The sequence below is a fragment of the Cryptomeria japonica genome, chromosome 9, assembly GCF_030272615.1.
Source record: "Cryptomeria japonica chromosome 9, Sugi_1.0, whole genome shotgun sequence".
In the NCBI taxonomy this organism is placed as follows: domain Eukaryota; kingdom Viridiplantae; phylum Streptophyta; class Pinopsida; order Cupressales; family Cupressaceae; genus Cryptomeria; species Cryptomeria japonica.
The window spans coordinates 77,472,361-78,625,793 of record NC_081413.1 but is presented as its reverse complement, the minus strand read 5'-3'; positions in this window follow the sequence as shown (position 1 = coordinate 78,625,793).

Here is a 1,153,433-nt window from a genome sequence, read left to right as displayed (position 1 = left end):
AACGTTCACTTATAATAATACAATTCAGACACATGTCATAATTGCAACCTATTAGAGAAGATCACATTACGATCAAAGATAAACAAAGAGCTATTACCCAAATAAAACATATTAATGCACGCACATCAAACAAGCTTTTCCATTCGCACTTCCTAAACACATTAAGGTAATTACATATACCCAAAAGCGAGTTCAATGGAGCATTTGCTAAAATAATCTTCAATCAAACTGGTTTAATGAAACACATAAGACAATCTTTTGGAAAACGCATAAAACAATCTTTCAGGGAACACATTAATACTCTCTCGAAGCTACAATAACATGCTCTTTTTAATACTTCTTCTACAAACCAAGTAGTTTCACATAATTCCACTATTCACATATCAATGCACCTTACTAAGGTAGAATTTAATCATGCTACTCCTACAACATACACATGGAGAATTCTTTAACATACACATACAATTTTCTCCCATTCCCCAAAATAAATTTTTAAACCCATAGCCCTTTAATAATCTAAAAACATAAGCATCATAAAGCTCATACAAGGGTTCAAGGAGTCACACCCTTTTCTCTCTTGCAAACAAGAAAACTTGAATCAAAGATAATTACACATATCTTAATCATTTTAATTTCCAGAAAGAAAGAGAGAGAGGAGTGGTGATGATCATTTAATTTTCTTCAAAATAAGCATTCAATAATTGCCATACAAGTCCTTCAAGTGGACAACACTAAGCTAGATCATAATCTTAAACAAACATAATTCGCACTTTCAGATTCAAGACAAGCACGGACCAATCCAAATGGATTAGTCTAAAGAGTACAACACTCAATAAGGGAAGGTACATACGACTCTCTTTCAAAATAAGAGTAATCGTAGACCAGGACATCAATAAGCACACAATGAACAAATAAGCACTCAAACACCAACATCAAGAAGGCGAAAACAAGGTGTGAACACACACGTTACACACCAGCAAGGTCTGCTCAATCACTCACATATAAAAGTGGAAAAGCATACCCATAAGGTCGATACACCTCACACCAATAGAGGGCACACGTGACACCAGAGATCCCAATGTTTGCAACATGGGCTTTGATACCAAATGTACTACCCCGCTAGGAAACCCCGAAGGGATTAAGCCATAACACAAGAATAGAGTGCAAAATTTTTATTTTTTTTAAGGTTACAACACATAAGATGCAACAAGATACCAAAGATTTAGATTGCATAGCGGAAGACTTCTACTAACACCTAAAGAGTTTCCCAACGAGATTACTTAAATTTCACAATTCATTTAACTCACACAATTAATCCATTAAGCTGAATATCTTAACAACGAGATAATTCATAATAAGGATAATTTCTTTCAAAGGACGGAAATATAAATCACAACAAAGATTCATCCATTAAGATCCATTCATCAACCTCATTCAAGCTTTTCAATTTAAAATTACAAACCATACATCTACATTTTCTAATACCCTAGGATTTCATCATAACATAAGAGATCTTTCCAAGCATATTTAAATTCCTTAACAACAACTGAGTATAATTCATTTCTCTAAGTTACTTTCTTTCATATTCCAACTCATTGCATTTTAAAACACGATTACATACATACATACATCTATGACAATCTCATCTAAACCACTTATGCATTCGATCTACACGGCATTCAAGAAAGAACTAAATATAAGCATTTATAGTTAATTTCATACATCCACTTATCCATTCTAACATAAGCTATTCATACATGCTAAAGCTGAATAAAGGAAACATAAGAGTATACATCACATAACACCATAATGATCTCGGAGTTCACCCCTAAAGGGCTACATCTTCAAGTCTGCTCAACTGCAAGACCCCCTCTGATAAATAATAAAGGTTAAGAATACAAGAGGTTACTCCATTACAATCCAGCCATCAAGGCGATACATAAACAATATACAAATGACCACATCGGTCAAAATACATAAACGATCCTTGAGAAGAACATGATCTAGCTGAACATAATCACAGCCAAAACAAAGGTCCAGAAGAGCATCCATAAAACTGAGCCATCACCACCCAAGGTCTAACATGAAACCGACACTCACAAGGGCAGAGACGAAAGGACGACTCACAAAAGTACTCCTAACAGGACAAACAACAACACACTAGCGAACGTAGGGACAAGTGTCATCACACAACCTGGTATGGATACCATGGCAAGTCTTCATAGGTCCGGGCCCCGTACACTAGGTCACCCTGGCAACCTAATCTGAGCTTCCGGCCCATCCAAGCCTCATGTGGACCCACACATCCTCTCACGAAGACAAGGAAGATGGTTTGCCATTTCAGGCCTTCTCACAGCATGTCGAATCTATGATAGCACTCGTCCCATGTGTGAGGCACAATTATCTTATTTAGAGATTACATTCTAATCTACTTAAAGGTTATCACTTATTAGACTCACTTTCGACGGGTTACCCAGCAGCCACTTTGGGCGCGGCCCCCAATCGAAAGCCACTTTCCCATACGACACTAGACTATACTCGGACGAACTCAAACCAAGGAATACACATGGTAAGACGAACAGAGTTCAAGAAGGGAGAGACAACCATCAGTTCAAACACGACTCAAGGATGATCACTTACTGACGATACTCTAACTAGAGACCCGACCAACAACGGTCAACCACAATCATCATTCGACTCACACACAAGGAGGATATGATCAAAATGACACTACCACAATACAACAGCCAACTCAGAAAATAGAGGACTGGAACGGGTACCCTAAGTCAATCCATACGACAGGGTCCTATCAAACAAAGCAGAACTTGCCATTTCATAATTAAAGGCGAATACAGAAATTAAACTCGCAAGGCAATAATCAGAAAAGACAATATTTCCTCAAATTGATTTAATCATTACAAGTCGATCAAGTTTTCTACAAGATCTAAAACAGATTATAGTTATCTACCTCAACTAGGGATAAGTTGTTCTTGGTTTTCTAACTCCTAAGGATCAAAGCATCGAACAGGCAAATTAAGCCATAATGAGTTTTTAACCAATTCATATTAATAAAATTCAGACAACCATTAATCGACTAAAATAAGATATTTAATCTCCAATCAAAACGTCATTATCATACCGGTCTAAAACCGACCTCTACAGTTTCTTTTTTTTTCAATCCCAGATGCATAATACGAATCACGGAATATAAAAATATAGAAGGAGAATCTAAATGGAGATAATCATTTCCAAAGCATATCGTTTAAATTTCTAGTGCCCAACGATAAATATTTCACTACTTTTCAATTACTCAAATGATAAGAATAAAAACAACAATATTCGATTGCGAAATAACAGTTGTAGGACTTAATTAGGAAGAGGGCATACGCCACGAAATGACGTTGAATAACAATTAGCCTATAAACTCCTTTATAACGTTAATCAATATCCAATCAACCTTTCAAGATTAATGCTACCTCATTCATAATTAGGAAGCTAAATAACATTTAACATTAAAATATCTTTCATTAAAATGATATAACATATCATATGTTTTTCTTTTTGAATGATAGAAAAAGACGTTTAAAAAAAACCATTTTATAAAAAAAATGATGTTTTCATTTAAACAAAAAAATGCATTTTAGAATCTAGGGCGAGGGCGTTGTGCCCTAACCCTAGCGCATGCATTGGGGAGCTTCGTGGGCAGCGCCACGGTGGTGCCCGCAGGTGCCGCGGTACCCTGTGGCCACCGCGGCCCCTGCGGCCACCATCGTGGGCCGCAGCCAACTGTCTGCGAGGGAGGACGTGTGGAGGACGGGGAGACGTGCGGGGGAGGGGAGGGGAGCGGGTGGAGCTCCGCTCCCCGCCTCCAATCCCCAAACCCTCAGTTCGTTAATCACAAAAAAAACACGCACAGATCGATGATAATAAACAAAACGCCCCCTATTAAAATTTAATAGTAAATTTTGATTAAAAAACGCAGAGGTTCAATAATAAAAAAAATCAATGTTTCCATTTTCCTCAAAAACACAGTTCGAACTATTAAAACAAAACGGCCATTACAAAGCTTGCTAATGGATTTCAATTCAATATAGTTTTGGTTTTAAACGAACTGGTTTAGATATCACATCTTCTTGATGGTTTTCTCATTCTATACAAACATCCAAGGGTTTCAAACACCCAAACAGAATGGAGGAAATACACACCCAAATTAAAATCTCCAGCCAAATCAAGTGGACAATCTAATTAATTTTTCAATTACAAATTCAGAATCCTACCTTAATACGCAATCCTGGAATGGGTGAAGGAGAGCCCACCTGCAAGATCCAGCATCATTCCTTCCTAAAACCTCCAATTTCATTTCCAATTTTCTTTCCAACCAAAATTTCCCAAAAATGTCCCTCCTCTCCAATTTCCCCAAATTTGGGTTATATGGAAGAGTTGACCCAAGAATTCCATTTTTGGAATTTAAAAATTTTATTTACCAATAATTCACAAAATTTAATTCTTATCTAGCTAGCAACAAATTAACTTGCTATTCAAATAAAAAAAAATCGATTTCCTCATTAATTAAATTTAACCTTTCTAATTTTCAGAATCCAATAGAATGCAATTAAATACAAAACTTTCTTCTTTTTTTTTTCAACAGCATATATAAAATGCATTTACTATTCCACATCAGTCATTAAATCGAATTCACTCCCAATATAAAATAAGCAATCCAATAACAACGAAGATCGCATAACAGAAACCAAATTAATTTAACCCATTAATCTTCAATGCACAAATGCATAAATACTCAAAATAATCACTAAGGACTAATTAATCAATTTAACCAAACACACAAGGCACGCAAAATGAGAAGGTCAACCAAACAGACGACTCGCAACCCAAACAAAAAGGGATTACCGATGACGACTGGCGATGCTCACTTGAGCACGACTAAGGCCGACTAGGGTCTTATGACCACCTAATCCAACTCTAAGGATTAAAAAGGTACACTCAAACCTGCAATTCCAGGTGAAGACAAACCTCGCATTCAAGCGGCATTGTACCTGAAATTTCCTGCAACCAAAAGTCATACATGCATACATATACAAAATTTAATGAAAGCGTCAGCTCAATATTAATACCACGAAATAGGTACACAAAACAACTTGCATACACTAGTGTGAAAACCACATCAATAGCTATGCGTAAAATCAAACATCTGACTATAACATAATATTACGATAATCTAATCAAGATTAAACCAAGGTTAGAAATAGATTAGGGCAGGGGTACTACATATCTGACCATCCGTTTCTAGATGATAAGTTGTACTGAAACTGAGCTTAGTGCCCATAGCTTCCTATAATGCCTTCCAAAAGGAAGAAGTGAATAGGGAATCCCTGTCAGAAATAATGTTGTGTGGAACACCGTGAAGTTTGATAATTTCTCGCAAGAACACCTAAGCTACTGCTAGTGCTATGAAGGTAGTCCGAACTGGTGAAAAGTGGGCCACTTTGGTCAACTTGTCAACTGTCACCAAGATGGCATCATGGCGACGAGATGACATAGGAAGACCAATGATGAAATCCATGGATATAGTATCCCACTTCCACTCTGGTATAGCATGAGACTGGAGCAACCCACCTAGATGGCGGTGCTCCACCTTGACTCTCTGACACTGAAGGTATCAGGCTACTAACTCAGCAATGAGCTGCTGCATACCTGGCCAATGATATAATTGTCTCAAGTCAACATGCATCTTCTTCACTCCGGGATGTGCACACACTATCCCAATGTGGCACAAACACCCAAGTGTCTCATACCCAAACTACTATGAAATGCATTTCCTAAGTAAAATTAAGTAAGGTATAATAATATCCATCATGAATAATTATTTACACCAACAAAATGCAATCGGTAAAGTTAATAAAAAACAATTTCACTAAGTCATTTTTACCCTATTTGCATTTGCAGAGCATTTTGTGAGCACTTGCAGAGCGAAACCAAGCATCCTTAGCATATTGTGAATGGATTGGTGAAATGGAGTGAGAAGTTGAATCAGATTTGAATCTATGAAAGGTGAATCAGGTGTGCAAGCGAAAGAGAAACTGGAAACCCTACAAGCACGAAGGAAACAAGTTATTTGGTCGATCTTTTCTCTTGAATCAAATTTATTTGGAATTGCATCTTCATATTCTGCCCCATCAAAGAGTCTTTTATCACTAGTGAAGCTATTGAGTCAATGGAGTCAAACAAGATAGAGTCATACAATGCATTATCACAAGTACCCCAGGGAGTTTTGATTAAGCGTGATTTGTCCAGTTACATAGATTGTAAGATATAAGATTTAGGATCTTTGGCAATCTATTCCCAATTGAAATCTTTATGCGACAAGAATGGGAAGATCAAATCCGAGTACTTTAGGGTTTATGAATAGGTTTTTCACAATTCATTTTATTTTCTGGAGGATTTTGAGGAAGAACATGTCGGGATCATTCTAAGTCGCGTCCATGGAGGGAACATGTACTTTGATAGATCACACACTATTACCAAGGAGGCTATTCATGTTGTGACCGGTTTCTATCAAACTGGCGAAGTTCCTAAATTTAGGAAAATCTCAGAGAATACTGTCATTGAACTGACAAAGACCACTTGTGACAGTCATGCCATGTTTGTTAGAAACATTCAAGATGAAGAAGTCAGATATGCTACAATGATTATCGGTTACAGAATATTCCGTTCCAGCAAAATGAACAGCGTGACATTGGTTGTTGTACATGCCGCCTACCAGATGATTAAAGAAAATGAAGATTATGATATATGTGAGGCAATGCGAAGTCAGCTTATGCTAAATCTAGAATCGATCAAGAAGGAGAACAATTAGAAGTTCAAGTTTGGACAACTTTTGATAGGTTTTTTTTTCTATTTCTAGAATTGTATTCTAGGTATTGGAGATATTCAATGGTCTAATGATACACCTATTTTAGCCCAGATTTAGAATAGTATAAAGGTTTTAAAGAACACATTTCCAGTTACTATGAACAAGTATTTCAATGAATTGTAGAAGAAGATGAGCATGAGACTAAGGTTATTAGATGAAGTGGTGAAACACTTTGAAAAAGACATCTGTTTCACTGTGACCACCAATTTTTGCCTTATGGAGGCTGTTGAACCAAGAGAAGAAGAAATGGAGCAAATGGGATATGAAGTCAATTATGACTTTTTGATCGGTTATGCCAACAACCTTTTGGTATCTCCTAAGGACACAAAGAAGAATAGACTTGGTACTTATCAAGAAAGGATTGCACCGACATAGCCCAGTAGTGTGAAAGGGAAAAAGAAGAAAGATGATCAACCAGCTTTGTGTCAACAGGTACTAGAGTAACAAGAAGTGTTCAAACCAAGAAGGAACTGGTACCTAAGGTGTATACAAAGAAGCCAATTGCCACTAGAAAGAGAGGTAGACATCTCATCCTACAAGAAGAATCTGAGGATACCAAGTCCGAGGAAGAAAAGAAGAAGCTAAAGGCAATCGATAAGAAATCTAAATCAATAGAGGAAATCCCTATGAAAAATATTTCTATTGATGTTGCATCTTACAAGCCAATGAGTCATTTTGAGAGGACCCTAAAAAAATTAAAAAGAAAGAAAATGAATGATGTAAAGGAATATTTTGATTCTTTTGATGAGAATCAGAAACAAGAAGTGGTACAAGAGGTAATCAATTACCTATGTCAATATAACCAGTTACCACATGAAATTCAAAGGTTAATTTCTTATTCTTTGAATTTAATTTTGGAAAATAAATGGAAGTTGATTATTGATCAGGAACAAGAGATGAATGATAGAATTTTTGTTCAATACTTTCCTGAATTGTCTCATGAAGAGTTCTTAGAAATGATTTTTAATCATAAGGGACAATTTCATATAAGATCAAGGAGAATGAAACTATTGGCAAGAAAAATTCAGGAAGTTGAATATGATACTCATCGGGGAGCTAAAGCTATTCAGAGAATGAATGATCAGTTAAAGAACTATCACAATAAGCCTGATCAGACTGATACTGAAGAAATTATTCCATCGGATGTAGTCTACCCTGTCAAGGATAAAGATGACACTATTTCACCACCTGTCATATTCTTTATGGGTGAAACTGAAGATTTTTCAAGATACTATTGATACAACCGATACCTATATTGAACTGGTTAAAGATAAATAGTAGGAACTTGATATGGTTAAGGAATAGAAAGCAAAAGAAACACTGGCTATTGAACAAAGTGTGGACATACAATCACCACCATAAAAAGAACATAATGTTGAAAGTCAACTGCCACCAGTCATTACACCAACATAGGAGGAACAAAAGGAGAAACCAGAGAAGAAGAAGAAAACAATGGTTGAGGATGATGATGATGACTCAATTAACATTAAAGATCCTATAGATATGGACAATTTGAGTTCCTCTAAATTAATGGAGATTGCTACTGCTATGCAATCCAAAGAACAAAATAAGAGGTCAAAAGAATAGAAACGAGAAGTAGAGACCATTCAAATTGTTGTTAACATTTTGTCAAGCTGCCTACCAGAGACTGATATAGGTAATCTATCCACCCCTATTGCTAAGATTGGACACTTAGTTGTTGATGCTAGTGAAAAAATAAAATCACTTGAAGAGGCAACTCATGCCTTATCAGAAAAAGATTATATGAAGAAAAGGGGAGAGAAAATGATTTCAGAAATTGATAGAGGCAAGATTGCTTTAACAGTGAACATAGATCTATTAAAAACTGGTATAGAAACTGGCGCTAAAATTTTGACTACTATATCTAAAGTTGCATTATTTTGTTCTGACTTAAAGAAAAAGAAAGAAGATATAGAGAAAGAACTTGAGAGGATAAGTGATGCATACCTACTAGTACAAGATTCCTCTTTCAATTATGGTAAATCTATTGATGCCTTACAACACCTATTAGAAGTTTATGATTTTGAATAGGTGAAGCAGATAAGATCCTTAAAGGAGATGAAGAATCGGTTAATTCCAAAAGTTGAAATCTTATAGAGGGCATACAAGGATTCTAAAGCAATTTTGGCTACCTCAGAGATGAGCACTATTGATGCTATGGAAGAATTTGCTACACAAGACACATGTTGAGATCACTTAGACACTGTTAGAAACATGGGATAATGACCTTATGCAGTTAAAGTTTTAGTTTAGTGATATTTTCTTTATAATTGCATTGTAAAGACTTCAAAACTCTTATATTTATCTATATATGTAGTTTCTGATGACAAATTTTGATGTAATGTATGTTTTTTACTTTTTTGTTTGGCATTGTTGTCAAAGGGGGAGTAGAATTAGTTTAAGAGTCAAAATTTTGTATGTACTATTAAGGGGGAGTCTATACATTTTTGTAAGCACACTTAGTTGTCAAAATTATCTTAAGTGTTGCCATCAATACCAAAGAGGGAGAATGTTGGCATGATGATGATATTTTCATTTGATGACTTTATGTGTTGTCATTGATGGCACACATATGTTTTGATTGTCTTAGTCATCTTAGTTAACGTTAAACCGGTACTACTACTAAGTCATATGTATTATTAATTGGTATCATTTGTATAGAGTAAGTTCAACCGGTATGAAGATGTCTAAACCGATATATGTAGACAATTAGTATATACAGTTAGGACAATCAGATTTGGTCAGTTCCATTGTTACCAGTTTTGAGATGCAATAGAGAGAGACAAGTTGGCACACAGAGACAATCACTCAATATTATTTGAAGTGAGTCGGTTTGTGAGTTTGATGCAGTCAACACTCAACTGGTATCAGTGTTCCAACCATTTTTCCAATTTGTATGATAAGTTATCACCAGTTGTGATGTGTTACCACCAACTGACACTTTGGCAATGATTTGTGTCATGTTAAGGAAGATTGTCTAGATTCACCAAACCTAGGAAATTGTGTCAAGGTTCAGGAGTGGACATGAGATCTAATGTATATAAAAAGAAATTATGATGAGTTATTTGATATGCAAGATATGAGTGATGTTATGAGTTGAAGTAGATGTGAATTGTTGAAGTAGTTGCAGAGTATGTCGATGATGCAATAATGTGTAAGAAAAAAGGGATCTAAATAAGAAGAATGTGCTATTGTTAGATCATACCACATGTTGCTTTCTAATCACTACAACAGTTAAATCTCTTAAGCGGGTAAGCTCTTACAAGCTTCATTGTAGAAATCCTCTAATAAGGTGATTCATTAACCTAGATCTAAATCCTCTAATGAGGTTACCTTTAACTAGGTATAGCTCCTAATAGAACTTGGGATTTTTAACAGGATCTACTCCTAACAAAGCATTTGTAGACCTTAACCGCTGAATTACCTATTTTCCAGAAAGTTAACTTGTGAGTTCCATCTCACCATGGTTTTTCCCAGTTAGTTTTTCCATGTATAAATATTTTTGTTATGGTGAATTTTTTCCTTATAGTGAATGCTTTTATAACACTTTGTATTATATGTAAAGTCATTGGTAAACTGGTTAACTGTTTTTACCGATCTACAACTAAAGTGTTATTGTTTTTGCTATCACTGATTCAGCCCCCCTCTGAGTGCTTTATAAGTTTATCACTCCATTCTGCTGAGGTGTCTAGGGTGTAGAAAATTGTCTCCTTACTCCATTCTTCTCACAATAGCTATTAAATTCATCAAATGTGAAGTCTCCAACCTGATCTGACCTTAAGCATTTAATCTTCAATCTTGTCTCTATCTCAACTTTATCATTAAAGATTTTAAACTTTTCAACTGCTTTAGAGTTCTCCCTTAGAAAAGTAACCCATGTCATTCTTGAATAGTCATCAATGATTAGCATGAAATATCTATCACCTGGAAAACTTCTGATTCTAGCAGGACCACACAAATCAGTATGAATAAGATCAAGAACATCATTAGATTTGTCTTGTATAATCTTAAAAGTTGTTCTGACTTTCTTTCCCATTTGACATTCCTTACATACCGTATTATAGGGCTTTACAATCTTAGGTATATCTCTAACTACCTTAGTATAACTATTCTTCACAATGCAATCAAAATTCACATGACACAACCTCTTATGCCATAGCCAAATCTCATCAATTTGTGCAATCAAACATGTCTTCTCACCAGAGTTCAAATGAAAGATATTACCTTTAGTCTATGTATGAGTTTCTATCTCCAATCCAAATTTGTTGATGATCTTGCATTTTCCATCCTTGAACTATAACTGAAATCCTTGATCAACCAATTGTCCTACACTCAAAAGATTATGCCTTAAACCTTCAACATAATAAACATTAGTAGTGTTATGCTTACCATCCAATGATATTGTTCCTTTTCCCTTGATCATACATGCTTTGTCATCTCCAAATCTAACTAGACCACCATCAAATTCTTGCAAAGATAAGAATTTTCTTTTATCTCCAGTCATATGATGGAAACATCCACTGTGAATTACCCATTCATCTGTGTCTTCAATTTTAGCAGCAAGGGTGTTCTCTTCAAGTACCAAATAATTTTCCTTGATAGCCAAAAATACCCATTCCTTTCCATTTCTTGATCCACTAGCTGAATCTTGGGTCGGTTCATCATCAGAATCAGTCACACCTTCCTCATCAGCATAGTAGCATGATTTTTCTTTGTTTCTCCTATACTTATGCTTGTTCTGATAATCATTGTTAGGCCTGAAAGATCTTCTATCTCTTTCCTCAAATCTTGAATTCTTTTCAGCTTTTTCTAGATGCAAAATAACCTATCTTATTACATGCAAAGCAATTAAAAGGTAATTTTCCTTCATACTTACTTTCTATTGGTCCTTTAGGTACTCTTCTAGCAAATAAAGCTTCAAGTTTCACAAACTCTTCATCTTATTTCTTCATATACTCTATTTCCTTCACATATAGATGATGTAGATGATGTAGATCCATGAAAAGCAGGTTCAGATTTTATAGCTCTAGAAGGTCCAAATTCCTCAAGCTCAAAAGTAGATAACTTCCCAACCAAGGTTAACATAAGTGTTTGCCATAGTTCTCAATTCATTAATTGTAGTAACCTTCATCTTATAAGTCGGTGGCAAAGCTCTTAGTACTTTAGAAACAATTTCATCTTTTCTCAGAGATCCAACACAACATTGAATTCCCAGAACAATCTCATTATCTCTCTCCATAAAAGTAGTAATCCTTTCATCTTCTTCCATCTTTAGGTTCTCATACCTCAATTGGTAACCATCAAGTTTAGAAATTTTAATAGTAAGGTCACCTTCATTCAAAGTCCCATAAATTTGTTGATCAAAGAGTGCACACAAAAGGACTTCTCTAGCTCTACAATCATTCTCAAGCTCTTTGCCTAGACCTGCCGAAGGAGGAATTCCAAATGGCAGATTAAAAAGTGTAACACCATTCTTAGTGATCTCCCAAATCTCTTTTCCAAGACATCTCGGATGAGTCTCCATCTGAATCTTCCATACCCTGTAATTTGTTCCATCAAGCCTAGCAATTTCTCTCTAGAAAATAGCTATAGATGAACTTGATGAAATTGCAGTATTATATGCCATAGGATCTTCCTCAAGTGGTTAAGCTTCTGTAGAGAGGACCAAGCTATAATACCAATTTTTAGACAACTCTGATAACCAAAGGACAACTGAGGGGGGGGTGAATTAGTTGTCACCGGATTACAAAAAATTAAGCATTTAAATCCTTATTACCATAACACATAAACTCAATACCGGAATGCATATGTAGCAATTAAACATAAACATAAACCATAGAATAGTTACCATCCATCCATAACACATGATACCAAGATTTGTATGTGGAAAACCTGGTAAAGGGAAAAACCATGGTGGAAAGCCTATCCACAATCTATTGGCAGTGCGCTCGCATCCCTCGCGGGGATTCACGACATGGTTTAACAGCCTCCTGTGGATTCTATAAGTCTAGTGGTTGTATCGGGCATTGACAGGTCGATCTTTTGGTGCAACGACAACCCTAGCTTGTAACAACTGGTATCAAAGCTTGGTCACAGGTTCGAATCACGTAGGCTACGGTGAGTGACACTGGGAGGGGGATTGTTGGCAATTGGCCAACGTCCCTCACAGGGATTCACAACATGGTTTAACAACCTCCAGTGGATTCTATAAGTCTAGTGGTTGTATCGGGCATTAACAGGTTGATCTTTTGGTGCAACTGCAACCCTAGCTTGTAACACAATCAAATAATACTTCTGCAGTAAGTATGTGATTACAATATGAAGGGGCTTGCATATGCAGGAAGGCCAATACCCTAGAGCATACTTCTCATAAAAAAAGAAGCCTCACTAATTACATAAAACATTAGACTACAATTAGGAATGAAGATTCAACTGCAAGTATAGCATCTCTTATGTCTGAGTACAGTTTCGATTAAGCTCAATACCGAAAGCCTTAAACCTCTCTTACAAACCCAATTCAATCACCTATGATCAACCAAAACCTCTACATATTATTACAACATTATTCACACATAGATAATCCTATAACCCATAATCATGCATTCATTCACAATCTACAAAGAGATCTTACATCATATTTATACCAACCCGAGACATAAATAATTAGGTGAACCACCCAAAAGATAATATAAGAAATTCATAACATAAACCCACAATCCAATGATCAACCAAGTCAGCTCATGCCAAAAACAATATAAACTAATAAAAAATAATGTAAACCAATCAGTAAATCTCGTCGGTAATGCATCGGGAACATTCACCAACACGTTACATAAACCGATCCATAACCTAGATAACACCAGACCCAAAATAGGCCAGCATAAACCAAATCTGATGCCACCAATCAATAGGAACACGAACAAGAAAACCAATAGTAGCCTGGTAGCCATCTAGAAGTTGCACCAATACCACTTATCACATGCATCAAAAGATGTTCAACAAAGCTCTACCGATAAAACCCTTACCAATGACCAAAAAGGCTTAGTAGAACAAATAATAGCTCCAAGTCATCAAATCCCAAACCAACTGATTGAGATACACATCTAAATAGCATGAATGATAGATTCAAACCAAATCCACAAACAAAATTATACCAGATCATACTGGATCAACATCATAAACCAACTACTCTACCAAAACCAACCGGAAATCGGTAAACAACCAAAACTGTTGGTGTTGCTATCAATGACAAAACATCAATGCAACACATAATCAATTCCTCCAAATTGCCAAAAACTAATTGAGCTAGTGATGTTGATGACTGAAAGAGTACCTCCAGTGGTGCATTCTTTTTGGGTAAGAAATTAGTTTCATGGGAAAGTAAGAAACAAGATTTAGTTTTCCTATCTACGACTGAAGCTTAATGCATTGTTGCTGCTAGTAATTGCACTCAGGTAGTTTGGATGAAACAAATGTTTAAGGATATCAAAGGTACCTATGATGAGCCTACTATCATATATTATGATAATTCCAGTGCTATTAATATGTCAAAGAACCCGGTGAAAAATTCAATGACTAAACTTGTATCAATCAAGTATTATTTCTTGACAGAAAAAGTCAGTGAAGAGGAAGTGAAGTTAGAGTATGTCTCTACAAAGGAACAAATTGTGGATATTTTCACAAAGCCTTTGTCTGCAGATACATTTTTCTATTTGAGAGACAAGTTAGGGGTATCCACCCCTCTTGATGGGAACTAGATGCATTGAGTTGATGAATACTAAGAGGGGGGGTGAATTAGTATACCAAAAAATAATGAACTCAAATGCTTTATCAATCTAGCAGTAAACTGGTATAACAGTTTAGCTAACAAACGGGTTAACACAAATGCAAACCAAACAACAAGTAAGGCATTCACCCACAAAAGAAAAATCACCATAACAAAAGATATTTTGACATGGAAACCCAAATGGGAAAAAACAAGGTGAGATGAAACTCACAAGTAACTATCTGCAGAATAGTAACCAGACTAGTTAAGGTCATACAATGTTCTTTACCAGAATAGATCCTATTAGGAATCTCAATCTCTGTTAGGAGATAAGTCTGATTAAAGACTACCTTATGAGAGGATTTCAGATCCACATATGTGAATCACCTTGTTAGAGGATTTAAAAAGGCTTTTCTGGGCCTACCCAGTTAAGGGTTTATGACTTGTCAAATATGTGAGTAATCAACAAGTGAATGATCTAGCAAATGGAACAGTCTGCTTGATTAGATCCATGATAGCTCATTGCTAATACATTTTAGCATTACTTTAGTCTTCAGTAAATGCACACTCTGTTACAGCACATAGACTTGATCTTCTTTATTAAGATCGCACATACAAGAACTCATCAACCACCAAAAACCCTAACAGCTACAAATACTAAAACCCTAGACATGATGTCCTTAAAAGGAATCTGATTTCATGTCGGTCCAATAGGATAACATTGCAAGTTCCTAGGTTCATTGTATCTAGACACATTTGGTAACATGACACAAAATCACCATCAAAGTGTCAGTGGATGGTAACTCATCACAAGAATATACCGGTTGGTAACTCATCACAGAGTATTACCCATTTATACAAATTTACTGATTACTGGTTGGTACCTCAGAGTAATACCAGTTTAACTATTAAATGGATTACTAGTTTGACAGAAATAAAGACTAGAAAAATGATAACTGTCTCTTTTAGCTCCTTTGCTCCGTTCTGCTTGAGATCCTCAGATCGCTCGAGGTCTTCATGCCGCTTGAGATTGGTAAACACTTTCTGCAAAACACCTATAGTCTAAAGACTACAACATAATACCGGTTTGAAACAAATATCGGTTGAGCATAACTCATACATACAAAAATTAATCTCATAGCAATTGTGTGTCCATCAATGACAATCACAATATAATCATCAAAAATGCCAACAATCTCCCCCTTTGGCATTGAAAGCAACACCTAGGAAATTTTTGACATCTAAGTGTTTTTACAAAAAAAAATATGCCATAATAAAAAATACTTCCCCTAAGGATATACACTATCCCTTTGTAGAAAATACAATGTATCTACTTCCTTACAGAGATAAACATGAGAGTATATATAGAATGCATCAAAATTTTAAATACTAGAATACTTCTCCCCCTTTGCCAATAATGACAAAATACAGTTGAATAACCCCTGTTTCTATTAGCTGAATAAATGTTTATGATAATAAAGGGTGAAACTTGTCAAAAACATATTTAAAGAACTACATAAATTTCTTCATGGATAAGGACCATGACTCAAGCAATGAGGTAGAAACCTCACTCTCCGTTTGCATTTAGGATACCTGTTCCTCCATGGCATCCAAGGTACTCATCTCTTGAGTAACTGTCAAGGCATCTAGATTGAGATAACATTTCTAAAGTATTTACAATCTGCATAGTAGAACCAGTTGTAGTTCCTGCAAATCCCTAGTCCGGTTGCTGATCTCCAAATCAATTCTTGCAGCCTGAAGTTGAAACCGGTGAATGGTTTGCCCATAAGCGGTAAAGGAATCATATGGCATCTTGAAGGTGCTTATGAATGTCTACAAATCAGATTATAGTTTGTCTTTTTGAGCATGCACATCATCACAGAATAGATGGGGTTGACATATCTTGCTAAGTAGTAGATTCCTCTCATCCGGAACATTCTTAATGTTCTTCTGTGCCTTCTGCAAAGCAGATTGAAGCTCATTTAACTTTTTCACCATGGCAGTGTCCAAAGCCTTTTGATGCTTCTTTTTGGCATTAGCTTCAGCAACCTCTTCTAGGCTTTGTACCTAGTCTTCCACAACTATGCATAAGAGTTTTAGTTGGGCTAGAGAGGAATCGGTACTTGGAAGGTTGGTACCAGGTATCAAACTAGTAAGAGTGTCCACCATAGCTTGGATCATGTCTTGCTCCTTCTTCCTCCTTATCACCTCTAGATGTTCTTGAGCAAGCTTAATGCTTTGCAGCAACTCCGATTTATTTGCAGATTGGAGGTCAATGGGACTAGTAATGTTAGCCGGTTTGGTTTGACTACTGGTTGCCTTTGGGGTCTCCACTTGAGTGCTCTATGTTGCTGCCTCCTTCTCTTTAGCCCTTAGCTTGTCCTCTTCTGCCTTCTTTTTATCCTCTTCCTCTATCTTCTTTTTCTCTTCTTTCTTCTTCCCCTCTTCTTTCCGCTTCTCTTCATCTTTGTCCTTCTTCTTCTTTTCCTCTTCCTGCTTCCTTTTCTCCTCTTCCTTTCTCTTCTACTCTTCCTTTTTCTTCTCCTCTTCCTTTTTCTTCTCCTCTTCCTTTCTCTTCTCTTTTTTTTTTCTTTTCTTCTTCCTTCTCCGCTTCCTTTTTCTTCTTCTCTTCCTCTTGTCTCTTTTCTTCTTCCTTCTGTTTCTTTTCCGCTTCCTTCTCTTGTCTCTTGTTCTCCTCTTCTTTTGTCCTGTCCTCTTCCTGTTTCCTCTTTTCTTCTTCTTTTCTCTTTTCCTCTTCATCTGCCTGTTTCTTCTTTCCTTCTTCCTATTGCTTCTTCTCTTCCTATGCCTGTTTTTCCTATCCTGCCACTTCAGTTGGTGTACCCGGCATAACATCTTCACCATTCAAGCCATCAACATCAATGGGTTCCATTTTATTAGTGACCGGTACTCCTTCACTGTCATATGCCTCATCCAGTTGATTGATTTCCAATTCTTGCTCAACTTTCTTGTTGGCTTCTACCACTTGGTGCAACTTTAGAGTGGATTGAGCAAGGCAGTGGGTATCTTTTATCACTTCTAGGACTTTTCCTTCTAGCAATAGGAGTCTCCTTCTTCTCATGAAGAAGAGGCCCTTATATCTTTCCACCACTTCATAAAGTTCTAATTTAGGTACATTAGGAAAGTATTATGCAAATAATTCCTCTCTTATTTCCTATTCCTTCTCTATGGCAATGCACCACTTGTTATCTAAAGAATTATATAAAGAATCAGGTGTTTCAGATTTAATTTCTGAAGGCCACTGGTCATTAATACATAAATAATTAATGACTTCCTATTCAACTTCTTCCTTTTCATCTTCATTAAAATCATCAAATCACTCTTTCAAATCACCAAGCACCTTTCTTCTAATATTCTTAATAGTTCTTTGACAATGTGTCAAAGGTTTGTAAGAGGAAATATCAATATTTACCAATCCAGATGTCGCCGGTTGATTCTTTGTCTTTTTCCTCGTTTGCCTAGTCTTCTTAGGTTGTTCTTCCGACACAGTATCCTCTGAGTCTAGTGTGTTGTCTTTTGTCTTTTTCTTCCTCTCAAAGACTTTGGCAGGTGCAGCTTCCGATTTCTTCTTTGTAGGTGACCACTTGGTCACTTTGGGACTTGCTACAGTAACTGGTGTCGATACTAAAGGCGCTACTTTTCCCTTCTTTACTGAAGGTTCTCCAACTAGTGTAACCCTTTCCAAATAGGTGCCGATTCTCTTTACCTTTGGATCAAGGGGTGAGTTAAGTAGGGTAGAGGAATACCCATCTAGTATGTCATACATTACCTCTGATCCCATGGGTTCCACTTCTTCCTGTCTAGGCTCAAGCGCCTCCATTATGCACTCATCAACTTTGATGGTGAAGCAGATGTCATCTTCATATTTATTGACAATATCACTTGATATTCTCACTCTTTGGCTCATTTTGCATCTGAACTCATCAAAGTATTTGTTCAGAACTTCTGGATAACCAGTTCCAACCGCTTGAAGGCTTTCCTTGATTTGCTTTGTAACCGGTTGGTCGACAGACCACTAAATATCTCTGACTCCTGGGAAGTAACCTTGGAAGTAGAAGAACAACCCAACCAATAGTTGTCCAAACTTAAATCTCAAGGCGTTGTCCTATTTAATCGACTTTAGGTTCCCTAGAAGTTGCCTTTGCATACAGGTGCATAAATCAAATGATGCATCTTATTTGATCATCTTGTAAACAACATTTACCATTATAGCAGAGATAGAGTTGATCATGCTAGCATAAAATGTCTAGTAACCTATTACCATGCAGGCATATTTGACCAGATCATCCTTGATGGTATTGATGGTCATTCCCCGTTGGTCGCTCACAGAACTGGTGAGCTTGGTCATTTCCATCTTGTTGATCTTCCTTAGGGATGACACTTCATCGACATTACAGAAACCGATGACGACATGAATTGCTTCTAGTGTGATGTCATGCATCCGCTCTAAGTACATTTTATTGTCATGCACTCTGCTCAGAATGATGCGGATGTGATCTTCTAAAAACTCTTCAAGGAAATAGACTGCATTGTGAAGCTTCTTGTTTTCCAAGACATTGAATTCCAATTTGATCTTCTTATCCTTTCTCTAGAATAAGCTTAACTGAGAATGGATCATCAGAGATCCTAGGTCTTCAATTTTACAATCAATATAGTTTGAAATACCTTCCTCCACTATAACACCATCAGGTATTTGAGATAGGGCATTATATTTTGTCTTTTGTTGAATGAAGTCTACTAAATCAATAGGTGCACTAGAGCTAGAGTATGATGCGGAAGCCATCATAAGCAGAGAAATTTGAAAATATACCTTCGTAAATCAAAATTTAGGGCTTGCAAATTAGACTTTGCCACACACTCCTTCGGTTGCTGAAATACTGCTTTGTGTTCTACACTTGACTGATTGATATTCGCTTCTGATTCTTCTTCAAGGTTTTGAAAATTCTTCAAATCGCAATCCGAATCGCTTTTTGTCACTCAGCACTAACTTCTTCCCTCGAGAACTGATAAGTGAAAAATGACTTGAAAAAAATCCTTTTAAAATAAGTTCTTCACCTACCATAATAAATACTCCATTATTAGGGCGTAAACCCTAATTTGCCTTTTACCATTTCCAGTCTTCTACCAGTTGATAGATATCACATATCGGTTAAGGTCTTTTACTGGTGTAAACTGAGGTCCGAAACATTTCACCGTTTGCTCCCCCTAATCTTTTCTGATGCTTAGTTTGCCGGTTCAGTGACTTCCACACTAGGTGCAAAAACTGGTTCTTCTTGAGACACTTCTTCTGGCTTCTTCTTCCAGGTTTTCTTCATATCCACTTGAATAGTTTCAACATCAATCTTTCCTTTTAGAGTGCTCGGTATATCATTCGATATGTTCTTTCTCATTCTTTAGAATCTTGTTGTATGACCTAGTTTGTTGCAATGATAGCAAATCATTCTAGGTGCTCTCCAAGGTCCATTGTTCATGTTTCCATTCTTCCTTCTATATGTTGAAGTAGTGTGACCACTACCATGATAGATCAAATAGGTTTCTCTCCATCTGATTTCCGCTTGATAGCCACTGCTTCCTAACTGATGATTATAGGTATTAAACCGGTTTGGGTTCTGGTTCCCAGAGGGTTCAGAAAATACTTCTTGACTCCTTTGAGGATATCTTCTGGTGTTGTGCATGACATACTTGCATTCAAATGCTCTATGCCCAAACTTGTTGCATGCATAACAATTACCATTGAATCTATTGGTTCTAGGCTTATCATTTAGAAAATAAGGAAAATTATTTTAAGCCTTACTTCTACATACATTAGCAGTGTGTCCTTCCTTGAGACAATTAAAGCAAACAGGTTTGAACTTTTTCTTACCTTTATCCTTTGATGCCGGTTTCTTCTTTGATGCTCCATCTTTTGTTCTAGAGGTCTCACCTTCCTCATGTTCAGAGAAACCAAGTCCATTAGTATTCTTTACCAGTTTAGCTGATTCAAGCTTTTACTCTAGCTTAACAGAACTCTTATTGAACTTGGCAAGTATTTCCTTTGACTCAGTAAGTTCTTTGGTAATAGTAGCATTAGATTCCTTCAAGGTTGCATTCTTAGAAATAGCCATGTTTATTTCACCTTGCATTTCCTCTTTTTCTACTTTTCTCTCTTGGAGATGAGCAGTAAGTGCAATGATCTCTTGCTTCATCTTGGAGATCTCGTGATCTTTGCCTTTTACCAGATCTTCATCTTTCATCCGGTTCTCAAGCTCTTGACACATTCTAATAGTTAGTCCTTCAAGTTCCCTTCTTAGGTTGGCATTGGACTCATTTAGTTTTTCAACTTCTTGAACTAGGGCTTCCATGTCCTCTTCATCAGAAGAACTGTTTTCAGTTAGCTCCATTAGTTTTTCAGCATGCTCTCTTATTTTTTCTTGGGAGGCCTTATATTTGACTTTAAGTTCATCATAGGCTTGCTTAGTCTGAGTGAGCCAATGAGTAAGTTCCCTCATAGTGTATTCCCCCATATCTCTTTCCAAGTGGTTAGACTTATACAAAGGTTGGCTCTGATACCAATTGATGAATACTAAGAGGGGGGGGGGGGTGAATTAGTATACCAAAAAATATTGAACTCAAACACTTTATCTATCTAGCAGCAAACAGATATAACAATTTAGCTAACAAACCAGTTAACACAAATGCAAACCAAACAGCAAGTAAGGCATTCACCCATAGAAGCACAATCACCATAACATAGGAGATTGTGACGTTGAAACCCAAATGGGAAAAACCATGGTGAGATGAAACTCACAAGTAACTATTTGTAGAATAGTAAGCAGATTAGTTAAGGTCATACAATGTTCTTTACCAGAACAGATCCTATTAGGAATCTCAATCTCTGTTAGGAGATAAGTCTAATTAAAGACTACCTTGTGAGAGGATTTCAGATCCACAGATGTGAATCACCTTGTTAGAGGATTACAAAGGCTTTTCTGGGCATACTCGATTAAGGGTTTCTGACTTGTCAAAGATGCAAGTAATCAACAAGTGAATGATCTAGCAAATGGCATAGTCTGCTTGATTAGATCCATGATAGCTCATTGCTAATGCATTTCAGCATTACTTCAGTCTTTAGTAAATCGAAACTCTGTTACAACACACAGACTTGATCTTCTTTATTAAGATCGCACATACAAGAACTCATCAACCACCAAAAACCCTAACAACTACACATACTAAAACCCTAGACATGATGTCCTTAAAAGGAACCTGATTTCATGTTGGTCCAATAGGATTACATTGCAAGTTCCTAGGTTCATTGTATCTAGACACATTTGGTAACATGACACAAAATCACCGTCAAAGTGTCAATGGAAGGTAACTCATCACAAGAATATATCGGTTGGTAACTCATCACAGAGTATTACCGGTTTATACAACTTTACCGATTAGTGGTTGGTAACTCAGAGTAATACCAATTTAACTATTAAAAAGATTACCGGTTTGACAAAAATGAAGACTGGGAAAATGATAACTGTCATTTTTAGTTCCTTTGATCTGTTCCACTTGAGATCCTTGAACCACTCAAGGTTTTCATTCCGCTTGAGATCTTAATGCCGCTTGAGAGCGCTAAACACTTTCTGCAAAACACCAATAGTCTAAAGACTACAACATAGTACCGGTTTGAAACAAATACCGGTTGAGCATAACTCATACATACAAAAAGTGATCTCATAGCAAGTGTGTGTCCATCATTGACAATCACAACATAATCATAAAAAATGCCAACATGAGTTGCATCAATCCAATGGACTTCACAATCTTATCTTCTTGTCCGGATTGATGAGTCGATGTTGCTCCTTTGATGGAGTAGTTTGTTGAGCTGGTTATAATCATGATTTGTTTGTCTAAGGGGGAGAGTTTGGTTTTGTGTATTGAGAACTTTTGTCATTGATGTCAAAGGGGGAGAGAAAGAATGTGAACAACTAACTTATCTGCTGCAGGTGAGCTTGATCTTAGGGGGATTTTATTGGATATGTTTTGTTTCTTTGCATTGATTGTTTTTCGCATCCATATGTTGCCATCAATGCCAAGGGGGGAGATTGTTGGACATTGATGCTGCTAGGATATGTTGTTGTCATTGATGTCAACATATTCCTATGATTTATTGTTCTGGTGGTTAGAGATTGGTTTATTGGGATCATGGTTTGGTATATGGAGTATTTCTATTATCATTATATCTTTTTCTATTGGTTTCAATGATCCGGGAGCTTAATTGATCATATCATATGTTTCTATCTATAGTTCAGTTCTTTTGATCAGTGCTTTGCAGAGTTCGGTATTTCCCCCGGTATATTTTGGAGTGATCGGATCTTGAGTTGAGATTTTGGAAGATTGTTTGGGATATTTACGTGTATCTTCATTTTAGATGGATCATGATTTGGTGCTTTGCAAGTTATCTTTCCTTGTGATAGTTGTTGTTGTTTGAGTGTTCTTGAGTTTCAGACATTGATCGATGAAGCTTTGATAAGTGGTGTTGGTACAACTATTATAGATGATTCTAATGTTCTTGTTGGTGTTTCCTAATTGTTTCCTATTTTTTTTTATGATGTACATTTATTGATGTGCATGGTTTTGGTGTTTTGTTTATTCGGTGGTGTTCTCCAGGTTATATGAGATCTATTTGATGGTGAATCGTGTTGAGGTTGATCTTGGAATTGATTCTGGTGGTTTTGCGTGTTTGAGCATTTGATTTAGCTCCATTTTATGTGATGTATATCATTATATTAGTCCAGTGGTCAATCTTTGTATCGTTTGATGTAATTTTGTAATTGAGAGTTGAGGGTTTGGTTGAACTTGTTGTCAAGGTTGATGATCGGTATATATAGATGGCATAGTCATGTAAATTATGTATCGGTGGTGTGTCTACATTATCAAAGAATGGTTAAGGTGTGAACAAGTGATTACATCCATCAACATTGTGATTGAGAGGAGATTAGAGTGTTGTAGAGCAAACATATATGCTTAACTGGAACTATCATCAAGAATTTGCAGATGTTATTCTTTCATTTCATTTGACTTTGGATTGTTGTCTAAATATTTTTTAAGTTAGTGAGACTTCCTTGTAAGGTAGTGAACCTTTCCTAAGGGTTGTAGCCTTCTGGGTTATTGAATTTTGAGCAGTGAGCTCTAGGTAGTGAGCCTAAATGCATTTACCTTCTCCATTGTAATTATTTTCACATACTATTGTAGAGTATCATTTAATTGTGGATAGGTTCCCATCGTGGTTTTTCCCTTAACTAGGTTTTCCATGTCAAAATCTTGGTATTGTGTGTTCTGGTATCAATTTTCTTATCTTTTATCTTGCTGCAGTTAATCAAATTTGTATTTGATGTTTAGTTTGTTAATACATTGAAAACTGATTCATCCCCCCCCCCTACCCTCTCAATTTTCCTTCATTGTTGTTGCCAACAAGTAGAGTGTATGCACTCAAGTTAAAGTGACTGAATATGCTAGTTGGGTGTAATTTATTTAAGGTAGTATACATGCATCTAGAAAACAAGCACATCAAAACAATTAAATGCCCCCAAACATAGGAAAATCAAAGGAAACAATCACAAGACATGAAAGAGCATATAAGGGATTAAATGACATAACATGTATATGACATATAGAAGAATGATGATACAAATAGAGGAATGTTATGATAAGATTAGTCTTATTGTATCCTTATTCCAATAGAGAAAAAAGGGTCATCCAAAGAGATCTTAACAAACAAAAAGACACACCAAGCGACATGGTACATGGAAGAACACTATATGCAAACAAAAAAACCAAACAAAGTGGACCTACTATATAAATGATATAGTATCTAGAAAATCATCCACCTCCTAATCTTCCTCATTGTTGTCTAGAGATGGTGAAGAAGATGCTGAGGGAGCTATGACTAGTATGGTAGGTGGAGCTATGTCTAATGCCATACATGGACCGTATTGTAATGATGGATCATAGTCTGTGTCACTAGGAGCTAATGTAAGTTCCTTTGTTATGATCAAAGAAAAATCATCATTAGCATTTTCAATAGTTTTAGCATTATCAAAATTGTCTAAATTGATCAGAATAGGAGATTTAAGAAGAGGGAGAGAAGAAGGATCACTTGGAATTGACAAATTTAGCTTTTGATGAGGTTACGTAAGATAAGGCTCCTTTCTAGGTGCAACAAATGGTAAGGAAGGTTAATAAGGAAAATCAAATCAACATTTGACTACTTAGAAGAAGATTCACTTTTGTTGCAAGCTTATGGTCCTTGGTATGGTGTCATTTTCTGCATTCTGTCACACTATGATTTTGTTGGTTATGACTTGAATCCTAGGTAGAAGGTGGTTGAGTATCACTCAATATTGATTCTTTTCTCCATTTATTCTAGGAACAAAAGGAGGAACAAAAGGATGTATTAAATATTGAGAGATAGGATAAGTTTTAGATGGTGCTAGGTATTTCCCTCTTTATACTTTATAGGATTTTAGAAGTTACACCAAAACATATATAGTAGGAATGTTATGAGGGGAGGATTCTGAATCCAAGATATGGTTCACTTATTACTTGTGTGATATGAAGACATTATTATATATCCATATGTGACAAAGGATCTCTAGGGGTAGCAGTCGAAGTGAATCCCAAAGTATTACTTAAGGATAAGTTAGACATCCTCTAAACTTTAAAATTTTAATAGCATAGGAAGAGGACATCTTCATGAAGTTTGAGTGGTTGAGGTTTTTGAGGTAAAAATTAATCAAGGGTGAAGTTTTCATGGTTAGCCAAGGTTTGGAAACCACTATGATATCTAGTCCTAACTTGTTCTTCAAAAGGGAATTTTATATACTCGTGGATTGGAGAAGGGATTACCTTCATGAAAGTAAGACAAGGATCACCCCACTTAAGATGAAATTGATCAAAGGTAGGAATAATGGTGAAAGAAATGTCTAAGAATTTAGAACCAACCTCAACGGGAAGGGTGATGGGACCTATGGTAGGAAAAGTGAAGCCATCGTGTACCTTAATCAAGATGTAAGATTTATTATATATGTGTCTTGATATAATTCATGTGTGCAGAGATATTCTCTTGTACTCACATTCAACATATGCACTAGATCAATAAGAACTCCATGTGAAAGTTTATTATTGATTCTAGTAGTAATGTATAATGGACGACTAGGAAATTTTTTAAGATATCAGTGGCAATAAATTTGATATTATTTTCACATTTAGGCTTAGGTTTATCTTGTTCTATCAAGTTCACCATGTTGAGAGCATCATTTGATATGTCATTATAGTGTCGTAAAGTATATCCTTTTATAATTTAACACTCATTTTGGGATAACTTTGGTAGTTCTACCTCATGCCCTTAATTCATGTCCAATTTTACTCAACCCATGGCCATTTATGGAATTTTTACCATAATCCTCTACTCATTAACCATGATTTTCCCCCAAAAAGATAGGACTATGGTGCCTAGCACCATAAACCTCCTAGACTATAGCACCTAGCACCCTAGTCCAATAATTTCAGGCCCAAATTTAAAATGATAGTAGTCAAGAATTTATGAAGTGGTAAAGTACTCAACAATATTAGCCTTCTTCAAAAATTAAACCCAAAAAGGTGTAAGTTGTGTATAAATACAACTCTCTCCCTCATTTGAACATTATATCCCATCTATATATTTCAAGTTATCAGTCCAATTAAGAATTTACTCAAGCATGTTCAAGGCAATTAAGGAGAAATTTGAAGTCAAATGTTCATGAATGCAAGTCTAGTAATCATGATCAAGTTATGCGATCCTCAAAGATGAAGGCGTACATTAATGTCTATTAAGATTTACATCAAGCTTTGTGTGAGGTTTAAAAGAAAGGAGTTTTATATCAAGGTATCATTTATGAATCAAGGATTTCCTTTAATGTTTTTAGTCTTTGACCTACTAGGGGTAAGCTCTCTTTAATGATGTAGTGGAGGTGAAAACACCAACATGGAGTTTAACTTAGGCAAGCCCCTATATTGTAGAAGTTAATAATCAACCATAGGAGCAAAGAATCATCTGCAAGCAAAACACCTATCACACAAAAGAGATCAAAGAAAAATTGTATGCTCTATAACAACCAAAGAATTCTATATTATTGCACAAAAGAATTGGAGATACAATTACAATGAATGAATGACTTGCTTTATAGAAAGAAAGAGATGCCCTAATTGTAAAAAAAGAATAACTAAAGAAATGCAAAGTAGGAGGTAAATCAACTGAAATATATTAAAGTTAACTAGAAGTGCCTCTAAGTGAACTCAACTAAAAAGGTGTAACACCTAAATAAAATAAAGCACCTAAGTTTATGGTGAAGGGTACTCCCCTAATAACCTAACAAACAATAACAATAGAAAAAATAAATAGAAAATGCAGGAGAGGATAAACTTGATTTATATTATTTAATTGAAATGATATTACAATATCTAGAAAATAACATGCAACAGCCACATCGGCATTCTCATTAGAATAATTTGCAAGCCAGAGCCACGATATGCACTATTGGAACTATCCCATGTAACCCTTGTTCATCCCTTTATATAGCACCTATAATCGCCTGAAAAATGTTCCTAGAAGTGTAAATTTTTGCCTTTTGGCACCCAACAGTCCATTGGTTCATTGTTCGCACCTACATGGAATTCCATTGAAACTTGAGTTTTGGTGGCACAACTTCTGAGAGCCATAACTTTTGATTTAGGCATTCGATTCAGTATTATAATATATCATTGGAAAGTTCACGAAGAGATCTACTATGGAAAATATGTTGGCAATTGACACTCATCTGACAAGGGCTTATGACATTATGGGTTGTCATTGATGGCAACGCATCATCTCAGGGTGAAAGGTTTCATTGGTTGGTTAACGGGCATGCATTACCTAGCTAGTATTGGTACTCACATTGTTCTACACCAGCATCGACATTGCTATTTAGTTCATCACGGCTAAGTATTCATCCCAGTAACTGGTCCTTATCCCAGTAATGTGTACATAGGTCTTGATAATGGATAGGACCTGACTAAAGAAATATTTTGGTCCCAATTATGTCTTCATAAATTTTTGTGGTAACGTGTGATGGTCGACATGGTCATTGGATTTATGTTTGATTTTGATTTTGTTTCGGCAATCGACTTGTTTATATTTCTTGCTAAAGCTGACATGGTTAAGTTAGATGGATATTTAAGAAGATCATCTTAGCAATAGATCAGGTATATGTGAGATTGTATGTGAGCTTTTGATTGTAACTATTTCAGTGAGTTTTGGTATGTGATTGGAAGCGACTGTGTGTAGTTTCACATGCACAGCCTAACCAGTAGCAGAATACAGTATCAGAGAACTGAAATATTGAGAAGGATATCAAAGCATTCACCGGAACTTATCTAGCATGGTCACATGCTATTTATAAGTTCATTTTCATTTGTAAACACTTGTAAGTGTTTTTTAAGTCAGTGAGACTTCCTATGTTTTATGTTTGAGTAGTGAGCTCTAGGCGGTTGGCCTTTCTGCATGTGAAGACCCTCTTATGTATATTTGTATACCTTGATCAAGTATATAGATATTGTGGGTATCAAAAATTGTGTATGCATTCTAATTTTATTTATTGTTAACTGGTTAATAAGGAATAAGTTCAAAACTACCATTACTAGTAGAACATTGACCACCCCCCCCCCCCCCCCCCCCCCCCGTGTCAGTATTCTTCAATTCCAATTATTGGTATCAGAGCCTGGTTCCTCAGAGAAAGTTTAACCACTTGAGGAATATCCGGAATTTAGAATCAATGGAAACTGGTATGAAATAGTAACTTAGAGTTGCTCTTGAGGATATTGATAATGACCAGATGGAGAACAATAAACTAAAAAATGAATTGAAGCAAGCCTGTCAACACATCATTTCAATGCAAGGAAAGCTTTTAGTTGTCAAGGCTAAGAGAAGAGAACTTTGTGATCAATTGCAAAACTAGAGTTGTGATGAGGAAGATGTTATGTAGGATCATTGTCAGAAATTTACTCAAGAGAACATTATGTTAATGATTGAGATGTAAGCCATAACTATGAGGATGTGCAATGAGATTGAGGATAGAAAGAAATAAAAAAACCTAGCTTAAGCATTGAAGGATAGATCTAAGGAATGCAACAAATTGACTCATGAGAATTATATGCTGAAACTTGAGTTGACCCAGTCTCAAAACAATGAATAGGAATGTGAAAGACAGATTATTATCATGAGAGATGATTTGGTTATTGAAAATGAGTACAAGGACAAGTTCAAGGATAGCTCTACTAAAATTGATGAGTTGTTGAAGAATTAGAGAGATGCTAATGATAAAAGAGGTCTTGGTTATGAAGAAGGAGAACACTTTGGTACTACACAACAAGATACATCAACTGGACAGAAGCAGAATCATGTCAATCGAAACCATAAATCACCAGTAAGACAACCTAATGCTCACAAATCCAATGGTACATTCTTTATTTGCAATGAATACTATCATATGGCTAGTCAATGCAGAAATAGGAATAATCCAAACAATGCATTATTCACCGGTCTTGGAAATGTAAGATGTCATGTATGTACTAGATTTGAACATATGGCTAACCAATGCAGATCAAAAGCTAATCAAGGAAATCAAGGAGTTAATAAAGCAATATAGAAAAAGAATATTGTTTGTTATGCATGCAACAAGATTGGGCACATTGCTAAATATTGTAGAAGTAAGAACTCACCGGTAACTAATGGAAATGCGGATGAGAAAGGAAAAGAAAAAGTGGAATATATTAGGAAACAACATGAGATGAGATGGGTGAGAAGATCTGATACACCACCAACATAGTCATTGAGTCCTACACCGGCAATAGAAACAACCGTAACTAAGGCACTTGGCCTTAGGGAGAGGCAAATCATTGAAAATTTTGCAATTACCCGATATTGGATCTATAGTTAGAAGATTCTAATTGCGGATATATATTGTAGAGATTTTCTAGTTTACCAGAACCGATTGATAGATCATGTTAACCGGTAAGTCCTAACTGACAATATTTATGACAATAAAATTTAGGGTTAACGGCAATAAAAGGGGAATTTAAGTTATTTTCTTCACACAACGATCAAGTATTCAAGCAAGCAAATTTCTAGAGCATTTCAGAGTTCTAGAGTGAATTGAGCGAGCACTTTCTTTCAAGAAATTTGATCTCTCAGCAGTATTTTTGAGGTATTTTTCATGTTTGCAGAAACCCTACCTTTTGTGTTTAGTTGCAATGGCTTCATCATCCTACATTGATACTCCCTTGGTGGTTGAGATTAAGAACCGCCCTCATCCCATTTTTAAGAAGCATTCATACAAATCCCTTTTGGATGAGCAGCTAGGTGCATTTTATGAGTTGTCATGCATCTTCACCAACAACCAGCTGAAACTAGAATTTGCACACTTGCAGAGGAAGGGTTTCCCTCAGTTTATGGATTTATTGACATTTGATGAGGTGGAATGGGTATGGTATATTTTGAGCCAAATTTACAAAGAATTCATCTAGTTGGACTGGCCATATAAGATCATTGAAGAATTTATTAAGAATGTCACCTATCTTTAGAAAATTGGAGGCATTCCCAGCCCTAGATGCAAGTTGCCCAATACTGAAATGAGAAAACTTACTAGCATAACCTTTTGTTGGTGTAAATAATTATTCATCTTGGATATTATTACACCTTACTTAAGTTGACTTAGGTACATGCATTTCATAGTAGTTTGGGTATGAGACACTTGGGTGTTTGTGCCACATTGGGATAGTGTGTGTAGGCAAATTTCCACCTTTTATGGTGTGATCTTGTTGTTACACTCCACATTTAGTGGGTGATCCACCTCATGTGGACTATTATATTGTTTCTCCTACCTACCCATAGCTCTTTCCTACCTACCCTTGTTTCTTATTGAGCCACATGTCATGTTTGTGTGCTCACATATCCATATAGCCTTGCCTATATAGGCAGACTCATATTCATTGTATGTAACAATGATTGATGATCCAGTTGATCAGTATTTTCATCTTGACAAAATACAGTTTATTTCTATCATATATTTTGTCTCTCTTATTTGTGTTTTCCATTACTTCTTGATCTTGGCAAAATCTCACATGGTATCAGAGCTAGTCCATGTCTCACATGCTATCAGAGCCATTAGAGTGTCATTGATTTGCTAATTGAGAGAAATTTGATGCTATTTGGGGTTGTGTATTTTGGAGTTTTCTATTGCAAGTTATTATTGAAGCTTGATGGGTCAAATATAAGGTTACCATTGGATTGAGGAAGACCAAGAAAGTTAATTTTGCCTTTTGTTTCATCCAAATTGGACTTTAGAGGCCAAATCTAGAGGCATTTGAAGTTTGACGCTGCGACAGAAATTTTCCAGAAATTATAATTTTGCATGCATTTTTCAAATAGTGATATCTCACTCATCCGGACTCATTTTTTCGAGCAAGTTTTTTTGTTTTGGGGTAGAATTTTGTGATCTATACAGTGGTCCAATATTTTTCTGATTTTTGGATACAGGTTTTTTGGAAATCGTGAAATCTCAATTTTTACAACTTTCGAGGCTTCGTTTGGGCTCATATGGACTCATTTTCAAGTGCCATTTTTTTTGAAAGTGCATATTTTTTCATCTACTTTCATAATCTGCCATCTGTTTGTAGTGATTTTAAGTAGAAATTGTACTTTCTGTATTTGGCCATTCTTGGCATATTTGGTACTTGCATTTTGCTTGGATCTTAGTTTAGATCACTAGCAGTATTTGTTGAAGTCTCTTAGATCTCATTTTGAGAAGTTATAAATTGAAATCAGAAGTCCACTTTTCCTTGTTTTGCAAGTGGCCCATTATATATGCACTAAGTATAAAGTGCCCAAATCACCATTTTGGGGGGGTGTCTTGTGTGATTGTGCCTCTCTCTATCTTGTGTTTTTTCATTTTGGTGCTATGGGTTCTCCTAAATTTCCACTTTTAACTCCTCATAATTATGCATCATGGAAAATTAAGGCATGGAGTAAACTAATGGAAAAAGGACTCATTCATTATGTAAATGAAACTATTACAACACCACCTAATCCTAAGGCTGATCCTATTGCTCAAATTGAATGGATTACTAAGAATGCTATGGTGCTTGGAACTCTTAGAAAGTATGTTTTAGATGACCTCATTTTTCACATTGATAAGTGTACAACAATTAAAGAGGCTTGGGATATTTTTAAGAAATTGTATGGTCAAGTTGATGAGATTAAGGACTACAAGCTTGATAGTGAACTCACAACTTTAGATCCCAAGGATTTTGATACAATCCAAGATTATGTCACAAAAGCAACTGAGTTAAGAGCAAAGCTAAAGGATTGTGGAATTGACAAAAAGGATGCTCAATTGGTTTATAACTTGTTGGATAAGCTTCCTTCCGAGTATGCAGCCTTTGTATCTAGCTTTCACACCCATAGGTTAGCTCAAGGTTCCTCATACACTTCTCCCTCATTTGATTCATTCACGGAGATGTTGATACTTGAGCAATCTAAGTTGACCATGATGGGGATTCTCAAATCTTCAAAGTCACAAGCTTTGGTGGCTAACAGAGGAAATCAAAGTAATCAAGGAAAAGACAAGAATCAAAAGCAACCTAAGTCTAAACCACAACAAGATGGAACACAATCTTCCTCTCCACAACAAGGTGATTCCCCATTTTCACCTAAGAGGAAATCATATAAGGAAAATCTTTTTTGTGGATATTGCAAGAAGTTGGGACATGATGGACATTATTGTTATAAGAAGGATATTGATGAGTTGAAGAATCTTCTTGAGAAGAATAGAATCAACCTACCTTCTAGAATGTCTACATCAGCTTCTTCTTCCAAGGATAAAGGAAAGGATCACTCTTTTGGGATAGATAAAGGAAAGGGACAAGCTCTTTGTGCTACTACAAGTCATGATTCAGGGGCTTCCCATCATATGGCATCTTTGCAGTCTATGTTTTCTATATTTGAGCCTTGCCACATGCCGTAGATTTTGATGGGAAATCATACATACATGGATGTGATTGGGAAAGGATCTATTGCCATTGGGGATAACTCCTTCAATGATGTGTTGTGTGTACCCCAATTGACAAATAATCTTCTTTCCATCTATCAAATAACACATGGGGCAACTAGGAAAACTGTGGAGTTCACACCTGATTCAATTATCATTAGAGACTTGGAGAGTGGACATATCATTGCAACTGGGGTGGTTGATCATGCATCTCAGTTGTACTCTTTTTTAGATTTTGGTCCTATTGATAAGGTTGGTTCTTCCTATGTTGATGATTCAGATTTTGAGGAGAACTTTGGGCATTTGAACTTGGGGATTCTCACATGTGATCCCATTCTTGAGCCTTGCATTTCATCTCCTTCTATTGATATCACACCACCTATTGCACCTGATGATGCAACTAGTGCAACAATTTTGCCTTCTTATGTTTCAGTGCAGCAGGATATTTCATGTCTTCCAGCTTCAGTTAATTGGGATGCCTACTTGGCAGACATTGCAGGTTTGTTTGTGGACTCCTACATTCTAGATTTGGGAGACACCATTCATGACATTCATCTTCTCTTTGATGAAGATGATCCTTCTTTGATTTTTGCAAAGGATAACTTTGACCTTCTTGTGCATTCTCTACATGATCAATCTTTAGAGGTTGACATGATTGTGGATACTTTTGTACAACACTTGGAGGAGGTCTCTTTATCTTTTGAGGATACATATGAGTCTTTGGATATTATTCTACATTCATCTTCACTAGATCTTGGAGTGCCTTTTTCAGTAGTGTGGCACAGTTTACCACCTTTGGAGGGGGTACTTTTCAGCATCGACATGGGGACACTTGAGCAGTTTTCAGAGATTCCTTTCATCATGAGTATTTTTTCTCCATCTTCCTTTCATGGTTGGGGAGACTTTTTGGATACACCTTTGGTTATGTTTCTTCCTAAGGGGAGAAACGTGATTTGACATTCATGGAGTAGTTTCTTCATTCATCTTCGAGCTTCTATTATTGGTGCAAATTCCACATTGAGGGGGGGACTTCCTAGTCTCTCCTCTTCTTCTCTCATATGGGGGGGACTTTTTCCTCACATGGGGATTTGTCCTTCACATACTTCTATGAGAGTTCTTTGTATCTAGTTTTCATCTCTCTTTTGAGGGAGGGTTTTTTCCCATTGGGTTTTTCTCTCTTTCCCCACTTTGTGAGAGATTTCATTGCATTGGTTTGCATGCATTTGCATTTTTACATGGGTACCTAACATGGCCTCGTAGCTGGGACCCATCTTGCATTTCTTAGTTGCATTGTAGACTTAATTGCATTCCCCTAAGTTGCACTTGAGGGGGGGTGTTGGTGTAAATAATTATTCATCTTGGATATTATTACACCTTACTTAAGTTTACTTAGGTACATGCATTTCATAGTAGTTTGGGTATGAGAAACTTGGGTGTTTGTGCCACATTGGGATAGTGTGTGTAGGAAAATTTCCACCTTTTATGGTGTGATCTTGTTGTTACACTCCACATTTAGTGGGTGATCCACCTCATGTGGACTATTATATTGTTTCTCCTACCTACCCTTGTTTCTTATTGAGCTACATGTCATGTTTGTGTGCTCACATATCCATATAGCCTTGCTTATATAAGCAGGCTCATATTCATTGTATGTAACAACGATTGATGATCTAGTTGATCAGTATTTTCATCTTGATAGAATACAGTATATTTCTATCAAATATTTTGTCTCTCTTATTTGTGTTTTCTATTGCCTCTTGATCTTAGCAAAAACTCACATGGTATCAGAGCTGGTCCATGTCTCACACCTTTGATGGAAGATCCATGAGGGTAGATAATATTAGTGATATTGATGTTAATTTTGCAGCAATGGTCATTGGCTACAAGGTATATCTTTCAAACCAATTAAAATCGATAGCCGACAACAACATTTTGGTGGTATATCAAATGGTCAAGGAGGATGCCCATTACAATCTTTACAGCATAATGCTAACGGACCTCATGTTTAACCTACACAAGATCAAGAAAGACAAAAAGAATACTTTTCAGTATGGCTCTATAATTTTCTTGGTATTTTACTTTTTTGGGTACTGTACCCAGTTTTGGAAAGAATCAGTGGGATTTTGATCACCCAGTAGCATTGCACATTGCTCAAATTTTGCATAGACAAGGAGATTAGGATAGAAAAGCCAATCTTTGGGCATTTTTCAAAACATTTCAAGAGGAAATAAAAATAAGATTCTAGATTCCTAAATCTATAGTTGAAAAACATATGGTAGATAAGGATGAATGCATAATGGAAGCAATGCAATGTAGAACAATTTGGATAATGCCAAAGGATTATGAGGTTGAGGAAACAACACTGGATGCCTACGCTCAACATCTATTGTAGGCACCAGTAGATGAAAAGTAAGAAAAATTTGGAATTGCTAAGGAAAAAGGGCTTAAAATTCATCAAGAATAGGTAGCCCCAACAATATAAAATAAGATGACTCGGTTAGCAGCTAAGACATTGATTAGTGAAGGTGCTGACAGAGCCAAAGTTGAGCAGCTTGTCAAAATTTTGGAGGAACAAAGGAAGAAATAATTATTACATAAGAGAAGAGAGGAAAAATAAGCAAGGAAAGCAACTCAAGCCACACCCAATGTAGTCTCGGTTACAACAGAAACATCCAAACAACTGGCTCAACCTGCAAATGAGCCTGCTAAGAAAACACCGGTAGAGCCACCCCAAAAAAATAAAAGGCAACCTAAGAATACATGACAGTATCATATCAGATAGAGTTTGAAACTAAGGTTAAGGAAGTTCCTAAAAAGAAAGGAGTTTATGCCAGAGTGGTCAAGGAGAAGAAAGAAGAACAAAAACCTAAACTAGTTAAGGAGACTCCTTGAAAGCCAAAGATCGCCATTGTACATAAGAGGAAGCCCAAATTAGCTGAGCAAGATAAACCTAAACCCAAGAAGAGAATTGGTAAGAAAAAGATGAATGCTTAGGATTTAATTGGATAAATTGTAAATAATGGTAATCCTGATAATATTTCTTCATTCTTTGATGATTTTGGTGAGGAGGATAAGAAGCAAATAGAAGAAGCTATTCTTTTATATCTTGATTCATTTAGTAGGGCTCTGATAGAATTGGACAAAGTCTTGCCTAAGGAACTATATGATATATTAGAGGTCAGGAAGATACATGCTCAATCATTGGATAGACAAATTAAGGAGGCCAAATTGGTCAACCTTTATCCCTAAATAATACCCCTAGAAGTGGATGACCTAATAAATAAAACTGGATCCATGGAATTCAAACCTAAGTGCAAAATAAATAGTCTCATGTTAGACAAACTTGAATAAATTAGAAAGGAGACAATTGATATATTGGTAAGAGTAATGCTGGGTAGCTATGAGTTAAGCTCCATTTTTGTGCAATCACATAATATTCAATTACCTAAGGATAAGTTACCAACAGATAAACCAAGTGTAAATATTGAGAAACCGACAAGCACTGAACTAAATACCAATGTACCAGTTACTGAATATTAGGACATCCTGGCAAAGAATGAACAAAAAATAATGGATATTGAGACTGATGTAAATAAGGATATAGGTGTACATGATACACAATTTTTGTGTGAGGCACCAAGTCACAAAGCCACCGATGCACAAGAGCTGAAAGATATAAAGGCAATTTCACCGAGAGTCAAGGGAAAGGAGATTGTGGTGGAACTCTCCTCCTACTTGGAAATTGACACCACTACTATAGCTAAGGGAAGTTTACCAAAAAATTCTATCAATCTTGATAAACCATATCATAAAATGTCATTGGCAAAAAAGATTTTGGCAGCAACATCTCTTTAGGCTCAAGCTACACAAGAATTAGCCCAAGAATAATCTAAGAACATGAAGCTAATTGAGCACAATTTTGTTGTTTTGCATCAGTTAGTCCCGTAATTTCATGCATGGGAAGGTACTAGCTCTTTAGGTAAATTAGAGGAAATAATTGACTTTATTCCTAAGTAGTATGATTCTTTATTGAAGATCTCTATAACTCAAGCTAAAGAAGATTTTGTGGTAGCCCAGAAACTAACATTTTTGCACATGATTGAGATTGACAAGGTAAAACTTCAGACCTATTTGCAGTCAATTGATGTAGCTTTAGCCAAAGGAGGTATTATTTATAAGACTTGTCTAAATTCTAATAAATTAACCAGCTCCATAGACAAGCAACTGTAAAACTGCAGGAAGAACCTAGTCCAGATTTCTAACATCTACAACCTGACAGTTAACCTGACAAATTCTTTGGATGGTCCAATTTTGATGGCGATGAATCAAATTTTGAAATTGGAGAAGGTTAGGGACAGAACAATAAAGAGAGAAAATGAGATCATAAATATGATTGGTCCTTGACTTGACAATTTACTATTTCATAAAACAAAATGTATCTCTAATCTGCAGAAGGAAGATCCCACTACCTCAGATGAGATAGAATATTATGCCAGCATTTTGAAAAGTTTTATTTCTATCATAGAATATCTTAAGAATGGTTGGGATAATTATTTTTCCCTTTTGAAGAACATGTATGCTAATATTTTTAAGTATGTATAGTCCTGACTCTTGTTTATATTTGTACATAATTCTTTATGGGCACCCCGCTTTGTCATTGATGTCAAAGGGGGAAGAGGAATAAGTGAAAAATGTATATATTTCTTAGTGGGAGCTTTGGACATTGGATATATATAGAAGATTCATGTAGAGATCGGGAGATTATGCAGATGATATCATTTTTTCGCATGAGTGTTGCCTTCAATGCCAAAGGGGGAGATTATTGGCAATTGATACTCTTTCAACAAGCATATATGAAATTATGGGTTGTCATTGATGGCAACTCATCATCTCAAAGTGAAAGGTTTCATTGGTTGGTTAACTGACATGCATTACCTAATCGGTATTGGTACTCACATTGCTCTACACCGGCACTGACATCGGTATTAAATTCATCCTGGCTAAGTCTTCATTGTGGTAACTAGTCCTGATCTCGATAACATGTACATAGGTCTCGATAATAGATAGGACCTGGCTAAGGAAATCTTTTGGTCTCGATTATGTCTTCATAGATTTTTGTGGTAACGTGTGATGGTCGGCATGGTCATTGGATTTATGTTTGATTTTCATTATGTTCTAGCAGTCAAGTTGTTTATATTTCTTGTTCAATCCGAAATGGTTAAGTTAGATGGATATTTAAGAAGATCGTCTTAGTGATAGATCAGATATATGTGAGATGGTAGGTGATATTTTGATTTTAAATATTTCAGTGAGTTTTGGTATGCGATTGGAAGCAACTATGTACAGTTTCATGTGCACAACATATCTCATAGAAAAACATAGTATCAGAGAACCAGAATACTAAGAAGCATATCATAGCATTCAGCGGAAGTTATCTAGCATGGTCAGATACTATTTATAAGTTCCTTTTCATTTGTAAACACTTGTAAGTGTTTTGTAATTCATTGAGACTTCCTATGCTTTGTGTTTGAGTAGTGAGCTCTAGGTAGTTGGCCTTTCTACATGTACAAACCCTCTTATGTAATATTTGTATACCTTGATCAAGTATATAGATATTGTGGGTATCAGCCCCACCATGGTTTTTCCCTTTGCAGGGTTTTCCATGCATAAATATTGGTGTTATGGTGTTGCCTTTCATTGTGTTATTTTGTGTATGCATTTTAATTTTTGTTACTATTAACCAGTAATAAGGAATAAGTTCAAAACTAACATTACTGGTAGAACACTAATTCACACCCCCCCCCCCTCTCAGTGTTCTTGGATTCCATCCAAATATATCAAAGATCTATTTGTCTAGGTTTCAAACCTTTTTGGGGCCTCTAAGGTTGTCAAATTTGAGTTTTATGTTTAATTGGAGAAATACCTCATGACAAAAACTCTGATATCTTTCAAACCATTCAGGATATTGAAATTATTCTTTCACCAATCATCTTATTTTTCAATTTCGCTCCTTGGGTCCATTTGACCAAAAATTAGCAAAAGCCCTAAAATAGTCTGTGACTATTTATTGTTATTTTTAGGTTACATATTTCTTATATAGCACACCAACCTAATGGGTCCCACATAACAAAAGAGAAACCACAAAACAAAGGAAAATACAATATTTTATTTGTTTGGGTGATGCAAAATTTCTCCTATACCTGGATGCTCCTACATCAAATACCCATGGTAATTTGAAAAGTGACCTTGTCACATCTCAATGTTTTAAAGGAAAACCCAGGTGGTCGACCTCTGCTTTAGACAACCTTGATGAGTCTTCAACAAACCTTCCTTTCCACTTGACCAAATACTCCTCATACTACCTATTTCTTGTGGATCTACCCACACAACTATCTAAGATGTCTTTTATCTCCTCCTCCTTTGAAGTAGATGCTAGAACATTCCATTTGCTTATGCTATTTCATCTTCAATACTTCCTTCATGATACTCTATCAAATTTGAAATATTAAAGACTAGTGAAATGTTAAGTCCACTTAGCAACTCTACCACATAAGTATTTCCTGAATCATGTTTCTTTAGGATTTTGTATGGAGCAAATTTATTCATCTTCAACTTCTTATATGTTCCCATTGGAAACCTCTCTTTTCTCATGACTTCTTCTCCAATATGAAATTCCTTATATTTCTTTTTTTAATCTACCTTAGCCTTGTACTAAATATTCATCTTATTAATATGATTTTTCACTTCTTTATACAAATTCTTTAGGTGTTATGCAAAGTCTTCATCTTTGGCACAACTCATTCTTCCTTTTGTTAGACAATTCAAATAACTAGAAGACAACTAAGAGAGGGGGGGGTGAATCAGGTGTCACAGATTACTAGAACCTTAAGCAATCAAAACTTCAATACCGAAACCCAAAAAATTAATACCGGAATAGCAGTTAAACCAATTAAGCATAAACAATAATCACAGAATAAATACCATCCACATGACACCAAGATTTCTAAGTGGAAAACCTCGTAAAGGGAAAAACCACGGTGGGAAGCCTACCCATAGTCAGATAATACTTCTGCATTAAGTATGTGAATTATGATTGAGGGGCCTACACTTTTAGGAAGGCCAACAACCTAGAGCACACTGCTCATCACAAAAGGAGCCTCACTGACTACATAGAAATCTAGACTACAATATGGAGAAGTGTTGAACTACAAAAGATAACATCTCCTATGCTCGAGTATAATTTTGGTTAAGCTCAATATCAGAGGACTAAATCCTCTTCCATAAACCCAATTTGATCTCTAATGAACAACCAAATCCTCTGCCTAAATGATATTACATTATTCGCACATTACATATCTATTTTCCCTTCCTATATCTCTACCATATCCCATACCATAATGATCTACAATGAGATCTTACATCTATAAATACAAACCCTCGACCATAAACAATTAGGTCGGCTACCAGACAATAAATCAATTACATAATTATAAAATATGTCGGCCTTAGACCAAACAAATAATATTCAACACATTAGACATCCCAAAAACACATCAAGAGGTCTAATCCACACATTACATTAAATTGGTCCATAACCTAGATCAATTGGGACCCAATATAGGCCTACATGCTAAAGAAATGATCTCCATCCACCAAGTCTGGAACATGATCACCAAAAACATCTTGAATCTCCACCAGAAGCTACACCAACACTACTTATGCATATCATCAAAGATCTTCATCAAAAGCTCTGCCGGTGAAACTCTCACTAGAACTAGAAGCCAAGCTTCTAAGTAAACATGATAGAATCTGATCACCAGACCAAAACCAAATTACTGAATATGAACATGAGTATCATGAATAAGCCAATTCCATAACCAAACTATACCAGAGCCTAGCAGATCATGCCGGATCCAAACCAGCCAAAAACCACTCAACCTACCGAGACCAGAAGGGTGCCAGTAAAGCATCCAAACAACTAGTGTTGGCATCAATGACAAAAAATCAATGCAACACATAATCAATTCAACCAAATGGCCAACAATCTCCCCATTTGGCATTGATGGAAACACTAGATGTGAAAAACATCTAAGTACCAACAAATGTCAAACAAGTCTCCCCCAATGGAAGACATCCAACAATCTCCTACTCAAATATATAGCAATAAAGTTTGAAACAAAAACCAAACTCCCCCTATGAATGATATCTCTGAAAAATCTCTGAATTATACATATATCTCTCCCCCTAATGTTTACAACTCCTTAAGTTTTCTTTTTCACATCAATATCTCTCCCTCTTTGACATCAATGCCATAAATCTGACAAAAATATCAAAGAAAAAACATAAACCACTGAATCACAAAGCTGACTACTCCCCTTGAGCAGTAGCATCCCCCCATCTATGCCAGAAAGAAAAGTATCTTTGATAGCACATACCAGACTGATGTCAAACAACATCAATCAAGTCTATACCGAAGGGACACAAACTTTCAATATGTCTCTCAGGTAATGAAATGATTCCTTGGAAAAAGGTTTAGTGAAGATATCTACAATCTGCTCTTTAGTGTTAACATAAACCAATCCAACTTCATTAATTTCCACCTTTTCCTTCAAAAAATTGTACTTGATAGATATGTTCTTTGTCTTAGAATGAAATACCAGACTCTTTGATATATCAATAGTTGCTGAGTTATCACAGTGAATAACTACCAGTGCATCACAATCCACCTTTATATCCTTCAACATTTTCTTCATCCATAAAACCTATGTATAGTTAGTAGCAACAACAACATACTTGGCTTCAGTAGTAGATGAAGAAGTACATGATTATTTCTTGTTGATCCATGAAACCAATTTCTTTCCAAGAAAGAAAGCTCCACCAGAAGTACTTTTTTGGTCATCAACATCTCCAACCCAGTCAACATCTACATATGAACATAAAGTAAAGTCATCATCCTTAGGGTACCACAAACCATATTTTGATGTACCTTGCAAGTATCTAAAAATCCTTTTTACCACACTCTCATTTTTCTCTAAGATCGCTCTGAAATCTTGAAACAATACAAACAACATTCATTATGTCACACCTAGTCTGAGTTAGATAAAGTAGACCTCCAATCATAGATTTGTATCTTGTAGGAATTATTGGTGTAGAAACATCTTTTCTTGTCAATTTATCACTTGTAACCATAGGAGTACTTACCAGTTTAGAATCTCCAATACCAAATTTCTTCAACAATTCCTTAGCATACTTAGTTTGACAGATGAAAATACCTTTGTCAGTCTGAGTAATCTGTAAACCTAAGAAAAATTTCATCTCTCCAATCATAGACATCTCAAATTCATTCTCCATATTCTTAGAAAATTCTATGCATAACTTATCTTCACCTCCAAAAATAATGTCATCAACTAATACTTCAATAAACAATATATCATCATTAGTGGTCTTATAATATGAATTAATGTCAACACTACCCTTAGTAAAACTAAACTTCAAAAGATATTTATCCAACCTTGCATACCAAGCTCTAGGTGCTTGTTTCAATCCATATAAAGATTTCCTTAACCTGCAAACCATGTTTGTATCATCTAATAGTGAAAAACATCAAGTTTCTCAATATAAACTTCCTCATCAAGATCCCCATTAAAATGCACACTTAACATCCATCTGATAAACCTTGTAGTTTTTATAAGCAGCATAGGCAAGAAATAATCTTATAGCTTCAATCCTAGCTATAGGTGCAAAAGTCTCTCCATAATCAATTCCCTCCTTCTGAGAATATCCTTTACAAACCAATCTAGCTTTATTCCTTATAACTTGACCATCCTCATTTAATTTATTCCTAAATACCAATTTAGTTCCAATAACATTCTTATTTTTAGGTCGGGAAACCAAAGTCCATGTATTATTTTTCTCAATTTGATCTAATTCTTCTTCCATAGATTTCAACCAATATTCATCTTTACATGCCTCAATTACTTATACTGGTTCAAATTGTGAAATTAAACATGCCTCATTAGTTGTCAGTCTACTTCTTGTCATCACTCCATTGTTCTTATCACCAATGATCTGATCTTCTAAATGATTCAATCTCACATACCTAGAAGTCCTCTAACTCTCTGTTTCTCTTCCTGGTTCTTCAGTTACTGTAGAATTTTTTGGTACTGCCGGAGTAACTGGTTCAACACTCTATTTTGGTAAAGGTGCTACCGGTTCAGATATAATCATTTCCACTGCTGGTTCCTTGTCATAAATTCTAATTTGACTTCTGTTTAGCTCATCTAATTTGACATTAGCACTCTCCACAATTCTCTGCAATCTCCTGTTATAACATCTATATGCTTTGATTTCATTAGAATAACCTAGAAATGTGCCTTCATCAAATCTAGGATCAAATTTTCCAATGATATCATCTCTCCTGATGTAACATTTACTACTAAAGATTCTAAAATACTTAACTATAGGTGTATTGCCAAACCATAATTCATAAGGTGTCTTACCGGTTTCTCCTTTGATATGTACTCTATTGAATGAATAAACTATTGTGTTCACTGCTTCTCTCCAGTAGATATGAGGTAGACTAGATTCCACCATCATTGTTCTAGCAGCATCCAAGATAGTTCTATTCTTTCTTTTCTCAACTCCATTCTGCTGAGGTGTCCGAGGAGAAGAAAATTGTCTTCTTATACCATGCTTCTCACAAAAGTTATTAAAGTCGTCGAATGTGATTTTCCACCATGATCTGACCTCAAACATTTAATCTTCAATCTTGTCTCAGTTTCCACTTTAACCTTAAAGATTTTAAACTTTTCAAATGCTTTAGATTTTTTATTTAGAAAAGTAACCCACATCATTCTAGAATAATCATCAATGATTAGCATGAAATATCTATCAGCTTGAAAACTTTTAACTCTAGCAAGGCCACACAAATTAGTATGAATAAGATCAAGAACATCATTAGATTTATCTTGTATACTCCTAATAGAGGTTCTGGCCTATTTACCCTATAATGCCCCTACCCTAGTTGGACTTGTAAAACCCGTTTGACCTTGGTTGACTTCCTATGTGGCATTCTTGAATGGTAGGTTAACCGTGATGCGATGTGTAGTTTAGATAATATAAATAATTGTGCATACTTATTATTGTGCTTTTGCATCGATTCTAGTGTAAATGTAATTGTTCCTAACCCTTGTGATAAATCTTGAGCTAACGCCTTCATTGAATATGTATATGCATATGTATGCTTGCGTGATTCATGGGTGCAGAAGATTGCAAGTACGACACTGCCTAAGGCGAGGTTCATCTCCTTCGGGGTTTGCAGGTTTGAGTAAACCTCCTTTCTCCTTAGAATTCGGATTTTGGGGTCATTAAACTCTTGTTTTGCCTTAGCCATGGTCAGGTGAGCATTGTGTGTGGATTCGTGGGGCTTTCTTTTCGTTGGGTTGCCTGTCGGGTGATTTGGTGGACTTCCTCGGTTTGCGTGCCTTGCGCGAGGTAAGTGGAGTTTGCTATCCTAAGTATTTTAATTCAAGTTAATGAGTAGGGGTACGCAGTAGTAATTTAAAAAAAAATAAAATAAAATAGGTAGATTCTTTTATACGATTAATCGTTAATTTAAAGAGATCGCTTTAATCATTATTGTAGCAAGCTTAAAGTATTTAACTTGGATTAATGTGCTCATTTATGCATTTGTAGTTGAGAAAAATTAGAATAAATAGATCTCCTTCATGAGAATAATCATTTATTAAAAAGGTCTCTTTATTGTGTTATAGCGAGTCAATTTAATAGTTAATTTTAATAATAACGAATTTAATGAGATATGCATTTTAAAAAGGAAAGATTTAAGTCATTTGAGAAATAGAAATAAATTAATCATTTTCGCATGTTGGAAGAGAAAGGGTAAATTTTATTATTTAAAAAGAGATTATTTCCTTTTTTACTTGTAAAGTTGATATAGTATAAAAGATTGATTTTTAGAAAATTAAATTAATCAAAACGCCTTACCCGGTCAATAGTTTCGAAATTTGAAGTAGGCCTAAAATTTATATTGAGAAATTAAAATTTAAAACTCAATAAGAAATAGAAGCATTTTTATTTTAATAAGGAAAGCGAATAAGATGTAATAAATAATGGAAAGGAATGACTTCCATTTTCATCTTCATTTATTTTATTTTAAAAATAAATGCCTAAATTCGAAATTGAAAATTAGGGCAAAAATAGGGTTACACATTTAACCTAGTTTGAAAAGGTTTTTGGGGGTTCTTTTCTTGGGAGCTTTTTTTTTGGAAAAAATGGGGAATTTGCTTGGAGTTGCAGGTGGAGCTCTTTGTCAAAATCTCTTCCCGGAATGCGTTTGAAGGTAGGATTCCAAACCCACCCTCTTGTTTATTTGTTGGATCTTCTGTGGAAAATGGAATGCAAACATTGTTTTGGATTGGGGCTCTATGTTTTGTTTTGGATTGTTTTGCTCATGTTTATGTCAAAAAAAAATAGTCTCCCAGTTGGTTGTTTATTATGAGCAAGCTGGAAATTAAATGGACTGTGTTTTCCTTTCAAAATAGGAGAAGTTGCTGGAACATGCTTTAAATCCCTGTCTATAAGACTGTGGGACATGTATTTGGGGATTGGCTATGCATTTTTAATATTACCAAATTATATTGCCTGAAAACTATTAATAATAATAATAATAATAATAAACAAAAAAAAAATTGTATGTGTTTGGGGCTAGGGTTTGGCGGGCGGAGGAGCCGAAGCTTGGCTTGCGCCGCCGCTCCCTCCCCCATTTCTTCCCCCCGCGGTGCCGCCGTATTTTGTAGCCTCCCCGCGACCACATTGTGGGCCGCAGGCTGCGACCACAATGTGGGCCGCAGGGACTGCGACCACATTGTGGGCCACAGGCTGCGACCACAGTGTGGGCCGCAGGGACTGTGACCACAATGTGGGTCGCAGGCTGCATCCACAGTGTGGGCCGCAGAACCTACGTCCACATTGTGGGTCGCAGGGTCCTGCGTTAAGGACTACGGTTTGTAATAAGAAAAAAAAAGGGGAAGCATAAAGTTTGTTTTAATTTTATTTTTGTTGTTAAAAAAAATATATATGATATTGACAATTACAAAATGAAAGAAACAAATGGAAAGTATAAAAGAGTTGAAATAAATTTGTAGAAAAATCTATTTTGTTTTACATATTTAGAATTTAGTTGCTATATATATATATATATATGTATTAAATAATGGAGATTGCATATTCTTTTATTATTGTAGATTAATTAAAATTTAATAATCTTGGATTATTAAATTGATATTAACAACGTTTAAAATTGGAACTTCTTTTAATAGGAAAGGTAATCCTTGGAGAGGAGATAAAATATTGTCTGTATTTGAAGACCTTTAAAATAAAACACCATTGCTAACGTTATGGAATGTATTTTAATAAGACGTTGTATTTCTTTTAAACAAGCATTGTCTTTCGATTTGATTGATAAAAACCTTCCGAGAAATTTTAGAAATGAAAACTAAAGTATAGGAGAGAATTAAATTTGAACCTAAATTATCTTCATATATTTTGTTATTACTTCATCGATATGCTAGTAGAATGAATGGAAGTTGGACAATGTATCAATTTGGAAAGTTATAAGTTTAAGTTTTGTATTTACTTTGTTAAAGTGATGGCAAACCTTGATGTATTTGTTTGGACCCTGTCGTGTTGTCATTGGGACACCTGTTAAGTCTTGGTCTCTAACTAGGGTACTGTTGGGCAATGGACCTTGTACTTCCTTTTAGCATGCACTATTGGTTCTGCCTCTACATGGAAGTCAATTAGGATTTGTGTATCAAAGTGGCCATTTGAAAATTGGTTGTATCAGCTTAAGTGGCAAAGATGTAAAAGACTTATAAATTATGTATTCCAAACGATATAATACCAAAGGGGTCTTGCAGTTGAGCAGACCCGGAGATGTAGCCCTTTAGGGGTGAACTCCGAGATCATATCTGTGTTATGTGATGTTTTAGTTTCCGTTGTTCCATGCTTTAAGTTATTATGTATGGTGGATATCTTGTATAGGTGCATGGTGTGAATTTAATGAATTTAAATCTAAGTGCATAAAATTATTCATCTTGTCAAATGTAGTAAGCAGGTTCATGAAAGATTGTAAATGAGATGATGGAAAAGTATTTTTGAAAATGTGAATTAAAAGTTGTAATAGTGGAAAGAATCTTGCTAGATTACATCATTGGATTAACTTGTTATTAAGCATGTGAATTGAACAAATGAGTATGGGAAACAAAGATAGAATTAATGTCATAATTTCTAAGTAGAAATCTAAAGGATGAACATCATATAGGTATTTACTTTTATCTTCTTAAATGAGTAACGCCCTGTTAGTTATGTTTCACTACATTGGATGAATTTGTTTAGTTATCTCACGTTTTAATCTTAACAATAATCCTTACCAAAATTAACTTGGAAATTGAGTTAACTCAACTATTTATCCATAATTGTAACCTCAATAAAAGAATCTCTTATGATTGCTAAAATTGAACTAAAATGGGAAGTATGGGTATAGTTGATTTTATCTCAACCTTAGTAAATGTATCTCTTCATGTTAACCTTATTTGATTAAAAAGGAGTGACATGCAATAAGATAATTATACTTTAATCCTAATGAAAGAACGTCACTATGTACTCATGTTTTAATCATGTAATGATGAATATCATCTTGCTAACTATATTTTAATTTAAGGGATGCTCTCATGTGTCCTAATACATTTTCACCTTAATGAATTTAGCCATCTATTAGCATTATTAAACTTCAATGAATACTATGGCTACTCACATTATATCTTTCATAAGAGAACTACAACTCATTAGTTGGCTTTGCATGAAATCAAATGAAGGGACCTCACTCTACTAATTGTAGTTTATTCCTTAATGAATGTATCTCATCTTTTAGCCATACTTTTAATATTAAAGGATGATATCAATTGTGAATGGATACCCTAAAACCAATAAATGAACTTCATAATATTAAACGCTTGAACCTAATTGGGAGGCCTCCTAGTGAAATTATGAATTAAAGTGCAATGAGAAAATAACCTCTTGATGGCCTCCCCACCACCCAAAGTAAATGAACGCTTCCTAAAATTCTAAGATGTCATATCATTGAACATATATATAATCATGTCTTATGCATTATCCCACAATTAGGATATCCAGATTTATGGATCAATTGACGCAAGTTGAGTTAGGTGTAAGGTTATGTAATCACGTTGGGAAACCTCTTAGGATCATTTAGCCTTCTGCTGTGTTATCTAAGTTTTCAGATAACTCCAAATTATCTCAATATTGTATCAAATCAGTAGTACTCTTAACTATTATTATAAAAAAAAAATATTTACACTCTATTGAGTGTTTTTAACTTAAACCCTTAGGGGTTTCCTGGCGGGGCATTACACTTGGTATCAGAGCCCATGTTGCAACACTGGGATCTCTGGTTTTGCTTGTGCCCTTAGTTGGTGTGTGTGTGTCTACCTTATGTTGTATGCTTGCCCACATTGATGCGTGGGTGTGATTTGACAACCCCTACTTGTGTGTAACATGTGTGCTCACACTTTGAATTCCCCTCATTAATATGGGTGTTTTGTCTGCTTATTGAGGTCTTGGTTTACGATGTCTCTTACTTTAAAAGGGAGTCAAATGTACCTTCATTTTTGATTTATTTTACTCTTTTGACGAATCCATCTGGGTTGGTTGTTAATATCTTGAATCTAAAAGTACGGTATGTGCTTGTTTATGGTATTGATCGATTTTAATGATTGTCCACTTGAAAGACTATTATGGCAAATGTTAATGCTTATTACGTAGTACATTGAGTGATTATGACTCGTCTCCTTCTCTCTCTCTAGTAAATTAAAAGGAATTGATATGTGTAGTTACCTCTTATTTAAGTTTTCTAATTGCAAGAGAAAGGATGATATTTCTTGAGCCTTGTGTGAGCCTTATAACATTTTTGTGTTTTAGATTGTGAAAGGGATTGGTTTGGGAGTTAATTTTTGGCTAATGATAGGAAATGGCATGTTTTCATTAAAGGGTTCTCCATGTGCTTGGTAGGAGTAATATAATTAAATTTCATCTTAAGTAAGGTGCTTTAATATGCGCATAGTGATTTTGTGAAAATTGCTTGATGTGAAAGGAATACCAAAAGAGGACATATTGTAGTAGCTTCAAGAGTGAATTAATGTGCTCCTCGAAAGATTGTTTTATGTGCTTATTCAACCAGTGTGATTTAGGACCTATTAAGAGACACACCATTTAACTTGCTTTGGATATAGATAATTGTCTTATTGTGTTTAAGAAAGAGTAAATGAAAAACTTGTTGAATTTGTATGCGTTAAATGTGTAATATCTAGTAGATAGCTCTTCATTTACCTCCTTGTCGTATTATGAAATTTCAATGTTAAATTTGATGTGTTATTGTATTGTATTGTATTACGAATAGTGATTGTTCTCAAGAAGACTTGTATTACAAAAGAAAATTTGGTTGTCTTGAATTATTGTTCAGAAAACTAGAACATTATAGTGCAACAATTATGATTAGAAATGTCATGTAGGATGTTTTGGCACCTTCCTAAAAGATAGCAAAATGAAAACCGTGCAACTCAAATGATAAACTTATATCCGAGCATATGGTGTGATCTTGGAATTCTTGTGTATTCGTAGGAAATAGTTGATTTTCCAACTCTCTTCCTCCTCTTGTCTAAAATATAGGAATTGTTGTTTTTGAAATACTATTTAGAATGCAGTGATTTAAAGAAATTCTTATAATGCATATGGAATTGTATGTTGCTTTGGCTTCTAATTGAAAGAGGAAAGTTTGTTGCCTTGGAAAAAGGAAATTGCATAGTTAGTAATGTGAATGAAAATGCTTAGGGGAAATTGGGAAATATGTCAGAATGATGTTAATTCTTTGTGTAAATTTGATTTGTTGAAAATTTTAGTACATGGATCTAGAGTAAACTTTGTTTGATGATTCATGTGTAAAGCATAATTAAAACTCCCCTTAAGTATATGTTAGCATAATGTAAAGTACTCCCCGTAAATGTGACTAAACCAGTAATGGTGCTATTCTGTGTGTGTTGTGAGAAAACCCGTACTTGTTTTGTGTGCCCATGGGATGGTGAAGTAATCAACCATGGGGGATATGTTTGCTCATGAGTATGGGAAACCATACCTATCTATTTGATGTTGCTTATTTGTTTCCTTACTGAGTGCCAACCCACAGGTTGTTGATAAGTCAGTATGTGAAGGGGTAGTAGTAGAAGTCACCATTCCTTGAATAGTATGAACAGCGTACGAGTAATGTCGACGCGAAGCAACTTTAGCTTCCCTATTTTGAGGAAAATTATAGTTTTGTAATGAAACTGTAACATAGGTGTACTCAATACTTCCCCTTGTGATGAACTGATTTACGAGGTTCATGTGTGCCAGCTTAATTCCTATCCTTTATTTTGAGCATATAGATGACAGTTTTTGAGCATATTGTTGGATTCTATTGGAGCATCTATTGCCTTGTCTTCATGAGAGGTGTGTTATTTTCTTACATAAGTTGCCAACTGACTAGTGTTGGTAGACTTGTGGGTAGACCTTAGCCATGTATACCTCTGGCTTACGGCGAGTATCCTGAGAGGAACATCGCTATGCGGAGTGTGACCGATGCGTGCCTTATCTACGGGGTACACTGTCATGCGGGATACGTCCATTGCGTGCCTTGTCCGCTTGGAGTATTGTCATGCCGTGCTGAGACACGATGTGGGATGTAGTAGACATTTCCATGCGGCCTACCACTAGGTATAGGGTAGAGCCATGCCACGTGACGACGTGATGCGGGGTGATGCTGAGGTGCACACTGCCATGCCATGCGGATGTGTGACTTGGCCACACCACATGATGAGCTACTAGGATAGCTAGATGATTGTTCCTTCCTTCCTCGTTGGTGGCTAGCTACTAGTCACGTAGTGATGTAATGTGCACTTATGATTTTCTTTTATTTATTTATTTATTTCCTTGTGGGCCAGCAATTTATTTTACTTTGACCTTGACAGTTTAGCCACGATCTTGCAAACTTGATCTTACTTGATTTGATGTTGCAAATCCGAAAATTATTTTCTTGTTTTATTGTTGGAATTGACAAATATTATGTTTACTCTTTTGTACTTTGGTGGCTAAACCGGTTTATCCTTGTTGTTTTCGTATGTTGGCCTTGTGTTGCAATGTGAATTCCTCTCCAAGAACGTAGGAGACGGGCTTGGATGAGTGTATATGAGGAAGTAGACACAGGGAACCTTGAGGATGGAGGTATGTGAGGCTGTGAGACAACTAGGATCCACTACCTACCTATGAGTGGTGACTATCTCTTGGAGGCTAAACACCTTACACAACAAGGGATATTCACGAGGGACTTGTATGGAAGGTAGCACCGCTATGGTGTACCCTAGCACCATCAAGCCCTCGAGTGAGATGTTGGACATTTGTTGATCATGTAATTATTCTGAGAGTAGGCATAGAGATGTGGATCATATATGTTACCTTTGACCGAGCATTAGACATGCTCACATGTGGCCTATTGTGTTGTGCAAACCAGTCTTGTGGATGGATATTATGTGCAATCATGGAATAAATGGTATTAACTTGTCACTATGTTATGGGGCATAGTCATTGGAAAGGTTCTTGTATGTCTGAAGAGTGTAAAACAAATGAGTTTTTACGTTGCTCTTATTTGACGGAAGTTAACTTGGCTGTAGAAATTGATATTTGGAGCTAGTTCTATACGATAAAATTTTGTGAAAGAGATAAATTGGTGAAAGAAATTGACCTTGAGAGCATATTTTCTTGTCATGTTTGATAAATGAGTATGATAATTGTGTCTATATGTATTTTAATTGCTTTAATTTGGTGTAATAAGAAGGGAAAATTCTCATTTCTCTACCATGGTTGTGTGTAAATTCTAGAATATTCTAAGATGTGAATGATGTTAGATGCATTTTGTTAATGAATGATGACACTCGTAGAGGATTTATGAATAATGTTCTAAGAGGATGGAAAAATAGTAGGTTGTGCAAATTGATAATTGTTAATTGAATTTAAGGGCTAATAAGTGTTGTAGGACTTCCGTTTAGCTTTGCGACTTCCAGGAGTAAGTCGGAGCCTAGGGGGGGAGAATGTAATGCCCCTACCCTAGTTGGACTTGTAAAACCCGTTTGACCTTGGTTGACTTCCTATGTGGCATTCTTGAATGGTAGGTTAACCATGATGCGATGTGTAGTTTAGATAATATAAATAATTGTGCATACTTATTATTGTGCTTTTGCATTGATTCTCGTGTAAATGTAATTGTTCCTAACCCTTGTGATAAATCTTGAGCTAACGCCTTCATTGAATATGTATATGTATATGTACGCTTGCGTGATTCATGGGTGCAGAAGATTGCAGGTACGACACTGCCTAAGGCGAGGTTCATCTCCTTCGGGGTTCGCAGGTTTGAGTAAACCTCCTTCCTCCTTAGAATTCGGATTTTGGGGTCATTAAACTCTCATTTTCCCTTAGCCATGGTCAAGTGAGCATCGTGTGTGGATTCGTGGGGCTTTCTTTTCATTGGGTTGCATGTCGGGTGATTTGGTGGACTTCCTCGATTTGCGTGCCATGCGCGAGGTAAGTGGAGTTTGCTATCCTAAGTATTTTAATTCAAGTTAATGAGTAGGGGTACGCAGTAGTAATTTAAAAAAAAATAAAATAAAATAGGTAGATTCTTTTATACGATTAATCGTTAATTTAAAGAGATCACTTTAATCATTATTGTAGCAAGCTTAAAGTATTTAACTTGGATTAATGTGCTCATTTACGCATTTGTAGTTGAGAAAAATTAGAATAAATAGATCTCGTTTATGAGAATAATCATTTATTAAAAAGGTCGCTTTATTATGTTATAGCGAGTCAATTTAATAGTTAATTTTAATAATAACGAATTTAATGAGATATGCGTTTTAAAAAGGAAAGATTTAAGTCATTTGAGAAATAGAAATAAATTAATCATTTTCGCATGTTGGAAGAGAAAGGGTGAATTTTATTATTTAAAAAGAGATTATTTCCTTTTTTACTTGTAAAGTTGATATAGTATAAAAGCTTGATTTTTAGAAAATTAAATTAATCAAAACGCCTTACCCGGTCAATAGTTTCGAAATTTGAAGTAGGCCTAAAATTTATATTGAGAAATTAAAATTTAAAACTCAATAAGAAATAGAAGCATTTTTATTTTAATAAGGAAAGCAAATAAGATGTAATAAATAATGGAAAGGAATGACTTCCATTTTCATCTTCGTTTATTTTATTTAAAAAATAAATGCCTAAATTCGAAATTGAAAATTAGGGCAAAAATAGGGTTACACATTTAACCTAGTTTGAAAAGGTTTTTGGGGGTTCTTTTCTTGGGAGCTTTCTTTTTGGAAAAAATGGGGAATTTGCTTGGAGTTGCAGGTGGAGCTCTTCGTCAAAATCTCTTCCTGGAATGCGTTTGAAGGTAGGATTCCAAACCCACCCTCTTGTTTATTTGTTGGATCTTCTGTGGAAAATGGAATGCAAACATTGTTTTGGATTGGGGCTCTATGTTTTGTTTTGGATTGTTTTTCTCATGTTTATGTCAAAAAAAATAGTCTCCCAGTTGGTTGTTTATTATGAGCAAGATGGAAATTAAATGGACTGTGTTTTCCTTGCAAAATAGGAGAAGTTGCTGGAACATGCTTTAATTCCCTGTCTATAAGACTGTGGGACATGTATTTGGGGATTGGCTATGTATTTTTAATATTACCAAATTATATTGCCTGAAAACTATTAATAATAATAATAATAATAATAAACAAAAAAAAAAATTGTATGTGTTTGGGGCCAGGGTTTGGCGGGCGGAGGAGCCGAAGCTTGGCTTTCGCCGCCGCCCCCTCCCCCATTTCTTCCCCCCATGGCACCACCGTATTTTGTAGCCTCCCTGCGACCACATTTTGGGCCGCAGGCTGCGACCACAATGTGGGCCGCAGGGACTGCGACCACATTGTGGGCTGCAGGCTACGACCACAGTGTGGGCCGCAGGGACTGCGACCACAATGTGGGCCACAGGCTGCATCCACAGTGTGGGCCGCAGGGCCTGCATCCACAGTGTGGGCCGCAGAACTTACATCCACATTGTGGGTCGCAGGGTCCTGCGTTAAGGACTAGGGTTTGAAATAAGAAAAAAAAGGGGAAGCATAAAGTTTGTTTTAATTTTATTTTTGTTGTTAAAAAAAATATATATGATATTGACAATTACAAAATGAAAGAAACAAATGGAAAGTATAAAAGAGTTGAAATAAATTTGTAGAAAAATCTATTTTGTTTTACATATTTAGAGTTTAGTTGCTATATATATATGTATTAAATAATGGAGATTGCATATTCTTTTATTATTGTAGATTAATTAAAATTTAATAATCTTGGATTATTAAATTGATATTAACAACGTTTAAAATTGGAACTTCTTTTAATAGGAAAGGTAATCCTTGGAGAGGAGATAAAATATTGTCTGTATTTGAAGACCTTTAAAATAAAACACCATTGCTAACGTTATGGAATGTATTTTAATAAGACGTTGTATTTCTTTTAAACAAGCATTGTCTTTCGATTTGATTGATGAAGACCTTCCGAGAAATTTTAGAAATGAAAACTAAAGTATAGGAGAGAATTAAATTTGAACCTAAATTATCTTCATATATTTTGTTATTACTTCATCGATATGCTAGTAGAATGAATGGAAGTTGGACAATGTATCAATTTGGAAAGTTATAAGTTTAAGTTTTGTATTTGCTTTGTTAAAGTGATGGCAAACCTTGATGTATTTGTTTGGACCCTGTCGTGTTGTCATTGGGACACCTATTAAGTCTTGGACTCTAACTAGGGTACTGTTGGGCAATGGACCTTGTACTTCCTTTTAGCATGCACTATTGGTTCTGCCTCTACATGGAAGTCAATTAGGATTTGTGTATCAAAGTGTCCATTTGTAAATTGGTTGTATCCGCTTAAGTGGCAAAGATGTAAAAGACTTATAAATTATGTATTCCTAACGATATAATACCAAAGGGGTCTTGCAGTTGAGCAAACCCGGAGATGTAGCCCTTTAGGGGTGAACTCCGAGATCATATCTGTGTTATGCGATGTTTTAGTTTCCGTTGTTCCATGCTTTAAGTTATTATGTATGGTGGATATCTTGTATAGGTGCATGGTGTGAATTTAATGAATTTAAATCTAAGTGCATAAAATTATTCATCTTGTCAAATGTAGTAAGCAGGTTCATGAAAGATTGTAAATGAGATGATGGAAAAGTATTTTTGAAAATGTGAATTAAAAGTTGTAATAGTGGAAAGAATCCTGCTAGATTACATCATTGGATTAACTTGTTATTAAGCATGTGAATTGAACAAATGAGTATGGGAAACAAAGATAGAATTAATTTCATATTTTCTAAGTAGAAATCTAAAGGATGAACATCATATAGGTATTTACTTTTATCTTCTTAAATGAGTAACGCCCTGTTAGTTATGTTTCACTACATTGGATGAATTTGTTTAGTTATCTCATGTTTTAATCTTAACAATAATCCTTACCAAAATTAACTTGGAAATTGAGTTAACTCAACTATTTATCCATAATTGTAACCTCAATAAAAGAATCTCTTATGATTGCTAAAATTGAACTAAAATGGGAAGTATGGGTATAGTTGATTTTATCTCAACCTTAGTAAATGTATCTCTTCATGTTAACCTTATTTGATTAAAAAGGAGTGACATGCAATAAGATAATTATACTTTAATCCTAATGAAAGAACGTCACTATGTACTCATGTTTTAATCATGTAATGATGAATATCATCTTGCTACCTATATTTTAATTTAAGGGATGCTCTCATGTGTCCTAATACATTTCCACCGTAATGAATTTAGCCATCTATTAGCATTATTAAACTTCAATGAATACTATGGCTACTCACATTATATCTTTCATAAAAGAACTACAACTCATTAGTTGGCTTTGCATGAAATCAAATGAAGGGACCTCACTCTACTAATTGTAGTTTATTCCTTAATGAATGTATCTCATCTTTTAGCCATACTTTTAATATTAAAGGATGATATCAATTGTGAATGGATACCCTAAAACCAATAAATGAACTTCGTAATATTAAACGCTTGAACCTAATTGGGAGGCCTCCTAGTGAAATTATGAATTAAAGTGCAATGAGAAAATAACCTCTCGATGGCCTCCCCACCACCCAAAGTAAATGAACGCTTCCTAAAATTCTAAGATGTCATATCATTGAACATATATATAATCATGTCTTATGCATTATCCCACAATTGGGATATCCAGATTTATGGATCAATTGATGCAAGTTGAGTTACATGTAAGGTTATGTAATCGCGTTGGGAAACCTCTTAGGATCATTTAGCCTTCCGCTGTGTTATCTAAGTTTTCAGATAACTCCAAATTATCTCAATGTTGTATCAAATTAGTAATACTCTTAGCTATTATTATAAAAAAAAAATATTTACACTCTATTGAGTGTTTTTAACTTAAACCCTTAGGGGTTTCCTGGTGGGGCATTACATACCCATTTGACATTCTTTACATATCGGATTATAGGGCTTCATAATCTTAGGTATATCTCTAACTGCCTTAATTCTGATTAATAAAGAAAAACAAGTTTTTAGGAACTGAAACCTTTAACATAGGTAATTAAGATAAGTCATCAAAGAGTCCAGAGCATAAAAACCGCTTACAAAATGACTAGCAATAAAGCCAGCATACCAAAAAGACAACAACGAAAAGAAACAACAAAGAAACTAGGAAGGCTCTACACTGTTATAGTCTTCAGAAGGTCCTCCACCTTTTTCACCAACTGGTCATAGGTGGCCGCAACATCTTTGAGATCATCCAGATCCTTATTAGGCTTCTTTTCTTTCTTTTTACCTTTGGTTCTAGTTCTGGGTCCTTGAGCATCTCCTATGCCTTTAGTGTTTCCAGTAGAAACCTTGAGGATGTCTAAACTTTGCTTTGCAATACTCTTGAGGCAATCCTCAATTTTGCTGACTTTATTGACATTGCCCAATATAGTTTGATCCATAGCCTCAGCAAGAGTTTTCCTCTCTAGCAGGTCTTTCTCTATTTTCTCAAATATGGGGTTGAAGGAGTCTCTTATATTTTCAGCTTTTGCAATAATATTTTTCAGGTCCTTAATATAATCAGCCACAGTCTTCCCTCCCCAGTGTTGATAGTTTCCAGAATCTGAATTCTATGGCTGAGCTTCTTGTTGTCATCCACAACTTTCCTGCAACTAGTTATTAACCACTCCATGATGTCCATAAAGCCTTTCATACCCTCAAGGGGAGGGTTCGAGGGAAGATCAATCTTACTGGAGTTGTTCTATTCCTTTTTTGGAGTGTCACTAATAGCAGTTGTGTCATCAACCCTATGAACCTCTCCAGTGATCACCTTCTCCAAGTTTTGTTCAGCTTTCAAAATCTTTTCCTACTTATGAGCCTCTAGCTCCTTCACATTCTCCTCCTTTCTCTTATGCTTGTTTCTAGTCTGAGTATGGACTTTAGTTTTCTTTTTCAGCAAACCTAGGGGTTTCTCCTTCTCTGAGTCTTGAGAGACCTCCTCCTCCTTCGAGGAGCTAATCTAGAGGATTTTGCCTTTAGGCTTTTTTCCCTTTGAGGAAGAAGGTCTGGTTTTCATATATTTCCTCTTCTTACCAATTTCAAATTTTGAGTCATCCAAGCTCTCCTCAGAGTCACTCATTGGGTCACTATCAACCCTCATCCACAAAAAAAATAGAGTCTGACCTATCCTCCTCGGATTCAATAGAGGGTTGTGGGTGGGAAATCTAATTAGCCTTGAGATGGTCATAAATAAGGACCATTAAGCCTTGATGCATGGCAGTGTCCCCCATTGGATTCTCTTTATAGGCCTTAATGGTGGCGTTCATAGAGCATAATAGAAAATAAGGAAAGTTAACCTTCTCATCATGCCTAAAATGATTCAACAAAACAAAATGGTAGTTGTATACTTTAGTAAATCTACCATCCAATGTAGTATAGCACATTATAACAAAGAGGACCTCTCGCCAATGTTTAACAAATGCCCTAGGGGATAGTAAGTTTTACTTAGCTTCACCAGGCATTTTTTCTCCTTGTCGGTTTCAGGATATCTGTCAATGGCCTCCTTACTCACTTTTTTGTCTCTATACAAGTTGCTTCCTTCCCTTCGGAGACTCGTGGCTTGGGTGATAAGATCTTCATCTATGACAACAGACTAGTCTCACATTTTCAAATTGCCCTTTTTCTAGTTTTTACAGAAGAAACTGGTAATCGTGTCATCTCGTCCATGGAGTCTCTCCATAAATTTAGAAAACCCGCCCTTCTGCAAAATATTCTAGACCTCCTCCTTATGTTTCCATTTCTTACAACTGCTAGGTTCATATTGACGTCTATTTCTGCCCATGTTTTCGCTATTCAGAGCAGAAAAATGAAACTTGCAGAGATTTTTAGACAGAAAGTTTCTCAGAGCTCCCAAATTTACCCAAAAAGCATGGGAAGTGATAGAATGAATATTCTAATAAGTGGTGCTGATAAGATTATAATAACTCAGAGTACTCCAATTATTACATTTCATTATTGTTTTGTCCATCAAAGATCTTTGGAGTGCTACTATATCTATCATTAAAAATGATTAGTCTAACATCCTCAAGGAGTCCTTGTTCTCCCGTACACGTAATCATTTCATTTTATTGACCACCACATTGGCTGCCCAGTCAGCAGACCCATTGGCTTCATGGTAGATATGAGATATATAACTTTTTTCAAAAGTGCTAATAAGGTCTCTAGCGGTTTTTATAATATTATTGATAGACCATGAGGGCTTAGAGGTCCCCTTGAGATATTTAATGATGTTGTTTGAATCCCCTTCAATCCATATGAAGGGGCAATTCCATTTTTTAGCAAGGAGAATTCCTTGGAGAGCTGCCATTGCTTCTGCTTTGTGGTTTGTTTGACTACCTATTGGGACATCAATCATTTCCTTTCATATTCCTTTATCATCTCTAAGAATAGCTCCACAACCCATAGGGCCTAGATTACCTTTTGTAGCACCATCAAAATTAACTTTGAACCAACCATGAGGGGGAGTTTTCCATCTTGCTTCAAGTCTTTTGTTTTACTTGGGGTCAGAGCTTTGAGCATTCTTCAAATTCTAGGAACTTAAGATGTTATATTCTAGGGGGTTGGTCAAAAAACAAAGACCCCCAATGATCCCAATATTCTCCACAATCACCCATTGTATTTTCTGGAACACAATATCCTGATTGAGGGAAGTGTCCCTGAAGATATGATTGTTTCTTTCTTTCCATAATCCCCACAGAATGTGAGGAAGAGATAGTTGCCACAAAGATCTCAAAAAGGAGTTAGACCAATGGATGTTCGAAGAGTAGAACAACTCACTGATAGTTTTAGGAAACATCCAATCAATGCTAAAACTTTTAAGAAATCTATCCCAAACCGAGGCAGAATAGGAATAGTGGATGGCTAGGTGGTCCACTAACACTTCTTTCTTAATACACATAGCACATCTATTAGGAAAGGCAAAACCTCTACCCTTGAGGTTATCTAGGGTCAAGATTTTATTTTGAAGAATAGTCCAATAAAAAAAGTTGATTTTGGGGGTCAGGCCATTAATCCAATCTTTAGACCAGAAAGGATTATTAGGAGGGGTGGGGAAGAGAACACCATACATTGAAGAAATAGTAATGATACCTTTGGGTTCATATTTCCAAATGAGGGAGTCTTCCTCTTTATTCTACTAGACCAGAGATAGGTGGATCTTGAGCTTTATGAGGCTTGGGTGGATACTTTCAATGTTTTGCCATTTATTGCTAGACCAATACCCTCCAACTAAGGTGCCAAAAATTCTAATACAGGAGGGAGAATGAGGGGCCCATTCAAGGAAATTAGTCAAGGGTTTATCAAAGAGCCAGGGGTCTTCCTAGAATTTAACTCTCCTACCATTTCCAAATTTTCATATAAATCCTTTAGCAATGCTTTCTCTGCACTTAGAGGCATGATTCCATATATGGGATCCATTAATACTAATTTCTAAATTGATAAAAGAAGAAAGAGAAGAGGACATAAGAGAGTACTTACTTCACCAAATTTTACACTATTCAATATTTGAATGGAACATTCTCTAGAATTTCTTTGATAGGAGAGCTTCATTTAAGGTCTGGATTCTTCTCAGGCTCAGACCTCCTTTTCTTTTTGGCCTACATACCTGATCCCAAGCCACAAGACACATTCTTTTCTTGTCCTCAACCCCTGACCATAGAAATTTTCTTTGAATTTTCTCAATTGCATCAACATACTCAACTGGAATTTTGAAAAGACTTAGGGCATAGATTGGTATGCTTTGAAGAGATGCTTTTAGAAGTTGAAGCTTTCCATCTTGACTCAAAAGGGCTCCTTTCCAACTAGCTAATTTTTTATGAAATTTATCCACAAGTGATCTCCAAAAAGGATCAGGAAGTGCAATGCCCATGGGGAGGCCAAGATAGGTCGCAGGAAGATCAGCAATCCTACATTCCAGGATTCTATTGATTCTTTATTGTCTTCTCTCTGGAGTATTGATAAAAAAAAATTTACTTTTGACCCAATTAATGAGCTGACTAGAAGCTAAGGCAAACTTATTAAGAGTATTCTTTAGGGCTCTAGCTTCAGAGATTCTTGATTCCCCCATAATAATAGTATCATCCACAAATTGTTGATGGGAGAAAATAAGGTCAGCAGAAGAAGGTTGGAGTCCCTTAAAAGATCCTTGCATAACCATATTTTCCATGGACCTACCAAAACATTCTTCCATAATGATAAAGAGGATAGGGGAAAGGGGATCCCCTTGCCTGAGACCTCTAGAATCTTGGAAGAAGGGGGAAGGGGAACCATTAACAAGAACAACAAAAGAGGCTAAAGTAATAAGCTAGCTAAAAAGGTCAACACATTTGGAGGAAAAACCATAAGCCATAAGAACGTTCACAAGAAAAGGCCAGTCAACCTGGTCGTAGGCCTTGGAGAGATCAAGCTTAAGGATGAGAGCCTGCTTCTTGGCCCTAACAAGAGAATGAATATTCTCATGGATAGTTATAATGGAGTTGAGAATTTATCTACTAGGGACAAAGCCATTTTGCTGATGATTAATTAAAGAGGGAAGGACAGTCAAAATTCTGGTGGTGACGACCTTGAAAATAATCTTATAAAAAGAGTTGCATAAACTGATTGGTCTAAACTTATCCATAGAGTCTGGACCTTGGATTTTGGGAATGAGAGAACTGAAAGTACCATTGATTTCTTTCAAAAGTCTTCTAGCCCCAAAAAATTCCTTGACCCCATTGGAGACATCTTTCTCGACTATGTCCCAAAAGTCTTGGAAAAAGAACATGGGGAAACCGTCTGGACCGGGAGCTTTGTTACCATCAAAGGAAAAAATGACATTTTTGATTTCCAAGATCGAGGGAATGGAAGAAAGGGAAACATTCATCTGATCATCAATGAGACAGAAAATATTTTGAAGGAAAGAAGATTGAGCGTCAGCATCCAAACTATGATCCCTCCTAAGAAGATCCAAAAAGTACCTTTTAGCTTCATTCCTTATTTCTTCCTCCTTGACTAGCTCCCCATTATCCATTATAAGTTTGGTTATCCTGTTAGCCATTTTGTGCTTGATAGTCGCCATATGAAAAAATCTTGTATTCCTGTCTCCTTCCTTTAGCCATATACATCTTGATCTCTGCTTCCAAAAAGTTTCCTCTTTAGCAATGATTTCATGGTATTTTGTAAGAGTCTCATTTTCATCAGCAATGGACACAGTACTGAAACCATCATTCTGAATTTGGGCCTGTATTTTTTTAAGGTCATCTTGAACTTTACCTTTAGCCTCAAAGATATTGCCAAAGATGGATTTATTCCAGAGTCTTATGTTGTCCTTTACACTTTTAATTTTCTTTACAACTCTGTACATAGCAGTTCCTTCAACTTGGATACTCCACCATTTCTGAATATTACAGGTGATATCTGGGTGATGAGTCCACATTTTTTCAAATCTGAAAGGAAAGTGTCTCCTTTTAATAGGGTCAACAATGAAGGTGATAGGAAAATGATCCGACCCAACCCAGATGTGGATAGACATAGAACAGAAATAATGTGTGTACCAGTCATCAGAGATGAGGGTCCTGTCAAGGTGAACTTTGATAAGATCATTGCCAGTTCTCCTGTTAGTCCACATGTAATTACAACCCTATATCTCCACATCATTGAGGGCCTAAGTGTTAATAAAGTCCATTAGGGCCAGTCTACTTTCCAACTGAGAGAGGCTTCCTCCAAATTTTTCTTCCTCTCTCAAAGGAGTATTAAAATCTCCCATGACCAGCCAGCTAAGATTTTTGAAGCTATCCCTAACTTTTGTGAGTTTTTTCCAAAAGGAATTTCTAGCTTTCAAAGTATTGGGAGCATAAATGTTAGTGAGCACCCATGAAGTTCCATCTTTTAAATGCTTAAATCTAATGCAAAAGAAAAAAAAATTATGAATAAGAACATGGTCTTTGACACTATTAAGGTTCCAAATGGTAGCTATGCCTCTTGATGCACCTTCCGAACTACCACCACTAATATTCCCATTTTTGAAATACTTCAAAGATTAAACTTTTTCTCTACTCATTTTGGTCTCTTGAATAAGAAAGACATCAGGTTTACTATCCCTTATCATATTCCTAATGATATCATGTTTATGAGGATTATTAAGTCCCCTAATATTCCAAGAGATAATCTTCATAGTTACTTACCAATTCCTAACTCCTTAAGAGTCTTCTGGGTCCCATCTGCAATGTTCTTACTGGCCTCCTTGTCTCTAACTTTGTGTTTAGAGGGTCATCCTAGGGAAGATGAGATATACCCAACATCAACTTGAGCTATTCTGCTGGATTTCCTTATTTGAGAAGCCAAGGGAGTGGTTCCTTTCTTATTCCTGTATTTTGGTATTTTCCAGTCAGCTTCTTTCTCTAGAGCCACTTCCGGATTATTGAGGATTCTAGAAATTTCCTTTTCATTACCCTAGTTAAGAGATTCTGGAACCATTTAGATCACTATTTGAAATTTTTGAATTTTGGTCTAAATCCAAAAGGTTCATACCCAGTATTGCACATTTTTGGCCTTCTTGCATTTTAGAAATTGTCATGAGTGGTGAAGAGTAAGTCTTTTCTTCTTGTGAGCTAGGGATATCCCCTTTCTTAGGTTGATCCTCTATCTTTTGTGTTTCCTTACCCACATAAGTGTCAGCTACCACTTCAACTGTATCATTTTAAGATTATGTGTGTTCTTTCAATTCCTCTGTTTGGATCTACTCTGAAGCAAAGATATTAACTTTGGTCACCTCAGCTCTCAATACTTCCTAGGTTGGAGGATTGGAGAAAGAGGTTGAGGACACTTCCTTAATTTCCCCCAAAGGTTTAAAACAATTATAGTCTTCTTCCTTATTCTCTGAGTTTTTAACTTTTCATACCCTTTTTTCAAGAGCCTTTTTACTTTCAACTTGGGGTTTAGTCTACTTGGGCTCTACCTTCAGCTTAATTGGACAGGATTTTTCCTAGTGACCTACTTTTTTGCAATGGAAGCAGACAAAAGGGATAGATTCACATTCAATTTATTGTTTCCATGTTCCTAACTTTGACACTAGATCTATTTGTTCGGGCATATCTACATCATGGGCTATCCCTACACAAAACCTAGCATGAGTGAGTCTCCTTTTTGAAGTTGTGATTAGGTCTATAGAGAGGAGTTCACCAAAGGAGCTTTCAATTCCTGAGAAGATTCTTTCTGCCCAATATTCAAGAGGCAGACCTAGTAACTTCACCCATACTGTGACTTGTGCCAAAAGAGAGTCGTTCATGTTCAGATTTGGGTGCCATTTTTGAAAAGCCAAAGTTGTCTTTCCTACCATTGAGGGACTTCCACAAAGTATCCTTAGTTTATCTTCTTCACATGAAAAAGTAAAAGATAGGAGGCCTTTAGGCAAAGCCAAGATTTCAAAATCACCCTTCAGAGCCCATTTTCATTTGACATAAGCCCTAACAACTTCGATGTTAGGGCGTGAACCCATAAATTTACCTACTAGGGAGATCGACATACTGTTTATATTATGATCCAAAACTAGATTAGGAATAGAGAGAGCGAACTTTCCACCGGAAGGATCAGAAATATTCTTGACAGGAGGTAAAGAGGATTTAGTAGATGGTTTGTTCCAAAAAGGGATGACCATTTCCTAGGTTCTTTTCTGATCTCCAATGTCTCTTCAAGTGGGCTAGGCCCCCCACTGGACCCCTCCCCCAAAAATCTGGAACCCTCTTTCATCTTTGGCAGAGTACCACCAGTCTACGGAATGTCAACAACCTTCGGAAGGTCTGGAGGCTTGTCCTTCTATTAGGATTCCCACAGATGCTGAGAGGGGGGGTGTGAATCAGTATCTAACTAGTGATATGATTTTCTTAACTTAAAACATGTAGAGCATATTAATACTATGTACCAGTAAGCAAGAAGTAATGCAATAAACAAAGATAAAAACAACCACATGAAAAACACACCATAACACAAGGATTTAACAAGGAAACCTGGTGTGGGAAAAACCTCGGTGGGATTCGTGACCCACAATATTCACTTACTGGCCAATAAGAGAATATTACTGCTACAAGAGGGGCCTGCACATGCAAGAAGGCGAAGTGCCTAGAGCTCATTGCTCAAATACAAAATAGGAAGTCTCACTGACTTACAAAATGGATTATATAAATCTAGTGTCATGTACTACTTCAAAGTAGCATCTATAATGCCAGATCCAGTACCGGTTTCTACTCTACTTGTTACATAAACCCTTAACCTATAATTCACACAATAGGTCTACCTTATTTTGCTTCACAATGTTCTACAATGATCTCTCTTATATAAGAGTCATTTTACAACTTGCCAAGTTGGCTTACAATGATTTAAAAATAAACAAAATATATTACAACAAAAAAATCCTGTCAGCCTCTGTGCCGGTATGCTTCCTTTTACTGTCAGTGCTAATGATCTGTGTGCCAATGTAGAGTTTGATCTTGCTAGTGCTGGTAGAATGCCTTGCTGGTGTCATAGGATTATAAGGTTGCCATCAATGACAAAACCTTCAATCACCTATAATGTCTCATTGGAGTGTGCATATGCCAACAACTTCTCTCTCATGGGGCCAACTCCTTCATTCTGGCCGCTCCCACCATTGGAAATAGAGTTCCCACCTTGCAAAGAATTTGAATTTTGAATTCACGCATTGCCACTTCCGACTCCTCCAAGCTCTCCCATTGCCGCTTGATTATGTAAGGGATGTTAAATTGGTAAGAAAACAAGGATAGTTGAACTGATCTTCACAATGCAATTAAAATTCACATGACATAGCCTTTTATGCCATAGCCAACTCTCATCAATCTGTGTAATCAAACATGTCTTCTCACCAAAGTTTAAATGAAATATATTACCTTTTGTCTGTGTACTAGTTGCAATCTCTAAACTAGATCTGTTAGTGATTCTGCATTTTCCATCCTTGAACTATAATTGAAATCCCTTATCCACCAATTGTCCTACACTCAAAAGATTATTCCTTAAACCTTCAATATAATAAACATTGTCAGTATTGTTCTTACCATCCAATGATATAGTTCCTTTTCCTTTGATCATACATGCTTTGTCATCTCCAAATCTAACTAGACCACCATCAAATACTTGCAAAGATAGAAATATCCCTTTATCTTTAGTCATATGATGTGAACAACCACTATCAATTACCCATTCATCCTTGTCTTCAATTTTAGTAGCAAGTGCCTTCTCTTTAGGTACATTTTCTTCCAGTATTGGAACATCTTCCTTGATAGCCTAGAACACCCATTCCTTCCCATTACCGGAACCACTAGCAGAGTCTTCTGCCGAAATCGGTAATGCCTTCCTCATCTGCTATGTAGCATGAATTGTCTCTAGTTTTCTTGTACTTTTACTTGTTCTGATATCCAGGGTTAGGCTTAAGAGATCTTCTAACTCTTTCTTCAAATCTTGAATTCCTTTCAAGACATCTAGATGCAAAATGACCAATCTTATTACATGCAAAACATTTAAAAGGTGTTTTTCCTTCATACTTACTTCCTACCGGTCCTTTAGGTACTCTTTTAGCAAATAGTGCTTCAAGTTTCTCAAACTCATCATCTTCTCTCTTCATATCTTCAAATTCCTTTGCATGCAAAGCTTTCCAATCTTGCTTACCGGTTGCAGATGTAGATGCATGAAAAGTAGGTTCAGTCTTCACAGCTCTAGAAGGTCCAAATTCTTCAAGCTCAAAAGAAGATAGTTTCCCAACCAAGGTATCTATGTTGATAGATGTATTAGACATTGTTATCAGCTCATTAATAGAAGTAGCCTTCATTTTGTAAGTCAGTGGTAGGGCTCTCAGGAATTTAGAAATAATTTCATCTTTGTACAGACTTCCACCACAACATTGAATTCCCATAACAATCTCATTTACCCTTTCCATGAATGCAGTAATTATTTCATCTTCTTCCATCTTCAGGTTTTCATATCTCACCCAATAACCATCAAGTTTAGAAATCTTCACTGTAGGGTCACCTTCATTAAGAGTCTCCAAATTATCCAATATAGCCTTTCCAGATGATTTGTCGGTTAATCCCATTATTTGCTGATCAGAAAGTGCACACAAGAGGGCTTTCTCTACAATAATTCTCAAGCTCCTTATCAAGGATTTTTAGAGGAGGATTGTTGAATGCTGAATTATAAGGTCTGACACCATTTTGTGTGATCTCCCAAATCTCCTTGCCAAGACATCCTAGATGAGCCTCCACCTAAATCTTCCATATTGTGTAATTCATTCCATCAAGCCTAGGAATATCTCTCCAAAGATAGCTCTAGATGAACTAGATGAACTTGAACTGTTAGTCTCCATAGGATCTTTCTCAAGCAATTAAGCTTTCTATAGAGAGGACCAAAGCTTTGATGCCAATTATTAGATAGTTTAAATAACTAGAAGACAACTGAGAGGGGGGGTGAATCAATTGTCACAGATTACCTGAACCCAAAACATTAATATCAGAATAGCAGTTAAACCAATTAAGCATAAACAATAATCATAGAATAAATACCATCCACATGAAACAAAGATTTATACGTGGAAAACCCTGTAAAGGGAAAAACTATGGTGGGAAGCCTACCCACAGTCAGATAATACTTCTGCAGTAAGTATGCAAATTATAATTGAGGGGCCTACACTTGCAGGAATGCCAACAACTTAGAGTGCATTGCTCATTACAAAAGGAGCCTCACTGACTATATAGAAATCCAGACTACAATTCAGAGATCTTCATCAAAGATCTTCATCAAAAGCTCTACCGATGCAACACTCGCTAGAACTAGAAGCCAAGCTTCCAAATAAACAGGATAGCATCTGATCACTAGACCAAAACCAAATTACTAAATATGAACATGAGTATCATGAATACACCAATTCCATAACCAAACTATACCAGAGCCTACCAGATCATGTCAGATCTAAACCAACTAGAAACCACTCAACCTACCAGGACCAGAAGGGTGTCAGTAAAGCATCCAAATAGTTAGTGTTGGCATTAATGACAAAACATCAATGCAACACATTATCAATTCAACCAAATGTCCAACACCTTTGTCTATCTTCCTTAATTCTGAAGCATTTTTAGGGCTAATTCCATATATAATCTAAAATGGTGATTTACTAGTACTTGTTGGTATTTTGGTATGGTTTTGTCATTGATGTCAACACCTACTAAACACTTATCAACTCTAGCACTTTGGAGAATCAACATCATTCATCGGTAAGAAAATGACTTATGAATAGTCACTGGTATCTGGTACACCGACAAGATATAATGATCACCAACACTTGGAATGATATGGAAATCACACGAGTTTGTCGAAGACATAGTTTGGACACTTTGTATTGAAGGTTTGTTAATTGGTATATTCGTATTTGCATATTTGTTGTTACCAACAAATAGGTCTAGGTTATGCACCCACAGGTTTATCTTTTCTAGATCAACATGACATGCTATGAAGATAATTTATTATTGTTGTAAATGCATTAAGCCGATATGTTGAATCAGTTATTGCATTGGGCATTAATTTATTTGTAAATTGATTTTATTGTATTATCCTCTAGAGCCGACCTACTAAAATTGGTCTTAGGGTATGGTATAAATGTAAGATCTTATTTGTAAGATCAAGTGTGAATTGAGAAAAAGAATTGTGAGAAGGTATATGCAATAATGAGTAGAGCTATACATGCAGACATCATTCAAAGGTGAAGCTAGGTTTTTGTGAAAGCATATAAGAACTACACCGGTACTGAATCCAGCATATGAAGATGCTATTTTGAGCAGTACATTCTTATTGGATCTAACCATCCAATTGTAGTCAGTGTGACTCCCATTTTGTGTTTGAGCAGTGAGCTCTAGGCGCTTGGCCTTTCTGCATGTGCAGACCCCATTTGTATACACTTACTATCTACAGTAGTATCATCTGATTGTGGGTAAGTTTTCCCACTGTGTTTTTTCCCCTTACATGGTTTCCATGTACAAATATTGGTGCTATGTGTTGTGGATGACTTTGTCTTTTTGTTTCATGCATTAATCCTTACTGGTATTGCAATTAACTGATAAAACTATCTACTAGCATAAAATACTGGTTCACCGATATTAAGCATTAAGTTGGTTAAGTTGTTTTTGGTTTAAATTCATTTGACAACTGATTCAACCCCCCCTCTCAGTTGTCTCCAGGACCTAACAATTGGTATTAGAGCTTAGTCCTCTTTTTGTGGAAGTTTAACAACTTGAGGAGATCCAATGTCTACTAACTATTTCAGAAAGGAAAGTCCTAAACTTGATGGAACCAACTATGGCATATGGAAGATCAGAATGGAGACACATTTAAATTGCATTGGAAAGGACATATGGGTTGTTACAAAGAATGACTATACTACTCCTACTCAGAGTCAGCCCAATCCACCTAACTTGACTAAAGATGAAGAAAATGATTACAAAGCAAGAGAAGCACTTTTGAGCGCATTATCAAATCAACAAATCATAGGATTATTAGAAAGATCAACTGCTAAAGCTATTTGGGATCATTTGGAAACACTGAATGAAGGAGATTCCACAGTCAATATTGCAAAACTTGAAAGCTTCCGAGTTAGGTATGAACATCTAAAAATGGAAGAAGATGAAAGGATTTATGCTTTTATGGAAAGAGTAAATGAAATTGTTTTGGGTATTAAATGTTGTGGAGGAACTTTAAGTGAGGATGAAATTGTTTCAAAAGTTTGAAGAGGATTGCCACTGGCATATAAAATGAAAGTCACTTCTATAAATGAGTTAAGAATAATGCCTAATACATCAGTAACTAGGGATACATTGATTGGAAAACTTTCAGCCTTTGAAATTGAGGAATTTGGTCTTGTTGCTACTATAAAGATAGATTTAGCCTTTAAAGCATCAACATCATCTACATCATCATTTGACAAATCTGATTGGAAAGCCTTTTATGCAAGAGGACTCAAGGAAAGAAGGAAAGAAAATAAAGAACTTGAAGAACTTGAAGCACTATTTGCAAGGAAAATGCCTAAAGGTCCAGTTGGAAGTAAGTATGAAGGTAAAGCACCCTTTAAATGTTTTAACTGCAATAAGATTCGTCACATGGCTTCAAGATGCCCTAATAGACATGCTAGACTAAGAGAAGAATCTAGAAGAACATACAAGCCTAACCCTGAATATCAGAGATACAAATTTAAGAAGACTAAAGACAAATCTTGTTATCTTGCTGATGAAGGTGTGACTAATGATTCTAATGAGGATCCGACAGACAATGGATGGGTTTTTATTTCTATAACAGAAGATCAACCAACACCTACTTCTCAACCGATAGAACAAGCCTCGGCAACTAAAGTTGAAGTTAAGGATGAATGGATCATTGACTCATGATGCTCACATCATATGACAGAAGATAAAGGAAAATTATTGAACTTTCAAGAATATAATGGAGGCTTAGTGAGATTTGGAGATGACAAAGCTTGTTTGATCAAAGGAAAGGGTACAATATCTCTTGATGTTAAGCATAATACTGACAATTTTTACTATGTTGAAGGTTTAAAGCATAATCTTTTGAGTGTTGGTCAATTAGTTGAGAAAGGATTCTAGTTATAATTCAAAAATGGAAAATGTAAAATCATGAATAGAACTGGTAATATCTTTCATTTGAATAATAGTGAAAAGACATGTTTGATTACACATATTGATGAAACTTGGCTATGGCATAAGAGACTCTGTTATGTAAATTTTGATTGTATGGTGAAAATCAGTACCACTAAGGCAGTTAGAGATTTACCTAAAATTGTCAAACCTCACAATATAGTATGTAAGGAATGTCAATTTGGAAAAAAAGTTCGAGCTACTTTCAAAAGTATTCTAGAAAAATCTAATAAGGCTCTTGAATTAATTCATATTGATTTATGTGGTCCAGCTAGAACTAAAAGTTTACAAGGTGATAGATATTTCATGCTAATCATTGATGACTATTCTAGAATGTGTTGGGTTACTTTTCTCAGAGAAAAATTAGAAGCACTTGGAAAGTTCAAACTATTCAAAGCTATGGTAGAAAATGAAACTGGTAAGAAAATCAAATGTCCAAGATCAGATCAAGGAGGAGAATTTACATCTAAAGAATTTAATACATTTTGTGAAGTAAATGGAATCAGAAGACAGCTATCAGCACCTCAGACACCACAATAGAATGGAGTTGTTGAAAGGAAAAACAAAACTATCTTGGATGCAGCTAGAAGTATGTTATCAGAAGCAAACCTACCACATGTATATTGGAGAGAAGCAGTAAGTACAACTGTCTATACATTCAACAAAGTTCACATCAAAGGCGAAACTGGTAAGACCCCTCATGAACTATGGTTTGGTATTACTCCTACTCTTAAATATTTAAGAATATTTGGAAGAAAATGTTATATCAGAAGAGATGAATATATTGGAAAATTTGATACTAGAAGTGATTAAGGAATATTAATTGGTTATTCATCTAAGAGTAAAGCATATAGATATTTTAACAAAAGATTGCAGAAAATTGTTGAAAGTACAAATGTGAAGATTGATGAACAATTCAGAGGAACTTCAAGGTATATAGAGTTTGAACTGACAACAAAAAATTTGACAAATGAACCTACACTAAATCCACCAGTATAGAATGAAGATCCAGTTACCCTGGTATCATCTAAAAATTCCACTATAACTGAGGAACAACAACAAACCAAGACACCTTGGTATGTAAGACTAAATCATTTTGAAGATCAGATAATTGGAAACAAGTATAAAGGAGTTATGACAAGAGGAAGATTGGCAAATGAAGAGGTATGTCTTATTTTTCAAATTGAACCATCATCAGTAAATAAGGCATGTGAAGATAAATATTGGACTAAAGCTATGGAAGAAGAATTAGAACAAATTGAGAAGAATAACACTTGGACATTAGTTCCCCAGCCTAAAGATAAAAATGTAATTGGAACCAAATGGGTATTTAGAAACAAACTTAATGAAGATGGCAAGGTAATTAGAAATAAAGCAAGACTAGTGTGTAAAGGATATTCTCAGAAAGAAGGAATTGATTTTAATGAAACCTTTGCATTGGTAGCCAGAATTGAGGCAGTTAGATTATTCTTGGCTTTTGTAGCACACAAGAACTACAAAGTATATCAAATGGATATCAAATGTGCATTTCTGAATGGAAATCTTGAAGAAGAAGTTTACATTGAACAACCTGATGGATTTTCTTTGACAGACAACAAAGATATGGTTTGCAGGTTAAAGAAAGCATTGTATGGGTTGAAACAAGCTCCAAGAGCTTGGTATGAAAGGTTAGATAAGTATCTTTTGAAAATTGGTTTTTCTAAAGTTATTGCAGATAGTAATTTATATTATAAAGTGACTAATGATGACATCTTGGTTATAGAATTTTTTGTTGATGATATAATCTTTGGAGGAGAAGATGGATTATGTAAAGACTTTTCTATTGAAATGCAACAAGAGTTTGAAATGTCTATGATTGGAGAAATAAAATTCTTTTTAGGATTGCATATTTCTCAGACTGATAAAGGTATATTCTTGAGTCAATCCAAGTACTTGAAAGAGTTACTAAAGAGATCTAGGATGGAGAACTCTAAACTAGTAAGCACACCTATGACTACAAATGACAAATTATCACTAAGGGATGAATCTACACCTGTTAATCTGACTAGGTAAAAATCTATGATAGGAGGTTTACTGTATCTGACACAAACTAGACCTGATATCATGAATGCAGTATGCAATGTTTCAAGATTTTAGAGTAATCCTAGAGAAAATCATGAATCAGTAGTAAAAAGGATTTTCTGGTACTTACAAGGAACTACAAATCTTGGATTATGGTATCTTAGAGATGAAAACTTTGAACTATGTGCATACATAGATGCAAATTGGCTAGGAGATGTGGATGATAGAAAAAGCACCACCAGTGGAGCATTTTTTCTTTATCAATAACAAAATCAGAATATGTTGCAACAACAACTAACTGTACATAGGTATTATGGCTTAAGCAAATGTTGAAGGACATAAATGTAAAATGCAAGGAACCTATTACTATCTATTGTGATAACACTACAACAATTGATATATCTAAGAGTCCGGTATTACATTCTAAAACCAAACATGTCTCTATCAAACTAAATTTTCTAAGAGAACATGTTGAAGCAAAAGAGATAAAACTGGTTTATGTGAATACAAAAGAGCATATTGTAGACATTTTCAATAAACCTTTGCCTAAGGAGACCTTTGAATATCTCATAGATTAGCTTGGGGTCATACCTCCACCACTAGAAATTTAGACAATTCATAATTATCTTTTACTCCAACTTTGATGAGGAAGCTACTTCTCAGGGGGAGTAGTTGGTATACTAGAATTGGTTGGTACTTTGTATCTTTTACTTTGGCATTTGATGTCAAAGGGGGAAAGATGTTGGCATTACAACAAGCAAGGAGAGATTGTTAGTATTTCAACAAGGATATTGAGAAGGTTGTTGATGATTATGGATATAACTGATTAAGGATGTTTTACTATCTTAATATTATTATTTTGTCATTGATGTCAAGAAATTGATTTTCTAATTTAGTATGATGTTGCCATATCTTGAGAAGTATGATTTGATGAGTATAAAGATGTCGGTAAAAGACACAGAAAGAATATGATGAATAAGGGGAGGACTAAGTTATTCATTGGGCAACTATTATCGAGTTAGACAATGATGAGATCATGATGTTTATATTGTTTTGATATCATACATATGTTATTAATTGTAAGGTTAATACTATACTATGTTACCAAGCAAAGAACATAGTCGGTAAACCCTAAGGTTATCACTATTGGTTAATGAAGGTGGAATGTCTACCGAGTGAAGTTTAGTATTTACCAAGTTGCAACCAAGTAATAACAGAATGCAGTAAATGATTACATGCATTATTTAATGAAGGAAGGTGATGAGCTGGCTATGATTAAATGATTGGTATGTTGTGAATGAAGTTTGTAAAAGAATCTATGGTAAAGGAAAATCGGCAGGAAGATCTATAGCTCAGATTGAACTGTAATACCCTAGCACAAGTTCCAAGAAATGTATGCAAGTTCCAAGGTGGGGTAAAACATTTTTAGATTGAAGGATACATTGAACCTGGTCAAAGTTTGAAGATCTGATGGCTATGATTGATCATGGAAAATGTGATCAAGGAGATTAAGCGGTTAGATATTGTTTATAAATAAGGAACTGTTGATAAACAATGTATGCGGGCAAGTGTATGCATAGGGATGCTACATAGTGATTACCGACCACAAAAGCTTGAAGACCTATTTTGAATAATAGATTATAGAGCCCAGCAGATGGACAAGATAAGTCCTAAATTGTATTGAGCAAATAAGAATCTGCTTTAGCATTTTAGATGTGAAGTTGCAGATAGATTTTATTACTATTGTTTTGTGAAGTGATAGAAAATCTCTTAACCGAGTGGACTTAACAGTCTTATTTGTAAAACCCTCTAGCAAGGTGACATTCTGATTGAGTGTTTGAAATCCTTTAACAAGGTCACTTCTAACAAGGTGAAGATCCTAACAAATCTGAGGGAAATCCCTTAATCGGGTCACATCTAGCAATGTGTTTGTAATCTTTAACAGGATTTGCTTTTAACAGAGCATACACTAGAAGAGTATATTTCTTAGTGGGTCCGAAATCCCACAGTTGTTTTTCCCTATTTGGGTTTCCACGTTAAATCTGGTGTTATGAGTATTATGATGTTTATATGCTTTTGAGTTTGCATGTTTAGCAGTTTTGGTTATATTACTGAAGCATATGTTACTAAGGTTGAATCTATTGTTTTTATGGAAGATTAAGTTTGTATGATTCACCCCCCCCTCTCATCTTATTAGCTTTGCATATGTACTTATCTTTAACTATGAGAACTATTAATTGGTATCAGAGCAAGTGGACTCTGAAAGAAAAAGTTTAAAGGTACTTGAATATTAAGATCCAAAGATGTATAAGAGTGATGCACTGAAGCTGAACATGTCAAGTTTCTCTACATGGCAGAAAAGGATGAAGCTGCACCTATCAGGAGTTGGAGAATATACTATATATTACTTAGAGAATGATTTCATTACACCGAGCACCTATCCATTGACAATGGAAGAGATAAAGGCAAAGCAAGAACATATCCAAGCAATGATTGAAATAACATCTGCATTGACCGATTTAGAGTTTAATGATCTAGAAGGTTGCAATGATGCAAAGGCAATGTGGGACAAGCCCATATCTCTGTATGGTGGAGATGAACATGTTCAAAGAGCAAAAGTGGATAGTCTAAGAGGACAACTTGAATCTATGAGGATGAATGAAGGTGAGAACATAACCCAGTACAATACAAGACTAAAGGAGATTATCAATCAATTAAAGGAGCAGGTGGAACTATTGAAGAAAAGGATATAACAAGTAAGTTGTTAAGAACCCTTCTACCAGCTTATGCAATTCGAGTCTCTGCAATCAATGAATTGAGGTCTGTACCTAATATGCCAATTTCTTTAGATGCTACTATTGGTAAGCTACATGCATTTGAGTTAAGTAACTTTGATAATAGTGGGTCATCAGTAAATAAAGTTGAATCTGCATTTAGTTCTTTTCATCTTGATGAATCTAATGATTACAATGAAAGAAAGTATAAGTACTCTGAAGAAGATCATAGTGGAGCAAGTGAAAGATTTTGCAAGAACATGGATGAATTACACAAACTGTATGAGGAAATTAGAAAGCAACAAGAGTTTGAAGCACTATTAGCCAGAAGGTTATCGAGAGGCAAAGGTAAGTATAAAGGAAAACTACCTTTGAAATGTTTCAATTGTGATAAGATAGGACATATGGCTTCTAACTGTCCTGACAAATATTCTACTGAAAAGAGAGATTACTGAGATGATAGATAGAAAGATAATCATTACAGAGGACACCAAGACTTCAGAAGAAGAGATGGAAAGATATGCTTAAAAGCTGATGAGGAATCCAATGATGATAAATTAGATAAAACTAATATAGAGGAAGTAGTTTATGTGGCTATCAAAGATGGATAAGATGAAGAAAGGTATGAACAAAAAGCCCTAATATATAACATAAATACTAATGATTCTTGGATCATAGATAGTGGATGCTCACATCACATGACAGGTGATAAACACAAGTTTGTTATGTTAGAAGACTATGATGGAGGCTATGTAAGATTTGGTAATGATGCACCATGTCTAGTAAAAGGTAAAGGATCTATAACACTTCTTGATAATGCAAGATGTAATGATGTTTATTGGGTTCAAGGTTTGAAATACAATTTGTTGAGTGTAGCACAACTAAACAATATAGGATACCGAATAGAATTTCAGAAAGGAATTGTCAAAGTTCATGACAAGAATGGAAAGTTAGCTGCTACGGGGACACAAACAAAAGGTAACACATTTCACCTTGACTCAACTCAGAATAAGTGTCTGTATGCAAAGATAGATGATACCTGGTTATGGCATAAAAGGTTTTGTCATGTAAATTTTGATAATCTGATCAAAATAAGCAAGAAGCGCCGAGTAAGAGGTCTATCGAGTCTTGAAAAACCTGAGAATTCTATGTGCCGAGGATGCCAGATGGGAAAAATGACAAGATCAAGCTTTACAAGTAAGTCTTACACTTCTAAGGGAATTTTAGATCTTGTGCACACTAATTTTTGTGGCCCTATGAAAGTTCAAAGTTATTATGGTGATAAATATTTCATATTATTTGTGGATGATTACTCAAGGATGATGTCAGTAATGTTTTTAAAAGAAAAATCAGAAGAATTTCAAATGTTTAAGTGGTACAAGGCAAAAGTTGAAAATGAAACAGGAAGACAACTGAAATGCCTTAGATCAGATAGAGGAGGAGAGTTCACATCTGATGAGTTCAACTTATTCTGCAATGATCATGGTATAAAAAGACAAGTCTCTGCACCGAGAACTCTACAGCAAAATGGAATTGCTGAGAGAAGAAATAGATCTATTGTGGATTGTGCCAGAACCCTGATGATTGAAAAGAAAGTACCACAAACATTTTAGAGAGAAGAAATAAGCACAACAGTTGACACCTTGAACCTAGTACAACTAAGAAAGGTACTTTGAAGACACCTTATGAAATCTGGTATGACAAGAAACCTAATGTGAGTTATTTTAAAATATTTGGAAGTAGATGCTATGTGCACAAGGATGATAGAAATGGCAAGTTTGATCAGAAAAGTGAAGAAGGAACATTTCTTGGTTATTCTTCTAGAAGTAAAGCATTTAAATGTCTAATTAAATCATCTAACAAAATAGTAGAAAGTGCAAATGTGAAAATTGATGAATTTGCAAATAGAAATGTTGAAGGAAATTCCAAAGAACCAGAATATTATGATGAATTTGTGTATGTTCAACCGACAAGTCCTACCGAGAAAACTATAGAAGGAAATGAAGAGAATATTCAGTTACCAAGTGATAAAGAAGATCATATAGAGCCTACTGAGTTTGTATTAGCCAAGTATGTCACAAGACATCATGCACCAAGTCGGATTATAGGAGATAACGATGATCCAGTGATGACAAGCAACAAACTAAGACAGAACACATGTCTGATATCTGAATTTGAACCGAGAATAGTGAAAGAGGCATTTAACAGTGAAGATTGGATAAATGCAATGACATAAGAGATTGATGAAATCAAGAAGAATGACACATGGACACTAATCCCAAGACCGAAGGACAAAAATGTAATCGATACAAAGTGGATTTTCAGAAACAAGCTGAATGAAAAAGGAGAGGTCATTCGAAATAAAGATAGACTAGTTTGCTAAGGTTATGCCCAAGAAGAAGGAATTGATTATGGTGAGACTTTTGCACCTGTGGCTAGACTTGAAGGAGTAAGAACATTGTTGGCATATGCTGCTTACAAGAATTTTAAGGTATATCAAATGGATGTCAAATCTGCATTTCTGAATGGTATATTAGAAGAAGAAGTTTTTATTGAACAACCTAAAGGATTTGTTGAAGACAAGAATAAAGATCAAGTATGTAAATTGAACAAAGCTTTATATGGTCTGAAACAAGCACCTAGAGCATGGTATGAAAGATTGCACTCTTATTTAATCAAGATTGGCATTATAAGAACAAGTGAAAACAACAATATGTACATGAAGAATGATGAAAATGGAATAATGATCTCAGCCATATTTGTTGATGACATTATATTTTGTGGAAATGACTCTCTATGTAAGAACTTTGGAAATGAAATGAGCAAAGAATTTGAGATGTCATGAATTGGTGAGATAAAGTATTTTATAGGTTTACAGATACTACAAATGAAAGATGAGATTTTTATTACTCAATCCAAGTACATAAAGGAAATCTTGAAGAAATTTGGAATGGAGGATTCAAGACCAGTAAGTACTCCTATGACTACCAATTGTAAACTGTCAAAGATTAATGAATTTGCATCTATTGATGAGACACTTTATTGATCAACGATTGGAAAGTTGCAATATGTTGTTCACAGCAGACCAGACATAGCACATGCAGTAGGTACAGTTGCAAGATTCTCTACAGATCCTAAGGAAACACACATGACAACAATCAAGAGAATTTTCAGATATTTGAAAGGCACTGAAGATTATGGCTTAGTATATCAAAAAAGAAATGATTTTAATTTAAAAGTTTATATTGATGTTGATTAGGCAGGCAACATTGATGACAAAAAAAGCACAAGTGGAGGAGCTTTCTTTTTAGGAGAAAGACTAGTGAGTTGGCTTAGCAAGAAACAAGGATGTGTTTCACAGTCAACAACAGAAGCTGAATACGTTGCTGCAGCATTGACTTGTACGAACATAGCATGGATCAAACAACTATTGGAAGGTATAAATGAGAAAGTTACCAAGCAGTAACTGTATTCTGTGACAATACTAGTGCCATTAACATTTCAAAGAATCCTATTATGCACTCTAAGATAAAGCACATCTCTATCAAATATCATTATCTTAGAGAAGAAGCTCAAGAGAAGAAAGTGGTGTTGGAGTATGTAAGCACAAAGGAACAAATAGTAGATATCTTCACCAACCCACTGCTAAGGGACACTTTTGAGTATCTCAGAAGTAAGTTAGGGGTCCTACCCCTATCTTCTACTCATTGATCGAGTTCGGTGAAGGCATCAATTCGATGACTCTACAGAATATCTTTTAGGAGTTGATGCTGATTTACACACTTTAGGATGTTTTCTAAAGGTGTGCAGGAAACAATGCAGGAAACAATACAGGGAATAGGAATTGAAGACATAAATGCTCTGATCAAGACTAAGTTGATACATAACAACAGGAAATCACTTCATATAGGAATAAATTATGTTTTAGTTCTTTACCTTTTGGCATTGTTGTCAAAGGGCGAGAAGATTGAAGAGAAAAGAGGAGAAGACTAATGTATGGGGGAGAATTTTGATGACAGAAGAAGAGCATTTTAGCATTTCAGAATCTCACAACAATCCAAATCAATTAGGTTAAATCAATTGGTTTTGCTATCAATGCCAAAGGGGGAGATTGTTGGCATTACAACAAGCAAGGAGAGATTGTTGGCATTTCAATAAGGATATTGAGAAGGTTGTTGATGATTATGGATATAACTGAATAAGGATGTTTTACTGTCTTAATATTATTATTTTGTCATTGATGTCAAGAAATTGATTTTCTAATTCAGTATGATGTTGCCATATCTTGAGAAGTATGATTTGATGAGTATACAGATGTCGGTAAAAGACACAGAAAGAATATGATGAATAAGGGGAGGAATAAGTTATTTAATGGGAAAATATTACCGAGTTAGACAATGATGAGATCATGATGTTTAGATTGTTTTGATATCATACATATGTTATTAATTGTAAGGTTAATACTATACTATGTTACTAAGCAAAGAACCTAGTCGGTAAACCCTAAGGTTATCGCTATCGGTTAATGAAGGTAGAATGTCTATCGAGTGAAGTTTAGTATTTACCGAGTTGCAACCGAGTAATAACAGAATGCAGTAAATGATTACATGCATTATTTAATGAAGGAAGCTGATGAGCTGGCTATGATTAAATGATTGGTATGTCGTGAATGAAGTTTGTTAAAGAATCTATGGAAAAGGAAAATTGACAGGAAGATCTACAGCTCAGATTGAACTGCAATACCCTAGCACAAGTTCCAAGAAATGTATGCAAGTTCCAAGGTGGGGTAAAACATTTTCAGATAGAAGGATACATTGAATCTGGTCAAAGTTTGAAGATCTGATGGCTATGATTGATCATGGGAAATGTGATCAAGGAGATTAAGTGGTTAGCTATTGTTTATAAATAAGGAACTGTTGATAAACAATGTATGTGGGCAAGTGTATGCATAGGGATGCTACATAGTGATTACCGAGCACAAAAGCTTGAAGACCTATTTTGAATAACAGAGTATAGAGCCCAACAGATGGACAAGATAAGTCCTAAATTGTATTTAGCAAATAAGAATCTGCTTTAGCATTTTAGATGTGAAGTTGCAAATAGATTTTATTACTACTATTTTGTGAAGTGACAGAAAATCTCTTCACCGAGTGGACTTAAGAGTCCTATTTGTAAAACCCTCTAGCAAGGTGACATTCTAATTGAGTGTTTGAAATCCTTACTAAGGTCACTTCTAACAAGGTGAAGATCCTAATAGATCTAAGGGAAATCCCTTAATCGAGTTACATCTAGCAATGTGTTTGTAATCTTTTATAGGATTTGCTTTTAACCGAGCATACTCTAGAAGAGTATATTTCTTAGTGGGTCCGAAATCCCACAGTGGTTTTTCCCTATTTGGGTTTCCACATTAAATCTAGTGTTATGAGTATTATGATGTTTATATGCTTTTGAGTTTGCATGTTTAGCAGTTTTGGTTATATTACTGAAGCATATGTTACCGAGGTTGAATCTGTTGTTTTTATGGAAGATTAAGTTTGTATGATTCACCCCCCCCCCCCCCCCCCTCATCTTATTAGCTCGGCATCTATACTTATCTTTAAGTATCAGAACTATGAAGAGATTGATATGGAAAAACACAAGGAAAAAACATGAAAAACACAAGGAAAACACATGTTTCTCCTAGGGGGGGAGATTGTTATTTTGAGAGAGATTATTACTCTCTGTATCTATATTTTGATTTCTAGTTATGATCTCTTTTGGGAGATTGTTGTTTTTTGGTATTTTGCATTTTGGTTTTGGCACTTTGATGGTTTTTCCATCTTATGTTTCCATCAATTCCAAAGGGGGAGGTTGTTAGTATTTTGGTATGGTTTTGTCATTCATGTCAACACCTACTAAACACTTATCAACTCTGGCATTTTGGAGAATCAGCATCATTCACCGACAAGCAAATGACTTATGAACAGTCACCGGTATCTGGTACACCGGCAGGATATAATGATCACCGACACTTTAAAACATATGAAAATCAAATGATTATGTTGAAAACATCATTTGGACACTTTGTATTGAAGGTTTGTTAATTGGCATATTCGTATTTGCATATTTGTTGTTACCGCCAAATAGGTCCAAGTTATGCACCGATGGGTTTATCTTTTCCACATCAGCATGACATGTTATGAAGATGATTTATTATTGTTGTAAATGCATTAGGCCAATGTGTTGAATCAGTTATTGCATTGGGCATTAATTTATTTGTAAATTGATTCTATTGTATTATCCTTAGAACCAACCTACTAAAATTGGTCTTAGGGTATGGTATAATTGTAAGATCTTATTTGTAAGATCAAGTGTGAAATGCAAAAAAGAATTGTGTGAAGGTATATGCAAGAATAAGCAGAGCTATACATGTAGACATCATTCGAAGGTGAAGTTAGGTTTTTGTGAAAGCATATCAGAACTACACCGGTACTAAATCTAGCATATGAAGATGCTATTTTGAGCAGTACATTCTTATTGGATCTAACCATCCAATTGTAGTCAGTGTGACTCCAATTTTGTGTTTGAGCAGTGAGCTCTAGGCACTTGGTCTTTCTACATGTGCAGACCCCATTTGTATATACTTACTATCTGCAGTAGTATCATCTAATTGTGGGTAAGGTTTCCCACCATGGTTTTTCCCCTTATAGGGTTTCCATGTACAAATATTGGTGTTATGTGTTGTGGATGACTTTGTCTTTTTCTTTCATGTTTTAATCCTTACCGGTATTCCAATTAACTGATAAAACTGTCTATTGGCATAAAAGATTGGTCCACCAGTATTAAGCATTAAGTTGGTTAAGTTGTTTTTGGTTTAAATTCATTTGACAATTGATTCACCCCTCCCTCTTAGTTGTCTCTGGGACCTAATAGTACTCCCATTGACAAAATTATTGTATGTAAACTTTGCCTATGGTAAAATTAAATCCCATCCCTTGGGATTATCTCCTACTAAGCTTCTTATAAAGTTACTCAAACTCCTATTCACAACTTCATTTTTCCCATCAGTTTGTGGATGGTGTGTTGAACCGAACTTCAAATCCATCTTTAACTTTTTCCACAACATCCTCCAAAAGTACCCAACAAAATTGGTGTCTCAATCTAAAACTATACTCTTTGGTAGACAATTGCAGTCTCACCACCTCTCTAAAAAATAAATTTTCCACATGAATAACATTATTATTATTCTTACAAGGAATAAAATGAGCCATCTTTGAGAATTTATCCATGATGACAAAAATTGATGCAGGAGCACCACAGTAGTTCATTCGAGTTTGAACAGTTAGATATGGTATTTCTTCATGTTTAAGAGTTTAGCATTGTGGATTTGGAATTACCACCTTGAGTTCGTTGTCTTTATCATGTTTTAGATTCGTGGCATTTGGATTTGATTTTGATGAGATATCGATTTTGGTATTGGCCCAGTTGATATGTTCTTACCAGTTAGTCTTGTAGTGTGTTGAGCGAAGTTGAATTGGATTGTGATTGATTTCCATGACTTGTGGATCATTGGAGATGTTGTTTTGGGCCTTGGCCAGTATTTTTGGAGGTTCGTGCATCATTTTATTCTTTTTGTGATGTTTTAGTGATTTGAGCCGACATGTTACCATTAGCACGTTTATGAACTAGTTAGTTTTTGGGTCAACTTGATCAAGTTATTATTTGTGGATGGTATACATAGAAGTTTTGTGAATAATTTGAGAGGACGGAAGACAGAAGATAGAAGGCATAAGTTTGAGATCGAGTGAAGATGTAGAACTAGCAAGATTCTGGTCTGGTAGGACTGAATCTGGAAGGGCTAAGGTCCGGATTAGGGTGGAACCAACAAACTCTTATCAGAGACCAATTTGATGTGTAGATGATCTACGGATCTTATATTTGTGTTGTAAGCATTGTTTGTATCCTAGGCTATTGTCCAATATGTGGCACATGTAATTCTTCAAATTATTATAAGATTTGTTCATACTGTTTACCGGTTATGTATTTTGTGTTATTACCGGTTACTAGTGTATCTTGCATGGTGTTTGTGTTAGGTTGAAAGGATGGGATGTCCTTGATTGGATCTCCCTACCTTGACTACATAAAAAAATAGAATCATGTCCTCTCTAAGTCCTTGGTAAAATAGGAATAACATTCATACTAATATCCTCCCGTGGCCTCTCTGGTACAAGTAATGGTTGATACAACCCTGTATTTGGCCAGGAGCCTTTTTCCATTTGACATACTTTATAACATTGCACAAACTTCTTAACATCTTGTTGCAATAATGGAAAATAATAATGCCCACAGACAAGAGAAATGGTCTCATCTTGGCCAAAGTGTCCAGCCAAACCCCTAGTATGCAGAACTTTGATTAGGTTCTCCCTCATGGAATTCTTTAGAATGTACAACTAGCTTCCTTTGAATAATATCCCATCTTGGATTATAAAATCCAACCACTTGGTCCTATCTAAAGTAATAGGCTCCATGCAAGCTCTCCAAGCCTCTCGAAATTTAGGATCTTCTCGATACAAACTGTTGAGTTCATGAAACTTGAGAACTTCAACCTGCATCTCTATTAACAAATTTTGCCTTCTACTTAAAGAATCTACAACCCTATTAGAATTTCTACTCTTATGCTTCAAAATAAAAGTGTAATTCTATAAAAATGCGACCCTTTTCAAATGTCTTTGATTCAATTTTCCTTGACTATTGAAAAATTGTAAAGCTTGATGATCAATAAATACAACAAACTCTTTGGTCAAAAGATAGTGCCTCCCTTTCTCGATTCCTGAACTATAGCATAAAATTATTGATCATAAAATATATTTTCTTTTGGTATCATTCAACGTTTCACTAAAATAAGCAATGGGTTTTCCTTCCTTACTCAAAACAGCTCCAATAGCATTGCCACTAGCATCCCAATCTACTAGAAATGCCTTGTTAAAATCTGGAAGTACTAAAATAGGTTGCTCTATAACTTTCCTTTTCAATAGATCAAAACTCTTTGTTGCTACCATAGTCCACTTAAACTCTTTTCTATCCCAACTCATTGTTTCAATTAGGGGTCCACAAATACTACTCAAATTTTTGCTAAACTTCCTATAAAATAACCAAACCATGAAAAGATCTTATCTTAGTAGAACTCCTTGGAGTAGGTCATTCAAGGATAGCCTTCACTTTTTCTCTAGGTCCATTTTAAGAACATCTTCTGAGACAACAAATCATAGGTAAAATATCTCTTTCTTCACAAAATTGCACTTCTTCAGGTTAATCAATATTTTTTCTTCTCTTAACTTCTCAAAGACCCTACAAATATGCATTATATGATCTTTCAATGTCTTACTAAAAATTAGAATATCATCCAAGTAAACAATAACAAACTTACTCAAAAATTATTTCAACACCTCATTCATGAGTCACATGAATGTTCTCGGTGCATTGGTCACCCTAAAAGGAATGACTAACCACTCATACAAGCCTTCCTTTGTTTTGAAGGTTGTTTTCCATTCACCTTTCTTTAATCTGAATTTGGTGATATCCACTCTTCAAATATATCTTTGTGAAGTACTCAACTCCACTCAAACAAACCATTATGCCATTCATCTTTGACAAGAAAAATCTATACTTGATAGTAAGCTTATTGATAGCTAGGGAGTCTATACACATCTTTTATTCTCAATTTTTCTTCAATGTTGGTACTATAGGTATTTCACATGGAATCAAAACCTCTCAAATCAACCCTTTTTGTAACAACTCTTCCACTTATTTGTTCAACTCTTCACTCTCTACTCAAGTTATTCTATGGGCTACCTTATTCGGTAAACTATCTCAAGTTTTCAAGTCCATCTAATGACTAATATTTCTCACTGGTGGTAATCCATTAGGTACATTATTAGATACAATATCTTGTAACTCATCTAGCAAATTTGCAAATTCCATAGGTACGCCATCTACTTCCTCTTTATCAATTTTTTGAATTAAAGAAAAACACATATTCTCATGTTTCATGCCTTCTAAAAACTTTCTTCCACCAACTAGACATATTCTTGGATTACTGCATACCTTTTCCTCTATCTTCTTTAATGTCTTCAACTTAAGTCAAATACCATCCTTTATCAAAGAATAGGTATATTCCTACCCATCATGTACTACATGACAATAAAATTTCCATGGCCTCCCTAACAATATATGACAAACATCCATAGGTACAACATCACATAATATCTCATCATGATAGTTTCCAATCTTAAATTTTACAACATGTTGTTCATTGACCAAAGCCTTATGGTCCTTTTGCAACCAAGACATTCGATAGGGATTCAAATGAATTCTTTCTAAATTCAATTTAACAACCATTTCCTTAAAAACAAGGTTATCAGTACTATCATACCATCTATATTGACATTGCAAACTTTGCCATTACACTTACATCTTGCATGACACATATTCTTTTGGGATGGCTCCTTCTCAACATTCAGCAAGGCTCTTCTAGTAACAAGAAGCACTCCTCTCTACATATTTAGAATGTGGAGACTCAGAATATTCATCTACATGGTCAACTCATCCATTACCCTTGAGTCTTCTATTTGTCCACCCTTGATGTTGGGGACACTCTTAGGCTCTATGACCTTCTTAAGATCCACACTGGAAACATGTTCCACAAAAGCCTCCTCTTCCTCTTTGATCTCCATTATTTTAATTGTGAGGATGGTAGGAATTACTTCCCCTCTAATTTTTACTACTACTAGAGTTATCATGCATCTTTTCGTCTTTATTACAACCTCCATAAGACCATCCACCAGCCTTTCCACCATGACCTCTTCCATTTTGCTTGTTCTCAAATATTTTGTTTAGCTTCTCTTCCACCTTCAAAGAAAATTGATATGTGTCATCAATAGTAGACATTCTTACCAAAATCAACTCTTCATGAATACTCAGCTTCAACCCATTTATGTAATGGGCAACTTTCTCCTTGTTGACCTCAAAATGGCTTATTCTAATAAGGAATCAATAGTACTCTTCTCTATACTCTTTGATAGATTTTCCCACCTTCTCTAACCCTTGCATTTTTTTCAACAAATCAAACTCATATTCAACAGAAATAAATTGTCTCATCAATTTGTCCATGATATGATCTCATCTTGTTATTTTCTCTTTTCCTCTTCTATTTCTTCCTAACCAAACTTCTTTCCACCAAATACTCACAAGAACCCTTAGTTTGGTCTTTGCAAATTTGAACCTTTTAGAATTATTGGCATTTGGTCATTTGATCTAAACCGGTAATTGTTTGTCTACTTGATACAATCGGTACATGTTTGATTAGATTTTTGTATGATGACTATCTTGTATGTTTTCATTGATAGAAACTATGTTTTTATAGTCATCTAAGTCCTATAGGTCAACCAACAAGGCTTAACTGGTAATTAGGACTTTAACCAATAAAAGACAGACAAAGGTGACTGATGGTACATTCCACTTTCCCTCCTACACTCTTAATTTCACCAATTATCTCTTTTATCCTTTCACCATACTGCTAGATATTCTCACCTTCGGACATACTCATGTCTTCAAACTTTCCTCTTAGATTCTCCTCTTTATCAATCTTAACATGTTCATCACTGCTATAAATCTCTTCAAGTTTTTTCCATACCTCATATGCATTTTCAAGACCATGAACATCTACATATTCAACATCAAACAAAGAACTGATAATAGCCTCCAATGCTTGATGATTTTCTTGTTGCTCTTTCTTCTGATCATCAGTCAAAGTTCTTGTAGGTGTAATATACTTAGTATCTACATGATCCCAATACTGACTTCCCAGACACTTCATATAAATTTTCATTTTGTCGCTCCATATCCTATAGTTTTCTTTGTTAAACTTCAGACCTTCCTTCTTCATCATGATATAGCAGATCTTTAACTCAAGTTGTTAGGCTTAGACCTTAGAGGACCTGAGAAGCTTTGATACCAATTGATGGTATGATGAAAGAATAAGTATCTAGTAGATTACCGAGAGGGGGGGGTGAATTAGTAAATACAAAAATTGAAACAAACTTTCCCATACTAAATCTCAATCACACAAAGTAAACTTATCAATGAAATACCACTGTTATGATAAATACTCATAAGAAAACAGATTGACTGTTACAACAACTTAACGATAAACAACATTCAACCTGTCAACATCCAAATGCTTTATCATATGTCAACATATTTCATTACTCAATGCTTCCGGTCATCATTGCTTATCAAAAATAGTTAAGTAGTTAATCAAATCAACCATAAGATCATAACCACAAAAACATTCACCACATGACACAAGTATTTTTGACATGGAAACCCAATTAGGTAAAAAACACGGTGAGATGGGACTCACAAGAAAATATCTAAACTCTTTTGAAGTTTGCCCTGTTAGGAGCCAAGCCTGTTAAATCTTTTACAAAATTCCTATTAAGAACTGATCCACCTTGTTAGAAGTCAGTACCCTATAAGGAGTTACCTTAGTAGAGGATTTGAAAATCCAATCTAATGGACTACCTTGTTAGAGGATTCAATAATTAACCAATCTTATTAGAGCTCACCTGGTTAGGGGATTTCAACTCTATTGTAACTGTTAGAAAAAAATAGGATTTGCTTTATCTATCTGAATAGAACTACATTTGCTTGATCAGATCCTTTTAAGCTCCTATCTGCCTTTACTAAAACTACAGACTCATTCTCTGGTTTTGCAACCACACAGTCAACTGATTTCTGCCAACTTTGCCAACTCTAAACAAAACAATTTCATTGACCTTAAATACAAATTGATTAGGTCGGTAACATAACAAACACCTAATTCTCTCATCGAGATTACAAACAAGTCGGTTCAAGTATTATCATTGGATTACATAGCAATCTCTGCACATCAATCAAGAAAACCTCAACGACTCCTTGATTACTGCTTCATCGAGCTCAGTAACTCATGACATGATTTTCATTAGATGCAATACACTTTGCAACTTCCCTAGACAAACAAACACACCAAAAACATTTTGAAATTGTCTTCATACAATGACCATACGTGTCACCATCATTACAGCTCAACATCGATCATAAACCAACATAACCAACTCAACAACCTTAATTAGTTAGGTTTTAACAAAAATAACTGGTAGGGTTTATTGGTTACATTACATAGATAGGGTTTAACCTTATACACTAGTTATCGGTTCAACTCACAAAACTTACATACCGGTTTACAATATCCTTCACAAAGCTCTTCCCACTAGTGACAAGACAATATCAACAATAACAACAATATCAGCAATATTATTACCAGTTAATTGACATCAATGACAACATAACATATCATTAATGAAATCTTCATGCAAATGCCAACAATCTCCCCCTTTGGCATTGATGGCAATACAAATATCAACACAATTGATTGTTGTTGTGATTGTGAATAGAAATCTTGGTTTACATTACCAAGTATTCACCATGTCTTCTCTGTGTTCAGCTTGTTACTGGTTTTCCTTCACAGAATCACATAATTCTTCTCCCCCTTTGACATCAATGCCAAATTGAAAGTAAAACATGTAATGTCAAATTTCACTATGCATCAACAACATACTGCAACTTGATGCTCCCCCTATGGAATAGCTCCCACTACTACACCAATCCTTGTAAAATTCTACAAGTGATTTAGGGACTGATGCAATCAACATCATGCTCAACTAATTTCATGAAGAGGGACAACCCCTAATTGACTTCTAAGATACTCAAATGTAGTCTTAGGCATAGGTTTGGTAAAAATATTTGCAAGCTGCTTCTTGGTAGAAACATGCTCTAAGATAACATCTTTACTCTGAACTTTTTCCCTCAAGAAATGATACTTCAATTCAATGTGCTTGGTTCATGCATGCAAAATAGGATTCTTGGAAATATTTATGGCACTTGTATTAAATTTTTATAGGTTCTGAAATCTTCATCTTAAAACCTTCCAAAATGTGCCTCATCCATATAGCCTATGTGCAATTCATATAAGCTGCAACATACTCAGCTTCAGTAGTAGATTGTGAAGTACAACTCTAATTTTTACTACTCCATGAAACTAGCCTTCCTCCAAGAAAAAATGCTCCATCGGTTGTGCGTTTTTGGTCATCAACATTTCTTGCCCAATCAGCATTTGTGTATACTTTCAAATCAAAGTTTCCTCCATATGGATACCATAATCCATCGTCAATAGTACCTTTTAGGTATCTAAAAATTCTCTTGGTTTCTATAAGATGTGTTTCCTTAGGATTCTTCTAGAATCTAGCAACTATGCCAACCGCATGGGCTATGTCTGGTCTGCTGTGAACAACATGTAGACACCTAAAAATGGTCAATGCTTGCGGCGTCATACTTTAACATTGGCGCATTGTCTCATTATAGAGTGTTTGCATCGCATTAACATTTCTCCTATGTCACACACTTGGTCTTTATCATTTGCGAGCATTGAGTCCTTCTTCTGCATTCCTCATTTTTCTCACTTTCGAATTTGGTCTTGTCGATAACAATATTTGTCATGATTTCGGTCAATCTTATCCTGTCGTATCTATGTGCGTATTCATTTGTCATCATTTTGGACATCGTCAATCCTAATTAGGGTTTTGTCCTCTTATCAATCCTGTCATCATGCGATCAATTTGTCATCGATCATTGTCATTTTCAATCTTATTATCTTGCGATCGATTTGTCATCGATTCTTGTCTTTTGATCAATTTGTCATCGATTCTTGTCTTTTGACCAATTTGTAATCAATCTTGTCGTCTTGTGATCTATTTTGTCATCAATCCTTGTCTTCTTGCCAATTTTGTCATTTTGCAATCGATTTGTCATCGATCGTCGTCTTTGTCAATTTGGATCAATTAGTCATTGTTCCTTGTCAATTGGCGCATTTGTTAATCAAATCATTTGTCAGCATTGGTCCTTTATCAGTTAGAATCATGATCAAATCGAATCGATATCAATTATCCTTTGTCAAGACTTAATTGTCATCCTTGCATTTTCTAATTCCTCTTTTAGGGTTTCATGATTTTATTCATTTAACCCTGTTTGACATTTCCCCCTCTAGGATTAATAAATTATTTATTTATCCTAAGTCTTCAAGTCACAATTAAATGTTTATTTAATTGGCTAACTAATTATTCCTCTTTTTGTGAATTAATTAATAAATGACAAATTATTAATTGATTTACCTAATTTTTCATCAATTTCTAAATTCCCTCTTTGTGAATTAATTAATAAATGAAAAATTATTAATTAATTCACTAAATTCCTAATTTCCTCATTTTCTAATTTTCCTAATTTCTAATTCAATTTCCTCCTATTTTCCTCCTAATTTCATGGCAATGACATTTCAGTTTGTCATAATTTGTCATAATTGACAATCAATCAATTTTGACATAGAAAGTTGTCATAATTTTGTCATGAATTATCAATCAATCAATTTTGCATAGAAAGTGCAAATTTGTCATAATTTGTCATAATTGACATTCTTGATTTGCAATTTCCATTTGAATCTCTTCATGCTAATTTGATCTTTTCTCCAATTTATCTATAAATTGGATGAATTTCTTCAATCCCAACTAATCACATTATCGAATAATCACTTTTTCTAATCACTTTGTCAAATCAATCACACTTCGAGTATTCTTGTACTTCTATCTTGTCTACTTGCTTTCATCTCATGTGTATGCACTTGTAGGTGAGATCCACAACAAAGCTATTTGAAGGAGAAAGAAGGACAATGGAGCCACATGAAGGAGACATTTAGATCTACATTTGGTTTGCTTAGTTTTTAATCTTGAATGTTTTGCTTTCATGTCTCTATTGGATGTAATTAGGATTGATCATTGCATTTGAGCTTTCATGATTGAGCTAGATTAATATTGATATTTGCTTTGATGATTTCCGATTTCCTAGCTACACAACATAGTGCAATTTTCCAATTATTGACCTATATTCCTTCTCATCAACAGACTTAGATTCATCTTCCTTGGACAACTTACAACCTATAAGCATTGGTGTCCCAACTGGTTTATAGTCACTCATACCAAATGTCTTCAAAATCTCTTTCACATACTTAGACTATGTAATGAAAATACCATTCTTCATTTGTTGTATCTACAATCCTATGGAATTTTTTATTTCCCCTACTAAAGACATTTCAAACTCATTTTTCATTTCATCTGCAAAATTTTTGCTGATGACATCATTACCTCCAAATATGATATCATCAACAAATACTTCACTAACCAGTATTTCATCTCCTTTAGACTTGAGATATATATTACTATCATCACTAGTTATTAGAAAGCCTATCTTCATCAGATGTGTATGAAGCCTTTCATACCATGCTCTGGGTGCCTTCTTTAATCCATATAAAGCCTTATACAATCTGCATACCGTGTCTTTCTCATTAGTCAAAACATAACCATCTAGTTTCTCTATGTATACCTCTTCTTCCAATATCCCATTCAAAAATGTAGACTTAACATCCATCTGATATACCTTGAACTTCTTATGTGCTGCAAATGCAAGTAAAGTTCTAACACCTTCCAGTCTTGGTACTAGTGTAAGAGTTTCACCTTAATCTTCTCCTTCTTCTTGCACATAACCTTTGCAAACAAATGTTGCCTTGTTGCAAACTATAACACCATCTTCATTCAATTTGTTCCTGTATACCCATTCAGTACCTATAACATTCTTATTTACCGATTGGGGTACTAGGGTCCAAGTGTTGTTCTTCTCAATTTGATCCAATTCCTCCTCCATAGCTTTAACCCAATGATCATCACCAAATGCCTCCTTATCAGTTCTTGGTTCAATGGTGGAGATCATGCAAGAATTTTCTACAATTCTTCTTTTGGTTAGTACTCCAACATCCTTATCTCCAATAATCTGCTTAGGATTGTGATTCAGTCTCACATACCTAGGAATAACATGATCATTATCTTCAAGTTTAGCTTCTTCATTATCATCATCATCTTCTAAATTTATCTGTTCTGGTTGAACAAGTGTATCAGAATTTTCTATGCCGATTTTTGGTTCCAAAATTAAAATGCAAGGATCTTCATCAATTTTCTTTGAACTGGTTCCTTTTGAGACTTCAGCAAATTCATCCACTCGAACATCAAAACTCTCAACAATTCTTTGTGTCCAGTTGTTAAAACATTTGTAGGCCTTACTCTTTGTGGAATAGCCAAGAAATGTACCTTCATCACTCTTAGCCTCAAGTTTGCTAATGTAATCACCTCTCTTAATAAAACATTTGCTTCTAAATATCTTAAAATAGCTAACATCAGGTGATCTTCCATACCAATATTAATAAGGATTCTTTTCCTTACCTCTCTTTACCAAAACCCAGTTCATTGCATGGACAGTTGTGCTGACAGCTTCTCTCCAAAAGGTTTTTGCTACACCTCCTTGTATCAACATTGTCCTAGCAGCTTCAACAACTGACCGGTTATTTCTCTCTACGATACCATTCTGTTGTGGTGTCCTTGGTGCAGAAAGTTATTGTTTGATACCATTCTCTTCACAATACCTAGTGAAATCCTCAGAAGTAAATTCACCGCCTTGATCTGTCTTCATACATTTTATCTTCTTACCACTCTCTTTCTCAGCTAAGGCCCTGAATGCCCTGAACTTACCAAAAGCTTCAGTCTTATCCTTCAATAATGTGACCCACATCATCCTTGAGAAATCATTAGCAAGGATCATAAAATATCTGTCACCTTGAATGCTTTTTGTTCTTATTGGTCCACAAAGATCTGTATGAACCAAATCTAACAAGTGATCCACTAAAAAAAATTTTCTCTTGAAAGTTGAAGAAGTCAACTTTCCCAACCGACATTCTTTGCAAAGAGCATTAACCGGTTTGTCTAGCTGAGCAAAATCAAAGTTTATATGACAAAATCTCCTATGCCAAAGCCAGCTATCATCTATTTTGGCAATCAAAGAGTTGCTAACTTTAGAATTTAGATGAAATAGGTTACCTTTAGTTTTCTTCCCTATTGCAATCAATTCACCTTTGTTGTCAAATATTTTGCATATACCATTTTTAAACTCCAGTGGGTATCCTTTGTCATTGAGTTGTGCCACACTCAAAAGATTGTTCTTTAGACCTTCAACCCATTTGACATCATCTGCACTACTCTTCCCATTAAGAGAAATAATTCCCTTATCTTTAACCATGCATGATGAGTCATTGCCAAATCTAACAACACCACCATTAAATTCCTTCAAGGAAAGAAATTTTCTCCGATCACTAGTCATATGATGTGAACAACCACTATCAATGAAACAATCATAAGAGTTATCCATCCTAGATACTAATGCCTTCTAGTCTGATATCTCTTCCTTTATAGCTACAAACCCAATATCTTCACTAGCATCACCATCAGATTCTTCATCAATGATACCACTATCAACAACAATAAGACAATCTCTCTTGCCTTTACCCTTATACTTCTTGAATTTATTTCTCTTGTGTTTATTTTCACCATTAGGACAATTAGGTGCAATGTAAGTGATCTTGTTGCATGTAAAACATTTTAAAGGTAATTTACCTCTATATTTACCAGTGCCTCTAGGCAATCGCTTTGCCAACAATGCTTCAAGCTCCACTAAACTATCTTCATCATCAACATCTCTGTTGGATCTGGATTCATAACCATGAATAGTATCTCTACTTTTTCTCACAAATGGGTTAAAAATAGAAGCTCTAAATGCAAACTCAGATTTTTGTACACTACCATCATAGCCATTTAATTCAAAAGTAGTAAGCTTGCCAATGATGGAGTCAAGAGTTACCTTAGTTTTGTCAATCGACTTCAGCTTCTGAATAGCTGCAACTCGAATAGTATAGACCGGTAGCAGGGTTCTCAGTACCTTAATAATCACTATGGCATCTTCGACTTTCCCTCATGTACTCTTAATTTCACTGACTATCTCTTTTATCCTTTGACCATACTCTTGGATATTATCACCTTCAGACATACTCATGTCATCAAACTTTCCTCTTAGATTTTCCTCTTTAGCAATCTTAACATGTTCATCACTGTTATAAATCTCTTCAATTTTTTTCCATACCTCATATGTAGTTTCAAGACCATGAACATCTACATATTCAGCATCAGACAAAGAACTGATAATAGCCTCCAATGCTTGATGATTTTCTTGTTGCTCTTTCTTTTGGTCATCAATCAGAGTTCCAGTAGGTGTAATATACTTAGTATCTACATGATCCCAATACTGACTTCCCAGACTCTTGATATAAATTTTCATTTTGTCTCTCCATATCCTATAGTTTTCTCTATTAAACTTCAGACCTTCCTTCTTCATCATGATATAGCAGATCTTTACCTCAAGTTGTTAGGATTAGACCTTAGAGGACCTGAGAAGCTCTGATAGCAATTGATGGTATGATTAAAGAATAAGTATTTGGTAGATTACTGAGAGGGGGAAGTGAATTAGTAAATAGGAAAACTGATACAAACTTTCCAAAACTCAATCTCAATCACACAAAGTAAACTTATCAATGAAATACCATTGTTACGATAAATACTCATAAGAAAACCGATTAACTATTACAACAACTTAATAGTAAACAACAAATGCTTTATCATATGTCAACATACTTTATTACTCAATGCTTCCATTTATCATGCCTTATTAGAAATAGTTAAGTAGTTAATCAAATCAACCATAATATCAGAACCACAAAAACATTCATCACATGACACAAGAATTTTTGATGTGGACACCCAACTAGGTAAAAACCAAGGTGAGATGGGACTCACAAGAAAATATATGAACTCTTCTAAAGTTCACCCTGTTAGGAGCCAAGCCTGTTAAAGCTTTTACAAAAGTCCTATTACAAACTGATCATGTTAGGAATCACCTGGTTAAGGGATTGACTACGAATTCCTTGTTAGAAGAAAGTACCCTGTAAGGAGTAACCTCAGTAGAAGATTTGAGAATCAAATCTAATGGACTACCTTGTTAGATGATTTAATAAGTAACCAAGCTTGTTAGAGCTCACCTAGTTAGGGGATTTCAATTCTGCAGTAATTGTTAGAAAACAACACCAGTTGCTTGATCTGTCTGAATAACACTACATTTTCTTGATCAAATTCTTTTAAGTTCCTATCTACCTTTACTCAAACTATAGACTCGGTCACCAATTTGGCAACCACACACTCAACTGATTTCTCTCAACTTTTCCAACTCTAAACAAAACAACTTCATTGACCTTAAATACAAATCAATTAGGTCGGTAACACAACAAAAACTTAATTCTCTCACCGAGATTACAAACAAGTCGGTTGAAGTATAACCATTGGATTACATAGAAATATTTGCACATCAGTCAAGAAAACCTCACCCACTCCTTGATTACCGCTTCATCGAGTTTAGTAACTCATCACATGCTTTGCATTATATGAAATACACTTTGCTCCTTCCCTAGACAAACAAATGTGCCAAAATATTTTGAACTTGTCTTCATACAATGACCATACATGTCACCATCATTACCACTCAACACTAGATCATAAACCAACATAACCAATTCAACAACCTTCATCAGTTAGGGTTTATCAAAAATAATTGGTAGGGTTTACCGGTTACATTACATAGATAGGGTTTAACCTTATACACTGGTTACTGGTTCAACTCACAAAACTTACATACCGGTTTACAATACGCTTCACAAAGCTCTTCCTATAGGTTATATGACAATATCAACAATAACAACAATATCAGCAATATCATTACTAGTTAATTGACATCAATGACAACATAACCTATCATTAATGCAATCTTCATGCAAATGCCAACACTAACAACTGGTATAGTAAATCTATGAAGAATGAGACAATGCGGTTTTGTAACAGTAATGAAGGATGGTAGATGAACTTATGTTCATGAATGCATGTGCTGATTCGATCAGATGAATGAGATTTGATTGACAGAGAAGGTATTTTGACTGAGACTTAACTGGTAGTGATGAAAATCACACAGATCGGTAAAACGACACAGAATTGGATTTGTTATGTCAGTGGCCGAAATAACTAAAGCGTACAATGCAAGATTTTCTATATGAGTTGAACCTAGGGAATTGTAACAAGGTTCTAGCTGACCTAATGGTGATTTTAAATGTGTGATGAGTTATGAAGGGATATATGTGTATGAGTTTGAAAGTGTGAAAGATCATTAGCGAATTTTGTATTTCTGATAGTGCAATGATCAGAGGAGTTGAGATATGAAGTTTATGTGATGTTGTAATGTTCTGAAGTTCATCTTATTAGACACTGAAGAAGTTATACTAAGATAATTGGTAATTGTTGTCTCCCTAGCAGTTGCAGCAAGAAAATCCTCTAACAAGGTCACTCCTAATAGGGTGCAGTCAGATCCTAACAGTTATGATCATTAAATCCTCTAACCAAGTGACACATTAACTTGTGTTTGCAAATCCTAGTAGCTTGGGTAGCTCCTAATAGGGCTGGTCCTCACAGGCCTTTTGTAAAGCTTTTAACCGGGCTTAGACACTTCTAACTGAGTGTGCCCCTAACTGGGTGCGGCACCCCTAACTGGGTGTTGTAGACCTTAACCGGTCATATCTCTATACCACAGATAGTGGATCTTGTGGGTACTAACTCCCACAATGGTTTGTCCCATTTGGGTTTTCCATGTATAAACTCTTTTGTCATGCGGTTTATGCTTTATGTGGTGATTTCATACTTGGTGTTAATCCTTATATGCCTATTAACTTTTAAGTTGGTGAAATTGATAATCAGATTTATATTGTTTTTACTTGCACTGATTCACCTCCCCCACTCTCAGTGCCTTATAAGTTCATCAATTGGTATTGGAGCCTAACTTCCTTAAGGCTTAACCACTTGGAAGGGATCTCTAATCCTAAGGTAAATATGGGGGAAGGACTGAGTTACCAAGAGATGACTAAGGAACTTGTAGAAACCAAAGAATAGTTAGAAACCCTAAAAGGCAAGTATAAGACATCACTAGCTAAAAGGAAGGAACTGAGTGAGCAATTGTTGGAGATCAATGAAAGAAGCTCTTCTGATGATTAAAATATAGATGCATTGGTTGAGGAAGTGGACAAACCAAATTGTGAGAAACTTAACCTAAGGAGAGAGCTTGAAGCCCTTACAAAATGCATGAGTCAAGAACTTGAAGCTAGGAGGGCAGCTGAAGACAAGATCAAGGAGAAAGATCATGAGATATTTAAGATAAAATAGGAGAATACTACTCTTTATGAACACTGGCATGAGGACAAAGAAGAGAAAGAAGAAATCAAAGAAAGTCTTGATATGGAAATGTCTCCTAGAGAGACTCTTATGAAACAAAATGAAGATCTTACTAAAGAGCTTACAAAAGCTAATGAGAAGCTTGCAAAATTCAACAAGAGTTCTACCATGTTGTATGAAGAGATCCAATCTTAGAGGATGAAAGGTGATACAAATGGGTTAGGATACAATACATTTGAGAAGTGAGAACCTTCTCGTACCAAGAACAACTTGCATGGAGGTAAAAAAACTCCTAAGGCTCAGAAGCCTACTGGTAAGAAAGATTACAAACCTGTTTGTTTTAATTATCATAAACCAGGACATACTGCTAATGTTTGTAGAAGCAAATCTGATGCTAATATTGGTTACAGACCTAATACTAGATATGTGCCTATAAAATTTGAAGGATATTGTTATACAAGAAACATGTATGGGCATAGATCTATTGAATGCATGTATGGAGCTAATTGTCAAACACCTCATATGAATCCAAGAACTATTGGTGATTGGAGAAGGATTTTCAATGAATGGAGAAACATTAATTGGAAAAGACCCTATGTTAACTGGTCTAGTCCTTATGAAATGGAGAAGAGAGTCAATGTGATTTGTGCAATCTACAACAACTTTGGACATGTGGCAATTAACTAATGAAGAAGGACAGGTAGAGGCAATGGAGGACCGTGGAAAGCATCTAGAATGGCATGTTATCATTGTAACAAACTGGGACACATTGCTAAGTTTTGCAAAACACAGAAGAACCAACCAGTGAATCATCTTGCAGACCGGAAAGGTAAACAAAAAGTTGATATTAAAGAAATCAAAGTTGAGATGAATAGAACCTAGAAGAAGAAGAGTGATGACAAACCAATTGAGGAATCAAATTCTTCACCTAGTGTGGAAAATCCATCACCAACAAACTAAGTTGTTTCTACAACTTGGGGTGAGCTTATTGTCAAATCTTGAGATGGATCCCTGGATGAAGTATTGTAAGTTAAATCTACATATTAAGATGCATTTTTATGTTTATGTCTTTTCTAATCACAACCAGTAAATATCATTGAGTTGTTACAGCCGGTAATATGCTTAAGAGTGTTTTAAAGCATTTTAGGGTTTTGTTGGTTAAAGCATTTAATGCAATAGTTTGAAAGAAAATAAAAGGAGAATTTTGAATTTCATTTGACACATTGCAAGCTTGAGAGCATTTGGTGAGCGAGCAAAGTAGAGGAAAGTTTTTTATTGTAGCATTCAACGTGTCTAGCAGAGATCTGAGGTGTTCAAAAGTGCATTGTGAATCGGTGAATAGTGTGTAACCCTTGTTCAGAAGCAAGAAAGGTATTTATAAGTGAATCCTACTCTTTTCTTCAAAGTTTTTCGTATTTTAGTATGGATACTTTGCATCTAGTTGATGTGGCCAAGAGGCCACGAATGGAGTTTAAACATCATCTTTACAAATCAGAAGAACTAGACCCTATCGGTGCCCTATCTAGTGTACCATATGGAATTTTGCATGTCAAGGATGTTAGATCTTTTTATCACTGAAAATTGGAGGATATGGGTGTTTCAGTTATCTATGAACAATATAGATCATTGTGTGACAACAAGGGCATATTGAAAGAATAGTTTAAAAGTGTCATCGAGAAAGGGTTTCATCATGCAGTTAACTTCATTGATGATTTTGGTAATGAGTCAATTAGATTTCTTTTGAGTCACATTCATGATCAACTTATGTGGTTGGATCAACCACATAAAATAACTAAGGAGGTCATTCATGCAGTAACTAGATTATGCTCAATCGGTGAAGTACCCTTACTTAGGTTAGTACCTAAGAATGATGTTGAGAAGATGATAGGATCAAGATGGGATAGAAGAGCCATGACAGTGAATAACATCAATGATCTAGCTGTGAAATATGCCTCCATGATGATCGGATATAGGATCTACTATTATAGCAGACTGAACAGTATATCGGTTGCAACTATTCATACTGCCTACTAAATGGTAAAGGAGAATATTGACTATGATTTGGCAGAGACATTAAGAAGTTAAATGATGGTGAATCTAGAAGCTGTGAAGAAAGATATGAAGATGAGATTCAAATTTGGACAATTGATTTTGGGATTGTTCTTCTATTTTCAAAACCATTTCCCCGGTATTGGAGATGTTCAATGGATTTAAGGTACCTGTGCACTACTTCAGATGAAGAACAATATTAGGATATGGAAGGACAAGTTTGATATCATTTCATAGGGTTAATTCAAGGAATTTCAAAAGAAAATGCATGCTAGAGAGCATATATCGACAGAAGTAGTCAATCGGTATGAGAAGACAATTTATTTTATGGTGGATACTAACACCTGTATGATGGAAACAATTATCCCTAGAACCACATGGGTATTACCTATGGGATAAGAGGGAGACAAGGATCTACTCATTTCTTATGTTGACCATCTCTTAGAGCAACCGATGGATACCACTACAGAGAGATTTGGGACTTCCAAAGAAAAAACACTATAGGTCCACTCTGAGCTACAGAAACCAGTAATTGCTAAGAAGGTAAGGAAGGAGGTTGAAGATTTTGCTGAGTATGCAGGTTTCACAAAAGAGCAATTAGTAATAGTAAGGGAAAAGTACACAATAGAGAGAAGTGAGGCATCAAGTGCACCTACCAGTACCCCTACCAATTCCCCTACCAATAAGACTAGAGCTGCAAAAGCCAAAATAGTAGAGAAGAATATGGAAGAAGAAAAACTGACTAAATCACAAAGAGGGAAACTATCTAAAATTTAGTTCTAGAGGAAGTAGAAAAGTGTTGATCCACCTGTTGGACTAGTTCAAACTAGAAAGAGGAAGAAGTAACAAGCCCACAAATCGACAAATGATGAAGAGGCTACTGAATCAGAGGAGGATACAAGAGAACTTAGAGAAAGTGTTAAGAAGCCTAAGGCAATCAGTAAGGGCAAGTCACCTAAGAAACCATTTACATTAGAAGATTCTTGCAGTAGAATGGTTTGAGTAACTAAGGAGTATGGGATATACAAAGGTTTGAAAACTTTATTTGTTCATTTATCTAAAAATCAACAAAGGGAGATTGAAGATGTAGTCATCTTCAGTATGAATAAATATAGCAGAGCTCTTATTGAGTTGCAAGGGGAGATTCTCGATTCTTGTATAATCTGATTGATGCAAGGTGGTAGGCAGCCATTAGCCAAGACAAAGAATTTGTTAATTATATCTTTAAGCACCTACAGCCGGAAGCAAGTGAAGAAGAAATTGAACAAATAAAGGTGAAAGTAGAGGCATAATTTAGATCCAAGAAGAGATTAACAAGAATGTTAATAGGAGAGACCGAATAAGTCCAGAAGGAGATAAAGATTTTGATTAAGAAGGTTTTAGTTCTTATCCTGGATGAAGATGAAGAAAAAGGTGAAAAAGTTGAGGAAGATAGTTCTAAAAAGCAAAAGTCAGAAGAACTTCCTAAAGGTGTCAAGATCACATATTTTGAATCGGATAACAAGTATATGTATGATGATTTGATTGATACTGAACTGGTAGATATACCAGATGATGATACTGGAGATGCTGATAACGTTTATAATATTGTTGATCATAGAGATGTACTAGATATTGATGTTCAATTGTTTGAACAACATGAGCAACAAGAGGAACAAGTGGAGAAGGAAACTAAAGAAAAGAGCTCTGATGAGCCATTGGTGAACACACAATCTACTGATAGTCAAATTCTATTGGTAAGTATAAATGTTGATGATAGTCAAAATGAAAAGACTGATGAAAAGATTGATGAGTAAGTACTGGTGAATGAAGACAATGTAGAGACACAAGCAACACCAGTCAAGGACACCACTAAGGAAGAGAAGACAAAAGCATATAAGACTGAGAATGATAAAACAAAGAAAGAAAAGGTAGAGAAAGAGGAGTCAAAGGAGAAGATAATAATTGATAATGATGATGATGACTCAGTGAGCATTAAAGGACCTACTGATATGGACAATCTGAGTTCTTCTCAATTGATGGAGATTGCAGGAACAACAGAGAGAGGTAGAGACAATCAAGGTAGTAGTTGATATTTTGTCTAGTCTCCTACTAGAGACTAATACTGAAATTTTTGTCACTCCCATTGACAAACTTGGACAGTTGGTTATTGATGTCGGAGATCAACTCAAATTTGTTGAAGATGTAACATATATCGGTTAAAAATAACTACGAGAAGAAAATGAAAAAACTCCTGATGTCTAGGATAGATAAAGGTAAAGTAGTACTCACGGTTAATGAAGACCTGTTGAAGAATGCAATAGTAACCGAAGGAAAGATTTTGGCTACTATTTCTAAGTTTTCACTATTTTGTGCTGACTTGAAGGAGAAAAGGGAAGATGCTGAGAAAGAACTTGAAATCTTGAGTGAGACATTTAGGCCACTAAATGACTCAACTATTCTTTTTGGTAGATCAGTTGTTGACTTACATCACAAACTTGAGATGTATGAACATGAGCAGGTGAAATGGGTTAGATCACTTAACGAGCTACAGACTAAAGTGATTCCTAAAGTTGAAATTTTATAGTGAGCATACAAGGAGTCAAAAGCTATTTTGGCTACACTTGAGATGAGCACAGTTGATGTAATGGAGGAATTAGCCAGGCAGATAGAGACACATGTTGAGATAACTGGCACATTGTTAGAGACATGGGATAATGATCTCAAATAGTTGAAGTTTCATTTTTGTTATCAGCACATCAGACACCACAGCAGAATGGAGTTGTTGAAAGGAAAAACAGAACTATCTTGGATGCGGCAAGAAGTATGTTATCTGAATCAAATCTACCACATGTGTATTGGAGAGAAGCAATTAGCACTATTGTCTATACATTCAACAAAGTTCACATCAAAGGTGGAACCGGTAAGACCCCTCATGAACTATGGTTTGGTAATACTCCTACTCTTAAGTATTTCAGAATTTTTGGAAGTAAATGTTATATTAGAAGAGATGAGTATATTGGCAAATTTGATCCTAGAAGTGATGAAGGAATATTTCTTGGTTATTCATCTAAGAGAAAAGCATATAGATGTTTTAATAAGAGATTGCAAATAATTGTTGAGAGTACAAATGTGAAGATTGATGAACAATTCAGAGGAACTTCAAGGTATATAGACTCTGAACCGGTAACAGAAATTGTGACAAATGAACCTACACTAAATCCACTAGTACAGAATGAAGATCCAGTTACCTCGATATCATCAAAGGATTCCACAGTAATTGAAGAACAACAACAAACTAAGACACCCCGGTATGTAAGATTGAATCATTCTGAAGATCAGATAATTGGAAACAAATTTAAAGGAATTATGACAAGAGGAAGATTGGCAAATGTAGAGGTATGTCTTATTTCTCAAATTGAACCATCATCTATCAATGTGGTATGTGAAGATAAATTTTAGATTAAAGCTATGGAAGATGAATTAGGACAAATTGAGAAAAATAATACTTCGACATTAGTTCCCCGACCTAAAGATAAAAATGTAATTGGAACCAAATGGGTATTTAGAAACAAACTTAATGAAGATGGTAAGGTTGTTAGAAATAAAGCAAGACTAGTATGTAAGGGATATTCTCAGAAAGAAGGATTTGATTACAATGAAACCTTTGCACGGGTAGCTAGAATTGAGGCAGTTAGATTATTCTTGGCTTTTGCAGCTCACAAGGACTACAAAGTTTATCAAATGGATATTAAATGTGCATTTTTTAATGGAGATATTGAAGAGGAAGTATATATTGAACAACCTGATGGATTTTCTTTGACAGATGACAATGATATGGTTTGCAAGTTAAGAAAAGCTCTGTATGGATTGAAACAAGCCCCAAGAGCTTGGTATGCAAGGTTGGATAAGTATCTTTTGAAGATTGGTTTTACTAAAGGAAATGCAGATAGCAATTTATATTACAAAATAACTAATGATGACATCTTGATTATTGAAGTATTTGTTGATGATATAATCTTTTGAGGAGAAGATGGATTATGTAAGGAATTTTCTAGTAAAATGCAGCAAGAATTTGAAATGTCTATGATTGGAGAAATAAAATTCTTTTTAGGTTTGCAGATTTCATAGACTGATAAAGGTATATTTTTGAGTCAATGCAAGTACTTGAAAGAATTACTAAGGAAATTTGGGATGGAGAACTCTAAACTGGTAAGCACACCTATGACTACAAGTGACAAATTATCTCAAAGGGATGAATCTACACCTGTTAATCCAACTAGATACAAATCTATGATAGGACGTTTACTGTATTTGACACAAACCAGGCCTGATATTATGAATGCAGTATGTATTGTTTCAAGTAATCCTAGGGAAAATCATGAATTAGCAGTAAAAAGGATTTTCTGCTACTTACAAGGCACAACAAATCTTGGATTATGGTATCCTAGAGATGAAAATTTTGACCTATGTGCATACACAGATGCAAATTGGGCAGGAGATGTGGATGATAGAAAAAGAACCACTGGAGGAGCAGTCTTTCTTAGAAAGAGATTAGTTTCTTGGTTGAGTAAGAAACAAAGTTGTACATCATTGTCAACAGCAGAATCAGAATATGTTGCAGCAACAACTAACTATACACAGGTACTATGGTTTAAGAAAATGTTGAAAGACATAAAGGTAAAATGCAAGGAACCTATTACTATATATTGTGATAACACTGCAGCAATTGATATATCTAAGAATCCAGTATTACATTCTAAAACAAAATATGTTTTTATCAAACTGAATTTTCTAAGGGAAAAAGTTGAAGAAAAGGAGATAAAACTGTTTATGTGAATACTAAAGAACAACTTGCAGATATTTTCACAAATCCTTTGCCTAAGGAGACTTTTGAATATCTCAGAGATCATCTTGGAGTCATACCACCACCGGTAGAGACTTAGACAGTTGATGATTATCATCAGCCGGCAGAATTGAAAGACAAATCTTTTACTCCGGTCTTTGATGAGGAAGCTACTTCTTAGGGGGAGTAGTTGGTATTTTGTAGCTTTGGCATTTGATGTTAAACGGGGAGAGATATCTATGGAAAAACACGTTATCTTTTGAGGAGAGATTGGTATTGAAAAATAAATCTTTGGATAAACACATGTTGTTCCCAGGGGGAGAAATTGTTGTTTAAGGGAGATTGATTGTTTTTGGTATTTGGCATTTCTGTTTTGGCACTTTGATGGTTTTTCCATCTTGTGTTTCCATCAATGCCAAAGGGGGAGATTGTTATTATTTTGGTATGGTTTTGTCATTGATGTCAACACCTACTAAAAACTAGCACTTTGGAGATCCAGCAACATTCACCGGCAAGCAAGTAACTATTGCACAATTACTGGTATATGGTTCACCGGTAGGATATAATGTTCACCGGCACTTGGAATGATATGGAAGACACTTGGTAATGTTGAAGACATCATGTGGACACTTTGTTTTGAATAATTAATCATTGGTATCAGAGCTTAGTCCTCTTTTGCAGAAGTTTAACAACTTGAGGAGATCCAATGTCTACTAATTATTTCAGGAAGGACAGTCCTAAACTTGATGGAACCAACTATGGGATATGGAATATCAGGATGGAGACACATCTAAACTACATCAGTAAAGACATCTGGGAAGTAACTAAGAATGGTTATACTGCTACTATAGCTGGTCAGACTGCTCCAACTACCTTAGCTAAAGATGAAGATAATGATAGCAAAGCAAGAGAAGCACTTTTAAGCACATTATCAGATCAACAAATCATGGGATTATTAGATAGGTCTACTACTAAAGCTATTTGGGATCATTTGAAAACAACGAATGAAGGAGATTCCATAGTCAAAATTGCAAAACTTGAAAGCTTCCGAGTCAGGTATGAACATCTGAAAATGGAAGAAGATGAAAGGATTTCTGCTTTTAAGGAAAGAGTAAATAAAATTGTTTTGGGTATTAAATGTTGTGGAGGAACCTTGAGTGAGGATGAAATTGTTTCAAAAATATTAAGAGTTTTGCCACCGGCATATAAAATGAAGGTTACTGCTATAAATGAGTTAAGAACAATGCCTAATACATTAGTAACTAGGCATACATTGATTGGAAAACTTTCAGCCTTTGAAATTGAGGAATTTGGTCTTGTTGCTACTATAAAGATAGATTTGACCTTTAAAGCATCAACATCGTCTGCTGCATCATTTGACAAATCAGACTAGAAAGTCTTTTATGCAAGAGAACTTGAAGAAACCGGGAAGGAGAATGAAGAGCTTGAAGAACTTGAAGCACTATTTGCAAGAAAAATGCCAAAAAGGTCCAATTGGAAGTAAGTATGAAGGTAAAGCACCCTTTAAATGTTTAAACTGTAATAAGATTGGTCATATGGCTTTGAGATGCCTTGATAGACATGCTAGACTAAGAGAAGAAGCTAGAAGAACATACAAGCCTAATCCTGAATATCAAAGATACAGATTTAAGAAGAACAAAGACAAATCTTGTTACATTGTTGATGAAGGTGTGGCTGATGATTCTGATGAGGATCCAACAGACAATGGATGGGTTTTTGTTGCTATAACAGAAGATCAACTAGCACCTACTGCTCAACTGGTAGAATAAGCCCTAGTAGCCAAAGTTGAAGCAAAGGATGAATGGATCATTGACTCAGGATGCTCACATCATATGACAGGAGACAAAGGTAAATTCTTGAACTTTCAAGAATACAATGGAGGTCTAGTAAGATTTGGAGATGACAAAGCCTGTTCAATCAAAGGTAAGGGTTCAATATCTCTTGATGGTAAGCATAACACTAACAATGTCTACTATGCTGAAGGATTAAAGAATAATCTTTTAAGTGTTGGTCAATTAGTTGAGAAGGGATTTTAGTTAAAATTTAAAAATAGAAAATGCAAAATCATGAATAGAACTAGTTTGGAAATTGCAACCGTCAATCAGACTAGAGGTAATATCTTTCATTTGAATAATAGTGAAAAGGCATGCTTGATTGCACATATAGATGAAAGTTGGTTATGGCATAAGAGACTATGTCATGTAAACTTTGATTGCATGGTAAAAATCAGTACTTCTAAGGCAGTTAGAGATCTACCTAAAATTGTAAAACCTCAAAATACAATTTGTAAGGAATGTCAATTTGGAAAACAAGTTAGAGCTAGATTCAAAAGTATTCTAGAAAAATCCAATAATGCTCTTGATTTAATTCACACTGATTTATGTGGTCCAGTCAAAACTAAAAGCTTACAAGGTGATAGATATTTCATGCTAATTATTGATGATTATTCTAGAATGTGTTGGGTTACTTTTCTCAGAGAAAAATCAGAAGCACTTGGAAAGTTCAAACTGTTCAAAGAAATGGTTGAGAATGAAGCGGGTAAGAAAATCAAATATGGAATGCGAAAAAGAGTTGTGTGAAGGTATATGCGAGATTAGGTAGAGGTATTCACGAAGACATAATTTGAAGGTGAAGTTAGGTTTTTGTAGAAGCATATCAGCATTACACCAGTATTGAATCTAGCATATGGAGATGCTATTTTGTGCAGTACATTCTTATTGGATTTAACCATCCAGCTGTAGTCAGTGTGACTCCCATTCTGTGATTGAGCAGTGAACTCTAGGCTATTGGCCTTTCTGCATGTGCAGACCCCATTATGTACACTTACTATCTGTAGTAGTATCATCTGATTGTGGGTAAGGTTTCCCACCGTGGTTTTTCCCCTTACAGGGTTTCCACGTACAAATATTGCTGTTATGTGTTGTGGATGTCTTTATTTTTATGTTTCATGCATTAATCCTTACCGGTATAGCAATTTATTGTTAACATTGTCTACCGGCATACTTAACTGGTTTACTGGTATTAAGCATTAAGTTGGTTAAATAGTTTTTGGTTTGAATTTATTAGACAACTGATTAACCCCCCCCCCCTCTCAGTTGTCTCCAAGACCTAACAATATTTATATATGCTTTGATGAAAATTTTGATGTAAAATGTATATATCTTTCATGTATTTTACTTCTTTATTTGGCATTGTTATCAAAGGGGGAGTAATAGTTCAGAGTCCAGTCAAAATTTTGTATGCAATGTAAAGAGGGAGTAATAGGAGTAATTTCTAAGGGGTAGTATAGTCAATTTTTGTATTGCACACTTAGTTGACAAAATATTTCCTAAGTGTTGCCATTAATGCCAAAGGGGGAGATTATTGGCAGTTGATCATTTGATCTAAACTAGTAATTGTTTGTCTACTTGATACAATTGGTACAAGTTTGATTAGATTATTGTATGATGACTATGTTGTATGTTTTCATTGATGGAAACTACGTGTTTACAATCATCTAAGTCCTATAGGTCATCCAGAAAGGTTTAACCAATAAGTAGAGACAATTTTATCAGAACAGGTAATTAAGACTTTCACTAGTAAAAGACAGACAAAGTTATATTCCGACAACTGGTACAGGAAATATATGAAGAATGAAATGATGTGGTTTTGTAGCAGCAATTAAGGATGGTAGATGAAGTTATGTTCATTACCGCATGTGTTGATTTGATTAGATGAATGAGATTTGATTAACAGAGTGGGTATTCTGATTGAGACTTAACCGGTAGTGATGAAAATCACTTAGATTGGTAAAACGACACAGAATTGGATTTGTTATGTTGGTGACCGACATAAATAAAGCATACAATACAATATTGTCTAGATGCATTAAACCTAGGGAATTATAACAAGGTTCTAGCCGACCTAATGATGATTTTAAATGTGTGATGAGGTATGAAGGGATATATGTGTATGATCTTGAAAGTGTGAAAGATCATTAGAAAATTTTGTATTTATGATAGTGCAATGATTAGAGGAGTTGAGAGAGGAAGTTAATGTGATGTTGTAATGTTCTAAAGTAGATCTTATCAGAGACTGAAGGTGTTATACTAAGATCATTTGTACTTGTTGTCTCTCTAACATTTGCAACAAGAAAATCCTCTTACAAGGTCACTCCTAATAGTTTTGATCATTAAATCCTCTAACCAAGTGACACATTAACTTGTGTTTGCAAATCCCAGTAACTTGGGTAGCTCCTAACAGGGTTGGTCCTCATAGGATTTTTGTAAATCTCTTAACCGGGCTTAGACACTTCTAACCGGGTGTTGTAGACCTTAATCGGTCAGAAATCTATACTGCAGATAATGGATCTTGTGGGTACTAACTCCCACCGTGGTTTTTCCCATTTGGGTTTTCCACATATAAACTCTCATGTCATGTGATTTATACTTTATGTGGTGATTGCATACTTGGTGTTATTTCTTATATGCCTATTAAGTTTTAAGTTGGTGAAATTGATAAAATGAAAAACCTTAGAGATGCAATAAAAAAAAGGTACTACATGTGACTAAGATGAAGGACTCCAAGTAACCCCCCAGGTATAGAATCAGTCACATATGTACAATGAAAATAACCCCATAAAAGAGAGAATAAGGATAAGAATCCCCTGAATGTAGAATTAGTTCTTGTGCCAATGATGAGTGGCTAAAGACAAAAAATAATAAATTATCTACAAATAACATTTCTCCCTTTTGAAAGAAACCAATCCACACAAAATAGGAGAAGTCGCTCACATAAATTTGAAGATGTAGGGACCAAAATCCAAATATATAATGATGTCTCTAAAAACTACTCATGTGTCTCCAAGTCCTTGGATAATGAAGATGCCACAAACAAATCAAGTACATGACCAATCTATTAGATTTGTGTGAATGTTGTCATTGATATCAAACCCTATGATCTGGTTGGACCAAATGTAGCATGTTGAGCAACAAAGAATGTCAGGTATGCATGTTCAACAACAATGGAAGATAGGTATGTATATAATATTAGAAGATAGGTATGCATGCGATATTGAGTAGCGAGGAACGTATGATCTATAGAGAGTATTTTTCAGAAGATCCTTTGGTATAGAATCTATTGTTTTTATTAGTCCTGGTTTGTATCCACTGTTGGTATAAGCTGTGAGAATTGAATTGCTATTTGGACTTTGGTATTGCAACTTGATCTGTGAACTTTATGCTCCGGAATTTGTGCCATTCATATCTTGAAGATGGAACTTGTTGTGCTTGGAATTTGTGTCTATGCGTTCATATCTATGGGTCCAATAGACCTTTGTTTTGTTTTGGTAATTAAGAATGAAGCCTGTAAAAGATCAATGAAGGCTGAGGGTATGTGTAGTATCATGAGGAGCAAAAAAGTGATGATATCCTGACTAAAGTCCCGATTGATAGGTTGACTAAAAAAGATCTATAACTTTCAAATGGTATCAATTTTTTTTAATATAAAACATGTGTCACAATATATTAATTATATACTATAGGATTAAAAAAATAAAATTGAATTTCATAAAGTTTTGACCAAGTTATGGTGGTCAGATAGATGATTTTTTCATATTTTATTAAAGTTCTTGTAAAAAAATCTTAATTAATTATTTATTTCAAAAAATAGAAAACAAAAAAATATGTCACATCTAGACATGAGTCTTCAACTTATATTTAAAATCTTATTAAAAAATATTATGATTTGATTATGGCTAAGGTGGTCAAACAAAGACTTGATTCTTATCTTTTTCTTGAAATTTTAGTACTGGTACATTGAAAGTTCAATTTTTTGTCAAACAAATTTTTTCTTTTCAGAAAACAACTACTAGCTTAGAAACAAAATTCAATTTGCTACATATTCTATTCTTACATATTTTTGAACTAATGTTAGTAACATATTCAAATTTTTATGTCAAGTTGGGGTAAGTGCACAAAGATGGAGGACCAAAAAGATAAAAAAATTTTTTTGGCCCCCATCAAGCTCTTTTGCGCACGCCAAATAAGGTGTGCACCCTATTTGACGTGTCATGCCAAATATGACAAGAGCCAAATAAGACGAGCACCAAATTTTGTGTGCACCAAATGGCATTGCATTTTGAGAATACCATATTCATTTTGAAGCACAAGTTGTCTTTCATTTTTACTCTTTTTCCTTTCTTATACTTTAAGTTATATTTTGTGTATATATTGGCAAGATGTTTGAGAGTGGTTTCAGATCTCTAGGAGTTATGATGTAAAATCTAGTTTCTAGAGTATTGATATAAATTTCGAACAGTCAAATTTCAATAATTAGCATGCTCATATCAGCATTCTCTCTATGGACTCTCCCTCTCCTTTCTTGCATTCCCCCTCTCTCTCTTCCTCAACTCCTACATCTCTCTCTCTCTCTCAAGTTTCTCCCTCTCTTTCCCTCCCTCCCTCTCTTGCACTTGGGATTTCTCTCCCTCTAGTCTCTCCCTCAACCCCCACATTCCACCATCTCTCTCTCTTTATCCCTCTCTCTCTCCCTCCCTCCCTCTCTTCACCTCTCTCTCTCTCCCTCTTTGTGGTTGATGGAAAGAAAATAAAATATGAAGGAGAGAGGGATAGAGACCAAATACAAAGTGAGAGATGGACGAAGGAAGGGAGTGGTTGATGGAAAGAAAGGAAAATACCAAGGATAGAGAGATCTTAAGAAAGTAACAAATAGAGACCGAGGGATGAAGGAATCGGTTGAGGGAGAACCCTGAGAGAGAGAAGGTGGGACAGAGAGAGGGATGGGGTGGGAGAGAATGGACAAAATGGGGTAGACACACTTGAGAGAGAGAGAGACTAGGAGCGAGAGAGGTAAAGAGAGTTATAGGGAAAGAGAGAGAAAGACTTGAGAGAGAAAGAGAAAGCGATGGGGAGGGAGAGAGGGAAAGAATGGGATAGAGACAACTGAGAGGGGGAGAGAGAGAGAGTGAGATTGGGGGAGATATAGGTACCCCTAACAACACCATATGACCCCTTCGGACACCATATGACCCCTTTTAACATCAAAGTACATGAAATGAACCTTCATGATGCTATATTACCCCTTAAGACAATATGATATCCCAAGGGGTTATATGGTGTCTTCAGGGGTCATATGGTGTTGTAACACATGTGTGGGCCCTTAGGATCCCATATGACCCTTAATGACACCATATGACCCCTTAGGACACCATATGACCATATGACCCCTTAGGACACCATATGACCCCTTAGGACACCATATGATCCCTTAGGATCATATGATGTCCATATGATGTCCTAAGGGGTCATATGGTGTTCTAACACATGTGTGGCCCCTTAGAACCCCATATGACCCCTAACAACACCATGTCACCCCTCAAGACACCATATGACTCCTTATGACACCATATGACCCCTTAGGACAATATGATGTCCTAAGGGGTCATATGGTGTCGTAAGGGGTCATATGGTGTTCTAACACATGCGGTCCCTTAGGACCACATATGACCCCTAACAACATTATATGATCCCTTACAATGTCATACGACCCCTTAGGACCATATGATGTAAATATATAGTTTCTTAGGGTTCATATGGTGTTCAAACATGCGTGTTGCCCCTTAGGAGTCCATATGACCCTTAACAACACCATGTGAGCCCTTAGGACACCATATGATCCCTCATTACACCATATGATCCCTCATTACACCATATGACCCCTTAGGAAAACATGATATCCTAATGGAACATATAGTGTCCTAATGGGTCATATGGTGTTTGAACATATGTGTGGGCCCTTAGGACCCCATATGACCCCTGATGACACCATATGACCCCTTAGGACATCATATGATCCTTAAGGACACCATATTACCCCTTTTAGCATCCTAGTACATGACATGATCCCTTAGGAGAATATGATCTCCTAATGGGTCATATGGTGTTGTAAGGGGTCATATGGTATTCTAACACATGTGTGGGCCCTTAGGATCCCATATGACCCCTCAGGATACCATATGACCCCTAAGGACACCATATGACCCCTTAGGACAATATGATGTACTAATGGGTCATATAGTGTCTTAAGGGATCATATAGTGTTCTAACACATGGGTGGGCCCTTAGGACCCCATATGACCCATAATGACACCATATGATCTCCATATGGTGTCTGAAGTAGTCATATGGTGTTCTAACACATTTGTGGCCTCTTAGGACCCCATATGACCCCTAATGACAAGATGTGACCCCTCATGAAATCATATAACCCTTTATGACACCATATGACCCATTAGGAAAATATAAAATCCTAAGGTGTCATATGGTGTCCTAAGGGGTCATATGGTGTTCTAACACAAGCCTAGCCCCTGACGAACCCATATGACCCCTAACGACACCATGTGGCCCTTTATGACACCATATGACCCCTTAGGACAATATGATATCCTAATAGGTCATATGGTGTCTTAAGGGGTCATTTGGTATCCTAAGGGGTCATATTGTGTTCTAACACATGCCTGACCCTTTAGGAATCTATATGACCCCTAACAACATCATATGACCCCTCAAGACACCATATGAGCCCTTAGGACAATATGATGTCCTAATGGGTCATATGGTGTCCTAAGGGGTCGTATGGTGTTCTAACACGTGTGGACCCTTAGGACCCCATATGACCCCTAAAAATACCATATGACCCCTTAGGATACCATATGACCCCTGAGGACACCTTATGACCCCATTTAACATCCTAGTACATGACATGACCCCTTATGACACCATATGACTTGATGCAGGAGCATCCCTGGTTCACAACAATCTTGCATCAACCAAAAACATTTCGTTTCTATTTTATTTGTAGTTTTAGTTTTCCTTTCTATGTATCTTGGTTTTGGCTCATCGGATCCTGTGGAGTTGGATTCTACTCGAAGACTTCATCATCTTTGTTGCTTTCAGACCGCATCTCATTTGGACCACTTTACAACAAGATATTGCTATCGATTTCCTAGATAGTTTCTTGTTCCTAGTTTCCATTGTTATCGGTTGCGTGAGACCTATTATGGTGTTCTATTAGAACCCAGTCCGAAGCTTGCAGAGCCTTGGGCATTGATCTCAATGTTACTTGACGAGTGGCCTATTAGGACCCGAAGGCAACTAAGAAACTTGATACTTAATACCGATAAACCAAACTTAATGGCAGTAAATAGATTAATAGTTAATATCAATACCGGTGAAACTTAATGCATGAAATAGAAAGAGAAATAACATCCACAACACATAACATAGAGATTTGTAAGTGGAAACCCTATAAGGGAAAAACCATAGTGGGAAACCTTACCCACAATCAGATGATACTATTGTAGATAGTATGTGTATACAAATGGGGTCTGCACATGCAGAAAGGCCAGTTGCCTAGAGCTCACTGCTCAATCACAAAAATGTGAGTCTCACTGACTACAATTGGATGATTAAATCCAATGATAATGTACTACTCAGAGTAGCATCTCCAATGCTGGATTTAGTACCGGTTAAGCTCTGATTGTCTCCTTCAAACCTTCCTTGAATCTTAAATGATGTTTGTGTGAGTAGGTCTACTTATATTTGCATATACCAAATATCACAACCTTACCATACCATATTACATACCATTACATAATCTCGCAAAAGAGATCTTACATATATAAAAACCTAAGACCAAATGTGTAGGTTGTCTAACTAAGAATATTAAAATAAAATCAATTACAACAAATCAAGATGTGAGGCCCTACCCCGACCCATCCTATCTCTTCAGTTATTTTCATTTTGGAACTATTTTGGATGCTAGTTTGGACACACTATGGATATAGAACTTTTCGTGATTCCGCGATTTTGGTAACATTGATATATGTGGATGCTTCCTTTCTATGCCTTGTGGATTATAGAATATTATATGATTCTAGATTAGGGTAATGTTGTGATGATGCAGGTTATTATCTGAATTTTAGGAATTGATATAATGTTAGGAAAATGTTTGCATATAATGTAGATGGATCAAATTTTGAGGATTATGAGGAAATTGCTTTGATTTGTGACAAATCATATTTCATAATGTCAAGTCTTTGCAGAATGAATGTATTGTATTCTGATTATGTGATTAAATATTATATGAGGCTATTTGGGAAGTACTAATGTTTAAATTGAGATGTGCAGGAAAATATCCATGTGACCATGGAAATATTATGGAGAATCAAGCCTAGGCCAATGTGCGTTAGTAAAACCAGGGGTTGTCTATTTGGAGAGACAACACCCCGTATGTACTGTATTTTATTCGTAAATGTAAAATGTTGCATGAGTGTAATTTGTATTTATTGGATTGATTAAATTGTTTAAGGGACAATTGCCATGTGGTTATTGTGATGTGGAATTATTTTGTAGTGTCACTTGACACCTATGTAGTATGTTGAGTTGGCAATTTGTCATGTCACTTTTTTGAAAGTTTTATTTTTGTTAATGGTTATATCCCCTAATTATCCTTGAAGGAACCAAGAAATCTAGGTTAGAGGGCCACAAGGAAGGTCAACTCAGAGTTGACCCGTAGGTTAACTTCAGGTGGACTTTTTGAAGGTCAAATCAACTCCTAGAGTCAATTTTAGAGCTTTTCTATTAGGCCTCATGGGGTACCTATGGGTGAAGGCCAAAATTGGCCATGTGTCCTTCCCTTAGGACTTGTTTAACCACCCAAAAAAGTGGTTTTCCCAAGATGGATGAATTCCATCTATAGGAGTGCCCTCCTTGGAAGGAGAACCTTCTTGGAGATAGTAATCCCTCTTCCCCACTCCATTTCCCTTCTCTAGGCACCTAGGTTAGAAAGTGTGTAAGACCTAGGGAAGACCAACCCAATGGGAGATCACTCACTCTATCCAAGAGGTTGGAAGGAGTGAGAGAGGCCTTCTTAGGCTAAGAATGGAAGCTTAGTGAGCCAATCACCCACTCTCCGTTCTTGGAGATTTTTGGAAAAACTTGGAAGAAAAAAAAAAAGAAAACCCAGTTTTAGGAATTAGAGGAATTTGGGGGCCAAGGATTGCAGAAAGTTGTGTGGATTGGGCAGCTCATCTCCAACTAAATTTGGCATACCTATTGGAAGAATAAGGTTGGTGGTTATCTCCTCTTGGTTTTGTTGTTTATGTTAGTTATGTTGTTTTGTTGAAGGAAAGAAATGCTTGTAAAGAAAGTGTGTATGTAAATTGTTGTTGAAGAAAATAATGTGTAGTTTCATTTCTATGTTTTTTTGTTTTGTGTTTCTTGCTTTGGGAGTGTCCAAGATCTTCTACTCTTGGGAGAGTAGGATGATCTTGGGGTGGAAGAAGCATGACAGCCTTGGGTGAGAGGCTCTCCTTAAGGAGAGTGATCTCAAGGGTGTCCTTTGTGACCCTTGCTGCATAGCCTTGTGTATGCATTTGGGGGTCATAAGGGGAGAGAAATGGCTTTGAGCCTTTGGGGGGCATAAGGTGGTTGGGATGAATTCTGTTTAGTATTTTGTGTTGCCATGAGGTGGCTTGTGATATATTTTTGGCTGTAGTCTCCCCAATGGTACTTGGTCCACTTCCACCCATAGATTGATCTCCACAAATGTGGTGATAGTGTAGCTTGGGATGGGAAAGTGTATGTTTTGTGTGTTTGCCCTAATGTTGTGTTGTATTGCCTGATTGTAACCCGTCTAGGTCTTGATTCTCCTAGCTCGGGGGTGGCTTCTGGTAAGCCTAGGCTGGGAGGTGAGCATCCCATGGTCACAGTCCTAAACTTTACTTGCAGGTGGCTTGGGGAAAAAGACTAGGAGTTGTAGATTGTTGTGTTGCAGACTTCTATTCAGATCTCTTATTTTTATTTAAATGCAGAAAGGAAGAAAGAAATGTAACCTTATATTTTGTAGCAAAAAAAAAAAAAGAGAGAGAAAGTGCATATGTAAATATAGGGCTTAAAATGATTCTGTTTCTGTTTAAATTAATGTACTCTTTATTTACTATGTAAAAATTAGAGAAAGATGACTGTTTGGATTATTTACCCATTTTTATATATGGGCTATTGTAATTATCATTCTGGAAAAACAATGTAAATTTAATTTTATGTTTTGATGCCTATTGTGTTGTAGTAGACTACATTTAAATCTGGTCTGTAACATGTTTATTTACTGCAATATTAAAGAAAAGAAATAGAAAAATGCATTAGGATTCCTTATTTACTATTTACTAGTTTATTTACTGCAAATGTTATAGAAAGAAAAAGAAATGTAGTAGGGTTATTATTTACTTGCATAGTTTTAAATTCTGTTATTTTATGTCTGTTAGAAAGAAAGGAGAACCAGTATTGTTTTATTGCTGTAGAAAGTTTAAATAAAAGAAAAGAAAAAAATTAGACCTATTCTAAATACTGTTAGAAGACTAAAAACAGAATGTAAATAGTTGAAAATCCCAAATCAATATAAGGGTTTTAACCCTATTACTTCAACATTTAGTCATATATATTTCTATATGTATATAAGTATATATATTGAAAATATATACCTATATATATATAAAATATATATATATATATATATATATATATAAGCTTCCTGTAATGTGCATACCCCTGTAACAACGAAATAAGAGGCATATTCTGAATCCTGTGCATCTCTGTTACAAACATATAAAAGAATGGCAGAATAGACTTCTTAATATATATATATATATATATATATATATATATATATATATATATATATATATATATATATATATATATATATATATATATATATATATATATATATATATATTCTGCATCAAAAAATATACCCTATGAATGCATGTAGAAGAAAATATTTTCATATTCATAAATGATATTGTGCATATTATATATATATATATATATATACATAATATATATTTGACATATTCGAAAATCCACATCTTATAACCTTTTTTTTATCAACCCACGAAATACTTAAATAAAAACAAAAAAAAATTTAGTAATAATAATGCTGGCCGAACCACTGTGTGTAAACACAGTGGATGGCTCTCGGGCCGCGCCAGTGTGTTTACCCATAGTGGACGGCACGGGAAAGACGAGCCACTGTGTGTAAACACAGTGGGTGGTGCTCGGGCCGCGCCATTGTGCTTACCCACAGTGGACGGCACAGAGGGTGCCGCCACTGTGTGTAAGCATAGTGGACGGTCCGCGGCCGCCACTGTGCTTATACACAGTGGACGGCACCGCCGTCACTGTGCATAAACATAGTGGCGACCGGGAGAGCCCCACGCTGCCTCCTCCCCTCATTCCCCCCTCTGCGAAACCCTGATTTTAATAATTGAATTATTATGGGATTTTAGACTTTTGATTTTAATATATATAAATATGGGGTTAATTTAATAATTGAACGATTATAAGTTCCCATTCCTTAGAAATTTAAATTTCAATTAATTCAAGGGGGTTAATAATAAAGGACTATTATAGTTGGATAAACTATATGTTTAATCCAGTAATATATTTAATTAATCAATGGACTTACCCCCCCATGTAATTGGACGTCAGGTAAATTTAAAAAGGAGGAATTTGTAAATTTATGAACCTTAAGCCCTTGAGACCGACTTTTTGGTCGGATTGAAAATTAATTGACAAAATCAGGGGATTTAGGGAAAATTAGAGTTGGCCCTAGTTTATTGTCAGATTTTAGTGGGCAAATGACATTGTAGAAATTCGAAAACCCTCATCGGGTGGATGTGTATAATAAATTTTATTTGAGCATCAGTTAATCAATAACAATATCATTATATGACTGGGAATGATTTAATACATTAAGATAACCAATTATCCCTTGAATTAATTAGCGACAACTTGTCTTAGGTAATTGAGCTAGCTAACTAATCCACAATGCAAATTAATCTCAACCAAACAAGTTGCTCGCTCGAGTTGGTTATTTAACTTAACCTTAGTAAGTAAGTTTATTTACATCCTAGAAAAGACAAAACCTTAAATACAGTTGTTATATATTAGGATTTATAGCGAGTTCATGACGTCAAAAAAAAATTTGTTGTTCCGTTTTTGTGCCCTAAAGTTTGGGCACGACACAAGATGTGATGCATCATGTCAGCTCAACAACAATATCAATTTATTAAATCATCTCCATAATGTGTCGTACTGATCTGGAATAGATAGTGCATGTCGGTCCATAACCTAGACCAATTTGTCGGTAACAACAAATATGTCAACCTGGTTAGACCAATAACCAAATCATCAAAACCAAGTGTCCAAACCATGTCTTAGACATAACCAAGTGATCTCTAGATGATAACAAGTCATCCTCAATATTGGTGAATGGTATAACCTATCAGTGAACTATATAACTTATCGGTGAACCAAATACTGGCGACTGTGCATAAGTCACTGAACTTGCTAGTGAACATAACCAAATATCTCCAGAAGGATAAGTGTTGATAAGTGTTGACATCAATGACAAAACTAATGCAACATATCCATAATACCAACAATCTCCCCCTTTGGCATTGATGGCAACACAAGATGGAAAAACCATCTAAGTGCCAAAGCAGAAATTCCAATAAACCAAAAACCAATGATCTCGAGAATAGATCAATACCAAAAATCAAAATACAAATGTAGAGAGTATGAATCTTTCCCCCAATGAATAATCTCTCCCTAAAAGATAATGTTTTTCCATAGATATCTCTCCCCCTTTGACATCAAATACCAAAGCAATACAAATACTAGTTCATAGAACTAATTACAAATACCAACTACTCCCCCTAAGAAGTAGCTCTCCTCCATCAAAGCAAGAAAAAGGTTTCTATGTAAATTCTGTCGGTTTGATGCCAAGCATCAACTGTCTAAGTCTCTACCGGTGAGGGTATGACCCGAAGCTACTCTCTGAGATATTCAAAAGTTTCCTTAAGCAAAGGCTTAGTAAAGATGTCTGCAATCTTCTCTTTAGTATTCACATAAACTAGTCTCACTTCTTTTGCTTCAACATTCTCTTTCAGAAAATTGTATTTGATAGAAACATGTTTAGTTTTAGAGTGAAATACTGGATTCTTAGATATATCAGTTGCTTCTAAATTGTCACAATAGATGATTATAGGTTCTTTGCATTTTACCTTTATGTCCTTCAACATTTGCTTAATTCATAATACCTGAGTATAATTAGTTGCCGCTACAACATATTCTAATTCTGTAGTTGATAATGATGTACAACTCTGTTTCTTGCTCAACCATGAAATCAATTTGTTACCAATAAAGAATGCCCCGTCGGTGGTACTCTTTCTATCATCTACATCTCCTACCCAATTAGCATCAGTGTATGCACATAAATCAAAATTTTCATCTTTAGGATATCATAAACCAAGATTTGTTGTGCCTTGTAAATATCGGAGAATCCTTTTCATTGCTGATTCATGATTTTCTCTAGGATTACTTTGAAATCTTGAAACAATACATACTGCATTCATTATATCAAGTCTTGTTTGTGTCAAATACAGTAAACCTCCAATAATAGACTTGTATCTTGTCAGATTAACAGGAACTGAATCATCCTTTAATGATAGTTTATCAGTTGTAGTCATAAGATTACTTACCTGTTTAGAGTTTTCCATACCAAATTTCTTCAGTAATTCCTTCAAGTACTTTGATAACATAAGAATATACCTTAATTAGTCTGTGAAATCTATAATCCTAAAAATAATTTTATCTCCCCAATCATAGACATTTCAAATTCTTTCTGCATCTTGTTAGAAAAGTCTTTACACAATCCATCTTCTCCTCCAAAAATGATGTCATCAACAAAAAATTCAATAACCAAAATTTTTTCATTAGTCACTTTGAAATATAAGTTGTTGTTTGCATTACCTTTAGTGTAACCAAGCTTCATAAGATATTTGTCCAATCTAGCATACCAAGCTCTAGGAGCTTGCTTCAATCCATATAAAGCATTTCTTATTCTGCAAATCATATCTTTATTGTTTGTCAATGAGAATCCATCAGGTTGTTCAATGCAAACTTCCTCTTCAAGATCACCATTCAGAAATACACATTTAACATCCATTTGATATACTTTATAGTTCTTGTGTGCTGCAAATGCAAGAAATAGTCTAACTGCCTCAATTCTAGCTACCAGTGCAAAGGTTTCATAGTAATCAATTCCCTCTTTCTATGAATTTACTTTACACACTAATCTTTCTTTGTTTCTGATTGCCTTACCATCTTCATTAAGTTTTTTTCTGAATACTCATTTAGTTCCAATTACATTTTTATTTTTAGGCTAGGGAACTAATGTCCATGTATTGTTCTTTTCAACTTGTTCCAATTCATCTTACATAGCTTTAATCCAATGTTTATCTTCACATGCCTCAATGACAGATGTTGGTTCAATTTGAGAAATTAAACATACCTCTTCATTTGCCAGTCTTCCTCTAGTCATAACTCCTTGATATTTATTCCCAATTATCTGACTTTCAGAGTGATTCAATCTTACATACCTGGGTGTGTTCACTTGTTTTTGTTTTTCAGTCACTGGGGAATTCTCTGATGATGCCGGTGTGACTGGATCAACATTCTATACCGGTGCACTCTGTATAGGTTCATTTATGATTATCTCAACTGTCGGTTCAAAATCCATAGACCTTGAATTTCTTCTAAAGTGTTCATCTATCTTCACATTTGCACTCTCAATGATTTTTTGCAATCTTTTATTAAAATATCTATATGTTTTGCTCTTAGATGAATAACCAAGAAATATTCCTTCATCACTTCTAGGATCAAATTTACCAATATACTCATCTCTCCTAATGTAACATTTGCTTCCAGATATTCTGAAGTACTTAAGAGTAGGAATATTACCAAACCATAGTTCATAGGGTGTCTTACCAGTTTCACCTTTGATGTGAACTCTATTCAAAGTGTAAACTGTTGTATTCATTGCTTGTCTCCAATAAACATGAGGTAGATTTGCTTTTGATATCATGCTTCTAGCTACATCCATAATAGTTCTATTCTTCCTTTCCACAATTCTATTTTGTTAAGGTGTCTGGGGTGCTGATAGTTGTCTTCTAATTCCATTTAATTCACAAAATGTATTGAACTCCTTAGATTTAAATTCACCTCCTTGATTTGATCTTAAACATTTGATTTTCTTACCGGTTTCATTCTCTAGAAGTGCCCTGAATAATTTGAATTTCCCAAAAGCTTCTGAGTTCTCCCTGAGAAAAGTAACCCAACACATTATAGAATAATCATCAATGATTAGCATAAAGTATCTATCTCCCTATAGACTTATTGTTCTTGTCGGACCACATAAGTCAGTATGAATTAAATCAAGAACATCATTGGTTTTCTCATCAATACTCTTGAAAGTTGTTCTAACTTGCTTTCCCATTTGACACTACTTACATACCTGTTGGTGTAAATAATTATTCATCTTGGATATTATTATACCTTACTTAATTTTACTTAGAAATGCATTTCATAGTAGTTTGGGTATGAGACACTTGGGTGTTTGTGCCACATTGGAATAGTGTGTGTGAGAGAATTTCCACCTTTTATGGTGTGATCTTGTTGTTACACTCCACATTCATTGGATGATCCACCTGATGTGGACTATTATATTGTTTCTCCTACCTACCCACATGTATTTCCTACCTACCCTTGTTTCTTATTGAGCCACATGTCATGTTTGTGTTCTCACATATCCATATAGCCTTGCCTATATAAGCAGGCTCATATTCATTGTATGTAAATGAATGATTGATGATCCAGTTGATCAGTTTTTTCATCTTGATAGAATACAGTTTATTTCTATCATCTATTTTGTTTTCTCTATTTGTGCTTTTCATTACCTCTTGATCTTGGCAAAATCTCACAATACCAAATTATGAGGTTTTACAATCTTAGGTAAATCCCTTACTGCCTTAGATGAATTAATCTTTACAATGCAATCAAAATTTACATGATAGAGTCTTTTATGCCATAACCAACTTTCATCAATATGTACAATCAAGAATGTCTTTTCATTGTTATTCAAATGAAAGATATTACCTCTAGTCTGATTACCGGTTGCAATTTCCAAACCAGTTCTAATCATGATATTACATTTACCATTCTTGAATTTTAATTGAAATCCTTTCTCAACTAATTGACCAACACTCAAAATATTATGCTTTAAACCTTCAACATAATAAACATTGTTAGTATTGTGCTTACTATCAAAAGATACAGTGCCTTTACATAATAAACATTGTTAGTATTGTGCTTACCATTAAAAGATATAATGCCTTTTTCTCTAATCAAACAAGCTTTGTCATCTCCAAATCTCACTAGACCTCCATTGTGTTCCTGAAAGGATAAGAATTTACTTTTATCTCCAGTCATATGATGTGAACATCCGCAATCTATAATCCATTCATCCTTTTCTTCAATTTTAGCTGCTAGGGGCTGCTCTACTAGTGGAACAGTAGGTGTCAATTGATCTTTTGTTATTTCAACAAAAGCCCATCCATTGTCTCCTATTTCTTCATCAGAATCATCAATAACTCCTTCATCAACATAGTAATGTGATTTGTCTCTATTCTTTTTAAATCTGTATCTCTAATATTCAGGGTTAGGCTTATATGTTCTTTTAACTTCTTCTCTCAATCTTGCATGTCTGTCAGGACATCTAGATGCCATATGACCAATTTTATTGCAGTTAAAACATTTAAAGGGTGCTTTACCTTCATACTTGCTTCCAATAGGACCTTTAGGCATTTTCCTCACAAATAGTGTTTCAAGTTCTTCCTATTCTTCATTTTCCTTCCTAATGTCTTCTAGTTCTCTTGCATAAAGTCTTTCCAATAAGATTTATCATCTGATGATGAGGATGTTGTAGATGATGATACTTTGAAAATTAAATCTGACTTAATTGTAGCAACAGGACCAAATTCCTCAAGCTCAAATGCTGAAAGTTTTATAACCAAGGTATCTGTAGATACTGATGTATTAGGCATAGTTCTTAACTCGTTAATAATAGTTACTTTCATTTTGTATGTCAGTGGAAATGCTCTTAACACTTTAGAAACAATTTAATCTTCAATTAAGGAATCCCCACAACATTGTATTCCCAAAAAAATTTCATTTACCCTTTCCATAAAAGAAAAAATTCTTTCATCTTCTTCCATTTTCAAATTTTCATACCTAAGCTGGAAGCATTGCAATTTTGACAATGGAATCACCTTCATTCAATGTCTCCAATTTATCCCAAATAGCTTTAGCAGTAGATCGGTATTATAATCCCATGATTTACTGATCTAAGAAGGCACTCAAAAGTGCTTCTCTTGCATTGTAGTCACTCTCTTGATCCTTAGTCAATGTAGGTGGACTAGGTTGACCTTGTGTAGGACCAACATAGCCATTTTGTGTAACATACCATATGTCTTTTCCAATGCAATTCAGATGTATCTCCATTCTAATCTTCCATATACCATAGTTAGTTCCATCAAGTTTCAGACTATCCTTCCTAAAATAGTTGTTGGATATCATTGGCATATGATGAACCGACATGTTGATATGATGATAATGTATGTTGTCATTGATGTCAATAAGTGTAAGTGAATAGATGTGCAGATTGGAAGAAGTTGGTGAACTGGTATGAAGAGGCATGAGGAGATTCAATGAATCAGTGTCGGGGTTTCACTAAGTGTGATTATTGGTTGGTAGTCTCAGCTCTATGGTTATCAGTTTGGTAATCCAGCTTGTGCGATGAACTAATGACACTCTGTGATGAGTTAGCTAAGAGATGTGATCGAGGTGCCATGTCAGATTTATGTGCATGAAGGATTGAGGCACAATAAGATCGATCGCGTTTGAAGTCTACCTCGGGAATGATCATTCTTCTTAGTGGTATGAGAAGAGAGCGTGATGGGTTACTGATTCCCATGTGCCATGATGAATGAACAATGCAGATTGTCTTGTGATCTGTTTGAAATTGTAATGCTCTATGCAATATGGTTGGACGGTCAGGATTGGATTGCCTATGTTGTAAACCTAAGATGATTAGGGTTAAGGGTTTATGTTACTGACCTATCTGTTGTCTATAAGGTCAATGATGTTTTCTATTGAGAAGTTGTTGGCAAATATTGTGTGTGTGTGTATCTGAGTGAAGAGATACTTGATACTTGCTAGACCAATAAGAGGGAAACTATAGAGTGTGATTGCAGAGTAGAGGATATGAAAAGGATATGCCTTGGCATGTAGTGTTGTTATCAAATCTTAGTTTTTCCTGTTGTCTTGTAATCATTTCAACAGATGGAAAATCCCTTTACCAGGTAGCTTTAATAGGCTTATTGTAAAACCTGTAACAAGGTGACTCAAGATCATTGAGCTCTTTAAATCCTCTAGCGAGGTAACCTTTAACAGGGTTTCAACCTTTAATAGGGTATATAGCCATCCCTTAACTAGGTGATCTCTAACAAGATCGGTTCCTAGCAGAACCTTATTGTAAAGTCTTTAACCGGACTAGGCTCCTAACAGGGCAAGCTTCAAAAGAGTTCAAAACAAGCTTGTGGGTATTCATCCCCACCGTGGTTTTTCCCATTTGGGTTTCCACATGAAAAATTTGTGTGTTATGTGTTATGCATTTTTCATGTGATGTTTATGAAGTATTTGGCTGATGGATTATGCATGCAAGGTTAATAAGTTATGGTATATTTAGTATACCACATGCATATGTTTTTGGGTGAAGTTGATGTTACATAATTGATTGTATTTGAAGTATTCAGACCTATCAGTTTATGGTGTCTAGTGTCTTACTATGTTTAACCAATATTGCCATGGTTAAATCAGTAATGGTGATAACCAGTTGGTTTTTCTTTAGCTACATAAGTTGTTAAGAGAGTTTTTACCTGTACTGATTCACCCCTCCCTCTCAGTACCAGTTGGGGTATCTGTTGTTCATCATTATTCATCAATAGTTAGTTGTCATAGAGTCTCCTCAAGTTGTTAAATTTTTGCAAATAGAGGACTTGGCTCTGATACCAATTGTTAGGACCCAAAGGCAACTGAGAGGGGAGGGGGTGAATCAGTTGTCTATTAATTTCAACCCAAACATAAATCAATCAAAATTGATACATAATACCGGTAAACCACACTTAGTGTCGGTAAACAGATTAACAATTAATATCAATACCAGTGAAACTTAATGCATGAAATAGAAAGAGAAACAACATCCACAACACATAACATAGAGATTTGTACGTGGAAACCTTGTAAGGGAAAAAACTACGGTGGGAAACCTTACCCACAATTAGATGATACTACTATAGATAGTATGTGTATACAAATGGGGTTTGTGCATGCAGAAAGGCTAGTTGCCTAGAGTTCACTGTTCAATCACAAAAATGGGAGCCTCACTGACTACAATTAGATGATTAAATCCAATGATATTGTACTACTCAAAGTAGCATCTCCAATGCTAGATTCAGTACCAGTTGAGATCTGATTGTCTCCCTCAAACCTTCCTTTAATCTTAAATGATGTCTGCATGAGTAACTTTGCTTATATTCACATATACAGAATATCACAACCTTACCATACCATATTACATACCATTAGATAATCTAACAAATGAGATCTTACATATATACCAAAACCTAAGACCAAATTGTTGGCAATATATCAAGGATATTGAGAAGGTTGTTGATGATTATGGACATAACTGATTAAATATGTTTTACTGTCTTGATATTATTATTTTGTCATTGATGTCAAGAAATTGATTTTCTAATTCAGTATGATGTTGCCATATCTTAAGAAATATGATATGAAGATTATAAAGAAGTCGGTAAAGACACAAGAAAGAATATGATGAATAAACGGATAAGTTATTCAATGGGAAACTCTACCGAGTCAAACAATGATGAGATCTTGATGTTTTAGATTGTTTTAACATCACACATATGTTGTAAAATGTAAAGGTTAATACTACACTATGTTATCAGGCAAAGAACCTAGTCGGTAAACCCTAAGGAACCTAGTTGGTAAACCCTAAGGTTATTGCAGTCAGTTAATGAAGACAGAATGTCTACCGAGTAAAGTTTAGTATTCACCAAGTTGTAACCGAGCTATAATAGAATGCATTAAATGTTTACATGTGATATTTAATGAAAGAAGCTGATGAGATGGAGCAGATCAATGATTGGCAAGCCGTGGAAGAAGTTTGTTGACAAATCTAAGGCAATGGAAAGTCAGCAAGAAGATCTACAGCTCAGATTGAACCGCATTATGCTAACAGAAGTTCCAAGATGATTGTGCAAGTTCCGAGGCAAGGTAAAACATTTTTTAGATCATAAGATACAATGAACCTAGACAAGATTGAAGATCTGATGGCTATGATTGATCATGGGAAATGTGATCAAGGAGATTAAGCGGTTAGATGATTGTTTATAAATAAGGAACTGTTGATAAACAGTGTATGCGGGCAAGTGTATGTATAGGGATGATACATAGTGATCACCAAGCACAGAAGCTTGAAGACCTGTTGGAATAACAGAGTATTGATGCTCAGCTGATAGACAAGAATTGTTCTATGTCTAGATTGTGTTGAACAAATAAGAATTTACTTTAGCATTTTAGATGTGAAGTTGTAGATAGATTGTATTACTATTAGCTTGTGGAAGTAACAGGAAATCTCTTAACCAAGTGGACTAAACAGTCTTATAAGTAAATCCTCTAACAGGGTGACATTCTAAATGAGTGTTTTAAATCCTTTGACAAGGTCACTTCTAACAAAGTGAAGATCCTAACAGATTTGAGGGAAATCCCTTAACCAGGTCACATCTAGCAATGTGTTTTGTAATCTTTAACATGATTGGCTTTTAACCTAGCATACTCTAGAAGAGTATATTTCTTAGTGGGTCCAAAATCCCATAGTGGTTTTTCCCTATTTGGGTTTCCACATTAAATCTGGTGTTATGAGGTCTATATTGTTCATATGCTTTTGAGTTTGCATGTTTGACAGTTTTTATTCTATGACTGATATATGTTACCGAGGTAGAATCTGATGTTTTCATTGATGAATAAATTTGTATGATCCACCCCCCCCTCTCATCTTGTTGGCTATTGGATCTGTACTTATATTTAGTATCAGAACTATCAATTGGTATCAAAGCTTTGGACTCCAAAAGGAAAGTTTAAAGGCACTTGAGTTAAAGATCCAAAGATGTATAAGAGGGATGCACCTAAGCTGAATAAGTCAAGTTTCTCTACATGGCAGAAAAGGATGAAGCTACATCTATCAGGAGTTGGAGAATATGCTATATACTATCTAGAGAATGATTTTGTTACACCGAGCACCTATCCATTGACTATGGAAGAGATAAAGGCAAAGCAAGAACACATTCAAGCAATGATTGAAATAACATCTGCATTGACCGATTCTGAGTTTAATGATCTAGAAGGCTGCAATGATGCGAAGGCTATGTGGAGTAAGCTCATAACTATATATGGAGGAGATGAACATGTTCGAAGAGAAAAAGTTAATAGTCTAAGAGGACAACTTGAATCTATGAGGATGAATGAAGGTGAGAACATAACCCAGTACAGTACAAGACTAAAGGAGATTGTAAATCAAATCAAGGGAGTAGGAGGAACTATTGATGAAAAGGATGTGACAAGTAAGCTGTTAATAACCCTTCTACCTGCCTATGCAATCCGAGTCTCTACAATCAATGAATTGAGGTCTATACCGAATATGCCAGTTTCCTTGGATGCTACTATTGGTAAGCTACATGCATTTGAGTTAAGTAAGTTTGATAACAGTGGGTCATCGATAAATAAAGTTGAATATGCATTTAATTATTTTCATCTGAATGAATCTAATGATTAGAATGAAAGAATGTATAAGTACTCTGGAGGAGATCATAGTGGAGCAAGTGAAATATTTCGGAAGAAGATAGAGGAGGTACACAAATTGTATGAAGAAATCAAAAAGCAAGAAGAGTTTGAAGCACTATTGGCCAAAAGGTTACCAAGAGGCAAAGGTAAGTATAAGGTAAAACTAGCCTTGAAATGTTTTGATTGTGATAAGATTGGACATATGGCTTCTAACTGTCTTGACAAAGATTTCACTAAAAAGAGAGATTACCAAGATGACATACAAAAAGATAATCATTACAGAGATCACCGAGACTTCAGAAGAAGAGATAGAAAGACCTGCTTAATTGCTGATGAGGAATCTGAAGATGATAAATCAGATGAGACTAATACAGAGGAAGTTGTTTATGTGGCTATCAAGGATGGATCAGATGAAGAAAGGTATGAAGAAAAAGACCTAATATCTCACATAAACACTAATGATTCTTGGATTATAGATAGTGGATACTGACATCATATGACAGGAGATAAACACAAGTTTGTTATGTTAGAAGATTATGATCGAGGCTATGTTAGATTTGGTAATGATGCACCATGTTCGGTAAGAGGTAAAGGATCCATAACACTTCTTGATAAAGAAAGATACAATGATGTTTATTGGGTTGAAGGTTTGAAATATAATTTGTTGAGTGTAGCACAGCTAAACAACATAGGTTACTGAATAGAATTTCAGAAAGGAATTGTCAAAGTTCATGACAAAAATGGAAAGTTAGCTGCTATCAGGACACAAACAAAAGGTAATACATTTCACCTTGACTCTACTCACAACAAGTGCTTGCATGCAAAGATTGATAACACCTGGTTATGGCATTCAAGGTTTTGTTGTGTTAATTTTGATAATCTGATCAAGATAAGTAAGAAGCATAGAGTAAGAGGTCTACCGAGTCTTGAAAAGCCTGAGAATGCTATGTGCCGAGGATGCCAAATGGGCAAGATGACAAGATCCAACTTTACAAGTAAGTCCTACACTTCTAAGGGAATTTTAGATCTTGTACACACTGATCTTTGTGGTCCTATGAAAGTTCAAAGTTATTATGGTGATAAGTATTTCATATTATTTGTGGATGATTATTCAAGGATGATGTCAGTAATGTTTTTAAAAGAAAAATCAGAAGCTTTTCAAATGTTTAAGTGGTACAAGGCTAGATTTGAAAATGAAATAGGAAGACAACTGAAATGTCTTAGAACAGATAGAGGAGGAGAGTTCACATCTGATGAGTTCAACCTATTTTGCAATGATCATGGTATTAAAAGACAAGTCTCTGCACTGAGGACTCCACAATAGAATGGAATAGTTGAAAGAAGAAACAGATCTATTGTGGATTGTACTAGAACACTGATAATTGAGAAGAAGGTTCCACAAACATTTTGGAGAGAAGCGATAAGCATAGCTATTTACACCTTGAACCAAGTTCAATTAAAGAAAGGTACTTTGAAGACACCTTATGAAATCTGGTATGGCAAGAAACCTAATGTAAGTTATTTTAAGATCTTTGGAAGCAAATGCTATGTTCATAAAGATGATAGAAATGGCAATTTTGATAAGAAAAGTGAAGAAGGAACATTTCTAGGATATTCTTCTAGAAGCAAAGCATTTAAATGTCTGATCAAATCATCTAACAAAATAGTAGAAAGTGCAAATGTGAAAATTGATGAATTTGCAGAAAGAACTGATGATAGGAATTCCAAAGAACCAAAAGACTATGATGAATTTGTCTATGTGCAACCAAAAAGTCCTACCGAGATAACTGTTGAAGGAAATGAGGAAGATATCCAGTTACTGAGTGATGAAGAGGATCATATAGAGCCTACCGAGCCTGTATTAGCCAGATATGTCAAAAGACATCATGCACCAAGTCAGATTATAGGAGATAAGGATGATCCAGCGATGACAAGGAACAAATTAAGATAGAACACATGTTTGATATCTGAATTTGAACCAAGAATAGTAAAAGAGGCATTCAACAGTGAAGACTGGATAAATGCTATGACTGAAGAGATTGATTAAATCAAGAAGAATGACACATGGACACTAGTCCCAAGACCTAAGGACAAAAATGTAATCAGTACAAAGTGGATCTTCAGAAACAAGCTAAATGAGAAAGGAGAGGTCATTCAAAACAAAGCAAGATTGGTTTACAAAGGTTATGCCCAAGAAGAAGGAATTGATTATGGTGAGACTTTTGCACCTGTTGCCAGACTTGAAGGAGTTAGAACATTGTTGGCATATGCTACTTTCAAAAACTTCAAGGTATATCAAATGGATGTCAAATCTGCATTTCTGAATGGAATATTAGAAGAAGAAGTTTTCATTGAACAACCTAAAGGATTTGTTGAAGACAATAATAAAGATCAGGTATGTAAATTGAAAAAAGCTTTATATGGTCTGAAACAAGCACCTAGAGCATGGTATGAAAGACTGCACTCTTATTTGATTAAGATTGGTTTTATAAGGACAAGTGAGAACAACAACATGTACATGAAGAATGATGAAAATGGAATACTAATCTTAGCCATATTTGTTGATGATATTATATTTTGTGGAAATGCCTCTTTATGCAAGAACTTTGGTAATGAAATGAACAAAGAATTTGAGATGTCATTAATCGGTGAGATAAAGTATTTAATAGGCTTACAGATACTGCAAATGAAAAATGAAATTTTTATTACTCAATCCAAATACATAAAGGAAATCTTGAAGAAATTTGGAATGGAGGATTCAAAGCCAGTAAGTACTCTTATGACTACAAACTGCAAACTATCAAAGAATGATGAATCTGCATCTATTGATGAGACACTCTACTGATCCACGATTGGAAAACTACAATATGTTGTTCATAGCAGGCCTGATATAGCACATGCAGTAGGTATTGTTGCAAGATTCTCTGCAGATCCTAAGGAAATACACATGACAACAATCAAAAGAATTTTCAGATACTTGAAAGGCACTGAAGATTATGGCTTAGTATATCAGAAAAGAAATGATTTTGATTTGAAAGTCTATACTGATACTGATTGGGCAGGCAACATTGATGATAGGAAAAGCACAAGCGGAGGAGCTTTCTTCTTAGGAGAAAGACTAGTGAGTTGGCTTAGTAAGAAACAAGGATGTGTTTCTCAATCAACAGCTGAAGTTGAATATGTTGCTGCAGCGCTGAATTGTACCAACATTGCATGGATCAAACAATTGTTGGAAGGTATAAATGAGAAAGTTACCGAGCTAGTAACTATATTCTGTGACAATACTAGTGCCATTAATATTTCAAAGAACCCTGTTATGCACTCTAAGACAAAGCACATATCTATCAAAAATCATTATCTTAGAGAAGAAGCTAATGAAAAGAAAGTGGTGTTGGAATATGTTAACACAAAGGAACAAATAGCTGATATCTTCACCAAGCCACTACCAAATGACACTTTTGAATATCTCAAAAGTAAGTTAGGGGTCCTACCCCTATCTTTTACTCACTGACCGAGTTTGATGAAAGCATCACTTCGATGAATCTATTGAATATCTTTTAGGGAGCTGATGCTAGAGTGATACACTTTAAGAATTCTTTTCTAAAAGTGTACTAGAACAATATTGGGATAATACAAAAAATGATATAGGGAACAGGAATTGTAAACAAATGCTCTGACCGAGACTCAATTGATACACATCAGCAGGAAATAACTTCTTATAGAAACAACTTATGTTTTAGTTCTTTTCATTTTGGCATTGTTGTCAAAGGGGGAGAAGACTACAAGGGGGAGAAGACCTACCCGGGGGAGAAGACCTACCCAAGGAGGAGAAGACTACCAGGAGGAGAAGACCTGAGAAGATTGAGAGAAAACTAGAACAGAAGTCTGATGTATGGGGGAGAGCATTTCAGCATTTCAGAATCATAGCAATCCGAATTCTTAATGGTCAAATCAATTGGTTTTGCCATCAATGCAAAGGGGGGAGATTGTTGGCAATATATCAAGGATATTGAAAAGGTTGTTGATGATTATGGACATAACTGATTAAAGATATTTTACTCTCTTGATATTATTATTTTGTCATTGATGTCAAGAAATTAATTTTCTAATTCAGTATGACGTTGCCATATCTTAAGAAATATGATATGAAGATTATAAAGAAGTCAGTAAAGACACAAGAAAGAATATGATGAATAAAGGGATAAGTTATTCAATGGGAAACTCTACCGAGTCAGACAATGATGAGATCTTGATGTTTTAGATTGTTTTAACACCATACATATGTTGTAAAATATAAAGGTTAATACTACACTATGTTATCAGGCAAAGAACCTAGTAGGTAAACCCTAAGGAACTTAGTCGATAAACCCTAAGGTTATCGTAGTCAGTTAATGAAGACAGAATGCCTACTGAGTAAAGTTTAGTATTCACTGAGTTGTAACCAAGCTATAACAGAATGCATTAAATGTTTACATGTGATATTTAATGAAAGAAGCTGATGAGTTGGAGCAAATCAATGATTGGCAAGCCGTGGAAGAAGTTTGTTGACAAATCTAAGGCAATGGAAAGTCAGCAAACCATATGCAGATACATAGTGATCACCGAGCACAGAAGCTTGAAGACTTATTGGAATAATAGAGTATTGATGCCTAGCTGATAGACAAGAATTGTTCTATGTCTAGATTGTGTTGAACAAATAAGAATCTACTTTAGCATTTCAGATGTGAAGTTATAGATAGATTGTATTACTGTTAGCTTGTGGAAGGAATAGGAAATCTCTTAACCGAGTGGACTTAATAGTCTTTTAAGTAAATCCTCTAACAAGGTGACATTCTAAATGAGTGTTTGAAATCCTTTGACAAGGTCACTTCTAACAAAGTGAAGATCCTAACAAATCTGAGGGAAATCCCTTAACCGGGTTACATCTAGCAATGTGTTTTGTAATCTTTAACAGGATTGGCTTTTAACTGAGCATACTCTAGAAGAGTATATTTCTTAGTGGGTCCAAAATCCCATAGTGGTTTTTCCCTATTTGGGTTTCCACATTAAACCTGGTGTTATGAGGTCTATATTGTTCATATGCTTTTGAGTTTACATGTTTGACAGTTTTTATTCTATGACTATGTAAAGCGGAAAAAATCAAACCCTAGTTGTTCTCCCCTCCCCAACTCCAAGGAGAGAGAAGGGAGAGTCACTAGGGTTGATGGTTTTCACTTAGGGGAGACTTTCCATTCAAAAGAGGGGTTGAAACCCACAAGATCCAATCCCACACAATGCAAGATTGGATTCTAAATGAGTTTCAAGGGTTGTGACATCAAGGATACCCTCTTTTGTAAAGAATGTAGATAGAAAGATTGAACTAGGAATGCATGTAAAGTAGGAAAGATTCACTTATAAACAGAGATAGGGACACGGGATGAAGCTGTGGAACTAGAATTAGTAGTAAAATGTCGAGACGGTGCCGTTCTACAAATTTGAGCGAAAGTTGATAGGACGATCGCGCCCGACGTGCACATGGTCCTCTGAAAAATCCACGAAACGAAGGGGGATCCATTCGTCTCTGCACAAGGATTCTAGATCTTCAATTACAGCCGCATACCTGCATCCTACACACAAAAAAGAGAGGACGATTGGGGGGGTAGGGATGAGGGGTTTGCCTTTAGGTCAAACCCCAGTTTTGGAATTAACCAAGAAATGAGAATGCTGTAAATGTAAATGTTTGTAATGTAAACAAGTACTGATACCTTGTTGTAAGAATGTTTGTATTCTTACATGCGAAGCTGTAATGTATGTAGTATGTTGTATGTGATCTCCTCTTCAATGGTTGAATCCTTGTCTTGAATGCAACACTTAGCCTTGAATGGAGACTTAGAATGCTCAATTGCTTGAAGGAATGCTTGAATGCTTGAATGCTTGAAATGTTTGAATATCGCTTTCACGTCTTGCTCGCATATGTTTTTCTTCCTCTTTTATTTTTCCTCTTCAAATGGGAGGGGAAATGTAGTTTATATACTTGTCAATTAGGGCTGATAGACTGATTTTCCCGACCTTAGGCCGACCAGGAAACATTATTTCCTGAATTGCAAACTTAAAGACCTGATGCCCAAAAGAGACCAGGCCCAAAATAGGGCAAGGAACCAGGGCGCTGGGCACCCTAGTCCTGAAGGACCAGGGCACTGGGCACCCTAGTCCTGAAGGACCAAGGCACTGGGCGCCATGGTCCCACCTCTCGGGACAACAGGGTGCAGAAAAAAGCAGTTTTTGGTGTTATAAACAAGTTTCGGGGTCTCCATTCAGATTCAACGTTGCGCTGCCATCGTGAAGACCCAAATGCAGTTGAAATTGCAAGTGTCGCAATTTTAGGATGCTACATTTAGCCCCCACTTTAGCGGGAGTATAAGCATACGCTCATACTTCCGGTAAAGTACAAGGAAACAACATTGAAAAACTTTCACCACATCAAGGAGGCAAGATACACCAAGCCCCCAGTGGACTAAGGATCTTACAACTTTGATTGACAAAGTAAAAGGGAAGATCACGAGGGAGAACCATGACTATCAGTAGTAAGGTTCCCTCACTATGAGTCATGCAAGAAAGATATCAAAACTTTTCAAGGCAAAGCTAAATTTGTCAAGAAATTTTCAAGTATCTTGAAAAGCTATGAATGGGATGTATGCCCCCCTACGTTAAAGCGATCGCACATGCCTCACCGGAGGTGATTTCTTTAAGGTAGTGATACATATAAGAAATGAGAAAGGAGCATGTTATCACAAGGATTTAGCCCCCAAGTGTGAGATAAGCCCAAGGATAATAGACACAAAACACAAAGCACCAGGTGACTTCGCTTTCCTTGGGGTCAGTATGCTGTATGATAATTCATGTATATCATATGTATGTATGCATAATTGTTCTTCATTCCCCAATCAAGGAAGGTCACCTAGAAGAAAGGAACACATGTGTCTTTTGAGTCAACATGAGAGAGACCAAAAGAGATCTCAATGTTTTGCATCGTCCTCAAGTAGACAACACTAAGGACAACAAATAGAAGAATAAGAATAACACATAGAAGAAGTAACAAAAGAGATCAAGAGAGGAGGAGAGAGTCTGCTATGCTAATGAAACTAGTCTAGCACGTCATCTACCCCCCGATCTTGCTGATCAATATTTTGGGAAGGTAGGAAACACGCTTGAGGAGGAACATCCAACACAGCAGATGGAGCTATCACAAGATCCAAACAAGGGCTATGTTCATGTTCCGAGCCACATTGTTCTTGTCTAGGAGCTAGGATAAGTGCTTTAGAAAATTCGTTAGATAAATGGTTATCAACATCAACATATTCATACTCACTATCAAAATGAACAGGAGTAACATTTTCATCATGAATAACATTTTCATCTATATCATCATCAAGATTTATAAAAATAGGATCTTTAACTCGCACAGGATCAAGACCATCATGCATCTTATGTTTAGGAGATTTCGGCTCAATCGTCGGCTGAGGAGAAAATGGAATAATATTGGCTGAAGGTGTTTTTGGGGATTGCAAAGTTTGAGAAGCAGCTGCCTGAGCTCTAAGACGAAGCTTTCATCGGCGTTCATGTGCAGAACGATTTCGTCTAGTCTTAGTAGGGAGTTGAGAAGAGTGAGGAGGAGGAATATTCTCATCCTTATCACTTGGGTGTTTAGGTTGTGGTCTCTTAGGTTGAACAATAGGAGAAGAGGAAGGTCTCTTCTCTCCATAAGAGGAAGGAGGAGGAACTGCTCCATATAAGGGAGGAATATTTGGTTTAGGAAGGAGACCAAGTCCATCATGACGAGGAGGTATAGGTCTACTTTTAGGAAGTTTATTAGATATAGGCATAGTCACATTCATAGGAATGGGTTGGGAATCTTCTTGAGGAAAGACATTAGTTTTATCTTTCAAAGGAAGAACTTCCTTCTCAAGAACGATAGGAATGTCAAGTTTGGGTGTTCTAGGTTCACTTAGAGATAGGATCATATCTTTCTTCCACTTTTGATAAGATTTGAAAAGATGATCACTTTGCGGTGGAAGAGATTAGAATTGTTTAGGCCAAAAATAATCAATAGGAATGCTAGAAGTTCTTTCAGCTAGTTTAAAGAGACTATGATTGACAGTAACAACTTCACCATTATGGGGAAATTTCAAACACTTGTGAATAGGAGAAGCAATAGCTTTCATGGAAGATAACCAAGGACAGCCTAGCTTCACACGAAATTGTTCGGATGATGGAATAATAGCAAAGTCCACATCAAGGGATTTGTTATGGACCTCAATAGGTAATGTAATAGAACCAATTGCAGGAGAAGAAAATGCATCAAATAATTTCACAACCACATTTCTTTCATCATAGATCACTTGATTCAATTGCAAAGTAAAAAGAAATTCTTCAGTAATGATATTAACCATACAAGAAGGATCAATAAGCACTCCACGGCAAGGTGTATTCTTGACTTTTGCAACTATATATAAAGGACCATCAGGTGCCCTGATAGTTTCACTGGAATCAAATGTGATGGAAGGTTCTTTAGGGATTTTTTGCTGCTCTACAAAGTTAATCACATTCGGAGTCATAAACACAAGATCATCAGGTGAGACAGAGGAATCATTAGTATCAATCGCATTAGAGGTATGAGAAGGCAATGGATCAGTAAAAATCTTAAGATTTTGGTTAGGAGGAGCTACAAATGTGTTGCCTTTATCATTCACACCAGAAACATAGATAGTATTATTATCAATCAAATCTTGAATTTTACCCTTTAAAGCAAAACATTTTTTAGTATCATGCCCAGGATGATGATGAAATTGACAAAAAGATTTGTTATCAAAATAGGGTGAATTAATCTTTGTAGGATCTATTTGACTTATAGGAGGAAGAGTAAGCACATTTTGTTCCAATAACTTATTCATAATACTATGCAATGATTCATTCAAAGGAGTAAACTTTCTTTCTTTCTTGAAAAACTTAGAAATAGGAGGCACACCTGATGCCGCATTCACATTGTTGTTGATGATGTTTTCATTGAATTTAATGGACTCTCTGTTCGGTTTAAACTTCCCAAATGGTTGTTGACTACTATCACCCTTATCACTCGGAGCCATAGGATTTGCTTGTTCCATTTGACTCACAGTCAGTTGATAATTGTGAAGAGTTGCGCACAACTATTGGAAAGAAGTAAACTTAGAAAATAGAAGTTTTTCTCTAATATCTTTTTGTAAATTAGAAATAAAGATTCTTTGAATATCATTGTCAGGTACTGGAAAAGAAATTTGAGCATACAAATGCTTATATCTACCAATGAAATCAGTCACTTTTTCTTTAACACCTTGTTTACAATGCATTAAATCAATCAAAGTAACTTTAGGACTTATATTGTTTTGAAATTGTTGAATTAAAGCATTTGCAAGTTGTTCGAAAGAAGTAATAGAATAAGAAGGCAATGAGCAATACCATTGTAGGGCTTTATCTCTTAATGTTCTAGTAAACAGTTTTGCAAGCAACCTTTGGTCATAAGCAAAATCAGTACATATTGTTTGAAAGGTCGAACAATGTCAAGAGAAAGTGGGCTCGCAACATCAAATGTGGGTACACTAAGCTTAGATTGATTCATAGAGGCAATTTGTTGCTGTAAAGAAGAGACAGTTTGTGCAAGATTGTTAATGGTCACTTCAGTCGAAGAGTTCCTATTAGACGTGTTAGATTGTGATGGAGGTGTTATGTTATTGAAAGAAGGTAGAGAGTAAGGTGGTGGGACACTATGATAGTTAGTCATAGGAGATGATCGGAAAGGAGGAACACTACAAGGAGGAATGGAAGGGTTAAATGAATTGCCCCCTTGCGTCATGTTCATTTGTGGAGATGAAATAGGGACACTCATTGAAGGGATGAATGAAGAAGTTAGATTGAATGAAGGAAGAGGGTTGATTGAAGAAGAAGGATTGCCCCCATGACTAGTGATCATAGGTGGAATGTCTTGTGTTGAAGTAGTCATTATGTTTGATGTAAAAGTAGGTATACTGGCAATAGGAGTTGTCAAAGGAATAGAATGATTAACTTGAGTAGGAGGTTGTGTATAACCTAAAGTTTCGGCACAACTCTTCATAGGCATCACATTCGAATCCACACTGTGTGCAATACCATGCAAAATATCAATTCCATTCTTATCACTTTGAACCATACATTTTAGACCCTCAATTAATGAAAGAGCTTCACTACTAGGGTATTCTTGAGACATCCATTGTCTAAAATCATCAAATTGGTTATCCAATTTTGAAAGTTGTTCTACAGAAACCTCATGGAGAGCTTCTTCATCATTAAGACGATTAGAGGAATTACCCATGTCCTCGTTAAAAAGGCCATTCAAATTAGGTTCCATCTCCTTGGTAATTACACCTTGGAAAGACTTAATTCTAAGGCTTCGTCTAACGGGAATAGTGTAAGTAGGACTTATTGTTGTAAAACTCATGCACTAAAGAGAGAGAGAAGATTTTGAATTTTAGAGGTAGCAAATTTCAATAAAATCAGCCAATCTCCTAGATTTAAGCTGTTAAATGCAATCAAGACAATCTCCCGAAATTTCGAAAAAAATGTCCGGGACCGTGGCGAACGGAGTGCACACGGTCCTCGCAACTTTTTTCAAAATTTTCAGGGATGAAAGTTATGATGATTTTAAAGCTAATCTGAAAAAATTGAGTGATTTTACGATCTGTAGATAGGCCAAATTAAAGTTGCAATCTCAAAATTGAACCCTACCAAGATTGTTGAAAAATGTAAATTTTGAATCTTGAAAAAGAGGGGGAAACTGAAATTTTGAATTTTATGATTTTAGAGGGAATACGAAAAGCAATGCAAGTTTTGAAATTTAAAAGTTGACTCGATTTCATGGAAAATTCGAATTTTGAAAATGGAAATCAAGGTTGTTGCAATTAAACACTTAATTTCAAAAGTCACAAACTATAAAAATTTGAATAAAGCGCTGAAATTTCGAATGAATGCTAACACACTTTTCAAATTTAGGACTGTAAGAAACACAATTTTTATATGAATTTTAATTTCAACAATTTTTGAATGATTAGAAGCCTCAATCCAAGAAATCGCTAGACCAACTTTGACTTTAATTTTGAAAGTGTTTAAATTGATAAAATCAGCCAAAATTCTGGATTTTAGCAGAAAAATATAGTAAGATCTAGCTCCCGAAATTTTAGAAAAAATGTCAGGGATGAGGGCGCTCGGGGTGCACACGGTCCTCGCAACTTTTTTCCAAATTTTCAGGCATGAAAGATATTGTGATTTTATTGCGGAACCCAAAGTTACAGCCGATTTGGAGGTGTTTTGAATAGTGAAATTATCAGTCAAAGATTGAATCAAGGAGGTCTTAAAAATTAGGGTTTTTGACATTTAACCACTTAATTTTTAGAATTAAAGCACAAATATGAATTGAAAATTTGCAATAGAAGGGTAGATCTATAACAAGCATTAACAATTAAACATTTCACAAGTTTAATTACTAAAAAAAAAGAAAATTTTAGGGTTTTTATGCAATCAACCTCTAAAATTTGCAAAAGATCAAACATGGAAATATAATTAGGAAAGCAAAATTTTCAGATCTAACCATGAATAATCAGAATGAGGATGTTCACATCGGGTTCACCAAAATGTAAAGCGGAAAAAATTGAACCCTAGTTTTTCTCCCCTCCCCAACTCCAAGGAGAGAGAAGGGAGAGTCACTAGGGTTGATGGCTTTCACTTAGGGGAGACTTTACATTCAAAAGAGGGGTTGAAACCCACAAGATGCAATCCCACACAATGCAAGATTGGATTCTAAATGAGTTTCAAGGGTTGTGACATCAAGGATACCCTCTTTTGTAAAGAATGTAGATAGAAAGATTGAACTAGGAATGCATGTAAAGTAGGAAAGATTCACTTATAAAAAGAGATAGGGATACGGGATGAAGTTGCACACCTGGAATTAGTAGTAAAATGTCGAGACGGTGCCGTTCTGCAAATTTGAGTGAAAGTTGACGGGATGATGGCACCCGGTGTGCACAGGGTCCTCCGAAAAATCCACGAAATGGAGGGGGATCTGTTCGTCTCTGCACAAGGATTCCAGATCTTCAATTATAGCCGCGTACCTGCAACCTACACACAGAAAAGAGAGGATGATTGGGGGGTTAGGGATGAGGGGTTTGCCTTTAGGTCAAACCTCGGTTTTGGAATTAACCAAGAAATGAGAATGCTGTAAATGTAAATGTTTGTAATGTAAACAAGTACTGATACCTTGTTGTAAGAATGTTTGTATTCTTACATGTGAAGGTGTAATGTATGTAGTATGTTGTATGTTGTATGTGATATCCTCTTCAATGGTTGAATCCTTGTCTTGAATGGAACACTTAGCCTTGAATGGAGACTTAGAATGTTCAATTGCTTGAAGGAATGCTTGAATGCTTGAATGCTTGAATGTTTGAATATCGCTTTTGCATCTTGTTCTTGCTTATTTTGTTCCTCTTTTTTTTTTACCTCCTCAAATGGGAGGGGAAATGTAGTTTATATACTTGTCAATTAGGGCTGATAGACTGATTTTCCCAACCTTAGGCCGACCAGGAAACATTATTTCCTGAATTGCAAACTTAAAGACCTGATGCCCAAAAGAGACCGGGCCCAAAATAGGGCCAGGGACTAGGGCGCTGGGCGCCATGGTGCCACCTCTCGAGATAGCAGGGTGCAAGGAGGGATCAGGCCAGGGTGCAGAAAAATGCAGTTTTTGGTGTTATAAATAGGTTTCGGGGTCTCCATTCAGGTTCAACATTGCGCCGCCATCGTGAAGACCCAAATGCAGTCGAAATTGCAAGTGTCGCAATTTTAGGATGCTACAGACTGATATATGTTACCAAGGTAGAATCTAATGTTTTCATTGATGAATAAGTTTGTATGATTCACTTGCCCCCTCTCATCTTGTTGGCTATCGGATCTATATTTATATTAAGTATCAAAACTATCACAAATGTGTAGGTCGGCTCACTAAGAATATTACAATAAAATCAATTACAACAAGTCAAGATGCGATGCATCATGTCAGCTCAACAACAATATAAATTGATTAAATCTTCATAACATGTCATACTGATTTGAAATAGATAGCGCATGTTGGTGCATAACCTAGACCAATTTGCTAGTAACAACAAATATGTCAACCCGGTTAGACCAATAACCAAATAATGAAAACCATGTGTCCAAACCATGTGTTAGACATAACCAAGTGATCTCTAGATGATAACAAGTCATCCTTAGTGCTGGTAAATGATATAACCTTCCAGTGAACAATATAACCTGTCGGTGAGCCAAATATCAGTGACTGTGCATAAGTCACTGAACTTGCCGGTAAACATAACCAAAGATCTCCAGAAGGATATGTTGGCATATGGACACTCCAATGAGACATTGTGTGTGATTGAAGGTTTTGTCATTGATGGCAACCTTGCAGTCCTATAGCACCGGCAAGACATTATACCGGCAAAGCATTACTCAAACAAAAATGCACTGGCATCAACAAAATCAATCTACACCAGCACTGACATAGAAGATGTACACTGGCACAGAAGGAAATATGTATACTGGTACAGAGGCCGACAGGATTTCTGTTATGTAATATTTTGTTTATCATTGTAAGCCAACTTGGCAAATTGTAAATTGACTCTTGTATATAAAAGAGATCATTGTAGGCATTTGTAGGATATGGATAAAATGTAATAAATAAATTATAAGGCAGACCTAATGTGCGAATTGTAGATCAAGGGTATATGTAAAGAATAGAGCAAGAATAGGTACTAAACCTGGCATTGAAGATGCTATTGTAAAGCAGTACAGAATATTGGATTTGTGTAAATCCTCATTGTAAGTCAGTGTGACTTCTTGTTGAGCAGTGAGCTCTAGGCAGTTGGCCTTCCTGCATGTGCAGGCCCCTATCGTAAGTAATATTCTCTTATTGGCCAGTAAGTGAATATTGTGGGTAACAAATCCCACCGAGGTTTTTCCCACACCGGGTTTCCTCATAAAACATCTTGTGTTATGGTTTTCTTTTCATGTGGATGTTTTTGATTCTGTTATTTGCATTAATTCTTGCATACCGGTATACTGTTACTTTATATTCTGCATATTCAGTTTTAAGAAAATTTCATAACCGGTCAAATACTAATTCACCCCCCCCTCTCAGTATCTGTGGGAACCCTAACAATTGGTATCAGAGCCTAGTCCTCTATTTTCAAAAGCCTAACAGCTTGAGGAAGATCTTGACACCGGTAAAGATGGAAAATCTGATGAAGCAAATTGAAGGAGCTCTTACTAACTATGATGTAGAGAAGTTGAAAAATATCAAATTAGAAGATGCTTTAAAAGTAGCTCAGAACATTATTCAGGCACTTCAAGAAAATCTTACTGTTACAAGAAACAAGAGAAGAGAACTTTGTGAAAAATTGCAAAATGAAAATGATGAAAAGGAATCATTAAATAATATGATAAGCAAATTGAAACAAGAGATCATGACAACAAAAAATGAAATGCAGGATATGACTATCAGATTCTGCAAAGAGATTGAGGACAGAAAGAAGAATGAAGAAGAATTGACCAGAAGACTAAGTGATGTAGCAAATGAGAACACAAGACTTAGCTATGAAAATGACAGGTTGAAGACAAATCTGATGCATACTCAAAATGACTCGAATGAACTAATGAGACAAAAAGAGATCTTGGAAAGGGAATTGGAAACTGCAAATCAACACAAAGAAAAATTCAAGAAAAGCTTAGAAGAACTTGGTACCTTATTGAAGAATCAAAAACCCGAAGGTGACAATTCTAGAGTTGGATTTGAAGTTGGAGAAAGCTCCAGTACTACAAATACCTAGGATAAAAGAAAACCAATAAGACCCTCTAATACTTACAAATTCAATGGAAAATGCTTTAACTATAATAAATATGGTCATAGGGCAAATGAATCTAGATCTAGGAATTATCAAAACATCAATCCTCCCACCGGTCAATGCACCAAATGCAACAAAATTGGTCATAACTCTGAAAATTGCAGAATGAATGTAAAATGTTATGTTTGTGGAAGATTTGATCATTTATCAAATAAATGTAGAACACAAACTAGCATAGGTTATGGGAAAGCTATTCAGAAAAATAATGTAACTTGTTATGCATGTAATAAGATTGGTCATATTGCTAAATTCTGTAGAAGTAAAGGTACACCGGTAGATAACAAAAGTACTAGCTTGAAAGGTAAAGAAAAGGTTGAAGAAGTTAAGCAAGAATTTTCAAAGCAATGGATTAGAAAAGTTGATCTAAATATTGGGGTTACTCCTCCACTGGTAGAACCAACAAATGTTTCATCGGCAGGACAATATGATGCTCCACCGGTAGGATGATCTTCATCAAATTGAAGAAAATTATCTTGAGGGTTTGGCAATTTAATGACACATGTGCTATTATTCCCTCAGTTAGAGAAAAGAAGTTGAAAATCCTTCATTACTAGCAAATAAAGTTGAGTTAATACATTGCCGGCAAACAATTAATGTGGTAGGTGGCAGAAAAGACTTTATAAAATAAGGTTTTTGGCTCCATTTCATTTCACCGTGAATTCAAACCTTCAGAGAGTGCAAAGATTTCCAAGCTAAGGCATTCCAAGCAAAGAGGCAAAGCACTTCAGCAATCAATCCATCCAAAGGCAGAAAAAGGTATTTATCATCATGTCATCCTCCTTTGCACCTGAATTCATAGCAAACCCTACAATAGTCAAGGTTATAAAATGACCTAGGCCCGTGTTTGAGCTAGTTCCCGAGGTAGCTAAGAAAGATGACAATACAGGTTCTTTTTCCCAAATTCCAAAGGGTGTTGTTTATGCAGAAGACCCTAGAATGTACATTCATTGCAACATAGAGGAATTAGGTGATGAAGAAATAAAAAACATGTACAAATCTATTATATGTGACAATGCCGGAAATGTGAAACCTGAACATAAAATTGTTGAAACCCTAGGATTCACTGAAATCGTCTGCATTCCTGAATTTCCCAAGGAAGTGATTAGGATAGTTCTTAGTAGGGTACATGGCTCATTCTTTTGGCTTGACTCAGTGCATAAAATTACAAAGGTAGCTGTGAAAGTAGTAATAGGGTTACCTTCCACCGGTACCAGACACGACAAAACCAAGAAGGTCTCCAATGACCTAGTAATGAAATTAACTAGTGCAACATCCGACAAAAGATCATTGACGGTTAATGATGTGACCGATACAAATGTGAGATTCATTAGCATGATTCTAGGTTACAAAGCAACTCATGTAAATAGGCTTAACTTTGTTTCCAATTTATGCATAAAGAGTGCTTATGACATGGTTAAGAACAATGTAAAAATTGATATTTGTGAATGGTTAAAAGATGAGTTAATTGACAACTTAGCAAAAATCAAGAAGTATAAGAAAGGAACCTTTAGATTTGGAAATTTACTTGTATGCTTAATGCTACATATAACCAAATAGGCTCCCGGTATAGGCAACAAGGATTTTGGATTTGACATACCGGTAGGAAAACAATTGTCTGACTTGTTCAATAACATGGGTGAAAATAGAGAAAAGAATATCAATGAGTATTTTCAAGCACTAAAGGTCAAAATGAATAAGAGGATCAGACTATCACCAGAAATCGTCAAAAAATACAAGGATGACATATGTTTTGTAATAAAAAAGGATGAGATCTGGATGGAAGCAGTCATCCCAAGAACAATCTGGGTTATAGAAATGGGGTATGAAACAGATGACCACATAGTGGAAACTTATGCCAAAGCACTTATGGAAGCCCCCAATGAACCAAAGGAAGAAGTATTTGGTAGTGCTGAGCACATTGAAAGTCAAATTCAATCTAAAAAGAGAGTAAAGAAAGTTGAGGCATTTGTGAGGAAAGGAAGCAGGCAAGCAAAAGCCTTAAAAGATGATGTATTAAAGAAAACTAGCATAATAGAAGAAGAGTTGGCAATCCAATAGCCTGAAACTCATCTATCACTGGTAGATACCTCCTCAGAAGGAGATATGCTAGCAACTTTCAAAAGAGTTGTTAGGAAAAGAGACCCCTCACCGGTATCCACTCCTTCACCTAGAAGGACAAAACAGAAGCAACAAGTTGTAAGGTCTCTAGTCAAGAAAGCCACACCTAAGAAAAAGCTAACCCCCAAAAAGAAAAAGAAGATAGACACTAACTTGGCCCCTTTTGACATATTATTGAATGAAATCACCGAGGAAGGTAAATTGAAAAACATAGGGAAAATCTATGACACCCTATCAGAAGATGAGAAAGGAAAAGTTGAGGAAAGTGTTATACTACACATGGAAATGTATAAAACATTTTTGATGCAAGTCCTAAATGAAATTCTTGATGAATTATATAAAAGACTTGAGGCCAGAAGGCAAGGAATAATTGAGTTTTTAAGAAAATTAAAATAGAAAAATTACTTGTAGTACACCCGGTCAACTCACCTAAGGAAATTGATGATTTGATAGCTCAGGCCAACTGGATAGTCTTTTCCACTACACACCGGCAACTATCATTAATGGCAGGTAGAGTTACTGAAGTTTCAACTGAAACAAAAGATGGTTGGGATAGATTCTTGGTTGAAAAAGAAAAACAAGAAGAATATATGAATCCCAAACCCATTCTGGTATATCAAAAGGACAAAGGGAAAGGTAAAGTTGGTGGACCGCCAAGTATCAAGATTAGAGACAACTTACCCCCACCTCCTTTAAATACTCCACTGGCAAAAACAACTGTAGAAGATCAACTGGCAGCTGAGAGCATGGACACAGAGGATAACAATCCTAATCCTGAAGTCCTATATACTGTGAATGTTGATACTCAAAAAATCAACATAGTGGTAGATAAGGATACCACAGATAAATCTGATAATAAAGAGCAACTGGCAACAGGAAACCAAGAGCAACTGGTAGCAGATTTAGAGAAAAAGATGGAATCTGGAACACAAATAGAGCAACAAACAGAGCTAAAGGCTCCAGAACAGATGCCACTGGTAAGAAATGATGCAGGAAAAACTGTGCTTAAAGAGATGGAGACACAAACAGACCTACCAAAGGTCAATACCAGCATGGTCCCTTCCACTAGCACTCTGTTTACTGGGTCACCATCAAATGTAACAGAGGTATTGCTCAAATCTATCAAGAAAATAACTGATTATAACTCACAAGCCTATAAAGCAATAGATGATTCAATACCAGTTTTGAAATTAATAGCTCCAAATTGTAATATAGCCAACAAAGATTCTTTAGGCCAGTTGGATACACTTTGTAAATATATTTCTAGAAATTTTGAGCAAACAAAGGTAGAAACTATAAAGGAGAGTGTAGAAAAAGAGAAACTGAAATTCTTTGAGGAAGGAATAAAGAAGTGTAATAGGGAATTTGACACACTTCTACTGGAACTGTGCAATTTATTGAAAGAGTTCAAAACTCTGTATAAAGACACCTGTAAGATAAACTTTTTGACCACGGATGTAGACAAAAATATGAGCAAGGTACAAGAAGAGATCAATAAGCTTGCTGATAATTTTGTTAACTCACCCAATACATTATTAGTTTTTGAGGAAAAGATAACAAATTTTGAGGAGGAATTGCTCAAATTAGAAAGAGAAAAAGAGAAAATAATAAACAAGGCAAAAATTTTGAGATCTAAACTAAGTCCAAGATTGGACTATTTAGCATCTCTGCATAAGGAAATCTCAGAGGCACTAACACAGGGTAGCAAAACACCAGCAGAGCACTTGCAACATCTCACCGATATAGTACACAGAACTGAGATAGCAATAAAGGAGAGCAAGAAGTTTATGGATGGCATAAACTTAATTTTGGGAGATATTCTTCAGTTAATAACTACCCAACTACAAGGTTGAGGTTATGAATTGGTACAACTACAAATCTACTAACCTTTGTCATTGATGCCAAAGGGGGAGTAGTAGATGAGAAAATTCAAAACATAGGGATCACATGCTCAGGGGGAGCCCTCATATTTTTGGTAACATTTTTTTTGGTATACACATTTTTGGATATCTTTTTGAAATTTCTCATGAGTGTTTCCATCAATGCCAAAGGGGGAGATTGTTGGCATATGGACACTCTAATGAGACATTGTGTGTGATTGAAGGTTTTGTCATTGATGGCAACCTTGCAATCCTATGGCATCGGCAAGACATTATACCAGCAAAGCATTACACAGGCAACCTTGCAATCCTATGGCACCGGCAAGACATTATACCGACAAAGCATTACTCAAACAACAGTGCACCGACATCAACAAAATCAATCTACACTGGCACCGACATAGAAGATGTACACCGGCACAGAAGAAAATTTGTATACCGGCATAGAGGCCGATAGGATTTCTGTTATGTAATATTTTGTTTATCATTGTAAGCCGACTTGGCAAATTGTAAAATAACTATTGTATATAAAAGAGATCATTGTAGGCATTTGTAGGATATAGATAGAATGTAATAAATAAATTATAAGGTAGACCTAATGTGCGAATTGTAGGTCAAGGGTATATGTAAAGAACAGAGCAAGAACCGGTACTGAATCTGGCATTGAAGACGCTATTGTAAAGCAGTACAGAATATTGGATTTGTGTAAATCCTCATTGTAAGTCAGTGTGACTTCTTGTTGAGCAGTGAGCTCTAGGCAGTTGGCCTTCCTGCATGTGCAGGCCCCTATTGTAAGTAATATTCTCTTATTGGCCAGTAAGTGAATATTGTGGGTCACAAATCCCACCGAGGTTTTTCCCACACCGGGTTTCCTCGTAAAACATCTTGTGTTATGGTATTCTTTTCATGTGGATGCTTTTGATTTTGTTATTTGCATTAATTCTTGCATACCGGTATACTGTTACTTTATATTCTGCATATTTAGTTTTAAGAAAATTTCATGACTGGTCAGATACTGATTCACCCCCCCCTCTCAGTATCTGTGGGAACCCTAACAGGATAAGTGTTGATAAGTGTTGACATAAATGACAAAACCAATGCAACATATCCATAATACCAACATGGCTGACCTTCTATATTTCATGCTTTGGATTTTTTGGACGAATCTCTTGGTGTAGGCCGACCTTATTCATTTTGCACGTTAGGTCTTGTTCTTTGGGTTTTGAACCTTTTTGGGCTGACTGGATCCTTTGGATCGGTATATATGTTAGACACTTAATCAGTCCCAAAGACACCAAGAGGGGGGTGAATCATTGTCTAACTGGTTGTCAAAATATTTAAACTTGTTTGCAACTTTATAACCCAAATTAATATATCGGTAAGCAAATAATAATGCAATAAAGAGAAACAAAAGTATAACCATCAATGCACACCATAACACATATTTTTTGTGAGGAAACCCGGTAGGGGAAAAACCTTGGTGGGATATGTGACCCACAATATTTACTCAATGGCCAATATGAATAAATATTACTTATACAATAGGGGTTTGCACATGCAGGAAGGCCAACAGCCTAGAGCTCATTGCTCAACAACAAAAATGGAGTCACACTAACTACAAAACTAGATGATTAAATCCAATGACAATGTACTGCTCAAAATAGCATCTGCAATGCTGGATTCAGTACCGGTTTAAGCTCTGTTAGATACCTCTACCATAAACCTTGCTTCGCTTTGCTCTTCTCTAATTCACTCATAAAATAATTACATCATAATGCATATATAGTTATTTGCTCTCATATACTACTTGCATTCATTACCTAATTACATTTTCTTCACTTATAAAATGACCTACAAGATCTCATACATATATGAGTCCTTACAATACATCATGTCGGCTATACAAATCATATTACAATATAAAACAATATAATTTCCATGTTGGCTAGGAGTGCCAGTAAGATCTTCTATCAGTGTAGATTGGATGCCGGTGAGAATAGACTTGTAGTACTTGCTGGTGCTAATAGATGATGTCCATTGCCGGTGTAACCTATGAACCATGTTACCAGTTGGTTGCCAAAAAATGACAACATCAAATATTCTAATCTAAGTGTATAATGCCAACAATATCCCCCTTTGGCATTAATGGCAACACTCATGAGAGAAATCCAAAAATGAAGTCCAAAACTAAACCAAAAATAAGGGTGCTCCCCCTTCTGTACATTTTTCTCCCACACCACTACTCCCCCTTTGACATTAATGACAAAGGATGTCAAAAAGAATCAAAGAGTTGAAAATTCTACCTCAAATCCTATAATAGGTTATGTACAATCTGAAAGATATCTGCTAAAATCAGATTAAGACTTTGCATAAATTTAGCGATGTCAGAAATAATGGTTTCAGTCTGCTGGATCATCCTGGTCAGATAGTGCATCTATTGCTCCAGTGACCTTTCTCCTTGAATGGTTTCTTTATATAGTTCAATCTGCTGTGTTAGAAGGTTGTCCAATCTAGGACCAAGTTTATTTTTCAGCTCCCGGACCTTCATTCTTATCCTTTCTTTTTCCTTTTCTAATTTCTCAGTCTTTTCTTCAAAAACTGCCATTTCTTGATCCAAAACTGAAGTAAGTTCTGAAGAACCTATCATGTTATCTTCTATATCATCAATCTCCTATTGTGTTTTCTTTATCTCCTCATCAATATCCTCTATTAGGTGGTGAGGCTTGCATGCTTCCTTATACAATTCTTTATATTTCAAAATAGTGGAATTAAGTGTTGATAATAAAGAATCAATATGCTCAGTACAATCCTTAATAGTTTTATCAAAGAATTCACCTTTCTCCTTATTCACCCTTTCCTTAACAGTCTCTTCATTAATTTTATCTATAGTTAGAATAGTTGAAGCAATGAATTTGGACAATGTGTCCAATTTACCTAAAGATCCAAAATATGATCTATCTTACAATCCAATGCAATCAATTTCAAAATAGATAAAATATCATCAATGGCCTTAAATGCTAAGGCATTGCATTCAGTGATCTTCTTTATGGAATCTAAAAGCACATCTGTCACATTAGTAGGTCTGTAATCTATGGTGGAGGTGCTAGGTGGAGTGTGAGGTTCTGCAGTTGGTTTCTTCTCATCTCTGAATTCTCTAACCACTTCTGTTATCTTGTTTCCATCTTTAACTTCTTCCTTATTCATTATTTCTTCCTTATGCTCACTCTGTTTTTCAACTTTGTTTTCATCCTTAATGTCTACCTTGTTGATTTCCAGTTCAGCTACACTATGTTCTTGTCCTGTTCTAGTTTCAGTTTGTGCTTCTAAATCTGCTTCTACTGGTTTCTCAATGTTAAGTTGAGTATCATCAGGGGGTGGTATCTATTTTCTTAACTTCAGTTGTTTCCTCAATATTTTGCTGAGAGTCAACAGTGTTGACTGGTGACTTAGAGACATCAATATTTGTAGCTTTAGCTCTCTTTACCTTTATAGTTTCCTTATCCATGACAATGTTAAAATATGGAGTGTCCACACTCATGGTAAAAAGAATATCAGACTCTGGAATAGTGTCATCTTGTGTCATTTCCTCTACCTTCTCTTCTGGTTGATTATTAGTTCATGTCAGTGCCTCTACAATTATTTGTGGGGTGTCTTGAGCCAGTGGAGGAAGGTTATCCTTGACCTTGATATCAAGCACACTACCAATTTTTCCTTTACCCTTATCAACCTTCTGATATACTTTAGTAAATGACTTATCTATATTCTGTCTATCCTTCTCTTCTTTCTTCTCTCTTTCCACAAAAAATATATCTCACTTATCTGTCGTTTCATCTGCTATTTCTTTCACTCTACCTACCATAAGGCTAACCTATTGGTGACCACTCAGAAAAACCATTCTATTTGCCTATGATATTAAATCATCAATTTCCTGCTTGGAATTAACATGACGCATAGCAAGTAGAGCCTGTACTTTTAATTTCTTGTCTAACTCCATTAAAGATATTCTCTTAGCCTCTAACCTTAATTATAAATCATTTGGTAGATCATCTACAACTTCAATAAGAACTTTCTTGTATATATCAAGATATAAAATAATACTTTCTTCTATGGTGTTCTTATCTGAATCCTTGAAAGAATGATAAAGTTTATTCACATTACTAAGGTTGCCTTCTTGGGTGATTTCATTGATCAACTCTTCTGGTCTAAGAGTATTTGGTACCTTAGGTTCTAATTTTTTTCTTTGGAGTCACTTTCTTCTTCTGACCAGTGGGCTCTCTTACAGCTTGTTGTTTCTTTCCCTATCTCCTTGACTTCTTGGGAGATGGAGTAGGTGTCGGTGAGGGTTTTCTTTTCTTCCTATCCACTCTCTTGAATTTAGCTACCCTGTCACTGTCAGAATCAGAAGAAGTAGCCACAGGGGAAATGTGAGCTACTGGTTTCTCCTTTTATTGTCTTTCTGTCACATTAGCAGAAATACCACCAAGATTCATCAATCCTTTTGTAACATCCTTTACCATCTTAGAAGCATCTTTAATAAATTTATCTCTTTTCTTCCTCTGCTTCATCATAGCAACACCACTTTCAATGGTTTCAGCATTACCAAATATTTCCTATGTTGGTTTCGGTGGAGCATGTCAGAGTATTTTAGCATATGAATCTAAGATGTGTGAATCCACCTCATATCCCATTTCAGTAATCCAGATAGTTCTGGATCTAACTGCCTCCATCCAAATTTTATCTCTTTTCACTACAAATCATATATGTTTAGCATACTTATCCATAATTCTTTGGGGAATCCTTTCTCTTTGTCTCAATTTAGCTTGGAAATTCTTAAAGTAGTCTTTTACGAACTTATCACCATCAGATCCCATACTGGTGATTGCCTCCTTTATCTATTTTCCAACTGAAGTATCATAGGCAAAATCCTTATGTCCTATATGGGGGATCTCTTTTGAAAAGTAAAGCATTAAACACACTATCAGACTTCCAAATTTGAAGGTTCCTTTGTTATCACCTTTGATCTTATGCAAATTCTCTAACAGCTCATCTTTTTACCATTCACAAATATCAATCTTTGCATTGTTCAATATCATCTCATGTGCACTATGAATGCATGAACTAGATACAAAATTCAACCTATTTGTATGACCAACTTTATAGCCAATGACCATGCTAGAAACTTTAACATTTTTATCCTTTATATCATTGATCCTAAATGTAGCTCTGGTTAAGCTCATAACCTCTTTGTTAGGGATTTTCTTCTTCTTGTCAGGTCTAGAACTGGTGGAGGGTAAACCAGTAACAACCCTAATAGCTTCTTTGGTAATCTTAAATACTAAGTCCAACCACATAAATTCACCATGAATCCTGCTAAGGACATAGCGGATGGCTTCATCTAAGAATTGTAGCATATGGAGGATATCAATGAAACCTAAATCCTCAACTACCTTATGTTCTAGTTTCAGTACCCCATTCTTGTCAGTGATTACATTCATGTACATGTTCATCAAATCTTCGGACCCTAAACTTTCTGTGTAACAATGTATGTATGCCCTAGGGTCTTCAACAAATGTGACTCCCTTCGGTATTCTAAAAAATGTACCGATAGAGTCATCTAGTTTTGCTATCTTAGGAATGATATTGAAAATGGGTCTAGGTCATTTTATGTTCTCCACAATGGTAGGGTTTGTTACGAGTTCAAGAACAAAAGATGAAGATGCCATTGCGAAAGATAAATACCTTTTAACTGTGAAATCCTTGAATGCTCTAAAAAGACCTTTGTTGCTTCGCCTTTAAGATGCTTGGATGCTTGGTGAATTGAAATGAGAAGTTAGAATGTCTTTATAACCAAAAAATTAACTTACAGCTATAATAAATGCTTCACTAGTGAAGTGAAAACTCAACATATCTGCTGGTAAAGAAGAAACATAACTTCTTACCACCAACCGAGAGTAAATGCATAATTTTCAATTTGTTGCCTTACCCCTAAGGATTATTCCTTAGTTAGATGAAGAATCTCCTGCCGGTGCAAGATTACCCTATTTTGTCGGTCCAGAGACAGATTCATCACTTCTCTAATCTCTCTTCCTAATCCATTGTTTAGAAAATTCTTGCTTGATTTCAGTCACCTTTTATTTGCCTTTGTTATTGGATCCTTTATTGTTTGTCGGTACAGTCTTACTTCTACAAAATTTTGCAATATGCCCAATCTTGTTGCATGCATAGCAAGTTACATTGTTTCTCTAAATAGGCTTTCCATAACCTTGACTGGTTTGGTTTCTGCATTGATTAGATAAATTTTCAAATCTACCACAAACATATCATTTCACATTCATTCTGCAATGGTCTGAGTTATGACCATTTTTATTGCATTTGGAACATTGACTGGTGGGTAAGTTTGTATTCTGATTATTCCTAAATCTACGTTGATTTGCTTTATGACCAAATTTGTTGTAATTAAAACATTTCCCATTAAATTTATAAGAATTAGGTTGCCTTACCGGTTTGTTGTGATCATGATTGTTTGCAGTCTTGGAACTTTCTCCATGTTCAAATCCAAGTCCAATTGTTTTTGCATCAGATTTTTGACTTTTCAGCATATCATCAAGATTATCTGAACTTTTCTTGAATTTGTCCTTGTATTCATTTGCAGTGACCAAGTCACTTTCAAAAGTGCTAACTTGTCTCAAAAATTCCTCTTTGTCATGTTGCATGTGAATCAAATTATTTTTAATCATATCATTTTCATAACTATGCCTTAGAGATTCATCTGATATTTCACTAAGTCTTTTGGCCAAATCTTCCTCATTCCTCTTTCTATCTTCAATATCCTTGCATAGTCTCATGGTTAAATCATGCATCTCATTCTTCATGTTACTATTATCTTGTCTCAATTTCTCTGCAATATCTCTAAGAGTTTCTTTTTCTTCATCATCTTGATTTTGTAATTGCATATGAAATTCTTTTCTCTTATTCTTTGCTATAACCAGGTTATCTTGAAATGCTTTGATAAATTCCCGAGTAGTTCTAAGTTCATCTTCCAGTTTGATATTCTTTAATTTTTCTGCATCAAAATCTTTAAGAGCTCCTCCCAATTGTTGTCTCAAACTTTCCATCGGTACCAGTTTTAGACTCTTCCTCAAGTTGTTAGGCTTCTGCAAATAGAGGACTAGGATTTGATACCAATTGTTCGATACTTGATCAGTCTCAAAGACACTAAGAGGGGGGTGAATCAATGTCTAAACTTGTTTGCAACTTTATAACCTGAATTAATATACAAGTAAGCAAATAGTAATGTAATAAAGAGAAACAAAAGTATAACCATCAATGCACACCATAACACATATTTCTAGCTAGGAAACCCGGTAGGGGAAAAACCTTGGTGGGATTTGTGACCCACAATATTTACTCACTGTCCAATATGAATAAATATTACTTATACAATAGGGGCCTAGACATGCAAGAAGGGCAATAGCCTAGAGCTCATTGATCAACAACAAAAATTGAGTCACATTGACTACAGAATTGGATGATTAAATCCAATGACAATGTATTGCTCAAAATAACATTTACAATGCTAGATTGAGTACTGGTTTAAGCTCTGTCAAATACCTCTACCATAAACCTTTCTTCGCTTTGCTCTGCTCTTGTTCGCTCATAAAATAATTACATCATAATGCATATATAGCTATTCGGTCTCATATACTGCTTGCATTCATTACCTAATTACATTTTCTTTGCCTACAAAATGACCTACAAGATCTCATACATATATGAGTCTTTACAATACATCATGTTGGCTATACAAATAATATTACAATACAAACAATATAATTTCCATGTAGACTAGGAGTGCTGGTAAGATCTTCTGTTGGTGTAGATTGGATGTCGGTGAGAATAGCCTTGTAGTGCTTGTCAGTGACAGTAGAAGATGTATGTTGCCGGTGTAACCCATGACCCATGTTACCAGTTGGTTGCCATCAATGACAACATCAACTATTCTCATCTGAGTGTATAATGCCAACAAAATATATTTATAATCATGCTAAAGAATAAAATCAATTCAGAATCAAGAACTATTTGATAGATAGGCTATGCTTAGAAGTTAGATCTTTCAATTAAAGGTCTGGGTGAGACCTATTCTACTAGGCCTGTGTGCCAGTATGTTGTAACTCAGTTGTTATGGGTTGGATGTAATTGAATTTTATGCAATAAAACTATCTATTATGCATTGCCTCCATCATATCTATGTGTTTCTATTGTGTTTAATCTTGTTGACCGGTTTAAACTGATCTCCTTGAGGTCTCTCCTCACTAGTGACTGCTTCAAGTGGTATTAGAGAAAAGATTCATTCCAAAGGTTGCATGTCCTAAATTTTGTTGTAGGGTGGAAGATTACGGATCCGACCTGAAATTGCAGAGGACTAGCATGAACCAATGGCGTGAAAGACTAGGAATGGTGGAGCCCATGGGAATGTAGACCCTGCTGTGATGAAGATATTGCGAGGAACAATAGTCCAGTTGGAAGCCATGGAGACAGCCCAGAGAAGAGGTCGACATATTGAAGATGTAAGTGAAGATGAATGAGAAGAAGCCCAAGTAGAACAAGAAAACCTACCAACAGTTGATCTAGATGAAGAAAGGTTTTTAAGGATTTTGAGTAGGATGAACACTAAACCCCATTTGACCCCATCAGAATATGGTGGGAAGTTATATTTGGATGAATTGATGGATTGGATCTCATAGATGGAGAAGTATTTTGATTTTGAAAACACTGCAGAAGAGAGGAAAGTGAAGTATTCTTGTACTCGGTTGAAAGGTCATGCATCTCTTTGGTGGGAGAATTGGCAAGTTGATAGACAAAGAAGAGGTAAAGAGAAGATAAAGAGATGGGATCACATGATTGCTAAGTTAAAATCAAAGTTTGTCCTGATGAATTATCAAGTGGATTCATTCTAGAAATTGGAGAATTTGAGACAAAAGGAATCTAGTGTGAAGGAATACATCGAAGTATTTTACAAGTTGAACATCAAATCTGGACATATTGATGATGAAGTTGAAAAAATTGTAGGATATGTGAATAGGTTGTGGATTTCCATACAAGATGAACTCAACATGATCAAATTGGAGAGTGTTGAAGAGGCTTACCATTATGCACTAAAAGATAAAGAAAACTTGAACAAAAGACATGAGCAGAGACATAGAGGTAGAGGTGGAAGATTTACCAGAGGAAGATCTCAAGGAGGAAGAGGAACCAACATAGATCAGAACAAGGACAAGGAGGTGAGAAAAGAAGGTAATTCATATTGGAAGAATGATAGAAACTTCTACCAGAGGAGAGAACTAGATGGTTACCAGAATAAGAACTTTGGAAGACAAGACAAGAGGACATTTAGAGGAACTTTCTTTAAGTGTGGAGGAGAAGGACACCATGCATTTGAATGTAGGAAGATAGAGACTACTAGAAGGGCAGCAGTGGTGGAAGAAAACCCCATCGATCAAACAATAAATTGGAAGATGGAGAATTGTTGATGATGAGGAGAGCTTTGTGTCATACTGGAGGAGATGAAGAACCCTTGCAGAGAAAAAACATGTTCAAGACTTGATGTAAGGTATCCGGTAAGTGTTGTAAAGTTGTTGTTGATGGTGGTAGTTCAGATAATCTTGTTTTGAAGAGATGGTGAATAAGTTGAAATTGGAGAGATTGAAACACCCTAAGCCTTATCAAATAGCATAGATTCGGGTTGAACATAAGTTGTTGGTAAGTGAACAATGTTTGGTAAAATTGAAAATTGGGAATTATCATGATGAAGCTTTGTGTGATATTATGCCTATGGATATTTGTCATCTTTTGTTGGGAAGAAATTGGCAGTTTGATAGACAGGCAGTACATGATGGAAGGAAGAACACATACACTATTGTGGCCAATGGGATGAAGTAAACCTTGTTGACTTTGGAGGAACCTTTGAAGGGTGAAGTCTATACAAATACCATAATCTATTTAGTGGATGGAAGGAAATTCATGGATGGACTGAGACATGAGAATCTGTGTTTTGACTTAATTCCTAAGAAGACTGAGAGACCAGAACCGGAAGGAGGACACATGACAAAGATAAGAGATTTGCTGAAAGAATATGAGGACATCATTTCAGATAATGTACCTGATGGATTGCCACCTATTAGAAGTATTAGTGATTGCATGGACTTGGTTCTCAGAGCTACTTTTCCTAACAAAGATGCACACTGGTTGACATCGAAAGAGAATGCAGAACTGAATAGACAAGTGCAGGAGCTATTAAGAAAAGTATTGATCAGGGAAAGTCTGAGCCCTTGTGCAGTACCAACAGTATTAGCACCTAAGAAGAATGGAGAATGGAGGATGTGTACCAATTCAAGAGCAATAAACAAGATCACAGTGAAATACCAGTTTCCTTTTCCTAGGATGGGTGATATATTGGACTATTTGAGTGGAGCAAAATACTTTACAAAATAGATTTGAAGAGTGGATATCATTAGATCAGGATTAGATAATTTGATGAGTGGAAAACAACAATTAAGACAAATGAAGGACTATATGAATGGTTGGTGATGCCTTTTGGATTGACTAACACACCGGGTACTTTCATGAGGTTGATGAATGAGGTATTGAAGAAATTCTTGGGTAAGTTTGTTATTGGGTATTTGGATGACATTCTGATTTTCAGTAGCACAAAAGAGGAGCATTTGTTGTAGTTAAGACTAGTTTTACAGAGGTTGAGAGAAGAAAGTTGTTGATCAATATCAAGAAGTGTACTATCATGAAGGATGAGTTAGTCTATTTGGGCTTTGTGATATCTAAAGATGGTTTGAAGATGGACCCTGAGAAAGTGAAAGCCATTATTGAGTGGCCTACACTGGAAAGCATTGGAGAGGTAAGATCATTTCATGGATTGGCTAGTTTTTACTAGAAGTTTATTAGGAATTTTAGTTCAATTTGTAACCCTATGACTGAGACCATGAGAGGAGATCGGAAGGAATTCAAGTGGACCACCAAAGAAAACAAATGTTTTGAATTGTTGAAGCAAAAAGTGACTGAGAAGTCTATGTTAGCTTTATCGGATTTCAATAAGGTCTTCCAAGTGGATTGTGATGCAACTGGAACAACAATAGGAGAAGTTTTGAGTCAAGAAGGGAGAGTAGTAGCATATTTAAGTGAGAAATTGAATGATTCCTAGAAGAGATATTCAGTATATGATTAGGAATTTTATGCCATAGTTTAAGCCTTGAAGAAATGGAGACACTACTCGTTGCCTAAGGAGTTTGTGTTGTATACACATCATCAAGCTTTTCAGTATTTGAATAGTCAGAGTAAGTTGAATCAGAGACATATGAGATGGGTAGGATTCTTACAGAGTTACACCTTTGTGTTGAAGCATAGAAGTGGGAAATCTAACAAAATTGCAGATGCATTGAGTAAGAGAAGGAATTTACTGACCAAAATGAGAGTGATAGTTGTTGGCATATGTGTAAGAGTATGATGTCATGATGATATTGTATGTTGTCATTAATGTCAATATGCTGAGAAGTGAACTGGTATATTGAAGTTAAGCAATTGGCAAAGAGAACCGGTATGGTCGTGTAAACCGGTATATGTGCAATAAGTGAGGCGGTATGCTTGTCCAAGTGAACCGGTATGATGTTGTGAATCAGAACTGGTATGTCAGAAAAAGAATCGGTACATGGAATGTTGTAGGACTACTGGTTGGTAGTCTTAGCTTCAGGGTTTCTGGTTGAAGTATTCCAAGCCCGATGATATTGTGTGATGAGTTAGCATTGTAATGGAGATCAGACCGTATTTCCATGTCAGTCTTGTGCACGTGAAGGATCTTGCATGAAGGAGATTGATCCTATCTACCTCAGGAATGTGCAAATTCTTTGCAAACGGTGGAGAATGCGTGATGGGTTATTGCCTCCATGAAGCAGTGAAGAAGGAACGATGGAGAATGTCTTGAGATCTATTCAAGACCGTTGTATTCAAATGCAAAGTGCTCAATGGTCAGGATTGAACCGATCAATTGCTTAACCTAAGTGTTTATGGTTTAGGGTTTATGTTGCCGACCTATCTATGTTCTATAAGGTCGATGTTATGTTTCATGTTGAGTTTGTTGGCAAATGTAGTGTGTGTATCTAAACAGAGATACATGATTCTTGCCAAACCAGATAAGAGGATTGATACCTACCTAGTGTGTGTGCAAAAGGAAGGAACTAAAGTGGATCTACATTGGCATTGAGTGCTATTAACAAATCATTGTAATACCTGTTGATCTTTAACTACTTCAACAGTTGGAAAATCCCTTAACTAGGTAGCTTTAACCAAGTTGTTGTAAATCCTTTAATAGGGTGACTCAAAGCCATTGAGTTCATAAAATCCTCTAACAAGGTAACCTCTAACAGGGTTTAACCCTTAACCAGGTATTCTAGCCATCCCTTAACCGGGTGATCCCTAACAGGATCAGTTCCTAATGAAACTTGTTGTAACAGTCTTTAACTGGACTAGGCTCCTAACAGAGCAGACTTCTAAAGAGTTCAAAAATAGCTTGTGGGTATTCATCCCCATTGTGGTTTTACCCAGTTGGGTTTCCACATGAAAAATGTGTGTGTCATGTGTGATGCCTCTTTCATGTGATGCTTTGTTATTTTCTGTGAAGCGGTGAATCATGTTATGCTAGTAAGTTATTATATTTTTTATGATATATTATTTGTTTATGCATAAGGACAAAGTGGAAATGAGGACGTAGGTTGTGTGGAAAGCTAAGAAGATTGACAGGTTCATGTCTTTCATAGTTACACTGTGTATAACCGGTAGTAGTATGGTTTGGACCGGTGTTAGAGATTGCCAGTAGTTTACAGTCTGCAATCAAACTAGTTCAGGAGAATATTTTGTGCCTATACTGAATCATCCCCCCCTCTCAGTACCGGTTTGGTACTCACCATTCATCATTGAGTTATCAATTGGTATCAGAGCATCCTCAAGGTCCTTTGTGTTGTAAGCTTAACTACTCGAGAGAAAGATCCTATTAGAATGATGAAGAGGGAAGGTCCAAAGTTCAATAGAGATAACTTTAAAATATGGAAGGACAGAATGAAGATATATATCAAAAGCATGGGCAAGTCATGGAAGCCCTAATTAGTAGCTTATCTGACATTGAGTTTATTGATGTCTAGGATAAAGATAATCCCAAAGAAGTATGGGATACTCTTGAGAATATCTATGAGCTGATGAACATGTAAAACAAGATAAGGAAGAAAGCCTTAGAGGGAAGTTTGAAGACATGCAGATGGTTGAAGGTGAGACCATTCAACAATATGGAATATGGGTCAAAACCATAGTTGGAGATATCAAGAGTGCAAGTGGTAAAATGGAAGATTCCACTGTTGTTAGCAAAGTTTTGAGATCCCTATTACCGATCTATGCAATAAGGGTTGCTGCTATTTAGGGTTTGAGATCAATAGACAAGACTAAGGTATCCCTAGACTCCATCATTGCAAAATTAACAGCCTCTGAGATAAATAGTTTTGATGGCAGTGTTCAGAAGACTGAATCAGCTTTTAGAGCATCTACTGCACCATCTAGAAAAGGAAAAGAAGCAAGCACCAGGGGTGAACCAAGACAGAGCAGAGAAATGGATGAGGAGGAGATTCTGATGGAATTTGAAGCTCTTCTTACTAAGAGACTTCCTAAGGGAATTGGCAAATACAAAGGTAAGCTTCCTTTGAAATGCTTCTCTTGTAACCGGATAGGACACATTGCTATAAACTATCCTAATGGTGATAGCAAGGACAAAATAGAAAGGTTCAAGAAATTGAAAGGAGGAAACCAGAGAAACTATTTTGTAGTAGTTGATGAAGGTGTCACAGATGAGGAATCAGAAGATGAAGAAAATGAAGATATTGTGTTTGTTGCAATCAAGGAGGATGTGTCAAACAAGAAGGCTCTTGTATCTCGCTTTGATAATTCCAATGAATGGATTATTGATAGTGGTTTCTCTCACCATATGACTGGTGACCTGAGCAAGTTTATATCCCTGAAAGAGTATGATGTTGGTGTGGTTCATTTTGGTAATGATGCACCATGTACGGTCAAAGGCAAAGGGTCCATCTCTCTAAATAGAAAGAGCAGTGCTGACAATGTGTATTGGGTGGAAGGTCTTAGACACAATCTATTGAGTGTTGCCCAGCTGAATGATGGTAGAATCACTCTAGAATTCAAAAATGGAGTCTACAAAATCAAAGGAAAGAATGGTGAATTGACGGCCACCGGTATGCAGACCAAAGGTAACTTATTTCAGCTAAATGAAAATATAAGCATATGTCTTATGGCTAAGTTTGATGATGTTGGTATTTTTCTATGGTTTTGTCATTGATGTCAACACCTACTAAACACTTATCAACTCTGGCACTTTAGAGAATCAGCAACATTCACCGGCAAGCAAGTGACTCATGCATAGTCACTGGTATCTGGTAAACCGACAAGATATAATGATCACCGAAACTTGGAAAGATATGGAAAACACTTGGTTATGTCGAAGACATTGTGTGGACACTTTGTCTTGGAGTTTTGTTTATTGGTACATTAGCATTTGCATATTTGCTTACATCGGCAGGTTTATCATTTCTAGATCAGCATGGCATGCTATGGAGATGACTTATTATTGTTGTAAATGCATTAAGCTGACATATTGAATCGGTTATTGCATTGGGTATTAATTGACATGTAAATTAATTTTCTTGTAATATCTTGTAGAGCCGACCTACTAAAATTGGTCTTAGGTTATGGTATAAATATAAGATCTTATTTGTAAGATCAAGTGTGGAATGCGAAAAAGGATTATGTGAAGGTATATGAGAGAATAAGTAGAGCTATACACGCAGACATCATTTGAAGTTTGAAGGAGGGTTTTTTTGAAGACAATCAAAACTACACCAATACTGAATCCAGCTTATGAAGATGCTAATTTTAGCAGTACATTCTTATTGGATTTAACCATCCAATTGTAGTCAGTGTGACTCCCATTTTGTGATTGAGCAATGAGCTCTAGGCTCTTGGCCTTTCTGTATGTGCAGACCATATTTATATACACTTACTATCTATAGTAGTATCATCTGATTGTGGGTAAGGTTTCCCACCATGGATTTTCCCCTTACAGGGTTTACACATACAAATATTGGAGTTATGTGTTGTGGATGACTTTGTCTTTATGTTTCATGCACTAATCCTTACCGGTATAGCAATTAACAATTAAAACTATCTACCAGCATATTGAACTGGTTTACTGGTATGAAGCATTGAGTTGGTTAAGTTGTTTTTGGTTTGAATTTATTTGACAACTGATTCACCCCCCCTCTCAGTTGTCTTCGCGAGCTAACAATTGGTATCATAGCCTAGTCCTCTTCTACAAAAGTTTAACAACTTGAGGAGATCCAATGTCTACTAACTATTTCAGGAAGGACAATCCTAAACTTGATGGAACCAACTATGGCATATGGAAGATCAGAATGGAGACACATCTAAATTGGATGGGAAAGGATATGTAAGATGTTACAAAGAATGGTTATACTGCTCCTACTCAGAGTCAGCTAAATCCACCTAACTTGACTAAAGATGAGGAAAATGATTGCAAAGCAAGAGAAGAACTTTTGAGCGCATTATCTGATCAACAAATCATGGGACTATCAGATAAGTCTACTGCTAAAGCTATTTGGGATCATTTGGAAACACTAAATGAAGGAGATTCCATAGTCAAAATTGCAAAACTTGAAAGCTTCCAGGTTGGGTATAAACATCTGAAAATGGAAGAAGATGAAAGGATTTGTGCTTTTATGGAAAGAGTAAATGAGATTGTTTTGGGTATTAAATGTTGTGGAGGAAACTTAAGTGAGGATGAAATTGTTTCAAGAATTTTAAGAGGATTGTCACCGGCATATAAAATGAAAGTCACTACTATAAATGAGTTAAGAACAATGCCTAATACATCAGTAACTAGGGATACATTGATTGAGAAACTTTCAGCTTTTGAAATTGAAAAATTTGGTCCTATTGCTACTATAAAGACAAAGTTGGCCTTTAAAGCATCAACATCATCTGCACCCTTTAAAGGTCTAGTTGGAAGTAAGTATGAAGGTAAAGCACCCTTTAAATGTTTTAACTACAATAAGATTGGTCATATGGCTTCAAGATGCCCTGATAGACATGCTAGACTAAGAGAAGAAGCTAGAAGAACATACAAGCCTAAACCTAAATATCAGAGATACAGATTTAAGAAGAATAAAGACAAATCTTGTTACATTGCTGATGAAGGTGTGACTAATGATTCTGATGAGGATCCTGCGAATAATGGATGGGTTTTTGTTGCTATAATAGAAGATCAACCGACACTTACTACTCAACTGGTAGAACAAGCCTCGGTGGCTAAAGTTGAAGTAAAGGATGAATGGATCATTGATTCAGGATGCTCACATCATATGACAGGAGACGAAGGTAAATTCTTGAACTTTCAAGAATACAATGGAGGCTTAGTGAGATTTGGAGATGATAAAGCTTGTTTGATCAAAGGTAAGGGTACAATATCTCTTGATGGTAAGCATAACACTGACAATGTTTACTATGTTGAAGGATTAAAGCATAATCTTTTGAGTGTTGGTCAATTAGTTGAGAAAGGATTTCAGTTACAATTCAAAAATGGAAAATGCAAAATCATGAATAGAACTGGTTTGGAAATTGCAACCGGTAATCAGACTAGAGGTAATATCTTTCACTTGAATAACAGTGAAAAGACATGCTTAATTGCACATATTGATGAAAGTTGGTAATGGCATAAGAGACTCTGTCATGTAAACTTTGATTGCATGGTGAAAATCAGTACTATTAAGGCAGTTAGAGATTTACCTAAAATTGTCAAACCTCACAATATAATATGTAAGGAATGTCAATTTAGAAAACAAGTTAGAGCTAGTTTCAAAAGTATTCTAGAAAAATCCAATAATGCTCTTGATTTAATTCACATTGATTTATGTGGTCCAGCTAGAACTAAAAGCCTACTAGGTGATAGATGTTTCATGCTAATCATTGATGACTATTCTAGAATGTGTTGGGTTACTTTTCTCAGAGAAAAATCAGAAGCACTGGGAAAGTTCAAACTATTCAAAGTAATGGTAGAAAATGAAACCTGTAAGAAAATCAAATGTCTAAGATCAGATCAAGGAGGAGAATTCACATCTAAGGAATTTAATACATTCTATTAAGTAAATGGAATCAGAAGACAACTATCAGCACCTCGAACACCACAGCAAAATGGAGTTGTTGAAAGGAAAAATAGAACTATCTTGGATGTAGCAAGAAGTATGTTATTAGAAGAAAACCTACCACATGTATATTGGAGAGAGGCAGTCAATAAAATAGTCTATACATTCAACAAAGTTCACATCAAAGGTGAAACCAGTAAGACCCCTCGTGAACTATGGTTTGGTATTACTCATACTCTTAAATATTTCAGAATTTTTGGAAGTAAATGTTATATCAAAAGAGATGAGTATATTGGAAAATCTGATCCTAGAAGTGATGAAGGAATATTTCTTGGTTATTCATCTAAGAGCAAGGCATGTAGATATTTTAACAAAAGATTGCAGAAAATTGTTGAAAGTACAAATGTAAAGATTGATGAACAATTCAGAGGAACTTCAACGTATATAGACTCTGAACCGGGAATAGAAATTTTGACAAATGAACCTACTCTGAATCCACCAGTACAAAATGAAGATCCAGTTACCTTGGTATCACTTGAGGATTCCATAGTAACTGAGGAACAACAGCAAACAAAGACACCCCGGTATGTAAGACTGAATCATTCTAAAGATCAAATAATTGGAAACAAGTTTAAAGGAGTTATGAGAAGAGGAAGATTGGCAAATGAAGAGGTATGTCTTATTTCTCAAATTGAACCATCATCAATTAATGAGGCATGTGAAGATAAATTTTGGATTAAAGCTATGGAAGAAGAATTAGAACAAATTGAGAAAAATAACACTTGGAAATTAGTTCCCCAGCCTAAAGATAACAATGTAATTGGAACCAAATGGGTAATCGGAAACAAACTTAATGAAGATTGCGAGGTTATCAAAAATAAAGAAAGACTAGTTTGTAAGGGATATTCTTAGAAAGAAGGAATTGATTATAATGAAACCTTTGCACTGGTAGCTAGAATTGAGGTAGTCAGATTATTTTTGGCTTTTGCAACACATAAGAACTACAAAGTGTATCAAATGGATATTAAATGTGCATTTTTGAATGGAGATCTTGAAGAAGATGTTTATATTGAACAACATGATGGATTTTCTTTGATAGATAACAAAGATATGGTTTGCAGGTTAAGAAAAGCTTTGTATGGATTGAAGGAAGCTCCAAGAGCTTGGTATGCAAGATTGGATAAGTATCTTTTGAAGATTGGTTTTTCTAAAGGAAATGCAAACATCAATTTATACTATAAAGTGACTAATGATGACATCCTGGTTATAGAAGTATTTGTTGATGATATAATCTTTGGAGGAGAAGATGGATTATGTAAAGAATTTTCTATTAAAATGCAACAAGAATTTGAAATGTCTATGATTGGTGAAATAAATTCTTTTTAGGATTGCAGATTTGATAGACTGATAAAGGTATATTCTTGAGTCAATCCAAGTACTTAAAAGAGTTACTAAAGAAATTTGGGATGGAGAACTCTAAACCGGTAAGCACACCTATGACCACAAATGAAAAATTATCACTAAGGGATGAATCTACACCTATTAATCCAACTAGATACAAATCTATGATAGGAGGTTTATTGTATTTGACACAAACCAGACCTGATATTATGAATGCAGTATGTATTGTTTCAAGATTTCAAAGTAATCCTAGAGAAAATCATGAACCAGCAGTAAAAAGGATTTTTTGGTACTTACAAGGTACTATAAATCTTGGATTATGGTATCCTAGAGATGAAAAATTTGAATTATGTGCATACATAGATGCAAATTGGGCAGGAGATGTGGATGATAGAAAAAGAACCACTGACAGAGTATTCTTTCTTGGAAATGGACTAGTTTCTTGGTTGAGTAAAAAACAAAGTTATACATCTTTATCAACAACAGAATCAGAATATGTCGTAGCAGCAACTAACTGTACATAGGTACTATGGCTCAAGCAAATTTTGAGAGACATAAAGGCAAAATGCAAGGAACCTATTACTATCTATTGTGATAACACTACAACAATTGATATATCTAAGAATCCAGTATTACATTCCAAAACCAAACATGTTTCTATCAAACTGAATTTTCTAAGGGAAAATGTTGAAGCAAAAGAAATAAAACTGGTTTATGTGAATACTAAAGAACAGATTGCAGATATCTTTACTAAACCTCTACCTAAGGAGACTTTTGAATATCTTAGAGATCAACTTGGGGTCATACCCCCACCGGTAGAGACTTAGGAAATTGATGGTTGTCATCAACCGGCAGAATTAACAGAGAAATCTTTTATTTCATCTTTGATGGGAAGCTACTTCTCAAGGGGAGTAGTTGGTATACTAAATTGATTAGTATTTTGTATATGAACTTGGCTTGGTAAGAACTTTGGCATTTGATGTCAAAGGGGGAGAGATTGGTATGGAAAACACAAGGAAAATACATGTTGCTCCTAGGGGGAGAGATTGTTGTTTGAGAGAGATTATTACTCTCTGTATCTATATTTTGAGTTTGGAGATTGTTGGTTTTTGGGTATTTGGCATTTCTGTTATGGCACTTTGATGGTTTTTCCATCTTGTGTTGCCATCAATGCCAAAGGGGGGATTGTTGGTATTTTGGTATGGTTTTGTCATTGATTTCAACACCTACTAAACACTTATCAACTCTGGCACTTTGGAGAATCAGCAACATTCACCGACAAGCAAGTGACTCATGCACATTCACCTGTATCTAGTACACCAGCAAGATATAATGATCACCGACACTTGGAATGATATGGAAAACACTTGGTTATGTCAAAGACATTGTGTGGACACTTTGTCTTGGAGTTTTTTTTACTGGTACATTAGCATTTGCATATTTACTATTACTGACAAATAGGTCCAGGTTACACCAGCAGGTTTATCTTTTCCAGATCAGCATGGCACGCTATGGAGATGACTTATTATTGTTGTAAATGCATTAAGCTGACATATTGAATCGGTTATTGCATCAGGTGTTAATTGATATGTAAATTAATTTTATTGTAATATCATATAGAGCTGACCTACTAAAATTGGTCTTAGGTTATGGTATAAATATAAGATCTTATTTGTAAGATCAAGTGTGGAATGCGAAAAAGGATTGTGTGAAGGTATATGCAAGAATAAGCATAGCTATACACACGGACATCATTTGAAGATTGAAGGAGGGTTTTTGTGAAGACAATCAGAACTACACTGGTACTAAATCCATCATATGAAGATGCTAATTTTAGTAGTAAATTCTTATTGGATTGAACCATCCAATTGTAGTCAGTGTGACTCCCATTTTGTGATTGAGCAGCGAGCTCTAGGTACTTGGCCTTTCTGCATGTGCAGGCCCCATTTATGTACACTTACTATTTGCAGTAGTATCATCTGATTGTGGGTAAGGTTTACCACCATGGTTTTTCCCCTTAAAGGATATCCAAGTACAAATATTGGTGTTATGTGTTGTGGATGACTTTGTCTTTATGTTTCATGCACTAATCCTTACCGATATAGCAATTAACTGTTAAAACTATCTACCAGCATATTGAACTAGTTTACCTGTATTAAGCATTAAGTTGGTTAAGTTTTTTTTGGTTTGAATTTATTTGACAGCTAATTCACCCCCCCCCCTCTCAGTTGTCTTCGGGACCTAATAGATGATAGCTAGATATGGCGTAGGAGACTCTGCCATGTAAACTTTGATAACATTGTGAAGGCCAGTAAGACCAAGGCAATTGGAGGATTACCTGTGTTGAGCAAAATGGAAAATCCTTTGTGCAGAGAGTGTCAACTGGGGAAAAAGTCTTCCTCAACCTTCAAAGGTAAATCTTTCACTACTAACAATTTACTTGATCTTGTGCTACTGATTTGTGTGGTCCTATGAAGACTAGGAGTGTGCAGGAAAATAGGTATTTTATGATTCTTACATATGATTGCTCAAGAATGATGTGCGTCACATTCTTGAAGGACAAGTCTGAAGCCTTTGAAAAGTTCAAAGCCTTCAGAGCACTGGTAGAAAAGGAAAGTGGTAGAAGAATCAAATGCCTTAGAACTGATCAAGGAGGGGAATTCACTTCCGGTGAATTCAACAAATATTGTGAAGAGAATGGCATCAAGAGGCAATTGTCAGGCCCCCAGACTCCACAGTAGAATGGCTTAGCAGAGAGGAACAACCAGACTATGGTTGAAGCAGCTAGAACTATGCTGATCCAAGGAAAAGTTGCCCACACCTTTTGGAGAGAAGCAGTGAGCACTCCAATATACACAATGAACTAGGTACTCATCAAGAAAGGAAAGGATAAGACTCCTTATGAGTATTGGACCGGTAAGACACCAGTGGTAAGCTACTTTAGATTGTTTGGTAGTAAATGTTACATCAAGAGGAGTGAACATCAGAGCAAGTTCGATGCCAAATATGATGAGGGAATATTCCTAGGGTATTCCACTAAGAGCAAAGCTCTCAAATGTTTCAACAATAGGACTCAGAGAATTGTTGAAAGCATCAATGCTAGGGTTGATGAAAACTCTGACATATCTGAGAAAATTGACAAAGAGCATGTAGGAGATCAACCGGTAGTAACCTTCTGGGAACCGGTTGCAAATTTTTCCAGTACCAGCAACTATGCTCTTACACCAGTAGATGCTGATGAAGATGAGGATGATGAAGAAAAGCAAGAGGAAGTTGTTAAGAATATACCTAGATATGTCAAACTCAATCATGATCCAAGGCAAATCATAGGAGACAAGGATACAGGAATCCTTACAAGAAGAAAGGGCAGAGAAAACTCATGTATGATCTTTGAATTTGAGCCTTAATCATTCAAAGAGGCACATAAAGATGAAGATTGGATCAAGGAAATGGAAGAGGAACTTGATCAGATAGAAAAGAATGGTACATGGTCCTTGGTACCCAGACCGGAGCATAAAAATGTCATTGGTACAAAATGGGTTTTTCAGAAATAAGCTGAATGAAGATGGGACAGTGATAAGAAACAAAGCCAGATTGGTTTGTAAGGGGTATGCTCAAGAAGAAGGAGAAGACTATGGAGTAACCTTTGCTCTCATAGCCAGATTGGAAGGAGTTTGTATGCTTCTTGCATATGCAGCTTTTAAAGGATTCAAGGTATACCAAATGGATGTAAAATCTACATTCTTAAATGGAATACTTGAAGAGAAGGTGTATTTAGAGCACCCAGATGGGTTTGCCCTATCAGAAGATAGTGACATGTTTTTTAGGCTACATAAAGCCTTGTATGGACTAAAGCAGACACCTAGAGCATGGTATGAATGCTTCCACTCCCATCTTGTGAAGATTGGATTTGAAAGAACAAGTGAAGATAGCAATATCTACTTGAAATTAGAAGGAGATCAGATTCTAATTTGTGAAGTATTTGTTGATGACATCATCTCTGGAGGAGATGACAAGATGAGTCATGATTTTTCCAATGAGATGAAGAAGGAATTTGAGATGTCACTCATAGGGGAGATTAAGTTCTTCATTGGAATGTAGGTTCAACAAATGAAAGATGGAATCTTTATTACTTAGTCCAAGTATGTCAAAGAGGTGTTGAAGACCTTTGGCATGGAAGATAGTAAACTAGTTAGTACACCAATGGTGATCGGTTGTAAATTATCAAAAGAAGATGACTCAGCACTGGTAAATGAGAAGGAATACCGATCAATGATTGGTAAGTTGCATTATGTAGTGCATAGTAGACCAGACATTGCACATGCAGTGGGTATTACCACTCAGTTTCAGCAAAGCCCAAGAGAATACCACTTGGTAGCAGTCAAGTGGATTCTTAGATATCTAAAGGGAACAATTAACTATGGGTTATGGTATCCATACAATAATGAGTTCAACCTAAAAGTGTTCACAGATGTTGATTGGGCTGGTAATGTAGATGACCAGAAGAGCACTGGTGGTGCATTCTTTTTCGATGGTAGACTGGTCTCATGGATGAGTAAAAAGTAGAGTTGTATCTCTTAGTCTACAGCAAAAGCGGAGTATGTTGCAGCTTTTATGAACTATACCCAAACTATTTGGATGAAGCATGTATTGAATGGCTTCAAAGTTCCTATATCTGAACCGGTAAGTATATTCTGTGACAATACAAGTGCAATTAACATTTCCAAGAATCTGGTTTTACATGCTAGAACCAAGCACTTTGAACTCAAGTATCATTCTCTACTAAAGACAAGAAGGCCCAAGAAAGGGGGTGGGAGAAACAAACTTATTTCTTTTGGCCCTTTCTTAAGGGAAAAGGTTCAAAACAAAGAGGTTGTATTGGAACATGTTTCCAGTAAGGAGCAGTTAGCAGACATATTCACAAAAGCCTCTACCAAAGGCTTCATTTACCTATTTGAGAGGTGAATTAGGGGTGCTGCCCCTTCAAGAGATGAACTAAAAGTATGTGCTCCACATTAGTTAGGTATTGCAGTGTCCAATCTTTTTTAGGATTGATGTCTTGAAGGATACTACTCCTCAGGGGGAGCAACATAGTGAAACAGGGAAGCTTGCGCCTCCACTTTGGCATTGTTGTCAAAGGGGGAGAAGATGTGAAGCAGGGAAGATATCTGCAACAATAGGGAGAAGATGTGATGCTCAGTGATATCTTTCTATATTGCCATCAATGACAAAGGGGGAGATTCTTGGCATATGTGCAAGAGTATGATGACATGATGATATTGTATGTTGTCATTGATGTCAATATGCTGAGAAGTGAACCAATATATTGAAGTTAAGCAACTGGCAAAGAGAATTGGTATGGTGGTGTAAACCGGTATATGTGCAATAAGTTAAGTAGTATGCTTGTCCAAGTGAACTGGTATGATGTTGTAAATTGGAACCGATATGTCAGAACGAGAACTGGTACATGGAATGTGGTAGGATTACTGGTTAGGAGTCTTAGCTTCAGGGTTTCTGGTTGAAGTATTCCAAGCCCGATGACATTGTGTGATGAGTTAGCATTGTAATGGAGATCAGATCATGTTGCCATGTTAGTCTCATGCATGTGAAGGATCTTTCATGAAGGAGATTGATCCTACCTACTTTGGGAATGTGTGAAGTCTTTGCAAATGGTGGAGAACGCGTGATGGGTTATCGCCTCCATGAAGCGATGAAGAAAGATTGATGGAGAATGTCTTGAGATCTGTTCAAGACCATTGTATTCAAATGCAAAGTTCTCAATGGTCAGGATTGAACCAATCAATTGTTTAACCTAAGTGTTTAGGGTTTAGGGTTTATGTTGCCGACCTATTTGTGTTTTATAAGGTTGTTGTTATGTTTCATGTTGAGTTTATTGGAAAATGTAGTGTGTGTATCTAAACAGAGATACATGATACTTGCCAGACCAGATAAGAGGATTGATACCTACCTAGTGTGTGTGCAGAAGGAAGGAACTAAAGTGGATCTACATTGGCATTGAGTGCTATTAACAGATCATTGTAATACTTGTTGATCTTTAACTACTTCAACAGTTGGAAAATCCCTTAACCGGGTAGCTTTAACCAGCTTGTTGTAAATCCTTTAAAAGGGTGACTCAAAGCCATTGAGTTCATAAAATCCTCTAACAGGGTTTAACCCTTAATTGGGTATTCTAGCCATCCCTTAATTGGGTGATCCCTAACAGGATCGGTTCCTAACAGAACCTGTTGTAATAGTCTTTAACCGGACTAGGCTCCTAATAGAATGAACTTCTAAAGAGTTCAAAAATAGCTTGCGGGTATTCATCCCCACCATGGTTTTTCCCAGTTGGGTTTCCATGTGAAAAATGTGTGTGTCATATGTGATGCCTCTTTCATGTGATGCTTTGTTATTTTTTGTCAAGTGGTGAATCATGTTATGTTATTAATTTATTATAGTTTTGATGATAGATTATCTGTTTATGCATAAGGACAAAGTGGAAATGAGGAAGTAGGTTGTGTGGAAAGCTAAGAAGATTGACCAGCTCATGTCTTTCACAGTTGCACTATGTTTAACTAGTATTAGTCTGGTTTGGACCAGTGTTAGAGATTGCCAGTAGTTTATAGTCTACAATCAAACTGGTTCAGGAGAAGATTTTGTGCCTATATTGATTCACCCCCCCCCTCTAGGTACCGGTTTTGTACTCATCGTTCATCATTGAGTTATCAACAGTATTAGGTTTTTGAAGATTTGAAGACCTTGTATGATGAAGTCTTGGATTTTGCAGAACCTTAGAAAGCATGTAGAGAACCGGTTATGGTTGATAGGAGCAAATGGTTGGATTATTTCATTGAGAATGGGATGATATTCAAGGGAGTTCAGTTATGCATACCTACGAGTTCCATGAGAGAGAACCTAATCAAAGAGAAGCATACTAGAGGTTTAGCTAGACATTTTAGCATTGATCAAATAGTTGCATTGGTGAGTGAGCATTACTTTTGGCCCCAGATTCATAAGGATGTTAAGAGATATGTACAAAGTTGTAGATTTTGTCAAGTTGCAATAGGTAGTAGTCAGAATATAGGATTGTATAAACCTTTTACTGTACTGGTAAAACCTTGGGAGGATATAAGAATAGATTTTCTACTCCGATTTCCTAAGACACTGAGAGGGAATGATTCTATATTTGTGGTAGTGGATAGATTTTTGAAGATGGCTCATTTCATACCTTGTAAGAAGACATCACATGTATAGCATGTAGCAGACCTATTTTTCAAGGAAGTAGCGAGATTGCATAGATTGCCTAAGAGCATAGTTTCGGATAGAGACACTAAGTTTGTTGGCTATTTTGGAGAACACTTTGGAAGAAGATGAAGATAGATTTAAAGTTTAGTTTTTATTTTCATCCACAGATTGATGGACAGATAGAAGTAGTTAACTGGAGTCTAGGAAACTTGTTGAGATATTTAGTGGGAGATAAAACCAAAAACTGGGATTTGATCCTTGGACAAGAATATTTTGTCTATAACAATTCAGTGAAAAGAAGTACCAGAAAAACACCTTTTGAGATTGTTACCAGAGTGCATCCTAGAGAAATAACAGAATTGAGAGACATTGGCAGTGAAGACCAGAAGAGTTCAGAAGCAGAAGATTTTGCAGATCACATGACAGCATTGTATATTCAGGTTAAATAGCATTTGGAAGACATGAACAAAAAATATAAGGAGAAGGAAGATGAGAAGAGGAGACATAAGGATTTTGATGTTGATGATGAAGCGATGGTTTACTTGAGAAAAGAGAGATTCCCGACTGGAACCTATAGTAATTTACAGATGAAAAAGTTTGGACCCTATAAAATTTTTAAAAATTTCAGTTCTGGAAATGCATATGAAGTAGAGCTACCAGATAGCCTAAGTATTTCACTTATATTCAACATTGCAGATCTTCATGAGTACCATGAATCAGAATTTAGTAAGGACAGTGTTGCAGACTTGGAGAAACAATTTCCTTGGAAGGAACCAAATCAAATTGAAGAGATTTTGGACAGTAGGATTGGGCGTAGTACATAGAACAGTCAGTACAAAGAATATCTTGTGAAGTGGAAGAGAAAACTAGTTCAAGATTCATCATGGATTTCTCAGGCAGAGGTAGACTGCCTTCATTTTCCTCTGACCCTAGTAAAGTGAAAGGCTCAATTTTTCATTAACCTCTGATGTCGGATGCAAGAGCATCCCCAGTTCACAGCAATCTTGCATCAACCAAAAACATTTCCTTTTTATTTTGTTTGCAGTTTCAGTTTTCCTTTCTATGTGTCCCAGTTTTGGCTCACCGAATCTTGTGGAGTTGGATTCTACTTGAATACTTGATCATCTTTCTTGCTTTCAGACCGCACCTCATTTGGATCACTTTCTTGCAAGATATCACTATCGGTTTCCTGGACAGTTTCTTGTTCCCAGTTTACTTTATTATAGGTTGCCTAAGACCTATTCTAGTGTTCTACCAGAACCCATTCCAAAGCTTGCAGAGCCTTGGGCATTGATCTCGATGTTTCTTGGTGTGTGGCCGACCTTCTATGTTTCATCCTTTGGATTTTCTAGAGGAATCTCTTGGCAAAGGCCGACCTTATTCATTTTGCACATTAGGTCTTGTTCTTCAAGTTTTTGAACTTTTTTGGGCCAACTGGATCCTTTGGATTGATATATATATTTGTAATCATTCTTAAAAATGGAATCAAGAAGTATCTGATAGATAGTTTGTGCCTAGAAGTTAGATCTTTCAATTCAAGGTCCTGGTGAGACCTATTCTACCTAGCCTGTCTATCAGTATGTTGTAACCCGGTTGTTACCAGTTGGATGCAATTGAATTTCATGCAGCAAAACTATGTATTCTACATTGCCTCCATCTTATCCGTGTGTTTCCATTGTGTTTACTCTTGCTGACCAGTTTGGATTGATCTCCTTGAGGTCCCTCCTCAACGGTGACTACTTCATGACCCCTTAGAATAATATGATGTCCTAATGGGTCGTATAGTGTCCTAAGGGGTCCTATGGTGTCCTAATGGGTCATATTGTGTTCTAACACATGTGAGGGCCCTTAGGACCCCATATGACCCTTAATGACACCATATGGTCCCTTAGAACACCATATGATCCTTGTGAACACCATATGACCCCTTTTAACATCCTAGTACATGACATGACCGTTTATAACAGCATATGATCCCTTAGGACAATATGATGTCCTAACAGGTCATATGTTGTCCTAAAGGGACATATGGTGTCCTAAGGGGTCATATGGTGTTCTACAACATTTGTGGGCCCTTAGGACCCAATATGACCCATCAGGACACCATATGATGTCCATATGGTGTCCTAAGGGGACATATGGTGTCCTAAGGGGTCATATGGTGTTCTAACACATGTGGGGTCTGTTAGGACACTATATCACCCCTAATGACACCATATGACCCCTTAGGACACCATATGACCTCTTTTAACATCAAAGTACATAAAATGACCCCTTATGATACTATATGACCCCTTAGGACACCATATGACCCCATAGGACTATATCATGTCCATATGGTGTCCTAAGGGTCATATGGTGTTTTAAAACATGTGAGGTCCCTTAGGACCCCTTATGACCCCTAACGACACAACATGATACCTTATGACACCATATGACCCCTTTGGAAAATAAGATGTCCTAATGGGTCATATCGCACCTTAAGGGGTCATATGGTGTCCTAAGGGGTCATATGGTGTTCTAACACATGGATGGCCCCTTAGGACCCCATATGACCCCTAACAACAACATATGACAACTCAGGACACCATATGACCCTTTAGGACAACATTTGACCCCTTAGGACAACATGATGTCCTAATGTGTCATACGGTGTCCTAAGGGATCATATGGTGTTCTAACACATGTGTGGGCTCTTAGGACCCCATATGACCCCTTTTAACATCCTAGTAAATGACATGACCCCTTATAATACCATATGACCCCTTAGGACAATATGATGTCCTAATGGGTCATATGGTGTCCTAAGGGGTCCTATGGCATCCTAAGGGGTCATATGGTGGTCTAACACATGTGTGGACCCTTAGGACCCCATATGACACCTAACAACACCGTATGACCCCTTAAAACACCATATGATCCCTGAGAACACCATATGACCCCTTTTAACATCCTAGTACATGACATGACCCCTTATGACACCATATGACCCCTTAGGACAATATAATGACCTAATGGGTCATACGGTGTCCTAAGGGGTCATATGGTGTTCTAACACATGTGTGGGCTCTTAGGACCCCATATGACCCCTAATGACACTATATGACCCGTTAGGATACCATATGACCCCTTTTAACATTAGAGTACATAACATGACCCCTTTTGACACCATATGACCCCTTAGGACCATATGATGTCTATATGGTGTCCTAAGGGGTCATATGGTGTTCTAACACATCCATGGCCCCTTAGGACCCCTTATGACCTCTAATGACACCATGCGACCCATTATGATCCCTTAGGAAAATATGATGTTGTAATGGGTCATATCGTGTCTTAAGGTGTCATATGGGGTCCTAAGGTGCCATGCATGTGTTAGAACACCATATGACCCCTTACGACACCATATGACCCCTTAAGGCCCCTTCAGACTCCATATGACCCCTAACCACACCATATGACCCCTCGGGACACCATATGACCACTTATGACAACATTTGACCCCTTAGGACAATATGATGTCCTAATGGGTCATATAGTGTCCTAAGGAATCATATGGTGTCCTAAGGGGTTATATGGTGTTCTAACATATATGTGGGCCCTTAGGACCCCATATGAACCCTAACAACACCTTATGACCCCTTAGGACAGCACATAACCCTCGATGACACCATATAACCCCTTTTAACATCCTCATATATGACATGACCCCTTAGGACAATATGATGTCCTAATGGGCCATATAGTGTCCTTAGTAGTCATATAGTGTCCTAAGGGGTCATATGGTGTTGTAACACATGTGTGGGCCCTTACGGCCCCATATGACCCCTAACAAAATCATATGACTCCTTAGGACACCATATGATCCTTAAGAACATCATATGACCCCTTTTAACATCCTAGTTACATGACATGACCCCTTATTACACCATATGATCCCATGGGACAATATGATGTCCTAATGGGTCATATGGTGTCCTAAGGGGTGATATGGTGTTCTAACACATTTTTAGGCCCTTAGGACCCTAATGACCCCTTATGACACCATATGACCCCTTAGGACCATATGATGTCCATATGGTGTTCTAAGGGGTCATATGGTGTTGTAACACATGCATGGCCCCTTAGGATCCCTTATGACCCCTAATGACACCATGTGACCCCTTGTGATATCGTATGACCCTTTAGGACAATATGATGTCCTAATGGGTCATATGGTGTCTTAAAAGGTCATATGGTGTCCTAAGGGGTCATATGGTGTTCTAACACATGCATGGTTCCTTACAACCCCATATCACCCGTTAGGACACCATATGACCCCTTAGCACACCATATGACCACTTATATGACAACTTAGGTGAATATGATATCCTAGTGGTTCATATGTTGTCCTAAGGGGTGATATGGTGTTCTAACACATGTGGCCCCATAGGACACCATATGACCCTAGAGAGGGAGGAAGGCGAAGGAGAGAGTGAGATAATGGGAGAGAGATACACCTGAGAGAGGAGGAGAGTGAGATAAAGAGATAGAGGCTGAGATGGAGAGCATTAAGAGATAAAGAATGGGAGAGAGAGAGAGAGGGGGGGGGGGAGATATAGAGAGACCTAAGAGGTGGATGGAGGGATTGTAAGAGAGAGAAGCCTAAGAGGTGGATGGAGGGATTGTGAGAGAGAGAGACCTAAGAGGTGGAGGGAGGGATGGTGAGAGAGAGAAAGAGAGGGTAAGAGATAGAGAGAGCTTGAGTGAGAGGGAGGAATGGATTGAAGGAGATTATAAGAAACTAGAGAGAGAGAGAGGAGGGAGGAGAGAGGGAGAGAATGGGAGAGAGATACACCTGAGAGAGGAGGAGAGTGAGATAGAGAGATAGGGGTTGAGAGGGAGAGACTTAAGAGATAAAAAATGGGAGAGGAAGAGATATGGAGAAAGAGAGAGAGAGAGAGAGAGAGAGAGAGAGAGAGAGAGAGAGAGAGAGAGAGAGAGAGAGAGAGAGAGAGAGAGAGAGAGAGAGTTAAGTGAAAAAGAGAAAGGGAGGGGGGGAAGAGAAGAAGAGAATGGGATAGAGATACACTTGAGAAAGGAGGAGAGTGAGATAGAGAGATAGAGGCAGAGATGGAGAGAGACTTAAGAGAAAGAATTGGAGAAAAAGAGATTTAAAGAGAGTTAGAGAGAGGTATAGAGAGGGAGAGAGAGAGAGGGAGCGGCGAATGAGACAAAGAGAGGGAAAAATTATTAGAGGGAAAGAGAGAGAAACCTGAGAGAGGAGGAGAGAGATATAGATAGATAAAGGTTAAGAGAGAGAGACTTGAGAGAAAGAGAAAGGTAGAGAGAGAGAGAGAGAGAGAGAGAGAGAGAGAGAGGGAGGGAGAGGAAGAGAAAGGGAGGGGGAAGAAGAGAAAGGGATCGGGAGGGAGAGGGAGAGAGTGGGAGAGAGATAGACACCTAAGAGAGGGGAGAGTGAGAGATAGAGACACTTGAGAGAGGGAGAAAAAGAGAGACCCCAAGTGAAAGAGGTCAAGAGAGGAATAGACAAAAGAGAGAGAGAGGGTGATGGAGATGGGAAAGAGAAGGAAGTAAGTAGAGAGGGAGACACCTAAGAGAGAGAGATAGGGGTTAACAAAGAGAGAGCGGGAATGCAGGGAAGAGACCAAAGAAATAATGCTAATATGACCATGTTGATTACTAAAATTTGATTGTCTGAAATTTATATGAATACTCAAAAGACTAGAATCTACATTATAACCCCTAGAGATCTAGAACCACTCTCAAACACTCTAACAATATATACATAAAATATAACTTAAATTATAAGTCACATTTGTATCTATCAAAGAAAAAAGATAGATACAAATGTGACTTATACTTAAATGTTATATTTTATGTATATATTCCAAGAGTGAGAACACTTTGTGCTTTCAAAGATGAAAAATTGTAATAGATTTTTGAATTTTTTTCATTTAGCGTGCATCATATTTGGCATGCACCAAATGTTCTTCGTTGGAAACCACCAAGCCAAAGGATTGAATTTTCCTTGGGCATCCAACCCAAAGGCTTGGACACCCTTCTCAAGCCTGAGACATGTTTTCTAGCAAATATTGAAAATTTTCTTACTTTTTTGTTCATGCTCTCTATCAATTTTACACGTGTTTCAATGCAATAAAAAAACACATTACAATCATCAAGATCTCTCTTAGCTATCCAAACATATAATTCTTTTCAAATTTTGATAATATTAAGGTCTTCATCCATAATTTCTTTTGTTAGTGTGTTTGTTTTTTGTCAAAAACCAACATGTCATATTTTGACCATATTTTACTCATTTATTGAATTTTGAAAAAAAATACTTTTTTTAGAAACTAGACTCCATTCTACACAATTTAAAAAAAAATTGATTTTTGATTATTTTTCACAAATGTGTAGTGGGGTAAGCTCAAATTTCACTTTTCAAGATGTATCCACTTTGAAAATTAGTAAAATATCATATATTCATTAAAAGAATGCTGAAAAATATGGCATAAACTACATGGTGTTATCTAATTTCTCTGTGGAGGGTATGTCCAGGATCATGGGGAGACAAAAAGTGGCGATATCCTAACAAAAGTTCTGATTGATAGGCTGATTGAAAAACATCTATAATTTTCAAACGGTATCATATTTTTTGAATCTGAAAAATGTGTCACAATCTATGCTTCATGTATTATAGGATTAAAAAAAGAAATATTGAATTTCATAAAGTTTTGAGCAAGTTAAAGTGGTCAGACATACAATTTTTTAATATTTTAAAAAAGTTGTAGTAAAAAATCATAATTAATTATTTATTTCAAAAGAATATGTGTCACATCCACACATGAGTCTTCTACTTATATCAAAAAACTTATAAAAAATTATTATGATTTGATTGTGCTTAGACAAACACCTACTTCTTATCTTTTTCCTGGAATTTTAGTAATACTGCATTGAAATTTCAAATTTCATCAAATAGATTCTTTTTTTTTTTCAAAAAATAACTAGTAGCTTAGAAATTACATTGATTTTGTTACAAATTCTATTCTTACATATTTTTGAGATAATGTTGGTAACTTATTCAAATTTTTATGTCAAGCTGCCTAACTTTGTTTTTCCGTTTGGCCCACCATGATCCTGCACATACCCTGGAGCGATTTTAAAAGTTCCAAAAAAAAAGTTGACATTTTATGGGAAGCACACCAGGTGCTATGCTATTTTTTTCCTGAAAAAATAGCACCACTTTGTGTGCTACCTTGTTTTGAAACCCTTAATCTCTACCAATCTGAAAAAAAAAAGTAGTAGTTCAGAAAGTAGACTCAGAGAAATACAACTCTTTTTCTTACGGAATCCTCATGTTTTTAGTGTAACTATCTTCATTGTCTTGTCAAAGTTCAAAATTTGCTGATTTCCGAAAAAAGTGGCATATTAAGACCCCTTTTTGGTCCCCCATCTTTGTGCATTTACTCATTTCCTAACTTTGTTTTTCTAATTTTCATTGCCACTTAATGGCCTATTTGGCCCACCATGATCTTGCACATACCCCAACTTGGTTATTCTATTTTGGTAAAGGTATATTTGTGTAGTGTGTTGATTCAAGCAATGCATTATTTGTATAAATCTTTTGTTCTTGGCTAACATATTATCTTGGTGTATGTGTTTACTGGTACACAAACACACACATATAAACATATATATATATATATATATACATATATATATATATGTATATATATATACATATATATATATATATGTATATATATATACATATATATATATGTATATATACATATATATACATATATATAGATATGTATATATACATATTGATGCTCTGCAAAAAGGATTAGAAAATCTGTTTGATGGCAACACACACAAGAGCACAAGAAACAAACGTTAGTGTTAGCAACAAAAGATTATCCTAAACAGGCATATCAAGAGAGATATTAAGCATGAAATAGAAAGCATATAAACATAAAATGAAATAGCTAATCAAGATGCTCATAGTTGCTCCTCCCTTGTTCCTCTCCTCTCCAAGTCCCAAATGAGTGTAGCTCTCAGCAGCTTTTTGCACTATGGATGCTTATGGAGGATTGAGATTTAATACTAAGCTTCAAATATGAAATGAAAAGCTAAATACTATGCTAGAGTAGATAGTGATGCTATGAAAAAGCTCTATGCTAATGCCAGTATAACAACAATACTCTAAAAATGCTTCTCCTTGCTTGAGGAGAAGGGTTCTATTTATAGAAGAAATAGGGAAATGAAGGGTTAAGATTGAGCAATCTTAACAAGGGTTAGGATTGAAAGTTGGGGATCCATGTGCACAATTGGCACCAATAAAATGGTGACAAGTGTCAACATAGGATTGGGTTGAGAGAAGAGGTTGGAGGCATTAAAGGCCTGAGAAGACCTCATGGTTATCTAGAAGGTAAGGGTCAAGTCTAAATTAAGATTACCCACTGGATTAAGAGTTAATCCAAGGATAAACCTTTGTGCAAATGTTTAAGAGATAATCATGGTCAAAGCATTAATGGCCTGATGAGACCTTTGGGTTGGGTAGAGGTTGAGTCAAAACAAATGTTTTAACCATGTGGGAGGGTTGAATTAACCATTAATGGTTATTGGAGACTTTGGGGATTAAGTGGTTGAAGGTTGGAAGCCTTCAATGGTTATCAAAGACTTTGAGCCATTTAGTGGTTGAAGGTTGGAAGCTTTCAAAGGTTATCCAAGACTTTGAGGGTTAATTTGTTGAACACACAAAGCATTAATTGCTTTTCAAAGACTTTGGAGTCTTTGAGAAGTGACTCCAATTTGCTTAGGAATGTGACAATATTTAAGGGATGAATTTAGGCTAATTAGGAAGGGTTTAGAAGAAACTAGAAGGGGTTTAGGCATACAAGTGGATTTTGTAGGAAAATGCAAGTGGGAGAAATTTTGGTATTTTCAATTAAAATAAAATCATTTATTTCAATTAAATGGTGTAATTTGCATTTGGATAAATATTCAAATAAATATTAATTTATTTAAATGAGAAAAATGAAGATAAAGCATTTAAAATGCTTGAAGACTTTGAGGGAAACCATTAAAGGCTTGAAGACTTTAAGGAAAACCATTAAAGTCTTAAGAAGACTATAGAAGGAAGCCATCAAGTTTGAAGACTTTAAAGCCATCAAGTTTGACTACTTTAAGGGAAACCATTAAAGGTTTCAAGTGGGTGAGGATAAATAGGATTTTAAATAAATAATTTATTTAAAATAGTTGTGCAACTTGCTTTTGTAGGAAAATACAAGTGGGTGGAGGATAAAGGTGATTTAAATAAATTATTTATTTAAAATAATTGTGCAACTTGCATTTGTAGGAAAATGCAAGTGGGTGGAGGATAAAGGTGATTTAAATAAATGATTTATTTATTTAAATGTGAGAGGTGGGATTTTGGGGGAATTTAAATAAATATTAATTTATTTAAATGTGAGAGAAGATTTAATTAAATAAATATGATTTATTTATTTAATTAATGGTCTGAATTTGGTTAAGTGAATTAAATCAAATAAATTGAATAATTTATTTAATTAATAGGAGAAGAGGGTTAAGATGAATTAATTAAATATTAATTTAATTAATTATTAATTGATGGTTAAATAATCAAATAAATACTAAGTATTCATTTAATTAAGTGGACAGATTTATGTGACTACATTTGCCCCTCTTTGAGACGGTGCAGTTTATCGCGTCGTTTCAAAGAAAGAAAAATAGGTGTGAAGAAATGCCCCATAAAATGTAAATTTAATGGGTGGTATGCCCCCTCGAGAGATGGGCCGAATTTTTTTGAAAAATCGGGCGATCTCTCGAAAAAGAATGAAAAGCGGAGGGGAGGTAGAATAGAAGAAATTAGAACTAATGATGAAAGAATAGGAGAAAATGGAGTGAATATGAAGAAACAACAAGCCAGTGGGTACCCTGAGGTCATGCAAGAGATACATAGCAGATGTAGTGTGGGGTTTTGATTGATGCTATACAATTGATCAAAATTGGTTGGACAATCTGGTGCAATCGGTTTAATTGCCCCGGTCAAGTCAAAGCGTGACAGTTGATGTCAGTTGGTCACTTGGACATGATAAAGTCTGAGTAAGTGAATCAAAGTGACCTGATGTGACTTAGACAATTGATGTAATTGCCCGATGAAGTCAAGGTATATGAAGAAAAATACTCGTTGAGACGTAGACAATTGATGTAATTGTCCGTTGGATTGTGTTTGATTGGTTGATCAATTGATAGTATGTGTGTGTGATGGATGGTTGTGGGGAATCATGGCAGCCCCGTTGAGACTAGGTCATTGTGATAAATGCCTGATGTAGTCTAGGATTACCATAATCGATTACCTGTTGAGACCCGAAGATACTTGATCAGAGTATCTGTTGATAGTCTAGGTGTGTGTGAGTCGATGTATCTGTGTAGACAGAGTAACTGGCTTGACTTATTGGATGACTTAGGATAGGAAACACAATCCCTCCTATTTAGAGATGGATGGTGATGAACGTGGCTTGATTGGGTTGATGGGAAACGATGAAGGATATGTGATGGTGATTATCGAGATGGGGAGGGTGGGGAGGGGTTCAATGTTAGATAGAAGAAATGGAGGACCTATTACATTCCTATGGAAGAAGAGGAAAATAGAGTATCCATTGTCATTACTATGTATGAATGATATGCAGCTATTTATGAATGTATGGATGGATGGAATGCAACGGAATGCAATATATACAAATGAGATGGAATGATGATCCATGGTGCTTTATTTTTCATCATTGAGCTTTAAAATGTTATAAGAAAATACAAGCAACTTGACATAAAGATTCAAGATGACCAGAGTATTTCTTACATGAATTTTGATATAGCAAGTTAATACAAGCAACTTGATATAATGGATCAAGTTGACCTGAGTATTGCTTGCGGAACAGATAAGGATTATCTCCTTTCATGCATGACTTGGATCGTCCTCCTTGATCTTAGGCTGATCATATCCTGAGACAAGTGCATACCGTACTAAGAAATAAAAACCTTTATCCAAATTGGATGAGGAGGAACCAAAGAATGAGCATTGTACCTGCAAACAAACAATATATACATAAAGAATAAAGAATAAGGATCCTTGGTAATGGTTCATGCCCATATGGTCGAGGTATACGCTGTAGTCAGCAAGCCATAGTGATCTATGACTGCATTTTGCATAAGATCACGTAGCTTGGTGAACTTCCCACGTAGACACCATTAGTACATGCCCCAGAACTTCATCGGAAATAATGCACAAACGATACAAAACAATGTTGAAAAGATCCCGATACAGATAAACAAATGAATTACTCACAAATCAACCAAGTATTTGACAGCCTAACAGAATTTTCTTGTCAAAGAAAACATCATCTTGTCTTTGTTTTGGTAAGGAAGGATGCATCCTTGTTTTAAAGACAGTTTTGGATTGTTGATGTGGATTGTGTGGTTGTTTGGTAAATGGTCATTGTGTGAGTAGTTTGTATCTGATCGGATGAATATGTACAAGGTGTTGCCATGTTTTTGTGTGATTTTTGATGGTTTTTCGATGTTTTTGGATTTTGTGTAATAGTTTTTGAATGTTTGTGGATTTTTTTGAGTCATTTTTGAATGTTTTTGATATTTTGCGAGACATTTTTGAATGTTTTTGTATTTTGCGAGACATTTTTGAATGTTTTTGTATTTTGCGAGACATTTTTGAATGTTTTTGCCAATGAATCACCAGTAATGTAGAATCCACTTCCATCATCTAGATTGTAAGGGCATTGCCCCCAAGTTGGACATGATTTATGAAAAAGCGGGATGCTAGACGCATGAAGTACTTTCTTGGATTACAGATAAAATAACAAGCCATGGTTAGATGGATGGATGTGTGTATGTATGAATGTGATCGCAACAAGCCTGAAAGACACTGGAGCCATAGCCTTTACGAGTGGCGCCTGTTTGCCAGGTTTTCGCCATCATACTTACCCAAGGTGCCACCGGAGTGGTTGTTCACCGTTTGGATGCATGATTTTTCTTTACTTTTTTGAATGTTTTTGTATTTTCTTTAGGACATTTTCTAATATGTAGGGGAGCCTGATGCTCTGTACAGCTTATGTGTAAAACCGTTTGAGGTGCATGCTGTTGATTGGATCTGCGAGCGGTTCTCCGTCTGATGTAGCCAACTGATATGCCCCGGACCCGAATACAGCAGTGACAACATATGGGCCCAGCCAGTTTGATTCAAACTTGCCTTGATGTTCTCTGTTTGGTTGGTTGCGAGGATTCTCTCGAAGAACAAGATCACCTACCTCAAATGTACGAGATCTAACTCGGTGATTGTAGCTTCTACTCATGCGCTGCTGATAGGCTTTGAGGTGATTGTATGCAGCTTGTCGCTTCTCATCTAGTAACTCTAAGTCTTGAAGACGGGATACTCTGTATGCTTCATCATCGATGAGATTGTGCAATGAAACTCATAAGGATGGTATCTCGACCTCAATAGGTAAGATAGCTTCAGCACCATAGACCAATGAATAAGGAGTTGCACCTGTAGGGGTCCGAATGCTAGTTCGATATGCCCATAGCACTGGATTCAATTGAACATGCCAATCACGGCCGACATCATTGACTGTCTTCTTTAGGATCCTCAATATGTTTTTATTGGATGCTTCGGCCTGACCATTGCCTTGTGGGTAATAGGGAGTGGAAAAGCGGTGTTGGATATGAAATTTCTCACAAAGCTCATGAACATCCTGATTTTTGAAAGGAAGACCGTTATCTGTGACAATGGACATGGGCACACCATACCGGCAGATGATGTAATTGAGGATGAATGAGGCGATCTGCTTGCCGGTGACTTGGGTAAGTGGAACAGCTTCGATCCACTTGGTGAAATATTCGGTGGCGGTAATAATGAATTTATGGCCATTGGATGAAGATGGATGGATTTTACCCACAAGATCAAGACCCCATTGACAAAAAGGCCATGGTGTTGTGATTGGTTGCAGTTCCTGGGCCGGTGCATGTATCAGGTCGCCATGAACTTGACATTTCTTGCATTTTTTGACAAAGTAGTAGGAATCCTTTTCCATAGATGGCCAATAGTATCCAGCTCGCATGATCTTCTTGGCTAGTGATGGACCACTTGAGTGAGTCCCGCAAATTCCTTCATGTACCTCTTCCAAAGCCTTTGTTATCTCATCTTGTTCCAGACACCGAAGGAGAGTACCATCAAGACTGCGTCGGTATAGGGTTTCGGCAATAATGGTATATCGAGCAGTTTGGCGAATGAAGGTTTTTCGTTGGTTGTTCGATTGGTTGGGAGGAAGGGTATGATCGCGGAGATAGGTGTAGAACTCACCGTACCATGGGGATTCAGAACCGACAAGGTGACATATCATGTCGGATTCGGGGATATCATAAGCGGGGATCCAAAGTTGTTCTACCAAGAACTCATAGCGTGTTGAATTCTGTGGAAGATCTAGTAGAGATGCGATGGTAGCCATGGCGTCAGCAGCTCGATTCTGATCTCTTGGTATCTGCTCAAAAGTGATAGTAGTGAATGATGTCTTTAGACTGTCCACCATTTGCTTGTATGGCATGAGTTTATCATCTTTGGTCTGATATTCATCTGTTGCTTGTCGAATGACTAGTTGGGAATCGCCATATACTTGTAGTTCTTGTAATTTCCATTGTACGGCTAACCTGAGTCCTGTGATCAAGGCCTCATACTCTGCTATGTTGTTTGTGCATGGAAATGTGAGCCTGTAAGACTTCGGGATGCTATCACCTTGAGGTGTGATAAACAGAATGCCTGCCCCCGAGCCGTGCCTAGTGTATGAACCATCAAAATATAGTTTCCATGGTTGTGCTTCTGTGATCATGAATATCTCTTCATCTGGAAAATTTGAAATGAGAGGATGATCGCCTATGAGTGGTGCATCAGCCAATTGATCTGCAATGACCTGACCTTTGATAGCTTTACGGTCCACATACTCGATATCGAATTCACTTAGAATCATTACCCATTTGGCTAAGCGACCTGTCAATGCTGCTTTGCTAAGTAAATACTTGAGTGGATCAATCTTTGCAATGAGTTGCACCTTGTGTGTTAACAGATAGTGCCTCAGTTTAGTGGCTGCTAAGATTACTGCTAGGCAAGCTCGCTCAATAGGTGTGTAATTGAGTTCATAGCCAATCAGTGTATGAGAGATGTAGTAAATAGCACACTCTTTTCCTTCTGCATTATGTTGTGCCAGTAGTACACCTAATGCTATACTTGTTGCCGAGATATAGAGTAACAATGGTCTACTTAGATCTGGTGGCATCAGCAATGGTGGATTCATGAGATAGTTTTTAAGTGCCTGAAATGCTTGCTGGCATCTGTCATCCCACTGAAAGCGGATGTTCTTGTGTAGCAGGTGTGTGAATGGGTGACACTTATCAGCCAATTGTGCAATGAATCTGCGGATAGATTGAAGCCGTCCTTGTAGTGTTCTTAGCTGACTGATATTCTTTGGAGGTGGCATGTCCATGATTGCTTTAACCTTTGCTGGATCGACCTTAATACCTTTGCTTGAGACAATGTATCCTGGAAGCTTCCCGGAGGTCACTCCGAAGACACATTTCTTTGGGTTGAGTCGAACATGATATTGTTCCAGTCTATCAAAGATTTTATCTAAGATGTGAAGATGTCCTTCTCTAGTAAGTGATTTTGCTAGTAAATCATCCACATAATCTTCCATCATAGTATGCATCATGTCATGGAAGATGGTGGTCATTGCTCTTTGATAGGTCGCTCCTGCATTCTTTAGACCAAAAGGCATTACATTCCAGCAGTATGTGCCCCATGGACATGTGAAGGCTGTCTTATGTTGGTCCTCTGGTGCGATCTTTATTTGATTGTATCCTGAAAAGCCATCCATGAGTGAAAGCATGGCATGTCCTGCTGTCAAATCCACTATGATGTCGATATTTGGTAGGGGGAAGTCATCCTTAGGACAAGCTTTATTTAGATCTCGGAAGTCGGTACAAATACGGATGCCCCCTTTTGGTTTGCCAATTGGCACGATGTTGGAGATCCATTTTGCATAATCAATTGGCCTAATGAAACCAACATCTAGGAGTTTCTTGAGCTCTGTTTTGACTAGCACTGCAATCTGGGGATGCATCTTACGAAGCTTCTGCTTGACAGGTTTGGCTCCTTTTGCTACTGTGAGATGATGCATAACTAAATCCGGATCAAGCCCAGGCATGTCTGCATATGACCATGCAAAGTTGATCTGACGCTGCTGGAAGAACTCTATGAATTGAGGTTGTTCCTCTGGAGTGAGAAGAGATGCCAGATGTATGATATGAGGGTTTTCAGGAGTCCCCACATTGTATTCTTTGGTTTCCTCGATAAGAATAGTTGATCGTTCCTGTTGTGTACTAGCAGGGAGAATGTCAAACCCTTCATCCTCAGGCGCCTCAGAGAGGTTTTCACCGTTGGATACGCTCTTTCTTTTTACTTTTGTGGGATCAAACAGTGCCACAGTGTGGTTTTCACTGGAAGATCCATGTTTTATTGTTATATTTTTGCAGCTGAAGGGTTTGGCATCTGCCCCGAAGTATGCTGCGCTATTAAGTTCAATGGCGAATCCAGCTTTGTGATCCCCGCTTGGTAGATTATCCCTTAATTCCAAAAAGTCAATGATAGCCTCATCGTTTTGGAAGAGGTCAAGACATGGGGGATTTGGTTGGTTCCATTCGATGAGTTCAGGGTGGATAATAGGCATTATTTCATCGATTAAGTTAAGTGCGGGAGATGTATCAGTGAGGGTTAAGACAGTGTGGTGAAGGTCATTGATGGTACTCTCCCTGTCAGAATCAGGCGTAGGATGAGACGTAGGGTCTGTGGAAGATGTTTCCAGCTCAGGTACCCAAGTGGTCTTTATCTGTGCTTCTCCGTAAACAGGGATGTCTTTGCGGGGTGGAGGTGGTGATGTGTCTTCCTCATCTGAAGTGTTAAGTTGCACTGAATCGAATTCCCACTCATGTGAGTCGGTCTCTGAATCACTCTCCAGCATCCGATTGCTATACCATACTGGGATGTCTTTGGAGTTAAACACGGCAGGTGTGATTGGTTTATGTACCTTTGTGGTGATCGGTGCTGCAGGAACCGTGATGGGGATTAAAGGATTTGTCACTGGAAGTATCGGCAGTGTTGATTTAGTGGTTTCTATTGGAACGGCTGGTGCCATAGATGCTACTACGGGTTCCAATATAGTTGCTGCTATGAATGGTTTTATTGATGTGATGACTGCTGTGGATGGGATTACTAGTTCGATTGGTGGGATGAGTGATATTGATGACGGTTGCGGTGGGTTTGTGAGCCTCGATGGGCCAGTGACAATATTGCTTGATGGTGCTTTGATTATGAACGGTGTCCTCTTTACAGTAGGTGGGCAAAATGGTTTGCTAGGTTTTCCTTTAAATCTGAGTTTAGGAAGGATCTCTTTTTCAAAGCCTAGGCCTGTATTACCTTTGGGCTTGAACTCTGGCAGCAGCGGTTCATGTCGTCCTTGTTTGCAGTATCCCAAAGCACTCTGACCATCATATCCCATTCTTTGCATAATGAGGAGGCCTTTGCGATACTGTTCCATAGGAAGTGTAACTTGCGGTTTGTCAGTGGTGATGGGATCTTTATAGATCCAGTCCGCTAGGTCCTCATCTTGTGTTTCTTCCTCTTGACTCTTTCCAAGGATGAAAGGCGTTAAGGCACATGCTGGCGTGATTAGTGGTTGCTGGAGCAACTGCTGTGGTTTACCATGTGTTCTAGGAGAAGTGGGCATTTGTCCCACACAAAAGAGCTGACTCAAGTTATATTCTCCAGGACCTTCCTCTGCTACTTTCATCTTTAGCTTTTCTTGCTTGGGCATAGGGGTGTTTGAACTGGCAAGAGAGGCGGGATTTACATATGATGTGGAGGAAATGGCTTCCCTATTATTAGGAACAGTAATCTCTGGTTGATGGCTGATATTATGGCAAAATGCAAAGGGATTTGCATCGCCCAGGATTGTGATCTCTGCACCATTATGTGGGAACTTGATACATTGATGGTAGGTAGATGGAACAGCTTGCATGGCATGTATCCAAGGTCTCCCTAATAATAGATTATATGGCAGAGGAAGGTCCAGAACCTGACAGATTATGTGTTTTACCACGGGGCCTACTCGGATTGGTAGTACCACAGCTCCTTTGGATGAACGCTCTGCATCATCATAGGCCTTGATGGTGATCTTCTTGCGAGGATCCACTGATTCTATTGCATATCCCAATGCTGTGACCAACTGTAGTGTACAGATGTTTAGGCCTGCTCCATTATCTATCAAGACTCGCTTGATCCTGTGTTGGTTGACAAAGCCTTCAATGTGGAGTGAGGCGTTATGAGGTTGTTGGAACGAAGAGTTGTCACTTTTAGAAAAAGTGAGACAAGGTGATGACTTTAGAGTTCCAACCATGGCTTGAAATTGGTCCGTGTTTAGGTTTGCAGGGACTGACGCCTCTTGGAGTGCGTGATCCAAGATTGTTTTATGAGAGGGTGACAGACGCAAAAGCTCCAAAATGGATATAAGTGCAGGGGTTTTGTCTAATTGTTCCACAAGATTGTACTGCTTTGGGACGGAGGTGGTGCCTTGTGGAGCTGCCTTGATGGTGACCTTGCCACGACGTGTAACAACATTGCAATTTGAGGTGGGATTTTTGAAGGTTATGGTTGCAATTTGTTTACTGGCATCATACAGGTGATTTACAGTGTAATTATACGCAGCTTGCGTATAATCAGTGGTATCAGGACCTCGACTGGATGTCGAAGGACCCCTTTGATCTTGCGATGGAAGTGGATTCTTGAACATCTGATGATCATTATTGGTTGTTTTTGGGTCATGCCCTTCAATTTCAATTTCTCCTCGGTCAATAAGATCCTGAATGAGATCTTTCAATCGGTGACAATTACTTGTCTTGTGTCCTCTTCCTTGATGGAACTCACAGTGTTCAGTATCTTTCCACCATGCTGGTTTGACTTGAGGCTCATAGTTTGATAGCTTAGGTAGAGTGACCAAATTTTGAGAGAGGAGTTGTCGCAACACTGTTTCAATGGGTTCCCCTAAGGGAGTGTATGTGCGTTTTTGTTTTTGTGGATGAGGTCTTGGTTCATCCTGAGATGTGATGCGACCTTGATTAGGAAGAACATTTATGTTATTTTGAGGTGGAGGATTTTGTCCTGCAAACCGAACCACAGGTTGTGCATTTTGGACAGTTCGAGCATCCACAACCCCATCATTGACGATATTCTTATTCTTGTTCCAGAAGTTCAGTTTATCGCTATTGAAGCGCGGGCGAGGACCATCTTTGGGTTCATTAAAGATTTTGATGAGTCCTTTTTTGATGAGTGCCCTTTCACATTTTATACCTTTGGTGATCATATCGTTAAAAGAATCTGTGTCTTTGACATCCAGGTGAAATTCTATTTCTTCGTTTAAGTTGGAAATGAAAATTTCCACTAGTTCTCGTTCAGGTAACTGAAGAGAACGTCTGCTAGACATTTGGCGCCATCGTTGCAGGAATACTGAGAATAATTCACCTGGTTTTTGTTTGGTGTTGCATAGATCAGCCATGGTGATGTCGCGTTCAATATTATAAGAGTAATGAGATAGGAACTTCTGGATGAGTTCCTCAAATGTTCTAATGCCACCTGGAAGTCGGGAAAACCATGATGTGGTTGTTCCTCCCAAGCTTTGGGGAAAAAGGCGCATTAGGTATGTGTCCTCATAAGCTACTTCAAGACAAGCAGAATGAAATTCTCGGACATGATCACGGGGATCCCCCTTTCCTCTATATTTTTCAAATTTGGGTGTTTCAAACCCGCGTGGAAAGGGTGGCATATAAAGATTCCTATCAAACGGATAGGGACAGATGTCGTTAAGTGAAAATTGATTGGTCTTAACACCACTATGAAGTTGTTGGGCGAGATTCACGACTTGTTGCCGCAACATCTCCATTTCATTTGGAGGAGGAGGTGGTGGGTTACCTCGAGGGATGTTATATCTGATGGGATCTCTACGTCTTTCCTCCTCATGGCGACTTTGTCTTTCTGATGCTTGTCTTAATTGGGCAAGATCAAAGTCTGAGGGGAGTTTGGCTCCTTCTTGAGCAAGTCTTAAGAAGTGAGCATCCGCATTGCTCCTGAGAATTTCCTCAAATAATCTGTTAAAGTGAGGGTTATGCTGAACCCTTTCGATTGTTGAAGGAGTGGGAGTACTTGGGTTTTCATCATTCCCATTTCCTCCAAGTGCTTCTTGAAATTCATTGAGGTTGTCCTCTTCTTCCTCAATTTCTATTTCTCGTTGCCTTGATCGTGATCGGGTTTGAGCCATTTTGTTTGCAAGTTTGTTTTGAAGTTGATTGAAGATGATGATGAGTTGGTGATGAAATGAAAGATTGATGATTGGTGATTTGTGTTGTATGTGGATCTCTAGCACTTTAAGGTAGATGTAACCGAAATTCCTTCTTTGATTTGCTTGTTTGTTTGATAAGTTTGGATGTGATAAGGTGCAGAGAAATCTGAGATGTGTTACAGATTTAACTACCTAGCAATGAGAGGATTCACTCATGAACTAGTTTTAACCTGCGTAGATGTGTCTCTTAGGATGAGCTTATCCTAGATGTAGAAACAATCTAAAAAGTGATGTGATGTGTTTTGATTTCAAGCAATATCTAAAAAAGAATCTTGGGACAAGAACCTCTTAATGTTTTGAGAGTTGGGATGGATTGATGATGAAGTGATGATGTATGAGTGAGATGATGGATGTTTTTGTTTTCAACTTCAATAAAAACTCTGTGTCACAGATGGGACAAACTCTACCTCTTCCCTTTCAGGCGTTGGTGGCACTTCTCGAGCTGTGTTGTAGGTGATACAGATGTTTGGGAAGAAATTGGGATTAATCTTTCCTCCTTGATTTTTGTGATAACTCAGAGCTCTATATTGCATAAAAGCTCTGCGGTTCAATGATTCGGAATCAAACTCGTTTGTTTTACCTTGAAGGTATAGACGCATGCGATGTAGAAAGACTCTATGGGAGACAAAGATTTGTCGATTGATATAGAAGAATTTCCTCCTTTTGATTAAAGCCTTTGAGCTTAGTGGTCTCCTTTTCAAGGTGGTACTCTGATGACACTTCTTCTTTCGCAAGATGTGAAGAATGGTCATAAATTTTTGACTCTTTGTTTGTTTGCACTTTGTTTTTGGTATTTTTGGTTGTGTTGACAGATGTTGGATGAATACTTTGTTTTTGGGATTGATTTTCTGATTTTTCTTTGACAAGAAAACAAAGCAAGCACACAAACACAAGAATGTTGCCTAAAAAGGCACAAATGAGTATGGGTCTAGATCAACCCAATCCTTGGACTTGTTTTTGACCCTTCCTTTAGATTTATTTTAAGGTGTAATTCCAAAGCCTGAAGTCGGCTCAATTTGCTCTAGGTCTGTAAAACGAACACACTTCAAACACTTTTTATCCCTAAGGTCAAGTGGCCAGTTGTGATAAATTTAGCCCACATCTTGATATTTCTTCGACTTTGGTACTACATACCTTATGAATCCCGCCGTGGCAGGTAAGGATGTGATATACTAAGTCTTGCACGAGCATAACAAATAGATGATCCCTATGATGGGGGAGTCACCACTTTTATCAAGTCACAAGTGACTTTTCGAAAAGCTATGTTTCTACTCAAGGAAATATGTATGGTGAGTATCTTGGGAGCAAAACCTTCTATGCTCTTGCACTAAATTGTATCTCAAATATCCTCAATCAATAGAACGGGTGAGCTACTACTTAAAGGTGTTTAGTCATGTTCGATGTTTTTGGACATAAGTTCATTCTGCAGTGACTCACTTAAGAGCCTTGTAACTGGTGGTGGGGCCCATTTGTCCTTTCGGCCAGTTACACTGTAGGAACAGCTATACCCAAGGCTACAGCTTTCGCTCTCACCTGATTTCTATAGCGGCTCGAAGGATTTACCGCTCGAGGTCGTTCCCAAGAGTATCGATCCCTTGGCAGGCCTCTCTTAAAAAAATAAAATTTTGAGTGTTACTAACACTTTTCTCTTGCACCTAGGACCACGAGAGCCAAGGGAGAGGATAGTGTGTGTTAGAAGTAGGTCCACTCGACTGACTTTTGTGCACAAGCGTGCCAAACATGAAATTCACTTGTTCTTTTTAATCCATCATGGCAATATGATCTAACTATTTGGAGATGTTGCTCCAACAGTCATGGTGTTCTTTTTAACTTCAAAGGCAATGTGTTTTGTAATCTAGAATTTTGAAAATCCTGGTCAACTTAATGAAAAACACGTTTTGCTTTGAAGGAAAATTGCTTTGAAAATGAGACAAGTTGATTGTGAATTTTATTTGCACCAAAAATGGAAGTGTGGATTGTGAGTTTTATCTTGATGCAAGAAATAAAATTTGCCTTGTTGATTTTAAGCACCAAAACGAAGTTTGTTTCCTAACTTGCAAAAAAAATAAAGTTGTTTTTGTATAAGTTTGTGGTTCTTTTTACCTTTGAACAATGAAATTCTTTTTAAGAGCCCCAAACAAATGTGTGATTCTTTTTTAAAAGCCCAAATTTGAAATGTGAAGTTAATTTTAAACCAAAATAAAAAGTGAATTCATTTTTAAAACCAACTTCAAAAAACAAGTTAGTAAAAAATATAAATCTACTTTTTAATCTAATTTAAATCTGCACAAAAGAGAAAAATAGTTAGTAAAATCCGCCTATTTGGTGGGCTTCTACAAGCCTAATTTTTTTTTTTTTTTTGGTTTTTTTTTTTTTTGGTTACAAGGTGATTTGTACAACGTTTTGTTACAATAGCGCTAGTCTGCGTTTGAACAGAGGCACTATTTAACACAAACGCACTAAAAGAAAGGGAAAGACAGAGAAGGGAAAAGCACTGAAACAGAGTGAATAGCGCCAAAATAATGTCAAACGCACCAAAACAGTGTTAAAAGCGCAACCTGTGTGACATTTTCAACATTCAAACATGTTATTGGTTAAAAAAAAAAGTTGCTCTTTTTGCGTGTTCGATTCACGTCGGGTTCACCAAATGATGCTCTGCAAAAAGGATTAGAAAATCTGTTTGATGGCAACACACACAAGAGCACAAGAAACAAACGTTAGTGTTAGCAACAAAAGATTATCCTAAACAGGCATATCAAGAGAGATATTAAGCATGAAATAGAAAGCATATAAACATAAAATGAAATAGCTAATCAAGATGCTCATAGTTGCTCCTCCCTTGTTCCTCTCCTCTCCAAGTCCCAAATGAGTGTAGCTCTCAGCAGCTTTTTGCACTATGGATGCTTATGGAGGATTGAGATTTAATACTAAGCTTCAAATATGAAATGAAAAGCTAAATACTATGCTAGAGTAGATAGTGATGCTATGAAAAAGCTCTATGCTAATGCCAGTATAACAACAATACTCTAAAAATGCTTCTCCTTGCTTGAGGAGAAGGGTTCTATTTATAGAAGAAATAGGGAAATGAAGGGTTAAGATTGAGCAATCTTAACAAGGGTTAGGATTGAAAGTTGGGGATCCATGTGCACAATTGGCACCAATAAAATGGTGACAAGTGTCAACATAGGATTGGGTTGAGAGAAGAGGTTGGAGGCATTAAAGGCCTGAGAAGACCTCATGGTTATCTAGAAGGTAAGGGTCAAGTCTAAATTAAGATTACCCACTGGATTAAGAGTTAATCCAAGGATAAACCTTTGTGCAAATGTTTAAGAGATAATCATGGTCAAAGCATTAATGGCCTGATGAGACCTTTGGGTTGGGTAGAGGTTGAGTCAAAACAAATGTTTTAACCATGTGGGAGGGTTGAATTAACCATTAATGGTTATTGGAGACTTTGGGGATTAAGTGGTTGAAGGTTGGAAGCCTTCAATGGTTATCAAAGACTTTGAGCCATTTAGTGGTTGAAGGTTGGAAGCTTTCAAAGGTTATCCAAGACTTTGAGGGTTAATTTGTTGAACACACAAAGCATTAATTGCTTTTCAAAGACTTTGGAGTCTTTGAGAAGTGACTCCAATTTGCTTAGGAATGTGACAATATTTAAGGGATGAATTTAGGCTAATTAGGAAGGGTTTAGAAGAAACTAGAAGGGGTTTAGGCATACAAGTGGATTTTGTAGGAAAATGCAAGTGGGAGAAATTTTGGTATTTTCAATTAAAATAAAATCATTTATTTCAATTAAATGGTGTAATTTGCATTTGGATAAATATTCAAATAAATATTAATTTATTTAAATGAGAAAAATGAAGATAAAGCATTTAAAATGCTTGAAGACTTTGAGGGAAACCATTAAAGGCTTGAAGACTTTAAGGAAAACCATTAAAGTCTTAAGAAGACTATAGAAGGAAGCCATCAAGTTTGAAGACTTTAAAGCCATCAAGTTTGACTACTTTAAGGGAAACCATTAAAGGTTTCAAGTGGGTGAGGATAAATAGGATTTTAAATAAATAATTTATTTAAAATAGTTGTGCAACTTGCTTTTGTAGGAAAATACAAGTGGGTGGAGGATAAAGGTGATTTAAATAAATTATTTATTTAAAATAATTGTGCAACTTGCATTTGTAGGAAAATGCAAGTGGGTGGAGGATAAAGGTGATTTAAATAAATGATTTATTTATTTAAATGTGAGAGGTGGGATTTTGGGGGAATTTAAATAAATATTAATTTATTTAAATGTGAGAGAAGATTTAATTAAATAAATATGATTTATTTATTTAATTAATGGTCTGAATTTGGTTAAGTGAATTAAATCAAATAAATTGAATAATTTATTTAATTAATAGGAGAAGAGGGTTAAGATGAATTAATTAAATATTAATTTAATTAATTATTAATTGATGGTTAAATAATCAAATAAATACTAAGTATTCATTTAATTAAGTGGACAGATTTATGTGACTACACATATGTATATATATGTATATATATATATGTATATATATGTATATATACATATATATACATATATATAGATATATATATATACATATGTATGTATATATGTGTATATATATAAATATTTGTGTTTTGTATTGTCGAAGTATATTGAGATCAAGTACCCCTTCATCAGAGATTGTGTGGAGAAGGGGACAATAAAGTTACAGTACATTCCTCTAGATGAGCAGATAGCAGACATCCTAATGAAGACCTTCATCAAGAGCAAGTTTTTATTCTTTGGAGATAAGTTGGGAGTTGTGCAGAACACCTTCCTCACTAAGAGGGAGTGTTAAGTTTTTTGTAGTTTGAAAGGTGTGGTTGTGGAAGTTGTTTAAGTGCAGCTCATGTTGGATGTTCAACAATAACATATTTTCTATTCTATAATTAGAATATTTCCTAGAGTTGTGAGGTTAACACCAAGAGTAGTTTTATGTGTAAGATAGTTTGAGTTGTGTGAGACAAGTTTCCTTTCTCTTGCATCATTTAAGGAAAGTTCCAATTTGCATTATATGAGGAAAGTTTCTTTCCTGAGTCATGTAAGGAATGTTTCTCTTAGGATGTGTTGTATGAGGAAAGTTTCACTTCTCTTACATAATTGATGTTTTCATAAAGAAGGCTATATATTTAAAATTTTGTAGCAACTGGGATTGTACTTGAAAGGAAAGTTTTCTCTTGAATCTAAATAGAAGATTTGACATTTGCAGGTTTTTCCCCACATTGGCGTTTCCTGGGTATCTTGGTGTTATCTATGTTATTGTGATTGGCTTATTGTTTTTGTTAACTAAGCTTATCATGGAATTGACTTCTATTGCAGTGAGCATTCCGGTAGTGAGCCTTATTGTATTCTATAAGTGAGCCAACCCTTTTGTAAACACCATATAACTATTTATACTATCCTAAGAGCTAACCCTCTCCATGGTTTTTCCCATTTGGGTTTTGGACGTATAAAATCTGGTTTCTATCTTGTGATTATGTTTTTCATTTGTTCTACATTTTCTGTTCCATGTTGATGAGATTAATTTCTTAGGTTAAAATCAATGAAAATTTTATTGTTGTGGGAATATTGATTCACCCCCACCATCTCAATATTCTAGTCCATTCAACCATACTTCTAACAATTGGTATTAGAGCTTGGTCCTTTGTTGGCTAGCTTAACCACTTGAGGAAGATCCTTGTTGGTTGAATCATAGCGTTGATATGTATGATTGGAGAATATAGTGTGGATAAACAATAGAAGATAGCTCTTGCATATCTGGAAAGTGTGGAATCATAAAATGACCCAAATTGAAAGAGAATGTCAAGGTTGTGAATGAATGTGTGGAGAAGATAAGAGAATAGGTCCGAAAGTTCAAATTGAGACATAAGGAAGTTAATAATTAGTTAGAGTAGGAGAATGAGATTGTTAAAGATCTAATTCTGAAAATTGAGGAAAAGAATAAATTGAAATAAACACTAAGAGTTCAATTAAGATAAATACTAAATAATGTGAGAAGCTAGAACAAGAAATGAAGAAGCTAAAGGTAGAAACTAAAGTTCATGAAAGCAACAAAATACTAGTTGAATTGATTGACATGCAGAAACCTCATTAAGACAAGATTGGACTAGGATTTCAAACTGGTGAATATTCAAACTAGAAAGACAAAGAGAAAGGCAAGGAAGTTAAAGTAGAAAAAGAGAGGAGACTTGAAGATGCAAGCATTATCTGGAATCATAAATCTACTGCAAGAAAACCATCAATTCATCAACAAAATGCACAAAGGTTCCCATCTTTTAATGGATATTATTTTCAATGCAATAAATTGGGTCATAAGGCTACATAATGTAGATGCATGAGGGATAAGAACATTTAATGTTACAGTTACAATAAATTTGGTCACAAAAAAAGTTACTGTAGAATTATTTATCTGGTTGGTTATAGGACATTTCATGGCCATTTTCATCTATGCAACAATTATGGTCATAAAGCTAATCAGTGCAGATCTAGAATAACTCAGTGAATTCTATAGGAGTTGAGGAAAAATAAATTCTATAGATCCCAAAGATCACCTGCATGCAAACCTACCACAAAAGGAGAGAAGCAAAAAAGCTATGGAGGCTAGAATTCAGAGATCCAGAAAAGAGGAGTCATATTGATTGTGAAACAAGAATGCAATTCAATAATTACAGTTGTTATGAAAATACAAAGAGAGAATCCTTATAAAAGGATACTTGAAACCCTAAAGGTGAAAACCCTACAGAATTATAAGATTCCTAAGTTTATCTTAAGCATAGAGTATAATAGACTAATAATTAAATAAATAATTATTAGCTAATTGTAAAGCGGAAAATCGCGATCGAACCCTAGTTGCTCTCCCCTCTTCCAACTCCAAGGAGAGAGAAGGGAGGTTCACTAGGGTTGATGGTTTTCACTTAGGGGAGAGACTTTACATTCAAAAGAGGGGTTGAAACCCACAAGATCCAATCCCACGCAATGCAAGATTGGATGCTAAATGAGTTTCAAGGGTTATGACAGCAAGGCTACCCTCTTTTGTAAAGAATGTGCAATGTGCATAGAAGAATCAAGCTAGGAATGCATAGAAAGTGAGAAAGATTCGCTTATAAACTGAGATAGGAATACAGTATGAAGCTGGGGACCTAGAATTAGTAGTAAAATGTCGATACGGCACTGTCCTGCAAATTTGAGCGAAAGTTGCCGGGACGATGGCGCCCGAGCGCCATGGTCCTTCGAAAAATCCGCGAAACGAAGGGGGATCTGTTCGTCTCTGCACAAGGATTCCAGATCTTCAATTTCAGCCGCGTACCTGCAACCTACACACAGAAAAGCGAAGATGATTGGTGGGTTAGGGATTAGGGGTTTGCCTTTAGGTCAAACCCCGGTTTTGGAATTAACCAAGAAATGAGCAATGTTGTAATAGTAAATGTCTGTAATGAAAAACAAGTACTAATACCTTGTTGTAAGGATGTTTGTATCCTTATGTGCGAAGGTATAGATGTTGTATGTTGTAGTAGTATGTTGTAAGTGATCTCCTCTTCAATGGTTGAATCCTTGTCTTGAATGCAACACTTAGCCTTGAATGGAGACTTGAAATGATCAATTGCTTGAAGGAATGCTTGAGTGCTCGAATGCTTGAGTATAATTTCCACGTTTTTTCCGTCATGTATGTATCTCCCCAAATGAGAGAGGAAAATGTAGTTTATATACTTGTCATTTAGGGCTGATAGACTGATTTTCCCGACCTTAGGCCGACTAGGAAAGATAATTTTCCAATTTGCAAACATAAAGACCCGAAGTCCAAAGAGACCGGGCCCAAAATAGGACCCAGGGACCAGGGCACTGGGCGCCCTGGTCCTGAAGGACCAGGGTGCTGGGCGCTCTGGTCCCACCTCCCGGGACAGCAGGGTGCAAAGGAGGTTTAGGCCAGGGTGCAAGAAGGACCAGGGCGCTGGGCGCCCTAGTCCTGAAGGACCAGGGTGCTGGGCGCTCTGGTCCCACCTCTCGGGACAGTAGGGTGCAAAGGAGGTTCAGGCCAGGGTGCAAGAAAATGCAGTTTTCAGTGTCATAATCAGGTTTCAAGGTCTCCATTCAGGTTGCGTGTTGCATCGCCATCGTGAAGACCGAAATGCGGTTGAAATTGCAAGTGTCACAATTTTAGGATGCTACATTTAGCCCCCACTTTAGCGGGAGTATAGGCGTATGCTCATACTTTCGATAAAGTACAAGGAAACAACATTGAAAGACTTTCACCATGTCAAGGAGGCAAGATACACCAAGCCCCCAGTGGACTAAGGATCTTACGAGTTTGATTGACAAAGTAAAAGGGAAGATCACGAGGGAGAACCATGACTGTCAGTAGTAAGGTTCCCTCACTATGAGTCATGCAAGAAAGATATCAAAAATTTTCAAGGCAAAGCTAAATTTGTCAAGAAATTTTCAAGTATCTTGAAAAGATATGAACGGGATGTATGCCCCCCTACGTTAAAGCGATCGCACATGCCTCACCGGGGGTGATTGCTTTAAGGTAGTGATACATATAAGGAATGAGAAGGGAAAGGAGCACATTATCACAAGGATTTAGCCCCCAAGTGTGAGATAAGCCCAAGGATAATAGACACAAAACACAAAGCACGAGGTGACTTCACTTTCCTTGGGGTCAGTATGCTGTATGATAATTCATGTATATATATCATATGTATGTATGCATAATTGTTCTTCATTCCCCAATCAAGGAAGGTCACCTAGAAGAAGGGAACACATGTGTCTTCTGAGTCAACATGAGAGAGATCGAGAGATCTCAATGCTTTGCATCGTCCTCAAGTAGACAACACTAAGGACAACAAATAGAAGAATGAGAGTAACGTATAGAAGAAGTAACACAAGAGAGGAGGAGAGAATCTACTATGCTAATGTATCTAGTCTAGCACGTCATCTACCCCCCGATCTTGCTGATCAATGTTTTGGGAAGGCAGGGAACACGCTAGAGGAGGAACATTCAACACAGCAGATGGAGCTATCTCAAGATCCAAACAAGGGCTATGTTCATGTTCCAAGCCACGTTGTTCTTGTCTAGGAGCTAGGATAAGTGCTTTAGAAAATTCATTAGATAAATGGTTATCAATATCAACAAGTTCATATTCACTATCAGAAGCAAGAGAAGTAACATTTTCATCATGAATAACATTTTCATCTATAGCATCATCAAGATTTATAAAAATAGGGTCTTTAATTCGCACAGGATCAAGACCATCATGCATCTTATGTTTTGGAGATTTCGGCTCAATCGTCGGCTGAGGAGAAAATGGAATAATGCTTGTTGAAGGTGTTTTTGGAGATTGCAAAGTTTGAGAAGCAGTTGCTTGAGCTCTAAGACGATGCTTTCATCGGCGTTCACGTGCAGAACGATTTCGTCTAGTCTTAGTAGGAAGTGAAGAAGATTGAGGAGGAGGAATGTTCTCATCCTTATCACTTGGGTGTTTAGGTTGTGGTCTCTTAGGCTGGATAATAGGAGAAGAAGAAGGTCTCTTCTCTCTATAAAAAGAAGGAGGAGGAACTGCTCCATATAAGGGAGGAATATTTGGTTTAGGAAGGAGACCGAGTCCATCATGATGAGGAGGTATAGGTCTACTTTTAGGAAGTTTATTAGATATAGACATAGTCACATCCATAGGGATGGGTTGGGAATCTTCTTGAGGAAAGACATTAGTTTTATCTTTCAAAGGAAGAACTTCCTTCTCAAGAACGATAGGAATATCAAGTTTAGGTGTTCTAGGTTCACTTAAAGATAGGATCATATCTATTTTCCACTTTTGATAAGATTTGAAAAGATGATCACTTTGCGGGGGAAGAGATTGAAATTGTTTAGGCCACAAATAATCAATAGGAATGCTAGAAGTTCTTTCAGCTGGTTTAAAGAGACTATGATTCACAGTAACAACTTCACCATTATGGGGAAATTTCAAACACTTATGAATAGGAGAAGAAATAGCTTTCATGGAAGATAGCCAAGGATAGCCAAGCTTCACACGAAATTGTTCGGAAGATGGAATAATAGAAAAGTTCACATCAAGGGATTTGTTATGGACCTCAATAGGCAATGTAATAGAACCCATTGTAGGAGAAGAAAATGCATCAAATAGTTTCACAATCACATCGGTTTTGTCATATATCACTTGATTCAATTGCAAAGTAAAAAGAAATTCTTCAGTAATAACATTAACCATGCACGAAGGATCAATAAGCACTCCACGGCAAGGTGTATTCTTGACTTTTGCAACTATATATAAAGGACCATCAGGTGCCCTAATGGTTTCATTGGAATCAAATGTGATGGAAGGTTCTTTAGGGTTTTCTTGCTGCTCTACAAAGTTAATCACATTCGGAGTCATAGACACAAGACCATCAGATGAAAGAGAGGAATCATTAGTCTCAATTGCATTAGAGGTATGAGAAGGTAATGGATCAGTGAAAATTTGAAGATTTTGATTAGGAGGAGCTATAGATGTGTTGCCTTTATCATTCACTCCAGAAACAGAAATAGTATTATTATCAATCAAATCTTGAATTTTACCCTTTAAAGAAAAACATTTTTCAGTATCATGCCCAGGCTGACAATGAAATTGACAAAAAGCTTTGTTATCAAAATAAGGTGAAGTAATCTTTGCAGGATCAATTTGCCTCATAGGAGGAAGAGTAAGCACATTTTGTTCCAATAACTTATTCATAATACTATGCAATGATTCATTCAAAGGAGTATACTTTCTTTCTTTCTTGAAAAATTTAGAAATAGGAGGCACACCTGATGCTGCATTCACATTATTGTTGATGATGTTTTCATTGAATTTGATGGAATCTCTGTTCGGTTTAAACTTCCCAAATGGTTGTTGACTGCTATCACCCTTATCACTCGGAGCCATAGGATGTGATTGTTCCATTTGACTCACAGTTAGTTGATAATTGTGAAGAGTTGCACACAACTGTTGGAAAGAAGTAAACTCAGAAAACAGAAGTTTGTCTCGAATATCTTTTTGTAAATTAGAAATAAAGATTCTTTGAATATCATTGTCAGGCACTGGAAAAGAAATTTGAGCATACAAATGCTTATATCTACCAATGAAATTAGTCACTTTTTCTTTAACACCTTGTTTACAATGCATTAAATCAATCAAAGTAACTTTAGGACTTATATTGTTTTGAAATTGTTGAATGAAAGCATTTGCAAGTTGTTCGAAAGAAGTAATAGAATAGGAAGGCAACGAGCAATACCATTGTAGGGCTTTGTCTCTTAATGTTCTAGTGAACAGTTTTGCCAGCAACCTTTGGTCATAAGCAAAATCAGTACATATTGTTTGAAAGGTCTTAACATGTGCTAGAGGATCACCCTTACCATTATAAAGCTCCAAATGTGGAATTTCAACATGTTTAGGGGGAATAGCTCGAACAATGTCAAGAGAAAGTGGGCTCGCAACATCAAATGTGGGCACACTAAACTTAGATTGATTCATAGAGGCAATTTGTTGCTGTAAAGAAGAGACAGTTTGTGCAAGATTCTTAATGGTCGCTTCAGTCGAAGAGTTCATATTAGACATGTTATATTGTGATGGAGGTGTTATGTTATTGAAAGAAGGTAGAGAGTAAGGTGGTGGGACACTATGATAGTTAGTCATAGGAGATGATTGGACAGGAGGAACACTACAAGGAGGAATGGAAAATGAATTGCCCCCTTGTGTCATGTTCATTTGTGGTGATATAATAGGAACACTCATTGAAGGAATGAATGAAGAAGTTGGATTGAATGAAGGAAGAGGGTTAATTGAAGAAGAGGGATTGCCCCCATGACTGGTGATCATAGGAGGAATGTCTTGTGTAGAAGTAGCCATTATGTTTGATGTAAAGGTAGGTATGCTAGCAATAGAAGTCATCAAAGGAATAGAATGATTGACTTGAGTAGGAGGTTGTGTATAACCCAAATTTTCAGCACAACTCTTCATAGGCATCACATTCGAATCCACAATGTGTGCAATACCATGCAAAATATCAATTCCATTCTTATCACTTTGAAGCATACGTTTTAGACCCTCAATTAAAGGAAGAGCTTGACTATCGGGGTATTCTTGAGACACCCATTGTCGAAAATTGTCAAATTGGTTATCCAATTTCGAAAGTTGTTCTACAGAAACCTCATGGAGAGCTTCTTCATCATTAGGAGGATTAGAGGAATTACCCATGTCCTCGTTAAAAAGGCTATTCAAATTAGGTTCCATCTCTTTAGTAATTAAACCTTGGAAAGACTTAACTCTACGGCTTCGTCTAACGGGAATAGTGTAAGTAGGGCTTATTGTTGTAAAACTCATGCACTAGAGAGGGAGAGAAAATTTTGATTTTAGAGGTAACAATTTTCAATAAAATCAGCCAATCTTCTGGATTTAAGCTGTTAAATACAATCAGGACAATCTCCCGAAATTTCAGAAAAAATGTCAGGGACCGTGGCGCTTCGGAGTGCACATGGTCCCGACAACTTTTTTCAAAATTTGCAGGGATGAAATTTATGATGATTTTAGAGCTAATCTAAAAAAATTGAGTGGTTTTACGATCTGTAGATAGGCCAAATTAAAGTTGCAATCTCGAAATTGAACCCTACCAAGATTGTCGAAAAATGCAAAAATTTGAATTTTGAAAAAGAGAGGGAAACTGAAATTTTGAATTTTATGATTTTAGAGGGAATGTCAAGAGCAATGCAAATTTTGAAATTTAAAAATTGACTCAATTTCACGCAAAATTCAATTTTGAAAGCGAAAATTAAAGTTGTTGTAATTAAGCACTTAATTTCAAAAGTCACAAATTGTAAGAATTTGAATAAAGCACTGAAATTTCGAATGAATGCAAACACACTTTTCAGATTTAGGACAGTAAGAACACAATTTTGACACAAAATTTCAATTTCAATGATTTTTGAATGATTAGAAGCGTTAATCCAAGCAATCCCTAGACCAACTTTGACTGTAATTTTGAAAGTGTTATAATTGATAAAATCAGCCAAAATTCTGGATTTTAGCAGGAAAATACAGTAAGATCTAGCTCCCGAAATTTCAGAAAAAATGTCGGGGACGATGGCGCTCGGAGTGCACACGGTCCTTGCAACTTTTTTCCAAATTTTCAGGGATGAAAGATATTGTGATTTTATTGCGGAATCCAAAGTTACAGCTGATTTGGAAATGTTTTGATCAGTGAATTTGTCAGACAAAGGTTGAATCAAGAGGGTTTCAAAAATTAGGGTTTTGACACTTAACCACTTAATTTTCAAAATTAAAGCATAGATATGAATTGATAATTTGTAATAGAAGGATAGATCTGAAACAAGCATTAACATTTAGACATTTCACAAGTTCAATTACTAAAAAGAAAATTTAGGGTTTTTATGCAATCAACCTCTAAAATTTGCAAAAGATCAAACATGGAAATGTAATCAAGGAATCCAATTTTCAGATCTAACCATGAATAATTAGAAAGGATGTTCACGTCGGGTTCACCAAAAATGTAAAGCGGAAAATCGTGATCGAACCCTAGTTGCTCTCCCCTCTTCCAACTCCAAGGAGAGAGAAGGGAGGTTCACTAGGGTTGATGGTTTTCACTAGGGGAGAGACTTTACATTCAAAAGAGGATTTGAAACCCACAAGATCCAATCCCATGCAATGCAAGATTGGATGCTAAATGAGTTTCAAGGGTTATGACAGCAAGGCTACCCTCTTTTGTAAAGAATGTGCATAGAAGAATTAAGCTAGGAATGCATAGAAAGTGAGAAAGATTCGCTTATAAATTGAGATAGGAATACAGTATGAAGCTGCGGACCTGGAATTAGCAGTAAAATGTCGATACAGCGCTGTCGTGCAAATTTGAGAGAAAGTTGCCAGGACGATGGCGCCTGAGTGCCACGGTCCTCCGAAAAATCCACGAAATGAAGGGGGATCTGTTCGTCTCTACACAAGGATTCCAGATCTTCAATTTCAGCCGTGTACCTACAACCTACACACAGAAAAGTGAAGACGATTGGGGGGTTAGGGATTAGGGGTTTTCCTTTAGGTCAAACCCCGGTTTTGGAATTAACCAAGAAATGAGCAATGCTGTAAATGTAAATGTCTGTAATGAAAAACAAGTACTAATACCTTGTTGTAAGGATGTTTGTATCCTTATGTGTGAAGGTATAGATGTTGTATGTTGTAGTAGTATGTTGTAAGTGATCTCCTCTTCAATGGTTGAATCCTTGTCTTGAATGCAACACTTAGCCTTGAATGGAGACTTGAAATGATCAATTGCTTGAAGGAATGCTTGAATGCTTGAATGCTTGAGTATAGTTTCCACATTTTTTCCGTCATGTATGTATCTCCCCAAATGAGAGAGGAAAATGTAGTTTATATACTTGTCATTTAGGGCTGATAGACTAATTTTCCCGACCTTAGGCCGACCAGGAAAGATAATTTTCTAATTTGCAAACATAAAGACCCGAAGTCCAAAAGAGACCGGGCCCAAAATAGGACCCAGGGACTAGGGCGCTGGGCGCCCTGGTCCTGAAGGACCAGGGCGCTGGGCGCTCTGGTCCCACCTCCCGGGACAGCAGGGTGCAAAGGAGGTTCAGGCCAAGGTGCAAGAAAATGTAGTTTTCAGTGTCATAATCAGGTTTCGGGGTCTCCATTCAAGTTGTGTGTTGCATCGCCATCGTGAAGACCAAAATGCGGTTGAAATTGCAAGTGTCGCAATTTTAGGACGCTACATTGTTCTTCCTTTCTGCATTATCTCTTCCTTCTACTAGTTTTGTCAGATCCTTTGTCATGTCACAAGTGGATTTGATAATGGGGTCAGCCACTGCCTCCTCATAGGATACACATATAAGTCCTTGATCCACCTCCCTAGGCATGCACTTGTCCAAAATGGGCTTTAGAATAACCCTATCTCCATTGATCTCATTCCACATATCCAAAAATTTATTCATGTTGTTATACACTAATGAGGATCCTATAGTGTCAGCAAAAATCCAGATTGTGGTCCTCACTCTCTCTTCATACTTATTTGCAAACAGGGTTTGAGCCTTTTTTAGCTTTTCCAACTCCTATTGAGTTATCTCAGTTGATTGGGAACCAAAAGGTGCAGGAGAAGGTGGGAATTCAATGATAGGGCTAGTAGGTGGAGGCTATGTAGGAGAAGAAGCAATCATTAAGATTGAGGACTTACCTTGATGGTATTGTCCTGCCAATTGGCCTTTCAATTTAGCAATAATGCTATCTCGGCTTACTATCTCTTCTTTGGCATCATTGTAAGCTTTTAAGACTGTCTCTAACTTAGCTTGGAGATCTGCCTTTCCTTTTCTTCTTTTTGTACCACTGCAACACTAAATTTTGCGGTTTCCAAGACTGTGCTAGCAGCCTCTACCACTCCATTATTTTGTACCCTCTTTACTATCATACCTCCAAGGTAGCTGGACTCTGGGGTATCCTTTCTCCTTTTATTTTCATCTCTTTACAGAGACCACATGACCAGGGTGGCATTATTCTTACTAAAGGTTACTCCTTCCATAGGCTTGGTCTCTTTTCTAACTACATCTAAAAACAAGGCATCTACTATATCCCATTCAGGGAGCATGAGAACACGAGCCTTTGCTACCATTTCCCTTCCTTGCTTAGGAGTGATGGTCTTAAATTCAATAACCATTTCTTGTTCTATTTCTTCCTCCACCACAGCTGCATCCTTGTGGGGCTACTTATTCTTCCTCTTCTCTTATCTGGCATTGAACTTATTAATATTCTGCTTCCACAAAAATTCCATGAAATCTCTTGAGGTAACAAAGCTACTATCATCCAAGAATTCCCCACTGGCTTGTTTAATAGCAGGATCCAGTTCCTGGCCTTTGAACTCATTGGTGGTTATGTTCATCTCAGCATCTTCTGGTTCCTTTGGCATTCCATCTTCTATTTCATCATATGTATAGGTGATCTCCTCGAGACTCCCTCACTACAACAATTGTTCAACTACTATCTGCTCATATCCTATATGAATGGGGAATATAGGGGCTCATTAGTTTGCACTTCCTTTCACACCCTTTTCCTTTTTGGGGAATCCTGAATGTCAGTGACATTTGTATTTTCCTCTTCCCTGTTGAAGTAGAAGGCTCCCCTGTTGTTGGCACCAACACACTGTACTTGGATTTTCTATGTAGTACATAATCATCATGAGGGATTTCTTTAGCAGATGTAGACCTAGCTAGAACTAGTCTTGCCTTCTTAGGGTTGTTTTTAATCACTGCTTCCCTCTTCTCCTTTAATGTTTGCATTACATCCTCAAAGCAAAGAATTAGGAATTTTTCCTTCTCCTCAAAGGGGTGAAAACTGGATAAAGGGTCATAGATGCTATCAAATTGGAGTACAAAATCAAGAGCTTTCTTGTAGGCCACCTATTTCTCTTTCCTTAGCTCCTGCTCACCCAAATCAAACTCATTTCTGATGAGGTCTTCAGGGAATTAGAATTGGTGAGGTCTGCCTTTGCATACTACCCTTTTCCTAAACATATCAGTAAAGAAATCTTCAAGGTTAGAGAACCTTGACACTGTAGTGGATAGCTGGTATGGTTGAAAGAACTCCTCAAAGCACTTCCACCCTCCCTTAGTGATTACAAATTGATGTGTTATTGTTACTATTGGGAAAATGGTCCCTTTTCCTCTATTTGATAGCTCCACCTCTTGTACACCCCCAATCTGCTTGAGGACCTCTACAATTCCTATTTTCAAAGGGACCTATTAAGGTAACAAAAATGGAGTGCCTCTAAAACCATACACTCTGAAAACTATGGAAATAGGGTATAAGTATATGTCACCCCAATTGTGGACAATTTTGATTTCTTCAGCGAACTCCTTAGGCCTAAGAAACTCCAAAAGAGCTTTAGGGACCCTTGGATTCTCTGAGCATAAGAGAATTCTGATTTGAGATGCAAAGCATCTATCAAACTTTAGGAAGCTAGCATCCTCCCTATCCCATGACAACACTGTGCTTCATAGTTGAACTGTCATTTTCTCCCCATCCTTTTCCTTCACTAGATCTATTTCATTTGCAAAGTAGTCACCACCCTTGAATAGAAAAAGATGCATGAGAAGGGAGTACCATCCAAAAGGCCTATCAACCTTACCATTCTTTATCCCTATCAAGCCTTCATGGATTGCATCAGTGATGTAGGGGGCATAATCAAATGTTACTGCCAGAGAGGGATTTAAAATTTGTGCTATCATTAACATGTAATGGGTTGGCATGTTCACTTCAACATATTCTCCAAAAATATGGCAGAGTGACCAGTATAATCCTTTGGCTCTAAGAGTGAACAAATTTAGGGAGAAAGGCTCCATGGTATTAGGTCCTACAATAGTCAATCCTCCTATTTTGAAAAAAATTCTTTAAGAGGCCCATTTCTAAGATGATCCCTCTGTGCACTATAGACTTGAGCAAATGATTCAAAATTAATGGGCTCCAAATAATTGGACACCTCACTGAGCCCAAATGCATTTATGAATTCATCATCGTTGACTTCAATGAGGGGTTTTCCATTTACATCCCTAACACTTTTGGTGAAAGGGTCATAGTTGTGTGCAATCTGTGTTAGGAGATCCACATCCATGAAAACTCCAGGGACCACCAATTTACCTACATCCAACTCCCAAATACTTCTCATTAGGGCAGGGGAGTGCCTCATACCAAAACCAACCTTGAATATACCTAAACCAGACAACCCTATCTGTGGATCTCTCAGCCAATTTCCCTTGTCATATAATCCTTCTCCTATTTTCAAACGAGGAGCCTTGGGCACTAATTCCTTAACTTTAGCTGCTACATTTGTGGACATAGACAATTGTTCCAGGAAGTCATCACAAATTGCCCTCTCCTGGTAATTAACCTTCCCTGTGAAATCCCTTCTAGGTGCCATCTCAATGATATGCAAGTATTTGAAGTACTAATCAAAGCAATTCTTTAACAGAATAAAACCACAGTTCATCAATTTTTTAAGTAACTAGTAAGCAAAACACAAGAAAACCTATTTTTGGCTTGAAGAACTCTGCTCTACACCATCTTTTCTGCAACAACCCTTCAAAATGATACCTACATTCAACTGATGTGAGTGTATATATGGTAATTAGGCTCTTAACTATGATATTAACACCGCATTCTTTGGCCATCACCTCAGAATTGAATTCACAAATGAATTTGAAATTTTGGCTCCAACAGATCATAAAATGTCTAAGTTTTTCTATCACTTTGTTGTTTTGCCATTTCGTGAAGCCTAAAATCCATGCATCTTCATTGAGTGAGAAAACACCGACCATCAGATCAAGTGGAACTTGCACGACTTTTACTTTGTTGACCGTTCTTCATTTGGCGATGGGCTCAGATCTCTTTCACTATTTTGCAAAAGCTAAACATCATGCACATTCATCCAGCGAAACTGCATGGGCCATCTGATCAAAAATAACTTGATCGGTCTTTATCCTATCTAGTGACTGGCAGTTTAACCCACTAAGCATGCACCAAGCATTTAAGGCTAGCGGTTTTCACTGTTTCATGAGCTATAATTACCCTCCATCTTCAGCCTGCAAAATGGTGCCCACCGTCAGATCCCCCTTGAGATACCTGCCTTTTAACAAACCTAACCTGATGGGGGTGGGCCCTTTGACTCATCACTATCCAACCTGGCAATTGACTGGTAAAGGAAACTGACGTGTCAATCATTTATTTGTCAAAAAACTTCCACGGGATCCACTTTAGGACTACTACATGCATCTGACAAGCCACCTTTTCATCAACAATCTGATCCATCTATTCTGCCATGACACCAACCAAGTGGCTGCCATGTCACTTCGCTATTTTGTGAAGGTTAACTTTTGGTCACCTTAGGGTTACAAAATAGCACTGACCGTGTGATCAAAAGGAACGTGATCGGCCTTTACTTTCAATCCTTACTACCTCATTGATCAAGTTTCCTTTTTGCCATTTCACAAAGCCTAAACCCTGTGCACCTTTATCTTGTGAAATAGCGTGAGCCATACGATCAAAAGGAACTTGATTGATCTTTACCTTAGTTAAAACCTGGATGTCAAACCCACTTCTGCCTTTTGCCATTTTGTGAAAGGTGTCTCATGGGTGTCTTTGAACTGTGAATTCACGCATGCCGTTAGATTAAAAAGAACTTGCACGATGGTTAGGAAGCCCGATTAAAATTTAAGAACTTTAGGAAAGGCTTAGAGAAAATAAAGCGTTGTTAGTACCACCTAGGGAGAAATAAGAAGGGGGGGACACTTTTCATGATAGACCGACCCTTTTTTTTAAGTGACAAAAGTAACGCGGATTTAGAACATGAGGGTTTTTCAAACACAGGAAGGGTTAGAACTCAAAAACCTTAAACCCTCTTCTAACCCAAAACAATCAGAGGCAACAAGGCCATACTAGACTTAATTTTTAAGCAGAATTTTAGCCAATTATGGAACAAGAATATCTATTTTTTAAATAGTGATAATAGAGATATTGCCACTAGATCTCCTATTACTCTTCAATGTCTTCAAGGCTCCTAATTGATGATGAATTCTTGAAAAATGATTGATGAATTTTGGAGAATATTATTGAAGACTCCACATAGGCTTCTCTTTCACTACATAGAAGGCTTCTTGTGCTCTAAAACCCTGCTCTTCAATTCTTAGCAAGCTCCCATAGATAGTTCTTTCTTAGCTGCCTTCAAATGAAGAAAGAGAGCTCTTATGTATGAAACCCTAGATTTTAATTTTGAATTAATGCCACCTTTAGCTGACCTAGGAATTGAATTTACCACCAATCTTTCAGGGTTAAGCATTATAATATCATAGATTTGTGCTCCCAAAATTTTGGGAAAAAAGCCGAGGACCAAATGCACTCCCGCCACGGTCCAACCAACTTTTCACCAAATTTTTAGGGTCGTTAGATATGATGATATTAGAGAGAATCCCAAAGTTACATCTGATTTTGAGGTGTTTTATATGCGAAATCGGGCCTAAAAGGTCAAAATAGGACATAATTAGGGTTTACGATTAAATGATTTATTGGAGGAATAAAATAAAAATGGGCACACTTAGAGTAAAAGGGCCCAATTTTATAATGTGCGAAGTGATGAATTATGACTTTAGATTTAATTAAATTAATTAACTAAATTATTAATGGGAAATTAGAAATGCAAGATGCAAGATAGACTAAGGTGGGTGCTAACCTAAGTGTGAAATTGTACCACCCTAGCAAGGGTGTAAAATTTACGACACAACATTTAGCCCCCACTTTAGTGGTCATAAGACACTACGTGCATATGCAAGCTAAAGTAAAGAAAAGTAAATATTCATGAAAAAGGATATATCCATGAGCTATCAGATGCAACCCCGAACGATATCTACACAGTTAGGATCTACACCCTATAAAATCACATGTTAGATAAAAACACAAAATCACCTAAATTCTTACTAAGGAAGGTGATGAAAATTCAAGGGTAGCTATATGCCCCCCTATTTCAGCTTGCTAACTTTAGTGAGTTGAACAAATTTTGAAAGAAGATTTTATACAAGATCAAAAACTAATGGAGAATCATTTGGTAAGAAAGAGAACTAAGTCTAAATTCCAACACAACAAAGAGTGTGAGGATTTGAGAGCTCTCTAGCACAAGATGAAAGATTTAAATGGATACAAATCCAAAGAGAATAAAGAAGGAAAGGAACCATGGACATCTCACCCCTAAAACTAGGTGATCCATGGAGAGAAGGACATGGAAAACTAGCCCCTAGAGTCTGTCTGGATGATCCATGTAAGGGAGGAGAGTGAGAACACTATTATTTCCACTCAACCTCATGCATGTGTGTGCAAGTAGAATAAGGATACCTACCTTCAACACCAAGAAGATATCCATCATGCAACAATGTCGTAAGTCTAAGGAAGAGAGGGAATACTCTTCAAGCAAGGATAAGATAGTTGAAAAGAGATATCTTGCTATATGAGTATAAAGGAGATCCTTGGAAGAGAAGAGATCTTTGTTCAAAAGACATCTACCTTCAAGAGGACTTTTCTTAGACAAATATAGCATCTTCTATAACAAATTAATGCAAGAGATTTGAAAAGAGCAGAGAATTGAGATGAACTCAAAGAGAGATTATTGATAACAACACTCTTCTAAAAGAAGGCAAGAGATCCTCATCAGGGATATCCACATGCACAAAATAGAAGGGTTTATTATAAAAGATACTACTCAATGAAGAAAATAAATTGATGAATGATCAAATACTTCCAACACCAAGAGGAGGTCCTAATTAAGGATATGTACTTAAGATACCCATTAGAGATGCTTGTTCCGATATGAGAGAAGGAATTCAAGTATGAATACACCTCTACAATCAATAAAAAATCCTTATAGAAGACACTACTTCACAAAGGGGGGATTTTAATCTTAATAAGGAGAGATGTTTGAAATTACTCTTGCCCCCTATATATATAGGGAGAAGAGATGAGATAGAAATAGGCTATTATGTTGCTTCCAAAAGTATGACTGGACATGAAATTGTACCATCATGAATGACAATGAGCCCCCCGTAAGTGAGCTACCAATATCACATAATGATGAGAAACATAATAGCCATTGATGTTATTTAAAGACATGATAGATTGAATGAGGTGTTTGAATTTGACATGTTAAATGCTCTACTATAAGTGAGATTAAAAACATGTATAAGATGATGAATGTTAAAAAGTCTTTAGAAAGAGAGAATTTTATAGGGGAAGAATAGGCCACTAAGTCATACTTTTCTTGCACACAATAAATCCTATGAGAGGGATAATTATAATTCATTAGAGCCTTATTCCTAGAAGAATTTTAGAATGAGTAGAAAATAAAGTCTCATAAGTGGGGTTAGAAATCTCTTGAGGAGATTCAGAAAGAGATTTGTTCATCACCAAGATTTTCCTTATGAGGGGGATGAGTGTTGAAAGAATTAGAAGATGATTTAATTGAGGTGAGATTAAATAATCACTACTAAATATAGAATTCACATTGAGAGATGGTCTTTTAGATTCTTTGGTGGGCTTAGAAGGATTATATCCAAGTCCAAATGAAGCTTCATGTGTATTATTTTCTAAAAAAACTTTAATTTCTTGTTCATTTGCACCACAACCATTGTCATCATAGCCACTCTTAGCTAAAACGTGAAAACCAAGACCATAAAGGGATGCCAAAATAGAAAGAGATGGTGATGCCTCGTAGGTCTCAGTGCTATATGAATTAGAGGAAGGATTTGAAGAATTATTTGAATTAGAAGTAGTCACAGATTTGTTACTTAGTTGTTTAGACAAAGTGGGTTGCTCTTTAGGTTCCTCCTTAGATTTCTCCTTCTCAGTCCTAGATCCTTTCCAAGATACTCTATATTCTCCTACAAATATAGGGTTAAAGTCTAGAGATATCCAATCATCATTTGTGAACACTTCTTTGGGAGAAAAGATATCCTTGGGAGGAGATTCCAATTGAGTAGAAGAATCAGGAGTACTAGAAGGAACAAGATCATTAAAGGAAGTAGATGTGTTTGAAGAAGTAGAATGATTAGGAGAAGAATGGGAAGTAGCTAAACAAGAAGATCCCAATTTTAATGGTTCTTGAGGTTTGGCAGCAAACAAGGTGTATGTCATATTGTTATAAATGAATTTGACTTGCCTATGCAAAGTTGAGGGTACAACTTGCATGCTATGAATCCAAGGTCTCCCTAATAGAAGGTTATATGTCAAATTACCATGCATACCATGAATAGGTGTAGGTAACACAACAAGACCTACCCTAACAGGCAAGGTTATGACACTTAGACATTGTTTAGAAACATTATCAAAGCCTCGAATAGTAAGAGAAGAAAGTTCAATCAGAGAATGATCCACTTTAATCTTATCAAATAAGTCCACACCACAAACATTAAGGCCAAATCCATTGTCCACAAGGGTTCATCTTATAGCACTATCATGTGTAATAACCACAATCATAAGAGGATCATACTGATTTTGGATTTTAGTTGAAGGTAACTCATCTTGTGTGAATACAATTTGAGCTTTGGATTTGTTTGTAGGATCAATCAAAGAGGACATGTTATTAAATGTCACTGCAAGTGAGACATCTAAGTTTTTCAAAGAATCTTGTAACATCCCATGATAAGAAGCTGAATTTTAAACCAAATCCCAAATAGAAATCTTAGCAGGAGTGGCCTTAAGTTGTTCAATGAGATCATACTCCTTACTAAGGGTTGATATATGAGGTGTGTTAGGATGCGAAAGGCAACTGAGAGGGGAGTAAATCAGTTGACTATGAATTTCAACCAAAATACAACTTAATCAAAATTGATACTTAATACTGGTAAACCAAACTTAATGTCGGTTAATAGATTGACAGTTAATATCAATACCAGTGAAACTTAATGCATAAAATAGAAAGAGAAACAACATCCACAACACATAACAAAGAGATTTGTATGTGGAAACCCTGTAAGGGGGAAAACCAAGGTGGGAAACCTTACCCACAATCAGATGATACTACTATAGATAGTATGTGTATACAAATGGGGTCTGCACATGTAGAAAGGCCAATCGCCTAGAGCTCACTGCTCAATCACAAAATAGGAGTCACACTAACTACAATTGGATGGTTAAATCCAATGATAATATATTGCTCAAAGTAGAATCTCTAATGTTGGATTCAATACCAGTTAAGCTCTAATAATCACCTTCAAACCTTCCTTGAACCTTCTCTATGATTTTCTCATATGATCTTCAATATTCGCACATACCATATACCATCTCATTTATCTTATCAATTGAGATCTTACATATATACCAAAACCTAAGACCAAATGTTTAGGTCGACTCACTAAGAATATTATAATAAAATCAATTACGAATAAGTCAATATGTGATGCATCATTTTGGCTCAATACATTGACAACAATATCCAATTAATAAATCATCTCCATAATGTGTTGTGCTGATCTAGAATAGATAATGCACACCGGTCCATAACCTAGACCAATTTGTTACTAACAACAAATATGTCAACCTGATTAGACCATTAACCAAAATACCAAAACCAAGTGTCCAAACCTTGTCTTTGACATAACCAAGTAATCTCCAAATGATAACAAGTCATCCTCACTGCCAATGAACAATATAACCTATCGGTGAACAATATACTGGTGACTATGCATAAGTCACTGAACATGCAGGTGAACACAATGGGTCGGTTCAACATAACCAAAGATCTTTAGAAGGATAAGCGTTGACATCAATGACAAAACTAATGCAACACATACATAATACCAACAATCTCCCCCTTTGGAATTGATGACAACACAAGATGGAAAAACATCTAAGTGCTAAAACAAAATGCCAAAAACCAAAAACCAACAATCTCCAAAATAGATCAATACCAAAAATATATCTTTCCCTCAATGAATAATCTCTCCCCCTAGGATAATGTTTCCTACATACAAATTTTTTCCATAGATATCTCTCCCCCTTTGACATCAAATGCCAAAGCAATACAAATACCAGAACATACAACCAACTCATATAACCAATTACAATAACCAATTTTTATAACCAACTACTCCCCCTAAGAAGTAGCTCTCCTCCATCAAAGCCAGAAAAAGGTTTCTCTATTTTTTCTGTCGGTTTGATGATAATCTTCAACTGTCTAAGTCTCTACCAGTGAGGGTATTACCCCAAACTTCTCTCTAAGATATTCAAAAGTTTCTTTAGGAAAAGGCTTAGTAAAGATATCTGTAATCTTCTCTTTAGTGTTCACATAAACCAATCTTACTTCTTTTACTTCAACATTCTCTTTCAGAAAATTCTATTTGATAGAAACATGTTTAGTCTTAGAGTGGAATACCGGATTCTTTGATATATCAATTGTTGTTGAATTATCACAATAAATGATTATAGGTTCTTTGTATTTTACCTTGATGTCCTTCAACATTTTCTTAATCCATAATAGCTAAGTACAATTAGTTGCTGCTGCAACATATTTTAATTCTGCTATTGATAATGATGTACAACTCTGCTTCTTGCTCAACCATGAAATCAATCTGCTACCAAGAAAGAATGCTCTGCCAGTGGTGCCTTTTCTATCATCTACATCTCCTACCCAATTTGCGTCGGTGTATGCACATAAATAAAAAATTTCATCTTTAGGATACCATAAACCAAGATTTGTTGTGCCTTATAGATACTAGAAAATCCTTTTTACTGTTGATTCATGATTTTCTTTAGGATTACTCTGAAATCTTGAAACAATACATACTGCATTCATTATATCAGGTCTTGTTTGTGTCAAATACAGTAAACCTCCAATCATAGATATGTATCTTGTTGGATTAACAGGGGCTGAATCATCCTTCAATGTCAATTTGTCAGTTGTAGTCATAAGAGTATTTACCGGTTTGGAGTTTTCCATACCAAATTTCTTCAATAGTTCCTTCAAGTATTTTGTTTGACATATGAATATACCTTTATCAGTTTGTGAAATCTGCAATCCTAAAAAGAATTTTATCTCCCCAATCATAGACATTTTAAATTCTTCCTGTATCGTATTAGCAAAGTCTTTACATAATCCATGTTCTCCTCCAAAAATGATATCATCAACAAAAAATTCAATAACCAAGATGTCATCATTAGTCACTTTGAAATATAAGTTGTTGTTAGCATTACCTTTAGTGTATCCAAGCTTCAAAAGATACTTGTCTAATCTAGCATACCAAGCTCTAGGAGCTTGCTTCAATCCATACAAAGCCTTTCTTAATCTAAAAACCATATCATCATTATTTGTCAATGAAAATCCATCAGGTTGTTCAATGTAAACTTCCTCTTCAAGATCAACATTTAGAAATGCACATTTTACATCCATCTGATATACATTATAGTTCTTGTGAGCTACAAATGCAAGAAATAATCTAACTACCTCAATTCTAGCTACCGGTGCAAAGGTGTCATTATAATCAATTCCCTTTTTCTGTGAATATCCTTTACACACTAATCTTTCTTTGTTCCTGATTACCATACCATCTTCATTAAGTTTATTTCTGAATACCCATTTAGTTCCAATTACATTTTTGTCTTTAGGCTAGGGAACTAATGTCCATGTATTGTTCTTTTCAATTTGTTCTAGTTCATCTTCCATTGCTTTAATCCAAAATTTATCTTCACAAGCTTCAATAACAGATGTCGGTTCAATTTGAGAAATTAAACATACCTCTTCATTTTCTAGTCTTCCTCTTGTCATAATGCCTTGATACTTATTCCCAATTATCTGATTTTCTGAGTGATTCAGTCTTACATACCTGGGTTTATTCACATGTTGTTGTTCTTCAGTCACTGTGGAATTCTCTGATGATGCTGGTGTGACTAGATCCACACTTTGTACTAGTGCAATCTGTATAGGTTCATTTAGGATCATCTCAACTGTTGGTTCAAAATCTATAGACCTTGAATTTCCCCTAAATTTTTCATCTATCTTCACATTAACACTCTCAATGATTTTCTACAATATTTAATTAAAACATCTATATGCCTTGCTCTTAGATGAATAACCAATAAATATTCCCTCGTCACTTCTAGGCTCAAATTTACCAATATACTCATCTCTCCTAATATAGCATTTGCTTCCAAATATTCTAAAATATTTAAGAGTAGGAGTATTACCAAACCATAGTTCATAAGGGATCTTACCCATTTCACCTTTGATGTGAAATTAGTTATAAGTGTAAACTATTGTATTCACCCCTTCTCTCCAGTACACATGAGGTAGATTTGCTTCTAATATCATGCTTCTAGTTGCATCCAGAATAGTTTTGTTCTTCCTTTCCGTAATTCCATTTTGCTGAGGTGTCTCAGGTGTTGATAGGTGTCTTTTGATTCCATTCACTTCACAAAATGTATTAAATTCCTTAGATGTAAATTTTGCTCCTTTTCTAATCTCAAACATTTGATTTTCTTACCAGTTTCATTCTCTACCATTTCCTTGAACAGTTTGAATTTTCCAAAAGCTTCTGGTTTCCCCCTGAGAAAAGTAACCCAACACATTCTAGAATAATCATCAATGATTAGCATAAAGTATCTATCTCCCTATAGACTTCTTTTTCTTGCCGGACCACACAAGTCAGTATGGATTAAATCAAGAACATTATTGGATTTCTCAAAAATACTCTTAAAAGTTGTTCTAACTTGCTTTCCCATTTGACATTCCTTACATACTAGATTATGAGGTTTCACAATCTTAGGTAAATCCCTTTCTACCTTAGTTTAACTAATCTTTACAATGCAATCAAAATTTACATGACAAAGTCTCTTATTCCATAACCAACTTTCATCAATATGTGCAATCAAGAATGTCCTTTCACTATTGTTCAAATGAAAGATATTACCTTTAATCTGATTACCAAATGCAAACTCCAATCCAGTTCTGTTCATGATTTTGCATTTACCATTCTTGAATTGTAATTGAAACCCTTTTCAACTAATTGCCCAACACTCAAAAGATTATGCTTCAAACCTTCAACATAATAAACATTGTCAGTATTGTGCTCACCATCCAAAGATACAGTGCCTTTTCCTTTGATCAAACAAGCTTTATCATCCCCAAATCTTACTAGACCTCCACTATCTTCTTGAAAAGATAAGAAATTACTTTTATCACTAGTCATATGATGTGAACATCTAGAATCTATGATCCATTCATACCTGACCCGGAAGCATTCCAATTTTGCAATTTTGACAATGGTATCACCTTCATTTAGTGTCTCCAATTTATCCCAAATATCTTTAGCAGTAGATTGGTCTGATAATCCTATGATTTACTGATCTGATAATGCGCTCAAAAGTGCTTCTCTTGCTTTGCAATCATTTTTTTGATCTTTACCCAATGCTGGTGGATTAGGTTGATTCGATGTAGGACCAACATAGCCATTCTTTGCAACTTCCCATATGTCTCTTCCAATGCAATTCAGATGTGTCTCCATTCTAATCTTCCATATACCATAGTTAGTTCCATCAAGATTTGGACTGTCCTTCTTGAAAATGTTAGTCGCCATAGGATCTCCTCAAGCTGTTAGGCTTCTGGAAAAAGAGGACTGAGCTCTGATACCAATTGTTAGGACCCGGAAGGAAACTGAGACAGGGGGGGTGAATAAGTTGACTAAAAATTTCAACCAAAATATAACTTAATCAAACTTGATACTTAATACCGATAAACCAAACTTAATGTTGGTTAAAAGATTAACAGTTAATATCAATACCGATAAAACTTAATGCATAAAACAGAAAGAGAAACAACATCCACAACACATGACACAAACATTTATACGTGGAAACCTTGTAAGGAGAAAAAACATAGTGGGAAACCTTACCCATAATCAAATGATACTACTGCAGATAGTATGTGGATACAAATGGGGTCTGCACATGCAAAAAGGCCAACCGCCTAGAGCTCACTACTCAATCACAAAATAGGAGTCACACTAACTACAACTAGATGGTTAAATCTAATGATAATGTACTGCTCAAAGTATCATCTCCAATGCTGGATTTAGTACTGGTTAAGGTTTGATAGTCACCTTCAAACCTTCCTTGAAAATTCTCTATGGCTTGCTCATATGATCTTCAATATTTGCACATACCATGTTACAATACCATATACCATCTCAGTTATCTCATCAATTGATATCTTACATATAAACCAAAACCTAAGACCAAATGTGTAGGTCGGCTCACTAAGAATATTACAATAAAATAAATTACAAATAAGTCAAGATGTAATGCATCATGTCAGCTCAATACATTTACAACAATATCCAATTAATAAATCATCTCCATAGTGTGTTATGCTGATCTGGAATAGATAATACATACTGGTCCATAACCTAGACCAATTTGCCGATAACAACAAATGTGTCAACCCGATTAGACCATTAACCAAAATACCAAAACCAAGTGTCCAAACCATTTCTTCGACATAACCAAGTGATCTCTAGATGATAACAAGTCATCCTTAGTGTCGGTGAACAATATACTGGTGACTGTGCATGTCACTGAACATGTCGGTGAACACAATGTGTTTGTTCAACATAACCAAAGATCTCCTGAAGGATAAGTGTTGACATCAGTGACAAAACTAATGCAACACATCCATAATACCAACAAGGCACTTGTGGAAGAATAGGTTGAGAGGGAGAAAGTGAAGTTGGGGTGACTGGAAGGGGATTAGGTTGCCTATTGTTTCTTGTGTTGTAGGTATGAGCAACCGTATGATAACTCTCTCCAGTGATTTTATTAGCATACTCATAAGAGCTCTTAGTAGGATAACCTCCTTGCACAATAATACTAGGTTTCTTAGGAGTGCAAAAAGAATCATCGGCATAACGACCTTGAACCACTAAGATAGGATTACATGGAAAATTTTGAGAAGGACAAGCACTTGAACTATGAAGAGGGGTTTATTAGGTGTTTCATTCACATGTATCAAATTGATTGAAGATGGTTTAGGAATATAAAACGTGTCGTTAGAAGAAGAATGAACAAGATTGTTGGAAGAATTGTTGATAGTCTCTTCTTGCACTAATGTATTATCATGGATAAGACCAATTTTAGGAGAGAGACTGGGAGTAGGCATTGATGTTTTAGAAGAAAATGTATTACTAGGAAAGGTCATATCATCCTCTATCATCAAAGGATCTACATGGGAAATAAAATCTCTAAGAGAAGGATCAACATTACTTTTTAAAGTCTCACCTTTGAGAGGGAGATCTTTGAAAAATATTTTAACCATATTATCTTGAACTAGGGTATCCTTATTAGTAGATACAAGTTGAGGAGAGGGAGATGCTTTAGTTTTAGAGGGAGAATGATTGAGATTCATGAGAGGTGAGATTCTATCAAGGGAGTTATCAATCATGATTTCATCCCCTTTGGATAGGGTTCTCTCATGGGGGAGAGAATAATCAAAACCTTCTTATAATGGTTCATCCCAAATAGTGAGGTCATTGAAGAAAGTACTAGAAATATCTTGCACAAAGATGTCCTTATTGTTATTGCCAATTTTGGGAGAAGGGATAACATTGTTCATTAATTCTTCATCCTTAGGAAGGAGAGAATCAATACATGTGTTTACATCATATCCTTGCCTCAAAATATGTTCAATAGGATCTTTAGGGGAGAGAGAATTAAGGAAATGGGTCATGGTTTCATCTTACTTCTCTAAGGCATCTTTAGGGGTAAGACAAACTTTAGGAGAAGGGAAATCATTTCTCATTAATGCATCATCTCTAGTGGGAATTTTGTTGGAATTAAAAGAGGAAATGCCATCACTAGGAAAAATAGGGACAATACCATCTTCTAGCACAAAATTAACCTCATGAGGGGAGTATTCTTTAGGAGGGAGATGAACATCTTTCCCCAAATATTCATGCTTAGGAAGGAGATCTTTGGAAGAAGTGCTCATAACCTCTTCTTGTACTAACATGCCCCCATTGGTAAGACCAAATTTAGGAGAAGATAAGTCAATGTCCATCAATACCTTTTCAATTAGAGAGGCATCATGTAATGAAGGTAAAGTAACATTCAGAAATGTGTTTATTATATCATCCTCTTCCTCTAAGATAGCTAGATGAGAAGGGCACATTTAAGCAGAATTGTCAAGATCACTCTTCAAATCTTCATCTGTAGAGCATAGTGTTGGCATTATACACTCCGATGAGAATAGTTGATGTTGTAATTGATGGCAACCAACTAGTAACTTGGTTCATAGGTTACACCGGAAATAGACATCATCTACCCGCACTGGCAGGCACTACAAGTTTATTCACACTGGCATCTAGTCTACACCGACAATAGATTATACCAGCACTCTAAGCCGAATTGAAATAATATTGTATTGTATTGTAATTATATTTGTATAGCCGACATGATGTATTGTAAAGACTCATATATGTATGAGATCTTGTAGGTCATTTTGAAATGTAATTAGATATGTATGTAAGCGAATGAACTATATATGCATTTTGATGTAATTATCCTATGAGCGAATAATATCAGAGAAGAGCAAAGCAAGGTTTATGGTAGGGGTATCTGATAAAGCTTAAACTGGTACTAAATCTAGCATTGCAGATGTTATTTTGAGCAATACATTGTTAATTGATTTAACCATCCAATTGTAGTCAATGTGACTTCATTTTGTGTTGAGCAATGAGCTCTAATTTGTTGGCCTTCCTGCATGTGCATGCCCCTATTGTACAATTAATATTTATTCATATTGGCCAGTGAGTAAATATTGTGGGTCACAAATCCCATCAAGGTTTTTCCCCTACTAGGTTTCCTCATCAAAAATATCTATGTTATGGTGTGCATTGATGATTATATTTTTGTTTCTCTTTACTGCATTATTATTTGTTTACTAGTATATTAGTTTTGGTTATAAAGTTGCAAGCAAGTTAAAATCTTTCAACTACTGGTTAGACACTGATTCACCCCCCCCCCTCTCAGTGTCTTTGGGACTGATCAAGTATCTAACAATTGGTATCAGAGCCTAGTCCTTTGTTTACCGAAACCTAACAGCTTGAGGAAGATTCTTAAACTGGTACCGATGGAAAGTTTGAGACAACAGTTGGAATGAGCTCTTGAATATTTTGATGCAGAAAAATTGAAGAATATCAGACTAGAAGATGAACCCAGAACTGCTCGGGAATTCATCAAAGCACTTCAAGATAATATGGTTATAGAAAAGAATAAGAGAAAAGAATTACATGTGCAATTGCAAAATCAAGATGATGAATAAAAGGAAACTCTCAAAGATATTGCAGAGAAATTGAGACAAGAGAACAGTAACATGAAGAATGAGATGCAAGATTTAACCATGAGAATATGCAAGGATATTGAATATAGAAAGAGGAATGAAGAAGATTTGGCCAGAAGACTTAAAGAAAGATCAGATGAATCTCTAAGGCTTAGTTATGAAAATGATATGCTTAAAAAAGATTTGATTCACATGCAACAGGACAAAGAGGAACTTATGAGACAAGTTAGCACTTTGGAAAGTGAGTTGGTCACTCCAAATGAATACAAAGACAAATTCAAGAAGAGTTCAAACAAGCTTGATGATATGCTGAAAAATTAGAAACTTGGTGGAGAAACAATTGGACTTGAATTTGAACATGGAGAAAGTTCTAGGAATGCAAACAATCATGATCACAACAAACCAGTAAGGCAACCTAATGCTTATAAATTCAATGGGAAATGTTTTAATTGCAACAAATTTGGTCATAGAGCAAATCAATGTAGATTAAAAAATAATCAGAATACAAAGTCATCCACTAGTCAATGTTCCAAATGCAATAAAAATGGTCATAGCTCAGATAGCTACAGAATGAATGTGAAATGCTATGTTTGTGGTAGGTTTGGACATTTATCTAATCAATGCAGAACTCAAACCGGTCAAGGTTATGGAAAGCTATTCAGAGAAACAATGTAACTTGTTATGCATGTAACAATATTGAGCATATTACAAAATTTTGTAGAAGCAAGACTGTACTAGCGAACAACAAAGGATCTAATGACAAAGGAAAAGAAAAGGTAAATGAAATCAAGCAAGAATTTTCTAAACAATGGATCAGGAAGAGAGATCATAGAAATGATGAATCTATCTCTGCACCGGTAGTAGATTCTTCATCTAACTAAGGAATAATCCTTAGGGGTAAGGCAACAAACTGAAATCATGCATTTACCCTTGGTTGGCAGTAAGAAGTTATAATTCTTCTTTATCGATAGACATGTTGAGTTACAAAGGAAATTCACTTCCCAGTGAAGCATTTATTATAGCTGTAAGTTATCTTTTTAGTTATAAAGGCACCGTAACTTCTCATTTTGACTTACAAAGCATTAAAGCCTTTGAAGAAGAGTGAAATTGAGCAAAGGCATCCCAAAGGCAAAGAAACAAAGGTTTCTTAGGGTATTCAAGGATTTCTCAGCTAAAAGGTATTTATCTTAAGCAATGTCATCTTCATCTTCTGTTCTCAAATTCGTTGCAAACCCTACCATTGTGGAGAACATAAAATGACCTAGACCCATTTTCAAGATAATCCCTAAGATAGAAAAACTGGATGACTCCATTGGTGCATTTTCTAGAATCCCAAAGGGAGTCACATTTTCTAAAGACCCTAGGGCATACATACATTGATACATTGAAAGTTTAGGGTTTGAAGATTTAAAGAATATGTGCATAAATGTTATTGCTGACAACCAAGGTATAGTCAAACCAGAACTCAAGATTGTAGAGGATTTAGGGTTCATTAATATCCTCCATATGCCGGAATTCTCAGATGAAACTGTCCGCTATGTTCTTAGCAAGGTTCATGGTGAATATATGTGGTTAGATTCAGTTTTTAAGATCAGTAAGGAAGCTATAAGGGTTGTTACTGGTTTACCCTCCACCGGCACTAGGCCTAACAAGAAAAAGAAAATTCCAAACAGGGAATTTATGAGCTTAACCGGAGCTACATTTAACAATAGGTCACTTAGGGTTAATGATATAAAAGATAACAATGTTAAATTTTCAAGTATGGTCATTGGTTATAAATTTTCTCATACGAATAGACTAAATTTTGTATCTAGTGTATGCATTCAAAGTGCTCATGAGATGATCTTGAATAATGCTAAAATTGACATTTGTGAATGGTTAAAGGATGAACCACTAGAGAATTTGAGCAAGATAAAAGGAGATAAGAAGGGAATCTTTAAATTTGGAAATTTGATTGTGAGTTTAATGCTTTACTTCTCAAAGGAGATTCCTGGTATTGGACATAAGGGTTTTGCCTATGATATTTATGTTGGAAAATATATAACGGAGGCAATTACCAACATGAGATCTAATAGTGACAAACTAGTAAAAGAGTATTTCAAGAATTTTCAACCAAAAATAAGACAAAGGGAAAGGATTCTCCAAAGCATTGTCAATAAGTATGACAAACAAATGTGCTTTGTGATCAAAAGAGATGAAGTATGGATGGAGGCAGTTATACCTAGAACTGTTTGGGTAATAGAGATGGGTTATGAGGAGGATTCACACATCTTGGATTCATATGCTAAAATACTCCTAGATGCTCCATCGAAACCAACAGAGGAGATATTTGGAAATGCTAAAACAATTGAGAAAGGTGTTGAAGTTAAAAAGTAGAAGAAGATAAGAGACAAGGTAATGAAAGATGCTTCGACGTTTTTTGAAATTGTTAAGAAAGGCTTATTAAAATTTGATCTGATGAAGGGTGTTGATGAACAAGAAAGAAAAACATAACAACAGCTTGTAGCACATATCTCTCCAATGGCTACTTCATCTGATTGTGATAATGATAGGGCAGCTGAATTCAAAAGAGTAGAAAGAAAGAAAAGAAAACCCTCATCGACACCTATTCCATCTCCTAAGAAATCAAGGACACTCAGAAAGAAGCAATAGGATGTAAGGGAGCCTATTGGTCCTAAGAAGAAAGTTACTCCAAAGAAGAAATTTGAACCAAAGGAACCAGATACTCTTTCATCGGAAGAGTTAGTCAATGAAACCACTCAAGATGGTAATCTTAGTAATGTAAATAAATTTTATCATTCTTTTGAGAAATCAGATAAGGATACTATAGAGGAAAGCATTATTTTGTATCTAGACATATACAAGAAGGTTCTTATTGAAGATGTAGATGTTCTACCTAATGATTTGTACTTAAGATTAGAAGCAAAGAGAATGTTTGTTATGGAACTTGATAAGAAATTGAAGGCAGAAGCTCTATTTTCTATGCATCTTGTTAACTCCAAGCAGAAAATTGATGACCTTATATTTGAAGCCAATAGAACTATTTTTGTGAGTGGTCACCAACAAGTCAGTCTTATCACCGGTAGAGTGAAAGAAATTGCAGATGAAACGACTAATAAATGAGACATATATTTTATTGAGAGAGAGAAGAAAGAAGAGAAAGACAGACAAAAGATGGATAAGTCATTCACTAAAGTGTATCAAAAGACAGACAAGGGTAAGATTAATATTGGCAATATACCAGATATTATAGTTAAGGATAATCTACCTCCACTGACACAGGACACCCCACCAATAATCTCAGAGGCACCGACACAAATGGATAGTCAGCCTGAAGAAGAGAAGTCAAAAAAAGTAACAAAAGATGACATTAATCTAGAGTCAGACATTCTTTTTACCATGAATGTGGACACTCAGGATATCAATATTATATTTTATAAGGAAACTGTAGAGGTAAAGAAAGTTGAAGCTACAAATGATGTGATCTCTGAGTCACCAGTGAACATTGTTGAATCTCAGCTTAACATTGAATTACCTGCGGAAGCAGAAACAAAAACAGAAAGGGGACATGAACAGAATATATCTGAACCGGTAGATAGTAAGATAGAAAGTAAGGTCGAAAATAAGAATGAGGATAAGAATGAAGATAAGAAGGAAGATAAAGTGGATAAAGAAGAGGTTAAGGATGGAAGGAAGGAAGCAAAAGTGGTTAAGATAATTGTGTAGACATCTAGAGAAGAAAAGAAACCAATTGCAGAACCAAGCACTCCGCCTAACACCTCTACTATGGATTATAGACCAACGAATGTTACAGATGTACTTTCAGATTCAATAAAGAGGATTATAGAATGCAATGCCTTAGCATTTAAGGCCATTGACGATACCTTACCAATTTTACAAATGATTGCATCGGCATGTAAAGTTGATCATATTGATGGATTTATAGGTAAATTGGACACATTGTCCAAATTCATTTCTTCTAACATTCAAACCATGGATAAAATAAATGAAGAGACCATTAAGGAAAGAGTGAACAAGGAGAAAGATGAATTCTCTGATAGAACAATTAAAGACTATACAAGACAAATGTCAAAGAATTAAAGACTATACAGAACAAATTGATTCTTTGTTACCGACACTAAATTCCACCCTTCTAGAATACAGAGAGTTGTACATGGAAGCATGTAAGCCTCACCATTTAACATAGGATATTGATAAGGAAATAAGGAAAACATAGAAGGAAATTGATGATATAGCTAATAATATGATTGGTTCTTCGAAACATACTTCAGTTTTGGATCAAGAAATGGGAACCTATGAAGAGAAGATTGAGAAATTAGAAAGAGAGAAGGCAAGGTTGAGAATGAAAACTCGGGAGTTGCAGAACAAACTTGGTCCTAGATTGGACAACTTATTAAGACACCAAAATGAGTTGTCTAAAGCATCTATTCAAGGAGAAAGATAACTAGAGAAACAGATGCATTATCTCACCAGTATGATCCGATAGACTGAGATCATAATTTCTGACAGTACTAAGTTTTTGTAAGGTCTTAACTTAGTTTTGGCAGACATTTTCCAGATTGTACATAACCAGATATAGGTTTCTAGGTAAATTTTGAATTATTTGATTCTTTTGACATCCTTTATCATTGATGTCAAAGGGGGAGTAGTGGTGTATGAGAAAAATGTACAGAAGGAGATCATTTTCTTAGGGGGAGCACACTTAGTTTTTGGACTTCATTTTTGGATATCAGTTTTTGGATTTTTCTCATGAGTGTTGCCATCAATGGCAAAGAGGGAGATTGTTGGCATTATACACTCAGATGAGAATAGTTGATGTTGTCATTGATGACAACCAACTGGTAACATGTTTCACAACTTACACCGACAATAGACATCATCTACCGGCACCGATAGACACTACAAGTTTATTCACACTGGCATCCAGTCTACACTGACAACAAATTATACCGGCACTCTAAGCCGACTTGAAATAATATTGCTTTGTATTGTAACTATATTTGTATAGCTGACATGATGTATTTTAAAGACTCATATATGTATGAGATCTTGTAGGTCATTTTGAAATGTAATTAGGTATGTATGTAAGCGAATGAACTATATATGCATTTTGATGTAATTATCCTATGAGCGAATAAGAGCATAGTAGAGTGAAGCAAGGTTTATGGAAGAGGTATCTGATAGAGCTTAAGGGTATGTGTTGGATCATGGTGTGCCAAAACAGACACTTAAGTGGCAATGAAATTTTAGAAAATCAGAGTTATGCAACTTGACATGAAAATTTGAATAAGTTGTGAACATTATTTTTAAAATATGTAAGAAGAGAATCTATAGAAAATTGAATGTAGTTTCTAAGCTACTAGTTGTTTTTTGGAAAAAAAAAATCATATTTGATTGAAATTTCAAATTTCAATGCAATGTTACTAAAATTTCAAGAAAAAGATAAGAAGTAGACGTATGTTTGACCACCCTAATCACAATCAAATCATAATATTTTTTTATAATATTTATAATATTAGTATTAGACTCATGTCCAGATGTGACACATATTTTTTTATAATTTTTTATAAAGTAAATAATTATTTATGATTTTTTTACTACAACTTTTCAGAAATTCAGAAACTCCTACGTCTGACCACCTTAATTTGGTCAAAACCTTATGAATTTTTGAAATTTTTTTTTTTTCCCTATAGTATATGTAGCATAGGATGTGATGCATGTTTTGGATTCAAAAAATGTTATATCGTTTGAAAGTTATGAGTGTTTTTCAATTAGTCTATCAATCAAGACTATTGTCAGAATTCAATTAGAAAATAAATAATAATTATTTATTAAAGTTGAAATAAGACAAGCCTTATATTGTTGGAAAGTTGAGAATGTCCTTAAAAAACCCCTTTCGTTTTAACAATTTTGGGTACAAAAAAACTCGTTAGCCACTAGTGTAAAGTCTGGAAAATCAAGGAATATTGAAAAACACATTTTTTCAGTTGACTTTCTAGGCTTGTCACTTCCAAGCCAAATCCCAAAGCATTCCCGAGCCAAAATTTGAAATTTGACAATTTTACAACACAAATCAGATATCTGATAATCCAATTTTAATAAGTAAATTCACTAACTAAATTTGCACATAATTAATGTAATGTTTATTAATATATAACATTTTAATATATTAATTTATAAATAAATTAGTATATGATATTAGGGAGAGGGAGAGGGAGAGGGGGGAGTGGGCTGAGAGAGAAAGAGAGAGAGAGAGAGAGAGAGAGAGAGAGAGAGAGAGAGAGAGAGAGAGAGGAGGGGGAAGGGAGAGAGAGAGAGGGGGAAGGGAGAGAGAGATAAAGAGATTAGCAGAGAGAGAGATCGGGGGAGGGGGAGAGAGAGAGATTAAGACACCAAATTGTGTCGTTATGGGTCATATGGTGTCCTAAGGGGTTGTAGGACACAATATGACCCCTTAGGACACCATAGAACCCATAACGACCCAATATAGTGTCATAAGGGGTCATATTGTTTCTTAAGGGGTCATATGATGTCTTAAAGGGGTCATATGACACAATATAACCCATTAGTACACAATATGACTCATAACGACACAATTTGGCATCTTAAGGGGTCATGTCATGTCCTAAGGGGTCATAGGACACAATATGACCCCTTCGGACACCATAGGACCCATAACAACCCAATATGGTGTCTTAAGGGGTCATATGGTGTCCTAAGGGGTTGTAGGACACCATATGACCCCTATGGACACCATAGGACTCCTTATTGCACCATATGGTGTCATTAGGGGTCATATGGTGTCCTAAGGGGTCATATGGTGTCCTAAGGGGTCGTAGGACACAATATGATCCCTTAGGACACCATAGGACCCATAACAACACAATATGGTGTCTTAAGGGGTCATATGGTGTCCTAAGGGGTCATAGGACACCATATGACCCCTATGGACACCATAGGACCCCTTATGACATGAAATTGTGTTGTTAGGGGTCATATGGTGTCCTAAGGAGTCCTAAGACATACTATGACCCCTGAGGACACCATAGGACCTATAATGACCCAATATGGTGTCATAATAGGTTGTATGGTGTCCTAAGGGGTCATAAGGGTTCATGGGACACCATATGACCCCTAAGGACAACATACGACCCCTTATGACACCATATGGTGTCGTTAGGGGTCATATGGTGTCCATAGGGGTCATATGGTGTCCTAGGACACCATATGACCCCTTAAGACACCAAATTGTGTCGTTATGGGTGATATGGTGTCCTAAGGGGTTGTAGGACACAATATGATCCCTTAGGATACCATAGGACCCAAAGTGACCCAATATGGTGTCATAAGGTGTCATAGTGTCCTACAGGGTCATATCATGTCTCAAAGGGGTCATATGTCACAATATTACCCATTAGGACACAATATGACCCATAATGACACAATTTGGTGTCTTAAGGGGTCATATGGTGTCCTAAGGGGTCTTAAAGGGGTCATATGTCACAATATGACCCATTAGGACACAATATGACCCATAACGACACAATTTGGTGTCTTAAGGGGTCATATGGTGTCCTAAGGGGTCCCAGGACACAATATGACCCCTTAGGACACCATATGACACCTAATGACACCATATGGTGTCATAAAGGGTCATATGTTGTCCTTAGGGTCAAATGGTGTCCCATGACCCCTTATGACCCCTATGGACACCATATGACCCCTAACAACACCATATGGTGTCATAAGGGGTCCTATGGTGTCCATAGGGGTCATATGGTGTCCTACGACCCCTTAGGACACCATACAACCCCTTAAGACACCAAATTGTGTCCTAAGGGGTCCTATGGTGTCCTAAGGTGTTGTAGGACACAATATGACCCCTTAGGACACCATAGGACCCATAACAACCCAATATGGTGTCTTAATGGGTCATATGGCATCCTAAGGGGTCGTAGGACACCATATGACCCCTATGGACACCATAGGACCCCTTATGACACCACATGGTGTCATTAGGGGTCATATGGTGTCCTAAGGGGTCATATGTTGTCCCATGACCCCTCAGGATACAATATGACCTATAACGACACAATTTGGTGTCTTAAGGAGTCATATGGTGTCCTAAGGGGTCGTAGGATACCATATGACCCTTATATCACCATATGGTATTGTTAGGGGTCATATGGTGTCCTAAGGGGTCATATGTTGTCCCATGACCCCTTAGGACACAATATGGCCCATAACGACACCATATTTGGTGTCTTAAGGGGTCATATGGTGTCCCATGACCCCTTATGACTCCTTAGGACACCATATGACCCATAATGAGACAATTTGATGTCTTAAGGGGTCATATGGTGTCTACACCATATGACCCCTTAAGACACCAAATTGTGTCGTTATGGGTCATATGTTGTCCTAAGGGGTTGTAGGACACAATATGACCCCTTAGGACACCATAGGATCCAAAGCGACCCAATGTGGTGTCATAAGGGGTCATATTGTGTCCTAAGGGGTCATATGATGTCTTAAAGGGGTCATATGACACAATATGACCCATTAGGACACAATATGACCCATAACAACACAATATGACCCATCTCTCTCTCTCTCTCTCTCTCTCTCTCTCTTTCTCTCTCTCTCTCTCTCTCCTTCTCCTCTTCTCTCTCTCTCTCTTTGTCTCTATCTCTCTCTCTATGTCTCTCTGTCTCTCTCTGTCTGTCTCTCTGTCTGTTTGTCTGTCTGTCTATCTATTTGTCTCTCTCTCTCTCTCTCCCCACTAATCTCTCTCTATCCCTCTCCCCTAATCTCTCTCTCTCCCTCTCCTCTCTCTCTCCCTCTCCTCATCTCTCTCTCTCTCTCTCTCTCTCTCTCCCCTAATCTCTCTCTCTCCCCCTCCCCCATTCTCTCTCTCTCTCTAAAATATGAGTAATAAAATAGGATATCAGATTTTATCGGATATCCGATTTGTGTCATTGCCATTAATGTGGCAATAGTAAAAAATAAAGGCAGCAAAGGGAAAAAATTTTGGGACCATAAATTTATACATTAAAATCAGATATCCATTTTTTGTAAATAAAAAAGAGCTTGGTGGGCCATTTTGTGGATTCCAACAGCCCATAGTCTGCATATTTTGTTTTATGTCGACGATCACCAATTTTCAAACATGTTGAGACAAATTTGTTCTTTTGGGAGATTCTTAAAGTCAAATCTTACATTGTCAATCATTTAGGAGCATCTTTGTGGAGGTAAATGGGGAGTAGTAGTCGTCGGAAGTCTAAATGCAAAAGAAAAATTTCAAATGACCAAATTGAAGTGTATAGAGAAAGAGATAGAGAATGTCATAGGAGGAGAAGACAAGGTATGTTAAATATTGCTAATGTTACTTCAAGTGAAGAGGAAATTGAATTTGAAAATGTGTCACCAGTTATTGAAAATGAACATGTAGATTTTGAAAGTGAAAATTTTGAAAATGTTGAAAATGTTGAAAATGTTGAAAGTGATAATGAAAATGCTCAACATGTGGAAAATTTTGCCATAGGAGGTGAAAATGTGGAAAAATTTGACATTGAAGGTGGAATTTCTCAACCAAGTGAACCATATGTAACACCTAATTACTTTAGAAATGAAGACCCTCTCATGGATGAAAGACAAATTCTGAATCCAAGACCTTCAAGAACCCCAAAATGGTTATTTGAAATCGATGAGAACATTATTGTGAATCTTGAAGGCAAGAGGTCAACAAGAACCATTCGGTTGTGGGCTACACAACTTTTCAACCAAAATTTTAGCAATAAGACATTGATCGAGAAATGCCAACTCTTTGTTCAATTGCTAAAGATGATAAAGATGAGACCATTGCTAAACAAATTTAAGATTCATATGAACAAGAAGATGGAGAGAAATTCTATTATTTCCAAAAATCTATTTGATGCTCTCAATTCTATTGGAAAGAATACCAAAGAAAGAGATAAGAGAGTCGCTCGAAGAGTGATTACAACCTCCTTAGTAACCCATCAATTAAGGAAGGCTCATCAAATGATACAAACTTCTGTTGATTTTAACATAAGCCATAAAACTTTGGATAGAGAACTTGCACGAAGACAAAGGCTTGATGATCCACTTCAACAAGATACATGGGCATTTGGTGGGAGGCTTCCACATGTTGATAGAAAGTTGACTGACAATGTGAAGGAGGAGATTCAACAATTTTGGCACTCTAATTCTAGAGTGTCTCCCAATGTAAAGGACGTTTTGAAATTAATAATCGGCAACCGAGACCGCACATCACATCCCAAACATTTCTTGGAATAAAGCCAAACAATGTTGTACAAATTTTTTTGAAGTACATCCAGTTTTGCAAATATCACAAAGGGCCTTTGAATCTTTGAAACCATTTTATTGTGTTCCTCTTAAGATTCGCAATACTTGTTGTTGCAAGTACCATGCGGAGTTTTCAATGTACCACGAACTTTTATGTCATATTTGTTCTATGATGCATACTGTAGTCACACAAATCTGTCCATTTTAATTAAATGAATATTTCGTGTTTATTTGATTAAAAATCCACTAGCCATCAGTTAATTAAATTAATATTTAATTAATTTATTCCCAAAACATTCTTCTATTAATTAAATAAATTATTCAATTTATTTTAATTAATTCATTAAATCAAATTCCAATCAATTAAATAAATAAAATCTATTTATTTAATTAAAATCCCCCTATTCCTCTTTTAAATAAATGCAACTTGCACTTTCCTACAAATGCAACTTGCACACATTTATTGAAATAAATGAATTTTTATTTTAATAAAATCCTATTTTTCCTCACCCACCAAATCCACTTGCAAAATCTAATCCCCTTCTAGATTCTTCTAACCCCTTCCTAATTAGCCTAATCCATCTCCTAATTATTGTCACATTCCTAAGCAAAATGGAGTCACTTCTCAAAGACTCCAAAGTCTTTGAAAAGCATTTAATGCTTTGTGTGTTCAACAAATTAACCCCCAAAGTCTTCCAAGACCACTAATAGCTCTTACATGACCATTTATGGCTCTTACATAACCATTTATGGTTATTTCAAACTTGTCCCCCCAAAACATTTATTGTTTTGACCATATTCATCCATTTCACATTTGCACAAGAGTTTATCCATTGGATAAAAGCTTTATTCTTCAAATAAAGATTTTATTCATTCAACCAACCTTGACTCTAAAATCCCAAGGTCATATCAGGCATTTAATGCTTATTCCCTCCCCTCTCAACCTATCTCACATTGACACTTGTCATCCTAGGATTGGATTGAAAGCCCTCACATGGATTTGAAATCATTCAATCCTGACCCTTGTTGAGATTTCTCAATCTCAACCATCCATTGCTCCATTTTTCCTATAAATAGAGCCCATTTCTTCATAATCCAGATCCTGAAAACTTGCATGCATTTAAGCTATAGGCATTTTTAGAGAGCATTTTAGCATAATCAACTAATATCTTATCATTTTGGTTAAAATCAATCATTTTAGTATCAATAACATAGTATTAGCTTTTCATTTCACATTTAGAGCTATACTACAATCTCAATCCTCCATAAGCATCCATAGTGCAAAAAGCTATTAAGAGCTACACTATTTTGGAACTTGGAGAGGAGAGGAACAAGGGAGAAAGAAACTAAGAGCATATTAGGAGGTATTTGGAGATGCCTCATCATGTTTGCTTTGATAGTTAAATATGCTTGCATGTTTTTAGTGTCTCTCTTGGTATGCCTTTTTAGATTAGTTTTTGATTGACTAACACTAATGATTTTGTGTCTTTTGTGTTATTTATCATTTGCTAACCTTGTGCCATTTAGGAGGGCATCATTTGGTGAACCCAACATGAATCCAAGCACCAAAAACATATCATTTTTTTTAACTAACATGTCTGATTGTTGAAATTGTCACACAGGTTGCGCTTTAGCGCTATTGAACACGTTTCAACACTACTGTTATTTATGCTTTTAGTGATATTGTTTTTGAAATAGCGCTATTGACCAAATTTCAGCGCTTTTGAAACTGTTTTAGCGCTTTCGTAGTTCTTCTAGCGCTATTGGAAAACTTCTAGCGCTTTTGGCCTCTCTGTCTCTCCCCTTCTTTAAGTGCTTTTGTGTTAAGTAGCGCCTCTACTTAAACACAGACTAGCGCTATTGTAACAGAGTGTCGTCCAAATCGCCTTGTAACCACAAAAATGGAAATTCTTAGGCTTGTGGAAGCCCCCCTTGAACATCAATTTTACTAACACGTTTTTGTTTGTGCAGATTAAAAACCCACCATAAAAATCACAAACTTGTCTTTTGGTGCTTAAAAACTTGACAAAACACAAAATTGTATTGCTTTCTAGATTAGGATAAATTGTCTTTTGGTGCTTAAAATCAACACACAAATTTTCTTTTATTGCATCAAACTTAAAAATCACAAGCCACACTTCAATTTTGGGCAAATAAAAAGAACAAACCACTTGTTTTTTATTTTTGCAAACAAATTTTACTTCAAGCAAAAACGTGTTTTTCATTAAGTTGACCAAGATTTTTGAATTCTAGATTACAAAAGACATTGCCTTTGAAGTTAAAAAGAATACCATGGCTATTGGAGAAACATCTCCAAATAGTTAGATCACATTTGCAAATGATTGATTAAAAAGAACAAGTGTTTTACGTGTTTGGCACGCTTGTGCACAAAAGTCAGTCGAGTGGTCCTACCTCTAACACACACTATCCTCTCCCTTGGCTTTCGCGGTCCTAGGTGCAAGAGAAAAGTGTTAGTAACACTCAAAATTTTATCTTTTTAAGAGAGACCTGCCAAGGGATCGATACTCTTGGGAACGACCTCGAGCGGTAAATCCTTCGAGCCGCTATAGAAATCAGGTGAGAGTGAAAGTTGTAGCCTTGGGTATAGCTGTTCCTACAGTGTAACTGGCTGAAAGGACAAATGGGCCCCACCACTAGTTACAAGGCTCTTAAGTGAGTCACTGCAGAATGAACTTATGTCCAAAAACATCGAACATGACTAAACACCTTTAAGTAGTATCCCACCCATTCTATTGATTGAGAATATTTGCGATATAATTTAGTGCAAGAGCATAGATGGTTTTGCTCCCAAGATACTCACCATACATATTTCCTTGAGTAGAAACATAGCTTTTTGAAAAGTCACTCGTGGCTTGATAAAAGTGATGAATCCCCCATCATAGGGATCATCTATTTGTTATGCTCACGCAAGACTTAGTATATCACATCCTTACCTACCAAGGCGGGATTCATAAGGTATGTAGTACCAAAGTTGAAGAAATATCAAGATGTGGGCTAAATTTATCACAACTGGCCATTTGACCTTAGGGATAAAAAGTGTTTGAAGTGTGTTCGTTTTAAAGACCTAGTGCAAATTGAGCCAACTTCAGGCTTTGGAAATACACCTTAAAATACATCTAAAGGAAGGGTCATATACAAGTCCAAGGATTGGGTTAATCTAGACCCATACTCATTTGTGCCTTTTAGGAAACATCCTTGTGTTTGTGTGCTTGCTTTGTTTTCTTGTCAAAGAAACATCAAATAAGAAAATCAATCCCAAAAACAAAGTATTCATCCAACATCTTACCAAAAAAACAAACAAACACATCAAAAACAAGGTACAAACAACAAAGAGTCAAATTTTATGACCATTCTTCACATCTTGCGAAAGAAGAAGTGTCATCTGAATATCAACTTGAAAAGAAGACCATTAAGCTCAAAGGCTTTGATCAAAAGGAGGAAATTCTTCTATATCAATAGACAAATTTTTGTCTCTCATAGAGTCTTTCTACATCGTATGCGTCTCTACCTTCAAGGCAAAACAAATGAATTTGATTCCGAATCATTGAAGTGCAGAGCTTTTATGCAATATAGAGCTCTGAGTTATCACAAAAATCAAGGAGGAAAGATTAATCCCAACTTCTTCCCAAACGTCTGCATCACCTACAACACAGCCCGAGAAATACCTCCAACACCTGAAAGGGAAGAGGTAGAGTTTGTCCCATTTGTAACACAAAGTTTTTATTGAAGTTGAAAACATTTTCATCCATCATCTCACTCATACATCATCATTTCATCATCAGTCCATTCCAACTCTCAAAACATTAAGAGGTTATTATTCCAAGTTCGCTTTTAGATATTGCTTGAAATCAAACACTTCACATCACTTTTTAGATTGTTTCTACATCTAGGATAAGCTCATCCTAAGAGACACATCTACGCAGGTTAAAACTAGTTCATGAGTGAATCCTCTCATTACTAGGTAGTTCAATCTGTAACACATCTCAGATTTCTCTACACCTTATCACATCAAATCTTATCAAACAAGCAAGCAATTCAAAGAAGGAATTTTGGTTACATCTATCTTAAAAGTGTTAAGAGATCCACATACAACACAATCCACCAATCATCAATGAATAAGAGGAAAATCTCAATGAATTCCAAGAAGCACTTGGAGGAAATGTGAATGACGAAAACCCAAGTACTCCTACTCCTGCCACAATAGAAAGGGCTCAGCATAACCCTCTCTTTAATAGACTATTTGACGAAATAATCAGGAGCAATGCGGATGCTCACTTCTTAAAACTCGCTCAAGAAGGAGCCAAACTCCCCTCAGAATTTGATCTTGCCCAATTAAGACAAGCATTAGAAAGACAAAGTTGCCATGAAGAAGAAAGAGGTAGAGATCCCATCAGATATAACATTTCTCGAGGTAACCCACCACCTCCTCCTCCAAATGAAATGGAGATGTTGCGGCAACAAGTCGAGAATCTTGCCCAATAGCTTCATAGTGGTGTCAAGACTAACCAATTCTCACTCAATGATATCTGTCCCTATCCTTTTGATAGGAATCTTTATATGCCACCCTTTCCATGAGGATTTGAAACACCCAAATTCAAAAAATATAGGGGAAAGGGAGATCCTCGTGATCATGTCCGAGAATTTCATTCCGCTTGTCTTGAAGTGGCATATGAAGACACCTACCTAATGCGCCTTTTTCCCCAAAGCTTGGGAGGAACAACCACATCATGGTTTTCCCGACTACCAGGAGGCATTAGAAAATTTGAGGAACTCATCCAAAAATTCCTCGCTCATTACTCTCATAACATTGAATGTGACATCACCATGGCCGATCTGTGCAACACCAAACAAAAACCAGGTGAACAATTCTCAGTATTCCTGCAACGATGGCGCCAAATGTCTATCATATGTTCTCTTCAGTTACCTAAACGAGAACTAGTGGAAATATTCATTTCCAACTTAAACAAAGAAATGGAATTTCACCTGGATGTCAAAGACATAGACTCTTTTAATGATATGATCACCAAGGGTTTAAAATGTGAATGGGCACTCATAAAAAAAGGACTCATCAAAATCTTTAATGAACCAAAAGATGGTCCTCGCCCATGCTTCAACAATGATAAACCAAAATTCTGGAATAAAAACAAGAATATCATCAATGATGGGGTTGTCGATGCCCGGACTATCCAAAATGCACAACCTATGGTTTGGTTTGCAGGAAAAAATCCTCTGCCTCAAAACAACACAAATGTTCCTTCTAATCAAGGTCGCATCACATCTCATGATGAACCTAGACCTTGTCAGCAAAAATAGAAATGCACCTACACTCCCTTAGGGGAACCCATTGAAATAGTATTGCGACAACTCATTTCTCAAAATTTGGTCACTCTACCTAAACTATCAAACTATGAGCCTCAGGTCAAACCGGCATGGTAGAGAGATACTGAACAGGGTGAATTCCATCAAGGAAGAGGACACAAGACAGGTAATTGTCACCAATTAAAAGATCTCATTCAGGATCTTATTGATCGAGGAGAAATTGAAATTGAAGGACATAACCTAAAAACAACCAATAATGATCATCTGATGTTCAAAAATCCACTTCCATCACAAGATCAAAGGGATCCTTCCACTTCCAGATGAGGCACTGATACCACTGATTATACGCAGGCTGTGTATAATTACACTGTAAATCATCTGTATGATGCCAATGAACAAGTTGCAACCATAACCTTCAAAAATGCCAACTCAAATTGCAATGTTGTTATGCGTCGTGGCAAAGTTACCATCAAGGTAGCTCCACAAGGCACCACCTCCATCCCAAAGCAGTACAATCTTGTGGAACAATTAGACAAAACCCCTGTGCTTATATCTATTTAAGAGATTTTGCGTCTATCGCCATCTCATAAAACTATCTTGGATCAAGCACTCCAAGAGGTGTCAGTCCCTGCAAATCTGAATATAGACCAATTTCAAGCCATGGTTGGAAGTCTAAAGTCATCACCTTGTCTCACTTTTTCTGAAAGTGACAACTCTTCCTTCCAACAACCTCATAACGCCTCACTCCACATCGAAGGAATTATTAACTAGCATAGGATCAAGCGAGTCTTGGTCGATAATGGAGAAGGCCTAAATATTTGTACACTACAGTTGGTCATGGCATTGGGATATGCGGTAGAATCAGTGGATCCTCGTCAGAAGATCACAATCAAAGCCTATGACAATGCGTAGCGTTCATCCAAAGGAGCTGTGGTACTACCAATTTGAGTGGGCCCCATGGTAAAGCACATCATTTGTCAGGTTCTGGACGTTCCTCTGCCATACAATCTATTATTAGGGAGACCTTGGATACATGCCATGCAAGCCGTTCCATCTACCTACCATCAATGTATCAAGTTCCCACACAAGGGTGTAGAGATCACAATCCTGGGTGATGCAAATCGCTTTGCATATTACCATAATATCAGCCATCAACTAGAGATTACCGTTCCTAATAATAGAGAAGCCATTTCTTCCACATCATATATCAGTCCCACCTCTCTTGCCCGTTCAAACACCACTATGCCCAAGCAAGAAAAGCTTAAGATGAAGATCGCAGAGGAAGGTCCTGGGGAATACAACTTGAGTCAACTCTTTTGTGTGGGACAAATGCCCACTTCTCCTAGAACACATGGTAAACCACAACAGATACTCCAACAACCACTAATCATGCCAGCATGTGCTTTAATGCCTTTCATTCTTGGAAAGAGTCAAGAGGAAGAAACACAAGATGAGGACCTAGCGGAATGGATCTATAAGGATCCCATCACCACTGACATACCATGAGTTATACTTCCTACGGATCAGTATGGCAAAGGCCTCCTCATTATGCAAAGAATGGGGTATGATGGTTAGAGTGCTTTGGGATATTACAAACAAGGACGACATGAACCTCTGCTGCCGGAATTCAAGCCCAAAGGTAACACAGGCCTAGGCTTTGAAAAAGAGATTTTTCCTAAATTAAAATTCAAAGGAAAACCCAGCAAACCATTATGTCAGCCTACTGCCAAAAGGCCACCTTTCATTATCAAAGCGGCATCAAGCACCATCCCGACTGCCCCATCGCGGCTCACAACCCCAACACAACCATCACCAAAGCCATTTAATGAACTCGTAATCCCATCAGCAACACCATTAGCAGTAGCAACTGTATCAGAACCTGTAGCAGTATCTATGGCACCAGCAATTCCAGTAGAAGCCACTAAGTGAACATTACCGGTACTCCTTGTACCAAATCCTTTAATCTCCATCAACCGCCCTGCAACACCGATCATTACAATGGTACATCAACCAATCACACCTGCAGTATTTAACTCAAAGGACATCCCAGTATGGTATAGTAATCGAATGCTGCAAAGTGATTCAGAGACTGACTCACATGAATGGGAATTTGATTCAGTACAGCTTAACACTTCAGATGAGGAAGACACATCACCACCTCCACCACGCAAAGACATCCTTGTTTACGGAGAAGTACAGATAAAGACCACTTGGGTTCCTGAACTGGAGACATCTTCCACAGACCCTACGTCTCATCCTACGCCTGATTCTGACAGGGAAAGTACCATCAATGACCTTCACCATCACATCTTAACCCTCACTGATACATCTAACACACTTAACCTAATCGATGAAGTAATGCCCATTATCCACCCTGAACTCATCGAATGGAACCAACCAAATCCCCCATGTCTTGACCTCTTCCAAAATGATGAGGCCATCATTGACTTTTAGGAATTAAGAGATAATCTACCAAGCGGGGATCACAAAGCTGGATTCACCATTGAACTTAATAGTGCGGCATACTTCAGGGCAGATGCCAAACCTTTCAGCTGCAAAAACATATCAATAAAACATGGATCTTCTAGTGAAAACCACACTGTGTCACTATTTGATCCAACAAAAGTAAAAAGAAAGAGTGTATCCAATGGTGAAAACCTCTCTGAGGCGCCTGAGGATGAAGGGTTTGACATTCTCCTTGCTAGTACACAACGAGAACGATCAACGATTCTCATCGAGGAAACCAAAGAATACAATGTGGGGACTCCTGAAAATCCTCATCTCATACATCTAGCATCTCTTCTCACTCCAGAAGAACAACCTAAATTTATAGAGTTCTTCCAGAAGCATCAGATCAACTTTACATGTTCGTATGCAGACATGCCTGGGCTTGATCCTGGTTTAGTCATGCATCACCTCACCATAGCAGAAGGAGCCAAACCTGTCAAGCAAAAGATTCATAAGATGCATCCCCAGATTGCAGTACTAGTCAAAACAGAACTCAAGAAACTCCTAGATGTTGGTTTCATTAGACCAATTGATTATGCAGAATGGATCTCCAATATTGTGCCTATCGGCAAACCAAAAGGGGGCATCCGCATTTGTACCGACTTCAGAGATCTGAATAAGGCATGTCCTAAGGATTATTTTCCCCTACCAAATATCGACATAATAGTAGACCTAACAGTAGGACATGCCATGCTTTCACTCATGGATGGCTTTTCAGGATACAATCAGATAAAAATCGCACTAGAAGATCAGCATAAGATAGCCTTTACCTGTCCATGGGGCACATATTGCTGGAATGTCATGCCTTTCGGTCTCAAGAATGCAGGAGCAACCTATCAAAGAGCAATGACCACCATCTTCCATGACATGATGCATACCATGATGGAAGATTATGTGGATGACTTACTAGCAAAATCACTCACCAGAGAAGGGCATCTCCACATCTTAGATAAAATCTTTGATAGACTGGAACAATACCATGTTCGACTCAACCCAAAGAAATGTGTCTTTGGAGTAACCTCCAGGAAACTTCTAGGCTATATTGTCTCAAGCAAAGGTATTGAGGTCAACCCAGCAAAGGTAAAAGCAATCATGGATATGCCACCACCAAAGAATATCAACCAGCTAAGGACATTACAAGGACAACTTCAATCCATCTGAAGATTCATTGCACAATTGGCTGATAAGTGTCACCCATTCACACACCTGCTACACAAGAACATCCGCTTTCAGTGGGATGCCCGATGCCAGCAAGCATTTTAGATGCTTAAAGACTATCTCATGAATCCACCATTGTTGATGCCACCAGACCCAAGTAGACCATTGTTACTCTATATCTCAGCAACAAGTACAGCATTGGGTGTACTACTGGCACAACATAATGCAGAAGGAAAAGAGTGTGTTGTTTACTACATCTCTCGCACACTAGTGGGCTATGAACTCAATTACACAACTATTGAGCGAGCTTGCCTAGCAGTAATCTTAGCAGCCACTAAATTGAGGCACTATCCGTTGACACACAAGGTACAGCTCATTGCAAAGATTGACCCACTCAAGTATTTACTTAACAAAGCAGCATTAACAGGTCGCTTGGCCAAATGGGTGATGATTCTAAGTGAATTTGACATCGAGTATGTGGACCGTAAGGCTATCAAAGGTCAAGTCATTGCAGATCAGTTGGCCGATGCACCTCTCATAGGCGATCATCCTCTTATTTCCAATTTTCTAGATGAATAGATATTCGTGACCACAATAGCACAACCATGGAAACTATATTTTGATGGTTCATACACTATGCACGGCTCGGTGGTAGGCATTTTGTTTATCACACCTCAGGGTGATAGCATCCTAAAGTCTTACAGGCTCACATTTCCATGCACAAACAACATAGCCGAGTATGAGGCCTTGATCATAGGACTCAGGTTAGCCGTACAATGGAAATTACAAGAACTACAAGTATATGGCGACTCCCAACTGGTCATTCGACAAGCAACAGATGAATATCAGACCAAGGATGATAAACTTATGCCATATAAGCAAATGGTGGACACTCTAAAGACATCATTTACTACTATCACTTTTGAGAAAATACCAAGAGATCAGAATTGAACTGCTGACACTATGGCTACCATCGTATCTCTCCTAGATCTTCCACAAAATTCAACATGCTATGAGTTCTTGGTAGAATAGCTTTAGATCCCCGCTTATGATATCCCTGAATCCGAAATGATATGTCGCCTTGTCAGTTCCGAATCCTCATGGTATGGTGAGTTCTACACCTATCTCCGTGATCATACCCTTCCTCCCAACCAATCGAATAACCAACGAAAAACCTTTATTCACCAAACTGCTCGATATACCATTATTGCTGAAACCCTATACCGATGTAGTCTTGATGGTACTCTCCTTCGATGTCTGGAACAAGATGAGATCACAAAGGCTTTGGAAGAGGTACATGAAGGCATTTGCGGGACTCATTCAAGTGGTCCATCACTAGCCAAGAAACTCCTGTGCAATGGATACTATTGGCCATCTATGGAAAAGGATTCCTACTACTTTGCCAGAAAATGCAAGAAATGTCAAGTTCATGGTGACCTGATACATGCACCAGCATAAGAACTGCAACCAATCACAACACCATGGCCTTTTTGTCAATGGGGTCTTGACCTTGTGGGTAAGATTCATCCATCTTCATCCAATGGCCATAAATTCATTATTACCGTCACCGAATATTTCACAAAGTGGATCGAAGCTGTTCCACTTACCCAAGTCACTGGCAAGCAGATCGCCTCATTCATCCTCAACTACATCATCTGCCGGTATGGTGTACCCATGTCCATCATCACAGATAATGGTCTTCCTTTCAAAAACTAGGATGTCCGTGAACTTTGTGAGAAATTTCATATCCAACACCGCTTTTCCACTCCGTACTACCCACAAGGCAATGGTCAGGCCGAAGCATCCAATAAAAACATATTGAGGATCCTAAAGAAGACAGTTAATGATGCTGGTCGTGATTGGCACATTCAATTGAATCCAGCACTATGGGCATATCGAACTAGCATTCGAACCCCTACAGGTGCAACTCCTTATTCATTGGTCTATGGTGCAGAAGCTATCTTGCCTATTGAGGTCGAGATATGATCATTACGAGTTTCCTTGCACAATCTCATCGATGATGAAGCATACAGAGTCTCACACCTCCAAGACTTAGAATTACTTGATGAGAAGCAACAAGCTGCATACAATCATCTCAAAGCCTATTAGCAGTGCATGAGCAGAAGCTACAATCACCGAGTTAGACCTCGTACATTTGAGGTAGGTGATCTTGTTCTACAAGAGAATCCTCGCAATCAACCAAACAGAGAACATCAAGGCAAGTTTGAATCAAACTGGCTGGGCCCATATGTTGTCACTACTGTCTTCGGGTCCGGGGCATATCAGTTGGCTACATCAGAAGGAGAACCGCTTGCAGATCCAATCAACAACATGCACCTAAAATGGTTTTATACCTAAGCTGTACAGAGCATCAGGCTCCCCTGCATACCAGAAAATACCAAAAACATTCAGAAAAATGTCCTGAAGAAAATATAGAAACATTCAAAAAAGTAAAGAAAAATCATGCATCCAAATGGTGAACAAACACTCTGGTGGCACCTCGGGTAAGAACGATGGTGAAAACCTAGCAAACAGGCGCCACTCGTAAAGGCTATGACTCCATTTTCTTTTAGACTTGTTGCGATCACATCTACTTCATACATACATCCATCCATCCAAAACCATGGCTTGTTATTCATCTGCAATTAAGAAAGTACTCAATGTGTCTTGTATCCCACTTTTTCATAGTCATGTCTAAAACTAGGGGCAATGCCTTTAACCTATTGATGAAAGTGGATTCTACATTGTCTTATGATTCATTAAGTTCTTCAATCAAGCAATCATCAAAATACCAAAAACATTGGAAAATGTCTCACCAAAAATCCAAAAACATTCAAAAACAATTCAAAATCCAAAAAACATCGAAAATCACACAAAAACATGGCAACACCTTGTACATACTCATCCGTGCAGATACCAAGACAAACATTGACAAAATACTCACACAATGACCATTTATCAATCGACCACACAATCAACATCAACACTCAAAACTATCTTCAACAAGGATGCATCCTTCCTTACCAAAACCAAGACAAAAGAGACATTTTCTTTGACAAGAAAATTATGTTAAGCTATCAAATACTTGGTTGATTTGTGAGTACAAACATTCGTTTATCTGTATCAGGATCTTTCAGCATTGTTTTGTATCGTTTGTGCATTATTTCTGATGAAGTTCTGGGGCATGTACTAATGGTGGCTATGTGGGAAGTTCACTAAGTTACATGATCATAGGCACAAATGCAGTCATAGATCACTACGGCTTGCTGACTACAGCGTATACCTCAACCATATGAACATGAACCATTACCAAGGATCCGTATTCTTTATTCTTTATGTATATACTGTTTGTTTGCAGGTACAATGCTCTTCCTTTGGTTCCTCCTACCTCATCCAAACTGGATAAAGGTTTTATCTCTTAGTACGGTATGCACTTGTCTCAGGATATGATCAGCCTAAGATCAAGGAGGACGATCCAAGTCATGCATGAATAGAGATAATCCTTGTCTATTCCACAAGCAATACTCTAGTCGACTTGACCCTTATATCAAGTCGTTTGTATTAACTTGCTATATAAAATCCATGAAAGGAATACTCAGGTCATCTTGAATCATTATGTCAAGATGCTTGTATTCTCTTCCAACATTTTAAAGCTCAATGATAAAAATAGAGCACTATGGATTGTCATTTCATCTCATCTATTTATATATTGCATTCCATTGCATATCACCCATCCGTTCGCTCATTCATATATAGGCTTTATATGCAAAATGGGAAAATTAAGCTGGTCTTGGATACAATCACGATTGAGTACTCTGATACATCATCAATACATCATGCAAAGTCTTACAAAACCTTGCATTCCTCATGCTTGTATCATCCTCACATTTAGTTACATCTTGCATTAAACATTTAGTTGCATCTTGCATTAAACATTCATGTCATTTTTAACTTTGCATATAGTTTTCATTAATCATTTGCATCATTGCATCAATCATAAATAAGTAGATTTATTCATGGGATTAAATTGTCTTTGATTATATTAAGTCCTTTACTAGGCATTCATTTAGTGTCAATTGTCCATTATCATCTTATCATCTTTTATCATTTATTATTGCATACATTCATTTATCCATTTAGTGAAAAAGTGCATTCATTCATCCATTAACTATGTATCCTATTATGCTCATTTTAGGATTCATTCACATTTGCATTCATTTATCCTTTTTTTTTGCATTAAGGTGCAGTTATTAAAACATTAGTTATAGTATCATTACATTATCATTTGTACTTAAAACATATTTAAGCATTTAGAATCATAAAATCCATTTGTTTACAAAACATTGGTTCTTAACATTTTATATCCATTTTACATACGCATTCATTTAGGCATTATCATATAAACATTTGTACTTTACATTTTGTTTATCCATATTACATTTATTTAAAAAAAAACAAAAAAACATCTAGATACATGTTCATACATAAAATCATTCATTCGACCATTGCATTAACATCATCACATAAATCATCTCATCATTATATCAACATAGGAAACACCAAAATCCTGTTCATAAATCATCATAAGCATACATCATCATCATAGGCATACATCATCATCATGACATTACATACATAAAAGCATTGCATCCAAAATCAAACAAATCATACATATATAAACCTGCATTCATATGTCAGTATCATCGTCAAAACATGCATATAAGAAATATCTCATCACTGCATACATGTACACATATCCACCTAAGCAATCACTCATCATCCTGCAAAAACATCCATACATAATCAGCTACATATCATCAAACTATGGGATCTCCTCATATATATCATCTCATATATCAGAGTACAATGAAGTCTACAAAATTGGCTACCAAGAGCCATCCAAGATACAATCCAAATCAACAAATGATACAATACATATATGCATGCAAAAATGCTCTCTCAAATGCCACTCTGGCCAGATGCTGTCCCAACACCTCCCCCTGCTCCACCACTGGTGCCTGCACCACCTAATCCATCTCTCCGTGGAGGCCTCATCGAATCACCACTCCCTCCTGCATCCCTTGATCTCTCCCTCCTCAAAGGACCCATCACACCCCCACTGCTTTGCATCCTCTGTGATTGCTCTGATCTCACCTGTCACATCTGTGAATAACTAAGAGCTCGCTGACTCACTAGCACCACCTGCTCATATAACCCCCGTCAGTAGTCTATCTCCGCCTGAGCTCGCCGCATCTCCCTCATCACTTCCCCTGTAGGCCCCTGTGCTCCTACTCCAACTCGGACTCTCTCCTACAGCTCCGCCAATCTCTCCACTATAGTAACTCTCTCCCGCAGCACCACCGTCAGCTCTGACAACCATGCAAATAGCTGCACATCCCTAACTGCCACCTCTGCCTCCAAATCCTCTATCCGCGTCTGCAAGCACACTATAATGTGATCCCGCAGATCTCCAGTGGCTCCCTCCCCGGTGTCCATAGCTGCCTCCCCTACACCACCCTCTCCCGTAGTCCCCTCCCCTCTGTCCATGGGGATCTCCCTCTCCATCCCCCTCCCACTCAGCTGAACTCCTCTCGGTATCAGTGGTCCCTGTGAGATCTGTAGAGGCAGTCCACCTCTCCCTCTCCGCTGGCTCCGCATCCCCAATCCTCCTCCACCTCCTCCTCCATCTCCTCCACCTCCACCTACTCCTCCCCCATCTCCTCGACCTCCTGCCCTCCTTCGTCCCCGTCCCCTCTCATCCTCAAACGCTGGGATCGGCTCTGCTGGATCCGATATCCGTGGGATCAGGTGTGCCACCCGGTACTGCGTATACTCATCTGTCACCCCTGCATCAACAACCCTCGGTCGTAGGTCCCATGGCCTCGCCTGTGGTGTTCGAAACTCTGCCAGTGCCTGATCATAAGGTAGCACTGGACCCCATGCATACCTCTCTCGAATCACCCGCGCATACTCTCCAGATCCACTAGGCAGTCCCTGCTGCCGCCTGAACTGTCTCATCACTCGCCTAGGCACCTATCTCTCCACATGGTAGGAGGTCCTCCCAATGAGGAATTGGGTCATGAAGACATATGGCAGTGCCTCTACATCATCATCCCATGGCTCACACTCCAAGTATGACCGCCATATCACTACATCCAGGTCATCCAATGCCCACCGCCAGCACTCTAACTTCCCCAAGTGGGGTTGGCTCATCCTGCCACTATACATAAACATGTACGGCTGGTCCACTACCCAGAATCTAAGACTCACTAGTAGGTGCTCCCACACCCAAATATGTAGCAGCGTCATGCCCACTGCTAAGGAACCCCTCCCTCAGTATACTACCTCAAGAAGCTCCTGATACATGTGTGCCAGCATGCACAACCCCCCTGTAAATCGGGTCCCCTCGGTCATCATCATCTCGATAACCTGTCCCCATCCCACCGCCAACCCATGTGACCGCCTGTCTGGACACAACAGTCCTCCCATGATCCCTGACAACACTGCTGGAAGTGGCTCATACAGTGCCGCTATATCCTCCCACGCGATCGAGCCATCATCAATGAACACATCCTCATCAGAAATCCACTGCACTGCCACAGTCCCCTAGGATCTATTGTATGTGACTAGCTCTCCTCGAATCGGAATCTGTAGGATGCGCCACACATCCTCCAAGGTCACGGTCATCTCCCCCTGTGCCAAATGGAAGGTGCACATCTCACTGTGCCACCGCTCTGCCAATGCTGTGATCAATCTATGATTCATACGAATCATGGGCATGTGCATCACCTCATAAAGACTAGTCGCTGCAATACAATCAATCTCTATCTGGGTCAATTGGTCCCGCAACCCCTGTGTCGCAGGATGGCGCTCGTGTAACTGCAACACATGCAGATCCTCCTGCACATGGACATTCATCATTCACTATCAGTTGTTTTGTTTTCAAACTTTCTTAAGTTTAAACCTACACTATCAACAGATACTTGGATCAAGTATCTTCGAGTCTCAACAGGTAAGCAATCATGGCCACCTAGACTTCAACGGGTATTTATCCTAACAAATGACCTAAGTCTCATCAGGCTGCTATTGTTCAAAACAACTCCCACTTCACATCGCCAACCATCCATCATTAGGCATCGGGAGATTTTCTTCATCCAAACTAGGGCATCTTTTTATCCTGAAGCAAAAGCGCTATTTAACCAACAAAAGCACTAGTTTTCAACAATAGCGCTACAACTATAACAAAAGCACTCATTCAGCTATACCATAGCACTACAACTGCAAAAGTGCTAAAACCATTATACAATAGCACTATTTTAACTCAATAGCGCTCAATTAACCCAACAATAGCGCCACTTAATCAATAGCACTAAAACTTGCATACAATAGCGCTAATGTAGAGCAAAAGCACTCAAACAAGGGGACAATAGTGCCATTGTAGTACAAAAGCGCTAATTCATAGAGTAAAAGCACCAAAACCAAAGTTCCAGCGCTCTTGCTTTGACTTGACTTGGACTCAGCTAAAAACCTATCAAAAATGCACAAAAATTAAGTTTTTGAATTGGCGTACCGCTGGTCCGTAGTCATCTAGGCACTGGAATCGTCGAACTTGCTCGAATCTGTGCTCGGTGATCAGAATCGGCATCGTAGCTGCTGCTCGCTCCTCCAAATGTCACTATCAGAGCTCTCGTTTTCAACTGGTCGTGGTCACAAATGATCCTGTTTTCACCCCTTTCACCCCATTTATACCCTTTGCCGTCACCGTAACTTCCTCCCTGCTCATCGCCGTGGTCCCCATGAACTTCCCGAGCCCCCCATTTCTCCATGTTTCCCCCGTTTTCTTCTATTTTTCACCCGTATGGCTAACTTCTTCTTTTCTACCACCCTGCCAATTTTCGTTCTTTTTTGAGAGATCGCCCGATTTTTTGAAATTTTTCGGCCCATCTCTCGAGGGGGCATACCACCCATTAAATTTACATTTTATGGGGCAATTTATTCATGCCTATTTTTCTTTCTTTGAAACGACGCGATAAACCGCACCGTCTCAAAGAAGGGCAAATGTAGTCACACAAATCTGTCCATTTTAATTAAATGAATATTTCGTATTTATTTGATTAAAAATCCACTAGCCATCAGTAAATTAAATTAATATTTAATTAATTTATTCCCAAAGCATTCTTCTATTAATTAAATAAATTATTCAATTTATTTTAATTAATTCATTAAATCAAATTCCAATCAATTAAATAAATAAAATCTATTTATTTAATTAAAATCCCCCTATTCCTCTTTTAAATAAATTAAATAAAATATTTATTTAAATCATTATCCCCACCCCACTTGCATTTTCCTACAAATGCAACTTGCACACATTTATTGAAATAAATGAATTTTTATTTTAATAAAATCCTATTTTTCCTCACCCACCAAATCCACTTGCAAAATCTAATCCCCTTGTAGATTCTTCTAACCCCTTCCTAATTAGCCTAATCCATCTCCTAATTATTGTCACATTCCTAAGCAAAATGGAGTCACTTCTCAAAGACTCCAAAGTCTTTGAAAAGCATTTAATGCTTTGTGTGTTCAACAAATTAACCCCCAAAGTCTTCCAAGACCACTAATAGCTCTTACATGACCATTTATGGCTCTTACATAACCATTTATGGTTATTTCAAACTTGTCCCCCCAAAACATTTATTGTTTTGACCATATTCATCCATTTCACATTTGCACAAGAGTTTATCCATTGGATAAAAGCTTTATTCTTCGAATAAAGATTTTATTCATTCAACCAACCTTGACTCTAAAATCCCAAGGTCATATCAGGCATTTAATGCTTATTCCCTCCCCTCTCAACCTATCTCACATTGACACTTGTCATCCTAGGATTGGATTGAAAGCCCTCACATGGATTTGAAATCATTCAATCCTGACCCTTGTTGAGATTGCTCAATCTCAACCATCCATTGCTCCATTTTTCCTATAAATAGAGCCCATTTCTTCATAATCCAGATCCTGAAAACTTGCATGCATTTAAGCTATAGGCATTTTTAGAGAGCATTTTAGCATAATCAACTAATATCTTATCATTTTGGTTAAAATCATTCATTTTAGTATCAATAGCATTGGATTAGCTTTTCATTTCACATTTAGAGCTATACTACAATCTCAATCCGCCATAAGCATCCATAGTGCAAAAAGCTGCTGAGAGCTACACTATTTTGGAACTTGGAGAGCAGAGGAACAAGGGAGAAAGAAACTAAGAGCATATTAGGAGGTATTTGGAGATGCCTCATCATGTTTGCTTTGATAGTTAAATATGCTTGCATGTTTTTAGTGTCTCTCTTGGTATGCCTTTTTAGATTAGTTTTTGATTGACTAACACTAACGGTTTTGTGTCTTTTGTGTTATTTATTATTTGCTAACCTTGTGCCATTTAGGAGGGCATCACATACTAATGAGATGTTGTAGGAGTGTGGCGCAATGCTATTTCCAAGATCATCAAGAGACTTGCAAGATCTATTTTTATGCCCTAGAGATGATGACTTCTATTTCTATAGAAATAATTGTTTGAATGAGAAGTGCTCAGAATGTGGTGGGTTGTCAAAGTTTGTTTCATGTTTTCATGAGGGCAGCAAACACGAGTTTGGAAAGAATTATGTTGAGAAAAAAATATATGAGACAGTGAAATATACTTTGAAGAGTGGAGGTGAAGGTTCTAGATGTGAATTAGTCTCAGGAGAAGTGACAATTACTGATTTTATTTTTAATTTTAAGGAAAATATTTTCTACAAGTATGCAAGGCACACCCATAGGTCTTAGTGGTTGGATCAACAGTTCAGGATGTGTAAGAACTCTTTCCCGATTGGCACTATTGTATCAGTGGTTGATTTTAAAGAGAACTATACATTGCAACCATAGAATGAGGTACACTCTCAGTACTACAATTCAATCCAAATTGCTATTTTTGTTCACATTACATATAGACATGCTCCTGATAGTACAGAAGAGGACATGAAGATAATCAGGGAGTATCATTTTAATATGAGTGATGATAGATCACACTCCTCCGAGTATGTGCAACATTCTTTCAAGATTTTTTTTGAGTTCTTATATAAGAAAGATATTACAATTGATCGACATATCATATGGTCAGATAACTGTATGGTTCAATTCAAGAATGCCCATATGTTTTATTGATTGAGTAAAATGCATGTAGAGAGGCGTATACCTCATATTTGGTATTTTTTTCAGGTAGGGCATGGGAAGGGAGAGCATGACGGAGGAGGTGCATGTTTGAAGAGAGCTCTAGTTAAGGAGTGATTGAGGATTTCAAGTGTAAATTTCTCTAATGCACACTCTATTATTGATTGGTGTAGTTCAGCATTGTCACATGGAGGTACTCTTGATTCAGCAGTGACCAGATTCTTTTGGTTGGTTGAGGAGGGCATAGTAGAAGATAGATTGTATTATCAAACAATTAAAGATTCTTCAACGATGCATTCATTTCTCAACTCAGATGCAAGTACATAGACCATTTGGACACAAGCGTTGGCTTGTTTTTGTCAGAGTTGTGTTTGGTGTGATTAGATCAGTGCGAGTCAAGTGAGTGGGTTGATACATGGGTTCCCCAATATCTAAATCCTTTATCTCAAACAATATCCTTGTCAAACGATGACATGGAAAGTTCACTCGAGTGTGACCGTCTATCAAATCTTGTATAGCCAGGACATGTTTTTGCACTTGTTGCACTGCAAGGGAATGAAGAGAGAACATAATATTGGTTGGCACAACTAGTACAGGGAAAACAAAAGCTAACACAACCAGTGAGAGATGATGGCAGGTTCACATATCCTACAGGTTCAGTTGTTGTTGTGGGAACTTGGTTACGAACATACATTATTAGAAAGAATGGCATACCTGCATTTGAAGACTATGAGAGACACAGAACCATTATAATGTATTCACACCTTATATAGCTACAAATGTCAAGTTATTGAAGCATCAAGCAAAATGAAAGACCAAAGAGCTATGGATAGTGACTACTGCTGATCATGAAGCAATACTGGATACTCTTAAGCAAAGAGATGACCCTTAAGGCATACTTGAGTAGTAGGTCTTTAATGGTGCCTTATTTTTCTAATCATGCATTTCATTTCAAACAATGATCATTAAACCTTAATGTTCAAGTTTGTTATGTGTATATTTTCTACAAGTATGCAAGGCACACACATAGGTCTCAGTGGATGGATCAATAGTTCAGGATGTGTAAGAACTCTTTCCCGATTGGCACTATTGTATCGGTGGTTGATTTTAAAGAGAACTATACATTGCAACCATAGAATGAGGTACACTCTCAGTACTACATTTCAATCCAAATTGCTATTTTTGTTCACATTACATATAGACATGCTCCTGATAGTACAGAAGAGGAGATGAAGATAATCAGGGAGTATCATTTTTATATGAGTGATGATAGATCACACTCCTATGAGTATGTGCAACATTCTTTCGAGAATTTTTTTGAGTTCTTATATCAGAAAGATATTACAATTGATCGACATATCATATGGTCAGATAACTGTACGGTTCATCTCAAGAATGCCCATATGTTTTATTGATTGAGTAAAATGCATGTACAGAGGCGTATACCTCATATTTGGTATTTTTTTTAGGTAGGGCATGGGAAGGGAGAGCATGATGGAGGAGGTGCATGTTTGAAGAGAGCTCTAGTTAAGGAGCGATTGAGGATTTCAGGTGTAAATTTCTCTAATGCACACTCTATTATTGATTGGTGTAGTTCAGCATTGTCACATGGAGGTACTCTTGATTCAGCAGTGACCAGATTCTTTTGGTTGGTTGAGGAGGGCATAGTGGAAGATAGATTGTATTATCAAACAATTAAAGATTCTTCAACGATGCATTCATTTCTCAACTCAGATGCAAGTACATAGACCATTTGGACACAAGCGTTGGCTTGTTTTTGTCAGAGTTGTGTTTGGTGTGATTAGATCAGTGCGAGTCAAGTGAGTGGGTTGATACATGGGTTCCCCAATATCTAAATCCTTTATCTCAAACAATATCCTTGTCAAACGATGACATGGAAAGTTCACTCGAGTGTGACCGTATATCAAATCTTGTATAGCCAGGACTTGTTTTTGCTGTTGTTGCACCGCAAGGAAATGAAGAGAGAACATAATATTGGTTGGCACGACTAGTACAGGGAAAACAAAAGCTAACACAACCAGTGAGAGATGATGGCAGGTTCACATATCCTACAGGTTCAGTTGTTGTTGTGGGAACTTGGTTACGAACATACATTATTAGAAAGAATGGCATACCTGCATTTGAAGACTATGAGAGACACAGAACCATTATAATGTATTCACACCTTATATAGCTACAAATGTCAAGTTATTGAAGCATCAAGCAAAATGAAAGACCAAAGCGCTATGGATAGTGACTACTGCTGATCATGAAGCAATACTGGATACTCTTAAGCAAAGACATGATCCTTCAGGCATACTTGAGTAGTAGGTCTTTAATGGTGCCTTATTTTTTTAATCATGCATTTCATTTCAAACAATGATCATTAAACCTTAATGTTCAAGTTTGTTATGTGTATATTTTCTACAAGTATGCAAGGCACACCCATAGGTCTTAGTGGTTGGATCAACAGTTCAGGATGTGTAAGAACTCTTTCCCGATTGGCACTATTGTATCATTGGATGATTTTAAAGAGAACTATACATTGCAACCATAGAATGAGGTACACTCTCAGTACTACAATTCAATCCAAATTGCTATTTTTGTTCACATTACATATAGACATGCTCCTGATAGTACAGAAGAGGACATGAAGATAATAAGGGAGTATCATTTTTATATGAGTGATGATAGATCACACTCCTCCGAGTATGTGCAACATTCTTTCGAGATTTTTTTTGAGTTCTTATATGAGAAAGATATTACAATTGATCGACATATCATATGGTCAGATAGCTGTACGGTTCATCTCAAGAATGCCCATATGTTTTATTGATTGAGTAAAATGCATGTACAGAGGCGTATACCTCATATTTGGTATTTTTTTTAGGTAGGGCATGGGAAGGGAGAGCATGATGGAGGAGGTGCATGTTTGAAGAGAGCTCTAGTTAAGGAGCGATTGAGGATTTCAGGTGTAAATTTCTCTAATGCACACTCTATTATTGATTGGTGTAGTTCAGCATTGTCACATGTAGGTACTCTTGATTCAGCAGTGACCAGATTCTTTTGGTTGGTTGAGGAGGGCATAGTGGAAGATAGATTGTATTATCAAATAATTAAAGATTCTTCAACGATGCATTCATTTCTCAACTCAGATGCAAGTACATAGACCATTTGGACACAAGCGTTGGCTTGTTTTTGTCAGAGTTGTGTTTGGTGTGATTAGATCAGTGCGAGTCAAGTGAGTGGGTTGATACATGGGTTCCCCAATATCTAAATCCTTTATCTCAAACAATATCCTTGTCAAACGATGACATGGAAAGTTCACTCGAGTGTGACCGTCTATCAAATCTTGTATAGCCAGGACATGTTTTTGCAGTTGTTGCACCGCAAGGGAATGAAGAGAGAACATAATATTGGTTGGCACGACTAGTACAGGGAAAACAAAAGCTAACACAACCAGTGAGAGATGATGGCAGGTTCACATATCCTACAGGTTCAGTTGTTGTTGTGGGAACTTGGTTACGAACATACATTATTAGAAAGAATGGCATACCTGCATTTGAAGACTATGAGAGACACAGAACCATTATAATGTATTCACACCTTATATAGCTACAAATGTCAAGTTATTGAAGCATCAAGCAAAATGAAAGACCAAAAAGCTATGGATAGTGACTACTGCTGATCATGAAGCAATACTGGATACTCTTAAGCAAAGACATGATCCTTCAGGCATACTTGAGTAGTAGGTCTTTAATGGTGCCTTATTTTTTTAATCATGCATTTCATTTCAAACAATGATCATTAAACCTTAATGTTCAAGTTTGTTATGTGTATATTTTCTACAAGTATGCAAGGCACACCGATAGGTCTTAGTGGTTGGATCAACAGTTCAGGATGTGTAAGAACTCTTTCCCGATTGGCACTATTGTATCGGTGGTTGATTTTAAAGAGAACTATACATTGCAACCATAGAATGAGGTACACTCTACGTACTACAATTCAATCCAAATTGCAATTTTTGTTCACATTACATATTGACATGCTCCTGATAGTACAGAAGAGGACATGAAGATAATCAAGGAGTATCATTTTTATATGAGTGATGATAGATCACACTCCTCCAAGTATGTGCAACATTCTTTCGAGATTTTTTTTGAGTTCTCATATGAGAAAGATATTACAATTGATCGACATATCATATGGTCAAATAACTATATGCTTCAATTCAAGAATGCCCATATGTTTTATTCATTGAGTAAAATGCATGTAGAGAGGCGTATACCTCATATTTGGTATTTTTTTTAGGTAGGGCATGGGAAGGGAGAGCATGATGGAGGAGGTGCATGTTTGAAGAGAGCTCTAGTTAAGGAGCGATTGAGGATTTCAGGTGTAAATTTCTCTAATGCACACTCTATTATTAATTGGTGTAGTTCAGCATTGTCACATGGAGGTAATCTTGATTCAGCAGTGACCAGATTCTTTTGGTTGGTTGAGGAGGGCATAGTGGAAGATAGATTGTATTATCAAACAATTAAAGATTCTTCAACGATGCATTCATTTCTCAACTCAGATGCAAGTACATAGACCATTTGGACACAAGCGTTGGCTTGTTTTTGTCAGAGTTGTGTTTGGTGTGATTAGATCGGTGTGAGTCAAGTGAGTGGGTTCATACATGGGTTCCCCAATATCTAAATCCTTTATCTCAAACAATATCCTTGTCAAACGATGACATGGAAAGTTCACTCGAGTGTGACCGTCTATCAAATCTTGTATAGCCAGGACATGTTTTTGCAGTTGTTGCACCGCAAGGGAATGAAGAGAGAACATAATATTGGTTGGCACGACTAGCACAGGGAAAACAAAAGCTAACACAACCAGTGAGAGATGATGGCAGCTTCACATATCCTACAGGTTCAGTTGTTGTTGTGGGAACTTGGTTATGAACATACATTATTAGAAAGAATGGCATACCTGCATTTGAAGACTATGAGAGACACAGAACCATTATAATGTATTCACACCTTATATAGCTACAAATGTCAAGCTATTGAAGCATCTAGCAAAATCAAAGACCAAAGAGCTATGGATAGTGACTACTGCTGATCATGAAGCAATACTGGATACTCTTAAGCAAAGAGATGACCCTTCAGGCATACTTGAGTAGTAGGTCTTTAATGGTGCCTTATTATTTTAATCATGCATTTCATTTCAAACAATGAAAATTAAACCTTAATGTTCAAGTTTGTTATGTGTATATTTTCTACAAGTATGCAAGGCACACCCATAGGTCTCAGTGGTTGGATCAACAGTTCAGGATGTGTAAGAACTCTTTCTCGATTGGCACTATTGTATCGGCGGTTGATTTTAAAGAGAACTATACATTGCAACCATAGAATGAGGTACGCTCTCAGTACTACAATTCAATCCAAATTGCTATTTTTGTTCACATTACATATAGACATGCTCCTGATAGTACAGAAGAGGACATGAAGATAATCAGGGAGTATCATTTTTATATGAGTGATGATAGATCACACTCCTCCGAGTATGTGCAACATTATTTCGAGAATTTTTTTGAGTTCCTATATGAGAAAGATATTACAATTGATCGACATATCATATGGTCAGATAACTGTACGGTTCAATTCAAGAATGCCCATATGTTTTATTGATTGAGTAAAATGAATGTAGAGAGGCGTATACCTCATATTTGATATTTTTTTTAGGTAGGGCATGGGAAGGGAGAGCATGATGGAGGAGGTGCATGTTTGAAGAGAGCTCTAGTTAAGGAGTGATTGAGGATTTCAGGTGTAAATTTGTCTAATGCACACTCTATTATTGATTGGTGTAGTTCAGCATTGTCACATGGAGGTACTCTTGATTCAGCAGTGACCAGATTCTTTTGGTTTGTTGAGGAGGGCATAGTGGAAGATAGATTGTATTATCAAACAATTAAAGATTCTTCAACGATGCATTCATTTCTCAAATCAGATGCAAGTACATAGACCATTTGGACACAAGTGTTGGCTTGTTTTTGTCAGAGTTGTGTTTGGTGTGATTAGAGCAGTGCGAGTCAAGTGAGTGGGTTGATACATGGGTTCGCCAATATCTAAATCCTTTATCTCAAACAATATCCTTGTCAAACAATAACGTGGAAAGTTCACTCGAGTGTGACCATCTATCAAATCTTGTTAAGCCAGGACATGTTTTTGCACTTGTTGCACCGCAAGGGAATGAAGAGAGAACATAATATTGGTTGGCACAACTAGTACAGGGAAAACAAAAGCTAACACAACCAGTGAGAGATGATGGCAGGTTCACATATCCTACAGGTTCAGTTGTTGTTGTGGGAACTTGGTTATGAACATACATTATTAGAAAGAATGGCATACCTGCATTTGAAGACTATGAGAGACACAGAACCATTATAATGTATTCACACCTTATATAGCTACAAATGTCAAGTTATTGAAGCATCAAGCAAAATGAAAGACCAAAGAGCTATGGATAGTGACTACTGCTGATCATGAAGCAATACTGGATACTCTTAAGAAAAGATATGATCCTTCAGGCATACTTGAGTAGTAGGTCTTTAATGGTGCCTTATTTTTTTAATCATGCATTTCATTTAAAACAATGATCATTAAACCTTAATGTTCAAGTTTGTTATGTGTATATTTTCTACAAGTATGCAAGGCACACCCATAGGTCTTAGTGGTTGGACCAACAATTCAGGATATGTAAGAACTCTTTCCCGATTGGCACTATTGTATCGGTGGTTGATTTTAAAGAGAACTATACATTGCAACCATAGAATGAGGTACACTCTCAGTACTACAATTCAATCCAAATTGCTATTTTTGTTCACATTACATATAGACATGCTCCTGATAGTACAGAAGAGGACATGAAGATAATCAGGGAGTATCATTTTTATATGAGTGATGATAGATCACACTCCTCCGAGTATGTGCAACATTCTTTCGAGATTTTTTTTGAGTTCTTATTTGAGAAAGATATTACAATTGATCAACAAATCATATGGTCAAATAACTATATGGTTCAATTCAAGAATGCCCATATGTTTTATTGATTGAGTAAAATGCATGTAGAGAGGTGTATACCTCATATTTGGCATTTTTTTTAGGTAGGGCATGGGAAGGGAGAGCATGATGGAGGAGGTGCATGTTTGAAGAGAGCTCTAGTTAAGGAGCAATTGAGGATTTCAGGTGTAAATTTCTCTAATGCACACTCTATTATTGATTGGTGTAGTTCAGCATTGTCACATGGAGGTACTCTTGATTCAGCAGTGACCAGATTCTTTTGGTTGGGTGAGGAGGGCATAGTGGAAGATAGATTGTATTATCAAACAATTAAAGATTCTTCAACGATGCATTCATTTCTCAACTCAAATGCAAGTACATAGACCATTTGGACACAAGCGTTGGCTTGTTTTTGTCAGAGTTGTGTTTGGTGTGATTAGATCAGTGCGAGTCAAGTGAGTGGGTTGATACATGGGTTCCCCAATATCTAAATCCTTTATCTCAAACAATATCCTTGTCAAACGATGACATGGAAAGTTCACTCGAGTGTGACCATCTATCAAATCTTGTATAGCCAGAACATGTTTTTGTAGTTGTTGCACCGCAGGGGAATGAAGAGAGAACATAATATTGGTTGGCACGACTAGCACAGGGAAAACAAAAGCTAACACAACCAGTGAGAGATGATGGCAGGTTCACATATCCTACAGGTTCAGTTGTTGTTGTGGGAACTTGGTTATGAACATACATTATTAGAAAGAATGGCATACCTGCATTTGAAGACTATGAGAGGCACAGAACCATTATAATGTATTCACACCTTATATAGCTACAAATGTCAAGTTATTGAAGCATCAAGCAAAATCAAAGACCAAAGAGCTATGGATAGTGACTACTGCTAATCATGAAGCAATACTGGATACTCTTAAGCAAAGAGATGACCCTTCAGGCATACTTGAGTAGTAGGTCTTTAATGGTGCCTTATTTTTTTAATCATGCATTTCATTTCAAACAATGATCATTAAACCTTAATTTTCAAGTTTTTTATGTGTATATTTTCTACAAGTATTCAAGGCACACCCATAGGTCTCAGTGGTTGGATCAACAGTTCAGGATGTGTAAGAACTCTTTCTCAATTGGCACTATTGTATCGGCGGTTGATTTTAAAGAGAACTATACATTTCAACCATAGAATGAGGTACGCTCTCAGTACTACAATTCAATTCAAATTGCTATTTTTGTTCACATTACATATAGACATGCTCCTGATAGTACAGAAGAGGACATGAAGATAATCAGGGAGTATCATTTTTATATGAGTGATGATAGATCACACTCCTCCGAGTATGTGCAACATTCTTTCGAGAATTTTTTTGAGTTCTTATATGAGAAAGATATTACAATTGATCGACATATCATATGGTCAGATAACTGTACGGTTCAATTCAAGAATGCCCATATGTTTTATTGATTGAGTAAAATGCATGTAGAGAGGCGTATACCTCATATTTGGTATTTTTTTTAGGTAGGGCATGGGAAGGGAGAGCATGATGGAGGAGGTGCATGTTTGAAGAGAGCTCTAGTTAAGGAGCGATTGAGGATTTCAGGTGTAAATTTCTCTAATGCACACTCTATTATTGATTGGTGTAGTTCAGCATTGTCACATGGAGGTACTCTTGATTCAGCAGTGACCAGATTCTTTTGGTTGGTTGAGGAGGGCATAGTGGAAGATAGATTGTATTATCAAACAATTAAAGATTCTTCAATGATGCATTCATTTCTCAACTCAAATGCAAATACATAGACCATTTGGACACAAGCGTTGGCTTGTTTTTATTAGAGTTGTGTTTGGTGTGATTAGATCAGTGCGAGTCAAGTGAGTGGGTTGATACATGGGTTCCCCAATATCTAAATCCTTTATCTCAAACAATATCCTTGTCAAACAATGACATGGAAAGTTCACTCGAGTGTGACCGTCTATCAAATCTTGTATAGCCAGGACATGTTTTTGCAGTTGTTGCACCGCAAGGGAATGAAGAGAGAACATAATATTGGTTGGCATGACTAGTACAGGGAAAACAAAAGCTAACACAACCAGTGAGAGATGATGGCAGCTTCACATATCCTACAGGTTCAGTTGTTGTTGTGGGAACTTGGTTATGAACATACATTATTAGAAAGAATGGCATACCTGCATTTGAAGACTATGAGAGACACAGAACCATTATAATGTATTCACACCTTATATAGCTACAAATGTCAATTTATTGAAGCATCAAGCAAAATCAAAGACCAAAGAGCTATGGATAGTGACTACTGCTGATCATGAAGCAATACTCGATACTCTTAAGCAAAGAGATGACCCTTCAGGCATACTTGAGTAGTAGGTCTTTAATGGTGCCTTATTTTTTTAATCATGCATTTCATTTCAAACAATGATCATTAAACCTTAATGTTCAAGTTTGTTATGTGTATATTAAGGATGTGTTCAAAATGTAGGTCTATTGATGAACATTTTTTTTTTGGCAACACGATTTTTGCATACACATAGCGAGTACACTTGATATAATTGAAAGGGACGTATTTTTGCAACATGACTTATTATCATTCATTTGAGTCGCTTTACAATTTTTTTTATTAGAGAACACTATTTGACAGTTTTTGATGATATAATTATCACAAAACCTTTATGCTCATGTAGGTCTTTTTTGATGATATACAACAGTATCACATTATGTTTTTTGCATCAACATAGTGGGTTCTGTTGATATAATTCAAAGGGATGTATTTTTACAGTATATATTCCCACCTTTTCATTTATTGTCATGGATTTTAGTTGAAGTGATTATCATAAAGCCTTTATGTTCATCCATGCATTTTATGTGTAGACTAACAATTCTTAAAAAACAGGTTCATGATAGATCATTCGTTGTTGACAAGACCCTCTCTTGGTGATGGCACATATTCCTTTGTGCATTAATGAGATTAAATTTTGTGCATAAACATTAAGTCAAATGAATGTATTTCTATTTAGAAATAACCATATCTACCATCGTCTTCAACCATGCAGAGAAATGCAGCGAGAAGGGCTTTAATGAACATGCATCTTTCTTCAAAGTTATGCATGTATACCTTGCAGAGAAACTGGTAAGTTTCATAATTATACAATCTTGTACATCTTAGAAATGTTTCAAATGATCTATTTATAATTTGACAAACTAATTTGTATTAAGTGTTATGATTTTTTTCTTGTAGCACATTCATTCTGCATAAAAAGGTTACATATTTTGGTCTTCATTTATATGCAGGCATTGTTGTACATAAGCTTTTCTCTTAGGACATGAGGATGCCTTATGCAGATGAAGTGGGATGTTGTATTTGTATATGGATGTGAATTGATGTAACTTTGTTATGATGATATACAATGTCCATGAGCAAATTGGTTTAGTTATATTGATGATATACAATGTATCTATACATGAGTACATTAGTGTAGTTGTATTGATCATGAAAAAAAAATCATGTTTGCATATCCCTGTAGACACCTAAAAATGGTCAGCACTTGTGGAGTCATACTTTAACATTTGCGCATTGCCTCATTTTAGGTTTTTGCATCGCATTAACATTTCTCCTATGTTTCGCACTTGGTCTTTGTCATTTACGAGCATCGAGTCATTCTTCTACATTCTTCAATCATCTCGCTCTTGAATTTGGTCTTGTCGACAACACTATCCAGTCATGATTTTGGTCGATCTTATCTTATTTGTCATCAGTTTGGACATCGTCAATCCTAATTAGGGTTTTGTCCTCCTGTCAATCTTGCGATCGATTTGTCATTGATCATTATCCTCTTATCAATCTTGTTGATTTATCATCAATCCTTCAATCTTTTCATTTTGCGATCGATTTGTCATCGGTCGTTGTCATGTTCGATCTTGTCATTTTGCGATCGATTTGTCATCGATCGTGGTTTTGTCATCTTGTGATCAATTTATCATCATCTCTTGTCTTCTTGTCAATCTTGTCATTTTGCGATCGATTTATCATCGATTGTTGTCTGTCTCAATTATGTCAATTTGGATCAATTTGTCATTGTTCCTCGTCAATTGGCGCATTTTCTCAATCAAATCATTTATCACATTGGTCATTTATCAGTCCAAAATCAAATCATGATCGAGTCAATTATCTTCAATCAAGACCTAATTGTCGTTCTTGCATTGCTAATTCATCTTTTAAGGTTTCATGATTTAATCATTTAACCTTGTGTGTGTCATTTTCTTCCTTTAGGATTAATAAATTACTTATTTATCCTAAGTCTTCTCATTGCAATTAAATCTTCATTTAATTGGCTAATTATTCCTCTTTGTGAATTAATTAATAAATGAAAGATTATTAATTAATTTACCTAATTTCAAATTCCTAATTTCCATCAATTTCCTAATTTCTTAATTTTCTAATTTCCTAATTTCATTTTCCTCCTATTTCTCTCCTATATTCATGGAAATGACATGTCAATTTGTCATAATTTGTCATAATTGACAATCAATCAATTTTAACATAGAAGTTGTCATAATTTGTCATAAATTATCAATCAACAAATTGTGCATAGAAAGTGCATAATTTGTCATAATTTGTCATAATTGACATAATTGATTTGCAATTTCCATTTGAATTGAATCATGCTAATCTTGTCATCTCTCCAATTCTTCTATAAATTGGATGAATTTCTTCAATCAAACCCCTTAATTTGGTAATTGGTAATTGATAATCAGGCTATCAAATCTAAGCTTCTAGTACTCTTGATCAAGAATCCCGTCTACTTGCTTTCAATTGTGTGTGCACTTGTAGGTGAGATCCACAACTATTTGAAGAGGAAAGAAGAACAATGGAGCCGCATGGAAGGAGCATTCAAATCGTCATCCGGTTTGCATAATATTTAGTTTTGTATGCTTCGTTTTCATGTCTCTATTGAATGTGTCTTAGGATAGATTCATTGCAATGAATGCACTTGTGATTGATTATTAGTTTTTATCTTGTCTTGTGATGATTTCCTATTTCCTAACATACATTAATTGGTGAACCTAACGTGAAAAACTAACCTTCTAACCTCTTTATGGTGTTTTGAGTGCTCTCAAGTTGATTTGCAGGCCAAAAAACCCAAAAACAGGGTCGTGCAGGGTATTCTGGAGACTCCTGCGCCTATGTTGAGCATTCCGTGCTTGTGTAGGTGACATTCTGCACTTGTGTCCTACATTCTGCGCTTGTGTCATGGGTTCTGCACCTGTGTAAAGTCCAGAACAGAGGTAAAAAATGCAGTGTTTACTTGAAATTTGTTGTGTTTTTGCATTCTGTTTTCTGTGCTTTGGATTTTGGTACTAATTATCTGTGCAGAGTCTTGGCATACGCATGGCAAAGACAATAAATTAAGCTACTAACACACTTTGTGCAGATTTGAAAGTCAAAGAATAAGCGTATCAAACTCCTAACTTGGGTTTTTGCAGGTTGCCTTGGAGAAACAATCAAACTTTGTGTTTGCATTTAATTTTTAGGCACCTAGTAATTTCTAAGTAGGTTGGAATGAATATTTGTTTGCTTTGATTGTTGAGTATGACATTGGAGTAGGAGAGTATGCTCTCATCCTTCTTAGGGTGATCAGAAATCCAGATCTTCGATACCATGCTTGTATTGTTGATTGTGTGTCACATTTAGAGGGCTTGCCTTCCCGACCACTTTGCTTTTGCAAGAAAATGATAATTGTGAGAAGGGGACGACCCAAAGTGAGTACGGTTAGAATTCCTTGGCATTCTAACTCACTATAAAAAAATACCCGATGAGCGAAAGCTTTGAAGGAAGTGTTACGTGGGAATTGTAGTTACTTGGGAAGTGATGACCCTTGGACTCTTTCTCATATCAACATCTAAGTAGGGCCTCTTGGTCTAAATCGTTCTTGCGCGACTACATTTGTTTGGTATCTTGATGGGCTTAATGTCTCAATCACGCTTGCGTGACATCAAGGAGTAATGCTTAATAGAAATCCTTAATAAACACCTTGTTTTTAGAGGCCAAAAACCCTTCTAGTTGCTTGAGAAGGACAAATTCGGATACTTGGAAGAGATACTAAGTTCACCATGGGGAGATTTCCATGGGGACTGATGCTTGGCTGCCCTGAGAAGTGAGTGCCATGGAGGGGAGCCCGTGGGGTCAAGCATCTATGTATTCTCCTTGAATCTCATAAAGAGTCTACCTCTCAAGTACCTAATGTCATTGCCTACCATAAGAAATGTGGAAATGAGCATGATTGTCTTGAGTCTATGTTAAAACATCTTGTCTTCTTTGCTTGTCAAAAGTTGAATTGTATCTCATTTCAAGAGCAAAACAAATTGATCCAACATAAGTTTAACCACAAGAGACATTCATCCAACAAGAGTTCAACAAAGTTCAAAACACATCTTCCAATATGATGATCAAACACTGTTCCAAATCTTGTCTTAACATTCATGTTACTTACATTTAGGTTCATCCTAGGTTGCATTTTACAAAAGTCATTGTCAAGTACCAAGGTTAGTTTTCACCTAAGTCATATTCCTTTTCATATCAATAAGAGTCATTCATTTGCATATGTTCTCTTGCATTAAAGTCATATCATTGTCATACATTACTTACCCTAAGTCTCTTCATTAAGCTTAAGTCATTATCATATCATAGTAATTGTCCTTTTGCATATAGTACCAAAGTTAGGTTTTGTCATACTTGAGTAATCCTAATCTTTGAAAAACCCTAAGTCATTGTTAAGAAGTCTAGACCTTATCAAATCTTTTGTCCTTTTGTCATCAATATCATTTGGTCAAACCTAGCTTAGTATCCAAGCATATAGGGGAGACTTTGTCCTTTGTCCTTTTGTCACTTACGTCCTTTTGTCCTTTAAGGTCTAGGTATCATTCCAATTTCCTAAGGGTCCCTCTCTTAGATTTGCATTTCAAAAGTTTGTCAAAATCTTCGAAAATAACCAAAAACATAGATTGCATTTTCATCTATTTAGTTTGCATTTAGTTGCATATCATACATTATCTTTAAAAATTTCCAAAAATATTGCATTTGCATAGTGACATGTCTGTTGAAACAAGGTTCCAAGCACCAATGATGCAACAAAGTTTGACATATCAACCGACAATGCAATCACAATTCTATCCAACCCAACAACAAGGCAATATTGATCAAACTTTTTATGATGAAACAAATCTCCAAATACAAAAAATAGAGGAGAAACTAGCTCAAGAAAAAGAGATATTGGAACAAAGAGTGAAAAACATTGAGAAGAATAGATCACAAATGTCCAAAGTGTTTCAAAAATTTCCAGGTCACAATCCAAAGGTTGACCCAATTGATGTAAGGTCTCTTATCGAACGATCAGACATACCGGCTCTCCTCTCCCAAATAGAGATGATGAAACAATTTCAAGAAAAGAGACAACATCAACAACAACATTATGTGCCTCCACAACAAGAACAAGAAGGTGTTTACTATCAATCTGATTTTCAACCAATACAACCAATGGTCCAATTTCAACAATATGTCCAACCAATGGTGGAATATCAACAAGTTCAAGTTCAATCAACATATCAATGTCAACAACCAAAACCAAACATTCAAAAACAAAGGTTGCAACACACACCAACCCAAGTTTCAAACATGTCAGAACAATTGAACCAAGTCCAATATCAAAACATGACATCAAACCAAAAACAAGTTCAAATTCCAGATCCAATCATGTCAAAACCTCGAAAGAAAGGTGGCTTTATTGCAATGCTCTTAATGAAATTACCAAGTGAGTTTATTGAAGAAAATCAAAATAATACACTTATGTCTAGCAATGCCTCATCCCCCCGCAAACAAATTGACTCTCCAGTGGCATCTATCCCTACACCTCTAGAAGTTTCACAAGAACCTTCCATATTGTCCTCATCAAACAATACACCCAAGGATGAAATTATCCAAGGGCTATCCATAATTGATTTCCAAGATAATCCAATTCATGATGCACATCCTTGTCATGTTTCAAAAATACAAGACCCCAATGCAACCATGCACTTTATTGCCATTACCTGTTTTAGAGGACCCCATTCAAAGTCCTTCTTCCTCATGTTCAAGCATTGATTCCTTGCTAGAATCCATCACAAATGTTCAAAGTGCATTTCTTTCATGCCAAACCATTGATCCCTTGTCAGAATCCTCCATGCATATCCAAAGTCCAACCTCATGTTAAGAGGATAATTTAGAGCATGAAGAAATGAGTCCTAAAGAAGATCAAGATCAAGATCCTGAAACCTTATCATCCCATCCAATTGTTGACCAGGATCCCATGTTCCCAGACACTCATGGCGATTCCCCTATTCTTGTCCATCCTATCCAAAGTCCTATTGACACTCCATTCCCCAGGCAAGATCAAGATATCCTAGTCCATCAAATCCCAAATGATCCCCTTCCATTTCATGAAAAAAATGTCCTTTCAAATCCCATTGATATTCAAGATATCCTTTCCATCCTTTCTGATGATCCCATTGAAAGTCAAGAGCAAAGCACCTTTAAAGAGGACTCCAATGATCTTCCTCCTTGTCAAGATCAAATTATTCCTTCAGATCCTCCACAAGATCCACTTGTTCCTCCATCTCCTTGTCCTAATCTAGCATATCCACTCCAAGATTGCATTTCTTTTGATGATCCCATTATTTCTCCCATTCCATCTCTTGAAGAGCCTGTCATTGAACCATGTCCACTACACAATCCTAGTCCCCCTCATGATCCTAATCCCCCTCATGATTCTAATGTGTCAGTGCAAGATGTTCATGAACCCTCGACATGCACAATGGGTTCTTCCACTTTGGTGCAATCCGATCCACTTCAAGATCTCATTATTTCTCTCATATCATATCCACCTCATAATGGACTCGCATCTTCTTCCCAAAGAAAAGAGTATCCTACAAGTCAAGATATTCATAAAGGCAAAGGAGTAGATTTCCATAAGCAAGAATCTCTCCATATCAAAGAAGATCTTAAGGGTCATGTCTACACAACTCACTCTCCAGACGTTGGTATCCCTCCATCAAAATCCAAACATACACCTTCCCCATCATACCTTCCATCCATTTTAGGTCCTTATATCCCTTCGTCCTCTATGCAAGGTCAGCAAAGGCACACATCCTTGAGTAAATTTCATCAATCCAAAAGAAGTCCACTTTATTCATATCCATCCATGCATTCCTTTCCCCCTCCAAGCAATTTGGATACCAAGTATAAAAGTCCTAAGTCTAGAAATCCACATGTATTCAAAGATCAACATGTCCAATATAATCGACATGTCAAAACAAAGAACAATGTGATCTATAAAGAAAAAGAAATATCCAAAAGGCCACAAAGGCCCATTGAGCAAAATAAAGCAAAGTCAAAATATATATGGGTTCCTAAATCCCTTGTGCAAGCAATGCACTCCAAGGAACCACAAAAGCATGAAAAAACAAAAACCATGTGGATCCCTAAGCGGCTGCTTGAAGCACAAAAGCCTAAAGAGACATCACAATTGGCATCCAAAATTGCTATTCCTCCATCTAAACCTCTCAAATTTGTTCCTCCATCACCTTCTTTATCCATTTTGGGCCCTTATGTCCCAAAATCCCAAGCTATTCCTCCATTAAAATCTCACAATCTGAGATCCTTTTTTCCTCCATCAGTCCATCACCCCTCAAGGAGTGTGCCAATGTCGATCTTGCCAACATTTCTATCCACTGAAGCCCAATTCTTCCAATACCCTATCCATTATCCAATGCATATTTTCCATCCTTCCATCCCTTTGATCCAATCCTTTGCATAAATCCTCGCCTTAGTTTCATCTCATTTTCCATGTCCTTATCCTACCAATGTCTTTGAGCATGCTTTTAAAGGTCATGGTCTATTTTTTTCAAAGCTACTATCCAAACAAAAATATGCTTGAGTCCTTCTTCCATCCCCTATCATGTGTCCATCTTCTATTGAAAAAGTCAAAAAAAAAAAAAAAGACAAAAAAAGAAAAAAGTAAAGAAAAATAATTCGTCCACTGGTGAAAACCTGGCAAACAGGCTCCTTGGGCAAGTACCATGATGAAAACCTAGCAAACAGGCATCATGCGTAATCTATAACTTCTTGCACACCACACTTGGGGGCAAGTTTCCTCCTTCATATCCTATTGCCCTTCATTATCCTATCGAACCCCTATCATTACCCTTCATATCCTATTGTCCCTCATGTCCAATTTCCTCTTTCCACCTTTGATCTTGACAAGGCTGAGGATCATCATGAGCATCATGCATCTTGTTTGCAGCTTTCAGTCTATCATAGCTTTTGGTCTTTATCCATTTGCTTATTACAACCTTTCATCCATATTCCCTATCTTATTGCAACTTGCTGCCACTATCTCATATCCTATCCCGACCTTCAGTCCATGTCCCTTATCCATTCTTGGTCTTGCTTATCCTATCCATATCTTATCACTATCCATACACTCTTTTTCATTCCTTGATCTTGATCTGACATAAGGATGGGAAATGCAAAACATGGTTTCAAAAGCCTCTTGACATGTCCCTCATGCCATATCACTGCTTTACATTGTCATATCCAGTCTTTTGTCGCATCACGCAATCGCCCTTGGAAATTGCATCCGCATTGTCTCCATAATAAAAGGCCTTTGTCTTCCCTCTATCCACCATCATTTCAGCAAGCCTATTTATTCACCTATCATATTCCTTGCCTTGCTAGACACTGGGGGCAAAATCATAAAAATTGAAAAATGTCCTGACATAATCATAAAAATAAAAAAAAGTCCTGAAAAAAGTCTTAAAAAATCAAATAATGTCCTGAAAAAAAAAAAAAAGTCATAAAAATTGAAAAATGTCCTGAAAAAATCCCTAAAAAGTCAAATACAGTCCTGAAAAAAATGAAAAAAAAATAAAATTGTAAAACTCCAAAAACAAAAACATTTCAAAACATTAAAATCCAAAAAAAAGCATTTTGCAATAAATCATCCCTTTGTGAATAAGACAGATCCCTGAGTATACATCCAACAACTCGCAATCAAACATTGTGCTTTATTGAACTCATGCTTTAACCAGATGAACTTTTTCAATCAAAACCAAACATTCAAACTGATCAAAATTGTCATATCAATCAACCTCACAATCATTTGTCCTTGGCATACTATCATGGGTCTTATACAGGGTGTGGTATACTCGAAACCAGACTGTGTCCTGTCTTAGATGGGGTACCACATTCCCTGAAACCAGACAACATGATCATCATATCAGCACTTTCAACTTTTGACAATGAAGATCAAGGTGTTTGTTTGATTTGAATTTGTGCATCTTATCTTTTTATTGATTTATCTTTGGCTTCGGTCATGTTCCTATGTTGCTCGATGATGTCACTGAGTGATTTAGAGTGACCGGGATGGATCATGGTCTTTTTCTTGATTTTGATTGTTGTTTGTCTGTGATGTGTCTCTCTGTTTGCAAAAAGGGGTTGCATTTCAGCTCTGGCCTTCAATGCCATGATGCTACGCATCCATTTTGCTATATTAAAATAAAGGTTCTCACCTACAAAGTGCATTACTGAAAGCAAGTTTTTCTTCATCACTAATTTCCCTCTGTCTCATTTCTTCTTACTAACACTTCTTCCGTCAGTTTGGATAGTCAGTTCGGTCTAGTGCTCTGATTTCTCCATACATATGATGCATCCTGCATTCATTGGTTAGTACATTTGCATTACATCAAGCATTTTATCCATTTCATATTATCAATGCATAAATAACATCAATCATCATACATTGCATCCCATCATATCGATGCATATCATATATCATCATAATATTGGAGTACAAAATTGGACTGTCTGTCCTAAGTATGGCCCACAGGCTGACTACAAAATATCAAACTACATAATGTCCACTATCTGTCATAAGGAGCATGTGCCTCTGTCACTGGGTGCTCCCTCTATCCTCCTCATCTCTGCCATGTCTCAAGGATGCTGTCCCTCCAATCCCAAGTCTTGCTATTGTATCTCTATCCGTGCTTTTGAGTCTATGTCATAACATGAAGCAGTCAGGTCGGTTCTCCCGTGTGATCAATGGACATTGTCGACTCTGCATCACAATTGGGGCACATTTTGTCAGTTTTAGGGTTTTCTCTTATGGGTTGCATTTCCTCATTTTCATGTCCACCTCAGGGTGTTTTTCATCTATCCTGACCTATCCTACCCTTATCCCCCCTTTTCGGATCATTTGCATGTTGTTTTGGACCAAATTTGAGTTCCCAATGCACAACTGCGCTTGTGTCAAGGAACCTGCGCTTGTGTCATGTAACCTGCACTTGTGTACCCTTACACAAGTGCAGAAGACCTCACACAAGCGCAGAAGACCTTACACAAGCGCAGAAGACCCTACACAAGCGCAGAAGTCAGTTTCTGCATTTTCTGTGGGCCCCGCAATGTCCCGCAAGCAAGTCAAATTCATGAAATTGAAAACATGGGTTTTTGAGATACATATCACTGCTCCCACATCGTCTGGTCATTTGTATGTGTGTACATGTTCTCTGAGGTGATCTACCATTTGAATGTTCGCCATCTCTTTGCAAGTGTCCTTTTCCAGAGCAACAAATCCTCTTCTTGGGCTACTGCAAATGAACAATTTTCACTCTCTTGGCCTCATTTGTAGATCTTTGTTAGTGCATAGATGGACGTGCATCCTCTCCATCTTATGTTGGTCATGGTCTTTTGCATCTTCACTTGCTTGTCCTTCATGCATCCGGTATCCGATTGTCCATCCGTTCGATCCTATCATCGATCAATTGGCCTATTCTCTGCATGTTTCCAGCCAATTCCTCGAGGGGGCATGCATATATCATTGTTATTGTCTGGGGCATTTTCATTACTGTTCTTTGAAACAACGCTTAAAATCACATTGTCTCAAAGAGGGGCAAAATATAGACACCTAAAAATGGTCAGCGCTTGTGGAGTCATACTTTAACATTTGCGCATTGCGTCATTTTAGGTTTTTGCGTCGCATTAACATTTCTCCTATGTTTCGCACTTGGTCTTTGTCATTTGCGAGCATCGAGTCATTCTTCTACATTCTTCAATCATCTCGCTCTCAAATTTGGTCTTGTCGACAACACTATACAGTCATGATTTTGGTCGATCTTATCTTATTTGTCATCATTTTGGACATTGTCAATCCTAATTAGGGTTTTGTCCTCCTGTCAATCTTGCGATCGATTTGTCATTGATCATTATGCTCTTATCAATCTTGTTGATTTATCATCAATCCTTCAATCTTGTCATTTTGCGATCGATTTGTCATCGGTCGTTGTCATGTTCGATCTTGTCATTTTGCGATCGATTTATCATCGATCGTGGTCTTGTCATCTTGCGATCAATTTATCATCATCTCTTGTCTTCTTGTCAATCTTGTCATTTTGCGAGCGATTTGTCATCGATTGTTGTCTATCTCAATTATGTCAATTTGGATCAATTTGTCATTGTTCCTCATCAATTGGCGCATTTTCTCAATCAAATCATTTATCACATTGGTCATTTATCAGTCCAAAATCAAATCATGATCGAGTCAATTATCTTCAATCAAGACCTAATTGTCGTTCTTGCATTGCTAATTCGTCTTTTAAGGTTTCGTGATTTAATCATTTAACCTTGTGTGTGTCATTTTCTTCCTTTAGGATTAATAAATTACTTATTTATCCTAAGTCTTCTCATTGCAATTAAATCTTCATTTAATTGGCTAATTATTCCTCTTTGTGAATTAATTAATAAATGAAAGATTATTAATTAATTTACCTAATTTCAAATTCCTAATTTCCATCAATTTCCTAATTTCTTAATTTTCTAATTTCCTAATTTCATTTTCCTCCTATTTCTCTCCTAAATTCATGGAAATGACATGTCAATTTGTCATAATTTGTCATAATTGACAATCAATCAATTTTAACATAGAAGTTGTCATAATTTGTCATAAATTATCAATCAACAAATTGTGCATAGAAAGTGCATAATTTGTCATAATTTGTCATAATTGACATAATTGATTTGCAATTTCCATTTGAATTGAATCATGCTAATCTTGTCATCTCTCCAATTCTTCTATAAATTGGATGAATTTCTTCAATCAAACCCCTTAATTTGGTAATTGGTAATTGATAATCAGGCTATCAAATCTAAGCTTCTAGTACTCTTGATCAAGAATCCCATCTACTTGCTTTCAATTGTGTGTGCACTTGTAGGTGAGATCCACAACTATTTGAAGAGGAAAGAAGAACAATGGAGCCGCATGGAAGGAGCATTCAAATCGTCATCCGGTTTGCATAATATTTAGTTTTGTATGCTTTGTTTTCATGTCTCTATTGAATGTGTCTTAGGATAGATTCATTGCAATGAATGCACTTGTGATTGATTATTAGTTTTTATCTTGTCTTGTGATGATTTCCTATTTCCTAACGTACAATCCCTTCATGGATGTCACATGCAAGTCTAGTGGTAATTATGTGTATACAATACATGGAAATATTGATGATCATTATGTGTCTACAATGTAATGCATGTTTATCTATATTTTTCATTGAATAGTTAGGGCCATGGATTCCAAGATAGGATTATGTAGGGACCCCTCTCATGGCCCTGAAGGTTGAAACAGATTGTTTGCAGGTGCCACAGATTCTAAGTTAGGGCCTGTCAAAGTTTGACAATTTTTAGCACTTAGGACGCTCAAAGGATGACACCAGTAGGGTATCACCCCGAGCGTTCGACCAAGTGGGGGGGGGAATAGGAGCATGCATAGAGTAATAATGCCTAACTGGACATGTCAGAGCTGACAATTCATCATCACGATGAATAGAATGAGAAATTGGACATGCGACAACATTTGATTGAATGAGACTGACAATTTTTTAGCCAACCAAAAAATTTCTCCCCTACTAGAACTGTAGCAAAACTTGAAAAAATGAGATAGGATTTTGTAGGGACCCCTCTCATGGCCCCGTAGGTTCAAACAGATTGTTTGCAGGTGCCATGAATTTCTAGTTAGGGCTCATCAAAGTTTGACAATTTTTAGCACTTAGGGCACTCATGGGACGACACCGGTAGGGTATGACCCCGAGCGTTCGACCGAGTGGGGGGGGGAAATAGGAGCATGCATAAGGTAATAATGCCTAATTGGACATGTCAGAGCTAATGGTTCATTGTCATGACGAGCACAACGAGAAATTGGCCACGTGACAACATTCGATTGAATGAGACTGACAATTTTTTAGCCAACCAAAAAATTGCTGCCCTAATAAAACCATAGGGAAACTTGAAAAACTGAGATAGGATTTTGTAGGGACCCCCCTCATGGCCACATAGGTTCAAATGGATCATTTGTAGGTGCCATAGATTCCAAGTTAGGGCCCATCAAAGTTTGACAATTTTTAGCACTTAGGGTGCCCAAGGGACAACGTCGGTAGGGTATGACCCCGAGCGTTCAACCGAGTGGGGGGGAAAAATAGGAGCATGCATATTGTAATAATATCTAAATGGACATGTGAGAGATGATAGTTCATCATCACAATGAGCGTAATGAGAAATTGGTCAGGCAACAACATTCGATTGAATGAGACTGACGATATTTTAGCCAACCAAAAAATTGCTACCCTAATAAAACCATAGGGAAAATTGAAAACTTGAGATAGGCTTTTGTAGGGACCTCTCTCATGGCCCCATAGATTCAAACAGATCATTTGCAGGTGCCATAGATTCCGCTTTAGGGCCCGTCAAAGTTTGATAATTTTTAGCACATAGGGCGCTCAGGGGACGACGCCGGTAGGGTATGACCCCGAGAGTTCGACCGAGTGGGGGAAAAAAATAGGACCATGCATAGGGTAATAATTCCTAGCTGGACATGTCAGAGCCAACGGTTCATCATCACGATGAGCAAAATGAGAAATTGGCCATGCGACATTATTTGATTGAATGAGACTAACGATTTTTTCACCAACCAAGAAAATGCTTCCCTAATAAAACCGTAGGGAAAATTGAAAAACCGAGATAGGCTTTTGTAGGGACCCCTCTCATGGCCTCGCAGGTTGAAACAAATCATTCATAGGTGCCATGGAATCGGAGTTAGGGCCGGTCAAAGTTTGACAACTTTTAGCACTTAGGACGCTCAAGGGACGACCCTGGTAGGGTATGACCCCGAGTGTTCGACCGAGTGGGGAGAAAAATAGGACCATGCATAGGGTAATAATGGCTAACTGGAAATGTTGGAGCCAGTGGTTCATCATCGTGATGAGAAAAATGAGAAATTGGCCACGCGACAACATTCGATTGTTCATGAGACTGACGATTTTTTTGCCAACCGAAAAATTGCTGCCCTAATAAAACCATAGGGAAACCTAAAAAAATCAGATAGGATTTTGTAGGGACCCCTCTCATGGCTCCGTAGGTTCAAATAGATCATTTTCAGGTGCCATGGAATCAGAGTTAGGGCCCGTCAAAGTTTGACAATTTTTAGCACTTAGGACGCTCAGGGGACGACACCGGTAGGGTATGACCCCAAGCATTCAACCGAGTCGGGGGGGAAAATAGGACCATGCATAGGGTAATAATTAATTGTATCAAGTATTATTCATTAAATGAATTGTATTGTTCATTATACAAACAACACTTACAATGAAATGAAATTTATTGTATTGTTCATTAAATAACCATTATTAACCATTGTTAATTATTGGAATGAAGATTAAATATTTCCATGATAACACCATGCATAGATGAGAAACAATTTATATGATCAAATATCAACTTCTATATATATAAAAATGTCAAATGATTACAAATGTATGTCCATACACAAATATGGCATAAACGCCAACTCAAAAAAAATGTATGTCTAAATACGTGAATGTATGTCCATATACAAATATACATGCCAACTAGACATGTAAGCATCCCAAAACTATCTATAATATCCTAAGCTACTGATGGATCATCAAAATCGATCCTCTTCACTGCACTACTCAGCTCTGAAGGATCCTGCACAAGAAAAACAAACCATGATTAATATTAGTTATATTATATAATTCACATTCAAAAATTTAACATAAAAATGAACTATAATTGAACTATTCATGTTTACCTCATCTCCACGTTTTCTCTTCGACTTTGCAGGACTATTGATGTTTGTCTTCGGTAGAGGAGGTATGCTTTCAATATTTTCATACACAACCTACATTTGTTTAGAAACATGACATTGATGCAAGTTAGCATATAATTGTCACTGATAATAACAAATTATATCTACTAAACATGAAATAAAATAAACACACATGTACTCGAGGCATATCTTCTTCTTCTTCTTCTTCTTCATCTTCAGGCATACTGGGTGCAGTCATCAAGGATGTGAATCCAAGAATTCTCTATACTTATACACAACAAGTATATGAAACTATCAATCTATGTCTAGACGTGTATAATCACTATAAGTTATTTAAACTATTAATTCAATAATATTTGTATTCAATTACCTTTCCCTTGTCTCCAACTGCACTACCAGATCCTAAATAACATTGCCCTGCACTCATGCTGCTTGTGCCCTACAAGAGTAAAATACGAGATACATGCAAGTTACTACATAATCTAATTAATACCAATATAAATGATGAGCATGTATGTACAATAAAATACAAATGACTAGGTGCAATAATATATGTACCATCAAGCTATCAAGGCCAAATGAAATGGCTGACAATGTGCCCTCCTAAATCTATCTCAACTCCTCTTTGGTGATCAACTGTTAAATAGACCATGTAAATAAAAATTAGTACTTAATATTATCTAGATTATAAATATTCATTTAAAATATAGCATGAACTGTGAAAATACAAATCTTACCACTACATCATCAATGTATGATGACAGTGCCTCCTCGCCTCTAGCATGTGAGGACTCCCTAGGCTATCCTCCAGTCTGTGTCATAACATCTGGTGCATCATGTATCTCATGCACCTCATAATATGCATTGTCCATAGGAGGATCAACAGGTTGTCCAACTGGACCCAAGCATATGTGCCCACATATGACACAACTATGGGGCACGCATATGTGTGGAGCCGAGGATGACGTGCTAGTGCCACCGGATGCACCACTACCATCAAAAGTAGGCTGAGCTACTGACAAAACCCGAGAAACCAAAAGGCTACTCAAAGAGTGAATAACCGATATGGTCCATGAAGTCGCCTCACAAATGATATTTGGATGCTGCACTAGAGGTGGGGAATCAATAGGCAGAGGGGGGACATATGAGCCTTGGACTATTCTAACTGCCCCAGGTCTATTTTGGGGTATACCTAAACCCACACCTTGGAAATGTTGGATGTCAAAGTAGTTCACATGTTTTTCTAAAACAAACTCAACATACAATTATTGTATGAAGTAGAAGGGAACATCAAGATTGTTGTTGGGTGGTTTGTCAAAAAACCATCCACCAACGATCCCAAAAGTTTTTCACAATTCCATGATTATATTATATAATAATATATTATATAGTACGTATTATATAATACATTATTATATAATAATATAATATTATATAATATAATAATATAATATATAATATAATAATATATTATATAATATATTATTATATAATATAATATAATATAATATAATATAATATTTAATAATCTAATATTATATTATATATTGTGTATTATATAATATATAATATAATATAATAATATATTATATAATATGTAATATATAATATTACATTATATTACATTATACATTATATAATATATTTTTTAATTTAAAATTACAAATAAAAATCGGATATTTGTGTTATCGTGTGCATTGATGATTATACTTTTGTTTGTCTATACTGCATTATTATTTGTTTACTGACATATTAATTTGGGTTATAAAGTTGCAAACAAGTTAAAATCTTTCACCTACCAATTAGACACTGATTCACCCCCCCTCTCAGTGTCTTTGGGACTGATCAAGTATCTAACACATGGGAGAGCTTTGAAGGGATTGGTAACAAATATTCTAGGAACTAAAATGTTGTCATAGATAGGAGGAGGTTCTTTAAGAGAGGGAAAAAATGAAACAAGGGAAGCTAACCCATTATCACATTTATGAAATGAATGCATCATGACAAAAAATTTCCTCTTTCAAATTATAATATATGAAAAATAGAAGGAAATGTTCAATTGTAACGAATGCAAGCACTCTAAATGTTGATTTATAAAATGAAATTTATGAGTGGAATGTGTTCTTAAATCAGATCTAAAATTAATGATCCAAATTAAGCTATCCACAAGTTCAATTTTGAATTGGGAAAATTGGGGTTTCAACAAAATTAACCTCTAAATTTTGAAATTTGCAAGGAATTGAAATTTGTAAATGTAAATTTGAATTAGAAATAGAAGAAACACTCAGATCTAAGAACATAAATTAGAATTAAAGAAGGTTGGATTCACATCAGGTTCTCCAAAATGTGGTGGCGGGAAAAGCAAGATCAGGTGACAAGGACCTAATCCCACTTTTGCCAACACATTGGGAATACAAAAGAGCCTAGGGAGGTAGATCACTCTAGATACTTCTTGTGATAAAGAGGGAGCCAAGGATTTCCTCTTAGGTTTTCTATTCCTCTTGTTGCAAATGATGAGAAAAACTAGGGTTTGAATGATCAATTAGACTAGGAGATAAAGAAAGAAGCACAAATGAACTTGAAATGAACAAACTTGTAGATCTAGAACCGAGATACTAAGAACATGAAAGGGGGAGTATTTTGGATGTGTACCTGATGTTGTAAATTGAAAAAAACTAACCTGGACCAGGGTGCCACTCCACTGTCCTATTTCTATAGAAAAGAGGCTGCAACTAAGACACTACAAACTAGAGTTCTTGAAGCTGTATCGTGCCAAAAATCACTGCAAAGTGGAGAGACCAGGGTGCCACACCCCTATCCTGGGAAAGAATAGGGTGCCACGGCCCTATCGTTGATAGATTTTTGCACTTTTGAGACTTTTGGGTGGTGTTGATGCCTTCTCCAGATTTGAAGCTACCTCTGGATGCCTGTTTCTGTACCTGCAACTGAAAAGGGAAGGTTTGGGTGGCTATATAGGATTCTTCCTTAGTCAAAACCCTGTGTTGGTAATTTCCACCTCCACAAATAGCCAATAATGCACTAAAAATGTGTGTTCTATAACCTTGTGTGTATGCAAGATCCTAAAATGAAAGAAACTAGAGCTACCCTACACATTAGAGTAAACCCTAAATGTAAATGTAAATTGTAAATGACAATGCTTCAAACAAAATATGCTAAATGATCTAAAAAATGAATGTAAATATGCAAATTGATGTAAAGAAGCTCATACAAAGACATGAAAATAACATGAAATCATACCAATCCCCAAGGGAGAGATATTGCCACTAGATCTCCTATTACTCTTCAATGTCTTCAAGGCTCCTAATTGATGATGAATGCTTGACAAATGCTTGATGAATGTTGTTGAATATTGTTGAAGACTCCACATAGGCTTCTCTTTCACTACATAGAAGGCTTCTTGTGCTCCAAAAACCTGCTCTTCAATTCTTACCAAGATCCCATAGATAGTTCTTTCTTAGTTACCTTCTAATCAAGAAAGAGAGCTCTTATGTATGAAACCCTAGATCTTAATTTTAACTTAATTCTGCCATTAGGCCAACCTAGGAATTCAATTTACTACCAATAATTTTGGGTTAAGCACTATAATATCATAGAATTGTGCTCCCAAAATTTTGGGAAAAAAGTCGAGGACCATGTGCACTCCCACCATGGTCTGACCAACTTTTCACCAAATTTTTAGGACCATTACATATGAGGATATTAGATCGAATCCCAAAGTTACAACTGATTTTTAGGTGTTTTGATATGCCAAATCAGGCCTAAAAGGTTGAAATAAGACATAATTAGGGTTTACGATTAAATCATTTATTGGAGGAATAAAATAAAAAGGGGCACACTTAGGGTAAAAGGACCCAATTTTATAATGTGTGAAGTGATGAAATATGAATTTAGATTTAATTAAATTAATTAATTAAACTCTTAAAGGGAAATTAGAAATGCAAGATGCAAGACACACTAAGGCAGGTGCTAACCTAAGTGTGAAATTGTACCACCCTAGCAAGGGTGTACAATTTATGACACTACATATTTAATCTTACCCACCATTTACCCTCATTGGTTGAATTTGAAATGAGGAGTAAAATTATAATCTAAGATGGGTAGGTAAAATATATTCCAAAATAGAATATTATGATTGGTTGTGTGTGTGTCTAGGGTTTTGGTTTTCATTGCTTTTATTCTTGAGCTATGAATGTTGTCGGGTTACAATATTCAAGCTTCTTCTGCAATTTTTAATTTTTTGCTCTTGGATTTAGTTTTGGCTTTTAGGAGTTTTGCTAGATTTGGTTTGCGCACTTCTACAACCTTTCTCCATCAGTCAGGTTGCATGTCAGTGGAGATTCTTGTGCCCTTTGCATTTTAGTTTTCTCTTTTCCATGTATGCTTCATGTCTACATATTGTTTTTCGGGAGATGGGTAGAATAAAATTATATTCTATAGTTTTGTATAGTTGAAAAATAAATATTTGGGGGAAAACTATATTGTCTATGAATATAGTTTTGCTAAAATATATTTGAATCCTTCTTGTGTATTGTTGTTCATGGTTTTGTGAATGCATTTTGTGCCTGTGCCCAATTTCTTCTTTAGGATGTGTTGTATTTTCTTATAGGATGTGTTCATTAGTAATGTGACTTCCATTGGTTAAGCTTGTGAATCTAGAGCATTATTGGGGCTTTCTGTGAAGCTTCCAGTATGGCTTTTCCATGAGAGAGTTCCTCATAGGAGCCACCCTTATGGTGGTTTATTTTGATTGTCATTGCTTCTATATAAGTTTATTGGATTCTGAGACTGTTTTGTGTATTCTATCTTGGTTGTATTGAACTTTTGAGAGTTTTGTGTGAAGTTTTGGCTCCATAGCTGTGTGATGTGTTTTGGAGAGATCTTTTATTTTACTCTATGTTAGTTTGTCTCGTTTATGCCTTCTTGAATGTATTTTTTGGGCATCTCTAGTGTAGTTGATTTCTAGACTTAGTCTTATTTGTGTAATTTTTATTTCGGATTTGAAACAGTCATTTTCCATCAATTTTATCTTTTGTTTAATATGCGCTAGTTTAGAGGGTATATGCGCCTCTGAATTGAATGTATGTGCCTCAGAATAGGGCATATACACCTCAAAACAGAGCATATGCACCTCAGGATTAGGTATATGCACCTCACAATTGTGTGTATGTGCTTCAGAATGAGGCATATGCGCCTCAAAATTTGACATATGCACCTCTTGGTTTCTTAGATGCGCTAATTTATAATATTTTTCATATTTGTCAAGTTAGTCAATATGCGTTATACTTTTTAGGGTATGATTTTGTACCAAAGGCAACTATAAAGGTCTATCGATGTTTTCTAGTATTGGCTTTGATAAGTTTTTATGCTTTTATGTGGTTTTTTCCACCTTGGTATGTTGATGTGCCTTACCAATGGGATCTTGAGTTTTTCTCCTTCACATTGATGAGCCATGATTGTGAGTGTTGATCTATTATTGTTGAACCAGCAAGTGAATGTGCCTTGTTGTAGCTTTCATTTCTTATTGGCGGCAGATTTGATTGCCTTAAGTGGCCTTTGATGTATTATTTTCATAAGAGGCTCATTGTTGGATTCCTTGATGATTTAGTATTTGGATGCTCATGTATGTGTTATGGCTACGTGATGATGCTTGTGGATTTCAGATTTTCCTTTTGGATTAGAGCCCCTTATTGTTTATCATTGTTTGGGTCCATGTTAGGGGGAGTGGGCTTCCTTGTGATGATCGGGGTCATGAGAGATAGGCTTGCATGAGGTTCCTTGTAAGGATGCATGAAGTCTAGACCGTTAGGGAACAATGGAATTTTACCATGATGTAAACAAGTGATAACATAATAATAAATTAATGAGATGGGTAAATAATTCACTAATCAAGATAATGAATAGTTGAGCCCCATGACTTGATCCTAGAGAGGATGTTTTAGGATAGGCATGGGAAGGCCATTGCTATGGCAAGTCAATCTCCCTGGTCTTTCATAGGTTGAGATGGCTCCACATGTCCATCAGACTAGTGTGTTGTGTGATAGTATTTGTTATGTTAGAGGATGGCATGTGATGACACTCCACTCCTACATGTGTGCCTCTTCTAGGTTTACATTTATATCTTGTTGATTTGTATTTGTTTTCTTGTAGTTGGTTCATGCTTGAGAGAGTCCTTGCATTGCATAGTCTCTTTTGTTTTCAAGTGTCAACCTAGATGTAGAGTGTGTGTCAGGACCTTGTGTCATCTCCTAGCATGGGGGGTGGTTCCTAAGGTTCCACATGGTCGGGTGGTTGGTGATTTTCAACCATTGGGATATTATTTTGGATTCTTCATGCATAAATGTGGATACTCTTCTTCATAGCAGCTTATGGATGTTTCTTGTAGCATATTTATGTAATGGATCTCTTGGATTCATGTAATGTATTATTATGTAAAATATGTAGATGAGTTCATGTATTAGAAATTATCTATGCTCATGATGTATCATTCATGTAATTGTAATTGTAACTATATTGTAGCTGGTGCCTTAGGTCATGGTATGATTTGTAATAATGAGACTATGAGAGGTATAATTATGTGCTTGTATATCAAAAGAAATTATTATATGTACGTAGATGTTTGAAATGGAATTATACTTGAAAAGGAATGGATTCATGTGATGTGTTATTTGTGTTAGTTTAGATTCCATGGTTATCATCTAGGATATAGATTAATATGTGAAAGAACCTTAAGTAAATGTAATGAATATAGTGTAGGAATTCTGGTTGATTAATAATATCATGTTTAGTTGATGATGTCATTCATGTGGTTGCATTGGAAAGTTAGGAAAATATGCATAGCATATAGGATGGCATTAATATTCTTGCATTATGCATTTGGAATTCACGTTAAGGAAAAGATCATGATAGGAATATGGATGCATGTGTAGCATGGATAAAGTAGTTAAGCAAAGATGATTATGTTTATGCATTAAGTATTGTATTATCCTTATAGATGAATAATAATCATGTAGATAGGAAATGATTGAGGGTTTATGTACATTTGGATTCGGTATATAGAATGAACATAAGAATTGGGATTAGTCTTGCATTGTGAGAGTAAGTATATCATGTTAGTTAGATGATAGAGTAGAGTGCATCTCATAATGGTTATATAATCAAGTAATTACATATCGTAATGGAAGGAAATATATGAGTTGCATTTGATTAAGATTAAGGATTAATTGATAATAAGTGTGGGAATCAAGTGAGTACAATGTTATTTCTGAGGATAGTTGATTAAGTAATGACATTAAGGTACCCTAGGGAGATAGTAGTAATTATTGTGATGTTATTCCGCTTGCGTAATTAGTTAATGTGTTTATAATTCATGTTTATAATAATTAATGTTAATGGATGTAACTATAGACGATGTTATGTGAAGCATTAAATGTTAATTTTTTTCTTTAATCTCCAATAGTATGTTAGATGTTTAATTTCTCTAGGGTATTTTGGTAGGCATTACAAATTCTCTCCAATTCACTTATTTCTATTGCAATGAGCATTTTAGCAGTGAGCCTTATTGTATTTCAGCAGTGAGCCACTCCTTTTGTAAACAACATATAACTATTTATATTATCCTGAGAGCTAACCCTCTCTGTGGTTTTTCCCATTTGGGTTTTCCATGTATTAAATCTAGTGTCTTTCTTGTGATTATGTTTTTAATTTGTTCTGCATTTGTTGTTCTATGTTGATGAGATTAATTGCAAAATCAGTGAAAATTTTTGTTGTTGTGGGAATACTAATTCGCCTGCCCTCTTAGTATTCTTGTCTATTCAACTGTACTTCTAACACAATCACAATAGAAGGTGACAAACAAGGAACCAATGGAAATTTATTTTGAACAAGGTCCAAAGACAAACATGATGTGACAACGATTGTGCTATGACTGTCATCAAATAAGAGATACAAACCCTCCAATGTCTCGTCCAAATCTGAAATATGAGACTACACAAACAATGAAGTAATGACTGTCAAATTGGAATCCCAATCAGGAATACAAATAGATGAATTATCTTGCTTAATAGGAATAAGGGTCTCAATCAGTGAAGGTGCAACAACAATCTTTGTTGATGGATAAAGAGCAACTTGAGATTTTAATGTACACTCAAGAAAGAGTTGAAAAGAATTATGTGAGAAATTAGGACACATTTCATGTCCATATCAATTTCTCCCACAATATTTACACCTACAACCCTTATGCATGATTCATTCCTTGTGATAATCTCCAAAAATTATACAAAAACAAAAACCTTCAATACAAATAGAGACCCTATTTGCATGTACCCCAAAAAGGAAAAGATTGAAATATTTGAGTACATAATAAAAATTCTACAAAAGATTATCTAAGACCTAAATAGGGGACTCTGAGACCTTTACGGTGATGTATGGAAGTCAAAAAATGAAGTCTGGATGTGTAAGGTATGGCCTTGGAAATGCAAAAATGAAGAGTGACTTTGGAGGCCTATAATAGAAAATTGGTGCATAATCAAATCAAATCACCTATAGAATAAGATTTTTGCCAAGAACTATCTTTCCAATAATATCTTGTTTGCCAAATTTTGACTCTATATGACAAAGTTTTGGACAAAAAACCAAAGGTAGGTATTTGAGGGTATTGAGCTAAACGTAGAGAAACACTGCTAAATTAGTTGAGTGGCTATTTTGGTGGGTCTTCCAAATTTAGGGTTGGCCACCAAATTGGCTAACAAGTTGCTCGTGCAAGTTGTATATACCTTTTGTGAAGATTTGACTTTTCTTTAAAAAAAAATTTGTAACTCAAAATAATTTTAAGAATAATTTTGATTAAAAAAAAAATTTAGACAAAAAAAAAGTTGCATGATTTTTTTTTAAGCATTAATTTTTCAACATCATCAATATAGTACGACTATATAGATTTGTACCTGTCGTATTAGCCAAATTTTGACCAAAAATTACCTTTGATTTTAACAATTTTACAGGTGATCATAGGGGTTTTTGGCCTTTTGAGCACGATGGTGACATCCATTTTGCACCAAAGTGCCAATATTTTTTAGCTACCCCCAAATTTTTCCTCAATTTGCATGCCCTTAGCCAATTTGACCTAATTTTTGGACTGCTTAAATTTTAATGAAACAACAATTAATCTTGGGGTGTTTTGACAATGTGGACATGATGGTAACCTCCATTTGAGCCCAATGTGAAAAGAAAATTCACCTTAGGTTGGATCCCTCAAGAATACAGACAAGAACTTGAAAAAAAAGCTCCGATGATACCATGTAGAAGTTGATGATTAACCACAAGATCCAAGATTCATCTACAAGAAAAAAACCTATCATACAAAAGAGGTCAAGTATAGATTGTATGCTCTATTACCACAAAAGATTTATGTATTATTGCATACAAGAATTGGAGATACAATTACAATGAATGAATGAATTTATTTATAGAAAGAAAGAGATTACCTAATCCTAAAATTAGAGCTAAATAAATGCAAAGTAGGAGCTAAATTTAGATCAAGTGCAAGCTAGAAAACCTAACTAGAAGTGCCTCTAAGTGAACAAGAAACTAAAAAACCATAGCACCTTGATAAAATAGAGCACCTAAGTTTCGCTTAAGTGAAAAATAAATTGAAGGACGTAATTAATAAATAACTAGATAATTGTCCTAAAATTACTCAAACATGAACAACACACCATTTTTCCCTCTTTTATGTGTTCAAGTTATAGATTTGGTAGATAAAATTTGTAGGATTGTGTAGAGTAGTCTGAGACATATATTTCTAGACTTTGAACTAGTGAAATTCCCAGGTCTGTGCCAATTTTCACACCTAAAAAAAAATTTGAATTATTTTTTGAGGATTATGATCTATAGATAATTCTATGAACTAGAATGTAATTTTTTTGCGGATCTATAGACAATTCTATGAAATTGAATGTAATTTTTTTGCTAATGAAATAATTTCTATGTCTATGGTTCCTAGCACATTTGACTATCACTTTTACCTCCATATTTAGGTCACAAGTTCCTTTCTATATCTTATTTCTAGATCTGTATCTCTATCTTAGCTTTCTACTTTGTATCTATTTATTTATGCTAAATCTTGTCAATTTTGCATCATTTTAGCTAGTTATTGCATCTTCAATTGAATCATATTTAATCAAAAAAAATAAAAAAGAGGAATAGTCAATCATAGTTCTCAGCTCTTCCTAAGGATTGAAGCTAAGCCTAATGAATTATTTACTTCAATAGTATGTTAAGCATCTAACAATAGCCTTTTAGGAAGCCAAATGCTTCAATGGTCATTGTTAAGAATGATCACTCCACTCTATCATATTCTTTTTGAATATTAAGGAAAATAATGTCAATGATTTATTTATAGTTTCTGATTCATACCATGGCTTCCTAGCTTGTAATGAGGTTCTTAATAATGTATCTTCCTTTGATAAATCTAGCTTCGATAGAACTAATGAAGTTGGGGAGGAGTTTTATTGATCTAAGAGAAATAATTTTGAATAACATCTTGTATGAAGCATTTAATAGGGTTATAGGTCACCATTTTTTATTAGAGACCTATCAACATTCTCCGGGAGAAATTTAATAAAGCATATATTAATATAAACACCCAAGGATCCCTTGTTAGTGGTTTTAGAATATATTTAAAGTAGGTCGTCAACAATCCAATAAAAGCTTATCTTGTAAAACTCAATGTGGAGTTCATCGGATTCAAGAGACTTATTCAACTTATTATTTTCATTTACTATCTTATCTTTACTTATAGCTACATCAATTTTATATGTACTATCCTTAGTTATCTTCTTTGGGATAATCTCTTTATGGATTTTTCTACCCTTACGCCCTTGTATATTATCACCTTCAATGGAGAATAGATATTTGTAAAAGCTACAAAATAATTTTTTTAATACATTGGGATCATTAGTTATGCTATATTTTGACCAAAAGTCACCCACTTGTTCTCTTGTCCTCTTGGTCTTGATGTAACTAAAGAAGAACTTGAAACCCTTATCACCATAGTTAAGCCAATTAAATTTGATATCCTCCTAGCTTGAAGAACTCTCAATTTATTGTTCATAGTGATGACGTCTTCATAAACCCTTAAGTTTTTTAGGATTAGATTGAAGTTTTCTTTCTAGATTAACAAGAGTTTCTTGGAGAACATTCCCACTTTTCCTAGAGTCTAGAGCTCTCTTTTTTTCAATATTTTGGAATATATTGGACCAATACTTAACATTTCTATTCCATCTTCCTATAGGATTTAGATTCTTTAACATACATCTATTATTTCTATCAATGTAAATATAATGTCATAGAAATCCCCATCTTTCAGTAGATAGGTGTTTAGTAAATATCTACCATCTTTTCATGAACCATTAGATATGGTATTATCCAGGAGAATCCTACAATAGATAGGGTTATTGTTTGTTAGAGAGTAAGGTTTAACTTTATCTATACACCATTCACTAATCTGATCAAAGATAAATAAGTCTTTATTAACATAGAATTTATCCACATGATATCAGATCCTCTTAGATCCTTGTTGAATATTGCACTATGCAACCAAATATTTGGTTTTGTTTTTTACAACCTTGAAGGGGATGAAACATATTAAGCTTATTATTGATTTTAGCCTAGAAGAATATCTTTTTCCCCTTCCAATCCACCTTATTACCTCCTAATCTATCATCTTTATTTTCTACCTTATTAAAGTATAGTACTCCAATAATCAATGGGATTTTATGAAGCCCACACACCCATTTCCAATGACAAATCCTTTATATGTGTTCATTAGGGGCATTTATGGCACATTGACCAAATTTCATTTCCTCTTTCTCTATGGTGACCCGTACTATTTTGTTACTAGGAAATTTATCATACTCAATGACAAAGAGAGATCAGTTACTAGAGAGTAGAATAAATACATTTCTTATACCTTGTTCATGATTTGTATGGAATTGTGTGGTATCCTTCTAAATAAACCTCAAGTTAGTCCTCGTGGTAAAGTTGATTTCTTTCACTTATAGTAAGAATACTACATCCTTGTTATGAATAAATGACTAATAATTATTCTAGTAACATGCTTCTTTTCTAGGGATTCCAAACCCCTTATATTACAAGTCATGTAGTTGATCATCATTTGCAATCTATTTTATACTCAATTCTAGGATTCTTAAACTTTTCAAAACTTTTGTAGGGACTAGATTTTTTATCTAGTCTTTTAAGGTTTGCAAATAAGTCCACTCTGCTAATGAAAGTCCTCTTAAATTTGTTAACTTTAATTCATCCTTCATTTGCATGGTTAGTCCCTTTCTTAGTTAGGTATTCATCCAAACTAAGATCATTGTTGGCATTTGTGCATGTAATTGCTAACATGTTGACACTGAATTCTATGTTGGACCTATTGCCAATTTCCACCATAGAGTCATCTGTTGCATACAGGTTTATTACAAATTTTACAATAGCTAGATTTCTAATATCTTCCTACAACTGGCTTCATAGAGCTATTAATAATTCCATTTGGAAAGGTATCATGTCTATCATCTTTATGACTTGGTAACAATTCCTACTGTGATTGAATATTCTTATAATTAATATTAACGGAATCCACTTGGTATTCAATTTTAGAATTAACAAGAAAATAATTGATGAGATGAAGATTAGATGAATTGTTGACTTCTTGAGTGGATTCAATACCATGAATTGTGCATAAATTATCAATAATATTCATATCCGAACTATTTTGGGAATAGCACCCATTCTTAATAATTTTTTGGCCATCTATGTTCAAGGGTAACTATAAGACAATTTGATTATCCATTGTTATCCATGGACATGTTAGTAACAACATGATTAAGGATGGAGTTCTCCAACAAATAGTCCCTGATAAGTTTAGCTCTTCTATTATTTTCTCTAGTGAGGGAAGTAGAAGCTACTAGATTATTATACTTTAATTTTTTATGTTTTTTCTTCTTAGAATTCATATGGCAGACCTTGTCCATTGGTAAGTCCAAAATAATATCAATTTTCTAGATATTATCAATGAGACACTCCATCATATCAATGTAATAAAAAGAAGGTGCACTGTCATCCTTTATTTCACTATTGAAATGATTGTCCACATGTTTCTTATTTAAATCACCACTAGAGACCATCATTCGCTCAAGGCATGATGATGTCTACAACTGAGGTTCTCTATCCACATTAGGATCTAGTTGAGATCTTATTCTAGGAACCATAGAATCATTGTAAATTGAGATAGAACTATTGAATACATTAGGAGGATAGTTTGTATTTTGAATCCCTTTAGAAGCTTCGATAAGGTTATTGTGAGGTCTTCTTTGAACACTATTTTTTAGGGCATTATTCCTTGAGTTCATGTTCTTATTTTTTATGTCCTTTTGCCTTGAAAATCTTTTCTTTGATTTCATCAACAACAAGAGATTGAGAATTATTTTGAAGACCCATCATTGGAGTATGTGGGTAGGAGGGGACTAGAATGGTAGAAACTATTTGTGAAACACAAGTACTCACTAGGATAGAGCTAGAGGTATACCTTTAAGAGCTACCTAGCCCAAAATTTGGCAATGTAGTCCTATTAGTATGAGAAATAACCTGAATAAAGACAATATGAACCAACACGGAATGAGTGGATTCGAGCAAAGATTGAGTTGAACCAGCAGGGGGTGATAGAGATGCACTCTAAGGAGCTACATGAGGTTGTGGGATCGTTAACCATACTAGAAGAGGGAGCACTAAAAACTTTAGGTTTACCATTGTGGATATCAGAAAATGGGCTTCTATTGCCATCAGTTTAGACTAGTTTAGGGCTATCAATTTTTTTCTTAATGGTGGGCCAATTATTCCTAATATGCCCCTCCTCCTTACAAAGGAAGCAGACATTTAAATTATATAGAACTTCAATGTCACATGGTAAAGATTTATTACTAAATTCAATCTTGATAATATCTAGAATATCTACACCAGGAACTAGTGAGATTAAAGCTTTTGCATCAATATACATAAAAGTAGAATTTGTATGTTCCTTAAAACTTCTCCAAAATGAAATACTAGTTGAGACAAAATGAACCATAACTATGCAGATATTTTTACTGTTACCCACCTTGGGTAGGCAAGAGCCATAACTTCTTTAGAATGAGTTCACGAATCCGAAAAATGGACCCAAAGATTGAATCTCCATTCTTCCAATATATTTTTTCTATAATTTTCTATTGCATCTCATCCTGTTAGAAATAACTTAGAATAGACGTTTTCGAATTAAATGGCAAAAGGAGAACTGTATGCCTAATTTCTTAAACCAAATGTTATCAAATAAACCATTGGTCAAGGCATCTTCTTGCATGTACTCTATCTAGATTTAGAATAACAAAAGAAGATTGCTATGTTTTTTAATCTGAACTCTTCCTTATTAATCGCATGCACCATATCGGGTTTTGGGGATAAAAACAATTAGCTTATTCTCTAAGCGTCGATCCTTCTTCACTGCATGCCCCATAATTTAATGGAGTACTTGTTCTCAAAGTCTAATAAATGTGAGAACCAGGGCCACAAGCAATTGGGACAATTAAATGCAAATGTAAATTAAAAACGGAGAAGTAATGATCACAAACAGACGATATTGACCTGCATTAAATTTCTTATGGCTAACCCCAATGACTTCTTCACATTCTTCAAACTTTCATTTACTTTTTCGTGCATATGTTCTTAAATTTATGAAGCACCATTGAACATATCGTCTAATATATACTCATCCAATTTAGTTGCTATGCAGCTTTATACCATAATATGTAGATATCAATATGAAATATGAAGGTTCACATAATATAATTTAATTGAAATATATGAATCTTAAACAAATAGCTTGATTTCCAATAATAAGATTGTGGTTTTAATTTATATCTTGTAATTCTAAAATTTTGCATATTATTCAAAATAAAAAATGATTATCAACATGCTTATGTGCATGAGGGTTTAAGGAATTTGAATAGAAGCTATTAGAAAATAATTAACCATATGAATTAATTCCATTATTTTCTCACTTTAACATGTGCAAATTAATCAAGCTTTATATAATTTGATCTACATGCATCTATTAGATGGGGCACAATTTATGTTGCCATCCTCAAATGAATTGACATTATTTAAGAGTTTTTCTTCTAGGGATGACGTGTTGTGGTATTAAGATTGAATTACAATAAATGTTAAAAAATATAACTAATCTTTAAGTGCTGTAATTTGCAATATTGATCTCACTTGTCATCCATAAGTACTCTGTTTTTTTTCTATGATTTTTTGTGCTCTCTATATAGAAGGGTCATGTCCTATTGCCAATGTTCAATAATAATTTTTGAGTAAATAAATAAATAATCAACCAAAACCTATTAATTTTATAGATACATATAGATATACTAAATTCTATTTGTTTGATATTCTTACAATAATATATTTGGTATTCCTACAGCATTGAGATACATCTCACACAAACATAATTATTTATATTGATTTATTCATCATAAATTCAATTATATTATTCTCAGAAAAAGAATACTTTTAAACAGTCAAAAGAAATATCCTATTTATTTATATTCCATAACTAATTTTAATTCAACTAAAACATTAAATAAATCCAATCTTTAAATTAAACTTACATTTAAGTCAAAATGTAAATTTAACTAAATAATTAATATTTAATTTAGAATGAATGACATGCACATACCTATTAATTTTTTTTCCAAAAACCGAGACATATTCTTGATTTTATTGTGTAATTCCTTATATCTGACCTCTATTTATACTATAAGAGACTCCTTTTTTGATAGATAAAAATCTCATTTGAATTTTTTATCTTTTTATTTTATTTAAATTCTTATTTTATTGCTTTCTTTTGTTTTTACTTTCTGAAATTAGTTATTGCAATAAAACAATAATATAAAATTTAAGATAAATATGGTCGGGTGCATTAAGGGTATGAAAATCCTCATACATCTTAAGCCGACGTTCCATAAATACAGAAATCGAAGCGCTATAAAAAGCAGAACTCTACCAACGAGTTTATAAAATTTCAATTGAAAATCAGTTTTACAGATTACGGGTCAAGCAAGGAATATCTTGTTCGGGAGTTCAATTCGAAGTAAATATTATTCAAGATATTCTTTAGCTAAGGAAAAAGTTTTTTCCTTTTCTAATTTACTGTGTAAGAACTAAGGAAAATCCTACGGGCAAATATTTTTTCAGTTGTTTAGGTGAGCAAAATATGGCAGGAGGCAGAAAGTGTGGTTTTGGCACGAAACAGAAGGGCCGTAAAGCACCTCAACATGTAGAAGACGATACAAAAGATCAAAAGATATCTAAGTTGCAATCACTAAATCAACTTCTTGTTCAACAGATCAATAGTTTAAGGGAAGAAAAGAATGTTTTTATGAAAAAGGATAAGGAACGAGAAGAAGCAATTTCTGATGCCCAAAAACAATTGAAAGTATTTGAGGAAAATGTAAAAGAAATGATTGAAAAGAAAGAAGAGGAATGAAAGAATCAAAGGAAGCTTGGATTGTTGACAAAGAATGGATGTTTTCAAAGATGCAAGAAGTAGGAAAAGAATTAAATTTCCTCCGTTATGATAAATATCAGACATTGCTACAGTTGAAAGAAACATGGGATGAAATGAATTCCCTCTCTGCTGAGAAAGATGAGATTTTTTCACAGTTGAAAGAAACTGGAGAAGAGATAATTTTCCTTCATTCTGAAAAAGAGAAGCTTTTATTGAAGTTGAATGAAACAGGGGCGAAACTGATTTCATTCGTCGAGAGCGAAGCAAAAGCTATAAAACAATATTTTGCTCTTCAAAGAATCAAAGGTTAAAGAAGCCAGAAATGAGATATATTCATTGCATGCAGAAAAGGCTTTCCTTGCTAGTGAGAAAATGCTCCTTGCATGGACTCTTGATGTAAATAAAGGAGTGAAAATCTAAGAGTTTGAGCCAGTAATTCATGTTAGTGAAAGAGAATGTAAAACAATCACTTCAATGACCTTTGCATTTTATTTTTCTTTCATTTTTTTGAATCTGGTATACAAAATGCAACAATTGGATCTAAAAATTGAAAGAGAACTGATAACAAAATCCAATTCCAATTTTTTATACACCTTTTAATTGCATTCACCACTGATAATAGATAGTTAAATTTAAATGGATATAACGTATATTTACTATAAGGAACTTGTTAAATAAATGTGAACAATCCATGAGTTCCTCTAAAGATTGAACGTTTTTTCCATTCTATGTTTGATAGCTTTATATAGTCTTCAATACTGCACTCAACTTTATATTATACAACATTCTCAAGGAGATAAATTTTGGTTAAGACAAGTGGTTATGTTTTCATTTGTAGAATGGGAATAAAATTTCATAATATATTTTCAACTTCAAATAGATGTGGCTAAAATGACAGTCACTTAATATCTGAGCAGAAGTGGGAGATACCGTGTCAATTATGACATTGCTGTTATATAATAAGGATTGGTGGAGACACTTATGGAAAAACTTGTGTGGTTGAAATGGTGTGGAGGTCTCAAGGGCTATCTTGAATGTGCTATTGTAGGGAATGGCTTGGTCTGAGATGGTAGGATTCGATTGAAAATGGGTGAGGAAAATGATGAGCCTCTACAAGTGCTCAGGATTTGGGGTGCTGGCATGAACATGGTATAAAAGGGGCCAGGCTTGGATGGCTATCAAATTTCTAAAAGGCTGTGTCGAAGGGGTTGTGTCTCGTGATGAGAAATGGGCTTTTGCACTGTTGGTTTTTGAAGAATGATGTATGAATGGGCGAACATAAAATATTCTACGTATGTAAATATTGGTTTTTATTTAATTTTTAATAGTTGAACATGGAGAGACATAGGAAGAATAGGAGAATTTAAACATGGTGTGTCGATTTTGTTTGTATGGCTCCTCAATGTAGTTGAAATCTACCAAGCTTTTTGCTAGAAAAAGTGCTAATCTACTTTTTGATGGCTTATAGAATCAAATATTTTTTTTATATTAATCTACCAGTGTGGTCTTATAGAATCACACTAATCTATCCAAATAATATTATATTTAAGTTTGTAATGTGTATTTGGTGAAGCATATATAATATACTAAGAAGAGGTGAATTTGTATGTTCAATTTTAACTCAAATTAAATGTTAACAAGCTTACTTAATATAGATTAGAGATCTTGAATTCAACTTAATCCAATTTCTTTAGTGATGCAACAATTAATCAACATAAGCAAACACATATTCACACAAAGAATACTAGATATACATGGAAAACTATGATGGGAAAAACCACAGCGAGAATATTTGCTTGGATCTATTGCTTAAGTTGAGCTTCACAAAATAAGGAATCACTTATAGTCGTGAAGTAGGCACCAATCACCTTTTGTATTTCTAGGCACTAAAGGTTGACAAGTTGCCTTTTGAAGTTGTATGTGAGAAGTTGAGTTCAAATACATACACTAATGCAATTGGGTGGACGTATTGATGACCAGAAGAGTACAAGTGGAGGAGAATTCTTACTTCATGATTGTCTAGTGTCATGGTTAAGTAAGTAGGATTTAGTAGCCCTATGTACCAAAGAAGAAAAATAAATTACAGTACTTTACTATTACACTTAGGTATTATAGATAGAATAGAACTTAAAGGAGACAAAGGTAGAATTTGATTAACCTATTTCTATTCTTTGTGATAATAGAAGTGCTATCAATATCTCAAATAATCTGGTGATGCAATCAATGAAAAAGCACATTGCAATTAATTATCATTTTCTAACATAGAAGGTTAGGATTAGTTTCTCCCTCGATATCTTCCCAAGAGCCCATCCTAAGGATGATTTTGAATATCTCTAGAAGTTAGGATTAGTTTCTCCCTCCTCTTTAATCCAAAGGAAGTATAGGTTGAGGGGGAGAATTGACTCCCTACTGCAAGAAGACTTGGTGGTCTTGCGAAATGGTTCAAAACGAATTTTATTAAAGGAGAGATATCAAAAGGATTGTTGGTATATGGACTCATGGGGAGTTTATCTGGAAGAATTTTTCTCGGATTTTGCAAAGGAAATTTGACCCTTTTCATTGATGTCAAATGGGGAGAAATTGATTCAAAATTCTAACAATTCTATGTAGGTAATTGAAAGTGAGTGGAACTAAATTTATTTTTGAGTTACTATAGTGGGGGTAGTTCCCAATCTTGACATATTAGAATTATAAAATTTGAGGTGATGAGATAGTAGCATTTTGTTGTTTGCCATCAATGGCAAAGAAGGATACTTTTGGACATATGGTGTCATTGATGTCAAATGAATACTGCCATTGAGGGATATTGTTGGACATATGCTATCATTTGAGTATCAAACATGCTTTTACTTTTATGGTATTCGAAAGGTTGAAGAAATTATATTCTTGTAATGTTTTATTAGAGAATTTTGAGTTCTAGTATATGTTTTCATGCTTGAAATTATAAAATTAAGCTAATTAGGAAATAAGAACAATCATCGATCCTTAACTAATCTAGGTAAAATCAAATATAAGGCAATAGAATAAATGAAAGAAATAGAAGATGTATGCTAATTAAACTCCATATTCCACATTTGTGCTTCCATTGTTCTTCTCCAAATTGTTGGCATGGCTCTCAAGTATTGCACAAAGATTTCCTGCATAAGATGACAATTTTTTTGAAGAGTGTGATCTAGCTTGATTTGAGGAATTGGTGTTTTTTATATATTTTCAAGAGAGATGGGGTAAGAATTTAAATTCAAGTCCTGATTGGGAGGCAACTGATTTAGATTGATCATTTAACAGAGTTGATTGATTTGTTAACTCAGATTGATTGACTTGTTAACAAAATTGATTCAGTAGTCAACTATATTGATTGTATAGTGAACTAAATAGATTAGCCAATTGACTAGATAGATTGAGGAGATGACTATGGATTAAAGAGATGACTGGTTGGATTGATTAGTCAAAAAAGGCGATTTGGAGTGAAAAGAGGAGATTAGAGAGTTAACTGAGTTAACGGATTTGATCAATTAGTTGTGATTTTCAATATGCGATGTAGGAGATTGAATTTAAATTCAATTTCATTTTGATTTTCAAATGATGAAATGCATATGAAATTTATTAAAATTTATAGAAATTCAGATTTGGTGAAATGTGAAAGAAGTTAGATGGAATTATTTGAAATTTGAATTTGGAGATCTGGGGGAATGAAATTAATTAATTAAATAATGTAAATTAAATTATTTAATATTTAGAAATAGACTTAATTAAATAATAAATATTATTTAATTAAGTGAATTAATCATAATTAATGAAGTAATTAATATTTAATTAATTTTTAAGAAAGGGATTTGATGATGAATTCATTAATAGATTGAAATTGGATAATTACTAATGTGTAGAAGGTAAATATGGTGACTTGATTTTATTGGTATGGTTCCTCAATGTAGTTGAGATCTACCAAGCTTTTTGCTAGAAAAAATACTATTAATGTAAAAAAAATTTTGATATTATTCTACGATTGTGGTCTTATAGAATCACATTAATCTATCAAAATAATATATTATATTTGTTCAAGTTTGTAATTTCTATTTATTGAAGCACATATAATATACTAAGAAGGGGGGTGAATTTGTATGTTCACTTTTAACTTAAATTAAACATTAACAACTTCGCCTAATATAGATCAAAAATACTGAATTCAACTTAATCCAATTTCTTTAATGATGCAACAATTAATCAACATAAGAAAACATACATTCACACAATGAATACTAGATATAAGTGGAAACCCATGATGAGAAAAACCACAGTGAGAATAGTTTCTTCGATCTATTGCTTAAATCAAGCTTCACAAAATAAGGAATTACTTACAATCATGAAATAGGCACCAACCTATTGGAGACACCAATCACATTTTGTATTTGTAGGCCACTACATAGCAACTTGCTAACCTTTCTTCTTTCCCATCTCTTTGTAATTGGGTACCTGATCAAGCCTTGTTCCTGACACGAAAAATCTCTTTCTATTCACCTAGCTACCCTTAAGAATAGTGTTATTTTAGAATATTTTTCCTAGAATATTACTTTTAGATATGTTTTTCTAGTTGATGTTATCACTCTTGGATAATATTTCTTAGGAGTACAATCTTGCATCTGATCACTTGTCACAATTATAGAGAGTAGTTTCTATTCTAGATGAAAGTGTTGTATATTGCAAGTCCCTTAATGTAACTCAACTAATCAATTTCAGGTCTTTATCACTCATTACATATTTAATTAAATTATTACCTTAATGGTACTAGCCAATATTTTGAGATCTTGGCTATTCTTACAACATCGACCTGTTAAGTAATTATTTTTGTAAAGGAACGATAAGTTATTTTCTCTTGATTTATTATAGGAAGTAAGTAAGATAACCTTTCACATGTTTAAAAAGAGTTTAAAATATTTCTATTTCAAAGGATTTGATCAAACATGAACAAAATAAAAATCACAACAAGAGTAATGGTGATGCTTAAATTATAACATTTAATCAATCTTGTGTACTCCTTGGATGTTTGAATACCTATGAAACATTCTTTTTTTAAACACTTCAAAGGTTCTTACAACTAATATTAAAGAAAAATATAATAGAAGTAGATCAATGAACCATAAGCCATGAATAATGAATGTAAATTTGAATATATCCATGTCAATGCATAAATAATATGTTAAAACATAAATGAATTAAGAGGATGACTCTGGCATTCAAAAGAACAATGTCTAAAATAAAAGAATCCATTTTATACCAAAAGGAGTTCATCACATTCCTCAAACTCTTAATTAATTTTCCATGCAAATGTTATTTAAGTAATGAAATAATGTAGAACATCTCATCTAGTATATAATCATCCACTTTAGTTTCTATGCACTTTTAAACTATAATATGGAGATGTCACCACTATGAAATATGGATGTCCACATAATATAATTTAATTAAAATATATGAATCTCAAAGAAAAAGCATGACCTCCAAAAATAATACCATGGGTTTAATATCTATCTTGTGATTCTAGAACCTTGCATACCATTCAAAATGTAAGAATGATCAACATTGTTATGCAAGATCTGTCACACAATAATTAAATGTATGAGTTGATTTCATTATTTTCTTATTCTAGAAGGCACGGTTCAATAAAGAATTTTATTTTATTTGTGTTCATCTTTTAGATGTTACACAATTTGTATAGCCATCCACAAGCGTATCTAACATTATTTAAGAGTTATTTCTCTATGGATGGCATGCTATGGTATTAGGATCAAATTTCAAAAAATGTAAAAAAGATATAATTGATCTTGAAGTGTTGGAATGTGTAAATTTGATCCAAATTGTCATCTATAATTATTATTATTTTGTGTCCTATATGAGGGTTATGTCTACATAGAAGGGTCATATCCAATGACTAATGTTCAATATTATTTTTTGAATAAATAAATAAATAATAAACAATAAATGAAAACTTATTAATTTTATAGATTCATATGGATTATAATCTATTCTAATTGGTTTGGTATTTCTATATTTTACTATAATTATTTTTGAGAAAAATAATTTGGATAGAAGAAACTATAACTAAGATGCATTGAAATACATTTCACACAAACATAATTATTTATATTCATTTAATCCTCATATATATTCAACTATATTACTTTTGAGAAATTATTTTTAAACATTGTCAAGGAAAAAAATTATTTGTTTAAATTTCATTACTAATTTCAATTAAAGTGAAGTGTTGATTTTATGGTAGTGCTCGTTAACCACGGGAAAACATCAGATCTATTGCCTTCCTAGCCATAGATGATAAGCTCTTATCATCATCCTCAAGCACACTACATGTCCTTCATGTTGCTGAATTCATATCTATTGATGCAATCATGACCTTGCATATATATGAATCAATACCTCCGAGTAGACCTCAATTCGGCCATATACTTTTGGCGCCAAGGATAGGGTCAGACCAATATATATTACAAGTTACATATGAGTCTCCATTAGTTGCAAGTTGCATTCAACTTAATCACAAGCTACGCACAAATGGTTCACCCAAATAGGGCTTACCCCAAATTAGGCTTATCCAAATGCCAAGGCCGATAGACCACTTCGCATTTTGTAGACTAGGTCAGACCTAGAAGGGATCCGACCTAGCTACACAACAACATTCCCTCTTAGATAGAGAGGATTCCTTCTGAATAACCAAGTCACATAGTCACTACCACCATGGCTACTCCCATGAATAGTGTGTTTACTCTAGCTACTCCCAAAGTGTGAACAAGTACACCATGTAATTTTGTCCATGGTACCCACCATGCCTACTTGCATGAATAATATGCTCACCATAGCTACTCCAGAGGGTGAACAAGCACATCATGGAATTTCTTCCATGATACCCACCATTCCTACTCGCATAGGGTGGATCCACCATGCCTACTCATAGAGGGTGGAAGAGGGATTTCACATCACACTTCTCTTAGAGAAGAGTGTATTACCACCATGCCTACCTGTAAAGGGTGGAACGAGGGCTCTAGCCTCATAATTTTGCCAGAGAAGAATGCATATCCACCATGCCTACTCATAGAGAGTGGAACTAGGGCTCTAATCTCAGACTTCTCCTAGAGAAGAATGAATCTCCACCATTCCTAATCACATAGGATGGATCCACCATACCCACTCCCAGAGGGTGGAATGAGGGTTTTCATCTCAAACTTCTCTCAGAGAAGAATAAATTAAAAAAGGATCGCACCTTGACCGTCTCCCTCAAAGAGAAGAACTCATTAATAGGGGATTGCACCTCAAACTTCTCCCTCATAAAGAAGAACTCATTAACCAAATCTTCATGGTGATGTGGCTCCCTCTAAAGCTGGAATGCTAGGCTTCTTTTGAAGCCGATATGTTAGGCTCCCTCTGAAGCTAAAATATCAAGCTCCCTCTGAAGCTGAAATATCAAGCTCCCTCTCAACCTTATGACCTCTTCGTCCAAGGTTAATTCTGATGATATGTCATACTTCCTTTGAATGTTGATTCTTCCTCTGCAAATAAATGCAAGCAATCTTCCTTCCTTGAATCCAATCTCTTATGCTTCTTGGTCTGCCCTGAAAGCATTTCAAAGATATTATCTAATGCAAAATGAAGCATACATGATTCACTATCAAAGTTATAGAATGAAATACTATAACAATTAGTGTGCATTAATCAAGCATGGAATACTTATCTCTAATTTAATGGATCTTAGAACCTTAGTCTATTTTCACTATTGTAGGGACACAATTGGAGTGATCAGGCCGAGCTTTTAGCTCAGGCCGACAATCGCATCACTATCAATAACAAAGTCATCTCCATAATCTTGTGCATCCATGATCCATCCCCTGGTAAGGACACTAGACTAGAGTTGAAGTAGTAACAAGGTGCCAATGATAACCTCAGGCCTCCTGACTATGAATGTCTTTAGAAGTGGTAGAAACTCTGAAGAAAGTTCACATATATCTCATCCGCATACACAGGATAACAATGCTCAAACTACAAGAGAAGACTCAGTAGGTCCATGAATAAAATTTTTAGCTCCCAAGCAATGGCAACAACTCATGAAGTCTCTTGGCTGGCAATGGAAGCCGTGATAGCAATAGTTGTAGCAACAAGTTCTTCACTGAAAATAACACAAAATAAGGGTTTATATGGCTAGCATAAACTACATGGCTTCCCTAAACAAGTCTTGGTGCCAACAACTGGGTGGCTTTTCCCAAAGATCCTCATGCCACACACTTGCAGACTGCAAAAGACTAAGAGACTCTCTCAATAATGGTGATGTCAAGAATATAAACATCTCATGATCATAGTCAACTAATTGTTGTTCACACAGACTCACCAGCTTCCTTGTCCTAATAAAATTCATTGCTTCCAACCCCCACATTGTGCTAAATGCCTAACATGACCGATGAAAGCCCTGATTCTTAACCTCTGTGATGGCCCCCCTTTCACTCTATTATTAGGCACATCATCGATGGTAGAATGGGGGCATCATGAGCACCAGATTTTAGAAATGGCGATAAATAGAGCCATAAATATTAAGGGTAGAATTCAGCCTCTATTAAGTCTGAAAATTTCATGATGCCATGGGTAGTGCTTAGATCCAACTTCTGGTGCTCCAGATCCCTTCAGAGATTGTCCTTGAAAATCCCAAATCGATGGGCGTGCTCCTCTGTCCCCTAGTAATTCTTCTCAAATCTCGTTAAAAATTCTTGATTCATTTAGTTGCCTGATTGATGCTATTGTGAAGGGAAGAAGTCAACAAGTGTAATCACTGCATTATCCTTTGAAGTTGCTTTCGATCTGGAAGAGATCTTAAATATGCAATGGTTTCTAATTAAATTTCCCTTGAAATAAAATGATCTACCTTCAAATGGTTAGGATCTAAAGAAGGAACCCACTCTGATACCAGGTTGATTTTATGGTATTGCCTGTTAACCACTGTACGTTAGGAAATAGGAGATCATCACAAACAAAGATAAGAACTAATAATCAATTACAAATGCATTCATTGCAATGAATCTATCCTAAGACACATTCAATAGAGACATGAAAACAAAACATACAAAACTAGAAATTATGCAAACCGGATGACGATTTGAATGCTCCTTCCATGCGGCTCCATTGTTCTTCTTTCCTCTTCAAATGGTTTGGTTGTGGATCTCACCTACAAGTGCACACACAATTGAAAGCAAGTAGACAAGATTTTTGATCAAGAGTAGTCGAAATATGATTGACTAGAAATTCGATAATCTGATTACCAATTATTAGTTAAGGGATTTGATTGAAGAAATTCATCCAATTTATAGAAGAATTGGAGAGATGACAAGATTAGCATGATAGTGATTCGAATAGAAATTCAAATCAAGAATAGCAAAATTATGACATGTCTATGACAAATTGCTATGCAAGGATTTATGACAATTTATGACAATTTATGACAAATTGCTATGCAAGGATTTATGACAAGATTTTGAAATAGAAATAGACATTTAGGAATTTAGGAGAAATTAGAAAATTAAGTTGGAAATGATGACTTGGAAATTAGGAAATTGATGCAAATTAGGTAAATTAATTAATAATTTCTCATTCATTAATTAATTTACAAAAATAGGAGGAATTAATTAGCCAATTAAATGAACATTTAATTGTAATAAGAAGACTTAGGATAAATAAACAATTTATTAATCCTAAAGGAAGAAATGACACACACAAGGTTAAATGATTAAATCACGAAACCCTAGAAGATGAATTAGCAATGCGAGGATGACAATTAGGTCTTGATTGAAGATAATTGATATCGATCATGATTTTGATTTAACAAAGGACCAATGTGATAAATGATTTGATTGATAAATGCGCCAATTGATGAGGAACAATGAAAAATTGATCCAAATTGACATAATTGAGACAGACAATGATCGATAGCAAAATGATCGCAAAATGACAAAATTGACAAGAGGACAAGGATTGATGACAAAATAGATTGCAAGATGACAAGATTAAAAATGACCACGATCGATGACAAATCGATCGCAAAATGACAAGATCGAACATGACAACGACCGATGACAAATCGATCGCAAAATGACAAGATTGAAAATGATAAAGATTGATGACAAATCGATAAGAGGACAAAACCCTAATTAGGATTGACGATGTCCAAAATGATAAGATTGATGATAAGATTAATAAGAGGACAACGATCAATGACAAATCGATCGCAAGATTGATAGGAGGACAAAACCCTAATTAGGATTGACGATGTCCAAAATGATGACAAATAAGCACGCACATTGATGCAATAGGATAAGATCGATTAAAATCATGACTGGATAGTGTTGTCAACAAGACCAAATTTGAGAGTGAGATAAATGAAGAATGTAGAAGAATGACTCGATGTTCGCAAATGATAAAGAACAAGTATGAATCATAGGAGAAATGTTAATGCGATGCAAAAACCTAAAATGAGGCAATGCGCAAATGTTAAAGTATGACCTCGCAAGCGTTGACCAATTTTAGGTGTCTACATTTTGCCCCTCTTTGAGACAATGCAATTTTAAGCGTTGTTTCAAAGAACAATAATAAAAATGCCCCAAACGCTGACAATGACATATGAAAATGCCCCAGACAATAACAATGATATATGCATGCCCCCTCGAGGAATTGGTCGGAAACATGTAGAAAAAAGGCCAATTGATCGATAAAAATGATAGGATCAAACAAACGGACAATCGGAGATCGGATGCATGAAGGACAAGCAATTTAAGGTGCAAAAGACCGCAACCAACATAAGATGGAGAAGATGCATGTCCATCTATGCAATGACAAAGAGCTATAAATGAGACCAAGAGGTGGGAAATTGCTCATTTGCACTAGCTAAAGAGGAGGATTTGGTGCTCTGGACAAGGACACTTGCAGAGAGATGGCGAACATTCCAATGGAAGATCACCTTGGAGAACGTGTATGCACATTCAGACGATCGAACGATGTGGGAGCAGCGATATGGATCTCAAAAACCCATGTTTTCAATTTCATGAATTTGACTTGCTTGCGGGACATTGCGGGGCCCACAAGGGATGCAGAAACTGACTTCTGCGCTTGTGTAAGGTCTTCTGTGCTTGTGTGAGGTCTTCTGTTCTTGTGTAAAGGTACACAAGCGTAGGTTACATGACACAAGCGCAGGTTACATGACACAAGCACAGGTTCCTTGACACAAGCACAGTTGTGCATTGGGAACTCAATTTTGGTCCAAAACAACACGCAAATGATCCGAAAAGGGGGGATAAGGGTAGGATAGGTCAGAATAGATGAAAAACACCCTGAGGTGGACATGAAAATGAGGAAATTCAACCCGTAGGAGCAAACCCTAAAACTGACAAAAGGTGCCCCAATTGTGATGCAGAGTCGACAGTATTCGTTGATCATGCGGGAGAACCGACCTGACTGCTTCATGTTACGACATAGACTCAGAAGCACGGACAGAGATATATTAGTAGGACTTGAGACATGGTAGGGATGACGAGGATAGAGGGAGAACCCAGTGACAGAGGCATGTGCTCCTTATGACAGACAGTGGACATTATGTAGTTTGACATTATATAGTCAGCCTGTGGGCCATACTTAGGACAGACAGTCCAATTTTGTACTCCGATATTATGTTGACATATGATATGATATGCATCGATATGATGGGATGCAACATGTTATGACTTATGTTATTTTTCCATGTATGGATGACTTATGCACTATTTATGTACCAGTGGAGATCATGTATGGATGTATTTTTATGTATTTTTGATGTATTGATAATATGAAATGGATAAGATGCTTGATGGGATGCTCGATGTAATGTAAATGTACTAACCAAATGGATGCAGGATGCAGCATATGTGTGCGGGGAAATCAGAGCACTAAACCGAACTGACTATCCAAACTGATGGAAGAAATGTTAGTAAGAAGAAAATGAGACAGAAGATAGGTAAAGATGAAGAAAACTTGCTTACAGTAATGCACTTTGTAGGTGAGAACCTTTATTTTTATGTAGCAAAATGGATGCGTAGCATCATGGCATTGAAGTCCAGAGCTGAAATGCAACCCTTTTTACAAAAAGACAGACATATCACAGACAAACAACAATCACAACCAAAAAGAAAAGGACCATGATCCATCCCAGTCACTCTAATCACTCAGTGACATCATCGAGCAACATAGGAACATGATCGAAGCCAAAGATAAATCAGTAAAAAGATAAGATGCACAAATTCCAACAAATCAAACAAACATCTTGATCTTCATTGTCAAAAGTTGAAAGTGCTGATAGGACGATCATGCTGTCTGGTTTCAGGACATGTGGTACCCCGTCTAAGACAGGACACAGTCTGGTTTCGAGTATACCACACCCTGTATAAGACCCATGATAGTAGAGCCAAGGACAAATGATTTTGATGGTAACGTTCGATTGATATGACAATTTGGATCAGTTTGAATGTTTGGTTTGATTGAAAAAGTTCATCTGTTAATGCGTGATTTCATTAAAGCACAATGTGTGATTGCGTGTCATTGGAGGGATGCTCAGCGATTTGTCTATCCACCAAGGCATCCTTTATTGCAAAATGCTTGTTTTTTGGATTTTAATGTTTTTGAAATGTTTTTGTGTTCATTTTTTCAGGACTTTGTATGATTTTTATGGATTTTCAATTTTTTAGTTTTTTTTAAGATATTTTTTCAAGACTTTATTTGATTTTTTAGGATTTTTTCAGGACATTTTTCAATTTTTTTTTTGAATTTTTTTAGGACATTATTTGATTTTTATGATCTTTTTAGGACATTTTGCAATTTTTAAGAGATTTTACCCCCAGTGTCTAGCAAGGAAAGGAATATGACAGGTGAATAAATAGGCTTGCTGAAATGATGGTGGATAGAGGGAAGACAAAGGCCTTTTATTGTGGAGACAATACGGATGCAATTTCCAAGGGCTATGGCGTGATGGGACAAGAGACTGGATATGACAATGTAAAGCAGTGACATGGCATGAGGGACATGTCAAGAGGTTTTTGAAACCATGTTTAAATTTTGCGTCCTTATGTCAGATCAAGATCAAAGAATGAAAAAGAGTGTATGGATAGTGATAAGATATGGATAGGATAAGCAAGACCAAGAATGGATAAGGGACATGGACTGAAGGTTGGGATAGGATATGGGATAGTGGCAGAAAGTTGCAATAAGCCAGGGAATATGGATGAAAGGTTATAATAAGCAAATGGATAAATGACCAAAAGCTATGATAGACTAAAAGCTGCAAACAAGATGCATGATGCTCATGACGATCCTCAGCCTTGTCAAGATCAAATGTGGAAAGGGAAAATGGACATGAGTATGAAGGGTAATGACAGGGGTTTGATAAGATAATGGAAGGGCAATAGGATATGAAGGAGGAAACCTACCCCCAAGTGTGGTGTGCAAGAAGTTCATAAATTACGCATGACGCCTGTTTGCCAAGTTTTCATCATGGTACTTGCCCAAGGTGCCTGCTTGCCAGGTTTTCACTAGTGGATGAATTATTTTTCTTTACTTTTGTTCTTTTGTCTTTTTCTTTTTTTTTTTTCAATTTTTTCTTTTTTTTTTTTTTGTATTTTTTGACTTTTTCAATAGAAGATGGACACATGATAGGGGATGGAAGAAGGACTCAAGCGTCTTTTTGTTTGGATAGTAGCCTTGAAATAAATGGACCATGACCTTTAAAAGTATGCTCAAAGACGTTGGTAGGATAAGGACATGGAAAAAGAGATGAAACTAAGGCAAGGATTTATGCAAAGGATTGGACCAGAGGGATCGAAGGATGGAAAATATGCATTGGATAATGAGTAGGGTATTGGAAGAATTCGGCTTGAGTGGATGGAAATGAAAGAAAGATCGACATTGGCACACACCTTGAGGGGTGATGGATTGATGGAGGAAAAATGGGTCTAAGATTGTGAGATTTGGATGGAGGAAAGGTGATGGATTTTGGAACATAAGGGCCCAAAATGGACGAAGAAGGTGATGGAGGAACAAATTTGAGAGGTTTGGATGGAGGAATAGCAATTTTGGATGCCAAGTTGGATGTTTCTTTAGGCTTTTGTGCTTCAAGGAGCCGCTTAGGGATCCACATGGTTTTTGATTTTTCATGCTTTTGTGGTTCCTTGGAGTGCATTGCTTGCACAAGGGATTTAGGAACCCATATATATTTTGACTTTGATTTATTTTGCTTAGTGGGCCTTTGTGGCCTTTTGGATATTTCTTTTTCTTTATAGATCATATTTTTCTTTCTTTTGACATGTCGATTATATTGGACATGTTGAACCTTGAATACATGTGGATTTCTAGACTTATGACTTTTATACTTGGCATCCAAATTGCTGGGAAGAGGGAATGAATGTTGATGTGGATGGGAATGATATGAAAGCATGTGGGATGGATGGAAGGTTCTCCAAGATGTGTGCCTTTGCTGATGTTGCATAGGAGATGGAGGGATATAGGGACCTAGAATGGATGGAAGCGATGATGGGGAAGGTGGACATTTGGATTTTGACTTTGAAGGGATACCAGCGCCTTGAGTGTGAGCTCTGTAGCCATGACCATTAGTATATTCTTTGATATGGAGGGGTTCTTTCTCATGAAGGTCTACTCCTTTGCCTTTATGAATATCTTGACTTGTAGGATACTCTTTTCTTTGGGAAGAAGACGCGAGTCCATTATGAGGTGGATATGATATGAGAGAAATAATGAGATCTTGAAATGGATCGGATTGGACCAAAGTGGAAGAACCCATTATGCATGTCGAGGGTTCATGAACATCTTGCACTGACATGTTAGAATCATGAGGGGGACTAGGATCGTGTAGTGGACATGGTTCAATGATAGGCTCTTCAAGAGATGGAATGGGAGAAATAATGGGATCATCAAAAGAAATGTGATCTTGGAGTGTATATGGAGCATTATGACAAGGAGATGGAGGAACAAGTGGATCTTGTGGAGGATCTGAAGGAATAATTTGATCTTGACAAGGAGGAAGATCATTGGAATCCTCTTCAAAGGTTCTTTTCTCTTGACTTTTAATGGGATCATCAGAAAGGATGGAAAGGATATCTTGATCTTTCTTAGGAAGTGGAATGTCAATGGGATTTGAAAGGATGTTGTGTTCTTGAAATGGAAGGGGATCGTTTGGGATTGGATGGATTGGGATATCTTGATCTTGCTCAAGGAATGGAGTGTCAATAGGACTTTGGATAGGATGGACAAGAATAGGGGAATTGTCATGAGTGTCTGGGAAGATGGGGTCCTGGTCAACAATTGGATGGGATGATAAGGTTTCAGGATCTTGATCTTGATTTTCTTGAGGACTCATTTCTTTGTGCTCTAAATTATCCTCTTGACATGGGGTTGGACTTTGGATATGCATGGGGGATTCTGGCAAGGGCTCAATGTTTTGGGATGAAGGAAATGCACTTTGAACATTTGTGATGGATTCTGGCAAGGAATCAATGCTTGAACATGAGGAAGAGGGACTTTGAATGGGGTCCTCTAAAATAGGTAATGGCAATAAAGTGCATGGTGGCATTGAGTCTTGTATTTCTGAAACATGACAAGGATGTGCATCATGAATTGGATTATCTTGGCAATCAATTATGGATAGCTCTTGGATAATTGCATCCTTGGGTGTATTGTTTGATGAGAACAATATGGAAGGTTCTTGTGAAACTTCTAAAGGTGTAGGGATAGATGCCACTGGAGAGTCAATTTGTTTGTGGGGGGATGAGGCATTGCTAGACATAAGTGTATTATCTTGATCTTCCTCAATAAACTCACTTGGTAATTTCCTTAAGAGCATTGCAATAAAGCCACCTTTCTTTCGAGGTTTTGACATGGTTGTATCTGGAATTTGAACTTGTTTTTGATTTGATGTCATGTTTTGATATTGGACTTGGTTCAATTGTTCTGACATGTTTGAAACTTGGGTTGGTGTTTGCTGCAACCTTTGTTTTTGAATGTTTGGTCGTGGTTGTTGACATTGATATGTTGATTGAACTTGTTGATATTCCACCATTGGTTGAACTATTTGTTGACATTGTATAGTTGGTTGGACATATTGTTGAAATTGGACCATTGGTTGAACTATTTGTTGACATTGTATAGTTGGTTGGACATATTGTTGAAATTGGACCATTGGTTGTGTCTGATGGAAATGTTCGAGTTGTTGAACAATTGGTTGTGATGGTTGAAAATCTGATTGATAGTAAACACCTTCTTATTCTTGTTGTGAAGGCACATAATGTTGAAATTGATGTTGTCTCTTTTCTTGAAATTGTTTCATCATCTCTATTTGTGAGAGGAGAGCTGGTATGTCTGATCATTCAAGAAGAGATCTTACATCAATTGGCTTGATATTTAGATTTCGACCTGGAAATTTTTGAAACATTTTGGACATTTGTGATCTATTCTTCTCAATGTTTTTCACTCTTTGTTCCAAAATCTCTTGTTCTTGAGCCAGCTTCTCCTCTAGTTTTTGTATTTGGAGACTTGTTTCATCATAAAAAGTTTGATCGATATTGCCTTGTTGTTGGGTTGGATAGAATTGTGATTGCATTGTCGGTTGATATGTCAAACTTTGTTGCATCATTGGTGCTTGGAACCTTGTTTCAATAGACATGTCACTATGCAAATGCAATTTTTTTGGAAGTTTTCTGCAATATTTTTGGAAGTTTTCAAGGATAATGTATGATATGCAACTAAATGCAAACTAAATGAATGAGAATGCAATCTATGGCAAGAATGCAACCTATGTTTTTGGTTGTTTCTCAAGATATTGACAAACTTTTTGAAATGCAAATCTAAGAAAGGGACCCTTGGGAAATTGAAATGATGTCTAGACCTCAAAGGACAAAAGGACCAAGTGACAAAAGGACAAATTGACAATGTCTCCCCTAATATCAAAGATTTGGATTACTCAAGTATGACAAAACCTAGTTTTGGCACTATATGCAAAGGGACAATCACTATGCAAGTGACCTTAATATGATATGATAATGACCTAAGCTTAATGAAGAGACCTAGGGTAAGCAATGTAAATGTATGACAATGATATGACTTTAATGCAAGAGGACATATGCAAATGGATGACTCTTATTGATATGCAAAGGAGTATGACTTAGGTGAAACCTAACCTTGGTAGTTGAAAATGACTTTGCAAAAATGCAAACCTAAGATGAACTTAAATGTAAGTGACATGCTTCTTGAGACAAGATTTTGAACAATGTTCGACAACCATGTTTGAAGGTGCTTTTTCAAATCTTGTTGAACCTTTGTTGGATGAATGTCTCTTGTGTTTAATCTTATGTTGGATCAATTTATTTTTGCTCTTTGAAATGGGATGCAATTCAACTTTTGACAAGCAAAGAATACAAGATATTGCAACTTAGACTCAAGACAATCATGCTCATTTCCACATTTCTTATGGTAGGCAAAGACATTAGGTACTTGAGAGGTAGACTCATTATGGGATTCAAGGAGAATACATAGATGCTTGACCCCACGGGCTCCCCTCCATGACACTCACTTCTCAGGGCAGCCAAACATCAGTCCCCATGGAAATCTCCCCATGGCAAACTTAGTATCTCTTCCAAGTATCCGAATTTGTCCTTCTCAAGCAACTAGAAGGGTTTTTGGCCTCTAAAAACAAGGTGTTTAGTAAGGATTTCTGTTAAGCATTACTCCTTGATGTCACGCAAGCGTGATTGAGACATTAAGCCCATCAAGATACCAAACAAATGTAGTCGCGCAAGCACGATTTAGACCAAGAGGCCCTACTTAGATGTTGATATGAGAAAGAGTCCAAGGGTCATCACTTCCCAAGTAACTGCAATTCCCACGTAATACTTCCTTCAAAGCTTTCGCTCATCAGGTATTTTTTTATAGTGAGTTAGAATGCCAAGGAATTCTAGCTATACTCACTTTGGGTCATTCCCTTCTCATGATTATCACTTGCTTGCAAAAGCAAAGTGGTCGGGAAGGCAGGCCCTCTAAAGGAGACAAACAATCAAAGACATGAGCATGGTATCGAAGATCTGGATTTCTGATCACCCTAAGAAGGATGAGAGCATACTCTCCTACTCCAATGTCACACTCAACAATCAAAGCACAAACACATTAATTCCAACCTATTTAAAAAAATCACTAAGTGCCTAATTAAAAATCACAAACACAAAAGTTTGGTTGTTTCTCTAAGGCAACCTGCAAAAACCTGAGTTAGAAGTTTGATTTGTTGTCTTTGGCTATCGATTCTGCATAACACATGTTAGTAGTTTGATTCATTCTCTTCTCCATGCGTATGCCAAGATTTTGCACAGATAGTTAGTACCAAAATCCAAAGCATAGAAAACAGAATGCAAAAACTAAACAAATTTCAAATAAAACACTGCATTTTTACCCCTGTTCTGGACTCTACACAGGTGCAGAAGTCATGACACAGGCGCAGAACCCATGACACAAGCGCAGAATGTCTCTAACACAAGCGCAGAATGCATAACACAGGCGCAAGTTGTCTGACACAGGCACAGAAGTCTCCAGAAAACCCTGCACGACCCTGTTTTTTTTTTGGTTTTTTTGGCCTGCAAATCAACTTGAGAGCACTCAAAACACCATAAAGAGGTTAGAAGGTTAGTGTTCACGTCGGGTTCACCAATTAATGTACGTTAGGAAATAGGAGATCATCACAAACAAAGATAAGAACTAATAATCAATTACAAATGCATTCATTGCAATGAATCTATCCTAAGACACATTCAATAGAGACATGAAAACAAAGCATACAAAACTAGAAATTATGCAAACCGGATGACGATTTGAATGCTCCTTCCATGCGGCTCCATTGTTCTTCTTTCCTCTTCAAATGGTTTGGTTGTGGATCTCACCTACAAGTGCACACACAATTGAAAGCAAGTAGACAAGATTTTTGATCAAGAGTACTCAAAATATGATTGACTAGAAATTCGATAATCTGATTACCAATTATTAGTTAAGGGATTTGATTGAAGAAATTCATCCAATTTATAGAAGAATTGGAGAGATGACAAGATTAGCATGATAGTAATTCGAATAGAAATTCAAATCAAGAATAGCAAAATTATGACATGTCTATGACAAATTGCTATGCAAGGATTTATGACAATTTAAGACAATTTATGACAAATTGCTATGCAAGGATTTATGACAAGATTTTGAAATAGAAATAGACATTTAGGAATTTAGGAGAAATTAGAAAATTAAGTTGGAAATGATGACTTGGAAATTAGGAAATTGATGCAAATTAGGTAAATTAATTAATAATTTCTCATTCATTAATTAATTTACAAAAATAGGAGGAATTAATTAGCCAATTAAATGAACATTTAATTGTAATAAGAAGACTTAGGATAAATAAACAATTTATTAATCCTAAAGGAAGAAATGACACACACAAGGTTAAATGATTAAATCACGAAACCCTAGAAGATGAATTAGCAATGCGAGGATGACAATTAGGTCTTGATTGAAGATAATTGATATCGATCATGATTTTGATTTAACAAAGGACCAATGTGATAAATGATTTGATTGATAAATGCGCCAATTGAGGAGGAACAATGACAAATTGATCCAAATTGACATAATTGAGACAGACAATGATCGATAGCGAAATGATCACAAAATGACAAAATTGACAAGAGGACAAGGATTGATGACAAAATAGATTGCAAGATGACAAGATTAAAAATGACCACGATCGATGACAAATCAATCGCAAAATGACAAGATCGAACATGACAACGACCGATGACAAATCGATCGCAAAATGACAAGATTGAAAATGATAAAGATTGATGACAAATCGATAAGAGGACAAAACCCTAATTAGGATTGACGATGTCCAAAATGATAAGATTGATGATAAGATTAATAAGAGGACAACGATCAATGACAAATCGAACGCAAGATTGACAGGAGGACAAAACCCTAATTAGGATTGACGATGTCCAAAATGATGACAAATAAGCACGCACATTGATGCAATAGGATAAGATCGATTAAAATCATGACTAGATAGTGTTGTCGACAAGACCAAATTTGAGAGCGAGATAAATGAGGAATGTAGAAGAATGACTCGATGTTCGCAAATGATAAAGACCAAGTATGAATCATAGGAGAAATGTTAATGCGACGCAAAAACCTAAAATGAGGCAATGCGCAAATGTTAAAGTATGACCTCGCAAGCGTTGACCATTTTTAGGTGTCTACAACCACAAGGAAACATTAGAACTATTTCCTTCCCAACCATAGATGATAAGCTCTTATCGTCACCCCCGAGCACACTACATGTCCTTCATGTTGTTGAATTCATATCTATTGATGCAATCATGCCCTTTCATATATATGAATCAATACCTCGTAATAGAGCTCAAGTCGGCCATATACTTATGGCGCCAAGGATAGCAGACCAATATATATTACAAGTTACATATGAGTCTCCCTTAGTTGCAAATTTCATTTACCTTAATCAAAAGTTACACACAAGTGGTTTGGCCAAATAGGGCCTACCCCAAATTAGGCTCATCCAAATGCCAAGGCCGATAGGTGACTTCATATTTTGTGGACTAGGTCAGCCCTAGAAGGGATCTGACCTGGCTACACAACAACATTAAACACTAACTAAATTCAGTCTTCAATTTATTGAAAAACAAAATTTAACTAATGAATTAATATTGTAATTTAGAATAAAGAGTTTCATATACGTACCTATAAAATCTTTTTGCAAGTCCCAATCATTTTCTTGTTGATTCTATTGCCTAATTCCTTCTATCTCACCCCTATTTATAACTATAAGGGACTATTATTTGCTTTTTTAATTTTTTTTTAATATTTTATTTAAAATTCTTATTGTATAATTTAAAAAAAAATTAGTTATCATAGTCTAAATGAAAATATAATATAAAATTTAAGACAAATATTTGTATAAGAAAATAACTGATATCTTTATTCACTTTCGAAAAATAATTATATTTAGATATTATGATTATTTTCAAATTTTATTAATCAACTATTATCTTTACTTATTTATTTATTGCGCCGAAGGTGTCTCTTTGTATGAAATGGAGGATCTAAAGTTTTTAATCCAACAACGGCTAATGCTCTAGAAGAGCAGCAAGACGATTCAAAAAATCGTGTTTGTCTATCATTTTCGTTGTTCTTTTTCATAACCTTTATTTTCTATTTCCCTCTCAGGCAACACAACATGATGTTCTACTTATGTGAGACACCTTTTTTTTGGATTCTCTGCCTGCGATATGACAAACTAGCACCAATAAAACAAGTCCATACTTGCTCTGGTAAAAAAAAAATGATTAACATGCATATTTAAAAATTTATTAATAAAATGACCACATGTAACAAAAGAATATTTTAATTATTCAGATTGTATACGGTTTGGTCTATCCCTCATCTTAAAAAATGCTTTATTAAGTATACTTACAACTTTCATATTTTTTAGATTTTAATTCACTTTTTTTCCTTTGGATTCACCGTTACGATAACTACCACAGGCCACAAGGACTATTCACTATGTCTAATTCCTCCTTGCAGGCCCCATGCTTTTTCACTTCATTCTTACCAATAAGTTTATTTTGCAAATATCTAATCTGGCAACATGAGCATGTAACCCTTAAAATATTTAAAACTCTCTAATTTTTATTTTTATTTATTTTAATAATTATTGTATTACAATATATAAATAATTGATTTTATAAATATTAATTATATTAAGTTTTTCCTTTTTCTGTAAAGATATTTTGATTAGTTGGACATCTAGCCATCCTAATTTTCAATTTATTCTAAAAACAAAATATATCTCCCAACTCTTAGATTAATAGTTTTAATCTTAGATCAAATTTTGTGTATAAACTTGACTTTCAGGTTTAAAATTCAAGTTTACAAAATCAATGGTCCATAAATATAAATTAAAGCACAAATTAGTTATAACATATTTAAATAATTAATAAAGCATAAGTAGATGCAATTTTGACTATTAGAAATAAAGAAAATTAAATCAATTTTATTTATTAATTTTTTATACTAAATTTTTTATTTTAAATTTATAAAGATATATGGTCAAAATATATTTTATAGATATTTTATTATTAAATGAATAAATAAAATGATTTATTTTTTAATTATTTGAAAAGTTAAAATATATTTTATTTTATTTTTAAAAATTTTGTTTTGATCTTTTCTTTTGAATGTTGGTCTCTATTTTAACATTTTTCTTTTCTTTTCTTGTTTAGTTTTCTTTATATGTTAATTGTTCTCTCTTGAATTCACATGTTGATTACTTTTTATGCAATTTTAATTTTTTACTAGCATTATTAGTTTTATTTTATTAAATTTTGAAATTCTTCTTGAATGATTAAAAAATTAACAATAATAATCAGTTTTATTTTATGTCTCTCTTTTTTTTTTTTTTTTTTTTTTTTAACCTTAGTTTAACATATTGTGAGTAGAGAAATTCTTACTTTATCCTCTTTTTAACTACCACATCTTTTAATTTTAATTTATTTATTTATTAATTTCTCTTAACCTACTTCTTTCTTAAATAACTCACTTCGTCTCTCTTACATCACAACCTTTATAAAACTATTTCTCTAATCCATCTCTCCATTGGATCATTGAACAATGAAAAAAATACACAAATTTTATCAAAAAAATGTAATTGTAATAATAATAATTCATATATAAGTTGAATTAAATAAATCAATAAATTATAAATTTAATTTTATCTTTTTAATAAGTTTCATTTTGTTTGTAATCTTTTTAATTTGTTTTTATATGTAATTTTCTATTATAGTAATTTTTTATTTATTTTTATCAAATTTAATGTCTCAATTTTCTTCTTTCATTTTTTTTTTTTGATAAAAGTGGATGAAACCACTGAATTATATTATTTTTAAAATTTTTTTTACATGTGTTTGGTTCAAAAAGTACTGAAGGGAAAGAACCAGTGAGAAAACCCTTCAGTATTGCTCAAGTAACATAAGCCTATCTACCCATTGCAAAAATCTCATAGGCCCAATCCACCCAAAAAACCTTCCCAATTACATAACCAACCTCATTAGATATAAAGGAAGCTACAAGAAGAGGCATACAATATAGAACTCTAAGAATGAAACATCTGCCAGAAGTGCACCAAACATAGAAGAAACATCAAAACTAGGTCATCCCTTTCTAAGAAGCACAACTCTCCAGCCAAAATAAATACAATGAGAACCAGAAGACAACTTATGGTAAGAGAACCTGCCAAAATAAATACAATGAGTAAGCATAAAATAATCCAGATAAGAAGAAGGCAAGGATGCTAAAGAACCCGAGGGACTAGAATAAGACCAAGCCATAGAATGGCCCACAACAACAACCAAAGAAATAGCAGATGGATCAGAGACCATCTCAAATACCAATCCATCTGCATGTTGGTATTTTGGTATGGTTTTGTCATTGATGTCAACACCTACTAAACACTTATTAACTCTGGCACTTTGGAGAATCAACAACATTCATCGACAAGCAAGTGACTCATACATAGTCCCTGTTATTTGGTACACCGACAAGATATAATGATCACCGACACTTAGAATGATATGGAAAACACTTGGTTATGTCGAAGACATTGTGTGGACACTATGTCTTGGATTTTTGTTTATTGGTACATTAGCAATTGCATATTTGTTGTTACCGGCAAATAGGTCCAGGCTACACTAGCAGGTTTATCTTTTCCAGATCAGCATGGCATGCTATGAAGATGGCTTATTGTTGTTGTAAATGCATTAAGATGACATATTGAATTGGTTATTGCATCGGGTATTAATTGATATGTAAATTAATTTTATTGTAATATCTTGTAGACCGGACCTACTAAAATTGGTCTTAGGTTATGGTATAAATGTAAGATCTTATTTGTAAGATCAAGTGTGGAATGCGAAAAAGGGTTGTGTGAAGGTATATGTGAGAATAAGAAGAGCTATACACATAGACATCATTTGAAGATTGAAGGAGGGTTTTTGTGAAGACAATTAGAACTATGCTGGTACTGAATCCAGCATATGAAGATGCTAATTTTAGCAGTACATTCTTATTGGATTTAACCATCCAATTATAGTCAATGTGAATCCCATTTTGTGATTGAGCAGTGAGCTCTAGGCACTTGGCCTTTTTGCATGTGCAGACCCCATTTATGTACACTTACTATCTGCAGTAGTATCATCTGATTGTGGGTAAGGTTTCCCACCATGGTTTTTCCCCTTATAGGGTTTCCACATACAAATATTGGTGTTATGTGTTGTAGATGACTTTGTCTTTATATTTCAGGCACTAATCTTTACCGGTATAGTAATTAACTGTTAAAATTGTCCACCAACATATTGAACTAGTTTACAGGTATTAAGCATTAAGTTTCTTAAGTTGTTTTTGGTTTGAATTTATTTGACAACTGATTCACCCCCCCTCTTAGTTGTCTCCGAGACCTAACAATTGGTATCAGAGCCTAGTACTCTTTTGCAGAAGTTTACCAACTTGAGGAGATCCAATGTCTACTAACTATTTCAGGAAGGACAATCCTAAACTTGATGGAACCAACTATGGCATATGGAAGATAAGAATGGAGACACATCTAAATTGCATTGGAAAGGACATCTGGGATGTTACAAAGAATGGTCATATTGCTGCTACTCCTGGTCAACCTAACCCACCTACCTTGGGAAAGGATGAAGAAAATGATTGCAAAGCAAGAGAAGCACTATTATTAGATCAACAAATCATGGGATTATCAGATAGGTCTACTGCTAAAGCTATTTGGGATCATTTGGAAACATTGAATGAAGGAGATTCCATGGTTAAAATTGCAAAACTTGAAAGCTTCCAGGTTAGGTATGAACATCTGAAAATGGAAGAAGATGAAAGGATTTCTTCTTTTATGGAAAGAGTAAATGAGATTATTTTGGGTATTAAATGTTGTGGAGGAACCTTAAGTGCAAATGAAATTGTTTCAAAAGTTTTAAGAGGATTGTCACCGGCATATAAAATGAAAGTCACTGCTATAAATGAGTTAACAACAATGCCTAATACATCAGTAACTAGGGATACATTGATTGGGAAACTTTAAGCTTTTGAAATTGAAGAATTTGGTCCTGTTACTACTATAAAGATAGATTTGGCCTTTAAAGCATCAACATCATCTGCTCCATCATTTGACAAATCTGATTGGAAAGCCTTTTATGCAAGAGAACTTGAAGAAAGCAGGAAATAAAATGAAGAACTTGAAGAACTTGAAGCACTATTTGCAAGGAAAATGCCTAAAGGTCCAGTTGGAAGTAAGTATGAAGGTAAAGCACCCTTTAACTATTTCAACTACAATAAGATTGGTCATATGGTTTCAAGATGCCTTGATAGACATGCTACACTAATAGAAGAAGCTAGAAGAACATACAAGCCTAACCCTGAATATCAGAGATACATATTTAAGAAGAATAAAGACAAATCTTGTTACATTGCTGATGAAGGTGTGACTGATGATTTTGATGAGGATTCGACAGATAATGGGTGGGTTTTTGTTGCTATAATAGAAGATCAACTAGCACCTACTGCTCAACCGGTAGAACAGGCCTTGGCAGCTAAAGTTGAAGTAAAGGATGAATGGATCATTGATTCAGGATGCTCACATCATATGATAGGAGACAAAGGTAAATTATTGAACTTTCAAGAATACAATGGAGGCTTAGTGAGATTTGGAGATGACAAAGCTTTTTTTATCAAAGGTAAGGGTACAATATCTCTTGATGGTAAGCATAACACTGACAATGTTTACTATGTTGAAGGATTAAAGTATAATCTTTTGAGTGTTGGTCAATTAGTTGAGAAAGGATTTCAGTTACAAAAATGGAAAATGCAAAATCATGAATAGAACTAGTTTGGAAATTGCAATCGGTAATCAGACTAGAGGTAATATCTTTCATTTAAATAATAGTGAAAAGACATGCTTAATTGCACATATTGATGAAAGTTGGTTATGGCATAAGAGACTCTGTCATGTAAACTTTGATTGCATGGTGAAAATCAGTACTACTAAGGCAGTTAGAGATTCACCTAAAATTGCCAAACCTCACAATACAGTATGTAAGGAATGTCAATTTGGAAAACAAGTTAGAGCTAGTTTCAAAAGTATTCTAGAAAAATCCAATAATGCTCTTGATTTAATTCACACTGATTTATGTGGTCCAGCTAGAACTAAAATCTTACAAGGTGATAGATATTTCATGCTAATCATTGATGACTATTCTAGAATGTGTTGGGTTACTTTTCTTCGAGAAAAATCAGAAGCACTGGGAAAGTTCAAACTGTTCAAAGCAATGGTAGAAAATGAAACCGGTAAGAAAATCAAATGTCTAAGATCAGATCAAGGAGGAGAATTTACATCTAAGGAATTTAATACATTCTATGAAGTAAATGGAATCAGAAGATAGCTATCAGCACCTCAGACACCACAACAGAATGGAGTTGTTGAAAGGAAAAAAAAAACTATCTTGGATGCAACAAGAAGTATGTTATCTGAAGCAAACCTACCACATGTATATTGGAGAGAGGCAGTCAGTACAACAGTCTATACATTCAACAAAGTTTACATCAAAGGCGAAACCGGTAAAACCCCTCATGAACTATGGTTTGGTATTACTCCTACTCTTAACTATTTGAGAATTTTTGAAAGTAAATTTTATATCAGAAGAGATGAGTATATTGGAAAATTTGTTCCTAGAAGTGATGAAGGAATATTTCTTGGTTATTCAGCTAAAAGCAAGGCATATAGATGTTTTAAAAAAAGATTGTAGAAAATTGTTGAAAGTACAAATGTAAAGATTGATGAACAATTTAGAGGAACTTCAAGGTATATAGACTCTGAACCGACAACATAAATTTTGACAAATGAACCTACACTGAATCCACTAGTACAGAATGAAGATCCAGTTACCTCGGTATCATTTGTGGATTCCACAGTAACTGAGGAACAACAGTAAACAAATACACCCCAGTATGTAAGACTGAATCACTCTAAAGATTGGATAATTGGAAACAAGTTTAAAGGAGTTATGACAAGAGGAAGATTGGAAAATGAAGAGGTATGTCTTATTTCTCAAATTGAACCATCATTAGTTAATGAGGCATCTAAAGATAAATTTTGGATTAAAGCTATGGAAGAAGAATTAGAACAAATTGAGAAAAATAACACTTGGACATTAGTTCCCCGGCCTAAAGATAAAAATGTAATTGGAACCAAATGGGTATTCAAAAACAAACTTAATGAAGATGGTAAGGTTATCCGAAATAAAGCAAGACTAGTGTGTAAGGGATATTCTCAAAAAAGAAGGAACTGATTACAATCAAACCTTTGCACCAGTAGCTAGAATTGAGACATTCATATTATTTTTGGCTTTTGCAGCACATAAGAACTACAAAGTATATCAAATGGATATTAAATGTGCATTTTTGAATGGAGATCTTGAAGAAGAAGTTTACATTGAACAACCTGATGGATTTTCTTTGACAGATAACAAAGATATGGTTTGCAGGTTAAGAAAAGCCTTGTATGGATTGAAGCAAGTTCCAAGAGCTTGGTATGCAAGATTGGATAAGTATCTTTTGAAGATTAGTTTTTCTAAAGGTAATGTAGACAACAATTTATACTATAAAGTGACTAATGATGACATCTTGGTTATAGAAGTATTTGTTGATGATATAATCTTTAGAGGAGAAGATGGATTATGTAAAGAATTTTCTATTAAAATGCAGCAAGAATTTGAAATGTCTATGATTGGATAAATAAAATTCTTTTTAGGATTGCAGTTTTCACAGACTAATAAAGGTATATTCTTGAGTCAATCCAAGTACTTAAAAGAGTTACTAAAGAAATTTGGGATGGAGAACTCTAAACCGGTAAGCACACCTATGACCACAAATGACAAATTATCACTAAAGGATGAATCTACACCTGTTAATCCAACTAGATACAAATCTATGATAGGAGGTTTACTGTATTTGACACAAACCAGACCTGATATTATGCAGTATGTATTGTTTCAATATTTCAAACTAATCCTAGAGAAAATCATGAATCAGCAGTAAAAAGGATTTTCTGGTACTTACAAGGTACTATAAATCTTGGATTATGGTATCCTAGAGATGAAAACTTTGAATTATGTTCATATATAGACGCAAATTGGGAAGGAGATGTGGATGATAGAAAAAGCACCACCAATAGAGCATTCTTTCTTGGAAACAGACTAGTTTCTTGGTTGAGTAAGAAACAAAGTTGTACATCTTTATCAACAGTAGAATCAGAATATGTTGTAGCAGCAACTAACTGTACACAGGTACTATGGCTTAAGAAAATGTTGAAAGACATAAAGGTAAAATGCAAGGAATCTATTACTATCTATTGTGATAAACTACAACAATTGATATATCTAAGAATCTAGTATTACATTCCAAAACCAAACATGTTTCTATCAAAATAAATTTTCTAAGGGAAAATGTTGAAGAAAAGGAAATAAAACAGGTTTATGTGAATACTAAAGAGCATATTGTAGATATCTTTACTAAACCTCTGCCTAAGGAGACCTTTGAATATCTCAGAGATCGGCTTGGGGTCATACCCCCACCGATAGAGACTTAGGAAGTTGATGATTGTCATCAACCGACATAATTAATAGAGAAATCTTTTATTTTGGCTTTGATAGGAAGCTACTTCTTAGAGGGAGTAGTTGGTATACTAAATTGATTGGTATTTTGTATATGAACTTGGCTTGGTAAGAACTTTGGCATTTGATTTCAAAGGGGGAGAGATTGGTATGGAAAAATACAAGGAAAACACATGTTGCTCCCAGGGGGAGAGATTATTGTTTGGAAGAGATTACTACTCTCTGTATCTATATTTTGATTTCTAGTTATGATCTTTTTTGGAGATTGTTGGTTTTTGGGTATTTGGCATTTCTATTATGACACTTTGATGGTTTTTCCATCTTGTGTTGCCATCAATGCAAAAGGGGGAGATTGTTGGTATTTTAGTATGGTTTTGTCATTGATGTCAACACCTACTAAACACTTATCAACTGTGGCACTTTGGAGAATCAACAACATTCACTGACAAGCAAGTGACTCATGCACAGTCATTGATATCTGGTACACCGACAAGATATAATGATCACCGACACTTGGAATGATATGGAAAACACTTGGTTATGTCGAAGACATTGTGTGGACACTGTGTCTCAGAGTTTTTTTTATTGGTACATTAGCAATTGCATGTTTGTTGTTACCGACAAATAGGTCCAGGTTACACCGGTAGGTTTATCTTTTCCAGATGAGCATGGCATGCTATGAAGATGACTTATTATTGTTGTAAATGCATTAAGCCGACATATTGAATCAGTTATTGCATCGGGTATTAATTGATATGTAAATGAATTTTATTGTAATATCTTGTAGAGCTGACCTACTAAAATTGGTCTTAGGTTATGGTATAAATATAAGATCTTATTTGTAAGATCAAGTGTGGAATGCAAAAAAGGATTGTGTGAAGGTATATGCGATAATAAGAAGAGCTATACATGCAGACATCATTTGAAGATTGAAGGAGAGTTTTTGTGAAGACAATCAGAACTACACCGGTACTGAATCCAGCATATGAAGATGCTAATTTTAACAGTACATTCTTATTAGATTTAACCATCCAATTGTAGTCAATGTGACTCCCATTTTGTGATTGAGCAGTGAGCTCTAGGCACTTGGCCTTTCTGCATGTGCAGACCCCATTTATGTACACTTACTATCTGTAGTAGTATCATCTGATTGTGGGTAAGGTTTCCCACTATGGTTTTTCCCCTTACAGGGTTTCCACATACAAATATTGGTGTTATGTGTTGTAGATGACTTTGTCTTTATGTTTCATGCACTAATCCTTACTGGTATAGCAATTAACTATTAAAACTGTCTACCGACATACTGAACTGGTTTAGCGGTATTAAGAATTAAGTTTGTTAAGTTGTTTTTGGTTTGAATTTATTTGACAACTAATTCACCTCCCCCCCCTCTCAGTTGTCTCTGGGACCTAACACTTCATTCTCCAATTTCTCAAGAACAACCACCAACCTCGAACTTTAACAAAACCTCTCCAAATAATACAAAGCATATTTCCCAATGAATATTGCATACACCTAAAAATGGTCTGATGATAATTAATTAAATAAGCAATTATTTAATTAATCCTCCTCCCCAATTTAATTTAATTCACTAAGCAATTTGATTAAATTACCCTTTCATCTACTTATTAATAAATCTAAGGATTTACTTAATAGGCCCATTTCATTTCACCCCTTTAATTAACTAATTCAAATTAATTAATTCCCTCCATCCACAATCATTTCTTCTAGATCCATAATTAATTAAAACTATAGTCAATTAAATCTGTCCAATTTAATTAAATGAATATTCCCTATTTATTTGATTAAAAATCCACTAGCCATCAGTTAATTAAATTAATATTCAATTAATTCACTTTCAAACATTCTTCTATTAATTAAATAAATTATTCAATTTATTTTAATTAATTCATTATACCAAATTCACAAAATCAAATAAATTAATAAATCATATTTATTTCATTTAATCCCCTTTTCCTCTTTTAAATAAATTAAATAAAACATTTATTTAAATCATAAATCCCCCCCACTTGCATTTTCCTACAAATGCAACTTGCACACATTTATTGAAATAAATGAATTTTATTTTAAATAAAATCCTATTTTCCCTCACCCACCAAATCCACTTGCATTCCTAAACCCCCTTCTAGATTCTTCTAACCCCTTCCTAATTAGCCTAATCTATCCCCTAATTATTGTCACAATCCTAAGCAACTTGAAGTCACTTCTCAAAGACTTCAAAGTCTTTGAAAAACATTAAATGCTTTGCGTTTTCAACAATTTAACCTCCAAAGTCTTCCAAAACCACTAATGGCTCTTACATGACCATTTATGGCTCTTACATAACCATTTATGGTTATTTCAACTAGCACTCATGTGTCTTCTCAAACATTTATTGCTTTGACCATGGTTATCCCTTTTGCCTTTGCACAAGAGTTTATCTTTTGGATAAAAGCTTTATTCTTTGAATAAAGATTTTATTCATTCAACCTAACCTTGACCTTAACTCCCAAGTTAACTCTCAGGTCATATCAAGCATTTAATGCTTATTCCATCTCCTCTCAACCTATCTCACATGGACACTTGTCATCCTCGGATTAGGTTGAAAGCCATCACATGGATTGAATATCATTCAATCCTGACCCTTGTTGAGATTACTCAATCTCAACCATCCATTGCTCCATTTTTCTTATAAATAGAGCCCATTTCTTCATTATCCAGATCCTGAAAACTTGTATGCATCTAAGTTATAGAAAATTTTAGAGAGCATTTAGCATAAATCACTAATATCTTGTCATTTTGGTTTAAAATAAATCATTAGCATCATAGCATCTAGTATTAGCTTTTTATTCACATTTAGAGTAAATACTGCAATCTCAAACCTCCATAAGCATCCATAGTGCAAAACGTTGTTGAGAGCTACACTAGTTTGGAACTTGGAGAGGAGAGGAACAAAGGAGGAGGAGCTAAGAGCATGTTAGGAGGCATTTGGAGATGTCTCATCATATTTACCTTCCTAGTTAAATATTCTCTCATGCTTTTGGTATCTCTTTTGATATGCTTGTTTAGAATAATCTTTTGTTGGTAACACTAATGTCTTGCTCTTGTGTGTGTGTTGTCATCGAACAAATTTTCTAACCCTTTTTGCAGAGCATCATTTGGTGAACCCGATGTGAATCCAAACACCCAAAAATATTTTTTTAAAACACAACTAACTTGTTTCCATGATGAGCTTGACACACAAGTCATGCTTTAGCACTTTTGATCACGTTGTAGCACTATTGCAATTTGATATTCTAGCACTATTGTATTTACAATAGCATTATTGTCTCAAATTTAGCGCTATTGACCATCTTTTAGTGCTTTTGTGGCTTAAATAGCGCATTTGTGATTGTTTCAATGCTTTTGTTTTTGTTGTCAGAGTTTTTCAATTAGCATTGTTGTCTTCGCATTAACGCGTTTGTGTTAAATAGCGCTTCTATTTGCACATAGAATGGCGCTATTGTAACAGAACGTTGTAAAAAAAAAGGACCGTGTAACTGAAAAGTAATTTTTCTTAGGCTTGTGAAAGCCCTCCCTATTTTGGATTTTACTAACCACTTGTTCTTGTGCAAGTCTAAACTAACTTCATTTACTTGTTTAAAAATGAAATTTTACATTTGCTGCTATAAAATTGAACAAACAAATTTTCATTTCTTGCAAGTTAGGACAAAATTTGTTTTGGTGCTATAAAATTGAACAAATTCATTTCTTGCAAGTTAGGATACACTCTCCTTTTGGTGCTTAAAACAAGACAAAAACAAATTTCCTTTTATTGCATCAAACTTAAGTAAAACTCACAATCCACACTTCAAATTTTGGTGCAAATAAAAGGAACAATCCATTTGTCTCATTTTGCAAGCGATTTTACTTCAAGCAAAAACGTGTTTTTCAATTCAGTTGACCAGGATTTCAAGTTCCTAGTTTACAACACATTTTGCCTTTGAAAGTAAAAAAGAACACCATGATTGTTGGAGCAACATCTCCAAATAGTTAGATCACATTGCAATGAAAATTAGTTAAAAAGAACAAGTGCTTTTCATGATTGGCACATTTGTGCAAAGTTTGTTGAGTGGTCCTACTTCTAACACACACTATCCTCTCCCTTGGCTTTTGTGGTCCTAGGTGCAAGAGAAAAATATTAGTAACACTCAAGTTTTATCTTTTTAAGAGAGGCTTGCCAAGAGACACATCACTCTTGGGAATGACCTCGCACGGTAAATCCTTCAAGCTGCTATAGAAATTAGGTGAGAGCAAAATCTGTAGCCTTGGGTATAGCTGTTCCTACAATGTAACCTGCCGAAAAGACAAATGGGCCCCACCATAAGTTACAAGGCTCTTAAGTGAGTCACTGCAGAATGAACTTATGTCCAAAAACATCGAACATTACTAAACACCTTTAAGTAGTAGCCCACTCATTCTATTGATTGAGGATATTTGTGATATAATTCAGTGCAAGAGCATAGATGGTTTTGCTCCCAAGATACTCACCATACATATTTCCTTGAGTAGAAACATAGAATTTTTAAAAGTCACTTGTGGCTTGATGAAAGTGATGACTCCCCCATCATAGGGATCATCTATTTGTTATGCTCGTGCAAGACTTAGTATATCACATCCTTACTTGCCATAGCGGGATTCATAAGGTATGTAGTACCAAAGTCGAAGAAATATCAAGATGTGGGCTGAATTTATCGCAACTAGCCATTTGACGTTAGGGATAAAGAGTGTTTGAAGTGTTTTCATTTTTGAGTCAAGACCAGTGCAAATTGAGCTGACTTCAGGCTTTGGAAAAACACCTTAAAAATAAACTTAAAGGAAAGGGTCATAAAAAGTCCAAGAATTGGGTTGATCTAGACCCATACTTATTTGTGCCTTTTGAGGCAACATTCTTGTGTTTGTGTGCTTGCTTTGTTTTCTTGTCAAGGAAAAAATCAAAAATAAAATTCCAAAAACAAGTATTCATCCAACACAAACATTTCCAAACACCAACAAAAGATCAAAAACAAAGAGCAAGAGTATCAAATTATATGACCATTCTTCACATCTTGATGAAGAAGAATCTTCATCAACACATCAACTTGAAGAAAAGACCATTGAGCTTAAAGACTCTTTACAAAAAGAGGAAATTCTTCTATCTTAATAGACAAATATTTGTCTCTCATAGAGGATTCTTACATCACATGTGTCTCTAAATTCAAGGGAAATCAAAAGAATTTGATCCAGAGTCATTAAACTACAGAGCTTTTACACAATATTGAGCTTTGAGTTATCACAAAAATAAAGGAGGCAAGATCGATCCTGACTTCTTTCTAGACATTTGCATCACATATAACGTAGCTTGGGAAGAACCACCAACTCCTAAAAGAGAAGTGGAAGAATTTGTCCCATATGTGACACAAATCGTTTATTTAAGTTAAACATTTCATCCATTATCTCATCCACACATCATCTCATCCATTTCAACTCTCAAAACATTAAGAGGTTTTTGTCCTAAAGTTCCATTTTGACATTGCTTGAATCAAACACAACAAATCACTTTTTAGAGTGTCTCTACATCTAGGATAAGCTCATCCTAAGAGACATATCTATGGAGGTTAAAACTAGTCTATGAGTGAATCCTCTCATTACTAGGTAGTTAACTCTGTAACACATCTCAGATTTCTCTAAACCTTATCATATCAAACATTGTTAATCAAACACAACAAGAAATTCAAGAAATAACTTTGGTAATATCTACCTTTAAGTGCTAAAGATCCATATGCAACACACCACACCAACCATAAATCTTTCATTTCATCAACAACTCATTATCATTTTCACCCAACTTCAACAAAAACTTATAAACAAAATGGCTCATACCAGGTCACGATCTAGACAACAAGAAATTGAAGAGGAAGAGGAGGAAAATATCAATGAATTCCAAGAAGCTCTGGGAGGAAACGTAAATGACGAAAATCCAAGTACTCCTACTCCTGTGGCAATAGAAAGGGCACAACACAACCCTCTCTTTAGTCGACTGTTTGATGAAATACTTAGGAGCAATGCTGATGCTCACTTTTTAAGACTTGCTCAAGAAGGAGCCAAACTACCCTTTGAATTTGATGTTGCACAACTAAGGCAAGCATTAGAATGACAAACTCGGAATGAGGAAGAAAGAGGTTGAGATCCCATCAGATACAACTTTCATCAAGGGAATCCACCACCTCCTCCTCCAAGTGAAATAGACATGTTGCGGCAACAAGTCGAAAATCTCAACCAACAACTTCATAGTGGTGTGAAAACTAATCAATTTTCACTCAATGACATTTGTCCCTATCCCTTTGATAGAAATCTTCATATGCCAGCTTTTCCATGAGAGTTCGAAACACCCAAGTTCGAAAAGTATAGAGGAAAAGGAGATCCTCATGATCATGTTAGAGAATTTCATTCAGCTTTCCTTGAAGTGGCCTATGAGGATACATATCTAATGTGACTTTTTCCCCAAAGCTTGGGAGGAACAACCACATCATGGTTTTCCTGACTACCAGGTGGCATTAAAACATTTGAAGAACTCATCCAGAAGTTCTTGGCACATTACTCACACAACATCGAACGTGATATCACCATGGCTGATCTATGTAACACTAAACAAAAACGAGGTGAACTATTCTCAGTCTTTTTGCAATGATGGCATCAAATGTCTAGCAGACGTTCCCTTCAGTTACCCAAACAAGAACTAGTCGAAATATTTATTTCCAACTTAAACGAAGAAATGGAGTTTCACCTAGATGTAAAAGACACAGACTCTTTCAATGACATGATCACCAAAGGTTTAAAATGTGAGCGGGCTCTCATCAAGAAAGGACTTATCAAAATATACAATGAGCCAAAGGATGGCTCTTGTCCCTGCTTCAATAGTGACAAACCAAACTTCTGGAACAAAAACAAAAATGTCGTCAACGATGGGGTTGTGGATGCCAGAACTATCAAAAGTGCACAACCTGTAGTTTGATTTGCAGGACAAAATCCTCCACCTCAGACTAACACAGTTGCTCCTCCAAATCAAGGCTGCATCACATCTCAAGATGAACCCATACTACATCAATAAAAACCAAAGCGAACATACACTCCCTTAGGGGAACCCATTGAAATAGTATTACGACAATTGGTTTCTCAAAATCTGGTAACCCTACCCAAAACATCAAATTATGAACCTCAAGTCAAACCTTCATGGTGGAGGGATACTAAAAATTGTGATTTCCATCAAGGGAGATGGCATAAGGCAAGCAATTGTCACAAATTGAAAGATCTTATTCAGGATCTTATTGACCGAGGTGAAATCGAAATCAAAGGACGTGACCCAAAGACAACAAACAATGATCATCTTATGTTTAAAAATCCACTTCCATCACAAGATCAAAAGGGTCCTTCCACTTCAGGGAGAAACACAGATACCACCAATTATATGCAAGTCATGTATATTTATACTATGAATCACCTATATGATGCCACTGAATAGATTGCAACTATAACCATCAAAACTCCCAGTTCCACTTGCAATGTTGTTACACGTCACAACAAGATTACTATAAAAGAAGCTCCACAAGGCACCCCATCTATCCCAAAGTAGTATAACCTTGTGCACCAGTTAGACAAAACAGCCACACTGATATCTATCTTAGAGCTATTGCACCTATCTCCATCCCATAAAACAATCTTGGATCAAGCTCTCCAAGAGGCGTCAATCCTTGCAAACCTAAATACAGATCAGTTCCAAGCCATTGTCGTAAATCTAAGATCATCACCTTGTCTCACTTTCTCTGAAAGTGATAACACATCCTTCCAGCAACCTCATAATGCCTCACTCCATATTCAAGGGTTTATCAACCAGCATAGGATCAAGTGAGTCTTGATCGACAATGGAGCAGGCCTAAATTTCTGTACTCTACAATTAGTCACAGCCTTGGGATATGCAATAGAATCAGTGGATCCTTGCAAGAAGATCACAATCAAAGCCTATGATGATGTCAAGTGTTCATCCAAAGGAGCTATTGTACTACCAATCCGAGTGGGCCCTGTGGTGAAACACATCATCTATCAAGTCCTGGACCTTCCTCTACCATACAATTTATTGTTAGGAAGACCTTGGATACATGTCATGCAAGCCGTTCCATCCACCTACCATCAGTGTATCAAGTTCCCTCATAATGGTGTAGATATCACAATCCTGGGCAATGCAAATCCCTTTGCATATTGTCATAATATAAGTAATCAACCAGAGATTACCATTTCCAACAATAGAGAAGCCATCTCATCCACATCATATGTAAGTCCAACCTCTCTTTCCAGTTCAAACACCACTATACCCAAGAAAGAAAAGCTTAAGATGAAAATAGCAGAGGAAGGTCCTGGGGAATACGATTTGAGCCAACTCTTTTGTATGGGACAAATGCCCACTTCTCCTAGAACACATGGTAAACCTCAACGATGACTTCAACAACCACTGATCAAGTCAGCATGTACTTTGACACCTTTCATCCTGGGAAAGAGTCAAGAAGAAGAAACTAGAGATGAGGACTTAGCAGAATGGATCTATAAAGATCCCACCACCACAGATATTCCACAAGCTAAGCTTCCCATAGATCAGTATGGCAAAGGCCTTCTAATTATGCAAAGAATAGGTTATGATGGTCAAAGTTCTTTGGGACCTTGCAAACAAGGAAGACATGAACCACTGCAGCCAGAATTAAAACCCAAGGATAATACAGGACTAGGCTTTCAAAAGGAGATCCTTCCTAGGCTCAGATTCAAAGGAAAACCCAGCAAACCACTATATCAGCCTATTACAAAGAGGACACCTTTGATTATACAAGTAGCATCAAACACCATAGCAACTACCCCATTGTAGCTAAAAATCCCCGCAACACCAATCATCCCACCAAACAAACTAGCAATAACACCATTAGCAGCAGCAACTATATCAGAACCCATGGCAATATCTACAACATCAGCAGTTCCAGCAGAAGCAACAAAGTCAACACTATCGATACTCCTCATGTTAGATTCATTGATCCCCATCATCCTTCCTGCAACACTGATCATTCCATCTACAAAGATACATCAACCAATCACACCTTCAGTGTTTAACGCAATGGATATCCCAGTATGGTACAGTAACCGTTTACTGGAAAGCGACTTAGAAACTGACTCACATGAATGGGAATTTTATTCCATTGAACTCAATACTTCAATTGAGGAAGACACATCACTACCTCCACCTTGCAAAGACATCCCTATTTATGGAGAAGCACAGATAAAGACCTCTTGGGTTCCTAAGATGGAAACATCTTCCATAGACCCTATGTCACATTCTATGCCTAATTCTGACAAGGAGAGTACCATCAATGACCTTCACCATAACGTCTTAACCCTCACTAACACATCTAATGAACTTAACCTAATTGATGAGGTAATGCCCATTATCCATCCTAAACTCATCGAATGGAACCAACCTAATCCCCCATGTCTTGACCTTTTCCAAAATGAGGAGACAATCATCAGTTTTTTGAAATTACAGGATAACATACCAAGCAGGGATCACAAAGCTGGATTTGCCATAGAACTTAATAGCACAACATACTTTGGGGCAGATGCCAAACCTTTTAGCTACAAAAATATAACAATAAAACATGGACCTTCCAGTGAAAACCACACCGTGGCACTATTTGATCCCACAAAAGTAAAAAGAAAGAGCGTATCCAATGGTGAAAACCTCTCTAAGTCGCCTTAGGATGAAAGGTTTGACATCCTCCCTTCTAGTGCACAACAGGAATGATCAACGATTCTCATCGAGGAAACAAAAGAATACAATGTGGGGACTCCTGAAACTCCTCACCACATACATCTGGCATCTCTTATAACTCCGAAGGAACAACCTAAATTTGTAGAGTTCTTCCAGAAGCATCAGATCAACTTTGCATGGTCATATGCAGACATGCATGGCCTTGATCTTGATTTAGTCATGCATCACCTCACCATAGTAGAAGGAGCCAAACCTGTCAAGCAAAATCTTTGGAAGATGCATCCTCAGATTGCAGTACTAGTCAAAGCAGAACTCAAGAAACTCCTAGATGTTGGTTTTATTAGACCAATTGATTATGTAGATTGGATATCCAATATTGTGCCCATCGACAAACCAAATGGGGGCATCCATATCTGTACTGACTTCTGAGATCCGAACAAAGCATGTCCTAAAGATGACTTCCCCCTACCAAACATCGACATAATAGTGGACCTAACAACAGGACATGCCATGCTTTCACTCATGGATGGCTTTTCAAGATACAATCAGATAAAGATTGCACCAGAAGATCAACATAGGACAGCCTTCACATGTCCATGGGGCACATACTACTGGAATGTAATGCCTTTTGGTCTAAAGAATGCAGGAGTGACCTATAAAAGAGCAATGACCACCATCTTTCATGACATGATGCATACCATAATGGAAGATTATGTTGATGACTTATTGGCAAAATCACTAACAAGAGAAGGTCATCTACACATATTGGCAAAAATATTTGATAGACTGGAACAATATCATGTTTGACTCAACCCAAAGAAGTGTGTCTTTGGAGTAACCTTAGGGAAGCTTCTAGGATGCATCATCTCAAGTAAAGGCATTGAGGTCAATCCAGCAAAGGTCATAGCAATCATGGACATGCCACCTCCAAAGAACATCAGTCAGCTAAGGACATTACAAGGATGACTTCAATCAATATGAACATTCATTACACAACTAGCAGATAAGTGTCACCCCTTTACACACCTGCTACACAAAAACATCCGCTTTCAATGGGATACTAGATGCCAGCAAGCATTCTAGATGCTTAAAGACTATCTCATGAATACACCATTGTTGATCCCACTAGATCCAAGCAGATCTGTATTACTCTATATATTTGCAACAAGTACAACATTGGGTGTACTATTGGCACAACACAATGGAGAAGGAAAAGAATGTGTTGTTTACTACATTTCTTGCACACTAGCTGGCTATGAACTCAATTACACACCTATTGAGCGAGCTTGCCTAGTAGTAATCTTGGCAGCCACTAAACTGAAGCACTATCTGTTAACACACAAATTATAGCTCATTGCGAAGATTGATCCACTCAAATACTTACTTAGCAAAGCAACATTGATAGGTCGCTTGGCCAAATGGGTGATGATTCTAAGTGAATTTGACATTGAGTATATAGACTATAAAGCTATCAAAGGTCAAGTTATTGTAGATTAGTTGGTCGATGCACCACTCATAGGAAATCATCCTCTCATTTCCAATTTTCTAGATGAGGAGATATTCATGATCACAACAACAAAACCATGGAAATTATACATTGATGGTTCATACACTAGGCATGGCTCAGGGGTAGGCATTCTATTTATCACACCTCAAAGTGATAGCATCCTAAAGTCTTATAGGCTCACATTTGCATGCACTAACAACATAGCTGAATATGAGGCCTTGATCACAAAACTCAAGCTATCCGTACAATGGAAATTACAAGAACTACAAGTATATGGTGACTCTCAACTGGTCATTTAACAAGCAACTGATGAATATCAAACTAAGGATGACAAACTCATGCCATACAAGCAAATGGTGGACAGTCTAAAGACATCATTTACTACTATCACCTTTGAGAAGATACCAAGAGATCAGAATCGAGTTGCTAACGCTATGGCTACCATTGCATCTCTCCTAGATCTTCCACGTAATTCAACACGCTACGAGTTCTTGGTAGAACAGCTTAGGATCCCCACTTATGATATCCCCGAATCCGAGATGACATGTCACCTTATCGGTTCCAAATCCTTGTGGTATAGTGAGTTCTATACCCACTTCCTCTATCACACACTTCCTCCTAACCAATCAAATAACCAACATAAAACCTTCATTCACCAAATCACTCGATATACCATTATTGTTGAAACCCTATACCGACACAGTCTTGATGGTACTCTCCTTCGATGTTTGGAATAGGATGAGATAACAAAGCCCTTGGAAGAGGTACACGAAGGAATTTGTGCAACTCATGCAAGCAGTCCATCACTAGCCAAGAAACTCCTACGCACTAGATACTACTGGCCATCTATAGAAAAAGACTCCTACTATTTTGTCATAAAGTGCAAAAAATGCCAAGTTCATGGAGACCTAATACATGCACCGGCTCAAGAATTGCAACCCATCACAACACCATGGCCTTTTTATCAATGGGGCCTTCACCTTGTGGGTAAAATCCATCCAACGGCCAAAAATTCATCATTACCGCCACTAAATACTTCACAAAGTTGTTCGAAGCTGTTCCACTTACCCAAGTCACCGGCAAGCAGATCGCCTCATTCATCCTCAATTACATCATCTGCTGGTATGGTGTACCCATGTCCATCATCACAGATAATGGTCTTCCTTTCAAGAATCAGGGTGTTTGTAAGCTCTGTGAGAAGTTTCACATCCAACACCGCTTTTCCACTCCCTATTACCCACAAGGCAATGGTCAGGCTGAAGCATCAAACAAGAACATATTAAGAATCCTTAAGAAGATAGTGAATGATGTCAGTCATGATTGGCACGTTCAATTGAATCCAGCACTATGGGCATATCGAACTAGTATTCGAACCCCCACAGGCACAACTCCCTACTCACTAGTCTATGGTGTAGAAGCCATCTTACCTATTAAGGTCGAGATACCATTACTACTATATATGGTGAAAATGGATAACAATAATAATAATATTGAAAGGCTAAATGAATTCAACCACAAAACCCTAGCCTAACAACAACAAAGATCCACCATAACATATGAAGATTACCTAAGACAATGCAAATCAAACAAAATCACAAAGATTATACCATCACATGTCCAATAGGGTTTTGATCTCCATTCTTCCTATCTCCACTGATCTTTCTTGATATATTTGCTCTCAGATTTTATGTGCACAAGAGCTCAACAAAGAACGAAATGTGGTTGCAAGTACGATCGTAGTGTAGTCAAGTCCTCAAGATGATTCATTAGGGTTTGATAATGAGGGAAGCATCTCCTTATATAGAAGACACTATATGAAATGGAGGGATAAGATTGAGAGGTGTAAAAGGAGGTCGGCTATGATTAGAGGGTAGGTAAAAGAAATAATAAAATAATGAAAGAGGTAGGTAGTGTAGGAATTAAGAGATGAATGACATGTGTCATAGGTGGAAAAGGTTAATGAATTAATTAAATAAATAAAGATTTATTTAATTAATAGGAGTGAGATCAATTAAATAAATAAGATATTTATTTAATTTAGGAAAAGGATAATTTAAATAAATAAATGTATTTATTTAAATGAGAAATAAGGCTAGAAGAGGATAAATGAATTAATTAAATAAATAAAGATTTATTTAATTAACAGATGAATTAGGCTAAAGTAATTAAATAAATAAAATATTTATTTACTTAGACATGACAATTTTAGGTGTTGTAACGTCATAAATTGTACGCACTTGCTAAAGCAGTACAATTTAACACCTAGTTTAGCACCTGCCTTGGCGCAGTTGCATTTTGCATTGCATTTCCCCTTTAGCACTTAATTAATCAAATTAATTAGGTCTAAAGGTTCTATTTCATCATCTTCCACATCACAAAGTTGGGCCCTTTCATTAAAGTGTGCCCCTTTCATTTTATTCCTCCAATACATCACTTAATCAAAAAACCCTAATTAGGCCCTATTCTAAGCTTTGGGGCTTGATTTCGGGGGTCAAAACATCTCGAAATCACCTGTAACTTCGGGATTCTCTCTAAAATCATCATATCTGACGGCCCTGAAAATTTGGTGAAAAGTTGTCAGGACCGTGGTGCCCGGAGTGCACACGGTCTCGGACATTTTTCCCAAAATTTTAGGAGTGCGATCCAATCATAAAATAAAGCTTAACCCCAAGCAATTGGCGGGATATTCAATCTCTAGGTCGGCCAAAAGATGAAATTGCGACCTAGGGTTTCATACATAAGAGCTCTCTTTCTTCATTCGAAAGGATCGGAATTTTGTTTTGAGGAACCTCATATGCAGTGAAAGAGCAGATCTTTTGAAGACTTCAACATCTTACAACATCCCTCTACCAAGCATTTATCAATTCCATTCATCCATTTAGGGCTTGGAAGACATTGAAGAACAATAGGAGATTACCGACTGAAGATTGGCTTGTACCTCTCCCTTGAGGGTTGGGTATGATTTCATGTTGTTTTCATGTCTTTGCATAAAGCTTCAATATATCCTTCATTCATGCTTTAGATCACTTTGCATCTTGATTTAGAGCATTTACATTATCATTTACAAGCAATTAGGGTTTACTTTCTAGGTTGCTCTAGTTTGCTTTCTTGGATTTTAGGACCTTGCACACACACTAGGTCTGCACAAACAATACATTTTACAAAACAACTTGGCTATTCGTGGAGGTGGAAATCACCGAAGTGGGGGTTTGACTAAGGCAAAACCCTATATAGCCGCCCATACACCCTTTTTCAGATATAAGTGTAGGTTTCGGGACTCGGACGATGCCGTAGGATACAGATCCGGAGAGAACAGGTTGAGACAACACTCTGTATCAAATTGCAGAGCAGAAGACTGGGACAAGGGCGCTGGGCGCCCTGGTCCTGCCAGGACAGGGGCGCTGGGCACCCTGGTCCCTGGGACAGAGGCGCTGGGCGCCCTCGTCCTTCGAACAGACAGCTTTCCGATAGTGTTTCAGAGTGCAGAACGACAGTTTCCGGTGCAGTTTTCAGGACAGTGGCGCCCGCGCCCTCGTCCTGCACATTTTCAGTCCGATTTTGACTCCAGGTACACATCTGCATTCTTATTCCATCCTTGTATTTACAGCTGTTCATTGATTAATCTCAATTCTGCAATCTTGTTATTAGTTTATACTTGCATTTTGGGATTAGGGTTTGAACTTGCATTACTTGATCTTACAATTTCAACAAGGGAATAGAAACCCTAATAGGTAGCCAATTGTGTGATACCTCTAGGCTCTTTCGTATTCCGTAATGTGTGACAAAAGGTAGGGTTAGGGCATGATAACCTAGTCTCGGTTTTTCCCCCACACATTTTGGTGAACCCGACGTGAATCTATCATTGCTTCTTCTTGCATTGCATCTATTAGATCTAGATCTATATTTAGTGTGTTTTCATTTCATTTTCATTAAAAAAGAAAAAAAAAAAAAAAAGGAGTGTGTTTCTTTACATTGTATGTTTAAATTTTATGCAACTTTTATTTCAGAATGTTAGACTTTTATTTGCAAAATGGTCATGCTTATGATGATTATTATGAGTATAGCCAAGATGAATTAGATGTAGCTTTAGATGAGTTTTTGAAGCCTAAAGATGCCAAACCTTCATTTTACCAAAAACTCATAAACCTTGTTACTATGCCATTTCGTTGTGATGAGAAAGATAAGTTGAATGAGTCATCTCAAGGGTACATTCCTATCAACTCTTCCACTAAATCTAGTAACATGGTTGTTTTCAACAATCCCCTCTATGAGGAGATGTCTCCTTTTGAATCAAAAGATAAACCTTTCAATAGATATGATCATGCTTTGTTGGATGATGCTCTTGATGACTTTGTGGCTTTATCGAAATCTTTAAACAAGAACAAGACTTCTAAATTAGTTAACATGATAAACTTGAATGAGCATAAAAAGCCTCTCTTTGAAGTCCAAGGAGCTTATCCTTCTCCCACCTTTCAAAGTCCTAAATCACCTCTCCTTACTGTCCAAGGAGGGTATGATCGTGATTCCTTTCGTACTCCGAATAAACCAATCATCATTGTGCAAGGAAGGAAACCTGTAAGTCCTTATAGTTATGCCAAGCAAATAACTAGAGAGAGTTATCATGCGGTTGCCCATACTTATCATACCAGAAATAATAGGCAGCCTAGTCCTCCTCCTGTTATCCCAGTTTCCCTTCCGAATCCTCAACCGATTCTTCCACAAGCTCCCCGTATTTCGCAAGTTCTTAGTAAGGAATATGATCTCATAGAACAACTTAAAGCTACCCCTGCTAAGATATCCCTTTGGGATTTGATTCAAACTTCTTCTGCTCATCATGGAATGTTACAAGATGCCTTGAAAGATTTGAATGTTCCTCCACCGAATACATCTAGTAATATAGCATCTTTGGTTAACTCTATGATGAATCCTAAAGCTCAAATTGTGTTTACCCAAGATGAGTTGCCTACTAGTGAAATCCAACATCAATATGATCCCTTGATGATTGTGGTTATCATGAAAGACACTACTATAAGATGAACACTAGTAGATAATGGCTCTGGTCTTAATGTGTGTAGCATTAATCTTTTGCATAAGATGAACGTGGATACATCCTTAATTGAACCGGACTCTCGTCCTGTTCGAGGCTTTGATAATGTGGCTAAAACTTCATTAGGTACTATCACCTTACCCATCACAGTGGGGCCTGTTACTTTGCCTACACCTATCCATGTTATGTCGAGAAATCTAACGTACAACTTGCTACTAGGGAGACCTTGGATTCACAGTATGCAAGTTGTCCCCTCTACGTTGCATAGACAAGTTAAATTTATTTATAACAATAAGACATATACCTTGATAGGTGATACTAATTTTCAAGCTTGTTTGCGAACATCTACTTCCAAGGGGGGTTCTTCTAAGCCATCCTCATCTAGTGATGACACTTTAAATAAGATACCTTTCGGTGAATCCTCGCTCTCCGATGATCAAAATTCTTCGGATGAGTCTAGAGCTCTTGAAGAAGATTCTTCTCGACTTGAAACTACACATAAGAAGGATTTTGATCCTGGGAAGATCCTTGAAGAAGACGATTGGGGATCTCTTGATTTTAATCCCACCTTTGTAGGTGAATATAAGGTTCCTTCTAGAGAGCTTAAAGTTGAAAAGAAGGAAGAAGCTAAAAATCAATCAATCTTACCCGAACCTATGAGTAATAATTTTGTGGCCGCTTCTCAAACTTCTTCTCCTCACACCTCTAATTATGAAGAGTTTGATTCTTTGTCTTATGAAAAACCACCTTCTCTTCCTGAAATGGCTGATCGTTATGGTCGTGGTTTTCGCATTTTTGCTAAGCATGGGTATCATGGAAATGGTTGCGGTGCTCATGAACAAGGGATAAATGTTCCTCTAGAGACTAATTTTCATAGTTATGCCTTTGGACTTGGCTATAATCCCTGCAAGCGCACTAAAGCTTCTAAAAGACCATGCATTAGTGTTAATGTTATTTCTACATCTCTATCAATGCAACACCCCGAGTACATTGATGGAGATCCTTCGTGTGCTTGTGCTTTTGACGTTTTCCCTACCGATGATGCTTTAGCTGAATTTTTAGGAGCATATGACACTCTTCCTCGTTATCATCACAATAGGGGACTCCCTTATTGTTTGAACACTGAAGCCTACTTTGGAAAAGAGACGGATAATGATGAGATTGTGAAAGAATTCCCTTAGCTAAAGGATACTCCTCAACAAAGTAATCTTCTCATAAGTGACACCACTGATGTTAAGATGGACCCTTGCAATAAAGAGAAAGTTATTAAAATTGGAAAATGTTTGGATGGAGAGGAACAAAAACAATATGAAGATTTATTGCATGAATTCCCCGAGATCTTTGCTTGGACATACTCTAACATGCCTGGTATAGATCCTAAGATTGTTACTCATAACATTGTCTTAGTTCCTGATGCTAAGCTCGTGAAACAAAAGATTCGAAAAATGAATCCTAAGGTGGCTCTGCTTGTTAAGGCTGAGATTGAAAAGTTATTGGAGGCTGGATTTATCCACCCTATTGATTATTCCCCATGGATTTCAAATATTGTCACTGTGGCTAAACCAAATAACAAAATAAGAATGTGTACCGACTTTCGGGATCTAAATAAGGCTTCTTTAAAAGATGATTTTCCTCTTCCAAACATTGACATGATAGTTGATTCTACAGTAGGACATGCCTTGTTATCCTTCATGGATGGTTTTTCAGGATACAATCAAATTTTTATTAACCCTCAAGATCAATTCAAAACCACTTTCACTACTCCTTGGGGTACGTTTTGTTGGATAATGATGCCTTTTGGACTTAAAAATGCTGGTGCAACTTATCAACGAGCGATGACCCTTATCTTTCATGATTATATGCATAAGATTTTAGAGGATTATGTTGATGACATTTTAGCCAAATCCTTTCTTTGCATGGATCATATTAAAATCCTTCGTCAAATCTTTGAAAGGATTCGTAAATATCACATGCGCTTGAATCCCCGAAAATGTGTTTTTGGTGTGGATAGTGGAAAACTATTAGGATTCATAGTTTCGCATCGTGGGATTGAGGTGGACACTAAGAAAATAGATGCTATTGTCAACATACCACCTCCTAGAAATGTGTCTCAACTTAAAAGCTTACAAGGAAAGATTCAAGCTATTCGTAGGTTTGTATCTCAACTTGCGGATCGTACTTTTCCTTTCACTCAACTTCTCAAAAAGAATATCACTTTTCAATGGAATGAGGATTGTCAGCAAGCATTTGAAGATTTAAAAATGTATTTAACTAATCCTCCTATCCTTCGACTGGCTGAACCTTCTAAACCTTTCCTTATTTATACGGCTGCATCCTCTCATGCTCTTGCAGCATTATTGGCACAACATGATAAAGATGGTAAAGAATGTCCGGTTTATTACATAAGTCGTACCTTACTCGATTATGAGACCTAATATTCTACGATAGAAAGACAATGCTTGGCCTTGGTGTTTGCGACTCAGAAATTGAGACATTATCTCTTAAATTCAGAAGTCCACGTCATGGTAAAGTTTGATCCGTTGAAGCATCTTTTCTCTAAAACTGATTTATTAGGACGCCTAGCTAAGTGGGTTATGATGTTAACTGAATTTGACCTTAAATTTGTTTCACAAAGAGCAATTAAAGGGCAAGCGTTGACCGATCACCTAGCTAAGGCCCCTTCACCTTTCTCCTTCCCTAACCCTGAGTCTTTTCCTGACGACTTCATTCTTTCTATAGAGAAAGATGAAACTTGGGAGTTATACTTTGATGGCTCTAAGTGTCATACGGGATCGGGGGCAGGTGTTGTTCTGATTTCTCCTACAAAGAAACCCATTCCCTTATCCTATCATCTAAATTTCCTGTGTACCAATAACATCGCTGAGTATGAGGCTCTTATAGTGGGAATAAAAGCAGCCTTAGCTCTGAACATAAAACACATACATATCTATGGAGATTCGCAATTGATTATAAGACAAGTAACAAGAATATATCAAGCAAAACAAGACAAGTTATCACAATATAAAGACCTTGCTATCTCTTTGTTACAAAAATTTGATTCTTACACCATAGAACCTGTTCCTCGAAAAGATAATTGACATGCGGATGCAATGGCATGTGTGGCTTCTCTTGTATCTTTAGAGGACCCTGTGGTTGATCTTAAATTTGTTATTCACAACCTTATTTCTCCAGCTATTGTAGATGATCCTAGTCTGGTAACATGTTGTGACTTTATAGACTCAGATGAATGGTACTCGCATATCGTAAGATATTTGACTGATGGTACCTTTCCTGATTCTGCTAATAGAAACACTAGGGCTAGAATCCGCAAGTTGTCTACTAGATATATCATTCTTTCTAATGTCCTTTACCGAAGGGGTTATGATGGTCTTCTCCTTCGCTATCTTAACAAATCAAAAATCCCCGTTGCTCTTGAAGAGGCACATTCAGGTGCCTGTGGGGGACATTTTGGAGGCAAGCCCTTGGTTCATAGATTGCTTCGTATGGGATACTATTGGCAAACTATGCAGAAGGATTCCTTTTCATTTGTTAAGAAATGTCATCAATGTCAACAACATAATAATCTAATTCATGCTCCTACCCAAGAACTCCATTCTCAAGTAGCTTCTTGGCCTTTTTCCGCATGGGGTTTGGATCTTATTGGTAAAATATCTCCTCCTTCATCTCAAGGACACACCTTCATTATAACCACAACAGATTACTTTACGAAGTGGGTAGAAGCTATTCCCCTTCGCTCTACCACTGCTGATGTGATTTGTCAATTTCTTCTAGAAAACATCATTTCTCGATTTGGGATACCTTCTACTATAATCTCAGATAATGGGACATCATTTAAGAACAAGGACGTGAAGAAATTCCTTGAGAAGTATCATATCAAACATTGATTTTCTACACCATACTATCCTCAGTCAAATGGTCAAGCCGAATCATCCAATAAAATAATCGAACAAATTCTTCGCAAAACCATGAATAAGCATGGTAAGGATTGGAGTAACCAGCTAATCTATGCTCTTTGGGCCTACCGAATGAGTGTACGAATTGCCACGGGAACTACTCCTTATAATCTTGTTTATGGTGCTGACGCTATTATGCCTTTAGAGTTAGAGATTCCATCACTTAGGGTTTCTTTCAAAGGTATAGTAGATGATGACTCTTATAGAGAACAACAACTTCAACAGCTTGAGATGCTTGATGAATAGCATATAAATGCTCTTGAGCATATTCAAGCATATCACAAAACTCTACAACGAAGCTATAATGATAAGGTTATTCAACGTTCCTTCTCAGTAGGTGACTTAGTCCTCTATGAGAATCAGCGCAATGTGAATGCCTTACCTGCAGAAAAGGGAAAATTCAGTCCTAATTGGCTTGGACCATATATCATTATTGAGGATTATGGATCAAGTTCTTACAAAATAGCGGATGTAGATGGTACGCCTCTTAAAGAACCTATAAATGCTATGCACTTGCATAGATATTATGCTTAATTCTTCATTCCTTATTTATCTTCTTTTCAGTTCTTCAACATTGGGTAATATGTTAGTATCTCCTAATTAGAGCAAAATAGAATTAAATGTTATGATGTTTAATCTATATTGCTTCGTTCTTGACAAGCGTGTTTCCTTACTTCATAGTTTGTCTTGAATTCATTTATGTAAGTTGTAAAAGATTTACATTTCCATTATGCTAGCATATTATACAGTGTCTTTATGTGTTAAGTAGAATTATATCATGTTGTGTTTAAGTTCAAAATTAAATCACGTTAGTTATATGATTCTTAGAATTAATGCATATTTCTTCCCTATCATCAATGTAGTACTTGATTAAATATTTAATTAAGTCACACATGTATCAATTTAATCATGGAGCATTGAGAAATCAATCACATGGAAATTAAATTCTGAACATACATGTACATTTACCAAATGTATTAGATTTAATCAAAGCAAAATATACATTGTTTTAAGCATTAAAGATAACACATTTGAGACAAAAGAGAAGCATGTATATATACATATATATATGTGGATCGTATACAAATATAGGTCACTATACATCCAAAATGTGACCTCTCCTACATCATAAAATCATCTCCTATCCCTAGGACTAGTGGCTGGAGAGTGTCGACTGGACGCTCCCTCCTGATCTGGCCGTGAAGGTGGACCCATGGGTGTGTAGCGCGATACAGACCGTGAGTGACTCTGAGAGGAACTCCTATGATCCCTATCCATAAGGATCACGCGATAGGTGGTAGCCTCGGCCTGAGCTACTGCTAGATCTCGCTGTGCCTGCTAAAGGTCCTCTGATAGGACTCTCTCTCTCTCCCTCCATATGTCTACTTGAACTTGGAATGGGGAAAACAAGTCCTCATGCCGACCTGCGTTCCCCTGAGGCCTATAGGCAATCTGTGAGGAACTGGGGATCTGTGCTATCATGGAAATGTCTGTCACTGCCTACTGAATCAGGGAACGCCACTCCTGCACATTAGCTGTGGTAGTAGAATAGATTTTTGTATTAGTACCATTCTATATCATCAAAACATTAATAATCAATTAAACCTACTATACCTGGGTCTCCCTCGCGCTAGTAGGGATCATGATACGGTAGCATCTATGATTGGGATCTACTAGGCTCCCCTCGCTCGACTAATCTATGCACGATGGGTGTAGGCTGGATGGTACTAGGAACAGGTCTCCATATCGCCTCATGTTCCCCTTGTTGGGGAATAAGAGGAGGATCCAGAGCTATGGTATCATCCCCTGAATGGTGAGGAGCTGCATCTGACTCCTCCTCATCATCTCTATCCTCATCTACATCTCCATCCTCATCTGCATCCTCGTTCTCCTCATCATCAGTTCTCTCCTCCTCGTCCTCATCTCTATCTATATCCTCCTCCTCCTCGGCACTGGGTTGATCGCCTGTAGGTGGATCAGGATCTCCTGCCTCCTCATGACCCTCTCCCTCCTCTGGCTCCTTTGACCTGGATCCCTGGTCCTCATCTCGGTCTCCATGTCTCCATGGGCCTAGATGGCCTGTCGGGTGATCTGGTGGAAAGATAGGACCTAGATATGATCTCATAAACCATGAGACATACCTGCGCTGTGCTCCAGGCTCTGCAGAATAATTAGTGACTACATCCTGATCAGATCCCTCTATATTTGTAGTCTCGATGTCATCTATCGTCGGTCTCGCTACTGCTCTAGGTCTGGGAAGGACCCGTGAGTGTCGAGTATAAATGGGCACATCAGCTGGAACACACTGCTCTAGCCCGAACTGCCTCCATACTCAGTCAAAGTAGAAAGGGACTATGATGTGTGAATATTGTCCCTATAGTAGGCGGTTCCTCTGTAAGCATGCTAACTATCTCTCCATCCCATCCCATCTGTGTATCCGCAGGTAAGGTCTCCACACTGTCACCTCGGCTGTCAATCTATCAAAAATCACTCTCCAATATAACAGATCTCCAAATCTCCACTCGTTGGTAAGTGGATAAGAAAAAACCCTAGGTCACTCGCTAGCCGTACTCAGCAAAAAGCCAACAGGCCTGGTGCATGTGAAGTGCTCTAAAATCCATACCTGCAGAAGTGTGCATGTCATCAAACTGCAACCCTGTCCAAATACATACTCCTCAAGGTCGTGATAGAGATGTGCAAGCATACTCCGACCCCAAGCATACACTCTCCTGTGTCTCTCCATCGCTCTGATGCACCATGTGAGACCCCCATGCATGTGCGTGCCTCGCCCATTAGGGCAGACGGCTAGTGCTATGATGGCGATCATAAGGCGTCTTAGAAGGGGTACCTCCCCTATAGGATGTAAGAGCCAGCTGACCATGATGCGACCTCTCGTCTCACTTGGCATGACTCTCCCTATGCAATATACCTACTCTCTCTGATGATCCTCCACTGATCGATTGGTCGCGTATGTAACAGTCGCTCCTTTGATAGGAAGATGAAGTATACGGTACACATCCTCGAGTGTAACCGTCAGCTCCCCTACTGGAAGATGAAATGTGCATGTGTCAGGATCCCATCGCTCCATCAATGCCATCAGCATTGCAGGATGGAACCGAATGGCTGGCATGAGGATCACATACCATAATCCTACTATCGACAATGTGTCTCTCTCTGACTGAGTAAGCCGCGGAATCTGATCTCGCAAACTGCAAAGAATATGTCCCGCTGTATGCTCTCTCATGTATGGAAGGCCCTGCAACACAAAAACATAACCATAATCAGTACTCGATCATCAAAATCACTCATGCAAACTATTGAACATCATATGCCAAGCCCTGATTGGGACCATGGTGCCCTGTCAGGGACCATGGCGCCCTGAGGGGACCATGGCGCCCTGTCAGGGACCATGGTGCCCTGGGGGGACCAGGGCGCCCCATAGGGACCATGGCGCCCTGGGGGGACCATGGCGCCTTGGGTTGGGCCCGGGTCAGCCTTCAGGGCCCGCAAACGATCACAGAAAAGTCAAAATGCGAAAAATCAAAAGTCAAATGTTCAGTCAACTCACCTCGTCCAGTGGCTCGTCGTCAATCATGGCCTGGTGCAGGATCTCAACCCTCGTGGGACGCTTCGATCATCGTGAAGGCATAATGATGGCTATGTGGGCTCCGCTACAATGAATAGTACTTAGAATTAACAAAGTGACAAATGCATATGTCTCTTTCAAGGTATATACGTTCATTCCTTTACCTTTACTTTCAAAACCCTAATTTTCCTCTTTCACTCATTTCATCATAACTTGAGTTTGGGAGATACGATTTTCGAACCGTTTGTTGCGTAGGAATCGTATTTTCATTCCCCTACTCTCGGGATGATCCAAAAAGTTCTCTGATGAAGCCTTTTCAGTGAACATCCCTCATGAATACTCTCTTACACAATTTGTCGTAAGTAAACATGCTACCCTGTTTCACCTCCCTAATAAGCAAGTTGAAATAGGGGGGGGCATACAGCTACTCACAAATTTCATCACTTTCCTTAGTAAGCATTAGGCGATTTTTGTGATCTAACATGTGTTTTGTAGGGTGCGGTTCCTAACTGTGTACTGCAGATACCGCTGGGGGCTTCGTCCGACAACTTATGGATATATCCTTTTTTCAAATGATGTTTACTTTTCTGTACTTTAGCTTGCATATGCACGTAGTACTCATATGACCGCTAAAGTGGGGGCTAAATGTAACGTCATAAATTGTACGCACTTGCTAAAGCAGTACAATTTAACACCTAGTTTAGCACCCGCCTTGGTGCAGTTGCATTTTGCATTGCATTTCCCCTTTAGCACTTAATTAATCAAATTAATTAGGTCTAAAGGTTCTATTTCATCATCTTCCACATCACAAAGTTGGGCCCTTTCATTAAAGTGTGCCCCTTTCCTTTTATTCCTCCAATACATCACTTAATCAAAAAACCCTAATTAGGCCCTATTCTGAGCTTGGGGGCTTGATTTCGGGGGACAAAACATCTCGAAATCACCTGTAACTTCGGGATTCTCTCTAAAATCATCATATCTGATGGCCCTGAAAATTTGGTGAAAAGTTGTCAGGACCGTGGCGCCCGGAGTGCACACGGTCTCGGACATTTTTCCCGAAATTTTAGGAGCGCGATCCAATCATAAAATAAAGCTTAACCCCAAGAAATTGGCAGGATATTCAATCTCTAGGTCGGCGAAAAGATGAAATTGTGACCTAGGGTTTCATACATAAGAGCTCTCTCTCTTCATTCGAAAGGATCGGAATTTTGTTTTGAGGAACCTCATATGCAATGAAAGAGCAGATCTTTTGAAGACTTCAACATCTTACAACATCCCTCTACCAAGCATTTATCAATTCCATTCATCCATTTAGGGCTTGGAAGACATTGAAGAACAATAGGAGATTACCGACTGAAGATTGGCTTGTACCTCTCCCTTCAGGGTTGGGTATGATTTCATGTTGTTTTCATGTCTTTGCATAAAGCTTCAATATATCCTTCATTCATGCTTTAGATCACTTTGCATCTTGATTTAGAGCATTTACATTATCATTTACAAGCAATTAGGGTTTACTTTCTAGGTTGCTCTAGTTTTCTTTCTTGCATTTTAGGACCTTGCACACACACTAGGTCTGCACACACAATACATTTTACAAAACAACTTGGCTATTCGTGGAGGTGCAAATCAATGAAGCGGGGGTTTGACTAAGGCAAAACCCTATATAGCTGCCCATACACCCTTTTTCAGATATAAGTGCAGGTTTCAGGACTCGGACGACTCCGCAGGATACAGATCCGGAGAGAACAGGTTGAGACAGCACTCTGTATCAAATTGCAGAGCAGAAGACTGGGACAGGGGCGCTGGGTGCCCTGGTCCTGCTAGGATAGGGGTGTTGGGCGCGCTGGTCCCTGGGACAGAGGCGCTGGGTGCCCTGGTCCCTGGGACAGAGGCACTGGGCGCCCTGGTCCTCCGGACAGACAGCTTTCAGACAGCTTTCCGACAGTGTTTTAGAGTGCAGAACGATAGTTTTCGGTGCAGTTTTCAAGACAGTGGCGCCCGCGCCCCCGTCCCGCACATTTTCAGTCCGATTTTGACTCCAGGTACACATCTGCATTCTTATTCCATCCTTGTATTTACAACTGTTCATTGATTAATCTCAATTCTGCAATCTTGTTATTAGTATAGACTTGCATTTTGGGATTAGGGTTTGAACTTGCATTACTTGATCTTACAATTTCAACAAGGGAATAGAAACCCTAATAGGTAGCCCATGGCTCTCTCTTTCACAAAAAGAAGTAGCCAATTGTGTGATACCTCTAGGCTCTTTCGTATTCCGTAATGTGTGACAAAAGGTAGGGTTAGGGCATGATAACCTAGTCTTGCTTTTTCCCCCACACAGGTGTCTACATTTTGCCCCTCTTTGAGACAATGCGGCTTGTTGCGTTGTTTCAAACAAGATAATATGAACTGATATAGAGTTGCCCCAAGATGGGAATGATATGCCCCCTTGAGAGATTGGATGAAAATGTTTGAAAAGATCGTAGACAATCTCTCGATAAGAAAGAAAGGCTAGAATGGACTGACTGAATAAAGTGACAGAGTCACGGGATAATGAAGACTGACTCAGGAAATGAGGGCTAGGGGTAGGGTAGTCTATAAGATAGACCACGGGGAAAATACATCCTCATTGTCATCTACACATCCACGAGAGTAGAGTGTAGAGTGAAAATAGAGCAGCAATAGTCAGCAACGATGGCCTTCATTCATAGATTCGACCGTGTTCGCTGATTCCAGAGGCTAGCAGAGGCAGGAGAGCCGGTAAGTACCGCCAAACCTCCTCGTACTTTGATGCATTTATTATTGTCATTAATGCATGGTAGATAGGGCAATAAATGCGCTTAGAATAGGGTCCAAATAAATGTCCAAAAATTTTCAGGCGCATCTGCGTTGGTGCTGGGCGTGTCTATGCTCACGAGGCGTGTTTGTGTTTGTGCCAGGCGCGTTTGTGTTTGAAACTGCGTCTGTGCCAAATGTGGCTGCGTTTGTGATGTTTAGGCACATCTGTGCCAAGAAGGCACGTCTATGTCGCCCAGGCACATCTGTGTAGAGCATAGGCACGTCTGTGTTTGTCAGGTGTGTCTGTGTTTTTCGGGCGCATCTGTGCAGTTCTTAAGCACGTTTATGTCAGGTAAGCTCATTTGTGTCAAAAAAATGTGAATTTTTGTCTTCTAGGTCAAATTGGCAGTTCTATGATGAACATATGCTATCGATTGGATAAGTTGCTAAGAGGATACACTCAAGCAGGTCCTCTAGGGAAGACTAGAATAGATCAAGGCACTTTGTGATGAACAGTGATTACCAAGATAGAGTACTTTGTGATGAACAAGGAGTACTAAAATATGAGCAGCACTTTATGATGAACAGGGAGTGCAAATGTGAGTAACACTTTGTGATGAATAGGGAGTGTCACTCACGTAGTACTTTGTGATGAACAGGGAGTACCACTAAGATAGATAGCAACACTTTATGATGAACAATGAGTGTCACTAGGATAGATAGCCGTATGCATGTAGATAAAAAGTAGCATTTTGTGATAAACAGGGAATGCCATGATGACTGACATGATTGATTTGCTTGACTGCAGGAGTATTTGCCAACGTTGGAGTCATGGGAGAGATTCCCATTGACTCAGAGATTGTGACCTGAGCTGACAGCCAAGGAGCAAGCTGCTATCGAGGCTATGGGATTGGGACATGTTCTGTATGTGCCTGAGTTTCGGGCAAACATGGGACTGTTGACTGCGCTGGCAGAGAGATGGCACTCCGAGACATGTACTTTTGATTTGTCGATGGGGGAGATGACAGTTAGCCTTGAGGATGTATATAGGATCTTGAGGATACTGATCGATGGGAAGCTGATCCCATATGATCAAGATGGAGACAGGGAGGCCCTAAGATGAGTGTTCCAGGACCTAGGACTGGAGATGAGGGCTGGACATGTGGCATGGGATACGATGACAGCTACAGGGCTAGCGTTGCCAATAGTGGTAGGAGGAGCAATCAGTGGGTTCCTGTGTCTGGATAGGGTGACACGGGGGTTGGCTGTAGGCTGGGGAGGAGAATTGGAGACACTAGTCACACAGCACACCAGATATACTTGGGGGCCGTGTGTGCTGGCACACCTATACTATGAGCTGCATCAGTTTGTATATCACATATCAGTGGGATTGGGCTGCGAGGTGACATCATTGTAGGTGTGGGCTTATGAGCATCTACCAGTAATGAGGCCAATACACTTTAGAGGTAGAGGTCATGGACGCAGTTTTGTGCACTTATATGACATGATCACATCGCAGCCACGGATTGGCAGGTTAGAGCACTGGCGGTGGGTGATAGATGACATTGACATGGTCATATGGAGACCATACCTAGGATGTGAGTAGTTGGAGGATGATGTGGTTGAGCTTCCCTACACCTTCCAAAGTAGGTACCTGATTGGGTGGATGCCCTATGTGCTGGAGAGGCAGCTAGTGGACAGGGTTGGCAGACAGTTCGGCAGGATTCAGTGGATGCCACGGGGTTCAGGCATGTATGCATGGACTGTGAGAGATCAAGTGCAATTTGGACCCCTATTATCATATGATCAGGCTATTACATAGCTGGTAGAGATGATGTCCCAACCCTGGGACATGTGGCCAGAGATTGAGGATGCAGACATGGATGCCGAGTACACAACATACTGGGCGGAGCATCCATTCCCATGCCTGACAGATCCGGGAGAGCCATTAGATGGAGATGGTGGTGGGGATGATGATGATGGTGGAGGTGATGGGGGCAGAGGCCGACAAAGGAGGAGGGGAGGAGTTGGAGAGCAGAGGGCTGCATCGTGGAGGGAGGGTGGAGAGGAGAGGCAGGCTCGGGTGGTGAGGGGTCACGGTGGATTGCAGCTACAGGTGCCAGTAGCACAGTGTCCCAGACAGGTACAGGTACAGGTACAGGGACAGGGACAGGGACAGATATAGGGACAGGTACCAGTATAGGCACTAGTATAGGTACAGGCATAGGCACAAGGGTAGGCACCTGTACAAGGGGAGCCACAGGTAGAGCCAGAGGGGGCTGATGCAGAGGAGCATGAGCTGACGGAGCTGAGGGAGATCTGCCAGGGATAGGCATATGAGATCTAGGAGTTGGAGAGGGAGAGGGATAGGCTCAGGAAGAGGCTTAGGAGGAGGCTTAGAGATACTGAGTGGGAGCGGGATCAAGCCATTTAGCACTATACAGATGCTGAGACAGCACTGAGGGCTAGGAGATAGGCAACAAAGGACACAGGGGTTGGATATGCCTATGTCCTACGGGCAGGGGAGGAGATTGCCTACTGGTGGGATCTCTATTATGGTGCAGTGCCAGTGGATTAGTAGGCGAGGATCTTCCATAGACCATCGCGTATAGCAACAGCTACAGGAGGGAGTCAAAGGAGACAGGCATCGAGTGGTGGGGTTATGGGTCCTCCACCACCACCAGATAGAGGGGACAGGAGGGATGATCCTGGGGTGGGTCCTTTAGGGGCTCAGATTCCATCAAGGCCAGGCTGCAGGAGGGAGTTCATCATAGCTGTAGAGGGCTCCCTATGTATTAGTATTGTACCATTTTTGTATGATATGTAGACACTTGCAGGTGCTTTGTAGCCATATGATTGTTTTGACATCATTGTATTTTGACACTTATGATATATATATGAGATGATTCATCTTTGTGGCAGCTATATGCTTGTGTACTATATGATGAGATGTTCTTATGTGATGTTTGTGATATGGATGCATATATGTATATGTAGTTGGTCTAGTCATCTGTGGCTTTAGCTTTTCCCTTGTCATGTTTTGGGAATGGTTCCTTAAACATCTCATGTTCTTGATTAGACGAATGTCCCTTAGTCTCAATATCACCCCTATCAATGAGATCTTATATGATGTTCTTCAGTCGATGACAATTTCCTGTCTTATGACCATTGCTCTTATGAAATTCACAATACTCATCTTCATTCCACCAATTTGGTTTAACCTTTGGTTCATATGGAGGAAAATATGGAACTATGAGTACCTTGTTTGCCACTAGCTTCTTGAAGACTGACTCAAGTGGTTCTCCCAATGGGGTGTACTTCCTTCATTATCTAGAAGTTTTTTGGGTATTCACTTGATTGTTTGTAGAACTTGATCCTCAAAAAATGAATTTGGGTCACACTATGTTGGCATCAACAACACCATCATTGACTATGTTCTTGTTTTTGTTCCAAAATCTCGGCTTGTCTTTTCCTTTGAAGTCATCTTTGTTATCCTTGAATATCTCAATGACTCCTTGTTCAATTAGGACCTTCTCTGTCGCTAAGCCTTTTTCAATGACGTCCTTGAAGGTGGACAAACAAGCTTTTCTTAAGTCATAACCAATCTCTTTGTTAACATTCTGGGTGAACATTTCTACCATTTGTTTTTGTGGAATTTCACAAGAGCATCTGCTGGCTAAATTCCTCCATCTTTGTAAAAATGATGCAAAAGATTCTCCCTCCTTTTGCTTGGTGTTGCACAAAGTAGTGACTGATATGTCTGTCTTTATGTTGTAGGATAAATCTTGAATAAATGCCTATGCTAGATGACCCCAAGACTTAATTCCAGGTGGGAGTTGAGAGAACCATTCCATAGCTTGATCACCTAGGCTTTGTGGGAATAATCTCATCAAATATGTCTCTTCTGCTGCTACCTCAATGCAAGCTATGAAAAACTATCTTATGTGTGCCTTAGGATCCCCTTTTCCTCTATACTTATCAAATTTAGGCATCACAAAGTGTGTAGGAAATGGAGGCATTGGAATTCTCTTGTCAAATGGACAAGGACATATGTCTCTCATTGTGTATGTTGGCTTCGGTGTCTTTATGTCCTCCATTTTCTTTTGTAAGTCCCTGATTTGTTGCTCCAAATTGCTCTTAGGTGGAGATCAACTTCTTGGACCATACCCCATGCTTGAAGCACTAATTGGAGGAGGAACATGTTGCATATATGGATGATATTGATCATACACATGTTCATATGGAGGAGGTCTGTAATGATGTTGCATATATGGACCACTTGGTATAGATTCATGTTGAGGAACGCCATATCTATTTTGTCCATGTATACCATACTCTACAGGCATGTCATGTTCTAATGCGTTGCACCCAAATTTGACATGGGGTTTCCTTGTGTCCAAATTTTGAGCATGCCTTTGAATATCCAATTGCTTTGGTGGTTGATCCTTAGCATTGGTATGTGATTGAGCATATCTGTCTGCATAAGACTTCCATAATGGTCTGCGAAGGTGAGTCTCATATGCTTGACCATGTGTATGTGGGACCTCTGGTTTTTGAAACAAAGATGATGGTGATTCAGGCACCATATGTGGTCCTCTATTGCCTCCACTATTAGGCCTCCATTGATCCATGTTGGAGTGAGTTTGTTGCAAAGGTCGATTTTCCATTATTTGAGACATGTCAAAATCATGCGGTATCTTGGCTCCAGTTTGTGCCATCATTTGTAAGAAGTATTGTCTATCCCTCCTCATTATTTCCTCAACCAATCGATTGAAATGGGGATTAATAATGGATTCTTCCACATCTACTGAATGTATGGAAAATTTATCCATATTGTCATTATGTGTATCATTGTTGTTTGTAGTGTCCATGCTCTCAACATTTGGAATGTTTCTATAGGCATCCATGTCAAGTAATGTAGTATGATCGGAATTGAAAAAGATATCATTGTCATACTCATAAGAACTCATGTTTGCGGACTCTTGAGCCTCTTTAGTTTCTCTCCTAGATTTTTGAAGACAAGTTTCAACCATGAACTAGGTATTGACCGAGATGTGTGAGACTAGATGAAAATGGAAAAAGTATGGAAGACCAAGAGTTGGATGAAATGTAAATGAATCTGAGGTGTACTTGCAATGTCCAAAGTGTAAGACCAAGTATGTATGTAGTAGAGTAGGTGTGACTTCGAAAGAGAGGATAGTTTCTCTTGATGAGGTAAGTTGACCTTGACTCTAAGTAAGACCAAATGAGACCCAAAGGTAAGAAACCTTGATGAGGGACCACTTAGCAAAGTGTTGTTCTATGTAGTGTGTTGACAAAGTATAGTGAGGACAAGCAAGTGACCCTTTGACTCAAGTTTAGACAATTGTGAATGTAACGTGAGATGTGAAGAAATGATGGACTTTTTGAGACTTAAGGATAGGTTGACTGCTAAATGAAACCCTGGAGAAATGACCTAGGAAGCTCAAGAATTCTAAAACTGACTATGTTTGTTTACTGGACTGTAAAAGTTTTTTCAATTCTAAACACAGACGCGCCTGTATACTTCACAGACACGGTTTCCTGACACAGACATGGCTCTGTCAAACATAGACGTGTCTCTAAGATTTTTTTGCAAAGTGTAATGTTGATTCTAGGAACACAGACGCGTTTCTGCCCTTTGCAGATGCGGTTATACAACACAGACACTATTATGTCAGACACAGACACGTTTTTGTAAAATTTGTGCAATTTTTTTCCAATCTGTGAAGTTGTTTTGTTATGGCCAAATCTGACTGTTTGACTATTTTTTGTGACAAGAGGACACAGTGTTGATGAGGACTCAATGTTTGCAAGTGTCTAGACTCAAAATGACTCCAAGAAAAGTGTGTTGTTTGATGTAAAAAATGTTTTGCATACACTTGAAGACACAAAAGACACAATGTTTTTCTATTTGGTCTTGAATGTTTTGAATGTTTAAAATAAGTCAAGCACAATTCTTATGGCTGGCCAAGACAATAGTTGTTGATCCCACATGGGGTTTTACCCCCGAGGCTACGCTATTCAGAGCGGATACTTAGATGCTTGACCTCACTGGCTCCACCCTCGGCACTCACTTCTCGGGTTAGCCAAGCATTAGTCCCCACGAAAACTCTCTGTAGCGAATTTTGTATCTCTACTAAGAACTGTATGTGTGTGGGCCGCTACTAGAGGTCTGACCTCCTACCCCAACAACTAGAAGGATTTGGGCTTCTAAAAAAAAAAGGTGCTAGTAAGGGCATCCACTCATGTGGCCATACATGCGGCACTTTCAGCTCTGTAAATATAGAAGGCTCCCAGCTGGTAGGGGTTACACCCTACAACTGATCAAATAAATTTGATCAAACAGGTTTATGGGGAGACATAGTGTCTATATGAACTAATCAGCACATGTTATCCATAGTTTTCACCATGAATATAGTTGTTTATAGTGGTTCGGAAGAGGTGGGTTTTCCTCGCTACCACTTCGGTCGTTCTCTTCTCACTAGTAGTCCTAATGACCACACGGGAAGATAGGCCCTCTAAAGATTAAACAAAAAGAGCCTATTGCTCAAGACACAAAAGACAATGATTCAATTTTAGTGCACCAATTAAAATGTTTGCTAGTCTATGAAAACAAGGCACATAATAAAAATCCAAAAACCCTTGCCAAGGACCTACAACAAAGAGTTATTAGTAGTTTGGATTGTTTCAAATAATCACCCCTTCCTGCAAGCACACAAGTTAGGTAAATTTTAAACCCAAAAGACTTTGTGAAAATAGGGGCCTTCAACCAAACAATTTTTCTTTCAAGACAAGCTGCACCAATTTCGTTAGCTAGATCTGAAAATGTTAGCTCAAAATAAACCAGATCTGAAACCCTAAATGCAAAATCCAAAATTGAATCAATAAACCCAAAATTTTGAAACTGGTGAACATAGATGCAATTACCCTCAACACAGATGCGACTTTGTGACACAGACGCAATTTTGTGAGACATAGATGCTGCTACAGAACGTAGATGCGACTTCTGGACACAGACGCGACTAAAAACACCGCAGACGTGACTTAATAACACAAACACGCTTTTTCGGAACCTGCAAAAATAAAATACTACTAATAACACAGATGTGATTCTAGATGTCACAGATGTGCCAGAAAATCAGAAACGCAATCCGAAAGTGCGCAGACACAAAATATCAAAATGCTGCCGAAAATGTCAGATCTGCAACTTCAAAACACAAAATCTGCAACAAGGATGTTAAGTGCAAAAGGGACAAGAGTCCCACTAGGCGTGCCAAAATGTATATGGTGAAAATGGATAACAATAATAATAATATTGAAAGGCTAAATGAATTCAACCACAAAACCCTAGCCTAACAATAGCAAAGATCCACCATAACATATGAAGATTACCTAAGATAATGCAAATCAAACGAAATCACAAAGATTATACCATCACATGTCCAATAGGGTTTTGATCTCCATTCTTCCTATCTCCATTGATCTTGCTTGATATATTTGCTCTCAGATTTTATGTGCACAAGAGCTCAACAAAAAATGAAATGTGGTTGCAAGTAGGATCGTAGTGTAGTCAAGTCCTCAAGATGATTCATTAGGGTTTGATAATGAGGGAAGCATCTCCTTATATAGAAGACACTATGAAATGGAGGGATAAGATTGAGAGGTGTAAAAGGAGGTCAGCTATGATTAGAGGGTAGGTAAAAGAAATAATAAAATAATGAAAGAGGTAGGTAGTGTAGGAATTAAGAGATGAATGACATGTGTCATAGGTGGAAAAGGTTAATGAATTAATTAAATAAATAAAGATTTATTTAATTAATAAAAGGAGTGAGATCAATTAAATAAATAAGATATTTATTTAATTTAGGAAAAGGATAATTTAAATAAACAAATGTATTTATTTAAATGAGAAATAAGGCTAGAAGAGGATAAATGAATTAATTAAATAAATAAAGATTTATTTAATTAATAGATGAATTAGGCTAAAGTAATTAAATAAATAAAATATTTATTTAATTAGACATGACAATTTTAGGTGCCTACAACTACTATTTTCCTTGCATAATCTAATAGATGATGAGGCCTATAGTATCACGTCTCCAAGACTTAGAGCTACTTGATGAGAAATGACAAGCTACATACAACCACCTCAAAGCCTATCAGCAACGCATGAGCAGAAGCTATAATCATCGGGTTAGACATCATACATTTGAGGTAGGTCATCTTGTTCTTCGAGATAATCCTTGTAACCAACCCAACCGAGAACATCAAGGAAAGTTTGAATCAAATTGGCTAGGTCCTTATGTTATTACTATTGTATTTGGGTTCGGGGCATATCAGTTGGCTACTTCAGAAGGAGAACCACTAGCAGATCCGATCAACAACATGCACCTCAAAAGGTTTTATACATAAGCTGCACGGAGCATCAGGCTCCCATATATACCACCAAAAATACCAAAAACATCCAGATAAAGGTCCTGAAGAAACATATAAAAACATCAAAATAGTAAAGAAAAATCATGCATCCAAATGGTGAACAACCACTCCGGTGGCACCTTGGGTAGGTACAATGGTGAAAACTTGGCAAATAGGTGCCACTCATAAAGGCTATGGCTCCATTTTCTTTTAGACTTGTTGTGATCACATCCACTACATTCACTCATCCATCCATCCAAACCATGGCTCGTTATTGATATGCAATTAAGGAAAGTACTTCATGCATCTTGCATCCCGCTTTTTCATAGTCATGTCTAAACTGGGGGCAATGCCCTTAACCTATTGATGGAAGTGGATTCTGCATTGTTTTGTGATTCACTAAGTTCTTCATTTCAAAACTATCTCACAAAATCCAAAAAAATTCAAGAATATCTCACAAAATCCAAAAACATTCAAAAACAATCACAAAATCAAAAAACATCGGAAAACAAAAAAAATACCAAAAACATGGCAACACATTGTACATACTCATCCGAGCAGATACCAAACAAGCATTGAAAAATACTCGCATGATGATCACTTCTCAAATTGACCAAACAATCAACATCAACACTCAAAATGTCTTCAACAAGGATGCATCCTTCTTTACCAAAACAAAGACAAGATGACATTTTCTTTGACAAGAAAATTTTGTTTAAGCTATCAAATACTTGGCTGATTTGTGTGTCATTTATTCATATCAGGTTCCTACAACATTGTTTGTGTATCTTCGACGCATTTCTTTCAATGAAGTTATGGGGCATGTACTAATGGTGTCTACATGGGAAGTTCACTAAGCTACGTGATCATAGGTAAAATACACTCATAGATCACTATGACTTGCTGACTATAGCATATACCTCGACCATATGAGCATGAACCATTACCAAGGATCCATATTCTTTATTCTTTATGTATGCTATTTTCTTACCGATCCAATGCTCTTTCTTTGGTTCCTCCTACCTCATCCAATTGGATAAAGATTTTTGTCTATAATTATGGTATGAACTTGTCTCGGGATATGTTCAGCCCAAGATCAAGGAGGATGATACAAGTCATGCATGAAAGGAGATAATCCTTGTCTATTCTGCAAGCAATACTCAGGTCAACTTGACCCATTATATCAAGTTGTTTGTATTAGCTTGCTATATCAAAATCCATGTAAGGAATACTCAGGTCATCTTGAATCATTATGTCAAGTTGCTTGTATTTTCTTATAACATTTTAAAGCTCGATGATGAAAAATAAAGCACTATGGATCATCATTTCATCTCATCTATTTATATTTGCATTCCGTTGCATACCATCCATCCATTTACTCATTTATTTACATAATTTTGCATACAAAGTGTGAACAAAGTTCAAAATGAGTCGTTATGCAAAAATTGAGCTGGTTTTTGGATCCAATCGTGACTGAGTACTCTGATACATCATCACATGCATCATGCAAAGTCTAAAACACCTTGCATTCATCTATCATCATCCCATCATCATCACATTTTAGTCGCATTTACATTATTCTTTAGCCATTCATTAGCATGTATTTATTATCATTTAGTTGCACTTACCACATATAGTTCATTCTCATTTTCTTACATTAGTATCATTATATCATTTCATTATTACACTCATGACATTTAGATTCACTTGCATAAATAATTATACTTATTTTACATTTCCTACCATGATTACTCATTACTATACATTCATTTCAACATCCATTAGTGATCATCATTTATCATCATTTTCACACTTATGCATCATATATTTATTTAGGTTTTCATAATTGCATACATTCATTTATCTATTCATTAGTTAAAGTGCATTCATTCATTTTATCTCACTTAGGATTCATTAGATTGCATTCTTTATCCCTCTTTATTACATTTAGATGCAGTTATTCATGAGTTGCATTATCATCACATTATCATTTTTCATCCTATTTTGACATTTAACCATTTTACATATGCATTCATTTAGAAATCATCATTTAAACATTTGTACTTTACATTTTGTTTATCCACATATACATTCATTTTTAAACCATCTAGATACATATACATAAGTAAATCATTAATTCAAAAGCATTTTGCATTAACATCATTACATATCATTATCCCATCCTTGTGTTAATATAAAGTACAAAACACTATCTATACCATCATACATTATCATTTTTTATGCATACATAAACATCATGGCATTGCATACATCCAGCATTTTTATCCCAAAAACATCAAAATGCATGCATACATAAACTTGCATCCACATGATTAGCATCCAACATCATACAAATGCATATAGACACCATGTAAAGATAAATCATCATAAAAACATGCATATAGGAATCATCTCATAAACACATACATATAACATAAAACAAATATCCATCTAAAGCATAAATCACTAATATCTTGTCATTTTGGTTTAAAACTAATACATATAGAAACTTAAAAGTATCCATCTAAGCACAAACTCCATATATATCAAAATGCATATCATCAAAATATGGGATCTCCTCATATATATCATCTCATGTATGAAGTCTACCAAATCGGCTACCAAAAGCCATCCAAGACATATTCCAAAATGACAATATAAATACATGTATGAAAAATGCTCTCTCAGATGCCACTTTGACCAAATGCTGCACCACCATCACCACCTACTTCCCCACTAGTCCCTGCACCATCCGATCTATCTCTCCGTGGAGGCCCCATCAAACCCCCACTAGCTCCTGTACCCCCTAACCTATCTCGCCATAGAGGACCCATCACACCCCCACTGCTCTACATCCTCTGAGACCACTCTGATCTAGCTTGTCGCATCTATGAATTACTCAGTTCTTGTGGACTAGTTGGCACCACCTGCTCATATAAACCCCTCCAATACTCTATCTCAGCCTGTGCTCGCCGGACCTCCCTCACCAAACCCTCCACAATCGGCCCCTGTCTTGGTACTCCCTCCAAGGCCCGCACTCTCTCCTACAACTAATTCACTCTCTCTCCCCCATACCTCTCCCACCCAATCTAACTCCTCCCTGTATCTGAGGTTCTTGTGATATCCACAATGGGAAACCACCTCTCCCTCTCCGCTGAAATAGACCACCTCTGACACCTCCACCTCTGAATCCACCACCTCCACCATCACCTCTCCCTCGACCACCTCCTATCAATCCTCGACCTCCTCTCCTCCTCCATCTTCATCCCCTCTCCTCCTTAAAATCAAGAATCAGCTCTGCCAGATCTAATATCCAAGGAATCGGATGAGCCGCTATATACTGCGTATACTCCTCCGATACCCCTGCATCTACCACTCTCGGTCATATATCTCATGGCCTCACCTGTAACATCCAAAACTCTGCCAATGCTTGATCATAGGGTAGTACTAGCCCCCATGCATATCTCTCTCGTACAACCCTAGCATACTCCCCTGATCCCCTAGGCACTCCCTGCTGCCACCCAAACTGCCTCATAACTCTGCCCACCACTTGTCTCTCTACATGGTAGCATGTCCTCCTAATGAGCAATCAGGTCATAAATACATATAGCAATGCCTCCGCATCATCCTCCCAGGGCTCACACTCAATATAGGGTCTCTAGATCATTGCATCCAGATCATCTAGTGCTCGTCGCCATGACTCTAACTTCCCCAAGTGGGACTGACTTATCATACCACTATAGATATACATATATGGCTGGTCAACTGCCCAAAATCTCAGACTAACTGGTCGAGTAACTGGTAGGTGTTCCCATGCCCAAATATGCAGCAGTGTAACTCCCATTACCAATGAGCCCCTCCCTCGGTATACTACCTCATGCAACTCCTGATATAAGTGCGCTAACATGCACGACACCCAAGCAAATCAGGTCCCCTCTGTCATCATCTGCTCGATCACCTACCCCCAACCAACCACAAGTCCATGTGATCGTCGATTTGGGCACAGTAGTCCCCCCACGATCCTTGACAAAATTGCTGGTAATGGCTCATACAATGCAACGATATCCTCCCAGGCTATCGAACCATCATCAATATAAACATCCTCATCAAAGAATCTCTGCACTGATAAGGTCCCCCATGCTCTATCATATGTCACTAGCTCACCTCGAATGGGAATATGTAGGATGTGTCATACATCCTCCAGTGTCATAGTCATCTCCCCCTACACCAAGTGAAATTTGCATGTCTCACTATGCCAACACTCTACCAATGTTGTAATCAAACCATGATTCATCTGAATCATGGGCATATGCATCACATCGTACAACCCAGTCGCTATAATGCAATCCACCTCAGCCTCTGTAAGTCGATCATGCAGCCCCTATGTGGCAGGATGTCTCTCGCGCAACTGTAAGATGTGCAGATCCTCCTACACAAGTGCAATCAACCATCATTATTAGTTGTTTTGTTTCAAACTTTTTAAGTTTAAACCTAGACTATCAATAGATACTTTGATCAAGTATCTTCGGGTCTCAATAGGTAAGCAATCATGGCACACCTAGACTTCAACAGGCATTTTATCCTAAATGACCTAAGTCTCATCAGGGCTGCTATGGTTCAAAACAACTCTCACTTCACATCTCCATCCATCCGACATTGGCATCCGGAGATTATTTGTTCAAACACTGGGGCATCTATTTTTCTGTACAAAAGCACTATTTTGCACACAAAAGTGCTATCTTAATCAACTCTGCAAAAGCACTCAAACTACAATAGTGCTACAGTAACTATGTAATAGCGCTACTTCACATCAATAGTACTCAATTACCTCCTCAATAGCACTCAACAAGCTATGCAATAGCACTAATATTTGCAAAAGCACTCAAACTACTGCACAATAGTGCCATTGCGGCACAAAAGCACTAATTAAATTGACAAAAATGCCAAAACATAGTTTCAACGCTATTGTCTCGACTCAACTTGGACCTAGCTAAAAATACAAAAAACCACCTAAAATGCAAAAATTCAAATTCACATACCGCTGGTCCGTAGTCATCTAGCCACTGGAATCGTCGAATCGCTCTAATCGATTCTCTACTACAGGTACTGACATCCTGACTGCTCCTTGCTCTTTGAGAAAGTCACTATCAGAGCTATAATTTCACTATGGTCGCGCATGCAAATGAGCCTATTTTCACCCCTTTCTCCCCATATAAACCCTTCATCATACCCCTAACTTTATCCCACTCACCGCCGTGGTCCCCGTGAACTTTCCAAGCCTCCCATTTCTCCATTTTATCCCCGATTTCTTCTATTTTTCACTAGTATTGCTAAATTCTTCTCTTCTATCACCCTGCCAATTTTCATTCTTTTTCGAGAGATCGCCCGATTTTTCAAAATTTATCAACCCATCTCTCGAGGGGGCATACCACCCATTAAATTAATATTTTATGGGGCATTTCTTCACACCTTATATTCTTTCTTTGAAACGACGCGATAAACCGCACCGTCTCAAAGAGGGGCAAATATAGTCACTTAAATATGTCCAATTTAATTAAATGAATATTCCCTATTTATTTGATTAAAAATCCACTAGCTATCAGTTAATTAAATTAATATTTAATTAATTCACTTTCAAACATTCTTCTATTAATTAAATAAATTATTCAATTTATTTTAATTAATTCATTATACCAAATTCACAAAATGAGTTAAATGAATAAATCATATTTATTTCATTTAATCCTCTTTTCCTCTTTTAAATAAATTAAATAAAACATTTATTTAAATCGTAAATCCCCCCCACTTGCATTTTCCTACAAATGCAACTTGCACACATTTATTAAAATAAATGAATTTTATTTTAAATAAAATCCTATTTTCCCTCTCCCACCAAATCCACTTTCATTCCTAAACCCCCTTCTAGATTCTTCTAACCCCTTCCTAATTAGCCTAATCCATCCCCTAATTATTGTCACAATCCTAAGCAACTTGAAGTCACTTCTCAAAGACTTCAAAGTCTTTGAAAAATATTAAATGCTTTGTGTGTTCAACAATTTAACCTCCAAAGTCTTCCAAAACCACTAATGGCTCTTACATGACCATTTATGGCTCTTACATTACCATTTATGGGTATTTCAACTTGCATTCATGTGTCTCCTCAAGCATTTATTGCTTTGACCATGATTATCCCTTTTCCCTTTGCACAAGAGTTTATCTTCTGGATAAAAGCTTTATTCTTTGAATAAAGGTTTTATTCATTCAACCTAACCTTGACCTTAACTCCCAAGTTAACTCTCAGGCCATGTCAAGCATTTAATGTTTATTCCATCTCCTCTCAACCTATTTCACATGCACACTTGTCATCCTGGGATTGGGTTGAAAGCCATCACATGGATTGAATATCAGTCAATCCTGACCCTTGTTGAGATTACTCAATCTCAACCATCCATTACTCCATTTTTCCTATAAATAGAGCCCATTTCTTCATAATCCAAATCTTGAAAACTTGTATGCATCAAAGTTATAGAGAATTTTAGAGAGCATTTAGCATAAATCACTAATATCTTGTCATTTTGGTTTAAAATAAATCATTTTAGCATCATAGCATCTAGTATTAGCTTTTTATTCACATTTAGAGTAAATACTTCAATCTCAAACCTCCATAAGCATCCATAGTGCAAAAAGCTGTTGAGAGCTACACTACTTTGGAACTTGGAGAGGAGAGGAACAAAGGAGAAGGAGCTAAGAGCATGTTAGGAGGCATTTGGAGATGTCTCATCATATTTACCTTCCTAGTTTTATTATCTCTCATGCTTTTGGTATCTCTTTTGATATGCCTGTTTAGAATAATCTTTTGTGTCTAACACTAATGTCTTGCTCTTGTGTGTGTGTTGTCATCGAACAGATTTTCTAACCCTTTTTGCAGAGCATTAAAAACAAATCAAATTCATGAGTTTCCGGAAGGTACATCGTCAAACTCGGGTATGAAGTCCGAAGAGACAAAAAGGATCCATCAAAAGTTGGCCACATAAACTGTGTTGGAGTCGTAAAGTGCTTCCAAAATTTGGGGCTTTCTTGTGGATCACACTGCATAACAAAATTCTAATTGGAGACAAACTCAAAAATATAGGTATCTCACGCCCTAATCACTATGTTATGTGCTGTGCGGAGGAAGAATCAACAAATCATTTACTCTTTTGGTGTCTGGTTGTAGAATTTTGTTGGAATTGGTTCCTTGAAAGTATTAACTGGGTGGTTGTTAAAAATGAAAGCTTCTTTAAATTCATTCTATCATGGCCAGAAAATCAAAAGACAAAATGGTGTGATATATGGTTTATTGGACCTTCCTTAATTGTATGACACATTTGGAAAGAAAGGAACAAGAGGATTTTCAAGGAGACATCATTGTCACAGGGTATGTTGGTGGAAAAGATCAAAACAACAATAGAGGAATTAATGAATGGGAAGAAAACAATAGGAAGGGCTAAGATATACACTAATTGGGATGCACAGATGGAGAAGAAATGGGTCCTCAAAGAGCCACAAATAAATGTGATCCTAGCAGAGTGCCATGATAGAAGTACCATCAGATGGGCTACCCCTCCGAGGAGTTGGACAAAATTGAACTTTGATGGTGCTAGTAAGGGGAATCTTGGGGTATCAGGTATCAGAGACATAATCCGAGATGAACAGGGAAATATCCTTCATGGGTTGTTTGGTGGAATTGGAGTTGCCACAAACAACGAAGCAAAGATTCGTGTATTAGAGGTAGGATTGCAACTCTATGTTAGGCAAGGAATTTGTATAATCATAATTGAGGGTGATTCACAAATTATAATAACCAGGATTACTCGATCAAGTTTTCATAATTGGCAGTTGAACAAATGGGTCCCTTTGATAAATGAGAATCTGAAGAGAATTGGGAGCTATGAGATTGGGCATGTATATAGAGAAGGGAATCAGGTGGCTAATTACCTTGCGAACCTCGGTGTGGGAGAATATGATGTTCCTATTTACTTTTGTCAGACATCTACAACAGAGGATATCAGAGGACAATGTTTAAAGCACTGTCAAAGATATCCTCGATAGGGGATCGAGTAGCATGTCTCTGATATTTTGGACCCTATCAGCTGCCGGGGCATTGTGGTTGCAATGTGATAAACACTGGCAAAGTACGAATCGGAGGTAGTGAGCACAAAATTGTCTCTTTGACTGTAGGATCACATGGCACCTGAGCAGCTCATCATGACACTTAGAAATTGCTACTACATTGATAATGGCATATTTGCAAAATGAGAGATCCTAACAGGATATGGATAGAGTGCACTTGATTGACATCATAGATCACAACTTTATATCGTGAATTTGTAGGGCAAAGGTAAAACAGGAAAGTGCGAGTGCTGATTCGGGAGTGTTGCAGAGAATTTTTTTGGCAATGGCATACTTTGGAAGGGTCAGTTGTGTGAACTGCAAAAACGCATTGAATATGTAGTTAAGAAACTAGTTTTACACTAAAGATTATGTGTACGACTCTGTGTGGGGGCTTGTGGGCATCACTCTAAATTATGATAGACATTGGTGTGATGCTATGGTGTTGGAAGTTGTTCTCCTACCACTGGTGGATATCATTGATTCGAAGGAGCATGTGGTTGAACTCTTAGCAGGATTCATAAAACCATTTATCGCAAGTAGTGTTGCTGATGCCATTCTGAGTATGGAGGAAGAAGTCAAAGTGAGTATTCTAAAGATATACTTCCAGTTTGAAAACTACTTACCCTCGGACTTGGAGGATGATGGCGATGGTGACAGAGATGGCAATGAGGAAGGGGAAGATAGTGAGGAGTATGCAAAGGAGGAGGAATCTGTAGACAATGACACCGTTCGTGAGATGACCTACAGGGAAGTATGGAAGGAAGAGCGAGAGATATTGAAGACTTTCGGGGAGAATGGGTGGGAGATATTTAGGTGTGTGGTATTTAATGGAAACATGAGACCCTTTCGAAGGGTAACCGAGTCTGATGATTGGTGGCTCCCGGAGAACTCCACCCGAAAATAAACCGGCATTGGTGAATTCACTGTTGTAATCTATCAAGCCATCGGGGGGCAAGTGTAACTTCAGGTTAGTGTCAGAATAGTAGTGGGTATACTTGGATAAGGGCGAGATGATAGCTTCTTGGATCTTTATGTAATTTTGGGTATATGTGTATAAAGGGATAGATGTGCATAGACAAGTGGGTGTCTCTTGTCTAAAAACCATATGTAGTTTTCATAATTTAGAGAAATTTAGGGAGCTATCCCCATTAATCATAGCACTTATCTTAAAAAAAAACAAATCAAATTCATGAGTTGTTGAGATTAATTACCCTTTTCCCATTATTTGAATTTTTAAATTCCAATTCTCCTAACTTCTACCACTCCTAAACCTAACCCATTCTACCTACCCACCATGTCCCTATTCATCCAACTTCTTCTAGAACCTTTGTGACACTTGTCACTAAGTGTTCCCTTTCATCTAACCTCTTCTAGAAGCCTCTTAACACTTGTCACCATAGAGATGACATATGTTCCCTTTAATCCAACCCCCTTTGCCATCCTCCTCCAATTTAACCATTGATATCTTCAGATCAATCTTGACCATTGATTCCTACCACCTCACCTCATTTTGAACAATATGGATCCCATCTCATTCTCATCTTATGCATTCTTATAATAGGCATTTAGCTTCTAGTTTATCATTCTTAGCAATTTTATCATGCTCAATTTTAGCTTAATTGCATCTTAATCTTAGTTAATTTTCTAGATCAATCATGAATTCATATAGCTTAATCATGCTATTCTTGCTAGATCATGCATTTTCATCATTCAAATCCTCTATCTAAGTGTAGTCAAGTCACTGGAGTATGCATAATCAGATCTGAGAGCATTTTTCATACTCGCATTTACTAGGAGGCAATAAGTCAATTAGCTATGGTTTTGTCTTTCATTGTTTCAATTTACTAACCATTGCTTGTAATGATTTATTGAGTGCATTGTGGTTGCAAGTACAGGTACACTTCACAAAGAACGACATTTTGGCACCCACCATGGGGCAAAAATCATCATTTTCGGCCTCTCAAGCTTCAATAAACATTCATCTCTGTCGAATTAGAATCAGAATGTCGTATGAGTTGATTTTCCAACTCGTACAAACTACCTTTTAGGCTTGTGTGAAATCTCATCCTATGTCGTATGAGCCTATTTCTCCAGTCGTATGAGATATAAAGTAATGTCATATGAGCTCCTTTGTTAGTAAATATTGTATCGTACGAGTTCATTTTCATTGTTGTACAATAACTAATTTCATTTTGTATGAATTTTTGTCTATTCAATATTATGTCGTACGAGTATGTTTCTATTACTGTGTGAAACCTAAAATTGTGTCGTACGAACTAGAAATCTATGTCGCACGAGTCTCTAGCTCTGTGATTTTTTAACAGACTGCATTTTAGGGTTTTCTGATTTTAATTTGAAATTTTCTAACACTAACTCTGATCTATTTATGAGATGTTTGCAACCTAACTCTTTTCTGCAAGATGCTTGTCAAAGATATGCTTGTCAAAGACAAATTCAAAACACAATCATGACTACTAATGGATCTATTTTGCAGGTTGCCTAAGGATTCACAAAAACTTTGTATATTCTTTAAGATTTTTAGGCACATTTCAATTTGGGCTAAAAAATGAAATATCATGTCTTATGTGTCTTTGATGATAGGCAAGTATGCTCACACCTTTCTTAGGTGATCAGAAAGATAGAATCATTTTTTTCTTTCATTAGTGCATTTCTTTAGCAGGCCTACCTTCTCGAGGAGTATAACTCTTAGCCCTTAAGGCCAATGAGAGGGGAACGACCTAAGTGGGAATGACTAACACCAAGTAATCCAACCCACTATAAAATAAATGTGTTTTTGATGAAAATCAAAGCAACGACAGTGCTCAGGAATAACTCTCCTCCGTACCTTCGGGTATATCAAACCTTGGTTTTCAAGACTGGGAGACCTATTAATTGAGTTTATACCCCGACGTGCTGAACAAATCTCTTACTAGTAATGATTAAAATAGAAGCTACCCGATTCACCTCTGAAAGGGTGATAATCTTTGTGCAAGAGAGATAGTAACTCTCCCAAGACACTTGCCATATCATGCCCCCATTAGTGTTTGGAGTCAGATAATATGGCATTGAGAATCCATTGTGTGAGACTCAGTGGTCATATTCTGATTAGCTATTGGGTGTGTGCCTAAGTCAGCAAGCAAAGGTTTTCATTCTCAGCCAACTTCCTTAGGGTTTAGCTTGATTGGGAGTCATTTATCACATCATGTGTTTGATGTGTATTCATCCCTGAATGAGAAAATCAAACACCTAAAAACTAGAAAACATCAGTAAAATATCATCAGAATTCAAAGATCAAAATCAGCAAAACAAACACTTTTTACCATTCTCTGCAACATGTCGTACAAGTGTTAATTCTCTATAGCACGATTCATAATCTTTGTCAGATGAGTTAACTTGCATAAAATCATTTTTCGTACTATCTTCCATCCTGTGTCGTATGAGATAGGTGTTTTGTCATGTGGTCTATAATCCCAAGTCGTACGAGTTGCTATTGTTTATATGAAAAACTATGTTCTATCGTATGACTCTGTATCTTGTGTCATCCTAAACTGAATCTTATGTCATACAAAACTCTGCATCTGTCAGTCTAGAGCTGTGTCCTGCATGTCTGTTTCAGATTTATCTTTTCTGCCTGATGAATTTGTAGTAAGCATAAACACCTGTTATCTGTCAATCCGTGCTTAGATTGTCTTCTTGGTAAGCTTGGTCAGGTTATCATCCATCAAAATCAAACTTTAGAAGATAAACACCCCAAGATTTTCAAAGAGTTCACCCTTAACAAGTTCAAAATCTAAACATCTCAAAGTGCATTATCACCCTCTTTGATAAACTGATCACTCAAACATAGTTTCTCATCAAGATCAATCATCCTTTATCACAAAACTGAAACGTTTGATCAAGAGAACCTTGTCCCACATCGTAGGATATATCATTCCTACTAGATCTAGTTCTTATTCAATCATCACCATTGCACTCGTAAACCGAACATTGAAGAACAAGCAAACTTTTAAACACTTGAATTCTCTTTTAGTGTCATATCACTCTATTGCCTTGAAATCGACTATTGATCACTTATCAAAACAACCTTTTGGACAATTGAATCTTGAACAAGATAACACACATGTATGCTCAATCTAACTAGAGCTCAGAAATGAAAGATCGCAGAGACTGAAATCGAAACATTAAAAAGATTTGAAGAGCATATAACCATAGAAAATGAAGCTGAAATACAAGTTGAAGAGGAAATAATAGAAGAAAATATTAGAGACATCAAGAAAGATCCCTAATTCATCAAATTTATGCAGAAATTGTTGGAGGAAGAAAAAGAAAAATACTTTCTAATGCTAGCTAAATCTGGTGCTACACTTCCCCAAGATTTTGATGTGAATAAATTGACACAAAAGAAAAGTGACCCTCCCCTAATAATGAACAATATGAGGACATATTTGGTCTCCGCATGAATGACACATCAATTCCCAATACCACTAGGACCAATGAAGAAACCGACATACCTAGAAGAGATGAAGTGGAAATCCTAAATAATATACAATTCAATGAGGATACAAGAAGATCTAGAGATGAAACAAGAAGAGATCCCAATCCTCCTAGAATTCAAAATCATGGTCATGCAAGAAAAAACCATGTTGATAATCCTATCATGACTCTCACACAACTACTGCAAGCAATGCAAACACGAATCCAAGAGATGCAAAGAGGAAATGTTAGACGATACTCACTTCAATAAATCTGTCCTTATCCTTTCGATAGAAATCTAAACATGATACCATTTCCTATAGGTTTTGAAACCCCCAGATATGAAAAATATGATGGAAGCACTAACCCTCAAAATCATATACAAGAATTTTGCACAACGAGTATGGAGTTTGTACATGAGGATACCTACTTAATGAGACTATTTCTAAAAAGCTTAACTAGACTAGCTATGGAATGGTTCTCCAAACTTACACCTGGAATCAGATCATTTTCAAAGTTGGTGGATAAGTGTGTTTCACAATACTCCTACAACATACGACATGAAGTAACAATGCTAGACCTATGTAACACTAAACAAAAAAGTGGAGAACCCTTCATGACATTCTTACAACGATGGAGATGCCTAGCATTGCGATATCCTCGTACATTGATAGAGTATGAAAAAATGGACATATTTATTGACAACTTAAATGATCAAATGAGTTATTACTTAAAAATGCAAGGAAATCAAAGATTTGGAAAAATGGTTGATAATGAAATCAGAATGGAAGAAGCCACGATAAAGAAGGGTGAGTTGAAAATATACAAAGAAGGAGTCCATCCTCCTAACAACAACAATAACAACAATCACAATGACAAGCAAAAATTTTGGAATAGAAATTGAAATGTCGCTAATGATGGAATAGTAGATAACAACAATGTAAAACTAAAGTAACTAGTTTTCAATTTATCTACTCACTCGGCAGCAGCACAACAAAACAACAATCACCAAAGAAAAACTATCAAAACTTTCTTTTGAAGACAATTCACAAACATTGGTGAACCCCTTGGATCAGCATTAAAGACACTTCTCATAAAAAAATTGATCACTTTACCAGAAGAAAGGAACTACGAACCTCAAATCAAACCACATTGGTGGAACAATAATCAGTATTGTGATTTCCATCAAAAAAAGGGACATCTCCCAAATAATTGTCAAAAGTTGAAACATGTCATACAAGACTTAATTGATAATGGCGTAATAACTATGGATGGACATACAACAAATGAATCTCATACCACTTTTAAAACTTCACTTCCAAATTATGAGAAAGGTGATTCATCAACAACAAGCAATGGTAAGGGTAAAGCAAAGGTAAACTATGCTCATACATATGACAATGTGGTGAATGTGATTGTATTTAAGAATAACAAAATCAAGAACATACTTAGGCTATCACAAGAAGCAAAGCCAAAGTTGTTTTGCTGGGTCCTACAACAAACACATCATCCACTACAACAAAACAATACAATCTAGTGGAGCAATTATAGAAAACACCCGCACAAATATCCATCTTGGAGTTTTTAAAGCTTTCACCCGCACATAAAGAAATTCTTGAATGAGCATTAGTAGATATTACAATATCCAAAGATCTTGATATCGATCAATTCCAAACCATGGTGGGACACCTCAGAACCCCTCATTGCTTATCATTCACTGATGAAGACGACATGTCCCTGCAACACCCTCACAATGCTCCCTTGCATATTGAAGTCCTCATTCACAAAATGCGAGTCAAGTGTGTTCTAATAGATGGTGTAGCTGGCCTAGATATTTTCTCATTGAGTCTTGTTCATGCCTTAGGATATTTAGAAGATGTAGTTGATGTCCAGAAAAGGATCACTATAAAAGCCTATGATGAAGAAGATCGTTCCCCCAATGGAATTGTGATATTACCAATCAAAGTGGGACCTCTACAAAAAGACACAGCATGCCAAGTTCTAGACTTGGACCTATCATATAATGTGCTCCTAGGGAGACCATGGATACATGACTTGCAAGTTGTCCCATCAACCTATCATCAATGTGTAAAATTTCCCTACGAAGGATAAGAAATCACAATATCTACAGATGCAAACCTGTTCCAATATTGCAGCAATCTAAAAATGGGTCAAGAAGTAATTGTTCCACATAATAGGGAGGTATCATCTTCAAGCACACAATCCAAGGAAAAATAATTCACCTCTATTCTATCAAGTATGGAAAAACAAATGCAGCTACGAGATCAAGCGAACAAAGAATACTCAATATCACAATTACCACTTTCTCCTAAATCCTTGGGAAAACCATCAAGCTCTAAACAACAACCAATTGTGAAGCATCTTCTGATATTTGATGGAGCATTCATTAGTGCTAGAACCTTATCAGAGGAAATAAAAGACAAAGATGTATTACAATAGCTATACAAAGATGAAGAAGTTCAAAAAAAAGTCAACAATGTCAGAATATCTCCAGAAAAATATGGAAAAGGATTCAACATTCTTCGAAGGATGGGATACATTGGGACAGGCCCTATAGGAAAAAGAAAGGAAGGTATCTTAGAACCTATTTAGCCTCATACTCAGCAGACTACAGACAAAGTAGGTTTAGGGTATGGACAAGTCACTATACCATAAGACACATCTTTTAATCAACAACAAGAGGAATATGAAAACAAACAAGAACAATTGGCAATTGAAAGGGAAGAAAAATCTGTTAAGAAAAAAACACAAGCAAACACAAAATGGCAAAAGAAACAAGCTTCAAATCAACAAGAGAAACAAACTAAAACATCTCTCAAGAAGCATTAAATCTCAATCAAAACAAGGAAGAAGCTAATATAAGTTCAGGAGAACTCATAGAAAAGTTGACAAAACTCAATCTCAGTCCTGAAGAGGTTGAATATGAAAAAAGGAAAAGTATAGCCAGAAAAGCAGAAGAAATTCTATATGACCAAATCTGTAGACTACAAGCTGCAAGTGATATAGATTCTAATGAATGGGAATGGGATTCATATCACTTTGAAGAATCAGTTGAAGAAAAATGCTTTGATGGAGATATAGAAGTCAATATAGTTCACACGTAAGCAGGACAAACGTTGGGAACTAGTTCACTTGAATTCGAATCACATTCGGCCAACTTGGACTTAACCAAGGACAATCAAGAACTTCTTATGCGAGATCATTCTAATGAGAGTACCATTTTAGACATCAACACACATATTGAAAACTTTGATACCTCCATCATGACCCTTGAAACCCTTGAAACATCCCAACCTGACGATCCATTACCTCTAATCCACCCCAAACTTATTGATTGGAGAATGAAGGACATACTGCTATTGATACCTTTCCAAATGACCATGCCATATCTATATATCTTAATGCAATTGAACCTATAACAACTCTCACTAGAAATTTCAGCAACGCATCTTCCAGTCAAGTGGGTGCCAAATCTCCTAGTCGCAAAAGTAAAAATAAAGAAAATAATGTCAGGTCTAATGCTAAAAACCATTTATTGGCAACATTAGACTAGGAAAAAGTAAAAACAAAGGACACATATAATGATGAAACCCTCCTTGAGGCACCGGAAGATGGGAGATTTGACACTTTACTTGAGCACTATCAAGAAAGATCATCCATTTTGATCGAACCAACAAAAGCAGTTAACATTGGCACAATAGAGCAACCAAAGATTCTTCATCCAACAACATCTTTATCAGAGGTAGAAATGCAACAATATGTGGAATTCTTCAAATGATGACAAATCAATTTTGCTTGGTCATATGCAGACATGCCAGGGTTAGATCAAGAGCTTATTATGCATCACTTGAATGTTAGTCCAGGAGCCAAACTAGTTAAACAGAAGTTAAGGAAAATGCATCTGCATATCACTCTTTTAGTCAAGGCAGAACTAAAGAAATTACTGGATGTCAGATTCATCAGACTTGTAGCTTATCTTGAATGGGTATCCAACATTGTTTCTATTTAAAAACTAGATAAAAGCATCAAAATATGAACAGACTTCAAAGATCTTAATAATGCATGTCCAAAGGATGACTTTCCTTTGCCTAACATCAACATCATTGTAGATTTAACTGTAGGACACTCCATGTTTTCTCTAATGGATGGTTTCTCTAGATACAATCACATCAAAATAGCACCCAAAGATCAAGAAAAGATAGCTTTCACATGTCCATGGGGTACTTTCAGCTGGAACGCCATTCCTTTTGGATTAAACAACATAGGTGCTACATATCAAAGAGCTATGACAACTATATTTCATGACATGATGCATACATTCATGGAAGACTATGTAGATGACATATTAGCTAAATCATACAATAGAGAAGACCATATAGAGATACTGGAAAAGATCTTTGACAGGTTAGAACAATACAAGCTAAGGCTAAATCCTAAGAAATGTGCCTTTCGTGTCACTTCAGGAAAGCTATTGGGATACATTGTTTCAGCAAGAGGTGTCGAAGTAGATCCAGCTAAGGTTAAAGAAATCATGGAAATGGCATCTCCCAAGAATATTAGTCAACTAAGATCACTACAAGGAAGACTCCAATCAATCAGAAGATTTGTGGCTCAACTAGTAGATAAATGTTAATAATTTACTCACCTATTGCACAAACATGTTAATTTCAAATGGGACCATCAATGTGAAGAAGCATTCAACAAGATCAAGGCATATCTCATACAACCACCTGTTTTAATGTCACCAATTCCAGGAAAGCCACTATTACTCCATGTATCAACTACTGAAGCATCATTAGGAGTTTTACTCGCACAAGAGGATAATGAAGGAAAAGAATGAGCCATCTACTACATCGGCAGAACACTAGTGGGATACGAGGTTAACTATTCATCAACAGAAAAAGCATGCTTGGTAGTAGTTTTTGCTTCTCAAAAACTATGACACTATCTACTATCTCACTCCATCAAGTTGATAGCCAAAATCGATCCTCTAAAGTATTTGCTCAGCAAAGCCAAATTGATAGGACGACTAGCAAAATGGATCATGATTCTAAGTGAGTTTGATATCAAATATGTTGATAGAAAATCTATCAAGGGACAAGTCATCGTAGATCAACTAGCAAAAACACCACTTCAAGATGACCATCCTCTACAGATTGAATTTCCTGATGCTGATATCCCAACAGTCACAACAAAAGCATGGCAACTATACTTTGATGGTTCATATACACAACATGTATCAGGAGTAGGAATTCTATTCATCACACCACAAGGACATACAATACCAAAAGCATACAAATTAAGCTTTCCATGTACAAACAATATAGAAAAGTATGAAGCATTGGTAATAGGTATCAAAATGGTTGTAGAATGGAACATTAAACAAATTCAAGTCTTTGGGGACTCTCAGCTTGTCGTTAATTAAATCAATGATGACTATCAAACAAAAGATGACAAACTCATGCCTTACAAAAAGATGGTGGATGATTTCAAGAAGTACTTTGTAGAAATAATTTTTGAACAGATTCCAAGAAATGACAATAAAGCAGCAGAGGTCATGGCTACACTTGCTTCTCTATTGTAGACACAGGAAAATCAACATCATTATGAATTCCTGGTTGAAGAGTTGTTTCATCCCACCTTTAATTGTCCTAATTCCCAAACCATCTGCCAACTTATTGGACATGATTCCTCCCGCTATGGTCAAACTTACACATACCTGAAAGACAATACCTTACCTCCAGATTTATTGAAGAACTAAAAGAGAAACTTTATTCACCAATCCTCTCATTTTACTCTCGTCATGAATGCATTGTATAAACAAGGTCTAGACGGTACTCTCTTACGATGTCTCGAACAAGAAGAATTTGAGAAGGCTTTACATGAAGTCCATAACAACATTTGTGGCACTCATTCAAGTGGTCTTACCATTTTGAAAAAAATCATACACTTGGGCTATTATCGGCCGACTATGGAACACGATTCTTTTAAAATAGCAAGAACATGCAAACAATGTCATATCCATGGGAATTTGATTCATGCACCAGCACAAGAACTTCATGCTTTAGCAACATCTTAGCCTTTTTGTCAATGGGGACTCGATCTAGTAGGAAAGATAAATCCTTCTTCATCTTATGGACACAAATTCATCCTTGTAGCTACTGAATATTTCACAAAATGGATTGAAGTGGTACCTCTCATAAACATCACAGGAAAACAAATTGTTGCATTTATTTTGAATTATATCATCTATCACTATGGAATACCAATGACCATTATCACTGACAATGGGCAACCATTCAAGAATCAAGATGTGTAAGAGCTATGTGAGAAGTTCAAAATCCAGCACAGATTCTCCACACCATATTATCCACAGGAAAATGGGTTGGCAAAAGCATCTAACAAAACTATTTTGAAAATCCTCAAAAAGACAGTGAACGATGTTGGGAAAGATTGGCATATTCAACTAAACCCTACTCTATGGGCCTACCACACTAGCATCCGCACATCAATAGGTGCCACACCTTTCTCTCTTGTATATGGATGAGAAGCTATATTGCCAATCAAAGTAGACATACCCTCTCTACATGTATCACTAAAAGATCTCATCCCAAATGAAGAACAAAGAGTATCTAGACTACAAGAGTTAGAACTAATCCATGAACGAAGACAAAATGCCTTTGATCATCTAAAGGTATATCAGAAAAGAATGTGTCAAATCTATAATCATAAGGTTAAACCACAAATCTTTCAAGTGGGAGAACTAGTGCTAAAGGAAAATCCACGCAACCAGGCAGATCGAGAAAAGAAAAGAAAATTTGAACCAAACTGGTTAGGTCCTTTTGTGGTCACAACAATATTTGGATCAAGAGCATATCAACTATCAACATAGGATGAAGATCAACTCGAGGAACTTATCAATAACATGCACCTGAAGAAATTCTATGTGTAAAAATCCAAAAAAATCAAAAACAGTGAAAAAAAAAATCAAAAACATTGATAAAAAGCAGAAAATCCAAAAAAAAAAAATCAAATATCAAAAAAAGTGCAATAAAAGAAGATGGTGAAAACTTGGCAAACAAGCACTATCTGTCCACTAGCTCTTCCATCTATTAGTTCATGCATTCTTTCGGCTTGCATTCATCTTCCATCAACACTATCCATATGCATCATAAGCCTTTGTACATATGCAGACATCCCAAGTGGCTTGTTGCCATGGTTTGGATCATTGGATATATCATTATGAGTTTGTTTCTAGGCTTGGGGAAAAATCCTACACCTAGCTGGGGGAAAAACTATTGATCATTTTGAGATGTATCAAATAGGTAGAACAAATAGCTAGACAACTCTTATCAAGAGAAAGCTGAGACACATCCAACATTGAACATGAGATCAATCTATCAAATATTAGGCTATCACAAAATCATTCTAAGCACATCACACACTTTTCAGTGGATAATATATTTTTTGATAATGATTGTAACATGATTGTTCAAGTTTTCTATAATGCTTTTTGATATCATGATTTCTGAGTGACTCTACGATGTCTTTGACTAGAGGAACAAGGAAGAAACATAATATTTTTCTTGTCTATTGTCTAAAAATTAATCATTAATGTGTGCAAATATGTCTTAGGACATGATCATCAAAGTATCATTGAAGACATTTTTGATTTGCATATCAAAATGATTAATACTACTTTTATGCAAACAACACTTAGGTCATCACAGTTCAATTATACCTCGATGCTTGTGTTAACTTGCTATATCAAAATCCAGGAAAGAAGTGCTCAGGTCATCATGGTTTAATTATACCATCGATGTTTGCACTCACTTCCCACATTTCAAAAAGCTCAATAATGACAAAAATGCAAAATAATTCAGTGACTGGTTCGATCATAGCTTTGCATTTGCATTTTAGCTTGCATAGCATTCTTGCATGGGATCCAACATGCTCCTTTTATCCAAGGTTAAATCTATCACAGGAATCAACAAAGTATCATCACAAGTGTATACACAATCAGAATGATGAACTCATCTCTCTCATGATATTATTGACCTAACCCAAATCTTATGCTATCTTTCTCAACATAATCAACAATCAGCATATCCAAAAATTTTGTAACTTGATATCAACAAAGTGTCAGTTCTTTATCAAATCAAATCAATCAATCAAACCTAAACAATTATATCATGTCTTATACAGGATGAATCCTTCCTGAAACCAGATGATCTGATTCTAATTCATGTCTTATACAGGATGTATCATTCCTTAAACCAGATGTTCTGATCATGTCTTATACAGGACGAATCCTTCCTGAAACCAGACGCTTTGATCATCATTGTCTTATACAGGATGAATCCTTCCTAAAACCAGACTGAATCTCGATCTTATTAATCTAATCGATCAATATTTTTCAATCTTATCCAATATAAGCAATCAAGCTAAGCGAAAAACTCTCATTTTCATCAAACACCAGTGGCAAAAATCAAATCAAATCTATCTAGATATCAATCTCGCAAAAACTCCAAAGATCAATTATCTTAATTGATCTCCCAAGGGGGCATAATCATACTGGAATTTAGCAATCAAGAGCTGGGGCATCCTATCAAATCAATATCAGCATCAAAATGAGATTATTCTTTGAATCAACACGTCATCACACCTCGCTTCAAAGAGGGAAAAAATTTATACACCTAAAAATGGTCTGAAGATAATTAATTAAATAAGAAATTATTTAATTAATCCTCCTCCCCAATTTAATTGAATTCACTAAGTAAATTCATTAAATTCCCCTTTCATCTACTTATTAATAAATCTAAGGATCTACTTAATAGGTTCATTTCATTTCACCCCTTTAATTAATTAATTCAAATTAATTAATTCCCTCCATCCAAAATCATTTTTTCTAAATCTATATTTAATTAAAACAAATCAAATTCATGGTTTTTGAGATTAATTACCCTTTTCCCATTATTTGAATTTTTAAATTCAAATTCTCCTAACTTCTACCACTCCTAAACCTAACCATTCCTAAACCTAACCCATTCTACCTACCCACCATGTCCGCTTTCATCCAACCTCTTCTAGAACCTTTGTGACACTTGTCACTATGTGTTCCCTTTCATCTAACCTCTTCTAGAAGCCTCTTAACACTTGTCACCATAGAGATGATAGATGTTCCCTTTAATCCAACCTCCTTTTCCATCCTCCAATTTAACCATTGATATCTTCAAATGAGTCTTGACCGTTGATTCCTGCCACCTCACCCCTAGCCTTGAAAATCCTATAAATAGACCTCATTTTGAGCAATATGGATCCCATCTCATTCTCATCTTATGCATTGTTATTATAGGAATCTAGCTTCTAGTTTATCATTCTTAGCAATGTTATCATGCTCAATTTTAGCTTAATTGCATCTTAATCTTAGTTCATTTTCTAGATCAATCATGAATTCATATAGCTTAATCATGCTATTCTTGCTAGATCATGCATTTTCATCATTCAAATCCTCTATCTAAGTGTAGTCAAGTCACTGGAGTATGCATAATCAGATCTGAGAGCATTTTTCATACTCGCATTTACTAGGAGGCAATAAGTTGATTAGCTATGGTTTTGTCTTCCATTGTTTCAATTTACTAACCATTGCTTGTAATGATTTATTGAGTGCATTGTGGTTGCAAGTACAAGTACACTTCAGAGAGCATGACAAATATCAATACCAAAGAAGCAATGAATATAAGAAAACTATTAGCCAATCCCAAATATAAACAAAACCAGCTGAGAGATCATCTTGAAAACAACCAACCCGTTATCATAATAAGAAAGTAGCACACAAGAGGAGTGAGAAAACCATGATGAACATATGAGAAGGATACATCAAAATGCAGTAGTAAGGTAATGAAATAATGATGAGGCGAATGCAATTTACAAAAACACATCCTACACTCATTACCCAGCCACCGAACGAGGCCACTACCAACACATCATCACAAAATGTGCAAATGACCGAAAATCTGAAGTGAAGCCAAGCAAGTCTACATAAACCATCCCACTCATAAACATGATTGTCAATCACATCATCAAACTACAAGATGAGTAATAATAAAATTATGCACACAAACCAGCCACCAACCTACAAAAAATTGAAATAATAAATTTAAGCCCAGTTAGAACCATAGTCATGCTAAAAGAGCACAAATTAGTATTCTCAAACAAGGAATTAATTGAGCTGAGATTGTCATGTATCCACCATATTCACTTAATGACCCTACACGGGAGGAAATTCATCCCAACATATCAAATAATGATACACCAAGCACAAACCCAATGCATAACATGAAGGGTATATGTCAAACAAGAGCAACCACCACATCCTCCTTGCTCCATGAGGAGATACTTACCGAATATTCCAACAACAAATATTTTTCCATAAGGAAAGACAACACCCTCCCTGCTGACATATATGAAAGAAAAACCACACCCAGCAAGGAGTATGATGAAGGATACAAAGCAAGACCCAACACCCTTTAAAAAAGAATACTAAAGCAAGAAGCTTGAATGTCCCAAGGAAGAACCTCTAAATACTCTCTACCTTCAACAATAGCCCTATTGGCCAAGTAATCTACAATAACATTTATCTCCCTATACCAATGAGATATAGTAAAGGTAGAGAAACACTTCAATTGCGCAAGAATATACTCTAACAAGTACTGTAGATGCCAAGAGATACATTTCTTAGCAGAGACTGCCTGAAAAACCAACATAGAGTCCCCTTCAATCACAATGTCTTTAATGTCCAAAGAGATGGCTAGATCAAGACCAAAAGATAACGCCTGAAACTTTGCAACATTATTTGAGCCTACACCAATATATTTTCCCATAGCTTTAATAATCTTGGAAGTATGATCACAGATGACCACCCCAATTTCTGATTTCCCCAGATTACCCTTAGAAGCCCCATCAAAGTTTAACTTGAAGGAGAATTGGGGGGGAGGAATCTATTTGGCCATCATACGTTTGACAAGTGAAGACAATACATTTATTAAATCCCCATGGGAAGGCATAACACAAAGTGTACACCACTTCTAGGTTACCCTACTATCCCAATGAGAAAAAGACCTCAGATGTTCCAAATTTTTGTAGATGTAAGAAAGTACCAACTCAGAAATGGAGGATAGGATCTTGTGAAGAACTTCTTTTAGTGAGGCTGATTTATGTTTAAAAATCTTAGAGTTTCTTTCCAACTAGATGTTCCAAACATCAATAGAAGGTGTCACTATCCAAAGTGATGAATAAAAAGAGGATGAATACAACAAGGGCCAAGCCATGAAATGCGACAATAAATTAGAACTAATAGAAGAAGACTAGCCAATCATACCAAACAACCAGTACCAACAATCCAGAGCAAAAGGACAAAGCAAAAATACATGATCCATGGTTTCCATACAATCTCCACAAAATACACAAGGGAAAACCATAGTAATCCCAAGCCTATCCAAGCTCATCCTAGTGAGAACTCTATCCTAAACTACCAACCAAGTAAGGGATCCAGCATTAGGAAGACAAGTCGAGTGCCATAAAAGCTTAGCAAGCTAAGAGGAGGAAGAAGAGGAAGTTTGAGATAAAGATTTATACCCCTCCTTTACTGAATAAGAGCCTGAGGCACTCCTAGTCCAAACAAAACAATCCTCTTTATCTTGAAACATAAGGGATATTTTCTGAAGCTCTGCCTCAAAAGCAACACTAAGATCATTATCAATGAGTAGCGAAGAAATAGCCTTCCATCTAGCTACTAAATAGGGACCAAAAGAATCAATATCAACATAATCTGCAACAAACACTCCTCAAAGATCTGAGAGAATATCAGACAAAGGAGACTAGTCCCTAATGGAAGATAATGCATGATGCCCACTCCAAACTGTTAGGTCCAACTAGGAAAGCTAATGTACTTAGAGGGGAGGGGTGAATCAGTACTCCAAAAACTTTTCTTTTAAAACAATCTTACTGATAAACATAAACTGTGTATAGCTGATCTCATAATATATAATGCTAAAACATAATCATAGAAATAACATCCATACACATTTCACTCCATAACTCAAATATTTTGGTTACAGTGAAACTCTTTGTTAGAGAGAAAAACTGTGGTGGGGATGGCACCCACAACTTCACTACTGCACTAATAAAGGTTGCTCGGTTAGAGCTACATGTTAGCTATTTCTGATAGCTTACCCTGTTAGGAGTATCAAGATCTTTAGATATACCTTGCTAAAGGATTTTACAAACAGTTTTACCAAATGTTGTACCTGGTTAAAGGCTTTACAATTTATAGACTTTGTTAGAGTCTTTTACCCTGTTAAAGGTTTCTATTACAACTCAAAATAATTCAATCAAAATCTTTACAAATATCTCCAACTTTACATCTAAAATGTTATAGCAGACTGTATGTGCTCAATATTAAATTACCTTGCTCATAGCATCCCTCAGTAATTGATAAATCAACTCGGTGACCTCTTCTATATACTTTGTCTTTTAACTATTTTTTAAAAAACCTTCTCAGTGACCTTTGAATATCTTTGTCACTCTTCACACCTTATCTTCTCTCATGATTTTCATTTTAAAATCATCAATCTTCAATCTTCCCTCTGTCATGATAGATACTCAAATCACTCTATATATATAGATCTTTGAGATGGTGATTTTGTTCATACATCGATCATACAAACATGTTTTATCGAATGAATAAAAATAGAAATTATTTCATTAGATAAACTTAATCATACAAAATCTTCGAGTGCAATTCCCTATGTGATAACGGTTCCCTGTTCTTGAATATTGTAGTACATTTCCACATATGTGTCCAAGTTCATTGAATCTAGTAACATGTTTCCACTCGGTTCAGATAACTCGGTAGGCAGCTCGGTATCTCTCATCTTGGTGACTAGCCTTTCTTCTATCACCAACAGCCTTAGTACATATCGGCTAAATATTTCGGTAGTAATAACCAACTAGAGTAGATGGGATGACTTTCGACATAAAACTAATGACAACTTAGTAAATAGTAACAATCTCCTCTTTTGACATTAGTTTGGTATGTTTGACAAAACTCCTTTCAAAGTCATAACACAAAATCTATGTACTTACAAAATTTGACTAAAATGATAGTATATACATTTGTTCAAATACATACTTCAAGTACATACTCCCCTTATCAATATGTTGTACATAACTTGATTTGCATGCTCCTGATGTTCCATGCTTCCCCTGTCAATGTCATCTATACACTTGGTAGATAGTATAAATTCTGTAAACTCTATACTCTGTATACTCGGTACACTCCCCCTTTTTGACAAACATCAAAACTAGTTACCATTAGGTGGGGGCAACTAGTCAAAAAAAGATTTATACTTGGTAAGAGCATCATTGAGAGCATTGGTAAGTGCATCCTTGACACTTTCCATTAAAGAATTATGAGCTGTAATATCAGCTGACAGTGAAATCAAACCATCCAAAGTGCTTCCCTCTAGTTGAGTGGATAATTGGGTAGCTCGGTTGATCTGCTCTTGAATGGATGATAAATGGGGAATAAATAATATTTGAAGAGTCATTATATCCATCCTTATTTTGTGCTCTTCATTCCAAAGTTCTAACTGCTGAGCCATAAGAGTTTGTAGCTTTGTATAAAAATTCTAAATTAAATTTGGCTTGGTAGTCAGTTTATTTGAGAGATCGGTAATCTCTTTTTCAATGACTTCGGTCTTATGCTTGATATCTTTAATAAAGAATGAAAATGTACATAACTTCTGGAATAAATAAATAATGTGCTTGAGTTGAGGGGACAATTTAGTAATGAATCCAACAAGCTTGACTTTACCTATAGCAATTGCCTTCTGCACTTCTTCAATCATTTTGGCAGTTAGCTCTTTGTCTTTTAATTTGCTAAGGTATTCTGATGCATCTACTCTAGATGCTTCTAATTGAGTGAGTAGTTCATCCAGTTGCATATGAACGACAACATCTTTATTCATGGCAGATTCAGGTAGCATGTTTATCAATAATGCTTTAACCTTCTGAAGTACTCGGTTCTTTTTCTGAATAGCTATTTGTTTTTCCTATTCTACTTTGGCTTTACAAAGCTCTTTGAATTCAATAAGTGCTTGCCCTTTTAGTTTTGAAATATCAACATTCGGTAGCACAATAGGCTTTGACAGATCTATCTTGAAACTGTGCTTCTTTGCTTTCTTCTCCTTTGATGACGATGCCTTCACCGGTTGAATGAGTACAATGGCTTTGGAGGATCGATCTTCCTCGATATGTTTCTCAGTGGGAGGAACACTTTTGTCGGCTTCTGAAGCCTCTATTGTATCCTTCGGTGTTTCCTTGCTTGGGGTCTCAGTGGGAATAGTTTCAGTGTTTGCAGGAGCTTGAGAAGTTTGCTTGCCTAGGGCCTGAGAGGTAGATTCACCTTGTGTAGCCTTTTGATCCTCTTTTCCTTATTCTGTGTCCTGAGGTTTCTCGGTTGACACTTGTTGAGTTACCAAAGGATAGGACTTAATTTGTTCCAAGACTGATTCACTTGATACCAGTTTGGCATAGGCATTTCCTTCTATCATTTCTTCTTCTTGAGCCTTAGTGTCCATGACATCCTCATCTTGTTTAATAGTTGAAGCAGGATCTTACTCGGTGATGTCAACTATTTCCACTTCACCTTGAGTCTCTTCAGTCTGAATTCTGAAAATTTCTTGCCATTTTTCTTTAGTTTCCTTCTCTACTTCAAGATAAAGGCCATTCATCATTTTCAAGGCCCTTTGCTTTACTTGAAAATTTGTCTAGTAGTTTTTCAAATGATTTCTTATATTATCTACCGACATGTCTGGAAAGAGATGTACCAAAACTCTTTCTCTTATCTACTTCTCCAAGTCCATAGCATATTTCCATTTGTTGTCAATATGAGAGTATAATGCTTTTGGAAGAAAATTAGTTACTTCCAATGGAACTACTTGGAATTTGAGAAGTGTACACACTACGGAGTCCTCTATTTGTCTCTTTTCTTCTTCTGTTCAGGAGTCATATTTTACATACTTAAATGATCCAAATCCTCCATATTGTTTCAATTTTGCACATAAATTGTCAACACTGTGTACATTTTCCTTTGTGCTTTTAACAATCTAAAATTTATTTGGATCTTCAGATTCAGTGTTACTTGACTCCTTATTCAAAATGAGTCTCCTGGTTGACTTTCTATAAGTCTTTGTAACTTTAGGCAATTCAACATTTTTCTGCCTCTTACCGGGTGACACTGCAGATGATCTAGTGTTAGGTCACTTAACTGGTGGAGTCAGTGATACCTTAGTTGTGTCCTATTTCTTTCTTTTCAAGATTTTGCCCTTTGGCAACTCGGTGCTCAGTGTTATTGCTGCTTCTTGAGCTTCAGATTCTTCCTCAACTGCTCAGTGTTGAGATTTTCAAAAAGGTTCTTCAACAATACTTCACATAAATCTACTTTCATACCCTTTTTCACAATTTATAGGCCAAATCCACAGCTGGACACAATACACTGTTTTCTCTTGCCGATTGAAGGAAACATTACCAATGACTCTAATTGCAAACTTTAGCTCTACATCTGTTACATTATTCAACTTAAGACCTCTGCAATTAGACTCAACTCCAGTTAAAGTTATCAATTCCTTCTATGAAATCATCTTCTATGCTTGGGCATGGTTGAATATAGGGTATCCAGTTATTGTGTGAATAATCTCCTTGGTGATTTTGAATGGTTTCTCCTCTAACCACATAAAGTCATCATGCAGTCTACTCAAGACAAATTTGACCCATTGGGGTTTGAAAACTCGAGGATAGGTTAGGGCTTTGGTTAATCCCTTAACTTTGATATGCTTATACTTACTATCTAGGATTCCATTGGTGCATAATTCATCATACATGTCCTTAATTTTGGTATGACATAGCTCTTCCACACGGAACTTAGTATAAAATCTGACATCTTCAACTAACAGAACCCTATTCGGAATAAGAGAAAGTGCAGTTTTCTTATCGGGTTCAGATGCCACTTTGGGAGGTAAGGAATACTTTAGTGAGGGCTTCTCAATAGTCTCAACTACAACAAGTTTCTGCATCTTGGGAGCCATTTCAAACTTGGTTTTCTACTAACGAAAAAGCTTAGGGTTTCAACTAACCAAAAAATGCTTTCGACTTAGTAAATATAACACAAATATTCACAACTAATATTGATCGGTTAACTTGCTTGAAAATGCGTTTTAAGATTGCTGGAAAATACCTTGAAATTAGCTCTGGAAATGTTTGATCGCCTTTGATTCGCTTAGCTCTGCTCTTTGAAAACTAGTAAGTGTAAAATGACTGCACAAAGAACTTTAAATACACCCTTTACCTCATCGAGCTTTGTGTAGTTAGGTAGGATAAGCATTAAATGCACTCAGCTCCACTAAACAGATTATCTTCCTTCTATGCTTTTACCGACTAGACAGGTTTCCTGCACTTTCCGACTTCTCTAGTACTTCAAATAGACTAGATAGTATTTAGAAATGTTATTGCATCTTAGGTATGCAAATTTTGGAATTGTGTTCATGATTAAATAGGAACAATTAAGATCTAACCTTGAGAAAATGCAGTCCCTTCATACCTTTATGATTAATTTGAACTAGATGCACCTAACTCAGTAGGTAAGGCGCTTTCTTTATTAGTTGACTCATTTTCTTTCTTTTTCCAAATTTTCTGTAATTTGCTCCTTATCTCACCAGTATCTTCTCTAGGTTGATCTCTGCAATCTTTAGCCAAGTGTCCAACTTTGTGACAATGAAAACATGCCATTCTAGGATTTCTCCATGATCTCTGATTGTTCATTCCAAACCTTATCATACAGTTTGCACTTATATGTCCATATCTTCAACAACATTCACACCATATCCTTGTATTGTAATCCCATGGTAATGCAATATATTGTCAGTTAAGATCTGTCTGAGTTCGGTAGCTTTTAGTATTTTCTCGGTATGAAGACCACATATAGTTTTTCTGCTTAAACCAACACTTCATGGTATTGTGTCCATATCTATTGCAGTTTTTGCTAAACCCCTTGAATTTTTCCTTCTGATAATTGCTAACAGACTTTGTCCTACATTGATTAGATGTGTGACCATACTTATTGCAATTGTAACAATAACCATCAGACCTAGTGACATTCGGTTGCTTACCTTTTCTTATTCGGCACATGTTGGCAGCATGTCCTTGTTTTCCACAATAATTACAAATAGGCTTCTTATCTTTCAATTTATCTTTATGTCCACCTTTCTTTGATGATTCTCCTTTCCCGGTAGTGTTGATTCCTTTGTCGGTAGAGCTGTTTCTTTTGTAACTGAGTCTGGCAGATTTGTTGGGTGATCTTATGTTTAGTTGCTCATCCAACATTCTTGATGCTTCATAACTTTTCTTAAGTGTTTCTTTTGACTTCTTTTCTGCTTCAAGGTCATTGGTCAATCTTGATAATTTAAGTTTCAATGCTTGATTCTCATTTTCTTTTAGATTTGCTTCATGATGTGCATAACCCAATTGATCAGACAGATTATGTTGGATTCCAGTCATCCTTTTCATTTCATCATTCTTTTCAGACACCAATGCTTCGAGTTGTTGTTTTTGTTTTTCTAAATCTCTTATGTTATCCTTAGTTGTTCTCAATGCATCAAGATTCTCAGTCATCCTATGTGCTAAAATACTCATGTTCCCTTTTCATTGCTTTTAGCTGATCATTCAGTGCTTTGTTCTTTTCTTTCAATTCTACAATCATTTCTTCAGACTCATGTTCTCAAATGATGTCTCAATTTGTTCCACCAACAATTGTGAGTCTAGTAAATCATCAGACAATCTTCTTCTGACTTTCAGTTATTTTTGCATTTGTCTCTGCATGTCTACAATCACTTGATTAGCATGATCCAATTCTTCTTGGAGATTCACAATTCTACATGATTGTTTATAGCCTTCCATTGATAGGATCTTTCTCTTTAGGCAGTAAATCCCTTGTCCAAGAGAGTAGCTCTGATACCAATTATTAGGTCCAACTAGGAAAGCTAATGTACTGAGAGGGGAGGGGTGAATCAGTACTCCAAAAACTTTTCTTTTAAAACAATCTTACTAATAAACATAAACTGTGTATAGCTGATCTCATAATATATAATGCTAAAGCATAATCATAGAAATAACATTCATACACATTTTCCTCCATAACTCAAATATTTTGGTTACATAGAAACTCTTTGTTAGAGAGAAAAACTACGGTGGGGATGGTACCCACAACTTCACTACTGCAATAATAAAGGTTGCTCGGTTAGAGCTACATGTTAGCTATTTCTGATAGCTTACCATGTTAGGAGTATCAAGATCTTTAGATATACCTTGCTAAAGGATTTTACAAACACTTTTACAAAATTTTGTACCTAGTTAAAGGCTTTACAATTTATAGACTTTGTTACATTCTTTTACCCTGTTAAAGGTTTCTATTACAACTTAAAATAATTCAATCAAAATCTTTACAAATATCTCCAACTTTACATCTGAAATGTTATAGCAGACTCTATGTGCTCAATATGAAATTACCTTGCTCATAGCATCCCTCAGTAATTGATAAATCAACTCGTTGACCTCTTCTGTATACTTTGTCCCTTAACTATTTTTTGAAAAACCTTCTCGATGACCTCTGAATATCTCTGTCACTCTTCACACCTTATCTTCTCTAATGATTTTCATTTTCAAATCATGAATCTTCAATCTTCCCTCTCTCATGATAGATACTCAAATCACTTTGTATATATAGGTCTCTAAGACGGTGATCTTGTTCGTACATCGATCATACAAACATGTTTTATCAAATGAATAAACATAGAAATTATTTCATTGGATAAACTTCCTAAAAAATGCCCCTAACCAAAGATGCTTGATTAAGTCCCAATTGGAATTAATGAAGTGTGATATTGTGATGGTGCAAGAAACTAAGTTAAATTTATCTTTTGCAAAGTTGTTACTCTCCTCTTGGATGTATTGGAAATTTTGTGCTTCTCCCTCTTTAGGGGCTTTGGGTGGGCTTTCTTTTCTTTGGAAAGATTCTTGTGTGGACCTCTCTTTGGTTGCCTCTTCATCCAATTGGATGCTTGGACTAGTTAAGAGTAGGCTATCAGGTACTAAATTCTGGCTTTTTAATATTTATGATCCTGTCAGGGTGGTGGAAAAAAGGAAACTTCGGGAGAGTTTAGCCTTGATTGCTTCTCCTTTGTTGGATGCTTTCTTGATTTTTGGGGATGACTTTAATGCAATTTCTTGTCTTGAAGAGAAAGCTGGGGGGATCCTTGCAAATAAGCATACTATTACTGATTTTTACCACTTTATGAGTAATTTGAATTTAGTTGATTGTAAACCTCAAAATGGCCCTTTCACCTAGACTAATATGCGAAAAGATTTTTGTCAAATTGTTGAAAGGTTGGACTAGTTTCTGGTGTCTGACAATTGGTATGTTTCTGGTCAGGACTTGTTTTCCTCAGTCCTTCCTTTTACTGGGTCAGAATATTATTTTCTATTCTGGAGGATAGGGCTCCTAGGAATATTCCTTTCAAATTTGAGCCAATGTGGTTTAGGGATCAGTCATTTTTGCCTCTATTAAAGCAGTGGTGGCTGTCTGCTCCACATGTTAATGGATCAAGGATGTTTCAGATAGTTAAGAAATTGGTTTTTTTTAAAAGTGAGATTAGAGTTTGGAATTATTTATATTTTAAGAATATTTTTGGGAAAAGGCTAGGATTCAGGAGGAAATAGAACAGATTAACGAGATTACTTTGATCTCGGGTATGACTCCTTTGTCCTTTGGTAGGCTTAAATATTTGAAAGCCCAATTGGAGGAAGTTCGAGCAAGGGAAGAATCTTATTGGAGGCAGAAATCTAGGGATCTTTGGTTATCAGAGGGAGATAGGAATAACAAATGGTTCCACTCTTCAACTAAGCTTAGGAGGAAGTGCAATAGAATATCTTGTATTATTGATTCTAATGGGAGAAATTTATCAGATGAGGATGATATTGCTTCTGAAGCAGTAAATTTTTTAAAGTCTCTGCTCTTAGCTGAGCTTGTTTCCTTGGATAATACCTTTGTTAATTTGGTTCCCCCTCTTGTTAGTAAAGAGGACAATAGGGTGCTTATGGCTCCTTTTTATTTGGATGAATTAAGGGCAGTGGTCTTTTCCATGCATCCAAAAAAGGCTCTAGGTCTAGATGGGTTTACGGCTTTATTTTTTAAAAAAGTGTTGGGAATTTGTGGGGAATGATGTCTTATTAGCCCTAGAAGAGTCTAGGTGGAATAGAACTATTTTGAAAGAACTCAACACTACTCTTATTGCCATTATTCCTAAAGTGGATAATACTAGCTCCTTTTCTGATTTTCGCCCTATTGCTCTTTGTAATACTTTATATAAGATTATTACCAAAGCAATTTCGGTTAGGCTGTTTAGGCTTCTTCCAAAGATTGTATCCATTAATCAGGGTGGCTTTATGCCTGGTAGAGAAACCTTAGAGAGTGTGATTGTAGCTCATAAGATTCTGAATTCCATTTCGCAATAGAAGACTCTAGCTATGATTCTTAAACTTGACATGCTTAAAGATTAAGATTGGGTTAACTGGTAGTCTCTTGTTTCTATTCTGAATCACTTTGGGTTTTCTCATAGTGGGTTAAATGGGTCTTTTCTTGCATATCTTCTGCTCATTTTTCAGTTTTGATTAATGTCACTCCTTCTGGGTTTGTTTTCTTCCTCTCGAGGGGTTAGGCAAGGGGATCCTCTTTACCCTTTTTTGTTTATACTTCTGGTAGAGGCCTTAAGTAGGGTCATTTCTTATGCTAGATCATCTGGTTTGTGGAGTGGTATTAAAATAGATGGGTATTGTTCTTCGCAATCCCATTGTCTTTTTGTGAATGATACTCTTCTATTTGGTTCTGCCTCTTTGACAAAGGCCAGAGTTATGAAGAAGATTATTGTTGATTACTCTTCTTTTTCTAGGTAGAAAGTTAATAATTTGAAATCAAAGGTCTTTCTTCTAAATGTATCCCCTCTAGTTAAGAATAGGCTCTCTCAATTTTGGGGTTTTCAAGTGGGTGCCTTCCCTTGTAAGTACTTAAGCATTCCTTTTTATGTTGGTTCGGATAAGGCTATTTTTTGGGATAAAGTAGTCAATGTGATATCTTCCAGAATTTCTTCCTGGAATCATAAATGGCTCATGTTGGCTGGTAAGATTCTTTTAATTAAGTCAATTCTCAATGCCATTCCTACATACTTGATGTCTATTTGAAAACTCCCCCCAAATTTGTCCACGACCTCAAGGTGTCTTTAAGATCCTTTCTTTGGAATGATAACATTGGGGGTAAAAAGAAGCTTCCCCTTTTATCCTAGGATAAAGTTTGTCTTCCTACGGAGCTGGGAGGTGCGGGTATCCAAGATTTAGTTTCCCAGAATAAAGCATTGGGGGATAAACTTTTATGGAAACTATAAATGGATCCATTGAGTAAATGGGCTTCCATTATGTTTGCTAGGTATCTAAGGGGGGCTCATAGAGAAAGGATTTTCACAGCCTCATCTCTTCCGAAAGGATCGGCTCTTTTTGGAATTTTCTGGTTAGCTATAGATCGGTTATCCTTCCACACCTTTCTTGGGTTGTCCATAATGGGAAGAAGACTCAGTTTTGGGATGAAGTTTTGAATGGCCATCTTGTATTATCTTAAATTTGGGATTGGTCTCCTTTGGGGGGTTTTTGTTGTTGATTATGTTGATATTGATTCCTTGGGTCCTTACCCAGTATCTCGATGGCAGTCTATTTCTTTTATTCCTATTGATAATGATCTTAGAGTTTCTTTCGAGGTAGAGCTTCAGAAAATATCTCTTGTGTTTCAAGATAAAGATGATATCTTGGTTTGGACTAAGAGTGCTTCAGGCTCTTATTCAGTAAAGGAGGGGTATAAATCCTTGTCCCAGTCATCTTCTTCCTCTACTTGGCCTTCTCAGCTTTTTTGGCATTTGGCTTGTCTTCCTAAAGATGGTATTTTGTTTCGCTGGCAGTTCAAGGTAGAGTTCTCACCGGTATGAGACTAAATAGTCTTGGGATTACTGCAATTTTCCCTTGTGCATTTTGTGGGTATTGTATGGATTCCATGGATCATGTGTTCTTGCATTGTCCATTTTCTCTGGATTCTTGGTATTGGTTGTTTGGTATGCTTGGTTGGTTTTCTGCTATTGGTCCTAATTTATGGTTTCATTTCATGGCTTGGACTTTCCTATATTCATCCTCTTTTTATTCCTCTTTGGATAGTGGTGCCTTCTATTGTCATTTGGAACATCTGGCTGGAGAGCAACTCTAGGATTTTTAAGCATAAATCAGCTTCATTAGAGGATGTCCATGACAAGATTATATACTCCATTTCTAAGGTGGTGCTTTATTACATTTACAAAAACTTGGAACGTATGAGGTCCTTTTCTCATTGGGATAATTAGGTAACTTGGAAATGGAGATCTCTTCGAGCCATTCCTTCCCATGGGGATTTAACAACTGGATTATCCTCACTTGCCAAACGTAGGATAGCTAAAAGAATGTGTTCCCTCCAATTCCCATTCAAGTTAAATTTTGACAAGGCTGCTAAGGGTAATCCGGGGAAGTTAGGGATTGGGGTGCTCATCTTTGATCATAATTCTAAGATTGTTAAAGTTGTATGTAAATCTATCGGTATCGGCTCTAACAATGTTGGTGAATTTTAGGCATTATCTTTTGGTCTTGATCTTTCCATTTCTTTGGACATTAAGGATATCATCATTGAAGCGGATTCAATGTTGGTCTTTCGGTCGGTCTCTGCTAAGAAATGTGTTTCCTGGCATTTATAGTACTTGTTAGAGCATATTCTTGCATAGTTGAAGTGTTTTTCTACCTTTACTATATCTCACTGTTATAGGGAGATCAATGTTATTGCAGATTACTTGGCTAATAGGTTTGTTGTTGAATGTGATGAGTATTTGGATGTTCCCCCTCAGGATATCCCTACTTCTTGTATTAGTATTCTTCTTTAAGTTTGATTGGTCACAGTTTGTAGCCTTCATCACACTCCTTGCTAGGTGTGGTTTTTCTTTTGCGTATTACATTAGGGAGGGTGTTGTTTGGCCTTATGGAAACATTTTTATTGATGGCATACTCGGTAAGTATTTCCTCATGGAGAAAGGAGGGTGTTGATGCTGCATTCACTTGGCCTGTACCCTATCTGTTGAATTGGCCTAGTATTTGATTTGGCTTACCATAGCTTGGTTGGTTGTGATGTGTTTAATTTTTTTGTGGGATTGATGTCTCCTATTTCTCATGATATTATTTTACATTTCTAACTTTTTTTTTTTTTTGATCGATAGGAGGCTGAGGCCAAGAATTTTATTAATCATTTTTGAAATTATACAATACTCCACTTGTGTGGGCGCTGGTAGGAAAGAGTGGAGGTGAGAAAACCTCTAGCCTTGCCCAGGACCATAGTCCAGCAAATCATTTATAATAGTTTCAGATTTAATACATCATCACCTCGGGCCAGGGTGATCAGGTGGGAGGGTGTTTTTATTTTTCCCTTCCCTTACAAGCCCAAAAGTTGTTTTCAATAATCATTTAATCATTTTCCTCAACTTTCGGCAGTTTGGCTCTGAAGTTGTTCTTTGGTTATTTATAGTCTCTCCTTAATTGCCCGAGATAACCTGTTTGGCCTGCATTTTTAGTTTCTCAAACACTTGGCAGATTTGGTAGTGTCATCCAGACATTTATATCATTTGAAAATTCATTTATAAAGCTGGACACTTACCATCATGCAATTTCCTATGAAAACACATCCTTTCAGATCATAAAATAAAGAAATTTAAGAAACAGAATTGAGATTCTGAATATGATTAGGCTGGAACAAGATTGACCAATGACCCAACCAACCAAATAATCTTCAATCTACCAACTCTTGTTTATGCTCCTAGATGTTGTCCTTAATAAAGGATAAGATCTAGGCTACAACAACAAGAGTAGGTAAAGGAGATTCAGTCATACCGGCCTTCCCTATCTAGTAGATTTATAGCAAAGAAGATGACGGAATAAATGGATATTCAAAATTTGCATGTTAGCCACCTATAATCCACTGTCTTAAGCTATGACTGGGGGATGTCCAAATATAGAGAACTTTAGTAGGTGGAATTTGAGTGCTACAGTCATTATTTACTATTCAAAATAAATCAAAATTACCCATTCTGATATGATCACTACTAGTGTGAATAAATACCAATAGATGCATGCATCCAAATGCTTGTAAATATCTAGAGTATCTATTCAAATTGCTGGATATTCATAACAAAATGCTGATATATGTCTATATAATAGATATTCCTTCATGCATATAAAGTCTCATTAATTTTTAAGATAATATCATACTAATTTAGTGTCTTATATGTTACTTTAGTTTGTTTTTTAAGATTCGATACTAATTGCTATCTATGCCCTGGTCTCTGTTAACTGCAAAATAAACATTGTTTTACTTAGAAATAGTAATCTACTATGATCACCCCTATAATCCAAGTCTTTAGTTACAATATTATCCCATGCAAAATAACTCTGTCTTATTTTCAAAAATGGTCCCAAGCACTTCCCAGAAAGCTGAGCCAAATCATTCCAACCCAGAAGATGAGGAAGAAGCATCCTCATCCTCCAGAACCAGACTCTCGTCTTTGAGGAAGTCATCAAACCAAGTGGGTTTTGGAGGGCGTCTCACATGAAATAAGAAGAGAAAAAAGTTGAAATTTCTGTTGATTACCTCAAGCCTATCCTTGGAGACAGGCACGCCATCCGTGGAGATGATAGGGAGTCAAGGAACCAACCTGTTATTTCAAATGAGAATATCATAATTCCATGGCCGAGGGATAGTCCACTCTGTGAGATTTTGCCAAGATCAAGAGCTCAATGAAATGTACAAAATAGAGACACAATATAGGACAAGAATAAATTGTATTCTCATCAATAGAAAATGATCAATAATCAATTACATACAATGTAGATGAGCTTGCTTATATAGGCAAGGCTAGGGATAAGTGAGCGCACAAACATGATATGTGGCTCAATAAGAAACAAGGGTAGGTAGGAAATAGGTGTGGGTAGGTAGGAGAAATAAGATAATAGTTCACATGAGGTGGATCACCCACCGAAGGTGGAGTGTAAAAACAAGAGTGGAGTGTAACAACAAGATCAACACCATAAAAGGTGAAATTTCTCCTACACACACTATCCCAATGTGGCACAAACACCCAAGTTTCTCATACCCATACTACTATGAAATGCATTTCCTAAGAAAACTTAAGTAAGTGTAATATTATCCAAGATGAATAATTATTTACACCAACACCCCCCCTTAAGTGCAACTTAGGGGAATGCACTTAAGTCTACAATGCAACTAAGCAATGCAAGATGGGTCCCGGCTACGAGGCCATGTTAGGTACCCATGTACAAATGCAAATGCATGCAAACCAATGCAATGAAATCTCTCACAAAGTGGGGAAAGAGAGAAAAAACCAATGGGAAAAACCCTCCCCCAAAAGAGAGATGAAAAACATACCAGAGAACTCTCATAGAAGAATGTGAAGGACAAAACCCCATGTGAGGAAAAAGTCCCCCCCATATGAGAGAAGAAGAGAAGCTAGAAAGCCCCCCCTCAATGTGGAATCTGTACCAATGATAGAAGCTCAATGTATGAAGAAACTGCTCCATGAACGTTGAACAACATTCCTCCCCTTAGGAAGAAACAAAACCAAAGGTGTATCCATGAAGTCTCCCCAATCATGAAGGGAAGATGTATGAAGAAAAATCATGATGAAAGGAATCTCTGAAAACTGCTCAAGTGTCCCCATGTCGATGCTGAAAGCTACCCCCTCCAAAGGTGGTAAACTATGCCACATTGCTAAAAAAGGCACTCCAAGATCTAGTGGAGATGGATGTAGAACATGTCCCAAAGACTCACATGTCTCCTCAAAACATAAAAAGACCTCCTCCAACTACTGTACATAAGTATCCACAATCATGTCAACCTCGAAAGAATGATCATGTAGAGAATGAACAAGAGGGTCAGAGTGTGCCCTCGCAACAATCGAAGAAGGATCACCTCTATCAAAGAGAAGATGAATGTCATCAATGATGTCTCCCAAATCTGCAATGTAGGATTCCACAAACAAACCTGCAATGTCTGTCAAGTAATCATCCCATGAATCTGAAGCTGGAAAACAATGTATATCCTGCTGCACTGAATCACATGAAGGCAAAACTGTTGCTCTATTTGCATCATCAGGTTCAATAGGTGATGTGATATCAATATGAGGAGATGAAATACAAGGCTCAAGAATGGGGTCACGTGTGAGAATCCCCATGTTCAAGTGTCCAAAGTTCTCCTCAAAAACTGAACCATCACAAGAAGTGTGATCATAATGTGTAGAATCATCAAATGTGAAATCATCATCATCAACAAAATCTGAAAAGGAGTATAACCGAGATGCATGATCAACCACCCAAGTCGCAATGATAGCTCTAGTCTCCAAGTCTCTAATAAAAACTGAGTCAGGTGTGAACTCCACAACTCTCTTAGTTGCGCCATGTGTGATTTGATAGATAGAAAGGAGATTGTTTGTCAAGTGGGGTACACACAACACATCATTGAAGGAGTTATCCCCAATGTCAATAGATCCTTTCCCAATCACATCCATGTATGTATGATTTCCCATCAAAATCTATGGCATGGTGCAAGGCTCAAATGTAGAGAACATAGACTACAAAGATGCCATATGATGAGAAGCCCCTGAATCTAGAAGCCATCTCTCTGAATCATGACTGATAGTAGCAAATAGAGCTTTTCCTTTTCTTGTTCCAAAAGAGTGAGTCTTTCCACTTGTAGAAGCCATGAATGCTTGCCCTTTTCCTTTTTGAATGTGAGGAAGTGGAAGTTGATGAATCATCCTTCTTGTAGACTTTAGGCAAATCAATGTTATGCTTTTTGATGATATGTGTGAGTTCATCAATCTTCTTAGAATGACAACGATGCTCCTCATGATCAATCTTTTTACAATAAGCACAAGTAGGTCTCTCCCTCTTTGGTGAATTATCTCTCTTGGAAGAGGATGAATCTCCTTGTTGTGGAGAAGATGGTGCTTTTTCTTTAGGCTTTGATTTCCATTTCTTCTTTTTTGAGTTGTCCTTTCCTTGATTTCCTTTGTTCCCTTGATTTGCCACTAATGCTTGAGACTTAGAAGCCTTAAGAATGCCCATGCTTATCAACTTAGTTTGTTCCATCATCAACATTTCATTGAAAGCATCAAATGTAGGCATTTTGTAGCTTGAACCCATTGTCATCCTATGGGTTTGGAAACTAGAAACAAATGCTGCATATTCTTGTGGAAGCTTTCCTATCAAGTTGAATATCAATTGGGTTTTTGCCTTCAAATACGGCTACAAGGATTAGGACCAATTAGGCCTCCTACCCGGTCCTTTAGGGCTCCCTCTCACAAATGATGCACAGACAACCCAATCTCCCAAATAGGACTACCATTCATTTGGCAAGGACTCAAGGATTTTCTATGTTTTAGGCCTCCAAGTGTCCGTACACTGTCCTAGGTGGATTTTAAGGTTTTCAAGGGTTTTTGTGAGGGTTTTTAGGGTCTACCTGGGTCACAGTGAGTGTTTGAATTTTAGCCACCTTGTTTGGATTGGTGGAGGCTCATCCTTCACACCAATTATGCTTCACTCACTCCTCTACACTTCCTCCAAAGGATGCACTCTTCACTAACCAACCTTGCTCTCCAAGACCTATGCAATTTGACCTCTCCTAACCAGGCACTGTCTGGTCTCGCTTAGGAGTGGGTCTTTGCTTGGACTCCTTACATTTACAAGGGCCCTGATTGCATGGGACTATAGTATAGGGTCTTCACTCTCATTTCCCATGGTTTCATGGTGATTCCACAATGGGAAATGGAGCTAAGACTTCATTTTCACAAACCGGTCCAAAACTGGACAATGAGACTGCAACTTACAAATTATTTAGAAACACACTCAACCGGTAAAAAAAAAGCTAATATAATCATTCACAATGGAACTATTTACACCATGGAAGACATTTCACATAGTTTTGCACACAAATCAATCCATTAGTTTGCTTGGTAACCTCATTCAAACTGACTGGTAACCAACAAACAGTCACAGTCAAGCTCTTATTGCTTGGGTCGTACAATCTCTAACATCCAACCCATACATTTAGGGTTTGAAAATACTTATAACACCTTTGCCTCAATTTGTGTTCTCATATTAGGTTTGTCCACGCCAAACTAAGGATTTTGGCCTCCTGGTGGAAAAGTTGCTTGACAAGTTTTAAATGTTGTCATGCAACTTTTGAGCAACTTTCTCAATGTTTCTTTTCATGACTCCTAAACCCACAATGGGCCAACCTAAGGACACCACCATGCTACGAAGGACCCCTAAACACCACAAATACACACATACCGTCCATTTAAAAAAAAATCACAATCTTGACTAATGACCCCTAAGATCTCCACTAGGACCCTAACTAGGACCTATGAGCACATGGCTCATTATTTTATATACAATGGCTTCAAAAGAAGCATAGTACCAACAAAACAAGAAAGAGGGAGAGATTGGAAGGGTGCTCCTACACCAGTAGCTACTTTATATTGTCAGTAATTCAAACCCCTTATTTGCTGCACTTGTCCATTGAAATTTTACCTTTACACCCCCTTTGATGGTGTCCAACATTGGAGCACAAATCTCACTAAACCCCCTAATAAATTTTCTGTAAAAATGAGCCAAACCATGGAAGCTTCTGACATCACTGGTTGTCTTAGGAGTTGGCCAACTGGTTATAGTTGCAACCTTTGAGTGATCCATTTTCAAATTACCTCCTAATACAACAAAGCCAAGATAGACTAATTCTTGCTACATGAAATCACATTTTTCTAGATTTATGGTTAGCTGTTCATCAGATAACTATTTTAAAACAATAGCTAAATGTTGTAAGTGTTCTTCCTTAGTCTTTCTAAAAATAAGAATATCATCTAAATACACTACAACAAATTTGCCAATGAAATCATGTAAAACTTCATTCATGAGCCTCATGAATGTGTTGGGAGCATTAGAGAGTCCAAAAGGCATGACTAGCCACTCATAGAGACCCTCATTCATTTTGAAAGTTGTCTTCCACTCATCCCCCTCTTTGATTCTTATATGATGGTCACCACTCTTCAAATCAATCTTGCTGAAATACTATGCACTCCCCAAATAATCCATCAAATCTTCTATCCTAGGTATGGGAAATTGGTATCTGATGGTGATTTTGTTTATGGCTCTAGAATCTATACAAAGTCTCCATGTTCCACCTTTCTTAGGTGCCAATACTATAGGTACTGCACAAGGACTAATGATTTTCCTAATTAGCCCTTGGTCTAAGAGTTTTTGTATTTTTCTTGCTACCTCTTTGTTTTGTTCAGGGGTAATCTTGTAGGCTGCCTTATTGGGAAAAGAGGCTCCAGGAATGAAGTCAATTTGATGGCTATTGGCTCTAGGAGGTAGTAAGGTTGTAGGTGTACCATCATTGATTATGTGTTTGAAGTTATCAAGGATTTGTTGCACCTCATGTGGTATCTCAATGTTCTTTTCTACCTTTTCTTCCTTAGGATTCACTATGAGTGCAAATCCTACTCCTTCGCCATCTTCTAGTGTTTGTATGAACTCTTTCTCATTCACTAACAAGATGTTAGGCACCTTTTTGTTGCTCTCTCCTTCTTCAATGAGGGATTGGATCTGATATGCTACTCCATCTTTTTGAAATGAATAGGAGTTTCTTTCCCCATCATGTTGTGCTTTTTGGTCAAACTGCCATGGTCTACCCAACAGTAGGTGACAAGCATCCATAGGAAGGATGTCACATAGGATTCTATCTACATATCCCCAAATGTGGAAATCTACCCAAGCTTGCTTATTTACTAACACATGTTGTCCCTTATTCAACCAGGTGACTTTATATGGCTCCTTGTTTTGTATCCTAGGTAGTTTCAATTTGCTCACTGCTTCTTCTTATATGATGTTATCTATGGATCCTAAATCTATGATCACCTTACACTCCTTTCCCATGATTTTACACTTAATCCTAAACAATGCTCTTCTCTGTGAGGCCTCTACACTATGTGGCTTCTTCATTAACAGTCTCTTAATCATCAAACTCTCACCATCTTCTGAAGCTAGGTGATTCAAAGATAAAGTTCTAGAACTACATCCATCTTCTTGAACATAGTTTACTCTCTTTTCACCTCCATAGGAAGAACTGGGCTTCTTTGGGTATCTATAAGCAGGGTGGCCTAACTTTTGGTAGTTCTAGCAGTTCATGGTTGAGAAGTAGGACCCTCTCCCTAGTCCATTAGATCTACCTCTACTCAGGTTGCTTGATCCCCTACCCCTATAGTTGGGTTTTCTCTGAGAATCCCCACTTTGCTCTAGAAGTTTAGACTCTCCTTGGGATCATTAATCTATCCTTCTTCCCCCAAAACTGCCTCTATGGCCTCTACCATCTCTTCCCCTACCTCGATCTCTATTGTTTTGTTCTTGCTTTCTCCTACCTTTCTCTTCCACCTTAAGCACCAATTGATAACACTTGTGTACTGTTTGTGGGCGTAACAAGCTCATCTCCTCCTGGATGTTCCATCTTAGCCCATTCAAATACCTTGCCACTTTGATACTCTCATCCTCCACTACTCTGGATCTCATGCACAGTTTCTGAAATTCTTCAGTGTACCTACTGACATCTAGGTCTTTTTGTCTCAAGTTTTGTCTTTTCTTATGAAGTTGTATCTCATAGTCTTCAGGAAGGTAGGTCTCTTTGATTTTGGCTACCATTGCCTTCCAGGTGGCTAGTCGTTGCTTGCCTACTTTCATCCTTTCCACTTGGATGAACTTCCACCATGTTAAGGCTGCCCCTCTCAGGCTTGATTTTGCCACCTTGACCTTTTGTGCTTCGGTCACTCCATCACACTCAAAATGGTTTTCTAACCCTTTGATCCACTCTATTAGAGCATCTAGATCCATCTTCCCACTGAAAAGAGCCACTCCTTCTAAGGTCTTACCACTCATAGCTCTCAAGGCTTTCAAGAATGGTTCTTTCTCAATGGCAGGGTCAGGCATGGGGACTTCATCCTCTATTGCCATCATTTTACCCTGATCTCCAACCTTATCCTAGACTTATTCAGTTTTGACTGCTACTTCAGCTAGTTTCATTGCTAGTTGATCTAGTCTTTCTCTGAGTGCCCTATTTTCCTCTTCTTGGTCCTCTACCTTCTTATCCAATTCTGCACTAGTCACCATGTTTGCCTAATGTGTCTTTCTCCTGAATCTTTTGTTGGCTCTGATACCACTATGATAGGGAGATTGGTAGGTAAGTGCTCACAAGGCTAAATTGATAAAAAAGGATCACCTTGTTACCAAAGACTTATATATTCTTTTGTGTATGTTTACTCAACCTGTCTAACTGTCATAATACCAAGCACTCAAGGTCTTATTTCCTAGCCAACTCCCTTACTCGTTATGACACTTGCCCATGCACAAAACTACTCAATATTCTCACCTATCCAACCACACTTACTCATGCTTGGCACTTGGGGTCTTCAACCTTTAGTTTAAATGTGTACTAGGGGTTTTCCACATGGAAATATTGGGGCAGCAAGGTAAAATTCTTCATGGAATGGTCATCTTCTAGTTTTAGGCCTATAACCCACAACTTACTTAAACTCATTAAAAAGGCTCAACTACCCCAAATGAGGCTGCACATTGTCTTGGAGTCCCAAATTACACTTGGTGGTTGCTAGGAGTGCTTTCATTAAGTTTTATAAGCCCAAGTTTCATTTTCCAACTGGATTCATAAAATTTTACAAAAACTGCCAATTTGTGTGTTATGTAGCAGGGCTACTTGCCCGTGGAGGCCTAATTGGCCCTTTTTTGCTCATATTGGTCAATGATGGCCATTTTAACCACAAATCAAGCTTGGGATGATGTTTTAGGGTTGAGTTCTCAAGGATTTTTGAGGTTTAGCTCATTGTTAGAGTGGTTTTCAGACTGTCCACTTTGTATGGCATAAATTGAGGGTTTTGTAGGGTTTTGAGTGCCTCCACCATAGTTACACTCCTTTGGACTTGTTTCAAACTCCCTAGCTGCTTGGTTACCTCTGCCACACCATATTCAAGATTCCCCTAGCTTAGTTGGGCTGGTATTGTGCCAAACACTTGGCAAACAGAAGGAAAACATTCACTGTCACTGTCTTTTGGCAGTCAATTATTGTCTCCTCTTTAAAACCTGCACAAGGAAGTATTTTGTATAGAAAGAATACCTCAAAGAGGTCTGAGAAGCATTAGAATAACTCCTATTACATTTCCCTAAGTGTTCCAAGGCGTGGATGATGCTTTGAAGTATTCCATTAAGCAAAATGACAACAACTTTCCCAAAAATAGTGATCTCACTGTTTTGTCTACAAAATGGGAATGATTACAAGGTGTAAACAATTCTAATACATCAAGATGGTGCTTCAATTCTTGGTCACATATCCAGACCATTGTTACAATCATTTTCTCACTCAATTACCTTTGATTCTTTATCAAGTTACTAGCCAAATGACAAACACTGCCTAGTAATCACTCAATAGCATCTTCAAGCCATTCTTCTGGCACAAAAGGAAAAATATATACATTATATACACATGGATCAACTTGGTAGAATCCATAGGAGGGATCCCAAACCTGGATCAACCAAGTTGATGCATCTTACAACTCCAAACCCCTAGAAGGGCAGCAGGTGCACCAGTTACAAAACTTTTTGAATAAGCACTTTGTAAAAGAAAAATCAATGAAACAAGTACATGAGAAGTCTTAACACAACAACATCTCAAATTCCCAAAAGGCATAGTATGGATTGTATAGATACAGTACGGATTGCCCCTCAAAAAGGAAGAAAATCAGTCATAAAAGCCAAAAACACCTGATTTCTATTAAGTTCCACTTGTAAGTACAATCACCAACCCTTTCCAAGGAAAAGGGAGGCCTTATATAGTTTCTCAAGTTGGTTTCCATGCCCTTGCATGGACAAGAGGCTTCAAAATTACATTTTGCAAGAAAAAGACAATTTTGACAACTTTCTTAAGCCAAATGACAACTTTTCTTGCTCCAAGATGCATTTTCACAATCTAACTCATCAAATTGACTAAAAAACTTATAAATTCTTAGAAACACTAACAAAACATGTTTCAATTCTCTTGAAACCATTAGGAGACCTTTTTGGCCATTTTTCACATTTTGGCCAAAAATTGTCAACTCATGGCCTAGAATGCAAGATTTGATCTCTCAAGCCCAAAATGAGATCAAAACCACTACAAATGACTCAAAAAAACCTAAAACAACAAAAAAATCCTAGCACAAGACTTTAGAAACATATAAGCATGAAATACCCAAAAATGGAGTTTTGACTCAACTAGGTGCTCCTGCACCAAAAATTATGCACACAAACTAGCCGCCAACCTTCAAAAGCTTGAAATAATAAATTTAAGCCCAGTCAGAACCATAGTCATGCTAAAATAGGACAAATTATTATTCTCAAACAAGGAATGACTCGAGCTGAGATTGTCATGTATCCACCATATTCACTTAATGACCCTACACGGGAGCAAATTCATCCCAACATATCAAATAATGATATACCAAGCACAAAGCCAATGCATAACATGAAGAGTATAGGTCAAGAAACAGAAACCACCACATCCTCCTTTCTTCATGAGGATATACTCACCGAATATTCCAACAACAAATATTTTTCCATAAGGAAATACAACACCCTCCCTGCTGACATATACGAAAGAAAAACCACACCCAGCAAGGAGTATGATGAAGGATACAAAGCATGACCCAACACCCTTTAAAAAAGAATACTAAAGAAAGAAGCTTGAATGTCCCAAGGAAGAACCTCTAAATACTCTCTACCTTCAACAAAAACCCTATTGGCCAAGTAATCTGCAACAACATTTATCTCCCTATAACAATGAGATATAGTGAAGGTAGAGAAACACTTCAACTGTGCAAGAATATTCTCTAACAAGTATTGCAAATGCCAAGAGATACATTTCTTAGCAGAGACCACCTAAAAAACCAACATAGAGTCCCCTTCAATGACAATATCTTTAATGTCTAAAGAGATGGCTAGATCAAGACCAAAAGATAATGCCTGAAACTTGGCAACATTATTTGAGCCTACACCAATATATTTTCCCACAACTTTAATAATGTTGGAAGTATGATCACAGATGACCACCCCAATTCCTGATTTCCGCAGATTACCCTTAGAAGCCACATCAAAGTTTAACTTGAAGGAGAATTGGGGGAGGAATCTATTTGGCCATCCTATGTTTGATAAGTGAAGACAATCCATTTATTAAAGCCCCATGGGAAGGCATAACATGAAGTGTACACCACTTCCAAGTTAACCTATTATCCTAATGAGAAAAAGACCTCAGATGTTCCAAATTTTTGTAGATATAAGAAAGTACCACCTCAAAAATTGAGGATAGGATCTTGTGAAGAACTTCTTTTAGTGAAGCCGATTTATGTTTGAAAATCCTAGAGTTTCTTTCCAACCAGATTTTCCGAACATCAATAGAAGGTGCCACTATCCAAAGTGTGATGAATAAAAAGAGGATGAATACAACAAGGGCCAAGCCATGAAATGCAACAATAAATTAGAACTAATAGAAGAAGACTAGCCAATCATACCAAACAACTAGTACCAACAATCCAGAGCAAAAGGACAAAGCAAAAACACATGATCCATGGTTTCCATACAATGTCCACAAAATACACAAGGGAAAACCGCAGTAATCCAAAGCCTATCCAAGCTCATCCCAGTGAGAACTCTATCCTGAACTACCAACCAAGTAAGGGATATAGCATTAGGAAGACAAATCGAGTGCCAGAAAAGCTTAGCAGGCTAAGAGGAGGAAGAAGAGGAGGTTTGAGATAAAGATTTATACCCCTTCTTTACTGAATAAGAGCCTGAGGCACTCCTAGTCCAAACCAAACAATCCTCTTTATCTTGAAACATAAGGAATATTTTCTAAAGCTCTGCCTCAAAAGCAACACTAAGATCATTATCAATGGGAAGCGAAGGAATAGCCTTCCATCTAGCTACTAAATAGGGACCAGAAGAATCAATATCAACATAATCTGCAATAAACACTCCCCAAAGATCCGAGAGAATATCAGACAAAGGAGACCAGTCCCTAATGGAAGATAATGCAGGATGCCCATTCCAAACTTCATCCCAAAACCAAGCCTTCCACCCATTATGGAAAACCTAGGAGAGATGTTGTAGAATAACCGATCTACAAGTAACTAGAAAGTTCCAAAATGTTGATCCCTTTGGAAGAGATGAAGCTGTGTAAATCCTTTCTCTATGGGCCCCTTAGGTACTTAGCAAGCATAATGGAAGGCCATTTACTCAAAGGGTCTGCATATAGTTTCCACACAAGTTTAGCTACCAAAGCTTTATTCTGAGCTACTAAATCTCAGATACTCACTCCTCTCAGTTCTTTAGGACGACAAACTTTATCCCATGCTAGAAGAGGAAACTTCTTCTTGCCTCCAATGTTATCATTCCAAGGAAAGGACCTTAAGGATACTTTAAGATCCTAGACAACTTTAGAGGGAGTCTTCAAAATAGACATCAAATATGTAGGAATGACATTAAGAATTGATTTAATTAAAATAATTTTACGAGCCAATGTCAGCCATTTATGATTCCAGGAAGAAATTCTGAATGATATCGCATGAACCACTTTATCTCAAAAGGAGGCCTTGTCCGAACCAACAAGCAAAGAAATGCCTAGATGCTTGCAAGGGAAGGCCCCCACCTTACCTTAACATATAATTATTAGATTTATTTAATGTTATAAAATAAATAAATAAATAAAATAAAATAAAAATAATATTATAGTAAAATTTTAGCTTTAATGGTTTTAATATAATTTTTTTTTATTTTTAATATTTTATTTAAAATACATTTCTATGTTCAAGTTTCTAATAATTTTTTATTTGTTAATATTAAATTTATATTCAATTAATATAAATGTTGTCTTTAATATATTAATTAGATTTTTCAAGTACAAATTTTACTAATATTTCAATTTTAATAAATCAAAAAATTAATTTGATTATTTATTATCTTAATAAGTTTAGTTTTTAATTATTATATTTTTAAATTATTATTTTTCTTTTTAATATATATTTTGAATTTGCATTTAGTTTATTCTATTTTAATTTCTAATTTATATTTAAGCTTAAAATTTATTTTAATTATATGTATCTTTTATGAAATTATAAATAATCGTTAAAAGTTATTAAAATTAATTTAATTTATAATTATTTATCTTATTAAAATTCTCATTATTGTAAGAAAAAAGAAAAAAAGTTCTCATTATTGTAGAAAAATTATATTTTAAATTATATTTATTTATTTAATAAGTCTAATCTCTCTCTCTCTCTCTCTCTCTCTCTCTCTCTCTCTCTCTCTATATATATATATATATATATATATATATATATTCCTATATCTTTATCTTTGTCTTCCCCCTGTCATTGTCTCACTCTCCCTCAAGTACTTTCTCCTACCATCTCTCATCATCTATCATTTCTAGGTTATATCTATATTTTTATCTTTCATTTCTATCCATCTCTCTCCCTATTTCTCCCTCTCCATGTATCAATTCATCTTTTTATATCTATTTACTCTCTATTTCTCTCTCTTCCTCCCCCTCTCTCTCTACCTATTTATAGATATATATCTCCTTCTCTATCGATCCATCTCTCTCTCTCTCTCTCTCATATACTCACTCTCTATATTTCTCCCTCTTTATATCTATCTTTATATGTCTATCTCCATATCTCTTTCTCTCTCATATACACACACTCTCCGTTTATTTCTCCATATTTCTATCTCTATATTACTTATCTATGCGACCTTCTCTCTCCCACAACCTTTCTCATTCTATCTTTGTCTCCCTATGTCTCTGTGTCCCTCTCTATTTATATCTCATTATATATACCTCTCTTGTTCACTCTATCTCTCTTACTTTATACATCTATCTCTTTAGTTCTTTCTCACTCTATCTCTTTCTATACACATCTTTGTCATTTCTCTATCTCTTTTAATCCTAATATATGACTTCCTCTGTCTCCCTATCTGTATCTCTCTCTCTATATATATATTGATCTCTCCCTCTCTCCCCCTCTTCTGTCCCTACCTCATTTGCCTTATCTCTCTCCCTTTCTCTCTATCCCTCCCTCTCTCTATCTCCTCCCTCTCTATCTCTCCCACCCTTTCTCCATGCATATACCCTATTTATCTCTCTATAGATCTACCACTCTCTCTTTCTCTTCCTATATATCTCCATTTGTCATTCTCCCTCTCTCCATGTCAATTTGTGTATCTCTACTTCTCTCTATTTGTCTCTCTCTATCTCCCTCATCCTCTCTTTATATCTCCTTACATCAACTTATTGTAATGGAGCTTAATTATCTTCCTAATTTAGAGGTTTTTTTTTAATCATGTTTGGGTCCTTGTAAGTGGATGTATTGTTGATTCGAAGCTTTCACACCTCCATTTAGACCTTTGTTGCAGAAACACCATAATATTCTACACAAATTTATGCACAAAATAGACTAAAAATTTCCATCATTGACCTTCCACATATCCTCGGCATACCCATTGCACACCAAGGTGCAATTGCTAGTTAATTAGGCTTCTGTTAAACCCTGAGCTTTTCGACAACTGCATTGTTTATATTTAGAGACCAACTTTGATGCTGAGGTCAGCTGCATTAATTAGTATAACAATAGTTGTCAAAAGCCTCACATGTTAAACCGACGTTTCATAAATAATGAAATCGAAACGCTATAAAAGGCGGAGAACTAGCAACGAGTTTATATAATTTCAGTTCAGAATCATTCAGACAAGGAATACAGCTCTTATATCTCTGTTAGAGAGTCCAATTCGAAGTTAATATTATTCAAAATATTCTGTAGATAAGAACAAACGTTTTTCTCTTTATAGTTTGCTGTGTAAGCAATTAGGAAAATCCTACGGCCGATTTTTTTCCCCGTGTTTAGTACTCCACAATATGGCAGGAAGCAGAAAGTCTGGTTTTGGCACAAAACTGAGGCGCTCTAGAGCACCTCAACAAGTAGAAGACGACACAAAAGATCAAAAGATATCTCAGTTGCAATCACTCAATCAACTTCTTGTTCAACAAATCAATGACTTGAGGGAAGAAAAGAATGTTTTCTTGAAAAAAGATAAGGAACGAGAAGAAGCAATTTCCGATGCCCACAAACAATTGAAAGTATTTGAGGAAAGTGTAAAAGAAATGATTGGTATGAAAGAAGAGGAATGTAATTCAGAAAAGCAGAATTTGGCGAGTAGTATTTTAGAGTTGAAGGAACAGATGAAAGAATTAAAGGAAGGTTGGATGCTTGACAAAGAATGGATCCTTTCAAAGATGCAACAAGTAGGAAAAGAATTGAATTTCCTCCGTTATAATAAATATAAGACATTGCTACAGCTGAAAGAAACATGGGGTGAAATGAATTCCCTCTCTGCTGAGAAGGAAGTGATTTTGTCACAGTTGAAAGAAACTGGGGAACAGATAATTCTCCTTCATTCTGAAACGGAGAAGCTTTTATTGAAGTTGAATGAGACCGGCGAAATTGATTTCATTCGATGAGAGTCATTGCATGCGGAAAAGGCTTTCCTTGCTGGTAAGAAAATGTTTCTTGCAAGACTCCATGCAAATAAAGGACTAAAAACCTAAGAGTTATGTATGGATGTAAAGGGATAGTAGTATTTGCATTCCTGAAAAAATTTCAACTATTAAAGGGATAGTAGTATTGTGAAAAAATTTAACTTTTCGAATTTAGAATTTTCATTGTAAAGAGTTATGTATGGATGTTTTTATGACACAACATCTCACAAAATTCATCATTCTGCTCTACTGTTAGAGCATGAGCTTCTAAATTTTTTTTTGAGAGAAATTAAAACTTCTTTTCGAAACAAAATAAGAACAAAAAAATATTAAAGAAAGCATATTAAATATTAAAAACATAATAAACATAAAGAATTTTAAGATTTCAAATTCAATTAAAACAAAATCTCATAATAATATTTAAAAAAGTTGATGTGCATTATCTCAATTTAAGATGACATTTGATATGTAATATTTAATTTTTAATTAATTTCCGCTTTCAATTAAACAAATTGTCGTATCATTAATGTTGATTTTTTAAAAATAAATCTAAAGTGATACTCTTGAATTAGAGTCCAAAACCATGCTTCAACTAATTAAAGTCTTATCAATAGAATTATCTATTAAGATAAACTATCATAAATAAAAAAGTCAAAAAAATCCAATCCATTAAAATTATAAATAAGAAAACATTTTAGAATTTAGAATTTCAATTTATTCATTTAAGAGAAGTGGTTACAACTACAATAATTTAAGAAACCTTATAAAATACAAAACTAGAGTCTGTTCAATTTACAAAACATTTGTGTAACTATAAAACCACATTAGTAAAATCGTTTTGTCAAAGTAGTATATTTTTAGTCAATCTAAGCAAAGCCTACAAATATTGGATGACTTTCCACTAAATAGTTTGTTATTACTTCAATATGATGAAAAATATTTTAGAATAATAAAAAGACCTCAAGAGAATAGAAATATTTAATCCAAAAAATTTATGACCTTACACAATTGCATGCACACAAAAAAAAACTTGAGTAAATTACATGCACAAATCACTTCAGTTCATGTCTCCAAAGTATTATTTTAAAATCAATTAAAACAAAAAATCTTGCAATAAAATAAAAATAAAAATTGATGTACATTTTCACAATTTAAGATGACATTTGACATGCAATATTTATTTTTTAATTAAATTTCACTTTTAATAGTTGTTATATCATTAATGTTGATTTTCAAAAATTAAATCAAAACTAGAAAGTCACGTACTCTTGAATTACACTACAAAATTCATGCTCCATCTAATTAAAGTATTATAAATAAAATTATCTTTTAAGATAAAGTACCATAAATAACTTTTCAATAACTCTTATTGTCAAATAATTAAAAATCTAATAGTATTGCCTAACGGAGCTAATTTTTTCTATGCAGGGGGGCATCTTGAAGTTTGGTTGGGGTGATGAAGTGGTAGTTGATCTGCTTCTACTTGAGGATCCAGTAGGTAGCAACATCGACCACATGCCTCAATGGGTTTTTCGGGGTGGGAAATGGGTGGATATGGTCGTCCGACAAAGTGTTTCCTCTAATCTTCCTCAGCATGGTGCTCTAATTGGTAGCGAGGGTTTGCCTTGGGTTAAAAATATCAAGCAAGAATTCTGTTCTTTCCCATCTTGTGGCTTTTTTTGTGGGTTTTTTCAACAGAATGGGGGGCGGGGTCAAAAGACGAGGTCCAAGCTTCTCGGTGTTTAGCAACATGGCCTAGGGGAAGGAAATATTACGGCTTCCCAAGCTATAAATAAGGCATGACATGGGATGGAAAATGAGGAAACTAGGATTGCTTCTGCAAAGCAGATGTCGAGTGAGTTACATTCTTCTTCTTCGCCGAAGGAAATTTTGGGGGAAGTTGTTGGTATTAATCGACCTTTGCCAAATTTCAAGATGGTTTCTTCAAAATCACAATCTACGTTCCTTCCAGTACCCTTGATTGATGTCTCAGATATTTCTTTGAAAAAGAAGGCTCGTGATCTTCAGGCACTGGCAGTCATTATCCAGGTTTGGGGTGACACCATTCCTCTTTCAAAACTGCAATGTAAGATCTGTTCGCACTAGTATGGCACCTTGTACTTTCAATTTTTATCTGCATGCTCTATCATTATTGTGTTTAATTCTTATGAATCTAGAGATAAGGCTTTAAAGGATCCATTTTTTTGGTTGGGCAAAAAATTGATTTTTGTAGGAATTTGGAAGCCTTTCTTCGAGCCCTCTTGGGTTCCTACCAGACAGGTTCCTTCCTGGTTTAAAATCCCTCGGTTGCCTTCTAAATTTGTTGAGTCTGATATTTTAAGGAAAATTGGGGATTCTTTTGGCAAGTTTTTACTATTGCATTCTGTTTTTAGGATGGCTACTTTTTAGTCAAAATTTGTGTGTTAGTTGTTGTGAATGTTTCCCCTCAAACTTGCAACATTCGGTCCTCTGCTAGTATTTGGCATCAAAACCTTGTTAGGGATTCAGTGGAGTTTTCTTATTCTTTAGTTGTTATGGATTCAGCTTTGTTTTTTGATATGAAAAAGATTAAATTTGCTTCTAGAATGCTTGACTCTTCCGTTGATGGAAATACTGAATCTTTTTCTTGGAATAAAGTATAATCTTCTTTAAAAGACTCTAATATTTCATCTTTTATTCATTCTTTGGATAAGAATGTTTCAACTAGGATTAATCCGGATGTAACTAATTGCTCTGTTCCTTCAAAGTCCTTGGGTTTTGGTAAAGGCACCTATGTGGATAATGTTAATTTCTTGTCTAATGCTGCTGGTAATATGTCTTTGAAATATGTGGGTTTGGAGAAAGATAAGTTTGTTGCTAAGGGTAATTCTTTTCCTGTTAGTCCTGCTAGTTTGGTTAAGATGACCAATGAATTTGTGCCCCCTTAGGATGTTGATAGTCCTCTTATCACCCCGAATGATCATCTTATTGCTCAAGTGCAAAATATTGTTAACAGTAATAACATTGCTCTAAATTTTGAACTAGCTGATAGAGTAATAACCTCGATTGCAGTTGATTTAAGTAGGTTGGACAATGACTTGTCTATTTTCCCTATTAATAACCCTTTTGAATTTCTCAATTGAGAAAGGGTTGTAGCTCCTTCTATTCTTGAGGTTCCTTCGAATTCTATTGGGGTTGAGTTCTTGGATCAAGCCAAGGATAAGGCCCTTGTTGGATCTGCTCCTCTAGGTTCCAATTGATTACCTCTGATCTAGTCTCCACTTTCTCCCACTTCTCCTTTTAGTACTCCTGCAAAGAGGGGTCGTAAGCCTAAACATATTAAGACACAGTTGGAAATTTATGCTGGTATCCAATCAACTCTTCTTTCTCCTTTGAATTCTTCCAAAAAGAAGAGCTCAAAAAATCCTTTTAGTCCATCGGTTACAAGAGCCTTGGCTTCTAAAAGGAGCCTTCAAAAGGAGTGTTTTCTAGGGAAAGGTATCTCAGACTTCTTATTGTGAAAAGAGGGGAGCCGATGCCTCCCCTATGGGCCAATGAAGATTATATCTTGGAATGTTAGGGGCTTAAATGCCCCTAACCAAAGATGCTTGATTAAGTCCCAATTGGACTTAATGAAGTGTGATACTGTGATGGTACAATAAACTAAGTTAAATTTATCTTCTGTAGAGTTGTTATTCTCCTCTTGGAAGTCTTGGAAATTTTGTGCTTCTCCCTCTTTAGGGGCTTTGGGTGGGATTTCTTTTCTTTGGAAATATTCTAGTGTGCATCTCTCTTTGGTTGCCTCTTCATCCAATTGGATGCTTGGACTAGTTAAGAGTAGGCTATCAGGTACCAAATTTTGTCTTTTTAATATTTATGGTCCTGTCAGGGTGGTGGGAAAAAGCAAACTTCGGGAGATATTAGCCTTGATTGCTTCTCCTTTGTTGGATGCCTTCTTGATTTTTGGGGGTGACTTTAATGCAATTTCTTGTCTTGAAGAGAAAGCTGGGGGGATCCTTGCAAATAAGCATACTATTACTGATTGTTACCACTTTATGAGTAATTTGAATTTAGTTGATTGTAAACCTCAAAATGGCCCTTTCACCTAGACTAATATGTGAAAATATTTTTGTCAAATTGCTGAAAGGTTGGACAAGTTTTCGGTGTTTGACAATTGGTATAATTTTGGTCAGGACTTGTTTTCCTCAGTCCTGCCTTTTACTGGGTTGGAATCTTATTTTCTATTCTGGAGGATAGGGCTCCTAGGAATATTCCTTTCAAATTTGAGCTGATGTGGTTTAGGAATCAATCATTTTTGCCTCTATTAAAGTAGTGGTGGCTGTCTGCTCCACATGTTAATGGATCAAGGATGTTTCAGATAGTTAAGAAATTAGCTTTTTTTTAAAAGTAAGATTAGAGTTTGGAATTATTTATATTTTAAGAATATTTTTGGGGAAAATGCTAGGATTCAAGAGGAAATAGAACAGATTAATGAGATTACTTTGATCTCGGGTATGAATCCTTTGTTCTTTGGTAGGCTTAAATATTTGAAAGTCCGATTGGAGGAAGTTCGGGCAAGGGAAGAATCTTATTGGAGGCAGAAATCTAGGGATCTTTGGTTATCAGAGGGAGATAGGAATACCAAATGGTTCCACTCTTCAACTAAGCTTAGGAGGTAGCGCAATAGAATATCTTGTATTATTGATTCTAATGGGAGGAATTTATCAGATGAGGATGATATTGCTTCTGAAGTAGTAAATTTTTTTAAGTCTCTTCTCTCAGCTGAGCTTGTTTCCTTGGATAATACCTTAGTTAATTTGGTCCCCCCTCTTGTTAGTAAAGAGGACAATAGGGTGCTTATGGCTCCTTTTTCTTTGGATGAATTAAGGGCAGTGGTCTTTTCCATGCATCCAAAAAAGGCTCCGGGTCCATATGGGTTTACGGCTTTATTTTTTCAAAAGTGTTGGGACTTTGTGGGAATGATGTCTTGTTAGCCCTAGAAGAGTCTAGGGGGAATAGAACTATTTTGAAAGAACTCAACACTACTCTTATTGCCATTATTCCTAAAGTGGATAATCCTAGCTCCTTTTCTGATTTTTGCCCTATTGCTCTTTGTAATACTTTATATAAGATTATTACCAAAGCAATTTTGGTTAGGCTGTCTAGGCTCCTTCCCAAGATTCTATCCATTGATCAGGGTGGCTTTGTGCCTGGTAGAGAAACCTTAGAGAGTGCGATTGTAGCTCATGAGATTCTAAATTCCATTTCGCGAGAGAAGACTCCGACTATGATTCTTAAACTTGACATTCTTAAAGATTAAGATTGGGTTAACTGGTAGTCTCTTGTTGCTATTCTGAATCGCTTTGGGTTTTCTCATAGTTGGCTTAAATGGGTCTTTTCTTTCATATCTTCTGCTCATTTTTCAGTTTTGATTAATGTCGCTCCTTTTGGGTTTTTTTTCTTCCTCTCGAGGGGTTAGGCAAGGGGATCCTCTTTCCCCTTTTTTGTTTATACTTTTGGTAGAGGCCTTATGTAGGGCCATTTCTGATGCTAGATCATCTGGTCTGTGGAGTGGTATTAAAATAGATGGATATCCTTCTTCGCAATCCCATTGTCTTTTTGTGGATGATACTCTTCTGTTTGGTTCTACCTCTTTGACAGAGGCTAGAGTTATCAAGAAGATTATTGCTGATTACTCTTCTTTTTCTAGGTAGAAAGTTAATAATTTGAAATCAAAGGTCTTTTTTCTAAATGTATCCCCTCTAGTTAAGAATAGGCTCTCTCAATTTTGGGGGTTTTCAAGTGGGTGCCTTCCCTTGTAAGTACTTAAGCATTCCTTTTTTTGTTGGTTTGGATAAGGCTATTTTTTGGGATAAAGTGGTCAATGCGATATCTTCTAGAATTTCTACCTAGAATCATAAATGGCTCACATTGGCTGGTAAGATTCTTTTAATTAAGTCAACTCTCAATGCCATTCCTACTTACTTGATTTCTATTCTGAAAACTCCCCCCAAATTTGTCCACGACCTCAAGGTGTCTTTAAGATCCTTTATTTGGAATGATAACATTGGGGGTAAAAAGAAGCTACCCCTTTTATCCTGGGATAAAGTTTGTCTTCCTAAGGAGCTAGGAGGTGCGAGTATCCAAGATTTAGTTTCCCAGACTAAAGCATTGGGGGATAAAATTTTATGGAAACTATATATGGATCCATTGAGTAAATGGGCTTCCATTTTGTTTTCTAAGTATCTAAGGGGGGCTCTTAGAGAAAGGATTTTCATAGCCTCATGTCTTTCGAAAGGATCGGCTTTTTGGAATTTTCTGGTTAGCTATAGATTAGTTATCCTTCCACACCTTTCTTGGGTTTTGAATAAGACCCTGTTTTGGGATGATGTTTGGAATGGTCATCCTATATTATCTTCCATTTGGGTTTGGTCTCCTTTGTCTGATATTATTTCCAATCTTTGGGGGGATTTTGTTGCTGATTATGTTGATATTGATTCCTCGGGCCCTTACCCAGTATCTCGATGGAAGTCTATTGCTTTTATTCCCATTGATAATGATCTTAGAGTTTCTTTCGAGGTAGAGCTTCATAAAATATCTCTTCTGTTTCAAGATAATGATGATATCTTGGTTTGGACCAAGAGTGCTTTAGGCTCTTATTCAGTAAAGGAGGTGTATAAATCCTTGTCTCAATCATCTTCTTCCTCCACTTGGCCTTCTCAGTTTTTTTGGCATTTGGCTTGTCTTCCTAAAGATAAAGTTCTCACCGGTATGAGACTAGATTTTTTTGGGATTACTGTAGTTTTCCCTTGTGCATTTTGTGGATATTGTATGGAATCCATGGATCATATGTTCTTGCATTGTCCGTTTTCTCTGGATTGTTGGTATTGGTTGTTTGGTATGCTTGGTTGGTCTTCTGCTATTGGTCCTAATTTATGGTTTCATTTCATGGCTTGGCCTTTCCTGTATTCATCCTCTTTTTATTCCTCTCTTTGGATAGTGGCACCTTCTATTCTCATTTGGAACATCTGGCTGGACAGAACTAGGATTTTTAAGCATAAATCAGCTTCATTAGAGGATGTACTTGACAAGATTCTATACTCCATTTCTAAGGTGGTGCTTTATTACATTTACAAAAACTTGGAACGTCTGAGGTCTTTTTCTCATTGGGATAATTGGGTAACCTAGAAATTGATATCTCTTTGAGCCATTCCTTCCCATGGGGATTGAACAACTAGATTATCCTCACTTGCCAAATGTAGGATAGCTAAATTGATGCGTCCCCCCCAATTCTCATTCAAGTTAAATTTTGACGAGGTTGCTAAGGGTAATCCAGGGAAGTCAGGGATTGGGGTGGTCATCTTTGATCATAATTCTAAGATTGTTAAAGTTGTATTTAAATCTATGGGTATCGACTCTAATAATGCTATTGAATTTCAAGCGTTATCTTTTGGTCTTGATCTTGCCATTTCTTTGGACATTAAGGATATCATCATTGAAGCGAATTCAATGTTGGTCTTTTAGTCGGTCTCTGCTAAGAAATGTATTTCCTAGCATTTACAATACTTGTTAGAGCATATTCTTGCACAGTTGAAGTGTTTTTCTACCTTTACTATATCTCACTGCAATAGGGAGATCAATGTTATTGCAGATTACTTGGCTAATAGGTCTATTGTTGAATGTGATGAGTATTTGGATGTTCCCCCTCGGGATATCCTTGCTTCTTGCATTAGTATTCTTCTTTAAGTTTGATTGGTCACAGTTTGTAGCCTTCATCACACTCCTTGCTAGGTGTGGTTTTTCTTTCACGTATTACATTGAGGAGGGTGTTGTCTGGCCTTATGGAAACATTTTTATTGATGGCATACTCGGTAAGTATTTCCTCATGGAGAAAGGAGGTTGTTGATGCTGCATTCGCTTGGCCTGTACCCTATCTGTTGAATTGGCCTAGTAAATGATTTGGCTTACCATAGCTTGGTTGGTTGTGATGTGTTTAATTTTTTCATGGGATTGATGTCTCCTATTTCTCAAGATATTATTTTGCATTTCTAGCTATTATTAGTGAGGTGGTAGCATGAATATTCAGGCTTGAGATACTCATTACTTGGGATCATTTACTTGTGATCATTACTTGTGTGCCTGATGTTTTGAGTGGGCATATTCTTATCATTACACTTTTCAGGTTGGTGATTTGAATTGGTAATCATGCAGAGGTAAGTTTGTGTTGGACAATTCAGTTATCATTGCTTGGTTTTCTTCCTAGTTCACCATTCACTTGCATGATTGTGTAATGATAGTTGCTTTGAGATGGCAGAGTCTTCTCTGTTGATTATTTTCGATTTGGTAATTAGTGGGGGATGAGATTTTGTAGAATTGTTATGGCCCATCATTGTTGGGTGTCTTCATTTTTTCAGCTTGGTCTTTTCTTTCATGATTATGATTAAGTTGATCATGTTATGCTCACTCTTCTTGCATGTTTATTTGCTTGTCATAGTAAGGAATGTTGGTTACTTCTCATTCGGTGAGGCTTCATGCTTGGTTTTGATTATTTTCATGATGATACCTCTATTGGATTGGTTTATATCTGGGCTCTGTCGGTGCTCTTCTCATGTTTTTTCTTCTGTGGTGTCGCTTCTTATATGTTAAGATGTTCTATTTTATTTGGAAGGCTTTGGTTAGGATTGGAGGATGGTGGTTGTCTTTGAGATCTTGGAACTTACATATAGTTTGGTATACGAGATGGGTTCTCATCTTTCTGCTCTTTTCTTAGCTACTTTTGTGGGCTATTTTGTGGCTTGGCCTTATTTTGGTTCCTCGGGGTCTTCAACATCCTCCCCTTCTCCTTCTTTGGATTATATTATGTTTGCTCATGATTTTTGTCTTGGAAAGATCTCTTATAATAATTTCTCTTCTTGTTTTTGGTATCATACTAATTAGTAGATTGGAGAACTATACTTCATAGACAGGGGTGGCCCAAGTTTGAATCTTATTGGCTAATTTTTGGTTTTTTGGATGGATACTATTCGTCCTAGTGTTTCAGATTGACAGTTTCCTCTTGTAAGCCTCTTATGGCAGCTTCCTTTATATCTAATGAGGCTTGTTATGTAATTGGGAATGGTTTTTTTTGGATTGTGCCCATGGGCTTCTTGTAATGGGTAGATAGGCTTGTGTTATTTAAGCAATGTTGAAGGGTTTTCTTACTAGTTCTTTCCCTTCAGTGCTCTTTGAACCTAACAACCTATAAAAAACAAAAATTATTAATATAATTCAATGGTTTATCCACTTTTATAAATAAAAAAGTTAAAAAAAATTAATCCATCAAAATTCTAATGAAGTTAGGGTTTTCACTACTTTTGATTTTAAAATTAGAAAACATGAATTTTTTATGACATATTATGGGAAAATAAAAAAATATCATTCTAAGGTTAACCCTTGAATCAACCATTTTAGGGTTCTCCCTAAGTGGTGTAACCTTATAGTTAGAGTTGGAATTTGACCGTCACCCCTACTTTTTATATAAAAGTTCTATCACAATTTCATAATTTGAATGCCTTTTGATTGACATTTGAAGAGAAAAAAGATATTGTCAAAATAGTTTAATTTTATACGAAGTTTATTAGTTTATAATTGAAATGATTTATTAGTTTTGTCAATCATACATATTAAATATAAAAACCTATTTAATGTGACATTTCAATAAGTTTCTAAATCCATATTGAAAAATATTAACAATCTTCTTTTGATTTTTTCGGATTGTGGAAATCTCATAGCATTAATTAACAATCTTATTAATAATATTTTAAGAATTAAGAACAATTATATTTTAATTTGATAAGATTCCAATTAATATATAATTTTATTTTAAAACATAAATAATGATATCAAATAATGATAACTATTAACATGAGACACAATACATCAAGTTATTGCCGATAATGTGGTTAGTTTAGAGTAGAAATTAAAAAAGGAGGAAGATGAAATATGGAGATATAAAGATAGAGAGACACATAGATATAGATATAGATATAGATATAGAGGTCTAGTAAGGGAGAGAAAGAGAGAGAAGTGGTAGACATATTTAGAGATAGAGGGGAGAAAGGAAGATAGAGAGAGATAGGTAAATAGAGAGGAAGAGATAGAGAAACATAGATAAAGAGGGAGAGAGAGAGAGAGATAAAGAGATATAGATGGTGAGATAGAGTTAGAACAGAGATATATAATAATAAAGCCAGGAGCAGAAAGATGCAACACACGGAAAATAAAGCCTAGATAACACAGAAAGGCAAAAATAAAAGTCAAGACTAGGTAAAGTTCTTTAGCAACTGGGCAACTTCCAACTCTAGTTGCTCCATGTTCTCAATAGTTTGCTTGAACTCCTCAATATCCCTGCTTTGGTTTTTCTTCTTTCTGGTGCTTGCACGAGTTGTATTTTCAGGACCCATCTCCTTATCTTTAGGGGTGTCTGACTTCACCTCACTGGTGTCCCTGAAGGCCTTTTCCCTTTGGAAACTTTCAAGCTTGCTGATAAGGACCTTAATATTGTCAGAGGCGGCCTTTAAAATCTTGTGACTCTTCTCCCCAATATTTTTTAGAGTCTTTTCAACCCCTTCCATCCTCTTTTCATAACCCCCAGCTCTGTCTTCCAAGGTTTGGAAGTTATTGCGTTGGGCATTTATGATTTCCTCCACAGTGCAGATAGATTTGGTAAGCTCACTTAAGAAGTTAGGGAGGGAACTGAATTTACCAATACCAATAGTTTCTAAATCTTCAATTTTGCTAGCATCTTGGGCCTATTTGGCTTTTGTGCTTGTTATTTCCTTCTAAACCCAAAGGAAGACCTTATTGATGCTATCTGTTTCATTTTTGAAACAAAGGTCCATATCCAAATGGGAGCCATCCTTGGCCTTATCTCTCTCAAGATCCAAGTTCACCTCCAGACCCACCTCCTTTCACTCAACAATCTTAGCTTCCTTCGTGGAGGTGTCCTCCCCAGCCAAGCCCTTACTGTGGTCCTTGGAACGAGTAAGAAGGGGCGAATGGTTCTTAGCTCCCAAATCCTCACCTCTAGCATCTTTCCCTTTTTCTTCTGGCTAGAAATAATCTAAACCTCCTCGTTGTTTGTCTCCATATCATCTTTAGTCTCATCTTCTTCCTCATACCAACTGTCATCATCTTTCCCCTTATGCTTCCTTCTGACCGACCCTTTACCTTGATCCTCTTGCCTAGTTTTCCTTTTATGCTTGCTCGATCCAATGATATGGGGGTCCACCTCAACATCTACTTCTGTGTCATAACCCTCACCATCGTCATCATCTGAATCATCGAATTCCTCGTCCAACTCAGAAACCTCAGCAATATTCAGTTGAACAGTGGTATTCTTGATATGGTTTTAGAGAACCACCATAAGACCCTTATGTAGAGTTGGATTGGTTTTGGGATTAGAGATAGCATCCGTAAACCCAACATTTAAGGCACAAAACAAATAGTAGGGGAGGGAAATCTTCTCCTTGTACCCGAAATGGTTGAGAATAACAAAATGGTAGCTATAAACTCTGGTATATCTACCAGCTAAAGTTATGAATTCCATAATAGAAAATAAAATCCATCGGCAGATAATCTTGATTACCTTAGGGGATTAGTAAGTTTGGCTTCCCTTCACCAATTTCTCTTTCTCCTCTTCGTCCTTAGGGAATTTCTTCACAGTAGCATTCGACAACTTCCAGTCCCTATAGAATTTGATTACATCCATTGGCAGACTCATAGCTTCAGTGATCATGGTCTCATTCACCTTAATGTTCCTATTGCCAATGGTCAATCCGCCCTTATTCCACCCCTTTTTGAAAATCCTAGTGATTTCCAACCTTCTTTCTTGCATTCTCTCCATGTAATCCATCATTTTTGTTGCTTGCAGGACAACCCAAACCTGGGGACGGTCTTGCCATTTATCAATTTTAGTTTCCTCCATGCGCTTGTGATTTCCCCCCATCTTCTTATCGATATCAGTTGACTGTAATTTCTAGAAAATACCACTCTTCTCTCCAGACTTTCTTTTTAGTAGAGAAGAAACCTCTAGATGAAAATGGATATTTCTTAAGCTTCTGCTCCAAAAGGAAAGAAGAACCCACAAAGAATGCGATATGACATGTCAATTAATAACATATGTCCCTCTCAATTGCTTACAATATCATTTAATGATACTATGACCACCTCTACCATCTCGGGAAATGATATAAAATCGTTCCTTGTTTACCATGATATCTTTCATAATTTAAAATGTCATCTACCACTCGAGGGAGCTCCCCCTTGCCATACCAAATCTTGATTTGCCCGCTCTGTACTACCTCATTGGCCACCTAATCAACACTCTTGTTGGCCTCTCTATAATCACAAGAAATGTAACACTGGCTGAATCCCCCAAGCATCTCCTTGGCCTTGTCAATGATATTTTTAATATTCGAATATTAAAAACATCTTGAGATTAAGATTATGTTATCAAGTTCAAATATGTTTCTTATATCCGTTTAAATGAGTAATATTAAAGGAATAAAATGAGATAATATACAATTTACATATTTGTATAAGATATAGATTTATGTGGATTTTTCTTTAAAAACAATCTATTATCAAAAGGATAGTTGTATTTGCATTTATGAGAAATTGCATTCAATACAATAAGTTTTTCTTATGGATTATCTCATTTTCTAGACACTAGACTTAGAAATGGTCTCATGATAAATCAAAAACTTTAAGCATTATGGTACAAAAATGCATTAATTGATTGGAAGCTCAACACATAGGCCCAAACCCAAACTAGATCTAGGGGGTTAACATTAGGGCCAATGGAAGGTGTTGCACTTTGATGGAACTTATAGAGATGCAAAATGAGCTCTTGATGTAGGGGAAGATATCTCTTAGACTTAGCAACCTTGACAGATTGGGAGATAGAAGTAAAAATCCAAAACGGAATTTAATTCATCCTTACCCCATGCCGAAGGTGATTGACCATCAAGAATAACTAAGAGTGAAACCTTTTGAAGCATCTGTCCAGAGTGAATAATTTCATCAAGAGCATGCCCATGTCCTTTCAAACAACTAGAAAGTTGTCCATTTTGAAACCTCTTTGGTGGCAGGCCACCTTCTCACCTGGGCCCCAAAACCTTTTAAAATCTTCCTTATAGTTCCCTTTTGGCTTCTTTTTCGAAGGTCTTTCCCTCTATGAGAAACCTCATCACCACAACAATAGTCTTCACCAACGTAGTAAATTTCACCTTCCCCACTTGAAAACCATTGGTTTTCCATGACTGGGCAAATTCATCTAAAACCACAATGTCAAAGCCCTTCATACCCTCCACATAATTTTCTAAATCACCTTCAATAGATTTCTCCTAGAGGGAAACATTAGATGTATACTTATCATAGGAATCTAACTCTATTTGGATTAAGTCTCCCCCCATCTTAGACATAGAAAACCCAAAGCTACAAGTCAAGGAAATTTCAAACAAAATAGAATGGAAATAACTTTTAGAAGCAGTAAAGGAAAAATTAATTTCCTTACCATTAATAGCATCATTCCACCTCAAAAAATAATAGAAGTACATCATGGAGAGGAAACAAAATAAAAAGGAAATTTTCAAATATTTTAGCTCCATAGATTTAGTTGTCTTCAACAAACATGACATGTATTTCATCAAGAAAATCGTGTAGATCTATCTAGACTTTAATGCCCTCAGTGAAGGGGCCCAGGTTTGCAATTCTATGGGTGGCTTTATTGGCTTAAGTAAAAACATATTGAAACATGATGTTTTCAAATGTAGAGTTGACACACAAGCAATTAGAAATTATGTGCTCCCCCTAACACCCAAATCTGTCCGCGCCTTGCAAAATCATGATAATGTTCTTTGAGTCCCCTTCAATAATTACACTCATACCTTTATCCTTGGTGATAGAAATGTCAATAAAGGCCACCTTAATTTAATCTATCACCACTTTTCTATTTGGATCTCTTATTACACCACCCCCTCCTGCTCGACTTGGGTTCCTTTTAGAGGACCCATCAAAATTTAACTTTAACCACCCAAGGTCCAAAGGGGACCATTTTATGTTGTTCTTAAAACTAATCAGAGGATAGGAAATATTAGAAAGGACATCCATCAACTCCCAATTCTTAGCCACATACCAATCATAACGCAAGGGGGGATTTGAGTATCTAGATTAAATGAAGGCCTTCATACTCTCCTTAACTTTATTGTTAATTACACTAGTTAGGACCTTCCAAGGGGATTTGTAATCCTTGAAAATTATGTTATTACATTCCTTCTATAGATACCAACCAATATGAAGTAAATCCTGCCACTAGAGTTCCTGAGTGAGGGGATGGAAAGAGGGAGAAGACCAAGACAAAGGGACCACTTTAGGGCACATATGTCATAGTCAAGCCGATAGAAAGGACTTGGAAATCTGTTGTCTAACCTACCAGACATACATACAATAAAATAGAAGGTGTTAAATACCAATGTTATAACATTATCCCAATTGTTATTTAGCATTGAACATAACCTCAAACATGTAAGGGTGTGAAATCATTATATCTCCCACAAAGAAATATTATATTAATTATAAGATTTAACAAAGAACTAATATTAATGTTTCTATAAGTAAAAGTTCTCTATTTTAATGTTTCAAAACTACCTTTCTCAAAAAATCATAATACACATCCATATTTTTTAGTTATAGCATGAGAAATAAGAGTCCTGATAAAACAAATTGGAGTTTGTCACAATTAAATATTACATGATCGTTGAAACCAATATCATTGTCAATTTTTGTAACCACATAGCTTCCATACAAACATGTTTTGAACTTGTAGTGTCATAAATTATATAGCCTTGGTATTTCACATTACACAATGTTCCCCCTTTAGCTCATGATATGAAATTATTTAAATTATAAAATCTTAACACCAAAATGCCATTTATTTAGCACTTTTATAATGATTTTGGCTTTTTGAAATTGAAATTTCCATTCTAGAGTGATACACATGGATATTTATTTAATGCACTAGCCTCTCACAAAAATCCATGATTCTAGTGACCATTAGATTGTTACATTCTCATGAATATTATGGAGGTAACACCATTTCACATGTAGTCACATTGAACAAAACAACCTAACATGCAATTTTGAAACAAGAAGTTGTTCCCTACTACATAGTTTTTATATGATAGCATTTAGATATATCTAGTGTTTTTTATTAGGTAAAACATGTTTTGAAGAGGTCCCAAAACCCTTTACAAGTAGATTTTAAAGGGATTTGGAACCCACAAATGGAATGTTGTCAACTGATAAGTGAAGAAAAACATCAACCCAACATTAGAAAACTGGAAAGATAACAAAATCAAAGAACCGCCTGCAAATTCACAAGGTTGAAGCCACCAAAAAGTTTCAACTTTGAAGAATAATCACCATGGGTTTTGAGAAGGCTCCCACAACCTTAAGATATGCTGCAACAGGTAAAATACTTGAGTTATTCACAGCCTACATATAATATACCATATGCAATTGAACCAGAGAAATGCTATTTAATCAAGAAACACCCTCAACATGTACCCTGATAAGAGAGGAAGAGTGATGTCCAAAACAAGGGCAATTGCTCTCTTGTACAACATCTCACACCATCTTTTACAAACCAAGTCTCCAACTCAATAGAAGACACCTCCACCTCTATAGAATATATCTGGAGCAAATGGAAAAGAAACACTCTCTCCATCAAATAGGATAAGAAGAGTATTGTACAAAGGAAGGGCAACCCCATCCACTTTACAACATCTCCTACCATTTATTGCAAACCAAGTCTCTAACTTGATAGAAGACACCTCCACCTCTATAGGATAGATTTGCAGTAGATGGATTGGCTAAAATAGAAGAACAAAACAACCCAATACCTCCAACTCCATCTCAATAAAAGCAACAAAAGTGTGCATGTAAGAGAGGGTTGTAAAAGCCTACCAAGACCAAAGCCACAATGTAGGAGAAACAAAATTTCTATCAATGAAAACCTCTAACCAAAAACAAAATGTAGGCCCTTGAAAAGAGCAACCACCATCAAACCCACCAAGACAAGAACCCTATGGGGAAGCGATGCAAATTAAAATCAACAAAAAAAAAGAACTTAGCTGTGCCAAAAGATAGCAAGAATAGAAGCACACCAGACACAGAAAAAACCCAAGAAAAAAGACCTCTACCTAGAACAAACCAAACCAAATCGCTAAACTAGCCAAGCATCAAACCTTAATAGAGCCAACAAAAAATGGAAACACCTAAACTGGTAATAGAACCAATTCCAAAAAAAACCCTTAGCCACACCAAAACGATCTAACTCACCATCATCATATAGCACAACAATAATAGCACCAAAGATACCAAATCGAGATCTGCCAAAAACCAAAGAGAAGCATCACAAAACATCAGTGCATCCCGAGAACACTACACAAAAAATCTAGTGTATAGCCTAGGGAAGATCATCACCAGCAGAAATGCCTAAAGAAGAGACATAGAAGGACCACCAAAGCAACAGGCTAGGGAGGAAATGTCCTAGCCACAAACTTGACCACTAAAACCATAAAGAAAAGGTAATAGCACCTCGAACATTAAGGTCCAATGCCCTCAACATTGTCAACAACAAAAAGGCCTCCAATTAGAGTGTCCAATTGTAGAGTACCAATGCAGCAGAGAGGAAAAAGAAACACTGCCAGCAAGGACTTCTTCTACGCATAGGGGGGAAGCCAAAAGGAGGCCCAAGGGCATCCTCTAGATAAATCAAAACCAGAACCCGCACACCAATAGCAACACCATCACTAGGGTCACCCTTGTCTTGAAAATCACCAATACCAGATACACCATCACCAGGGGACACCCAAGCATAGCCCCTAAGTGATCGGAAGAATTTTTGAATTGTATATATTTTTTTAGTTTAGTTTATCTATATGTTAGTATTTTGCAATTTTGAAGGTCTTAAGGGTATTTTTAGCCCCTGCCACTGGCAAAGCATAGCTAAAAGCTATGCTCTTTCAAATGTGGGTCTACATCTCTTGGAGACCTCTCCAACGAGATACATGGCTCATAGTTTTGAGTACCGAGTAGAAAGTTATGTCTAGTTGAAGTTAGGATAAATTTTCATATAGTTTTTTGAAATTTCGTAGTTTTTAGATTTTATTATGTAATAAACAAATGTGATTGTTGGGCTTCGATTCTCAAGAGGTTTCTGTGACCCTTGGAATCTCATGAACTTCTATATGTTGGATTTTTGAATGAAATAGATTACTTTTTGGCTTGCTTCAATTCGATGATTTCTGGTTCTTGTAAACAGAATTTACATTACCGCAAGTTCGCTCATGTATGTCATATCACACACGATCAACATATCAAAGATTGGGCTTGGAAATAAGGAATCCTTTAGACTACCTTCCTTTGAGATGTACACAATCACAGATGGCTAAGTTGCAGACACATGATGACATTAAAACATTAGCTGAAGATGCACTAGCAAAACAATGTGAAGAAATGATGGAGCAGTTCAAGCAAATGCTGGAAAGTAATGGGTCACAAGAAAACCCACCATTCATAGGAATACACCATTCAAGGTGCAAGTGAATTTTGATATACCCACATTCCAAGGAAAGATCGATGCAGATGTTGTTGATGATTAGGTTTCAAAACTGGAAAGATATTTCTCTATCAATCAATTTTTCAGATGAAGAGAAGATAACTTTCACCCTCCTGAAAGATGAAAACCATGTGAAAGATTCATGGGAAGCAAAGTTAGCATCCAAGGCAACAGAAAATGGCAGCACTTTTATTTTTGACCAGAAACCCACATGGGGAGAATTCATGGAGCACATAAAGGAAGAATATTTTCCTATTGACACATATGAATAGAAATATATGTAGTGGCAATTGCTTCGACAGAAGAAGGACCAAACTGTTCAGGAATATACTAATATGTTTCATGCCTTAATAGCAAAGCTTGGCATCAGAGATTCTGAGAAGCACCGAGTTTTTAAATATCAGAGTGGACTCCACAGGTACATCCAAACCGAAATGGAATTCCTAAACATAGAGACTTTACCTAGTACATATAAATTTGCTACCAAAATTGAGGAGAAATTAAAACAAAAAGAAACGAGAGATAATTTCACAAACAACAGATGGAAGAGTGAAGGTGGCAAAACTACATGGAAACAAACCTCTAAGGAACCCTCTCCCAATTCACCCACAAAAAAAACATGGAGTATCAAGAAGACACAAGAAAATGGCATGTGGTGTGAATTTCATAAGAGTCCCTTGCATAATACAAAAGATTGTAGAACCATCAAAAGCTTAATGATGGAGACACATGAAGACAAGGCAGAATCTAAGGCGGTAGAAAAATGTACATAAGGAAATCATGAATAGGTCATTGAGGCTAATCCATATGCCATGGTAGCTACTACAAGGATATTGCCCCGGGAGGATGAGGAGAGATTGTTCCATTCACAAATGTGGGTCAGAGGAAAAGCTCTACACTTTATTGTTGATAGCAGAAGTCAAAAGAACCTAATATCGGCAGAGACTATGAAGAGACTGAATCTGAAAACAACAACCCACCCACAACCTTATTCAATGGGATGGGTTAGTCAAGGAAGAGATATCTAGGTGCACCAGCAGTGTCGCCTTTCATACTCCATAAAGTCTTTCAAAGATGAGGTAATTTGTGATGTGGCTCCCTTAGATGTTTGTAATGTTCTGTTGGGACAACCATATATGTACCAGCGACATGGTGTTTATGAGTCCAAGCCTCGCAGCGTGACCATCAGATTACATGAGCAGAAATACCGAATACCAGAGGTAAGCCCTACATTCACTACCTCTTTGATTAGTGCCAAGCAATGTAAGAGGTTAGTTGCCAAAACAGGAACATTCATTTTATTGATGATTCATTCTAAAGAAGAAAGGAAATCAGTTTATAATTCCCACACCATCACAAAAACCACAACACTGCAAAAAAAATCTATGGATCCAATTTTGATGAAATATGACAAACTGTTTAAGTTACCAACAGGGGTACCTACACACTGCCAAGTGAGACATACTATTGATTTGATACCAAGAACTCCATTACCTAATGAACGAGTCTACCGTAGGTCAGTATTAGAGAATAATGAGATTAAGAGGCAAATACAAGAATTGATTGAGAAGGGACATATTTGTCCAAGTGCATCACCCTGTGGCAACCCCATTGTTCTAGCAAAGAAAAAGGATGGAACCTGGAGACTTTGTATTGACTATAGGGCCTTGAATAAAATTTTAGTCAAAAATAGGTATCCACTTCCCCAAATAGATGACCTCTTGGACCAGCTTAGAGGGGCCCGATTCTTTACCAAAATTGATTTGAAATCAGGGTACCATCAAGTACCAATTGAATCAGTAGATGTGTGGAAGACAGCGTTCAAATCTAAAGAGGGATTGTTTGAATGGCTAGTGATGCCTTTTGGTCTAACAAATGCTCCAACGACGTTCATGAGAGTGATGAATGATATACTTAGACCATTCACTGATTCCTTTGTGGTGGTATATCTGGATGACATACTCATCTTCAGCAGAACTTGGGAGGAACATTTGCAACATGTAGAAAAAATTCTCTGAACCTTACAAGAACATGGGCTTTATGCAAACAAAGAAAAGTGCTCCTTTGATATGAAGAGTATCAGATACTTAGGATATGTTATTGATAGTGAGGGTGTCCATGTTGATCCAAAGAAGATACAGGTGATTAAGGACTGGTCATCTCCTAGAAATCTCACAGAGTTATGAAGTTTCCTCTGGTTAGCAAACTTTTATCATAGATTTGTGTTGGGATTTTCCCATCTGTCTTGGCCTCTAAATCAGTCATTGAGGGGGAGGACACAAGCAAAGTTTAAATGGACAAGTGCTCAACAAGAATCATTCAAGGGGCTAAAATGAAGGTTATGTTTTGCACCGGTTTTATCTCTTCCTGACCTACAACAGCCATTTAAAATACAAACCGATGCATTAGAATATGCTCTAGGGGCAGTCCTCATGCAACATGGTCATCCAATTGCATATCATAGTTAGACCTTTTCTGATATAGTGTGTCGATATGCTACTGATGACAAGGAACTATATGCTATTGTTCAAGCCTGTAAGTAGTGGAAACATTACATTCTGGGTAAGGAGACTGTCATCCACACAGATCACAAACCCCTTCAATTTTTTGAAACACAAGGGAAGCTGCATAATGATCGACATCAATGATGGTCAGCATATCTTCAACAATTTCACCTCAATATTTGCCACAAGAAGGGAAGCACTAATAAAGTAGCAGACTGTTTGAGTAGGCTTCCAATTGCAGCCATAAGTATGGTTTTGAACTCGTGTGGTCATCAAACTGAAGCTTGGGCTTGTTTGTATGAGAATGATGTTGAATTTGCAGATGTTTATAATCAATTAGTGAAGGGACAACAAGTGAATGATTTCTATTTGCAGGATGGAATTCTTTGTCACCTTGGCCAAATCTGTGTGCCCAATGCAGAACGCAAAAAGTTGATATGGGAAGCTCACTATAGTAAGGTTGTTGGTCACTTTGGTATAGGTAAGACTATTGCTATACTTTAGAAGTATTTCTATTGGCCAAAATTATGGAATGATGTTATTTCATATATTCAAGCATGTACTGCATGTGCTATTGCTAAGCCTGCCAATCGTAAACTTGGGTTGTACTCACCACTTCCTATTCCTGAAAAAACTTGGCACTCAGTTTCTATGGACTTTATGTCTAGTCTTCCTACAACCAAAAGAGGCCATGATTGTGTGTATGTTGTGGTAGATAGGTTCTCAAAAATGGCAGTAATAGTGGCATCTTAAAAAACCATTTCTACAGAGGACACTGCAAAGCAATTCTTTGAATACATTTGGGTTCATTTTGGTCTGTCGAATACCATTATCTTGGATAGAGATAGCAGATTGCTTAGTAAGTTCTGGTCTATAGTATGGGAAAAGATGGACACAAAATTGATAAAGTCTACTGCTTTCCACCCTCAAACAGATGGCCAAATAGAGGTAGTGAACAGGATGATCATACACATCCTACGAATGTATCACTCAAAACATCCCCGCACATGGGATGAAAGTCTTTCATACGTTCAACATAGCTACAACAGGGCAATTCAAAGTTCAACTGGCCATAGCCCATTTGAGGTTTGTCTTGGTTATCAGCCACTTGCACCCATGGATGTTGCCATACCAGTTATTCAACCTAATCTGGTTCCACATGTTGGTAAGGAGGAAGATAAGGCAACCCAGTTCATCGATAGAATTCATCATTTACAACAACAAGTTCATGAAATTTTGGAACACACCAATAAGAAGTATAAGGCGAGACATGATGAGCATCGTACTCCTCAAAATTTTCAAGTCAGGGACAAGGTGTGGTTGCATATCCAAAAGGAACGATTGCAAGGTGCCAGTAGGAAGCTTTGTCATCTGCATTATGGGCCATACACCATCATCAAGCAAGTTGGTGATAATGCTTTTCAGCTTAATTTACCTCCATTTTTGGGTCTTCATCCAGTCTTCAATGTGGAACTCTTGAAGCCATATTTTCCTCCACTATTAGATGTTGCAGATGTGGCAGAACCAATCTCCACTATAGAATTGAATCCAAATGCAGCTGCCCCATTCTAATGTGATCAGATTGTGGACACCATGGTGAAAACACTCAAACAACAGCAGATTTACTTGTACAAAGTGGTTCGAGCAGGGTAGATTGCTCAACAGGGAAATTGGTTTACCAGAGAGCAGCTTCAAGAACATTTTCCTCATCTCATTCAAAGTGTTGATGCAATGGGGCCCATTGCTTTCCAAGGGGGAAGTAATGGTCAGAAGAATTTTTGATTTGTATATATTTTTTTAGTTTAGTTTATCTATATGTTAGTATTTTGCAATTTTGAAGGTCTTAAGGGCATTTTTAGCCCCTGCCACTGGCGAAAGAGCATAGCTAAAAGCTATCCTCTTTCAAATGTGGGTCTACATCTCTTGGAGACCTTTCCAACGAGACACACGGCTCGTAGTTTCGAGTACCGAGTAGAAAGTTATGTCTAGTTGAAGTTAGGATAAATTTTCATATAGTTTTTTGAAAATTTCATAGTTTTTAGATTTTATTATGTAATAAACAAATGTGACTGTTGGGCTTCGATTCTCAAGAGGTCTCTATGACCCTTGGAATCTCATGAACTTCTATATGTTGGATTTTTGAATGAAATAGATTACTTTTTGTCTTGCTTCAATTCGATGATTTTTGGTTCTTGTAAACAGAATTTACAATACCATAGGTTCTCACTCAGGTGTTGTCATCTGAATCCATAATTTGGATCACTGAGCCCCCTTCCGCTAATGCGCTCCAAGCAAAGCCAGATGAAAGACACCAAAATGGCATCATCTTCAACCACCGAAACTCCACCAACATCTCCATCTTCTTGTAATCCATCTCTCCCACAAGCTCTATCATCATCCTCTTGAGCATCTAAATCTTCCCCTACAACTTTGGTTCCCCTCACTCTAGCTCTCCTACCAACACCACTCATTGCAAAAAAAAGCTTCAAATATTCATACAAAGTCAATCCATGGTTTAGAGTCATAAATAAATATATCTAGTGTTAACATAGGAAATCTAGAATATTTTCATATTCTTAGAATCATATCCTTTCTTTAAGATACTATCTTCATTATATCTTTGATGTATTATGAAAAATTCTATCTATTTGTGGAAGTAGGAAGACCAAAATAAGGGTTTTAATTGAGGTACAATTCTAAATAACCCATGCAAAAAACAATTTCCATCAATGAGAATGGAGCAAAAGCTACAAAATAATCAATGGAGTAGTTAATGAAAAGCAAAGAAAGAATTAGGAAAAGAAATTCTAAAGAAAGAAATTTAATTTAAAGCTATGGTTTTTGAAGTAGAGACAAAGTGGAAGGAGTCAAATAAAAGGTTAAATAAAATAGTTGCAAAGAAGGAAGATGAACTCCGAGTAAGGATCGTGTTGAAAAATAATTCAGAAAATGAGAATTTTTTATTCAAATAATCAGAAGATAATGAAACTAGAAATTAGATAGACTCATTGCATGCAGAAAAGGCTTTCCTTGCTCATGAGAAAATATTTATTGCATGTAGTATTGATTCAAATAAAGAACTAAAAATCTAAGAGTTTGAAACAATGGAAGTAAAGCATGAAATGACTTATGAAGTTAAGAAATAGTAGTTCATGTTATTGAAATAGAATAAAAAATAATCATTTCAATTAATTTTAGATATTTATTTCCTCTTTTTTTGTAATTCTAGTCATAATTCAACTCTACACTCGTTACCTTTTCAACCATTTGTTACAATTGAGTTTATGGTTTTGATTTTGTATTCAACAATTTTCTATCATGTTGGTGTAAAGGATATAGGCACATGGTGATGAAATAATCTAATCTTAATTCGATTATTCTACATGTTATTCATTTTATATTTTATAATGGAATATTCAAAATGTCTTAAGATTATGCAATCAAGTATAATTATGTTTGTTATAGAAATTAAAATAAGTAAGATTAAAGGAATAAGATAAAATAGTATGAAAAGATATATTCACATGAGATATAGATTTATGTGGATAACCCTTTCCAGTAATAAGTTTACTAGAAAATGTATAATAGTACTTTAATTTGACAAAAAATATAGTCAATACAATAAGACTTTCTTATAGATTATCTCAATATATACACAATATACTACAACATCTCAACAAGTTTGAATCACACTTTTTGAATGTAATGCATAAAATAATATAAAATTATCTTAATTTTTTTGTACAATACATTAGATATAGTCATTTATATGAAAATTTGACCATCTACCTACATAATTATCAAATTGAATGTCAATAGTCAAAAATTTGAAAACATGACCATTTTGTGACATTAACATACTACATAAATATAAAAGATGACTTCTCTAAATTAATTATCACCAAATATAAAATGTTACTATTTCGCATACGTCATCTAGGCTCATCACTTAAACCACATACATACAGTCCTCCTACATAATAGTCAAACACAATACCTCTAACCATCTCCTAGAACATCAACACGATCTTAATTCAACAACGCATGTAATCCAATAATGTTTCATGTTCTACACTACATAATATATGTTTCATACTTCTAAAACTATTGTTGAATTATAGGTTTTTTCTAAATGAACTATGATTTAAATCATAGAAGCACTAGACTCAAAAGTGACCTTGAATAATGAACCGAAAACTCTTGAAATCACTTCAACCTATGGTATCTTATCATTTAACTATCTCTATATTTTTTAACTAATTTTATTTCAAACATTGTGAAGATGACCTATATTAATTTCACTAGCCCCTCTCCAATGCTCTAACATTATACCCATTTTTATTTAGTACTGAAAAGATTATGGCATGTTTTGCAAAGAAGATAACATCAAGCATGGAAAGGGATTAACCTTATATCTCTACACCCAAAAATGTTATGTTAATCATAAGCGTTTTCAAAGATCCAATAATATTTATATAATTATAACTTATCTATTTCAATGTTTATTTATACAATGGTAAACAAGAGTCTAAGTGAAGTAAATTGGAGTATATCATAATTAATTATTACTGGATTCTCAAAACCAATATTGTTGTCTAGATTTTGTAACCATATAGCTTCCTCACAAACATGTCTTGTACTTGTAGTGCCACAAATTATATACCCTTACAATTTCACATTACACAATGGCCCCCCTTTAGCTCATTACATGAAAGTATTTTAATTCTAAAATGTTAACACTAGAGTTCCTTTTGTTTAGATTTTTTATAATAATTTTGTTAATCTAAATTTGAATTTCCTAAATTGGAATGTTATGCATCGAATTAGTATTTTGGAGATAATGTCTTTTCATGGTAGTCCTATTTAACAAAACCACATGAATTATTATTTTGAAATAATAAGTTATTTATTTTTGCTCTTGTGCTTGTGCTCACACTCAGTTTTTATAAATTTGATGAAGATAATTGATTATGAATGAATGAAAAAGCTTTTTGGTCTATTGCATGGTATCTTTTTAAGGTTAAATTGTAAAAAAGAACATTATTGAAGCTTTCACATCTATTTTTGAGGTTATTTTCAACTTCCAAGTGATTAGTGTACATTTCATTGTCTACTCCCTACTACATGTAATTTTTATACAATAGCATTTAGATCAAACTAGTATTAGCATAGTATATTTAAAATATTTCTTACCAGTGGAATCGTATCTTTTTTTTTGGTAAATTTAATTTATTATCAAAACCTTGTCTATGTTTGGAAGTAGAAATGCCAAAATAAGGGTTTGGTTGAGGCAAGCTACTAAAAAAAAACCATTTTCTTCTTCCTCTCCACACATGTAAGTATTAGGTTTGAAGGGATAAATAATCTTCATGATATCTGACATCTTTGAACAATTTAGTTAATTATTTTGGTTTAAAAATTACGTATAGTTTTCTTTGGCTTGGTATCATATTCATTTCATGTACCTAGAGTTTTTATATGGTTATATGGTAGCATTTAGATAAAACTAGTTTTAGCATAGTATATTTAAAATAATTCACATCATTGAAATCATATCTTTTTGGGGGGAAATTATCTTCATTATCTCTTTGATCTATTAAAAAAGATCTCGGCTATTTGTGGAAGAATATCTGATTTATCTAATATAAGGTACAATATTATTGTCAGTGAATCTTTATTCCTTCATAAGGATTAGATGTTTAAACTATATTTTTTGTGAACCTGACATTCTCAATTATAAACTTCTTTTTCATGACAAAAGAAATAAAAAAAATCTTATAAACAATTGTGAGAATCTTTTTTGAGTGTTGTAACAACTCTTAAGATGTTGATAAACCAATCTCTTAATTCTAGTGACAATATAACAAGAAGAATTCAAAATTATAACCTTTTTCAACCAATAATTTTAACACCTATCCACAACAAGCTAAATTTATGAACAGATAAATTCATAATGAGGGTACTCAATTAACTTACTATTATGTGTTTTCCTATGCCTCCAGTGGTGTCTATGCCCTTATCCGACCTACCAATCGAAGAAGATATCAAGCTATTGGGGGGGGGGGGGGGGAGGGGAGGGAATTAAAGGTGCTATGGTCGTGCTAGAAAGAAATATTAGAACCCTATATAGATTTGTTGATCATGCTTCATCAACTCAAGCATCTCCTCTAGATGTCAAATTTGATCATGAGTCTCCTGTATGAGTTGTATTTCAACAAATGAAATCAATAGATGAATATTGTGATGGTATGATGAAATAATAAGTATCCGGTAGAATACTGAGAGGGGGGGTGAATCAGTATACTGAAAAAATGATACAAAGTTCCCAAACTCAAATTCAATCACACAAAGTAAACTTATCATAGTTGAGGTCAATATTCATAAGAATACTTGACATCAACCAGTTTGACTGTTAAGACAACTTGAACAATAAACAACTTCAATCTTTATGAACATCAACAATTCTTAATCATATCTTCAACATACTCATCTCTCAAATACTTCTAGTTATCGTGGTTTATCAGAAATTAATCTAATCAACATATAAGATCACAACCACAAAAGCATTCTCCTTTTGACGCAAATGTTTATACATGAAAAACCCAAATAGGTAAAAACCACGGTGAGATAGGACTCACAAAGATAGCTATCTGAACTCTTCTGAAGTTTGCCTTGTTAGGAGCCAAGCTTGTTAAAGCTTTACAATAAGTCCTATTAAGAACTAATTCTTGTTTAGGAATCACCGGGTTAAGAGATTTACAAATATGCCTTCATGAAAAGAACAATGCTCTATTAGGAGTAATCTCGCTGGAGGAATTAAGAATCCAAGTTAATGGACCACCTTGTTATAGGATCTAATGAGTAACCAAGCTTGTTAAAGCTTACTTGGTTAAGGGATTTCACTTCTTCTGTAATTGTTAGAAAACAACAGGTTTTGTTGATCTATCTAAATAGCACTACATTTGATTGATCACATCCTTTTAAGCTTCAATTTTCCTTTACTCAAAGTATAAATTCATTCACTAGTTAGACAACTCCACACTCACAGGTTTCTATCAATCTTGCCAACTTTGCCAACAACTTTTACAAACAACTTCATCGACCTTAAATACAAAAACAATTAGGTTGGTAACACAAAAAAAACCTAATTCTCATCATCGAGATTACAAAAAAGTCAGTACAATATTGACCGTTAGAAATCATAACAATCTCTTCACATTCTTCAAGAAAATTCCAACCGCTCCATGATCATCGCTTCATTGGATTGTGTAACTCATCACACGCTATGCATTAGATGCAATCAACTTTGCTCCTTCCCAAGAAATCAAACAAACGTGCCAAATTATTTTGTTCTTATCCTCATACAATGATCACATGCGTCTCCATCATTTCCACTCACCAGATAATAAATCAACAAACTTGATCGGTTAGGGTTTATCAACAGGTAGGGTTTACCGGTTACATTACATAGAAAGGTTTAACCCTTTACACCGGTTTACCAGTTCATGTCACAAACTTAACATACTGGTTTACAACATCTTCCACAAAGTTTAACACATCGGTTACAAGACAAAAACAATAACAACAATAACATCAACAATATCATGAATACCATTATACCGGTTCAATTGACATCAATGACAACATATCATTAATGCAATCTATATGAAAAATGCCAACAAACTCAAAATGCCAATAATCTCCCCCTTTGGCATTGATGGCAATACAAATATCAACACCTCTAATTGCTGATGTGATTGGTGAATAGGAATCCTAGTTTACATTACCCAGTATTCATCTTGCTCTATCTGCCTTCAGCCTGATGTTGGTTTCCCTAATCAGACACATAACTATTCCTCTCAATCACATAATTCTTCTCCTCCTTTGACAACAATGTCAAAGTGAAAGAAAAACATGTAATTCTTCCCTCACTGTGCATCAACAACATACTGCAACTTGATGCTCCCCCTATGGAACATATCCACTTCTTCATCAATCCATGAAAGATTCTACAAGTAATTCAGGGAGTGATGCAATCAGCATCATGCTCAACTAACTTCATGAAGAGGGACAACCCCCAATTGACTTCTAAGATACTTAAAAGTGGTCTTAGGCAGAGGTTTGGTAAAGATATCTACAAGCTACTCCTTGGTAGAAGCATGCTCCAAGTTTACATCTTTACATTAAACTTTTTCCCTCAAGAAGTGATACTTCAACTCAATGTTCTTAGTCCTTGCGTGCAAAATAGGATTTTTAGAAATGTTTATTGCACTTGTATTATCACACGGATTCTTTATAAGTTCAGATATTTTCATCTTAAAACCTTCCAAAATGTACCTCATCCAAATAGCTTGTGCGCAATTCATGTAAGCTTCTACATACTCAGCTTTAGTAGTAGATTGTGAACTACAACTCTACTTTTTACTACTCCATGAAACTAGCCTTCCTCCTAGAAATAATGCTCCACTGGTAGTACTCTTATGTTCATCAATATTTCCTACCCAATCAGCATCTGTGTACACCTTCAAATCAAAATTTCCACCATATGGATACCATAAGCCATAGTCAATAGTACCTTTCAGATATCTAAAAATTCTCTTGGTTACCATCAGATGTGGTTCCTTTGGATTCTTCTGAAATCTAGCAATAATACCAATTGCATGGGCAATATCCGGTTGACTGTGAACAACATAGTGTAATTTTCCAATCATTGACCTATATTCCTTTTTATCTACAAACTTAGTTGCATCATCCTTGGACAACTTACAACTTGTAACCATTGGGGTTCTAACTGGTTTACAGTCACTCATACCAAAAGTTTTCAAAATCTCTTTCGCATACTTGGATTGAGTAATGAAAATACCATTCTTCATTTGTTGTATTTGTAAGCCTATGAAATTTTTTATTTCCCCTACCAATGACATCTCAAACTCATTCTTCACTTCATCTGCAAAACTATTGCTCATGTCATCATTACCTCTAAATATATTGTCATCAACAAATACTTCACTAACCAATATCTCATCTCTTTCAGACTTGAGATAAATGTTGTTGTCATCACTAGTTCTAGAAAAGCCTATCTTCATTAGATGTGTATGAAGTCATTCACACCATGCTCTGGGTGCCTTCTTCAATCCATACAAATCTTTATGCAATTTGCATACCATAACTTCCTTATCTGTCAATGCATAACCATCAGGCTGCTCTATATAAACCTCTTCTTCCAATATCCCATTCAAAAATGCAGACTTAACATCCATCTGGTATACTTTGAACTTCTTATGAGCTACAAATGCAAGTAATGTTCTGGCACCTTCCAGTCTTGCTACTGGTGCAAAAGTTTCTCCATAATCTTCTCCTTCTTCTTGTGCATAACCTTTGCAGACTAATCTTGCCTTATTGCGAACTACAATACCATCTTCATTTAACTTGTTTCTAAACACCCATTTAGTACTTATAACATTCTTGTTTACTGGTCGGGGTACAAGGGTCCAAGTGTTGTTATTCTCAATTTGATCCAATTCCTCCTGCATAGCTTTACCCCAATGATCATCACCAAATGCCTCCTTAGCACTTCTAGGTTCAAAGGTAGAGATCATGCAAGAGTTCTCTATTATTTTCCTTCTAGTTAGTACTTTATCATCCTTATCTCTAATAATTTGTTCAGGACTATGATTCAGTCTCACAAACCTAGGTATAACATGATCATTCTCTTCAGGTTTAGCTTCTTCATTGTCATCTTATTCTAAATTTATTTGTTCTAGTTGAACAAGTACATCAAGATTTGCTTTACCAGTTTATGTCTTAACAGTTTCAGGTTCCAGAAGCAAAATGCAAGGACTTCATCCTTTCTGTCTGAACTAGTTCCTTCTACAACTTCAGGACATTCATCTACATGAACATCAACACTCTTAACAATTCTTTGTGGCAGATTGTTGAAGCATTTATAAGCCTTACTCTTGGTGGAATAGCCAAGATATATACCTTCATAACTCTTAGCTTCAAACTTGCTTATGTAATCACCTCTCTTAATAAAACACTTGCTTCCAAATATCTTAAAATAGCTAATATCAGGTGATCTCCCATACCAGTATTCATAAGGGGTTTTGTCCTTACCTTTTTTCATCAGAACCTGGTTCATTGTGTAGATTGTTGTACTTACAGCTTCTCTCCAAAAAAATTTCGCCACACCTCCTTGTATCAACATTGTCCTAGTAGCTTCAACCACTAACTAGTTATTTCTATCTACTATACCATGTTGTTGTGGTGTCCTTGGTGCAAAAAGTTGCTTCTTGATATCATCACAGTACCTAGTGAATTCCTTACAAGTAAATTCACTGGCATGATCTGTTCTCGAACATTTTATCTTTTTGCCACTCTCTTTCTTAGCTAAGGCTCTAAATGCCTTGAATTTACCAAAATATTCATGCTTATCCTTCAAGAATGTGACCCACATCATCCTTGAACAATCATCAGTGAAGATCATGAAATATCTATCCCCTTGAATGCTTCTTGTTCTTATTGGTCCACATAGATTTGTATGAACCAAATCTAACAAGTGCTCTACTAAGAAGGACTTGCTCTTGAAAGTTGAAGAAGTCATCTTTCCTCACTGACATTATTTACAAAGAGCATTAATCATTTTGTCTAGTTGAGGCAGACCTCTTACTATCTTAGACTTGCTTACCTTAACAATATTGTCAAAATTTATATGACAAAATCTCTTATACCAAAGCCAGCTATCAGCCATCTTTGCAATCAAATAGTTGCTAACTTTAGGATTAAGATGAAATAGATTACCTTTGGTCTATTTACCAGTTGCAATCAATTCACCTTTGTTGTCAAAGATTTTGCACATACCATTTTTGAACTTCAGTGGGTATCCTTTTTCATTAAGTTGTGCCACACTTAGAAGATTGTTCTTTAGGCCTTCAACCCAATAGACATCATCAACACTTCTCTTCCCATTAAGAGAAATCACTCCCTTGCCTTTAACCATATAGGGTGAGTCGTTGCCGAATCTGACAACACCGCCATCAAATTCCTTCAGGGAAAGAAATTTTCTCTGATCACCGGTCATGCGATGTGAACAACCACTATCAATGATCCAATCATTAGAGTTATCCATCCTGGATACTAGTACCTTCTAATATGATCTTTCTTCCATAATAGCTACAAACACAATATCTTCACTAGCATCATCATCAGATTCTACAATATCTTCACTAGCATCATCATCAGATTCTTCATCAGTAATACCACTTTCAATAGCTACAAGACAATCTCTCTTGCCTTTACCCTTATACTTCTTAAATTTGTCTCTTTTGTACTTATTTTCACAATTAGGGCAATTAGTTGCTATATGACTAGTTTTGTTGCATGCAAAAAAATTTAAAGATAGCTTACCTTTATATGTACCAGTGCCTCTAGGAAGTCATTTTGCCAACAATGCATCAAGTTCCACTAAGTTGTCTCCATCATCAACATCTCTAATAGATCTAGATTCATAGCTATGGCTAGCATCTTTACTTCTTCTCACAGATGGGTTAGAGATAGAAGCTCTAAATGTAGATTCTAATCTCTGTACACTACCATCCTAGCCATTTAATTCAAAAGTATTAAGTTTTACAATAATAGAGTAAAAAGATACCTTAGATTTGTCAATGGACTTCAGCTCCTGAATAGCTGCAACTCAGATAGAATAGACCGATAGAAGGGTTCTTAGTACCTTACTGATCACTGTGGCATCTTTCACTTTCCCTCCTGCACTCTTTATCTCTCCAACTATCTCTTTTATCCTTTGACCATATTGCTAGATATTCTCACCTTTGGACATTCTCATATCATCAAACTTTCCTCTTAGACTCTCTTCTTTAGCAATCTTGACATGTTCATCACTGTTGTAAATATCTTCAAGTTTTTTCCATACTTCATATGTAATTTCAAGACCATGAACATGTATATACTCAGCAGCAGACGGGGAACTAATAATAGCCTCTAATGCTTGATGATTTTGTTGTTGTTCTTTCTTCTAATCATTAGTCAGGATTCTAATAGGTGTAATATACTTAGTTTCTATATGATCCCAATACTGACTACCAAGACTCTTAATGTAAATCTTCGTTCTGTCACTCCATATTCTATAGTTATCTTTGTTGAACTTCTGACGTTCTTTCTTCATCATGATATACAAGATCTTTTCCTCAAGTTGTAAGGCTTTTAGATTAAAGAGGACCTGAGATTCTCTGATACCAATTAATGGTATGATAAAATAATAAATATCTGGTAGAATATTGAGGGGGAGGGGGTGAATCAGTATACTAAAAATTGATACAAAGCTCCCAAACTCAAATTCAATCACACAAAGTTAACTTATCATGGTTAAAATAAATATTCATAAGAATACATGACATCAACCAGTTTGACTGTTAAGACAACTTTAACAATAAATAACTTCAATCTTTATGAACATCAACAATGCTTAATCATATCTTCAACATATTCATCTCTCAAATACTTCTAGTTATCATGCTTTATTAGAAATTAATCTAATCAACATATAAGATCACAACCACAAAAGCATTCTCCACTTGACATAGATGTTTATACATGGAAGACCCAAATAGGTAAAAACCACAAAGAGATGGGACTCACAAAGATAGTTATCTAAACTCTTCTGAAGTTCACCTTGTTAGGAGCCAAGCCTGTTAAAGCTTTACAATAAGTCCTATTAAGAACTAATTCTTGTTTAGGAATCACCCGGTTAAGGGATTTACAAATATGCCTTGATGAAAAACACAATACCCTATTAGGAGTAACCTTGCTAGAGGATTTAAGAATCCAAGTTAATGGACCACCTTGTTAGAGAATTAAATGAGTAACCAAGATTTTTAGAGCTTACCCGGTTAAGGGATTTCACTTCTATTGTAATTATTAGAAAATTTAAAGTTTTGTTGATCTGTTTGAATAGCACTATATTTGTTTGATCAGATCCTTATAAGCTTCAATCCGCCTTTACTCAAAGTACAGATCCATTCATCGGTTAGGCAACTACACACTCATGGGTTTCTGCCAATCTTGCCAACTTTGACAACAACTTTTACAAACAACTTCATCGACCTTAAATACAAAAACAATTAGGTCAGTAACACAACAAAAACCTAATTCTCATCATCGAGATTACAAAAAGTTGGTACAATCTTGACCGTTAGAAATCATAACAATCTCTTCACATTCTTCAAGAAAATTCCAACCGCTCCATGATCACTGCTTCATTGGACTATATAACTCATCACACACTATGCATTAGATGCAATCCACTTTTCTCCTTCCCAAGAAATCAAACAAACACACCAAATCAATTTGTTCTTATCATCATACAATGATCAAACATGTCTCCATCATTTCTACACACCAGATAATAAACCAACAAACTTGATCGGTTAGGGTTTATCAATAGGTAAGGTTTACCTGTTACATTACATAGAAAGGTTTAACCCTTTACATCGGTTTACCGGTTCAATTCACAAACTTAACATATCAATTTATGACATCTTTCACAAAGTTTAACACTCTGGTTACAAGAAAAAAGCAATAGCAACAATATACATCAACAATATCATGAATACCATTATACCAGTTCAATTGACATCAATGACAACATATCATTAATGTAATCTATATTGAAAATGCCAACAAACTCAAAATACCAACATATTGACTTGATATTCGTAAAAATTTAGCTCATATACTCTCACACAAGGAACACATGTTTCGGAGACCGTAGACACTAGAAAATGGTCAATTCCCACATCTCCTGTTTTTAACATGTCTTCTCATCACATGTTTGGCCTTTACTATATGTTGATGCTATCTCATTCTTCTCTCTTTCAATTTAATCATTTTTTATCTATTTGTTGTCAATTTGACCTAAATCAACCTTCTTTATTTCCTGATTAAGGAATTTTGTTGATTACTCAACTTCATGTCTATTGATATCATTTTGTCCTAATTTCTTGGCTAATGATATAAATATATATCCCAATTTCTATCCTATGGCATCAATTCGATCCAATTTAAGCCCTTTTGCATCAATTTCATCTCAATTTCTTATTTTATGATATCAATTTGTCTCCATTTCAGTCCCGTGACATCATTTAATCCCTATTTCAATCCTAGTGATATTAAATTGACCCCATTATGGTCCTATAATATCAATTTGTCCCAAATCTTGTCCTAATGGCATCCATTTGTCCCAAAACTTGTCCTACGACATCATTTTATCTCAATTTCATGTCCTTTGGTATCAATTCGGCCCCATTTTGGTTCTATGGCATCAATTTGACCTAATATCTAACCTTTGCTATTAGTTTGACCTAGTTTCCCTTCTAGGGTTAATTACTTATTTAATTAATTAAACCTCCTTCATGCTAACATATCCCTATTGAATAATTAAATTATTATTTATTTATTCATAATTCCCTTTTTCATAGTTAAATGAATATTTATTTATTTAATTTGCTAATTTATAATTAATTAATATTTATTAATTTACATCCCCAATTTCTAACTTCACTTATAACTCCCCTTATCTCTTCCTATTTCCCGATTTATTTCACTTAACTCCACTTACCTTTTATTTTTCTCTCCACTAAGAAATGACATATTTCCCATTTCTCTCCACTTGCAAATGGCACATTGCCATTTTTTTACTACTTAACTCATCCTCTCCCTCAATTTTTTTCATTGATCAAATTTGATCTCATCCATCCATTTGGTCCTCAAATGCTATAAATTGAGCTCATTTTGATCATTTTCAATAACCACAATTTCAAGTGTCCTCGTAATCACATAGCTGAACCATCTTTACTTATCACATACTTTCACTCACTTAACTGAGAGCTACAAATCATTATCTAGGAGAAAGGAAAAACAATGGAGCCATGTCATAGGAACGTGTCTTGATGGTGAAATTGTTTTATGTTATTTCCACTTTATTTTAATGATTATATTGGTTTGATTAGGTTATTTCCATATTATTTGGCTTTTGTGTTTGTCTTATGAACTTTATGTTTGTTTATTATTGATTTCTTAGCTGACAAATACAATCTTTAAACTTTTAGTCTGATCTTTAGAAATAGATTAGTTTCTTCGTGTACTATGCACAATATACACAATTTAATGTCTCATCCTACACTTTCATTTTTGGAAAACTACAAGATATACTTGATCTAATATTATGATCACATAGGATTCTCTATCAAAGCTAATACCAATTGTACATATGGTAACAAAAATATTTATGGCTATAGTAGTTGTTCCTTATAGTAGGTTTCTTCATAACAAGTATTGGTATTTCTTAGTCCCTAATTTCTAACACTTTCATATACATTGCCTCACAAAAGTCCGCTATTCATATGCACCACTAAAATGTAAGAGAAAATGAGAGCTTACTAGCTTAAAAATGCAAGCTAGAATTAATTTTCAATCTTTAATCTCATTGGGGATCAATCAATTAGGCTCAAATTTAATCCCTTACGAAAGTCGAACAACTTGATTAATTTTTACCTTTATATTTTGATATGACTAGCTATTTTTTTTATTAAAAAAACAATGTAAGAACTAGGTAAATTGCTAGGAAATGTACAAGATTTAACATAAATAGACATAAACATATCAAAAAGAAAATACAAATGAAAATATAGAAATAAGACACATAAAATAACTGTTGGCATATTGCATGAAGATTGTATTAACGAAGTTTTAGTATTGTTATTGACATCAATTATAACTGGTAATGGAGTTATATTACAACCGGTAGTGATGCAGCAATGCAATTAGTAGTTGTACAATGAAGGAAACTAGTATTACTATTGTAGCAGGGAGATCAACCGATAACCCTACCTATTGATGTGCCAAACCCTAACTGATGGAGCTTGGTGAATCGGTTGTGTTAATTTGTGTTGGTCTATGATCAAATGGTGTTTGGAGATGATTATGCCACACATGCATGTTACATGTGATGAGTTTCAAAGTGGTTTTCGGTGCGTAAAGAGAACTGTTTTATCGTGGGAATGCACAAGAGCATTGCATGAAGTGGAAACCGCATGATGGGTAAGTGCAACGTAATGGATCACAAATTGGCAGAAGTTTTCTCATTGGAAAATGTGCTCTTAGAAACAGGGGCTTGTTTTCAAAAAATGAGGGCCCATTTTTGCTTCGGGCCCCCGAGGAAAAAAGTAACAGGGGCCCAAGATGAAACTAAATGGGCCCTCATTTTGTTCTCAAATGGGGGTAGGCTCGAAAATGAAACAGGGTCCCATTTTTAAATTTGATTTTCCCATTTTTTTAGGCGCATTTTATCATTTTTGGAGAGTAATGATAATTTTAGGAATGGGCCCCTGTTTTCAAAATGCGGGCCCATTTTATGGAATTTGATTCCACAACCTACCACTTGCCTCGGGATTAGGTCCGAGATAGGTCTGGGATGGCCACACTGGAAACATGGACCTACAAATTAAAATCTCCATGAATGAAAGCACATATATGAACTTCTTAAATAGTTTATGTGCCTCTAATTAGAGAATTTTTATACAAAATTAAAACCCATTTCAGATTATACTATCTATATTCTAAACATGTAAATTTCTTTTAGAATTCATTATTTTAACTATTTTTCATTTAATTTATACTAAATCGAGTCCATAAACTTAAAATATTAACTAATTTTGTTAATTTAATAACTTTTTTTATTTTAATGAATTTTCAAAAAACCATTATGTCATCAATATACATAAAATTCTTTTATATTTAGAAAATAAAAAATAAAAACAATTTAAGTTTACGTCAAATTATGTGGGCCGTACATGTCAAATTTTTAAAAAGATAATTACGGTCATTAAAAAATTATTTTAAAAAAATACAAAAAAATATGCTCATCAATCTTCAATGTGTTACAAACCATTTCCCAAAACGGTTTGAGAAAATAATTTTAATTGTGTCAAAAAGTGTGGGTCATACACATGCATGGTATGGTCCTGAAACATGCATTTTTAAAACATATTTTTTAGAACTCTATTCAAAACGTATTTTTTATTATGTGGGTGTTAAAATAAATTACATATTTGAAAAGTAGATTCAGAGGGCTATCTTTTATATTCATGACTTTTTCCTAGATTCAATATCCAAGTGTTAGAAAATTTAAGCTCAAATGAGACAAAACCTAAAAATCAGGGAAAACATTACTTTCACTTTTTGGCCAAAAAGTGGACTTAGCTTCTTGCACTGACCTTGATGAGTTACAGGTTTCGATAAGTGGTGATCAAGGAGTAGTAGAGGTTGTCAAGGACAATGTGCATTGATTGCTATGTAATCCAACAATCATGTTTGAACCAATTTTTGTTTGGAATCTCTATTAGATCTTAGGTTTTGTAATGTGTTACCGACCTATTGTTTTGCCTATAAGGTTGATGAGTTGTTTATTATAGTGTTGGAAATTTTGGTTAAGTGTTGGTGTAGTTGATTGTCAAACCAGAAGGATTATATGCAGAATGTTTGAAGGAAGATAGGAGCATAAAAAGGATCTGATCAAGCAGATAGTGCTATTACCAAATCAGCATAAACCCTGTTGTTATCTTACAATTACAACTATTAAATCTATTAATCAAGTAAGATTTAATAGGCTCAGTGTTCTTTGAATCCTCTAACCAAGTGATCAATTATCTTGGATTTTTAGATCCTCTATCGAGGTTACTCCTAACAAGGTATTATAGTAAATCCACTGACAAGGTGGTCTTTAACAGGATCTGTTCCTAACTATACATTTTGTAAAGATTTAACAGGCTTGGCTCCTAACAGGGCGAACTTTAGAAGACTTAATAATACTTGTGGGTTTTTCATCCCCACCATGGTTTTTCCCATTTGGGTTTCCACATCAAAAATCATTGTGTCAAGTGGTGAATGGTTATTGTGGTTATGTTTTGATATGGTTAATTTGTTTAAATGGTAAAGCCACTTAGATATGTTAAGATGATCATAAGTGATATGAAAAGTGTTATTAGATATATTGGTAAAGTGCTTTCATGTTTTGGTAAAATGGTTTGATATTTCAGATCTATTATATAGTTAATTTGGTATACCAGTCAACTGGTAAACTTGTCAGTGCAGTTGCAGTTTATTGTTCAGTGTTTGAACCGGTTAGTTCAGTAATTGATTTATGAGTTGGTTTTTGAGTTTGGTGAAAGATTAGTCTATTTTCTATCTACTGATTCATTTGGGACATTTATTTAGATCTCATCTCCTTTTCTTGTGCCTTGTCGACATTTATTCATTTGGGACCAGCAGTTTGCATCGACTCATATTATTTAGTGTCAGCTAGCTTGCTAGAAGAAAAAAGAAAAACAGAGTTTGCAAGAAAAAATACAGAGCATAAAAATAGAGTGTTAATTAATCAAAAGAAAAAATACAATAATAATAATGCATACGAGCATACACCTTTTGTAGTGTTTAGATCCACACTTTGTGGATGTAACTCAAGAACTTACATGTTAAATTCATGTGAATGGAGGAGATTGAGGCAAACAAATATTAACAAATTATGATCTATAATCTATGCAGGTAACTGTAAAATAACACCAACAGAATTGGAAGAACTAGAAGTTAATGCTAACACCCCCCCTTAAGTCTAACTAAAGAGATAGAAGAGGAAAGAAATGAGGAAAGAGGGAAAACCCAGTGGGAAGAAAACCCCCCTTCAAAATAGATACTAACATAATGAGAAAATTACTGTGGTACAGTTTCTTTCACCCCAAGAAGATCTCGGAGAAAGTGAAACTTCTGCTCAGTGAATGTCTTCATGAATATGTCAGCAATCTGTTGAGACGTGGGACAACACTGTAAATCAAAAATGCCATCATGGATTAGATCTTGGATGAAATGCATGTGGATCTCGATGTTCTTTGTCCCTTGTCATTGTACATGATCTCTGCAAACCTTCAATGTACTTTGGTTATCACACCAAATGATGATTGGTTGATGAAAACATATACCCAGCTCAGTGAGAAAATTTTGTAACCAAAGAACTTGAATGGTAGCATTGACTGCACCTCGATATTCAGCCTCTGTGGATGATAGAGCAATGGATGATTGCTTTTTACTTGACCAACAAATGGGACCAAAGCCTAAACTGAGAACATATCTTGAAGTGGACTTGCGATCAATGCTATCACCAACCCAATCAGAATCAGTATAGCCAATGAGATCCAAAGTACATCCAGCTGAATAATGAATCCCGTAGCTAAGAGTTCCTTGAACATAGTGAAGTATATGCTTGGCAGCTTTCCAAGCAGTTCATGAGGCTCCTGCATGTATCTGGAAACAACAACCACTGTATATGATAGATCTGAATGAGAGTGAGTGAGATAAAGAGGACTCCCAACAAGCTGATGATAGAGTGTGCAATCAACCAATGGTGTATCTTGGCCATCCTCAAGCTTTACTCTGGACAAGAAAGGTGTGGGTGTTGGCTTATAATCACTCATGTGAAATCGAGCTAGAAGATCTCGTGCATACTTAGATTGAGAAACTTGGACACCTGATTCATTCTAGTTGATTTCAAGACCAAGAAAAAAGTTGAGGAGACCCATGTCTATCATGGAAAATCTAGCATGCAAAGCTGCTTTGGTTGCAGCAATGGGTTTGACTGAATCACCTGTTATTAGCAGATCATCTACATAGAGTACTATGAGCAATAGACAGTTAGATGTTCTCATCATATAAACATTTGGATCAGAATTACATTACATGAAATTTTGAGACAATAGATAAGAACTTATTTTAGCATACCAAGCTCAAGGTGCCTGCTTGAGGCCATAGAGTGACTTCTTGAGTTTGCATACCAATGAGGAATTTTGTACATACCCTTGTGGCTGCTCCATATAGATCTCTTCCTTGATATCACCATGAAGAAATGTGTTCTTCACATCCATCTGATGAATCTCCCACCTTCTTGCTATTACAATTGCAAGAGCCAAACAAATGGAATCCATTTTTGCCACTGGAGAGAAAGTTTCATCATAGTCAATGCAATGAACTTGTTGAAAGCCTTTGGTTACCAACCTTGCTTTGTATCTACTTACATGGCCATCTGTTGATTTCTTTGTTCTATAGACCCATTTACACCTTACAAGTTTGCGATCAGGTGGAAGTGGAACCAAGTCCCAAGTGTGATTCTCAATGAGAGAATTGTACTCCTCATCCATGGTTGCTTCCCAAAGAGGATTCCCTGCAGCTTTTGGAGAAGTTTGAGGATCGGGTCCCTAAATCATATAGGCATGCATTGGCATGATGGGATCGATAGCTGAAAGTGCATGAGGGGCATCATATATATTAGCCAAGCTCCTAGTCCTTTGATTTTTCACAAGAGATACTGAATCATCACTAGAAGCCCAATCAAGAACTGCATCTAGATTTGCACTTGCTCAAGTTCATTTGGATCAGATTTAGATGTATCAGAAATCAGATCTGAATGATTGCATGTATTATCTTTGAGATCTGTAAGAGGAGGAAGCAAAGAAATACGGGAATGTGACTCCTGAGATGCATGCATGGGACTTTCATCAAAGTAGACACTCTCTCAATTAAGAGTGTTTCTATTGAAAGATCTAACAATCTATAGCCCTTTACACCATCTAGGTATCCAAAAAAGATGCATTCTTTTCTTTGAGGCTCTAAAGCTTTCCTTTTCTCTATAGGAATGCAAGCCCATGCGCATGATCCAAAAATTTGAAAATGGGTCACTTCTGGTTGCATGCCACTCCATGCTTCAAAAGGTGTATTTCCTATGACAGATTTGTGAGCAGATATATTTTGTATGTATGAAGCACAATTGATTGCTTCAGCCCACAATTTGGAGGGAAGAGATCTAGCATGCAACATACAACTAGCCATCTCCTTCAAGGATCGGTTCTTCCTCTCAGCTACCCCATTCTGCTGCGGAGTGTAAGGAACTGTGTTCTGCAACTGTATTCCTACTTCATCACAAAGATGTTGAATATCATTGTTGACATAATCCCCCCCATTATCTGTGTGGAGGATCTTGATCATTTTGTCTGATTGGTTCTCCACATGGGCTTTGAAAATCTTGAGATTCTTAAGCACCTCAGATTTGAATTTGAGAAAATAAACCCATGTGTATCTTGTGCAATAATCAATGAATGTTAGGACATATCTAGCTTTACTCATGGAAGGATCAGGAAATGGACCCATTAGATCACTATGAACAAGCTCTAGAGGGGAGGAGGCTCTCCATGCAATCTCCTTTGGAAATTTTTCTTATGGATGCTTTCCAAGAGCACAACCTTCACAAACTCCATCAGAAAATTCTATGGTAGGCAAGTCTTTCACCATCCCTTGTTTGCTCAATTGTTGCATGTATCTAAAGTTCAAATGACCAAATCTTTCATGCCAAACTCTACCTTCATCATCTGCATTTGTTAGAAGTAAAGTAGAATCTGATTTGGCAACAAAATCAATGAAAGTGTACAGATGAGATTGATGATTTGCCTTACCAACAACAATTTTGGAGTTGTCTTCAATATCAAATATGCTCACAGAATCTGGAGTGAATTCAACTCTCCTACCCGTGCCAATGTGTGTCATTTGATACATAGAAAGAAGATTGACAGAAAGATTTGGAATGTGCAAGACATTCTCAAAACTTCCAATTCCCATCTCAACCTTCCCTATTCCAGTTGCTTCTACAAAAGATCCATCTCCCAAGCAAATAGGTGAACCAGAATATGGTTTCAAAGAAAAGAGAACATCTTTTGTGGCTGCCATATGGTGTGAAGCTCCAGAGTCTATGATCCATGCATCTGAAGAAGAATGAATAGCAATCAATGCATGAGCATTGTTTCTTGTTTTTGGTGATTTTTCTTCCTACTTCTTCTTGGCACCTTCTGGGATAAGGTTACCAAGATTATTTTTCTGAAGTGTTTGTGCCATGAGATCAATTGTCTTCTTCATGCATGATGATTCTGGATGGTAACCATGGTTGCAATAGCTACACTTTGATTTTCCCTTTGTGTCCTTTTCTTTTGAGCTAGTAGATCCATCTGGAGGTTTCGGATTGCCTTCCTTTCTTGGATCTGGTTCCTTCTTCCCTTTGCCTTTGGATTGCTGATTGGATTTGGAGTTGTTCTTTCCACTTCCATGCACAACAAGTGCATGAGCATTGGAGTTTTTCAATGTGCCCATCTTTATGAGCTTATCTTGCTCATGTATCAAGGACTCAATGAAGGCATCAAGTGTGGGCATCTTCCAAGTTTCTCCTGTTGTGAGCCCAACTGTGTGGAAAGTAGAGACAAATACTGCATATTCTGGACCTAGCTTTGATAGAATAGCAAGGATTAATTTTCTTTCTTCCTTGGATTTGTCAATACCACATCCTTTAAGCTAAAGCAATAAGGATTTGAACTTTGTGAAAAAATCTTGAATATTATCAAAACTTCTTGGATCTAATGAGTTGAACTCATTTTCAAGAATATGACCTTGCATCTCATCTTGCTTTCCAAAGAGTGTCTCCAATGTCTCCCAAATGTCATTTGGATTTTTGCATGCCTGAACATGAAACAACAATTCTGGAGAGATGGATAAGCATAGCAGGCCAAAGGCTTCATCCATTTGATTGACGTATTTAAACTTTTCAACTGTTGGATTGGGTTCAACCTCTGTATTCATAACTATCTGATAGAGGCCTCTACTTTTGAGCTGAAGTAGAATCTTTGGCTTCCAATCAAAATAGTTGTATGGTGTGAGAATAGCAGAGGCTGAGAACTCCATTTTCCAACTCTGATCTTCTATATCTGCAACAAACAAAGATTTTTCTTTTCCTTTCTAGCACCTAAGCTCTGATACCATGTAAAATAAATGCAGCTATAGCTGCACAGTGTAGGATAGATCTGCTAGAAGAAAAAAGAAAAACAAAGTTTGCAAGAAAAAATACAGAGCATAAAAACAGAGTCTTAATTAATCAAAAGAAAAAATACAATAATAATAATGCATACGAGCATACACCTTTTGCTGTGTTTAGATCCTTGCAGTGTTTAGATCCACACTTTGTGGATGTAACTCAAGAAACTTGAGTTAGACTTACATGTCAAATTCATGTGAATGGAGGAGATTGAGGCAAATAGATATTAATAGATTATGATCCATGATCTATGCAGGTAACTGTAAAATAATGCCAATAGAACTGGAAGAACTAGAAGTTAACGCTAACACCTTGGTCATGGCTATTATCTCATTCTTTGTGGGTGTGATCCTTCACTGGCTATGTATATTATTGGCGACTCATAAATGTGGTGACCATTAGTGTTTTTTTACCTCTCATAAGTTCAGCGACTATTTCCTTGGATCTGTGTAATGTCGACGTGTTTCTGTTTGAATGGAGGCCTTCTCTTTTTTGGAAATGGAGGTCTTATCTTTTTTGGCAAGAACAAGATAGTGTTAATTTGAAATCCAAATTCGATTTTCATCTAGGAGGTTGAGTCATTTTGGATTCTCATCTAGATGTGGTCGAGTCATCATCGGTTCTCATCTAGTGCACTGCTAGGTGCTCGTCGTTTGGGCGACATGCCATGAGGCATGTTGGGAGAGAAATTTTTTGAGACTTAGTATAATTTGTAATTTTGACATGAATTTTACATGTAGTTGTGCTAGTCATACTTACCATGGTTGTTTTATGCTCCTCAAAGTCATGTTTTGATGGACTATTTTGAAATTGCTGTAACTCTGTAATTTTTGAGAATCAATACGAAAGATATTTTGCCCAAGTCTGAATATTATGTGCTATTATTCTTCTCAATAATTTCTACATTTCTTGATTTCAAATGGATTTTAAAGTACTTAAGATAGTTGACATGATTCTTGGTTCATATTGGATGGATCCACATATATATTGGTGGATCTTTCATTTTGATTGCCTCCATTTACTGAACATGTGTTTTAGTCAGTCTTCACATTGGATTACTGATCTTCTATTTTATAATGTCTTCATTAGGTGGTCGGTCATTATTTGGACCGTGGGTACATAAATATGATCAATCTTCATATTTCCAAACAACTTTTTTTTCATACTCGTTACTATTCAATCGAATTCATTTCACATGCAGATCTTGCAATTTGGTGGTGAAATTATCCTGCCTTGTTACTCTGGTGGTGTTGCCTGAGTCCAATTTGTGCACATGGGAGGTGATCTTGGTTAGGTTGACAATCTTGCCATGTGGCTATTGGTATTTTAACTTGTGTTCATGTTGTGTTTTATCATTGAATTCAAGTTAGTGGACCATTATCATTGGTGGCGTATTTTCTGGTGGAGTGGTTTACGTTTTATGGTCATTATTTTGTGGGTTGCTCTATCAAATGGTGGATGCGACCACCAACATATCGCCCTCCTCTCACCACCTGATTTCCCTATCTAGGCTTAAGGGAAACATAAACTAATAAACTGCAGCAATAACAGATAAGCACAACACAACACCAAGATTTTTGATGCAGATAACCCAGTTAAGGGAAAACCCATGGTGGGAACCTACCCATAGTGAGATGATACTATGCAGTAGTATGTGAAAATTTTACAATGAAGAATACATTTGCATTCAGGCACATTGCCTAGAGCTCACTATTCAAAAGATATTTTCCTGAAAGGCTACAACCCTCAGGGAAATCTCACTGACTTACAATATGATTCAGACTACAATCCAAAAGAAATGAACTATAATGATAGCATCTACAAAATGCCCGATGACAGTTTCGGTTAAGCACAATTGTCTACTCAAAAACATCAATCTCACCTCAACTCTTCACTAAATGATAAATCTCTTTTCATACATTCACCTCTTTCTGATAGTGCAAACACAATACCAACACCTAAATTACATAAGTATATCACCTATATATACAAATCATCAATCTTGATAACAAGGCCGACTAAACCCACAACCCTCAACTCATAATTCAAAAAATTACATTACACAATACAAAGATCAATAAACGAACCAATATAATGATTCATGTTACATACCATGGACCTAATTCAATTTCCCAAACAATCCCATCCACTGAAAAATCATGCCAAGTTCAACCACAACACACTACACCACCAGAAATACTACATAACATGAAAATTATCACCAGTTTATAGAAATCACCAAAAATTGCACAACGATTAATGTAGATCATCAAAAAAATAAGGAAATGACTAGGAAAAACCAACAAGCATGTTAGAACCATCCAGAATAGTTGCACAAACACCACTTTTCAAATCTTCGTCCATCAACATCTAGAAAGCTCAAGAACACAACCAATCAACAACTATCATGAAGAAAGATAACTTGTGGAGCACCAAATCATGAACCATATAAAATGAAGATACACAAGGTCACCCCAAACAATATCTTAAAGTCTTAGCACAAGATCTGATCACACCAAAATATACTAGAGGAAATACCCATCTCTGCAAAATAGTGATCAGCAAAACCAAACTACAAAAGTGGATTAGAAAATATTCTCAAACTCACGAGAATAAATTACAGGAATATGTTGACATCAATGACAACAAAATATCCTAGCAGCAACAATGATCAACCAAATCCAACAATCTCCCTTTTTGACATTGATGAAAACATATGAATGTAAAAAATAGCCAATGCAAAGAAAGAAGATATCACCAGCAAACTTCCTCTAAGATCAAGATAGATAAAGTAGTTTTTCACATGCTCTCTCTCCCCCTTTGTCAACAATGCCAAAGGTCTCAAAAATAGAAATTCAAACTCTCTCTCAAAATAGAAACACGATTCTTTGTCTCTTGAACATACAACCAAATCAACAGACTACTCCAGCAAAGGAGCAACAACAACTCATCAATCTGGATAAAAGAATAAGTCACTGAAATCCACTAGATTGATGCAACTCAATACATCTAATTCTTATCAGAAGGGATGGATACCCCTAACGTGTCCCTCAAGTAGACAAATGTATCCGCAGGCAAAGGCTTAGTGAAAATATCAGTAATTTGTTCCTTTGTAGATACATATTCCAGCTTTACCTTCCCTTCCTCGACTTTCTCTCTCAAATAATTATATTTAATTGATATATACTTAGTCTTGGAATGTTGCACCAGTTTCTTTGACTTGTTTATAGCACTAGAATTATCACAACATATAATAGTAATCTCATCATGAATAACTCTGATATCTTTCAACATTTGCTTCATCCAAACTATTTGAGCGCAATTATTAGTTGGAGCAATGTACTTAGATTTAGCAATAGATAGAGATACTAAATCTTGCTTCTTACTTGCCCAAGAAACCAACTTCTTACCCAAGAAGAATTCTCCACTAATAGTAATCTTCCGATCATCTACATCACCAGTCCAATCTGCATCAGTGTAAGCACACAACATGAAATCATCATTCTTTGTATACAATAAACTATAAGCCATAGTTCCCTTTCGATATTTTAATATCCTCTTAAAAGCAGTGACATGACTCTCCTTTAGATCAGATGGATATCTAGTAGCTATACACACAACATGCATAATGTGAGGCCTAGTCTGAGTAAGATATAGTAGTCCACTAGCCATAGATCTATATAAGCTCTAATTAGCTTTCAGGGATTCATTATGTTTAGACAGATTACACCCAATCGCCTTAGGATTTCCATCCGGTTTGGAATCATCAAACCCAAACTTCTTCAATAGTTCCTTCACATACTTAGTTTGAGATATAAAGATACCTTTCCTATCTATGCAATCTGCAAACCTAAGAAAAATTTCATCTCAGCAATCATAGACATCTCAAATTTTTTCTGCATATCACCAGCAAACTTCATACTCATATCTTCATCACCACCAAAGATAATGTCCTCAAAAAAGACCTCAACAATCAGAATGTTATCATTTGCAATTTAAAGTACAGATTACTGTAAGCAACACCTTTAGTAAATATCAATTTAAATAAATATTTGTGTAATCTAGCATACTATTCTCTAGGAGCTTGTTTCAATCTATAAAGTGATTTATTCAACTTACATACCATGTATCCATCATCTGACAGTGAAAATCCTTCAGATTTCTCTTGATATAAACTTCTTCCTCTAGATCACCATTCAAAAATTCAGATTTGACATCCATCTCATATACCTTGAAATCTTTATAAGCAACATAAGCAAGTAGCAATGTAACAGCTTCAATTCTGGCAACTAGAGAAAAAGTTTCTTCATAATAAATTCCTTCTTGCTATGAATATCCTTTGCAGACTAATCTAGCTTTATTTCTGACAATTTCACCGACTTCATTCAATTTGTTTCTAGAAACCCACTTAGTACCAATAACATTTTTATCCTTAGGACTAAGCACATGTTCCCAGGTGTTGTTCTTTTCAATCTAATCTAACTCTTCTTCCATGGCTCTTATCTAATTTTTATCTTTACAAGCTTCAACACCATCTTTAGGTTCAACTTTAGAAATCAAACATATTTCTTCTACAACTAACCTTCTCCTAGTCATCACACCTATATTCTTATCACCAATAATCAAATTTTTTGAATGATTCAATCTAACATACCTCAGAGTCTTCTAATTGTTTTGATCCTCATCAGCAGTAGCAACATCCTAATTAACAGTCTCTACCAGATCAATCTTCTTAGGCTCTTCAAGCTTAATAGGGGCTAAGTGTTGGCATTATGGATGAATTGATTATGTGTTGCATTGATGTTTTATTATTGATGTCAACACTAGATTTTATGTTTGCTTACCAACACTAGCTGTTATACTAGCAGACAAGTTACCGGTAGAAGATCTACTATTACCGGCAGAAGAGATTGTCTGTTGACACTTTCGACATGTTTTGATCAGTGAAGTATATTTGACTTCATGTGCCATATGCTCCATGAGCATGTTTTGGTTATTTGGTATTGGCTTGGTAATCAGATACTATCATACACTTTGGTAAATCCTTACTGACATTGGTTTAAGGCTTTACCGATAGAGCTCTCATTGAGGAATCATGACAGGATACATAACTGGTGTTGGTGCAACTTCTTCATGGATTTCAAGATGCTAAAGATGTTCTTTGATCATGCTTCAATTTCTTGAAGATGTTGCTTTGGCATGGTGAACCTAGAATAGGTTTGGTACCTACCTAGGTTATGGACCGATATCATGCTAACGTGTACTCTACATGTTATCTGGATGTTTCGAGATATTTTATAGATTTGTTATTATTGTTTTGATCTTAAGCCGACATGGCATATCATTGTAATAAGGAATTATGTAATTATCTTATTGTAATATCTTTAGGTGGCTAACCTAATTGGTTTAGGCCTTAGGGTTTGTATAAATAAGAGGTAGAAACTCTTTGTAAAGTATCATGGTTATTGGAAAGGTCATGGTCAAGTAATGTGTGAACATTGTAATATCTTTCAGAAAGAGGAGTTGATCAATCATTGGTGATCAAATTGGATTGAGAAGAGGATTTAGTCCTCTGGCATTGAGCTTAACTGGGACTGTAATCAGGCATGATAGATGCTATTTCTGGTAATTCACTCTATTAGATTTTTGTCCATTTATCTTGAGAAGGTTGTAGCCTCTTTGTAGTCAGTGAGACTATTTTGTAATGAGCAGTATGCTCTAGGCAGTGTGCCTTCCTGCAAGTGCAGACCCCTCATTGTAACACATACTTTCTGTAGAAGTATCATCTAACTGTGGGTAGGCTTCCCACCATGGTTTTTCCCTTTTCGGGTTTTCCACGTACAAATAATGGTGTTATGTGGTATGATTGATTATTTCGTTAATTGTTAAGTTGTATTGTTTACCAGTATTTGTTCCTTCTGACATATGTCTATGCTTTATCGGTACTTGATTTGTTTAAGGTTATATTGTAGATTAAAAGTTATAATCTATTGACATTTGATTCACCCCCCCTCTCTCAGTTGTTCACTAGTTATCCTAACACTAACACAATATGTTGACCATCATCACAAGCTCTAAATCTCCTTCCGAAGGTTCTCATGTACCTTAACATTTGAAAGCTCAACTATCTTTCTCAGTCTCTTATTATAACATTGATAGGCTTTACTCTTTGTATAATATCCCAAAAAGATACCTTCATCACTTCTAGCATCAAACTTTCCAAGATCCTCATCTCTCTTGATATAACATTTTCTACCAAAAACTTTGAAATATCTCATAGTAGGAACATGACCAAACCAAAGCTCAAAAGGGCTCTTACCGGTATCACCTTTGATATAAACTCTATTAAAAGTATAGACTGCATTGCTAATGGCTTCTCTCTAGTAGATCTTCAAAATATTTCCTTTAATCAACATAGTTCTTGCAACATCCAAAAAAATATAGTTCTTCCTCTCAACAATTCCATTTTGCCATGGGGTTCTAGGAGAAGATAGCTCTCTTCTGATTCCATGCATATATAGAAAGATTTGAATTCACTAGAACATAATTCTCCACCTCTATCAGATCTCAAACACTTCAGCTTCAATCCGGACTTAGTTTCAACTTTATCTTTGAATATCTTGAATTTCTCAAATGCTTTTGATTTTTCCTTCAAAAAGACAACACACATCATCCTGGAATAATCATCAATTAACAACATAAAGTATCTATCACCCTGCATACTTCCAACATTTGTATGTCCACATAGGTTAGTACGCACAAGATCCAGCAATCCATCAAATGTATAAGGTTTTCTCTTGAAATAAATTCTTGTTTCCTTACCTAACTAACATTCCTTACATATCAAATTAACAGGTTTAACAATCTTACGTAGAACTGATCTTAATCAATGAATAAAAGCTTACATGAAACATCCTTCTATGCCACAACCAACTAACATCTATCTTAGCAATCAAACAAATTTTCTCACCAACAATTGAAATGAAAAATGTTACCTTCAGTCTTAGTTCCAAATGCAATTTCTATACAAGAGGCATTCAAGATCTTGCATTTACCATCCTTGAATTTTATATCATAACTCTTATCAACCATCTATCTAACACTCAAAAGATTATGCTTCAAAACTTCAACACACAAGACATCATCAATGTTATGCTTACTATCAAAAGAAATAGAACCTATCCCATGGATTACATAGGCTTTGTCATCTCCAAATCTAACTATTCTGCCATCATACCTTTCCATGCTTAAAAATTTTGTTTTATCACTGGTCATATATTGTGAATAACCACTATCAATCACCCATTCACCATTCTCTTTTACTTTAGTAGCCAAATCTTTCTCCTCAATATAACAACTAGTGGAATCAATAGGTACGTGTCTATCTTCTTTAATGACAATAAACAATTCATCTCCTTATTATGTATCATCCATAACACCTTCATCTGCAGCACAATAATAGTTCTTTTAGTTCCTAAACTTCCAGTTATACTTATAGGGCTTATCATACTTTTCATGCTTCTCATATGTATCATTTCTCTCATGCTTATCAAACTTATCATGTATGTCATACTTGAAGAGTTTAAAAAGACAGAGAAGGGACAAAGGAGGTTAGAATGAAAAAAATTCAAACAAGACACAATATAAATGCAAATAACCAGATTTATACCTTGTCTTTCACCTCTCCCTCAGATTGAGCTTGATGAAGTGAAGGTGCCTCTTTGATGCTCCTTGCTTGATGTGGATGTGAATTTCTCTCCTTTGCTCAACAAGATTAGGATCTGATAGGATTTGGATTGATAGATTATTGATGGATGAGGATTGAGGATTTGATTTGAATGAAGTATTATGAGGGCATTATGATGGTATGATAGGAAGAATATAGAAGAGAAATGGATAACATAAGATTACAATAATGATGTTGTCCTTTGGTGAGGAAATGATCCTCCAATTTATAGATTAGAGGCAAATGGAGGGCCAAGATTAATTTTATCAAGAAGGGATAGGATTGGTTTGAGGTAGTGGGCATGGATCAAGGATAGATTGAAGGGATATAAAATTCCTTATGAAAAGGGGGAGAAAGTGATTTAAATTTTGAAAATGAGGATGCACAGGGGGATTCAAAAAAATTTGAATTTCTTTGAGAGGCTCAATGTTGATGTGACATGAGTGGGAATTTAAAATTAGAGAATAATGATAAGTGATATTATGAGAGATTCTAGAAGAATTAATTAGGTTGTTGATGGATTAGGAAAAGTTATTTGTAGGAATCACATGACTAGGTTAATTAATTAAAATTAATTACTTGAGTGGGTTTAGAGGAAATAATTATTGGAGGGACTTTAGAAGAATAGGGAAAAAAATAATTTATTTGATAAATTAATTATTGGACAATAGTGATAGGATTAATTAGATTATATTTAATTAACACCAAGAAGAATACAAATAACACAATTAAATTAATTAATTATGTTGACAGGCTTAAATTGATTAAAGATTGATTTAATTAATTTTAGGTGTCTACATTTTGCCCCTCTTTGATATAGCATCATGAAGTGATGTTATATCAAAGAAGAATAAAAAAGAGTGGAAGAAAAGGATAAGGACCAGTAGCATGATGCCCCAATCATAAGATGAGGAAGGATGATAAGGAAGGAGTTGTATGCCCCCTCGAGAGGACAGGCAGGTTCAAAGAACATGGGTGTGCTCTCGAAATGGATTATAATACTAGGTGATGAAAGGATGAAGATGATGAAAGAGGGAGTAAATGAATGGATTGGAGTATTATGAATGAAATGAGATAAAGTAATGATAAAAACAAATCCAAGGTTGTCAGATTGTAGAAGGAAAAATTTCAAACACACCATACCATAAAAATTATGCCCCAATATACACCAACCAAGACATACCAAGATATAGGATGATCAAGGAAGTCATGAGAAAGTATAGTCCTGGAACACAAGATGAATATTAAAGAAAAATGCACACATGACCAATTTACATCTCTTGCCAAGAGTAGGACATGGATTTGGATAAACTGGTGGACTAGGAAAGGATGCATCCCGATGGGCAAGGTGTGGATAGATTGATGGATGACAAAAGACAAGTTGGATGTGAAAGGTCTGCAAATGTAAGGATTGTTTCTTGGATTTGATTAGCATAGTATGGATGGGTGCTTGGATTACTCACAAGATGGTATAAGCTCAAGTAGATGGGAAAAGCTTAATTTGATGGATTGGATAGGATGAAAAGGGGGATGGATGACTAAGTAGGATTGGATTAGGGACGAGATTAATGATTGAATTGGAAGAGATGGAGAATATGATTGGATAAGATAGGATTGGATTAAAAATATAATTGAATAGGATAGGGAGGATTAGTGGATAGGATTTGATTGCATGGAACTAGTGACAAGGAAGAACTAAGGATTGGGTAAAATGATGGATGAATGGATGGAGGGAGATATTGTTTGGATAGGAGATAGATGGATCAAGTGGATGGATATGGATGGATATGAAGGAATAAATGATGTAGGGTAGGATGATTGAGACCCAATGATTATTCTGCAAATGAGTGTAATGCCTCACACTAGAGGTAGTGGAATTAAGGATATATGTATGGTGGATAATGTTTAATGGATATGGATGGAGAGAGGTTGTAAGGCTTGTGTATTCAAAAGAATGCATATGCATTATTTTCCATCTATATGATCAAGGCCAAAGCTAAGAATGGAGGATTAATTTGGATAGGATGAGGGATATGAGATGGAGGATATGGATATGATAGTCAAGATCAAAGATAGGAAAGGAGAATGGACTTAGATAGGATGCATATGGATGGGATGATTGCATGGATGGAGCTTTCCCCTAAGTGTAGAGTGCAAAAGGATAAGGGGATTACACATGACGCTTGTTTGCCAATTTTTCATCATGGTACTTACCCAAGGTGCCACAAGAAGTGTTTTTCTCCAATGGATGAAATGATTTCTTTAGTTTTTCTGACTTTTTTTATTTTTTTGGTATTTTCTTGATGTTTTTTTTAAAAAAAAATTAATTTTTGGAATAGTTTGGATGGATAAGGATGCGAATGAGTGGATAGTGGATGCATGGAGAAGGAAAAAAGGACTCAAGCATCTAGTTGCATGGATGGTATCCCTTAGTATTTCTTTGAACTAAAGGTAAGCTCATAGATGTTGGTAAAAATAATTGGGGTGATGAAATGGATAGGGGATGGAGGATAAGGATTTATAAAGGATTGGACTAACATAATGGGATTGTGAAAAATGGATGGTGGATAATGGATGAGGTTTTGAAAAATTCATGGAAGATCAACATTGGCACACACCTTGAATGGTGGTGGAGTAGTGGAGGAGAGGATTTTGGGACATGAAGACCCAAATGGAAGAAGGGGATGATGGAGTTGGGATGGTGGTTTTTGGGACAGAAGGACCCAAAATGGATTTTGAAGATGGAGGAGTGTTAGATGAAGGATTGGAGGACTTATGAATGGATGGATCTTCTAGATTTCCAAGTTTGGATGCCAATTTGTATTTTACTTTGAGATGCATCACTTCGTTGAGTGGTTTGGGAATCCACATAGTTTTTGATTTTTTCTTTTGGGGCCTTTGTGGCGTTGTTTATTTTTCTTTCTTTCAGATCATTTTTTTCTTTTGAGCATGTTGTTTTAAGGGGACATGTTGATCCTTTGATTTTTTGTGGAATTTGAGCTTTATTCTTTTTAGATTGGGCATCCAAATTTGTTTTAATAGCAATGGGATGGGTGCATGAGGATGGATCAATTAAGGATTTTATGGATGGTGGGATGATGGTGTTAGGTCCCGGAGGTAACTGAATCAGTTTCCTAATGAATTCAAACCAAAATTAACTTAACCAAAACTTAACTCTTAATATCGGTAAACCAAACTTAATATCGGTAGACAGTTTATCAGTTAATTGTAGTACTGGTAAAGATTAATGCATGAAACAGAAAGACAGTAACATCCACAACATATAACATCAATATTTGTACGTGGAAACCTTTTAAGGGGAAAAACCATAGTGGGAAACCTTACCCACAATCAGATGATACTACTATAGATAGTATGTGTATACAATAAGGCATCTGCACATGCAGAAATGCCAAGCACCTAGAGCTCACTGCTCAATCACAACTAGGAGTCACACTTACTACAATTGGATGATTAAAGCCAATGATAATGTACTTCTCAAAATAGCATCTCCATATGCTGGATTCAGTACCATTTTAGCTCTTATATGCCTTCACAAAAACCTTCCTTCAACCTTCAAATGATGTCTACGTGTATAGCTCTGCTTATTTTTGCATATACCTTATTACAATCTATTTTCCCTTGCATATATTCATCTCACAAATGAGATCTTACATTTATACCTTAACCTAAGACCAATTGAGTAGGTTGGATCACTAAAAGATATTATAATAAAATGAATTACAAAGAAAAAATATCCAATGCATGATGTCGGCTCAGATGTATTTACAATAATAACAAATCATCTCTATGATGTGTCATGTTGATCTAGAATAGATAAGCCTGGCAGTGTATAACCTAGACCTATTTGTCGATAGCAACAAATATGCAAACTCAAATATACCAATGATCAAATCTCCAAGACAAAGTGTCCAAATGATGTCTTTGACATAACCAAGCATTTTCCATGTGATTCTAAGGGCCGGAAAACAATAAATCCTATCAGTAAACTAAATACCGGTGACTATGCATAAGTCACTTGCATGTCGGTGAACATAACCAATTCTCCAAGTGCTGATAGGTGTTGACAAGCAATGACAGGTGTTGACATCAATGACAAAACCATATCAACATATCCAAAATACCAACAATCTCCCCCTTTGGCATTGATGGCAACACAAGATCGAAAAAAACATCAAAGTGCCAAAACAAAAATGCTAAATACCAAAAACCAATAATCTCCCAAAAGAGACCATAACCAAAAATCATAATATCTCTCCCTACGGGATAAAGTCTCTCCCCCTAGAAATAACATGTGTTTTCCATGTGTTTTTCCATATCAATCTCTCCCCCTTTGACATCAAATGCCAAAGCAATACATAAACCAGGTTCAAATACAAAATACCAACTACTCCCCCTGAGAAGTAGTTCTCCTCATCAAGCCGGAATAAAAGATTTCTCTATTAGTTCTGCTGGTTGATGACAAACATCAACTGTCTATGTATCTACTAGTGGGGATATAACCCCAATCTAATCTCTGAGATATTCAAAAGTCTCCTTAGGCAAAGGCTTAGTAAAAATATCTGCAATCTGTTCTTTAGTATTCACATAAGCCAATTTCACTTCTTTTGCTTTAACATTCTCTTTCAGAAAATTCAATTTGATAGAAACATGTTTAGTTTTAGAGTGTAGTACCGGATTCTTAGATATATCAATTGTTTTTGTATTATCACAATAGATGGTAATAGGTTCCTTGCATTTTACCTTTTTGTCTTTCAACACTTGATTAAGCCATAATACCTATGTGCAATTAGTTGTTGTTGCAACATATTCTGATTCTGCTATTGATAAAGATGTGAAACTTTGTTTCTTACTCAGCCAAGAAATTAATTTGCTACCAAGAAAAAATGCTCCACCGGTGGTGCTTTTTCTATCATCTACAACTCCTACCCAATTTGCATCTATGTATGCACATAATTCAAAGTTTTCATCTCTAGGATACCATAAGCCAAGATTTGTGGTGCCTTGTAAGTACCGTAAAATCCTTTTTACTACTGATTCATGATTTTCTTTAGGATTACTTTGAAATATTGATACAATACATACTGTATTCATAATATCAGGTCTTGTTTGTGTTAAATACAATAGACCTCCTATCATAGACTTGTACCTAGTCGGATTAATAGGTGTTGATTCATCCCTTAGTGATAATTTGTCATTTGTAGTCATAGGTGTGCTTACTGGTTTAGAGTTCTCCATACCAAATTTCTTTAGTAACTCCTTCAAGTACTTAGATTGACTCAAGAATATACCTTTATCAGTCTATGAAATCCGCAATCCTAAAAAGAATTTTATCTCTCCAATCATAGACATTTCAAATTCTTGTTGCATTTTAATAGAAAAGTCTTTACATAATCCATCTTCTCCTCCAAAGATAATAGATCAACAAAAACTTCTATAACCAAGATGTCATCATTAGTCACTTTATAGTATAAGTTGTTGTCAGCATTACCTTTAGAAAAACCAATCTTCAAAAGATATTTATCTAATCTAGCATACCAAGCTCTTGGAGCTTTCTTTAATCCATAAAAATCTTTCCTTAACCTGCAAACCATATCTTTGTTATCTATTAAAGAAAATCCATTAGGTTGTTCAATATAAACTTCTTCTTCAAGATCTCCATTTATAAATGTACATTTAATATCCATTTGATATACTTTGTAGTTCTTGTGTCCTACAAAAGCCAAGAATAATCTGACTGCCTCAATTCTAGCTACCAACGCAAAGGTTTCATTATAATTAATTCCTTGTTTCTGTGAATATCCCTTACACACTAGTCTTGCTTTATTTCTGATTACCTTACCATCTTCATTAAGTTTGTTTCTGAATACCCATTTTGTTCCAATTACATTTTTTTGTTTAGGTCGGGGAACTAATGGGCATGTGTTATTCTTTTCAATTTGTTCTAATTCTTCTTCCATAGCTTCAATCCAGTGTTTATCTCCACATCCCTCATTAACTAATACTGATTCAATTTGAGAAATAAGACATACCTCTTCATTTGCCAATCTTCCTCTAGTCATAACTCCTTGATACTTGTTCCCAATTATTTGATCTTTAGAGCGGTTCAATCTTACATACCGAGGTGTCTTTGTTTGTTGTTGTTCTTCAGTTACTGTGGAATTTTCAGATGATACTGGAGTAACTAGGTCTTCATTGTGTACCAGTGTGTTTATTGTAGGTTCATTTGTTAGTATCTCTATTGTCGGTTCAGAGTCTATGTACCTTGAAGTTCCTCTAAACTGTTCATCAATTTTCACATTTGTACTCTCAACAATTTTCTGCAATATCTTGTTAAAACATATATATGTTTTGCTCTTACATGAATAACCAGGAAATATTCCTTCATCACTTCTAGGATCAAATTTGCCAATATACTCATCTCTTCTAATATAGCATTTACTTCCAAATATTTTAGAGTAGGAGTAATACCAAACCATAATTCATGAGGGGTCTTAGCAATTTCACCTTTGATGTGAACTTTGTTGAATGTATAGACCGTTGTACTTACTGCTTCTCTCTAGTATACATGAGGTAGATTTTCTTCTGATAATGTACTTCTAGCTGCATCCAAGATAGTTATGTTTTTCCTTTCTACAACTCCATTTTGCTAGAGTGTTCGGGGTGCTGATAATTGTCTTCTGATCCCATTCACTTCACAGAACATATTAAATTCCTTAGATGTGAAATCACCTCCTTGATCTGATCTTAGACAATTGATTTTCTTACTGGTTTCATTCTCTACCAGCACCTTGAATAGCTTGAATTTCCCAAGTGCTTTTGATTTCTCTCTAAGAAAAGTAACCCAACACATTCTAGAATAGTCATCAATGATTAGCATGAAATATCTATCTCCTTGTAAGCTTCTAGTTCTAGCTGGACCACATAAATTAGTATGAATTAAGTCAAGAGCACTATTGGATTTTTCTAGAATACTCTCAAAAGATTCTATAACTTGATTTCCAAATTGACAATCCTTACATACTAGATTGTGAGGTTTGACAATTCTAGGCAAGACCCTTACTACATTAGTTGTACTAATTTTCACAATGCAATAAAAACTTGATAACTCAATGATGAATAGATAGTACCAAACCAGTACTAAGAGGGGGAGTGAATCAATACAAACAAAAACACATTCCTAAAACTGGTTTGTCAGCAAACACTGTGCTTTGGCAGACAAATAGTAGCACTAGTCTTAAACAAACTACAACTAGTAAAACCCAGAGTAACTGAGACAAGCATAAACTGGTTGACACTTATCTTTTCATACAATCTAATACTTCATTTCCATTTCACCCTAGTGCATGAATAGGTAATCTATCATCAAAATATTTATAAACAGCTAGATCAACATGATTTACGTTCAAACACAAATCAATTAAACCATCACATGAATAACACCACACATGACACATAGATTTTTCACGTGGAAACCCAGTTGGGAAAAACCATGGTGGGGATGAATACCAACAAGCTTTTTTTGAACTCTTTAGAAGTTCGCTCTGTTAGGAGCCTTGTCCAGTTAAAGACTGATACAATAGATTATGTTAGGAACTGATCCTGTTAGGGATCACTCAGTTAAGGGATGGCCAGAATACTCGGTTCAGGGTTAAACCCTGTGAAAGGTTACCTTGCTAGAGGATTTTAGAAACTCAATGGTTTTGAGTCACCTTGTCAAAGGATTTATAGTAAGCCGGTTAAAGCTACCCTGTTAAGTGATTTCCCAACTGTTAAAGTGATTAGAGATCAACAGGTATTACAATGATCTGCTAAGTACACTCAATGACAATACATATCCGCTTTAGCTCCTCTTCACCTTCTGCACTTGCACTCTGTAGGTATCAATTCTCTCCTCTAGTCTGGCAAGAATCACGTATCTCTTCACTTGGATACACACACAACTTTTGCCAACAACCTCAGAAAGAAACACAACATCGACCTTATAGGAAATAAATAGGTCGGTAGCTTAAACCCTAAACCCTAAACTTGTTAGGTTAAGCAATTCAAACGGTTCAATCCTGACCATTGAGCACATTGCATTAAATATAACAGTCTTGAACTGATCTCAAGACATCCTCCATCATTCATTTTCCACCGCTTTCATGGCTGTTGATAACCCATCACGCATTTTCACCATTTATAGACTTCACACATTCCTGAGGTAGATAGGAACAATCTCCTTCATGCAAGGTCCTTCACGTGCAGAAGGCTGACATGGCAACATGATCTATTCTTCATTACAATGCTAACTCATCACACAGGCTTGAAGCACTTCAACCAGAAACCCTAAAGTTGAGACTACCAGCTGGTAGTCATACAAAGCTTCCATGTATCGGTTCCCATAACCACATGCCGGTTCACCTTGAACAAATAGACTACTTCACTTTGGCACATATACTGGTTCACAATGTTATACTGGTTCTCAAATATATTAGTTCTTGGTAACATACCGGTTCTCTCTTCTTTAGCATATTGACATCAATGACAACATACAATGTCATCATGTCCTCATACTGATTCACATAATGTCAACAATCTCCCCCTTTGCCATTGATGGAAATATACAAAGATATCTCTCTGCTTCACATCTTCTTCCATAATTTCTATAGATATCTTCTCTCCACTTCACTTCTTCTCCCCCTTTGACAACAATGCCAAAGTGGAGGCACAAGCTTCCCTATTCCATTATGCTGCTCCCCATGAGGAGTAGCTTCCTTCAACACATCAATCCTGAAAAAAAAAATTGACTATGCAATACCTAATTGATGTGGAGCATATACCTTTAGTTCACCTCTTGAAGGGGCAGCACCCCTAATTCACCTCTTAAGTACATAAATGTAGCCTTCGGGAGAAGCTTGGTGAATATGTCTGCTAATTGCTCCTTACTAGAAACATGTTCTAGTGCAATCTCTTTGTTCTGAACCTTTTCCCTCAAGAAATGATACTTAAGCTCAAAGTGCTTGGTTCTAGAATGTAAAATTGGATTCTTGGAGATGTTAATTGCACTAGTATTGTCACAAAATATACTTACCAGTTCAGATATAGGAACTTTGAAGCCATTTAATACATGCTTCATCCAAATTGTCTGAGTGCAGTTCATGAAAGCTGTAACATACTCTTCTTCCACTATAGACTGAGAGATACAACTCTGCTTCTTACTCATCCATGAGACCAATCTACCACCAAGAAAGAATGCACCATCGGTTGTGATCTTTCGGTCATCCATATTACCTGCCTAATCAATATCTGTGAATACTTTCAAGTTGAAATCCTTGCTATATGGATACCATAATCCATAATCAATAGTTCCCTTCAGATACCTAAGAATCCACTTGACTGGAACCAAGTGGGATTCTCTTGGACTTTTTTGGAACCTTATAGTAATGCCAACTACATGTGCAATATCTAGTCTGCTATGCACTACATAATGCAGCTTACCAATCATTGATCACTATACCTTCTCATTAATCAATGCTGAGTCATCCTCTTTGGATAGTTTACAACCGGTCACCATCGGTATACCAACCGGTTTGCTATCTTCCATGCCAAAGGTCTTCAACACCACTTTGACATACTTGGACTGAGTGGTAAAGATTCCATCTTTCATCTGCTGAATCTGCAGTCTAATGAAGAACTTAATCTCCCCTATGAGTGACATTTCAAACTCTTTCTTCATCTCATCTGCAAACTCATGACTCATCTTGTCATCTCCACCAAAGATAATGTCATCAACAAATACCTCACAGATCAAGATATGATCTCCTTCAAATTTCAAGTAGATATTTCTATCTTTGCTTGTTCTCTCAAATCCAATCTTCACAAGATCAGAGTGCAGGCATTCATACCATCTTCTAAGTGCCTACTTTAGACCATATAAGGCTTTATGTAGCCTACACACCCTGTCACTATCTTCAGATAGGGCAAACCCATCTGGTTGCTCTATATACACCTCCTCTTCAATTACACCATTTAGGAATGCAAATGTTACATCCATTTGATATACTTTGAATCCTTTAAAAGCTTCATATGCATGAAGCATACGAACTCCTTCCAATATGGCTACAGGAGCAAAGGTTTCTCCATAGTCTTCTCCTTCTTCTTAGGCATATCCTTTACACACCAGTCTGACTTTGTTTCTAATCATTGTGCCATCCTCATTCAGCTTATTTCTGAAAACTCATTTGGTACCTATGACATTTTTATGCTCCAATCCAGGTACCAAAGACCATATACTATTTCTCTCTATCTGGTCAAGTTCCTCTTCCATTGCCTTAATCCATTCTTCATCTTTATGTGCCTCTTTGAATGATTTAGGCTCAAATTCAGAGATCATACATGAGTTTTCTCTGACCGTTCTTCTTGTAAGGATTCCTACATCCAGCTTATCTCCTATGATCTACTTAGGATCATGATTCAGCTTGACCTACAGAGGAATGGTCTTAACAGATTCCTCTTTCTTTTCTTCTTCATCCTCATCTCCATCAGTATCAGCATCTACATCTACCAGTGTAGGAACGCTATTACTAGTACTTGGTTGATTGGCAACCGGTTCCCAGAAGGTTGCATCCGGTTCATTTACTGCTTGCTCACTGTCAGTTTCCTTAGTTTTCTTAGAGGTTTCATCAACTCTTACATTGATGCTTTCCATAATTCTCTGAGTCCTATTATTGAAACACTTGAGAGCTTTTCTCTTGGTGGAATACCCTAGGAATATTCCCTCATCACATTTCACATCGAATTTGCTCTGGTGTTCGCTCCTCTTGATGTAACATTTGCTACCAAACACTTTAAAATAGCTAACCACAGGTGTCTTATCTGTCCAATACTCATAAGGAGTTTTATCCTTACCTTTCTTGATGAGTACCTGGTTCATTGTGTAGACTCCAGTGCTCATTGCTTCTCTCCAAAAGGTGTGAGCAACCTTTCCTTGAATCAGCATTGTTCTTGCTGCTTCAACCATAGTTCGATTATTCCTCTCTACTAGGCCATTCTGCTATGGAGTCCAAGGGGCAGACAGTTGCCTCTTGATGCCATGTCCTTCATAGTACTTGTTGAATTCACCAGAAGTGAATTCTCCTTCTTGATCAGTTCTAAGGCACTTGATCCTTTTATCTCTTTCCTTCTCCACTAATGCTCTGAAAGCTTTGAACTTTCCAAAAGCTTCAAAGTTATCTTTCAATAATGTGACCCACATCATTCTTGAGCAGTCATCAGTGAGAATCATGAAGTAGCTATCACCTTGCACACTCCTAATTTTCATAGGACCACACAAATTAGTATGCATGAGATCAAGTAGATTGTTAGCAGTGAAAGGTTTACCTTTAAAGTTTGAGGAAGACATTTTCCCCAGTTGACACTCTCTGCACAAGGTATTTTCTGGTTTTCTCAGCACCGGCAACCCTCTAACTGTCTTGATCTTACTAGCCTTCACAATGTTATCAAAGTTTACATGGCAGAGTCTCCTATTCCATATCTAGCTGTCATCAAACTTGGCCATGAGACATGTACTGATATTTGCATTCAGCTGAAATAGGTTACCTTTGGTTTGCATGTCAGTGGCCACCAATTCACCAATCTTTCCTTTGATTCTGCACACTCCATTCTTGAATTCCAGAGTGAGACCACTATCATTCAGCTGGGCAACACTTAGAAGGTTGTGTCTAAGACCATCAACCCAATACACATTGTCAGCACTACTCTTTCCATTTAGAGAGAGGGACCCTCTGCCTTTGACCATACATGGTGCATCATTACCAAAGCAAACCAGACCACCATCATACTCTTCCAAGGATAGAAACTTGCTCCGATCACCAGTCATATGGTGAGAACAACCACTGTCAATAATCCACTCATTGGAATTATCAAAGCAGGAGACAAGAGCCTTCTTGTCTGACACATCTTTCTTGACAAAAACAAACACAATATCTTCCTTTTCTTCATCTTTTGATTCCTCATCTGTGACACCTTCATCAATTGCCACAAAATGGTTTCTTTGGTTTCATCCTTTGAATTTCTTGAACCTTTCCAGTTTGTCCTTATTGTCACCATTAGGATAGTTTATAGCAATATGTCCTATCTGGTTACAAGAAAAGCATTTCAAAGGGAGCTTACCTCTTTATTTACCGGTTCCTTTAGGAAGTTTCCTGGAGAGAAGAGCTTCAAATTCCATCAGAATCTCCTCATCATCCATTTCTCTACTCTATCTTGGTTCACCACTGGTGCTTTCTTCTTTTCCTTTTCTGGATGGTACAACAAAAGCTTTAAAAGTTGATTCAGTCTTTTGAACACTGCCATCAAAACTATTTAGCTCATAGGTTGTCAACTTTGCAATGATGGAGTCTAGGGATACCTTAGTCTTGTCTATTGATCTCAACTCCTGAATAGCAGCAACCCTTATTGCATAGATGGGTAATAAGGATCTCAGAACTTTGCTTACCACAATGGAATCTTCCATTTTACCACCTGCACTCTTGATATCTCTGACAATAGTTTTGATTCTTATTCCATACTATTGAATGGTCTCACCTTCAACCATCCACATGTCTTCAAACTTCCCTCTAAGGCTTTCTTCCTTAGCTTGTTTTCCATGCTCATCACTGCCATAGATATTTTCAAGAGTATCCCATACTTGTTTGGAATTTACTTTATCTTGGACATCAATAAACTCAATGTCAGATAAACTACTTATTAGGGCTTCCATGACTTGCCCATTCTCCTGCATCTCTCTCTTTTGGTCATCCGTGAGAGTACCAGTAGGGGCAACATAAGCATTCTCTACATAGCTCCAGTGTTGAGCACCCATGCTTCTGATGTATATCTTCATTATGTCTCTCCATATATTGAAATTATTTCTGTTGAACTCTGGACCTTCCCTCTTCATCATTAGACTAGGATCTTTTCCTCAAGCAGTTAAGCTTATAACATAGAGGACCTAGAGGATGCTTTGATACCAATTGATAACTCAATGATGAACAAATAGTACCAAACCAATACTGAGAGGGGGGGAGTGAATACAAACAAAAACACATTCCTAAAACCGGTTTGTTAGCAGACTCTATGCTTTGGTAGACAAACAGTAACACCAGTCTTAAATAAAGTACAATCGGTAAAACCCAGAGTAACTGAGACAACCATAAACTGGTTGACACTTATCTTTTCATACAATCTAATACTTCATTTCCATTTCACCCTACTGCATGAATAGGTAATCTATCATCAAAATATATATAAACAACTAGATCAACATAAATTACCTTCAGACACAAATCACTTAAACCATCACATGAATAACACCACACATGACACACATATTTTTCATGTGGAAACCCAACTAGGAAAAACCACAGTGGGGATGAATACCCACAAGCTATTTTTGAACTCTTTAGAAGTCCACTCTGTTTTGAGACTTGTCTAGTTAAAGACTGATATAATAGATTCTGTTAGGAACCGATCCTGTTAGGGATCACCCGGTTAAGGAATGGATAGAATACTTAGTTAAGGGTTAAACCCTGTTAAAGGTTACCTTGTTAGAGGATTTCAAGAACTCAATGGTTTTGAGTCACCCTATCAAAGGATTTACAATAAGCCAATTAAAGCTACCCTGTTAAGGGATTTACCAACTATTGAAGTGGTTAGAGATCAATAGGAATTACAATGATCTGGTAACAACACTTAATGCCAATGTAGATATGCTTTAGCTCCTCTTCACCTTCTGCACTTGCACTCTATAGGTATCACTTCTCTCCTCTAGTTTGGCAAGAATCATGTATCTATTCACTTGGATACACACACACAAGTTTTGCCAACAACCTCAGAAAGAAACACAACATCGACCTTATCGGAAACAGATAGGTCGGTAGCATAAACCCTAAACCCTAAACTTGTTAGGTTAAGTAATTCAAATGGTTCAATCCTAACCATTGAGCACATTGCATTAAATGCAATAGTCTTGAACTGATCTCAAGAAATTCTCCATCATTCATTTTCCATCGCTTTCATGGCGGCTAATAACCCATCACGCGTTTTCACCATTTATAGACTTCGCACATTCTCGAGGTAGATAGGAACAATCTCCTTTATGCAAGATCCTTCATGTGCACAAGGCTGACATGGCAACATGATCTGTTCTTTGTTACAATGCTAACTCATCACACAAAGTCACCGGTTGAGTCACATAGGCTTGAAGCACTTCAATTGGAAACCCTGAAGTTGAGACTACCAACCAGTAGTCATACAAAGATTCCATGTACCAGTTCCCATAACCACATGCCGGTTCACCTTGAACAAACACACCACTTCACTTTGGCACATATACCGGTTGACAATGTTATACCGGTTCTCACATATATCGATTTTTGGTAACATATCGGTTCTCTCTTCTTCAGCATATTGACATCAATCACAACATACAATGTCATCATGTCCTCATACCGGTTCTCATAATGCCAACAAAATTTACATGGTAGAGTCTCTTATGCCATAACCAACTTTCATCAATATGTGAAATCAAGCTTGTCTTTTCACTACTGTTCAAATGAAAGATATTACCTCTAGTATGATTACTGGTTACAATTTCCAAACTAGTTTTGTTCATGATTTTGCATTTACCATTCTTGAATTGTAACATAAATCCTTTTTCAACTAATTGACCAACACTCAAAAGATTAGGCTTTAAGCCTTCAACATAGTAAAAATTATCAATATTATGCTTACCATCAAGAGATATAGTACCTCTTCCTTTGATCAAACAAACTTTATCATCTCCAAATCTTACTAGACCTCCATTGTATTCTTGAAAGGTTAAGAATTTACTTTTATCACCAGTCATATGATTTGAACATCCTAAATCAATGATCCATTCATCCTTATCCTCAATTTTAGTTGTCAGGGCCTTCTCTACTAGTTGAACAGTAGGTTTCGGTTGATATTTTGTTATAGAAACAAAGACCCATCCATTGTCTGTCAGATCCTCATCAGAATCTGGTGCAGGAGCACCTAAGCACCTGAATGCTCAAATCCTAGCAGGTATAGCTTTTTGTTGCAAATTAAGCATGTGTATTTATTTTATGCTTCTAGTAGGTTTAATAGGTTTGTTTTGTGGTGTAATAAGGTTTGGGACTCATTGTTGTTTAAGAGTTTCCAAGATTTTTGTTTTTTTTCTCAGTGGGCCAAAAACTGTCAATTTTGGGTCCAAGTGAGCATTTTTGAATTTTTGATGTTGTAAAGCCTTGAAAGGAATTGGAGCATATTTATTTAGTGTTTCTAATTATGTTGAGTCATTGGTTTGAGTGCCAAGTCACCGCGAGTCAAAATGCAACTTTTTGAGCAACAAAAGTTGTCAAAAAGTGCAAAAAAGTGACTTTTGGTGGTTTTGGTTAGTTCCAGACTATACCTATCTATACAAAGGCTTCAATAAGTTGGCACATGTATAAAAACCATGTTCCCATCATTGTATGTGCAGTTCATGTTGGAAAAGTAAAAGAAATACTTGTTTTGCTCTTGTTTTTATGAGTTTTAACTAGTTTCCTGCACTTTTGAGAGTACAGTCCGTACCATGGCTTCATAAGTCCATACTACTCCTATTTTTTATTTGGTGTGATCTCATTTGATTTTTGAGTAGTGATTTGGAACAAGTTTTGTTTGGAGTGCTCTTGAGAAAGGCATTGTTTTGTGGTTCCAATGGAAGATCATTCATGGTCCAACTAATTTCTTCAAAGTCTCTTCATCCATGGCTTTGAGGAAATTTGTTGGACCCTTTGTACATACTGTATCATACATCCATTTTCCTTTTCTATCAATTCACAAGTGTTTGTAGGCCCATGGCAAGTATGTGAAGTGAGCAACTTGGCTTGGGTATTCTTAAATTTGTTTGAAGGGTACTTTGCTATTCATAGCACTGTACTTTGAAATGTTGAAGAAGAATAAAGTTGGCAAAAGTTATCATTGCCTTTTGCCATCCTTGTCTCTCTCATGACTTGGTTGGATGCAAGAAGCAAAGGTGTAATCAGACTGTGAAACAATGTGTCACTATTACATTGTTAAAAACTACATTGCCAACCTCCTTAATGGACAGTATGGAATGATGGATACCTCCTTTATGCATCAAGGAATGTATTTACAAATTTTTTTAATGCTAAGAAGACAAGATGCACAATTTGGTTGTAAAGGACCTAAATAAGGATCCTAGAAAAGTGCATCCTCTGTCATAGTCTTAGAATGCTGTCATGTTTTGTGGCATCTTTTGAGTGTTCAAACTTATAAGATCCTGGAAGAGGATATATGTATTATTTTACCTTTCCATTAACACCCTCTTGTAGGCTACGGATAGTATGAAGAAGCAAAATAAAACAAAGAAAGAAAGTATAAACAGTTTTAAGACTGTTAAAGTGCAGTGATGGCGGTGTATGAGCAACAGTCATAAGAAATCCCTTCTTATTTGCTTTGCAGGGTGTTCCAACTTATGTCAAGTCATTTTTGCATCGGTATTTGACATACTTTCATTGTATTTGGTTTACAAATGTTGAAAATGCATGCAAAACATTAAAAACATTGTTGTGTCAGTCCTCTAGACTGTTTTTCCTGTGTAAAAGCAGTCACATGGCATTTGTTTGATATAATGACAACATTCTAAGATAAGGTTTGAATCCTTGGGAGTGTTGTGTAGATGTCATAGTAAGTTTTGAACTTTTAAATTGGGTCTAGCATCATGGAGAAGATGTTTAATTTGCAACCCTCACTAAAACCTTCAAAAACCCTTGAAAAGTGCCTATTTTGTGGGACAGTCCTCGAATAGTCCATACAGTACTTGCCATAGAAAAAATCCTTGAGTTTTCATCATCAATTGGCCACATCTCCAAGGGTTTTCCATGAAGTTTAGCAGGTTGAGCAAGGTGAACAAATTTGACTAAAAACTAGGGCTAATTCTAGTAGCCTTTTTGGGGTCAATTTGACAATTTCATGAAATCGGTAAGGAAGGAGAAGTAAATGATCATTTCAAATCATAAAAAATGATAAGATAAGACCTAAGACACCCTACTACAAGCTTCATAGCATTGCATTAAGTCATTTGATCAAAATGACCATTTGAACCTAGAAGTTGCCTTGAGTAGAACAACGCTCTTTACACCCAACTTGGAAATTTTCACTCTTGAAGGGTGAAGGAGAGTCATCATACCTTGCAGACCTATCCAAATGCTCAATCAACACATTAATATGATTGAAATCCTTAAAGGTACAAACAAGGTTAGGTAAACCATGGTTCTCCAACAGTTGCCCATTGCGGGAAGAGAGGAGATTCAACTAGTTGGACAACCAAACTTGTTCATTTTTGGTGACACACAAGAGGACCTCATTTCAGATTTGAATGCCTTAGCATGGAAGGTAAGGAGGAGTGATGTAAAATACAATAGGGTGCAAGCCGTATTGAATAGAGAGGAGGAGATAGGAGAAAGGTTTAGAAGAATCCCATTTGTGCCTACGGCTTGATTTGGGAAGCTCATTGAGAACAAAAGCCCACCAACCTCAAAGAAAGACCAACTTCTATCATACCTCCTCATCATAGTGGTATCAGAGCCAATTCAGATTTGGGTTGAGAGATTAGCACATGTTAGGTAGTGAGTCAGTGGGAGACAACACCAACAACATGGTGACCAATGCAGAGTTAGCATAGAAGATGGAGGATCAGGTTGAAGAAAATAGACTCCTTAGGGAAAGATTACAACAACTTGAAAAAAAGTTGAACCAAGTAGAAGTCAAGACTGAAGGAGTCAGTGAGAGAGTAGAAAATGCTGAAGATAAGAAGGAAAACTTAGAGGAAGAAGTCCCAGAACCAGATCCAATCTTGGATAGAGAACAAGAAACCTTTTTACAAGCTTTGAAAGCTTTGACTGGAAAGGCCCTAGATGGAGTGTCCATTTTTAGTGGCAAGATGGAACCAGAAGCACTAATGGAGTGGATAGAGGGTCTAGAGAATAACTTTGAATGTGATGGAATCACTGAAGCATAGAAAGTGAAGGTAGCCAAATCTAGAATGAGAGGGGCAGCCTTGACTTGGTGGAAGTTCATCCAAGAGGAAAGGGTGAAAGAGGGAAAGAAACCCATAACCACCTGGAAGACAATGGTAACTAAGATCAAAGACACCTACATGCCTGAAGATTATGAAATCCAGTTACATAGGAAGAGACAAAACTTGAGACAGAAAGATCTAGATGTCAGTAGTTACACTGAAGAATTCCAAAAACTAAGCCTTACATCTAAGGTACAAGAAGATGAAAATGTCAGAGTAGCTAGGTATCTCAATGGGTTAAGATGGAATATTCAGGAAGAGTTAAGCCTATGGTGTCCCAACACATTACAGAAGTGTTTTCAATTAGCACTGAAGGTAGAAGAGAGAAACAAGAAGAAACAAGAATAGAATAGTAGAGGCAGAGGCAGAGGAAACAGAGGCAGTCATAGAGGCAGTTTTGGGGGAAGAAACACAGATCATAGGTCCCAGGGAGAGTCTAAGATTATTGAGCAAAGTGGGGATTCTTAGAGCAGACCCAATTATAGGGGTAGGGGATCAGGCAACCCAGGAAGGGGTAGATCTAATGGACCTGGAAGAGGTTCATACTTCTCCACCATGAAGTGTTACAACTGTTAGAAACTAGGCCATCCAGCATATAGATGCCCAAAAAAGCCAAGCTCATCTCAAGGAGGTGATAAGAGAGTCCATTTTGTGCAAGAGGAAACCACACCAAATCAAAGGTGTCTACCATCAGAAGAAGGGGAAAACCTCATGATCAGGAGGATCCTCATGAAAGAGCCATCTCAGAAAGATATGTCTCAAAGGAAAGCTCTTTTCAGGATCAAATGTAAGATCCAAGGAAAAGTGTGCGAAGTTATCATTGACTCAGGATCAACTGATGACATCATATCAGAAGAAGCTGCTACAAAACTTCATCTACCTAGAATACAGCACAAAGAGCCCTACAAGGTCACATGGTTGGAAAAAGGGCAGCATGTATTGGTGAGTGAACAAACATGGGTAGAGTTTAACATAGGTGAGTACCAAGATAAGATTTTGTGTGATATACTACCTATGGATGCTTGTCATTTGCTTTTAGGAAGACCTTGGCAGTTTGACAAGAAAGCACAATATGATGGTGAAAAGAACTCATACTCATTTTTCAAGAATGGTATCAACTATAAAATTCAGTCCCTTAATGAAGAAAGTGAGGGCAGCAAACCACAAGTTCCCAAAACTTTGTTAGTTGGTGAAAAGGAGTTCATTCATACCTTAAAAGAAGGTGATGGCATAGGTTTTGCATTGGTAACTAAACCAGTTGATGAAAAGAAAGAAAAGAAGGTAGAAATCCCAAATGAGGTGCAGCAACTTCTATATCAGTTTAAGTCAATTGTTAATGATGGTCAACCAACCTCTCTACCTCCTCAGAGAGCCATTAGCCACCAGATAGACTTCATCCTAGGTGCATCCTTACCAAACAAAGATGCTTATAAAATGACACCTAAACAAAATTAGGAAGTGGCAAGACAAATCCAAGAGATCTTAGACCAAGGATTGATTAGAAAAAGTATTAGTCCATGTGCAGTACCCACAGTGTTAGCACCTAAGAAAGGTGGGGCTTGGAGACTTTGTACAGATTCAAGAGCAATAAACAGGATCACAATCAGGTATAGATTTCCCATCCCTAAGATAGAAGATCTTATGGATTGTTTAGGGGGAGCAAAAGATTTTAGTAAGATAGACCTTAAAAGTGGTTATCATCAAATCCGCATCAAAGAGGGAGATGAATGGAAAACAACTTTCAAGACAAATGAGGGGTTGTATGAATGGCTAGTCATGCCATTTGGGTTAACAAATGCACCCAGTACATTTATGAGATTGATGAATGAGGTGTTACATGACTTCATAAGCAGGTTTGTAGTTGTGTACCTTGATGACATCTTAATTTTCAGTAAAACCAAGGAAGAACACCTCCAACATTTGCAGATTGTCTTACAAAGATTGAATGATGAACAACTTACTATCAATCTAGAGAAATGTGATTTCCTTAAGAAAGAGATGGTCTATTTGGGTTTTGTTGTTTCACGGGGTGATTTGAAGATGGATCCAAGTAAGGTAGAAGCCATAGTTAATTGGCCAACCCCTAAGAATGTTAGTGATGTCAGGAGTGTTCATGGACTTGCTCAATTTTATAGAAAATTTATTAGAGGTTTCAGTGAAATATGTGCACCTATGTTAGAAACCATTAAGGGTGGTGTGAAAGTGAAATTTTAGTGGATAGAAGAAGCCAACAAGGGATTTGAATTGCTGAAAGTCAGAGTTTCTAGTCAACTAGTGTTGATTCTAGCAAGTTTTGACAAATTGTTTACCTTAGAGTGTGATGCAAGTAACATAGCTATTAGTGTTGTTTTGAGTCAGGATAATAGGCCTATTGCATTTTTCAGTGAAAAGCTAAATGATGCTAAGAAGAAATATTCTTCATATGATCTTGAAATGCATGCTTTGGTTTAGGCACTTAGGAAATGGAGGCATTATCTTCTTCCTAAAGAATTTGTGGTTTACACTGACAACCAGGCATTTAGTTTTCTCAATTCACAGGATAAGCTTAGTAACAAACATGTTAAATGGGTAGAGTATTTACAAGCATATACCTTTACTTTGAAGCATAAGAAAGGACACTGCAATAAAGTAGTTGATGCATTGAGTAGGAGGTTACTTACTGTTCAAGAAATTCAGATTAAAAGTATTGGTATAGACTGTTTGAAGGATTTATATCCACATGATTCTGATTTTGCTGATATTTACAAGGTTTGTCAAGATTTTCAGAATACTTTTCATAGTGAATATGCTGACAATACTTTGCAGAATGGATTGTTATTCAGGGGTGGATAGCTATGTGTGCCAAAAGGTTCAATGAGGGAGAATCTGATACAGGAAAACCACAATGGTTTCTTGAGTGGTCACTTTGGTCTTAATAAGACTTTGGAATTGGTTCAGAGGCACTATTTTTGGCCTAAGATGTAGGTAGATGTCAGGAAATATGTTGAGAAATGCATGGTATGTCAGAAAGCCAAGGGTACTAGCACTAATGCTGGTTTGTATCAACCTCTTCCCATACCTTCTAGGCCTTGGGATTGCATTAGTATGGATTTTGTGGTAGGTTTGCCCAGAACTAAAGCAGGGTGTGATAGTATTTTTGTGGCTGTTGACAGATTCAATAAAATGGCACATTTCATACCTTGCAAAACTACTAATGATGCTAGTCACATTGCTTTTCTTTTCTTTAAGGAAGTTGTAAGAATTCATGGTTTGCCATCCAGTATTGTATCTGATAGAGATGCTAAGTTTTTGGGTCACTTTTGGAAAACTTTATGGAAGAAATTGGGTACTAACTTGTCTATTGGCTCAGCTTACCATCCACAGACAGATGGCCAAACAGAAGTGGTGAACAGAACATTGGGTAACCTACTCAGATGTCTTACCAAAGAATATGGGCAAAGTTGGGATCAACTCATCCATCAGGCAGAGTTTGTATACAATGACAGTGTAAACAGATCCACTAGTAAGAGCCCATTTCAGATTGTTTATGGAATGCATCCTAGAGGTGTTTTTGAGTTAAATGATGTAACTAATCTACAGCAAGTGAGTGGTACAGCAGAAGATATGGCACAATCTATGAAAGAAATTCATGAGCAGGTACAAAAGTCTTTACAGGAAACTACTCAAAAAGTTAAGGAGAGAGTTGATGCTTCAAAAATAGATGTTCAATTTTCAGTGGGTGATTATGTGATGGTCCATCTCAACAAGTCATGGTTACAGAAAGGAGTGCCTACTAAGTTGCAAATGAGAAGAGTAGGACCATGCAAAATCTTGGCTAAATATGGCCATAATGCTTACAAAGTTGATTTGCCTAATGAAGTTTCTATGTCTCCTATTTTCAATATTGTAGATTTGGTGCCATTCAAAGGGGAGCTACCATCAGACTCACAAAGAGTTTCAGATCTTTCTCATTCCCTTTCTGATCTTTCTCTCCCCTCTTCTTCTACTCCCATTCCTCAGCAGGTACTAGATTCAAGAATCATCAAAAAGACAAGACACCATACCTACATGGAGCATCTCATCAAGTGGAAGGATAAAATAGTTTCTGAAGCCACATGGATACCTGAAAGTGACTTCCTTAAATCTAGAATTCCTCTTTCTTTACTACCCAAAGGAGTCACATGACTTATTTGTCCTTAGGGGAGTATGGTGCAGGAGCACCTGAGCACCTGAATGCTCAAATCCTAGTAGGTATAGCATTTTGTTGTAAATTAAGCATGTGTGTTTATTTTATGCTTCTAGTACATTTAATAGGTTTTTTTTGTGATGTAATAAGGTTTGGAACTCAATGTTGTTTCAGAGTTTCCAAGATTTTTGTTTTTTTTCTCAGTGGGCCAAAAACTGTCAATTTTGGGTCCAAGTGAGCATTTTTGAATTTTTGATGTTGTAAAGCCTTGAAAGGCATTGGAGAATGTTTATTTAGTGTTTCTAATGATGTTGAGTCATTGGTTTGAGTGCCAAGTCACCGGGAGTCAAAATGCAAATTTTTGAGCAACAAAAGTTGTCAAAAAAGTTGTCAAAAAGTGCAAAAAAGTGACTTTTGGTGGTTTTGGTTAGTTCCAGCCTGTACCTATCCATACAAAGGCTTCAATAAGTTGGCACATGTATAAAAACCATGTTCCCATCATTTTTATGTGCAGTTCATGTTGGAAAAGTAAAAGAAATACTTGTTTTGCTCTTGTTTTTATGAGTTTTAACTAGTTTCCTACACTTTTGAGAGTACAGTCCGTACCATGGCTTCATGAGTCCACACTACTCCTATTTTTAATTGGTGCAATCTCATTTGATGTTTGAGTAGTGATTTGGAACAAGTTTTTCTTGGAGTGCTCTTGAGAAAGGCATTGTTTTGTGGTTCCAATGGAAGATCATTCATGATCCAACTAATTTCTTCAAAGTCTCTTCATCCATGGCTTTGAGGAAATTTGTTGGATCCTTTGTACATACTGTATCATACATCCATTTTCCTTTTCTAGCAATGCACAAGTGTTTGTAAGCCCATGGCAAGTATGTGAAGTGAGCAACTTGGCTTGGGTATTCTTAAATTTGTTTGAAGGGTACTTTGTTGTTCATAGCACTGTACTTTGAAATGTTGAAGAAGAATTAAGTTGGAAAGAGTTATCATTTCCTTTTACCATCCTTGTCTCTCTCATGACTTGGTTGGCTGCAAGAAGCAAAGGTGTAATCAGACTGTGAAATAGTGTGTCACTGTTAAATTGTTAAAAACTACATTGCCAACCTCCTTAATGGACAGTATGGAATGATGAATTCCTCCTTTATGCATCATGGAATGTATTTACAAATGTTTTTAATGCTAAGAAGACAAGATGCACAATTTGGTTGTAAAGGACCTAAATAAGGATCCTAGAAAAGTGCATCCTCTGTCACAGTCTTAGAATGTTGTCATGTTTTGTGGCATCTTTTGAGTGTTCAAACTTATAAGATCCTTGAAGAGGATATATGTATTATTTTAACTTTCCATTAACACCTTTTGTAGGCCAGGGACAATGTGAAGAAGCAAAATAAAAGAAAGAAAGAAAGTGTAAACAGTTTTAAGACTGTTAAAGTGCAGTGATGGCGGTGTATGAGCAACAGTCATAAGAAATCCCTTCTTATTTGCTTTGCAGGGTGTTCCAACTTATGTCAAGTCATTGTTGCATCTGTATTTGACATACTTTCATTGTATTTGGTTTACAAATGTTGAAAATGCATGCAAAACATTAAAAACATTTTTGTCTCAGTCCTCTAGACTGTTTTTCTTGTGTAAAAGCAGTCACATGGCATTTGTTTGATATAATGACAACATTCTAAGATAAGGTTTGAATCCTTGGGAGTGTTTTGTAGATGTCATAGCAAGTTTTGAACTTTTAAATTGGGTCTAGCATCATGGAGAAGACCTTTAATTTGCAAACCCTCACTAAAACTTTCAAAAACCCTTGAAAAGTGCCTATTTTGTGGGACAGTCCTCAAACAGTCCGTACAGTACTTGCCATAGAAAAAATCCTTGATTTTTCATCATCAATTGGCCACATCTCCAAGGGTTTTCCATGAATTTTAGCAAGTTGAGCAGGGTGAACAAATTTCACTAAAAACTAGGGCTAATTCTAGTAGCCTTTTTGGGGTCAATTTGACAATTTCATGAAATTGGTAAGGAAGGACAAGTAAATGATCATTTCAAATCATCAAAACTGATAAGATAAGACCTGAGAGACCCTACTACAAGCTTCACAGCATTGCATTAAGTCATTTGATCAAAATGACCATTTGAACCTAGAATTTGCCTTGAGTAGAACAACGCTCTTTGCACCCAACTTGGAAATTTTCACTCTTGAAAGGTGAAGGACAGTCATCATACCTTCTAGACCTGTCCAGATGCTCAATCAACACATTAATATGATTGAAATCCTTAAAGGTGCAAACAAGTGTGGTAAACCATGGTTCTCCAATAGTTGCCCATTCCTGGAAGAGAGGAGATTTAGCCAGTTGGACAACCAAACTTGTTCATTTTTGGTGACACACAAGAGGACCTCATTTTAGATTTGAATGCCTTAGCATGGAAGGTAAGGAGGAGTGGTGTACAATACAATAGGGTGCAAGTAGTGTTGAATAGAGAGGAGGAGATAGGAGAAAGGTTTAGAAGAATCCCATTTGTGTCTAGGGATTGATTTGGGAAGCTCATTGAGAACAAAAGCCCACCAACCTCAAAGAAAGACCAACTTCTATCATACCTCCTCATCAGAATCATAGTGGCTCCTTCATTAGCAAGATAACAAGATTTGTCTCTATTTTTCTTAAATCTGTATCTGTAATATTTAGGGTTAGGCTTGTATGTTCTTCTAGCTTCTTCTTTCAATCTTGCATGTCTATCAGGACACCTTGATGCCATATGACCAATTTTATCATAGTTAAAATATTTAAAGGGTGCTTTACCTTCATACTTACTTCCAACTGGACCTTTAGGCATTTTCCTTGCAAATAGTGCTTCAAGTTCTTCAAGTTCTTCATTTTCTCTCCCGTTATCTTCAAGTTCTCTTGCATAAAAGGCTTTCCAATAAGATTTTTCAAATGATGATGATGTAGATGATGTTGATGCCTTAAAAGCTAAATCTATCTTTGTAGTAGCAACAGGACCGAATTCCTTAGTTTCAAAAGCTGAAAGTTTTCCAATCAATGTATCTCTAGTTATTGATTTATTAGGCATTGTTCTTAACTCATTTATAGCAGTAACTTTCATTTTTTATGTCGGTGGTAATCCTCTTAAAACTTTTGAAACAATTTCATCTTCACTTAAGGTTTCTCCACAACATTTAATACCCAAAACAATTTCATTTACTCTTTCCATAAAAGCAGAAATCCTTTCATCTTCTTCCATTTTCAGATTTTCATACCTGACCTGGAAGCTTTCAAGTTTTGCAATTTTGTCTTTGGAATCTCCTTCATTCAATGCTTCCAAACGGTTCTAGATGGACTTAGTAGTAGACCTATCAGATCATCAAATCACCTATCTGATAATCCCATGATTTGATGATCTGATAATGCACTCAAAAGTGCTTCTCTTGCTTTGCAATCATTTTCTTCATCTTTTCCTAAGGTTGGTGGATTAGGTTGACCGGGAGTAGGAGCAGTATAACCATTATTTGTAATCTCCCGAATGTGCTTTCCAATGCAATTTACATGTGTCTCCATCCTAATCTTCCATATGCCATAGTTGGTTACATGAAGTTTAGGACCATCCTTCCTGAAATAGATTGAAGACATTGAATCTCCTCAAGCTGTTAAACTTCTACAAAAAGAGGACTAGGCTCTGATACCAATTGTTAGGTCCCAGAGGCAACTGAGAGGGGGGGAGGTGAATTAGCTACCTAATGAATTCAAACAAAAATTAACTTAACCAAAACTTAATGCTTAATACCGATAAACCAAACTTAATGCCGATAGATAGTTTATCAGTTAATTGCAATACCGGTAAAGATTAATGCATGAAATAGAAAGAGAATAACATCCACAACACATAACACCAATATTTGTATGTGGAAATATTGTAAGGGGAAAAACCATGGTGGGAAACCTTACCCACAATCAGATGATACTACTGCAGATAGTATGTGTATACAATGAGGGGTCTACACATGCAGAAAGGCCAAGCACCTAGAGCTCACTACTCAATCACAAATGGGAGTCACACTGAGTACAATTGGATGATTAAATCCAATGATAATGTACTGCTCAAAATAACATCTCCATATGCTAGATTTAGTACCAGTTTAGCTCTGATATGCCTTCACAAAAACCTTCCTTCAACCTTCAAATGATGTTTGCGCATATAGCTTTGCTTATTTTTGCATATACCTTATTACAATCTCTTTTCCCTTGCATATATTCATCTCACAAATGAGATCTTACATTTATACCTTAACCTAAGACCAATTGAGTAGGTCAGCTGACTAAAAGATATTACAATAAAATAAATTACAAAGAAATAATATCCAATGCATGATGTCGGCTCAAATGTATTTGCAATAATAACAAATCATCTCTATGACATGTCGTGCTGATCTGGAATAGATAAGCCTGTCGGTGTATAACCTGGACCTATTTACCAGTGGGAGAAAATATGCAAACTCGAATATATCAATGATCAAATCTCCAAGACAAAGTGTCCAAATGATGTCTTTGATATAACAAAGTATTTTCCATGTGATTCTAAGTGCCGATGAACAATAAATCCTACCGATGAACCAAATATCAGTGACTGTGCATATGTCACTTGCATGCCAGTGAACATAACCAATTCTCCAAGTGTTGATAGTTGTTGACAAGTGATGATAGGTGTTGACATCAATGACAAAACCATATCAACATATCCAAAATACCAACAGATGGAGGGAAAGTGTTGGGAGGGAATTCAATGATGTGTGCCTTTATTGATCTTGCTTAGGGATTATTTGAGGTGATGGGGTGGTGGATGGAGGGATTTAAGGACCCAAAATGGATGGAAGGAATGGAGGATTTATCTTTGGAATATAGGTTCAAAATATAGATTTGGAAGATGAGGGATGGTAGGATTTTGATTTGCATGAAGGAATTTTGGTTTTAGAAGGAATAGGAGATGTACCAACATCTTGAGAGTTAGGTTGAGGACCATTATTATTTTAGAAATAAGATGTGAGTCCATTTTGAGGAGTATTAGGATCTTTATATGGATTGAGATCATGACATGGAGATGAAGGGATACTTTGATCCAGACTAGGGAGGGTATCATGAGATGATGTCGGAGGTGTTATTGGATCATGAGATGGAAGAGGATCATGTGATGGAGAGAGAGGATTGGATGGAGGGATCATATGATCATGACAAGAAGTGGAGGGGATGGGATAATTAGATGGAGTGGAGGGAGATGCATCATCAGATGGAGGGGATTTTATGCTAGCACTCTTTGGAACAATCTTTTGGCATGTTTGGAGTTGTAGGGATTGTGTGATGGAGGACGATATGGAAGCTTAGATGTGAGTAGATGGAGGAATGGGGGTATCACAAAGTGTGGAGGATTGGGATTTTTTTTGAGGTGGAGGTGATTAGGATGGATGGAGGACTTGAGGAGAGGAGGAAACTTGATTATGAGAGGGGGATTTTGTTTCCTTTGCTAGAATATCTTGGATGACATTATGGATGATGGACTTGGAGGATGTGGATAATGTGGATTTTGGAAGATTAGGATAATGGATTGGGGGATTAGGATGAATGCTTGGAGGATTATGGAGTAAATTGTTTGGATGGGGAGTAGAGGTAATGAATGTGTTGTAAAAGGATGGGTATTGGGATATGGATGTGAGGGGAGATGAAGGTATATATGTGGATGAGGGATAATATGGAGACATAGATGGGGAATAAGATGGATTTCCCTTGTCAAAGGTAGAGGAAGGATACGAGATATTATATAGATTGTGATTGGATATAGTGTTCTGAAATGAAGTGAATGAGGATATGATAGATGGATGGGAGGTTATGGGATTGATTTGGTAGGTAGGTTGAGGTAATTCAAGAGCTTCCATGAGCATATGCTCATACCAAGCCATGAAGTTATGGGTATCCATGTTGAGAATGAAGGATTAGATTGCAATTGGATGAATATGTTTTAGAGGAGAAAGATGATATGATGATGTTGAATGAAAATGGGAATTAGTACTTGGCTTCGAATGAGGATGGATTGGACTTGATTAGATTTGGATTGTATTTGATTTGGATTGGACTCGATTTGATTGGATTAGTCCTTGGATTAGGACTTGATTGAATTGGATTGGATTGGATTGGATTTAATTGGATTGGATTTGATTAAGGATTGGACTGATTTGGATTAGGATGACACCTTAGCCTTTAGATTAGGACTTAGATGGGAATTGATGATGGATTGGATTTGATTGGATTAAAGGATTGGCTAACAAGATTAGAAAAATGGATTAATTGATTGATTGGAATTTTTGAGACTTGATTAGATTAGAAGGAGAATGATTATGGAAGAATGGATAAATAATAGGGAGAAGAAAGGGGAAGGCTACCTAAAGTTGAATGAATGGTTTGGATAAAAATGTTGGTTGAGGAAGGATGATTGTTTGAATGGATGAAAGTGGATTAGGGATTGTTTTGATGATTGAAAGAGGAAAGGTTAATTGGTTTGAGGAAGGATGGACTTGGCAAGACATATCGAGCGATGAATACACATTGACCACACAACACGCTATCCTAGGAAGTTGGATGATGAGGAAAACCTTTGCTTTCTAACTTAGGTATAGACCTAATAGCTAATCAGAATACAACCGATGAGTCTCACATAATGGATTCTCAATGTCATATTAGTTGACTCCAAACAATAATGGGGGAATATAATGACAAGTCTCTTGGGGGAGTTTCTATCTCCCTTGCATAAAGATTATCCAACTTTCGAAGGTGAACTAGATGACTTCTATTCCTAGGGCTCTTAGTAAGGATTTATGGTTGAAGAATACCCTTTGTATTTGTGCAAGCGTGATTGAGGCCTATAGCCCTACAAAGTACCAAGTGCAATGGTAGTAACGCAAGTGGGATTTAGACCTCAAGGGGCCCTACAAAGTGCTTGATATGAGTATAAACTCAAATATATTTGTCCTTTGATATTTTCATCTTGAAAGGTTTATTTATTATAGTGCATTGAAATGCTTGGGTTTTCGTTGTACTCACTTGGGTCATTAACCTCTCACCAAATCAGGAGGGCAAACCTGCTAAGGGAATGCATGCAACAAATTAGAGAAGATTCGAGGGTCTGGATTTATGATTGTCTATGTAGACAAGAACATACTCTCCTCTTTGTACACTTCTCCCAAACACATCAAACAAGTTGTTCTCTTACCCCTAATTAGACCTAGGTGCCTAAGAAAATGATTTAAAAGAAAGACATGATGTTTGTGTAGACACCTAAAATTGATATTTAATTAATTTAAGCTTTTCAAAATAATTAATTAACTTAATTGTGTTATCCTTATTCCTCTCAAAATCAATTAAATCTAATTTAATTAATCCTATCACTATAGTCCAATAATTAATTTATCAAATAAATTAATTACCTCTATTCTTCTAAAGTCCCCTCCAATAATTATTTCCTCTAAAACCCACTCAGTTAATTGATTCTAATTAATTAACCTAGTCATGTGATTCCTACAAGTCAATTTTCCTAATCCTACTCAACCTAATTAATCCTCCTTGAATCTCTCATAATCATGCTTATCATTATTCTCCAATTTTTAATTCCCACTCATGTCACATCAACTTTGAATCTCTCAAAGAAATTCAAATTTCTTTGAATCCCTCAATGCATCCTTATTTTGGAATTTTTAATTCCTCAAGTTTGAAATTCGAATTTCTCCCCCTTTTTTCCAAAGGAATTTTATATTCATGTTTATTTTCCCAAGGCACCCTTGATCCATGCCTTCTATCAAAAATCAATCTCACCCCTTCATAATCAAATCAATCTTCGACCTTCATTGACATCCTCCAATCTATAAATTGGAGCTTTTTATTCTCACAAAAGAGCCACTTATCATGCATCCTCATGCTACTTAATTCTCCTCTCATCCTCTTCTAACCCTCTCTCAAATCCATCACTCAAATCCAACAATCTAATAATCCTTAATCCATCTTGTTGAGCAAAAAGGAGAGCATTCCACATCACAAGCAATTAAAGGATCACATCAAGTGGAGCATCATCAAGGGGCGCCTTCACTTCATCAACCTCAATCAGAGGGAGAGGTAAAGATAGCAAGGTAAAAAACATTATTTTCATATTTTTATGTAGTTTTATGCATGCTTCATGTTCTTATGCTTTTAGTGTTTGATTTGTATGCTAACCACCACTAGTCCACCTTGTTGGATTTTCCCCTCTTCATTTTGGCACGCCCGGTGGGACCCACGTCCCGAATTTAACATTTTTTTAGTTTTTTGTGAAGTTTTTTTTTGCATGAATCATGCTTTAGCGCGAGCATTTCTGGATTAGCGTGAGCGCCTGTTAATCAGCGCAACCACCTCGGGTTCGACGCGACTGCAAAAAAAATTCAAAAATTTTTGGCAGCTCTGTGTTTCAATGCAACCGCCTCGGCTTCAGTGCGACTACTCGGTGAATTCTTCTATCTCCTCATTCTTCCCTCTTCTTGCTTATTTTTTTGTTTCAGCGTGAGTGCTTTGCGAATAGCACAAGCATTTTTGTAAAACATTAAAATTTTTAGGTGCTAACATTAGTTGTATCAGCGCGAGCGCCCATGCATCAACGTGAGCGCCTGATAATCAGTGCAACTACAAATTTTCTTTTCTGTTATCTTTCTGTTTATTTTTTTTAATAATCTGTTTGTTTAGTGCAACCACTCGCGCATTAGCGCAATTGTCTGCAAATCAGGGCAACCGCAGGAATTAAATCAAAAAACCAAAAAAAAAAAAAGATTTATTCTATTTTTTAGTCATATATTCTTTATCTTAATTTTGTTTTCTTCCAAACTACACTAGATCCCCCACAATATCATTTTGCACATTTCCTTCCTTGGGGACCTTATCCTAAAATCCACTTTTTGAAGCCCAAAAATCCCACATTCCTCTATGTTTAGGGTTTGTCATAACTCCTTCCACTTTTATCTAATCACCTCCAAATTTTCTCATATTGTCTATCTCCAACGTTTCCTTCTTTGTCCCTCTTGGACAACTTTTTTCCATTCCTTCACCTCTCCTCCGAAATCCTCATTTAATGCTTGCCTATCCCTTGGAAAGTGGCAAAAACCTAGTCAAACCCCATTTACCCATCAAAGTTTCCTCCAAATCCACATTTGTCATTAGTAGAAAAGTTTTTATTCATGTTTTTCTACTCATTCCTAAAAAATAAAAAATATATATATTTTTGTCATTTTTGTTGTCTTTTGCAGGACGCTTGTTGAAGACTTCATTTTCAAACTACTAATCCACTTTTTTGCCAGTTGCCTAAGAGACTCAACTAAACATTGTGTTTTTCTTAATCATTTTATTCTAGGCACCTAGATCTTAATTAGGGGTAAAATAACTCTTGCCTTTTGTGTTTGAGAAAAGTGTAGAGATAGGAGAGTATGCTCTTGTCTACATAGACAATCAGAAATCTCGACCATCGAACCTTTTCTTGTTTGATTGCAAGCTTACCCTTAGTTGGCCTACCCTCCCAACTTTCTCTTTGAGAAGGTAAGAGGGGAATGACCCAGGTGAGTACACCCAGACTTGGGGTTCCCAACTCACTATAATAAATAGGTCATTGACTATGAAAGGGTCAATGGTTGGCGCTATATGAGAGTTCGCCCTCACATTGGGTGCTTAGTAGGATCCTAGAGATCTCAATCATGCTTTTTTGGCTACTAATTTCTTGGTGCTTCATTGGGCTATAGGCCTCAATTGCGCTTGCACAACTTTGAAGGGTAGCTCCTAACGGGAAGACTTACTAAACACCTTGTTCATAGTAGCCAAAAACCTTCTAGTCATTGGTGCAGGAGGTCAGACCTCCGAAGCCGCCCATATTTTTACGGCCCTTAGTAGAGACATAAAGTTTGCCATGAGGATTTTTCATGGGGATTGATGCTTGGCTGCCTCAAGAAGTGAATGTCGTGTTGGGGAGCCAGTGAGGTCAAGCATCTAAGTGTCTGCTTTGGGTAAGCATAGCTGGGAAACCAATTGGGATCCATTGACTATTGTCTTTTCTCACCATAGGATATGTTGTGAAGGAGCATGAGTGTCTTTTGAGTCTAACTTATTTTTACCATTGTGTTTTCTTTACTTCACATCTCTTGCCAAGTCCATCCCCCACAACCAATCAATCATCCCTCTTTCCAAACTCCATCTTGTCATCATCCATTTCTATCTATCCAAGAAAATTTCTCCAATTCTCAATCCACTTTCATCCATTCAAACAATCATCCTTCCTCAACTAATATTTATTCTTCCTCTAGTCCAATCAATTCCATCCATCTTCCTAATCCAGTTATCCAATCCAATCCAATTCAATTCAATCCAAATCCAAATCTAAATCCAAATCCAAATCCAAATCAAATCCAATCCAAGTCCTAATCCAAGGACCAATCCAATAAAACCAATTCCAATCAATCAAATCAATCCAATCCAAATCAAATCAAATCAAATCCATCCTAATCTAATCCAATCCAATCCAATCTAATCCAATTTAATCCAATCCATTCAATCAATCAACTAATCCAATCAAACCAATTCCAATCAATCAAATCAATCCAATCCAAATCAAATCAAATCAAATCAAATCCATCCTAATCTAATCCAATCCAATCCAATCTAATCCAATTCAATCCAATCCATTCAATCAATCAACCAATCCAATCAAGTCCTAATCCAATCCAATCAAATCAAGTCCTAATCCAAGGACTCATTCAATTCAATCCAATCAAATCAAATCAAAACCAACTCAATCCAATCCATTCAATCAATCAACTAATCCAATCAAATCAAATCCTAATCCAAGGACCAATCCAATACAAACCTAATCAAATCTAATCCATCATCATTCCAAGACAAATCCAAATCCTCATCTTCATTTAACATCATCTTCATAATCTTTCCCAATTCCAATCTAATCCTTCACTCTCAACATGACTACCCAAAATTTCAAAGCTTGGTATGAGAAGATGCTCATGGAAATTCACAAACCTTCCTATCAAGTTAATCTTATAATCTCTCTCTTGCCTATCATACCTTCATCCATCCCATCTCAACACATTTCACCCAATCCCAATCTATACCATATTTCTTATCCTTCCTCTACCTTCGACAAGGGAAATCCATCTTATCCCCGATCCATATCTCCATCTTATTCCTCATCCATATCTCCATATTATCCCTCATCCACATACTCCTTTAATCCAATATGTATACCTCCATCTCCCCCCCCATCTACATCCCAATCCCCATCCTTCTACAATTCATTCATCACCTCTACTCCCCATCCAAATCCTTTACTCCATAGTCCTCCAATCATTAATCCTCATTCCCCAATCCATTATTTTAATCCTCCATTCAATTCCAATCCCAATCCTAATCCTCCATCCAATCCCAATCCCAATCCCAATCATAATCCTCCATCCAATTCTAATTCCAATCCCAATCCCAATCCCAATCCCACATCTAATCCCAATTTTCCATCTAATCCCAATCCTCCAAAATCCATATTGTCCACATCCTCCAAATCCATCATCCATAATCTTATCCAAGACATGCTAGCAAAGGAGACAAAATCCTCACCTCAAAGCAAAGTGGCCAATTCTCCTCAAGTCCCCCATCCACCCCAATCACCTCCACCTCAAAAAAAATCCCAATCCACCACACTTCATGATACTCCCATTTCCCCATCTACTCACATCAAATCTTCTATACCTTCCTCCATCACACAATCCCCACAACTCCAAACATGTCAAAAGATTGTTCCAAAGCATGATAGCATAGAAACCACTCCATCTCATGATGCATCTCCCTCCACTCCATCTCATGATGCATCTCCCTCCACTTCCTCTCATGATCATATGATTCCTCTATCATTGCAGGATCCTCCTCAATCTCATGATCCAATCACCCCTCTCACTCCATCTCATGATTCCCTCCCTAGTCAAGATCAAAGTATCCCTTCATCTCCATGTCATGATCCCAATCCATCTAAAGATCCTAATCTTCCTTCCACATCTCATCCCCCTCAAAATGGACTCGCATCTTGTTTCTGAAATAATAAGGGTCCTTAAGATAATGCTCAAGATGTTGGTACATCCTCTATTCCTCCTAAATCCAAATTTCCCTCATACAAATAAAAATCCCATTATCCCTCATCTTCTGCATCCATTTTGGGACCCTATGTTCCAAAATTAAACCCTTCATTCCTTCCATCCATTTTGGGACCCTATATTCCAGAGCTAAATCCTCCATCACCTCAAATAATCCTTAAGCAAGATCAACAAAGGCACACATCCTTGAATTCCTCCCAACATTATTTTTCCACCATCCCATCCATAAAATCCATCAATCCTTCATCCTCATGCACCCATCTTGTTGCTACTAGAAGCAATTTGGATGCCCAATCTAAAAAGCATAAAGCTCAAAATCCACAAAAATAAAAGGATCAACATGTCCCCTCAAAACAACAGGCTCAAAAGAAAAATGTGATCCGAAAGAAAGAAAAATCAAAAACTATGTGGATTCCCAAAGAAGCAATGCATCCCAAAGAAAAATCAAAATTGGCATCCAAACTTGTTAATCCAAAAGCACCATCCATTCATAAGTCTCCCAATCCTCCATCTAATGCTCCTCTATCTTTGAAATCCATTTTGGGTCCTTATGTCCCAAAATCCACCGTCGCAACTCCTTCTTCTACTTTGGGTCCTCATTTCCCAAAATCCACATATAATCCAAAATCCTCTCCTCCACTACTCCACCACCCTCCAAGGTGTGTGCCAATGTTGATCTTCCACAAGTTCTTCAAAACCATCTATTTTTCACAATCCCATTCCATTAGTCCAATCCTTTCCAAATCCTTATCTTCCATCCCCTATCCATTTCATCTCCCCAATTATTATTACCAACATCTATGAGCATACCTATAGTTCAAAGAAATGCTAAGGGATACCATCTATGGAACTAGATTATTGAGTCCTCCCTTCCTCCTTCATGTGTCCACTATCTTCCATATCCACTCATCCTCATCCTTATCTGTCCAAACTATTCCAAAAATTCAAAGAAAACAAAAAAATCAAGAAAAAGTACAAAAAAAAAAAAAATCTGAAAAAAGTAAAAACAAAAAATCATTTCATCCAATGGTGAAAACCACTTCTTGTGGCGCCTCGAGTAAGTACCATGATGAAAAGTTGGCAAAAAAGCGTCATGTGTAATCCTCTCATCCCCTTGCACTCTACACTTGGGGGAAAGCTTCATCCACACAATCCTCCCACCCATCTACATCATATCTAAGTCCATTCTCCTTTCCTATCTTTGATCTTGTCTATCATATCCATATCCTCCATCTCATATCCATCATCCTATCAAAATAAATCCTCCATTCCTATCTTCCATTTTGATCATATAAGAGGCAAAACAATGTATATGCATGCATGCATTGGAGAATTTAAGCCTTAATCCTCTACCATCCATATCTATTACACATTATCTTTCAAAACTTATACATATTTATCCACCATCCTTGCATCCTTAACTCCACTACATCTAGTCCTATCATTCATTCCACTACCCTTAATGCGGCATTTTTATCTCCTTTGTAGCATAGTCCTTGGGTCTACATCACCCTACCCTCCATCCCTTATTCCTCCATATCTTATCCATATCCATCCAATCCATCCACCTATCTCCTCTCTAAATAATAAATCCTTCCTTCCATCCATCTACCCTCTTACCAATCCTTGGTCCTCCCTTGTCATTGGTTCTGTAGTCACACAAATCTGTCCATTTTAACTAAATGAATATTTAATTAATTCATCTTCAAACATTCTCCTATTAATGAAATAAATTATTCAATTTATTTTAATTAATTCATTAAATCAAATTCAAATCAATTAAATAAATAAAATCTATTTATTTAATTAAAATCCCCTTTTCCTCTTTTAAATAAATTAAATAAAACATTTCTTTAAATCATTATCCCCCCCCACTTGCATTTTCCTACAAATGCAACTTGTACACATTTATTGAAATAAATGAATTTTTATTTTAATAAAATCCTATTTTCCCTCACCCACCGAATCCACTTGCAAAATCTAATCTCCTTCTAGATTCTTCTAACCCCTTCCTGACTAGCCTAATTCATCCCCTAATTATTGTCACATTCCTAAGCAAAATGGAGTCACTTCTCAAAGACTCCAAAGTCTTTGAAAAACATTTAATGCTTTGTGTGTTCAACAAATTAACCCCCAAAGTCTTCCAAGACCACTAATGGCTCTTACATGACCATTTATGGCTCTTACATAACCATTTATGGTTATTTCAAACTTGTCCCCCCAAACATTTATTGTTTTGACCATATTCATCCATTTCACATTTGCACAAGAGTTTATCCATTGGATAAAAGCTTTATTCTTTGAATAAAGAGTTTATTCATTCAACCAACCTTGACTTTAACTCCCAAAGTCATATCAAGCATTTAATGCTTAGTCCCTCTCCTCTCAACCTATCTCACATTGACACTTGTCATCCTGGGATTGGGTTGAAAGCCCTCACATGGATTTGAAATCATTCAATCTTGACCCTTGTTGAGATTACTCAATCTCAACCATCCATTGCTCCATTTTCCCTATAAATATAGCCCATTTCTTCATAATCCACATCCTGAAAACTTGTATGCATTTAAGCTATAGACTTTTTAAGAGAGCATTTTAGCATAATTAACTAATATCTTGTCATTTTGAATAAAATAAATCATTTTAGTATCAATAGCTTAGTATTAGCTTTTCATTTTCAGATTTGGAGCACAATACTACAATCTCAATCCTCCATAAGCATCCATAGTGCAAAAAGCTATTGAGAGCTACACTATTTTGGAACTTGGAGAGGAGAGGAACAAGGGAGAAAGAGCTAAGAGCATGTTAGGAGGTATTTGGAGATGCCTCATCATATTTGCTTCTTTAGTTAAATATGCTTTCATGTTTTTAGTGTCTCTCTTGGTATGCCTATTTAGATTAGTCTTTGATTAAATAGCACTAACGATTTTCTTGTGTGTCTTATGTTGTTTGTCCCTTAGACTAACCTTGTCCATTTTGCAGGGCATCATTTGGTGAACCCGACGTGAATCGAAACACCAAAAAAATATCATCTTTTTAGCAAACTAACATGTCTGAATTGTGAAAATGTCACACAAGTTGCGCTTTGGCACTATTGAACACATTCTAGCGCTATCGACACTTATTCTTTTAGCACTTTTGTTCTTACAATAGCACTATTGTCCAAATTTCAGCGCTTTTGGGTTTGTTTTGGCGCTATTGAAATCTTTCACCGCTTTTGCCTCTCTGGCTTTCCCATTCTTTCAGTGCTTCTATGTTAAATAGTGCCTCTGTTCAAACACAGACTAGCGCTATTGTAACAAAATGTAGTAAAAATTGCCTTGTAACCAAAAAAGTGAAAATTTTAGGCTTGTGGAAGCCCCCCCTTGGACATCGATTTTACTAAAACATTGTTGTTTGTACAGGTTAAAATGAACCATTAAAAATCACAAATTTTCCTTTTGTGCATTAAAACTTGAACACAAACAAAATTCCATTGCTTTCTAGTTAGGCTCACTTGTCTTTTGGTGCTTAAAATCAACAAACAAATTTGATTTCCTTGCATCATACTAAAAAGATTTATAATCCACACTTTCAAATTCGGTGCACATAAAATACACAATCCACTTATTTTGATTTTTGCAAGCAATTTTACTTCAAGAAAACGTGTATTTCATTAAGTTGACTAGGATTTCCAAATTCTAGATTACAAAACACATTGCCTTTGAAGTTAAAAAGAACACCATGGCTGTTGGAGCGACATCTCCAAATAGTTAGATCACATTGCAATGGTGGATTAAAAAGAACAAGTGTCTTTCGTGCTTGGCACACTTGTGCAAAAAGTCAGTCGAGTGGTCCTACCTCTAACACACACTATCCTCTCCCTTGGCTTTCGTGGTCCTAGGTGCAAGAGAAAAGTGTTAGTAACACTCAAATTTTATCTTTTTAAGAGAGGCCTGCCAAGGGATCGATACTCTTGGGAATGACCTCGAGCGGTAAATCCTTCGAGCCGCTATAGAAATCAGGTGAGAGTGAAAGCTGTAGCCTTGGTATAGCTGTTCCTATAGTGTAACTGGCCGAAAGGACAAATGGGCCCCACCACCAGTTACAAGGCTCTTAAGTGAGTCACTATAGAATGAACTTATGTCCAAAAACATCGAACATGACTAAACACCTTTAAGTAGTAGCCCACCCATTCTATTGATTGAGGATATTTGTGATATAATTTAGTGCAAGAGCATAGATGGTTTTTCTCCCAAGATACTCACCATACATATTTCCTTGAGTAGAAACATAGCTTTTTGAAAAGTCACTTGTGGCTTGATAAAAGTGGTGACTCCCCCATCATAGGGATCATCTATTTGTTATGCTCATGCAAGACTTAGTATATCACATCCTTACCTGCCACAGCGGGATTCATAAGGTATGTAGTACCAAAGTCGAAGAAATATCAAGATGTGGGCTAAATTTATCACAACTGGCCATTTGACCTTAGGGATAAAAAGTGTTTGAAGTGTGTTTGTTTTAAATACCAAGTGCAAATTGAGCCGACTTCAGGCTTTGGAAATACACCTTAAAATACATCTAAAGGAAGGGTCATATACAAGTCCAAGGATTGGGTTGATCTAGACCCATACTCATTTGTGCCTTTAAGGCTACATTCTTGTGTTTGTGTGCTTGCTTTGTTTTCTTGTCAAAGAAACACCAAATCAGAAAAATCACTCCCAAAAACAAAGTATTCATCCAACCAAACATTTCTCAAAACAACCAAACACATCAAAAACAAAGTGCAAACAACAAAGAGTCAAAATTTTATGACCATTCTTCACATCTTGCGAAAGAAGAAGCGTCATCAGAATATCAACTTGAAAAGAACACCATTAAGCTCAAAGGATTTGATCAAATGAAGGAAATTCTTCTATATCAATAGAAAAATCTTTGTCTCCCATAGAGTTTTCTTGCATCATATGCGTCTCTACCTTCAAGGCAAAACAAATGAATTCAACTTAGAGACATTGAACCGCAGAGCTTTTATGAAATATAGAGCTCTAAGTTATCACAAAAACCAAGCAGGTAAGATTAATCCCAACTTTTTCCCAAACATCTATATCACCTATAACACGGCTCGAGAAATACCACCAACACCTGAAAGGGAAGAGGTAGAGTTTGTCCCATTTGTGACACAAAGCTTTTATTGAAGTTAAAATTTTTTTCATCCATTATCTTACTCATACATCATCATTTCATAATCAATCCATTTCCAACTCTCACAACATTAAGAGGTTCTTGTCCCAAGTTCTCTTTTAGATATTGCTTGAATCAAACACATCACATCACTTTTTAGATTGTTTCTACATCTAGGATAAGCTCATCCTAAGAAACACATCTACGTAGGTTAAAACTAGTTCATGAGTGAATCCTCTCATTACTAGGTAGTTCAATCTGTAACACATCTCAGATTTCTCTACACCTTATCACATCCAAATCTTATCAAACAAGCAAGCAATTCAAAGAAGGTATTTTGGTTACATCTACCTTAAAAGTGCTAGAGATCTACATGCAACACAATTCACCAATCATCAATCTCTCATTTCATCAAAAACTCATCATCATTTTCACTCAACTTCAACAAAGACTCATCAACAAAATGGCTCAAACCCAATCACAGTCAAGGCAACAAGAAATAGAAATAGGAGAAGAAGAAGAAGAAAATCTCAATGAATTTCAAGAAGCACTTGGAGGAAATGCAAATGACGAAAACCCAAGTACTCCTACTCCTGTTACAATAGAAAGGGCTCAGCGTAACCCTCTCTTTAACAGACTGTTTGACAAAATACTCAGGAGCAATGCGGATGCTCACTTCTTAAGGCTTGCTCAAGAAGGAGCAAAACTCCCCTCTGACTTTGATCTTGCCCAATTAAGACAAGCATCAGAAATACAAAGTCGCCATGAAGAGGAAAGAGGTAGAGATCCCATCAGATATAACATTCCTCGAGGTAACCCATCACCTCCTCCTCCAACTGAAATGGAGATGTTGCGGCAACAAGTCGAGAATCTCGCCCAACAACTTCATAGTGGTGTCAAGACTAACCAATTCTCACTCAATGACATCTATCCCTATCCTTTTGATAGGAATCTTTATATGCCACCCTTTCCACGAGGATTTGAAACACCCAAATTTGAAAAATATAGAGGAAAGGGAGATCCCTGTGATCATGTCAAAGAATTTCATTCTTCTTGTCTCGAAGTGGCATATGAAGACACATACCTAATGCACCTTTTTCCCCAAAGCTTGGGAGGAACAACCACATCATGGTTTTCCCAACTACCAGGTGGCATTAGAACATTTGAGGAACTTATCCAGAAATTCCTAGCTCATTACTCTCATAACATTGAACGCGACATCACCATGGCTGATCTGTGCAACACCAAACAAAAACCAAGTGAACTATTCTCAGTATTCCTGCAACGATGGCGGCAAATGTCTAGCAGATGTTCTCTTCAGTTACCTGAACGAGAACTAGTGGAAATATTCATTTTCAACTTAAACAAAGAAATGGAATTTCACCTGGATGTCAAAGACACAGACTCTTTTAATGATATGATCACCAAGGGTTTGAAATGTGAAAGGGCACTTATCAAGAAAGGACTCATCAAAATATTTAATGAACCAAAAGATGGTCCTCACCCACATTTCAATAGCGATAAACCAAGCTTCTGGAATAAAAACAAGAATATCATCAACGATGGGGTTGTGGATGCCAGGACTATACAAAGTACACAACCTATGGTTCGGTTTGTAGGACAAAATCCTCCACCTCAGAATAACACAAATGTTACTTCCAATCAAGGTCGCATCACATCTCATGATGAACCTAGACCTCGTCAGCAAAAACAGAAATGAACATACACTCCCTTAGGGGAACCCATTGAAATGGTATTGCGACAACTCATTTCTCAAAATTTGGTCACTCTACCTAAACTATCAAACTATGAGCCTCAGGTCAAACCGGCATGGTGGAGAGATACTGAACACTGTGAATTCCATCAAGGAAGAGGACACAAGACAAGTAATTTTCACCGATTAAAAGATCTTATTTAGGATCTTATTGACCGAGGAGAAATTGAAATTGAAGGACATGACCCAAAAGCAACAAATAGTGATCATCTAATGTTCAAAAATCCACTTCCATCACAAGATCAAAGGGGTCCTTCCACTTCCAGGCAAGGCACTAATACCACAGATTATACACAGGTTGCATTTAATTACACTGTAAATCATCTGTATGATGCCAGTGAACAAGTTGCAACCATAACCTTCAAAAATCCCAACTCAAATTGCAATGTTGTTACACATCGTGGTAAGGTTACCATAAAGGCAGCTCCACAAGGCACCACCTCCATCCCAAAGTAGTACAATCTTGTGGAACAATTAAATAAAACACCCACACTTATATCCATTTTAGAGCTACTGCGCCTATCGCCCTCTCATAAAACTATCTTGGATCAAGCACTCCAAGAGGCACCAATCCCTGCAAATCTGAATATAGACCAATTTCAAGCCATGGTTGGAAGTCTAAAGTCATCACCTTGTCTCACTTTTTCTAAAAGTGACAACTCTTCCTTCCAACAACCTCATAACACCTCACTCCACATTGAAGGATTTATAAACCAGCATAGGATCAAGTGAGTCTTGATCGATAATGGAGCAGGCCTAAATATTTGTACACTACAATTGGTCACAACATTGGGATATGTGGTAGAATCAGTGGATCCTCGTAAGAAGATCACAATCAAAGCTTATGACGATGCAGAGCGGTCATCCAAAGGAGCTATGGTACTACCAATCCGAGTGGGCCCTGTGGTAAAGCACATCATCTATCAGGTTTTGGACCTTCCTCTACCATATAATCTATTGTTAGGAAGACCCTAGATACATGCCATGCAAGCCGTTCCATCTACCTACCATCAATGTATCAAGTTCCCACATAACGGTGTAGAGATCACAATCCTGGGAGATGCAAATCCCTTTGCGTACTGCCATAATATCAGCCATCAACCAGAGATTACCGTTCCTAATAATAGAGAAGCCATTTCCTCCACATCATATATAAGTCTGGCCTCTCTTGCCAATTCAAACACCACTATACCGAAGCAAGAAAAGCTTAAGATGAAAGTATCCGAGGAAGGTCCTGGGGAATACAACTTGAGTCAACTCTTTTGTGTGGGACAAATGCCCATTTCCCCTAGAACACATGGTAAACCATAGTAGGTACTCAAACAACCACTAGTCACGCCAGTATGTGCTTTGACGCCTTTCATCCTAGGAAAGAGTCAAGAAGAAGAAACCCAAGATGAGGACTTAGCGGACTGGATCTATAAAGATCCCATCACCACTGATATACCGCAAGTTAAACTTCCTATGGATCAGTATGGCAAAGGTCTCCTCATTATGCAAAGAATGGGGTATGATGGTCAGAGTGCTTTGGGATATTGCAAACAAGGACGACATGAACCTCTACCGCCAGAATTAAAGCCCAAAGATAATACAGGCCTAGGCTTTGTAAAGGAGATATTTCCTAAGCTCAAATTCAAAGGAAAACCTAGCAAACCATTATGTCAGCCTACTGCAAAAAGGACACCTTTCATTATCAAAGCAGCCTCAAGCACCATCCCAACTACCCCATCGAGGCTCAAAACCCCAACACAACTATCACCAATGCCAATCATCCCACAAATTGAACCAGTAATCCCATCCGCAGCAGCCATCACATCAGCAACACCATTAGCAGCAACAACTATATCAGAACCCGTAGTAGCATCTATGGCACCAGCAGTTCCAGCAGAAGTAACTAAGTCAATATTACCGATACTCCAGGTACCATATTCTTTTATCCCCATCAACCATCCTGCAGCACCAATCACTACAAGGGTAAATCAACCAATCACACCTGTAGTATTTAACTCAAAAGACATCCCAGTATGGTATAGTAATCGGATGTTGGAAAGTGACTCAGAGACTGACTCACATGAGTGGGAATTTGATTTTGTACAACTTAACACTTCAGATGAGGAAGACACATCACCACCTCCACCATGCAAAGACATCCCTATTTACAGATAAAGACCACTTGGGTTCCTGAACTGGAAATGTCTTCCATAGACCCTACGTCTCATCCTACGCCTGATTCTGACAAGGAGAGTACCATCAACGACCTTCACCATAACATCTTAACCCTCACTAATACATCTAACGCACTTAACCTAATCATTGAAGTAATGCCCATTATCCACCCTGAACTCATCGAATGGAACCAACCAAATCCCCCATGTCTTGACTTCTTCTAAAATGAGGAGGCCATCATTGACTTTTTGGAATTAAGGGATAACCTACCAAGTGGAGATCACAAAGCTGGACTCGCCATTGAACTTAATAGCACAACATATTTCAGGGGGGATGCCAAACCTTTCAGCTGCAAAAATATAACAATAAAACATGGATCTTTCAGTGAAAACCATACTGTGGCACTATTTGATACAACAAAAGCAAAAAGAAAGAGCATATCCAATGGTGAAAACCTCTCTGAGGCCCCTGAGGATGAAGGGTTTGACATTCTCCCTGCTAGTACACAACAGGAACGATCAATGATCCTCATCAAGGAAACCAAAGAATACAATGTGGGGACTCCTGAAAATCCTCATATCATACATCTGGCATCTCTTCTCACTCTAGAGGAACAACCTAAATTTATAGAGTTCTTTCAAAAGCGTCAGATCAACTTTGCATGGTCATATGAAGACATGCCTGGGCTTGATCCTGATTTAGTCATGCATCACCTTACCATAGCAAAAGGAGCCAAACCTATCAAGCAAAAGCTTTGTAAGATGCATCCTCAAATTGCAATGCTAGTCAAAACAAAACTCAAGAAACTCCTAGATGTTGGTTTCATTAGACCAATTGATTATACAGAATGGATCTCCTATATTGTGCCTATCGGCAAACCAAAAGGGGGCATCCGCATTTGTACTGACTTTAGAGATCTGAATAAGGGATGTCCTAAGGATGACTTCCCCCTTCCAAATATCGACATCATAGTGGATCTGACAGCAGGACATGCCATGCTTTCACTCATGGATGGCTTTTCAAGATACAATCAAATAAAGATCACAACAGAAGATCAACATAAGATAGCCTTCACATGTCCATGGGGCACATATTGCTGGAATGTAATGCCTTTTGGTCTCAAGAATGTAGGAGCAACCTATCAAAGAGCAATGACCACCATCTTCCATGACATGATGCATACTATGATGGAAGATTATGTGGTTGACTTATTAGCAAAATCACTCACCAGAGAAGGGCATCTCCACGTCTTAGATAAAATCTTTGATAGACTGGAACAATACCATGTTCGACTCAACCCAAAGAAATGTGTCTTTGGAGTAACCTTCGAGAAACTTCTAGGATACATTGCCTCAAGCAAAGGCATTGAGGTCGATCCAACAAAGGTTAAGGCAATCATGGACATGCCACCACCAAAGAATATTAGTCAACTAAGGACATTACAAGGGCGACTTCAATCCATCCGAAGTTTCATTGCACAATTGGTTGATAAGTGTCACCCATTCACACACCTGCTACACAAGAACATCCACTTTTAGTGGGATGCCCGATGCCAACAAGCATTTCAGATGCTTAAAGACTATCTCATGAATCCACCATTGTTGATGCCACCAGATCCAAGTAGACCATTGTTACTCTATATCTCAGCAACAAGTACAACATTGGGTGTACTACTGGTACAACATGATGCAGAAGGAAAAGAGTGTGCTATTTACTACATCTCTCGCACACTGGTGGGCTATGAACTCAATTACACGCCTATTGAGCGAGCTTGCCTAGTAGTAATCCTAGCAGCCACTAAACTGAGGCACTATCTGTTAACACACAAAGTACAACTCATTGAAAAGATTGATCCACTCAAGTATTTACTTAGAAAAGTAGCATTGACAGGCCGCTTGGCCAAATGGGTGATGATTCTAAGTGAATTTGACATCGAATATGTAGACCGTAAAGCTATCAAAGGGCAGGTTATTGCAGATCAGTTGGCTGATGCACCTCTCATAGGTGATCATCCTCTCATTTCCAATTTTCCAGACGAAGAGATATTCATGATTACAACAACACAACCATGGAAACTATACTTTGATGGTTCATACACTAAGCATGGCTCGGGGGCAAGCATTCTGTTTATCACACCTCAAGGTGACAGCATCTCAAAGTCTTACAGGCTCACATTTCCATGTACTAACAACATAGCAGAATATGAGGCCTTGATCACGAGACTCAGGTTAGCCATACAATGGAAATTACAAGAACTACAAGTATATGGCGACTCCCAACTAGTCATTCGACAAGCAACCGATGAATATCAGACCAAAGATGATAAACTCATGCCATAAAAGCAAATGGTGGACAATCTAAAGACATCATTTACTACTATCACTTTTGAATAGATACCAAGAGATCAGAATCAAACTGCTGACGCTATGGCTACCATCGCATCTCTACTAGATCTTCCATAGAATTCAACACGCTATGAGTTCTTGGTTGAACAGCTTTGGATTCCCGCTTATGATATCCCCGAATCCGAAATGATATGTCACCTTGTCCATTCTGAATACCCATGGTACGGTGAGTTCTACACCTATCTCCACGATCACACCCTTCCTCCCAGCCAATCCAATAACCAACATAAAACCTTCATTCGCCAAACTGCTTGATATACCATTATTGCCGAAACCCTATATCGATGCGGTCTTGATGGTACTCTCCTTTGATGTCTGGAACAAGGTGAGATAACAAAGGCTTTGGAAGAAGTCCATGAAGGAATTTGTGGGACTCATTCAAGTGGTCCATCACTCGCCAAGAAACTCCTGCGCAATGGATATTATTGGCCCTCTATGGAAAAAGACTCCTACTACTTTGTCAGAAAATGCAAAAAATGTCAAGTTCATGGCGACCTGATACATGCACCAGCCCAGGAATTGCAACCAATCACAACACCATGGCCTTTTTTTCAATGGGGCCTTGACCTTGTGGGTAAGATTCATCCATCTTCATCTAATGGCCATAAATTCATTATTACCGCCATCGAATATTTCACAAAGTGGATCAAAGCTGTTCCACTTACCCAAGTCATCGGCAAGCAGATCGCCTCATTCATCCTCAACTACATCATCTGCCGGTATGGTGTGCCCATGTCCATCATCACAGATAATGGTCTTCCTTTCAAGAATCAGGATGTCTGCGAACTTTGTGAGAAATTTCATATCCAACACCGCTTTTCCACTCCCTACTACCCAAAAGGCAATGGTGAGGCTGAAGCATCCAATAAAAACATATTAAGAATCCTCAAGAAGACAGTCAATGATGTCGGTCGTGATTGGCATGTTCAATTGAATCCAGTACTATGGGCATATCGAACTAGCATTCGCACCCCTATAGGTGCAACTCCTTATTCATTGGTCTACGGTGTAGAAGCTATCTTGCCAATTGAGGTCGAGATACCATCATTACGGGTTTCCTTGGACAATCTCATCGATGATGAAGCATACAAAGTCTCATGTCTTCAAGACTTAGAATTACTTGATGAGAAGTGACAAGCTGCATACAATCATCTCAAGGCCTATCAGCAGCAAATGAGCAGAAGCTACAATCACCGAGTTAGACCTCGTACATTTGAGGTAGGTGATCTTGTTCTACAAGAGAATCCTCGCAACCAACCAAATAAAGAACATCAGGGCAAGTTTGAATCAAACTGGCTGGGCCCATATGTTGTCACTGCTGTATTCGAGTTTGGGGCATATTAGTTGGCTACATCAGAAGGAGAACCGCTTGCAGATCCAATCAAAAGCATGCACCTTAAATGGTTTTATACCTAAGGTGTATAGAGCATCAGGCTCCCCTACATACTAGAAAATACCAAAAACATTCAGAAAAATATCCTGAAGAAAATACAAAAAACACCAAAAAGAGTAAGGAAAAAATCATGCATCCAAATGGTGAACAACCACTCCAGTGGCACCTTGGGTAAGTACGATGGTGAAAACCTAGCAAACAGGTGCCACTCATAAAGACTATGGCTCCATTGTCTTTCAAACTTGTTGCGATCACATTTACTTCATACATACATCCATCCATCCAAAACCATGGCTTGTTATTCATCTGCAATCAAGATAGTACTCCATGCGTCTTGCATCCCGCTTTTTCATAGTCATGTCTAAACTAGGGGCAATGCCTTTAACCTGTTGATGGAAGTGGATTCTACATTACTGGTGATTCTTTGGCAAAAACATTCAAAACTATTTCACAAAAAACCAAAAACATTCAAAACTGTTTCACAAAATCCAAAAACATTCAAACATGTCTCACAAAATCCTACACATCCAAAACACTTCAAAATACCAAAAACATTCAAAAACAATTCAAAATTCAAAAACATCAGAAAACATCAAAAATCATATAAAAACATGGCAACACCTTGTACATACTCATCCATGCAGATACCAAAACAAGCATCGACAAAATACTCACACAATGACCATTTACCAATCAACCACACAATCCACATCAACACTCAAAAACTGTCTTTAACAAGGATGCATCCTTCCTTACCAAAACAAAGACAAAAGTGACGTTTTCTTTGACAAGAAAATTATGTTAAGCTATCAAATACTTGGTGATTTGTGAGTACAATCATTCGTTTATCTATATCGAGATCTTTCAGCATTGTTTTGTATCATTTGCACATTATTCCAATGAAGTTCTGGGGCATGTACTAATGGTGTCTACGTGGGGAGTTCACCAAGCTCCGTGATCTTATGCCAAATGCAGTCATAGATCATTATGGCTTGCTGACTATAGCGTATACCTCGACAATATGAGCATGAACCATTACCAAGGATCCTTATTCTTTATTCTTTATGTATATATTGTTTGTTTGCAGGTACAATGCTCTTCCTTTGGTTCCTCCTACCTCATCCAAACTGGATAAAGGTTTTATCTCTTAGTACGGTATGCACTTGTCTCAGGATATGATTAGCCTAAGATCAAGGAGGACGATCCAAGTCATGCATGAATAGAGATAATCCTTGTCTGTTCCGCAAGCAACACTCTGGTCGACTTGACCCTTATATCAAGTCGTTTGTATTAACTTGCTATATTAAAATCCATGTAAGGAATACTCAGGTCATCTTGAATCATTATGTCAAGATGCTTGTATTCTCTTCCAACATTTTAAAAGCTCAATGATGAAAATAGAGCACTATGGATCATCATTTCATCTCATCTATTTATATATTACATTCCGTTGCATATCACCTATCCATTCATTCATTCATATGTAGGCTTTTTTATTTAAAAGTGACCATTAAAGCTGGTCTTGGATACAATCACGACCGAGTACTCTGATACATCATCAATGCATCATGCAAAGTCTTAAAAAATCTTGCATTCCTCATGGTCATATCATCATCGCATTTAGTTGCATCTCGCATTAAGAACATTCATGTCATTTTTTAACTTAACATTGCATATAGTTCATTTTTGACATTAGTTTTCATTAAATCATTTACATCATTGCATCAATCATCAATAATTAGATTCATTCATGGGATCAAATTGTCTTTGATTGTTTTAAATCATTTATTAGGCATTCAGTTAGTGTCAATTATCCATTATCATTTTATCATCTTTTATCATTTATTATTGCATACATTCATTTATCCATTTAGTGAAAAAGTGCATTCATTCATCCATTAACTAAGTATCCTATTATGCTCATTTTAGGATTCATTCACATTTGCATTCATTTATCCTCTTTTTAATTGCATTAAAGTGCAGTTATTAAAACATTAGTTATAGTATCATCACATTATCATTTGTACTTAAATCATATTTAAGCATTTAGAATCATAAATCCATTTGTTTACAAAACATTGGTTCTTAACATTTTATATCCATTATGCATATGCATTCATTTAACACATTATCATATAAAAATTTGTACTTTACATTTTGTTTATCCATATTTATTCATCTAAAAACATCTAGATGCATATCCATACATAACATCATTCATTCGACCATTGCATTAACATCATCACATAAATCATCTCATCATTATATCAAAATAGGAAACACCAAAATCCTATTCATAAATCATCATAAGCATACCTCATCATCATGGAATTACATACATAAAGCATTACATCAAAACTCAAACAAATCATACATATACAAACCTGCATTCATATGTCAGTATCCCACATCAAAAATCATCATAAACACATGCATAAAAGAAACATATCATCAAAATGCATACATGTACACATAGCCATTTAAGCCATAACTCATCATCCTGCCTAAAAAATCCATACATAATCAAATGCATATCATCAAAATATGGGATCTCCTCATATATCAGAGTACAATGAAGTCTACAAAATCGGCTACCAAGAGCCATCCAAGATACAGTCCAAAGAATAAAAACAATGATACAATACATATATGCATGCCAAAATGCTCTCTCAAATGCCACTCTGGCCAGATGCTGTCCCAACACCTCCACCTACTCCACCACTAGTGCCGGCACCTCCTACTCCAACCCGCACTCCCTCCTGCATCCCCTGATCTCTCCCTCCGCAGCGGACCCATCACACCCCCACTGCTCTGCACCCTTTGCGATCACTCTGATCTAGCCTGCCGCATCTGAGAATAACTGAGAGCTCGCTGACTAATTAGCACCACCTGCTCATATAAACCCCACCAGTAGTCTATCTCCGCCTGTGCTCATCACATCTCCCTCATCACCTCCCCCGTAGGCCCCTATGCTCCTACTCCAACCCGCACTCTCTCCTGTAGCTCTACCAATCTCTCCACTGCACTATCCCTCTCCCGCAGCACCACCGTCAGCTCTGACTCCCATGCAAATAGCTGCACATCCCTAGCTGCCACCTCTGCCTCCAAATCCTCTATCCGAGTCTGCAAACATACTATCATATGATCTTGCAGATCTCTAGTGGCTCCCTCCCCAATATCCATAGCCGCCTCACCTGCACCACCCTCTCCAGTAGTCCCCTCCCCTCTATCCATCAGGATCTCTTTCTTCATCCCCCTCCCACTCAGCTGAACTCCTCCCGGTATCAATGGTCCCTATGATATTTGTAGAGGCAGTCCACCTCTCCCTCTCCGTTGACTCTGCATCCCCAATCCTCCTCCACCACCTCCTCCACCTCCTCCATCTCCTCCACCTCCTACTCCTCCTCCTTGACCTTCTGCCCTCCTCCATCTCCGTCCCCTCTCATCCTCAAAAGCTAGGATCAACTCTGCTGGATCGGAGATCCATAAGATCGGGTGCGCTGCCCAGTACTATGTGTACTCATCTATAACATCGGCATCCACGACCCTTGGTCGAATGTCCCATGGTCTCGCCTGTAGTGTCTGGAACTCTGCCAGTGCGTGATCATACGGTAGCACTGGACCCCATGCATACCTCTCCCGAATAACCTGAGCATACTCTCCTGATCCACTGGGCAGTCCCTGCTACCATCCAAACTGCCTCATCACTCATCCGGACACCTATCTCTCCACATAGTATGAGGTCCTCCCAATGAGGAATCGAGTCATAAACACATATGGTAGTGCCTCTGCATCATCATCCCATGGCTCACACTCCAAGTATGGCCACCATATCACTGCATCCAGATCATCCAATGCTCGCCGCCACCACTCTAACTTCCCTAGGTGGGGCTGACTCATCATGCTGCTATACATAAACATGTATGGCTGATCTACTGCCCGAAATCTCAGATTCACCAGTCGAGTCACTGGTAGGTGCTCCCAAGCCCAAATATGTAGTAGCATCATGCCCACTACTAAGGAACCCCTCCCCCGGTAAACCACCTCATGGAGCTCCTGGTACAGGTGCGCCAGCACACATGACCCCCACACAAATCGGGTCCCCTCGGTCATCATCATCTCGATAACCTATCCCCATCTGACGGCCAAACCATGTGATTGCCTGTCTGGACAAAGAAGACCTCCCACGATACCTGATAAAACTGCTGGAAGAGGCTCATATAACACTGCTATCTCCTCCCAGGCAATAGAACCATCATCAATGAAAATGTCCTCATCAAAAATCCTCTGCACTACAAGAGTCCCCCAGGATCTATCGTATGTGACTAACTCCCCCCGAATTAGAATCTGTAGGATGCGCCACACATCCTCTAGGGTCACTGTCATCTCCCCCTGTGCCAAATGGAAGGTGTACGTCTCGCTGTGCCACCACTCTGCTAGTGCTGTGATCAGTCCGTGATTCATATGAATCATGGGCATGTGCATCACCTCATATAGACCAGTCACGATAATGCAGTCTATCTCTGCCTGTGTCAATCGGTCCCATAACCCTTGTGTCGCAGGATGTTGGTCACGTAACTGCAACACGTGCAGCTCCTCCTACACATGGACATTCATCAATCACCATCAGTTGTTTTATTTTCAAACTTTCTTAAGTTTAAACCTAGACTATCAACAGATACTTTGATCAAGTATCTTCGGGTCTCAACAGGTAAGCAATCATGGCCACCTAGACTTCAACAGGCATTTATCCTAACAAATGACCTAAGTCTCATCAGCCTGCTATGGTTCAAAACAACTCCCACTTCACCTCGCCATCCATCAATCATTGGCATCGGGAGATTTTCTTCATCCAAACTGGGGCATCTCTTTATCCTAAAGAAAAAGCACTATTTTACCATCACAAGTGCTAGTTTCCCACCAATAGCGCTACAACCCTAACAAAAGCGCTCAATCAGCTATCCCATAGCGCTCAAACTACAAATGCGCTCAAACAACTACACAGTAGTGCTAATAAAGTTCCATAGCGCTCACACATGCCCTCAATAGCACTTATTAATCAACAACACTCAAACAATGGGGCAATAGCGCCATTGTGGGCAGTAGCGCTAGTTCATGAAGCAAAAGTGCCAAAACCATAGTTCCAGCACTCTTGCTCCGACTTGACTTGGACTCAGCTAAAAACTTATCAAAAATGCATAAAAATTAAAAATTCGAATTTGCGTACCGCTGGTCCATAGTTGTCTGGGCGCTGGAACCATCGAACTCACTCAAATCTGTGCTCAATGATCGAAATTGGCATCCTAACTGCTACTTGTTCCTCCAAACGTCCCTATAAGAGCTCTGATTTCCAACGGGTCATGGTCACAAATGATCCTGTTTTCACCCCTTTCACCCCATTTATACCCTTCGCCGTCACCATAACTTCCCCCCGCTCACCGCCGTGGTCCCCGTGAACTTCCCGAGCCCCCCCATTTCTCCATTTTTCCCCCAATTTCTTCTATTTTTCACCCGTATGGCTAACTCCTTCTCTTCTACCACCCTACCAATTTTCATTCTTTTTCAAGAGATCGCCCGATTTTTTCAAAAAATTTTGGCCCATCTCTCGAGGGGGCATACCACCCATTAAATTAACATTTTATGGGGCATTTTCTTCACACCAGTTTTTCTTTCTTTGAAACGACGCGATAAACCGCACCGTCTCAAAGAGGGGCAAATGTTGTCACACAAATCTGTCCATTTTAATTAAATGAATATTTTGTATTTATTTAATTAAAAATCCACTAAGCCATCAGTTAATTAAATTAATATTTAATTAATTCATCTTCAAACATTCTCCTATTAATTAAATAAATTATTCAATTTATTTTAATTAATTCCTTAAATTAAATTCAAATCAATTAAATAAATAAAATCTATTTATTTAATTAAAATCCCCTTTTCCTCTTTTAAATAAATTAAATAAAATATTTATTTAAACCATTATGCCCCCCCACTTGCATTTTCCTACAAATGCAACTTGCACACATTTATTGAAATAAATGAATTTTTATTTTAATAAAATCCTATTTTCCCTCACCCACCAAATCCACTTGAAAAATCTAATCTCCTTCTAGATTCTTCTAGCCCCTTCCTGATTAGCCTAATTCATCCCCTAATTATTGTCACATTCCTAAGCAAAATGGAGTCACTTCTCAAAGACTCCAAAGTCTTTGAAAAACATTTAATGCTTTGTGTGTTCAACAAATTAACCCCCAAAGTCTTCCAAGACCACTAATGGCTCTTACATGACCATTTATGGCTCTTACATAACCATTTATGGTTATTTCAAACTTGTCCCCCCAAACATGTATTGTTTTGACCATATTCATCCATTTCACATTTGCACAAGAGTTTATCCATTGGATAAAAGCTTTATTCTTTGAATAAAGAGTTTATTCATTCAACCAACCTTGACTTTAACTCCCAAAGTCATATCAAGCATTTAATGCTTATTCCCTCTCCTCTCAACCTATCTCACATTGACACTTGTCATCCTGGGGTTGGGTTGAAAGCCCTCACATGGATTTGAAATCATTCAATCCTGACCCTTGTTGAGATTACTCAATCTCAACCATCCATTGCTCCATTTTCCCTATAAATAGAGCCCATTTCTTCATAATCCACATCCTGAAAACTTGTATGCATTTAAGCTATAGACTTTTTAAGAGAGCATTTTAGCATAATTAACTAATATCTTGTCATTTTGAATAAAATAAATCATTTTAGTATCAATAGCTTAGTATTAGCTTTTCATTTTCAGATTTGGAGCACAATACTACAATCTCAATCCTCCATAAGCATCCATAGTGCAAAAAGCTGTTGAGAGCTACACTATTTTGGAACTTGGAGAGGAGAGGAACAAGGGAGAAAGAGCTAAGAGCATGTTAGGAGATATTTGGAGATACGTCATCATATTTGCTTCTTTAATTAAATATGCTTTCATGTTTTTAGTGTCTCTCTTGGTATGCCTATTTAGATTAGTCTTTGATTAAATAGCACTAACGATTTTCTTGTGTGTCTTGTGTTGTTTGTCCCTTAGACTAACCTTGTCCATTTTGCAGAGCATCAGGTTCTATTCAATCAAATCCTATCCACCCAATCCAATCCAATTTCCAATCCAATTTCTAACCCAATCCTATCTCATCCAATCATATTCTCCATCTCTTAAAATTTAATCAATAATCCCATCCCCAATCCAATCATTTTCAACCATCCATCCACCTTTTCATCATATCTAATCATTTATCCTTCTTCTAATCCTATCCAATCCATCAAACTAAGCTTTCCCCATCTAACTGAGCTTGCATTGACTTGTGCCTAATCCAAGCACCCATCCATACTACGCTAATTAAATCTAAGTGGCAATCCTCTCATTTGCAGATCTTGCCCATCCAACTTGTCTTTTGTCATCCATCAATCAATCCATCACTACCCATAGGGATGCATCCTTCCCTAGTCTGGCAGCTTATCCAAATCCATTTCCTACTCTTGGCAAGAGATATCAGTTGGTCATGTGCATGTTGTTTGCATGCTTGAGATTTTCGCTTTGTTTTCATCTTGTGTCCTAGGACTATACTTGCTCAGGATTGCCTTGATCATCCTATATCTTGGTATGTCTTGGCTGGTTTATAATGGGGCATAGCTTTCATGGCATGATGTGTTTGAAGGTCTTCCTTGTATGAACTGACAACCCTGCATTAGTTTTTATCAACACTTGCATGATTGTGTGCAAGGCATTCCTGTTTGAGTGAGCATCAATCCATGCCTCGGATCTTCATATCATCCTAGTTCTTATAATCAGTGGTGTAGACTATCCATGGAAATATCAAATTTGGGTTTACTCTAGATACTTTCTCAACAAGAAATCCAATCCATTTATCATTTCTTTGTCTCATTTCATTCACAACACTCCAACCCATCCTAGTTCCCTCTGTCATTATCTACATCCTTTCATCACTTATTCTTCTAATTCCTTTCGAGAGCACACTTGTGTTCTTCAAACTCACATGTCCTCTCGAGGGGGAATATCATTGCTTCCTCGTCATCCTTCCTTCTTATCATTATTCCTCATTCCATGACTAGGTCATCATGCTACTAGTCCTTATCCTTTTGCTTCATCTCATGACTGGGGCATCATGCTACTAGTCTTTATCCTTTTCTTCCACTATGTTTTATTCTTCTTTGATATAACATCATTTTATGACACTATATCAAAGAGGGGAAAAATTGAGACACCTAAAATTAATATTTAATTAATTTAAGCCTATCAACATAATTAATTAACTTAATTGTGTTATCCTTATTCCTCTCTGAATCAATTAAATCTAATTTAATTAATCCTGTCACTATAGTCCAATAATTAATTTATCAAATAAATTAATGTCCCTTAATCTTCTGAAGTCCCCTCCAGTAATTATTTCCTCTAAAACCTACTCAGTTAATTAGTTCTAATTAATTAACCTAGTCATGTGATTCCTACAAATCACTTTTCCTAATCCCACTCAACCTAATTAATCCTCCTTGAATCTCTCATAATCATGCTTATCATTATTCTCCAATTTTTTATTCCCACTCATGTCACATCAACTTTGAATCTCTCAAAGAAATTCAAATTTCTTTGAATCCCTCAATGCATCTTTATTTTGGAATTTTTAATTCCTCAAGTTTGAAATTCGAATTTCTCCCTCCTTTTTCCAAAGGAATTTTATATTCATGTTTATTTTCCCAAGGCACCCTTGATCCATGCCTTCTATCAAAAATCAATCTCACCCCTTTATAATCAAATCAATCTTTGCCCTTCATTGGCCTCCTCCAATCTATAAATTGGAGCTTATTATCCTCACAAAAGAGCCACTTATCATGCATCCAATTATCCTCTCATCCTCTTCTAATCCTCTCTCAAATCCATCAAATTCATAATCCATCACTCAAATCCAACAATGCAATAATCCTTAATCCATCTTGTTGAGCACAAAGGAGAACATCGAGTGGAGCATCATCAAGGGGCACCTTCACTTCATCAAGCTCAATTTGAGGGAGAGGTAAAGATAGCAAGGTAAAAAGCATTATTTTTATATTTTTATGTGGTTTTATGTATGCTTCATGTTCTTATGCTTTTAGTGTTTGATTTGTATGCTAACCACCACTAGTCCACCTTGTTGGCTTTTCCCCTCTTCAGTTTGCTTGTCTCTCCTTAGGCAATCTACAAAAGTAATGCATTAATAGTCATTTTGTTTGAGCAAGATAATCTTTGGCAAGAGATAACTTGGACTAACATTCTGCAGAAACACTGGTTAAGCTTTCAAAAAGATCAGAAAAATAAAGAACAAGAGGTTAAGATAAGCATTAACAAATTTATATCAAAAGAAAACCTAAAATACCTCTTTGTTCCCAATACGAAAAAATAGAAAGTAGAAACTCAAATGAAAAACCCTACTTAAGCATATTATATACAACATAAACTCATGCAACAATTACCACATAGCCATATGAGAATTCTCATAACAACAGAAACTCATATGATACCAAAAATCAACTCATACATGTTGGAAGCGTAAGGTACAACAAAACTCACAAATCTTGCAAAAAAAGGATGTCAAATTAGGGATGTGGGTCCCATCAGGCATTCCAAAATGAAGAGGGGAGAAAGATGGAGAAGGGAAAAAGGAGGTTAAAATGTAAAGAAATCAAACAAGACACAATACAAATACAAATAATCAAATTTATGCCTTGTCTTTCACCTCTCCCTTGGATTGAGCTTGATGAAGTGAACACGCCTCTTTGACGCTCCACTTGATGTGCTCTTGCCTTATGTTGATGTGGATTTCTCTCCTTTGATACACAAGATTAGGATTTGATAGGATTTATATTGATGGATTATTGATGGATGAGGATTGAGGATTTGATTTGAATGAATTATTATGAGGGCCATATGATGGTATGATAGGAAAAAGATAGAAGAGAAATGGGCAACATAAGATTAGAAGAATGATGTTGTTCTTTGGTGAGGAAATGATCCTCCAATTTATAGATTAGAGGAGGCCAATGGAGGGCCAAGATTGATTTGGTCATGAAGGGCTAGGATTGGTTTGAGGTAGTGGGCATGGATCGAGGATACCTTGAAGGAATAAAAAGGAATATAAAATTCCTTGCAGAAGGGGGGGAAGAGAATTTGAATTTTGAAAATAAGGATGCATAGGGGGATTCAAAGAAATTTAAATTTCTTTGAGAGGCTCAATGTTGATGTGACATGAGTGGGAATTTAAAATCAAAGAATAATGATAAGTGGGATTATGAGAGATTCTAGAAGAATTAATTAGGTTGATGATGGATTAGGAAAAGTGATTTGTAGGAATCACATAACTAGGTTAATTAATTAAAATTAATTAACTGAGTGGGTTTAGAGGAAATAATTATTGGAGGGACTTTATAAGAATAAGGAAATAATTAATTTAGTTGATAAATTAATTATTGGACAATAGTCATAGGATTAATTAAATTAGATTTAATTAACAACAAGAGGAATACATATAACACAATTAAATTAGTTAATTATGTTGACAAACATAAATTGATTAAATATTGTTTTAATTAAATTTAGATGTCTACAATACTTAGCCATTATCTTTGGGCATCTAGAAGAAAAATGTCCTATCTTATTACGATAAAAATATTTCAAAGGTAAATTTCCATCATACTTACTAGCACCTTTAGGCAATCTCGGAGCAATCAGTTCTTTAAGATCATCAAGCTCTATTTCTTGCTCAGTTATCTCTATTCTTTCTCTTTCATACTTGGATATTCTACACTCATCGGGATCAAATTTTTGCTTACTAGATACTAACACCGATGCTCTAAATGTTGTCTCAGACTTTCCATGTGATTCTCCAAATTCTCTCATCTCAAATGCAAAACATTTTCTAGCCAAAACATCTCTTGTTAGTGTAGTCACACTCTGAATCTCATCAGTAGTAGCAACCTTATGTTTATAAGCAGGAGGTAGAGATCATCACCTTAGCAACATTTGTCATTTTAGAATCACTCAGGGCACTAAGAAATGCCTCCTTCACTTTGAAGTTATATTATTCTTCCTTAACCTCATCAAGAGTGGATGGTCCAGTTTGAGGAACAACATCTAGACATTTTTAGTTATCTTCCAGTAATCCTCTCCAAGACATTTCAAGTGCACCTTCATCTGACTATTCCATATAGTATAGTTACTTCCATCAAACCTCAAACTATCCTTTTTGAAAAGAGTACCTTGAGCTTCCATCTCGGATCTCCTAAAGAGATTAAGCTTCTTCTAGAGGATTTAGATCTGATACCAATTATTAGCAACAATCAAGAAGGAAGACTAAGAGGAGGGGGGGTGAATCAGTCTTCACTAGATAAAAGAAAATTAAACTTCAAAACATAAACTGATAAACTGCAGTAATTACAGATAAGCATAACACACAACACCAATATTTTTGACATGAAAAACCTAGTTAAGGGAAAAAACACAGTAGGAACCTACCCATAGTAAGATGATAATCTATAGTAGTATGTAGAAGATCTACAATAGGGAATGCACTTGCATTGAAGCACACTTCCTAGAGCTCACTACTCATTTTCTCAGAAGGATACAAACTTCAGGAAAGTCTCACTGACTTACAATATGATTCAGACTACAATCCAAAACAAATGAAATGCAATGATAGCATCTATAAATGCCTAATGACAATTCTGGTTAAGCACAATTATCTGCTCAACAACACCAATCTAAACTCAAGTCTTCACTGAATGATAAATATCTTGTTTGCACATTCACCTCTTTTTGATAGTGCAGACATAATACCGACACCCAGATTACATAAGTATCTCACCTATATATACAAATCATCAACCTTGATAACAATGTCAACTAAAACCTCAACCCTTGACTCATAATTACAAAAAATTTATTACACGATACAAAGATCAATCAACAGACCAATATAATGATTTATGTTACATAGTATGGACCTAATTGAAATTCCCAAACAATCACATCAAGTGAAAATCATGCCAAGTTCAACCATAACAAGCCACACCACTAGAAATATAGCGTAATACAAAAATCATAACTGATTCATAGAAATCACCAAAACTTGCACAACGATCAATGAAGATCATAAAAATAAATAGGACACAACTAGGAAACATTAGCAAGCACGTTAGAACCATTCAGAACAGTTGCACCAACACCACTTTTCAAATCTTAATCGATCAACATCTAGAAAGCTAAAAAACACAACTAATCAACAATTGTCACGAAGAAAGATAACTTGCAGAGCACCAAATTATGAACCATCTAAAATAGTGATACACAAGATCATCCAAAACAATATCCCAAGGTCCCATCAAGACTTGATCACACAGCAATAATCAGAGGAAATGTATCAGTCTCTGCAAAATAGTGATCAGCAAAACCAAACTACAAAACCGGATCAGAAAATATTCCCAAACTCATAGGAATAAATCATAGGAATATGTTGACATCAATGATAATAAAATCTCCTACTAGAAACAATGATCAACCAAATCCAACAATCTTCCCAACAATCCAACATACCCAATTTTGTTGGCTATGCCTAATATCATATTTGTATAATTTAATTCTTCTCCCTAACATAACTAGTAGGTTATTCACATAGAATTACAAAAGGGATCATGTCCTCAAAGCTATTGGTATGCATGTAGATGATAACATTTTGCGGTCAATTATAGATTTTAAGTTTCTTCATGCTCTTTGAACTCACATTTGGGAGTTATATGGAGATCCTGATTCTTAGCCATTCTTTGATGATCTTTCTTTCTAACTGCAATGTGCCTCTTAATCCTTCAGAGAGCATACCCTATGATTGTGATACTATAATAAAATTTGAGATTTTGCAGTACTTTGAGACTTCAAATTAGATTGATCTTTCTTTAGAGGTTCTTGATTTTTCTTAAGAGATAGTTTATCCATCTTCACTTCCATTGACTCCTCATCTAGAGTCATTTGAGACTTCTATTGTTCATGATCAGCAATAGCACCATTACTTTCAGAATTGGTTGAAGGACACATTGTCTATGATTTATTACATGAGGTATCTATTTACCTTCTTGATTGAGATTCCTATTTCACAAACATTGGTTCTATTTTTTGTGGAGTCTCATATTTCAAATTTGGAGGATACATTTAAGGGGTTATCTCTTCTCTTTGATGACATTCATTACATTCTTTTTGTCACATATTTGTCTTTTCAATTTGTTCTATATCAATTTCCACATGGTTCCATTTTGTCACTTTCTTCTTATTTTGGTCATATACATGTTTTGATTGTGGCATCATCATCTTACATGAAGAAAGAGACACATGAGCAGTTTTCAGAGACATCATAATCCTACATTTGGATACCACTTCCTAATTTTTATCTAGAATAGGAAGCATATGTGTATCTATACTTGGTTTTGTTTCTTCCTAAGGGGAGGCAAGTTGTTTGTAATAATTGTATGTTGTTTTGTCGTGAAACATTTACCATTATTGCAAGAGATTATTCGTTATGGGGAAGCTACATAGTCTCTCATTTTCCTTCCTATGATGGGAATATCAATTGGATTCTCATGATGGACGTAGTTCTTGTGGCGTATTAATGTTGAGACATCCATTAACCACTCATCCTATCACTTACCTTCATTTACATTATCTCCTTTTTGGAGACGAGTTTTGTCCAATGAGTTTTTCTTCATTTCTTTTTTTGTTAGGGATTAGTCACATTTGTATTTTACAAGGCACATAAGATGGCCTAGTTGTTGGGACCCATATATTGCATCACCATATCATATTGCATTTTTCTTTCTAAATTGTAGTTAAGGGATGATGGTGGAGTAAATATTATTTACTCTTGCTTAATTTTACTTAGGTATATCATTAGTTAGATAAATATTATTTATTAATATATATCTTGCATTAATATTTGTAGGTGAGTTGGCAGAGGTTGGATTCTACCTACTCTCACATCCTATTAAGAAACATCTCATTTCCTATGCTCTCAATTCTCTTACCTTTTTCCTATATAATCAAGTCTATTGTACATTTGTAAAATATCTTAGCAAGATATCATTTAATTTCCTCATGAAATATTTCTCTATAGGTGGAAGTTGTTGCAGTCATGATCTTGGCTTGGGAGGTTGCAAACTCCAACAAAATATTTCTTTGCTAGATAATCTAAAGAAAAAATGTGAGTACAAAATTGTTGTTGCAACATGGAACAAACACAAAGATTACAAAACAAAAGCTCTATTTTCTAGGTAACCAAACATGTGACTGCGAAATTGGTGATGCAACACTTGGCACCAAGAGCATGATGTTGGCATTTCGGTACATTTTGTATGACCAATGATTGAAATGTTTGTCATTATTGGAAACATCATCTTCTAAGTCTTCACAGTCCATCGGTAAAGAGGTAAAGGGCAACCCATAAAGAACAAGATTTCGTATTCCTTTTGGCAGTGAGTAGACTGGTAAATAGACGTTAACTGGCTAAGCAATGTGTATACTGATAGACTTAAAAAGAACTGAGAGAGGCGGGGGGGGGTGAATTAGTGACACCAAAAATGAAACTACTTCAACTACTAACTGGTAGATGAACTTAACAAAGCTTTTAAGTAAAATGCACATAATCCAAAATGATATAATAGCATTCACAATAAGTAACACATCCACCATAACACAAATATTTATACATAGAAAACCCAAATAGGTAAAAACCATGGTGAGATGGAACTCACAAGTTAACTATCTCCAGTAATAGATAATTGACCAGTTAGGGTCTACAAAGTGCTCTGCTAGGAGCGAATCTGGTTAAAGATCCCAAAGCTTGATTAGAAGCTTATACCCTGTTAAACGTAGTACCCTATTAGGAGTAACCTCAGTGGAGGATTTCTGAATTCAAACTAATGAATTACCTTGTGAGAGGATTTGTACATAGAATCTTGCTAGAGCTTACCTAGTTAGGAGATTTGAATTCTGTTGTGAGTGTTAGAAAACAAAAGGATTGGTTTGATCTATTCTGAGTAGCACAATACTTGCTTGATTAGATCATTTTAAACATTTTCAACACTGCTATACAACACACTCTTCAACTTAACACTTATCTCTCTTCAACATCAAAATCTTTCGCTCTTTGTACATACCATCATCATATCTCATATCAAAATGATTTACTAAGATGTCAATATATAGACATTTTGATTTTGTTTCAGCCTATGGAAATCATAACACAATTTCCTAGGTGTCGTGTATCTATTCAAGTGATCATAACACATCACAAAAATTACCGCAAAAAATTTATCGGTAGGATAACTCATCATGATCTGTGGTATCTCATCATAAAATTACCATATACTGGTTGGAACAATCAATACCGGTTTTAGTTAAGTGTATAAACCATAATCCTCGAATCTCCTTTCACGATCTTTGCTTTATCTCCATCTTGATCTTCATCTTGATGCCGACTTAGTCTAACCACAGGTTGTCTCTTATGCACATACCAGTTATCACAAAGTACCGGTTAGAGAGTAACCACTAAGTATACTGATTGATAGTGTAAACCATTTTAAGTTACACCGGTAGACAATATACTCAAATGTGTGTGTGAGAGTGTTTCATCAATGACAACATATGACAAATATATTACAATCATCATCAAGCCAACAATCTCCCCCTTTGGAATTGCTGGCAACACTTAGATTTGTTTTACATTAATACTGCTATGTGTGCATAAAACAAATTTACACATGCTCCCCCTTAATGCATGCATGATATACAAAATTTTCAAAAACACACATACATATTTCTACTCCCCCTTTGACAACAATTCCAAATTGAAAAAGAAAAATATATATATATATATATAGAAAAATTTTATCAAAATATTTAGCATATACAACAATAATTGGAAAAACTTAAAGTTCATGCATAAGCAATTCTCATTAAAATAACATTGTAGTTCCTCTTCAACTATGACAAATAATTTGTCCATGTCTCTAGCACGTTCTCAGTGTACTCAAATGAAGTCATCAACTGTGAATATAACTCTTCCATAAAATCTAGTGTGCGGGTTTCTGGAGTTGCTAAGATAGTTTCTGCATTGGAGTAGGATCTCTGAAGAATGTCTACTTGTGATGTGAGCAAACTCTTAAGTTATTTTAAAGACTGGAGTCTCTTTTCCTTCTCATTATCATAAATATCCATCTTGTTGTGTAAATCATCTATAGATTTGTTGAAAGCAAAAATAGAATCCTTAAGTGGAATATATGCATTGCATATCCATTCTAGCTCTTTCTATGTTTCTGTACACCTTTTTGAAATTTTATAATAAAAGAAAGAAACATTAGAGGTAGATGCAAGGAACTTTCCTCCCGTTTCAATAGCTTTACTCAATAAATCTTAACTATGCGATAGAGCCATTTTTTTACTATGAATATCCTTTGCCAATTTTTCTCCATAGTTTTTCTCATGACTCTTTTTAGCATAGGTTTCAGCAGCATCTTCTAGTGACTTGATTTGATCAGATGCATTTGCAACTAACAAGCCAAGTTTGCTAATAGGTGTGGATAGATGTGCTATAGATATTTCCGGTAACAGACTAGATAAAATATCTACTGCAGTCTATATTGTCTCTGCCTCAATCCTTGCTCTTTCAATCTCTTCTTATGCACCCTAGATTGCATAACATTAGCAATCCTCATCATTTCTGATGTTCTCATATTGTCTACATCAATAGGTCTTGAAATACTTAATGAATCATCATCATCCTCATCAAGTTGCTTTTTCTTTGTTGGTTCAGAGGACACAACCTTAATGATCCCTTTTCCTGTATTCTTCTTTGTTTCCTTTTCATAGGACTGTGTGACAATATTTTCAGTAGACTCCTTCTAAATATCTTCAATGAACGGTGGAGATTGTGGTTTCTCCATTAATTCTGATATCGGTGGATTGACCTCTTTCAGTTAAGTTGTCGGTTGCTCAACTAACATGTCCTATAAATCTGTGATTTCAAGAGGCTCCATAGATACATCAACTATGTCTTGAATATCATCAATAACATGAATAGTGGTGTCTTCCTTGACATGATAGACCACATCTTCTTGAAAAATTTATTCTTCATCCATTTTAGGTCTATTGACATCAACATATTCCTTATTCTTAGAAGATTGTACAAGTTCTTCCATCCTTTTGATATTGTAGGCAATTTGATGTGTCTCAATTTCAATAGTTGACCTTTTTCCATTAAGAAGCTTCACTCTTCTTGCTTTAATTGTAAAATGATCTTTGTACCGATCCACTAAAGTAATAATTCCCTCTATAGACAAGTTGGGAAAGTATTGTACAAATACTTCATCAATGATTTATTTTTCTATCTTTACAACTTCCTCCCATTTATTTAAAAGAATAGTGTATAAATAATTTGAAGCATCTTTTTAACTATCATGCTTGAAAATATACTATAATGGCACAACTGAGTGATTACATGTTGAACGACTTGCTCTTTCTCATCTACATTAAAAGAATCAAAATGTTCATTAACATTTTAAAATCTATTTCTCCCCAATGTCTTCATTGTCCTTTCAAAATGGCTTTCAGGTTTGAAAGTAGAGATATCAAGAGGCATAGATGCCTTCGACACTTCCTTTACTTCCTTAGATACTCTGTCAGTTGCCTTTATCTTCTTGGATTCTTCTTCAGTGTCAGTACCCTTAGACTCTTCTTGCAAAATTAACTTTCTTCCTCTCATCCTTGTAACTTTCTCCTTCTTTACATATACCTTGGGTTCCAGTTCCTTCTTGGTTTGCATACTCTGAGTTATCCTAGTATTCTTTATTGTTGGAGGTGCTTCTTTAGTTTTCTTTTTCTTTCCTTTCACACTAGCAATAGGAGCAATACTAGTTTTTGCTGGTGCATCCTGGACTGCCACAATATCAAGTCTTGCCTTCTTTTTGTCTTTAGGAGATGCTAACAGGTTATTAGCATACTCGACCAGTAAGCCATAATTTACTTCATAGCTCATGTCTTCCATTTCCCCTTTTCTAGGTTCGCTTTCTTGCATCAAACAAAAGTTAGTGGTAACAGTAAAGATTATATCTTTTGCAAAGTGTTTTACCACATCTTTTGGAAATCTCATTCTCATACTCATATTTTTCTGAAACTCATTAAAATACTTATTCATTGCAGTAGGAAAAGTATTCCTTATGGCTTTGGTGTTGTTTTTTATTTGAGCTGTGACTGGTAGATCTTTCGACCATTCAATGTATCCAATTCCCCATAGGAAATTCTGAAAATAAAAGAATAAACCAACCAATAGCTAACCATATTTGAACTTTTGACTGCTATCCTTTTTGATAGATTCCAAATTTAGGAACAGTTGTCTCCTGATAGCTTCACGGAGATCATAATTTGCATTATCAATAATCATTTTGTGAGCTGTATGAATTGTTGCAGATGGAGCACTATTAAGTCTACTAGAGTAAAATACACTGTAGCCTATCACCATTGCTTCCAATTTCATTGCAGGGTCTCCGATATTGTTAATAGAAAAGGAGCACTTAACAAAAGTAGAACCGGTTAAGGAGAATTCCGTATCTTTTGAAATTTGGCTTAGAATAGGTACTTCACCGGTTGAGAAATAACCAGTTATAACCTGAATGGCTTCCTTAGTTATTGTGTGAGTTCTTTCTAGATAAATGTTCTCACCATGAACTCGACTCAAAATGATAATGATATGTCCTTCCTTGAAATCTTCAAGAAAGTAAGTAGCATTATAAAAACCCTTTTCAAAAACCCTAGCATACTCTATTTCAATCTTTCCATTCTCATCACAAAGTGACTTCAACTAAGTATAAATGTATATAGATCCTAGATCCTCTATCTTGTATTCAATATAACTAAATAAATTACCTTTAACCAAAACTGTACTCGGAACTTGTGACAATGCATTGTATGACACAATTTGTTCAACAACTACAACTTCCATAGGCTCAGAAGTAATCATTAACCTTTCTACAGATTTTGAAGATGATGCCATTGTAGATGAACAAGACTTGAAGCAAGATTTTCAAAGAAATACCTTTTCTTACGCACACTACCTCGATTTATTGGTAGTATGCCCAAGTGCACACTAATTTGACCTTTTGCAACCTTCAAATCAATTTGATTACTCAAATCACAAAGCAATTCGACAATTGACAACAAACAATCTTTCTTAGCTCAGAAAGAGCTCCAAATTTCTCTTTGAATGCATTAAGGTAAAAATAACAAAGTGAAAATTTTCTTTTATCATTTTTACCTACTACATTAAATGATCGACCATTAGGGTTGCAAACCCTAATTTCACCACTCAAGGAGTAAATCAGTTGATAACATATCAACAAAAGTTACCACAATTTCATACTCCCAAAAATTTTCTTACCACTCATTCATCTCAAGGGGTCTGGAGGTAGATTTATTGTTTAAGCTCCCCTTAGCCATATGACAAGGCTTAGTTCACCAGTGCAGGGTTCTCTTCACTAGGTGAAGGAATAGTTTCCTCTGTCGGTGAATCATCACTCTTTTTCTTCCAAATGCAGTTTATTTCCTCTCTTGTTTCTTCAACATTTACTTTATGTTTACCTTTCTAATCTTTTGAAGAATTGGTCAACTTGCTATTTCTGGATCTATAGAATTTTCATAAGTGCCCCAGTTTTTTGCAGTGATAGAAGGCCATACCAGATGATCTCCAAGGTCCTACATTTCCTCTCCTAGTTATTCTTCTACAATTCATAGCCACGTGACCAAAGTTATTACAAATGGTGAAAATGACATTTGTTACTTTTTTCATTTCAAATGGACTAAACTGATTGTTGTAGGGTCTCTGCTAGTTCATATTGACCTAGTTGTCGAAATTCCTCATCCAGTTTCCATTTGGTCTTGGATGCATATGTGGTACAAAATTATTAGCTCCATATCCGCAATCAATAGATCTATGTCCATACATTCTACAAGTAAAGCAATGACCTTTAGACTTCTTAGATATGAATCTAGCATTAGTATTAAAGCTTGTATTCCTGTTAGGTTTGTCTTTACAAATATTTATAGTATGACCAGGTTTATGGCAAACAAAACAAACAGGTTTAAAGACTCTCTTACTAGTAGGCTTTTTGACCTTAGGAGCAGATTTGTTCTTAGGAATGTTGCTCTTGGTACCAAAAGATTCACCTTTTTCAGATGTGTGAAAACCAAGTCCAGAGGTATCACCTTTCATCCTTTGTGACTAAATTTTCTCTTCCAAGATTGAAATTTTGATGCATTTTTCCAACTTCTCATTTGTTTCAGTAAGCTATTTGGTGAGATCTTCATTGTGCTTAGATAGGTTCTCTTTCAAAGATGATGCTAAATCAAGATCTAACTGGAGGTTTTCCTTCTCTTCTCTTTTAGAATTCAGATGCTCATGCAAGGTAGCATTTTCTCGCTTGATCTTGGCTATGTCATGATCTCTCTCCTTGATGAGATCTTCAACTGCTCTTCTGGATTCTAATACTAGACTCATGCAGATAGTTAGACTTTCCAGTTCTCTCCTCATATTTAACTTTTCACCATTGAGTTTTTCATCCTCTTCAGCCAATGAATCAATATTGGCTTCATCTGAAGAACTATTATCAGATATCTCTAATAGTTGTTCTGTAAGCTCTCTTCTTTTGTTTTGACAAGCCTTCAGCTTGACCCTTAGGGTTTCAATTTCATTCTTGCTAGCTTCTAGCTCTCTAGCCATCTCAAGGTACCTCATATCCCCGATGGTGGTTTGAAGACTTCCTTCTAAGAAATTAGGCTTCACAGAAGTTAGGCTCTAATACCAATTGATGGACATGAAAAGAACTGAGAGGGGGGGTGAATCAGTGACACCAAAAATGAAACTACTTCAACTAGTAATCGATAGACGAACTTAACAAATCTTGTAAGTAAAATGCATATAATCCAAAATGATATAATAGCATTCACAATAAGTAACACATCCACCATAAGACAAATATTTATACGTGAAAAACCCAAATAGGTAAAAACCATGGTGAGATGGAACTCACAAGTTAACTATTTGTAGTAATAGATAACTGACTGGTTGGGGTCTACAAAGTGCTTTGCTAGGAGCAAATCTAGTTAAAGATCCCAAAGATTTATTAGAAGCTTATACCCTGTTAAAGGTTGTACCCTGCTAGGAGTAACCTCAGTGGAGGATTTCTGAATTCAAAGTAATGAATTACCTTGTGAGAGAATTTGTACATATAAGCCTGTTAGAGCTTACCCAATTAGGGGATTTGAATTCTGTTGTGATTGTTAGAAAACAATAGGATTGGTTTGATCTTTTCTGAGTAGAACAATACTTGCTTGATCAGATCCTTCTAAAAATTTTCAACATTGCTCTACAACACACTCTTCAACTTAAAACTTATCGCTCTTCAACATCAAAATCTTTCGCTCTGCATACATACCATCATCAGCTCATATCAAAATGATTTACTAAGATGTTAATATATAGACATTTTGATTTCATGTCAGCCTAAGGAAATCATAACACAATTTTCTAGGTGTAGTGTATCTAGTCAAGTCATCATAACACATCACAAAAATTACCACCAAAAATTTGTCGGTGGGATAACTCATAACAAAATTACTGAATACCAATTGGAACAATCAATATCAGTTTGAGTTAAGTGTATAAACCGTTATCCTCAAATCTCCTATCATGGTCTCCACTTGATCTCCATCATGATCTTCATCTTGGTCTTCATCTTGATGTCAACTTAGTATAACCATAGGTTGTCCCTTATGCACATACCAGTTATCACAAAGTACCGATTAGAGATTAACCAATAAGTATATTGGTTGATAGTATAAACCATTTGTAGTTACATCAGTAGACAATATACTCAAGTGTGTGTGTGTGTGTGAGTGTTTCATCAATGACAATACATGATGAATATATTACAATCATCATCAACCCAACATAGACAGTATATACAAAGTATAGACCCACTAGGTAGTGAGTATACTAGCACACAGGAGGTCAATCAGTTAAGTAGTAATCAGATCGGTACATATGGGAGGATAATTGGCTAAGTAGATAATAGACCAGTATATAGGAGGTAACCATTTAAGAAGAATTTGATCATTACACTGACATAATAGGAGTCTCAACTGATAGACTTGGAAACGTCTAGTTAACATATAGTTAAACCGACAGTCTTCCCTTTTCAACTGACGAACTTATCAGCATGAATGACTATCTTGACCAATATTCCTGGAATGATTTCTGGAGAAGAATTTATGGCACAGTAACATAATTTTAAATCTAATGTTTTGGAGTGAAATTTGGTGCCAGAACCAAAGGATAATATATTCACACAATTCATTGTGAAAATGTTATTGTAAATGTGAAAAAGATCTATGTGAATATAAATAGGGGGAGCAGAATATAGTATAGCAAATAAAGGTATGAATAGGTGAAGACAATATTGATCAATTGAATAGAGAATGAAAAGAGGATCTATGAGATAGAGGTAGTTTCATCAAATACATCATTCAACTTTGTTGCGTTCTAACAATTGCAGCATTGTAAATCCCTTAATAGGGTGAACCTTAACTAGTTCATTTTGTAAGATCTCTTAACAAAGTCACTTAAAATATGAAGTTGTAAAATCCTCTAGAAAGGTGAACTTTAATAGGTTCTAAGGTATTCTTAACCGCATAGCAGATACTTCTAATAGTGTGATGTTCTTAGAAAGAATAGATTGTAAGCTCTTAACATGGCACTCTTTTTCACTACAGTAAGAGAGATTGAGGGTTATCCCCACCATGGTTTTCTCCCTCTAACCAAGGGTTTCCACATATAATTAGCTATGTTATGTGATATTTATGTGTGCATGAAAATCTCTTTTCTACGATGTTATTTTATTTCATGATTTACACAATGTTTAAGACAATGCAAAGAATAGTTGTAGACTAGTCAACTTGATTGGTTGAATTATGAGTAAATTGCTTTGACTGATTCACCCCTCAATCACTGGTTAAATACTAGCAATTGGTATCAAAGCTCTGGTCCTCTGAAGAAAATCTTGACTACTTGAGGAAAAAGATCATGGAATAATACCGGTATCAGAAGAAGATTGATGAAGAAAATGAAATTATTGCTTAGATGAAAGAGAGACTAAGAAATTTTTTTGCTAAAATAAAGGAGCTAGCTCTACAATTAAATGAGATTCAAGATAGCATAGATTAACTCTCTGTACAGAGTAGACTGGAAGAAGTAGAAGAAGCCATCTCATAACTAATGGAAAAGAACAAGAAGTCAACCGAAGAAATCAACAATCTGAAGAGAGAGCATGAAAGTCAGGCCCTAAGAATGATTGAAATACAAGAAGCTAGTAGGATAGTAGATGAATGTAAAAGAGATGCAGAAGAAGCTTTGTCAGAAGCTGAAAAAGCCAAAAGGCTTGCTAAATAATCTCTAAGAGAAAATGATGTAATGATCATTGAAAAAGATGAAAAAATTTGAATTCTCACTTAGAAAATGAATACATACATGAGCATCTGTATAACAGAGTAGAGGAAAAGTAGAAGATGATGAAAGAAATTGAACAACTTACAAATGAGTTGAAATCTGCTAGTGAGAGAAATGAAAAACTGAGGAAATTTAATGAAAGCTCCGAGAAGATAGATGAATAGTTGAAAGCTCTGAAAAGAACAAAGAAAACAACCAGTCTTGGTTACTCCGGTACAGGTCCTATGGAAACTGGAGAATCATCTAAATCCAAAAAGATTAAGGATGATAAAAGGAATCATTTAGGAGTGAAAGGTATGAAGTTTTCTAAATCTTCTTGTAATCATTATGGTAAACTGACTCATAAGTTTGATTTCTATAGAAATAAACCCATAAGTCAAAAGAAGACTTTCACCTTTGATGGTTACTATCATAATTGTCACAAGTATGGTCACACTTCTTATGAGTGTAGATCTTGATCTAGAAGCATGTTAAATAGAAGAATATTTAATGGATATTTCTTTACATGTAATAAATATGGACACAAATCTGAAGAATGAATGTTCAAGTCAAATGTATCAAGATTGCCATTCAAACCAATTAGCTCTAATAAAAGGAGTAATCAGTTCAATGGCACCTATTCCACTTGTGGTAATTTTTTGTCATGTTGTAGCAAATTAGGGAATGAGAAGGGACCAGAGAAATAATATAGGACCATGGAGGACATTTGGTATGACATGTTCCAATTTCCATAAGATTGGTCACTTAGCTAGAGAGTGTCAGAACCGATCCTATAACCAGTTTGAAGACAAGAACTATTTTGGCAAGAAGAAAGGGCAAAATGACGTGAAAGGAAAGAAGACAATTTGAGAGGTGAAGAATGAAATGAAAAAGACATGGATTAAGAAGGATGAAAACAAAGAAGGAGAAATTCCTTCTGAAACCAGGTCATCATCCACCGGTGATGATAGTTCCTCTTTAACTAGTGATATCAATGCTTAGGGGGAGCACATATGGTAAGATCATTTTTGAATCCCCTTAACCAATATAAGGTTATGTCTATCTGCATACTTGAGATCCATAAAAGTTAGTCTAAAGCTTTTGTTTGATAAATGTCTTGTGAGTCAGTTGTTTGTGTATCAGTATCGGTAACAAATAACCAGTAAAAGGTAAATCAGTGTACCCTAAGTTGTAAGTTGCTTTTTTAAAACTAATGATTGTATCATAACACTGATAAATCTCAATGGATAAATAAGGAAATGTCATAACATTTCCCTTACCTTGATTTCTTGTAAACTCTCTCAAGATCTTGTGCGACCAAAGGTGATTGAAATCTTGCTAATTATATTTGTGTGAAGAGTTCAAGCAGAGTGATAGAGGTGTTTGATATTTTTGAGGAGAAGGTATTCAAACCCTGTTTGAGAAAAAATGTTTGAAGGTCATCATGGCAGTGCCTATATCGACTCATGTGTTGGTTGAAGCTATTAAAGAACCTCAACCCGAGTTTAAGCTACATCCAATGAATGTTAGTCAGACCGACATGACTGGTGCCTTATCATTTGCATCCATCGGTGTATTATTGGTTGAATATATTTGCTCCTACATCCATTGCAAGCTTCAAGAACTTGGAGATAAATTCATTCAAAATAAATTTAAAGGGTTTTGTGTTAATGATCAATTGAAGGAAGAATATTTACCTCTGAAGACCAAGGGTTTGTCAAATGTTGTTGATTTTCTCGATCAATTTCATGTCGATTGGGTTAGGTATGTATTAAGTAGAGTACATGATCAATTCTTGTGGCTAGAATCTCAACCACTGATCTATATCACAAAGGATGTGATTTGAAGAGTGATAGGGTTTAGCGTTGTTGGTGAAGCACTAACCCTAAGAGAAATTTCATTAACTGAAATCACTCGGTTAACCAAATCCCAATGTGACAGGAGAGAAAAGACAATTTCTCACATTGAGGATGTTGAAGTCAGATTTGCCTCTGTAGTGTTGGGTTATAGGGTCTATCAATCAACCCAGATGAATAGTGTGTTGAGCAGTGCCATACATGCTTCCTATAGAATCATCAAGGAGGATGCAACCTATGATATTTGTGAGATGGTTAAAAGCTAATTTATGATGAACATGGAGGAAATCAAGAAGGATAAGAAGCAATCCTTCAAATATGGCTCACTACTAGTCTGCATATTTTTCTATTTGTAAAACTTCTTTCCCAGTAAGGGTAATATAGTATGTTCTGAAGAAAAAACTATCATTGTTCATATAGGTGAAATGATTAGGGATTTAAGAGATAGGTTTGGAGAATCAATGTGGGGATATTTTAAGGAATTCTAAATTAGGATGCACAAAAGGGAAAGAATACCAACAAGTATAGTGCAGAAGTACAAAGACAACATTTGCTTCTTTGTAGACATAGATTGTTGCATCATTCAAGTAGTTCAACCTAGAACTTTTTGGGTTCCACCGATGGGTTATGAGGTCACAAAAAATATTGTTAAAGTTCATGTAAATATGCTACTGTCTAAACCGGTAGACAAGAAGGAAAAGAGATTTGGAACTTCTGAGGAGGAAAGCTCCAAAATAAAACTAGGACTTAAGGAGCCAATCATACAAGGAAAAGTAAGAAAATGATTGATACCCTTGACAAAAAATATGGAGGTGGAGCATCTGATGCCACTACCTCTACCGGTACTAGTGAACAAACATGGGCCAAACCTAATAAAGATGAAGAACCAATAGAAGAAAAGAGGAAAGTGTCCAAGACCAAACCCAAGGGGACCGCAACTACCAAGCCAACAACATATACAAAGGAAATGGACATAGGTACTCCCGTATCTTCCCCAAGTAAAGATAGACTGGTAGAAGTAACTTATACTAGAAAGAAAAGGAGTGAGTAAAAGTTGATACAAAGGCTGAAAAAAAGCCCAAAAATTATGAAAAAGAGGGTGATAACACCGACACCCAATCATATGTGGAAATTGAAGAGGTTAGAAGAAGTGGAAGAAACATAGCTCCAATAGTTGATGAATTGGTCCATGGGATTAAATAATATGGAGGTCTATCTGGTGTTGGGAGAACATATTCTCTCTGTAATGAAGAAGACAAAAGAAGAATTGAAGAAGCCCTGATCTAGAACTTGCACAAGTTTTCTAGAACTCCCAATGAATTATATGGAATAATTCCATCAGATTTGCAAGATCAAATTGAAGGGAGATGGAAAACAACTCTAGCCATTGAGAAAGAGAATAAGACAAATGCACTCATGGAAGTGCAACATGATTTAGATCTTGATCAAGCTTAACTAGTGGATGAAGCATCCGTTCAAAATTTCAAGATAAGAAATAGAACAGGGAGAGTGGTTATAGGCAAAGTTTAAGCGGTACATGAAGAAAGTGTTACCTTATGGAAAACAATCATGAATCAGCCAAAGGAAGCTGCAGAAGAAACAGAAAAGGGAAGTAAATAGGATCAAAGTGCAGCTACCCTTGACAAAGGAAAAGGCAAAGAAAAAGGATCTACTAAAGATTTTGATGTTTTCATAATTGAGAACATCATAGGAAATATTGTGTTAGACATTCCTAATCTGACAAATGATGTCAAGCAACCAGTTCATACTACGTCGGTGAAGGGAGTTGAACAAACTAAGCTTCCCGGTAAAGATGAGGTGACAATTGAAGACATTCCTTATGAAGATATACCTCACAGAACTTTAGTGACACCAAATCCTATTCTATCAGAAAAAGGCAAAGAGGAAGAGAAGAAAGTAGAAGATAAGAAAGTAGTGATGGATACTCCTCCGGTAAAGAGGAAGTTAGACTTAGAAAGGGAATGTGAAAAGAAGAAAGTAAAAATCACCACTGTAGCTAGTTCTGATGTTCAGACTGTAGAAAAGGAAGATGAAACAAAGGAGGAAGAAGAGGAAGAATCGGTTATTGATATAAAGAAAATGACTCCCAAGCAATTGATGAAAGTCTCAGAAAAACTGAGAATTCAAGGTGAAAAGGCTAAATTGAGAGAAAAGAAAAAGAAGGGAAGAATTCTCAATTCTACCTAGACAATTCTCTTTGACCTAATTCCTAGCAATGTTGTTGATGGCAATGCACCCATCATTGATCAGTTGGGAACTCTTGTAACAAAAATTGGTTCAGAGGCAATCGATCTGGAGAAGGTTGTAGTAAGGCAACATGAATCAAAGAGAGGAGAAAACTTAATGGAACAAATATTAGTTGGAAAAGTTTCACTCTCTAACCATAGAGAAGAGGTTAAAAATATAGTATAGGAAGTTGGCCAATTATTGGTCAAATCTTCAAGTTTTACCGATTTAATCAGAGATCTAGAAGATAAAAGAACTCAAAATAAAAGAGAAATACAAAATATGATAGGTTCTTTTGATCCTCTTAACAACTCAAAAACAATTTTTAGTGGCAAGATAAAACAACTCAATCATGGAATGAAAAGGTTTAAAGAAGAAGAGGACAAATGAGGTCTTAGCTTGTTAGAGCTATAGTCCTACCTGGCACCAATTATTGATTTCATGCCAAGAAATGTTAAAGAAGCAAAACGTCTCATAAGTAAACCTGACTACAAAATAGTTGATGATATGGAGAATTTTGCTGCAGTTTTGCATGGATACTTCACCACCATGAAATAGGTAAAGCCTTCATGGGAATCCTCTTTGAAAGGAGCTCAAGAAAATTTCAAAGAAATTTTTACTTTACTTTGATAAATCATTTTGTATAGTCTTTTCCATTAATGTCAAAAGGGGGAGTTTTGGATAGTTTGTACCTTATGAGTAAAAGGGGTCAGAAATAGGGGTCAGAACCGACACATTTATGTAGCATTTGCCACCAATGCCAAAGGGGATTTTGTTGACATTTTGGTACATTTTTTATGATTGGTGATTGAAATGGTTGTGATTGTTGGCAACATCATCTTCTAAGTCTTCATAGTCCATCAGTAAAGAAGTAAAGGGTAACCGGTAAAGAAAAAGAGTTCTTATTCCTTTTGGCAGTGAGTAGACTAGTATATAGAAGTTAACTAGCTAAGTAGTCAGTAGACAGGGTAAGGAGAGTATAGACCGACTAAGTAGTGAGTAGACTAGCACATAGGAGGTCAATTGGCTAAGCAGTAATCAGATCAGTACATGGGAGGATAATCGGCCAAGTAGATAATAGACTGGTATACAGGAGGATAATAAACTAAGTAGATAATAGACCGACAGACTTGGAAACAACTAGTTAACATCCAGTTAAACTGGCAGTCTTCCCTTTTCAACTGACAGACTTATTGACATGAACGACTATCTTGACTGATATTCCTGGAATGACTTTTGGAGAGCAATTTCTGGTATGGTAACAAAATTTTGAAACTGATGTTTTGGAGGGAAAGTTGGCGCTAGAACCAAAGGCTAATGTATTCACACAATTCATTCTGAAAATGTTATTGTCAATGTGAAAGAGATCCATGTGAATGTAAACAGGGGGAGCAGAACAAAGTATAGAAGATATAGGTATGAATCGGTGATGAAGTAGTATGAATAGGTATGCTCTATTCAATTGATCGGTTCAACTGATATAGGTAGTGTCATCAGCTAGATCATTCATCTTTGTGGCCTTCTAACAATTGCAACATTGTAAATCCCTTAACAAGGTGAACCTTAACTAGTTCTTTTTGTAAAATCTCTTAACAAAGTCACTTAAAATATGAAGTTATACAATTATCTAGTAAGGTGAACTTTAATAGGTTCTAAGGTATTCTTAATTGGATACCAGTCACTTCTAACAGGGTGATAATCTCAGAAAGAACAGATTGTAATCTCTTAACAGGGCATTTTTTTTCACTGTAGAAAGAGAGATTGTGGGTTATCCCCATCGTGGTTTTCTCCCTCTAGCCGAGGGTTTCCATATATAATTACCTATGATATGTGATATTTATGTGTGCATGAAAATATATTTTCTATGATGTTATTTTCTTTCATGATTTACACAATGTTTAAGACAATGCAAAGGATAGTTGTGTTGGCATTCTACACTCTTATGAGAATAGTTGGTGTTGTCATTGATGAAACCATCTAGCAACCTTCTGGCACTCATCTGGTAAGCCATCGGCAGTTACCAGCACTGACATAAACATCTACATACATAGGCAGGTACTTTACCAATAGTGGCAACAATGCATACTGGTACCCCAGCCGACAGGGAATAAACTTTTATTTATTGTATTTAAATGTAATTATCTTTTGTAAAGCCGACATGGCATATTGTAAAAGACATATATATGTATGAGATCTTATAGGTCATTTAGTATGCATATATGGATAATATATTTGTATAAGGAGATATAGTTTACAGTGAAGGTTTTGGTTATAGAATGAGCTTAAACCGGTACTGAACCTGGCATAGTTAATGTTGATTTGAAGCAGTACATTGTATTGGATTTCATAATCCACTTTTGTAGTTAGTGTGACTCTTATTGAGCAGTGAGCTCTAGGCAGTTGGTCTTCCTGCATGTGTAGGCCCCTCATTGTAAGTAATATATATTCATTGGCCAGTGAGTGAATATTGTGGGTCAGAAATCCCACCGAGGTTTTTCCCACACTGGGTTTCCTCGTTAAACATCTTGTGTTATGGTTTGTTTTCTATGCTATCTTTATTGTTCATGTTTACTCCATTAATTCTTATTTACCGATACACTGTTTTGGGATGCAAAGTTCTTAATAAGTTTAAATACTTTGATAACTGGTTAGATACTAGTTCAGCCCCCCTCTCAGTATCTTTGGGATTGTCATTAATCCTAACAATTTGTAGACCGGTCAGTTTGATTGGTTGAATGATGACTAAATTTCTTTGACTGATTCACCCCCCTTCTCATTCACCAGATAAATACTTACACATCATGGTGTATGGTCAAAGTGTACAAACCAATCTCATTGTGTGTGAATAAAGTGTGACATATGATAGAGTGCATTCACCCATGTTAAAGTGATTGTGTATGCCTTACTCAAAGAAATTTCATTAAGGTAGCATACATACATATGAAAGACAAGGACATCACAATAGTGAAATGACCCCTAACATAGGTAAATAAAGGGCGAAGGTCAAAAGATATAAAAGTTCAAACAAGTAATTCACTATTTCAAATCAATATATTTATGATTCTTTTGACTTGACCTCATCCCATTAAGGTAGTAGAACTACAAGCATACTAGAAAAAGAGCACTTAAGTTGAAAAAAGAGTCCTTTTGGGTCAACATCAAAGAGATAGAAAATATCTCAATTATTTGCATCATCCTTAAGTAGACAACATAAGAGTGCATTTACAACAACTCATTTATGACATCACATGTATATGACATATAGAACAATTATGATACAAATATAAAAATGTTACATGGATAAGCCCTTTTTATCCTTGTTCCAGCACAACAACAAGGGTTATCGAAAGAGACCTTAACAAAAAAAAAGAAACACTAAGAATCACATTATCGGAGGTCACATTACATTCAAGAAAACACACAAAAGAAGGAATCTACTAAGTCCATGAAATCATCTACCTCTTAATATTTCTCAACACCATTTAGGGATGTGTTGACCAAGTAGTTTTGCTACACCTATTAGTTCTAATAAAGAATACATTAGGTACAGTTATTTCTCTTGAAATATGTATGTATGTTATGAGATAAGAAGCATTTATCCCAAGGCTCCTGAAGGTTAGATCATTACCATTTTAGTTATAAGTCAACAACCTTGATGTGCATTTTCTAGTAAAGCACAAGGCATGAATGGGGTGTATTGGCTTACAAATTTGTATATTGTTATGCCTCTAGCACTTAAAACTTCAAAATGGTCCTCTAGATCATATTTTCAATTACACAATACAATTTTTCTTGACTTTAAATAAACATCAAAATATAAGAGAGAAAAAATAGAGAAGAGTGAAAGGACTATGAATCAAACTAAATCAAAATAATTAACTTTTGATAAAACAAACATTTGCATAAACATTTGAAATCCTTGAAACCTGACTTATCCTCTTACCAAAATAAATTCATAGCTGAGAAAAAGGAATTAATCTTTAAAAGAAAAAAAAAAACATTAATCTTTACATTAATCATCATAGAATTGAATCAAAATTCGCATACACTTCGATCATGAAACATACATGAATAGACTTAGTAACCATCAATAATAGAAACATACATGAATAGACTAATACTACTTTTATTAGTCTAATGAACACTTTGATAACAATATGAACCACAAAAACTTCATCAAATTTTAATTTGTTGGTTCAATACAATTTTTTCAATAATATGTTGGTCAAGATTAAATAAGAAAAGAGACTGACTTTTATAGGGAAGGCCAACGAAAACCTCAAAAACAACCAATGGTGGAGCCAAGGTCAATACCAATGACTCAAATAATTGATAAGATAAATGACTACCACTCCTTCCTATTACCAAGAAATGGTTAGTTTGGTAGAGAGGGAATAATAAATCTCAAACACCATGATGCCTTCTCCATATGGGTGATTAATTGTGCCTTCTACATGGGTATCATAGCTACCCACAACTGAGTGAAGTAGTGGGGATGTTCATTTTGTCTTTAATTTTTGGTCCAAGGGAAATCTTTGCTCTACAACTAATTTTTGGTCCTTAAAATTTTCATTAGATTCTCAATTCCAACTTCTTGAGCGGGTGATGAAGAAATGGTTCTTTTTCTCCACGGGGACATGGATGCAAGATAACTATTATTCTTTATATCAATCCACCACACGCTTTAGATGATCACTTCATTTCATTGCCTCTCAATCCCTATAGATTAAATATTTTAATTTCTAGAACTATGATCATCATTTATTTTAGGTTAACATCGCTTGTATAGATTCACTCTCTTGGACATTTAAATAATAATTACAAATACAAATCAAAATTCTACTTTATTTTAAACATTAATATTCTTTAGAATGCTTCTAGGCATAATAGAGAACCTTTGCAATAGCTTTCTCTAGGATCATAGAAAAATGACTTACATGAGTTTCATTGTGTTTTAGTTTCATATTTCACGACACTCACTAGGTCATCCTTCAAAAGGTGAAGTGATATATAACAAGTGAGTTAAATTGGATTATTGTATGCAAGATTTACTAGAAGGGATACATATGGTGGCATGGTGGAACTTATAAGCATTGCAAGCCATCAGTTGCTCAAAAAAGTGCATGGGCATGCCATATGGCTATTACAAATTTAAGGTTTGGAAGAAAGGAGGTCATAGGACTATGCCATACTCCCCAACATAGAACATGCCCTTGGCAGGATGACGTGTGCTGATGGGAATGCACAAGATTCTTCAAGCACAAAAGAATTCTATTAGCTATAGAGCTTTTAAGCATTTATAAAGGGCTTATTTAAGTTCGCAAAATGGGTGCCTGAATTTTAGTTTTACTAAAATAGGCTGTGTTGTGAAAAAACATAACAATATGGTGGACAAAATGAAGAAGGAGCTACAAATAGTATATTAGATGCAACTATCTCTACTGTCAAGCAAGAAAAATTCTCTAATGATGGATCACTATGTGAATCACTAGGAGCTAGAATGAAAGCTTTGAAAAAGATGAAAGATAAATCAACATTGGTATTCTCAATAGTTTCGACACTATCACTAGAATCGTCATCTTAAATGATCACAATAAGAGATTTGATAGGAGGAGAAGAATAAGAATAATTTCAAATGGACAACTTCAACTTGTAACAAGGTTGTGCAAGGTAAGGCTCCTTTCTAGGATTGGGTGAAGACCTAGAAGATGGGATAAAATCATTATTCAACTGTTTAGGAGAATAATCACTTTTGGAAGCAATGTCATGATTAATAGCATGATTCCTTCATTATCATTCTCTTGCATTATGATTTCATTGGTTACAACTCATAGAATTAGTAGAAGAAGGTTGGGGATCACTCAACATCAATTTTGTTTTTTCCTTTTCTATAGGAGGTAGAGGAATAGAAGAACCACTAAAGAATGACAAATGTAAGGTGTTGGTCATTTTTTTTTTGTCATTTATAGAATTATGGAGGTGAAACTATTGTATATATAGGAGGAATATTATCAATAGAATGGATTCCTTGTCTAGGATGTGGTTCACTCCTCACATGTGGGGCAGGAAGAGCTACTACTATATCCATAGAGGATAAAGGATTCTTAGGGGTAGTAGTTGATGTGTTCTAAATGATTACTTAGTTAGATATCCTATTAGATTTAAATTTTGATAGGAAAGAAATATGTTATCTTTATAAGGTTCAAGTGGTTGAGGTTTCTAAGGCAAAAAAAAATCTAGGCTAAAGTTTTTGCGATTAGCTAAGGGACATAATAGACTATGGTGCATAGTTATAAATTATCCAATGTGAGAGAATTTAAAACACTTACGGATGATAGAAGGGACTATCTTCATGGATGTGAGTCAAGAGTGTGTTAGCAGCAGCCAAGAAGGAAGACTGAGAGGGGAGGGAGGTGAATAAGTCTTCACAAGAATATAAAACTTAATCACAAAACACAGTTCAGATAAACTATAGTAATAAGACAAATAAGAAAATTGAAAGCACAACACACAACATTAGGATTTCGACATGGAAACACCGGTTAAGGGAAAAGCCATGGTGGGAACCTACCCACAGTAAGATGATACTTTGCAGTAGTATGTAAAAATATTACAATGGGGAATGCACATTCATTTAGGCACACTGCCTAGAGAGCACTACTCAAATATATATAATGGCTCAAAAGGATACAACCCTCAGGGAAGTCTCACTGACTTACAACAACATTCAGACTACAATCTGGAAGAAATTAACTGAAAGAATAGCATCTCCAAATTCCTAATTATAGTTCCAGTTAAGAACATATGTCTATCTTGCAACACCAATCTCTCCTCAAACTCAACATCAAAGGATAAATTACTTGTTTGCACATAAAAGTCTCTCTAATAATGTAGACATAATCTCAACACCATTTACATGAATATATCACCTATATATACAATACTTCAACCTTGATAACAAGATTGGCTAAACCCTCAACCCTCAATTACAAAATTACATCAAACAATACAATGATCGACCACCAAACCAATATAATGATTTACATAGCATAAAAAGGACCTAAAACAAATTACCAAATTCTCATCACCATCAAAAATCATGCCAAGATAAACTGCAACACGCTACACCACTAGGGAAAACTGCATAACGTGGAAATCATCACCGATTCATAGATACCACCAATAACTCACACAACGATCAATACGAATCACCAAAACAAATAGGACATGACTAGGAAACACCAACAAGCACATTAGAATCATCAAGAACAATTGTATTAACATCACTTATCAAATCTTCATCGGTCAATATTTGAAAGCACAAGAACACAACCAATCAACAATTGTCAGAAAGATAGATAACTTGATGAGCACCAAATTATGATCCATATGAAATGAAGATACACAAGACCATCCCAAGAAATACCCCAAAAACTCAGTATAATATCTTATCACACCAAAATATACCAAAGGATATATCAAATTCTACAAAATAGTGATTAGCAAAACCAAACTACAAACCAGATCATAAGATCTTCCTAATCTGCAATCACTAAAGAAATACATAGGAATATGGTGACATTAATGACAAAAAATATCCTAGTAGCAACAATAACCAACAATATCCAACAATATCCCCTTTGGCATTGATGGAAACATATGAATGTGAAAAACAATCAATGCAAAGAACGAAGATATCTCTAGAAAACTCCCCTTAAGATCAAGACAAATAAAGTAGTTTTTCACTCGATCTCTCTCCCATTTTACAACAATGCCAAAGATCTCAAAAAAAAAAACCAAACTTAATCACACCCTTATAATATAAAACATGAATCTCTCTCCCCAAAACACAGACTACTCTAGCAGAGGAGCAACACCCACAAACCAATCTGGATAAAAGGATAAGACTATGAAATCCACCGAATTGATGCAACTCAATGCATCTAGTTCTCATTAGGAGGGGTGGATACACCTAACTTGTCTCTCAAGTAGACAAATGTATCTTCAAGCAATGGCTTAGTTAAAACATCAGCTATTTATTCCATTATAGATACATACTCCAGCTTCACCTTCTCTTCACCGACTTGCTCTCTCAAGTAATGATATTTGATTGACACATGCTTAGTCTTTGAATGTTGCACCAAATTCTTTTACATTTTAATAGCATTAGAATTATCACATTATATAATAGTAGGCTCATAATAAATATCTTTGATATCCTTCAACATTTGCTTCATCCAGACTACTTGAGTGCAATTACTAGCAGCAATAATGTACCCAACTTCAATAGTAGATAAGGACATTGAATCTTGTTTCTTACTAGCCCATGAAACCAACTTCTTACCCAAAAAGATTTCTCCACTTGTAGGGCTCTTCTGATCATCAACATCATAGGCCCAATCTGCATCGTTGTAGGCACATATCATGAAATCACCACTCCTTGGATACCATAAACCATAATCCACAGTTTCTTTTAGGTATTTGAATATCCTCTTAATAACAGTGATATGACTCTTTTCGAATCAGCTTGATATCTATCATCCATGCACATAGAATGTATAGTTTTTGGTCTAGTCAAAGTAAGATATAGCAGTCCACCAACCATAGATCTGTACAAAATCTAATTAGTTTTAGGAGATTTATCATTCTTAGAGAATTTACAGCTAGTCACCATAGGAGTTTCAACCAGTTTGGAATCATCTAACCCAAAATTCTTCAATAGTTCCTTCACATACTTAGTTTGAGATAAGAATATACCTTTTCCAATTTGTGAAATCTGGAAACCTACGAAAAAATTCATCTCACCAATCATAGACATATCAAATTATTTCTGCATATCACTGACAAACTTCTTGCCCAAGTAATCATCACCTCCAAAGATAATATCATCAACACAGACTTCAACAAACAAGATGTTATCATTTTCTATCTTGAAGTACATATTACTATGAGCAATACCTTTACTAAATCCCAATTTCAACAAATATTTATCTAGTCTAGCATACCAGGCTCTAGGGGCTTGTCTAAATCTATAAAGAGCTTTCTTTAGTTCACATACCATGTCTCAATCATCTGACAATGAAAATCCATCAGGTTTCTCAATGTAAACTTCTTCTTAAATATCACCATTCAAAAAGGTAGATTTGACATCCATTTGATATACAGTGAAATATTTTTAGCAACATAAGAAACCAACAATCTAACAGATTCAAGTCTGGCCACCAAGGAAAAAGTCTTCTCATAATCAATTCCTTCTTTCTAAGAATATCCTTTGCAAACCAACCTAGCTTTATTTATGACAACCTCATTGGCTTCTTTCAATTTATTTTTGAACACTCATTTAGTACCAATAGCATTCTTATCCTTAGGTCTAGGCACAAGTTCCCAAGTATTATTCTTTTCAATTTGATCTAGTTCTTCTTTCATAGCTCTCATCTAATTTTCATCTTTACAAGATTCGATAACATCTTTAGTTTCAACTTTAGAAATCAAATATACTTTTCAAAAACTAACCTTCTAGTCATTACACCTTTATTCTTATCACCAATAATCTGATTTTCAAAATGATTGTCTTACATACCTTAGATTCTTCTTATTGTTCTGATTATTAGGTTCCTACACTCCTTCACCAACATCAACAACATTTGGGTTAACTATCTCTACCAGATCATTCTTCTTAGGCTCTTCATTTTGAATTGGAGCTAAAACAATATGTTGTCCATCATCATAACCACATGCTTTGATATTTTTTCCAAGGTTCCAATCCACGTTTACATTTTCACTCTCCACTATCTTTCTCAATCTCTTATTGTAGCACCGGTAGGCTTTGCACTTTGTAGAATATCCCAATAAAATTCCTTCATCACTTCTAGCATCAAACTTTCCTATATCCTCATCTCTCTTAATATAACATTTGCTACCAAATTATCTGCAATATCTCACAGTTAGGAACATGACCAAACCAATGTGTAAACAATAGTGCTAATAGATTCTTTCTAGTAGATCTTTGAAACATTCCCTTCAATTAGCATAGTCCTTGCAACATCCAAGACAATTATGTTCTTCCTTTTAACAACTCTATTCTATTGAGGGGTTCTAGGAGCATACGATTGTCTTCTGATTCCATGATTCTCACAAAATGAATTGTACTTACCAGAACAAAATTCTCCACCTCTATTAGAGCTTAGACACTTCACCTTCAATCCAGACTCAGTCTCAAACTTAGCTTTGAATATCTTGAATTTTTCCAACACTTTTGATTTCTCCTTCAAAAATACAACCCACATCATCCTAGAATAATTATCAATTAGTAGCATAAAATATCTATCACCCTGCACACTTCCAACATTTATACGTCCACATAGTGCACATGATCTAGTAGTCCATCAAATGTATATTGTTTTCTCTTGAAACAAATTTTTGTTTTCTTACCCAACTGACATTCCTTACATATCGGATTAGCAGGCTTAACAATCTTAGGAAGATCTCTAACAACATGTGTAGAACTAATCTTGATCATTGAATCAAAATTCACATGACACATTCTCCTATGCCACAACCAACTCTCATCAATCTGAGCAATCAAACAACTTTTCTCACTAGCATTCAAATGAAAATTGTTACCTTCAGTCTTAGTTCCAGATGCAATCTCTATACCGGAGGCATTTAAGATCTTGCATTTTCCATCCTTGAATTGTAGATAATAACCTTTATCAACCATCTATCTAACACTCAAAATATTATGTTTCAAACCTTCAACATACAAGACATGATCAATGTTATGCTTACCATCAAAAGAAATATACTCTCTCCCACGGATCAAACAGGCTTTCTCATCTCCAAATATAACTATTCCACCATCATATCTTTCCATGATCACAAATTTATTTTTATCACCAATTATATGATGTGAACAACCATTGTCAATTATGTTAGATAGTTCAAATAATCAGAGGACGATTGAGAGGGGGAGGGGGTGAATTAGTTCTCACCAGACTACCATAACCTTAAGCATTTAAAACTTTATTATAGGAACACATAAGATCAATACCAGAATACATAAACCAATTACCGAAATAGCTAATATAGAAATTAGGTACAAGAACACTTAGAAAATATATACCATCCATATGACACCAAGTTTTGTAAGTGGAAAACCTAGTAAAGGGAAAAACCATCATGGGAAGCCTTCCCACAGTCAGATAATACTTTTGTAGTAAGTATGTGATTACAAATTGAGAGGGCTTCACTTGAAAGAAGGCCAAAATCCTAGAGTACTTTTATCATTACGAAAGGAGTCTCACTGACTACATAAGAAATCCAAATTACAATCCTAAAGGAAGAATGAACTGCAATAATAGCGTATTCTATGCCTGAGTACAGTTTTGGTTAAGCTCAATACCGGAGGTCTTAAAACTATTGCATAAACCCAGCTTGATCACCTATGATCAACCAAATTTTGTACATGAATGATTATTACATTATTTGCTTCCATGCCATGATCTACAATGAGATCATACACATATATATACAAACTCTAGACCTTAAACAATTAGGGTGGCCACCTAGACAATAACACTATTACATAATTATAAAACATGTTGGCCTGAGGCCAAAAAAAAGTAATCCAACCCATAAATCATCCCATAAATACATTGATAAGTCCCAACGACACGCTACATTAAGTCGATCCATAACCTAGATGGAATTGGACCCAATTTTGGTCCACACATGCTAAAGCAAAGATCCTAATCATTCAAGGCTCAAATGCAATCACCATAAACATCTTGAATCCCTACTAGGAGCCACGCCAACACCACTTATACATAATATAAACAGATCTTCAACAAATCTCTACTGGTGAAACTCTCACCGGATCAATAAACTAGGCTTACCAACATATAAGATAGCATCCAATCACCAAATCAATAACAACTAACTAAACATGTATTTGAGAAGAATGAATAGTATATCTAATCCAATTCCATAATACAAATCATATCAATGTATACTAGATCAACATGATCTTACCAACCAGAAACAAATCATCCTATCGGAACCAACCAAATACAAGTAAACAACAAAAGCAACTAGTGTTGAAATCAATGACAAAACATCAATTCAACATATAGTCAATTCCTCCAAATTGCCAACAATCTCCCCCTTTGGCATTGATGGCAACACTAGATGTGAAAAACATCCAATTACCAAGAAATGCCAAACAAATCTCTCACACAAGAATATATAAATGAAGTTTTGATCCATACTCTCACTGTAGATGATATCAAAGTTAATTTCTACAATTTCTCCCCCTAATTTATATAACTTCTTAAGTTTTTCACATGAATATATCTCCCCCTTTGATATTAGTGCCAAAGATCTAACATAAATATAAAAATAAAATCATAAATGACTGAATCACAAGACTAAATACTCCTCCTAAGTAGTAGCATCACCACATCAATCTAGAATGAATAATAGCTCTAACAATGCATATCAGATTGATGCCAAATATAATTGATTGGGTTTCTATCAGAGGGGAAGAAACCCATAATTTGTCTCAGAGGTACTCCAATGATTCTTTATGCAAAGTTTTAGTGAAGATGTCTACAATATTGTCTTTAGTGTTCACATAAAACAATCTCACTTCATTTAAATTATTCCTAAAAACCCATTTAGTTTCAGTAACATTCTTATTTTTAGGCCAAGGAACTAAAATCCATGTGTTATCCTTTTCTATCCAATCTAATTATTCTTCCATATCTTTCATCCAACATTCATCTTTACATGCTCCAGTTACTGATATTGGTTCAACTTGAGAGATTAAACATACCTCATCAACTGAAAAAGTTCTTCTTGTCATCAGCCCTTTGTTCTTATCCCCAATGATCTGATCTTCTGAATGATTCAACCTTACATACCTAGGAGTCTCTTGACTTTTTGTTCCTCTTCCCTGGTCTATAGTTATTGTTGAATTTTTTGATATTGCTAGACTAACTGGTTCAACATTCTATCCTGGTATAGGTGTTACTAGTTTAGTTATGATCATTTCCACTACCGGTTCTTGCTCACAAATTTTGATTTTTCTTCTATTCTTCTTATCCACCCTTACATTAGTGCTCTCCTCAATTCTTTGCAATCTTTTGTTATAACATCTATATGCTTTGATTTCATTAAAATAACCAAGAAATTTTCCTTCATCACATCTAGGATCAAAATTGCCGATGAAATCATCTCTCTTGATATAACATTTACTACCAAAGGTTTTGAAGGACTTAATTGTAGGTGTATTGCTAAATCATAACTCATAAGGTGTCTTACTGGTTTCTCCTTTGATATAAACTATTTTGAATGTATAAATTTTTGTGCTCACTGCTTCTCTCTAGTAGATATGAGTTAGATTATCCTTCATCATCATAGTTCTAGTGTTGGCATATGTGCAGAGTTGGATGACATGATGATATTGTATGTTGTCATTGATGTCAATATGCTGAAGTATGAACTGGTATATTGAAGAAAGAAAACTGGAAAGAGAACCAGTATGATGATGTGAACTGGTATATGCGAAAAGATTAATGGGTATGTTGGAATGTGAACTAGTATATGCAAAGTTTGTATTGGAGTTTCATTTGATATGACTACCGATTGGTAGTCTTAGCTTCAGGGTTTCCGGTTGATGCATTTTTCCGGTTGATGCATTTTAAGTCTATGTGATTTGACCAATGACATCCCATGATTCATTAGCATTGAAATGAAGATTAGATCACGTTGCCACGTCAGCCTTGTGCGCATGAAGAATCTCCTTGAGGATATTACATGAAGAAGATTGATTATATCTACCTTAGAAATGTGCAAAATCTTAATAAATGGTGGAGAGCATGTGATGGGTTATCAGCTTCCAAAAGCGGTGAAGAAGGGACGATGGAGAACATCTTGAGATTTGGTCAATATTGTTTTACCCTATGTAATGTGATTAAACGGCCAGGATTGGACTGACTATATTTTTAACCTAGATGCTTAGGGTTTTAGGTTTTGGTTACCGACCTAATCATTGTCTATAAGGTCGATGATGATTCTCATTCGAAGTTGTTGGAAAATGAATGTGTGTGAAGTGATTCTTGCCAGACCGGAGAAGTGAGTAAAGATTTGTAGAGTGTGATTACAGATGTAAAGGAACTGAAGTGGATCTGCCTTGGAATTAAGTGCTATTATCATATTAGTGTATTACCTAATGACTTCTAACCATTTCAGCAGATGCAAAATCCCTTTATCGGGTAGCTTTAACAGGGTGACTCAAAATCATTGAGTTCTTTAAATCCTCTGACAAGGTAACCTTTAATAAGGTTTTAACCTCTAACTGGGTATTTAGCCATCCCTTAACCAGGTGATCCCTAGCAGGATCAGTTCCTAGCAGAACCTATTGTAAAGTCTTTAACCATACTAGGCTCCTAATAGAGTGGACTTCAGAAGAGTTCAACAACAACTTATGGGTATTCATCTCGACCATGGTTTTTCCTAGTTGGGTTTCCACATGAAAAATAAGTGTGTTATGTGTGATGCTTCTTCATGTGATGTTTTAGTATCTTCTGTTAAGCTATAAAATCATGTTGATCCAGTGTGTTGTCTTCAAAATCTAATTCACTTCAATATCCTTATAATAATATGATAACTCTATGCAGAAGAGATATTAAAGGGAAGGAAACTCTTAGGACAACATATGACAAGGTTTGATTTAACCTTCTACACTTTGGACCTACTCAGAGTCCAGGTGGGTATACTTTTGTGAACTAAATTCACACTTTAAAAAAATAATCCATAGCAAACCAGTCCAGAAAACAAGTGGATCTAATCTCCTTAAAACTTATTGAAACAAATGAATGAGAATTGTACTCATATTCAGTATTTGACCTAAAAAACATGCAATAGACAACCTCGATCTATACCAGTGCCTTATCCAAGGTCACAAAGTCATTTAAGTTTCAAATAACACTCTCAGTCAAATATCTATACGTATCCCATTAGTTTGGCTTCTGTAGATCCCTATATATGCCTAACACATATAAGAATTTATGCATACCAAAGTAAAATATGCTCATCAAGATCCAAAATATCTCACAAGGAATTTATTGGAAGAAGTGATCCCCGCATATTTAATTTACCTCCTGAAGTGAAAAGCTAAGAAACACACCTACTGAAAGTTGCCTTACAACCCCTATTCAAACAAAATAACCCTGGATTATTTAGAGTGAAATAGTAAACACATGCAAACACATATGAAGACAACACAAAGTTTTTACTCAAAACCAATGGTCTGTATATTGATATTTTCTTCAAAAAAGTATTACAAGAAACCTTTGAATATTCTCCATTAAAACTTGGAAAAGCTCAGATAAATTTCTGCAACGTTTTCTTACAATTCTTTGCGATCATCTTTTCACTAGTCCTGGTATCCATTTATAACAATATGGGTGCACATAGCTTCGGACTTTCCTAGGAGAATTTGTTACAATCATTTCTTCTCTAGAAGAAGTTACAAACTATTTTACAAATAAGGTTACAAGTCCTTTTTGACCTCCGCAGCTTCTTCTACTTGTTGTCCAGTTGCAAACTCTTCTAACTTTTCAATAGCGCCTCCTAACTACTGTATGTCCTGGATGACATATTTTCTTGTCCATGCATTGTATACATAATCAGCCAGCCATGTGAAATTAATCACTTTTGCTTTAGCCTTGGTTAACCTTTCCCACGAATTCCCCATCTTGTTAACCTCTGAATTGAGGAAACCGTAATGAGATTTGATTCTCTCTATCTCCTAAATTGTTACAACAAAAAAGGAAGCATCATCTAAGTCAACAATTCCTTTTATTTTGGCTAACAATTTGGCCTCTAATTCCTTAAGCCACACTTGTTTGACCTTTAATTGATTTGGGTTGACAAAAACTCCTGGGAGCAATTTGAAAACCTAATCAGTGTACTCCTTTTTGTACAAGTTGATTTTCTTGTCAGCATTGTCTATCCCTTCTACTAATTTTATTAGATCCTTTGTGGTGTCACAAGTGGATTTGAGGATAGGATCAACCCCTACTTCATCATAAGATACACAAATAAGCTCCAAATCCTACTCTCTAGGCTTCCACTTGTCAAAAATAGGTGTGAAAATGACCTTATCTCCATTAAGCTCATTCCACATATCTAAAATCTTGCTTATGTTGTTGTACAATAGTGAGGCCCCCATGGTGTCTGCAATACTTGAAATGGTAGCCGTTACTCTTTCTTCATACTTATTGGCATATAAGGCCTGAGCTTGTTTTAAATTCTCCAATTCTTGAGGAGTGATCTCAACCATTTGAGAACTAGAAGGTGTTGGAGATGGTGGGAACTCAATGATGCGGCTGGTAGGTGGAGGTCTTGCAGGAAAAGAGGAAATCATCAGTGTTGAAGACTCACCTTGATGGTACTATCCTGTCAATTGGCTTTGTAGCTTAGTAATGATGCTATCTTTACCCCTTACCTCTTCTCTAGCACTATTGTAAACCTTCAAAATTATCTCCAACTTGACTTGGAGGTCTACTTTTTACTTAGCTTCCCTTTTTGCTACTGCAACACTAAACTTTACAGTTTCCACCACCCCTGTATTCTGCACTCTTTTCACTATCATTCCACCAAGGTAGCTTTACCCTGGGGTGTCCTTACTTCTCTTATTCTCATCTCTCTTGAGAGATCACATGACAAGTACAGCATTATCTTTGCTAAAAGTAATTACCTCCATGGGTTTTGTTTCTTTTCTCACTACCTCCAACACCAAGGCATTTGCTATGTCCCACTCAGGGAGAATGAGTACTCTAGCTTGTGCCACCATATCTCTTCCTTTCTCAAGAGTGATGGTCTTAAACTCATCCATCATTTCATGCTTTATTTCCTCCTCAACCACAGCTGGATCTCTATGAGGCTGCTCACCTTTTCTCTTTTCACACCTTGTATTGTATTTATCACTGTTTTGCTTCCATAGAAATTTCATGAATGCTCCTGATGTAACAAAGTTGTTATCGGCCAAGAAGTCCTCACTAGCCTGATTGATCTCAGGATCCCACTCCTAGCCCTTGAATTCATTGGTAGTGATGTTCATCTTAGTAGCAAGGGGCTCTTCTGGCATTCCTTCTTCTACTTCATCATATGTGTAGGCTATTTCTCCCAGGCTACCTAACTGTATTAGTTGCTCAGCTGCTGCTTGTTCATCTCCTATATGAATAGGGGATTGGGATGGAGAGTACAAGGGTGTATCAGATTGTATTTCTTTTCCTACTCTATACTTCTTTGGGCTCTCTTGGATGTCAATGACATCTTGAATCTTCCTCTTTCATTTAGAGGTAGAGGGCTCCCCTGTTGTAGGCATCAGCACACTATAATTAGACTTCTTCTGCAACATATAGTCCCCAGGAGGGATTTCTCTAGTGGGGGCAGACCTAATTAGAACCATTCTTGCCTTTTCAGGATAGTTTTTAACCACAACCTCCCTCTTTTCTTTCAAAATCTGCATTACATCCTCAAAGCAAAGAATTAGGAATTTTATTTTCTCGTGAAAAGGGAAAAAGCTAGACAATGGGTCATAGCTGGTATCAAACCGATGTACAAAATCTAAGGCCTTTTTATAAGCCACCCATTTTTCCTTCCTCAGCTCCTGCTCATCTAGATCAAACTCATTTCTAATGAGGTCTTCAGGAAACTGGAACTGATGGGGTCTACCTCTGCACACTTCTCTCTTTCTAAACATGCCATTAAAGAAATCTTTAGGGTTGACACACCTAGACACTGCAGTTGACAAATGATAAGGTTTAAGAAAATCCTCAAAACAATTCCAACCTCCCTTGGTTATTACAAATTGGTGGGCTATAGTGACCATAGGGAAAATAGTCCCTTTACCCTTGCTTGTTAGCTCTACTTCTTGCACACTACCAATTTGCCTGAGGATTTCTACAGTTCCCACTTTGAGAGAGATGTGATAGGGAAATAAAAATGGAGTGCCTCTGAAACTAAATACTCTGAAAACTATGGAGATAGGGTATAGGTAAATATAACCCCAATTATGAACAATTTTTATATTTTCTGCAAATTCTTTTGGTCTAATAAATTCCGAAAGAACCTTGGGGATTCTTGGATTTTCTGAATAGAGGAGAGTCCTAATCTTTGATGTAAAATATTTAACAAATTCTAAGAAACTAGCACCATCTCTATTGCATGACAACACTGTACTCTGCACTGGCATCTTTTTTCCATATTTCTCTTTTATAAGGTCCATTCCACTTGCAAAATAATCACCACCTTTGAATAAAAATATATGCATGAGGAGGGAATACCATCCAAAAGGCTTATCAACCCTTCATGGATAGCATCAGTAATAAAAGAAGCATAATCAAAGGTTATTGTAAGAGAAGGATTCAAAATCTGAGCAATCATTAGCATGTAATGATTCGGCATATTTGCCTCAGCATCCTCTCCTAAAATCTGGCAAAGTGACCAGTACAATCCCTTAGCCCTAAGGGTGAACAGATTCAATGAGAATGGCTGTTCAGTGTTGGGTCCTACAACTTTCAACCCACCTATCTTCACAAAAAATTCCTTAAGAGGCCCATTTCTAAGGTGATTGCTCTGTGCACTGTATACTTGAGCTAATGATTTGAAATTGATAGGCTTTGGAAAATTGGTAAACTCATTAAGCCCAAAAGAACTTCTAAATTCCTCATTATTTATTTCAATGAGGGCTTTCCCATTTATATCCCTAATGCTTCTTGTGACTAGATCATAGTTGTGTGCAATCTGAGTCAGGAGATCCATATCCATGAATACTTCTGGAACTACCAATTTTCCCACATCTAACTCCCAAATGCTATTCTGCGGGGCTGGGTAATTTCTCATGCTGAATCCAAATTTGAACAACCCCAACCTATGGGTTTCTCAACCAGTTACCCTTGTCATATAACCCTTCTCCTATTTTCAAATGAGGAGCTCTTGGCACTAGTTCTTTCACTTTTGATGCCTAATTAGTTGACAATGTCAACTGCTTGATAAAATCATCACAAATGGCTATTTCCTGGTAATTAACTTTCCCTAAGAATTCTCTCTTAGGTGCCATCTTAAGATATGCAAGCAATTACACTATTACCCCCAACTAGTTCTGTGACAAATCAAGACCTCAATTAAAACACACTACTAAGGAATTACCAAACAAAAGTAAAAGAAAAAATGTTTTAGCTTAAAGGAATCCGCTCTACAACTGAATGAATTTGCTCTGTATTTGAAGAAAATAGCTCTGGAACTGCTTCTCTACATCAATTCCTTGGAATGATACCTTCACTCAATTGAGACGAAAGCATATATGGTACTCAGGCTCTTAACTGTGACATTGATACCGCATGCTTCGGCCATCCCTTAAGAATTGAATTCATGAGAGAATTCAAATTTTTCACTCCAACGAGTCACAACACGCCTGCACATTTTTCCTCTTCGCTCTTTCATTGTTTTGCAAAGTATAACATTTGAGCAATTTTGTTAAATGAAATCACGCCAATCATTCGATCAAAAGAAACTTGATCAGTCTTTACACTGACTTAACAGCTTTGCCTTAGTACCAGGCCCTACCTCCTTTTTGCCATTTCGCGGGCTTTATCCTCTGAGCACTTTTCCTTTGCGAAGCTGCGCTAGGCATTAGATGGGACTTTAACTACTTGGCCTTTAACTCTTACCAGGACCGTCAGCTTCTTCATTAACCACGCCTTTATGCTTGCTTCACTCACGCTATTCTTTCACTGGTTACCAAGTACCACATGGCACTCAACCATTAGCTTTGGAAAAATCTTTGAGTTTAGTTCAACGTCAGCCACGTGTCTTTCCCTTATAACTGCCGGTTACACCTTGGCGGGTCCTTTCCTTCTTCTGAAACCACATGTCAATCGACACATCACCATCTAGCATTACACCTGGACCAACCTTCTCTTCCCTTTTCTATTTCATGAAGCATATCTCTCGGTTAGTTCACAACCCTGAAACAACGTGAGCCCTTGGATCAAAATGGATTTCATCCCCTTTTAACTTCATGCTTTATCTCTCTTCAGTGCCCAAAAACCTTTTCATTGTTTCGCAAGTTTTAAAACATGAGCACTTTACCATTGCGCACTCACATGTGCCATTAGATTATATTTGACTTGCTCGATGCTTAACAACTTAATTGAATTTGGCAGACGTGGGCCCTCTAACTCAAACTCCATCCACTTGGCATCTAGTCACTTTTAAACTGACATGTATACCTTTCATTTGCTAAGAGAAAACACTGGATTCCACCTCATCCTTGACACCTGCATCTGCCAGGGCATTTCTTATCCTTCGGCATGACTCACCTCTGGGACCCACCTTTTAATCCTTAGACCCAACTTGCTGACTATTTTGACCTTCTACCACATGCCATCATCTTACTCACCTTCTTGACCAACTGGACTACCTACTTGGAGTGCCATGTCATTTCGCTATTTCGCGAAAACTAACTGTCAAGCATCTTCCTCCTACGAAGCTGCGCTAACCATCAGATCAAATGAGACTTGTGCATCTGTTATGCTCTTATTAAAACTCCCTTTTCGTAGGCTGAAAAACCTTTTTTCTATTTTGCGAGGCATAACCTTCGAGCATCTCTTAGCCATGAAATAGCACGAACCATCGAGTGAGATTGGACTTGATCACCTTTTAGTCACTTGGAAAGTCTTCGCTGTAGGGTCCCACCAAATGATTTTGCCATTTTGTGAAAGGTATTTCACTTGCAAGTTTCGGCTATGAAATAATGCCAGCTATTAGATCTTGAATGAGATGAAGCCCTTTTAAACCAGACCAAATGCGCCATTGAACACACTTTTCCCTTTCGCCATTTCAGGAGTCTTAAACCACACGCAACTTCGCCTAGCAAAATAGCGAAAACCATAGATCCATCTGAGAGTTGTGTACAACATACTGGGCCGGACAACATTAGGAAGAAAAGACATAAGGCATAAATTTTTATGATTAATTTAACAACCACCTAAGCAAATGACATGGGGGGGACACCTCTTACAACCCCAAGACCCATCACTTAAGTGGATAAAGTAACAAAGGAATAGAAACCAGAGGGTTTTTGATCAAACATTGAGTGATTTAAAAATAAAACCCTAAACCCTTAAGACCTAACATAGACTTGAAGTAGCTGATAATGTGTCTGACTCAAAATTTCAAAAACTTAGCCAATTATGGGAAAAGAAAACCCATTTTTTAAATAGTGATAACAATGGCTCTAACTGGGGATGGTTGACTGCAAGGTCAACACAAGAAAACTTAGAAACTTTGGAGAAACAAATGAAAACATAGACCCAAACAAAACAATAGGAAGGAAACAAAATATATACAAACAAAGGACCTATTGTGCATGGACATCAAGAGAAATAATGTTTCAGGAATTGTCCATGCACTAGAAATTCCTGTACTTCATCATTCATATTTTTCACAAAATATGAATCCTTTCCATTTAAGTCACAGACCACAAAAGGGCCAATCCATAATGATTCAATTTTTTTATGCTTTCCCTTGTCCTATCATTTTGCATTCCACTAAAGAACAATATTATCAATTTGAAACTTCCTTAATGATGTCCTTTTATCAAAAAGGTATTTAGACTGCAATTGTATCTTCCGATTTCTTTTATGAGCTAGAGTTCTGAGCTCTTCCACCTCCACAATTTGGATCATTCTATTTTCCATAGGTTCAGATAGCTCCATGTCCTCATCTTGCAAGAACTTATAAACTGGAAGAAGATTATTCACTGGCAATCTGACTTGTGTACCATAAAATAGTTCAAAAGGTGACATTCCAATGGCCTTCTTGACTGTTATTCTATCTACCTACAAAGCTAATTTCAATTTTTGATCCCAAGATCTCTTATTTTCTTCTAGGATTTGCTTGATGATGTTCAAAAGGCTTTTATTACTGGATTCTGCTTGTCCATTCCCTTGAGGGTGATAGGGTGAAGAGTAAGACATAAGTATTCCATGACTAGTACAAAATCCTACAAACTCTTCCGAATTGAAACTCATGGCATTATCCATCACCAATTTTGTAGGTATTCCAAATCTAGTTATTACATTATCCATTAGGAAATCAATAACAACCTTACTTGTAGCTCTTCTTGTAGGAATAGCTTCTATCCATTTAGTGAAATAGTTAGTGGCTACTATGATCCATCTATGACCTCTTCCTGATCTCTCAACAATCTCTCCAATAAAATCAATGCTCCACTGGACAACAGGGGCTTCCACTGTGACTGGATTTAGGCGTAAGGCTCCTTCATACTTCAACTTGGATGAAAAATTCTAATATGGGTCACATTTTTGGACATGTGCATGAGCATCTTTGAATAAGGTAGGCCAATAGTACCTAGCTTGGATTATCTTACCAGCAGTTGTCTTAGTAGAGTAATGACCCCCACATACTCCATCGTTCATTTCAGTCAACACTCATTTAGCCTGGAAGTCATCCAAACACATTAGCAATTCTCCATCTCTTTTTCTCCAAAACAGATCACCTTGAATGAGAACATATTTTTGTGACTTGAGTTTTAGAGTTTTTTTCTGACTATGTGTCATTCCTTCTGAGAATTCAGCATCTCTTAAAAATTGGACTATCTCTGAATACCAAGGTTGCCTTTCAATACTAGTGATTGAAGTACTTTTGACTTCAACATTCAAAAGATTAGACTCAGTGATGAGCTTAGCCAGACCTAAACCTCTCACCAACTTGGTGATCTTTATTTCCAAGTCAAATTCTTGGATTCTATTAATCGATCTGCATCATTTCCCTATAACCTCAGACTGGGATAGAATATCCTTAACTGCAGCATGTGGGACATAAGCAATGATATTTGCATTTACCAGATATGGCCTAAAAGCCTTTACAGCTTTAACCAAATCAGAAGCTTGTTTCTCCATGGTTTCATATTTTAATTCTGCTGCTTGCAAAGACTTGTTGTAGAAAGCTATGGGATGTTTATATCCCTCATTATCCTTTTGTAACAATACCACAGCTACTGTATGATATGAAGCAAAAGAAAATAGAGAAAAGGGCTTAATGTAATCAAGAGATTTTAACACTTGTGCTTCCTGAATAGCCTTTTTAATTTCAGCAAAAGCCTCTAAGGCTTCTTGATCCCAACAAAATTTGGTATCCTTCTTGAGCAACTTGACACTGGGCTTCACTATCTCTGCAACGTTTGCAATGAATCTCGTAACAAAATTCACTTTGCCTAGAGAGGATTGAATACCTTTTACATTCTTTGGTTCAGACACTATGCTTATTGCTTCAATTCTTTCAGGATCTATCCTTACCCCTTCCTTGGAAACAATGTGTCCCAATAATTTTCCTTCAGTGACCCCAAAATGACATTTCTTGGGGTTTAATGACACACCAAATTCCAAGGCTTTATTGAACACCTTTTCCAAATGTCCACAATGATCATCAGCTCTTTTGGAGAAACAAGTTAGATCATCTTGATAAACCACCATGATGATATTAATTAATTCTTTGAAGGCTACATCCATGGCTCTCTGGAATGTAGCTCCAACATTTTTCAATCCGAATAGCATTCTTACATAAACATATGTCCCCCATGGAGTAGTGAAAGTAGTTTTAAATTATTCAGATTCCTTCACTAACACTTGGTTTTATCCTGAAAAACCATCCATCATGGATAAAAGATCACAACCTATTACTCTCTGTAGCATAGCTTCCATATTGGGAGAAGAGTAATTGTCCTTTAAAGAAGCAACATTTAAATTTCTAAAATTCACACACAATCTAATGTCCCCATTTTTCTTTCTTACTGGGACCAGATTGGAGACCCATGAAGAATGCCTTATAGGTTTGATAATCCCCCCTTCTCTTAACTTAGTCAACTCTTGCTGCATCTTAGTTTCTACCAAGGGATTAATAGGTCTCTTTTTCTATCTGAAAGGCTTAGCATCTGGAAGTAAAGGAACTTCATGCTGAAAAAGATCTTGTCTATATGCCTTTAGGTCTTCATAAGACCAAGCAAAAACATGTTTATATTTCTTCAATAAATTAATAAGGTTGGTCCTGACATGAGGGGGAAATTTCTTCCCAATGTATACTAACTTAGGGGATGATTCAGTCCCTAGGTTTACCTCCTCTAATTTTTCCAACTTGGTGGTAGACTCCTGATGTAAGTTACTATCATTATAACTAAACATGCTTTCTAGCTCTACTAGCCCTTTAGGTATTTCATTGGTTTACAACTGGACCAAGTCATTTCCAAACACTATTTCCCCATTGTCAACCACCTCCACCAGTGTATTGCAATCAATCTTCTGTCCATCATAATCATCAACACATTATATGAACCTAAGAATATCTTCATCACCAGCAAAAACTTGCCAATTATACACATTATCAAGGATGGCAGGCCTAGATTTTATTTCCATAGTGGAAATGCCGGTTAGGGTTGCATCATCATTTTTTAATGCAACATTAGCTAGGAAATCTGCCATAATATTCTTTGATCACTCTATCCAAATAATAGAAAATGCACTAAAATGTTCAATAACATCCCAAACTGCATGTTTATATCTCTTTAATCTATCATTCTTGGATGCATATTTAGATCTTACCTGAGAAACAACCAATTCCGAATCCCCTAACACTGTCAACAGCTGGATTCCATGGCTTTTTGCAACCTCAAGCCCCAACAATAAGGCTTCATACTCTGTAGTATTATTTGTGCACTGGAAAGCCAATAAGAAAGAATACTTAAAAGTTATACCTGATGGGGATACAAAAAGAACCCCTGCTCTAGATCCCTCTTTGGAGCAAGCTCCATCAAAATACATCTACCATAAACCATACTATTGTGATTCTAATTCGACCACAATGGGGTCAGTATTCTTCAACTGAGGTAAAATTGGTTGAAGTCTAAAGTTATCAAGATCTACATCAATCATACAATTGAGCATATTAGGGTCTACCTTTTCAATTACCCTAGGAGCACGTGGCTCTCTATACAACTTAACCTGATTTCCATTAATTGGAATGGTGGCATAAGATAAATCCAGTTGAACATTTCCTCCTACTGCTACTGCCCACTGCCTGGATAGTAACATACCATAATGGGGCTTGGTATCAGTAACAATAACATCCATTTTATAAGTTACCTCAGGGAATGCTGCTATTTTTACTTAAACATCTTTCATTGTACCTATCACAGGTACTTCCCTGTTATCCATAGCATAGCATTTTCCATATACAGTGGTTATTGATAGTCCTAATTCTTTCATAACACCATAGGGCATAACATTGGCAGCAACCCCTGAATCTATCATGCAGTTTTTTATCAACCGATTGTTTACTAACAAAGTGACATAGAAAGGATCTACCTATGAAGACTCTTGAGTGATAGTGGTTCCAACATAAACCTCTGGGGTTTGGAATTCTTGATCCTTTCCAATTCTAGCTGAACCAGTGGGTAGGACTGCGTCACTATTAGGTATACTAGAAAATAAAGACAAAGTTGCATCCCTATGTTCTTTAATCTTCAGTAATTCTACTAATGGGACAGTGAACTTCATTTGAGTAAGAGGTTGAGCCATGTCAAATGTAGAACTATTTCTTATTTCAGTATTAGCTCTAACTCTTTCTGTCTTGAGCTAACTTGCCTTTTTTACTGTGGCAACTCCTTGTATATCATTAGTATCTGTACTCTTGGGTACATCTTTGACCTGTTCCTTCTTTTCTTGACCAATCTTAAGAACAGTAGTAGCACTACTTGCTGCCCCCTTTTGAGTAACCTCTTTTATGAACATGGAACTAGGTTCACCCTGATCAGTGTCCTTCTTGGTGCTTCTTAAGTTATAATTATGTTTTGCTTTGGCAATGGCAGCTTTAGTGAGACTTTTAACTTCTTCCTCACTAGGCCTTCTAAGATGAACTTCTTCATCCTCAATTGTTACCACATTCAATGTAGGATGCCAATCCAAGGTTAGTTGTCCTTGAACAAACCTTTCATTATCCAACACATCACTATATTCACTTTGTATGGACTCCTCATCACTTTCTATAATAGTTTCAAACATATTAATGTCAGGCTCCGCTTCTTGTCTCATAGATTCTTCAAGGGCTTGAGCTACTGCACATTGATGAGGAGAATGTGGCCCATCACAAGCCATGCACCAAGGAGTATTTTCTATATTATGGATAGTTTTCCCTTTCAAGGGATCTGGAGTGTCCTAATTCTGAGCAATTTTGGGCTTCTCATTCTGGGGTTCGCCATCTTTCCAGTTGGTATTATATGGCATGTCATGCAGTCTATGGGGCCTATCCTGCCAATTATAATGAGGTTTATCATTTTTGTTTACTTGGCAGTCAAATCCTTCATAGCAATGACCGACTTCTCTATCTTGTCTTCCTCCTTAGCTGCTTTGCTAGGTTGCTATTTTGTTTCTTGCCATTACCTACCATCTGTTCTTCTTCCTAACTTCCCAGATGCTTTTCTATTACTTTCTACATTAATGGAAATTCTAAAAGTATCTCTCAAGTTATGTGGATTTTTATCCCTCGGGATATAGGCCATCTTAGAGTCAAATGCATTATAATAGGTATTCAGACACATGTTATCATCTAACCTCATCACTTGATACAATCTATGCATAGCCTTTTGGAATCTAGCATTGAAATCAGTGACCATTTCATTGGTAGACTTTCTGATGTTATTAAATTCATTGAACATAAAGCTCACATTTGTTTTACCACCATATTGCTCTTGAAAACAATTTTTAAAATCTTCCCATGACCCAATGCTATTAACTGGAACACCTCTGTACCAATCTCTTGCATCATCAACCAGGGACTGAACAAACAGTTTCATGATGACATCTTCATCCACTATCTCATAATCATTTATTAGGTCCCCAAAAGATTTTAGGGGTTCCTCAACACTAATTTCATTATTTCTAGCAAATTTATGGAGTCTGTCTCTTAACTCAGTAGGAACATGGTTGGGGTATCCTAGGATCCCATCAAAGAACAATTGTCTATATTGCTCTAAATTGATAGGTCTCCTTTGAAAAGGGGTAATAACATTATTGTTTACCAGATTCATTCTAACTTTTATAATTGGAGACTAAGATATTTGGGTATGCTGACTATTCATAGGGATTTGACTCACTGATGTTATATTAGTAGGCACCATAGGTTGAATTTTAACTAGGGAAAGGGAAATTTGCTGAGGATCAGGCTTACTAAGGTCTTCTGATGGAAACATGATAGGGGGAGCTTTTAGATAACTAATTTTTCTTTTGACTTCCTGATTGGTTGCTTCCAACTCAACTTTCTCTAACTCCATTTGTAAATCCTCCTTTTCTTTCCTCATTCTTTCCATTTCTCTCTCATGTGCTAACAACCTATGAGAAATCTCTCCTCTGCACTTTTAGATCCGATTCCATCATCTACCCATTTCTATTTTCCTTTATCCACATTAGTCCTAGGAAGCTGAGAATCACTAAATACTTCCCTGTTTGGTTGGACTACTGACCTATATGCTTTCTTGGCTTTGGGGATCAGAATTTCTCCGATCACAGGGCCTTCCTCATCACTGTTTTCTTTTTCCTTAGCTAGCACTTCAAGATTAGCTATTTGTCTAAGAAGCCTATCTCTCTCCATTAATTTAGCTTTGACTTCCTTCTCCTTATTTGCTTCCTTTTGGGCTCTTTGGGAGATTAAATGGTGAACTCTCGTATTCAAATCTTCAATCTCTTGGGACACTTTATCTTCATCGAGGAAATTTTCCTTAGAATCAGATATATTGACTTGATGTATGTCAATCAAACTAATGTTTCCATCAATTGTTCTAGGCACAGAGTGTCTAATAGTGTTTGAACTAGTCCTATCTCTTGCATAGACACTAACATGGGATAAATCTTGATTTAAAGCATGTGCATTATCAATATTTCCAAACAATCCTGAATGGAAACCTAATATATCAGGTTCAGAATCTCTGGAAGAAGAATTAGACTTTGCATAAACAAGTTGATCAGGCATCTTACCAGTATTATTATTCTTTTGTACCCAAGCAACATTTCATGGCTCATGTAACACTGATCTCTTTTGACCTCTTCATGACTACTCTAGCAAACCCTCTTGCAAAGTTTCACGAGGATGCTTCTTCATGAATGATCTAGTGTTTTTTCCTCCTTGCATTGTGCTTGTTTTCCTTTCTTATTGTACCTCACAAGGACTGGTTCCAAGATAACAGAGTCACCACCCACAAGAATATGGGAATTATGAAAACAAGCTTAGAATGAAATGCTGCAATTCCATAAACACAATGATTTTCTTCATAAATTTAAGCACAAAATCTACTTCTGGATTCTTAATGTGCCTAATCCCATCCAGGTCACCACAATATGAATTAAGTCTTTCTTAAATAGAAACTTTTAACAATTCATTTATTCCCCTGCAGAGTCGCCACTTTTGTTGTCTTCAAAATCTAATTCACTTCAATATCCTTATAATAATATAATAACTCTATGCAGAAGAGATATTAAAGGGAAGGAAACTCTTAGGACAACATATGACAAGGTTTGATTTAACCTTCTACACTTCGGACCTACTCAGAGTCTAGGCGGGTATACCTTTGTGAACTAAATTCACACTTTAAAAAGATAAATCCACAGCAAACCAGTCCAAAAAACTAGTGGATCTAATCACCTTAAAACTTACTAAAACAAAGGAATGAAAACTATACTCATATTCAGTATTTGACCTACAAAACATGTAATAGACAACCTCGATCTATACCAGTTCCTTATCCAAGGTCACAGAGTCATTTAAGTTTCAAATAACACTCTCATAGTCAAATATCTATATGTATCCCATTAGTTTGGCTTCTGTAGATCCCTATATATGCCTAACACATATAAGAATTTATGCATACCAAAGTAAACTATGCTCATCAAGATTCAAAATATCTCACAAGGAATTTACTGGAAGAAGTGATCCCCGCATATTTAATTTCCCTCATCAAGAGAAAAGCTAAGAAACACACCTACTGAAAGTTGCCTTACAACCCCTATTCAAATGAAATAACCCTAGATTATTTAGAGTGAAACAGTAAACACATGCAAACACATATGAAGACAACACAAAGTTTTTACTCAAAACCAATGGCCTGTATATTGATATTTTCTTCAAAAAAGTATTACAAGAAACCTTCGATTATTCTCCATTAAAACTTGGAAAAGCTTAGATAAATTTCTGCAGCGTTTTCTTACAATTCTTTGCGATCATATTTTTACTAGTCCTCATATCCACTTATAACAATATGGATGCACATGTAGCTTCGGACTTTCCTAGGATAATTTGTTAAAATCATTTCTTCTTTAGAAGAAGTTAAAAAATCTTTTACAAATACGGTTACAAGTCCTTTTTGACCTCCACAACTTCTTCTACTTGTTGTCTGGTTGCAACCTCTTCTAACTTTTCAGGAGCACCTTCTAATTGCTCTACACCCTTGATGGCATATTTTCTTGTCCACGTGTTGTATACATCATCAATCGGCCATGTGAAATTAATCACTTTTGCTTTAGCCTTGGTTAACCTTTTCCATGAATTCCTCATCTTGTTAACCTCTGAATTGAGAAAACCATAATGAGATTTCATTCTCTCTATCTCCTGAATTGTTACAACAAAAAAGGAAGCATCATCTAAGTCAACAATTCCTTTTATTCTGGCTGACAATTTGGCCTCTAATTCCTTAAGCCACACTTGTTTGTCCTTTAATTGATTTGGGTTGACAAAAACTCCTAGGAGAAATTCAAAAACCTGATCAGTGTACTTCTTTCTGTATAAGTTGATTTTCCTGTCAGCATTGTCTATCCCTTCTGCTAATTTTATTAGATCCTTTGTGGTGTCACAAGAGGATTTGATGATAGGATCAGCCCCTGCTTCATCATAAGATACACAAATAAGCTCCAAATCCTACTCTCTAGGCTTGCACTTGCCAAAAATTGGCATCAAAATGACCTTATCTCCATTAAGCTCATTCCAAATATCTAAAATCTTGCTTATGTTGTTGTACAATAGTGAGGCCCCCATGGTGTCTGCAAAACTTGAAATGGTAGCCCTTACTCTTTCTTCATACTTCTTGGCATATAAGGCCTGAGCCTATTTTAAATTCTCCAATTCTTGAGGAGTGATCTCAACCATTTGAGAACTAGAAGGTGTTGGAGATGTTGGGAACTCAATGATGGGGCTGGTAGGTGGAGGTCTTGTAGGAGAAGAGGAAATCATCAGTGTTGAAGACTCACCTTGATGGTACTATCCTATCAATTGGCTTTGTAGCTTAGCAATGATGCTATCTTTACCCCTAACCTCTTTCTGAGCACTATTGTAAGCCTTCAAAATTGTCTCCAACTTGACTTGGAGGTCTATTTTTTCCTTAGCTTCTCTTTCTGCTACTGCAACACTAAACTTTGCAGTTTCTAGCACAGTGCTACCAGCTTCCACCACCCCTGTGTTCTGCACTCTTTTCACTATCATCCACCAAGGTAGCTTGACCCTGGGGTATCCTTACTTCTCTTATTCTCATCTCTCTTGAGAGACCACATGACAAGTGTAGCATTATCTTTGCTAAAAGTAATTCCCTCCATGGGCTTTGTTTCTTTTCTCCCTGCCTCCAATATCAAGGCATCTGCTATGTCCCACTCAGGGAGAATGAGTACTCCAGCTTGTGCCACCATATCTCTTCCTTGCTCAGGAGTCATGGTCTTAAACTCATCCATCATTTCTTTCTTTATTTCCTCCTCAACCATAGCTGGATCTCTATGAGGCTGCTCACCTTTTCTCTTTTCACACATTGTATTGTATTTATCAATGTTCTGCTTCCATACAAATTTCATGAATGCTCCTGGTGTAACGAAGTTGTTATCGGCCAAGAAGTCCTCACTGGCCTACTTGATCTCAGGATCCCACTCCTGGCCCTTGAAATCTTTGGTAGTGATGTTTATCTCAACATCAAGGGGCTCTTCTAGCATTCCTTCTTCTGCTTCATCATATGTGTAGGCTATTTCTCCTAGGATACCTAACTATATTAGTTGCTTAGCTGCTGCTTGTTCATCTCCTATATGAATAGGGGATTGGGATGGAGAGTACAAGGGTGTATCAGATTGTATTTCTTTTCCTAATCTCTACTTCTTTGTGCTCTCTTGGATGTCAATGGCATCTTGTATCTTCCTCTTTCCTTTAGAGGTAGAGGGCTCCACTGTTGTAGGCATCAACACACTATAATTAGACTTCTTGTGCAATGTATAGTCACCAAGAGGGATTTCTCTAGTGGGGGTCGACCTACTTAGAACCATTCTTGCCTTTTCAGCATTTTTTTTAACCACAACCTCCCTCTTTTATTTTAGAATCTGCATTACATCCTCAAAGCAAAGAATTGGGAATTTTATTTTCTCCTTAAAAGGGAAAAAGCTAGATAATGGGTGATAACTGGTATCAAACTGATGTACAAAATCTAAGGCCTTTTTATAAGCCACCCATTTTTCCTTCCTCAACTCCTACTCATCTAGATGAAACTCATTTTTAGTGAGGTCTTCAGGAAACTAGAATTAATGGGGTCTACCTCTACACACTTCTCTCTTTCTAAACATGCCAATAAAGAAATCTTCAGGATCAGCACACCTGGACACTGTAGTTGACAAATGATAAGGTTTAAGAAAATCCTCAAAACAATTCCAACCTCCCTTGGTTATTACAAATTGGTGGGCTATAGTAACCATAGGGAAAATAGTCCCTTTACCCCTACCTGTTAGCTCTACTTCTTGCACACTACCAATTTGTCTGAGGATTTATGCAGTTCCCACTTTGAGAGGGACCTAATAGGGAAATAAAAATGGAGTGCCTCTGAAACCAAATACTCTGAAAACTATGGAGAGAGGGTATGAGTAAATATCACCCCAATTATTTTCTGCAAATTTTTTTGGTCTAATAAATTCTGAAAGAACCTTGGGGATTCTTGGATTTTTTGAATAGAGGAGAGTCCTAATCTTTGATGCAAAAAATTTATCAAATTTTAAGAAACTAGCATCATCTCTATCCCATGATAGCACTGTACTCCATAATTGCACTGGCATCTTTTCTCCATCTTTCTCTTTTATAAGGTCCATTCCACTTGCAAAATAATCACCACCTTTGAATAAAAATAGATGCATGAGGAGGGAATACCATCCAAAATGCCTATCAACCTTCCCATTCTTTATTCATATCAACCCTTCATGGATAGCATCAATAATAAAGGAAGCATAATCAAAGGTTACTGCAAGAGAAGGATTCAAATCTAGAGCAATCATTAGCATGTAATGATTCGGCATATTTGCCTCAGCATCCTCTCCTAAAATCTGGCAAAGTGACCAGTACAATCGCTTATCCCTAAGGGTGAACAAATTCGATGAGAAGGGATCTTCAATGTTGGGTCGTACAAGTGTCAACCCACCAATCTTCACAAAAAATTCCTTAAGAGGCCCATTTCTAAGGTGATTCCTCTGTGCACTGTATACTTGAGCTAATGATTTGAAATTAATAGGCTCTAGAAAATTGGTAAACTCATTAAGCCCAAAAGCACTTCTGAATTCCTCATTATTTATTTCAATGAGGGCTTTCCCATTTATATCCCTAATGCTTCTTGTGACTGGATCATAGTTGTGTGCAATCTGAGTTAGGAGATCCATATCCATGAATACTGCTGGAACTATCAATTTTTCCACATCTAACTCCCAGATGCTATTCTGTGGGGCTGGGGAATTTCTCATGCCAAATCCAACTTTGAACAACCCCAACCCAGACAACCCAACCTGTGGGTCTCTCAACTAGTTACCCTTGTCATATAACCCTTCTTCTATCTTCAAATGAGGAGCTCTTGGCACTAGCTCTTTCACTTTTGATGCCTGATTTTTTGACAATGTCAACTGCTTGAGAAAATCATCACAAATGGCCCTTTCCTAGTAATTAACTTTCCTTGAGAATTCTCCCTAAGGTGCCATCTTAAGGTATGCAATAAATTACACTATTACCCCCAATTGGTTTTGTGACAAATCAAGACCTCAATTAAAACACACTACTAAGGAATTACCACACAAAAGTACAAGAAAACATGTTTTAGCTTGAAGGAATCCGCTCTACAACTAAATGAATTTGCTCTATATTTGAAGAAAATAGCTCTGCAACCGCTTCTCTGCAACAATTCTTTGGAATGATACCTACACTCAATTGAGATGAGAACATATACGGTACTCAGGCTCTTAACTATGACATTGATACTACATGCTTCGGTCGTCCCTTCAGAATTGAATTCATGAGAGAATTCGAATTTTTCACTCCAACAGGTCACAACACACCTGCACATTTTTCCTCTTCGCTCTTTCACTATTTTGCAAAGAAAAACATTTGAGTAATTTCGTTAAATGAAATCACGCCAACCATCTAATCAAAAGAAACTTGATCAGTCTTTACACTATCTTAACAACTTTGCCTTATTACCAGGCCCTACCTCCTTTTCACCATTTCGTGGGCTTTATCCTCTGAGCACTTTTCCTTTACAAAGCTACACCAGGCATTAGATGGAACTTTAACTGCTCGGCGTTTAACTCTTACCAAGACCATCAGCTTCTTCATTAACCATGCCTTTATCTTGACGGCTAATGGTCTTTCGCTATTTTGCATAGCTTAAACCACTTACAATTTTGGACCGCGAAACAATGCGAAGCATTGGATCAAATTGGAGATGACCATCCTTTAAGGGAAACCTTTATGGTTGCTTCACTCATGCTATTCTTTCACTGGTTACTGAGTACCACGTGGCACTCAACCATTAGCTTTGGAAAATTCTTCGAGTTTAGTTCAACGTCAGCCACATGTCTTTCCCTTATAACCGCCGGTTACACCTTGGCGGGCCCTTTCCTTCTTTTGAAACCATGTGTCAATCGACATGTCACCATCTAGCATTACACCTAGACCAACCTTCTCTTCCCTTCGCTATTTAGTGAAGCACATCTCTCGGTTGGTTCGCGACCACAAAACAACATGAGCCCTTGGATCAAAATGGAGTTGATCCCCTTTGAACTTTATGCTTTATCTGTCTTTGGGGCCCAAAAACCTTTTCATTGTTTCACAAGTTTTAAAACGTGAGCACTTTACCATTGTGAACTCACATGGGCCGTTAGATTATATATGACTTGCTCGATGCTTAACAACTTAACTGAATTCGGTAGACGTGGGCCCTCTAACTCAAACTCCATCCACCTAGCATCTAGTCACTTTCAAACTAACATGTCAACCTTTCATTTGCTGAGAGAAAACACTGGATTCCACCTCATCCTTGACACCTACATCTATCAGGTCATTTCTTATCCCGCGGCATGACTCACCTCTGGGACCCACCTTTTAATCCTTAGACCCAACTTGCTGACTATTTTGACCTTCTACCACATGCCATCATCTTACTCGCCATCTCGACCAACTGGACTGTGTGCTTGGAGTGTCATGTCATTTCGCTATTTCACGAAAGCTAACTGTCGAGCATCTTCCTCCTGTGAAGCTGCACTAACCGTCAAATCAAATGAGACTTGTGCATCTGTTATGCTCTTATTAAAACTCCCTTTTCGTAGGCCAAAAAACCTTTTTGCTATTTCACGAGGCATAACCTTCGAGCATCTCTCAGCCACAAAACAACACGAACCATCGCATCAGATTGGACTTGATCACCTTTTAGTCACTTTGAAAGTCTTTGCTGTAGGGTCCCACCAAACGCTTTTGCTATTTCGTGAAAGGTATTTCACTTGCAAGTTTTGGTTGCGAAATAATGCTAGCCATTAGATCTTGAATGAGATGGAGCCCTTTTAAACTAGACCAAATGCGCCATTGAACACGCTTTTCCCTTTCACCATTTTTTGAGTCTTAAACCATGCGCAACTTCACCTAGTGAAATAGCGAAAATCATAGATCCATCTGAGAGGTGCGTACAACTTACTGGGCCTGACAACATTAGGAAGACAAGACATAAGGCATAAATTTTTATGATTAATTCAACAACTACCTAGGCAAATGACATGGGGGGGACACCTCTTACGACCCCAAGACCCATCACTTAAGTGGATAAAGTAATGAAGGAACAGAAACCAGAGGGTTTTTGATCAAACATTGAGCGATTTAAAAATAAAACCCTAAACCCTTAAGACCTAACATAGACTTGAAGCAGCTGATAATGTGTCTGACTCAAAATTTAAAAAACTTAGCCAATTATGGGAAAAGAAAACCCATTTTTTAAACAGTGATAACACAGTGGTCATTATACTTCTGATGTATTACTTGTATAAGCATATGGGTGATGTGGAAATGAGATATTAGGTTCTATGAAGATCTTAGTGTTAGCAGTTTATATCTTTTATAGTCATACAGTGTGTTACCGGTAGTGCCTTGACTTAGATAGGTGATATTGTTTACCGGTTAGTGTAGTCTTTGGAGTTTAAGTTGTTTGTGAAAGTTTTTGTCTATACTGATTCACCCCCCCTCTTAGTATCTATTGGTTATTTACTGTTCATTATTATTCATCAATTGGTATCAAAGCATACTCTAGGTCCTCTTTGTTATAAGCTTAAACATTTGAGGAAAAGTTCCTATTTTAATGATGAAGGGGGAAGGTCCTATGTTCAACAGAGATAACTTTAAGATATGGAAGGACAAAATGAAGATATACATTAAGAGAATGGGTTGTCAACACTGGAACTATGTTGAGAATACTTATGTTGTCCCTACTAGTACTCTCACTGATGATGAAAGAAGAGAAATTCAGGAGAATGGGCAAGCCATGGAAGCTCTTATTAGTAGTCTATCTGATATTGAGTTTATAGATGTTGAGGATAAAGACAATCCCAAAGATGTATGGGATACTCTAGAGTCTATCTATGGTGGTGATGAGCATGTGAAGCAAGCTAAAGAAGAAATCCTTAGAAGAAGGTTTGAAGACATGCGGATGGTTGAAGGAGAGACCATTCAACAATATGGGATAAGGATTAAAACTGTTGTTGGAGACATCAAGAGTGCAGGAGGTACAATGGATGATTCCACCATTGTTAGCAAAGTTTTGAGAACTTTATTATCAGTCTATGAAATAAGGGTTGCCGCTATTCAGGAGTTGAGATCTATTGACAAGACAAAGGTATCTCTTGACTCCATTATTGCTAAGTTGATTGCATATGAGATAAACAGTTATGATGGTAGTGTTCAGAAGACTGAATCAGCCTTCAAAGCATCTACTGCACTATGTAGAAATAGAAAAGAAGTTGGTACCAGCTGTGAACCTAGACAAAGAAGAGATATGGATGATAAGGAGATCCTGATGGAATTTGAAGCTCTTCTTGCTAAGAGACTTCCTAAGGGAACTGGAAAATACAGAGGTAAGCTCCATTTGAAATGCTTTTCTTGCAATAGGATAGGACACCTTGCTTTAAACTATCCCAATAGTGATAATAAAGACAAACTGGACAAGTTCCAAAAGTTCAAAGGAGGAAATAGGAGAAACTGTCTTGTTGCAGTTGATGAAGGTGTCACTAATGATGAATCAGAAGATGAAGAAAGCGAAGACATGGTGTTTGTAGTCATCAAGGAAGAAGTGTCAGACAAGAAGGTTCTTGTCTCTCGCTTTGATAATTCTAATGAGTGGATTATTGATAGTGGTTGTTCTCACCACATGACTAGTGACCGGAGAAAGTTTCTATCTCTGGAAGAGTGTGATGGAGGTGTAGTTCGATTCGGTAATGATGCACCATATATGGTGAAAGGAAAAGGGTCCATCTCTCTAAATGGAAATAGCAGTGCTGATAATGTGTATCGGGTAGAAGGTCTCAAGCATAACCTTCTGAGTCTTGCCCAGCTGAATGATAAAGGACTCACTTTGGAATTCAAAGATGGAGTATGCAATATAAAAGGAAAGAGTGGTGAATTGATGGCCACCAGTATACTGACCAAAGGTAACTTATTTTAGTTAAATACAAATATCAGTCAATGTTTAATGGCTAAGTTTGATGATAGTTGGATATGGCATAGGAGACTTTGCCATGTAAATTTTGATAATATTGTGAAGGACAGTAAGATCAAGGCAGTTAGAGGATATCCTGTCCTGAACAAACCAGAGAATCCTTTGTGCAGAGAATGTCAACTGGGGAAAATGTCTTCCTTAACCTTCAAAGGTAAATCTTTCACAATAGATAATTTACTTGATCTTGTACATACTGATTTGTGTGGTCCTATGAAAACTAGGAGTGTTCAGGGAGATAGGTACTTTATGATTCTTACTGATGATTGCTCAAGAATGATGTGGATCACATTCTTGAAAGACAAGTCTAGAGAGTTCAGAAAGTTTAAAGCCTTCAGAGTACTAGTTAAAAAGGAAAGTGGTAAAAGGATTAAATGTCTTAGAACTTACCAAGGAGGTGAGTTCACTTCTAGTGATCTCAATAAGTACTGTGAAGAGAACGACATCAAGAGGCAACTGTCTACCCCCTAGACTCCACAGTAGAATGGCCTAGCAGAAAGGAACAACCAGACTATAGTTGAAGTAGCCAAAACGATGTTGATTCAAGGGAAGATTTCTCACACTTTTTGGAGAGAAGCAGTGAGCACTGCAGTCTACATTATGAACTGGGTACTCATCAAGAAAGGTAAGGATAAAACTCCTTATGAGTATTGGAATGGTAAGACTCCAGTAGTAAGCTACTTTAGAGTGTTTGGTAGCAAGTGTTATATTAAGAGAAGTGAACACCAAAGCAAGTTTGATGCTAAATGTGACAAGGGGATATTCCTAGGGCATTCCACCAAGAGAAAAGCTCTCAAGTGTTTTAACAATAGGACTCAGAGAATTAGTGAAAGTGTCAATGTTATAATTGATGAGACCACTGAGAAACCTAAGTAAACCGATAGTGAGCGAGTGGTAGATGAATCGGAGGTAACCTTCTAGGAACCGGTTGCAAAACAACTAAGTACAAGTAACAGTGCTCCTACATGAGTAGATGCTGATGTAGATGAAGATGAAGATGAGGATGAAGAGGAAAAGAAAGAGGAATCAATCAAGATCATTCCTAGGTATGTAAATCTACATCATGATCCAAAGAAGATCATAGGAGATAAGGATGCATGAATTATTACAAGAAGAAAGGTCAGAGAAAATTCTTGCATGATCTTTGAATTTGAGCCCAAAACATTTAAAGAGGGACACAAAGATGAAGACTACATTAAGGCTATGGAAGAGGAACTTAACCAAATAGAAAAGAATGGTACATGATCTTTGGTACCTAGATCAGAGCACAAAAATATTAGTGGCACCAAATGGGTTTTTAGAAACAAGTTGAATGAAGATGGCACAGTGGTGAGAAACAAAGCAGGATTGCTATGTAAGGGATATGCTCAAGAAGAAGGAGAAGACTATAGAGAAACCTTTTCTCTAGTAGCTACATTGGAAGGAGTTCGAATGCTACTTGCATATGCAGCCTTCAAGGTATTCAAAGTGTATCAGATGGATGTGAAATCTACATTCCTTAATGGAATACTTGAAGAGGAAGTGTATATAGAGCAACCAGATGGGTTTTCCCTATCAAAAGATAGTGATATGGTGTGTAGGCTACATAAAGCCTTGTATAGATTGAAGAAAGCACCTAGAGAATGGTATGAACATTTACACTCCCATCTTGTGAAGATTGGATTTGAAAGAACAAGTGAAGACAACACTATCTATCTAAAGTTAGAAGAAGATCAGATTCTAATCTGGGAAGTATTTATTGATGACATAATTTTTGGTGGAGATGACAAGATGAGCCATGCATCTATAGATGAAATGAAGAAGGAATTTGAGATATCACTAATCGAAGAGATTAAGTTCTTCATTGGACTACAAATTCAACAAATGAAAGATGGTATATTTATCACTCAATCCAAGTATGCCAAAGAGGTGTTGAAGACCTTTGGCATGGAAGACAACAAAACCAGTTCATACACCAATGATGACTGGTTGTAAATTGTCAAAAGAAGATGACTCAACGTTGGTGAATGACAAGGAATAGCGATCAATGATTGTTAAGTTGCACTATGTAGTACATAGAAGACCAGACATAGCACATGCAGTGGGCATTGCTGCACATTTCTAGAAAATTCCAATAGAATCCCACTTGGTAGCAGTCAAGTGGATTCTTAGATATTTGAAGGGAACTATAGATTATGGATTGTGGTATCCATACAATAATGATTTCAATCTCAAAGTGTTTACTAATGCCGATTGGGTTGGTAATGTAGATGACCAGAAGAACACAATCGGTGGTGCATTCTTTCTTGGTGCTAGACTCGTCTCATGGATGAGTAAGAAGCAGAGTTGTATCTCTTAGTCTACAACAGAAGAAGAATATGTAGTAGCATTTATGAACTGCACTCAAACAATTTGGATGAAACATGTATTAAGTGGTTTCAAAGTCCTCATATCTAAATCAGTGAGTATATTTTGTGATAACACAAGTGCAATTAATATTTCCAAGAATCTGGTATTGCATGCTAGAACCAAGCACTTCAAGCTCAATTATCATTTCTTGAGGGAGAAAGTTTAGAACAAAGAGGTTGCATTGGAACATGTTTCTAGTAAGGAGCAGTTAGCAGATATATTCACCAAGCCTCTACCGAAGGCTACATTTACCTATTTAAGAGGTTAATTAGGGGTACTACCCCTTAAGAGGTGAACTAAAGGTATGTGCTCCACATAAGTCAGGTATTGCATTGTCAAATATTTTCAAAATTGATGTGTTGAAGGATGCTACTCCTTAGGGGGAGCAACATAGTGGAACATGGATGTCTGTGCCTCCACTTTGACATTGTTGTCAAAGAGGGAGAAGATGTGAAGAAGAGAAGATATCTGCAATTTTGAAGACATAATATGGAAGAGATTGGGGACAAGATGTGAAGTAGAGAGATATCTTTGTCTATTGCCATCAATGCCAAAGGGGGAGATTGTTGGCATATGTGCAGAATTGGATGACATGATGATATTGTATGTTGTCATTGATGTCAATATGCTGAAGTATGAAATGGTATATTGAAGAAAACAAACTAGCAAGAGAACCGGTATGATGGTATGAAGTGAACCGGTATGATGATGTGAACTAGTATATGTGAAAAGGTAAACTGGTATGTTGGAATGTGAACCGGTATATGCAAAGTTTTTATTGGGGTTTCATTTGATATGACTACCAGTTGGTAGTCTCAGCTTCAGGGTTTCTAGTTAATGCATTCCAAGTCTGTTTGATTTGACCAATGACATCCTGTGATGTGTTAGCATTGAAATAAAGATCAGATCGTGGTGCCATGTCAGCTTTGTGCATGTGAAGAATCTCCTTGAGGATCTTGCATGAAGAAGATTGATTCTATCTACCTTGAGAATGTGCAAAATCTTAATAAACGGTGGAGATCGCGTGATGGGTTATCAACTTCTAGAAGTGGTGAAGAATGGACAATGGATAACGTCTTGAGATTTGGTTAAGATTGTTTTACCCTATGTAATGTGATTAAATGGTTAGGATTGGACTGATTGTATTGTTAACCTAGATGCATAGGGTTTTAGGTTTTGGCTACCAACCTAATCGTTGCCTATAATGTTGATGATGATTCTCATTTGAAGTTGTTGGCAAATAAATGTGTGTGAAGTGATTCTTGCCAGACTAGAGTAGTGAGTAAAGATCTATAGAGTGTGATTGCAGATGTAAGGGAACTGAAGTGGATCTGCCTTGGTATTAAGTGTTGTTATTAGATCAGTGTATTACCTATTGGCTTCTAACCATTTTAATAGATGCAAAATCCCTTTACCAGGTAGCTTTAATAGGATTTTTGTAAATCCTTTAACAGGGTGACTCAAAATCATTGAGTTCTTTAAATCCTCTGACAAGGTAACCTTTAACAAGGTTTTAATCTCTAACCAGGTATTTAGCCATCCCTTAACTGGGTGATCCCTAGCAGGATCGGTTCCTAAAAGAACCTATTGTAAAGTCTTTAATCAGACTAGACTCCTAGCAGAGCGGACTTCAGAAGAGTTCAAGAACAACTTGTGGGTATTTGTCCCCACCGTGGTTTTTCCCAGTTGGGTTTCCACATTTAAAATAAGTGTGTTATGTGTGATGCTTCTTCATGTGATGTTTTAGTGTCTTCTGTTAAGTGGTAAAAGCATGTTGATCCAGTGGTCATTATACTTCTGATGTATTACTTGTTTAAGCATATGGGTGATGTGGAAATGAAATATTAGGTTTTGTGAAGATCTTAGTCTTACAGGTTTATGTCTTTTATAGTCATACTGTGCTTTACTAGTAGTGCCTTGACTTAGATCGGTGATATTGGTTACCGGTTAGTGCAGTCTTTGTAGTTTAAGTTGTTTGTGAAAGTTTTTGTCTATACTGATTCACCCCCCCTCTCAGTATCTATTGGGTATTTATTGTTCATCATTATTAAACATCTAGCATCATCCAAGATAGTTCTCTTATTTCTTTCCACAACTCCATTCTACTGAGGTGTCCAAGGAGCAGATAAATGTCTCCTTATGCCATGCTTCTCAAAAAAGTTATTAGACTCACTAGATGTGAATTATCCACCATGATCTGACCTTAAGCACTTAATCTTCAATCCCACCTTAGTTTAACCTTAGCTTTAAATATTTTAAACTTTTCAAAAGCCTCATATTTCTCCCTTAGAAAAGTAACGCACATCATTCTAGAATAATCATCAGTAATTAGCATAAAATATCTCACCATGAAAACTTTTGATTCTAGGAGGACCATACAAATCAGTATGAATAAGATCAATAACATCATTAGATTTGTCTTGTATAATCTTAAAAGATGTTTTGACCTATTTTCCCATTTGACATTCTTTACATACAGGATTATAGGGCTTCACAATCTTAGGTATATCTCTAACTGCATTAGTTGAACTATTCTTTACCATGCAATCAAAATTCACATGACATAGCCTTTTATGCCAAATCAAACTCTCATCAATTTGTGAAATCAAACATGTCTTCTCATCAAAATTCAAATGATATATATTACCTTTTGTCTACGTATCGGTAGTAATATCCAATCTAGATCTATTAATGATCTTGCATTTTCCATCCTTGAATTGTAATTGAAATCGCTTATCCACCAACTGTCCTCCACTCAAAATATTATGCCTTAAACCTTGATCATAATAAAAATTATCAGTATTTTTCTTACCATCTAATGATATGGTTCCTCTTCCTTTGATCATGCATTTTTTGTTATCTCCAAATCTAATGAGACCACCATCAAATTCTTGTAAAGATAGAAATTTCCTTTTATCTCTAGTCATATGATGTGAACATCCACTATCAAGTACCCATTCATCCTTATCTTCAATTTTAGCAGCAAGGGCCTTTTCTTTAGGTACATTCTCTTCTAGTACTGGATCATCTTCCTTGATAGCCAAGAACACCCATTCCTTTCTATTGTTGGAACCACTAGTAGAGTCTTGTGTTGGTTCATCATCAAAATCAGTCACACCTTCCTCATTAGAAAGGTAACAAGATTTATGTATATTTCTCTTATACTTATGCTTGTTTTGATATTCAGGGTTAGGCTTAAAAGATCTTCTAGCTCTTTCTTCAAATCTTGAATTCCTTTTAGGAAAGCTAGATACAAAATGACCTATCTTATTACATGCAAAACATTTATAGGGTGGTTTTACTTCATACTTACTTCCTACCGGTCCTTTAGGTACTCTTATAGAAAATAGGGCTTCAAGTTGCTCAAATTATTCATCTTCCCTTTTCATATCTTCCAATTCCTTTGCATACAAAGCTTTCCAATCTTTCTTACCAGTTGATGATGCAAATGCATGAAAAGTATATACATACTTCATAGCTCTAGAAGGTCCAAATTCTCCAAGCTCAAAAGTAGATAATTTCCCACCCAAGGTATCCCTATTGACATAAGTATTCACCATTCTTCTCAATTCATTAATTGCAGTAGCCTTCATCTTATGAGTCGATGATAAGGCTCTCAAAAATTTAGAAACTATTTAATATTTACTAAGAGATCCACCACAACATTCAATTCCCATGATAATTTCATTTACCCTTTCCATAAATGCAGTAATCCTCTCATCTTCTTCCATCTTCAAATTTTCATATCTCACCTGGTAACAATCAAGTTTTGCAATCTTAACAGTAGGGTCATGATGTAGAGGCCTACCAAAAAAGATAATGGCAAGGAAAAACAAGATTAGGCTAGTGATCTGAGCTATTCACAAGGGTCCTGCAAGGAAGGAATCCACACCTTGGATGAAACTACACACACATTCACTAGGCTTGGGCCTACTCAAGATGAGTAAAAGGATTAAAATCCTCAAACATGCCTTCCTGGTGACTCCTACTCCTTGGAACTTTGAATTTGGCCAACACATGTCAAATAAGGACTCTTTCAAACACTAGTTTTGGTTTAGGGCTCTAATTCCTCATACCTCCTTTGTAAACCTACCCCTTAGGCTTGTAGCCCTATTTGACAATAGAAAAGACATTAACTAAAAAATGAGCCACACACCCATACAAAAAAATTATCATTTTAGACACCCTTATGGAAGTTACATAGATCCCCAAAATGGTTTGGCTAGATCTACAATTACAAGGTTCGTTCCCTTTAGAGGCTAAGAGACCTAATAGGGGAAATCGACCCTATTTTCCAAAGAAACTACCTTTACCGGTACACCAAATGAACATTTAACTTTATGGGCATGTGGGGGATAGTGAGAAACCTATAATTCTTGAGTTTTCCACCTAGAACCCACCGCTATGACAACTTATGGTGACTATCCTAATTATTGTCCTAGGTAGTCACATAGAGATGCCTACCTAATATTTCTCTTTTCTCCATACAAAAAAGTTTCCCCTACCACAAACCATGAAAAAAATTAATTAAAGAGGCTTATCCTACATCCTTCCAAAGGAAGAGTCTTCTAATGGACTGGAATGCAAGATAAGGCCATTTTAATTCAAAATCGTCTCCAAACCCTTAATTTCTAGGTTATAGTCAGAAGAATGGAGGGTTATCTCTATTCTGGAATAGTTAAGACCTCAAACCACCACCAAAATAAATATATTTAATCTCCCTATCTACTCCATCGATGGTGGGATTCAAATCAATCCATACAGGCACACACAACTCTTGTAAACTCTGAATTCATGAGAAAATTGTAGTATTTTTTGCATTATTGCTTCACAAATTCTAATTACAACAAAACAAACCTTGGGAATAATTCCCACATGGATTATACAACTCTCCAATCATTTCCCACCAAATTTGGAGTAGTTTGGAGCCATTGAAAGGCTTCCCCCAGCTGATTTTTAAAAAGTTGCATCTTTTCAATTTTGCACAAAAAGTTGTCATACTCTCTAAGGTTGGGATCCACACACATGGACCAACCAAACACACTTAAAAAATTTGTAAAACCTATCAAACACAAATCTAAACCATCTACAACCCCTTTTTACCACATTGTTCCAATTGGCTTCTCAAATTGCCTAATTGGTGACATGGGCTTGCATGGTGGGGTTTATTGCATACATGAAACACAAGACACACTAACACACCCTAATGATCCTATTCTTCATCCTCAGGGTCATGAATATTTTTTTGATGAGGTGCTCCTACACAAAGTCACCTTCATTTAGAGTCTCCAACTTATCCCATATAGCCTTAGTTGTTGATTTTTTAGTCAATCCCATTATTTGTTGATCAGAAAGTACACACAAGAGGGATTCTCTATCTCTACAATAATTCTCAAGCTCCTTATCCAAGTTTTCTAGAGGATGATTGCTAGATCCTAAATTAAATGGGGTTACACCATTCTTAGTGATCTGCAAGATTTCCTTACCAAGAAATCTCAGATGAGTCTCCATCCAAATCTTTCATACTCTGTAATTTGTTCCGTCAAGCCTAGGAATTTATTTTCGGAAGACAACTGTAGATGAAATAGATGAACTTGAACTATTGGTTGCCATAGGATTTTTCTCAAGTGGTTAAGATTATGCAGAGATAACTAGAGCTCTGATACCAATTGTTAGACAATTCAAAATATGCAGAAGACAACTGAGAGGGAGGGGGGCGGGGGGTGAATCCGTTGTCACCAGATTACCAATGTTGGCAATATGAAGGAATTGATTATGTGTTGCATTGATGTTTTGTCATTGATGACAACACTAGCTATTATGATTGGTTATTGACAAAAGGGACTATCATTTGGACACTTTCGGCATGTTTGGATAAATGAAGTATGTTTGGTTTGATGTGTTACATGTTTCTGGAGCATATTTTGGTCAATTATTATTGAATTGGTGATCTGATACTATTATATACTCTAGTAATCCTATATCGGTAAGGGCTTAAGGATTTACCAACAGAGCTTTTACTAAGAATCTTTGACAAGGTGCATTTGTGGTGATTGCGCGACTTCTAGATGAAATTCAAGATGTTGAAGATGATCTTTTTTCGTGCCTCAACTGACTGGAGATATCGCTTTGGCGTAGTGGACCCAAAGGTCCGATAACTATCTAGGTTATGGATCGGTATCATGTAACATGTTCTCTATACATTACCAGTATGATTTATTGATTATTAAATATTGTTTTGGTCTAAAGCCAACATGGCATATCATTTTAATGTGGATATACGTAATTGTAATATCTTTTAGGTGGCCAACCTAATTAGTTTAGGCCTTAGGGTTTGTATTAATTGATGTAAGATCTCATTGTAGGTCATGGTAGGGAAATGAAATGTGCCAATAATATAATATGATTCAAGCAAGAGATTTGGTCGACCATTGACGATCGAATTGGGTTTGTGTAAGACGTCAAAGGCCTCTAGTATTGAGCTTAACCGGGACTGTGATCAGGCATGGTAGATGCAATCTTTGACAGTTCATTCTTCTCGATTATTATCCAATTATATTGAGGTGGTTATAACATCTATGTAGTCAGTGAGACTCATTTGTAATGAGGAGTATGCTCTAGGCAATGTACCTTCTTGCATGTGAAGGCCCCTCATTTTATCGCAAACTTTTGGGAGAAGTATTATCTGACAGTGGGTAGGCTTCCCACTATGGTTTTTCCTTTTACTAGGTTTTCCATGTATAAATCATTGTATTATATGCTATGGTTGCATTGCATTAATTATTCATTTCATTATTAAGTTTTATTGCTTACTAGGATTTGTTTATTCTATTCTGGTATTCAATGTGTGCTCTAATGAAAGGTTATAAAGTGGTTTGATTAATAAAATATGTTGACAACTAATTCACCCCTCCTCTCAATTTTTCATTGGTTATTTAAATAATTGGTATAAGAGATTTGGTGCTATTTCATAGAATCTTAACCTCTTGAGGTAGATCCTACACCAATTAATACTTGAAATCGACCTGCAACTATTTTCCGAAGTAAAATCCCTATGCTTGATGGAAAAAATTATGAGATATGGAAAATCTGAATGGAGACTCATCTTAGATGTCTTGGCAAGGATATTTGGGAGATCACTGAGAAAGGATACACACCTTATGATCTAACATCTGGCAATCCTGCTCCTGCAGACCTGGACAAAAATATTGAAAATGATTGCAGAGCTAGAGAAGCCCTCTTGTGTACACTCATTGATCAGAAAATCATGGGATTGACTTATAAATCATTTGTAAAAGTTATGTGGGATAAATTGCAAACTTTGAATGAAGGTGACCCTACTATCAAAATTGCTAAACTTGATGGTTACCAGGTAAGATATGAGAACTTGAAGATGGAAGATAATGAAAGAATTGTTGCATTTATGGAAAAATTAAATGAGAAATTATCATGGGAATTCAATGTTGTGGAGGATATCGAAGTGAAGATGAAATAGTTTCTAAATTTTTGAGAGCCCTACCACTGGCTTATAAGATGAAGGCTACTACATTTAATGAATTGAGAACAATGGAAAATACTTCAATTAACAAAGACATTCTAATTGGGAAATTATCTGCTTTTGAGCTTGAAGAATTTGGACCTTTTGGACCTGTAAAATCTGAACCTTCTTTTCATGCATCATCATCATCTACCAACAAGAGTGATTGGAAAGCCCTATATGCAAAATAATTGGAAGATATGTGGAAAGAGGGTGAAGAATTTGAGCAACTTGAAGCCTAATTTTCTAGAAGAGTACCTAAAGGACCATCAGGAAGTAAGTATGAAGGAAAAGCACCTTTTAAATGTTTTGCATGTAATTAGATTGGTCATTTTACATCTATATGTCTTGAAAGGAATGCAAGATTTGAAGAAAGAGTTAAGAAATCATTTAAGCCTAATCAGAACAAATATAGATTCAAGAAAAACAAACAATGCTACATAGTTGATGAGGAAGGAGTAAGTGATGATTGAGAGGATGAACCAATAGGAGACTCTTCTAGTGCATTTGACAATGGAAATGAATGGGTGTTCTATGCTTTAAAGGAAGATGAACTGAAACCGACTATCAAAACCAAAGAAAAGGCCCTAGCAGCAAAAGTTGAAGACAAGGATGAATGGGTAATTGATAGTGGATGCTCACATCATATGATTAGAGATAAAAGAAAATTTCTATCCCTGCAAGAATTCAATGGCGGTCAAGTTAGATTTGAAGATGACAAAGCATGTATGATCAAAGGTAGAGGTATTATTTCTCTAGATGGTAAGCATAATCCTGATAATGTCTATTATATAGAAGGTTTGAAGCATAATCTTTTAAGTGTTGGTCAATTGGTGGATAAGGGATTCCAACTTCAGTTTAAAGATAGAAAATGCAAATTCATTAACATAACTAGTTTGGAGATTGCAACCAGTACTCAGACTAGTGGGAATATCATTCACTTGAACACTGGTAATAAGACATGTTTGATTGCTCATATTGATGAGAGTTAGTTATGGAATAAGAGGTTGAGTCATGTTAATTTTGATTGTATTTTTAACATCATTTCAACAAAGGTAGTTAGAGATATACCTAAGATTATAAAGCCTCATAATCTGGTATGTAAGGAATGCCAATTGGGAAAGAAAGTTATAACATCTTTTAAGAGTATACATGATAAATCTAATGATGTGCTTGATTTGATTCATACTGACTTATGTGGACCAATAAGGACCAGAATATTTCAAGGTGATAGATACTTCATGCTAATAATTGATGATTATTCAAGAATGATGTGGGTGACTTTTGTAAGGGAGAAGTCTGAAGCTTTTGAGAAATTCAAGATCTTCAAAACAAACATGGAAATTGAAACTAGATTGAAAATCAAATGTCTAAGATCACATCAAGGTGGTGAGTTCACTTCTCATGAATTTAATAGTTACCGTGAGATAAATGGAATTAGGAGATAGTTATCTACACCCCAGACTCCTCAATAGAATGGAGTAGTGGAAAGGAAGAATATAACCATTTTGGATGCAACAAGAACCATGATGATGGAAGCCAAATTGCCTCACATCTACTAGAGAGAAGCGGTGAGTACAACATGGATCAAAAAGAGTTCATATCAAAGGTGACAGTGGTAAGACTCCTTATGAATTATGGTTTGGATATACACTTATTGTTAAATATTTCAGAATTTTTCAAAGTAAATGTTATATCAAAAGGGATGATTCAATTGGGAAGATTGATCCTAGATGTGATGAAGGGATATTTATTTGATCTTGAATTCAGAGCAAATCATATAGATGTTATAACAAAATATTATAGAAAATTGTGGAGAGCACAAATGTGAAAGTGGATGAGAAATACAAAGATCAATCTATATCTTATGATAGGGAACCAATAGTGGAAATGATCATAACTAAACCGACAATGCCTCAACCAGTACAAGACACTGAGATAGTTACATTGGTACAATCAGAAAATTCAACTGTGACTCATTATTAGAACATTGAACCTGAAGTTCAAAAGACACCAAGGTATGTAAGGTTAAATCATTCTAAAGATCAAATCATTGGAGATAAAAACAAGGGTGTTATGACAAAAAGAAGGCTATCAAATGAAGAGGTATGTCTTATTTCTCAAGTTGAACCGGCATCTGTTATTGAAGCTTGTAAAGATAAACATTGATTAAAGGCTATGGAAGATGAATTAGATCAAATAGAGAAGAATGAGACTTGGACTTTAGTTCCCCAACCTAAAAATAAGAATGTTATTGGAACTAAATGGGTTCTTAGAAATAAACTAAATAAGGATGGTCAAGTTGTAAGAAACAAGGTTGGACTAGTTTGTAAAGGATATTCTCAAATGGAAGGAATTGATTATGGTGAGACATCTGCACTTGTAGCTAGAATTGAAGTTGTTAGACTATTTCTTGCCTATGCAGCATACAAGAACTATAAGGTCTATCAAATGGATGTTAAATGTGCATTTTTGAATGATCAACTAGAGGAAGAATTATACATTGAGCAGCCTAATGGATTTTCACTGATACATGACAAAGATATGGTTTGCGGGTTAAAGAAAGCATTATATGGACTGAGACAAGCTCCTAGAGCTTGGTATGCAAGGTTGGATAGATATCTTTTGAAGCTTGGTTTTACTAAAGGTAGTGCTGATAGTAACTTATATTATAAGATCATTGATGATGATATTTTGATTATTGAAGTATTTGTTGATGATATCATTTTTGGAGGTGAAGACAAATTGTGAATGGAATTCTCTAATAATATGAAGGATGAATTTGAAATGTCTATGATTGGTGAAATGAGATTTTTCTTAGATTTGTAGATTACTCAACTGACAAAGGAATTTTTATCTATCAAACTAAGTATCTAAAGTAATTGCTGAATAATTTTAGTATGGATAATTCCAAACTGGTAAGTACTCCTATGGTGACCAGTGAGAAATTATCTATCAAAGACATGTCTGCACCGGTAAATTTGACAAGGTATAAGTCTATGATTGGTGGCCTATTATATCTAACTCAGACTAGACCAGATATTATGAATGCAGTAAGTATTGTTTCAATATATCAAACTAATCCTAAAGAAAATCATTAATGTGCAATTAAGAGGATATTCCCTTATTTGCAAGGAACAAAAAAATATGTCTTATGGTATTCTAGAGATGATAACTTCACTTTATGTGCATATAGAGATTCAGATTGGGTAGGGGATACCGATGATAGGAAGAGCACTTCTACTAGAGATTTCTTTCTTCGAAAGAAATTGGTTTCATGGATCAGTAGAAAATAGTCATGCATTTCTTTATCTACTACAGAAGTTGAATATGTTGCAGCAACAACTAATTGTACATAAGTCTTGTGCATGAAGCAAATGTTGAACGATATCAAGGTAAATTGTGGTGAACCGATAGTTATCTATTGTAATAACTCTATAGCTATTGACATATCTAATAATCTGACATTTCACTCTAAGACTAAGCACATATCAATAAAATACAATTTTTTGAAGGACAAGGTGGAAGAAAAGGAAGTCAAATTGGTTAATGTGAACACTAAAGAACAAATTATAGATATATTCACTAAACCACTATCTAAGGAATCATTTGAGTATTTGAGAGATAGGTTAGGGGTATCTACCCCTCTAGTATAAACTTAACTGATGCATCAATCCGATATGCATCATCCGCATTATCCTTTGTTCCAGATTGATGTAGTGGTGTTACTACTCAGGGGGAGTAGTCAACTCTGAGATTCACAAAATTTTGATATCTATGTCATATCTTTGGCATTGATGTCAAAGGGGGAGAGTTATATGTGAAAAATAATAATGTTTATGGGAGAGATTTAGATCATATTCAGATTGGACTGCACTCCTAAGGGAAGTTGCTAGGATTTTTTCAGTTTTTCATTGTTATATCTTCTATGAGAAATGTTTGGCATTTCTTGGCACTTTGATGTTTTCTTTTTCACATCTTGTGTTGCCATCAATGAAAAAGGGTGAGATTATTGAAAATATGAAGGAATTGATTATGTGTTGCATTGGTGTTTTGTCATTGATGTCAACACTAGCTGCTATGATTGGTTATCGATAGAAGATCTAGTGTTACCAACACAAGGAACTATCAGTTGGACACTTCTGGCAAGTTTGGATAAATGGAGTATGTTTGGTTTGATTTGTTACATGTTTCTAGAGAATGTTTTGGTTAGTTGGTATTGACTTGGTGATCAGATGCTATCAGACACTCTAGTAAGCCTATACCAGTAAGAGTTTAAGGTTTTACCAACAGAGCTTTTACAGAGAATATTTGACATGATGGATTAGTAGTGATTGTGCGGCTTCTAGATGAAATTTATGATGTTGAAGATGATCTTTTTTCATGCCTCAACTGAATAAAGGCATCTCTTTGGTGTGGTGGACCCAGATTATGTATGGTACCTATCTAGATTATGGACCGCTATCATGTAACGTGTTCTCAATACATTACTGGTATGATTTATGGATTGGCTAATGTTGTTTTGGTCTAAAGCTGACATGGAATAATATTGTAATGTGGATATATGTAGTTGTAATATCTTTTAGGTGGCCAACCTAATTAGTTTAGGCCTCAGGGTTTGTATAAATTGATGTAAGATCTCATTGTAGATCGTAGTGGTGAAATGCAATGTGCAAATAATATAATATCATTCAGGTAGGAGATTTGGTCACTCATTGAACATCAAATTGGGTTTATGTAAGAGGTCAAAGGCCTTCGGTATTGAGCTTAACTGGGAATGTGATCAAGCATGGTAGATTCTATCTATGGAAGTTCATTCTGTTGGATTGTTGTCCAATTATATTGAGGTGGTTATAACCTCTCTGTAGTTAGTGAGAATCCTTTGTAATGAGCAGTACACTCTAGAAAGTGTTCCTTCATGCATGTCCAGGCCCCTCATTGTATCACATACTTTCTGTAGAAGTATTATCTAACTAGAGGTAGGCTTCCCACCATGGTTTTTCCCTTTACTGGGTTTTCCACATACAAATCATGGTGTTCTGTGGTATGGTTGCATTGTGTTAATTATCTATTTCATTCTTAAGTTTTCTTTCTTACCGGTATCTATTTCTACTATTTCGGTATTCAATGTTTATGTACTTTGGTTAAAGGTTATAAAGTGATTTGATTAATATAATCTATTAACAATTTATTCAACCCCCCCCCTCTCAGTTCTCCACCCTTTATTATAACAACTAGAACCTTAAGCATTTAAAACTTTATTATCAAAACACATAAGATCAATACAAGAATACGTAAACCAATTACCAGAATAAAATATATACCAATTAAGCACAAGCAACAATTAGAGAATAGATCTTATTACAAAAGTATGATTACAAAGTGTGTATATTATTCTGATATACAGTCAGATAATACTTCTACAATAATTATGTGATTACAAATGGAGGGGCTTGCACTTGCAGGAAGACCAACAATCTAAAGAACACTGCTCATTACAAAAGGAGTATCATTGACTACATAGGAAATCTAGACTACAATCTGAAAGGAATAATTAACTACAATAGTAGGATCTCTTATGCCCAAGTATAGTTCTAGTTAATCTCAATACTGGAGGTCTTAAACCTCTTACATAAACCCAACTCAATGACCTATGATCGACCAAATTCTCTGTATGAATGATTATTACATTATTCGCTTGCATACCATGATCTACAATGAGAACATACACATATATATACAAACCCTAGACCTTAAACAATTAGGTTGGCCACCCAGACAATACGCCTATTACATAATTATAAAACACATCATCCTAAAGCCAAGCAAATATCATCTAGCCCATAAATCATTCTTGAAATACATCGATAATTCCCAACAACACATTACGTTAAGATTGTCCATAACCTACATAGCTTCAGACCTAACTTACGTCCACACACGCTAAAGAAATGATCCCAATCAATCAAGGATTGAACATGATCACAATTAGCATCTTGAATCCCTACTAGAAGTTGCACCTAAACCACTTATGCATAATATCAAAATATCTACAACAAAGCTCTCTATGTGAAACCTCACCGAATCAATAAACCAAGATTATCAACATATAAGATAGAATCTGATTTCCAAATCAATACAAACTGACCAAACATATATCTGAGTAGCATTAATAGTAGATCTAAGTGATGTAGAGGTATGGTTCAAACAACTTGAAAATACTCTGAGTTACTCACTTGCTCAACCAAACAACAAACCCCCCTTTTAAGGATTCACTCTAACCAATCCTCACACCTTTAATAGTATCAATTAAACATCCCATATCACCTATTTTCATCCCCACAACTCCACAAAGGGAAAATATGCAAAGGTTATCAAAGTTTGGTTTCAAACCCCACAGGCAAAAGTGCTCAAAATGACTCAAATTGCTCACAACCCCTCCAAATGGTTTGATAGACCTACAAAGGCTCAAGATAGGTTCAATACGTTCCTAAAAACTCAAATGATTCCAAACAACCCTCTGATTTGGTTGTTCAAGTCCCAAAAGTCACAAAGTGCAATTTGGCTCTTTAGACCTAGTAGCCCTCAAAACTCACTTTTTGGCTTCCCACCAAAAAATCCAAAGGATAGGCCAATATTATTTTATTTTTTTTATCACCAACCTAGGAAAGCACCTTATATCAAAGGAAAGGTTTTGGAACCTTTTGCAAGCACCATTGGTAATGAACCCTCATCTATGGCTATAAGGGCTAATTTAAGCACTTAACAAAGGAACTACTCCCCAAACCTGCAACTCCACTAAACTAGCTATTGGAGAACCTTAAGGTATCTAAATAATCACCAAATACCAAGTCATAGCTTCTATTTTTCATTAAAACTAAAGTTATGGGGACTGTTCATGAATTTTAATCAATTCCCACAACGAGTCACATAGAGATGTCTTGCCAAATTTAACAACTTCTTACCCAAATTGCCTCCTTTTGGTTTGAAACCTTTTGAATCTTAAAATAGACTCCCCATTCCTCCATCTAACCAAGAATCATATTTTTCCCATGGTTAAAATGGTAGGAATGAGGAAAGGAAGTAAAAACCCTAGCCTAGGGCATTTTCACGGGTTGCAGAGGTTTGCAGTGCCTTTTCTCCCTCAAAACTCCACTTCAGAACCTCCCCCCTGGCTCAAATGAAGGTTAAATAAACCACCTATTTTCCCATGAAATTATTTCTCAACAAATCCGCACCAACTGAGTTTGCAGCAAAATTACAGCAAAAATGCAGATTTTATTGCTTTCAAATGGCAATTTTTACAATTTTCACCCACAACAACCCCCACACTAGTTTGTTGAAGCATTTTATAGTTTTCCCAACATTTTCAAACCAATTGGAGATGGTTATGAACATTGGGCAACCAATTACAACATTTTTTTGAAAAGTTGCTTTACAAATTGACAACTTTTGTCAATTTCTGACAATTTTTGCATTTTGCCTTTCAAACTAATTTTATCATCAACCTAGGGACCTAAATACATTGAAATTTATCTAAATAGACCAAAACAACCTTGACTCCCCAATTCTACTCATCCTAATTCCATTTGACCATAGTTGACCATAGGGTTTATAATGCACCCTAAGCCACTAGGCCTTACAAAATGGACAATTAGGACCTTATTACAAAACAAAACATAAGCAAAGGATTTTTTGATCCTTCCCAACACCTTTCTATCAAAAAAATGAATTATTCAATCAAGAAATTATGAAATTGAGGCTTATGCCCCTGCACCATACTCCCGGGGTGGGCTGATCTCATTTCCACATGAGATAAGTTTGTCCAATGAAGTGCCATGCTTCATAATTTATGCCTCATCCATCCATACTACCTCTTCAATAGGTTATCCTACCCATTTCACAAGTCATTGTTTGTATTCTTTATTTATGCTCTTCTTAATGACCCTTTCATGAATGATCTTTTCAGGCCTCTTTGGTGCATGAGGAGGTACATCAGCAATGTCCTCTTGAATCTCCTCAACATGAAAGTTTGTACCTGAAACAACATGCCCTTTATAGGTGTTATATCACAAACATTAAATATAGGAGAAATACCAAGGTTAGAGGCAAGGGATATCCCATAGGCATTCATCCCATGTTTCTTTAAAACCTTCCAAGGACCCATTTTCTTCATGAGTAACTTTGTATGCTTCCCCTTTTGCAATCTTTCTTTTCTTAGGTACACCCACACCATATCACCAATCTGAAAATGTACGTCCCTCCTCTTTATATCAGAAAGTTCTTTGTAGTTTTGTGAACTCCTTTGGAGGGATAGCCTTACTTGATCATGCACTTCTTTCATGCTATCAACAAATTATTCTTCATGAGCACTTGTTTGACCATCATGTGGGAGGTCTCTCAACTCCAAGATGCCTCTTGTATTCTACCCATACACAATATGAAATGGACTCCTTCCTATACTCCTATTCACAGAGTCATTGAATGGAAGTTCAGCTTGTGGAAGTACAACATCCCACTTCTCTCAATATTGGTTTGTCAAGCATCTTAATAGGTTTCCCAAGGACCTATTCACAACTTTTGTTTGCCCATGTGTATGTGGATGGTAGGCTAAAATAAAGTTCAAGTTTGTTCCCAACCTCTTCCATAAGGTTCTCCAAAAGTGGCCAATGAATTTCACATCTCTATCAGACACAATTGTTAGAGGAAGTCCATAAATCTTCACAATCCCTTTGAAAAATAAATTTTTGACATAGGTTGCATCACTATTACTCTTACATGGAAAGAAATGTGCCATCTTACTAAACCTATCTACAACAACAAAGATGTTATCAAAGCCTTTTGAGTCCTAGGTAGCCCCATTACAAAATCCATACTACAACTTTCCCAAGGCCTTGTAGGTATGGGTAATGGTCGATACAAACCTGTATTGGTGGAAGTACCTTTGGCCTTTTGACAAATAGTGCATATTTCATTAAATCTTCTCACATCACTTTGCATCTTAGGCCAATAGTAGTGTCTTCTTACCTACTCAAGGGTTTTATCCAACCCAAAATGTCCACTCATGCTTCCACATTTCTTTTCTTTCACAATATTCTCCCTCATTGAACACCTAGGAATGCATAGTTGATGTCCTTTGAACAATAAACCATCTTGGATCAAGTAATCAACATATTAAACATGGTATACTTTATCAAAATCAGAACAAACTTTATAAATTTCATGAAAGTCTTCATCACCTTCATACATACCTTTCAAGGAGTCAATCCCCACACTTTGCAACTTCACCTCTTGCACTGTCAAGGATCTTCTACTCAAGGCATCTTCCACCTTGTTTGCAACTCCCTTTTTGTGTTTGATTGTAAAGGTATATGATTGGATAGATTCTACCCATTTCATATGCCTGTGACTCAACTTCTCCTAGCTATTCAAGAAGCTAAGTGCCTGATTGTCAGTAAAAACAACAAATTCATTTGGAAGGAGCTAATGCGTCCACTTTTTCAAGGCTTGAACTAAGGCATACATTTCCAAATCATATGAGGAATAATTCCTCTTTGCCTCATTGATTTTCTCACTAAAAACTACAATGGGCCTACCCTCTTGGCTCAAAACAACCCCTATTGCAGCATTAGATGCATCACACTCAATTGTAAAAACCTTTTGGAAATATGAAAAAACAAGTACAAGTTGCTTTTCTACCTTTTTTTTGAGACTTTGTAAAGCCTCCTCAGCCTCCTTGGTCCATACGAACTTGCACTTCTACCCCCCTTTGATTGTTTCTAGGATAGGTGCACAAACTTGGCTAAAACCTCTTATAAACTTCCTTTAAAAGGAAGCCAGGCCATGGAAGTTTCTAACTTCAGTTAGTGACCTTGGAGAAGGCCAATTCAAGATTCTCTCCACCTTCTCAAGATCCATCTTGATGCTTCCACTTGAAACTATGAAACCAAGATACACCAATTCTTCCTGCATAAAAAGACACTTGTCCACATTGATTAGGAGCTTTTCTTCCTACAATCTCTTAAGGACCAAATTCACATGTTCATCTCTATTCTTACTGAAAATAAGAATATCATCAAATTAAACAATAACAAATTTACCAAGGTCTTAGAACTTCATTCATGAGTCTCATGAATGTACTTGGTGCATTGGACAAGCCAAATGGCATCACTCTTCGCTCATAAAGGCCTTCATTAGTCTTAAAGGTTGTCTTCCATTCATCTCCAACCCTTATCCTTATCTGATGGTACCCACTCTTCAAATCCACCATTGAATACCACCTTGCACCCCCTAGATAATCTAAAAGTCTTCAATCCTAGGCATAGGGAACCTATACCTGATAGTAATCCTATCGATGGCCCTTGAGTCTATACAAAAACTCCAAGTACCCTCCTTCTTAGGTGCTAATAGGGATGGAACAACACATGGACTCAAACTTCTGGAAATCAAACCCTTATCTAAGAGTTCTTGGATTTGTCTAGCAATCTCTTCATTCTGTTGGGGTGTTAACTTATAGGCAGCCTTATTTGGGAGTGTAGCCTCTGGGATTAGATCAATATTATTGCTAATATCTCTGATTGGAGGTAGGGTATTAGACAAATCTTTGGTTACAATTTCCTTATAGGTCTCAAGCAAATCAGCCACCTCTTTTTGTCCTACCCTCCTAGGTTCTTCCTTTTTCTTGTGCACTTTTATCTCTTCCTATTTTGGCAATACCACCAAGGCATAACAAGGAGTATCCTTCTTCTTCAAACATTTTAAAATCTCTTTCTCTCCTAAAAATAAAAACTTAGAGTCCTTTCCTTCTTCACCATTATTAGGTAAGGGTAGTAGTGTTACCTTCTCACCTTTGTACCAAATGGTGTATGTGTTCTTCTCACCATCATGTTTTGACTTCATGTCATATTGCCATGGCCTTCCAAGAAGAAAAGGGAATGTATCCATGGGTACAATGTCACAAAGTACCTTGTCCTTGTACTTGCCAATAGAAAACTCCACCCATGCTTGCTCTTCAATGACTGTTTGTTGCCCTATTGTAAGCCATGATACCTTGTAGGGTATTGGATGCTTAATCCTCTTCAATTTCAGTTTCTTTACTACCTCAATGGATAGAAAATTATCAGTAGAACCTAAATCAATCACAACACTACATACTTTGCCACCACTTCTACAAGTAGTTCTAAAAAGTGCCTTCCTTTGGGGTGGATCTGCTGGACTTGGTGTTTTGATCAATGTCCTTCTCATAATAATTATCTCTCCTTGTTCAAGCTGCACAAAGGATCCATGAGAGTGAACACTATGTGTATCCTCATCTCTCACCAAATTTTCTCTCCTTTCACCTTGTTTGTTTGCCTTCTTTGGAAATTTGGATGCAACATGCCCCATTTGATGGCATCTATAGCACTGTATGCCTTCTAGGCCTCTTCCTCCACCTCTTCCTCTAAAGTTTCCTCTCTTTCCTCTGAAATGTCCTCTAGAACTGCCTTCCCCTTGTTCACTTCCTTGACTTGATTCACCAAGGTCTTTGGAACCTTTTCCTCTTCCTTGAGGTATACTTCTGCCCCTATTTTCAAAGTCTTTTTTTCCCCTCCCTCTTCCACTTTGATCAATCTTCCTCTTGAATTTGTCTTCAACCTTAAAGGAAAGTTGAAAGAATTTTTAGATTGTGGGAGGGATTCTTAGAATAATTTAATCTTTTATGGTAACCCTCAACCCTTGCAAATATCTTGCAACCTTCACACATTCAGGCTCCACCACATTGGACTTCATCATCAATTTATGGAACTCTTGAGTATAATATGAGACACTCATCTCCTTTTGTCTCAAACTCATTCTCCCCTTATGAAGTTGGACTTCATAATCATCAAGAACATATGCATCCCTAATCAATGCAACCATCTTCTTGCAAGTGGTCACTGGATTCTTCTTCTCCTTCACCCTATCATCATGAGTGAAATTCCACCATGTAAGGGTTGGTCCCTTCAACTTGGACTTAGTAATCTTAACTCTCTAACTTTCAGTTATGTATTCACATTTAAATAATCTTGTGAGGGCATCAATCCAATCCACAACAACATCTAGATTCAAGTTTCCATCATAGGAAGGCAAGTCCAACCTAACATCCATGGTCCTTCTCTCCATGGCCTTCAGGGTCTTCACAAGTAGCCTCTAATCAGCAGAAACTTCTTGTTCATCACCCTACTCAAGGGGTTCCTCATCACTCCCCTCTTCAAAAAAATCAGAGTTTCCACCACTTTTCTTATGAAGTTCCCCATTAAGTCTATCAACCTCCTTCTGCAAGGAATCAATCTTGTGAACCAACTTTTTATCCTTAAAAAACTTCACTATTTGTGCATTGGTCATCTTTGAAGATAACTCACCCTCATCTTCTTCCCGTGACATGGTTAAACTAAAACAATCCTTTTCCTATGGATCACACTTGCTATGATACCAATTTATGTAGAGGTATGGTTGAAACAACTTGAAAATGCTCCAAGTTACTCACTTGCTCAACCAAACAACAAGCCCTCCTTTTAAGGATTCACTCCAACCAAGCCTCACACCTATAAGAGTATAAATTAAACATCACATATCACCCATTTTCATCCCCATAACCCCACAAAGCGAAAATATGCAAAGGTTATCAATGTTTGGTTTCAAACCCCATAGGCAAAAGTGCTCAAAATGACTCAAATTGCTCACAGCCCCTCCAAATGGTTAGATAGGCCTAAAAAGGCTCAATAAATGTTTAATAGGTTCCTAAAAACTCAAATGTTGCCAAAAAATGCTCTGATTTGGTTGTTCAAGTCCCAAAAGTCACAAAGTGCAATTTGGCTCTTTAGACATAGTAGCCCTCAAAACTCACTTTTTGGCTTCCCACCCAAAACTCCAAAGGATAGGCCAATATTATTTTATTTTTTTGATCACCAACCTAGGAAAACACCTTCTACCAAAGGACAGGTTCTGGAACCTCCGGCAAGTACCATTACTAATGAACCCTCATCTATGGCTAGAAGGGCTAATTTAAGCACTTAACAAAGCAACTACCCCCCAAACCTGCAACTCCACCAAACCAGCTATTGGAGAACCTTTGGGTATCCAAATAATCACCAAATACCAAGTTATAGCTTCTGGTTTACATTAAAACTAAAGTTACGTTGACTGTTCATGAATTTTATTCAATTCCCACAACTAGTCACATAGAGATGCCTAGCCAAATTTAACAAATTCTCACCCAAAATGCATCCTTTTGGTCTGAAACCTTTTGAATCTTAAAATAAACCCCCCAATCCTCCATCTAACCAAGAATCAGATTTTTCCCATGGTTAAAATGGTAGGAATGAGGAAAGGAAGTAAAAACCATATCCTAGGGCACTTTCACGGGTTGCAAAGGTTTGCAATGCCTTTTCTCCCTCAATACTCCACTTCAGAACCTCCCCATTCACTCAAATTAAATTTAACTCAACCACCTACCTTTCCATGAAAATATTTTTCACATTGGAGTCCGTACAGATCTGGACCAAGCGAGTTTGCAGCAAAATTACAACAAAAATGTAGATTTTATTGATTTCAAATGGCAATTTTTACAATTTTCACCCACAACAACCCCCACACAAGTTTGTTGAGGCATTTTATAGTTTTAAAAAAAATTTCAAACCAATTAGAGATGGTTATGAATGTTGGGCAACCAATTACAACAACGTTTTGAAAAGTTGCTTTACAAATTCACAACTTTTATAAATTTTTGACATTTTTTGCATTTTGCCATTCAAACTAATTTTATCGTCAACCTAGGGACCTAAACACATTGAAATGGATCTAAATATACCAAAACAACCTTGACTCCCTAATTCTACTCATCCTAAGTCCCTTTGACCATAGTTGACCATAGGGATTATAATGCACCCTAGGCCACTAGGCCTTACAAAATGGACAATTAGGACCTTATTAAAAAACAAAAGATAAACAAAGGATTATTTGATCCTTCCCAACACCTTTCTATCAAAAACATGAAGTGTTCAATCAATAAATTATAAAATTGAGACTTGTTCCCCTGCACCACTAAGCCAATTCCATAAGCCAAAGCATACCAAAGTATACCGGATCAACATGATCTTACCAACTAGAAAACAATCATCCTACCAGGACCAACCAGATACCGGTTAAAAACCAAAGTAGCTAGTATTGACATGAATGACAAAACATCAATGCAACACATAATTAATTCTCCAAATTGCCAAAAAATTACCCATTCATCTTTCTCTTCAAATTTAGTAGCTAAATATTTTTCCTCAATAGTACAACTAGTGTAATGAACACGTACAGGTCCATCTTCCTTAATGGAAAGGAATGCAACTTCATCTCCTTCTAATTCTTCATTTGTAATACCTTTATCAACATCACAATAACAGTTCTTCTGATTCCTATACTTTCGGTTAGGCTTGTAGGGCTTATCATATTTCTCATGCTTGTCATATCTATCATTCTTATCATGCCTATCATACTTAGCCATTATCTTCAGGTGTCTAGAAGAAAAATGTCCTATCTTATTACAAGAAAAACATTTCAAAGGAAACTATCCATCATACTTACCACCACCTTTAGGCAATATTCAAGGAATGAGTGCTTGAAGTTCATCCAACTCTCTTTCTTTCTCTTCCATCTCTCCTCTCTCTCTTTCTCTCACACACATATCTAGATGTTTTGAACTCATTAGGATCATATTTCTTCTTACCATATATAGATGAAGATGCTCTAAATGTAGACTCACACTTTCCATGTGATTCTCCAAACTAACTCATTGCAAAAGTATTATTTGACTGTATATCAAAATAATATACACACTTTGAAATCATACTTTTGCAATAAGATTTATTCTCACTAACTACATAAGAAATCTAGACTACAATCTGGAAGGAAGAATGAACTGCAATAATAGCATCTCTTATGTTTGAGTATAGTTCTGATTAAGCTCAATACTAGAGGTCTTAAACCTCTTGCATAAACCCAACTCGATCACCTATGATTGACCAAATTCTCTTCATGAATTATTATTACATTATTCACTTTCATACCATGATCTACAATGAGATCATACACATATATATAAAAACCTTACACATTAAACAAATAGGTCGCCCACCTAGACAATAAACTTATTACATAATTATAAAACATGTTAGCCTGAAGCCAAAAAACTATCATCTTATGTGATTATCATATTTCTCATGCTTTTTCATATCTATCATTCCTATCATTCTTGCCCAACTTATCATGCCTTTCATACTTAGCCATTCTCTTCGGGCATCTAGAAGAAAAATGTCCTATCTTATTACAAGAGAAACATTTCAAAGGCAATTTTCCATCATACTTACCAACAACTTTAGGCAATATTAAGGGAATCAATGCTTCAAGTTCATCCAACTCTCTTTCTTTCTCTTCCATCTCTCTTCTCTCTCTCTCTCTCTCATATCTAGATATTTTGAACTCATCAGGATCATATTTCTGCTTACCAGATATAGATCCAGATGCTTTAAAAGCAATCTCAGACTTTCCATGTGATTCTCCAAACTAACTCAGCTCAAATGCAACAATCTTTCCAAGCAACATATCTCTTATTACTGTAGTCACACTATGGATCTCATAAATAGCAGCAACCTTATGTTTATAAGTAGGAGACAAAGATCTCATCACCTTATGAACAATTTCATCTTCCCTAATAGTTTGACTAACACATCTGATACCTAGGACAACATCATTCACCTTAGCCATGAAAGAGTGCATGTTATCATCATCTTCCATCTTCAACATCTCATATTTTACTTTTAAACTCTATAACTTAGCAACCTTCACCTATTAATCACCTCCATACAAAATCTCAAGCTTCACACATACCTCATGTATTGTCTGAAGTCCCATTATACTTGTCATCGTAGAATCAATCAGGGCACTAAGAAATGCTTCCTTCACTCTAATATTATGTTCAACTTCCTTGATCTCATACAATGTAGTCGGTCCATTCAGAGGAATAGTATAGGCATTCTTTGTAATCTTCCAATAATGTTCACTAAGACATTTCAAGTGCACTTCCATCTAGTCTTTCCATATAGCATAGTTACTCCCATAAAATCATGGACTATCCTTCTTAAAGATAACACCTTGAGCTGCTATCCCATATCTCCTCAAGCAATTAAGCTTCTATCAGAGGATCATGCTCTGATACCAATTTTCACCAATAGGCAAGAAGGAAGATTGTGAGGGGGGTTGAATCAATCTTCAACACAATATAAAAATTAATCACAAAACGCAAAATAAATAAGTTGTAGTAATAAGACATATAAGAAAATTGAAAGCATAACACAACAACAAGATTTTGACGTGCAATATCCGGTTAAGGGAAAAACCACGGTGGGAACCTACCCATAGTAAGATGATACTATTTAGTAGTATGTAAAAATATTACAATGGTGAATGTACATAGAATTTAGGCACACTATCTAGAGCTCATCACTCAAATATAGTGGCCCAAAAGGCTACAACCGTGAAGGAAGTCTCACTTACTTACAACAAGATTCAAACTACAATCTGGAAGAAATGAACTGAAAGAATAACATCTCCAAATGCTTGATTACACTTTTGATTAAGCACAGGTGTCTATAACACAAATCTCTCCTTAAACTCAACACTACAGGATAAATTACTTGTTCAGACATAAACCTTGATGAATACTAAGAGGCGGGGTGAATTAGTATACCATAAATTATTGAACTCAAAAACTTAAATAGTTTAGCAGTACACTAGTATAACAGTTTTACTAACAAACCGATTAACACAAATGCAAACCAAGTAGAAAATAAAGCATTCACCCATAGAAGCACAATCACCATATCAGAAGAGATTTTGATGTGGAAACCTAAATGGGAAAAAAACCATGGTGAGATGAAACTCACAAGTAACTATCTATAGAATAGTAACCAGACCAGTTAAGGTCATACAATGTTCTTTACCAGAACAAATCCTATTAGGAATCTCAATCTCTATTAGGAGACAAGTCCGATTAAAGACTACCTTGTGAGAGGATTTCAGATCCACAGTTGTGAACCACCTTGTTAGAGGATTTACAAAGGCTTTGCCAAGCCTACCTGGTTAATGGTTTCAAACTTGTCGAAGATGTGAGTAATCAACAAGTGAATGATCTAGCAAATAGCATAGTCTACTTGGTTATATCCATGATAGCTCATTGCTAATGCAATTCAACATTACTTCAATTTTCAGTAAATCCACACTCTATTACAGCACACATATTCGATCTTCTCTCCTAATATGGCACATACAAAAACTCATCAACCATCAAAAACCCTAACAGCTACCACACCTAAAACCCTAGACATGATGTCCTTAAAAAGGAATCCGATTTCATGTCGGTCCAATAGGATTACATTGCAAGTTCCTAGGTTCATTTCATCTAGACATATTTGATAACATGACACAAAATCACCGTCAAAGTGTCAGTGGATGGCAACTCATCACAAAAATATCGGTTGGTAACTTATCACAGAGTATTACCAGTTCATACAACTTTATCGATTACCTGTTGGTAACTCAGCACTGAGTAATACCGGTTCATACAACTTTACCAATTACCAGCTGTCAAAAATGAAGATTGGGAAAAAGATAATTGCCACTTTCTTCGCTCCGCTTGAGATCCTTGAACCGCTTGAGATTGGTAAATGCTTTTTGCAAAACACTAATAGCCTAAAGACTATAATGCAATACCGATAGCTAAAATCTCAAAGCAAGTGTTTGTCCATCAATGACAATCACAACATAAACATCAAAAATGACAACAATCTCCCCCTTTGGCATTGATGGCAACACTTAGAAAAATTTTGACATCTAAGTGTTTTACAACACAAATATGCCATAATCAAAATTACCCCCCCTAAGCATATACACTACCCTTTTTGCAGAAAATACAATATACTACTCCCATACAGAGATAAAGATGAAAGTATACATAACATGCATCAAAATTTTGTATACAGAATACTACTCCCCCTTTGCCAACAATGACAAAGTACAACTGAATAACCCCTGTTTCCATTATCATTAAAATCATAAGAGTTTATGACAATAAAGAGTGAAACTTGTCAAAAACTGATTTAAAGTCTTGCATAAATGTCTTCATGGAGACAAACCATGATTCAAGCAATGAGGTAGCAACCTCACTCTCTATTTGCATCTAGGATACATGTTCCTTCATGGCATCCAAGGTACTCATCTCTTGAGTAACCGTTAAGGCATCCAGATTGAGATAACGTTTCTGAAGTATTTGCAGTCTTGGTAGTAGAACCAGTTGTAGTTCCTTCAAATCTCTGGTACAGTTGTTGATCTCTAACTCAATTCTTGTAGCCTAAAGTTGAAAATGGTGAATGGTTTGCCCATAAGTGGTAAAGGGATCATAAGGCATCTTGAAGGTGCTTATAAATGTCTGCAAATCAGTTTGCAATTTGTCTTTCTTAGCAAGCACATCATCATATAATAGATGGGGTTGAAATATCTTGCTGAGTAGTAGATTCCCCTCATCTAGAACATCTTTAATGTCCTTCTGTGCCTTCTGTAGATCGAACCAGAGCTCATTTAACTTCTTCACCAAGGCAGTGTTCAGAGCCTTTTGATGCTTCTTTTTTGCATTGGCTTCGACAACATCTTCTAGACATTGCACTTGGTCCTCTACAACCATGCATAAGAGCTTCAATTGAGCTAGAGAGGGATCGGTACTTGGGAGATTGGTACCCGGAATCAAACCAGTGAGAGTTTCCACCACAGTTTGAATCACATCTTCCTCCTTTTTCCTCCTTAGTGCATCCAATCACTCTTGAGAAAGATTAATATTTTGCAGTAGCTCTATTTCATCTATAGACTGGAGGTCAATGGGACTGGTGATGTCAACCAGTTTGGATTTACCACCAGTTGCCTTTGGGGTCTTTGTTGCTTCCTCCTTTTCTTTGGCTTTTTGCTTATTTTCTTCTGCCTTCTTCTGCTCCTCATCTTATTTCTTTCTTTTCTCTTCTTCCTTCTTCCTTTCTTCTTCTTTCTGCTTCTCTTCTTCTTTCCTCTCCTCTTCCTTCTTTTTCTTCTCCTCATCCTTCTTCTTCTTCTCTTCTTCCTATTTTCTCTTCTCCTCTTCATTTCTCTTCTCTTCCTCTTTTCTCTTTTCCTCTTCATTTCCCTTCTCTTCCTCTTTTCTCTTCTCCTCTTCATTCTTCTTCTCTTCCTCTTTTCCCTTCTCCTCTTTGTTACTACTTATCAAGTTGCCATTAGTTTCATGTCAAAGTTATACTATATACTCTAGTCGGTTACTACTACCAAAATATTCAGTTAGTATACACAGTCTAGTCGATTACAGAAGAAAGTAGTCTCAAACCATAGTACACACCAAGTTGTCTACCGAGTATCATTCCATGTCTACCAAGCAGCAATGATGACACACCGAGTTGATATACACCAGGTTAAACATGTTACCAAATTCATTGAACCTGGACATACATATGAAAATGTGTTACAAGATCGAGGAACATCTAACTGTTATCACATTGGAAATTGCACTTAAAGATTATGTATGATTTTGAGGTCATCTAACCAATGAAATATCTTGCATGGTTCTTCATTCGATAAATCATATTTGTAAGATCGAAGCAATGACTGGATCACCAACATAAGAGATCTATTTATACAACATGAGTTAAGAATTAACCAGGTGTGTGCATGAGTGTAAGAAGACTGTTACAGAGACACAGAGGTCACTGAGAAGGTTTTCAGAGAACAGTTAAAGAACAAAGTAAATAGAAGGGTTTACTAAGTTACTATATGGGTTACTGAGGTATGCTATAAGCAATGTAATCATATTCTGAGCACATAGAATCTGCTATAACATTCCAGATGTAAAGTTGTAGATATTTGTAATGATTTTATTGTAATATTTTGAAGTTGTAAGAGAAACCTTTAACAGGGTAAAAGACTCTAATCAAGTCTATAAATTGTAAAGCCTCTAACTAGGTGCAGTATTTAGTTTAAGTGTTGTAAAATCCTTTAGCAAGGTAGATCTAATAGATCTTATTACTCCTAATAGGGAAATCTATTAGAAATAGCTAAACATGTAGCTCTAACCGAGCACTCTTTATTATTGCAGTAGTGAAGTTGTGGGTGCCATCCCCACCACAGTTTTTCTCTCTAACCAAGAGTTTCTACGCAACCAAAATATATGAGTTATGTAGTGAATAATGTATGATTGTTATCTATTTCTTTTAGCTTTATATTATGTTACTGCACTATTTGGTTTATGCATAACAGTAAAGTTCTTATTGAAGAAAAGTTTTGAATTATTGATTCACCCCTCCCCTCTCAGTACATTAGCTTTCCATATTGGGCCTAACAATTGGTATCAGAGCTTCAATCTTGGAAAAAGGTTTAACTATCTAAAGAGAAAGATCTTATCAATGGAAGGCTATAAACAATCTCAGAGGATTGTGTATCTGCAAGAAGAACTGGATCATGCTAATCAAGTGATTGCAGACATGCAAAGGCAAATGCAAATCTCTGAAAGTGAGAAGAAGATTATCTGATGATTTGCAGGACTCTCAAGAGTTAGTGGAACAAATTGAGACATCATCTGAGAATAGTATATCTAAAGAAACTGAAGAAATGATTGGAGTATTGAAAGAAAAGAACAAAGCACTAGCTGATCAACTGAAAGCAATGAAAAGAGAACATGAACATTTTAGCACACAGATGACTGAAAATCTTGATGCATTGAGGACAATCGAGGATAAAGTAAGAGATCTAGAAAGAGAGAAACAACAACTTGAAGTCTTAGTATCTGATAAGAATGATGAAATCACAAGGTTGATTGGAATTCAACAAAATTTGTCAGATCAACTAGGTTATGCACATCATGAAGCAATTCTAAAAAATGATGAGAATCAAGCATTGAAACTTGAAGTATCAAGGTTGACTGATGAACTTGAATCAGAGAAGAAATCCAAAGAAAAACTAAAGAAGAGTTATGAAGCATCAAAGATGTTGGATGAGCAACTGAATACAAGAAGACCCAACAAGGATGCAGGACTCGGTTACAAAGGAAAAGACTCTACTGAGAAGGGAATTCATACTACTGGGAGAGGAGAATCATCAAAGCAAGATGGAAACAAGAATAACATCAAAAGAAATAAGTCTATTTGCAACTACTATGGAAATAAAGGTCACACTGCCAACATGTGCCAAATCAGAAAAGGTAAGCAACCGAATGTCACAAAGTCCAATGGTTGTTGTTACAATCACAATAAATATGATCACACATCTAATCAATGTAGGACAAAGTCTGTGAACAATTATCAGAAGGAAAAATTCAAAGGGTTTTGTAAAAATTGCAATAGATATGGACATAGTACCAAGAAGTGTTGGTTTAAGCAAAAGAACTATATGTGGTATGCACACCGAGAAAATGCTAGAGGTTACCGAACTCACGCAAATCCTTACCGACAATACTCTGTAGTACCATGGGATTACAATACAAGGATATGGTGTGAATGTTGTGGAAGATATGGACATATAAGTGCCAACTACTTTATAAGGTTTGGAATGAACAACCAAAGATCATGGAGAAATCCTGGTATGGCATGTTTTCATTGTCACAAAGTTGGACATTTAGCTAGAGATTGCAGAGACCAACCTAGAAAAGACACTAAGGAAATAAAAGAAAAATTAAAGATGAATTGGAAAAAGAAGGAAATTGTGTCAAATGAAGTAAGCACCTTACCTACTGAGTTAGGTGCACCTATTCCAAATTAATCGGTAAAGGTATGAAGGGATTACATTCTCACAAGGCTAAATCTTAACACTTCCTATTTTATTATGTACTTAATTCAAAATTTACATAATTAAGATGTAATAGTAAAGTTTGAAATTCTATCAAAGTCTTTTAAAGCACTATATAGGAAAACTATCAAGTCGGTGAATAAAGGAAACCTATCTAGTTGGTGAATGAAGGAAGTTTGGTTACTCGGTTAAAGTGGAAAAAGGAAAGAAAGTAAAAGTGAACCAAGAGCATTTAATATTTTTGACCTAACCCGCACGGAGCCTGGTAAGGTATATTGTGTACTTAAAAGCATTTTCGTAGTCATTTTAACTTACCAAGTTTTCGAGAGAGCAGAGCAAAGAGAATCCAAGGCGATCAAAACCTCCTACAAAGAAAATTCAAGGTATCTACATCAATCTCAATGCATTGTTAAGCTGGTTTACCGATCTTATCTAGTTGCCATTATCTGCTAAGTGTGAAGTGCTAGCCGTTTGAAATCTTGAAATCCTAAGAATCCTTTGTCAAGTTTTATCTGAAATCTAAAATGGCACCTAAGATCCAAGATCCCATTGTTGTCAAGAATGTAGAGAAGCCCTCAATAAAATACTCTTTGACTCCCAAAGTTGCATCTAAACCGGATGACAAAACTGCTTTTTCACTCATCCTAGATAGAGTGTTGTTAGTCGAAGATGTGAGATTCTTCACCAAATGTCATGTTGAAGAACTCAGTCATGTTGAAATTAAAGACACCTATGATGAAGTGTGCACATATGGTAAATTGAATAGCAAGTATGAACACATCAAGATCAAGGGATTAAGTGAAGCCCTAACCTATCCCCGTGTGTTCAAACCCTAGTGGGTTAAGTTTGTTCTGAGCAGAGTTCAAGGTGATTTCATGTGGCTAGAAGAACAACCATTTAAGATGACCAAGGAGATCATTCATCTGATTACCGGTTACACAATTTATGATTATGCCTGAGCCCAAAAGATGATATCACAGAAGGAATTGATTAGTTTAACCAGAGTGGAATCAAATTGTAGAGGATTGAAACTAAATAATGTCACTGATGAAGAACTAAAATTTTCCGTAAGAGTAATGGGTTACTGTTTCTTCCAATCAGCAAGGGAAAATAGTGTACCCTGTGCAGTAGTAGACTTAGCATACAAAATTGTGAAAAAGGGAATGAAAATTGATCTATGTGAGGTGTTGCTAAAGAACCTATTTGAGAATCTAAACACTGTCAGGAAGCCAAAGAAAAACAACTCGGCTAATACACTAAAGTTTGGATCATTACTTGTATGCATGTTTTTCTATTTTGAAAAATTCTTTCCATTAGTCGGTAAAGTTGTTTGGGAACTACACCGACCAATCACCCATCAGATAAATGACTTCATCAAGAAGTTAGGTGATAATTTCAATGATATTATGGATGACTACTTCAGCAAATTTCAAGAGAAAATGCATAATAGATACCAGATTCCACCCAAGCTAGTAGAGAAATACAAAAATGATATATGTTTTGAAGTTGACACTGATTACTATTATGTGAATGTTGTGGAACCGAGAACTCAATCTTTGTCACCTGTGGGATACGAGATTGATTTTGACATCACATAACAACAAATTGATGTATTTCTCACATTACCGAGGCATGCTACTAAGCTAAGGAATGGAACCTATGAGGAAGTAAAGGAAAAGGTAAAGATGAGCATTGTAGTAACCAAAGCTACAAGAAAGGCAACAAAAATGATAAAGGCATTGTCAGATAAATTCAGAGAAGACTCTTCCTCTACACCTGTCAAAGGCACCATTGCCATTACCGAAGAGGAATCTGAAGCCCAAGAGGTAGCAATAACACTAAGCACTAAATTGCCTAAGGGTAAAGTGTTGAAGAGAAAGAAACAGGAAACATCAAAGGCCTTTCCAACTCCACCTCCAAAGCGACTTGACATAAGAGCATCTGCAGCCTCACCGAGTAAGAAAACAAAAAGTGTTACTGCTCCCAAGGTAACAAATACCGACAAGAAATATACTTGGAGACTCATTTTGGCAAAAGAGTCTAGTGATACCGAATCAAAGGATGCAAGAAAATTTTAGATTGTCAAAAGCAAGAAGGTAAATGTACATAGTGTTGAAAACTTTTGTGCTAATCTGAAAGAATATGGAGGATTTGGTTCATTAAGATATGTAAAGTATGAAACCAGAAATAATGATGAGAAGAGACAAATTGAAGAAGTTGTCATCTGCACACTTCTAAAATTCTGGTTAGCTCCATTGGAACTAGCGAAGTCACCTCCAAATGAACATTACTTGCATATTGATAATAGGTGGAAGTGTGCAATGGACTCGAAGAAATAGATCGGAGAGAGAAGTTTGGTTCATCTATTTCCTGACATGTTAGTAGCTGAAATAAAAGAACATCTGACAACCTACAACTCAAAGTTTCTTGTCAAATAGAGAGCCTTAAAACTGATGAATGGGTTGTACATTGAAGTTGAAAATGAGACAAAAGCAAAGTAGCAAGAAATATTTAAAATCAAGGATGCTGGTGAGCAAGCTACAGTTGAAATTGTTGATGTCACTGAGAAAGATCCTGATGTTACCAAGAAAGACCCTACTGACACCATACAAATAGATGAAGATGTCATGGATACAGAGGCAACAAAATAGGAAATGATAGAAGGCAATGCGTATGAAAAACTTGTATCTAGTGAATCAGTCTTGGAACAGGTTCAACCTTATCCACCAGTCAAGCAACCTGTCTCAACCGGAATCCATCATGACATGGATCAAGGCACCAAAGGTCTCAAGTCTACAACAGGAGAAGGTACTACTAAAGAACAGATATCTCAAGCACCTTCTAGCACTGAGAATGTTGCAACTGAGACACCGAGTACCGAGACACCGAAGGACACTACAAAGGCTAAAGAAACCGATCAAAGTGCTGCCTCTACCGAGCAACCTACCGAAGGTCATCAAGCCTCACAAGCCATTGTCTTAGTTCCATCAGTGAAAGGTAAAGAAAAGAAGATGAAAAAGCATAGTTTTAAAGTTGATTTGTCAAAACCAATAGTGTTGCCCAATGTTGATATATCAAAATTAAAGGGGCAAGCACTCATTGATTTTGGTGAACTATGCAAAGCAAAGGCCGAACAAGAGAAGCAAATGGCCATTCAAAAGAAAAATAAAGTACTTCAGAAGGTGAAAGCTCTCTTAATAGATATGCTCCCTAAAGCTATAGTATCCACTGATGCATCCATCCACATTCAACTGGATGAACTCCTAGCAAAAATAGAGAATTTGGAGTAGATGCATCAGAGTATTTGAACAAACTAAAAGACAAAGAGCTCACTACAAAAATGATAGAAGAGGTACAGAAAGATATAGCTATTTGCAAAGTTAAACTTATCAAATTTATTGTTGAGTTGACTCCTCAACTCAAGCACATTCTTTATTTATTTTAGAAACTCTGCACATTTTCTTTATTCATTAAAGACATTAAAAATAAAATAGAGGCAATTGAGAAAGAGATCACCGATCTCTCAAATAAGTTGACCATAGAGCCAAATTCAGTTCAAAATTTTTATACCAAGCTACAATAGCTCATGGCTCAACAATTGGACTTAAGAAATGAAGAACACAAGATTAGGATGGATATAATGACACTACAGACATTATTCCTTCATCATCTTTCATCCGTCCAAGAATAGATCAACCGAGCCACCTCCCTATCTACGACACAAGAGGGAAGCACTCTAGATGGCTTAATATCATTATGTGTTGATATTCAAGCATAGAATTCTTTAATGGATAGTGTAAAGAATGCACTCTCTGCCACTCTCACCGAAGCCCAGACCAAGTACAAATCCATTTTTGATTAGTTACCACCCCTGAATGGTAATTAAGTTTTGATGTTTGTCAAAAAGGGGGAGTAATACAGTATTGGGGGAGTGATATAGTATTCAAAGTATCAAAAAAAAGAAGTATAGTATATAGGGGGAGTATACCAAGCAGAGCAAGCAAAGTATCCAAGAGCAGTGAACAGAACAGTAAGCAAAGAACAAGAATAGATCACCGAGCATGCAAAATCAGAGATTTGTATAGTATATTGATAAGTGGAGTATATCTGGATATATTATTTTATTTACTATTGTACATACTGTTACTATAGTCAAATTTTGCAAGTATATAGATTTTTGAGTTATAACTTTGAAAGTAGTTTTTTTTTTGTCAAACATCTCAACTAATGTCAAAAGGGGAGATTGTTACTACTTATAAAGTTGCCATTAGTTTCATGTCAAAGTTATACTATATATTCTAGTCGGTTACTACTATTGAAATATTCAGTCGGTATGCAAAGTCCAGTTGGTTACAGAACAAAGTAGTCTCAAAATGTAGTATACACCAAGCTGTCTACCGAGTATCATTCCATGTCTACCGAGCAACAATGATGACACACTAAGTTGATATACACCAAGTTAAACATGTTACCAGATTCATTGAACCTAGACATACGTATGAAAACATGTTACAAGATCAAGGAACATCTAGCCATTATCATATTGGAAATTGCACTTAAAGATTGTGTATGATTTTGAGGTCGTCTAACCAATGAAATATCTTGCATGGTTATTCATTTGATAAATCATATTTGTAAGATCGAAGCAATGAATGCATCACCGACATAAGAGATCTATTTATACAGCATGAGTTAAGAATTAACCTGGTGTGTGCACGAGTGTAAGAAGACTGTTACAGAGACACAAAGGTCACCGAGAAGGTTTTCAGAGAATAGTTAAAGAACAGAGTAAACAAAAGGGTTTACCAAGTTACTATAAGGGTTACCAAGGTATGCTATAAGCAAGGTAATCATATTCTGAGCACATAGAATCTGCTATAACATTCCAAATGTAAAGTTGTAGATATTTGTAATGATTTTATTGTAATATTTTGAAGTTGTAAGAGAAACCTTTAATAGGGTAAAAGACTCTAATCAAGTCTATAAATTGTAAAGCCTCTAACCAGGTGCAACATTTAGTTTAAGTGTTGTAAAATCCTTTAGCAAGGCAGATCTAATAGATCTTATTACTCCTAATAGGGTAAGCTATCAGAAATAGCTAAACATGTAGCTCTAATCGAGCACTCTTTATTATTGCAGTAGTGAAGTTGTGGGTGCCATCCCCACCATATTTTTTCTCTCTAACCAAGAGTTTCTACGTAACCAAAATATATGTGTTATGGAGTGAATCATGTATGATTGTTATCTATTTGTTTTAGCTTTATACTATGTTACTGCACTATTCAGTTTATGTATAGCAGTAAAGTTCTTATTGAAGAAAAGTTTTGAAGTACTGATTCACCCCTCCCCTCTCAGTACATCAGCTTTCCATATTGGGCCTAACACTCTTCACTCTTTTTCTCTTCCTCTTTTCTCTTCTCCTCGTCCTGTTTCTCCCATCCTACCATTTCTATTAGCGTATCAGGGGTAACATCTTCACCATTCAAGGCATCAACATCAATGGGGTCCATTTTCTCAGTGACCTATTCTCCCTCATTGTTATACACCTCATCTAGTTTTATAATTTCCGGTTCTTGTTCAGCCTTCTTGTTGGATTCAGACACTTGATGCAACTTCATAGTAGCTTTAGCATGAGAGTAGGTGTCTTCTACCACCTCAGCAACTTTCCCTTCTAGGAACAACACTAATACATTTGGGGTCAAATTCCGATGGAGGGTTCCGATGGACAAGGAGTGTTGGGGTCAAATTTGATTTTTTTTTTTTAAATATGCTCGTGTTCATCATAATTCTGATGACATTGGGAATTTTATTAAAAAAAAAACACAACGCATTTTCATTTTGAATCGAAGCAATTCGAAGCAACTGACGACCGTCTTGCCTCCCTGCGCCCCCCCCCCCCCTTCCCCCCCTCCCACTGGAGTGATCTCTGCACAAGCAGGGTAACGGAAACTAATTTTTTTCCGCAATCATATTAAGATTGGGTTTTTTTTGCGAATTAATCCATTTTGCGAATTAATCACATGCTGTGTGTATGCTACCCCATTTTGCGATTTTTGTTATTGGAGCATTTGCAACTAATTTCTAACAAAAAAACCCCCTTCGATTATGCTTTGATGGATGTCCATACCTTGTTCCAAAGCTCCTATTTTGGCACACGCAGGGAGGATGTTGGCAAACATTGTAGCAGAGAAATGTTTTTAACAAAATACAACAGTTATGGATCATGAAACCCTTCACCCAATAGACACTACACATGCAAAGCTTGAAATGAGTTAATAAAATGTTTTTGAACCAAATGCTTAACAATATTTAGACATGACAGTAATGAGGATTCTTACAAAAACAACCCTTAATCATACAACAAATATACATACCAGTTTGTATATCTATTAGACACGGGCTACAAGTTACATAGTCATCCAAGAAGCAAGAACCCTAACTATCGTGTGTCATAGCCAGAGCTCGAGATATTGTAAATGAATTTCTATGGGATGATAAAAAAAAGTTAAGTATAATATATTCCCATTCTTTTAATGCCTTTAGAAAGTGTTTCGAGCCCAAAGTCTTTTAGACACTATATGCAATGTCATTAGAAAACTACTAGGCAACAATTCTCTTATCCAATGATCAAAACCATATAACATATGCTCACATATTCAAATAGTATCACCAAATTTGATATTCTATGCAATATAAACATAGACTGGAGTAAACATATGAATGGTGAGTCCTACTAATAAGACCCTTTTCCAAGTACATATTAAATTTTATCTTTTTCAACCTATATCATATGGTAATGTATCCTTTTTCAAACCATGTAATTGTATTTGCATATGATCACTATATTTTTCTACAGCAACCAAAGTCAATGAAGATACATGCTAAGAGATGATTGTTCACTGATGTCATTGTAATGTGAATCCTATAGTGTTCTTTTTTCATTGTTCTACTATGCTTCTCAAGCTGCACCAACATAGTTTTATTTAATGGCTTTGTTTTGATAGTGATTTCTCCATGGCTTCCACTATCTTTTTCTTGGCACATTCAATGCATTGTCATCTATCACTACTATTTATTGTCCTTTTTACCTTTATTGAGGTTGTTCTCATACATGTCATTCACTTTGTCTATGAGTATATCTCAACCAATTCACTGTTGTAAGTAGAAATAAAAGATTAGTCTCATCTCTTTTACTATTTTAGACCTTCATAGTAATCTTTGCAATATATCATTTCCTTCCAATTATATGGACTAATGATTTTCTTTTTATGGAATGTGATGAAGGCTTGAGTCTGTCTTCTTGAACAAAAAGAGGACTTAGAGAAAGTAGATTCACATAAGGATAGGTGGATTTTCCTAAAGATGAAGGGATAAGACTTAACAAAAAGAGGACTTAGGATGATGATCACAAGGAGGATTTATTTAAGGATATGGCATATTCACCTAAGGGATAGTGTATTCTCCCAAGAATATGGAAAAATTATTGATTGGTGGAATGACATACTAGATCAAGGAATGATACAAGGGTAGATTCACCTAAATATAGGGTAAATTCAGCTAAAAGGGTACCCATGAGATTGTGGTACTTAGTACCTATCTATGGATGGTGTATTTGGATACAAGTATGATGAAACCATGCTTGTGTATGATGAAACAAAGTCCAGATCTCTATTATAGGTCCAACATAATCTCTATTATTTGAGACACCATTTTATTAGCATATCCAATTAGGGTAATTTATGGGTTTAATTATGGATCATGTTGTCTATTTCCATGCACTATTGAACTTATTTGGATATATTGTGATTATTTTAATTTTGGAGTTATAAATAAATTATGTTTGTACCTTAGAAAGGGTAACTCCAATTGATGTTTGGGTAGTTTATTTGAAAACTTATGGTGATTATTACCCTATGTTATGTAATGGAGTTATTTTTACACTAAGTAATTAACTAGAAAAATGAATTTGTATTGTTGTACAAGTATGATACAATACAAGTATGATGAAACCATTCTTGTGTGTTTACATGTTTGTGCATCCTATTGAGAACCAACCTCGCTATTGAGGAACTCAATAAATGTGGTGTTAAGTAGAAGAATGGAAAACTCAAGAAGCTATGGTGACATATTATGGCATTAGTTGGGATTATCTCTATTGACCACACCTTTCAAAGATAGTATCCCCTAGTTCTCCTCATAGAATGGACCATTGAATGGCTCATAGTGGTATCCTATCCTACATTTATCTTGATGGCATTGATGATAGTTGGTATGGGGTTCTTGGTACGGGTTTCCTCTTACCCTATTATCTTATTTATATCTTTGTTCCAACATGTGGAGATTGATTTTTGTCATGCTATGATGATTTTCATGTTTGCATGTGTTTTGACATTACGCAAATAGATATGATGTCACACCATACTTATGTTTTGATATAGTGTAGGTGATGGTTACATGTTGTTGATGGTAGTGATTTTTGCTCAAAGACACAATTCCACACACACACAAATATTTGATGATGCATTTTATATTATTCCTTCTTAGTGGTGATTAGTGTTGGAAGATTTGCACACATGTAGAGAGGAACTCATGTTAGATACAATAGGTTGTGTTTGATAACATTTGAATGTGCCTCATGATGTATACATATAGCTTTGGTGTGTGACATGCATGCACATTTTTCCATAAGACACATTGCTATGTGGCATGTGCCCTGTGCATGTCATCTTTGTGAGGCACATTGCTATGTGCAATGTGGCCCTAGGTGTATTGCCATGATATGTTAGGATTTGTAGTGCGCAGGCCACAAATGCATGCATGAGGGACTATTATTATAGTCATGTTTTTTGGGCATGTAGCCTAGGCATGTCTTCTCCATTAGGTACATGGCCATGCCGTGTGGGAGTTTTTGTGTTCATGCCACAAATGCACACATGAGGGACTATTATTGGAGTCATGATGAATCTTCACTCTATTTAGCCACAATTTCTAGTCGTATAGTTATGTAATGTGCACTTTTAAGGATTGTGAAGTTTCCTTCAATTATTTATGATCTCTCATCTTTGTTGCATGGGCCAACAATTTTATTTTATCTTGTTTGAATTAGTTTAATCACTATTGTGAGTTTTCTCTATTGTGTAGTTATTGTGGCTATGCTTGATTTGCTATTGGAATTGAAAACATTTATTTGACTTAGTATTGTTACTATGTTTTCTTTCTTTCAATATTTATGATCTTTGGTAGTTTAGTGAAATTATTGTTATTTTTAAATGTTGCCTTCTTTGTTGTGATGTGATTCCTCACCAAGATCGACATAGATAACCTTGGATGAGTGTATATAAGGAATCAAACATTGGGAATTTGAGGATAGGGGTAAGTGTTTGTTGTATGGGTAGCTACAATCCACTTGTACATTCTTAGTGATTTTTGACAGCTATGTCTTGGAGCTGGCTAATCCCATTAAACAAACAAGGGGGAAGTCATACATAATCATATGGATCCTCCCTAGTTGTGTGTGGATTCAAGATGGCCATCATTTCATATGGTTCTTGGTTACTTTGTGAGACCATGGCATCCTCTTAGACCAATATTTGAGCCTTATATTGTTATCCTTGCAATGTGGATGAATAAGTGTATGTTTAAATAAATGCTTTGCTTAGAATAATAAAAAATGTCTCTCAAAAAGTCTGCAACAGGCAAACTTTTAGTAAGAATTTGCAGACACAATGCTCAGAAATTCACACAATCAGCTACATTAAATACGTTCTCTATTAAGTTCAATGGTTTTGGTTCGATTTGCAATTTTTGTGAAACTTTTGCACTGAAGTTTCCATAGCCTGATTTTTTTGCCTGTGAAAAAAGACCATGTCAGATAATATTAGTGAAGAACAAAATAAGGAGACAATTGCTAGATTATGGTCTAACTTGAAAAGAAAAGGTGATGGGAAATGTTATTGTCCCTACTAAATTTGTAAGGGCTTAAAGACTAGAAGACTTCTAATCAAAATAGCTAAGAAACATTGTAGGTAGCATGGTCACATTGAAGGGGGACATGATTATCATCCACTGGTAAGTTGTTCATTATATCATTTTAACAATTTATATACATAAGAAATCACTTGATAATGAGATCATGATCATGGTTTATTTATGTATATCAATTTTATATAGGTGGAGCACCCTAGAGCACATGGTATGGATCAACAAAACCCTAAGAATATGGTTTTGGAAGTGGAGGAACATGGAGGTGTGAATATCAAAGCTGAAGATAATGATCCCATGGAAGATGATGATCATGCACCAGAAAACACAATTGAAGATGATGGTACAAATACATTGATCCATGAAACATTTAGTACTGGCACAGCTGATCATGATGATCAGGATGACCTTGATGTTCATGATTTACCTCTTCTTGAGAAGGCATATGAGCCCCTTTACAAAGGCTCCCAAATAACTCTTCTCTCTGCTGTATTGTTGTTGGTGAACTTGAAGGTTATGAATGGTTTATCCAACATAACAATCTCTCATATGTTAAGGTGTGTCATACATGTCATTATAGTTAATAAATGGTGAATCATGTACCATTAATATTCTTTATATTAACACCTCAAACTTTTTTTTTTGCTATAGATTAATAGGTGAGTTTTTCTTACCGCCATCAAATATTCTACCTTGCTCATACCGAGAATTATTTGCCATTATGAAAGATATTGGAATGGATTATCAAACAATAGATGCTTGTCCCAATGATCACATTATATATCATAAACAACATGAATTTGGAATAGAATGCCTTGAATGTCATATCAATAGATATCAAATAGATCAAATAACAAAAAAGGTGCCTTGCAAGGTTCTTCGTTATATTCCCATTATTCCACGTATGCAACGATTATTCAGGTGCACTAGCTTGGCACAATTTATGGATTACCATGAACGCAATAGAAGTCAAGATGACATTATTCGAATGCCTATGGATGGTTCAACATTTATGGACATAGAGGAAAAGTGGCCACACTTTAAAGAAGAACCTCGTAATCTTAGGCTTTCATTGGTAGCGAACGATGTCAATCCATTTGGAGAGTTGAGATCTGTTTACTCGGTGTGGCCTATTTTTGTTATCAACATTAATATTCCTCCATGGATGTCAATAAAGAGGGAGCACATAATGTTGGCAATGATTGTTCTAGGTATTTTATCATTTAATAGTCATCTACATTTGATTATAAATATTGCAATAAAATGGTCATAATAATTATGTAATGTTTTTGTTCATTCCACTAGGCAAGTACCAAGTTAAAGATATGAATGTATATATTGAGCCTCTTATCGACAAGTTGCTGGAGTTATGGAATGGTGTGACCATGTATGACATCTCTAGACCAATAGGACAAAGACAATTTCAATTCCATGCAATGCTTGTATGGACAATACATGATGCCCCAAGGCTAACACATTTTTGTGGTACGTTATAGTGTTCAAGTTGTGCATGATAATTATAATTATAAAATTTAACAGATTTAATAGAATTATACATTATCTTGTAGGTCTTCAAATAAAGGGAAAATTTGCATGTCCAGTTTGTGGTCCAAAGATGAAATCCCATCATTCAAAAACTTTAGGAAAGCAGGTGTTTGATGAGTATAGGCACTTCCTTCACAAAAATCATAAGTACCGAAATACTGAAAAACATCTTTTCAATGGGAAATAAGAGACTACATCAAAGCCACGAAGAATGACTCCTCATTTATGGAAGTTGGAATATAATAGAATTAATCGTCAAGGTAATGTCATTCCATCTAATGGTTTATGTTTGGAATTTGAATTTTTCTATCACGTTTTGTTTACTGATGATGTAATTGATGATACTGAAGGTCGTCAAGGCATGGATGGCCACCTTCCAAAGGGACTAAAAAGTTATCCCAGACAATTCAGTAGGTTGCCTTACTACAAGCAGCTACAAATTGTGCATTTGTTTGATACAATACATATTGGAAAGAATATAATAGAGACATTATGGAAAATATTGGATGGAAGGCGTGACAAAGAAAAAATTGTCAAAATTTGTAGTGACATTGTGGAATCCAATCATGCAATGAAAAATGTCATTCAATCAAATAGCAATGGAGATAAGATTAATATAGGTGCCCTTCCTTGGTTATTAACGGAGCAACAAAGCAATTCTATAAAAGAAGTCATACGAAAAATTTGATATCCCACAGGATTTGCTGCGAACATAAACAATCTCATATCAAAGAAGAGTGAATTTGGGCTAGGGATGAAAACTCATGATTGGCATACCTTCATTAAGGTAATTCACATTCTTGTGTATTTACTATATATTTGTATACTGCACATGTACTTTTCATTGTATTATTTTAGAAAACAATGAAAAGATCATTTTATAATTGTTGCGGTATGTTCTACCTCTATCTCTCCCAGACCACTTTGACAATAATATCAAGCAAGTCATATATGATCTTGGAAAATACATGAGGTAAGTAGTGATGTTTGTTCAATTTGTTGTATATATATTATATTTGCCATTTGTTTTACTTGTTATGCAATATATTTGTATATTATTTTGTAAAGTCTCATTTATATATTTTTACATCTTCAATCTCTTTAATTAGGTGGTTGTCATCTAAAGAAATCCACAAGGAAGACATAAAATATTGGAAGAGAAAAATCCCTCATCCAATGTGTGAAATGCAAAAGTGTCTACCTTCAACTTTTTTCAATGCAGAAGAACACTACCTCATACACCAAGTTGAGGAGATCGAATTGTGTGGACCTGTACACACTAGGTCAATGTGGATGGTTGAGAGGCACTTGAAATTTTTGAAGGCTTTGGTTTGACAAAGAGCACATCTTGAGGGTTCTATGGTGGAGGGATATATGGTATACCAAACTATGGTGTACATTACTGAATATCTTCCTAAGTTTGCAGCAAAAATCCACATAGATCGCATTTGGGATCCCAACCCCATTAATAAATTCAAAGGGGAGCAGTTGATGGGGAAAGGTAGATTGAAGAAAGTGAGAGGTAATTATAAGATGTTATTGTAGTAAATTAATTCTTCATCTTCTAAATAAATCAATTGTAAGTGGTCTATTAATTATTTGTACAGTTGTTCAGGAGTGGGATGCACTACATTTGTATATTGCAAACAATCTTGATTGGATGACTGTGGATTGAATGATGTCAACATTCTAGTCGCACATTAACATGGGATGGTGTCGCTTCATTGGTTAAAGAAGCTTATCATAATGGAGATTCCAATGCTACACAAAGGGAAATTGATTTAGCATATGGTTTAAGAGATCAACAGGTACGTATAATTTTATTAATCACCCATATGTTTATCAACTCATGATGCAATAATTTTAATATGTTAGACATATTGCAGGTCAAACACCACAAGGCTATGTGCTGCAATGGTCATAAATTTCGCATCAAATAGTTGGATGACACGAAGAAAACTTGTGATTCTGAGATAACTGCACTCTTTGAGGTGACCAATATTTCATTTAGAAACTACATACATCCTCAAGTGTCTCAAAATCGATGCTATGGCATTTTGGATGATATACTTGAGTGTGACTTTAATTCCTTCAAATTAGTTCTGTTCGTTGTCAAATGGTATAGGCTATGACTGAATATAAATGATCCTGATAGAACTATTATTGAACATGATAATGGATGTACAATGGTTAATACAAGGTTGTTTGAATGAGTTGGGGATGAGCCCTATGTTCTTCCAAGTCAATGTGAGTAGGTATTTTACTCAAAGGTTCCACATAAACCGGGTTGGTCATTTGTTGCTAGACATAATCCAAGAGGAAGGCTGATAATGTATAATGTGATGGAAGAAGAAGATACCAAAGAAGTAGAAGATGATATAGATGATCATGATCGACAGTTACTTGATGATGATGATGGTGTTGCTGCTGATGATGATGGTGATGGTGATGGTGATGGTGTCGGTGATGGTGATGACGATGACGATGATGAACACAATGATGATGATGACGACGACGACGATGAGGATGATGATGATGATGATGATGATGATGATGATGATGATGGTCATGATGATGAGTTGGATGAAGAAGAAGATCAATGACATGAATGAAATGTATGAGATGCGATTATTATATTATCTATTTAATATTGATATCTTGATAGAAATTGATTTGACTTATATTGTTACATAATTAATTCATATGTTTTGAATTCTAATGCCATTACTTAATTAATTCATGATGCACCTTTAGCTATGTGATAGATGGTGATTTAAAATACATATGTGATGGATTACATGCTTATGATGATACATGTGACATTTTTTGAACTTTGTGTTTATTTATGGAATGTGGACTTGTTGGTGTAAATAATTATTCATCTTGATATTATTACACTTACTTAAGTTTACTTAGGATAATGCATTTTCATAGTAGTTTGGGTATGAGACACTTGGGTGTTTGTGCCACATTGGGATAGTGTGTGTAGGAGAAATTCCACCTTTTATGGTGTTGATCTTGTTGTTACACTCCACAGTCAGTGGGTGATCCACCTCATGTGGACTATTATATTATTTCTCCTACCTACCCACACCTATTTCCTACCTACCCTAGTTTCTTATTGAGCCACATGTCATGTTTGTGTGCTCACATATCCCTAGCCTTGCCTATATAAGCAAGCTCATCTACATTGTATGTAACTATTGAATCATTGTTATTGATCATTTTCTATTGATGAGAATACAGTTTATTCTTGTCCCATATTATGTCTCTATTTTGTACATTTCATTGAGCTCTTGATCTTGGCAAAATCTCACATGGTATCAGAGCCATTGGGGCTTCATTGATTCATCTTGAAGAGGCATTATTGCGACGTCAAGAGGTAGATCTGAGGAGCAACATCTTTTGGAGGCGTCCTAGACTAGATCCGACCCCGCCATTGTGTCTAGAAGGCCGTTTCCATGAATTTTGGTAATAAAGTCGGCCTATTTTGACCCCCCATACCTGCGTGTTGTAGGTTGCACGCTATGTTGTTTCCCGCACCCATACTTGTAGGTCATGTTTGCTGCGTTGTTCCTCGTGCCACCCTCCACGCCATCCTCTGTCGCCGACACGCCGTGCCTCTGTCACCGTTGCCGCCAGCCGTTTTGTCCCCGTCGGCACACATAGTCACCGGCATTGGCTCCTCCCAACAATGCTCACCGCCAACCTCCTGGTGCCTCCAGTTAGCACCTCCCGGCACCAACACTGCCTCTCCGGCCATAGACCCCGCCACGCGGACAGCCGACCAGTCACCCAGACCGGCGAATCCGCGTCCGCCACGTGGTAGGTGGCCACTGGCCCACGGATTAAACTGTACACACTGTTAACAATCCATACACATCACCACACAGACTTCCATACACATAGTCACTGTGCCACATCATCCATACGGACTACACAGTCATCTGCCACATCAGCCCGTTCGTACAGTACAGATGCCCAGTCAGCAGAGGACGAAGTTTTTGCGATGGTCATACGGCCATCAAATTTAATACAATGAATTTCTGATGTCAGCGCCACATCAACATTTTTCAAAAATTTGGTAGGCCCCTCTCATTTGCATTTTTGATTTTGCAGTTCAACTTCAAATGGCCATAACTTGCTCATTTTTGCTCCTTTTTTCGAGCAATTTTTTTTGAAATTGGCTAGAATTTTGTGCTCCCCACAATGGTGAAGAAATTTTTTGATTTTGATACATGGATTTTTCAGAAAATGCAGTTTTTGGTGACTATACCTGAGTAATCCCAGTTTTTGTAACTTCAGAGGCTTCGTTTGGGGTCATACGACCTTCTTTTCAGGTGCTGTTTTTTTTTAAAGTGCGTAATTTTTTGTCTACTTTTACATGATGCTATCAGATTGATGCCATTGTAAGTAGAAATTGTACTTTCATGTTTTGGCCATTTTTGGCTCTCTTGGTACTTGTATATTTGCTTGAATCTCAGTTAGATTCATTGCACTATTGATTGAAGTCTCTTGTATCTCATTTGAGAAGTTGTAAAATTTGCATCATAAGTCCACTTTGCCTTGTTTTGCAAGTGGCTCATTGTAATCGCACTAAGCATAAAGTGCCAAAATCATCACTTTAGGGGGGGTACTTTGATTGAGTGAATTTGGGGGGGTGTCTCTTGTGCTTTTGTGCTCTTGTGTTCCTTCCTTTTTGCTGCTATGGGTTCTTCTAAGGTTCCTCTCTTAACTCCACATAATTATGCTACTTGTAAAATTGATGCATGGAGTAAACTTATGGAAAAGGACTCACTCATTACATTGATGGAACTATTGTTGCTCCAGCTGATCCTAAGGCTGATCCAGTTGGTCACTTAGATTGGCTCACTAAAAATATCATGGCAATTGGTACCTTAAGAAAGTATGTATCGAACGATCTCATTTTTCATATTGAGAAATGTACTCTAATCAAGGATGCTTGGCAAAAGTTTCAAGACTTGTATGGTCAAGTTGATGAGATTAGGGGATATCAAATTGATAGTGATCTCACCATGTTAGATCCCAAGAACTTTGATACTATACAAGACTATGTCACTAAGGCAAATGAGTTGAGGGCACAACTCAAAGATTGTGGCATTGATAAAAAGGATACTCAATTGATATTCAACTTGATAGGTAAGCTTCCATAAGAATATGCAGCATTTGTTTCTAGTTTCCAAACCCATAGGATGACAATGGGTTCAAGCTACAAAATGCCTACATTTGATGCTTTCAATGAAATGTTGATGATGGAACAAACTAAGTTGATAAGCATGGGCATTCTTAAGGCTTCTAAGTCTCAAGCATTAGTGGCAAATCAAGGGAACAAAGGAAATCAAGGAAAGGACAACTCAAACAAGAAGAAATGGCAATCAAAGCCTAAGGACAAAGCACCATCTTCTCCACAACAAGGAGATTCATCCTCTTCCAAGAGAGATAATTCACCAAAGAGAGAGAGACCTACTTGTGCTTATTGTAATAAGATTGGTCATGAGGAACATCATTGCCATTCTAAGAATATTGATGAGCTTACACATATCATCAAAAAGTATAACATTGATTTGCCTAAAGTCTACAAGAAGGATGATTCATCATCTTCCACTTCCTCACATTCAAAAGGAAAAGGGCAAGCATTCATGGCTTCTACAAGTGGGAAGACTCACTCTTTTGGAACAAGAAAAGGAAAAGATCTATGTGCTACTATCAGTCATGATTCAGAGAGATGGCTTCTAGATTCAGGGGCTTCTCATCATATGGCATCTTCGCAGTCTATGTTCTCTACATTTGAGCCTTGCACCATGCCAAAAATTTTGATGGGCAATCATACATACATGGATGTGATTGGGAAAGGATCTATTGACATTGGGGATAACTCCTTCAATGATGTGTTGTGTCTACCCCACCTGACAAACAATCTCCTTTCTATCTATCAAATCACACATGGCGCAACTAAGAGAGTTGTGGAGTTCACACCTGACTCAATTATTATTAGAGACATGGAGCTATCATTGCGACTGGGGTGGTTGATCATGCATCTCAGTTATACTCTTTTTTAGATTTTATTGATGATGATGATTTCACATTTGATGATTCTACACATTATGATCACACTTATTGTGATGGTTCAGATTTTGAGGAGAACTTTGGACACTTGAACATGGGGATTCTCACATGTGAACCCGTTCTTGAGTCTTTTATTTCATCTCCTCATATTGATATCACATCACCTATTGCACCTGATGATGCAGATAGTGCGATAATTTTGCCTTCATGTGATTCAGTGCAGCAGGATATTTATTGTCTTCTAGCTTCATATTCATGGGATGATTACTTGATAGACATTGCAGGTTTATTTATGGAATGCTACATTGCAGATTTGGGAGACATCATTGATGACATTCATCTTCTCTTTGATGAAGATGATCCTTCTTCGATTGTTGCGAGGGCACACTCTGACCCTCTTGTTCATTCTCTACATGATCATTCTTTAGAGGTTGACATGATTGTGGATACTTATGTACAGCAGCTGGAGGAGGTCTCTTTATGTTTTGAGGAGACATGTGAGTCTTTGGGACATGTTCTACATCCATCTCCACTAGATCTTGGAGTGCCTTTTTCAGCAGTGTGGCATAGTTTACCACCTTTGGAGGGGGTATCTTTCAGCATCGACATGGGGACACTTGAGTAGTTTTCAGAGATTCCTTTCATCATGAGTTTTCTTCATACATCTTCCCTTCATGATTGGGGAGACTTCATGGATACACCTTTGGTTTTGTTTCTTCCTAAGGGGAGGAATGTTGTTCGACGTTCGTGGAGCAGTTTCTTCATACATCGAGCTTCTATCATTAGTGCAGATTCTCCATTGAGGGGGGGCCACAGTTTGACTTCTCTTCTTCTCTCATATGGGGGGGACTTTTTCCTCACATGGGGTTTTGTTCTTCACATTCTTCTATGAGATTTCTCTTGTATATTTTTCATCTCTCTTTTGGGGGAGGGTTTTTTCCCATTGGGTTTTTCTCTCTTTCACCACTTTGTGAGAGATTTCATTGCATTGGTTTGCATGCATTTGCATTTGTACATGGGTGCCTAACATGGCCTCGTAGCCGGGACCCATCTTGCATTGCTTAGTTGCATTGTAGACTTGAGTGCATTCCCCTAAGTTGCACTTAAGGGGGGGTGTTGGTGTAAATAATTATTCATCTTGGATATTATTACACTTACTTAAGTTTACTTAGGATAATGCATTTTCATAGTAGTTTGGGTATGAGACACTTGGGTGTTTGTGCCACATTGGGATAGTGTGTGTAGGAGAAATTCCACCTTTTATGGTGTTGATCTTGTTGTTACACTCCACTCTTGTTGTTACACTCCACATTCAGTGGGTGATCCACCTCATGTGGACTATTATATTATTTCTCCTACCTACCCACACCTATTTCCTACCTACCCTTGTTTCTTATTGAGCCACATGTCATGTTTGTGTGCTCACATATCCCTAGCCTTGCCTATATAAGCAAGCTCATCTACATTGTATGTAACTATTGAATCATTGTTATTGATCATTTTCTATTGATGAGAATACAGTTTATTCTTGTCCCATATTATGTCTCTATTTTGTACATTTCATTGAGCTCTTGATCTTGGCAAAATCTCACAGGACTACTTATTAGCTATGTGATGGATGGTGATTTATGATATGTATGTGATGGATTACATGTTTATGATGATACATATGTGATTCTTATGATGCTCAATTACATATATGATGATACATATGTGATGCTTATGATGCTTATGATACTGCAGTATTTATTGTTTATCAAATTAGAAATGTAATGCTTATGATGCTCAATTGTTGGTGCAGGAACCTGAACCCCTTTGACAAGGATCCTGTATAGTCTCATGGATCGATAGGTATAAGTCAATACACCTTAAAGAAATAATATATTTTTTAAAAATTACAAGAAAAAAAAACTTCCTCAGTTTTTCAAACATCAACATTAGCAGCAAATCTAATACACTTATCAACACTTGAGGCCCCAGTTGGACTTACTCAAATTTTAATCTCAACATCAACTTTATGGCCGACTTCTTCATCAATATTACCATCATTTGCAAAATATCTCTCTCATTACCAACTAACTCTCTCATTTGATGGTGCACAGGTATCACCAAATAGGTATTTGTTAGATGTGTCTTCCTTGAGTGAGGGAAATGTAGGAATAGAAGAGGAAAGTGAGACATGTAGTAGATCTCAAATAGGGAGATCAACTAGAGGTCAAAAGATTAGAAGAAAACTCAATAAACACATGGAATTTTTTCTTGCTCAAGGGGGGTCATGTTCTTATGATGATGAGACCAAAGGTGACATTGAGGTGCCCTTGAGGTACAAACATCTACTAAAACAATGTGTACCCAAGGAACTTCCTCCAATAAACACTAATTATTGTGTTAATGAGAGGATATATTGCATAGCACCTTCATCGTTACATGGTTTGGGCCTATTTTCCATGGACATCATAAAGGTCTGTTACAACAAAGTTGCTGAATTGATGGAGTTTGTTGGACCTTGTTACAATTATAATGATTGGATGCAAATTGTTCGATATAAAAAAAGTATGCATAGGCATGCACTGTCAGCCAATTATATACAACAAAAAGATAATGATCAAATTAAACAAGTGGCTGTATACATTGATGGAAGGCCAAAAGCAATAAGGAATATTGTAGGTTTTATAAATAGTACACGACCTGGGTCAACTAATAAGCAACCCAATTGCATATTTGAGGCACGTGAGGGAAATTGTGTGTTTGTATGTGCGATAAAATCAATAAGTGCAGGGGAAGAGCTGCTAATCGATTACAATTTGAATCGTATAGATACAAAGAAAGTTACTATCATGGGGGTGGTATGTACTATATATATACCATTTAAGCCAACTTCCAATTAATGAATCCAATAAACCATTGTATTATTAAGTTTTTTGCTAAGTCTATTGGTTTCATTTCACTAACATTTTTATATTTTTTCTTTGTCACAAGGCCACATGGATCCACCACATAGCATAGATAGGGGTGTAGGTCTCGACACTTCTACGGAGCAGGTAAACCTCATTGTAATTGTACAAATTAGATAGAATCAAACTATTACATTATGATCTTTTCTTGAGTGTTTTGAAGTAATTTTGATAGTGTTAATTATATTCTTGTCACAGATAGATGTTTGGGATAAGGGAAAGGAACCTATAGTACCTCAGTAGCTCCATAGGGATGTGGGGTAGTCGAAAGTGTTATGCACTGATGACATCACACTTACCGCAAACCCTATGCAATTTGTACATAAGAATATTAGAAAAATTAGGCAAGAGATTCTTGATTTGGCAACCATAAGTCCTCAGACTGATGAGATAACAAAGAGGGTGCAACTATTGTTGACGACAATGGAAAACTTGCAAGTAAGCAGTAATGAAAGCTTTAATCATAACAAAAGTTCAATAATGGTTTATATTTTTATCTCTTTTATGTCATTAACTAAAATATGTATGTGTTGTTTTTATAGAAATTTATAGGGCCTCATCATCCTAGTGGCGATGATCAGGGTATTGCGAGTAGTTCAAGTGATGACCATGTCCTATATATTAAAACCACTCCTTTGGACTTGTGAACTTGCTTTTTTAATGTTTTACATATTTAATGTATTACTCTTTAGGTGCTGACATGGGTCCGAGGTCGAGCCCAACTATATTTCTGACTACAATGTCGGCAACATGTAGCATGCAAACATCGTCTATTGCACCGACTCGTGTTGACCCGCCCACTGGTGGTAGATCCCTCTTTTTCTCTCTCTTTCATTATGTGTTTATTACCCTTGAAGTGTTCTTTCTTGGAGGCATTTCATAGTGGATTCATTTACTATGGCAGGAGATGCACATGAGGATGCGCCAGAGGTGAGTACTACCGATAACATACCATCATATCCTGGATCTTCCCGTATTGCTAGTACGGGAATGTTGTAGGCCACATTGGTGGTGAGCGATGAAGAAATGATTCCCTTGAAGATACAGAAGGTTCCAAGTACTTTAAAAATATTATTATATATAGTCTAATTGTAATTTACTTACTGATCACTCATTTTGGACTAATGATCCCATTTTTTTTGGCAAGAAATGATATTTTTTATAAAATCTTAATGACATTTCATTGTAGATATTTGGGCCCACCATACATAAAAGGTGGAACATCATACGTGAACTAACCCTTATCCACTATTTTGATTTCATATCATTGCTAGAATAGTTTTCCTTTTATCCATTTCTTGAACTATATCAAAGGTAGCTTCAGTTTCTTTCTAAATCTAACAGGTTTGTTTTTGCTTTTAAGGTGGAATGACCAAGAAAAAAAGTTAAAAGATGAACTCACAAACCGTATGGTAGGGTTGTTTGGAAATGACATATTCGACAAGACTAAGCTCCTGGAAAAAGCTAGCACATATCTAAAGTATGTGAGGGACCAATATAGGACACATTTAGAGAAGAACGTAAAGTATGAGCATCCCCCCATGATTCCAGAGAGGGAGTGGAAGGACCTGATTTTGGATACAAAGGAGAGAATTGAAAGGAAAAAAGGAAATACACCACCAGACGCCAAAAGAAGGCATGTGATTCTATTAAGAATGTGAATATGTACTAATTATTCATTATATTTATATAATCTAACATATTTCAAACTTTTCATAGATTGAGTGACACGTCAAAGGCAACCAAGGCAAGACAAGAAAAGCATGGGCAACACAAACTCGGCTCTGGTGGTTATATGAAACTTTCCACACAAATTGTAAGAATCAGTAAATTAAGTATCACATCAAAATATTTATAAATTGTAAACAATTTTTTTTTATCAAACAATACAAGTAAAATTCACAATACTAAGCAAAAATGCAGGGTTCTGAATTCAATAGAGTGCCCACGGAAGATGACAAGAGAATTGGCTACCAGAAAGGCTATATAGCCATGGCTGAATGGCTACAAGAATTGTGTGGGCAAAAACGAGATTCTAATGCATCTGTCACAATGGTAATTAAGATAAATGAAAATTATTTCAAATTGAATACTTAACCAATAATCTATTTGATGTTAAGTTTCAACATAAAGTGACTATATTTTTTTAAAATAAGCAAGCAATGATAACACTGCACGTGACATTGCAATGCAACATGATAATCGTGGAACATAACCTATACATGAAGGTCCGGATGTGCATCCTAGTAGTGGAGGTATTCATTTGCTATTCAAATTTTTTTATGTAATTATTAATACAATTAAACATCTTAAATTGAAAATTAGTGTAGTAATTAATGTAACCTTTATTGTTAATATTTTAGAGCATGTAGTCAGTGGTGACCAAGTGGAGCATGATCCAGGTAGACAACATCAGGAATGTGATGTTCCCCAATCAGGTAAAGAGGACCACTATTATTCCTTTAAACAAATTTAATTGCAATTGGTGTATTGATTAATGTAACGTTTCGTATTTCAACTCCAGAGGATCTAGAGGGTGCTCAGCATGTCGAGGTTGAGGCTAGACAAAATGATGTGGCCCCATCAGGTAAAGAGTGTAACAGTTGTGTTCTTTAAATTAATGAAATACTTGTAACAATAATAAAAAAATGTTTTGAATTTAACCCAATTCTTTGTTATTGCAGAGGACCCCCCTTTGGTTCAGCATCCTTGTCCTTTGTATAGGACTAGGCATACATCAAGAGCATGAGAAGAGGGGATAACATCCGCAAATGGGGGAAATGATGAAGAAACCGATGTTCCACTTAGTATTTTCATAGTTTCAAAAAAAAAACAAAGAAAAAAATGATTGTAATCTACCTTATTTGATAATTACTAATTTTTATGTGTAATGAATGTAATTATGTGCTAATGAATGTTCATGAATGATATGTGTTGATGATTATTGATGAATGTTGCGTTTTAATGAAAGTTAATGAATTTTATGTGTTAATGAACATTATGTGATAATGAATGAATGTTATATTTTAATAATGGATGAAAGAATGAATGAAAGATTGAATGAATGTTAGATGTTAATAGGGAATTTAGAGTGATGTTAGGGGGAGGGGGGGAGGGGCCAAATGAGCTTCCACCTTCACGTGGTTGGCCCTGTTAAGTAGAGAATATTAAACTATTCTCGAAACAAAGCGAAGCTCAATTATAAGATGTGAAATGTTTGAAAGGTGAGAGTCCACAAACAGATGTGAAATGTTTAAGTAGGCCTCCCAATGAAGTGGATCTCATAGACATGAAGAATCCTATATAGAGAATCATTGAGAGCCCTTGAAGAAGAAAATTTGAACTTCGATGAAGTAATACATGATGGAGGAATATCTTGCAAGAGGAAATCAAAGTCATTATGGTGTCATCTAGATCTGAAATGTGGTCTACTTTTCAAAAAAGTAAAGATGCTTGATATGAATGTGTCATTGATTTGACAATTTCTAATGTCTGGTAGATGACTTTGATGCTCTCAAATTGTTCTTGAAGCTTATATGGCTTGGTTCTGATCCTTATAAGATTTTAGACTGATTTAGGCACTATGATCTTACTGCAAATTTATCATTTATTGGCTGTTCTTTTGTTGATAGTGACATTTATCACTACTTTCATCTAAGGCAATCACTTCTTGACAGTCAAAAGGTTGCCCGAGGTCAAGTTATATCATGGAAAAATGAACACGGAGAAGAACTTCTATTTTTAAGTAACAAGGTATAGATCTACATTCTGCATGACACTTTTGTAAATCCATGCATATACTACTCTTATATATAATTTACTTTGTTAAAGAAATGCTTGTTATTATTATTCCAAAGAGGTTTACCTTAGCTGGGCATGATTTGAAGGAAAATCTCTCCCCGCATAGGTAAGGAAAGAAAGCATCTAGATCCTATGTGTAAAACTTATATCCTTTCATAATCATGCAAGCATAACTTTCACAATCAAAGCCAAGTCTTGTCCAAAAAGCTACAACTTCCCCATCAAATGGGGAGGTAACTCCCAAAAAAAAAGCTTGGCATCATGCCCTCTGAGGGAACTTCATTGCTGCAAACTAAATTGTATTCCTTCCATGACCATTCAAGAATCCCTTAATAGTGGCCTACACTAAGAGTGGCAATATATAACTATCTAGGTACTCTAATATTCCTTCCTCCCATCCCAGTGCAACATACCAATGCACAAATGACCATAGATTTGTGGATATAGACAGTCCACATTCAAGTCATCTCACTATAGCCAATTGATGTACGGGCATATTCAAATTAAAATCATGGGATTATTGAAGAATCAAACTCCTCTTGATTGGTTTTTAGGTTTTGAAACACTTAAGGATAGTTTTGGTTTATTTTCATGTTGATGTAATAAGTCACCCCACCTTGTAAGCCTATGCCCTAGGTAGGTGTGTTATAAACCACCTTGGGTATATGGAAATTGGGGTTATTCATGCCTTGAAGGAATTTTTAGTGCATTTGAAGAGTTTTAAGTGTCTTAGGGGTCAATTAGTGTCTAGGTGTGTTTAGGAGGACAAAATGTCAAAAGTTGTCAAAAGTTGTCAACCAACTATGACAACTTTTAACCCAAAATTGCAACTTCCTCCAAACCGCCATGTTGGTTTCCAAAATCAGTTTGATAATTGTTGGAAGGGTCATTAAAGGTATAATTCCAACCTTTGGCAAGGTTGTTGAAGGAAAATGAAAGTTTTGTGAACAAAGAAACCAATAAAAATCTGTCTTTTTCCTGCATTTTGCTGCTATTTCCCATATTTTGTATAGTACAACTTTCTCCAGGGCATAAAACCTCTTGAATATTAAATTCACATGTCTTACCTTTCCAATGCAACAAGTCTAAGCCTCTAACTCTTTTGGAGCCATGAGAAAAGTGGTTTTTCGTGAAGGTATCCCAGATTTGACAGTCTACCTAGGGTTTGACAGCAAATATGAGTTTTTCTTGCAAATATGATTGGATGCCAACTCAACTTGCCAAGTCAATCATCACAAAGCTTATGTGATTGAGTAATATCTCTTGATACTCAACGTTATCTAGTTTTCTCAACATGATGAAGGTGGTGGGACATATTCCCAAATTGTATCATCTAGATGATCAAGTCCTTAGCTTTTGATTAATTCTTCTGAAACTATCTACTTGATCATGTTTGTGTCCTTCCATCTTCCTGATAGTTCTTGATCCTTTTATGTGACCGTGTGCTTAATGAAGTATATGTTTGATGATGCTTGGTCCTCCTTCTGTTGCATCTCCATACCGATGATGCTTGCTTCAACTTCATGGTGTATATACTTGACTTGAATGGCTTGCTTTGATGAAATCCTCTTTGAGATTCAAAAATCTACCTCTTTGTGGGGTAATTCACCTTGGTGAATATGTTTGATATAGACTTTGTAATGCCTAGGCTTGATGTAGAACCCACTTATTCTTGATCTATCCAACCTTGATCACCTTTGTAACTCTGACTTGAATACCTTGATCATTGGTGATTGATGTCTTACATATGGCCTATCATGTTGTAGATCCCTTCATATTAAAGCAATCCTTATTGATTTCTCCTTATTCTACTGATTGCTATTCTTGGATTTTTGAAGGGAATGCAAGATAGTCTTCTGTTTCTTCCTTGTTGAATCCTCATAATATCTTGATCATCATTTGACATTGTCCTTGCGCCTTGAGATGCTCCTTCCTTTGTATTGCATTGTTGAAAGCTTTGAATAGGTTTAGCTCCTCATGTTGCCATCCTAAACTCATGAATCTTGGTGTTGATATTGATGTGAAAACCCTCCATGATGCCAATGTCCTCTTTCATGCCTTGAAGCCTCCTTTCATCAAGTGTCTTCATCCTTGCATTGAACCATGATGTTGGCATGCTCTATGTGCTAGGTAAGGTGTTCTTTTCCTTGTAATGAAGTCCTCATGACATCTTGAAAGCAAGAAAGAACATATCATGAATGAAATGAAAAACAAATAATGCATCACGAATAAATTTAATCTGATTTTATACCCTAATTCACAGACCTGCACCCTAATTCTTCTCCTCTTAATTGGTTGCAAATTGAATTTGATGAGCATTTGATCTTTGTTTTATATGCTTCCTTTTTACCTTTGCCTTCATTTCACCTCCATAGGTCGGCCAACCCAATAATTTTTTATTAAATTCATGAATTTACCTTCCTTCTAGCTGACTTAAGGTGCTCTTCTCTTGCTGAGTGGGTTTGGACTCCTCTCATGCACATATTTAGTTGCAAATAACAAGAAGGTTTGCACAGATTGGGGTCGGCAATGTAGAAAATTATTGATTTTATCCTTTAAACGTTTGCATTTTTCCTCAAAATAAGGCCAACTTAGGGCTATTTTACCCCTGAGTGGGTTTGAAAGGCTCATATGCACAAACTAGAGGCGAGAGAGAGAGAGAGGGTGAGAGGAAGAGATAATGACCTGGAGAGGGTAGAGAAAGAGAAGTAGAGAGGGAGAGAAGAAGAGAGGGATGGAGAAAGAGACCTAGAGAGGGGAGAGAGAAGAGAGATAGTAGAGAGGGATAGAGAAGAGAGATAGAATAGAGATACCAATGCCAATCTTTTTCTATAAATTTTTTTTTTTTGAAAAAATCGGCCTACCATCAGAATTCCGACATCAAAGCATAAAAATTCTGACAGAGGAGTGTCATCGGATGCATAGCATCCTCGTCGGAGCTCTCCTAGGGACCGTCATAAGTTTGACGCCAAGGGTTCAAATTATGACGGCCTCCAGGAGAGTTCCGATGAGGATTCTGTGCATCCGACGACACTCCTCTATCAGAATTTTTACGCTTTGATGTCAGAATTCCGACAGTAGGCCGAGATTGAGACGGTATTCTTTCTGGGTATGAGTATCAATGGCAGCCGTCGGAAAGGATGGGGCTGATGTCAGAATTGCGATGACCACAAGGATAGTTTAGAATTCAACACATCGAGAAAATATTGTGCAAATATTTCCTCTCTTATTTCCTATTCTTTTTCTATGGAAATGTGCCATTTGTTGTCCAAAGAATTATATAAAGAATCTGGAGTCATAGATTTAATTTTTGATGGCGACCAGTCATTAATGCATAAATATTGAATGACTTCCTATTCTACTTCCTCCTTCTAATTATCATTGAAGTCATCAAAATAATCTATCAAATCACTCAACACTTTTCTCCTAATGTTCTTAATAGTTCTTTGACAATGTGTCAAAGGTTTGTAAGAGGAGATATCAATATTTACCAGTGCTAATGATGCCGGTTCAGTGCTAATTGGCTTTCTCTTCTTTCTTGTTTGCCTAGTTTTCTTAGGCAGTTCTTCAGATTCAGTCTCCTCTAAGTCCGATGTGTTGCCCTTTGTCTTCCACTTTCTCTCAAAGACTTTGGTAGGACCAACTTTTGGTTTCTTCTTTGCCGGTGACTGCTTGGTGACTTTAGGACTCACTGAAGTAACCGGTGCTGATACAAATGACACTGCCTTTCCTTTCTTCACTGAGGGCTCTTCAGCTAGTGTAACCCTTTTCAAATAGGTGTCATTTATTTTCTTCTTAGGATCGAGTAGTGAGGCAAGTAGGGTAGAGGCATACCCATCTAGCATGTCATACATCACCTCATAGCCCATAGGCTCCACTTCCTCCTTCCTAGGCTCAATAGCCTCCATTATGCACTCATCTACTTTAATGATAAAGCAGATATCTTCTTCATACTTCTTGGCAATATCACCAGATATTATTATCCTTTGGCTCATCTTGCATCTGAACTCATCAAAGTATTTGTTTATAACTTCAAGATAACTGGGTCCAACCGCTTGTAGACTTTCCTTGATTTGCTTTGTAACTGGTTGGTCAGCAGACCATTGAATATCATCGACTCCTAGAAAGTAGCCTTGGAAGTAGAAGAACAAATCAACCAATAGTTGTCCAGATTTAAATCTCAAGGTATTTTCCTATTTTATTGACTTTAGGTTCACCAGAAGTTGCCTTTGCATACAGGTGCATAAATCAAACGAGGCATCTTCCATAATCATCCTATATCTAGCATTTATCACTGCAGTAGAGACAGAGTTGATACTGCTAGTATAGAATGTCTGGTAACCTATCACCATGCAGGCATATTTGACCAGAGCATCTTTGATAGTATTGATGGTCATTCCCCATTGGTCACTCATAGAACTGGTGAGCTTGGTCATTTCAGTCTTGCTGATCTTCCTTAGGGTTGGCACTTCTCCAATGTTATAGAAACTGGTGATGACATGAATTGCTTCTGGTGTGATATCATGAGTCTACTCTAAATACATTTTGTCACTGTGCACTCTACTTAGAATGATGTGGATGTGATCATCTATGAATTCTTCAAGGAAATAGACCATATTATGAAGATTCTTCTTTTCCAATATGCTAAATTCTGGTTTGATCTTCTTGTCCTTCCTGTAGAACAAACTCAATTGTGAATGGATCACTAGAGATCCAAGGTCTTTAATTTTACAGTCAATGTAATCTGAAATACCTTCCTCTACTATAACACCAATGGGTACTTGGTATAGTGTATTATATTTTGCCTTTTGTTGTATGAAATCAACTGAATCAATGGGTGTACTTTAACTAGAGTGAGATGCTGAAGCCATGATAAATAGAGAAACTCAAAAAATACCTTCAAAATTCAAGATTTAGGGCTTGCAAATTCCACTTTGCCACTCACTACTTCAGTTGCTAAATTACTACTTTGAGTTCTACACTTGACTGATTGAAGTTATCTTCAGATTCTTCTTCAAGGTTTTGAAATCTCTTCGATTTGCAAGACAAATTGCCTTTTGTCACTCTAAACTTGAAATTTTCTTTGCTCAAAAATTTGATAAGCAAAAATGACTTTAAAATCCCTTTTAAATGAATTATCCAACTACCATATTAAAAGCTCCACCATTAGGGTGTAAACCCTAATTTGCCTTTTACCATTTCCGGTCTTCCACCAATTGACAGGTATCACATACCGGTTAAGGTCTTTTACCAGTGCAAACTAGGGGGTTCAAAATATTTTATCAATTTGCTTCCCCCTAAGCTCTCTAGTAGCTTAGTTTGTTGGTTTAGAGATTTCCACACTAGGTGCAAAAACCAGTTCCTATAGAGACACTTCTTCTGGCTTCTTTTTCTTGGTTTTCTTCATACTGCTTGAACAGTTTCAACATCAATCCTTCCTTTTAGAGTGATTGGTATATCATCCAATATATTCTTTCTCATCATGCAAAATCTTTCTGTATGGCCCAGTTTGTTGCAATGATAGCAAACCATTCTAGGTGCTCTCCAAGGTCCATTATTCATGTTTTCATTCTTCCTTCTGCATGTTGCAGCAGTGTGACCATTTCCATGACAGATCAAACAGGTTGCTCTCCATCTGGTTGCCGCTTCATAGCCACTGCTACCTAACTGATGATTATATGTATTAAACTGGTTTGTATTTTGGTTCCCAAAGGATTCAGGAAAGACTCCTTGACTCCTTTGAGGATACCTTACAGTGTTGTGCATGATAGACCTACATTCAAATGCTTTATGCCCAAACTTGTTGCATACATAAAAATTTCCATTGAATCTATTGGATCTAGGTTTATTTTTTTAAAAGTAATGAAAGTTATTGTAAGCCTTGTTTCTACATACGTTAACAATATCTCCTTCCTTGAGACAATTAAAGCAAACAGGTTTGAACTTTTTCTTACCTTTATCCTTTGGTGTCAGTTGCTTCTTTGATGCTCAATCTTTTGTTCCAGAGGTCTCACCTTCCTCATAACTAGAAAAACCAAGTCTAGTGGTATTCTTCACTGGAACTTTGCTTATTCAAGCTTTTGTTCTAGCTTAATAGTGCTCTTATTGAATTTGGCAAGTATCTCCTTTGACTCAGTGAGTTCTTTGGTGATAGTAGCATTGGACTCCTTCAAGGTTGAATTCTCAGAAATAGCCAAGTTTAGTTCATCTTGCATATCTTCTTTTTCCACTTTGCTCTCTTGGAGATGAGCGATAAGTGCACTGATTTCTTGCTTCAGCTAGGAGATCTCATGATCTTTGTCTTTTACCATATCTTCAAATTTTCTCCGGTTCTCAAGCTCTTGACACATCCTGATAGTCAGTCCTTCAAATTCACTTCTTAGGTTGGCATTAGACTCATTCAGTTTTTCAACTTCTTCAACTAGGGTTTGCATGTCTGCTTCATCAGAGGAACTATATTCAATTAGTTCCATCAGTTTTTCAGCATGCTCTCTTCTTTTTGCCAGAGAGGCCTTATATTTGACTTTGAGTTCATCATAGGCTTTCTCAGTCTACGTGAGTCGATGAGTAAGTTCCCTCGCACTGTATTTCCCCATATCTCTTTCCAAGTGGTTAAACTTATAGAATGGTTGGCTCTGATACCAATTGATGAATACTAAGAGGGGGGGTGAATTAGTATACCATAAATTACTGAACTCAAACTAGTATAACAGTTTTACTAACTAACCGGTTAACACAAATGCAAACCAAGCAGCAAATAAGGCATTCACCCACAGAAGCACAATCACCATAACAGAAGAGATTTTTACATGGAAATCCAAATGGAAAAAAACCACAGTGAGATGAAACTCACAAGTAACTATCTGTAGAATAGTAACTAGACCAGTTAAGGTCAAACCAGTTAAGGTCATACAATGTTCTTCACCAGAACAAATCCTATTAGGAATCTCAATCTCTGTTAGGAGAAGTCCAATTAAAGACTTCCTTGTGAGAGGATTTCAGATCCACAATTGTGAACCACCTTGTTAGAGGATATACAAAGGCTTTGCCAAGCCTACCCGGTTAAGGGTTTCAGACTTGTCGAAGATGTGAGTAATCAACAAGTGAATGATCTAGAAAATAGCACAGTCTTCTTGGTTAGATCCATGATAGCTCATTGCTAATGCAATTTAGCATTACTTTAGTCTTCAGTAAATCCACACTCTATTATAGCACATAGATTCGATCTTCTCTCCTAAGATCGCACATACAAAAAATCGGCAACCATCAAAAACCCTAATAGCTACCACATCTACAACCCTAGCTGTGATGTCCTTAAAAAGGAGTCCAATTTCATGTCGGTCCAATAGATTACATTGAAAGTTCCTAGGTTCGTTGCATCTAGACACATTTGATAACATGACAAAAAATCATCATCAAAGTGTCGATGGATGGTAACTCATCACAAAAATACCGGTTGGTAACTTATCACAGAGTATTACCAGTTCATACAACTTTACCTATTACCAGTTGGTAACTCATCATAGAGTAATACTAGTTCATACAACTTTACTGATTACCGGTTGTCAAAAATGAAGACTAGGAAAAATATAACTGTCCCTTTCTTCGCTTTGTTTGAGATCCTCAAACCGCTTGAGGTCTTCATACTGCTTGAGATTGGTAAACACCTTTTGCAAAACACCGATAGCCTAAAGACTATAATGCAATACTGGTTTAGAACAAATACCAGTTGATCATAACTCATATATACAAAAAGTGATCTCAAAGCAAGTGTGTGTCCATCAATGGCAATCACAACATAAACATCAAAAATGCCAACAAAACTCTCTTTGGAAATGCAAACATAACAACAACACCTAAATTATATGAATATATCAGCTATATATCAATTCATCAACCTTGATACCAAGGTCAACTAAACCCTCAACCCTCAATGAAAAAATTACACCACATGATACAAAGATCCACCACCAGACCAATATAATGATTTACATAGCATAACATGGACCTAAATTTTTTTCTCAAACTCTCATCTCCACCAAATCTCAGGTAAAGATCAACTGCAACATGCTACACCACTAGGAAAAATTAGGAAACATGAAAATCATCACAAGTTCATAGAAAGAACCAATAACTCTAACAACAATTAATGCAGATCACCAAAACAAATAGGATATGACTAGGAAACACCAGCAAGAATATTATAATCATCAGGAATAGTTGCACCAATACCACTTATAAAATCCTCATCGGTCAACGTCTGAAACCACAAGAACACCACCAATTGGCAACTATCACAAAGAAAGATAACTTGTGGAGCACCAAATCATGATCAATCTAAAATGAAGATACACAAGACCATCCCAAGCAATATCCAAAAAAATCAGCACAAGATGTGATCACACCGGAATATACTAGAGGATATACCGAATTCTGCAAATCAGTGATTAGAAAAACCAAACTACAAATCAGATCATAAGATCTTCCCAATCTTCAATCATCAAAGAAATACACAATAATATGTTGACATGAATGACAACAACATATCCTAGCAATAGAAACAATCAACAATATCTAATAGGGTGTCTCAACTACAAACAAAACTCATCTAATCATAAACATAACATCTAAGCACTTAGATCCTAATTTTAGAGGAAGAGTGATGGAACCTATGGTGGGACAAGTGAAAAAATCAGGAACCTTAATCAATACTTAAAACTTATCATATGTGTATTTATGTAATTGTTGATTTTAAAGATGTTCTTCTCTAGTAACATCCACCATACATGCTAGATCAATAATCACTCCTTGTGAGAGTTTATCTTTTATATTCATAGTAAGTATTAAGGATAGTTAGGTGCATTAATGATATCACTTGGGATAAAGGTAATGGTAGATTTTTTGGAATCCAAGAACACTAAGAGGGGGTGGGAGGGGCGAATCAGTGTTCTGCCAGAATTTTTAATTTTAACATTATTATAACATGCATTCACAAACCGATAAACCGATACATATATAATTGAAAGAAGTAAACCAATCAATAAGCCAATCACACAAATTAATACCATAGCAAAGAGAACTATACATGGAAAACCTCAAAGAGGAAAAACCACAGTGGGATTTGTGACCCACAATATCAATCCACTTGACATATGAAAAGGTATTACATAATATGGGGGCCTACACATGCAAGAAGGCTTACCGCTTAGAGAAAACTGCTCAACACAAAGGAGTCTCACTAACTACACTCACTTTGAATAATAAAACATAAAACTAAACTCATTTAATGCATCTATTATAGCTGATTGAGTTCCAGTTCAAGCTTTGATTGTTCTGGTTCTCAAACCCTAAACCCTTACCAGAATAACTTCTTACATGATCTTCGCAATATAATATGGATATTCATCACATTCCAATTAACACTCTCATATCATATCATATCCTTCATATCACAAAATGATCTAATCAACTGACCTATATACCCTTACAATCCTTCATGACTCATGTTGGCTTACATAGATGATTACAAAATGAATATACATGTCGGCTCAATACATATATACATAGATATCAAAATTAATTTTTGATTTCTGGATCTCCCAATGATGTCGACCTCCTATACCGATATCCATAGAATCCTTCCTTCCAGTGAAGATACCTCTCAATGTCGGTGTCGGTGTTGGTGAAGTGTCTGCTAGGGAAGAAACTATTGGCAAATGCTCACTCCAATGAGAAATTGTAAGTGATTGAAGGTTTTGTCATTGATGAAAACCTTGCAATCATATGATACTGGTAAGATAGAATACCAGTACTAACAACAACAAAATCTACACTGACACATAAAACACCGGTAGTGAAAGGAAAGATACCAACATCCTGGCTAACAGGAATTTTATTTATAAAGTATTTTGTAATTAATTATAAAATCATTGTAAGCCAACACAACAAATTGTAATATGACTCATATATGTATGAGATTATTTTGTAATAGGAAAGGTGTGATAGGATGTGAGATATGTAGACCTAATATATGAATTATAAGTTAAGGGTTTATGTATGTAGCAGAGCTTAAACTAGTACTTTATCTGGCATAGAAGATGCTAATTTGAAGCAGTACAAGACATTGGATTAATATAATCCATTTTTGTAAGTCAGTGTGACTTCTTCCGTAATTGAGCAGTGAACTCTAGGAACTTGGCCTTCTTGCATGTGCAACCCCTAATGTAAGAGTAATATTCCCTTATTGGCCAATAAGCAAATATTGTGGGTCACAAATCCCACCGAGATTTTTCCCACACCAAGTTTCCTCATTAAAATACTGTGTTATGGTGTGCTTCTCATGTGGTTATTGTTATTCTTGTTTACTGCATTATTTCTTGTTTATAGGTACACAGTTTTAACATGCTTTTCATGTTTTAAATCAAGTAAATTTATCAACTAGTTAGATACTGATTCACCCCCCCTCTCAGTATCTTTGGGAATCCTAAGAATTGGTATCAGAGACTGGTCCTCTATCTTCAGAAGCCTAACAACTTGAGGAAGATCTTGTCACCGGTAGAGATGGAAAACTTGAGAAAACAATTGGAAACAACTCTTTCAGACTATGATGTAGAAAAGGTGAAGAATATCAAACTTGAAGATGATCTAAAGGATGCTCAAGATATCATTCAAGCACTTCAAGAAAATCTTACCATTGCAAGAAATAAGAGAAGAGAACTTTGTGAAAAGATGCAGAATGAGAATGATGAAAAGGAAACTCTTAATGATCTGGTAAACAAGCTAAGACAAGAGATCAATACAACACAGAATGAGATGCAAGATATGACTATGAGATTTTAAAAGGAAATTATAGATAGAAAGAAGAATGAAGAAGACTTGGTTAGAAGACTAAATGATACTAGAAATGAAAACATGAGACTTAGTCATGAAAATGATATGTTGAAGACAAATCTAATGCACACACAAAATGACAGAACTGAACTAATAAGATAGAAAGGAATCTTGGAGAGTGAACTGACTCCTGCAAATCATCACAAGGATAAATTCAAGAAAAGTTCAGAAGAACTTGGTGACATGTTGAAGAATCAAAAACCTAATGGTGATACAAATGGCCTTGTCTTTGAAGTTGGTGAAAGCTCCGGTACTGCAAACAATCATGATCATAGAAAACTAACAAGACAACCTACTACTTACAAGTTTAATGGAAAATGCTTTAACTGTAACAAGTATGGTCATAGAGAAAATCAATGTAGATCTAGAAATTATTAGAACACTAATACACCCACCGATTAATGTTCTAAATACAACAAAGTTGGTCATAGTTCAGAAAGTTGCAAAATGAATGTGAGATGTTATGTTTGTGGAAGATTTGGGCACTTATCTAATCAATGCAGAACACATACCGGCATAGGATATGGAAAAGATATTCAGAAGAACAATGTGACTTATTATGCTTGTAACAAGACTAGACATATTGCTAAATTCTATACAAATAAGGCAGCACCAGCAAATAACAAATGTCCTAGTTTGAAAGGTAAATAAAAGGTTGAAAAGGTAAAGGAAGAATTCTCAAAACAATGGATCATAAAACCATATCAAAATGTTGATGTGATTACTCCTCCACTGATAGAACAAAGTAACACTCCACCGGTAGGAGACTCTTCATCTAACTAAAGAAAATTCCTTTGGGGTTTGGCAACTAAATGAAAAACATGCTATTATTCCCTCGGTTGATGGTGAGAAGATGAAATTACTTCTATACCGGTAGATGACTTAAGTTGTGACTTAAACAGTAAGCATTAAATGTGGTAGTTGGCGAAAATAACATTATAAAGCAAGTGTTTTGGCTCCTTTTTTCATTCACCGAGCATTCAAATCTTTGAAGAGCGCAAAAATTTCTGAGTGAAGGTACTCCAAGCAAAGAAGTGAAGAAATCCATCAAAGCATTCATCCTTAAGGTAGATTGAGGTATTTATAGCTATGACATCTTCATCCACTCCTGAATTTATTGCAAACCTTACTGTTGTTGAAGTTGTTAAGTGACCTAGACCCATTTTTCAGTTAGTTCCCAAAATTGCTAAGAAAGATGATAGCATAGGTGCATTCTCTCAAATCCCTAAAGGAGTAGTATATGCTGAAAACCCTAGAATGTATATACATTGTCATATTGATGAACTAGGTAATGATGAAATTAAAAATATGTATGAGACTGCGATCTGTGATGAATCCAGAAATGATAAACCTGAACATAAGATAGTAGAAACCCTAGGTTTCACTGAAATACATAGTATCCCGGATTTCCCCAAGGATATCATAAGGATTGTGTTAAGCAGAGTACATGGTGAATTCTCCTGGTTAGACTCTATTCACAAAATTACAAAAGAAGCAGTAAAAGCTATAACAGGGTTACCCTCCATCGGCTACAGACCTGATAAAACTAAGAAGGTCTCAAATGACTTAGTAACAAATCTAACCGGTGCAACATTTGATAAAAGATCTCTAAGGGTAAATGATGTGAAGTATACAAATATCAGATTTATCAGTATGATCTTAGGTTATAAGACCACACATGCAAATAGGTTGAACTCAATTTCTAGCCTATGTATTAAGAGTGCCTATGATATGGTAAATGATAATGCAAGGATATACATATGTGAATGGCTCAAAGATGAGTTGATAGACAATTTGGGTAAAATCAAAAGAGACAAAAAGGGGACATTCAGATTTGGAAACTTACTTGTTTGTCTAATGCTATACATAACCAATCAAGTACCTGGTATTGGTGCTAGAGATTTTGGATTTGATATCCTAGTAGAAAAAAAACTATCAGAGCTATTGAACAATATGGGAGAGAATAGGGAGAAAAACATAAATGGGCATTTTCAAGCATTTAAAGCTTGAATGAAGAACAGAGTAAGGTTATCACAAGCTATTGTGGATAAGTATCAAAAAGAAATTTGTTTCATGATAAAGAAAGATGAAATTTGGATGGAGGTAGTTATCCCTAGAACCATCTGGGTAATTGAAATGGGCTATGAAACAAATGATAACATCATAGAAACTTATGCAAAATCCCTCCTTGAAGGTCCTAAGGAACCAGAAGAGAAGGTATTTGGTAGTGCAAAAACAATTGAGAGCACTATACAATCAAGGAAAAGAGTTAAGAAAGTAGAAGCAAAGGTTAGAAAAGGAACCCGATAGGTAAAGGAAATCAAGGAATATGTGCTAAAACAAACCGGTATAACTGAGAGTGAGTTGGAAGCACTTAAACAAGAAACTCACCTTTCACCGGTTGGAACTTCTTCAGAAAGTGACATACCTGCTGTATTCAAGAGAGTTGAGAGGAAAAGAAAACCTTCACTGGAACCTTCTCCTACACCAAAAAGGACAAGACAAAAGCAACAGGTAGTAAGGCCTCTGGCAAAGAAGACGACTCCTAAGAAGAAGGTGAAACAAACCATTGCCCCCATTGACAAACTTCTTAGCAAAATTATAGAGGATGGTAAGTTGAAGAATATCAATAAAATGTACAATACATTATCAATTGATGATAAGGAAAGCATAGAGAATGGTGTAATTCTACACTTAGATATATACAAGAAATTTTTGATGCAAATTGTTGATGAAATTCCAGATGACTTGTATAGGAGATTAGAAGCTATAGGAGATTAGAAGCTAGAAGATTATCTATTGTTGAACTAGATAAAAAGATTAAAATTGAAAATTATTGGCAGTGCATCCAGTTAACTCACCTAATGAAATAGACAAATTAATCAGTGAGGCCAACCAGACAATATTCTCTACTGCTCACTAGCATGTAGCACTAATGGCTAGCAAAGTAACTGAAGTTTCTAAGGAAATAGCTGATGGATGGGATATTTCTTTGTGGAGAAAGAAAAAGAGGAAGAATTACTCAGACCTAAAACCATCAAAGTATATCAAAAGGACAGAGACAAGGGTAAAGGCAAGGTAGGTGGACCACCAAGTTTAAAAATAACTGACAATATGCCCCCACCTCCTTCAGATACTCCACCGGTAGACACTACTACAAATCAACTAGCCACTAAGAGTATGGAGACTCCAGTAGAAGATACAAACCCTAAATCAGAAATTTTGTATATTGTAAATGTAGATACTCAGGAAGTTAATGTCATGGTTGACAGGGAGACCACTGAGTAACTGGCTACAGAGGTTGAGTTATACATAGAAAAATCTTCACAAGAAGAGCAACCAGTAGAGGACACTACTAAGAAACTGGTAGTCAAAACATCTGAAGAACCAACTAAGGAAAGTTCAAAGGCACAAACTGAGGAACCGGCAACTAAAAGCTCAGAGAAACTGTCTAAAACACATTTGGAGAAACCCAAACTGGTACAGGTTGAAGCATAGGTACAGATAGAGATAGTGCCACTCGACCAATCTGAAAAGCTTAAAACTTTGTTTATGGAAATGGAAACTCAGACTAACCTACTAGAGGTCGAACAAAGCAAGGAAATAACAACAACCGGTATCATGGCTATTATAAAATTGTTGGACAAACATCTGGTAAAGCTATGATAGAATTTAGACCTACTAATGTAACTGAGGTCTTGTTATATTAAATAAAGAAGATCACGGAATGCAATGCACAAGCCTATAAGGCTATTGATGACACCATACCAATTCTTAAATTGATAGCACCAAAGTGCAATGTTGAGAATAAAGATGCTTTAGGTCAACTAGACACACTGTCTAAGTTTATCACCAACAACCTTGTAACTATTGATAAATTGAATGAGGATACATTTAAGGAGAGATTGATAAAGGAAAAAGAGAAATTATTTGAGGATATTGTTAAGAAGAATAAGGAAGAAATGGACACCCTCTTACTGGAACTTGGAGAAATAATCTATGACTTCAAGAAACTGTAAAGGGATACTTGCAAACTAAATGTCCTAACAAAGGATTTTGACAAGGAGATCAGAAAAATACAAGAGAAGATAAATAATATTGCTGACAATCTGATTGGAGCATCAGATTCATTTTTGGAGTTAGAGAAGAAAATTGCAGAGTAGGAAGAGAAAATCAGGAAATTAGAAAATGAAAAATAGGGAATAAAAGACAAGGCAAAGGACTTAAAATTTAGACTTAGTCCAAGACTAGATTATCTTATTTCTTTGAGAAAAGAAATATTTGATGCTTTGGTTCCCGGGCTGAGGAAACCAGAAGAGAAAATGCACATACTCACCGGTACAATGCAGAGAATGCAAGAGACAATAAAAGACTGCAAAACATTCAACAATGGCATAAATTTAGTTTTGACAGATATCTTTTAGGTTGTAACCCACCCATTACAAGAATCCAGGCATGACTCCACTGATAGTGAATGACAACCTTTGTCATTATGTCAAAGGGGGAGTAGTGGGATGAGAAAAAAATGATCAGTAAAAGGACATCATCTGCTTAGGGGGGGCATACAGTTTTTGGAAAGACAATTTTGGTAGACTATTTTTGGATATCATTTTGGATACTTTTTCTCATGAGTGTTGCCATCAATGCCAAAGGGGGAGATTGTTGGCAAATGCACACTCCAATGAGAAATTGTAGGTGATTGCAGGTTTTGTCATTGATGGCAACCTTGCAATCATATGATACCGGCAAGATAGAATATTGGCACCGGCAATGACAAACTCTACACCGACACACAGAACACCGACAGTGAAAGGAAAGATACCGTCATCCTGGCTGACATGGATTTTATTTATAAAATATTTTGTAATTAATTGTAAAATCATTGTAAGATGACATGGTGAGTTGTAATATGACTCATATATGTATGAGATCATTTTCTAATAGGGAAGGTGTGATAGGATGCAAGATATGCAGACCTAATATGCAAATTATATGTTAAGGGTTTATGTATGTAGCAGAGCTTAAACCGGTACTGGATCTGGCATAGAAGATGCTAATTTGAAGTAGTACAAGATATTGAATTAATATAATCCATTTTTGTAAGTTAGTGTGACTTCTTCTGTAATTGAGCAGTGAGCTCTAGGCACTTGACCTTCCTGCATGTGTAGGCCCCTATTGTAAGAGTAATATTCTCTTATTGGCCAGTAAGTGAATATTGTGGGTCACAAATCCCACCGAGGTTTTTCCCACATCGGGTTTCCTCATTAAAATACTGTGTTATGGTGTGCTTCTCATGTGGTTATTGTTATTCTTGTTTACTGCATTATTTCTTGTTTACCAGTACACAATTTTAACATGCTTTTCATGTTTTAAATCAAGTATATTTATCAACCGGTTAGATACTGATTCACCCCCCTCTTAGTATCTTTGGGAATCCAAACCCAAGAGTGAAGCTTGAACATGTTGCCATCAATGAAAACATATGAAACCAATAAAATGAGTGTCAATTTCCAACAATATCCCCCTTTGGCATTGATGTCAACACTCATGTGAAAAATGATAATGGTTTTCATCTGTTCGTTTCACCCTGAGACTACTCCCCTTGAGCTAAATATCCATCCATGATCATGATTTGTAAAAAATACTCCATATCTCTTGATGTCAAGAATATATTTTTCACCTATACCTCCCCCTTTGACATCAATGCCAAAAAATACCAAAAAATGGGATGAAGAATGAAAGTTTGTACTAAGAATGTGTCCCAAAAACATTTTACTAGAGCTGAATATACTTGAAAATTTCCAAATAGGTTTTCTCTAAAATCTCTAGATAAGTGTTCCAATAGGATTTGGATGTGACATAAACATATACAAGTCCATTAAGCCTATGGGGATAGGACTCTTTCTCCTTAAGCTTTGCTGATGTGGGATAACCAACCATATCAATGCATTCCTTCTTATGTACACTCAATGAGTCCAACTAGGGACTCACCAATCCTCTGAGCCCTTTAGCTCTTCTAATATTTTTTTCTTTATCCCTTTCAAGAGATGAAACTTGAACATATTAACAATAAAATTTGACCATCAATAGATGTAGTTAAAGAATTTGAGCCATCCAAAGAATTGACTCTGCCTACAATTTTATCCTGTGAATTTGTAATCCCTTTATCTATATCTATAGTAAGTAATCTAGTATTACAAAATATTCTATAAATATTAGTACATTTCCTTAAATAATTATCAGTCAATTTCAATTTATCAATAATCTCTTTCTTCTCGGATTCAATCATCTGATCAGAAGTAGCTCTCTTAGCTTATGTGAATCTCTCCAATGCCTGCCAGTTAGATATTTGTTGTAGTGATTGAAAATCCTTAGAAATGTGCTCAGTGATCATTTTGATCTTTTTGGATGGGCTTGATCCTTTGTCAAAATGGTACTTTGAGACAAGTCTATGTAAAATTGGGATTAATTGATCTATTATTCCTTTGTCCATAGATCCTTCCTTCACCATCTTCTGAGCAACCATCATCATGAGCTTAGTAGAACTCATCTCAGGTATGCTTTTTTGTTATACCTAGGAGGTGTCAATAGATAATAATGATGCGCTCTCTACCCATTCTATGCCAGATTCCTCTCCCTTCTCCTCTGATGGTTGATTAACTTCAATAACTTCCTCTTTTACATTGGTGGCTTCGCCAGTTGGTGTTGTATCAGTTACTACCGGTTCCTCCTTATGAACTATATCCTTAACCTATACATTCTGATCCAGAGAACTATTGTCATCAATATTTGTAACCTATACACTATGAATTGTCATGTCTGTAACCTCAAGTGTCATATCCAACTCATTTGGAGTAGTGGATCCACAAGTAGCTATTAGCTCTTGAATCTTTATGTGCTTGTCCTCATCCATAGTTGATAATCTCCTAGCATCTAGGTTGTCATACAATTGTGCTAGTATTGCTTCTAAATTTACAAAAAATCTTTCTTAAATATATCTAGATATAACACAATTGCTTCCTCAACTTCTTTGTGCTCATCATCATCTAAGTTCTTATAATAGAATTGTAGATTTTTTAGCATACCATCCTTAGTAATTTCATCTACCAATTCTGATGAATAATGATGAACAACAAATACCCTAACTAATACTGAGAGCGGAGGGGGGGGGGAGATGAATCAGTACATACAAAAAAAATTCGATCAACTTATCAAGTAAAAACAATGCTAACTGGTTGTCTTCATTACTGAACTTAACCATGGCAATACCGGTTAAACATAGTAAGACTTCAGACAACATAAACTAGTAAAACTACATTCAATACTTGATAACTACTTCACCCATAAACATATGCATGTGGTATATCACCAATACCATAACCATTAGCTCTGCATGCATTATCACTTAAAAAAAGAATACTTAATCATCACATAAAAAAAGCACAACTCATGACACACAGATTTTTCACATGGAAACCCAAATGGGAAAAACCATGGTGGGGATGAATACCCACAAGCTTGTTTTGAACTCTTTTGAAGCTCGCTCTATTAGGATCCTAGTCTGGTTAAATACTTTACAATAAGGTCCATCTAGGAACCAATCTTGTTAAAGATCACCTGGTTAAGGGATGCCTATTTACCTTGTTAAAGGTTGAAACCCTGTTAAAGGTTACCTTGCTAGAGGATTTAAAGAACTCAATGAACTTGAGTCACCTAGTTAGAGAATTTAACGTAAGTTTGTTAAAGCTACCCGGCAAAGGGATTTTCCTTCTATTGAAATGGTTAGAAGACAATAGGTAAAACTCTGATCTAATAATAACACTATATGCTAAGGCAGATCCTTTTCAGTTCCTCTACTCTGCAATTGCAATCTGCATTTTTCTCTCACTAGTTTGGCATGTATCTCATCACTCAGATACACACACTCTTTTGCCAGCAACTCACAATAACAAACATCATTGACCTTAGAGACATCAATTAGGCCGGTAGGATAAACCCTAAACGCTAAGCATCTTAGGTTTACAATTACAAGTGGTCCAATCCTGACCATCCAAACACTTTTCATAGAATGAAACAATCTAAAATAGATCACAAGTCATTCTGCATCATCCATTCTTCACCACACATAGAAATCAATAACCCATCCCGCTTTCTTCTCATACCCCTAAGAAGAATGTTCATTCTCAAGGTAGATATTTAATGCAGTCAATCTTCATATGCAAGATCCTCAGGGAAATCCTTTACATGTGCAAAAATGACATGGAATCTCAATATCATCCTCATTTCTTAGCTAACTAGTCATAGAATATCATTGGTTGCATTGCACAAGCTAGATTTCCAAACCAGAAACCCTAGAGCTAAGAATAGCAACCAATAGTCACACTTAGTGAAACCTTGACACTAGTTCACTACATCTCTTCATACTGGTTCTCCAACTTGATCATTAATAACAACTTCTTCCAATCTTCATACCTGTTGACCTATACTTATTGACATCAATGACAACATATATTATTAACATACTATCATACTATTCATCATATGCCAACAATCTCCCCCTTTTGCATTGATGGCAATACTCAGTGTAGCATTGCAACTAAAAACATCATAGACCAGTGCATCTAAAATATCTTCATCAGATATCTTCTCCCCTATCATCTTCTCCCCTTATTATATATCTTCTCCCCCTTTGACAACAATGCCAAAGTGGAGGCATAAGCTCCCATACTCCACTATGTTGCTCCCCCTATGGAGTAGCATCCTTCAACACATCAATCCTGAAAGATTTATCACTATAATACCTGACTAATGTGGAGCACACATACTTAGTTTACTTCATGAAGGGGAAAACCCCTAATTCACCTCTCAAATAGGTAAATGTAGTCTTCGGTAAGGGCTTAGTGAATATGTCTGCTAGCTGCTCCTTACTAGAAACATGTTGTAATACAACCTCTCTATTTTCAACCTTCTCTCTCAAGAAATGATACTTGAGATCAATGTGCTTAGTTCTAGCATGCAATACCAGATTCTTGGAAATATTGATTCCACTAGTATTATCACAAAATATACTCACCAATTCAAATATAGGTACTTTTAAACCATCCAATACATGTTTCATCTAGATTGCTTGAGTACAACTCATAAATGTTGCCACATACTCTGCTTTAGCTATAGACTGAGAATTACAACTCTACTTCTTACTCATCCATGAGACTATTCTTCCACCAAGAAAGAACACTCCACCGATTGTACTTTTCTGGTCATCCACATTACCTCCCCAATCTGCATTGGTAAAAACCTTGAGATTAAAATCACCATTGCATAGATACCACAATCTATAGTCAACAGTCCCTTTCAGGTATCTAAGAATCCTCTTGATTTCTACCAAGTGGAATTTTGTTGGACTTTTCTGAAAACAAGCTACTATGCCCATTGCATGAGCAATATCTGGTCTGTTGTACACCACATAGTGCAGCTTACCGATCATTGACCAGTACTCCTTCTCATTCACCAATGCTGAATCATCTTCCTTAGTCAGTTTACAGTCGGTCACCATCAGTGTACCAACTGGTTTTCTCTCCTCCATACCAAAGGACTTCAATACCTCTTTGACATACTTGGATTGGGTAATAAAGATACCCTCTTTCATTTGCTAAATCTGTAAACCAATGAAGAACTTTCTCTCTCCAATCAGAGACATCTCAAAGTCTTTCTTCATTTCATCTACAAAAGAATGACTCATTTCATCATCTCCTTCAAAGATTATGTCATCTACAAATACTTCACAGATCAGAATCTGATCACCTTTAGATTTCAGGTAGATGTTGTTATCCTCACTTGTTCTCTCAAATCCTATTTTCACAAGATGAGAGTGTAAACATTCATACCATGCACTTGGTGCTTGTTTCAATCCATACAAGGCTTTGTGTAATCTAAACACCATGTTACTATCTTCTTATGAGGCAAACCCATCCAATTGCTCAATATACACTTCCTCTTCTAGGATTCCATTCAAGAACACAAACTTCACATCCATCTGGTATACCTTAAATCCCTTGAATGTTATAAATGCAAGTAGCATTTAGACACCTTCCAGTCTAGCCATAGGAGCAAAGGTTTCTCCATAGTCTTCTCCCTCTTCCTAAGCATATCCCTTGCATACAAGTCTTGCCTTGTTCCTCACAACTGTGCCTTCTTCATTTATCTTATTCTTGAAGACCCATTTGGTACATATGACATTCTTATGTTCTTGTTTGTGTACCAAGGACCATGTTGCATTCTTTTCTATCCAGTCTAGCTGCTCTTCCATTTCCTTAATCTAGTCTTCATATGTAAGTGCTTCTCTAGAAGTTTTGGGCTCCAATTCATAAATCATGCAAGAGATTTCTTTCAACTTTCTTCTTGTGAGTATCCCTACATCTTTATCTCCTATGATCGGCTTCAGATCATGATGTAGTTTCACATATCTAGGAATTACTCTAACTGGCTCTTCTTGCTTTTCCTCTTCTTCTTCACTTACTTCTTCTTCTTCACCTACTGCAGCTTCTACTAGTACAAGAACACTGAGATCTTTACTTGTTTCTTTCTTAACCGATTTCCAGAAGGCTATACCTGATTCATCTTCCACTTCCTCACTGCCGGTTTCCTCAGGTTCCTCAAAGGATTCAGCAACCTTGATATTGATACTCTCAATAGTTTTTTGTGTTCTATTGTTGTAGCACTTTATAGCTTTACTCTTAGTGGAATATCCTAGAAATATTCCTTCATCACATTTAGCATAAAACTTTCTTAGATGCTCACCTCTCTTGATGTAACACTTACATCCAAATACTTTAAAATAACTCATAGTGGGAGTCTTCCTGGTCCAATACTCATAAGGGGTTTTAAATCTACCTTTCTTGATGAGTACCCGGTTCATACTATAGACTACAGTGTGAGAAACCTTTCCTTTGATCAACATTGTTTTGGTTGCTTCTACTATAGTCCTATTATTCCTTTCTGCTATGCCATTCTATTGTGGTGTCCTTGGGGCAGACAACTGCCTCGTGATACCGCTATCTTCACAGTACTTGTTGAATTCATTAGAAGTGAATTCACCTCCTTGATCAGTTCTTAGGAATTTTATCTTTTGACCACTTTCCTTCTCTACTAATCTTCTAAAGGCTTTGAGCTTTCTAAATGCCTCACACTTGTCTTTCAAGAATGTGACCCACATCATTCTTGAGTAGTCATCAGTAAGAATAATGAAATACCTATCTCCCTGAATACTTCTAGTTCTCATAGGACCACACAAATCAATATGCACAAGAACAAGTAAGTTTTCTGGTGAAAAAGAGTTGCCTTTAAAAGTTGAGGAAGACATCCTCCCAAGTTGACATTCTCTACACAAAGAATTCTCCACTTTGTTCAGCAAAGCAATCCACTTACTGCCTTGATCTTACTAGCCTTTACAATAATATCAAAGTTCATATGACAAAGTCTCCTATACCATATCCAGCTATCATCAAACTTTACCATCAGACACTGACTTATCTTGGCATTCAATCTCTGGTCTGCTTACTGGTGGCAATAAGTTCACCACTCTTTCCAATTATACTACAGACTCCACCTTTGAACTCCAGAATGATTCCTTTATCATTTAGTTGAGCAACACTCAATAGGTTATGCTAAAGACATTCTACCCAATAGACATCATTTGCACTGCTTTTTCCATTCATTGAGATGGATCCTTTTCCTTTTACCAAGAATGGTGCATCGTTGCCAAATCTGACAACACCTCCATCATATTCTTCTAAAGACAAAAACTTTCTCTGATCACTAATCATGTGGTGACAACAACCACTATCAATAATCCACTCATTGGAGTTGTCAATGTGAGAGACAAGTGCTTTCTTGTCAGACACTACTTCCTTTACAACTACAATCACTATGTCCTCATTCTCTTCATCCTTATATTCTTCATTAGTAACACCTTCATCCACCACAACAAGACAATTTATTCTATTTCCTCCTTTATACTTTCTAAACCTCTCCAGTTTATCCTTATTATCATTGTTAGGATAGTTAACAGCTATATGTCATATCTTATTGCAGGAAAAAATTTTTAAAGGAAGCTTACCTCTGTATTTTCTAGTGCCTTTTGGAAGTCTCTTGGAAAGAAGAGATTCAAACTACATCAAAATCTCTTCATCATCCATACCTTTTCTTTGCATGGATTCATAGCTGGTACTTACTTCTTTTCCTTTTCTAGTTTGTGCAACATATGCTCTAAAAGCTGCCTCAGTCTTCTGAACAATGCCATCATAGCTATTCAACTCATATACAGTCAAATTTGCAATGATAGTCTAAGGATACCTTGGTTTTTTCAATAAACCTTAGTTCCTGAATAGCAACAACTCTAATTGCATAGACCTATAATAGTGATCTCAAAACTTTACTAACAATGGTGTCATCATCGATTGTTCCACTAGTTCTCTTGATATCTCCAACAACAATCTTGATCCTTATGCCATATTGTTGAATGGTCTCACCTTTGGCCATCCTCATGTCTTCAAATTTTCCTCTAAGGCTCTCTTCCTTAGCTTGCTTGACATGATCATCACTGCCACAAATAGTTTCCAATGTGTCCTATACATCCTTAGGAGTGTCCTTATCTTGTAAATCAATGAACTCAATATCAGACAAACAACTAATAAGGGCTTCCATGACTTGCCCATTTTCTTGAATCTCTCTTTTCTGATCATCAGTTAAAGTGCCACTGGGGATTACATAGGCATTCTCAACATAGCTCCAGTGTTGATCACCCAAACTGTTAATATAGATCTTCATTCCATCCTTCCATATTTTGAAGTTATCTCTATTTAACTTAGGACCCCCCCTCTTCATCATTAAGGTAGGATCTTTTTCCTCAAGTGGTTAAGCTTATATCATCAAGGACCTAGAGTTGCTCTAATACTAGTTGATGAATAATGATGAACAACAATTACGCTAATTGAAACTGAGAGGGGGAGGTGAATCAGTACATACAAAAAATTCTCCATCAACTTACCAAGTTAAAACAATACTGACCGGTTGTCTTCATTACTGAACTTAACCATGGCAATATCGGTTAAACACAATAAGACTTTAGACAACATAAACCAGTAAAATAGAATACTTCAAATACTTTCAATACTTGATAACTACTTCACCCATAAACATATGCATGTGGTGTATCAACAATACCATAACCATTAGCTCTACATGCATAATCACCTAAACAAAGAATATTTAATCATCACACGAAAAATGCACAACTCATGACACATAGATTTTTCACATGGAAACCCAAATGGGAAAAACCACGATGGGGATGAATACCCACAAGCTTGTTTTGAACTCTTTTGAATCTCACTTTGTTAGGAGCCTAGTCTAGTTAAAGACTTTACAATAAGGTCCTACTAGGAATTGATCCAATTAAAGATCACCCAGTTAAGGGATGGCTATATACCATGTTAAAGGTTGAAACCTTGTTAAAGATTATCTTGCTAGAGGATTGAAAGAACTCAATGAACTTGAGTCACCTAGTTAGAGGATTTATAGTAAGCCTATTAAAGCTACCCAACAAAGGGATTTTCCTTCTATCGAAATGGTTAGAAGATAACAGGCAAAACTCTAATTTGATAACAAAACTATATGCTAAGGCAGATCCTTTTCAGTTCCTCTACTCTACAATCACACTTTGTAGTTTTCTCTCACTGGTCTGGAAAGTATCTCATCACTTGGATATACACACTCTTTTGCAAACAACTCACAATAAAAAACATCATTGACCTTATAGACAATAATTAGGTCTGTAGCATAAACCCTAAACCCTAAGCATCTTAGGTTTACAATTACAAGCGGTCCAATCATGACCATCCAAACACTTTCATATAATGAAACAATCTCAAATAGATCACAAGTCATTCTACATCATCCATTCTTTACCACACTTAGAAATCAGTAACTCGTCATGCTTTCTTCTCATACTGCTAAGAAGAATGTTCATTCCCGAGGTAGACATTTAATGTAGTCGATCTTGATATGCAAAATCCTCAAGGAAATCCTTCACGTGCAAAATGTGAGGCCCTACCCCGACTCAGTTTGACATTTTCAGTTATTTGCATATTGAGACTATTTTGGATTCTTTATTTTATGCTTTATGGATTTAGAAACTATATGATTCCATGATTTGGATCACATTGACATATGATGATGCTCTATTTTATGCTTGATGATTATGAAACTTTATATGTTGCTAGAATAGAATTATTTTGAAATGGTGAATGTCATTATTGGAATTGCAGGACTTCATTTTGATGATAGAAAAATGATGCTTATTTTATGAATGGTTCAATTTTTGAGAATTATGTTAATTGCTTATGTGAAATCGAATTTAATTGAATGAGATATTGAATTATTGTTGCCAATGTATGAGTGTTTGATGTGCAACGAAATCCATGTATTTAATTATCTATAATTGTGATTATTTGGAATTACTAATGTGTTAATTGAGATGTGCAGGAAAATTATCCATGTGACCATGGAATTTATATGGAGAACCAAACCTAGACCAATGTACATTTGTTAAGCCAGGGGTTGTCTATTTGGAGAGACAACATCCCATTTGTAATGTATTTTATTTGTGAAGTGTATGATGCTTGAGTGTTAAAATTAATTTTTATGTATATGTGTAATCCTACAAGAGACAAATTCCATGTGTGATTTTCTATATTGTATTTTATTGTGTCACTTGACACATGTGCTAACTAGTGTCATTGATTTTGACTTGTCTCTTCGAGGGAGTCTTGTTTCTACCAAAGCCATTCAAAAACATGAGTGTGGTCCCAAATTTGCCTTGGGTAGGGAGTCTTGGGAGTGTTCAACTCAGGTTTGACCCGTAGGTAAACTTCAGTTGGGTTTCTAAGGGGTTCAAAGGACTCCTAGGGTCAGTTTTAGGGCTTTTCCAAAGGTCCAAAGGGTATACCTATGGGTTAGGGGTATTTTGAAACATGTGACTACCCCCATGTGACTGTTTAGTCACCTCAAAAAGTGGTTTTTCCAAGGTGAGCGAAAATTCAACTTAGAAAGTTTCTCCTAGGATAGACAACCTTCCCTTTTGATGTCAAACTCTCTTCCCCATCTTCTCTCACCTTTTCCCTTTCCAGTTTTAGTAATGTGTAAGAGTTTGGGAAGAGCAACCAATGGGAACTCTCACCTCACCCAAGGGGTTGGGAAGTGTGTGAGAGGTCTTCTTAGGCAAGAATTAGGGACTTAGTGAGTAACCACCCACTCTCCATTGTTGGAGATTATGCACTTGTTTGAAAATTAGTTGTAGAATAGAATTTTTGGGAAGGATTGGTGGAAAGTTTGTGTGGATTTGGGCAGCTCATCCCCAACTAAATCTAACATACCTATTGGCAGAATAAGGTTGGTTTTATTTCCTCTTATTTATGTTTTTTATGTTGTTTTGTTGAAGGAAAGAAAAGCTTGTTGAAAGAGTTGTGTTTATAAGAATTGTTGTTGAAAAAAAAAAAAAAAGTGTAAGCTTCCATTTCTATGTTTTTGTTTATGTGTTCTTGTTTTGGGAGTGTCCAAGACCTCCTACTCTTGGGGGAGTAGGATGGTCTTGGGGTGAAAGGATTATGACAGCCTTGGGTGAGAGGCTCTCCTTATGGAGAGTGATCTCAAGGGTGTCCTTTGTGATCTTTGCTGCATAGCCTTGTGTATGCATTTGGGGGTCATAAGGGGTGAAAATATGGCCTTTGAGCCTTTGGGGGGCATAAGGTATGGAGATGTATCTTTGTTGTATTTTGTATTGCCATGAGGTGGCTTGAGTTGTAATTTTTGGCTTGTAATCTCCCCAATGGTACTTGGTCCACTTCCACCCGTGGAAGGATCATCACAAATGTGGTGAAAGTGTAGCTTGGGATGGGAAGATGTATGTTGAGTGTTTGCCATAATTGTTGTGTTGTTTGCTTGTTTGTAACCCATCTAGTGCTTGGTTCTCCAAGCTCGGGGGTGGCTTCTAGTAAGCCTAGCCTAGGAGGTGAGCTCTCCATGGTCAAGTTGTATTTTATTGCAGGTTGCTTGGGATGGGAAAGGAAGGAATAAAGAATGTTGTTGCTATTTTATGTTACAGAGAAGTTTAAATGACAAATGTATTTCATATTGAAGTTTGTAAAGAAAAAAAGAGAGAGCCATTGTTGTATTTATTTTCCAAAAGAAAAGAAATGTAATCCTATTACCATGGAAAGGAAAATATTGTTGTTTTATTTTCAAAACCATTTATATTCATATATACTTAGTATTTACATTTGCTAAAGAAATATAAATATTTCTCCTACTTGGTTAGTTTTGCAAAAGGGTGAGGAAATGTATTAGTTGGCCATTTAAATCTTCATGTTTTTACAAAAAGAGTGGATGCATTTTTGGTGTATTTGGAAAGTAAAAACTAGTTGTTACTACATATTCTTTTATGTTATTATGCTGCTGTAAATAAATAAATCAGTCATTTAATTTCCCATTTAATGCAGAAAGTGAAACTTATTATAGTAGTCTATTTCTTTTCAAAAAAAAAATTAGCATTTAGTCTTAGTTTATTTTGCCTACAAAAAAAATATATATATATATATATATATTAAGTGGCTGTTAGGATGCATTGTAAAGGTTAGTTTGCAGAATGTTGTTTTGAACAAAAGAATATTCAACATATGTTATTTCAACCTTATTTAGAAAATAAAAGAATGTATTTTCCCCATTTTTCAATCTGCAATAAGTAGCAAGAAATTCTTGCATGCATTAGAAGATATACAAGGATAATAATCTCCCAAGCTTGCCAAAATGAGTTATTGAAGGGTACTATACTAATATATAAATATATACATACATACATATATATATATATATATATATTCTTCATTACCTTGAAAATCTGTTATAAAACAACAGTGATGTATTTACAGTTTTAATAATACAAAAAAAAAAATGCTATTAAGCTTCTTTATTAAGCCATTCAAATATATATATATATATATATATATCATTCATTATTTGAGAAATCTATTTATTTCAATATAAAACTATGTATATTGTCTTACCTTTATATATATATATATATATATAAATAGAAAAATATAATAAAAAAAAAAAAATGAATTACGCATTTTGTTTTAACCCAAAAAAAGAAGGGGTTTTAAAAAGGAATATCGAACTGCATGTAGGGGGCCGCAGCCTTGGGCGGCGGTGCCCACAGTCTGCGGGAGCCCGCAGCTGTGGGCGACACCGTCCATAGGTTGCAGAACCCGCAAACTGTGGACGGCAACGTCCACAGATTGCGGGAGCTACAGACTGTGGGTGGCGCTGTCTGTAGCCTGTGGGTGCCGCAGACTATGGGCGGCGCTGTCCGCAGCCCATGGTACCCCCGCTCCGCCTTCTCCCACCTCTGCGCAATAAGAAAAAAATAAACCGCCGCTCGGTTCTCCTCCCTCCGCCATGGAAAAAGACAAACTCCCGGTTCGGCCCTGCGCGCCCACACCTACACACACGCACATAAAAAAAAAAGGAACAAAAAGAAAATGAAAAGCCACTCACACACAACACACACACACACACAAAAGGGGTAAGTATGTTTTTACACACATACCCTAACCCTATTTTCGGGTTAGGGCAAACACACTTAGGTTTTAAACTAAGATGTATGTGTGGAGTGATAACAAAAAGTGGGGAAATAATAAAATAAAATAAGAGCTATTCCCCCCTCTTTCTAGAATATTCTTATAAAAAAAAAAAAAAAAAAAAAATATATATATATATATATATATATATATATATATATATATATATATATATATATATATATATATATATATATATATATATATATATATATATATATATATATATATATATATATATATATATATATATATATATATATAAGTAATTTAAATTTGCTATAAGTGTTTGAAATTCAAATAGTTAGTTGTAAAATTAACTAATGTTCTTTTAAATTAGTAAATAAATGTAGGAGCATTGTAAGAGGAAGATTTTAAATTCTTGGGTAGAATAGACCCTTGAAAGAAAAAGAAAAAAAAAAAAAAGTAACACAATGATAATTGTAGGGTCAGGTGGCCCATTTAAATTTCAAACTTATAAAGTATTTTAATTTATGGAGTTCTTATTTGATAGGGTTGTTAAATTTAATTAGATCCTTTTATTTAGACCCTAAGTAATTAAAGGACTATAAGTGAATATTGGACAAATAATTTTAGGAATTATATATTTAGTTTGAGATTAATTGCTAGAGAGTTTAATTATTTAATAGAAGATTAATGATCACTATTTTGGGTAAATATTAGCTCACTTATAACTTAGATCATTTATTGCCTCATTAATTTAGTTGCTTGATTTATTTGAAACATAGTTAAGACCAAACTAGTTTGCATTAATTTAATTAAGTTAGTCGTATTAAGTTAAGTATTTAAAAAAAAAAAAAATTCGTTTGTGCCCAAAAGTTTGGGCATGACATTTTGGTATCAGAGCAAGGTTACCAACACTAGGAACCTTACTCCATTACGTTTCGCTATAATTATTTAATTAATTAAATTATATTTAATTTTATTATATTTATTTTTAAATTAGCTAAAATGTTTCTCCTAGAATATTCATTTATTTCATTTTATTTTCTTTTCTTAAAAAGGATGCCTCCAACTACGCGACAAGCTTGCAAATGTGGTAGAGGCCCTAAGCGTGAATGCATGGCACGCGAATAGGTCATTAGGGAGGAATCGGTTTAGGAAGTGAACCCAGCAGCTCCTCCCAAATGATCAGCTGACCCAAACTGAGACATCTTGGTAGCTCTACAGAACCTGATTGGCATAGTTCAAGATAGGCTTCCGGCAGTAGATCATAATGTTGAGAACCAGAACTCAGGAAGCCATAGAATAGTAGAACAGGAATGGAGTAGGATTCCACCTCCTAATCCTGTAGAGAGTCAGGCTGGGCATGAGCCTGAGTCCATTCACCTACCAGCACCACCTCCATCTGTAGCACCAGTGTATATTGAGAGGGCACGCCGGGATCCAGGGGATCTAATCAGAGAGGTTATGCGTCTTCAGCCACCATCTTTTGGGGGATCTACCGACGGGGTAGAAGCAGAAGCATGGATTTTAAGCCTAGATAGGTGTTTTGCATTGCACTCTTATGAGAGCAATCTAAAAGCACATGTAGCGGTTCACCTATTGCGAGGGATAGCTTCCACATGGTGGAGACAGGAAGAGTATAAGTGTGGCCTAGAGATAGAAACCCTCACTTGGGAGATTTTCACAGAGAGATTCAGGGAGAGGTACTTATCAGAGCATTTCAGATAGCATAGGGTGGATGAGTTTCATGACCTCTAGCAGAAGGGTCTATCAGTGACCCAGTACGAGAACAAGTTCTTTGAACTCTTACCGTATGTAGACTACCTGAAAGATGAGAAGCTTCTCGTCAACCAATTTATCAGAGGATTAAACTCTGGCATAGCAGGACCAGTGAGAATGGCTGCTCCAGGGAGCCTTCGGGTTGCTATGGAGAAGGCTTTGATAGCCGAGGAGATTCAGGTCAGACCCCAGGACTCAAAGGATCGGTTCCAGAACCATAACCCTACACCATAGACTTATGGGTTTCAGAAACCCCATTGGAAAGGTAACAATAGACACACATTGGGGTTCTCCAAACCCCCTCCTCCACAACAGTCACAGCAAAACCAGAGGCAAAGGCCTTCGCAGAGTCATCAGGGCGCGAAGCCCAAGCAGTGGCAGTCACAAGGTCAGAGGCGAGATTAGAGATATTAGGCTCCTTACATACCTCCCACGAGGACTCAGCAGTCCTCCAGAGGTGGGTATAGTGGTTCTAGCAGGACAGGGGGACAGTCTTTCACCAGACCACAGGGAGTGCAGTTTCAGGCACATGGCGCTTGCTTCACATGTGGAGCCATGGGACACATGGCGAGAGAGTGTCCTCAGGGTCAGAAGGTAGGAAATCAGAGGATGGCAGCATCAAAGCCGACAGTTGGAGATATGGGCAAGTCCCATAGGGTCTTCGGAGTGGTTGACAACCACCAAGCAAAGCATCAGGCCATGGTTATTGAGGTAGCAGGTATGATTAAAGGTAGCAGTGTATCTATATTATTTGATTCAAGAGCTACTGACTCTTTTATATCTCCATTGGTTGTGGAGCATTGCGGGCTAGTGGCAATTAGACAAGAGGTCAGTTGGGAAGTGGAATTAGCTTCAGGGGCTAGAGTGTCAGTGGAATCAGAGGTTAAGGGTTGTCAGCTTCAGATTGGTAATACCACCACCTTAGTAGACCTTAGAGTTACACCACTCAGATCTTATGGCATCGTACTTGACATGGATTGGCTTTATGCCCATAGAGCCAAGATGGATTATCGCCTGAAAAGGATCGAGTGTGAGGATGATCATGGCTCTCCCATAGTGATCACTGGAATTCAGAGACCCGTGTCTCTTCGTATGATCTTCGCCATGCAGCTTAAGCGGAGCATGCGAAAGGGATGTCAGTTATTTGTCATCACCATTAGTGATAGAGAAGAAGAAGAGGAAAAGGAACCATCTACTGACGACCATCCTATCCTTAAGGAATTTTCAGATGTGTTTCCTTTAGAGTTACAAGGTATACCGCCCCGTAGAGAGATTGATTTTCATATAGACCTTGTTCCAGGAGCCGAACCAATTTCTCAAGCACCATATAGAATGACCACAAATGAGCTTAATGAGCTCAAGATACAGCTTGAGGAACTCCTAGAGAAGGGCCACATTCGCCCTAGTGTATCCCCTTGGGGTGCACCAGTCATCTTTGTGAAGAAGAAGGATGGATCTCTCTGATTGTGCTTGGATTACCGTCAGTTGAACAAAGTAACTATCAAGAACCGATATCCATTGCCCAGGATTGATGATTTATTTGACCAACTTCAGGGTACCAAAGTATTTTCCAAGATTGATCTAAAGTCAGGGTACCATCAGTTGAGGATAGTGGATAGTGATATCCACAAGACCGCATTTCACACTAGATATGGCCACTATGAGTTCACCGTGGTCCCATTCGGTCTTACGAATGCCCCAGCAATTTTCATGAGTCTCATGAATGGAGTATTCTGCACATTCCTTGACCGTTTTGTGATTGTATTTCTCGATGATTTTTTGATATATTCATGAAATGAGGAGGAGCATGAGGAGCACTTGAGACAGGTTTTGCAATGTTTGAGGGAAAATTAGTTGTATGGCAGTTTGTCGAAGTGTGCTTTCTTTAGAATAGAGGTCAGGTACCTTGGTCATGTTATATCTAGTGATGGGATCTCAGTGGACCCATCAAAGATCAGAGCCATTATGGATTGGCCAGCACCTACCAGTGTGACAGAGGTTAGGAGCTTCATGGGCTTAGCAGGTTATTACCGATGTTTTGTTGAGGGATTCTCTAGAGTTGCTCATCCTATTACTTCTCTTCAGTGAAAAGGGAAGAAATTTGAGTGGAAAGAGAAGTGCGAGAAGGCCTTTCAAGAACTTAAAAAGGAACTTACTACCGCACCTATCCTTGTAGTACCAGATCGTTCAGCTGATTTCATGGTTTGCACAGATGCTTCCCTAGAGGGTTTAGGAGTAGTACTTATGCAGGGTGGCAGAGCTATAGCTTTTGAGTCTAGGAAACTCAAGACTCATGAGCTTAATTACCCCACTCATGACCTTGAGCTTGCAGCAGTAGTGCATGCACTTGTGAGATGGAGACATTTCCTTTTGGGTCATCATTTTGAGTTGCACTCAGACCATCAGAGCCTTCATTACATATTCACTCAGCCGAATCTTAATGCACGTCAGAGGAGATGGATGGAATTCTTGTGTGAGTATGATTTTGACGTTCACTACATCAAAGGGAAGGAAAACATAGTTGCAGATGCTTTGAGTAGGAGACATCACGAGGTGTACACAATGTCAATGAGCATGGATTTGAGAGATCGGATCATGCAGCAGTTGCCAGAGGACAGATTGTATTTAGAGGTTTGCCAGGCTATACAATCTCAAGAGACTTTAGAAGGGAAATATGTGGATTATTCCTTAGAGTCTGATGGATTATTATGCCATAGAGGATGCATCTATGTACCTTCTTTCGGGGGATTGCGGGAGTTCATTATCACAAAGGCTCATAGAGCTCCTTATGCAGCACATCCCGGGGTCAAGAAGATGCATGCAGACTTGAGGGAATTATACCATTGGCCAAGAATGCGATAGCTTATTGCCGAGTTGGTAGCCCGATGCCTTGAGTGTCAGAGAGTCAAGGTGGAGCACCGCCATCCAGGTGGGTTGCTCCAATCTCATGCTATACCAGAGTGGAAGTGGGATACTATATCCATGGATTTCATCATTGGTCTCCCTATGTCATCTCATTGCCATGATGCCATCTTGGTGACGGTTGACAAGTTGACCAAAGTGGCTCACTTTTCACCAGTTCATACCACCTTCACAGTACCAGCAGTAGCACAGGTGTTTTTGCAAGACATTGTCAGACTTCATGGTGTTCCACGCAAGATCATTTCCGACAGAGATTCCCTCTTCACATCTTCTTTTTAGAAGGCATTACAAGAAGCTATGGGTACAAAGCTCAATTTCAGTACAGCCTATCATTCGGAAACGGATGGCCAGACAGAGAGAGTTAATCAGGTGTTAGAGGATATGCTTCGCATGTATGTCATAGATCACTAGACTAGATGGGAAGAGTACCTTCCCTTAGTAGAGTTTGCCTATAATAATAGGCATCACACGTCCTTGGGGATGCCACCATATCAGGCATTATATGGCAGACCTTGTAGGACACCATTGAGTTGGGACCGCATTGAGGACAGAGTTGCGATTGGTCCAGAGATAGTTTGGGATATGGAGTAGTAGGTGGATTTGATTAGATAGCATCTTAGAGAGGCACAGGATAGATAAAAGAAATATGCAGATGCAAAGAGGATAGATCGTAGCTACTTGGTTGGAGATAGAGTCTTCTTGAGAGTGCGACCGCATAAGAGTCCAATCCGATATGGAAAGGGTTCTAGGCTCGCACCTCGATTTGTAGGACCATTCGAGATCCTTGAGAGGATAGGACCAGTTGCCTACCATTTAGTATTGCCACCTAGCCTATCACACATCCACGATGTGTTTCATGTTTCAGTTTTGAGGAAGTATATTTATGATGAGTCTCATATTCTAGATTGAGATGCCTTGCAGGTGGAGTCGGATGGGCATCTAGCTTTGGAGCCCATTCGTATTTTGGCACACCGGACAGTAGGCCTTCGAGGTCGAGAGCTGGACCAGGTTAGGGTCTAGTGGGATTGCTATGATGAGGTCACAACCTCATGGGAGGATGCAACACGTATGAAATCACAGTACCCCCACCTTTTTGATGACCTCCAGGAGGAAGTTCATGCCTAGAGCGGGAGGGTGTGAGGCCCTGTCCCGACTTAGCTTGACATTTTTAGTTATTTGCATATTGAGACTATTTTGGATAGTTTATTTTATGCTTTATGGATTTAGAAACTATATGATTCCATGATTTGGATCACATTGACATATGATGATGCTCTATTTTATGCTTGATGATTATGAAACTTTATATGTTGCTAGAATAGAATTATTTTGAAATGGTGAATGTCATTATTGGAATTGCAGGATTTCATTTTGATGATAGAAAAATGATGCTTATTTTATGAATGGTTCAATTTTTGAGAATTATGTTAATTGCTTATGTGAAATCGAATTTGATTGAATGAGATATTGAATTATTGTTGCCAATGTATGAGTGTTTGATGTCCAATGAAATCCATGTATTTAATTATGTATAATTGTGATTATTTGGAATTACTAATGTGTTAATTGAGATGCACAGGAAAATTATCCATGTGACCATGGAATTTATATGGAGAACCAAACCTAGACCAATGTACGTTTGTTAAGCCAGGGGTTGTCTATTTGGAGAGACAACACCCCGTTTGTAATGTATTTTATTTGTGAAGTGTATGATGCTTGAGTGTTAAAATTAATTTTTATGTATATGTGTAATCCTACAAGAGACAAATTCCATGTGTGATTTTCTATATTGTATTTTATTGTGTCACTTGACACATGTGCTGACTAGTGTCATTGATTTTGACTTGTCTCTTGGAGGGAGTTTTGTTTCTACCAAAGCCATTCAAAAACATGAGTGTGGTCCCAAATTTGCCTTGGGTAGGGAGTCTTGGGAGTGGTCAACTCAGGTTTGACCCGTAGGTAAACTTCAGTTGGGTTTCTAAGGGGTTAAAAGGACTCCTAGGGTCAGTTTTAGGGCTTTTCCAAAGGTCCAAAGGGTATACCTATGGGTTAGGGGTATTTTGAAACATGTGACTACCCCCATGTGACTGTTTAGTCACCTCAAAAAGTGGTTTTTCCAAGGTGAGCGAAAATTCAACTTAGAAAGTTCCTCCTAGGATAGAGAACCTTCCCTTTTGATGTCAAACTCTCTTCCCCATCTTCTCTCACCTTTTCCCTTTCCAGTTTTAGTAATGTGTAAGACTTTGGGAAGAGAAACCAATGGGAACTCTCACCTCACCCAAGGGGTTGGGAAGTGTGTGAGAGGCCTTCTTAGGCAAGAATTAGGGACTTAGTGAGTAATCACCCACTCTCCATTGTTGGAGATTATGCACTTGTTTGAAAATTAGTTGTAGAATAGAATTTTTGGGAAGGATTGGACGAAAGCTTGTGTGGATTTGGGTAGCTCATCCCCAACTAAATCTAACATACCTATTGGTAGAATAAGGTTGGTTTTATTTCCTCTTATTTATGTTGTTTATGTTGTTTTGTTGAAGGAAAGAAAAGCTTGTTGAAAGAGTTGTGTTTATGTGAATTGTTGTTGAAAAAAAAAAAAAAAGTGTAAGCTTCCATTTCTATGTTTTTGTTTATGTGTTCTTGTTTTGGGAGTGTCCAAGACCTCCTACTCTTAGGGGAGTAGGATGGTCTTGGGGTGGAAGGAGTATGACAGCCTTGGGTGAGAGGCTCTCCTTATGGAGAGTGATCTCAAGGGCGTCCTTTGTGATCCTTGCTGCATAGCCTTGTGTATGCATTTGGGGGTCATAAGGGGAGAAAATATGGCCTTTGAGCCTTTGAGGGGCATAAGGTATGGAGATGTATCTTTGTTGTATTTTGTATTGCCATGAGGTGGCTTGAGTTGTAATTTTTGGCTTGCAATCTCCCCAATGGTACTTGGTCCACTTCCACCCGTGGAAGGATCATCACAAATGTGGTGAAAGTGTAGCTTGGGATGGGAAGATGTATGTTGAGTGTTTTCCATAATTGTTGTGTTGTTTGCTTGTTTGTAACCCATCTAGTGCTTGGTTCTCCAAGCTCGGGGGTGGCTTCTAGTAAGCCTAGCCTAGGAGGTGAGCTCTCCATGGTCAAGTTGTATTTTATTGCAGGTTGCTTGGGATGGGAAAGGAAGGAATAAAGAATGTTGTTGCTATTTTATGTTGCAGAGAAGTTTAAATGACAAATGTATTTCATATTGAAGTTTGTAAAGAAAAAAAGAGAGAGTCATTGTTGTATTTATTTTCCAAAAGAAAAGAAATGTAATCCTATTACCATGGAAAGGAAAATATTGTTGTTTTATTTTCAAAACCATTTATATTCATATATACTTAGTATTTACATTTGCTAAAGAAATATAAATATTTCTCCTACTTGGTTAGTTTTGCAAAAGGGTGAGGAAATGTATTAGTTGGCCATTTAAATCTTCATGTTTTTACAAAAAGAGTGGATGCATTTTTGGTGTATTTGGAAAGTAAAAACTAGTTGTTACTACATATTCTTTTATGTTATTATGCTGCTATACATAAATAAATCAGTCGTTTAATTTCCCATTTAATGCAGAAAATGAAACTTATTATAGTAGTCTATTTCTTTTCAAAAAAAAAATTAGCATTTAGTCTTAGTTTATTTTGCCTACAAAATATATATATATATATATATATATATTAAGTGGCTGTTAGGATGCATTGTAAAGGTTAGTTTGCAGAATGTTGTTTTAAACAAAAGAATATTCAACATATGTTATTTCAACCTTATTTAGAAAATAAAAAAATATATTTTCCCCATTATTCAATCTGCAATAAGTAGTAAGAAATTCTTGCATGCATTAGAAGATATACAAGGATATTAATCTCCCAAGCTTGCCCAAATGAGTTATTAAAGGGTAATATACTAATATATATATATATATATATATATATATATATATATATATATGTATGTATATATATATATATATATATATATATATATATATATATATATATATTCTTCATTACCTTGAAAATCTGTTATAAAACAACAGTGATGTATTTACAGTTTTAATAATACAAAAAAAAAATGCTAATAAGCTTGTTTATTAAGCCATTCAAATATATATATATATATATATATATATATATATATATCATTCATTATTTGAGAAATCTATTTATTTCAATATAAAACTATGTATATTGTCTTACGTTTATATATATATATATAAAAAAATAGAAAAATATAATAAAAAAAAAAAAAATGAATTACGCATTTTATTTTAACCCAAAAAAAAAAGGGGTTTTAAAAAGGAATATCGAATTGCATGTAGGGGGCCGCAGCCTTGGGCGGTGGTGCCCACAGTCTGCGGGAGCCTGTAGCTGTGGGCGACGCCATCCACAGGCTACGGAACCCGCAGACTGTGGGCGGCGACGTCCACAGATTGCGGGACCCACAGACTGTGGGCGGCGCTGTCCACATCCTGCAGGTGCCACAGACTATGGGCGGCGCTGTCCGCAGCCTGCAGGTGCCGCAGACTGTGGGCGGCGCTATCCACAGCCCGCAGTACGCCCGCTCCACCTTCTCCCACCTCCACGCAATAAGAAAAAAATAAACCACCACTCGGTTCTCCTCCCTCCGCCATGGAAAAAGACAAACTCCCAGTTCAGCCCTGTGCGCCCACACTTGCACACACGCACATAAAAAACAAAAGAAACAAAAAGAAAATGAAAAGCCACTCACACACAGCACACACACACACAAAAAAGGGGTAAGTATGTTTTTACACACATGCCCTAACTCTATTTTCGGGTTAGGGCAAACACACTTAGGTTTTAAACTAAGATGTGTGTGTGGGAGTGATAACAATAAGGGGGGAAATAATAAAATAAAATAAGAGCTATTCCCCCCTCTTTCTAGAATATTCTTATAAATATATATATATATATATATATATATATATACATACCAATATATATGTATATGTATATATATATAAGTAATTTAAATTTGCTATAGTTGTTTGAAATTCAAATAGTTAGTTGTAAAATTAACTAATGTTCTTTTAAATTAGTAAATAAATGTAGGAGCATTGTAAGAGGAAGATTTTAAATTCCTGGGTAGAATAGACCCTTGAAAGAAAAAGAAAAAAAGAAATAGTAACACAACGATAATTGTAGGGTCAGGTGGCCCATTTAAATTTCAAACTTATAAAATATTTTAATTTATGGAGTTCTTATTTGATAGGGTTGTTAAATTTAATTAGATCCTTTTATTTAGACCCTAAGTAATTAAAGGACTATAAGCGAATATTGGACAAATAATTTTAGGAATTATATATTTAGTTTGAGATTAATTGCTAGAGAGTTTAATTATTTAATAGAAGATTAATGATCACTATTTTGGGTAAATATTAGCTTGCTTATAACTTAGATCATTTATTGCCTCATTAATTTAGTTGCTTGATTTATTTGAAACATAGTTAAGACCAAACTAGTTTGCATTAATTTAATTAAGTTAGTCGTATTAAGTTAAGTATTTAAAAAAAAAAAAATTCCGTTTGTGCCCAAAAGTTTGGGTATGACACACAAAAATGACGTGGAATCTCGATTTCATCCCAATTTCTTAGCTAACTCATCACAAAATATCATCGATTGTATCGCACAAGCTAGATTGCCAAACAAGAAACCCTAGAGCTGAGACTAGCAACCGGTAGTCACACTTAGTGAAACCTTGACACCGGTTCACTACATCTCTTCATACCAATTCTCCAACTTGATCATTAATAACAACTTCTTCCAATCTTCATACCGATTGACCTATACTTATTGACATCAATGACAACATAAATTATTATCATATTATCATACTATCATACTGGTTCATTATATGCCAACAAATTCTGCATAAGTCTCGGGTGGGATTATAGTTACATTACCAGATATAATAGCAAGGTTTATGCCATCCATCTTGTTTCTTCTACCATTACCAGATGGAGTAGAAGGTATATGAGATGTTTCTTTTGGAGCTCTTTTCTTTGTCGGTACCTTATTTTTTACCTTCCTTACCAGTTGCTTCCTTGCTTCCTCCTTAGACTCTTCACCTTTCTTCCATGAAATTCCCTCTTAAATGCTAAAGTTGTGTCATCTTCAGTTCCAAAATATGATGGAATAGGCTCAATGAATATTTCAGGCTATTTCCTCTTCCTTCCTTTTTCCAAAACAACATCCATTAAGGCCTTGATGTCCTAGGATACTTGTTCAACAATTTTGTTGGCCTTGCATTGCTATTTCTCCCTCTTCTTCCAACTAAATTCAGTTGAAACCTCTTGATTCTTGTATTTTGTAGTACCAAAGGATTTTTTGGCCTCATCAATAGGTGCATCAATCAATATCTTTGCACAAGCATCCAAAATATAAGCATCAACCTCATAACTCATTTCCTCTATCCATATCTTCCAAGGTTTAATTGCTTCCATTTAGGTTTCATCCTTATTGACCATAAATTGGATCTCGATTGTGTATTTCTCAACAATTTGTTTTGGAACCCTCTCTCTAGATTTTATTACAGTGTTCCTACACTGGTAGATGTAGATGCTGATAATGATGGAGATGAGGATGAAGAAGAAAAGCAAGAGGAATCTATCAAGACCATTCCTCAGTATGTCAAGTTGAATCATGATCCTAAGCAGATCATAAGAGATAAGGATGCAGAAATTCTTACAAGAAGAAAGGTCAGAGAAAACTCATGTATGATCTCTGAATTTGAGCCTAAATCATTCAAAGAGGCACATAAAGATGAAGACTGGCTCAAGGCAATGAAAGAGGAACTTGACCAGATAGAGAGAAATGGTACATGGTCTTTGGTACCCAGACTAGAGCATAAAAATATCATTGGCACCAAATGGGTTTTCAAAAATAAGCTGAATGAGGATGGCACATTGATTAGAAACAAAGCCAGACTGGTGTGCAAAGGATATGCCCAAGAAGAAGGAGAAGACTATTGAGAAACCTTTTCTCCTGTAGCCAGATTGGAAGGAGTTCGTATGATTCTTGCATATGCAGCTTTGAAAGGATTCAAAGTATATCAAATGGATGTAAAATCTGCATTCCTAAATGGTGTACTTGAAGAGGAGGTGTATATAGAGCAACCATATGGGTTTTCCCTATCTGAAGATAGTGACATGGTATGTAGGCTACATAAAGCCTTATATGGTCTAAAGTAGGGACCTAGAGCATGGTATGAACACCTGCATTCCCATCTTGTGAAGATTGGATTTGAGAGAACAAGTGAAGATAGCAATATCTACTTGAAGTTTGAAGGAGATTAGATCCTGATCTATGAGGTATTTGTTGATGACATTATCTTTGGTGGAGATGACAAGATGAGTCATGAGTTTGTAGATGAGATGAAGAAAGAGTTTGAGATGTCACTCATAGGGGAGATTAAGTTCTTCATTGGATTGCAGATTCAGCAGATGAAAGATGGAATATTTGTCACTCAATTCAAGTATGTCAAAGAGGTATTGAAGACCTTTGGCATGGAAGAAAATAGCAAATTAGTTGGTACACCAATGGTGACTGGTTTTAAACTATCCAAAGAGGATGACTTAGCATTGGTTGATGAGAAGGAATACCGATCAATGATTGGTAAGTTGCATTATGTAGTGCATAGCAGACCAAATATTGCACATGCAGTTGGCATTACTACAAGGTTCCAGAAAAGCCCAAGAGAATCCCACTTGGTTGCAGTCAAGTGGATTCTTAGGTCTAAAATGCCTTGAAATAACCTTAAACTTTATCATCTCACTAACTACCCAGACTAGCAATAAATTATTTTAGTTGTCTGCCTAGCGGGATATCAAATTCCAATTGTCTCTTCCAAAAACTGGGAGTTTAATTAATGAAAAATAGCTTCAAGAAGACAATAGGATTCCCATATGGGAATGTCCCCTTTTTCTCTCCTTTGATCTTCCCAAGGTTAATTAATAACTCATCTAGCAACCATTCACAAAGATCCATCTTCTCATTTTCCTTCATAATATTATGTGTGGCATATATGCAAGAGATAGAAACAGAATTGAGATGATTGGATTGAGTTACCTTATACCCAATGATCATCCTGCCAAATCTAATGTCTCGATCAGTGATGGTGATGACCCTCATCGATCATTGATCTGAAGTTGCGCAAGTGAGTTTGTTAACCTGATCATTAAAAATCTTTTTCTTCAGACATTGACCAATCTGTGGTAAACTAGTGATAGCCCTAATGGCCTCCTTCATGATCTTATAAAGTCTATCCATCCAAATGAAGTCTCCATGCACTCTGCTCAATACATATTTGATGATCTCATCTTTAAATTCAGGGATATCCAGAATTTTAGTAAACCCTAGATCCTCAATGTGCTTATACTCAAGCTTGATCTTTTTGGAGTCACCCACCAACTCACTCATATACATACTCTTGATGTCACTGGTACCTAGATCATTAATGTGGCAGTGAATGTATTCTTTGATGTCTTCCACATAAACAACTCCTTCCAAGAACACAAGAAAATGTGCCAACAGAATCATCCATGGTGGCAATATGTGGACATTGCTTAAAAATTGGCCTAGAACGATCCTTAACCTTGACAACAGTTGGATGTAATGAAATTAAGTGAAAAGGATGATCCCACTTCCATGATGAAATATTACTTCAATAAGTACCCAAGAAATGGTTGCCGGTGAAACTCTAAAGAACTCTTCCAATCGCTGGTGGAATCATTAAAAAAGATATCTAATTGCACTGAATCACCTTAGACTCGCTCTGTATCACTCTTAATCACTCTGAATGCAATGTGATTAAAAATGAAGTGGATTGAACCTTTTAACCTTCAAAAAACCCTAATCCATCATTGATAATATTGACTTCCAGTGGAACATATCAGATCTCGGTCAAACGTCTCCATGCCAAAAAAACATTTTCCAATTTCTGGAACATCTTCCAAAACTCCTTCCTGAGGCTTATGAAATATTTTCATGAATTTTTCCTACCCCTTAGGCATCTGCCTTAGTTACCAGATGAGCTTCCTACTAGTGTAGGAGCAACCTCCTCTGTCGGTTGAGTAATCAGAGCATTTCCATCTGCTGATTGATCATCTTAATTCCTGATTCATTTCTTGATATGACCTTGTTGGATTTCATTTACCTTCTCTTTCCCTTTATCATTTTATCCATCATTGTTAACTGATGGATTTTTTCTTCTACAGAACTTAGCTATGTGTCCAATCTTGTTGCATATATAACATGTAACATTTTTGTTTTGAATTGATTTTCTATAACCGTTATAATTTCTTGACTTGCACTAATTAGCCATATGTCCAGATTTTCCACATGCATGACATTTTACATTCATTCTACAATATTTTGTCTTATGAACTTACTTATTGCATTTATAACATTAACCAGGAGTAGAATTATAGTTCTGATTTTCTCTATTTCTACATTGCCTAGCCATGTGACCAAATTTATTACAAACAAAGCATCTACCATTACATTTGTAAGCATTAAGCCTCCTTACCGGTATCTTTTGTTTTTGATCTTCATTCACAGTACCGAAGCTTTTGGCCTTGCTCAAATCCAAGTCCACTGGAATCTCCATTATGTCTTTTAATTTTCAATAATTCATCAATCTGTGCTCAACTAACTTTGAATTTGTCCTTGTACTCACTTGTAATAGCTAGACCATCTCTTAGAATTATCCTTTTCCTTTCAAGCTCTTGTTCATTTCTTTGGGATTGCACTAATTTTGTTCTCAACATATCATTTTCATGAGCTAACCAGATGCATTTTTTTAGATCTATCTTTCTAAGATCTCCCAAGGTTTTCTTCATTCATCTTTTGGTCTTGAAGCTCGTTTGACATCCTCATAGATAGGAATTGCATTTCATTCCTCATGACCATATTCTTATGAGTTGACTTCTCATATTTTTCATATAGGACATCTTTCTCTTCATTAACCTGATTTTGTAGAAGTTGCCTTCTTCTAGCTTGAATAGATGACAATATCTCATGGATGATAAGAATGAATTCCTTGGTAGAATTCAATTCATCTTGTAACTTCAATATTTCCAACCTTTCAACATCATAATCTTCAAGTGCTACCTCAAGTTGCTTCTCCAAACTCATATCCATGGATTCTAGATTCAAGATCTCCCTCAAGCTGTTTAACTTCCTCTAAGGCACAAGGATCTGATACCTATTGTTGGAATCCAAGATCACTGAGAGGGCCGGTGAGTGGGGGGGGAATCAACGTTTTGCCAGAATGTTCAATTTATACCTTATTATGAAATACATTCACCACCCGGTAAACCAATACAAATATAATTGAAAGAAGTAAAGCACTCAATAACCCAGTCACACAAAGGAGTACCATAACACAAAGAATTATATGTGGAAAACCTCAAAGAGGAAAAACCATGGTGGTATTTGTGACTCACAATATCAATCCACTTGCCATATGAAAAGATATTACATAATATGGAGGCTTGCACCTGTAGGAAAGATTAAAGCCCAGAGCACACTACTCAACACAAAAGAGTCTCACTAACTACAATCACTTTGAAAAATAAAACATAAAACTAAACTCATTTAATGCATCCATTATGCATGATTGAGTTTCGGTTCAAGCTGTGACTATTCAGGTTCTGAAACCCTAAACCCTTACTGGAATAACCTCTTACATGATCTTCGAATTATAACATCAATATTTCTCAAATTACCATTAACACTCTCATATCTCTCATATCCTATCATATCCTTCATATCACAAAATGATCTAATCAACTGACCTAAATACCGTTACAATCCTTAATGACTCATGTTGGCTTACATAGATAATTACAAAATGAATATGCATGTTGTCTCAATACATATATACATAGATATACATAGAATCCTTCTTTACGGTGAAGAGACCTACCGGTGTCGATGCCGATGAAGTGTCTAGCGATGAAGAACCAAACCAAAGAATGAATCCAAAACATGTTGCCATCAATGACAACATATGAAACCAATCAAATGAGTGTCAATTGCCAACAAGATCTACATCTAGGCTTAGGTTTATATTGGTCTATCAAGTGCATAATATTGTTCGCTTCATTAGATATGTCATCAATATATATATATAATCATTATGTTAAGCTCAAAAATATTTGTAGAATAGGGAGGCAATTAATTGATAAATATTTGTAAAGTTTTGATTAGGTGGAGCAACATATTTATTCCATTTACCATTCACACTATCCATCACTATAGCATTATAATTAATGAGGTCTTGAATATCATGCTTCAGATGCACACATTTCTCCACACCATGATTTTTAATTAATATATTGAAGTATGATGTTATGCAAAGCATTGGAAAGTGGCATGGATTTGTGACGTCTATATGATTTAGAAAAATAGCAAGCTATAACAGAGGGTTTTGTGGCTGCAACTTGAAAGTCAATGTGGTTGAAACAATTGTTATTATTGATATTAATGAATTTTTTTATATTTTTGTAAAATATTTAATTTTTTGATGAGAATCTTCAATCTTACCAAGTAGAGTAAAATATGAAGAAACTTGAAATTGACTAACTTGAATACATGATATAAGCGAAGTGTTGCACACAAGCATGTGAAAGATGAATATTGAAAAAGTAAAATCTTCTTTAATATATGATTGCAAATTATCAATAAAAAATATTTGAATATCGGCATCAGGAATAAGATTAATGATCTGTGATTACAAATATTGACAAATACCAATAAAATCAGTTAATATTTTCTTAATACCTTGTTCTCAATGCAATAAATTAGTCAAAGTAACTTGTAGGCCAATATTATTTTGAAACGTTTGCAAGAATGCATCTACCAATTGCTCAATGTCATGCCCAACTTTTGGGCACAAACGGAATAAATTTTTTTTTTTAAATACTCTACTAAGTACGATTAACTTAAATAAAATAATGCAACTTTGTTTGGTCTTAACTACATTTTGTGTGAATCAGGTAATTAAATTCAATTTGGTGCTAAAGTTAACTAAGTCATCAACGAGCTAATATTTCCCCAAAAGGGGCATCACTAATCTCCATTAATAAATAATTAAAATATCAAGAATAACGATTTATCTCAAATTTAAATGATCTAGAATTTATCTTATCGTTCTTAACCACCTAGGTTCTAAATTTAATTGTTCTAGTTATTAAACCACCTTAATAAAATAAAATCCCCATGAATTAAAAATACATTATAATTTAGGCTTAAATGGCCCTCTTGCCCCTACAAATATCACTGTGTTTATATTTTTTTTTTGAGTCTAATCTACCTAAATATTTAAAATCCTCTTATAAAAATTCTTCCACATTTGTCAAATATTTAAAAAAAATGCAAAACTTAATTTTACAACAAACAAATCTAATTCCAAAAAAAATATTAAAATTAATCTATATATATATATATATATATATATTTACTTACTTATAAATTTTGTATACAAGTTTATGAATGTATCCTAAAGAGGGGGTGGAGCTTTTATCCTATTATATTAAGTTACCCCTTTTAAATATGCCCACCACTTATCTATTTTTTTTTTTAAAACAACTACATGTGTTTGCCCTAACCTGAAAATAGGGTTAGGGCATGTGTGTAAAAACATCCATACTTATCCTTTTTTTTTGTGTGTGTGTGCTGGGTGTGTGTATCTCCTTTATTTCTTCTTAAAAGTGTGTGTGTGCAGGTGCGGACGCGGCGACCCGAGCTTCAAACCCGACGGCGCGCGCAGGGCCGAGCCGAAGGCGGGTTTACTTTTTTTAAAGGCAAGGCAGAGGGAGGAGGGAAGCCGAGCGGAGGGAAGGGAGAGGGATATCCGGGCGGCAGCCGCTGTGGCACCCCGCAGGGAGTGGCCGCCGTTCACTTTACGTGACGGCTGCCACTCACTGCGGGTGGCCACAGTGGTGGTCACCGCCGTTGTGCGCCGTCGCAGTGGCGGGCTTCGCCCTACTCACTGCGGCGGCCCACAGCGAGCGGCGCCGCCCACTGCGGCACCCGCAGGGATTCGAAGGGAGCGGGGGTAGGGTTTTCGTGGCCCCTTCTCCAGTCCGCAGCATACACGATGACATATTTTTTTTTTTTATTTATTTATTTTTTTTATATATATATTTTTTAACTATTTACAAGATATGAAATATATCACTCAACATAAGATTTTATATATATATATATATATTTTTTAATAAGTCCATTTTTTTTTTGGTTTAAAAGATTAACATGCAATACATGTCTTTTTAAAAGGGCATGAACAAAATCATTTGTATATACATATATATATATATATATATATGTTTATATTTATATAAATGTAGGTGCAGCCAGATTTAGTAAAAATATACCTAACTGTTTTTTTTTTTTCTCCTATTTTTTTAAAAAATGAACAGATTTCTAGAATAAAGAATAATATATATATATATATATATATATATATATATATATATATATATATATATATATATATTTATACATATATTTATACATATATATTTGTGTGTTACCATTTATAACTCATTTGGGCATATTCCTCTTTTTTTTTTTACTAACATTTTATAACAATAACTACAATGCATTCTAATAGCAACTAAAAATATAATCTTTTTGGGTAACACAATATATCTAAAAACTAAATGTTATTTTAAAAAAAAAAGAAATAGACTACTATAGAAAGGTTTTATTTTTGCTATACATGGAGAAATACATAACTGGTTTATTTATTTGCAGCAGCATATTAACATAAAGAACATGTAGTAATAAATTTCATTTACTTGCAGAATCCATAAAAATGCATTTACTTCTCTTTTTTTTTTTTTGTAAAGCATGAAGATTTAAATACAATCTAATACATTGCTTCTTTCTTTTGCAAACTAACTAAAGCAGGAAAGACATTATGTATTTCATTAGCAAAGTAGATACAAAATAAATATGGTTACAAATGGGTTTGAAACCCAACAATTCTTTTTTTTTTCTTTTCATGATAATATGAATGAAATACTACACTTCTTTCTTTGAAATAAATACTACAATAGCTCACATTCTTTTTTTTTTATACAAACTACAACATTGAATACATTTCTTTTTTTTTTCTTCAACACTTTTCTTCAACATAAAACAACAACAAGCTTTTTCTTCTTCCTTTTCCAAACCTAAGCAACTTGCAATAAAATACAACTTTGACCATGGAGAGCTCACCTCCCAGCCTAGGCTTACTAGAAGCCACCCCCGAGCTTGGAGAACCAAGCGCTAGATGGGTTACAAGCAAGCAAACAAAACAACACAACATATATGGCATACACTCAACAAACATCTTCCCATCCCAAGCTACACTTCACCACACTTTGTGATGTTCATTCCACGGGTGGAAGTGGACCAAGTACCAATGGGGAGATTGCAAGCCAAATACAACTCAAGCCACCTCATGGCAATACAAATGCAACAAAAATACATCCACATACCTTATACCCCCACAAAAGGCTCAAGGCCATATTTACTCCCCTTATGACCCCCAAATGCATACACAAGGCTATGCAACAAGGGTCACAAAGGACACCCTTGAGATCACTCTCCATAAGGAGAGCCTCTCACCCAAGGCTGTCATACTCCTTCCACCCTAAGACCATCCTACTCTCCCAAGAGTAGGAGATCTTAGACACTCCCAAAAACAAGAACACAAACAAAAAAAAACATAGAAATGAAACTACACATTCTTTTCTTGAACAACAATTAACATAACACTTTCTTTACAAGCATTTCTTTCCTTCAACAAAACAACATAAACTAACATAAACAACATAAACAAGAGGAGATAAAAACCAACCTTATTCTGCCAATAGGTATGCTAGATTTAGTTGGGGATGAGCTGCCCAATTCCACACAAACTTTCCTCCAAACTTTTCCCAAAATTTCTATTCTACTACTAATTTTCAAAGCAAAAGCATAATCTCCCAAAAATGGAGAGTGGGTGATTACTCACTAAGTCTCCAATTCTTGCCTAAGAAGGCCTCTCACACACTTCCCAACCCCTTGGGTGAGGTGAGTGTTCCCATTGGTTGCTCTTCCCAAACTCTTACACATTACTAAAACTGGAAAGGGAAAAGGTGAGAGAAGATGGGGAAGAGAGTTTGACATCAAAAGGGAAGGTTGTCTATCCTAGGAGGAACTTTCTAAGTTGAATTTTCGTTCACCTTGGAAACACCACTTTTTGAGGTGACTAAAAAGTCACATGGGAGAAGTCACATGTTTCAAAATACCCCTAACCCATAGGTATACCCTTTGGACCTTTGGAAAAGCCTTAAAATTGACCCTAGGAGTCCATTTAACCCTTGAGAAACCCAACTGAAGTTTACCTACGGGTCAAACCTGAGTTGACCACTCCCAAGACTCCCTACCCAAGGCAAATTTGGGACCACACTCATGTTTTTGAATGGCTTTGGTAGAAACAAAACTCCATCCAAGAGACAAGTCAAAATCAATGACACTAATCAGCACATGTGTCAAGTGACACAATAAAAATACAATATAAAAATCACACATGGAATTTGTCTCTTGTAGGATTACACATATACATAAAAATTAATTTTAACACTCAAGCATCATAAACTTCACAAATAAAATACATTACAAATGGGGTGTTGTCTCTCCAAATAGACAACTCCCGGCTTAACAAACGTACATTGGTCTAGGTTTGGTTCTCCATATAAATTCCATGGTCACATGGATAATTTTCGTGCGCATCTCAATTAACACATTAGTAATTCCAAATAGTTACAATTAAACATAATCAAACACATGGATTTCATTGCACATCAAACACTTCATACATTGGCAACAATAATTCAATATCTCTTTCAATTAAATTCAATTTCACATAAGCAATTAACGCAATTCTCAAAATTGAACCATTCATAAAATAAGCATCATTTTTCTATCATCAAAATGAAGTCCTGCAATTCCAATAATGACATTCACCATTTCAAAATAATCCTATTCTAGCAACATGTAAAGTTTCATAATCATCAAGCATAAAATAGAGCATCATCATATGTCAATGTGATCTAAATCATGGAAATCATATAGTTTCTAAATCCATAAAGCATAAAATAAAGCATCCATAATACTCTCAATATGCAAATAACTGAAAATGTCAAACTGAGTCGGGGTAGGGCCTCACACCCTCCCCCTCTAGGCATGAACTTCCTCCTGGAGTTCATCAAAAAGGTGGGGGTACTATGATCTCATACGTGTTGCATCCTCCCATGAGGCTGTGACCTCATCATAGCAATCCCATTGGACCCTAACCTGGTCCAGCTCTCGACCTCGAAGGCCCAGCGTCCGGCATGCCAAAATGTGAATGGGCTCCAAAGCTAGCTGCCCGTCCGACTCCACCTGCAAGGCATCCCAATCTAGAATATGAGACTCATCATAGATATACTTCCTCAAAACTGAAACATGAAACACATCGTGGATGCGTGATAGGCTAGGTGGCAATACTAGATGGTAGGCAACTAGTCCTATCCTCTCAAGGATCTCAAATGGTCCTACAAATTAAGGTGCAAGCTTAGAACCCTTTCCATATCGGATTGGACTCTTATGCAGTCGCACTCTCAAGAAGACTCTGTCTCCAACCAAGTAGCTATGATCTATCCTCTTCACATCTGCATATTTCTTCTGTCTATCCTGAGCCTCTCTAAGAGGCTGCCTAATCAAATCCACCTGCTACTCCATATCCTGAACTATCTCTGGACCAATAGAAACTCTATCCTCTATGCGGTCCCAACTCAATGGTGTCCTACAAGGTCTGCCATATAATGCCTGATAGGGTGGCATCCCCAAGGACGTGTGATGCCCATTGTTATAGGCAAACTCCACTAAGGGAAGGTACTCTTCCCATCTGGTCTGGTGATCCATGACATACATCCGAAGCGTATCCTCTAACACCTGATTAACTCTCTCTATCTAGCCATCCGTTTCCAGATGATAGGCTGTACTGAAATTGAGCTTGGTGCCCATAGCTGCCTGTAATGCCTTCCAAAAGGAAGAAGTGAAGAGGGAATCCCTATTGGAAATGATCTTACGTGGAACACCATGAAGTCTAACAATGTCTTGCAAAAACACCTGAGCTACTGCTGGTGCTATGAAGGTGGTACGAACTGGTGAAAAGTGAGCCACTTTGGTCAACTTGTCAACCGTCACCAAGATGGCATCATGGCGACGAGATGACATGGGAAGACCAATGATGAAATCCATGGATATAGTATCCCACTTCCACTCTAGGATAGCATGAGATTGGAGCAACCCACCTGGATGGCAGTGCTCCGCCTTGACTCTCTGGCACTCAAGGCATCGGGCTACCAACTCAGCAATAAGCTATCGCATTCCTGGCCAATGGTATAATTCCCTCAAGTCCGCATGCATCTTCTTGACCCCGGGATGTGCTGCATAAGGAGCTCTATGAGCCTCTGTGATAATGAACTCCCTCAATCCCCTGGAAGAAGGTACATAGATGCGTCCTCTATGGCGTAATAAACCATCAGACTCTAAGGAATAATCCACATATTTCCCTTCTAAAGTTTGCTGAGATTGTATAGCCTGGCAAACCTCTAAATACCATCTATCCTCTAGCAATCGCTGCATGATCCGATCTCTCAAATCCGTGCTCATAGACATGGTGTATACCTCATGACGTCTCCTACTCAAAGCATTTGCTACTACGTTTTCCTTCCCTTTGATGTAGTGAACGTCAAAATCATACTCACACAAGAATTCCATCCATCTCCTCTGACGTGCATTAAGATTCGGCTGAGTGAATATGTATTAAAGGCTCTGATGGTCTGAGTACAACTCAAAATGATGACCCAAAAGGAAATGTCTCCATCTCACAAGTGCATGCACTACGGCTGCAAGCTCAAGGTCATGAGTAGGGTAATTAAGCTCGTGAGTCTTGAGTTTCCTAGACTCAAAAGCTATAGCTCTGCCACTCTGCATAAGTACTGCTCCTAAACCCTCTAGGGAAGCATCTGTGCAAACCATGAAATCAGCTGAAGGATCTGGTACTACAAGGATAGGTGCGGTAGTAAGTGCCTTTTTAAGTTCCTGAAAGGCCTTCTCGCACTTCTCCGTCCACTCAAACTTCTTCCCTTTGCGCTAAAGAGAAGTGATAGGATGAGCAACTCTAGAGAATCCCTCAACAAAACATCGGTAATAACCTGCTAAGCCCATGAAGCTCCTGACCTCTATCACACTGGTAGGTGCTGGCCAATCCATAATGGCTCTGATCTTTGATGGGTCTACTGAGATCCCATCACCGGATATAACATGACCAAGGATATAACAAACTACCATACAACTGATTATCCCTCAAACACTGCAAAACCTATCTCAAGTGCTCCTCATGTTCCTCCTCATTCCGTGAATATATCAATATGTCGTCGAGAAACACAATCACAAAACGGTCGAGGAATGTATGGAATACTCCATTCATGAGACTCATAAAAACTGTTGGGGCATTTGTAAGACCAAAAGGGACCACGGTGAACTCATAGTGGCTGTATCTAGTGCGAAATGCGGTCTTGTGGATATCACTATCCACTATCCTCAACTGATGGTACCTTGACTTTAGATCAATCTTGGAAAATACTTTGGCACTTTGAAATTGATCAAATAAATCATCGATCCTAGGCAATGGATATCGGTTCTTGATAGTTACTTTGTTCAACTGACAGTAATCCATGCATAATCGGAGAGATCCATCCTTCTTCTTCACGAAGATGACTGGTGCACCCCAAGGGGATACACTAGGGTGAATGTGGCCCTTCTCTAGGAGTTCCTCAAGCTGTAACTTGAGCTCATTAAGCTCATTTGTGGTCATTCTATATTGTGCTCTTGAAATTGGTTCAGCTCCTGGAACAAGGTCTATATGAAAATCAATCTCTCTATGGGGTGGCATACCAGGTAACTCTGAAGGAAATACATCTGAGAATTCCTTAAGGATGGGATGGTCATCAATAGATGGTTCCTTTTCCTCTTCTTCTTCTCTATCACTAATGGTGATGGCAAATAACTGACATCCCTTTCGCATGCTCCGCTTAAGCTGCATGGCGGAGATCATACGAAGAGACACAGGTCTCTGAATTCCAGTGATCACTATAGGAGAGCCATGATCATCCTCACACTCGATCCTTTTCAGGCGACAATCCATCTTGGCTCTGTGGGCATAAAGCCAATCCATGCCAAGTACGACGCCATATGATCTGAGTGGTGGACCACACTCATGTTTTTGAATGGCTTTGGTAGAAACAAAACTCCCTCCAAGAGACAAGTCAAAATCAATGACACTAATCAGCACATGTGTCAAGTGACACAATAAAAATACAATATAAAAATCACACATGGAATTTGTCTCTTCTAGGATTACATATATACATAAAAATTAATTTTAACACTCAAGCATCATACACTTCACAAATAAAATACATTACAAATGGGGTGTTGTCTCTCCAAATAGACAACTCCCGGCTTAACAAATGTACATTGGTCTAGGTTTGGTTCTCCATATAAATTCCATGGTCACATGGATAATTTTCCTGCGCATCTCAATTAACACATTAGTAATTCCAAATAGTCACAATTATACATAATCAAACACATGGATTTCATTGCACATCAAACACTTCATACATTGGCAACAATAATTCAATATCTCTTTCAATTAAATTTGATTTCACATAAGCAATTAACGTAATTATCAAAATTGAACCATTCATAAAATAAGTATCATTTTTCTATCATCAAAATGAAGTCCTGCAATTCCAATAATGACATTCACCATTTCAAAATAATCCTATTCTAGCAACATGTAAAGTTTCATAATCATCAAGCATAAAATAGAGCATCATCATATGTCAATGTGATCCAAATCATGGAAATCATATAGTTTCCAAATCCATAAAGCATAAAATAAAGCATCCATAATACTCTCAATATGCAAATAACTGAAAATGTCAAACTGAGTCGAGGTAGGGGCTCACACTCAAAACTAACATTTGAATAAGTAGGCAATACAAAATTAATTCAAAATTTGTATCTTTTTAATAACAATGTTCTACCAAAATATTCAATTTTAACCTTATTATAACATGCATTCACCAACTAGTAAAATCAATACATATATAATTGAAAGATGTAAAGCAATCAATAAGACAATCACACAAATGAATACCATAACCCAAAGAATTATACGTGGAAAACCTCAAAGAGGAAAAACCACCGTGGGATTTGTGACCCACAATATCAGTCCACTGGCCATATGAAAAGATATTACATAGTATGGAGGCCTTCACATGTAGGAAGGCTTACAGCCCAAAGCACACTGCTCAACACAAAGGAGTCTCACTAATTGAACTCACTTAATGCATTTGTTATGCCTGATTGAGTTCTAGTTCAAGCTCTGATTGTTCCTTTTTTGAAACCCTAAACCCTTAGCAGAATAACCTCTTACATGATCTTTACATTAAAACATCAATATTCCTCATATTACAATTATCACTCTCATATCTCTCATATCCTATCATATCCTTCATATCACAAAATGATCTAATCAACTAACCTATATACCCTTACAATCCTTCATAATTCATGTTGGCTTACATAGATAATTACAAAATGAATATACATATTGGCTCGATACATATATACATAGATATCAAAATGAATTGCTGATTTCCAGATCTCCCAATGATGTCGGCCTCCTTTATTGATATCCATAGAATCCTTCCTTATGGTGAAGATACCTGCTAGTGTAGGTGTCGGTGAAGTGTCTAGTGGTGAAGAACCAAACCAAAGAATGAAGCTAGAACATGTTGACATTAATGAAAATATATGAAACCAATCAAATGAGTGTATATTGCCAACAAGATTTACATCTAGGCTTAGGTTTATGTTGGTCTATTAAGTGCATAATATTGTTGGCTTCATTAGATATGTCATCAATAGATATATAATCATTATTTTAAGATCAAAAATATTTGTAGAATGGGGAGGCAATTGATTGGTAAATATTTGTAAAGTAATGATTAGGTGGAGCAACATATTTATTCCATTTATCATTCGCACTATCCATCACTATAGCATTATAATTAACGAGGTCTTGAATTTCATGCTTCAAATGCACACATTTCTCCACACCATGCCTAAGTTGATGATGATATTGGCTAAAGGATTTGAAATGAAAGGAAGAAGGTAAAGATTCTGAGGTGTCTATGAGATGGAAAGGGAAATATTCATTAGATTTTTTATTAATATACTGAAGCATGATGTTATGCAAAGCCTTGGAAAGGGGTGTGAATTTGTGATGTTTAAATAATTTAAAAAAATAGTGAGCTACAATAGAGGGTTTTGTGGCTGCAACTTGAAATTCAATGTGGTTGGAACAATTGTTATTATTGATATTAATGAATTTTTTATTTTGCTTTCTAAAATATTTAAATTTTTGAAGAGAATCTCCAATCTTACCAAGTAGAGTAAAAGATGAAGAAACTCCAAATTGATTAACTTGTATACATTATATTAGCCAAGTGTTGCACAAAAGCATGTGAAAGATGAATATTGAAAAAGTAAAATCTTCTTTAATACCTGATTGCAAATTATCAATAAAAAATATTTGAATATTAGCATCAAGAATAGGATTAGTGATGTGTGATTACAAATATTGACAAATACTAATAAAATCAGTTAATATTTTCTTAATACCTTGTTCACAATGGAATAAATTAGTCAAAGTAACTTGTAGACCAATATTATTTTGAAATGTTTGCAAGAATGCATCTACCAATTGCTCAAAACTAATATTTGAATAAGTAGGCAATACAAAAACCATACGAAAGTTGTATCTTTTTAATAACAATGTTCTGCCAAAATATTCAATTTTAACCTTATTAAACATGCATTCACCAACTGGTAAACCCATACATATATAATTGAAATAAGTAAAGAAATAAATAAGCCAATCACACAAATGAATACATTAGAACAAAGAATTATGGGTGGAAAACCTCAAAGAGGAAAAACCACGGTGGGATTTGTGACCCACAATATCAATCCATTGGCCATATGAAAAGCTAATACATAATATTGAGGCATGCACATGTACAAAGACTTATAGTGTAGAGCACATTGCTCAACACAAAGGAGTCTCACTAACTACAGAGAATTTGAATAATAAAACATAAAACTGAAATCATTTAGTGTAACTGTTATGCCTAATTGAGTTCCGATTCAAGCTCCTACTGTTCCAGTTCTGAAACCCTAAACCCTTACCAGAATAACCTCTTACTTGATCTTCGCATTATAAAATCAATATTACTCACATTACAATTAGCAGTCACATATCTCTTATATCCTATCATATCCTTCATATCACAAAATGATCTAATCAACTAACCTATATACCCTTACAATCCTTCATGACTCATGTTGGCTTACATAGATAATTACAAAATGAATATACATTTTATCTCAATACATATATACATAGATATCAAAATGAATTTTTGATTACCAGATCTCCTAGTGATGTTGTCCTCCTATACTGATATCCATAGAATCCTTCCTTATGGTGAAGATACCTATCGGTATCAGTGCGGTGAACTGTCTAGTGGTGAAGAACCAAAGCAAAGAATGAAGCCAAAACACGTTGTCATCAATGATAACATATGAAACCAATCAAATGAGTTTCAATTGCAAACAAGATTTACATCTATTCTTAGGATTATATTGGTCTATCAAGTGGATAATATTGTTGGCTTCATTAGATATGTCATCAGTAGATATATAATCAATATTTTTCAGCTCAAAAATATTTGTAGATTTAGGAGGCGATTGATTGGTAAATATTTGTAAATTAATGATTAGGTGGAGAAACATATTTATTCCATTTATCATTCACACTATCCATCACTATAGAATTATAATTAATGAGGTCTTGAATTTCATGCTTTAGATGCACACATTTCTCCACACCATCCGTGAGTTGATGTTGATATTGACTAGAGGATTTGGAATTAAAGGAAGAAGGTAAAGATTTTGAGGTGTCTATGAGACGAAGAAGGGAATTATTCATTAGATTTTTTATTAATATATTGAAGCATGATGTTATGCAAAGCCTTGGAAAGAGGCATGAATTTGTGATGTTTAAATGATTTAGAAAAATAGTGAGCTACAATAGAGGGTTTTGTGGCTGCAACTTGAAATTCAATGTGGTTGGAACAATTGTTATTATCGATATTGATAATTTTTTTATTTTCCTTTCTAAAATATTTAAATTTTTAAAGAGAATCTTCAATCTTACCAAGTAGAGTAAAAGATGAAGAAACTCCAAATTGATTAATTTGAATACATTATATTAGCAAAGTGTTGCATACAATAATGTGAAAGTTGAATATTGAAAAAGTAATATATTCTTTAATATCTGATTGCAAATTATCAATAAAAAATATTTGAATATCAGCATCAGGAATAGGATTAGTGATTTGTGATTACAAATATTGACAAATACCAATAAAATCAGTTAATATTTTCTTAATACCTTGTTCTCAATGGAATAAATTAGTCAAAGTAACTTGTAGACAAATATTATTTTGAAACGTTTGCAAGAATGCATCTACCAATTGCTAAAAACTAACATTTGAATAAGTAGGCAATACAAAAACCATTTGAAAGTTGTATCCTTATAATAACAATGTTCTGCCAAAATATTCAATTTTAACCTTATTATAACATGCATTCACGAACCGGTAAACCGATTCATATATAATTGAAAGAAGTAAATAAATCAATAATTCAATCACACAAATGAATAGCATAACACAAAGAATTATACATGGAAAACCTCAAAGAGGATAAACCACAGTGGGATTTGTGATGCACAATATCAATCCACTGGGCATATGAAAATATATTACATAATATGGAGGCCTGCACATGTAGGAAGGCTTACAACCTAGAGCACACTGCTCAACAGAAAGGAGTCTCACTAACTATAGTCACTTTGAATAATAAAACATAAAACACAACTCATTCAATGCATCTGGTATGCCTGATTGAGTTCTAGTTGTGAAACCCTAAACCCTTACTAGAATAACCTCTTACATGATCTTCGCATTATAACATCAATATTCCCCACATTACAATTATCACTCTCATATTTCTCATATCCTATCATATCCTGCCTATGAAAAAATAATCTAATCAACTCACAAATATACCCTTACAATGCTTCATGACTCATGTTGGTTTACATAGATAATTAGAAAACAAATATACATGTTGGGTCAATATATATGCATAGATATCAAAATTAATTTTTGATTACCGGATCTCCCAATGATGTCAGCCTCCTATACCAATATCCATAGAATCCTTCCTTGCAGTGAAGATACATGTTAGTGTCATTGCCGGTGAAGTGTCTGGCAGTGAAGAACCAAACCAAAGAATGAAGCTAGAACATGTTTCTATCAATGACAACATATGAAACCAATCAAATGAATGTCAATTTCCAACAAGATTTACATCTAGGCTTAGGTTTATATTGGTCTATCAAGTGCATAATATTGTTGGCTTCACTAGATATGTGATCAATAGATATATAATCATTATTTTAAGCTCAATAATATTTGTAGAATGGAGACGCAATTGATTGGTAAATATTTGTAGAGTATGTAAACATTACACACTCAGATGAGAATGGTTGATGTTGTCATTGATGGAAACCAACCGGTAACAGTGTTCTACAGGTTTATACCGGCAAAAGATTTCACATATTGGCACCGACAGCTACACAAAGTTCATTCACATGGGCATCCAATTTACACCGACAATGAATCATACCAGCACCCAGGCTGTTGGACTTCCTACATGTGCATGCCCCTATTATAAGTAATATTTATTCATATTGGCTAGTGAGTAAATATTGTGGGTCACAAATCCCATAGAGGTTTTTCCCCTATCGGGTTTCCTCACTAAAATATCATGTCTTATGGTGTGCATTAATGTTTTCTCTCTTATTTCTCTTTACTGCATTATTATTTGTTTACCGGTATATTAATTTGGGTTATAAAGTTACAAATAGTTCAAATCTATCCTTCACCAGTTGGACACTGATTCACCCCCCCTCTCTCAGTGTCTTTGGGATTGTCATTTCATCTAACAATTGGTATCTGAGCCTAGTCCTCTATTTACAAAAGTCTAATAGCTTGAGGAAGATTCTAAAACTAGTACTAATGGAAAGTTTGAGAAAACACCTAGAAGGAGCTCTTAAAGATTTTGATGCAGAAAAATTGAAGAATGTCAAACTTGAAGATGATCTAAGGATTGCTCAATAATTCATTAAAGTACTTCAAGAGAACTTGTTTATAATACAAAATAATAAGAAGGAACTTCGTGAAAAAATGCAGAAACAAGATGATGCTGAAAAGGAAACTCTTAGAGATATTGCAGAAAAATTGAAACAGGAGAACACTAACATGAAGAATGAAATGGAAGATCTGACCATGAAACTATGCAAAGATATTGAAGATAGGAAGAAGAATGAAGAAGATTTGGCCAAAAGACTTAATGAAGGTTTAGATGAATCTCTAAGGCTTAGTTATGAAAATGATATTCTTAAGACAAATTTGATTCACATGAAACATGACAAGGAGGAGCTTATAAGACAAGTTGGCATTTTGGAAAGCAAGTTGGTCACTACAAATGAATGCAAAGACAAATTTAAGAAAAGTTCAGAAAGGCTTGATGACATACTGAAAAGACAAAAACCTAATGGAGATACAATTGGACTTGGATCTGAACATGGAGAATGCTCTGAGACTGCAAACAATCAAGATCACAACAAACTGGTAAGGCAACCTAATGCTTATAAATTTAATGGGAAATGTTTTAATTGTGACAAAATAATACAAATATATCCATCGATCAATGTTCCAAATGCAATTAAATTGGACATAATTAAGACAATTGCATAATGAATGTGAAATGCTATGGTTGTGGTAGATTTGAACATTTATCTAATAAATGTGGAACACAAACTGGTCAAGGTTATGGAAAGGAAATTCAGAGGAATGGTGTAACTTGTTATGCATGTAACAAGATTGGGCATATTGCAAAATTTTGTAGAAGTAAGACTGCATCGATGAACAATAAAGGATCCAATAACAAAGACAAAGAAAAGGTGACTGAAATCAAGCAATAATTTTCAAAACAATGGATTAAGAAGAGAGATCAGAGAATTGATGAATATGTCTCTGCACCGATAGAACAAGGTAACCCTCCACCGACAGGAGGTACTTCATCTAATTAAGGAACAATCCTTAGGGGTATGGTAGCAAATTGAAAATCATGCATTTTACCCTCGGTTGATGGTAAGAAGTTATATTCCTTCTTTACTGGAAGACATGTTAACTTTTCACTTAACCAAAAGCATTTAATGCGGTTCTTGGCAAACTTTTTGGTTATAAAGCACCAAAAAACCCTCATTTCAAATCACAAAGCATTCAAATTTTTGAAGAGCACGAAGAGAGCAAAGGCATTCAAGAGGCGAAGCAGGTAAGACATTTTCAAGGCATTTAATAAGATTTCACTTGCAAAAAAGGTATTTATCATGGCTACTTCATCTTCAGTTCCCAAATTCATTGCAAACCCTACTGTGGTAGAGAATGTTAAGTTCCCTAGACTTGTGTTTAAGATTATTCTTGAGATTGCTAAGCAAGATGATTCCATTGGTGTTTTTTCTAAAATTCTAAAGGGAGTTGCTTTTGTTGACGATCCAAGGATATATATTCATTGCAACATAGAGAATTTAGGGTTTGATGATTTGAAAAACATGTACCAGAATGTTATAGCTGATAAACAAGGTTTAATCAAACCATACCATAATATTGTTCAGGATTTAGGATTTTTTGTTGTCTTGAACATTCCTAAATTTTTGGATGAGATAGTTCATCTTGTACTTAGCAGGGTTCATGGTGAGTTTATATGGTTAGAATCTGTTTTCAAAATTACTAAGGAGACAATCAAGGAGGTCATTGGTTTACCCTCAATTGGTACTAGTCCTGACAAGAAGCCGAAGATCCCAAACAAGGGAGTGATGAACCTAACCATCTCTACATATGACAATAGATCCCTTACGATTAGTGATATCACTTATAAGAATATGAAATATGTGAGTATGGTGATTGGTTATAGAGCTACTTATACAAATAGGTTAAACTTTGTTTCTAGTTTGGGTATACATAATGCATATCAAATGGTGAAGAACAATGCAAAGATTGACATTTTTGAATGGCTTAAGGATGAACTGATAGACAATTTGGGGAAGATCAAGGGTGACAAGAAAGGAACCTTCAAATATGGTAACCTACTTGTATGCCTAATGCTTTATTTCACAAAGGAGATTCCCGACATTGGTCACAAAGACTTTGGTTATGACATCCCTATTGGAAAATAGATTATGGAAGCAATTACTGGCACAGGTGCTAATAGTAATGAAGTTATAAAAGATTATTTCAAAAAATTTCAAACTAAGATGAAGGCAAGGGAAAGGATACCTCAAAGCATTGTGGAAAAATATGACAAGCAGATATGTTTTGTAATAAAGAGAGATGAAACATGGATGGAGGTTGTTACTTCTCAAACCATTTGGATAACTGAGATGGGCTATGAAGTAGATTTGATCATTCTAGAGTCTTATGCAAAGACCCTTCTTGATGCACCAAAAGAACTGACTGAAATTATATTTGGCAGAACTGAAACAATTGAGAGTGATGTATCTATGCAAAAGTAGAGGAAGAAAAGAGAAAAAATAATGAAAGATGCTTCTAAGTTTGTAGCAGATGTTAAGAAAGGATTGATGGGACTTGGAAATATGAGTGGTATTGCTAAGAGCATGAAGGAAAGTGAAATTGGATAGTAACCGGTAGCTCATGTCTCCTTGGTTGTTACTTCTTTTGATACAGAAAGTGATAAAGAAACAAAATTTAAAAGAGTTGAAAGGAAGAAAAGGAAATGTTCACCGCCACCTACTCCTTCTCCAAAGAGGACAAGAACACCAAGGAAGAAACAACAAGCTATAAGAGAGCCAAGCATTCAAAGAAAGAAACTTACACCAAAGAAATTGACACCTAAGGTATACGATATTCTATCCCCAGAAGAACTTATAAATGAAATTACCTAGGATGGAAACCTTAGCAATAAAAACAAATATTATCATACTTTCAAAGATTCTAATAAAGAAACAATTGAGGAAAGTATCATTTTACTCTTGATATTTACAAGAAAATTTTAATTGAGGTTGTTGATGATTTTCCTATGATCTTTATCTGAGACTTGAGGCAAAAAGAATTTCTATAATTGAACTGGACAAGAAATTAAAAGTTGAAGCATTGTTGGCGGTTCACCATATCAATTCCCAGTAGGAGATTAATGAATTGATTGCAGAAGACAACCGGTCAGTTTTTGCCTGTGGTCACTGGAAGGTAGAGTCAAGAAAATTGCTGATGAAATGGCTGACCAATGGGATATATTCTTTGGGTAAAAGGAAAAGAAGGAAGGAAAAGAGACAAAAAAATACAAATCTTTTACTAAATTTTATCAAAAAAATGATAAGGGTAAGAACAAAGTTGGTGGTATTCCTGACTTGACTATCAAGGATAACCTACCCCCATTGACTGAAGACACACCACCGGTAGTGGCAGAGAAACAAGAAGAGAAACAATTTGAGGAACAAATAGAGGAATAGGCTAAAGAACAAGTTGAGTCACAGGTTGAACATGAGGAAGAGAAAACTGAGAAAGTGAACAATGAAAATATTGATCCAGAGTCAAACATTATATTTACCATGAATGTGGACACTCGGGACATCAATGTAATTATAGATAAATCTACTAAGAATGTTGAAACTGAACATATAAATGTTGACACTCAACACAAGGTAGAGAAACCGATAGAGAAAGAACCTGAACAGAGTATAGCTGAACCGATAGTCAGCAAGGCAGAAAGTAAGGATGACACTAAGGTTGAAGATAAAGTTAAAACATAGAGTGAGAAAAAGGAAGAAACAATAAACAAGGAAGAGGTCAATGATGGAAATAAAATTGCAGAAGTGGCTAAGGAGACCAGAGAGATGAAACCAACTGTTGAAACTCCCACTTCACCTAGCACTTCCATTTTGGATTACAGAACTACAAATGTGACAAAATTTTTGTTAGATTCTATCAAAAATATCACTAAATGTAATACCTTAGCATTTAAGGCTATTGATGACACCTTGCCTATTTTATAATAGATAGCATCAACATGTAAGATAGATGATGTTGTAGGATCTATTGGTAAGTTATGCACACTATCTAAATTCATTTCATCTAATATTCAATCTATTGATAAGATTAATGTGGAGACAATTAAAGAAAGGGTAAATAAGGAAAAGGCACATTTCTTTAATAGATCTATTTAGGACTGTACAGGAAAGTTAGATTCCTTAACACCAGAACTAAATTCAATAATTTTGGAGTTGAAAGAACTATATAGAGATGGTTGCAAGCCACATCATTTGACTGCTGATATTGATGATCAGATTAACCAGACAAAAAAATAAATTGATGATATAACAGACAACCTGATTGGCTCTTCTAAACTCACTTCCGTTTTAGATCAAGAAATGGCTGTATATGAGGAGAAAATAGAAAAACTTGAAAAGGAGAAAGCTCAATTAAGTTTAAAAGCCCTAGAGTTAAAGAACAAAGTTGGTCCTAGATTGGACAATCTATTGACACACGAAATTGGACTATCTAAGGCTACTATTCTAGGAAAAAGATCACTGGATGAACAAATACATCATCTAACCGACATGATCCAACAGACTAAGGATATCATTTCTGATAGTTATAAATTTTTTGAAGGACTTAATCTCATTGTAGTGGATATATTTCAGATTGTAACCAACCAGTTACAGACTTCAAGGTACAATTATTTATTCCTTGATTCTTTTAGACACCTATGTGATTGATGTAAAAGGGGGAGTAGTAGTGTATAGAGAAAAATGTTCAGAAGGAATCACAGAAGGGATTATTTGCTCAGTGGGACCACTTTCATTTTTGGATATCAATTTTGGATTTTTCTCGTGAGTGTTGCCATCAATGCCAAAGGGGGAGATTGTTGGCATTACACACTCAGATGAGAATGGTTGATGTTGTCATTGATGGAAACCAACTAGTAACAGGGTTCTACAGGTTTATACCGGCAACAGACTTTGCATATAGGCACCGACATCTATGCAAAGTTCATTCACACCGACATCTAGTTTACACCGGCACCCAGGCCAACATATGATAAATTTTTGTTTATGCGAATTATATTGTAATGTAATTAATTATTTGTAGTCAACGTGATGTATTGTAAAGACTCATATATGTATGAGATATTATAGGTCATTTTGTAATAAGTAGAAGAAGAAGATTATGTAATTAGGTAATGAATATGAGAGCAAATATCTGTATATGCATTTTGATGTAATAAGAAGCAAAGCAGAGAAGAGTGAATATTATTCACCAGCAAGGTTTTTGGTTTAAGGTTTTTAATTGAGCTCAAACCAGTACTGAATGAGGCATTGCAGATGCTATTGTAAAGCAGTACATTATATTTGGATTTAATCATCCAATTTTGTAGTCAGTGGGACTCTAATTTTGTCATTGAGTAGTGAGCTCTAGGTTGTTGGCCTTCCTACATGTGCATGCCCCTATTGTAAGTAATATTTATTCATATTGGCCAGTGAGTAAATATTGTGGGTCACAAATCCCATCGAGGTTTTTCCCCTATCGGGTTTCCTCACCAAAATATCTTGTGTTATGGTGTACATTAATGACGTTTCTCTTATTTCTCTTTACTGCATTATTATTTATTTATCAGTACATTAATTTGGGTTATAAAGTTACAAATAAGTTCAAATCTATCCTTCGCCGACTGGACATTGATACACAACCCCCTCTCAATGTCTTTGGGACTATCATTGCATCTAAAAAAGTAATGATTATGTGGAGCAATATATTTATTCCATTTATCATTCATACTATCCATCACTGTAGCATTATAATTAATGAAGTCTTGAATTTCATGCTTCAGAGGCACACATTTCTCCACACCATGCCCAAGTTGATTATGATATTGACTAAAGGACTCAAAATTAAAGGAAGAAGGTAAAGGTTTTGAGGTGTCTATGAGATGGAAAAAAGAAATGTCTTTAGATTTTTTATTAATATATTGAAGCATGATGTTATGCAAATTCTTGGAAAGGGGCGTGGATTTGTGAAGTTTAAATGATTTAGAAAAATAGTGAGCTATAACAAAGGGTTTTGTGTTTGCAACTTGAAAGTCAATGTGGTTGGAACAATTGTTATTATTGATATTAATGAATTTTTTATTTTGCTTTCTAATTTTTTAAATTTTTTTTATGAGAATCTTCAATCTTACCAAGTAGAGTAAAAGATGAAGAAACTCCAAATTGACTAACTTGAATACATGATATTAGTGAAGTGTTGCACGCAAGCATGTGAAAGATGAATATTGAAAAAGTAAAATCTTCTTTAATATCTGATTGCAAATTATCAATAAAAAATATTTGAATATCGACATCAGGAATATGATTAGTTATTTGTGATTACAAATATTGACCAATACCAATAAATCGGTTAATATTTTCTTAATACCTTGTTCTCAATGCATTAAATTAGGCAAATTAGCTTGTAGACCAATATTATTCTAAAACGTTTGCAAGAATGCATCTACCAATTGCTCAAAACTAACATTTGAATAAGTAGGCAATACAAAAACCATTCAAAATATAAGAAGTTTTTGTAATAGAACAAATAATTGGATAAAGCAAAAAATGCTTTTAGATTAGTATGGTGGTCAGTATTTTCATTATAATTCTCAAAACAAAGGACCTCATTGTTTTGTTGGAGTGGGGTTCAAAGGATCTCAATAGAAAGTGGACTAGTTATGGTATATGTAGGGGAAGTGGATTTGGAATGGGTTAGGTAGTTTTAGTGCATGCACTGGATTGGGAAAAATTACATTGTGATAGATAATTTGAAGGTATAGTATGATAAATAGAATATGGTTGTTGGAAACTTGATTTGTTCCATTGTGTTTTCATTGATGTCAACCGATTTTGTGTTGCCATTAATGTCACTATGTGTTAAATGGATGTTGGAGTTGGTCTAGAATTGAATATTTTGATGTTGATTTGTGATCTGGTAATTATATTAAGTTTGAGGTATTTTCAAAGGGTTTTTGTAGTGGAAGTTTCAATATGCAAGAAACAATATTTATATAGGAAAGAGTTTATATGTCCCAACATGGAAGAATGCTTTGCATTTCCTTGGTACGTGAAGATTATGGAGTGTGGTTGTAAATATAATTCTTTTGATCTATGTATGTTGTACTATCAAATTTTGAAGTCATTTGTTTGTTAGATGATAAATTTAGTTGTTGTTTTTTATTGTGGGGTTTTTGTCAGAATTGGTTTGAAGAATTCTTGGCGGTTATCTAATATGTGGTTTCTAGTGTTATGGTTTTGAGGAAATGTTCATTTGGTTTGTGTAGTGTTCCAGTTTAATTTTAAAATGATATTTTGTTCGACAAGTACTAGTGTTTCGAGTTTTGGGTTGTTAATTGGGTTGGTTTTTTATTGACTAAGATGGTGTATCTTATCTAGATCATGTCTCTTTGGTCTAGGTATTCTTTGGTAGTTGATTTTAGATGTTGATATGGGTATCACCATTGTTTGTGTAGATTCACATTGATTTTTGTGTATTGGAAGATGTTTTTAGGTATATTTGTTGGCATTCTTGACTACTTATCTACACTTTTTATTTTATGGTAACTTTGAAGGATATGTTAATGGATTTGGCTCAATGGAATAATTTGGAAAGGATGTATTATAATATGGTTGGGTCCCCTTTATCCCTTAAAGTGTACCTCAATGGATTTTATAGGTCTAAGTGTTCAAATATATGTAATATTATTCATTCTATCTATGGTTGATCGTCAACTATGATTTAAATGAGTTATCTTGTACATATATGAATGCAGATATATGAGTTGTGCATGGGATGTATGTGAATTGATGTGTAGTGGATATGAAATATGCATTTAAGTATATTTTGTATGAAAGTGGAAAAGAGTTTTTGAAGAGATTTGAGGTAGTATTTGAGGTCATTTGCCATGATATTGGTCACTTGACACAATGGTTCAATGACAATTTCATAATCATGAGATCTTATTTATTTTTAATTTATTGATTCTTTGTACCTGCCCAAAGAAGGTGTGCTTCTTTTGATAGTTTGTATAATAATTTATATCTTGTCTTCAAATAGCGAGCCTTAGTACTGCAAGTGCTTTCTATCTTGCCATAAGGTTGTGCACCTTATTCTTGCAAACCCTTATTAGTGGTAGTGAGCTCCTTGGCCTTGATCCTAAATATCATAATCAGTTATTCATATCATGAGTGTGATTCTCACCATTTTGTTTTTAGTTCCATTACCTTTAGGGGATGAGGTCGATTCATTAGAATCATACTTGATATACATAATCTATCATATGCACAAATTGACCCTAATTAGTGTATCCCTTATGTTCTCTCTTTTTGTCATGTTGTCCATTTCTCTTGACTTTTACTTTCTTGGGTAATATCATTGTGGTAACATTCTTACATTGTGTATGCATGTATGCTAACTTAAAGAAGTTTATATTGGTAAGGTGCATGCAATTGTTTTAAAATGGGGGCATACATTCATCTCCTTATTACACTTTGTCAATTCATGACAAATATTGCTTTATAAACTTTTATCACACACCACAACATGTCGATTCATTATTTATATTACTTTTCAAATTGAGCCTTTTTCCTATCATATTTTTTACAACTTTTTCATTTCATGTACTTCTTTTTGAACATGAATCATAACAAGAATAAGCCTTACTAGGATAGCATAGTATTGATCTCTCTTTTGTTTAAGTATTGCTCCATTTTTATTGATATTAGATTCATAAGATCATAAATCTTTTGGGGCTTGGCATGTCTCACCTCGTTAATATCGAACCACAACCAAGTCTAAATTCTTGGTTGAAGGTACATTTTTTCAATGCTATTTTGCAATTTATCAAGAGTATGAGTGTAGGCTCATACTCCTGCTAAAGTGGGAGATAAATGTAGTGTCATAAACTATATAACTATACAATTTAAAATCTCAATTAGGTCTCAAATTTTCATTCTGTCCTTCCATGTTTTGACCATGTTTGATTCTACTCACACCAACTTCAAATTGAAACCTTCACCTAGTATCTAGTCTGTGGACCTTTTTTTAGCCATAATAAGCTAGACACAGGTGCCCCATGCACCAAATTGTCCTTGGCCAATGGCACCTTGGGTACCTTTTCCCTCCTTAAAGGGGCTCAATTTTGGTCTCGGCAATGATCATAAATTTTTAGGTGGAGTTCCCATCCCATGCCAACTTGTCTCAAAGTTTCAACCATATTTAATGTAGTGGGGTATAAAAGAAAAAATTACCCCCTCATTTTAATATCCATCTTACATCTATAAATTATCTCTCCACATGATTCAAGATCAAATTTAATTCAATTAAAGTGTGCAATCAATCAGACATTTTTAAGACATTGAAGGAGAGGTCAAGTACTCAAGTTTCAAGTATTCAAGATGGAACCCATGATAAAGACTTCATTAATACATCCTACATCAAAATATCAAGTTCCATGGAATGAATATTTCAAAGCAAGACTCATCAAGGTATCGAATTTCAATTAAGTTCTAGGCTCTAACCTCAAATGACATGATTTATAATTCCATTTAATTTTAATTTAAATATCAATTATAGGGTTAATTCCAAACTTGAGGTGTGAGTTAGGTAGACCCCTATCCAAAACACTTTTTCTCTTCTTTTATGCATAGGTGATAGGTTTGAAAGCTATAATTATGGAATTAGATAGAGTAGATAGAGACAATTAGATCCATCTTTTACATTCAAAAAAAGAACAAGATAGGGTCCCTCCACACATCAATGTTTGATAATGTTTTGGCAAATGTTTAGGATATTTGAGACTACATTCTAGTTCCAGAAAAATAAATTTCAATCACATTCAACATTTTGAGGATAGGGTCATCTAGAGCATCCTTGTCTCTTGTTTTGACACTTAAATTCAAATCACAAATTCTACGCATCTTCCTCATTCTATATTTGTATTTATAGCTTCATATCAAATGTATAATTATATTCTTATGTTCATTTATATCAATTTTGAATCTTTAGACCTAGATCTACCATTCACTTTACACCTTTGTAGTATCCTAATTCACTACAAACAAAGAGAGAAGTGGAATCCAATTAACATTCAACACTTTTCAAAAGAATAGGGTTTAATTTATTGAATCGACCCTCTCCCTAATGTGTAATACTTTTGTGAAATAAGTCTAGTTCCTAGTTTGCATGCCTAAGCTTGTGAACACCTATTTCATCACGTTATAGTTTTATTCCTACATTTTTATAATTCTCAATATTTTTAAGATTTTTTTTTTTTGGGGCACTAGCCATACATGGAACTTACACACATTACTCTTGTGGTCCATGATATCCTTTCATTTAGGATATAGTTTCCAATATTTTTTTTCTTTTCTTTTTCCTACATCAATAAAACAACTCGGAATGATTCCAAATGGCTCATCAACCCTTTCCTCTTTCCTCCTCTTCTCATTTATAAATCATAAAGTCTATGATCTTAGGCAAATCTATCGCTCCTTTGGTTCTCACAACACTCTAAATATTTCTTACAACTCTCTTATAATAGTTTACTCAAATTATACTTCTCTTTGGATTTATCAATGATCTTAGGTAATATTTTACTTTTTTATTATTATTATTAAAAATAAATCATTTTTCACCTAGAAAATTAAGGATTATCACAATTATAATTATTTAATTTTAGTTATACACTATTTCACATAACAACCTTGACAATTCCCAAACACACCGTGGATAGGAACATTCACATATATTTTTTTTAATCTATCTATCTTAGGTATTGTAGAGGTCAAAAGACAAGAATGCTGGTTTAACTAAGGAAATTCCCACCAATACATATAATCTCACATAAAACATATGCTTAATGAATTTATTGATAGGGTTAATAGCATAAAACCAACCATAAGAGTTGGCAATGGACATGAGAATATTTTCACTTTGAAATTTTAATGCCAAACTAGTAACCAGACCCAAATAGGGAGCTTAAAGACATTCAAAGTAGTAAAACTAGGGCAATACTTGGATAGATAGAGGACATTCAAGCTTAAGAACTAGGTCCCCTCATGAAGGTTCCTAATGTAGTCCTCACAATCAGACAAAGAAAATAGAAAATAGTTATCCATCATAGTTGTTACCTTAACTTGTCCTTTTAACTTCCAAATTCTCAAAGAAGTTTTCCTTTGTAGTGGTTGACTTTTTAATTAACTATAATAATGAATGTGGCTGAACTCACAATGTTGGTTCCCACTTTTTGGTGCATCCCGAGTTTTGCTAAAATCATACACTTTTTAGAAAATATAATGGTTTAAGCTTTAAGAGGTCCCATTTAAAGTAATTAATTTAAGAGAGTTAGATCAAAGGCTCTTACATCAAAATTTCTTGGATAGAACCTCTCTACTTCTAAATCATACTTGCAATGGAGTCTCCTTTGCATCTATCAAATGCTGATAAAAAACCAATTTTACATTAGCTTTTTGGGGATCAAATGAATTCATTTAGAAGTTTTGTTTTTTAAAGTATTTAGTCCTTATTATAAGCTTTCCAAATAGTATAATTTTTAATATATTTTTATTTATTTCTTATGAATGTAGGTTTTTCACTGAACATCAACTTCTTTGTTCAATGCATTGGGAAAAATAGTAAACTAATTCAAAAAAATTCTGAAAAATATCTATACACTAGGTGTTTATGTCTTCTTGCTAACAAAAATAAATAAAATTTCATTTTGATACATATAGAACAAGTTATGTGTTCAAACGTACACCTATATCTAAATTATAATTAGCTAGACTTCAAAACTTAATAAAATGAAAAATATTCAGTGTATCACTATCAAACCAACTACATGCCATAGGTATTGATGTTACAAACCAAAATTCGAAAGAATTAAGTTTTTATCATTTATAGAAAAAAATTTATGCATTTCGGGGTGCACATCACTCTTAAAAAATGTTGTTTGCTGTAAAAAACTACTTTTTGAGGGAGATGGAAAACTTAATTAAATTTTATTCAAATTATTTTTTTAAATATATTTAGAATCTACAAATGAGATGTTACAAATCACTAGTTTACATCATCTTCAAATTCTTAATGGTTTAAAAGTGTTAGGTGTCGGAAAGTGAAGGTTTTTTTCAATATGATCATCTAAGTGTCAAAGTTGGTAAAAAAGTGCAAACCAATATTATGAGTTCACCCATGTTTTAAATATAATTGTGAATGATGTTCAACCTAGATTACTTGTAAATAAGAAATAAGATCATCACTATTAAAATTTGCGCACTTGTATGAAGAAGTTGAGGAAATACAACTTCAGAGATCCTAAGAACACCTGCATGCAAATAGCTGTCACAAGAGAAGAATGGAGGCACATAAAGAAAAAAAAACATAAATGCTCTAAAGAAGAAGATTATCATTCAGAAATGGAATCAATTTAATGAACAAGTACAATACAATCCTTATAAAAGGATAATAGAAACCCTAAAGATATGCAACCCTAAAGAAACCCTAAAGGGATATCGTGTATTTAATAATTAGAATAATTATTAAATACCTACAAGATTTATTAAATTCCTAAGTTTAGCTTAAGCGTAGAGTTTAACAGACCAATAATTAAATAAATAATTATTAGCTAATACAAGATAACTCTAACACCCCCCATTAAGATGAACTTAGGGAGTAGCTAGAAAACTAAATGCAAGAAGCAAAAAATGCAACTACATGATGAAGGCAAATTTGGGTCCCGACAACAAGGCCTGATGAGGTACCCAATCACAACCAAATATCTATGAAATAGAGAAATAGAGAAAATCACATGGGAAGAAAACTCTACTCCAAAACGAGATGGAAAAGCAAGAAGAACACCACTAAAGCATGAAATAGATGCAAACACTATCGAAGAGTAGTTGCTGATCTGAAGAACCTCCACTGAAATAGAACATGACCAGGTAGAGAAGACTGTAATCTCCATGAGTGCCCTCAAATGACACTACTCAAATCAGATGGCAAACAAGGGCAAACAACTAAACTCGAAGATTAGGATGGCATGAGACACCAAAGCCTGAAAAGATGATCAATAGAACCACGAAAGCATTAGAACCAATAGAAAAAACCTCCCCATAATGCTGAAGAGGGAGAGAGAAAGGTACACTAAAAATAACAGCCAACAAAAGCTGCATGAAAAAGAACCAAGAACATCGAAGGTGCTGAGAAAGTACATAGTGTCGTGGAAGGAACACTCACTTGACACACATCATGAGGGAAATGTCATGGAAGGAACACTCACTGGACAAAGATGGATTGCAAACAAAAGGCAAACATCAACCCCCCCATGGCACTTTATAAGTAGTGCATGTATAATAAGGCACAAGATGTGCAAGATCCCAAGTAAACAATGCATGATGACACTTTATCTCAATGCATTTGAATAAATGAAATGCTACAATGATAAGAAGAGACATAATTGATAGAAAAAAATGCCATCAAAAAAGAAAATTTAAAAGTTCAAACCTCTAAATCTGAAGAGAGCTTGAAAAAAGCTTTCTGACAATATAAAGTTTTTGAAAAAGCGCCTCCGTATGACCAAGTTATAGGGAAAAGAAAAAAACCCCTCTTTTAGGGCATAAAAAGGGTTTTAAAAAAAGAAAAATTAATTTTTTTTTTTGACAAAAATCTTCTAACGCATTTGCAGGTATAACCGTATAGATTTTTGTGCCTCGTAAAGCATCCCAATGAAAAAATCATGGCCCAGATGCACTTGTCACTGAAATAGGTCGAATTATATATCAAAATGACCGGAAAGGCCCTTCGGAAGCCAACAGTGAGGTTTTTTTTTTCGCCCAAACTACTCTAATTTTTTTTCATGATTTTTTTGACTAATTTCAGAACCCAAATTTGTCAAAATTTGATAAATTTCATATGGAAATGGGGGTTTTGGGGCATTTTGAGCTCAATTGTGAGGTTTGTTTGAGCCCAAAATGATCAGAAACAAAATAGCTACCCCAGATCCAATAACAAACTCTAAAAACACTTGAAACCCTCCTCCAAAAAATCTTCTGAAAAATCAGGAACAAGAAGCAATAGATGTAGGCTGTGATACCATGAAGAAGTTGAGGAAATACAACTTCAGAGATCCCAAGAACACCTACATGCAAATACCTGTCAGAAGAGAAGAATGGAGGCACATAAAGAAAAAAAGTATAAATCCTCTAAAGAAGAAGATTATCATTTAGAAAGGAAATCAATTTAATGAGCAAGTACAATATAGTCCTTATGAAAGGATAATAGAAACCCTAAAGATATGCAACCCTAAAGAAACCCTAAAGGGATAATGTGTATTTAATAATTATTAAAATAATTATTAAATACTTAAAATATTTATTAAATGCCTAAGTTTAGCTTAAGCGTAGAGTTTAATAGACTAATAATTAAATAAATAATTATTAGCTAATACAAAATAACTGCAACATTGTATTTATAGCTAGAAGAGAGAATTGTAAGGATTCTACATTTTCAAAATTCATAATTCAATTAATTTTTTTAATTAGGTATTAATGAGGCATGTTATGAATCTATGTTTGTAGAAAATTCTATATTTTATGGGATTACTCTTTATGGAAAGTTTCTTCATACTCATTAGGTCTATGGTATAGGGACATGGTTCTCATATTTTTCGATAGAAAAGATATGAAGGGGCTTTTGGTAGGCATCATATACTCTCCATATAAGGTATTACCTATACCCCTCAAGGGTCCTTCTAACATACCAAATGGATCAAAGTATAATTTTTCTAAGGTTCTCCTAGACACCCTAGGTTTGCAATAGATTTTTCATGAATGACCCACTATAAACCTAGGTTCGCTAGTGGAGATGTTTCACAAATTGAAAGGGACTTAAGGATTTCCCAAACAAAATAAACAAAATTTTATAAAAGAAGGTTCTAAATTGCTAATTGTAGCATTAAGTGAAATTTATGAAAATGACATGTGTCATGAAGGTTTGTGTCGTTTAAATGGTCTTAATATGAGTTTGATGGTATGGGCTTTACTCATTGACCTTGCCTTGTATCATGATAGGGAATATGTCAAAAGTGATATAGCCAATGGGCAAGTGCACAAAGTTGAGTCCCACTTAGGGGGAAGTGCATGCATTGGAAAACATGCTGCTAGGAACTAGGCCCCGTTATGCTTCAAGGGCCCAAGGTGAAAAAAAATAGCAGGGCCCCATGTAGAAACATAACTGGGACTTGTTATTTAAGTCAAAATCATAATGGGGCCCCATTTCTTAAATTTTGAAAATAGAGCCTACCATATGCATCTAGTTTTGATTCCGGAAAGGCATGGAATGCCCAACCTTTAACCTTGGACCTACAAGTAAAAGGTTGTATCAATGATGGTGAAATACTAACTTCTAGCATATGTTTGATGCCGATTATCATAACAAATTTCAACAAAATTAAAACCCATTTTATATTACACTAAGTAGATTCAAATTATGTAATTTTTTTAAATTTTTGATTACTTTTTCTATTTTTCAATCAATTTGTATTGAATCTAGTCCATAAACTAGAAATATCAATCTATCTTGTTTATTTAATAACTATTTGGTTTTTTTTTTTTTGGAAAAATGAATTATATGTCATCAATCTACATAGAATTATTTTCAATTTAAACGAAATTATCAAAAAATAATAAGTTTAGGTCAAATTATGTTGGTCATACACGAGTTTTTTTAATGACAATTAAGGTCAATAAAAAATAATAAAAAAATATTTAACAAAAAAATATAAATAAATATCCTCATCAATATTTATTGTGTTACAAATCATTTCCTTGAAGATTTGAAAAAAAATAAAATTATTTGCATTAAAAAGTTTTGGTCATACACGTGCATGGCATGGTCCTGACACATGCATTTTTAAAAAGTGGTTCTTAGAAATCCTTTTTGAAAGTCAATTTCATTTATATGGGTGTTAAAATAAATTACATAATTTCAACTAGACTCAAAGTTCTATATTTTGTATTACTTACTTTTTTCAAGATTGAATCTCTAAGTGCTTCAAATTTTTACATCAAATGTGGCAAAATCTAAAAGTCAAGGAAAACACTTCCAGGTTTTGGCCAAAAAGTGCAATCAACTTGTTTCACTATCCGCAAATCTTGTAAAAGGTATTTCCCCCCAAATCCCCCACTCCCCACCCCCCTCACTCAAATGCTACCCCTTGACCCCATTTGTGCTTCCACTAGTGGATCTCTGGTCATATGAGAAATTTGATTACAATGATAGATTTTGGGAGTGAAGACAAAATCTAACAAGTTAGACAGTTACCCTTATGACTATCATAATATTATTTATCATTGAAGAGGTATCATACTATTTATGGATTCCTAAAATTAATTATTACATTTGATCAATTTATTTCTAATCCATCACATTTCTAGCCTTTAGATTAATTAAATAATATATTAATTAATATCTAATTATCTCAACCTTCATCCCTAATTATTTCTTCAACCACCCCTAATTACTAACCTAAGATAAGAAGATAATTTAGTTATCTATCCTTATCCCCATCCTTTGTCCTCTAAAAATTAAACAAATAAATTTTATTTATTCAATCTACCATTTTATCTCTCCAAATGTAAAATCCTCCAACGCTTAGACTTGGCCTAATCCACTTCCCTTATCCCACCAAATATCTACTTGATCATTTTCAAATTTCTTAAACCATGATTATTTAGAGGGATCAAATCCTTTCCATTATTCCCCATTCACTTTGTCCTCCCCTCATTAGTTTGACCTCTTTTGGAAGGGACCCACACGTAGGTCATCATTTTGTAAGTCCACCTAAGGAATGTTAAGTTCCTTTATTTGTCTCTCGCCCATATCATTGAAGTGCTAGGGAAAACCTTTCCTATATAGCACCATCACATAGGGTGAGATGTATCATTCACTTTCCACCATATTTTACAGCCTCAACTCTTCATCCATTTTCAGCCTTCAATATTTATATATCACACTTAACCTTTTTTAAACAACACTCTATTTTTACAACCAAGTGTTGTTAAGTTGCCAAATTTTCTTGTGAATACACCAAGATTGATCACATTAGGTTAATTTATGTAGCAAGGTGTCTAAGATAGTGTTGTTTGGTAAAATTCTTTACTAGTTAGGCAACTGTTAAAAAGATATTTGATTGGATATATGATCCACAGTTCTATCGGTAGCATAATATAGGAATTCTATATGGAGAACCATGCTAGAAGTTGTAAGGGAGAACATAGTATCATAAGCACATGGCTACAAATATGTCAGTGCAAATGGTAAGCATTTAGTGCAATGTGTGCATTATGGGTATAAGGAAATTGCATCAAGATGTTCAGACATAATTATGTGTGCGTATATGTTTCAAATGATTTGTATATATAGTTTGTGCATCTACATAGTTGATAGTCATTTAAGTTGATTCCATGCAATTTGGTGAAGTGTTGTAGATATGATATAAATATTTATAATTTATAGATTGTTTTGATATAATTCTTAGTTAGGACTAAAAAGCCAACTGAGAGGGCGGGGGGGGTGAATCAGTTGTCAATGAATTTCAACCCAAATATAACTTAATCAAACTTGATACTTAATACAGGTAAACCAAACTTAATATCGGTTGACAGATTAGAAGTTAATAATAATACCAATGAAGCTCAATGCATAAAACAGAAAGAGAAACAACATCCACAACTCATAACATAGAGGTTTTTAACGTGGAAACCTTGTAAGGAGAAAAACCATGGTGGGAAACCTTACCCACAATCAGATGATACTACTATAGATAGCATGTCTATACAAATGGGGTCTGCACATGCAGAAAAGCCAACCGCCTAGACCACACTACTCAAACGGGAGTCACAATGACTACAATAGGATGGTTAAATCCTAGAATAATATACTGCTCAAAATAGCATCTCAAATGCTAGATTCAGTATCAGTTAAGCTCTGATAATCATCTTCAAATCTTCTTTGAACCTTCTCTATGGTCTTCTCATATGATCTTCAATATTCGTACATACCATATTACAAAACCATAACCTTACGTACCATATACCATCATATCTCATCTCACAAATGAGATCTTATATATATACAAAACCTAAGACCAAATGTGTAGGTCAGTTCACTAAGAATATTACAATTAAATCAATTACAAATAAGTCTAGATGTAATGCATCATGTCAGATCAATACATTTAGAACAATATCTAATCAATAAATCATCTCCATAATGTGTCATGCTGATCTAGAATGGATAACGAATACCGGTCCATAACCTAGACCAATTTGTCAGTAACAACAAATATGTCAACCTGATTAGATGAATAACTAAAAAACCAAAACCAAGTATCCAAACCATGTCTTTGACATAAACAAGTGATCTCCAGATGATAACAAGTCTTCCTCAGTGTCGGTGAATAATATAACTCGTCGGTGAACAATATACCGGTGACTGTGCATAAGTCACCGAACTTGTCGGTGAACACAATGTGCCGGTTCAACATAACCATAGATATCCAAAAGAATAAGTGTTGACATCAATGACAAAACAAATGCAAAACATCCATAGTACCAACAATCTCCCTCTTTGGCATTGATGGCAACACTAGATGGAAATACATCTAAGTGCCAAAAACAGAATGCCAAAAACCAACAATCTCCAGAATAGATTAATACCAGAAATCAAAAACCAAAATACAAAGAGTATATATCTCTCCCAATGAATAATGTCTCCAAAAGAATATTCTCTCCCCAAGGATAATTTTTTTCCATACATATCTCTCCTTCTTTGACATCAAATGCCAAAGCAATACAAATACCAGAACATACAACCAACTCATATAACAAATTACAATAACTAATAGTTATAACCAACTACTCCCCCTGAGAAGTATCTCTCCTCCATCAAAGCCAAAAAAGGTTTCTCTTTTAGTTTCTATCGATTTGATGCCAATCTTCAACTGTCTAAGTCTCTACTGGTGAGGGTATTACCCCAGCATGCTCTCTAACATATTCAAAAGTTTCCTTAGGCAGAGGCTTAGTAAAGATATCTACTATCTTCTCTTTAGTATTCACATAAACAAATTTTACTTCTTTTGCTTCAACATTCTCTTTCAGAAAATTATATTTGATAGAAACATGTTTAGTCTTAGAGTGAAATACCAGATTCTTTGATATATCAATTGCTGTTGAATTATCACAATAAATGATTATAGGTTCTTTGCATTTTACCTTTATGTCCTTGAACATTTTCTTAATCTATAATAGCCGAGTACAATTAGTTGCTACTGCAACATATTTTGATTCTACTGTTGATAATGATGTACAACTCTGCTTCTTGTTCAACCATGAAATCAATCTGCTACCAAGAAAGAATGCTTCGCTAGTGGTGCTCTTTCTATCATCTACATCTCCTACCCAATTTCCATCAATGTATGCACCTAAATAAAAAATTTCATCTTTAGGATACCATAAACCAAAATTTGTTGTGCCTTATAAATACTGAAAAATCCTTTTCACTGTCGATTCATGATTTTCTTTAGGATTACTCTGAAATCTTGAAACAATACGTACTGCATTCATTATATCAAGTCTTGTTTGTGTCAAATACAATAAACCTCTAATCATAGATTTTTATCTTGTCAGATTAATAGGAGTTGAATCATCCTTCTTTGTCAATTTATCTGTTGTAGTCATAGGAGTACTTATCGGTTTAGAGTTTTCCATACCAAAATTCTTCAATAATTCCTTCAAATACTTTGTTTGACATATGAATATACCCTTATCAGTTTGTGAAATCTGCAATCCTAAAAAGAATTTTATCTCCCCAATCATATGCATTTTAAATTCTTCGTGCATCTTGTTAGCAAAGTCTTTACACAATCCATCTTCTCCTCCAAAAATGATATCATCAACAAAAACTTCAATAACCAAGATCTCATCATTGGTCACTTTGAAATATGAGTTTCTATCAACATTACCTTTAGTGTAACCAAGCTTCAAAAGATATTTGTCTAATCTAGCATACCAAGCTCTAGGAGTTTGCTTCAATCCATACAAAGATTTCCTTAATATGCAAACCATATCTTTATCCTTTGTCAATGAAAATCCATCAGGTTGTTCGATGTAAACTTCCTCTTCAAGATCACCATTCAAAAATGCACATTTTATATCCATCTGATATACTTTGTAGTTCTTATGAGTTGAAAATGCAAGAAATAATCTGATAGCCTCAATTATAGCTACCGGTGCAAAGGTTTCATTATAATCAATTCCCTCTTTCTGTGAATATCCTTTACACACTAATCTTGCTTTATTTTTGATTATCTTACCATCTTCATTAAGTTTATTTCTAAATACCCATTTAGTTCCAATTACATTTTTGTCTTTAGGCTGGGGAACTAATGTCCATGTATTGTTCTTTTCAATTTGTTCTAATTCATCTTCCATTGCTTTAATCCAATGTTCATCTTGAGAAGTCTCAATAATAGATGTTGGTTCAATTTGAGAAATTAAGCATACCTCTTCATTTGTCGGTCTTCCTCTTGTCATAACACCTTGATACTTATTCCCAATTATCTAAATTTCAGAGTGATTCAGTCTTACATACCTGGGTTTATTCACATGTTGTTGTTCTTCAGTTACTGTGGAATTCTCTGATGATGCCGGTGTGAATGGATCCAGATTCTATACTGGTGCATTCTGTATTGGTTCATTTATGATCATCTCAATTGCTGGTTCAGAATCTACAGACCTTGAATTTCCTCTATATTGTTCATCTATCTTCACATTAGTACTCTCAATGATTTTCTGCAATATTTTATTAAAACATCTATATGCCTTGCTCTTATATGAATAACCAAGAAATATTTCTTCATCACTTCTAGGATCAAATTTACCAACATACTCATCTCTCCTAATATAACATTTTCTTTCAAAAAATCTAAAATATTAAAGAGTAGGAGTATTACCAAACCATAGTTCATAATGGGTCTTACCAGTTTCACCTTTAATGTGAACTTTGTTGAAAGTGTAAACCGTTGTATTCACTTCTTCTCTCCAGTACACATGAGGTAGATTTGCTTCCAATATCATGCTTCTAGCTGCATCTAGAATAGTTTTGTTCTTTCTTTCCACAATTCCATTCTCTTGAGGTGTCTGAGGGGTTGATAGTTGTCTTTTCATTCCATTTACTTCACATAATCTATTAAAATCCTTACATGTAAATTCTCCTCCTTGATTTGATCTCAAACATTTGATTTTCTTACTAGTTTCATTCTCTACCATTGCCTTAAATAGTTTGAATTTTCCAAAAGCCTCTGATTTCTCCTTGAGAAAAGTAACCCAACACATTCTAGAATAATCATCAATAATTAGCATAGAGTATCTATCTCCCTATAGACTTCTTATTCTCGCCAGATCACACAAGTCAGTATGGATTAAATCAAGAACATTATTGGATTTCTCATAAATACTCTTAAAAGTGGATCTAACTTGCTTTCCCGTTTGACATTCCTTACATACCAGATTATGGGATTTCACAATCTTAGGTAAATCCCTTACTGCCTTAGTTGAACTGATCTTTACAATGCAATCAAAATTAACATGACAAAGTCTCTTATGGCATTACCAACTTTCATCAATATGTGCAATGAAGCATGTCTTATCACTATTGTTCAAATAAAAGATATTACCCTTAGTCTTATTACCGGTTCCAATCTCCAATCTAGTTCTATTCATGATTTTGCATTTACCATTCTTGAATTGTAACTAAAATCCCTTTTCAACTAATTGACCAACACTCAAAAGATTATCCTTCAAACCTTCAACATAATAAACATTGTCAGTATTATGCTTACCATCCAAAGATATAATGCGTTTTCCTTTGATTAAACAAGCTTTATCGTCGCTAAATCTTACTAGACCTCCGTTGTATTCTTGAAAAGATAAGAATTTACTTTTATCACCAATCATATGATGTGAACATCCATAATCTATAATCCATTCATCTTTTTCCATAATTTTAGCTGCCAGGGCCTTCTCTACCTGTGGAACAGTAGGTGTCAGTTGATCTTCTTTTATTGCAACAAAATCCTATCCATTGTCTGTTGGTTCTTCATCATAATCATCTGTAACTCCTTCATCATCATAGTAACATGATTTATCTTTGTTCTTCTTAAATCTGCATCTCTTATATTCAGGGTTAGGCTTATATGTCCTTTTAGCTTCTTCTCTCAATCTTGCATGTCTATCACGATATCTAGATGGCATATGACCAACTTTATTGAAATTAAAATATTTAAACTATGCTTTACCTTCATACTTACTTCCAACTGGACCTTTAGGCATTTTCCTTGCAAATAGTGCTTCAAGTTCTTCTAGTTCTTCATTTTCTTTCCTAATATCTTCAAGTTATTTTGCATACAGTGCTTTCCAATCAAATTTGTCAGATGATGATGCTTTGAAGTCTAAATCTGTCTTAATTGTAGCAACAGGACCAAATTCCTCAAACTCAAATGCTAAAAGTTTCCCAACCAAGGTATCTTTAGATACTGATGTATTAGTCATTGTTCTCAACTCATTAGAAGTAGTTATTTTTATTTTGTATGCCGGTGGAAAATCTCTCAAAACTTTAGAAATAATTTCATCTTCACTTGAGGATCCTCCACAACATTGTATTCCTAAAACAATCTCATTGACTCTTTCCATAAAAGCAGAAATTCTTTCATCTTCTTCTATTTTTAAATTTTCATACTTGACCCAAAAACATTCCATTTTTTTAATTTTGACAGTGGTATCTCCTTCATTCAATGTCTACAATTTATCCCAAATAGATTTAGTAGTAGATCGGTTTGATAATCCCATGACTTGTTGATCTGATAATGGGCTAAAAAGTACTTCTCTTGCTTTGCAATCATTCTCTTTATCTTTACCCAATGTTGGTGAATTAGGTTGATTCAGTTTAAGACCAACATAGCCATTCTTTGTAACTTGCCATACTTTTCTTCCAGTGAAATTCAGATGTGTCTTCATTTTGATCTTCCATATACCATAGTTAGTTCTATCAAGTTTCAGATTGTCCTTCCTAAAAAAAATTGTTGTCATATGATCTCCTCAAGGTGTTAGACTTCTGCAAAAAGAGAACTTAGCTCTGATACCAATTGTTAGGAACCGAAAGGCAACTGAGAGGGGGGGCGGGGGGGTGAATCAGTTGTCAATCAATTTCAACCCAAATATAACTTAATCAAACTTGATATTTAATACCGGTAAACCAAACTTAATGTCGGTTAACAAATTAGCAGTTAATATTAATACCAGTGAAACTCAATGCATAAAACAAAAAGAGAAACAACATCCACAACTCATAACATAGAGATTTTAACGTGGAAACCCTGTAAAGGGAAAAACCACGGTGGGAAACCTTACCCACAATCAGATGATACTACTGTAGATAGTATGTGTATACAAATGGGGTCTGCACATGTAGAAAGGCCAACCACCTAGAGCATAATGCTCAAACGGGAGTCGCAATGACTATAGTAGGATGGTTAAATCCTAGAATAATATACTGCTCAAAATAGCATCTAAAATGCTGGATTCAGTACCGGTTAAGCTCTGATAATCACCTTTAAACCTTCTTTGAACCTTCTCTATGGTCTTCTCATATGATCTTCAATATTCACACATACCATGTTACAAAACCATAACCTTACATACCATATACCATCATATCTCATCTCATAAATGAGATCTCACATATATACAAAACCTAAGACCAAATGTGTAGGTCGACATTACAATTAAATCAATTACAAATAAGTATAGATGCGATGCATCATGTTGGCTCAATACATTTACAACAATATCTAATGAATAAATCATCTCCATAGCGTGTCGTGTTGATTAGGAATAGGTAATGCATATCGGTCCATAACCTAGACCAATTTGCTAGTAACAACAAATATGTCAACCCGATTAGATGAATAACTAAAACACCAAAACCAAGTATCCAAACCATGTCCTCGACATAAACAAGTGATATCCAGATGATAACAAGTCTTCATCAGTATCGATGAACCATATAACCTGTCGGTGAACAATATACCGGTGACTGTACATAAGTCACTGAACTTGTCTGTGAACACAATGTGCCAATTCAACATAGCCATAGAGATCCAAAAAGATAAGTGTTGACATCAATGACCAAACTAATGCAACACATCCATAATACCAACATTCCCAATTTCACACATTTTATGGAATTAACAATTATTAATGGCGATCTTTATGAGTTTATTCATAGCTATTCATAGTTTAAGGTGCTTGTTGTTTAGATTTAATTTCTTTATTATATTTCAGGTTAAGAGTTTGAGCAAGATATGTTTTTAGTTTAAGAGGGTGTTATAATCTAGAACATGTCATACATTTATAGGAATTTGGTACATCGGAGGTAGAATAGAAGTAAGTGTCATGGTGGAAGGTATCATTGGTGCTTAAAATTGCTTTTAGGGAAAACAACCTTATGGGAATTTCATTAAGTAGGGGAGCTATTGTTCCTTAATGAACAACCTTCATGGAAGCCGACTCTTCATACATGATAAGAAAAGGGAAAGAGAAAACTGGAAAATTAAACAAACAAGACGATACACCAGAATTTTGAATTTAAAACTCATAGAATGATAAATCACATGTTCGCATGCATATTTCAAAGGCTAAATGTCTTTAATAACTGTCACCTTCACTTCTGATTCAAAATCGGCATAATATACTCTAAATATAACCAAACTTGAATGAAAGAGTTCTACAACATGATTCATTCAAAGACATTTGTATTCATAATAATAAAAGCTTAAAATAGATGTCAAATGTTTGTCTATTAATAAATGACATAAAGTATAATGGAGTATGAAAAGTCTTGCGGAGAGGCCAAAAACAAGCATGGTTAGTGAAAACAAAATGCATGAACAAAATATTGAAGCCTGATAGAAGATTCTCTGAATTTGTGAACCCCTTCTAAACTAACAGAACCATGAATAAATAGCCCATCAACAAGGAAACAAATTTATAGGCAACCTTCTCCCTTGTATGATCTCATGATTTCTTTTTATCTTTTAAAACCAACTCTTCAACATATCATGATTGCCTTGTAACATTCTTCAAGGTTCATAACAAAGGTACACTGTTTATAGGTTATTAGTGTTTTATCACCATTTCTTTTGTCCAAATCATTATAAAATAATGAAAATTATGATCAAGTAACATGAAACAACTTCATTATCAATCTTATGATCATTCAAGCTATATGACTAAACACAAAGGCAAAGAGACTTCAAATGACAAGATTTGTCTCTTTTGATCATTTTCATTATAATATCACGAAATAAATAGATGTTAAATAATTTTTCATTACATCTTTCTTATAAGCATGGATATTGAATAATAAGAATCAAATTTTCTTATACATCTAAAAGAAAATTCTATTTAGTTGAAATATCTCCTATTATATCAAAGGATTAGTACAATCTTACTATGCTATAAAAATTGATATCATCTTGATATATTCATTTTAAATTTTATAAAAATATAATAAAAAACACATACATAAAAGACAAAATTTATTCTATTAAAAAATATTTCATATTTTAAATTTCACAAATAATATTCTTCTCATCTCTGTTTCAAATATGAATACTATTATTTAAAAGAACAAATAATTCATATTATTTAAAAGAGCAAATAAAAGGCTACCACAGAGAATATAACTTTTATGACAAGATGTAAGTGCTGAGTGGGATCAAGCACAATATGATGAATACTGTTGACTGAGTGGGATCAAGCATTATGCCGACTCTACAGCAGACGTGCATAAGATCCACTTTCCAAAACATAACGAATTCTATCACTATATATCAAATGGCTGCTTAGCAAGAAGTTCAAGTTTTAAACATATGAAATAAAATGGAAATTTAAGAAGCACAAAGCATAAAATCTGTATACAAGAGCATAAAATTTGTCAGTTGTAGTTTATTATTGTAGAAATAAGGTGGTGAGAAATCTATTATGTAATTTTCAGTTTTGTTTAGATGACTCATCTGACACAAACTATGATACCATATACTACTGCCATTGACAGATTGTTTTTCCTAGATTTCTTTGCACCTTTAAAAAAACCCTAATTCTTCAGGCAATTGACAGACGTGCATGAATAAGATTAGCATAATTTTTTTATCAGATTATGTGAACCGACAGTGGAGAAGCATGACACCATCAAGCAAACATGTTCAATCAAAAGCATTATAAAATGTTGCGATATAATGCTTAACGATCATATTTATAATTATGGATTAAAGTTAAGAAAAAAAAATAGGATATCATGTCGTATATTGTTTTCAATGATTTTCTTTTTACATTTGTCATGAAATTTGGAAGTGTGATGATTCAATAGAATTCTTATCATGTAAATGTGGTTGCAGATTCAATTAAGAATTGTTTAATGATGCAATTAAATTATATACAAGTATGTAATGGAAACAACATAATGTAATAGGAGGAGCTGATATTATAGAGATCTAAAATTTTCATGCTTTTATTAATTCACATCATTAATTATACATCACATTTATATTGATTAATTGAATTAAATAATTTAATTAATAAGGTCATCTTTTATCTAACAATTAACAAAACAAATTGCATTTATTAGATGAATCAAATTAAATCCTCTTCATCATTTAATTATTATTTTTTGATCGATAAGGGGCCGAAGCCATTAATGCCCTTGATTAGAGCTATGAACCAATTAGGTCACATTTTGGAGGGACTTCATCCTCAAAGATGTTTTTTGCCATTGCATGCACATGGCATCTCCATTTTGTCACTCTATTGCACACACATGGCAGCTCACCCTTATATCTCCTCTGTCTCACACAAGCGAGAAACATTCTCTCAATCACCATGCACAAGCATCACCTTATCTCTCTATTGCCGCACATTGTTATCTCCTTATAACTCTCATCCATCACACACTAGTTCTTCTAGCGGTTCTCTCCGCATCATCATCCGTGTCTCGATCTTGCCAACATCTGCCTTGTCAGGGTGCATGCGAGATAAAAGGCACAAGTTTTGAACTTGTAACCACTTTATCAACTGGGTTTGTGACTTACCATCATGCTATGAGGTCAAACCATTCATCATTTAGTTATCTTCATCATAAATTAATTAAAAGAAAATTTTATTTATTTAATTAATCTAAACTGACATTTTCTTATAATTAATTACTTAGAGATTTTTTATTTATTTTTAACTAGGAAAAGAGTAGTCAAATTATTGTTATCCTAGAAACATGAACTAAGATCCAAATCAGCATCATTCATTGGAGGAAATACTAAAAATATCCAACTTCACTCCTAAAGGAGAGCTAGATGTTCTATATGATTGTCTTCTACTGTCGGATCTATAACCTGTAGGGAAACTTGTAGCCAACTTAATGAAAATTTCCACATAACACAATTTAGATTTCAACAAAACAATCACATAGAATCTATATGCAAAGATGACATGAGATATATCCTGGGAAAACCCTCATGAGGGAAAAACGGAACCTCGAAAAGCATCCATTACCATGTATTATTTAGAAATGAAACATTACAAATACAACTGTGAAAGCTTCTGAAACCCAACCATCAACAAGGACTCCATGTGAACAAGCATGCAACCACACATCCCATGCCATGATTCCAACCTCCATAAATGCTAAAATGGCTAACTCAAACAACTACCCTTGTGGTTGCTTTTATAAACACAAGCTCCCACAAAACCACCAAGTGGAATTACATCAAAACCATGTGCTACAAAACCATGTGCAAATAACATGGGCTACCTACTCCTATTGACCCCACATCTAATATTGTGTACTTTATTAAATTAATTTCTCCAATATTAAATAAATCAAATATAATATCCTAATATTACAATACGACTCATCAAATGGTCCCGAGAATATTCCCAAAGAATATCTACATGTTGCATGTCCATGTGCAACATCAAATAAATAAATATTACGTTACATGTTAATGGGAAACATACATAATAAATAAATATTGCAATTATAAACATTGCAAACATTATTATGCAAGGTGTACAAGACCTATTTTCCCAACATTCTCCCACTTTTTGTATACATTGCATAAGGGCCAATAACTAACCATAACATGAAGAAGGGAACAAAACCTCTAGCACATATACCATCATGGAATCAGAGTCCTCCATGTGCTCCATCAAGATACCTGCAACAAGAAACAAAGTAACCACCATATCATACATGAATGCTCCCACCCTTCACCATGCCACTACCACTAGACATCAAGAGGCATCCAAAGAGAAAGTCACACAATCTATCACAAGAAAGGATAAATCATGTCTCAATTGATATCTGAACACAAGCACTCAATCCAAAGTTATCCAATGCATCGATAGCTATCAAGAACCAATAACCATAGCTTAAATAGCACTGACAACCAGTGCTAACACATCTGTAGAGGGGAAAAAATGAACCTCTTTCAAAGGAAGATAACAACCTTTCAAAGATTCACTAACTGATAACTCCACTCAAGATGTGGTGTCTATGTATGTCCTGACAACTCTCTACACAAGGACATGTGCACGGATTATGGACAACAACATGATGCGCTAGCGTCCTATACATACAGAATGTAGATTTCGCACAGAAGGGCACAATATAATAGATATGTGTTTTGGATTAATTTAATTGCGATAAATGTATATAAAAGAAGGTAAAACGATTATATAAATGGAATGAAATCCACAAAGAAAAGGAAGAAGATAATCTCACAACCAATCCATGATATGAAGCCTCTAGCTAGCTAAATATTCTCTAATGCAACCTGCACACAAGATAAAAAGGAAAAATGTTTGGGGCTTCTTGGGGACTTGCCTCAGTCAAATCCTTGTTTTGGTGTTTCCACCTCCACAGATAGCCAAATAAATTGATAGAATAAAAGATAAATGCAAGATAAGATAAATGATAAATGATTTGATGGATAAGGGATGTGATGAATCCCAAGATGCTCAAAGATGAGATACATATAATGATAGAAATATATTACCAAAGGGGCTTGAAAAAGCCAAGAGAGTTGCAAGAGATTATTCTGAGAGCTTGAGAGCGTTGTAGCAAACTAGAGACTATTATAGCAAGAGAGAAAGAGAAAGAGAAAGTTGTGAGAGCTAAGAGAATGAGAGAGATTGTGTCCAGAATCTAGAGAGCTTGAATTAAGAGAGAAGATAGATTTAAAAGAGAGAAGAAGAGTGAAAAGAGGGCTAGCGAGCCATTTAAAATATTCAAGATTGTTTCCACTGACACGCGCAAGTGACAAGTAGAAAGGTGAGCTCATAACTGACATTCAAACGTTAAGATATCGCAGGATGAATGTACAATGCATGGGCATCTGCGCAGCGCACTAGTGTCCAGACAAATCACGCTCAAAACTAACAAGTGGCAAGAGAAACACGCGGCTAACAAGGAACAAAAGATAAAGGATAGTTGTTGAAAGGTGTCTTGAGCATCCTGAGAGGGAAAAGGTTGATGCAAGGGTTGAAGTAAGCCCACTCAAGTGCTAGGGGAATGGACACCAAAGTGATTACAAAAGATGTAGGTCAAATTACAAAGGGATATGCAATTTTCAATACTACATTTTGGCCCCACTTTAGTGGGCTTATGAATGAACATGAATATGCACGCTAAAGGAAATCTACTGAACAAGAAATAACATCATGATACCAAAAGGATACTATAGAGGAAGAAGATAAATCTCCAAGCCAAGGAAGCATGCCCCCAAACTAGATACCTACAAAACAGATGCATTAGATAGAAAAACCTGCACAAGAGACCAATGTTAGAGAATAAGGGAATCCCAAGACAACAGAGTTAGAACATGAAAGGACATAACAAAGAAACTATGATCTTGAGTCAACAAAGTAAAATAGACCTCGATGTAAAAGGTTGTCTCAGTACCATGTGTCATCCCCAAAATAACAAGAAACAACAGATAGAAGAATTCTAAAACAAAGAGAAGATGTAGAGCCCCTCCCTGATCAAGCTCTGGTTAAATTAGTTGACCATGGTTGACTGTATCAATAAATGTTATAATTCAATAAGATGGGCTATGTTAGATGGATAGATTAGTGGGAAAAATAATTAAACCAGGTTGTGGTATCATTTTACCTTGCGGTGCATATTTTGATGTGTTAAGGATTTAGATCCTATATGATCCATTGATTTGATAATCTTTATATGATGTATGTTAGCTATCTCAGAATTTGCAGTACATCTTTTTGATATTTGAAATTATGGATGCATGCTCTATAAATGATTTAATTCCATGTTTATGGTGATGATGCCATTTAGTAAATTGTTGTATGTAGATGTTATCAGATAATTGGATACTTTATTTTTATAATTGAAATTTTATGCAATGTCTGAATTGTATTCTTTTTGATAATATTATATGTGATTTTTGGAATTACTAATGTGCAAGTAAGATGTGCAGGAAAATTATTCCATGTGACCATGGAAATTATTTGGAGAATCAAGCCTAGGCTTATGTGCGATTGTGAAGCCAGGGGTTATCTATTTGGAGAGACAACCCCTTGTTTGTAAATGTGTTTTAATTTGTAAATGTTATGCTTGGATGTGTGTATAATTTGGAAATTGTTTAATTTATAAATTTCAAAAAAATGGGACATTTGCCATGTGTTTTAGTGATGTGTAAATCTTTTTGTAGTGTCACTTGACACATGTGTTGTAGGATGAGTTGGCATTGACATGTCTCTTTTGAGGAAATTTATTTTACCAATGCATATATTTTCAATTATCCTAAAATGGTCCCAAGAATGTCTTGGTTAGGGTGCCATAAGTAAGGTCAACTCAGGGTTGACCCGTAGGTAAACTTTGGGTGGGCTTTCAAGGGGTTAAACCAACTCGTAGAGTCAGTTTAGGAGCATTTTTAGTGGGCCATATGATGTACCTATGGATGAAGGACAAATTTAGCCATGTGTCCACTCCCTAAGGCTTGTTTAACCTCCCTAAAAATTGAGTTTCTCAAGTTGGCCGAATTTCATCTATAGAACAGCCTCTTGGCATTATGTGAAGCGGTATGAGGACATAATTACATTGTATGTTGTCATTGATGTCAATATGTGAGAATTAGTATAACACTGTGAACTGGCATTTGTGCCAAAGTGAAGCGGTGTGATTGTTCAAGGTGAACCGGCATATGGTTATGGGAACTGCCACATGGAAGCACTGTATGACTACTAGTTGGTAGTCTCAAATTCAGGGTTTTCAGTTGAAGTTCTTCAAGCCTGTGTGACTCAACTGGTGACTTTGTGTGATGAGTTAGCATGGTAACGAAGAATAGATTGTGTTGCCACATAAGCCTTGTGCGCATGAAGGATCTTGCATGAAGGAGATTGTTCCTATCTACCTCGGGAATGTGCAAAATCTATAAATGGTGATAATGTATGATGGGTTATCAGCTGCTATGAAATCGGTGGAATATGGATGATGGAGATTGGATCAAGACTATTGCATTTAATGCAGTGTACTCAATGGTCAGGATTGAACCATTTGAATTCCTTAACCTAACATGTTTTATTGTTTAGGGTTTATGCTACCGACCTATCTATTTTCCTATAAGGTCGATGTTGTGATTCTTTCTCAGGTTGTTGGCAAAAGTTGTGTATGTGTATCCAAGAGAAGGGATACGTGATGCTTGCCAGACCAAACGAAGAGAAGTGATACATGCAGAGTGTAAGTGCAGAAGGTGAAGAGGAACTTAAGTTGATCTGCATTGGCATTGAGTGCTATTACCAAATTATTCTAATACCTGTTGATCTCTAACCACCTCAATAGTTGAAAAATCCCTTAACAAGGTAGCTTTAACCGGATTGCTGTAAATCCTTTAACATAGTGACTCAAAACAATTGAGTTCTTGAAATCCTCTAACAAGGTAACCTTTAATGGGGTTTAACCCTTAACTGATTGTTCTTGCCATCCCTTAACCAAGTGATCCCTAACAGGATCGGTTCCTAACAAAACCTATTGTATCAGTCTTTAACCGGACAAGGCTCCTAACAAAGCGAACTTCTAAAGAGTTCAAAAACAAGCTTGTGGGTATTCATCCCCACTGTGGTTTTTCCCTGTTGGGTTTCCACGTAAAAAATATGTGTGTCATGTGTGATGTCTTCTTCATGTGATGCTTTGTTGCTTTCTGTCAAGCGATGAATCATGTTGATCTAGTTGCTCATATGTATATCTTTGATGGTAGATTACTTGTTCATGTATTAGGGTGAAATGGAAATGAAGTGTTAGAGTATATGAGAAGATAGGTATTAACCGGTTTATTCTTGTCTTAGTTTTTTGGGTTTTTGCCGGTTGTACTCTGTTTTAGGACCTGTGTTACTATTTGTCTGTCAATGCCTAGTGTCTACTGACAAACCAGTTTAAGAGTGTGTTTTTATCTGTACTGATTCAGCCCCCCCCCTCTCAGTACCAGTTTAGTACTATTCTTTCATCATTGAGTTATTAGAGCCTTCCTAGGTTAGCCAACCCACCTCATGAGTGTCATTTCTCTTCCCCATTCTATTTCCCCTTTTTGAGGTGCCTTGCTTAGGGAGTACGTAAGGTATTGAGAAGACCAACCAATGAGCATCCTTCACCCTTCCCAAGTGGGTTGGAAAGAGTGAGGAGTGTCTTCATAGGGAATAGTTTGGAAGGGAGAAGTTTGATCACCCACTCTCCATTTTGGAGACTTAGATTTTTGAGCAAATTTTGTAAGTTTTTGGAGGATTTTGGCTACGTTTTGAAGGAGAAAAAGTTGTGGATTTGGGCACCTCTCCTACAAAATTCTTTCACCCTTTTTGGAAAATTTAAGGTTGGTTGAACTCCTTTCTCATATATGTTGATGTTATGGAAAAGATTGTTGTTGCATTGTTTTTTTGTTATTGTTGTTTTTCCTTGTTCTTTTTTTTATATGTGTAGGAAGATGTTGAGTCCTTCCATATGTGATTTTGGTTAAGTTTTTATGTTATTATTTTTGGGAGTTTTCAAGGCCAAAATCACCCTCGCAAGGGTAGAGTGGCATTGGGGTGAAGGGTTGTTTGACAGCCTTTGAGTGAGAGGCTCTCTTTGGAAGGGAGTGAATCTCAAGGGATTTTGTAACCCTTGTTGCATAGTATTATGTTAATGCAATAGGGGTCATAAGGGGAGTTGTTGGCTTGTATGCCTTGGGGGTTATAAGGAATTGTAGGGACAAGTTTGGAACTTGTGGATGTGTTATATTTGTAGCCTTGTTATGGCATTATGTTCACTATTTGCAGAATTATTCTCAAGGATACTTAGTTCACCTTCACCCCATTTGAAAAGTCACATAAGTGACATTGTTTAATCCCTAGGTTGGGAGTGGTTTTGTTGTTGTTATGAGCTTCTACATATATGTGTTTGTATGTGTGTTTCCCGTCTAGCCTTGATTCTCCTAGCTCTGGGGTGGATTCTAGTAAGCCTAGGTTGGGAGGTGAGACAACCTCAAGCTTTTTTATTGCAGGTTTTGCTTGGGAAAAGATTGAAAAAAAAAATTTGGACTGATTCTATTGTTGTATTTAGTTGCAGAAAAGAAAACATTTCCTATTGTATTTTAGTTCCAGAAAAAAGAAAAGGAGTTTTCTTATTATATTTTTATTGCAAAAAAAAATGTATTATTTGACTAAGTTTTACGATGATATATTAAATGCATTTATTTGATTTAGTTTTATCATGAAACAAGATGTATTCTTTTTATTAGATTTTGGATCTTGCAAAGAAAGAATAAAATTTGAGTTATTTCCCTATAGCTATTTGAGTAATTTCTTTGTAATTGTTCATTGCAAAAAATAAAAATAAAAAATGGAAAGTGTGTGTGTGAAAAGTGGACCTGTATTTGTATCTAGAATACACAACACTTCAATTAAGTCATTACATGCATGGTTAGACAGATATAAACATGAATAATAAAACCATAACAAATTGACTCATTGCCTTCTAGTAGATGCGAGTTTAGATTGCTCTCAGATTGCGAAGGATTTTTAAATCTATATGAGCATGAATTAAGCTAGATGAATGCAAGATTTAATCTAAGATGATTTAAGCAATAAATGGGATCAACGATCTAAATATGTATGCAATAACTAATATATGAATATCTGAATGCACAAATATTAATGAACCTAGAGCAAAAACAACATAATAATAATATATTCTCTAGGATCCTTGAATGTGTAGGTCCCGGAGACAACTGAGAGGGAAGGTGAATTAGTTTTCAAATAAATTCAAACCAAAAACTTATTAACCAACTTAATACTTAATACCGGTAAGACAGTTAAGTATGCTGGTAAACAATGTTAACACAAAATTTCTATACTGGTAAGAATTAATGCATGAAACATAAGCACAAAGTCATCCACAACACATGACACCAATATTTGTGTGTGGAAACCCTGTAAGGGGAAAAACCATGGTGGGAAGCCTTACCCACAATCAGATGATACTACTATAGATAGTAAGTGTACAAAGAGGGGTCTGCACATGCAGAAAGGCCAACAACCTAGAGATCACTGATCAATCACAAATGGGAGTCACACTGACTATAGTTGGATGGTTAAATCCAATGAGAATGTACTGCACAAAATAGCATCTTCATATGCTGGATTCAGTACTGTACAAAAACCTAACTTCACCTTCAAATGATGTCTTCATGTATATCGCTACTTGATCTCACATATATCCTTCCTTAAATCTTTTTCGCATTCCACACTTGATCTTACAAATAAGATCTTACATTTATACCATACCCTAAGACCAATTTTACTAGGTTAGCTCTACAAGATATTACAATAAAAACATTTTACAAACAATACAATATCCGATGCAATAATCGATTGAACATGTCAACTTAATGCATTTAGAACAATAATAAATCATCTCCATAGCGTGCCATGCTGATCTGGAAAAGATAAACCTGTCGGTGTAACCCTAGATAACCTAGACCTATTTGCCGATAAAAGAAAATATGCAAATAAGAATATACCAATGATTATTTCTTCAACATAAAGTGTCCACATGATGTCTTCGACATTACCAAGTCTCTTCCATGTCATTCCAGGTACCGGTGAACATTATATCCTGTCGGTTAACCATATACCGGTAACTGTTGCACAATTTACTGTTTGCCGGTGAATGTTGCTAGATCTCCAAAGTAGGTGTATTTAGTAGGTGTTGACATCAATGACAAAACCATACCAAAATACCAACAATCTCCCCCTTTGGCATTGATGGCAACACAAGATGGAAAAACCATCAAAGTGCCAAAACAAAAATGCCAAGTGTAAAACCAACAATCTCCCTAAAGTGACAATCTCTCCCCCTAGGAGCAACATAAGTTATTTTATGTTATCCTGTACCAATTTTCACCATAGATATCTCTCCTCAATTGATAATGTGTTTTTCCATATATCTCTCTCCCTTTGACATCAAATGCCAAAGCTACAAAATTTGAAGTCCATACAAAAATACCAACTACTCCCCCTAAGAAGTAGCTTCCTCATCAAATACTGGAATAAAAGATTTGTCCACTTAATTCTACTAGTTGATGACAATCATCAACTGTCTAAGTCTCTATTGATGGAGGTATGACTTCGAGCTGATCTCTGAGATACTCAAAAGTTTCCTTAGGCAAAGGTTTTGTGAAAATATCTGCAAGTTGTTCTTTAATATTCACATAAACTAGTTTTATCTTCTTTTCTTCAACCTTTTCCCTTAGAAAATTCAGTTTGATAGAAACATGTTTTGTTCTAGAATGTAATACTAGATTCTTAGATATATCAATTGTTGTAGTGTTATCACAATATATAGTAATAGGTTCCTTGCATTTTACCTTTATGTCTTTCAACATCTGCTTAAGCCAAAGTACCTATGTACAGTTTGTTGCTCCTGCAACATATTCTGATTCTACTATTGATAAAGATGTACAACTTTGTTTCTTACTTAACCAAGAAACTAATCTTTTTCCAAGAAAGAATGCTCCTCCAAGGGTGCTTTTTCTGTCATCCACATGTCCTGCCCAATTTGCATCTGTGTATGCATATAGATCAAAATTTTCATCTTTAGGATACCATAATCCAAGATTTGTCGTGCCTTGTAAGTACCAGAAAATCCTTTTTACTGTTGATTCATGATTTTCCCTAGGATTACTCTGAAATCTAGAAACTATACATACTGCATTCATAATATCAGGTCTGGTTTGTGTCAAATACAGTAAACCTCCTATCATATATTTGTATCTAGTTGGATTAACAGGTGTAGATTCATCCCTTTGAGATAATTTGTCATTTGTAGTCATAGGTGTGCTTACCAGTTTAGAGTTCTCCATCCCAAATTTCTTAAGTAGTTCTTTCAAGTACTTAGATTGACTCAAAAATATGCCTTTATCAGTCTGTAAAATCTACAATCCTAAAAAGAATTTTATTTCTCCGATCATAGACATTTCAAATTCATGCTGCATTTCAACAGAAAATTCTTTGCATAATCCATCCTCTCCTCCAAAGATTATATCATCAACAAATACTTCCATAATCAAGATGTCATCATTAGTTACTTTGTAATATAAATTGCTATCTGCATTTCCTTTAGTAAAACCAATCTTAATCTGCAAACCATATCATTGTCATCTATCAAGGAAAATCCATCAGGTTGTTCAATATAGACTTCCTCTTCAAGATCTCCATTCAAGAATGCACATTTGATATCCATTAGATAAACTTTGTAATCCTTGTGGGCTGCAAAGGCCAAGAATAATCTAACTGCCTCAATTTTGGCTACCGGTGCAAAGGTTTCATTGTAGTCAACTTCTTCTTTCTGAGAATATCCCTTACACACTAGTCTTGCTTTATTTCTGACAACCTTACCATCTTCATTGAGTTTGTTTCTAAATACCCATTTGGTTCCAATTACATTTTTATTTTTAGGCCGAGGAACTAATGTCCAAGTATTATTTTTCTCAATTTGTCCTAATTCTTCTTCCATAGCTTTAATCCAAAATTTATCTTCACATGCCTCATTGATAGATAATGGTTCAATTTGAGAAATAAGACATACCTCTTCATTTGCCAATCTTCCTCTTTTCATGACTCCTTTAAATTTGCTTCCAATTATCTGATCTTCAGAATGATTCAGTCCTACATACCAGGGTGTCTTAGTCTGTTGTTGTTCTTTAATTATAGTGGAATCCTCTGATGATACCGAAGTAACTGGATCATCATTCTGTACCGGTAGATTTATTGTAGGTTCATTTGTCATAATTTCTGTTCTCGATTCAGAGTCTATATACCTTGAAGTTCCTCTGAATTGTTCATCAATCTTTACATTTGTACTCTCAATAATTTTCTATAATCTTTTATTAAAACATCTATATGCTTTACTCTTAGATGAATAACCAAGAAATATTCCTTCATCACTTCTAGGATCAAACTTGCCAATATACTCATCTCTTCTAATATAACATTTACTTCCAAAAATACTGAAATACTTAAGAGTAGGAGTACTACCAAACCATAGTTCATGAGGGGTATTACCAGTTTCACCTTTGATGTGAACTTTGTTGAATGTATAGACAGCAGTGCTTACTGCCTCTCTCCAGTACACATGTGGTAGACTTTCTTTTGATAACATACTTCTTGCTGCATCCAAAATAGTTCTGTTTTTCCTTTCAACAACTCCATTCTGTTGTGGTGTCTGAGGTGCTGATAATTGTCTTTTGATTCCATTTACTTCACAGAATGTGTTAAAATCTCTAGATGTGAATTCTCCTCCTTGATCTGATCTTAAACATTTAAATTTCTTACCGGTTTCCTTTTCAACCATTACTTTGAATAGCTTGAACTTCCCAAGTGCTTCTGATTTTTCTCTGAGAAAAGTAACCCAACACATTCTAGAATAATCATCAATAATTAGCATGAAATATCTATCACCTTGTAAGCTTTTAGTTCTATCTAGACCACATAAATCAGTATGAATTAAATCAAGGGCATTATTGGATTTTTCTGGAATACTTTTGAAACTAGCTCTAACTTGTTTTCCAAATTGACATTCCTTGCAAATTGTATTCTGGGGTTTCACAATTTTAGGTAGATCTCTAACTGCCTTAGAAGTACTGATTTTTACCATGCAATCAAAGTTTACATGACAGAGTCTCTTATGCTATAACCAACTTTCATCTATATGTGCAATTAAGCATGTCTTTTCATTGTTATTCAAATGAAATATATTACCTCTAGTCTGATTATCGGTTGCAATTTCCAAACTAGTTCTATTCATGATTTTGCATTTTCCATTTTTAAATTGTAACCGAAAACCTTTCTCAACTAATTGACCAACACTTAAAAGATTATGTTTTAATCCTTCAACATAGTAGACATTGTCAGTGTTATGTTTACCATCAAGAGATATTGAACCCTTACCTTTGATTGAACAGGCTTTGTCATCTCTGAATCTTACTAAACCTCCATTGTACTCTTGAAAGTTCAAGAATTTAGCTTTGTCTTCAGTCATGTGATGTGAGCATCCTGAGTCAATAATCCATTCATCCTTTGATTCAACTTTAGCTGCTAGGGCTTGTTCTACTGGTTGAGCAATAGGTACCGGTTGATCTTCTGTTATAGCAACAAAGACACATCCGTTGTCTACTGGATCCTCATTAGAATCATCAGTCACACCTTCATCAGCAATGTAACAAGATTTATCTTTTTTTTTCTTAAATCTGTATCTCTAATATTCAGTATTAGGTTTGTATGTCCTTCTAGCTTCTTCTCTTAGTCTAGCATGTCTATCAGGGCATCTTGAAGCCATATGACCAATCTTATTGCAATTAAAACATTTAAAGGGTGCTTTACATTCATACTTACTTCCAATTGGACCTTTTGGCATTTTTCTTGCAAATAGTGCTTCAAGTTCTTCAAGTTCTCTTGCATAAAAGGCTCTCTAGTCTGATTTGTCAAAGGATGGAGCAGATGATGTTGATGCTTTGAAGGCCAAATCAGTTTTTATAGTAGTAACAGGACCAAATTCCTCAATTTCAAAAGCTGAAAGTTTTCCAATCAATGTATCCCTAGTTACTGATGTATTAGGCATTGTTCTCAACTCATTTATAGCAGTAACCTTCTTTTTATATGCTGGTGGCAAACCTCTTAAGATTTTTGAAACAATCTCATCTTCACTCAAGGTTCCTCCACAACATTTGATACCCAAAACAATTTTATTTACTCTTTCCATAAAAGTAGAAATCCTTTCATCTTCTTCCATTTTCAGATGTTCATACCTGACTCGGAAGCTTTCAAGTTTTGCAATTTTGACTGTGGAATCCCCTTCATTCAGTGTTTCCAAATGATCCCAGATAGCTTTTGCAGTGAACCTATCTGATAATCCCATGATTTGTTGATCTGATAATGCACTCAAAAGTGTTTCTCTTGCTTTGCAATCATTTTCTTCATCTTTAGCTAAAGTAGTGGGAGCAGTGTGACTAGCTATAGCAGCAGTATAACCATTCTTAGTAACTTCCCAGATGTCTTTACCAATGCAATTCAGATGTGTCTCCATTCTGATTTGTCATATCCCATAGTTGGTTCCATCAAGTTTAGGACTATCCTTTCTGAAATAATTAGTAGACATTGGATCTCCTCAAGTTGTTAAACTTCTACAAGAAGAGGACTAGGCTGTGATACCAATTGTAGGTCTTGGAGACAATTGAGAGGGGGGAGGGGGGGTGAATCAGTTGTCAAATAAATTCAAACCAAAAACTTATTAACCAACTTAATGCTTAATATTGGTAAGACAATTAAGTATGCCGGTAAATAGTGTTAACAGAAAATTGCAATACCGATAAGAATTAATACATGAAACATAAGCACAAAGTCATCCACAACACATGACACCAATATTTGTACGTGGAAACCCTATAAGGGGAAAAACCATGGTGGGAAACCTTACCCACAATCAAATGATACTACTATAGATAGTAAGTGTACAAAGAGGGGTCTACACATGTAAAAAGGCCAACAGCCTAGAGCTCACTGCTCAATCACAAATGGGAGTCACACTGACTACAGTTGGATGGTTAAATCCAATGAGAATGTACTGCACAAAATAGCATCTTCATATGTTGGATTCAGTACTAGTGTAATGCTGATATTCTTCTACAAAAACCTAACTTCACCTTCAAATGATGTCTTCATGTATATCCCTGCTTGATCTCGCATATATCCTTCCTTAAATCTTTTTCGCATTCCACACTTGATCTTACAAAGAAGATCTTACATTTATACCATACCCTAAGACCAATTTTAGTAGGTCGACTCTACAAGATATTACAATAAAAACATTTTACAAACAATACAATATCCAATGCAATAACCAATTGAACATGTCGGCTTAATGCATTTACAACAATAATAAATCATCTCCATAGTGTGCCATGCTGATCTGGAAAAGATAAACCTATCGATGTAACCCTAGATAACTTGGACCTATTTGTTGGTAAAAGAAAATATGCAAATAAGAATATACCAATGATTATTTCTTCAACATAAAGTGTCCACATGATGTCTTCGACATTACCAAGTGTCTTCCATGTCATTCCAGGTACCGGTGAACATTATATCTTGCCAGTTAACCATATACCGGTAACCGTTGCACAGTTTACTGTTTGTCGGTGAATGTTGTTGGATCTCCAAAGTAGGTGTATTTAGTAGGTGTTGACATCAATGACAAAACCATACCAAAATACCAACAGAATGAGAGATGAGAGCCTGAATTCATAGAAAATTAATAAACAAACCAATGACTGAGATCAAATGATGGTGAGCGGTCAAGATTTTCCAAGAAGAAGCACAATCCAGATGAATTGATGTGATTGGATTCTTTTCTCAGTTTTAAAGAAAATTGAACTAAAATTAAGATAAAATCAGGAAAAACTGATTTATTCTCTATTTCATTCAATTTTGATATTTAATTGTTTTAATTGCTTTCTCTGAGATTATTTATCAATTTTTAATTTGTTTTTCAAGATTATCTCCAATTGATTTCTTTTCTCAAATTTTAATTCTTTTTTTGTCAATTAATTCCTTTCTTGATTTATTTCCTTTTTTGAAGATTTGTGCTCATAATTTCCAATTCCTCTTTCTTGATTTGTTTCTTTTTTTGAAGATTTATTGTAATTTTTATTTATTTTTCAAATTAATTCCTCTTTTTGATGATTTAATGGCAAAATTGATTTATTTAATTAAATATGCAAAAGATATTTAATTAAAATAAATAAGATAATTGTTTAAAATGATTTACTTGGAATGATCAATTAATTAAATAAATATTTAATTAATATTGGATGATTAATTTTGCCATGTGTCATTGATGATTTTAGAAATTAATTGTGTGCTCAAGATTTATTTAATTTCCTTTGGTTAGGACCTTGGTGATGTTGTCGAGATTAGGGGTTCATGGTTTAGATGACCATTTTTAGGGTATTACATTTGCGCCTCTTTGAATTAATGTATGAATAGCGCCTTGGTTCAAAGAAAATTTGATGTCTAGGAGATACCAGTTTTGAACTTGATTGATCACGAGCTAGATGAAAGTGAGGTGTTTAGCTCGATTTGAGGCAATGAAGTTGAATGAAGCCTGATTAAATCGATACCGATCCTGAACTTGATTGAACTTAGGAATAATAGAAAACAAAAGATACCGAACGCAAACTTGATTGATCAAGAAGTGGATCTTACTAATCTAGAACTTGATTCATCTAGACTCAGCGAGCAAAGATAAAAATCGATCTTGAACTTGATTGATCAAAATACAATGAGCAAAAAATAATCCGTCCAGCTTGATTTGATGCGATGAAACCGAACACCTTCTTAGATTTAGCGTGATCAAAGAAACTCTTTAAACTCTTGATTGAGTTTAAATGAATAATCAGTTTGATGAAAAGCGATGAAACTGATTAACGTTAAGAGATTGATTCAGACAAAGACAAATATCAGCTTGATATGAAGTGATGAAACTGATATGCCCCTAGAGATTGATTTGATTTAGATGATCAAGAAATATCAACTTGATATAAAGAGATGAAGTTGAGATGCCCCTAGCGATTCATTTGATTGATTTTCTTTAGTTAAAAAAGATTTTTTTCTTGACTTTTGATGAAGATTTGAATTTTTTTTTGACATTTGAAGATGTGAGGTCATAAGGTCAAATTTTAGTGATGATAAGTTGTTTGAGCACAAATTGATTTAGAGGAATTTTGAAAATTTTGCGTTGATTGATAAGAAATTGAGTGCAAAGTGGATTTGTAGAAATTAAATTGAGATTCAACATTGATTCATGAGAAATTGAGCGCAATTAGAAGAGAGAATGAGCTTTTGATGAAAAGCACTAAGTGGTCCATACTTTGTGAAATTGACTAGCAAGATGATCTCGAATTTCAATTTCAATCTCGTTCTGACTCAAATGGAGTTAGAATGGGAAAATTAGCTAAGGGTACAATTTTTATGACCATCGGAGCAAGTTGAAAAATTAGGTTTTTGGCTATATATGGGACAAAAGGGTAATTTTCAATTCATTGTAACCCTCCAAAGTTTGAAAATTCAAAAAACCTTCTATGAGAAAAAGGGTTGTCCCTACTCATGAGCATCAATTCAAGCATTAGAGATGACATAATCGACCACAACACTATGAGCTACCAGTAAGTGATCTGTCTTAAGCCTGTTATTCATTCCAAATTTAAATTTTTTTGTTGATTTTTCAAGTTTTTTGGTATGTGGAGTCGGGTTTTATTGTTTTGTCATGCGAGACAGGATCCTGTCTCATACGACAAACTACTAGATTTTATTTTGTCATTTAAACCTATAAGGTTTGTCATTTGGGACTCACCTTTGTGTCATACAACAACCTTCATAAAAGCCCATTTTCTCATGCAAAGTCTAATATTTTATCGTTTGGGAGTCTTTTGTCGTACGGAGCTCAATCCTGACTCATACAAGTTTCTGATCTTCTGTGTTTTTTCGTTTGGAAAACAATGAGCATTTTTGAAGGTCTAAACTTGAAATTTTGTTTTTGCAATTGATGTAGTTGGATTTCCGTGATGGTTTACTCCTCTTGTAGGCTTATTTGGAATGTATTCTGATACTCCATTATTTGATTTTGTAGGTTTGATTGCCTCATGTGCTCTTCAAGTGTGTTTATCCACCTACCATGACTTTAGTTTGGTAGCTATCAGAGGTTAAGTAGGCTCATATTGACTTATGTAGCTTGGCACATTTGTTGAGATTACCTGATATCTATGTGAATCATGGTATGCTCACAACATTGGTACAAAGATTCCATTTTGAGCATAATACCTTTCACTTACCCATTGGGGAGATGACTATCACTCCCAAGGATGTATATAGGATCCTTCATATCCCTTTTGCTGGGGATAAGGTGGACTATGATTTAGGACACCTTCCCAGATTATAGGCAGTGAGGCATGTCTTCAGGGATCTTGATATCCTGACACGTTCCATCAGTTGGGACATCATGATGAGTAGGTATAGTGATGAGTTTCCTCTGGCTTACGTCCTAGTAGGTTTTATTGGTTGTTTTCTGATGCCGGATAGAGGTCAGTAGGGATTTCAGTGTGGATGGAGCCAGATGCTGGAGAGATTGATGGAGACCCCCCAAAGGCTTGGCTAGGGTTCTTGCATTTTGGCCCACATGTATCACGAGATGCATGAGATAGTGTACAGGGAGGGCAAGAGCATGGCCGCTAGTGTTTTGATCTTATAGGTTTGGGCTTGGGAGAACTTCCCAATTTGTCGGCCTCTTGTTGATGATAGCAGAGAGCCTGGGCATTCAGTTGTATATAGGTATGCCGGTTATGTTACACAGCCCCATCTGGGCAAGAAGTATTTTTGGCGGCGGCAGTTGGATGACCTGATAGCTGTGGTATGAAGGCCTTACAGGGGCTTAGAGCCATAGGATGACTGGAGGTTGGTACGTAGGGACCTTTTTGTTACTCACCCTTTTATTGGCAGATCGCAGATGATAATGGAGCGGTTTGTAGTATCACGGGTGATAAGGCAGTATGGTCGGCCTCAGGGGATATCACAGGAGTTTACAACATATGCCCAATATGTTGATGAGAAGAGGAAGGGATGGTCACTAAGGTTGTCCTATGCCTTGGCCATGAAGGAGCTAACTGGTCTACAGAGACTGAGATGGGATTACCTGGGTGATATTGCAAATGTAGGGGTATTCCCCTAGTATAGAGATTTTATTTTAGCAGCATCCATTCCCTTGTTTGACAGATCCAACAAAGAAGGCTCCTTGCATTGAGGAGGTTGAGGATGATGCCCCTGCACAGGGATAGGGATAGGGTCAGAGGCAGGGCTAGAGAGAAGGACAGAGAGCTAAGGCTCCAAGGCGGACAGGTGGTGATCTCGGTGCTAGTAGTAGTAGGGTTCTAGCTGATGTAGGATAGTAGAGGGGTAAGGGTGGATCTCTTGGGGGCATAGGCATGAGATTGGGTAGAGCTGATGAGGAGCGAGTAGCTCCAAGAAAGGTCTGACAATGGAGGGAGGAGCGGGTTGGAGGTGGAGGTAGAGATGGGGGTGGAGAGCCTGCAAGAGAGTAGGGGACATACATTGGACAGTCGATGATGACATGTTTAGCGGAGCTGCAATCACAGTTGACAGTGGCTCAGGCTCAACTGGCAGAGTGAGATCGACACCTTGCAGAGGTGAGGGCTAAGCGAGATTGTTAGCTAGCTGAGCTGAGAGTAGAGCATGATCATTAGGTCGCGGTGATGAGAGCAGAGCGAGACACTCTTCAGCAAGAGGTTTTGCATCAGAATAGCAAGGCAGCCTACTATGTTGCGGCATATAGCATGGTAGTTCTAGTTGCACAATAGGATGTCCCTTATTTGCAATATATGGCACGGTCTGAGGGAGCGCAGGCACCTCGTCAGGATCTTGGTCATCAGTCTCCTCCTCCTCCACTTGGCAATGAGGAAGAAGGCGCCAGTTAGATATTTCTTTTTGTAGTAGTGATATTTTTTTGTAGACATACCCATTTTTTTGTAGCCTATACGATTCTTGCTCCAATGGGAGTTTGTACATGTCATGTGATATTATTTTATACTCTTAGACTTGATACAATATATATATATATATATATATATATATATATATATATATGATATCTGATTTGACTTCATTATACTTGTGTTGATTCAATTTTTGAGATGCTTTCTATATGCTTTATTCTACATGTATGCATTTCTAATTTAGTATGAATGTATTTAACACAAATGATTATGGATGTCTATTTTTCTTTCTTTTATATGCAAATAAATGAATGTGAATGAGTAATGAGTAATGCAAAATTTTCATTTTTGTATGCAATAAGAGGAATGCAAATGAGGAATAATGACATGTATGAATCTATATAAGATGCTTATCTATACAGCTAACATCTCAATACACAAGTACTCAATCGGAGAAATGATGAAAAGATAGACCACTTAGCTAAGACATGATGATGCTTCCAACTCTCATGCAAAAAATAAGGAGATCATTGTTACCATACCAAAATCACTCTAAATTCACAAAATGCAGAATGAAATGCAAAATGATATGCAAAATGCAACCTAAACATAGTCACTAGATTTTGAAAAGCTTAATTGGCATCATTAAGTATCTTACAAACACAACATGTAGATTAGAGTTCCTTGCTTTTCATGTGCAATATTAATTATCTTGTCCACAATGACCCCTTTTTTGTTCATATCCTTGGATAGATTACGCATGGACCTGGATTGCACAATAAAGAAATTCCCTCAAAACAGACAAAGAAATTATGGGAACCTCCCTATAGCATTCAAATAAGAGGAGTCGAGGGATGTGTGGTAATTTAACCTGAATGTGTAGGCACTTATCACAGACACCCAGCTGATTAGATGTTTTCAGATCATCAGAATCATTCCTACAAGCAGAAAACAAAGAAGATATTATACCCCCAATCCTTGCTCCTCTTAGTCAAGATAGACTTCCTCGAGTTACTCAGAAGGATAATAATCAAAAACCAATATAAAAGACAACACACAAAGAAAATTTTCATGCATAGCTCAAACTGTTTAGTGATTGCTTTCAGTAATGTTGTTTTGCTTGTTTACTCAGTGATAAAACTCTTCAGTAGTCAGGAGACAGGTGACTGACTCAGAGTGGATGACCAAGTATCACTGGCATATAGATGACTTGGTTGATATTGCTTAGGACTTGTAAAGTGCTCTGTTGATTAACCTAAGACTAGGACAATGACCGATTTCAAGCCATGAGGGTTCCAATGAACCACAATGTCACAAAAGTGACTAAAATATGTACAAGTGAAAGCAAAGATGCATGAAAGTGGGAATGCCAATGTTGTGTTGATAGATGGAGTGCTTGAGTACAAGAGGCACCTATTTGCTAGGTTTTCACGTACTTGGCAGAGATTCATTTTTTTTCTTTTCTTTTCTTTTTTTTGTTTTTGAATTTCTTCAGGACTTTTTTCGGATTTTTAGGATTTTTTCAAGACTTTTTCAGATTTTTAGGATTTCTTCAGGACTTTTTCTGATTTTTAGGATTTATTCAGGACTTTTTAGCTATATAAACTACTGGAGAAGAGAATATTTAGGTGAAGAATTTCTTCAGATGGATGGTGTTGATCGGTTTGCGGAGCTATTCTCCTTTCGATGTTGAGAGTTGATAGGCACTAGAGCCAAAAGTTGCAGTAACGGTATAGGGACCTAGCTAGTAAGGTTCGAACTTGCCTTTGTTGTCTTGAAACTATTGATTTTTTAGGATTTTCTCTTAGAACTAGGTCACCAACCTGAAATTCTCTTTGTCGAACCTTCTTGTTATATTCTCTAGACATTCTCTTTTAATACACACTGAGATGATCAAACACCACTTGCCGACGCTCATCCAGCAATTCGAGCTCTTGCAATCTAGATATTCTATAATCTTCATTAGTAAGAAGACCTTGCAAAGAAAATCTTAGAGATGGTATTTCCACCTCAATAGGTAATACTGCTTCAGACCCATACACCAAAGAAAAAGGTGTAACCCTAGTAGGTGTTCTGATACTTGTTCTATAAGCCCATAGGGCAGGATTAAGTTGCAGATGCTAATCCTTTCTAGATTTGTTTACTATTCTGTGCAAGATGGTCAATAGGTTTTTGTTAGATGCCTCAAATTGTCCATTACCTTGAGGGTAATATACTGATGACCAGTGTTGTTATATTTTGAATTTCTCACAGAGTTCATTTAGATCTTTATTCTTGAATTGTCCTCCATCGTCAATTATAATGGATGAAGGTATACCATACCTGTAGATGACATAATTAAGAATAAATAGAGCTACTTATTTGCCAGTTGCTTTGATGAGCAGAACTGCTTCTACCCACTTAGTGAAGTACTTAGTGGCAGTGATAATAAATTTGTGTCTATTAGATGATGCAGGATATATTTGGCCAATTAGATCAACCACCCATTGTTGAACGAGCTAGTGTGTCACAAAGGGTATGAGATCCCTGGCTGGAGAATGAATAAGGTGCCCATGTAGTTGGCACTTTTCATAGGTTTTAGAAAATTTATAGCTTCTTTCTCCATGTCTAGCCAATAGTAGCCAGCCCATAGTAGTTTTTGTTCTTAAGTTAGACTGTTCAAATGGGATCCATAAACACCTTCATGAACCTCGGATAATGCTCGTTGGGACTCAGTTTCTAGACATCTAAGCAAAGTATTATCTAAAACTTGCCTAAATAGGTCATTAGAAATGATGACGTACCATGGCACATTTCAGATTAGGTTCTTTTTTTCATTTTGGGAAATATTAGCGGGGACAACTTGGTCATGCAGGTAAGAGTAAATGTGGCTATAACGAGGTGAGTCATGTCCAATAATAGAACAGACCATCTGGAACTCAGAAGAATCATAGGCAGGATAATGTAACTCTTCCACTAGGAATTCAAAGTGAAAATTAGATTCTTGTAGCTATGGCATAGATGTCAAAGTGGCCATTGCATCTGCTGCTCTATTTGATGTTCTGGGGATCTACTAAAATGATACGAAGGTAAAGTATTTCTTGACATCATCTACCATTCTCTTATAAGGCATCAATTTCTCATCTCTTGCCTGATATAGGTCATTGATTTGGTTGATAATGAGTTGAGAATCTCCATAGATTTGTAATTCAACAATCTTCCACTCGATGGCCAGCTTGGTCCTATTTACCAAAGCTTCATATTTTGCAATGTTGTTTGTGCAATGGAAGAGAATCTTGTAAGCTTTCAGAATTGAATATTTTTTAGGAGTAATAAAAATTATTCTGGCACCAGAACCATGTTGAGTGAAAGACCCATCAAAGAACATCTTCCATGATTGTTCAGTAAGGTGCATGATTGATTCATCTAGGAATTCTACATGTAGAGGTTGACTGTCTTCAAGTGGAGCATGAGCAAGTTAGTCTGCAATAACCTATCTTTTGATGGCTTTACGTTCCACATATTCAATATCAAATCCGTAAGAACCAAGACCCATTTAGCCAATCTTCCTGTAAGCGATGCTTTACTGAGAAAAAATTTGAGCAGATCAATCTTGGCTACTAGCTTAATAGAATGTGCTAACATATAGTGCCTTAATTGTTGTGATGCCAAGACCAATGCCAAGCATGCTTTCTCTATTATAGTGTAGTTCATTTCATATGACACCAATGTTCTATTGATGTAATAGATAGCTCGTTCCTTTCTATTGTCATTTTGTTGTGCCAGAAGTGCCCCCAGTGAAGTATCTATAGCTGATATGTATAGAATCAATGGCTTACCTTGAAACGATGGTATTAATTGTTGGCATTATGTGAACCGGTATGAGGACATAATGATATTGTATGTTGTCATTGATATCAATATGTGATATGAAGAGAGAACCGGTATATGTGAGAACCGGTATATATGCCAAAGGAAAGCGGTAAATTTGTTTTAGGTGAACCGGCATGTCAAGGTGAACCGACATGTAGTCATAGGAACCGGCACATGGAAGCATTGTATGACTACTGGTTGGTAGGTAGTTTCCACTTCAAGATTTCCGGTTGGAGTACCTCAAGTCTGTGTAACTCAATCGATGATCTTTGTGTGATGAGTTAGCAGTATAACAAAGAATAGATCATGTTTCCATGTCAGCCTTATGCACGTGAAAGATCTTGCATGAAGAAGACTATCCCTATATACCTTGGGAATATGCGAAGTTTGTAAACGGTGAAAATGCATGATTGATTATCAGCTGCTATGAAATTAGTGGATAATGAATGATGGAGAATGTCTTGAGATTTATTCAAGATTTATTGCATTTAATACAGTATGATGAACGGTCACGATTGAACCGTTTGAATTCCTTAACCTAACAGGTCTAGGGTTTAGGGTTTATGCTATCAACCTATCTGTTGTCCTATAAGGTCGATGTTGTGTTTCTTTCTAAAGTTGTTGGCAAAAGTTGTGTGTGAGTATCCAAGAGAAGGGATATGTGATTCTTGCCAGACCAGAGGAGAGAAGTGATACTTGCAGAGTGTAAGTGCAGAAGGTGAAGAGGAGCTTAAGTGGATCTGCATTGGCATTGAATGTTGTTACTAGATCATTGTAATACCTGTTGATCTCTAACCACCTCAATAGTTGGAAAATCCCCTAACAGGGTAGCCTTAACCAGCTTGCTGTAAATCCCTTAACAGGGTAACTCAAAGTTATTGAGATTTGGAAAGCTAGAGAGCTCTGGAAATCCTTTAGTTATTGAGTTCTTGAAATCCTCTAACAAGGTACCCTTAACAGGGTTTAACCCTTAACTAGGTATTGTAGCCATCCCTTAACCAAGTGATCCCTAAGAGGATCGGTTCCTAACATAACCTATTGTATCTGTCTTTAACCGGACAAGGCTCCTAATAGAGTGAACTTCTAAAGAGTTCAGAAATAAGCTTGTGGATATTCATCCCCACTGTGGTTTTTCCCAGTTGGGTTTCCATGTGAAAAATATGTGTGTCAAGTGTGATGCTTTCTTCATGTGATGTTATGATTGTTTTCTGTGAAGTGGTGATGCATGTTGATCTTGCAGTAATATGTACATCTTTGATGGTAGATTGCCTATTCATGCATTAGGGTGAAATGGGAATGAAGAGTTATATTATATGAGAAGATAAGTGTCAATTGGTCTTTGCTTGTCTCAGTTATACTTGGTTTTGCCGGTTGAACTCTGTTGAAGGACCAGTATTGTTGTTTGTCTGTTAGTGCATAAGTGTTAGTTGACAAAGCGGTTTAAGATAGTGTTTTTGTCTGTACTGATTCACCCCCCCTTCTCAGTACCGGTTTGGTACTATTCATTCATCATTAAGTTATCATTTGGTATCAGAGCAACCTCGAGGTCCTCTGTGTTGTAAGCTTAACCACTTGAGGGAAAGATCCTATTGTAATGATGAAGAGGGAAGGTCCAAAGTTTAACAAGGAAAATTTTAGTATATGGTAAGATAGAATGAAGATATTCATCAGAAGCATGGGTGCTCAACACTAGAGCTATGTTGAGAATCCCTATGATGTCCCTACCGGTACTCTCACTGATGATCAAAAGAGAGAGATACAGGAGAATGGGAAAGTCATGGAAGCCCTAATCAGTAGTTTATCTGATATTGAGTTCATTGATGTCCAAGATAAGGTAAATCCCAAAGAGGTATGGAACACTCTTGAAAATATCTTTGGAGGCGATGAGCATGTAAAACAAGCTAAGGTAGAAAGTCTTAGAGGAAAGCTTGAAGACATGTGAATGGTTGAAGGTGAAACCATTCAACAGTATTGTATTAGAATCAAAACTATTGTTAGAGATATCAAGAGTGCAGGTGGTCAAATAGAAGACTCCACTGTGGCAAGCAAAGTCCTGAGATCTCTATTGCCGGTCTATGCAATAAGGGTTTCTGCTATTCAGGAGCTGAGATTAATAGAAAAGACTAAGGTATCCTTGGACTCCATCATAGCCAAGTTGACAGCCTATGAGATGAATAGTTTTGATGGCAGTGTTCAAAAGACTGAATCAGCTTTTAAAGCCTCTGCTATACCATCCAGAAAAGCAAAAGAAGCTAGCACTAGTGGTGAACCTAGATAGGGCAGAGAAATGGATGATGAGGAGATTCTAATGGCATTTGAAGCTCTCCTTGCCAGGAAGCTTCCTAAAGGAACTGGTAAATAAAAAGGTAAGCTACCTTTGAAATGCTTTTCTTGTAACCGGATAGGACATATTGCTATAAACTGTCCTAATGGCGATAACAAGGACAAATCGGAAAGGTTCATGAAATTCAAAGGAGGAAATCAGAGAAACTATTTTGTGGCACTTGATGAAGGTGTCACAAATGAAGAATCAGAGGATAAAGAAAATGAAGATATTGTGTTTGTTGCTATCAAAGAAGATGTGTCAGACAAGAAGGCTCTTGTCTCCCGGTTTGATAATTCCAATGAGTGGATCATTGATAGTGGCTATTCTCACCATATGACTGGTGACCGGAGCAAGGTTCTATCCTTGGAGGAGTGTTATGGTGGTGTGGTTCGCTTTGGAAATGATGCACCATGCATGGTCAAAGGTAGAGGGTCCATCTCTCTGAATGGAAAGAGTAGTGCTAACAATGTGTACTAGGTTGATGGTCTCAGACACAACCTTCTGAGTGTTGCCTAGCTGAATGATAGTGGCCTCACTCTGGAATTCAAGAATAAAGTTTGCAGAGTCAAAAGAAAAGATGGTGAATTGGTGGCCATCGACATGCAGAACAAAGGTAACCTATTTCATTTGAATGCAAATATAAGTACATGTCTTATGGCTAAGTTTGATGATAGCTAGATATGGCATAGGACACTCTGCCATGTAAACTTTGAAAACATTGTGAAGGCTAGTAAGATCAAGGCAGTTAGAGGGTTGCCAGTGCTAAGCAAACCGGATAATACCTTGTACAGAGAGTGTCAATTGGGGAAAATCTCTTCCTCAACCTTTAAAGGTAAATCTTTACTGCTAACAACTTGCTTGATCTTGTGCATACTGATTTGTGTGGTCCTATGAAAAACTAGAAGTGTGCAAGGTGATAGGTACTTCCTGATTCTCATTGATGATTGCTCAAGAATGATGTGGGTCACATTCTTGAAAGAAAAGTCTATAGCCTTTGTGAAGTTTAAATCTTTCAGAGCATTAGTGGAGAAGGAAAGCGGTAAAAGGATCAAGTTCCTCAGAACTGATCAAGGAGGGGAATTCATTTCCAGTGAATTCAACAAGTATTGTGAAGAATTTGGCATCAAGAGGCAACTGTCTGGCCCCCGGACTCCACAACAGGATGGTCTAGCAAAGAGGAATAATCGCATTGTGGTTGAAGCAGCTAGAACCATGTTGATTCAAGGAAAGGTAGCTCACACCTTTTAGAGAGAAGCGGTAAGTACTGCAGTCTATACAATGAACCAGGTACTCATCAAGAAAGGTAAGGAGAAAACTCCTTATGAGTATTGGACCGGTAAGACACCTATGGTTAGCTACTTTAGGGTATTTGGTAGCAAATGTTACATCAAGAGGAGTGAACATCAGGGTAAATTTGAAGCTAAATGTGATGAGGGAATATTCCTAGGATATTCCACCAAGAGTAAATCTCTCAAGTGTTACAACAATAGGACTCAGAGAATTATGGAAAGTATCAATGTAAGAGTTGATGAATCCTCTGAGAAAACTAAGGAAACCGGCAGTGAGCAAGCTGTAAATGAACCAGTTGCAACCTTGTGTGAACGAGTAATAGCATTCTTGAACTAGTGAATGCTGATACTGATGAAGATGAGGATGAAGAGGAAAAGCAAGAAGAACCAGTCAAGACTATTCCTCAGTATATCAAGCTGAATCATGATCCTAAGCAGATCATAGGAGATAAGGATGCAGGAATCCTTACAAGAAGAAAGAGCAGAGAAAACTCACATATGATCTCTGAATTTGAGCCTAAATCATTCAAAAAGGCTCATAAAGATGAAGACTGGATCAAGGCAATGGAAGAGGAACTTGACCAGATAGAGAAAAATGGTACATGGTCCTTGGTACCCAGACCGGAACATAAAAATGTCATTGGCACAAAATGGGGGTTCAGAAACAAGATGAATGAGGATGGCACAGTGATTAGGAACAAAGGGAGATTGGTGTGCAAAGGACATGCTCAACAAAAAGGAGAAGACTATGGAGAAACCTTTGCTCCTGTAGCCAGAATGGAAGGAGTTTGTATGCTTCTTGCATATGCATCTTTTAAAGGATTCAAGGTATATCAAATGGATATAAAATATGCATTCCTAAATGGTGTACTTTAAGCAGAGGTGTATATAGAGAAACCAGATGGGTTTTCCCTATCTAAAGATAGTGATATGGTGTGCAGGCTACATAAAGCCTTATATGGTCTAAAGATTAGATTTGAGAGAACAAGTGAAGATAGCAATATCTGCTTGAAGTCTGAAGGAGATCAGATCTTGATCTGTGAATTTTTTGTTGATGACATTATCTTTGGTGGAGATGACAAGATGAGTCATGAGTTTGCTGATGAGATGAAGGAAGAGTTTGAGATGTCACTCATAGGGGAGATTAAGCTCTTCATTGGACTGTAGATCCAACAGATGAAAGATGGAATCTTTATCACTCAATCCAAATATGCCAAAGAAGTGTTGAAGACCTTTGGCATGGAAGTTAGCAAACTGGTTGGTACACAAATTGTGACCGGTTGCAAATTATCAAAAGAGGATGATTCCACATTGGTTGATGAGAAGGAATACCGATCAATGATTGGTAAGTTGCATTATGTAGTGCATAGCAGACCGGATATTGCACATGCAGTTGGCATTACTACAAGATTCCAGAAAAGTCTAAGAGAATCCCACTTGGATGTAGTCAAGCAGATTCTTAGGTATCTGAAGGGAACAGTTGACTATGGATTGTGGTACCTATATAGCAATGGTTTCAACCTGAAAGTATTCACAGATGCTGATTGGGTAGGTAATGTGGATAACCGAAAAAGCACAACCGGTGGTGCATTCTTTCTCGGTGGTAGACTAGTCTCATGGATGAGTAAGAAGCAGAGTTGTATCTCTCAGTCTACAATGGAAGTGGAGTATGTTGTAGCTTTCATGAACTACACTTAGACAATCTGGATGAAGCATTTTTTAGATGGCTTCAAATTTCCTATATCTGAACTGGTAAGTATATTCTGTGATAACACAAGTGCTATCAATATTTCAAAGAATCTAGTTTTACATTCTAGAACCAAGAATTTTGAGCTTAAGTATCATTTCTTGAAGGAAAAGGTTCAGAATAAAGAGATTGCACTGGAACATGTTTCCAGTAAGGAGCAGTTAGCAAACATATTCACCAAGCCTCTCGCAAAGACTAAATTTGTGTATTTAAGAGGTGAATTGGGGGTACTGCCCCTTCAGGAGGTAAATTAAAAGTATTTGTTCCACATCAATCAGGTATTGCATAAGTCAAATTGTTTTTGATTGATGTGTTGAAGGATGCTACTTCTCAGGGGGAGTAGCATAATGGAATAGGGATGTTTGTGCCTCCATTTTGGCATTGTTGTCAAAGGGGGAGAAGAAGTGTAGTGGAGAAGATATCTGCAGAAATTGGGGAGAAGATGAGTTTGCAGAAAGATATCTTTGTATATTGCCATCAACGCCAAAGGGGGAGATTGTTGGCATTATGTTAACTGCTATGAGGACATAATGATATTGTATGTTGTCATTGATGTCAATATGTTATATGAAGAGAGAACTGACATATGTGAGAACCAGTATATATACCTAAGTAAAGTGGTATATTTGTTCTAGGTGAACCGGCATGTCAAGGTAAACTGGCATGTAGTCATGGGAACTAGCATATGGAAGCATTGTATGACTATCGGTTAGTACGTAGTTTCCACTTCAGGATTTTCGGTTGCAGTACCTCAAGCCTGTGTGACTCAATCGGTGATCTTTGTATGATGAGTTAGCAGTATAACATAGAATAGATCATGTTGCCACGTCAGCCTTGTGCATGTGAAAGATCTTGCATGAAGAAGACTATCCCTATCTACCTCAGGAATGTGCGAAGTTTGTAAATGGTGAAAACGCATGATGGATTATCAGCCACCATGAAATCGATGGATAATGAATGATGGAGAATGTCTTGAGATTTATTCAAGATCTATTGCATTTAATACAGTATGATCAACAATTAGGATTGAACCATTTGAATTCCTTAACCTAACAGGTCTAGGGTTTAGGGTTTATGCTACCGACCTGTCTATTGTCCTATAAGGTTGATGTTGTGTTTCTTTCTAAAGTTGTTGGCAAAAGTTGTGTGTGAGTATCCAATAGAAGGGATACATGATTCTTGCCAGACCAGAGGAGAGAAGTGATACCTGCAGAGTGTAAGTGCAAAAGGTGAAGAGGAGCTTAAGTAGATCTACATTAGCATTGAGTGTTGTTACCAGATCATTGTAATACCTGTTGATCTCTAACCACCTCAACAGTTGGAAAATCCCCTAACAGGGTAGCCTTAACCAGCTTGCTGTAGATCCCTTAAGAGGGTAACTCAAAGTTATTGAGATCTCAAAAGCTAGAGAGCTCTAAAAATCCTTTAGCTATTGAGTTCTTGAAATCCTCTAACAAGGTACCCTTAACAGGGTTTAACCCTTAACTAGGTATTGTAGAAATCCCTTAACCGGGTGATCCCTAACAAGATTGGTTCCTAACATAACCTATTGTATTTTTCTTTAACTAGACAAGGCTCCTAACAAAGCGAACTTCTAAAGAGTTTAGAAATAAGCTTGTGGGTATTCATCCCCACTGTGGTTTTTCCCAGTTGGGTTTCCATGTGAAAAATATGTGTGTCAAGTTTGATTCTTTCTTCATGTGATATGATTATTTTCTGTTAAGTGGTGATGCATATTTATCTTGCAGTAATATGTACATCTTTGAAGGTAGATTTCATGTTCATGCATTAGGGTGAAATGGGAATGAAGAGTTAGATTATATGAGAAGGTAAGTGTCAACTGGTCTTTCCTTGTCTCAGTTATACTGGGTTTTGCCGGTTGAACTCTATTGAAGGACTGGTACTGTTGTTTGTCTATCAGTGCATAAGTGTTAGTTGACAAACTAGTTTAAGACAATGTTTTTCTTTGTACTGATTCACCCCCCCCTCTCAGTACCAGTTTTGTACTATTCGTTCATCATTAAGTTATCATTAATATGGGTGGATTAGAAATATATTTTTTGATTTGTTATAAATGTTGTTCACAATCTTTATCCTAGTTGTATTGAATTCCTTTCCTTAATACCTTTGTGAAGGGTTGAGCTTTGTCGGCTAGCTGAGATATAAAATGCCTTATTGATTGAAGACGACCCTGTAAACTTCTCATTTGACTGATGTTCTTGGGTGGAGGCATTTCCATTATAGCTTGGACCTTTTCAAGGTCAACCTCAATTCCTTTTTTTGAAATTATGTAACCAAGCAATTTTCTTGATGTTACTCCAAATGCACACTTTTTAGGATTTAATCGGAGCTTGAATCTTTCCATTCTATCTAGTATGAGGCCTACTACTTGAATATACGTAGATCTCTTGATAGTCTTTACCAGGGTGTCATCAACATAATCTTCCATATTTTTATACATCATATCATGGAAGATAGTGGTTACCGCTCTTTGGTAAGTTGCTCCTGCATTCTTTAGCCCAAACGACATAACATTCCAGCAGGAAGTTTCCCCATGCACACGTGAAATTCATCTTTTCTTGATCTTCAGGTGCTATCTTAATCTGATTGTTACCAAAGAATCCATCCATTAATGAATACATCTCATATCCAGCAGTCATATCTACTATCATGTCAATGTTGGGCAATGGAAAATCTTCTTTCGGACATACTTTGTTGAGATCCCTGAATTCTGTGCAAACTATAATAGACTTGTCTGCCTTTGATACAGGTACTATATTTGATATCCATTCTGCATAGTCTACAGCTCTGATAAATCCATCTTTTAGCAATTTCTCTAGTTCAACTTTGACTAGTAGTGCCACATGAGGATGCATCTTACGAAGTTTTTGCTTGACTGGTTTAACTCCTGGCGTAATAGAGAGATGATGCATGATGAGATCAGGATCTAGTCCTGGCATATCTAAGTATGTCCATGCAAAGTTGATCTTCTTTTCTTAAAAAAGGTTGCTGAAATCTTTTAACTCTTCTGTTGATAGTGATTGACCTAAATGAATGATGTGTGGTTCTCTTGACTCCTAATGTTCACTAGCTCAGTTGGCTCAATCAATATGGAAGATCTCTCCTAGAAATGACTTGGTAGTATATCAAGTATCTCACCTTCACGCACCTCAGAGAGGTTTTCACCTTTAGGTACATCCTTTATTTTCTCTTTTTTAGATTCTGATACCATCACAATGTGGTTTTCGCCATCGGGTCTTTTATTTTTATTTTTCTTATTTTTGCGACTAAGATACTTGATATCTATTTCAGTCTTGTTTTCACTCTGTTCACTAGTGGAAGAGTCCATGGGTTCAACTACATTGAGATAATAGGCTAACATATAGTCATTGGCAAAAGTAGGTACATTCAAGGGTTGGTAATAAAGAGTACAATCAATCAGTTCGGGATGTATTAAGGATAAGGCTGGAACAGGTTCAAGGGAGTTAACTGTACTATCCACATGGCTTCAAACCGACCAGTTGAGTTCCAAAAGACTACCTTGTGTGTGTGTCTCAAGACTAGGAAGAGTCATGACATGATTATCAAAATTCATGTTAGTATTTAGTGGACCTAATCCAACCGATCTACTTCTCAGCAGACAACTACTCAACATTCATGACAGAGTAGTCATAATGTGTTGTTGAATAATCATTGTTATAAATAGAGCTCCTATTTGAGTCATCAGAGTCATAAGATGAAGTTTTTGACTTGTCTTCACATAGTTGAGTAAAAATATATATAGTGTCAATACCCACATCTTTGATGCTGCAAGTTCCTTCGTGATTTGGTTCATTGATTACCTATATTTGACACACTTGTGGACATAACTTTGATGGTTCTGTTAATCCCTATCGTCTGTTCCATTCAGCTTCCTCTGGACTGATAATTAGTTCTTTTTCTGCAGCTTCTAATTCTTCTTTTGTAGTTTTGTACCTAATTTGTCCTATCTTGTTAGAGGGAGAGTTAGTAGGTGAAGAAATTGCTTGTGTCCTTGCTTCCTCCAACTGCCGTTCATAGTCTTCTTATCTTTTTAGTCTAATTTCTTCCATTTCTCTTTGCATTCTTAGGCGTACCAGATCTTGTGCATCATCTATGATATCATTGGATTCTTCAGGGGTTTCTATAGTAGATGTATCTAACAGATGGTCAGGACCCCATTCATACTCATTTGAATCAGTTTCTGAATCATCTACTTGTTGTCTGCCACTATATGTGACCAAAATGTTCAGCGGTGCAAACAATTCTCTGATTCTGTATACTTCATCTCTCATATCCTCTAGGACTTCTACTTCCTGTGGTATTATAGCTAATATAATTGGAACTCGATTACCATTTGTTTCCTCTCGCTGGGTGGGAAACTCTTTTTGTTCATCATCACACTCTTCCTGAGTTTGTTGAGTATGAATTTCTTGAGATGTTAAAAGTAGTACCTTTTTCTTCCATTTAAGTTAATGGTGGGACATGTGCTTCTAATCTAATGTCTTTCTTGGATTATATCCCAGTCTAGCTTTATCATTGGCAGACTTAGTTTGTAACTGAATAGGTTCAACAATACCTTTTTGACATTTGCCTAGAGGACTAGTACCTAAATATCCCATGCGTTGAAGCATCTTATAACCTATAACATATTGTGTCGGGGAAATCTCACAATGTCGTATTTCTTTATTTGTACTACCTCCTTTGAAAAGTGATTTGAGAACATCATCCTCTTCTATTTCACTTGCAAGAGAAGTAGAGGACTGTATAAAGAGACCATCATACATGACTTTTGGAGTTGAAGTTTGTGGCTTCATAACCTCTGATGGTTTTCCCGACTATCTTGGTGATGGAGGAAGAGACATTAGTGAGAGTATAGGCTCTATTTTGTATCCATCTATGCCAGTGTTTGTGATTTTCAATTTCTTTTCTAAATCTTTCAGCAAAGATTCTGAACTTTCAGCTGTAGAGATTGCTCTATTATGAGGAACAAAAGCATCAGCACTCTACGTTAATGCATTGTAGGTATAGCTTGTATCGGCGGGAATACTGACTTCAACTCCATTATAAGGAATCTTCAGGCATTGATGATACGTAGATGGTAGTGCATTCATTTCATGAATCCATGGCCTGCCTAGTAAGATGTTGTATGAAAGATGAAGATCCGGGACTTGAAAAATGACATCTATTTCTACAGGTCCTACCTTGATTGGTAATCGCCCCAGGCCCTTAGAGGTTCTTTCTTCTTCATCATAAGCCTTAATTATTATTTTCTTTGTTGGATCAATAAAATTTGCAAAAAATCCTAGCTGTGTCAGTAGATTGTAGGTACAGATATTCAACCCAGTGCCTCCATCTATCAAAACACATTTAACTCAGTGTTTATGGATCATGACTTCAATGTGTAATGGCTCGTTATGTTGCTGACTCAGTGAGTTATCATCTTCTTCAGAGAAAGTGAGATAATGAGGTGAAGTTAGGTGGCCCACCATAGATTGAAACCGATCTATGTCTAAATCTTTAGGGACACTGGTGGTAAGTAGAGCCTTGTCCAGGACCTCTCTATGAGTACAAGAGATCTTAAGCAGTTCCAAAATGGAGATTTGAGAATTGGTTCTCTTCAATTGTTCGACAATACTATAACCAGACCAAGATGATAAAGCCAGTTGTTTTGATTTGGCCATGATTGTATCTATTTGTCTATTTGGTAGATTTGATGTTGTTTGATCGAAAGTTGAGGAACTAGCTCCTGGGAGAGTAATCTTCCTTTGAGCGTGGGTCGTAGCATTAGCAGTTTGTGTTGGATTTTGCTGATCCTAGATTATGATCACATTGCAATATTCAGGTTGAGAAGATTCAATCATGTTGATCACATTATCATTTTTAGTGTAGGTATAATTGACTCTATCTCTTCCATTGGATTTTGAGGAATCTCCTTGTTCATAACTCGGTAAGGGATCTTTAAAGGCCTTATGATCAACATTAGCTGCATGATTTCCAACAATGATCTTGCCTACGTCAATGAGATCTTGGATTTCCTATCAGAGTTTCATGCAATTGTTTATGTTATGTCCCTTGTTCCGATGGTAGTCACAGTATTCATTTTCTCTCCACCATTTGGGTCTAATTTCTAGGTCATATGGTCTAGAATTGTCTGGCAACGTTATCAGATTATTTGCCAATAAGGTTTTAAAAGTTGATTCATATGATTCATCTAGAGGAGTAAAATCACGCTTAGGTTTTGAGAGCCAATGCTTTTCTTTAAACCATTCTCTTGCTTTCTTCGGAGGATTTTCTATCGTAGTTTCAACTACCTTGAGTGCTTGCATGCCACTGGCCAAGTTAAATATTGTGGATTTTGTTTTTGCTTAGATAGTATCTACCACTCCATCATTAACAATGTTCCTATTGTTCTCTTTGTCATATTTCCAATATTTTCTCTTTTCTTTAGAACTAGAACCTTGCGATGTTTCTTTCCAAAGTGATATATCTTCCTTTTTTATAAGCACATCTTCCATTCTGAGGGCATTATCTACCATTTTGTTGAATGAAGGGTGTACTTGCATCTAGACACTATACTTCAATTCAAGGATTAAGTTGTTGACAAAGATATCCATTTTATCAAGGTCTGGGATAGTCCGTGAATATCTAGAGAACATCTTTCTCCATCATTGGAGAAAAGTGAGAAAGGGTTCTCCTGTATTTTGTTTGGTATTGAAAAGTTCTATCATGGTGACAAGGTGACAAATGTTGTAGGAGTATTGCTGTAGGAATAGTTGGATTAATTCTTCAAAAGTTTTTATTCCCATGGGTAGACTTGAGAACCATTCCATAGCTTGCCCCCCTAAACTTCTTGAGAAAAGGCGCATGAGATACATTTGGTTATGCATGAACTCCATACATAAAGCACAAAATTATCTGATATGATCTTGGGGGTCTGTATTCCCATCATATTTGTCAAACTTAGGCATTTCTACTCTTGATGGAAATGGAGGCATGTAAAGGTTTTTGTCAAATGGGAATGGGCATATTGTGTCCAGAGAATATTGTTTTGGTGTTTTATCTTTGTTTTTTAGTTTTGTGACCTCTGTTTCTAATGTTTGCATTTGTTTGCTTATCTTTCCCCATGGTGTCTCTTCCTCTTTAGTGATGAGGGCATCCATATTATAACTAGTAGGGATTTTGGCACCATGCTTTGCTAATTCTTGGAAATAGTCTTCTTTTTCCCTAGCCATGATGACCTTCATCATTTTTCAGAATTCTTTATCATTCTGACATTTATGTATTTTGGCCTTGGGAGGCTCAGGGAGCTCAGATTTAGTTGATGAGGAATCACTGTTAGTGGCATGATTGTTGAAGTTGTCATGAGTTTCTCATTTACTAGCTTCTCTTTCTTGTCTTTCCCCAGACATGGTGGGAGATAGGGGCTGAGCAAAGATTAGTAGATCGTAAATTGGTATTTGTGATGAGGATGGTTTATTTTGAAAGGGGTTCTCTACAAAGAATGGATTATCATTTGACGAAAAGTGTGTTTCTTTTTCTTTGTCTATTTTTCTGTGAGAGTTTCTAGTTTGAACATGCATTTTTAACCAACAAGACCGAGAGATAAATGTGTTGCAGAAGTCAAGATCAAATTGTAGCTAGTAGTTCATTTAACGTAGTGATTGAGAGAAGTTACTAAGATCTAGTTTGGTTTCACGAATGATCTATCCTGTGTAAGACGTTATCTAAGTTAGCTTAGGTTTGATAAGATGTTATTTGAACTAGCTGAGAGATGATAGACAAAATTGTGCAACACAATGGCAGAGGTACACTATCAAGGTTGTTTATGCTCAGGAGGATGATAACCAGTTTGAGGCTCACTATAGACTGTTTTAGATAGGTTTGACTATTCTGGATTGGCATAATCAGAGACTCGTATGATAGGATTTCTAAGATTGTACAATAGTATAACAGCTTCAGGAAAACAATAGTTTTGTTTCGTACGAGTTGATGCCTATTACCGTACAACAAATGGGCATGTCCCAAATGACAAAGGATTCAGTGCAGTTCTGTCTCATATGAGATAGGATTTAGCTTTAAACGACAGACTACTAGGTCTCGTATGACATAGGATATGGTGCAGGATGACAAATGATAAACTAATTTTCACACAGATAGTTTTATCACTAAGTTGTTGATTTGTTTTCTCCAGTTTTAGTATTCTAGTTTTAGTTTGAGGGATGAAAACATAGAAAACATGCAGTATGAATAGTAACTCCAATCATAGCATGCGAACCCTATGGAAGTTGGCTTAGAGAAGAAAACCTTTGCTTGCTGACTTAGGTACACACCCAATAGCTAATTAGAATATGACTGTCGAGTCTCACACAATGGATTCTCAACACCGTATTAGCCGACTCCAAACGCTAATGGGGGCACGATACGGCAAGTGTCTTGGGAGAGTGACTATGTCTCTTGCACAAAGATTATCAACGTTTCGGAGGTGAATCGGGTAGCTTCTAATTTTAATTGGATCTAGTAAGGGGTTAATTCAACGCGTTGAGGTATAAACTCAATTAAGAGGTCTCCCAGCCTTGAAAACCAAGATTTAATATACCCGAAGCTACTGAGGAGAGCTATTCTCGAGCACCGTCGTTGACTCAATTTTCACCAAATCACGTTTATTTATAGTGGGTTGGAGTACTTCACATTTATCCGTTCCACTTAGGTCGTTCCCCTCACACCAGCTATAATGGCTTTAAGAGTTTTTAAGCTCCTCAAGAGGGCAGGCCTACTAAAGATGTACAAATCTCAAACAAAGAAAATGCCTCAAGGGTTTGGATTTCTGGTTGTCTAAAAAGATAAGAGCATACTCTCCTACCTCTTAGAATTTTCTAAAAACATGAAAGACAAATTTGTTCATTAATCAGATAGCAAGTTAGGTGCCTAAAAATGAATTTAAAGAATACACGATGTTTGGTTGATTCTCTTTAGGCAACCTGCAAAAATAACGTATCAGTAGTCATATTGTATCCTTTGATAGTCCTATGTTTGATTGATAAATTCTTTGACAAGCATCCTACAAGAAATTGGTTAGGCTGTGAAAATCTCAAGTAGATAGAAGATAATTCAAGGTTAGCGTCAGTGTAATCAAAATTGGATAGAAAACCTGAAGAAGTGAAATTTGTTTTAACCCAATAGAATATAGCATCGTACGATAATTAACATAGAATGAAATGACAAAAGACTTATTGTATGAGTCAGAACTGAGTATAGGACGACAGAAGATAAAATCAGATAATCAAAAATAGTAAGTCGTACGACACCATTTTCTAATTCGTACGACAAATAACAAGATTCAATATAATGTCATACGACAAACAATAGGCTTCAATATAATGTCGTATGATGCAATAATACTACTCATATGATATTTTGTAGAGATTGTACAGACAAAACCTGCAAGATTAAAAAAAATGATTTTGAGGTCGAAAAAGTAGTCTTCTGCCCCACGGTGGGCACCAAAAATGTGTGTGTGAAAAGTGGACGTGTATATGTATCTAGAATACACAACACTTCAATTAAATCATTACATGTATGGCTAGACAGATATAAACATGAATAATAAAACCATAACAAATCAACCCATTGCCTTCTAGTATATGTGAGTTTAGATTGCTCTCAGATTGCTAAGGTATCCAGTGACTAGACAACACCTAAATGAAGGATTTTTAAATCTATATGAGCATGAATTAAGATAGATGAATGCAATATTTAATCTAATATGATTTAAGCAATAAATGAGATAAATGATCAAATATGTATGCAATAACTAATATATGAATATTTGAATGCAAAAATATTAATGAACCTAGAGAAAAAATAGCATAATAACAATATATTCTCCAGGATCCTTGAATGGGAGATGAGAGCCTGAATTTATAGAAAATTCAGAAAGAAACCAATGACTGAGATCAAATGATGATGAGCAGTCAAGATTTTCCAAGAAGAAGCACAATCCGGGTGAATTGATGTGATTGGATGCTTTTGTCAATTTTAAAGGAAATTGAACTAAAATTAAGATAAAATAAGGAAAAACTGATTTATTCTCTATTTCATTAAATTTTGATATTTAATTGTTTTAATTGCTTTCTCTAAGATTATTTATCAATTTTTAATTTGTTTTTCAAGATTATCTCCAATTGATTTCTTTTCTCAAATTTTAATTCTTTTTTTGTCAATTAATTCCTTTTTTGATTTATTTCCTTTTTTGAAGATTTGTGCTCATAATTTCCAATTCCTCTTTCTTGATTTGTTTCCTTTTTTAAAGATTTATGGCAATTTTTATTTATTTTTCAAATTAATTCCTCTTTTTGATGATTTAATGGCAAATTGATTTATTTAATTAAATATGCAAAAGATATTTAATTAAAATAAATAAGATAATTGTTTAAAATGATTTACTTGGAATGATCAATTAATTAAATAAATATTTAATTAATATTGGTTGATTAATTTTGCCATGTGACATTGATGACTTTAGAAATTAATTGTGTTCTCAAGATTTATTTAATTGCGTTTGGTTAGGACTTTGGTGATGTTGTCGAGATTAGGGGCTCATGGTTTAGATTACCATTTTTAGGGTATTACAGAAAGGAAATAAATAGTTGTATATCTAACTTGTTCCATTCCGTTTTCTTTTATTATTCTACAAATATAAGTGTCACAAATGTAGTTAAAAATAAATAGGAAAAAATTATTTTTGTCTATAGCTAAACATCAAAAAAATTACTAGGCAAATGCATCTTGTTGTTAAAAAATAAGTGGATTTAAAAGAGGTTAATTGCAGCTATAAACAAAATCATTTTTGCTTTATTTACTATTCTGTAAATACATTTATTGTTGTTATATATTTTTCTGTAAATTTGGAAAAAGCATGTGAAGAGGAAAATAGGCTGATCTAGGTATTGTTATTTCATATCAAAAGAAAATTGCATGTTATTGAATTTAAATAAAAAAATTAATCTACTCTGTTTATTAAAAATAACTTGCTCTAAATAATGTAAATGCAGTCTTAAACCTGTATATATATATATATATATATAGATTTTATTTGTTGCATATAAGATAGAAATGAAATATTATTGAAATCTGCAATTTTAACTCCCTGATTTTTATTTACTGAAATCATGCATGTCTACCAAAATCTTATATATATATATATATATATATATATATATATATATATATATATATATATATATATATATATTAAAAAAAGAAGAATTTTAAATAAATAAATAAATAAAAACTCTAACCCTGTCATTGGCGGCTCGGGCCCCTCTGTGGGTCGAGACCCACAGGGGTGCTCGTGGCGCCACTACGGGCTGCAACCCGCAGGGGCGGTGTCGCAGCGGGTGGCAACCCCTAGTGGTGGCCTCGGCCACCACTGCGGCGGTCACCCCCGCCTCCCTAAACCCCTGTGGTATCCCTTGCATTATGCCCTCTGCCATGGCCTTCGGCCTTCCTTCGCCACCTGAAACCTTGCAAACACACCCACCCACACACACACCAAAAGCAAAGGTAAAAAAAATATTAATAATATGCTATGTTAAAATAAGAAACCCTAACCCATTTTTGAGTTAGAGTTAGGTTTTAAAAAAAAAAGAGAAAAGAGACAAAAGTTTAATAAGAAACCCTAACCCCATTTTGGGTTAGGTTTTGCTTAATTATAAGGAAATGAAATATTAGGTTGGTATATAAAAAAAAAGGATAAATGAACCCTAGTTAGGGTTTGAAATTAAATATTAATAAAATGAGAGGAGGGGGAATTCTTTTTAAAATTTGAAAAATGAATTTCCCCCCCATTTGCCTATAGCCATATGTAGGATTATTTAACCCTTAATTATTGACTAGGGTAAAGTTAGTTTATAATATAGACGTTATATGGATTAAATTTTATATAGTGACATTATTCTTATAATTGAATAAGTTTTATTAACAAGGTTTATTAATGAGAATATTATATAGTTAATTTTCACAATGTTGGGTTAAAATTCTTTTGGGGTATTTTAGTAATTTATTAATTGTTTTATGTAAAATTCTAGCCTATGAGGTCATTATTGGTCAATTATTTAATAGTTGAAATTTAAATGTCTCAGGGGATTTAAAATTGATTTTTAATATTAAATATATTTTTTTGGCAAATATCATAATTAAATTAGTTAACTTTATTAGTTATATTTAAAAGTGAAATTGTGTACCTTCAATTAATTAATTTTAATATGAGATAACATTATCATTATTTTATTTAGCCTTGAGTATTTAAAATACTATTGAGATAATTAATATCTCTCGATTCTTGTTGGAGAATTTTAATTAGAGGAAATTAATTAGTTTAATTAGATTAATTAATTTAGTTGAGTTGACCCCTTTTAGGGAATAATTAGTCTTCTCTAATTATTGTTGCCATATTGATTTACATAATCAAATCAACTTTAGTAAACCATTCTTTAATCCTGAGATTAACCCTTAGTTAAGACAAAACTTATTTATTCCTTTTTCAATGTAGATTATTTAATTTATTTATGTTGTTTTAAAAAAAAAATTGTTGTTCTATTTTTGCCCAGAAGTTTTGGCATGACATTTTGGTATCAGAGCCATAGGTTCATACACTAGTGAACATGGGGTACATTCATAACTTAGCTAAACCAAACTACGACTTCAGAGTATAACACCTAGGTGGAAACTTGCAAAATAACAAAGTGAAACATAAGTGAAAAATTCTTTTTAAAACCAAAGGATCAACATATATCAATTCAAGGGGTTCCAACGACCATCAAAAGCCTTGAAATTCGAAACTTATTAGTCATAATGATTATGGCATAATGAGACCCCACAGGCTATGGAAATTTTTAAATATATATATATATATATATATATATATATATATGTATATGAAAATATTCTTGATGTTTAATAACGGAATTTAGATCATTAGTACATATGAGGTTGCCATTCAATTGGAACCTAAATGCAACAATTGCCCTAATCAAATCAAGTATGAGGAGTTAATTCTATGATAGATTACCTCTAATGGTAACTAAGGCAATACCATTCGTTGAGATATGTTCATGATGTGTCAAGTCGAGCAAGCTAGATAGACATGAGATAAAGGCAAAATAAATAAGATAAATGAGATAGAGACGGGTCAAGTTAACTTTTTAAGCTATGCGGAATTAGGGTGGTTTGAAAATAATGACCATCCTTTGAGGCACCAATGAAGAAGAGTTAAGAGGTTTTCTTGCAAATCTCGGAAAGAAGCATTAACCTATCCTAATGAATAGGTACCTTAAGAGTGTGGTCATGCTAGGTTGCTTATTAATAATATTTGTAGAGAATCCTTGTATCAATGCAAGAAGCTAGTGTTGGATAACCTTGAAGATAAGGAATGAAATGGTGAATGACAATCTCCCTGATAAGCAAAATCTAGTAATACTATAGATGAATTAAATAAGGAGAAAGGAGACATGAACCTCTTGAGTTAAAACACGTAATAGAAATAAACCCTAAGTTCTTCCATAAGTTAGATAATTGGGACACAAGCAAAGTATAGTCACAACTAGTTCCTTTATGGAAAGATAATTTTGAGAGGACTAAGTAAATGGCAAAAAGGGTAGAGGTGATTTGGGAACCATGCAAAATCCCTACTAAAGGAGAAAGAGTGTAGAAGAATCATGATCTAATAATCAAGGAGTGATTAACTTATATCCATTCAGAACCTAAGGAGAAAAGTGCAACCCAATCATGACTAGTATCTAGATGCAAGACAATATGGAACACACTTTAACTACTTGGCACCCAAAGTAGGTTTGTAAAAATTATGGCACTCAAGTGTGGAAGTATGCAAAACATTAAGTATGGATGGGACAACATGCAATTGGATAAGGCTTATGGAAGGATAGCATAAACAATATTATAATACCAAAGTTTTAATGAGAATTAGTTGGTAGTGTAAAATGTTTAATGAGAATGATGAGAAGGATCCAAATTATGTGGTTAGCTAAGGGAGAACTTGGAAATTATGGGAGTATTAAGACATTGATAATTTATGGACACGTTTATGTTATGTCGTAATTGGGTAACTTGATATTATGATGATAAGATGGTTAATTTGGATTGAAGATAATCAAAAGTTGTGATATGCCATAATCGGCTAGCAAGTAAATATAAAATAAGTAATACGGAAAGAGATAATTTCTGTTAAAATTTAAATTAAAGGGTGGGTGTTGGTTTCTATGTTGGTCACTTCTTGAGTGCACACCCCCTTGTTTTCATAGTTGCATAAGTGGAGTAGGAGAGAATAAGTCAACTCTCTACATCATTTGAAATAGCCATAGTGTGTATGGAGTAGGAATTAGTTGTCAAGCATTATTATTCCACCCTTAATTGTTCTTAACCATAAGTGTTAGTAATTTGGCAACATGCTCCTTCTTGATGGAAACAAATGAATGATTAGAAATGAAAATACAAAGAGCTAGAAAAAGGTGCTAAGAGAACAGATGATGTCCCTAGTGAAATTATATGAAGCCTAAGTGGTTCTAAGTATACAAGTATCAATTTTGTACCCAACTATCAACCCCACTAGTAAGAGAGACATAAAAGTGTCGATGCATGAGTTACCATGTATCATTGAACCAATATTTAACATACTAATGTATTTAATGGAAAACCAAAAAGAATTGGCGAAGAATGGTAGAGTTAGTGCAATCGCCTATTAGAATATAATTATGGATGTTAATAACCTTTAAGGGATAGTGGGTTATATTGGAAAGTGCTCCTTGTAATAGCAATCGCGTGAAGGTTAAATGGAACACAATCTATAAAGTTAATGCTATCTCTTGTGTATAAGATATGTTGTAATAATAAGGGAATATAAACGATCTAAAAACACCTCAACAGTCTAATAATCACTTCCTAATGCACTTAGGACGTGTGATCTTGAGTAATGTGTTGTGGTTACCCCCTATAGTGTGGCTAGGATGGTCACCTTGTTTTGAATTTTGATTCAATACTATTTCAACTTTCTTTGAATAATATATTGTGACCTTGGGGCTAGTACTTTCTTTTATATTCTTTTTGTGGATGGACCACTAAATTTATGTTTCTTTTCATTGGAGCTATGGTGATTGCCTGTTGCTAATTTTAATACTTTTTAATTGCCGACATTTTTCTTCTTTTGATTGGATCTGTCAAGTGTAACTTTTACTTTGATCTTTTAAAGTGTCAAGTGGACATTTTGAATGTTCATATAGCCAACCCTAGTAATGTGTTTTGAGTAATGTCTATCATGTTCATTGAACCACTGATAGTGTGTCAAGGGAGAATACCTCAAGGAGTGAAATTAGGCACAAGGAATAAATAAAGAATATTATATCAAATTAGGATAAAGGAAGGAATATCCTCTTAAATGAAAATTCCTTGTGAGTAATCTAAGAAAGAAAATTCATAACAAAAGTTTGATCTAGACCTAATAAATTGTGAAAGTGTGGATAATTATAGATCTGCTAATTTGGCATGTGTATGGAGGTGACTGCATGGATGATATCTAGATTAAGTATAATTATTTTTCATTACTCCCTTAGAATGGGATTGTTATATATCTCAATATTTGGGTTTGCGATTATTGTAACCTATGTAACTTAAACCTTGGTACCTAGAACTCTAAGCATTGTAAGCCTTGAAGTAGAAAAATACCCTATTTATGGGTAGATTGGAAGAACTTAAACTTGGATATACCTTGTTGCCTTATGATGTGGAAAGAAATCATGCACCTAGGGTGGTTTAACAAATATGTAATTAACACCCTTATGAGGCACCTTGAAGTAAATAAGATGATTCATTGTGGATAAAGTAAGTTATGATGTTAGTTTTCTTTAATATCATGTAATGAATGAGAATTGCAGTGGGATAAACATGTTTTTAAGAAAATCCTTAACAAAATATGATTCCTAGAAATTTAATAAGTAACCTAATATGTGTAACCTAGATCATGGGAGTTGATGTGTGGTATTGATACGATTTGGATGGTGCATTAATGTAAAGTAAGTAAGAAATGTGTAAGATAGAATTTGTAAACACCTACCTGAAGTTGAGGGGAAATGTAATAAAAATTCTAGATAAGTAACTTATGGAGGAAATAAGCCATTACGAAAGAAGGATGATTTTAGTATTGCATCTTTCGAGTAGGCAAGATAAGAACTAGAGTAATTTAGTAAAATTGTGGGTAATGTTATATTTCATATCCTATTCATGCAACTTCTAGGAGCAAGTCAAACTCTAGGGGGGAGGATGTAGATCCCCTCCTCAATCAAGCTCTAGTTAACTTAGTTGACCATGGTTGACCGTATTAATAAATGTTATAATTCAATAGGATGGGCTATGTTAGACAGATAGATTAGTGGGAAAAATAATTAAACCAGGTTATGGAATCATTTTACCTTGTGGTGCACATTCTGATATGTTATGGATTTAGATCCTATATGATCCAGTGAATTGATAATCTTAATATGACATATGTCAGCTATCTCATAATTTGCAGTACTTCTTTTTGATATTTGAAATTATGGATGCATGCTCTATAAATGATTTAATTCCATGTTTATGATGATGATGTCATTTAGTAGATTGTTGTATGTGGATGTTATCAGATAATTGGATACTTGATTTTTATAATTGAAATTTTATGCGATGTCTAAATTGTATTCTTTTTTATAATATTATATGTGATTTTCAGAATTACTAATGTGCAAGTGAGATGTGCAGGAAAATTATTCCATGTGACCATGGAAATTATTCGGAGAATCAAGCCTAGGCTTATGTGCGATTGTGAAGCCAGAGGTTGTCTATTTGGAGAGACAACCCCTCATTTGTAAATGTGTTTTAATTTGTAAATGTTATGATTGGATGTGTGTATAATTTGGAAATTGTTTAATTTATAAATTCCAAAAAAAGGGACATTTGCCATGTGTGTTTTAGTGATGTGTAATTCTTTTTTTAGTGTCACTTGACACATGTGTTGTAGGATGAGTTGGCATTGACATGTATTTTTTGAGGAAATTTAATTTACCAATGCATATATTTTCAATTATCCTAAAATGGTCCCAAGAATGTCTTGGTTAGGGTGCCATACGTAAGGTCAACTCAGGGTTGACCCGTAGGTAAACTTTGGGTGGGCTTTCAAGGGGTTAAACCAACTCCTAGAGTTAGTTTAGGAACATTTTTAGTGGGCCGTATGATGTACCTATGGATGAAGAACAAATTTAGCCATGTGTCCACTCCCTAGGGCCTATTTGACCTCCCCAAAAATTGAGTTTCTCAAGTTGACTAAATTTTATCTATAGAAGAGCCTTCCTAGGTTAGCCAACCCACCTTATTGTTGAGACATGGACCAGCTAGGACTCGAACCTAGTACCTTCCATTACATTGCTGGAGTGCTCTACCACTGAGCTACTAGTCCCTCTTGAACTAGTCCATCGTCGGTCTGGGTGTGGCTTATTTCCAACACCAACACCCTCCCTTAAGCCACACCTCTCGTGTGCTTGGGGCTCCTAGCCTGGACCTGGCTCTAATACCATGTTGAGACATGGACCGGCTAGGACTTGAACCTAGGACCTTCCATAACACTGCTGGAGTTCTCTACCACTGAGCTACTGGCCCCTCTTGGACCAGTCCATCGTCGGTCTAGGTGTGGCTTATTTCCAACACCAACACTCATGAGTGTCATTTCTCTTCCACATTCCATTTCTCCTTTTTGAGGTGCCTTGGTTAGGGAATGTGTAAGGTAGTGGGAAGAAAAACCAATGAGCATCCTTCACCCTTCCCAAGTGGGTTGGAAAGAGTGAGGAGTGTCTTCATAGGTAATAGTTTGGGAGGGAGAAGTTTGATCACCCACTCTCCAGTTTGGAGACTTAGATTTTTGAGCAAATTTTGTAAGTTTTTGGAAGATTTTGGCTAAGTTTTGAAGGAGAAACTATTGTGGATTTGGGCACCTCTCTTACAAACTTTCACCCTTTTTGGTAGATTTAAGGTTGGTTGAACTCCTTTCTCATATATGTTGATGTTATTGAAAAGATTGTTGTTGCATTGTTTTTTTTTGTTGTTGTTTTTCCTTGTTTTTTTTTTTATATGTGTAGGAAGATGTTGAGTCTTTCCATATGTGAGTTTGGTTAAGTTTTTATGTTATTGTTTTGGGGAGTTTTCAAGGCCAAACTCACCCTTGGGAGGGTAGATTGGCCTTGGGGTGAAGGGTTCTTTGATAGCCTTTGATAGCCTCTGATAGCCTTTGAGTGAGAGGCTCTCTTTGGAAGAGAGTGAATCTCAAGGGATTTTGTGACCCTTGCTGTATAGTATTATGTTTTTGCAATTGGGGTCATAAGGGGAGTTGTTGGCTTGTATGCCTTGGCGGTCATAAGGAATTGTAGGGACAAGTTTGGAACTTGTGGATGTGTTATATTTCCATCCTTGTTATGGCATTATGTTCACTATTTGCAGAATTATCCTCAAGGGTACTTAGTCCACCTTCATGCCACTTGAAAAGTCACATAAGTGACATTGTTTAATCCTTGGGTTGGGAGTGTTTTTTTTGTTGTTATGCATTTCTGCATTTATGTATTCGTATATGTGCTTCCCATCTAGCCTTGATTCTCCTAGCTCGGGGGTGGCTTCTAGTAAGCCTAGGTTGGGAGGTGTGCCTCCATGGTCACAACCTCAAGCTTTTTATTGCAGGTTTTGCATGAGAAAAGATTGAAGAAAAATCTTTGGACTGATCTTATTGTTCTATTTAGTTGCAGAAAAAAAAAGATTTCCTATTGTATTTTAGTTAAAGAGAAAAGAAAAGGAGTTTTCTTATTATATTTTTATTGTAAAAATAAATGTATTATTTGACTAAGTTTTTGTCATGCTCAAACTTTTGGGCAAAAATGGAACAACAAATTTTTATTTTTTTTAGACAACATAACTCATAACATAGTCTACATTAAAAGAGATCAATAGAGTTTTGTCATAACTAAGATGTGTAGAGAGTTGATCCTCTAAAGTTGGATTGAATTAACCAAATCATATAAGCGGCGGTAATTAATGGAGATTAACTATTGTCAAGGGGGTTGTCGCATTTTAATTAGTTAGATTAATTTTCTTAGAATAAGCTACCGTTAAATAAAGTCGCGGATTATTTAAATACCTAAATCGCTTTGAATTCATTTCTGACCTAACAATGATAAGGAATTTTCAATTTTTTTAAAATTAATTGATTGATTGCGCGCCAAATTCATTATTTAAATCTAACCGTCATAGGCTAAAATTTCACAAGGTCATTAGTCAAATAAATTCAGTTTTAACCTAATAAATTTTAATATTTCCCTAACCTTTTTATTTTGGTGATTTGATTCATCTAGCCAAACCGGTCTCAAAGGCTTATGATTCATAAAATTAATTTACAATTTCCCCTTTTAAATTTTCCCCATTTACAATATAACCTAATGTCCACAATTAAATCGAGGATAATCTATTGACTAATTAAATAAATTAGTTTGATTAAGTGTATAGTGTATCCAACTACATTAAATCTTCATTTTAAACCCCTTTGAAATAACTATACTAAAATTTTAATTCTCTAAGGAATATAAGCATATAATAATTCAATTATTTAAATAACCCTAAATATTAGTTAAAATATTAAAACTCAATTCAAGTTTCCCATATCTAATTCAAAATTCTTTTAAATAAAGAAATCCCTTATTCATAAAAATGTTAACCCTAACTCGAAATTGGGTTAGGGTTGCATTCCTATTTATCTCTCACATTTGTTTTAATTTCTCCTCTTCTATTTAATTTAAATTATACCCTAACCCGAAATGGGTTAGGGTGTGTTGCACCAAAATATTCTTTTATTTTTACCCTACCCGAATGGGTTAGGGTTTGTTTTTCTTTTCTTTTTGTGGTTTGCGTGTGTGATTGTGTAGGTACGGGGTCAGGTTAGGGCACGGCGGCCATGGACATGGCAAAGGGGTTCAAAGAGGGAAAGGGCGAAGGTGGTGGCGCGGGTTCCCCTAGATGCCACTATGCGTACACACAGTGGTGGGCAGCGCCGCCCACTGTGTGCACACACAGTGGCGGATGGTATTACCATAGCCCACTATGTATACACATAGTGGCGGGGCGTCGCTCACTATGTGTAGCACAGTGGTGGCCGCGGCCATTCCACTGTGTCTACACATAGTGCGGTGCCTCCCACCCCGCCCCACTATGTGTCAACATAGTGGCTCGGCCGTGAGCCGTCCACTATGTTAACACATAGTGGCTCGACCGGTACCCTCGGTTTCCTCTTCTTTTTTTTCTAGTTTCTTTTTTTAAGATTTTTTTTTTTTTAATATATAAGTATATAAATATATATATATATATATTTATATGTATATATATATATTTATATATATATATTTATATATACTACCATGACCAGAATATATACATATATCTTTTTTTTAAAGGTACCCATTGAGTATGTTTTTAGATACAGTGATATATATATATCAACCTAATAGGGTTAGGAAGCTTATTTTGAATAATTTTAACACATAAGCATGCAACCCCTATATTTTTTTTTTTTAACAGCAATACATAGGTCCATGATATATATATGTATTTTTTGTTTTACAACTTGCAGGAGTGGGTTAAATACTAGCACATTCACTGATTTTAGATCTCATTTCCTAGATGCCACTGTGCGTACACATAGTGGCAGGCAACGCTGCCCACTATGTGCACACATAGTGGCGGACGGTATTACCACTACCCACTGTGTATACACACAGTGTGGGGCGCCGCTCACTATGTGTAGCACAGTGGTGGCCGCGACCGTTCCACTGTGTCTACACACAGTGTGGTGCCTCACGCGCCGCCCCACTATGTGTAAACACAATGGCTCGGTCGGTACCCCAGATTTCCTCTTCTTTTTTTTCCTAGTTTATTTTTTTAAGATATATATATTTTTTAATATATAAGTATATAAATACATATATATATATATATGTATATATATATATATATTTATATGTATATATATATATACATATAAATATATATATTTATATGTATACATATATATATATTTATATGTATATATATATATATATATATATATATATATATATATATATATATATATATATATATATATATATATATATATATATATATATATACTACCATGACCAGAATATATACATATATCTTTGTTTTAAAGGTACCCATTGAGTATGTTTTTAGATGCAGGGATATATATATATCAACCTAATAGGGTTAGGAAGCTTATCTTGAATAATTTTAACACATAAGCATGCAACCCCTATATTTTTTTTTTTTAACAGCAATACATAGGTCCATGATATATATATATATTTTTTCTTTTACAACTTGCAGGAGTGGGTTAAATACTAGCACATTCACTAATTTTAGATCTCATTTCCTAGATGTGATTTATCTTAATATACAGCATTCAGAAGTTATTATATATTTTTTTTAAACAGCTATGCAACATGTTTTCTACACCAATGTTTAAATACTAGTTCTTTTTCACCTATGCCTAAACAGAGTTAAAAGTAACAAAATTCCAATAAATAAACTTTGCAAGTAAATACTCAAACATAATGCATTCTTTTTTTTTTATTTCCTTCCTTAACTTAAATTTGCAGAAATAAACATGCCAACAGAATTCCTTTTTTTTTTTTTGAGACAAAATTTGATACAATTTACAGCAACATAATAGATGTTCAGAACTTAAATAAAATGTACTTTGCATATAGAATATTTGAATACTAGGGTCCACATTTACAATGGGTGAAATAACCCAACTAGTCTCTCATTCTTAATGATGAGGACTTGAATAAAAGAATACATTTCTTAATACAGAAATAAAAGAAAACAACTTAAAGCTCTTTATTTACATTTTTTTCACAACATCTCATAAAAGTACATTTTTGTTTTTCTGCATCTAAATAGAAAATTTGTATCTGAATAAAAATCTGCAACTCCTACATTCTTTTCCCAGCAACCTGCATACAAAATTTTAGGGTTGTGACCATGGGGTGCTCACCTCCCAGCCTAGGCTTACCAGAACCCACCTCGAGCTTGGAGAATCAAGACCTAGATGGGGTTACAACCAAGCAACACAACAAGCAAAGGGGAAAATCAACACAATAGACACATCCCTTCCAAAGCTGAAACTCCATCACAAAAAGTGATGTCTTACTAGGGTGGAAGTGGACCAAGTACCCTAGGGGAGAATTCTGCTAGATAGAACTTACAGCCAACTCATGGCATCCATGAAAGCATAACCAAAAATCATCCTTAACCTCTACACCCTTATGACCCCCCAAAAAGGCAAACATGCCATATTTGCTCCCCTTATCACCCCCAAGTGAAATAACACGAAAGAAAAGTAGCAAGGGTCTCATGGATAGACCCTTGAGATCACTCTCATAATGAGAGCATCTCACCCTAAGGGTTGTCAAGCTCCTTCCACCCCTAAGAAAAATCTATCCTCCCAAGGATAGCATGGTCTTGAACACTCCCCAAGCACAACAATACATAAAATAGAAATAAGCAAGAAATCACATAGATTTTTACAAGTACAACACAAATAAAGAGATACAACAATTTCCATTCAAGCATTCTAGAACATTTTTACATTTACATAAGAGGGAAAAAGTAACACCAACCTTGAATTGCCAAGGAAAATCTAGGGGAAAGCTTGATGAAGAGCTGCCCAATCCTCAATCTTTTTTCTGCAAATAGTTAGCCCCAATTTACTATCCCTAAAACTGGTTTTCCTCAAAAATTTCTCCAAAAATCTCCAAGGATGGAGAGTGGGTGATTAGCTCACTAATCTTCTATTCCTACCCTAAGAAGGACTCTCTCACTCCTTCCAACCTCTTGGATAGAGTGAGGGATCCCCCATTGGATTGGTCTTCCCTAGGTCTTACACACTCCCTAACCTAGGTACCTAGAGAAGGGAAATGGAATGGGGAAGAGGGATTACTCCCATCAAGAAGGTTATCCTACCAAGGATGGCACTCCTATAGATGGAATTAGTCCATCTTGGGAAAACCACTTTTTTGGGGTGGTTAAACAAGTCCTAAGGGAAGGACACATGGCCAATTTTGGCCTTCACTCATAGGTATCCCATGAGGCCTAATAGAAATGCTCTAAAATTGACTCTAAGAGTTGATTTGACCCTCAGAAAGTCCACCTAAAGTTAACCTACGGGTCAACTCTGAGTTGACCATCCTTGTGGCTCACTAACCTACATTTCTTGGTTCCTTCAAGGATAATTAGGAGATATAATAATTAACAAAAAATAAAATTCTCCAAAAAGGTGACATGACAAATTGCCAACACAACATACTACATAGGTGTCAAGTGACACTACAAAATAATTCCACACCATAATACACACGTGGCAATTGTCCCTTAAATGATTTAAACAATTCAATAAATACAATTTACACTCATGCAACATTTTACATTTATGAATAAAATACAATACATATGGGGTGTTGCCTCTCCAAATAGACAACCCCTGGTTTTACGAATGCACATAAGCCTAGGCTTGATTCTCCATAATATTTCCATGGTCACATGGATAATTTCTTGCACATCTCAATTTAAACATTAGTACTTCCCAATAGACTTATATAATATAAAACACATGATTAGAATACAATACATTCATTCTACATAGACTTGTCATTATAAAATACAATTTGTCACAAATCAAAGCAATTCATCATAATCCTCAAAATTTGATCCATTTACAAGATATGCAAACATATTTCTAGCATCATAACAAATCCTGAAATTTAGATAATAACATACATCGTCACAATGTTACCCTAATCTAGGATCATATAATATTGTATAACCACAAGGCATACAAATGAAGCATCAATATATATCAATATTACCAAAATCGTGGGACCATATAAAGTTCTATATCCATATTGTGTCAAAACTAGCATCCATAATAGTTCCAATATGAAAATAACTAAAGAGATAGGATGGGTCCGGGTAGGGCCCCACACCCTCCCCCTCTAGGCATGAATGTCCTCCTGGAGTTCATCAAAAAGATGAGGGTACTGTGATCTCATACGTGCTGCATCCTCCCATGAAGCTGTAACCTCATCATAGCAATCCCACTAGACCCTAACCTGGTCCAACTCTCGATCTCGAAGAGCCAACATCCGGCGAGCCAAAATGCGAATGGGCTCCAAAGCTAGTTGCCCGTTCGACTCCACCTGCAAGGCATCCCAATCTAAAATATGAGACTCTTCATAGATATACTTTCTCAAAACTGACACATGAAACACATCGTTGATGCGTGATAGGCTAGGTGGTAAAGCTAGGTGATAAGCAACTGGTCCTATCCTCTCAAGGATCTCAAAAGGTCCGACAAAGCGAGGTGCGAGCTTAGAACCCTTTCTATAGCAGGTCGGACTCTTATACAGTCACACTCTCAAAAAAACTCTGCTCCCAACCATGTAACTCTGGTTTATCCTCTTTGCATCTGCATATTTCTTCTGCCTATCATGTGCCTCTCTAAGGTGCTTTCTAATCAAAATTACCTGCTACTCCATATCACAAACCATCTCAGGGCCAATGGCCACTCTATCCTCAATACGGTCCCAACTCAAAGGTGTACTGCATGGTCTTCCGTACAAAGCCTGAGAAGGTGGCATCCCCAAAGAAGTGTGATGCCCATTATTATAGGCAAATTCTACTAAATGCAGGTACTCCTCCCATCGGGTCTGATGATCCATGATGTACATGCGGAGCATATCATCTAACACCTAGTTAACTTGCTCTGTCTGTCTCTCCGTCTCCGGATGATAGGCTATGCTGAAATTGAGCTTGGTGCCCAATGCCACCTGTAATGCCTTCAAAAAGGAAGAAGTGAAGAGGGAATCCCTATCAGAAATAATCTTGCGTGGAACACCATGAAGCCTAACAATGTCTTGCAAGAACACTTGTGCCACTATTGGAGCTGTGAAGGTAGTCCGAACTGGTGAGAAGTGGGCCACTTTGGTCAATTTGTCAACTATCACCAAGATAGCATCATGGCGATGAGATGACATGGGAAGACCAATGATGAAGTCCATGGATATAGTATCCCACTTCCACTCTGGTATAGCATGGGACTGGAGTAACCCACCTAGATGGCAGTGCTCCGCTTGACTCTCTGACACTCAAGGCATCGGGCTACTAACTCGGTGATAAGCTACCGCATTCTTGGCCAATGATATAACTGCCTCAAGTCAACATGCATCTTCTTAACCCTGGGATGCGCTGCATAAGGAGCTCTATGAGCCTCCATAATAATGAAATCTCACAAACCCCCAGGAGAGGGTACATAGATGCACCCTCTATGTTGTAATAAACCATCAGACTCTAAAGAGTAGTCCACAAACTTCCCCTCCAGGGCCTCTTGAGTTTGGATCCTTTGACAAACCTCTAGATACCATCCATCCTCTGGCAATTGTTGCAAAATATGGTCTCTCAAATCTGTGCTCATGGATATGGTGTAAACCTCATGTCGTCTCCTACTTAGGGCATCTACAACCATGTTCTACTACCCTTTGATGTAGTGGACATCAAAATCATACTCACAAAGGAAATCCATCCATCTCTAACGTGCATTAAGGTTAGGCTGGGTGAAGATGTACTGCAAACTCTGATGGTCTAAATGAAGCTCGAAGTGATGACCTAAAAGGAAGTGTCTCCACCTCACAAGTGCATGTACAACTACTGCAAGCTCTAGGTTGTGCGTAGGGTAGTTAAGCTCGTGAGTCTTAAGTTTCCTAGACTCGTATGCTATAACCCTACCCTCCTGCATAAGAACTGCTCCCAATCCATCTAAGGAAGCATCCGTGCATACCATGAAGTCGGCCATGGGGTCTAGCACAATAAGAATAGGTGCACTAGTAAGTGCCCTTTTCAGATCCTGAAAAGCCCTCTCACACTTCTCTGTCCACTCAAATTTCTTCCCTTTTCACTGGAGGGATGTGATGGGGTGTGCAACTCTAGAAAATCCCTCAACAAAGCATCTATAGTATCTTGCTAAACCCATGAAGCTCCTAACCTCTATCACATTGGTAGGCACCGACCAATCCATAATGGCTCTGATCTTTGATGGGTCAACTGAGATCCCATCACTGGATATAACATGCCCTAGGTACTTGACCTCTAATCTAAAGAAAGCACACTTCAACAAACTGCCAAACAACTGGTTGTCCCTCAAACACTGCAAAACCTGCCTCAAATGCTCATCATGCTCCTTCTCATTCCGGGAATAGATCAATATGTCGTCGAGGAACACAATCACAAATCAGTTGAGGAAGGTGCAGAATACCCCATTCGTGAGACTCATGAATACAACTGGAGAATTCGTAAGACTGAATGGGACCATAGTGAACTCATAGTGGCCATATCTGGTGTGAAACGCGGTCTTGTGGATATCACTTTCCACAATCCTCAACTAATGATATCCTGACTTGAGGTCTATTTTGGAAAATACTTTAGCACCTTGAAGCTGATCAAACAAGTCATCGATCCTCAGCAAGGGATAGTGGTTCTTGATGGTTACTTTATTCAGTTGCCTATAATCCATGCACAATCGAAGGGACCTGTCCTTCTTCTTCACAAAGATGACTAGTGCACCCCAAGGCGAGACGCTAGGACGAATGTGACCCTTCTCTAAGAGTTCCTCTAGCTGCATCTTGAGCTCATTAAGCTCATGAGTGGTCATCCTATAGGGTGCTCTCGAAACTGGCTCAGCTCCCAATGCCAAATCTATGTGGAACTCAATCTCTCTACTAGGTAGCATACCAGGTAGCTCAGCTTTAAACACATCTATAAATGCCTCAAGGATGGGATGATCATCTATAGAAGGCTCCTTCTCATTTTCTTCCTCTTTGTCACTGATCGTGATAGCAAACAACTGACATCCCTTCCACATGCTCTTCTTAAGCTGCATCGCGGATATCATATGAAGAGACACAGGTCTCTGAATCCGAGTGATTACTATGGGAGCACCATGATCATCCTCACCCTCGATCTTTTTCAAGCGACAATCCATCTTGGTTTTGTGGGCATAAAGCCAATCCATGCCAAGTACGATGCCATAAGTTCCAAGTGGCGTAACTCTAAGGTCTACTAAGGTGGTGGTATTACCAATCTAGAGTGGACATCCCCTAACCTCTGAATCCACTGACACTCTAGCCCCTGAAGCTAACTCCATTTCCCAGCTAACACTTTGCCTTACTGCCACTACCCCGCAATGCTCCACAACCAATGGAGATATAAAGGAGTTAGTCACTCCTGAGTCAAATAATATAGAAATACCGCTACCTCTGATATTACCTACAGCCTCGATGACTATGGCCTAGTGCTCTGCCTGGTGGTTGTCAACCGCTGCAAAGACTCTATGGGACTTGCCCATATCCCCAACTGTAGGCTCTGATGTTGCCATCCTCTGATTTCCTGTCATCTGACCCTATGGACACTCTCTCACCATGTGCCCCATGGCTCCACACGTGAAGCAAGCACCGCATGCCTAGAACTATGCACCCTGAGGCCTAGAAAAAGGATGCCCACCTGTCCGGTTAGAACCACTGTACCCACCCTTGGAGGACTGTTGAGCTTGTGCCGGGGGTGTGTATGTACCTTGTGCTCTCTGGTCACGCCTAGGACTCTGTGACTACCACTTCTTAGGTCTGGAGCCTTGCTGTCCCTGAGGGGGCCTCTGTCTCTGACTCTGCTATGACTACTGTGGAGGAGGGGGTTTATAGGACCCCAAAACATTTTTGTGGTTGCCTTTCCAATGGGGTTTCTGAAACCCAAAAGACTGGGGAGTCGAGTTTCAGTTCTGGAACCGATCCCTCCTGTCCTGTGGCCTGATCTGAATCTTCTGGATATAAGGGCCTTCTCTATGGCAACCCGAAGGCTTCCTGGAGTGGCCATCCTCACTGGTCCTCCTATCCCAACATTACATCCTCTGACAAATCGGTTGATGAGTAGCTTCTCGTCCTTCAGGTAATCTACATAAGGTAGGAGCTCAATCAACTTACTCTCGTACTGGGTCACTGAGAGACCCTTCTGCTGGAGGTCATTGAACTCATCGATCCTACACTACCTGAAGTGCTCTGACAAGTACCTCTCTCTGAACCTCTTTGTGAAGATTTCCCATGTGATGGTATCTGCAGTGAGTCCGCACTTGAATTCCTCCTGCTTCCACCATGTGGAGGCTGTTGATCTCAGAAGGTGGGCTGCAACTCGTGCCTTCAGATTGCTTTCATAAGATCGCAATGCGAAGCACCGATCTAGGCTCAAAAGCCATGCCTCATCCTCTACTCCATCAGTAGATCCTCCAAAAGATGGTGGCTAGAGGTGCAAAACCTCTCTAATCAGATCTCCTGGTTCCCAACATGCTCTCTCAAAGTACACAGGTGCTGCTACTGGAGGTGGCCTGGGTAGGTGAATGGACTCCAGCTCATGCTCTACCTTGCCCTCTATGGGATTAGGAGGTGGACTCCTACTCCATTCCCTATCTATTGACCTATGACTCCTCGAGTTCTGATTGTCTGCATGACGGTCCACTGCTAGAAGCCTATCCTGTACTATCCCAATCAAGTTCTGAAGAGCTAGCAAGATGTCCCGGTTAGGGTCAACCGGTGGTTCAGGAGGTGCTTCAGGGTTCTCTTCTGGAACCAGTTCCTCCCTATCAACATCCTTGCATGCCATACGTGTATGCTTAGGACCCCTTCCATGCTTGCGAGCTTGTCGCGTAGTCGGAGGCATCCTAATGAGATAAATAAAAATAAAATAAATAAATAAATAATTTAATTTTTATATATATATTTTTTTTGGGAAAATATTTGATTAATTTATATAATTAAAGCAAAACGTAATGGAGAAAGGTTCCTAGTGTTGGAAACCTTTCTCTAATACCAAAATGTCATGCCCAAACTTTTGGGCAAAAACGGAACAACAAATTTTATTTTTTTAAACAACATAACTCATAACATAGTCTACATTAAAAGAGATCAATAGAGTTTTGTCTTAACTAAGATGTGTAGAGAGTTGATTCTCTCAAGTTGGATTGAATTAACCAAATCATATAAGTGGCATTAATTAATGGAGATTAACTATTGTCAAGGGGGTTGTCGCATTTTAATTAGTTAGATTAATTTTCTTAGAATAAGCTACCGTTAAATAAAGTCGCAGATTATTTAAATACCTAAATCGCTTTGAATTCATTTCTGACCTAACAATGATAAGGAATTCTCAATTTTTTTTTAATTAATTGATTGATTGCAAGTCAATTTCATTATTTAAATCTAACCGTCATAGGCTCAAATTTCACAAGGTCATTAGTCAAATAAATTCAGTTTTAACCTAATAAATTTTAATATTTCCCTAACCTTTTTATTTTGGCAATTTAATTCATTTGGCCAAAGCCAGTCTCAAAGGCTTATGATTCATAAAATTAATTTACAATTTCCCCTTTTAAATTTTCCCCATTTACAATATAACCTAACGTCCACAATTAAATCAAGGATAATCTATTGACTAATTAAATAAATTAGTTTGATTAAGTGTATAGTGTATCCAACTACATTAAATCTTCATTTTAAACCCCTTTGAAATAACTATACTAAAATTTTAATTCTCCAAGGAATATAAACATATAATAATTCAATTATTTAAATAACCCTAAATATTAGATAAAATATTAAAACTCAATTCAAATTTCCCATATCTAATTCAAAATTCTTTTAAATAAAGAAATCCCTTATTCATAAAAATGCTAACCCTAACCCGAAATTGGGTTAGGGTTGCATTCCTATTTATTACTCGCTTTTGTTTTAATTTCTCCTCTTCTATTTAATTTAAATTATACGCTAACCCGAAATGGGTTAGGGTTTGTTGCACCAAATATTCTTTTATTTTACCCTACCCGAATGGGTTAGGGTTTGTTTTTCTTTTCTTTTTGTGGTTTACATGTGTGACTGTGCAGGTACGGGGTCGGGTTAGGGCATGGCGGCCATGGACATGGTGAAGGGGTTTGAAGAGGGAAAGGGTGGAGGTGGTGGAATGGGCTCCCCCAGACGCCACTGTGCGTACACATAGTGGCGGGCAGTGCTGCCCACTGTGTGCACACACAGTGGCGGACGGTATTACCGCCACCCACTATGTATACACACAAGGGCTGGGCACCACTCACTATGTGTAGCACAGTGGCAGTCGCGGCCATTCCACTGTGTCTACACATAGTGCAGTGCCTCCCGCGTCGCCCCACTGTGTGTAAACACAGTGGCTCGACCGGTACCCCCAATTTCCTCTTCTTTTTTTTTCTACTTTCTTTTTTTAAGATATATATATTTTTTAATATATATGTATATATATATATATATATTTATATGTATATATATATATTTATATGTATATATATTTATTTATATGTATATATATATATATTTATACTACCATGACCAGAATATATACATATATCTTTTTTTTAAAGGTACCCATTGAGTATGTTTTTAGATGCAGGGATATATATATATATATATATATATATATCAACCTAATAGGGTTAGGAAGATTATTTTGAATAATTTTAACACATAAGCATGCAACCGCTATATTTTTATTTTTTAACAGCAATACATAGGTCCATGATATTTTTATTTTTTTTGTTTTACAACTTGCAAGAGTGGGTTAAATACTAGCACATTCACTAATTTTAGATCTCATTTCCTAGGTGTGATTTATCTTAATATACAACATTCAAAAGTTATTATATTTTTTTTTAAACAGCTATGCAACATGTTTTCTATAGCAATGTTTAAATACTAGTTCTTTTTCAGCTATGCCTAAACAGAGTTAAAAGTAACAAAATAACAGTAAATAAACTTTGCAAGTAAATACTTAAACATAATGCATTCTTTTTTTTTTATTTCCTTCCTTAACTTAAATTTGCAAAAAAAAACATGACGACAGAACTCCTTATTTTTTTTTTGAGACAGAATTTGACACAATTTACAGCAACATAATAGATGTTTAGAACTTAAATAAAATGTACTTTGCATATAGAATATTTGAATACCAAGGTCCACATTTACAATGGGTGAAATAACCCAACTAGTCTCTCATTCTTAATGATGAGGACTTGAATAAAAGAATACATTTCTTAATACACAAATAAAAGAAAACAACTTAAAGCTATTTATTTACTTTTTTTTTGCAACAATTCATAAAAGTACATTTTTGCCTTTTCTGCATCTAAATAGAAAATCTGTATCTGAATAAAAATCTGCAACTCCTACATTCTTTTCCCAGCAACCTGCATACAAAATTTTAGGGTTGTGACCATGGAGTGCTCACCCCCCAGCCTAGGCTTACCAGAAGCCACCCCCGAGCTTGGAGAATCAAGACCTAGATGGGGTTACAACCAGGCAACACAACAAGCAAAGGGGAAAATCAACACAACAGACACATCCCTTCCCAAGCCAAAACTCCATCACAAAATGTGATGTCTTACTAGGGTGGAAGTGGACCAAGTACCCTAGGGGAGAATTCTGCTTGATAGAACTTACAACCAACTCATGGCATCCATGAAAGCATAACCAAAAATCATCCTTAACCCCTACACCCTTATGACCCACCAAAAAGGCAAACATGCCATATTTGCTCCCCTTATCACCCCCAAGTGAAATAACACGAAAGAAAAGTAGCAAGGGTCTCATGGACAGACCCTTGAGATCACTCTCATAATGAGAGCGTCTCACCCTAAGGGCTGTCAAGCTCCTTCCACCCCCAAGACCAATCTATCCTCTCAAGGATAGGATGGTCTTGAACACTCCCCAAGCACAACAATACACAAAAGAGAAATAAGCAAGAAATCACACAGATTTTTACAAGTACAACACAAATATACGACAATTTCCATTCAAGCATTCTAGAACATTTTTACATTTACATAAGAGGGAAAAAGTAACACCAACCTTGAACTGCCAAGGAAAATCTAGGGGAAAGCTTGATGAAGAGCTTCCCAATCCTCAATCTTTTTTCTGCAAATTGTTAGCCCCAATTTACTATCCCTAAAACTGGTTTTCCTCAAAAATTTCTCCAAAAATCTCCAAGGATGGAGAGTGGGTGATTAGCTCACTAAGCTTCCATTCCTAGCCTAAGAAGGCCTCTCTCACTCCTTCCAACCTCTTGGATAGAGTGAGGGATCCCCCATTGGATTGGTCTTCCCTAGGTCTTACACACTCCCTAATCTAGGTACCTAGAGAAGGGAAATGGAATGGGGAAGAGGGATTACTCCCATCAAGAATGTTATCCTACCAATGATGGCACTCGTATAGATGGAATTCGTCCATCTTGGGAAAACCACTTTTTTGGGTGGTTAAACAAGTCCTAAAGGAAGGACACATGGCCAATTTTGGCCTTCACCCATAGGTACCCCATGAGGCCTAATAGAAATGCTCTAAAATTGACTCTAGGAGTTGATTTGACCCTCAGAAAGTCCACCTAAAGTTAACCTACGGGTCAACTCTGAGTTGACCCACCTTGTGGCTCACTAACCTAGATTTCTTGGTTCCTTCAAGGATAATTAGGAGATATAACAATTAACAAAAAATAAAATTCTCCAAAAAGGTGACATGACAAATTGCCAACACAACATACTACATAGGTGTCAAATGACACTACAAAATAATTCCACATCATAATACACACATGGCAATTGTCCCTTAAATGATTTAAAAAATTCAATAAATACAATTTACACTCATGCAACATTTTACATTTACGAATAAAATACAATACATACGGGGTGTTGCCTCTCCGAATAGACAACCCCTGGTTTTACAAATGCACATAGGCCTAGGCTTTATTCTCTATAATATTTCCATGGTCACATGGATAATTTCCTGCACATCTCAATTTAAACATTAGTACCTCCCAATAGCCTTATATAATATAAAACACATGATTAGAATAAAATACATTCATTCTGCACAGACTTGTCATTATAAGATACAATTTGTCACAAATCAAAGCAATTCATCATAATCCTCAAAATTTGATCCATTTACAAGATATGCAAACATATTTCTAGCATTATAACAAATCTTGAAATTTAGATAATAACATACATCGTCACAATGTTACCCTAATCTAGGATCATATAATATTCTATAACCACAAGGCATAGAAATGAAGCATCAATATATATCAATATTACCAAAATCGTGGGACCATATAAAGTTCTATATCCATAGTGTGTCAAAACTAGCATCCATAATAGTTCCAATATGAAAATAACTGAAGAGATAGGATGGGTCTGGGTAGGGCCTCACAATTTTACCATGATGTATTAAATGTATTTATTTTATTTAGTTTTATCATGAAACAAGATGTATTCTTTTTATTAGATTTTGGATCCTTCAAAGAAAGAATAAAATTTGAGTTATTTCCCTATACCTATTTGAGTAATTTCTTTGTAATTGTTCATTGTGAAAAAAAATAAAAAGAATGGAAAGGAAATGAATAGTTGTATATCTAAGTTGTTCCATTCTATTTTTTTTAATTATAATGCAAATATAAGAGTCAGAAATGCAGTTAAAACTAAATAGGAAAAATTTATTTCTGTCTATAGCTAAACATTAAAAAAATTATTAGGCAAATGCATCTTGTGGTTAATAAATAAATGGATTTAGAAGAGGTTAATTGCAGCTATAAATAAAATCATTTATACTTTATTTACTATTCTGTAAATACATTTATTGTTGATATATATTTATCTATAAATCTTGAAAAAGCATGTGAATTGGAAAATAGGCTGATCTAGGTATTGTTATTTCATATCAAAAGAAAACTGCATGTTATTGAATGGAAATAAAAAATTAATCTACTTTATTTATTAAAAATAACCTGCTCTAAATAATGTAAATGCAGTCCTAAACCTATAAACATATATATCTATATATATATATATATATATATATATATATATATATATATATATATATATATATATATATATATATATATATATATATATATAGGAGATAATGCCTAAAGTTTTATATAAAAAAAAAACTAAGTTGTTGTTCAAAAAGAAAATATATATAAAATAGACATGTATGTTGTTGTGAATAATAAAATAAATACGCTGATGTACAATATATATATAGATATAACTATATATATTTATAGATTTTATTTGTTGCATATAAGTTGGAAATGAAATATTATTGAAATCTGCCATTTTAACTCCCTGATATTTATTTACGAGAATCATGCATGTCTACCAAAATCTTATATATATATATACAAATATATAAATATATATAAATTAATTAAAAGAATTTTAAATAAAATAAATAAATAAACTCTAACCTTGTCGTTGGTAGCTCAGGGCCCTCTTTGGGTCAAGATCCATAAGGGCACCAATGGCGCCACTACAGGTTGTGACCCGTATGGGCGGCGCCATGGTGTCGCTACAAGTGGCGACCCCTAGCGGTGGCCTCAGCCACCACTATGGGCGGCCACCATAGTGGCCACTCCCACCTCCCTAAACCCCTGCGGTCTCCCTTCCATTACACCCTCCGCCATGGCCTTCGGCCTTCCTCTGTCCCTGTCATGAAACCCTGCAAACACACACACACACACACACACACACACACACACACACACACCAAAATTAAGTTAAAAAAAATAAATAATAATATGCTATGTTAAAATAAGAAACCCTCTGCCATGGCCTTAAGAATTGCCAGGGTTCCATCCTGTCTGAACTGGATGATGTTGCCTCTAAGGCAGCAAGGTTTTTTGATAAAATCTTAAACAATATTGAAGGCTCCAACCTCAGAGGCCAACTCAATGTTTTCAAGAATCTTCCAAAACTCATTAACAATGACCACAAAAAAATCCTATCAAAGAAATTCTCTAAGGAGGAGGTGAAATATGTCCTTATGAAGATGAATCCCGACAAGGACCTGGGCCTGGATGGCTTTCTCACTAGCTTTTTCAAAAAATGTTGGGGTTTTATGGGGACAGAGATCACAAACACCTTAGAAGGTATTAGGAACTCTAGTAAGATTGTCAAAGAAATCAACAATACCTTCTTAGCTCTCATCCCCAAAAAAGAGAATCCTGGAAGCTTTAATGACTTCAAACCAATAGCCCTTTGCAACACTTTGTACAAACTCTTAACCAAAACCCTAGCAGCTAGACTCCAAAATCTTCTCCCCATTATCATTAGTGAAGAACAAACCAGCTTCATAGCAGATAGATCAATCTGTGATGGGGTTAATATATCCCAAGAGGTCATTCATTCGATCTAGCTCAACAGGCCCCCAAGTATGCTAGTCGAATTAACATAAAAAAAGCTTACAACAAAGTTTATTGGCGCTTCCTATGCAAATGCTTGGAGGCCTTTGGATTTTCCAAATCCTGGATCAACCTAAGCTTTGAATGTATATCCACCCCAAATTCTTGGTCTTGGTTAATGGTTCCCTGGAAGGTTTCTTCAGCAACTCAAGAGGGCTCAGGCAAGGAGATCCTATGTCCCCCTTCCTCTTCATCATCATGGCTGAATCCCTAGGTATATCCATCTCTAAGGCCAAAGAGGAAGGAGGGATCCAAGGAATCCCCATTACCAGTGGCCTCCCTCCCCTTACCCACCAGCAATTTGTTGATGACATGATGTTTTTTGGGCAGGGAAGTGTAAGGGAAGTGAGCGCCTTCAAAGGCATCCTTAATTCCTATATGATAGCCTCAGGTCAAGAGGTGAATCTGGCCAAGTCTATAGTTTTTATGTTCAACATAGACCCCTCCTTAGGGAAAGTGATCAGCAATGTCTTGGAGATTAGTGAAGGAACTCTTCCTTGCAAATACCTAGGCATTCCCCTTGACAAGGGTTGAAGACCCTCACAATTATGGGACAACTTGGTGGATAAAATCAAGTCTAGGATTAACGCTTGGAAAGGAAAATGGCTCTCATCTGCAGGTAGAGAAACCTTGGTTAGATCAGTCTTGTTAGCTATGCCCATTTACCAGCTCTCCTGTAAACATTTATCTTCTTCTAAACTTGCAGAGATCAACAAGCATCTCTGGACTTTCTTTCAGCAAGGCACTAATGACAATCGTAAAATATCACTCATATCCTGGGACAAGATATGCAAACCTAAAGAAGAAGGAGGAAGTGGCATTAAAAACCTTCGTGATCAGGGCAAAGCCTTGGGTGCCAAGTTGGTCTGGAGGATGTTTAGAACCCCCCACCTTAAATGGGCCTACTTTCTGCACCACAAATACCTTATTGGAGGGAATCCTATCCAAATCTTCAGAGAAACCAACCCTCCCAGAGGGTCATGCCTATGGAATTTAATGTTAGACTGCAGGAGGATTATCTCAGACAAACTTACTTGGAACCTGGGGTTCAGGGATAAAGCTCTTTTTAGGTCAGATTCATGTAAGGAAACTCAGGTGCGGAAATAGCTTCCTACACTAATCTCTAGAGGAAAGTATTGTGCAAATTCTTTTAAATCCTTACAATTTCAGATTCGTTAACAACTTTAACAAAGATATTGCAGCCATATACCATGCATACGGAAAATAGAGAATGACACAATGATTTACCTTGGGGAAAACCTTTCGGTGAAAAACCCTAGCACTCCAAAACCTGCACAATGTATTATCTTCAACACAACGGTTACAACACACTTGCAATGCAAGTTCTTTTAGGAGACAATCGACACTTAAAGACAAATCCAGTAGCACGATATCATACCAACAATACACTCTTTTTGTATCACAGTCTGTAAACCTAAAAAATGCTTATGTGCTTTCCTTTTTAGGGCAACTTCCAAAGATAGCCGTATTAGGGTTTTACCATTCTCTGAGAAAATAGGAACCCTAAAATTTGCTACATGTCTTGCATGTCTTCACCCATCATTGAAATCTCCTAGAAATAGCTCTTACGTGTCATAGGAATCCATCATAACAATTTCAGCCATGATCTCCTTACACACAATTCAAGATGCTGACACATCAAGTGGAGTGACACATCAATATGTCAACTAGACATGTACACTCACACTTAATTACATTATTTGCAAGAAATACATTTTCCAAAACAAATAATAAGAATAGGAATTATCCAAGGTTGAGACACCTTATTTCTAACAATTCATGGGGTGGATATAAGGCTATTGATAATATCCATGAATTTGGTGCTACTCGTATCCTTCTTGAATCTCATAGAGGACCCCTATTAAATAACTATATTTCCCCTTCAAAGGATGGGGTTGGTTGGCAGTGGATTGAGAAGGAAGATGAGGATATCTCGGTAAGGGATAAACAAAAACTTATGGCAATTCTTAAATTGAGGAACATTGTCTTAGGTCAGAATGAGGACAAGCTCATCTGGGATGGCTCCCTAAGAGGAGAATACAACTCCAAGGATGGGTACTCTCTCGGCTCCAAATCATTTTTAAGACTTGTGACTGAGCTTCCCTTGAAACTTTGCTGGGATAAATATTGTCTACCTAAGGCAGGTATCTTTTCCTCGCTTGCGGTTTAGAACAAGCTCCTATGTGTGGAAAAATTTAGAAGAATGGGGTATGAAAGCCCTAGTAGATGTCCTCTTTGTGAGGTAGATGAGGAAGACGCCAATCATATCCTCCTTAACTGCCCCTTTGCTCACAAATGTTGGATCAGGTTCACCAACAAACTTGAATGGTCTGCTGCCTTCCCTCACACCATTTTTGGAATGCTCAAGGCATGGCCTCTCCTCAGGTGTGGCTGTCTCTTTGAAGGTTTATGGACATCTATTCCTTCTTCCATTATGTGGGAACTATGGAAGGAGAGAAATAGATGTCTCTTTAAGAATGAAAAGCTAGAGGTTCCCAGAATCATTAACAGGATAGAGTCAGCTATCGCTGAGCTCATGAACAACCGACCGTCATCGAGCACTTTGAAGAATGCCTCTATCACTTATTGGGATGAAAAGATGATAAAACGTTGGGAAGGCTTATCCTTTCCTCCCTTTGTAGGAGATGGTCCTATTGCTAGTCTTTGATCAAGGGATGCATGCAAATGGCAGCCCCCAAGCGATGGTTGGGTGAAGCTAAACTTTGATGGGGCATCCCGTGGCAACCTAGGGCAAGCAGGGATAGGATGTGTTGTTCATATTTGGGAAGGGAAGGAACTAGAAACCCTTTCCTCTCTGGTTGGCATCAACCCCAACAATTGGGTGGAACTTATGGCCCTGGTGGAGGGTCTACATTTATGTAGGAAACTAGGAGTTAAGAACTTGGAAATTGAAGGAGATTCAACTATAATTGTCAATTCCCTAAGGAAAGGTAGTATGTCTAATTGGAGACTAAATAATTTTCTGTCAAAATCTCTTAACTTATGCAAAGATTTACATAGGTTCACAGTCAATCATATTTATAGGGAAGGCAATAAAAGAGTAGATGAGTTGGCCAACTTGGGAGCTGATGGCATCAATCTCCTGTCTGTGCCACCTTAAGGTAACCCCCTCCTTTGTTTTCATGTCCTAGGTGGTCGTTAGCATGTTTCTCCTTTCATCCCCTTATGTTTCTCTTGCCTAGACTCTATTTTAACCCCCTTATTTATTCCTCTTCCTGTCCCCTGTATTTACGTATAGATACTTAGACAAACATTTTGTTTAAATATGCCCATATATCTATTCTCCCAGACTTTAACTTAGGTAGTTAGGCTCAATCCATGGTCAGACATCATCATTAAAACACAAATCTCAATCATAGATTTTATTCCTCTCCTTCATACCCATTTAGTCTTCCATCCTTTAGCCCAAGGAGAGGCCCCTCGTCTAATATTTGTGTATATACTTATCTGGGAACTCTCATTATCAGACCCTCACCTTCATTCAGTCGTCCATCCTCATATTCTACCTCTCATTGACACACACACATATATATATACATATATATATATATATACATATATATACATATATATATATATATGTATATATATACATATATATATGTATATATATGTATATATATGTATATATATATGTATATATATTTACATGTATATACATATATACAGGTTTTATCTCACATTCTTGCGGCACAGGACCCTTTCATGAATTATCTGGGACAGATAAGCACTCTCAACGCATGTATCCTTCTTTCATTGAAATACTGTATTCGGTCACTATGGTTGATTCCTCACCGATACCTATCTATTATCCATTGGGTTTTATGTCGAAGAAACTATGGGCTTCGGTGACCTCCTTTATTTTTTCCACCGAAACACTTCTTCCATCAAAATCATCATGCCCTATCGGTGAATGGATCTATTGTCTCACTAAAGCCTTTCCTTATCCCCCCTTATCATCCTCCACCGATAAAGTCCCATCAGTGAAACCAAGCGTATCAGAAGCATGCCTTTTCGCTTCCTCAAAACTTATTTCCTCATCGATATCTTTTATCAATGTAGCTTCCTTTTGTCTGATTGACTTTATTCTTTCAATGAGAACATTCCTTTTGGTGAGTCCTTTTTATGTTACATCAATGGTACTATCTCCTCGGAGACCTTTTCCCATTGATAAAAACCATCTCCACTTTCCTCGATATCTTTTGTCAATGGAATTACTGTCTTTGATGAGTCTTTTCTGAAGTTCATCAGCACTTCCTTTCTTTGATGGCCCTTCTATATCTATGAGACATCATTGGGTCTCATTGATATTATTTGAACCTGGATATCTTAAATAGGATGCTATTACACCTCCTTGATGACTTGTGGGCTACCATGGTATTAATGAAAATGATAATTTCTTTTAACAATAGAGGGAATTTATAATTTAACTTCATAGATAATCCTTCTTTCATTGAAATACTGTATTCGGTCACTATGGCTATTTCCTCACTAATACCTATCTAATATCCATTGGGTTTTTATGTCGAAGAAACTGTGGGCTTCGGTGACCTCCTTTATTTTTTTCACCAAAACACCTCTTCCATCAAAATCATCATGCCCTGTCGGTGAATGGATCTATTGTCTCATCGAAGCCTTTCATTTTCTTCACTTATCATCTTCCACCGATAAAGTCACATCAGTGAAACCATGCGTATCAGAGGCATGCCTTTTATCCTCCTCAAAACCTATTTCCTCATCGATATCTTTTATTTATGTAGCCTTCTTTTGCCTGATCGATTGTATTATCTCCTCGTAGACCTTCCCGTCGATGAAAACCATCTCCGCTTTCCTCGATATCTTTTGTCGATGGAATTTTTGTCTTTGATGAGTATTTTTTGAACTTCATCGATGCTTCCTTTCTTCGATGGCCCTTCTATATCAATGAGACATCATTGGGTCTCATCGATATTATTTGAGCCTGGATATCTTAAATAGGATGCTATTACACCCGCTTGATGACTTGTGGGCTACCATGGTACTAATTAAAATGATAATTTCTTTTAACAATAGGGGGCTTTTATAATTTAACTCCATAGATAATCCTTCTTTCATCGAAATACTATATTCGGTCACTATGGATGTTTCCTCACCGATACCTATCTGATATCCATTGGGTTTTTATGTCAAAGAATCTGTGGGCTTCGATGACCTCCTTTATTTTCTCCACCGAAACATTGCTTTCATCGATATCATCATGCCCTGTCGGTGAATGGATCTATTGTCTCACCGAAGCCTTTCTTTATCCTCCCCTATCATCTTCAATTGATAAAGTCACATCGGTGAAACCATGCATATCGGAGGCATGCCTTTTAGCCTCCTCAAAACCTATTTCCTCATCGATATCTTTTATCTATGTAGCCTCCTATTGCCTGATCGACATTATTCTTTCGATGAGAACATTCCTTTCAGTGAGATGTTACACCATGGTATTATCTCCTAGTAGACCTTTTCTCGTCGATGAAAACCATCTCCTCTTTCCTCGATATCTTTTGTCGATGGAATTTCTATCTTCGATGAGTCTTTTCTAAAGTTCATTGGCGCTTCCTTTCTTTGATGGCCCTTCTATATCAATGAAGACATCATTGGGTCTCATCGATATTAGCATCCTCCCTTATCATCCTTCACCGATAAAGTCACATCGGTGAAACCATGCGTATCAGAGGCATGCCTTTTCGCTTCTTCAAAACCTATTTCCTCATCAACATCTTTTATTGATGTAGCTTCCTTTTGTCTGATCGACTTTATTCTTTCGATGAGAACATTCATTTTGGTGAGTCCTTTTTATGTTACATCAATGGTACTATCTCCTCAGAGACCTTTTCCCATTGATAAAAACCATCTCCACTTTCCTCGATATCTTTTGTCGATGGAATTACTATCTTTGATGAGTCTTTTCTGAAGTTCATCGGCGCTTCCTTTCTTTGATGGCCCTTCTATATCAATGAGACATCATTGGATCTCAATGATATTATTTGAACCTGGATATCTTAAATAGGATGCTATTACACCTGCTTGATGACTTGTGGGCTACCATGGTATTAATGAAAATGATAATTTATTTTAACAATAGGGGGCTTTTCTAATTTAACTTCACAGATAATCCTTCTTTCATCGAAATACTGTATTCAGTCACTATGGTTGTTTCCTAATAGATACCTATCTAATATCCATTGGGTTTTTATGTCGAAGAAACCACGGGCTTCGGTGACCTCCTTTAATTTTTTCCATTGAAATCATCATGCCCTGTCGATGAATGGATCTATTGTCTCACTGAAGCCTTTCTTTATCCTCCCTTATCATCTTCCATCGATAACGGTGCATTAGTGAAACTATGCGTATCAGAGGCATGCCTTTTAGCATCCTCGAAACCTATTTCCTCATCGATATCTTTTATCGATGTAGCTTCCTTTTTTCTGATTGACATTATTCTTTCGATGAGAACTTTCCTTTTGGTGAGCCCTTTTTATGTTACACCGATGGTATTATATCCTTGAAGACCTTTTCCCATCGATGAAAACCATCTTCGCTTTCCTTGTTACCTTTTGTTGATGGAAATATTGTCTTCGATGAGTCTTTTCTAAAGTTCATCGTCGCTCTGCTAGGATAAGCTTTAAGACTAGAAGGAGACAATACCTTACATTAATGAGCATAGGTATATAGATGTGCTGGCATATCTCGCTCTCGGATATATGTGATCATGGATATATAGGTATTATTATTTATGTAGATATTTCCTTCTTTTAGGACTAACACTTACCTAGCTATCCTCATCTCTATTTTACATTTTCGGTCCCCTATATTCTTGATGTTTTGTGTAGTACCACTACTAGTTTGAACTCATTAGACTCATATTTTATTATTGGTTGTTTTTCAGTGGATACATTACCATGACATATTATTCAGATTTTTATGACATTATGCTTTATTTGGAGATGAGATGTATAATTTATTTGCAGTATTTCAGTACTTGTGATTTATGGCATTTTATATATTATTGCTATGTACTGACATTTTACTTTATTTATGCAATGTAGAATTATATGTTGTGTGTTTGTGAGTGTATTGGATGCAAGGGGATGATTTTCCTTCACTCATTTCGGTGAGACAGGGAACGTTGTGATTCTCCTTCATCGGTGTGTATGTCGTGTTTTCTATATATATATATATGCATGTGTGGTTCGGTGATGCAGGATATTGCAGGTACAAGTACCAGGTAGGTATGGGGTATCATCTCCACTTGGCTTCACAGGTCTGAACATACCTTATATTTTCTGATGGAAGTGGAGGAGGTAGTAGTTGACCCTATTTTACTCATTTACACTCATATGAGTGTCGTCAGTTAGTCGTTTTGTCAGTTAGTTCGGTCTTTGCATTTTGTCAATTTTATCTTTTATGGGTAATTGCTTGAGATTTGTTTAATTTGAGTGTTTTAGTGGATTTAATTAATTAATTAATTAAGTTTATGAAATTATCTCATTATTCTATTGTTTATGCATTGAGATTATAAATTTAGTTAATTAAAGAAATTATTAAATTAAGTTGTACGGTATTAAAAATATATTTTTATTTTAAAAATAAATTAGATTAATTGTATTTATTGTATTCTAAAGTTATAATTAAATAAATGAGTAAAAAGGATTAATTAGACTTAAAGTATTGCTTTAATTCTTTATTTAGAAAATTAATTAATTGGAATTAAAGTATTACTTTAATTCTTTATTTGGAAAATTAATTAATTGGAATTAAAGTATTGTTTTAATTCTTTATTTAAAAAATTAATTAATTGGAATTAAAATATTGTATTAATTCCTTATTTAGAAAATTAATTAATATGCATGAGAAAAGTAAAGAAAGAATAATGTTTTAAATTATTGCATGTGATAAATTTAGAAAATAAAATAAATAAATTACTATTATTCTAAATTTAGGTTTTTTGTGAAAAAGCTATTAAACCTAGAATTTTAGTTTAAATAGGGGTTAGGTCTTTATTTTAGAAACACAGATAGGAACACACAGGAACAGGTCAAGAATTTAGGTGAAGAAAATTTATTGGAAGATATTGAAGGGATTAGGGCTCTCCTACAAAATTCTTCCAAGAAAGCTATACCAGGTTGGATGAATTCTTAGTTTTGTGTTTTATTAAAAATATTTCTATTTTTCTCTACTTGATGTGTGTGTAAAATAATTGTCAAATCCAAAACTCTCTTCTAGTGAATTCGAGTTGTGTTTGAAAAATTCATGCCTGATGTATTTTTCTTGTTTGTGGAAAGAATGTAATTTTGTGAAAATTAGAAAAATTGTTATAGAAAATTTGTCGGATTTTAGGATGCATGGAAAATTTGCAAGATTTAGGAGAAAGGGTATTTTACCTGAGAAAATTATCCTCTCTTGTTGGATTTGTTCTAATAGTTTTTCAAATAATTGTACCTATGTGAGAGTTGTTGATCACTTAAGGAATAAATTTAATTTTGAATTAAATTTATGATTATCTAATTTTTTTTAAAAAAAGTTTGAATAAAATTCTGAATTTGGGTATTTATGCTATTGAAATAATTTTTATAAATAGTAATTTTTATGGTTTTAAAAGAAAATTTAATTTAAAAAATTAAAAAAGAATATATATATATTAAAAAAAAAATTAATAATTTATTTAGTGGGGAGGCATTGCCTCTACCCACGCGCACGCACACCACCCATGGTAGTGGCTGCTACCATAAGGTACTAGCGCTACCCAAGGGTAGCAATTGTTGCCTTAGGGCAGCAACACTACCCATAGGTAGCATGTGCTGCCATAGGGCAGCAACACTACCCAAGGGTAGCATTGACTACCATATGGCAATAACACTGCCTTAGGGTAGTAATTTAGTGTTGAATGTTATTTTAGTTTAAATTTTATTCATTATTTAGTTTCTTTTTAAAAAAATAAAAATAAATAATATCATAATCATTATAATGTGTTAATATATATATATATATATATATAGTTGTTTAATGTTTGTTTGTCAATTTAAATAAATATGTTGAAAATACATTAGGAGAATTATTTGTATTTTAAATCTTTTTGGACAAATGACAAAGTGAATGTTTTTTTTTCTAAAAAGTTGTAAATTCTAATTATCTGGAAATTTGTAAATTGCATGTCATTTATGCTTTAAATGTTTTTAAGGAAAGATTGCTTGTAATAGGATCTTGCATATAATGTGTTCTCAGTCAAGTTTTATTGCCATTTTGATTAAATTGTCATTGTGTCCTATGATATTATTTCTCCTAGACCAGGTGTTGTTCTATAACCTATTTAATATGAGCCATTGTGTGTATTTGTCCAAACGGTTATTCTTGGGTTGGTATTTGTGTATCCATCACCTGTGCTTGTCAGGATTGTTTATGGTTGCCTGTTTTGCCATAGAGTTCTCGTAGAGAGAAACATTTCCTGTTAGTGTCCTAAGAGAGAGTGGCTTTCGAGCGAGGGTCATGCCCAAAGTGGATGATAGGATAACCTATCAAAATTTAGTTAAAAAATGATAACTTAATAATTGGTTAGGGGGTGGGTAGATTTAATATTAATTAAGATAAATGTGCCTCATGCATAGATGAGTTCTTGTACAGGGCTCATGATGTTATGAGAAGGCCTGGAATGGCAAACTTACCAACTTGTCTTCACGAAAGGATTGGTAGGTTCCGCATGAGACTTAGTTGGAATCGGAGGCTCGGGAGAGGTTACCAGGAGAAACCCGAGTATGGGGACTGGGACCTATGGAGGTTGTACCATGGTAACCATCAAGCTATGTGATGACACTCTCTTCTTAGAGTCACTAGCATTTTGTGAGTTGTGGTACATGGATGGTTGCAAAGTCTTGTAGTCCTTTTGTACTTGTCTTTCTTTTCTTGCTTGAGGGTTTTATACTATCTCCTAGCACAGTGGGTTGGTTCCATTTCAGGATCACATGGTCGGGTGGTAGTGCCACTTCCCATCAGATGTTCTGGATTGTATCTTCAGGCGAGGAAAGGCTTCGTTGGTGTTTCTTGGATCATGGTTTATGTATCAGCTCTTGTTTGAGATCATTGTTCAGTTGAGACCTTGTGGTCGTTGTATCAGACTTTTATGTAACCTTGATATTGTATCTTTGTAACCAGTGATATTATTGGAAGCCATGTAATTATGAATGTTGTAATATTATTATGTTAGTGAAATGAATGTTATTGTTTTGATCTTATGTTTAAATGGTTTATGGAAATTGGATACATTGGAATACTTTTATTTCTTTATTGTGAAATTTGGATGTATGTGTAGTTTTAAACTTAAGTATTCAATTTATCTAATTAAATGGATTAACTATGGTGTTAATATAATCTATGAAATTAATCTTCGTTGGTTACCCTTAGGAAAACTTATGATAGACTTCCGTTGTGTTGTTAAATGTGGAATGATTATAGTTAGTACACTTAGTCTTTAACAAAAAAAAAAATTATTTCACCCTTTAGTTGCCTAGTTGTGTTGTTTTCCTTTAGGGTTCCTGGCGGGGCATTACACTTGGTATCAAAGCCCAAGTTTCAACACTGGGTACTCTGGGTTTGTAGTGTTCCTTTCAGTTGACCATCTTGCCTAGGTCATAAATGTTTGTATATCTCATGTCTTATCCTTGCTGTGGATCTGAACTTTTTTCTCTTTTATAGTGCTAGGTCATGGCTAGGAAATCTAGGGGAGGTGGCCAGTAGAGTTGGCTATAGGTGTCTGTGTTTCTGTAGATGCGTTTATTCCCAGTTGTGAGTTGGAATTAGGAACCATAGTTACTTCAGTAGACCTTTGGATTATTCCTTTGGGATCTTATGGAGTTGTATTGGGGATGGATTGGCTATCGTCTCACAGTGCGCATTTAGATTGTCGCAAGAAGATAGTAGAGTGTTTAGATGACCTTGGTAGAGAAGTGGAGAATGTTGGAGTTTAGAGACAGATATCCCTGCGTATGATCTCCGCTATGCAACTTAAGCGGTGCATACGTAGAGGATGTCAACTTTTTGCAATCACTCTTGAGGAATTGGATGAGTCAAAGAGGTGAGAAATCACTCTTGATAGTCACCCTATTCTTAGAGAGTATGCAGACGTGTTTCCATTGAATATTCCTGGTATGCCTCCAAAGTGAGATATAGACTTTCGTGTTGATTTGGTTCCTGGTGCGGAACCTATTTCAAGAGCACCATATCAGATGACTACTCAAGAGTTAAGCGAGTTGAAATTGTAGATAGAAGAATTATTGGCCAAGGTATTCATTTGTCCTAGTGTTTCCCCTTGGGGTGTGCCTGTTAGCTTTGTTAAAAAGAAAGATGGTTCTCTTTGGTTATACATTGATTACCGACAGCTGAATAAGGTAACCATCCAGAATAGATATCCATTGCCTCATATAGATGACCTTTTTGATCAGGTTAAGGGAGCCAAGGTGTTCTCTAAGATTGACTTGAAATCTGGATACCATCAGTTATGCATTCAGGATGCAGACATTCATAAGACAACATTTTGTACTCGTTATGGTCACTATGAGTTCATAGTGGTGCCATTCGGGTTGACGAATGCGCCTTCAGTTTTCATGAGCTTAATGAATGGAGTTTTTCGCACCTATCTTGATCATTTCATCATTGTATTCTTGGATGACATTCTGATTTATTCTAGATCTGTGGAGGAGCATGAGGGTCACTTACGTCAGGTATTGTAGTGCTTAAGGGAAAATCAACTCTATGCCAATTTAGCAAAGTGTGACTTCTTCTAGACTGAGGTGAACTATCTTGGTCATGTGGTTTCAAGGGAAGGTATATCTGTGGATCCTTCAAAGATCCAAGCCATTGTTGATTGGCCAATGCCAACCAATGTTTCTGAAGTTAGGAGTTTTATGGGTTTGGCCGGATATTACCGTCGCTTTGTTGAAGGCTTTTCCCAGATAGGATACCCTATTACTTCTCTTCAGAGAAAAGGGAAGAAGTTTGTTTGGTCAGAACAGTGTGAAGCAGCTTTTAAAACCTTGAACGAACTCCTTGTCAGCACTCTGATTTTGGCAGTTCCTAATCCATCTGGAGATTTTATGGTATGCACAGATGCCTGTTTGGAAGGTATTGGTGCAGTACTTATGTAGGATGGACGTGTGGTTGCTTATGAGTCTTGCAAACTCAAGAACCACAAGACTATCCAATTCATGATTTAGAGTTGGCAGCTATAGTTCATGCTTTGGTTCGATGGCGGCATTTCCTGTTAGGGCATCGGTTTGAGCTACATAGTGATGACCGTAGTTTGTAGTATATATTCACACAGCCAAACTTGAATGCTCGACAACGAAGATGGCCCTTCTATATCAATGAAGACATCATTGGGTCTCATCGATATTAGCATCCTCCCTTATCATCCTTCACCGATAAAGTCACATCGGTGAAACCATGCGTATCAGAGGCATGCCTTTTCGCTTCTTCAAAACCTATTTCCTCATCAACATCTTTTATTGATGTAGCTTCCTTTTGTCTGATCGACTTTATTCTTTCGATGAGAACATTCATTTTGGTGAGTCCTTTTTATGTTACATCAATGGTACTATCTCCTCGGAGACCTTTTCCCATTGATAAAAACCATCTCCACTTTCCTCGATATCTTTTGTCGATGGAATTACTATCTTTGATGAGTCTTTTCTGAAGTTCATCGGCGCTTCCTTTCTTTGATGGCCCTTCTATATCAATGAGACATCATTGGATCTCAATGATATTATTTGAACCTGGATATCTTAAATAGGATGCTATTACACCTGCTTGATGACTTGTGGGCTACCATGGTATTAATGAAAATGATAATTTATTTTAACAATAGGGGGCTTTTCTAATTTAACTTCACAGATAATCCTTCTTTCATCGAAATACTGTATTCAGTCACTATGGTTGTTTCCTAATAGATACCTATCTGATATCCATTGGGTTTTTATGTCGAAGAAACCACGGGCTTCGGTGACCTCCTTTAATTTTTTCCATTGAAATCATCATGCCCTGTCGATGAATGGATCTATTGTCTCACTGAAGCCTTTCTTTATCCTCCCTTATCATCTTCCATCGATAACGGTGCATTAGTGAAACTATGCGTATCAGAGGCATGCCTTTTAGCATCCTCGAAACCTATTTCCTCATCGATATCTTTTATCGATGTAGCTTCCTTTTTTCTGATTGACATTATTCTTTCGATGAGAACTTTCCTTTTGGTGAGCCCTTTTTATGTTACACCGATGGTATTATATCCTTGAAGACCTTTTCCCATCGATGAAAACCATCTTCGCTTTCCTTGTTACCTTTTGTTGATGGAAATATTGTCTTCGATGAGTCTTTTCTAAAGTTCATCGTCGCTCTGCTAGGATAAGCTTTAAGACTAGAAGGAGACAATACCTTACATTAATGAGCATAGGTATATAGATGTGCTGGCATATCTCGCTCTCGGATATATGTGATCATGGATATATAGGTATTATTATTTATGTAGATATTTCCTTCTTTTAGGACTAACACTTACCTAGCTATCCTCATCTCTATTTTACATTTTCGGTCCCCTATATTCTTGATGTTTTGTGTAGTACCACTACTAGTTTGAACTCATTAGACTCATATTTTATTATTGGTTGTTTTTCAGTGGATACATTACCATGACATATTATTCAGATTTTTATGACATTATGCTTTATTTGGAGATGAGATGTATAATTTATTTGCAGTATTTCAGTACTTGTGATTTATGGCATTTTATATATTATTGCTATGTACTGACATTTTACTTTATTTATGCAATGTAGAATTATATGTTGTGTGTTTGTGAGTGTATTGGATGCAAGGGGATGATTTTCCTTCACTCATTTCGGTGAGACAGGGAACGTTGTGATTCTCCTTCATCGGTGTGTATGTCGTGTTTTCTATATATATATATATGCATGTGTGGTTCGGTGATGCAGGATATTGCAGGTACAAGTACCAGGTAGGTATGGGGTATCATCTCCACTTGGCTTCACAGGTCTGAACATACCTTATATTTTCTGATGGAAGTGGAGGAGGTAGTAGTTGACCCTATTTTACTCATTTACACTCATATGAGTGTCGTCAGTTAGTCGTTTTGTCAGTTAGTTCGGTCTTTGCATTTTGTCAATTTTATCTTTTATGGGTAATTGCTTGAGATTTGTTTAATTTGAGTGTTTTAGTGGATTTAATTAATTAATTAATTAAGTTTATGAAATTATCTCATTATTCTATTGTTTATGCATTGAGATTATAAATTTAGTTAATTAAAGAAATTATTAAATTAAGTTGTACGGTATTAAAAATATATTTTTATTTTAAAAATAAATTAGATTAATTGTATTTATTGTATTCTAAAGTTATAATTAAATAAATGAGTAAAAAGGATTAATTAGACTTAAAGTATTGCTTTAATTCTTTATTTAGAAAATTAATTAATTGGAATTAAAGTATTACTTTAATTCTTTATTTGGAAAATTAATTAATTGGAATTAAAGTATTGTTTTAATTCTTTATTTAAAAAATTAATTAATTGGAATTAAAATATTGTATTAATTCCTTATTTAGAAAATTAATTAATATGCATGAGAAAAGTAAAGAAAGAATAATGTTTTAAATTATTGCATGTGATAAATTTAGAAAATAAAATAAATAAATTACTATTATTCTAAATTTAGGTTTTTTGTGAAAAAGCTATTAAACCTAGAATTTTAGTTTAAATAGGGGTTAGGTCTTTATTTTAGAAACACAGATAGGAACACACAGGAACAGGTCAAGAATTTAGGTGAAGAAAATTTATTGGAAGATATTGAAGGGATTAGGGCTCTCCTACAAAATTCTTCCAAGAAAGCTATACCAGGTTGGATGAATTCTTAGTTTTGTGTTTTATTAAAAATATTTCTATTTTTCTCTACTTGATGTGTGTGTAAAATAATTGTCAAATCCAAAACTCTCTTCTAGTGAATTCGAGTTGTGTTTGAAAAATTCATGCCTGATGTATTTTTCTTGTTTGTGGAAAGAATGTAATTTTGTGAAAATTAGAAAAATTGTTATAGAAAATTTGTCGGATTTTAGGATGCATGGAAAATTTGCAAGATTTAGGAGAAAGGGTATTTTACCTGAGAAAATTATCCTCTCTTGTTGGATTTGTTCTAATAGTTTTTCAAATAATTGTACCTATGTGAGAGTTGTTGATCACTTAAGGAATAAATTTAATTTTGAATTAAATTTATGATTATCTAATTTTTTTTAAAAAAAGTTTGAATAAAATTCTGAATTTGGGTATTTATGCTATTGAAATAATTTTTATAAATAGTAATTTTTATGGTTTTAAAAGAAAATTTAATTTAAAAAATTAAAAAAGAATATATATATATTAAAAAAAAAATTAATAATTTATTTAGTGGGGAGGCATTGCCTCTACCCACGCGCACGCACACCACCCATGGTAGTGGCTGCTACCATAAGGTACTAGCGCTACCCAAGGGTAGCAATTGTTGCCTTAGGGCAGCAACACTACCCATAGGTAGCATGTGCTGCCATAGGGCAGCAACACTACCCAAGGGTAGCATTGACTACCATATGGCAATAACACTGCCTTAGGGTAGTAATTTAGTGTTGAATGTTATTTTAGTTTAAATTTTATTCATTATTTAGTTTCTTTTTAAAAAAATAAAAATAAATAATATCATAATCATTATAATGTGTTAATATATATATATATATATATATAGTTGTTTAATGTTTGTTTGTCAATTTAAATAAATATGTTGAAAATACATTAGGAGAATTATTTGTATTTTAAATCTTTTTGGACAAATGACAAAGTGAATGTTTTTTTTTCTAAAAAGTTGTAAATTCTAATTATCTGGAAATTTGTAAATTGCATGTCATTTATGCTTTAAATGTTTTTAAGGAAAGATTGCTTGTAATAGGATCTTGCATATAATGTGTTCTCAGTCAAGTTTTATTGCCATTTTGATTAAATTGTCATTGTGTCCTATGATATTATTTCTCCTAGACCAGGTGTTGTTCTATAACCTATTTAATATGAGCCATTGTGTGTATTTGTCCAAATGGTTATTCTTGGGTTGGTATTTGTGTATCCATCACCTGTGCTTGTCAGGATTGTTTATGGTTGCCTGTTTTGCCATAGAGTTCTCGTAGAGAGAAACATTTCCTGTTAGTGTCCTAAGAGAGAGTGGCTTTCGAGCGAGGGTCATGCCCAAAGTGGATGATAGGATAACCTATCAAAATTTAGTTAAAAAATGATAACTTAATAATTGGTTAGGGGGTGGGTAGATTTAATATTAATTAAGATAAATGTGCCTCATGCATAGATGAGTTCTTGTACAGGGCTCATGATGTTATGAGAAGGCCTGGAATGGCAAACTTACCAACTTGTCTTCACGAAAGGATTGGTAGGTTCCGCATGAGACTTAGTTGGAATCGGAGGCTCGGGAGAGGTTACCAGGAGAAACCCGAGTATGGGGACTGGGACCTATGGAGGTTGTACCATGGTAACCATCAAGCTATGTGATGACACTCTCTTCTTAGAGTCACTAGCATTTTGTGAGTTGTGGTACATGGATGGTTGCAAAGTCTTGTAGTCCTTTTGTACTTGTCTTTCTTTTCTTGCTTGAGGGTTTTATACTATCTCCTAGCACAGTGGGTTGGTTCCATTTCAGGATCACATGGTCGGGTGGTAGTGCCACTTCCCATCAGATGTTCTGGATTGTATCTTCAGGCGAGGAAAGGCTTCGTTGGTGTTTCTTGGATCATGGTTTATGTATCAGCTCTTGTTTGAGATCATTGTTCAGTTGAGACCTTGTGGTCGTTGTATCAGACTTTTATGTAACCTTGATATTGTATCTTTGTAACCAGTGATATTATTGGAAGCCATGTAATTATGAATGTTGTAATATTATTATGTTAGTGAAATGAATGTTATTGTTTTGATCTTATGTTTAAATGGTTTATGGAAATTGGATACATTGGAATACTTTTATTTCTTTATTGTGAAATTTGGATGTATGTGTAGTTTTAAACTTAAGTATTCAATTTATCTAATTAAATGGATTAACTATGGTGTTAATATAATCTATGAAATTAATCTTCGTTGGTTACCCTTAGGAAAACTTATGATAGACTTCCGTTGTGTTGTTAAATGTGGAATGATTATAGTTAGTACACTTAGTCTTTAACAAAAAAAAAAATTATTTCACCCTTTAGTTGCCTAGTTGTGTTGTTTTCCTTTAGGGTTCCTGGCGGGGCATTACACTTGGTATCAAAGCCCAAGTTTCAACACTGGGTACTCTGGGTTTGTAGTGTTCCTTTCAGTTGACCATCTTGCCTAGGTCATAAATGTTTGTATATCTCATGTCTTATCCTTGCTGTGGATCTGAACTTTTTTCTCTTTTATAGTGCTAGGTCATGGCTAGGAAATCTAGGGGAGGTGGCCAGTAGAGTTGGCTATAGGTGTCTGTGTTTCTGTAGATGCGTTTATTCCCAGTTGTGAGTTGGAATTAGGAACCATAGTTACTTCAGTAGACCTTTGGATTATTCCTTTGGGATCTTATGGAGTTGTATTGGGGATGGATTGGCTATCGTCTCACAGTGCGCATTTAGATTGTCGCAAGAAGATAGTAGAGTGTTTAGATGACCTTGGTAGAGAAGTGGAGAATGTTGGAGTTTAGAGACAGATATCCCTGCGTATGATCTCCGCTATGCAACTTAAGCGGTGCATACGTAGAGGATGTCAACTTTTTGCAATCACTCTTGAGGAATTGGATGAGTCAAAGAGGTGAGAAATCACTCTTGATAGTCACCCTATTCTTAGAGAGTATGCAGACGTGTTTCCATTGAATATTCCTGGTATGCCTCCAAAGTGAGATATAGACTTTCGTGTTGATTTGGTTCCTGGTGCGGAACCTATTTCAAGAGCACCATATCAGATGACTACTCAAGAGTTAAGCGAGTTGAAATTGTAGATAGAAGAATTATTGGCCAAGGTATTCATTTGTCCTAGTGTTTCCCCTTGGGGTGTGCCTGTTAGCTTTGTTAAAAAGAAAGATGGTTCTCTTTGGTTATACATTGATTACCGACAGCTGAATAAGGTAACCATCCAGAATAGATATCCATTGCCTCATATAGATGACCTTTTTGATCAGGTTAAGGGAGCCAAGGTGTTCTCTAAGATTGACTTGAAATCTGGATACCATCAGTTATGCATTCAGGATGCAGACATTCATAAGACAACATTTTGTACTCGTTATGGTCACTATGAGTTCATAGTGGTGCCATTCGGGTTGACGAATGCGCCTTCAGTTTTCATGAGCTTAATGAATGGAGTTTTTCGCACCTATCTTGATCATTTCATCATTGTATTCTTGGATGACATTCTGATTTATTCTAGATCTGTGGAGGAGCATGAGGGTCACTTACGTCAGGTATTGTAGTGCTTAAGGGAAAATCAACTCTATGCCAATTTAGCAAAGTGTGACTTCTTCTAGACTGAGGTGAACTATCTTGGTCATGTGGTTTCAAGGGAAGGTATATCTGTGGATCCTTCAAAGATCCAAGCCATTGTTGATTGGCCAATGCCAACCAATGTTTCTGAAGTTAGGAGTTTTATGGGTTTGGCCGGATATTACCGTCGCTTTGTTGAAGGCTTTTCCCAGATAGGATACCCTATTACTTCTCTTCAGAGAAAAGGGAAGAAGTTTGTTTGGTCAGAACAGTGTGAAGCAGCTTTTAAAACCTTGAACGAACTCCTTGTCAGCACTCTGATTTTGGCAGTTCCTAATCCATCTGGAGATTTTATGGTATGCACAGATGCCTGTTTGGAAGGTATTGGTGCAGTACTTATGCAGGATGGACGTGTGGTTGCTTATGAGTCTTGCAAACTCAAGAACCACAAGACTATCCAATTCATGATTTAGAGTTGGCAGCTATAGTTCATGCTTTGGTTCGATGGCGGCATTTCCTGTTAGGGCATCGGTTTGAGCTACATAGTGATGACCGTAGTTTGTAGTATATATTCACACAGCCAAACTTGAATGCTCGACAACGAAGATGGCCCTTCTATATCAATGAAGACATCATTGGGTCTCATCGATATTAGCATCCTCCCTTATCATCCTTCACCGATAAAGTCACATCGGTGAAACCATGTGTATCAGAGGCATGCCTTTTCGCTTCTTCAAAACCTATTTCCTCATCAACATCTTTTATTGATGTAGCTTCCTTTTGTCTGATCGACTTTATTCTTTCGATGAGAACATTCATTTTGGTGAGTCCTTTTTATGTTACATCAATGGTACTATCTCCTCGGAGACCTTTTCCCATTGATAAAAACCATCTCCACTTTCCTCGATATCTTTTGTCGATGGAATTACTATCTTTGATGAGTCTTTTCTGAAGTTCATCGGCGCTTCCTTTCTTTGATGGCCCTTCTATATCAATGAGACATCATTGGATCTCAATGATATTATTTGAACCTGGATATCTTAAATAGGATGCTATTACACCTGCTTGATGACTTGTGGGCTACCATGGTATTAATGAAAATGATAATTTATTTTAACAATAGGGGGCTTTTCTAATTTAACTTCACAGATAATCCTTCTTTCATCGAAATACTGTATTCAGTCACTATGGTTGTTTCCTAATAGATACCTATCTGATATCCATTGGGTTTTTATGTCGAAGAAACCACGGGCTTCGGTGACCTCCTTTAATTTTTTCCATTGAAATCATCATGCCCTGTCGATGAATGGATCTATTGTCTCACTGAAGCCTTTCTTTATCCTCCCTTATCATCTTCCATCGATAACGGTGCATTAGTGAAACTATGCGTATCAGAGGCATGCCTTTTAGCATCCTCGAAACCTATTTCCTCATCGATATCTTTTATCGATGTAGCTTCCTTTTTTCTGATTGACATTATTCTTTCGATGAGAACTTTCCTTTTGGTGAGCCCTTTTTATGTTACACCGATGGTATTATATCCTTGAAGACCTTTTCCCATCGATGAAAACCATCTTCGCTTTCCTTGTTACCTTTTGTTGATGGAAATATTGTCTTCGATGAGTCTTTTCTAAAGTTCATCGTCGCTCTGCTAGGATAAGCTTTAAGACTAGAAGGAGACAATACCTTACATTAATGAGCATAGGTATATAGATGTGCTGGCATATCTCGCTCTCGGATATATGTGATCATGGATATATAGGTATTATTATTTATGTAGATATTTCCTTCTTTTAGGACTAACACTTACCTAGCTATCCTCATCTCTATTTTACATTTTCGGTCCCCTATATTCTTGATGTTTTGTGTAGTACCACTACTAGTTTGAACTCATTAGACTCATATTTTATTATTGGTTGTTTTTCAGTGGATACATTACCATGACATATTATTCAGATTTTTATGACATTATGCTTTATTTGGAGATGAGATGTATAATTTATTTGCAGTATTTCAGTACTTGTGATTTATGGCATTTTATATATTATTGCTATGTACTGACATTTTACTTTATTTATGCAATGTAGAATTATATGTTGTGTGTTTGTGAGTGTATTGGATGCAAGGGGATGATTTTCCTTCACTCATTTCGGTGAGACAGGGAACGTTGTGATTCTCCTTCATCGGTGTGTATGTCGTGTTTTCTATATATATATATATGCATGTGTGGTTCGGTGATGCAGGATATTGCAGGTACAAGTACCAGGTAGGTATGGGGTATCATCTCCACTTGGCTTCACAGGTCTGAACATACCTTATATTTTCTGATGGAAGTGGAGGAGGTAGTAGTTGACCCTATTTTACTCATTTACACTCATATGAGTGTCGTCAGTTAGTCGTTTTGTCAGTTAGTTCGGTCTTTGCATTTTGTCAATTTTATCTTTTATGGGTAATTGCTTGAGATTTGTTTAATTTGAGTGTTTTAGTGGATTTAATTAATTAATTAATTAAGTTTATGAAATTATCTCATTATTCTATTGTTTATGCATTGAGATTATAAATTTAGTTAATTAAAGAAATTATTAAATTAAGTTGTACGGTATTAAAAATATATTTTTATTTTAAAAATAAATTAGATTAATTGTATTTATTGTATTCTAAAGTTATAATTAAATAAATGAGTAAAAAGGATTAATTAGACTTAAAGTATTGCTTTAATTCTTTATTTAGAAAATTAATTAATTGGAATTAAAGTATTACTTTAATTCTTTATTTGGAAAATTAATTAATTGGAATTAAAGTATTGTTTTAATTCTTTATTTAAAAAATTAATTAATTGGAATTAAAATATTGTATTAATTCCTTATTTAGAAAATTAATTAATATGCATGAGAAAAGTAAAGAAAGAATAATGTTTTAAATTATTGCATGTGATAAATTTAGAAAATAAAATAAATAAATTACTATTATTCTAAATTTAGGTTTTTTGTGAAAAAGCTATTAAACCTAGAATTTTAGTTTAAATAGGGGTTAGGTCTTTATTTTAGAAACACAGATAGGAACACACAGGAACAGGTCAAGAATTTAGGTGAAGAAAATTTATTGGAAGATATTGAAGGGATTAGGGCTCTCCTACAAAATTCTTCCAAGAAAGCTATACCAGGTTGGATGAATTCTTAGTTTTGTGTTTTATTAAAAATATTTCTATTTTTCTCTACTTGATGTGTGTGTAAAATAATTGTCAAATCCAAAACTCTCTTCTAGTGAATTCGAGTTGTGTTTGAAAAATTCATGCCTGATGTATTTTTCTTGTTTGTGGAAAGAATGTAATTTTGTGAAAATTAGAAAAATTGTTATAGAAAATTTGTCGGATTTTAGGATGCATGGAAAATTTGCAAGATTTAGGAGAAAGGGTATTTTACCTGAGAAAATTATCCTCTCTTGTTGGATTTGTTCTAATAGTTTTTCAAATAATTGTACCTATGTGAGAGTTGTTGATCACTTAAGGAATAAATTTAATTTTGAATTAAATTTATGATTATCTAATTTTTTTTTAAAAAAGTTTGAATAAAATTCTGAATTTGGGTATTTATGCTATTGAAATAATTTTTATAAATAGTAATTTTTATGGTTTTAAAAGAAAATTTAATTTAAAAAATTAAAAAAGAATATATATATATTAAAAAAAAATTAATAATTTATTTAGTGGGGAGGCATTGCCTCTACCCACGCGCACGCACACCACCCATGGTAGTGGCTGCTACCATAAGGTACTAGCGCTACCCAAGGGTAGCAATTGTTGCCTTAGGGCAGCAACACTACCCATAGGTAGCATGTGCTGCCATAGGGCAGCAACACTACCCAAGGGTAGCATTGACTACCATATGGCAATAACACTGCCTTAGGGTAGTAATTTAGTGTTGAATGTTATTTTAGTTTAAATTTTATTCATTATTTAGTTTCTTTTTAAAAAAATAAAAATAAATAATATCATAATCATTATAATGTGTTAATATATATATATATATATATATATAGTTGTTTAATGTTTGTTTGTCAATTTAAATAAATATGTTGAAAATACATTAGGAGAATTATTTGTATTTTAAATCTTTTTGGACAAATGACAAAGTGAATGTTTTTTTTTCTAAAAAGTTGTGAATTCTAATTATCTGGAAATTTGTAAATTGCATGTCATTTATGCTTTAAATGTTTTTAAGGAAAGATTGCTTGTAATAGGATCTTGCATATAATGTGTTCTCAGTCAAGTTTTATTGCCATTTTGATTAAATTGTCATTGTGTCCTATGATATTATTTCTCCTAGACCAGGTGTTGTTCTATAACCTATTTAATATGAGCCATTGTGTGTATTTGTCCAAATGGTTATTCTTGGGTTGGTATTTGTGTATCCATCACCTGTGCTTGTCAGGATTGTTTATGGTTGCCTGTTTTGCCATAGAGTTCTCGTAGAGAGAAACATTTCCTGTTAGTGTCCTAAGAGAGAGTGGCTTTCGAGCGAGGGTCATGCCCAAAGTGGATGATAGGATAACCTATCAAAATTTAGTTAAAAAATGATAACTTAATAATTGGTTAGGGGGTGGGTAGATTTAATATTAATTAAGATAAATGTGCCTCATGCATAGATGAGTTCTTGTACAGGGCTCATGATGTTATGAGAAGGCCTGGAATGGCAAACTTACCAACTTGTCTTCACGAAAGGATTGGTAGGTTCCGCATGAGACTTAGTTGGAATCGGAGGCTCGGGAGAGGTTACCAGGAGAAACCCGAGTATGGGGACTGGGACCTATGGAGGTTGTACCATGGTAACCATCAAGCTATGTGATGACACTCTCTTCTTAGAGTCACTAGCATTTTGTGAGTTGTGGTACATGGATGGTTGCAAAGTCTTGTAGTCCTTTTGTACTTGTCTTTCTTTTCTTGCTTGAGGGTTTTATACTATCTCCTAGCACAGTGGGTTGGTTCCATTTCAGGATCACATGGTCGGGTGGTAGTGCCACTTCCCATCAGATGTTCTGGATTGTATCTTCAGGCGAGGAAAGGCTTCGTTGGTGTTTCTTGGATCATGGTTTATGTATCAGCTCTTGTTTGAGATCATTGTTCAGTTGAGACCTTGTGGTCGTTGTATCAGACTTTTATGTAACCTTGATATTGTATCTTTGTAACCAGTGATATTATTGGAAGCCATGTAATTATGAATGTTGTAATATTATTATGTTAGTGAAATGAATGTTATTGTTTTGATCTTATGTTTAAATGGTTTATGGAAATTGGATACATTGGAATACTTTTATTTCTTTATTGTGAAATTTGGATGTATGTGTAGTTTTAAACTTAAGTATTCAATTTATCTAATTAAATGGATTAACTATGGTGTTAATATAATCTATGAAATTAATCTTCGTTGGTTACCCTTAGGAAAACTTATGATAGACTTCCGTTGTGTTGTTAAATGTGGAATGATTATAGTTAGTACACTTAGTCTTTAACAAAAAAAAAAATTATTTCACCCTTTAGTTGCCTAGTTGTGTTGTTTTCCTTTAGGGTTCCTGGCGGGGCATTACACTTGGTATCAAAGCCCAAGTTTCAACACTGGGTACTCTGGGTTTGTAGTGTTCCTTTCAGTTGACCATCTTGCCTAGGTCATAAATGTTTGTATATCTCATGTCTTATCCTTGCTGTGGATCTGAACTTTTTTCTCTTTTATAGTGCTAGGTCATGGCTAGGAAATCTAGGGGAGGTGGCCAGTAGAGTTGGCTATAGGTGTCTGTGTTTCTGTAGATGCGTTTATTCCCAGTTGTGAGTTGGAATTAGGAACCATAGTTACTTCAGTAGACCTTTGGATTATTCCTTTGGGATCTTATGGAGTTGTATTGGGGATGGATTGGCTATCGTCTCACAGTGCGCATTTAGATTGTCGCAAGAAGATAGTAGAGTGTTTAGATGACCTTGGTAGAGAAGTGGAGAATGTTGGAGTTTAGAGACAGATATCCCTGCGTATGATCTCCGCTATGCAACTTAAGCGGTGCATACGTAGAGGATGTCAACTTTTTGCAATCACTCTTGAGGAATTGGATGAGTCAAAGAGGTGAGAAATCACTCTTGATAGTCACCCTATTCTTAGAGAGTATGCAGACGTGTTTCCATTGAATATTCCTGGTATGCCTCCAAAGTGAGATATAGACTTTCGTGTTGATTTGGTTCCTGGTGCGGAACCTATTTCAAGAGCACCATATCAGATGACTACTCAAGAGTTAAGCGAGTTGAAATTGTAGATAGAAGAATTATTGGCCAAGGTATTCATTTGTCCTAGTGTTTCCCCTTGGGGTGTGCCTGTTAGCTTTGTTAAAAAGAAAGATGGTTCTCTTTGGTTATACATTGATTACCGACAGCTGAATAAGGTAACCATCCAGAATAGATATCCATTGCCTCATATAGATGACCTTTTTGATCAGGTTAAGGGAGCCAAGGTGTTCTCTAAGATTGACTTGAAATCTGGATACCATCAGTTATGCATTCAGGATGCAGACATTCATAAGACAACATTTTGTACTCGTTATGGTCACTATGAGTTCATAGTGGTGCCATTCGGGTTGACGAATGCGCCTTCAGTTTTCATGAGCTTAATGAATGGAGTTTTTCGCACCTATCTTGATCATTTCATCATTGTATTCTTGGATGACATTCTGATTTATTCTAGATCTGTGGAGGAGCATGAGGGTCACTTACGTCAGGTATTGTAGTGCTTAAGGGAAAATCAACTCTATGCCAATTTAGCAAAGTGTGACTTCTTCTAGACTGAGGTGAACTATCTTGGTCATGTGGTTTCAAGGGAAGGTATATCTGTGGATCCTTCAAAGATCCAAGCCATTGTTGATTGGCCAATGCCAACCAATGTTTCTGAAGTTAGGAGTTTTATGGGTTTGGCCGGATATTACCGTCGCTTTGTTGAAGGCTTTTCCCAGATAGGATACCCTATTACTTCTCTTCAGAGAAAAGGGAAGAAGTTTGTTTGGTCAGAACAGTGTGAAGCAGCTTTTAAAACCTTGAACGAACTCCTTGTCAGCACTCTGATTTTGGCAGTTCCTAATCCATCTGGAGATTTTATGGTATGCACAGATGCCTGTTTGGAAGGTATTGGTGCAGTACTTATGCAGGATGGACGTGTGGTTGCTTATGAGTCTTGCAAACTCAAGAACCACAAGACTATCCAATTCATGATTTAGAGTTGGCAGCTATAGTTCATGCTTTGGTTCGATGGCGGCATTTCCTGTTAGGGCATCGGTTTGAGCTACATAGTGATGACCGTAGTTTGTAGTATATATTCACACAGCCAAACTTGAATGCTCGACAACGAAGATGGCCCTTCTATATCAATGAAGACATCATTGGGTCTCATCGATATTAGCATCCTCCCTTATCATCCTTCACCGATAAAGTCACATCGGTGAAACCATGCGTATCAGAGGCATGCCTTTTCGCTTCTTCAAAACCTATTTCCTCATCAACATCTTTTATTGATGTAGCTTCCTTTTGTCTGATCGACTTTATTCTTTCGATGAGAACATTCATTTTGGTGAGTCCTTTTTATGTTACATCAATGGTACTATCTCCTCGGAGACCTTTTCCCATTGATAAAAACCATCTCCACTTTCCTCGATATCTTTTGTCGATGGAATTACTATCTTTGATGAGTCTTTTCTGAAGTTCATCGGCGCTTCCTTTCTTTGATGGCCCTTCTATATCAATGAGACATCATTGGATCTCAATGATATTATTTGAACCTGGATATCTTAAATAGGATGCTATTACACCTGCTTGATGACTTGTGGGCTACCATGGTATTAATGAAAATGATAATTTATTTTAACAATAGGGGGCTTTTCTAATTTAACTTCACAGATAATCCTTCTTTCATCGAAATACTGTATTCAGTCACTATGGTTGTTTCCTAATAGATACCTATCTGATATCCATTGGGTTTTTATGTCGAAGAAACCACGGGCTTCGGTGACCTCCTTTAATTTTTTCCATTGAAATCATCATGCCCTGTCGATGAATGGATCTATTGTCTCACTGAAGCCTTTCTTTATCCTCCCTTATCATCTTCCATCGATAACGGTGCATTAGTGAAACTATGCGTATCAGAGGCATGCCTTTTAGCATCCTCGAAACCTATTTCCTCATCGATATCTTTTATCGATGTAGCTTCCTTTTTTCTGATTGACATTATTCTTTCGATGAGAACTTTCCTTTTGGTGAGCCCTTTTTATGTTACACCGATGGTATTATATCCTTGAAGACCTTTTCCCATCGATGAAAACCATCTTCGCTTTCCTTGTTACCTTTTGTTGATGGAAATATTGTCTTCGATGAGTCTTTTCTAAAGTTCATCGTCGCTCTGCTAGGATAAGCTTTAAGACTAGAAGGAGACAATACCTTACATTAATGAGCATAGGTATATAGATGTGCTGGCATATCTCGCTCTCGGATATATGTGATCATGGATATATAGGTATTATTATTTATGTAGATATTTCCTTCTTTTAGGACTAACACTTACCTAGCTATCCTCATCTCTATTTTACATTTTCGGTCCCCTATATTCTTGATGTTTTGTGTAGTACCACTACTAGTTTGAACTCATTAGACTCATATTTTATTATTGGTTGTTTTTCAGTGGATACATTACCATGACATATTATTCAGATTTTTATGACATTATGCTTTATTTGGAGATGAGATGTATAATTTATTTGCAGTATTTCAGTACTTGTGATTTATGGCATTTTATATATTATTGCTATGTACTGACATTTTACTTTATTTATGCAATGTAGAATTATATGTTGTGTGTTTGTGAGTGTATTGGATGCAAGGGGATGATTTTCCTTCACTCATTTCGGTGAGACAGGGAACGTTGTGATTCTCCTTCATCGGTGTGTATGTCGTGTTTTCTATATATATATATATGCATGTGTGGTTCGGTGATGCAGGATATTGCAGGTACAAGTACCAGGTAGGTATGGGGTATCATCTCCACTTGGCTTCACAGGTCTGAACATACCTTATATTTTCTGATGGAAGTGGAGGAGGTAGTAGTTGACCCTATTTTACTCATTTACACTCATATGAGTGTCGTCAGTTAGTCGTTTTGTCAGTTAGTTCGGTCTTTGCATTTTGTCAATTTTATCTTTTATGGGTAATTGCTTGAGATTTGTTTAATTTGAGTGTTTTAGTGGATTTAATTAATTAATTAATTAAGTTTATGAAATTATCTCATTATTCTATTGTTTATGCATTGAGATTATAAATTTAGTTAATTAAAGAAATTATTAAATTAAGTTGTACGGTATTAAAAATATATTTTTATTTTAAAAATAAATTAGATTAATTGTATTTATTGTATTCTAAAGTTATAATTAAATAAATGAGTAAAAAGGATTAATTAGACTTAAAGTATTGCTTTAATTCTTTATTTAGAAAATTAATTAATTGGAATTAAAGTATTACTTTAATTCTTTATTTGGAAAATTAATTAATTGGAATTAAAGTATTGTTTTAATTCTTTATTTAAAAAATTAATTAATTGGAATTAAAATATTGTATTAATTCCTTATTTAGAAAATTAATTAATATGCATGAGAAAAGTAAAGAAAGAATAATGTTTTAAATTATTGCATGTGATAAATTTAGAAAATAAAATAAATAAATTACTATTATTCTAAATTTAGGTTTTTTGTGAAAAAGCTATTAAACCTAGAATTTTAGTTTAAATAGGGGTTAGGTCTTTATTTTAGAAACACAGATAGGAACACACAGGAACAGGTCAAGAATTTAGGTGAAGAAAATTTATTGGAAGATATTGAAGGGATTAGGGCTCTCCTACAAAATTCTTCCAAGAAAGCTATACCAGGTTGGATGAATTCTTAGTTTTGTGTTTTATTAAAAATATTTCTATTTTTCTCTACTTGATGTGTGTGTAAAATAATTGTCAAATCCAAAACTCTCTTCTAGTGAATTCGAGTTGTGTTTGAAAAATTCATGCCTGATGTATTTTTCTTGTTTGTGGAAAGAATGTAATTTTGTGAAAATTAGAAAAATTGTTATAGAAAATTTGTCGGATTTTAGGATGCATGGAAAATTTGCAAGATTTAGGAGAAAGGGTATTTTACCTGAGAAAATTATCCTCTCTTGTTGGATTTGTTCTAATAGTTTTTCAAATAATTGTACCTATGTGAGAGTTGTTGATCACTTAAGGAATAAATTTAATTTTGAATTAAATTTATGATTATCTAATTTTTTTTAAAAAAAGTTTGAATAAAATTCTGAATTTGGGTATTTATGCTATTGAAATAATTTTTATAAATAGTAATTTTTATGGTTTTAAAAGAAAATTTAATTTAAAAAATTAAAAAAGAATATATATATATTAAAAAAAAAATTAATAATTTATTTAGTGGGGAGGCATTGCCTCTACCCACGCGCACGCACACCACCCATGGTAGTGGCTGCTACCATAAGGTACTAGCGCTACCCAAGGGTAGCAATTGTTGCCTTAGGGCAGCAACACTACCCATAGGTAGCATGTGCTGCCATAGGGCAGCAACACTACCCAAGGGTAGCATTGACTACCATATGGCAATAACACTGCCTTAGGGTAGTAATTTAGTGTTGAATGTTATTTTAGTTTAAATTTTATTCATTATTTAGTTTCTTTTTAAAAAAATAAAAATAAATAATATCATAATCATTATAATGTGTTAATATATATATATATATATATAGTTGTTTAATGTTTGTTTGTCAATTTAAATAAATATGTTGAAAATACATTAGGAGAATTATTTGTATTTTAAATCTTTTTGGACAAATGACAAAGTGAATGTTTTTTTTTCTAAAAAGTTGTGAATTCTAATTATCTGGAAATTTGTAAATTGCATGTCATTTATGCTTTAAATGTTTTTAAGGAAAGATTGCTTGTAATAGGATCTTGCATATAATGTGTTCTCAGTCAAGTTTTATTGCCATTTTGATTAAATTGTCATTGTGTCCTATGATATTATTTCTCCTAGACCAGGTGTTGTTCTATAACCTATTTAATATGAGCCATTGTGTGTATTTGTCCAAATGGTTATTCTTGGGTTGGTATTTGTGTATCCATCACCTGTGCTTGTCAGGATTGTTTATGGTTGCCTGTTTTGCCATAGAGTTCTCGTAGAGAGAAACATTTCCTGTTAGTGTCCTAAGAGAGAGTGGCTTTCGAGCGAGGGTCATGCCCAAAGTGGATGATAGGATAACCTATCAAAATTTAGTTAAAAAATGATAACTTAATAATTGGTTAGGGGGTGGGTAGATTTAATATTAATTAAGATAAATGTGCCTCATGCATAGATGAGTTCTTGTACAGGGCTCATGATGTTATGAGAAGGCCTGGAATGGCAAACTTACCAACTTGTCTTCACGAAAGGATTGGTAGGTTCCGCATGAGACTTAGTTGGAATCGGAGGCTCGGGAGAGGTTACCAGGAGAAACCCGAGTATGGGGACTGGGACCTATGGAGGTTGTACCATGGTAACCATCAAGCTATGTGATGACACTCTCTTCTTAGAGTCACTAGCATTTTGTGAGTTGTGGTACATGGATGGTTGCAAAGTCTTGTAGTCCTTTTGTACTTGTCTTTCTTTTCTTGCTTGAGGGTTTTATACTATCTCCTAGCACAGTGGGTTGGTTCCATTTCAGGATCACATGGTCGGGTGGTAGTGCCACTTCCCATCAGATGTTCTGGATTGTATCTTCAGGCGAGGAAAGGCTTCGTTGGTGTTTCTTGGATCATGGTTTATGTATCAGCTCTTGTTTGAGATCATTGTTCAGTTGAGACCTTGTGGTCGTTGTATCAGACTTTTATGTAACCTTGATATTGTATCTTTGTAACCAGTGATATTATTGGAAGCCATGTAATTATGAATGTTGTAATATTATTATGTTAGTGAAATGAATGTTATTGTTTTGATCTTATGTTTAAATGGTTTATGGAAATTGGATACATTGGAATACTTTTATTTCTTTATTGTGAAATTTGGATGTATGTGTAGTTTTAAACTTAAGTATTCAATTTATCTAATTAAATGGATTAACTATGGTGTTAATATAATCTATGAAATTAATCTTCGTTGGTTACCCTTAGGAAAACTTATGATAGACTTCCGTTGTGTTGTTAAATGTGGAATGATTATAGTTAGTACACTTAGTCTTTAACAAAAAAAAAAATTATTTCACCCTTTAGTTGCCTAGTTGTGTTGTTTTCCTTTAGGGTTCCTGGCGGGGCATTACACTTGGTATCAAAGCCCAAGTTTCAACACTGGGTACTCTGGGTTTGTAGTGTTCCTTTCAGTTGACCATCTTGCCTAGGTCATAAATGTTTGTATATCTCATGTCTTATCCTTGCTGTGGATCTGAACTTTTTTCTCTTTTATAGTGCTAGGTCATGGCTAGGAAATCTAGGGGAGGTGGCCAGTAGAGTTGGCTATAGGTGTCTGTGTTTCTGTAGATGCGTTTATTCCCAGTTGTGAGTTAGAATTAGGAACCATAGTTACGTCAGTAGACCTTTGGATTATTCCTTTGGGATCTTATGGAGTTGTATTGGGGATGGATTGGCTATCGTCTCACAGTGCGCATTTAGATTGTCGCAAGAAGATAGTAGAGTGTTTAGATGACCTTGGTAGAGAAGTGGAGAATGTTGGAGTTTAGAGACAGATATCCCTGCGTATGATCTCCGCTATGCAACTTAAGCGGTGCATACGTAGAGGATGTCAACTTTTTGCAATCACTCTTGAGGAATTGGATGAGTCAAAGAGGTGAGAAATCACTCTTGATAGTCACCCTATTCTTAGAGAGTATGCAGACGTGTTTCCATTGAATATTCCTGGTATGCCTCCAAAGTGAGATATAGACTTTCGTGTTGATTTGGTTCCTGGTGCGGAACCTATTTCAAGAGCACCATATCAGATGACTACTCAAGAGTTAAGCGAGTTGAAATTGTAGATAGAAGAATTATTGGCCAAGGTATTCATTTGTCCTAGTGTTTCCCCTTGGGGTGTGCCTGTTAGCTTTGTTAAAAAGAAAGATGGTTCTCTTTGGTTATACATTGATTACCGACAGCTGAATAAGGTAACCATCCAGAATAGATATCCATTGCCTCATATAGATGACCTTTTTGATCAGGTTAAGGGAGCCAAGGTGTTCTCTAAGATTGACTTGAAATCTGGATACCATCAGTTATGCATTCAGGATGCAGACATTCATAAGACAACATTTTGTACTCGTTATGGTCACTATGAGTTCATAGTGGTGCCATTCGGGTTGACGAATGCACCTTCAGTTTTCATGAGCTTAATGAATGGAGTTTTTCGCACCTATCTTGATCATTTCATCATTGTATTCTTGGATGACATTCTGATTTATTCTAGATCTGTGGAGGAGCATGAGGGTCACTTACGTCAGGTATTGTAGTGCTTAAGGGAAAATCAACTCTATGCCAATTTAGCAAAGTGTGACTTCTTCTAGACTGAGGTGAACTATCTTGGTCATGTGGTTTCAAGGGAAGGTATATCTGTGGATCCTTCAAAGATCCAAGCCATTGTTGATTGGCCAATGCCAACCAATGTTTCTGAAGTTAGGAGTTTTATGGGTTTGGCCGGATATTACCGTCGCTTTGTTGAAGGCTTTTCCCAGATAGGATACCCTATTACTTCTCTTCAGAGAAAAGGGAAGAAGTTTGTTTGGTCAGAACAGTGTGAAGCAGCTTTTAAAACCTTGAACGAACTCCTTGTCAGCACTCTGATTTTGGCAGTTCCTAATCCATCTGGAGATTTTATGGTATGCACAGATGCCTGTTTGGAAGGTATTGGTGCAGTACTTATGCAGGATGGACGTGTGGTTGCTTATGAGTCTTGCAAACTCAAGAACCACAAGACTATCCAATTCATGATTTAGAGTTGGCAGCTATAGTTCATGCTTTGGTTCGATGGCGGCATTTCCTGTTAGGGCATCGATTTGAGCTACATAGTGATGACCGTAGTTTGTAGTATATATTCACACAGCCAAACTTGAATGCTCGACAACGAAGATGGATGGAATTCTTTTGCGAATATGATTTTGAGGTTCATTATATTTAGGGGAAAGAGAACGTAGTAGTAGATGCTTTAATTCATAGGCGGCATGAAGTTTCAGCATTATCCCTTGAAGTAGACTTGAGAGAGAGAATTCTTGAAGTTCTTCCTCAGGATACTTGGTATCAGGATGTTAGAGCTGTGATAGAGTCTGGAAGGCCTTTAGAGGGTAGATTTTCTGGGTATAACCTTGAGACAGATGGACTTCTTCATCACCATGAACAGATTTATGTACCCCCTTTGGAGGGTGTTCATGTTTTGATCATGACCGAGGCCCATTGTGCACCTTATTCGGCACATCCTGGTGTCAAGAAGATGCACACAAATCTTATATAGATTTATCATTAGGCGGGTATGAAATGCGACATTGCTGATTTTGTGTCAAAATGTTTAGAGTGTCAGTGAGTGAAGGCAGAGCATCAGCACCCAGTAGGGCTTTTGCAGCCTAATCTAGTACTGGATTGGAAATGGGATATCATTTCCATGGATTTCATTGTTGGTTTCCCTGTCTCTTCACATCGTCATGATGCCATCATGGTCATAGTTGATAGATTGACTAAGGTTGCTCATTTTGTTCCTATTTGAGCTTCCTACACAGTAGCAGTGGTGGCACAAGTCTTATTAGAAGAAGTAGTGAGATTGCATGGGATTCCAAGGCAGATCATATCTGATAGAGATCCTATCTTTACCTCAGCATTGTGGACCTCACTTCAGCATGCTTTGGGGACTCAGTTGAATTTTAGTTCAGCTTATCATCTAGAGATAGATGGTCAGACAGAGAGAGTGAATGAGGTATTAAAGGACATGCTTCGCATATATGTGATGGACCAACAGTCACGTTGGGAGGATTATATATATCTAGTGGAGTTTTCTTATAACAATGGATATCATAGCTCCATAGGTATGTCCCCCTTTTTAGGCATTGTATGGTTGTCCTTGCCGCACTCCTTTGAGTTGGGATCAGTTAGAGGACAGGGTGCTTATGGGACCGGATATTCTTTGGGAGATGGACAAAACAAGTAGATAGGATTCGTGAGCATTTAGTAGCAGCACAGGATAGACAGAAGAAGTATGTAGATTCTCATAGGGTAGATCATCAGTTTTCTGTTGGCGATCGTGTGTTCTTGAGAGTGCGTTTGTGGAAGAGTCTGATCCATTATGGAAAGGGATCTAAGTTGGCACCTCAGTTTGTTGGACCTTTTGAGATCCTTGAGAGGATAGGACCTATTGCCTACCATCTTGCTTTGCCACCGAGTCTATCCCGCATCCATGATGTCTTTCATGTTTTAGTTCTTTGACCTTATCATCTAGATGTGACACATGTTCTTGAATGGAACTCTTTGCAGGTCGAGGATGGACAACTTTCCATGGAGCCCATGCGCATTCTTTAGCATTGGGATTTGATCCTCAGGGGTCGTACCATCGACCAGGTAAGGGTCCTATGGGACCCAAATGATGAGACCTCGGTGACTTGGGAGGATGCAACAAAGATGAGAGAATTGTATTCTTATTTATTTTAGGCTTCTAGGAGTAAGCCTAGTTTTGGAGGGGAGAATGTAGTACCCCTACTAGTTTGAACTCATTAGACTCATATTTTATTATTGGTTGTGTTTTAGTGGATACATTACCATGACATATTATTCAGATTTTTATGACATTATGCTTTATTCGGAGATGAGATGTATAATTTATTTGCAGTATTTCAGTACTTGTGATTTATGGCATTTTATTTATTATTGCTATGTACTGACATTTTACTTTATTTATGCAATGTGGAATTATATGTTGTGTGTTTGCGAGTGTACTGGATGCAAGGGGATGATTTTCCTTCACTCATTTCGGTGAGACAGGGAACATCGTGATTCTCCTTCATCGGTGTGTATGTCATGTTTTCTATATATATATATGCATTTGTGGTTCGGTGATGCAGGATATTGCATGTACAAGTACCGGGTAGGTACGAGGTATCATCTCCACCTGGCTTCATAGGTTTGAGCGTGCCTTATATTTTCTGATGGAAGTGGAGGAGATAGTAGTTGACCCTATTTTACTCAGTTACACTAGTATGAGTGTCATCAGTTAGTCATTTTGTCAGTTAGTTCGGTCTTCGTATTTTGTCAATTTTATCTTTTATGGGTAATTGCTTGAGATTTGTTTAATTTGAGTGTTTTAGTGGATTTAATTAATTAATTAATTAAGTTTATGAAATTATCTCATTATTGTATTGTTTATGCATTGAGATTATAAATTTAGTTAATTAAAGAAATTATTAAATTAAGCTACATCGTATTAAAAATATAATTTTATTTTAAAAATTAATTAGATTAATTGTATTTATTGTATTCTAAAGTTATAATTAAATAAATGAATAAAAAGGATTAATTAGAATTAAAGTATTGCTTTAATTCTTTATTTAGAAAATTAATTAATTGGAATTAAAGTATTGCTTTAATTCTTTATTTAGAAAATTAATTAATTGGAATTAAAGTATTGCTTTAATTCTTTATTTAGAAAATTAATTAATTGGAATTAAAGTATTGTTTTAATTCTATATTTAGAAAATTAATTAATTGGAATTAAAATATTGTATTAATTCCTTATTTAGAAAATTAATTAATATGCATGAGAAAAGTAAAGAAAGAATAATGTTTTAAATTATTGCATGGGATAAATTTAGAAAATAAAATAAATAAATTACTATTATTCTAAATTTAGGTTTTTTGTGAAAAAGCTATTGAACCTAGAATTTTAGTTTAAATAGGGGTTAGGTCTTTATTTTAGGAACACAAACAGGAACACACAGGAATAGGTCAAGAATTTAGGTGAAGAAAATTTATTGGAAGATATTGAAGGGATTAGGGCTCTCCTACAAAATTCTTCCAAGAAAGCTATACCAGGTTGGATGAATTCTTAGTTTTGTGTTTTATTAAAAATATTTCTATTTTTCTCTACTTGATGTGTCTGTAAAATAATTGTCAAATCCAAAACTCTCTTCTGGTGAATTCGAGTTGTGTTTGAAAAATTCATGCCCGATGTGTATTTCTTGTTTGTGGAAAGAATGTAATTTTGTGAAAATTAGAAAAATTGTTATAGAAAATTTGTCGAATTTTAGGATGCATGGAAAATTTGCAAGGTTTAGGAGAAAGGGTATTTTACCTGAGAAAATTATCCTCTCTGGTTGGATTTGTTCTAATAGTTTTTCAAATAATTGTACCTATGTGAGAGTTGTTGATCACTTAAGGAATAAATTTAATTTTGAATTAAATTTATGAGTATCTAATTTTTTTTTAAAAATGTTTGATTAAAATTCTGAATTTGGGTATTTATGTTGTTGAAACAATTTTTATAAATAGTAATTTTTATGGTTTTAAAAGAAAATTTAATTAAAATAAAATAAAATAAAATAAAAAAATAAAATAAAAATTAAAAAAAATAAAAAATTAATAATTTATTTAGTGGGGAGGCATTGCCTCTACCCACGTGCACGCACACCACCAATGGTAGTGGCTACTACCATAAGGTAGCAGTGCTACCCAAGGGTAGCGATTGTTGCCTTAGGGTAGCAGCACTACCCATAGGTAGCGTGTGCTACCATAGGGCAGCAGCGCTACCCAAGGGTAGCGTTGACTGTTATATGGCAGCAACGCTGCCTTAGGGTAGTAATTTAGTGTTGAATGTTATTTTAGTTTAAATTTTATTTATTATTTTTGTTATTTAGTTTATTTTTAAAAAAGATAATAATAAAATAATAAATAAATAATATTATAATAATTATAATGTGTTAATATATATATATATATTTAAATAGATATTTATGTATATATATATATATATAGTTGTTTAATGTTTGTTTGTCAATTTAAATAAATATGTTGAAAATACATTAGGAGAATTATTTGTATTTTAAATCTTTTTGGACAAATGACAAAGTGAATGTTTTTTTTTTTTTAAAGTTGTAAATTCTTGTTATCTAGAAATTTGTAAATTGCATGTCATTTATGCTTTGACTGTTTTTAAGGAAAGATTGCCTGTAATAGGATCTTGCGTATAATTTGTTCTCAGTCAAGTTTTATTTCAATTTTGATTAAATTGTCATTGTGTCCTATGATATTATTTCTCCTAGACCAGGTGTTGTTGTATAACCTATTTGATATGAGCCATTGTGTGTCTTTGTCCAAATGGTCATTCTTGGTTTGGAATTTGTGTATCTATCACCTATGCTTGTCAGGATTGTTTATGGTTGCCTATTTTGCCATAGAGTTCTCATAGAGAGAAACATTTCCTGTTAGTGTCCTAAGAGAGAGAGTGGCTTTCGAGCGGGGGCCGTGCCCAAAGTGGATGACAAGATAACCTGTCGAAAGTTAGTTAAAAAGTGATAACTTAATAATTGATTAGGGGGTGGGTAGATTTAATATTAATTAAGATAAATGTGCCTCGTGCATAGATGAGTGCTTGTACAGGGCTCATGATGTTACAAGAAGGCCTGGAATGGCAAACTTACAACCTTGTCTTCACGAAAGGATTGGTAGGGTCGGCATGAGACTTAGTTGGAACCGGAGGCTCAAGAGAGGTTACCAAGAGAAACCCAAGTATGGGGGCCATGACCTATGGAGGCCGTACCATGGTAACCATCAAGCTATGCAATGACACTCTCTTCTTAGAATCACTAGCATTTTGTGAGTTGTGTTACATAGTCTTGTAGTCCTTTTGTACTTGTCTTGCTTTGCTTGCTTGAGGGTTTTCTACTATCTCCTAGCATGGTGGGGTGGTTCCATTTTGGGATCACATGGTTGGGTGGTGTTGCCACTTCCCATCCAATGTTTTGGATTGTATCTTCAGGTGAGGAAAGGCTTCATTGGTGTTTCTTTGATCGTGGTTTATGTATCAGCTCTTGGTCGAGATCATTGTTCAGTTGAGACCTTGTGGTCATTGTATTAGACTTTTATGTAACCTTGATATTCTATCTTTGTAACCAATGATATTATTGAAAGCCATGTAATTATGGATGTTGTAATATTATTATGTCAGTGAAATGAATCTTATTGTTTTCATCTTATGTTTAAATGGTTTATGGAAATTGGATACATTGGAATACTTTTATTTCTTTATTGTGAAATTTGGATGTATGTGTAGTTTTAAACTTAAGTATTCAATTTATCTAATTAAATGGATTAATTATGGTGTTAATATAATCTATGAAATTAATCTTCGTTGGTTACCCTTAGGAAAACTTATGATAGACTTCTATTGTGTTGTTAAACGTGCAATGATTATAGTTAGTACACTTAGTCTTTAACAAAAAAAAAATTTATTTCACCCTTTAGTTGCCTAGTTGTGTTGTTTTCCTTTAGGGTTCCTGGCAGTGCATTACATTTTGTCTCTTGTTTTGTTCTTAAGAAGCTTTTAGGCTTTAATGTCTCTAGGTTGCTTTAACTTAGCTTCGTAATCTTGTTAAGTTGTGTATATTCTTTAAGATGGTAGCTCCCCGCGATCTCTTTGCAGGAATACTTATGGAATTTGCCTCGTTAATATTTATTGAGTTTATGCTCTCCGATGGGTAATCACTCTTACATTATGTTTTTGGAGATTTTTTGAGACTAATATTTTGAGTTGTGTATCCTAACAGTGTGACCATCTAGGCAGGTATGATATATTGTATAAGGTGAGAGCATGCGTAACCATGTGTTTCTGGAATAGAAGGAACTGTCACCCACAAATGGCAGCATCACCCCAAGAAATGGGCAATCTATTGCTCAACTTTACATAGAGGATTTCTACAGACAATCTTCATTAGTTTGGACAAGTTCCCTTTGTGATCTTGTTTCTCCATTTTATATCCCATTCTTAATTTTTTCTGATCCTTGAGCGATCTGGTCTAGACCGGAGGTTTTCTTCCCTCCATTCTTTCCTACTGGTGCCCACACTGAATGGAGGTGTAAATGTAATTCTATCTATTTTTTAAAAATTAATAAAATTATTTGTCCTTGGCCTTTTATCGATCCAAAAAAAAAAAAAAATCCTTTGGGGCATTTTATTAATGAAATTTATTAATTGTTTTATGTAAAATTCTAGCCTATGAGGTCATTATTTGCTGATTATTTAATAGTTAAAATTTAAATGTCTTAGGAGATTTAAAATTGACTTTAATATAAAATATATTTATTTGGCAAATATCATAATTGAATTAGTTAACTTTATTAGTTATATTTAAAAGTGAAATTGTGTATGCTCAATTAATTAATTTTAATATGAGATAACATTATCATTATTTTATTTAGCCTCGAGTATTTATTGAGATAATTAATATCTTTCGATTGTTGTTGGAGAATTTTAATTAGAGGAAATTAATTAGTTTAATTAGATTAATTAATATAGTTGAGTTGACCCCTTTTAGGGAATAATTAGTCTTCTCTAATTATTGTCGCCATATTGATTTAGATAATCAAATCAACTTCAGTAAACCATTCTTTAATCCTAAGATTAACCCTTAGTTAAGACAAAACTTATTTATTCCTTTTTCAATGTAGATTATTTAATGTATTTATGTTGTTTTAAAAAAATAAAATTTGTTGTTCCATTTTTGCTGAAAAGTTTGGGCATGATAGAAGATATAAAGGATTGATTACTTTAAGGAAAAATGCACCCAGAAGTCAGGGAAGCGATGAATGTTGAAGGGACAGTACATGACCTAGACACTAGCTTGATGCATCACTAGCGGTCACAATGATGATAAAAATGATAGATATGGCAAGTTGTGTTATGCTAGATGATTGAAGATAGTAGCACTAACCTTGCTCTAAAGGAAGGCCACCATCAAAAGATAAGATAAAGAAGATAGTCATGATAGGGAGGCAGATTTGTGTTGATCAAACAAGATTTCCCCCAATGAGTTGAAGCTGAGATTTGAAATAGATATTGTTACTCGATACATCACAAACACACTAGCTACAGACTAACATGTGAGATGATAAGGTAAAGGATAGAGATAAATGATAGATAAGACAGTGTAACAGAAATAGGCCTCACTTTGGAGGAAAGCCCCTTGTTACAAAAAGATACAATATAAGTAACTGCCATTAGTATGTGATATGCTAGTATAAATAGCAAGGTGTGTTATGCTAGATAGCCATACGGTAGGATGATGAGAGATAGATTTTTGTGGCATGAGTAGCGACACACTAGATAGCCATGTGATTGGGTGATCAAAGATAGATTTGGTAAGTAGTAGATTGGCCCCTACAAAGGAGAGAAAAAGTGATAGATCCAATGGTTTGGCCCCCATCTAGGCAAATAAAATGATAAAGAAAAAGATCAAGTGGTTTGGCCTCCACCTAGGCAAACATGAAAAATTGATAAAAGGATAGCCACCACTACAAGAGAGAGGTAGACATGCACCTTTACAGGTCAGAGATAAAGACATGATAAGAATGAAAAGCAAGAAAAAATATGATAAAGAACGAGATAGAGATACACCTCAATGTCACTTTCTATGCAAACAAGAACAAGAAGGCATATCAATACATGAAAGATTGATGACACCTAATTGATGGAGTTGTTGAATCTTGTCATTCAAGGCCTTAAATTCACTAGTAGAATGGCCAACCACTTGATGGTATGCATAGAAAGAATTATTCTTAGGAAACATTATGTGTAGGAGGAGGAAGAGCAATCAAGAGGGCTTTAAGAAGCCGCAAAAAATAAAGCTCTTGATCAAATAAAGGATGAGGATCAAGAAGTAACCCTTTCTATTGGAGAGAAGAGTCTGACTTCTCACAAGAAGAAGAAGATGTAGGAACATTAGAGAATGAAGGGGATGAAGACAAAGGAGAAGCTTTTTAACCTAAACCCACTATAAAAGAGTTTGATTTTGATTCCAAAGGGACCTTAACTCCTTGACCCATGTGCCCAAGATCATCTCCTTTGTATCCATACTTGGAAGTGATATTGAACCTTGGACCATAAAATGATTTCAACTCCTCCAAATGGGGAGTATCACCCTTAATGGTGTAGCCAATGGTGTTCACATGACCTCGCGATACAGAAGAATAATAGTCTTTGATAGTGGGTGTGAATGATACTTTTGGAAAGGTAAAGTGTATAGGGTCAACTTTATATTCTTGAATGAAGGAGCTTGTAAATTCTAAGGAGCCCCAATCATCACCATGAAATGCATTTGATTGAGAAGGAGTAAGTTTAGGACTTTCTATTTTTCATGCAGCCATAACCAATAAAAACCCTCAGAAGAGTCAACTGGGTCATGCAACAAGAGAGACACAATGCAAATAGCAAGAAAACATAACAAATTCATATAAATATATCATATTCAAGCCATAGAACTTTCAGCAGTCATCTGATAATCATCAAATTATCATCAAAGAACATCTGGTAGTTAACTGGTTACCTGCAAGCTTCAAGCCAGATACAATCCAACCGAGACTCTAAGAATCAACTGGATCACAACATATGAATCTCAATCCTTATTATTAGTTCTACTTCCTCTACCTTTACAAATGATTACATAACATCATATTTATACCCACCAGAACATATCTAGGTCAGCCTCAAAGGATTATATTCACTAATGTAGGAAAATGAAACGTGTGATTAGGTTGGCCCTAAGATTTAAGAATTATTTCTAAAAAATCACAACTAAGTGATGCAGTGCAATAGGAAGGTTGGCTGCACACCAAAGAACCTTTGACAAGACCCAAGATGGATCCATATGCAAAGAATCATGCCGCTAATGAAGGAAAACCAACTGGTAAGCACAAGAACTGTCCCGGGAACCCAGAAATAGCCAACCAGAAGCAATAACTGACTGGAGAAGAACCCAAATGAGCTAGAAATCTGGAATCAACCACATGAAACCACCAAGAAACTGCAAACAAGATCTACCATGAAGAACAAGTGACTACTGATACATATCAGTAAGAATACTAAAATTGCACAAAGAACTAAACCAAAAAGGAAAATGTTTTTGGTTGATGCAAGATTTTTCATCGACCAGGGATGCTCCTGCATCAAACAACCCAGGTAGAAAAAGGTTTTCCATGAGAGGCAACTCAATAACATCTAAGAGGATTTGGAATGAAGATCCCATGCTCATTTCTGATCCAAACATTTGTATCTACCAATCTCTGCTCTATCTCTCTCGGTGCTTCAACTAGCTTCTCTAACATATGACTCTCTTTGTTTCTCCTTCTTTGCATCAAATCTACACATTGCCTTCGTTTTTGCAATTTTGATTTGGTTCTGAAACAAGACCTTATCCAATTTGTTACCATCAACTCCTTGTCATCCGATTCCATATGTCCATGAGACTCATCTATCAGATCCTTCTGCCAACTCATGTCACCCTCCAAAATAATCTCTGCAACTGGTTCTAGCCAATCTCTCTTCAAAACCTCAGGTACAACCTCTACAAATAGTTATGTCAAACCTTCCAATATAACTGCTCCCACCAGTTCTTTCAAAACTTTTGGTATAACTTCTAGCACCGGTTTCCTACAACTTTTCTCAGGACTCAGATTCTTCACCTCGTTCTCTTTCTCCTTTAAAGAAATAAATGTGAACTTCTTCCCATCCTTTTCAATAGTAACTAGGTTTCTTATACAGTCATAAATACCTCCTCTATCATACCACCAGGGTTTTCTCAAGAAGACATGACAAAAATTCATTGATACAATATCACATAAAAATTCATCTCTGGAAGGCCCAACATTGAAACTCACCCAACATTGCTCCTCTATCTCTACGTTCTGATCATCTTGTAACCAAATTACCTCATAAGGACAAGGATTCCCAAGCCTCTTCAACCCAAGATTCTCAACCATCTCCTCAGATACTAAATTATTAGTACTTCCACTATCTACAATGACCTTGCAACACTTACCACCTCATTTGCATACCGTCCGGAAAAGACTCATCCTCTGAGTAGATCTGGTATCCTTTCTTCTGAACATAAGGGATTCTCCTTGTTCTGGTGCATAGTCACATCTGGTACCATTCGGTTATTCACTTTCCATACAACTTCTTGACATTCCTTACTTGTACATTCATAGGATCTATGTCTGGTTTCTCCACACTTGAAACATTTTTCAAGAAATTCTCTATCGATACTATTGCTACCCTTCCTTGGTGTCTTTTGTTCCAATTCTTTATTCCACTTAGGTTTTGTATCCTCTTCTTCAACTAGTTTCTTCATACTATCATTCATCTTGAATTTCTCCTTTCCCTTATTCGGTTGTCTTCTTCTCACCTTCTCCTCAGACTTCAAAGCATACCGGTAAGCTTCTTCAACTGTTGAAACCTTCAACATACTCATCTCATCTTGAATGTTAAAAGAAAGTCCATTGATGTACCTTGCCACATTTTCTCTATCCATCTCTCTATGTCCAGATCTGATTACCAGCTTGTAGAATTCCTCAGTATATTCCTTCACAATCATGTTTCTCTTTTTTAGGTTCTACAACTTCTTGAACAACTCCAGTTCATAGTCTCCCAGTATGAACTCTTCCTTCAACCTTGCAACCATCTATCTCCACTAGGTAATCTTCAATTCACCATTCTCTACTCTATCTTTTTACAACTCTTTCCACCACAAGGAAACATTCCCTTTCAACTTGGTCTGTGCCAACTAGACTCTCTATGGGTCCTTGACATCCTCAAACTCAAAGTAGTCCTCCAACTCTCTGACCCAATCGATCAGAACCTCTAGGTTCAACATTTTGAAAAAGTTAGAAACCTCAACTTTATGCACTTTACTTGCTTGTGCCAGTGCTCTTAGGAATATTTCCTCTCTCATCCTCCAGTCCTTCAGCTTCCTCAAGCTCTTCATCGACATCATCATACTCATCCTCAGAGTCAGGGTTTCTTCGCAAACTAGCCAACGAATTCTAGATTTCATTCCTCACTTCATTCTTGAAGTCTTCCATCATCTGTTCTACCCTTTGGGGTTTGTTCTCCTCGACAACATCTCTCCTTCCACTCTAGTGAAGTGCCTCAACTCAGTGATATGACTATCTATTTCAATTGTCTCCCCTTGGTGATCTATTGAACACACACACAGCCTACCTCCAATTGGCAATCTGTCCACCTCAAGGATTGCCTCAATGTTTGTAAATGAACTTTCCACCAACTGGTCCATAACTAGCTCTGATACCAATTGATGTAGCCATAACTAGTAAAAACCCTCAAAAGAGTCAACCGGCTTATGCAGCAAGAGAGATACAATGCAAATAACAAGAAAACATAACAAATTCATATAATCAAATCATATTCAATCCATACAACTTCCGGCAATCATCCCGTAATCATCAGATTATCATCAAAGAACATCTAATAGTTAACCAGTTACATGCAAGCTTCAAGCCAGATACAATCTGACTGGAATGCTAAGAATCAACCGAATCGCAACATGTGAATCTCAATCCTTATTCTTAATTCTACTTCCTCTACCTTCACAAATGATTACACAACATCATATTTATACCCACCAGAACATATATGTGTTGGCCTCAAAGGATTACATTCACCAATGCAGGAAAATGAAACGTGTGATTAGGTCGGCCCTAAGATTTAAGAAATCTTTCCAAAAAATCACAACCATGTGATGCGGTTCAGTAGGAAGATTTACAACATGCCAAACAACATTAGACAAGACCCAAGATGGATCCATACACCAAGAATTGCACCATTAATGAAGAAAAACCAACTGGTAAGCACAAGAACTGTCTTGGGAACCCAGAAATAGCCAACTGGAAGTGATAACTGACTAGAGAAGAACCCAAATGAGGTAAAAAATATGGAATCAACCACATCAAACCGCCAGGAAACTGCAAACAAGCTCTACCACAAAGAACAAGCAACTACTAGTACATACCAGCAAGAATATTGAAATTGCACAAAGAACTAAACAAGAAAGGAAATTTTTTTGGTTGATGCAAGATTGCTCATCGACCAGGGATGCTCCTGCATCATTTATGGACAACCTTCTCATGGATTTAGTCTTTAGGAGGGTCCATGGGAATATTTTCTGACATATTAGAAGATAAATATGGAATATAATTTTGAAAGGTAGGTGTAACCGAGGCATGACCAACTGCTGCAATTTGACATAAGTGCATAGCTTCAGGATTAGCCTTGATTGTAACTACTTGATTGTTACCAACAAACCTAATAGAACCATGAAGGGTAGAACTAACTACTCCTAAAGCATTAATCCAAGGTCTACCCAAGAGAATATTATATGATAAAGGTCTTGGCATAACATGCACTAGGGTTGAAATAGTAACTAGTCCAACCTTTATAGGAAAAATAATAGTGCCCAAATCAGATTTACTAGTATTGTCAAAACCACTAATGAGCATATAAGATGCAGCAAAAGACTTAGAATCCACTTTGATTTTGGGCAATAGACTTAAAATCCACTTTGATTTTGGGCAATAGATCTAGACTACAAACATTGAGTGCTAAACCAGTATCAATGATAGTCCACCTAATACCGACATTGTTAACATAAACAATTATAATTAATGGATCTTCTTGATTTATTACTTTTGGAGGTGGGAGTTCATGTGAATGGGATGTAATATTCAGTAAACTTGCACAAATATGATCCATCAACGCATTTACATCTGAAGGCCTAGTAGAATAAGGCAATGAGATCTTCTGAAGATATTACTCTAGCATACCTTGATAAAATGGAGTAGTCTAAAGAAAATACAAAAGTGAGATCTTAGAGGGAGTAACAAGAAGTTGCTCAATAAGATCATAATCACTAGATTGATTAACTGAAGGCTTAGGTGCTTGAGGAAGATCTGGTTGAGAGGGTAGTAAAGAAGTTTGTGGATGATCTAGATATTGCTTGATTCTTTGAGTATTATAAGTATGGGCTACCATTCTATAAGAAGGAGTCATATACTATGTATATCTCATAAAAGGATCCGATGAATCATTTTCAAAAGGATTACCATGAATATAGTTTACCTTCTTTGGAGAAGGACTACCTACAATCACATGAATGATTGGTCTCTTAGGCATTTTAGGGGTGATAGAGACATAAATGACATTCACGGACTCATTATGATATGTAGAATATTTAGATGAAGGAATTTGCTCAACATCAATCTTAGGAAAAGAAGATATGATTCTAGACTCATCATTCACTATTGCATCATCTCTAGAAGAGGGTATGCTAAAATGAAGAGATGGTATAGTAACATTAAGAAAGGTGTTAATGATTTCATCCTCTTGCAACAAAATATCCTCAGAAATAGAAGATATATTACAAGAGGGATCAAAGGCATAGAGTGACATAGGAAAAGATAAGTCACCATCACAAGCATGAAAAGGAACATCATTAGCACTTTGAATAAAGTTAGAAACTAAGTTAATAAAAGAAGATAACATATGCATTTTTAAATTAAGAAAGAATGCATAAATTTGTCAGTCGAAGGCTTACAAACCATTAAATGGGGTTCAGGGTAGCGCCCTGAAAATATTTTTTGGAAGAAAGGGAAAGATTGAGAATTGTCCCTTTGTTTTTTCAATTTTATTCAGGGGACATCAAATGACAAAAGGAATGATAAAGAATGCACTAAAAATATTACAGATGAAGTGTTCATGCCGAGTTCACCAAAATGTAGAGGGGGAAAAATGAACCTCTTCGACAGGCGGATAACAACCTCTTGAAGATTCACTAACTGACCTCTCCACTCAAGATGTAGTGTCTTTGTACATCCTCTGATAGCTCTTTGCATAAGGATGCACATGCAGATTATGGACAATAGTGCGACAAGCTAGTGTCCTGTATGGATAGAATGCAGAGTCGAATAAAAGGGCACAATATAATAGATATGTGTTTTAGATTAATTTAATTTTGATAAATATATATAAAAGAAGGTAAAATGATTATATAAATGGAATGAAAACCACAAATAAAAGGAAGAAGATAATCTTACAACCAGTCCATGATATGAAGCCTCCAGCCAGAATAATATTCTCTAATACAACCTACACACAAGCTAGAAAGGAAAAATGTTTGGGGTTGCTTGGGGACTTGCCTCAATTAAATCCATGTTTTGTTGTTTCCACCTCCACAAACAACTAAATAGATTGATAGAATAAAACATAAATGATTTGATGGATAAGGAATGTGATGAATCCCAAGATGCTCAAAGACAAGATAGATAGAATGATAGAAAGATATTACCAAAGGGGCTTGAGAAAGCCAAGAGAGTTGCAAGAGATTATTGTGAGAGATTGAGAGAGTTGTAGAAAACTAGAGACTGTTGTAGACAGAGAGAAAGAGAAAGAGAAATTTGTGAGAGCCAAGAGAATGAGAGAGATTGTGTCCAGAATCTAGAGAGCTTGAATGAAGAGAGGATAGTTTTAAAAGAAAGAAGAGGAGGGAGAAGAGGGTTGGCAAGCCATTTGAAATATTCGGGGTCATTTTCACTGACATGCGCAAGTGGAAAGTAGAAAGGCATGCTCATAACCAACATTCAAACATTAAGAAGTCACAAGATGAATGGACGATGCATGGACATCCACGCGACGTGCCAGTGTCTAGAGAAATCATGCTCAAAATTGACAAGTGGCAAGAGAAACACATGGATAAAAAGGAACAAAAGATAAAGGATAATTGCTGAAAGGTGTCTTGAGAGTCTTGAGAGGGAAAAGGTTGATGCAAGGGCTGAAGTGATCTTACTCAAGTGCTAGGGGAATGGACACCAAAGTGGTTACAAAAGATGTAGGTCAAATTACAAAGGGGTATGCAATTTTTGACACTACAACATCCAACTATCCATACCTCCAAGGTATACATATCAAATGAACCACATATCAAACACATATACAACATGTAACATGCAATCATAAGCTCCAAGTGCAATACCTATCACATAAAAACCTAGAAAATCCCACTGCATAGGTAATTTATGAAATGAATCCACTTATATCATCACATGGAAAGTGTAATCATAACCATGTAGTATAAAGGAACATCCACAACAATATGAATAACCTGTAAACCAATAACCTACAGATACAACTCTCACCACAAGTATCCACAACTCTCCTATGTTCTCCACAACCAACAAAAGAAAGAGATAAAGGAACCTCCATGTCATCTTCCGCATGAAAAAACATGAATAAAAGCTAGTGAGCACATAGCTCCAAACAACCTCAAATCCAATGTAATGTAAAACTAAACATCTACGAAGATAACCAAGACCAAAGAGAGAAATACTGTGAATCAAAAGCTATAGCATGTCCTTCTACATACACCTCTAAATACCAACTATGTTAAGTATGATCTCCTCCATAAAACCCCAAATGAGAATAGCATAACAACACCCAAAACCATTCAATTCCTTAGACCAAACAAACATATATATCATGTAAACAACATGGATGTAAGCCTCTTATAACATAGAAGATCAAATTAATACCATTCTTGATCCCAAGGGAATATGCCTAATAAACCATCTCCCAAACTCAATATCAATGAATGAATGACATCATAATAATAACTCAAATGCACAAGGAGAGAACCAATACCATACATCTCTAAAATTGAATCCTCGAGAACTAACCATCTATCCATAGGTCAAGATCCATATCTATGAAAGATGAGCATTAACATAATGAAATTAAAAGGAATAATGGGAAATACCTCTCAAGTAGTAAATAATTGAGTAGACCAAGAGTGGGGAATGAGAATTCTCATTTAAGACATCCAAGTCATCATGAATCATCTAAGAATAATCTCCTCACAATTATTTACCAAGTGAATGCTGCTTGATCTTCCTACTGAAAAACACAAACCATCTCGACACATATCTCTAATCACAAGGGAATACTAGCACCACCTATTTATCCAAGTATCCATGAGTACCTGTAACTAATCAATCCTCGCTAAATGCCAAATTCAACATAAAATCACCATGAAGTAATCAAGCAAATGATCTTGTACCCAATACAAAGAAAACTAACAAGATTATTGTCAAAGCTCCAACTGCGGAATCAGGAACATAAACATGACAATATGATCTAACCATCTCTTCCAAAGAGATAACATGCTCCATATGAACATATCAAATAACCATATCATGCCAAAACACTTATTTAGCCATCAAGAGTATACCATGACATAATATCAGCCATCCTATCAAACAAGGATAACATGTCAAATGAAAGCGTAAACGACACCTCAACCAAAGAACTCTGTGATTCCTCCAAGATGTCAACATCCTCAGATATCATGAAGATCACCATATCCTATCAATGTACCCACAAATGTGAAAGAGCCTTCTACAACAATAGGATCTAAGACATCCTACAAACATCTTCATGCTAAGAAGATCATCCACCATCCAATGGTGAATCTACATCACTGCCATAAGCTCCAACTAAATTGTGATACCAAGCTCTCCATAGCATAGTGATAACCATCTCCTAAATGAAGATCATCTAGGTCTACACCTATACAACTTAAATGTCAATAACATCAAGTAAACCATAAACTCCAAACCAAGAAGATGTAAAACCGCCAAAAAACAATCAACAACCAACCATACACTGCCACATCATCATTATCAAAAAGATCCCAGTGAAAGTGTAACCAAGCTTTCTGAAGTAGTCACCAACAAGGACGGACCTCAAAGAGATCAATCTAGATGGGTCAAAAATAGTAACACATGGAAACACAAAGATATGATAGAGGCAATGTAAAACAAATTATTTAATTGCATGAAAATTGATTACAACCAACTAGTAACAACCGGGTTACAACATAATCAACTCACAGGCCTAGTAGAACATATAGAGTAGGTCACAACTAGGACCTTGAATCTTAAGATCTATCTTCTATGTACAATCTCGCTACTTCATTCTTCTATTGATTACATTCTAATGCACAATTACAATTATATATATCGATCCAAAGGATCCAGTTAGCCCAAAAGGGATCAAAACTCGAAGAACAAGACCTAATGTGTAAAATAAATAAGGTCGGCCTCCACCAAGAGATTCCTCCAGAAAATCCAAAGGATGAAATGTAGATCATGGGAAAAGGTCAGCCACATGTCAAGGAACATCAAAATCAATGCCCAAGGCTCTACAAGCTTCGAAATGGGTTCTGGTAGATCACAAAAATAGGTCCAAGCAACCGGTAACAAGAACTGTCAACCGGTAATAGGAAACTGTCAAGGAAACCGATAGCGATATCTTGCTAGAAAATGATCCAAATGCATTATGGTTAGGAATAAAGAAAGATGATCAAGTATTCAAGTAGAATCCAACTCCATAGGATCCGGTGAGCCAAAACTGGGACACACAGAAAGAAAAGTTGAAACTCTAAATAGAAAACAAAACAGAAAGAAAATTATGTTTTTTTGGTTGATGCAAGATTGCTATGAACCAAGGATGCTCCTACATCAAACATCTGAGGTTATTGAAAAAGTGAGCCTCTAACTTTGTTGGGGTCAAAGGAAAACCAAGGCGGTCTACCTCTGCCTGAGAAATCCAAGATGAATCTTCAACTAGTATGTCCTTCCACTTCACAAGATACTCCTTATACTAACTGCTCCGGGTACTATGCCCGATCCTACTGTCCAAAATTTCTTCAATCTGATCCAGTTCCTTCTGGGGCAACTATTTCTCCAACTTTGCAATACTATCCTCACTAAACTCTGGTTCATGATACTCATAAAAATCTGCAATGTTAAACACGTGAAATTCTTAGACTATCTGGTAACTCTACTTCATATGCATTTCTAGAACTAAGCATCCTCAAAATCCTGCAAGGTCCAAACTTCTTCATCTGCAATTTTTAATAAGTTCTAATAGGGAATCTATCTTTTCTACTATATACCATCACTTCATTGCCAAATTCAAATTCCTTATGTCTCCTCTTCTCATCTGCCTTCTCCTTATACGTGTTGTTTATGTCATCCAAATGCTGCTTAACCTAAATATACAATGTTGCCATGTGATCTGCAAAGTCTTCTACTTGTGAAATTATTTGATCTTCACTACTAATAAATCTCAAATATGATATACCTCTAGGATGCACTCTGGTAACAATCTCAAAAGGTGTTCTTCTGGTACTTCTATTCATTGAATTCTTGTAGGCAAATGCTTCTAGTGCAAGGATCAAATCCCAACTTCCGGTCTTATCTCCAACTAACATCTCAACAAATTTCCCAAACTCTAGTTAACTACTTCTATCTATCCATCAGTCTATGGATGAAATGTAGAACTAAACTTCAAATCTGTCTTCATCTTCTTCCAAAGTATTCTCCAAAAAAAGTCAACAAACTTAGTGTCTATGTCTAAAACTATGTTCTTAGGTAATCCATGCAATCTCACCACTTCTTTGAAAAATAGGTCTGCTACATGTAATGCATCTGATATCTTCTTACAAGGTATGAAATGAGCCATCTTTCACAATCTATCCACTACCACAGATATAGAATCATTCCCTCTCTGTATTTTAGGCAATCCATGTACAAAATCCATGCTTATATTCTCATTTTGCAATTTTTCACAAAGTTCTCTTCTCTTATTTCTTGCAACAGTAAAATTTTCTTGAAGTGCCTAAATGATGTCCTGAGTTGCTCTTAAATCATCTTCTAATTTGATATTTTTTAACTTTTCTGCATCATAGTTTGTAAGAGCTCCTTCCAGTTGCTTCATCAGATTTTCCATCTTTACTGGTGTCAAGATCTCCCTCAAGCTGTTAGGATTTTGAAAATAGAAGACCAGGCTTTGATACCAATTGTTAGGGATCCCATAGATACTGAGAGGGGGGGGGTGAATCAGTATATGACTAGTGATTAGAATTTCTTAACTTAAAACATGAAGAACATAATATAACAATGTACCGGTATGCAAGAAATAATCCAATAAACATAATCAAGAACATCCACATGAAAAACACACCATAACACAAGATGTTAATGAGGAAACCCAATGTGGGAAAAACCTCAGTGGGATTTGTGACCCACAATATTCACTCACTGGCCAATAAGAGAATATTACTTACAATAGGGGCCTGCACATGCAGAAAGGCCAACTTCCTAGAGCTCACTACTCAAATGGAAGTCACACTGACTTACAATAAGGATTATACAAATCCAATATCTTGTACTACTTTACAATAGCATCTTCTATGCTAGATTCAATACCAGATCCTGCTCTGTTCTTTACATATACCTCTTAACCTATATTTCGCACATTAGGTTTGCCTAATATTTTCCTTAATACTTCTCTATCACATCTTAGAAATGTCTACAATGATCTCTTTTATATATAAGATTCATTTTACAATTTGCCAAGTCAGCTTACACATTTTTACATTAATAAACAAAATCCTGTCAGCCTCTATGCCGGTATACTTCCTTTCTTCTGTGCCGGTGCCAGTGTCCTAAGTGCTAGTGTAGAGTGTGATCTGTTGATGCCGGTATGATGCCTTTGTCGATGCCATAGGATTGCAAGGTTGCCATCAATGACAAAACCTTCAATCACATACAATGTCTCATTGGAGTGTGCATATGCCAACAATCTCCCCCTTTGGCATTGATGGCAACACTCATGAGAAATTTCAAAAAAGTATCCAAAAATGTGTAGTCCAAAAATATTACCAAAAATGTGTGTGCTCCCCCTGAGCATATGATTTATGTTCTGTGATTTGAATTTCTCATCCCACTACTCCCCCTTTGGCATCAATGACAAAGGTTGTCAAGATGTCAGTAGAGTTTGTGGTTTCAACCTTGTAGCTGGGTAGTTATGATTTGAAAAAGATCTCCCAAAATCAAGTTTATACTATCCATAAACTTCTTTCTATCCTTTATTGTTTATTCTCTTCACTGTACCGGTGAGATGTTACAAGGGCTCTGTCGGTGTTTTGCTTCCCTGTATTAGTGCCTCAAAAATTTCCTTCCACAGAGATGCTAGATAGTCCAATCTTAGACTTAGTTTAGATCTCAAATGTTTTGCCTTATTTATTATCCTTTCTTTCTCTCTTTCCAATTTGAGTGGTTCTTCCTCAAAATTTGTTATCTTCTCTTCAAAAACTGATAGTGTATCAGGTGAGTTGACAAAGCTATCTACAAGTTTATTTATCTCATCCTGTACCTTGCTCATTTTCTTGTCAATATATACAGTCTAAAAGTTTGTTTTACAGGTATCTTTGTACAGTTTTTTGTACTCTTTCAACAAATTGCATAATTCCGGTAGAAGTGTGTCAAAATCTCTATTACACTTCTTTATTTGCTCATCAAAGAATTTCTATTTTTCAATTTCTACCTTATTCTTCACTGAATCTTCCTTTATTTTCTCAATGTTTTCTGAGATGTATTTACACAGTGTATCCAATTGTCCTAAAGAATCTTTTTTATCTATATTATAGTTAGGTGCAATTACCTTCAAAATTGGTATGGTATCATCAATTGCTTTGTAAGCCTGTGAGTTGTAGTCAGTTATTTTCTTGATAGAATCAAGTAGTACCTTAGTCACATTTGTTGATTTGTATCCTGATGATGATCCAACAATCTAAGTATCGGTGGAAGTAACCAAGCTTGTATTGACCTCTGGCAGGTCAGTTTGTGTCTGCATTTCTTTAAGCATTGGTTTTCCTACTTCACTAGTTGCCGATGGCACTATTTCCTTATGTACCTATTCTGGTTGTTGTTGTTCTGGAGCCTTTTTGCTCTGTTTGTTTCTCTGTAGGTTTCATTTCCCTAGTCTATGTCTCAGTCTCTACCTTTTTCTCTTTATTTTCTGCTGGTTTATCAGTTTTCCCTACTACCAAAGGCTCAATAGCCATATCTGACTCTTTTGTTTTATCTTTGTCTACTGCTATGTTGATCTTCTAAGTATCAACATTCATAGTATATAGGACTTCAAGATTAGGATTATTATCCTCTACATCCATACTCTCAGCTGTCGGTTGATCTTCATTAGTTGTTGATTTTATCGGTGGAGTATTTAAAGAAGGTGGGGGTAAGTTGTCTCTAACCTTGATACTTGGTGGTCCACCAACTTTACCTTTACCCTTATCTCTATCTTTCTGATAGACTAAGATAGGCTTGGGCTTTCTGTATTCTTCCTACTTTTCTTTCTCAACCAAGAATATATCTCATCCATCTTCTATTTCCTTTGTCACTTCATTAACTCTTCCTGCCATTAGTGAAATATGTCGGTGTGCAGTAGAGAATACTAACCAGATGGCCTTTGCAATCAGATCATCGATTTCTTGTGGAGAGTTTACCGAATATACAACAAGTAGCTTCTCAATTTTTATTTTCTTATCCAATTCTATCACTTCCTGTCTTCTTCCCTCTAGTCTTTTGAATAATTCATCTGGTATTTCATTGACTACTTCCATCAAAAATTTCTTGTACATATCCATGTGCAATATAACACTATTTTCAACTTGTTCTTTCTCATCAACTGTTAGAGTGTCATATATTTTCTCTTTGTTCTTTAGTTTACATTCCTCTGTGATTTCATTCAGCAGTATATCAAGAGGGGCCAAGTCTCTATTTGTCCTTTTCTTCTTCTTCGGTGTCAGTTTCTTCTTTGGTGTGGCCTTTCCAACTGGAGATCTAACAGCTTGTTGCTTTTGCCTTGTCCTCCTAGGTGAAGGTGTGGTTGCCGGTGAGGGATCTCTTTTTCTTACAACTCTTTTAAAAGTTGTAGGCATGTCACTTCCTGAAGAAGTACCTACCAGTGATAAGTGAGTTTCAGGCTGTGGAGCTGCTAACTCATCCTCTATTATGTCGGTTTTCTTCAATACATCTTCCTTAATGGCTTTTGCTTGTCTAGACCCTTTCCTTACAACTGCCTCAACCTTTTTCACCCTTTTCTTTGATTGAATTTGTCTTTCAATATTCTCTGTACTACCAAATACTTCTTCCTTTGGTTCTCTGGGGGCTTCTAGAAGTGCTTTAGCATATGTTTCAACTATGTGATCATCTATTTCATATCCCATCTGGGTTACCCAAACTATCCTTGGGACGACTGCTTCCATCCAGAATTCATCTTTCTTGATGACAAAGCATATATCATCTTTGTATTTCTCTACAATCTTCTATGATAACCTTACTCTTTTCTTCATTTTGGTCTTTAATGCTTGAAAGAAGTCATTAATATTCCTTTCCTTGTTCTCACCCATGTTATTGAATAGTTCAGTCAATTGTTTGCCTACCGGTATGACATATCCAAGTTCTTTGTAACCTATACCAAGAACCTGTTTTGTTATATGTAGCATTAGGCATACTAACAGATTTCCAAATCTGAAAGTTCCTATCTTGTCCTTCTTAATCTTTCCAAGAATTTCAATTAATTCATCCTTTAACCACTCACATATGTCAATTTTTGCATTGTCTGTGACCATGTCATAAGCACTCTTAATGCATAAACTTGAAACTGAATTAAGTCTATTAGCATGAGTAGCTTTATACCCTAATATCATACTGATGAATCTTACATTGATATCTTTTACATCATTAACTCTTAGGGACCTCTTGTCAAATGTTGCACCAGTTAGGTTTATAGCTAGGTCATTGGAAACTTTCTTGGTTTTATCTAGTCTTTTACTGGTGGTCAGTAACCCTGTGAAAGCTTTCACAACTTCCTTGGTGATATTGTGAATTGCATCTAACCAGAAAAATTCTCCATGTACCCCTCTTAAAACTATCCTAATCACATCCTTTGGAATTCAGGAATGCTAAGGATTTTTGTAAATCCTAGGGTCTCAATGATCTTGTGTTCATCCTTTATATTGCCGATATTATCATATATCATAGTTTTATACATGATTTTAATTTCCTCATTTCCTAACTCTTCAATGTTGTAGTGGATGTACATTCTGGGGTCTTTAGCATATACAACTCCCTTAGGAATTTGAGAAAAAGCACCTAAGGTATCATCCTTCTTTGCTATCTCAGGAAGTAACTGAAATATAGGCCTAGGTCTTTTTATTACTTCAACAACAGTAGGGTTTTCTATGTATTCAATTGCAGAGGTGGATGCCATGATTAAATACCTTTCACTGCCTTGGATGGATGATTGCTTGGAGTGTTCTTGCTTCTTTCTTGAAATGCTTTAGCTCAGAGTCTTCATGCTCTTTGAAAATTTGAAATCTCGGTGAAATGAAATGGAGCCAAAACCTTAATTTTATAATGTATTTTTGTCATCTACCACATTAATTGCATGCCGATTAAGTATTCACTTAACTTTGTTTGCCGGTAATAAGTAATTTCCAACTTCTTATCTCTAACCGAGGGAATAATAGCACATGTATCAATAGATTGCCAAACCCTCAAGGAAATTTCCTTCAATTAGTTGAAGAACTTCCTGCTAGTGGAGCACTATTCTATCCTTCTGGTGAAGCATCATTCTATCTTGTCGGTGAAGTATTGATTGGTTCTACTGGTGGAGGAGTATTCCCAATATTTAGATCACCTTTTCTAATCCATTGTTTTGAGAATTCTTTCTTAACCTCTTCAACTTTTTCTTTACCTTTCAAGCTAGAAATTTTGTTGTCTATCGGTGTTCCTTTACTTCTACAGAATTTAGCAATATGCCCAATCTTGTTACATGCATAATAGGTTACATTATTTTTCTGAATAGCTTTCCCATAACCTATGTCAGTTTGTGTTCTACATTGATTAGATAAATGTCCAAATCTTCCACAAACATAACATCTCACATTCATTCTGCAGTTTTCAGAGTTGTGACCAACTTTGTTGCATTTAGAACATTGACCGGTGGGTGTGTTGATATTTTGATAATTTCTAGATCTATATTCATTTTCTCTATGACCATACTTATTTCAATTAAAGCATTTGCCATTGAGTTTATAATCATTAGGTTGTCTTACCATTTTGCTGTGATCCTGAGTATTTGCAGTACCGAAGCTTTCACCAACTTCAAAGCCAATTCCAGAAGTGTCACCTTTAGGTTTTTGATTCTTCAGGAAGGTGCCAAGTTCATCTAAGCTTTTCTTGAATTTTTCTTTGTGTTGATTTGCAGTTTCTAGTTCTCTTTCTAGGACTTCTTTTTGTCTCATCAGTTCATTTGAGTCATTCTAAGTATGCATCAGATCTATCTTCAACATGTCATTTTCATAACTAAGTCTTGTGTTCTCATTTGCTGCATCACTTAGTCTCCTGGTCAATTCTTCTTCATTCTTCTTCCTATCCTCAATCTCTTTGCAAAATCTCATAGTCATATCCTGCATTTCATTCTTTTTTGTCATGATCTCTTGTTTCAACTTGATAATCATATCATTAAGTGATTCCTTTTCATCATTCTCATTTTGCAATTTTTCACAAAGTTCTCTTCTCTTATTTCTTGCAATAGTAAAATTTTCTTGAAGTGTCTGAATGATGTCCTGAGATGCTCTTAAATCATCTTCTAATTTGATATTTTTCAACTTTTCTGCATCATAGTCTGTAAGAGCTCCTTCCAGTTGCTTCATCAGATTTTCCATCTTTATCGGGCTCAAGATCTTCCTCAAGTTGTTAGGCTTTTGAAAATAGAGGACCAGGCTCTGATACCAATTGTTAGGGATCCCACAGATACTGAGAGGGGGGGGGGGGGTGAATCAGTATCTGACCGATGATTAGAATTTCTTAACTTAAAATATGTAGAACATAATATAATAGTGTATCGATATGCAAGAAATAATGCAATAAATAGAATCAAGAACATCCACATGGAAAACACACCATAACACAAGATGTTAACAAGGAAACCCGGTGTGGGAAAAACCTTGATGGGATTTGTGACCCACAATATTCACTCACTGGCCAATAAGAGAATATTACTTACAATAGGAGCCTGCACATGCAGGAAGGCCAACTGCCTAGAGCTCACTACTCAATTGGAAGTCACACTGACTTACAATAAGGATTATACAAATCCAATATCTTGTACTGCTTTACAATAGCATCTTCTATGCCAGATTCAGTACTGGTTCCTACTCTGTTCTTTACATATACCTCTTGACCTCTATTTCGCACATTAGTTCTACCTAATATTTTCATTAATACTTCTCTATCACATCTTATAAATGTCTACAATGATCTCTTTTATATATAAGAGTCATTTTACAATTTGCCAAGTCGGCTTACACATTTTTACAATAATAAACAAAATATAATATAACAAAATCCTATCGGCCTCTATGCCAGTATACTTCCTTTCTTCTGTGTCGGTGCTGGTGTCCTGAGTGCTAGTGTAGAGTGTGATCTGTTGATGCCAGTATGATGCCTTTGCCAGTTCCATAGGATTGCAAGGTTGCCATCAATGACAAAACCTTCAATCACATACAATGTCTCATTGGAGTGTGCATATGCCAACAAATCCCACATTCTAACTACTACCCTTTGCAACTTGACAAACTCTACAACTTTGGACATATCTCTTAACATCCTCATGAATCTAGGGCCAAAATTATTGCTTACTCACCAATGCTACTATTTTTTCAATGCCAAAATGTCCAGCCAAACCTCCACTGTATTTCTCCTTTATCAGATTCTCCCTCGTAGAACTCTTAGGTATGCACAACTGAACTCCTCTCAATAACATCCCATCCTGAATGAAGTAATCCAACCACCTGCTTCTAAGTAGTTCTCTACATACTTTCCAAGGTTTTGCAAAATTTGGGTCATCATCATACAAGGTCTTCAAATCTTCAAATCCTAATACTATCATAAAATTCCTTCTTATCTTAGAGGTTTATGATGCATTTAATGCATGTTGAGAGATAAGCTCCGTAAGACAATTTACCAGTGGGAGTAGATGGATAGTTGCACTCAATATGCCAATCATCTAGTGAGAGAGGATCCTTGTCACTTGTTGGCCAATATATTATTCTCTCTACTCCTGGTATAGCACTGATATGACTTTGTTGGTTGAGCAGATACATCTTCAATCAAAATGCATAACCCAATAGACATCTCTTTTGTCTCTTCATCATGTGGCCGCATCTTCATCTGATGGGAGTCCTATTGTATGACATCAAACAAACAGCATACCGGTTGCCTTCCCTTCTTCATTAGCTCAACCTTGCTTTCTTACCGGTCACATGCTTGTCGGTTGGAAACCATATACTACCAACACTTCACTCATCAGTTGACATACCATACCGATCTCCAATACTTGCTCACCAGTCAATATTCCATACTTATTGGTGACATGCTATACCACTTGACATCAATGACAACACAATGCCAACAAAGAAGGAATAAAACCACCAGACCATGTGTAACCAAAGGAACCACCCCCCCATGCTAGGAGATGACACAAGATCCCACACACACTCTAGATCTAGGCTCACACCAAACAACCAAAAACTAACACTCCACACATTCATGAGACTAAAACAAATCTCAACAAAACATAAGACCTCTAGAGGAATCTCGCAAAATCAAGACTCAAGTTACTAGGACCTACATGTAGGGAAGGAGTGTAATCACATGCGACAAATGGGAACCAGGGAACCTATCTCAACCTTCCTATATGAATATGTGGAGCCATCTCAACCTTGAAGAAGTATGATAGATTATCTTACCTAGATCACCAAGGTCTTCTCAACCATGCCAGATCACTATAAATGCCCTAGGGACATGTGTTGAGGCCACAATTCATTCCTTATCTTATTATGGTGAATTACTAATACCAAAATGCTCCTAGAATCAAATAGTTAAATTATGACCTGATTACAAGATAAACTCCCAATGTGATGTATTGGTTCCCTAGACTCCAAGTAACCTGGTTGTCTACTCCCCACAATCCTAGTCACTCACTTGGAAGCCCACTCCCCATAGCATGAACCTAGACCTTAGGGTTTCAACATTGCACAACACATAAACAAGGGCTCTCAATACAATCTATGGATAACCAAGGTTACTCAATCAATTATAAACTCATGAGACATAAATAACATATGCCATTAGCCATATAAATATCATGGAACACACATCATGCATATAATAACAACCAAATGAGCCCAAAGAATAATAATAGAAAGGCATAGTATAGCCCTTAAAGCCAATATGCAAACAAGAGCCTCCACTATCAAAGACATAACAATAAGCAAGAGTAAGGCACACATATATCTTACTCAACCATAACATAATACAATCCTCAACATCGGATCACAGACCTCATGTTGGAGAATACTCAAATCATCCTCAACAACAAGGTATTATCCTTATTGCGGGAGCTATAAGAATATATACACACAATCCTCAATGGTAAAGCAATATACCTCTTATCGATACCCAAATAATAATGAAACATTTAAATATAAGTAATACATAGAGCCAAGAACCTCAAGGACATAACAACATGCCTCTGGTAAAAATCCAAAATCAGAAAAATTAATCACATCTGGCAAAATTATCAGAAACCCACTAAAAAGGCAGAATCGTGCACTTGACCAATCTTTTAGCGCATATGATAATTTTTTTATGACAGTTGTGAAGTCTTTCTTGGCATCATGAAGTTTGGAGTACTTAAGAAGTTATCATTGATGGCAATAACAATTCAGATGTCATCATAGCCGATCGGAAAAGGGTTAGATTGGATTGGCAAGGAATAGGGGACTAAAGACTTCCACCGGTGAGAAAGGACCGGTTTATAGGAAGCAACCAATAGATTAAGTTGAGTAAAGGAGGTTCATCGATATAAAGAAAACAACTGCCAGTAGATCACAATGGTGAAATGTAGATCTGTTCAAATTAGAGAGTGCTAGTTGAAGTCAGAGTGCTTGTTAGAGAGCCGACAAACTTGTGGCATGAATGGCTAGTCCCATCGGTATAATTGGCGATATTTGAGGACAAACAGATTGGCGCATAGAATGATGTTTTGAGTTTGTGTTTTGGAGGGAAAGTTAGCGCCAAGATTAAAGATAACTATATACATATTTTTCATTTAGAATTTGTGTGTTGATGGAGTAGTGAGTAGATTGAGGTTGTAAGTTAGAGCAAATGTGTAGAATAAGCAAAGTACAAAAAGGTTCCTTATGAATCGGTGAAGCCATCACCGAGCAGAGTTTGAAGCAGATATAAAATAGATCTATATGACAAAAAAGTGTCATCATCAAATCAATGACTTGTTTCTCTTTAATAATTGCAGCACAGTAAAATCCCTTAACCGGATGGACTTTAACAAGTCCCTTTGTAAAATCTCTTAACCGGGTGATATTCTATATGATGATCCTAAATCCTTTTACAAGGATGCCTCTAACAGGGTAAAGGTTCTAATAGGCCTTGAATAAAATCCCTTAACTAGGTGGCACTTAACAATGTCTTTGTAATCTCCTAAAAAGTATGGCTCCTCATCGAGCGTACTTAAGAATAGTGAAGATTTGTGAGTTTCTACTCACACCGTGGTTTTCTCCCATTTGGGTTTCCATGTGATAAATATTGATTTTCATGTGTGTTTAATTTTGTGTGTGCATGTTTGTTATTAATTCTTCTTATATTGATAAGTGTTAAAGTTTGAATAAGAGTTTTGATTCAGGTTAAAATCTGTAATAAACCAGTATAGTGTTGATTCAGCCCCCTCTCAGTCACTGGTTAATATTAACAATTGGTATCAGAGCTACAGGTCCTCTGAAGAAAATTTTAACAGCTTGAGGAAAAGATCATGGAAGAATATCAGTATCAGAAGTAGCTTGATGAAGCTAATGATATGATTGCTCAGTTGAAGGAGAGACTGAAAAAATCACTTGCTAAAAGGAAGGAACTCTCTCTACAACTTAATGAAAGTAAGGATATCATAGATCAACTCTCTGATCAGATTGGATTTGAAGAAGCATAAGAGGAATTCTCAGATCTGATGGAAAAGAACAAGAAGTTGGCTAAAGAAATTACAAATCTAAAAAGAGAGCATGAAAGTCAAGCCCTGAGAATGACTTAAATACTAGAAGCCAGCAGGATAGCAGAAGAAAGAAAGAGATATGCAGATGAAGCACTGTCAAAAGTTGAAAGAGCCAAAAGGCTTGCTGAAGAAGCCCTAAGAGAGAATGTTGCAATCATCATTGAAAGGGATGAAGAAATTTGAACTCTTACTCAAGAGAATACAATTATGTATGAGCATTTGCATGGAAAAATAGAGGAAAATGAGAAGATGATGAAGGAGATTGAACAACTCAAAAATGAGTTGAAAGCTGCATATGAGAGAAATGAAAAGTTGATAAAATTTAATGAAAGCTCAGAGAAGATAGATGATCAATTAAAATCTCAAAGGAGAACAAAGGAGACAACCGGTATTGGCTACTCCGGTACAAGTCCAATGGAAACTGGAGAATCGTCTAATCCCAAGAGGATGAAGGATAATGAAAGGCATGAAGTTTTATAAATCATCTTGCAACTATTATGGTAAACTAGGTCATAAGTCTGATGTCTATAGAAATTGATCGGTCAGTCACAAGATGCCATTCACTTTTGATGGTTATTTCTATAACTATCACAAGTATGGACACACTACTTATGAGTGTAGACCTCGATCAAGTAGGATGTCCAATAGAAGAAGATTTAATGGATATTGCTTCACATTGAATAAATTTGGACACAAAGCTGAAGAATGCATGTTCAAGAAAAATGCATCAAGATGTCCATCCAAACCAATTAGCCCTAATAGAAAGGGTAATTAGCTCAATGCCACCTATTCTACTTGTGGCAACTTTGGTCATGTTGCAATGAACTATAGGATTTGAATGGGTCAGAGAAACAATGTAGGACCATAGAAGACAACTTGTATGGCATGTTTCAACTACCATAAGATTGGTCATTTAGCTAGAAAGTGCAGGAGCCAATCCTACAACCGGTTTGAAGACAGAAACCAATTTAGCAAGAAGAAAGGGATAAATGATTTAAAAGGAAAGAGGACAATTGAAGAGGTGAATAATGAAATTAAAAGGATGTGTAATAAAAAGCAAGAAAGAAAAGAAGAAGAGAAGTAGTCCGAAACTAAGTCATCATCCATCGGTGATGGAAGTTCCTCTTCAAACTAAGAAAACTGATTCTCAGGGGGAGCACTTATTGAAAAATCATATCTGATTCACCATAACCAAAGTGAGATAAATCTTATTTACATTACCTAGTCGAGTTGACATATTGTTTCTAATTCTCCATTGGTGAATTGTCAAGAGTATAAGTATTAAAGGTTGTATTGTTACCGATAGAGAGGTTACACTAGTAGATTATAAAATATTTACCATTTGAGGTTGTACAACTTAACCATTGTAAAAGTGTATTAAAAAACTTAACTTATAAATAAGGAAATGAAAGCTCATTTTATTTACCTTGCTTTCATTTGTGCATTCGAGAGCTCTTAGTGTGATCAAAGGCTTTTTGAATCTATTAAGTTCATTACATGCAAAGTTAGTTTGGAGACCAAGCCGTGAAGTTTTGGTGATCAGAAGCTAGAGTAGAAACAGTAGAGGAAGCTAATCTGTGAATTCTTTTATAATTCATCATGATACCTTCCATGTCAACCCCTATGTTGGTTAAGGTTTTTTAAGGAATCACAACCTGAGTTCAAGATGCATCCTATGAATACCAAAGAAGTTGATAAAACTGGTGCCCTATCATTTGTGCCCTCTGGTGTGTTACTGATTGAAGATGTCTGTTCCTTCATCCCTTGAAAGCTTGAAGATCTTGGAGACAAATTCATTCAAAATGAATTCAAAGGGTTATGTGACAATGGTCTATTGAAGGTAGAACATATGCATCTGAAGACAAAGGGTTTATCGTATGTTGTTGATATTCCACACCAATTCCATGCCAATTAGATTAGATACGTGCTAAGTAGAGTACATGACCAATTTCTATGGTTGGAAGTTGAAGCTCCAATAAAAATCATAAAGGATGTGATCCAAAGAGCAATAGGGTTTAGCAAAATAGGTGAAGCACTAACCCTAAGGACTATATCATCTAATGAGGTCACTCAGTTGACTCAATCCTGATATGACAAGAGAGAAATGATAGTCACTCATATTGAGGATGCAGAAGTAAGATTTGCATCAGCAGTAATAGCTTATAGAGTGTACCAATCAAGCCACATGAATAGTGTGCCAAGTGGTGCTATCCATGCAGCTCACTAGATCATCAAAGAGGATGCAACATATGACATGTCTGAGATGATAAGGAGTCAATTCCCAGTGAACATGGACCGAATTAAGAAGGACAAAAAAAAATCATTCAAGTATGGTTCAATACTAGTATGTATCTTCTTCTATATGAAAAATTTCTTTCTTGGTAAGGGCAATGCAGTGTGGTCTACAGATAAACCTATCACAGTTCAGATAGGTGAAATGATTAGAGACTTAGGTGATAAGTTTGCAGAGACAATGTGGGATTACTTTAACGAATTCCAAACTAGAATGTATCAAAGAGAAAAAATCCCAATCGGTATAGTTCAAAACTACAAGGACACTATTGTCTTTCTTGTTAATATTGATTGTTGCATCATTCAAGTGTCCGAACCTAGAAATTTTTGGGTACCCACTATGGGTTATGAGATTGGGGAAGACATTACCAAAATATATGCAAACATGTTACTATCTAAACCGGTAGATAGAAAAGCTAAGAGATTTGGAATGTATGAGGAGGCAAGCTCAAAAATTAAGAAGGAACTCAAAGAGCCTATCATTCAAAAGAAAGTTAGGAGAATGATTGACACTTTAGACAAGAAAAAATGAAGAGCAAACAGATGAAAAGAAGAAAATGTCCAAGACAAGATCCAAGGGTGCTGCATCTAGGAAACTAGTAGCATATTTGAAAGAAAAGTACTCAGATTCTCCTACATCCTCTCAAGGTAGAAGTGGACCAGTAAGAGTCACATATGCAAGAAAGTAAAAGAGTGAAAGGTCAATTGACACAAAGGATAAGAAGAAGCCCAAGAAAGATGAAAAGGGGGTTGATAACTTTGACACTCAATTTGATGTGGTAATTAAAGAGGTCAGAAGAAGTGGTAGGAATGTAGCTCCAACTAGATGAATTGGTCCATGGGATCAAATAATATGGAGGTTTAGTTGGTGTTGGGAGAAAGTATCCCCTCTGCAATGAGGAAGACAAAAGAAAAATTGAAGATGCACTCATATGAAAACTACATAATTTCTATAGAACCCCCAGCAAACTACATGGATTAATTCCATCAGATTTACAAAATCTCATTGAAGGGAGATGGAAAACTGCCTTGGCAATTGAAAAGGAACACAAAATAAAGGCACTCATGGAAGTGCAACATGATTTAGATTATAATCAAGAAAATTTAGTGGCTGAAGTATGTATACAACGCTTCAAAATAAGGAACTAAACAGGGAGAGTTGCCATAGGAGACAATCAAAGTGTTCATGATGAGGGCGTTGACATGTGGAAAACAATTTTGAGCTAGCAAAAGGAAGCTGAGGAGGAAATAGAAAAAGATGTGAAACAAGGACAAGATACAACTACTCAAGAAAAGAGCAAAGGAAAAGACAAGGACACCAGTGATGGGTTTGATGAATTTTTAGTTGAAGATATCATAGGTGATGTCGTGTCAAATATTCCTAATCTGATAGAGGATGCAGAGCCATCGGTTGAGAAAAAATAAACTATTGAAACTATTGATATTGATGATACACTGACAAAGGGAACCGATCAAACCAAGCATCCCAAAGATGATAAAGTTACAATTGAGGACATCCCTTATGAGGAAAAACCTCAACGACTTCTAGTGATGATAAATATTCCCAGAACATACCTCATTTGCCAGAAAAAGCTACAGAGGAAGAAAACCCCAAGATGATAGAATCATCAATACCATTTGTTGATGGAACAAAGAAGAAGGAACAAGAAAAGAAGGAAGCAAATAAGAAGAACAAAGAGTTGAAGGAAACAAGAACAACCAGTATTAGTCTAGGGGAGACCAAGGAACTAGAAAAAGAGAAGAAGATAGAATATTCTTCATCCGGTCAACTTTAATGTGGCCAAAAACTAGTGGTGGACACTCCACCAGTAAAGAGGAAGTTAGTTTTAGAAAAGGAAACTAAGAAAAGAAATCTAAACTTTCCATCTCACCCGGCTCTGAGGTAGAAGTTGAAGAAGAAGAAGAAGAAATAGAGGAGGATGAAGGGGAAGACTCAGTAATTGATATCAAGAAGATGACCCCCAAACAACTAATAAAAGTTTTCAAAAAATTGAGAATTCAAGTTGAAAAGGCCAAACTTAAAGAAAAGAAAAAGAAGGCAAGAATTATTAATACTATAAAGATAATCTTATATGATCTGAGTAAAGTAGGTTCATCGATATAAATAAAACAACCGGCAACAGATCACAATGGTGAAATGTAGATCTTTTCAAATTAGAAAGTGTCAGTTGAAGTTAGAGTGCTTGTTAGAGAGCCGATGAGACTTGTGGCATGAACGGCTAGTCCCATCGGTAAAATCGGTGAGATTTGAGGAATGAACAAATTGGTGTGTAGAATGATTTTTTGAGTTCGTGTTTTGGAGGAAAAGTTAGTACCAAGATTAAAGACAACTATATACATGTTTTTCATTTTGAATTTTCATGTCGATGGAGTAGTGAGTAGATTGAGGTTATCAGTTAGAGAAAAGGTGTAGAATAAGCGAAGTGCAGAAAGGTTCCTCATGAATCGGTGAAGCCATCATCGAATAGAGTTTGAAGTAGATATAGAATAGATCTATACGATAGAAAAGTGTCATCATCAAATCAATGACTTGTTGCTCTTTAATAATTGTAGCATATTAAAATCCCTTAATCAGATGGACTTTAATAGGTCCCTTTGTAAAATCCCTTAACTGGGTGATATTCTATATGATGATCCTAAGTCCTTTTACAAGACTACCTATAATAGGATAAAGGTTCTAACAGGCCTTCAAGAAAATCCCTTAACCGGGTGGCACCTAACAGTGCCTTTGTAATCTCCTAATAGGGATGGCTCCTCACCAGGCATACTTAAGAATGCTGCAGATTTTGTGAGTTTCTACTCAAACCATGGTTTCTCCCATTTGGGTTTCCATGTGATAAATCTTGAGTGTCATGTGTGTTTAATTTTGTGTGTTCATGTTTCTTATTAATGTTTCTTATACTGATAAGTGTTAAATTTTGAATAAGAGTTTTGATTAAGGTTAAAATTTGTAATAAATTGGTATAGTGCTGATTCACCCCCCATCTTAGTCACCAGTTAATATTTATAGTCTTTTAGATCATTTGTTAAATCCTTTAGAGAATTTGTTAAATCTTTCAGAGCATTTGTTAAATATTTTAGAGAATCTATTAAATTTTGTTGCACATTTGTTAAATAGAATAGCAAATTTGTTTACTTGGCACATATGCCAAGAAATTCTCAACAAAAGGAAATAAATTCACAATAAATACAAAAATCAACCCAACATCCCATAAAAATGAAAATTATATAAAATATATTTATCCCAAGGTCTCATATGCACATTTATATTTATCAAGCAATCTGATAATTTCTCAAAATTGCTCTTGGTAGAGAATCTTTTTGCAGATGTGAAAAAAAAAAAAAATTTAAATTAAAAACAAGAGAAGGAAATAGATCCCGTACCTGGAAAAAATTGAAGTTATGGAAAATGAATCTAGAGAAGCACAATCAAACCAAAATCCAGCTAGATCAAATTGATGGAGGAGAATTTGGTTGAGTCAGGGTCAGTAAAGACTTTGGATTCTCATTTTTCCAATCCCTTGAAATGATTGTTCTACCATGGAATGTGAGGGGCTTGAATAGTGGCCCTAGACAAAAAGCTGTTCGGGAGGTGATAAGGAGTCATTCTCCTGATATCCTATTCTTGTAGGAGACAACATTTTGTGGAAAGTATGATGGATTTGGTGCCAAAGCTATGGGGGAGAGGCCAGTGTCAATGTATTGAGGCTATGGGCTCCTCGAGAGGGGTGGCCTATCTTTCGAACCCTTTAAGGATTCACCCTGTCTGGTGGGTTGCCTCCAGATCTTTGTTATCCAAGGTTGTCTCTAGTCTTGAGACTAGGGAATATATCTTGTTTACTAACATCTATGCCCCCACTAATCTTCAGGGTAAGCAGAACTTATGGTCTCATATTTCTTATATGCGAAGGTTGGTGCCTTTTCATCCTTTTATTATGGCAGGCGATTTCAATGCCATCCTTGAGTTGAGTGAGAAGAAGGGGGGTGTTATGCGATTGGAACCGTCTTCTTTCCTTTTTCAAGATAGTATAGCTTTGTTGCATCTTGTTGACATTAAGCCTAGTAATGGTTTGTTCACCTGGAACAATAGGAGGGTGGGGGAGTATTGGATTGCAGAGAGGTTGGATTGATTTTGGGTTTCTAGTTTTTGGGTTGGTGGGGGGTGTTGGGACTCATAAAAATTTGGTGAATTTGAGAGGCCCATTCCAAAATTTTTGCATCTGTACTTCATCCTGGCATGGTTTATGAAAGCTTTTTATTTTTGCCTTATCAGCAAGACTTGCCCCGATCGGTAGGACATACCCTGATGAGGTCGTTGGAGTGTGGAACATACTAGAGTAAGTTATCACGTATCAGGGTGAGTAGTTTTAAGTTACCTCGATGACCCAATGAGAAAGCATGGGTGCAAAGTGGTTGTATCAGGTATCAGTTGGCAAGGTTCTCTCCTACACCGATGACCCACTAGAAAAGTAGACAGACTCGAGTAGAGCCATTAGGTATCGGGTGGAGTGGTTTTGATGTCTTCCCGATGACCCAATGGAAAGTCCAAAGTAGTGAAGGTAGACATCGGTGACATCGACCATTGGAATAGCACAGTGTAATGCTACCTGATTACCCAATGCAACATCATGAAGAGGAGGAAGATGGCGTCGACCATTGGGTTAGCATGTTTGGAGAGGTCCTGATGATCCAATGGAAAGGCCTTGGCATGAAGGAACATTTATCCCACATTGGCCGCGGGGAGGAGCATTTCAGTATTTATATGCAAGGTCACATATATCCTTAGTGTCAAACCTTATGGGCTTTTGACAAGGAGTAGCTCAGCCCAGTGGCCCTCCTGCATGTGCACACATCTCAGAGTGACCTAATTTTATAGAAAAAGGGGAGATTAACAAGCGAGAAGGTTGCGCATGATCTGACAGTTAAGAGAGATGATCCAATGGTTGTCGCCATGTCATGATGGGAAGATGATCACCAAATATCCCCTATGACTTGGTAACAAAGCATGTGCGGAAGAGGGTGAAGCGGCCTAGGCATTAAGGATCAAGCAGGTTGAGGGGAGATCCATAGTCATCGCTATACCGCTAGATGAAGATGCTCATTGGTTATCCCCTGCAACATAGCGACCAGCAAGGTGGTAGTTGAGGTGGCCATCTAGATGGATCTAAAGGCAAAGTAGGATGTACCACATGTTGATCTCACCAGAAGAGAAAGTGGCCCAGGCGAGGTAAAGGTTGGGCAAGTCAACGCTGATCAATGGTGATCCAAGGCAGATCAAGTGGTGGGGGCTGATAGAAAAGAAGAGCAGTTCAGAGGAATTAAAGAACAAGAAAGTCTGAGGGAGATCGACGATGGTCATTGATCCACAGTCTGAAGATGAACGATGAATATCCATTATGGATCAATGACCTGGAATAAACAAAGAGCTTCATTCCGGTGGTGAGTCCGGGAAGTGCTAAGGTGGTGGGATAAGGACCCCAGAGCCAATTAGGGGGTGCCACATGGTAGAGATGAATGGCATATGTCTACGCGGGAAATTCAAAGGTTAAAATATAATTTCAGACTATGGTGAAAAGGCAGAAAATTAAATGATCGACCTGTAGAAAGATTGGTGGCTAAGGGATTTTTTTCTCCCTGATATATAAGTGTTATATATCACTAGAAAGCTCTCAATTTGAGGAATCCATTTCTACAGTCAAGTGTAATGCATGAAAAATACCTTTGGGGTAGTTACCTCAGGATCTCAAAATTTATTTATCAGTCAAAAAGATTAGATTTTTCTGCAGGAAAACTGTGTGAGTAGTTAATGCTGAAAAATTGGGCAGTTGCCATTGTCAGGAATGAAATTTTATTTTGTCCTCCCTTTCTTCTTATTTGAGAGTCTTCTCATTTATAGGGGTTCTATATTTTTTGTGAGCAAGGCTCCATAATCTTGGTTTCCAATTCTGAGTTTTTCCCAAATTTTTAATACAATGTCCCTTTTTCAAGTAATAGAGTATCTTCTTATTGTAGATGTTTTCTGTTGCAGGTCACATAAATATAAGGCATATATATACTTTATTGGATTGTCTCTAGGCCTTCTCTAATTTTCAATAAATCTAGTCTTCAAGGGAGTTTGGGTTTGTCCTCTCAAAGTGGGAGTGAAATGGGTGTTCCTAGGTACTCTTCAAGGAAGAGTTTAAACTCTATGAATAATCATTTTGGATTCAGGATAATGTCTGGATATGTATGATCCTCTGTTTGAGTTTAAAATGTATTAATGTCAGATATTTATACAGGGATATCTTTCTCAATAAATTGGACTTGCAATAGAGTTTTTCATTTGCTGATTGATGTATGACTCAATGCCCTTGGATAAGGCACTGATCTTGTAGATCCTGGGAATCCTCGGAGATTTTAAAATCAAATATCCATTTAATCTTCATGTTTATAGTTTTAGTTTGTTCCACCTATCTCATGCTCTAATCTAGCTGAGATGTCAATGTAGATCTATCCCATCTGCAGTAACCTCCTTGTTGTTGAGCCTTTTGAGACTCATCTGCTTTTATTGATGCCACATGTTTGTAACTGGTTGTATTTTATTCATCAAAAGGGTGTCCCCCCTAGGCCTAGTAGAACCTGAAGTGTAGGAGGATCATTAGGATCCTATGTTATGTTGTCCAAGCCCTAAAGCTTTTCATTGATTGAGATTGGCTATTTCATAGATAGATTGTAGGTGAACTTGGGTTTCTCTTTTTTGAGAACAACAGGGTGTGGTCCACAAGCTCTGAGATTCTTGACTAGAGAGGGTCAAACAACTGGCCCATCAAGATGGTTTCTTCTTCTGCTTAGGTTGCTCACTCTCCTTCTTTCAAATTCCAACTTATGTGACTTCAGGATCCTACTTTGTAGACTCTTGTAGCAGAGTGGTGGAGGAAAGGGAGGCCTGCCTTTGGCACTACTATGTATAGTGTTGCCAAACAGCTGCAATTTGTTAAGTTTCAACTTAAACAGTGGAACCATCAGGGTTTTGGGAACATTTTTCATGCTAAGAAAGCTACTCAAATAGTGTTGAATGACATCACCAATGAGATAAGATAGCATGGTTTATCTGAAGCCTTTCTTAGGGAGGAAGACAGGGCTGTCAAGGCTTTAGAGGAATGGGAGATTAGGGAAGAAATATACTAGAAATAGAGAGCTCATATTGGTTGGCTTCAAGAGGGGGATAGGAACACTGCTTTCTTCTTCAACTTAGTGAAATCAAGAAGACATGGAAATTCCATTCCTATTCTGGTCAATGATAGAGGTGAGCAGTTTTTATCTTTGTCAGAGATCTCTAGGGAGTCTTTAGATTATTTCTGGTCCCTCTTCAATGGGGATTCTTAGGGGGAATCGGTGGATGAGAATCAAGTTCTCGATTGCATTCCTTCTCTAGTTACTAGGGAGATAAATGAGCAGCTTATGGGTCCCATTTTGCTGGAAGAACTAGAGAGGATTGTTTTTCACATGAGAAAGGGAAAGGCTCCTAGATTGGATGGGTTCCCGATTGAATTCTTTCAAGATTTCTTGGATATTATCAAACTAGACTTATGGGAAGTAGTTCAGGAGTCCCAGAGGAATAAGTAGATGCTTTGGGATTTGAATGTGACTTTCATTGCACTAGTCCCCAAGTGTGATGGGGTTGACTGGTTAGGCTAGTTCCACCCTATCTCTCTCTACAATGTGATTTATAAGATCATCTCTAAGCTGATAGTGGATAGGTTGAAGAAGTTCTTGGGGGATGTTATCTCTAAGGAGGAGAGCAAGTTTGTGGAAGGGTGCCAAATCTTGGATGGCTTGGTCATTTCTACGGAGACCATTCATTCTATGGAAACCTCCAAGGAAAAAGCTATGTTTATTAAGCTAGATATGGGTAAGGCTTACAATAGAGTTCGTTAGCCCTTCCTCCAGAAGATCCTTAGGGCTTTTGGCTTTGCTGATGAATGGATCCAATGGGTTATGAGTTGTGTTAATCTACCTTTTTCTTTGTGCTAATCAATGGAGATCATACTGAGTTGTTTGGTGCTTCTAGGGGTCTTCACCAGGGGGACCCCCTTTCCCCTTACTTATTCATTCTTCTAGCTGAGGGTTTGGGGAGGCTGATTAAGCATAATGTGGGTCTGGGTATTATTCAGGGTTGGAGTTGGGGTAATGACTTCCAGCCACAGTCTCATTTGTAGTTTGTTGATGACACAACCCTAATGGGACTTGCTCAGATCAGAGAAGCCACTAATCTGCGTAAGGTTTTGGATGTTTATCTTGCGACCTCAGGCTAGCTGATCAATGAGGAGAAATATTCTATCCTCTTCTTCAACACTCCTAGAACTATTAAAAGGAGGGTTGCTCTTATCTTGAGATTCCAAGTTGGCTCTCTTCCCTTGACTTATTTGGGTATTCCTATTTCTCCGAATAACCCTCCTAGAGAATCTTGGTAGGGTATCTTGGATAAATTTTGCATGAAGGTTGAACACTGGACAAATAGATTGTTATCCTTTGCTAGGAGGGTTCAATTGATTTAGTTGGTGGTTCAGGCTCTTCCAATTTATCAATGTATGCTACAAGTGGCTCCTAAGTGGTTCTTGAAGGGATTGGACTCTTTGGAAAGGCAATTCTTATGGGTAGACAACCTATCCTCTTCCAAATGGAGTCTTGTCAATTGGGACTTGGTGTGTAGCCCAAAGCAGTTGGGGGGGCTTGGTTTAAGGCAATCTATTTTATTTGGGGAGGCTCTAGTAGCTAAATTATACTGAAGGTGGTGTGTTGGGTAGGATCGAGGCTAGGCTAGGATTTTGGCCTACAAATATATGCAGAGGATCTCGATGGAGGAAATTCCAAGATTTCCGCTTGAGGGGAAAGGCTCAACTATTTGTAGTACTCTCAAGAAGGGGGCTTCTCTAACTAAGGAAGGTCTCTTTTGGATTTGGAGGAGGGGAAAGAGGTCCTTTTTTGGAATGACTCTTGGGATGGATACCCCCCATCCTTGATCAGTTTCCTAACCTTGGGAATCTTTGCCAGAGGTTTTTGGAGGTAGGGTGGTCAAGGGTGAGTGACTTCAAGGCTTTTAATAGGTGTGGGCAGCTAAAGATGGAGCAGTGGAAGGCTCCTAATGAGTGGTTGATTGTTGAGATGGAGGAAGAGTGTGCTGAGTTGCATGGCATTCTAGCAAATAGACACTATAGTTCCCTCAAGGGTAGGGATGGACTTTCTTGGTTTCTGAAACCTAAGGGCATCTTTACTGTGGCTATTAGATATCGGGAACTATTGAACTGAATACTAGAGAGAAGAGAGGTGCACTGGTGGAAACCTGTGTGGAATAATTTTTCTTGGCTGAAGTGTAACTGCTTCGCTTGGACTTTGGCTTTGAATAGGTACCTAACTTGGGACAATATTTGCATGCGGGGATTCTTGGGGCCTTCCATTTTTGCTTTGTGTGGTAATGGGGAGGAAGATTCCTCACACCTATTCTTCAGATGCCCTTTCTCTATTCTTATTTGGCATTATTGGTGGGGGGTCTGGAAGCATTCTTGTGTTCACATAGATTCTTTGGTGGAGTTTTGGAGTAGTTTGGGCAGACCTCCTATCTTGTCTTCCATCTTCCAGACTGTCTAGTATATTGGGCCCATATTCATACCATGGTAGATCTGGCTTGAGAGGAACATTAGGATCTTTTGTGAGGTTAGACTGTTAGTTCAGCAAGTGTGGAATAGATTCATTGTTATGATTCATGAGATGGTGGAAGCTAAATGTGAGGTGAATTTTCCTCTAGATAGAGATGAGGCAGATATTGTGAGTAGGTTGGGATTGCAAGAGTTGTCTCCTACATTATCTTGTGTTAGGAGAGGTAGATGTACTATGAAGAAGGTTCAAAAGGTGAGAAGGTGGATGCCCCCTAAGGATGAGTTTATCAAGATTAACACTGATGGCTCCTCTAGGGGTAACCCAAACCCTGCTGGGGTTGGTAGTGTTGGTAGGAATCATATGGGGGAGGTGGTCTTCTTCTTTTTGGTGCATAAAGGGTGACAGTCTAATAATTTAATGGAGGGATTTGCAATTCTCTATGCCCTCGAGCATGCTTGGGAGTTGGGATGAAGGAAGGTTATCTACAAATCGGATTCACAAATTATTGTGAACTTGTTGACAGAGTAGAAGGTGAGTGGGATTCATTGGCAGCTGGAAGAGATTATTCATCAGATTCTTCATATTAGCTTGTTAATGGAGCAGGTGTCTTTCATCCACATTCCTTGTGAATGGAATAGAGCAGCTGATTATTTGTCTAAGTTGGCCTTGGAACATGGTAGTGATTGGAAAGTTAAAGGTTGGGAGCATCTCTCCTTGGATTACTGTTAGGACTTCCAGAAGATTTTTGCTGAGGACATGGATGGTTATGAAGCTGGATGATCTTGGGTTGGGTGTGTGGTTCATTTCAGGGGCCTTGGGGCTCTGGTTCTCTTTGTAATTCTTGTGTCTGATTTTCAATAATTTTTTTACCCCTTTATTCAAAAAAACCAAAGTCCAGCCAAATCAAATCAAGCTTTTCAAACCTTCAACTGTACAAAAAATTCCCCAAAAAGCCAACAAATCGACAAAGCTCAAGAGAATGTATTATATAAAATATTAAAGCCAAAAACATGAAATAATGTCGACCAATCAAAATAATAGAATAATATATTTCTTACCAACCCTTCTCAAAAACCAAGGTAAAGAATAATAAAATATTATTTAATTAACTTGCCCAATAATTCAGCCAATAGAATAATAAGGTAGGTAAGGTAAATATAATATTTAATTAATCCCAATACGATAAAAAGGGAAATAATAACAAATAAACCATGAGCACAACTAAATATAAAATCCCACTAATAAAATTGATAAACAATTCAAATAATCGAAAGATAGATGAGAGGGGGGGTGGGTGAATTAGTTGTCATAGATTACTGGAACCATTAGCAATTAAAACTTTAACACCAAAACCCAAAACATTAATACCGGAATGGTTAAACCAAATACCAAAATAGCAGTTAAACCAATTAAGAGTAAAAAATAATCACAAAATAAATACCATCAATATGACACCAAGATTTATACGTGGAAAACCCAGTAAAGGGACAAACCATGGTGGGAAGCCTACCCACAGTTAGCTAATACTTTTGCAGTAAGTATGTGAGTTACAATTGAGGGGCCTACACTTGTAGGAAGGCCATCAGCCTAGAGCATACTACTCATCAAAAAAGGAGTCTCACTGACTACATAGAAATCCAGACTACAATCTGGAGAAGTGTTTGAACTACAAAGATAGCATCTCCTATGTCTGAGTACAGTTCCAGTTAAGCTCAATACCGGAGGACTGAATCCTCTTACATAAACCCAATTCGATCTCCAATGATCGACCATGTCCTTTGCCTAAATGATATTACATTATTCACACATAACATCCCTCGACAATTAACATTACCACTACCATTCCCATATTGATCTACAATGAGATCTTACATTATATATACAAACCCTCGACCATAAACAATTAGGTTGACCACTAGGTAATAAACTAATTACATAATTACAAACCATGTTGGCCTTAGACCAAACAAATAATATCCAATACATAAGACATCCCGAAAATGTATTGAGAAGTTCAATCTACATGCTTCATTAAATCGGTCCATAACCTAGACGAATCGAGACCCAATATAGGTCCACATGCTACAACAATGATCTCCATCTACGAAGTCTCGAACATGATCACCAATAGCATCCTAAAACTCCACCAGAAGCTGCACCAACACCACTTATGTAGTTCATCAAAGATCTTTATCAAAATTTGTACTGGTGAAACCCTCATCGGAACTAGAAACTAAGCTTCTAAGCAATCAAGATAGCATCCAATCACCAGACCAAAACCAACTCACTAAATATGAACATGAGTATCATGAACAAGATAATTCCATAAGAAAATCATACCAGATCATGTCGGATCCAAACCAACTAGAAACCACTCAGTCTACCAAGACCAGAGGGGTGTCGGTAAAGCATCCAAATAGCTAGTGTTGGCATCAATGACAAAACATCAATGCAACACCTAATAAATGCCTCCAAATGGCCAACAATTTCTCCCTTTGGCATTGATGGCAACACTAAATGTGGAAAACATCTAAGTACCAAGAAATGCCAAACAAGTCTCCCCTAATGGAAGACATCTAACAATCTCCCATAGTAATGAAGTTCTACAACAAAGACCAAACTCCCCCTATGAATTATATCTTTGTAAAGCTTTGAATTATACATATATCTCTCCCCTTATCAATATATGTCCCCTTTACATTTCCTTTTTCACATCAAAATCTCTCCTCATATGACATCAATGCCTAAAATCTGACAAAAGTATCAAAGCAAAAACATAAACCACTAAATCACAAAGCTTACTACTTCCCCTAAGCAGTAGCATCCCACATCAATGCCGAAATGAATAGTGTAGATGTATAAAAATGACCACATTCATAAATGAATATTTTATGTTCATTTCTCCCAATTTAATTAAATTATCCACATTCCTCTATTTAATTAAGTAAATTACTCAATTTATTTAAATAAAATTCACTATACCCATTTAATGAATAAATCATTTTATTTAATTAAAACCCCACTATCCACTTTTAATTAAATTCAAATTTAATTAAATAGTTATCATAAAAATTGAATAAATCTAATTTATTTAATCTCCCCAAATTGCAACCAAATTGAATTAAATCATTTAATTCAATTAAATCCTATTATCCCCCCATCCACTTGCATTCTCCTACATCTCCCACTTGTCTTCCTAAACCCCTTTCTAATCCCTTCTAAACTCTTCTAATCGCTTCTAATTAGCCTAACCCATCTTCTAAAGTTTGTCACATCCCTAAAACAAGGGGAGGTCACTTCTCAAACCCTCAAAGTCTTTGATAACCATTAAAGGCTTCAAACCTTCAACCACTTAAATCCTCAAAGTCTTTGATAACCATCAAAGGCTTCAAGCCTTCAACCACTTAATTCCCCAAAAGTCTTCATAACCATTAATGGTTAACTCAAACCCTCTTACATGGTTAAAGAATTTCTTTTAACTCAACCTTTATCCAACCAAAGGGTCTCATCAAGCATTTAATGCTTTGACCATGATTGTCTCTTAATCATTTGCACAAAGGTTTATCCTTGGATTAACTCTTAATCCAGTGGGTAATCCTAATTTAAGCTTGACCATTACCTTCTAGATAACCCTAAGGTCTTCTCAAGCATTTAATGTCTCCAACCCCTTCTCTCAACCCAATCTTATGTTGACATTTGTCACCATTTCATTGGTGCAAATTGCAAATATGGATCCCCAACTTTCAAACTCAACCCTTGATCAACTCTTTCAATCCTAACCATCCATTGCCTTGTTTTTGCTATAAATAGAGCTCTCATTCTTCCATTTGAAATCATCCTCCAAATTTGTAGTATCATACTTATGCTCAAATACATTCAAGCTTTCATTTCATATATGCTCATCATTTTAGCCTCTCTTTTAAATCAGGAAGTAGTCTAAATATGCATGTTTAGAATAATTTCTTTATCATTTTAGCTCAATCATAGACTAAATATATCATGTTAGGATAGTATTCATACTAACCTTGTCATATTATAATTTAGTTTATTGCATTTCTAGAATCATAAATAGCTTAGGGTGCATCTCATACTAAAATCTATCAAAGCATCCCTCGTTCTTGCATTTGCGATCCCTAAACCATTTTGCTCAATGATCTGAGAGCAAAAACATTGGTTTGAGGGACATTGTAAGATAGAGAACCATGGGACCAACCTTGAGAAGTTGAGTAATACTTCATTACTCCATAGCTTGTACCAATAAGTCCTATGTGTGTGTGTGGACTGGTATTTTGGAACATTTTTCACATATTGAGTTCTATCGACCCACTTTTCCTGCATACATTTCTGGTGCCCACCATGGGGCTCAACCCCATATATCAAATCGGTTTTTAAAATTAACCACTTTTGTAGGTCCATAAGAAACAGGAATCAGCACATGGGAAACATTCCCTAGCGCATTCGGTTAACAGTCTAGCGCGTTCTGCCTACTGTTTAGCGCATGGGGTCTCTACTCTAGCGCGTAAAGTCCTTTCTTTAGCGCATAACCCCACTAATCTTTTCCTGTAGGTCTCAGTGTGGAAGAAAAATAGAGTAGCGCACCTGGAAAATAGTTTGGCGCTTTAGGTCTGTTAAATAGCGCATCAACTTCACTATCCAATGTGTGGAGTTCATCATCCAGTGTGTAAAGTTCATCTTTTAGCGCATCAAATCAGTACTTTTCCTGCAGGACTCAACGCGGGAGAAAAATGGAGCAGCGCTTCCAACGCACAGAATAGCGCATCCAGTAAATAGTTTAGTGCTTTTTGACATAATCTTAGCGCATCTAGGTTATATTGTAGCACGTATAGTCCTTTCTGTAGCACATCACAGATAGTAAGTAAGAAAATTACAATTGTAACCGAAATAAAATTTAGACTTGTAGAATTCCACCAAATTCCAAATTTTCTAACTATTTAATTGAAATTTTGCAGGACTCTGACAATTTCTTGCAAGTGGAGCGGGAAATTTTCTTTTATCAATTTCTTTTGTTGACCACCAAGATCAAAAAAATTTCTTTGTTGACCAATTCATTTTTCATAGATTAGAAAATCATTGCCTTAAAAGGATAAAAGAAACACCATGTTTTCATGGAGCAACATCTCCATATAGATTTTAACAAATCCTTGTCTTAAAGGCTAAAATGAACAACTTGATTGCCTTGTCTCGAAAGTGAAAGGAATATGCTCTCCCCTTAGCTAGGTGATCAAAAATTCAGACCACTCTTAAAAGCTTTATTTACTTCAAGCAATAAAACCTTTAGCAGTCCTGCATTCCCAAGGAGTTGAAATCAACTCTTAAAGCTGTTTATGGACAGTGTGAAGGGAACGACCTAAGTGGGGAATGACTTAATGCCAAGAATTTCAACCCACTATAATCAAACATGGAAAGTGACGAAAGTCCTTTTCAACGGTTACGCGCAGTGATTAGCCTTCCCTCAGTATCCTTGAGATACGTAAAGCCTTTGTTCTAAAGGTTGGGAAGCCTCCTGAGGGAGTTTATAACTGACGACCAAACGGGAAGCCTGATTACGAACCCTAGAAATAGAAGCTTTGAACCGAGTCAGTAACCAGACATTTATAACATCATAGTGCAAGGGTGGGGAAGAATCCGCCCTCAAAATTACTCACCATATATCTCCCAAGATAACTAGTCAACTGTGAAGCGATTCACTTTGAGTTAATTTCTGGCAAAAGGCAAAAAAATAGGTGCCCTCTAGGGGGTGACACGACTATTTGAGCTGACGGAGTATCGAGACTAGTGGGCTATGATGTTATTTATGACCCTTGACTAAAGAGTCTTTCTAAAGTGTATTATCCATATCCAAACCTATTAAAACATTGAGGATTTAAACACATCCTCGTAGAACATACACTTTTTGTTAGATTAGGCAAAATGGTTGTACTTTTTGTGCCATGCTTGCATTTATTACTTCAGAAAATCATCCATCAAACTTGAAAAATTCACAACAAAAATTCAAAATTCACCCAAAAAAAAAAAAAAATCAAACAAAAAAAAAATCAGGGTAGATTAGCTCATAAGAGCAACCTCTTAGCGTGTAAGGTACTTCTATTAGCGCATCCAAACATCCAGTTAGCGCGTCGGTTCCAAACAACAGCGTTTTATTCCAGGTCAAATCCATGTTGAAACATTTAGCGCATCAGAAAAATAGTCTAGCGTGTGGAATCCAAACATTAACGCATAAAGTTCAACAGTTAGCACGTGACAGGCCCAAAATAGCGCATATCTTTTTCAAATAGCTAGAAAACAATTTCAAACAGTCAAAACTTTAGGGCGTATCTAGGGGCAGCCTAGCGCGTGTGGTTATTATTTTAGCGCATAGAGGCATTTCAGTTGCGCATGTAGTCTCTGTTCTAGCGCATGATCAAAAATAGAAAAACAAAGGGCAAAATCGGGAGGAATTTTAAAATTTTCAAAAATATTTTCAGAAACTTTTTTTTCATCAACATCATTTTTCATCAACACAGAGTGACAAAAACCAACCGTTACAACTATTTCTTGAGCTAAATTTGTGTCAGAACAAACGTTGTCAGGATCCTAAATGAATTGCGCGATAAAAGATGTCTCTCTTATCATAATCCAGAAACCTCATCATCAGTATCAACAAAATCCTTTACTATCTTGTGGATTTTTATCTCAAAACCCTTGTTTAAAAATTTTCAAATTGTCAAATCAAATTTCCATATCGGGAAGCTTCTATCCATATCATTTGACACACTTTGTCATGAAGGGGCATCTAAACCTTCACTCTGATAAAGTAAGATTTGAAATTTTTCAAACAAGATCAACTGAATCCAAACCAATCAAAGGAAACCATTGATCACTCATGCATGACTAATCCTCATATTCTAAGAAGAAAGAACCTTTATCGTAACATCACGTTGAAGAAACAACAACCTAGTTTTTCCAAATTCATCAAAAGAAACAAGTTCTTATACATCAATCGTCAACTATTCAAATCTCATCGGGTATTCCTTCATCATGTCAAACGTTATATCCAAAATAAATCTAGCGAATTTGACAAAGAACCCTTGATGACAAGAGCATACTGTCAAAAGTCTACTTTTAATCAAACCATAAACCGCAGCGGAAGAATCAATCCAGCATTCTTACCCGACAAGTGTATCACTTATAACACATCTCGACCAGAACCACCCACCCTCGAACAACATATCAACGAAGTTTTTGTCCCTTTCATCACTAAGAGTTTCTACTAAAATGCCTATTACTCGCTCTCAAAGAAACAAACAAAGCGAGACACATGCTGAGTCTAGTATGAATCAAAGATTATCAAATCCTTTTGAAGTTCCACCCTTAGAAGAACCTGAAATTACTGAAGCACTTCTTCGGGAATATCAAGAAAACCCTTCATTCCAAAAGCTTGTAGAAAAGCTCATGGAAAATGACAAAGAAAAATATCTGCTCATGCTTACAAGTAAAGGCGTTAAATTTCCCGAAGATTTAGACCCAAACATCTTTAAAACTGGATCTCGACAATATGCATATCAAGAACAACAAAGAGAAGAAGAAACCCATAACTTTGAACAACATATACCTGAGCAACACATTCCAAAACAACGCATACCAAAAATGTGTATACCTGAGCTAGAAACACTAAAGTAAAATATACCATTTACCACACCTTTTCAGCTGAGAACAAATACAAGGGAAGAACTTTTCCCTCGACAAGACCATATACCTTTGGCAGCCCTTACTCAACAAATGCAAATGTTGCAAAGGCAAATACAAGATATGCAACAAGGGACAACAGTGCGGTACTCTTTGAATGAAATCTGTCCTTATCCATTTGATAGAAGATTGAACATGGTGCCTTTTCCTCCAAACTCAGACATCCCCAAATTTGATAAATATGATGGGAAAAGTGATCCCCGAGATCATGTTCGAGAATTTTGCACACTGAGCCTTGAATTTGCTCATAATGACACCTATTTGATGAGGTTATTCCTCAGAAGCTTGGGAGGGCAAACCATGGAATGGTTATCCAAAATTTTGCCACCTATCAGATCATTTAATGAATTGGTTAACAAATTCATAACCCAATATTCCTACAACATTCAACATGCCATAACCATGCTAGATGTTTGCAACACCAAACAAAAGAACAATGAAATGTTCATGATATTCCTTCAACATTGGTGATGTATGGTATCCAGATATCCTCGAGATATTCCCAAGAAGGAGAAAATGGAAATCTTCATCGATAACTTGAATAGTGAAATGAGTTATAGACTAAAACTTCAATGCATACCATCTTTTGCTAAACTAATTGAGAATGGCATTCAAGTAGAAGAAGCATGTGTCAAAAAGGGAACACTCAAATTTTACAAGGAGGGAACAAACTCATCAAACTACAATAACCAGAACAACACCAACCTTGACAAATCTTGATTTTGGACTCGAAACAAAATGAAGGCAATAATGAATCATATGATCCCAAATCTAAGCAACCAGTGCTCGCATTGTCTGGAAATCCTCAAAACACGAAAAATCCTAAGAATACTAATCCAAATGCTAACACATATGCACCTAACACTGATCAAGGACAACTCAACACAAACAACACCAATGATACTCAAAGCAAAAACATGAATCCAGGACCTAACAACAATTCACGCAACAACACAAACAATTTCCAAAAGTGTATCTTCACACCACTGGGGCAATCACTAGAATTAGCATTTAGAGAACTTTTGGCACACAAGATTCTTTCTTTGCCTCTAATCAGCAACTATGAACCTCAAATCAAACCACCTTGGTGGAATGATTCACACTATTGTGATTACCATCATAACAAGGGTCATCAGACGAACGATTGCATGAGGTTAAAACACATGGTGCAAGATATGATTGATCGAGGTGACTTAACAATAGATGGTCTCAAAATAAATGGTGATCATGGAGCCTTTAAAAATCCTCTTCCAAATTACAAAAATGGAGCTTCAACCTCAGATAATACACGCGGAGCTCGAATCAACCATATCTACAACAACACCATAAATCACATATCAGCTGAAGATCATCAAGTAAATGTCATCACCATCAGAGATCAGCATAATCATGAATCTATCAATATAACAACCTGAACTCAGAAATATGTCTTGAAAGGACATACTGCACCTACAACTACCACACCAAAAATTGAATATGACTTGGTCAGCCAACTACGTAAAACTCCAGCACAAATATCTATACTGGAATTGTTGAAACTATCACCAAAGCACAAAGACATATTAGAACAAGCGCTATTGGAAACCAATGTACCTCAAAATTTGGATACAGATAGATTTCAAGCCATGGTCGCCCATATGACTAGACCTCATAACTTCACCTTATCAGAACATGACGATGCTTCCTTAATCCATCCACATAATACTCCTCTCCATATCGAAGTCATTGTTTGCAAACACCGAGTAAAAAGAGTCCTAATAGATAGAGGAGCTAGACTTAATATATGTACTTTAAAACTTATCCGTGCATTAGGCTTCTCAGAAGAATCTATTGATCCCCGCAAGAAGATTACCATAAAGGCATATGATGATGAGGAAAGATCCTCTAAAGGAACTGTGATATTACCCATTCAAGTGGGACCAATACAAAAGGATACTGTATGTTAGGTCTTGGACATAGACCTTACCTACAATATTTTATTAGGGTGACCCTGGATACATGAAATGCAAGCAGTACCTTCCACATATCACCAGTGTGTAAAATTTCCTTATGACGGACAAGAAGTATCCATATCTGCTGATCACAATCCATTTCAACATTGCAACGTAATGGGGATAGTCCAAGATAGTTTGGTTCCTCATAATAGGGAAAAGTAGTGATCTTCAACATCAGATCAACAAACAGCAAAATCCAACTCCTTATGGGGAGACTTCAAGCAGAAAATGCAAATCCAAGACCAAGGTATGGGAGAATACTCTTTGGAGCCTTTATGTTTGGCTAAATTGTCAGCATCACCTAGATCTCATGGATTTCCTACTACATCAACACATCTGGTCACTCAGCCCATCACCAAATTTGATGGTACCTTCATCCAATTGGGCACTCTGGCACATGAATCAGAAGACAAAGATATTCTTAGCTGGTTGTACAAAGATGAAAAAGAAGATAATAGAGCAGCCACTCTAGACATTGTTCTACCTACACACCTATATGGAAAAGGATACTTAATCATGCAGCAAATGGGATATGATGGTAAAGGACCTATTGGGAAACATAAGGAAGGAGTCACTGAACCTATAAATCTTCCTTCACAACCTAATAGAAACAAAGCAAGATTGGGTCGTGAGCTCACCTTCCTATTAAAAAGGCCACCCCACCTAACTACAAAACCTCAATGGAAAGTAAAGATGAAGTACAAAGAAGAGTCCTGGCAGGAAGCACTCTTTGAATCAGCAGAAACAATCCGCAAGGCACAAGAACGTCAGGATCAGAAGTTACATCAGGAAAAGCTCCTAAAACACAAAAGGGCCATATCTACAATAGTAGCTCATATTCAGACACCAATATCTCAAGAACAAATAAAATCATCTTCAGATACCTTTGTTTCTCCCCGAAGAAGCACAATCTATGAACAAATATAGAAAATAGAAGACGGATTTGACATAGAATCAACAAAAACTATCAAAATGGTATCTATCGTCAAAGATTTGTTTTCACCATACAACATACCAGTTTACAACACTAATAGAATCTAGGATGATGCCTCAGAGACTGATTCCAATGAATATGAATGGGGTACCTGCTCCAGTGCTACTACAGATATCCCTAATGATACTGATTCTATATCTCTTTCTCAAGAAGAACATAGCACAAGAGATAGACCTCTTGAATTTGGACCGTAGAATATCTATGACGCCACAGAAAGCGAACAAAAACATTATGAACAAGTCTATGTAGAAGATAATACCATCAAAGACCTTGACAAAATCCTGAACTTCTTTAAAACCAAGAACAATCACGATGAAAACTCTGTCCTAACACTCACAGTAGCCGAACTTGATCCACCTAGTGATTCCTTACCGCTTGTCTTTCCTGACCTCATCGACTGGGATGAACCTGAAATCCATGATATACCAATTTTCCCAGATGATGAATCTATTATCCATTACCTATGTACCGTAAATCTAGAGACAGGCTCTACCAGTGAACAAAATAACAATATCTACAAACCAGGAAGTGCCAAGTCTCTCAATCACAAAAATGAACCAAATAAAGGATTTGATGCTGAAAACTAGTCAATGGCAGCTCTAGATCACAAAAAAGTAAAAATAAAGGACACATCTGAGGGTGAAAGCCTTTTTAAGGCACCTAATGATGGGAGACTTGACACTCTTCCTGAGCACTTTCATGAGCGATCACCCATATTGATTGAGCCCACTCAATCAATCAACAGTGGTACCACAAAAGCAGTCAAAAACCTACACCTTGCAGAATCTCTGACAGAGGAAGAAAGATCAGCATTCATCATTTTCTTTAAAGAACAACAAATTAACTTTGTTTGGTCATATGCTGATATGCCTGGAGTGGATCCACACTTAGTCATGCATCACTTGTCCATCTCTTCAGGAGTTAAACCAGTCAAGCAAAAGCTACAAAAAATGAATCCACAGGTGGCACTCATGGTCAAAACTGAACTAAAGAAATTATTAGACGTCGGATTCATCTGACCCATTGACTATGCAGAATGGATTTCCAACATCGTTCCAGTATCAAAACCAAATGGTAGTATCAGAATATGCACTGACTTCAGAGATGTCAACAAAGCTTGTCCAAAGGATGAATTTCCTCTGCCCTATATCGACATAATTGTAGATCTCACAGTAGGCCATGCAATGCTCTCACTAATGGGCGGTTTGTAGGCTATAATCAAATCAAAATAGCCCCAGAAGATCAAGATAAAACTGCGTTCACCTGTCCTTGGGGAACGTACTATTGGAATGTTATGCCTTTTGGCTTAAAGAATGCAGGGGCCACCTATCAGAGAGCAATGACAACAATATTCCATGACATGATGCACACATTTATGGAAGACTATGTGGATGATTTACTCGCTAAATCCTTCACCAGAGCAAAACATGTCAACATCCTAACAAAGATCTTTGATCGATTGGAGAAATTCTAAGTCAGGCTCAACCCTAAAAAGTGTGTCTTTGGGGTTACATCAGGCAAGTTACTAGGCTACATTGTCTCAGCTAAAGGTATTGAAGTAGATCCAACAAAGGTACAAGCCATTATGGACATGCCACCACCAAAGAATATCAATCAACTTAGATCTCTACAAGGATGACTTCAATCAATCAGGTGATTCATCACTCAACTAGCAGATAAAAGTCTACCATTTAACCATTTACTCCACAAAAATGTACCATTCAAATGGGAGACCAAGTGTGCAGAATCTTTTTACCAAATCAAATAGTACCTGATGAATCCACTAGTTTTAGTACCACCAGTCGTAGGAAAGCCTCTTATCTTATATATCTCAACAACAGATATATCACTGGGGGCACTATTGGCACAAGAAGATCAACAAGGGAAGGAACGTGCCATATATTACATTAGTAGGACATTTAATGGCTATGAACTCAACTATACATTCATTGAAAAGGCTTGCCTAACAGTGGTTTTTGCATTCCAGAAGTTCCAACATTATATGCTAGCACACACCATTAAGCTAGTCACAAAAAATGATCCTCTCAAATATCTACTCAGTAAGGCAGCTCTTATAGGCCGATTGGCTAAATGGGTCATGATTGTCAGTGAATTTGACATCCAATACACAGAAAGATGAGCCATCAAAGGACAAGCAATTGCAAATCAGTTGGTTGAAGCACCGCTACCAGGCAAACACACCATGGAGATTGAATTTCCAGACAGGGACGTTCTTGCTCTTTCTACCAAACAATGGACCCTATATTTTGACAGATCCTATACACAACATGGTTTAGGTGCTAGCATTTTGTTCATCACTCCTGAAGGACACACTATACCAAGATCATATAGGCTTATGTTTCCCTGCACAAATAATGTGGCTGAATATGAGGCATTGGTTATAGGTATCAAAATGGCCGTAGAATGGAAAATCACAGAGTTAAAAGTCTATGGGGACTCGCAACTAGTCATCCATCAAATCAACAACAACTATCAGACAAAGGATGACAAGCTACTACCCTACAAGCGAATGGTGGATGACTTCAAATAGTATTTTGTGCACATCACCTTCGAACAAATACCAAGATTAAACAACAAAATAGCCAATGCAATGGCTACTATCGCTTCACTACTACAAATTCCAGAGCATTAGAGTCATTACAAGTTCCTGGTAGAGCAACTATTCTCCCCTGCCTACGACCACTCTGAATCCCAGGTTATCTATGCCTTGACTGGTTTAGATTCTCCATTATATGGACCGATATACGACTACCTCAAGCACAATATCTTACCAATTGACCAATCTCGTAACCAAAAATGTAACTTTATCCAAAAAGCTACCCATTACACCCTTACCGCCAATACTTTGTATCATCGAGGTCTCGATGGTACTCTTCTTCGTTGCCTTGATCGTAATGATTCCGATTCTACTTTACACGAGCTTCACAAAGGTATTTGTGGCACATATTCAAGTGGCACTACTCTTGCTAAAAAGCTTCTAAGGATGGGATACTACTAGCCTACAATGGAGAAAGACTCATATCACTTCACTAAGAAATGTCCTAAATGCCAGATCCATGGTAATCTGATACATGCACCAGCACAGGAACTACAGCCATTTACAACATCCTGACCCTTTTGTCAGTGGGGACTCGACTTAGTAGGCAAAATTCATCCTTGATCTTCAAATGGACACAAGTTCATTATAACAACAACAAAATACTTTACCAAATGGATAGAAGCAGTTCCCATGACCACAGTGATAGGGAAACAAATTGCCTCTTTTATCCTCAATTATCTGATCTGCAGATATGGTATTCCAAGTTCAATCATCACCAATAATGGACGGCCCTTCAAGAATCAAGATGTCCAAGAACTATGTGAAAAATTCAAAATCCAACATAGGTTCTCTACACCATACTACCCACAAGGAAATGGTCAAGCGGAAGCGTCTAACAAGATAATAATGAAAATCCTCAAGAAAACAATGAATGATGCAGGCAAAGATTGGCACGTACAACTCAATCCAGCACTTTGGGCATACAAAACCAGCATCCGCACACCTATAGGAGCAATACCATACTCATTGGTAAATGGATCAGAATCCATTTTTCCCCTAGAGGTAGAAATCCCATCTCTCAGAGTCTCTTTGAAAGGCTTAATCCTAGATGAAGAGTATCGAGTTAACTGACTGTAAGAACTTGAACTATTAGATGAAAGATGTCAACATGCTTATACTCATCTCAAAGCATATCAATAATGCATGTGCAGGAGCTACAATCACAAAGTCATCCCCCACAACTTCAAGATTGGTGACCTAGTCCTCAAAGAAAATCCAAGGAATCAGCAAGATTGAGAAAAGAAAGGGAAATTTGAACCTAACTGGTTGGGTCCCTATGTTATCATATCAGTCTATGGATCAGGTGCCTATCAGCTAACAAATTCAGAAGGAGATGTGCCCGACAAACCAACTAACAGCATCCATCTAAAAAAATACTACACTTAAGTAGCCTAGTGCATGGAAAAAGCCAAAACAAGCAAAAAAATAAAAAAAACTCCAGAAAAAAAGCAAAAACAAAGTACAATAAAAACAAATGGTGAAAACCTGGTAAATAGGCGCTCTTGTGAAAGAATGGCTCCTCCATCTATATCCATACCATTTTATCCATACAAACACTATCGGCCATTGCCCGACATTTAGCACATATCCATTTAGGACATACTTAGTGTAGTCACTATCCTGGTTTGTCTATATATATCCTCTTACCACTAATCCACCATGGCTTGGAAATCACTGTACATATTCACATCAAGAGGCACACTCAGCTAAGGGCATTCAAATCATCTCAAATATTGCAACCATTCAAGACATCAGGGTTATTTGCAAAACTCAAAAGCATGACATCCAACAAACCAAAAAACTACACTTCATCGCAAAAGAAAACAAAACAATTCACAAAAATACCAACGATGGATGATTTTCTGAAGTACTGGATGTTGCATTATCACATAAACATCTTAACTAGTTTTGCATTTTGAACATTGTTGACTTATTGGATTTTCTCCCTTTTCTCACTAAAATGCTTCACAGCTAGAGATCATGGGGAAACTCCAATATTTTCTTAGTCTTCTATCTAGGAGGCGATCACTTGTACTATGTGAATACTTGCCTCAAGATGTGATACGTCGAATATCACTGAAGGCCTGATTCCACTTCACGCATACAAATGATCTAATCTTGTCTGTTTACGCAATACGCACTCAGGTCCTCTTGGTTCAATTATACCTTGACACTTGTGCTATCTTGTAAAATCAAATATCATGTAAATTTTTCTCAGGTCATTATGGTTTAATTATACCATTATGCTTGTATAAATTTTCAACATAGCCAAAAATCAATAAATGCTCAATGATGATATCTACAAAGAAAGCAAACAAATGGCTATATCGGATGGCAAATACAGAATGAGGATGCTACCAAAAACATAGTCGCATATCATTTTACAATTAGTTGCATATCATTTTACAATTAGTTGCATATCATTTAACATATTTGCATATCAAATTTACATTTAGTTGCATATCAAATCATACATCTCATTTTCAAGATAAATCTCACACCATGGCCAAGCATACATCCTGCATCATACATTATACATTTAAGCATCGCATCATCATAAAGTAAAGAAATACCCCACAACACATACATCCATATAAACACACCACATGATAAAAAAAAAACATGGTGCCATATATATATATATATATATATATATATATATATATATATATCTCAAAAATGATCAAAATGTACAAAATGTATCAACACTGTGTCCAGTACAAAGCATAACAATGATAAAAAAAAACAACAGAGACCACGTCTCTCAAGTATGACTATCCCCTGACGGAGATGGTCTAGCTCCAGATGCGCCCGCCCCTGGATCCCCAGGAGGGTCCTGTCGCGGTGGCCCTATAACACCTCGGCTCTCAAACCGCGACCCAGTATCTCGAGATCTACTGGATCTCGACTGTGTAAAGCTCTGTACTCGCCGATCCCTAGGTACCACAGACTCATAGTGTTGCTGATAGTACTTCGCCTCCTAAGCTCTCAATGCTAGCTCTCTCAGGGTGTCTCTCATAGGACCACCAACCGCTGCTCTCTGCATACTAGATACCACCTCCTCCGCTCGCCCCCTTCGCTCTATCTCAGTGTCCCACTCAGTGGTCAACTGAAAAATCTGCCATTGATGTGTCAAAATTTGTGCCTGCAACTGCTGTACAGTCACCTGTAGGGTCCAGATCTGTGCGTCCTCAACATGTGTAGGGATCTGAACCTATAGTGGTACCTGTGCCGGGGCAACTCCTCCAACCCTACTTGTCCTCAGTACTGGAGGTGGGAGCACATCTGTCCTCCTCCTCTGAGCCAGTCGCCTCACCTCATCACCAACCCCCACCACCACTAGCACCTCTCCCACTCTCCCCTCTCCCGTGGCTCCAATAGCCAATCCACCTCTCCCCCTATCTATCATCCCCTGTCTCACCACACTCTCCACATCCCTATCTCCTCTCCTAGCTCTACCTCCCCACCTCCCTCTAGCTCCTCTCCCTCGTCCATCTCCTCCATCCTCTCCATCATCATCATCATCATCATCATCATCATCATCTCCCTCTCCATCCTCCCCATTAGAATCAAAAGATGGCCTCATCTCATCAGGATCAGATATCTTGGCCACCGCCCGCGCAGCAAACAATCGGGCAAACTTATCTGTCATGCCCGCATCCTGAATCTCAGGGGCATAATCCCATATCTACCTAGCCAACCCAACAAACTCCTCCACCGCCACTGTACTATCAATGGTCGGCCCCCAATCCGCTACATCCTACTGTCGCTCTGCATATAGGCACGCTCCTTGTGGAATACCCTGTTGGTGCCCAAACTGCCTCAAAACTTGGGTCACCACAAACCTCTCAATCACAAACGGGGTCCTCCTGATCAGATATCTAGTCATAAAAACAAAGGGCATCTCCAACCCATCCTCTGCCCACACCTCGCATCCTGTATACGGTCGCCAGGTGACCGTATCTATATCATCGAGCACTCTCCTCCAATGCTCTAGTTTGCCCAGCTTATGCTGGACAACTAGACCCCTGTATCCGTACGCATATGCACATCCCATGGGCCTGTCCCTATCTGCTAGTGGCCTCGCTGCTGGAATGTGCTCCCAGTACCATACCTGTAACAGTGTCACACCAGCTGACAAACTGTCATAACCAAGGTATACCACCTCATGTAGACCCCTATATAGATGGGCCAGCATAGCTGATCCCCATGAAAATCGCCAGCCCTATGTGATCATCTCCTCCAAAACTAGCCCCCATCCCACCGAGAATCCCTTTGACCTGCGATCAGGACAAAGAAATCCACCAATGAACCCTGCTAGTACAGATGGCAGTGGTGCATAATCTAGGTCCAAAAACTCCTTCCACGGGATCTCATAGCCACAAACTGTCTTGTCGTGAAAGATATGGCGCAGTGCCTCTGTCCCACCCTCCTCTGACTACTCATATGGTAGTAGTGCACCTACTACAGGAATGCGCAGGATCCTATAACAGTCCTTTGGTGTGACTGTCATCTCTCTAGTGGCAAAATGGAAGGTGTTCGTGTCACTATGCCACCTCTCTGCAAGTGTTGTCAGTAGCCCCCGGTTCACAGTGAACCGAGGCATATCCAAAGGAGAGGTCAACCCACATCTCTCAATAATGTCAAGATTGGCCTGTGACAACCGCGGTATCAATGTCCACGGTCTCGGAAATCTCTCTCGCGACTGGACCACACCCAATCGCTCCTGTCAAACAAGCAAAACAAATCCAATATCAGTTTCCACATCAAAACAAAGATATTAAAATCAAACTCACATCAACAACATGAAACAATTTGCTCATCTACATCACGTTCAAAATCCTATCATTTCATATCAACTTGTAAAACAACTCAAGTTATCAAACACCATATCAAAACTTGTAACACAACTCAAGTCTCCACAATCACATAAACTTGTAAAACAACTCAAGTTTTCCACCCATATCAGCTTGTAAAACAACTCAAGTTTCCAACCCATATCAGCTTGTAACACAAATCAGGCTTCACACATTGAACTTGAAACACGGTACACAAACAAATCATATTTTGATCAATACACCACATTGATATCTATACATAACTTGAAAAATCACAAATCAAAACAAGTTATACCGACACTCATATTGGATAAATCCATAAAATCATCACAGACAAACAAAACAAATTTACAAATCCACTCATCTTCCATAAATTTTCCAGATGTGCTAAAACAGACTCCCGCTGCACTAAACTTCCCCCACGCGCTAGGCTATTTTTCCTATGCGTTAATCTATTCACCCTATACGCTAGACTAACTCTACGTGCTAACTCTTTCCTCCCATGCGTCACCTAACCTATCCTATGCGCTAGACTGACTCTACGCGCTAATCTATACCTCCTAAGCACTACCCATTTGGCCCTATGCGCTAGGTTAGCCCTACGCGCTAAACCCCCTTACCCATGCGAACCCTTGTGACCTCTATGCACTAGGTCTACCCTACGTGCTACCCTGCTGACCCTACGTGCTACCCAACTATCACCATGTACTATTCTGCGTCTATGAGCTAACCTCTATTTCTTATGCGCTACCCTATTTTATTTTGGATGCATCCCCTAAAATAGACTTGATGCGCTACTTAAGAGTTCGTATGCGCTAATCTACGACTTTGACGTGCTAAAATGGTACAACCGAGTTTTAAAAATAAAAAAAGGACTAAAAATGACCAAATCAAAAATCAAAAGAGGGTCAAAAATGTTGACTTACTGGTGGTCCATACGCGGCATGTCTCTGGTACCTCCGAACGCACTCGAAACGGTGTCTAGAATATGGAATCGGCATTTTCTCTGTAGACCAAATTCTTTTTCTCCTAAGTCAACAAGGCACAAATGAATCAAATCAAAGCTCTTTTCCCCTTTTTATAGGAGGAAAATGAAATTAGGGTTAGCCAAATGGACCTGTAATATGGTCACGGTCTCCCTTATACCTTACACATTGTACATTATCAGGAGATGAATCAATTTACACACAATTTACATCGACGAAATCCTACACTTCCAAGCAACTCATCAAATCAAATCAAACAATTTTAAAAAAAATTGATTCATCTCCCGAGGGGGTATGACCATCAAAATATCGAATCTGGGGCATCACGCATCAAATCAAATCTAGAGCACGACTTACAAATCAAAAGAGCGACACAAAAATTGCATTTGATCATAAATCAGGATAAAGCATCATTTTCTTTGAAATAACATGTGCACACACGTCACTTCAAAGAGGGGCAAAATGTAGACGTATAAAAATGACCACATTCCTAAATGAATATTTTATGTTCATTTCTCTATTTAATTAAATCCAATTTAATTAAATTATCCACATTCCTCTATTTAATTAAGTAAATTACTCAATTTATTTAAATAAAATTCACTATACCCATTTAATGAATAAATCATTTTATTCAATTAAAACCCCACTATCCACTTTTAATTAAATTCAAATTTAATTAAATAGTTATCCTAAAAATTGAATAAATCTAATTTATTTAATCTCCCTAAATTGCAACCAAATTGAATTAAATCATTTAATTCAATTAAATCCTATTATCCCTCCATCCACTTGCATTCTCCTACATCTCCCACTTGCCTTCCTAAACCCCTTTCTAATCCCTTCTAGACTCTTCTAATCGCTTCTAATTAGCCTATCCCATCTTCTAAACTTTGTCACATCCCTAAAACAAGGGGAGGTCACTTCTCAAACCCTCAAAGTCTTTGATAACCATTAAAGGCTTCAAACCTTCAACCACTTAAATCCTCAAAGTCTTTGATAACCATTAAAGGCTTCAAGCCTTCAACCACTTAATTCCCCAAAAGTCTTCATAACCATTAATGGTTAACTCAAATCCCCTTACATGGTTAAAGAATTTCATTTAACTCAACCTTTATCCAACCCAAGGGTCTCATCAAGCATTTAATGCTTTGACCATGATTATCTCTTAATCATTTGCACAAAGGTTTATACTTGGATTAACTCTTAATCCAGTGGGTAATCCTAATTTAAGCTTGACCCTTACCTTCTAGATAACCCTAAAGTCTTCTTAGGCATTTAATGTCTCCAACCCCTTCTCTCAACCCAATCTTATGTTGACACTTGTCACCATTTCATTGGTGCAAATTGCAAACATGGATCCGCATTTTTCAAACTCAACCCTTGATCAACTCTTTTAATCCTGACCATCCATTGCCCTATTTTTGCTATAAATAGAGCTCTCATTCCTCCATTTGAAATCATCCTCTAAATTTGTAGTATCATACTTATGCTCGAATACATTCAAGCTTTCATTTCATATATGCTCATCATTTTAGCCTCTCTTTTAAATCAGGAATTAGTCTAAATATGCATGTTTAGAATAATTTCTTTATCATTTTAGCTCAATCATAGACTAAATATATCATGTTAGGATAGTATTCATACTAACCTTGTCATCTTATAATCTAGTTTATTGCATTTCTAGAATCACGCATAGCTTAGGATGCATCTCATACTAAAATCTATCAAAGCATCCCTCGTTCTTGGATTTGCCATCCCTAAACCATTTTGCTCAGTGATCTGAGAGCAAAAACATTGGTTTGAGGGACATTGTAAGATAGAGAACCATGGGACGAACCTTGGGAAGCCGAGTAATACTTCATTACTCCATAGCTTGCACCAAGAAGTCCTCTGTGTGTGTGTGGACAGGTATTTTGGAACATTTTTCACATATTGAGTTCTATCGACATGCTTTTCCTGCATACAAATAGTATCTTTGATAATACATACCGGACTGATGCCAAACTGCATCAATCAAATCTCTACCGAAGAGGTAGAAACTCCTAGTTTGTCTCTCAGGTACTCAAATCATTCTTTAGGAAAAGGTTTAGTAAAAATATCTACAATCTACACTTTAGTGTTCACATAAACTAGTCTAACTTCATTTGCTTGCACATTTTCTTTCAAAAGGTTGTACCTAATAGATATGTGCTTTGTCTTAGAATGAAATACCAGATTCTTTGATATATCAATAGCAACAGAGTTATCACAATGAATAACTATCGATCCAATGCAATGTTTTTGGATATCCTTCAACATTTTCTTCATCCATAGAGCTTGTGTATAGTTAGTTGTAGCAACAACACACTCAACTTTAGCAGTAGATAAAGAAGTACATGACTGGTTCTTACTGATTCAGGAAACAAACTTATTTCCAAGAAAGAAAGCTCCACTGGAAGTACTTTTCTGATCATCAACATCTCCAGCCCAATCAGCATCTATATATGCACATAAAGTAAAGTTATCATCCTTAGGGTACCACAAACCATGTTCTGGTGTACCTTGCAAGTATCTAAAAATCCTTTTCATCACACACTCATGATTTTCTCTAGGATCACTCTAAAATTTTGATACAATACAAATAGCATGCATTATGTCAGGCCTAGTTTGAGTCAAATAAAGTAGACCTCCAATCATAGATTTGTATCTTGTAGGATTTACCGGTGCAGAAATATCTTTTCTTGTCAATTTCTCACTTGTAACCATAGGATTACTTACCGGTTTAGAATCTCCCATACCAAATTTCCTCAATAATTACTTAGCATCCTTAGTTTGACAGATGAAAATACCTTTGTCAGTCTGAGTAATCTGCAAACCTAAGAAAAATTTCTTCTCTCCAATCATAGACATTTCAAATTCTTTCTCCATATTCTTAGAAAATTCCATGCATAACATATCTTCACCTCCAAAAATAATGCCATAAAAAAATACTTCAATAATCAGTATATCATCATCAATGATTTTATAATATAAATTATTTTCAACACAACCCTTAGTAAAATAGAGCTTCAAAAGATATTTATCCAACCTTGCATACCAAGCTCTAGGTGCCTATTTCAATCCATATAAAGCTTTCCTAAACCTGCAAACCATGTTTGTATCATCTAATAGTGAAAAACCATCAGGTTGCTCAATATAAACTTCATCAACAAGATCCCCATTCAAAAATGCACACTCAACATCCATCTGATAAACCTTGTAGTTCTTATGAGTAGCATAGGCAAAAAATAATCTTATAGCTTCAATCCTAGCTACTGGTGCAAAAGTCTCTCCATAATAAATTCCTTCCTTCTGAGAATATCCTTTACTAACCAATCTAGCCTTATTTCTTATAACTTGACCATCCTCATTCAATTTATTTCTAACAAACCATTTAGTTCCAATAACATTCTTATTTTTAGGTCAGGGAACCAAAGTCCATGTATTATTTTTCTCAATCCAATCTAATTCTTCTTCCATAGCTTTCAACCAATATTCATATTTACATGTCTCAATTACTGATACTGGTTCAACTTGTGAAATTAAACATACCTCATTAGTCACTAGTATTCTTCTTGTCATCACTCCATTGTTCTTATCCCTAATGATCTAATCTTATGAATGATTCAATCTCACATACCTATGAGTCCTCTGACTCTCTGTTCCTTTTCCCTATTCTTCAGTTACTGTAGAATTCTTTGATACTATTAGAGTAACTGGTTCAACACTTTGTTTCAGTAAAGGTGCTACCAGTTTAGATATAATCATTTCCACTGCCAGTTCCTTCTCATAAACTTTGATTTGACCTCTATTCAACTCATCCACTTTGACATTAGCACTCTCCACAATTCTCTGCAATCTCTTGTTATAACATCTATATGCCTTGTTTTCATTAGAATAATCAAGAAATGTGCCTTCATCACATCTAGGATCAAATTTTCCAATGATATCGTCTCTCCTAATAAAACATTTACTACCAAATATTCTGAAATACTTAACTATAGGTGAATTTCCAAACCATAATTCATAAGGTTTCCTACCGGTTTCTCCTTTGATATGTATTGTGTTGAATGTATAGACCACTATGCTCACTGCTTCTCTCTAGTAGATATGAGGTAGACTAGCTTCCATCATCATTGTTCTAGTAGCATCCAAGATAGTTATGTTCTTCATTTCCACAACTCCATTCTCTTGAGGTGTCTAGGCGCAGAAAGTTGTCTTTTTATACCATGCTTCTCACACAAGTTATTAAACTCACCGAATGTGAATTCTCCACCATGATCTGACCTCAAACATTTAATCTTCAATCCTATCTCAATTTCCACTTTAGCCTTAAATATTTTAAACTTTTCAAATGCCTCAGATTTTTCTTTTAGAAAAGTAACCCACATCATTCTAGAATAATCATCAATGATTAGCATGAAATATCTATCACCTTGAAAACTTTTAACTCTAGTAGGGCCACACAAATCAGTATGAATAAGACCAAAAACATCATTAGATTTATCTTGTATACTCCTAAAATAGGTTCTGACCTGTTTACCCATTTGACATTCTTTACATACCAGATTATAGGGCTTCATAATCTTAGGTATATCTGATATAGGAGCACCGGTTTAGTTCTTACCAGTTGAGCAATTTCTAGTGGATTTTCTTGAGATCGTGGCATTTCTTCATGTTTGAGTGTTAGAATTGTGTTTTTGGGTTTATGCCCTTGTGTTTTTGGTCGTTGTGTTCAAGTTTCATATCTTTTGGCTTTGTTTCCAGTAAGATGTTGATCCTGGTATTGTCCCAGTTGGAGTGTTCTTACTGGTTAGCTTGTAGTGTGTTGAGTGAAGATGATTTCAAGTTGCGGTTGATCTCCGTGACTTGGAGATCATTTGAGGTGTTGCTTTGGGCATTGTACGGTATTTTTGAAGGTCCATGCATTGCTTTATGTTTTGGAGATTGTTCTTAAGTGATTGAGCTGACATTTTACCATTGCACATTTCATGAACCGGTTTGTCTTATTTGTGGGAGATATATATATGGAATCTTGTGAATCATTTGACAACAACAGAGATAGGAAGTCAGAAGATTGAAGTCAGAGCAATGAGATAGAGAGAAGATGTAGATCCAACAAGATTCTGATCCAATAGGACTGAGGTCGGAAGGCTAAGGTCCAGGTTAGGATAGAGCTGGTAAACTATTACTGGAAGCTGATTTGATATGATGATAATATACAAATTTTGTAATTACATTGTAAGCATTGTTTGTATCTTGGACTGCGATCCAGCATGTCACATGTATAATTTTCCAGATTGTAATAAGATTCATTCACATTGTCTATCAATTGTTCTTCCTATTGTTTCTGGCACCTTGATACCGATTACAGGTATGCTTTGTATGGTTTATGTTTTAAGCTATAAAGTTGGACTATCCTTCATTGGATCTCCCACCCTTGACTATTGGCATATGAACACTCCAATAAGACATTGTAGGTGATTGAAGGTTTTGTCATTGATGGCAACCTTACAATCCTATGACACTGGCAAGGCATTACACCAGCATCAATAGATCACACTCTACACAAGCATGCAGACCACTGACACCAGCACAGAGAAAGGAAGCATACCAGTACAGAGGCCGACAGGATTTTTGATATATTATATTTTGTTTATTATTGTAAAAACTTTGTAAGTGGACTTGGCAAGTTGTAAAATGACTCTTATATATAAGAGAGATCATTGTAAACATTTGGTAAGGAAGTAGAAAGTAAGAAAAGGAAGAAATATTAGGTAGACCTATTATGCAAAATATAGGTTAAGGGTTTATGTAAGAAGTAGAGTAGAAACAGGTACTGGATCTGGCAATATAGATGCTATTTTGAAGTAGTACAAGATACTGGATTTGTATAATCCATCATTGTAAGTTAGTGAGACTTCCCATTGAGCAGTGAGCTCTAGGTAGTTGGCCTTCCTGCATGTACAAGCCCCTCTTGTAAGTAATATTCTCTTATTGGCCAGTAAGTGAATATTGTGGGTCACAAATCCCACCAAGGTGTTTCCCATAGCGGGTTTCCTCAGTAAATCATTGTGTTATGGTGTGTTTTTCATGTGGCTGTTTTTAATTCTGTTAATTGCATTATTTCTTGCATACTGGTACACTATTATAATATGCTCTACATGTTTTAAGTTAAGAAATTTTATTCACCGATTAGATATTGATTCACCCCCCCTTTCAGTATCTATGGGAATCCTAACAATTGGTTTTAGAGCCTGGTCCTCTATTTTCAAAATCCTAACAACTTGAGGAAGATCTTGACACTGGTAGATATGGAAAATCTGATGAAGCAACTAGAAGCAGCTCTTTCAGACTATGATACAGAAAAACTGAAAAACATCAAACTAGAAGATGATCTAAAGGAAGCTCAAGATATCATCCAGGAACTTCAAGAAAATCTTACCATTTCAAGAAACAAGAGAAGATAACTTTGTGAAAAGATGCAAAATGAGAATGATGAAAAGGAATCTCTTACTGATATGATAAACAAGTTGAAAGAAGAGAACATGACAACAAAGAATGAGATGCAAGATATGACTATGAGATTTTGTAAAGAAATTGAAGATAGAAAGAAGAATGAAGAAGATTTGACCAGAAGACTAAGTGATGTTGCAAATGAAAACACAAGACTCAGCTATGAAAATGATTTGTTAAAGACAGATCTGATGCACACTCAGAATGACTCCAATGAACTGATGAGGCAAAAAGAAGTATTAGAAAGAGAACTAGATACTGCAAATCAACATAAAGAAAAATTCAAGAAAAGCTCAGAGGAACTTGGTAACTTGCTGAAAAATAAAAAACCTAAAGGTGACACTTCTGGAATTGCCTTTGAAGTTGGTGAAAGCTTCATTACTGCAAACACACAGGATCATGGCAAATCAGTAAGGCAACCTAATGCTTATAAATTCAATGGAAAATGCTTTAACTGTAATAAGTATGGTCATAGACAAAATGAATGTAGATCTAGAAACTATCAGAATATCAACACACCCACCGGTCAATGTTCAAAATGCAACAAAGTTGGTCACAACTCTAAAAATTGTAGAATGAATGTGAGATGTTATGTTTATGGAAGATTTGGACACCTATCTAATCAATGTAGAACACAAACCAGCATAGGCTATGGCAAAGCTATTCTAAAAAATAATGTGAATTGTTATGCATGTAACAAAATTGGACATATTGCAAAATTCTGTAGAAGCAAAGGATCACCAGCAGACAACAAAAGTTCTAGCTTGAAAGGTAAAGAAAAAGTTGAAGAGGTTAAGCAAGAATTCTCAAAACAATGGATTAGAAAAGCTGATCTAAATGTTGGGAATACTCCTCCACTAGTAGAACCAATCAACACTCCACTGGCAGAATAGAGTATTACTCCACCGGCAGAATAGAGTATTACTCCACCGGTAGAACAGAGTAGTGCTCCACCAGTAGGAAGTTCTTCATCAAATTGAAGAAAGTTTCTTTGACGATTTGGCAATCTAAGAACACAGGTGCTATTATTAGAAATTACTTCTATACTGACAGACAATGTTAAGTGACTACTTAACCGACATACCTTAAATGTGGTAGATGGCAAATAAACATTATAAATTTGTGGTTTTGGCTCAATTTCACTTCACCCAGATTTCAAACATTCGAAGAGCACTAGGGGATTTCGAGCAAAGAGGCAAGAACACTTCGAGTGATCAATTCACCCTAAGGCAGAAAAAGGTATTTATCATGATGGCATCCACCTCTGCACTTGAATATATAGCAAACCCTACTGTATTCGAGGTTATAAAATTCCCTAGGCCTGTATTTCAACTAGTTCTCGAGGTAGCAAAGAAAGATGACACTGTAGGTGCTTTTTCTCAAATTCCAAAAGGAGTTGTTTATGCTGAAGACCCTATAATTTACATTCAATGCAACATAGAGGAATTAGGAGATGAAGAGATCAAAACAATGTATAAATCTATCATATGTGATAATTCCAGAAATGTAAAATGGGAACATAAAATCATTGAAACCCTAGGATTTATGAAATCATTTGCATTCCTGAATTTCCCAAGGATGTGATTAGGATAGTCTTGAGCAGGGTACATGGTGAATTTTTCTAGTTAAATGCAATTCACAAAATTACCAAGGAAGCTGTGAAAGCTGTCACATGGTTACCTTCCACTGGTAAAAGACCAAACAAGACTAAGAAGGTCTCAAATGACCTAGTAACTAAACTAACTGGTACAACATCAGACAGAAGGTCCTTGAGGGTAAATGATGTAATAGATATAAATGTGAGATTTGTTAGCATGATTTTAGGGTATAAAGCTACTCATGCAAATAGACTCAACTCAATTTCAAGTTTATGCATTAAGAGTGCTTATGAGATGATTACAGACAATGTGAAAATTGACATATGTGAATGGTTAAAAGATGAGTTAATTGCCAACTTAGGCAAGATAAAGAAAGATAAGAAAGGAACTTTTAGGTTTGGTAATCTACTTGTATGCTTGATGCTACATATAGCCAAACAGGTTCCCAGTATAGGCTATAAAGAACTTGGATTTGATATACCGGTAGGAAAATAGTTGACAAAACTATTGAATAACATGGGCGAAGACAAGGAAAAGAACATTCATGACTACTTTCAAGTACTTAAGGCCAAAATGAAGAAGAGAATCAGATTATCACAGAGGATTGTTGACAAATACAAGATGATATATGTTTTGTAATAAAAAATAATGAGATCTGGATGGAAGCAATCATCCCAAGAACAATCTAGGTAATAGAGATGGGTTATGAGACTGATGATCATGTAATTGAAACTTATGCTAAAGCACTTTTGGAAGCACCAAATGAACCAAAAGAAGAAGTGTTTGGTAGTGCTGAGACCATAGAAAGTCAAATTCAATCTAAGAAGAGAGTGAAAAAGGTTGAAGTAGTTGTGACAAGAGGCTTTAGACAGGCTAAGGCTATTAAACAAGATGTATTGAAACAAACCGGTATCACTGAGGATGAGTTAGTAACTCTACAGCCTGAAACTCACCTATCACCGATAGCTGCTTCTTCGGAGAATGACATGCCTACAACTTTCAAAAGAGTTGTAAGGAAAAGAAATCCTTCACCAGAAACCACACCTTCACCTAGGAGAACTAGATAGAAACAACAAGCAGTGAGATTTCCAGTTAGAAAGACTACACCAAAGAAGAAATTGACACCAAAGAAGAAGAAGACAAAACAAAACATGGCCCCTCTTGACATATTGCTAGATGAAATTACAGGGGAAGGGAAACTAAAGAATATAAAGAAATTGTATGACAGTCTGACAGCAGATGAAAAAGAACAAGTGGAAAACAGTGTTATTTTGCACATGGACATGTATAAGAAATTTTTGATGGAAGTGATAGATGAGGTACCAGATGAACTATTCAAAAGACTGGAAGCAAGAAGACAAGTTGTTATAGAGCTTGATAAGAAAATCAAAATTGAAAAGTTACTAGCTGTTTACCCAGTAAACTCAACTAAGGTGATAGATGATTTAATTGCAGAAGCCAACTGGTCAGTATTCTCTATTGTACACCGATATATTGCTTTAATGGTTGGAAGAGTTAATGAGGTAACTGAAGAAACATAAAATGCATGGGATATATTCCTAGTTGAAAAAGAGAAACAAGAAGAGTACATGAGACACAAACCTATAAAGGTATATCAGAAGGACAAGGATAAGGGTAAAGGAAAAATTGGTGGACCTCTTAGTATCAAAGTAAAAGACAACTTACCCCCACCTCCTTTGATTACATCACCGGTAACAACAACTACAGTAGATCAACCGATAGTTGAAAGTATGAATATAGATGATATAAATCCTAATCTTGAAGTCTTATACACAGTAGATGTTGATACACAAAATATCAACATTGTGGTAGATAAAGATATCCTAATCTCTTGATGTTTTAGTGTTTTCATGCTTATTTCATTGTGTTTTTGATAATTTAACCTTACATTCCATTTCCCCCTCTTCAATATGTGTTCTTGATGAGCTTTTTATTGTGAACTTCATGGTCTAATGCAAAAAAAAATTGTTATGATGAATGCAATATGAATGTGATATCATGATTTGATATAGCTTTATGTTGTGATGTATAATGGTTGATGAAAACTTTATTATGAGTATGAAATGGTAATGAACATGCAATGTGATGACGCTTGTATATTTTTGTGTGTCAAAGTCCATGTTGAAGATCTTAGAAGAATTATTAATTGTTAGATGTAGAAAAGATAATCAATCAACTGAATCCATCTTTGGAAGCCAGATTTTGGTGTAATAATAGATAATATGATAGAAATTTTGATGAGAAAATCTTCATTTCTTTATTCGTGGTACAATACATTATCATCATTGAGCCTTATTATATAACAATGGAGCTTATTACACCAGGGTATAAGAAACCAAGATGTATAGATATCTCATTGCAAAGAAACAAACACGTAAAAGACAAGGAAGGAACCCTCCATTATGGGAATTACACTAGGGGTTGAGGTATGTGTGGCATTCACAAGTTGAATGCTCCTATCACAGACACCCACTAGAGAAATTTCCCCAGAACTTCATCGATTCAAACCACAAACAATGAACAAAGAAAAGGATCATGCCCATCATAGCTCCTCTAGTCATTTTTGGACATCCTTGAGTAGCTAAAAGCAATGATCTTCGCCAATTTGATAAAAAGAATGAACCAAAAATAGACAAAACTCAACAGTTAGACTGACTATGCCTTTGCTTTGATATGTTTGATGTGATTTTGATAAGGTATGATTTCAAAAGTTTTGGACCTCGTATAAGACCGATTTGTCTGGTTTCGAGTGTATCAATTCTGTTTAAGACAAGATATTGATCATGTTGATAGTTTAATAAATTGATAAATTAGATAGTGGATCAGTGTGAGTGCAAATGTTTTGACAAGCTAGTTGTATCCTTTGTTTAACTTCATGCGAAGTGTTTGCTGGACATTTTATTGGGGTGTTTGATTCTTGCAAGATAATTTATTGCAGGTTTTACAATTGGTATTTGAATGTTTTGTTATTTTGTGGATCAATATTGATTTTTTTAGGATTTTTTTTGAATGTTTTTTATTTTTTTCAGGATCATTTTTCGGATGTTTCTGGATTTTTTTCAGGATTGTATTTCGAATGTTTACGATTTTTTCAGGATCATTTTTTGAATGCTTTTGGATTTTTTTCAAGCTCATTTTTTTAATGTTTTTGGATTTTTTTCAGGATCATTTTTTGAAAGTTTAGGATTTTTTCAGGATCATTTTTTGATGTTTTTGGATTTTTTTTAGGATCATTTTTCAAATTTTTTTGGATTTTTTTCAGGATCATTTTTTGAATGTTTTTTATTTTTTCAATTATGCCCCTAAGTTTGCAAACTTTACATAAAGATGCATAATGTGATGGAGACAATGACTTTTTGATATGAGTTATGCTAATGTAGGATGCATGATAAAAATTTAATTCCTATTCGAACAAGGATGAGTATGTGTGTCTTTCATTCTGAAATGCATTAATTGGATTGAAGGTGTGAAACGATTCAGAGATACGAGTTCAATGCATTCTTAAAAGACTTAGACCATCCAACCTAACACATTGTGTAACCCATATTTATGAATGGAGGTGCATAAAAGTTTTCCATCAATTATTGAAATTTTGATCTTCTTTTGCCCATGTGTGTGCATTTGAGTTCATTCTGACTCTTATAACCATTAAAGACCCTTGGAATCCTATGTGGCTAACTACATGATTTATTCTTACTTCAAAAGGAACCTAGATAGAGCCTCACTGGAAGAAAGCCTTTAGGGCTTCGATGAGGTTATACACTATAATCTCTCAAATATTGTTCCATTGCCAATAGGTGTCCATAGCCCTGATGGAGTTACTTGCATGTTCACATAGTCAACCTTTCTCTTTTTTTCTCGCATTTGTATGTGTGATATTTCAATAATATATCATATTTTTTGTTTTTTTTTCCTTGAGATTGACATAACACTTTTTTCTTTTATTTTCTTGCCTTGACTTGTAAGTAATGAAACCTACTTGGGTATGACAATTACAATGGTGTTGAAGAAAAATATTGGATTTTTCACTAGCCACATGACCAACTAGGTATCTGTAATGATTTAGAGCTTTTGATTAATGTGTAAGATATAGCAATTGATAGATTTTTGGTAACCAGACATGATAAGGAAACCTCTACCCAACCAAGGATAAAGCTTAATCACGATGTGACATTGAATATTAATGACTAGAGACCTCCTAAACACTTCATGAACAAGTATCTAGGAAATGAGACAACCTTCATTCCTTTTAGTGCAGACAGGTGAATGACGTGAACAATCACCTTATTTTATTGATGCAACTAGAAGAGATAATGCAATGCAGTAAGGAAATATGAAAATGTAGTACTGGAATTGAAATGAACCCACCCTTAGATGTAATATCTTTTTAGGTGCATGTTGTTATTGAGTTGGTATGAATTGTGTGTAGATAATTCATTGGTATTTGTTTGAAGAGTTGGATGAACCTTTCTTTTTCAATAGGATATGCGACTGGGAGTCTTTCATCTATAGTTTCTACTATAGCCTCCTTATATTCAAACCAATTTAGTTGTGGTAAATATTCTTGCCCCATTCTTTCAAGTGTGGGTGTATGAGGAAAATAGATGTTGGTTTCGAAGTTGTGACATGAGTGGGTGTTATGCCTATTTTTATTGATGCACTTGAAGAGTATGATAAAGCCAACAAAGTGTTGATCTCATTAGCTGGTGTTATGCTTGTGCTTGAAGAAGATGATGTAACAATATGGGTTTTGATTTCATTAGCTAGTGTTATACTTATTTTTTTCATGACATTGGCATTTGATGATGGTTCACACACTATTGTTGACAAGTTGTCCTGTGTAGTATGATCTAGGTTGGTGATTTTTTTGATAAGGGGCTCATGAACAACTTGTGTATTGGAATCATGAGAGAGACTAGGAGAAATGATAATGGGATCTTGTTTAGGAGATGGATGTTGGATGGTACTTGAAAGAACATCTTGTTCTTGCGAACCAAGGGTGTTATTATGAGTAGAATAGAAAATAATGAGGGGATCATCATAAGATTCTTGATAGGTGGAGTCTTCATCAAAGACTGGGTAGGATAAAAAGGTTTGTTCTTGATCTTGATTTATTTCATGACTGATTTCTTTTGATTTTGGATTACCCTCCTAACATAGGGAAGGAGTTTGGATATTCATGGGAAATTATTGGAAGGTTTCAACCTTTTGACTTGATGAGAAATGATCTTGAACAAGACTCTCTGAATCATGACTTGGATTAGATTGGATATGTTTTATGGATAGCCCTTGGGAGATTGTGCTATTGGATGAAGATAGCATGGATTGGTCTTGTGTAACCTTAGGGGATGATGAAATAGTGGATAGATATGGTTGATTTTGATTTTGGTTGAAAGGGATTTGATTTTGGTTGAAAGGAGCATGATTTTGGGTGAAAGAGGTTTGATTTTGGTTGAATGAATTTTGACTTGGACTTTGTTTAAAAGGGATTTGGTTTTGGTTGAAAGAGCTTTGGTTTTGGGTGAAAGAGGTTTGATTTTGGTTGAAAGAGGTACTTTGAGTGTTGGGTTTGTTATGACTGATATGTTGGGTTGAAAGAAGGTTGACATGACTCTAATGTTGGTTGAACTAAGCTAGGAATGAATTTATTGAAGATTGAAGGTTGGTAGGTTTGAATGGTCTCACAAGAAGAAGAAGGTTGGCTTGATAATGATTCCCTCATGGTTATCACTTCCATCATCATATTTTCTAACCAGCCCCTATGATTGCTAGGACTATTCATGTCTCTCATTTTTTGTTGCATAGTATTGATTTGTTGAGCTAATATTTCTATGGATGGCGATGGAATAGGAATGGAAGAGATGAATTCTTCACCTTCCCTACAAAATGCATAACACCAATCCATGATGTTTTCTTCATTGGTTTGAACCTAAGATCACAATATGTAAGATGTTTTCTTCATTTCTAGAAATTTGCATAAGTTTGAATTGATGTTGATGTTGACAAGCTTGTTTGTTGTAGGGTTTTGATCTTGTTGATATTGAAACTTGACTTTGATGTTTTGTATCTTCCAATGTTTTGAATTTTTTAAGTATAGAAAAGGACACAATAGTCACATCAAAAGAATAAAACCATGAATATAGCAATTGTTTAGGAAAGTTTTTCAGATTTCCATGAATGTTGGAATCTTGTTGAAGACCACAGTTTGTTTTCATTGTATTTGGGCAATTCAATATCAGACAGACTCTCCTAATGTCAAAAGGTCACAAGTATTATCACAGCCCACATCTTGATACTCCATCAGCTCAAATAGCTGTGTCACACCCTAGGGTGCACCCATTTTTTTACCTTTTTCTAGAAATTAGATCAAAGAATATTGCTCCTCAATTGGTATGTTATCATGGGAGATTTATGGTGAGTGTCTTAGCGGTAGATTCTTCCCCACCCTTGCACTGTGATAAAACAAGTGTCTGGTTATTGAATCAACTTGGCTTCTAATTTCTAAGGTGTTTAGATAGGGTTCTATTTGAGTGGTCACAATCAACAGCATTTTACACTCTATTGAGGGAGGTCTCACAGTCTATTAAGGTTACACTCTATAGATTTTAATGCACCGTATAGGCACTGAGGGAGGCATAACATTGTTGTGACAACATGTAACACTCATCGCACATGATTTTAATCTCATACACATTTGATTATAGTGGCTTGGATTACTTGGCTTTATTCGTTGGCCACTTAGGTCGTTCCCCTCTCACTGGCCTTAATGGCGCCCTAAGGGAAACTTAGGAGGGGAGGCCTTCTAAAGGATTTAATTGCATAAAATAAAGGAAAGCATGGAAGAAGAGGGTCTAGTTTTCTGATCACCCATTGAAGGGGAGAGTATAATACCTATCCCTTAGAATACACAAAAGACAAGGTTCTTTTTATTCCTTCATTGCAATGATTTTCTATTCCAAGTGGAGATGTTGCTCCACACAAACATTATGTTCATTTTAACCAGCATAGAAATGATAAAAGTTGTTTTTGTTCTTTATTAAAGCACCAAAAAGAAGTGTTTCTAAGCTACCACTGTAGAAAAATAATAATGTTAGACAACACACGATGGGCTATCCAACCTAATTTGCAAGGTATAGAGTTTTGTCTTTTCACAGATAGAGAGGTATTATGGTAAAAACCAGAACTGTAATAAAATAGAAAACGGAAAACTAAATTTATCAAATGAGACTAACCTACTAGTCAAATGTGAATTGATATCATATCAAATGTGATGTGATAAACCATCAATTGCAAATTATTGTGTAAGAAATTACAACAAGATGACTTATCAATTGCGATGTGATGTGATAGCAATTGCAACTTCTGAAAAAAATAAATTTATTTTCAAAATTTTAGTTTATTTTATTTTTTCAAACTTTTAACAGAAAAATAGAAGGAAAAGATAGAAGATAGAAGATTTATTCTGCAATGATGTTGTTCCACACTACGCGAGCCAACATATCGATTCTGTCAAAGAACTTGTACTTGGTTAGAAAGAGATGGATGGTTTTGTGATACTGAGTGATTTCCTCTCTTTCTTCGATTTCACGGAACTCTTTTTCAGCCTTTAGAAGTTTCTAATAAATTTTTTGCTGTCTCCTATTTTGCTTTGCCTTCCTTACACCTGAAATTCAGAATGTCACCTTTCTTGCCATTGAATTAGAAACATTTTATATTTAGAAATGAAATTTTTCAAAATTCAATAAAAATTCAGGGATAGATGCGCAATCGAAAATCACGCAAAAATGACACAAGAATTTTTTAATTATCAATCTTTTAGGGAAATTGCGATCTATTTAGGCAATTGTGACATCGTTTGTGATCAATTGTGACATGCTGTAAGGGCAATTGCAAATTTTTGTATATGCAATTGCAATGCCCAATTCCTATGTCTGTACGAATCTGCAAAACATATCAAAATAAAATCAAAGGTCAGAATGATTCACGTCAGGTTCACCATTGTTTCTATGTCTGAATGTCATGAATGTTATTGATCTAATTAGCAAATAAGAATGAATCACCAATTCCTAACTAATTTACAAACATCACACATAATCAATGAAAATCAATATGAAATAAGGAATGAATTCAAATAAAAGACTCCCTCATTCTGTATCTTTGCTTCCATTGTGCTTCTCCAATTTGAGTGGTTGGTGGCTCTTAGGTATTGCACCAATTTCCTACATACAAATACTTTGAAGACTGTGATTCTGTGATTCTCAAAAAAACTAGATTGAATTGATGAAAAGAGGTTGAATTTATAGATTTTCAACACAAAGGGGGTGATAAATAGAACTCAAGTGTTGATTTATAAGTTAACATAGTTGATTGATTAGTGAATTCAATTGATTAATCTATTAACTCATTTGATTGATTAGTGAATTGAATTGATTGAAGAGTGAGTTGAATAGATGGATTAGTCAATTCACTTGATTGATTAGTGAACTGAATAGATTGGGGAGATGACTCACTTGATTTATTAGTCATAAAAAGGTGGTTGAGAGTTAACTGATTAGACAACTGATCTGATTAGTCAGTTCTAATTTTAGCATGTGTTGTAAGAATTTGAAATTGAATTTTATTTTCATTTTCAATTTGCATTTGAATTTTGTCATTCGAATGCTAAAATGCACATGAAATTAATTGAAATTCAGATTTGGTGAAATGTGAATTTGGAAATATGAAATTAGATGGAATTAATTGAAATGATATTAAATTCAAATTTGGGGAAAACAAAATGAAATTAGATGGAATTATTTGAAATTATAATTTGGGGAATTGGAAGAATAATTAATTAATTTAAATAATGAAATTATTTAAACTTAGGAAATAGAATTAATTAAATAATAAAGATTATTTAACTAAGGAAAATGTTGTAATTAATTAAATAATTGATATTTAATTAATACTTGGGATATGGTTAACTTATTAAAATGATTTGAGAATAGAAATAGATATGATTAGAAGCAATAGTTAGTTTAATCAAATAATTAAAAAATTACTTAATTAAATAGACGAATGAGACATTTTTAGGTGTCTACACCAAGCACTATCAAAATCATTATCATATCCAATATAATCATGAATTAAGGTTAGTACATGGTTAGATACCGTTAAATCATCATAAAAGTAGACTAGGCTATATCAATATGATCTATTGATACATAAAAGACAAGATGAATCTGAGAGGGGCACTACAAGTTCTTAAGAGAGAAGATTGCAGAGAATGAAGTCATATTGGAGTATGCACCTACTAAATAATAGATTGCACATATCTTTACTAAGGCTTTGGTGAAGGATACCTTTGATTATCTTGAGTAGAAGTTAGGGGGTTATTGCCCCCTTTAAAATAGATGCATTCAGATGGTGCATCTATCCAAGGGGAGTTCTAAAGTTCATTTTTTCTTCATGGATTGATCCGATGGCTTCTCTTAGGGGGAGCAGTGAGTCTTGCAGTTATCAAAGTTTATCATTAAGGGGGATAGAGTTTAGCAAAGTTCCATTTTTCCTTGATGTCAAAGGGTTAGAGAGATACATATTGGGATAAAGATTAGTTTGAGTTCAATTTTCTTTGTTGTTGGTGGTACACAGGTGTTTCCAGCAAAGGCAAGAAGGAGAATGTTGTAAACTTGAGTTGTTGTGTTGTGTTTTCATTGATGTCAACTAGTCTGGTGTTGTCATTTATGTCACTATGTATAGTAGATGGTCCAAAAATGAATGTTTGTATTGTAATGCCCCTACCCTAGTCGGACTTGTAAAAATCCGTTTGACCTTGATTGACTTCCTATGTGGCATTCTTGAATGGTAGGTTAACCGTGATGCAATGTGTAGTTTAGATAATATAAATAATTGTGCATACTTATTATTGTGCTTTTGCATCGATTCTTGCATAAATGTAATTGTTTCCTAACCCTTGTGATAAATCTTGAGCTAACGCCTTCATTGAAAATGTATATGTATATGTATGCTTGCGTGATTCATGGGTGCAGGAGATTTTAGGTACGACACCACCTAAGGCGAGGTTCATCTCCTTCAAGGTTTGCAGGTTTGAGTAAACCTCCTCCATCCTTAGAATTCGGATTTGGGGGTCATTAAACTCTCGTCTTGCCTTAGCCATGGTTAGGTGAGCATCGTGTGTGGATTCGTGGGGCTTTTCTTGCATTGGGTTGCATGTCATGTGATTTGGTGGACTTCCTTGATTTGCATGCCTTGCGCGGGGTAAGTGGAGTTTGTTACCCTAAGTATTTAATTCAATTTAATGAGTAGAAGTACGCACTAGTATTTTGGAAATTTAAAATAGGTAGTTTCTTTTATATGAATAATCATTAATTTAAAAAGAGATGGCTTTAATTATAATTGTAGCAAGCTTAAAGCATTTTAATTGAAATAATGTGCTCATTTATGCATTAAAAGTTGAGGAATTAAAATAAATAGATTTCTTTCATAAGATTAGTCATTTATTAAAATGGTCCCTTTATTATGTTATAGCGAGTTAATTTAATAGCTAATTTTAAAATAATGAATTTAATGAGTTATGCATTTTAGAAAGGAAAGATTTAAAGTCATTTGGGAAATAGAAATAAATTCATCATTTTCGCATTTTGGAATAGAAAGGATAAATTTTATTATCTAAAAGAAAATTATTATTCTTTTTACTTGCAAAATTGATATAGTATAAAGGATTGATTTTTGAAGTTTAAATCAATTTAAATACCTAACCCTTGTTAGTAGTTCAAAATATAAAGTGTTGGCTAAAGTAATATGAAGGGATTTAAAATTAGAATTAAATGAGAAATAGAAGCATGTTAATTTTAATTAGAATAAAACAAGCTAGATTTATTGAGTAGTGGAAAATAATGATTTCCATTTCCATGTTTCTTTTATTTTCAAAAATAAATAAATAAATACTTAAATTCGAAATTGAAAATGAGGGCAAAAATAGGGTTTCTCATTTTAACCTAGTTTTGGAATGTTTTTGGAGGTTCTTTCTGGAGAGCTTGTTTTTGGAAAAAAAAATGGAGATGGGGGAAAATTTTGGAAAATGGGAGATTGGCTTTGAGTTGTAGGTGGATCTCTTCATCAAAATTCTTGCCCGAAATGCGTTATAAGGTAGGATTTGAATCTACTCCTTTATTTATTTGTTGAATAAAAAAAAAGGTATTTCTCATGAATGTTTTTGAGGTTTAGTTCAGTCTTCTTTTAAGCTTGGTTGTTCTTGAATCAAATTTTTGTTCTTAATAGATTTTGTGGTTTTAAACTTGATGAGGAAATATATTTCCCATAATGAAGTTTTGGGTAAAATCTGGTAAAAGAATGGGGCTGTGAATAAGAAAAAATTAAAAAAAAAATAATAAATACAATAATGGGGGATTTCGTTTCTTGTCAAATTTTTATTCAAAAATTTTTATGGTTTGAATCGGACTGTAAATTGGATCAAGAATGTATACAAAAAAAAAATAATAAACAAAAAAATATATATATGTGTTTGGGGTTAGGGTTTGGCGGGCGGAGGAGCCGAAGCTCGGCTCGCGCCGCCACCCCCTCCCCCATTCTTCCCCCACGCCATAGTTTGCAGTCTCCCCATGACCACGGTGTGGGCCGCAGGGACTGCGACCACAATGTGGGCCGCAGGCTGCGTCCACAATGTGGGCCGCATGGACTGCGACCACATTGTGGGCCACAGGCTATGTCCACAGTGTGGGCCGCAGGGACTGTGACCACAACGTGGGCCACAGGCTGCATCCACAATGTGGGCCGCAGGGCCTGCGTCCACAGTGTGGGCCGCAGAACTTGCGTCCACATTGTGGGTCGCAGGTCCTGTGTCATAGTTTAGGGTTTGCCTAAAAAAATAAAAATAATGTATAATATTGACCATTTATAAAATGAAAGAAAAATGTCATGGGAAAATTTAAAAAAAAAAGAAGTTGTAATATATTTGTAGGAAGACCTATTTTTTTGAAATTAGATTTTAAATGTCAAAATATATATACACGTTAAATACAAGTTTGCATATATTTAAATCTATTGATAAAAGAAAAGGGGGTAATCATTAATCATGGATTATTAGATTTATATTAGTTAACATTTAATTTTGGGAACCAATTACAATCGGGGAGTAATCTTTGGAAAAGAGATTAAATATGGTCTTATTTGGAGATCTTTGAAATAATTATACTCTGGTTAACGTTTGGTAATACATGTTAAAGAGAAGTTTTTATGGAATATGAATCTAAATTTATCTTCAAATATTTTGTTATTACTTCAATGATATGCTAGTAGGATGCATGTAAAATTTGATATCGTATCAATTTAAAAAAAAAGGGGTGTAACTTTAAGTTCCGTATTTGCCTTGTTTAGAGTGGCGGCAAACATTGATGTATTTGTTTCAGACCCCATCATCTAGTTACTTGTGTTGGTCATAGCCAGATTATGTCCCTAGTTAGAGTATCGTCAATCATTAGAACTTGTAATTGCCTTGGAGTGTTCAGTTGGATCCGCTCCAAAACGGATCATTATGTAAATTCCGACCGAAGTGTCTGTTGTATATTGATTGTATTCGCCTAGGTGGCAAAGATGTAAAAGACTTATAAACCATGTATTCCTAACGATATAATACCAAAGGGGTCCTGCACTTAAGCAGACCCGAAGATGTAGCGCTATAGGGGTGAACTCCGAGATCATATCTGTGTTATGCGATGATTTAGCTTCCTTTGTCTCATGCTTTAAGTTATCATGTATGGTGGATATCTTGTATAAGTGTATGGTGTGAATTTAATGAACTTAAATCTAAGTGCATAAAATTATTCTCATCTTGATAAATGTAGGAATCAGGTTCATAAAAGATTATAATTGAGATTATGAAAAAGGATTTTGCTAAGGTTAATTAAAAGTAGTAATAGTGGAAAGAATCTCGCTGGGTTACATCATTGGATTAACTTGTGATTAAGCATGTAAATTGAACGAATGTGAATGAAAAACAAAGTTAGAATTAATGTTGTATTTTCTAAGTTGAAATCTAAAGGATGAACATCATATAGGTATTTACCTTTTTATCTTGGTATATGAGTATCGCCATGTTAATCATACTTCACTATATTGGATAAAATTGTTTAGTTATTTATGTTTTAATCTTAACAAATAATCCTTACCAAAATTATCTTGATAATTGGGTGGACTCAACTATATGTCCATCGTTATAACCCTACTAAAAGAATCCCTTTATGATTGCTAAAATTGAACTAAAATGGGAAGTATTTGTATAGTTGTTTATATCTCCATCTTAGTAAATGTACCTTTCATATTAACTTCATTTAACTAAAAGGAGTGACATGAAATAAGATGGTTATATTCTAATCCTAAAGAAAGAACGTCACTATGAACTTGTATTTTAATCCTATAATGTTGAATATCATCTTGCTAACTATATTTTAATTTAAAGGAATAACTCATGTGTTCTTAATACTATTCCACCTTAATGAATTTAGTCCTTCTATTAGCATTATTACAACTTCATGAATGATCTCTATGGCCACTAGCACACTATCCTCCATAAAATTACTATGACTCATTAGTTGGTTATGCTTGAATTCAAATGAAGGAACCTCACTCTATTAATGGAAGTTTGATCCTTAATGAATGAATCTCATCTTATTAGCCATACTTTTAATATTAAAGGAAGATATCAATTGTGAATGGATACCTTAAACCCAATGAATGAAATTTGTTATATTTATCACATTGAACCTTAAGGAAGGCCTCTTAAATTAATTAGGTGTTAATGTGCATTGAGTAAATAACCTCACGATGGCCTCCTAACCACCCAAAGTAAATGAACGCTTCCTAAAATTCTAAGATGTCTTATCATTGAACATATATATATAATAATGTCTTATGCATTAACAAGCAATTAAGATATCCAACTTAATTGGATCAATTGTCGCAAGTTGAGTTAGGTGATTGGTTATGTAATCGCGTTGGGAAACTCCTTAGGTTCGTTTAGTCTTCCGCTATGTTATCTAAGTTTTTAGATAGCTCCAAATTATCTTAATGTTGTAACTTTTCATTAACACTCTTAATTATTATTTAAAAAAAAAAATATTTACACTCTATTTGAGTGTTTTTAACTTAAACCCTTAGGGGTTTCCTCGCGGGGCATTACACTTGGTATCAGAGCCCATGTTGCAACACTGGGATCTCTAGTTTTGCTTGTGCCCTTGGTGTGTGTGTGCCTATCTCATGTTGTATGCTTGTCCTCCTTGATGTGAGGGTGTGATTTAACAAACCCTACTTGTGTGTAACGCGTGTGTTCACACCTTGTTTTCACCTTCTTGATGTGGGTGTTTTGGGAATAATTATAGGTGTTTTGTCTGCTTATTGAGGTCTTGGTCTATGATTTCTCTTACTTTGAAAGGGAGTCGTATGTACCTTCGATCTTGACTTGCTTTACTCTTTTGACTAATCTATCTGGGTTGGTTGTTAATATCTTGAATCTAAAATTGTGGTATGTGCTTGTTTATGGTATTGATCGATTTTAATGATTGTCCACTTGAAAGACTAGTATGGCAAATGCTAATGTTTATTATGTAGTAAATTGAGTGATTATGACTCCTCCTCTTCTCTCTCTAGTAAATTAAAAGGAATTGATATGTGTAGTTATCTTTTATTTAAGTTTTCTTATTGCAAGAGAAAGGATGATATTTTTTGAGCCTTGTGTGAGCCTTATAACATTTTTGTGTTTTAGATTGCGAATGGGGAATTGGTTTGGGAGTTAATTTTTGGTTAATGATAGAAAATGGTATGTTTGCATTAAAGGGTTCTCCATGTGCTTGGTAGGAGTAATATAGCTAAATTCCATCTTAAGTAAGGTGCATTAAAATGCGCATAGTTGATTTTGTGAAAATTGCTTGATGTGAAAGGAATACCAAAAGAGGACATGCTGTAGTAGCTTCAGGAGTGTATTAATGTGCTCCTCGAAAGATTGTTTTATGTGCTAATTCAACTAGTGTGATTTAGGACCTATTAAGTCACGCACCATTTAACTTGCTTTGGATATGGGTAATTGTCTTATTATGTTTCAAAAAGAGTAAATGAAAGACTTGTTAATTTGTATGCATCAAATGTGTAATATCTAGTAGAAAGATCTTCATTTACCTTCTTGTCGTATTATGAATTTTCAATGTTAGATTTGATGTGTTATTGTATTGTATTGTATTACGAATAGTGATTTTTCTCTAGAAGACTTGTATTACAAAAGAAATTTTGGTTGTCTTGAATTCTGGTTCGAAAAACTAGAACCATTATACTACAACAATAATGATTAGAAATGTCATGTTAGGATGCTATGGCACCTTCCTAAAAGTTAGTGAAATGAAAACCATGCAAGTAAAATGATAGACTTATATCCGAGCATATGGTGTGACCTTGAAAATTCTTGTGTTTTCGTACGAAATAGTTGATTTTCCAACTCTCTTCCTCCTCTTGTCTAAAATATAGGAATTGTTGTTTTCAAAATACTATTTAGAATGCAGTGATTTAAAGGAATTCTTATAATGCATATGAAATGGTATGTTGCCTTGGGGCTTCTAATTAAAAAGGGGAAAGTTTTTTGTCTTGAAAAGGGAAAATTGCATAGTTAGTAATGTGAATGAAGATGCTTAGGGAAGATTGAGAAAGATATCCGAATGATGTAATTTCTTTGTGTAAATTTGGATTGTTGAGAATTTCAGAATGTGTATCTAGAGTAAACCTTGTTTGGTGATTCATGTATAAAGCATAATTAGAACTTCCCTTAAGTATATGTTAGCATAATGTAAAGTACTCCCTATAAATGTGACTAACCAGTAATGGTGCTATTATGTGTGTGTTGTAAGAAACCTGTACTTGCTATGTGTGCCCATGGGATGGTGAAGTAATCAACCATGGGGAATATGTTTGCTTATGAGTATGGGAAACCATACCTATCTATGTGATGTTGCTTATTTGTTTCCTTACTGAGTGCCAACCCATGGGTTGTTGATAAGTCAGTATGTGAAGGGGTAGTAGTAGAAGTCACCATTCCTTTGAATAGTATGAACAACGTATGAGTAATGTCGACGCGAAGCGACTTTAGCTTCCCTATTTTGAGGAAAAATATAGTTTTTAAATGAAACTATAACATAGGTGTACTCAATACTTCCCCTTGTGATGAACCGATTTATGAGGCTCATGTGTGCCAGCCTAATTCCTATCCTTTATTTTGAGCATATAGATGACAGTTTTTGAGCATATTGATAGATTCTATTGGAGCATTTGTTGCCTTGCCTTCATGAGAGGCGTGTTATTGTTCTTACATAAGTTGCCAACTGACTAGTGTTGGTAGACTTGTGGGTAGACCTTAGCCATGTATACCTCTAACTTACGGCGAGTATCTTGAGAGGAACATCGCTATGCAGAGTGTGACCGACGCGTGCCTTATCTGTGGGGTACACTGCCATGCAGGATACATCCATTGCGTGCTTTGTCCACTTGGAGTATTGCCATGCCGTGCTAAGACACGATGCGGGATGTAGCAGACATTTCCATGCGGCCTATCGCTAGGTGTAGGGTAGAGCCATGCCACATGACGACGTGATGCGGGGTGATGCCGAGGTGCACACTGCCATGCCATGCGGGTGTGTGACTTGGCCACACCACATGATGAGCTACTAGGATAGCTAGACGATGGTTCCTTCCTTCCTCGTTGGTGGCTAGGTACTAGTCACGTAGTGATGTGATGTGCACTTATGAATTTCTTTTGTTTATTTATTTATTTCCTTGTGGGCCAGCAATTTATTTTACCTTGACCTTGACAGTTTAGCCACGATCTTGCAATCTTGATTTTACTTGTTTTGATGTTGCAAATCCAAAAATTATTTTCTTGTCTTATTGTTGGAATTGACAATTATTACCTTTATTCTTTTGTACTTTGGTGGCTAAACCGGTTTATCCTTGTTGTTTTTGTATGCTGGTCTTGTGTTGGAATGTGAATTCCTCTCCAAGAACGTAGGAGATGGCCTTGGATGAGTGTATACGAGGAAGTAGACACAGGGAACCTTGAGGATGGAGGTATGTGAGGCTATGAAATAGCTAGGATCCACTACCTACCTATGAGTGGTGACTATCTCTTGGAGGCTAAACACCTTACACAACAAGGGATATTCACGAGGGACTTGTATGGAAGGCAGCACCGCTATGGTGTACCCTAGCACCATCAAGCCCTTGAGTGAGATGTTGGACATTTGTTGATCATGTATTTATTCTGAGAGCAGGCATAGAGATGTGGATCATATATGTTACCTTTGACAGAGCATTAGACATGCTCCCATGTGGCCTTTTGTGTTGTGCAAACCAGTCTTGTGGGTGGATATTATGTGTAATCATGGAATAAATGGTATTAACTTGTCACTATGTTATGGGTCATAGTCATTGGAAAAGTTCTTGTATGTCTGAAAAGTGTAAACAATTGAGTTATTGCGTTGCTCTTATTTGTCGAAAGTAACTTGGTTGTGTAAAAAAAAATTAAAAAAAAAATTGATATTTGAAGCTAGTTCTATGCGATAAAGTTTTGTGAAAGAGATGAATTGGTGAAAGAAATTGACCTTGAGAGCATATTTTCTTGTCATGTTTGATAAATGAGTATGATAACTGTGTCTATATATTTTAAATTGCTTAAATTTGGTGTAATAAAAAGGGAAAAAGTCTCGTTTCTCTACTATGATTGTGTGTAAATTATAGAATATTTGAAGATGTGAATGATGTTAGATGCATTTTTGCTAATCGATGATGACCCTTGTAGAGGATTTATGAATAATGTTCTAAGATGATGACAAAATAGTTGGTTGTGCAAATTGATGATTGTTAATTAAGTTTAAGGGCTAGTAAGTGTTGCAGGACTTTCGTTTAGCTTTGCGACTTCCAGGAGTAAGTCAGAGCCTAGGGGGGAGAATGTAATGCCCCTACCCTAGTCGGACTTGTAAAAACCTGTTTGACCTTGATTGACTTCCTATGTGGCATTCTTGAATGGTAGGTTAACCGTGATGCAATGTGTAGTTTAGATAATATAAATAATTGTGCAATCTTATTATTGTGCTTTTGCATCGATTCTTGCGTAAATGTAATTGTTTCCTAACCCTTGTGATAAATCTTGAGCTAACGCCTTCATTGAAAATGTATATGTATATGTATCCTTGTGTGATTCATGGGTGCAGGAGATTTCAGGTACGACACCGCCTAAGGCGAGGTTCATCTCATTCAAGGTTCACAGGTTTGAGTAAACCTCCTCCATCCTTAGAATTCGAATTTGGGGGTCATTAAACTCTCGTCTTGCCTTAGCCATGGTCAGGTGAGCATCATGTGTGGATTCATGGGGCTTTTATTGCATTGGGTTGCATGTCATTTGATTTGGTGGACTTCCTTGATTTGCATGCCTTGCGCGGGGTAAGTGGAGTTTGTTACCCTAAGTATTTAATTCAATTTACTGAGTAGAAGTACGCACTAGTATTTTGGAAATTTAAAATAGCTAGTTTCTTTTATATGAATAATCATTAATTTAAAAAGAGATCACTTTAATTATAATTATAGCAAGCTTAAAGCATTTTAATTGAAATAATGTGTTCATTTATGCATTAAAAGTTGAGGAATTAAAATAAATAGATTTCTTTCATAAGATTAGTCATTTATTAAAAAGGTCGCTTTATTATGCTATAGTGAGTTAATTTAATAGCTAATTTTAAAATAACGAATTTAATGAGTTATGCATTTTAGAAAGGAAAGATTTAAAGTCATTTGGGAAATAGAAATAAATTCATCATTTTCGCATTTTGGAATAGAAAGGATAAATTTTATTATTTAAAAGAAAATTATTATTCTTTTTACTTGCAAAATTGATATAGTATAAACGATTGATTTTTGAAGTTTAAATTAATTTAAATACCTAACCCTTGTTAGTAGTTCAAAATATAAAGTGCTGGCTAAAGTAATATGAAGGGATTTAAAATTAGAATAAAATGAGAAATAGAAGCATGTTAATTTTAATTAGAATAAAACAAGCTAGATTTATTGAGTAGTGGAAAATAATGATTTCCATTTTCATGTTTCTTTTATTTTCAAAAAAAATAAAATAAATGCTTAAATTCGAAATTGAAAATGAGGGCAAAAACAGGGTTTCTCATTTTAACCAAGTTTTGGAATGTTTTTGGGGGTTCTTTCTGGAGAGCTTGTTTTTGGAAAAAAAAATGGAGATGGGGGAAAATTTTGGAAAATGGGAGATTGGCTTTGAGTTGTAGGTGGATCTCTTCATCAAAATTCTTACCCGGAATGCATTATAAGGTAGGATTCGAATCTACTCCTTTATTTATTTGTTGAAAAAAAAAAAAAGGTATTTCTCATGAATGTTTTTGAGGTTTAGTTCAATTTTCTTTTAAGCTTGGTTGTTCTTGAATCAAATTTTTTTTCTTAATAGATTTTGTGGTTTTAAACTTGATGAGGAAATATATTTCCCATAATGATGTTTTGGGTAAAATCTAGTAAAAGAATGGGGGTGTGAATAAGAAAAAATTAAAAAAAAAATAATAAATACAATAATGGGGGATTTCGTTTCTTGTCAAATTTTTATTCAAAAATTTTTATGGTTTGAACCGGACTGTGAATCGGATCGAGAATGTATACAAAAAAAAAATAATAAACAAAAAAAAATATATATGTGTTTGGGGTTAGGGTTTCGCGGGCGGAGGAGCCGAAGCTCAGCTCACGCCGCTGCCCCCTCCCCCATTCTTCCCCCACGCCATAGTTTGCAGTCTCCCCACGACCACGTTGTGGGCCGCAGGGACTGCAACCACAATGTGGGCCGCAGGCTACATCCACAATGTGGGCCGCAGGGACTGTGACCATATTGTGGGCCGTAGGCTGCGTCCACAGTGTGGGCCGCAGGGACTGCGACCACAATGTGGGCCGCAAGCTGCATCCACAGTGTGGGCTGCAGGGCCTGCGTCCATAGTGTGGGCTGCAGAACCTGTGTCCACATTGTGGGTCATAGGTCCTGTGTCATAGTTTAGGGTTTGCCTAAAAAAATAAAAATAAGATAATAAAGTTTGTTTTAAATTTTTTTTATACATTGTTTTTTGTTGTTGTTAAAAAAAAATAATGTATAATATTGACCATTTATAAAATGAAAGAAAAATGTCATGGGAAAATTTAAAAAAATAAGAAGTTGTAATATATTAGTAGGAAGACCTATTTGTTTGAATTTAGATTTTAAATGTCAAAATATATATACACGTTAAATACAAGTTTGCGTATATTTAAATCTGTTGATAAAAGAAAAGGGGGTAATCATTAATCATGGATTATTAGATTTATATTAGTTAACATTTAATTTTGGGAACCAATTATAATCGGAGAGTAATCTTTGGAAAAGAGATTAAATATGGTCTTGTTTGGAGATCTTTGAAATAATTATACTCTGGTTAACGTTTCGTAATACATGTTAAAGAGAAGTTTTTATGGAATATGAATCTAAATTTATCTTCGAATATTTTGTTATTACTTCAACGATATGCTAGTAGGATGCATGTAAAATTTGATATCGTATCAATTTTAAAAAAAAAGGGGTGTAAGTTTAAGTTCCGTATTTGCCTTGTTTAGAGTGGCGGCAAACCTTGATGTATTTGTTTCAGACCCCATCATCTAGTTACTTGTGTTGATCATAGCCAGATTACGTCCCTAGTTAGAGTATCATCAGTCATTAGAACTTGTAATTGCCTTGGAGTGTTCAGTTGGATCCGCTTCAAAAGGGATCATTATGTAAATTCTGACCGAAGTGTCTGTTGTCTATTGATTGTATTCGCCTAGGTGGCAAAGATGTAAAAGACTTATAAACCATGTATTCCTAACAATATAATACCAAAGGGGTCTTGCAGTTGAGCAGACCCAGAGATGTAGCCCTATAGGGGCAAACTCCGAGATCATATCTGTGTTATGCGATGATTTAGCTTCCTTTGTCTCATGCTTTAAGTTATCATGTATGGTGGATATCTTGTATAAGTGTATGGTGTGAATTTAATGAACTTAAATCCAAGTGCATAAAATTATTCTCGTCTTGATAAATGTAGTAATTAGGTTCATAAAAGATTGTAATTGGGATTATGAAAAAGGATTTTGCTACGGTTAATTAAAAGTAGTAATAGTGGAAAGAATCTCGCTGGGTTACATCATTGGATTAACTTGTGATTAAGCATGTAAATTGAACGAATGTGAATGAAAAACAAAGTTAGAATTAATGTTGTATTTTCTAAGTTGAAATCTAAAGGATGAACATCATATAGGTATTTACATTTTTATCTTGGTATATGTGTATCGCCATGTTAATCATACTTCACTATATTGGATAAAATTGTTTAGTTATTTATGTTTTAATCTTAACAAATAATCCTTACCAAAATTATCTTGATAATTGGGTGGACTCAACTATATGTCCATCATTATAACCCTACTAAAAGAATCCCTTTATGATTGCTAAAATTGAACTAAAATGGAAAGTATTTGTATAGTTGTTTATATCTCCATCTTAGTAAATGTACCTCTCATATTAACTTCATTTAACTAGAAGGAGTGACATGCAATAAGATGGTTATATTCTAATCCTAAAGAAAGAACGTCACTATGAACTTGTATTTTAATCCTATAATGTTGAATATCATCTTGCTAACTATATTTTAATTTAAAGGAATAACTCATGTGTTCTTAATACTATTCCACCTTAATGAATTTAGTCCTTCTATTAGCATTATTACAACTTCATGAATGAACTCTATGGCCACTAGCACTCTATCCTCCATAAAATTACTATGACTCATTAGTTGGTTATGCTTGAATTCAAATGAAGGAACCTCACTCTATTCATGGAAGTTTGATCCTTAATGAACGAATCTCATCTTATTAGCCATACTTTTAATATTAAAGGAAGATATCAATTGTGAATGGATACCTTAAACCCAATGAATGAACTTTGTTATATTTATCACATTGAACCTTAAGGAAGGCCTCTTAAATTAATTAGGTGTTAATGTGCATTGAGTAAATAACCTCACGATGGCCTCCTAACCACCCAAAGTAAATGAACGCTTCCTAAAATTCTAAGATGTCTTATCATTGAACATATATATATAATCATGTCTTATGCATTAACAAGCAATTAAGATATCCAGCTTAATTGGATCAATTGTCGCGAGTTGAGTTAGGTGATTGGTTACGTAATCCCGTTGGGAAACTCCTTAGGTTCATTTAGTCTTCCGCTATGTTATCTAAGTTTTCAGATAACTCCAAATTATCTTAATGTTGTAACTTTTCATGAACGCTCTTAATTATTATTTAAAAAAAAATATATTTACACTCTATTCGAGTGTTTTTTACTTAAACCCTTAGGGGTTTCCTAGCAGAGCATTACATGTATGTTGTTGTATGGTCTAGTAGTGATATTAAGTAATTTTGAGTTGGAACTGAAAGGATGTTGTTGTGCAAGTTTCAATATGAAGGAAATAACATTTATGTAGGAAAGATTTTCTAATGTACAAGTGGAAGAATGCTTTATATTTCTCTGATATGTTTATGATCTATGTATGTTTTACTATCAAGTTTATATGTCCTCTATTACTTAGATGGTTGAGTTAGTTGTTGTTTGTAACAGTGGGGTGTTTGTCGGAATTGGTCTGGAGAATGATTGACAATTATATTTTATGTGGTTTTATATATTACAACTTGGAGGACATGTTCATTTGGTTTATGCAGTGTTCCAATTCAATTTTCTGGTGATGGTTTTATTGACAAGTGAAGTTATGTTGTCTTGAGTTAATTGATGTTAATTGGGTTGGTTTCTTGTTGATTGAGGTGGTGTATCCTATCTGGATCATTCCTTTTTGCTTTGATTATACTTCAGTGGTTGAGTTTTGATGTTGATATGGGTCTTAGAATTATGTTTGTAGATTCTCGTTAAGTTTTGTGCATTCAAGACTGATTTTGGGTTTACTCATTGGGGTGCTAAGTTACTTATCAACCTATTTCATTGTATGTTGACCTTGAAGGATGTGGTTGCGTGTGTAGTTAATTGGAATCATTTGGAAATGACTTTTTTGTATTGATTTTGGGTCTTATTTATCTAATGGAGTGGAGTAAAATAGATGTTATAGGTCCAATTGACAAAAAATATGTAATATTGTATATTCTATTTATGGCCAACCTAGTTGAGAGTTTCTATAAATTATATTGTATATATAGGAATGCTGATGTATGAGTTGAGTGTTGGATGTATGTAAATTGATGTGAAGTGGATATGTGTCATGCCCAACTTTTGGGCACAAAAACAGAACAACAATTTTTTTTTTTGACCACATGAACTCACAATATATCTACAATTATAATAACTTTATTAGAGTTTTGTCTTATCTAGGGTAAAAATAAAATTGTTTACTAAGGTTGGGTTAATTAACCAACCCGAACAAGCAACTTTATTTGGTGGGGATTAATCAATGTCACGGATTAGTTAGCTAGCTCAATTACCTTAACTAAGTTGTCGTAAATTGAAACGAGGGATAAATGGGTTATCTCAATGTATTAAATCATTTCCGACCATAAAATGATAATGTTATAAAATAATTGATGCACGCATGAATTCATTATTTAAATCCAACCGATAGGGGTTTAAATTCCTAATTAATGCCATTTGCCCACTAAAACCGATAATAAGCTAAAGCCAATTCTAATTTTCCCTAAACCCTTAATTTTGACGATTTAATTTTAATCCGGCCAAAAACGGTCTCAAGGGCTTAAGGTCCATAAAATTAATTCAACAATTTCTCCTTTTAAATTTTCCTAACGTCCAAATATATATTGGGGAAAGTCTATTGATTAATTAAATAAATTAATTGATTTAATGTATAGTGTATCCAGCTATATTAACTCTTTATTTTTAAACCCCTTTAATTTTACTATATTAAAATTTTAATTCTCTAAAGAATAAAAACATATAATAATTCAATTATTAAAATAACCCTAATTATATATTAAAATCAAATTTTAAAACTCCAATTTAAATTTCCCCTCTCTAATTTAAAATTCTTTCAAATAAAGAATTCCCTTATTCCTAAAATGCTAACCCTAACCCGAAATTGGGTTAGGGTTGCATTTCTATATATTCCCACTTGTTTTATTTTCTTATAATTTTATACCCTAACCCGAAATGGGTTAGGGTTTATTATACTACTATTTTTTGTTTTTAGAGTGAGTGTGTGTGTGTGATTGCAGGTACGGGCGAATTAGGGCACGGTGGAGGGTTTTCCGGAGAGGGAAGAGCGGAGAGATTGGCGCAGGGTTCTCCCGGATGCCACTATGCGTACACACAGTGGCAGGCAATGCCGCCCACTGTGTGCACACACAATGGCGGACGAGCTTACCGCCGCCCACTATGTATACACACAGTGGCGGGCGCCGCTCACTGTGTGTAGCACAGTGGCGGACGCGTCCGCTCCATTGTGTTTACACATAGTGTGGTGCCCTTTGGCACCGCCCACTGTGTGTGAACACAGTGGCTCAGCCGTGAGCTGTCCACTATGTTAACACACAGTGGCTCGGCTCGGTACTCCCGTTTTCCAATATATTTTTTTTTTGTGTAGTTTGTTTTTATATTTCACTTTCTTTTTAATATAAAAGTATATATATATATATATATGTACATTTATATATATATATATATAAATATATTTCTATATGTATATATTTATATATATATATATATATGTAAATTTACTGCCATGACCAGAATACATACACATACCCCTTTTTTTTTAAAAGGGTATCTAGTGAGTATGATTCAGATGCAGGGGCATATATATATATATATATATATATATATATATATATATATATATGATAGGGTTAGGAAGCTTGTTTTGAATTAATTTTAACACAGCAGCATGCAATCCTATATATGTTTTTTTTTTTGTAACAGGAATATACAAGGACAAAATATATTTCCTTTTCTTTTTGTTGTAGGGATAAACACATATAGAAATTTATAAATATATTTATATATATATAAGTATATATATTTTTCAATATATATATATATACTTATATATTTACAGATATATTTAAATAAATGTTAAGTCATTAGGGCTAGAAACCCTTATTTTGTTTTAAGATTCTAACATCTAAACATTCTGGTCTTAGTCTTTTAACAACATTATGAATAGATCTTATTTTTCTTCCCTTTCTCTTTTTTTTTTTTTTTTACAATCATACATCATGCTTTCTACAGCAATGTAAAAATACTAGATCCTTTTCAACCAGGTCTAAACAGAGTTCACAGCACTATAATAGCAGTAATTAAACTATGCAAGTAAATAATGAAACCTAATGCATTCCTTTCTTTTTCTTTAATATTGCAGAAAATGAACAAGTTAACAGACCCCTTTTTTTTGAAAAAGACATTTAGATGTAGTCTACAGCAACATAATAGGCATCCAAAATTTAAGTAAAAATTACATTGCTTACAGAATGATAAGTTACAATAGCCCATATATAAAATGGGTGAATAATCTAACCAGTCTTCTCATCCTTAATCTTCATACATTCTTAATCTTTCTACAGAGAATAAAAGGAAACAACCTAAAACTCCTTATTTACATATATTTATTTTGCTACAATTCATAAAATTACATTTTCTTTTTTTTGCTTTTCTACATTTAAATAGGAAATCTGTATCTGAATAAAAATCTGCAACTCCTAGATCCTTTTCCCAGCTACTTGCATATAAAATTTTAGGACTGTGACCATGGGATGCTCACCTCCCAGCCTAGGCTTACCAGAAGCCACCCCCGAGCTTGGAGAATCAAGACCTAGATGGGGTTACAACCAAGCAATACAACAAACAAAGGGGAAGAAAATAACACAACAGAGACACCCCTTACCAAGCTGAAAACTCCATCACAAAATGTGATGCCTTATTAGGGTGGAAGTGGACCAAGTACCCTAGGGGACAAATCTGCTAATTCAAACTTATAGCCAACTCATGGCACCCATGAATGCATAACCAGAATTCATCCTTAATCCCTACACCCTTATGACCCCCAAAAAGGCAAACATGTCATATTTGCTCCCCCTTATGACCCCCAAGAGAAATAACACAAAAGGAAGCAGCAAGGGTCTCATGGTCAGACCCTTGAGATCACTCTCAAAATGAGAGCCTCTCACCCTAAGGGCTGTCAAGCTTCTTCCACTCCCAAGACCAATCTTTCCTCCCAAGGAAAGGATGGTCTTGAACACTCCCCAACCACAACATTACATAAAACATAAATAAACAAGAAACACATAAATTTTACAAATACAACACAAATAAAGAGTTATAGCAATTTCCATTCGAACATTCTATAATATTTTTACATTTACATAAGAGGGGAAAAATAACACCAACCTTGACCTGCCAAGGGAAATCTAAGGGAAAGCTTGATGAAGAGCTGCCCAATCCTCTAATCTTTTTCTACAAAATTCCTTAGCCCCCAAATCTGCTATGCTAAAACTGGTTTTTTTTTTCCTCCAAAATTTCTCCAAAAATCTCCAAGGATGGAGAGTGGGTGATTAGCTCACTAAGCTTCCATTCTTAGCCTAAGAAGGCCTCTCTCACTCCTTCCAACCTCTTGGATAGAGTGAGGGATCCCCCATTGGGTTGGTCTTCCCTAGGTCTTACACACTCCCTAACCTAGGTACCTAGAGAAGGGAAATGGAATGGGGAAGAGGGATTACTCCCTTCAAGAAGGTTATCCTACCAAGGAGGGCACTCCTATAGATGGAATTTGTCCATCTTGGGAAAACCACTTTTTTGGGTGGTTAAACAAGTCCTAAGGGAAAGACACATGGCCAATTTTGGCCTTCACCAATAGGTACCCCATGAGGCCTAATAGAAATGCTCTAAAATTGACTCTAGCAGTTGATTTGACCCTTAGAAAGTCCACCTGAAGTTAACCTACGGGTCAACTCTAAGTTGACCCTCCTTGTGGCTCACTAACCTAGATTTCTTGGTTCCTTCAAGGATAATTAGAAGATAAAATAATTAACAAAAATAAAACTCTCCAAAAAGGTGACATGACAAATTGCCAACACAACATACTACATAGGTGTCAAGTGACACTACAAGATAATTCCACATCACATTACACACGTGGAAATTGTCCCTTAAACAATTTTAACAATTCAATAAATACAATTTACACTCATGCAACATTTTACATTAACGAATAGAATACAATACATACGGGGTGTTGTCTCTCCAAATAGACAACCCCTGGTTTCACTAACGCACATAGGCCTAGGCTTGGTTCTCCATAATATTTCCATGGTCACATGGATAATTTCCTGCACATCTCAATTTAAACATTAGTACTTCCCAATAGCCTCATATAATATAAAACACATAATCAGAATACAATACATTCATTCTGTAAAGACTTGTCATTATAAAATACGATTTGTCACAAATCAAAGCAATTCATCATAATCCTCAAAATTTGATCCATCTACAAGATATGCAACCATATTTCTAACATTATAACAAATCTTGAAATTTAGATAATAACATACATCATCACAATATTACCCTAATCTAGAATCATATAATATTCTATAATCCACAAGGCATAGAAATGGAGCATCCAATATATATCAATATTACCAAAAATCGTGGGACCATATAAAGTTCTATATCCATAGTGTGTCAAAACTAGCATCCATAATAGTTCCAATATGAAAATAACTGAAGAGATAGGATGGTTCGGGGTAGGGCCTCACACCCTCCCCCTCTAGGCATGAACCTCCTCCTAGAGTTCATCAAAAAGATGAGGGTACTGTGATCTCATACGTGCTGCATCCTCCCATGAAGTTGTAACCTCATCATAGCAATCCCACTGGACCCTAACCTGGTCCAACTCTCAACCTCAAAGGGCCAACGTCCGGTGAGCCAAAATGTGAATAGGCTCCAAAGCTAGCTGCCCGTCCGACTCCACCTGCAAGGCATCCCAATCTAAAATATGAGTCTCATCATAGATATATTTTCTCAAAACTGACACATGAAACACATCGTGGATGCGTGACGGGCTAGGTGGAAAAGCTAGGCGATAAGCAACTAGTCCTATCCTCTCAAGGATCTCAAAAGGTCCCACAAAGTGAGGTGCGAGCTTAGAACCCTTTCCATAGTGGATTGGACTCTTATGCGGTCGCACTCTCAGAAAAACTTTGTCCCCAACCATGTAACTCAGATCTATCCTCTTTGCATCTGCATATTTCTTCTGCCTATCCTGTACCTCTCTAAGGCACTGTCTAATCAAAATTACCTACTACTCCATATCATGGACCATCTCAGGGCCTATGGCCACTCTATCCTCAATACGGTCCCAACTCAAAGGTGTCCTGCATGGTCTGCCGTACAAAGCCTGAAAAGGTGGCATCCCTAAAGAAGTGTGATGCCCATTATTATAGGCAAATTCTACTAAATGTAGGTACTCCTCCCATCGGGTCTGATGATCCATGATGTACATGCAGAGCATATCCTCTAACACCTGGTTAACCCGCTCTGTCTGTCCATCTATCTCTGGATGATAGGCTATGCTGAAATTGAGCTTGGTGCCCAACGTTGCCTGTAATGCCTTCCAAAAGGAAGAAGTAAAGAGAGAATCCCTATCAGAAATAATCTTGCATGGAACACCATGAAGCCTGACAATGTCTCGCAAGAACACCTGTGCCACTGCTGGAGCTGTGAAGGTAGTCCGGACTGGTGAGAAGTGGGCCACTTTGGTCAATTTGTCAACTATCACCAAGATAGCATCATGGCGATGAGATGACATAGGGAGACCAATGATGAAGTCCATGGATATAGTATCCCACTTCCACTCTGGTATGGCATGGGACTGGAGTAACCCACCTGGATGGCGGTGCTTCGCCTTGACTCTCTGACACTCAAGGCATCGGGCTACTAACTCGGCGATAAGCTGCCGCATTCCTGGCCAATGATTAACTGCCTCAAGTCAACATGCATCTTCTCAACCCCGAGATGCATTGCATAAGGGGCTCTATGAGCCTCCATGATAATGAAATCTCGCAAACCCCCAGGAGAGGGTACATAGATGCACCCTCTATGGCGTAATAAACCATCAGACTCTAAAGAGTAGTCCACAAACTTCCCTTCTAGGGCCTCCTAAGTTTGGATCCTCTGACAAACCTCTAGATACCAACCATCCTCTGGCAATCGCTGCAAAATACGGTCTCTCAAATCTGTGCTTGAAAACCTCATGTCATCTCCTACTTAGGGCATCTATGACCACATTCTCCTTTCCTTTGATGTAGTGAACATCAAAATCATACTCACAAAGGAACTCCATCCATCACCTCTGACGTGCATTAAGGTTAGGCTGGGTGAAGATGTATTGCAAACTCTAATGGTCTGAATGAAGCTCAAAGTGATGACCTAAAAGGAAGTGTCTCCACCTCACAAGTGCATGTACAACCACTGCAAGCTCTAGGTCATGCGTAGGGTAGTTAAGCTCATGAGTCTTAAGTTTCCTAGACTCGTATGCTATAACCCTACCCTCTTGCATAAGTACTTCTCCCAATCCATCTAAGGAAGCATCTGTGCATACCATGAAGTCGGTCGTGGGGTCTGGCACAATAAGAATAGGTGCACTAGTAAGTGCCCGTTTTAGATCCCGAAAAGCCCTCTCACACTTCTCTGTCCACTTGAATTTCTTCCCTTTCTACTGGAGGGATGTGATGGGGTGTGCAATTATCGAAAATCCCTCAACAAAGCATCTGTAATATCCTGCTAAGCCCATGAAGCTTCTGACCTCTGTCACACTGGTAGGCACTGGCCAATCCATAATGGCTTTGATCTTTGATGGGTCAACTGAGATCCCATCTCCGAATATAACATGCCCCAGGTACTTGACCTCTGATCTAAAGAAAGCACACTTCGACAAACTGTCGTACAACTGGTTGTCCCTCAAACACTGCAAAACCTGCCTCAAATGCTCCTCATGCTCCTTCTCATTCTGGGAATAGATCAATATGTCATCGAGGAACACAATCACAAATCGGTCGAGGAAGGTGCGGAATACCCCATTCATGAGACTCATGAATATAGCTAGAGCATTCGTAAGACCGAATGGGACCACAGTGAACTTGTAGTGGCCATATGTGGTGTGAAACGTGGTCTTGTGGATATCACTTTCCACAATCCTCAACTGATGATATCCTGACTTCAGGTCTATTTTGGAAAACACTTTAGCACCCTGAAGTTGATCAAACAAGTCATCGATCCTCGGCAAGGGATAGCGGTTCTTGATGGTTACTTTATTTAGTTGCTTGTAATCCATACACAACCGAAGGGATCCGTCCTTCTTCTTCATGAACATGATTGGTGCGCCCCAAGGGGAGACGCTAGGATGAATGTGACCCTTCTCTAAGAGTTCCTTTAGCTACATCTTGAGCTCATTAAGCTCATGAGTGGTCATCCTATAAGTTGCTCTTGAAACTGGCTCGGCTCCCGGTACCAAATCTATGTAGAAGTCAATCTCTCTGCTAGGAAGCATACCGGGTACCTCATTTGGAAACACATCTGCAAATGCCTCAGGGATGGGATGATCATCTATGGAAGGCTCCTTCTCATTTTCTTCCTCTCTGTCACTGATCGTGATAGCAAACAACTGGCATCCCTTCCGCATGCTCTGCTTAAGCTGCATAGCGGATATCATACGAAGAGACACGGGTCTCTGAATCCCAGTGATTACTATGGGAGCACCATGATCATCCTCACACTTGACCTTTTTCAAGTGACAATCCATCTTGGCTCTGTGGACATAAAGCCAATCCATGCCAAGTACGATGCCATAAGATCAGAGTGGCGTAACTCTAAGGTCTACTAAGGTGGTGGTATTACCAATCTGGAGCGGACATCCCCTAACCTCTGAATCAACTAACACTCTAGCCCCTGAAGCTAACTCCACTTCCCAACTGACACTTTGCCTCACTGCCACTAGCCCGCAATGCTCCACAACCAATGGAGATATAAAGGAGTCAGTGGCTCCTGAGTCAAATAGTATAGAAATACTGCTACCTCTGATCTTACCTGCAGCTTCGATGACTATGGCCTGGTGCTCTGCCTGGCGGTTGTCAACCACTGCGAAGACTCTATGGGACTTGCCCATATCCCCAACTATAGGCTTTGATGTTGCCATCCTCTGATTTCCTATCATTTGACCCTGTGGACACTCTCTCGCCATGTGCCCCATGGCTCCACATGTGAAGCAAGCACCGCGTGCCTGGAACTATGCGCCCTGCGGCTTGGAAAAGGGATGCCCACCTGTCCGGCTAGAACCACTGTACCCACCCCTGGTGGACTGCTGAGCCTGTGTTGGGGGTGTATATATACCCTGTGCTCTCTGGTCACGTCTAAGACCCTGTGACTGCCACTGCTTGGGCCTGGAGCCCTGCTGTCCCTGAGGGGGCCTCTATCTCTGACTCTGCTATGACTGCTGCGAAGGAGGGGGTTTATAGGACCCTGAAACATTTTTGTGGTTGCCTTTCCAATGGGGTTTCTGAAACCCGAAAGACTGCGGAGCCGGGTTTTGGTTCTGAAACTGATCCCTCGTGTCCTGTGGCCTAATCTGAATCTCCTCGGCTATAAGGGCCTTCTCTATGGCAACCTGAAGGCTTCCTGGAGCGGCCATCCTCACTCGTCCTGCTATCCCAGCATTAAGTCCCCTAACAAATTGGTTGATGAGCAACTTCTCATCCTTCAGGTAATCTACATAAGGTAGGAGCTCAATAAACTTACTCTTGTACTGGGTCATTGAGAGACCCTTCTGCTGAAGGTCATGGAACTCATCGATCCGACGCTGCCTGAAGTGCTCTGATAGGTACCTCTCTCTGAACCTCTCTGTGAAGATTTCCCATGTGATGGTATTTGCAGTGAGTCCACACTTGAATTCCTCCTGCTTCCACCATGTGGAGGCTGTCGATCTCAGAAGGTGGACTGCAACTCATGCCTTCAGATTGCTTTCATAAGATTGCAATGCGAAGCACCGATCTAGGCTCAAAAGCCATGCCTCAGCCTCTACTCCATCAGTAGTCCCTCCAAAAGATGGTGGCTGGAGGCACAAAACCTCTCTAATTAGGTCTCCTGGTTCCTGACATGCTCTCTCAAAGTACACAGGTGCCACTACTCGAGGTGGTCCGAGCAGGTGAACGGACTCCGGCTCATGCTCTGCCTCGTCCTCTATGGAATTAGGAGGTGGACTCCTACTTCGTTCCCTCTCTACTGACCTATGACTCCCTGAGTTCTGATTGTCTGCATGATGGTCCACTGCTGGAAGCCTATCCTGCATGATCCCAATCAAGTTCTGAAGAGCTAGCAAGATGTATTCTCATTAAGTTTTGTGCATTCAAGACTGATTTTGGGTTGACTCATTGGGGTGCTAAGTTACTTATCAACCTATTTCATTGTATGTTGACCTTGAAGGATGTGTTGGCGTGTGTAGTTAATTGGAATCATTTGGAAATGACTTTTTTGTATTGATTTTGGGTCTTATTTATCTAATGGAGTGGAGTAAAATAGATGTTATAGGTCCAATTGACAAAAAATATGTAATATTGTATATTCTATTTATGGCCAACCTAGTTGAGAGTTTCTATAAATTATATTGTATATATAGGAATGCTAATGTATGAGTTGAGTGTTGGATGTATGTAAATTAATGTGAAGTGGATATGAATGACGCCCAAGCAGATTTAGTATAGAAAAAAAGCAAAAGATAGTTCATAAAGAGATTTTAGACAATGTTTATTATCAGATGTATTTGTCATGATATTGATCACTAGACACAATGGTCTGAGGACAATTTCATGTTTGTTAGATCTTGTTCATTTTAGTTCATTTGATCCTTTGCATCTATTGAAAGGTGTGTTCCTTTTGGAAATTTGTGCAACCCTTTGTATCTTGGCCTAAGGTTATGTGCCCTACTTTTGCTAGTCCTTCAAGGGAAGTTTTCTCCATGACCTTGAGCATAAACATTGCAATAAATTATTCATAGTGTGATTGTGATTCTTATTATGGATTTTTCCTATTTAGGATTTTCTACATGTAAATATGGTGTTCATGCATGATACATGTGCTTTGTGCTTTCATGTTTCATAATTGCAGTAATAAGTTAATTGTTGTTTAAGGTTTGATTGATCAAAAGTAGAGTATTTTGATGTCTCTACTGATTCACTTCCCACCTTCCCCCTCCCCTGCTCCCCAATCCTCCCCCACGCTCTCCCGACTCTTATTCCTATGGTGTTTTGAACATACATAAGCAACTGAAAGAAAGATTAATAAAAAGTAAGATATCATGCTATGTTTGAGAGAATGTTCTTAACTCACATAATCACATATGTAGAGTCCTTGTAGCATCATAAATTATGTTTGGGTAAAGGTTTTCACCTAGTTACATGTGCTTAAGTCCAACATAGGCATATTTATTTAATAGTTTTAAGCATGCATTTAGGTTTTCATATTTCCTAGGTGTAGTTAAGTTGTTAGGTGGTGAGCGTTTATCTACCCTACATACTCTATCATTTCATTGAGACACTTGTCTCTATTTTGTACCCTTAATTTCTCTAGTAGCCTCTTGTCTATTTAAGCAAAGGCTCTGTACATTTGTAAACATCTCAAATTAATACATCTAAACTAGTGATTAATATTTTTCTCTCAGTTGTAGAAGTGTTTGTGGTCTAGATCTTGGCTAGCATTGCTCTAACATGTTATCAAAACAATAGGATCAACAACTTGTACTAGAGACCTTCACTAGATATTAATATCCTAGTTGTCAAATTTTGTAATTGATAGAGAATAATTCTTTGTATTATTATTAAGGTGGTTTCCTTGTTTTAGATCCATAATGTCTTTTCTCCATTTCTCCCCATCATAGCAGGTTGCTTTTGGCCAAGATTTATTACCTATTGCATCAATCATTTATTGCATTATTAATTGTTTGGTGAAATCATTTATCGCTAGAAATGCAAGTCTTCTTTTTGGCAGGTAGTCTTTGTGCATTCTTCCTTAGCCACAACATTATTGATCAATATTATTTCCTTTTGCACACATCATTTAGGATATTACAAATCACATGGATTTATTGTGTTAGGCCCATAGATTTTATTTAATCAATGGACTTCCATTTTCAATGGTTGTGTTATACATTGTGGTCTTCTTGGATAACTTTGTTTAGTACATTCTTGACCTATCTCATTGCATATATTATCTTTTGAGCCATTTTTTTAGGTTGGTGGTTTGTGAGGTTTGTGATCATTGTATCAGATTAGTATTTGTTTTCTTCAATTGTGGATTTGTGCAACTTCATTTTGAAGCGGGTGCTGGTATATTATCTCCATCAAGATATATTTTTTCTTTGATTCAGGATTTTTAAATTTTGTAGGAAATATTTATTAGAGTGGTGGGCCCATTTGCAAATTCTTATCTGGTGTGGGACTTTAGTCCTACATTATAGTTGTGAAAGGTTCTTTCTAGTTAAATAGCTAAGAACCTATCCTCTTTTGTTGTGAGTGCTTGTGTCTCACTTAGTTATGTGTGTTCTCATGTTGTATGATAAGTACTCTATGTACCTCTTCTATCCCTTGTTTTCTTAACATCCATTTAGTCTTGTTTCCTATGTGTGATTGATCTATATTGGATATTGGATTTTTAGTTTCTTTGATCTATATTGGACATTGGGTTTTAGTTTCATTGATCTATTTTGGACATTGGATTTCTAGTTTCATTGGCAGATGAACATTAGGCTTTTAGTTTCATTGATAGATGATGAGGTATTTTCCAAGCTAGTAGTTATTATGTTTGGAGGAGCATTTTTATTTTATGGCACATGTAGCCATGGCCCTATTTCCATCTCATTCTCCATCAATCAGTCTTATAGGACTTCCCTCATCATCAAATCACATGGTTTTTAGCCTCCTAGGATGCTATTTTATCATTTTATAATATTTAATTTATCTTAAAATGGTTTTATATCTAAGTTGATTTTTTGAAGAATGATAAATGTAAATGGAGTTTTCTTTTCATCCATCTCTGATTATTTTGAAGAAGGAAAAATATGCTAACTAGGAAAATAGAATTATCACCCATCTCTGATGGCTTAACTTGTCATTTTTGTATGATCTAGTTCCTCTACCTAGCACCCCTTGTAAGCTATTTACTTAGAGATGTAAGAAAGATCATGTCCTAGGAGTGATTCATATGCATCTCCTTGATGACATCTTAGAGTCCATTATAGATTTTAAGTGTCCCCATGCTCTTTGGACTTATATTTGGGATTTATATGGAGATTGTGATTCTCATCCATTCTTAGATGATCCTCTTTCTGATTGCAGTGTGCCTCTTCATCCGTCAGACAATAGACCATATGATTATGATACTATTATGGAATTTGTTAGTTTGGAGTAGTTTGAGACTTCAGATGAGGATGAGGTTTCTTCTGAGATTTGTGGTTCTTCTTTAGATATAGTTGATACAACATCATTAACTCCTTATCCTAAGTCATTTGAGACTTCCTTTGTTCCTAATGAACAGGAGCATCAGATGACATCTTAGAGTCCATTATAGATTTTAAGTGTCCCAATGCTCTTTGGACTTATATTTGGGAGTTATATGGAAATTATGATTCTCAGCCATTCCTAGATGACACTCTTTTAGATTGTGGTGTGTCTCTTCATCCATCAGAGAATAGACCATATGATTATGATACTATTATGAAATTTGTTACTTCGGAGTAGTTTGAGACTTCAAATGAGGATGAGGTTTCTTCTGAGATTCCTGATTCTTCTTTAGATATAGTTGATACACCATCATTAACTCCTTATCCAAAGACATTTGAGACTTCCATTGTTTGTGATCAGGAGGAGCATCATTGTCTTATAGACTTGGTTGAAGGACACATTGCCAATGATTCATTTATGAGGTATCTATTTGTCTTTGTGATTGAGATTCTTATTTGAGAGACATTGGTTCATTGTTTGTGAAATATCACACTTTAGTTTTGGAGGACACACTTGAGGGGATTTCTCTCCTCTTTGATGAGAGTCATTTCATTTATGTTGTCACATTGAATTAATCCTTGGATCTTGATCCATATCAATTTCTACATTATTCCAATTTGTCACATTCTTATTTTATTGGGCATGTACCTGATTGAAGTACTAAATCATCATCTTTCATGGACAAGGTGATACTTGAGAAATTATTGAGACATCATTATTAATTTGGACTCTACTTCCTTCTAATTCCTATCCATAATGAGAAGGATACCTACATCTATACATGATTTTATTTCTTCCTAAGGGGAGACAAGTTGTTTGTAAGTATTGGACCATGTTTTTTCCTTCAACCACTTACTATTATTGTAGGAGATTATTCGTTATATGGCGCTACATAGTCTCTCACTTTTCCTCTTTTGGGGGAACATTGATTGCATTTTTGTGATGGCTGTAGTTCTTGGGAGGTATTGTGGAGACCTCCATTCATCACTTCATGATTTACATATCCCTTTTTTGGAGAGGATCTTTTCCCATGCAGTTTTCTCCTTTTTTTCATTTGTAAGAGATTTGTTGCATTTCAATTGTGCATGGGTACCTAACATGGCCTAGTTGTCAAAACCTATCATCATATTATATTGTATTTTGCAATATAATTTTTCTCCCTACGTTACATTTAAAGGGGGGTGTTGGAGTAAATAGATTTTCACCTACTTACATGTTCTTAAGTCCAACTTAGGTATATTTATTTAATAGTTTTAGTCTTTCATTCTTGTTTTCATATTTCCTAAGTGTAGCTCAATTGTCGGGTGGTTGATTTTTGCCTACCCTACCTATGTTGGCATTTGCATGAATATTTCATTAATGAAATGTTATGTTGTCATTGATGTCAATTAATTGGTAATGATATTTTTATAATGTTGTTTTGTAACTGGTAGGAAGAGCTAGTGAAGGGAATGGTAACCGGTAGGTAAGTTTGTCGAGTGAACCAATATTGCTAGGTATTGGAGAGTTGATCTGATAAACCCTACCCTTTGATTTGATAAACCCTAACCGATTAAGTTTGGTGAATTGATTGTATTGGTTTATGATCTGATAATGAGTGGTAATGATTATGACATGTATGCTTATTGTATGAAGAGATTTTCAAATTTTTTTGGCGCGTTGAGATAACGGTTTTTGTCTAGGGAATGAGAAAGTATATTGCATGTAATGCAAAGCACGTGATGAGTTACTGAGTTCGATGAAGCGGTGATCAAGGAGTGGGAAAGGATTTTTTGAATGATGTGCAGAAATTGTTATGTAATCCAATGGTCATACTTGAACCGACTTGTTTGTAATCTCTATGAGAGAATTAGGTTTTTGTTGTGTTAACGACCTAATTGATTTGTTTATAAGTTCAATGAGTTGTTTTGTTTCAGAGTTGGCAAAGTTTCAGTTGAGTGTGTGGTTACTGAACTAGATGATGTATCTGTAGTTTGTGTGAAGTAAGATAGGAGCATAAAAAGGATCTGAACAAGCAAGTGTAGTGCTATTCAAATAGATCAACAAACTCTTGTTGTTCTCTAACAATTACAAAACTTTTTGAAATCCCCTAACTGGGTAAGCTCTAATAAGCTTGGTGTTATTTAAATCCTCTAACCAGGTGGTCCCTTAGCTTGGATTTCAAATCCTCTACTGAGGTTACTCCTCATAGGGTATTGCTTCTAACAAGGAATTATAGTCAATCCCTTAACCGGGTGGTCCCTAACAGGATCTGTTCTTAACAGAAATTTTTGTAAAGCTTTAACAGGCTTGGCTCCTAACCGGGTGAACTTCAAAAGAGTTCAGATAGTTATCTTGTGAGTCTCATCTTACTGTGGTTTTTCCCATTTGAGTTTCCATGTCAAAATATTGTGTCAAGTGGTGAATGTTTTAGTGGTTATATTTTCTATGGTTGATTTTCTTAACTACTTAATCCACTTTGATAAGTCTTGATAACCAACAACAATATGAAATAAAGTTTTACTTATGTCAGTAAAAGTATTTGGATGTTTATGAGTTTCAAGTTGTTTACTGTTAATCTATTGTAATAGTCAACCAGTTTATTCTGACAATGATATTGCATTTATAGTTCAGTGGTTTAACTTGTCAATTCTAAGTTTACTTTGAGAGGTTGATTTTAAGATTGGTGAGAGTTTATTATTAGTTTTTCTATCTACTAATTAAACCCCCCTTCTCAGTAGTTGACTAGATCCTTATTCTTTCAGCATAGCATCAATTGGTATCAGAGAACCTCAAGTCCTCTAGGGTCTAATCCTAATAGCTTGAGGTAATTATATTGTAGAACATGATGAAGAAGGAAGGTCTGAAGTTTAATAGAGAGAACTATAGAATATGGAGTGATAGAATGAAAATTTATATCAAGAGTCTAGAAAATCAATACTAGGAACATGTTGGTACTCAATACGTTGCACCTAGTGGGATTATGACTGATGATCAGAAGAAAGAGCAACAAGAAAACAATCAAGCGTTGGAGGCTATTATCAGTTCTTTGTCTGATGCAAAATATGTTGATGTCCATGGTCTGGAGATTGCATATGAGGTATAGAAGAAACTTGAAGAGATTTATAGTGGTGATGAACATGTGAAGATTGTCAAGGAATAGAGTCTAAGAGGAAAGTTTGATGACATGCAGATGGCTGAAGGTGAGAATATCCAATAGTATGGTCTAAGGATAAAAGTGATAGTTGGTGAGATCAAGAGAGATGGTGGTAAAGTGGAAGATGTCATAGTAGTTAGTAAGGTGTTGAGAACCCTTCTACTGGCCTAAGCTATCCGAATTGCAGCCATTCAGGAGCTAAAATATATTGACAAAACTAAGGTAACCCTTGACTCCATCATTAGTAAACTCACTACTTTTGAATTAAATGGTTATGATGGTAGTGTTCAGAAACATGAGTTTGCATTTAGAGCTTCAATTTATAACCCATATATGAGGAAAAGTAGAGATTTCACTCACAGCTATGAATCTAGATCCAGTAGAGAAGTTGATGATGAAGATAGTTTGGTTGAGCTTGAAGCATTGTTGGCCAAGCAGTTGCCCAGAGGAACCAATAAATATAGAGGTAAATTACCTTTGAAATGTTTTGCATGCAACAAGGTTGCACACATTATAGCTAACTATCCTAATGGTGATAATGAGCACAAGCAAGAGAAATTCAAGAAGTACAAGGGAAAAGGAAAAAGAGATTGTCTTATTGCAATTGATGTTGGTATCACTGATGAGGAATCTGATGGTGATGCTAATGAAGACATTGTGTTTATAGCCATTAATGAGGAAACATCTGATCAGAATGCTTTAGTTTCTTGCATGGATAATTTTGATGATTGGATCATTGAGAGTGGTTGTTCACATCATATGACTGGTGACTAGAGAAAATTTCTTTCTTTGAAGGAATTTGATGACAGAGTTGTAAGATCTAGTAATGGCTCACCCTGCAAGGTTAAAGGTAAGGGAACTATTTCTCTTAAAGGATAGAGAAGTGGAGACGATGTCTACTGGGTTGAAGGTCTAGAGAACAATATTTTGAGTGTTGCTCAACTCAGTGACAAAGGATATCAATTAGAGTTTAAGAAAGGTATGTGCAAAATCTATGGGAGCAAGGGTGAACTGATTGCAACTGACAAGCAGACTAAAGGTAACCTGTTTCACCTAAATCCTAAAGTCAACAACTATTTAATTGCTAAAGTAGATGATAATTGGCTTTGGCATATGATATTTTGTCATATAAATTTTGATAACATTGTTAAAGTAGGTAAGTCCAAGATAATGAGAGGTTTGCCTCAGTTGGACAAACTAGTTAATGCTCTATGTAAAGAATGTCAGTTGGGAAAGATGACATCCTCAACTTTCAAGAGAAAATATTTTTCAGCAAAACATCTATTAGATTTGGTTCATATAGACCTCTGTGGACCAATAAGGACTAAAAGTATTCAAGGTGACAGATACTTTATGATCTTCACTGATGATTGCTCAAGAATGATGTGGGTCACATTCTTGAAAGATAAAACATAAGCATTTAGTAATTTCAAGTCATTTAGGGCCTTAGCTGAAAAAGGAGAGTGGTAAGAAGATAAAGTGTTTGAGGACTGATCAAGGCAGTGAATTTACTTCTAAGGAATTTACTAGATATTGTGAAGAAAATGGTATCAAATGATGACTTTATGCACCGAGGACACCACAACAGAATGGTATTGTGGAGAGGAATAGTGGGTCAATTGTTGAAGCTGCTAAAATGATGTTAATACAAGGAGATGTAGTGAAAAATTTCTTGAGAGAAGTTGTCAGTACAGTTGTCTACACTATGAACTAGATTTTGGTAAAAAGAGGTAAGGATAAGACTCCTTATGAATACTAGTATGGTAGATCACCTAATGTTAGTTATTTCAAGACATTTGGAAGAAAATGTTTTATTAAGAGAGGTGGCTATGTTAGCAAGTTTGAGGCTAAAAATGATGAAGGTATATTTCTTGGTAATTCCACCAAGAGTAAGGCGTACAAATGTTATAACAACCAGACACAGAGAATCATTAAGAATATTGATGTTCAACTAGATGAGTATCCTTAAGTCTCAAGGGAAACCAGTATGAAGAAAAAGGATGAAGATCCTTGCATTTTGTTTTAGGAACCAAAACCTATGAAACTTGAAACCGGTAAAGAGAATGATGATAATGAAGAAGATTCAGAAGAAGACGATGATAATGAAAAAGAAGAACCTAAAGATAATGATCATGTTATTTTGAAGTATGTGAGACTCAATCACAATCCTTACCAAATTATTGGAGATAAGGATATTGCAATGCTGACCAAAAGAAGAATTAGAGAAAATTCTTGCATGATCTCCACTATTGAGCCTAGAACTGCTAAGGAAGCATTTGGAGATGATCATTGGGTTAAATATATGGAGGAGGAGCCTGATCAAATTGAGAAGAACAATACATGGACCCTAGTACCCTGACCGATAAATAAAAATGTGATAGGTACTAAGTGGGTATTCAGGAATAAGTTGAATGAAGATGGTGTAGCAGTTCCCAACAAAGCTAGATTTCTTTGCAAAGGTTATGCACAAGAAGAAGGAGAAGATTATGGTGATACTTTTGCACCAATGACTAGACTAGAAGGTGTCAAAACTTTACTTGCATTTGTAGCACATAAGAGATTCAAAGTATATCATATGGATGTAAAGTTAGTATATTTAAATGGAATACTGGAAGAGGAAGTATACATTGAACAGCCAGATAGTTATGCTTTGACTAATGAAATAGACATGGTATGTAAGTTGCACAAAGAACTATATGGATTAAAGCAAGCACTAAGAGAATGGTATGAAAGGCTTCATTCACACTTGATGAAGATAGGTTTTCAAAGAACTAGTGAAGATAGCAACATATATCTCAAATTTGAAGGAGATAAGATACTGGTTAGTGAAGAATTTGTAGATGATATCATATTTGGTGGTTATAATGAGATGAGAAATGACTTTGCAAATGAAATGAAAAGTAAGTTTGAAATGTCTCTAGTTGGAGAAATAAAATTTTCCATAGGTTTGCAAATACAACAAATGAAGAGTGGCATTTTCATCACACAGTCTAAGTATGTGAAAGAGGTATTAAAGACATTTAGTATGAGTGATTGTAAACTAGTTGGGACACCAATGGTTATAGGTTGTAAATTGTCTAGGGAATATGAGGCTACATCTATTGATGAAAAGGAGTATACGTCAATGATTCAAAAATTGCACTATGTTGTTCACAGCAGACTAGATATAGCTCATGCAGTTGGTCTAGTTGCTAGATTTCAAAAGAATATGAAGGAAACACATTTGATAGAAACCAAGAGGATATTCAGATATTTGAAAGACACTATTGACTATGGATTATGGTATCCATATGAAGGAAAATTTGACTTAAAGGTGTACACAAATGTAAACTGGGCAGGTAGTGTTGATGATAGGAAAAGCACAACTGGTGGAGCATTCTTTCTTGGAGGAAGACTTGTTTTATGAAGTAGATAGAAGCAGAGTTGTATATCACAGTCTACTACTAAAGTTGAGTGTGTTGCAGCTTATATGAATTGTACCCAGGCTATCTGGATGAGGCACATTTTGGAAGGTTTCAAAATGAAGTTTACAGAACCTATAAAGATCTTATGTGACAATACCAGTGCCATCAATATTTCCAAGAACCTTGTTTTGCCTGCACAAACCAAGCATATTGAATTAAAGTATCATTTCTTTAGGGAAAAAGTGTAGAGTAAAGATGTGATCTTGGAGCATGTTTCTACCAAGGACCAGCTTGCAAAAATCTTTACTAAATCTTTGCCTAAGACTACTTTTGAGTATCTTAGAAGTTAGCTAGGGGTTGTACCCCTTCATGAGGTGAATTAAGCATGATGTAGAATACGTCAGTCCCAAATCTACTTGTAGAATTTTATAGTATGATTGATGTGGAGTGGATTTATTCCATATGGGGAGCATCAATTTGTAGGTTGTTGATGTTGAACAATGAAGTATGACATTGCATGTTTTACTTTCAATTTGGCATTATTGTCAAAGAGGGAGAAGAACTATATGATTACATGGAAGAAGAATTGTATGATTGATAGAGAGAAGATCTACAGCCAGCTTGTAGCTAAAGACAAACTGAAGACAAGTTGATGACAAGGAGAGTACATGGTAAAATGTAAACCATGATTCCTATTCACAATCACCGCAATAAATGATATTGATAATTTTATTTACATCAATGCCAAAGGGGGAGATTGTTGGAATTTGTAAGAAGATTGCATTAATGAAATGTTATGTTGTCATTGATGTCAATTAACTGGTAATGATATTGTTATAATGTTGTTTTGTAACTAGTAGGAAGAGCTAGTGAAGGGAACTGTAACTAGTAGGTAGGTTTGTGGAGTGCACCCATATTGCTAAGTATTGGAGAGTTGAACCGGTAAACCCTACCCTTTGATTTGATAAACCCTAACCGATTAAGTTTGGTGAACTGGTTGTATTGGTTTATGATCTGATGATGAGTAGTAATTATTATGACACGTATGCTTATTGTATGAAGAGAGTTTCAAAGTGTTTTTGGCACATTGAGATAACGGTTTTTGTCTAGAGAATGAGAAATTATATTGCATGTAATACAAAGCACATGATGAGCTATTGAGTTTGATGAAGTGATGATAAAGGAGTAGTCGAGGCTTTCTTGAATGATGTGCAAAGATTGTTATGTAATCCAATGGTCATACTTGAACTAACTTGTTTATAATCTCTATGAGAGAATTACATTTTTGTTGTGTTACTAACCTAATTGATTTGTTTATAGGGTTGATGAGTTGTTTTGTTTTAGAGTTGGCAAAGTTTCATTTGAGTGTGTGGTTGTCGAACCGCATGATGTATCTATAGTTTGTGTAAAAGCATATAGGATCATAAAAAGGATCTGAACAAGCAAGTGTAGTGCTATTCAAACAGAACAACAAACTCCTGCTGTTCTCTAACATTTACAACAGTTTTTGAAATCCCCAAACTAGGTAAGCTCTAACAAGCTTGGTGTTATTTAAATCCTTTAACCAAGCGGTCCATTAGCTTGGATTTCAAATCCTCTACCAAGGTTACTCCTCACAGGGTATTGCTTCTAACAAGGCATTATAGTCAATCCCTTAACCAGGTGGTCCCTAACAGGATCTGTTCTTAACAAGACTTTTTGTAAAGATTTAATAGGCTTGGCTCCTAACAGGGCAAACTTCAGAAGAGTTTAGATAGTTATCTTGTGAGTCTCATCTCACCATGGGTTTTCCCATTTGGGTTTCCACATCAAAATATTGTGTCAAGTGGTGAATGTTTTCGTGGTTATGTTTTCTATGGATGATTTTCTTAACTATTCAATCCACTTTGATAAGTCATGATAACTAGAAACAATATAAAATGAATTGTTACTTATGTAAGTAAAAGTATTTGGATGTTTATGAGTTACAAGTTGTTTATCATTAATCTATTGCAATAGTCAACCATTTTATTCTGACAGTGATATTGCATTTATAGTTCAGTGGTTTAACTTGTCAGTTCTAAGTTTACTTTGAGAGGTTGATTTTAAAATTGGTGAGAGTTTATTATCAGTATTTATATCTATTGATTCACCCCCCCTCTCAGTAGTTGACCGGATCCTTATTCTTTTATCATACCATCAACCTACTCTCTCATTTCATTTAGACACTTCTCTCCAAAAGTACCCTTAATTGTCTAGCCTCTTACCTATTTAAGTAGAGGATTTGTACATTTGTAAACATCTCAAATTAGTATATCTTTCCTACTGATTAATATTTTTCTCTTCACTATGGAAATGTTTATGGTATTCTAGATCCTCACTTGGGAGCATTGCCCCAACAAATTGTACACCTTTAGTTGGGATGTCCAATTTTACACTCTCCTAGTAGTAATTTTAGTATTTCTCATTCTACTGTGCATTATAGGACCTTTCAATGCATTTAATTAATAATTAATTTAAGAATTTGAGTCCTCTCCTAATTCAAATATCATCACACTTTTATTTGGTCCCTTAATTCTAGGTATCCCTTTTATCTCTCATTATTCTAATACACTATAAGTCCTACCCTATTTAAAATTCCCAAACAACTTCTCCCGAAGACAAACTTTACACACTTTCATAAAAGGTATAGTTCTGGAATAAGGACCCTATTATCTTGCAACCCTAAAACTTTGGGCTTGAAGTGTTAGGACAATTTCAGTTGGAGAAAAATTGTTTAGCACTTTTTGGCTAATATTTTGGGAGGTTAAAGAGCCAGTCATTCAATTTCCAAAACTATCTGTGATGCAAAAAATGATAATTCCAAGTTGGTATTTTATCAATTCAAAGTTAAAATCTCATATATAAGAAATTCATTTCCCTCATTTGTGATATCAATTGAAGAGTATTTTATGATATCCTTATGATGTGAAAGCTCCACCTTATGTGAAGTTTTAAATCTGCTCTACAAATTCAAGGTTAAATTAGAAAACATCAGGTCTTCATTCAAGTTTACTCATCCCCATAGAAGCTTGAAGTGATGTTGAAGGAACCTCTCCCTAAAGGGTTGGATACAATTTCATGTTACTCTCATATTTCTACAATTAAGTTTTAGATTTAAGTTTTATCATTTCAAGATATGAGATCATTGAATTCTTGGTTTAGTTTACAATTTACATTTAATTATATAATTTATAATTTTTCTCTAATTTACTTGAATGTGACTCTAGTTTAGATTTATGCACTTTAGTGTTAGACAGTTCAAATAACTGGAAGACAACTTAGAGGGGGGGGTGAATCAGTTGTCACAGATTACCAAAACCTAAAGAAATTAAAACTTTAATACCAGAACCCAAAACATTAATACCAAAATGCTTAAACCAAATACCAGAAAAATAGTTAATAAAATTAAGCATACATAATAATCACAGAATAAATACCATCCACATGAAACCAATATTTATACATGGAAAAACCAGTAAAGGGAAAAACCAAGGTGGGAAGCCTACCCATAGTTAGATAATACTTCTATAGTAAGTATATGAATTACAATTGAGGGGCCTACACTTGTAGGAAGGTCAATAATCTAGAGAGCACTGCTCATCATAAAAGTAGCCTCGCTGACTACATAGAAATCCATACTACAATTCGAAGAAGTGATGAACTAAAAAGATAGCATCTCCTATGCCTGAGTACAATTCTAGTTAAGCTCAATACTGGAGGACTAAATCCTCTTAAACAAACCCAATTTTATCTTCAATGATTGACCAAATCCTCTGTCTGAATGATGTTACTTTATTTGCACATTACATATTCATATCCCATTCCTATATCGGATCTATAATGAGATCTTACATCTATATATATACAAACCCTCGACCATAAATAATTAGATCGGCCACCAAACAATAAACCAATTACCTAATTACAAAACATGTTGGCCTTAGACCAAACAAATAATATCCAACACATAAGACATCGAGAGGTCCAATCCATACGTTACATTAAGATGGTCCATAACCTAGATCAACTAGGACCCAATATAGGTCCATATGCTAAAGAAATGATCTCTATCTGCCAAGTCTTGAACATGATCACCATCAACATCTTGAAACTCCACTAGAAGCTGCACCAACACCACTTGTGCATATAATCAAAGATCTTCAACAAAATCTTTGTTGGTGAAACCCTCACCAGAACCACAAGCCAAGCTTCCTAAGAAAATAGGGTAGCATTTGATCACCAGACCAAACCCAACTGACTGAATATGAACATGAGTATCATAAAAAAATAAATTACATAAATAAACTATACCAGAGCCTACCGAATCATGCCAAATCCAAACCAACCAGAAACCACTCAACCTACTGGGACCAAAAGGGCTTTGGTAGAGCATCCAAACATCTAGTGTTGACATCAATGAAAAAACATCAATGCAACACATAATCAATTCCACCAATTGGTCAATAATCTCCACCTTTGGCATTGATGGAAACATTAGATATGAAAAACATCTAAGTACCAAGAAGTGCCAAACAAGTCTCCCCCAACGGAAGACAACCAACAATCTCCCCCTTTGGCATCAATGCCAAAAAACTGACAAAAATACCAAAGCAAAAGCATAAACCACTAAATCACAAATCTAACTACTCCCCCTCAATAGTAACATCCCCACATCAATGTCAGAATGAAAAATTTCTTTGATAATACATACCGGACTGATGCCAAACCACATGAATAAAGTCTCTACCAGAGGGGCAAAAACTCCCAATCTATCTTTGAAGTACTCAAATGATTCTTAAGGAAAAGGTTTAGTGAACATATCTGCAATCTTCTCTTTAGTGTTTAGATTAAGCAGTCTAACTTCATTTTCTTCCACCTTTTCTTTCAAAAAGTTATACTTGATAGATATGTGCTTTGTTTTAGAATGAAATACCAAATTTTTTAATATATCAATAGCAGAAAAGTTATCACAGTGAATAACTACCAGTGCATTACAATCCACCTTTATATCCTTCAACATTTGCTTCATCCATAAAACTTGTGTACAGTTAGTAGCAGTAGTAACATACTCAGCTTCAGTAGTAAATAAAGAAGTACATGATTGTTTCTTGCAGATCCATCAAACCAACTTCTTTCCAAGAAAGAAAGCTCCACCGGAAGTACTTTTCTGCTCATCAACATCTCTGGCCCAATCGGCATCTGTATATAAAGTAAATTTATCATCCTTAGGGTACCATAAACCATATTTTGATGTATTTTGCAAGTATCAAAAAATCCTTTTCACCACACTCTCATGATTTTCTCTAGGATCACTCTGAAATCTTGATATAATACAAACAACATCCATTATGTCAAGCCTAGTCCGAGTCAAATAAAGAAGACCTCCAATTATAGATTTATATCTTGTAGGATTTACTAGTGCAGAAACATATTTCCTTGTCAATTTATCAATTGTAAGCATAGGAGTACTTACCAGTTTAGAATTTCCCATACCAAATTTCTTCAATAGTTCCTTAGCATACTTCGTTTGACAAATGAAAATACCTTTCTCAGTCTGAGTAATCTACAAATGTAAGAAAAATTAAATTATCCCAATCATAGACATTTCAAATTCTTTCTTCATATTGTTAGAAAATTCCTTACACAAATTATCTTCACCTCCAAAAATAATATCATCAAAAAATACTTCAATAATCAGTATATCATCATCAGTGATTTTGTAATATAAATTAATGTTAGCATTACCCTTAGTAAAACCAACCTTCAAAAGATATTTATCCAACCTTCCATACCAGGCTCTAGGTGCTTGTTTCAATCCATATAAAGTTTCCTTAACCTATCAAGCATGTTTGTATCATCTGATAGTGAAAAACCATTAGGTTTCTCAATATAAACTTCCTCATCAAGATCCCCAATAAAAAATGTACACTTAATGTCATGCCCAAAATTTAGGACAAAAACGAAATGATTTTTTTTTTATAATACTAATTAATTAACAAGTTCGCTAACACGGCATGCACTAATGTATTTGCCATATCTATATTCGAGCTAATTCAGATACAAACCAAGTATCGAAATTAATTAAATTTTATTTGCGGAAAACTAAATGATTTAATTTTATTTTCACAAGATACCTAGTCAATAGGTTAATTAAATCAAACTCATTAAAAATAGAAGATGAAGATAAATTTAATCTCCAATAAGACTATATAGTCTAAAAATCCATTTTTAAATCAATAATTATAATAATTGTTTAAAGTGTCATTTAATTTAGATAATTTAATTTACACGGGCAAAATTAATTACGAGTAGCTATTAATCAACTTTAGAAAGCTAATTAGAAATTATTTTTCTAGCATCCATTCTAACCTCAAATGAAAGGTGCTTAAATTATTCCCTTTTAAATCCAAACTAAAAATTTAATGCCCTAATAAAATTAACTAGGGCATGATTAAGTATCTATCACACTAAATACATTTAAAAAAATACAAGATTAGGCTTTATTCTTTAAATTTATTTCTTTTTTCGACTTCCTATTTGTATATCATATAGGGGTATTTAAACACTTGAATCTGCATATGAAGACTTACCCAAATATATATATATATATACATCCTTTTTTATATATATATATTTAGATCTATTTATATTTATATCAATATAAATATATATAAAAGAAAGGATGTATATATATATATATATACAACACATTTTATTTCATTTTTTTTTTCTTTAAAATAAAAAAAAACAAACCTAGTTAAAATGAAATACATGTAAACCGCCTTAAAACTATATTGGTATGAACTTATAAGGTACATGCAGCATTCATTTAAAATAAATAGGCTTTAGTATTTTAGTTTAAAGAAAGAGGATATAGATGGGAAAATTATTTTTTTTTTTAAACTTCATTCTACTATATTGTTTTTACAGAAAACAGAAATAATTAGTTTAATCTTTATTTTTTGTTATAATTTATGCATGCAAATCTAACTTATGCCTTTTCTATTTAAATTTCATTTTGAATGCCTAAGAATAAAATAATTTTCCTACTAATCTATTCATCATAGCACATCAAATAAACTTTATTTTTGAACTTAGGGAATCCTAATTTAGGAATACATTATTCTATTCTGCAAAAATACATTTACTGATTTTGAAATTTCTACTGTATCTAAATAGATTTTTTTTTATATTTAAAATCTAACAACATCTACAACTCAACTTTCTGCAATTAAAATAAATACAATTTCACAGCTAAAGCAAAACACTGAATTAAATAAAACTGATTTTTCATATTACAATGACTATTGGGTGAAATTCAAAAGTAATTCTTTTCAAACAGAAAATAGAAATATGTCTGGCTTTTTACAACACTAAAGATATTCTACAAAATTTACAAGATGTTTCTTTATTTAAACACAATAACAAATCTCATGCCTATATTTCAAATTTACAACTTGCCTCTCATTTCAACAAATGAGGGTATATTTCTCCTTTTTAAAACTAGTAATTACAACTGCACATAAATTTCTGTAACACTAATTTTTGCAATCTTCACTTGTCCTATTCTTTACTCCCGACATCCTGCATAATAATTCACAAATATGACCATGGAGTGCTAACCTCCCAGCCTAGGCTAACTAGTAGCCACCCCTGAGCTCAGAGAACCAAGCCCTAGACGGGTAACAAACATGCAAACACATAGAAGATAGAAACACACAGATTTCAAACATACTCCCAACTTGGCTACACTGCACCACACTTTGGTGATGACCTTTTCAAGGGTGGTAGTGGACCAATACCCTGAGGAGAATTGCAAGTATGGAAAACATGTAGCCACCTCATGGCACAACAAATACATCAAGAATTTCAACCCCTTATTCCTTATGCCCCCCCAAGGCATTCTAGCCTTATATCCCTCCTTATGACCCCCATTGCACAAATAGGCCATGCAGCAAGGGTCACACAAAAATCCATTGTGATTGCTCTCAAAACGAGAGTCCCTCACTCGAGGGTTGTCACTACTACCACCCACGAGATCCTCCTCTCTCCCAAGAGTAAGAGGTCTTGAGAAAACTCCCAAAAAAACAGACAAAACATAATGCAAAATACCAAATGAAATTCCTAAAAAGGACATACAAGAAAACAGATTTCTTACACCAACATACTTTCAAACACATGCAAAGAAAAGAAGTCATTTTAAAGAATAATGAAACCAACCTTAATCTGCCCAAAGGTAGGATAATATTTGAGGAAGAGCTGCCCAAATCCACGAATCTTTTTTTTCTACCCGTAGCCAATTTTTCTATTCAAATCTATTCTCTTCTTTTTGAAAAAATTCTCTTGTCTCGAAAAATGGAGAGTGGGTGATTACCCTCAAATTTTCAAATTCCTCTTTAAGAAGCTCATTCTCTTAGCTCTCACAAGTTTCTACAAACTAAAGAGGAAAGTAAGACAAAATGGGAAAAAGAACTCTCATTCCAATAGGAAAGTTTACAACTAGGTTCAAACTTCTAATTTCAATTTTCGCACAACTCAGAAAAGCCAAATTTTAGAATGTCAAAAAGGTCACTTAGGAGTAGAAACTTGCCTAAAATTACCCCTAACCCTTAGGTATACCTCATGGGCTTTAGGAAACCCTATTAAACTACCCCTAGGTGTTCATTTAACCCATTTTAATCCCCTCTGAAGTTTATTTTCGGGTCAAACATATGTTGACCTCTCCAAAGATTCTTTTTCCAAGGTATTTATGACATCACATTACATTAATTGAAAAAGCTTTAGTTGAACACTTTCCCACCAAGAAAAAAATAAAACATTTAAACTTAAATCCACACATGTGTCAAGTGACACAAATTAAACACTTTTACAATTTAAAACATGAAATCGTCTCTTGTGGATTTTACACAATAACTTTAAATAACACTTAACACACATGCAGCATATATTTTTACGAATAAAATACAACACAAATGGGGTGTTGTCTCTCCAAATAGACAACCCCTAGCTTACGAACATACATAAGTCTAGGTTTGGTTCTCTGTAATTTTCCATGGTCACATGGTCAACTTCCTGCGCATCTCAATTTACACATTAGTATTTTCAAATATCCACATATAATATAATTTCAAAAGAATAACAATACACATCATTACTTGCATACAATTTACATCTGCACAGATTAAATACATCTCTTATCAAGCAATATCACATAAGCAATTTCATCCTAATTCACATAAACTTAACCATACATCATAGTTCTATTATCATAGTAAAGTCCTGCAAATTCAATAACGACATCTATCATCACAATATCATCTTATCTAATAATCATGTAGTGTTCTATCTCATAAAGCATATAAGTAAATCATCAAAATATAGCAATGTTATCCAAATCCTAAAACCATATCAGTACTAAGTTTCAATATGCATCAAAATAAAGTATCCATGATAGTCAATATATAAAAATCACTGAAATGTTAGACTGAGTCGAGGTAAGGCCACACACCCTCCCCCTCTAGGCATGAACTTCCTCCTGGAGTTCATCAAAGAGGTGGGGGTACTCTAATCTCATACGTGCTGTGTCCTCCCATGAAGCTGTGACCTCATCATAACAATCCCACTAGACCCTAACCTGGTCCATCTCTCGACCTCGAAGGGCCAGTGTCCGGTGTGCCAAAATGTGAATTGGCCCCAAAGCTAGCTGCCCATCTGACTCCACCTACAAGGCATCCCAATCTAAAATGTGAGACTCATCATAGATATATTTTCTCAAAATTGATACATGAAACACATCGTGGATGCATGATAGGCTAGGTGGCAATGCTAAATGGTAGGCAACTGGGCCTATCCTTTCAATAATCTCAAAAGGTCATACAAAGAAAGGTGTGAGCTTAGAACCCTTTCCATAATGGATTGGAGTCTTATGCGGTTTCACTCTCAAGAAGACTCTATCTCCAACCAAGTAGCTACGATCTATCCTCTTTGCATCAGCATATTTCTTTTGTCTATCCTGAGCCTCTCTAAGACACTGCCTAATCAAATCCACCTACTATTCCATATCCCAAACTATCTCAGGGCTAATAGCAACTTTGTCCTCTATGCGATCCCAACTCAAGGGCGTCGTGCAAGGCCTGCCATATAATGCCTGATAGGGTGGCATCCCCAAAGAAGTGTGATGCCCATTGTTATAGGCAAACTCCACTAAGGGAAGATACTCCTCCCACCCGGTTTGATGATCCATGACATACATGTGAAGAATATCCTCTAACACCTGATTGACCCTCTCTATCTGACCATCTATTTTCGGGTGATAGGCTATACTGAAATTGAGCTTAGTGCCCATAGCTGCCTGTAATGACTTCCAAAAGGAAGAAGTGAAAAGAGAATCCCTGTCAAAAATAATCTTGCGGGGCACGCCATGAAGTCTAACAATGTCTCGCAAGAACACCTATGCTATTGCTAGAGAAGTGAAAGTAGTACGGACTTGTGAAAAGTGAGCTACTTTGGTCAACTTGTGAACTGTCACCAAGATAGCATCATGGCGACGAGAAGACATAGGAAGACCAATGATGAAATCCATGGATATAGTATCCCACTTCCAATCTGGTATAGCATGAGATTGGAGCAACCCACCTGGATGGTGGTGCTCTACCTTTACTCTCTGACACTCGAGGCATCGAGCTACTATCTCAGCAATGAGCTGCCGCATTCCCAGCCAATGATATAACTGCCTCAAGTCAGTATGCAACTTTTTAACCTCAAGATGTGCTACATAAGGAGCTCTATGAGCCTCCGTGACAATGAACTCTCACAACCCTTCAGAGGAAGGTACATAAATGCACCCTCTGTGGCATAACAGTCCATTGGACTCCAAAGAATAATCCACATATTTCCCTTCTAGAGTAACCTAAGATCATATTACCTGACCAACCTCTGCATACCATCAATCCTCTGGCAAGTGCTGTAGTATATGGTCTCTCAAATCTGTGCCCATAGATATGGTGTAAACCTCATGGCGTCTCCTACTCAAAGCATCTGCAATTACATTTTCCTTTCCTTTGATGTAGTGAACATCAAAATCATATTCGCACAAGAACTCCATCCATCTCCTCTGACATGCATTAAGGTTCGGCTAAGTGAAGATGTACTGAAGACTTTGATGATCTGAATGCAACTCAAAGTGATGACCTGAAAGGAAGTGTCTCCACCTCACAAGTGCATGCACTACTGCTGCAAGCTCAAGGTTGTGAGTGGGATAATTAAGTTCATGAGTCTTAAGTTTCCTAGACTCGAAAGCTATGGCCCTACCATCCTGCATAAGAACTACTCCTAAACCCTCTAGTGAAGCATCTGTATAAACCATGAAGTCAACTGTAGGATCTAGTACAACAAGGATAGGAACGCTAGTAAGTTCCTTCTTGAGTTCCTGAAAGGCCTTCTCGCACTTCTTTATCCACACAAATTTCTTCCCTTTACGCTGAAGAGAAGCAATAGGGTGTGCGAATCTGGAGAATCCCTCGACCAAATGTCGGTAATGCCCTGCTAAGCCCATGAAACTCCTGACCTCTGTCACACTGGTTGGCGCTGGCCAATCCATAATAGTCCTAATCTTTGATGGGTCAACTGAGATCCCATCACCAGAAATAACGTGCCCAAGGTACTTGACATCAGACCAAAAGAAAGCACACTTTGACAAGCTGCCAAACAACTGGTTATCCCGCAAACACTGCAATACCTATTTCAGGTGCTCCTCATGCTCCTTCTCATTCTGAGAATATATCAGTATATCATCAAGAAACACAATAACAAAATGGTCTAGAAATGTATGGAACACCCCATTCATGAGGATCATAAAAACTACTGGGGCATTTGTAAGTCTGAATGGGACTACGGCAAACTCATAGTGACCATATCTAGTGTGAAATGCGGTCTTGTGGATATCACTCTCCACTATTCTCAGCTGATGGTATCTTGACTTCAAATCTATTTTGGAAAAGACTTTGGCACCCTAAAGCTAGTTGAATAAATCATCAATTCTGGTCAAAGGATATTAGTTCTTGATGGTTACTTTATTTAGCTATCGATAATCCATACATAATTGGAGAGATCCATCCTTCTTAACAAAGATGACTGGTGCACCCCAAGGAGATATGCTAGGATGAATATGACCCTTCTCAAGGAGTTCCTCAAGCTGTATTTTGAGTTCATTTAGCTCATTTGTGGTCATCCTATAAGGTGCTCTAGAAATTGGCTCGGCTCCTGGTACTAGATCTATATGAAAATCAATCTCTCTATGGGGCGGCATTCTAGGTAACTCTGAAGGAAATACATCTGAATATCCCTTAAGGATAGGATGGTCATCAAGTGATGTTTCTTTTTCTTCCTCTTTTCCTCTGTCACTAATAGTGATAGCAAATAGTTGACATCCCTTTCGCATGCTCTTCTTAAGCTACATTGCGGAGATCATATAAAGAGACACGGGCCTCTGAATCCTGGTGACAACTATGGGTGAACCATGATCATCCTCACACTCAATCTTTTTCAGGTGGCAATCCATCTTGGCTCTGTGGGCATAAAGCCAATCCATGCCAAGTACGATTCTGTAAGATCCCAGTGGGGTCACTCTAAGGTCTACTAAAGTGGTGGTCTTGCCAATCTACAGCTAACATGCCCTAACCTCTGATTCCATTGACACTCTAGCCCCTGAAGCTAATTCCACTTCCCAACTGACACCCTGTCTAGTTGCCACTAGCCCACAATGCTCCACAACCAATGGAGATATAAAGGAATCAGTAGCTCCTGAATCAAACAAAATAGCTACATTGTTACCTTTGATCATACCTGTAGATTCGATAACCGTGGCCTGATGCTCAGTCTGGCGATTGTCAACCACTGTGAATACTCTATGGGACCTACCCATATCACCAACTGTTAGCTCTGAAGCAGCCATCCACTGATTCCCTACCACCTAACCCTGAGGGCAATCCCTCGCCATATGCCCCATGGCTCCACATGTAAAGCAAGCACCCTATGCCTAGAACTGGGCGCCCTAAGGCCTAAAGAAAGCCTGACCTCTTGTCCTACTAGATCCGCTGTACCCACCCCTGGAGGACTGCTGAGTCCTCGCCGGTTGTGTGTACTGCCCCTGTGCTCTCTGATCATGTCTTTGTCCCTGAGTCTGCCACTGTTTGGGCTTGGAGCCCTACTAATACTGTGGAGGCTTTTGCCTCTAGTTCTGTGGTGTCTATCGTGGAGGAGGGGGTTTGGAGAACCCCTGAGAATTTTAGTTGTTTCCTTTCCAATGTGGTATCTAGAATCCATAAGTCTGAGGTGCGGGATTTCAGTTCTGAAACCGATCCCTATTGTCCTGTGGTCTGACCTGAATTTCCTCAACAATCAGTGCCTTCTCCATAGCAACCTGAAGGCTCTCTAGAGTGGATATCCTAATAGGCCTAGCTATACTGGCATTTAACCCTCTGATGAAGTGGTTTACAAGAAGTTTCTCATCCTTTAGATAATCTACATAGGGCAACATCTCAAAGAATTTTCTTTCATATTGGGTTACTGACAAGCCTTTTTGTTGGAGATCATGAAATTCATCTATACGACGTTGCCTAAAGTGTTCTGATAGGTACCTCTCACGAAGCCTCTCTTTGAATATCTCCCAAGTGAGAGTATCAGGAACTAATCCACATTTGTACTCTTCCTGTCTCCACCAAGTGGAGGTCGACCCTCTTAGTAGATGAACTGAGACACATGCTTTCAGGTTGCTCTCGTAAGAACACAACGCAAAGCACCTCTCAAGACTCAAAAGCCATGCCCCGGCCTCCAACCTATCGGTAGAACCTCCGAAGGATGGTGGTTGGAGGCTCATGACCTCCCTGATAAGATCCCCTAGATCTTGATGAGCTCTCTCAAAATAAACTGGTTCCACCACTAGAGGTGGTCCTGGCATATGCACAGACTCTGGCTCATTTCCACCCTAACTCTCTATAGGAATGGGAGCTGGGCTCTGGCTTCATTCTCTATCAACAGATCTATGACTCCCAGAGTCATGACTTCTAACCTGAGGGTTCTCTGTTGGGATCCTTTCCTGAACTATGCCAATAAGATTCGGTATTGCTGCTAAGAGGTCTCGGTTAGGTTCATTTGGCTATTCAGAAGGTGTTCCTGGGTTCTCTTCTGGAACCGATGCCTCCCTTACTACCTCTTCGCATGCTATGCGCACACGTCTAGGACCCCGTTCGCGCTTGCGAGCTTGTTGCATTGTCAGAGGCATCCTAAGAGGAAAATAAGGCAAAAATAATTAATTTATTTATTTTAGAATAATATTAATTCAATTAAATTCAAATGTCTTATAAAATCAATAAAAAAATAATTTAAAAAATCTAAGGTGAAACGTAAGTGGAGTAAGGTTCCTAGTGTGGAAACCTTGCTTTGATACCAAAATGTCATTCCCAAAGTTTAGGGCAAAAATGGAATGATTTTTTTTTTATAATACTAATTAATTAAGAAGTTCGCTAACACGACATGCACTAATGTATTTGCCATATATATATTCGAGCTAATTCTGATACAAACCAAGTATCAAAATTAATTAAATTTTATTTGCGAAAAACTAAATGATTTAATTTTATTTTCACAAGATACCTAGTCAATAGGTTAATTAAATCAAACTCATTAAAAATAGAAGATGAAGATAAATTTAATCTCCAATAAGACTATTTAGTCTAAAAATCCATTTTTAAATCAATAATTATAATAATCGTTTAAAGTGTCATTTAATTTAGATAATTTAATTTACATGGGCAAAATTAATTATGAGTAGCTATTAATCGACTTTAGAAAGCTAATTAGAAATTATTTTTCTAGCATCCATTCTAACCTCAAATGAAAGGTGCTTAAATTATTCCCTTTTAAATCCAAACTCAAAATTTAATACTCTAATTAAATTAACTAGGGCATGATTAAGTATCTATCACACTAAATACATTTAAAAAAATACAAGATTAGGCTTTATTCTTTAAATTTATTTCTTTTTTCAACTTCCTCTTTGTATATCATATAGGGGTATTTAAACACTTGAATCTACATATGAAGACTTATCCAAATATATATATATTAGCCTTTTAATAGGTTTTCCAACTTAATAGCAAATTAACCCTTCAAACCCTAATTAAGGATTTTTTAATTATAAAATGGCCCTAAGTTACTCTTTTATTTGATTTATTTATTACCCTAGCCCTACCTGGGCTAGGGTTTAATATATATATATTTTTTAATTAGCATTTTAATGTAGGGCTGAAACCCATCGGTGGCGGCCATGAAATTTTTGCAGGGTTTAAGGGAGCGACGGGGGCGACGGGGGCGCCGAGGGCGCCATTGTGTGTCCACACAGTGGGAGCCGCTGCGGCCCACACCACTGTGTGTCCACACAGTGGCGGCCACGGCCGACACTGTGTGTCCACACAGTGGGAGTTGTAGTGGCCCACACTATGTGACCACACAGTGGAAGCCGTGGCCCTCACTGTGTGTTCACACAGTGGAAGCCGCGAGGCCAACCACTATGTGTACACATAGTGGGGTCCGCGGCCATACAAAAACCCCCTTTTTTTAAGTTAAAAAAAATATTTTTATTTATATATATATATATATATATATATATATACATCCTTTTTTTTTATATATATATATTTAGATCTATTTATATTTATTTATATATATATATATAAATAAATAGAACATATTTTATTTCATATTTTTTTTTCTTTTTTAAAGAAAAAAAACAAACCTAGTTAAAATAAAATACATGTAAACCACCTTAAAACTATATTGGTATGAACTTATAAGTTGCATGCGGCATTCATTTAATAAATAGGCTCTATTATTTTAGTTTAAATAAAGAGGATATAGATGGGAAAATGATTTTTTTTTTTTTAAACTTCATTCTACTATATTGTTTTTATAGAAAACAGAAATAATTAGTTTAATCTTCTTTTTCTGTTATAATTTATGCATGCAAATCTAACTTATGCCTTTTCTATTTAAATTTCATTTTGAATGCGTAAGAATAAAATAATTTTCCTACTAATCTATTCATCATAGCACAACGAATAAACTTTATTTCTCAACTTAGGGAATCCTAATTTAGGAATACATTATTCTATTCTGCAAAAATACATTTACTAATTTTGAAATTTCTACTGTATCTAAATAGATTTTTTTTTATATTTGAAATCTAACAACATGTACAACTCAACTTTCTGCAATTAAAATAAATACAATTTCACAGCTAAAGAAAAACACAGAATTAAATAAAACTGATTTTTTATATTACAATGACTATTGCGTGAAATTCAAAAGTAATTCTTTTCAAACAGAAAATAGAAATATCTCTGGCTTTTTACAACACTAAAGATATTTTGCAAAATTTACAAGATGTTTCTTTATTTAAACACAATAACAAATCTCATGTCTATTTTTCAAATTTACAACTTGCCTCTCATTTCAACAAATGAGGGTATATTTCTCCTTTTTAAAACTAATAATTACAACTGCATATAAATTTTTGTAACAATAATTTCTGCAATCTTCACTTGTCCTATTCTTTACTCCTGACATCCTGCATAATAATTCACAAATATGACCATGGAGTGCTCACCTCCCAGCCTAGGGTAACTGGTAGCCACCCCTGAGCTCGGAGAACCAAGCCCTAGACGGGTAACAAACATGCAAACACATAGAAGATAGAAACACATAGATTTCAAACATACTCCCAACTTGGCTACACTGCACCACACTTTGGTGATGACCTTTTCAAGGGTGGTAGTGGACCAACAGGAGAACTGCAAGTATAGAAAACATGTAGCCACCTCATGGCACAACAAATACATCAAGAATTTCAACCCCTTATTCCTTTTGCCCCCCCAAGGAATTCTAGCCTTATATCCCTCCTTATGACCCCCATTGCACAAACAGGCCATGCAGCAAGCATGACACAAAAATCCCTTGTGATCGCTCTCAAAACGAGAGTCTCTCACTCAAGGGTTGTCATTGCTACCACCCGCAAGATCCTCCTCTCTCCCAAGAGTAAGAGGTCTTGAGAAAACTCCCAAAAACACAGACAAAACATAATGCAAAATACCAAATGAAATTCCTAAAAAGGACATACAAGAAAATAGATTTCTTACACCAACATACTTTCAAACACATGCAAAGAAAAGAAGTCATTTTAAAGAATAATGAAACCAACCTTAATCTTCCCAAAGGTAGGATAATATTTGAGGAAGAGCTGCCTAAATCCATAGATCTTCTTTTTCTACCCTTGGCCAAATTTTCTATTCAAATCTATTCTATTCTTTTCAAAAAAATTCTCGTCTCCAAAAATGGAGAGTGGGTGATTACCCTCAAATTTTTAAATTCTTGCTTAAGAGCTCATTCTCCTAGTTCTCACAAGTTTCTACAAACTAAAGAGGAAAGTAAGACAAAATGGGAAAAAGAACTCTTATTCCAATAGGAAAGTTTACAACTAGGTTCAAACTTCTAATTTCAATTTTCGCACAACTTAGAAAAGCCAAATTTTAGAATGTCAAGAAGGTCACTTAGGAGTAGAAACTTGCCTAAAATTTCCCCTAACCCTTAGGTATACCTTATGGGCTTTAGGAAACCCTATTAAACTACCCCTAGGTGTTCATTTAACCCATTTTAATCCCCTCTAAAGTTTATTTTCGGGTCAAACATATGTTGACCTCTCCAAAGATTCATTTCCCAAGGTATTTATGACATTATGTTACATTAATTGAAAAAGCTATAGTTGAACACTTTCCCACCAAGAGACAAAAATAATCCACACATGTGTCAAGTGACACAAATAAAACACTTTTACAATTTAAAACATGAAATCGTCTCTTGTGGATTTTACACAATAACTTTAAATAACACTTAACACACATGCAACATATACTGTTACGAATAAAATACAACACAAATGGGGTGTTGTCTCTCCAAATAGACAACCCCTGGCTTACGAACATACATAAGTCTAGGTTTGGTTCTCTGTAATTTTCCATGGTCACATGGTCAACTTCCTGCGAATCTCAATTTACACATTAGTACTTTCAAATATCCACATATAATATAATTTCAAAAGAATAACAATACACATCATTACTTGCATACAATTTACATCTGCATAGATTAAATACATCTCTTATCAAGCAATATCACATAAGCAATTTCATCCTAATTCATATAAACTTAACCATACATCAGAGTTCTATTATCATAGTAAAGTCCTGCAAATTCAATAACGACATCTATCATCGCAATATCATCTTATCTAATAATCATGTAGTGTTCTATCTCATAAAACATATAAGTAAATCATCAAAATATAGCAATGTTATCCAAATCCTGAAACCATATCAGGACTAAGTTTCAATATGCATCAAAATAAAGTATCCATGATAGTCAATATATAAAAATCACTAAAATGTTAGACTGAGTTGAGGTGAGGCCTCACACTTAACATCCATTTGATAAACCTTGTAGTTTTTGTGTGCAACATAGGCAAGAAATAATCTTACAACTTCAATCCTAGATATAGGTGCAAAAGTCTCTCCATAATAAATTCCTTCCTTTTGAGAATATCCTTTACAAACCAATCTAGTCTTATTTCTTATAACCTGACTATCCTCATTCAATTTATTCCTAAAAACCCATTTAGTTCCAATAACATTCTTATTTTTAGGCTGGTGAACCAAAGTCTATGTGTTATTTTTCTCAATCTGATCTAATTCTTCTTCCATAGATTTCAACCAATATTCATCTTTACATACCTCAATTACTGATACCGGTTCAATTTAAGAAATTAAACATACATCATTAGTTGTCACTCTTCTTCTTGTCATTACTCCATTGTTCTTATCCCCAATGATCTGATCTTCTAAATAATTTAATCTCACATACCTAAGAGTCTTTTGACATTTTGTTCATCTTCTTGGATCTTCAGTTACTATAGAATTTTATGATAATGTCAGAGTAACTAGTTCAACACTATATTCCGATAAAGATGCTACCAGTTCAGATATAAGCATTTCCACCACCGGTTCCTTCTCATAAACTCTGATTTGAACTCTATTCAGCTCATCCACCTTGACATTAGCACTCTCCACAATTCTCTGATATCTCTTGTTATAACATCTATATGTCTTTCTTTCATTAGAATAACCAATGCCTTCATCACATCGAGAATCAAATTTGCCAATGATATCATCTCTCCTGATATAACATTTACTACCAAAGATTCTGAAATACTTAACTATAGGTGTATTGCCAAACCATAATTCACAAGGTCTCTTACTACTTTCTCCTTTGATATGTACTATTTTAAATGTTTAAATCGTTGTGCTCACTGCTTCTCTCCAATACATATGAGCTTGACTAGCTTCCATTATCATTGTTCTAGCAGCATCCAAGATAGTTATGTTCTCCCTTTCCACAATTCCAATCTACTGAGGTGTCTGGGGAGTAGAAAGTTGTCTTCTTATACCATGCTTCTCACAAAAGTTATTAAACTCACCAGATGTGAATTCTCCATCATGATCTGACCTCACACATTTAATCTTCAATCATGTCTTAGTTTCTACTTTATCCTTAAAAATTTTAAACTTTTCAAATGCCTCCAATTTTTCTCTTGGAAAAGTAACCCACATCATTCTAGAATAATCATCAATGATTAGCATGAAATATCTATCACCTTGAAAACTTTTAACTCTAGCACGACCACATAAATTAGTATGAATAAGATTAATAACATCAATAAATTTATCTTGTATACTCCTAAAAGAGGTTCTAAACTATTTACCCATTTGGCATTCTTTACATACCGGATTATAGGGCTTCATAATCTTAGGTATATCTCTAACTGCCTTAGTTGAATTGATCTTCACAATGTAATCAAAATTCACATGAAACAACCTTCTATGCCATAGCCAACTCTCATCAATCTATGTAATAAAACATGTTTTCTCAGGTGAACTCACAAAGCTAGTTCCCACTTTTTTGTACGTCCTGATTTTTGCTGAAATCATATATTTTTAAAAAAATATAATGATTTAAGCTTTAAGAGGTCCCATTTGAAGTAATTAATTGAAGAGAGTTAAATCAAAGGCTCTTAGATCAAAATTTCTTGGATAGAGCCTCTCTACTTCTAAATCATGCTTGCAATGGAGTCTCCTTTGCATCTATCAAATGCTGATAAAAAATCAATTTTACATTAGCTTTTGGGGGGTCAAATTATTTCATTTAATTTAATTTTTTTTTTTTGTATTTAGTCCTTATTATAAGTTTTCCAAATAGTATAACTTTTAATATATTTAATTTCATTAATATATTTTTATTTTATTTCTTATGAATGTAGGTTTTTCACCGAACATGAACGTTTTTGTTCAATGCATTGGGAAAAATAGTAAAATAATTCAAAAAAATTCTGAAAAATATCTATGCACTAGGTATTGGTGTTTTCTTTCTAACAAAAAAAAGAAAATTGTATTTTGATATATATAGAACAAGTTATGTGTTCAAACGTACACCTATATCCAAATTATAATTAGTCGAACTTCAAAACTTAATAAAATAAAAAATATTCAACATATCACTATCAAACCAAGTGCATACCCTGGGTATTGATGTTACAAACCAAAATTCAAAAGGATTAAGTTTTTATCATTTATAGAAAAAAAATTATGCATTTCAGGATACACATCAGTCTTAAAAAATGTTGTTTGTTGTAAACAACTACTTTTTGAGGGAGATGGAAAAATCAATAAAATTTTGTTCAAACAAATTTTCAAAAAATATATTTAGAATCTACAAACATGATATTAAAAATCACTAGTTTATATCATCTTCAAATTCTTAACGGTTTAAAAGTTATAGGTGTTAGAAAGTGAAGTTTTTTTCAAAATATTCATCTAAGTGTCAAAGTTGGTCAAAAAGTGGGAACTAGTATTGTGAGTTCACCCTCTCACCAGAATTCAAATGAAATATATTACCTTTTGTCTATGTACTGGTTGCAATCTCCAAACCAGATTTGTTAATGATTTTATATTTTCCATCCTTGAACTGTAACTAAAATCCCTTATCCACCAATTATCCTACACTCAAAAGATTATGCCTTAAACCTTCAACATAATAAACATTGTCAGTATTGTTCTTACCATCCAATGATATAGTTCCTTTTCCTTTGATCATACATGCTTTGTCATCTCCAAATCTAACCAGACCGCTATCAAATTCTTGTAAAGATATAAACTTCCATTTATCTCTAGTCATATGATGTGAACAACACTATCAATTACCCATTCATCCTTGTCTTCAATTTTAGCAGCAAGTGCCTTCTCTTAAGGTACATTCTCATCCAGTGTCAGAACATCTTCCTTGATAGCCAGGAACACCCATTCCTTCCCATTACCAGAACCACTAGCAGAGTCCTCTACCGGTTCTTCATCAAAATTAGTAATGCCTTCCTCATCCGCTAGCATGTCTTGTCTCTATTTGTCTTGTACTTGTACTTTTTCTGATATCGAGGGTTAGGCTTAAAAGATCTTCTATCTCTTTCTTCAAATCTTGAATCCCTTTTAGGACATCTAGATGCAAAATGACCAATCTTATTTCATGCAAAACTTTTTAAAAGGTGTTTGTCCTTCATACTTACTTCCTACTGGTCCTTTAGGTACTCTTCTAGCAAATAGTACTTCAAGTTGCTCAAACTCTTTATCTTCTCTCTTCATATCATCCAATTCCTTTGCATATAAAGCTTTCCAATCTTTCTTATTGGTTGCTGATGCAGATGCATGAAAAGCAAGTTCAGTCTTTACAACTTCAGAAGGTCCAAACTATTCAAACTCAAAAGAAAATAATTTCCCAACTAAAGTATCTTTGTTGACAAATGTATTAGCCATTGTTCTCAAATCATTCATAGCAGTAGCCTTCATCTTGTAAGCTGGTGGTAGGGCTCTCAAAACTTTAGAAACAATTTCATTTCCACTCAGAGTTCCACCACAATATTGAATTCCCATAACAATCTCATTTACCCTTTCCATGAATGCAATAATCCTTTCATCTTCTTCTATCTTTAGGTTTTCATATCTCACCCGCTAACAAAAAAATTTTAGCAATCTTCACTATAGGGTTACCTTCATTAAGAGTCTCTAACTTATCCCATATGGCCTTTCTAGATGATTTGTCAGTTAATTCCATTATTTGTTGATCATAAAGTGCACACAAGAGGGCTTCTCTTTCTCTACAGTCATTCTCAAGATCCTTTTCCAAGTTTGTCAGAGGAGGATTGCTAGATGTCGGATTACAAGGTGTGACATAATTATTTGTGATCTCCCAAATCTCCTTTCGAAGACATCTCAGATGAGTCTCCATCCAAATCTTCCATACTGTGTAATTTTTTCCATCAAACCTGGAATATTTCTCCAAAAGATAGCTCCAGATGACCTGGATGAACTTGAACTGTTAGTCTCCATAAGATCTTCCTCAAGTGATTAATCTTTCTGTAGAGAGGACCAAATCTCTGATACCAATTGTTAGATATTTTAAATAATTGGAAGATAGCTAAGAAGGGGGGGTGAATCAATTGTTACAGATTACCAAAACCTAAAGCAATTAAAACTTTAATACCAGAACCCAAAACATTAATACCTAAATGCTTAAATCGAATACTAGAATAGCAGTTGAGCCAATTAGGAATAATCAATAATCACAGAATAAATACCATCCACATGACACCAAGATTTATATGTGGAAAAACTAGTAAAGGGTAAAACCACAGTGGGAAGCCTACCCATAGTCAGATAATACTTCTACAGTAAGTATGGGAATTACAATTGAGGGGCACGCACTTACAAGAAGGCCAACAACCTATAGCGCACTGCTCATCACAAAAGGAGCCTCACTGACTACATAGAAATCCAGACTACAATCTGGAGAAGTGTTGAACTACGAAGATAGCATCTCCTATGCTTGAGTACAGTTCTAGTTAACCTTAATACTGAAGGACTAAATCCTCTTACACAAACCCAATTTGATCTTCAATGATTGAGCAAATCTTCTTCCTGAATGATATTACACTATTCGCACATTATATATCCATATCCCATTTCTATATCTGATCTACAATAAGATCTTACTTCTATATATATACAAACCCTCAACCATAAACAATCAAGTCAACCACTAGAAAATAAACCAATTACATAATTACAAAACATGTCGTCCATAGACTAAACAAATAATATCCAACACATAAGACATCCCAGAAACACATCAAGAGATCAAATCCACAGGTTACACTAAGTCAGTCCATATCCTAGATCAACCGAGACCCAATATAGGTCCATACATTAAAGAAATGATCTCTATCCACCAAGTATTGAACATGATCACACCAGCATCCTGAAACTCCACCAACACCACTTGTGCATATCATCAAAGATCTTCAACAAAAGCTCTATTGGTGAAATCCTTGCTGAAACCGCAATCCAAGCTTCCTAAGCAAATAGGGTAGCATCCAATCACGAGACCAAAACCAACTTACTGAATATGAACATGAGTATCATGAACAAGCTAATTCCATAAACAAACTATATCAGAGCCTACTAGATCATGTCAGATCCAAACCAACTAGAAACCACTCAACCTACCAGGACCAGAAAGGTGTTGGTAAAGCATCCAAATAGCTAGTATTGACATCAATGATAAAACATCAATGTAACACATAATCAATTCCACCAAATGGCCAACATTTAGTTCATTGCAATCTTAGAGAGACTTATTATACAAGAGAGCACACATCATTTCAATTTTAATATTAGCTATTCTTGGAGCAAGAAATGACCAAAACAAGGGATTGACTAAGGAAAGCCCCTATATATCCACCACCATACCTTCTTTCTATCTTGTAGGTTTAGCTACAAGTCAAAGACAAAGATAGAAGATCATAAAGTACTCAAGATCCATAAACAAGTTACCTCTACAAAGATCAGTAGAAAACATCTAGACAAGGGTGTTTTGGGTTCCCTTATTCTAGACAAGGGAATTCTAGGTTCCATTGCCATCTCAATTTAGTCAATAACTTTCCAAAGTCCCAATGTAGTGTCTCAAGAACCCAAATTGGATCAATATGAAAAAAATCATTAGAAAGACTTGGGCATTCTAGGAAACCTTTTCCATCAATTTTCAATTCAGTTTTGAAAAACAAGTGCTTCTTTGAGTCCTCATTCCATTTCTATACATGTTAAAATATTTATATTTCTATACCAAACTGTTGGATATTGTTGGTGGTTTCCTCTACTAGGATATGTTGTTGTCATTGATATCAACCTATTCATGTGATTTGTTTCAATGATTGCAAATTCGGAAGATTTTCTGATCCGATTTGTAGTGTTGGTTTGCTTACCACTATTTTGCAGAGTCCGGTATATGCTTTGGTATATTTTAGTGTGATAAGAACTGGTGCTGAGATTTTGGGATAATTTTTGGGATGGTCTTGTGTATCTTCATTTTAGTTGGATCCTGATTCGGTGCTCTACAAGTTATCTTTCTTTGTGATAGTTGTTGATTGGTTGTGATCTCGAGCTTTTAGATTTTCACTGATGAAGATTTGAAAAGTGGTGTTGGTGCAGTTGTTCTAGATGATTCTAATGTTCTTGTTGGTGTTTCTTAGTCATATCCTATTTGTTTTGGCAATCCGTATTGATATTTGTGAAATGTTTTGGTGGTTTCTATCAATCAATGATGATTTGCATGTTATACGGTATTTATGGTGGTGTAGCATGTTGCGGTTGATCTTGGCATGATTTCTGGTGGAGTTATGTGTTTGGGAATTTGATTTAGGATGATGTTATGCTATGTAAACCATTATATTGGTCTAGTGGTCAATCTTTGTATCGTGTGATGTAATTTTGTAATTGAGGGTTGAGGGTTTAGTCGACTTTTTTATCAAGGTTGATGAATTGTATATATAGGTGATATAGTCATGTAGTTTGGGTGGTGATGTTGTGTCTGCATTATTGTAGAGAGGTTTAAGTGAAAACAATGAATTATCCTTCAGTGTTGAGTTTGTGATGAGATTGGTGTTGCAGGGCAAATATCCGTGCTTAACTGGAATTGTAATTAGGCATTTGGAGATGCTATTCTTTCAATTCATTTCTTCCAAATTGTAGTCTGAATCTTATTGTAAGTCAGTGAGACTTCCTTGATGGTTGTAGCTTTCCGAGCAAATATCTCTTAAGAAGTGAGCTCTAGGTAGTGTGTCTGAATGCATGTGCATTCCCCATTGTAACATTTTCACATACTACTATACAGTATCATATTACTGTGAGTAGGTTCCCACCGTGGTTTTTCCCTTAACCGAGTTTTTCATGTCAAAATCTTGGTTTTGGATGTTATGTTGTTAATTTTCTTATTTGTCTTATTATTGTAGCTTATCAAATCTATGTTTTGTGGTTAATTTTATTATTCCGGTGAAGACTGATTCACCTCACCCTCTCAGTCTTCCCTCTTGGTTGTTGCTAATAATTGGTATCAGAGCTAGATCCTTTGGTAGAAGCTTAACCACTTGAGGAGATCCGGGATGGAAGCTCATGGTGTAATAAAAAAGAAGGATAGTCTGAGATTTGATGGAAGTAATATATTGAAGGAACGGATGGAAGTGCACTTAAAATGTCTTGGTGTAGATTATTGGAATATTACAAAGAATTTCTTTGTTGTTCCTCAAAATGGATCATCTACTCCTGATGAGGTTAAGGAAGAAAAACATAATATTAGAGAGAAGGAAGCATTATTTAGTGCCCTAACTAATTTTGAAATGACAAATGTAATTGGACTTCAGACTGCACATGAGATCTAGGTGAAGCTTGAGGTGTTGTATGATGGTGATAAACAAGTGAAGGTTGCTAAGTTGTAGAGTTTGAAAGGAAAGTATGAGACATTTAAGATGGGAGTTGATGAGAACATACACTCTTTTATGGCTAAGATGAATGAACTTGTCCTAGGTATCAAATGTGCCAATGGAACCATTGAGAAAATTGAAATTGTTGCTAAGGTGTTGAGATCTTTACCTCTAGCTTATAAGCATAAGGTTGCTGCTATTGATGAGATCCAGAGTGTGACTACTGTGACAAGAGATACGTTGGTTGGAAAGCTTGTTGCATTTCAGCTAAGTGAATTTGGATAATCACATAGAAAGTCTGAGACAACATTTAGAGCATCTTCATCTATATCCGATAAGAAGAAATATGACCCTGATGAGTGCAGAATATCTAGATATGAAAGAGAGAGAAGAGAGATGGAAGAGAAAGAGAGGGAGCTAGATGAACTTGAAGCACTAATTTCCTCAAGATTGTGTAAAGGTTCCAGTAAGTATGATGGAAAGTTGCCTTTGAAATGTTTCTCTTGTAACAAGATAGGACATTTTTCTTCTAGATGCCTAGAGAGAATGGATAAGTATGATATACATGATAAGTTTGATAAGCATGATATGAATGATAGATATGACAAGAATGAGAACTATGGAAAACCTTAGAAGCCTAACCAGAAGTATAGGAATCCGAAGAACTATTACTATGATATTGATGAAGGTATTATAGATGAAGAATCTGAAGGAGATGAAGTTGTATTCCTTTTCCTTAAGGAAGATGGACCTACACCTGTTGTTTCCACTAGTTGTACTATTGAGGTGAAAGATTTAGTTGCTAAAGTTGAAGAGAAAGATGAATGGGTGATTGAGAGTGGTTATTCACATCATATGAGTGGTGATAAAAGCAAATTTGTAAGCATGAAAAGATATTATGGTGGAATAGTCAGATTTGGAGATGACAAAGCTTGTGTGATTTGTGGGAGAGGTTCTATTTCTTTTGATGGTAAGCATAACACTGATGATGTCTTGTATGTTGAAGGTTTGAATCATAATATTTTGAGTGTTGGACAAATGGTTGATAAGGGTTATGATCTACAATTCAAGGATGGTAAATGCAAGATCTTAAATGCCTTTGGTATAGAGATTGCATCTATAACTAAGATCGAAGGTAAAAATTTTGATTTAAATGTTGGTGAGAAAATTTGTTTGATTTCTTAAATTGATGACAGTTGGTTATGGCATAGGAGAATGTGTTCTATAAATTTTGATCCAATGATTAAGACCTGTTCTACACATGCTAATCTGGTATGTAAGGAATGTTAGTTGGGTAAGCAAACAAGAATTTATTTTAAAAGCAAACAATATACATCTAATGAATTGCTAGATCTTGTGCATACTAACCCATGTGGACCTACAAATGTTAGAAGTGTGGAGGGTGATAGATATTTTATGGTACTAATTGATGATTATTCTAGGATGATGTTGGTTGTCTTTTTGAAGGAGAAATCAGAAGCATTTGATAAATTCAAGATATTCAAAGGTAAGGTTGAGACTGAGTCTGGATTAAAGGTGAAGTGTTTGAGATCTGATAGAGGTGGAGAATTTTTTTCTGGTGAGTTCAATTCATTATGTGAGAAGCACGGGATTAGAAGACAATTATATGCTCCTAAAACCCCTCAGCGGGATGGATTCATTGAGAGGAAGAACGTAACTATTTTGGATGTTGCAAGGACTATGTTGATTGAAGGAAATGTTATGAAGATCTACTAGAGAGAAGCTATTAGTACTGCTATTTACACATTCAACAAAGTTCACATCAAAGGAAATATCAGTAAGACAACTTATAAGCTTTGGTTTGGTCATGTTCCTATTCTGAGAGATTTTAGACTATTTGGTAGTAAATGTTATATCAAAAGAGATGAGGATATAGGAAAGTTTGATGCTAGAATCGATGAAGGTATTTTCTTGGGATATTCAAAAAAGAGAAAGGCCTACCGGTGCTATAATAAGAGACTAAGAAAGATAGTAGAAAGTGTGAATGTGAAGGTGAATGAGAACCTTGGGAAAGAGATCAGAACATGTGGCTATGATGATGGTCAATATATTGTTTTGGCCCCTATTCAGCCTAAAGAGCCTAAGAAGAATGATCCAGTAGAGATTGTGAATCCTGATGTTGTTGGTGAAGGAGTATATGAACCTAAAAATTAGAACAATCAAAAGACTCTAAGGTATGTAAGATTGAAACATTGTAAAAATTAGATTATTGGTGACAAAAATAAAGGTGTGATGACTAGAAGAAGGTTAGTTGTTGAATAAGTATGTTTGATTTCCAAAGTTGAACCTAAAGGTGTTGCTAAAGCCTATAAGATCAAATTTGGATGAGAGATGGAAGAAGAACTAGATCAGATTGGAGAGAATAACACTTGGGAACTTGTCCCTAGACCTAAGGATAAGAATGTTATTGATACTAAATGGGTATTCAAAAACAAATTGAATGAAGCCATTGAAGTTGTCTGAAATAAAGCTAGGTTGGTCTATAAAGGATATCCACAAAAGGAAGGGATTGATTATGATGAGAATTTTTCTCCGATTTACAAACTTGAAGTTGATAGACTCTTTCTTGCTTATGATTCTTATAAACATTTCAAGGTATATCAGATGGATGTTAAATCTTCCTTTTTGAATGGTGATCTTGAGGAAGAAATTTACATTGAACAACCTAATGGATTTTCATTGTCTGAAGATGGAGACATGGTATCTAAGTTGAAGAAATCTCTCTATGGACTGAAACAAGCTCCTAGACCCTGATATGCTAGATTAGATAAATACTTGTTGAAATTTGGGATTTAGTAAAGTTGTTGCTAACAACAATCTATATTTTAAGATAGAAAATGATAACATCCTGATTGTTGAATTCTTTGTTGATGATATAATCTTTGGTGGTGATGATAACTTGAGCATGAAGTTTTCTGGAGACATGCAGAAGGAATTTGAGATGTCTATGATTGGTGAAATAAAAAATTTCTTAGGTTTGTAGATTGCACAAATTGTAAAAGGTATATTCATATCTCAAACTAAGTATGTGAAGGAATTGCTGAAGAAGTTTGGACTAGATGACTCCAAACCGGTTGGAACTCCTATTGTGATTGGTTGTAAATTATCTAAGAATGATGAATCTCCTAAAAGCAATTAGAGTTTGTGCAGATCTATGGTTGGTGGACTGTTGTATCTTACTTGAACTAGGTTGAACATTATGCATGCTATGTGCATGGCTGCTAGATATCAAGTTGATCCAAAAGAGAGTCATGTTACTGCTGTGAAGAGGATATTCAAATACTTGAAGGGAACTATGGACTATGGATTATGGTATCCTAGGAATGATGATTTCATGCTATGTGCTTATATTGATGCTGATTGGGCTGGTGAGCACCACACTCTAGTCCTCCTTAATTGGGCCTTATCTTGGCCCCATCTTGCATTCTAAAAAATAAGCATGAAATTTCTCTCAATGTTATCCTATGTAAGAAAATTAATACATTTTTCAATGCCCGTGTATACAAGGAGGCTTTCCCCTCTCATTTGAATAGATAGACATAATACATACATCATAAGAGAAGGGCAAAATTATTCAAACATTGAAGCATTCATCATCAAACATTCATATAGGTCGTCAAGGCTACATTCTTCATTCATCAATTATGGAGCATCATTACATTTTTCATTCGCAAGCATGTGAGTATGATTAGGGTTTTGTCATATGCAATGCCATTTTATACAATATATGTGATTACATTCAAGAAGAAAAGCATCATTGTCAGTCATTGCAGACTTGAGGTATACCTAATGTAGACACCTAAAAATGTCTCATTGATTACATACTAATTATTTGTCTTATTAGTTAAATAATTCTTTAATTATTTAATTAATCTAATTATTCAATTTCCATTTTGTTATTCAAATTCAATTCTAATTGTTTAATTAATCTAATTATTCTTACTAATTATTCAATTTCTATTTTCTTTATCAATTCATCATTTAACCCTTCCTCAAATATTAATTAAATATTAGTTATTTAATTAATTGCAATTTCTCTCCTTAATTAAATAATATTTATTATTTAGTTAATTAATTAATTCATCTAAATCCCCAAATGAAAATTTCAACTAATTTCATCTAATCTCATTTCTCCCAAATTCACATTTCACCAAATTTGAATTTCATCAAATTTCAAATTATTGTGCATTTCAATTTCATCATTCAAAAATCAAATTCAAATTCAAATAAGATGAAATTGAATTTCAGTTCAAAATCCTACAACACATGCTTAAAATCATGACTGATTGATCAAACCAGTTAACTAATTAGTTAACTTAGTTAGATCTTCAATCTCCCCTTTTCACTCCAAATCACCTTTTCTGACTAATCAATCAATTCAATCTTCTCCTCAATCAATCCGGTTAATTGGATAATCAATTCAGTCATATATTCAATCAATTGAGTTATCTATCCAATCAATCCATTTAACAAATCAATCAAAATGATTTAACTAATCAATCAAATTAGTTCAACTATAAATCAACACTTTTAGTTCAATTTCTCACCCAATCTATCTCAAAAATCTATAAATTCAACCTCTTCAATCTAGAATCACATAATCACGAACTTAAAAATATTTGTGCCACTTGAAGGTTATCAGCACGATGTCTAAGAGCCACCATACCATAGAGATGAGAACAACAATGGAAGCTACAATGCAATTGAGGGCGTTTTTCAATTATTTAATTGTTTAATTTCTTCATTGTAAAACCCCCTCAATTGCATTATAGCTTCCATTGTTCTTCTCATCTATATGGTATGGTGGCTCTCATATATCATGTTGATAACCTACAAGTGGCACAAAGATTTTGAAGTTCGTGATTCTATGATTCTAGATTGAAATGAAGGAAAGAGGTTGAATTTATAGATTTTTGGGACAAATTGGATGAGAAACTGAACTGGAGTGCTGATTGATAGTTGAACTAATTTGATTGATATGTTAACTCATTTTGATTAATCTGTTAAGTGGATTTATTGGATAGATAACTCAATTGATTGAATAGATGACTCAATTGATTAGCCAATTGACTAGATTTATTGACAAGAAGACTAAATTGATTGATTAGTCAGAAAAAGTGATTTGGAGTGAAAAGGGGAGATTGAAGAGTTAACTAAGTTAACTAATTAGTTAACTGATTTGATCAAGAAATCATAATTTTCAACATGTGTTGTAGGATATTGAATTGAAATTCAATTTCATCTTATTTGAATTTGAATTTTGATTTTTGAATGATGAAATTGAAATCCAATTAATTTGAAATTTGGTGAAATACGAATTTGGGAGAAATGGAATTAGATGAAATTAGTTGAAATCTCCATTTGGGGATTTGGAGGAATGAATTAATTAATTAAATAATTTGAATGAAATTATGCAATCATTAGAAATAAAATTAATCAAATAAAAAAGATTATTTAATTAAGGAATTAAATCGTAATTAATTAAATAATTAATATTTAATTAATATTTGAGGAAGGGTTAAATGATGAATTGATAAAGAGATGGAAATTGAATAATTAGTAACATAGATAATGATGATTAAATTAGTTCAAAAGAATAAGATTAATTAGATTAATTAAAGAATTAAAGAATTATTTAACTAACAGGACAAATAATTAGTGTGCAATCATTAGACATTTTTTGGTGTCTACATTTGCCCCTCTTTGATACAATGTCGAAATGACATTGTTTCAAAGAAAACAAAAAATTTATGCCCCAGTATGCCTCGATAATGGAGATTGGATGCCCCATTGAGATATTATTTGTGTATTAAAGGCATGAATGATCTCTCGAAATAAGAAGAAAGTTAGATGAAAGATGAAAAATGATTAACTTGATGACGCAAATGTGTTTGATTGGATAGACAAAAATGGTTGGAGTGATTTTAAGATTTATTGGTTAATCGATTAGATTGATTGGATTGATTTGATTGATAGGATTAAGATGAAGTTTGGTTTCTGAAAGGATACATCCTATATAAGACAAAGAAGAACAACATAAAGGCATATGATGATGAGGAACGTCCTTCAAAAGGGGTAGTTACATTGCCAGTACAACTTGGACCTATCACCACCAATGTCATTTTCCAAGTATTAGACAAGGAACTAAAATATAATATATTATTACTTTATGTTTAGAATTAGCTGGATTAGTTAAGGGATTTTAAGATTGTTCCTTATTTCCTAATTAGCTATGGTTTCTGATATGATTTTAAGCATGAAACACCTAAGTTCTATTATTTGCAATATTTTGATCAATGTTAATTCCTTAACTAGGGTTTGACTTAGTCAAGATCCTATTCCCAACTTATTTCCCTTTCTTTTTGTGTGGAGGAAACAGGTATGGAGCTGTGATCTTCATAATAGGCATTATTTGTAGAGATGAATAAACCCTCTTTGGCATATAAAAAGTTAGGAGGACCAAAGCGAACAAAACTTCAGCCCCAACATGTTTGGATATTTTTCAAGGATTGGGTCTCAATCTTCTAATATTTCTCGAATCCAGGTGCATGTCTTAATTCGACAACAGTAGTCCATTGTTTCCATATTTTTACCTTCATTTTCAACACCTTTCTCTTATTTCAACATTTCAACTAACAAAAGAGGGAAAACAAATTCACATCCCCTTGAATCTGATTAGTATTTCATCCTTATCATTACTAATTTGTGATTAAATCTATTGGATTCACCCCTATTTTGAATGTAGTGGAAAATTAGCAGTTTTTATCCCTCTCATGGTGGAAACACTTATTTTCCACCCATTACATTTTGGTTAACACAACTTCTTACACATTTATTTATAATTTATTTTCTTATGTCTCAGTGTTTATATGCAATTTAAAATTCAAATTTACATTACAAGTTTATTTTCCAATTGAATTTTAAAAATTTAGAGGGTTAATTTCACAAAAACCCTAATTTTTAATGCTAAAATTGAGCTTGTGATTTACCTAATTTGGATTAATTATTCAAGATATGATTTAGAAACATTTCAAAATTCAAATTTAAATTCATAGATCTCATTTTAATCAAATTATATATATTTAGTGATTTGATATTTCATAAAAACCCTAATTTATTTTGGTTAATTTCATTTATGGATTGCTTCAATCTTTCACATCAATTTTCAAATATGATTTTAAAAACATTCACAATGGTACTAAATAAATATGATTTATTTGCTATTTCACATATTATTACCTTGATTTTCACTTATATTTACCAAAATCATGTTGGCAAAAGACACTGTTCCGGTGAAGATTGGTGCTTGATAGATGCTTAGGGGTTGTCATTGATGGCAACTCAGTTTGAAGATCATATCCAGTCTACTTAGAATTTATTTACTGGAAGTCATTTTGTTCATAAGACATAAGCCTAGAAGGTGAAATACGGTAACAGGTAAAGTATGAGATCATGGTGCACATCTTGATTTCGGTGATGTATTTTTGGTTGTAGTAATCATGATTTTTGATTCAAGGTTCAAGACAGATTATCTCATGATCTTGATATTTGGTGTTGAATTGTGTGCAAGTTTAAAGCTCTTGTATCCGGTAATTTAGTTAGGACAACACTATTATGGTGTAATGTGTGTTACAGATTTGTTGGGATGATTTTAGTGATCAGTTTTGTGTTTGAGGTGATTGGGCTGACTTATGGAAACCTATTATCATCTTGCTTTGGTCCGCATTTGGATCTGTAATTTGATTGATCTAACTTGGTGGAACACATTTCATGTTGCATGTTATGCAGTTTTTGGAAGCTGGCTTAGTAAATGATTATTTTTGTTGGTGAAGATATATAATATTAATTTGGTTGATATTCTTGGTGTGTGTTATGAGAGAAGGAAGTTTGTGTGAGTGAATGTGTAAGTTTGGTGAAGATTTTATTGCTCCACTATGTGACAGAGTATAAGAACAGAGTAGTATATCAGATCAGTTGGAGGAGATAATTTGAGCCTAACTAGAACTGTATTTTGGCATAGTTAGGTGCTCTACTTCAGTTTACTCATTATTGTAATAAATTATCTTAGCTTGTAAGGCAGTGAGCCTTCCTCCAGGTTATAGCCCTTTTGTAATTGAGCAGTGAGCTCTAGGCAGTGTGCCTAAAAGCAAGTGCATTCCCCTTATATGTAATATTATCATACTTCTAGCCATAGTATAATAATATTGTGGGTACTCAATTTATGGGTTTCTACATAAAAATATTGGTCTTATGGTTGTATGGTTGTTAACTTTATGTTTCTGCACTTTGATTACTTTCTCATGCATCTGATGGTTTAAGAATCAAATTAGCAAGTTTGAAAATTATAAAACACTGATTCACCCCCCTCTCATTGTTCATTGATTCCAACTGGTGTAGAAGCACCTCATCAAACCATTCAAGATGACATGTCAAACTCTTATAAGGGATGATAAGGCATTAACAATGTTTTTAGGATGCTTTATATAGGTTTTCAATCATGCATTATATGTTTGTAATAATGAACCCCATCTTGTGAGCCAAACTCCTATTTTGGCATTTCTATGAGCCAATTAGGAATTTTGGATGATAAGGGATCAAATGTGTTGGTTTTAAGTGTTTTAAGATGTTATAGTAGGGGTTGAACTTGACTCAAGGCATTAGGAGGTGAAAGATGATATTTTGACAAGTTTTGTAAAAGTTGTCAAAAGTTGTCATGAGCAACTTTTATGCACTTTTTGCATTTTGTAATTTGAAACTTCTCCAATGGATCTAACCTATTGATTTTTGGTTGAGAGTAGTTGAGGAATGGTTTATACACCTCAAGGATCCAATTTCCAAGAGTGTGGTTGTACGAAGAAGAGTTTTCATGTAAACAAACTAATAAAATTCTGAGTTTTCTTGCAATTATAGAGTTTTTGGTCCGTGGTACAGTTCTGTATGGATTGGGATCCACTTCCAATGATGTGAATTGATTTAAGAGGAGATTTGAATCTATTTTGGTTTTGATCTGGAGTCTTGATTGAGTGTTTTGCTCCTGATATTCAAGTATTTTTGTAGGTACCCAAGAAACCAGGGTTTACCTTGGGTTTTTCCTCATTCATGGCCATATCTTACACTTTAACGATCTAAGGCTCATGGGATTTGGTGAAAGGAAAGTATGGTCAATTTATTTTATATTTCCAAGAGTGTTTTTTAGGAGGAGAAAGGGAGAGAAGTTTTTGAATCGGCCCTAGGTAGACATCTCTATGTGGCTACCTAGACCTTGAAGAAACAAAAGTACCTTGTGTGCAAATGGCGATGCTTCCAGGTGTGTAACCATAGAAACCCTATTGATTTATGTTTCCCAACATGCCCATGGGATTTTAATCCACCAGTTCATTCATCTGAACACGGTTGCTTCACAAAAGAGGCCTAATTAGCCCTTTTAGGACAGTCAAATTCCTACTGGCAAAGACCTTTATTTTCCAGACCCTGACCCTTCCTTTTGGGGACTTATATAAATTCCAAAAGGGTATTTGAATCCATAATTTTTCTGCCTAGGTTTTTGGGAAAATCTGAACTTAAGGTCCCTTTACCTGCTAAATAGGACTACAAGCAACTAGGCCTAATTGAGTGAGTTTCTTCAGGAATGAGCATGTATTCTTGCCACCAGTGATTTTTTTGAACTTGGGGAGTTTTGTATGACCCAAAACCGGTGTGAAAAGTATTTTTAACCATTGGAGGTATCATGGAGTGTGTTGTAGCAAGATACCCCTAATTGAGTAAACAAGGGTCTTAGAGATGGTGAGAAGATTTTAGTAAAGTTGTAGAGCCTTGCCTTGATAGGATCCCATCCATGTGTTAGGGGGTGAGTGTCATACATTTTGAGGTGTTTGGTAGGTAACAAGGAGGGCTCTACATTAAGTGGTATCAGAGCTAGTAATGACTTTGGTAAGGAGATAGAAAATTGAGAGATGTTAGAGGGATAAGAAGAAGAGGTCCCTAGAAGACCAATCACCATCATGGAATTGGCAAAGATTGTGAGAGAGCAGGCCACTACTTGCAAGGCAATGTAGAGGGAGCTAGAGAGGTTGAGAGGTAGAGTAGATGGGAAGGAAGGTGGAGGGACTAGTAGTTGTGATGAATGGGATGAGGATGAGATCCCTATGCCAGAGGAAGAGGTGATTCCTCCTGACCAAAGGCACTTCCTTAATATCCTCAAATCTATGGAGAGGAGAACCATGAAGAAGAAGATTGATTTGCCAACTTTTACTAGAAAGATGGAACCAGATGTTGTGATGGATTGGATAGACTCCTTGTCTAGTTTATTTGAGTGTGAAGACATTCCAGGACACTAGAAGGTGAAGATTGCTAAGTCCAAGTTGAAGGGAGCAGCCCTAAATTGGTGGAAATTTGTTCATGAGGAAAGAGAGAAGGACAATAAGCCCAAGATTATTTCTTGGAAGAGGATGGTTGCCTTAATTAAAGAGGCCTATGTATCCAAAGACTATGAAATACAACTCTATAAGAGGAGACAAAATCTCAAGTAGAAAGAGATGAATGTGAACTCATATACAAAGGAGTTCCAAAGGCTATGCATGAAGTCAAAAACAAAAGATGAAGATAGTGAGAAAGTTGCTTGGTACCTAAATGGATTAAGGTACAACATTAAAGAAGAATTGAACCTTCTTAGCCTGGATACCATTGGTAGATGCCATCAACTTGCTATCAAGATGGAAGAGAAGATCAAAAGAAGACAAGAGCTGAATAATAAAGGAAGAGGAAGACATCAGAGGAGTGGAAGAAATTTTTTTAGAAGCAAAGGAAATGGCTTTGGATATCAAAGTGAAACCGGTCAAGAAGGTACTAAAGGAAAGAGACGTTCCAATAACAATGGAGGATACAATCAGAGAGGTAACTTTAGAGGAAGAAGACCACCATTTAGAGGGAGATATCAAGGGAGAGGTCTAATCATATGTTATAACTACAATCAAGAAGGAAACATGGCTAATAGATGCCTAGAGAAGCCTACTAGTTCCATATGAGAAAGAAGAAGTAACTTGATTTTAGAGGTTGACTGCCAAAGTGTGGCAAGTGAAAACACATACCAAAGTGTCAATACCCCTGATAGCTATCGATACCCTAAAAGAGGTTAAGCCTTGATGATCTAAAGAGTAGTAAGCACTATCAAGATGTCTGATAGAGAGCCTCCATAGAGGAAATGTCTATTCAAGACAACTTGCAAAGCAGGTGGAAAGGTCTACAAGGTCCTAACAGATTCTGGTTCAACTGAGAACTTTGTGTCTCTAGGGATGGTGGAGAAATTGAAGTTGAGGAGACTACCTCACCCTTGCCCCTACAAGGTTTCATGGCTCACATAAGGACCACAAGCTATTGTGGAAGAGCATGCTTGGATGGAATTTCATATTGGAACGTATAGAAATAAGTTGATGTTTGACATTGAAAATATGGATGCTTGCCATCTCCTATTTGGGAGACCATGGTAGTTTTATTTGAAGGCACAACATGATGGGGCTAGGAATACATATTCCATTACCAAGGATGGTAAGGTGATTGAGTTACTACCTTTAATGGGGGGTGAAGAGGAGACCAAACAAAAGGAAGTCAAGGTGTTGATATTAGGAGGGAAGAAGTTCATGAAAAACATGGCAAATGAAGGCTTGGTTTGTTATGCCCTTATCCCTATTCCAATAGTAACAAAGGTGGAGAGGTTTGAGGATAAGAAAGAGGACATATTGAGGTTGATTAACCCTGCAGTGCAACAACTACTAGACAAATACAAGGGTGTCATCTCGGATGGCATGCCAAGGTCACTACCTCCCATGAGAGACATAAACCATCGTATAGACCATATACCAGGATCCACATTTCCTAATAAAGCATCATACAAGCTCAAACTGGACCAAAATGTTGAAATGGCAAAACATGTTGAAGAATTGTTGGAATCCAGATTGGTTGGAAAAATTTTGAGCCAATGTGGAGTCCCTACAGTCTTGGCACTTGGAGGCTTTGCATCGATTCAAGAGATATCAACAAGATTACTATCAGGTATAGGTTTCCCATACCTGAGATTGAGGATTTGTTAGATTGTTTGGGGGGTGCTAGATATTTTACAAAAATTGATTTAAAAAGTGGCTATCATTAGATTAGAATTAGGCCGGGAGATGAATGGAAGACTGGCCTTTAAAAAAAATGAGGGAATATATGAGTGGAAAGTCATGCCCTTTGGCTTATCCAATGCACCTAGTACCTTTATGAGGTTAATGAATGAAGTCTTGAGGGATTTCATAGGGAAATTTGTTATAGTCTACCTAGATGACATTCTAGTTTTCAGTCAAACCAAAGGAGAACATCTAAAGCATGTAGACCTAGTCCTAAGGAGATTATATGAAGAAGAATTAATGATCAACTTGGAAAATTGTTTCTTTATGCAGGAAGAGATTATTTACTTGGGATTTGTGATCTTATATGGTGAATAAAAACTGGATCAAGAAAAGGTGAGTGCCATATTTTCTTGGCCTACACCTAGGACAATGAATGATGTTAGGAGTTTTCATGGCTTAGCTGATTCTATAGAAAGTTTATAAGAGGATTTAGTCATATTTGTGCCCCTATGCCTGATACAATAAAGGGAGGACAAAAGTGCATGTTTAGCTCGATAGAAGAAGCATATAACTCTTTTGAAACATTGAAAAGAAAAGTTGCAGAACAACCGGTCCCTACCCTACCCGACTTCAACAAGATCTTTCAAGTAGAATGTGATGCTAGTCATATGGCCATTGGAGTAGTGCTCAGTCAAGAAGGAAGACCTATTTCTTTCTTCAGTGAGAAGTTGAATGAGGCAAAGAGAAGATACTCATCTTATGACCTAGAGATGTATTCTCTAGTCCAATCCTTGAAAAAATGGAGACACTACTTGCTACCAAAATAATTCATAGTTTTCATAGACAATCAAGCCCTTAGCTTCATAAATAGTCAAGAAAAGTTGAATCACTGACACATGAAATGGGTAGAGACCCTACAAGATTTCACTTTCATTCTTAAGCACAAGAAAGGAGTCAAGAATAAGGTGGTAGATGCTTTAAGTAGAAGAGTCCTAACTGCAAATCAAATTTAGTTGGAGAGTGTTGGAATAGACTCTCTGGAAACCATGTATGAGAATGATGAAGATTTTGGAGAGGCCTACAAGGTATGTACTTCATTTGATGAATGGTTCCATGTTGAGTATTCTGATATTTTTATTCTAGATGGAATGTTGTTTAAGGGTGCACAACTATGCATACCCAAATGCTCTATGAGACTGAATATCATTAAGGAAAAACATTGTGGAGCAATGGCAGGACATTTTGGTCTTGACAAGACATTAGATCTGGTAAAAAGACACTATTTTTGGCCCAAAATATAGATAGATCTGAGGAGATTTGTCGAGACATGTGTGATATGCCAAAAGGCAAAGGGAAAGTCCACCAATGCAGGTTTATACCAACCTTTACCCATACCTTCAAGACCATGGGAAAGCATAAGCATGGATTTTGTTTTAGGCTTGCCTAGGACAAAGAAAGGATATGATAGTGTTTTTATAGTGGTGGATAGGTTCAGTAAGATGGCACATTTCTTGCCATGCAAAACAACTTATGATGCTTCTTATGTAGCAGATTTGTTCTTTAAGGAGATTGTCTAGATACATGGCTTACCTTTGACCATAGTCTCTGATAGGGATGTAAAATTTGTTGGTCAGTTTTGGAGGACCCTTTGGAAGAAGCTTGGTACAAATTTATCCTTCTTCTCAGCCTACCATCCCCAAACAGATGGTCAAACTAAAGTTGTAAATAGATCACTAGGGAATCTCTTAAGGTGTTTGACTAGACAACATGGAGAAAGGTGGGATAGTATATTGTCTCAGGTAGAATTCTCCTATAATGATATAGTGAATAGGAGTACCGGTAAGTCACCTTTTTAGATTGTCTATGGCATCCACCTAAGGGGTGTGCTGGAGTTGAGAGAGATACCTCAATGATAACCCATTAGTGCAGATGGAGAAAACTTTGCTACTATTATACAAGAGATCCATGACCAAGGGAAGACTCATCTTCAACAATCTTCATAGAGATATAAAGCTCATGTTGATAAAAAGAAGAGAGATGTTTAGTTTGATATAGGAGACTTAGTGTGGGTTCACTTGAAGAATACACAAAGCTGATGCAAAGAAATATTGGCCCCTGCCAAATCTTGAAGAAATGTGGTTCAAATGTCTATGAAATTCAACTACCATCTGATCTTGGTTTCTCACCTATTTTAATGTTTGTGACTTAACTCTTTATAAGTGTAGTGTTGATGCAGGTAAAGACACAATGCAGGATATTGTTGATGATGACATTCCTAAACATGAACCACCAAAGTTGCATAAGATTATAGATACTAAGGTTGCCAAGTCAACCAAGAGTAAAGTTTACATGGAGTATTTGGGGACTTAGAAAGGACAACTTGATACTAAAGCAGTCTGGATGACCAGGCAACAGATCAAAGATCATGGTGCAGACTTGCAGACTCTCATCCAAGTGGACTTGAGATTTATTCTTCCAGGGAGTATGGTGCAGGAGCACCTCATCAAACCCTTCAAGATGACATGTCAGACTTCGATAAGGGAGGATAAGGCATTAATGATTTCTTTAGGATGTTTTATATACGTTTCAATCATGCATTATAGTTTGTAATAATGAACCCCATCTTGTGAGCCAAACTCCTATTTGGACATTTCTATGAGCTAATTAGGACTTTTAAACAATAGGGGATCAAATGTGTTGGTTTTAAGTGTTTTAAGATGTTTTAGGAGGGGTTTAACTTGACCCAAGGCATTAGGAGGCGAAAGATAATGTTTTAACAACTTTTGCAAAAGTTGTCATGAGCAACTTTTATGTGCTTTTTGCATTTTGTAATTTGAAACTTATCCAATGACTCTAACCTCTTGATTTTTGGTTGAGAGAAGTTAAGGAATGGTCTATACACCTCGAGGATCCAATTTCCAAGAGTGTGGTTGTACAGAGAAGAGTTTTGATGCAAACAAACTAATAAAATTTTGAGTTTTCCTGCAATTCTGGAGTTTTTGGTTTGTGGTACGGTTCTGTACAGATTGGGATCCACTCCCAATGATGTGAATTGATTTAAGAGGATATTTTAATCTATTTTGGTTTTGATCTAGAGTCTTATTTGAGTGTTTTGCTCCTAATATTCAAATTTTGTTGTAGGTACCTGGAAAACTAGGGTTTACCTTGGGTTTTTCCTCATTCATGGACATATCTTGCACTTTAACCAATTTGAGGCTCATGGGATTTGGTGAAAGGAAAGTATGGTCAATTTATTTTGCATTTCCAAGAGTGTTTTTTAGGAGGAGAAAGGGAGAGAAGTGTTTGAAGTGACCCTAGGTAGACATCTCTATGTGGCTACCTAGACCTTGAAAAAACAAAAGTACCTTGTGTGCAAATGGTGATGCTTCTAGGCATGTAACCTTAGAATCCTTGTTGATTTATGTTTCCCAACATTCCCATGGGATTGTAATCCACTGGTTCATTCATCTAAACATGGTTACTTCACAAAAGAGGCCTAATTAGCACTTTGAGGACAGTCAAATTCCTACCAACAAAGACCTTTATTTTCTAGAGCCTGACACTTCCTTTTGGGGACACGTATAATTTCATAAAGGGTATTTGAATCCATAATTTTTTTACCAAGGTGTTTTGTAAAATATTAACTTAAGGTCCCTTTACCCGCTAAATAGGGCTACAAGCAATGAGGCCTAATTGAGTGAGTTTCTTAAGGAATGAGCATGTATTCTTACCACCGGTGCTTTTTTTGAACTTGGGGAGTTTTGTATGACCCAAAACTAGTGTGAAAATTATTTGTAACCCTTGGAGGTATCAAGGATTGTGTTGTAGCAAGATACCCCTAATTGAGTAAACAAGGGTCTTGGAGATGGTCAGAAGATTTTACTAAAGTTGTAGAACCTTGCCTTGATAGGATCCCATCCATGTGTTATGGGGTTAGTCTCATATATTTTGAGGTGTTTGGTAGGTAACAAGGAGGCCTCTACATCACCAACAATTTGAATTAGAGCTTTGTGCCTTGGAAGAAGCATATTAGCTTGACAAAGATCTAGAAGATTGAATCAATGGACTCTGGTTTGCAGAGATAGCTTAGTATGGTGCTTGAAGATCTTGGTACAATGAGAAATAAGTCAATTCCATGAAAACAAACCTGAATGTAGCTAAAGACTACATTTAGACATTGAAAGATCAAGTGAACACTTCTAGAGGGAAGATAAAGGAGAAAGAATAACAAAGAATGGACAATCAAGCCCTACAAGACAAGACAAATGAATGTGAAAAGCTTGTTAGAGAGAATATATTCTTGAAGAATGAGATGCAATCCATTGTAATGAAGCTAAAAAAGCAGATTGAAGACCGGAAGAAGAATGAAGAAACCTTGACTCAGTCACTAAAGGAAAGATCTGATGAATGTTGCAGATTGACATATGAGAATGATCAGTTACAGCTTGAATTGGTGCAAACAAAGAATGATGGACAAGAACTTGAAAGGAATATCATAATTATGAGATATGAGTTGACTACTACTAATGAGTACAAAGAAAAATTCAAAGCTAGTTCAGCCCAGTTGGATGAGATGCTAGAAACTCAGAGGCATGGGAAAGACATGCGAGGACTTGGATTTAAGAAAGGAGAATCCTCCTATTCTAGTGAAAGAAATCATCAAAAAAAGAACAAGAAACCTCCGATAAGACAACCTAATTCCTATAAATTCAAAGGTAAATTTTTTGTTTGTGGTAAATTTGGTCACATGGTGAGTCAATACATAAGTAGGATGAATAATGGGATGATGAATATTGTGATGAACAATGGTCCTACCTTTATCGTTCAATGTTTCATATGCATCAACTTTGGTCATAAGTTAAACATGTGCAGAAAAGTGATAAATAATGTTTTGAATAAGAGATGCTATGATTGTGGTATGTTTGGGCACATTTCTAACCAATGCAGGATGAGACCAAATAAAATGAACTTTAGGCCTATGCAAAGAAGTGTTTTTTTGTCATGCATGCAACAAACCTAGTCATATTGCAAGATATTGCAAAAGAAGAAATGCTCTAGTAGACAAGAATAAATCAAATGAAAAGGACAAAGCTAAGGTGGAAGAGATAGGAGATCAGCATAAGAAGATATGGGTTAAGAAAGAAGACTCTACTATTTAAAATGGCTCCACACCTGATTCCGGTGTAGGAACCTCATCCGGTAACTAGGGACTAATGCCTTAGGGGGAATATTTTCATGCAGATATTTAGAACCCCATTTCAAAGATCTATAACCAATTGAGGATGGTTGCAGATGATGGAGATTAGCTATGTAATTGTTATCCAGAAGATTTAATGGCATTTTGGGAATCCAATGGAGTTCAGCAATCCAAGAAGTCAAGGGTAGAACCTGAGTCATCCAAAAAGGCTAAAGGCAAGCAAGAAGTAGAAGTTTGAGATAGATTCCACTCTAAAATCTGGTAAGATTGAAGGTATATTTGAAATTGTACCCCCATTGACCTTGAAGGATTTAATTAATGAAATTCTTAAGGATGGGAATTTGAAAAATGTGCCTACATATTATGAAAATTTTGATGATAAAGATCAGAGGGAAATTGAAGAAGTTGTTGTTGAATATATGGATTTCTATAGTAAAGAATTGATAGAACTTGCATCTATGATCCCTAAAAGCTTGTATGACATTTGATAAACTTATAAGGCACTGAGAGGGGGTTGAATCAGTGCAAGCAAAAACAATATGAATCTGATCACCAACTTAAACAACTTAAGACTTAATAAGCATAAGAGGAATATCACCACATAAGCTAATGCCCAATAAAATAAATTCCACATAACACAATAGATTTATATGTGGAAACCCAAAAGGGAAAAACAATGGTGGGAGTTAATACCCACAAGATTCACTATCTAGAAAATAGAAATCTTGACCAGTTAAGGTCTTACAAACATGCCCTGTTAGGGGAAAACCTGATTAGGAGTCACTTAGCTAAGGGATTTAAATGATGAGCCCTATTAGGATAAACCTCGCAAGAGGATTTAACACTCTGATATAGAGTTGCCCGGTTAAGAGATTTACAATGTAAGGTATGTTAGGACCTACCTGGTTAGGGGATTTTACTATTGTAACTGTTAGGATAACAACAGTTCAAATGATCTTCATATAACACCTCTGTGTCTGATAAGATCTACTTTAGAGCCTCAAAATATCAATAACACATCAATACAAAGCTTCACTAATCACCACACAATCACAATCTTAATATTCACCTTCGATCTTATATCTATCTCATAACTCATCACACTTTTTTTAGTAGACATCAATTAAGTCAGCTACAACCTTGGAACAAATTCCTAGGTTCAATGAACCTAGACAAAATAACTTTTCATATCAAACTTATGTCGGCCACTGACATAACAAATCTAAAACTGTGTTGTTTTACTAATTTAAGTGACTTCATCACTATCAGTTAAGTGTTCATCAAAATACTTTCTTTGTACATCAAATCTCACTTGTTCGGTTGAATCTTGCAATGCGGTCATGAACATAGCTCCAAATACCTATCTCCATCACTCCTATAAAACTAGATCATTCAACTCCTCATCAATCACCTATACCCATTGCATGAATGCAACTCTGTCTTTGTTTACCAGTTAAGAACCTATTTGTTGGTTCACTAGTAAACTATCATCTGTACCGGCTAGCTTCCAAGTCTTAGATGACCACAAAAATATTATTGCCATCAATGACAATACAAGACTTATTCATCAAACATGAATCTCAATCTCTTCATCACATCCACCAATCAATTATTTACCGGTCCAATCGAATGCCAACAACATTTTAGATGTAAGAAGGCATACAACAAGTTTAGAAGATTAGAGAATAAAAGAGTATATGCTAGTAGATCTATCCTTATTTATTTTTAGAGATGAAGTTATTAAATTATTAAAGCTTGCCAAGGATAGATTCTAAAGCAAGAAGATGATGAATAAGATTATGCTAGGGAAGATAGATGAGGTGAATGAGGAGAAGGAAACAATTTTGAGACAATTTTTGATAGATCAAAGAGTTGATGTGAATCTGGAAGAACCATCTCTAGGAAAAAATTATTCCGAAAGTACATGCAGTTGTCCCCGGTAAGCAAAAGGATCAATTGTCTAAGAAGGCCATTACGAAAGGTCAGTCTAATGATCAGACCATAGTTGATGTTGATGGTACTAATGATACCTCTGGTGAAGTTGTAGAAGAACCTCCGATAATTGAAGTTGTTTCAGAAAAAGAACTTGAGGAGATAATGAATGTGGATAAGGGTATGGATGATGGTGAGAAAGGTGGAAAAGATGAGAGTGTAGAGGTTGCAAAAAAGGAGAAAGGAGAGGAGAAGATAGACCAGACTCTCACAATAGTGACAAGAGACACTATACTTTCCAAAGGGAAACAAATTGCTATCAATTTCGATGATTTTGGTCAAGGGCCTATAGATCTAAGCTCATTATCTCCTATTAAAGCACTAAAATTGGTAACTCTTACTCAATCCAATGCTAGTGAGGACTTGCTTGAGTTCCATTCTACCGACAAGGAGTTGAAATGATTGAAGATGATAGAGTCAGTTTGGTTACTGAACTGAAAAGTATTTAAGATGCAATTGATGAAGGAGGTAACATATACAAGTCATGTCTGATTTTGCCCAAATTTACTATACACATTGACAAGAAAATAAGGGAATGTGAAGGCCATCTAGCGAGCATATCATAGTCATACACACCACAATCTGCCCTAGCTAGCAATTTTTAACCCTAATATTTGAATGTATTAAATAAGATCAAGAGTCCAAACCAAGAAAAGGAAAGAGTTTTGGGTAGAGTGTCATAAGTGAGGAGTCTTATAACTGCTCGGATAGATTCATTGATGACTAGCATGCAGGATGCTAAGGATGCTCTAGATAAGCCTGTTTCAGCAGATAGACACAGAGTAGAAATGCATGCCTACCTTTTCAGTGGGATGATAAGAATTTTGGAGATCTTAAAGAAGCCATGGGATAATCATTTGCTATCCCTTAGAACAATTTTTGCAGTAGACATATTCAAATTTTTAAGAGTAGTTGTACATATCCTTTGTATATCAGTTTTTGTGGATTCCTATCTTTGGTACTTTTGTCAAAGGGGGAGAGAGAAGGGTGAAAAATGGTGTAAATTCTTAGGGGGAGCTTGTATATTATGTGCATTTGAAATTTTGAAGTTTTGCAGTCTTGAGTGTACAGTTCATTTTTCACAATGTTTCCATCAATGCCAAAGGAAGAGATTGTTTCCAAGAGACACTATTCTAGTGAAGATTGGTTCTTGATAGATTCTTAAGGGTTGTCATTGATGGCAACTGAGTTTAAAAATCACATTCGCTGTACTTAGAATTGGTTTACTGGATGTAATTTTGTTCATAATGCTTAAGTCTAGAAGGGGGAATATAGTAACCGGTAGAGCATGAGATCATGATGCACATCTTGATTTCAGTGATGTATTTTTGGTTGTAGTAATCAAGATAGTTGATTCAAGGTTCGAGATAGATTATCTTATGATCCTGATATATGGTGTTGAATTATGTGCAAGTTTAGAGCTCTGATATCCGATAATTTAGTTAGGGTAGAGCTATTTTGGTGTAACGTATGTTGAAGATTTGTTGGGATAATTTCGGTGACTAGTTTCATGTTTGAGGTGATTGGGCTAACTTATGGGAAGCCTATTATCATCTTGTTTTGGTTTGCATTTGGATTTTTGATCTGATTGAGCTGACTTGGTGGAACATGTTTCATGTTGCGTGTTATGCAGGTTTTGGAAATCAACTTAGTATATGATTTGTTTTGTTGATGTGGATATATAACATTGATTTGGTTGATATGTTTTATGTTTTTTATGAGACAAGGAAGTCTATGTGAGAGAATGATGAATACTAAGAGGGGAGGTGAATTGGTATGCCAAAAAACACTGCACTAAAACACTTAAACAGTCTAAAGATAAATTGGTAAAACAGTTTAACAGACAGACCAGTTATCACACATATAAACCAAAATGCAAATAAAGCGTTCACCCACAAAAGCAATACAACCATAACACAAGATATTTGATGTGGAAACCCAAATGGGAAAACCATGGTGAGATGGAACTCACAAGTCACTATCTGCAGAATAGAAACCAGACCAGTTAAGGTCTTACAATGTTCTTCACCAGAACAGATCTTGTTAGGAGATAAGTCTGATTAAAGACTACCTTGCTAGAGGATTTTAGATTCATACAGGTGAACCACCTTGTTAGAGGATTTTACAAAAGGCTTTTGGGCCTACCCAGTTAAGGGCTACAAACTTGTCAAAGAGGTGAGTAATCAACAAGTGTTTGATCTATCTAATAGCACAAATTGCTTGGTTAGATCCAGTATAGCTCATAGCTAATGTATTCTAGCATTACTTCAGTCTTCTCTATCTCTCACTCAGTTACAAATTGATCTTCTCAGATAAGATCACTCTTACAACAACTCATCAACCACCTTAAACCCTAGTCACAACATAAACCCTAGACATGATGTCCTTTTAAAGGAGTCTGATTTCATGTCGGTCCAATAGGATTACATTTCAATTTCCTAGGTTCAATGAATCTAGATATACTTAGTAACATGACACAAGAAGCACCGCCAGTGTGTCAGCACCGTCAAACTATTGGTGGATTGATAACTCATCACAAAATGCCAGTTGGTAACTCATCATAGAGTATTACCGGTTCATACAAAATACTGGTTACCGATTTGACAAAAATGAAGACTAGTAAGAATGTGTTATGCCACTTTTCTCCCTCATACTACTTGAGATCTATGAACCACTTGGGGTTGACATGCTGCTTCAGACTAGGAAACACATTCTGTAAAATCACCAATAGTCTAAAGACTAGAATACAACATACCGATTGGAACAGATATCGGTTGAGCTCTAGCTCATACATATAAAGGGGATCTCAATGCAAGTGTGTGTCCATCAATGACAATCACAGCATAAACATCAAAAATGCCAACAGAGAATTTGTAAGTTTGGTTAAGATTTTGTTTCTCCACTATGTGACAGAGCAAAAGAACATAGTAGTATATCAGATGAGTTACAGGAGACAATCTGAGCCTAACTGGAACTGTATTTTGGCATAGTTAGATGCTATACTTCAGTTCACTCATTATTACAATCAATTATATTAGCCTATAAGGTAGTGAGCCTTCCTTTGGGTTGTAGCCCTTTTGTAATTGAGCAGTGATCTCTAGGTAATGTGCCTAAATGTAAGTCCATTCCCCTTATGTAATATTATCATACTTATGACCATAGTATAATAATATTGTGGGTACTCAATGTTGGATTATTGGGGAGATTATTAGATTTGGTTGTTCATTGTTGATGCTAGGATATTTTGTTTTTATTGATGTCAACATATTCCTATGATTTATTCTAGTGAGTTTGGGAAGACTTTTTAATCCAGTTTTGTAGTTTGGTTTTTCTCATCATTGTTTCCCATAATCTGGTATTCACTCTGGTATATTCTAGTGTGATTAGATCTTGTGTTCAGACTTTGGATTATTGTTTGGGATACTCTTGTGTATCTTCATTTAGGATGGCTCATGATTTGGTGCTCTGCAAGTTATCTTTCCTCGTGACAGTTGCTGATTGGTTGTGTTCTTGAGCTTTGAGATGTTGACCGATGAAGATTTGAAAGGAGGTGTTGGTGCAACTATTCTGGTTGAAACTAACATGCTTGTTGGTGTTTCCTAGTCATTTCCTATTTTTTTGGCAATCTATATTCATTTTTGTGCAATGTTTTTCGTGATTTCAATGAACTAGTGATGATTTGCATGTTATGTAGTATTTCTGGTGGTGTAGATGTTGCGGTTGATCTTGGTGATATTTTCAGTGGATGTAATTGTTTAGGAATTTGAATTAGGTCCATGCTATGAAATTTAAATGATAATATTGGTTTGATGGTAGATCTTTGTATTGTGCAATGGAATTTTTGTAATTGTGAGTTGAGGGTTGAGGGTTTAGCTGACCTTGTTATCAAGGTTGATGATTTGTATATATAGGTAGGATGCTTATGTAATTTAGGCATCAATATTGTGTCTACATTATTAGAGAGAGGTGAATGTGGAAACAAGGATATATCATTCAATGAATTGTTGAGGTGTGTTTGGTGTTGTAGAGAAGACAATCATACTTAACTGAAATTGTCATCAGGCATTTATAGATGCTATCATTGTAGTTCATTCCTTCCAAATTGTAGTTAAAATCGTATTGTAAGTCAATGAGACTTTCTTGAAGGTTGTATGATTTTATGATGAAGGAATAAGTATCCGGTAGAATACTGAGAGGGGGGGTGAATCAATATAGTGAAAAACTGATACAAACTTCCCAATCTCAAATTAAAACTCACAAAGTAAACTTTCACTATCAAGATCAATAATTATAAGAATATTCAACATCAACCGGTTAACTGTTATAACAACTTAATAGTAAACAACTTCAATCTTGTAAATATCAAAATGCTTAATCATATCTCAACATATTCAATCTCTCAATGCTTCTAGTTATCATGCCTTATTTGAATAGTTAAGTAGTCAATCAAATCAACAAATAAGATCATAACCCTAAAAAAATTCACCACTTGACACAAATGTTTATAAGTGGAAAACCCAAATAGGTAAAAACCATGATGAAATGAGACTCACAAGGATAGCTATCCGAACTCCTCTGAAGTTCTCCCTATTAGGAGCCAAGCTTGTTAAAGATTTTACAATAAGTCCTGTTAAGAACTGATTATGTTAGGAATCACCCAATTAAGGGATTTACAAAATGCCCTTGTGAAAAGAAAAATACCCTGTTAGGAGTAACCTTGGTAGAGGGTTTGAGAATCCAAGCTAATGGACCACCTTTTTAGAGGATTTAATAAGTAACCAAGCTTGTTAGAGCTTACCCGATTAGGGGATTTCAATTCTACTTTAATTGTTAGAAAACAACAAGTTTTCTAGATCTATATGAATAGCACTACATTTGCTTGATTAGATCCTTTTAAGTTTCAATCTACTTCTACACAAACTGTAGATCCATTCTCCAGTTAGGGAACCACACACTCAACTTGTTTTAGCCAACACTTTGCCAACACTTTTACAAACAAATTCATCGACCTTAAATACAAATCTATTAGGTCGGTAACACAACAAAAACCTAATTCTCTCATAGAGATTACAAACAAGTCAGTTCAATTTTGACTGTTATAAATCATAACAATCTCTTCACATTCTTCAAGAAAATTCCAACCGCTCCATGATCACCACTTCATTAGACATTGTAACTGATCATGCATTGTACATTAGATGAAATCCACTTTGCTTATTCCCTAGACAACAAACAAACAAACAAACAATGCACCAAAACAATCTAAACTTATCCTCATACAATGATCACATGTGTCTCCATCATTACTGCTCATCATTAGATCTTTAACCAAAAAACTTGATTAGTTAGGGTTTAACAAAAAAACAACTGGTAGGGTTTACTAGTTACATTGCATAGAAAAGGATTTAACTTTATACACTGGTTTACCGATTCAACTCACAAACTTAACATACCGGTTTACAACATCTTCCACAAAGTTTATCATACTGGTTACAATACAAAAGAAATATCAACAATAACATCAGAAAAATTATGAATACCATTCACCGGTTCAATTGACATCAATGAAAGCATAACATATCATTAATACAAACTTCATGCAAATGCCAACAATCTCCCTCTTTAGCATTGATGGCAATACAAATATCAACACCTCTGATTGCTGTTGTGATTGGTGAATAGAAATCCTGGTTTACATTACCAAACATTCACCATGCTCTGTCTGTCTTTAGCTTGTTGTAGGTTTCCCTTTGCTAGTAACATAATTATTCTCCTCAATCACATAATTATTCTCCCCCTTTGACAACAATGCCAAATTGAAAGTAGAATGTGTATTATCAAAATATCACTGTGCATCAACAACATACTACAACTTGATGCTCCCCCATGGAGTACATCCACTTCTTCATCAATCCATATAAAATTCTACAAGTAATCTAGGTACTGATGTAATCAGCATCATGCTCAACTAACTTCATTAAGAGGGACAACCCCCAATTGACTTCTAAGATACTCAAAAGTGGTATTAGGCAGAGGTTTGGTAAAGATATCTGAAAGCTACTCCTGGGTAGAAACATGCTCTAAGATAACATCTTTACTTTGAACTTTTTCCCTCAAAAAGTGATACTTCAATTCAATGTGCTTGGTGTGAGCATGCAAAACAGGATTCTTAGAAATATTAATGGTACTTGTATTATCACATAAAATCTTTATAGGTTCTGACATCTTCATCTTAAAACCTTCCAAAATGTGTCTCATCCAAATAGCTTGTGTGCAATTCATATAAGCTGCAACATACTCAGCTTCAGTAGTAGATTGTGAAGTACAACTCTGCTTCTTACTACTCCATGAAACTAGCCTTCCTCCTAGAAAGAATGCTCTACCAGTAGTACTTTTTCGGTCATCAATATTTCCTTCCCAATCACCATTAGTGTATGCCTTCAAATCAAAGTTTCCTCCATATGGATACCATAATCTATAGTCAACAGTATCTTTTAGATATCTAAAGATTATCTTTGTTGCTATCAGGTGTAATTCCTTTGGATTCTTCTAAAATCTTGCAACTATACCAACTACATGGGCAATATCCGGTCTATTGTGAACAACATAGTGTAATTTGCCAATCATTGACATGTATTCCTTTTCATCAATAGACTTAGATGCATCTTCCTTGGACAACTTACAACCTGTAACCATTGGTGTTCCAATTGGTTTATAGTCACTCATGCCAAAAGTCTTCAAAACCTCTTCCACATACTTAGATTGAGTAATGAAAATACCATTCTTCATTTGTTGTATTTGCAAGCCTATGAAATTTTTTATTTCTCCTACTCAAGACATTTCAAACTCATTTTTTATTTTATTTGTAAAACTATTGCTCATAACATCATTACCTCCAAAAATAATATCATCAACAAATACTTCACTGACTAGTATTTCGTCTCCTTCAGACTTGAGATAAATATTACTATCATCACTGGTTCTTGCAAAGCCTATCTTCATCAAATGTGTATGAAGCCATCCATACCATGCTCTTGGTGCCTGCTTTAATCCATACAAAGCTTTATGCAATCTGCATAACCATTAGGCTGCTCTATGTATACCTCTTCTTCCAATATCCCATTCAAAAATGTAGAATTAACATCCATCTGGTATACCTTGAACTTCTTATGGGCTGCAAATGCAAGTAAAGTTTTGACACCTTCCAGTCTTTCTACTGGTGCAAAATTTTTTCCATAATATTCTTCTTCTTCTTTAGCATAACCCTTGTAGACTAATCTTGCCTCATTTCAAATTACAACACCATCTTCATTTAACTTGTTTCTAAATACCCATTTAGTACCTATAACATTCTTGTTTACTGATCGGGGTACTAGGGTCCAAGTGTTTTTCTTGTCAATTTGATCCAATTCCTCCTCCATAGCTTTAACCCAATAATCATCATCAAATGGCTCCTTAGCACTTCTAGGTTCAATGATGGAGATCATGCAAGAGTTCTCGCTTATTTTCCTTCTAGTTAGTACTCCAGCATCCTTATCCCCAATAATCTTCTCAGGATTGTGGTTCAGTCTTACATACCTAGGAATAACATGATCATTTTCTTCAGGTTCATCTTCTTCTAAATTTATTTGTTTCGGTTGAACAAGTACATCAGGATTTGCATTATCGGTTTCTGATTTAACAATTTCTGGTTCAAAAATCAAAATGCAAGGATCTTCATCCTTTTTCTTTAAATTGGTTCCATCTAAGACTTTAGGACATTCATCTACATGAACATCAACACTCTCAACAATTCTCTTTGTCTAGTTGTTGAAGCATTTGTAGACCTTACTCTTGGTGGAATAGCCAAGAAATATGCCTTCATCACTCTTAGCTTCAAAATTGCTTATGTAATCACCTCTTTTAATAAAACACTTCCTACCAAATATTTTAAAATAACGGAAATTTGGTGATCTTCCATACCAATATTCATAAGGGGTCTTGTCCTTACCTCTTTTCATCAGAACTCAGTTCATTGTGTGGCCAACTATACGTATAGCTTCTTTCCAAAAAACATTTGCTACACTTCCTTATATCAACATTGTCCTAGTAGCTTCAACCACTAACTAGTTGTTCCTCTCTGCTATACCATTATGTTGTGGTGTCATTGGTGTAGAAATTTGTCGCTTGATACCATTCTCATCATAGTACTTAGTGAATTCCTCATTACTAAATTCACCACCTTGATCTGTTCTCAAACATTTTATCCTTTTGCCACTCTCTTTCTCAGCTAAGGCCCTGAATGCCTTGAATTTACCAAAATATTCATTCTTATCCTTCAAGAATGTGACCCACATCATCCTTGAACAATCATCAATGAAGATCCTGAAATATCTATCACCTTGAATGCTTCTTGTTCTTATTTGTCCACATAGATTTGTATGAACGAAATCCAACAAGTGCTCTACTGAGAAGGACTTTCTCTTGAAAGTTGAAGAACTCATCTTTCCTAACTGACATTCTTTACAAAGAGCATTAACCAGTTTGTCTGGGTGAGGCAGACCTCTTACTATCTTTGACTTGCTCACTTTAATAATGTTATCAAAGTTTATATGACAAAATCTCGTACGCCAAAGCCAGCTATCATCTATCTTTGTAATCAAACAATTACTAACTTTAGGATTAAGATGGAATAGATTACCTCTTCTTTGTTTCCCAGTTGCAATCAATTCACCTTTGTTGTCAAAGATTTTTCACACCATTTCTAAACTCTAGTGGGTATCCTCTATCATTAAGTTGTGCCACACTCAGAAGATTATGCTTTAGACATTCAACCCAATAGACATTGTCAACACTTCTCTTCCCATTTAGAGAAATAACTCCCTTACCTTTAATCATACAGGGTGATTCATTGCCAAATCTAACAACACCACCATCAAATTCCTTCAAGGAAATCAATTTTCTCCTATCACTGGTCATGTGATGTGAACAACCACTATCAATGATCCAGTCATCAGAGTTATTCATCCTGGACACTAGTGCCTTCTGATCTGATATCTCTTCCTTAATAGCTACAAACACAATATCTTCACTAGCATCATCATCATATTCTTTATCAGTAATACCACTGTCAATAGCAATAAGAGAATCTCTCTTGCCTTTGCCCTTATACTTCTTGAATTTGTCTCTCTTGTATTCATTTTCAGCATTAGGATAGTTAGCTACTATATGACCAATCTTGTTGCATGCAAAACACTTTAAAGGTGGTTTTCCTCTATATTTCCTAGTACCCTAGGCAATCATTTTGCCAACAATTCTTCAAGTCCCACTAAGTTGTCTTCATCATCAACATCTTTGCTAAATCTAGATTCATAACCATGACAAGTATCTCTACTTTTTCTCACAGATCGATTAGAGACAAAAGCTCTAAATAAAGATTCCGATTTTTGTACACTACCATCATGGCCATTTAATTCAAAAGTAGTAAGTTTCCTAATGATAGAGTCAAGGGTTACCTTAGTTTTGTAAATGGAATTCAGCTACAAAATAGATGCAACTCGGATAGCATAGAATAGTAGCAAGGTTCTCAGTGCCTTACTGATCACTGTGGCATCTTCCACTTTCCCTCCTGCACTCTTTATTTTATGAACTATCTCTTTTATCCTTTGACCATACTATTGGATATTCTCACCTTCAGACATTCTCATGTCATCAAACTTTCCTCTTACGCTCTCCTCTTTAGCAATCTTAACATGTTCATCACCGCTATAAATCTTTTCAATTTTTTTCCATACTTCGTATGCAGTTTCAAGACCATGAACATCTACATATTCAGCATCAGACAGGGAACTGATAATAGCCTCGAATGCTTGATGATTTTCTTGCTATTCTTTCTTCAGATCATCAATCAGAGTTCCAGTAGGTGTAATATACTTAGTTTCTACATGATCCCAATACTGACTTCCCAGACACTTAATATAAATCTTCATTCTGTCGCTCCATATCCTAAAGTTTTTGATTAATGAAAAAGTAGGTTTTGAAGGGACCCCGAAACCCTTTACAAGCTTACAACAACAAAGCAACGAGAAACAGAGAGAAACAAAACATAAGGAAAAAAACCAGCATAAAATCGAGAAAAGCCAGCAAAAGCCCCTGAAAGCCAGCAGGCTGTCCATGAATCAGATTTTATCTAGGGCTTTAGCCAGGGTGCAGCTTATTTCTTGCAGCTCTTTGATGTTGTCTTTGAGGTTGGGGGGGATCCTTGGCCATGCTAGCCACAACTTTCTTGACACTGGTTCTGGTTCTCTTAGCAGTTCTGCCTACTGGGGTAGCATCACCAGCACTTCCAGTCTAGGTGGTCTCCACCTCTAGGTCAATGTCGACAACCACTTTCTTGACACTGGATATGGTTTAGCATCACCAGCACTTCCATATCCTATAGTTATCTTTGTTGAACTTCAGACCTTCTTTCTTCATCATGATCTACAATATCTTTTCCTCAAGCTATTATGCTTTAAGGTTAAAGAGGACCTGAGATGCTCTTATACCAATTGATGGTATGATGAAGGAATAAGTATCTGGTAGAATACTGAGATGGGGGGGTGAATCAGTATACTGAAAAACTGATACAAACTTCCCAATCTCAAATTCAAACTCACAAAGTAAACTTTCACTATCAAGATCAATACTCATAAGAATACTCAACATCAATCGGTTAACCATTATAACAACTTAACAGTAAACAACTTCAATCTTGTAAGCATCAAAATGCTTAATCATATCTCAACATATTCAATCTCTTAATGCTTCCAGTTATCATTCCTTATCAGAATAGTTAAGTAGTTAATCAAATCAATTAATAAAATCATAACCAGAAAAACATTCACCACTTGACACAAATGTTTATACGTGGAAAACCCAAATACGTAAAAACCACACTGAGATGAGATTCACAAGGATAGCTATTTGAACTCTTTTGAATTTTGCCTTGTTAGGAGCCAAGCCTATTAAAGCTTTTAAAATAAGTCATGTTAAGAATTGATTCTATTAGGAATCACGTGGTTAAGGGAGTTACAAAATGCCTTGATGAAAAGCAAAATACCCTATTAGGAGTAACCTTGGTAGAGGGTTTGAGAATCCAAGCTAATGGACCACCCTGTTAGAGGATTTAATAAGTAACCAAGCTTGTTAGAGCTTACCCAGTTAGGGGATTTCAATTCTATTGTAATTGTTAGAAAACAACAGGTTTTCTTGATCTATCTAAGTAGCACTATATTTGCTTGATCAGATCCTTTTAAGCTTCAATCTGCTTCTACACAAATTGTAGATCCATTCTTCAGTTAGGCAACTGCACACTCAACTAGTTTCAGCCAACAGTTTTCCAACACTTTTACAAACAACTTCATTGACCTTAAATACAAATCAATTAGGTTAGTAACACAACAAAAATGTGATTCTCTCATAGAGATTACAAACAAGTCGGTTCAATCTTAACTGTTAGAAATCATAACAATCTCTTCACATTTTTCAAGAACATTCCAACTACTCCATGATCACTGCTTCATCGGACTTTGTAACTCATCACGTGTTGTGCATTACATGCAATCCACTTTGCTTATTATCTAGACAACAAACAAACAAACAATGCACCAAATCAATCTGAACTTATTGTCACACAATGATCACACGTGTCGCCATCATTACTGCTCATCATTAGATCTTAAACCAGCAAACTTGATCGGTTAGGGTTTAACAAAAGAACAACTGGTAGGGTTTACTGGTTACAATGCATAGAAATGGGATTAACCTTATACACCGGTTCACAACATCTTCCACAAAGTTTATCATACTAGTTACAATACAAAAGAAATATAAACAATAACATTAGCAAAATCATGAAGACCATTCACTGGTTCAATTGACATCAATGACATCATAACATATCATTAATGCAATCTTCATGCAAATGCCAACATTGTAGCCTTTGGGGCAAATATCTTTTGAATATTGAGCTCTAGGCAATGTGCCTGCATGCATGTGTATTCCCCATTATAAAATTTTAACATACTACTGCAAAGTATCATCTTACTGTGGGTAGGTTCCCACCATGGTTTTCCCATTATTTGGGTTTTCCACATCAAAATCTTGGTGTTGTGTGTTGTGTTGTTGATTTTCTTATCCATTTTTTTGTAGTCTATTGGTTTATGTTTTGGAGTTTAATTTTCTATGATCTGGGGATGACTGATTCACCCCCCCCCTCTCAGTCTTCCTTCCTAATTGTTGCTAAAAATTGGTATAAGAGCTAGATCCTCTAGTAGAAGTTTAATTGCTTGAGGTGATCTAGGATGGCAGTTCAAGGTATTCTTTTCAAGAAGGACAAGTCGAGGTTTGATGGAAACAACTATAGTGTGTGGAAGAGATGGATGGAGGTACATTTGAAATGTCTTGGAGGAGCTTATTGGAAGATTACTAAGAATGTTGATTTTGTTCCTCATAATGGACCATCCACTCCTAATGAGGTTAAGGAAGTTGAATATAACATCAGAGAAAAGGAAGCATTGCTCAGTGCCTTGAATGATTCTGAAATGTCAAATGTTATGGAACTTCATACTGCACATGAGATCTAGGTGAAGCTTGAAATCTTGTATGAAGGTGATCGTCAAGTGAAAGTTTCTAAGTTCCAGACTTTAAAAAGAAAGTATGAGACATTGAAGAAGGGAGGTGATGAGAACATGCATTCATACATGGCCAAGGTGAATGAGCTTGTCCTCAGTATTAGATTTTCTAGTGGAAAGATTGAAGAAGATGATATTGTTGCTAAGGTGCTGAAATCTTTGCATCCTACCTATAAACATAAGGTTTCCACTATTGATGAAATATGAAGTGTAACTACATTAATAAGAGATGTATTGGCTGGAAAACTTGTTGCATTTGAGTTGAATGAATTTGGAGAATTACATGGAAAGTCTGAGACAACATTCAAGGCATCAACATCTATGTCTGGTAAGTAGAAATATGATCCTGATGAGTGCAAGATATCCAAATATGAAAGAGAAAGAAGAGAGATAGCAGAGCAAGAAAAAGATCTTGATGAGCTTGAACAATTGATTGCTTGGAGATTGCCTAAAGGTTCTAGTAAGTATAATGGAAAGTTGCCCCTAAAATATTTTTCTTGTAATAAGATAGGACATTTTGCTTCTAGATGCCTAGAGAGAATGGCTAAGTATGATATACATGATAAGTTTGATAAGTTTGATAGGAATGATATATATGAGAAGCATGAAAAGTATGATAAGCCTTATAAGTCTAATTGGAAGTTTAGAAAGTAGAAGAACTATTATTATGTTGTAGATGAAGGTGTTACAGATGATGAATAAAAATGATATGAAGTTATGTTTATTGCCATTAAGAAGATGGACCTGTGCCTATGGATTCCACTAGTTGTTCTATTGAGGAGAAAGCTTTGGCAGCAAAGGTAGAATAAAAGGGTGTATGGGTGATTGCTAGTGGTTTCTCACATCATATGACCGGCGATAAAAGCATATTTGTAAGCATGGAAAGGTATGATGGTGGAATAGTTAGATTTGGAGATGACAAAGCATGTGTAATCTGTGAGAGAGATTCTATTTCTTTTGATGGTAAGCATAACATTGATGATGTCTTGTATGTTGAAGGTTTGAAGTATAACCTTTTGAGTGTTGGACAAATGGTTGATGAGGGTTATGATCTACACTTCAAAGATGGTAAATGCAATATCTTGAATGCCTCTAGTATAGAGATTGCATCTAGGACTAAGACTGAAGGTAAAATTTTTCATTTGAATGCTAGTGAGAAAATTTGTTTGATTGCTAAGATAGATGAGAGTTGATTGTGGCATAGATGAATGTGTTGTGTAAAATTTGATTCATTGATCAAGATTAGTTCTACACAAGTTGTTAGGGATCTATCTAGGATTGTTAAGATTGTTAATCAAGTATGTAAGGAATGTCAGTTGGGTAAGAAAACAAGGATTTCTTTCAAGAGTAAATGATATACTTCAGATGGATTCTTAGATCTTGTGCATACTGATATGTGTAGACCTACAAATGTTAGAAGTGTGCAGGGTGATAGATACTTTATGCTTCTAATTGATGATTATTCTAGAATGATGTGTTGTCTTTATGAAGGAAAAATTAGAAGCATTTGAGAAATTCAATATATTCAAAGATAAAGTCGAAACTAAGTCTGGATTGAAGATGAAGTGTTTGAGATCTGATAGAGGTGGAAAATTGTGTTTAGGTGAGTTCAATTCTTTCTGTGAGATACATGGAATCGGAAGACAACTATCTACTCCTAGGACCCCACAACAAAATGGGATTGTTGAAGGGAAGAACCGTATTGTTTTAGATGTTGCAATAACTATGTTGATTGAAGGAAATGTTCTGAAGGTCTACTAGAGAGAATCTATTAGCACTATAGTCAATGCATTTAATAGATTTCATATCAAAGGTGATACTCGTAAGACCCCTTATGAGCTTTGGTTTGGTCATGTTCCTACTGTGAAATATTTAAAAGTTTTTGGTAGAAAATGCTATATCAAGAGAGATGTAGATAATGGAAATTTTGATCCTAGAATTAATGAAGGTATCCTTTTAGGATATTCTACAAATAGAAAATCCTACCAGTGCTATAATAAGAGACTAAGAAAGATAATTGAGAGTGCAAGTGTGAAGGTGGGTGAGAACCTTGGGAAGGAGATCAAAGCTTATGATGAAGGTCAACATGTTATTTTAGCTCCTATTCAACATGAAGAGCCTCAGCAGAATGATCCAATAGATAATGTTAGTCCGAATTTTGTTGCTTCTAGTGATGATGTGTAGGAGCCTGAGGATCAAAACAATTAGAATACTCTGAGGTATGAAAGATTAAATCATTCTGAGAATCAGATTATTGGTGATAAGAATAAAGGTGTGATGACTACAAGAAGGTTAGCTGCAGAAGAAATATATTTGATTTCTAAAGTTGAAACTAAAGATGTTGTTGAAGCTTGTAAAGATGATAAATGGATTAGAGCCATGGAAGAAGAGTTATATCAAATTGAAAAGATTAACACTTGGGAGCTTGTGCCTAGACCTAAGGATAAAAATATTATTGGTACTAAAAGGGTTCTTAGGAACAAACTGAATGAAGCTAGTGAAGTAGTTAGAAATAAAGCCAGACTGGTCTTTAAAAGATATTCATAGCAAGAAGGGATTGATTATGAAGAAACTTTTTCTCCAGTTTCTAGAATTGAATTCGTTAGATTGTTGCTTGTTTAAGCTACTTATAAATATTTCAAGGTATATCATATGGATGTCAAAACAACATTTTTGATTGGTGATCTAGAAGAAGAAGTTTACATTAAACAACCTGATACATGGTATGTAAGTTCAAGAAAGCATTTTATGAATTGAAACAAGCTCCTAGAGAGTGGTATTCTAGGCTAGACAAATACTTGCTAAAATTGGGATTTATCAAAGGTGCCTTTGATAGTAATTTATACTTTATGATTAGAAATTATAACATTTTGATTGTTGAAGTCTTTGTTGATGATATTATCTTTGGTGGTGATGATGATATGAGTATGACGTTTTCTAGTGATATGCAAAAAGAATTTGAGATGTCTATGATTGGTGAGATGTGTTGGACACAATGGATCACTGAGAGGGGGGTGAATCAGTGATTTAAACACTTTTTGTTCAATAGGGATATACAAATAATATATAAAACAAACTTAGTGCTAACCGGTAGCTCAAACAATGCAAACTAAGTGTGTGAAAGGATTTTCTATAACATCAACATAACTCATATACAATAATGCATCACACAACACTAGATATATGAGGAAAACCCAATGTGGGAAAAACCTCAGTGAGAATAGCTGTTGGAGATCTTCTGCTTAAATCTAGCCTCATAATGTAAGAGATCTGATTACAATTTTAGGGCACCAACCCAAGGTTCTAATCGGCCTTGAAGAAAATCCCTTAACCGGGTGGCACCTAATACTGTCTTTATAATCTCCTAATAGGGATGGCTTGTCACCGGGCGTACTTAAGAATAGTGTAGATTTTGTGAGTTTCAACTCACACCGTGGTTTTCTCCCATTTGGGCTTCCATGTGATAAATCTTGATTGTCATGTGTGTTTACTTTTGTGTGTGCATGTTTCTTATTAATGCTTATTATACTGATAAGTGTTAAAGTTTGAATAAGAGTTTTGATTGAGGTTAAAATCTATAATAAACTGGTATAGTGTTGATTCAACCCCCCTCTTAGTCACCGATTAATATTAAAAATTTGTATCAAAGCTATAGGTCCTCTGAAGAAAATTTTAATAGCTTGAGGAAAAGCTCATGGAAGAATATCGGCATCAGAAGCAACTTGATGAAGCTAATGAGATGATTGCTCTGCTAAAGGAGAGACTGAAAAAATCACTTGCTAAAAGGAAGGAACTCGCTCTACAACTTAATGAAAGTTAGGATATTATAGATCAACTCTCTGATCATAGTGGATCTGAAGAAGAAGAAGAGGTAGTCTTAGAGCTAATAGAAAAGAACAAGAAGTTGGCTGAAGAAATTACAAATCTAAAAAGAGAGCATGAAAGTAAATCCCTGAGAATGATTGAAATACTAGAAGCCAACACGATAGCAAAAGAAAGAAAGAGAAATGTAGATGGAGCACTGTCAAAACATGAAAGAGCCAACAGGCTTGCTGAAGAAGCCCTAAGAGAGAATGATGCAATCATCATTGAAAAGCATGAATAAATTCGAATTCTTACTCAAGAGAATATAGTTATGTATGAGCATCTACATGAAAAAACAAAGGAAAATGAGAAGATGATGAAGGAGATTAAACAACTCAAAAATGAGTTGAAAGTTGCAGAGGAGAGAAATGAAAAGATGAGAAAATTTAATGAAAACTCTGAGAAGATAGATGATCAATTAAAAGCTCAGAACAAAGGAGACAACCGATATTGGCAACTCCAATATAGGTCCAATGGAAATTGGAGAATGATATAGTCCCAAGAGGATAAAGGATGATAAAAGGAACAAATCATAAATGAAAGGTATGAAGTTTTCTAAATCAAGTTGCAACTATTGTGGTAAACCGAGTCATAAGTTTGATGTATATAGAAATCAATTGGTCAGTCACAAGATGCCATTCACTTTTGATGGTTATTGATATAACTATCACAAGTATAGACACATTACTTATGAGTGTAGACCTCAATAAATTAGCATGTCTAGTAGAAGAAGCTTTAATGGATATTGCTTCACGTTCAATAAATTTGGACACTAAGCTAAAGAATGCATGTTCAAGAAAAATGCATCAAGATCTTCATCCAAATCGATTAGCCCTAACAAAAAGGGTAATCAGCTCAATGCTACCTATTCTACTTGTGGCAACTTTGGTCATGTTGTAGGAAACTGCAGGATCAGATTGGGTCAGAGAAACAATGCAAGACCATGGAGGACAATTGGTATGGCATGTTTCAACTATCATAAGATCGGTCATTTGGCCATAAAGTGTGGAAAATGATCCTATAACTGGTCTAAAGACATAAACCAATTTAGCAAGAAGAAAGGGACAAATGATTTAAAAGGAAAGAAGACAATTGAAGAGGTGAAGAATTAAATGAAAAGGATCTAGACTGAAAAGGAAGAAAGCAAAGAAGAAGAGAATCAGTTTGAAACTAAGTCATCATCCATCGGTGATGGTAGTTCTTCTTCAAACTAAGAAAACTGATGCTCAAGGGGAGCACTTATTAAAAAATCATAGTTGATTCCCCATAACCAAAGTGAGGTAGATCTTATTTGCATTTCCTATTTGAGTTGACATATTGTTTGTAATTCTCCATCAGTGAGTTGTTAAGAGTATAAGTGTTAAAGTTTGTATTGTTACTCGTAGGGAAGTTACACCAGTAAATATAAAATGTTACCATTTGAGGTTGTACAACTTAATCATTCTAAAAGCGTATTAAACAACTTAACTTATAAATAAGGAAATTAAAGCTCATTTTATTTACCTTGCTTTCATCTATGCATTCAAGAGATCTTGGTGCAATCAAAGGCTTTCTGAATCTATTAAGTGCATTATGTGCAAAGTTAGTTTGGAGACCAAGCGGTGAAGTTTTGGTGATCAGAAGCTTGAGAAGAAATGGTAGAGGAAACTAATTTGTGAATTCTTTTCTAATTCATCATGACAACTTCCATGTTGACCCCTGTGTTGGTTGAGGTTGTTAAGGAACCATAACCTGAGTTCAAGATGCATCCTATGAATGTCAAAGAAGTCAATAAATCCAGTGCCCTATCATCTATCCTCTAGTGTGTTACTGATTGAAGATGTTTGTTCCTTCATCCCCTACAAGCTTGAAGATCTTGGAGACAATTTCATTCAAGATGAATTCAAAGGGTTCTGAGACAATGGTCTATTGAAGGCATAACATATGCATCTGAATACAAAGGGTTTGTCATATGTTGTTGATATTCCAAACCAATTCCATGCCAAGTGGATCAGATATGTGCTAAGTAGAGTACATGACCAATTTCTATGGTTGGAAGTTGAAGCTCCAATCAAAATCACAAAGGATGTGATCCAAAGAGTAATAGGGTTTAGCGAAATAGTAGAAGCACTAACCCTAAGGATGATATCATCTAATGAGGTCACTCAGTTGACTCAATCCTAATATGACAAGAGAGTAATGGCAATCACTCACATTGAGGATGTAGAAGTAAGATTTGCATCTATAGTAATAGCTTATAGAGTGTACCAATCAAGCCGCATAAACAGTGTGCCAAGTGGTGCTATCCATGCAGCTCACCACATCATCAAAGAGGATGCAAAATACGATATCTATGAGATGATAAGGAGTCAATTCCTGGTGAACATGGACCAAATGAAGAAGGACAAAAATAAATCATTCAAGTATGGTTCAATATTGGCATGTATCTTCTTCTATGTGCAAAATTTATTTCTCAATAAGGGCAATGTAGTGTAGTCTACAGATAAACCTATCATAGTTCATATAGGTGAAACTATTAGAGACTTGGGTTATAACATTGGAGAGATAATGTGTGCTTACTTTAAAGAATTCCAAACTAGAATGCATCAAATAGAAATAATCTTGACCGATATAGTTCAAAACTACAAGGACACTATTTTTTTTCTTGTTGATACTGATTGTTGCATCATTCAAGTGTTTGAACCCATAAATTTTTGGGTACTTGCTATGGGTTATGAGATTGGGGTAGACATTGCCAAAATATATGCAAACATGTTACTGTCTAAACTAATAGGCAAAAAAGCTAAGAGATTTAGAACGTATGAGGAGGCAAGCTCAAAAATTAAGAGGAAACTCAAAGATGCTATCATTCCAAAGAAAGTTAGGAAAATGATTGACACTTTAGACAAGAAATAAAGAGGTGAAGCATCTAGTGCCACTGCTTCCATTGGTACAAGTGAGAAAATAGGGGCAAAATCAAGCAAAAAAGAAGAGCAAACAGATTAAAAGAAGAAAATGTCCAAGACAAGATCCAAGGGTGTTGCATCCAACAAACCAGAAACATATATGAAAGAAAAGTACTCAGATGCTGCTACATCCACTCAAGGTAGAAGTGGACCAGTAGGAGTCACATATGTAAGAAATAAAATGAGTGAAAGGTCAATTGACACAATTTAAGAAGAAGCCCAAGAAAGACAAAAATTAGGATGATAAGTCTGACACTCAATCTGATGTGGTAATTAAAGAGGTCAGAAGAAGTGGTAGGAATGTAGCTCCAACTATTGATGAATTCACCCATGGGATCAAAGAATATGGAGGTTTAGCTGGTGTTGGGAGAAAGTATCCCCTCTGCAATGAGGAAGACAAAAGAAAAATTGAAGATGCACTCATATGGAAACTACATAATTTCTATATAACCCCCAGTGAACTACATAGATTAATTCCATTAGATTCACAAAATTTCATTGAAGGGAGATGGAAAACTACCTTGGCAATTGAAAAGGAACATAGAATAAAGGCACTCATGGAAGTGCAACCTAATTTAGATTATAATCAAGCAACTTTAGTAGTTGAATCATGTATACAATGCTTCAAAATAAGGAACATAACAAGGAGAGTGGCCATAGGAGACATTCAAAGTGTGCATGATGAGGGCATTGACATGTGGAATGTTAGGTCCCAGAGACAACTGAGAGGGGGTGTGAATCAGTTGTCAAATAAATTCAAACCAAAAACAACTCTACCAACTTAATGCTTAATACCAGTAAACCAGTTAAGTATACCGGTAGACAGTTTTAATAGTTAATTTCTATACTGGTAAAGATCAATGCATGAAACATAAACACAAAGTCATCCACAACACATAACACCAATATTTGTACGTGGAAACCCTATAAGGGGAAAAACCATGGTGGGAAACCTTACCCACAATCAGATGATACTACTGCAGATAGTAAGTGTACATAAAGGGGGTCTGCACATACATAAAGACCAACAATCTAGAGCTCACTACTCAACCACAAAATGGGAGTCACACTGACTACAGTTGGATGGTTAAATCCAATAAGAATGTACTACACAAAATAGCATCTTCATATGCTGGATTTAGTACCGGTGTAATGCTGATATGATTTCACAAAAACCTAGCTTCACCTTCAAATGATGTCTATGTGTATTGCACTACTTAATCTAATATATACCTTCACACAATTCTTTTTTGCATTCCACACTTGATCTTACAAATAAGATCTTACAAATAAGATCTTACATTTATACCATAACCTAAGACCAATTTTAGTAGGTCGACTCTACAAGATATTACAATAAAAAACAATTTTACAAACAATATAATATCCGATGCAATAACCAATTGAATATGTCGGCTTAATGAATTTAAAACAATAATTAATCATCTCCATAGCGTGCCATGTTGATCTCAAAAAGATAAACCTATTGGTGTAACCCTAGATAACCCTAGACCTATTTGCCGGTAAAAGTAAATATGCAAATATGAATATACCAATGATTAATTCATTAAGATAAGATGTCCACATGATGTCTTTGATATTACCAAGTGTCTTCCATATCATTCCAAGTGCATGTCATCATTATATCCTGCCAGTGAACCATATACCAGTAACTATGCAATATTTACTTGCTTGGCGATGAATGCTGCTGGATCTCCAAAGTGCTAGTGTTTTAGTAGGTGTTGACATCAATGACAAAACCATACCAAAATACCAATGATCTCCCCCTTTGGCATTGGTGGCAACACACGATGGAAAAACCATCAAAGTGCCAAAACAAAAATGCCAAATACTAAAAACCAACAATCTAAAAAAAGATCATAACCAGAAATGAAAATACATATAGAGATTTGTAAAGCGGAAAAATCAAACCCTAGTCCTTCTCCCCTCCCCAACTCCAAGGAGAGAGAAGGGAGAGTCACTAGGGTTGATGGTTTTCACTTAGGAGGGACTTTACATTCAAAAGAGGGGTTAAAACCCACAAGATCCAATCCCACGCAATGCAAGATTGGATTCTAAATGAGTTTCAAGGCTTAAGACATCAAGGATACCCTCTTTTGTAAAGAATGTAGATAGAAAGATTGAACTAGGAATGCATGTAAAGTAGGAAAGATTCGCTTATAAATAGAGATAGGGATATGGGATGAAGCTGCGGACCTAGAATTAGTAGTAAAATGTCGAGACAGTGCTGTTCTACAAATTTGAGCGAAAGTTGACGGGACAATTGCGCCCAGCGTGCACACGGTCCTCCGAAAAATCCACGAAATGAAGGTGGATCTGTTCGTCTCTGCACAAGGATTCCAGATCTTCAATTATAGCCGCGTACCTGCAACCTACACACAGAAAAGAGAGGACAATTGGGGGGTTAGGGATGAGGGGTTTTCCTTTATGTCAAACCCTGGTTTTGGAATTAACCAAGAAATGAGAATGTTGTAAATGTAAATGTTTGTAATGTAAACAAGTACTGATACATTGTTGTAAGAATGTTTGTATTCTTACATGCAAAGGTGTAATGTATGTAGTATGTTGTATGTTGTATGTGATCTCCTCTTCAATGGTTGAATCCTTGTCTTGAATGCAACACTTAGCCTTGAATGGAGACTTAGAATGATCAATTGCTTGAAGGAATGCCTGAGTGCTTGAATATCGTTTCTGCCTTTTTTTTCATCTACCAAAATGGGAGAGGAAATGTAGTTTTTATACTTGTCAATTAGGGCTGATAGACTAATTTTCCCGACCTCAGGCCGACCAGGAAACATTACTTTCCAATTTGCAAACATAAAGACCCGAAGCCCCAAAAGAGACCGGGCCGAAAATAGGGCCAGGGACCAGGGCGCTAGGCACCATGGTCCTGGGGGACCATGGCGCTGGGCGCCCTAGTCCTAAAGGACCAGGGCACTGGGTGCCATGGTCCCTCCTCTAGGGACAGCAGGGTGCAAGGAGGATCAGGCCAAGGTGCTGAAAAATGCAGTTTTTGATGTCATGAACAAGTTTCAGGGTCTCCATTCAGGTTCCATGTTGCATTGCCATCGTGAAGACCCAAATGCAGTCAAAATTGCAAGTGTCACAATTTTAGGACGCTACATTTAGCCCCCAGTTTAGCGGGAGTATAAGCGTACGCTCATACTTCCGGTAAAGTACAAGGAAACAACATTGAAAAACTTTCACCACGTCAAGGAGGCAAGATACACCAAGCCCCCAGTGGACTAAGGATATTACGACTTCGATTGACAAAGTAAAAGGGAAGATCACGAGGGAGAACCATGACTGTCAGTAGTAAGGTTCCCTCACTATGAGTCATGTAAGAAAGATATCAAAAATTTTCAAGGCAAAGCTAAATTTGCCAAGAAATTTTCAAGTATCTTGAAAAGATATGAACGGGATGTATGCCCCCCTACGTTAAAGAGATCGCACACGCCTCACCAGGGGTGATTGCTTTAAGGTAGTGATACATATAAGAAATGAGAAAGGAGCACGTTATCGCAAGGATTTAGCCCCCAAGTGTGAGATAAGCCCAAGGATAATAGACAGAAAACACAAAGCACAAGGTGACTTCGCTTTCCTCGAGGTCAGTATGCTGTATGATAATTCATGTATATCATATGTATGTATGCGTAATTGTTCTTCATTCCCCAATCAAGGAAGGTCACCTAGAAGAAGGGAACACATGTGTCTTTTGAGTCAACATGAGAGAGACCAAAATAGATCTCAATGTTTTGCATCGTCCTCAAGTAGACAACATTAAGGACAACAAATAGAAGAATGAGAATAACACATAGAAGAAGTAACAAAAGAGAGGAGAAGAGAGTCTGCTATGCTAATGAACTAGTGTAGCACGTCATCTACCCCCCGATCTTGCTGATCAATATTTCGGGAAGGTAGGAAACACGCTAGAGGAGGAACATCCAACACAGCAGATGGAGCTATCACAAGATCCAAACAAGGGCTATGTTCATGTTCCGAGCCACGTTGTTCTTGTCTAGGAGCTAGGATAAATGCTTTAGAAAATTTGTTAGATAGATGGTTATTAACATCAACATATTCATATTCACTATCAGAAGCAAGAGAAGTAGCATTTTTATCATGAATAACATTTTCATCTATATCATCATCAAGATTTATAAAAATAGGATCTTTAACTCGCACAGGATCAAGACCATCATGCATCTTATGTGTAGGAGATTTCGGCTCAATCGTTGGCTGAGGGCTGAAGGTGTTTTTGGGGATTGCAAAGTTTGAGAAGCAGCTGCCTGAGCTCTAAGACGATGCTTTCGTCGGCGTTCACGTGTAGAACGATTTCGTCTAGTCTTAGTAGGAAGTTGAGGAGATTGAGGAGGAGGAATGTTCTCATCCTTATCACTTGGGTGTTTAGGTTGTGGTCTCTTAGGTTGAACAATAGGAGAAGAGGAAGGTCTCTTCTCTCCATAAGAGGAAGGAGGAGGAACTGCTCCATATAAGGGAGGAATATTCAGTTTAGGAAGGAGACCAAGTCCATCATGACGAGGAGGGATAGGTCTACTTTTAGGAAGTTTATTAATCATAGGCATAGTCACATCCATAGGGATGGGTTGGGAATCTTCTTGAGGAAAGACATTAGTTTTATCTTTCAAAGGAAGAACTTCCTTCTCAAGAATGATAGGAATATCAAGCTTGGGTGTTCTAGGTTCACTTAGAGATAGGATCATATCTTTCTTCCACTTTTGATAAGATTTAAAAAGATGATCACTTCGTGGAGGAAGAGATTGGAATTGTTTAGGCCAAAAATAATCAATAGGAACGCTAGAAGTTCTTTTAGCTGGTTTAAAGAGACTATGATTGACAGTTACAACTTCACCATTATGGGGAAATTTTAAACATTTGTGAATAGGAGAAGCAATAGCTTTCATGGAAGATAGCCAAGGATAGCCTAGCTTCACATGAAATTGTTCGGATGATGGGATAATAGCAAAGTCCACATCAAGGGATTTGTTATGGACCTCAATAGGTAATGTAATAGAACCAATTGCAGGAGAAGAAAATGCATCAAATAGTTTCACAACCACATTTGTTTCATCATAGATCACTTGATTCAATTGCAAAGTAAAAAGAAATTCTTCAGTAATGATATTAACCATACAAGAAGGATAAATAAGCACCCCATGGCAAGGTGCATTCTTGAATTTTGCAAATATATACAAAGGACCATCAGGTGCCCTAATAGTTTCACTGGAATCAAAGATGATGGAAAGTTCTTTAGGGATTTTCTGCTGCTCTACAAAGTTAATCACATTCGGAGTCATGGACACAAGATCATCAGGTGAGACAAAGGAATCAGTAGTATCAATCGCATTAGAGGTATGAGAAGGCAATGGATCAGTAAAAATTTGAAGATTTTGGTTAGGAGGAGCTACAGATGTGTTGCCTTTATCATTCACTCCAGAAACAAAGATAGTATTATTATCAATCAAATCTTGAATTTTACCCTTTAAAGCAAAACATTTTTCAGTATCATGCCCAGGATGACGATGAAATTGACAAAAAGATTTGTTATCAAAATAGGGTGAATTAATCTTTGCAGGATCTATTTGCCTTATAGGAGGAAGAGTAAGCACATTTTGTTCCAATAACTTATTCATAATACTATGCAATGACTCATTCAAAGGAGTGAACTTTCTTTCTTTCTTGAAAAACTTAGAAATAGGAGGCACACCTGATGCCGCATTCACATTGTTGTTGATGATGTTTTCATTGAATTTAATGGACTCTCTATTCATTTTAAACTTCCCAAATGGTTGTTGACTACTATCACCCTTATCACTCGGAGCCATAGGATTTGCTTGTTCCATTTGACTCACAGTTAGTTGATAATTGTGAAGAGTTGCACACAACTGTTGGAAAGAAGTAAACTCAGAAAACAAGAGTTTTTCTCTAATATCATTTTGTAAATTAGAAATAAAGATTCTTTGAATATCATTGTCAGGTACTAGAAAAGAAATTTGAGCATACAAATGCTTATATCTACCAATGAAATCAGTCACTTTTTCTTTAACACCTTGTTTACAATGCATTAAATCAATCAAAGTAACTTTAGGACTTATATTGTTTTGAAATTGTTGAATAAAAGCATTTGCAAGTTGTTCGAAAGAAGAAATAGAATAGGAAGGCAACAAGCAATACCATTGTAGGGCTTTATCTCTTAATGTTCTAGTAAACAGTTTTGCAAGCAACCTTTGGTCATAAGCAAAATCAGTACATATTGTTTGAAAGGTCTTAACATGTGTTAGAGGATCACCCTTACCATTATAAAGCTCCAAATGTGGAATTTCAACATGTTTAGGGGGGATAGCTTGAACAAAGTCAAGAGAAAGTGGGCTTGCAACATCAAATGTGGGCACACTAAACTTAGATTGATTCATAGAGGCAATTTGTTGCTGTAAGGAAGAGACAGTTTGTGCAAGATTGTTAATGGTTGCTTCAGTCGAAGAGTTCATATTAGACATGTTAGATTGTGATGGAGGTGTTATGTTATTGAAAGAAGGTAGAGAGTAAGGTGGTGGGACACTATGATAGTTAGTCATAGGAGATGATTGGAAAGGAGGAACACTACAAGGAGGAATGGAAAGGTTAAATGAATTGCCCCCTTGTGTCATGTTTATTTATGGAGATATAATAGGAACACTCATTAAAGGAATGAATGAAGAAGTCGGATTGAATGGAGGAAGAGGGTTGATTGAAGAAGAGGGATTGCCCCCATGACTAGTGATCATAGGAGGAATGTCTTGTATTGAAGTAGTCATTATGTTTGATGTAAAAGTAGGTATAGTAGCAATAGGAGTTGTCAAAGGAATAGAATGATTAACTTGAGTAGGAGGTTGTGTATAACCTAAAGTTTCGGCACAACTCTTCATAGGCATCACATTCGAATCCACAATGTGTGCAATACCACACAAAATATCAATTCCATTCTTATCACTTTGAACCATACGTTTTAGACCCTCAATTAATGGAAGAGCTTGACTATCAGGGTATTCTTGAGACATCCATTGTTGAAAATCATCAAATTGGTTATCCAATTTTGAAAGTTGTTCTACAGAAACCTCATGGAGAGCTTCTTCATCATTAAGAGGATTAGAGGAATTACCCATGTCCTCGTTAAAAAGGCCATTCAAATTAGGTTCCATCTCCTCGGTAATTACACCTTGGAAAGACTTAATTCTAAGGCTTCGTCTAACGAGAATAGTGTAAGTAGGACTTATTGTTGTAAAACTCATGCACTAAAGAGAGAGAGAGATTTTGAATTTTAGAGTTAGCAAATTTCAATAAAATCAGCCAATCTCCTAGATTTAAGCTGTTAAATGCAATCAGGACAATCTCGCGAAATTTCGGAAAAAATGTCCGGGACCGTGGCGAACGGAGTGCACACGGTCCTCGCAACTTTTTTCGAAATTTTCAGGGATGAAAGTTATGATGATTTTAAAGCTAATCTAAAAAAATTGAGTGATTTTATGATCTGTAGATAGGCCAAATTAAAGTTGCAATCTCAAAATTGAACCCTACCAAGATTGTTGAAAAATGTAAAATTTGAATTTTGAAAAAGAGAGGGAAACTAAAATTTTGAATTTTATGATTTTAGAAGGAATACTGAAAGCAATGCAAGTTTTGAAATTTAAAAGTTGACTCGATTTCATGCAAAATTCGAATTTGAAAGCGGAAATCAGAGTTGTTGCAATTAAACACCTAATTTCAAAAGTCACAAATTGTAAAGATTTGAATAAAGTACTGAAATTTCGAATGAATGCTAACACACTTTTCAGATTTAGGACAGTAAGAAACACAATTTTGACACAAATTTCAATTTCAACAATTTTTGAATGATTAGAAGCCTCAATCCAAGCAATCATAGACCAACTTTGACTTTAATTTTGAAGGTGTTAAAATTGATAAAATCAGCCAAAACTCTAGATTTTAGCAGAAAAATACAGTAAGATCTAGCTCCCAAAATTTTGGAAAAAATATCGGGGACGATGGCGCTCGGGGTGCACACGGTCCTCGCAACTTTTTTTCAAATTTTCAGGGATGAGAGATATTGTGATTTTGTTGCGGAATCCAAAGTTACAGCCGATTTGGAGGTGTTTTGATTAGTGAAATTATCAGTCAAAGGTTGAATCAAGAAGGTCTTAAAAATTAGGGTTTTGACATTTAACCACTTAATTTTTAGAATTAAAGCACAAATATGAATTGTCAATGTAATAGAAGGGTAGATCTGAAACAAGCATTAACAATTAAACATTTCACAAGTTTAATTACTAAAAAGAAAATTTTAGGGTTTTTATGCAATCAACCTCTAAAATTTGCAAAAGATCAAACATGGAAATTTAGGAATGCAAAATTTTCAGATCTAACCATGAATAATCAGAATGAGGATGTTCACGTCGGGTTCACCAAAATGTAAAGCGGAAAAATTGAACCCTAGTCATTCTCCCCTCTCCAACTCCAAGGAGAGAGAAGGGAGAGTCACTAGGGTTGATGGTTTTCACTTAGGAGGGACTTTACATTCAAAAGAGGGGTTGAAACCCACAAGATCCAATCCCATGCAATGCAAGATTGGATTCTAAATGAGTTTCAAGGGTTAAGACATCAAGGATACCATCTTGTGTAAAGAATGTAGATAGAAAGATTGAACTAGGAATGCATGTAAAGTAGGAAAGATTCGCTTATAAACAGAGATAAGGATATGGGATGAAGCTGCGGACCTGGAATTAGTAGTAAAATGTCGAGACGGTGCTGTTCTGCAAATTTGAGCGAAAGTTGACAGGACGATGGCGCCCGGCGTGCACACGGTCCTCCGAAAAATCCGCGAAACGAAGGTGGATCTGTTCGTCTCTACACAAGGATTCCAGATCTTCAATTACAGCTGCGTACCTGCAACCTACACATAGAAAAGAGAGGATGATTGGGGGGTTAGGGATGAGGGGTTTGCCTTTAGGTCAAACCCCGGTTTAGGAATTAACCAAGAAATGAGAATGTTGTAAATGTAAATGTTTGTAATGTAAACAAGTATTGATACCTTGTTGTAAGAATGTTTGTATTCTTACATGCGAAGGTGTAATGTATGTAGTATGTTGTATGTTGTATGTGATCTCCTCTTCAATGGTTGAATCCTTGTCTTGAATGCAACACTTAGCCTTGAATGGAGACTTAGAATAATCAATTGCTTGAAGGACTGCTTGAATGCTTGAATATCGTTTCTGCCTTTTTTTTCATCTACCAAAATGGGAGAGGAAATGTAGTTTTTATACTTGTCAATTAGGGCTGATAGACTAATTTTCCCGACCTTAGGCCGACCAGGAAACATTATTTTCCAATTTGCAAACATAAAGACCCAAAGCCCCAAAAGAGACCGGGCCCAAAATAGGGCCACGGACTAGGGCGCTGGGCGCCATGGTCCTGGGGGACCAGGGCACTGGGCGCCATGGTCTTGGGGGACTAGGGCACTGGGCGTCCTAGTCCTGAAGGACCAGGGTGCTAGGCGCCATGGTCCCTCCTCCAGGGGCAGCAGGGTGCAAGGAAGATCAAGCCAGGGTGCTGAAAAATGCAGTTTTTGATGTCATGAATAAGTTTTGGGGTCTCCATTTAGGTTCCGTCTTGCATCGCCATCGTGAAGACCCAAATGCAGTCGAAATTGCAAGTGTCACAATTTTAGGATGCTACAAGAGTAATAGTCTCTCCCAAACAACAATCTCTCCCCCTTGGAGCAACATGTGTTATCCAAAGTTTTTCAATACCAATGTCTCCTCAAAAGATAGTGTTTTTCCATACATATCTCTCCCACTTTGACATAAAATGCCAAAGTTACAACAAAACTATGTTCATATACAAAATACCAATCAATTCATTATACCAACTACTCCCCCTAAGAAGTAACTTCCTCATCAAAGACCGGAGTAAAAGATTTGTCTGTTAATTCTGTCAGTTGATGACAATCATGAACTGTCTAAGTCTCTACCGGTGGTGGTATGACTCCAAGCTGATCTCAGAGATATTCAAAAGTCTCCTTAGGCAAAGGTTTAGTGAAAATATCTACAATCTTCTCTTTAGTATTCACATAAACCAATTTTATCTCCTTTGCTTCAACATTTTCCCTTAGAAAATTTAGTTTGATAGAAACATGTTTTGTTTTATAATGTAGTACTGGATTCATAGATATATCAATTGCTGCAGTGTTATCACAATATATAGTAATAGGTTCCTTGCATTTTACTTTTATGTCTTTCAACATTTGCTTAAGCCATAGTACATGTGTACAGTTAGTTACTGTTGCAACATATTCTGATTCTGCTGTTGATAAAGATGTTCAAATTTGTTTCTTACTCAACAAAGAAACTATCTTGTTTCCAAGAAAGAATGCTCCACCGGTGGTGCTTTTTCTATCATCCACATCTCCTGCCCAATTTGCATTTGTGTATGCACATAATTCAAAGTTGTCATCTCTAGGATACCATAATTAAAGGTTTATAGTGCCTTGTAAGTACTAGAAAATCCTTTTTAGTGTTGATTCATGATTTTCTCTAGATTACTTTGAAATCTTGAAACAATACATACTACATTCATAATATCAGGTCTGGTTTGTGTCAAGTATAGTAAACCTCCTATTATAGATTTGTATCTAGTTGGATTAACAGGTGTCGATTCATCCCTTTGAGATAATTTGTCATTTTTAGTCATAGGTGTGCTTACCGGTTTAGAGTTCTCCATCCCAAATTTCTTTAGTAACTCTTTCAAGTATTTGGATTTACTCAAGAATATACCTTTGTTAGTATGTGAAATCTGCAATCCTAAAATGATTTTTATTTCTCCCATCATAGACATTTCAAATTGTTGCTGCATTTTAATAGAAAATTCTTTACATAATCCATCTTCTCCTCCAAAGATTATATCATCAACAAATACGTCTATAATCAAGATGTCATCATTAGTTATTTTGTAATATAAATTGTTGTCTGCATCTCCTTTAGTAAAACTAATCTTTAAAAGATACTTATCCAATCTTGCATACCAAGCTCTTGTGGCTTGTTTTAATCCATACAGAGCTTTTCTTAACCATCAAACCATATCATTGTCATCTGTCAAATAAAATCCATTAGGTTGTTTAATATAAACTTCCTCTTCAAGATCTCCATTAAAAAATGCACATTTAATATCCTTTGATAAACTTTGTAGTTCTTATGTACTGCAAAAGCAAAGAATAATCTGACTGCCTCAATTCTAGCTACCGGTGCAAAGGTTTCAATGTAATCAACTCCTTCCTTCTGAGAGTATCCCTTACACACTAGTCTTGCTTTATTTCTAACAACCTTACCATCTTCATTAATTTTGTTTCTAAATACCCATTTGGTTCCAATTACATTTTTATCTTTAGGCCGGGGAACTAATGTCCAAGTGTAATTTTTCTCAATTTTTTCTAATTCTTCTTCCATAGCTTTAATCCAAAATTTATCTTCACATGCCTCATTAACAAATGATGGTTCAATTTGAGAGATAAGACATACCTCTTCATTTGCCAATCTTCCTCTTGTCATAACTCCTTTAAATTTGTTTCCAATTATCTAATCTTTAGAATGATTCAATCTTACATACTGGGGTGTCTTTGTTTGTTGTTGTTCTTCAATTATTGTGGAATCCTCAAATGGTACCAGGGTAACTAGATCTTCATTCTGTACCGGTGGATTTAGTGTAGATTCATTTGTCACAATTTTTGTTGCCGGTTCAGAGTCTATATACCTTGAAGTTCCTCTGAATTGTTCATCAATCTTTAAATTTGTACTCTCAACAATTTTTTGCAATCTCTTGTTAAAACATATATATGCCTTACTCTTAGATGAATAACCAAGAAATATTCCTTCATCACTTCTAGGATCAAATTTGCCAATATACTCATCTCTTTTCATATAACATTTACTTCCAAAAATTCTAAAATACTTAAGAGTAGGAGTATTACCAAACCATAGTTCATGAGGGGTCTTACCGGTTTCACCTTTGATGTGAACTTTGTTGAATGTATAGACCGCTGTACTGACTGCTTCTCTCCAATAGACATGTGGTAAATTTGCTTCTGATAACATACTTCTTGCTACATCCAAGATAGTTATGTTTTTCCTTTCAACAATTCCATTTTGCTGTGGTGTCCGAGGTGCTGATAGCTGTCTTCTGATTCCATTCACTTCATAGAATGTATTAAAATCCTTAGATGTGAATTCTCCTCCTTGATCTGATCTTAAACATTTGATTTTCTTACCGGTTTCATTTTCAACCATTGCTTTGAATAGTTTGAACTTTCCAAGTGCTTCTGATTTTTCTCTGAGAAAAGTAACCCAACACATTCTAGAATAATCATCAATGATTAGCATGAAATATCTATCACCTTGTAAGCTTTTAGTTCTAGCTAGACCACATAAATCAATGTGAATCAAATCAAGTGCATTATTGGATTTTTTTGGAATACTTTTGAAACTATCTCTAACTTGTTTTCCAAATTGACATTCTTTACATGCTCTATTCTGAGGTTTGACAATTTTAGGTAAATATCTAATTGCCTTAGCAGTACTGATTTTTACCATGCAATCAAAGTTTACATGATAGAGTCTCTTATGCCATAACCAACTTTCATCTATATGTGCAATCAAGCATATCTTTTCACTGTTATTCAAATGAAAGATATTACCTCTAGTCTGATTACCAATTGTAATTTCCAAACCAGTTCTTTTCATGATTTTTCATTTTCCATTTTTAAATTGTAACTCAAATCCTTTCTCAACTAATTGATGAACACTTAAAAGATTATGCTTTAATCCTTCAACATAGTAAACATTGTCAGTGTTATGCTTACCATCAAGAGATATTGTACCCTTACCTTTGATTGAATAAGATTTGTCATCTCCAAATGTTACTAAACCTCCATTGTATTCTTGAAAGTTCAATAATCTACCTTTGTCTTGTGTCATATGATGTGGGCATCCTGAGTCAATGATCCATTCATCCTTTACTTCAACTTTAGCTGTCAGGGCCTATTCTACCGATTGAGCAATAGGGGCCGGTTGATCTTCTGTTATAGCAACAAAATAAGGAACATAACAAGGAGAGTGGCCATAGGAGACATTCAAAGTGTGCATGATGAGGGCGTTGACATGTGGAATGTTAGGTCCCAGAGACGACTGAGAGGGGGGGTCAATCAGTTGTCAAATAAATTCAAACCAAAAATAACTCTACCAACTTAATGCTTAATATCGATAAACCTGTTAAGTATGTCGGTAGATAGTTTTAACAGTTAATTGCTATACCGATAAATATTAATACATGAAACATAAACACAAAGTCATCCACAACACATAACACCAATATTTGTATGTGGAAACCCTATAAGGGGAAAAACCATGGTGGGAAACCTTACCCAAAATCAGATGATACTACTACAGATAGTAAGTGTACATAAATGGGGTCCGCACATGCAGAAAGGCCAACAACCTAGAGCTCACTGCTCAATCAAAAAAATGGGAGTCACACTAACTACAGTTGGATGGTTAAATCCAATAAGAATGTACTGCACAAAATAGCATCTTCATATGCTGGATTCAGTACTGGTGTAATCCTAATATGATTTCACAAAAACCAAGCTTCACCTTCAAATGATGTCTCTATGTATTGCACTGCTTAATCTCACATATACCTTCACACAATTCTTTTTTGCATTCCACACTTGATCTTACAAATAAGATCTTACATTTATACCATAACCTAAGACCAATTTTAGTAGGTCGGCTCTACAAGATATTACAATAAAAAACATTTTTACAAACAATATAATATACGATGCAATAACTGATTGAACATGTTGGCTTAATGCATTTCCAACAATAATTAATCATCTCCATAGCGTGCCATGCTGATCTGGAAAAGATAAACCTACCAGTGTAACCATAGATAACCCTGGACCTATTTGTTAGTAAAAGCAAATATGCAAATATGAATATACCAATGATTAATTCATTAAGATAAGATGTCCACATGATGTCTTCGATATCACCAAGTGTCTTCCATATCATTCCAAGTGCATGTGATCATTATATCCTGTCAGTGAACCATATACCAGTAACTGTGCAATAGTTACTTGCTTGGCAGTGAATACTGCTGGATCTCCAAAGTGCTAGTGTTTTAGTAGGTGTTGACATCAATGACAAAACCATACCAAAATACCAACAATCTCCCCCTTTGGCATTGATGGCAACACAAGATGGAAAAACCATCAAAGTGCCAAAACAAAAATGCCAAATACTAAAAACCAACAATCTCCGAAAAGATCATAACCAGAAATCAAAATACATATAGAGAGTAATAGTCTCTCCCAAACAACAATCTCTCCCCCTGGGAGTAACATGTGTTATCCAAATTTTTTCAATACTAATCTCTCCTCAAAAGATAATGTGTTTTTCTATAGATATCTCTCCCCCTTTTACATCAAATGCCAAAGTTACAACAAAACTAAGTTCATATACAAAATACCAATCAATTCAATATACCAACTACTCCCCTTGAAAAGTAGCTTCCTCATCAAAGACCGGACTAAAAGATTTGTCTGTTAATTCTGTCGGTTGATGACAATCATCAACCATCTAAGTCTCTATCGATGGTGGTATGAATCCAAGTTGATCCCTGAGATATTCAAAAATCTCCTTAGGCAAAGGTTTAGTGAAAATATCTACAATCTGCTCTTTAGTATTCACATAAACCAGTTTTATGTCCTTTGCTTCAACATTTTCCCTTAGAAAATTTAGTTTGATAGAAACATGTTTTGTTTTGGAATGTAGTACTGGATTCTTAGATATATCAATTGCTGCAGTGTTATCCCAATATATAGTAATAGGCTCCTTGCATTTTACTTTTATGTCTTTCAATATTTGCTTAAGCCATAGTAACTGTGTACAGTTAGTTGCTGCTGCAACATATTTTGATTCTGCTGTTGATAAAGATGTGCAACTTTGTTTCTTAGTCAACCAAGAAACTAGTTTGTTTCCAAGAAAGAATGCTCCACCGGTGGTTCTATTTCTATCATCCACATCTCCTACCCAATTTGCATATGTGTATGCACATAATTTAAAGTTTTCATCTCTAGGATACCATAATCCAAGATTTATAGTGCCTTGTAAGTACCAGAAAATCCTTTTTACTGTTGATTCATGATTTTCTCTAGGATTACTTTGAAATCTTGATACAATACATATTGCATTCATAATATCAGGTCTAGTTTGTGTCAAGTATAGTAAACCTCCTATCATAGATTTGTATCTAGTTGGATTAACAGGTGTAGATTCATCCATTTGAGATAATTTGTCATTTGTAGTCATATGTGTGCTTACCAGTTTAGAGTTCTCCATCCCAAATTTCTTTAGTAACTCTTTCAAGTATTTGGATTGACTCAAGAATATACCTTTGTCAATCTGTGGAATCTGCAAAAGAATTTTATTTCTCCAATCATAGACATTTCAAATTCTGGTTGCATTTTAATTGAAAATTCTTTATATAATCCATCTTCTCCTCCAAAGATTATATCATCAACAGATACTTCTATAATCAAGATGTCATCATTATTTATTTTGCAATATAAATTGTTGTTTGCATTTGCTTTAGTAAAACCAATCTTTAAAAGATACTTATCCAATCTTGCATACTAAGGTCTTGGAGCTTCTTTTAATCCATACAGAGCTTTTCTTAACCTGCAAACCATATCATTGTCATCTGTCAAATAAAATCCATCAGGTTGTTCAATATAGACTTCCTCTTCAAGATCTCCATTCAAAAATGCACATTTAATATCCATTTGATAAACTTTGTAGTTCTTGTGTGTTGCAAAAGCTAAGAATAATCCGACTGCCTCAATTCTAGCTACCGGTGCAAAGGTTTCATTGTAATCAACTCCTTCCTTCTGAGAGTATCCCTTACACACTAGTCTTTCTTTATTTCTAACAACCTTACCATCTTCATTAAGTTTGTTTCTGAATACCCATTTGGTTCCAATTACATTTTTATCTTTAGGTTGGGGAACTAATGTCCAAGTGTTATTTTTCTCAATTTGTTCTAATTCTTTTTCCATAGGTTTAATCCAAAATTTATCTTCACATGCCTCATTAATAGATGATGGTTCAATTTGAGAAATAAGACATACCTCTTCATTGGCCAATCTTCCTGTTGTCATAACTCCTTTAAATTTGTTTCCAATTATCTGATCTTTAGAATGATTCAATCTTACATACCGGGGTGTCTTTGTTTGTTGTTGTTCTTCAATTATTGTGGAATCCTCAAATGCTACCAGGGTAACTGGATCTTCATTTTGTACTAGTGGATTTAGTGTAGGTTCATTTGTCACAATTTCTGTTGCCAGTTCAGAGTCTATATACCTTGAAGTTCCTCTGAATTGTTCATCAATCTTTACATTTGTACTCTAAACAATTTTTTTCAATCTATTGTTAAAACATCTATATGCCTTGCTCTTAGATGAATAACCAAGAAATATTCCTTCATCACTTCTAGGATCAAATTTGCCTATATACTCATCTCTTCTCATATAACATTTATATTCAAAAATTTTGAAATACTTAAGAGTAGGAGTATTACCTAACCATAGTTCATGAGGGGTCTTACCGGTTTCACCTTTGATGTCAACTTTGTTGAATGTATAGACTGCTGTACTGACTGCTTCTCTCCAATACACATGTGGTAAATTTGCTTCTGATAACATACTTCTTGCTGCATCCAAGATAGTTATGTTTTTCCTTTCAACAACTCCATTTTGCTGTGGTGTCCGAGGTGCTGATTGCTATCATCTGATTCCATTCACTTCACAAATTATATTAAAATCCTTAGATGTGAACTCTCCTCCTTGATCTGATCTTAAACATTTGATTTTCTTACCGGTTTCATTTTCAACCATTGATTTGAATATTTTGAACTTTCCAAGTGCTTTTGATTTTCCTCTGAGAAAAGTAACCCAACACATTCTAGAATAGTCATCAATGATTAGCATGAAATATCTATCACCTTGTAAGCTTTTAGTTCTAGCTAGACCACATAAATCAGTGTAAATCAAATCAAGAGAATTATTGGATTTTTTTGGAATACTTTTGAAACTATCTCTAACTTGTTTTCCAAATTGACATTCTTTACATGCTGTTTTCTTAGGTTTGACAATTTTAGGTAAATCTCTAACTGCCTTAGTAGTACTGATCTTTACCATGCAATCAAAGTTTACATGACAGAGTCTCTTATGCCATAACCAACTTTCATCTATATGTGCAATCAAGCATGTATTTTCACTGTTATTCAAATGAGAGATATTACCGCTAGTCTGATTACCAATTGTAATTTCCAAACCAGTTCTATTCATGATTTTGCATTTTCCATTTTTTAATTGTAACTGAAATCCTTTCTCAGCTAATTGACGAACACTTAGAAGATTATACTTTAAAGCTTGAACATAGTAAACATTGTCAGTTTTATGCTTACCATCAAGATATATTGTACCCTTACCTTTGATTGAACAAGGTTTGTCACCTCCAAATCTTACTAAACCTCCATTGTATTCTTGAAAGTTCAATAATTTACCTTTGTCTCCTATCATATGATGTGAGCATCTTGAGTCAATGATCCATTCATCCTTTACTTCAACTTTAGCTGCCAGGGCATGTTCTACCGATTGAGCAGTAGGTACTGGTTGATCTTCTGTTATAGAAACAAAATAAGGAACATAACAAGGAGAGTGGCCATAGGAGACATTCAAAGTGTGCTTGATGAGGGTGTTGACATGTGGAATGCTAGGTCTCGCAGACAACTGAGAGGGGGGTTGAATCAATTGTCAAATAAATTCAAACCAAAAACAACTCTACCAACTTAATGGTTAATACCAGTAAACCAGTTAAGTATGTTGGTAGATAGTTTTAATAGTTAATTTTTATACCAGTAAAGATTAATGCATGAAACATAAACACAAAGTCATCCACAACACATAACACCAATATTTGTACGTGGAAACCTTATAAGGGGAAAAACCAAGGTGGGAAACCTTACCCACAATTAGATGATACTACTGCAGATAGTAATTATTCATAAATGGGGTCTGCACATGCAGAAAGGCCAATAGCCTAGAGCTCACTGCTCAATCACAAAATGGGAGTCACACTGAATATAGTTGGATGGTTAAATCCAATAAGAATGTACTGCACAAAATAGCATCTTCATATGCTGGATTCAATACTGGTGTAATGCTGATATGATTTCATATAAACCTAGCTTCACCTTCAAATGATGTCTATGTGTATTGCACTACTTAATCTCACATATACCTTCACACAATTCTTTTTTGCAGTCCACACTTGATCTTACAAATAAGATCTTACATTTATACCATAACCTAAGACCAATTTTAGTAGGTCGGCTCTACAAGATATTACAATAAAAAACATTTTACAAACAATATAATATCCGATGCAATAACTAATTGAACATGTCGGTTTAATGCATTTTCAACAATAATTAATCATCTCCATAGCGTGCCATGCTGATCTGGAAAAGATAAACCTACCGGTGTAACCCTAGATAACCCTGGACCTATTTGTCATTAAAAGTAAATATGCAAATATGAATATACCAATGATTAATTCATTAAGATAAGATGTCCACACGATGTCTTCAATATTACCAAGTGTCTTCCATATCATTCCAAGTGCATGTGATCATTATATCCTATTGGTGAACCATATACTAGTAATTGTGCAATAGTTACTTGCTTGCCAGTGAATGCTGCTGGATCTCGAAAGTGCTAGTGTTTTAGTAGGTGTTGACATCAATGACAAAACCATACCAAAATACCAACAATTTCCCCCTTTGGCATTGATGGCAACACAAGATGGAAAAACCATCAGTGCCCAAATAGAAATGCCAAATACTAAAAACCAACAATCTCCAAAAAGATCATAACCAGAAATCAAAATACATACAGAGAGTAATAGTCTCTCCCAAACAACAATCTCTCCCCCTGGGAGCAACATGTGCTATCCAAAGTTTTTCAATACCAATCTCTCCTCAAAAGATAATGTGTTTTTCCATAGATATCTCTCCCCCTTTCACATCAAATTCCAAAGTTACAACAAAACTAAGTTCAGATAGAAAATACCAATCAATTCAATATACCAACTACTCCCCCTAAGAAGTAGCTTCCTCATCAAAGACTGCAATAAAAGATTTGTCTGTTAATTCTATCAATTGATGACAATTATAAACTATCTAAGTCTCTACAGGTGGTGGTATGACTCCAAGCTAATCTCTGAGATATACAAAAGTCTCCTTAGGCAAAGGTTTAGTGAAAATATCTACAATCTGCTCTAGTATTCACATAAACTAGTTTTATCTCCTTTGCTTCAACATTTTCCCTTAGAAAATTCAGTTTGATAGAAACATGTTTTGTTTTGGAATGTAGTACTAGATTCTTAGATATATCAATTGCTGCAATGTTATCACAATATATAGTAATAGGTCCCTTGCATTTTACTTTTATGTCTTTCAACATTTACTTAAGCCATAGTACCTTTGTACAGCTAGTTGCTGCTGCAACATATTATGATTCTGTTGTTGATAAATATGTACAACTCTGTTTCTTACTCAATCCTCTTAAAACTTTTGAAACAATTTCATCCTCACTTAAGGTTCCTTAACAACATTTAATACCCAAAACAATTTCATTTACTCTTTCCATAAAAGCATAAATCCTTTCATCTTCTTCCATTTTCAGTTGTTCATACCTAACCCAGAAGGTTTCAAGTTTTGCAATTTTGACTGTGGAATCTCCTTCATTCAATGTTTCCAAATGATCCCAAATAGATTTAGCAGTAGACCTATCTGATAGTCCCATGATTTGTTGATCTGATAATGCACTCAAAAGTGCTTCTCTGTCTTTGCAATCATTTTCTTCATCTTTTGTCAAGTTAGCTCTACTGGGCTGACCTAGTATAGTAGCAATATAACCATTGTTTGTAACTTCCCAGATGTCTTTTCCAATTCAATTCAAATGTGTCTCCATTCTGATCTTCCATATGCCATAGTTGGTTCCACCAAGTTTAGGACTATCCTTCCTGAAATAGTTAGTAGACATTGGATCTCCTCAAGCTATTAAACTTCTGCAAATGAGGACTATGCTCTGATACCAATTGTTAGGTCTCAGAGACAACGGAGAGGGGGGGTGAATTAGTTGTCAAATAAATTCAAACCAAAAACAACTCTACCAACATTAATGCTTAATATCGGTAAACCAGTTAAGTATGCTGGTAGATAGTTTTAACAGTTAATTGCTATGCTGGTAAATAATAATGCATGAAACATAAACAAAAAGTCATCCACAACACATAACACCAATATTTGTACATGGAAACCCTGTAAGGGGAAAAACCATGGTGGGAAACCTTACCCAAAATCAGATGATACTACTACAGATAGTAAGTGTACATAAATGGGGTCTACACATGCAGAAAGGCCAAGAGCCTAGAGCTTAATTCTCAATCACAAAATGGGAGTCACACTGACTACAGTTGGATGCTTAAATCCAATAAGAATGTATTGCACAAAATAGCATCTTCATATGCTGGATTCAGTACCGGTGTAATACTGATATGCTTTCACAAAAACCTAGCTTCACCTTCAAATGATGTCTATGTGTATTGCACTGCTTAATCTCGCATATACCTTCACACAATTCTTTTCTGCATTCCACACTTGATCTTACAAATAAGATCTTACATTTATGCCATAACCTAAGACCAATTTTAGTAGGTCAACTCTACAAGATATTACAATAAAAAACATTTTACAAACAATATAATATTTGATGCAATAACCAATTGAACATGTAGGCTTAATGCATTTACAACAATAATTAATCATCTCCATAGCGTGCCATGCTGATTTGGAAAAGATAAACCTGTTGGTGTAACCCTAGATAACCCTGGACCTATTTGCTGGTAAAAGAAAATATGCAAATATGAATATACCAATGATTAATTCATTAAGATAAGATGTCCACATGATGTCTTCGATATGACCAGGTGTCTTCCATATCATTCCAAGTGTCGGTGATCATTATGTCCTGTTGGTGAACCATATACCAGTAATTGTGCAATAGTTACTTGCTTGCCGGTGAATGTTGCTGGATCTCCAAAGTGCTAGTATTTTAGTAGTTGTTGACATCAATGACAAAACCATACAAAAATACCAACATGGAAAACAAATTTGAGCCAACAAAAGGAAGTTGAGGAGGAAATAGAAAATGAAGTGAAACAACGACAAGATATAGCTACTCAAGAAAAGAGAAAAATAAAAGAAAAGGACACCACTGATGAGTTTGATGAATTTTTAGTTGAAGATATCATAGGTGATGTTGTGTCAGATATTCCTAATTTGACAAAGGACGCAGAGCCACTAGTTGAGAAAAAATCAACTATTAAAACTATTGATATTGATGATACACTGACAAAGGGAACCAATCAAACCAAACATCCCAGAGATGATGAAGTTACAATTGAGGACATCCATTATGAGGAAAAAAATCGACAACAACTGGTGATGATAAATATTACAACAACATAGTCTAATGGAAATGAACCTCATTTTCAAGAAAAATGTGCAGAGGAAGAAAACCCTAAGATGATAGAGTCATCAATACCATCTGTTGATGGAACAAAGGAGAAGGAACATGAAAAGAAGGAAGAAAATAAGAAGAATGAAGAGTTGAAGGAAACGCGAACAACCGGTATTAGTCCAAGGGAGAACAAGTTACCAGAACAAGAGAAGAAGATAGAAGATTCTTTATCTAGTCAACCCGAAGGTGGTCAGAAACTAGTGGTGGATACTCCTACGGTAAAGAGGAAGTTAGTTTTAGAAAAGGAAATAGAGAAAAGAAAGCTAAACTTCCCATCTCAGCCAACTTTGAGGTAGAAGTTGAAGAAGAAGAAGAAGAAACAAAGGAGGATGAAGGGGAAGACTCAATAATTGGTATCAAGAAGACTACCCCAAACAGCTAATAAAAGTTTCAGAAAAATTGAGAATTCAAGCTGAAAAGGCCAATTTTAAAGAAAAGAAAAAGAAGGCAAGAATTATTAATACTACAAAGATAATCTTATTTGATCTCATTCTTGATATTACTATTGATGAGAATGCACCTATAATCGATCAATTGGGTACTCTTGTCAAAGCAATTAGTTCAAAGGCAACTAATCTAAAGAAGGGTGCAGCAAGGTAGTATGAAACCAGAAGAGGTGAGAACTTAATGGAATGGATATGTGTTGAAAAAGTTGTTCTTTCTACTAGCACTGAAGAGGTGAAATCAATTTTAAAGGATGTTGGCCAATTGTTGGTCAAATTCTCCAACTTACCCAGTTTCATGAAAGATATTGAAGTTAAAAGAGTAAAGATGCGAGAGGAAATTCAAGATCTTCTAGGTTCCTTTGATCCCTTACAAGATTAGTAGCAACTTTTAATGGAAAATTCAAATAGTTGACTCATGAAATCAACCAGCTGAAAGAGGAACATGACAAAAGAGCTCTAAATCTGCTAAAGATACAGTGCTATCTTGCCCTTTTCATTGATCTATTACAAGGAAATGTGAAACAAGCAGAAGGTCTCATCAGTAGACTTGACTGCAAGATAGTGGATGACATGGATGATTTGGTCACACACATGCATGGACAAATCATCACCATGCAACAAGTAAAGCCCACATGGGAATCTTCTTTGGAGGCTCCTAAGGTCAATTTCAAAGAAATTTTTGACTTTCTCTCATAACTTATTTTGTGTTCTTTGATTTCTTTATTCTTTGTCATTGTTGCAAAAAGGGGGAGAATGAATGTATACTGGATTGTACATATGAGAAGGCAAAGATCCACCATTAGAGGCAGAGAAGAGATCCACCAGTAGAGGCAGAGTAGTACTCGTAGAGACCATTAGGACCCAAGAAGGACAACTGAGAGGGGAAGATGAATCAGTTGTTAACCAGCTTTCAATAAATTATAAACCAAATGCAAATTATTCCAACTTAACCTTAGTGTCAGTAACACAGTTTAACAGTTATAGTAGTACCGGTGAAACTTAATGCATGAAACAGAAAGAGAAACAACAACCACAACACATAACACAAAGATTTTGACATGAAAACTCAGTAAGGGAAAAACCATGATGGGAAACGTTACCCACAATCATATGATACTACTGCAGATAGTATGTGTATACAAATGGGGTCTGCACATGCAGAAAGGCCAACCGCCTAGAACTCACTGCTCAATCACAAAATAGGAGTCACATTGACTACACAATTAGATGGTTAAACTCAGTGATAAAGTACTACTCAAAATAGCATCTCCAATGTTGGATTTAGTACTAGTTTAAGCTCTGAACATGAGTGCCAAATACCTTCATAACGTTCCTTCAACCTTCGAATAATTTCTTTGTGATTCGCACAAGGATCTGCTTATTTCTGCTCTTCAATATTTGAACAGACTCATCATGATGTTCTTCAATAAGATCTTACAATAATATATACAAATCCTAAGACCAGATGTATAGGTCGGATTACTAAAGATATTATAATTAAATCAATTACACATAAGTCTTTATGCGATACAACATGTTGGCTCAATACATTTACCATATTATCCAATCAATAAACAATCTCCATAACGTATCGTGCTTATCTGGAATACCGGTCCATAACCTAGACCTATTTGCAGGTTAAGACAAATCTGTTAACACAATTAGACCAATAAGAAAAACACCAAATCCAAACTTCCAGTCCATGTCTTTGACATAACCAAAAGATCTCCAAGTTATCATCGATGCCAATGAATAATATATTAGTGACTGTGCATAAGCCACTAACCATACTGATGAACCATATTGCTAGTTCAACAATAAACCAATATAACCATAGTGCCAAAATAATAGTGTATACCTCTAAGAAGATAAGTGTTGACACCAATGACAAAACTGATGCAACACATGATGAATTCATCAATAATACCAACAATCTCCCCCTTTTTCATTGATGGCAGCACTAGATGGAAAAATATCTAAGTGCCAAAAATAGAATGCCAAAAACAAATAAACCAACAATCTCCCAAAGATAGATCAATACAAAGTTTTGTTAAAAATAGTTTCCAAAAACAAAATACATATCTCCAAAGAGTATATCTCTCCTCCAAGGAACAATGTTTTTCCATAGATATCTCTCCCCCTTTGACATCAAATGCCAAAGCAATTAAGAATTCAAAACTTAACATCTGCCAACTACTCCCCATGAGAAGTAGCTCTCCTCCATCAAAGCTGGAAAAATATTTTTATGTTAGTCCCTACCAATTTGATGCCAATATTCAACATCTAAGTCTCTGTTGGTGGGGAAATTACCCCAAGCTGCTTGCTGATATATTCAAATGATTCCTTAGGCAAGGGCTTTGTCAAGATATCTGCAATTTTCTCTTTAGTATTCATATAAACTAGTCTCACTTCATTTTCTTCAATATTCTCTTTCAGAAAGTTATACTAAATAGAAACATGCTTTGTCTTAGAGTGAAATATCGGATTATTTGATATATCAATTATTGTTGAATTATCATAATAAATGATTATTGGTTCTTTACATTTTACCTTTATATCCTTCAACATTTGTTTGATCCATAATACCTGAGTACAATTAGTTGTTGCTACAACATATCTGATTTTGTTGTTGATAATGATGTACAAGTCTGCTTCTTGCTTATCCATGAAATCAATATTTTACCAAGAAAGAATGCACCGCGAGTGGTACTCTTTCTATCATCTACATCTCTTGCCCAATTTGCATCAGTGTATGCACATAAATCAAAATTTTCATCTTTAGGATACCATAAACCAAGATTTGTTGTTCCTTGTAGGTACTAGAAAATCCTTTTAACTGTTGATTCATGATTTTAATTAGGATTGCTTTGAAATCTTGAAAGAATACATACTCCATTCATTATATCAGGTCTAGTTTGTGTTAAATACAGTAATCCTCCAATCATAGATTTGTACCTTGTCAAATTAATAAGAGCTGAACCATCCTTTAATGTCAATTTATCAGTTGTAGTCATAGGAATGCTTACCAGTTTGGAATTTTTCATACCGAATTTCTTCAAAAGTTCCTTCGAGTACTTTGTTAGACATATGAATATACCTTTATCTGTTTGTAAAATCTGCAAACCTAGAATTTTTTTTATCTCTCCAATCATAGACATTTCAAATTCTTCCTGTATCTTGTTAGAAAAGTCTTTGCATAATCCATCTTCACCTCCAAAAATGACATCATCTACAAATATTTCAACATATCATCATTGGTAACTTTGTAATACAAATTGCTTTACCTTTTGTGTAACCAAGCTTCAAAAGATATTTATCCAATCTAGCATACCAAGCTATGGGAGCTTGCTTCAATCCATATAAAGTTTTTCTTAACCTGCAAACCATATCCTTATTATCTGTCAAACAAAATCCATCAGGTTGTTCAATGCAAACTTCCTCCTCTAGATCTCCATTCAAAAATGCACATTTTACATCCATATGATAAACTTTGTAGTTATTATGAGCTGCAAATGCAAGAAATAGTCTAACTGCCTCAATTCTAGCTACTGGTGCAAAGGTTTCATTATAATCTATTCCTTTTTTTTGTGAATAACCTTTTCAAACTAGTCTTGCTTTGTTCCTAATTACTTCACCATTCTCATTAAGTTTATTTCTATATACCCATTTAGTTCCAATTAGATTTTTGTCTTTAGGTCGGGGAACCAATGTCCAAGTATTATTCTTTTCAATTTGTTCCAATTCATCTTACATTGCTTTTATCCAATGTTCATCCTTACATGCTTCAATAACAGATGCTGGCTCAACTTGAGAAATTAAACATACCTCTTCATTTTCCAATCTTCCTCTAGTCATAACACCTTGATTCTTATTTCCAATTATCTAATTCTCTGAATGATTCAATCTTACATACCTGGGTTTGTTCTGATTAACATTCACACGTTGTTGTTCTTCGGTCATAGTTGAGTTTTCTAATGATGTTGGTGTGATTGGGTCTTCACTCTATACCGGTGCAATTTGTGTTAGTTGATCTATAATCATTTCAACTGCTAGTTCTACAGATCTTGAATCTCCTCTAAAATGTTCATCTATCTTCACATTAGTATTCTCAATGATTTTTTGTAACTTTTTATTATAACATCTATATGCCTTACTTCTATAAGAATAACTAAGAAATATTCCTTCATCACTTCTAGGATTAAACTTTCCAATATACTCTTCTCTTCTAATGTAACATTTGCTTCCAAATATTCTGAAGTATTTAAGAGTAGGAATATGACCAAATCATAGTTCATAAGGGGTCTTATCGGTTTCAATTTTGATGTGAACTCTGTTAAAAATATAAACCATTGTATTCACTCCTTCTCTCTAGTACATATGAGGTAGATTTGCTTCCATTAACATGGTTCTTGTTGCATCCAAAATAGTTATGTTCTTTCTTTCCACAACTCCATTCTGTTGGGGTGTCTAGGGTGCTAATAGTTGTCTTTTGATTCCATTCACTTCACAGAATGCATTAAATTCTCTAGATGTAAATTCTCCTCCTTGATCTGATCTCAAACATTTGATTTTCTTGTCGGTTTCATTCTCTACCATTGCCTTGAATCTTCCAAAAGTTTCTAATTTCTCCTTGAGAAGAGTAACCCAACACATTCTAGAATAATCATCAATTATTAGCATAAAGTATCTATCACCCTGTAGACTTCTTGTTCTTGCTGGACCACACAAATCAATATGAATTAAATCAAGAATATTATTGGATTTTTCAGTAATGCTCTTAAATGTTGTTCTAACTTGCTTTCCCATTTGACATTCCTTACATACCAGATTATGAGGTTTCACAATCTTAGGTCAATCCCTTATTGGCTTAGTTGAACTGATCTTTATAATGCAATCAAAATTCACATGACAGTCTTTTATGCCGTAACCAAATTTCATCAATGTGGGTAATTAAACATGTCTTATCACTGGTATTCAAGTGAAAGATATTACATTTAGTCTGATTACCAGTTGCAATCTCCAATCCAGTTCTGTTTATGATTTTGCATTTTCCATTTTTGAATTGTAACTGAAATCTCTTTTCCACTAACTGACCAACACTCAAAATATTATTCTTTAAACCTTCTACATAGTAAACGTTGTCAGTATTGTGCTTACCATCCAAAGATATAGTGCCTTTTCCTTTGATTAAACAAGATTTATCATCTCCAAACCTTACTAGACCTCTATGAATTTCTTGAAAAGATAAGAGTTTGCTTTTATCACCGATCATATGCTGCAAGCATCCACTATCTATAATCCATTAATCTTTTTCTTCAATTCTTGCTGCCAGTGTCTGCTCTACATGTTTGATAGTGGGTGCCAGTTGATCTTCTTTTATTTCAACAAAATTACATCTACTATCTACTGGATCTTCATCTAAATCATCTGTAGCACCTTCATCTACATAGTAACATGACTTATCTTTATTTTTCTTCAATTTGTATCTCTGATATTCAGGGTTAGGCTTATATGATCTTTTTGCTTCCTCCCTTAGTCTTGTATGTCTATCAAGACATCTAGAAGCCATATGACCGACTTTATTGCAATTAAAACATTTGAAAGGTGCTTTACCTTCAGACTTACTTGTTGTGGGACCTTTAGATATCTTCCTTGCAAATAGTGCGCCACGTTCTTCAAGTTCTTCATTTTCTCTTCTCATATCTTCAAGTTCTTTTCCATAAAGTGCTTTCCAATCACTTTTGTTAGATGATAATGATGATTATTTGAAAGCTAACTCAATCTTTATAGTAGCAATAGGATGAAACTCTTCAAGCTCAAATGCTGAAAGTTTTCCAACCAAAGTATCTCTAGAAATTGAAGTATTAGGCAATGTTCTCATTTCATTAATAGCAATCACTTTCATTTTGTAAGTCGGTGGCAATGCTCTTAAAACTTTAGATACAATTTCATCTTCACTTAAGGATCCTCCACAACATTGTATTCCTAAAACAATTTCATTAACTCTTTCCATAAATGCATAAATTCTTTCATCTTCTTCCATTTTTAAATTTTCATACCTAACCCGATAACATTCCAATTTTGCAATCTTGATAGTGGTATATCCTTCATTCAATGTTTCTAGTTTATCCCAAATAGCTTTAGTAGTAGATTGGTATGATAATTTCATGATTTACTGATCTGATAATGTGCTCAAAAGTGCTTCTCTTTCTTTGCAATCATTCTCCAAGTCCTTAGCCAATGTTGGTGGATGAGGTTGATTCAAAATAGGAGCAATATAGCCATTCTTTGTAACATCCCATATATCTCTTCCAATGTTGTTCAAATGTGTTTCCATTCTGATCTTCCATATGCCATAGTTAGTTCCATGAAGTTTCGGACTATCCTTCTTAAAAATATTTGTTGCCATAGGATCTCCTCAAGTTGTTAGGATTTTGCAAAAAGAGGGCTTGGCTCTGATACCAATTGTTAGGACCCAAGAAGGACAATTGAGAGGATGGGTTAAATCAGTTGTTAACTACTTTTCAATAAATTAGGAACCAAATGCAAATTATTCCAACTTAACCTTAGTGTCAGTAAACCAAACTTAAATGTTGGTAGAATAGTTTAATAGTTATAGCAGTACCGATGAAACTTAATGCATGAAACAAAAAGAGAAACAACAACCACAACACATAACATAGATATTTCGATGTGGAAACCCAATAAGGGAAAAACCACAGTGGGAAACCTTACCCATAATCAGATGATACTACTGCAGATAGTATGTGTATACAAATGGGGTCTGCACATGCAGAAAATAGGAGTCACATTGACTACACAATTAGATGGTTAAATCCAGTGATAAAGTACTACTCAAAATAGCATCTCCAATTTTGGATTCAGTACTAGTTTAAGCTCTGAACATGAGTTCCAAATACCTTCATAACCTTCCTTCAACCTTCGAATAATGTTTGTGTGATTCACACAAGGATCTGCTTATTTCTGCTCTTCAATATTCGAACACACTCATCATGATGATCTTCAATAAGATCTTACAATAATATATACAAAACCTAAAACCAGATGTATAGGTCGGCTTACTAAAGAAATTATAATTAAATCAATTACAAATAAGTCTTTATGTGATACAACATGTCATCTCAATACATTTACCATACTATCCAATAAATAAACAATCTCCATAACATGTCGTCCTGATCTAGAATACCGGTTCATAACCTAGACCTATTTGCAGGTTAAGACAAATCTGTCAACCCGATTAGACCAATAAGAAAAACACCAAATCCAAACTTCCAATCCATGTCTTAGACATAACAAAATGATCTCCAAGTTATCATCATTGTTGATAAATAATATATCGGTGACTGTGCATAAGCCACTAACCATACCAATGAACCATATTGTCAGTTCAACAATAAACCAATATAACCATAGTGTCAAAACAACAATGTATACCTCTAAGAAGATAAGTGTTGACATCAATGACAAAACCAATGCAACACATGACGAAGTCATCCATAATACCAATAGAGATAAATAGTGACTAAGTATATAAGCAAGCACCAGTAGAGGCAGAGACCAAGGGGAGAACCAGAATAGGGGGAGATCCACTCCAATCCAACATAGATCTTTTTCCACCAATGTCAGAGGGGGAGATTGCTGGCATCATGAAGCTTGGAGTACTTAAGAAGTTGTCATTGATGGCAAAAGTGGTTCAGATTGTTGGCATATGCACACTCCAATGAGACATTGTAGGTGATTGAAAGTTTTGTCATTGATGGGAACCTTGCAATCCTATGGAACTGGCAAGGCATTATACCGACAAGTTAGTGCACTGACATCAGCGAATCACACTCTACACTACCACTGACACAAAGAAAGCAAGTATATTGGCACAGAGGCCGACAGGATTTTGTTATATTATATTTTGTTTATTGTTGAAAAAACTTTGTAAGCCGACTTGGCAAATTTTAAAATGACTCTTATATATAAAAGAGATCACTGTAGACATTTTCTAGAGGATAAGTAAATGATAAGGAAAAATATAAGGCAAACCTATTATGCGAAATATAGGTTGAAGGGTTTATGTAAGAAGTAGAGCAGCAACCGGTACTAGATCAGGCATTATAGATGCTATTGTAAAGTAGTACAAGATATTGGATTTGTATAATCCACATTGTAAGTCAGTGAGACTTCCCATTGAGCAGTAGGCAGTTGGCCTTCCTGCATGTATAGGCCCCTATTGTAAGTAATATTCTCTTATTGGCTGGTGAGTGAATATTGTGGGTTACAAATCCCACCGAGCTTTTTCCCACACCGGGTTTCCTTGTTAAATCCTTGTGTTATGGTGTACTTTTCATGTGGATGTTCTTGATTCTTTTTATTGCATTGTTTTAGTATGAGTCTGAGTTTCTACTTTTTTCTCTTTGTCATCAGCCAGTTTCTCCTGTGTGTTGTCAGTTTGCTTAGCTATCAGAGGCTCACTAGCCATGTCAGTCTTATCAGTTGTATCTTTGTCTACCACAATGTTGATCCTTTGAGTATCAACATCCACAGTATGTAAGACTTCAAGATTAGGATTACCATCCTCTACATCCATACTTTCAACTACCGGTTGATCTTTTGTAGCTATTGTTTTTACTGGTGGAGTAATCACAGGAGATGGGGGTAAGTTGTCTTTAACCTTGATACTAGCTGGTCCACCAAATTTACCTTTACCCTTGTCTCTTTCTTTCTAATAAACTATAATAGGTTTGGGGTTCCTGTATTTTTCTTGTTTATCTTTTTCAACTAGGAATATATCCCATCCATTTTCTATCTCCTCAGTCACCTCATTAACTCTTCCAACCATTAAAGCAATGTGTCGGTGTGCAGTAGAAAATACTGACCGGTTGGCTTGAGCAATTAGGTCATCAATTTCTTTGGATGAATTCACCGGATATACAACAAGTAGCTTTTCAATCTATATTTTCTTATGCAGTTCTATTACTGCTTATCTTCTTGCTTCCAGTCTCTTAAATAGTTCATCTGGAATCTCATTTACTACTTCCATCAAAAATTTCTTATACATATCCATATGTAATATAACACTATTTTCTACTTGTTCTTTTTCATCAGTTGTCAGAGTGTCATATATTTTCTCTATATTCTTTGATTTGCCTTCCTCTGTAATTTCATTCAACAGTATATCAAGAGGGGCCAAGTCCTTATTTGTCCTCTTCTTCTTTTTGGGTGTCAGTTTCTTCTTCTTTGGTGTAGCTTTTCTTACCGGAGATCTCACTACTTGTTGTTTTTGTCTTGTCCTCCTAGGTGAGGGTGTGGTTGCTGGTGAGGGATCTCTTTTCCTTACAACTCTCTTGAAAGTTGTAGGCATGTCACTCTCCGAAGAAGTACCAACCAGTGGTAGATGAGTTTCAGGTTGTGGAGTTGCTAACTCATCCTCTATTATACCGGTTTGCTTTAGCACATCTTCTTTGATGGCCTTTTCCTATCTAAAACCTTTTCTTACAACTGACTCAACCTTTTTCACTCTTTTCTTAGATTGTATTTGGCTTTCAATAGTTTCTGCACTACCAAATACTTCTTCCTTAGGTTCTTTAGGGGCTTCCAGAAGTGCTTTAGCATATGTTTCAATTATATGATCATCTATTTCATAACCCATCTCTATTACCCAAACTATCCTGGGGATGACTACTTCCATCCAGATCTCATCTTTCTTGATTACAAAGCATATTTCATCTTTATATTTGTCGACAATCTTTTGTGATAACCTGATTCTTTTCTTCATTTTGGCCTTTAGTGCTTGAAAGAAATCATGGATATTGTTTTCCTTGTCTTCTCCCATATTATTGAGTAGTTCTGTTAACTATTTGCCTACCAGTATATCATATCCAAGTTCTTTGTAGCCTATACTAGGAACCTACTTGGTTATATATAGCATTAGACATACTTATAGATTTCTAAACCTGAAAGTTCCTTTCTTGTCCTTCTTCATCTTTCTAAGGTTGTCAATTAATTCATCCTTTAACCACTCACATACATCAATCTTTGCATTAATTGTGACCATATCATAAGCACTCTTAATGCATAAACTTGAAACCAAATTAAGTCTATTTGCATGAGTAGCTTTATACCCTAATATCATGCTGATAAATCTCACATTAATGTCTGTTACATCATTTACTCTTAAGGACATTTTATTAGATGTGGCACCAATTAGGTTTGTAAAAGATGAACACAAGATCATTGAAACCCTAGGATTTACAGAATTCCTTAGCATTCCTGAATTCCCCAAGGATGTGATAAGTTTAACAATTTGAGGAAGATCTTGACACTGGTAAAGATGGAAAATCTGATGAAGCAACTTGAAGGAGCTCTTTCAGACTATGATGCAAAGAATTTGAAAAATACCAATTAGAGAATTTGTAGCATCTCACCAGTACAGTTAAGAGAATAGAGACATCAATAAGAGATAGTAAAAAGTTCATGGAGAGTATAAACTTGATTTTGGCGGATCTATTTCAAATTGTAACTACCCAGTTACAAGGTTGAAACTACAAACTCTACTGACATCTTGACAACCTTTGTCATTGATGCCAAAGGGGGAGTAATGGGATGAGAAAATTCAACATCACAAGAATCATATGCTCAAGGGGAGCACACACATTTTTTGTAACATTTTTGAAATTTCTCATGAGTGTTGCCATCAATGCCAAAGGGGGAGATTGTTGGCATATGGACACTCCAATGAGACATTGTAGGTGATTTAAGGTTTTGTCATTGATGGCAACCTTGTAATACTATGGCACCAGCAAGGCATTACACCGACAAGTTAGTGCACCAGTATCAGCAGATCACACTCTACACTGACACTTAGGACACCGACACTGACACAAAGAAAGGAAGTATACCGGCATAGAGGCCGACAGGATGTTGTTATATTATATTTTGTTTATTGTTGAAAAAACTTTGTAAGCCGACTTGGAAAATTGTAAAATGACTCTTATATATAAAAGAGATCATTGTAGACATTTTGTAGAGGATAAGTAAGTGATAAGGAAAAATATAAGGCAGACCTATTATGTGAAATATAGGTTGAAGGGTTTATGTAAGAAGCAAAGAAGCAATCGGTACTAGATCAGGCATTATAGATGCTATTGTAAAGTAGTACAAGATATTGGATCTGTATAATCCACATTGTAAGTCAATGAGACTTCCCATTGAGCAGTGAGCTCTAGGTAGTTGGCCTTCCTGCATGTACAGGCCCCTATTGTAAGTAATATTCTCTTATTGGCCAGTGAGTGAATATTGTGGGTCACAAATCCCACTAAGGTTTTTACCACACTAGGTTTCCCTGTTAAATCCTTGTGTTATGGTGTACTTTTCATGTGGATGTTCTTGATTTTGTTTATTGCATTATTTCTTGCATACTGGTACATTGTTATAATATGTTCTGCATGTTTTAAGTTAAGAAATTCTAATTACTGATCAGATACTAATTCGCCCCCCCCTCTCAGTATATGTGGGATTCCTAACACAAATGTCACCATAACCAATCAGAAAAGGGTTAGAGTGGACGGGCAAGGAACTAGGGACTAGAGACTTCCATCGGTGAGTAGGGACTGGTTTATAGGAAGCAACTGATAGATTAAGCTGAGTAAAGTAGGTTCATCGACATAAAGAAAACAACTGGCAGTAGATCACAATGGTGAAATATAGATTTGTTCAAATTAGAAAGTGCTAGTTGAAGTCAGAGTGCTTGTTAGAGAACCGATATGACTTGTGGCATGAATGGCTAGTCCCACTAGTATAATTGGAGAGATTTGAGGAAGGAATAGATTGGCGAATAGAATGTTTTTTTGAGTTCATGTTTTGGAGGGAAAGTTAGCACTAAGATTAAAGACAACTATATATATTTTTTTCATTTTAAATTTGCATGTTGATGGAGTAGTGAGTAGATTTTGATTGCAAGTTAGAGAAAAGGTGCAGAATAAGTGAAGTGCAGAAAGGTTCCCCATAAAATTGGTGAAGCCATCACTGAGCAGAGTTTGAAGAAGATATAGAATGGATCTATATGACAGAAAAGTGCCATCATCAGATCAATGAATTGTTTCTCTTTAATAATTGCAGCATAGTAAAATCCCTTAACCGGGTGGACTTTAACATGTCCCTTTGTAAAATCTCTTAACTAGGTGATATTCTATATGATGATCCTAAGTCCTTTTACAAGACTACCTCTAATAGGGTAAAGGTTCTAATAGGACTTGAATAAAATCCCTTAACTAGGTGGCACCTAACAGTGTCTTTGTAATCTCCTAATAGGGATAACTCCTCACTAGGCATACTTGAGAATACTACAGATTTTGTGAGTTTCTCCCATTTGGGTTTCCACGTGATAAATCTTGATTGTCATGTGTGTTTAATTTTGTCTATGCATGTTTCTTATTAATGATTCTTATACTGATAAGTGTTAAATTTTGAATAAGAGTTTTGATTAAGGTTAAAATCTATAATAAACCGGTATAGTGTTGATTAACCCCCCATGTCAGTTACCGTTTAATATTTATAGTCTTTTAGAGCATTTGTTAAATTCTTTAGAGCATTTGTTAAATCTTTCAAAGCATTTGTTGAATCTTTTAGAGCATCTGTTAAATTTTTTTGTACATTTGTTAAACAAAATAGCACATTTGTTTACTTGGCACATATGCCCTGAAATTCTTAGAAAAAGGATATAAAATTCACAACAAACACAAAAATCACCCTAACATCCCATAAACATGAAAACTATATAAAATATATTTATCCCAATGTCTCATATGCACATTTATATTTATCAAACCATTTAATAATTTCTCAAAATTGCTCCTGACAGAGAATCTATTCACAGACATGAAGAAAAAAAAACTTTTAACTTAAAAACAATAGAAGGAAATAGATCCCCGACCTGGAAAAAATTGAGGTTATGGAAAATGAATCTGGAGAAGCACAATCAAACCAAAATCCAACCAAATCAAATCAAGCTTTTCAAACCTTCAACTATACAGAAAATTCTCCAAAAAGCCAACAACTTGACAAAGCACAAGAAAATATATTATATAAAATATGAAAGCCAAAAACATGAAATAATGTCGGCCAATCAAAATAATAGAATAAAATATATTTCTTACCAAACCTTCTCTATAACCAAGGTAAAGAATTATAAAATATTATTTAATTAACTTACCCAATAATTCAGCTGATAGAATAATAAGGAAGGTGAGGTAAATATAATATTTAATTAATCCCTGATCCCAATAGGATAAAAAGGGAAATAATAACAATAAACAACCAATAGTAAACCATGAGCACAATTAAATATAAAAGGCCACTAATAAAATTGTTAGATAGTTAAAATAACAAGAAGACAACTAAGACTGGGGGGGGTGGTGGTGAATCAGTTGTCACAGATTACCGGAACCATTAGCAATTAAAACTTTACTACTAGAACCCAAAACATTAATACAAGAATGCTTAAACCAAATACCAGAATAACAGTTAAACAAATTAAGCATAAACAATAATCACCAAATAAATACCATCCATATGACACCAAGATTTATAAATAGAAAACCCGGTAAAGGGAAAAAGCACACTGGGAAGCTTACCCATAGTTAGCTAACACTTCTGCAGTAAGTATGTGAATTACAATTGAGTAGTCTGCACTTGCAGGAAGGCAATCAGCCTAGAGCATACTGCTCATCACAAAATTTAACTCACTGACTACATAGAAATCCAGACTACAATCTAGAGAAGTGTTTGAACTGCAAAGATAGCATCTCCTATGCCCGAGTATAGTTCTAGTTAAGCTCAATACCAGAGGACTGAATCCTCTTACATAAACCCAATTCGATCTCCAATGATCGACCATGTCCTCTTCCTGAATGATATTAAATTATTCGCATATTACATCCCTTGACCATTAACATTACAACTAGAATTCCCATATTGATCTACAATTCAAGATATTACATTATATATACAAACCCTCGACAATAAAGAATCAGGTCGGCCACCAGACAATAAACCAATTACATAATTACAAAACATGTCAGCCTTAGACCAAACAAATAATATCTAGCACATAAGACATCCCAGAAACATATCGAGAAGTCCAATCCACATGCTTCATTAAACCGGTCCATAACCTAGACCAACCGGGACCCAATATAGGTCCACACGCTACAACAATGATCTCCATCCACCAAGTCTCAAACATGATCACCAACAACATCCTGAAACTCCACCAAAAGTTGCACCAACACCACTTATGCAATTTATCAAATATCTTAATCAAAAGCTCTACCAGTGAAACCCTCATTGGAACCAGAAACCAGGCTACTAAGAAAACATGACAGCATCCAATCACTAGACCAAAACCAACTGACTGAATATGAACATGAGTATCATGAACAAGCTAATTCCATGAGCAAATCATACTAGAGCCTATCAGATCATGTTGGATCCAAATCAACCAGATGTGAGAGTTGAGAAACACAACACCACATGAGCCTAAAGATCTGTACAAGCTGAATAACCTGTTACAAGGAGAAGCAAGGAAGCAAATAACAAAAAAGAAAAACACAAAATATGCTCAAAAAAGAATGAGAGCTCAATAATCACAAAATGTGTAATATGATAATGGAATAATACAAAGGAAAAGAATCCAACCTCTAATAGGTCAAGAAACCCTAAAAAGGGAAAACAAGGCTTGCACATAATAATTAATAAAAGAATTAATTATTATGCACCTAGAGTTAGATTAAGTGTAAAAGAGATCAAGGGAACTTAAATAATTAAACAAATATTGCTTAATTAATCAAGTAAATACCCGAATACTCTAACACCCCCCCTTAAGCTAGACTTAGGGAGAAGCTCAAACCTAGAACAACTACTGAAAGCAGGAAAAATGGGTACTGACAACAAGGCCTGATCAGGAACCAAATACAACCAAATCTCTATGAACCAAAGAAATAGAGAAAACCACGTGGGAAACAACTCTACTCAAAACAGAGATGGAAAAGCCTCCAAACAAGAATGTTACAAAAGATAGGAACAAGAGAAGATCAGAAGAATCACTAAAGCATGGAGAACCTGCAAACACTATCAAATAATAACTGCTGATCTAAAGAACCTCTACTACAATAGAACATGACCAGGTAGAGAAGACTATAATCTGTATGAGTGCCCTCAAATGACACTACTCAAATCAGAAGGCAAACAAAGGCAAACAACTAAACTCGAAGATACAGATGACACAAGAAAACAAAGCCTGAAGAGCTGATCAATCGAACCATGGAAGCATCAGAAACAACAGGACAAACCTCCCCATAATGCTAAAAAGGGAGAGAGATAGCTACACTAAAAAGAATGACCAAAAAGAACTACATGACAAAGAACAAGGAACATAGAAGGCATAGAGACAGTACATAGTGTCATGGAAGGAACACTCACTTGACACATAGCATGAGGCAAATGTCATGGAAGGAACACTCACTTGACAAAGGTGGATGGCAAACAAGGCAAACATCAACCCCTTGATGGCACTTTATAAGTAGTGCATGTACAATAAGGCACAAGATGTGCAAGATCCCAAGTAAACAATGCATGATAGCACTTTATCTCAGTGCATTTGCATAAAAGAAGCTGAAATGATAATAAGACTAGAAACAAAAAGAAGAGCCAAAACTGAGACATCCTACTTAGAGAAGAGATCCCGGGACGTGAAACAACCAAGATATCCACAGAGTGCTAAAAAGAAAAAAATTGAAGAAAATATTCCTAGAGCAGAATCTAGAAAGAAAAAACATATGGTTGGAAAGTACACAGATCAAGCTTTCCAACAATATAAAGTTTTCAAAAAATGGAGTTCGGATGCTCATTCTATGGCTCTCAAAGTGCAAAAAGAAGACCCCACTTTGACTAGAAACAAACATAGTCAAACAGCAAAATTGGAAAACAAATTCCAACACCACAAGGTTCGGCTCAAAACTAGCTTTTTGATGCCTATTCATTTTCAAAAAAATGACTCTGTTTGCCCAAGTTATGGCAAAAAAACCAACCCCCCCTTAAAAAGGCAAGAGGGAGGTGCAACATGGGCAGGATCGGACAGAGGTGGCCCATGAGCGGTGCTCTGATGGCTAGTAGGTGGTCAGATAGTGCTGCTGTGGTTTCCAGCAGAGAAGCCATGGTCGTAGTAGGAAAGCGTAGGGGCAACCAGTGAAAAAGGGCTCGATAGTGGTGCTTTTTCTGGTGACGGCGGCGACAAGGGCACTGATGGGACAACTGTGGTGACTAGCGGCAGGGAGGCTGATGAGGTGCTGTGGGTGGTGCAGCGTAGAGGCGGGAGCTAGTAGGCGGGGTGTTAGGGACCGGTGGGGACTGCAGCGGTGGGGGGCCAGGAAGGCAGATGCCAGCGGGGGCCAAGGGAGGTAGACGTCAGCGGCGGTGCCCGCATGGATAGCTGCAGGCCTGCAGAGCCAAGGGACCCATGGTACCCTGCGTACCGTGGGAAAACCCCCCAAAAAAGTTGCTTATTTTTAAATCTACACTGATTTTCTCTATGACCATAATTGTTGTAATTGAAACATTTGCCATTAAATTTATAAGCATTAGGTTGTCTTACCGATTTGTTTTGATCTTGATTGTTTGCAATACTGGAACTTTCTCCAACTTTAAATCCAAGTCCATTAGTATCTCCATTAGGCTTCTAACTTTTCAACATGTCATCAATCTCCTCTGAACTTTTCTTGAATTTGTCTTTGTGTATATTTGCAATAGCCAACTCATTTTCCAGAATTCCAACTTGTCTCATAATCTCGATTTTATCATGTTGCATATGAATCAAGTCTGTCTTCAGCATATCATTTTGATGAATAAGTCTCAAATTTTCATTTCCAGCATCATTAATTCTCCTAGTCAAGTCTTCCTCATTCTTCTTCCTATCTTTAATATCTTTGCATAACCTCATAGTCATATCTTGTATTTCATTCTTTATATTATTGTTTTCTTGTCTCAACTTGTTTGCACTATCTCTAAGAGCTTCTTTTTCATCATCATCTTTCTGCATCTTCTCATGAAGTTCTTTTATTTTATTTTGTGCTATAGCAAAGTTCTCTTGAAGTCCTTTAATGAATTCTTGTGTAGTCCTTAGATCATCTTCAAGTTTGATATTCTTCAACTTTTCTGCATCAAAATATTCAAGAGCTCCTTCCAACTATTTTCTTAAGTTCTCCATCTCTGTCGGTGTCACAATCTTCCTCAAACTGTTAGGATTTTGAAAATAGAGGACCAAGCTCTAATACCAATTGTTATAGTCAATTGTAGTGCTAAAGACACTAAGAGGGGGGGGGGTTGAATCAGTGTCTAACCAGTACACAAAATATTTATACTTATTTAAAACTTTGCATCCCAAAATAGTGTACCGGTAAATAAGAATTAATGCAACAAATAAGAATAACAGAGAGAGCATAGAAAACACATCATAACACAAGATATTTCATGAGGAAACCCAATGTGGTAAAACCTTTGGTGGGATCCCAATGTGGTAAAACCTTTGGTGGGATTTGTGACCCACAATATTTACTCACTGGCCAATGAATAAATACTACTTACAATGAGGGGCCTATACATGAAGGGAGACCATCAACCTAGAGAATGCTACTCAATAAAGAGTCACACTGACTACAAAATGGATTATCAAAATCTAATATAATGTAATGCTTCAAAACAACATCTCGCATGCCAGGTTTAGTACTAGTTTAAGCTCAATCAATAACAAAAACCCTCGCTGTCAACTATATCACCTTATACAAAATTGCCTTATACTTCTCATCCATCTCGTTACAAAAATGACCTATAATATCTCATACATATATGAGTCCATTACAATGTACTATGTCAGCTTTTACAAAATATAATTACATTACAAAAAAATAAGAAAAAGTTTATTCCATGTCGGCCTGAGTGTCATCATGCATTGTTGCTGATGTCAGTGAAGTTCTTGCTAGTGTATGTAGAAGTCTATTGCCGGTGCTGGTATCTTCCAGTTGGTTGCCAGATGATTGCTAGTTGGTTTCTAGTTAGTTGCCATCAATGACAACATCAACTATTGTCATAAGAGTGTAGAATGCCAACAAAAACCTCGGTGAGAATAGTTGTTGGAGATCTTCTGCTCCAATCTAGCCTCGCAATGTAAGAGATTTGATTACAATTTTAGGGAGCCAACCCAAGGAGAATGAACCCCTGATTTATGAGCACCAACTCAATGGACCACCAACCCCTACACTATTTATAGGCTACAACCTAAAGGAGCTACAACCCCTGTACTAAGCATCAACTCAATGAATGCAATATGAAGATTTCAAATACAAAATGAGATCTCTGTTGCAAAAGAAGTTTTGCAACCTTACAATATTTTTCTCTACCGGTTTCAGCCTTACTAGTTTGTGTTTTCTCCACACACTTTGCAACATTTTTTGGTTGCTGATTCTAAGCTTTCTAAGTCCACTCTCACAATTTGTTTTCAATTCAACTCACACTTGATCACTCTTTATTAGGTACAAATTTTTCCAGTTTGTCACTTCTGCATTCTATGTCCACTTCACCAGTTTTTCCTTACACCTATTTACCCTGCTTCTTCTTACCAGTATAGTCTTCACTCATAAAAAAAAATCAAGTGTTTATCTTCTTTGGCTCTTAGACAACAATTTCACTCTTACCTTCACTCTTCAGTAGCACAAATCATAGTCTCAAGTCATCATATTTAATCTTGAGCTTTCTCACCAAAAATCAATTCAAACTAAGGGTTGTTAGGGTTTCCTTCTTTTGACCAAATCTACATCTAATCTGGTCTGATCCATCTTGGATCGATCACCTGCATTGGAGGAATGAATCTATACGTGTTTTGATCATACCAATGCATTTTTTCTAAAAATAGCAAACCTATCCCTGTTCTTAAGCCTTGAAATCAGTCAACACATTTATGGTCCAGTTGTTTCCTTCTCAAGGTCCTCTTGCAATCCGATTTCCTTGCTTTGATCTAGGTGCCAACAACTTGTTGACCTTCCTTTGTCATTCCTTCTTCCTCGAGTCACATCAATCTGTTATCATCCCATGATTTGTGGTTGTTTCATTAATGTCGATTAACTTCTTTAACAACCATGTTGATGGAAAATTCACCAACCTCTGCCATATTTCCACTTGGCACTTGTGCTTTACACATGTCAGCATCCAACTCAGCATTCAACTTACCAACTTGGGCCAGTTCATACTTGATCAACTGACAAACCCTCTTACTAGTACAAACTTTTATTGGTATGATTGACACACTGTGTAACTTTATTCATACCAACCATGTAGCACACCGGCAACTCACCTTATCCCCTAATATTCTGCTCCAGCATTGACCTAAAGTATATGTAATCATTTAAACATTCTTCCTCTTCATCATAAATAGGAAAGCAACCTTCATACTAGTTTATGCTCTACCAGTTATCACTCAACATGCTAACACCTACATGCATCTTACCTCATACCGGTTAAGTCACTGATAGACCCAATGCATGCATGTCATCCACCTACCAGTTGATCCTTACTCATGCCGGTAGACACTAAGGTTACATCAACTTGACCATACCAACAATATCCTACTCACTAGTAGCTTGCAATACTGGTTGACATCAGTGACAACTCAATGCCAACAATCTCCCCCTTTGGCATTGATGTCAACACTTTGTTATGGTTTCTCTCGACCTTTGATACCAATACACCAATAATCTCTCATTTGACTACATCTAGTTAGGACACAATCTCCTCCTATGTCCATGCTTCATGATTCAAGAGTCATAAGATAGGAACAATGGTTGACTCCCCCTAAATCATACATCCTTTGATGCATTTAAGTGTTGCTAGATGGTGGGAAAACTCCCATCTTTTGTCTCAAGTACTCAAATGGGCCCAAAGAAAGTGTCTTGGTAAATATGTCAACAATCTACTCACCAGTTGGAACATATTCTACTATGACCTCCTTGTCTACTAACTTCTCCCTCAAGAAGTGATACTTGATTGCAATGTGTTTTGTTCTTGAGTGCATTACTGGATTCTTTGAGATGTTGATTGCACTTCAGTTATCACACCAGATTGGAATAGGTTCAAGTATCTCTAGCTGTATATCTTTCAGTGTTTGCTTCATCCATAAAACCTATGAAGAACATGTAGGAGTTGCTATATACTCTACCTCAGCAGTACATAATGATACTGAATCTTGCTTCTTGTTGTGCCATGATACTAACTGGTCTCCTACGTAGAAATCACCTCCACTTGTACTTTTTCAGTCATCAATACTTCCTGCCCAATCTGCATCATTATAAGCCTGCAAAGAGAAGTCTCCTTTTTTTGGATACCATAGGGCATAGTTGATAGTTCCTTGCAGATATCTAAAGATCCTTCTAATTATATTTATGTGAGACTATTCAGGAGTAGCTTGGAATCTTTTACCATGCAAACAACTTGTACAATATCTGGTCTAGATGCTATAAAATATAACAGACTACCAATCATATACCTATACAGTATTTTCTCAACTTCCAGTGACTCATCTAGTTTTCTCAACTTACAACTGGTAGCCATGGGAGTACTTATCAGTTTGTTGTCCTTTATTTGAAATTTCTTCAGCATGTCTTTCACATACTTGGTTTGGGAGATAAAAATTCCTTTCTCCTAATGTGAGATCTACAAATCAAGAAACTAGGACAACTCACCTAGAATGGACATCTCAAATTTTGTCTTCATTTGATCTGCAAATTCTTTGCACATGATATCCTTATCTCCACCAAAGATAATATCATCCACATATACAACAACTATAATCCTTTGATCTCCATTTACCTTGACATACAAGTTACTATCTGCATTCCCTTTTCGTAATCCTTGCTCCTTCAAATATTTATCTAACCAGGAATACCATGCTCTCAGAGCCTCCTTCAAGCCATACAAGGCTTTCTTTAACCGACCTACAAAAATCTCATCCTCATGCAACAAGTACCCTTCCAGCTATTCCATATACACCTCTTCTTCAAGATTACCATTGAGAAAGGCATATTTTACATTCATCTGATACACTTTATATCCCTTATAGGATGAGAAGGTTAAAACCAATCTTATTGCCTCTAACCTAGCAATAGGTACAATGGTTTCTTCAAAATCAATACCTTCCACTTGAGCATACCCTTTGGAAACTAACCTTGCTTTATGTCATACTATCTTACCTTCTTCATTCATCTTGTTCTGGTAGACCCATTTGGTACCTATGACATTCTTGTTTGTTGGTCTAGGGACAAGTTCCCAAGTCTGATTTTTCTCAATTTGTCTCAACTCTTCATCCATGGAATCTACCCACTTCTCACTTTTGTTATCTTCATCAAAAATTTTGGGCTCTACTTTAGTCATGAGGTAGAAATTTACGTGCTCACTTTCCTGGGCTAATCTCCTTCTGGTCTACACACCTTCATTCCTATCTCCTAAAATCTATTCTTCTGGATGATTCTTCTGCACATACTAGCTGGGGATCTTGTTTGGTGCATCTTCTACTGGTCCATTGTCAGATTGTTCTTTATACTCAACATTTGAATCATCAATGTAAGGTGTCGATGTAGATTTTCCTCTATGTGAGTCTTCATCTATTCTCACATGTATACTCTTAACCACCATTCTCAATCTCTTGTTGTAGCATTTTTAGGCTTTATTGGTGGTTGAGTATCCCAAGAAGATTCCTTCATCACTCCAGGAATCAAAACTTCCTAATCCATCAACATCTCTCTTGTTGAAACACTTACTTCCAAACACTCTAAAGTGCTTGAGTGATGGTTTCCTTTCATACCATAACTCATAAGGAGTCATTATACTATTCACTCTTAACTATGCCCAGTTAAATGTGTTGACTGTAGTATGAACTGCTTCCTTCCACTATGTATTTGGCATGTTGGCCTCATTCAACATTGTCCTAGCCATCTCCTTCACTGTCCTATTTTTCCTCTCTACCACCCCAATTTGCTAAGGTGTCCTTGCAGCTAAATACTATCTTCAGATTCCATGTCTCTCACAATAGTCAACAAATTCATTGGAAAAATTTTCTCCACCCCGGTCTGATCTTAAGCATTTTAACCAGTACCTACTTCCATTTTCTACCATCTTCCTAAATATCTTGAATCTCTCAAATGCTTGTGACTTATCATGCAGGAAGGTTACCCAAGTCATTCTTGAGTAATCATCTATGAGCAACATGAAATACCTTTCACTGACCAATGCTCTTGTCCTTGTTGGCCTACACAAGTCTATATGTATCAACTCCAAAGGTCTTGTTATATTCCTTTATTTTAAAGCTGACCTTTGCTTGCTTACCTCTAACACATTCATCATAGAATGTGCTTGCCAGTTTTATGATTTGAGGTATGTTTCTCACACATCGGTTCTTGCTTATCTTAACCAGATTATCAAAGTTCACATGGCCTAATTGTTAGATATTTGGTTAATCCCAAAGACATTGAGATGGGGGGTCAATCAGTGTCAAACTGGTAGATGAAAGATTTAAACTTATTTGCAGCTTTATAACTAAAATAATATACTGGTAAGCAAATAATAATGCAATAAAGAGAAACAAAAGAATCAGCATCAATGCACACCATAAAATAGATATAGGGGGAAAACCTCGATGGGATTTGTGACCCTCAATATTTACTGACTAGCCAATATGAATAAATATTATTTAGTACAATAGGGGCCTGCACATGCAGGAAAGCCAACTGCCTAGAGCTCACTGCTCAAAAACAAAAATGGAGTTCCACTAACTACACAATTGGATGGTTAAATCCAATAACAATGTACTACTTCAAAATAGCATCTGTAATGCTGGATTCAGTACCAGTTTAAGCTCTGTCTGATACCTCTGCCAAAAACATTGCCAGTAAATGATTCTCTTTTCATATAATAGTCTTTGCTCTGCTCTGCTCTCAAAATAAATACATTAAAGTGCATAAACAATTATCTAGTATCATATCCCTATCTTATCCCATATACCGCTTACATACACACACACCTACATACATTACTTACATTTCAAATGACCTACAAGATCTCATACAAAAATGAGTCTTTACAATACATCATGTCGGCCATACAAATATAATTTACATTACAAACAATAATATTGACAAGTTGTCTTAGACTGTCATTATAATCTTTTGCTGATGTAAACTGCAGCTGGTGTAAATAGGATGCCAGTGTCAGTATGTGAAGTTTGTTGTCAGTATAACCTGTGAACCATGTTGAACCTTGTTGCCACTTTGTTTCCATCAATGACAACATCTACCATTCTCATTTGAGTGTATAATGACAACAATCTCCCCCTTTGGCATTGATGGCAACACTCATGAGAAAAATAAAAAACTGAAATCCAAAACTGAAAGTGCTCCCCCTAAGAAAATGATCTCCTTCTATTCACTTGTCACCATGCCTTACTCTACATTTTTCTCACTATACCACTCCCCCTTTCACATCAATGATAAAGGATGTCAAAAGTCTCAAAAATTCAAAAATTTACTTAAAACCCTAAAGCTGGTTATGTACAATGTGAAAAATATCCACCAAAACTAAGTTAAGACCCTACAAAAACTTTGTATTGTCAAAAATTACTATCTCTATCTACCTGATCATCCCAATGAGATAATGCATCTATTGCTCCAATGATCTTTCTCCTTGAATTGTTGCCTTGGATAGTGCATTCCAGTGTGTTAATAGATTGTCCAATCTAGAACCAAGTTTATTCTTTAACTCCCGGGTTTTCATCTTCAACCTTGCTTTCTCTTTTTCCAAATTTTCAATCTTCTCTTCATGAATAGCCATTTCCTGATCCAAAACTGATGTTAGTTCTGAAGAACCAATCATGTTATCTAAAATGTCATCAATCTCCTTCTGAGTTTTCCTTATCTATTCATCAATGTCTTATGTTAAATGATGAGCTTTACAGGCTTCTTGGTACAATTCCTTGTATTTAAAAATGGTGGAATTCAATGCTGATAGCAATGAATCAATCTATTCATTGCAATCCTTTATTGTTTTGTCAAATAAATCTTCCTCTTCCTTATTTACTCTTTCCTGAATAGTTTCCTCAATTATTTTATCTACTAATTGAATGTTAGAAGAAAAGAATTTGGACAATGTGATCTACCTTGCACGCCGATGCAATGATTTGCAAAATTGGTAGAGATTATTCAATAGCCTTAAATGCTAAGGCATTGCATTCACTTATCTTCTTAATAGAATTGAATAATACATCTATTATAGTTGTCGGTTTGAAATCCACAATAAAAGTACTGGTAGAAGTGCTAGGTTTTGCAATAATTTTTTTCTCTTCTCCAGATACCTATTCAACCACCTTAACCACTTCCTTATTCACTTTCTCTTCCTTATTATCACTGTTATTCTCTTCAAGTTCAGATTCTATCTATTCATGTTCTGTCGGTATCTCAATATTCAGCTGAGTGTCAATAGTCTTGACTGGTGAGTTGACATTTTCAACATTTATAGATTAAGATTTCTTCTCCTCAGAAATTTCCTTATCCATTACAATATTGATGTCCTGAGTGTCAACATTCATTATGAATAGAATGTTTGACTTGGTTCCTCTAACTTCTCTTTAGGCTGATTTTGCATTTTTGTCGGTGCCTTCACTACTACTGGCAGGGTATCTTGTACCAGTAGAGGCAAGTTATCTTTTATTGTGAAATCAGGAACACTTCCAACCTTACTCTTACCCTTATCTTCTTTCTGATATACCTTAGTGAAGGATTTGTCAACTTTCTATCGATCTTTTTCTTCCCTTTTCTCTTTCTCAACAAAGAATATGTCCCACTTATCCATTGTTTCATCTGCTATCTCTTTTATTCTATCGGCCACGAAGCTAACTTGCCAATGACAACTTGCAAAAACAATTCTATTAGCTTCAACGATTAGTTCATCAATTTCTTGTTTAGATTTAATTGGATGAATAGCCAACAATGCTTCAACCTTCAATTTCTTATCTAATTCCATAGTAGACATTCTCTTGGCTTCAAGTCTCAAATATAAATCATTTAGGAGAACATCTATAACTTCAATAACAACCTTCTTATATATATCTAGATAAACAATTATACTCTCCCCAATGGTATCCTTATCAGAATATTTAAAAGAATGATAAACTTACTAACATTTCCAAGATTTCCATCCTGAGTTATTTCATTTACAATCTCTTTCGGTGAAAGTGTATCTGGTTCCTTTTGATCCAGTTTCTTCTCTATGACCTTCTTCCTGGGACCAGTGGGCTCTCTCACAACCTATTGTTTCTTTCTTAGAGTCCTTGATTTCTTCAGTGATGGAGTAGGTTCCGATGAGGATTTTCTCTTCTTCTTCCTATCCACCCTTTTGAATTCAACAACCTTATCACTATCAGAATTGGATGAGATAGCAACAAGAGAAATATGTGCTACCAATTGTTGTTTTGATTTTCTTTCTTGTGCAACAACACCACTCATTGGATCAAGTTTCATTAAGCCCTTTGTAACAACTTCAACAAACTTCAAATCATCTTTTATTATTTTGTCTCTTTTCTTCCTCTGCTTCTGAATTTCAACAACTTTCTCAATAGTTTCAGCATTTCCAAAGATCTTCTCAGTTGATTTTGGTGGAACATCCATCTTGGCATAAGATTCTAGAATGTTTGAATCTACTTCATAACCCATCTCAGTTACCCAGACAGTTCTAGTTCTAACTACCTCCATCCATACTTCATCTCTTTTAATTACAAAGGATATTTGTTTGTCATATTTGTCAACAATGCTTTGAGGGATTCTTTCCCTTTGTCTCATTTTAGCTTGAAAGTCTTTGAAATACTCTTTTACTTGTTTGTCACCATTTGAGCCCATGCTAGGAATTGCCTCCTTTATCTATTTTTCAATAGAAATATATGTGAGATTTTGTCAAGATCAAGAGGAAATGGAAAGCACAGATAAGAGAGACAAAATAAATGATAGAAATAAACTATATTCTATCAAGATGAAAATACTAATCAACTGGATCATCAATCGATCGTTACATACAATGAATATGGGCCTGCTTATATAGGCAAGGCTATATGGATATGTGAGCACACAAACATGAAATGTGGCTCAATAAGAAACCAGAGTAGGTAGGAAATAGGTGTGGGTAGGTAGGAGAAACAATATAATATTCCACATGAGGTGGATCACCCACTGAATGTGGAGTGTAACAACAAGATCACACCATAAAAGGTGGAAATTCTCCTACACACACTATCACAATGTGGCACAAACACCCAAGTGTCTCATACCCAAACTACTATGAAATGCATGTACCTAAGTAAACTTAAGTAAGGTGTAATAATATCCAAGATGAATAATTATTTACATCAACACCCCCACTTAAGTGAAACTTAGGGGAATGCACTTAAGTCTACAATGCAACTAAGAAATGCAAGATGGGTCCCGACTACGAGGCCATGTTAGGTACCCATGTACAAATGCAAATACATGTAAACCAATGCAATGAAATATCTCACAAAGCGGGGAAAGAGAGAAAAACCCAATGGGAAAAAACCCTCCCCCAAAAGAGATATGAAAACTAGATACAAAGAACTCTCATAGAAGTATGTGAAGGACAAACCCCCATGTGAGGAAAAAGCCCCCCCCATATGAGAGAAGAAGAAGAGAGACTAGGAAGCCCCCCCTCAATCTGGAATCTGCACCAATGATAGAAGCTCGAAGATGAATGAAGAAACTACTCCATGAATGTCAAACAACATTCCTCCCCTTAGGAAGAAACAAAACCAAAGGTGTATCCATGAAGTCTCCCCAACCACGAAGGGAAGATGGAGAAAAAATACTCATGATGAAAGGAATCTCTGAAAAACTACTCAAGTATCCCCATGTCAATGTTGAAAGGTACCCCCTCCAAAGGTGGTAAATTGTGCCACTACTGAAAAAGGCACTCCAAGATCTAGTGGAGATGAAAGTAGAACAATATCCAAAGACTCATATGTCTCCTCAAAAGATAAAGATACCTCCTCAAAGTGTTGTACAAAAGTATCCACAATCATGTCAACCTCTAAAGATTGATCATGTAGAGAATGCACAAGAGGGTCATAGTGATCCCTTGCAACAATCAAAGAAGGATCATCTTCATCAAAGAGAATATGAATGTCATCAATGGTATCTCCCAAATCTGCAATATAGGCATCCACAAACAAACCTAAAGCTGGAATACATGAAATATCCTACTGCACTAAATCATAAGAAGGCAAAATTGTCACACTAGCTGCATCATCAGGTGCAATAGGTGGTGTGATATCAATAGAAGGAGATGAAATGCTAGCCTCAAGAATGGGGTCACATGTGAGAATCCCCAAGTTCAAATTCCCAAAGTTTTCCTCAAAATCAGAATCATCAACCTAGGAAGAACCACCCTTATCAATAGGACCAAAATCTGAAAAAGAGTACAACCAAGATGCATGATCAACCACTCCAGTTGTAATGATAGCTCCACTCTCCAAGTCTCTAATGATAACTAAAGCTGGTGTGAACTCCATGGTTTTCCTAGTTGCCCCATGTGTGATTTGATAGATGGAAAGAAGATTATTTGTCAAGTGGGGTACACACAACACATCATTGAAGGAGTTATCCCCAATGGCAATAGATCCTTTCCCAATCACATCCATGTATGTATGATTTCCCATCAAATTTTGTGGCATGTGGCAAGGCTCAAATGTAGAAAACATAGACTATGAAGATGCCATATGATGAGAAGCCCCTGAATCTAGAAGCCATCTCCCCGAATCATGACTTGTAGTAACACAAAGAGTGTGTCCCTTTCCTTTATCCTTGGAAGAAGAAGCCGATGTAGACATTCTAGAAGGTAGGTTGATTCTGTTCTTCTCAAGAAGATTCTTCAACTCATCTATATCCTTCTTATAATAGTGATGTTCATCATGTCCTGACTTCTTGCAATATCCACAAAACAAATTGTCCTTATATGATTTCCTCTTAGGTGAGAATGGTGAATCACCTTGTTGTGGAGAGGAAGATTGTGCTCCATCTTGTTGTTGTTTAGACTTAGGTTGCTTTTGATTCTTGTCTTTTCCTTGATTACTTTGATTCCCTTTGTTAGCCACCAAAGCTTGTGACTTTGAAGATTTGAAAATTCCCATCATGGTCAACTTAGATTGCTCAAGTATCAACATCTCTATGAATGAATCAAATGAGGGAGAAGTGTATGAGGAACCTTGAGCTAATCTATGGGTGTGAAAGCTAGATAAAAAGGCTACATACTCTGAAGGAAGATTATCTAACAAGTTATAAACCAATTGAGCATCCTTTTTATTAATTCCACAATCCTTTAGCTTTGCTCTTAATTCAGTTGCTTTTGTGACATAATCTTGGATTGTATCAAAATCCGTGGGATCCAAAGTTGTGAGTTCACTATCAAACTTGGAGCCCTTAATCTCATCAACTTGACCATACAATTTCTTAAAATAATCCCAAGCCTCTTTAATTGTTGTACACTTATCAATGTGAAAAATGAGGTCATCTGATACATACTTTCTAAGAGTTCCAAGTGCCATAGCATTCTTAGTAAGCCATTCAATTTGAGCATTAGGATCAGCCATAGGACTAGGTGGTGCTATAATAGTTTCATTTACATAATGAATGAGTCCTTTTTCCATTATTTTACTCCATGCTTTAATCTTCCATGATGCATAATTATGAGCAGTTAAAAGTGGAAATTTAGGAGAACCCATAGCACCAAAATGAAAAAACACAAGATAGAGAAAGGCACAATCACACAAGACACCCCCCCAAAATACTCAATCAAGAAACCCCCTCGAAATGGTGATTTTGGAACTTTATACTTAGTGCATATACAATGGGCCACTTTCAAAACAAGGCAAATTGGACTTCTAATTTCAATTTACAACTTCTCAAAATGAGATCTAAGAGACTTCAACAAATACTGCTAGTGATCTAAACTGAGATCCAAGCAAAATGCAAGTACCAAATATGCCAAAAATGGCCAAATACTGAAAGTACAATTTCAAATTAAAATCACTACAAATAAATGGTAGATTATGAAAGTAGATGAAAAAATATGCACTTTCAAAAAAAATGGCACCTGAAAAGGAGTCCATATGAGCCCAAATGAAGCCTCCACAGTTGTAAAAATTGAGATTTTACGATTTTTAAAAAACTTGTATCCGACAATCAAAAACCTCCTGCACCACTGCACATATCACAAAATTCTACCCCAAAACAAAAAAAATTGCTCAAAAAAACGAGTTCGAATGAGTGAGATATCACTATTTGAAAATTGCTTGCAAAATTATAATTTCTGGAAAATTTCCGCCATAGCGTCAAAATTCAAATGCCTCTAGATTTGGCCTCCAAAGTCTGATTTGGATGAAACAAAAGGCAAAACTAACTTTCTTGGACCTCCTAAATCCAATGGTAACCTCAGATTTGACTCATCAATCTTCAATAATAACCTGCAATAGAAAACTCCAAAATACACAACCCCAAATAGCATCAAATTTCTGTCAATTAGCAAACCAATGACAATCTAATGGCTCTGATACCATGTGAGATTTTGCCAAGATCAAGAGGCAATGGAAATTACAAATAAGAGAGACAAAATAAATGATAGAAATAAATTGTATTCTATCAAGATGAAAATACTGATCAACTAGATCATCAATCGATCATTACATACAATGAATATGGGCCTGCTTATATAGGCAAGGCTATTTGGATATGCGAGCACACAAACATGACTTGTGGCTCAATAAGAAACAAGGGTAGATAGTAAATAGGCGTGGTTAGGTAGGAGAAATAATATAATATTCCACATGAGGTGGATCACCCACTGAATGTGGAGTGTAACAACAAGATCACACCATAAAAGGTGGAAATTCTCCTACACACACTATCCCAATGTGGCACAAACACCCAAGTGTCTCATACCCAAACTACCATTAAATTCATGTACCTAAGTAAACTTAAGTAAGGTGTAATAATATCTAAGATGAATAACTATTTACACCAACCATATCATAGGCAAGGTCTTTGTGGACGATGACGGGAATCTCCTTTGAGAAATATAGCATTAAACATACAAGTAAATTGCCAAACTTTAAAGTTCCCTTCTTATCACCTTTAATCTTATCCAAATTTTCTATCAGTTCATCTTTCAACCACTCACCAAAAATCAATCTGAGCATTGTTCTTTATCATCTCATAAGCACTATGAATGCATAGACTGGAAACAAAATTTAGCCTATTAGTATGAGCAACCTTGTATCCAATTACCATACTTGCATATTTGACATTGTTATCAGTTATATCGCTAACCCTAAGTGATCTTTTATCTGATGTTGCGTCGTTTAAGTTCATAACCTCTTTGTTTGGAATTTTCTTTTTCTTCTTAGGCCTAGTGCTAGTAGAAGGTAAAGCTATAATAGCCTTAATCACTTCCTTAGTGATTTTAAAAATTGAGTCTAGCCATAAAAATTCATCGTGAACTCTGCTAAGACCATAACGGACAATCTCATAAAAAATTTAGGAACGTGAAGGATGTTTACAAACACTAGATCTTCAACAATCTTGTGTTTCGGTTTGAATACATCTTGTTTATCAATGATTCATGAATAATGATGAATAATAAATACCCAACAGGTGCTAAGAGGGGAGGGGTGAATCAATAGAGACAAAAATTTCTCCAGCAACTTAAACTGCAAAGACTGCACTAACTGGTAAACAACATCATCAACCTAAATCAAGACAATACCAATAAAACATAGTAAGACTATAAAAGACATAAACTGATAACACTTAGAACTTCTCAAAACCTAATATCTCATCTCAACTTCACCCATATGCTTAAGCAGGTAATACATCAGAAATACAATGACCATTAGATTAGCATGCTTTATCGCTTAATAGAAAACACTAAATCATCACATGAAAAAGCATCACACATAACACACTGATTTTTCACGTGGAAACCCAACTCGGAAAAACCATGGTGGTGATGAATACCCACAAGTTGTTCTTGAACTCTTCTAAAGTCCACTCTGCTAGGAGCCTAGTCTGGTTAAATACTTTACAATAGATTCTGCTAGGAACCGATCTTGCTAGGGATCACCTGGTTAAGGGATAACTAAATACCCGGTCAAAGGTTAAAACCCTATTAAAGGTTACCTCGCAAGAGGATTTGAAGAGCTCAATGATTTTGAGTAATCCTATTAAAGGATTTACAAAAATCCCGTTAAAGCTACCCGGTAAAGGGATTTTCCAACTGTTGAAATGGTTAGAAGTCAACAGGTAATACACTGATCTGATAACAACACTCAATGCCAAGGCAGATCCACTTCAGTTCCTTTACATCTGCAATCACACCCTACAGATCTCTACTCACTTCTCTAGTCTGGCAATAATCACCTCACATACATTCATTTGCCAACAACTTCAAATGAAAATCATCATCAACCTTATAGACAACAATTAGGTCAGTGGCAAAAACCTAAAACCAAGGGCATCTAGGTTAACAATACAGTCATTCCAATCTTAACCATTTAAACACATTACATAGGGTAAAACTATCTTGAACAAATCTCAAGATGTTCTACATCATCCATTCTTTACTGCTTCTGGAAGCTAATAACCCATCACACGCTCTTCACCGTTTACTAGGACTTTGCACATTCTCGAGGCAGATAGAATCAATCTTCTTATGCAAGATCCTCAAGGAAATTCTTCACGCGCACAAGGTTGACATGGCAACATGATCTAATCTTCATTTCAATGTTGACTCATCACAAGATGTTGTCGGTTGAATCACACAGAATTGGAATGCATCAACCATAAATCTTGAAGCTGAGATTACCAACTGGTAGTCATATTAGGTGAAACCCTGATATAATCTTTGCATATACCATTTCACTTGTTGGTTTACTTACTTCAACATACTAGTTCACACTTCATCATACCGGTTCACTTACTAGTTTACTTACTTCAACATACTAGTTTACACTTGAGTATATTGAAATCAATGACAACATACATTATTATCATGTCATCAAACTCTGCACATATGCCAACAATCACCCCCTTTGGCATTGATGGTAATACACAGATATATCTCTTCATCTTCTTCTATATTATATGTCTTTGATACTACAGATATCTTCTCTGCTTCACATCTTCTCCCCCTTTGACAACAATGCCAGCATGGAGGCACAAGCTTCCATGTTCCACTATGTTGCTCCCCCTAAGGAGTAGCATCCTTTAACACATCAATCCTAAAATTTTTTGACAATGCAATACCTGACTGATGTGGAGCACATACCTTTAGTTCACCTCTTGAAGGGGAAACACCCCTAATTCACCTCTAAAATAGGTAAATGTAGCCTTCGATGGAGGCTTGGTGAATATATCTGCTAACTGCTCCTTACTGGAAACATGTTCCAATACAACCTCTTTGTTCTAAAATTTCTCCCTCAAGAAATGATACTTGAGCTCGAAGTGCTTGGTTCTAGCATGCAATAATTGATTCTTGGATATATTAATTGCACTTGTGTTATCATAAAATATACTCACTGGTTCAGATACAGGGATTTTGAAACCACTTAATTCATGCTTCATCCAACTTGTCTAAATACAATTCATAAATGATCCTACATATTCTGCTTCTATTGTGGACTGAGAGATACAACTCTACTTCTTGCTCATCCATGAGACTAGTCTATCACTGAGGAAGAGTGCACCACCAGTTGTGCTTTTTTGGTCATCCACATTACTAGCCCAATCAACATCGGTAAATACTTTGAGATTGAAATCATTATTGTATGGATACAAAAAACCATAATCTATAGTTCCCTTCAGATATCTAAGAATCCGCTTGACTACTACCAAGTGGGATTCTCTTGGACTTTTCTGAATATGTGCAGGAATGCCCACTGCATGTGCAATGTCCACTCTATTGTGTACTACATAGTGCAACTTACCAATCATTGACTAGTATTCCTTCTCATTCACCAATGTTGAATCATCTTCTTTTGACAATTTACAACTGGTCATCATCAGTGTACAAACTAGTTTGATATCTTCCATGCCAAAGGTTTTCAACACCTCTTTGACATACTTGAATTGAGTGATAAAGATACCATCTTTCATTTGTTGAATTTGTAGTCCAATGAAGAACTTAATCTCACCGATTGGTGACATCTCGAATTCCTTCTTCATTTCATCTACAAACACATGGCTTTATGTAGCCTACACACCATACCACTATTTTCTCATAGGGAAAACCCATCTGGTTGCTCTATATACACTTCCTCTTCAAGTATTCCATTCAGGAATGCAGATTTTACATCCATCTAATACAATTTGAATCCCTTGAAGGTTGCATATGCAAGTAGCATTTTAACTCCTTCCAATCTAGCTACTGGAGCGAAGGTTTCTCCATAGTCTTCTCCTTCTTCTTGAGCATATGCCTTACATACCAATCTTTCTTTGTTTCTTGCCACTGTGCCATCTTCATTTAGCTTGTTTCTATAAACCCATTTGGTGCCAATAACATTTTTATGCTCAGGTCTGTGTACCAAATCCCATGTACCATTCTCTTCTATCTGGTCAAGTTCTTCTTCCATAGCCTTGATCCAGTCTTCATCTTTATGTGTCTCTTTAAATGTTTTGGGCTCAAATTCAGAAATCATGTAGGAATTCTCTCTAACTTTTCTTCTTGTAAGTATTCTCATTCCTATTTCTTTTCCTCTTCATCCTCATCTTCATCTACATATACCACAACATTGACTAGTGTAGGAGCATTGTTACTTGTACTTGGTTGTTTTGGAACTGGTTCCCAGAAGGTTACACCCGGTTCATCTACAACTCACTCGTTGTTGGTTTCCTTAGGTTTCTCAGAGGTTTCATCAACTCAAACATTGATACTTTCAACAATTTTCTGAGTCCTATTGTTAAAACACTTGAGAGCTTTGCTCTTGGTGGAATACCCTAGGAATATTCGCTCATCACATTTTGCATCAAACTTGCTCTAGTGTTCACTTCTCTTGATATAACACTTGCTACCAAATACTCTAAAGTAGCTTACTACTGGAGTCTTACCAATCCAATACTCATAAGGAGTTTTATCCTTACCTTTCTTGATGAGTACCAAGTTCATAGTGTAGACTGCAATGCTCACCACTTCTCTCCAAAAAGTGTGAGCAACCTTCCGTTGAATCAACATCGTTCTGGCTGGTTCAACTACAGTCCGATTGTTCCTTTCTGCTAGGCCATTCTACTATAGAGTTTAGGGGCAGATAGTTTCCTCTTGATGTCATTCTCTTCATAGTACTTATTGAATTCACCATAAGTGAACTCACCTCCTTGGTCGGTTCTAAGGAATTTGATCCTCTTACCGCTTTCCTTTTGAACTAGTGCTCTGAAGGATTTAAACTTTCCAAAAGCTTCAAACTTGCCTTTCAAGAATGCAACCCACATCATTCTTGAGCAATCATTAGTGAGAATAATAAAGTACCTATCTCTCTAAACACTCCTAGTTTTCATAGGACCAGACAAATCAGTATGCGCAAGATCAAGTAAATTATATGTTGTGAAAGATTTACCTTTGAAGGTTGAGGAAGACATTTTCCCTAGTTGACATTTTCTGCACAAAGGATTCTCCGGTTTGTTCAACACAGGCAATCCTCTAACTACCTTGATCTTACTAGCCTTCACAATATTATCAAAATTTACATGGTAGAGTTTTCTATGCCATATGAAACTGTCATCAAACTTAGCCATTAAACATTCACTGATATTTGTATTTAACTGAAATAAGTTACCTTTGGTTTGCATACCGGTGGCCATCAGTTCACCACTCTTTTATTTTATTTTGCACACTCTACCTTTGAATTCCAGAGTGAGTCCTTTATCATTTAGCTGAGCAACACTCAAAAGGTTATGTTTGAGACCTTCTACCCAATACACATTATCAGTACTGCTTTTTTCCATTTAGAGAGATGGACCATTTGCCTTTTACCATACATGGTGCATCATTACCAAATCAGACTACACCTCCATCGTACTCTTCCAGTGATAGAAAATTTTTCCAGTCACCAGTCATGTGGTGAGAACATACACTATCAATAATCCACTCATTAGAACTATCAAAGCAGGAGACAAGAGCCTTCTTGTCTGACACATCTTCCTTAACAGCTACAAACACTATGTCTTCACTTTCTTCATCTTCTGATCCATCATCAATGACACCTTCATCGACTGCAACAAAACTGTTTCTCCTATTTCCTTCTTTGAACTTTTTAAACTTCTCCGGTTTGTCCTTATTATCAATATTAGGATAGTTGACAACAATGTGTCCTATCCTATTGCAAGAAAAATATTTCAAAGGGAGATTACCTCTGTATTTTCCAGTTCCCTTAGGAAGTCTCTTGGCAACAAGAGCTTCAGGATCTCCTCATCATCCATATATCTTCTTTGTCTAGGTTCATAGCTGGTACCAACTTCTTATCCCTTTCTAGATGGTGCAACAGATGCTCTTAAGGTTGATTCAGTCTTCTGAACACTACCATCATAACTATTTAGCTCATATGTGGTCAACTTATCGATGATGGAGTTTAGGGATACCTTTGTCTTGTCAGTAGATCTCAACTCCTGAATGGATGCAACCCTTATTGCATAGATCAATAACAAAGATCTCAAAACTTTGCTAACAATGGTGGGATCATCCATTGTACCTCCTGCACTCTTGATGTCTCCAACAATAGTTTCAACTCTTATCCCATATTGTTGAATGGTCTCTCCTTCAACCATCCACATGTCTTCAAATTTTCCTCTAAGGCTTTCTTCCTTAGCTTTCTTCACATGCTCATCACCTCCATAGATAGTCTCCAGAGTATCCCATACATCTTTGGGATTATCTTTATCCTGAACATCTATAAACTCAATATCAGATAACTGCTGATAAGAGCTTCCATGACTTGCCCATTCTCCTGAATTTCTCTTCTTTGATCATTGGTGAGAGTACTAGTAGGGACAACATAATTATTCTCAACATAGTTCCAGTGTTGAGAACCCATGCTTTTAATGTAGATCTTCATTCTATCCTTACATATCTTAAAGTTGTCTATGTTGAACTTAGGACCTTCCCTCTTCATCATTAGAATATGATATTTTCCTTAAGCTGTTAAGCTTATAGCACCGAGGACCTAGAGGATGCTCTGATACCAATTGATGAATAATGATGATTATTAAATACCCAAAAGGTACTAAGAGGGGGGGGTGAATCAGTATAGACAAAAAATTCTCCAACAACTTAAACTGCAAAGACTACACTAACTGGAAAACAACATAATAAACCTAAATACATACAATACCAGTAAAGCATAGTAAGATTGTAAAAGACATAAACCAGTAACACTTAGAACTTCTCAAAACCTAATATCTCATCTCAACTTCACCCATATGCTTAAGTAGGTAATACATCAGAAATACAATGACCATTAGATCATCATGCTTTACCGCTTAACAAAATACAATAAATCATCACATGAAAAAGCATCACACATAACATACTTATTTTTCATGTGGAAACCTAACTAGGAAAAACCATGGTGGGGATGAATACCCACAAGTTGTTCTTGAACTCTTCTGAAGTCCGCTCTATTAGGAGCCTAGTCCAGTTAAAGACTTTACAACAGGTTCTGCTAGGAACCGATCCTGCTAGGGATCACCCAATTAAGGGATGACTAAATACCCGGTTAGAGGTTAAAACCCTATTAAAGGTTACCTCGCAAGAGGATTTGAAGAGCTCAATGATTTTGAGTCACCCTATTAAAGGATTTACAAAAAGCCTATTAAAGCTACCCGATAAATAGATTTTCCAACTACTGAAATGGTTATAAGTCAATAGGTAATACACTGATCTGATAACAACACTCAATGGCAAGGGAGATCCACTTCAGTTACTTTACATCTGCAATCACACTCTACAAAACTCTACTTACTTCTCTGGTCTAGCAAGAATCACCTCACATACATTCATTTGCCAACAACTTCAAATGAAAATCATCATCGGCCTTATAGACAACAATTAGGTCGGTGGCAAAAACCTAAAACCCTAAGCATCTAGGTTAACAATACAGTCGTTCCAATCTTGACCATTTAAACACATTACATAGGCTAAAACAATCTTGAACAAATCTCAAGATGTTATGCATCATCCATTCTTCACTGCTTCTAGAAGCTGATAACCCATCATGTACTCTCCACCATTTACTAAGACTTTGCACATTCCTGAGGTAGATAGAATCAATCTTCTTATGCAAGATCCTCAAGGAAATTCTTCACGCGCACAGGGCTGACATGGCAACACGGTCTAATCTTAATTTCAATGCTGACTCATCATAGGATATCATCAGTCAAATCGCACAGACTTGGAATGCATTAGTCAGAAACCTTGAAGCTGAGATTACCAACCGGTAGTCATATCAAGTGAAACCCTGATACAAACTTTGCATATACCAATTCACTTTCTGATTTAATTACTTCAACATATTGGTTCACACTTCATCATACCGGTTCACTTGCTAGTTTACTTACTTCAACATACCGGTTCACACTTCAATATATTGACATCAATGACAACATACATTATTATCATGTCATCAAACTCTGCACATATGCAAACAATGATAACATTCATGAACATGTTCTTTAAATCCTTAGACCCTAAATCTTCAATGTTATACTGAATGTATGCTCTAGGATCTTCAGGAAATGCAACTCCCTTAGAGATTTTTGAAAATGCACCAATGGAGTCATCCAACTTAGCTATCTTAGGGGTTATCTGAAAGACTGGTCTAGGATGCTTGATATTTTCCACAATAGTATGGTTTGAAAAATTAAATTGGGAACAAAAGATGAAGAAGCCATGTCATAAAATAAATACCTTTTATTGTTGAATGTAAGTGAAAACCTTGGATGCCCTGAAAAATCTTTGTTGCTCCACTTCTTGAATGTCGGTGCTCAACTTCTTTGCTCTTTGAATACTTGAATGCTTGGTAAGTTGAAATGAGAAATTACAGTGCTTTATAACCAAAAAGTTAATTTACAACTGCAATAAATGCTTTGTCGATTAAGTGAATACTCAACATATGTGTCGGTAAAGAAGAATTGTGACTTCTTACCACCATCTGGGTGTAAAATGCATGATCTTCAGTTAGTTTCCTTACCCCTAAGGATTATTCCTTAGTTAGATGAAGAATCTCTTGCCGATGTAGGATTTCTCTGTTCTACTGGTGTAGAGATAGATTCATCATTTATCTGATCTCTCTTCTTGACCCATTGTTTAGTGAATTATTGCTTGATTTCATTTACCTTTTCCTTGCCTTTTTCATTAGATCCTTTGTTATTTGCTGATACATTCTTGCTTCTGCAAAATCTTGGAATATGCCCAATCTTGTTACATGCATAACAAGTTACATTGTTTCTTTGAATAGCTTTTCCATAACCTTGCCCGGTTTGAGTTCTGCATCAATTAGATAGATGTCCAAATCTACCACAAGCATAGAATTTTATATTCATTCTGCAGTTGTCTGAGTTATGACCATATTTATTGCATTTGGAACATTGAATGGTGGATGAGTTTATATTCTAATTATTCAAAAATCTACACTGATTTCCTTTATGACAAAATTTGTTGCAATTAAAACATTTGCCATTGAATTTATAAGAATTAGGTTGCCTTACAAGTTTGTTGTGATCATGATTGTTTGCAGTTCCATAACTTTCTCCATGTTCAAATCCAAGTCCAACTATTTCTCCATCAGGTTTTCAAGTTTTTAGTATATCATCAAGCTTGTCTGAACTCTTTTTGAATTTGTCCTTGTATTCATTTGCAGCAACCAACTCACTTCCCAAGCTGCCAACTTGTCTCATAAGTTCCTCTTTGTCATGTTGCATGTGAGTCAACTCTATTTTAAGCATATCATTATCATAACTAAGCCTTAGAGATTCAGCTAATCTTTCATTAAGTCTTCTGACCAAATCTTCCTCAATCTTCTTTCTATCTTCAATATCGTTACATAGTCTCATGGTTAAATCTTGCATCTCATTCTTCATGTTACTGTTCTCTTGTCTTAGTTTCTCTGCAATATCTCTGAGAGTTTCTTTTTCTTCATCATCTTGTTCTTACAATTGCACATGTAATTCTTTTCTCTTATTCTTTGCTATGACCAAGTTTTCTTGAAGTGCTTTGATGAATTCCTGAGCAGATCTGAGTTCTTCTTCCAATATGATATTCTTCAATTTTTCTGCATCAAAATCTTCAAGAGCCATTTCCAATTGTTGTCTCAAACTTTCCATTGGTACTGGTTTCAGAATCTTCCTCAATTTGTTAGGCTTCTACAAATAGAGGACCAAGCTTTCATACCACTTGTAAGATATTTGGTTAATCCCAAAGACACTGAGAGGGGAGGGGTGAATTAGTGTCAAACCCGTAGATGAAAGATTTAAACCTATTTACAACTTTATACCTGAAATTAATATATTGGTAAGAAAATAATAATGTATTAAAGAGAAACAAAAGAATCAACATCAATGCACACCATAACACAAATAGTTTTGGTGAGGAAACCCGGTAGGGGAAAAACCTCGGTGGGATTTGTGATCCACAATATTTACTCACTGGCCAATATGAATAAATATTACTTATTACAAAAGGGGCTTGCACATGCAGGAAGGCCAACTGCCTAGAGTTCACTGCTCAACAACAAAAATGGAGTCCCATTGACTACACAATTGGATGGTTAAATCCAATAACAATGCTGGATCCAGTACCAATTTAAGCTCTGTCTAACACCTCTGCCAGAAACCTTGTCAGTAAGTGATTCTGCTTTCACAGAATAGTCTTTGCTCTGCTCTACTTCTTATTTTCTCTTGAAATAAATACATCAAAATACATAAACAATTATCCGGTATCATATCCCTATCTTATCACATATACTACTTACATACACACATACCTACATACATTATTTACATTACTTACATTTCAAATGACCTACAAGATCTCATACATATATGAGTCTTTACATTACATCATGTCATCCATACAAATATAATTTACATTACAAACAATATTATTGCCAAGTCGGCTTAGACTGCAGGTATAATATTTTGCCAGTGTAAACTACAGCTGGTGTAAACTAGATGCCAGTGCTGGTAGGTGAAGTTTGTTGCTGGTATAACCTATGAACCATGGTGAACCTTGTTGGCACTTTGTTGCCATTAATGACAACATCTACCATTCTCATCTGAGTGTATAATGCCAACACTAATCTCTGGTGCCACAACCAGCTTTCATCAACCTATCCCATCATGTATTGGGACTCATAGCATTCCTTTAGATTGTAGACATTAGCATCTGTCCTCTTTCCTCTGCTACAACCTTACCAATACTCTACTTTCTTATCTGAAAATTGGTAGAGTCAAATGTAAACTTGTATCCTTTGTCACATATCTTACTTACACGCAGCAGGTTATGCTTTAGTTCTTCCACATAGTACACATCATGAGCCTTGAGCTTGCCATCAATATTTAGTGTATGCCAACCTTTGATCTTGATGGAGAAGTTATCACCAACCTGAACTGAACCACCATTCCAATCATCAAGCTTGATGATCTTTTTCTTGTCTCTGGTCATTTGATTTGAGAAACCATTATCAACTACCCATAGATTTCTCCGTTCAGCATGTAGAGAAGTTTGCATAATCAGACTGTAGCATCACCTTCAAATATTATCTATGACTTATCCCAAGTTTCTTTGGCAGAGGACCGATGCATCACTTTAACAAACTCATTATCAGATAACCCACTAAGAATGACATTTTTATCTTTAGCATTCTTCTTCTTCTTCTTCTTCTTCTTCTTCTTCTTGATCATCTGCACCATAAGGACATTTGGTAGAAAAATGTCCAATCTTTCCACAATTGAAGCATTTCAAAGGTAGTTTCCCTTATTACTTCCCAGAACCTCTTTTCAGTCTTTTCACAAAGTTAGTCATAATTTCATTAGAGTCTTCACCGGTTGCATCATGAGTAGACTCTTCTTTTCCTTTTCTTGATGTTTTGAATGCAACTTCTTTCTTTAGAGCCTCATTACTGGTAGTCCTAATCTCATAAGCAGTTAGGGAACCATACAATTCATCCATTGTAAAGACTTTCATATCTTTTTCTTCTTCTATTGCTAATAACTTTGTATCATACTTAAATGTAAGAATCTAAGTACTTTCTTCACTACCACCTCATCTTTTATTTCTTCTCCAAGCCCTCTAATGGTGTTTGTTGTTTCATCAATCCTTAGGAGATAGTCATCAATCTTCTCTTCATCTCTCATCTTCAAACCCTCAAGTTGTGCTCTCAATGTTTGTAACTTGGCTTCCTTGACTTTAGCATCACCTTCAAATATTATCTGCAACTTATCCCAAGTTTCTTTGGCAGAGGACTGATGCATGACTTTAACAAACTCATTATCAGATAACCCACTAAGAATGACATTTTTATCTTTAGCATTGTTCTCATATTCCTTCTTAGCATTTGGATCAGTAGGGGGATTATTAGGGACTGTATACCCATTCACAACCGACATCCATACATCACAACCTAGAGAGGACAAATAGGTTTCCATTCCGCTACTCCAAAATGCATAGTTGACACCATCAAACATAAGGGCTTTTGAGGAGGAGGATTCATTTCTTGCCATTGTGAGCACTTGATAGGATCAACCCAAGCTAGATAATGTTTTGACAAAATAGGGTACCTATGCTCAGATACCAATTGTTTGACACAATGGATCACTGAGAGGGGGGTGAATCAGTGATTTAAACACTTTATCTTCAATAGGGATATACCAGTAATATATAAAACAAACTTAGTGCTAACCGGTAGCTCAAACAGTACTAACTAAGTGTGTGAAAGGATTTTCTATAACATCTGTAGTCACACAAATCTGTCCAGCTTAATTAAATAAATAAACGCTATTTATTTGATTAAAAATGCACTAGCCATCAGTTAATTAAATTAATATTTAATTAATTCATCTTCAAACGTTCTTCTATTAATTAAATAAATTATTCAATTTATTTTAATTAATTCATTAAATCAAATTCAAATCAATTAAATAAATAAAATCTATTTATTTAATTAAATCCCCCTATTCCTCTTTTAAATAAATTAAATTAAACATTTATTTAAATCATTATCCCCCCCCCACTTGCATTTTCCTACAAATGCAACTTGCACACATTTATTGAAATAAATGAATTTTTATTTCTAATAAAATCCTATTTTCCCTCACCCACCAAATCCACTTGCAAAATCTAATCCTCTTCTAGATTCTTCTAGCCCCTTCCTAATTAGCCTAATCCATCCCCTAATTATTGTCACATTTGTAAGCAAAATGAAGTCACTTCTCAAAGACTCCAAAGTCTTTGAAAAGCATTTAATGCTTTGTGTGTTCAACAAATTAACCCCCAAAGTCTTCCAAGACCACTAATGGCTCTTACATGACCATTTATGGCTCTTACATAACTTTATGGTTATTTCAAACTTGTCTCCCCAAACATTTATTGTTTTGACCATATTCATCCATTTCACATTTGCACAAGAGTTTATCCATTGGATAAAAGTTTTATTCTTTGAATAAAGAGTTTATTCATTCAACCAACCTTGACTTTAACTTCCAAAGTCATATCAAGCATTTAATGCTTATTCCCTCCCCTCTCAACCTATCTCACATTGACACTTGTCATCCTGGGATTGGGTTGAAAGCCCTCACATGGATTTGAAATCATTCAATCTTGACCCTTGTTGAGATTGCTCAATCTCAACCATCCATTGCTCCATTTTTCCTATAAATAGAGCCCATTTCTTCATAATCCAGATCCTAAAAACTTGTATGCATTTAACCTATAGGCATTTTCAGAGATCATTTAGCATAATTAACTCATATATTGTCATTTTGGATAAAATCAATCATTTTAGTATCAATAGCTTAATATTTGCTTCTTTATTTACATTTAGAGCAACATTTCAATCTCAATCCTCTATAAACATCCATAGTGCAAAAAGCTGCTGAGAGCTACACTATTTTGGAACTTGGAGAGGAGAGGAACAAGGGAGAAGGAGCTAAGAGCATGCTAAGAGGCATTTGGAGATGCCTCATTATATTTGTTTCATTAGTTAGATATATTAGCATGATTTTAGTGTCTTTATTGATATGCCTATTTAGATTAGTTTTTTATTGACTAACACTAATGATTTTCTTGTGTGTCTTGTGTTGTTTCTCTTAAACTAACCTTGTCCACTTTGCAGAGCATCAACATCAACATAACTCATATACAAGAATGCATCACACAACACCAGATATACGAGGAAAACCCAATATGGGAAAAACCTCGAAGAGAATAGTTGTTGGAGATCTTCTGCTCAAATCCAGCCTCACAATGTAAGATATATGATTACAATTTTAGGGTACCAAACCAAGGAACACCAGCCCCCAATTTATGAGAAACAACTCAAAGGAGCACCAACCCTTGCACAATTTACAAGATACAACCTTTGCACTAAGCATCAATTCACTGAATGCAATATGAAGATTTTAAATACAAAATGAGATCTTTGTTGCAAAAGTAGTTTTGCAACCTTACAATATTCTTCTCTACCGGTTTCAACCTTACCAGTCTATGTTTTCTCCACACACTCTGCAACTTTTCTTTGCTACTTATTATAACTTTGCTAAGTCCCCTCTCACAATGTCTATTCAATTAAACTCACGCTTGATCACTCTTTATCAGGTACAAATTTTGTCGGTTTGTCACCTCTGTGTTTTATGCTCACTCCACTGATTTGTTCCTTGCACCAGTTTACCATGCTTCTCCTTACCAGTACAGTCTTTACTCGTAAACACTTCGAGTGTTTATCTTCTTTGGCTCTCAAACAACAATTTCACTCTTCAGCAGCACAGATCATAGTCTCAAGTCAACATATTTAATCTTTAGTTTTCCCACCAAAAATCAATTCAAACTAAGGGTGGTTAGGGTTTCCTTCTTTTGACCAAATCTACATCTAATATGATCTAATCCATCTTGGATCGATTACTTGCATTGGAGGAATGAATCTATATGTGTTTTGATCATACCAATGCATGTTTGCTAAAAATAGCAAACCTATCCCAATTCTTCAGCCTCAAAATCAGTCGACATATTTATGGTCTAGCTGTTTCCTTCTTGAGGTCCTCTTGCAATCCGATTTCCTTTCTTTGATCCAAGTGCAAAAACTTTTTGCCCTTCCTCTATCGTTCCTTCTTCCTCAAGCCGCATCAATCTATTATCATCCCATGATTTGTGGTTGTTTCATTAATGTCAACTAACTGCTCTAACAACCATGACGATGGAAACTTCACTAACCTCTTCCATATTGCCACTTGTCACTTGTGCTTTGCACATGTCAACATCTAACTCAACATTCAACTTACTAACTTGGGCCGGTTCATACTTGATCAACCAACAAATCCTCTTACCAGTACAAACCTTTACTGGTATGATCGATACACTGTGTAACTTTACTCATACCCACTTTGCAACACACTAGCAACTCACCTTATCCCTAGGTATTCTGCTCCAATATTGACCTTCATTATATGTAATCATTTCAACATTCTGCCTCTTCATCATAAACAAGCAGCCAACCTTCATACTGGTTTATGCTCTACTTGTTATCACTCAACATTCTAACAACCACATGCATCTTACATCATACTGGTGAAGTCACTAATAGACCCAATCCATACATGTCATCCACCTACTAGTTGATCCTTCTTCATACTGGTAGATATTAAGTTGACATCAAATTGACCATACCAACAATATCCTCCTCACCAGTAGCCTGGAATACTAGTTGACAATAATGACAACTCAATTCCAACAAGATGAAATTTTTCTTAGGTTTATAGATTGCACAGATAGGAAAAGGTATCTATATATCTCAAACTACGTATGTGAAGGAATTGCTGAAGAAGTTTAGATTAGATTATTCCAAACCTATTGGAACTCCTATGGTGACTGGTTGTAAATTGTCTAAAAATGATGAATCACTGAAAACTAATCAAAGTTTGTACAAATCTATGGTTGGTGGACTGCTTTATCTTACTTAGACTAGGCCTGACATAATTCATGTTGTGTGTATGGCTACTAGATATCAAGCTGATCTGAAGGAGAGCCATGTCATTGTTGTTAAAAGAATATTTAGATATCTAAAGGGAACTGAGGATTATAGTTTATGGTATCCAAAGAATGATGATTTCATGTTGTGTGCTTACCCTAATGTAGATTGGGCTGGTGATGTTGATGATTGAAAGAGTACTACTGGTGGAGCATTATTTTTAGGTAATAAGTTGGTTTCATGGGCTAGCAAGAAACAAGACTTAGTATCTTTATCTACTGCTAAAGCTGAGTACATTGTTGCTGCTAGTAATTGCACTCAGATAGTTTGGATGAAGCAAATGTTGAAAGATATCTGAGTTATTTATGATGAGCCTACTGTTATATACTATATTAATTCTAGTGCTATAAACATGTCTAAGAATCTGGTGCAACATTCAAAGACTAAGAATATATCAATCAAATGTAATTACTTGAGAGAGAAAGTCAGTGTACAGAAGGTGAAGCTGGAACATGTGTCTAAAAATGAACAAATTACCGATATTTTCACTAAGCCTTTGCCTATAGATACATTTGTCTATTTGAGAGACAAGTTAGGGGTATCCACCTCTTTTGATGAGAATTAGATGCATTGAGTTGCATCGATCTGGTGGAATTCAAAGCCTTATTCATTTATTTGGATTGATGAGTTGATGTTGCTCCTCTGCTGGAGTAGTCTATTGATTTGGTTGTGTGTCCCAAGGGGAGAGAGATTCATGATTCTATTTTAGGAGAGTTTGATTTTCTATTTTGGTGATTTTTGGCATTGCTATGAAAGGGGGAGAGAGATCATGTGAAAAATTGTTTTCTCTATCTTCATCTTAGGGGGAGTTTTGTTGGTGTTATTTTCTTTCTTTGCATTGATTATTTTTCACATTCATATGTTTCCATCAATGCCAAAGGGGGAGATTGTTGGATTTGGTTGTTTATTATTGATTCTAGGATATGTTGTTGTCATTGATGTCAACATATTCCTATGAGTTATTCCAGTGAGTTTGGGAAGAGTTTTTGATCTGGTTTTGAAGTTTGGTTTTGCTGATCACTATTTTGCAAAATCCGGTATTCCCTCCAGTATATTTTGGTGTGATCAGATCTTGTGCTGAGACTTTGGATTATTATTTGAGATGATCTTGTGTATCTTCATTTTAGATGGTTCATGATTTGGTGCTCTATAAGTTATCTTTCCTCGTGACAGTTGTTGTTTGGTTGTGTTCTTGAGCTTTGAGACATTGACTGATGAAGATTTGAAAAGAGGTGTTGGTGCAACTGTTCTGGATGATTATAATGTTCTTTTTGTTGTTTCCTAGTTGTGTCTTATTTGTTTTGGCGATCCACATTGATCATTGTGTGATTTTTTGGTTATTTCTATGAACTAGTGATGATTTTCATGTTATGTAGTATTTTTGGTGGTGTAACATGTTGTGGTTGATCTTGGTGAGATTTTTGGTGGGTGTAATTGTTTGGGAATTTGATTTAGGTCCATGCTATGGAATATAAATCATATTATTGGTCCAGTGGTCAATCTTTGTATTGTGCAATGTAATTTTGTGATTGTGAGTTGAAGGTTTAGCCAACCTTGTTATCAAGGTTGATGATTTGTATATATAAGTAAGATGCTTATGTAATTTAGCCATCAATCTTGTGTCATCATTATTAGAGAGAGGTTAATGCGAGAATAGGATACAATATTCAGTAAAGTTATGAGGTGTGTTTGGTGTTGCAAAGAAGACAACTATGCTTAACCAGAATTGTCATCAGTGATTTGTAGATGCTATCATTCCAGTTCATTCCATTCGGATTGTAGATTGAATCATATTATAAGTCAGCGAGACTTCCCTAAGGGTTGTAGCCTTCTAGGAAAATATATTTTGAGCAGTGAACTCTAGGCAGTGTGCCTGAATGCATGTGCATTCCCCATTATAATATTTTCACATACTATTGTAGAGTATCATCTTACTATGGATTAGTTCCCGCCATCATTTTTCCCTTAGCTGGGTTTTCCATGTCAAAATCTTGGTGTTGTGTGTTGTTCTGTTGATTTTCTTATATGTTATTGTTGCAGTCTTTCGGTTTATGTTTTGGATTTTAATTTTTAATGATCCGGTGAAGATTGATTCACCCCCCGCCCTCTGAGTCTTCCTTCTTGATTGCTGCCAACACTCAATCCCACCAAGGTTTTTCCCTTTCTAGGTTTCCATGTAAAAAATTTTGTGGTATGGTTTTATGGTTGGTTACTTTATGTTTCTACACTTTGATTACTTTCTCATGTATCCAATGGTTTAAGAATCAGATTAGCAAGTTTAAAAATTCTAAAACAATGATTCACCCCCCCTCTCAATGTTCATTGATTCCAACAACTCATGTGTTGGATAATAGCTTCCTTCATTTCACAATGCTTCTTTTCATTCATGGTGCTTTGACATATTGTATTTTTAGAATTCCAAAATTCCTTCCTTTCAATCAATTTTATCTCAAAGCTTTCAGATATAGTACATGTTGTTTTATGGTGATGTTTTTAGGAAAGTGTAGTTCATATATAGATCACCTCAAAGCTTTTGTAAATCCCAATCCTAGAGATGTTAATGAAAAAACTATTATTTGTACCTCTCCTAGCGTATCTAATAAGAATGAAGAAAGAGATAATACTCCTATCAATGATCTCTTTAGCAATATGGCCCCATCTTCTTCTCATACACATACCCTTGGACAAGGGTGCAAAATCAAAATATTGATGTCTCCATCTCTTTAGATCCTCCTTACTCTCCTAAAGCCTATCTTAAACATCAAAAAATTTGTGGAGAAGATGATGTTATGTATTTCATTAATGATCTCTCTCCCCACATAATATTAAGCAAAGATGAGGCCTTAGATGATAAAGGTCTTCCTTCCCAATCTAACCAAGAGGATATGAATGATGAAAGAAAGGAAAATATTCCTACACAAAATATTCCTTCTTCATCTACTAATTCTTTGATTCCTTTTAAACATCCTTACATTAAAAACTTTAAAGAAATTTATTACAATGATCCTCCAACTTATGAGTTAAAAGATTCTCATAGGAGTGGTTTTAACATAATATAAAAATAAGGTTTTAGAGGATGAGGACTTGGAAAATTTGAAGAAGGAATTCAAGTCCCTATAAACAGTCCTACAAAAATTACCATAGAAGGCTTAGGAACAATTGGAATCAATGAACACTGGGAGAGGGGGTTAATCAATGTTCTATAATTTTCAAACTTGCTAATCTAATTCTTAAACCACCAGATGCATAAGAAAGAAAGCAATGTACTAAAACATAAAGCAATTAACCACACAACCATAACACCAAGATTTTTACATGGAAAACTAGAAAGGGAAAAACCATGGAGGGATTTGAACCCACAATATTATTTCACTATAGCCAGAAGTATGATAATATTACATAAGGAGAATGCACTTGCATTTAGGCACACTACCTAGAGCTCACTGCTCAATTACAAAAAGGGCTACAACCTAAAGGAAGGCTCACTGCCTTGTAGGATATTGCAAAATTATTTCAATGATGAATGAAATAAAGTATAGCATCTAACTATTCCAAAAAGAAGTTCTAGTTAGGACCAAATCAACTCGTGCAACTGTTCTATCTCTTTGCTCTATCTTCTTGCTCTGACAAATACCAGAGCACCAAAACCTTCAATCACATTCACAAAAATTGCAAATTCTCTCTTATAGACCTCCCACACTCATCACACCCCTCAAAATACTCAACCAATTTGATCTTATGTATCCACAACAACAAAAGGAATCATTATCCATGTCGGCTTCCAAAAACCACATAATAGGCAACATGAAACATGTATCTCCAAGTCAATTCAATCTACCCACAAATCTAAATGCAAAACAAAGCAAGATGATAATAAGATTCCCATAAGTCGGCCCAAACACATCAAACATGAAACTGATCACCGAAATCAACCCAATAAATCCACAACACACATTACACTAAAATAACTTTATTTTAACTGAATTACGAGATACCAAACCTCTAAACTTGCACACAATTCAACATTGGATACTGGGATCATGAAATAAGTTGCCTCGAACCTTAAATAGTCTTCCTTAATCACCTCAACCAAATTTAAAACACCAAGGATAATATATTGTTAGAATAACTGGTGGACAACTGAGAGGGGGGGGGTGAATCAGTTGTCAACATTTTATATTAATCAAACCACTTTATAACCTTTAATCAAAGCACATAAACACTAAATACTGGAATAGCAGAAACAGATACAGGTAAGCAATAAAACTTTAGAATGAAATAGAGAATTAACACAATGCAACCATACCACACAACACCATGATTTATATGTGGAAAACCTAGTAAAGGGAAAAACCACGGTGGGAAGCCTACCCACAATTAGATGATACTTCTACAGAAAGTATGTGATACGATAAGGGGCCTACACATGCAGGAAGGCACATTGCCTAGAGTGTACTTCTCATTACAAAGGAATCTCACTGACTACAAAGAGGTTATGACTACCTTAATATAATTGGACAACAATCCGTAAGAATGAACAACCAATGATAGCATCTACCATGCCTGATTAGAGTCTCAGTTAAGCTTAATACTGAAGGCCTTTGACCTCTTACATAAACCCAATTTGATCACCTATGATCAACCAATTCTCCTTCACATATGATATTTCATTACATGACCATGACCATGATCTACAATGAGATCTTATATCAATTTATACAAACCCTAAGGCCTAAACCAATTAGGTTGGACACCTAAAAGATATTACAATAAGATCATTACATACATCCATATTACAATGATATGCCATGTCATCTTTAGACTAAAACAACATTAACTAATCCATAAATTATCCCGGTAACGTGTAGAGAACATGTAACATGATACCGGTCCATAACCTGGACCCAAATATATTCACCACGCCAAAGAGATGTCTCCAATCAGTCGAGGCACAAACAAAGATCACATTCTGCATCCTGAATTTCATCTAGAAGCCGCACCAACACTACTTATGCATCCTGTCAAATATTCTCAATAAAATCTTTGTTAGTAAAACCTTAAACCCTTACCAATATAGGCTAACTAGAGTGTATGATAGCATTCCATCATCAAGTCAAAACCAACTGACCAAAACATACTCCATAAACATCAAACCAAACATATTCCATTGATCCAAACATGTTGATAGTATCCAACTAATAGTCCCTTCTACTGCTAACACTACCTTTTCTACCGGTAACCAAAATCTGTCTGTCCGTAACCAATCATAACAACTAGTGTTGACATCAATAACAAAACATCAATGCAACACATAATCAATTCCTTCATATTTCCAACAATGTGCACCAAAATCTCATCCTCTACTAGTTAATGAGTTCCACCTTATATAATTATGCCTTCTGAACAAAATGACTTTTGGTAAACCAATTCTATGTACACTAGATGTGATCTACAAACTGAGTTGCCATCAATGACAACCCCTATGCATCTTCCATGCAACAATCTTCCCAGAACAATGTCTCTTTCCAACAAGGAAATGATAATATATCTCCTATGGATGACCTCCTTAGTATTGAATATTTTGAAGACCATCTTGCAAGACAACAAGCCATTTGTTCCTGTAAAAGTAATTCTTCTTCAAAATCTCCTTTTTGCTAATGATTGTTCTAATTTTAAAAATGCAATGAAAGAACTTATTGATAGTGGCAAATTTAAAATCATATAAAACAATCCTTCTTCTAATAATAACCCTTGTCCACAATCTCAAAAGAATAATCCTACACAAATTGATGATCACAAAAAAAATTTCAACTAGAATCTTTTGGAAATTGAAGTATGACAAGAATATTGTTTTTCCTTTTGTCAATTTAAGAATACATTGCTTTTTTCATCATGGTGACCTTCTCATTCTTTTGTAAAGTGTAAAGGAATTTTTTCAATAACAAGATGATCATGCTTGTATATGTCTTTCAAAACATCTTTCTCTCTTACTTAGTGAGAAGGTAGTGCCTTAACACTTCTTTCCCCTTCATGTTGCTCCTCACCCTATGACACAAGTAGTTAACTTAACTAGGGGATATTTATCATTAGAGGTGGTGATTTTTCAATTTCAAACATCTTGGTGTAGCAACATGATTTTCTTTCCTATCTCTCATCTCTCAAGTTTCACCATTTCCTTTATGGATTGCATTCTCCATAACTTGATGTTCTTTCTTGCATAGAGTTATAGTTCATGAAAACTCACATGTTCCTTGGTTAGGAATTAATTATTTTTTTAAAATGACACATCTATGATGAATAATATCTCCTTAGGAAATGCATGATTCTTCTCCTTGTCCTCTTGCTTGGGGGCAAAGGATGGCATTTTCCCTTTCTCTCTTACATTATAAAGTAGCACTATTACCTTTAGGGGTTGCATTTTTCATGTTTTGATGACTAATACCTCCTTAGGGGAATCTATGATCTTTCTCTCTTTCTCTCTCCTTTTGAAGATTACCAGTTCTTTAGAGTCACATTTTACATATACTAATGTCTTTTATAGCATTGGATATTTATTCATGCTAGTACATTGTGCATTTTCTCATGTTTTATCTATCCTTAGAGGTTGTTTAATTATTCTCATTGTCCTTACACTTGGGGGTAAATGATTCATCTTTCTCTCCTTCTTAAGGATCTACTTTTCCTTTGTGAGCAGTGTTTGCTTATGATTTGATTTCATTCCTTGTGTGAAGTTGTTTTTTTCTCAAGGATTCTCTCTTATGCAAGAGGTTTAAGTCCTTCACTACAACCTCTTCTTCATTTGGAAATGTATATCTATTATAAAATTACCCCTTCACATTGGGTCAAAAGTGTGTCATCCTTCATGAAGAGTCTCTTTCAACTAGCAATAGGGGGAAGACATGAATTCTTTTTCCCCGTCCTTTTCTATTGGTAGAAGATGTTATATTTGTTCAAGAAACTCCTCTTGGAGGTAGATGTATTTTCATAAAATATCTCTTCTCCTCCCAGGATCTCCTTTACACTTATTGCAAGATATCTCTTTTTCAACTATCGTATCCTTTCTTATAAGAGTATTCCCTCTTTAGCTTATAGATTTATGACATTTTTTTCTAAAGGATATCTCCTTGGTGTTGAAGGTTAGGTATCCTTTTCTCTAAGTTTCCTTAAGACATCAACATAGGGCTATGTTGACATCTTAAGGAGGGGCACCCATATTGCTCCCTTTGTACCATATTGTACTATTTTTTTGCATATCATTTTTACATGTTTTAAATGGGATGTTTATTCTTGAAACTAGAGGAAACAAACTCTTATACAAGATTCTTCACACCCAAAAATAGATGCAACATTGATATGTATCTTAAGTGGGGTTACACATCACCAAAACCAGAGTAAAAACTCTTACATGGGATGTCCTCGAAACCAGACACATATCTATTTCAATTGGGGTTACACATTCTCATAATCAGAGGAAACTCTTAGAGTGAGATGTTCCTAAAGCCACACATTTGCCTCTCATCATTCACACATTTTCCTCTTGGTATTCACACATTCGCCTCTTGAAATTTACACAATCACCTTTTGGCATTTGTATTTACATTACATGTCTTATAAAGGTTGATGAATGCTCGAAACCTAAGGAAACAAACTCTTATATAGGGTGTTATATAGTTGAAACTAGAAATCATTTGCACACACAAATGAGGATGAGTGGAACTAGTAGAATAGGGATAGACTATTCCTACTCTCCTCCCCAACATGGATCACCTAAAAAAAAACATCTAGGGGCAAGGTTGTTGGAATTTGCATGAAAATTGCATTAATGATTTGTTATGTTGTCATTGATGTCAATTAACCAGTAATGATATTATTATAATTTTGTTTTGTAACCGGTAGGAAGAGCTAGTGAGAGGAACTGTAACCAGTAGGTAAGTTTGTGGAGTGAACCAGTATTGCTAAGTATTGGAGAATTGAACCAGTAAACCCTACCTATTGATTTGATAAACCCTAACCAATTAAGTCTGGTGAATTGGTTGCATTGGTTTATGATCTGATGATGAGTGGTAATGATTATGACACTATGCATATTGTATGAAGAGAGTTTCAAAGTGTTTTTAGTGCATTGAAATAACGGTTTTTGTCTAGGGAATGAACAAGTATATTGCATGTAATCTAAAGCATGTGATGAGTTTCTGAGTTTGATGAAGTGGTGATTAATGAGTGGTCAAGGCTTTCTTGAATGACATGCAGAGATTGTTATGTAATCCAATGGTCATACTTGAACCGACTTGTTTGTAATCTGTATGAGAGAATTATGTTTTTGTTGTGTTAACGACCTATTAATTTTTTTATAAGGTCGATGAGTTGTTTTGTTTCAGAGTTGGCAAAGTTTTAGTTGAGTGTGTGGTTTCCGAATTGGATGATGTATCTGTAGTTTGTGTAAAGGTGGATAGGATCTTGAAAAAGATCTGAACAAGCAAGTGTAGTGTTATTCAAACAAATCAATGAATCCCTGTTGTTTTCTAACAATTACAATAGTTGAAATCCCCTAATTGGGTAAGATATAACAAGCTTAGTGTTATTCAAATCCTCTAACCAGGTGGTCCATTAGCTTGGATTTTGAATCCTCTACCAAGGTTACTCCTCATAGGGTATTGCTTCTAACAAAGCATTATAATCAATCCCTTAACCAAGTGGTCCCTATCACGATCTGTTCTTAGTAGGACTTTTTGTAAACCTTTAATAGGTTTGGCTCCTAACAGGGCAAACTTCTAAAGAGTTTAGATAGTTATCCTATGAGTCTCATCTCACCGTGGCTTTTCCCATTAGGGTTTCCACATCAAAAATATTATGTCAAGTGGTGAATTTTTTTGTGGTTATGTTTTTTATGGTTTAATTGCTTAACTACTTAATCCACTTTGATAAGTCATGATAACCAATAGCAATCTAAAATGAGTTTTACTTATGTTAGTAAAGTATTTGGATGTTTGTGAGTTTAAAGTTGTTTACCATTAATCGGTTGTAATAGACAACCAGTTTAACTTGACAGTTTAATCTTGACAGTGATATTGCATTTATAGTTCAGTGGTTTAACTTGTCAGTTCTAAGTTTTCTTTGAGAGGTTGATTCTAAGATTGGTGAAAGTTAATATCGGTTTTTCTATCTACTGATTCACCACCCCTCTCAGTAGTTGACCAGATCCTTATTCTTTCATCATACCATGAATTGGTATCAGAGCTTCTCAGGTCCTCTAAGGTCTAAGCCTAGCAGGTTGAGGAAGATCTTGTAGAACATGATGAAGAAGGAAGGTCTGAAGTTTAATAGAGAGAACTATAGAATATGGAGTGATAGAATGAAAATTTACATCAAGAGTCTAGGAAATCAGCACTAGGAACATGTTGGTACTCAATATGTTTCACCTAGTGGGATTATGACTAATGATCAGAACAAAGAGAAACAAGAAAACAATCAAGCACTGGAGTCTAGTATCAATTCTTTGTTTGATATAGAATATTTTGATGTCCATGGTCTGGGGACTACATATGAGGTATGGAGGAAACTTGAAGAGATTTATAGCGGTGATGAACATGTGAAGATTGCCAAGGAAGAGAGTCTAAGAGGAAAGTTTGATGACATGCAAATGGCTGAAGGTGAAAATATTCAACAGTATTGTCAGAGAATAAAAGAGATAGTTGGTGAGATCAAGAGTGTTGGTGGTAAAATGGAAGATTCCACAATGGTTAGTAAGGTGTTGAGAACCTTGCTACCAGTCTACGCTATCTGAGTTGTAGCCATTCAGGAGCTAAAGTCAATTGCCAAAACTAAGTTAACCCTTGACTCCATCATTGGTAAGCTTACTACTTTTGAATTAAATGGTTAGGATGGTAGTGGTTATAAATCCGAGTCTTCTTTTAGAGCTTCAGTTTCTAACCCATCTATGAGGAAAATTAGAGATGTCAGTCATAGTTATGAATCTAGATCTAGCAAACAAGTTGATGATGAAGACAGTTTAGTTGCTTGAAGCATTGTTGGCCAAGTGGTTTCCCAAAGGTACTGGTAAATATAAAGGTAAATTACCTTTGAAATGTTTTGCATGCAACAAGATTGGATACATTGCAGCTAATTTTCCTAATGGTGATAATGAGCACAAGCAAGAGAAATTCAAGAAGTACAAGGGAAAAGGTAAAAGAGATTTTCTTATTGCAGTTGATGGTGGTATCAATGATGAGGAATATGATGGTGATGCTAATGAAGACATTATGTTTGTAGCCATTAAAGAAGAAACATTTGATCAAAAGGCTTTAGTTTCTCGCATGGATAATTCTGATGATTGGATCATTGATAGTGTTTGTTCACATCACATGACCGATGACCTGAGTAAATTTCTTTCTTTGAAGGAATTTGATGGTGCAGTTGTAAGATTTGGTAATGACTCACCCTGCATGGTTAAAGGTAAGGGAACTATTTCTCTTAATGTAAAGAGCAGTGTAGATGATGTCTACTGGGTTGAAGGTTTAAACCACAATCTTTTGAGTGTTTCTCAACTCAATGATAGAGTATATCCATTGGAGTTTAAGAATGGTATGTGCAAAATCTATGGAAAAAAAGGTGAACTGATTGCAACCAGCAAGAAGACTAAAGGTAACCTATTTCACCCGAATCCTAAAGTCAACAACTATTTAATTGCTAAAATAGATTATAGTTGGCTTTGGAATAGGAGACTTTCTCATATAAATTTTGATAACATTGTTGAAATGAGTAATTCCAAGACAGTGAGAGGTTTTCCTCAATTGGACAAACCGATTAATGCTCTATGTAAGGAATGTTAGTTGGGAAAGATGGCATCCTCAAATTTCAAGAGAAAATCTTTTATAGTGGAACATATGTTAGATTTGGTTCATACAGACCTCTATGGACCAATAAGGACTAAAAGTATTCAAGGTGATAGATATTTTATGATTTTCACTGATGATTTCTCAAGAATGATGTCGGTCACATTCTTGAAAGATAAAATAGAAGCACTTGGTAAATTCAAGGCATTCAAGGCCTTAGCTAAAAATAATAGTGGTAAGAAGATAAAGTGTCTGAGGATTGATCAAGGTGGTAAATTTACTTCTGAGGAATTCACTAGATATTGTGAAGAAAATGGTATCAAATGAAAATTTTTTGCACTGAGGACACCACAATAGAATGGTATTGCAGAGAGGAACAACTAGTCAGTTGTTGATACATGGAGGTGTAGCGAAAACTTTCTAGAGAGAAGTTGTCAGCGTAGCTGTCTACACTATGAACTAGATTTTGGTAAAAAGAGGTAAGGACGAGACTCCTTATGAATATTGGTATGGTAGATCACCTATTGTTAGTTATTTCAAGATATTTGGCAGCAAATGTTTTATTAAAAGAGGTGACTATGTTAGCAAGTTTGAGGCTAAAAGTGAGGAAGGTATATTTCTTGGTTATTCCACCAAGAGTAAGGCCTACAAATGTTATAACAACTAGACATAGAGAATAATTGAGAGTGTTGATACATGAATGGATGAGTATCCTGAAATCTTAGGGGAAACCAGTTTGGAGAAAAAGGATGGAGATCCTTTCATTTTGTTTTTGGAACTAGAACCTATGAAACCTGAAACTGGAAAAGAGAATGTTGTTGTAATAGTTCAACCGGAACAGGTAGATTTAGAAGAAGATGATGATAATAAAGATGAACCAGAAGATAATGATCATGTTATTATAGGGTATGTGAGACTCAATCACAATCCTGACCATATTATTGGAGATAAGGATGTTGTAGTGTTAACCAGAAGAAGAATTAGAGAAAATTCTTGCATGATCTCCACTATTGAGCCTAGAAATGGTAAGGAAGCACTTGGAGATGATCATTGGGTTAAAGCTATGGAGGAGGAGCTTGAATAAATTCAGAAGAACAATACCTAGACCCTAGTACCCAAACCGGTGAATAAAAATGTGATAGGTACTAAGTGGGTATTCACGAACAAGATGAATGAAGATGGTGTAGTAGTTTGAAATAAAGCTAGATTGGTTTTGCAAAGGTTATGCACAAGAAGAAGGAGAAGATTATGGTGAGACTTTTGCACCAATTTCTAGACTAGGTGTTAGAACTTTACTTGCATTTTCAGCACATAAGGGATTCAATGTATATGAGATGGATGTAAAGTCAGTATTTTTTAATGGAAAACTGGAATAAGAAGTATACATTGAGCAACCAGATGGCTATGCTTTGATTGATGAGAAAGAAATGGTATGCAGGTTTCATAAGGCATTATATGGATAAAAGAAAGCACCAAGAGCATGGTATGAAAGGCTTCATTCATACCTAATGAAGATAGGTTTTCAAAGAACCAGTGAAGAGAGAAACACATATCTCAAATCTAAAGGAGATAAGATACTGGTTAGTGAAGTGTTTGTAGATGATATCATATTTGGAGGCAATGCTGACATGAGCTATGACTTTCCAAATGAAATGAAAAGTGACTTCTAAATGTCTCTAGTGAGAGAGATAAAAAATTTCATAGGCTTCCAAATTCAGCAAATGAAGAGTGATATTTTCATCACACAGTCTAAGTATGTGAAAGAGGTATTAAAGATATTTGGTATGAGTGACTATAAACCAGTTGGGAAACCAATGGTTATAGGTTGCAAGTTGTCTAAGGAAGATGAAGCCACATCTGTTGATGAAAAGGAGTATAGGTCAATGATTGGAAAATTGCCCTATGTTGTTCATAGCAGACTGGATATAGCTCATGCAGTTGGTCTAGTTGCTAGATTTTAGAAGAATTCTAAGGAAACACATTTGATAGAAACCAGGAGGATATTCAAATATTTGAAAGCCACTATTGACTATGGATTATGGTATCTATATGAAGGTAACTTTGACTTGAAGGTGTACACAAATGCAGACTGGGTAGGTAATGTTGATGATAGGAAAAGCACAACCGGTGGAGCATTCTTTCTTGGAGGAAGACTTGTTTCATGGAGTAGCAAGAAGCAGAGTTGTATATCATAGTCTACTACTGAAGCTGAGTATGTTGCAGCTTATATGAATTGTACCTAGGCTATCTGGATGAGGTACATTCTGGAAGGTTTCAAGATGAAGTTTACAGAACCTATAAAGATCTTATGTGACAATACCAGTGCCATAAATATTTCCAAGAACCTTGTTTTATGTGCACGAACCAAGCATATTGAATTGAAGTATCATTTATTGAGGGAAAAAGTGTAGAGTAAAGATGTAATCTTGGAGCATGTTTCTACCAAGGAGCATCTTGTAGATATCTTTACTAAACCTCTACCTAAGACTACTTTTGAGTTTTTTAGAAGTCAGCTAGGGGTTGTACCCTTTCATGAGGTGAATTGAGCATGATGTAGAGTACATCAGTCTCAGAGCTACTTGCAAAATTTAACAGCTGGATTGGTGTAGAAGTGGAGTTATTCCACAGGGGGAGCATCAAGTTGTAGGTTGTTGATGCTGAATAATGAAGTTTTACATTGCATATTTTACTTTCACTTAAGAATTTTTGTCAAAGGGGGAGAAGAACTATGTGATTATGGGGAGAAGAACTAGTGACAAGCTAAAGACAAGGAGAGTACATGGTAAAATGTAAACCAAGATTCCTATTCACAATCACAAGAATCAATGGTATTAATATTTGTATTGCCATTAATGCCAAAGGGGGAGATTGTTCGCACTTGCATGAAGATTGCATTAAGGATTTGTTATGTTGTCATTGATGTCAATTAACTGATAATGATATTGTTATAATGTTGTTTTGTAACTGGTACAAAGAGCTAATGAAAGGAATTGTAACCAATAGGTAAGTTTGTGGAGTGAACCGATATTGCTAAGTATTGGAGAGTTGAGCCAGTAAACCCTACCTATTGATTTGATAAACCCTAACTGATTAAGTTTGGTGAATTGGTTGTTACAGTTTATGATTTGATGATGAGCGGTAATGATTATGACACATATACATTTTATATGAAGAGAGTTTCAAAGTGTTTTGGTGCATTGAGATAATGGTTTTTGTCTAGGGAATGAGAAAGTATATTTCATGCAATGCAAAGCATGTGGTGAGTTGTTGAGTTCAATGAAGCGATGATCAAGGAGTGATTGAGTCTTTCTTGAATGATGTGCAGAGATTGTTATGTAATCCAATGGTCATACTTGAAATGACTTGTTTGTAATCTCTATGAGAAAATTAGGTTTTTGTTGTGTTACCAACCTTTTGATTTGTTTATAAGGTCAATGAGTTGTTTTGTTTTAGAGCGGGCAAAGTTTTAGTTGAGTGTGTGGTTGCTGAACCAGATGATGTATCTGTAGTTTGTGTAAAGGCAAATAGGAGCATGAAAAGGATCTGAAAAACTAAAGTGTAGTTCTATTCAAGAAGATCAACGAATCCCTGTTGTTTTCTAACAATTATAGTAGTTGAAATCCCCTAACCATGTAAGCTCTAACAAGATTAGTATTATTCAAATCCTCTAACTAGGTGCTCCATTAGCTTGGATTTCAAATCCTCTACCGAAGTTACTCCTCACAGGGTATTCCATCTAACAAGCCATTATAGTCAATCCCTTAATTGGGTGGTCCCTAATAGGATTTGTTCTTAACAACACTTTTTGTAAAGATTTAACAAGCTTGGCTCCTAGCAGGATGAACTTTAGAAGAGTTCAGATAGTTATCTTGTGATTCTTATCCCACCGTGGTTTTTCCCATTTGGGTTTCCACGTCAAAAATATTGTGTCAAGTGGTGAATGTTTTTGTGGTTATGGTTTTTATGGTTGAATTGCTTAACTGCTTAATCCACTTTGATAAGTCATGATAACCAATAGTAATCTGAAATGAGTTTTACTTATGTTAGTAAAATATTTGTATGTTTGTGAGTTTCAAGTTGTTTAGTGTTAAACTATTGTAACAGACAACTAGTTTAACTTGATAGTTTAATCTTGATAGTGATATTGCATTTATAGCTCAGTGGTTTAACTTGTCAATTCTAAGTTTGCTTTGAGAGGTTGATTCTGAGATTGGTGAAAGTTAATATCATTTTTTCTATTTACCGATTTACCCCCCCTCTCAGTAGTTAACTAGATCTTTATTCTCTCATCATACCATCAAAGGTCTCTATGTCCTATCTCATCATTCTCCTCATGGATGACCTAGAAAAGCACATCTAGTGTGTATTCATGTTCTCTCTTCTACTTCTCATGAACTCATAAATTTTCTAGTGAGTCTGTGGATGACCTTTGATTTGCTCTTTTATGTGATCACTTGTGTTTGTGAGATGGCATTTTTCAAGAATGATATTAGTTGTTGAGGCATTTTGATATCAAGGTCTCTCCAGCTAGTTGACTTGAGGTATTGTTTTTGGTTCATAGATTTTGTTGTGTATCTTTTTGTACCTTTTTCTTTCATTTGTCTTTTTGTGTTTGTTTGACTATTTTTGTCTTGTTTTTGTGCTCCCTTGCATATGATTGAGTTAAGATCTTAAGATTGGGGGCGTAGTTCCTCAAAACTAGTGATGTATTATAGTCCTTGTGATTTTTCTCTGCATCTATCTTTTGTCTACTTTACCTTAAGTATTTGCATAAGATCATACTCTTGATAAAGTGGGGGCTAAATTTAGCATCCTAAATTGTACTCCCTTACAATTTAGTCCACATTTTGGGCCCTCACCTTAGTGTGCATCCCGCAATGCCTAATTATGTTCTGATTATGCCTTCATCATGCAAATATATTTTTATTTTCTTCTCATGCATCTCATGGCCACTTAGTCCAGCCCCAAAATAGGGTAGGAACAGGGAATGGCACTCTAGTCCTCATTAGGAATAGGGCGCCATGCTCTGGTCCTCCTTAATTAGGCCCTATCTTGGCCCCCTCTTGCATTCTAAAAAATAAGCAATAAATCTCTCCCCGTGTCAACCTATGTTGGAAAATTAATACTTTTTTTTGATGGACAAGTATATAAGAAGGATTTTCACTCTCATTTGCATAGATAGACAAGATAAATACATCATAAGAGAAGGGTGAAATTATTAAAGCATTGAATAGTTCATCATCAAGCATTCCTACAGGCATTCAAGGCTACATTCTTCATTAATCAATTGTAGAGCATCATTACATCTTTCATTTACAGGCATGTGTGGGTGATTAGGGTTTTGTCATATACATGCCATTTCATAGAACATATGTGATAACATTCAAGAAGAAAAGAATCATTAACAGTCATTACAAATTTGAGATATATCTTTCCATTATTTATTTCAATATTTTCAATATTTCAATAAAGGTTAAATCCTTAACCGAAGTTTGACTTAGGCAAGCCCCTATTCCCAACCTATTTCCCTTTGTTTCTGTGTGCAAGAAATAGGTTTGAAGCTGTGATCTTTAGAATAGGCATTATTTGCAGAGATGAATCAACCCTCTTTGGCATGCGAAAACTTGGGAGGACCAGAGCGATGGGTGCTCCGGTCCCAAAATATTTGGAGCTTTTTCAAGGATCAAGTCTGAATCTAGTTATATTTCTTGGATCTAGGTGTGTGCCTCAATTTGATAACTGTAGCTCACTTTTTCTGCATTTTTACCTTCATTTTCAACACCTTTATCTAATTTCAGCATTTAAACTCACAAAAGAGGGTAAACAAATTCACATCACCTTGAATCCAATCAATATTTAGTCCTTATCATTAGTGATTTGTGATCAAATCTATTGGATTCAACTCTCTTTTGAATGTAATAGAAAATTAGCGATTTTCATCCCTCTCATCATGGAAACCCTATTTTCCACCCATTACAAAGAGAAAAATAGAATAAGCATTATTACACAAACTAAGCCAGTCAGACCAAAATGATGAATTGGTCCACCCCAGGAGAAAGAGGGGACCAGAAAACATTACAATACATCCTTTCAAGAAAAATGCAATAATCCACACACGCTAGTACATTCTTCAAGGTGTTACCAAATGTAACATGTGGTAGTCAGTTAGCCAAAAAAAATCTTTTCATACAAAATACTTTACACAGATCTTTGTATGCTATGATGAGACTCATAACAACTTTTGAATGCATATCTGGACCAAAGGAATATGATCTAATCAAGATAATTGAATTAGACACATTGAATAATAACATATTGAATGTCTCAAACATGAAAGAATGTATCTCTCTTGTGGAAAAAAGAAACCACTAGAAAATCACACTAAGCATACAACACAAATCATAAAATCACATCCAATAAATTACAATACAATCTGCAACATATTTAGAGGCCAACACAGACTTTCCAGACTAGTCTGACAAACACACTTACTGCTAGAGAGTAGAGATAACCATCCAAATTGAAATACCACAACCAATACCAAAAGTACCAAAATCAACCTACAACTCAAACCACAACTACAACAACCAAGAGCATATCCAAACCAAAATTGATCCAGATATCTAGGTTTGACATCAATGAAATCATACAAGCTCATACTTCTAACAATCTTTCCCTTTGTCATTGATGACAACACTTTTAACATTTGAACAATACTTACATAAATCTCACAAAAACTCCCCCTTCCCAAATCTCACAACAAATCTCTCTCCCAATCTCACAACAACTCTCTCCCCCTCTAACATCAAAGACAAAGGGCATTGCATGACATACTAGCCAGCACAGACCAGTGTCCCCTTGAGAGAAATAACAACATCAATCTAGGAGATAAAGAATAAGCACTAAATCTCCCCCTAAAAAAGATGCACCACTGTACTGCATATAGTTAGGAAAAGGAGGAGAAATAACCCCTATTTTTTGTCTAAGATACTCAAAAGTACCCTTCATCAATATCTTAGTGAAAATTTTTGGTACCTATTCTTTTGTAAAGATATATTCTAGTATGAGTTTGTTCTCTACAACCTTCTCCCTTAAGAAATGATAATAGACAGATATATGATTTGTTCTTGAATGAATTAGCAAATTATTTGAAATATTTATAGCATGGGAATTATCACACATATTAGGAATAGCTTCATCGTACACCACTATGATATCTTTAAGATTCTATTTCATCCAACTAAGTTAAGTACAAGAAGATGTTAGCCCAATGCATTATGCTTCTACTATAGATAAAGACATTAAATCCCATTTCTTACTTAATCATAAAACCAACCTATCTCCCAAAAAGAATGTGCCAGCACTGTTACTTTTCCTATCATCAATTCTTCCAGCCTAATTAGCATATGTATATGCTTTAAATGTGAAATCTCCATGCTTCTTGTACCAAAGACCAAAACATCATGTCCCTTTCAAGTATTTAAAAATCCTCTTCACTTCTTGTTAATATGATTACTTCGGATTAGCCTAAAAACTTGTGTCTAAACATACATCCTACATAATATCCATTATAGAGACAATTAGATATATTATTCCTCCAATCATTGATCTATACTTCTTTTGATCAACATCTGGAGATGTATCATCTTTACCTAATTTACAACCAATTGTTAAAGGGGTAGTAACTAGTTTACAATTCTCCATATCAAATTTCTTTAACATCTCTTTGATATATTTAGCTTGAGAAACAAAGATTTCATCTTCTAATTGAGTATCTTGTAGATAAAGAAAGAATGACAACTCACAAATCATTGACATTTAAAATTTCTTCTACTTCTCTTTTGCAAATTCTTTTAAAAAATCATTGCTTCCTCCAAATATAATATCATCAACATAGACAACCACAATCAACAACTTGATACCTTCAACCTTGAAATAAAGATTGTAATCTATAGTACCTTTCCTGAAGTTTTTCTACAACAAATGTCTATCCAATCTAGCATACTAAGCTCTAGGTGTTTATTTGATTCCATACAGTTCCTTCTTTAATGTTCAAATCATATTTGGATCTCTTGATAGTCTAAATCCAATCTAAATTTTCAATTTATACTTCTTCTTCTAATTCTCCATTAAAAAATGTTGACTTAACATCCATTTGATAGAGCTCAAAATTCTTATGAATAGAAAAAGCAAGAAACATTCTTATATCTTCCATCCTAACTACTGGAGAAAAAGTTTCATCAAAATAAATACCTTCAGTTTGTGAATAGCCTTTACATACCAATCTTACTTTGTTCCTTGTAACTTGTCATTTTTCATTTATCTTGTTCTAGAATACCCACCTAGTTTCTATGACATTTTTGTCCACTATTCTAGGTACCAATTCCCAATTCTAATTCTTTTATATCTAATTTAGTTATTCCTTAATTTCTTTTACCCAACTTTGGTTCTTTTATTTCTTCTTCATATGATTGAGGTTTCACTCATGAAATAAAATAGTAGTTTTCATGCTCATTTACCTCTGTAACACTTCTCCTTGCCTAAACTCATTTGTTTTTGTCTCCAATCATCTATGTTGGTATTATGGATGTGTTGCATTGGTTTTTTCATTGATGTCAACACTTATCCTTCTCGATATATTTTGTTATGTTCACTGGCAAGTTCAGTGACTTATGCATAGTCACCCGTATTTGGCTCACCGGCAAGTTATATTGTTCACCGGCACTAAGGATGACTTGTTATCATCTCGAGATCACTTGGTTATGTCGAAGACATGGTTTGGACACTTGGTTTTGGTATTTTGGTTATTAGTCTAATTGGGTTGACATATTTGTTGTTACTAGCAAATCCGTCTAGGTTATGGACCGACATGCATTATCTATTCTAGATCAACACAACATGTTATGGAGATGATTTAATCAATTGGATATTATTGTAATTAGATTGAGCCGACATGATGCATCGCATATTGACTTGTTGTAATTGATTTTATTGTAATATTCTTAATTAGCCGACCTGCACATTTGGTGTTAGGTTCTAGTATATATGTAAGATCTCATTTGTGAGATGAAGTAAGGAAGTAAGTAAGGTAATAGGTAGAAGGTATATGGTTATGGTATTGTAACATGGTATGTGCAAATATAAAAGATCATATGAGCAGACCATAGAGAAGGTGATTATCAGACCTTAAACAGTATTGATTCCAGCATTGGAGATGCTAATTTGAGTAGTACATTATCATTGGATTTAATCATCCAATTGTAGTCAGTGTGACTCTTATTTTGTGATTAAGCAGTGAGCTCTAGGCGGTTGGCCTTTTTGCATGTGCAGACCCCATTTGTACACAAATACTATCTATAGTAGTATCATCTGATTGTGGGTAAGGTTTCCCACCATGTTTTTTCCCCTTATAGGGTTTCCACGTACAACTCTATGTGTTATATTTTGTGGATGTTTTTTCTCTTTCTGTTAAATGCATTAAGTTTCACCGGTATTGATATAAATTGTTAATCTGTTAACCGACATTAAGATTGATTTACCATTATTATGTATTAGGTTTGATTAAGTTATATTTGGGTTGAAATTATTAGACAACTAATTCACTCCCCCGGTCTTAGTTGCCCTTGGTTCCTAACAAATGGTATTAGAGCTAAGTCCTCTTTTTGAAAAACTTTAACAACTTGAGGAGATTCTATGGCAACTAACTTTTTTTAGGAAGGATAGTCTAAAACTTGATGGAACTAACTATGGTATATAGAAAATCAAAATTGAGACACATATGAATTGGATTAGAAAAGACATATGGTATGTTACAAAGAATGGCTATGCTGGTCCTACATCGAATCAACGTAATCCACCAACATTAGGTAAGGATCAAGAAAATAATTGCAAAGCAAGAGAATCACTCTTGAGTGCCCTGTAAGATCAACAAATCATGGGATTATGAGATCAATCTACTGCTAAAGCTATTTGGGATAAATTTGAGACATTGAATGAAGGAGATACCACTTTCAAAATTGAAAAACTAGAATGCTTCCAGGCCAGGTATGAAAATTTGAAAATGGAAGAAGATGAAAGAATTTTTGCTTTATGGAAAGGGTTAACGAAATTGTTTTGGGAATACAATGTTGTGGAGATTCCTTAAGTGAAGATGAAATTGTTTTTTAAATTTTTGAGAGCATTGCCACCGACATACAAAATGAAAGTAACTACTATTAATGAGTTGAGAACAATGCCTAATACATCAGTATCTAGAGATACCTTGGTTGGAAAACTTTCAGCATCTGAGCTTGAGGAATTTGGTCTTGTTGCTACAATTAATACAAATTTAGCCTTCAAAGCATCATCATCTACATCATCATAATTATCATCTGATAAATCAAATTGGAAAGCACTTTATGCAAGATAACTTGAAGATATCAGGAGGGAAAATGAAGAACTGGAAGAACTTGAAGCACTATTTGCAAGGAAAATGCCTAAAGGTCCTATTCGAAGTAAGTATGAAAGTAAAGCACCATTTAAATGTTTTAACTGCAATAAAGTTGATCATATGGCATCTAGATGTTGTGATAGACATGAAAGATTGAGAGAAGAAGCTAAAGGAACATATAAGCCTAACCCTGAATATCAGAGATACAAATTGAAGAAGAATAGAGACAAATCATGTTACTATACTGATGAAGGAGTTACTAATAATTTTGATGAAGAACCGACAGACAATGGATGGGCTTTTGTTGCAATAATAGAAGATCAACTGGCACCTACTATTCCACCTGTAGAGCAGGCTCTCGTAGCTAAAATTGAAGAAAAGAATGATTGGATTATAGATTCTGGATGTTCACATCATATGACTAGTGATAAAAGTAAATTCTTATCTTTTTAGGAATACAATGGAGGTCTAGTAAGATTTAGGGATGACAAAGCTTGTTTAATTAAAGGAAAAGGAACTACATCCTTTGATGGTAAGCACAATACTGATAACATTTATTATGTTGAAGGTTTGAAGCATAATCTTTTGAGTGTTGATCAATTAGTTGAAAAAAGATTTCAGATACAATTCAAGAATGTAAATGCAAAATCATGAATAGAACTAGTTTGGAGATTGCAACCGGTAATCAAACTAGAGGTAATATCTTTCATTTGAATAACAATGAAAAGACATGCTTGATTGCACATATTGATGAAAGTTGGTTATGGCATAAAAGACTCTATCATGTGAATTTGTATGCATTATAAAGATTAGTTCATCTAAGGCAGTAAGGGATTTACCTAAGATTGTAAAACCTCTTAATCCAATATGTAGGGAATGTTAGATGGGAAAGAAAGTTAGAACAAATTTTAGGAGTATTTCTAAGAAATCCAATAATGTTCTTAATTTAATTCATACTGACTTGTATGGTTCAACAAGAACAAGAAGTCTACAAGGAGAGATACTTTATGCAAACCATTGATGATTATTCTAGAATGTGTTGGGTTACTTTTCTTAGGGAGAAATCAGAAGCTTTTGGGAAATCCAAATTATTCAAAGCAATGGTAGAGAATGAAATAGATAAGAAAATCAAATGTTTAAGATTGGATAAAGGAGGTGAATTTACATCTAAGGAGTTCAATACATTTTGTGAAGTGAATGGAATTAAAAGACAACTATTAGCACCCCAGACACCTCAGCAAAATGGAGTTGTGGAAAGGAAGAATAGAACTATTTTGGATGCAGCTAGAAGCATGATATCTAAAGAAAATCTACCTCATGTGTATTCAAGAGAAGCCATGAATACAACGGTTTACACTTTCAATAGAGTTCACATCAAAGGTGAAACTGGTAAGACACCTTATGAATTATGGTTTGGTAATATTCCTATTCTTAAATACTTCATAATATTTGGAAGGAAATGCTAAATTAGGAGAGATGTGTATATTGGCAAATTTGATCCTAGAAGTGATGAAGGTATATTTCTTGGTTATTCGTCTAAGAGAAAAGCATATAGATGTTTTAATAAAAGATTACAAAAAATCATTGAGAGTGAAAATGTGAAGATAGATGAACACTTTAGAGGAAATTCAAGGTCTATGGATTCTAAACCGGCACTTGAGATGATCACAAATGAACCTATACAGAGTGCACCAATACAGAATGTTGATCCAGTCACACCGGCATCATCAAAAAATTCCACAGTGACTAAAGACTAGCAGCAAGTGAACACACTTAGGTATGTAAGACTGAATCACTTTGAAAATTAGATAATTGGGAATACGTATCAAGGAGTTATGACAAGAGGAAGATTGGAAAATGAAGAGGTATGTTTAATTTCTCAAAGTGAACTAGCACCTATTATTGAGGCATGTGAAGATAAACATTGGATAAAAGTTATGGAAGATGAATCAGGACAAACTGAAAAGAACAATACATGGACATTGGTTCCCCAACCTAAAGACAAAAATGTAATTTGAACTAAATGGGTATTCAGAAATAAACTTAATGAAGATGGTAAGGTAATCAGAAACAAAACAAGATTAGTGTGTAACGGATATTCACAGAAAGAGGGAATTGATTATAATGAAACCTTTGCACCAGTAGCTAGAATTGAGGTAGTCAGATTATTTTTTGCATTTGCAACCCACAAGAATTATAAAGTATATCAAATGGATGTAAAATGTGCATTTCTAAATGGTGATCTTGAAGAGGAATTTTTCATTGAACAACCTGATGGATTTTCATTGACTAACGATAAAGATATGGTTTGTAGATTAAGGAAAGCCATATATGGATTGAAGCAAGCTCCTAGAGCTTGGTATGCTAGATAGGACAAATATCTTTTGAAGCTTGGTTACACTAAAGGTAATGCTAATAGAAACTTATATTTCAAAGGGACTAATGAAGACATCTTTGTTATTGAAGTTTTTGTTGATGACATCATTTTTGGAGGAGAAAATGGATTATTTAAAGACTTTTCTAATAAGATGTAGGAAGAATTTGAAATGTCTATGATTGGGGAGATAAAATTCTTTTTAGGATTGCAAATTTTATAGACTGATAAAGGTTATTCATATGTCAAACAAAGTACTTGAAAGAACTACTGAATAAATTTGGTATGGAATACTCTAAACCGGTAAGTACTCCTATGACTACAATTGATAAATTGACAGTGAAGGATTATTCAACTCCTGTTAATTTGACAAGATACAAATCTATGATTGGAGGTTTACTGTATTTGACACAAACAAGACTTGATATAATGAATGTAGTGTGTATTGTTTCAATATTTCAGAGTAATCCTAGAGAAAATCATGAATCAACAGTGAAAAGGATTTTCTGGTTCTATAAGGCACAACAAATCTTTGTTTATGGTATCCTAAAGATGAAAATTTTGATTTATGTGCATACACCTATACTAATTGGGCAAGAGATGTAGATGATAGAAAGAGAACCACCAATGGGGCATTCTTTCTTGGTAGCAGATTGATTTCATGGTTGAGCAAGAAATAGAGTTGGACATCATTATCAATAGCAGAATCAGAATATGTTGTAGTAGCAACTAACTGTACTCAGATATTATGGATTAAGCAAATGTTAAAGGACATAAAGGTAAAATGCAAAGAACCCATAATCATTTACTGTGATAATTCAATAGCAATTGATATATCTAAGAATCTGGTATTTCTCTCTAAAACTAAACATCTTTCTATCAAATATAATTTTTTGAAAGAGAATGTTGAAGCAAAACAAGTGAGATTGGTTAATGTGAATACTAAAGAGTAGATTGTAGATATCTTTACTAAGTCATTGCCTAAGGAAACTTTTGAATATCTCAAAAACCATCTTAGGGTTATACCCTCACCGGTAGAAACTTAGACAGTTGATGATTGGCATCAAACTGACATAATTTATAGAGAAACCTTTTTCCAGCTTTGATGGAGGAGAGCTACTTCTCAGGGGGAGTAGTTGGAGTAGTTGGTTATATCTATTGTTATTATAATTGGTTATATGAATTGGTTTTATTTGGTATTTGTATTTCTTTGTCATTTGATGTCAAAGGGGGAGAGATATCTATGAAAAAACAAACATTATCCTCTAGGGAGAGATTATTCATTGGGGGAGAGATATATACTCTCTGCATTTGTATTTTGATTTTTGGTACTGATCTATTCTAGAGATTGTTGGTTTTTGGTTTTTGGCATTCTATTTTGGCACTTGGATGATTTTCCATCTTGTGTTCCCATCAATTCCAAAGGGAGAGATTATTGGTATTATGGATGTTTTGCTTTTTTTTTAATTGATGTCAACACTTACCAACACTTATCCTTCTGGAGATATTTTGTTTTGTTCACCGGCAAGTTCAGTGACTTATGCACAGTCACCGGTATTTGGTTCACCGATAGGTTATATTGTTCATCGACATTGAGGATGAATTTTTATCATCTAAAGATCACTTGGTTATATCAAAGACATGGTTTGGTCACTTGGTTTAGGTATTTTGGTTATTAGTCTAATCGAGTTGACATATTTCTTGTTACCGGCAAATTGGTCTAGGTTATGGACCGGCATGCATTATCTATTCCTAATCAGCATGACACATTATGGAGATGATTTAATCTATTGGATATTATTATAATTGGATTGAGCCAACATGATGCATCACATCTTGACTTGTTTTAATTGATTTTATTGTAATATTCTTAATTAGCCGACCTACACATTTGGTCTTAGGTTTGGGTATATATGTAAGATCTCATTCATGAGATGAAGGAAGTAAGTAAGGTAATAGGTAGAAGGGATATGGTTATGGTATTGTAACATGGTATGTTCAAATATAGAAGATCATATTAGAAAACCATAGAGAAGGTGATTATCAGAGCTTAACCGGTACTGAATCCAACATTGGAGATGCTACTTTAAGAAGTACATTATCATTGGATTTAATCATCCAATTGTAGTTAGTGTGACTCCTATTTTGTGATTGAGCAGTGAGCTCTAGGTTGTTGGCCTTTCTACATGTGTAGATCCCATTTGTACACACATACTATCTATAGTAGTATCATCTGATTGTGGGTAAGGTTTCCCACTATGGTTTTCCCCCTTATAGGGTTTCCACGTACAAATCTTCGTGTAATATGTTGTAGATGGTGTTTCTCTTTCTGTTATATGCATTTAGTTTCATGAGTACTAATATTAACTATTAATCTGTTAACCGACATTAAGATTGATTTACCATTATTATGTATCAGGTTTTATTAAGTTATATTTGGGTTGAAATTATTAGACAACTGATTCACCCCCCCTCTCAGTTGCCCGCAGGTCCTAACAATATAATCTTTTGAATGATTCATTTGCACATATTTTGCTAGGGTCTTAATCACTTGCTCTATCTCTTCTTCTTCCTCTTCACCTCATTTGTTTTTTGTCATTGTTGTCTTCTAGATCTACCTTTTCTTCTACTACAATAGGAATGGTCTCAAGTTCAATCTCTTGTATGGGTTCAAGGGCAGTCTAATCCCATGTTTCACATGCTTTCACATTTTTACCCTCCACTATCTTGTTCAATCTCTTATTTTAACACCGGCAGGCTTTGTTGTTTGTAGAATACCTCAAAAACATTCCTTCATCTTCTCTGGTATCAAAATTTCCAAGATCATTTTTCTCTATTGATATAATACTTACTCCCAAAGATTCTGAAATACTTCATAGTAAATGGGATCTTCCATTCCATAGCTCATGGGGTGTCTTAGTATGATTTACTTTGATTTTTACCCTTTCTCCATATATTCCTTCTATCCTTGTAGGTTGACAAAGGTCTTCATGAACAATCGCCAATGGTCTTGAAGTGGAATATTCTTTGTTGTTAATTCTTCTCCTTGTTTGCTTCCCTAATTGGCATTTTGTGCACATAGTATCAGTATCCTTGATAATATTTTCCAAATCTCTCACTACTTTCATATTATTGATTTGTATCATGTTATCAATGTTAACATATCCCATCCTTTCATGTCATAACCAAAATTCATTGCTTTATGTCATAAAACATCTACTTCCACCCTTGTCCTTTATGAAATAAATATTTCCATTTGTTTTATTTCCCTCTACTACCATTCTTCCAATCTTTTCTTTTCTTATCATACATCTGATCTTATTGAATAAACTTCATAACCTTTATTGCACATTTGACTAATACTCAACAAACTCTATTTTAGACCTTCAACGTAATAAACATCATCAATTTTATGCTTAGCATCAATTGAGATACTCCCTTTTCTACAAATACGTGCAACTTCCTCTCTTGCAAATTTCACTGATCCACCATCATACTTCTTAAGATTAATGAACTTATCTTTATCTTTGACTATGTGATTTGAATATCTAGAATCGATGATATATGTTCTCAAATCAACCTTAGCATGTAGTGCAATATTTTCTCCTACTATCATTCTATTTTCCTTAAAATTTTCCTATCTTTCAAAGCTATCCTGGTTATTCTCTTCTATAGCCAAACATAAAGATTCTTCATTCAAGTCCTCAACATCTTCATCCTCAGATGAATGTGTCTCCATAGAACATAAACTGTTTTCCCTTTATCTCTATCATTTGTCCTTGTCTTAAAATTATGCCTTCTATATCTACTTTTATTTTCATCATCATCAGATTTTATGTAGTCTTCCTTATACATACATTTTGAAGCATAGTAAAATATTCTACCATAATTAAATAATTTAAAGGGTAGCTCACCTTTGTACTTTCTATTTCTACTCATCATTCTTCTACTGGCCATTTGGAGGAATTGATTATGTGTTGCATTTATGTTTTATCATTGATGTCAACACTAGTTGTTTTCGATGCTTTAGTGACACTCTTCTAGTCCTAGTAGCTTGTGTGGTTTCTGGTTGGTTTGGATCGAGCATGATCCAGTATGCTTTGGTATGTTTGGGTTATGGAATTGGCTTAGTCATGTTCATATTTAGTCAGTTGGTTTTTGTTCTAGTGATCGGATGCTATCCTGTTTGCTTGGAAGCTTGGTTTGTGGTTTTGGCGAGGGTTTCACCGATAGAGATTTATTGAAGTTCTTTGATGATATGCATATGTGGTGTTGGTGCAGCTTCTGGTGGAGATTCGGGATGCTGATGGTGATCATATTTGAGAATTGGTAGATTGGGATTATTTCTTTGGCATGTATGAACCTATATTGGGTCCTGATGTATCTAGGTTATGGACTGACTTAATGTAATGTGTGGATTGGACCTCTCGATGTGTTTTCAGGATGTCTTATGGGTTGGATATTATTTGTTTGGTCTAAGGCCAACATGTTTTGTAATTATGTAATTGGTTTATTGTCTGGTGGCCGATCTGATTTTTTATGGTCAAGGGTTTGTGTATATATGATGTAAGATCTCATTGTAGATTATATCAGGATATAGGAAAGGTATATGGATATGTAATGTGCGAATAATGTGATGTCATTCAAGCAGAGGATTTGGTCAATCATTGGAGATCAAATTGTGTTTATGTAAGAAGATTGAGCTCTCTAGTATTAAGCTTTACCAAAACTATATTCAGGCATAGGAGATGTTATCTTTGCAGTTCATTCATTCTTCTAGATTGTAGTCTAGATTTCTATGTAGTCAGTGAGACTCCTTTTGTGATGACAAGTGCGCTCTAGTCTATTGGCCTTCCTGAAAGTGCAAGCCCTTCAATTGTAATTCAAATAATTATTGCATAAGTATTATCTAATTGTGGGTAGGCTTCCCACCATGGTTTTTCCCTTAACTAGGGTTTCCACATATAAATATTGGTGTCATGTGGATGGTATTTATTCTCAGATTATTGTTTATTCTTTCAGTATTTAGTTTAGGCATTCTGATATTAATGTTCTAGGTTTTGGCATTAAAGTTTTAATTGCTTAATGTTCTGGTAATCTGAGACAACTGATTCACCCCCTCCCCCCTCTCTCAGTTGTCTTTCGGTTATTTGAACTATTTAACATCTTCTTGTGAAGTTTTTTTCAATCTCATCTAGGATTTCACTTTTTTCTAGTTCATCTTTTGATATCTTTGAAATGTTAAATGTGGCTTCTTTCCAATAGATTTTTATATCACCCATCTCTCCAATTTCACAGTTAGTTAATGTTATAATGAGTTGATGAATCAAGCAGTTATTCAGATCATGATATTTTTCAATTGAACACTTCTTCAGTTTTTAGAGTTTCAATAGTGTAAACAAAATTTTTCCTATAACATCACCTTCTTCTATGGTTACATGAACAACTCGGATAGCCTCAATTGTATCATTCACTCTGTGTATGTAGTTCTCAATACTTTCATCTTTTGTCACTCTCAAACATTCATACTTATGTTTTAGATTCATCAACCTAGCTTTCTTTATCTTGGGATCACCTTCATATGCATAACACAACTTATTCTAGATCTCCTTAGCTTCTTTAAATACTTTAAAATTGTCGAATACAACATCACTTAGACTATTGATAAGTACTGTTCTAGATTTTTCATTTGTCTCTTAAACCTTAAGTTCATCTGGAGTTGTAGGTCCATACGAATGAGGTGTATAACTAGTCTAGATAATCTCCCAAATTACATTCCACAAAGTCTCCAAGTAAGGTTCCATTTTTCTCTTCCAATAATGAAAATTTGTTCCATCAAACACTAGTGCCTTAAGATAATTTATTATGCCATTATAGATCTTCCTCAAGTGGTTAGGATTTTCAAGGAGGAACCAATGTTTTGATACCAATTGTTGAACAAAAGATATGTATGAGAGGGGGGTGAATCAGTTTGAAACTTCAAAATAGATTAATTATAAACATCACCAACTAGCATAACAATAACAAATCATTCATCAACACATGAACATCAACCATCAATACATGAACACTAGATTTATGTGCAAAACCCAAATAGGGAAAAACCATGGTGAGAAACTAACTTGAAATATGAATATCAATGAGTAAAAAGTTTTAAAATAATCACCAAAGAGAAACAACACCTAATGGGATTGCAAGGATAAGGTACACTGTCTTAGGGAATGATACAAGGATTTACACAACTAAGGATCACTACTTCAAAGCTAGATACAAGCTATTGTTGAAGGAATCACTATTAATCAACAATGAAGAAAATAGTAGATTTAAAATTTAGAAGGATCTCCTAAACTTGAAATTATCTTTGAACAACTCGATCAAGTGACCAATATCATAGCAAACACCTTTGCTAACCGTCATTATCACAACACACTATGTTACTGAATACATCACACTCAAAGCTCTGACTTTCACAATATCAAATATTCTTGCACATCATTTGCATACTCTTCTCATCAATACACATACATTCCATAAAACATACCTTTTTACACTCATCTCATACATCTACCCTCCTCAAATATGAGATAGATCATTGAATACCTACTTGAGGGTCAACCAAAAACAAAATAAGCCACCCCGACCAAAAATACCCAAAGCAGCACACTCTAAGAGAAAGATGGCACCAAAACACATCACAATACATCTTTCCAAGATGAATCTAATGATTAAAATATGCTAGTACATTCTCCAAATATGTTACCAAATGTAACATATAGACATAGAAATTAGTTGGCGAAAGAACATCTTTTGATACAAAATACCTCACACAGATCTCCACATGCCATGGTGAGACCCATAAAAACTTATTAATACATCCTTCGGATCTGATACATATCTAGACCAAATGAATATGATCTAATGAAGATAATTTAGTCAGACACACTAAAACATAAAATAATTGAATGTCTCAAACGTGTATTAACATAATTCTCTTGTGGAACAAAGAAACCACTAGGAAAGTGCATTGAGAATAATACACAAGCCATAAAATCACATCAACTAAACCACAATACAATTTGCAACATATTTGGAGACTGCCAACAACTTTTTAGACAAGTCTAATTGACACACTTACTGCTAGAGACTAAAGACAACTATTCAAACTAAAATACCATAACCAAGACCAAAAGTAAAAAACACAACTTGCAACTCAAACCACAACTATAACAACCAAGACCATATCTAGACCAAAATACATTAAGATATCCAAGTTTGATATCAATGACAACCATATAAGCTCATATTGGCATAAGACACTGTATTGATGATCTGATATTGGCATTGATGGAAACTGGCACTTGTGAGTCGGATATACAATCTGCAACTCATGATTACTTCATTCCAAAAGATTGATTGAGGTTCGGTAAAAATAACAATGTATCTGACAAAGTGTGCAATTAGCAATTAGTTGATTATTTTGGTTAAGTATTTGGCCTTGCGGAGCAGATGTATTGTGGATATTCAATTTACCTTATTCTAGGTTTGTGGCCTCAGGTGTTAAGGTTTTTGTTGATTAGAAGATCCAGTAGACGGTTTTATTGATATAATAATGTTTTGGTGCAATAGCGTCTCAATATTGGTTGTGTGGATCATGCAGAGTGTTTTTTATGGTTGTTTATATGTTTGAGGTTTATGAGATGGCATATAGGAAGCATCTAGACATCTTGTTTTTGTCCACTTAGTTCTTTTTGGATTGGATTGAGCTGACTTGGGTAACATGTTTCATGTTGCATGTTATGTAGTTTTTTAGGATGACAAACAATTGATCTAATTTGATGGTGCAGATATATTAGTCTGATTGATATGATCATTTGGAAAGTGAGTAACGATTTAGGAAGCATGTAAGAGCGATTGTGAGCAAGTTCACATGTGCAATTAACAGATTTGTGCTCTAGTATCTGATAGAGAAGAGAAGAATAGAGAAGTGTGTTATAACAGTGGAAAAAGACTATTTTTGCTTAACCAAAACTGAATTTTGGCATTTTAAAATGCTATCCATCAGTTCATTCAATCAGTTATCATTTATAATGGTTTGTAGGACAGTGAGTACTCCAGGGTTGTAGCCCTTTCTTTATAATTGAGCAGTGAGCTCTAGGTAGTGTACCTGAATGCATGTGCATTCCAACAATTGGTATCAGAGCCTAGTTCCTCAAAAGGATCCTAACAGCTTGAGGAAGATCCAACAAGGTGTCTTAATGGATTCTAGTGGTCTTAGACAACAACTGCTTGTTGCACTAGATGATCTTAATTAGTCGAAAGACAAAGTTTAGGAATTAAAAATAAATCTCAAAGATGATGAAAATTTCATTCAGACATTAAAGGAGTTCTTAGAAGCAATAAAGAAGGAAAACTGAGAGGGGGTGTGAATCAATTTTCATCAAATTAAGCAAATTAATCACAATCTCAGATCTAATCAATTGTAGCAAGAATAAAGATAATCACAATAATACCAACACACATAACACCAATATTTTTTACATTGGAAACCCGATTAAGGGAAAAACCATGGTGGGAACCTACCCACAATAAGTTGGTACTTTGTAGTAGTATGTGTAAATATTACAATGGAGAATGCACATGCATTCAGGCACACTGCCTAGAGTTCACTGCTCAAAATAAGATGAACTAGAAGGCTCCAACCCTCAGGGAAGGTTCACTACCTTATAATAATGATCGGACTAGAATCCAGATAACAAGAACTACAAATATATCATCTGCTAATTCTTGATGACAGTTCCAGTTAATCTCATTTGTCTGCCTTGCAATAACCTCTGCTCAATACACCATGCCAAATGATAAATTTGTTGGAATCTAAGAAAACTAAGAGGGGGGGGTAAATCAGTGTTCTGTTGGTTATAATATTTTGCCTTATTAACAAATCCACTTATTAACCGGCATGCATAAAAGAAAGTAACAACAATTAATATTAATGCAACCACATGAATCAACACCATAACATAGAGAATTATATGTGGAAAACCTAAAATAGGAAAAACCATGGTGGGATTGGAGACCCACAATATCTATCCACTAGCCAGATGAATAAATATTACAAGAGGGGCATGCAAATGCAGGAAGGTACACTGCCTAGAGTACACTGCTCATCACAAAAGGAGCCTCACTAACTACAGATCCAATGTACTAGATTACAAACAAAAAATAAACTCATAATGTGCATCTGCTATGCTAGATGAGTTCTGGTTTAAGCACTATCTGTATTGATTTATATTGTAACCTCCCTTATCGGTATCTTAGATCTCTTCCCAAATCTCTAGACAAATAATCAAGACCGATTATAGATCTTTACATTTGCATTCAATCGATCAAAATCTCACTCACATAACATCACTTAACCTATCGCATCTCTTGTTTGTCATATCTCTAAAATGACCTAACTGAGACTGACTTATATACCCATTTACATGAATAAAAACAAATGCCTTAAGTCAGCTTACAATCATATTACAAAAGATATGCGACATGTCAGCCCAGACAAAATATAAACATTAAAAAATATGACAATTTCCACTTACCCTCTTACCAGATCAATCTCCTATGTCGGCCTTAGAATACTGGTTCCAGGTTTGCCAGGTATATGCTTGGTGGTTCCCTGAATGCTAGTGAAGTGAGTGTTGGTTACCATAATTTTTGGATCTACCATGAAGTGTGTTGCCATCAATGACAACACCTATAATGTGGATGAGTGTCAATTGCCAACAAAATTCACTTATTGGCACATACACCACTCTTTGATAATGCAAAAACACCATTGACACACAAATTACATGACTATACTATCTATATATACAAATCATCAACCCTGACTACAAGGGCGACCAAACCCTCAACCCTTAATTACAAAATTACATCTTATGATATTGGATAAAAATAATGACATAGACGACATAGCATGAACCTAAATCAAATCTCCAAGCATGCATCACCATAAAAAATCTCACCAAGATCAACTGCAAGATGGTATACCACCAAGAATATTGCATAACATGAAGAATATCACTGGATCAATAAAATCACCAAGAACGTACACAAGGAACAATGAGGACCACAAAAAAAAAAAGGATATAATCACGAAACACCAACAAGCATATTAGAACCATTCACAATAGCTGCACCAACATCACTTATTCAAATCTTCCTCGATCAACACGCTAACTCACAAGAACACTCAACAACAATAGTTCACTATAAAAACAACTTGTGGAGCACCAAATGAAGATATAACATAAACATCCAAAACATTCTCCCAAATTCGCAACCAAAGATGTGATCATATCGAAGCTCACCAGATCAAATACCAAACTCTAGCAACCACTGAACAAAAAGACTAAACTTCAAACCAGATCAAATGATATGATCAAGTTGTAATGCCCCTACCCTGGTCGGACTTGTAAAACCCATTTGATCTTGATTGACTTCCTATGTAGCATTCTTGAATGGTAGGCTAACCGTGATGCAATGTGGAGTTTAGATAATATAAATAATTGTGCATACCTATTATTTTGCTTTTGCATTGATTCTTGTGTAAATGTAATTGTTTCCTAACTCTTGTGATAAATCCTGAGTTAACGCCTTCATTGAATATGTATATGTATATGTATGCTTGCGTGATTCATGGGTGCAGGAGATTGCAGGTACAACACTGCCTAGGGTGAGGTTCATCTCCTTTGGGATTCGCAGGGTTGAGTATACCTCCTCCATCCTCAGAATTCGGATTTGGGGGTCATAAAACTCTCGTCTTGCCTTAGCCATGGTTGGGTGAGTGTCATTTGTGGTTCATGGGGCTTTCTTTTCGTTGGATTGTGTGTCGTGTGATTTGGTGGACTTCCTCAATTTGCATGCCTTATGCGGGGTAAGTGGAGTTTTTTATCCTAAGTATTAAATTCAATTTAATGAGTAGATGTACGCATTAGTAATTTAGAAATTTAAAATAGGTAGTTTCTTTTATATTATTAATCGTTAATTTAAAGAGATCGCTTTAATTATAATTGTAGCAAGCTTAAAGCATTTAAATTGAAATAATGTGTTCATTTATGCATTAGTAGTTGAGAAAATTAGAATAAATAGATTTTTTTCATGAGATTAGTCATTTATTAAAAAGGTCGCTTTATTATGTTATAGCGAGTTAATTTAATAATTAATTTTAATAATAACGAAATTCAATGAGTTATGCACTTTAGAAAGGAAAGGTTTAAAGTCATTTGGGAAATAGAAATAAATTAATCATTTTTGCATTTTGGAAAAGAAAGGGTAAATTTTATTATTAAAGGAAATTATTCTTTTTACTTGTAAAGTTGATATAGTATAAAAGATTGATTTTTGGAAATTTAAATTAATCAAAATGCGTTACCCTGGTCAATAGTTTTGAAATATAATGTAGGCCTAAATTAATATTGAGAAATTAAAATTTAAAACTAAATAAGAGATAGAAGCATGTTAATTTTAATTAGAATAAAACGAGTTAGATTTATTGAGTAGTGGAAACGAATGATTTCCATTTTCATGTTTCTTTTATTTTCAAAAAAAACAAATGCTTAAATTTGAAATTGAAAATTAGGTCAAAAAGAAGGGTTTCTCATTTAACCTAGTTTTTGAAATATTTTTGGGGGTTCTTTCCTTTGGTCATTGTTTTTGGAAAAAAAAAATGGTTTTGGAAAGGAGATTGGGGATTTTGGAGAAAGATAGAGTTTTACAGTAGCAGATTTGGGGGCTCATCATTAAAATCCTTCCAGGAAAGCTTGTTGAGGTAGGAATCTCTTTTATTGATTTGTTTAAGTTGTTTTTAACAAAAAAAAAGAGAAAAGGGGCTTTTATGTTGTTCTTTCAATTTTGGTTTTTCAGATTTTCCATTGTTTGCCCATGAGTAAGTTTCATTGTAGAAAATTGTTAAAGATTAGTTTTGTTGGATCTTTGTGTGAGAAGAGAGCTTCCTTGTGCCAAATATTTGCTTAATGGGAGGGTTATTCAACAATTTTTTCTATTATTTTGAAACCCTTGACATTCCAAAAAAAAGGGAAGAGAAATGGCTATGACTGTGATTGTTTTCAAAAAATGGGGTTTGCTGGAAAATGTTTTAAGTATGTGTTTCAGACTATGTGTTTTGGTGAGTTATTCATCTTATTTTTTCAATATTTACATATACTATTTTTTAAAAATATATATATTCAATAAGTAAAAATAATTTTTATGAGAGTATTACTTGGCTGGGAAATTTGTGACTGCACATTTTGGCAGTCTTGTTTTTGGTCTGATATTGTTTTTTTTTTTTTTAAAAATTAAAAAAAAAAAAGAAAATAATTTTTAGGTCAACCCCCATGCTGCTGGAAGGTAACAGGCTACCAAGGGCAGCACTGCTACCAGTTGGTAGCAGTGCTGCCATTGGTAGTGAACTGCTACCAAATGGTAGCAGTGCTACCAGAGGTAGTGGCCTGCTACCATTTGGTAGCAGCGCTACCAATGGTAGCGTGGGCTACCAAGGGGGCCCACGTGGGGTCCACGTGGGTAACCCCAAATTTGCATTTTTTTTTTCTTTTTTTTTATATTTATTGTTTTTAAAAAAAATACAATAAACTAACATTATAATAGTAAGTTAATAAATTAAAAAAAAATAAAAATTAAATGGAGTTTTTAATTATTTAAATTTAGTATTTTTTTCTTTATTCATTAAATATTATTTAATTTGAGTATTAAATAATATTTGGGATCTAGATAATTGATATTTAGATAACTCATATAGTAATATATGTTATTAATCATGTATCAATTTTTGCTACACTCTGATTAATATATATAGCATTAATAATTATTAATTATTAGTTATGGATAAATGTGGGTGTTATTTTTAATTGGTTAGACATATATTGAGGTTCACGTATACTTGCTTTATATATACGCAAGAGATTTATAGATCCTTGGGGAGTGTTTTCTTTTCTTTTCAAAGGTTCCTTTTAAAGTATATTTTCTTTGATTTGGGTATAGTTGTGTTGCTAGAGAGGGGTACTAGTGTATAGTTCTAGACCAATATGTTAGTGATGTTTATCTAAGGATTAAGTAACATATCTGGACGAGAGATGCCTACATTTATGTGAACTTGGTTGGAAAACTTGTAGACATGTATTTACTGACCGAAGTGGTCATTTGTATTATGGTTGTGATCGCCTAAAAGGAAGGAATGTAAAATACATGTAAATTATGTAATCTTAACTATATTAAATGCCAGAGGGGTCTTGCAGTTAAGCAGACCCGGAGATGTAGCCCTTTAGGGGTGAACTCCGAGATCATATATGTGTTATGCGATGTTTTAGTTCCTTTATTTCATACTTTAAGTTATCATGTATGGTGGGAATTTAATGAATTTAAATCAAAGTGCATAAAATTATTCATCTTGATAAATGTAGTAATTAGGTTCATTAAACAGTGTAAGTATGATTATGGAAAAGAACTTGGTTTATGTTAATTAAAGGAAATAATGGTGGAAAGAATCTCATTAGGATGCCTTTATTGTTTTAGCTTGATATAAGTTGGTAATTTGAACGAATGAGAATGGGAAACAAAGTTAGAATTAATGTTACAAATTATAAGTTGAAATTTAAAGGATGAACCTCATATGGGTATTTACCTTTTTATCTTAGTAAATGAATATCGTCATGTTAGTTATATGTCACTATACTGGATGAATTTATTTAGTTATTCACACTTTAATCTTAACAATTAATCCTTACCAAATTAACTTGATAATTGGGTGAACTCAACTATTTATCCATAATTATAACCCTAATAAAAGAATCTCTTTATAACTGCTAAATTGAACTAAAAAGGGAAGTATTGGTATAGTTGTTTATATCTTAATCTTAGTAAAAGTATCCTTTCAAATTAACTTCATTTAACTAAAGAGAGTGACACGCAATAAGATAGTTATATTCTAATCCTAATGGGAGAACGTCACTATGAACTTATACTTTAATCCTGTAATGATGAATATCATCTTGCTAACTATATTTTAATTTAAAGGATGAACTCATGTGTTCCTAATACATTTTCACCTTAATGAATTCAGTCCATCTATTCGCGTTATTAATACTTCAATGAATGAATTCTATGGCTACTCACATTTTATCCTCCATAAAAGAACTATGACTCATTAGTTGGTTATGCTTGAATTCAAATGATGGAACCTCACTCTATTAATGGAAGTTTAATCCTTAATGAACGGATCTCATCTTATTAGCCATACTTATAATGTGTAAGAAAGATATCAAATGTGGGTGGTTATCTTAAAACCAAGGAATTAACTTCGTTATATTAATCACATTGAACCGTAAGGGAGGCCTCTTAAATTTAATAGGTGTTAATGTGCATTGAGTAAATAACCTCACAATGGCCTCCTAACCACCCAAAGTAAATGAACGCTTCCTAAAATTATAAGACGTCAATTCATTGAACATTCATATGACCATGTCGAATGCATTATCTTGTAACTAAGTCATCCAGTTTATTGGATCAATTGACGCAAGTTGAGTTAGGTGTAAGGTTATGTAATCGCGTTGGGAAACTCCTTAGGTTCGTTTAGCCTTCCGCTATGGTATCTAAGTTTTAGATGACTCCTAATTATCTTAATGTTGTAACTTATTATTAATGTTCATAATTATTATTATAAAAAAAAATATTTACAATCTATTTGAGTGTTTTTAACTTAAACCCTTAGGGGTTTCCTAGCGGGGCATTACACAAGTAAACTTCTAGATCACTAAAATCAATAAGGAATGAAGTATTCTAGAATATCAGACAGTTTAACTAGTTAGATAAACTCAATGCAATCACAAGAACACCAAACAACTTTCTGCAACACCAAAACATAGAAATATGTTGACATCAATGACAATAACATATCCTTGCAGCAACAATATCCAGCAATCTCCCCCTTTGGCATTGATGGAAACATATGAATGTGAAAAAAAAACCAATGCAAGGGAAATAGATCAACACCAACAAACTCCCCCTAAGATCACACACACAAAGATTCTAAGATAAAATAGTTTTTCACATGCTTCTCTCTCCCTTTGACAACAGTGCCAAAGACATAATATAGATTACGCTTCTCTCCCTCTTACAAGATAATCTCTCCCCAAAACTCATCCTCTAAGAAGGAAAATCTCCCCCTTAGGATAAACTCACAACTCAATCCACTGATCATCTGAACCACTGACTACTCTGGTTGAGTAACAACACCAACTCATCAACCCAGATAAGAGATGAGGCTCATAAACACATCGGATTGATGCAACTCTATGCATCTAGTTCTCATTAAGAGGGGCATAGACCCCTAACTTGTCTCTCAAATAGACATATGTATCTACAGGCAAAGACTTAGTGAAAATATCTGCAATATGATCCTTTGTAGATACATATTCCAATCCAACTTCTTCATCACTAACCTTCTCCCTCAAGATATGATATTTTATTGATACATGCTTTGTTTTAGAATGCAGTACCAGATTCTTTTAAATATTGATAGCACTTGAATTTTTGTGCAATATATAATAGTAGGCTCATCACAAAAAACTCTAATATCCTTCAACATTTGCTTCATCCAAACTACCTGAGTACAGTTACTAGTAGTAGCAATGTGCATTCAACTTCAACAGTAGATAAAGATACAACATATTGTTTCTTACTCGAACATGAAATCAACTTCTTTCCTAAAAAGAATGCTCCACCAATAGTTACTGCTATAAGGAGGATTTTTAGATACTTGAAGGGGACTCTTGACTATGGCTTATGGTATTCAAAGAATGATGATTTCTTTCTATGTACCTCTTTAGGATCAGCTTGAAATCTATCACAAAGACAAATAGAATGCATACTATCTGGTCTAGTCTGAGTTAAGTACAATAATCCATGAACCATAGATCTATACAAGATCTAATTAACTTTTTGAGATTCATCATTATTAGACAACTTGGATCCATTCACCATAGGAGTTCCAATAGGTTTAAAATTAGCTAATCCAAACTTTTTCAACAATTCCTTCACATACTTAGATTGAGAAATGAAAATACCTTTACTGGTCTAAGTAATCTGCAATCCTAAAAATAATTTCATCTCACATATCATAGACATCTCAAATTCCTTTTTCTTATCATCAACAAATTTCATACTCAAATCATCATCTCCTCTAAAAATTATATCATCAACAAAGACTTCAACAGTCAAAATTTTATCATTTTCAACTTTGAAATATAAATTACAATCAGAAATACCTTTTTAGAATCCCAGCTTCAACAAATACTTATCCAATCTAGCATCTCTAGGGGCTTGTTTCATTCTGTACAGAGCTTTCTTCAATTTGCATACCATATCTCCTTCATCTGATAAAGAAAATCCATCCAGTTGATCAATGTAGGCTTCCTCTTCCAAATCACCATTCAAAATGGCTGACTTAGCATCCATCTGATACAGAATGAAATTCTTATATGCAAGCAGCAATCTAACAGCTTAAATTCTATCTACAGAAGCAAAAATATCCTCATAGTCAATACCTTCTATCTTAGTGCAATCACTAGTTAGGAGGGACCTCAAATATATCAATCTAGACTGGTCAAAAAGAGTAAACACAATAGAAACAAAAGCATCTAATGGAGGCAATGTAAAACTGAATGAATCATATCATGAAAACTGATTACAATCAACCGATAACATCCGGGTTACAGAAACCGACTCACTAGCCTGCTACAAACATGCTCAATTATAGAACAGGTCATGACTGGGACCTCAAATCTTAAGATCTAACTTATATATTATATATTTTCTCCTAACTACAATCTAATACTTAATTGCAATGATTTATATGATCTAAGGGTATCCAATCGGCCCAAAAAAGGATCAAATGCCAAAGAACAAGACCTAACATGTAAAAATAACAAGGTCAACCTTCACCAAAGAAATTCCATCGGAAAATCCAAAGGATGAAATGCGGATCAAAGGGAAGGTCGACCACATGCCAAGAAACATTGAAATCAATGCTTAAGGATCCACAAGCTATGTAAGGGATCTAGTAAATAACAAATGCAAATAGGTCCATGCAACTGGTACCAGAAGATTGTCTCAAAAATCGGTAGAGATAACTTGTCGGAAAATGATCCAAATGCTTCATGATTTGGGAATAAGGTAGATGATCAAGTCCTCAAGAAAAATCCAACTCCTCGAGATCTAGTGAGCCAATGCCATAAAATGCATAATGAAATGTTGAAACTATAAAATAGAAAGAAACACAAAAAGGAAATATTTTTGGTTGATGCAAGATTGCCAAGAACTGGGGATGCTCTTGCATCACATCTAAGAACACCCTTTACATACCAACCATGCATTATTTCTGACCACTTCACTGGCTTCATTCAGTTTATTCTAGAACATCCATTTATTGCCAATCACATTCTTCTCTTTAGGTCTCAGAACAATCTGCCAAGTGTTATTCTTTTCAATCTGATTTAGCTCTTCTTCCATTGCCTTTATCCAATTTTCATCCTTACGTGCTTCTACAACATCTTTAGGTTCAATATTTGAAATCAAGCATATCTCTTCAACAACAATCCTTCTCCTAGTTATCACACCTTTATTCTTGTCACCAATAATCTAATTTTCTAAATGATTCAATCTTACATACCTTAGAGTATTTTGATTATTCTGAATTTCAGGTTGTTGTACTTCTTCACTAGTAGTAGCAATATCTGGATTAATTGTCTCCATTGGATCATTCTTCTTCAAGATCTTAGTCTCCACTCTCGCTTTGTATATCTTGAATTTCTCTATTGATTTTAATTTCTCCCTTAAGAAGGTAACCCATATCATTCTAGAATAGTCATCAATCAACAACATGAAATATCTATCACCCTGCATGCTTCTCAGTCTAGTAGGATGACATAAGTCAGTATGCACAATATCTAACAATCCATTAGATGAATACAACTTACTCTTAAATGAAGTTCTTGTTTTCTTTCCCATTTAACATTCCTTACATATTGGATTAGTAGGCTTCACAATTTTAGGAAAATCTCTAACAGCTTGAGTAGAACTTATCCTTATCATGTTGTAAAAAATTAACTTGACACATTCTTCTATGCCACAAGCAACTTTCATTAGTTTGAGAAACCAAGCAACTTTTCTCACCAGCATTCAAGTGAAAGATATTACCTTTAGTCTTGGTTTCTGATGTAATCTCTATACTAAAGGCATTTAGGATCCTACATTAACCATTCTTGAATTGCAAATCATATCCCTTGTTAACCATATGTCCAACACACAAATAATAATGCTTCAAACCTTCAACATACAAGAAATCATCAGTATTATGCTTACCATTGAAAGATAAAGAGCCTCTACCATGAATCACACAAGCTTTGTCATATCCAAATCTCACTATACCACCATCATACCTTTCCATACTCACAAATTTTCTTTTATCACCTGTCATATGATGTGAACAACCACTTTCAATCACCCATTCATCTTTCTCTTCAATCTTAGCAGCTAAAGCTTTCTCCTCAACAATGCACCTTGTAGAATTCACTAATATCGGATCATCTTCCTTGATAGAAATATATACAAATTTGTCTTCTCAATTCCCATTCTATGACGCTTCATCTGTAACACCTTATCAACAACATAAAAGCATCTCTTCTAATTTATATACTTTTGGTAGGGCTTATAGGGCTTATCATTCTTATCATGATTCACATATTTATTAGATCTATCATGTCTTTCATGCTTATCATATCTAGACATTCTCTTAGGAGACCTAGAAGCAAAATTTCCTATATTATTACAAGAGAAACATTTCAAATGTAACTTTCCATCATACTTATTGACTCTTTTAGGCAATCTCTGAGAAATAAGGGCTTCAAGCTCATCCAATTCTCTTTCTTGTTCTTCCATCTCTCTCTTTTCTCTTTCAAATCTAGATACCCAACATGAATTTTCTCTCGGTTCATACTTCTGCTTCCCAGATACAAAGGCTTTGAATGCAGTCTCAGATTTTCCATGTGATTCTCCAAATTCGCTCAACTCAAATTCAGCAAGTTTTCCAACCAACATGTCTCTAGTCACTGTAGTCACACTTCGGATCTCATCAATTGCAGTTATCTTATGTTTCTTAACTAGGAGGCAATTATCTTAGCACCTTAGAAATTGTCTCATCTTCTTCAAGGGCTCCACCAACACATTAGATATTCATGAAAATCATCATTCACCTTAGCCATAAAGGATGTTATATTCTCATCATCTCCCATCTTCAATGCTTCATAATTTCCTTTCAAACTATACATCTTAGAAACTTTAACTTGCTCATCTCCTTCATACAAGATCTCCAGCTTCTTCCAAATCCAATGTGTAGTCTACAAACCCATTACATTAGTCATCTCTGAATTAGTCAAGGCACTCAACAATGATTCCTTATCTCTTATGTTATGTTCAACATCCTTGATCTCAATAGCAATAATCAGTCCATTCTGAGGAACATTGCAGAGATTCTTTGTGACCTTCCAATACATATCTCCAAGACATTTCAAATGAAATTATATTTGGTCCTTCCAAATATTATAATTACTTCCATCAAAACTAGGAATCTCCTTCTTAAATACATAGGTTTCCATCTCGGATCTCCTCAAGTGGTCAAGCTTCTTTTGGAGGATCTAGCTCTGATATCAATTGTTAGTAGCAATGAAGAAGGAAAACTGAGAGGGGGGTTTGAATCAATTTTTACTGGATTAAGAAAATTAAGCACAATCTGAGAGATATTCAACTACGAAAATAACAAAGATAAACACAATAACATCATAACACATAACCCCAAGATTTTTGATGTGGAAAACACTGTTAAGAGAAAAAACATGGTGGGAACCTACCCAAAACAAGATGATACTCTATAGTAGTATGTGTCAATATTACAATGGGAATACACATTGCCTATAGCTCACTACTCAAGATATGATGACCTAGAAGGATACAACCCTTAGGGAATGTTCACTACCTTACAATAATGATCGTTCTATAATCTGGATTACATGAACTACAAATATAGCATTTGATAATATCTGATGACAGTTTTGGTTAAGCTCTTTTGTCTGCCCTACAACAATCTTTGCTCAATACACCATGCCAAAGGATAAATTCTCTTATGTGCACTTACACCACTCTCTGATAATGTAGACACACGATCGGCTCACAAATTATATGACTATACCACATATATATACAAATCATCAACCTTGACTGCAAGGTTGGCCAAACCCTCAACCCTTAATTACAAAATTACATCTCATAATACTGAACCAATATAATAGCATAGAATACATAGCATGGACCTAAATAAAATCTCCAAATATGCATCTCCACTAGATTTCTCGCCAAGATCAACCACAACACATTACACCACCAAGAATACTACTTAACATGAAGAATATCATTGGATCAAAAAAATCACCAAGAACACACACAAGGATCAATGTGGACCAGCAAAACAAATAGGACTTGAGTAGGAAACACCAAAAAGAACACTAGAACCATCCACAATAGCTACGCCAACACCACTTATTCAAATCTTCATCGATCAACACACTAACTCACAAAAAAACTCAACAATAGAAATTCAGACTAGAAAGATAACTTGTGGAACACCAAATCATGAACCATCTAAAATGAAGATACACATGAACATCCAGAACATTCTCCCAAATCCATAACCAAGGATATGATCATACTGGACCGCACCGGATCAAATATCAAACTCTGCCAAGCATTGAATAGAAAGACTAATCTTCAAACTGGTTCAAATAATATGATCAAGTAAACTTTTGGATCACTGAAATAAAAAAGGAATGAAGTATTCCAGAATCCCAAATAGTTAAACCAACTAGATCAACATAGTGTAATCACTAGAACACCAAACAACATTTTGCAACACCAAAATAAAAGAGTATATTGACATCAATGACAACAACATATCCTTGTAGCGGCAATATCCAATAGAAGCAACTAAATAAGTCCAAGGAAAAGAGAAAAGAGCTTGTTGATTATCTTTAGGAGAAAGAAAGTCAAAGAATTATTGAAGAAGCCCTGAAAGAAAAGATGGGAGAATGTGATAGACTTGCTAGAGTTAATGCACTTCAGAAGAATGAGATGGAAACAATTCTGATGAAATTGAAAAACGAGTTTGAATACTGGAAGAAGAATGAGGAAATACTAACCCAGTCACTAAAGGATAGATCTGATGAGTGTTGCAGACTAAATCATGAAAATGACCTACTAAAGGTTGAATTCATACAATCCAAAACTAATGAACAAGAGATTGAAAGACAGATCATAATTCAAAGAGATGAACTTACCACTACTAATGAGTACAAAGAAAAATTCAATGCTAGCCCAGCTAAGATGGATGAAATGCTATAAATTCTAAATAGTAAAGGTGATATGGGAGGACTTGGATTCGAGATGGGAGAAAGCTCTAGATCTGGTCAAAGCAATCAGCAAAAGAACAAGAGATCTTCAATAAGACAACCTAATTCTTGTAAATTTAGTGGTAAATTCTTTGTTTGCAATAAATTTGGTCATATTTCAAGTATATGCAAAAATAGAGCAAATCAAAATAATTTATCATTCATCGGTAAATGTTTCAATTGTAGTAAATATGGTCATATGTCAGTTGAATGCAGAAGTATGATGAATAGGAGAAATATAAGATGTTGTGCATGTGGAATATTTGGACATATTACTAACTAGTGTAGATCAAAGGGAAATCAAATTAATTCGAGGCTTGATAAGAGAAACAACATTGTTTGCTATGCTTGCAACAAATTCAGTCACTTTGCTAAGTATTGTAGAAGCAAGAATGTGAATAAATATTTTGTATACAATAACAAATCTGATGATAAGGGCAAAGCAAAGGTTGAAGAAATCAGAGAGAAGTACAAGAAGAAATGGGTTGAGAAGAGTGATTATGAGGCAAGAGACGGGTCTGCACCTGATTCTAGTGTTGGAACCTCATCTGATAACTAAGCTAAGGCATCCAGCCTTAGGGAAAGCTTTCATGAAAATATTTCAAACCCCTATCTGAGATTTGTGCCTGATTTCGGTAGGTTACAAAGGTATATATGATGATTGTAGGTATCTATGATGAATTTTCAGAAGAATATGAAGGTCTGCAAAAGATCTTTGTATAATGTAGGGTATCCAAAAGTATTAGGGTTCAGTGCATTTATTGCAGTAAAAAGTTAGGTATGTAAAGGATAAAAGGAGAGTTAATCATTCATTTCTCACCTTGCATCCTAAGCGAAAGAGATGAAGAGTGTAATAAAGGAGATTTTGCAGAGATTTTGAAGCGATATCCAGATTTGGTGTGCAATCTTGAGTCTCGTTGAAAGGTATTTAAATGTGAAAACCCCTTTTCTGGTGGAAGTTTGAAATTTGGATTCATCAATACGGTCATGTCTGGTACTACAACTCATTTGGTTGTTGAAGTTATTGAGTGTGCAAATTTGAACTTCAAGAATCATCCATTCATTTTGATGGAAAATAATCCTAAGAGCGCATTTTTATCTGTGCTCTACAGAGTGCTGCATATTGAAGATATTAGGCTATATACACACTACCATATTAAGGAATTGGATAGCACACAAATGTTCTATCTTTACAACAATCAACTACCAGACAAGAGTTTGATACTGAAGCATAAATTCCAAGATTTGGAGAACAAGGGTTTTGCGCAATTCATCAAATTTCTAATATTTAATGAACAAGAATGGATCTGATTCATCTTGAGTTGAGTTCATGATGGATTTGTCTAGTTGGATAAGCCCCACACAATTACTAAGACAATCATTTGGGCAATAACAAGATTATGTGCAACTAGAGAACTGCCATCCCTAAAAGTCGTGAAGAATGAAATTGTGATTAAAGCAACATGATCAAAATTTGATAAATGAGAGATGACAATAAACAACATTCTAGAATATGACATCAGGTTTGCATCAATGATCATTGGGTAAGAAATATATTTTTCTAGCAGAGAAAATTATGTTTCTGCTACTGCTATTTATACTACATATGAGATGATGAGAGAGAACAAGAAATATGATATTTGTGAATTGCTACAGAGTGATCTTATCAAGAATATAAAGAAGATAAAATAAAATAAGAAATATCCTTTCAAATTTGGCACATTCCTTCTATGTCTATTTTTCTACTTAATGAAAAAGGTTCTGGGTGTTGGTCTAGTAGAGTGGGAATTTTATAGACCTATAGGAGTTCAGAGATAGGAACACGTGTACAATTTTGGTGACTCTAAGGTCTGAAGCAAGAATATATGGGGTAATTTCAATAACTTTCAAAAGGAAATGCATGATAGGGAAAGGATACCTAAGTTTATTGTAGATAAATTTCAAAATACTATTTTGTTTATGGTAGAAACTAATTAGTGTTTGATGGAAGCTATAGAGCCCTAGATCATGCCTATGGGCTATGAGGTGAAAGAAAAAATTATGGAATTGTATGCACAACATATGTTGAGAAAACTGGTAGACCCTAATGAGGAAAGATTCAGAACATACAAGGAGAAATGTTTAAAACTTCATCAATAGTTTAAGAAACCGGTAATTTAGAAGAAGGTTAATAAAGAAGTAGAGGCTTTTGTAAAGAGTATGGGAATTAATAAGGAAGTTTTCTTAAAATATAGAGAAGAAAATACTCTCTCTGAGGAGTAGTCTATGAAGAAGGAAGCAAAACCAGAAGTAACTAAGCCTAAGAAAATCTCAGAATCACAACTCCCTCCTCTGGTCCTGCAAAGTCAACAAGCCAACCTAAATCTCCAATCAAGCTATCTGGTGGTGAAAAGAAGAGGAAGAAAGTCAGATTTGTGACTATGGATGAAGAAGAGATATAATTTGATGAAGTCGTGAAGGAAGTGAACGTCCAAACTCATAAAGTTACCAAGATCTCAAAGGAGAAGTCTACTTGTAGAAATGTTGGCAATTGACACTCATCTGGTGAGTTTTAGTGATTGATTTTTTGGTTTAGGGTTGTCATTTATGGCAACTCTTCATGGAGATTTATTCTAGTGATCGTGACTATTTCTATCCAAAATAAGGTGTTAAGGGCTTACCGGTATTCCAAGAAGAAGAGAGCAGTTTTGGGTCCGGGTGATTGTTGGTGATTGTGGTGCATTGAATCATGTTCTTGTTGATTGGGCTGACTTAGATACATCATGGTATTATCATTTTTCTGATCCGCATTTATCTTTTTGGATCCAGTCAAGCCGATATGTATCTACATGTTACACCTTCAAGTCGACATGATGTATGATCTATTTTTTGGGTGTCAGTATATAAGTTTGTGATGAAGAGCCCTTCACACACCTAAGGACAAGTAAAAAAGGTTTGTGTTTGATACTTCAAATGAAAATAAGGATCCTACAAGGAAGGTCTCCACATCTTAAAGTTTGAACTACTCACAGTCCTCTAGACTAGCACCTACTCAAGATGAGTAAATGGCTTCAACATTCCCAACATGCCTCACCATGATTATTTCTTTTAGGGGCCATGGATTTGGTCCACTCATGACATCTAAGAACTATTTCAACAATTGGTTTTAGACTTCGGCATAAATTCCCTATACCTCCTTTGGAAACCTACCCCCTTGGCTAGTAGCCCTATTTGGCTGGTATTTTTCCCTTAACTCTAAAATATTGAACACAACCTTGTAAAATATTTACCATTATAGATACCCTTTATGGAGTTACACTCATCCCTAAAAGGGATTGGCAATATGTTCAATATAGGGGTTTGAACCCTTTAGAAGCCTAGAGACCTAATTAGGGCTATTAGGCCTAACTTACAAAGGAACACCCATTTCTAGATTTCTAACTGCAAATCCAACTTCATGAGAGTGCTGCATATTGAAGATATTAGGCTATATACGCACTACCATATTGAGGAATTGGATAGCACACAAATGTTAGATTTTTACAACAATTAGCTAGCAAACAAGAGTTTGATACTGAAGCCAAAATTCCGAGATTTGGAGAACAAGGGTTTTGCGTAATTCATCAAATTTCAAATATTAAATGAACAAGAATGGATTTAATTCATCTTGAGTTGACTTCATGATGGATTTGTCTGGTCGGATAAGCCCCACAAAATTACTAAGACAATGATTTGGGCAATAACAAGATTATGTGCAACTAGAGAACTACCATCCCTAAAAGTCGTGAAGAATGAAATTGTGATCAAAGCAACATGATCAAAATTTGATAAATGAGAGATGACAATAAACAACATTCTGGAATACGACATCAGGTTTGCATCAATGATCATTGGGTAAGAAATATATTTTTCTAATAGAGAAAATTATGTTTCTGCTACTACTATTTATACTACATATGAGATGATGAGAGAGAACAAGAAATATGATATTTGTGAATTGCTACGGAGAAATCTTATCAAGAATATTAAGAAGATAAAATAAAATAAGAAATATCCTTTCAAATTTGGCACATTCCTTCTATGTCTATTTTTCTACTTTATGAAAGAGGTTCTGGGTGTTGGTCTAGTAGAATGGGAATTTTATAGACCTAAAGGAGTTCAAAGATAGGAACACGTAGTCTATGAAGAAGGAAGCAAAACCAGAAGTAACTAAGCCTAAGACAATCTCAAAATCACAACTCCCTCCTCTGGTCCTACAAAGTCAACAAGCCAACCTAAATCTCCAATCAAGCCATCTGGTGGTGAAAAGAAGAGGAAGAAAGTCAAATTTGTGACTATGGATGAAGAAGAGATACAATCTGATGAAGTCGTGAAGGAATTGAAAGTCCAAACTCATAAAGTTACCAAGATCTCAAAGGAGAAGCCTACTTGTAGAAATGTTGGCAATTGACACTCATCTGGTGAGTTTTAGTGACTGATTTTTTGGTTTAGGGTTGTCATTGATGGCAACTCTTCATGGAGATTCATTCTGGTGGTCGTGACTATTTCTATCCAAAATAAGGTGTTAAGGGCTTACCGGTATTCCAAGAAGAAGAAAGTAGTTTTGGGTCTGGATGATTGTTGGTGATTGTGGTGCATCGAATCATGTTCTTGTTGATTGGGCTGACTTAGATACATCATGGTATCATCATTTTTCTGATCCGCATTTATCCTTTTGGATCCAGTCAAGCCGACATGTATCTACATGTTAGACCTTCAAGTCGACACGATGTATGATCTATTTTTTGGGTGTCAGTATATAAGTTTGTGATGTAGAGCCCTTCACACACCTAAGGACAAGTACAAAAGGTTTGTGTTTGATACTTCAAATGAAAATAAGGATCCTACAAGGAAGGACTCCACATCTTAAAGTTTGGACTACTCACACTCCTCTAGACTAGCACCTACTCAAGATGAGTAAATGGCTTCAACATTCCCAACATGCCTCACCATGATTATTTCTTTTAGGGGCCATGGATTTGGTCCACTCATGACATCTAAGAACTATTCCAATAATTGGTTTTAGACTTTGGCATCAATTCCCTATACCTCCTTTGGAAACCTACCCCCTTGGCTAGTAGCCCTATTTGGTTGGTATTTTTCCCTAAATTCCAAAATATTGAACACAACCTAGTTAAATATTTACCATTATAGATACCCTTTATGGAGTTACACTCATCCCTAAAAAGGATTGGCAATATGTTCAATAAAGGGGTTTGAACCCTTTAGAAGCCTAGAGACCTAATTAGGACTATTAGGCCTAACTTACAAAGGAACACTCATTTCTAGATTTCTAACTGCAAATCCAACTTCATGAGAGTGCTGCATATTGAAGATATTAGGCTATATACGCACTACCATATTGAGGAATTGGATAGCACACAAATGTTAGATCTTTACAACAATCAGCTAGCGGACAAGAGTTTGATACTCAAGCCAAAATTTCAAGATTTAGAGAACAAGGGTTTTGCGTAATTCATCAAATTTCTTATATTAAATGAACAAGAATGGATCTGATTCATCTTGAGTTGAGTTCATGATGGATTTGTTTGGTTGGATAAGCCCCACAAAATTACTAAGACAATCATTTGGGCAATAACAAGATTATGTGCAACTAGAGAACTGCCATCCCTAAAAGTCGTGAAGAATGAAATTGTGATTAAAGCAACATGATCAAAATTTGATAAATGAGAGATGACAATAAACAACATTCTGGAATATGACATCAGGTTTGCATCAACGATCATTGGGTAAGAAATATATTTTTCTAATAGAGAAAATTATGTTTCTGCTACTGCTATTTATACTACATATGAGATGATGAGAGAGAACAAGAAATATGATATTTGTGAATTGCTACAGAGAGATCTTATCAAGAATATTAAGAAGATAAAATAAAATAAGAAATATCCTTTCAAATTTGGCACATTCCTTCTATGTCTATTTTTCTACTTTATGAAAGAGGTTCTGGGTGTCGGTCTAGTATAATGGGAATTTTATAGACCTGAAGGAGTTCAGAGATAGGAACATGTGTACAATTTTGGTGACTCTAAGGTCTGAAGCAAGAATATATGGGGTTATTTCAATAACTTTCAAAAGGAAATGCATGATAGGGAAAGGATACCTAAGTTTATTGTAGATAAATTTCAAAATACCATTTTGTTTTTGGTAGAAACTAATTAGTGTTTGATGGAAGTTGTAGAGCCCTGGATCATGCCTATGGGCTATGAGCTGAAAGAAAAAATTATGGAACTGTATGCACAACATATGTTGAGCAAATTGGCAGACCCTAAAGATGAAAGATTCAGAACATACAAGGAGAAATGTTTAAAACTTCATCAATATTTTAAGAAATCAGCAATTTAGAAGAAGGTTCATAAAGAAGTAGAGGCTTTTGCAAAGAGTATGGGAATTAATAAGGAAGTTTTCTGAAAATATAGAGAAGAATATACTCCCTCTGAGGAGTAGTCTATGAAGAAGGAAGCAAAACCAGAAGTAACTAAGCCTAAGACAATCTCAAAATCACAACTCCCTCCTCTGGTCCTACAAAGTCAACAAGCCAACCTAAATCTCCAATCAAGCCATCTGGTGGTGAAAATAAGAGGAAGAAAGTTAGATTTGTGACTATGGATGAAGAGGAGATACAATCTGATGAAGTCATGAAGGAAGTGAATGTCCAAACTCATAAAGTTACCAAGATCTCAAAGGAGAAGCCTACTTGTAGAAATGTTGGAAATTGACACTCATCTGGTGAGTTTTAGTGACTGATTTTTTGTTTAGGGTTGTAATTGGTGGCAACTCTTCATGGAGATTCATTCTGGTGGTCTTGACTATTTCTATCTAGAATAAGGTGTTAAGGGCTTACCGATATTCCAAGAAGAAGAGAGCAGTTTTGGGTCCAGAAGATTGTTGGTGATTGTGGTGCACTGAATCATGTTCGTGTTGATTGGGCTGACTTAGATGCATCATGGTATCATCATTTTTCTGATCCACATTTATCTTTTTGGATCCAGTCAAGCCAACATGTATCTACATGTTACACCTTCAAGTCGACATGATGTATGATCTATTTTTTGGGTGTTAGTATATAAGTTTGTGATGTAGATCCCTTCACACACCTAAGGACAAGTACAAAAGGTTTGTGTTTGATCCTTCAAATGAATATAAGGATCCTACAAGGAAGGACTCCACATCTTAAAGTTTGAACTACTCACAGTCCTCTAGACTAGCACCTACTCAAGATGAGTAAATGGCTTCAACATTCCCAACATGCCTCACCATGATTATTTATTTTAGGGGCCATGGATTTGGTCCACTCATGACATCTAAGAACTATTTCAATAATTGGTTTTAGACTTTGGCATCAATTCCCTATACCTCCTTTGGAAACCTACCCCCTTGGCTAGTAGCCCTATTTGCCGGGTATTTTTCCCTTAACTCCAAAATATTGAACACAACCTAGTAAAATATTTACCATTATAGATACCCTTTATGGAGTTTCACTCATCCCTAAAAGGGATTTTCAATATGTTCAATATAGGGGTTTGAACCCTTTAGAAGCCTAGAGACCTAATTAGGGCTATTAGGCCTAACTTACAAAGGAACACCCATTTCTAGATTTCAAACTGCAAATCCAACTTCATGAGAATATGGGGGATGGTTAATAATCTCTAATTCCAGGGTTGCATGCCTAGAATCATCCGCTACAAGATTTTAGGGTGACTGTCCTAATTTTGTTTAAGGTAGTCACATGGAGATGCCTACCTACTTTTGCATCACACTCTCCACAAGTGAGCCTTCCCTACAAAATCCCATGAAATTCCTAGAATAAATTGACCAATCCTACACTCCACCAAAGGAAATAACTTCTAGAGGAAGGAGGTGCAAGATCTGGCCGTTTTTAGGTAAAACCCTAGCCAAACCCTTGTTTTCCAGGTTGTAGGCAGCAAATTGAAGGGTTCTCCCTACAGACAAAAGATCAAATCCTCAGACCACTGCCAAAAAAAGATTGATACAACCCTCCATCTTATCCATGAATTATTTTGTCAAATTCAATCCGTACAAGGACGTACAACCTCTGCAAACTCAGAATTTCTGTGAAAAACTCAAATTTTTAGTATTTTATTGCCATCAAATTTCAATCCACCCTAAATATAAGCTTGGGAATCATATCCACAAGGCTTAAATCCTTTTGCAATGTTTTCTAACCAAATTTTGAAGAGGTTGGAGCCATTGAGAGGCTTACAATAACCAAAAGTGGAAAAGTTGCACTTTTGCTTGCAAAAGTTGCATTTTCAAAAGTTGCACTTTTTGACAAAGTTGTCAATTCACACCAATTTGGAATCCACACAACTTGGATCAACCAAACACCACCTACACACCCTAAAATCCTATAAATAATCAAACAAACATCAATCTACCCCTTATACACCAAATTGTCAAAATTGGCTTCTCAAGTTGCCTAATTTGTGACAATGGTTAACATGGTGGGGTCCTTATTGAATACATGATAATTTCACAAACAAAATACATTCATAATGATACTAAGATCATAATCTTCATCATTAGATCCAAGATTGGCTTGTTGAAGAGGTTCCCCTTCACCATACTCCTCAAGAGAAGAGATCTCAAGCCCACTTGAGATCAAAGTTTGGAGTTCAACACCATGATTGGAAATTTGGTTTTTTGTCATCCAAACTACTTCAGAGTCTAGTTAGCTTTGCCAAGACACCAAATACTCTATTTTCTCCTTGTTCCTTATTCTCTTTGTGACTCTAGTGTCTAGAACCTTGCTCAACTTTTTTGGATCATGCTTTGGAATATCATCATCTACTGCAACCTACATTGGTTCCTCCTCTTCATGACCATTGCCTTTGTAAAGTGTTACATCACACACATTGACAATGGGTGACAATCCAAGATCAGGAGGAAGTTGGATTTCATAAGCATTTTTCCCACACTTCTTCATAATCTAACATAGTCTAATCTTCCTTTGCATGAGCTTTGTGTATTTTCCTTTTGGTAGTCTCTCCTTCAAATGTAGCCATACTAAGTCCCCAACACAAAACTACACATCCCTCTTTTTCTTGTTAGCATAAGCCTTGTACTTCTTTGCAGATTGTTGGAGATGAGACTTCACTTGATCATGTACCTCCTTGAAGGCCGATGCAAAAGCTTCAACATTTGCACTAATATTCTTCTTTAGGAAACTCCCTCTACTCTAACACACCTCTGGGGTGGATGCCATACACAATTTGAAAAGGAGATTTCCCAGTGCTCCTATTTATGGTGTCATTGTATGAGAACTCTGCCTGTGACTATATATTATCCCATTTTTCTCCATGTTTTCTTGTCAATTATCTTTATAGGTTCCCCAAGGATCTATTGACAACTTCAGTTTGTCCATCTATTTGGGGATGGTAGGCTGATGAGAAAGCTAAGTTGGTTCCCAACTTCTTCCATAGGGTCCTCCAAAAATGTCCTCTGAACTTCACATCCCTGTCTGAGACTATGTTTAGGGGCAACCCATGTATCCTGACTATCTCTTTGAAAAACAAGTCTGCAACATATGAGGCATCACAAGACGTTTAGCATGGCAAGAAGTGAGCCATTTTGCTAAATTTGTCCTCCACTACAAAAACACCGTCATATCCCTTCCTTGTCCTAGGCAGACCCAACACAAAATTCATGCTTATGCTTTCCCATGGCCTAGAAGGAATGGGTAAAGGTTGGCATAAACCTGCATTTGTGGATTTCCCTTTGGCTTTCTGACAAATCACACATGTTTCTATAAACTTCCTTACATATGCCTGCAACTTAGGCCAGTAGTAATGCCTTTTTACAAGATCAAGGGTCTTGTCGAGATGAAAATAACCTGATATTGCTCCACAATGCTTCTCCCTAATATTATTCAGTCTCATTGAACACTTAGGTACACATGACTGTCCAGCTTTGAATAGCAATCCCTCTTGGATCAAAAACTCTGAAAATTCAACATGATACTTCTCACCAAAAGACTCACATACCTTGTACAATACCCTAAAAATGGTCATCTAAACCATGGGCCCCTAATCTCGACAACGTCACCAAGGTCCTAACCAAAGGCAATTAAATAAATCCTGAGCACATAATTAATTTCTAAAATCATCAATGTCACATGGCAAATTAATCACTCAATATTAATTAAATATTTATTTAATTAATTGATCATTCCAAGTAAATCATTTTAAAAAATTATCTTATTTATTTTAATTAAATATCTTTTGCATATTTAATTAAATAAATCAATTTGCCATAAAACTTCAAAAAGGGAAACAAATCAAAAAAGGAATTAATTGACAAAAAAAAGAATTAAAAATTTGAGAAAAGAAATCAATTGGAGATAATCTTGAAAAACAAATTAAAAAATTGATAGATAATCTGAAAGAAAACAATTAAAACAATTAAATATTAAAATTGAATGAAATAGAGAATAAATTAGTTTTTTTCTGATTTTATCTTAATTTTAGTTCATTTTCCTTTAAAACTGAGAAAAGCATCCAATCACATTAATTCACCTAGATTGTGCTTCCTCTTGGAAAATCTTGACCACTCATCATCATTTGATCTCAACCTTTGGTTTCTTTCTGAATTTTCTATAAATCAAGGCTCTCATCTCTCATTCAAAAATCCTGGAGAATATATTATTATTATGTTGTTTTTGCTCTAGGTTCATTGAGAATTTGCATTGAGATATTGCATGTTATTTATTTCATTTCTTAAATCATTTAGCTTAAATATTCATATATTGCGTAAATCATGCATGTCTAGATTAATCTTGCATCCATCTAGCTTAAATCCATGTTCATATAGATTAAAAATCCTTCATTTAGTTGTTGTCTAGTCATTGGATAGCTTAGCAATTTGAGAGCAATCTAAACTCGCATCTACTAGAAGGCAATGGGTTGCTTTGTAATGGTTTATTATTCATTGATTATTGATTTACTAACTATTCATCTAATGAGTTAATTGAAGTGTTACGTATTTCACATACAGATACAGGTCCACTTTTCACACACATATTTTTGGCACCCACCATGGGGCAGAAGACTACTTTATCGGCTTCAAAATCATTTTTTTATCCTCCAGGTTTTGTCCGTACAATCTCTGTGAAATATCATATGAGTGGTATTAATGCATCATATGACATTCTATCAAAGCCTTTAATTTGTTGTATGAATCAAAAAATGGTGTTTTACGACATATTGTTCTGATTATCTGATTTTATCTTTTGTCGTCCTATGCTTATTTCTAACTCATACGATAAAAGCCTTTTGTCATTCCATTCTATGATAATTATCGTACGATGTTGTATTCTGTTAGGTTAAAACAAGTTTCACTTTTTCAGGTTTTCTATCAAATTTTGATTACGCTAATGCTAACCTTGAATCATCTTTTGTCTGCCTGATATTTTTACAACTTAACTAGTTTCTTGCAAGATGCTTATCAAAGAATTTATCAATCAAACATACACCTGTCAAAGAATGAAAACAACATGACTACTGATATGTTATTTTTGCAGGTTGCCTAAAAGATAATCAACTAAACATTGTGTGTTCTTTAAATTAACTTTTTAGGCACCTAACTTGCTCTCTAGTTAAATAATAGATCTGTATTTCATGTTTTAAGTAAATTCTAAGAGGTAGGAGAGTATGCTCTTGTCTTTTGAGACAAATAAAAATTCAAACCCTTGAGGCATTTTCTTTGTTTGAGATTTGTACATCTATAGCAGACCTGCCCTCCCGAGGAGCTTAAAAACTCTTAAAGTCGTTACGGTCGGTGTGAGGGGAATGACCTAAGTGGGAATGACTAAATGCCAAGTACTCCAACCCACTATAGAATAAATGTGATTTGATGAAAATCAAGTCAATGATAGTGCTTGGGAATAGCTCTCCTTAGTACCTTTGGGTATATTGAACCTTGGTTTTCAAGGCTGGGAGACCTCTTAATTGAGTTTATACCTCAACGCGTTGAACAAACCCCTTACTAGATCCAATTAAAATTAGAAGCTACCTGATTCACCTCCAAAAGGCTGATAATATTTGTAGAAGAGAGATAGTAACTCTCCCAAGACACTTGCCATATCGTGCCCCCATTAGTGTTTGGAGTCGGCTAATACAGTGTTGAGAATCCATTGTGTGCGACTCAGTGGCTGAATTCTGATTAGCTATTGGGTGTGTACCTAAGTCAGCAAGCAAAGGTTTTCTTCTCTAAGACAACTTTCACAGGGTTTGCATGTTGTTATTGGAGTTACTATTCATACTGCGTGTTTTCTATGTTTTCATCCCTCAAACTAAAACTAGAATACTAAAACTAGAGAAAACAAATCAACAACTTAGTGGTAAACTCTATCTATGTCAGAACTAGTCTAGCCTAAGTTAAAAATCTATCCAAAACTAGTCCATTCTGGTAAAAAATCAGTCCATCTCATAATTGGTCATACTCAGTTGTCATACTCAGCTATTGAAAAACTCAGAATTTTTGTCTTTGTCTTATTAACAGTCATATGAATCTGATCATTTATCGTCTTGCACCATATCCTATGTTGTACAAGTCTGCTTATTTGTTGTTTGAGCTCAATCCTCTATCATACAAAACCTAGCAGTTTGTCATCTGAAGCTAAATCCCATGTCGTACGATACGTAATTGCACTAAATCTTTTGTCATCCTAGACATACCCATCTATCATACAGTACTAGACAACAACTCGTACAAAACAAAACTGTTCTCATCCTAGAATTATTAAATTGTCGTCTGGCTCAGTAAATCCTATTGTACGAATGTCTGATTTTGTCAGTACAGAATAGTCAATCCTGCCCAGCTCAGTCTATAGGGAGCATAAAACTGGTCATCATACCCTTGAGCATAAACAACCTTGATAGTGTACCCCTGTCATTGCATTGCACGATTTTGTCAATCATCTTTAAGCTAGTTCAAACAACATCTTATCAAAACCTAAGTTAACTTAGATAACATCTTACATATGATAGATCATTCCTAAAACTAGACCAGATCTTAGTAACTTCTCTCAATCACTACGTTAAACGAATAACTAGCTACAATTTGATCTTGACTTCCGCAACACATCTAGCTCTCGGTCCCATCGGTTGCAAATGCCTGTTCAAACCAGAAACTCTCACAACAAAACAAACAAAGAAAAAGAGACACCCTTTTTCATCAAACAACAATCCATTCTTTGTAGAAAACCTCTTTCCAAATAAACCATCCTTGTCACAAATACCAATTTATGATCTACCAATCTTTGGTCAGCCCCTATCTCCCACCACATCTGGAGAAAGGCAAGAAAGACAAGCTAGTAAACGAGACACTTATGACAACTTCAACAATCATGCCACTGACAATGAGTCCTCATCAACTAAATGTGAAATCCATGAACCTCCCGAGGTCAAAATACATAGATGTCAAAACAATAAAGAGTTCAGAAAAATGATGAAGGTCATCATGACTAGAGAAAAGAAGACTATTTCCTAGAATTAGCAAAGAAAGGCACCAAACTTCCTACTGGTTATAATGTGGAGGCCCTTGTCACTAAAGAGGAAGAGACACCATTGGGAATGCTAAACAAACAAATGCAAGTGTTACGAATTAAGGTCAGAGAACTAAAAAACCAAGATAAATCACCAAAACAATATTCTCTAAACACAATATGCCCATTCCCATTTGAGAAAAACCTTTACATGCCTCCATTTCCCTCAAGAGTAGAAATGCCTAGGTTTGAAAAATATGACGAGAACACAAACCCTCAAGATCATATCAGAGAATTTTGTACTTTATGTATGGATTTCATGCATGACCAAATGTATCTCATGCGCCTTTTCCCAAGAAGTTTAGGGGCACAAGCTATGGAATGGTTCTCAAGTTGACCTATGGGAATAAAAACTTTTGAAGAATTAATCCAACTATTTCTACAGCAATACTCCTATAACATTCATCACCCAGTCACTATGATAGAGCTTTGCAATACCAAACAAAAGGTAGGAGAACCCTTTCTCACTTTTCTCCAACGATGGAGAAAGATGTTCTCTAGATATTCATAGACTATTCTAGATCTTGAGAAGATGGATATCTTTGTCAACAACTTAATCCCTGAATTAAAATAGTGTCCAGATGCAAGTACATCCTTCATTCAACAAAATGGTAGATAATGCCCTTAGAATGGAAGATGTTCTTATAAAAAAGGGAGATATATCACTTTGGAAAGAAACATCGCAAGGTTCTAGTTCTAATGAAAAGAGCAAATACTGGAAATATGGAAAAGATAACAAGAGAAACATTGTTAATGATGGAGTGGTAGATACTATCAAAAAAAACAAAAAATCCACAATATTTAACTTGGCTAGTGGCATGCAAGCACTCAAGCCAGCTGAAACTACAGTAGAAAATCCTCCGAAGAAAGCGAGAGAATGGTTTAAAGAAAAGTCTTGGATTTCAAAACCTAAGCATGATTTTACTCCTCTAGATGAATCATATGAATCAGCTTTTAAAACTTTATTGGCAAATAATCTGATAACATTGCCAGATAATTCTAGACCATATGACCCAAAAATTAAACCCAAATGGTGGAGACAAAATGAATATTGTGACTACCATCAGAACAAGGGACATAACATAGACAACTGCATGAAACTCCGACATGAAATCCAAGATCTCATTGATGCTAGCAAGGTCATTGTTGGAAATCACACAACTAATGTTGTGTTGGTATTTTGGTATGGTTTTGTCATTGATGTCAACACTTGCTAAACACTTATCAACTCTGGCACTTTGGAGAATCAGCAACATTCATTGACAAGCAAGTGACTCATGCACAGTCACCGGTATCTGGTACACCGGCAAGATATAATGATCACTGACACTTGGAATGATATGGAAAACACTTGGTTATATCAAAGACATTATGTGGACACTTTGTCCTGGAGTTTTGTTTATTGGTACATTAGCATTTGCATATTTGCTGTTACTGACAAATAGGTCTAGGGTTACACCAGCAGGTTTATCTTTTCCAGATCAGCATGGCATGCTATGGAGATGATTAATTATTTTTGTAAATGCATTAAGCCGACATGTTCAATCAGTTATTGCATCAGATAATGTATTATTTGTAAAATGTTTTTATTGTAATATCTTGTAGAGACGACCAACTAAAATTGGTCTTAGGTTATGGTATAAATGTAAGATCTTATTTGTAAGATAAAATGTGGAATGCAAAAAAGGATTGTGTGAAGGTATATGCAAGAATAAGCAGAGCTATACACATAGACATCATTTGAAGTTTGAAGGAGGGTTTTTGTGAAGACAATCAGAACTACACCGATACTGAATCCAGCATATGAAGATGCTATTTTGTGTAGTACATTCTTATTGTATTTAACCATCCAACTATAGTTAGTGTGACTCCCATTTGTGTTTGAGCAGTGAGCTCTAGGTGCTTGGCCTTTTGCATGTGTGGACCCCATTTATGTACACTTACTATCTGCAATAGTATCATCTGATTGTGAGTAACGTTTCCCACCATGGTTTTTCCCCTTACAGGGTTTCCACGTACAAATATTGGTGTTTTGTGTTGTGGATGACTTTGTGTTTATGTTTCATGCACTAATCCTTACTGGTATAGCAATTAACTATTAAAACTATCTACCGACATATTGAACTGGTTTATCGGTATTAAGCATTAAATCAGTTAAGTTGTTTTTGGTTTGAATTTATTAGACAATTGATTCACCCCCCGCTCTCAATTGTCTCTGGGACCTAACATGCTGATCATAAGGCCTTTATAGATCCCTTACCGACTTATGAACAAGGAGATTCCTCAAAAGCCAAGGGAGGAAGTAGAGTCAATTATACCTACACTAACAACGATAACGTGATCAACATGATTGAATCTTCCCAACCTGAATATTGTAATATGACCATAATCTAGGATAAATAAAATCAATCACAAACTGCTAATATTGTGACTCGCACTCAAACGAAGGTTACTCTCCAAGGAGCTAGTTCCTCAACTTTTGATCAAACAACATAAAATCTACCAAATAGACAAATAGACACAATCACAGCCAAATCAATATAGATGGCTTTATCATCTTCTCCTGGTTATAGTATTGTTGAATAATTGAAAAGAGCCAATGCTCAAATCTCCATTTTGGAACTGCTTAAGATCTCTTATGCTCATAGAGAGGTCCTAGACAAGGCTTTTCTCACCACTAGTGTCCCTAAAGATTTATATGTAGATCAGTTTCAATATATGGTGGGTCACCTGAGTTCACCTTATTACCTCACTTTCTCTAAAGAAGATGAAAACTCATTGGGTCACCCACATAACCAACCATTACACATCAAAGATATGATCCATAAACACCGAGTTAAGCATGTTTTGATAGATGGATGTGTTGGGTTGAATATTTGTACCTACAATCTACTAACATGACTAGGATTTTCTGAAAACGTTATTGATCCAACAAAGAAAATAACAATCAAGGCTTATGATGAAGAAGAAAGAACCTCTAAGGGTTTGGTACTATTACCAATTAGGGTAGGACCTATAGAAAGAGATATCATTTTCAGGTCCTTGATCTTCATCTTTCATACAACATCTTATTGGGCAAGCCATGGATTCATGAAATGAAAGCAGTACCATCTACGTATCATCAGTGCTTGAAATTTCCTTATACTGGAGTTGAAGTCAATATTCCTACTGATACAAGCTATACCTCCAATGCATTAATGCAAAGTGTTGATGCTTTTGTTCCTCATAATAGAGCAGCCTCTACAACTAAAAGTTTAGAATCTTTGCTGAAAGATTTAGAAAAGAAATTGAAAATCACAAACACTGACATGGATGGCTACAAGATAGAGCCTATACTCTCGCTAATGTCTCTTCCTCCATCTCTAAGATAGTCAGGAAAACCATCAGAGGTTATGAAGCCACAAAATTCAACTCCAAAAGTCATTTAGGATGGTCTCTTTATACAATCCTCCACTTCTCTTATAGCTGAAATAGAAGAGGATGATGTTCCCAAATCACTTTTCAAAGAAGATAGTACAAACAAAGAAATACGATATTGTGAGATTTCCCTGACACAATATGGTCCAGGCTATAAGATGCTTCAATGCATGGGATATTCAGGTACCGGTCCTATAAGCAAGCATCAAGAAGGTATTGTTGAACCTATTTAGTTACAAACTAAGTCTTCCAATGATAAAGCTGGACTGGAATATGATCCAAGAAAGTCATCAAATCAAAAGCACATGTCCCACCATCAACTTAAGTGGAAGAAAAAGGTACTACCTTTAACAACAGAAGAAATGAATACTCAACAAACTTAGGAAGAGTGCGACAATGAACAAAAATAATTTCCAACCCAAAGAGAGGAAAAAGATGGTAATCAAGTTCTAATTATATCAGCTATAATACCACAGGAAGTAGGAATCCCAGATGATATGAGAGACGAAGTATATAGAATCAGAGAATTATTTGCACCACTGGACATTCCGATAGCATATACATGCAGACAACAAGTAGATGATTCAGAAACTGATTCAAATGAGTATGAATGGGGTCAAGACCACCTCTTAGATACATCTACCACAAGAACCCCTAAAGAATCCAGTGATATCAAAGATGCTGCACAAGAGCTGATACACCTAAAAATGCAAAGGGAAATGGAAGAAATCAGACTAAAAAGACAAGAAGACTATGAACAACAGCTGGAGGAAGAAAGGACACAAGCAATTTCTTCACCTACTAACTCTCCCTCTAACGAGATAGGACAAATCAGGTACAGAACTACAAAAAAAGAATTAGAAGCTGCAGCAACAAAACTAATCATTAGTCCATAGGAAGTTGAATGGAACAGACGATGGGGATTAATAGAACCATCAAGGTTATGTCCACAAGTGTGTCAAATACAAGTGATCAATGAACCAAATCACGAAGGAACTTGCAGCATAAAAGATGTAGGTATTGATACTATATATACTTTTACTAAGCCACTTGAAGATGAGTAAAAAAATTCATCTTACGACTCTGATAACTCAAACAGGAGCTCAATTTATAACAACTATTCAACAATGCATTATGACTACTCTATCATGAATGTTGAGATGTTGTCTGCTAACCCTGTTACTGTCACACCACGATATGTAATCCAGTCTGAAGTAGATGATGACACTAGAAGTAGGTCGGTTGGGTTAGGTCCAAAAAATACTAACATGAATTTCGATAATCATGTTGTAACTCTTCTTGGTCTCAAGACACATATGCAAGGTAGTCTTCTAGAACTCGACTAGTCAGTCTGAAGCCATGATGATAGTACTGTGAACTCCCTTGAGCCTGTTCAAAACTTATCCTTAATACATCCTAAACTGATTGATTGTACTCTTTAGAACCAACCCTTGAATATACCCACCTTTGCCAATGACTACACACTAGGTTGCTATCCTAATGCAGTGGAACCAATGAACTCTTCCACCAATGAGAAAAGCGAGGAAATGACTAAAACAAACATCAAGTATCTCAATCATAAAAATCAAAAAAAGAAAAATAAGAGATCTGATGGTGAAAACCATGTTGTGGTGGTGTCAAAATAAAAAATAGTAAAAATAAAGGATGTACCTAAGGGTGAAAACCTCTCTGAGGTGCCTCAAGGTAAGATACTTGATATACTACCAAGTCATTTCAAGGAGAGGTCTTCTATATTGATCGAGCCAACTCAACTAGTAAACATTGGGAATCAAGAAATGCCACATATCATTCATCTAGCTCAATCACTATTAGCAAAAGAGTTAAAAGATTTAGGCAACCATTTTTTAGAAAAGAAGATCAACTTTGCATGGACATACTTAGATATACCAGGACTAGATCCTGATCTCATCATGCATCATCTCTCTATTACACTAGGAGTTAAACCAGTCAAGCAAAAACTTCATAAGATGCATCTCATGTGGCACTACTAGTCAAGGCTGAACTAGAAAAATTACTAAAAGATAGATTTATCAAAGCTATAGACTACACAAAATGGATATCAAACATACTACCTATATCAAAGGTAGACAAATCTATCAGAGTTTGCATAGACTTCAGGGATCTCAACAAAGCATGTCTGAAAGACGATTTTCCATTGACCAACATTGACATGATAGTAAATATGACTGTTGGATATGAGATGTATTCATTAATGGATGGATTCTCTGGTTACAATCAAATCAAGATAGCACCTGAAGATCAAGAAAAGACATCTTTCACATGTGCATGGGGAACCTTCTATTGGAATATTATGTCGTTTGGGCTAAAGAATGCAGGAGCAACTTACCAAAGAGCGGTAACCACTATCTTCCATGATATGATGCATAAAAACATGGAAGATTATGTTGATGACACCCTAGTAAAAACTATGAAGAGATCTACGCATATTCAAGAACTAGGCCTCATACTAGATAGAATGGAAATATTCAAGCTTCAGTTAAATCCTAAAAAGTGTGCATTTGGAGTAACATCAGGGAAATTGCTTGGTTAAATAATTTCAAAAAAGGAATTGAGGTTGACCCTGAGAAGGTCCAAGCTATAATGGAAATGCCTCCGCCCAAGAATATCAGTCAATTGAGAAGTTTACAGGGCCATCTTTAGTCAATAAGGCACTTTATATCTCAGTTAGCAGACAAAGCTCAACCCTTCACAAAGGTATTAAGGAAAGGAGTTCAATACAACTGGGATAAATATTGTGAGAAACATTTAAAACAAATCAAAGAATACCTATCCAATCCACCAATATTTATGCCACCAATTCAGGGTAAACCATTGATCTTATATATATTAGCAATTAATTCATCACTAGGGGCACTTTTGGCACAAAAGAATGAAAATAAAAAAGAGAGAGCAATATATTATATTAGAAGAACATTGGTGTCTTATCAAATGAATTACACTATAATAGAGAAAGCATGTTTGGCATTGGTCTTTGCATCACAAAAATTAAGGCACTATATATTAGCACACTCTATTAAGCTAGTAGCCAAGATTGATCCACTCAAATATCTTCTCAGTAAAGCAAAGCTTATAGGAAGACTGGCCAAATGGGTCATTGTTCTTACAAAATTTGATATTGAATATGTGGAATGTAAAGCCATCAAAGGACACTTTATTATAGACCAACTTATTGATGCTCCACTTGAAGACAATCAACCTTTGCATATAAAATTCCTGGATGAATCAATCATGCACCTGACTCAACAATCATGGAAGATATTCTTTGATGGGTCTTGCACTCAACATGGTTTTGGTGCTGGCAAAATTTTTATTACTCCCCAAAAATATTCAATCCCAAAAAATTACAAGATTATCTTTCCTTGCACAAACAACATTGCAGAATATGAAGCTTTGGTAAACAAGATCAAGCTAGCCATCGAGTGGAAGATTGTTGAATTACACATCTATGGAGATTCTCAACACATTATCAACCAAATCAATGATCTATATTAGACAAGAGATGAGGAACCAATTCCTTATAAGAGAATGGTGGATGATCTCAAGAAATACTTTACCTTTATATCATTTCAGCAGATCCCTAGATCAACAAATAGAGCAGCGGATGCAATGGCCATTTTGGCATCTATACCACAACTACAAGAATCTAATTTTTGCTTTGAATTCCTGGTGGAAGAGTTAAATTATCCTGCCTATGATTCTCCTGAGTCCCAGATGGTCTATTCTATTATTGGACATGACTCATCTCGTTATAGCCATATTTACTCTCACCTATGTGACCAAGTTGTCCCTACTAATCTTTCCCAAAATGAAAAAAGGAACATAATTTGAAATGCATCATGATACGTCATCATTGCTAATGACCTATTCAGGCAAGGTTTAGATAATACTTTGCTTAGATGTCTAGAAACTGAGGAGTCCCTACATGCATTATCTAAGGTTCATGAAGGTGTTTGTGGATCCCATTCGAATGGTCTAACTTTAGCATGAAAGCTACTAAGGGTTGGCTGCTAGTGGCTAGACATGGAGAAAGAAGCTATAAAATTTGCTAAAACTTGTGAAAAGTGTCAACTACATGGGCACCTTATCCATTCTCCAGCAAGGGATCTCATACGCTTTGTGACACACTGGCCCTTTCAATAGTGGGTGTTTGATCTAATTGGCCAAATATATCCTACATCATCTAACAAACACAAATTTATTATCACTGCCACTGAGTACTCCACTAAGTGGGTAGAAGTGGTTCCGCTCATCAAAGCAACCGACAAATGAGTAGCTCTATTTATTCTTAATTATATCATCTGCCGGTATGGTATACCTCCATCCATTAAACTGACAATGAAGGACAGTTCAAGAACAAAGATCTAAATGAACTCTATGAAAAATTCAAAATAAAACAACACTGGTCATCTGCATACTACCCTCAAGGTAATGGACAAGCCAAAGAATCTAGCAAGAATCTGTTGACTATCTTACACAGGACAATTAATAAATCTGGAAAGGATTCACAACTGTAGCTCAATCCTGTCTTGTGGGCTTATAGAACAAGTATCAAAACACCTACTGAGGCTACACCGTTTTATTTGGTGTATGGGTCCAAAGAAGTATTACCTATTGAGGTGGAGATACCATCTCTAAAAGTTTCTTTGCAAGGTCATGTTACTGATAAAGACTATAGAATATCTAGATTGCAAGAGCTTGAATTGTTGGATGAGCGTCAGCAAGTGGCATTTGATCATCTCAAAGTGTATCAAAAGAGAATGTCCAAAGGATATAAAAAGAAGGTTTGACAAAAGAAAATTTTAGGTTGGTGACCTAGTTCTAAGAGAAAATCCTAAAAATCAACAGTTTCAAGACAACAAAGAGAATTTTGAACCCAACTGGCTGGGTCCCTATATCGTTACTGCAACTTTTGGTTCTGGTGCCTATCAACTCTCAACATTGGAAGGAGAACAGCTCCATGAACCGATCAACACCATCCATTTGAAGAAATTCTTCACCTAAATATTCTCTGCTCCAGTAGCCTATACAACTAAAAAGTCTAGAAGAAATCCTAAAAATAAAAAAAAAATCCTAAAGAATATATTGTTATTATATTTGCATTGAGATATTGCATATTAGTTGCTTCATATTCTTTTGTACTCAAGCGCTCCATCTATCAACACAACGTTGGCATTCCCATTTTCATGCAATTCTTTGATTTCGCTTGTACATATCTTTTAGTCACTTTCCTGACATCTTGGCTCTTTTGGGACTGTCATGGCTTGAAACTGATCACTGTCCTAGTCTTAAGGTAATCAGCTAAGCAATTTACATGTCCTAAGCAGTATCAACTAAGTCATCTTTCTATCAGTGAAACCTGGTCATCCACTCCGAGTGAGTCACCTATCTCCTGACTACTTAAGAGTTTTATCACTACGTAAACAAGCAAAACAACAGAATGGAAAACAATCACTAAACAGTTTGAGCTATGCATGAAAATTTTCTTTGTGTTCCATTTTTTTATATTGGTTTTCAATTATTATCCCTCTGAGTAACTCGAGGAAGTCTATCTTGACTAAGAGGAGCAAGAATTGGGGGCATAATATTTTCTTTGTTTTCTGCTTGTAGGAATGATTTTGATGATCTGAAAACATCTAATCAGTTGGGTGTCTGTGATAAGTTCCTTCACATTAAGGTGAAATCACCACACATACCTCGACTCCGCTTATTTGAATGCTACAAAGCGGTTCCCATCATTTCTTTGTCTATTTTGAGGGAATTTCTTTATTGTGCAATCCAGGTCCATGCATAATCTCTCCAAGGATATGAACAAAGAAAGGGTCATTGCAGTCAAGATTACTAATATTACACATAAAAAGAAAGGAACTCTAATCTACCCATTGTGGTTGTAAAACACTCAGTGATGAAAATTAATCCTTTCAAAATCTAGTGACTAGGTTTACGATTGCATCTCATTTTCTATCTCATTTTACATTTCATTCCACATCTTGTGAATTTAGAGTGATTTCAGTATAATAACAATGCTCTCTTTATCTTCTGAATGAGAGTTTGAAGCTTCATCATTTCTCAGCTAAGTGGTCTCTCTTTTATCATCGTTTCTCTGATCGAGTACTTGTGTATTGATATGTTAGCTACATACATGAGCATTTTATATAGATCCATACATTTCATTTTATACTTATCTGCATTCATATTATTGCATGAAGAAAAATAAACATTTGCATTACAAGTTACTCATTCTCCTCATTTTGCATCATCATTTTTTTACATAAAAAGAAACAAAAATAGACATCCATATTCATTCCCATTACATAATCCATACTAAAAAAGAAATGCATACATATAGAATAAAGTATAGAGAAAGTATCTCATAATCAATCAACACAAGTACAATGAAGTCAAATCAAATCTTGCATATATATATTGTATAAAGTCTCATAGTACATAATGATGTTAGCTGACATATACAAACTCGCATCAGAGCAAGAATCATATGGGCTACAAAAATATGGCTGTGTCTACAAAAAAATATATATCACAGATACAAAAAGAATATCTAGCTCTCGACCTCTCCCTCATCGCCTGGTGGAGGAGGTGGAGCCTACTGATCGGGATCCTAGTGAGGTGCCCAAGCTCCCTCTAATTGTGCTATATACTACGAGTATGATACAACCTACTGCGCTATAGGAACAACTATGCTGTAAGATGCAACGTAATAAGTCACCTGACTGGTCTGGTGCAAAACCTCCTTCCGCAAAGCATCTATCTCTAACCTCCTCTCTACTCTCGTCTCTACAACCTGATGATCACGCTCAGCCCTAAGCTCTACTAGCTGTCGGTCTCGCTCTGCCAACTAAGTCTGTGCTATTGTCAATTGTGACTATAACCTCGCTAGGCATCCTCTCATCGACCATGTTGTGTCAGCCCCCTCATCCCTCGCAGGCTCTCTACCCCCATCTCCTCCTCCATCTCTACCCCCATCTCAGCCTCTTGCTCCCCCTGATCCTCTCTCCTCTGCTAGACCTATTTCGACACTACTCTGTCCTCCTCTCCTCCACCCCCCAGCACCCTCACTCTACCAAGCCTCACTCCAACAGTCCCTAGGGATCCACCCTCTCCTCTCTGCTACCTACCACCAGGTGGTATCCTACTACAACTAGCACTAGGATCGCCACCTACCCGCCTCAAATCCTCGACTCTCTATCCATATCCCTATCCCTACCCCTGTGCAGGGGCATCATCCTCAACCTCCTCAATATGAGGTGCATGCTTTGTTGGATCAGAAAATCTAGGGAATGGATGCTAGTGGAACCAATCCCTAAACTGGGGCAATACCCCCACATCCAAAACATCATCCATGTAATCCCATTGGAGTCTCTACAATCTAGTCAACTCCTTCATACTTAGGGCATATGATAACCTTGGTGACCATCCCTGCCTCTCCTCATCAACATATCTCATGTATATTGTGTACTCCTATGAGATCCCTTGAGGTGTACCATACTGCCTCATCACTCGAGATACCACAAATTGTTGGCATTTTTGATGTTTATGTTGTGAATGTCAATGATGGACACACACTTACATTAAGATCCCCTTTATATGTATGAGCTAGAGCTCAACCGGTATCTGTTCCAACCGGTATGTTGTATTCTAGTCTTTAGACTATTGGTGATTTTGCAGAATGTGTTTCCTAGTCTAAAGCAGTATGTTGACCCCAAGTGGTTTGTATATCTCAAGTGGTATGAGGGAGCAAAGCGGCATAACACATTCTTACCAGTCTTCATTTTTGTCAAACCAGCAACCGGTATTTTTGTATCAACCGGTAATACTCTATGATGAGTTACCAATCGACATTTTGTGATGAGTTACCAATCCATTGATTGTTTGGCAGTGCCGATGCACTGGCATTGCTTCTTGTGTCATGTTACTAAGTATGCCTAGATTCATTGAACCTAGGAAATTGTAATGTAATCCTATTGGACTGACATGAAATCAAATTCCTTTAAAAGGACATCGTGTCTAGGGTTTAAGGTTGTTGTTGAAAGGGTTTATGTTGTGCTAGGGTTTAAGGTGGTTGATGAGTTGTTGTAAGAGTGATCTTATCTGAGAAGATCAGGTTGTAACAGAGTGAGAGATAGAGAAGACTGAAGTAATGCTAGAATATATTAGCTGTGAGCTATACTAGATCTAACCAAGCAGTCTGTGCTATTAGATAGATCAAATACTTGTTGATTACTCACATCTTTGACAAGTTTGTAACCCTTAACTGGGTAGGCCCAAAAGCCTTTTGTAAAATCCTCCAACAAGGTGGTTCACCTTTGTGAATCTAAAATCCTCTAGCAAGGTAGTCTTTAATTGGACTTATCTCCTAACAGAGATTGAGATTCCTAATAGGATCTGTTCTGGTGAAGAACATTGTAAGACCTTAACCGGTCTGGTTTCTATTGTGCAGATAGTGACTTGTGAGTTCCATCTCACCGTGGTTTTTCCCATTTGGGTTTCCATGTCAAATATCTTGTGTTATGGTTGTATTGCTTTTGTGGGTGAATGCTTTATTCGCATTTTGGTTTGCATGTGTGGTAACCGGTCTGTCTGTTAAACTGTTTTACCAGTTTATCTTCAGATTGTTTAAGTGTTTTATTGGAGTGATTTTTGGCATACTAATTCACCCCCCCTCTTAGTATTCATCAATTGGTATCAGAGCCTACCTTTCTATAAGTTTAACCACTTGGAAAGAGATATGGGGGAAAACACCTTGAGGGAACTTACTCAATGGCTCACTTAGTCTAAGCAAGCTTATGATGATCTTATGATCAAATACATGGCATCTTATGAAAAAAGGAGAGAACATGCAGAAAAGCTGATGGAGCTATCTGAAAATAGTTCTACAGATGAAGTAGATATGGAAGCCATGATAGCAAAAGTAAATAAGTTGAATGAATAAAACTCCAACCTGAGAAAGGAGTTGGAAGGACTGACTATCCGGTTTAGTCAAGAGCTTGAGAATAGGAGGAAAGCTGAAGATCTGGTGAAGGACAAATATCATGAGATCTCCAAGTTGAAACAAGAGATTAGTGCACTGATTGCTCGCATTCATGAGAGAAGAATGGAAAAAGATGGAGTACAAGATGAAATGAACATAGCCATCTCTAAAAATGCAAGCCTAATGGAGACAAATACTGCTATTTCCAAAGAACTCTCTGAGTCAAAGGAAATACTTGCTAAGTTCAGCAAAAGTACTGTCAAGCTAGAGCAAAAGCTTGACTCATCTAGACCAGTAAAGAATACCAATGGACTTGGTTTCTTTGGAAATGAGGAAGGATAATCCTTAGGGACAAATGCTGAAGCATCAAAGAAGCAACCAACATTCAAAGGAAATAGTAAGCAAAAATTTAAACCTATTTTCTTTAACTATCTTAAAGGACACACTGCCAATGTATGTAGGAGAAAAGCCTACAATAATTTTCCTTACTTTATTAACAATGTACCTAGATCTAATAAGTTCAATGGTTATTGTTATGCATGCAACAAGTTTGGGCATAGAGCATTTGAATGTAGGTCTGTGATGAATAACACTAGAAGATATCCTCAAAGGACCCAAGGAATTGGTCCTGAACCTTTTGTGAACTGGAACCACAACTGGTTTAATGTCTTCAAACATCAGCCAAGAAGCAGTGGCCATCAAGCGGCAACTGGATAGAGAGAAAAATGTATGATCTATCATGGTCATGGTCACACTGCTGCAACATGCAAAAGGAATAATGGAAACATGAACAATGGACCTTGGAAAGCACCTAGATTGGTTTTCTACCACTGCAACAAACCGGGTCACATTGCAAGATTCTGTAGAAGCAGAAATAGTATATCTGATGATATACCAGTCACTCCAAAAGGAGAAATTGATGTTGAAACAGTTCAAGCAGACATGAACAAAACCTGGAGGAAGAAACCAACAATGTTGGAAGAGGAACCGGTTTCTGTACCTAGTGTGGAAATATCGAAACCAACAAACTAAGCTTCGAAAGGCTTAGCGGGAGCAAAATGGCAAAATGTTTTTGAACCCCCAGTTTACACTGGTAAAAGACCTTAACCGGTATGTGATACCTATCGCGTGGCAGAAGACCAGAAATGGTAAAAAGGCAAATTAGGGTTTACGCCCTAATAGAGGAGCATTAATGGCGGTAGATGAGAGACATGTATAAAAGAATTTTTCAAATCATTTCTCACTATCTGTTTTTGAGCGAAGAAAAGTTTTTCAAAGAGCAGAGCGAAGAAAAGGTGATTTGAGCTGAGATTTCAAGAAATTGACAAGTCTTGAAGGAGATTCAAATTCAGTTTGCAAACGGTCAAGTGGAGAACACAAAGCGGTGATTCGGCAATCGATGGAGTGTGGAGTGAAGGAGAATCAGAAAGCCCTAAATTCAAGTTTTAAAGGTATTCCTCAAGTTCTTAAAATATTCTACAATTGTTTCCGCATCTCATACCAGTTCTAGTACTTCCATTGAGTCTGAAAGTTTCAGTCAAAGGAAGTCAAAGTATAATGCCCTATCACAAGTTCCAGCTAGAGTGATAGTGGAAGAGGAAATTTTTGACTATATTGATTGCAAGATTGAAGACCTAGGGTCTCTAGCCATCCACTCTCAACTAGGTCTATTTTGTGGAAAGGATAAGAAAATCAAACCAGAATATAGTATCTTAGAGAAGAAGAAACTCCATAATGTAGTATATTTTATGGAAGACTTTATAGAGGATCATATTAGGATCATTTTGAGCAGATTCCATGGTGACAAGATGTACCTGGAAAGGATGCATGATATCACACCTCAGGCAATTCATGCAGTCACCAGTTTCTGCAACACAGGAGAAGTGCCAGCCCTAAGGACAATAAGCAAAATGGAAATGTCAAGGCTCACCGATTCAATGAGCAATTCATGAGGCATGACAATCAACTCCATCAAGGATGAGCTTGTTAAGTATGCCTACATGGTGATAGGCTATAGAAAATTCTCTGCCAGAAGAATTAACTCTATATCTGCTGCAGCGGTAAATGCCACTTACTGGATAATTAAAGAGGATGCATCATTTTACCTATGCACTGGTATGCAGAGGCAACTCTTGTCTAATCTGAAGTCAATCAAATAGGATAATGCACTGAGATTAAAGTTTGGAAAACTATTTTTTGGGTTGTTCTTCTATTTCCAAGGCTACTTTCCTATAGTAGGAGATGTCCAGTGGTCTCCTAACCAATCGGTAACCAAGTAGATCAAGGAAAGCATTCAAGCTATCGAAATCGGTTACCCTGATGTGCTAAACAAATATTTTGATGAGTTCAGACAGAAGATGAGCCAAAGGATGAGGATCTCAGGTGATATTGTTATGAAATATGAAGATGACATCTGTTTCACCATCCAGGTGGACAAATGCTTAATAGAGGCTGTTGAGCCTTGAATGGAAGAAGTGGAGCCAATGGGCTATGAGGTGATGTACGATATGTTGGAAGGGTATGCCACAACCCTTATTGCCTCACCTCTCGATCCTAAGGCAAAAAGGACCGGAACCTATCTTGAAAGGATTGCACCGGTCAAGGAACCCTTTGTTAAGAAAGGAAAAGAATCGACAACAAAGAAAGCAAAGGCAGTGCCTGCAGATCAGCATCGACTACTACTGCGACTCCAAGAGTGACCAAGCAGTCACCTACAAAGAAGAAACCAGAAGTGGCACTGGAAAAATTCTTTGAAAGAAAAAGGAAGACTAAGTCAAATGAATCGGACTCTCAAGAGACTGAGTCTAAGGAGATGCCAAAGAAGGCCAGACAAATGAAGAAGATGAAGAAGAACGAACCAGAAGCGTCTGTATCAGTAAATATCGATATCTCCTCATATAAACCTTTGACACATTGTCAAAGAACAATAAAGAATATTAGGAGAAAATTACTTCATGATTTAGTAGATTATTATGATGATTTTAGTGATGAGGAGAAAGAAGAAGTACTATAGGAAATTATTATTTATTTGTGTAAGAATGACTGGTCACAATCAGAGATTAAATCTAAGACACCAGATTCATTATATAAGGCATTAGATAATAAATGATGCATTGCCATAGAAAAAGATCAGGAGATTAGGGAGAAAGTCTTTGCACAGTACTTTCCCGACCTCTCAAACTCAGAATTATTTGATGTTTTGGACCAAAATAAAGGACTTTTCTTCACGAGGAGAAGAAGACTCTGGCTATTAGAGGGAAGAATTGATGATGTTGAAAAGAAAACTCATCAGCATATGAATCATTCTATCCAAGCTCACAAAGCACGTATGGCCAACCTGCAAGTGAAAAAAGAACCAGTTATATCCAAACCGGATGAAGTTTTTGATGAAGAAGGAAACCTGGTTGAAGAACCAATCGACACTATTGATGTCGATGCCCTCAACATAGAAGATGTCACTTAGGACATACCTTCTGAGAGAACAGAATAGGTGCAACAAGCTAAACAGGGCAGTGAGCAAGCTGAGGACAGATAGGAAGCAGTTGAGGAATAGGTAGAGAAGAAGAAAAGGGATGAAGATGAGAAAAAGCAAAAAGAGGAAGAGAAGAGAAAAGAGGAAGAAGAGAAAAGAAAAGATGAAGATGAGAGGAAAAAGAAAGAAGAAGATGATAAGGAAGAAAAGAAGAAGAAGGGAGAGGAAGATAAAGAAAAGGAAAAGCAGAAGGAAGAAGAAAAGAAGAAGAAGGAAGAGGAAGAGAAAGAAGAGGAGAAGAGGAAGGAAGCTGAGAAGAAAAAGAAAGAAGAAGAAGACAAGGAACAAGAAAAGAAGAAGGAAGCAGAGAAAAAGAAGAAGGAAGAAGAAGACAAGGCAGCGGAGAAAATAAAAGCGGACAAGGCAACGGAAGCAATGAAGAGCACACAGATGGAGACTCCGAAGGCAACCGAGAGTCAAGCCAAACTGGCTAATATCTCCAGTCCTATCGATCTCTAGTTTGCAAGTGAGTTGGAGCTAATGCAGACCATCAAGGTTTCTCAAGAGTGCCTTGAAATCATTTGAAGGAAAAAGGAGCAAGATATAAATGAAGTGACTGTAGACACCCTTACCGGTTTGATCCCCGGTACCAATATTCCCAACACTGACTCATCACTAGCACAGCTTAAGCTACTATGTACTATAGTGGATGATCAGGTGCAGAGCCTGGAAGAAGCAGCTAAGGCAAATGTCAAGAAAGAGCATCAAAAGGCTCTTAACATTGCTCTGGTGAAGAAGTTGGATGAACTCCTATCTGAACTACTGAAAGACCAAAAGGATATAAGGGATGCTTTGGATGAGGGAAATTTGCTACTAAGCAAAATCTATCAACCCCATCTATTCTATGATGATGTGCTAGCCCAGAAGCAAAAGCTTCAAATAGACTTATAGTCTTACTTAAGCTCATTTAAGCCACCTTATGATTCTTTTGCAACTTATGGGCAAACCATTCACTAGTTTCAGATCCAGTCAGCCAAAATGGAGCAAGAGATCAATACACGGTCTAGAGATTTGCAGGAGCTACAACTAGTTTTACTTCCATGTCTGCAAATTCTTTAGAAGTGTTATTTGAACTTGGATGACTTGACAGTTACGCAGGAGATGAGCATAGTTGATGCCATGGAAGAATAGGTATCCCAGATGCAAACAGAGAAAGAAGTGGCCACCTCCCTACTTGAGTCCTGGTCTCTATCAATGAAACAATTTTTATAGGACTATAAATTGGTTTTTGACAAGTAATATTCCTTATTTTCATAAACTTTTATTATTTTAATATCAAATGGAAACAGGGTTGTTCAACGGTACTTTGTCATTGTTGGCAAAGGGGGAGAAGTACTCTATCTATTTTGGAGAAGAATAGGAAGAAGTATCTGGCTTTAAAATTTTGATATATGCTTTATGCTCTGATATCTCAATGTTTATGTTCTGTATGCAAAATTGCTATACATTGTATTGATTAAGGGATAGTGTATATGCTTAGGGGGAGCAATTTTGTTAATGGCATATTTTTGTAGTAAAACACTTAGATGTCAAAATTTCATTTTCCTAAGCATTGCCATCAATACCAAAGGGGGAGATTGTTGGCATTTTTGATGTTTATGTTGTGATTGTAATTGATGGACACACACTTGCATTAAGATCCCTTTTATATGTATGAGCTAGAGCTCAACTGGTATTTATTCCAACCAGTATGTTGTATTCTAGTCTTTAGACTATTGGTGATTTGCAGAATGTGTTTCCTGGTCTGAAGTGGTATGTCGACCCCAAGCAGTTCGTAGATCTCAAGTAGTATGAGGGAGAAAAGTGGTATGTCAACCCCAACCGACATTTTGTGATGAGTTACCAATCCACCGATTGTTTGACGGTGCTTCTTATGTCATGTTACTGAGTATGTCTAGATTCATTGAACCTAGAAAATTGTAATGTAATCCTATTGGACTGACTTGAAATCAAATTCCTTTAAAAGGACATCATGTTTAGGGTTTTAGGTTGTTGCTGAAAGGGTTTATGTTGTGCTAGGGTTTAAGGTGGTTGATGAGTTGTTGTAAGAGTGATCTTATCTGAGAAGATCAGGTTGTAACAAAGTGAGAGATAGAGAAGACTAAAGTAATGCTAGAATGCATTAGCTGTGAGCTATACTGGATCTAACCAAGTAGTCTATGCTATTTGATAGATCAAATACTTGTTGATTACTCACATCTTTGACAAGTCTGTAGCCCTTAACTAGATAGGCCCAAAAGCCTTTTGTAAAATCCTCTAACAAGGTGGTTCACCTCTATGAATCTAAAATCCTCTAGCAAGGTAGTCTTTAATCGAACTTATCTCCTAATAGAGATTGAGATTCCTAATAGGATCTATTTTGGTGAAGAACATTGTAAGACCTTAACCGATCTGGTTTCTATTCTACAGATAGTGACTTGTGAGTTCCATCTCCCCGTGGTTTTTCCCATTTCGGTTTCCACATCAAATATCTTGTGTTATGGTTGTATTTCTTTTGTGGGTGAATGCTTTATTTGTATTTTGGTTTGCATGTGTGGTAACTGGTCTATCTGTTAAACTATTTTACCGATTTATCTTCAAACTGTTTAAGTGTTTTATTGGAGTGATTTTTGGCCCCCTCTTAGTATTCATCACAAATCGCTCCACTACAGTCTACAATCTGCCAACGAGTGGGAGTGTAACAAAAAGATCCTTGCGTATGATCCTTCAGTCATCCCATGGCTCTAAGCCCCTGTAAGGTCTCCATACAACAACTATCAAGTCATCCAGTTGTCGTCTCCAAAAATTGGTCTTTCCCAGATGGGGTTTTGTAACATAACCTGAATACCTATACACAATCAACTGACCTGGCTCTTTGCTGTCATCTATAATTGGCCGACATACTGGGAGGTGCTCCCACGCCCATATCTGTAAGATCAAGACACATACAGCCATGCTCTTCCTCTCCCTATACACAATCTCATGCATCTCGTGATATATTTGTGCCAATATACATGAACCCCAGCCTAGTCTCTGAGGGGTCTCCATCAACCTCTAGCATCCTACCCAATCCACACTGGAATCCCTGTTGTCCCCTATCTGGCATTAGAAAGCAGTTGATAAAACCTACTAGAAAAAAGGCAAGAGGAAACTCCTCACTGTACCTGCTCATCAAAATATCCCAACTGATAGAATGTGTCAAGATATCTGGATCCCTGAATACACGTCTGATAGCCTGTAATCCAGGAAGATGTGCTGCATCATAATCTACCATACCCCCAACAAAAGGGATACAGAGAATCCTATAAACATCCTTGGGAGTGATGGTCATCTCCCCAACTGGCAAATGAAAGGTATTATGGTTCGAATGAAATCACCAAAACTAATGTTGTGAGCATACTGTGATTCACACAGATATCTCGTAATCTAAGAAGGTGCGTCAAACTGCACACATCAATATGTACTTGCTCAACCTCTGAAAGCTACCGAACTAAGGTCATCGTAGGTGGATAAACACACCTGAAGAGCACATGAGGCAATAGAACCTACAAAAATCAAACAACAAAGCATAAGAAAACATCCTAAATAAGCCTACAAGAGAAGTAAAACATCATGCAAATCCAACTACGTCAATTCCAAAATCAAAATTTCAAGTTTAGACCTTCAAAAATGCTCACCTTTTTCCAAATGACAAAACACATAAGGGCATAAACTTGTACAAGTCAGGATTAGGCTCTGTACGACAAAAGACTTCTATATGACAAAAGATTAGACCCTGGATGACAAAATGGTCTCTTATGAATGTTGTCGTATGATAGAAGGGCAGGGTTAGAACGATAAAACTAATAACTCTAAATGACAAAACAAAATTTAATAGTTTATCATACAAGATAGGATCTTGTCTCGCATGACAAAACATAAAAAACCTGACTTAAATATGCCAAAAAATTGAAAAATCAACAAAAAAAATTCAAAATTGAAATGATTACCAGGCTTAAGATCGATCACTTACCGTTGGCTCGTAGTTTCGAGGTTGATTATGTCATCTTTGGCACTTGAATCAATGCATATGAGTGGGAACCACAATTTTTCTTCACAGAAGGCTTTTTGAATTTCCAAACTTGGACGGTTAAAATGAATTAAAAATGACACTTTTATCGATATATAGCCAAAACCCTAATTTTTCAACTTGCTCTGATGGGCATGAAAATTGCACCACTAGCTAATTTGCCCATCCTGATTCCATTTTTAGGATCAAAATCAAAATTCAAGATCATTCTGCTAGTCAATTTCATCAAATTTGGACCACTTACTACTTTTCATTAAAAACTCACTCTTTCTCCAATTTGTGCTCAATTTCTCGTAAATCAACATTGCATCTCAATTTATTCTACAAATCAACTTTGTGCTCACTTTTCTCATCATGATTAATCTTCAAAAATTCCTCTGAATCCTTTGTGCTCAATTCATTACCATCGCTCAAAATTTCCCACCATCATGTACCCTTTCTATCTTTCAATTTCACTCCCAAGGGGGCATACTTGTGACCTTATGACCTCACATCTTCAAATGTTGAGAAAAATTTCAAATCTTCATCAAAAGTTGAGAAAAAAAAAATCCTTTTCAACTAAAGACAATAAAATAATACCTTATCACTAGGGGCATCTCAACTTTATCACTTTATATCAAATTGAGATCTCTTGATCATCTGAATCGAATCAATTGCTAGAGGCATATCAATTTTATCGCTTCAAATCAAGCTGATATTGTCTTCATCTGAACCAATCTCTTAACGTTAATCAGTTTCATCAATTTTCATCAAGATGATCATTCATTTAAACTCAATCAAGGGTGTAAAGAGTATCTTTGATCACACTCAATCTAAGTAGGTGTTCAGATTCATCGCATCAAATCAAGCTGGACAGTTTATCTTCGCTCATCATATCTTGATCAATCAAGTTCAAGATCAATTTTATCTTTGCTAACTATGTCTAGTTCAATCAAGTTCTAGATAAGTAAGATCTGCTTCTTGATCAATCAAGTTCAAGTTTGATATCTTTTCTCTTCATTGGTCCCAGTTCAATCAAGTTCGGGATTGGTTTCGCTTTAATCAACTCTGTTCAGCTTCATCGCTTCAAATCAAGATAAACACCTCGCTCTTCATCTGGTTCATGATCGATCAAGTTTAGAACTGGTATCTCCTAGACATCAAATTTTCTTTGAACCAACGCACTGGTTGCACATTAATTCAAAAAGGGGCAAATGTAATACCTTAAAAATGGTCATCTCGGCCCCTAATCTTGACAACGTCACCAAGGTCCTAACCAAAGGTAATTAAATAAATCTTCAGCATACAATTAATTTCTAAAATCATCAATGTCACATGGCAAATTAATCACTCAATATTAATTAAATATTTATTTAATTAATTGATCAAAGTAAATCATTTTAAACAATTATCTTATTTATTTTAATTAAATATCTTTTGCATATTTAATTAAATAAATTAATTTTCCATAAATCTTCAAATAAAGGAAACAAATCAAAAAAGGAATTAATTGATAAAAAAAAGACTTAAAAATTTGAGAAAATAAATCAATTGGAGATAATCTTGAAAAATAAATTAAAAACTTGATAGATAATCTCAAAGAAAGCAATTAAAATAATTAAATATTAAAATTGAATGAAATAGAGAATAAATCAGTTTTTTTTTTCCAATTTTATCTTAATTTTAGTTTAATTTCCTTTAAAATAGAGAAAAGCATCCAATCACATCAATTCATCTGGATTGTGCTTCCTCTTGGAAAATCTTGACTGCTCATCATCATTTGATCTCAGCCGTTGGTTTCTTTCTGAATTTTCTATAAATTCAGGCTCTCATCTCTCATTCAAAAATCCTAGAGAATATATTGTTATTATGGTGTTTTTGCTCTAGGTTCATTGAGAATTTGCTTTGAGATATTGCATATTAGTTATTTCATATTTCTTAAATCATTTAGCTTAAATATTCATATATTGCTTAAATCGTGCATATCTAGATTAATCTTGCATCCATTTAGTTTCAATCCATGTTCATATAGATAAAAAATCTTCGTTTAGGTTTTGTCTAGTCATTGGATAGCTTAGCAATTTGAGAGAAATCTAAACTCACATCTACTAGAAGGCAATGGGTTTCTTTGTAATGGTTTATTATTCATTGATTATTGATTTACTAACCATGCATCTAATGACTTAATTGAAGTGTTGTGTATTTCAGATACAGATACAGGTCCACTTTTCACACACACACACCTTGTAGTTCTCTCCAAAATCTTCATCAGCATCATACATTCTCTTCAAGGAGTCAATGACAAAACTTTCCATCTTAATTTGGCTGATGGTTAAGACCCTCTTGCTCAAGGCATCTGCAACTTTTTTCTTGACCCCACTTTTTGTGCTTGAGGTTGAAGGTGAAAGCTTGTAGGGTCTCTACCCACTTCATGTGCATGTGGTTTAACTTCTCTTGACTATTTATGAAACTGAGTGCCTGATTATTAGTGAAAACTATAAACTCTTAAGGCAATAAATAGTGCCTCCACTTCTTCAATGACTAGACTAAATCATACATCTCCAAATCATAGGATGAGCATCTCCTCTTGGCATCGTTTAGTTTTTCACTAAAAAAGGCAATTGGCCTTCCTTCTTGACTAAGTACTGCCCCAATAGCCATGTGGTTCGCATCACATTCCACCTGAAATATCTTGTTGAAGTCTAGTAGGGAAAGGACTGGTTGTTCTACAACTTTTTTCTTCAAAGTTTCAAATGAGTCATCTACCTCCTTGGTCCAACTGATCCTACACTTTTGTCCTCCCTTTATGGTGTCAAGCATTGGTGCACAAACATGACTAAATCCCCCTATAAACTTCCTATAAAAAGTTGCTAAGCCATGGAAAATTTAGATGTCATTCATGGTCTTAGGTGTTGGCCAAGACAATATAGCACTTACCTTCTCCTGGTCCATTTTCAACTCACCTTGTGAGATTACAAAGCCCAAGTAAATGATCTCCTCCTTCATGAACAAACACTTATCCAAATTTATCATTAGCTGATTTTCATGTAACCTTTTGAGGACCATATCTACAAGTTTGAGGTGCTCTTCACTTGAGTGACTAAATATCAAGATATCATCTAGGTATACTATTACAAACTTGTCTATGAACTCCAAAAAGACCTCATTCATCAACCTCATAAAGGTACTAGGGGCATTGGACAACCCAAATGGCATGAGTTTCCACTCATTTAACCCCTCACTAGTTTTAAAATTTGTTTTCCATTCATCCCGTGACCTTATTCTAGTCTGATGGTATCCACTCTTTAGATCCATTTTGGTGAAATATTTAGCACTCGCCAAGAAATCAAGTAAATCCTCTATCCTAGGGATTGGGAACATATACCTTATAGTTATCTTGTTGATGGCCCTTGACTCTGTGCATAGTCTCCAAGTGCCTTCTTTCTTGGGTGCAAAGAAAATAGGTACTGCACATGGGCTTAGAATTTTGCCAATTAGCCCTAATTCTAGAAACTCCTTAATTTGTCTTGCCATCTCTACATTCTGGTCTGGAGTCAGCTTATAAGCTTCTTTATTTGGTAGGGTAGATCTAGGGATTAGATCTATGCAATATGTCTCTCACCAGTGGTAGCGACCTTGGAATTCCATCTGAGATGATGCCTTTGTACTTTTCAAGTAACAGTTTGACTGTAGGGTCTATGTGCCTCTATCCTTCTTCTTTCCTCTCTGCAAACTGCTCCTTCTTTGTCATCTTGGACTTGGGAAGGAGGGAATAGCAAATTGTATCCTTCTCTGCAATCTCTTTCATGAACTTCTTTCCTTCTATTAGGAACACTTTGGCATCCTTCCCCTTTGGTTCTATCTCATTCTCCATTAGGGGTAAAAGCTCTCTCACCTTACCATCCTTGGTGATTGAGTAGGTGTTTCTAACCCCATCATGATAAGCCTTCAAATCAAACTACCAGGGTCTCCCAAATAGGAGATGACATGCATCCATCTTGGCTATATCAAATAGCAGTCTCTCCTTATATGACCCAATCTAAAACTCTACCCAAGCCTACTCTTCTACCACTTCTTGCTGACCTTGGGTGAGCTATGAGACCTTGTAGGGGTAAGGATGTGGCAACCTTCTCAAATTAAGCTTCTCTACCATTCCAAGTGACACAAAATTTTTAGTAGACCTGGAGTCTATCAGGACCTTTCCTCCTGCCCTGCAGGTAGTTTTGAAAAGAGAATTTCTTTGTGGAGGCTCCTTATCAAGTACCTTCATGGTGGTTACCACTCTCCTCATCATCAGAGCCTCTCCTCTTTTAGGGTAGCCATAGCTATCAGGAGCATTCACACTTTGATAGGTGTTTGCACTTGCCACACTTTGGCAATCAGATTCCTGCACCAAGTTGCTCCTCCTTTCTCCCATGGAGCTCGTGGCTTTCTCTGGACACCTATTGGCCATGTGCCCTTCTTGGTTGCAGTTGTAACATCTAGGAGGTCCTATGCCTTGGGATCTTCCTCTAGAGGGTGGTCTTTTGCCCCTAAAGTTCCCTCTTGGATTGTAGCCTCCTCCTTGGTTATAAATGCTCTCTCCTCTAGTGCCTTCTTTTCTAGACTCACCTTGGTATCTAAAACCATTTCCTCTACCTCCGAAAGGGCCTCTTCTCCCTCTTTGTTGTTTCCCTTTTCCTATTCTATTTTGTTCTTTCCTTCTCTTTAGCTTCTCCTCCACCTTGAGTACCAACTGAAAGCATTTTTGGACTGTCTCCGGGGTGTGGAGATTCAAATCTTCTTAGATGGCAAATATCAGTCCATTGAGATATCTCGCCACCTTCTCATCTTCACTCTCCTTTACCTTGGTCTTCACACACAAATTCATGAACTCCTCTATGTAGGAACTCATGTCCATCTCCTTCTGCTTCAAGTTTTGTCTTCTCTTATAAAAATGGACATTATAGTCCATTGGAACATAGGCTTTCTTCACCAAAGCCATCATCTTCTTCCAAGTAGCCACTTTTATCTTTCCCTCTTTCACCCTCTCAACTTGGATGAAAGTCCACCAAGTCAGTGCATCCCCTTTCAATTTGTATTGGGCCATCTTCACCCTTTGGTGCTCTGGTATGTCTTCACTCTCAAAGAAATTATGCAAGGAGTCTATCCTCTCCATCACTATATCAAGCTCCATCTTGCCTACAAACACTGGCAGATCCAACTTCACATCCATTGTTCTTCTTTCCATGGAATTGAGGACACTCATCAGGGATCTCCTCTTCATCACCTTCTCCATCTCCTCTAGAGTCTCCCTCTCCCCTCTCCACTTTGCCCTTCAACTAGTCCATTTCCTTTCTCATGGCCTGATTTTCATCCCTGACTGCTCTTCTCTCTGCCATATACTTCTTCACCAAGACATCCAACTCAACATTGGTCATCCTTGATGGGATATCTTGGGATCCCTCTTCCTCTAACATCCTGTCTTCTTCTCTGGTCCAAAGTACACTCCTAAGCTTTGATATCACTTGATGCAGAGCCCTTCACACATCTAAGGAAAAGTCTGAAAGGTTTGGGTTTTATCCTTCAAATGACAATAAGGATCCTACAAGGAAGGACTCCACATCTTAAGGTTTGAACTACTCACACTCCTCTAGACTAGCACCTACTCAAGATGAGTAAATGGCTTCAACATTCCCAACATGCCTCACGATTATTTTTGCTCTTAGGGGCCTTGGATATGGTCCACTCATGACATCTAAGAACTATTCTAGGCATTAGTTTTAAACTTTGGCATCAATGCCCTATACCTCCTTTGGAAACCTACCCCCTTGGCTAGTAGCCCTATTTTGAGGGTATTTTTCCCTTAAATCCAAAATATTGAACACAACCTAGTAAACTATTTACCATTCCAGATACCCTTTATGGAGATACACTCATCCCCAAAAGGGATTGGCATGATCTACAATCTAAGCATCTGAACCGTTTAGAAGCCTAGAGAACTAATTAGGGCTATTAGGCCTAATTTACAAAGAAACACCCATTTATAGATTTCAATCTGCAAATCCAACTTCATGAGAATGTGGAAGATGGTAAATAATCTCTAATTCGAGGGTTTCACACCTGGAATATACTGCTACAAGATTTTAGGGTGACTATCCTAATTTTGCTTAAGGTAGTCACATGGAGATGCCTACCTAGTTTTGCATCACACTCTCCACAACTGAGCATTCCCTATAAAAACCCATGAAAATCCTAGAATAAATTGACCAATTCTACACTCCACCAGAGGAAATAACTTCTAGAGGAATGAGGTGCAACCCTAGCCAAACCCTTGTTTTCCGAGTTGCAGTCTGCAAATTTTTAGGTAAAACCCTAGCCAAACCCTTGTTTTCCGAGTTGCAATCTGCAAATTGAAGGGTTCTCCCTACACACAAAAGATTAAATCCTTAGACCACCTCAAAATAAAATGTGATACAACCCTCCATCTACTCCATCAATGATTTTTTCAAATTCAATCCATACAAGGATGTACAACCTCTGTAAACTTAGAATTTCTCGGAAAAACTCAAATTTTCAGTATTTTATTGCCTTCAAATTTCAATCCACACTAACTCTAACCTTGGGAATCATGTCCACAAGGCTTATATCCTTCCCCAATGGATTCCAACTGAATCTTGAATATGTTGGAGCTGTTGAGAGGCTTGCAACAACCAAAAGTGAAAAAGTTGCACTTTTGCTTGCAAAAGTTGCATTTTCAAAAGTTGTACTTTTTGACAAAGTTGTCAATTCACACCAATTTGGGATTCACAGAACTTGGATCAACCAAAAATCACCTACACACTCTAAAATCTTATCAAACATCAAACAAAAACCAATCTACTCCTTATATACCAAATTATCTGAATTGGCTTATCAAGTTGCCTATTTTGTGACAATGGTTTATGTGGTGGGGTCCTTATTGAATAAATGAAAAGTTCACAAACAAAAGATATTCACAATGATCCTAAGATCCTAATCTTCATCATCAGATCCATGATTGTCATGTTGAGGAGGTTCCCCTACACCATTTTTATATGTGTAATCCTTTTTGGTGGATGATGTGAATTAATGTGAGTGAGAGGTGATCAAGAATCGGCTTTGGTGCAGTATCACATGCACATTCTTGATCTGGTAGTTGACTGAGATAGTGTATAGGGTAGAACAAAGAAGAACATAAAAGGTGATCTAGTTAGTCAATTTATGCTTAACTGTAACTCATTCAAGAATAGTAGTAGTTATTTCTGAGTTCATACATTGTAATTCATTGCTGTAATAGTTGTGTAAGTTAGTGAGATGTCCCCGAGGGTTGTAGCTTCCCAAGTTATTTCTAATTGAGAAGTGAGCTCTAGGTAGTGTGCCTGAATGCCAGTGCATTCCCCATTTGTAATATTACTTTTCTATTGGCCATAGTGGAATAATATTATGGGTTCAAATCTCATTGTGGTTTTTCCCATTTGGGTTTTCACGTAAAAATACCGATTTTATGATCTTGTGGTTGTTTGTCATTTGTTTCTTCATTTCAATTTTAAAGTGTATACTTTCACTGCTTAAAAGTTAAGTGTCAAAATCTGTCAATCAATAGATCACTGATTAACCCCCCCATCTCATTGATCCTTGATTCCAACAAGAACAAAATCTAGTAATAAATCTAAGGCATCTGAGTTTGATGAAGCTTTGAAACAAGGAAAATTTACTATTATTCCTCCTAAGACATTAGATTAAATTGTTAATGAAGTTGTTAAGAACAGTAATTTGAAACCACTATCTAAGTGGTATGATAATTTTGATGACTCCGAACTCTAGAAGAGACTACTGTATAATACCTTAATGTGTATAGTAAACCATTGATTGAACTAATATCAGTCATACCCAAGAGCTTGTATGACATTTTTGATGCTAGAAGACAAACCGCTAGTAAGGAAGATGAGAGATTGAAGGAATATGTGTTGGTCAACTTATGTTCAATCATCAATATAGAGGAGATAGATTGATTAAACTAACAAAGAATGAATTCAGGAGAAAACATAGGGTAAACGAAATCATGTTAGGCAAGATTGATGAAGTTGTCAAGGAGACTGAAAATATTTTGACAAAAAATTTGTTAGATAGCCGGTATGAGGTAAATAAGGATAAAGGGCTGGAAGAAATTCATTTGGAATAATATAACATAAAATAAATTCACAAGTCAATCCAAAAGATGAGAAGATAGTAGATGATTCTTTTGAGCATGCAGAGGTCAGTGTGCAAGAAGTTGGAGAATATGACACACAAAAAGTAGAGGAAGGAAAGGACAAGGTTGAGAATCCTCCAACTGTTAGAGTTGACCCTCCAGTTCCTGAGAAGAATGCAAAAAAAGAAAAGGTTGAGGTCAAGGTTGAAGTCAAGACTAAAGCAAAAGACATTGAAGAGGAAGTAAAGGGAGAGATAGTCATTGATGATCCAAAATTCATTCAAGGTCCTATCAACCTGGATTCTTTGTCCCTAATTCAAAAACTTCAAATTGCATCATTTGCATAAGCCAAAGCTAGTGAAGATCTTTTGAAGTTCCATACTGAGGATAATATGATGCTAAACATGGCAACTAATGTTCTTGAGAAGTTGATGCCCTTGTTTCAAAAGGATACTTCAAAAACTCCATTCAGGGGATTAAAGGGTTTGATTAATTCTATTGACAAACACTTTGAGTCTTTTCAAAGGTCAGCTGAAAAAAAAGTCCTAAATGAATTTAATGCAAAGAGGCTTTGGAACTTGGAAATAATTATTGCGAAAGATAAAGCCACTTTAGGAGAATATGTGAAGAGCATGCAAGATGCATTGTCCGCAGGTGGAAACTTGTACAAATCATGTCTATCTTTGAACAAGTTCACTGCAAGTATTGAGAAGAAGTCTAAGGTACATGAGAATGAGATTGAATGCATATCCTATTTAGTTGATTCCCTTACAATATCATTGAGTTTTCATGAGAATTAGGTAACATATTTACTTGAGAAAATTAGAAGCCTAAACCATGAGCAGGAGAAAATAATTGGGAGAGTTAGTGAAGTTAGGAGTCTTATTACTCTTAAGTTAGACATTATGTAGAGTGCCTTCAAAGATGCTCAAGATGCTCTGGCCAGTGCTGATCCAAATGATGTAAATACATCAAAGGAACAAGTTTATTTTCTTAGTGGATTCATAACTGCATTGGAGAATCTACAGAAAGGTTGGGATAGCCACTTGAACTCATTTAAGAATTATTATGCTAATATCTTCAAATTTTAATGAGTGTATAAGGACTATGTGTGCATATGTGTAAATAGAATTTTTTATTTTTGGAACTCTACCTTGGTCATTGATGTCAAAGGGGGAGATTCTTGATTCTTTGATCCTTTTGAGTTTGATAGTTTGATTTTGGTTTTGATCCAACACTTAATCATTTTCACTGTGTTACCATCAATTCCAAAGGGGGAGATTGTTGGCATAAGACATTGTATTGATGATCTAATGTTGTCATTGATGGAAACTGACATTGGTGAGTCATATCCAGTCTAGAGCTCATTATTACTTCATTTCGAAAGGTTGATTGAGGTCTGGTAAGAAGAACAGTGTATCCAATAGAGTGTACAATTTAGTGGTCAGTGGATTATTTAGGTTAAGTATTTTTCCTTGCGGATAAAGGAGATGTATTATGGATATTCAATTTACTTTATTCTAGGTTTGTGGCCTTCGATGTTAAGTTGGTATTGATTAGAAGATCTGGTAGATAGTTTTTCTAGTATAATAATGTTTTGGTATAGTAGCATGTGAATATTGGTTGTGCGGATCATACATAGTAATTTTGATGGTTGTTTATGTGTTTGAGGTTGATCAGACAACATATTCAAAGCAAGTGGACATCTTATGTTTGTTCGCTTAGTTCTTTTTGGATCGAATTGAGTCGACTTGGGTAACACATTTCATGTTGCATTTTATGTGGTTTTTAGGCCGACATAGAATTGATCTAATTTGATGGTGCAGTTATATTATTCAAATTGATATGATCATTTCAAAAGTCACTAATGATGTAGGATGCATGTATGAACAATTGTGTGCATTTTCACTTGCACAGTTGAGAGATTTGTTCTCTAGTATGTGATAGAGCAGAGTAGAATATAACAGTGTTTTAGAAAAGTGGCAGAAGATTATTTGTGCTTAACCAGAACTACATTTTGGAATTTTTAGATGCTATCCATTAGTTCATTCAATCAATTATCATTTCTATTCTTTTGTAGGATAGTGAGTCCTCCAGGGTTGTAGCCCTCTCTTTGTAATTGAGTAGTGAGCTCTAGGCAGTGTTCCTGAATTCATGTGCATTCCAGTCTATAATATTATTATACTCCTAATCATGGTATTATAATATTGTCAGTCTCAATCCCATCATGGTTTTTCCCTTTATAACCAGGTTTCCACATAAAAAATCTTGCTATTATGGTGTTTTTGATCTTGGCCTTGTATTTCTGCATTTACTTTACTTCATTTGCATAAAGTGGTTATATGATTAGGTTATTAAAATTGAATTTTCTAAACATTGATTCACCCCCCTCTCAGTGTTCCCTTGATTCCAATAGCTCATACTTCCAACACAATTTGTGTGACAATTTTTTTCTTGCAATTGATTCTTAGCTTATGTGGTTGTATCATCAACTTCTACATCCTCCTTTTATTTTTTTCATTCCAATTTTTAGTTGAAAGAGGGATTTGGTCCTAGTCTTTCCTATTCCACTTTTAATCCACACAACAATTTGGTGAACCTTGATAGTTTCGATACTTAATGCAAGTACAAATCCAATAGCCAACAAGATGAGAGGGGGGGATGAATCATACAAACTTAATCTTCCATAAAAACATCAAATTCAACCTCTGTAACATATACTTTAGTAATATAATCAAAACTATTAAACATGCAAACTCAAAAGCATATAAACATTATAAACCTCATAACACCATATTTAACGTGGAAACCCAAATAGGGAAAAACCACTGTGGGATTTCGGACCCACTAAGAAATATACTCTTCTAGAATATGCTGGGTTAAAAGAAAATCCTATTAAAGATTACAAACACATTGCTAGATGTGACCTGGTTAAGGGATTTCCCTCAGATCTGTTAGGATCTTCACCTTGTTAGAAGTGACCTTATTAAAGGATTTCAAACACTCAATCAAAATGTCACCTTGCTAGAGGGTTTTACAAATAAGACTATTAAGTCCACTCAGTTAAGATATTTTCTGTCACTTTCACAAAATAACAATAATGAAAATCTATCTGCAACTTCACATCTAAAATGCTAAAGCAGATTCTTATTTGTTCAATACAATATAGACATAGAACTAATCTTGTCCATATGCTGGGTTTCTATACTCTATTATTCAAATAGGTCTTCAAGCTTATGTGCTCGGTAATCACTATGTAGCATCCTTGTGCATAAACTTGCCTGCATACATTGTTTATCAGCAGTCTCCTATTTATAAACAATTAGCTAACCGCTTAATCTCCTTGATCACATTTCCCATGATCAATCATAGCCATCAGATCTTCAATCTTGTCTAGGTTCAATTCATCTTTCAATCTGAAAATGTTTTACCCCACCTAGGAACTTGCAAATATTTCTTGGAACTTGTGCCAGGGTATTATGGTTCAATATGAACTATAGATCTTCATGCTGACTTTCCTTTGCCATAGATTCATTAACAAACTTCATGCACGGCATACCAATAATTTAATTAGTTCCAGCTCATCAGCTTCCTTCATTAAATAATGCATGTAAACATTTAATGCATTCTGTTATAGCTTGGTTATAACTCAGTTACAACTCAGTAAATACTAAACTTCACTCAGTAGAAATTCCACCTTCACTAACCGATTGCGATAACCTTAGGGTTTACTGACTAGATTCTTTGCTTGATAACATAGTATATAATTAACATTTACAATTTACAACATATGTATGATGTCAAAACAATCTAAACATCATGATCTCATCATTGTTTGACTCGGTAATAGTTGCCCATTGAATACCTTATTCATCCCCTTATTCATCATATTCTTTCTGTGTCTTTTACCAACATCTTTACATTCTTCAAATCATACTTCTCAAGATATAGCAACATCATACTGAATTAGAAAATAAATTTCTTGACATCAATGACAAAATAATAATATCAAGACAGTAAACATCCTTAATCAGTTATATCCATAATCATCAACAACCTTCTCAATATCCTTATTGAAATGTTAGCAATCTTTCATTGTCTGTTATAATGCTATATTGCCAACAATCTCCCCCTTTGGCATTGATGGAAAAACCAATTGATTTGACCTTAAAAGATTCAGATTGCTATGATTTTGAAATGCTAAAATGCTCTCCCCCATATATTAGTCTTCTCCCCCTTTGACAACAATGCCAAAAAGTAAAGAACTAAAACATAATTTCTTCCTATATGAAGTGCATTCCTCTTGTAATGTGTCAAGTCAATCTCGGTCAGAGCATTTTGTCTTCAAGTCTTGTTCCCTATATGGTTTGCTGTAATATTCCTATACACCTTTAGAAAACATCTTAAAGTGTGTAAATCAACATCAACTCCCAAAAGATATTTGATAGAGTCATCGGATTGATGCTTTCACCGAACTCGGTCAGTGAGTAGAAGATAGGGGTAGGACCCCTAACTTACTTTTGAGATATTCAAAAGTGTCCCTTGGTAGTGGCTTGGTGAAGATATCTACTATTTGTTCCTTTGTGCTAACATACTCCAACACCACTTTCTTCTCTTGAGCTTCTTCTCTAAGATAATGATATTTGATAGAGATGTGCTTTGTCTTAGAGTGCATAATAGGATTCTTTGAAATATTAATGGCACTAGTATTGTCATAGAATATAGTTACTAGCTTGACAACTTTCTCATTTATACCTTCCAATAGTTGTTTGATCCATGCAATATTGGTACAATTCAATGCTATAGCAACATATTCAGCTTCTGCTATTGACTATGAAACACATCCTTGTTTCTTTCTAAGCCAACTCACTAGTCTTTCTCCTATAAAGAAAGCTCCTCCACTTGTGCTTTTTCTGTCATCAATGTTGCTTTCCCAATCAGCATCAGTATAAACATTTAAATCAAAATCATTTCCTTTCTGATATACTAAGCCATAATCCTCAGTGCCTTTCAAGTATCTAAAAATTCTTTTGATTGCTGTCATCTGTGTTTCCTTAGGATCTGTAGAGAATCTTGCAACTATACCTACTGCATGTGCTATGTCTAGTCTGCTGTGAACATAGCTTTCTAATCATGGATCGGTAAAGTGTCTCATCAATAAATGTAGATTCATCATTCTTTGATAATTTACAGTTGGTAGTCATAGGAGTACTTACTAGTTTTGAATCCTCCATTCCAAATTTCTTCAAGATTTCCTTTATGTACTTGGATAGAGTAATGAAAATCTCATTTTTCATTTGCACTATCTGTAAACCTATAAAATACTTTATCTCACCGATTAATGACATCTCAAATTCTATGCTCATTTCATTTCCAAAGTTCTTGCATACAAAGTCATTTCCACAAAATATAATATCATCAACAAATATGGCTAAGACCAATATTCCATTTTCATCATTCTTCATGTACATATTGATGTTCTCACTTGTCCTTATAAAACCAATCTTAATCAAATAAGAGTGCAATCTTTCATACCATGCTCTAGGTGCTTGTTTCAAACCATATAAAACTATGTTCAATTTACATACCTGATCTTTATTCTTGTCTTCAACAAATCCTTAAGGTGTTCAATAAAAACTTCTTCTTCTAATATTCCATTCAGAAAAGTAGATTTGACATCCATTTGATATACCTTGAAGTTTTTGAAAGCAGCATATGCCAACAATGTTCTTACTCCTTCAAGTCTAGCAACAGGTGCAAAAGTTTCACCATAATCAATTTCTTCTTCTAACCTTTGCAAACTAGTCTTGCTTTGTTTCGAATGACCTCTCCTTTTTCATTTAGCTTGTTTCTAAAAATCCACTTTGTACCGATTACATTTTTGTCCTTTGGTCTTGGGATTAGTGTCCATGTGTCATTCTTCTTGATTTGATCAATCTCTTCTATCATAGCATTTATCCAATCTTCACTGTTAAATGCTTCTTTCACTATTCTCGGTTCAAATTTAGATATCAAACATGTGTTCTGTCTTAGTTTGTTCCTTGTCATCACTAGATCATCCTTATCTCCTATAATACGACTTGGTGCATGATGTCTTCTAACATCCTTGGCTAATATAGGCTTGGTAGGCTCTGTATGATCTTCTTCATCACTCGGTAACTGGATATTCTCTTCATTTTCTTCAACAGTCTTCTTGGTAAGACTTCTCGGTTGAACATAGACAAATTCATCATAGTCTTCTAGTTCCTTGGAATTTCCTTCATTATTTCTTTCTACAAATTCATCAATTTTCACATTTGCACTTTCTACTATTTTGTTAGATGATTTGATCAGACATTTAAATGCTTTGCTTTTAGAAGAATAATCTAGATATGTTCCTTCTTCACTCTTCTGATCAAACTTGCCATTTCTATCATCTTTGTGAACATAGCATCTACTTCAAAAGATTTTTAAATAACTTACATTAGGTTTCTTATCATACCAGATTTCATATGGTGTCTTCAACGTACCTTTCTTCAATTGTACTCGGTTCAGGGTGTAAACTACTGTGCTTATTGCTTCTCTCCAAAATATTTGTGGCACCTTCCTTTCAATCATCAGTGTTCTAGCACAATCCACAATAGATCTATTTCTTCTCTCAGCTATTCCATTCTGTTGTGGAGTTCTCAGTGCAGAGACTTGTCTTTTAATACCATGATCATTGCAGAATAAGTTGAATTCATCAGATGTGAACTCTCCTCCTCTATCTGATCTAACACATTTCAGTTGTCCTCCTGTTTCATTTTCAGCTCTTTCCTTGTACCATTTAAACATTTGAAAAGCTTCTGATTTTTCTTTTAAAAACATGACTAACATCATCCTTGAATAGTCATCCACAAATAATATGAAATATTTATCACCATAATAACTTTGAACTTTCATAGGACCACAAAGATCAGTGTGCACTAGATCTAAAATTCCCTTGGAAGTGTAAGACTTACTTGTAAAGCTTGATCTTGTCATCTTACCCATCTGGCATCCTTGGCACATAGCATTCTCAGGTTTTTCAAGACTCGGTAGACCTCTTACTTGGTGCTTCTTTCTTATTTTGATTAGATTATCAAAATTTATATGACAAAACCTTTTATGCCATAACCAGGTATCATCTATCTTTGCATACAAATACCTGTTATGAGTTGAGTCAAGGTGCAATGTGTTACCTTTTGTTTGTGTCCCGGTAGTAGCTAACTTTCCATTCTTGTCATGAACTTTGACAATTCCTTTCTGACATTCTATTCGGTAACTTGTGTTGTTTAGCTATGCTACACTCAACAAATTGTATTTCAAACCTTCAACCTAATAAACATCATTGCATCTTGCATTATCAAGAAGTGTTATAGATCCTTTACCTTTGACCGGACATGGTGCATCATTACCAAATCTGACATTGCCTCCATCATAATCTTCTAATATAACAAACTTGTGTTTATCTCCTGTCATATGATGTGAACATTCACTATCTATAATCCAAGAATAATTAGTGTTTATGTGAGATATTAGGGATTTTTCTTCATATCTTTCTTCATCTGATCCATCTTTGATAGCCACATAAACTACTTCCTCTGTATCAGTTTCATCTGATTTATCATCATTGGATTCCTCATCAGCTATTAAATATGTCTTTCTATCTCTTCTTCTAAAGTCTTGGTGTCCTCTGTAGTGATTATCTTTCTATTTGTCATCTCAGTAATCTCTCTTTTCAGTAGAATCTTTGTCAGGACAGTTAGAAGCTATATGTCCTATCTTATCACAATTGAAACATTTCAAAGGTAGCTTTCCTTTATACTTACCTTTGCCTCTCGGTAACCTTCTAGCTAATAGTGCTTCAAACTCTTCTTGCTTTCTGATTTCCTCATACAGTTTATGTACTTCTTCCATGTTCTTACAAAATCTTTCACTTGCTCCACTGTGATCTCCTTCAGAGTACTTATACTTTCTTTCATTGTAATCATTAGATTCATCAAAATGAAAAGAACTAAATGTAGATTCAACTTTATTTACTGAAGATTCATTGTTATCAAAGGTACTTAATTCAAATGCATGTAGCTTACCAATAGTAGCATCTAAAGAAACTGGCATATTAGGTACATACCTCAATTCATTGATTGTAGAGACTTAGATTGCATAAGCCAGTAGAAGGGTTCTTAAATACTTACTTGTTATATCCTTTTCTTCAATAGTTCCACCTACTCCTTTGATTTGATTGACAATCTCCTTTAGTCTTGTACTGTACTGAGTTATGTTCTCATCTTCATTCATCTGCATAGATTCAAGTCATCCTCTTAGACTATCTACTTTTTCTCTTTGAACATGTTCATCTCCTCCATATACTGATATGAGCTTATCCCACATTGCCTTTGCATCATTGCAGCCTTCTAGATCATTAAACTCTGAGTCGGTCAATGCAAATGTTATTTCAATCATTGCTTGAATATGTTCTTTCTTTGCCTTTATCTCTTCCATAGTCAATGGATAGGTGCTCGATGTAACAAAATCATTCTCCAGATAGTATACAACATATTCTCTAACTCCTGATAGATGCAGCTTCATCCTTTTCTGCCATGTAGAGAAACTTGACTTATTCAGCTTCAGTGCATCCCTCTTATACATCTTTGGATCTTTAACTCAAGTGCCTTTAAACTTTTCTTCTAGAGTCCAAAGCTTTGATACCAATCGATAGTTCTAATATTTAATGTAAGTACAAATCCAATAGCCAACAAGATGAGAGGGGGGGGGTGAATCATACAAACTTAATCTTCCATAAAAACATCAGATTCAACCTTGGTAACATATACTTTAGTAATATAATCAAAATTGTTAAACATGCAAACTTAAAAGCATATAAACATCATAAACCTCATAACACCAGATTTAATGTGGAAACCCAAACAAGGAAAAACCACTGTGGGAATTCAAACCCACTAAGAAATATACTCTTCAAGAGTATGCTCGGTTAAAATCAAATCCTGTTAAAGATTTCAAACACATTGCTAGATGTGAACCGGTTAAGGGATTTCCCTCAGATCTGTTAGGATCTTCACCTTGTTAGAAGTGACCTTGTTAAAGGATTTCAAGCACTCAATCAAAATGTCACCTTGCTAGAGGGTTTTACAAATAAGATTGTTAAGTCCACTCGGTTAAGAGGTTTTCTGTCACTTTCACAAAATAACAGTAATAAAAATCTATCTGCAACTTCACATCTAAAATGCTAAAGAAGATTCTTATTTATTCAATACAATCTAGACATAGAACTAATCTTGTCCATCCGCTGGGCTTCTATACTCTGTTATTCAAACAAGTCTTCAAGCTTCTGTGCTCGGTAATCACTATATAGCATCCTTGTGCATACACTTGCCTGCATACATTGTTTATCAACAGTCTCCTATTTATAAACAATTAGCTAACTGCTTAATCTCCTTGATCACATTTCCCATGATCAATCACATCCATCAGATCTTCAATCTTGTCCAGGTTCAATGCATCTTTCGATCTGAAAATGTTTTACCCTGCCTAGGAACTTCTATATATTTTTTGGAACTTGTGCCAGGGTATTGCGGTTCAATCTGAACTGTAGATCTTCATGCTGACTTTCCTTTTCCATAGATTCATTAACAAACTTCATGCATGACATACCAATCATTTAATGAGTTCCAGCTCATCATCCTCCTTCATTAAATAATGCATGTAAACATTTAATGCATTCTATTATAGCTCGATTATAACTCGGTTACAACTCGGTAAATACTAAACTTCACTTGGTAGACATTCCACCTTCATTAACCGATAGCGATAACCTTAGGGTTTACTGACTAGATTATTTGCTTGATAACATAGTATAGTATTAACCTTTACAATTTACAACATATGTATGATGTCAAAACAATCTAAACATCATGATCTCATCATTGTCTAACTCAGTAATAGTTGCCCATTGAATACCTTATTCATCCCCTTATTCATCATATTCTTTCTTTGTCTTTTACCAACATCTTTATATTCTTCAAATCATACTTCTCAAGATATGGCAACATCATACTGAATTAGAAAATCAATTTCTTGAAATCAATGACAAAATAATAATATCAAGACAGTAAACATCCTTAATCAGTTATATCCATAATCATCAACAACCTTCTCAATATCCTTATTGAAATTTCAACAATCTTTCATTGTCTTTTATAATGCTATATTGCCAACAAACCTAACACTTTTGTATTGAATTTTCTGATTTGTATGTTGGTTTCATTTTAAAACAATAAAAAAAATAAAAAAATTCCATGCATTATTATGTATTGCATTGTGTGTGTTTAGATTATGTTTACGTTTTACATGATTTGTTATATTAGATTACTTTATTTTATTATCAGAGTTAGATAAGAAAGTAATTCAACTATAGACTTGTTTCTATAGTACTTTCATATCGTCAATGAATCGTTTAGCAATGATAAATTTGATATGTTGGATGAATCTCTTAACGACTTCATCTTTATTAATTCTTCCTATATGACTCCTAAACCACCCTCTTGCAAAAAAGTTATTAACATGATACATGTGAATGGTTACAAACATGAACTTGAAAATTGTTATGAATCTTCATTGTAATGTTCCTAAACCTCTAAATAAACAAGTGATTCTTGTTTAAGGAGCCAGTAGTCCTAAAAGTCATCTGGATTTTGCAAAAGAAATCACTCAAGAAAGTTACAATGCATTTTGTCACACATACAATATAAGAAACAATAGGAAACCTACTCCTATGCCAATTATTCCTTCTTCTCTCCCTACTTCTAAACCAATAATTCTCCCTGCATCTTGTATTCCTCAACATCTTAGAAAGGAATATGACCTTTATGATGAACTCTACGCTACTCATACCAAGATATCCATTTAAGAGATAATCCAAATATCACCTACATACCATGGAATGCTAAAAGAATATTTAAGTAAGATAGATGTTCAACAATTCTATGAGACTTAATGATGTGACTTCTTTATCAGAATGTATGCATGCAACTAAAGTTGATATTGTATTTTCTCAAAATGAGTTACCTCCTATAGAAGTTCAAAATCAACAATCCTCTTATGATTTTTATCCCTTTTTATGGAAATTCTATAAGGTGAACTTTAATGGACAATGGGTCGATTCTTAATGTTTGTAGCATTGAATTATTGCATGAAATAAATGTTGATAATTCTCTTATTCAAATTGATTCTCTCTTTTTTTTTATATTTGATAACCTTGATAGACCATCATTATATACTATAATCTTACCAATTAAGGTGGTTCCTATTATTTTACCTACACCTATCCATATCATGCCCAATACTCTCACCTATAATCTTCTCCTAGGTAGACCTTGGATTCATTCTATGTGAGACATTTCATCAACCCTTCATCGTAAAATTAAATTTATTTATGAAAATGAGATGTATACTTTGGAATCTCACATGAACTTACAAAGTTTCTTGCAAACTAAAACTAGATCTCAATCTCCTCTAAATTCCTGAATTCCTTCTACAGTCCAAATAGAAGCACCATCTCTTCCTAAAGATGTCCTTTCTCCTAAAGATGTTATCTTAGAAGATGATTGGAGACATTAGAATTTACACCTTCCTTTGTAAGAGAATATGAAATCCCTTCAAAATAACCTAAGTCCCACGAGGGTGACATGGTGGAATCTACCAAATATTCTAGGCTGCCTAACACTAATTTTGTGGCTGCTTCAATTAATTCTTCTACCTACTTAAATACATCTTCTAGCTCAACTAATTAAAACATTGAACCATATGAGACCCAACCATCTCTTTCAAAAATGGAGCCTTGTTATGGTCATCATTTTCACATACCTAATTTTTTGGCAAAGGTCTCAAAATAATCAATGCATTCAACCTATGAAAAGTATTGATTCTATTAGTAATTGACACTCAATTGGTTGGTTTCACTATGTTTTCATTGATAGAAACATGGTATTGTGTTCTTGCTTCACGTTTTGGTTCTATGGTGTACCGGTAGGAACTTCACAAATACTTCACCGACATCAGCACCGACACCAGTAGGACAAAAGGATTTCTTTGGTCACCAACAATACATGCCAACATGGTTTAGTAAAGGTTATCGGTATTGGAGGCTGACATATCTTGGATCCAGAATCGACAATTGATTTTAATGTTTATGTATTTATGTTATTTGGCCGACATGTAATTTGATATTGTATATATCTTTGTAAGGTGACATAAGGCATGTAAATTTGTATA